General features: G+C 43.4%; 3 protein-coding genes and 1 non-coding gene across 12 annotated transcripts in view; 3 read left to right on the forward strand and 1 right to left on the reverse strand.

Annotated features, from left to right (window-relative positions):
• Positions 1–134,480: 134,480 nt before the first annotated feature.
• On the reverse strand, positions 134,481–185,428 carry LOC144510747 (leukocyte elastase inhibitor-like). The gene is made up of 7 exons (XM_078240549.1): positions 185,382–185,428; positions 174,716–174,893; positions 164,032–164,169; positions 150,294–150,411; positions 148,202–148,344; positions 147,950–148,117; positions 134,481–135,019 (listed from the first exon to the last, which is right to left on the reverse strand). The coding sequence occupies exons 2-7, from the start codon at positions 174,881–174,883 to the stop codon at positions 134,552–134,554; spliced, it is 1,203 nt and encodes a 400-aa protein (XP_078096675.1). The 5' UTR covers positions 174,884–174,893; positions 185,382–185,428; the 3' UTR covers positions 134,481–134,551.
• A 152,163-nt stretch (positions 185,429–337,591) lies between these two features.
• On the forward strand, positions 337,592–926,837 carry LOC144510730 (triple functional domain protein). Of its 3 annotated transcripts, XM_078240513.1 has the most exons (58): positions 337,747–337,821; positions 448,593–448,651; positions 526,896–526,970; positions 551,391–551,505; positions 564,546–564,738; positions 569,856–570,368; positions 582,575–582,697; positions 598,204–598,395; positions 605,893–606,024; positions 615,467–615,697; positions 631,578–631,700; positions 643,659–643,850; positions 645,387–645,556; positions 651,156–651,330; positions 662,001–662,196; positions 663,673–663,839; positions 665,437–665,556; positions 670,763–670,954; positions 678,434–678,583; positions 681,156–681,270; positions 691,891–692,006; positions 701,428–701,550; positions 702,467–702,655; positions 702,760–702,875; positions 703,889–703,955; positions 704,637–704,746; positions 707,335–707,404; positions 710,820–710,909; positions 711,875–711,967; positions 712,640–712,751; positions 714,419–714,609; positions 724,278–724,379; positions 727,810–727,949; positions 747,315–747,414; positions 788,160–788,403; positions 854,584–854,879; positions 862,711–862,881; positions 864,219–864,314; positions 865,431–865,585; positions 866,042–866,108; positions 867,035–867,138; positions 876,546–876,615; positions 877,160–877,249; positions 878,381–878,473; positions 881,620–881,670; positions 883,105–883,182; positions 883,853–884,044; positions 885,777–885,957; positions 887,358–888,091; positions 891,971–892,218; positions 893,282–893,420; positions 896,641–896,668; positions 898,351–898,513; positions 898,611–898,732; positions 904,683–904,761; positions 910,392–910,592; positions 918,325–918,463; positions 924,897–926,837. In XM_078240513.1, exons 3-58 carry the CDS (start codon positions 526,916–526,918, stop codon positions 925,437–925,439), a joined length of 9,057 nt encoding a protein of 3,018 aa, XP_078096639.1. In that variant the 5' UTR covers positions 337,747–337,821; positions 448,593–448,651; positions 526,896–526,915; the 3' UTR covers positions 925,440–926,837. The 3 variants fall into 3 exon arrangements, with proteins under 3 accessions (XP_078096632.1, XP_078096639.1, XP_078096647.1); XM_078240506.1 differs by lacking the exon at positions 448,593–448,651 and having other exon boundaries at positions 337,592–337,821; XM_078240521.1 differs by lacking the exon at positions 337,747–337,821 and having other exon boundaries at positions 448,623–448,656.
• A 159,928-nt stretch (positions 926,838–1,086,765) lies between these two features.
• The window catches only part of LOC144510701 (inactive ubiquitin thioesterase OTULINL-like), a 104,154-nt gene continuing 37,486 nt past the window's right edge, over positions 1,086,766–1,153,433 (forward strand). For 4 of the 7 annotated variants that reach the window (XM_078240423.1, XM_078240433.1, XM_078240441.1 and 1 more), the window contains exons 1-4: positions 1,086,766–1,086,845; positions 1,150,261–1,150,417; positions 1,151,532–1,151,554; positions 1,151,655–1,151,746. In XM_078240423.1, coding sequence (XP_078096549.1) covers positions 1,086,800–1,086,845; positions 1,150,261–1,150,417; positions 1,151,532–1,151,554; positions 1,151,655–1,151,746 — 318 coding nt within the window. In that variant the 5' untranslated portion in view covers positions 1,086,766–1,086,799. Of the gene's footprint in view, positions 1,086,846–1,113,995; positions 1,114,134–1,144,885; positions 1,144,981–1,150,260; positions 1,150,418–1,151,531; positions 1,151,555–1,151,654; positions 1,151,747–1,153,433 lie in introns of those variants that run through there. The other 3 variants (XM_078240451.1, XM_078240469.1, XM_078240460.1) reach the window with 3 other exon arrangements.
• On the forward strand, positions 1,114,582–1,114,780 carry LOC144482120 (U2 spliceosomal RNA). Its single transcript, XR_013495864.1, has one exon. It is a non-coding gene; the product is annotated as a U2 spliceosomal RNA (small nuclear RNA).

Below are 1,153,433 nucleotides of genomic sequence, written 5' to 3' on the forward strand. Positions count from 1 at the left end.
TGTATCGTGAAGTCTTGGTTAGTCAAACTTAGTAAGTCAAACTACATTGAATAATTTGGTACATTTATTTTGGCTTTTTCCATGTCACTAAAGTAAAATTTTATGTCAGTATATTGAAATTAGCTTTGATATATCAAAGAAATCTAATGGTTCTACAGATTCAGCTACCCACAACACAGACTTGCTGGACTATGATCCTAAGTTGCTAAACACATTGTGCTGTGTGAAAACCCACCCAATTTGTCACAGTTATAAATTCCCTTGTGGTTTGACCCTCCCAACCTCCCAAAAAGTTCTGCAATATTAGACTTGCTTTCTCCTTCCATCAACTTCTGGTCAGTGTGAGACTAGGTGTTGATGGAATATTGGGCCAGACTTTGCTGGGGCATCTAATGGCGTGCCCTGTTAGACATGTTAGTGGTGTTTAGCTTTAAAAAATGTGTCCACAATGTTGCTGGAAGTGCGAGCTGTCTACAGTGCAGCGTGTGTCTCAGGGCACCTGGTCCTTAGTAACAGGCCAGACAGCGTCTCCCTTTAACCAATGTGATTAAAATAATAACAAATAAATAGAGGAAGGATTGAGAAGAAATGTGAAATAGAGTGGGTGAATTCAAAGTTAAATGCAACACAGGAAGAGAAATAGAGGAAAAGAAAAACTGGATTGAAAAAGAGAGAAAAAAGACAGAAATAAAGAGTAAGAAGCTAATCATTTCAAATTTGATGTTTATAATAGCTTCTAAAAAAAATCATAACCTGAAGAACGAGACTCCACACTTAAAATTGTCCACTATATAAGCAAGAGAGGTTGATTGACAGACATTGTTATGTTCATTTATGGGATATGAGCATCTCTGGCATAGCCACCTTTATTGTCCATCATTTAATTGCCCTTGAGAAAGTGGCTGTGAACTGTCTGCCTGAACTGCTGCATGTGAAGCAGGTACACCCACAGTGCTATTAGGGAGGGAGGTTCAGGATTTTAACACAGCAACAGTGAAGAAGTTGTGGTATTATTTCAAGTCAGCTTGGTATGTAGTTTGGAGGGGAACTTGAATGTTCCTATGCATCTGCCAACCTTGTCCTTCTAAGTGGTAGAGTATGAGGGTTTGGACGATGTTGTCAAAGTAGCCTAGGTGAGTTGCTGTATCTTGTAGATGGCAGAAACTGCTGCCACTATGTATTCATGGCCGAGAATGTAAATGTTTAAGGTACACTGTTAATTGCTAGGCACAACCTTCTGTGATGAGTTTAATGGACAATATTGTACAAATGTAGCAGCTTCATGAAGACTATAAGCCAGTTAAGGGCAAGATGCCACTTTCACTTTAATGCTGGGTTGGCAGTATTTGGCCAACAATTTGTGAGAATTTGCAATTCACAATGTATCTCATCTTTGTGACATGTTGCTGAATAATTTGATTATTGATAATGGCGAAGATTGTTATTTTATCTCCAAGGTCTGGCCCACGCTGATATCTGAGGCTGGCTTTTCTATTTGAATTTGGTGAATACAGCAATGTGGGTAACTCCAGGTTTCAGTGCTGTTTGCTCACTGACGATTCTCTCCACTTTCTGCCGAGGCTACCACACTGAAACAGACAAACCCAAACGTTTAGGAAGGATTAGTGTTGACTCTTCTATAACCTGACTTTGCACTAACCATTCCACACTTTTACTTGGAGAGTTTGGTTGGAGAGAGCATAATTAGAGAGGGAGAGCAGCACTAGAAAATACAGTTATTGTGAATGAGTTGGATTTACTTAACACATTTTGCACATAAGTACAGCAGCCTGAAACAGCAGGGCACTAACTACTTCTAGTTTTATCTTTAAATATCAATGTCTTTTGTCTTTCTGTACATTTTGGTTCTGCTGTGCCCCAAAAGCACAGACTCTGCGTTATGTCACAAGTCTTCAAGACTTGGGATTTTCTGAGCCAGGCAGCTAATGTTTTCACTGTGAAGATGAATGAGTATTCCATTCATATATGGATTTTCATCATTTTAATCAGCATCGGCATGCTGAATAAGACTGTTAAGTTTTATAAATCTGTTGCTTCTCAGAATTTCTGCCAAACACTGTTTAATAAGAGTTGACTGACTATAAATTGCATTTAGTTCTTCTCAGTTTTTTAAGTAACCATCAGAAATAACAGTACAGCCAGCCTTAATGCCACCCATAGTTATAGATTGTTAGATGCAGATATGTTCCAATAATAGACAACATAGCAGAAAAATCATCACTTCTAAATTATTTTGTTTTTGAGTCGATTAAAGACAGGATGAGTTACTGATTCCAGCAGTGTCAATCTGCAGCTAAATCAAAACAACTACAATGGCTCTTTCAGTTATTAAATGGGAAACAAGCGCCAAAGTAATAATGTTTAAGAAGTAATCTGATTTTGTAATCTGAGAAGGCAACTTCACCTGGAGCATGAAGCAGGTTTCATGAAGACTGATGTCTCCACTAACATTGCTCTTTCTGCATTGGCAGCAGCTGCCCTCCTACTGAAAGTGCCTCCATGGTGTTGCTGACCCTTCAACAGCACTGACACTGTGAGGGAAGATAATGATCATATCCACAGGCCGCATTGAATGGGCTCTGAAATCCAGCTGTCACCTCTAATTGGATGAGACATCAGTCTCCCTATCACAATTGGGAGTCACATTCTCTGTTATTGTAAAACTTGGGAGCTGGACCTCCGAATCTCAGCTTGAAGTATACAAATGCTCTTATACAGCATTTGGCTTGGAGAGAAGCTTTCAAAGTGTGGAGGAACCTGGCTTAAGCAAAAATGCACAGGATTTTAAAAATACTTCCTCAGTTCCTTCACACTTTTCTGCATTTCTGCAGGTAATGAAGAGGATATAAATATGTTACAGACAAATAGGGATAGTCTAGGAGAATGGGCCAAAAATTGGCAGATGGACTTTAATGTGGATAAGTGTGAGGTTATTCACCTTGGCAGAAAAAATAGAAACACAAATTATTATCTAAATGGAAAGCAGATTCAAAACGCATCCAGACAGAGATATCTGGGTGTCTATGTTCATGAACTGCAGAAAGTCAGGTGCAGCATGTAATAAAAAAGGCAAATGGAATATTATAAAAGTTGTTGCAATTGTATAGGGTGTTGGTGAGACCACATCTGGACTATTGTATCCAGTTTTGGTCTCCTTATTTGAGGAAGGATGTGGTGACATTGGAGGCAGTTCAGAGGAGGTTCACCAGATTGATTCCGGAGATGAAGGGTTTGACATATAAGGAGAGCTTAAACCATTTGGATTTGTATTTTTTGGAGTTTAGAAGTGAGAGGGGATCTGATTGAGGTATATAAAATTTTACAATGGATTGATAAATAAATATAGACCAAATGTTTCCTCTTAAGGGGCAATCTCGAACAAGAGGCCATAGGTACAGGTTGAGAGGTGGTAGATGTAAAACTGAGATGAGGAGGAACTGTTTCTCGCAGAGGGTGGTGAATTTGTGGAACTCGCTGCCACATAGCACGGTGGAGTCTGAATCGTTGAATGGTTTCAAGAAGGAAATTAAAAAAGGGATAAAGGGATACGGGGAATAAGTGGGGAGGTGGCTCTGAGATCAGAGAGTGATCAGCCATGATCTGATTGAATGGCGGAGCAGGCTCGAAGGGCTGAATTTGCTTTCTTCTGCTCCTAATTCCTATTTTCCTATGTTTCTTGATTTGATTTGATTTATTATTGTCACATGTATTAACATTCAGTGAAAAGTATTGTTTCTTGTACGCTATGCAGACAAAACATACCGTTCATAGAGAAGGAAACGAGAGAGTGCAGGATGTAGTGTTACAGTCATAGCTAGGGTGTAGAGAAAGATCAACTTAATGCAAGGTAAGTCCATTCAAAAGTCTGACAGCAGCAGGGAAGAAGCTGTTCTTGAGTTGGTTGGTACATGACCTTAGGCTTTTGTATCATTTTCCCGACGGAAGAAGGTGGAAGAGAGAATGTCCGGGTGCATGGGTTCCATGCAATTTGACTGTTGCATCATAATTGATCTGGTTTGTATATATATCAGTGTAAGAGCCAGTGACCCATCTCCCAACTTTTACTAATCCCAAGACTCACTGGGAAACTTGAATTGAGGTTTATAAAGTGCAGCAGACCCCAGAATCAGCTGATGAAGACAGAATGCGGACCCCATTTCCTCCAACCCCCCACCCTCCCTCTCTCCTCCCCCCCTCCACACATGACCCCCAATCCTATAACTCATCTCCAGTAATTATCTCTCGCCTGGAACCCAGCAACTATTGGGTGGGTATTCTCCTGGCAGCAGTCACCACCTCCCCAGTGGCGCAACCATTCAAGCTGCCAGCCCCTGATGGGCCAGCAGGTCTCATCAGGTGGGACTTGCATCCCCAGGGTTCTTGATTTTGAGGAAGGTCCTCGACTAGCCACCGCTGTGTGGAACAAGATGTTACAAGCTTCCCCGCAAAGAGGCTGATGGGATTACCTGGGTTACCTCAACCTGATTCCTGTCCAGGGCTGACATTTTCCAGGTAGGTTGCGATCCCAATGTTGGCCTCAATTCCTGGGGTGGCTGTGGTGGGATATCAGGCACAATCTTCCCAGGGCGACCAATTAAGAAGCTACTTTCAGAAGCCACCAAATAGGGATGACAGCTGGGTTTCAAAGTGCATTCAGTGCTGTCTGTGGATATGACCATCAGCTGCCCTCACAGTGTCAGTGCTGCTGAAGGGTTAGCAACACCATGGAGGCCCTTTCAGTAGGAGGGTAGCAGATGCCAATGCAGCAGCAGCTTTGTTAGTGGAGACATCAGTTTTCATGGAGTGGCATGCTTTCTGCTTGGGGAACCTGAGCACTATAGTTATCTGCCAACAAATTGATAAAAAGCTTCAAATGGACCTCCTGCTGCATTGCTGAGCTCCTGACACATCAGAGCCTTTGGGAGAAATACAATCTATGGCCCTGTTACACACAATAACTGGCCATCCACAACCACCAGACGAGTAACTGTTGCCACTGGAAGCCCAACTCTGTGAAAAGTACATGGAGGTGGGAACATGTCAACCCGACACAACTCCACCAAAATTTTCATGCCTTCCAAGCCGTCTCCAAGATCCCAGGAAAATTTAACCTTTAGTCATGTTTCTGGGTGCTTCTCAGAGTGCCAAACTATAGGCCCCCGCACAACAGCACTCGTATCTACAGTGAAGACTTCTCAGAACTGTGTCAGCCATTCCCTTAAATGTCACTATGACCAAGGAGGGGATGGAACAAAGGAGAATTAGGCAACATTAAAGGAAGATTCAACCTGCCACATAATGCAATCCTGCACCATTGGATGAATTTTAGAACCAGAGTTTTGCAGCATAAAAAGAGGCCCTTCAATCCATCGTGACTGCACTGGCCATCAAACAAAAACAGAGTGCACTTCCCAAAGAGACAGTAGAACAACTCTGAAAACATTACTAGACCAGTAATATAATCTTCAGCCTTGGCTCATAACTCCCATGAATAAGAGCAGAATAGTAGGGTAGTAGGACCATGCTCCACAGGCTTGTGAAATTAAGGTTCAAATGTTGGGCGGATCAAAAGAGGAACTGCACTTTTATCCCATCAAAATCTCCCAAAACAATTGTAACCTGTTGCCTGTTGCACAGCTTTGCCTTACAAAGAAGCAGATAACTTCTGTAGTGGGGAAAATGCTTGAATCTATCATCAAGGAAGAAATAGCAAGACATCTGGATAGAAATTGTCCCATTAGGCAGACACAGCATGGGTTCATGAAAGGCAGGTCATGTTTAACTAATTTACTGGAATTCTTTGAGGACATTACGACCGCGGTGGACAACGGGGAACCAGTGGGTGTGGTGTATCTAGATTTCCAGAAGGCATTCGACAAGGTGCCGCACAAAAGGCTGCTGCATAAGATAAATGTGCATGGTGTTGCAGGTAAGATATTAGCATGGATAGAGGATTGGTTAACTAACAGAAAGCAGAGTGGGGAAAATGGGTGTTTTTCTGGTTGGCGATCATTGGCTAGTGGTGTGCCTCAGGGATCAGTGTTGGGATTGCAATTGTTTACAATTTACATAGATGATTGGAGTTGGGGACCAAGTGTAGTATGTCAAAGTTCGCAGATGACACTAAGATGAGTGGTAGAGCAAAGGGTGCAGAGGACACTGAAAGTCTGCAGAGGGATATAGATAATTTAAGTGAGTGGGCAAGGATCTGGCAGATGAAGTAAAATGTTGGCAAATGAGAGGTCGTCCATTTTAGCAGGAATAACAGTAAAATGGACTATTATTTAAATGGCAAAAAATTGAGCATGCTGTTGTGCCGAGGGACCTGGGTGTCCTTTGTAAATCACAAAAAGTTGGTTTGCAGGTGTAGCAGGTAATTAAGAAGGCAAATAGAATTTTGTCTTTCATTGCGAGAGGGATGGAGTTTAAAATAGGGAGGTTATGTTGAGGCTGTATAAGGTGCTGGTAAAGCCACACCTGGAGTACTGTGTACAGTTTTGTTCTGCTTACTGGAGAAAGGACGTACTGCCATTGAAGGGGGTGCAGAGGAGATTCACTAGGTTGATTTCAGAGTTGAGAGTGTTGGTTTGTGAGAACAGGCTGAGTAGACTGGGACTATACTCATTGGAATTTAGAAGAATGAGAGAGGATCTTGTAGAAACATATAAAATTATGAAGGGAATAGATAAAACAGAAGCAGGGAGGTTATTTCCACTAGCAGGTGAAACTAGAGCTAGGGGGTATAGCCTCAAAATAAGGGGGAGCAGATTAAGGACTGAGTTGAGGAGGAACTTCTTCACCCAAGGGTTGTGAATCTGTGGAATTCCATGCCCAGTGAAGCAGTTGAGGCTACCTCATTGAATGTTTTTAAGGCAAGGATAGATAAATTTTTGAACAATAGAGGAATTAAGGGTTATGGTGAGTGGGCGGGTAAGTGAAGCTGAGTCCGTGAAAAGATCAGCCATGATCTTATTGAATGGCGGAGCAGGATCAAGGGGCCAGATGGCCTACTCCTGCTCCTAGTTCTTATGTTCTAGAAGTAGGAGGCACAGGCACAACCATTGGCAAAGAAGACCAATGAATCCCAGCCGAAAAGCATGCCTGCTGATCCCCAAGTTCTTCATCAATGTTCTATCAATACACACCAAGTATCTTCACATGTTCCCAAGAAGTGGACCTACACATGATCTCCATTTCTCTCTGATCTACAACTAATAAAATGATAATGAACAAATCCTCTTCTGAGACCTTATTCCAATTCATCCTGAATGAATGTTCTGGGCACAAATTAAATAGAAGAAACTCATTTTGCTCCCCCTAATATTATGAGGTGTTTATGTGCTCAGTGTGTCTCACTCAGGTACTTGCACTTTCTAAAAGTATGTAACACACCTGCTCCAGTACCTCCTTATTCTGGCTCAGATTATGGTCTTGTAACTGTTAGAGTGCTTTGTAATTAAAGTTTATTTATTGTTTATTAGTGTCACAAATAGACTTACATTAACACTGCAATGAAGTTACTGTGAAAATCCCCTAGTCGCCACACTCTGATGCCTATTTGGTATAGAGGGAGAATTTAGCATGGCCAATGCACATAACCAGCATGTAATGCTGCAATATTCACCTCTTCATGTGACTCTGTCACAGGGCAGCCCTACCGATAGCAAGTTAAGACTGTTTTAATTATAACACTAACTCATTTTTCTTATTTTGTCTTATTGATATTAAAAAGTTTTATATAATACCAGTTTTAATGCATTTTCAATCTTTCTTTATCACAAAAGACTATCAAAGTTTCTGCCCATTGACAGAAAAAACATGAAAAGCACAGCTAAAAATTCTAAAAAAAATAAAGCAATTTTATTTTCTTCAGGAAAAATATAACAAAGGCATCATTGCCTTCTATTAATATTTAAGTAGCTTATGTTTTAAGATTCAGCACAAATACATCTTTAAATTCAAACTCAAATTGTAAGATGGAAAACAGCGAATCCATTCTATGGCAACATGTTTATGTTCTATTTGCATCACCAATGAAAGTGTAAAGGGACAGTTTGAAGAACAGTTAATGTACAGATTTATCTGAGGAACAATAGTTTATTTTTTAATTTAGCAGCACTTTTATGTGTGCACTGCCAACGTTTTGATGATAGTGCCCACCCAAGGTTGTTGTGATACTGTTGTATATGAATTATGTATAGTACTTCTGGTTTGTGAATTGTGTACATATCCAGTTATTTTTTATGTGCTGAATATTCCATGTTATTTCGTGCTATTCTGATACATGTTGCAGATTTCAGTGTCTTGATAATCTTTACAGTAAAGTAACTGCCGTCAGTTTCCTTTTCAGTTCTTGTGTTTCTGTATTGAAGTAAAAAACTTGTTTCATTTGCCAGCTAATAAAGAATCGTAACGTGTAATGGCTAAAAACAACAAGAAACTACAAAATAAACATCTATGGTCTTAAAAAGATTTCTGAAATGTCATGATTATTGCTGCTTGTGTTTTTAAAAAATGTCTTTATCGTCACACCGGTTATATTGCCAGGTGAACCAGGTTTATTAGCCCTGTAATTTGGGAGCTCTCAGGGTTTGGGAGGGTGGGAGTGTAGATCGGGAGAGTCGGGGGCAAGGATAAATACCCTGCTCCAGAATAGCAACGTCTGAGGTTTCCGAGATATCTGGGATATTGGCTTCAGACCTTATTGTAATATAGCCTCCCCATGGCTGCGATTTCCCGGCCCGTTACCCGAGGGTGTAAATCCAGTAATGGCCACTAACTCTGGCATGACAACAAAAACAGGATTTGCATCAGTTGGAACTCTTCCCTCTGGCGTGATCCGGTTCATGCCCAGAAAGGTCAAGAACCTGATCTGAATGGATTTGAATCAGTTTCAGTCTCATTAACCAGACTGAAGTCAGATATTCCGGCCTCACTGCATCTACCCACCCTCCAGCGGGCACCAATTGCTAATAAGAACATAAGAACATAAGAAATAGGAGCAGGAGTAGGCCATCTAGCCCCTCGAGCCTGCCCCGCCATTCAATAAGATCATGGCTGATCTGACGTGGATCAGTACCACTTACCCGCCTGATCCCCATAACCCTTAATTCCCTTACCGATCAGGAATCCATCCATCCCCGCTTTAAACATATTCAGCGAGGTAGCCTCCACCACCTCAGTGGGCAGAGAATTCCAGAGATTCACCACCCTCTGGGAGAAGAAGTTCCTCCTCAACTCTGTCTTAAACCGACCCCCCTTTATTTTGAGGCTGTGTCCTCTAGTTTTAACTTCCTTACTAAGTGGAAAGAATCTCTCCGCCTCCACCCTATCCAGCCCCCGCATTATCTTATAAGTCTCCATAAGATCCCCCCTCATCCTTCTAAACTCCAACGAGTACAAACCCAATCTCCTCAGCCTCTCCTCATAATCCAAACCCCTCATCTCCGGTATCAACCTGGTGAACCTTCTCTGCACTCCCTCCAATGCCAATATATCCTTCCTCATATAAGGGGACCAATACTGCACACAGTATTCCAGCTGCGGCCTCACCAATGCCCTGTACAGGTGCATCAAGACATCCCTGCTTTTATATTCTATCCCCTTCGCAATATAGGCCAACATCCCATTTGCCTTCTTGATCACCTGTTGTACCTGCAGACTGGGCTTTTGCGTCTCATGCACAAGGACCCCCAGGTCCCTTTGCACGGTAGCATGTTTTAATTTGTTTCCATTGAGATAGTAATCCCATTTGTTATTATTTCCTCCAAAGTGTATAACCTCGCATTTCTCAACGTTATACTCCATTTGCCATATCCTCGCCCACTCACTCAGCCTGTCCAAATCTCTCTGCAGATCTTCTCCGTCCTCCACACGATTCACTTTTCCACTTATCTTTGTGTCGTCTGCAAACTTCGTTACCCTACACTCCGTCCCCTCCTCCAGATCATCTATATAAATGGTAAATAGTTGCGGCCCGAGTACCGATCCCTGCGGCACGCCACTAGTTACCTTCCTCCAACCGGAAAAACACCCATTTATTCCGACTCTTTGCTTCCTGTCGGATAGCCAGTCCCCAATCCACTTTAACACACTACCCCCAACTCCGTGTGCCCTAATCTTCTTCAGTAGCCTTTTATGGGGCACCTTATCAAACGCCTTTTGGAAATCCAAAAACACCGCATCCACCGGTTCTCCTCCATCAACCGCCCTAGTCACATCTTCATAAAAATCCAACATGTTTGTCAAGCACGACTTTCCCCTCATGAATCCATGCTGCGTCTGATTGATCGAACCATTTCTATCCAGATGCCCTGCTATCTCCTCTTTAATAATGGATTCCAGCATTTTCCCTACTACAGACGTTAAGCTGACCGGCCTATAGTTACCCGCCTTTTGTCTCCTTCCTTTTTTAAACAGCGGCGTAACATTAGCCGTTTTCCAATCAACCGGCACTACCCCAGAATGCAACGAGTTTTGATAAATAATCACTAACGCATCCACTATTACCTCTGACATTTCTTTCAATACCCTGGGATGCATTCCATCCGGACCCGGGGACTTATCCACCTTCAGTCCCATTAGTCTACCCAGCACTGCCTCTCTGGTAACATTAATTGTATTAAGTATTTCTCCTGATCTTTTAATGATCTTTAAAAACGTGAGTCTGACACGATGGACTCTGAGAGGGAGGGAGGTGTGTACCATTCTCCACTTAGTGCCAGGCTGCACACTGGCAAAGAAACCGCTGGCCAGATGCCAAGGGGAGGGGAGGGGGGGTGTGGTTTGGGCTCCAGTGAGGGGGTCTCCCCAGGATGAGGATCGTGGTTGGTTGATTTTGCCTTGAAACCTGGTGTCTTTCACGTTTAAAACCCCTTAAATAGCCCACAGCAAATTTGCAGACTGTATGTGGGTAATTGGTGGCCCATCTCTCCTTCACCACATTCAAAAGCCTTGTAAAGGCCCCCTCTGAAAATCACAGAGCTGTCTTCTCGAAGACATCCTCCTGGCCTGACTGGGAGTGAATGCTAAGGGACCATTTAAATGCAGCTACCCCTTGATTGCAGCGCTCAGCTGAACCCCAGATCAGGTGAATCAGATGCCGAGTGAGTCAGGCTCGGCCTGTTCCACATGGGGGAGCAACATTGGCACTAAGTGGGGGAAGATCACGAGCAGGATCACGCCACTGATGCTGGTGCGAATCGCACTGATCTTCACACCCAAAATGACACTTTGGGCGTGATCTTACAACCTCGTCCCGCCTCTCGTTCGGCAAGTTGAGACGGGAAGATTGCGTGCAAAGCGATATTTCAGAAACCCGCCTGGTTTGATGCCGGTTCCAATCTTACCAACCATTTTTTTCAAATGGGCGAGCATTTGAATGCATTTCAATATAATTGGCAAGTGCTAATTATATTGAAATGTAATCGTCCCCCCTCACTTTAACCATCTCGTCGGTCAGACGTCACATCGGCGAGAATTATAACTGCTCTGTATAAGTGAGTTGCAGGTGCTGCAGTGATAAAGGCATCAACCTCATGAGGGGCCTCAGCCACAGCCACGGTGCGAGGTAGGATGGGGGGCTTGCATAGGGTGCAATGGTTTTGGGGGGAGGCTCTTGCTGGTCTGAGGTTCCAGTGATCAGGGATCAGCGCTGGCTTGGGGCTCTTGTTGCGCACAATCGCCCTGCCCACTGAACGGCACCTGAGGGGTGGGAGATGACGTGGACCTCACAACTACACTGACGTCATCACAGTTACCCTGTCATCTGTCTGCTGGACAGGCTCTGTGACTTATCACGGACATTCCATCCCAGGCCCCACTAACAGTAACAAGCAGCAGGTCCGGCCGCTGTTGCCCCAATCAAGGGAGCTCTGCAGGTGTTAACACGGCTCCTTACACTGCATGGACTCTGCAGTGCTGCCCTCCATGGAAACCCATTTTGTGTTAGCCACGAGGGTGCCCCTTCACTGCCTGTCAGAGCTGCAAGCCATTCTTGGAAGCCACTGCACCATATATCCCGGTTGTGCACCCATGCCTATGATGCAGGACTTCCCAATGGGGATCCCCACACAGGCACCCGTATGCCCCCCATGTTGCCCCTCCACAGCGAGGATGAGGTGACGGTTGCCAGCCCATTGAGGTGGCGCATGGCACCGGGGACAGTATCAGGTTGCCGCTGTCCACACTCATGGGAGGGAGTGTGGGTCCCGGGATGGATAACCTCACAGACTGTGTGTCTCTCTCTCTTCTCCCCCACCCCATGCCAAGAGCAAAGATGGATTCCAGCATGAAGCCAATAGACCTGGCGGTCATTCTTGTGGCTGCTGCTATGGAGGAGGAGGATAAGGGAGATGGCCATGCACTGAAAGGCCAGCCTGGCAGACTGCAGCAGGTGCGTGGGGGACAGGAGATGGGTGCCCATCGGCCTGAAGAGGGTGCCAGGGCACAGAGGAGACAGAGACCCCAGCAGTTCAGGACACGCATGTCTTTCAATGAGCTGATGGACACCGTGTGCTTCCGCAAGTTTCGTCTCAGCAAGGAGATGGTGTGGTACTGGTGTCAGGTCCTCATGGACTTGGCACTGTGAGGGACACAGGGACACTTGCTTCCAGTGACAGCGAAAGTCATGGGCGGCCCTAAACATTTTCACAACCGGGTCTTCCCAGGCTGCCAGCAGGAACCGGTGTGGGATCTCCCAGTCCTTAGTCCACAAGAGAGTCCTTGAGGTGACGGATGTCCTGTTCGCCTGGACTGGCCAGTATATCCATTTCAATGTGGACCAGGCCCATCAGGAAGTCCGGTCTGCAAGCTTGGCCACCATTGCCGGCATGCCAAACAAACAAGGGCTACTGATTGCACGCACATTGCCCTGTGGTCCCCAAAACGTCACTTCATGAACAGGAAGGGATTGCACTCCCTCAACATGAAGGTTGTGTGTGACCATCAGATGAACATCATGCAGGTATGTGCACATCACCAGGGAGCGTGCATAATAATTATATCTTGCACAGCACAGACATCCCCAGGCTCTTCGAGGCCTACCCCCGGCTGCCGGTATGGTCCGTGGGGGCAAGGACTTAGCTAATGACACCAATGTGGAGGCCACAGACAGATGTGGAGACCCATTATAATGAGGTCCATGCCGCCACCCGGCGCATCGTCGAACGGTGCATTGGGCTGCTGAAGATGCGGTTCTGCTGCCTGGACTGCTCTGGCAGTACAGCTCACTGAGGGTCCCCCGCATCATGGTGGTCTGCTGTGCACTCCAAAACTTGACACAGCAGCGATGAGATTTTCTGGAGGAGGAGGAGGGCGATCAGGTGGATGCCCCTGAGGAGGAGGGGGCCCAGGAGGATGTGGAGGAGGAGGAGACCGAGGAGGAGCTGGACGATGGAGGACATTTGGTAGCAAGGGTCTGGCGGGGTGGCAAGGGAGGCCCTCATCTCCGCAAGGTTCAAAAACTAGGAGACATGCGGTCCAACGTTCCTCACCATTAATCTATGTCCTCTAGTCTTAGACACCTCTGCCAAAGGGAAAAGGGTAGTAATAGTGGGGGTTTCAACTTCCCCAGCATTAACTGGGGTAGTCATAGTGTGAAAGGTTTAGAGGGAGCGGAATTCTTAAAATGCACCCAGGTGAATATTTTATGTAGAAGATCTTACAAAAGAGATCTTACAAAACAGATATTTTGCGTCAGTTTTTATGGTGGAAGATATTTCAAACATCCCATTAATACTAATATCATCACCATCACTGGAGAACTAGCATTAGACAAACTAATGGAGCTAAAGTCAAATAAGTCCCCTGGCCCTGATCTCTTGCATCCTAGGATCCTAAAAGAAGTCGCTACAATGATAGTGGATGCATTGGTTATAATTTTCCAAAAACCCTTGGATTCAGGAGAAGTACTGGAGGATTGGAAATCTGCCAATGTGACGCCCCTATTCAAAAAGGGAGGGAGGCAAAAAAGCAAGTAACTATTGGCCAATTAGCCCAACATCTATTGTTGGAAAAATGTTGGAATCAATTATTAAGGAAGGAAAAGCAGCACATTTAGAAAAATCATAATCTAATCAAACAGAGTCAGCATGGCTTCATTAAAGGGAAATCGTGTCCAACTATTTTATTAGAGTTTTTCAAGGAAGTCTCAACCAGAGTAGATAGAGGAGAACTACTAGATGTATTGTATTTGGACATCCATAAGGCATTCAACAAGGGACCTCACAAAAGGTTAAGTCATAAAATAAGAGCCCATGGTATTGGAGGTAGTATTTTGGAATGGATAGAGAACTGGCTAATGAGCAGGAAACAGTAAGTGGGGATAAGACAATCTTTTTCAGGTTAGCGACCTGTAACCAGTGGGGATCCACAGCGATCAGTGCTGGGACTGCAACTGTTTACAATATATGTTAATGACTTGGAAGAAGGAAGCGGATGTACTCCAGTCAAATTTGCAAACAACACACAAATAAGCGGAAAGGCAAGTTGCATGAGAGATACAAATAGTTTACAAAGAGATATTGTTAGGTTAAGTAAGTGGGCAAAAACTTGGCAAATAGAGTTTAATGTGGAAAATGTGAAGTTGTTGAAGGGAGAACAAAAAAGCATAGTATTATTTAAATGGAGAAATGGTGTAGAAAGCTGCAATGCAAAGGGACTTGAAGTACTTGTGCCCGAAATACAGAGAGCTGGTGCATAGGTGCAGCGGGTAGTCAGGAAAGCTAATGGAATATGGCTCTTATTTCAAGGGGGTTGGAGTATAAAAGTAGGGAAGTCTTACTGCAACTGTATAAGGTACTGGTGAAACCACACCTGGAGTACTGTGAACAGTTTTGGTCCCCTTTTTTAAGTAAAAATATTTCATTGGATGGAGTTCAGAGAAGGTTCAGTAGGCTGATCCCCAGTATGGAGGGATTGTCTTATGAGAAAAGGTTGGGACTTTATTCATTAGAATTTAGATGAATAAGAGGTGATCTCATTGAAACCATAAAACCATAGAAAAGTTACAGCATAGAAGGAGTCCATTCAGCCCAATTTGTCCATGCCAGCCCGAGTAAATCCAGGTGCCCTTTCTAATCCCACATTCCTGCACCGAGCCCATAGCCTTTTAGCTTACAGCACTTAAAGTGCAGATCCAAGTACTTTTAAAAAGAGTTTAGGGTCTCTGCCTCCACCACTTCTACTCGGACAGCGAATTCCAGTCACCCATTACCCACTGCATAAAAATGTTCTTCCTCATGTCCCCTCTACACCCACCATGTTCACGTCCAAATTGTTAATATATAACAGAAACAACAAGGGTGCCAAAACTGAGCCATGTGGAACACAACTTTCTATTCGCAAGGGCATTTATCAATCATTACCCTTTGCTTCCTGTTACTAAGCCAACATCTTATCCAGTTTGCCACATTACCCAGTATCCCATGGGCTTTTACTTTTTAGACCAATCTGCTATGTGGGATCCTGCCAAATGCCTTGCTAAAATCCATGTACACAACATCTACTGCACTGGTCTTATGGTCTTAAGTCCTGGACTTAATTTTAGGTAACAAAGCCAGGCAAGTGGTTGAAGTATCAGTGGGGGAGCATGTTGCAAACAGCAATCATAAATTCAATTAATTCAAGATTGTTCTGGAAAAGGACAAGGATGGGCCTGAAATCAAAGTTCTAAACTGGGGAAAGGCTGATTTTAATACGGTCAGATGTGATTTGGCCAGAGTGGACTCAAAGCAGACACTTTTGGGTAAATCTGTAACAGAACATTCGAGAAGGAAATAGGGAGAGAACAGAGCAAACATGTTCCAATAAAGAAAAAGGCCAACAAATCCAATGAATGCTGGGTATTCAGGGATATAAAGCATTGGATAAAGAGAAAAAGGGAGACTTCTGGCAAACATTGAGGGCTTAAAATAACTAGAGGAGTATAGAATGTGCAAAAGGGAACCTAAGAAGGAAATTAGAGAGGCAAAGACTGATTAAGGACAGTCAGCATGGCTTTGTGAGTGGAAAATCATGTCTCACAAATTGGATTGAGTTTTTTGAAGAGGGTAGCCAAGAAGGTAGATGAGGGCAGTGCAGTTCATGTTGTCCACATGGACTTTAGCAAGACCTTTGACAAGGTATCGCATGGTAGGTTAAATCTCACGGGATCCAGGGTGAGGTAGCCAATTGGATACAAAATTGGCTTGATGACAGAAGACAGAAGACAGAACAGGTGGTTGTAGAGGGTTGTTTCTCAAATTGGAGCCTGTGACCAGCAGTGTGCCTCAGGGATCGGTGCTGAGGTCACTGTTATTTATTATTTATATCAATGGTTTGGAGGGGAATTTAGGAGGAAAGGTTAGTAAGTTTGCAGATGACACCAAGATTGGTGGTATAGTGGACAATAAGAAGGTTATCTAGGATTGCAACGGGATTTTGATCAATTGGGCCAATGGCCTGATGAATAGCAGATGGAGTTAAATTTTGATAAATGCGAGGTGATGTATTTTGGTAGATTGAACCAGGGTAGGACTTATTCAGTTAATGGTAGGGCATTGGGGAGAGTTATAGAACACAGAGATCTAGGAGTACAGATTCATAACTCCTTGAAAGTGGAATCACAGGTGGACAGGTGGTGAAGAAGGCATTCAGCATGCTTGATTTCATTGGTCAGAACATTGAATACAGGAGTTGGGACATCTTGTTGAAGTTATATAAAACATTAGTAAGGCTACAATATTGTGTACAGTTCTGGTCACCCTATTATAGAAAGGATATTATGAAACTAGAAAGAGTGCAGAAAATATTTAAAAGGGATGCTGCTGGGTCTTGATGGTTTGAGTTACAAGGAGAGGCTGGATAGACTGGGATTTTTTTCCCTGGAGCGTAGAAGGCTTAGGGGTGATCTTGTAGAGGTCTATAAAATGATGAGGGGCATAGATCAGCTAGATAGTCAACATCTTTTCCCAAAGGTAGGGGAGTCTAAAACTAGAGGGCATAGGTTTAAGGTGAGAGGGAAGAGATATAAAACGGTCCAGAGGGGCAATTTATTTCACATAGAGAGTGGTGAGTGTCTGGAACAAGCTGCCAGAGACAGGTACAATTTTGTCTTTTAAAAAGCATTTAGACAGATACATGGGTAAGGTGGATATAGAGGGATATGAGCCAAACGCGGGCAATTGGGACTAGCTTAGTGGTTTAACAAAAAGGGCGGCATGGACAAGTTGGACTGAAGTGTCTGTTTCCATGCTGTAAACCTCTATGACCCTAGAGGGGACATGAAAGAATACCGACAGGTAGAATAAAAGAATGTCCTAAGTTGTTTTACAAGTACAATAAGGGTAAAAGGATGACTAGGGAAAGAATAGGGCCCATCAAGGACTGCAGTAATTAATGAGCCCTTAATTACCCATTAAGGTAATTTGTGTGTGGGGCTGGATGATGTAGGTAGGATTCTAAATGAATACTTTGTGTCATTGTTCACTAGTCATAGTGACAATTTGGGTATAGAAATCAGGGACAAGGATTGTGATACAATTAAATAAATCAACTTAGACAGAGTGGAGGTTCTGAGTGGTCTGACAGGCTTAAAGATAGATAAATCTCCAGGGCTGTATCCCAGACTGTTGAGTGAGACAAGAGAAGAACTAGCAGGGGCGCTGGCAATAATTTTCAATATTTCTCTGGCCATAGGAGAGGTACACACAGTAAGAAGTTTAACAACACCAGGTTAAAGTCCAACAGGTTTATTTGGTAGCAAAAGCCACACAAGCTTTCGGAGCTCTTAACCCCTTCTTCAGGTGAAGAAGGGGCTAAGAGCTCCGAAAGCTTGTGTGGCTTTTGCTACCAAATAAACCTGTTGGACTTTAACCTGGTGTTGTTAAACTTCTTACTGTGTTTACCCCAGTCCAACACCGGCATCTCCACATAGGAGAGGTGCCAGAGGAGTGGAGGACAGCCAATGTGGTACCATTATTCAAGAAGGGAGGAAGGCATAAACCAGGAAACTACAGCCCAGTCAGTCTAACCTCAGTGGTGGGAAAACTGTAATAGATCAAGGGCGACTCAATACAACTTTAATTATCAAGGCTTTAGTGCCAACAGAGTATTTATATACATGCACAACAAAGTAAGACTAGATTACAAATGTAACTGCTCTTCTGGGCTCCGTGCTCCAACTGCCAGTCCCTCCTCAACCCATGGACTGCACCATCCTGCCAATTGGCTCAGCTTCCCATCAGAGCAATCCACAGAGTCCTCTTCAGTCACATAGCCCTTGGAACATGGCCCTATTCAAGGACCATGTTACTACAGAATCTATTGGAACCAATTCTGAGAAACAGAATTAATCTGCATTTGGAGAGTTGGGATTAATCAAGAACAGTTAGCATGGTTTTGATAAGGGGAGGTCATGTCTGACCAGCATGATTGAATTTTTTGAAGAGGTGACCAGGTGTGTAGATGAGGGCAATACATTTGATGTAGTCTACTTGGACTTTAGCAAGGCTTTTGATCAGGTCCCACATGGGAGACTGATAGTGACGGTACGAGCCCATGTGATCCAAGGAATTTTGGTAAATTGGACCCAGAATTGGCTGAGTGGCAGGAAGCAGAGGGTAATGGTCCGGGGTGTTTTTCGGACTGGAAGACTATGTCCAGTGAGATCCCACAGGGATCAATGTTGGGGTCCTTGCTGGTTGTGGTTTATATAAATGATTTTGACTTGAATGTAGGAGGTTCATAGTAAGTTTACGGATGATATGAGAATTGGTGGAGAGTGTAAATAGTGAGGAGGATAGCCTTAGACTACAGGAAGATATAAACGGGCTAGTCAGATGGGCTGATCAGTGGCAAAGGGAATTCAATGCGGATAAATGTGAGGTGATGACACCAAACAAGGCATGATGAACATGATGAAGAGCAGAACACTGGGAAGCACTGAGGATCAGAGGAACCTTTGTGTGTATGTATATCAGTCCCTTAAGGTAGTAGGACAGATGGATGAAGTGGTTAAGAAGACATTTGATATACTTATCTTTATTAGTTTAAGAGCAGGGAGATTATATTGGAACTTTATAAAATTTTAAGCCGCAGCTAGAGTGTTGTGTGCAGTTCTGGAATCCACAATATAGGAGGGATGTCATAGCATTGGAAAGGATGCAGAGGAGATTTACCAGGGTGCTACTTGGGCTGGAGAGTTTTAGTTACGAAGAGAGATTGGATAGACTGAATTTTTTTTCCTTGGAGCAGAGGAGACTGAGGAGGGACAAGATTGAAATCTATAAAATTATGAGGGGCATAGATAGACAGGGAGAAACTTTTCCCCTTGGTGGAGAGGTCAATTACTAGGGGGCATAAGTCAGGGGCAGGAGGTTTAGAGAGGTTGTGAGAAAAAAATAGTTTCATACAGAGGGTTGCGGGAGTCTGGAACTCACTGCTTGAAAGGAAGCAAAGAATCTCATAACATAGAAGGTTGTGCAGGTTAGGTGCATTGGCCATGCTAAATTCTCCCTCAGTGTGTCCGAACAGGCAATGTGGTGACTAGGGGATTTTCACAGTAACTTCATTCCAGTGTTAATGTAAGTCTACTTGTGACACTAATGAATAAACTTAAACATTTAAGAAGTATTTAAATATGCACTTGCAATGCCAAGGTGCACAAGGCCAAGTGTGAGAAAATGAGATTGGAATAGTTGGGTAGTTTGTCTTTGGGCCAATGTGATGCACCAAAGGGCCTTTTTCTGTGCTCTTCTATACTTCAAAAACTCTATAATTTTAACAAATCAGACTTAAGCCACTGAAAGACAGGAATTCTTTAATATATATTTTCATCATTCTCATTATCATATTTAAATTATTTTTCACAAAAACATGAGCAATTTAAGCAACTTTAGAAAAAATCTTTTAAAAATAAACAAAATAAATCTTGATATTTTTGGTAAAAATGTTTTGAAGTATTTAAATTGAAGGAGAAATAGACAAAAATTCCCAAAACTGTGCATAAAGGAATATTATACATCAAACTTTATCATTCTGAATGATGAGGATCACTTAATTTTGTTCCGTGTTCGGCTCAAAACTGGGGCGGGGGGAGGGGGTTGGGGAGGAGATGCTTTGCTCAGTGGATATGTCATGCAGTACTACAGCTGATCCCTCTCTTGATAATAAGAAGCAGCAGAGTACTTCACACAAAAGAAACAATGAAGCTTTAACAAGCAAGTGGAGTGGGAGACAGCTGAACTGGAAGATAGCAACACCAAGGTCTGCATATTGTTGAGCTGGAGGTTCAGGGTGGTGAACATCTTGGCAAAAATAAAGCTCAGTACTGACCTAGTAACAAGACCAAATGTACAGGTGAGCCATGTAGCATGTGTAATTGCACCATGGAAATATGAATATGAGGAGAACCATGGCCAGCAAAGCATAAGGATTAACTGCAAGTCTGGTGCAAATATTTCGAAAATGGCAATTTCAAGTTCTAGAGAGAAATTGCTTGAAAAAACGTTACTTTTTTGAGAACAAACTCAATCTTACCTGTGCTAAATATCATATCAGATGTATTTCTGATAAAAACAAATGATCAAACTGTTTTGAGCCGAATGACATTATTAAAAATGCTAATGACTAAGGGAGGACACAGCTGTTCACACAGTAACGCTGAATGACTCCAGAGATTATTCATATCGCTGTCAATTGTCATTATAATTGTTGCCTGCTAAATGAATCTGCCTTAAAAAATATAGTCGAGAATTGTTCAATTGTAAGTACTGAGATTCTACCACAATAAATGGCTCATTATTGATATCTCTTTTTTTCTAAAATGAATTAATTTTACAGACAATGTTGCTTCATATGTTGCTAGGGGTATTTTTTAAGAACCTCATTTACTAGTTTTCCCATTTTCAGGGTGTTCTAGAATCACACACCATCCTGAAATTCTCCCAGCTTCTACCAGTCTGCCACTGTAGCTCCAACAGGAGACTGGTGAAACTCTAGGGAAATGGCATAAATGACAGGGTTGTAGAGGGAATAGGATCCCATGCCCCATTATCTTAATTTAAGAAAGGAAATATAGAAATGGCTTTGATTTTCCATAAGATTTTGCTAGGAAATGCAAAAGGACTGCAGTTTGGATTGAATTCCTCATGAACATACAAACATTTGAATTAGGAGCAGGAGTAGGCCACTCGGCCCTTCGAGCCTGCTCTGCCCTTCAATAATATCATAGCTGATCTGATTATAACTTCAACCCCACATTCCTGTCTAAGCTTTTCGCCCCTTTGTTAATCAAGAATGTATCTACCTCTGCCTTAAAATATTCAAAGACTCTGTTTCCACTGACTTTTGAGGAAAAAAGTTCCAAAGACTCATGACTCTCTGAGAGAAAAAAATGTCTCTTCATCTCTGTCTTAAATGGCCAACTCCTAGTTCCAGACTCTCCCACAAGAGAAAGCATCTTTTCCACATCCATTCTATCAAGACCCCTCAAGATCTTATATGTTTCAATCAAGTTGCCTTTTACTCTTCTAAACTCCAGTGAAGACAAACCTAATCTGTCCAAGCTTTCTTCATAAAACAACCCACCCATTCCAGGCATTAGTCTACTAAACTTTCTTTGAACTTCTTCTAACACATTTATGTATTTCCTGAAATCAGGAGACATCGCCCAAGGTCCTTCCCCCTCCATCTGTTGCAGGGCTTGCCCCTTCGCCACCCTCCTCAACCTCCTCCTCATCCAAGGAGATGTAGTGCTCCTCCATGTCCTCCTGGCTCAGTGCAGAGCCAGATTGTGCAAGCACAGAAGGCTGTGATGATGCAGGACACCCTTTGGGGTTGTACGGGGTTGTACTCACCAATCCAGGCACAAGACCACATCTTGAGTAGTCCACTCACCTGCTCAATCAGCGTATGTGCAGTTGCATAAGTCTCATTGTGGCGAGTCTCAGCTTGTGCTTGGGGCCCAGCTCCAGAGTGAGTACCCTTTGACCCCAAGGAGCCACCCCTTCAGTCACTGATCTCTCTCAAATATGGCTGGGATCTCAGAGTGTCTGAGAATGTAGCTGTCATAGACGCTCCTCAGGAAATGGGCACACATCTGCATAATGCACCTTGAGGTCGCAGATGATCCGCACATTGAGGGAATAGAATCCCTTGCATTTGATAAATGGCACCCAATGCTGTTATGGGGAATGCAGAACCACATGCATGCAGTCAACGAAACCCTTCGCTTGGGGCAAGCTAGCTATGCGGACGAAGCCCATGGGCCTGGTGTCCTGGCTCGCCTTGTTCTGGTCAAATTAATGCACAGGTGAGCCCTCGCAACTAACCCATCTGTCATCTCCTCTATGATACATTTGACCCATTGTATCTGCACCAGCTCTCCAAATGAACAACTCACTTAGTGCGATTCTCCCACCTTCCCCCTTTAACCATGCACATTCTTCCTTTTCAGATAACGGTCCAATTCCCACCCAAATGGCTTGATTGAACCTGCTTCCATGCTATCAGGCAGTGCATTCCAGACCTTAGCCACTTGCTGCTGGAAAAGCTATTTTCTCGGATTGTTTTTATTTCCTTTGCAAAATACTTTAAATCTGTGCCCCCTCATTCTTTGAAGATACTGCATAGTTCACTCGTGGAGGCCTGAAATGACCTGCTGGCATAAAAGTAAGCACAGCTGTGGCTTTCAGGGCCACAGATGACCTCCCAGCCATATGGTGCCAACTCCTGCATCATGCCAGCGTGTAATGAATATTCAGAGAGGGTGGAGGTCCCAGCACAATGGCTCACAAATGAGATGCTTATGCACCTTTCTGGATGAGAACCTCATTACATCATGGGCGAGGGGCATGGAAGATTGAGAAATGGGATCTCCCCAGTGTGAATCGCATTTCCCAGCTCTTGTGGGTTTTTTTTTGTTTTTTATTTATTTGTGGGACATGGATGTCGCTGGCTGCCCAGCATTTATTCCCCATCCCTAGTTGCCCGAGGGCAGTTGAAAATCAATCACCTTGCTATGGTTCTGGAGTCACATGTAGGCAGTGCCGGATTTAGGCATAAGCTAAACAAGCTACAACTTAGGGCCTCACAATCTGCAGGTGTCTCACAAAATTTCAGAAGGTTTACAATGAAGAGAACATTTAAGAGCGGATACCAGAAAAGAAAAAGAAAGCACCAGCTTGAAGAGCAACTCAAAAAATTACCAAAATTACCAAAATCTATGAGAGAGATCAAGCCAGCCAAATGATAAATATGTAATCAGTAAATGCATTCATTTGAAAATAATTTGTATTTTTCACTTTAAATACCTTGCTATTAAATAATTAAAAGGCATAATTATGTTTTCAATTTTCTTGTGGCGACCCAAGGTCCTGTTTTGGTACGCACCTTTGTGAGACCTTTTGGTGTAACTTTTTAACAAGGGGCCTCCAAGCTTTATATAGCTTAGGGCCTCACCAAGTCTAAACCCGGCACTGCATGTAGGTCAGACCAGGTAAGGATGGCAGATTTCCTTCCCTAAAGGGCATCCATGCACCAGATGGGTTTTTCTGACAATCGATTCATGGTCATTATCACCATTTACACTGACAGCTAATGAGGGCTCAAAATTCCACCCCATGCGTTACTATGTTGTTGATATTGTGACTGAATGAATTGACATTGTATCTTGTTTAACCTCCCTGCTACTTTCAGCAGTGTTGCTCATTTCATTCCAAAACAATAACTATCCTCCATCATTTTATCTCTTGCAGGTCTTCTCATGTCTGTCACATTGTAGTTACAATGGCCGGAAATTTCCCCTCCACCCGGGTAGCACCGTGGCACAGTGGTTAGCACTGCTGCCTCAAAGCATCAGGCACCCGGGTTCGATTCCCGGCTTGGGTCACTGCCTGTGTGGAGTTTGCACATTCTCCCGTGCCTGCGAGGGTTTCCTCCAGGTGCTCTGGTTTACTCCCACAGTCCAAAGATGTGCCGGTTAGGTGAATTGGCTATGTTAAATTGCCCCTTACTATCAGGGGGACTAGTTAGGGTTATGGAGATAGGGCCTGGGTGGGATTGTGATCGGTGCAGACTGGATAGGCCAAATGGCCTCCTTCTTCACTGTAGGATTCTATGATTCTATGACCCACCGTGGGAATCGTAGCGGGCAGGACAGAAAATTTGGACCATGTAAAGGTCAGTTCAAGACCTCGGGCAGGGTTTCCGGTCTTCCTGGAAAATCCTGCCCACAATATCATTTCAAATGGTTTCTCTTCTTGTGATCAAATGATCACCTTTATTTGACCCAGGACTTCATTGTTGATCCCTTCTGTTCAGCCCCCTGGTTCAGTAATAGCATTCACCTCAGCATCAGGTAACTGTTGTATCAATTCCCTCTGCAGGACTTGAGTTCATCCTCTAGATACTCAGGGCTGAATTTTTGCTCCCAAACTCTGAGTTCAGGGAAAATTCCCAAACCCACAAACACAATTTGAAAGAGAGTGTCCTGGACAGTCAGATTTTTGACGTGACGTGGTGGGCTATAACTGGAGTTGGGCCTTTGGTCCGTGCAAACAAGCTGTTTAAGAGGTTTGTCTCATTCCTCTGGGACTTTATCCCAGCTGTTAAAAAAAAACAATAAAACCATAAACAGCCCTCTAAACCCACTTATCTCACACACACTCCCCATGTCCCACCTCTGCCATGTTATGCCCCTCTACCTACCTGTAATAGCCCTCATAACCTTCATGCCAAGCTCGCCTCTACTCACCACATGGCCCTTTATAGTTCTTGTGCCAACTTAGTGCTAACTCATATCATCCTATGATCTCCCAATCATCCATGGGCCTTTATAGCCCCTATGCCAACTTAGTGCCAATTCACTAACGTATAGTGCCCCACACACCACTATTTCCCCATAGACCCTTCATGTCAACTCACCCAGTAGGCACCATGGATAGAGTTCAGGAACCATACCACATTAGGAATCTAAAACCCTCCCTCCTGCACCACCTTTCCAACCATATATTCATCTGTCTTATCCTCCTATTGCTGTATGCACTTGCACGTGGAACTAACCATTCAGGTTGAAAAGCCTGTTTCTTTAATTACTCTCTGATGAGTCACTAGCTAGGTTAACTTCCTCCTACAGTTATTAAAGCCACTTGAACCAACTGCTTTCAGGTGATTAACAGATAACTGTCACTCCAGCCAGTTTTTAAAAATTCATTTGTGGGACATGGGCATCGCTGGCTGGCCAGCATTTATTGCCCTTGAGAAGGTGCTGGTGAGCTGCCTTCTTGAATCATTGCAGTCATGTTCTGTGGGTTGACCCACAATGCCGTTAGAGAGAGAATTCCAGGATTTTGACCCAGCGGCTACAAAGGAATGGCGATATATTTCCAAGTCAGGATGGTGAGTGGCTTGGAGGGGAATTGCAGGTGGTGGTGTTCCCATTTATCTGCTGCTCTTATCCTTCTAGATGGAAGTGGTCATGGGTTTGAAAGATGCTGTCTAAGGATCTTTGGTGAATTGCTGCAGTGCATCTTGTAGATAGTACACACGGCTGCTACTGAGCGTTGGTGGTGGAGGGAGTGAATGTTTGTAGATGTGGTGCCAATCAAGCGGGCTGCTTTGTCCTGGATGGTGTCAAGCTTTTTGAGTGTTGTTGGAGCTGTACCCATCCAGGCAAGTGGAGAGTATTCCATCACACTCCTGACTTATGCCTTGTAGATGGTGGATAGGCTTTTGGGGGGGGGGGGGTCAGGAGGTAAGTTACTCGCTGCAGTATTCCTAGCCTCTGACCTGCTCTTGTAGCCACTGTGTTTATGTGGTGAGTCCAGTTGAGTTTCTGGTCAATGGTGACCCCAAGGTTGTTGAGAGTGGGGGATTCAGTGATGGTTACACCATTGAATGTCAAGAAGCAGTGGTTAGAGTGTCTCTTATTGATGATGGTCATTGCCTGTCATTTGTTGCGCAAATGTTACTTGACACTTGTCAGCCCAAGCCTGGATATTGTCCAGATCTTGCTGCATTTGAACGTGGACTGCTTCAGTATCCGAGGAGTTGCGAATGGTGCTGAACATTGTGCAATCATCGGCGAACATCTCAACTTCTGACCTTGTGACGGAGGGAAGGTCATTGAAGCAGCTGAAGATTGTTGGGCCTAAGACACTACCCTGAGGGACTCCTGCAGCGATGTCCTGGAGCTGAGATGACTGACTCTCCACAACCACAACCATCTTCCTATGTGCCAGGTATGACTCCAAGCAGTGGAGAGTTTGCCCCCTGATACCCAAATTGTCCATGCCGCCCTTTTTTTAAATCACAGTGATTCCAGTTTCGCTCAGGCTCCTTGATGCCACACTCGGTCAAATGCGGCCTTGATGTCAAGAGCTGTCACTCTCACGTCACCTCTGGAATTCAGCTCTTTTGTTCATGTTTGAGCCAAGGCTGTAATGAGGTCAGGGTATGAGTGACCCTGGCGAAACCCAAACTGGTGACACTGAGCAGGTTATTGCTGAGCAGGTGCTGCTTGATAGCACTGTTGATCATCTCTTCCATCACTTTACTGATGATCGAGAGTAGACTGATTGGGGGGTAATTGGCCGGGTTGGATTTGTTCTGCTTTTTGTGTACAGGACATACCTGGGCAATTTTTCACATTGTTGGGTAACTGTACTGGAACAGCTTGGCTAGGGGAGCAGCAAGTTCTGGAGCACAAGTCTTCAGTACTATTGCCAGAATGTTATCAGGGCCCATTGCCTTTGCAGTATCCAGTGCCTCCAATCGTTTCTTGATGTCACATGGAGTGAATCGAATTGGCTAGAGGCTGGCAACAGATATGCTGGGGAGCACTGGGGGAGACCGAGATGGATCATCCACTCGGCACTTCTGGCTGAAGTTTGGTGCAAACACTTCAGCCTTATCTTTTGCACTATTGTGCTGGGCTCCTCCATCATTTAGGATATTCTCTACTGAACAAGCTTGTCTAATTTATTGAGCACAGTAAGAAGTCTCACAACACCAGGTTAAAGCCCAACAGGTTTACTTGGTAGCACAAACCACAAGCTTTCGGAGCGCTGCCCCTTCATCAGGTGAATGGGAATTCTGTCCACAAACAGGGCATATAAAGATACAAACTCAATTTACAAAATAATGGTTGGAATGCAAGTCTTTACAGGTAATCAAGTCTTAAAGGTACAGACAATGTGAGTGGAGAGAGGGTTAAGCACAGGTTAAAGAGATGTGTATTGTCTCCAGCCAGGACAGTTAGTGAGATTTTGCAAGCCCAAGCAAGTTGTAGAGGTTACGGATAGTGTGACATGAACCCAAGATCCTGGTTGAGGCCGTTCTCATGTGTGCGGAACTTGGCTATCAGTCTCCGCTCAGTGACTCTGCGCGGTCATGTGTTGTGAAGGCCGCCTTGGAAAACGGTTACCCGAAGATCAGAGGCCAAATGCCCATGACCGCTGAAGTGCTCCCCAACAGGACGAGAACAGTCTTGCCTGGTGATTGTTGAGCGGTGTTCATTCATCCGTTGTCGTAGCGTCTGCATGGTCTTCCCAATGTACCATGCCTTGGGACATCCTTTCCTTCAGCGTTATCAGGTAAACAACGTTGGCCGAGTTGCAAGTGTATTGTCCGTGCACCTGGTGGATGGTGTTCTCACGTGAGATTATGGCATCCGTGTCGATGATCCGGTACATCTTGCAGAGGTTGCTGTGGCAGGGTTGTGTTGTGGTCACTGTTCTCCTGAAGGCTGGGTAGTTTGCTGCAGACAATGGTCTGTTTGTGGTTGTGCGGTTGTGTGAAGGCAAGAGGTGGGGGTGTGGGGATGGCCTTGGCGAGATGTTCATCTTCATCGATGGCATGTTGAAGGCTCCGGAGGAGATGTCGTAGCTTCTCCACTCCAGGGAAGTACTGGACGACGAAGGGTACTCTGTCCGCCATGTCCCGTGTTTGTCTTCTGAGGAGGTCGGTGCGGTTTTTCGCTGTGGCGCATCGGAACTGTCGATCGATGAGTCAAGCGCCATATCCTGTTATTATGAGGGCATCTTTCAGCGTCTGGAGGTGTCTGTTGCGATCCTCCTCATCTGAGCAGATCCTGTGTATACGGAGGGATTGTCCATAGGGGATGGCTTCTTTAACGCGTTTAGGGTAGAAGCTGGAGAAGTGGAGCATCGTGAGGTTATCCGTGGGCTTGCGGTACAGTGAAGTGCTGAGGTGACTGTCCTTGATGGAGATGCGTGTGTCCAAGAATGCAACCGATTCCGGAGAGTAGTCCATGGTGAGTCTGATGGTGGGATGGAACTTGTTGATGTCATCATATAGTTGTTTCAATGATTGTTCACCATGAGTCCAAAGGAAGAAAATGTCATCGATGTATCTAGTATATAGCATGAGTTGAAGGCCCTGTGCGGTGAAGAGGACTTGTTCGAACCTGTGCATGAAGATGTTGGCATATTGAGGTGCGAATGTGGTCCCCATGGCTGTTCCGTGTGTCTGGATGAAGAATTGGTTGTTGAAGGTGAAGACATTGTGGTCCAGGATGAAGCGGATGAGTTGTAAAATTGCATCTGGAGATTGGCAGTTGTCGGCGTTGAGTACTGAGACAGTTGCAGCAATGCCATCATCATGGGGGATGCTGGTGTAGAGTGCCGAGACATCCACTGTGACGAGGAGTGCTTCTGGTTCAACTTCTCCATGTGTGCTGAGTTTCTGTAGGAAGTCCGTAGTGTCGCGACAAAAGCTGGGGGTTCTTTGTACAGTGGGTTTCTGGATGCCCTCGACGTAGCCGGAAATGTTCTTGCACAGGGTCCCATTGCCTGATACAATGGGAAGGCCGGGTGTGTTGGCCTTGTGTACCTTTGGGAGGCAGTAGAGATCTCCAACACAGGGAGTACATAGGATGAGAGCACGGAGGGTGGTCTGAAGGTCCGGATCAAAGGTCTTGATCAGTCTGTTGAGTTGACGGATGTGTTCTTTGGTCGGATCTGCGGGTAACTGTCTGTAGTGTTCCTCATTGTTCAGTTGTTGGTACACTTCTTTGCAGTAATCCGTTCTGTTCAGTATGACGATGGCCCCTCTGTCTGCTGGTTTGATGACAATGTTGCGGTTGGTCTTGAAGGTGCGGATGGCGTTGCGTTGTGCTTGGGTGATGTTCGGGGCTGTCTTGTGAGCGCGGCTGATGAATCTGGCATTGACGCATCGCCTGACGGCTTGGGCATACATGTCGAGTCGAGGGCAGCGGCCTTCCGGAGGAGTCCAATTTGACTCTTTCCTCTTCGGTTGCTGCACCGCAGATTTCTCTGTCGGCTGTTCCTGTTCATTAGCTGTCTCGTTGTGTTCGCTGTTGGCCTCTTGGGGTTTGTGGAAGAACTCCCGCAGCCTCATTCACCTGATGAATTCCTGTGTCCGCTGCGAGACTGATGGGGTCTATTTTGGTGGTGGGGCAGAAATTGAGCCCTCGGCTGAGAACTTTGATTTCATCTGGTTGAAGTGTGTAGTCCAACAAGTTGACAATGGACTTCCCTGCAGTGGTACTGTTTTCTACTGTGGTACCGGGAGAGGCTTGGTTGCTGCTGTGGTGATGCCGAGTTTCTCAAGTTTCCTGTTCTTGGTGTGCATGTTGATGGCGTAGTTCCTTTGTCTTGTCTGCTTGGCAGAGTTTCGCAGCTGGGAAACCAGATGGCACTTGCTGCTCCCATTGACAGGTGCCCCCCCTGACTCAGAGGGCATCACAGTAAGAAGTTTAACAACATCAGGTGGTGGTGGCAACACAGGCCCCTAGTGATCAAAGCGCGTGGCCTTCCTCACCGCCCTCGCATGCCTGCTCCTTGCTGCCGCCTACTCTCCAGCGCCGGGTGGTGTGGTTCGTCATCGTCCTCCTCCTCCTCTTCCTCCTCCTCTTGCTGGGCAGCCTCCTTCCCACGACGCCAGGCTGGTCGGCCTCCACGTCCTCCTCCTCAAAAAGGTCTCCTCACTGCAGCGCCAGATTGTGTAGGGCACAGCACACCACCCAAAGCGGGACGATATCAGGGGGTTATATTTGAGGGCCCCATCATAGTGGTCCAGGCACCTGAACCACATTTTGAGGAGCCAAATGCACCGCTCCATTATTGAATGGGTGGCAACGTGGGCCTCATTATATCGGGTCTCTGCCTCAGTCTCAGGTCTCCGCACAGGCGTCATCAGCCAAGTCCGAAGCGGGTACCCCATGTCACCCACTAGCCATCCCTGCACCCTGGGGTCCTCCTCAAAGACATCCAGGACATCAGAACTCCTCAACATAAAGCTGTCATGCATGCTGCCGGGCTATCTGGTACAGACATTCATGATGCTCAGCTGATGGTCAAACACCAATTGCATATTTATTGAATTAATCTTCTTGGATTCTTCACCGGGGCCTTGAGGGCGATATGGGTGCAGTCTATAGCCCCCACGATAGCATTCCCACAATGGCTGCAAATCCTGCAACCAGGGCTTCCTGCTGGGCTTGGTCCAAGTGAAATTTAATATACTGGCCAGCCCGGGTATACAGGGCATCTGTGACCTCCTTGACACACTTATGGACGGGTGATTGGGAAATGCCACAAAGGTCTCCACTGGTGGTCTGGAAGGACCCGGTGGCGTAGGAGTTGAAGGCGGTCGTCACTTTCGCAGCCACCGGGAGTGGGTGCCCCTCCAGTGCCCCAAGATGCCAGATTCTGCAACAAATGGCACAGGTGTCACACTGTCTCCTTTCAGAACCGGAGCCAGAGCCGGAGCCATCGGCGGCTCGCAATGTCCAACATCTGTTTGAAGGAAACTCGCGTGCGGAACTGCTGGGGTCTCTGCTCCCTCCTTCTCCTGAACACCCCCCACCTGACCCACCTTGGGGCAAATGGTGGCCACATCCTGCCTTCGGTGGCTGTCTCCCTCTACTCTTGCGAGTGGTAAGGTCTCGGTCTCCTCTGCCCACAATTCATCCTGGTGCTACTCCTCCTCAGCTCCAGCAGCAACCAAAAGAACAGCCCACCCCCACCAGCAATGGTGCTTGCTGCTGCCTGCACTAGGACCCAGAGCCAGTGCTGAGACCCGAGGTCAGTGCTCTGAGCCGGGTCCATGCTGTTGTACCTGTTAATTCTCAGATACTTTCGACCAGTTTGCTTACTCCAAGGTTTTACCCCGGTGTCCTTATTTGCAAGATGGACAAAGGACAAACACAAGTAAAGGTTCAACAGGTTTATTAATAATAACACTATTAACCCTTAAATTACCCACATAAAACAAGAGGATATCCCAGATTCAAGTATACTACCCGTAAAGATGGTTTGGTTGAACTGCAGGCTCGATTCTCTGAGTCCCTCTGATCCGTCATCACGAAGGTGAGTCTCGATGGCAGCTTCTTCCTTCCTTCCTTCTCTGGTCAGTCTCCCGAATGGTCACGGCCGCCTCCCTTGTCGAGTCTTCGCTGCTCGTCTGTCTGAAAATGTGTCCCTTTCTTCCCCTGGCTGCTTGCCTTTCCAGAAACTTCTCTGGCTTCCGGCCAATGAGGTTCCAGGAGGGGTTCCAATACCCAGTGGGTTTCTTGATGTCTGCCTGACAGGACACCAGGGTCCGCCCCCAGGTGTCCCATCTCCATGCTGTTGCTTACATGTAACTGCAGGAACTTTCGGTGACGGAAAGTCTGGCCCGATCTGGGCTTCTAACAATAGGCCGGTGCATTTCAATGGGGTGCAATGATCTCCTGCTGAGTCTTGATAGATTGTAACGACCTTTGATGGGTGGTTGATGGGTCAGGAGCAGACACGTTTGTGTATTTGTACAATTGGCCTGCCTGAGGTTTGACTGTGTTTGATTTTAATATGTCCAATTCTTTAATTTAGGATATCCAATTTTATCAGCCTTAAAACTAGGCCCTGTTTATATCACCACATTCCCTCCTCTTGATCCAATGAGCGTCAGTGAACCGGATCACACAATTCTCACCAAACGATTTCAACAAGCAAGTACCCTGAATCTGGGGTTGACAGTATCATCCCTAACCCACAATAGTACCAACAAATTTAAATGAAGTAAAATAATTTAAAAAACGATAAGAAACAATACATCAATTGGGTATATACAAAACAAAGCAATAAACAGTACAAAATGACAAGTGACTATACATATTAAATACAGATGGGAGAGTATCAAGGCTCTTGATTGTAGAGCCTCTCCCGGTGTCGGGTGGCCCTTGCCGAGTCCAAGGTTTTGCAGAAATTCCTTAGGACGATAGGGAAGCCGGAGGAGTCTGATTGTTGTTGGAAGAAAACGCGGTTGGAAAACTTCCAAGTTGCTTCTGTAAATCAACCATATACTGGTAACACTGAGCATAGTAGGTCAACTGGGCACCAACATAGTCATGCAGGCAACAAAGGTGATGAGCATGTGTACTGCTAATTCCTTCAAGCAAAAGTCTTGTGATCTCTGCCTGGCGATCAAATTCACTTTGTGTAAGTTGCATTTCCTGTTCTGCTGCTGAACGGGCCTCTGAGACCTTTGCCTTCTTCAGTCTTGCTTTTGCTGCATCTAAATCAAGTCTTTTATTCTGCAAGAGTTTACGTTCTTTAGATATTGTTCTGTAGTCCCCTTCCAGAAAGTTTCTAAGGGGTGCCGAAAGGTTGACCTCTGACGAGTGTACTTCCATTGGGCGTGGGATGAACCACATATATCCGGGGTATCGTAGGCTGATCTTCTGGTCTTTGGTTGATGTGGTGTCTGTGATTCGGTCTGAGACGAGGAGTACCAGATAACAGGGAAGTATGTAGTTCACTCTGGGGAAGATCAAGGTAGCACCTGTTAATTCTTATTAATACCTGATTCTCTTTTCTTTTTTCTTCACTAGAATGTCGCATAGAAACATAGAAAAACTACAGCACAAAACAGGCCCTTCGGCCCCACAAGTTGTGCCGAACATATCCCTACCTTTTAGGCCTACCTATAACCCTCCATCCTATTAAGTCCCATGTACTCATCCAGGAGTCTCTTAAAAGACCCTACTGAGTTTGCCTCCACCACCACTGACGGCAGCCGATTCCACTCGCCCACCACCCTCTGTGTGAAAAACGTACCCCTAACATTTCCCCTGTACCTACCCCCCAGCACCTTAAACCTGTGTCCTCTCGTAGCAGCCATTTCCACCCTGGGAAAAAGCCTCTGAGAGTCCACCCGATCTATGCCTCTCAACATCTTATATACCTCTATTAGGTCTCCTCTCATCCTACGTCTCTCCAAGGAGAAAAGACCGAGCTCCCTCAGCCTATCCTCATAAGGCATGCCTCTCAATCCAGGCAACATCCTTGTAAATCTCCTCTGCACCCTTTCAATCTTTTCCACATCCTTCCTGTAATGAGGCGACCAGAACTGAGCACAGTACTCCAAGTGGGGACTGACGAGGGTCTTATATAGCTGCATCATTATCCCCGGACTCCTAAACTCAATCCCTCGATTGATAAAGGCCAGCACACCATACGCCTTCTTAACCACCTCCTCCACCTGCGGAGCCGATTTTAGAGTCCGATGGACCCGAACCCCAAGGTCCTTCTGATCCTCTGCAGTACTAAGAGTCTTTCCCTTTATATTGTACTCCTTCATCCCATTTGACCTGCCAAAATGGACCACTACGCATTTATCTGGGTTGAAGTCCATCTGCCACTCTCCGCCCAGTCTTGCATCCTATCTATGTCCCTCTGTAACTTCTGACATCCCTCTAGACTATCCACAACCCCACCAACCTTCGTGTCGTCGGCAAACTTACCAACCCATCCCTCCACTTCCTCATCCAGGTCATTTATGCAAATGACAAACAGCAAGGGTCCCAGAACAGATCCCTGGGGCACACCACTGGTGACCGACCTCCATTTAGAAAAAGACCCATCTATACCCACTCTCTGCCTCCTTTGGGCAAGCCAGTTCTGGATCCACAGGCAGCAATCCCTTGGATCCCATGCCCTCTCACTTTTTCTAGAAGCCTCGCATGGGGGACCTTATCGAATGCCTTGCTAAAATCCATATAACCCACATCTACCGCTTTCCCTTCGTCAATGTGTTTAGTCACATTTTTGAAGAACTCCACCAGGCTCGGAAGGCACGATCTGCCTTTGACAAAGCCATGCTGAGTATTCTTGAGCATACTAAACCTCTCTAAATGCTCATAAATCTTGTCCCTCAGGATCTTCTCCATCAGCTTACCAACCACTGAGGTTAGACTCACCGGTCGGTAATTTCCTGGGCTATCCCTATTCCCCTTCTTGAAAATAGGAACCACATTGCAATCCTCCAATCCTCCGGCACCTCTCCCATCTCCATCGACGACGCAAAGATCATCGCCAGAGGCTCTGCAATCTCTTCCCTCGCCTCCCACAGTAACCTGGGGTACATCCCATCCAGACCCGGCGACTTATCTATCTTGATGCCATTCAAAGATTCCAGCACAACCTCTTTGCTAAAGTCCACATACTCAATCCTTTCAGTCCACCGCAAGCCGCAGTACATCCACCCAGGTCCTTCTCCTCTGTGAAAACCTCTTTTTTAAAAAAAAACAAAGAAATAAGTAAAGGAGCAATAAAGGCCCAATAGTGTCATACGAATCAGTGTTGATGGGGTTGAGTGAAATCATCATAGAAATCATAGAAACCCTACAGTACAGAAAGAGGCCATTTGGCCCATCGAGTCTGCACCGACCACAATCCCACCCAGGTCCTACCCTCATATCCCTACATATTTACCCGCTAATCCCTCTAACCTATGCATCTCAGGACACAAGGACAATTTTTAGCATGGCCAATCAACCTTACCAGCACATCTTTGGACTGTGGGAGGAAACCGGAGCACCCGGAGGAAACCCACGCAGACATGAGGAAAATGTGCAAACTCCACACAGACAGTGACCCAAGCCGGGAATCGAACCCAGGTCCCTGGAGCTGTGAAGCAGCAATGCTAACCACTGTGCTACCATGCCGCCCGAGTGGGGTCCTCATCCCACAACCAAACTGTGGTGTGTCGGAAAATTACGACGCAGTATAACGTGGGCAGATAAGAAACCCTTTTCAATTGGGTGATGCGTGGAGTGGACGGATAAAGCTATTTACAATCTGGACTGTGATGTCCTGATTCTTTCTTAGTGGAGGGAACCTATGTGGGCGGGCTTTGGCTGCCAGGTACCCACTGCATTACCACCTCTGGTAGTGAGTGCCGGGTCAAACGGTTCTGGGAGTCCCGGTACCAGAGGCGCCATAGGGGGTAAGGTTTGCGGGTTCCCCATCCTTTCCGTCGGGGTCCCCTGGTTTTATTCCTGAAAATTGGGCGGGAACCGAGGTTGCGTGTGCTATTCCTGGGGATACTGGGGGGAGGGGGGGGGGGGGGTGGTGGTTGATAACCTGGGGTACAGGTTGTGGACCGTGGTTTAGGTCCGGTGCTGTGGGGTGAGGGTTGGGGCTTCCTTGTGACTCAAAGACTCCTTCCAGGGTGACATGGTATTGGTGAAAATTTTGCTGGGAGCCGAATGCCTTCATTTGGTTCACATGATACCACCCGGCTTTCTTGTGGTCTACCATGACCTTGTATCCCGAGGGGCTGGCCTTGTCTACCACTGGATAGGGTCCGGCATATCTGGGGGACAAGAACGTTCGAGGCTGGAAGACTCTGAGCATTATCTGTTGTCCAACCTCATATTCGATGGGTTTTACCTTACCATCAAAATAGGCCTTACTTTGCTGCTTCCGTTTGCCTATCTTAACGGCTGCAGCCTGTTGTGCGGTCTGTATGTTTTCTAGGATGGTTCTCACGGCATTTTCGTGGGTGAGGGCCGTGACTTCGGGCCCGGACAGATCCAGCCCGAGTAAAGGTTCAATTCCTCGCATAGGTCGCCCAGTCATGAAGACATGGGGGATGAATCCGGTGGAACTGGAATTGCGCACTATCATTAATATGAAGGGGAGGACTTTGTTCTAGGAGTGGTTGTTCTGCTGAACGGTCTTAAGGATCATATCTTTGAGGGTACGGTTCATCCTCTCTGCTACACTGCTAGATTGGGGGTGGTAAGCAATGTGGAATTGTTGCTTTATCCCGAACAATTCCATCACGCGTTGCATTACCTGGGCAGTGAAGTGAGTGCCCTGGTCCGAGTCGATGCTGCGGGGAAGGCCCCACCTAGTGAATATATGCTGCACTAGGATGTCAGCCGTGACCTTGGCTGTGTTGGTGCGGGTTGGAAAAGCTTCCACCCATTTACTAAAAGTGTCTACGATGACCAGGATGTATTTGTAACCTCCCACTCCGGGCGGTAGGGGACCAATATAGTCAATCTGGAGATTTGTCCAGGGACCTTCCACAGGGCGAGTATGCCTCAGTTCCCCTTTGTGAGCATATTTATCAGGATTGTCCTGTGCACAGATGATACAATTATCGACGTAATGCCGCACATCCTGTTCTAGGTTTGGCCACCAACACAATCCTTTGATTCGCTCACTTGTGGTTCCTGCCGCTTGATGGCCCTGGACATGGTGGTTTTGGAAAATGATTTGGTTACGGTCCCTGATTGGACCACATATAGGCCGTGCTTAAGGACAAGCCCATCCTGTACCGATGTTGTGTCTCGCCATTGTCCAAAGGAGGCGGGGTTTGCCCCTTCCTGAATTTGTTTCAGGTCCTGGTCACTGCTCTGGGCTTGTTTTAGGTCTTCAACCTTGGCCTGGCAACAGTCACAGCTTCAATTCGCTCTGTAACTATTGGTTGCCAAAATTTCCCCTCTCTAGCACCCTATTTGGCTAATTCATCCGCCCTTATGTTCCCAAGTGGGGAGGTGCGGTGGTGGGCCCTTACTTTAATTATGCCATACTCCCGGTCTTGGGCAGCCTGGAAAATAAATCTTAACAGTGGGGCTGATAGTAGAGGTTTCCCATCTGCAGATATGAATCCCCTTGCTTCCCATAGGGGCATGAAGCCTGTTAAACTGTTGCAGACATACATACTATCGGAGTGTATGTGCGCGGGTGTGGGGAACAGGTCAGGATGGCTGACTACGTATGCTATTGCTGCCAGTTCTGCAGCTTGTGCACTCTTGTGTGCTGGAAGTTTTAAGGCTATCTCCCTCAGGGGCTTGCCTTCTTGGTCTTCTACATATATCCCACATCCTGTCCTCCTGTTTCCCTCTTCCACCATGGATGACCCATCTACAAAAATGTTTTAACTGCCCTGAGCCTGGGTTTGGCTGATTCCCCTGGCTCCTCCCCCCTTTTGTTTTGGCAAAAATGGCCCCTTGGTGTCTTTTATTGCTGGAACCTGGCATTCATGGGGCTCCCTGCCATAGGTTAGGTTGTCTGCCAGGAATGTGGGGACCCGGGTGTGTTTGACCGCAATGTCTCGACCCTGTAACATGAGTGTCCACCATGCAATACGGTTTTGACTAACCGTCCCATCTTAAATTCGGTCGTTCAGCAGTAGTTGTATGGGGGTATGTTCTGTAAGTATAGTGAGAGGGTTCAAGCCGATTATGTAGTTGAAGCAGTGCACTGGGGTACAGGGTGTGCGTTATAGTGGCTTGTTGGGGTGGTCCTTTGAGGGGCATGGGTTGGGGTCCATCATCGGGGAACCACTGAGATGGTCATGTGGGGTAGTTGCGTGGTGTCCTACAGTTCCGGGCGAAATGGTTGAGTTGCCCACAGGCATAACACTGTGCTTGTGGGCGAGGGCCTCTGGGCTCAGCTCTATATCGTTCTCGGTGTCGGGGGTTGGGCCTATGTCCTGTGCGGCCTTGTGGTTCCCTATGTCGGCGATCAGCAATAGTGTATGGGTTTGCTGGTCCCCTGAAATTTGCTGGTGTCCTACAGTCCCGGGCAAAATGGTTGGGTTGCCCACAGTTATAACACTGTGCTTGTGGGGTGCATATCTGGGGTTGGTTTTATCTTGTTCCCTGTACCTGGGGTTGGGAATATATCAGGGTTCTGTGCGGGGCTGCGGTTTTCTGTATCGATGATTGGCACGGGTGTATGGGGGTGAGTTTCCCAGTCCCCTGTTTCCACCTCCCCCTTCGTTACACCAAACCGGGGCTGGGTCTGTGTGGATTGGGTTCATCTTTCCGTGTTTTGTGGGCTTGGGGGTGTCTGTTTGTCTGACTTCCCGTTCCCACACACGAGTCATTTTGCGGATGGCCCAGGCTTCTGTATGAGTATTATCATCGGGATCAAAATTCTCACAGGCTTTCCGACTCCCCTCAGTGGCGTGTGCTATCAGGGTCCGGATCCATGTGGACCAGTGGTGTGCATTTAATTGGACTCGATTTAATTGGCTGAAAACTGCAACAAATTGGTTCCATAGTCGGCCAGCATAGGCTGTCGGGTGCTCCCCTCTCTTTTGTTGGCAGTTGTTTAAGCCTTGTACCGGGTCATCCCTATTGTAGCCTATGGCAGCCAGAACGGCCGCCTTCATTTCTGGTAGGGTTCCCCCGGCCATGTTCTGGGGTTCGGGTAGGGCGGAACGGATGGCAGGACTTAAACATAACAGAATAAGTTTAACTTCTTCTGCCTCATCTAGGCCGTTTAAAACACAATATTGGGTGACCTGGTCAAAGAGAGCATGTGGATCCCCGGAGGGTTCAAATACTCCAATCACTTTAGCTATGTCAGTGAGCTGTGTCATGGTGTATGGAGTTACATAAGTCACATTGTGGTTCTGTCCGTCCTGTCGTTGGGTGGTGACCGGATTCATTGGTACAGGAACCGGATTAGTGACTGGGCTTATTGGGATGGTAAAAGGACTAGGAGCTGAGACTGAGTTTCCCCAGATGGGGGCCGGATTAGGTGGTGCCGTTGGTTCCACTACGGGGAAGGGAGGTGGGGGTCCCCAGTCGGCAGTAACGCTAGCTGTTGCATAATGGAAGGCATCCTCTTCTAAATCCCCCCACTCTACCCCTGGGTCACTATCCCCTGTTTCGGTCGTGTATGCACACATTACACCCCTTTTTATGGCTAGTTGTGCTTTTAAATCTTCAATCTCGCGCAGGCATTTGGAGTGGTCTGTTGCGCGGGCTGTATTTACTTTTCCTGCTTGGTGCAAAACTTTTACTGCAGCCTGTAGGTCGCTGCATTTACGTTTAACTTCCTCTACCTGTTGCAGCGCAGCCTCTCTCTCACGGACAGCACGCTGTGCCTTTTGGCAGGCTTTAACACATTGAGCCTGGAATTGGCTCATGTGTATCAAAGAACAAAGAACAAAGAACAATACAGCACAGGAACAGGCCCTTCGGCCCTCCAAGCCCGCGCCGCTCCCCGGTCCAGGATTGAATCCTGAATCCAGGATCCCCGCCCAATTTTCCAGCCTATCTACATCCTAATATCCTATCCACCGAGCTGTCCCTCACAGCTACGCTGCTTTGTTCATTACAACCTATTAACTCACCCCCACCCCCCCATTCCAGACCATGTGATCTCCAGGGAGAGGCGAAAACCCAGAGTGAAAAACCCCAGGGCCAATATGGGGAGAAAAGAAAATCTGGGAAATTCCTCTCCGACCCCCTGAGGCGATCGAAACGAGTCCAGGAGATCACAATGGCCCTGATCGGAAAATGCTTCCCAACCCTAGTCATTTCCACTTCCACGAACACCATCTGAATTCCCTGCCCCCGAGACAGGTTCCCAACTATCCGCAGTCTCGCTCTGCACTGGCACCAGCAAGATGATCATAGAATGAAGCCTTGAAACGAGAAACAAGGAACAATTAGCCCGCGCCGCTCCCTGGTCCAAACTAGACCACTCTTTTGTATCCCTCCATTCCCACTCCGTTCATATTGCTGTCTAGATAAGTCTTAAACGTTCCCAGTGTGTCCGCCTCCACCACCTTGCCCGGCAACACATTCCAGGCCCCCACGACCCTCTGTGTGAAATATGTCCTTCTGATATCTGTGTTAAACCTCCCCCCCTTCACCTTGAACCTATGACCCCTCGTGAACGTCACCACCGACCCGGGGAAAAGCTTCCCACCGTTCACCCTATCTATGCCTTTCATAATTTTATACACCTCTATTAAGTCTCCCCTCATCCTCCGTCTTTCCAAGGAGAACAACCCCAGTTTCCCCAATCTCTCCTCATAACCAAGCCCCTCCATACCAGGTAACATCCTGGTAAACCTCCTCTGTACTCTCTCCAAAGCCTCCACGTCCTTCTGGTAGTGTGGCGACCAGAACTGGACGCAGTATTCCAAATGCGGCCGAACCAACGTTCTATACATCTGCAACATCAGACCCCAACTTTTATACTCTATGCCCCGTCCTATAAAGGCAAGCATGCCATATGCCTTCTTCACCACCTTCTCCACCTGTGACGTCACCTTCAAAGATCTGTGGACTTGCACACCCAGGTCCCTCTGCGTCTCTACACCCTTTATGGTTCTTCCATTTATCGTGTAGCTCCTCCCTACATTATTCCCACCAAAATGCATCACTTCGCATTTATCAGGATTGAACTCCATCTGCCATTTCCTTGCCCAAATTTCCAGCCTATCTATATCCTTCTGTAGCCTCTGACAATGTTCCTCACTGTCTGCAAGTCCTGCCAGTTTTGTGTCGTCTGCAAACTTACTGATCACCCCAGTTACTCCTTCTTCCAGATCATTTATATAAATCACAAACAGCAGAGGTCCCAATACAGAGCCCTGCGGTACACCACTAGTCACAGGCCTCCAGCCGGAAAAAGACCCTTCCACTACCACCCTCTGTCTTCTATGACCAAGCCAGTTCTCCACCCATCTAGCCACCTCCCCCTTTATCCCATGGGATCCAACCTTTTTCACTAGCCTACCATGAGGGACTTTGTCAAACGCTTTACTAAAGTCCATATAGACAACATCCACGGCCCTTCCTTCGTCAACCATTTTGGTCACTTCTTCAAAAAACACCACCAGGTTAGTGAGGCATGACCTCCCTCTCACAAAACCATGTTGACTATCGTTAATGAGTTTATTCCTTTCTAAATGCGCATACATCCTATCTTTAAGAATCTTCTCCAACAACTTCCCCACCACGGACGTCAAGCTCACCGGCCTATAATTACCCGGGTTATCCTTCCTACCCTTCTTAAATAACGGGACCACATTGGCTATCCTCCAATCCTCTGGGACCTCACCTGTGTCCAGTGACGAGACAAAGATTTGCGTCAGAGGCCCAACGATTTCACCTCTCGTCTCCCTGAGCAGCCTTGGATAGATTCCATCAGGCCCTGGGGATTTGTCAGTCTTTATATTCTCTAACAAACCTAACACTTCCTCCTTTGTAATGGAGATTTTCTCCAACGGTTCAACACTCCCCTCCGAGACACTCCCAGTCAACACATCCCTCTCCTTTGTGAATACCGACGCAAAGTATTCATTTAGGATCTCCCCTACCTCTTTGGGCTCCAAGCGTAAGTCCCCACTTTTGTCCCTGAGAGGTCCGATTTTTTCCCTAACAACCCTTTTGTTCCTAACGTATGAATAAAATGCCTTGGGATTCTCCTTAATCCTGTCTGCCAAGAACATTTCGTGACCCCTTTTTGCTCTTCTAATTCCCCGTTTGAGTATTTTCCTACTTTCACTGTACTCCTCCAGAGCTCCCTCCGTTTTTAGCTGCTTGGACCTAACATACGCCTCTCTTTTCCTTTTGACCAGTCCCTCAATTTCCCTGGTTATCCACGGTTCTCTAATCCACCCTTCCTATCCTTCTTTTTTACAGGCACATGCTTGTCCTGTAGCCCTAACAACCGTTCCTTAAAAGACTGCCACATACCAGATGTGGATTTACCCTCAAACAGCCTCTCCCAATCAAGAGCTGCCAATTTCTGCCTGATCCCAATAAAGTTAGCCTTCCCCCAATCCAACACCTTACCCTTGGGACACCACTCATCCTTTTCCATCACTATCCTAAAGCTAACAGAATTGTGGTCACTATTTGCCACATGTTCCCCAACCAAAACTTTGAAGACCTGACCGGGCTCATTCCCCAGTACCAGGTCCAGTATAGCCCCCTCTCTAGTTGGGCTGTCCACATATTGTTCCAACGAACCCTCCTGTACACATTTTACAAATTCCTCCCCATCCAGAGTCCCTGCCCTCAGCGATTTCCAGTCTATACCAGGGAAATTGAAGTCTCCCACTACAACAACCCTATATTTCCTGCACCTATCCAGTATCTCCTGACATATCCATTCTTCCACTTCCCTTGGGCTGTTGGGGGGCCTGTAGTACACCCCCAACATAGTGACTGCGCCTTTCCTGTTTCTAAGCTCCACCCAGAGTGACTCGCTACACGACTCCTCCGAATTGTCCTCCCTCTGCACCGCTGTAATATGCTCTCCAACCAATACCGCTACTCCCCCACCTCTTTTGGCCCCTCCTCTGTCTCGCCTAAAACACTTGTACCCTGGAATATTCAGCTGCCAGTCTTGTCATATTGATTTGGTTCCTTTCCTCTCGTGTGTTTACCTCCGCTTCCAATTGTTGTATGCGCGCGGTCTTCCATCAGGCGAACTTAAATGTGAGGATGGTTAGGTACGCTGTCATAAGTAGGATTCCTATTACGGCCAGTTGTGACAGAATGCGGACCCATGGGTGGATTTGGACATTTGAACCCCAATCCCAGAGGTCTTCCCATTCAGCATGACTGGCCATAATTATTTTCTTTTAGGATTCGTCACTTGAGTATAGGTAAGGGATCGGGGTAGGGGTCCGGTTTTCACTAAATTCCCTCCCGATTTTACCCAAATTCCCTAGACTGTTCTAGTTCTAACTACGCAGTTTGTCCACCTTGTGTTACAGACACCAGGTTTATGGCCCAATTTACTGGTCGAATCTGTATTAGTCCTTCACTCACTTAAGACTGGCCGTCATGTGGGGCATCTGCCCTCTTAATTCAGGCTCAGATGGAGTGTTGGAGAATACCGGGTTGAAGGTTCGACTTCGGAGCAACGTATCACTTCTTATCGAAGTCCCATCTGGGTCGCCACTGTTGTACCTGTTAATTCTCAGATACTTTCGACCAGTTTGCTTACGCTAAGGTTTTACCCGGTGTCCTTATTTGCAAGATGGACAAAGGACAAACACAAGTAAAGGTTCAACAGGTTTATTAATAATAACACTATTAACCCTTAAATTACCCACATAAAACAAGAGGATACCCCAGATTCAAGTATACTACCCGTAAAGATGGTTTGGTTGAACTGCAGGCTCAATTCTCTGAGTCTCTCTGGTCCGTCATCACGAAGGTGAGTCTCGATGGCAGCTTCTTCCTTCCTTCCTTCTCTGGTCAGTCTTCCGAATGGTCACAGCCGCCTCCCTTGTCGAGTCTGCGCTGCTCGTCTGTCTGAAAATGTATCCCTTTATTCCCCTGGCTGCTTGCCTTTCCAGAAACTTCTCTGGCTTCCGGCCAATGAGGTTCCATGAGGGGTTCCAATATCGAGTGGGTTTCTTGATGTCTGCCTGACAGGACACCAGGGTCCGCCCCCAGGTGTCCATCTCCCAGGAACTTTCGGTGACGGAAAGTCTGGCCCGATCTGGGCTTCTAACAATAGGCCGGTGCATTTCAATGAGGTGCAATGATCTCCTGCTAAGTATCAGTAACGACCTTTGATGGGTGGTTGATGGGTCAGGCGCAGACACGTTTGTGTATTTGTACAATTGGCCTGCCTGAGGTTTGACTGTGTTTGATTTTAATATGTCTAATTCTTTAATTTAGGATATCCAATTTTATCAGCCTTAAAACTAGGCTCTGTTTAAATCACCACAATGCTGAGAGTCGAAAGTTGGACCCCATGAACAAGAGCAACTCCCCAGCATCCCCACACACTTTCAGTCCCCCTGACCCTAAACACAACATGGTCGCCCTGAAACAACCCCCCTGAACAGCATGGAACAGTTTGAACACAACGACTTACCTCCTCACTCACCCTCATTGCCAAGCACCTGAATGCGACTTTTATACATGAGGTGTTTTCCTGGCCGATCCAGCTGCAGTGAATAAGGTTGTTAAGGCAGGTGAGCTGGGACAATTGGGAGTGAAGCTCACTAATTACATTGTGCTGGATGCAAAAAAATGCAAACTGATGTTTCGTCCGTTTAGGGCAGGGTTCTGATAGCGTTTTTTTTTATTGGTAAATGCGAATGGGCATTGAAACGGGCGCCATTCCCACTAGTCGCATCACGCCCAATTGTACAAAATTTTCCAGCCACAAAACGGGCATGATGAGGTCATCAAATTCCGCCCATAGGCTAGAAATAAATTGTGAATTTTTTTTTGAGGAAATACAACAGGCGGGATCTTCTGACCACGTTCGCCCCGAAACCCGCTCCGCGGTCAATAGAGCTTTCCATGATCCACCCCCTCACCCGCTCCGATTCCAGTGGCTTGTAGGATGGTAAAATCTGCCCCAATGTTTATATTTTTAAGACTGATAATGAAATGACAATTACACAATGCTACCTTAAAAAATATAACGATTGTCCCTATTTTTAATGATCAAGGCAAACAAGCATTTTAGTGAAATAATTTGATCAGGAATAAATCAATAGGGAAGCACAGGCAGTGACAGGCCCAACACCCTTCAATCAAATAGTCTGCTGTTCTCTCCATCTGATTTACCACTTTGAGAGCCACTATACTGAAGACACACGTTTTCTTCCCTTAATTATTTGTACATATATTCGGTAAAACTTGACAAGGGAAAGGAATATCCTTTTGGAAGGCTGAAGTGATTTTCAGATTTCAGAAGGACATGCGTGCCTGTGCAAACGATGAGTTGATAATGGTTTGAATGAAATATCTGTCAGCAATGCGAGAACCTTTGTTTCTCTGTTTTAACAGAATTGGCCGCATTGGTAATCAATGCACACAGAATTTCAGTTGGTGATATTTTTTAAAATACATTTGTTAAGAAAACGAGTTTAAATTGATACAAATCAAAATAATATTTGGGAAGAAATTGGATGAGGCAGCAGCAAAGACATGAGTGTTAGAAGAAATAAAAAATGCCTAGAAAACCCATAGAAACTTGCTATCACCAAAGTGATGAAAACTGTAAAAGTCAATTGATTTAAAAAGCCATCAAAATGAAGCATGGGCAGCTTTCCATCACAGGATGAAATAAAATCAACAATCAGCAAACAACGGGAGGAGGTGAGAGTTGATGAGCGGATTTGTATGCCACAGCATTATTTCCCGTACACTGGCTGAAAATAAGAACGCACATGTACAGCATTTGAAATCATGTGATGAGTGCAATAACTGACTACGAGTAGCTTTTATACAGAACTTTTCCAGCATACTGGAAAATAAGCAACTTCTTTCTGTACCGAGTAACTGGAGTCAACCATTGGACCACTGTCTTGCTGTAAATTTTCAGCTTTCTCTTTTTATTTCAGATTTTCAGCATTCATAGAATCATAGAATCCCTACAGTGCAGAAGGAGGCCATTCAGCCCATCGAGCCTGCACTGACAACAATCCCTATCACCGCAACCACACATATTTACCCCTGACACTAAGGGGCAAATTAGCATGACCAATCAACTTAACCCACACATCTTTGGACTGTGGGAGGAAACCGGAGCACCAGGAGGAAACCCAAGCAGACAGTTACCCGAGGCTGGAATTTGAACCCGGCTCCCTGGTGCTGTGAGGCAGCACTGCTAACCACTGTGCCATCATGCTGCCCACTTCACTTCTTTCTCTCGTAAGAAATGTGCATATCTAGATTTTTTTTGCAATTATTTTGGTGCAAGAAAAAGCCAAATGCTGAAACAAAGGCAAGTGTGGTATACTTGCCCCAATTCACATTGATTATTGCTCTTGGGTCCTGGCTTTTAACTACAATTCATTCCCACTTCACCACATGCTCTGCATCATTCCTTGACTAAGAGATCAAAAATGTATCTATTCCCATTCCAAAACTAGCCAACCATCTTTGAGTTGTGGGAGAATAGCCAAAGTTTATCATCTGGCAGTTTTCTCTCCTTCTCTTTGGCAAAATACCTTCTTTCCCCACTCAATACTGATCGCAAGGAATGGGAATTCGCTTAAACAAACTTACATCTTATAGAATAAGACATCAAAAAACTGGCAGGCTTTGGCTTAAAAGTTCTGTTTTTTGAACTTTACATTCCATTCAGTCAATTTCAAGTCCAAAAACCTAGTCACAAAAATAACAAGAACAAATTATGTAGAGTTGGAAACACTTATTACACAATGGCAAATTCTAATTTGACTGTTGCAACAATGTTCTTAATCTTATGGTAATCTAATTGTACACGTAGAATAAAGTTATTGCTGTACCATCTTTATGGCAATTTGAACAAATTATTTCCCCATAAGCAAAACTGGGACTTCTCATCAACACAGAACTGTGAACCATAGCGTCATACCTGAAAGATTCTAGAAGTATTGAGTCAATATTGTCAGAAACAGTGCTGGCAAAGTGCATTGTAAATTCATTTTAATTCTGTGATCCAGGAAGGGATTATTATAGTGTGTGAGAAATTACAAGATACATCAGCCAGAAATGTCAAACCAGCACGGAATTTGTTTGCTAAATATGCTGTGGATTGTTGCAAGTAATGTCAATCTTTCGGTGCAGAGAAATGTGTAGTTACCGCAATTACACAGCTTTTACAAAGTGCACAGCTGAGAATGACAATTTTCCTGATGGGGTTTCAACTCAGGTACAATTTAAATTTATAGATACAGAACAGGCTTTCACTCAATATAATCAAAACGCAGAACTGTTCCTCTTACAAAGCATCTAAAATTGAAAGGTTGCTAATGGTCATAGGTCTACCTTTTATTAGCCTTTTCAAAAGCTAGGAATGTCACTGAACAATCTTTCATCACATTAATATTCGCGATTTTATTTTTTTTAAACAATTTTTCACTGATCTGTGTAAATCTATAGGAAGCAAGTTCCCCCTGAAAAGTGCTGTAGATCATTATTTGTTGAATAGAAGTACTGTATTTATCAATGTATAAGATGAATATAATTCATGTTTATATCAAATGATTGAACATTAGTTAGACAAATGATAAATGTACCTGTGCCTCAAAAATAACCAATTCCTGTAAACAATATAGGGTACGCAGCATTTATAAAGCCTATAACCAGCACATGTTCGGAAAGTACTATTCTATCTTCCACATCAAGAAGTTTCAACAATTCATATATGAATGACATTTGACTATCATCACAGACCACAAGCCACCTTTGGGGCTTTACAAGGAGGACAAATCAATGCCACCAGTTGCTTCTGCTAGAATACAGCCATGGGTTCTGTTCTTGTTGGTCTTTGAATATACCTTCGAGCATAAGCCTGGAGTACACATGGCTAATGCAGACACCTTTAGTCATTTCCTATTGGCAAAGAGTGCACTACCCCTTCTAGTGATGGAAGACATTATAATGGCCTTAAACTGTCTGGACATTTTGCCAGTGACTACCAAATTAAGTTTTGGACAAATAGAGATGTACTGTTATCGAAGATCGAACATATGATAATGCATGGATGGCAGAATGAGAAAGCTTCGGAAGAAATGAAGACTTATCAGATCAGAAAGATGAGTTACGTTGTGAGGATGGTGTCATCCTTTGGAGATCCAGAGTGGTCACCCCAGACCAGGAAGAGAGTTACTTCTTGAAGCGTTGCATATCTCCAAAATGAAGATACTGGCAAGAAGTTACCTTTGGTGGCCTTGCATTGATACTGATATAGAGAGGATTGTGAAATAATGTGATCAGTGCCAATTGCAATAAAAATGGCCTGCCATAGACCCTTTACACCCATGGGAATGGCCAGGTTGGCCTTTGGTGAGGGTTCACATGGATTACGTGGGCCCATTTATGGACACAATGTTCCTTTTGGTAGTGGATGCCCATTGGAGATGTTTGAAATGAAACCCACAACTTCACATGGCACAGTGGAGAAACTGGGCCAATGCTTCACCACTAATGGCATACCAGAAGCACTGTCCTGGACAATGGAACAGTGTTCACAAGTGTCGAATTCCAGAGGTTCATGACATTAAATGGAATCAAGCATACTTGAACTGCACCATATCATTCTTCAACAAATGGCTGTCTAAGCACACTGTTTAGACCTTCAAGGCTAGAATGAAGAAACAGATACCTGCGTCGCTAGACATGAAGATAACATGGTTAATGTTAGCCTATAGAACCACCCAGCATACCACAACTGGAATGACTCCAGCTGAGCTGTTGATGGGTCGAGGCTTGAGAACCAGGTTGAGCCTGGTAGTTTTGAATTTGGCGATAAGGGGAAGACAAGGCAGAATTGTCAGGAAAGGAATGATGGCTCGCCGAAAGGTCAGAGTGCATTTGAAACAGATGATCTGGTTTTTGTCAAGAATTTTGGCAACGGACTAAGTTGTGTCCCTGGACTTGTGGTGGCCACGACGCGGCCACTGGCCTGTGAAATGAAGGTGCAGGATAAGTTTTTTGAAGAAACACACAGATCATTTGAGGAGAGGGGAGTTGACCAATGAGTGAGTATCGCAGCCAGATCTAATTGTGTTAGCATGTAGTTGTTTGTCCGAGGAGTGAAGTGACTGATCAGCCAGTAGCAGGCCAAAATGTTGCTCTGAATGAAATTGAGGAAATAGTGGGAAGTGATGCCTTGAAACCAGAGAGAGTCCGACTGAAGCCAGCCGCACCAAAGCTATCTCTACAGTTGAACCCCAACCAGTTGGGCTATGTACCTCCCAGAGAAAGAGGAAGCCCCCCCCCTCCCCCACCCCCCCCCCCCCCCCCCTCCAACAGACTGAGGTTCTAATAGGCTAGGGCAGCACGGTAGCACAGTGGTTAGCACTGCTGCTTCACAGCTCCAGGGACCTGGGTTCGATTCCCGGCTTGGGTCACTGTCTGTGTGGAGTTTGCACATTCTCCTCGTGTCTGTGTGGGTTTCCTCCGGGCGCTCCGGTTTCCTCCCACAGCCCAAAGATGTGCGGGTCAGGTTGATTAGCCATGCTAAAAATTGCCCCTTAGTGTCCTGAGATGTGTAGGTTAGCGGGTGGATATGGGGGTAGGGCCTGGGTGGGATTGTGGTCGGTGCAGACTCGATGGGCCGAATGGCCTCCTTCCGCACTGTAGGGTTTCTATGATTCTATGATTTAATGTTCAAAATGTTTATTATTGTTAATGTTTTGGAAATGATATAGGTTATTGAAGTGCTGGGTAACAAGGGACTTAAAGGAGGAGGTATCTAGTAGCTAGCCCCTTTAAGGGGTGTGCATCAGAAGGATCACGTGACCCAATCACCCAATGGGGAATGAGCATGGGGTTCTTTTGTCTGAGCATGGGCTTTTGCAGCCGGAGGGATCCTGTGCTATGGAATGAACAGTAAGAAGTCTCACAACACCAGGTTAAAGTCCAACAGGTTTATTTGGTAGCAAATACCATAAGCTTTCGGAGCAATGCTCCTTCGTCAGATGGAGTGGTCTCTGTTCTCAAACAGGGCACAGACACAGAAATCAAATTACAGAATACTGATTAGAATGCAAATCTCTACAGCCAGCCAGGTCTTAAATGTACAGACAATGTGGGTGGAGGGAGCATTCAACACAGGTTAAAGAGATGTGTATTTTCTCTATGGAATGAAGACATTAATTATAGCGCTCTGTAGATAGTGCTGCTGTTTGTTTGCTAACAAGTGGTCACAGTCATCGCATTTACTACAATATCCATCGTGGCTGTAACTCTAAATGGGCAATATCAAACTGAGCTCCAACTATATACCCAATGGAATGACATGCAGTAAGTGCATTAACAACCAGTTTGTGCTACAGCCAAGATGAATCTCATTGCTCTCATGCAAAAATGAGAACAGCTGGTTTAACCCTCCTTGCTTTCATAAGGATTTCAAAAAGAGCATAATGCCAACTACTTACATCTTTTTCGGGCTCAGAGGCCAGTTCTCTTGTTTCCTTAACAAAAAGAACTTCAAGATAAATAATTTGTGGATGACTATTAGCTGTTGAAATTCAAGAAATATGCTATTGCCCTGAGAACTTTGAAGGCTGGAAAGTTTTTTTTTGATTTGATTTGGCTTGATTTATTATTGTCACATGTATTGGTATACATAAAATGTATTGTTTCTTGCGCGCTATATAGACAAAGCTTACTATACATAGAGAAGGAGAGGGTGCAGAATATGGTGTTACAGTCATAGCTAGGGTGTTGAGAAAGATCAACTTTATATGAGGTAGGTCCATTCAAAAGTCTGATGGCAGGAGGGAAGAAGCTGTTCTTGAGTCGGTTGGTATATGACCTCAGACTTTTATATCTTTTTCCTGATGGAAGAAGGTGGAAGAGAGTATGTCTGAGATGCATGGGATCCTTGATTATACTGGTTGCTTTTCCGAGGTAGCGGGAAGTGTAGACAGAGGCAATGTATGGGAGACTGGTTTGCGTTATAGACTGGACTTCGTTCATAACCCTTTGTTGTTTCTTGCAGTCTTGGACAGAGCAGGAGCCATACCAAATAATAGGAATTATTTTCAACTAATAATAGGAACAATTCAGAGGATGTGTTGCCTGCAAATTTTTGATAAGGTGCCTATTGACGTAGACTGTTTGAAACTTCCATCCACAGATTTATTTAACATGTTTGTAAAACTGGTACAAATTGTAAAAGAAATTACATGTTGCAATATTAGGGGGAAAATTTAATTAGGCCTGATATCAGGCTGGCGAAGGGCATGATCATCCCACACCCAGTTCCATTGGCAGGCAACATGCAAATCTTGTGCTTCCTGTTCATTAACAGAATTGTAATGTGCAATCTGGTATGAAATATACTACTGACTGGCTGCACATTCACCAAGGGACCCAAGCGCATGCATGCATGGCTAACACAACATACATCTACCCTGCATTCCTTAAAGGTAGCCTGCCCCTCTTAAAGGAGTTCAGTCAGGTCACAAAAATTGCTGGAACAGTCTCAAAAATGTCTTTGAGGGAAGAAAGGAAACTGGTATTAGAGCAGCAGAGCAGAGAGAGAGTTGTCTGATTCTCAAATGTGACACTGGTGGGCCTAATGATAGAAGTCAAAACAAGCATGGAAGGTCATATCTCAGCAGGGGTCAGGAAGCCCTTAAGGCACAGCCTGCAAAGGGAGTGGGAGCAGGTGACCAAGAAAATCCATTTCTGGAGTCTGGTCCCAAAGAACAAAGAAAATTACAGCACAGGAACAGGTTCTTCGGCCCTCCAAGCCTGCACTGACCATGCTGCCCGACTGAGCTAAAACCCCTTAGCCTACTGGGCCATATCCCTCTATTCCCATCCTATTCATGTATTTGTCCAGACGCCCCTTAAAGCTCACTGTCGTATCTGCTTCCACTACCTCCCCCCGGCAGCGAGTTCCAGGCAGCCACTACCCTCTGTGTAAAAAAACGTGCCTCGTACATCTCCTTTAAACCTTGCCCCTCACACTTTAAACCTATGCCCCCTAGTAATTGAATCTTCCACCCTGGGAAAAAGCTTCTGACTATCCACTCTGTCCATGCCACTTATAATCTTGTAGACTTCTATCAGGTCGCCCCTCAATCTTCGTCGTTCCAGTGAGAACAAACAAGTTTCTCCAACCTCTCCTCATAGTTAATGCCCTCCATACCAGGCAACATCCTGGTAAATCTTTTCTGTACCCTCTCCAAAGCTTCCACATCCTTCTGGTAGTGTGGTGACCAGAATTGAACACTATATTCTAAGTGTGGCCTAACTAAGGTTCTATAAACATGACTTGCCAATTTTTAAACTCAATGCCCTGGCCGATGAAGGCAAGCATGCCGTATGCCTTCTTGACTACCTTCTCCACCTGCATTGCCACTTTCAGTGATCTGTGTACCTGTCCACCCAGATCCCTCTGCCTATCAATACTCTCAAGGGTTCTGCCATTTACTGTATATTTCCTATCTTTATTAAACTTTCCAAAATGCATTAGCTCATATTTGTCCAGATTAAACTCCATGTGCCATCTCTCCATCCAAGCCTCCAACCAATCTATATCCTGCTGTATCCTCTGATGGTCCTCATCGCTATCCGCAAATCTACCAACCTTTGTGTCATCTGCAAACTTACTAATCCAACCAGTTAAATTTTCTTCCAAATCATTTATATATATTACGAAAGCAAAGTTCCCAGCACTGACCCACATGAGTGCTGCAAAATGTGACTTCATACATGTTGTAAAGGTCATGAATGCATCTTCAAAGGACATCTCCTACCCAGTATACCACTAACTTCAAAAGTTGTTCCATGTACGTCAGCCTCCCTCATCCACCCCTCAGCAATCAGGACTCATAGCTAATATTCAGATGCTCCACCTCTCCCTCACACACTTGCCAATGTTGCCAGCCTCACAATCACATCTCACAGCTTCCACATTGCTCCAGCTATTTAGCTGCTGCAAGCACATCTCCAAACAAATTACAACACACTCAATAGCATTCTTCTCTCCCTCTTGCAGGACGAGAAGGTGGCATATGACAACAGGAAACAGCAGAGATAAAGGAGGAGACAGATGTTTGCATAAAATGATCTCTGGAGACTCAGGTACAGTATGACAATTTAATCTCCTAACATATGTTGGGATAGCAAAGTCATATACACAGAACATTGCTTAGATTCCAATTCTGTCTGCATATAGATTTATATTAAACAGATATCTCTGATTCTAGGTGGTGCATGGCTCATGAGGCTGGGTGTCTCCTAGCTTAGGCATTTTCTGTCCTCCCCTGTCTTCCCAGGGACGCACATCATCTCTGTCTAGATGTCTGTTCCTTCTGGAATAAATGGCCATGGCCTTGTATTTTAATATTTTGCTAATTCAGGTCCTGGGGGAGTACAAGGCTTGTCAGGGAAACTCATCCTGTGTAAAGTTGATTGCCTATTTAAACAAATAGTTAGTGGTGTATTTTACTCCAAGTGAATGTATATTAGTTACAATCCCTTTTAATAAGTTCATATTAGTTTAATTCATTTTTCTCATTTTTAACACCTTCATCCTGCTACCTGGAATGAAGTACATGCTGTAGATGGTCTGACCGTCATGCTTTCCACTCCTCCTCCTGCCCAACCTCCTTACCACACTGAAACCCTCCATTTCTTTAAACTGCTTCCAGGTTGTCAGGAACTGCCACCAGGTTAGTCCCTACAACCTCACCACAGAGGGCATAAGCAAACTCATAAAGAACCACCACCACTTCACCTGGAGCTCGCAGCCACCAGCTCAGGCATTGGCACTGTATGTACCTTAGAGAGTGGCATTGAGTCAGGACCAGAAAGATGAAAGAAAAGGTTGGTACAAGTGTCTGCTTACCAGGGAGAGAGGTCACAGGTGAGTTCTGCTATAGAGTACTCAGATGAGGTTTTCAAAAGGGCAACAGCTTGGACAATGCTAATAGGCATGCACACAGAGATGCTTGGTGCATTGGCAAGCTTACCACAGAGTCGCATGTCACTGGACAAGAAATCCAACTCCAACCTAGCAGCAGGCTATTCCCAGAATTTGGAGCCCATGGAAAGTGGTGCCACCTCTATGACAGCACTTGTGGACTACATGTGCAGTATCAGGCAGTTTAGCAGCTTCTGTTACAGCAAAGGTGGAAGCTACCTAATGGCTGATCGCTGCAGTGAAAGCTCAGACTGAGATCATGAGATCTCTGTTTGTTGTCATGAAAGCTCGTTCACACTGCTGCCATCATGGTTGCAAATGCTAATCCTTGAAGGGGCTTACAGGCTCTCTCAGTATTCTAGCAAGCTGTGCTTTAACAGATTACGAGCATTACCGAGGGGTCAGCCCAGTGGACGGAAACTCCATGATGTGCGAACCTGCAGTAGCCTTTTGCCAGCTCTGCTGCAGCCACTGTGCTAGCAGTGTGTGGGAGCACTAGGCCAGGCAAAGACACCCACAAGGCAGGCACTGGCCAACCAAATGCTGAGATAGTGCATGACAGATGGATTGAAAAGTGGGGAGCAATGCACATGAGGGGATGAGATCTCGGAGAACCAGAATATGAATATCTGCTCATGGGCAGCCCATTTAAAGTGAAGGAGTCCCCAATGCCTCCGTCCTTCCTCCTCCTCCTGCCAAGTTGGGCTCCAAAGCCTAGTGGCAAGGCCTGCACCTCCCCAGGCACAGAACAGTCCTCCATAAACTTGGAGACACACTCAGGTGAGTATTTGGAGGACTTCATCCCACCGAGTAGTCCATGTAGCAGAACCATTGCCTCAGAATGCTGATAGGTTGCACCACAATGCCGCATATAGCACATGTTTTTCCTTTAGCTTAGGGCTAAAAGGATCAAGGGATATGGAGGGAAGATAGGATCAGGCTATTGAATTTGATGATCAGCCATGATCAAAATGAATAGTGGAGCAGGCTCGAAGGGCCGAGTGGTCTCCTCCTGCTTCTATTTTCTATATTTCTTTATAACATGTCCATGCTTGGTCAAATGGCAGAGAGGAATCCGATAATAACTTCCTTTGAACTTCTCCCTTCCAAGGCCCATACATCTTTTATGGTTTCCATGATAGATTATTATTATTAACCATTTTTTATCTTGGATTATTGGAAAATAAAACAATTTCTTTGCTCCACATGATTAGCATGTTACCTTAATAAAATATATAACAAAAGAAATGAAGTAATTACTTACTATAACAATCACTGGGCCTTAAACACTATAGACCAGAAGGTTATAAGCATATATGTTTATTATGAACAGGCCAAGTCTTTAGTTTCCTATACTGGACTTTATACTGGACTTCCCCTGTCCCAGCCCTGAACTTGCAACTTTCTTATTAGTGAATCAATTGAATTTTAGCCCCAGATAAACTGCCAGGAAGAAGTTGCTAAAGGAGAATTGAGTTTTTACAGAGTATACCGAACATCTTTCTCACAGGACATAAGAAGTCCAAAGAGAAAAGAATCACAACTGGATCTTGTAAATAAGCAATTAACCAGAAAATAAAGAAGGAAAAGTGGAAGAACATTTTAGCAATGAGCACAACATAGTAAAGTTAAAAATAAGATCAAGAGTGACCTAAGTAGGACAAGATGTGGAGATGCTGGCATTGGACTGGGGTAGGCACAATTAGAAGTCTCACAACACCAAGTTAAAATCCAACAGGTTTATTTGGAATCATGAGCTTTTGGAGCACTGCTCCTTCATCAGGTTAGTGGAGAGGTGGGTTCACAAACATGGCATTTATAGATAGAGACACAACTGCAAGATGAAGGAGCAGCGCTCCAAAAGCTCATGATTCCAAATAAACCTGTTGGACTTTAACCTGGTGCTGTGAGACTTCTTACTAAGTAGGACAAAGGCAATGGCAGAATTTTCTGACAGTTCACATCAACAGGATTTTCCCATCTTGCTGCAGTGAACAGAGATTTGGCTTGTCGCCAAACCTTCTGTCTTCGCTGCAGCGTGAGCGTGGTGTGAGCGGGTGGTAAGATCTAAAAGTTGGCAAATAGAAACATATGATGAAATTAGGGCAGAACTAAAGAATGTAAACTGGGAATTGGGAACTGGGAAAAAAGTTTGAAAAACAAGTGACAGAAAAACAATGGGAAGGCTTCAGAAACAATCAATAAAGTTTGAAGGAAATATATTCCACTAAAAGCCAAAGCAAGCAAGACATTTATTGGGCTCTAAGGATGAATAAAGGACTAAAGGAAAAGACAAAGAAGGAGTACTGAGAGACTGAAGATGAGGAGGAGAGAATGGGAAAAATAAGACATTAGGAGGGAAGTTAAAAAAACTATCAAGGCAAAAAGAAATGACAGGAACAATTTATTGAGGTGTACAAAAAGAAATAATGTGTTCCATAAGCACACATATAACAAAAGGAAATTAAAATAGGAATAGGACCATTGAAGAATGAACAAGATAAATTCACAGGTAATGACAGGTAAATGGCAGTTTAAATAATTAGTTTGCCTTTGGTTTTACTGAAGTGTTTAAGAAGAACATTAATACAGTTGGAATAAAGAGGGAGAAAATAATTGACAAACTAACAAAATTAAAAGGTGATAAAATCCCAGATCTAGATGGTAACAGAGGCATTTGTTTATATATTGAAAAGTTCCACAGAACTAGGGATAGTGCCAGAGGACCAGCAGACAGCTAATGTTGTTCCTGTATACAAAAAGGAAGATAGAATAAATCCTGGAAACTATAGACCAGGCAACTTCGTATCAGTGATAGGAAAACTATTGAAGTCTACCATAAAAGAATTGTTACATGAGCACCTAGGGAGTGGAAATACAAAAGAATATAGTCAGCATGGATTCTGAAAGGTTAAATCATGCTAATCTAGATTTTTGTTTATTTATTCATTCATACATTTGGGTGTGGTTGGCAATGCCAGCGTTTATCGTCCATCCTTAACTGTCCTTGAGATGTTGTTGGTGAGCCACCTGTTGTATGCAGGCTGCACTAGGACCCTGTAGATTCCACTCAACCAATGTGTTTGTCCAATACATTTTATCCAGGTGTTTCAGCAAGTTATTGGCAAATAACTACAAACATGAGTCAGTTCAACCAACGCAACTTTATTTCAGACAATGTTAAGATAGGATAGCACACTTTCATTCTATGAATTCTTACTCTAACAATCTATCTTAACTGCCCATTTCTCTAGACTACGAATACTTCCCAGATCTTGATTCATTGTCGATTCACTGGTTCTGATTGCTTGATTCCTGCAGCCTATTACTGTCGATCTCTCTCTGTCTCTGGTCTTTGGTCTCAGTCTCTCTCTCTCGGTGTAGAAGGCGAGCTGTTCGTTCTTCACCATCAGCCGCACCGCGGATGGGTGGAGACGGGGAGGGGGGGGGGGGTGGTATCTACTTGCCCTGCTCGAACAGGGGGTCTTATACCTTTCTGGCTATCTTCAAGAATTTTCTGGTGTTTTCGGCCAATCGGGGACCCTGACTTGATTAGTTGGACCACCTCAAAACCTCGTTAACGTGCTTTGATGGTCATTCTTTGTTTGCTAGTGTCCTGGTGCCTGTATGTCTTGTTTTTGGGTCAGAATATGCATTCGCTCTTTTATTCTTATTGATTTTGTCTGATGCATATCTAAAGGTGCTTGTTTCATCAATGAGGGTCTGATTATTACCCAAATGTATTCGGATGAGTTCCTGACTCTATTGCTTCATTAAGTTCTTTTCACGCTTGCGAATGTGTTTTATGCCTGACTTCCATTTGTTTTATCAAGTCGTTACAGGGGCTATTGGAGGTAGGACTGATTCTGTGTCTTATGTCTCCAGTATTAGAGTGTTCCCAGCATGCTATGGTGTATTGGCCAACTTTCTGCTGGTCTGTTTCATATAACTCTTATATGGCTACTGTAGGGCTGCTACACACCTTATTGAACAACTGCAGCTCATGTGATGGAGGTACTGTTAAGCAGAGAGTTCCAAGGTTTTGACCCAGTGACAATGAAGGCATGGAAATATGTTTCCACATCAGGATGGTGAGTAACTTAAAGAGGAACTTGGATATGGTTGTCTTCTCATGCAGCTATTGCCCACATATCTCAAGATGGTAGAGGTTCTGGGTTTTAGATGGTGATGCCAGATGAACTGTAGAGATTTGCTTCAGTGTATTTTATAGATGGCATACACAGCAGTCACTTTGGACAGATGGAGGATGGGAGCAAATGTTTCAGATGGATGGGGTGTCTTTCATGCAGGGATGCAGTTAGACTGCCTCCTGTGGGTGTGAACATTGCTTGGCATTTCAGTGGCACAAATGTTGCTATTATCAGTTCAAGACTGCCTAGGACTTGTTGCATGCGGCAATGGATGCCTCATTAACTGAGGAATTGCAAATGAAACTCAACACTGCACAATCATCACCACCACCCCAATTCTGACCTGAGGATGAAGGGAAGATCATTGATGAAGCCGCTGAAGATGGTTGAGCCTAGGACACTTCTTTCAAGAACTCCTGCAAGCCATCATATAGAATGTATCAAATAGGCTGAAGATGGATATCTGTGGTGGTGAGGATTGCAGCCTTCAAATGGATCATCCACTTAGCACTTCTGGCTGAAGATGGTTGCAGGCTTATCAGCTTTTGTTTTTGTGCTTAAATGCTAGGCTCTGGAAGGGCGATGTCAGTGATGATCGGGAGCAGGGGGAAGGGATTGGGGATGTCAGGATAATCAAGAGGTGCTGGGGGAGGTCACAGATACCTCGTGGTGGAGGGGGAGATCAAAAAAGGGACGCCCCAATCTCAGTGGCGCTGGTTCCCAATTCTAAGAGTCCCAGTCCCCGCCTCGCCACACCGACGGCACAAACCACACCCCCACTCTTTTTTTTGGCCGTTGAAGTGACAAGATCTGGAGAAAAAACTGACCAGTGGAGCTGACGAGTTCCACACCAGTTTTCTCACCAGAACTGACACTCTACCAAATTCTCCGAAGATACCACTCAATATCTTTCCTTAAATAAGGGGACCAAAATTGCTCACAGGTGAGACCACACATGTGGTCTCACCAGAACTTTGTACAGTTAGAGTTTTTAAAGTTTATTTATTAGTCACAGGTAAGGCTTACATTACCACTGCAATGAAGTAACTGAAATTCTCCAGTCGCCACCGTCCGGCGCCTGTTCGGGTCAATGCACCTAACTAGCATGTCTTTCAGAATGTGGGAGGAAACCAGAGCACCCGAAGGAAACCCACGCAGACACGGGAGAACGTGCAAACTCCATACAGACAGTGACCCAAGCCGGGAATCGAACCTGGGTCCCTGGCACTGTGAGGCAGCAGAGCTAACCACTGTGCCACCGTGCCGCCGCCACTATGTGGAGAGAGGCCCTGGTGAAACTGCCCCACTTTTCTTGCAGCTCATACTAGCTGCAATCCCAATTGTGGCCATTACACAAGCACACTGCTGGCACTGGAGAGCTGCCAACCATAAGAGTGAAGCCATCCTGGAGGTCGCAGGCAGAGGCTTCTGGCTGGGGGGGCATAAGCAGTCGGAAAAAAGGGCAGAGGGTGATTCTCAGCAGGTTCCCCCTTCCCAATGTAGGGCCTTCTCATCAGGCATCGAGTGCCTGTAAATGAGGGAGCCTCCCTGCCCTAGGAACCCACTTTGGGTTTCCCTTTTGGTGAGCCCCTCCACCTATCATTGGTTGAATACCAGGAGTAGTGGGATGAGGCCCTCAAGGCATTAATTGCCCATTTAAAGGCCTCAGTTAGCATGCAGATGGGAAGATTATCCACAAGCCCTCCCAAACCAAACTTAATCGGACAGCGGAATGAAGATAGGAGAGAACCCATTCCCCACAACCTCCGCCTGATTAAAAGCACTCCCAGTCTCTGGGAATGGCGGGGAGACATTACATTCCATCCATTGTCCCAACATTGAAAGTAACAGTATTATCACTCGGGTTCCTTTAAAAATTTTCCTCTGCTGATTTTATTTCTTTCATTGTCTACATATGTTGTTCATTCTGCTTCTCACGTGCAATACAATGTACTTTGAATTACTCAATTTTTTTTCCAATTGTATTACCCATCCAAACCTTTCTGCAATACCTAACTGCATTCTCTTGTTTACCTGGCTTGGTAGCAAGTGATGTTTGCACAGAATAAAAGTTTACGGTTATGTAACAGCTAACCTTTGATTCCAAAATTGATCCAAACTGAAGAATATAGCAGGCTTTGAGCTTTCATCGTAATTGGTTTGTTTAAATTTTCCGGCAGCAAGAGTCCTTACTTCAGTTGCTGACATTTATAAAAACCTAATGGAGAAAAATGTTTTGTCTCCTTTATTCAACGTGACCTGCACAATGAAACACCACACTGTTTACAGTGTATGAAAAATTATTACAGTGCTCCCAATGAATTGAGAGCAGTGTTAAACAACATCAGAGCGAACAATCATCAGCTAGAACATTCTCAAGTAAAATACATCCCATTCCAAGAACACTATTATTTCCTTGCTGAGGCCATACCAAGAATGACTTCAAAACACATCTTAACCTGACCACAATCACAAAATCCCAGCTGATCATATATAAGAATTGGCATCACACAATAAAAAAATGCTTCACTGCAAATTTAATTAACGGCGTGATGAAAGATCATGAAAATATTATAATTGTCAGAGGCTAAGACCACACACTTGTTTTTGTAAGATATATAGATATCTGTAAAGTCCTAACTATGTCAGGTTTGTGGGTTTTAAACAAAAAGATGTGGTTTGCACAGGTTGATTCAAAATAACAACAGATTTATTGTAGAAGCTGTTGCCTGTTGAGAGTAGAAAATGGAACTAAAACAGGAACCTGTTAAACATCCCAATGACATCACCATCAAATTATGTGACCAGCTCTTAAAGCAATCATGCAAACTCTTAAATATTTAATAATATCTGCCTGGCAAGTTTCTAAAATTTTAAATACTGGACCTATTTTACATGACTGACTCTTGTCCAATAGAAGCTAATCTGGCAATATCAGAGAAGCTGTCACCTCTTTATCTCTGAAGAGATGCTAATGACCTTATGGACTGCTGAGACCAAATTCAAAGGGAGTTCTTCAGAGGCCACCTACATTTCATAAGCCAGGTCTGGCAGTGGTGTCTACTAGTCTGCTAGGACAAAGGACCCTGCAACCTCCTTTCAAAATTGTAATGGTTGGGACGTTAACAATCTCAAGAACACAGACAAAGGAATATACACCTTTTGTCAAAACCAAAGTGGAGAGATGGGAGTGATGTGACATGCCCCCCATCCTTAGCTGGGAGAACGTGCTGTACTGCAAATCTTACACCTTTCAAATAGTGACACAGAAAAAGGGATCTGTCCAAGTTTGAACGCTGGGCTTCCATCTACACTGTTCCTACTGGAATATCTGAACATCTACACTACTGCCTACGAGACTAATTCATCTCATTGTGAAAGTCATCTCTACTGGAAAAGTGAATTTCCAGCTTCAATTTTCAGCCTCCCAACCTCTGTGAGCAAATGACCATTGGACTTTATTCTGTGGTCTTTGTCCTATAAAACCTTCTTTCTCTATCTCTTATTTATTGCACAAATGCAAAGGCATTTTGTCGCGGTCAGACCCTCACCGGAAATGGACGGGAGGCAGGTTAATCTATGGAAATTTATTATAATGCTATTTTACATCTGCTTAGCGAGCCCGGCACTCAATCATCCGGGCCCACCCTCCCAGCACTCAATCATCCGGGCCCACCCTCCCGGCACTCAATCATCCGGGCCCACCCTCCCGGCACTCAGTCATCCGGGCCCACCCTCCCGGCACTCAGTCATCCGGGCCCACCCTCCCGGCACTCAGTCATCCGGGCCCACCCTCCCAGCACTCAATCATCCGGGCCCACCCTCCCGGCACTCAGTCATCCGGGCCCACCCTCCCAGCACTCAATCATCCGGGCCCACCCTCCCGGCACTCAGTCATCCGGGCCCACCCTCCCTTTATGACCTTGCCAGGAAAGGTTTGCGCCAGCAAGGAATAGACATGCTCCCTATGACGAGGGAGCAGTCGACTTCGCCTCACCAGTGAAACTGGAGGCCTTTTAGGCCCCCCTGGGGAGGCTGAGGGCTGGGGGGTGGTGTCCCTTGGGCACTGCCAGACCGGCAGTGCCACCCTGGCACCTGAGCAATGCCCACCAGGCAGTGTCAGGGGTAGGGCTAATTGGGGGAGAGGGCCCGCTACCATTCTGCAGCTATCGGTGGTGGGGAGGGAAGGAGAGGGGACCCGCTGCCACTCTGCAGCTATCAATGGGAGGGGGAGGAAGGGAGATGGGGCCTGCTGTCACTCTGCAGGGATCAGTGGAGGGAGGGTGGCAGGTCCACGATCGGTGGGGGGAGGGCGGCGGGTCCGCGATCAGTGGGGGAGGGGGGACTTGCAATTGATCTGGGGGGAAGGGGGCTGTATCTCGGGCTGCGGGCCCCCACGATTGCGGAGGGGGGGAGCTTCTTCAAGCTGTCTGCACCAGCAAGGGCCTGACAGCTCTCTCTTTTCTGTCAGACTCCTGCTACTGCTAATGCACATGTGCAGCATCAGAGGCCTTCACATGCGCACTACCTCCCTCTGCAGGGTTTTGGGCACATTAAGCCCCACTCACAGGCTTCTGCAGCAAGCAACAGGCTTGCTGATACTTTTGCAGGCAGAATGCATATGGGGGTGCCTGAAAACATGCCCAAAAGACGGATCTGAAACTCTCCCAGTTTCAAGTCTGCCCAGCACTTAGAAAAAGAAAGGTAAAATCACCCTCTATGAGTTCACTGTCTATCTCAAGTCTGCTGTGGGGTTATGAATAGAAACTGGAGCACACCAAAATTGAGGGGTTGGGAAATATTTCACTGCTTATAAAGGGGGAAATCAAAATCAAAACATCTTTCTGTTTACAGATGGGTGGTGAGAGTAGAAATCAAGAGTTGTTTAAATTAATCCTCCTCTTGTCCGTAACATAATTTATTACTTTTCTTTAATTTAAGGATACCCTTTAGTGATTTCCTCCTTTGGAAATAACAAAGGTATCATTTCCACATTGCTCTATTGAACAAATTGGTGAACACATTTATAGTAATTATTGAATATTTACACTTTAAAGACTGCGGTATGCAGCTCAGACACACCAACAAGTTTAACAGTGTACAGTGCAATCCATTTGTTTGTTCATGTCTATACTTTGATCAATCAAGCAATGTAACTTTTGAATTAAAGGAACTGTAATGTATGGTTGAAATCATAGTGCCAAAGAAGCAAATCCGTGTGTTTCCCAACTGGAAACCATGGATGAACAGGGATATCCACTGCTTGCTGAAGTCTAGGTCTGAGGTGTTCAAGTCAGGTGACTCTGACCTATACAAGAAAGCCAGATACAATCTAAGGAGATCCATCAAAGATGCCAAAGGACAGTACCGGACCAAGATAGAATCCCAGGCTAGCCACATGGACCTCCGCCGACTACGGCAAGGTCTGCAAGACATGACAGGCTACAAGATAGAGGTATGTAAAATCGCTGGTTCCAACACACCCCTCCTTGATGAACTCAATGCATTCTATGCCTGTTCTGAGCAAGAGGTCGGCGAAAGCACGCCCTCCACCCTAGAAGCCTCGGATGAACCTGTATCTGAGGTCACCATTGCAGGTGTCAGAGCAGCTTTCTCACAGGTCAATTCACGGAAAACGACTGTCCCGGATGGGGTACCTGGACAAGCACTCAGATCCTGCGTGGATCAGCTGGCGGGAGTATTCACAGACCTGTTCAACCTCTCTTTACAACAATCTGAGGTCACTATCTGCTTCAAGAAGACAACCATCATTCCAGTACCAAAGAAAGGCCAAGCAGCGTGCCTGAATGACTATCGTCCAGTGGCTCTGATATCCATCATTATGAAGTGCTTCGAAAGGTCAGTCACGGCACGAATCAATTCCAGCCTCCCGGACTGCCTGGATCCACTACAGTTTGCCTACCGCCGCAACAGGTCCACAGCAGACACCATCTCCCTGGCCCTGCACTCAACCCTGGAACACCTAGATAACAAAGACACCTATGTCAGACTCCTATTTATTGACTACAGCTCAGCCTTCAACACCATTATTCCTATGAAACTCATCTCCAAACTCTGTGACCTAGGCCTGGGCTCCTCCCTCTCCGACTGGATCCTGAACTTCCGAATCCACAGACCACAATCAGTAAGGATAGGCAACAGCACCTTCTCCACGATCATCCTCAATACCGATGCCCCACAAGGCTGCGTTCTCAACCCCTGACTATACGTCTTATACACCTATGATTGTGTGGCCAAATTCCCCTCCAACTCGATTTTCAAGTTTGCTAATGACACCACTGTAGTGGGTCGGATCTCAAACAATGATGAAACAGAGTGCAGGAATGAGATAGAGAATCTGGTGGACTGGTGCAGCAACAATAATCTTTCCCTCAATGTCAACAAAACGAAAGAGATTGTCTTCAACTTCAGGAAGCGTAAAGGAGAACATGCCCCTGTCTACATCAATGGGGACAAAGTAGAAATGGTCAAGAGCTTCAAGTTTTTAGGTGTTCAGATCACTAACAAACTGTCCTGGTCCCCCCAGGCCGACACTATTGTTAAGAAAGCACATCAACGCCTCTACTTTCTCCGAAGACTATGGAACTTTAGCATGTCAGATACAACTCACACCAACCTTTACAGATGCACCAAACAAAGCATTCTTTCTGGTTGTATCACAGCTTGGTATGGCTCCTGCTCTGCCCAAGACCGCAAGAAACTACAAAAGGTCGTGAATGTAGCCCAATCCATCACGCAAACCAGCCTCTTCCTGCTGCCTAGGCAAAGCAGCTAGCCTACTTAAGGACCCCACACACCCTGGACATTCTCTCTTCACCTTCTTCCGTCAGGAAAAAAGATACAAAAATCTGAGGTCACGTACCAACCGATTCAAAAACAGCTTCTTACCTGCTGTCATCAGACTTTTGAATGGACCTACCTTGCATTAAGTTGATCTTTCTCGACACCCTAGCTATGACTGTAACACTACATTCTGCATTCTCTCGTTTCCTTCTCTATGAATGCTATGCTTTGTCTGTATAGCGCACAACAAAAAATACTTTTCACTGTATACTAATACATGGGACACTAATAAATCAAATTAAATCAAATCAAAAGAATGCTTACAACATGGAAGGAGGCTATTTGGCCCTCCATGTCTGTGATGGCTCTCATAGAATCCCTACTGTGCAGAAAGAAGCCAATCATCCCGTCGAGTCTGCACTAACTCTCTGACAGAACACCTCACCCAGGCCCACCCCCCCCCCCCCCAAACCACACACATTTACCCCACTAATCCCCCTAACCTACACATCTTGGGACACTAAGGAGCAATTTAGCGTGGCCAATCTACCTAACCTGCAAATCTTTGGACTGTGGGAGGAAACCGGAGCACCCGGAGGAAATCCATACAGGCATGGGGAGAGCGTACAACTCCACACAGACGGTCACCCAAGGCTGGAATTGAACCCATGTCCTTGGCACTGTGATGCAGTCATGCAAACCACTGTGCCCCGGTGCCCACACGGCTGCTCTCTGCAGAAACAACTCAGAATCACAGAATTGCTACAGCACAGAAGGAGGGCATTTTACCCATTGTGTCTGCACCAGCTCTCTAAATATGTAATTCAACTTGTGTCATTCCCTAGTCTTCTCCCCATAAACCTGTGCATTCTCCCTTTTTAGATAATCAAATTCCCTGTTGAATGCCTCTATTGAACCTGCCTCAACCACACTCTCAGGCAACGCATTCCAGATCCTAATCACTCACTGCATGAAAATGATTTTCCTCGTGTCGCCATTGCTTCTTTTACCAATTAGCTTAAATCAGTGCCCTCTCATTCTTGATCCTGCGCGGATGCATGCATCTCAATGGAAACTGGTTTCTAGAGTAGGTATAGGTTCACAATCTGGTGATCACCTCACTACACAGGGTCTCAGCAGTAGAGGCAGTGACAGCTGAGGTCTCTGATACTCAGAGGACTGCTGGAGACCAGGCCAATGTTAAGCCTCTGCTGTTGGTCCTGAGAGAAATGTTGGAGTTGCAAGGACAGGCAATGGGACATCAGGCAGAGTTGTCATAAGCTGTCAGCAGACTACAATGAAGGGTGGAGGATTCTGTCCACATACTGCCTGGCCTCATGGCTCTAGCATCCAACCATTGAAGTTTCCATCTGAAGGATGGCTGTGGCCTGGGAGATCCAGGACCAGCAGCTTCTGCTGGACTTGCAGTCAGATCATACCATCACTCTAGCCATGGATGCACTCCAGCAATGCCAAGGCTACTCTCCCTTCCAAAGGTATTCCTATTGTTAGGACAGTTTGTAATGAATGTTACATCCATGATCACTGAGGGATGTCTGACATTCCTTGAGATGAGAATGAAGGTGTTATTATGTCCCCTGCATCAAACACTGAAGAAACTTTCATTGTGAAAATTAGTCTTCACCTCATTCCTCTAAGAATCTTGTAGCTATGAGGTTGTCATGGGCACGTCTGCTGTGATGTGCCTATGCAATGACATTGTCATGTGATTCATCAGGATTCTTACCTTCTTCGGAGTCATCCTCCTCATCCAAGGAAAAATCTCAATGTTTCCCTCAGGCAAAGCATCATTGTAATAGTTTGTTCAAGTTTGGGCAGCCTGACACTTATCACCTGGCATGGTCATTGTTCTTGTTCCTATGGAGAACCTAACCATGGTTATCTTTGTGCCTTCAGGAGGAGACAGCCCATAATACAAAAGAAAGAGCCAAGGCTGGAGGAGGGGGTGCTATGTAACACATCAGGACCCCCATGGAACAGAAGGTTACAGAGCTGGCAGGAGCCATTGCAGCTACAATCTATTACTGAAGGTGAAGCAGGAGTCCCTGCCCAGGAGAGTGGTTGGACCAAAGTAAATGGTGTGGGGGCATATGGCACACACAAGGCATAGTGCTCAGGTGTCCACCACTGAAAGAATGGAGCTCCACAGTAGGGACAGTTGAAATGACACAATGGGAAGCCCTTAAACTTTCAGTCTACCAACTCTCTCACATGGGCCAGAGTGAGATCCTACAGCAGGCAGCTGGAGAGATCGGGGTATGCGGAGGGTGGGCAGCCGGCCAACTCTGAGGAGGAGGAGAGAGCCTCAGAGGATGCAGCTTCATACCTTCCGGCGACAAGTCGGCTCAGGGGAGACAGTGGCGTAGTGATATCATTGCTGGACTAGTAATCAGGGTTCTGCTTTGGGGGCCCGGGTTCAAATTCCACCATGGCAGATTGTGAAATTTGAATTCAATAAAAAATCTGGAATTAAAATTCTACTGATGACCATGAAACCATTGTTGATTATTGTAAAAACCCACCTGGTTCACTAATGTCCTTTAGGGAGGGAAATCTGCCATACTTATCTGGTCTGGCCTACATGTGACACCAGATCTACAGCAATGTGATTGACTCTTAAATGCCATCAGGGATGGGCTATAAATGCTGGCCCAATCAGCAATGCCCATGTCCCATTAACGAATAAAAATAACCCTGATGAGCATAGCACAGACGCACCCGAGCAGCTGATGGAGGTTGTGACAAACAAGACCACTAACGGTCGGAGGACTGTTGAAGCCCAGGCCAATGCTGAGTGCCAGGCTGATGTTGTGCCTCAGAAATTGTCAGCAAATACTACAGCTGCAGTGAGAATTGAGCCTTTGCGGCGGACAATGGAGGAGTGCGCCCAGGCCATGTATCTGGTAGGTGAACATCTGGCTTATTCCATTGAGAGGTAGGTGAGCTTTCTGCAGAGCGAAATCCAGCAAACCACTCAGAAGATGTTAAAGATGCACACAGACCTGCATCCCACCATCTTGTCCCGACGCTCTCTGCAGCAATGGCAAGGCAAGAGGGAAACAAGGTGTCTGGAATCTCCACCAGGTCTTCACACTTCTCAGGTCAACAGGGAGGTACAAGTGTACCTTACAAGGGAGGCATAGATGCTCACTTCTGTACCGAGGAATTCCTCTCAAGTTGTTCCTACTGTGGACAGTGGCTCCTTACAACCCCTCTGCTAGTGTACCCAGTGCTTTATGCAGATGTGACAATAGAGGAGGGTCCTGTAGCTGTACAGAGGCCCTCAGCATGATGCGACCTAACTTATCCCAAGACACAGGGCAGAAAACCTGCCTTCAACACAGCAGTAAGCACAGGGGAACACCATACAGGAGTATGTGTAACAGAATTAAGAAGAGTACCTGGCTACACTTAGGGTACATGCATGAAGATAGTATGTACATGCTAAGCCTCATCTTTGACTTGCCATTCAAATAAAGGGTTCATGTATTGTTGTCACACCGCCTTCCAATTCTTGCTGCCCAATTAAGATTCATCCACAGCTTTGCTCCTACACTGGGTGGATACTGTTTTCAGTCAACACATCAGCCTCTCCACTTTGCAAAACACATCTGGCTGCTCAGTGGTGGAAAGCGAAAAGAGGAGGTACAGCAGAGCTGCGTAGAGCCAAGGCTCTATTTGAATATTTCTAAAAGATTGTAAGGGGCTTAACTGTGGTGAACTATCATTGGTTCCCACTGGATAGTACTGAGCCAGGGTCTGGCCAGTACTACAAGGATGTACATATGTTACTGTTGGGTTGTGCTACTTGTTGCTGTTGGGGTTAGGGTGGGGTTGTTACACCTTTGTACTGTAGTGTTGTGGTACATCCCAGTCGGGCTCCGCCTCCTGGGAGAGGTATAAAAGTCCCTGCTCTGGCTGGGACCCCTTCAGTCTGGGATAGTGTATATAATTATTGGCTGCTTCATTACAGTAAATAAAAGCCTTTTATTTCCCGAGCATCTGGCCTCGTGTTTGAGAAGCGCATCAATTTTATTTACTGTTGTTAAACTCTCGTTGAAGAAAAAAAAAAGAGAGTATGGAGCAGATCCTGAAGCCGGAACGCCTTACACTAGATCCACGTGCGGTGGGCGCTTCTAACACCTTCGGCCACTGGCTGAAGTGCTTCGAAGACTACCTGGCAGCCTCCGCAGCGGTCACCACAGATGATGACAGACTCCGGGTCCTCCATGCGAGGGTAAGTGACACTGTCTACCTCGCGATCCGTGCAGCCACCGATTATACTAAGGCCCTCGAGCTTCTGAAGAAGCGTTATATCAAACCACCCAATGAAATACACGCTCGTTACCTCCTAGCCACTCGACGACGGCAGTCTGGCGAAACAGTGGAGGAATATGCGAACGAGCTCCTATAGTTAGCCAGGGGCTGTAACTGCAAAGCTGTGTCGGCTGAGCAGAGCATGAACGACCTCGCCCGAGATGCGTTTGTGGCGGGAGTCGGATCGTCGTACATTCGACTTAAACTATTGGAGAAGGGTAACCTTAATCTTACCCAGGCAATCGAGCTAGTGGAGATGCTTGAGACGGCCTCCAAAAGCTTAGAATTATATCCGGAGGACCATGTGGAGACAACGTGGCAGGAGCAGTCGCCAATCCCTCCTCGTCCCTCAGGTTCGAAATGCTGCGTAATGGCATGCTCACACTCGGGCCAGACGACGGCAGCAGCTCCGGGCGGCCCGCGGTGCTACTTCTGTGGGGGAGCAAAGCATACTCGGCAACGGTGTCCCGCTAAGGCTGTGTTGTGCTCCGCCTGCGGTAAGAAAGGGCACTATTCGAAAGTGTGCCGATCTAAACCTAGGAACGGCAGTGCGGCCTGCGATTCTTCAGAGCTCGGGTCTTCGTCGTCGAAATCATCGAGGGGTTCGTCCACGTGCGAGGCCAGGACGACGCCATTACAGTCGACAGAGTCGGAGGTGTGTGACCACCAGGGGTCGCTGAGTTTGGCGCCATCACCCACGTGCGACTTATGGGAGCGGCCATGTTGGTCGGCACCGACTGCAAACGACCACCAGGGGTCCTCCTCGTCGATTTCAGCTGCCTGCAGTGGCGCTCATGAACCAACGGTGGCGTCGATCATCCTGGACCAGGCCAAGCCTCATAGACTTGACAAATCTATGATGAATATCCAGGTAAATGACCACGTGATTTATTGTCTGTTTGACAGTGGGAGCACTGAGAGCTTTATCCACCCAGACACTGTGAAGCGGTGTGGACTCCAGATTCAACCTGCTAAACAGACAATCTCTATGGCATCGAGGTCCCGGTCTGTCACTGTGCTAGGGAGTTGCGTGGTAACTTTGAAAGTGCAAGGCACAGTTTACGAGCATTTCAAGCTCCTAGTGTTGCCGTATCTTTGCGCGCCAATACTTCTCGGACTAAACTTCATGGTCCACTTGAGGAGTGTAACCCTACAGTACGGTGGACCACTCCCTTCACTGGCAGTGGGAAAACAGCAGCAGCCTCCAAATTGCCCAATTGCCTGTAGCCTCTCGACGCTGAAGATCACCACACCCTCCCTGTTCCAGAATCTTGTGCCAGGCTGCAAGCCCATCGTGACTAAAAGTAGGCGTTACAGCGCTGAGGATCGGATCTTCATTAGATCTGAGGTTCAGCGGCTCCTCAAAGAAAGGATCATACAACCCAGCGCTAGTCCGTGGAGAGTGCAGGTCGTGGTGGTCAAGAGCGGGAACAAACCCCGGATGGTCATTGACTACAGTCAGACCATTAATCGATATACGCAGCTGGATGCGTATCCTCTCCCGCGCATATCTGATATGGTCAATCAGATTGCGCAGTACCGGGTGTTCTCCACCATAGACCTCAAGTCTGCCTACCACCAACTCCCCATTCGCCCAGAGGACCGACAATACATGGCTTTTGAGGTGGATGGTCGCTTGTATCACTTTCTCAGGGTTCCCTTTGATGTCACCAATGGGGTCTCGGTCTTCCAGCGTGCTATGGACCGAATGGTGGACCAGAACGGGCTGCGGGCTACCTTCCCGTACCTGGATAATGTCACCATCTGCGGCCATGACCAGCAGAACGACGACACGAATCTCCTGAACTTCCTACGCACTGCATCTCGCCTGAACTTGACCTACAACAGGGAGAAGTGTGTGTTTCGTACGCGCCGTTTAGCCATCCTAGGATACGTGGTGGAAAACGGGGTCATTGGCCCTGATCCAGACCGTATGCGCCCCCTCTCTGAACTTCCCTTGCCTGCTAGTGCAAAAGCACTGAGAAGATGCTTAGGCTTCTTCTCTTATTATGCGCAGTGGATTCCCAATTACACGGACAAAGCCCGTCCGCTCATTAAGTCCACGACTTTTTCCCTAACGCCAGAGGCCCGATTGGCCTTCGATAAATTAAAAGCCGACATCGCGAAAGCTACGATGCACGCTGTTGACGAGTCCATCCCCTTTTAGGTGGAGAGCGATGCATCTGATTTCGCCCTGGCCGCCACACTTAACCAGGCGGGCAGGCCCGTCGCATTTTTTTCCCGCACCCTCCAAGGCCCCGAAATTCGGCATTCAGCGGTGGAAAAGGAGGCCCAGGCCATTGTGGAGGCCGTCAGGCACTGGCGCCATTACTTGGCGGGAAAACGGTTCACCCTGATCACGGACCAGTGGTCCGTGGCGTTCATGTTTAACAACACGCAGAGGGGCAAGATCAAGAATGACAAGATCTTGCGGTGGAGAATTGAACTCTCCACCTATAACTACGACATCATGTACCGTCCAGGGAAACTCAATGAGCCCTCGGATGCCCTCTCGCGTGGAACATGCGCCAGTATACAGGAGGACCGTTTGCAGGCTCTCCATAATGACCTATGCCATCCTGGGGTCACTCGGCTCTACCACTTTATAAAAGCCCGCAACCTGCCATACTCGGTGGAGGACGTCAGGTCCGTGACAAGAAGCTGTCGGGTTTGCGTGGAATGCAAACCGCACTTTTATCGACCTGACCGGGCACATTTAGTCAAGGCCACTCATCCCTTCGAGAGACTGAGTGTCGATTTTAAGGGCCCCCTTCCCTCAACAGATCGGAATGTGTACTTCCTCAATATCATTGACGAGTACTCTCGGTTCCCTTTTGTTTTTCCCTGCTCTGATACATCCGCTGCCACGGTTATCAAAGCATTCCGTGATCTCTTTACCCTGTTCGGGTACCCCGGCTACATTCACAGCGACAGGGGCTCGTCGTTCATGAGCGATGACTTGAGACAATTCCTGCTCTCATACGGGATTGCCTCTAGTAGAACCACGAGCTACAACCCTAGGGGTAACGGACAGGTGGAACGTGAGAATGCTACAGTCTGGAAGGCTGTCTTACTGGCGTTGAAGTCAAAAAGCGTTCCAGTCTCCCGTTGGCAAGAGGTGCTCCCTGATGCGCTGCATTCTATTCGCTCCCTCCTGTGTACGGCAACCAATGCTACTCCCCACGAGAGGATGTTCTCATTCCCTCGGAAGTCTTCCTCGGGGACCTCATTACCGTCTTGGTTGACGTACTCAGGACCCGTCCTCCTGCGGCGACATGTAAGGGCCCGCAAGTCCGACCCGTTGGTCGAACAGGTCCATCTCCTCCACGCCAACCCTCAGTATGCCTATGTGGCATACCCTGATGGGCAAGAGGACACGGTCTCGATCCGAGACCTGGCGCCAGCAGGGGACGTAGCAACCCCTGTCGCTCCCATACCCCCTGTCACAAACCCCTTAACTCTTGTTTCTCCCCCGGACTCGGCGCGGGCAGCATCAGGACCATTGCTTAACCCTTTTACTCCCGTGTACAGCTTGCCTGAGCCCAGAAGATGGTCGCCACTGCAGGGCGTGTCAGGACCCCATGGACTACCGTCACCTCAGGGTCAACCGGCCAGTGAGTCCATGGAAGAACAGCTAGACGCCGCCTTGGGGAGAACGCCACCGCAAGTGCCCACTCCGGTGTCACCGCCGGTATTGAGGAGGTCACAACGACGGTGCGGTCCCCCTGACCGTCTGAACTTATAGACTGATGACACTTTATTCTGTTTTGTACCCCGCCAGCCTTTGTTCTCAAAGGAGGGGTGAATGTGGTGAACCATCGTTGGTTCCCACTGGATAGTACTGAGCCAGGGTCTGGCCAGTACTACAAGGATGTACATATGTTACTGTTGGGTTGTGCTACTTGTTGCTGTTGGGGTTAGGGTGGGGTTGTTACACCTTTGTACTGTAGTGTTGTGGTACATCCCAGTCGGGCTCCGCCTCCTGGGAGAGGTATAAAAGTCCCTGCTCTGGCTGGGACCCCTTCAGTTTGGGATAGTGTATATAATTATTGGCTGCTTCATTACAGTAAATAAAAGCCTTTTATTTCCCGAGCATCTGGCCTCATGTTTGAGAAGCGCATCAATAAAACACATCTGGCTGCTCAGTGGTGGAAAGCGAAAAGAGGAGGTACAGCATAGCTGCGTAGAGCCAAGGCTCTATTTGAATATTTCTAAAAGATTGTAAGGGGCTTAACAAATGTGTGTATACTAACGAATCCTGAGACTCCATTGTGTGCTTCTCATTGTGCCTTGTCTGCAGTCCCTGTCATCCATCTTACATCTTCATCTTACATCACCTGGTCAGCAGTCATTTCCACATTGTCATCATTAGAGAAGGCATGGCAGCGATTGAGATTCTCATTGTTCAACAACCACGCACCTGCGCCCAACGCGTCCCCACCCCCCCCCCCCCCCCCCCCCACCTCCCCACAGCACTAGAGCAGGCCACCACGAGATGTGAGACTTTAGGTGGGGCATATTGAAGTGTTCCATCAGACTGACCAAGGCATCTGAATTGCACCTCCAGGACACCGATGGCCTGTTTAATGGTCATAAGACTATAAGAAATAGGATCAGGAGTAGGCCATTTGACCCCTCGAGCCTGTTCTGCCATTCAATACGATCATTGATCATGGCTGATCCAACATTCCTCACGTCTACTTTCCTGCCCTTTCCCTATAACCTTTGATTTCCTTACTGATCAAAAATCTATCTATCTCAGCCTTAACTATACACAAGAACTCTGCAAGAGGGATCCTCTTGGAATGAGTGATCACAATATGGTTGAATTTCTAATACAAATGGAAGGAGAGAAAGTAGGCTCCCAAACCAGTGTCCTCTGCTTGAACAGAGGGGAGTACAATAGGATGAGGGCAGAATTGGCTAATGTAGACTGGGAGTGCAGACTAGTTGGTAGGACAGCTGAGCAACAGTGGCGGATTTTTAAGGAGATTTTTCTCAGTACTCAGCAAAAATATATTCCTGTGATAAAAAAGGAATGTAAGAAAAGGGATAACCAGCCGTGGATAACTAAGGAAATAAAGGAGAGTATTAAATTAAAAACCGATGCATACAGAGTGGCCAAAACTAGTGGGGAATTAGAAGATTGGGAAAGCTTTAAAAAACAACAAAGAACTACTAAGAAAGCGATAAAGAAAGGAAAGATAGATTATGAAATTAAACTAGCACAAAATATAAAAACTGACAGTAAAAGTTTTTACAAATATATAAAAAGGAAAAGAGTAGCTAAAGTAAATGTTGGACCCTTAGAAGACGAGAGGGGGGATTTAATAATGGGAAACGAGGAAATGGCTGAGGCCTTAAACAAGTTTTTTGTGTCGGTCTTCACGGTAGAGGACACAAATAGCTTACCGAAAATTGACGGTCGTGGGACTGTAGGGGGTGAGGTCCTTAAAACGATTACTATTACTAAAGAGGTAGTGCTTGGTAGGCTAATGGGATTAAAGGTAGACAAGTCCCCGGGCCCAGATGGAATGCACCCCAGGGTACTGAAAGAAATGGCAGAAGTAATAGCGGATGCGTTGGTTGTAATTTATCAAAATTCGCTGGACTCTGGGGAAGTGCCGGCTGATTGGAAAACAGCTAATGTGACGCCACTGTTTTAAAAAGGAGGTAGACAAAAGGCGGGTAACTACAGGCCGGTTAGCTTAACGTTCATAGTTGGGAAATTGCTGGAATCCATCATTAAAGAAGAAATAGCAGGACACCTGGAAAAAAATGGTTCGATCAAGCAGACGCAGCATGGATTCATGAAGGGAAAGTCGTGTTTGACGAATTTACTGGATTTTTATGAAGATGTAACGAGTGCGGTTGACAGAGGGGAACCGGTGGATGTGGTGTTTTTGGATTTCCAGAAGGCGTTCGATAAGGTGCCTCACAAAAGGTTGCTGCAGAAGATTAGGGTACACGGAGTTGGGGGTAAAGTGTTAGCATGGATTGAGGATTGGCGATCTAACAGGAAGCAGAGAGTTGGAATAAATGGGTGCTTTTCTGGTTGGCAGTTGGTGACTAGTGGCGTGCCGCAGGGATCGGTGCTGGGGCCTCAACTGTTTACCATATACATAGACGATCTGGAGGAGGGGGCCGAGTGTAGGGTAACAAAGTTTGCGGATGATACAAAGATGAGTGGGAAAGCGAATTGCGTGGAGGATGCGGAAAGTCTGCAGAGAGATTTGGATAGGCTAAGTGAGTGGGCGAGTATCTGGCAGATGGAGTATAACGTTGACAAGTGTGAGGTTATCCACTTTGGAAGGAATAATATTAAAATGGACTCCTATTTAAATGGTGAAAAATTACAACATGCTACTGTGCAGAGGGACCTGGGGGTCCTTGTGCATGAATCGCAAAAACTCAGTTAGCAGGTGCAGGATCAAGAAGGCAAATGGAATGTTGGCCTTTATCGCGAAGGGGATGGAGTATAAAAGCAGGGAGGTCTTGCTGCAATTGTACAAGGTACTGGTGAGGCCGCAACTGGAGTACTGTGTGCAATTTTGGTCCCCTTATTTGCGGAAGGATGTATTGGCCTTGGAGGGAGTACAGAGAAAGTTCACCAGGTTGATACCGGAGATGAGGGGGTTAGCTTATGAGGAGAGATTGAGTAGATTGGGCCTGTACTCGTTGGAGTTTAGAAGGCTGAGGGGAGATCTTATAGAGACATATAAGATAATGAAGGGGCTAGACAGGGTAGAGGCAGAGAGATTCTTTCCACTTAGAAAGGAAACAAGAACTAGAGGACACAGCCTCAAAATAAGGGGGAGTCAGTTTAGGACAGAGTTGAGGAGGAACTTCTTCTCCCAGAGGGTAGTGAATCTCTGGAATTCTCTGCCCATTGAAGCAGTGGAGGCTACCTCGTTAAATATGTTTAAGTCACAGGTAGATAGATTTCTGATCAATAAGGGAATTAAGGGTTATGGGGAGTGGGCGGGTAAGTGGAACTAGACCACTATCAGATCAGCCATGATCTTATTGAATGCCAGGGCAGGCTCAAGGGGCTAGATGGCCTACTCCTGCTCCTATTTCTTATGTTCTTATGTTCTGCCCCCACAGATCTCTATGGCAAGGAATTCCAAAGACTCACAACCTTCTGAGTGAAGAAATTCCTCCTCATCTTTGTCTTAAATGGCGCCCCTTTATTCTGAGACTGTGCCCTCTGGTCGTAGACTCTCCTATGAGGGGAAACATCCTCTCAGCATTTACCCTGTCAAAAACTTAAGAATCCCATATGTTTCAATGAGATCGCCTCTCATTCTTCTAAATTCCAATGAGTAGAGTTCCAACCGGTTTAACCTTTCCTCATAAGACAATTCTAGTGAGCCTCCTCTGAAATAATATATTTCCTTAAATAAGGCAACCAAAACTGCTCACAGTACTCCAGATGTGGTCTCACCTGTACCTTGTACAGTTGCAGCAAGACTTCTCTACTCTTATACTTCAACCACCTTGAAATAAGGACCACATTCTATTACCAAAAGAGAAAATGCTGGAAAATCTCAGCAGGCCTGGCAGCATCTGTAAGGAGAGAAAAGTGCTGACGTTTTGAGTCCAGATGACCCTTTGTCAAAGCTTTTATCCAATTGCTTTTTTTTGCTTTTATCCACATTCCATTAGTCTTCCTGATTACCTGCTGCACCTGTGTGCTAGCTCTCTGTATTTCGTGCACAAGTACCCACAAGTTCCTTTATGTCCCAGCTTTCTGCAGTTTTTCTCCGTTTAAATAATACTGTTCTTTTGTTCTCCCTTCAAAATGAATGACTTCACATTTTCTCACATTATACTCTATTTGCCAACTTTTTGCCCATTTACTTATCCTATCAATATCTCTTTGTAAACGGTTTGTATCCCTCTCGCAACTTGTCACCTATTTTTGTGTCGTCTGCACATTTGGCTACAGTACATTTGCTTCATTCCTCCGAGTCATTAATATATATTGTAAATAGTTGTAGTCCCAGCACTGACCCCTGTGGAACCCCACTGGTTGCAGGTCGCCAACTTGAAAAAGAATCCCTTATTCCCATACACTGTTTCCTGCCCACTAGCCAGTTCTCTATTTATGCCAATACACTAACTCCAACACCATGGGCTCTTATCTTATGACTTATCTTTTGTGAGGTATCTTATTGAACATTCTGGTTGCTCCATGGCAGGTCTCATCCTTTCCTTTGCATCGAAGCATGGGTTCCTCACCAGTGTCAAACCATGTTCTCGGTGGGTAGCCTTCATCCCTGAAGGCTGAACGTGCTGGTGGAAGGTGTTCACCATTTCCTCTGCTGGGCAGTCTGGACAAGGGATTTCAATCTAAAACTGTCTGTAAGCAAGACAGGAGGGAGGTTAGGAGAATTTTCTGTACAGAAGAGTTGTTGGAGTAAGTTGAGGAAGGGGAAATGAAAAAGCATTGAATTAAAAAAGCATTGATTCATCATTACCATATAAAAGAGATTAAATGGCCAATGATCTATGGTTTTATGTTTCACTAGACAAAAGCAGCCCTTGAAGAATACTGAAGTTACAAACATTGGCAAGTAGTATGGAACCTAGTAATCCAGGAAACTATTTCCTTTCTTATAGATTACATTAGTCTTGGCTCCATTAGAAGGAGCCCCCTCATAAAATATCAATAGGAATTGTACATTAGATAAAGGTTCATGTTCCGGCAATATAAGTAACGTCTAGAAACCTGAGCCTATAATACTTCAGTTTTTCAAGCAAAATCACAGGTGAAGAATAATGCAAATGCTGCCACCATCTGTCATCCCAACAATAAATGATGATAGCAAAGTACTACTTAGCAATTTAACATACTGATTTAACATAAAGCTTTAATGCATTTAATTTAATTGAAGAGTCTCAAAAACTGAACTTCCCATGGGCTACTGTTTTGTGAAGAAATATAAACATCAAATTATACATTCTAAAATGCATGTTTTTGCTTTATTTTCAAAGAGTAGTGTTTGTGTGCTTTTTCACTCCTCAGATATTTGACGGTGAAAAGTTTTATGAACTGCCAAGTAATGTCCCTAATGCACCATTGTAAGCTAGTGAAGAGGAATTGTCAAATGAAAACTGTGTTAAATTGATAGCAAGCACCATTTACCAAAAGCCCTAACAGTACAGAGCCTTTTGCAGATCCTCTGTTTTTGACAAGTAACAGACAGTAGCTCACACCTTTATTTCTTTGCTACTTAAATGCCGCATTGTCAGGGAAGCCCAATTATGTAGCACTTTGGGCTGCAGAGTACAGAACATAATAATAGATATTACTACAGCCAATCTTCAGTGATTACAGATAATTTCAGGCTTAGCTTCCAAAAACAAGGCCTAAAAGCAACGTTTACAGATATAAAGCATGAATTCAAGAAACAAAGACAAAATTGATTTTGATTTCCTAAAGTGCTTCACTTTTCCAGTTTTTACCTATCAACACAACAGTCAGCCTTCTTTACGTGTTGAATAACAATGGCCTGTTAATTCAATTATGAATGTTCAAGCAAAGATTTATATTCTAGTTTTAACAAACTGGAGGGAAAAGGAAACTCTGGGAGCAGGGTGGGGGATTTGAACTGGAAGTGAGCTTTGAGAATGCAGGATGGAGCAAGGAAATAATCTAAGATTCCCTCACAGGTATCAAGTGGAGGCCTGGGCTATTTTCACTCTCTGGCCTCATTTACCTTCTGCTGGCTGGTTAGAATTCTGTTCATTGTACAAATCATGACCCCCATTCTCATCCATCCCTCATGTGCCCCCAATAGCACCCCCCCCCCCCCCCTCCTACCCCATGGATCCTCCTTGCCAACTCATTGCTTCATACCCGCCATGGTCCTGGGTGTCTTTGTATATGAATCACAAAAGGTTAGTATGCAGGTACGGCAAGTAATTAGGAAGGCAAATGGAGTGTTGGCCTTAATTACAAGGGGGATGAAGAATGAAAGTACAGAAGTCTTGCTACAACAGTACAGGGCAATAGTGAAACCACACCTAGAGTACTGTATACTGTTTTGGCCACTTACTTAAGGAGGGAAATACAAACATTTGGAGAAATTCACAGAAGATTTACTTGGCTGATTCCTGGGATGAGTGCTTGTTCTTATGCGGAAAGGTTAAATAGGGTGTGTCTATACTTATTGGAGTGTAGAAAATGAGAGATGATCTTATTGAAGTATATCAGATTCTGATGGGGGATTCTTGACAGGGTTGATGCTGAGATGCTGTTTCCTCTCATGGGGGAATGTTGAATTAGGAGGAACAGTTTCAAAATAAATAGTAATTTGGTAAGACAGAACTCGAGTATTGCAGAAAAAAGACACATTTTGTTGAGGCTTTTCATCTTGCACTCATCAGGACAATACAAAGGTATACCAGTGTCAAGGAAAACAATAATTATATACTGTAGGAGAAGAAAGTGCTGATTGGTAAGCAGGTGGACTCTGATTGGTAAGGGCATTGCCATGGAAATGGCACCAATTGATGGTGACTGACAGTTAATTGTTTGAAATTTAAACCAGGCAGCTTCACTGATTGGTCTGAGTTATGAAACAGCTATTGAATGTCATTTATTTTGTTCAGTTGAAACAGATGTAGTGTGTTTGCATGTTCTTTGTGTCTGCAATTTATATTTATATATATAGCTTCCAGTGCACACAGAGTGTCAGCCAAATGAGCAACATCAGTGCCAGTCTGATGTTAGGTATGTCGGCTGTATGTCTCCAAGTCTGGTGAATCATATCAAACAACATCTCCCTCCTTCTGTTCACAATTTTTTTTTATTCATTTGTGGGATTTGGGGTTCGATGGTTGGCCTGCATTTATTGCCCATCCCTAATTGCCAAGGGCAGTTGAGAGACAACATTGATGTGGATCTGGAGTCACCTGTAGGCCAGACCAGATAAGGATGGCAGACTTCCTTCCCTAAAGGATGTTAGTGAACTAGGTGGGTTTTTTTTTACGACAATCGATAATGGTTTCATGGTCATCAGTAGATTCTTAATTCCAGATATTTTTTATTGAATTCAAATTCCACCATTTGCCGTGGCAGGATTCGAACCCAGATCCCCAGAACATTCTCTGAGTTTCTGAATGAATAGTCTAGCGATAATACCACTATGCCATCACCTCCCCATAAAGCTACAGAACGTACCCAAAACATCTGGTTCATTAATGTCCTTTAGGGAAGGAAATCTGCCCTGCTTACCTGATCTGGCCTACATGTGACTCCAGAGCCACAGCAATGTGGTTGACTCTCAACTGCCATCAAACAACTAGGGGATGGGCAATAAATGCTGGCCAGCCAGCGATGCTCATGTCTTACGAACAAATAAAACAAAATTAAAACAAAACATAGGCCTGAATTTTACAGGCACTCCAGCCCCGATTCCGGGAACGGTCGAAGCTCAGATTCTCCGTTGACCTCGGGTGGGATCGTATGAACCTCGGGCGGACATGCCGGTAAACGTCCGCCCATTGTGTCCAGTATTAAATGTGATTCTGCGATTGGAGAACATTTGCTAAATAATTCTCAGTGTGCTAAGAATTATGCTGACAACCTATTTAAGATTGTCAGTCCTGCTTGCAGAGTGGCGAATCTGGGTCCCACCCACCATTTCTTTAAGATCAGTGATGTCTTCCTGACTCCACAACAATTTCGCCCAATGATTCTATGAGACTGTGAGCTTAAATTAATCACCCCATGGCAGAAGCTAATTAACTTACTAACCACATTTTATAAATCATAAGGATAGAACAATGTGATGTATTATACATCTTTGGTGAGATTTCCCCTGAATTGCAATAAGTGGAATAGTGGAGGTAAGAATTGGTGTTTTTCCAGCAGGCTCCAGTGGTCAGTTTTCATGTTGTAATGTCCTCAATAATTATGCATGCACAGGAAACACGCCATATCGCCGGTGGCAGCCTCTGATTCGCCCGCCATGCTATGACCTCACCTCTTCCTCACTCATTCAACACATGTTTGCAGCCCAGGACTGCGTCACTGAGACATGGCCCCAAAAGCTATGGATGATGGCAGCACCAAAGTTCAGGCATGCCTCAGCGAACGCCTTTGGAAAACTATGGAGGTCTGTCACGATGTCCTCTATACCTGCTGTGGCCGCAGAAAGTTCACCAACCTCACCACAAAGGTATGGGAGGTGGTGGCAGCAGTAATAAGTACCAATGTTGCACAGAAGAAGTCATCCACTCCATGTAAAAAGATTTAATCCATGCTGCCAGGAAAAGTCAACCATCTCTCAACTCAAGCACTCACATGGCCACCACACAATCACAGGGCAGCGCGATAGACATCAGCACTCACACTCTCACACACACACTGTCATTTCCTCTGCACATCGTGTCCTCATCCCACCCATCACACCTCTCACCATCCACACATGGCAGGCACCCTTCTCATCTCCCTTTTTTCATTCATTCTTGGGATATGATCATCGCTGGCTGGCCAGTATTTATTGTCCATCCCTAGTTGCCATTGAACTGAGTGGCTTGCTAGGCCATTTGACAGTTGAGAGTCAACCCCATTGCTGTGGCTCTGGAGTCACGTGTAGGCCAGACCAGATAAGGATGGCAAATTTCCTTCCCTAAAGGACATTAGTGGGCCAGGTGGGCTTTTCCAACAATCGGTAGATTCTTAATTCCAGATATTTTTTATTGAATTCAAATGCCACCATCTGCCGTGGCGGGATTCAAACCCATATCCCCAGAACGTTAGCTGAGTTTCTGGATTAATAGTCTAGCGATAACACCAAGCCATCACCTCCCCATTTTTTTTTAGAAATTCATTCTTGGAACATGGGGGTCGCTGGCTGGTCAGCATTTATTGTCCATCCTTACTTGCCCTTGTTCAGAGGGCAGTTTGAGAGTCAACTACATTGCTGTGGTTCTGGAGTCACATTTAGGCCAGACCAGGTAAGGACGACAGATTTCCTTCCCTAAAGAACATTAAGGCCATTAGACCATAAGACATAGTAACAGAATTAGGCCACTCAGCCCATCGAGTCTGCCATTCAATCATGGCTGACATTTTTCTCATCCCCATTCTCCTGCCTTTTCCCTATAACCCCTGATCCCCTTATTAATCAAGAACCTATCTATCTTTGTCTTACAAACACTCAATGACCTGGCCTCCACAGCCTTCTGCAGCAAAGAGTTCCACAGATTCACCACTCTCTGGCTGAAAAAATTCCTCCTCATCTCTGTTTTAAATAATCATCCCTTTAGCCTGAGGTTGTGCCCTCTGGTTCTAGTTTTTCCTATTAGTGGAAACATCCTCTCCACGTCCACTCTATCCAGGCCTCACAGTATCCTGTAAGTTTCAATAAGATGCCCCCTCATCCTTCTAAGCTCCAACGAGTACAGATCCAGAGTCCTCAACCATTTCTCATACGACAAGCTCTTCATTCCAGGGATCATTCTTGTGAACCTTCTCTGGACCCTTTCCAAGGCCAGCACATCCTTCCTTAGATACGGGGTTCAAAACTGCTCACAATACTCCAAATGGGGTCTGACCAGAGCCTTATGCAGTCTCAGAAGTACATCCCTGCTCTTGTATTCTAGCCCTCTCGACATGAATGCTAACATTGCATTTGCCTTCCTAACTGTCAGCTGAACCTGCACATTAACCTTAAGAGAATCTTAAACAAGGACTCCCAAGCCCCTTTGTGTTAATGATTTACTAAGCATTTCCCCATTTAGAAAATAGTCTTTGCTTCCATTCCTCCTTCCAAAGTGCATAACCTCACATTTTTCCACATTGTAGTGCATCTGCCACTTCTTTGCCCACTCTCCTAAACTGTCCAAGTGCTTCTGCAACCCCCCTGCTTCCTCAGTACTACCTGGCCCTCTACATATCTTTGTATCATCTGCAAACTTAGCAACAGTGCCTTCAGTTCCTTCTTCCAAATTGTTCATGTATATTGTGAAAAGTTGTGGTCCTAGCACCGACCCCTGAGGCACACCACTAGTCACTGGCTGCCATCCTGAAAAAGACTCTTTTCTCCCCACTCTCTGCCTTCTGCCAGTCAACCAATCTTCTATCCATGCCAGGATCTTACCCTGAACACCATGGGCTCTTAACTTATTTAACAGTATCTTATGCGGCACCTTGTCAAAATCCTTTTGGAAATCTAATTAAATCACGTCCACTTTATCTAACTTCCTTGTTACCTCCTCAAAGAACTCTAACAGATTTGTCAGACATGACTTCCCCTTGACGAAGCCGTGCTGACTCAGTCCTATTTTATCATGCGCTTCCAAGTACTCTGCGATCTCATTTTTAAGAATGGACTCTAAATTCTTGCCAATGACCGAAGTCAGGCTAACCGACCTATAACTTCCCATCTGCTTTCTCCCTCTGTTCTTAAACAGCGGTGTTATATTAGCTACTTTCAAGTCTTGTGGGACCCTCCCTGCCTCCAGTGATTCCTGAAAGATCACCATCAATGCCTCCACAATTTCTTCAGCAATCTCTTTTAGAACCCTGGGGTGTAGTCCATCCGGTCCAGGTGATTTATCTACCTTCAGATCTTTCAGTTTCCCCAGAATCTTCTCCTTATTGATGGCCACTATACACACCTGTGCCACCTGCTTCTCCTGGAGCTCTGGCATCCCATTGGTGTCTTTCACCGTGAAGACTGATGCAAAGTAACTATTCAGTTCCTCTGCCATTTCTTTGTTTCCTATTATTATTTCTCAAGCCTCATTTTCCAGTGGTCCAATGGCTATTTTTGCCTCTCTCTTACCTTTTATATATTGAAAAAACTCTTCCTATCTTCCTTTATATTACTAGCCAGTTTACACTCATATTTCATCTTCTCCCTCCTTATTGGTTTTTTAGTTGTCCTCGGCTCGCTTTTAAAGGCTTCCCAATCCTCTGGCTTCCCACTAATCCTCGCCACTTTGTATACTTTTTCTGTTGCTTTTTTGCTGTCCTTGACTTCTCTCGTCAGCCATGGATGCCTCCTCCTCCCCTTAGCATGTTTCCTCCTCCTCGGGATGAATTTCTGTTGTGCCTCCCGAATAACCCCCAAAAACTCCTGCCATTGCTGTTCCACTTCTTTCCTGCTAGGCTCCCTTTCCAATCAACTCTGGCCTTTGTAGTTACCTTTCTTTAATTGTAATACCGTTGCATCTGATTCCAGCTTCTCCCTCTCAAACTGCAGGGTAAATTCTATCATTTGTGGTCACTGCTCCCTAAGGGTTTCTTCACCTTAAGCTCCCTAATTAAGTCTGCCTCAGTATGCATCACCAAATCCAGAATTGCCTGTTCCCTCGTCAGCTCTGTCACAAGCTGCTCCAAAAAACCATCTTTTAGACATTCCACAAATTCCTTTTCTTGGGATCCACTACCTACCTGATTTTCCCAGTCCACCTGCATATTGAAGTCCCCCATGATTATTGTAATATTGCCTTTTTTATGTGTCTTTTCTATCTCCCCCCCCACTATTTAGTTTAAAGCCCTGGATATACAATTTCTGCCCCACATCCTGACTACTGCTAGGGGGCCTGTACATAACTCCTATCAGGGTCTTTTTACCTTTGCAATTCCTCAACTCTACTCACAGAGATTCTATGCCTTCTGATCCTATATCACTCCTTGCTATCTATTTAACTTCATTCCTTACTAACAATGCAACCCCTTTGCCCATCTGTCTGTCCTTCTGATAGGACACATATCCTTGGATATTTAGATCCCAGCCCTGATCCCCTTGCAGCCACGACTCTGTGATGCCCACAACATCGTACCGGCCAATTTCAATGTGCGCAACAAGCTCATTTACTTTGTTCCGTATACTGCGCACATTTAGGTACAACGCCCTCGGTCCTGCATTGACCGCCTCCCTTCTCATACTTGTCACCTTTTTTGCTCTGCCTGAGGTTAGATTCCTGCCACCTTCTATATTCTCAGTTCTATTATGTGGTCTGGAAACTTTACTAACCTCTCCTGAGCCCTCGGCTCCTTTAACTAGTTGAAAGTCCTCATCATTAACCTGCACTTCTACCCACTCCTTCAACTTTGATTCTCTAATTCTCCATACAACTGAACCCTCCCCCCCAACTATTTAGTTTAAAGTTCTGGATATACAATTTGCCAGGACTCTGGTCCTAGCACGATTCAGATGAAGACCGTTCCTTCAGAACAGGTCCCTTCTTCCCCAATACTGGTACCAATGTCCCATGAATTCAAACCCATTCCTCCCACACCAATCTTTGAGCCATGCATTTACCTCCTTAATCGTATTGACTCTGTACCAATTAGCTTGTAGCTAAGGTAATAATCCAGAGATTATTACTTTTTGGTTCTGCTTTTTAATTTAGCTCCGAGCTGTTCATATTCCCTTAGCAGAACCTTTGTTCCTGTTCTACCTATGTCATTGGTACCTACATGGACCACGACAACTGAATCTTTACCCTCCCACTCCAAGTTCCTCTGCAGCCCAGGTGAGATATCCTGAACCCGAGCACCAGGCAGGCAACAGAATCTTCAGGATTCTCGATCCTGGTCACAGAGACAGTGTCAATGCCCCTAACTATACTATCCCCAATTACGACAACATTTCTTTTTTCTCCCCCAACTTGAATGGCTCCCTGTATCACGGTGCCGTGGTCAGTGACTCAGATGGACTTTTCCGACAATCAACAATGGTTTCATGGTCATCAACAGATTCTTAATTCCAGATTTTCATTTAACTGAATTTAAATTCCACCATCTGCCATGGCGGGATTTGAACCCAGGTGCTCAGAACATTAGCAGGGTTTCTGGATTAATAGTCTAACTATAATACCACGAGGCCATTGCCTGACATGTGGCTTGTTACACTTGCTCTGTCTGTCTTCATGCAGGACAAGCTTGTGCACAATCACAGAGTAAGGTCCCAGACCAGGGGTGGAGTGCTGGAACTCAAGGTCCTAACAGAGCTTGAAAACAGAGGCATTGGCCTGGCCAGAGAAGCTCTGGACCATGCCTGCAGTGACAGTGGCAAACACCCACATGATGATGTGAATCTCGAAATACTCCTTATCAGGCTTGGCTCGACAAAAATCGATTCAACTCCAGATATATATTCAACTTCTTTATTACATTTTACGACGTCGGGTCAGTCTTCCTTAATGATGCAGGCTAACAAAGCCTGCAGCCATCAGGAGAGACTGAACACATTTCCCGGGTTTTTGTACAATTCAAATACTTTTTCTAACGCATGCAAAGCGACGCGACAGCCTATCAACTATAGCCGCAATATACCTGTTACCAATCAGAGGATAATAATGTTTCGTGCACTCCTCGTGCTGACCTTCACTGGCCAGTCACATCCCGTGCACATATGGGGCAACACAGGACACTCGCGTGATAACAAGTGACCGCAGCTGCATTCAGTTTATCTTAGCAGACAACTGTTTGCAGAACAAGCGCCAAAACATCACGTGACCGCACCCAACCGCCAGTAGCCAGGTGATAGTTTATACTCATTATACTATGATACTGTAAACCCCAGGTTATTAATAGTTTCTGCAATCAGGGTAAACATCACTATCCAAGCATCACTACACATATATTTACATCCACAATGATCCTGCACCAGACTCTCCATCAGTCCACGTTACTGTGAGTGCACTGTCATGTTTAGTACCCGGTTGCAATGCACTAATTACCTCTACTTTCTTCCATAGGCACCTTTGCCAAGTACCCAATGCCCTCAACCAAACAGGCCCTCAGCTCCAGCCCTGAGGACACAAAGAACAAAGAACAAAGAAAATTACAGCACAGGAACAGGCCCTTCGGCCCTCCAAGCCTGCACTGACCATGCTGCCCGACTGAACTAAAACCCCCTACCCTTCTGGGGACCATACCCCTCTATTCCCATCCTATTCATGTACTTGTCAAGACGCCCCTTAAAGGTCACTACATATCCGCTTCCACTACCTCCCCCGGCAACGAGTTCCAGGCACCCACTACTCTCTGTGTAAAAAATCTGCCTCGTACATCTCCTTTAAACCTTGCCCCTCGCACCTTAAACCTATGCCCCCTGGTAATTGACTCTTCCACCCTGGGAAAAAGCTTCTGACTATCCACTCTGTCCATGCCTCTCATAATTTTGTAGATTTCTATCAGGTCTCCCCTCAACCTCCGTCGCTCCAGTGAGAACAAACCAAGTTTCTCCAACCTCTCCTCATAGCTAATGCCTTCCATACCAGGCAACATCCTGGTAAATCTTTTCTGTACCCTCTCCAAAGCCTCCACATCCTTCTGGTAGTGTGGTGACCAGAATTGAACACTGTATTCCAAGTGCAGCCTAACTAAGGTTTTATAAAGCTGCAACATGACTTGCCAATTTTTAAACTCAATACCCCGGCCGATGAAGGCAAGCATGCCGTATGCCTTCTTGAGTACCTTCTCCACCTGCATTGCCACTTTCAGTGACCTGTGTACCTGTACACCCAGATCCCGTTGCCTATCAATACTCTTAAGGGTTCTGCCATTTACTGTATATTTCCTATCTGTATTAGACCTTCCAAAATGCATTACCTCACATTTGTCCGGATTAAACTCCATCTGCCATCACTCTGCCCAAGTCTCCAACTGATCTATATCCTGCTGTATCCTCTGATGGTCCACATCGCTATCTGCAAATCCATCAACCTTTGTGTCGTCCGCAAACTTACTAATCAATCCAGTTACATTTTCCTCCAAATAATTTATATACATTACAAACAGCAAAGGTCCCAGCACTGATCCCTGAGGAACACCAATTGTCACAGCCCTCCATTCAGAAACGCACCCTTCCACTGGTACTCTCTATCTTCTTTGACCGAGCCAGTTTTGTATCCACCTTGCCAGCTCACCTCTGATCCCATGCGACTTCACCTTCTGCACCAGTCTGCCATGAGGGACCTTGTCAAAGGCCTTACTGAAGTCCATGTAGATAACATCCACTGCCCTACCCTCATCAATCATCTTCGTCATTTCCTCGAAAAATTCGATCAAGTTCGTGAGACACGACCTCCCCTTCACAAAATCACGTTGCCTCTCACTAATTCGTCCACTTATTTCCAAGTGGGAATAAATCTTGTCTCGAAGAATCATCTCCAATAATTTCCCTACCACTGATGTAAGGCTCACCGGCCTGTAATTACCTGGATTATTCTTGCTACCGTTCTTGAACAAAGGAACAACATTGGCCATTCTCCAATCCTCTGGGACCTCCCCTGTAGCCAGTGAGGATACAAAGATTTCTCTCAAGGCCCCAGCAATTTCCTCCCTTGCCTCTCTCAGTATTCTCGAGTATATCCCATCAGGCCCTGGGGACTTGTCTACCTTAAATGTTTCTCAAGAACCCCAATACCTTCTCCTTTTTGATCTCAACACGACTCAAACTATCTACACATCCTTTCCCAGACTCATCATCCACCAAGTCCTTCTCTTTGGTAAATACTGACGCAAAGTACTCATTTAATAGCTCGCCCATTTCCTCTGGCTCCACACATAGATTCCCTCCCTTGTCCTTGAGTGGGCCAGCCCTCTCTCTGGCTATCTTCTTGTTCTTTATATATGTATAAAAAGCCTTGGGATTTTTCTTAATCCTGCTGGCCAATGCTTTTTCATGACTCCTTTTAGCCCTTCTTACTCCTTGCTTAAGTTTCTTTCTACTTTCCTTGTATTCCACACTTGCTTCATGTGTTCCCAGCCTCCTAGCTTTGACAAATGCTTCCTTTTTCTCTTTGACTAGGCTCACAATATCTCTCGTTATCCAAGGTTCCCAAAACTTGCCATACTTATCCTTCATCCTGACAGGAATGTGCTGGTTCTGAATCCCTATCAACTTACACTTGAAAGCCTCCCACATGCCAGATGTTGATTTGCCCTCAAACATCTGCCCCCAATCTACATTCTTCAGTTCCTGCCTAATATTGTTGTAATTAGCCTTCCCCCAATTTAGCACCTTAACTTGAGGACTATACTTATCTTTATCCATCAGTACCTTAAAGCTTACTGAATTGTGGTCACTGTTCCCGAACTGCTCCCCTACTGAAACATCGACCACTGGCCGGGCTCATTCCCCAATACCAGGTCCATATGGCCCCTTCCCTAGTTGGACTATCTACATACTGTTTCAGGAAGCCCTCCTGGATGCTCCTTACAAACTCTGCCACATCCACACCCCGAGAACTAAGTGAGTCCCAGTCAATATAGGGGAAATTAAAATCTCCCATCACAACAACCCTGTTACTTTTACATCTTGCCAAAATCTGCCTACATATCTGTTCCTCAATCTCCCGCTGGCAGTTGGGTGGCCTATAGTAAACCCCCAACATTGTGACTACACCTTTCCTATTCCTGAGCTCTACCCAAATTGCATCGCTGTATGAACCCTTCATGGTATCCTCCTAGAGTACAGCTGTACCAGTAGTGTAACTCCCCCACCCTTTTTACATCCCCCTCTGCCCCACCTGAAACATCTGTATCCTGGAACATGAAGCTGCCAATCCTGTCCTTCCCTTAACCAAGTCTCTGTAATGGCAACAACATCGTAGTTCCTATTACTAATCCAAGCTGTAAGTTCATCTGCCTTACCTGTTACACTTCTCGCATTGAATCAAATGCACTTCAGTCCACCAGACCCTCTCTGATTTGCAATCCCATCCTGCCTGCTGTTTCTTCAAGTCTTACTGGCCCTACTCTCTGGTTCCCCTTCAGCTAATTCACCTTTGCTTTGGTTCCCACCCCCCTGCCAAACTAGTTTAAATCCTCCCGTGTGACACTAGCAAACATCCCAACCAGGATATTTGTGCCCTTCCAGTTTAGAAGCAACCCGTCCTTCTTGTACAGGTCCCATCTGCCCCAGAAGAGACCCCAATGGTCCAGATATCTGAAACTCTCCCTCCTACACCAGCTGTTTAGCTACGTGTTGAGCTGCACTATCTTGCTATTCCTAGCCTCACTAGCACGTGGCACAGGGAGTAATCCTGAGATTACAACCCTAGAGGTCCTGCTTTTTACCTTGGACACCTTGGATAAGGAACCAGAACACTGCAACCATGAAGATCGATCACAGTGCTGTCTTGAATAAATTCAATGAACCAGCCTCAACAGTTCTCTGAAGAAGAGAATTCCACAGTAACAACCTTTAGTGAAAAAAATCTCCTAATTTCAGTCTTAAAAGGGAAGTCTCTTATTCTTAAATTCTGTCCCCTAGTACTTGTCTCCCCTATAAGTGGAAACATCCCTCCAATGCCAACCATATAAAGTCTCCTCAAGATCTTATATGTTTCAGTAAGATCATCTTTCATTCTCCTAAACACCAATGGGTAAAGGCCCTACCTGTTCAACCTTTCTTCATAGGATAAGCCTTTCATCCCAAGGAATGAGTCAAGTGAATCTTCTCTGTACTGCTTCCAATGCAATTATACGCTTTTTTCAAATAAAGGGACCAAAACTGTGCACAGAGGATGGGATTTTCTAGCCTCGCTCGCCTCGAAACTGGAAAATCCCACCCGAGGTTAACAGACTTTTCCATGGTCCACCCTTTGCCTGCTTCGGTGCCCAAGGCGGCAGGATGGTAAAATTCAGGGCAGTATTTCAGATGTGGTCTCACAAGTGCCCTGTACAGCTGTAGTAAAACTTCCTTAATTTAGATTCCATTCCCCTTGCAATAAAATGCCAACATTTCATTTGCATTCCTAATCATTTGCTGTACCTAATACAAACTTTTTGTGAGGCATGTACCAGGACACCCAGATCCCACTGTACCAGAGTTCTGTAATCTCCATTTTAATAATATTCTGATTTTCTATTTTTCTTGCTAAAGTGGGCCAGTTCACATTTTCCTGCCTTATACTCCATACACCAATTTTTTGTCCCCTCACTTAATCTATCTATATCCAATTGCAGACTCTTTACCTCCATTTGACAACTTGTTTTCCTATCTTTCTTGGTGTAATCAGCAAATTTAGCTACCATATATTTGGTCCTTTTATCCAAATAATTGATGTAGATTGTAAACTGTTGAGGCCTAGCACTGATCCCTGTGGCAACCCACAAGTTACAGCCTGCCAACCCGAAAGATACCCATTTATCCCTACTCTCTGCTTCCTGTTAACTAATCAATCTTTTATCCTTGCTAATATGTTACTCCCTACACCATGTTCTCTTGTGTAGCCTTTGCTGTGACACCTTGTCAGATGCCTTTTGGAAATCCAAGTACATCGTATCTACAAGTTCCTCTTTATCTCACTTGCTTGTTACTTGCACAAAAATCTCCAATAAATTAGTTAAACATGATTTCCACTTTCACTGTAGCCATGTTGAATCTATCTAATCATATTGTGATTTTCTTAGTGTCCTGCTATAATTTCATTAATAATGGATTATTGCAATTTCCCTATGACAGATGTTCAGCTAACTCGCTTGTGGTTTCCTGCCTTCTGTCTTCTTCCTTTCTTGAATAAAGGTGTTACATTAGCTATTTTCCAATCCATTGGGACTCTTTCAAAATCTAAGGTTCGACAGCATGACACTTTTTTCAGCAATACTGAAGTTCTGTACTATCAAACAACTGATCCTTCACTTTATTCAGTCGATGCTGATACATCCTTCTCAAGGAGTCTTTCTCACTGGGATACATTTTGCTGAGAGTTATTAACTATCTCCTTAAAAGTCTGCCACTGCATCTGTATTGTCGACCTTTAGATCTAGTTTCCCATTCACTTTAGCTAGCTCTAGTCTTAGACCCACAATTTGCACCCATAAAACTGAACATAAAATTCTATAATGTTATGATTTTTGTCATCTAAAGGCTCTTTTACAATGAGATTATTGGTTATTCATGTGTCATTACCCATTACCAGTTCCAGAATAGCCTTCTCGCTAGACCATACTGCTTTTAGAAATTGTTCCAGATAAACTCTATGAACTCATTTACCAGGCTGCCTCTGCCAATCTGATTTGTCCAATCTATATGAATATTAAAGTCACCAATGATTATTGCGGTACCTTTCTTTCTTCCTGTGTACTCTGTCCTATGGTGCAATTAGTGTTAGGGGTCTATAAACTAGCCCAACATGTGACCCCTTACCTTTTGCTCTTTCTAAGGTCATCTCTCAGCACTATACTAAAAACATCTTAATTAACAGAGCTACCCCACCACCTTTTCCTTGCTTCTGATCTTGTAGAAATGTGAAATATCCTTCTACATTCAGGTCCCAGTCTTGGTCACCCTGCAACCAGGTCTCTGAGGTGGATATTAGATCATACATATTTATTTCTAGCTGCGCTAACAATTCATCCATTTCCAGATGTAGAGCCTTTAACTCGATCTTGTTATCATTTTTGCAATTCCTGGTCTTACCTGTTGGAGCACTCTTGAATTTGTACTTTCTACCCCTTCCTACATCATCTTTACCACAGTTGCTACCCTCTCCAGTACCTTGTTGTTACTCTTTGATTTATTACCTCTCCTCATACTCAATCCTTTCCCCCCCACTATTTAGCATAAATCTCTCTCTATCACCCTAGTTATGCAATTTGCCAGAGTACCAATCCCAGCACAGTTTAGGTGAAGCCCATTCTAACAATACAGCTCCCTCTTTCTCCAGTATTGGTGCCACTAGCCCATGAATTAAAGCCCATTTCTCCCACACCAGTCGTTCAGCCACGTGTTCATCTCTCTAAACTTACTTACCCAATGCAACTTTGCTCATGCATTATGAAATTTTCCTTTTCAATTTAGTCCCATATGCAGGACCTCTTTCCTATTCCTATCTATGTCGTTGATACCCACTGTGACAATACACTGTGTCCAAAGATGTGCAGGTTAGGTTGATTGGCCATGCTAAAAAAAAAATTGCCCCATAGTGTCCTGAGATGCGTAGGTGAGAGGGATTAGTGGGTAAAATATGTCGGGATGTGGGGATAGGGCCTGGGTGGGATTGTGGTTGGTGCAGACTCGATGGGCTGAATGGCCTCTTTCTGTACTGTAGGGTTTCTATGATTTCTACGAATACTGTGCCTTTAAGAAGTGTATTTGTTTCATGTTATTCTGAAAGGACTGTTTTATACTTCAACTCTGATTATGGTGCCAATTGTCTACAGTTGGTAACTCACATGCTGAGCATGCAGAAGGTGAAGTGCCCCTAATTATTGGAATATTTGTTTTAATCTGGGTTAATGTAGTTTTAGTAAGTTAGGGTTGTCCCCTGGGGTTTTCTGAGTAGGGTTTGATTAAGTTGATTGACAAGAAGAAAATCATGAGTGGGTGGAGCTAGGCTTACGGAGGGGGGGAAAAGCAGGCAGTTGCTGTTTGAATTGAAATGCAGCAACAGCTCTTCTCTCTCTCTTTCCCTCTGGAAATTAAAGTCTGGGACCTGTTAGTAAAGTGGTATCTCTCTCCAGAGCCACAAGCTGTTTTCTCCCTCTCTCTTGGGAGTTCTGCAGTGTGAAGAGAGGTTTTCCTTTGGAGGTTGCTGTCTGTGAGTCAGAAGATGGTGTCTCTGTTTCTCTGTCCAGAGGGATCAAAAGACTGAAGGACTGGGAATTCACATAGATCAGTGTGGCTTGCTAACTGATTCTGAAGAGGAATTTACATCTTGGGGTTGTTGCTTAAATTGGAACTTGTAGAAATAGCTAGCAGTTAAGATTTGTTTGAGTATTTCAGTTGGTAGAAGTTATGCTTATTCTTTTTGTTATATTTTAACTGTGTTGTTAAATAAAGTTTGTTTTAATAAAAGCTTCCTATGAGTCAATAGAGTCACATCTGGAGCGGAACACCTTATGCCAAAATCAAAAATAATTGGGGTCTAGGTTAACTTCATCATATACCTTGGAGTTTCTCATCTGGTCCCTAACACTACATGGACCAGCACAATTGGACCTTCTCCTTTCCACTGCAGATTCATCTCCAGCTCCAAGCCAATGTCCAGAACACTGGCATGGGGCAGGCAGCACAGTCATCTGGACTCACATTCTTGCCTACAGAGAACCATGTCAATCACCCTAACTATACTGTTCCCTACCACCATTACATTTCTATCAACTCCCTCCACTGGAATGGCTTCCTGTACCAATGGTGTCATGGTCAGCTTGTTCATCCATCCTGCAACCTCCCCTTTAATTCCTCCAGTTGTGGCTAGCACCTTTCTAATCATCTGCGCTCATCTAATTCTAGATTTTAATTACTCTTTATTTTTTAATTATTCCTCCATTGTGTCTCCAGTTGCATACACCCTAAACTAAATGCATCCACCTCGCTACTGCTCTTTCTTCATTTAGGACACTTCTTAAAATCAACCTCTTTGATGAAGTTTTTACTATCTATCAACATTGCTTTATGTAAATCTGCATTCAATTTTGTCTCAATGCACCTGTGAAACACCTTGGGACATGTTATTACATTAAAGGCACCAATGTGCGTCTTGTCAATGAAAGATGGCCACCAATACCTGTCTGTACCACACAGGCACCAAATTCTTTGTTGTCATCTGCATTAGACAGTGCAAATTGAAAGCTGTTCACCCAGTTTCTGAGCCCTGTGGTGGGCAGGCAGTCGGGACGAGACCTCCCAACAGGGGGCACTTCTTATTCCAGAGATCAGGATGAGGATGGAGGGAAGGCTTCTGGTCGCCCCAGTGACAGGCACAATCCTGTTTCCTGCTCTGGGCCTTGTTTCTCCCAACACCAACAGGCAGGCAGATGATGGTTTGATTGCACACCATCCCTTCCACACCGCAGATATGCTGCAACAACAAGACAAATGGAGAAAAAAAGGCAAGAAAAATGTGAAACAAATCAAATGGGATAGAGGAAACTATCCTTGACAGATTCTGCTTCAGGTGCTGTAACATTTGTAATTCCAGGATCAGTGATCACTGCACATACGCCTTATCCCCTCTAAAGATAATGGCCACACTTACAACTGTGCTAAAACAGCAAACATGGCCATTTAAATACAAGGTGTTGTTGCAGCTGAAACCTGTTCAAAAGCACATCTGCACCACCCAGTGGTAGAAAATAAGTCGTCATGATGTGGAGATGCCGGCGTTGGACTTGGGTAAACACAGTAAGAAGTTTAAACTTCTTACAGAAAATAAGTAGGCAGGTAAGAGGTAATTTTTCAATTTATGTTTTTCTCAGTCAATAGTTAAAGCTCCCTGCTGAGAGCACAGAGTTGGAAAATACTTGCTAAAACGAACATTTTAAAATTCCAAATGCTGGAAATCTAAATAAAAATAGAAGACACGTTTAACAGAGAGCAGGCCTGTCAGCATCTGATGTAGATTAACATTAATTAGGGGAAGCAATGGCCTAGTGACATTATCGCTAGACTATTAATCCAGAAACATAGCTAATGTTCTGGGGACCTGGGTTCAAATCCTGCCACGGTAGATGGTGGAATTTGATTTCAATAAAAAATATCTGGAATTAAGAATCTACTGATGACAATTGTTAGAAAAACCCATCTGGTTCACTAATGTCCTTTAGGGAAGGAAATCTGCTGTCCTTACCTGGTCTGGCCTACATGTGACTCCAGAGCCGCAGCAATGTGGTTGACTCTCAACTGCCCTCCAAGGGCAATTAGGGCCGGGCAATAAATGTTGGCCAACTAGTGATACCCATGTCCCACAAATAAATAAATAAAAATTTTGGTTATTAGGCACTGGTTCAGAGTATTGAATCCAGTTCTTTGCACTGCACTTTGGGAAAGATGCGAAGATATTGTACAGAGTACAGAAAAGATTCATGAGAATGTTTCCAGGAATTAGGGACCTCAGTTGTGAAGATAGATTGCAGAAGTTGGCACTATTCCTTGGAGAAGAGAAGATTTGATAGATGTATTCAATATCATGAGGGGTCTGGACAGAATAGCCAGGGAGAAATTGTTCCCACACATGAAAACATCAAGAATGACATAGCACAGATTTGAAGAAATTGATAAAAGAAGCAATAGCAACATGAGGGAAAACTTGTTCACACAATGAATGGTTGGGGTCTGGAATGCACTGCGAGTGTGGTGAAGACAGTTTCAATTGAGGCATTCCAAAGGGAATTAGGCTGTTACCGTAAGGGAAGAATGTACAGGGTTATGGGGAGGTGGAAGAATGTCACTAGGTGAATTGCTAATTGCTCCTTTAAACAGCTAATGCAGACACAATGGGTCAAATGGCCTCCTTCTGTGCTGTAACAATTCCATGATTATGTGGGTGTGGACTTTGTGTCAGAAGTGAAAATTGTAACAACTTTGCTGCAGAACTGTTGTACAAAATTCACTATTAGATGTTATGAGAAAGCCCTCAAGTCCCATTAACATAAAGTTATCATTTTGGCTTCCTTTTTGATTCTGAAAACAACATGAATCCATGCTTCAACATAATGACCCATCATACCTTTGATGGGAGATTAGTGGAACCCTCAGAGAAATTACTCTCCCCTTTCCAGAGAGTTCCACCAACGTTACAGCAGGAATAATCTCCTGGGATTTCAGGGCCTATAGTTTTGTTGGCTAGTTTCTAGCAAAGAAATAAAGACCAGTCCGAAGAAACTCCCTAATCTTTGGTCATGTACTTTTACTATTAACTTACCATCTCGAGATTTCCCGATGGCTAATGGGCGCCAGTAGGTGTAGTATTAGACCAGTGATATCAGAGACATCAGGACTGATTTGTGAGTTTCCTAATCTCAGTTCTGCACTGGAGAGTCAGCCTTGATTTTTGTGCTCAAGTCCTGAATGGTAACTTGTCTGATGCAAAGGCAAGGCTGCTTCAAACTGAGCCACAACTGGCATTGTAGAAAAATAAATAGCAAATAAGCTGCTGCCATCACATCACATAGTGAATTGGGTAACTAGTGCAGTAGTTACTATGGGCCATATTAAATTACAAGATAAATATATCTAAGCACTGATAGTGAGGTGTGCTGCAAAATTTTTCTGGGTCCTAAAGTTCCCTCCCCTCATCCTCACCACAGAGCCTGGACAATGAGCAAGAAAGGATCAATCATAGAATCCTACAGTGCAGAAGAGGCCCTTCAGCCCATCGAGTCTACACTGACACATTAGAAACACCTGAACTCCTACCTAATCCCATCGGCCAGCACTTGACCCAGAGCCCTGAATGTTATGACATGTCAATTGCTCATCCAGGTACTTTTTAAAGGATATGAGGCAACCCGCCTCTACCATCCTCCCAGGCAGCACATTCCAAACCATCACCCTATGGGTAAAAAAGCTTTTCTCACATCCCCCCTAAACCTCCTGCCCCTCACCTTGAACCTGTGTCCCCTTGTGACTGCCCCTTCAACTAAGGGAAACAGCTGCTCCTTATCCACTCTGTCCGTGTCCCTCATAATCGTGTACACCTCGATTAGGTTGCCACTCAGTCTTCTCTGCTCCAATGAAAACAACCCAAGCCTCCCCAACCTCTCTTCAAAACTTAAATGTTCCATCCCAGGCAGCATCCTGGTGAGTCTCCTCTGCACCACCTCCAGTGCAAGCACATCCTTCCTGTAACGTGGCCACCAGACCTGCACACAGTGCTCTAGCTACGGCCTCACCAAAGTTCTCTACAATTCCAACATGGCTTCCCTACTTTTGTAATCTATGCCTCGATTTATAAAGACAAGTGTCCCATATGCCTTGATCACCATCCTACTCACACCCTTCTGCCTTGAAAGATCTGTGGACAAACACGCCAAGGTCCCTTTGTTCCACAGAAATTCCTAGTTTCCTGCATTGAATACTTCCTTGTCAAACTACTCCTTTCAAAGTATATCACCTCACACTTTTCAGGGTTAAATTCCATCTGCCAATTACTTGCCGATTTGACCATTCTGTCTATATCTTCTTTCACCCAAGCTACTCAGTCTCACTGTTAACCACCCGGCCAATCTTGGTATCATCCGCAAATTTACTAATCCTACCCCCACATAGTCACCTATGTCATTTATATAAATGATGAACAATAGGAGACCCAACACAGATGCCTGTGGTACGCCACTGGATACCGGCTTCCAGTCACTAAAGCAGCCTTTTGTCATCACCCTCTGTTTCCTACAACTGAGCCAATTTTGAATCCACTTTATCAAATTACCCTGTACCCCATGTGCATTTACCTTCTTTACAGGTCTCCCATGTGGGACCTTGTCAAAGTTTTTGCTGAAATCCATATAAACTACATCAACTGCACTACCCTCATCTACAAGAATGTTGTCTAGCGCTTGGACGAAACAAGGTGCCTGTCAGCAGCTGTAACTGCGACTGAGCAGCCCTCTTTAGGATCTACTCTGCTCACCCCTTATTGGGGAGGGGGCTAGAAAAGGTACCTTGAACATACTCTGCTTCACATCTGCCGATTGGATAGCCATATCTGTGGTTGAAATACACAAAAGACACAAACTGTAAAGTTTGAGACTTGGAACATACATGCGAGTGAACGCCCAGAGTGACACACTGCTTTTGCTGCCCGAGAACTCTATTGACATGACATTGACTTTGTTGCCTGAGTAAGATCCAGCAAGCTGGAAAGCGGGAACTCAAAGAACTGCAAGTTGTCTATACTTATTGAGCATTGGGGAAAATTAAGATTAAAAAATGAAATTTGGATAAATAAAAAGAGGAATTGATAAGGACAACTGTCTGAAAGGGTGTTTTGATATGTGAATTAGCATACCAGTGAGAAAAGCAAGTGTTTGCCTGTGTGACTAGGGGAATACAATGGGGTATAAAAAACTTGGAAGTGGAGAGGTAAGGGAATTGGCACTTATATACTAAAAGGCATGCCCACAAGGTGGGTAACATCAAAGGGAAAGAATGATATATCCATAGCACAATAACTGGAGAAAGGGACCAATAGAGGTGATTTCCATCACAGCCAAACCCAGCTGTAGAAAAAAGTCTCATCTGAAAACCAGTTATCTGAAAAGAGCAGCCAGTTAAAATCTAAAACCCGAACTGAGATTACACCTTCACTGAAACTGAAGAAGGTTTTCCCAAACGTGATCAAATAACCAGTCTGTGGTAAATATCTGCTGGATTTAACTCAGTTATATAATATGGATGTTGACACAAGCAGTGTCTCAGAGTTCAGGAAATATGGGTAGTTGGGAACAAAGGGGTAACTTCATGTCATGCTGTGTGTGTATAGCAATCAGTGTAGTTAAGTGTACTGGTTTAGTGTATTATCGTCCTTCTTGTGTGTTTTTTCTTTTAAGTTAATAAACATACTTTATTCATTGATCACAAAACAACTGGACTATTCTTCCTTGGTTTGCATATCCTTTCTCACAGTATGCCAAATTGAAAATATATACCACTGAGAATTGGTGTTCCAAGTTACCCTTCTGGGTTTTGGGACACCCTCACATTTAATATCAGCATGATTTTTAACATACTTCCTTCTGGAAAGGGAAATCAGAAGAGTACAGCGATCACGGAGTTGGATTTACCAACAAGAATGAACTTGTGAACCTGCTTCACGAGATTCCTCTTGGAAGAAATGAGCACCTTGTGACTCTTCGTGCCCGATTTTACCATCAGGTTGCACCCGTCTTCAGGTGCGAAAACTTGGTAAAGTCGGGCGTGAGGTGAGTAGCGTGATCCATGCCCGCCTCCGCGCCAGTTCCCCCTTTACATGTATTTAAATTGACTTAATGGGCTGCATGCTCAACTTACCGGCACTTCCCCCTTTACCACCCCGTTCGCCCATTCAGATTCGGCGCAAAACAGACATGGTCCACAAAGGTCCGATTCAGGCACTCCAGTTTCAGAGGGTAAGTTCCAAGCGTCCGGCGGCTCTCTGCTTCAAGGGGGGGGCGGGCAGCAGTTGGGGGGAGGTGGGTCAGATGGCTCCAGTCAGATCGTTGGGTGGGGGAAGAGTGGGTCAGATAGCTCCACTCAGATCGGTGGAGGGGGTCTGCTGCCACTCTGCCTCTGCTCTGAAGGGGCAAAGGGGGTCCACTGCCACTCTGCATGTGATCGGTTGGGGGGAGGGGGCAGGGGGCCACGTTTGATCTGGATAGCGGGGGGCTGGGGGGGGATAAGGAGGTCAGTAATGTTGTGGGGATGGGGCAATGTCTGTGGGGGCCATGGGGAGGCATTATCCGGCCCGGGAGCAATGTGGCAGGGGAGGGTATTTCTATCTTTTATTTTACTGCGCATGCGTAGTTGGTGGTGCCGACTGGAGCTGCAGGGTTTTGGGCGCGCCAAGTCCCATCCACAGGCTTCTGCAGCGTGATTCAGACTCGCTGATATTTTTTCAGGCAGAGTATGTATGGGGGCGCCTGAGAACAGGTCTAAAAGTCGAATCTGAAACACACTCAATTTCAAGTCCGCCCAGCACTTGGAATGAAAATGATAAAATAGGGCCCTTCATCTAGAAATAGAATCATAGAAACCCGACAGTGCAGGAAGAGGCCATTCGGCCCATCGAGTCTGCACCGACCACAATCCACCCAGGCCCTACTCCCATATCCCTACATATTTTACCCGCTAATCCCTCTAACCTACACATCTCAGGACACTAAGGGGCAATTTTAGCATGGCCAATCAACCTAACCCGCACATCTTTGGGAGGAAACCCGAGCGCCCGGAGGAAACCCACGCAGACACGAGGAGAATGTACAAACTCCACACAGACAGTGACCCGAGCCGGGAATCGAACCCACGTCCCTGGCGCTGTGAAGCAGCAGTGCTAACCACTGTGCTACCGTGCCGCCCCATCACATCTCAAACTGACAAGGGGCCAATTGGCCACTGCGGTCAGTGCATATTCCCCAACTCTGGACACCAACAACAAAACCAAGGAAAATATCTATACCAAACTTTACCAAGCTCTCTGTGGGGTTCCAAGAGGACAGGCTTATTCATCTTGAAGACTTCAACACCAGAACTGGAACAACTGGCAGGGAAGGAATTAGAAATGTAAACTTCGACAGCATTCTTCTCCTTAACAAATGCATGTGCTTATCATCACCAAAACTCTGTTTCACCAGAAGAACAAGTACAAAATGTCATAGCAACACCATAGTCCAAGCATGGAACCTGATTAATTACATCATCATATGTGACTGGGATTGCAAAGTCGTCCACAACCATCAGAGCAGTGACAGGGACTGATGACTGCTGATTGATATCCAGCTTATTCGTTCAATTATGACCATAAAACTGGCTCTAAACAATGGGTATTACAGAAGGAACAATCCGAATAGGTTAGTGAAGATGTTAAATCATTAGACATTTAAGACACTGACAGAGCTACCAGCATTGAGATAAATTTCAAATTAGACCTATAAGCTAACAAGGGAGCAGTCTGCATAAGAAATTTAAACAAGTGATAAGACATATATGTTGATATTTTGAATGTATTACTTTATAAATGCATTTTATAAAAATCATTGTTTGCATTGGCCAAAGGCAGATTGCTGCGAAAGCATGATGGTCGAGGGCAAAAGCTCAAAACCACATCCAAAGGGAATAATGAAACCTTGGAAATATGCAAGCTTTTATCAGTAAAGCTTCCAATGGTGGAATGTGCAGGGCAACTTCATGAATGGGATTAATTCACTGTCCAGATAAAATGGATGCATGCCCGAATGTAGGATCATGTGTTAGTCTGACTTGGCAGTGACCTGGAAGGGAACTTGCAGGAATGTTAACTTTGAACTTGATGGCCAAGCATCTGGTTACTAAGGGATACAGGATGTTGAGTTAACCAAAATGGGAGGATACGTCCAGATTTTACAAACTAATGAAATACAATTATACCAAAAGGTAAGGTGCAATTGGCTGGAGTATATAACAGGTATTATTGTTGATTTATGTATATTCAAGATGATTGATTCAAAGCTAATGAAAGGCTGATGTATCTGGTAAGAAGGGTATAATTCACCTTTCCTAACCATTGTATGTTAGAGTTTATTGGAGAGGACAAGCTGCTCTTAGTCTTGAGAGGCCGAGGACTCTGTGATAATCTCTCCCTGCGACTTGCTGATCAAATAAAAGTTACGTCTTTCAACTAAGACACTGGCTTCGTGAGTGTTGTATTGTCTGAAGTTTCAGCAATATCCAGTGACCTCGCAAACCCCACTAACAGATGCCCACAAAAAAATCAATGTGGAAGTTCTGAACAATCCAATCAAAAGAGACAGATTCCAACAATGCTTCAGGTGAAAAACTTCCAAACTTCAATCAAGAACAGAAGTGTTCACAGTGCTTGGAATGTCCTTAAATCCAACATTATCAACGTCTGCAAAGAGACACTTGAATTATAACCCGGATATCAACAAACTGATTAATTAGAAACACAAGACGTTCTGAGCCTGGTGGAATGACCAAAACTTAAAGCAAAAGGAAATGATTTAACAACAAACAAGGCCAAGGTATAAAGTTATACCCGTGATATGAAGAACATGTGATTGGCAGACATGATAAAGGAAACTCAACATCTTGCTGACATAAATGGTATTCATGACTTCTTCTCTGCCACAAAGGGCATTTATGGCTCGAATACTCAAGGATCAACTTCTCTGAAGTCTAAGGATGGGAAACTTTCAACACCAGCTGCAGGGAGCATTTAAGACCTTTTCAATCAACAATCAATTGTTGACGAGAATGTTTTCAATTCGATCCCGCAACATCCAGTTCGGGACGAGCAAAGAACTCGGTCAGTGCCAATGGAGGTGATGAAAGCCGTAACGGAAATGAAGAACAAGGCAGCAGGAGATCATGGAATTTTTGCTGAAATCTTTAAGCATTGGGTAGAGGAACTAATATTACAGCTCCACAGTCTCATCCTACAGACCTGGAATGAAGTGGAAATCCTGAATGATCTCAAGGATGGTATGATTGTGACAATCAAAGGAATTCCCTTCTGTATTTGCAATCAGTCGCATTTCATACGCTCACTTGCTTCTCTGATTTCAACTCCAGACCTCATTACAGCTTTGATCCAAGCATGGCCAAATTCCAGAAATGAGGTAAGAGTGACTGCTTTTAACATCAAAGCCCAGATTTTTGCCACATCCATCATGGTGAAAAGACCAGTGCTGCCCAAAAATTCTAGCTCCTGTCCCTAAACATGACATCTCCCATTTTTGCAGGGATGAGAATGGGGGCATGGAACCTTCACACATGCCTGTTTTATGAAGGCAGATGGCTTTGGAAACCATCAGCTACCTCCCACTGGATTTTGGTAGCCATGGATTGTGAAATCCAAAGTGTGCAAAGTAAACCTTGTAGGAGCAGGTCTGAACTTGGCATATTTCTTTAGCCAGAAACATTTAAAAAATTCATTCACAGCCCCATAAATGGCAAAAACAAATTCCAAGTCTTACCATAACCCAGAGTTGGAGAGCGGGGCTCCTGATTTCACAGGACAACTATTTGTGCCCCGATTGACTCGAGTACTCAAGTGTCAGGAGGAACTTTATACTGGAGAAGAGTGTATAGTGCTTTGTGTGAAGGAAAATAGAAGATGGGAGGGCACCCTCACCTAGAAAGGCCATAAATGCCAGTCCCACGAGCAGCTGGAGGCCAGAAAACATCAGAGGAAGAGACTGCTGCCCACTCCGAAGAGGGAGGTGGAGTGACCAGATAATTAAATATCACCCTGTGGAAAGGGTGAACATTCAACCACAATATAATGCAGAACGAGTGCCAAGGGTAACTGAGGCTGAGCTGTGAAGTGGTGACAGACAGGCATGGACTATTGAGCTGGAGGTTGAGCTGCAGATACCGTGGCACTTCAAGAAGGGGCAAAGTTACCTGGGCATTTTACTCCAGGAATTTGTCTCACCCCTTACGATAGGGTATTCTGATATAGAATCACTACAGTGCAGGAACCAATTTGACCAATCCAGCCTGCAACGACAACAATCCCACTTAAGCCCTATCCCCATAACCTCACGTATTTACTCTGCTAATCCCCCTGACACTAAGGGACGATTTAGCATGGTCAATCAACCTAATGCGCACACATTTGAACTGTGAGAAGAAACCAGAGCACCCAGAAGAAACCCACGCAGATACAGGGAGAACATGTAAACTCCACACAGTCACCTCAGGCTGGAATTGAACCTGGGTCCCTGGCGCTGTGAGGCAGCAGAACTAACCCCTGTGCCACTGTGCCTCCCAGTGGTTAGCAACAAGAGGGTGTGACTGCAAGTAAGGCAGGTAAGGGGTCCCAAAGGGCAGGAGTGCAATAACCTTGACCTTTGTAATTGTCCAACAGGTTTGAGGTTTTTTCAGCTTGCTTGGCTGAGAGTGGAGGCATCAGGGTAGCTGAGAAAAGTGGCAATGGTACCATGGTGCACGACGCCATTTAAATATGGCGGGGGGGGGGCGTGGGGGGTGGGGGGGCGGGGCGGGGGGGGGAGAACATAGAACATTACAGCGCAGTACAGGCCCTTCGGCCCTCAATGTTGCGCCGACCTGTGAAACCAATCTAAAGTCCATCTAACCTACAGTATTCCAATATCATCCATATGATTATCCAATAACCCTTTAAATGCCCTTAATATTGACGAGTCCACTACTGTTGCAGGCACGGCATTCCATGCCCTTACTACTCTCTGAGTAAAGAACCTACCTCTGATACCTGTCCTATATCTATCACCCCACAATTTAAAGCTATGTCCCCTCGTGCTAGCCATCACCATCCGACAAAAAAGGCTCTCACTGTCTACCCTATCTAATCCTCTGATCATCTTGTATGCCTCTATTAAGTCACCTCTTAACCTTCTTCTCTCAAGCCTCAAGTCACTCAGCCTTTCCTCATAAGACCTTCCCACCATACCAGGCAACATCCTGGTAAATCTCCTCTGCACCCTTTCCAATGCTTCCACATCCTTCCTATAATGCGGCGACCAGAACCGTACACAATACTCCAAGTGCGGCCGCACCAGAGTTTTGTACAGCTGCAACATGACCTCCTGGCTCCGAAACTCAATCCCTCTACCAATAAAAGCTAACACTCCGTACGCCTTCTCAACAACCCTATCAACCTGGGTGCCAACTTTCAGGGATCTATGCACATGGACACCGAGATCTCTCTGCTCATGCACACTACCAAGTATCTCACCATTAGCCCAGTACTCTGTATTCTTGTTACTCCTTCCAAAGTGAATCACCTCACACTTTTCCGCATCAAACTCCATTTGCCACCTCTCAGCCCAGCTCTACAGCTTATCTATGTCCCTCTGTAACCTGCAACATCCTTCCGCACTGTCCACAACTCCACCGACTTTAGTGTCATCCGCAAATTTACTAACCCATCCTTCTACACCCTCAACCAGGTCATTTATAAAGATGACAAACAGCAGTGGCCCCAAAACAGATCCTTGCGGTACACCACTAGTAACTGAACTCCAGGATGAACATTTCCCATCAACCACCACCCTCTGTCTTCTTACAGCTAGCCAATTCCTGATCCAAACCACAAAATCACCCTCAATCCCATGCCTCCGTATTTTCTGCAATAGCCTACCATGGGTAACCTTATCAAACGCTTTACTGAAATCCATATCCACCACATCAACTGCTTTACCCTCATCCACCTCTTTGGTCACCTTCTCAAAGAACTCAATAAGGTTTGTGAGGCATAACCTACCCTTCACAAAACCGTGTTGACTATCCCTAATCAAATTGTTCCTTTCTAGGTGATTATAAATCCTATCTCTTATAATCATTTCCAAAACTTTGCCCATGACAGAAGTAAGGCTCACTGGTCTATAATTACCAGGGTTGTCTCTACTTCCCTTCTTGAACAAGGGGACAACATTTGCTATCCTCCAGTCTTCTGGCACTATTCCTGGAGACAATGATGACATAAAGATCAAAGCCAAAGGCTCTGCAATCTCCTCCCTAGCTTCCCAGAGAATCCTAGGATAAATCCCATCTGGCCCAGGGGGCTTATCTATTTTCACACTTTCCAGAATTGCTAACACCTCCTCCTTATGAACCTCAATCCCGTCTAATCTAATAGCCTGTATCTCAGTATTCTCTTCGACAACATTGTCTTTTTCCTGAGTGAATACTGACGAAAAATTTTCATTTAGCGCCTCTCCTATCTCTTCGGACTCCACGCACAACTTCCCACTACTGTCCTTGACTGGGCCTAATCTTACCCTAGCCATTCTTTTATTCCTGACATACCTATAAAAAGCTTTAGGGTTTTCCTTGATCCTACCTGCCAAAGACTTCTCATGTCCCCTCCTGGCTCTTCTTAGCTCTCTCTTCAGGTCCTTCCTGGCTAACTTGTAACTCTCAAGCGCCCTAACTGAGCCTTCATGTCTCATCTTTACATAAGTCTCCTTTTTCCTCTTCACAAGAGATTCAACTTCTCGACCACTTCCTCCCTGCCTGACAGGTACATACTTACCAAGGACATGACAAGTTTGTTACGTGAGGAGTGGTTGAGGAGTCTGGGTCTATACTCGATGGAGTTTAGAAGGATGAGGGAGGATCTAATTGAAATTTACAGAATACTGAAAGGCCTGGATAGAGTGGACATGGAGAGGATGTTTTCATGAGTGGGAGAGACCAGAAATCGAGGGCACAACCTCAGAGTGAAGGGATGCTCCTTTTAAACTCAGATGAGGAGGAATTTCTTCAGTCTGAGGTGGTGAATTTGTGGCACTGATTGCCACAGAGGGCTGTCGAAGCCGGGTCATTGAGTTTCATTAAGACAGAGATAGATAGGTTCTTGATCAACAAGGGGATCAAAGGTTACAGGGAGAAGGCAGGAGAATGGGGATGAGAATCATATTAGCCATGATTGGGTGGTAGAGCAGACTCAATGGGCCGAATGGCCTAGTTTTGCTCCTATATCTTATGAACTTATGACCTGATCTAGCTGTATAGGATTATGAGGGGCATAGACAGGGTGGAGAAGAAGCAGCTGTTCTCCTTATTTGAAACATTAGTCACAAGGGGACATAGGTTCAAGGTGAGGGGCAGGAGGTTTTGTTGCGGGGGGCGGGGGGGGGGGCGGTGGGTGGCAGACAATGTGAGGAAAAACTTTCTTATCCAAAGGATGGTGATGGTCTGGAATGCACTGCCTGGGAAGGTGACAGAGGCAAGTTGCCACATATCCTTTAAAAAGTACCTGAATGAACCCTTTCCATTGACTTTGTCTACACTTCCCACTGCCTTGGCAAAGCAGCCAGCATAATTAACAATGCCACGCACCCCGGTCATTCTCTCTTCCACCTTCTTCCGTCGGGAAAAAGGTACAAAAGTCTGAGGTCACATACCAACTGACACAAGAACAGCTTCTTCCCTGCTGCCATCAGACTTTTGAATGGACTTACCTTGCATTAAGTTGATCTTTCTCTACACCCTAGCTATCGCTGTAACACTACATTCTGCACTCTCTCATTTCCTTCTCTATGAACGGTATAGTCTGTAAAGAGCACGAGAAACAATACTTTTCATCGTATGCTAATACATGTGACAATAATAATTCAAATCAAATACCATTCAAGGCTATGGGCCAAGTGCTGGTAAATGGGATTCGGTAGTGCTCATGTGTCGGTACAGACTCGATGAACCTCTTTTGCACGATGTGATTCTGTGACATCTTGGTAAATGGTTATGTAATAAATTTGGAATTAGATTCAGGTTGCCAGTGAAGAACCATGGCTCAAAGGACTCTGGATTTGAACAAAGAACACTCCACTTTACAGAGCAGGGGGAAAATCGGGCTCCTGGTTTCAGAATGTTCCTGGAAACTAGAATCATAGAATCCCTCCAGTGCAGAAGGAGGCCATTCAGCCCATTGTGTTTGCACCAACACAATCCCACCCAGACCCTGTCCCTGTAACCCCACATATTTACCCTGCTAATCCCTCTAAACTTGGCATCCCAGGAAACTAAGGGGCAATTTAGCATGGCCAATCCACCTAACCCGCGCATCTTTGGAGTGTGGGAGGAAACCGGAGGACCCGGAAGAAACCCACGCAGACACAGGGAGAACGTGCAAACTCCACCAGACAGTGACCCAAGCCGGGAATCGAACCCAGGTCCCTGGAACTGTGAAGCTGCAATGCTAACCACTGTGCCACCACTGAAGTATGACAGCAAACAAATCATTGAGCTGATATACCTTACCCATAACTATTCTTTTTCTCTCCTTAACAGAGATGCATATATCCTATGCAATCCTGTGTAAAATGTAAGATTAAGAATCAGTATAGTCAGGCTAAATTGATAGTAAAATTAATTGTAAAGGTGTTAGCATTTATCTGTGGTACCAATTACAATTGTTAGTGGCATTGCCATAGAGGTTCCATTGTTAAATGCCACTCAACATCCACCAAAATAATACCATAAAGTATGTTACATTGACACACAAAAGTTGTAATTTGCAAAGTCTTTTCGTGTGCCATTTTGAGATATGGTTTTGGTAAGTAGCAGCCACATTGGTGAAGAAAAATTAAGGATGTCAAAGTTTGGCAATGAGGTTTAAAAGCAAACCATCATTTTTTAAATGCTAGTTTAATGTTTGCAGATTTATTTTCATCCCGCCCAACTCATGGACTGTTCCGTGGCATCACTGCTCGCTAACCACCCATCTCTCCCCCTTCCGCCTTTCCCCCTTGATGCGCGATTAATTCACTCGGGAGGCTAGATCGTACCCGGGAATAAAGGCTTTTATTCACAACAAGAATAGAGCATACTGCTTAACAATACTATCCCAGACTAAGGGCCACTAGGAAGTAGCAGTGACCTTTATACTCCTATAAGAAGGCGGAGCCAAACGGAGTGTACCACAGAACAATGCTAACAGGTGGAACACCCCAACCCTAACCCCAACAGTAACAAGAGTAACATATGTACAAGTACCCATAGTGGTAACCATCTATGGTTCACCACATTCACCCCTCCTTTAAAAACAAAGGCCAGTGGGGTAAAGAGACAATACAAACTGTCCATATGTTCACAAGTTCAGACGTATCGGAGGTCCGCACCGTCTCTGCGACCTCCGCAGCACTGGCTCCAGTGCCGGTTCTGGTGACCGTGGTGTCCCTCTCTCCGAGGTGGTGTCCAGTGACTCCTCCAGTTCCTCACGCACCTGTGGACCTCGAGGTGGCGACAATCTCCTGGACTCAAGCAAGCTGTACACGGGAGTAAGAGGATTAAGTGGAGGTCCCGATGCTGCCCGCGCCGTGTCAGGAGGGGAGAGAATGGGCAAAGGAATCCTAACCAGGGGTGCGGGAGTGACAGGGTTTTCCAGGTCCCCTGCAGGCGCCAGATCTCTGATAGAGACCGTGTCCTCTCACCCGTCAGGATATGCCACATAGGCATATTGAGGGTTGGCGTGGAAGAGATGGACCTGTTCAACCAAAGGGTCGGACTTGCGGGCCCTAACATGCCGCCGCAGGAGGACAGGTCCTGAGTACGGCAACCAAGACGGCAGTGAGGTCCCAGAGGAAGACTTCCTGGGGAAGGTAAACATCCGCTCATGTGGGGTAGCGTTGGTTGCCGTACACAGGAGGGACCGGATTGAATGGAGCGCATCAGAAACTACCTCTTGCCAACGGGAGACTGGAAGACCCCTAGACCTTAACGCCAGTAAGACAGCCTTCCAGACTGTAGCATTTTCTCTCTCGACCTGCTCGTTACCCCTGGGGTTGTAACTCGTAGTCCTACTTGAGGCAATTCCTTTAGAGAGCAGGTATTGCCTCAAGTCGTCGCTCATAAACGATGAACCCCTATCACTGTGGATATAACTGGGGTAGCCGAACAGGGTAAAAAGACTCCGCAGGGCTTTGATGACCGTGGCAGAGGACATGTCAGAACAGGGGATGGCAAAGGGGAATCGGGAGTACTCGTCAACCACGTTGAGGAAATACACATTCCGATCTGTCGAAGGAAGGGGGCCCTTGAAATCGACACTCAGTCGTTCAAAAGGGCGAGTGGCCTTAATGAGGTGTGCCCTGTCAGGCCGGTAGAAGTGCGGCTTGCACTCTGCACATACCTGGCAGCTTCGAGTTATCGACCTGACATCCTCTATGGAGTAGGGCAGATTCCGAGCCTTTACAAAATGGAAGAGCCGAGTGATCCCCGGATGGCAGAGATCATTGTGGAGGGCTGTAGCCGGTCCTCCTGCACACTGGCACATGTTCCACGCGACAGGGCATCTGAGGGCTCATTGAGCTTCCCCGGACGGTACATGATATCATAGTTGTAGGTGGAGAGTTCGATTCTCCACCTCAAGATTTTATCATTCTTAATTTTTCCCCTTAACGTGTTGTTGAACATGAATGCCACGGACCGCTGGTCCGTGAGCAGGGTAAATCGTTTGCCAGCCAAATAATGGCGCCAATGTCGTACGGCCTCCACAATAGCCTGAGCCTCTTTTTCCACAGAGGAGTGCCGAATTTCAGGGCCTTGGAGGATGCGAGAGAAAAAGGCGACGGGCCTGCCCGCCTGGTTAAGTGTGGCGGCCACGGCGAAATCAGATGCATCGCTCTCCACCTGAAAGGGGATGGACTCATCGACAGCGTGCATCGTGGCTTTTGCGATGTCGGCTTTTATCCCTTCAAAGGCTAGGCGAGCCTCTGCTGTCAGGGGAAAAGAGGTAGACTTTATGAGCGGACGGGCTTTGTCTGCGTAATTGGGAACCCACTGTGCATAATACGAGAAGAAGCCTAAGCATCTTCTCAGTGCTTTGATGCTAGTGGGTAGGGGAAGTTCAAGGAGGGGACGCATACGGTCTGGATCGGGGCCGATGACCCCGTTTTCCACCACGTATCCGAGGATTGCTCGGCGGTGCTTGCTGAATACGCACTTCTCCCTGTTATAGGTCAGGTTCAGGAGAGACGCAGTGCGTAAAAACCTCTGGAGGTTGGCGTCGTGGTCCTGCTGGTCATGGCCGCAGATAGTGACGTTGTCCAGGTACGGGAAGGTAGCCCGTAGCCCGTTTTGGTCCACCATTCGGTCCATCTCACGCTGGAAGACCGAGACCCCATTAGTGACGCCGAAAGGGACTCTTAAGAAGTGGTAGAGACGGCCATCCGCCTCAAAGGTCTTGTGTTTTCGGTCCTCTGGGCGAATGGGGAGCTGGTGGTAGGCTGACTTCAAGTCGATGGTGGAGAACACCCGGTACTGCGCAATCTGGTTGACCATGTCAGATATGCGCGGGAGAGGATACGCGTCCAGCTGCGTGTACCTATTAATGGTCTGACTATAGTCTATGACCATCCAGGCCTTGTCTCCAGTCTTGACCACCATGACTTGTGCTCTCCATGGGCCAGTGCTAGGTTGAATGACCCCTTCCCTGAGGAGCCGCTGAACCTCAGATCGAATAAAGATCCGATCCTCAGTGCTGTAACGCCTGCTCTTAGTCGCGGTGGGCTTGCAGCCTGGCACGAGATTTTCAAATAAGGAAGGCGGGGTAATTTTGAGTGTCGTGAGACTGCATGTGGAGCACGCTGGACAATTTGGAGGCTGCTGTTCTCCCACTGAAAGTGGAGGGAGTGGCCCATCGTACTGCAGGGTCACACTCTTCAGGTGGACCATAAAGTCTAGCCCCAGGAGTACCGGAGCGCAAAGGTGCGGTAACACAAGGAGCCTGAAGTTCTCGTAAACTGTGCCCCGCACCATTAAGGTTACCACACAGCTCCCAAGAACAATAACAGATCGGGACCTCGACGCCATACAGATTGTCTGCCTGACAGTTTGCACGCAGAGAGCGCACCGTTTCACTGTATCCGGATGGATGAAACTCTCCGTGCTCCCGCTGTCAACCAGGCAATGTGTCAGGCGCCCATTTACCTCTATGTCCATCATGGACTTGTCGAGTCTGTGAGGCTTGGTCTGGTCCAGGATGATTGACGCCACTGTTGGATCCCGAGTGTAACTGCAGGCAGCTGAGATAGTCGACGACGAGGACCCCTGCCGGTCTTCTGCGGCCGGTGTCGACCAAAATGGCTGCGCCCACGGATCGCACGTGGTCGATGGCGTTGAAAGCGGCGGCACCCGCAGGTCACACGTGTCTTGCGTCGTCGTCATCAGAAATGGCGGCGCCCGTGAATCGCACGTGGTTGAAGACATCGACGAGGCCGGAAATGAGGAGACGGATCCTGGGGAGTCACACGCAGCACTACTGGGCTTGGAAGGGGTCTTTGCTCGGCACACTTTTGCATAGTGCCCTTTCTTCCCACAGGCGGAGCAAAACACCGTCCTGGCCGGACATCTCTGACGAGGGTGCTTCGCCAATCCACAGAAATAGCACCGTGGGCCTCCAGGAGCTGCCGCAGCCGTCTGGTCTGAAGTTGAGAGCTTTATCGCGCAGTTCCGAGGAGCCGCTGGGTACAGTTGAGGCGGTGGCTGTACTTACCACGATGTTCCCACGTGGTCGGTGGGGTAGGTTTCAAGACTTCTGGAGGCCGTTTCCATCGCATCGGCCAATTCTACCGTCTTAGCCAGGTCCAAGTTACCTTGCTCTAGCAGCCGCAGGCGAATATAGGATGAGCCGATTCCCGCCACGAACGCATCTCGGATCAGATCGTTGGTGTATTGAGTAGCCGACACCTCCTTGCAATTGCAGGCTCTGGCTAGCTGTTGAAGTTCGCGCAGGTACTGTCCCGTTGTTTTGCCGGGCTGCCGCCGTCAAGTGGCTAATAGGTGACGAGCATGAATTTTGTTTGGCGGTTTATGGTACAGCTTCTTGAATAATTCTATGGCCTCTTTGTAATCTTGGGAATCACGGATTGTTGCATACACAGTGTCGCTCACCCTTGCGTGGAGGACCCGCAATCTGTCGGTGTCGGTCTGGACTGCTGTCAAGGCGTCGATGTAATCCTGGAAACACTTCAACCAATGGTCGAAAGTGTTCGACGCTCCCGCGGCATGCGGATCCAGGGTTAGCCGATCGGGTTTCAGCATCTGCTCCATTTTTCTTTTTTTTTTGAACAAAATTTGTTGCGAATAAAATTGATGCGCGATTAATTCACTCGGGAGGCTAGATCTTATCGGGAATAAAGGCTTTTATTTGCAACAAGAATAGAGCATACTGCTTAACAATACTATCCCAGACTAAGGGCCACTAGGAAGTAGCAGTGACCTTTATACTCCTATAAGAAGGCGGAGCCAAACGGAGTGTACCACAGAACAATGCTAACAGGTGGAACACCCCAACCCTAACCCCAACAGTAACAAGAGTAACATATGTACAAGTACCCATAGTGGTAACCATCTATGGTTCACCACACCCCTCAATCCTCTGCTCCCCACACACCTCACCTCTGACTCTCATTCCCTGCCTCTGAAATGAGAAAAGGAATGCTAATGTTTGGATGAAGATCATTTGCTGGAAATAGAAAATGATCAATTATTTTATAGAAATGAACAAGATCACGGAGAGGTCGAACAGGCAAATACCAAATATCAGAGATAGCTGACAGTTTCTTTTTTCAAAGGAGGTTTCAAGGCTTAATGTTTTAAAAACAGGAAAAAAATTGTTTAACAGCTGCATACCCAAACGTAGCCTATCAGCAGTGTCTGAAAACACCAATCTAAACCACCCAGGCTCGCAACAGTCAAAAGCTGTGCCAGGACTTATGTAGAGTTTTCCATCAATGAGTTTCCACCAGAGTTCCATCTCAGCTTCCACAGTCTGAGTTCTCAGGAACTGTAAAAGTAATCAATTTATGACAAGTAATCCAATATATATGAAACTACTGTAATTCTGATATTTTCTGTTTGCGATCTTCCACTCCTCATTGTACTGTTAATACATTTCATCTCTTATGGAGGAGATGCTAACATAAAGATCAATGATTTTTGTGTTAGCAATATGGACGGTGTTCAGGGCATATCAGGCTAAAAATGAGCTTACCCTTTTTTCAATCACAGAATTACGATTCATGATCTGTCACGCCAGTTCTGTTGGAGGTGGGCAGCATGCAAGTTTGGTGCTGCCATCTCATTACCACGATTGTAGCACAAAGCAGAGCATCTGCCACACAGCCTCCGTGCTCAGCGGGGAATCAGTCTTGTGACAACAGCAGATGGTGCAGCCAACTTGCTCTTCTTAAAGGGAAACAGTACTGAATGATATTGCTTAAGAACTGGGCAGAATGAGGATTCCATAACAGCAGATGCAATAGAAGGCAGCAGATCAGAATGGGCAGAGGAGAAGCACACCCACATCTTCTGAGCCCTTTTGAAGAAATGGCTCTCAGCCTCATGGTGCTGGTTGCAACAATGCAGCGAATGGCATTGAGAACACTGAGGGTGACAGCAGCTCTCAACAAATGTCTCTTAAATCTGAGCTTGCCCTCATTCTGTCATCTGGCATGATGAGCAAAATGTTGATGATCTGACCATGGATATCTTCTTTCCCACCTTACCTCCCATCAACCTTCCCCTTCTGATTTTTTTCTTTCAGACACCCAAGAACTGTGACCCACCCAACTGCTGCAGCCCAAGAAGGAAGAGAGAAAAAGCAACTAGCACAGCACTGATGAAAAAGCCATATCATTTGATACAACACTTAGAGCCACCAACTCAGACACTGGCGTTTCTCTTAACTTGAACTCTAGTTTAGAATTGGGATCAGTGGTGAATCATCTGGCACAAGTGAGTTGCAGCCAGGCTGGGGGTAGTTGGTTTATTTACCAGCTCCCCAAACGCGAGGTTCTACTGCAGAAGACTTAGGTGAGGACCTCAATTGGACAGTACACAGGACTGCGCTGAATGAGCATGCACAGCAAGATAGTGGTTACATTTTCTGGCCTGTCAGACCGCATAGAGTTGTCTGTCTCCAAGTTTGCAGAGGATACCACAGAACTTGCCTCGATGCAGCCTCTGCTCCATTTGCCCGTTGTGCTGCAGGCCCAAGGACACTGCCACTGTTGCCCCCATTCCTGTTGCAGCCTTTACGTGGATAGATCAGCTAAGACTTTGCCGTCTCTTTGAGGATGCATGAACACAAACTGGCAAACCCAGGAACTCATTATAACACCTCCAAAAACGTCCAAACATTTTCCAAATGTTTTGTAATTACAGAAGTTCTTTAAAATTACTTTACCTGCAAGCGAAGTTTCTTACCCTTTAAATAGGTGAGGTTTAAAGTCTAACTCGTAGCTCAGTGCTACTTCTCTGTCGAGTGATGCACACATTCATTGTCTGGACCTGCTTGGCCCAAATTAGGTATTCAGGTGTCACAGGCTGTGAGGAGACTGGATAGTGCTCCTTCTAAAGCTTCCAGCACATGCTGGGAAGACCCAGGTGCCCTTCTCAAGCAGGCATGTCACACAGATTATGCTGAAATAACTGGTTGCACAGAGTGCCCCAGCAAAAAGGCACTAGGCTTCCATAGCAGCATTGGAAACAGTGCAACCGAGATGTAATTCACACCACTAAACTTTAGCAATTTTGCACTTCATTCAGCATCGCAGTTGAAAGTTGGCAAAATTTCATGGAGGCTAAAAAGTACAATCTTAGAAAGATACACTTTACGCCATTTCTGTTTCAGGTAACTGACTTTGTTAGTCACTGTCTTGGATGTGCCTTACCTGAAATCATAGAAACCCTTCAGCACAGAAAGAGGTCATTCAGCCCATCGAGTCTGCACCGACCACAATCCCACCCAGGCCCTACCCCCATATCCCTATATATTTACCCACTAATCCCTCTAACCTACGCATCTCAGGACACTAAGGGCAATTTTAGCATGGCCAATCAACCTAACCCACACATCTTTGGACTGTGGGAGGAAACCGGAGCACCCGGAGGAAACCCACGCAGACACGAGGAGAATGTGCAAACTCCACACAGACAGTGACCTGAGCTGGGAATTGAACCTAGGTCCCTGGAGCTGTGAAGCAGCAATGCTAACCACTGTGCTACCATGCCACCCGGTATGAAGTAGATAGGTTTCCATACATCTTAAGCACACCAACTTCTTCCAAATTTCAGTACTATTCTTATGCATTGTTTAAAATTGGAATTAAACATAGGATAACATAATTCCAGTGCAATTTTAATAACTGTGGTATGTCCAAAGATTTTTCATGGGGGAGGGATTTTTCATGATTTTCAGAGGGAGCTCTGGAGGAATACAAAGAAAGTAGGAAAGAACTCAAACGAGGAATTAGAAGGGCAAAAAGGGGTCACGAAATGTCCTTGGCAGACAGGATTAAGGAGAGTCCCAAGGCATTTTATTCATACGTTAGGAACAAAAGGTTGTCAGGGAAAAAATCGGACCTCTCAGGGACAAAAGTGGGGAATTATGCTTAGAGCCCAAAGAAGTAGGGGAGGTCCTAAATGAATACTTTGCGTCGGTATCCACAAAGGAGAGGGATGTGTTGACTGGGAGTGTCTCGGAGGGGAGTGTTGACCCGTTAGAGAAAATCTCCATTACAAGGGAGGAAGTGTTAGGATTTTTAGGGAATATAAAGACTGACAAATTCCCAGGGCCTGATGGAATCTATCCCAGGCTGCTCAGGGAGACGAGAGATAAAATCGCTGGGCCTCTGACGCAAATCTTTGTCTCGTCACTGGACACAGGTGAGGTCCCAGAGGACTCGAGGATAGCTAATGTGGTCCCGTTATTTAAGAAGGGTAGGAAGGATAACCCGGGAAATTATAGGCCGGTGAGCTTGACGTCCGTGGTCGGGAAGTTGTTGGAGAGGATTCTTAGAGATAGGATGTATGCGCATTTAGAAAGGAATAAATTCATTAACGCTAGTCAGCATGGTTTTGTGAGAGGGAGGTCATGCCTCACTAACCTGGTGGAGTTTTTTGAAGAAGTGACTAGAATGGTTGACGAGGGAAGGGCCGTGGATGTCGTCTATATGGACTTTAGTAAAGCGTTTGACAAAGTCCCTCATGGTAGGTTGGTGCAAAAGGTTGGATCTCATGGGATAAAGGGGGAGGTGGCTAGATGGGTGGAGAACTGGCTTGGTCACAGAAGACAGAGGGTGGTAGTGGTAGTGGAAGGGTCTTTTTCCGGCTGGATGCCTGTGACTAGTGGTGTTCCGCAGGGGTCTGTATTGGGACATCTGCTGTTCGTGATTTATATAAACGATTTTATATAATATATATTGTGCATTGATAAAATCATAATTCTGTAGGAGAAAAGGCTATTTATTCCAAGCTAAAGGTTGGTGCTAGGCATTTGAATGCATTTCTTTGTAAGTAGGGTAGAGGCATTTTGTGAAGTACTGTAATGCGGCGCTTGCACGCAAACAAATGATCAAATTAGAGATAATGTAAGAGTACATCATATAAAGATCGGAGCTGTATGGCATGTGATTTTAATGGGGGAAGCGATGTCTTTTGATAGGATTATACTCAAATGAATGGATGTCCAGCTGCAGCCAAAAAGCCAGTGCAACATGTTATTTGATTCACACTAAGCTTTCTATGGAAGGGGGATATGTAATTAAATGTATAATGCACTAGCTAAAGCCATGCAAACATCAGGAAAAATGTGGACAGAGGTATTGCCCACTATACTAATGAGATTAAGGGTTTCCACAAACCGGACAACCGAATTAACCCCTTATGAACTAATGACAGGACGGGTGATGCAATTATCAGAAAGCATCATAACAGGTGGGACCGATGTGGGTCCACTAAAAGTTAAAATCAGGAGATACGTTCTGGAACTAAGCACCCAACTAAAAGGGATGCGCAAATTGGTAAAAGACAATCAGGAGATAAGAGACGCGGAGAGAGAGCTTGAAATGCTCCCTGACGTCCCAACAGTGGGAAGTCGTGTCCTAGTGGAAACACTACCTGACAAACCAGGGTTTGCATCCAAATGGAATGGCCCCTATGAGGTCATAATTAGTGGTGATACTTGTGCCTGCGTAGGTATGCAAGGCAGGGGCATCTGGAAACATTGGACTCAGTTGAAAGAATACGCTGGCACCAATTGGAAAAATATGCAATGTGCTCAATTCACAGGTTCATGAGATGGCTGATCTCCAAGCAAGCTGAACGGGTTCGCGGGAAGTTGCGCGCGGGCGGTATAGCCTTTGGTCCATTGTATAACGGTCGCGCGGGTTATGATTAAGTGATAGGATGATTCTCTTGCTGTTTCTCACGACCCTTGCCCTGCTAGTCACGGAGGGGAAGTATAGGTGGAATTGTGTAAACTTGGGGACAGAGCATCGCAAGCATCTCTGTAACGATGACTCTGTCTATTGTAACCTTCCGACACATGGAATAAGCCCCTGGGAGGTTACCCGTAGGGACCACTGCTCGGGATTCCTTAACCATACCATGTTGCCAACTCTGTTGGAGGGGCGAGGTGATTGGGGTCTCCCATGCAATGTAACTTGGTGTAACTGGAATTTTCGGTGTTTAGCTGAGAGACCGGGATGGACCTGTACCCGGCAACAGCAGAGGGTTTGGGAGGATGAGTACACCAACACGAGATTTGGCCGATCCAAGCGATCATTGTACCAATCCTTTAAAATCAGACCCCGTCACATGAACACTTTCATGTATATGTCTCACTTGTATGTATTACAGTCAAATTTGAGCAAGTGCTGGGTCTGCTCACACATTTCCAAACACGGAGGAAAGGGGGGAAGTCCTTTATTCCCTATCCCTTTGTCAACTCCGGAAATGGTAGAATGGGTTTTGAATCCGAATGGAACCCAGGTCGAGATAAGGAAAGTGACATTTAAAACCCCATCAGGCACCACGATGCAAGGTACTTTCAATGTCAGTGACAGCGATGCTGTTTTGGGTTTAGGAGGTGGAGGGTGCACTCTATCAGCCTTTAAGAACCATTACCAGCCTAGCTATAATAGATCAGACTCTCCTCCCCACTTTGGTGTGAAAAACCAACAAGGGGGGAATCTATCTGCTTGGTAGGAAACGGAACCATACCTGTTGGCCGTAGCTACTGTACCCAGCAGGTTAATGTCACCAGTGGTGCCTGGGCTTTGGTGCAACAGATTACAGTCCATTGCCCCACTGCCGATGTCCCAGTCAACATCTCCCCTACTTATATGAGCAGCATTACTGCATATAATGGTACCTATTTTGTCTGTGGAACCAATGCCTACCCGTGGCTTCCCTGGGATTGGGCAGGATTGTGTTATTTAGCATATGTGGTGCCCTATATTCACCATTACACTGATTTACGCGACCACCCCGAGATACACCTGCTTAGGGCTAAGCGAGCCATTAGTGAGACAGCACGGTTCTTCATGATAGCCTACCCACCTTATGGGATGGCAAAAGCAGCTCAGGAACTTATACATATGGCTTCGACCTTAGAGAGAATTGCAAATGAAACTAGAGACGGGTTCGAGGAGGTGAGCACAGCCATCTCTGAGGTATCAGCTGAGGTTGTAGCTATCCGGACTGTTGCTTTACAGAACCAATCGGCACTCAATTATGTGTTAGCTTCCCAGGGAGGAACGTGCGCTATAATTGGATCCAAATGCTGCACGTATATCCTAGATGATTCGGAAAATATAACTCGTTTGGCAGATCATATCAAACGAGTAGCGAAGACAATACAAGATGAAGGGAGCCAATATCATAATTATAACCCTCCGGGGTGGCTGGGGCAATGGTTCTGGTCGTGGGGATCATACCTGATGCATGGGTTGATTGTATTAATTGTCATTGTTATCACTTGCGGTGTTTGTATGGCATTACTGAACATTTGTTGTAAAACGGTAACAGCCCAGATTATGCCAAGTGCAAGTGTACAGGCAGAAGGGGCAGACCTTCTGACGAAGGAGGTAGGCCCATATACTGGTAACATTTGGTTCTGAATTGGTCATGGGGTCATGCTTAGACCTGGCCCCGACCAAAAGGGGGGACTGAAGAAGGGAAAGGGTTAATGAATTTTGTACCTAATGGGTTAATGAATTTTGTACCTAAAGGGTTAATGAATTTTGTACCTAGAATCTGTGCAAGGACATTGTTAACCTTACCTGTTCATGCAGGCTTGTGTGCTAGCTGTTAGCTAAACATAGCTAAACAGCTGCAGATGTTAAAGCGCGATAACGGCTGTTTGAAAGGAGGAATCCTGCTGGGACAGCCACGACCACACAAGTTACTTCAAGGGAGAAACTGTCATGACTGAAGCCGCCGGACGAACTGCGGGTCGTGACTGAAGCCAGGAACTGCGGGCCGTGATGGGAACCGGGGACTGCATCGTGACTGGGGCTGGGAACCATAATGGGTGGCACGGTAGCACAGTGGTTAGCACTGCTGGTTCACAGCTCCAGGGACCTGGGTTCGATTCCTGGCTTGGGTCACTGTCTGTGTGGAGTTTGCACATTCTCCTTGTGTCTGCGTGGGTTTCCTCCGGGTGCTCCAGTTTCCTCCCACAGTCCAAAGATGTGCGGGTTAGGTTGATTGGCCATGCTAAAATTGCCCTTAGTGTCCTGAGATGCATCGGTTAGAGGGATTAGTGGGTAAATATGTAGGGATATGGGGGTAGGGCCTGGGTGGGATTGTGGTCGGTGCAGACTCGATGGGCCAAATGGCCTCTTTCTGCACTGTAGGGTTTCTATGATTTCTATGATAATGTATAAATACCCACACTTATTTGTATTCAGGGAGAAGTTTGGCTGACCGCTTTTAGGAACCTGCTTCTCCCAAAAGCTTTGTAATAAAGCCACTGTACTTTGACTCACGAATAGTCTCAGAGATATTATTTTAACTACAACAGACTGCATTGCAGGGCTTCACCTGATCAGTCCAGAACCGCATCATCAACATTCTAATAGTGTGCTTGACCAAAGTGTAAGTGGGAGCATGAGTTTCATTATATCAGGTCTCTGCTGTACTCTTTGGCTTCGTTGTTAAAACTCTTACTCTTTGGCTTCCACAGACATCATCAGCCACATTCTCAGGGGGGACCCTTTGTCCCCAAGGAGCCGCCCTGCTCCCTCAAATACCTTGGCCATCTGTGAGCTGCCAAGGATGAAGTTGCCGTGGATGGTCTCCAGGAACCCAGGATGTGCTTTTGTAGTTGCTTACTACCTGCACATTCATGGAGTGGAAGCCCTTGCAGTTAATAAAGGAGATTTCTTGGTGCATAGAGGGATCAGAAAGCAACGTGTACAATCAATGACTCCCTACATTTGCATGAAGCCAACAATCTGGGAGAATCCCAAGCCTGTCTCGTTCTGGCTAGCCCGGTTCCAGTCAAAATGTATGAAACTGTGAGCCTTTGCAAACAAGACATCTGTGACCTGCCTGATGCACTGATTTGTGGAGGCCTGCAAGATACCACAAAGGTCACCAGTGGAGCACTGAAAAGAGCCACTTGCAGTTCAGGATGGCTGTTACCTTCAGGGTGACAGGTAGTGGGTGCCCACCGAGTCCACATACACATATCAGCCCTGGTTTTCCAGCTGTAATAACAATGAAATGGTCAGCACATGAAATAATACTTTTCACAGTTTACTAATACATGTGACAATAATAAATCAAATCAGCATTTGCCTTCATTAGTCTGAGAAACAGGTCACCACACACATAAGCGATTAAATGTGAAAATCAAGCAGTTGCTAAGAGTGATTCCCTGCTCCTCTACAGGATGCAATGTGCTGCTGATGTGCTCACAAACTGTGACCTTTAGAAATCAGTGAACTAACAAGAACTTCCTCTTTTACTCAGTGATTCCATTGTTCAAAATCTTTCATAAAAATTGCATCTTGTTAATGAGGCATAACTTGATTTCTTAAACAATGTTGTCAATTATGACTAGTGCTGAACAACTTCTCTGGCCCTGAAAACTACTTTTTAATTATGTTAATTTCTTTCCACTACAATAAAAACATCCATAGCTTTCTTTTTTGGATTAAAGTTTGCTTGATATTTAAATACTTAATATGTATGTCCTTGTGTTTATTGAGCATTTTACTAGCTCCTGGTTCACTGTCTCTGAACTGGTGGGCACTTTTATTTAAGATAAGCAGCAAGAGCCAGGGCGACAAACTGCAAGATCTGGCCAAAGTAGCAGAAGAAACATAATTGTTGTACACTTTTGAGCCAAAAAGTGAATGAGTACTATACTTTAGACAGTCAATCACTTCACAAAAATCTGTAAGTGATAAAATAATAAACTTGGCAGTACGGTGACACAGTGGTTAGCTCTGCTGCCTCACAGCACCAGGGACCCAGGATCAATACCAACCTTGGGTCACTGTCTGTGTGGAGTTTGAACACTTGTGATTGGGTGGGCATGGACGACGCTGGCGCCCAGCAGCGATTGGGTGGGTTTGGATGATGCAGACGCCCAGCAGCGGTTGGGTGGGTGTTCAGGTAGTGCAGATGTTAAGCCGAGATTGGTTGGGTGCAGATATTCAGCAGAGATTAGGTGGGTGCAGATGTTTAACACAAATTGGGTGGGTGTAGGTGGTGCAGATGTTCAGCAGAGATTGGGTGGGTGTAGATGGTGCCCTCTCATTGCGGACCCTTTAATTAAGGATGCCTCTTGGGACTGGCATCTATCGGCAGCCTCATCATCGGTTGACAATAGAGAACCGAATACTGAGCTGGGGGAAAAACCTTGTTGCCACCGCCACAATAACACTTTATTCATCGCATCAGCCGCTATCAGCCTCAGCCTACCCGGCTCTCACCTGAGGGCTGCTTCGCTCATCGAACGAGTCCTTTCCATACATGGTGAATCCTTTACTCAGTACACCCTGGTAATGGCCAATCCGGGCCCCTCGGACAGATACATAGCAGTCAGAAGCCATGATAAGAGCACACAGCGCCTCACAACAACCTGCCAGTAAACACCTCCATCCATGATAACCCTGCTCAACAACTGAACTCACTGCCAGCACCCTGACAAAACTCAGACTCAACACCGCTCAACAACTAAAGATTACAGGCACCTTAACAACTCCGGAGACTCAGTACCATTCACCGGGGCAGTCACTTATTGGCCGTTAACCCACGGCTGATTATGACACTATTCAGCTGGCAGCCAATGAGGTGTGTGTACATCTCGCGCTCCCTGCTTGCTCCACCCCCTGGTGGCTCAGACACGTGCGTGGCGGCAAGGCGGGGTTGAGGTTGGATGCTGCAAGGCTTTTATCCTCATGGAAAATGTCACCATCGTCCCAGAGGCGGATTTCTCCTCTCAGAATGCAAATGTGGAATCCACAAAAATACAGAAATTGATGACTGCTTTTGAACTTGCAGGAACGTGCCCATACTCTCTCAGTTTCCTCACTCACTCTCCAATTTTCACTCGCCTGGGGTCTTCAAGGCAACCTGCCTTACTCATGCTGTGCCTTTGCCATGGCCGCTGTGCCTCACCTCGAGGAATCGTGCGCCTGTTGCTGGCCTGTATCCGCTCTGCTGCTGGCACCTGGCACACACCTGTTTGGATCTCGTGGTTTGTTTTCGGGGTGTCATCACATGTCTGTTGCTGGCCTGCGGGGGGATGGATACACTCTGCCGGCACAAACCTCAGCAGCTTCCCTTGTCATGACTGGCTGTCGTGCCTCTTCTTCGCTTCCTGGTCTCACGCCCCACGCACCTCCTACTAAGAACTGTTACTTTTCCTTCTCTATTACACTTATCCAATCAGAGTCAGCAGGTGGTACATGTCCAGCCCTGTTGTAGTACTTTGAGAATACCAATCATGCCACACACATCATTACCATCCAGTAGAGAGTAACCTCCATTGTTGCTTGTGCAAATGAAATGTCCCTCAGTCCCAATTCATCCAGCAGAGATTGCTAATCATGAAGCATGACAGTGCAATACGTCCTCTGAATGAGAAAGTCACAAATATACACACAAATCACATAATGACCAAGTGAACAAACTATTATGTGAAATATATATTATATATATATATATATAGATGTGTCATGTGCATCAGTATTACAGTATTGTTACAGCGCAGAAGGAGGCCATTTGGCCCATCCTGTCTGCACCGGATTTCCAAATGAGCATTATGACTTAGTGCCATTCCCCTGCCTCTTCTCCATACCCCTGCACATTGTTTCCATTCAAATAGTCACCTGAGGCCCTCTTGAATACCTTGATTGAACCTGCCCCCACCAAACTTCCATGCAGTGCATTCCAGTCTCAAACCACTCAGAGTGGAAAAGCTTTTTCTCACATCACATTTACTTCTTTTGCAAATGACTCTAAATCTGCACCCTCTCCCTCTTGCTCATTTTATAAGTGGGAAAAGTTTCTTCCTATCTATTCTATCCAGCCCTCTTATGATTTTGAGCATCTCTATCAAATATTCTCTTAGCTTTCTTCTCCGCAAGGAGAACAGTCCCAGCCTCTCCTATCTATCCTCATGACTAAAGTTTCTCACTCCTGGAACAATTCTTGTAAACCTCTTCTGCACGCTCTCCAATGCATTCATATCTATCGTGTGGCACCCAGAACTGTATGCAATACCTCAGCTGAGCTCTAACTGGTGCCTTGTATATGTTCAGAATAACCTCCTTGCTCTTGTACTCCATGCCCCTATTAATAAAGTCCAGGATACTATATGCTTTATGAAATGTTCTCTTTACCTGTCCTGCAATCTCCAATGATTGATACACATATACACACAGGTCCCTCTGCTCCTGCATCCCTTTAAGAATTTTACTTGTTATTTTGTATTGTCCTTTCATGTTCTTCCTACCAAAATACATAAACTCACACTTCTCTGCTAGAAGTCATCTAGAAGTCTCACAACACCAGGTTAAAGTCCAACAGGTTTATTTGGAATCACGAGCTTTCGGAGTGCTGCTCCTTCATCTAAAAGCTCATGATTCCAAATACACCTGTTGGACTTTTTTAACCTGGTGTTGTGATACTTCTTACTGTGCCCACCCCAGTCCAAATCAGCATCTCCACATTATCAAACCTCATTTGCCACATCTGCCCACACCACCAACTTATCCACGTACTTCTGAAGTTCTATATTGTCCTCCTCACAGTGTACAATACTTTCAAGTTTTGTGTCATCTACAAACTTTGAAATTGTCCCCTGCACATCAAGATCTAGACCATTAACATATATCAGGAAAAGCAAGGTTCCCAACAGCTACCCTTGGGAAACAATACTCATTGAGCATTACTCTCTGCCGCTTATTATTCATGATGTGGAAATGCCGGTGTTGGACTGGGGTAAACACAGTAAGGAGTCTAACAACACCAGGTTAAAGTCCAACAGGTTTATTTGGTAGCAAACGCCACTAGCTTTCGGAGCGCTGCTCCTTCGTCAGATGGAGTGGAAATCCACTCCATCTGACGAAGGAGCAGCGCTCCGAAAGCTAATGGCGTTTGCTACCAAATAAACCTGTTGGGCTTATTATTCATCCACTTTTGTACTCAAGTTGCTACTATCCCTTTTATTCCATGAGCTATAACTTATCTCAGAAGTTAGTTGTGTGGCACTGTATCAAATCCCTTTTACAATCTCAACACCTGTACCACCATTGGACTCTCATGTTATAATTTTTCGCTTACACCCACTATGCTTTGGTGCATCCCCAACATCAGCAGCTGATGAGGAGTCAGGCTGCTGACAGCTGTGCTCCATTGAATGCAATGACCTTGATAAACAGCCTCTGGTGGTCCAAAGTCTTGAAATCATTGGCCTACTGCGGGTCTCCTGCATGGGTGCAGAGGCAGCTTTGTCAGCCTTGCTTACTGGAAGGCTGGAGTCACAGGCTGAGGGAATGTAGAGAAGCAGCTTATTTTTATAATGCCTGAAGAGGACACCCCCTCAAGCAGTTGGCTGGCGTTCCTGCCCCCTTCTGTTGTTGCACAATAGCAGCTGAGAAGAAGGGGCACCTGAGGGAAGGTCTAGTGTCACGTTCCCCCTTGCCTGTCATTGCTGTGCTGAGCCCAGGACCAAATTGACCGAATGAAGATCCTTATGGATATGGGTTGTCTGATACACCTGGATCACAATTGTGGTTGCCAACCAAGGATGGGCTCCCAAACTATCTGTGCAATGTTTCACATAGTCACTGGCACCTCCATCAGATGTTCTGCCTGCCTTGGCATCTCCAGAAGGCTTATTGTGGCTCAGACAAAATGGCTGTCATCAGCCTGTGACTCAGCATGCGCCTGATCTCCAACAGTCCTCCCACTGTCAGAGACCTCAGCTAACATAACCTCCCTCAGCTGCCAGGTTTGTGAAACGTTCATCAGCTTGTGCCCCTGGTCCTATAGAACATAGAACATGACAGCGCAGTACAGGCCCTTCGGCCCTCGATGTTGTGCCGACTAGTGGAACCAATCTAAAGCCCCTCTAATCTACACTATTCCAATATCATCCATATGTTTATCCAATAACCATTTGAATGCTCTTAATGTTGACGAGTCCACCACTGCTGCAGGCAGGGCATTCCACGCCCTTACTACTCTCTGAGTAAAGAACCTGCCTCTAACATCTGTCCTATATCTCTCACCCCTCAATTTAAAGCTATGTCCCCTCGTGTTAGCCATCACCATCCGAGGGAAAAGGCTCTCACTGTCCGCCCTATCTAATCCTCTGATCATCTTGTATAGCTCTATTAAGTCACCTCTTAACCTTCTTCTCTCTAACGAAAACAACTTCAAGCCCCTTAGCCTTTCCTCATACGATTTTCCCACCATACCAGGCAACATCCTGGCAAATCTCCTCTGCACCCTTTCCAACACTTCCACATCTTTCCTATAATACGGCGACCAGAACTGTACGCAATACTCCAAATGCGGCCGCACCAGAGTTTTGTACAGTTGCAGCATGACCTCCTGGCTCCGAAACTCAATCCCTCTACCAATAAAAGCTAACACACCGTACGCCTTCTTAACAACCCTATCAACCTGGGTGCCAACTTTCAGGGATCTGTGCACATGGACACACAGATCCCTCTGTTCATCCACACTACCAAGTATCTTATCATTAGCCCAGTACTCTGTATACCTGTTACTCCTTCCAAAGTGAATCACTTCGCACTTTTCCGCATTAAACTCCATTTGCCATCTCTCAGCCCAGCTCTGCAGCTTATCTATGTCCCTCTGTAGCCTGCCACTTCCCACTGCACTGTCTACAACTCCACCGACTTAGTGTCATCCGCAAATTTACTAATCCATCCTTCCACGCCCTCATCCAGGTCATTAATAAAAATGACAAACAGCAGTGGCCCCAAAACAGATCCTTGCGGTACACCACTAGTAACAGAACTCCAGGATGAATATTTCCCATCAACCACCACTATATATGAACTCTGGTGATATATTAGCATGAGAGGGGATTGGCTGACTAACAGGAATCTGAAAGTCAGGATAAATGGATCATTTTCAGGTTGGCAAATTATAAATAGTGGGGTGCTGCATGGTTCAATGCAGGAGCCCCAACTATTTATGATCTGACTTTATGATGAATGAGCATTGAAGTGGAGAAACTCTTGCTACAACTGTACAGTATAGGGCATTGAGTGCTGTGTACAGTTTAAGTCTTCTTAATTAAGGGAGGACTTACATACATTGGAAGCAATTCAGTGACAATTTACTGGGCCGATTCCTGGGATGAAAAAGTTTGTTTTATGAGGAAAGATTGAGCAAGTAGATCCTAAACTTTAGAAGAACAAGGTGATCTTATTGAAACATAAGATTCTGAGGGTCTTGAGAGATGGTAGATGTTGAGTGGATGTTTCCTCTTATGGGGGAATATGGAACTGGGGACAGTTTAAACATAAGGAGTCGTCCATTTAAGATGAAGATGAGGAGGAATTTCTTCTCTTCGAGGGTCATTTGTCTTTGGAATGCTCTTTGACAGAGAGCAGTGGAGGCAGGGTTAGTAAATATATTTGGGCTGAATTAGATAGATTTTCGATTGACAAGGGATTCAAGGATTATGGGGGGGGAGGGGGGAGGCGGGGGGAATGACACAGGAAAGCGAGTTGAAGCCATCATCAAATCAGCCATGATCTTTATCAATGGCAGAGCAGGCTTGAGGGGCTGAATTGCTCCCAATTCTTGTGTTCTTGTGAACCCTCTTCCAAGTTAGAAGTTCTACTTTCCATTTGGTCCACAATGTCCACCTTATTTTCTAGCACATGATCCAGCATTGCCACCTTCTTAGTTGGACCAAGAACATATTGGTAAAGGAAGGTTTCCTGAAAACATTTCAGAAATTCCTTCTGCCTTACCCTTTACTCTAAAATTATCCCCATCATTATACGGGCAATTGACATCCCCCTATATCACCGCTCTATAGTTCTTGCACTTCTCTGTGATTTCCCCGTAGATTTGCTCCTTTCTTACTATATGGAGGCCTAAAGAACTTCCAGTTAGCATGATCATTCCTGTTTGGCTCCTGTGGTGAACCATCGTTGGTTCCCACTGGATAGTACTGAGCCAGGGTCTGGCCAGTACTACAAGTATGTACATATGATGCTGTTGGGTTAGGGATGGGTTGTGCTACTTGTTGCTGTTGGGGTTAGGGTGGTGTTGTTACACCTTTGTATTGTAGTGTTGTGGTACATCCCAGTCGGGCTCCGCCTCCTGGGAGAGGTATAAAGGTCCCTGCTCTGGCTGGGACCCCTCAGTCTGGGATCGTGTATATAATTGTTAGCTGCTTCTTTACAGCAAATAAAAGCCTTTATTTCCTGAGCATCAAGCCTCGTGTATGATAACGCGCATCAGCTCCTCAATGCTTTTTTTTATTATTCTTTCATGGATGCCTGCGCTGCTGGCAAAGGCAACCTATCCCTAATTATCCTTGAGATGATGATTATCTTTGCTGCATCAAGAACATCCTCTCTTTCCAACACTGCAATGTGTTCTTCAAAGTGTACTGCGACCCATCGCTCTTTTTATTCCTGGTAGTCCTTCCTCGTTCACTTCTATCTAATAGAGTACTATTTCCATCTCTAGAACTATCCAACACTTTTATTCCTTTATGCACTTTATTCCTCCTTTCTAATTCTATATGCTGGTGTCCAACTGCCTGCCAATTTAGCTTAAAACTTTTCCAACCACACTAGTCAATTCTCCCATGAAGACATTGGTGCCAGTCCTGTTAAGGACTGCCCCAGAACTAGTTCCAGTGCCCTAAGAATCTGAAGCTCTCCTTGCTGCACCAAGCCTCAAACCACACATGAATCCTCCTTATTTTCCTATTTCACTAGTGCATGGTAGTGGGAGTAAACAGTGTTTGCCAACTTTGAGATCTTTCTTTATAACTTCCTCCCAAGCTCCTGAAAATCTGACTGTATAAAATACAAGCCCTTTCCATGTCATTGGTACTGAACCAATGTGAAAGAAAGTCATCCTCAATCCCAAGGGATTGACTGAGAAGAAATAACTTTAACACATCAATGTCCTCTTATTACCTTCTTAATTCTAGCACTTTCTCAATGACAAATGTTAGATTAACTGGCCTATAGTTTCCTACTTTCTGTCATAGAATCATAAAATAGAATCCCTACAGTGCAGAAGGACACCATTTGGCCCTTTGAGTCTGAACCGACTATCCGGCAGAGCATCTTCCCCAGGGCCCGATCCCTGTAACCCCATGTTAATACCCCATTTGGGACACTAAGGCGCAAATTAAAATGAATCAATCTACCTAACCTGAGTATTGTTATACCCTGCCTTTCTTGAATAATTTCAATGGGATGGAAAGGTATTCCATCAGAGTAAAATGTAGTCAAAGATTGACATGAAAATGTGCAATGGAAAATTTAGTAGTCGTTAAGGAGAAGAACATAAGAACATAAGAACTAGGAGCAGGAGTAGGCCATCTAGCCCCTCAAGCCTGCTCCGCCATTCAATAAGATCATGGCTGATCTGATAGTGGGGTTCAGCTCCACTTACCCGCCCACTCCCCATAACCCTTAATTCCCTTAATGGTTAAAAATCTATCTATCTGTGACTTAAACACATTTAACGAGATAGCCTCTACTGCTTCATCGGGCAGAGAATTCCAAAGATTCACTACCCGCTGGGAGAAGAAGTTCCTCCTCAACTCTGTTCTAAATTGATTCCCCCGTATTTTGAGGCTATGCCCCCTAGTTCTTGTTTCCATTGTAAGTGGAAATAACCTCGCTGCTTCTACCCTGTCTAGCCCCTTCATTATCTCATATGTCTCTATAAGATCTCCCCTCAACCTTCTAAACTCCAATGAGTACAGGCCCAGTCTACTCAATCTCTCCTCATAAGCTAACCCCCTCATCTCCAGAATCAACCTGGTGAACCTTCTCTGTACCCCCTCCAAAGCTAATATATCCTTTCTTAAATAAGGGGACCAAACTTGTACATAGTACTCTAGGTGCAGCCTCATCAGTAGCCTATACAGTTGCAGCATGACCTCCCTGCTTTTATAGTCCATCCCTCTCGCGATAAAGGCCAACATTCCATTTGCCTTCTTGATTACCTGCTGCACCTGCAAACTGAGTTTTTGTGATTCATGCACAAGGACCCCCAGGTCCCTCTGCACAGTAGCATGTTGTAATTTTTCACCGTTTAAATAATAGTCCATTTTACTATTATTCCTTCCAAAGTGGATAACCTCACACTGATGTTTGGCTAGGTACATTCCAACAAGGGCAAAAGGTGAGGGAACCAAAATTAGGTCTTCTTAGATGTCAAAGGAGATAGAGAATATAATTTTTAAAAAGTGAGTACATGATACATGTCAGTTGAATAATTTAAGCAGGAACCAGGCCAAATACATCGTAGTTCATGTGCATAGATCTTTGAAGGTAGCAGGATATATTAATAGAGCAGTTAACAAAACATAAGGTGTATTGGATCTCATTAATAGAGGTAAAAGCAGGAAAGTATAAAACTGTATAAAGCTCTGGTTAGATCCGACTATATTGTCCAGTTCTGGGCTCCACACTTAGGGAAGGGTATGAGGGTCCTTGAGAGGGCACAGAGCAGTTTAGCAGAATGATTTTAGGGATGAAAAATTTTAACTGCAATGTTAGTTTGAGAAGCTGAACTCGACCTTGGAACAAAGGAGATTTAGGGGAGATTTGACTGAAGTGAACATGATTATGATAGGTTTAGATCAGGTAGACAAAGAAAATCTGCTCCTATTTGCTAAGAGTACAAGGATCGGGGACACGGATTTAGGGTTATGCTGAAGAGATGCAAAAGGGATGTTAGGAAAAACCTTATTATACCTTATGAGTTTAAGACCTGGAACTCATGGTGCACGAGTATGGTGGAAGTGGAAATGATGAATAATTTCAAAAGAAAATTGGATAAGCACTTGAGGGAAATAAACTTACAGAGCTCCAGAATGAATGGGGCTGATTGAACCGAGAACTGGCATACACTTGATGGGCCAAATAGCCTCCTGATGCAGTGTTATGGTTTTGACTCTATAAGTAATCGTTCCTTAATGTAATGTTCCTTAATGTAATTGTAACTTAAAGAGAAGGGAACTGTTATAGCATATTATTGCATTTAATTGTATGCTGGTCGTGAGAATTAACTCAAAATTCACTTAAGTTTCCATAAATAGAACAGACTGAAATTTTTTTGGTTGGATTAGGAGGTACATGTTTGAAACATATTTCACTGCAAATTAATTCAAATGAATGTATAACGATTCACTCTCATTCTATCCTTCATCACCTGACTTTATGGAGTATAGCTTACAGTTCTGGACTCCATGTTACAAAACAGATATAGAAACATTGGGGATGTCCATCAAAGATTTACAAAGATTTACCAGTCTGAGAAGTTACAACTATTAGGAAAAATTAGAAACAGCCTAGGGCTGTTTTCTATAATTATAGATTTTTGAATTATGAATATGTTAAATCGGGTAGAAGTAGAGAAAATGTTTCCACTTGTCAGGAGTTCAAAATTAGGAGTCATCAATTTACGTTAGTAACCAATACATTTTACAAGCATTTCATGAGAAACTTCTTCACTCAAAGAGTGGTTAGAATGTGGCACCTGCTATGACTTGACACAGTTGAAATGAAACGTAGAATCATTTAAGGGGAATCCAGAAAGATTATGTTGATGGCGTGAGATAAATAACATGGGAGAAAGCTCATGTGGAACACAATCATTGATTAGACTTGAGGCTTAATGGCCTATTTCTATGCTGTAATGTTCTTCGTAATTCCACGTACCTTGCCAATCTATTCCAATGATTCATCCCTGAATTTCCTCCCTTGATGATGATCTACTCTTTTATCCCCACTCCCTTGCATGCATTGTCATCAGCAAATTCATTCAGCCAGTTTGTGTCAGAATTGAGCTAACCTCTTTTTAATGTTTTACTGAATTGTATCTCCACAAATCTTTTTTGATCCTCTCACCTTTCTGTTCAGCAGCTGCTTCTTCTGTACCACTCTGGAGATTATGACAAGCATTGAAGACAGTCGCCAGAATTCCCACCCAATGGCTCCAATTTTCCTGATGGTTAATGTGAGGAAACTGTGACTTAACAATGACTTAGGGCTAAAAATTGGTTTACCCTGGTTTTCAGGCATGGGGATCATGATTTGTGACCTGCCTGCTCCAATTCCTTTGGAAGTGGACAACCTGTAAATTTGCTGGTCTCATTTTATTACCATGATTTTCATAAGCCTCAGGTCTGCCTTGCTGCTGACTCCTCTTAGCACTGCTGGCTGCCTCTGTCTTCAGAATAGCATTGTTCTAATAGCACATGGCATAGCAACGCTGCACTTCTTAAACGCAGTCTATCCCCCTTACAGAGAAGCTGCACTGAATATACTACTGTAATTTCAAACAGTGGAAACAGCATTTTTTTGCTGTCTATGTCACTCTGTGGTCAGTCAATGGAAGGGACAGGATTTGAGCATAAGCAATCAGGTTCCAGTTCTATCAAAGATATTATGGCTGCCAAATGATTGTATTAAGAAAAGTAATCAGTCTCCCCACACGATCTAATTGGGATACAATTGACTGCTAGGCTTCTTTTGCAAAGTTTGTGCATGTAGTAAACATACCTGGCAGTCTAAAAACTGCAGTGAACCTTTAAAAGTGTATTTTTATGGCATTTTGCAGATAAAATTCAAATGTTGGCATTGGTCACTGTTAAAGAAATTTATTTTTGGAGAGAAAATATGGTACAATCAAATTATTACCGAATGCTTACATTTGTAATTTCTCCCAATAAACATGATTATGTTAAAAGTAAAGAAAATGCAAAATAGCCTATACCTGTTAATTAGTTAATTAAAATTACAGATAAAAATTAATACAAATTAATAAAAGTTAAGTAAAATTACAGAGTAGGTACAGAGGAGATGTCGGGGTACGTTTTTCACTCAGAGGGTGGTGGGTGAGTGGAATCGGCTGCCGTCAGTGGTGGTGGTGGCAAACTCGATAGGGTCTTTTAAGAGACTTCTGGATGAGTACATGGGACTTAATAGGATTGAGGGTTATAGGTAAGCCTATATATAAGCCTAGGTAGGTAGGGACATGACCGGTGCAACTTGTGGGCCGAAGGGCCTGTTTGTGCTGTATTTTTTCTATGTTCTATAACTTAATTTTAGTTCAGTGCTAAAAATGCCTTTTGTGTCATTTTATTTCAGCACTAGAAAAGTTGAATTTTTGGAGCCAAAAATAGTTTGAGTAACAGAAGTATGCCGTTCAAGAATATAATTTTGCAAGTTAAGATTTCCAATTTAATGAAAACAACATGGGGGTGATTCTCCCAGCCCTTTGTGCTGCTCTAGCAGCACAGCGGGCCAGGGAACATCAGCAGAGGCCATTTAGCAGGCTCCCCTCTGGGCACCATGGCCTCCACACTTCTCCGGGACCCAGATTTCCAGCATTGTCAGCTCTGCACTGGAAATTAGAGGCCAAAGAGATTCCCCAGGAGGTCAGGGGTAAGGGGGGTGTCCCCTGGGCATTGCCAGCCTGACCCCCTGGCACTGCCCAAGGGGCAAAGTGGCAAGACCAAAGGAACATCTTGGCACTGCCCATTGGCCATTAGGCAGTGTCAAGGGGCAGGGCCAGGGCCTATTGGGGGGGGGGAGGGCAGGGCCTGTGGGGGGAAATCAGTGAGGGTTGGGGGTCCTGCTGCCACTCTGCAGTTGGGATCGTGGTCAGAGCGAGGGAAGGGGCTGATCCAGGCCGGTCATTGGGGCAGCTGCTGCTGGGACTGCCGGGTGTGTGTGGGGGGTGGTCAAGGGTGCCAGGGGTGGGGAGAGATTGGGAGATCCGGATTGCCAGTGGGAGGGCGATGTGCACGGGGAGATCTGAGCGGGGCCGGAGAGGGGGGGGGCTGGCCTGCCCCAAAGATGTCCAGGAGGCCAGAGGGGGCAGGGCCTATTGGGAGGGCAGGGCACTGGTGGGGGGGGGGGGTTGATGTGCTGGCCAGCGATTGAGCTGGCCAACGATTGGGAGGCCGGCAGTGAGGTGCTACTGTGCATACGCCACTATGACAGATTGGCACATGCACAGTGGCCCATCCAGCGCTATGCTGCTGCCCTCTCCAGCAGGAATCGGCCCCCGGATTTTCAATCTGAATCTCGCTACGGTACTCTGCAGTGCTCAGAATGTGGGAGATTAATTTTGAATATCCTGCTAAAAAAAACAACGAATTTGAGTTTTTATGCAAATTTGACACTTCAAATTCTTTTGGATAATCCCAGCCTATATATTTTAAAACACGTTGTCATCAAAGGAGATGTTCAAAACTGAAGTCCTAAATGCAATTATTATGACACAAGCATAATTCGGTTTGTTAAATGAGATGTCCTTATATAGTTTGAACTATCCCATTTGCCAGATTGTCACCATTCATTAATTGAGAATCGCAGAGTGATCTTTTACACGACTGAGTGCAAAGTATTTATTTCAATCAAAATTACACCTTTCTCCACCTATCAACCTTTTATATGCAGCATTGAATCTGCTGTGTTATGTTGGATGCACTGCCACTTTCCTTGACTTCATCCCCTGGAGAGGAGAATCGGCCAAAGAATAGAATGCTCTGTGTTTTGTTGTGTCTGATGAAAAACAGAAAAGGATGATCGGCTACAAATTTTCTTTTCAATTCTGCACTTCGCTGGGTAATTATGGCTGCTGTGGCACCTGCTGCTTCTGTGCCCTCTTCATTAACTTCCACAAAGGACTTGTGAATAAACTTTGACAAAAAAAGGCTATTTGTTTTAGACATTCCAGTCAAGTTTGCCTTTGACTGATCAAAGACATCAATCATCCCCATTGCTGGAAGTACATCTTCAAGGTCAAACTGGTCTTCTAGCTTAAATCTGGGCAGATGAACTTCAACCATCACTTCCATCATATTTTGTGCGTCGGTCCAAATGAGCAGCTCTTTGTATGTGAGTGTCTGCTCCAGCTATCAGAAGGGAAACATAAATTGATGAATATAAAATGGTGTTTACTTGGTAATATGATGATACCATGCCTTTGAGAAATATATTTATATCATGTTTTTGTAAGGGCTATGTTTAGAATTCAGATCTGTTTTGCAGGGTGCCAATTTGTCTCGGAAAACCTTTAAATTAGTGCCTAGAAGAACAAGATAAGTACTCATTTTAGAAATGGAGTGTTTGTTAAAACAGATGAATGTATTTATGTTTACTTAGATTCACCCTGGGGTGAAGTCATGTGATTAATGGGAGGAGCTAAGTTTGCAGGAAGAAAGGGTTTCAGTTTCATTTTTAAAAATACAAACAATTGCTGCCTGGGCTTCCAGAAGAAGCAAGCATTTCTCTGTCTCTCTCATCTCCAAATATGTTCTGAAAGTTCCAAAACTGTTAACCTAAGACAAACAAGTATCTGTGTATTTTGCTAACTAATGTTAAACAGAGGGTTTAAGTCTATAAGAGGAATATTGCTTGAATTGGAACTCAAAGTGAATGGTTAGCAGTTAAGGTTTATATTTTGTCATGTTTAAGTATTACTCAATGTTAACAGTTAAGCTTTTTAAATTTGTTATAGTTAAACTATGTTGCTAAATAAAGTTTGTCTTGATAAAAGCTTCCTAGTTTGCCAGTAGAATAGCGCCCGAAGTGAAACAGCTTATTCTCACATTAATGCCAAAATAGAAAAATCCTTGGAAGTAGCCTGCCTTCATAATATACCTTCAATTTCTGATCTAATCCGCTAACAGTAATATAAAATCACCTCTGATCGGGAAGCTCCACTGCCAGATCATAGAATCATAGAATCCCTACAATGCAGAAGGAGGCCATTCGGCCCTTTGAATCTGCACCAGCCACAATCCCACTCAGGCCCTATCCCCATAACCCCATGCATTTACCTTAGCTAGTCCCCCTGACACTAAGGGGCAATTTAACATGGCCACCTAACCTGCACATCTTTGGACCGTGGGAAGAAACCGGAGCACCAGCAGGAAACCCACGCAGACACAGGGAGAATGTGCAAACTCGACACAGATAGTGACCCAAGCCGGGAATCGAACCCGGGTCCCTGGCACTGTGAGGCAGAAGTGCTAATCATTGTGCCACCATGCCACCCCTAGAAAAGTGTATTTATTACACTGAGGGAGAACTTAGCATGGCCAATGCCGCCCCTAGAAAAGTGTATTTATTACACTGAGGGAGAACTTAACATGGCCACCTAACCTGCACGTCTTTTGGACTGTGGGAGGAAACCAGAGCACCCAGCGGAAACCCATGCAGACACGGGGAGAACGTGCAAACTCCACACAGACAGCAACCCAAGCCAGGAATTGAACACTGGTCCCTGGCGCTGTGAGGCAACAGTGCTAACCCACTGTGCCACCGTGCTGCCCCAAACAATGCACAAACAATGCATTTTACATCAATGCAAAATAGTTTCACCATTGCAAATGCCACCTGAATCAGGTCCATCAATCCATCATCACACCAACTTTAGTAAGTCCCTCGTATGTCTAATTGGCTGCTTGTACTTCTGTCTTTTGGTGTCTCCATCCATAGTCCATTTCCATCTATCAACATCTTTACCCACAATATCGCCTTTAAATTCAAATGGAACTCAAACATTTCTTCCATTGATAAATTTGGGAATGAATTTCTAGGGAAGTCTTTTGGAGACCTGCCTCACTAATGCATCCTAAACCCATTCAACCATTCAGAGTATCCATCATCTATTTGTCATTTACCTGAAGTACACTCCATATCCTACAAACTGACACCAGCTCCACCTCCTAGATTACTGCAAACATCACAAACTGCAGCTTGGTAACTGACCTGAGTGGTCAGGTCAGAGGTTTCAATCTTCCATTAAAAATCTGGACAACCCTCAATCACTTGAGGACAGGCTGGGGAATGCGTGGCTACTTGAGGACATGGGGAACAGCGCAGGTTGCATTTTTTGGGCGTACTTAGTTGGATGGATTTCCAGCACTATGTGCTTTACAGAGTCTGCTTGGAGATTCAGGCCGGAAAGTGGGGGCGAGCCCTAATCCCACTCGAGAGGCCGGCATCAGCGCACTGAATAGGCCATTGCATACGCACCAATCTATCCGTAGGGAGATCGGTGCATGTGCACTGGCCACGCTATCGCTGACCTCCTGTTGTCATCTGACCCTCCCTCCACCAATTGTCGGCTTCCCCAACCCCTTCACCCCACGCAATCACCAGCCTCCCTGACAACCCCAACCCCCATTCCCACCAATCGCCAGCCTCCCGCCCCTCTCCCAGGCCAGCCCTGACCTCTGCCCCATGGCCAGCGAATCCACCACCCCCAAAGCAAGCCACGATCCCCCTCTCCCTCCTCCCCACCAATCCCTAATGCAGAATGCGCAGCAGCTCCCCCCACCACCACCACCGATCAGCCCCACCCCCCTCAGGCCCTGCCACCTCAGGCTCTGCCCAGTGCCAGTTGACAGTGCCAGGTTGCCCAGTGGGTAGTGCCAGGGTGCCAGGCTGGCACTGGCCAAGGGGCAAACCCTGCCCCAGACCTCCCGAGGGGGGCTCAATGTCCTCTGTTCCTATCAGCGAGGTCATCATATCTGGTCCCCGTTGATGGGGACCAGCTTTAATCCCTGCTGGTGGTAACCTCTCCCGGAGGTGCGATGGGGAATATTAGCAAGCCCAGACAAGACTGTCCTGGGCTCGCTAATGACATGGAAATGAAGATTTCTATATTGTAATTAGCCATGTGCTGATTCCTGGTGCAAGGCTGATTACATTTTCAAAAATGGCCTGGGAATGCCACGATAGGCTGGATGCCAATTGCGAATCCCATTACAGCCCCCCTGTTGACAGATCCCAGCCCGCTACGCTTACCCGAGTAGCACAGCAGGCCGGGAAAATCACACCCGTGGTGTCTGCTGGTATGCTTGAGGCATTCCATGTCCACTTAAAAACAAGAAGTCGCTTGACTGGGAATCAATGTAGCTCAGTGAGCATAGAACTAATAGGTGAACAGGACTTGTGAATTAAGACACAGAGTTTAGAATGATTTCAGGTCTAGAGGTAATGAAGGCATAATGAAGATTTGAGCAGCAGACAAGCAGAGGCAATGTCAGAAGATGCAAAGGAGATGGAAATAAGTGGTGTTAGTGATGGCACAAACATGATGATGGAAACTCATCTAAAGGTTATGTGACACCAAGGTTACAATGGACTGGCTTAATTTCAGAATATTGCCCAAGAGAGGGATGGAGTCCATGGCTTGTAGTGGGGACTGAAAACAATAACTTCCATCTACCCAATATTAAATTGGATTACCAGACAATAAAGGTGAGGGACAGAACAGGTGATTGTCTTTATGCACCAAGGAATTATAAAAGAGTAGAGAAATTTACCAGCAGAACAAATTTAAAAGCTTTGTATCTAAATGCACGAAGTATTCAGAACAAAATTAATGAGTTAATGGGGCAAAAAGAAACAAAAGGGTGTGATTTGGTGGCAATTGTTGGAAGTTATTTTGAGAGACAGGATCTACAGGCATTTGGAGATGCAAGGACTGATTAGGGACAGTCAGCATCGCTTTGTGAGTGGAAAATCATGTATCACAAATTTGATTGAGTGTTTTGAAGGGGTAACCAAGAAGGTAGATGAGGGCAATGCAGTTGATGTTGTCTACATGGACTTTAGCAAGGCCTTTGACAAGGTACCGCATGGTAGGTTGTTGCATAAGGTTAAAACTCACGGGATCCAGGTGAGGTAGCTAAATGGATACAAAATTGGCTTGATGACAGAATGTGGAGATGCCGGCGTTGGACAGAAGACAGAGAGGGTGGTTGTAGAGGGCTGTTTTTCAAACTGGAGGCCTGTGACCAGCGGTGTGCCTCAGGATTGGTGTTGGGTCCACTGTTATTTGTCATTTATATTAATGATTTGGATGAGAATATAGAAGGCATGGTTAGTAAGTTTGCAGATGACACCAAGATTGGTGGCATAGTGAAGAAGGTTATCTCGGATTGCAACAGGATCTTGATCAATTGAGCCAGTGGGCTGACGAATGGCAGATGGAGTTTAATTTAGATAAATGCAAGGTGATGCATTTTGGTAGATAGAACCAGAGCAGGACTTAAGTTAATGGTAGAGCATTGGGGAGAGTTACAGAACAAAGAGATCTAAGGGTACAGGTTCATAGTTCCTTGAAAGTGGAGTAACGAGTGGACAGAGTTGTGAAGAAGGCATTCAGCGTGCTTGGTTTCATTGGTCAGAACATTGAATACAGGAGTTGGGACGTCTTGTTGAAGTTTTACAAGACATTGGTAAGGCCACACTTGGAATACTGTGTACAGTTCTGGTCACCCTATTATAGAAAGGATATTTTTAAACGAGAAATAGTGCAGAAAAGATTTACTAGGATGCTACTGGGACTTGATCGTTTGGGTTATAAGGAGAGGCTGGATAGGCTGGGACTTTTTTCTCTGGGGCATAGGAGGCTGAGAGGTGATCTGATAGAGGTCTATAAAATAATGAGGGGCATAGATCAACGAGATAGTTAATATCTTTTCCCAAAGGTAGGGGAGTTTAAAACTAGAGGGCATAAGTTTAAGGTGAGAGGGAAGAGATACAAAAGGATCCAGAGGGGCAATATTTTCACACAGAGGGTGATGAGTGTCTGGAACAAGCTGCCAGAGGTAGTAGCAGAGGCAGGTACAATTTTGTTTTTTAAATAGCATTTAGACAGTTACATGGGTAAGATCAGTATGGAGGGATATGGGCCAAATGCAGGCAATTGGGAGTGGCTTAGGGGTTTAAAAAAAAAGGGCGGCATGGACAAGTTGGGCCAAACGGTCTGTTTCCATGCTGTAAACCTCTATGACTCTATGACTCTAATTACTGAGACATTCTTACAAGGAGACCAGGTCTGGGAATTGAATATCCAAGAGTACTCAGGATTTCAGAAAGATAGACTGAAAGGGAAAGAACGTGGTGTAGCTTTGCTGGTAAAGAAAGGGATCAGTGCTGTAAAGAGAAATTACATAAGTACAGTAGATCAAGATGTGGAATCATTCTGGGTAGAAATAAGAAAGAGCAAAGCGAAGAAGTACTTGGTAGGCGTAATCTATAGGTCCCCAGGCAGTAATTCCGCATTGGGGCACAGTATAAACTAGGAAATACTGGGGGCTTGCAAGGAAGGTACAGCAATAATCATGGGTAATTTTAATATGCACATAGATTGGAAGAATCAAATTGGTAAGGGTAGCCTGGAGGCAGAGTTCATTGAATGTATTGGAGATTGTTTCTTGGAACAGTATTTGTGGAACCAACCAGGGAGCAGGCTACTCCGGATTTGGTATTGTGTTATGAGGAGGTATTAATTGATGTCTTCATGGTTAAAGATCCCCTAGGGAGTGGTGGCCATGGTATGATAGATACAAAAATTCAGTTTGGAGGTGAGAAAGTGGCATCCCATACTAGCGTTCTGGAATTAAACAAAGGAAATTACATAGGAATGAGGAAAGATTTGGCCCGCGTCGAGTGGGCAGAAAGGCTAAAAGTAGGACGGCGGATAAGCAGTGGCAGTTGTTTTAGGAGATACTCAATTCCTCACAACCAAAATATATCCCAGTGAGAAAGAAAGAAAGTAAGGAGGGTAAAAAACATCCATGGCTAAACAAGAAGGTCAAGGACAATGTAAAGACAAAAACTAAGGTATACTATATTGCAAAGGCCAGTAGCAAGCTGGAAGATTGGGAAACTTTCAAACATAAACAAAGTGATACTAAAAAAGAAATAAAAAGAGCCAAGGTAAATTATGAAAGAAAATTAGTGCAAAATATCAAAAAGGACAGCAATAGCTTCTATAAGTAGATAAAAGGGTAGAGAGTCACTTTGGTCCCTTGGAAGGTGAAACTGGAGAGTTAATAGTGGGGAACACTGAAATGGCAGAGATGCTAAATCAATACTTTGCCTCAGTTTTCAATGTGGAGGACACTAGTACCATTCCTATAGGAACGGGCAAGTCAGAGGTAATAGAAAGGGTAGAACTTAGAACAATCAACATCGATAAGGAAAAGGTACTCAACAAACTATTGGGATTGAGGGCAGACAATGCCCCGGGCCTGATGGCCTACATCCTAGGGTATTTAAGGAAGTGGAGGCAGAAAGAGTGCCTCCATTGGTTATAATATTCCAAAATTCCCTGGGCACAGGAAAGGTTCCAGTGGATTGGAAAAATGCTAATGTAACACACTTATTCAAAAATGAAGAAAGGCAAAATGTGGGAAATTACAGACCAGTTAGTTTAAAATCTGTTGTTGGGAAAGTGTTAGAATTAATTATCAAGAAAGCAATATCAAGTCATTTGGAAAGTCAAAATGCTATCCATCAGAGTCAGCATGGTTTTATGAAGGGCAAATCATGTTTGACTAATTTGCTAGAGTTCTTTGAAGATGTAATAAGCAAAGTGGATAATGGGGATCCTGTAGATGTAGTAAAACTGGACTTCTGGAAGGTGTTTGATAAGGTGCCACACAAAAGGTTAATTCACAAGGTTAGATCACATGGAATTAGGGGTAATTTATTAGCTTGGATAGATGACTGGCTGATGGACAGAAGGCAGAGAGTCGGGATAAATATTTTTCTTTCTGGATGACAATAAGTAACTAGTGGGGTGCCACGGGGTTTGGTCCTTGGGCCCCAGCTATATACAATCTATATTAATGACTTGGATACAGGGATAGAAGGCTCTATAACCAAATTTGCAGATGACACAAAAATAGGTGAGACAATAAATTGCAATGAGGAAATAAGAACCTTACAAATGGATATAAATAGGTCAGGAGAGTGGGCCAAAATGTGGCAGATGAAGTTTAACGTGGATAAGTGTGAGGTCATGCAATTTGGTCAGAAAAATGGGATGGCAACTTATTATCTAAATGGGGAGAGACTTCGGGGAGCTCCGATGCAGAGGGATCTGGGTGGCCTCGTTCATGAGTTACAGAAAACTAGCATGCAGGTACAGCAGGTCATAAAGAAAGCGAATGGAATGTTGGCATTTATAGCTAAAGGAATAGAATATAAAGATAGGGAAGTAATGTTGCAACTATACAAGGCACACCTGGGGTATTGTGCACAGTTTTGGTCCCCTTATTTGAGAAAAGATGTAGTGGCATTGGAGGTAGTTCAGAGGAGGTTCACTAGACTGATTCCAGAGATGAGGGGTTTGTCGTATGAAGAGAGAGATTGAACAGTTTAGGCCTATACTCTCTGGAATTTAGAAGAATGAGGGGAGATCAAATTGAGGTATACAAGATGATAAAAGGTATGGATAAAGTAGGTCATAGTCTTAGGATAAGGGGTAGCAAATTTAAAACAAGTGCTGAGGAGAAACTACTTCTCCCAAGGTATTGTGAATCTGTGGAATTCGCTACTCCAAAGTGTGGTGGATGCTGGGACAATGAGTCAATTTAAGGAGGAGTTAGACAGATTTTTAATTGGCACTGGGTTGAAGGGTCATGGGGAGAAGGCAGGAAAATGAGAATGAAGAGCACATCAGCCATGATCGCATGGTGGAGCAGACTTGATAGGCCGAATGGCCTAATTCTGCTCTTATATCTTATGAACTTCCAAACTTATGAAAAGAATCAGGAGGAAATAGTTACCCATGTCTCAGCCATATAGGATATTATTTATGACTTTGATTGCAACAGCTCCAGTACTGTGACAGGGGAGAAGCCTGATTGGAAGAATTTAAACATAGAGTTCCAGAAAAAATGGAAATGAATCTGGGAGACAACACATTCAAGGACTTTGAAGAGAAAAAGGAGGGGTGAAAGGTTTTTTTTGAGGAGGAATGTTGATGGAAGATTGAAAAGAAAGAGGCAATACCTGAAGAAAGATGAACTGTTAACATAATTGGATAACATGGGGACCAGGAATGTCAGTTTAATAAGTAAAATCAACAGAACATGAGGTGACCTCATAGATAAAATGAACTCAGAAAGGGTACAAGTAGAGATAGGAAAGAAACAAGAGAAAGATGGAATTCAAGGCTTGGATAGGGTGGAGCACTAAAGAAAGTATGGGCTAGGAGAAGGGAAGGACCAGGGTTCGATTCCCGGCTTGGAACACTGCTTGTGCGAGATCTACACGTTCTCCCTGTTTTTGTGTGGGTTTCCTCCGGGTACTCTGGTTCCCTCCCACAGTCTGAAAGACATGCTGGTTAGGTGCATTAGCCGTGCTAAAAATTCTCCCTCAGTGTACCTGAACTGATGCTGGAGTGTGGCGACTAGGGGATTTTCACAGTAACTTCATTGCAGTGATAATGTAAGCCTGCATGTGACACTAATAAATAAACTTTAAAATATGGAAGGATATGTAAGAGGCAGCTGATTGCATGGTTGTGATCTTTGTGATAAATGCATGAGTTCCCTAGTGTTGGAGATGAGGGTGGAGAGGGTGGGGGACAAGGGAGAGGGGTTTTAAGCTAATGGTTCACAGTAGAGAAAATAGAATCATAGAATCCCTACAGTGCAGAAGGAGGCCATTCAGCCCATCAAGTCTGCACCGACCACAATCCCACCCAGGCCCTATTTCCGTGACCCCACATATTTACCCTGCTAATCCCCTGACACTAGAGTCAATTTTGCATGGCAAACCCACCTAACCCGCACATCTTTGGACTTAGTGAACTGTTTAAGCAAAGAAGAGCAATAACACACAGGGCAGAATTTTCCCTTCCCACCCACCACGAGAATCGTAGCAGGCGGGACACGGACCATGCAAAGGTCCATTGATCTCGGGCGGAATTTTCCAGTGTTGAGGCGAGCACAGCTGGAAAATCCCACCCAAGCCATAACTGGTGGTGGATGGCTAAACCAGTTGTTCACCATATGCTTTCAAGTCTGCATCCCTTGCACTGAAGGAAGCAGAGATTTGGCCATACTGGGAGCAAGGGAGAACAATGAATTTATTGGGACTAGGACATCAAAGGTGTAGGTGAGGAAATGCTTGGAAAAATCAAAATCTGTCAAAATGTTGTGGTGAATCATGGGTAAAAAGCTAGACAGTTGGAATGTTAAATGTGCAGCTGTAAGCAAAGTGGCAATAGTACTTTCCAGGGACACTTACAGCAGGTTGGGTGTGGAAGGTGGGGGTTGGGAGGGGGGGGGGGGGGTGAGTGATAAAAGGAAGTGATCAGAGATGGCCTTATCTGTAATTGGGGTGAGCAAGAGATGGCAAGGTCAAAGGGGTACCGTGAATATGGATCAGAAAGTTTACATAGAGGAAGAGATTTAGGGGAGGATAAGAAGGCAATGAACTCACAAGGAGAAAAAAACATGATGAATTGCGGTGGAAGCTGAAATCACTGAAGATGCAAAGTCCTACGGTACAGAGGCTGAAGAAAGTAACAGTGAAAATATCTTGGTGAGAAAATCTTTGTTATATTTGGAAGGGAAAATAGCAAATGATAGTTTTCAATGAGAGGTGAGCAGGATGGAACAAAGTGAGATGCTCAGAAGAATAGGGGATCGGATCAAGGTGATAAATGTCCCACCATCATTGTGATGATCTTGGTGGGGAAAATAGTGGAAGATATAACCAGATGGCAGGGCTTCATTGAGGAAAAAAATGTCAATTCCTTTCAGCCAAATTTCTGTAAAGGTCATAATGTCAATGCAATCACCTACTCTGAGTTATGGGTGGGACGGGCCCTGTTCATAAGCGAAGGGGCATTCTAGATGGAGACATGTATGAGAAGTAATGAAAGCTGATTGACTGGCAGAGCTCACAGGGTCAGCAGTGGGACAGTGATTTGGACAGGAAGGTCATTAGCAAGATTAACGCCTCCATATATACACCAAGCAGGAAGTTTGATGAAAGAGTGGGTGGGTAATTGAGTTTGCTACTAATAATAAGCCAGCGCTGAGTGCCTCAAAGAGCCATTTGGAGGAGGCTAAGAGAGGCACAGAGGGAAGCTGTAAGTTTATCTAGGAAGGAGTCAAGCCCTGTACAAGGGAAGAAAGCAGAAAGGTTAAGGAGTACTTGAATAGGGAATTGGGAAGGCAGGGTAGCTAATAGTGGAGAAGTGAAAGGAGGCGTAACGAGGGAAAAGAGCAACTTAAAAAGGGTAAAGGGAAAGTAAGAAGATACAGAAAACTAAAAAGCTGATGAAATGCTGGCTTTTATATTTAAAAGACAAAAACCCATGTGGGTAGAAGTCATGCCATCGCGCTAAAGAGTCCTGGATGGATCACATTTGGTGCACTGTGTTTAGATCCGAGGACTACATATTGGGAAGGATATCTTATATAGAAACATAGAAAACTAAAGCAGTAGTAGGTCATTCGGCCCTTCGAGAATGCTCTGCCTCCGCCTTTCATTTTGATCATGACAAATCATCAAATTCAATATTCTGATTCCTCCCTTCTCCCATATCCCTTGATCCCTTTAGCCCCAAGAGCTATATCTAATTCCTTCTTGAAATCACACAACATTTTGGCCTCAACTGCTTTCAATGGTAGTGAATTCCATAGATTCATCACCCTCTGGGTGAAGAAATTATTCCTCACCTCAGTCTTAAGAGGTTTACTTATCCTCAAACTATGAGCCCTAGTTCTGGACTCCCCCACATTTGGGAACATTTTTTCTGAATCGACCCTGTCTATTCCAGTTAGAATTTTATAAGTTTCTATGAGATCCCCTCTCCCTCTTCTAAACTCCAGTGAATATAATTCTAATCAACTTAAGTCTCTCCTGACTAAGGAGATGACTGAGATGACAGACTTGCCATCCCAGGAATCATCCTGGTAAACCTTCGCTGTACTCCCACTACAGCAAGGACATCCTTCCTCAGATAAAGACACCAAAACTGCTCACAATACTCCAGGTGTGGCCTCACCAATACCCTGTTCAATTGCAGTAAAACATCTCTATTCCTCTGCTCAAATCCTCTTGCCATGAAGGCCAACATACTATTTGCTTTCTTTACTGCCTGCTGTACCTGCGCACTTACTTTCAGCAACTGATGCAAGAGGATATCAAGGTCTTGCTAAGCATCCACCTCTCTCAATTTACACCCGTTCAAATAATAACTTTCCTTCCTATTTTTGCTACCGAAGTGGATAACCTCACATTTATCCACATTATACTGCATCTGCCATGTGTATGCTCACTCACTCAGTTTGTCCAAATCACACTGAAGCATCTCTGCATCCTCCTCACAGCTCACCCTCCTACCCAATTTTGTACCATCTGCAAATTTGGAGATAATATGTTTAGTTCCTTCTTCCAAATCATTAATATATAATCTGAACAGGGGTCTTGGCACAGATTCCTGTGGTACCCCACTAGTCATGCTGGCCAATTGGAAAAAGAGCCATTTATGCCAACTTTTTGCTTCTTGTCTGCTAACCAGCTTTCTATCCATCTCAAGACACTATCCACAATCCTATGTGCTTTAACTTTATGGTAGTCTGCTATGTGAGATCTTGTCAAAAGCCTTCTGAAAATCTGAATAGACAACATCCACTGGTTCTCCTTGGTCAACTTGAGTAGTTACATCCTCAAAGAATTCCAATAGATTCATCAAGCATGATTTCCCCTTTGTAAATCCATGCAGACGTTTTCTGATTAGACCACTGCTTTTCAAATTCTGTGCTATGAAATCCTTGATAATGGACACTAGAAACTTTCCCAGTACTGATGTTGGGCCCACTGGTCTATAGTTCTCTGTTTTCTCTCTACCTCCCTTTTTGAATCGTGGGCTTACATTAGCTACCTTCCAATCTGTAGGAACCAGTCCAGAGTCCAAGAATTTTGGAAAATGACCACCAATGGATCTACTATTTCCAGGACCACTTCCTTAAGTATTCTGCAATGAAGATTATCAGGCCCTGGAGATGTATCAACCTTCAATCCCATCAATTTCCCCAAAACCATTTCTCTACTAATACTGATTTCCTTCAGCTCCTCACTAAAACTTGTTTCTCCCAAACCTTCTGGTACATGATTCATGTCTTCCTGGTGAGGACAAATATGTCATTCTAAATTAGATAGGGTAGCTAGACTTTTCTAGAATAATATATGGAGTTAAAAGGTAAATTATCAGAAGAGATTACACATTTTTGTGGTGTATTTGCATGACTTTAAAAGATTAAGAGGTCTTTTGATCTAAGTCTTCAAGATATTAATGGGAACAGATGTGGTAGTTATAGACAGAAAGTGCTGGGAAAACTTAGCGGGTCTGGCAGCATCTATGAACGGAGAAACGGAGCTTCTTCAAAGAAGAGCCATATTAGACTCAAAATGTTAACTCCATATCTCTCCAAAGATGCTTCCAGATCGACTGAGTTTTTCCAGCACTTTGGTTTTATTTCAGATCTCCAGCATTCGTTATATTTTTCTCTTTATTTTAGGGTGGTTAGAGATTCTTGGACAAGGGATCATGTCTAAAGGTTAGAGCCAGGCCTACTAGGAGCACAGTTTGGAATTACCTCCATGTGCAAAGGGTAGCAGAACTTTTGAACTCTTAATGTTAATGTTTGGTCAGTTGATCATTTTAAATTTAAGATTGATTTTTATAACTCAAAGGTATTCAGGAATACTGGGAAAAGGCAGGGATATGTAATTAGGACAACAATCAACCATAATCTCATTGAATAGTAGAACTGGCTCAAGGTTCTGTATGATTCCTGTTTGTTTTTGCTTCTTCCATTCCAGTTGGGGTTCAGGGTTAGGAGGTGGGGTTCTGGTTAATAGGCCTGATGGTCTCATACTGCTATAGGCAAATGGAAAACTAACTGTCACCAGCGATTTCCCATACAAAACTCACCCGAAACCATACAGTTAAAATCACTCTGACTGAATGTAAACATCCCCATTTTCCTTTTGTTTCTTCTTTCTGTTACCTTTTCCAATCCAGTGGAGTTATCATTGATGCTATCAGGCAGCAGGATAATCATACTCAGCTCATTCTGCACATATGGTAGTTCCAGAACACCGGTTTGGAGTTCCTGAATGTAACCAAACCGAAATGTTTTTGTCTGGGACATCATATTTATTCTCTTGGACTCCACCTGCGAAGGAAGTTCAGTATTAATTTGACAGAGCAAAAAATGTAAAATTTCAACAAGAAGTATTTTACCACCAGAGCAACAAACCTTGTTCAGCCAGAACGATTTTTCATATGTGTTATTTTCGGTAAATTTGCTGTTCCAGTTCCCTTTAAAGTAGATGGCGTTTACAAGAACAAGTTTTGTGAGACTTGTAATGCTGTCCGTCGACAGTATGTTTGGGATTGTACCTAAATGAGAGCACAAAAATTAGTTGTTCCAATTTAACAAGATGACAGACTCGTATTTAGGACAACAATATTTTAGCAGTTGATAATTAGGGTATTATTATACTACTTTTCACAGCAATGTTCAATTTGACAACAGTAAATTTTAGAGTCTTCTGTTTTGGTCAGATCGATGAGATGGGCTCAGAATTTCCTGGAAGAGTGCATTTTGCCAGAACACAATAAGTAGTGCTGGAGAATTATTTAAATAGATTGTAGCGGTGAGTTCATGCCAATTTCCTATCTTCTTAGTTCAACAATCTCTTTTACTGAGTTGATTAGTATAATAGGTTTTAAATAGATTATAGCGATGATAAATGTAAATAGAAGATTGATTTTACCCAATTTACTGGTGACTACCATACAACTTGCAAAACTAAATCGAATTAAATTAATGTTTTACAAGCTCGGCTGCCATTAGTCATAATAATAAAGGAAAAAACACCAAATTACATCCAGAAATATTGGACTTTAAATCTGATTTCAGGTTTTTTTTGTTAAATGGATACACAAGCAAATGGCTGAATTACAGCAGGGTGATGCTCTAAGACAGGGTTTCCAAACCTTTCCAGCTGCAGAACCCTTTTGACCTCCCAAAAGTACTGAAAGACCCCTGAAAAACATTCTTACTATGTTGAAGAATTAAACCACAAAAGAATATTATTATAGTGCAATAGGTATAAATATACAAAATCAAATTTATAAGATGTTTCTATGTCTTATATGCATATATTTAATACAATAAAAAAGTTATTTTATTGAACAAATACTTCCTTCCTTTTATCTTTTTTAATGGGAGCACCCACTGACACACATTTCCTCACCCTCATCCACCCTCACCTACTTTCACCCCCACCATCACCCACCCTCATACACCCACACCTACCCTCACCTGTACCCACTATTACCCATGCCCACTCTCACCTGCATCCACTCCCACACTCACCCACTCACCCTCTTACCCTCTCACCATTCCTCACCCACACACTACTTCACCTTTACTCAATTTCACCTACTCTCACCTTATCCACTCTCAACCTCACCCACTCTCACCTACTCTCATCCTCACTTTCACTCCCTCACCATCGTCTTTAGCCCTCCTGCCCAGATCTTCTCTGCCTTTAATGGAGGATCTTCTGAAAGGGTCACATGATCCAGGGTGACCAATCAGGAACTGAGTTGGGGCTTCACTCCAACCTTTCTGGGCTTGTCCCAGCAGTTAGATCCTAAAGTCATGCCTGGAAGCATTGAATCAGCATCACACTGTAAATAATTGTTGTTCGTTAATAAACAACGATAGTTTTTTCTCAACTGGTAGAGCCCAGTTATTACAGGGACCCCAGTCTGTTACCAGACTAGGTACCTCTAAAAAGAATCCAGAAGCTAATTGCCATCTCTGATAAAGACAAAGGGATGTAATAGCCATCTCATCAAGAAATTTTCTCATCAAAAAATGCCCAAACAGATTTTATGGATTCACTTTCTCACATTGAATATGCAAAGAATGGTTAAAAAACAGCTGAAAGCTACCCCAGGTTGTCTGTTGGTGTGCATGTTCTGTGAGAACACGTGCTGGAAGTTTGACATGCCGGATATCCAGGCCCGGTAAGATCGCAAGAGATTGGGCGCAAACCCAATTTTCCATCTCTTGCGCGATCTTACCGGCTCACCCCGCCCATCGTCCATTTGGGACGAGGAGGCAAGGTCGCCCCATTAAGTTTACTATAAAGTGAAGTCCTTTATTTACCACTAGTATCCTTCTGTAACCCATCAGCACCATTCAGTATGGTTTCACTGAGGACAGCAGTAATGTTATTTCTGCAAATTCAGCATTATTTTCATTTTAATAGGGCAAGAACTACTTCTCCCTGGATTTAATCCCAGCAGATGTACAAATGTCAAATACATCTTACCCTCTGTCTTGTTCTCTACCCAAGCATTGATCTCTTTTATGGCAGCTGCTGGCTGATTTTGAAAACTAACGGAAGCCAATTCTGCATCGTAAAACTTTGAAACATGACTTTGGAATTCCTGAAAAAGAATGAACATAAATGTTAAGTAACAATTTAAATACAAATGGAAGAAAGTTTACTAACAGGAAAGAGAAACATTGAGTTAAATTTTTTGGATGCCTTGGCACGACCCCCGCCAGCCAGAGAAGTTACTGCACATTCACAAAGATCTGTCTTTATAACGTGCGGCTTTTGTCTATATTGGGGCGGCACGGTGGTACAGTGGTTAGCACTGCTGCCTCACAGCGCCAGGGACCCAGATTCGATTCCGGCCTCGGGTCACTGTCTGTGTGGAGTTTGCACATTCTCCCCGTGTCTGCGTGTGTTTCCTCCGGGTGCTCCGGTTTCCTCCCACAGTTCAAAGATGCGCGGGTTAGGTTGATTGGCCATGCTAAATTTGACCCTAGTGACAAATTTACTAGGGTCAAATGCCTAGTTCGAGATTAGCAGGGTATTAGCAGGGTAAATATTTGGGGTTACGGGGATAGGCCCTGGGTGGGATTGCGGTCGGTGCAGACTTGATGGGCTGAATAGCCTCCTTCTGCACTGGAGGGATTCGATGATTTGATGAAAAACTAATCCTCTACTGTTTCTGACTTTAAGAAATGTTAATTTTAAAAGTAAAGTTTATATTCCTCAATCAAATAGATCCCATCATTGGTAAAACAGATTTGTTTTTTGTTCATTCATGGAACATGGGATTCACTGGCTGACCAGCATTTATTGCCCATCCCTAGTTGCCCTTGGAGGGCAGTTGAAAGTCAATGACATTGCTGTGGCTCTGGAGTCACATGTAACCAGACCAGGTAGGGGTGGCAGATTCCCTTCCCTAAAGGGCATTAGTGAACCATATGAATTTTTCCAACAATCGACAATGGTTTCATAGTCATCAGTCGATTCTTAATTCCAGATCTTTTTTATTGAATTCAAATTCTACCACCTGCCATGGCAAGATTTGAACCAGGGTCCCCAGAACATCAGCTGAGTTTCTGGATTAATAGTCCGGCAGTAATACCACCGTGCCATCACCTCCCCTAAAGAAAACTGTTACCTTTGTGTATTACAACATTGCATCACACACACAAACATAAGTTTTGATTTAAAAACATTGACACCAATGTTCTGACGATCCCCTCTGTCTCTGGAAGTATGGCTCAATAAGGTTTCTGTTCAAAAATAATACGTCCTTTGAAAGAATTGAAAAAGCCTCTTTTCACCTTGGTCACTCTAGTTTATGGTAAGAACAGAGCATTTTGCCAAAGTACCCTGTCTACTGCGGAGCAGGAAGTAAAGTTAGTTCAACAATGGTTGCTTACAATTAATTAATCTACATCGTCATTCTTTTCTCAGGAACATGACAACCATTGGTAAGACGTAGCATGGGTTCATGAAGGGCAGGTCATGTTTGACTAATTTAGTGGAATTCTTTGAGAACATTACATGTGCAGTGAACAATGGGGAACCTGTGGATGTGGTGTATCTGGATTTCCAGAAGGCATTTGACAAGATGCCGCACCAAAGACTGGTACATAAGATAAAGGTGCACGGTGTTACGGGTAATGTATTAGCATGGATAGAGGATTGGTGAACTAACAGAAAACAAAGAGTGGGGGTAAATGAGTGTTTTTCTGGTTGGCGATCAGTGACTAGTGGTGTGGCTCAGGTATCAGTGTTGGGACCGCAATTGTTTACAATTTACATAGATGATTTGGAGTTGGGGACCAAGTGTAGTGTGTCATAATTCGCAGATGACACTAAGATGGGTGGAAGAGCAAAGTGTGCAGAGGATGCTGAAAGTCTGCAAAGGGATATAGATAGTCTAAGTGAGTGGGTGAGGGTCTGGCAGATGGAGTACAATGTTGGTAAATGTGAGGTCATCTATTTTGGTAGGAATAACAGCAAAATGGACTATTATTTAAATGGTAAAAAATTGCAGCATGCTGCTGTGCAGAGGGACCTGGGTGTCCTTGTGCAGGAACCACAAGGAGTTGGTTTGCAGGTGCAAAGGTAATTAAGAAGGCAAATGGAATTTTATTCTTTACTGCTAGAGGGATGGAGTTTAAAAACAGCGAGGTAATGTTGCAGCTGTATAAGGTGCCAGTGAGGCCACACCTGGAGTACTGTGTAGATTTTTGGTCTCCTTACTTGAGAAGGAATATACTGGCGCTGGAGGGGGTGCAGAAGAGATTCACTAGGTTGATTCCGGAGTTGAGAGAGTTCGCTTCTGAGGAGAGACTGAGTAAACTGAGGCTATACTCATTGGAATTCAGAAGAATGAGGGGAGATCTTATAGAAACATATAAGATTATGAAGGGAATAGATAAGATAGGAGCAGGGAAGTTGTTTCCACTGGCGGGTGAAACTAGAATTAGGGGCATAGCTTCAAAATAAGGAGAAGCAGATTTAGGACTGAGTTGAGGAGGAACTTCTTCACACAAAGGGTTGTGAATCTGTGGAATTCCCTGCCTAGTGAAGCAGTTGAGGCTACCTCATTGAACGTTTTTAAGGCAAGGGTAGATAAATTTTTGAACAGTGAAGGAATTAAGGGTTATGGTGAGCGGGTGGGTAAGTGGAGCTGAGTCCACAAAAAGATCAACCATGATCTTATTGAATGGCGGAGCAGGTTCAAGGGGCCAGATGGCCCACTCCTGCTCCGAGTTCTTATGTTCTTATGTTCTTATTAACCAGGCTAAGATGGAATTTACTTTACATTTCATTTGAGCAATTAAAGACTGAAGAACATTGTGACAACATTGTGACTTTTTGTAATGCTTAAAGTTGATTTTAAAGAAGTTAGAGCAGTTTGAAACATTGCTTTTTGTGTTCGTGCACAGACAGACAGTGGACTATTGCAAGTATTGCCGAGGCAAAAATATAGGGACAGTCAAAATATGTGCTATTTCGAAAAGAATTCACAGCGTGGCTGCACCTGTTTTTCTTTCCTCAATATGGATAAGTTGGTCCAGCTTTGTGGAGATTATGGGCCCGATTTTATCATCGCATTGTGCCGGTTTTCGGGTGTGAAAACTTGTAAAGTCGGGCATGAAGCGAGTAGCGCGATCTGCGTCCACCTCCACGCTGGTTCCCCCTTTACCAAGGCCAGAAAATGGCCATGATTGGGACGGTGCCTGAAACGGGCACAATGGCCATTTTAATGCATTTGCATGTATTCATAAAGGGCTGTGAATCTGTGGAATTCCCTGCCCATCCATAATCGGTGCAAAACAGACATGCTCTACAAAAATTCGATTCGGGCGCTCTAGTTAGTGAGGAAGTAAGTGCTGAGCATCCAACGGCTCTCTGTTTGAGATCGGTTGGGGGAAGGGGGAAAATGGGTCCGATGGCTCGTTGCTTGAGATCGGTGCGGGAGGAGGGAGCGGGGAGGGGAAGGTGGATCCGAAGGCTCTCTGCTTGAGATCAGTGAAGAAGAACAGGAGTGATCCGCTGCCACTCTGCCTGAGGTCAGTGAGGGGGAAGGGAGGGTCTGCTGCAACTCTGCCTGAGATCGGTGGGAGGTGGGGGGGGGGGGAGAGGTGTCCGCTGCCATTCTGCCTGAGATCGGTGGGGGGGAAGGGGGAGGGGCACACTATCGGTCTGGGTGGCGGAGGGGGTGTAGGGATAAGGGGGTCAGTAATGTTGTGGAGATGTGCAATGTCTGTGGGGGCTAGGGGGAAGCATTATCCAGCCCGGGAGGGATGTGGCAGGGGAGCGGCATTCTATAATTTATTTTTCTGCACATGCGCAGTTGGAAGCACCGATCTGAGCTGCAGGATTTCAGGTGCGTTAAGCCCCGCCCACAGGCTTCTACTACACGATTCGGAATTGCTGATATTTTTTCAGGCAGAGTGCATATGGGGTCTAAAAGTCGGATCTGAAACACTCCCTGTTTCAAGTCCTCCCAGCACTTAGAATCAAATGTTAAAATAGGGCCCTATAAGTTTACTGTCAATAGACTTTCTAAACTTGACCGATACCCCATGCCCCGATTGAAAACTTGTATGCCAGGTTAATTGGTGGGGTAGCATTTTCCAAGTTGGACATGAAACATGACTATCTCCAACTTGAATTAGACGAGCCTTCCCAGAAGTATGCGATGGGGCCTATTTCCAGCCCTACAGGTTCTCATCTACATATGCCATTTTTCAATGGATCATGGAGAACATACTGAAAGGGTTACCTCAGTGGTGTACCCGGATATGTCTTGGTCACAGGAACTTCAGAGCACTAACACTTAGCAAACCTGGAAGGTGGTACTGGTACACCGCTGGAAAGATGGAACAGAGAAGCCTATTGCGTACTCATCTAGGACCCTCTTGGACATTGAGTGAGGTATTCCCAGATTGAAAAAAGGGTTGACAGTTCTCTTTAGCGTTAAAAATTCCAACAATACATCTACGATAGACGCTTCATCATAGTAACAGATCATAAACCATTGCTGGGACTTTTTAGGGAAAACAAGGCAATACTCCCCATTGCTTCTGCCTGGATACAGCATTGGACCTTGTTACTAGAGGCTTATGAACACCTCTGAGTGCACTACCCCAAGACCCGGATAGTTAACGCCGATACACAGTCATCTGAATTTACCCCTAAACCCAGCTTTACTACCGGCTGTAGAAGAAATCATATAGACTCTCAAATTTTTTGGACACCTTGCCAGTGACTGTGAGGCAAATCAAGATGTGGAGATGCCGGCGTTGGACTGGGGTAAACACAGTAAGAAGTCTCACAACACCAGGTTAAAGTCCAACAGGTTTATTTGATAGCAAAAGCTACTAGCTTTCGGAGCACTGCCCCTTCGTCAGGTGAGTGGGAGTTCTGTTCACAAACAGGGCATATAAAGACACAAACTCAATTTACAAAATAATGGTTGGAATGCGAATCTTTACAGGTAATCAAGTCTTAAAGGTACAGACGATGTGAGTGGAGAGAGCGTTAAGCCCAGGTTAAAGAGTATTGTCTCCAGACAGGGCAGTTAGTGAGATTTTGCAAGTCCAGGCAAGTCGTGGGGGTTACAGATAGTGTGACATGACCCAAGATCCCGGTTGAGGCCGTCCTCATGTGTGCGGAACCTGGCTATCAGTCTCTGCTCAGCGATTCTGCGCTGTCGTGTGTCGTGAAGGCCGCCTTGGAGAATGCTTACCCAAAGATCAGAGGCCGAATGCCCATGATCGCTCCACTCACATTGTCTGTACCTTTAAGACTTGATTACCTGTAAAGACTCGCATTCCAATCATTATTTTGTAACTTGAGTTTGTGTCTTTATCTGCCCTGTTTGTGAACAGAACTCCCACTCTCCTGATGAAGGGGCAGTGCTCCGAAAGTTAGCGGCTTTTGCTACCAAATAAACCTGTTGGACTTTAACCTGGTGTTGTGAGACTTATTACTAGGCAAATCAAGGCCAGGTATAAAAGGACCCAGTCCTATCTAAATTGAGACATATATTACATGGGGGATTCAGAGCACAGCCCTCAGATGAAATGAAACACTATCTGATGAAAAAAGATGAGCTCAGATTTGATGATGGCATCATTATATGACTGTGTGACCAAATTCCACTCCAACTCAATTTTCAAGTCTGCTGAACTGTTGAACAAGTCACTGTTCCTGAACCTGGCAGAGAGGGTGGAGTCCCAACAAGAGAATCAGAAGAAGAATTATGATTCTGCAAGGACAAAAAGAACATTCAAAACCAGCGACTAAGTCCACATGAGGAACGTTGGGGATGGCCTCAGTTGAGCCCCTGGGATCAAAATAGAAAAAATGAGACTTATAAGGTCCAAGTGCCAGACTTATTGTCAGGAGGCACCTGGACCATCTCAGGAGTAGGGAGCCCACACCAGTGCAGACCTCATTACCAGCCATGGAAAAGGCCACTGCCAGCGTCGGGCCTCGACTACACCTGTCCCTCCAGGTGATGAGAACATGGATTGTGAGATGGAAGTGGAAGAGACCAGTGCCCAACTGAAGCAAGACCTCATGAAGAATCAGCGTCAGTGGCTTTACACCGCTCCCTTTGGCAGCTGTGAGGCACGGTAGCACAGTGGTTAGCACTGCTGCTTCACAGCTCCAGGGTCCCGGGTTTGATTCCCGGCTCGGGTCACTGTCTGTGTGGAGTTTGCACATTCTCCTCGTGTCTGCGTGGGTTTCCTCCGGGTGCTCCGGTTTCCTCCCACAGTCCAAAGATGTGCGGGATAGGTTGATTGGCCAGGTTAAAAAAAAAAATTGCCCCTTAGAGTCCTGAGATGCGTAGGTTAGAGGGATTAGTGGGTAAAATATGTGGGGGTAGGGCCTGGGTGGGATTGTGGTCGGTGCAGACTCGATGGGCCGAATGGCCTCCTTCTGCACTGTAGGGTTTCTACATAGAAACATAGAAACTAGAAGCAGGAGTGGGCTATTCGGCCCTTTGAGCCTGCTCAGACATTCATCAGAAGGATCTTGGGGTCCGAGTTCATAGGACGCTCAAAGCAGCTGTGCAGGTTGAGGCTGTGGTTAAGAAGGCGTATGGTGTACTGGCCTTCATCAATCGAGGATTTGAGTTTAGGAGTCATGAGATAATGTTGCAGCTTTATAAGACCCTGGTCAGACCACACTTGGAGTACTGTGCTCAGTTCTGGTCGGCTCATTACACGAAGGATGTGGAAGCCATAGAAAGGGTGCAGAGGAGATTTACAAGGATGGTGCCTGGGTTGGGGAGCATGCCTTATGAGGATAGGTTGAGTGAGCTCGGCCTTTTCTCCTTGGAAAGACGAAGGATGAGGGGTGACCTGATAGAGGTGTATAAGATGTTGAGAGCTATTAATCGAGTGGATAGTCAGAGGCTTTTTCCCAGGGCTGAAATGGTTGCCACAAGAGGACACAGGGTTAAGGTGCTGGGGAGTAGGTACAGAGGAGATGTCAGGCGTAAGTTTTTCACTCAGAGGGTGATGGGTGCGTGGAATGGGCTGCCAGCAACGGTGGTGGAGGCGGATTCGATAGGGTCTTTTAAGAGACTTTTAGATAAGTACATGGAACTTAGTAAGATAGAGAGTTATAGGTAAGCCTAGTAATCGCTACGGTAGGGACATGTTCGGCACAACTTTGTGGGCTGAAGGGCCTGTATTGTGCTGCAGTTTTTCTATGTTTCTATGTTTCATCTTGATCATGGCTGACCATCAAATTCAGTATCCTGATTCCCCCCTTCCTCTCATATCCCTTGATCCCTTTAGCCCCAAGAGTTATATCTATATTTTTCTTGAAATCAGCTAGCGTACCCGCACACTAACTGATTTTTTGATCAGTTTTTTTGATCATGTTCTCTATAGCTCTCAACTCTCATTGTGGGACTGGAGTGTCAACCAGGAGCCCTTTTATTGCTGCTTCAGTGGTTTGAATGGGGGTTGTTTATTTTCACTTTGGGAATTATTTTTATGACCCTGCATTGTCAGGAGGAAGAATGTTTGGAGGTCAGATGACAGCAGCTCTTTCATTTTCAGTTCTGAGCTGCAGGTTTTAGTTTTGGAAGGGACATCAGACTGAAAGCGGTGTGTCTTTCTCTCTCCCTGGGTTTTGGAAGTTCTGCTGGTTAGCTGAAAGCAAGGCTTCTTGCCTTCCTGCAGTGGAAAATCTGCCGTTGGTGATGTGACCAGAGTCTCCCTGGTGTTCTGGGAAGCTGTTCTGACTTCAAACTGGTCTGAGTGATCAGGAAAATTGCAGCATTCATCCAAAGGACTCAGTTCCAGTATCGTGTGAGCATTAGTCTTTGCTGTGGAAGGATTTTTGTTTATGAGATTGGTTGGATTCAAACATCTTAGATATCTTTGCTAAGAGTTATACATTATCGAGGTTGTTTTGTTTTTTGTTTGTACTGATAACAGTTATTGCTAATTTTGTTTGCATACATGTTAATTATATTCTTAAATAAACTTTGTCTGATAAAAAGTGGGTCATTTGAATCATACCTGAGGTGAAATATATGCTTATCCTAGCCAAATTCAAGGTGCGAAACTTATGATCCAGGCGGGCTCCATAAAACACTTTGGAGTTTCTGACCTGAACCATAACACAGTGTGGTGAACCATCGTTGGTTCCCACTAGAATGTACTGAGCCAGGGTCTGGCCAGTACTACAAGTATGTATATATGTTGCTGTTGGGGTTAGGGATGGGTTGTTCTACTTGTTGCTGTTGGGGTTAGGGTTGGGCTGTTACACCTGTATTATAGTTATTATGGTACATCCCAGTCGGGCTCCGCCTCCTGGGAGAGGTATAAAGGTCACTGCTCTGTCTGGGACCCCTCAGTCTGGGATCGTGTACTATACATAGTAGCTTCGTTGTAACAGTAAATAAAAGCCTTTATTTCCTGAGCATCTCAAGCCTCGTGTGTGATAACGCGCATCAATTTTATTTACTGTTAAGTAAACTCTCGTCGTAAAAAAAAAGAAAACGATACAGAGAGTATGGAGCAGATGTTAAAACCTGAACGTCTTACACTGGATCCACGTGCGGCGGGCGCCTCTAACACCTTCGACCACTGGTTGAAATGTTTTGAGGACTACCTGGCAGCCTCCGCAGCGGTCACCACAGACGATGACAAACTCCGGGTCCTCCACGCGAGGGTAAGCGACACCGTATACCTCGCGATCCGTGCGGCCACCGACTACACAAGGGCCCTCGAGCTTCTTAAGAAGCGTTACATTAAACCGCCAAACGAAATGCATGCTCGATACCTCTTAGCCACTCGACGACGGCAGCCCGGCGAAACGACGGAAGAATACGCGAACGAGCTCCTACAGCTAGCCAGGGGCTGTAACTGCAAAGCAGTGTCGGCAGACCAGAACATGAACGACCTCGCTCGAGATGCGTTTGTGGCGGGAAACGGATCATCTTATATCCGACTCAGACTGCTGGAGCAAGGTAATCTTGACCTCACTAAGTCGATAGAACTAGCGGATACGTTGGAGACGGCCTCCAAAAGCCTAGTATTGTATCCTGAAGACCACGTGGAGACAACGTGGCAGGAGCAGTCGCTGATCCCTCCTCGTCCCGGGTTCGAAAAGCTGCGTGATGGCGTGCCCACACTCGGGCCTGATGACGGCAGCAGCTCCGGGCGGCCCGCGGTGTTACTCCTGTGGGGGAGCGAAGCATACTCGGCAACGGTGTCCTGCTAAAGCTGTGTTGTGCTCCGCCTGCGGTAAGAAGGGGCACTATTCGAAAGTATGCCGATCTAAACTTACTTCCAGGAACAGCAGTGCGGCCTGCGACTCCCCGGAGCCCGGTTCTTCGTCGTCGGCATCATCGAGGGTTTCGTCCACGTGCGAGGCCAGGACGATGCCATTACAGTCGACGGAGTCGGAGATGCGTGACCACCAGGGGTCGCTGAGTTTGGCGCCATCACCCACGTGCGACCTATGGGAGCGGCCATGTTGGTCGGCACCGACCGCAAACGACCATGCAGGGGTCATCTTCATCTATCTCAGCTGCCTGCAATGGCATTCACGAACCAACGGTGGCATCGATCATCCTGGACCAGGCCAAGCCTCACAGACTCGACAAGTCTATGATGGACATTCAGGTAAACAACCACTTGATTTATTGTCTGTTTGACAGCGGGAGCACTGAGAGTTTTATTCACCCAGACGCTGTGAAGCGGTGTGGCCTCCAGATCCAACCTGTCAAACAGACAATTTCGATGGCATCAAAGTCCCGGTCTGTCGCCATGCTAGGGAGTTGCATGGTAAATTTAACGGTGCAGGGCACGGTTTACGAGCGCTTCAAGCTCCTGGTGTTGCCGCACCTTTGCGCGCCAATACTCCTCGGACTAAACTTCATGGTCCACTTGAAGAGTGTAACCCTACAGTACGGTGGGCCACTCCCTCCGCTTTCAGTGGGAGAACAGCAACTTCCAAATTGCCCAACGCAAGAGGCCTGTAGCCTTTCGACGCTGAAGATTACCACACCCTCCCTGTTCCAGAATCTTGTGCCAGGCTGCAAGCCCATCGCGACTAAGAGTAGGCGTTACAGCGCTGAGGATCGGATCTTCATTCGATCTGAAGTTCAGCGGCTCCTCAAGGAAAGGATCATACAATCTAGCGCTAGTCCATGGAGAGCGCAGGTCGTGGTGGTCAAGAGTGGGAACAAACCCCGGATGGTCATTGACTATAGTCAGACCATTAATAGATACACGCAGCTGGATGCGTATCCCCTCCCACGCATATCTGACATGGTCAACCAGATTGCGCAGTACCGGGTGTTCTCCACCATAGACCTCAAGTCTGCCTACCACCAACTCCCCATTCGCCCAGAGGACCGACAATACACGGCTTTTGAGGCAGATGGTCGCTTGTATCACTTTCTCAGGGTTCCTTTTGGTGTCACCAATGGGGTCTCGGTCTTCCAGCGTGCTATTGACCGAATGGTGGACCAGAACGGGCTGCGGGCTACCTTCCCGTACCTGTATAACGTCACCATCTGCGGCCATGACCAGCAGGACCACGACACAAATCTCCTTAAGTTCCTACGCACTGCATCGCGCCTGAATCTGACCTACAACAGGGAGAAGTGTGTATTTCGTACGCGCCGTTTAGCCATCCTCGGATACGTGGTGGAAAACGGGGTCATTGGCCCTGATCCAGACCGTATGCGTCCCCTCTTTGAACTTCCCCTGCCCACTAGTGCAAAAGCACTGAGAAGATGCTTAGGCTTCTTCTCTTACTATGCACAGTGGGTTCCCAATTACGCGGACAAAGCCCGTCCGCTCATCAAGTCCACCTCTTTTCTCCTAACACCAGAGGCTCGATTGGCCTTTGATAAACTAAAAGCCGACATCGCGAAAGCCACGATGCACGCTGTTGATGAGTCCATCCCCTTTCAGGTGGAGAGCGATGCATCTGATTTTGCCCTGGCCGCCACACTTAACCAGGCGGGCAGGCCCATCGCCTTTTTTTCCCGCACCCTCCAAGGCCCCGAAATTCGACATTCAGCGGTGGAAAAGGAGGCCCAGGCCATTGTGGAGGCCGTCAGGCATTGGTGCCATTACTTGGCGGGAAAACGGTTCACCCTGATCACGGACCAGCGGTCCGTGGCGTTCATGTTCAATAACACGCTGAGGGGCAAGATCAAGAACGACAAGATCTTGAGGTGGAGAATTGAACTCTCCACCTATAATTACAACATCATGTATCGTCCAGGGAAACTCAATGAGCCCTCGGATGCCCTGTCGCGTGGAACATGCGCCAGTATACAGGAGGACCGTTTGCAGGCTCTCCATAATGACCTATGCCATCCTGGGGTCACTCGGCTCTACCACTTTGTAAAAGCTCGCAATCTGCCCTACTCGGTGGAGGATGTCAGGTCCATAACAAGAAGCTGTCGGGTATGCGCGGAATGCAAACCGCACTTTTACCGACCTGACCGGGCACAACTAGTCAAGGCCACTCGTCCCTTCGAAAGACTGAGTGTCGACTTTAAGGGCCCCCTTCCCTCAACAGATCGGAATGTGTACTTCCTCAACATCATTGACGAGTACTCGAGATTCCCTTTTGTTATTCCCTGCTCTGATACTTCCGCTGCCACGGTTATCAAGGCATTCCGTGATCTTTTCACCCTGTTCGGGTACCCCTGCTACATTCACAGCGATAGGGGCTCGTCGTTCATGAGCGATGACTTGAGGCAATACCTGCTCTCATACGGGATTGCCTCTAGTAGAACCACGAGCTACAACCCTAGGGGTAACGGACAGGTGGAACGTGAGAATGCTACAGTCTGGAAGGCTGTCTTACTGGCGTTGAAGTCAAAAAGCGTTCCAGTCTCCCGTTGGCAAGAGGTGCTCCCTGATGCGCTCCATTCCATACGCTCACTCCTGTGTATGGCAACCAACGCTACTCCCCATGAGAGGCTGTTTTCATTCCCTCGGAAGTCTTCCTCTGGGACCTCATTACCGTCTGGGTTGACGTACTCAGGACCTGTCCTCCTGCGGCGACATGTAAGGGCCCGCAAGTCCGACCCGTTGGTCGAACAGGTCCATCTCCTCCACGCCAACCCTCAGTATGCCTATGTGGCATACCCTGACGGGCGAGAGGACACGGTCTCGATCCGAGACCTGGCGCCAGCAGGGGACGTAGAAACCCCTGTCGCTCCCATACCCCCTGTTACAAACCCCCCAACTATTGTTTCCCCTCCTGACATGGCGCGGGCAGCATCGGGACCATTACTTAACCCTTTTACTCCCGTGTACAGCTTGCCTGAGTCCAGGGGATGGTCGCCACTTCAGGGCGTGTCGGAACTCAATGGATTATCATCACCTCGGGGTCAACCGGCCCGTGAGACTGTGGAGGAACCGTTGGACATCGCCTTGGGGAGAACGCCATCGCGAGTGCCTACTCCGGTGTCATCACCGGTGTTGAGGAGGTCACAACGACGGTGCGGTCCCCCTGACCATCTGAACTTATAGACTGATGACAAATTTTTCTGTTTTTTTTGTACCCTGCCGGCCTTTGTCTTCAAAGGAGGGGTGAATGTGGTGAACCATCGTTGGTTCCCACTAGATAGTACTGAGCCAGGGTCTGGCCAGTACTACAAGTATGTATATATGTTGCTGTTGGGGTTAGGGATGGGTTGTTCTACTTGTTGCTGTTGGGGTTAGGGTTGGGCTGTTACACCTGTATTATAGTTATTATAGTACATCCCAGTCGGGCTCCGCCTCCTGGGAGAGGTATAAAGGTCACTGCTCTGTCTGGGACCCCTCAGTCTGGGATCGTGTACTATACATAGTAGCTTCGTTGTAACAGTAAATAAAAGCCTTTATTTCCTGAGCATCTCAAGCCTCGTGTGTGATAACGCGCATCACACAGCAAGATCTTCAATCTGTTTTACACCCCTGAGATTATTACATATACATTATAGTTTTTAGATTTGCCCATTGGGATACAGGCTGGACATTTTGGCTGATGTCATGCATGATTTTATGATTATTTGCCTAAATGATGCAAAGTAAATGCTAGAACTAACATTGTGTGCTTCATAGAAACCCTACAGTGCAGAAGGAGGCCATTCGGCCCATCGAGTCTGCACCAACCACAATCCCACCCAGGCCCTACCCCCACATATTTTACCCGCTAATCCCTCTAACCTACACATCCCAGGACTCTAAGGGGCAATTTTTTAACCTGGCCAATCAACCTAACCCACACATCTTTGGACTGTGGGAGGAAACCGGAGCACCCGGAGGAAACCCACGCAGACACGAGGAGAATGTGCAAACTCCACACAGACAGTGACCCGAGCCGGGAATCGAACCCGGGACCCTGGAGCTGTGAAGCAGCAGTGCTAACCACTGTGCTACCGTGCCGCCCTGTGCTTCTGTGGGAAGGGCTCACACTTAAGAGTTACCATGTAAGAAAATTCATGGCATCAGAAGAGAATTGGGAAAAGAAATATAATTTAATATCTGAATGCTTAAAATGATGGCCAGGAAAAAAATTAACTGATCCAATTCTTCTCATGTTTATGACTTGTGCTATTTTACAAAGCCTGTGATAAAATTGTATATTCCATTTCAATTTTGTTAGATTTATGCTCCTTCGCAATAACTTTGTATTAAATTGATTCTAAGGCTATACTATGTCCAATGTGTGTGTCTAATATTCATCAATTTGCTCTTACCTCAAGAAAATTGAATGTTTCCTCTCCATATAGACGGTTGGCCAGTTTCAGCAAATAAGATTCGTCAGGTTTGTTGATTTCATCCATTAATTTCTTGAAACTTGGATGAACTTCCCCTTCTGAGTCAAAATGCAGAACCTGATATGAAAATAACATGTAAGATGAGAATCGAGAGGGCCAAATTGTAATCACCTGACCATTTACCTGGTGAACAAACTAGTTGTATACAAAAAATGGGCAGATTAATCTGTTCCTGTGCTCGACTGTATTGGATCACATGCAGTTTGTGCAAATTTCTTGAAGCTTATCAGGAAGAATATATTCATGAACAACAAATTTGCCTGAAGAGTTAGGGAATGTATGAATCAAATGTGAAGAAAACTAGTGCTGAGCACTGCTGTCTGACACACCAGGGACCCGGGTTCAATTCCGCCATTGCGTGACTCTGTGTGGAGTTTGCACGTTTTCCCTGTGTCTGTGTGGGTTTCCTACAGGTGCTCCCACAGTCCAAAGAGGCACATGTTAGGTAGATTGGCCATGCTAAATTGCTCCTTAGTGTCCCATGATGTGTAGGTTAGGTGGATAAGCCATGGTAAATGCTCGGCATTACGGGAATAAGGCGGGGCATGGGCCTGGATAAGACGCTCTTTCGGAGCACGGTGCAGACTCAACAAGCCAAATGGCCTCCTTCTGCACTGTAGGGATTCCTTGATCCTTAGGAGGAAAATAGCGAAGAGAAACCACATACTAAATAGGAAAGCAATCAAATCAATCATAATCAGTCTGCAAAATCTATCAGTAAAAGAATGAAAAAGAATCAAACTGCTTCAAATATATCACCAAACCATGTTTATACACAGATTAAAATTCCATCTGAAGTGTTGTTGTAAAAATAATCAGACATGTACAGAGGTGGTGGTTTTTGGGTATCTAAAGGGGAAAGGTGCAAGGGTATGTTTGCGATGAGGGAACTGGTAGAAAGTCAGGGGCAGATGCTTATACTATCTCTAAAGTGTTTATCAGAGGACATGGTGGGATGAGGGAGAAGTAGGATGTGAAAAGGAGGATTAGGTGGGATATGGTTTGAGTCCAGCCATGGCCATGGCCTTAATCGCAGACAAACCAATAATTGCTTCCACCATTTCCGTAATTGTGGCGAATGCACTCATCTGTGCCTGTTCCTTGCCAGTTAGGTGCTGCTGCCTGCAGTTTTGTGCTGCCTTGTCCTGAAAGAAGTGAGTCACTGGGTGTGGTGCAATGTGTTTGGTTGATGTGGCTGGCATGGTTGAATAGCTGGCAGTGTGTGCAAGCTGAGAGATTTGAGTGTAAGGCTTGCAGCTGTGCAAAGGGCTTGGGGGGTGGGGGTGGTTATGAGTCTTAGATATGAGTCGTATGTCGGTAGGTGGGTGAATAAAATAGTCTGACTTGGAAGGAAATGGTTATTTAATCATACATTCACTAACTTTGACTAATCATGTGAGGTCATTCAACTTCATTCAGCACTGCACTCTGATCCATCCAGATCCTCAATGCTAGACTGCTGGCATTGACAGCAAACACCATCTGTTCCATATGCCTTCTCAATGTCTGTCTGGAAGATCTCCCCCTCGTTGTGGGAAGATGATCTCTATCTACTGTACCATGGTCTCCAGAGTTTTGTCAGAGAACCTTGGAGCACATTTTCTGCCATGCACCATTTGTAATGTTTTCCCAAATCAGTGAGCCTTCTGCAAACAGTTCCAGCATGTCCTGCAGTCAGAATAACCATCCCTTTTAAGATGTGCAGTCTGTCTTTAAGTACTGCAGTCTAGGTTTAAGTGATACTAGCCACACGCAGACTTGGGCTCCTGCTGAGATATGCAGCTGGAATAACATGAGGGTGATTCATAGGGCCGGATTCTACGACCTCGCCCACAACTGGGATTTTCTGGTCCCGTTACTGTGAACGGAGATTTGGCTGAGCGTCAAATTCTCCGTTCTGGCTGACAGCAGGGGCGAGGTGTGGACGGTCAGAGAATTCTGGTCACAGTGACTTCAAATTAAGAAAGATTTATTACAAATAATATAAATGTATATTCAAACAATGGTCAGACAGAAGACATGACTACACTCTTTGCTCCCCGGCTCCAACTGAGTTCCTCCCCGGCCCGGATATGCATCCTTGCTTTCGATTGGTTCGGCTTCCCGCGCTGGCTCTCCATAAGGTCCAGCTTGGTCACATAGCCTTCAAGGATCGCACCCTTACAGGGGCCACATTACCATAGCAGCATGTGTTTAATGCTGAGTTGTTCACTATAATAATTTACATTAGCTTTTTAAAAATTTTGTTTAAGGGAGTGGCTAGGCCAGTATTTATTGCCCTTCCCTAATTGCCCTTGAGTAGGTGGTTATGTACTGCCTTCTTGAACCAATGCAGTTCTTGTGGTGTAGGTATAGCATATATGCTGTTAGGAAGGGATTTCCAGGATTTTGATGATGTGACAGTGAAATCACAATGGTGTGTGACTTAGAGGGGAACTTGCAGGTGGTCCAGCTGCATATGGACTCGGAATGCTTTATTATCTGAGCAATCACAAATAGTGAACATTGTACAATCATCAGCAAATATCCCCACTTCTGACCTTACGATGGAAAGAACATCATTGCTGAAACAGCTGAAGGCGGAACATTCAAAGACACTACCCTGAGCAACTCCTGTATTGATATCGTAGGGCTCTGATGATTGAGTTCCAGCAACCACAACCATTGTGCTGGGTGTGACTCCAACCAGTGAAGAATTTTTACCTAATTCACTCTGACTTCAGTTTTGCTAGGGCTCCTTGATGCCTCAGTCAGTCAAATGTTACCTTTAGTAATTTCACCGTTTGAATTCAGTTCTTTTGTCCATGTTTGGACCAAGGCTGTAATGAGATCAGGAGTCGAATGGCCCTGGCAGAACCCAAACTGAGCACCAGCAAGCAGATTATTGTTGGCTAAGTGCCTGTCGGCAACACTTTCCATCACTGTGCACATAGGCTAAAGAATGATTGGGTGGTAACTGGCCAGAATGGAGTTATGCTGCTTTTAGTGGACAGGACATACTGAGGCAATTTTCCACATTGCTGGGTGGATGCCACTGTTGCAGCCATACCCAAACAGCTTGGCTCGGGGCTAGTTCTGAAATACAAATCTGCAATACTATTGTAATGACTTCAATCAGGCCATTGAGGTTGGCCAATTGGAGTATGAACTCCTTGATTAAGGATCCAATTGATGGGCCAGTCAGGGAGTCTTTGCCTTGTATTTAACCAGGAGTGTCAGTTCCTCTGACACCCTCGGAGGTAGAGTGCTAATTGCGAGCACTGTGTACTGCTGTTAGAGTTTGTAAATAAAGGGATTTTGGTGAAGGGATTTCTGCCTCCGAAGACTTATTGCAGCTATTGCTGGAATTGTGGAATTGTATGAACTAAAGAATAGCATGATGGGAAAATTGGTACAATATGAAATTATACAAACTAAGGAATAGCATGATGGGAAAATTGGTACAATATAAGAAAGACTGACTCCGCATAACTTAAAACATGACTGACCTCCGTGTAAACCTGATAAAACTGACTTTGTATAACACATGACGTAAATGAGATCAGAGAAGGTCAAGCTATTCCAATTTCCTGACCTCTAAGGCCCAATACGATTGATTCCTCATAGCCTAAGACTATAGGAGTAAATAAAACAAGATAAGGTTAGGGATGACGGAAATCACCGACCTTCGTCTGTTACATCAATGGGCAAGATAAGGGTATGAATGATGCGCCAAAAGGTTCTAGGAGGTCAACAGGTTATAACATGATTAATGGTATTGCTTATACTTCTATTAATGATCGAATTCCTGAATAAGCTCTGGTCACGCTAACTGATAATGATTATGTATAAATACTGAACTGTTTCTTTCTGTAAGCGCGGACTTGGGGAGGAATTAGCATGTTGTAATAACTGCTCTCTGAACCCAAGCTGCAGCCCAAACTGCATGTAGTCTTTTCGTAAATAAAGGCTTGTTATTTTGTCTGAACTAACTTTGTGAGTTTTTCTGTCACAGTCAAGAAGCAGGAAAGTTTCTACTTCAACACTGCATGTTGGAATTTGACAGGGTCCATAGCCTTTGCAGCATCCAGAGCCTTCAGCTGCTTCTTGATATCACATGGAATGAGCCAAACTGGCTGAAGACTGGCATCTGTGATGCTGGGGACCTTAGGGAGAGGTCATGATGGTTCATCCACTGGACACTTCTGCTGAAGGTGAAACAAGTGTTTCAGCCTTGTCTTTTGCACTGATATGTTGAGTCCCCTCGTCATGAAGGATGGGGAGATTTGTGGAGCCTCCTCCTGTTGGTTGGTTAATTGCCCACCAACATTCATGACTCAATGTGGCAGGACAGCAGAACTTAGATGCGATTCATTGGTTTTGGGATCGCTTAGCTCTGTCTACCACTTGCTGCTTATGCTGTTTGGCACACAAGTACTCTTGCGTTGTAGCTTCACCAGGTTGACGCCTCATTTCTATGTATGCCCGGTGTTGTTCCTGACATGCCCTCCTACGCACTTCATTGAACCAGAGCTGATCCCCTGGCTTGGTGATAATGGTAGAGTGGGGGATATCCCGGGCTATGAGGTTACAAATTGTGGTTGAGTTGAATTCTGCTGCTGCTGATGGCCCACAGACCTCATGGATGCCCAGTTTTTGAGTTGCAAGATCTGTTCAAAATGTATCCCATTCAGTGTAGTGGTAGTTCCACACAACATGATGGGGGGTATTCTCAATGTGAAGACAGATTTTCATCTCCACAAGGACTATGTGATTGTCACTCCTACCAATACTGTCATGGACAGATGCATCTGTGACAGGTAGATTCATGAGCACAAGGTCATAACTGATTTTCCCTCACCACCTCCAGCAGACCCAATCTAGCCACCATGTCCTTTAGGACATGGCCAACTCAGTCAGTAGTGATGCTACCAAACCACTCTTGGCGATGGACATTGAAGTCCCTCACCCAGAGTACGCTTTGTGCCCTTGTCACTCAGTGCTTCCTCAAAATGATATTCAACTGTGATTCAACTGGGCAGCATGGTGGCACGGTGATTAGCACGACTGCCTCACAACGCCAGGGACCCAGGTTCAATTCCGGCCTCGGATCACTGTCTGTGAGGAGTTTGCACATTCTCCCGTGGCTGTGTGGGTTTCCTCCGGGTGCTCCGGATTCCTCCTACAGTCCAAAGATGTGTGGGTTAGGTTGATTGGCATGCTAAATTGAAGGCAACTTCATTCAATTCTATATTTAGCTGCATCTGCAAGATGAACAGTTGCAAACTGCAAATAGCTAGTAGAGTGATTAGCTGGAATTCACATTCAATGATCTATTGCTCAAGGGGATTTTTTGAAAAGGATGTGAACTATAATATTCAGCGGGTCTGGCAGCCTTTGTGGAGAGAGTAACTGAGCTAACATTTCTAATATCAGGGGGATTAGCAGAGTAAACATGTAGGGTTACGGGAATAGGGCCTGGGTGAGCTTCTGGTCAGTGCAGACTCAATGGGCTGAATGGCCTCCTTCTGCACTGTAGGGATTCTATGATTCTAACTAATCCATTCTACACTAACAAAATAATCTGATGAAAGATCATCAACCTAAAAGTGTTAGCTCGGTTACTCTCTCCACAAAGGTTGTCAGACCTGCTGAATATTATAGTTCACATCCTTTTCAAAATCTCTCCTTGAGCAATAGATCATTGAATGTGAATTGTAGCTAATCACTCTACTAGCTATTTGCAGTTTGCAACTGTTCATCTTGCAGATGCAGCTAAATATAGAGTTGAATGAAGTTGCCTTCAAGTGCTGTGCACTCACCTCATTCATTTTTAAGTAGGTTGAAAGGGGCAGAACAGGAACACTTTAAAAGAAACAGGTAAAGTCGCATGAAAAAATGCCGCTGTCTTACTTGTTATGAGCAATTCCAAGGGAAATTTATTGGATTATTCAATTTCTAAATTAAAAGTAATAGTACTCATGATTATTTCCAATCTTTTTTGTACAAGACCCTTTTACCTGACATTACTTGCAAAGGCTGAAATTACTGAATCACAGAATTGTTACAATTCAGAAGAAGACCATTTGGTCCATCTGCACTGGTTCTCCAAATAAGCAATGAAACCTAGTGCCATTGCATGCACCCCCCTTCTCCCTGTGGCCTTGTATATCCTTCCATTTCAGATAATAGTCTAATTCCCTTTGGAAAGCCTTGATTGAGCCTGCCTCCATCAAACTCTCAGGCAGTGCATTCCAGATTGTAATAGGGCAACTCAATGTGGCTTGAATCAAGAGAGGCTTTATTGCCAAACAATAAGAATAATATATACAACAAGGTCAGACTAAATTACAATGTGACTGCCCTACTTGACTCCCTGGTTCCAACAGCAAGTCCCTCCTCAACTGGTGGCACTCGCTCTCCTTCCGATTGGCACAGCTTCCAGCCATGACAATGCATGGGAGCTGACTGATCACGTGGCCGTCAGGAAACACCACCCTCTTAAAGGGCCACAATTACAACAACTCGCTGCATGAAAATATTTTTCCTCATGTCACTATTGCTTCTTTTGTCAACCACTTTAAATCTGTGCCCTCTTGTTCTTGATCCTTTGGGAACCCTTTCTCCGTATCTACTATTCTCCCTACCTTATTAAGGGCTATGGGGAGAGAGCGGGTAAATGGAGTTGAAATCAACCATGATTGAATGGTGGAGTGGACTCGATGGGCCGAATGGCCTTACTTCCGCTCCTATGTCTTATGGTCTTATGGTCTATCCAGACCCCTCATAATTTTGAATACATCAATTGAATCTCCTTTCAACCTCCTCTTTCTCAAGGAAAACATCCCCAACTTAAGTTTATCACTGAAATTCCTCATCCTTGGAATCATTCTTGTTAATCTTTTCTGCACTCTGATGCCTTTGCATCTTTCCTAATGCATGGCACTCAGAACTGGATGCAATTCTCCAGCCGAGGCTGAGCTAGTATCTTGTACAAGTTCAACATAGCATCCTTACTCTTGTATTCTATGCCCCTGCTCTCAAATATCTGTAGGCGCACCCAGAATATTTTCGCACTTACAGGATAAAATGTTCACTCAAGAAACCAGTTTGACAACAGCCCATTCCCTATGCCGCAAGCTAGAACATGAAACATTAATCAGTTACAAGTAAATGTTCTGGAAATTGTTAGTGTGGCATGTTCCTGCTCTGAATAGGGCTGATTCTTTTAACCACAATACTGCAGATGGAAGTTTATACTGAGTATACACCAGGTTTGGTCACCAAGTATTTGAATATTGGAACATTATTTTAAAGCAATTACAATATTGATTGGTGAATGTTGACGGTACAGTAATTTCAAATGTTGGAAAATCTATTCCATTTTCTCCTCTGCCTGCATTCCTTATTATGGATTTGCAACAGTTGTTTAAATGGCTACATCACAAATTGGTTTTCCAAAGTCTTCGCCCAGTGATGTATATAATATGACATATATTAGTTGCACCACTTTCAGGATAATTCAGCTTTATATTTAGCATTGAAACCTGTGCGACAGTGACTGCAAGATTGTTCCTGTTGAGATTCATGAACTAAGCCTTAACACGCCAGGAGAGTAACTCAGATCCTCATTAAGTACCCACCCGACAGATCAGGGCTTACATGTCCCAGTCCTGGCTTTCAAATCAAATGTAACTTACGCTGCTTCATCCTGGGCACTAAGTCAAAATCCATTGATTTCAACAAAAACAAAAAGCAGGCAGATGTAAAACAGATTGTTAATTCACTATTGCCCACAGTGTTTTATTGTCAAAGACAAACTTATACTCTGTTATTCACAATTCACCAAGAGTTGAGAGCATTTGACACAGCTGGGAGTTCCCCGAGGGATTTCTGGTCTTGGTTCAAGAAACAATTCCCCATTTAAACCATTGTTCCTGTATGAAAATCAGTTCCAACTTACAACATTTTGAATTCCAACATGGTTTTCCGAAACCAAATGTGTCATAAATCCGAGGATTGCCTGTACCTTCTTCCATTTCCCCTTATCCCATTTCCTGCCATACCCAATATAATCTTAGATCTTGCCTCAGAAGATGATACCATAATCTCACAACTCTCCTGCTCTCTGTCCTAAGTCTCTAACAGTTAATTCTAAATTGTATTATTTTAGAGTGTTTCAAGATTGTGCACAGATCCTTGAAGGTGGCAGGAAAGATTAACTAAGTATATGGGATCCTGGGCTATATAATTAGAAGCACAGCGTACTAAAGCAATGTTAAACCTGCTCAGCCAGAGTTCAGTTCTGAGCAGCACACTTTAAGAGGCTGCAAAGTCTTTGGAGTGGTCACAAAAGATATTTACTATATGTTTCCAGAGATCAGATATTACAGTTAGATGGATACACTGGAGAAACAGGGGTTGTTCTCCTTTGAGAAAAGACTAAGAGAAGATTGATAGATGCATTTAAAATCATGAAGGGTTTAGATACATTACATAAATAGTTGAAGGGTCGTTATCCAGAGGGAGGGATATCCAGAGGGATATCCAGAGGGGCGGCACGGTAGCACAGTGGTTAGCACTGCTGCTTCACAGCTCCAGGGTCCCAGGTTTGATTCCCAGCTCGGGTCACTGTCTGTGTGTAGTTTGCACATTCTCCTCGTGTCTGCGTGGGTTTCCTCCGGGTGCTCCGGTTTCCTCCCACAGTCCAAAGATGTGCGGGTTAGGTTGATTGGCCAGGTTAACATTTGCCCCTTAGAGTCCTGAGATGCGTAGGTTAGAGGGATTAGCAGGTAAATATGTGGGGGTAGGGCCTGGGTGGGATTGTGGTCGGTGCAGACTCGATGGGCCGAATGGCCTCCTTCTGCACTGTAGGGTTTCTATGATTCTATGGAGCAGATTTTAGGTGATGGGCAAATGAATCAGGAGCAACATGAAAACCTTTTTTACACAACCAGTAATTATGATTTGAAATGCACTGCCAGGCGGGATGGTGGACACAGATTCAATGGTAGCCTTCAGAAGCAAGTGGATAAATAATTGAAAAAGAAAAAAGTGGCAGGGATAGGGAAAGAGCTGAGGAACTGAGATTAACTTGAAAGTGCTTAAGTGGAAGTGGTGGACTGAGTTGTCTCCAGCACACTCCTCTATCATAATTTGATAGTATGAGCAGAAATTTAGGACTATGTAAGGAATTTAGTTTCTGCAATGGGGCATCCTCCCTTACCAATTGGTGAACTGGTTGGAGTCCATGGTTGCTTCTGTCCAGGAGGCCAGTTGCTATTTAAGCCCAAGCATGCACATAACTGGGCAGCATCAGGCCTCCAATTGAACTAAATCCCCATTGGGAAGAAAGCTGCCAGCTGACAGCTCTCCTTTGCAGCAGTGCAACTGGGAGCAGTGGCTGCTGCCAGTAAAGCTCTGGGGCCTGAAGTAGGAATTATCACTGGATCCATGGACACAAGTTTTTCTCGGTCATGGGATTGGGAAGGGAGTCCTTGTGAGACGTGTTGGGGGAGTCAGATGCAAGGGCAACACCTGTTTCCTGATGTTGGGTCCTTCGAGCAGGAACTAAGTGCCTGTCAACAAGAAACCCCCCTTGGCTACTGGCAAACCCCATATGGTTTGCTGGGTGGCCTTCTGGCGACACAGGAGACACATACAAGTCTGGTTAATTCCCTGAACCACCATTAAATTCTGGGTGGCTCAGGGATAATTGGTTTTAAGTAGCTCATTAATGTCATCCCATAGTGTGATAACGTAATCTACATGCTAGTCCCTTCTCAGTTATATTAACGCTGAGAACACTGAAGCGAGTGGACTAGCATGCACACATTGGGTGCTGGCAAAAGTTTGGCACAAAACTAATTCAAATTGTGGTTTTCAAGCAAAAAAATTAAAGCAATTGATTTACATTAGCTAAGCAACAACATCTTACATTTGATATCGCTCGTTTAACACAGTAAAATGTCCAGGATGTTTCACAAGAACATTATCAAATAAAACTACTGTGAAAATCTGTAAGTTATCCTCCTCACCACCTGTCTCCAACAGTTTTCAAAGCAGCATAAGTTCCACCCTCCATATTAAATGCCCCATCCCTGTGGATTTGAGATAAGTTTAGGGACGCAGCAGACAGGCAGCTGAGCAGCTCCCCAAGAAGTTCAGTATATTCAAGTAATTTGTGTACATGGCACAATTATGTGAATAAAGCTAGCAACATAAAACTGTCAACAGAACCTGCACGCAGAATTCTACAGATTATCCTAAACAAAGCAGGCTTAATGAAACGTTTCAGTGGATGTTAATGACACATAAATGTAGCTGGAGTGTCTCGACATAAATTTGTCAGTGATTATAAGTTGAAAGGTCTGTTTAATTGACCTTATGATGTGGAGATGCCGGCGTTGGACTGGGGTAATTGACCTTAGCCATGAGGACTTTGTGAAGCTCTTCACTGAGCATAGGACATTGTTAGAATGAGGCCCACTAATAGTTCATGTGACACTAAAGAACACATTCTGTATTTCTGTCCAGCTAAGCACATACCAAGAGTGGAGGCATGCACAATTTACCCTGTAATGTCACCATTCATGATTTCGCAACGTATTCAACCCTCACTCACCTGAGCCATCTCAGTTGCAGTGTTGCTTTTAGCACCGAGATACATCATGGCTACAGCAACTGAGATACTCAATGGAGATAGGAATATGCTCTCATTGCTTCTTTCTTCAGTTATCTTTTTGAAGAGATCAAAGGCAAATCTGGTATTTGCAGAAGTCAGAGAATCCATTGCAAAAATCCTGGATAAAACAAAACATGCTTGAAAGTTAAGGGCATAAGGTGGGTGGCAAAGTGTGCTAAGACAATGATATTGTGCACCACAGATTTAATTCCAAAATCTCCTGAAATTGAGTTCTCGAGCTCAGCCATTCGTTTGTGAAGAAGCATTGATCAAATTTCAGACACTTTTTATTGGAGGGAAAGAAATCTAAAGAAAGGTTTCCCAGGCTGCACTCACATGTTTCCCACTGGCTGTTTGAGAGAAGTAGTCCAACTACAATTTGCAGAGGGGTTTTAAAATGACAAGAGGGTAATTATATTAGGTGATCTCAACTTTCCCAACATTAATTGAGATAGCCGTCATGTAAAGGGCTTAGATGGAGTAGAGTTCTTAAAATGTATAGGAAAAGGTTTTAGGTCAATATGTAGAGGGTCCAACAAGGGGTGGCGCAGTGCTGAATCTAATTCTAGGGAATGAAGCCGGACAGGTGGCTGATGTGTTGGTGGAGGAGCATTTTGGTGATAGAGACCACAACATGGTTCAATTCAAATTCGTTACGGAAAAAGAATTTGAAAAGTTGCAGAAAAAGCTTTTGGATTGTGGGAGAGTAGATTTTAACAAAATAAGGCAGGATCTGGCCAAGGTAGAATGGAATGAGTTACTTCTGGGGGAATCTACAGAAGAGCAGTGGGGGGGGGGGGTGCTCAAAGATGAAATGGGAAGGGTACAAGCACAACATGTTTTCTGTAAGGTAATAGGAAGATGTAACAAACCCAGAGACATTCAGGATACAATGAGAAGGAAAAGAGAGGCTTTTAACAAGTATAAGGGGAGTAAGTCTGCAGTGGCATTAGTGGAGTACAGAAAGTGCAGGATGGGGCTTGAGAAATCAATTAGGAGAGCACAGAGGGGATATGAGAAAGTTCTGACTGGTAAAAGTAGGGAAAATCCTAAGATATTCTAGAAGTATATCAATGGGAAGAGGATAACCAGGGAAAGAGTAGGACCCATTAGGACCAAGGGGGAAATCTGTGGGTGGAAGCAGAGGACATTGGTAGCGTGTTAAACAAATATTTCACATCTGTCTTCACCCATGAGGATGAGGAGGTGGTTATAAAACTCAGGGAGAGAGACTGTGAGGCTCTAGAGAAAATTATCATAGAGACTGACAAGGTGTTGGAGGTATTGGAGGACTTAAAAGTGGACAAATCTCCAGGTCCAGATGAATTGTGTCCCAGGCTGCTGTGGGAGGCAAGGGACAAAATTGCAGGGGCCCTGACCCAAATTTGTGATCCCTCCCTGGCCACTGGGGAGGTCATGATGTGGAGATGCCTGCGTTGGACTGGGGTAAACACAGTAAGAAGTCTCACAACACCAGGTTAAAGTCCAACAGGTTTATTTGGTAACAAAAGCCACTAGCTTTCGAAACACTGCTCCTTCATCAGGGCTCACTCACCTGATGAAGGAGCAGCACTTCAAAAGCTAGTGGCTTTTGCTACCAAATAAACCTGTTGGACTTTAACCTGGTATTGTGAGACTTCTTACTGGGGAGGTGCCAGAGGACTGGAGAACAGCTAATGTGGTCCCACTATTTAAGAAAGGTTGTAGAGACAAGCCAGGGAATGACAGACCAGTGAGTCTCACACCTGTGGTTGGGAAACTACTGGAGAAGATTCTGAAAGTAGTTTTTTTTTTCTCTCACTTACCTTATAAATACTCGCCTCGGGGTATCGGCCTCAGTGTTCCTCTGGGAGCGGACCTGCGGGGTGGAGACTGTGAGCGGTGAGAGAGAGAGCGCGGACTGTGAGTAAATTCTGGGGTTTTTTTTGTCTAATTTTCGGGAGGTTTTTTGTAATTAACGGAAACCGGAAGGCCGCATCGCGAAGCCTGCCGGTAGCTGTAGTTTTTTTTTTCTCTCACTTACCTTATAAGTACTCGCCTCGGGGTATCGGCCTCAGTGTTCCTCTGGGAGCGGACCTGCGGGGTGGAGACTGTGAGCGGTGAGAGAGAGAGCGCGGACTGTGAGTAAATTCTGGGGTTTTTTTTGTCTAATTTTCGGGAGGTTTTTTGTAATTAACGGAAACCGGAAGGCCGCATCGCGAAGCCTGCCGGTAGCTGTAGTTTTTTTTTTCTCTCACTTACCTTATAAGTACTCGCCTCGGGGTATCGGCCTCAGTGTTCCTCTGGGAGCGGACCTGCGGGGTGGAGACTGTGAGCGGTGAGAGAGAGAGCGCGGACTGTGAGTAAATTCTGGGTTTTTTTTTGTCTAATTTTCGGGAGGTTTTTTGTAATTAACGGAAACCGGAAGGCCGCATCGCGAAGCCTGCCGGTAGCTGTAGTTTTTTTTTTCTCTCACTTACCTTATAAGTACTCGCCTCGGGGTATCGGCCTCAGTGTTCCTCTGGGAGCGGACCTGCGGGGTGGAGACTGTGAGCGGTGAGAGAGAGAGCGCGGACTGTGAGTAAATTCTGGGGGTTTTTTTGTCTAATTTTCGGGAGGTTTTTTGTAATTAACGGAAACCGGAAGGCCGCATCGCGAAGCCTGCCGGTAGCTGTAGTTTTTTTTTCTCTCGGGCCCCTAGCCCTATAAATTGGTGCAGAGGAGATACCCGATCCTCTACACTGGTAGAGGATCCCACCCTTCCATCCTCCTCTAACCTAATTATAAATGTGGGGAAGTTTTTTGTTTTCTTTTTTTCTTGCTGGTAATGGCTTCAGGGATGGTAGTTCAGGCAGTATGCTGCATCTCCTGTGGGATGTATGTGGTGAGGAAATCCAGTAGTGTTTCAGGAGATTTTAGTTGTAAGAAGTGCATTAGATTGCAGCTTCTGGAGGAGCGTGTAAAGGAGATGGAGGGGGAGTTAGAGGAACTCCGCATAATTCGGGAGGCGGAGGTGGAAGTTGATAGGAGTTATAGAGAAATAGTAACTCCTAGAAATGAGGCTTGGGTCAATGCCAGGAGGAGGGGTAAGAAGCAATCGGGAAGACAATCCCCTGGGGCGGTTCCCCTCCATAATAGGTTTTCGGTGCTGGAGGCTACAGTTGAGGAGGAATCAACTGAGCATAGAGAGCAGATCTCTGGGGGTGAGCCGAGTGAGAAAGCTCAGGTGGTTAGGGGCTGTAAAAGACTGGGCCTTGTGATTGGGGACTCCACAATTAAGGGGACAGATAGGAGGGTCGGAACTAAAGGTAGGGACTCAGGGTTGGTGTGTTGCCTACCAGGGGCTGGGGTCCGGGATGTGTCTGACAGGGTATTCAGGACTCTTAGGAGGGAGGGAGATAAACCACAAGTTATTGTGCATGTGGGGACACACGACATAGGGAGGATAGGGGAAGGGGATATTAGGCAGGGATTTATGGAGTTGGGGTGGAAACTAAAGGCCAAGACTGACAGAGTGGTTATCTCTGGACTCTTGCCTGTACCACGGGATAGTTTAGAGAGGAATAGGGAGAGGGAAGGTTTGAATTCATGGCTGAGGGGATGGTGCAGGAGGGAGGGGTTCAGGTACTTAAGCAATTGGGGCTCGTACTGGGGAAGGTGTGACCTCTATGAGAAGGATGGTCTACACCTTAATCAGAAGGGGACCAATATCCTGGGGGGTAAATTTGCTAAGGCCATGCAGGGAGGTTTAAACTGATTCGGGGGGGGGGAGGGATCCTGAGTAGTGGGGCTGAAAGTGAGGGATGCATGGATGGGGACTGCAATGCACGGCATTGCAGAGGTGGGGTGGAGCAGGGTTTGAAATGTGTATACTTCAATGCCAGGAGTATTCGCAATAAAGTGGGTGAACTTGCAGCGTGGATCAGTACCTGGGACTTCGATGTTGTGGCTATTTCAGAGACATGGATAGAGCAGGGGCAGGAATGGATGCTGCAGGTCCCGGGGTTCAAATGTTTTAGTCGAAGTAGGGAAGGAGGTAGAAGAGGGGGAGGGGTAGCATTATTGGTCAGAGATTGTATCACAGTGTCAGAGAGGAGGTTTGATGAGGACTTATCTGTTGAGGTAGTATGGGCGGAGATTAGAAATAGGAGAGGAGAGGTCACCCTGTTGGGAGTCTTTTATAGACCTCCTAAAAGTTCTAGAGAGGTTGAGGAAAGGATTGCGGAGTCAATCCTGCTTAGGAGTGAAAGTAATAGGGCAATTGTTATGGGGGATTTTAACTTGACTAATATTGACTGGAATTGTTATAGCTCTAGCTCGTTAGAGGGGTCAGTTTTTGTTCAAAGCGTGCAGGAAGGTTTTTTGACTCAGTATGTAGACAGGCCAACTAGAGGTGAGGCTATATTGGATCTGGTGCTGGGAAATGAGCCAGACCAGGTGCTAGACTTGGAAGTTGGTGTGCATTTTGGTGATAGTGACCACAATTCGGTTACGTTCACCTTAGTGATGGAAAGGGATAGGCATGAACCTCGGGCCAGTGGTTTTAGCTGGGGGAAGGGTAATTATGAGGCTATTAGGAGAGAATTAGGAAACATAGGTTGGACTAGGAGATTACAGGGACTGGGAACGTCCGACATGTGGAGTTTTTTCAAGGAGCAGCTACTGCGAGTCTGTGATAGGTATGTCCCTGTCAGGCAAGGAGGAATTGGTAGGGCTAGGGAACCGTGGTGCACCAAAAAAGTTTCTTTGTTGGTTAAAAAGAAAAAGGAGGCTTATGTTCGGATGAGACGTGAGCACTCGGGTAGTGCACTAGAAAGCTTTAGATTGGCTAAGAGGGAGTTGAAGAGCGAGCTTAGAAGGGCTAAAAGGGGACATGAGAAGACTTTGGCGGATAGGGTTAAAGAGAATCCTAAGGCGTTCTATAGGTATGTCAAGAACAGAAGGTTGGTTAGGGCAAGTTTAGGGCCAGTTATAGATGGCAGAGGGAAGTTATGTGTGGAACCGGAGGAGATTGGTGAAGCATTGAACCAATATTTCTCTTCGGTGTTCACGCAAGGGGACATGAATATAGCTGAGGAGGACACTGGGTTGCAGGGGAGTAGAATAGACAGTATTACAGTTGATAAGGAGGATGTGCAGGATATTCTGGAGGGTCTGAAAATAGATAAATCCCCTGGTCCGGATGGGATTTATCCAAGGATTCTCTGGGAGGCAAGAGAAGTGATTGCAGAGCCTCTGGCTCTGATCTTCAGGTCGTCGTTGGCCTCTGGTATAGTACCAGAAGATTGGAGGTTAGCGAATGTTGTCCCATTGTTTAAGAAGGGGAACAGAGACTTCCCCGGGAATTATAGACCGGTGAGTCTCACTTCTGTTGTCGGCAAGATGTTGGAAAAAATTATAAGGGATAGGATTTATAGTTATTTGGAGAGTAATGAATTGATAGGTGATAGTCAGCATGGTTTTGTGGCAGGTAGGTCGTGCCTTACTAACCTTATTGAGTTTTTTGAGAAAGTGACCAAGGAGGTGGATGGGGGCAAGGCAGTGGACGTGGTATATATGGATTTTAGTAAGGCGTTTGATAAGGTTCACCATGGTAGGCTTCTACAGAAAATGCAGATGTATGGGATTGGGGGTGATCTAGGAAATTGGATCAGGAATTGGCTAGCGGATAGGAAACAGAGGGTGGTGGTTGATAGTAAATATTCATCATGGAGTGCGGTTACAAGTGGTGTACCTCAGGGATCTGTTTTGGGGCCACTGCTGTTTGTAATATTTATTAATGATCTGGATGAGGGTATAGTTGGGTGGATTAGCAAATTTGCTGATGACACCAAAGTCGGTGGTGTGGTAGACAGTGAGGAAGGGTGTCGTAGTTTGCAGGAAGACTTAGACAGGTTGCAAAGTTGGGCCGAGAGGTGGCGGATGGAGTTTAATGCGGAGAAGTGTGAGGTAATTCACTTTGGTAGGAATAACAGATGTGTTGAGTATAGGGCTAACGGGAGGACTTTGAATAGTGTGGAGGAGCAGAGGGATCTAGGTGTATGTGTGCATAGATCCCTGAAAGTTGGGAATCAAGTAGATAAGGTTGTTAAGAAGGCATATGGTGTCTTGGCGTTTATTGGTAGGGGGATTGAATTTAGGAGTCGTAGCGTTATGTTGCAACTGTACACAACTCTGGTGCGGCCGCACTTGGAGTACTGTGTGCAGTTCTGGTCCCCACATTACAGGAAGGATGTGGAGGCTTTGGAGAGGGTGCAGAGGAGGTTTACCAGGATGTTGCCTGGTATGGAGGGGAAATCCTATGAGGAGAGGCTGAGGGATTTGGGATTGTTTTCGCTGGAAAGGCGGCGGCTAAGAGGGGATCTTATTGAAACATATAAGATGATTAGAGGTTTAGATAGGGTGGATAGTGATAGCCTTTTTCCTCTGATGGAGAAATCCAGCACGAGGGGGCATGGCTTTAAATTGAGGGGGGGTAGTTATAGAACCGATGTCAGGGGTAGGTTCTTTACCCAGAGGGTGGTGAGGGATTGGAATGCCCTGCCAGCATCAGTTGTAAATGCGCCTAGTTTGGGGGCGTTTAAGAGATCCGTAGATAGGTTCATGGACGAAAAGAAATTGGTTTAGGTTGGAGGGTCACAGTTTTTTTTTTAACTGGTCGGTGCAACATCGTGGGCCGAAGGGCCTGTTCTGCGCTGTAATGTTCTATGTTCTATGTTCTAAGAGAGAATCTATCTCCATTTGGAGAGGCAAAATTTGATCAGGGATAGTCAGCATGTTTTTGTCAGAGGGAGATCATGCCTAACAGATTTTATTGAATTGTTTGAGCATGTAACCAAGTGTGTGGATGAGGGTAGTGCGGTTGATGTAGTTTACATGGATTTCAGTCAAGCCTTTGACAAAGTCACACATGGGAGGCTTATTAAAAAGGCAAATGCACATGGGATACAGGGAGATCTGATAAGGTGGATTCATAATTGGCTTAGCAGTAGGAGACAGACGGTGATGACAGATAGCTGCTTTAGTGATTGGAAGCCACTGACCACAGTGTACCACAGGGATCCGTGCTGGACCCCCTATTGTTCGTAATTTATATAAATGACATAGATGACTATGTGGGGGGTAGGATCAGTAAGTTTGCCAATGACACAAAGATTGGCTGGGTGGTTAACAGTGAGGTTGAGTGTCTTGGGTTGCAGGAAGACATAGACGAAATGGTCAAATGGGCGGAAAAGTGGCAGATGGCATTTAACCCTGAAAAGTGTGAGGCAATACATTTTGGAAGGAGTAATTTGCCAAGGAAGTATACTATGAAAGGTCTGACACTAGGAAGTTCCAAAGTTTGTCCATAGATTTCTGAAGTCAGAAAGGCAGATTAATAGGGTGATGGAAAAGGTATATGGCACACTCGCCTTTATCAATTGGGGTATAGATTACAAAAGCAGAGAGGTCATGATGGGCTCGTATAGAACTTTGGTGGGGCCACAGCTGGAGTACTGTATGCAGTTCTGGTCACCACATTATAGGAAGGACATGAACGCACTGGAAGGGGTGCAGAGGAGATTCACCAGGATGCTGCCTGGGATGGACCATTCGAGTTATAAAGAGAGGTTAGATAGGCTTGGGTTGTTTTCTCTGGAGCAGAGAAGACTGAAGGGTGACCTGATTGAGGTGTTCAAGATTATGAGGCGCATGGACAGGATGGATAGGGAGCAGCTGTTCCCCTTAGTTGAAGAGTCAGTTATAGGGGGCACAAGTTAAAAGTGAGGGGTGGGAGGTTTAGGCGGGATTTGAGGAAAAACGTTTTTACCCAGAGGGTGGTGACGGTCTGGAATGCACTGCCTGGGAGGGTGGTGGAGGCGGGATGCCTCACATTCTTTAAAAAGTACCTGGATGAGTACTTGGCCATAACATTCAAGGCTATGGACCAAGTGCTGGCAAGTGGGATTAGGTGGGCAAGTCAGGGCATTTCATGCGTCAGTGCAGACTCGATGGGCTGACGGGCCTCTTCTGCACTGTAGTATTCTGTGATTCTGTGAACTATTCTTTCAGTCAATGACTCCATTTCACAGTGGGGCCCATTGAGAGAAATTGTGAATAAAGTAAAAATAATATAAAAGGAAAATATTGTGGATGCCAAAAATCTGAAATAAAGACAGGAAATGCTGCCAATACTCAGCTGGTCAGGTATCATCCTTAGAGAGAGAAACAGAGTTAATGGGCTGGATTTCACAATATGCTGTCGTCCAGCCCTGACCACCCTTCCCCCGGATAAAATCTGCAGGGGGGCGTAATTATGATCCCAACAGCTGCCCACAGCAATCTAACCCTGAGAGCAATGGTCCATCCCAGGCAACATCCTGGTGAACCCCCTCTGCACCTCAGAGAACTGCCAGCCAAACAAATTGTCCAGCAGCTCTGCAGACCCAGATGCACCTTCAGGAGCCACTGTTTGAACTATAAACAGTCTCCAATGCTGAGGCACCCACACTGACAGATAAAGCCAGAGTTGGGGTCATGGCAAGGTGCATGAATGGGAAGATGCAAGTGAGTGTGGGGAAGGGGGTGGGGGAGAAGCTGGGGGCTGGAGGGACAGTTAAAGGAGGGATGACCTAGACATGCCTCCAAAGGGGCAGAAGTTGGCCCATTCCTTGCCCAAAACTGACCTGTGCAACTAAATCTACCAGGCCTCCTGGTTTGGGCCTCCTCCACCATGAGTACAATATTGCCGGGCAGAGATGTGGCCATTCCACACTCTTCCACCCTCATAAAATTTCAGACAGGCCGTGGAAAGCAAGTAGACAGTAGAAAGGTCATCCGCTGGATTTTACATTGCCTTCCCCCCCACTTCAAACCCACCGGCATGGGAATATAAAACCCAGCCCAACATTTCACAGGGTCACTGACCTGAAATGTTAACTCTGGCCAGGATTTTCAAGCCACGCCGTGGTGGGATTGTTGCAGGAGGTTCCACAGCCCAGCTAAAAGTCCATTAACTTTCAGCAGGGCTAGAATATCCCAGCAGTGGGTGGGCCGGAAAATCCTGGCCTCTGTTTCTCTCCACTGATGCCACCTGACCTGCTGGGCATTTCCAGCATTTTCTGTTTTAAACTGAAAGCATGTAAGGAGCAAGAAATTATTTGGGGGAAAAGAAACCTCCTTTTACATTTAGGATCCTGGGTTTAAAATCAGCCCAAATTGCTCTCCCCTCCCCAGTTGTGAACAAAATACAATCTGAGCCCACCTCCCTGTGTTCGTGGGCAAACAGCACAAAACTATCCACAATCCAACAGAAATTGGAGCATTATATTACTGTTCTGATTGAAAGAGACCAAAAGAATCATTGGTTTACAATCTGAGATTGCAGCTGAGGTAAAGTTTATTTATTAGTGTCATAAATAGGCTTACATTAACATTGCAATGAAATTACTGTGAAAATCCTCCAGTCACCACACTCTGGCGCCAGTTCGCGTATACTGAGGGAGAATTTAGCAGGGCAAATGCATCTAACCAGCACGTCTTTTGGAGGAAACCGGAGCACCTGGAGGAAACCCACACAGTCATGGAGAGAACATGCAGACTCCGCACAGATAGTGACCCAAGCTGAGAATCAAACCCGGATCCCTGGAGCTGTGAGGCAGCAGTGCTAACCACCATGCCACCCATATATATATATATGTTTAAAGGCAGGGTTATTTTCTATGTAACCTTGCCACGTCTCATTTAGGTGTGCCGAACACTGGCACTTGTAACAAGAAATTGGCCCACAAATTTTACTTACCTCACTTCCAAATTAAACAAACTTTGTTTCATTCAAGAAGCAGTTATCCCCTGCATTTGTGTTAAAATGTCCTATCTAACGGTCGACCACATTGATTCAGACCATTTAAAATTAAAGTTGATACAAGTATCAGAAAAATCCATCAATGACTTTCTCACTGTGTGAATGAAGAAGACTGCGCCCAGAAAAGTCAGATTTATTACAAATCTACTGAGCGTGCCAGAACCTAGATTTGACAAGTTCCTGTGAGGGGCACAGCACCTCTGGGATGGTCAAGAATCGCAACCTAACACAGAGTCATTTATGGCACCAAAGGAGGCTATTCAGCCCATCAGATTCATGCTAGTTCCTTGCACAGCAATCCAGTCAGTCCAATGCCCCCAATCAGTCCAGTAGCCTCAGGTAGGAAACTGTTTCATAAAAGAGGGAGCTTTAGACCTTCTGGTAATAATAATTAACTGGATTGCCTTGGCATGTATTTATGTACAAATCTGAAGCAAAGGTGAAAACTGAGACAAGCAGATCAGTATCCTTTTTAAATACCCCAATATTCAACGCAATGTCAGCAACAAAGTTAACACCCTGTCCTGTGATACAACAGTGACCAAAATGCTTCATTAACGGTAAAGCAATTCAGCATATCCTAAAGTCTTCTTCCCTCATTAACAGACTTATCTAATAGACAATATGTAAATCATAATATAAATAAAGTATTTTTGGTGCATCCTATTGATTTGGTCGCTTTTCTGCTTGTGTTAGAAGGTTGTGCTTATTTATTACACTAGATCTAGAGAGCTAACAATAATGCAGTAAAGTTACTGTAAAAATATAGCTTTCGTTATTTACCTGTTTTCAAACTGCAAAAGGAAACAAATGCTCTCGTTTTCCTGCTCCTATTCTCTGAGTTAGTTCCTGTGCCTCTTTAAGTATTCTTATTCTGAGGGCGTGTTTCGTAACTATCAGTGAGGTAATACCCTTAGTCAATTCTCTTTTGATTACGCCCTCATTTTTTCACATAAAAACACAATATCAACTGTCCAGTCATGCAGTTTTGATGAAAATATGATTAATGAACAAAGAACAAAGAACAATACAGCACAGGAACAGGCCCTTCGGCCCTCCAAGCCCGCGCCGCTCCCCGGTCCAGGATTGAATCCTGAATCCAGGATCCCCGCCCAATTTTCCAGCCTATCTACATACCAATATCCTATCCACCGAGCTGTCCCTCACAGCTACGATGCTTTGTTCATTACAACCTATTAACTCACCCCCACCCCCCCATTCCAGACCATGTGACCTCCAGGGAGAGGCGAAAACCCACAGTGAAAAACCCCAGGGCCAATATGGGGAAAAAAAAATCTGGGAAATTCCTCTCCCACCCCCTGAGGCGATCGAAACGAGTCCAGGAGATCACAATGGCCCTGATCGGAAAATGCTTCCCAACCCTAGTCATTTCCACTTCCACGAACACCATATGAATTCCCTGCCCCCGAGACAGGTTCCCAACTATCCGCAGTCTCGCTCTGTACTGGCACCAGCAAGATGATCATAGAATGAAGCCTTGAAGCGAGAAACAAGGAACAATTAGCCCGCGCCGCTCCCTGGTCCAAACTAGACCACTCTTTTGTATCCCTCCATTCCCACTCCGTTCATATAGCTGTCTAGATAAGTCTTAAATGTTCCCAGTGTGTCCGCCTCCACCACCTTGCCCGGCAACACATTCCAGGCCCCCACGACCCTCTGTGTGAAATATGTCCTTCTGATATCTGTGTTAAACCTCCCCCCCTTCACCTTGAACCTATGACCCCTCGTGAACGTCACCACCGACCCGGGGAAAAGCTTCCCACCGTTCACCCTATCCATGCCTTTCATAATTTTATACACCTCTATTAAGTCTCCCCTCATCCTCCGTCTTTCCAAGGAGAACAACCCCAGTTTCCCCAATCTCTCCTCATAACCAAGCCCCATAACCAAGATTAATGTTCAAATGACTGGTATTTTATATTGGAATAGCACTCCCTGCTGAATAATTTTGTAGAAATCATAAATTTGCTAAATTAGGGTATATTTGAAATGACAAAGGGTCATCTGGACTTGAAACATCAGCTCTTTTCTCTCCTTACAGATGTAGCCAGACCTGCTGAGATTTTCCAGCATTTTCTCTTTTGATATTTGAAATGATCTCCTATTAAGTTTATGAAACAATTGAGCTGAACTTTGTAATAAGTGTATTTTATCATTCATGATTTCAAACTGCAGAAAATTCTTTATTCTTTGTAGTGACGTTCAAATAATTTCACAATTGTAACTGGAATAGCCACTCCCTTGTATTTCCAGATTTATTTCTCACTCTCTGTCAAGAATAAAGAAGAATTCAGGCAATTTTTGTTGATTCATTTACAGGATGTGGGTGTTGCTGGCTAGGCCAGCATTTATTGCCCATCCCTCTTTGCCCTTGAGCAGGTGGTGATGAGCTGGCTTCTTTAACCCCTTTAGTCCATGTGGTACAGATACACCCACAGTGCTGTTAGGGATGGAGTTCCAGGATTTTGACCTAATGCGAGAAGGAGTGGTGATATATTTCCAAGTCTGGATGGTGAGTGACTTGAAGGGAGGAGTTCCCATATATTTGCTGCCCTTGTCTTTTTGAATGGTAGCGGTCATGCGTTTGGAAAGTACTACCTAAGGAGCCTTGATGAATTCCTACAGTGCATCTGATAGATGGTGCACACTGCTGCCACTGGCCACTGTTCATCAGTGGTAGAGGGTGCGAACGTTTGTGGAAGTACCAATCAAGCAGGTAATTTTTTCAAGCAACAAATCCCCAAAAAAGTAATATTGTTAAATCATATTGTCCCCAAAGACACATGGGCCATTTATACTGGTATAAACCCAGAGGTCAGGTTTCCACCTGTTGATCTTTTGCAGTACTGGCCCTGCTGTAGTGTAGTGCTAGTGAGGTGTCCAAGTTGGGAAAAACGTCTCACAATCTAGTCAAGCAGTAGCCTGATATAATTGGGCTCCCAGAGTTTATTTCATCAGCAGCCATCTCAGAGATGGGGGCGATGGTCGTGTAGTGGTAATGTCACTGGACTAGTAATGCAGATGCCCAAGCTAATCACCTGGGAACCAAGTTCCAAACCTACCACAGTAGCTGGTGGAATTAAAGTTCCAATAATAAAGTTTGAATTTGAAAGTTAGTCTCAGAAATGGTGACCGTGAAAATACCATCAATTGTCACAAAAACCCAACTGGATCATTATTGTTTTTAGGGAATGGCATCTGCCGTCCTTATCTGGTCTGACCTCCCATGTGACTCTAGACCCACAGCAACGTGTTTGACTCATAAATGCCCTCTGAAATGATTTTGCCTTTGTCACTCAGTTCAAGGGCAAATAGGGATGGGCAACAAATGCTGACTTTGCCAGTGATGCTGACATAACATGAAAGAATAAATTGAAAATAAACTCCTTCAACAAATACACACGTTCTGTTCCGTGGTTAGATGAAAGTGAGTGGCTGTCAACAATGACTCCCAATCACATGAATTGCAATGGCTTTGGGCCAAAGAAAGTCAGGGTGACCTATCTATTGTTAAAAAATCTGCCAAGCTGAAAACAAGTTGTCAATTCAGTATCACCTGTTTTTTGAATGCAATAAAAGTTAAAATTATCCTCATGTGTTTGTTTGGAATGATGCTGAACTTTTGACTGTGATGACAATCAGAATTACAAGAAAGGGAAAGGGAAATAAAATGCAAACTTTACAAATAGAGGTGTGATCTGTACTGCATTGACTGAACAAACGTAAAAACTGCATTTTTGCAGTTTGACTGCGATACCTTTTCATGTTTCCTGGCAGTGGAACATAGAACATAGAAAAAATACAGCACAAACAGGCCCTTCGGCCCACAAGTTGCGCTGGTCATGTCCCTACCTACCTAGGCTTATATATAGGCTTACCTATAACCCTCAATCCTATTAAGTCCCATGTACTCATCCAGAAGTCTCTTAAAAGACCCTATCGAGTTTGCCTCCACCACCACTGACGGCAGCCGATTCCACTCACCCACCACCCTCTGAGTGAAAAACTTACCCCTGACATCTCCTCTGTACCTACTCCCCAGCACCTTAAACCTGTGTCCTCTCGTAGCAGCCATTTCAGCCCTGGGAAAAAACCTCCGAGAATCCACCCGATCTATACCTCTCAACATCTGGTACACCTCTCTCAGGTCACCTCTCATCCTTCGTCTCTCCAAGGAGAAAAGACCGAGCTCCCTCAACCTATCCTCATAAGGCATGCCACCCAATCCAGGCAACATCCTTGTAAATCTTCTCAGCACCCTTTCAATCATTTCCACATCCCTCCTGTAATGAGGCGACCAGAACTGAGCACAGTACTCCAAGTGGGGTCTGACGAGGGTCTTATAAAGCTGCATCATTATCTTCCGACTCCTAAACTCAATCCCTCGATTGATGAAGGCCAGCACACCATACGCCTTCTTAACCACCTCCTCTACCTGCGAGGCCGATTTAAGAGTCCTATGGACCCGGACCCCAAGGTCCTTCTGATCCTCTACACTGCTGAGAGTCTTACCCTTGATATTATACTCCTTCATCCCATTTGACCTGCCAAAATGTACCACCAGACATTTATCCGGGTTGAAGTCCATCTGCCACTTCATGAATTCACATCTGCAAGACTACGTATTGAATTGTTGTTTTCCGCTGCATTGAAACAGGGAGGTACCAGCTGTAGATTAATTGCTGGAAACCTGTCAGTGTTAACTTAATTAACTTAAAGAAAGCTATACACAAACTCTTGCATCCAGATTTGGAAACTAGTTACAACAGGGGGATGGCTCTGTTAGTTCCTATCAAGGTCTGAATTGCTTTGACTTTCTATGTTTCCAGACAAAACGTTATTGGGCTAGCCTCTGCACTTTTCCTGATATTCAGTCACAATTGTGTTAGTCATGACTCACCTGCAAAGATCAAGGCCTACACCCCAGTTCAGGGAATGTTGTACCTTCAGATCAGATGTTAAACCGAGGCTCTGTCTACCCTCTCATATGGATGTAAAATATGCTAAATGACAGTCTTTCAAAGACCAGGGGAGCTATCATGGTTGTCCTTCCTATGTTTATCCCTCAATCAACATCACAAAAACAGAAATTCTGCTCGTTGCCACACTGCTATTTATGGGAGTTTGCTGTCCTCAAATTGGTTGACATGTTTCCAACATCACAGCAATTCAAAAGTGCTTCATAAAAGGTACACATCTAGAGCACTATGTACAGTATTGGTCGCTTTATTAAAAGAAGGATGTAAGTACATCGGCAGCAGTTGCCCAGACTAATGCCTGGAATAAGCGGGTTGTCTTATGAGGAAAGGTTGGACAGGCTAGGCTTGTATCCACTGGAGTTTAGAAGAATAAGAGGTAACTTGATTGAAACATATAAGATCCTGAGGGGTCTTGAAAGGATGTATGTGGAAGGGATGTTTCCTCTTGAGGGAGAATCTAGAACTAAGAGTCACTGCTTAAAAATAATGGGTCATCCATTTAAAATGGCAATTTTTTTCTCTCCGAGAGTCATGTGAATTTGGAAGGCCCTGAAAAGGCAGTGGAAGCAGAGCTTTTGAATATTTTTAAGGCAGAGGTGGATAAACTCATGTGAAGCATGGATAGCTCATCAGGGTAGGCGGGCTACATGTTTGAGGTTACTATCGGATCAGCCATGACCTTATTAAATGGTGGAGCAGCCTTGAGGAACCAAATGGCCTACTCTTGCTCCTTGTTCATATCTGTTTATGTTTACATCTATTATGTATTGTAAAGCAATGCATCTCTGGGTGATTGATCCCATGACGTGTTGTGACATCACCGGAGACATTTGTGGGATTGTTAATCTCTCTTCCATGTTGGACATGTTGGAGGTGGGGGGATCGCCACTGCTGGGTGTGGGGGGACTGGACATTGGGGGGGATCAGGGCTAGCCCGGGAATTGCTGTGGGGGGGCGCGATTGGGCCGTGGGGGGGGGGGGCCGGAAGGCAGCACTGCGGGGGTCCCAGGCTGGCCAGCGATTGGGCTAGCCAGCAAACGGGGATCTGACGGATCGGGACCACTGCGCATCGGCAGAGTTCCGGAGTTGTCAGACTCTGGTGCGAATAGGCCCCGCCTCCCTGGGTTTTTAATTAGATTCACAACTGGGACCTCTGCAGTGCACAGTGTGTGGAGATTCAGGTGAGAAGCTGAACTGAGAAAACATTCAGGATTTAGATAAGTTCTCTCACCAATTCAGCACTTTTGGGAGAATCGAAGCCATAATTTCCCAACTCTTGTACTCAATGCCCTCACTGATGAAGGCAAGCATGCCATATGCCTTCTTAATCAAATTGGCCACCTGTGTTGCCACTTTTAGGGAACTGTGGACCTGTACGCCCAGATCCCTCTGTATGTTAATGTTCCTAAGGGTTTTACAGTATAATTCACACCTAAATTTGATCTTCCAAAATGCATTATCTCGCATTTATCTGGATTAAACTCCATCTGCCATTTCTATGCCCAAATCTCCAATCTATCTATATCCTGTTGTATCCTCTGACAGTCCCCGGTACTATCAGCAACTCCACCAATCTTCCTGTCATCCACAAACTTACTAATCAGACCACCCACATTTTCCTCCAGATCATTTATATATATGACTAACAACAGAAGTCCCAGCACTAATCCCTGCGGAACACCATTAGCTACAGATCTCCATTCTGAAGAATATCCTTCCACTGCTGCTCTCTGTCTTCTATAATCAAGCCAGTTCTGTATCCATCTAGCCAGCCAACCCAAATCCCAGGTGATTTTAGTTTTTGTACCAATCGGCCACGTGGAACCTTGTCAAGTGCCTTACTAAAGTCCATATAAACTATATCCACAGTCCTTCCCTCATCAATTATCGTAGCGGGCGAGGGGCAGATCATGGGAACGTCCGTTGACCTTGTGCAGGATTTTACGGTTTCGGGTCAAACACAACAGAAAATCCCACCCATGGGGTTTTTTTCAATTGGAGTCTCGATGTCAAAAAAAAATCCAGTGCCTCGACTCTTAAAATAAGTCAAGGAAAAGTATCAATGTAGTGAGAAAACATTGCTGGAAAAGAACCATGAGTAGGCTGAAAGAAAATGTTTACTTACTGTTTTGAAGCTGGGTAGACTTCCAGGCTGTGGGGACCACGCATGTGGCAGGCGGCAGCAATGGAGATTCTGGTATACAGAGTAGGAGTCTCTGTACTCTTAAAGGGATCCAAAGAGAAATAAAGCTTTACAAGTACAGCTTCTTCGCTGAGTAAAAAAGAAATTGATTGCCTACCAAGATGTAATTTGAAAATAAAATTCAAACTGCATGTCCAACTAAAATAAACAAAAGAAATAATACAAATTCATAAAGAAGAAAAAAAGAGAGGGGAAGAAGTCAAAGAAAGTATTACGATATAATAACCTGTAATTGCAAAGATGGCAAAGTCGGTGCCATAGAGGCGTTTGAAGAAAATGTGGAAACATGGGATTTTACAAAGAAAGTGGGTCTCAGCAAGACACCCTCCGTGTTCAACTGAACAGTACAGCACAGGAAACAGGCCCTTCGGCCCTCCAAGCCTGTGCCGCTCCTTGGTCCAACTAGACCAATCGTTTGTATCCCTCCATTCCCAGGCTGCTCATGTGACTATCCAGGTAAGTCTTAAACGATGTCAGCGTGCCTGCCTCCACCACCCTACTTGGCAGCGCATTCCAGGCCCCCACCACCCTCTGTGTAAAAAACGTCCCCCTGATGTCTGAGTTATACTTCGCCCCTCTCAGCTTGAGCCTGTGACCCCTCGTGATCGTCACCTCCGACCTGGGAAAAAGCTTCCCACTGTTCACCCTATCTATACCCTTCATAATCTTGTATACCTCTATTAGATCTCCCCTCATTCTCCGTCTTTCCAGGGAGAACAACCCCAGTCTACCCAATCTCTCCTCATAGCTAAGACCCTCCATACCAGGCAACATCCTGGTAAACCTTCTCTGCACTCTCTCCAATGCCTCCACGTCCTTCTGGTAGTGCGGCGACCAGAACTGGACGCAGTACTCCAAATGAAGGCAAGCGTCCAGCAGAGCAGCTGATTGGCTGTTGCAGGGAAGATTTGCATTGGGCAGTCAGTGCTTCCAGAAAATGGTTTGTGGAGGAGCTGTTTATCAAGGGACAGTTAAACCTCAAACACTACTTCAGTGTTTGCCTCTCTCCCTGCTCATCGAACCAAAAAATGAAACAGTCACTGTGAGGACCACAAGCAAGAGAAAGAAAACGGGAGAGAGAGAGAGAGGTGCGCTATTAGAAAATTTGCAGCAGAGTGTGAGTGTGAGGCTTTGGCTTGAGAGGCTTCAGTGAGTGGTGTCTCTCTCGGGTAACATCCTCTTAACTTTCAAAGAACAAAGAACAGTACAGCACAGGAACAGGCCCTTCGGCTCTCCAAGCCTGCACTGATCATGTTAATGTATCTAAACCAACCGCTTATATCTCTCTATTCCCCGTTTGTTCATATGCCTATCAAGACAAGTCTTAAATGTCTCTAACGTATCTGCCTCAACCATCTCACTTGGCAGTGCATTCCAGGCACTGGAATGTCCCGTACATCTCCACTGAACTTTTCTCCCCTTATCTTGAACTTGTGCCCCCTTGTAATTATCATTTTTGCCCTGGGAAAAAGCTTCCAACTGTTCACCCTATCCATACAAGCTGACAAAAACGGTTGATGAAGGAAGGGCCGTGGATGTCGTCTATATGGATTTCAGTAAGGCATTTGACAAAGTCCCACATGGCAGGTTGGTTAAGAAGGTTAAGGCTCATGGGATACAAGGAGAAGTGGCTAGATGGATGGAGAACTGGCTTGGCCATAGGAGACCGAGGGTAGTGGTCGAAGGGTCTTTTTCCAGCTGGAGGTCTGTGACCAGTGGTGTTCCGCAGGGCTCTGTACTGGGGCCTCTGCTATTTGTGATATATATAAATGATTTGGAAGAAGGTGTAACTGGTGTAATCAGCAAGTTTGCGGATGACACGAAGATGGCTGGACTTGCGGATAGCAAAGAGCATTGTTGGGCAATACAGCAGGATGGGCTGGAAAATTGGGCGGAGAAATGGCAGATGGAATTGATAGGCTGGAAAATTGGGCGGAGAAATGGCAGATGGAATTTAATCCAGATAAATGCGAAGTGATGCATTTTGGAAGAAATAATGTAGGGAGGAGTTATGCAATAAATGGCAGAGTCATCAGGAGTATAGAAACACAGAGGTGTGCAAGTCCACAAATCCTTGAAGGTGGCAACACAGGTGGAGAAGGTGGTGAAGAAGGCATATGGTATGCTTGCCTTTATAGGACGGGGTATAGAGTATAAAAGCTGGAGTCTGATGATGCAGCTGTATACATTTGGAGTACTGCGTCCAGTTCTGGTCGCCGCACTACCAGAAGGATGTGGAGGCGTTAGAGAGAGTGCAGAGAAGGTTTACCAGGATGTTGCCTGGTATGGAGGGTCTTAGCTATGAGGAGAGATTGGGTAAACTGGGGTTGTTCTCCCTGGAAAGACGGAGAATGAGGGGAGATCTAATAGAGGTGTACAAGATTATGAAGGGTATAGATAGGGTGAACAGTGGGAAGCTTTTTCCCAGGTCGGAGGTGACGATCATGAGGGGTCACGGGCTCAAGGTGAGAGGGGTGAAGTATAACTCAGATATCAGAGGGACGTTTTTTACACAGAGGGTGGTGGGGGCCTGGAATGCGCTGCCAAGTAGGGTGGTGGAGGCAGGCACGCTGACATCGTTTAAGACTTACCTGGATAGTCACATGAGCAGCCTGGGAATGGAGGGATACAAACGATTGGTCTAGTTGGACCAAGGAGTGGCGCAGACTTGGAGGGCCGAAGGGCCTGTTTCCTGTGCTGTACTGTTCTTTGTTCTTTGTTCTTTGTATACCCCTCATTATTTTATAAACTTCTACCAGGTCACCCCTCAGCCTCCATCTTTCCAGGGAGATCAATCCTAGTTTATTCAATCTTTCCTCATAGCTAATACCCTCCATATCAGGCAACATCCTGGTCAACCTTTTCTGCACTCCCTCCAAAGCCTCCACTTCCTTCGGGTGTTGTGGTGACCGGAATCGGACACAGTATTCCAAATTTGGCCTAACCAATGTTTTATACAACTGTAGCATAATTTGCCAACTTTTGTCCTTGATGCCCCGTCCGATGAAGGCAAGCTTGCCATATGCTTTGTTCATACCTTTTCCACCTGTGCTTCCACTTTTAAGGATCTGTGAACCTGTACTCCCAGATCTGTCTGTGTGCCTACGCTCCTGATGGTTCTGCCATTTAATTTATAACTCCCACCTGAATTGGATCTACCAAAATGCATCATCTCGCATTTGTCGAGATTAAATTCCAGCTGCCATTTCTCCACCCAATCTATATCCTGCTGTATTCTCTGACAATCTTCATCACTATCCGCAACTCTGCAAACTTGCTAATCAGACCAACTATGTTTTCTTTCAAGTCATTTATATATATTATAAATAGCAGAGGTCCCAGCACTGATCCCTTGGAACACCACTAGTTACAGACCTCCATTCAGAAAAAATACCCTTCCACCGCCTTCTATGGCCAAGCCAGTTCTGAATCCATCTAGCTAATTCACCCCTGATTCCGTGAGACTTAATCTTTTGCCATGAGGGATCTTGTCAATTGCCTTACTAAAGACCATGTAGCCAACATCCACAGTCCTTCCCTCGTCAATCATTTTTGTCACCTCCTCAAAAACCTCAAATAAATTAGTGAGACATGACCTCCCACATATAAAACCATGCTGTCTGTCACTAACAAGACCATTCAGTTCCAAATGTGTATCGATCCTATTCCTAAGAATCTATTCCAACAGTTTCACTATCACTGACATCAAGCTCACTGGCCGATAATTACTTGGGTTATCCTTGTTACTCTTCTTAAATAATGGGACAACATTGGCTATCCTCCAATCCTCTGGTACCTCACAAGTTCCGCACACACGAGGACGGCCTCAACCGCGACATTGGGTTCATGGCACACTATTTGTAACCCCCACAGAGTTTCACTGGCTGTCTTGTCTGGAGACAATACACATCTTTTTAGCCTGTCTTGATGCTCTCTCCACTCACATTGTTTTGTTTCTTAAAGACTTGATTAGTTGTAAGTATTCGCATTCCAACCATTATTCATGTAAATTGAGGTTGTGTCTTTATATGCTCTGTTTGTGAACAGAATTCCCACTCACCTGAAGAAGGGGCTTAGAGCTCCGAAAGCATGTGTGGCTTTTGCTACCAAATAAACCTGTTGGACTTTAACCTGGTGTTGTTAAACTTCTTACCTCACTAGTGGCCAACGAAAGATTTCTGTTAGAGGCCCAGCAATTTCATTTCTTGCCTGCCTCAATAATTCCTCTTTTCTTGGTGCAAGGAGGGCAGTGATATGTTCCTCCTGCAGGATGTGGGAGCCCAGGGAGAATTCCGTTGTCGCTAATGACTACACCTGTGGGAAGTGTACCCAGTTACAGCTCCTGGGAGACTGAGTTAGGGAGCCAGAGCTGGAGTTGGATGCACTCAGGAACACCTGGGCTGCTGAGCACTTTATAGATAAAAGTTTTAGCGAGGCGATCGCATCTAAGGTGCAGGCAGTGGCTGTGTGACCACCAGGAAAGGCAAAGGGAGTAGGGAGAGAGTGCAGGAGTCCCCTGTGGCCATTCCCCTTGTAAAAATGTATCCTGTTTTGGATACTGTTGAGGGAATGACCAGTCCGGTGAAAGCAGCAGTAGCCAAATCTGTGGCACTATGACTGGGACACAGCGCGAAAGGGTAAAGGTAAACAGGGCTGTTGTGATAGATATTCGATAGTTAAGGGGACAGACAGGAGATTCTGTGGCTGCAAATGGGAGTCCAGGATAGTGTGTTGCCTCCTGGGTGCCAGGGTCAAAGGTAACTCGGAGCAGCTGCAGAACATACTTAACGGGGAGGGTGAGCAGCTGGAAGTCGTTGTGCATGTTGGCACAAATGATGTAAATAGAAATAGGGGTGAGATCCTGAGGAGTGATTATAGAGAGCTAGGAAAAAGGTTAAGAAGTGTTGTAGGGAAAAATCCCTTGTACCAGTGCATTCAAAGAAGTCAAGTCGCAAGGCAACGTTCAAAGTGTTTTTCTTTATTGTACAATTACTGGGATCCCAGGGAGAACCAACGTAACCAGCTCCGAAACAGTGGCTTGGCCACGTTGATCTCAATCCTTTCACATCAGCTCTGGATCTTTATAGGGATCCAAATTCGAGCGGGAACATTTGATTATGCATTTTTACAATATGTATAAAGTGGTCTGTCGGGCCAGGAAGTTCTCTGGGAGGCTTGTCAGTTTGCACTTGTATGGTGTGTGTTTGTGTTAATGGGACTACCTGTTCTTGCCCCGGTGTTTTAATGTGTTTCCCATTATCCGAATTGACCTCATTGTTTTGTGTTCTGTGTTCCCTGCTTGCGAGATTAGGTGTTAATGTCATTTTGTCCTGCTGTGTGTCGGGAGATTTAATCTAATCTTTTATTCCTTTTACCCTAGTTTGTTAAGTTTCTTTGCCTGCCTTGGCCATTTTATTCCTGTAATATTTTATTGATAGTCTGGTTATGCCATATAGCCCACTCTCGGTCTTGACTCGCAGATATCCCGATCTTCCTTGGCCAAAGGCCGGTTTAAAATGCAGCTTCGCGCTGTTGCTGGGCAGAATAAGGATCTTTCGTTGGCTTTGAAATTTAAAGGTCTCTCAGCTGTGCAGAGGGGGTTTGAACGAATATCCATCCGGGTGTTCCCCTCTGCATTGTAGGCACGTTATGAATGGTGCCAATATGGCTTTTGGAAAATTGCCTACTTCAGTCCCTCCTCTCGTCCAGGGGGTCCCATTCATGGCTGACCCCCCGTGGACGATCTTCAGAGGTACAGTGACTTGTACAGATGTCGTCCTTGCCGTTGTTCCTCTTCCTCTGTGGTGTGGTTAAATTCTTGCATCTGGATACTGGCAGTGGGTAGCATTCTTGATGTAATATTTGCACATATCACTTTAATACAGGTTAGGCCCAGGCAGAGTGTGAACAGGATGGCTACTACTAAGATTAATCCCTTCATAATGTATGCTCCCCAAACTGTGTTAAACAGCCACCCTAACCACCCATCAGTCCCTGTTAATCCCTGTTTAAAGCTATCCAATTGCTTTTGTATCCCGGACATGGCTGCTGTTATGTTTAGTGTCTCGTCGTGTACATATGTGATGCATTTTCCTTTGATGATGGTGCATACCCCTCCTTGTCTGGCTAGCTGATAGTCTACTGCATATCTCGTTTGCTGTGTGTATAGTCTGAGTTCTGCGAGTTCTTGGTCAATTGCACCCAGTGCTTGTAGGGTGTTGTTTCCTAAAATGGTCAGTCCACATATGAAGAAATTCCTATTACTGGCGCTGATCACCCCTGCGGCGCCTCCTAGGGATAGTGTCCCCAGAAATCCATACCCCAGAGAAGACCCTAATGTGACAGGGGCCTGCCAGTCGGCGCAGAATTCTGCGCTGATGGCCCTGGTCACGATGCGTTTCTGGACATGTCCCTCGCTTGGGCACGGAACCATGAGAGGTCTGATTGTCCCTACGGAAAAGAACCTTGGAGGCCTGTCTGTGGCCGTCATGTATACATTTTTGAATAAAAACACGTAACCTTCTTTAACCCGATAACATGCATTACCCCAGGGTCGTTTGACCACATGGTCCCATCTTGTGGGACCTTCCCTCCCCCGGGACTGTCCACTTGATTGTACCCCTTGGTGAGAATCAAATGGGTATGTCCCCGAGGCCGAGCTTACGTGGGTGCCGTTGCACTTGCCACACATAAGCTGCCTACCCGCGGTGACTGCAATGCATTTTTGTTGCTTGCAGTCACAAGTGAAGTGTCCTTCCCAGACCCGGCACTCCTGGAGAGCACAATGTGCCTCAGCGCACGAATCATTTTTAGGGACAAAGGCATGCACGCACCCCCATCCCTCTCCCTTAAAACATTGTGGGTAGTTCCCATGTGTCTCCTCCTGTTGGGGTCCCATCCCCCTTAGAATTCCCGACTCAGTGAGCTCTACACACCTTCCTTGTATCCCTTGTTTAAAGTACCCAATATGTTCCTTGCAGGGTGCCCCCGATGTGTCAATAGTGAATAACTCTTGTGGGAGCCACCCTGGTGTTGCGATGAATAGGGAGTTTACTGATCGCGCTGAAGGGTAACAAGCGGTCCTATTCCCATAGATCTGGATGTGTGTTTTCAGGAATAGGTTTCCTTCCATGATTGGGGGTTCTGCTCCCCTAACCCCCATGTGTTGGAGCGTATTTACAACGGTCATGGTTATTATCAAATACGTCCCTGTTCCCATATTGTTTTTTTTCTCAACAGTATTTTTACAGTTATAGTATATACAGAAAATAAACAGGCAATCAAATTAAAAGTAGTTTGTTCCGACGTCTTGATAGTAGATCTGGTCCTGGTTCCTGTGGAATTTGAATGAACGAAAACGGTATTCTTTAGTTCATTTGTCTTCATACAGCTTTAATTGGGTCCAGTGTTTCCAGACCCCTTATCCCCTTATATCTATACAGGCACAGGTATCTCCGCTAATAATGACCTCGTAAGGTCCGTGCCATCTTGGGGCAAATCCTGGTTTTGCAGGAAGCACTTTTGTTAATACCCGGCTCCCGGCCTTTGGGACCTCTGGTAATATTTCTGAGTCCTCCTCTGTATCGACCTGTGCCTGATTAAAAATTACGGACCGGCGCATCCCCTTCAATTGGGTGCTAAGGTTTCGGATGTATTGACGGATCTTATCCTTTATCGGACCCACATCTGTCCAGCCTGTAATAATGTTTTCGGGTAAGTGCATTGCTCGCCCGGTCATCAGCTCGTATGGAGTCAAGCCGGTAGTTCGATTTGTGGTCGCCCTAAGCCTCATCAGAACTGCAGGTAGGACTTCTGTCCAATTTCTACCTGAGGATTGCATTGCTTTTGCCATGGTTATTTTTAGAGTCCGATTCATCCTCTCCACCATCCCGGAACTTTGTGGGTGATAGGGGATGTGAAATTTCTGTTTTATTCCTAATAGTTGGCAAATGTTTTTCATAACCTTTCCTGTGAAATGTGTTCCCTGGTCCGAATCAACTTGAATTGGCATCCCCCATCGGGGAATGACTTCTGCTGCCAATATCCTGGCTACCGTTAGGGCTGTACAATTGGTTGTGGGGAATGCTTCTACCCACCTGGTGAATTGATCTACTATTACCAGGCAGTATGTTTTCCCGTGAGAGGGGGGCAATGGTCCTATGAAGTCCATTTGTATCTGTTCCCAGGGTCCCTTCGGTCTGGGTTGGTGTCCCATCTTTACCTTTATGGGCTTCCCGGGGTTGTGCTGTGCACATATAGTGCATCTGCGGCAGTATGTGGCCACATCTCGTCCCAATCCTTTCCACCACCACTCTCTCCCCAGGCTCTGTATCATTGCATCCCTGCCTGTATGGGGAAGCCCGTGGTGTAGTTCCAGTAATGTGTTCTGGATACATCCTGGCGCCAATACCCGGTTATCTTTTCTCCACACCCCGTCAGTCCCTTTAACTGCGCCCAGCTCCTCCCATCTATCTCGTTCTTGCTGTGTAATGTCCCCATGTAATTTCTGTATGTCAATTTCTTCCGGTTCTACCACTATCACTGCAAGGAGCAGGCTTTTAATGTCGCTGTTTTCTAGTGCTTGCTGTGCCGCTGTGTCTGCGGCTTGATTCCCTTTGAAATGAATCCACCCCGGGGTGTCTCTTCCGGGTTCCCGCTGGTGGGTTTTTATTTTAATTACTGCGGCCTCTGTAGGCTGTTCACTAGCTGCTAGCAGCGCCCTTATCTGCTGTTGGTGTTTAATGGGGGTACCTCCTGTAGTAATGAACCCCCTTCTCCCCCATGCGGGCATGTAATCATGGATCACACCAAACGCATATTGGCTGTCTGTATACACATTGACTGTTTTCCCTGCTGCTAATCTTAAGGCTTGGGTGAGGGCAACTAATTCTGCTACCTGAGCGGACTGACCCCCGTCGATCCTTCCTGATTCTAGGGTTTCCAGGTTCTGGTCTACTACTGCCCACCCTGTCCTTGGTGATCCTGATACATATTTGCGGGACCCATCCACATAGAAGGTCTTATTTGCTGTTGGAAGGGGTTCGTCTCTAATCTTTCCTTCCTTGTTATCTTTGTCAATTTCTCCACAGCTGTGCACTTCCCCAGTATCTAAAATCCCTTCCGCGGGATTTTCTCCCGTGTCCCTAATGATGGTGACTGACTTGTTAGGTGGTAGGAGTGTGGCCTCCCACCTTGCCCTCCTTATATTTGAGACTGTTTTGAGTTTGCCCGTGTTTAGCATCTCTACCAATGTATGTTTTGTGTGTAGCACAATATCTCCTGTCATGACAATGGGCTCACTTATCCTCACAGCCCATGCTGCACAATCTAGGGCGGCTATGCACCTGGGCATCCCGGTGACTACTGGTCCCTCAGCCGTTGAATAATACCCTACGGGTCTCTTTCTATCTCCATGAGTCTGTGCCACTACGGCAGAATAGAAGCCGTCCTGGTTGTCACAGAAGATGTGGAACTTCTTGCTTCCATCTGGCAGTCCCAGCCCTGGGGCTGAAATTAACCTAGCTTTCAACTCTGCATATGCTGTCTCTTGCTCTTGTCTCCACTCTATACTTTCCAAGGCTGGCTTTCCTCCCTTCACTAGTCTCTGAATTGGCTCCGCAATTCTTGCAAAGTCAGGGATAAAACTCCTACTGTAATTGAATAGTCCTAAAACTTTTCGGACCCCTCTTACTGTAACTGGTCGCGGCATTTCTTTAATCGCGGTTTTGCGATCTGCGGGCATTTCTTTAATTCCCTGGGAAATTAGGTGTCCTAAGTACAGGACCTGGGGTTTTGCAATTTGTGCCTTATGTGGGCTGACTTTCAGCCCGGCTTTTGCCAATCCTTCTAGTACTGCATACAGGGCTGCCTTGTGCCCTTTTTCTGTTTTGGACGCTATTAACACATCGTCCACATACTGGAGGACTGTATTGCCCTCATGCAATTTCACCCTACTCAGGATATCGCTCATTGTTCTGTGAAATATGGCAGGACTGTTATGAAATCCCTGTGGGAGGCGAGTCCATGTATACTGTTTCTCTCCCACAGTGAAGGCAAATTTGTTTTGGGATTCTGAGTCCAGTGGAAGGGACCAGAACCCTCTAGCACCGTGAAAATTTTGTGGTCTTGTGCCAATCCGTTTAAAATAGTCGAGGGGTTTGCCACAATGGGGTGTAATTTAGGTGTTACCTTGTTCAAACCTGTGTAATCGATGGTGAGCCGATAGCTCCCGTCAGGTTTTATAACTGGCCATGTGGGGGAATTGGTGGTACTGGTGGTTTCCCTGAGGATTCCCTTTTCTATTAAACCCTTGACTATTTCTACCACTGCCCCTTGCGCTTCTCTCTTGATAGGGTATTGTCGGTGGGGCTTGTGTTCCGGTCCTGGGACTTTTATCGGTTCTGTGTCGGTTAGTCCGGTATCTAATTTCGTCCGAGCCCAGGCTTCGGGAATGGAAGCGCAGATGGCTCCGAACCCTTCTTTTTCCTGATCCCAATCTCGGGCCACTATGGTGGCTATCCCAACCGTCCCCAGGTGGCTAGCTAATGTCCCTATTCCGGTCTTCCTACCGTCAGGTTGTGGCCAAATTAGTTTCCCTTTCCCACAGCCTCATTAAATCGTTCCCCATGATTGTGCCCTCATTATTCTGACAAACGTAAAATTGCATTGGAATATACTTGTGGTTGATTTCTACTAGTGTGGTTTCACTAAGATAGGCGGGTATTCTCTCTCCCCCTCCCCCGGTTATGTGTATTCTTTTGTTGGTCAGTGGCAGGGGTAGGTTTGTAATTGATATGGCTGCTCCCGTATCTACTAACATGTGGCATTCCCTACCCCCTACCAGGGCTTCTACATATATTCTCTCCCCCTCTTTCCTGTTTTGGATGGGAGTTACGGGTTGTGAGATTTCGACCAGTGTTGGCCGATAAGTGGAGTGGACGGACACCGGCTTTTGTCGGGATTCACTGTCTCCTGTGGGCGTGGCTACACTAATCCTCTCTTGTCTCCCATCTCCCTGGTTTGGGGTCTCTTCTAGTCACCCTAGTGGATTCCGGGAATGTGGTGCCCCCGGGGTTGGTCTATAGTTGTCTCGGGGTCTCCCATGTTTCCCCCAACATGTTGCCTCGGTGTGCCCTGCCCTGTGGCAGTGGTCACAGCGGGGCCCGCCATTCTCGGGTTTCCCTTTGAATGGTGCTTCCCTGCAGAATCTAGCCGTATGCCCTGGCTGGCCACATGTGTAGCAGCTGAGCCCGGTTCTCCCCTTATCTCCGTTATGGGGGGTTCCAGTTCTCTCTCGTCTGGGCTTTGCCTGGGCAACCTTCCCTTCTTTTATCCCGCTAGCCCACTCGACTAGCTCGTCATAGTCTTGGGATGCTATCACCCCCATCTTAAGGATTTCTTGGTGTACCTCTGATAGCCCGTCCTTGAATGCCTGGATAAAAGCCCTGTCTCTCCTATCCACATTGTCCTGTCCTGAACATTCCCTATATACCTGGAATAATCTCTCTCCAAATTCCGATGCACTTTCCCCCTGTCCTTGTTTAGTATTTGTGATCCTGCTCCAATTAGTGGGGGAGTTCCCTAAGACCTGTTGGATTTCGGTCTTAAATAATGTAAAGGGTGCCTGCTGGTCGTCTATCTCAGCCGTTGTAGGAACGGCATGTGTCCACCTTCCTCCATTATAGTCCTGTGCTGCTTGGGTCACTGGCCCTCCTGCCACCAACCTCCATTTATCCGCTGGACAGGCTGCCCTGACCAGCTGGTGTATGTCCCTTAAATGTAACTGGTGTCCTACCCAGAGTGAATCCAATTCGCCCCAAAATCCCAGGTTTGCGCTTCTGGGTTTTAACTTCCCTAGGGATGCCATAATCTGCTGCCTTTCCCCTGGGGTAAAAGGCTTATAGGTTGCTTTTGGTTGTGCTAACGTCCCTCCTCTGGTGACTGGCGCTAGATTATAATTTTTTATGTCTCCTTCTGATACTGGAGCGGTTGTATGTTTCTGCACTGACTCGTATGAGCGCCGAGGGTCCGTTTCCTCTGATCTCTGCGTTATCTCCGCAGTGTGGCTTCTGTGTTCTAATTCCCTCACTCTCTCCTGCAATACCTTAATTTGTTCTGTCTCTTTGTGTCTCTCCTCCATTGAGGCATTTACCTTCTCAATTAGTCCAGCTAACTGGGTCACTAACATTACTCCCATTACTTTTGTTTTGTCCCGTTTAACTCCGTCTACCCACTTTCTCTGATCTTCTAAAGTTTGTGATGCGTTCCACCATTTCCGTTTCATCTTTGCAACAATCGCTTCTCTGGCTAACAGATACTTCAAAATGAGAGCTACTGCAGTTTCTCCCTTAACAACGTGGTCTGCCATTTTTCTGTCTAGCAGTCCTGCAACCCCCGTATGCTGGTTCCAACAGTAAAAGTGCCCCAACTCTCTCTCTTATCTGCTGTCACTGATACTGCTCCAGCACCGTCTGTATTGCTGTGGGGTCTCGTAGTGGGGTCCCAGTGGGTCTCTTCCCCTGTGCTCCCCCAACTATTCCTGACACCTCACGCTTGGTCTATTTTGTGTTGTCTTATTGGGATGTGTGCTGGTTTTTTAGTGGGTTTGTCGGCCCCTGTCCCCAGCCCCTTTAAGTACAACGCCTCCCGCTTGGCCACCACCTCCACTAGCAAGGTTGATCCGTTACCCCAAACCTGGTACCCTGCTATGGACTGTGGTGTTCCCTACAGACGAACAAGGTTATCAAACTCCGCCCAGGTCCCTAATGGATCCTCCGTCGTCGTGTCTCTTGGTCAGGATGGATCGGGTCCCCTTTTCCTCAACACTTACACATATGTATCTGTTATCAAAGCCCCTGTTATAATTAGTAACTGTATCGACTCTGAGGTTGTTCGTCCCTTCAGAGTCTGTGTTGTTACCCGATTTACACTGTCCGTGCCTTGCACCCTGAGTGCCTGTGCCTCTTAGCGACCGCTTCAAAACCCAACCTTAGCGTGGGAGATTTCTCCTCTTAACGTCCAGTTTAGGGTAGGGCACCTTGAGTCAAGCACTCCCTTGTCCTATTGCCTTGGCACAGACAGCGGTTTCGTTTACAATCCTGGGTTAGTTACACCAATTAGTTCTGCATGCGGTTCTTATCTTTATATTAGTCTTAATTCCTTATTCCCGTTATCAAATAGCCCAAAACCTGTTATCTTTACCTCTGGTCCTCTATTTCTATTAAAGTTACTTACCTTCTTCCACGCGGTCGTTCTGACCTATACCTCTTTAGTGCAGAATTCTGTTTCAATTTAAAAAACTTAGGCAAGATTATACAGTTCTACAAGACAACAATATTTAACACAGACAAACCCTAACCCTTAAAGGTACCTCACTTTGAACGGAGACTTGTACTCGCCCTTGACTGCTCTGGATTTTTATCAGATTCGTTTAAATTTGATCCCGGCTTCCAGACCGTGGCCACCAGTCAGAAGTCAGATATCAAATCCTGAGCCGACTACGCCATTTGTTGTAGGGAAAAATCCCTTGTACCAGTGCATTCAAAGAAGTCGAGTCGCAAGGCAACGTTCAAAGTGTTTTTCTTTATTGTACAATTACTGGGAACCCAGGGAGAACCAACGTAACCAGCTCCGAAACAGTGGCTTGGCCACATTGATCTTCATCCTTTCACATCAGCTCTGGATCTTTATAGGGATCCAAATTCGAGCGGGAACATTTGATTATGCATTTTTACAATATGTATAAAGTGGTCTGTCGGGTCAGGAAGTTCTCTGGGAGGCTTGTCAATTTGCATTTGTATGGTGTGTGTTTGTGTTAATGGGACTACCTGTTCTTGGCCCGGTGTTTTAATGTGTTTCCCATTATCCGAATTGACCTCATTGTTTTGTGTCTGTGTTCCCTGCTTGCGAGATTAGGTGTTAATGTCATTTTGTCCTGCTGTGTGTCGGGAGATTTAATCTAATCTTTTATTCCTTTTACCCTAGTTTGTTAAGTTTCTTTGCCTGCCTTGGCCATTTTATTCCTGTAATATTTTATTGATAGTCTGGTTATGCCATATAGCCCACTCTCGGTCTTGACTCGCAGATATCCCGATCTTCCTTGGCCAAAGGCCGGTTTAAAATGCAGCTTCGCGCTGTTGCTGGGCAGAATAAGGATCTTTCGTTGGCTTTGAAATTTAAAGGTCTCTCAGCTGTGCAGAGGGGGTTTGAACGAATATCCATCCGGGTGTTCCCCTCTGCATTGTAGGCACGTTATGAATGGTGCCAATATGGCTTTTGGAAAATTGCCTACTTCAGAAGCAATACCTCCAGGGTAGTAATCTCTGGATTACTTCCAGTGCCATGTGCTAGTGAGGGTAAAAACAAGAGAATATGGCAAATGAATGCATCGCCAAAAAATTGATGCAGGGAGCATGGATTCAGATTCTAAGATCATTGGGATTTTTTCTGGGGCAGAGGTGATCTGTTTAAGAGATTGCATCTGAACTGGAGGGGGACCAATATCCTGGGGGGCAGATTTGCTTGCGTTACAAGGGGGGGTTTAAACTAGATTGGCAGGAGGGTGGGATCCTCAGCAGCAGGGAAGCAAATGATGCGCTGAAAGGAGATGCAGAACTCAGCAACGGCAAGCTGGACAGACACGATAGGCAGGAGCACGGCAGGGAGTGGGGAAAATCTGTTGGATTAAATTGCATCTATTTCAATGCAAAAGGCTGGCAGGTAAGGCTGGTGAACTCAGGGCATGGATAGGTACATGGGACTGGGATATTATAGCCATAACTGAAACATGGCTAAGGGAGGGACAGGACTGGCAGCTCAATGTTCCAGGGTACAAGTGCTTTAGATGGGACAGAGGTGGAGGAAAGAGAGGAGGGGGAGTTGCATTCTTGATTAAGGGGAGCATCACGGCAGTAGTCAGAGCTGAAATAACTGAGGGATCATCCAATGAGGTCTTGTGGGTGGAACTCAGAAAAAAGATGGGGATGGTGACCTTATTGGGGTTGTACTATAGGCCCCCAAATAGTCAACGGGAATTAAAAGAACAAATATGTAGGGAGACTGGGGAGACTTGTAGGGGTTGTTTCCGTCGGGGATTTTAATTTTCCTAACATAGACTGGGACAGCCATAGTGTTAAGGGCTTAGATGGGATGGAATTTGTTAAGTGTGTTCAGGAAAGTTTTCTCACGCAGTATGTGAAGAGTCCTGCTCAGGAAAGGGCAAAACTCCGGCGCCCCCATACGCACTCTGCCTGAAAAAATATCAGCCATTCCAAATCATGCTGCACAAGCCTGTGGGCGGGGCTTAACGTGCCCGAAACCCTGCAGCTCCAAGCAGCACCTGCAATTACACATGCGCAGAAAAAAAATGATAGAATGCAGCTCCCCTGCCAAATCCCTCCCGGGCTGGATAATGCCTCTCCCTGGCTCCCACAGACATTGCCCCACCGACCACCCCCCCGCCTCCCCCCCCCACAATATTACTGACCCCCCCAACCCCCCGCCACCAAGACCGATTACAGCCTCCTATCCCCCTTCCCCACACCAGCCTCAGCAGAGTGGCAGCGGAACCCCCCTCCCCCTATCGATATCAGGCAGAGTGTCAGTGGACCCCCCCTTCCCACCCACTGATGTCAGGCAGAGTGGCAGCAGACCCTGCTTCCTCCCACTGATCTCAGGCAGAGTTATTCCCCCCTCACCTCCACCCCGGACCCTCCCGCACAAGGCCCCCATCTCCTCCTGACTCCAATGGCTGTGTGACACCTTTCTCTCTCTCTCCCTTGTCCCCAATCATTGAGGCACTCATCCACCAACCCCCCTCCCCCGCACCCGCTCCTAATCAGCACACCTGTAAGTGCTCACTTGCCTTCCCCGCAATGCTAACAAGCAAGCTGCATGTAACTTGCTGGAATGTTCTGCCAAACTGCCTGCAGCTGATCTGCCCTAATGAGGGGCAGCTCCATTAAAAACTCAACAATGGAGAGGCAGGCAGGCAGGCACTACAGGACAATGTGCGCATGACCAGCCTTTATATCCGGACCAGGGCGACCTGGGGAGTTACCGCATGCAGCAGAGACGAGGCAGGATACCCTCTTTCCCCCAGGAGGACGCAGACCGAGAGGTCCTGATGGCAATGCGGCCTGGGAGGAACTCGCCGCCTCGGTCACTGCCAGGGCACTGGCCCCTCGAACTGGGAGGCAGTGCCAGAAAATGGTCAATGACGTCATCCGGGCAGCAAGGGTGAGTGCTGAACCCCATCTTGCATCTTCCCCCAAATCTCCCCCACATCCTCCCATCCCCAGCACCCTGCATGTTTCCAGCTCCTGACCCTCAAGCCCCTCCTTCCCATCCCCCCCGAGCCCCATTGTGCTTGCCCTCTAAGGACCACCACCTGATAATCTGTATAGTCACACCATCATTTCTTTCATGGCTCCTTCTGTCTCCACAGGAGAAGACGGACCATAACACCTGTGAGGGGGCGAAGACAGGGGGTGGTGAGCCAGACCTCCGGATCCTCACTTCCTTTAAGGAGTGGGCGCTGAAGCTCTCAAGGGAAGGGGAGATGCGGGCTGTCAGCGACAGGATGGTCGGGCTACCATCAAGACGTGAGCACCTGTCATTCCTCCACTCACTTTGAGGCAACTTCCCGGGGGCATGAGCTTTGGGTGCGAGGGGCAAGGTTTAAAGGAGATGTACGAGGCATGTTTATTTGCTAGAGGGTAGTGGGTGCTTGGAACTCGCTGCTGGGGGAGGTCGCGGACGCAGATACGATAGTGACCTTTAAGGGGCGTCTTTACAGCTATGTGAATGGGATGGAATAGAGGCATATGGTCCCCAGAAGGGTAGGGGGCTACAAATCAGATGGGCAGCCTGGTCGATGCAGGCTTGGAGGGCTGAAGGGCCTGTTCCTGTGATGTAATTTTCATTGTGCTTTGTTCTATGTTCAATGGAGAAATGTGAATCACATGTTTTGCATCCTTGATCCCTCTCCCTCCCTTGCACTAACCTTGTGCCCTGTGTTGCAGGGAGAGAACCGGACAACTCGGAGCTTTCTGGACTACCCTGCTGCAGCTCCCGCCCATCCTGTTCAAGACAGCTCGGAAGAGTCCTCGGAGGATACGGGTGAAGAGACCTCTGAGAGTGGCACCGGTTTGGCGTCAGCTGCCACCTCACAACTCACCATCCCAGATACTGACATGTCGATGGGTCCAGTTAGTGATGAGGCCTCTGGGTCACTCTCAGGTGAACACAACACATCTGATAATGTACATCGGGTGGAGGAGGGAATGTCCGAGACCTCTGGCACAGGGGGGCCTGTCGGAGACGAGGACTCTGCTGGCCCCAGGCTACATGCTGGGCCTCTGAGATCACTTCTCCCTCAGCTGCTGGAGATGCAGCAACAGGGCCGGGGAATGTAGGAGGGGCTGACAGCCACACTGGACCAACTGCGAGGCTGCTGGGAGGAATCCCAAAGCTTTTAGCGGACCAGTTATTGCCTGTCTTGCATGGTTCCCCAACACTGCAAGGGTGGTGCCTGCAGTGGAAAGCCTGGGGCGGGGGATCCTCACCATGAGTGGCAGGCTCCAAGGGATGGCTGAGTCACAGCAGGCCACAGCTAAGGGACTGAACAGGCTTTTCGAGATTCTTGGCGCATGGCTGAGAGGCTCGAGAGCTTGCAGGAGACCCAGCGGGACAGCACTGAGACACAGTGGGCTATGGCAGCAGCCTTTGAGAACGTGGCCCAGTCGCAGAGGGTCATGGCTGAGGAGTTGCAGAGCATGGCCCAGTCTCAAAGGACACTTGCTACGACTGTTGAGAGGTGGCCCCCAACTCAGGTGCCATTGTAGAGGGCTCACCCACCATGGGTAGGACACAGGTGATCCTCCAGGACTGGCAGTGCCAGGCGACGCCAGAGCTTCTGGAGCTCATTGCAGAAGCACCGCTGTCCCATGGAGAGATCCAGGGGCCCACAGGAAGCCCAAGGGAGGAGGAAGGCTTGAGCCTATGCTGGGGCTTCCAACCAGGAGACTGTGGCTGTGGCTACACCTTCTGACTTCCCCCTTCCTGACATTGGGGCATCTCAAGAGCAACAGGATGAAGAGGGTGTCATGGAAACGTCCCAAGGCCCTCAAGGTCCAGAGCCTCCAGAGGACGCCTGCCACGCAGATCACAGGCCACGGGGCGAGGTGGCCCCTTCCACCTCTGATGTACATTCTTGGGTGTCACTGAGATGTAGTGGTCGGCTACGTAAGGTTAGGAAGTTGTTGTTGCACTGAGATGGCACGGGTGAAGGGCTGCTCTAGTTAGATAGATATTTAAGCACCTTTACGTTTTCCGTTCACAAGTTTTTATGTTAGAACTCATTATTTAAACACCTTCATTGCAATTATTAAATACTTTTTCACCACCCACTTGTGACGAATTTGTCTCGAATCGGAATCGTCTTCCATTGATGATCGCTGGAGCGATGCTTCATGTTGATGTCAGTTGTGGAGGCCCCTCAATGCTGTGTCACTGAGAAAAGGAAGCCATTGGGTCCCCAGAACCCATGAGCGATTCCCTCCCATCCCCCACCCCACCTGCCTCAGGGCCCTGTATGGGGGTTTCAGATCCCTTACCCACTACACAGACGTGGGCCCAGGTGCCAACGTGAATGCAGAGCTCAGGTAGGAGTCAGACTAGTTTGCACCAGGGCATCATCATAATGGTGCTTAGCGAGTCGTCATCACCCTACTGCTTCCCAAAAAACTCACTAAAACAACGCACCCAGGCCCACCACTCTGGTGCGACAATGTTGTAGGAGATAGAATGAATTTTGAGGGGTGGGGGGATGGAACCCACAGATACAAGCCCCTAGCGACTGAACCGCCTGGTGATCAGGGCCTCCCTAGACGCCCTCGCATGCCTCATTTGAGCTGCCAGCTCTCCAGCGCATGGGTGCTGTTCCAAGGCATGCTCTTCCTCTTCTTCCTTCTCCTCCTACTGGTCATCCTCCTGCCCAGCGATGCCCGGCTGGTCAGCCTCCATGTCCTCCTTCTCCTCCTCCTCCAATAGGTCATCTCTCTGCAGAGCCAGGTTGTGCAAGGTACAGCACACATCACAATGCTGTTGTGATCACAGGGTTGTATTGGAGCACCCCGCCAGATCAGTCCAGGCACTGGAATCTCATTTTAAGGAGCCCAATGCACCTCTCCACTATTGCGCGGTGGCTACATGGGCCTCATTATAGCGAGTCTCCGTTTCAGTCATAGGCCTCCGCACAGGCGTCATCAGCTATGTCCGAAGCGGGTAACCCTATTACCCACGATCCACCCCCGCAGCTTGGACTCCTCCTCAAATGCTTCCAAAATGTCTAAGCTCCTGACAATGAAGCTGTTGTGCGCGCTGTCTGGGTACAGAATCATAGAAACCCTACAGTGCAGAAAGAGGCCATTCAGCCCATCGAGTCTGCACCGACCACAATCCCACCCAGGCCCTACCCCATATCCCGACAGATTTACCCACTAATCCCTCTAACCTACGCATCTCAGCACACTAAGGGGCAATTTTAGCATGGCCAATCAACCTAAGCCGCACATCTTTGGACTGTGGGAGGAAACCGGAGCACCCGGAGGAAACCCACGTAGACACGAGGAGAATGTGCAAACTCCACACAGACAGTGACCCAAGCCGGGAATCGAACCCAGGTCCCTGGAGCTGTGAAGCAGCAGTGCTAACCACTGTGCTACCGTGCTTGTGCAAGACGTGCATAATATTCATCTTATGGTCACACACTAGTTGAACATTCAGGGAGTGGAACCCCTTTCTGCTGATGAATCTCCTTGGATTCTGTAGGGGGGCCTTGAGGGCGACGTGGGTGCAGTCGATGGCCCCCTGTACATTAGGCATCCCTGCAATGGCTGTGAATCCTACAGCCCAGGCTTCCTGATGGGCCTGGTCCAGGTTAAATTTGATGTACTGCCCTGCCCGGGCACACAGGGCTTCTGTGACCTGCTTGACACAGGTGTGCACAGCTGACTGGGAAATGCCACAGACATCTCCACAAGGGGTCTGGAAGGAGCCAGTGACATGAAAGTTCAGAGTGGCCATCAATTTAACAGCCACCCAGAGTGGGTGCACCCCCCCTCCCCCCCCGCCCCTAGGTGCCAGGTCCTGCAACAGGTTACACAAATGTTGCACTGTCTCCTTTCTGCGGTGGCACACGGTGTCAGACATTTGTTCAAATGACACTCATGCACGGAACTGCCAGGGTCTCTGCTCCCTTCTCCTCCTGCACCCCCCCCCCCCCCACCCACCCCCCGGGCGAATAGCAGCCACCTCCTGCCTCTGGTGGTCTTCTCCCTCTACTCCTGCAAGTGGTCTCCTGTGCCCACATTTCTTCCTCCAGCTCCTCCTCCTCCTAGCTCCAGCAGCAACCAAAAGAACAGAAAGATCGATCAGTTGCATCGCACTGAAAGGGGGTTGGAGAGATGGAGAGGAAAACATGTAGAGGTTAAGGAACGCTGCTTGCCCCGAGCACATCAACAATCACAGTCCATATCCCCCAATTCCCCCAGCCACATGCTCCCCAAAATCAAAGCCTCCCCCCCGCAATTCCCCCAGCCACATGCTCCCCACAATCACAGCTCCTTGCAAAGTTGAGAGGCTGCAGCAGTGCAATTTGCAAGGGCTTTGTGCACATCCTTCAGCTGGAAGAGTGCTGAGTGCACTAGGATCCAGCAGCACCCCAAGACCCGAGGTCAGTGCTGAGACCTGGGTCTGTGCTGCAAGTTGGACATTGGAGACTGCTGAGCAACAGCCCCCTACCCCCCGCCACACACTGACAGAGTCACCACCGATCCGAGAAAGAAAATAGCCGCAATGAAAGGACACCCGTAAGCAGCAGAGCGCCATCGGACGCTACGCACTTACATAAGAACATAAGAAATAGGAGCAGGAGTAGGCCATCTAGCCCCTCGAGCCTGCCCCGCCATTCAATAAGATCATGGCTGATCTGACGTGGATCAGTACCACTTACCCGCCTGATCCCCATAACCCTTAATTCCCTTACCGATCAGGAATCCATCCATCCGCGCTTTAAACATATTCAGCGAGGTAGCCTCCACCACCTCAGTGGGCAGAGAATTCCAGAGATTCACCACCCTCTGGGAGAAGAAGTTCCTCCTCAACTCCGTCTTAAACCGACCCCCCTTTATTTTGAGGCTGTGTCCTCTAGTTTTAACTTCCTTACTAAGTGGAAAGAATCTCTCCGCCTCCACCCTATCCAGCCCCCGCATTATCTTATAAGTCTCCATAAGATCCCCCCTCATCCTTCTAAACTCCAACGAGTACAAACCCAATCTCCTCAGCCTCTCCTCATAATCCAAACCCCTCATCTCCGGTATCAACCTGGTCAACCTTCTCTGCACTCCCTCCAATGCCAATATATCCTTCCTCATATAAGGGGACCAATACTGCACACAGTATTCCAGCTGCGGCCTCACCAATGCCCTGTACAGGTGCATCAAGACATCCCTGCTTTTATATTCTATCCCCCTCGCAATATAGGCCAACATCCCATTTGCCTTCTTGATCACCTGTTGTACCTGCAGACTGGGCTTTTGCGTCTCATGCACAAGGACCCCCAGGTCCCTTTGCACGGTAGCATGTTTTAATTTGTTTCCATTGAGATAGTAATCCCATTTGTTATTATTTCCTCCAAAGAGTATAACCTCGCATTTCTCAACGTTATACTCCATTTGCCATATCCTCGCCCACTCACTCAGCCTGTCCAAATCTCTCTGCAGATCTTCTCCGTCCTCCACACGATTCACTTTTCCACTTATCTTTGTGTCGTCTGCAAACTTCGTTACCCTACACTCCGTCCCCTCCTCCAGATCATCTATATAAATGGTAAACAGTTGCGGCCCGAGTACCGATCCCTGCGGCACGCCACTAGTTACCTTCCTCCAACCAGAAAAACACCCATTTATTCCGACTCTTTGCTTCCTGTCGGATAGCCAGTCCCCAATCCACTTTAACACACTACCCCCAACTCCGTGTGCCCTAATCTTCTTCAGCAGCCTTTTATGGGGCACCTTATCAAACGCCTTTTGGAAATCCAAAAACACCGCATCCACCGGTTCTCCTCCATCAACCGCCCTCGTCACATCTTCATAAAAATCCAACATGTTCGTCAAGCACGACTTTCCCCTCATGAATCCATGCTGCGTCTGATTGATCGAACCATTTCTATCCAGATGCCCTGCTATCTCCTCTTTAATAATGGATTCCAGCATTTTCCCTACTACAGACGTTAAGCTGACCGGCCTATAGTTACCCGCCTTTTGTCTCCTTCCTTTTTTAAACAGCGGCGTAACATTAGCCGTTTTCCAATCAACCGGCACTACCCCAGAATGCAACGAGGTTTGATAAATAATCACTAACGCATCCACTATTACCTCTGACATTTCTTTCAATACCCTGGGATGCATTCCATCCGGACCCGGGGACTTGTCCACCTTCAGTCCCATTAGTCTACCCAGCACTGCCTCTCTGGTAACATTAATTGTATTAAGTATTTCTCCTGCTGCCAACCCTCTATCGTTAATATTTGGCAAACTATTTGTGTCCTCCACCGTGAAGACCGACACAAAAAACTTATTTAAAGACTCAGCCATATCCCCATTTCCCACTATTATCTCCCCCTCTCGTCCTCCAAGGGTCCAACATTCACTCTAGCCACTCTATTCCTTTTTATATATTTATAAAAACTTTTACTATCATTTTTTATATTAATTGCTAGCCTAGTTTCATAGTCTATCCTTCCTTTCTTTATCGCTTTCTTAGTCTCTCTTTGTTGTTTCTTAAATTTTTCCCAATCACTTGTTTCTCTACTATTTTTGGCCACTCTGTACGCAGCTGTTTTTATTTTAATACTCTCCTTTATTTCCTTCGTTATCCACGGCTGGTTCTCCCTTTTCTTACAATCCTTGTTTTTTGCTGGAATATATTTTTGCTGAGAACTGAAAAGGATCTCCTTAAAAATCCTCCACTGTTCCTCAGCTATCCTACCTGCCAGCCTGCTCTCCCAGTCTACCTTAGCCAATTCATCCCTCATCCTATCATATTTCCCTCTGTTCAAACAGAGGACACTGGTTTGAGACCAAACTTTCTCCTCTTCCATCTGAATCAGAAATTCGACCATATTGTGGTCACTAGACCCAAGAGGGTCCTTCACAATAAGATCCTTAATTCTACCTACCTCGTTACACAATACCAGATCCAAAATAGCTCGTTCCCTCGTCGGTTCCGTAACATGCTGTTCAAGGAAACTATCCCGACAGCATTCTAAGAACTCTTCCTCCATTCCACCCTTACCGACTTGAGTCTGCCAGTCAATGTGCATGTTGAAGTCCCCCATGATTATTGCCGTTCCGTTTTTACACGCATCCCTTATCTGCTTGTTTATAGCCCTCCCTACCTCAACATTATTATTTGGGGGCCTATAGACCACGCCTACTAGTGTCTTTCTCCCTCTACTATTCCTCATCTCTACCCATAATGATTCCACGTTTTGTTCCTCAGAGCCTATGTCATCCCTCAGTACTACCCTGATATTATCTCTTATTAATAGCGCAACCCCACCACCTTTTCCTTCCTGTCTATTCTTCCTAAATGCCTGATACCCCTGGATATTCATCTCCCAGTCCTGGTCACCTTTCAGCCACGTTTCTGTAATGGCCACTAGATCGTACCCACTTGTGCTGATTTGCACCATCAACTCATTCACCTTGTTCCGAATGCTTCGTGCATTCAGGCAAAGTGTCCTTATTCCAGCTTTTATCTGAACCCGCTTTGATGAGTCGCGAACACCCTCTCCCTCTACTCCTTTATCTAAATTACCGCCTTCATTCACTTGCACCCTCTCCTCTACCATTAATTTTGTAATTCCCCTTACCCCTACATCCTCCCCCCCATCAATTAGTTCCTTGATCCTAGTCAACTCTTCTAGCTCCCCTCCCCCCAACCTATCTAGTTTAAATTCTCCCCAGTAGCCTTAGCCAACCTACCGGCCAGGATATTGGTCCCCGTGTGATTCAAGTTCCACCCGTTTTTTGTATACAGATCACCCCTGCCCCTAAAGAGGTCCCAATGGTCCAGGAACCTGAATCCCTGCCCCCTGCACCAGTCCCTCAGCCACACATTCATCCTCCACCTCACTCCATTCCTGCCCTCACCTTCCCGTGGCACAGGCAGTAATCCTGAGATTACTACCTTTGCTTTCCTCTTTCTCAGCTGTCTCCCTAATTCCCTGTACTCCCTTTTCATGACCCCTTCTCCCTTCCTACCCACATCAGCGGTACCAATATGTACCGCTACCTCAGGCTCCTCTCCCTCCCACCTCAGGATTTCCGGGACGCGACTAGCGACATCCTGGATCCCGGCCCCAGGGAGGCAGACCACCATGCGAGAATCCCGCCTACCTCCGCAGAAACGCCTGTCTGTCCCCTTCACCATCGAGTCCCCGATTAATACCGCCTTCCTCCTCTTTTCCTTAGCCCTCTGAGTTACAGGGCTGGACTCCACTGCGGAGACACGGCCACTGCTGCTTCCCCCAGGCGGGCTGTCCCCCCCAGCAGTACTCAAGCAGGAGTACTTGTTGTGCAGGGGCAAATCCACCGGGGTGCTCTCAACCACCCTAGCCTTACCCTTCCTGGCCGTCACCCACTTGGCCTCTTCCCGTGGCCCTGGTGTGACCACCTGATGATAGCTCTTGTCTATCACCTCCTCATTCTCCCTCATCAGCCTAAGATCCTCGAGCTGTAGTTCCAGCTCCCTAACACGGTCTCTCAGGAACCACAGCTCGACACACCCCTCACAGATGTGGATGTCCGGGAGGCCAGATGCCTCCAGGACCTCCCACATCCTACACTGGGAACAACACATTGGTTTCACACTCATACTGGACACTTTATGTCAAGTAAGACAGTGAAAAGTTAATAAGAGTGTAAGGAAACAAAAACTCACCCCTGCTCGTCCAAGCCCTGTGAGCCAAAGCCCTGACAGCTCACTCAACTTCCCACTCACTCAGCTGCCCGCTACTATGCTGCCCGCTGTATACTTTGGTGCACTTTTAAACCCTCCAAAAACTTCCCCTGGCCACTCCTGGCCTGACTTCCGGTTTTGAAAAAAACCTCCGATTTTAAACCCAAAATTAACTGAAAAAATAAATAATTAATTAAAGTCAGAAGACCCACTCTCTTACCCTCAGCCTGCTCCTGGGAACAATGAAGCTGAACCTCCAAGGTAAGCCCTTTTTAAACCCTCCAAAAACTTCCCCTGGCCACTCCTGGCCTGACTTCCGGTTTTGAAAAAAACCTCCGATTTTAAACCCAAAATTAACTGAAAAAATAAATAATTAATTACAGTCAGAAGACCCACTCTCTTACCCTCAGCCTGCTCCTGGGTACCTCCTCACTAACCCTCACTAATGGAGTGCCCCAATAAGACTTTTATTGAACAGGATGGATTCCTGATCGGTAAGGGAATTAAGGGTTATGGGGATCAGGCGGGTAAGTGGTACTGATCCACTTCAGATCAGCCATGATCTTATTGAATGGCGGGGCAGGCTCGAGGAGCTAGATGGCCTACTCCTGCTCCTATTTCTTATGTTCTTATGTTCTTATGTCTGTTTCACGCTGATTTCGGATAGGCGAACGCGGTGGTAAGGGAGGCAGTGCTGGTAAAGTTGGGTGTGCAGCCCATTAAGTCAATTTAAATGCATGCAAATTCATTTAAATGGCCGTTGCACCTGTTTCGGGCGCGGTCCTGATTGTGTCCATTTTCCGGCCTTAGTAAAGGGGGAACTGGCGCGGAGGCAGGCACAGATCGTGCTACTCGCCTCACCCCCGACTTTACCAGGTTTTCAAGCCCGAAAATGGGCACAACTTGATGCTAAAACTGGGCGCTATATGTTCCTTTTAGGGTGAACGGCAAGGCTGGAAGAAGTAGGGAACCCTGGATGACAAAACATATTGAGGTTTTGGACAGGAAAAAGGAGGTATAACTCAGATACAAACAACTAGAGTCAAGGGATTCCCTAGAGGTGTACAGGGGATACAGGAGTTTACTCAAGAATGAAATTAGATGGGCATAAGGGAGCATAAGGTAGCTTTGGCTGAGAGGATTAAGGTGAATCCAAAGGGATTCTTTAAGTATATTGAAGGAAAAGGAATAACTATGGAGAGAATAAGACCCCTCAAGAACCAAAGTAGACACATATGTGTGGAACTGTAGAGGATGGTCGAGGTTCTCAATGAATATTTCTCCTCTGTTTTTACCGTGGAGAAAGACATGAAGACTTGGGACCTGGGAAAGTTAGTGGCGATAAATTGGGGACAGTTCGCATTACAATAGAGAAGGTGATGGACGTATTATAAAGAATGAAGATGGATAAATCTCCTGGCCCTGACCAGGTATATCCAAGAACACTGTGTGAGGCTAGAGAAGAAATTGCGGGAACTCTGGCTGAGATATTTGCATCATCATAGCTGCGGGTGAGGTACCAGAAGATTGGAGGGTAGCAAACATTGTGCCCTTATTTAAGAAAGGCTGAAAAGAAAAACTTGGGAATTATAGACCGGTAAACCTAACATCATTGGTGGATAAGTAACTAGAGAGGATTTTGAGGGATAAGATAAACAGGCACTTGGAGAGACAGGGTTTGATTAGAAGTGGTCAGCACAGCTTTGTACATGGGAGATCATGCTTTCCAAATGTTAGAATTAGTTCCACATGGTAGGTTGCTCTGGAAGGTTAGGTCACGTGGAATCCAGGGAGAGCTGGCAAATTAGATATACAATTGGCTTGATGGTAGGAAGTAGAGGGTAATGGTGGAAGGATGCTTGTCTGACTGGAGGCCTGTGACTAGTGGTGAGCCTCAGGGGTTAGTGTTGGGCCCATTGCTGTTTGTTATCTATATCAATGATTTGGATGAAAATGTACAAGGCACAATCAGTAAGTTTATGGATGACAATAAAATAGGTGGTATTGTAGACAGTGAGGAAGGTTATCAAAAATTGTCTTGATCAGCTAGGGAAGTGGACCAAGAAATGGCAAATGGAGTTCAATACAGAAGTATGAGGTGTTGCATTTTGGAAAGTCAAATCAAGGTAGGACTTTCATGGTGAATGGTAGGACTTTAGGGAATATGGTGGGATCAGAGGGACCTTGGCGTTCAGGTGCACAATTCTCTAAATGTGGAGTCACAGGTACTTAGGGCGGTGAAGAAGGCTTTTGGCATGTTGGCCTTCATCAGTCAGGGCATTGAGTATAGAAGTTGGGAAGTTATGTGGCGGTTGTACAGGATGTTGGTAAGGCTGCACCTGGAGTATTGTGTTCAGTTTTGGTCGGCTTGCTATGGGAAAGATCTTATCAAACCAGAGAGCGTGCAGAAGAGATTTACAAGGATGTTGCCAGGACTCAAGGGACCAAGCTATAGGGAGAGATTGGACAGACTAGGACTTTTTTCTTTGATTGAGACTGAGAGGTGATCTTATTCAGATGTATGAGATCATGAGAGGCACGGATAGAGTCTCAGTCTTTTTCCCAGGGTTGGGGAATCAAGAACTAGAGGCCATAGGTTTAAGTTAAGAGGGGAAAGAATTAATGGGAACCTGAGAAGCAACCTTTTTACACAGAGGGTGGTCCGTCTGTGGAATGAGCTGCAGGAGGAAGTGGTTGAGGCAGGGACATTGACAACATTTAAAAGGCATTTGGACAGATACATGGATAGTGTTATGGTTCAGGTTAGAAACTGCAAAGTGTTTTATGAAGCTCGGCTGAATCATAAGTTTTGCATTTTGAATTTGGTTAGGATAAGCATGAGACGTTTCACTTCAGGTATGATTCAGGGAGCTTTTATCAAAGTTTATTTAAAAATATAATCAACATGTATAGTAAGAAAATTAGCAACAACTTTTATCAATTACAAACAAGAAACAAGCAACCACTATAATGTATAACCCTTAATGAATATCTCTATTGTGTTCCAATTAAATCAAAACCCATAGACTAAAAACAAAACCCTTTCCATAGGTTTAGCACAGCACAGACTTCTGCTCACGTGATAGAACAAAGAACAGTACAGCACAGGAAACAGGCCCTTCGGCCCTCCAAGCCTGTGCCACTCATTGGTCCAACTAGACCATTCGTTTGTATCCCTCCATTCCCAGACTGCTCATGTGACTATCCAGGTAAGTCTTAAACGATGCCAGCGTGTCTGCCTCCATCACCCTATTTGGCAGCGCATTCCAGGCCCCCACCACCCTCTGTGTAAAAAAACGTCCCTCTGATATCTGAGTTATACCTCGCCCCTCTCACCTTGAGCCCGTGACCCCTCGTGATCATCACCTCCGACCTGGGAAAAAGCTTCCCATTGTTCACCCTATCTATCCCCTTCATAATTTTGTACACCTCTATTAGGTCTCCCCTCATTCTCTGTCTTTCCAGGGAGAACAACCCCAGTTTACCCAATCTCTCCTCATAGCTAAGACCCTCCATACCAGGCAACATCCTGGTAAACCTTCTCTGCACTCTCTCTAAAGCCTCCACATTCTTCTGGTAGTGCGGCGACCAGAACTGGATGCAGTACTCCAAATGTGGCCTAACCAGCGTTCTATACAGCTGCAACATCAGACTCCAGCTTTTATACTCTATACCCCGTCCTATAAAGGCAAGTATACCGTATGCCTTCTTCACCACCTTCTCCACCTGTGCTGCCACCTTCAAGGATTTGTGGACTTGAACACCAAGGTCCCTCTGTGTTTCTATACTCTTGATGGCTCTGCCATTTATTGTATAACTCCCCCCTACATTAGTTCTTCCAAAATGCATCACTTCGCATTTATCTGGATTAAATTCCATCTGCCATTTCTCTGCCCAATTTTCCAGCCTATCTATATCCTACTGTACTATCTGACAATGTTCATCGCTATCCGCAAGTCCAGCCATCTTTGTGTCATCCGCAAACTCGCTGATAACACCAGTTACACCTTCTTCCAAATCATTTATATATATCACAAATAGCAGAGGTCCCAGTACAGAGCCCTGCGGAACACCACTGGTCACAGACCTCCAGCCGGAAAAAGACCCTTCGACTGCTACCCTCTGTCTCCTGTGGCCAAGCCAGTTCTCTACCCATCTAGCCACCTCTCCTTGTATCCCATGAGCCTTAACCTTCTTAACCAACCTGCTATGAGGGACTTTGTCAAGTGCCTTACTGAAATCCATATAGACGACATCCACGGCCCTTCCTTCATCAACCGTTTTTGTCACTTCCTCAAAAAACTCCACCAAATTTGTAAGGCATGACCTCCCTCTCACAAAAAACCATGCTGTCTGTCACTAATGAGATTGTTCTGTTCTAAATGCGCATACATCCTGTCTCTAAGAATCCTCTCCAACAACTTCCCTACCACGGACGCCAAGCTCACTGACCTATAATTACCCGGGTTATCCCTGCTACCCTTCTTAAATAACGGTACCACATTCGCTATCCTCCAATCCTCATGGACCTCACCTGTGTCCAATGAAGAGACAAAGATTTCTGTCAGCGGCCCAGCAATTACAGCAATTATTGTCTCCCCGAGCAGTCTAGGATAGATGCCATCAGGCCCTGGGGCTTTGTCAGTTTTAATGTTACCTAAAAACCTAACACTTCCTCCCTTGTAATGGAGATTCTCTCTAGCAGGTCAACACCTCCCTCTGAGACACTCCCGGTTAACAAGTCCCTCTCCTTTGTGAATACCGATGCAAAGTATTCATTTAGGATCTCCCCTATTCCCTTGGGTTCTAAGCATAATTCCCCTCCTTTGTCCCTGAGAGGTCCGACTTTTTCCCTGACAACTCTTTTGTTCCTATTGATAATGGAAATTTGAGTCCTTTGGTTGAAGTCTGCAGTTTTCTGGATTCAGTCCAAACAGTTTGAAGACAAGACAGCTTCCAAAGCACCAGGGAGACTCTGGTCCAGCCCCCAACAGCAACAGACATTCACCCTTCAGGAAAACAAGACAAGACCAATAGAATTTTCAAAACAACAGGAAGAGAGGGAAAACATTCCTTTTTAGCTTGCTATCTCTTGTAAAATTCAACTCAAACCTGCAGCTTCAAACTGAAACTGAAAGTCAATCCTTATCACCTAACCTGCCCACAGTTTGTTTTCCTCCTCCCAACAATGACATCACCTCAGGCTGTGAGCATGAATTTTTTAAAAACTCTTAAAGGTACACTAACATCACAATGGGAAAGGTTTAGAGGGATACGGGCCAAATGCAGCCAAATAGGGTTAGCTTAGATGGGCATTTTGGTTGGCAGGGACCAGTTTCGGCCGAAGGGCCTGTCTCTGTGCTATTGATTCTTTCAGTGAGTTCTATTGCAAGTTCATTCCAAACTTTAGCAGTGGGGTAGTTCCACTCACAGATCTCTTAAAGAAGAACAAGCACTTTAACTGAACAGAGGACTGTAATACAGCATAGCAATATTTAAAAACTGTGCTGACAATAAAATCAGTTTTAGCTACACCAAATTTTGACCAGCAATTTAGACTGGCTGCAGATGCTAGTGACATTGGTTTGGGAGCTTTGTTGCTACAGGAAAACAAGCATCTTGGCATGGCACTGAGAAACCTATGGGCTATTAGGCAAGGAAATTAGGTCAACACCAACACAAGTATTCCACCATTGAGAAAGATACTTTAAGCTTGATAGTGGCATTACAAAATTGTGTGTTTTACGTTGCTAGCAATCCTGCAGAAACAACTGTGTATACAAACCAGAGTCCTCTAGAATTTCTGGAAAAATTCCAAGATCAGAACACCCGGTTATTCCAATGGACTGTGTTGTTACAACCACTTAATTTAAAGATTATTCATAACAAGATTAGCAGGTGTTTAGAAGAATTGAGATGGGAATTTCTGTATCAGAAGCATTGTTTATCAGAGATCAGTGGTGTGATACAGAAGGATAACTCCTAAAGGCAGTAGTTTGAGAGATAGAGACAGCTGAATCCACAGGGTGGGATATCAAAGTGGCTGAACAGTATCATTGCTCGCATCCTCATTGTGGGAGGAGGCTAGTTTTCCATCCAAGAGGCAGACAAGCCAAAATCTTCAGTGAGGTCAATTCCATCTATGATGAGATCCATGGAAGCCTCTTCCATCTAACATTCAGAGCCACAGCAGATTGCAGATATTCTCCTCTAAAAGACACAGTTTTGTACCTTCGCTGAACCACCAAAAGACATTTTTCCAGATTTGATCATCTCAGCTGTATTGTGTGGTGACTGTTAGATGAATTTGAGTTATTGAATTGGGTGTTGTTTGGGGAAAAGGGGTGCCTCAGTTGAGCTCATGTAACATGGGTATATTTTGAAAATGAGATAATTTAGTATCAAATTGTATATTTAGTTATTAATTCTCCCAAGTGTCATAGTGTATATTGGACTTTCTTGTCATGTGTTTTTATTTATTTTCTTTGAATAGGTATTCTTTATTAATTGTTTACATAATAACTGGATTGGTTCCTCACTATGTTGTATGTGATTCTTCACATTATCCCAAACAAATATACACCACTCAGAATCAACGTTTCAAGTTATCCTTCGGGGTTTTGAGACACTCTGACAAGTAACATCAGTGGAGTTTCAAACAATTACTAGAAGGAGTGGAGGAGATTTTTTTTCACCCAGAGATTGTTGACAGTTTGGACCCTACCCCTGATGGTAAAGGTGGGTGAGACAGAAAGCCTTTTCACATTGAAAACATTATTGGTTATTCTCTTGAGATGCTGCAACCTACAACCAAGAGCCAGATCTTTCTTTTTTGGCAGACATAAACACGATGGGGTGAATGGCCTCTTTCTCTGCCATAAATTTTCAATGGGCTGAATTTTATGGATCACCCGTGGGTGATAAAACATGTGGGTGGATCTGTACATTAGGACGCTTTTGCCATCATCAGCATATCCACCAACAGGACCCCCGTCCTCCCCATACTGTTACAGGTGGCCAGGACTGCGGCAAATGGATTGCTTGCCCGTGATCCAATTGATGCCCTAAGTGGGCAATTAATACCCAGTTAAGGGCTACACTGTTCCGCCACTTTAAAACAGGAAGTGAGAAAGATTTGCGCCCAATGTGTGGCCCTGCAGGCTCCTAGTCAGTGAAAAGGGGTGGGGGCCATTGGCCTGGACCCAGCAAAATCTCAGACTTATCTGAATATCCGAGTCCATCTCTGAAAACCATTACTTGGTCTACCTGGTAGCCACTGCTCTGTTTGGCCAACAGCTCTATGAAGCAGGATGTCCTCCAGGAGAGGGGCAGAATTCCCACTTCACACTATGTAAAAGTAAATTAAAGTGGGACGAGCTGACTCAACAGAAGCAGGCCTGTCCTCCGAAATTACACGGGAGTGAGGGAAGCCCACCCTCAGCATAAAACCCAACCTTATGTTTCTATATTTCAGTGGAACCTGCAAGTAGATCGAAAGGAGAACCAGAGTGGAGAAAAAAGTGGGGAAAAAAACATTTTTGCTTAATTTCCATTTGAGATCATTCACAACTAAAGTACTTGAAGATTTAGCGATTGATCAGGTTGACAGGACACACATGCCCTTTAATAAGAAATTGGTGTCAGTTTCTAGGCCAGCATTTGTTACCCATCTCTAATTGCCCTTGAATTTTAAAATGTTCATGAAAAGAACGGGAATGCAGATCCCTTCCCTTCCTCCACCTGCATTTTCACTGCAGTTGTTATGTAGCAATTACCACCTCCAGATGGCAGTATTACCAAAGAAACTCTTCAAAAGCTCAGTGTGACAAGATGCTACAGACAAGATCGATTTTGTATTTCTGAAGTCAATCCAATGAGACAAAGGAACAGCTTGATGATTAGTTATATGTTTAAGTATCTTTTGGAATGAGAAAAAGTATACATTGGAACTGTCTATTTTATCAGTATTAATTACCATGTAACCCTTCTGGGATACAACAATCACAACTCTTTATCATAACCTCAGGGCGTCCCAAAATGTTTAAAGGCCAATGTAACACTCTTCAAGTATTCGCTGTTGTAATGCATAGCTGTGGAGATGCCGGTGTTGGACTGGGGTAAACACAGTAAGAAATCTCACAACACCAGGTTAAATCCAACGGGTTTATTTGGTAGCAAAAGCCACTAGCTTTCGGAGCGCTGCTCCTTCATCAGGTTAGTGGGAGTTCTGTTCACAAACAGGGCATACAAAGACACAAACTCAATTTGCAAAATAATGGTTGGAATGCGAGTCTTTACAGGTAATCAAGTCTTAAATGTACAGACAATGTGAGTGGAGAGAGGGTTAAGCACAGGTTAAAGAGATGTGTATTGTCTCCAGACAGGACAATTAATGAGATTTTGCAAGCCCAGGCAAGTTGTGGGGGTTACAGATAGTGTGACATGAACCCAAGATCCCGGTTGAGGATGGCCTCAACCGGGATCTGGGGTTCATGTCACACTATCTGTAACCCCCACCACTTGCCTGGGCTTGCAAAATCTCACTAACTGTCCTGGCTGGAGACAATACACATCTCTTTAACCTGTGCTTAACCCTCTCTCCACTCACATTGTCTGCACCTTTAAGATTTGATTACCTGTAAAGACTCGCATTTCAGCCATTATTTTGTAAATTGAGTTTGTGTCTTGTATGCCCTGTTTGTGAACAGAATTCCCACTAACCTGATGAAGGAGCAGCGCTCCGAAAGCTAGTGGCTTTTGCTACCAAATAAATCTGTTGGACTTTAACCTGGTGTTGTGAGACTTCTTACTGTAAAGCATAGATACATGGCATAAATTAACATAAGAAAACATAAGAACATAAGAAATAGGAGCAGGAGGAGGCCATCTAGCCCCTCGAGCCTGCCCCGCCATTCGATAAGATCATGGCTGATCTGAAGTGAATCAGTTCCACTTACCCGCCTGCTCCCCATAACCCTTAATTCCCTTACCGATCAGAAATCCATCTATCCGTGACTTAAACATATTCAACGAGGTAGCCTCCACCACTTCAGTGGGCAGAGAATTCCAGAGATTCACCACCCTCTGAGAGAAGAAGTTCCTCCTCAACTCTGTCCTAAACTGACGCCCCTTTATTTTGAGGCTGTGCCCTCTAGTTCTGGTTTCCTTTCTAAGTGGAAAGAATCTCTCCATCTCTACCCTATCCAGCCCCTTCATTATCTTATATGTCTCTATAAGATCACCCCTCATCCTTCTAAACTCCAACGAGTACAAACCCAATCTGCTCAATCTCTCCTCATAATCTATACCCCTCATCTCCGGTATCAACCTGGTGAACCTTCTCTGCACTCCCTCCAAGGCCAATATATCCTTTCGCAAGTAAGGGGACCAAAACTGCACGCAGTACTCCAGCTGCGGCCTCACCAATGCCTTGTACAGATGCAGCAAGACTTCCCTGCTTTTATATTCTATCCCCCTCGCGATAAATGCCAACATCCCATTTGCCTTCTTGATCACCTGTTGTACTTGCAGACTGAGTTTTTGCGACTCATGCACAAGGACCCTCAGGTCCCTTTGCACAGTAGCATGTTGTAATTTTTTTTCATTTAAATAATAATCCAATTTGCTATTATTTCTTCCAAAGTGAATAACCTCGCATTTGCCAACATTATACTCCATCTGCCAGATCCTCGCCCACTCACTCAGCCTATTCAAATCTCTCTGCAGACCTTCCGCTTCCTCCACGCAATTCACTTCCCCACTTATCTTCGTGTCATCAGCAAACTTTGTTACCCTACACTCAGTCCCCTCCTCCAGATCATCTATGTAAATAGTAAACAGTTGAGGCCCCAGTACCGATCCCTGCGGCACTCCACTAGTCACCATCTGCCAACCAGAAAAGCACCCATTTATTCCAACTCTCTGCTTCCTGTTGGATAGCCAATCCCCAATCCACGCCAACACCTTACCCCCAACTCTGTGTGCCCCAATCTTCTGCAGCAACCTTTTGTGAGGCACCTTATCGAATGCCTTTTGGAAATCCAAAAACACCACATCTACCGGTTCCCCTCCGTCAACCGCACTAGTCACATCTTCATAAAAATCCAGTAAGTTTGTCAAACACGACTTTCCTCTCATGAATCCATGCTGTGTCTGCTTGATCGAACCATTCTTATCCAGATGGCCTGCTATTTCTTCTTTAATGATGGATTCCAGCATTTTCCCAACTACAGACGTTAAGCTAACCGGCCTGTAGTTACCCGCCTTTTGTCTACTTCCTTTTTTAAACAGCGGCGTAACAGTAGCCATTTTCCAATCAGCTGGCACTACCCCAGAGTCCAGTGAGTTTTGATAAATAACCACTAACGCATCCGCTATTACCTCTGACATTTCTTTCAGTACCCTGGGATGCATCCATCTGGGCCTGGGGACTTGTCCACCTTCAGTCCCATTAGTCTACCAAGCACTGCCTCTCTCGTAACAATAATTGTACTGAGTACCTCTCCTCCTACCAACACTCGATCCTTAACAATCCTTAACGATCCTTAACCCTTAACAATGTTCCCCAAATAGACATGAGACCAATGACCAGGTAATCTTTTGTTTTCAATGATGCTGGTTGATAGTTAAGTATTGGCTGAGTTGCTGGGGGAACTCCCCAATTGGTATCACTGAATATTTTAGAGCTGAGAGGGGAAGTGGGAATCTGGAATGATGTCCTATCAGAAAAATTGCACCACTAAGAGTGTAGCACTTCCTCAGTACTTCACTGGAATATCAACAAATTGTGTTCTTGAGCTTCTGGAGCAAGGCTAACTCAGTGATAAGAAAGTGCTACCACCGACCAAAAGCTGAGGCCTTGGATAGATATTTGAATGTATACACTAATGTTGAAAACTGCATGCATGCCTAGTCTTTTTAACATTTTCTTCCTGTAATACCATCATTTTATTGTCACACTTTACCTTCCATTCTTTGTTGATTGGTTCAAAACAACTGCAGCAAAGCAGAACGGGAAAGAAAGAGAACATGCAAATCAAAAGTGGCTATTGAGAAAGATCGATGAGAACTATAGAGCCATAGAATCCTTACGGTGCAGAAAGATGCCATCCAGCCCATCAAGTCAGCATCAACTCTCTGAAAGACCACCCCCTCCGCCTTATTCTTGTAACCCCGTGCATTTACAATGGCTAATACACCTAATCTACACAACTTTGGACACCAGGGGACAATTTAGCATGGCCAATCCACCTAACCTGCACATCTTTGGACTGTGGGAGGAAACTGGAGCACCTGGAGGAAACCCACACAGACATGGGGAGAATGTCACCCAAGCTGGAATCGAACCCGGGCCCCTGGTGCTGTGAGGCACCACTGTGCCACCATGTTGTTCTGAAAACAAATGATGATCCAAGAGAACATATCAACCAAATGCTTCATTCAAAGTATATTTAAATAAAATTTCCTTTCCTCAGTAAATAAAATGTCAATTGTTTAAAATAAGTCTTCAATATACATACTAACTTGCTTGATATATTTATTACATTCATAAAAGATTTACTTTGATTATTCGCGTATGTCAGAGCTAAATGTTTGACTAAATATTTTGGAGAAATAACAGCCGTACTTCAGACTCTGAGGGAGCAATCTTACCAAAAAAATTCAAAGTGCCAAATGAACATGAAAACAGGAGAGTTTCAGAATAGTTTTTTGAGCGAGTTTGAAAATGAAATTTGCTTGGGATGCTGTTGTGCAAGTGCCCGATCTCCCAGTGAACTGGGAGACCTCCTGTAACCCCCCTCCCCAACCTGGACATCTCCCTCCCTTCCCTCCCCATCATTGGCAGATATCTAATTCCCCCTCATGGCAACAAAGGTCACCAGCATCAGTGTATTGGGACTCTCCTCTTGAGTTCCCTGTCATGACCTCCTCTATGGCCCTCTCAGCATGCCCCCTCCCTGTGCTGGTCTCACCCCCCACTCCTCCCACACCCTTCCCCCCCCACCCACCCTCACATCTCAGCCCTTTCTTTGATGCTTTTTGGCTCTTTCAGTTTTCTACTCTTTGAGTAGAGTTTTTAGGATGGTGAGATTTCTGGCTCTACTTCAGCAGGGAATGTAACCCCACCACTGTGTCTCCTACCAACGCAATATAGCCAAGCAAGATAGCCACCGATACCCATCTGCACATATGCAGAATACCCATAACATCACTGCTGGAACCTCTGGCTGAAACTCAGAGTAGCAGGAGGGAGACGAATGAGGAGAGGTAATATAGTCTAACTCTCACCGCAACCTATTATCCGCCTACATTTCAAGGATAGTGAGACAGAGTTTTGAGACGCTGACCAACATGACTGCAGTAGAGCATCCCTCAAGGAAAAGATTTTACTTGCCCATCTGCAAATCCTCTGTTAAAGGAGTTCCCAAGATCCATCACTGTCAGCCCTCATGCTGACAGAATCATAGAATCCCTACAGTGAAGAAGGAAGTCATTCAGCCCATCGAGCCTGCACTGACAACAATCCCGCCCAGGCCCTATCCCCATCACCCACATATTTTCCCTGCTAGTCCCCCTGACACTAAGGGGCAATTTAGCATAGCCAATTAATCTAACCTGCACCTCTTTGTACTGTGGGAGGAAACCTGAGCACTCAGAGGAAACCCACATGAAGAGAATGTGCAAACTCCACACAGACAGTGACCAGAGGCTGGCATTGAACCCAGATCCCTGACACTGTGAGGCAGCAGTGCTAACCACTGTTCCACCCACGGGAACAAAGAAGACCACAATGAACCTTGCTGCACATTGCCCCCTTTAAAAATGGCGGCTGCTAACCTGGGTCCAATGTCAGCATACATTTGTGGCCCATCCCCACTGATATTGGGAATCCTGCAGCCATTTAGCACATTTACTGGCCAGCAACTCCAGAGTCTCAACAGTACCACAAGGTACTGTGGCCACTGCTGAGGAACAAAGAGCCCCTGCAGTTCACTGAAGGTAGGCCAAAGATAATTGAAAGAACATAAAAATTATATTGATGAAGGCAAAACACCTCTGAGGTGATTGCTGGAGCTATAGGAGCTGCCTTCCCAGTCGATAACTTCTCTATGAATAAAAATAAATTCACATCTGGCACTGGGAGGTATTCAGCTGGCAGCCTCACCACTTGGTCAGCGGTTGATCTGCTGTCAGCAAAATGCCGATGGCTTGGTAAAATGTCTCTTAATAAGGCATTTGATTATTTAAGTTGCTCTCTGCCTCCTTGTGGCATGAAGCCTAAGTCAGTCTTGCCCTTGGTAAAATTCCCCGATGGAGGGATGTGCTTGAGTTTATTGTCCACCCGTGCCATGATCCCACTTTGTGTGGACTAGCAAAATTCACCCCACTGATTGCTTTATATTTACATATATTGTTAAGAGGGCTATAATGAGGGCCAGTGCTGCTACAAGCTTCCACATTCAAGTCCCTGCCTTTACAGTCACAAGAACTCGCGGTGCCTTGGACTGAGAATTATGAGGCACAGATATTGCTAACATAAGCTGAAATTAATGAAGGTGAGAAGCCTTCGAGGCTGAAGAGTGTTAGAGTGTTGAGGTTGCCTGGTGATTTCTGCAGCTGGGAATTACTTTCAGATGTGATGTTATTTTCCAGTTCTGCCTACACAGACCTGGATTGCTTCTCACTGTTTCTTACACTGTAATACCATGAGGAGATTTTTGCCCTCCCCCACAAACACCATGAGGTATATGGTGTTATGTCTTGTGGTTCCCACCAGTTTGAAATCATCACACTTCTAGGCAGGAGCTTTCTGTGAATATATTTGACAAATCATACCGTGTTCTGCAGACTAATATATCTTAGTTCAATACACGGATTGTATTGCAGGAGTGAGTAATGTGGCACTCTGGATTCTTATGCATACATAGGTCCTAAATCATATTGGAATAAAATCACATAATGACATATTGTATACAGTATAACATACCGATGTGAATTTATCACGGAGCAGGAGGATGAGCAGCATTGGATGGAATAAAAGTGGACACAAGTAGTATTTAAGGAGAATGCATTCATCAGTATCTATCAACACATGTGAGGAACAAGCACATGGCGCTGACAGGATATTGAGCCTCCCTCCCACATTGATGGCATCCACATGGCCAAGCAGGCGCAGCTTGTGAGGAACTGCTGATGGTGCAGTTGCCATGCCCAGAACATTGTGTGTGGGTGAATGGCTGCTATCCTGGCAGTAGTCATGATGCTTTCAGTCTGCACCAGTCGGCAGTTCCAGCCACTAACAAGCTACCACATTGAACTAGAGGGTGACTGCTCAGCAGCATGGGCTAGTCATTATACATATGGCTAATGACTTATTTTGAAACCCAACAAAACATGGCCAGTGCTCAATTAGCGCCATGCTGCCACAAAGAAAATCATAGAACAGATCATTGGCATCAAAGAACAAAGAACAAATACAATTACAACACAGGAACAGGCCCTTCGGCCCTCCAAGCCTGCACTGACCATGCTGCCCGACTGAACTAATACCCCCTACCTTTCCGGGGACCACATCCCTCTATTCCCATCCTATTCATGTATTTGTCAAGACGCCCCTTAAAACTCACTATCATATCTGCTTCCACTACCTCCCCCGGCAGCGGGTTCTAGTTACTCACCACCCGATGTGTAAAAAACGTGCCTTGTACATCACCTTTAAATCTTGCCCCTTGCACCTTAAACCTATGCCCCCTAGTAATTGACTCTTCCACCCTGGGAAAAAGCTTCTGACTATCCACTCTGTCCATGCCCCTCATAATCTTGTAGACTTCTATCAGGTCTCTCCTCAACGTCCGTCGTTCCAGTGAGAACAAACCAAGTTTCTCCAACCTCTCCTCATACCTAATGCGCGCATTAGGTATGAGGAGAGGTTGGAGAAACTTGGTTTGTTCTCACTGGAACGACGGACATTGAGGCAACATCCTGGTAAAACTTTTCTGTACCCTCTTCAAAGCCTCCACATCCTTCTGGTAGTGTGGCAACCAGAATTGAACACTATATTCCAAGTGCAGCCTAACTAAGGTTCTATAAAGCTGTAACATGACTTGCCAATTTTTGAACTCAATACCCCGGCCGATGAAGGCAAGCATGCCGTATGCCTTCTTGACTACCTTCTCCACCTGCGTTGCCACTTTTAGTGACCTGTGTACCTGTACACCCAGATCCTTCTGCCTATCAATACTCTTCAGAGTTCTGCCATTTACTGTATATTTCCTATCTTTATTAGAACTTCCAAAATGCATTACCTCACATTTGTCTGGATTAAACTCCATCTGCCATCCCACCGCCCAAGCCTCCAACTGATCTATATCCTGCTGTATCCTCAGATGGTCCTCATCGCTATCCGCAAATCCACCAACCTTTGTGTCATCCGCAAACTTACTAATCAAACCAGTTACATTTTCTTCCAAATCATTTATATATATTACGAACAACAAACGTCCCAGCACTGATCCCTGAGGAACGCCATTTGTCACAGCCCTCCATTCAGAAACACACCCTTCCACTGCTACCCTCTGTTTTCTATGATCGAGCCAGTTCTGTATCCACCTTGCCAGCTCACCTCTGATCGAATGCAACTTCACCTTCTGCACTAGTGTGCCATAAGGGACCTTGTCAAAGGCCTTACTGAAGTCCATGTAGACAACATCCACTGCCCTACTCTCATCAATCATCTTTGTCACTTCCTCAAAAAACTCGACCAAGCTAGTGAGACATGAACTCCCCTTCACAAAACCATGTTGCCTCTCGCTAATACGTCCATTTATTTCCAAGTGGGAGTAAATCCTGTCTCGAAGAATTCTCTCCAATAATTTCCTTACCACTGACATAAGGCTCACCGGCCTGTAAGTATCTGGATTATTCTTGCTACCCTTCTTAAACAAAGGAACAACATTGGCCATTCTCCAATCCTCTGGGATCTCCCCTGTAGCCAGTGAGGATACAAAGATTTCTCTCAAGGCCTCAGCAATTTCCTCCCTTGCCTCTCTCAGTATTTTGGGGTATATCCCAGCAGACCCTGGGGACTTGTCCACCTTAATATTTCTCAAGAACCCCAATGCCTCCTCCTTTTTGATTTCAAGTTGACTCATACAGGTCTGCAGAGAGATTTGGACAGGCTGAGTGAGTGGGCGAGGATCTGGCAGATGGAGTATAACGTTAACAAATGCGAGGTTATTCACTTTGGAAGAAATAATAGCAAATTGGATTATTATCTAAATAGAAAGAAATTACAACATGCTGCTGTGCAAAGGGACCTGGGGGTCCTTGTACATGTGTCGCAAAAACCCAGTCTGCAGGTGCAACAGGTGATCAAGAAGGCAAATGGGATGTTGGCCTATATCGCAAGGGGGTTAGAATATAAAAGCAGAGATGTCTTGCTGCTGTACAGGGCATTGTTGAGGCCGCAGCTGGAATACTGTGTGCAGTATTGGTCCCCTTATTTGCGGAAGGATATATTGGCCTTGGGGGGAGTGCAGAGAAGGTTCACCAGGTTGATACCAGAGATGAGGGGTGTTGATTATGAGGAGAGACTGAGCAGATTGGGTTTGCATTCGTTGGAATTTAGAAGGCTGAGGGGGGATCTTATAGAGACCTATAAGATAATGAACGGGCTGGATAGGGTAGAGATGGAGAGATTCTTTCCACTTAGAAAGGAAACTAGAACTAGAGGGCACAGCCTCAAAATAAAGGGGGGTCCGTTTAGGACAGAGTTGAGGAGGAACTTCTTCTCCCAGAGGGTGGTGAATCTCTGGAATTCTCTGCCCACTGAAGTGGTGGAGGCTACCTCGTTGAATATGTTTAAATCATGGATAGATGGATTCCTGATTGGTAAGGGAATTAGGGGTTATAGGGATCAGGCGGGTAAGTGGAACTGATCCACTTCAGATCAGCCATGATCTTATTAAATGGTGGGGCAGGCTCGAGGGGCTAGATGGCCTACTCCTGCTCCTATTTCTTATGTTCTTAAACTATCTTCACACCCTTTCCCAGATTCATCATCCACCAAGTCTTTCTCTTTGGTGAATACTGATGCAAAGTACTCATTTAATACCTTGCCCATTTCCTCTGGCTCCACACATAGATTCCCTCCCTTGTCCTTGAGTGGGCCAACCCTCTCCCTGGCTACCCTCTTGCTCTTTATATATGTATAAAAAGCCTCAGGATTTTCCTTAATCCTACTGGCCAATGATTTTTCATGTCCACCTTTCGCCCTTCTTACTCTTTGCTTAAGTTTCTTTCTACTTCCCTTGTATTCCACACTTGCTTCATGTGGTCCCAGCCTCCTAGCTTTGACAAATGCTTCCTTATTCTCTTTGACTAGGCTCACAATATCTCTCGTTACCCAAGGTTCCCAAAACTTGCCATACTCATCCTTCATCCTTACAGGAATGTGCCGGTCCTGAGCCCCTATCAACTTACACTTGAAAGCCTCCCACATGCCAGATGTTGATTTGCCCTCAAACATCTGACCCCATCTATATTCTTCAGTTCCTGCCTAATATTGTTGTAATTAGCCTTCCCCCAATTTAGCACCTTAACTTGAGGACTACGCTTTTCCTTATCCATCAGTACGTTAAAGCTTACTGAATTGTAGTCACTGCTCCCGAGCTGCTCCCCTACTGAAGTGTCGGCCACCTGGCCGGGCTCATTCCCAATACCAGGTCCAGTATGGCCCCTTCCCTAGTTGGACTATCTATATACTTTTCAAGAAGCCCTCCTGGATGTTCCTTACAAACTCTGCCCCATCTACACCCCTAGCACTAAGTGAGTCCCAGTCAATATAGAGGAAGTTAAAATCTCCCACCACAACAACCCTGTTACTTTTACACCTTGCCAAAATCTACCTACATATCTGTTCCTCTATCTGTCGTTGGCTGTTGGGCGGCCTATAGTAGACCCCCAACATTGTGACTACACCCTTCCGAGAAGTTGCAAAGCACATTATTGGCATTTTAACCTACTGATCTATTGTGCCCGCAGATCTACCAGTTAGTGTTGCAGTCTCCTGTTGGTATTTGCGGTCTGTACATTGGCATTATGACATACAGATATTAGATGATACAAATTCTGCCTTGCACAACGTGATAGAACTTTCTGATCTATGATAGGAGCATGGGAACAAACAATTTTGTTAAATTTAGAAATCTAGCTGAAGGTCCAACACTAAGTTTGGTGAGAAGCTAAACCAGGTGGTATTTAGCAGGTGTTAATGTTGGAAGTTAACAGCTTGTAGATCCTTGGAGGGAGGGGAGACAAATTTGAATTTTGAGATCGTGGGAAAGACTAGCATACAAAGGTTTTGGGATCTAACCTGCTGATCTTTTTCACCCTTTACCTTGGGGTTCATATCCACAGATCTCTGAAGGTTGCCACTCAAGTGGATAGAGCCGTGAAGAAGGCCTATAGTGTGTTAGCATTTATTAACAGGGGGTTTGAGTTTAAGAGCTGTGGGGTTATGCTGCAACTGTACAGGACCTTGGTGAGACCACATTTGGAATATTGTGTGCGGTTCTGGTCACCTCACTATAAGAAGGATGTGGAAGCACTGGAAAGAGTGCAAAGGAGATTTACCAGGATGCTGCCTGGTTTGGAGCGTAGGTCTTATGAGGAAAGGTTGAGGGAGCTAGGGCTTTTCTCTTTAGAGCGGAGGAGGATGAGAGGTGACTTAATAGAGGTTTGTAAGATGATGAGGGGGATAGATAGAGTGGACGTTCAGAGGCTATTTCCTCGGGTGGATGTAGCTGTTACTAGGGGGCATAACTATAAGGTTCATGGAGGAAGATATAGGAGGGATGTCCGAGGTAGGTTCTTTACTCAGTGGTTGGGGTGTGGAATGGACTGCCTGCTGTGATAGTGGAGTCGGACACTTTAGGAACTTTCAAGCAGTTATTGGATAGGCACATGGAGCATACCAGAATGATAGGGAGTGGGATAGCTTGATCTTGGTTTCGGACAAAGCTCGGTACAACATTGATGGCCGAAGGGCCTGTACTGTGCTGTACTGTTCTATGTTCTATGTTCTATTTCTGAGCTCTACCCATATTGCCTCACTGTATGAGCGCTCCGAGGTGTCCTCCCGCAGTACAACTGTGATATTCTCCTTAACCAGTAGTGCAACTCCCCCACCCCTTTTACATCCCCCTCTATCCCACCTGTAACATCTGTACCCTGGAATGTTAAGCTGCCAATCCTCCCCTTCCCTTAACCAAGTCTATGTAATAGCAATAACATCATAGTTCCAAGTACTAAACCAAGCTCTAAGTTCATCTGCCTGACCTGTTACACTTCTCGCATTGAAACAAATGCACTTCAGTCCACCAGACCCTCTTTGATTAGCAACTATACCCTGCCTGCTCTTTCTCTGAGATTTACTGGCACTACTCTCTGGTTCCCCTTCAGTTAATTCTCCTTTGCTTTGGTTCCCACATGCCTGCCAAACTAGTTTAAATCTTCCTGTGTGACACGAGCAAACCTCCCAGCCAGAATATTTATGCCTTTCCAGTTTAGATGCAACCCGTCCTTCTTGTACAGGTCCCACCTGTCCCGGAAGAGATCCCAATGATCCAGGTATCTGAAACCCTCCCTCCTACACCAGCTGTTTAGCCACGTGTTGAGCTGCACTATCTTCCTATTTCTAGCCTCACTGGCACGTGGCACAGGGAGTAATCCTGAGATTACAACCTTAGAGGTCCCGCTTTTTAACTCTCTACCTAACTCCCTAAACTGCTGCTGCAGGACCTCATCACTCTTCCTGCCTATGTCATTAGTACCAATATGTACCACAACCTCTGGCTGTTCATCCTGTCCCTTCAAAATGCTTTCTGCCATTCAGAGACATCCTGGACCCTGTCACCAGGGAGGCAACATACCATCTAGTGCTCTTTGTCCCTCCCTGCTTAACAACAGAGCCAGCCGTGGTGCCAATGCTCTGGCTGCTGCTGCTGTTATCCCCTGATCCTGGAACAATGGTTTCACATGAGGAGAGCCTTCAAGCTGCAGCACAATACATGATTCGCATTGAACAAAGAGCAAAGAACAGTACAGCACAGGAACAGACCCTTCAGCCCACCAAGTCTCTGCCAACATAGATGCCTCTCTAATCTAATATTTTCTTGCCTCTACGTGGTCCATATCTCTCTATTCCCTGCCTACTTGTGTATCTATCCAGATGCCTCTTGAACGTTGTTATAGAATTGTATATTATATAATTATATATAATTATAGAATCTGCTTCCACCACCTCCTCTGGCAGCACGTTCCAGGCACTCACCACCCTCTGTGTGAAAAACCTGCCCCTTACATCTCTTTTGATCTGTTGCTTCATTACCAATCTGGCAAACATGAGAGTGCAACCCTTGCCAACATGCCTATGGCAACCATCCCAGGAGGAAGCAATAAAAGGAGGAGGCAGCCTGCACATCCACAGACTTCCTTTGACCATATCACCAGATTTCAAGCCCTCTTTGAATCCCAGAACCTTGCTGCAAAACACTGATCATCCCTCTGCTCCAAACCTTTGCTCTCAGTATCTTCTTGACCACAACCAGGAACTAAAGGACACCACAACACCACCATTTAATACCATATTTATCCAACATGTTATGGTTCAACTCCAAAGTATTTTATGGAGCCCACCTTGATCATAAATGTTGCACCTTGAATTTGGCTAGGATAAGCATGATGTGTTTCACCTCAGGTGTGACTCAAATGACCCACTAGGGAGTTTTTAATCAAACAAAGTTTTTTAAGAATATAGTTAACATGTATGGAATGAAAATTAGCAATAACTTTTATCAGTTACAAACAAAAAACAAAACAAACATGATAATGTATAACTCTTAACAAAGATATCTAAGATGTTCCAATCAAACCAATCCCGTAAACAAAAAACCCTTCCACAGGTTTAACACAGCAAAGACTAATATTCACGTGATACTGGAACTGAGTCCTTTGGCTGAATATTGCAGTTCTCCTGATCACTCAGAACAGTTTGAAGTCAGAACAGCTTCCCAGAACACCAGGGAGACTCTCTGGTCAATCCACCAACAGCAGATTTTCTACTGCAGGAAGGTTTTCAGCTAACCAGCAGAATTCCCCAAAACCAGGGAGAGAGGAAGAGCTTTCTTTCCAGTTTGATGTCCCTTCTAAAAACTAAAACCTGCAGCTCAGAACTGAAAATGAAAGAGCTGCTGTCACCTGACCTGCAAACATTCTTCCTCCTGACAATGCAGGGTCATAAAAATAATTCCCAAAGTGAAAATAAAAACCCCCATTTAAGCCACTTATGGAGCAATAAAAGGATTCCTTGTAGACAGCTCAGCAACAATGAGAGCTGAAAGCTACAGAGAATATGATTTTTAAAAACTCTTAAAGGTACACTAGCATCACAAACAACTCATCTGATACTCCAACCCAACCTCACCTAAATTATTTCTGTCCATTCTTGGACCATCTGGCATTCCAACAGATCAACCTAATGGCTTAAGCAGGGATGACGTTGACTGAGGAGACTACAAATCATTTTGCGGGGTGTCCATTCACATCTCTGAGCTGAAAAGGCAGGGCTTTGGACTACACCAGCTCTCCATTGGCAGCAGCAGTCCAAGATGGTTCGCTGACAGGCAACAACAGGGACACTGGTGGGTGGTCGATGGTAAGATAATCCAGAGGTAAGACAACAAGTTGGTGCGCCATAGAGTCACTGCCACTCCGCAGGGGTGGTGTCTCAGCAATGCTAATAATCTATTGGAGCACAGACTGAGAGACTGTTGGGGCCCTGCAAACCATTTAGCATTGCTGCCATGATAGTGGCAGTCTGAACTTGCCTGGTAACAAACAAGCAGATATTTCATGATCATGATGGGGGGGCATAGTGGCACAGTGGTTATCACTGCTGCCTCACAGCGTCAGGGATTCGGGTTCGATTCCCGGCATGGGTCACTGTGCGGAGTCTGCATGTTCTCCCCGTGTCTGCATGGGTTTCCTCCGAGTGCTCCACTTTGTTTCTACAGTCTGAAAGATGTGCTGGTTAGGTGCATTGATGATGCTAAATTCTCCTTCAGTGTAGCCGAACAGGCGCTAGAGTGTGGCGACTCGGTGATTTTCACAATAACTTCATTGCATTGTTAATGTAAGCTTAGTTGTAGCACTAATTTAAAAATTTTAAACTTTATCTCAATCTGAGCTTCAACTACAGTTCTGCTGAAGTAGAAGCTCAGACATTGGCCTCTGCATTACATAAGAACTAGGAGCAGGAGTAGGCCATCTGACCCCTCGAGCCCGCTCCGCCATTCAATAAGATCATGGCTGGTCTTTTCGTGGACTCAGCTCCACTTACCCGCCCGCTCACCATAATCCTTAATTCCTTTACTGTTCAAAAATTTATCTATCTTTGCTTTAAAAACATGCAATGAGGTAGCCTCAACCGCTTCACTGGGCAGGGAATTCCACAGATTCACAACCCTTTGTGTGAAGAAGTTCCTCCTCAAATCAGTCCTAAATCTGCTTCCCCTTATTTTGAGGCCATGCCCCCTAGTTCTAGTTTCACCTGCCAGTGGAAACAACTTCCCTGCTTCTATCTTATCTATTCCCTTCATAATCTTAGATGTTTCTATAAGATCTTCTCTCGTTCTTCTGAATTCCAATGAGTATAGCCCCAGTCTACTCAGTCTCTCCTCATAAGCCAACCCTCTCAACTCCGGAATCAACCTAGTGAATCTCCTTTACACCCCCTCCAGTGTCAGTATATCCTTTCTCAAGTAAGGAGACCAAAACTGTACACAGTACTCCAGGTGTGGCCTCACCAGCACCCTATACAGCTGCAACATAACCTCGCTGTTTTAAGAACATAAGAACATAAGAACCTAAGAAATAGGAGCAGGAGTAGGCCATCTAGCCCCTCGAGCCTGCCCCGCCATTCAATAAGATCATGGCTGATCTGAAGTGGATCAGTTCCACTTACCCGCCTGATCCCTATAACCCCTAATTCCCTTACCAATCAGGAATCCATCTATCCATGATTTAAACATATGCAACGAGGTAGCCTCCACCACTTCAGTGGGCAGAGAATTCCAGAGATTCACCACCCGCTGAGAGAAGAAGTTCCTCCTCAACTCTGTCCTAAACTGACCCCCCTTTATTTTGAGGCTGTGCCCTCTAGTTCTGGTTTCCTTTCTAAGTGGAAAGAATCTCTCCATCTCTACCCTATCCAGCCCCTTCATTATCTTATAGGTCTCTAAGCCTTCTAAATTCCAACGAATACAAACCCAATCTGCTCAGTCTCTCCTCATAATCAACACCCCTCATCTCTGGTATCAACCTGGTGAACCTTCTCTGCACTCCCTCCAAGGCCAATATATCCTTCCGCAAATAAGGGGACCAATACTGCACACAGTATTCCAGCTGCGGCCTCACCAATGCCCTGTACAGATGCAGCAAGACATCTCTGCTTTTATATTCTATCCCCCTTACGATATAGGCCAACATCCCATTTGCCTTCTTGATCACCTGTTGCACCTGCAGACTGGGTTTTTGCGTCTCATGCACAAGGACCCCCAGGTCCCTCTGCACAGCAGCATGTTGTAATTTCTTTCCATTTAGATAATAATCCAATTTGCTATTATTTCTTCCAAAGTGAATAACCTCGCATTTCAACTCTATCCCTCTAGCAATAAAGGACAAAATCCCATTTGCCTTCTTAATTACGTGCTGCACCTGCAAACCAACTCCTTGAGATTCCTGCACAAGGACACCCAGGTCTCTCTGCACAGCAGCTTGCTGCACACTCACCAGCATTCAGCCGTGCATCGCCCCATCAAAATTCTCATCCGTGTCCTCAGTTTCAAAACTAATGTGAAAATTCATCCTGCGGCACTAGCCTTTACCCCTGCCCTGGCTCTGTGCCCTCACTACCTGTAAACCCCACCTCTGAGCTCCGCTGGAAAGTATGTTGATTGTCAGTATTTAAGCTGGTGGCTAATATGTGAGAGTGGGTGACAGTGATTTTCAGCATTAGTTTCTTCTTCCATTGCCTGGCCATACTGCTGTGATTGGGGATCCAAGAGGGAGTGTTGGGATGAGGAAGGGTTTGGAGGAAAAGAAAGAGTTGCATGGTTACGCCAACTGCAGCTTGTATGTCATACCGGATTGCAGGATAAGATAGAAGTGAGATTTTGGAAGGTACATAAGGCAGGAATATTCTGGATATTGCTTGCCATGAACACAGTGACAAACATTTCAATTTTCCCCAGCAATCTATTCCGTGTGGGTTGATTGAATTAGCCAGGCCTGCCCCCTGCTGTCCATTATATGTCACCATGTCCTGCAAGAGAGAAGAAAGCGTGTCAGTGAGTAATGTGTATGAGCGATGGAGCTGTCACAGCTGAACAGAATGGAAGCTGCGAGATGTGGGTGAGATTTGTAGCAGTGGTAAGTGTATGTGAAAGAGGTCTCAGAATCATAGGCCCGTAATGTCTGAGCTCCAGGACATGGTACCAGGGGGGTACCCAAAGATGTACTTAGGGGCCCCCTAAAAGTCCACACATAAACATCCATTGGGATGTCCTGCAATGGGAACCATCTGAAATCATATAAATCACAAACTTTGGATGGTTCCAACTGTCTTACTGAAAATTTTAGAATAATTAAAACCAGGTCAAATTCTTTGGTAACTACAGTGCTGAACACCAGCAACCCCCCACCCCATCACCTGATGGACCATGAGACCACCCCAACCTCCCCTTACTTCCTGACCTCCAACACGATTCCCCCATTAATACCCAGGCCTAAATGACCCTCCAGTCATTCACCCCTCCTGAGCCTCCACGGGATTTCCTTGACTAACCTCCATGCACCACACACCACCCAACTACCCCCTAGGCCCACCCACCCATGCCCCCCCTCCGCCCACCCTACCATGGGATCCTGTCTGCCCTCCTCACTCCCAACCACTTCCCCGACTACCTCCCAACTATAACCCCTCCCCTAACTGAACTTTCTAACCCCTGTCCCCCCACCAACTCCTTCCCCAAGGGACACCCAACTGTTCTCACCATGCCACTGACTACACCAACCAGATTACCACCAGTAATCCTCCAACTACCACCAGAGTGCCATCCCCACCACCAACTAGAAACGCCAACCATACCACTCTGACCTTGTGCACTTACTTTCTCCCCAGCTCCTCAAAGTGGCTGGACCTTTAAATCTACCTGCTTTATGGCAGCTAGTGCTGTAAAAAAGGCAGCATGTCTTCTTTACCTCTGCTCGGCTCTCCTGCCTTGACAGAAGGCTTCAGAATCCTGCTCTACTACTCTGTTCTCACCTGGCAGAGGAGAAAAGAGCATTTTTGTTCTCAGGTAAGTAATTAGGAGTGGAGTGACAAGTTAACTCAGACTGCCACGGAAGATTTGAGCCATAGAATCATTTAGGGCACGTATCTGAAATCATCACAATGACTACACTTTAACTACATTTCATTTGCTGTCAAGTGTTTCAGAATGTCTGAAGGCACTATATAAATGGAAGTCTTTCTTTTCTTACAATTGTTTCAACCACCTAATTGACATTTTATTTTCCAGTGTCAAGAGCTTCATCACATTTTTGGTAGAGTCAGCACTAACAGAGGCCATGTGATAGGATTCCCATGAGTGTAAGCTCTCACTGACTGATCACTTGTGGTCAGACATAACCCTAGTCCAAATACTGTTCTATTCATGAACAGAAAACACAACTATTCTATCAATGCAGAGGTGGTCTGCAAGCACAAAAGCAGAATTGTTTTCGTAGATTCACATTAAGCTGGCAGAATCCCTGATTCATTCATTCTGTGACAGTCAACAGTATGAGCCTTATTTGAAAGGCCATAGAGATTCCCTTTTGGACTTTTAGACACCAAGGATTTTCCCTGCAGCAATAGATCATGATACCAGGATATTACACAAGCTGAAGAAAGGTACAATGTGTGGTGAACCATAGATGGTTACCACTATGGGTACTTGTACATATGTTACTCTTGTTACTGTTGGGGTTAGGGTTGGGGTGTTCCACCTGTTAGCATTGTTCTGTGGTACACTCCGTTTGGCTCCGCCTTCTTACAGGAGTATAAAGGTCACTGCTCCTTCCTAGTAGCCCTTAGTCTGGGACAGTATTGTTAAGCAGTATGCTCTATTCTTGTTGTGAATAAAAGCCTTTATTCCCGGGTACGTCCTAGCCTCCCGAGTGAATTAATCGCGCATCTCAATGTTACAACTAAGGGTACAACAAAGGTACAACAAGGGTACAAAGATACAACTGTTATGATGGTCAGGAAGGGTATAGTGGATCGTCAATAGATCTCCCCGTAGGCTTTGTGGAGTACAAAGTCCCGTACTGAGCGAGGAGAGGATCAACCAATGGGACCCAATGCTTCAACCTGGACCAGTATTTTGTAGATCCCTGGGTATTGACTTGCATCGTGTAAGCTGAAGGTGCACGCTCTTTCTGTTATCATTAAATGGTTTTTGGTGATGGAAGACTGGGCTTGACAGAATTATTATATTGGTGACGAGGAGTTCAAAACAATTTATTTTCTCTCCAGACAACCTCAGTTATCAAGAACAAACAATTCCTCTCCAGTAAGAAAAAGCAATTATGCCTCTTTTCAGGAAACCTGAACCCTATGACACCAGTGGAGAAGTCTGGGCCCAGTATACTGAGCGCAAGAGTTACTTCTTCCACATTAAGAAAATTGGAGGAGAAGCAAAACAAACAATAATTTTGTTGATGACATGCAGGGAGTTGACATTCAGCGTGATAAAAAGTTTGACCTACCCAGATGCCCCTGACTCAAAACCTTTAATGAGATAGTAGACTTGGTGAAAGACCACTATGACTCGGTGTCCTCTGCTATGCTCCAGAGATTCTGCTTTAACGCAGCAGGGAGAACCTCTGCGGAACCTGGCACTAAATTTCTGGCCGGGTTATGAAAGTTCGCAAAGCATTACTAATTTGGAGCACCTCTAAAGGAAATGTTGCACGTCAGATTGGTATGTGGCATAAAACCTGACTATCCAAAAGGAAATATTGGCAGAACCCAACCTGGAATTTTAAAAAAGCAATTGAAATAGCTCTATTGCTGGAAAACACAGAAAAAGGGACTTAGCAAGTATAGGGGAACTCAGGCAACAATAGGGGGAGGGGCCTTGTGTAATCTGTCCTCAATGGAGAGTGCTCATGTAAACAGAATGTTCGAGGGTCCCTTCCAACATCAAAACTCTAATAACACCACCAGGCAGTCAAGGCAAGGCAGTGACGGCTCCAAGAGTATATGGGAATATATTTCAGAGGTGGGGATGGATGCCAGGCAATGGACTATTACATGCACTGCCAGAGGGCACAGCCAAGGCAAAATTTTGGGGATAGGCAAAACACATGCTATTCAGTGAAGAAGCCAAGGCCAGTACCATGTACTATGTAGGTGCACCCAATTCCAGAAACAGGAACAATACAACCAAATTGCATTAACATGACAAAAGGTTGTCCCTATTCTGGTAGAACTACTGGTGAACAGTCATCTCCTGAAAATGGAGGTGGACACAAGGGCTGTGGTCTCTGCTATCGATGAACAGACACACAAGCACCTCCAAAATGGCATCCAACTCTGAGCTTAAAAGACACGAAGGCCAGACTAGCCATCTACACTGGGGCACATTTTTCAAATAAAAGGCACCACAGTAGCCCCAGTGACTTACAGGCAGCAATCAGCTCATTGTACAGGGGCAAGAACCAAGCCTTATGGGGAGGAGCTGTACAAAGTTATCAGTAGGTTTCCTGGAGTTTTCCAAGACAGACTGGGAAAAATAAAAGGGGCCAAAAGCCAAGATCTATGTTGATCCCAATGTTGCATCTAAATATTTCAGAGCAAGACCAGTCCCTGTTGGAGAAGTTGGAAAATGAACTTAGGAACTTAGGGCGGCACGGTAGCACAGTGGTTAGCACTGCTGCTTCACAGCTCCAGGGCCCCAGGTTCGATTCCCGGCTCGGGTCACTGTCTGTGTGGAGTTTGCACATTCTCCTCGTGTTTGCGTGGGTTTTCTCCGGGTGCTCCGGTTTCCTCCCACAGTCCAAAGATGTGCGGGTTAGGTTGATTGGCCAGGTTAAAAATTGCCCCTTAGAGTCCTGGGATGCGTAGGTTAGAGGGATTAGCGGGTAAATATGTGGGGATAGGGCCTGGGTGGGATTGTGGTTGGTGCAGACTCGATGGGCTGAATGGCCTCCTTCTGCACTGTAGGGTTTCTATGAGGTACCTTGAAAGATTGGACATAATAAGGCCTATGCAATTTGCAAAATGGGCTGTGCCTGTAGTCCCCTTTATAAGCTGGACAAGTCAGTCTATCTCTGTGGTGACTATAAACTTAACATCGGTTCAATCAGGTTTCCAAACTTGATAAGTACTCGATGCCCCAAATCGAAGACCTGTACACAAAGTTAGCAGAGGACTAGATGTTCTCCAAGTTGGAGATGAGCCACACGTATCCTTAACTTGAATTGTACGGGTCTTCCTGGAAGTACGTGACGATCAATATGCAGAAGGGACGATATAAGTATACTCACTTGCTGTTCAGGGTCTCATCAGCATGCATCATATTCCAATGAGTTATGGAGAACAAATTCCAAGGGCTTTCCAGAGTGGCGGCCTACTTGGATGATGTCCTGGTCAGAGGAGCTTTGGAACAACAGCACCTGGCAAACTTAGAAGAGGTCTTATAGAGATTCTAAAGGGCCGGAGTAAGCTTGAAGAGGGAAAAATGCGTCTTTCGAGTGACTGAAGTAACCTACTTAGTCTATGGGGAAGATGGCAAAGGTTAAACCCAGCAGGGGATACGGTGAAGGCCATCAAGGAAGCACCAACTCCAAGGAATATTTCAGAGTTAAAGTCCTTCGTGGGATAAGTAAATGATTACAGAAAATTTATCCTTAATTTGGCTTCTGTGCTGATCCCCTTGCTAACCCTACTACACAAATAACAAAGGTGGTTGTGGGAAGCATCACAGGTGGAAGCTTTCGACAAAGTTAAATGACAGCTACTGTCACTTAACTTATTGACCCATTTTGACTCCAAGAAGGAAGCCATTTTGACATGCAATGCTTCTCCATACGGTGTTGGGGTGTTACTTTCACATCCCTGCAAAGACGGGATGGGAAACCCATCCCAAATTCATCCAGGACCCTTTCAGATGCAGAGCGGAGGTATTCTCAGATCTAGAAAGAGGGTTTGGTGGTTGTATTTCGTTTGAAAAAGTTCCTTAAATACATCCCAGGATGTTGCCCGGGCTGGAATGTTACAGCTATCAAGAGAGACTGGATACGCTGAAGTTGTTTTTTTAGAGCAGAGAAGGCTAAGGTGTATAAAATTATGAGGGATATAGATAGGAAGGACCTTTTTCCGTTAAGAGGGGTCAATAACCAAGGGGCATAGATTTAAATTAAGGGGCAGGGGGTTTATCGGCGATTTGAATCATAGAAATCATAGAATCATAGAAACCCTACAGTGCAGAAAGAGGCCATTCGGCCCATCGAGTCTGCACCGACCACAATCCCACCCAGGCCCTACCCCCATATCCCTACATATTTTACCCGTTAATCCCTCTAACCTACACATCTCAGGACACTAAGGGGCAATTTTAGCATGGCCAATCGACCTAACCTGCACATCTTTGGACTGTGGGAGGAAACCGGAGCACCCAGAGGAAACCCATGCAGACACGAGGAGAATGTGCAAACTCCACACAGACAGTGACCCAAGCCGGGAATCGATCCCAGGTCCCTGGAGCTGTGAAGCAACAGTGCTAACCACTGTGCTACCGTGCCGCCCATTTGTGTAGATTTGAGGTAAAATATTTTCACCCAGAAGATGGTGGTGGGAATCTGGAACTCACTGTCTGAAAGGGTGGTGGAGGTGGGAACCTTCACAACATTTAAGCAGTATTTAGGTGAGCACTTGAAATGCCATTTCATACAAGGGTATGGGCCAAGTGTTGGAAAATGTGAATAGAATAGATAGGTGCTTGATGGTGGATGCAGACACGATAGACCAAAGAACCTCCTTCCATGCTGTAAAACTCTGCGGGGGGGGGCGATCTTACCACTGCGCCCTGCCTGCTGATGGCCAGGGCAAGCCAGTAAGATCGCAAGAGAGTCAAAAAATCATGTTTGCATCTGATTTGTTGCCTCTCGCGATCTTACCGGCATCGGATATCTGGCAAGGTCAGCTTTGCTAAAATAAAAGCAAATTGCTGCGGATGCTGGAATCTGAAACCAAAAGAAAAAACACGAGAAAATCTCAGGAGGCCTGGCAGCATCTGTAAGGAGAGAAAAGGGCTGATATTTCAAGTCCAGATGACCCTTTGTCAAAGCTTTAAACCTTGCCCCTCGCATCTTAAACCTATGACCCCGAGTAATTGACTCTTCCACCCTGGGAAAAAGCTTCTGACTATCCACTCTGTCCATGCCCCTCATAATCTTGTAGACTTCCATCAGGTCGCCACTCAACCTCCGTCGTTCCAGAGAGAACAAACCAAGTTTCTCCAACCTCTCCTCATAGCTAATGCCCTCCATACCAGGCAACATCCTGGTAAACCTTTTCTGTACCCTTTTCAAAGCCTCCACATTCTTCTGGTAGTGTGGCGACTAGAATTGAACGCTATATTCCAAGTGCGGCCTAACTAAGCTTCTATAAAGCTGCAACATGACTTGCCAATTTTTAAACTCAATGCCCTGGCCGATGAAGGCAAGCATGCTTATGCCTTCTTGACTACCTTCTCCACCTGCATTGCCACTTTCAGTGACCTGTGTACCTGTCCACCCAGATCCCTTTGCCTATCTTAAGGGTTCTGCCATTTACTGTATATTTCCTATCTTTATTCGACCTTCCAAAATGCATTATCTCACATTTGTCCAGATTAAACTCCATCTGCCATCCCTCCGCCCAACTCTCCAATTGATCTATATCCTTCTGTGTCCTCTGATGGTCGTCATTGCTATCTGCAAATCCACCAACCTTTGTGTTGTCCGCAAACTTACTAATCATTTTCCTCCAAATCATTTATCTATATATTACAAACAGCAAAGGTCCCAGCACTGATCCCTGAGGAATGCCACTTGTCACAGCCCTCCACCCAGAAACACACCCTTGCACTGCTACCCGCTGTCTTCTATGACCTGAGCTAGTTCTGTATCCATCAATGTGGTGAACCATAGATGGTTACCACTATGGGTACTTGTACATATGTTACTCTTGTAACTGTTGGGGTTAGGGTTGGGGTGTTCCACCTGTTAGTATTGTTTATGTGGTACACTCCGTTCGGCTCCGCCTTCTTACAGGAGTATAAAGGTCACTGCTACTTCCTAGTAGCCCTTAGTCTGGGATAGTATTGTTAAGTAGTGTGCTCCAATCTTGTTGTGAATAAAAGCCTTTATTCCCGGGTACGTCCTAGCCTCCCGTGTGAATCAATCGCGCATCAATTTTATTCACAACAAAATACTGAAAATTTTGTTCGAAAAAAAAATGGAGCAGATGCTAAAGCCCGATCGGCTAACCTTGGATCCGCGTGCCGCTGGGGCGTCGAATAATTTCGACCATTGGTTGAAGTGCTGGGCGGCACGGTAGCACAGTGGTTAGCACTGCTGCTTCACAGCTCCAGGGTCCCGGGTTCGATTCCTGGCTCGGGTCACTGTCTGTGTGGAGTTTGCACATTCTCCTCGTGTCTGCGTGGGTTTCCTCCGGGTGCTCCGGTTTCCTCCCACAGTCCAAAGATGTGCGGGTTAGGTTGATTGGCCAGGTTAAAAATTGCCCCTTAGAGTCCTGAGATGCGTAGGTTAGTGGGATTAGCGGGTAAATATGTGGGGGTAGGGCCTGGGTGGGATTGTGGTCGGTGCAGACTCGATGGGCCGAATGGCCTCCTTCTGCACTGTAGGGTTTCTATGGTTTCTATGGTTTCTATGCTTCGAGGATTACATCGACGCCTCGACAGCAGTCCAGTCCGACGCCGACAGATTGCGAGTCTTCCACACCAGGGTGAGCGACACTGTGTAGGCAACAATTCGCGATTCCCAAAATGACAAAGATGCTATCGAATTACTCAAGAAGCTGTATAATAAACAGCCGAACGAAATTCATGCTCGTCACCTATTAACCACTCGACGGCGGCAGCCCGGCGAAACTACGGGACAGTACCTGCGCGAACTTCAACAGCTAGTGAGAGCCTGCAACTGCAAGGAGGTGTCGGCTACTCAATACACCAACGATGTTATTCGGGACGCGTTCGTGGCGGGAATCGGCTCATCCGATATTCGCCTGCGGCTGCTAGAGCAGGGTAACTTGGACCTGGCTAAGACGGTAGAATTGGCCGATGCAATGGAAACGGCCTCCAGAAGTCTCTAAACCTACCCCACCGACCACGTGGGAACAGCGTGGCAAGCACAGCCACCGCCTCAACTGTACTCGGCGGCTCCTCGGAACTGCGTGATAATGCTCCCAACTTCAGACCTGACGGCTGCGGCAGCTCCTGGAGGCCCACGGTGCTATTTCTGCGGATTGGCGAAGCATCTTTGCCAGAGATGTCCGGCCAGGACGGTGTTTTGCTCCGCCTGTGGAAAGAAAGGGCACTATGCAAAAGTGTGCCGAGCAAAGACCCCTTCCAAGCCCAGCAGTGCTGTGTGCGACTCCCCAGGATCCATCTCCTCATCTCCGGCCTTGTCGATGTCTTCAGCCACGTGCGATCCACGGGCGCCGCCACTTCCTATGATGACGATGCACCCACGTGCGACCTGCGGGTGCCGCCGTTTTCAACATCATCGACCAAGTGCGATTCATGGGCGCAGCCATTTTGGTCGACACCGGCCGCAGAAGACCAGCAGGGGTCCTCGTCGTCGGCTATCTCAGCTGCCTGCAGTTACACTCGGGATCCAACAGTGGCGTCAATCATCCTGGACCAGGCCAAGCCTCACAGACTCGACAAGTCCATGATGGACATAGAGGTAAACGGGCGCCTGGCGCATTGCCTGTTTGACAGCGGGAGCACGGAGAGCTTCATCCATCCGGATGCAGTAAAACGGTGCGCTCTCCGTGTGCAAACTGTCAAGCAGACAATCTCCATGGCGTCGAGGTCCCGATCTGTCCTCGTTCTTGGGAGCTGTGTGGTAACCTTAACGGTGCGGGGCAGTCTACAAGAACTTCAGGCTCCTCGTGTTACCGCACCTTTGCGCTCCGGTACTCCTGGGGCTAGACTTTATGGTCCACCTGAAGAGTGTGACCCTGCAGTACGATGGGCCACTCCCTCCACTTTCAGTGGGAGAACAGCAGCCTCCAAATTGTCCAGCGCGCTCCACATGCGGTCTCTCAACACTCAAAATTACCCCGCCTTCCCTATTCGAAAATCTCGTGCCAGGCTGCAAGCCCATCGCGACTAAGAGCAGGCGTTACAGCGCTGAGGATCGGATCTTTATTCGCTCTGAGGTTCAGCGGCTCCTCAGGGAAGGGGTCATTCAACCTAGCACTAGCCCATGGAGAGCACAAGTCGTGGTGGTTAAGACTGGAGACAAGCCCCGGATAGTCATAGACTATAGTCAGACCATTAATAGGTACACGCAGCTGGACGCGTACCCTCTCCCGCGCATATCTGACATGGTCAACCATATTGCGCAGTACCGGGTGTTCTCCACCATCGACTTGAAGTCAGCCTACCACCAGCTCCCCATTCGCCCAGAGGACCGCAAATACACGGCCTTTGAGGCGGATGGCCATCTCTACCACTTTTTAAGAGTCCCTTTCGGCGTCACTAATGGGGTCTCGGTCTTCCAGCGTGAGATGGACCGAATGGTGGACCAAAACGGGCTACGGGCTACGGGCTACCTTCCCGTACCTGGACAACGTCACTATCTGCGGCCATGACCAGCAGGACCACGACGCCAACCTCCAGATGTTTTTACGCACTGCATCTCTCCTGAACCTGACCTATAACAAGGAGAAGTGCGTATTTAGCAAGCACCGCCTAGCAATCCTCGGATACGTGGTGGAAAACGGGGTCATCGGCCCCAATCCAGACCGTATGCGTCCCCACCTTGAACTTCCCCTACCCACTAGCATCAAAGCACTGAGAAGATGTTTAGGCTTCTTCTCGTACTATGCACAGTGGGTCCCCAATTACGCGGATAAAGCCCGTCCGCTCATAAAATCTACCTCTTTTCCCCTGACAGCAGAGGCTCGCCTAGCCTTTGCAGGGATAAAAGCCGACATCGCGAAAGCCACGATGCACGCTGTCGATGAGTCCATCCCTTTTCAAGTGGAGAGTGATGCATCTGATTTCGCCCTGGCCGCCAAACTTAACCAGGCGGGCAGGCCCGTCGCCTTTTTCTCTCGCACCCTCCAAGGCCCTGAAATTCGGCACTCCTCTGTGGAGAAAGAGGCTCAGGCCATTGTGGAGGCCGTACGGCATTGGTGCCATTATTTGGCTGGCAAACGGTTTACCCTGCTCACGGACCAGCGGTCCGTGGCCTTCATGTTCAACAACACGTTAAAGGGAAAAATTAAGAATGATAAAATCTTGAGGTGGAGAATCGAACTCTCCACCTACAACTATGATATCATGTACCGTCCGGGGAAGCTCAATGAGCCATCAGATGACCTGTCACGTGGAACGTGTGCCAGTATGCAGGAGGACCGGTTACAGGCCCTCCACAATGATCTCTGCCATCCGGGGATCACTCGGTTTTTCCATTTTGTAAAGGCTCGGAATCTGCCCTACTCCATAGAGATGTCAGGTCGATAACTCGAAGCTGCCAGGTATGTGTAGAGTGTAAGCCGCACTTCTACCGGCCTGACAGGGCACACCTCATTAAGGCCACTCGCCCTTTTGAACGACTGAGTGTCGACTTCAAGGGGCCCCTTCCTTCGACAGATCGGAACGTGTATTTCCTCAACGTGGTTGACGAATACTCCCGATTCCCCTTTGCCATCCCCTGTTCTGACATGTCCTCTGCCACGGTCATCAAAGCCCTGCGGAGTCTTTTTACCCTGTTCGGCTACCCCAGTTATATCCACAGTGATAGGGGTTCGTCGTTTATGAGCGACGACTTGAGGCAATACCTGCTCTCTAAGGGAATTGCCTCAAGTAGTACTACGAGTTATAACCCCAGGGGTAACGGACAGGTCGAGAGAGAAAACGCTACAGTCTGGAAGGCTGTTTTACTGGCGGTAAGGTCTAGGGGTCTTCCAGTCACCCGTTGGCAAGAGGTACTTTCTGATGCGCTCCATTCAATCTGGTCCCTCCTGTGTACGGCAACCAACGCTACCCCACATGAGCGGATGTTTACCTTCCCTAGGAAGTCTTCCTCTGGGACCTCACTGCCGTCTTGGTTGACGTACTCAGGACCTGTCCTCCTGCGGCGGCATGTTAGGGCCCGCAAGTCCGACCCTTTGGTTGAACAGGTCCATCTCCTCCACGCCAACCCTCAATATGCCTATGTGGCATATCCTGATGGGCGAGAGGACACGGTGTCTATCAGAGATCTGGCGCCTGCAGGGGACCTGGAAACCCCCGTCACTCCCGCACCCCTGGTTAGGATTCCTTTGCCCATTCTCTCCCCTCCTGACAGGGCGCGGGCAGCATCGGGACCTCAACTTAATCCTCTTACTCCCGTGTGCAGCTTGCCTGAGTCCAGGAGATTGTCGCCACCTCGAGGTCCACAGGCGTGTGAGGAACTGGAGGAGTCAGTGGACACCACCTCGGAGAGAGGGTCGTCACCACGGTCACCAGAACCGGCACTGGAGCCAGTGTTGCGGAGGTCGCAGAGACGGTGCGGACCTTCGATATGGCTGAAGTTGTGAACATGTGGACAGTTCGTATTGTCTCCTTACCCCACCGGCCATTGTTTTAAAGGAGGGGTGAATGTGGTGAACCATAGATGGTTACCACTATGGGTACTTGTACATATGTTACTCTTGTTACTGTTGGGGTTAGGGTTTGGGTGTTCCACCTGTTAGTATTGTTTATGTGGTACACTCCGTTCGGCTCCGCCTTCTTACAGGAGTATAAAGTTCACTGCTACTTCCTAGTAGCCCTTAGTCTGGGATAGTATTGTTAAGTAGTGTGCTCCAATCTTGTTGTGAATAAAAGCCTTTATTCCCGGGTACGTCCTAGCCTCCCGTGTGAATCAATCGCGCATCAATCAAGCACTCCGATTCCGTGCAACTTCACCTTCTGTACCAGTCTGCCATGAGGGTCCTCGTCAAAGGCCTTACTGAAGTCCATGTAGACAACATCCACTGCCCTACCGTCATCAATCACCTTCGTCCTCGAAAAACCCGATCAAGTTAGTGAGACATGACCTCCCCTTCACAAAACCATGATGCCTTTCATTAATACATCCACTTATTTCCAATGGAAATAAATCCTGTCTCGAAGAAACCTCTCCAATAATTTCCCGACCACTGACATCAGGCTCACCAGCCTGTAATTATCTGGATTATCCTTGCTACAATTCTTAAACAAAGGAAAAACAATGGCTATTCTGCAATCCTCTGGGACCTCCCCTGTAGCCAGTGAGGATACAAAGATTTCTCTCAAGGCCCCAGCAATTTTCTTCCTTGCCTCTCTCAGTATTCTGGGGTATATCACATCAGGCCCTGAGGACTTGTCTACCTTAATGTTTCTCAAGAACCCCCAATACCTCCTCCTTTTTGATCTCAACATGGCTCAAACTATCTACACATCCTTTCCCAGACTCATCATCCACCAAGTCCTTCTCTTTGGTGAATACTGATGCAACGTACTCATTTAATACCTCGCCCATTTCCTCTGGCTCCATGCATAGATTCCCACCCCTGTCCTTGTGTGGGCCAACCCTCTCCCTAGCTACCCTGTTGCTCTTTATATATATGTACAAAAAGCCTTGGGATTTTCCTTAATCCTGCTGGCCAATGACTTTTCGTGATCCCTTTTAGCCTTCCTTACTCCTTGCTTAAGTTTCTTTCTACTTTCCTTGTGTTCCATTCTTGCTTTGCATTTTCCCAGCCTTCTAGCCTTGACAAATGCTTCCTTGTTCTCTTTGACTAGGCTCACAATATCTCTCGTTATCCAAGGTTCCCGAAACTTGCCATACTTATCCTTCATTCTTACAGGAATGTGCCGGTCCTGAATTCCTATCAACTTACACTTGAAAGCCTCCCACATGCCAGATGTTGATTTGCCCTCAAACATCTGCCCCCAACCTACATACTTCAGTTCCTGCCTAATATTGTTGTAATTAGCCTTCCCCCAATTTAGCACCTTCACTTGAGAGCTACACTTACCTTCATCCATCTTTCTGAATAAGCTTACTGAATTGTGGTCACTGTTCCTGAACTGTTCCCCTACTGAAACATCGACCACCCCAATACCAGGCCCCTTCCCTAGTTGGACTATCTACATACTGTTTCAAGAAGCCCTCTTGGATGCTCCTTACAAACTCTGCCCCATTCATGCCCCTCGCACTAAGTGAGTCCCAGTCAATACAGGGGAAGTTAAAATCTCCCACCACAACAACCTTGTTACTTTTACACCTTGCCAAAATCTGCCTACATATCTGTTCCTCTATCCCTCGCTAGTTGTTGGGCAGCCTATAATAAACCCCCAATTGTGACTACACGCTTCCTATTCCTGAGCTCTACCCATATTGCCTCGCTGTATGAGCCCTCCAAGGCACAGCTGTGATATTCTCCTTAGTAAGAGTTTTAACAACACCAGGTTAAAGTCCAACAGGTTTATTTGGTAGCAAATGCCATTAGCTTTCGGAGCACTGCTAATGGCATTTGCTACCAAATAAACCTTTTGGACTTTAACATGGTGTTGTTAAAACTCTTACTGTGTTTACCCCAGTCCAACGCCGGCATCTCCTCATCATATTCTCCTTAGCCAGTCGTGCAACTCCTCCACCCCTTTTAGAACCCCCTCTATCCCGCCTCAAACATCTGTTTCCTGGAACGTTAAGCTGCCAATCCTGTTCTTCCCTTAACCAAGTCTCTGTAATAGCAACAACATCATAGTTCCAAGTTCTAATCCAACCTCTAAGTTCATCTGCCTTGCCAGGTACGCTTCTCGCATTGAAACAAATGCACTTCAGTCCACCAGACCCTCTTTGCTTAGCAACCACTCCTTGTCTGCTCTTTCTCCGATTCTTACTGGCCCTACTCTCTGGTTCCTCTTCAGTTAATTCACATTTGCTTTGGTTCCCAGTCCCTGCCAAACTAGTTTCAATCCTCCTGTGTGACACTAGCAAACCTCCCGGCCAGAATATTTATGCCCTTCCAGTTTAGATGAACCCTTCCTTCTTGTACAGGTCCCACCTGCCCTGGAAGACTTCCCAATGGTCCAGATATCTGAAACCCTCCTTCATACAGCAGCTGTTTAGCCACGTGTTGGGCTCTTTGACACCAGTTCTTCCGCTTCCCACTTCTTAGTAGATGTTGCTGGGCTGACTTCTCCCAGAATGCACCAGTGAAGGCCCTCAGCTGCCTCTACCAGATGAGGCTGGGGTTGTTTAGCCTGAGGTTGTGCTCTCTGGTTCTAGTTTTTCCTACGAGTGGAAACATCCTCTCCACGTCCACTGTATGCAGGCCTTGCAGTATCCTGTAAGTTTCAATAAGATCCCCCCTCATCCTTCTAAACTCCAATGAGTACAGACCCAGAGTCCTCAACCATTCCTTATACGACAAGCTCTTCATTCCAAGGGTCACTCTTGTGAACCTCCTCTGGACCCTTTCCAAGGCCAGCATATCCTTCCTTAGATACTGGGCCCAGAACTGCTCACAATACTTCAAATGGGGCCTTATACAGCCTCAGAAGTACATCCCTGCTCCTGTATTCTAGCCCTCTCGACATGAATGCTAACATTGCCTAACTGCTGACTGAACTTGCACCTTAAGAGAATCTTTAACAAGGACTCCCAAGTCCCTTTGTGCTTCTGATTTCCTAAGCATTTCCCAATTTAGAAAATAGTCTATGCCTCCATTCCTCCTTCCAAAGTGCATAACATCATACTTTTCCACATTGTATTCCATCTGCCACTTCTTTGCCCACTCTCCTAACCTGTCCTAGTCCTCCTGCAGCCCCCCTGCTTCCTCAATATTACCTGTCCCTCTACATATTTTTGTATTATCTGCAAACTTAGCAACAGTGCCTTCAGTTCCTTCCTCCAAATCGTTAATGTATATTGTGAAACATTGTGGTCCCAGCATCAACTCCAGCAGCCGGATTTCTGGGGCCATCAGCTCCGCGCTGATTTGTGGGGCGGAGCTGTATGAATTATGAAAATTGTCATTTAAATCTACTTTAAATCACATTAGCGGGCCCGGGACTGAAGTCTCTGGGCCCACTAGTGTCTCACCTGCCACCCCTGCGACCTGCCAGGACTGTTTCATTCCAGTGGGGTTTACAACAGATCGCCACTAATGGGGAGCTGGCGACCAGAACCCACTGGAGTGAAAGAGGGCACTTGAGGCCCTCCAGGGGACTGGGAACTGGGGGGTTGCCGCCTGGGAATTGCCACCTTCGCAGTGCCAGCCTGGGCCCCATGGCACTGCCCACCGGGCATTGGGCAGTGCCAAGGGGGTGGAGCCTAATGAGGTGGGGGCTAATGGGGGCAGTGCCTAATGGGGGCAGGGCCTCTGGGGGTTGATTGGTGGAGGTTCCCACTGCCACTCCACATTGGGATCACAAGCAGAGGGAGGGGGGCCAGCGATCGGGGCAGGGCATTGGGGGGTCGGGGCTGCCAGGGCTGCCGGTGGGTAGGGGGACGGGAGATCGGGGCTGCGGACTGGGGTGGAGATTGAGACGAGCCGCGGGCAGGAGCGGGAGGATTTGAGGCTGGCCCGGACAGCCAGCGATAGGGGGGAAGTGATGCGGGGTTGTGGGGCTGGCCAGCGATTGGGAGACAAGCTGTGTGGGGCTACTGGACAAGTACCGATCTTGGCGCATGCACAATGGCCTGCTTAGCGCTATGCTGCCAGCATCTCCAGTAGGAATAGACCCCGCCCACTTTAGCATGATTCACGCTAGTGCACTCTACAGTGCACAGACTGTGGGAGATTCATTTTGAAACTCCCGCTGAAAAAACCAATGGGATTTACTGCTGTTTTTACGCAAACTTGACACTTAGAATTTTTTTGGCAGCATTGCGCCCATGATCTAGTTCAGATAAGGGACTTCAGAGATGGTCCCAGATAGGTCATTGGGGTCATTATGGAGAAAACAGGGCCAGTATATTACCAGTATAAAGTCCAGGGCAAAATCGTAAAGGAACACCTGGACCATCCCAGGGAAAGGGAGTCTATCCCTGAGCAGTTCTCACTATCGGCCACCTCCGGTGTCTGCCCATAACTCGCAGCTGACTCCATGTTCGGACTCATGTTAGGATGGAAGCAGAGGAAGTTGGCATTCCTGCTGAAGCACAACCCTAGGAGGAACCTGCATCAGTAACCCTGTGACACTCGCTTCAGAATCAAAGGTCCCCATTCCGTTCACACAGCTAAACCCAACCCCCGCCTTCAAAGGACCTTAGACTGACCGGACAGGACTTTCATGCGGCCGGAGTATTGGTGGAGAAATGGACCCAAAGGGGCAGGAATGTTATGATGGCCACAAAGGGCATGAGAGGATCATCAATAGATCTCGCCATGGACTTCATGGAGCATGAACCTCCTCATTGAGCAAGCGGAAGCACGCCCAATGGGAAGTGAGCAGCATGGGGTTAAAACCTGTTGCTTCAACCCAGACTAGTATTCTGTAGGGCTCAGGTATTGACTTGAATGCTGTTAGCTGCAGGTGCAGCTCTTTCTTGTGTTATCATTGAAGGGTTTTTGGTGATGGAAGACTAGCCTCGGCGAATTATTACATCCACACACAGACAAACACACATTCATTAGGGTCATAGCACCCTGAATCAGCAATCCCATTATTTGGACTAAGCAGTGTGAATCCACAATGTAGTCCAGGTGAGGCCTGTAGGATTATTCTTGCCTCCTGTGTCCTCTACAACGTTATCCTGCAAAGGGTTTTCACAACAAAGCAGTCAAGAGAAGGAAAGCTGAAAGAAGATGAGCACAGGGAACAGAATTGCTTGTTGAATGAGCTGCTGACACTGTTGCTGGCATTAATCAATAGTTAACTGTCCAAATATTTTATGAATAGTTTTTCTTTCTACCCTTAATGCTCAAACCTCATGCCAAAAAAAGATTTCCCTCTACTGACCTAGCTACAAGGCAAAATTCATGAATATAACCGCATTTCTCTAGCAGATTGAATTCAGGCCTCACACTGAAATAACTTGCAGGAGATGTGCAAATGTCAGTCAGTGATGGGTATCCTTCCATCTGCGAGTGAGGGTGGAAATGCAGCCTCAAAATGTGTTGAGGTCAGATGAGATCATTGCTGCTCTTCTTTTGACGGTTGAACAAGCCAATTCTGGAAAGGCAAAATCTGCTATAATTGCTTTACACAAAGTAATCCCCTGCTGCTGGTGTGGGATAATCCCCACTGACATTTGTTTGCTTTGGAGCTGTAAAATGCCTAATCGGAAGATGAGGTGCTGCTGCTTCGGTTTGCATTGAGCTTCGCTGGAATATTATTGCAAGCCAAAGACAGAAATGTGAGCATGATTGCACAATGGTGAATTGAAATAGCAAGCAACAGGAGGATCAGACTTATGCTTGTAGACTGAGCGAAGGTGTTCTGCCAAACAGTCACCCAGTTCTGCATTTGGTCTCCCTGATACAGAGGAGGCCACATTGTGAGCAGCGAATGCAGTATACAAAATTCAAAAAAGGCAATTTACAGCCCTCTGGACTTAACATTCAGTCCAACAAGTTCAGATCATGAACTTTGTCCTCCATTTTGATTTTTTTCCCCCTTAGCTCCACAAGGACCAATCTGTATCTTATTCTAATGTTTTGCTTTCAGAGAATGCTGATCCCTGTTCTGCTATGTACATATTCTGCTAACTGACCCTTATGCCACTATTAATACTTGCCTTAGTCTTTAACACTCTCATTACCACTGCATTTGTCTTTGCCATGACATCTTTGTCAAATTTCTCCTGAGCTCCCACATATCCCTGACATTATTTTGCTCCACCTGCTTTATCCCCTCTCTTCACATTTCTACCTCTCTTCAGTTCTGAAGAAGTCATATGGACTCGAAACGTTAAGTTATTTTCTCCCAACATAGATGCTGCCAGACCTGCTGAGCTTTTCCAGCATTTTCTTTCTTATTTGAGATTGCCAGCATCTGCACCATAATAAGATCATAAGACATAGGAACAGCAGTAGGCCATTTGGCCCATTGAACCTGCTCCTTCATTCAATGAGATCATGACTGATCTGATAATCCCCAATTCCACTTCCCAATTTATCCACATCATGATTCCCTTACTGATTAAAAATCTGTCTATTTCAGCCTTGAACGTATGTAATGACCCAGCCTGTACAGCCCTCTGCAGTAAAGAATTCCACAGAAGAATTTCACTACTCTGAGAGAAGAAATTCCCCCTCATCTCTGTCTTAAATGAGTGATTCCTTACCCTGAGATTAGGCCCTCTGGTCCTAGATCCTCCCACAAGGGGAAAAAAACTCTCAGCATCTACACTGTCAAGCTCCTGAGAATCCTATATGTATCAATAAGGTCACTTCTCATTCTTCTGAACTCCAATGAATACAGATCCGACTTACACAACCTCTTCTCATAAGAAAATCCCTCCATACCCCTGATCAACTTAGTGAACATCTCTGGATTGTCTCCAATGCCATTATATCTTTCCTTAGATAAGGGACCAAAATTGTTCACAGCATTCCAGGTAGTGCCTTGTAGAGTTGTAACTGTACTTCTCTATTGTTATACTCCATTCCCTTTGAAATAAAGGCCAACATTCCATCTGCCTTCTTTATTACCTGCTAAACTTGTGTGTTAGCCTTTTGTGATTTATACATGAGAACCCCCAAATCCCTCGGTGCTGCAACTTTCTGCAGTCTTTCTCCATTTAAACAATGTTCAGTATTTTTAATCACAGATTCACAATTCCCTTTGGCCCATCGAGTCTGCACTGACATGCAAGAACCACCTAACCTACCTACCTAATCACATTTACCAGCACTTGGCCCAAAGCCTTGAATGTTATGATGTATCAAGTGCTCGTTTAGGTACATTTTAAATGATGTGAAGCAATCTGTTTCCACCAACTTCCTAATCATGGCATTCCAGACCATCACCAACGTCTGAGTAAAAAAGATTTTCCTCACATCCCCTAAAACTCCTGCCCCTCACGATTTTTGTTTCCTCTTCAGCTAAGGGAAACAGCTGCTCCCGATCCACTCTGTCCATGCCCCTCATAATCCTGTACACTTCGATCAGGTCATCCTTCAGTCATATCTGCTCCAACAAGAACAACCCAAGCCTATCCAATCTCTCTTCAGAACTTTAATGTTCCATCCCAGGCAACATCCTGGTGAATCTCTTCTGCACCTCCTCCAGTGCAATCACATCCTTCCTATAGTGTGACCAGAACTGCACACAATACTCTAGCTGTGATCTCAGCAAAGTTCTACACAAGTCCAACATGATCTCCCTGATTTTGTAATCTGTGCCTCATTTGATAAAGGCAAGTGTCCCACGTGCCTTTTTCACCACCTCACTAATATCCCTTCAGCATTCGGAGATCTATCGACAAACATGTCACGGTCCCTTTGTTCCCCAGAACTTCCTAGTTTCAAACTGTTCATTGACTACTTCCTTCTCAAATTACTCCTCCCAAAGTGTATCACCTCACACTTTTCAGGGTTAAATTACATCTGCCACTTATCTGGCCATTTGACCATCGCATCTATATCTTCCTATAGCTCAAAAAATGCAACCTCACTACACCCAGCACACATCCCTATGTACGTCACTGGGCACTGGCTTCCAGCACTAAAGCAGCCTTCTGTCATCACCCTCTGTCTCCTACAACTAAGCCAATTCTGAATCTACCTCCTCAAATTATCTTGCATCCCAGGTGCATTTGCCTTCTTTATAATATATGTGGGGCCTTGTCAAAGGCTTTGCTGAAATCCATATCAACTATACCAACTGCACTACCCTCATCTACTAACTTATCACTTCCTCAAAAAAGCCTGCAGCTGCTATATGAGATCCCGGACCCTGGCACTGCGGAGGTAATACACCATCCTGGAATCACGTTGATGGCCACTGGAGCGCCTATCTGTTCCCTTGACTATAGAATCCCTTATCACTATTGCTCTTCCTCTCTTCCTGTGCAGGTAGTTGATGTGTTGCCTGAAGCTTGACTCTGTCTGCACTCCCTGGAGGAACCAATGCCCTCATCAGCCTCCAAAATGGAATACCGATTTGCAAGTGGGACCTGAGGGGAATCCTAAACTACCTGCCTGTTTCTCTTGGACTGCCTGGTTTCGCCCATTTCTTTCCTCAAGTTCCTTCAGCTGTGGTGTGACCAACTCTCTAAATATGCCATCCACAATGCTCTCAGACTTGCTGATGCTCCACAGTGTCCCCAGCTACTGTTCCATCTCTGAAACTCAAACTTCCAGGAGCTGCAGCTGGACACACTCTCTGCACACACTGGAAATGTGCCCAGCTTCCCACATGCAGCAGCTGGAGGCCTTCACTTGTGAGGATCACAGTTGGTTCCCTCGAATGGGGACCTGATGTGATACGCTCGCTGATAGGACCGGAGGCCATTGAGGTCAGCCAGGGTGGTCAGGGTGGGGTGGGGGTGAGAGTGCCCCTTGGGCCGTGTTAGCCTGGCACTGCCAGCCTGAGATTCTGGCACCCTGCAATGTCCACTGGGCACCAGACAGTGCTAAGGGAGCAGGGCCAGATGGCAGATGGGGGGAAGTCAGTAGGAGTGGAGGGAAGGGGGGGGAGCTCTGGATGGGGAGGTTGGGGGCTGGTGGTGGAGCTGGCGACCGGAGGCCAACGCCATCAATCGGGATGCGAGCGATCAGGGGGAGGAAGGGTGGTGATCAGGAATCTGGTGATCGAGAGAGGGGTCAGTTGGGGAGGTAGCGAATCTGTGGCAGGGGTGTGAGGGGTGATGTCTTTAGGGGGGAGGGATCGGTTGACTGATATCCCATATACTGTGTCGACTTATACACAGTATATGGGAGATCAGGGCACATGTCTAGCAGCAAGCCTTGGCATCATTGAATCTTCTCCCACGGTCCAGTGAATAGTGTTTCTTCATTAAAGAATTACTCGCGATGTATTGAGTGAATTTTAACAGCCGCTGCTGTTTCAAAGTCTGTCAGTCCCATAACCAACTTCACAACTTCATCTTTGAGCATTGCTTCATTGTCCTCTGCTGATACCTATGGTCCCAATTGCATATAAAAGTGTACAGACTTGATGTTTCTGGGACTTTCCTTGTAACCCTGAAGGTTTTTGGTACCTTTGGAATTGTCTCTTCTGCACTCCCATCATTGTCCATGCTGTGAACCCTCGATAAGGCTGTGGAAGATGTAGTGACTGTTCAGTAACTATCAACGTAGTGTGCATCTTGCTGTTCTTTCCAGTTTTGATCCTGGGTTATTGTCAAGTCGATCAGTTCCAAGGTCTTCCTTCACCTCTAGGTTACCAATTGTGGCCTTCATTTCCTAAGTTGGCCTGCCGCATTGTCGGCATGCTTCAGTTTGTGTCCATGTTTTGGTAAGGTTTTACTGTTATCTGCCTCATTGCCAGAATTTTCTGGCCGTTACTGCTGGCGAGATCTTTTGATCCCACTGAAGGTGAGCCCCCACTGTGGGTTTCCTGACGGCAAGTGTTGCATACAATGGGAAACCCTGCTGACAATGACAGGAGCAGAAAATCCACCGGCAGCCAAGAGCAAGCCCTTTCTGCCACTGCAAAACACAGCACGGGGGGTAGGGAAAGTCCTGTCCATTGTCTTTCCACAGCTTGATGAGGCTTTGCTTATTCTGTGGCAGACTTGAGATAGTTGGTATATCATTTTTCTTGAAATCTTTATGAAGAAGTATTTGCAAAGACCTCAGGGTAAGCATATGGTTTTCGGGACCCAGGCTGTTTTTCATCTTGCTCTTTTGGAGAGTTTTGGTGATCTGAATTTTGATGTTATGCTGACATTATTAATATCATCATGGTCTCATTAACATAATCTTTAACCCATTACCCTGCACTATACAAAGTAAATCTTTTTTTCTGTTTCCCTTGGCAAATTTATTTTTGTATTTTTTCCCTGCTTTCGAAAGCTGATCAAAGAACAAAGAACAATACAGCACAGGAACAGGCCCTTCGGCCCTCCAAGCCTGCGCCGCTCATGTGCCCAACTAGACCATTCTTTTGTATCCCTCTATTCCCAGTCTGTCCATGTGGTTATCTAGATAAGTCTTAAACGATCCCAGCGTGTCCGCCTCAATCACCTTGCTTGGCAGTGCATTCCAAGCCCCCACCACCCTCTGTGTAAAATATGTCCCCCTGACATCTGTGGTGAACCTTGCCCCCCTCACCTTGAACCCGTGACCCCTTGTGTTCGTCACCTCCGACCTGGGAGAAAGCTTCCCACTGTTCACTCTATCTATGCCTTTCATAATTTTATACACCTCTATTAGGTCACCCCTCATCCTCCATCTTTCCAGGGAGAACAACCCCAGTTTACCCAATCTCTCCTCATAGCTAAGACCCTCCATACCAGGCAACATCCTGGTAAACTTTCTCTGTACTCTCTCCAAAGCCTCCACGTCCTTCTGGTTGTGTGGCGACCAGAACTGGACGCAGTATTCCAAATGTAGCCTAACCATCGTTCTATACAGCTGCAACATCATATGCCAACTTTTATATTCTATGCCCCGTCCAATAAAGGCAAGCATGTCATATGCCTTCTTCACCACCCTCTCCACCTGTGCTGCCACCTTTAAGGATCTGTGGACTTGTACACCCAGGTCCCTCTGTGTGTCTAAACTCCTGGTGGTTCTGCCATTTATTGTATAGCTCCCCCTTACATTAGATCTACGGGAATGCATCACTTCGCATTTATCTGGATTAAATTCCATCTGCCATTTCTCCGCCCAATATTTCAGCCTATGTATTCTCTGACAATGTTCATCACTATCCACAACTCCAGCAATCTTCGTGTCGTCCGCAAACTTACTGATCACACCAGTTACATCTTCCTCCAAATCATTTATATATATCACAAACAGCAGAGGTCCCAGTACAGAGCCCTGCGGAACACCACTAGTCACAGACCTCCAACCGGAAAAAGACCCCTCCACTGCTACCCTCTGTCTTCTATGGCTAAGCCAGTTCTCCACCCATCTAGCTAGCTCACATTCTATCCCGTGAGATTTAACCTTTTGCACCAGCCTGCCATGAGGGACCTTGTCAAACGCATGTGTAAGACTTTGCTTTCATACAAAATCCTTTGTTTAAATTGTTTTTCTGACAAGCTTCATTTGGATCCCACACTTAATATTCAGTATTCTTTTTGTCGTTTATAAATTTTAATGATGCCAACACGTGCTGCTGATGTTGTGCACTTTGTAGAGCCAGCACCCCAACTCCCCCCCCGCACATCATCCAGTCGCTTGGCTTTGAAGGGAAAGAAGTATGTCATTGATCCACTAGTAGTAAGTATGATATCCTGCAGGTGGCATCACTATGACAACAGCTTTGTGTTAATGTACCAAACATTCCAGGTAATGAAAGAGACTGTTTAACAGTCGCATAATGAGAAGCAATGCAATCAAATCTGAAAGCTACATTTTACAAAGTTTGTATTTTCACTGTAGAATTCGCCTGTTGGGAACACGTTTTGATAATTCCAGTACAAAGGTAATCAAGTAAAACTGCAGCATATTGATTCCACGTGTACTATAGTCCAAACAGCTCAGAAATAAATTATGTTTCATATAGAATTTAATGCTTCATATTCTTTTAACTTAATATTTCACCGGCTATTTACCTAGAATCTACTCCGAGTTTCACATTGACAACCTCTTCTGTAGACTTAATCAAATATCAAGCTGTGGATGAAAAAGTTCCTCAATTGGACATTGGAGACAAAGCCATTATGATCATGAATTCCACTCTCCCTTTAAAAAGCTCTCAAACCTGAGCTGATTTTTTTACCCATTGCTTTGTGTCCATGTTTTCGTTCTTTCTATTTATTTCCTCCCCTCTGTAAGCTATTTCAAGATATCTTCTACATTAAAAGTGCAAGTTAAATTCAAATCTAGGAATAAAACTCATGAGTGGTAAATCCTGAAAGGCCCACTGATCTCAATGCCTGATATGTTCTCTCAGTAAACAAACCGCCACTTCAGAGTATGAATTCACAAACTCCACATGCCAAGTTTTGTAACTAATGAGCTAAATTTCAAAATCTGCTTTAGATTATAATAGAGTTTAGGAAATGAATATCATAATTTTTATAATTATTACTTTTGTTCATTAAACAACAAAACAGAGACCATAAGACTTCGGAGCAGAATTAGGCCACTTGGCCCATCGCGTCTGCTCTGTCATTCAATCATGGCTGATAATTTTCTCATCCCCATTCTCCTGCCTTTTCCCCATAACCCCTGATCCCTTTATTAATCAAGAACCTATCTCTGTCTTACAAACACTCAATGACCTGGCCTCCACAGCCTTCTGCAGAAAAGAGTTCCACAGATTCACCACTCTCTGGCTGAAGAAATTCCTCCTCACCTCTGTTTTAAAGGATCATTCCTTTAGCCTGAGGCTGTGCCCTCTGGTTCTAGTTTTTCCTACTAGTGGAAACATCCTCTCCATGTCCACTCTATCCAGGCCTCGCAGTATCCTGTAAGTTTCAATAAGATTCCTCCTCATCCTTCTAAACGAGTACAGACCCAGAGTCCTCAACCGTTCCTCATACGACAAGCTCTTCATTCCAGGGATCATTCTTGTGAACCTCCTCTGGACCCTTTCCAAAGCCAGCACATCCTCCCTTAGATATGGGAACCAAAACACCTCACAATATTCCAAATGAGGTCTGACCAGAGTCTTACACAGCCTCCGAAGTACTTCCCTGCTCTTGTAATCTAGCCCTCTCGATGTGAATGCTAGCATTGCATTTGCCTTCCCAACTGCCAACTGAACCTGCACGTTAACCTTAAGAGGATCTTGAACAATGACTCCCAAGTCCCTTTGTGTTTCTGATTTCTTAAGCATTTTCCCATTTAGAAAATAGTCTATGCCTCCATTCCTCCTTCCAAAATGCATAACCTTACACTTTTCCACATTGTATTCCATCTGCCACTTCTTTGCCCACTCTCCTAGCCTGCCCAAGTCCTTCTGCAGCCCCCCTGCTTCCTCAATACTACCTGTCCCTCTACATATCTTTGTATCATCTGCAAACTTAGCAGCAGTGACTTCAATTCCTTCCTCCAAATCATTAATTTACATTATGAAAAGTTGTGGTCCCAGCACTGACCCCTGAGGCACACCAGTAGTCACCGGCTGCCATCCTGAGAAAGACCCCTTTATCCCCACTCTCTGCCTTCTGCCAGTCAACCAATCCTCTATCCATGCCAGGATCTTACCTGTAACAGCATGGGCACTAAACATATTTAACAGTCTCCTATGCAGCACCTTGTCAAAGGCCTTCTAGAAATCTAAATAAATCACATCCTCTGTTTCTCCTTTATCTAACTTCCTTGTTACCTCCTCAAAGAACTCTAACAGATTTGTCAGACATGACCTCCCCTTGACAAAGCAGTGCTGACTCAATCCTACTTTATCATGCACTTCCAAGTACTCTGCGATCTCATCTTTGATAATGGAGTCTAAAATCGTTCCAATGACCGAAGTCAGGCTAACCGGCCTATAATTTCCTGTCTGCTGCCTCCCTCCCTTCTTACATTAGCTACATTAGCTACTTTCCAGTCCTCTGGTACCCTCCCTGCCTCCAGGGATTCCTGAAAGATCACACCAATGGCTCCACAATTTCCTCAGCAATCTCTTTTAGAACCCTGGGGTGTAGTCCATCTGGTGCAGGTGATTTATCCATCTTCAGACCTTTCAGTTTCCCCAGAACCTTCTCCTTAGTGAGGGCCACTACATTCACCTGTGCCCCCTGACTCTCCTGGAGTCTGGCATCCCACTGGTGTCTTCCACGGTGAAGACTGATGCAAAGTAACTATTCAGTTCCTCTGCCATTGCTTTGTTTCCTATTATTATTTCTCCAGCCTCATTTTCCAGTGGTCCAATGGCTATCTTTGCCTCTCTCTTACCTTTTATATATTGAAAAAAGCTTTTCCTATGTTCTTTTATATTACTAGCTAGCTTACATTCATATTTCATCTTCTCCCCCCTTATTGCTTTTTTAGTTGTTCTCTGCTCGCTTTTAAAGGCTTCTCAATCCTCTGGTTTCCCACTAATCCTTGGCACTTTGTACGCTTTTTCTTTTGCTTTTATGCGTCCTTGACTTCCCTCATCAGCCATGCTTGCCCCTTAGCATGATTCCTCCTCCTTGGGATGAATTTCTGTTGTGCCTCCCAAATAACTCTCAAAAACTCCTGCCATTGCTGTTCCACTGCCTTCCCTGCTCGGCTCCCTTTCCAATCAACTCTAGCCAGCTCCTCCCTCATGTCTTTGTAGTTACCTTTATTTAACTGTAATACCGTTACATCTGATTCCAACTTCTCCCTCTCAAACTGCAGGGTAAATTCTATCATATTCTGCTCACTACTCCCTAAGGGTTCCTTCACCTTAAGTTCCCTAATCAAGTCTGCCTCATTACACATCACCAAATCCAGAATTACCTGTTCCCTAGTAGGCTCTGTTACAAGCTGCTCCAAAAAACGATTTCTTAGACATTCCACAAATTCCTTTTCTTGGGATCCACTATCTACCTACCTGATTTTCCCAGTCCACCTGCATATTGAAGTCCCCCATGATTATTGTAATATTGCCTTTTTTTATATGCCTTTTCTATCTCCTGATTTATTTTCTGCCACATTTTCTGACTACTGCTCAGGGGCCTGTACATAACTCCCATCAGGGTCTTTTTACCTTTGCGATTCCTCAACTCTACACACAGAGATTCTATGCCTTCTGATCCTATATCACTTCTTGCTGTTGATTTAACTTCATTCCTTACTAACATGCAACCCCGTCCTCTTTATCCATCTGCCTGTCCTTCCGATAGGACACATACCCTTGGATATTTAGATCCCAGAAGTAACAGAATAGCCAAAATAGCAACTGGAAATAGGAAATATTTCATGTTGTAGTGAATTTATGGGGCACAATGGATTCTACAATAGGTTTGCAATCTGTGCCAGCAGGTAACAGCATTGATGGAAAGTTGAAAATTACCCCAGTTATCACCTTACTGAGATATAGGGAACAGAGGCCCTCTGATCTACTCTATCACCCAATGACCACTTTGCCTGCATGGGCCCAGACAATGTTCTTGACAAGCTATTCTACTATGCAAGAGTGAAGGAAGCATCCCAGTTAAGTGTGATCCTTGTATCTACAGCTAAAGTAAGATCGTGACTTAATTGACATTAACTTTGGGTCAAAAAGGTGTGGGTTTTAACTACATTCCAAATCTAGCTTGGTGATGAAGTGCTGAGGAAGTATTATATTTTCAAAGGCCCAGCCTTCAGATGAAATAATAAACCTTGAACATCTTGGCACATTTAGCTGAATATTGGAGATTCCATGAGACTTTCTGGACCAGGCAATATCATCAAAAACAGCTAAACTGCTACTTTACCACATAACTGCCTGATCAGCACCCCATCCACCACCTTAAACATTCACTCCCTCCACCATTGATGAACCATGGCAGCAGTGTGTACCATACGCAAGATATACTGAAGCAACTTACCAAGCCACTTCAACATCACCTTCCAAACCTGTGACCTCTACCACTTAGAAGTGTAAAGGCAACAGACACATAGGAACACCACCATTTACAAGTTTCCCTCCAAGCCACACACCATCTTGATAACTATATCACCATTCCTTCACTGTCACTGTATTAAAATCCTGGAACTCCCTTACTAGCAGCACTGTGGGTTTATCTACACCAGATGGAATGCAGCAATTCAAGAAGGTGGCTCACCACCACCTTCTCAAGGGCATTTGGGCAACAGATTCTAGCCTTGACAACAAAACTCACATCCCAAGAGTGAATTTTTAAAATGCCAATTAACCTTGGCAATTTCTCCCAATATGGGCAGCACACAAACCTCATGTGGCTTGTTTGTTTATATGATTGTAGTCTCCAACAAACACTAAGCATGCTGTTGTGTGGCTGCACATTTGGGCAGGGGTGCAAAATCCTCTGAAGCTGGCAAAAGTTCAAATTAACCTGCCCACAATTTAAGTGAGCAAGCCTCTTTTTAGAGAAGTGCAGTTTGAAAAAAACAGTTGTGGGAAGACATTCTAAAAGTGAATTTGCACTGGGAAAAACAAGAATAGTATTTTACGCCTTATATGTTTAATAATTAGTCTCATAAACAGGGCTACAGGGATAGTGTGGGGAAATGGGGCCCATTGGATTTCTCTATATGGACTCGATGGGCCAAATGGTCTTTTTCTGTGTGGAAATGACTCTGTTGTGGGTCCATTATGTGGTTGGGATAAATGAAGGTCTCATAGGGCAGGTCGTGGGATATTAAAAAACTCTAATGGTGGTGTGAAAGGGTGTAGGATCAGTGGGAGAATGTTCATGGGGATCAGTGTAGGCTCAGGAAGGAGGGAAAGCATTTCCAATTGGAGGGTAACAGGTCCCAGGGCAATGTGGGGAGCGTGTAGGGTATTAGAGGGAAGGTGAAATGAATTTGAGAGAATTCTATGGGACCTGCAAGAGCGGGATACATGTGGAGCCAAAATTTTAGATTCCTGGCAGCAGGTTGATATGCAGAGATTAAGTGAGCCATGTGGCAGTGGTGTGTCAGGCCTCACGTCATCCTGTGTGGGTTCCTGCTTGTCATACATTTGCAAGCCATGAATAGTCATAATTTTAAAAATATAGCCAATAGAAATATAAATGACCCATCAACAACCCCACCCTGCAAGTTCATCTATGTTGGTGACATCTGTTGTCACTCATGCTTTATCTTTCAACCCTCTGAACCAGCTCCATAACAAAGATTTTGGGGGAATTCTCTGGGCCTGCTAGAGCCTGGTGAGAATCACAATGGCCCAGAGAATCAGACATCGGGCAAAAAACAGGTCTAGTGCAGGAACCAAACCCATCGCAATGCTCCCAGCCCTTCCCACCGGCCCCAATTGGCATCAATTGAACGCAACAATTTTTATCATAACTGGTTTCTTGTCCTTGTAAACATAATTGCAATATTCATCCACCATGTGACAAAAGCCCACAAGTTGGTTGAAATCCTCCATCTGCCTGACGTCATTGCATGACTAACTGTTTAACCCACCTGCTATGGAACAGCCTTCCTGAACAAGATTGACCAGCATACACCCTTTGGATCAAGGAATGGGAAACATGGAAAGTCACTAACCAATTTCGTGTGACAAACCCCATTTGTCAAATCGCAGGTTTTGAAGTGCCAGGTCGAGAGTGGTCCTTGTTAAATAAGTTCAGGCCAGGCCAAGGCCCTTATGCAGCCAATCTCTACCACCGAGACCTCAGTACAAACCTCTTACACTCTTGTGGAAAAACATCAGCAATTACACATTACCAAAGAGTGTCCCCTCTACAGACTAAGTCATGTACTAATCTCCTTAAACTCAGCAAATGAGGAAGCTGTCACTTAGCTTAGAGATTTGCATTCACTAATTTTTTTTTAATTTTAAAAATTGAAATAAGTCCGACCTCCAACATTAATATCATGGCACCTGATTCACACTCGTTTAAAGGTGGCAGGCAACAGTCGGCTTTGTGCGGTTACGTCTGAAGTCACCAGTTTTTTTTGTTGAACTCTGCAGTCCATGGGAGGAGAATAGCAGCCTTGCTCGAGCGAGACCAGAAATTCCCACTTGACGACAACGGACATTTCCATTGTCTGCCCCTCATCCGCTCCAATTCCGTAATGGGCGGGGTGGTAGAAGTCTGGTGTGCCTGAAGGATTGGGATTGGCAAGGACACCTCAGGTGTGGGGTCAGCACTGTTCACATGTGGGTCCATCTCAGGGTGTTAGAATAAAGAACAAAGAATAAAGAACACAACAGTACAGGGACAGGCCCTTCGGCCCACCAAGCCTGCACTAATCACTTTGTCCTATCTAGACCAACTGCCTGTATTCCTCCATACCCTGCCTGTTCATGTGTCTATCCAGATAAGTCTTAAATGTGTCTGCTTCAACCACCTCACTTAGCAGTGCATTCCAGGCCCCCACCAACCTCCGCGTAAAAAACTTTCCCCGCACATCTCTAATGAACATTTCTCCCCTTACCTTGAATTTGTGCCCCCTTGTAATTATCATTTCCACTCTGGGAAAAAGCTTCCAGCTGTTCACCTTTGCCCCTCATAACATTAAAGAACACGGGAAGTTGACTTAGTAGGTGGTGGTGGGAGTTAGGGGTACCAGGTCCATTCTGACTTTGGGATAAGTAGGGCATGTCGTGGGATATAAAAAAACTCTAGTGATGATATGGAAGGGTATAGGATCAGTGGGAGAATGTTCACAGGGATCACTGTAGGCTTAGAAAGGAGAGATAGCATTTCCAATTGGAGGGTGACAGGATCCAGGGCAATGTGGAGAGCTTGTAGGGTATAGAGGAAAGGTGAAATTAATTTGGGAGGGCCAAGTGTGATGGGGGAAAGTGAGAAACTGACAGGAGGAGGCGAACCTGACAAGCACTTTATTCATCATATCTTCAAAAGCATGCATGACTGCCACAGCTGGAGATCAAAGTGGAAAGAGCCCAGTGTGAGTGGGTAGAGTTTTGGGTATGAACAACTTAAGAAGTTGAAAATCTCACTGGTAATAAGAACATAAGAACATAAGAAATAGGAGCAGGAGTAGGCCATCTAGCCCCTCGGGCCTGCCCCACCATTCAATAAGATCATGGCTGATCTGAAGTGGATCAGTTCCACTTACCCGCCTGATCCCCATAACCCCTAATTCCCTTACCGATCAGGAATCCATCTATCCGTGATTTAAACATATTCAACGAGGTAGCCTCCACCACTTCAGTGGGCAGAGAATTCCAGAGATTCACCACCCTCTGAGAGAAGAAGTTCTTCCTCAACTCTGTCCTAAACTGACCCCCCTTTATTTTGAGGCTGTGCCCTCTAGTTCTAGTTTTCTTTCTAAGTGGAAAGAATCTCTCCATCTCTACCCTATCCAGCCCCTTCATTATCTTATAGGTCTCTATAAGATCCCCCCTCAGCCTTCTAAATTCCAATGAATACAAACCCAATCTGCTCAGTCTCTCCTCATAATCAACACCCCTCATCTCTGGTATCAACCTGGTGAACCTTCTCTGCACTCCCTCCAAGGCCAATATATCCTTCCGCAAATAATCAGTTCTATGGGTGAAATTCATGGACACACATTTTCTCATATCATTGTTTGCCTTCTTCACATTTTGTTCAACTGAATACTGACAGGTTTCCTACACCCAATATTCCAGCAAACCTTGGAGCAGAAGGAGAGGATGCAACCAAGAAGGGCTTTTGCTGGTCGACAACAGAGGCCACAACACCAGCAGCGGAGGGTGAGGTTGGTCAGGATGCAGCCATCTGGGGAAAGTATTGTAGGAGATGGGCATTGGCACATCACTGCATCCTGAGGAAAAGAACTACTACCCGCAGATGTCTGAGAAGTAATGCCAGCAAGGATTGAGGCTGTCCTGGGAAGTGGTCATGGAAATATGTGGGATTGTGCAACAAGATCTGCAGCTACCTGGATTTCAGCAAGGCCTTTGACAAGGTTCCTCATGGGAGGTTAGTTAGGAAGGTTCAGTCGCTAGGTATACATGGGGAGGTAGTAAATTGGATTAGACACTGGCTCAATGGAAGAAGCCAGAGAGTGGTTGTGGAGGATTGCTTCTCTGAGTGGAGGCCTGTGACTAGTGGTGTGCCGCAGGGATCGGTGTTGGGTCCATTGTTGTTTGTCATCTACATCAATGATCTGGATGATAATGTGGTAAATTGGATCAGCAAATTTGCTGATGATACAAAGATTGGAGGTGTAGTGGACAGTGAGGAAGGTTTTTAAAGCTTGCAGAGGGATTTGGACCAACTAGAAAAATGGGCTGAAAAATGGCAAATGGAATTTAACGCAGACAAGTGTGAGATATTGCACTTTGGAAGGACAAACCAAAGTAGAACGTACAGGGTAAATGGTAGGACTCTGAAGAGTGCAGTTGAACAGAGGGATCTGGGAATACAGGTACAGAATTCCCTAAAAGTGACGTCACAGGTGGATAGGGTCGTAAAGAGTGCCTTTGGTACATTGGCCTTTATAAATCGGAGTATCGAGGATAAAAGTTGGAGTGTTATGGTAAGGTTATATAGAACATAGAACATAGAACATAGAACAGTACAGCACAGAACAGGCCCTTCGGCCCACGATGTTGTGCCGACCTTCATCTGAAACCAAGATCAAGCTATCCCACTCCCTACCATCCTGGTGTGCTCCATGTGCCTATCCAATAACCGCTTAAATGTTCCTAAAGTGTCTGACTCCACTATCACTGCAGGCAGTCCATTCCACACCCCAACCACTCTCTGCGTGAAGAACCTACCTCTGATATCCTTCCTATATCTCCCACCATGAACCCTATAGTTATGCCCCCTTGTAATAGCTCCATCCACCCGAGGAAATAGTCTTTGAACGTTCACTCGATCTATCCCCTTCATCATTTTATAAACCTCTATTAAGTCTCCCCTCAATCTCCTCCGCTCCAGAGAGAACAGCCCCAGCTCCCTCAACCTTTCCTCATAAGATCAACACTCCAAACCAGGCAGCATCCTGGTAAATCTCCTCTGCACTCTTTCCAGCGCTTCCACATCCTTCCTATAGTGAGGTGACCAGAACTGCACGCAATATTCCAAATGCGGTCTCACCAAGGTCCTGTACAGTTGCAGCATAACCCCACGGCTCTTAAACTCCAACCCCCGTTAATAAAAGCTAACACACTATATGCCTTCTTCACAGCTCTATCCACTTGAGTGGCAACCTTTAGAGATCTGTGGACATGGACCCCAAGATCTCTCTGTTCCTCCACAGTCTTCAGAACCCTACCTTTGACCCTGTAATCCACATTTAAATTTGTCCTACCAAAATGAATCACCTCACATTTATCAGGGTTAAACTCCATTTGCCATTTTTCAGCCCTGCTTTGCATCCTATCTATGTCTCTTTGCAGCCTACAACAGCCCTCCACCTCATCCACTACTCCACCAATCTTGGTGTCATCAGCAAATTTACTGATCCACCCTTCAGCCCCCTCCTCTAAGTCATTAATAAAAATCACAAAGAGCAGAGGACCAAGCACCGATCCCTGCGGCACTCCGCTAGCAACCTGCCTCCAGTCCGAAAATTTTCCATCCACCACCACCCTCTGTCTTCGATCAGACAGCCAGTTACCTATCCAATCGGCCAACTTTCCCTCTATCCCACACCTCCTTACTTTCATCATAAGCCGACCATGGGGGACCTTATCAAACGCCTTACTAAAATCCATGTATATGACATCAACCGCCCTACCTTCATCAACACACCTAGTTACCTCCTCAAAAAATTCTATCAAATTTGTGAGGCACGATTTGCCCTTCACAAATCCGTGCTGACTATCCCGGATTAATCCGCATCTTTCTAAATGGTCGTAAATCCCATCCCTAAGGACCTTTTCCATCAATTTACCAACCACCGAAGTCAGACTAACCGGTCTATAATTACCAGGGTCATTTCTATTCCCTTTCTTAAACAGAGGAACAACATTTGCCACTCTCCAGTCCTCTGGCACCATCCCCGTGGACAGCGAGGACCCAAAGATCAAAGCCAAAGGCTCTGCAATCTCATCCCTCGCCTCCCAAAGAATCCTAGGATACATTTCATCAGGCCCAGGGGACTTATCGACCTTCAGTTTATTCAAAACTGCCAATACATCCTCCCTCCGAACATCTATTTCCTCCAGCCTATTAGCCTGTAACACCTTCTCTTCCTGAAAAACATGGCCCCTCTCCTTGGTGAACATTGAAGAAAAGTATTCATTCATCACCTCGCCTATCTCTACTGATTCCATACACAAGTTCCAATCACTGTCCTTGACCGGCCCTAACCTCACCCTGGTCATTCTTTTATTCCTCACATAAGAGTAAAAAGCCTTGGGGTTTTCCTTGATCCGACCCGCCAAGGACTTCTCATGTCCCCTCCTAGCTCTCCTCAGCCCCTTTTTCAGCTCGTTCCTTGCTAACTTGTAACCCTCAATCGAGCCATCTGAACCTTGTTTCCTCATCCCTACATAAGCTTCCCTCTTCCTTTTCACAAGACATTCCACCTCTTTTGTGAACCACGGTTCCCTCACTCGGCCATTTCCTCCCTGCCTGACAGGGACATACCTATCAAGGACACCCAGTATTTGTTCCTTGAAAAAGTTCCACTTTTCATCAGTGCCTTTCCCTGACAGTTTCTGTTCCCATCTTATGCCCCCTAATTCTTGCCTAATTGCATCATAATTACCTCTCCCCCAATTGTAAGCCTTGCCCTGCCGTCCGGCCCTATCCCTCTCCATTGCAATAACAAAAGACACCGAATTGTGGTCACTATCTCTATAAGGCATTGGTGAGGCCGAATTTGGAGTATTGCGTACAGTTTTGGTCACCTAGTTACAGGAAGGATGTAAATAAGGTTGAAAGAGTGAAAGGATGTTGCCGGGACTTGAGAAGCTGAGTTACAGAGAGAGATTGAATAGGTTGGGACTTTATTCCCTGGAGCGTAGAAGATTGAGGGGAGATTTGATAGAGGTGTGTAAGATTTTGATGGGTATAGATAGCGTGAATGCAAGCAGGCATTTTCCGCTGAGGCTCGGGGAGAAAAAAACCAGAGGGCATGGGTTAAGGGTGAAAGGAGAAAAGTTTAAAGGGAATATTAGCGGGGACTTCTTCACGCAGAGAGTGGTGGGAGTGTGGAATGAGCTGCCGGATAAAGTGGTAAATGCGGGGTCACTTTTAACATTTAAGAAAAACTTGGACGGGTTCATGGATGAGAGGGGTGTGGAGGGATATGGTCCAAGTGCAGGTCAGTGGGACTAGGCAAAAAATGGTTCGGCACAGACAAGGAGGGCCAAAAGGCATGTTTCTGAGCTGTAACGTTCTATGGTTCTATGGTGGGAACGCCATACCAGTGGTCCCGCAGGTGACTGTGGTGCTCATTCTTTTTTAATCACCAGTGCTTCCAGCATTCCATGGATAACATTTGTGACAGGTCACAGGCTGCAACACACCAATGCATAAAACAGCATGCCAATGTCTTTTTTCATTGTGCAAATGAATTAATCAAGTTCTCCGCAGATTAGGTCAGCCAGGCAGCAAGGGCATTGGGCTCAGAGGCCATCGCTCATATCCCAGTAGTGCAATGGGTCATCAACAGCACTCATGCAGCCATTAGAGATCCCTAGGACCAACCAATGATATTTGTGAATCACTTTGAATGTGCAATTGGCCTGCAGCCACAATCGTGCATGTTTGTGCCTGTTTCTCAGGGAATTCTTATGACTCATATGTTGCACAGCTATCTGAGGCCCCAGCCCAGGATATCCTGGGTGATATAAACTATCCCCTCTGGACTTGGTTGATGACACCAGTGAGGCATCCCCATGCCACAGCATAAGAGTGCTAGAATGCAGCTCATGCCTTCACCAGAGCCATCATTGAACAAACCTTTGGCATGTTGAAAATGACTGGTCTGGAGGGGTTATGCAGTAAGCACCACATAGAGTAGTACAAATAGTCATGGTCTGCAGTGCACTGAATGTCATGGCCACGCAGTACGGAGAACTTTTGCAGTAGGAAGAGCGAGAAAAGCAGTCATCCTCCTCAGATGAGAATGAATTGGATGCACCTGAGGAGGAGGAGGCCATGAATGTACATGAGCCTCTCCTGGATGCCAGGACCACAGGGCGAAGTGCACAGAATACCAGCGATGACATAATATACATCAGGTTCTGCCCATAGTGGAGTATCTACTTGACCATGGACTCATTACTGGAACTTGAATGCCTGTTGGCGATGTAGAACAACCCCCTACCAAACACCCTGCCAGAGACACCAGAGAACACTCATTCACTCATTAGTGGATACTGGTTCCCATGATATCTGAGTTGTACTTGGACATGGATCAATCATCTTAACATGAGCAAGAAATCAAATCCTGCACCATCCTTATAGAGCTTTGAGTTCAGCTCCAATATTTTAATTATCCCCGCTGAGAGTGAACTCAGACAATCTCCTTTGCAATGTCCCTCAGAGTGGTGAGAACAGAACTGGACACAAACATGCACATTCAATAAAGAGTGAATGCAAACACACAACATTGTTTCTTCTATTGTAAAGAAAATGTCCCTAATTCTCCTGTAACCATCAATGTGTGCCCACCATGAAATGTGCCAGTACATTTAACTCTCTGACTAAGCTAGGCCCATCAGATGATAATGTTGCTTAAAGGAATAATGTGAAACAAATATAAGATGCCTTTAAATTTGAAAAACACCTTTGTGCTTTCAATAAGTTTTATGTTAATTACAATTGAGTTGTGCAGGAAAGTTGTGGCCATACAGAGGATCCTGTTTATCCAAGAGGTCTTTTATAACAGACCCATAAAAGCTACATTATTAGCTGACAATGGGTTTCACCAATGAAAAGTCCTCCCCACCCCACCATGTAATCACATGTGCCTCTCACACCTGTGCCAGCATTTTAAATTTTTGATTAGAATTGTTTTGGAACCAGCAAAGAGGAAGAGAATAGAAGTGCCACCCACACGTGTTTCCACCAATGAGAACAGCATGCCAGAGAAAAATACCACCCTCTGACATGATGCAGTGGATTTTAAGGGAATGTAGTGGCCAAGCCAACCAGCTGCATTTTCAAGGGCAAGTCCACCTTCACCAGCCCAGGAAATCACAACTGAATTTTCGGGTCATCAGGCAGTTAATGACCTGGATCGTGGCTCTGCCACCATGAAGGAAGATCTGGTACCTCCTAGGGCTGCTGGCCAATCAGAGAGCCGTCAGTTGTCCAATCATCAGGAGAGGTGGCAGCTGCTGAGAATGCAGTCAGCCCCTGACAAGGAGCCATGGAGAAGGTGAGATTTGAGGGTATATGGGGAAGCCTCATAGGGGCCAGTCAGGCAGGTCATAATGAGGATTATTGGGTGTTGTTTGAGAGGCCAAAAGATTTGGGGCAGAATTCTCCATTTGGCCCATCGAATCTGCTCCACCATTCGATCGGATATGTTTCTCAACCCCATTCTCCCACCCTTTTCCCCATAACCTTTGACCCCCTTACCAATTAAGAACCTGTCTAAAGTGGGGAATTCTATTTCGGTGGCCAGATTACTTTAGAACATTCTAAAAAACAACTTTGATAAGTAAACTCTTGCAAAGGTAAACGTAACCCCATCTTCAAAACTGAATAAAATTTTATTTTTAAAACTAGTTTTATTAAAAACATAGAAAATACAAAACGAAAACATACAATAGACAGACAAACAAAGACTTTGGCTGAAGGAGAGATCCAAGATTGGCTCAATGACACGACAGCACCACTGAGTTTTCTCCACAAATCTCTGTTTTTATACCAGAAGCTTGGGCCAATTAAACAGTTTGGTTATCTCAATTATCTCAAAATGCACCCAAGTAATTAATTTACAGAGTTTAATTTAATAATCAACATGTCAATTTATTTATGATAATTTTGATCTGACACTTAAAATATTGATCTGTCATTCGTCTGTCTGTTTTACGGAAGTTCTCTCCTAAAAATGGCTTCTTATAATTCAGCATTTCTCTAACCAGTCTAAACTGGCTCTAATACCAAATGAAGGCACCTTACCTTTTGACATTATCCCCCAGTCTGGATATACATGAGTAACTTACTTTGTTGCATACTATGTGCCTGATTTGTGCTGGTATCTTTCATGAATACAATATTGAAGTTTCTTTGGTTTTTAGTGGTAACATTAGAATTATAATAATGCATTTTCCAACTCAAAAAGCTTGTAAAAGCTTTCTCTTATCATTAATTACATAGATTCAACTGACTAACATTAATTTCATTAATTCACATTAAACGAATAAAACATCTTTCATTTTACTGGCATGTTATAAATTCATTTCTTCGAGACATTATTAATATGTTACCTAAATATTTTGTATTATTCTCAAACCACATATTAAAACATTAGCTGCTAATTATCATCATGTTGGGTATTTAGAATTAATCAGAATTCTCAACTACACTAGCTATCTCTGTCTCAAATACACTCAATGACTTGGCCTCCATAGCCTTCCGTGGCAATGAGTTCCACAGATTCACCACCTTCTGAGTGAAGAAATTCCTCCTCACCTCAGTTCTTTCTCGGTTCCCTTTACTCTGAGGCTGTGCCCTGGGATCCTAGTCTCTCCTACTAATGGAAACATCTTCTCCGCATCCACTCTACCCAGGCCTTCAGTATTCTGCAAGTTTCAATTACATGTCCGTCTCATCCTTGCAAACTCCTTCGAGTACAGACCCAGAGTCCTCAAACGCTCCTCATAAATCAAGCTTTTCTTTCATTTCTGGGAACATTCTCGTGAACTTCCTCTGGACCCTCTCCAAAGCCAGCACATCCTTACTTAGATAAGCGACCCAGAATTGCTCATAATATTCCAAATTAGATAAGGGGCCCAGAATTGCTCACAATATTCCAAATGTGGTCTGACCAGAGCCTTATAAAGCCTCAGCAGTACATCCCAGCTTTTGTATTCCATTCCTCTTGAAATGAATGCTAACATTTGCCTTCCTAGCCACCAACACAACCTGCAAGTTAACCTAAAGAGAATCTTGAACTAAGATTCCCAAGTCCCTTTGCGCTTCCGATTTCTGAATTCTCCCCCTATTTGGAAAATAGCCTTTGCCTCTATTCTTCCTACCAAAGTGCATAACCTCACAATTTCCCATGTTGTATTCCATTTGCCAATTCTTTACCCACTCTCCTAACCTGTCCTTCTGAAGCCTGTCTGCCCCCTCAATACTACCAATACTACAGATGATCTTTGTATCATCTGCAAACTTAGCCACAATGCCCTCAGTTCCGTCAACTAAATCATTGATGGATAAAGTGAAAAGTTGTTGTCCCAACGCTGACCCCTGTGGAATTCCATAGTCAGAAGTTTAACAACACCAGGTTAAAGTCCAACAGGTTTATTTGGTAGCAAAAGCCACACAAGCTTTCGGAGCTCCAAGCCCATTCTTCAGGTGAGTGGGAATTCTGTTCACAAACAGGGCATATAAAGACACAGACTCAATTTACATGAATAATGGTTGGAATGCGAATACTTACAACTAATCAAGTCTTTAAGAAACAAACAACGTGAGTGGAGAGAGCATCAAGACAGGCTAAAAAGATGTGTATTGTCTCCAACACACCATAACGAAAAACCGCACCGACCTCCTCAGAAGACAAACACGGGACACAGTGGACAGAGTACCCTTCGTTGTCCAGTACTTCCCTGGAGCGGAGAAGCTACGGCATCTCCTCCGGAGCCTTCAACATGTCACTGATGAAGACGAACATCTCGCCAAGGCCATCCCCACACCCCCACTTCTTGCCTTCAAACAACCGCACAACCTCAAACAGACCATTGTCTGCAGCAAACTACCCAGCCTTCAGGAGAACAGTGACCACGACACCACACAACCCTGCCACAGCAACCTCTGCAAGTCGTGCTGGATCATTGACACAGATGCCATCATCTCACGTGAGAAACCATCCACCAGGTACACGGTACATACTCTTGCAACTCAGCCAACGTTGTCTACCTGATACGCTGCAGGAAAGGGTGTCCCGAGGCATGGTACGTTGGAGAAACTATGCAGACGCTGCAACAACAGATGAATGAACACCACTCGACAATCACCAGGCAAGACTGTTCTCTTCCTGTTGGGGAGCACTTCAGCGGTCACGGGCATTCGGCCTCTGATATTCGGGTAAGCGGTCTCCAAGGCGGCCTTCGCGACACACGACGGCGCAGAGTCGCTGAGCAGAAACTGATAGCCAAGCTCCACACACACGAGGACGGTCTCAACCGGGACATTGGGTTCATGTCACACTATTTGTAACCCCCACAGTTTGCCTGGACCTGCAGAGTTTCACTGGCTGTCTTGTCTGGAGACAATACACATCTTTTTAGCCTGTCTTGATGCTCTCTCCACTCACGTTGTTTGTTTCTTAAAGACTTGATTAGTTGTAAGTATTCGCATTCCAACCATTATTCATGTAAATTGAGTCTGTGTCTTTATATGCCCTGCTTGTGAACAGAATTCCCACTCACCTGAAGAAGGGGCTTGGAGCTCCGAAAGCTTGTGTGGCTTCTGCTACCAAATAAACCTGTTGGACTTTAACCTGGTGTTGTTAAACTTCTTACTGTGTTTACCCCAGTCCAACGCCGGCATCTCCACATCATGAATTCCATAGTCACCAGCTGCCACCCTAAAAAGGACTCCTTTATCCCCACACAGATTCTCTCCACAGATACTGTCAGATCTGCTGAGATTTTCCAGCATTTTCTGTTTGAAGCACATATCTATTTGGTTAGAATTAAGAAACAATAAAGGTGTCATTAAACTACTGGGTGTATTCTCTAGGCCACCAACTGGTGGCAAGGAATGTGACCATAAAACTTCGGAGCAGAATTAGGCCAATCGGCCCATCGAGTCTGCTCCGCCATTCAATCATGGCTGATATTTTTCTCATCCTCATTCTCTTGCCTTTTCCCCAAAACCCCTGATCCCCTTATTAATCAAGAACCTATCTATCTCTGTCTTAAAGACACTCAATGATCTGACCTCCACAGCTTTCTGCAGTAAGGTGTTCCACAGATTCACCACTCTCTGGCTGAAGAAATTCCTCCTCACCTCTATTTTAAAGGATCATTCCTTTAGCATGAGGTTGTGCCCTTTGGTTCCAGCTTTTCCTACTAATGGAAACATCCTCTCTACGTCCACTCTATCCAGGCCTTGCAGTATCCTGTAAACTTCAACAAGATCCCCCCTCATCCTTCTAAACTCCAACAAGTACAGACCCAGAGTCCTCAACTGTTCCTCAAACAACATTCTTGGATCATTCTTGTGAAACTCCTCTGGACCCTTTCCAAGGTCAGCACATCCTTCCTTAGATATGGGGCCCAAAACTGCTCACAATATTCTAAATGTAGTCTGACTAGAGCCTCATACAGCCTCAAAAGTACGTCCCTGCTCTTGTATTCTAGCCCTCTCAACATGAACGCTAGCATTGCATTTGCCTTCCCAACTGCCAACTGAACCTGCACATTAACCTTAAGAGAATCTTGAACAATGACTCCCTGTGTGTTTCTGATTTCCTAAGCATTTTCCCATTTAGAAAATTATCTATGCCTCCATTCCTCCTCCAAAGTGCATAACCTCACACTTCTCCACATTGTATTCCATCTGCCACTTCTTTGTCCACTCTCTTGGCCTGCCCAAGTTCTTCTGCAGCCCCCCTGCTTCCTCAATACTACCTGTCCCTCTGCATATCTTTGTATCATCTGCAAACTTAGTAACAGTGCCTCCAGTTCCTTCCTCCAAATCGTTAATGTATATTGTGAAATGTTGTGGTCCTAACACCAACCCCTGTGGCACACCATTAGTCACCAGCTGCCATCCTGAAAAAGACCCCTTTCTTCCCACTTTCTGTCTTCTGCCAGTCAGCCAATCTTTTATCCATGCCAGGATCTCACCCTTAACACCATGGACACTTAGCATATTTAACTTAGTGCTAGGGACATGGATGGGGCAGAGTTTGTAAGGAGCATCCAGGAGGGCTTCCTGAAACAGTATGTAGATAGTCCAACTGGGGAATGGGCCTTACTGGATTTGGTATTGGGGAATGAGCCCGGCCAGGTGATCAATGTTTCAGCAGGGGAGCAGTTCGGGAACAATGACCACAATTCAGTAAGCTTTAAGGTACTGATGGATAAAGATAAATGTAGTCCTCAGGTGCTAAATTGGGGGAAGGCTAATTACAACAATATTAGGCAGGAACTGAAGAATGTAGATTGGGGGCAGATGTTTGAGGGCAAATCAACATCTGGCATGTGGGAGGCTTTCAAGTGTAAGTTGATAGGGATTCAGGACCGGCACATTCCTGTAAGGATGAAGGATAAGCATGGCAAGTTTTGGGAACCTTGGATAACGAGAGATATTGTGGAAAAAGGAAGCATTTGTCAAAGCTGGGAGTCTGGGAAGCAAGTGTGGAATACAAGGAAAGTAGAAAGTAGAAAGACATTTATGCAAGGAGTAAGGACAGCTATAAGGGGTCATGAAAAAGCATTGACCAGCAGGATTAAGGAAAATCCCAAGGCTTTTTATACATATATAAAGAGCAAGAGGGTAGCCAGAGAGAGGGTTGGCCCACTCAAGGACAAAGGAGGGAATCTATGCGTGGAGCCAGAGGAAATGGGCGAGCTATTAAATGAGTACTTTGCGTCAGTATTCACCAAAGAGAAGGACTTGGTGGATGATGAGACTGGGAAAGGATGGGTAGATAGTTTGAGTCATTTTGAGATCAAAATGGAGGAGGTATTGGGGTTCTTGAGAAACATTAAGGTAGACACGTCCCCAGGGGCTGATGTGATATAGCCCAGAATACTGAGAGAGGCAAGAGAGGAAATTGCTGAGGCCTTGAGAGAAATCTTTGTAACCTCATTGGCTACAGGGGAGGTCCCAGAGGATTAGAGAATAGCCAATGTTGTTCCTTTGTTTAAGAAGGGGAGCAAGAATAATCCAGGTAATTACAGGCCGGTGAGCCTTACATCAGTCGTAGGGAAATTATTGGAGAGGATTCTTCGAGACAGGATTGATTCCCACTTGGAAATAAGTAGACGTATTAGAGAGAGGCAACATGGTTTTGTGAAGGGGAGGTCGTGTCTCACAAAATTGATCGAGTTTTTGGAGGAAGTGACGAAGATGATTGATGAGAGTAGGGCAGTGGATGTTGTCCACATGGACTTCAGTAAGGCCTTTGACAAGGTTCCACATGGCAGACTGGTGCAGAAGGTGAAATCGCATGGGATCAGAGGTGAGCTGGCAAGGTGGATACAAAACTGGCTCGGTGAAAGAAGACAGAGGGTAGTAGTGGAAGGGAGGGTTTATGAATGGAGGACTGTGACAAGTGGCATTCCTCAGGGATCAGCGCTGGGACCTTTGCTGTTTATAATATATATAAAAGATTTGGAGGAAAATGTAACTGGTTTGATTAGTAAGTTTGCGGACGACACAAAGATTGGTGGATTTGCGGATAGCGATGAGGACCATCAGAGGATACAGCAGGATATAGATCAGTTGGGGACTTGGGCAGAGAGATGGCAGATGGAGTTTAATCTGGACAAATGTGAGGTAATGCATTTTGGAAGGTCTAATACTGATAGGAAATATACAGTAAATGGCAGAACCCTTAAGAGTATTGATAGGCAGAGGGATCTGGGTGTACAGGTACACAGGTCACTGAAAGTGGAAATGCAGGTGGAAAAGATAGTCAAGAAGGCATGCGACATGCTTGCCTTCATCGGCCAGGGTATTGAGTTTAAAAGTTGGCAAGTCATGTTGCAGCTTTATAGAACCTTAGTAAGGCGCATTTGGAATATAGTGTTCAATTCTGGTCGCCACACTACCAGAAGAATGTGGAGGCTTTGAAGAGGGTACAGAAATGATTTACCAGGATGTTACCAGGTATGGAGGGCATTAGCTATGAGGAGAGGTTGGAAAAACTTGGTTTGTTCTCACTGGAACAACGGACGTTGAGGGGCGACCTGATAGAAGTCTACAAGATTATGAGAGGCATGGACAGAATGGATAGTCAGAAGCTTTTTCCCAGAGTGGAAGATCAATTACTAGGGGGCACAGGTTTAAGATGTGAGGGGCAAGGTTTAAAAGAGATGTACAAGGCAGATTTTTTACACAGAGAGTAGTGGGTGCTTGTCTCGTTGCCAGGGGAGGTAGTGGAAGCAGATATGGTAGCGACTTTTAAGGAGCGTCTTGACAAGTAAATGAGTAGGATGGGAATAGAGGGATATGGTCCCCGGAAGTGTAGGGGGTTTTAGTTAAGTCAGACAACATGGTCGGTGCAGGCTTGGAGGGCCGAAGGGCCTGTTCCTGAGCTGTAATTTTCTTTGTTCTTTGTTCTCTAAGAGTCTCCTATGCAGCACCTTGTCAAAGGCCTTCTGGAAATCTAAATAAATCACGTCCATTGGTTCTCCTTTATCTAACTTCCTTGTTACCTCCTCAAAGAACTCTAACAGATTTGGCAGACATGACCTCCCCTTGCAAAGCCGTGCTGACTCAATCCTATTTATCATGCACTTCCGAATACTCTGCGATCTCATCTTAGAGGAGCAGGTTTGCAGGGAAGTTCCAGAGAGCTGCAAAAATTGTGGAGTAGTGATAATGGGGGACTTTACTTACTCCAATACAGATTGAGATAATGATGTTGTAAAGGTCAGAGAAAGGAAAGAGTTTTTAAAATGTGTTCAGGAGCATTTTCTTGATTAGTATGGCATTGTGGGTGTATCAACATCACATAGACTGCAACCATTCAAGAAGGCAGATCACGTCTATCTTCTGAAGGATACTTCGGGATGGATGGTAAATGCTGACCTTGCCAATGATGTTTATTACATGAACAAATAAAAATAAAAGTTGAGCACTTTGTTGAGGTACTAAATGAGGACTCTGCATCTTTCTTTACCAAGGAAGAGGATGTTGCTTTATTTCTAGCAAAAGACAAAGAGGGGAATTTTCTGCTCCCCTTTTCAGGAGGAGGTATTGGCAGGGGGAGCTGGAAATCCCATGGGAGTTCCAAAATATGATTTACAGCAGAGGATTTCCCATTCCAATTGTCCCCGCACCATGCCAATGACATAACAGGAATCCCAACATGAAATGTCTAGATCCCTATTTGAATATATTTACATATAATTATCAGGCCTTTACATCTAATAGTCCCCCCCCCACCCATATTGGATTGTCCATTCCCATCAGCATAAGGACACACCAAAGTATATCATGACAGGTCTCCCACAGCATGCATCCAGCTAGCAGAGCCTGCTGGAAGCAGACAGGTGAATATATCCCCCAGTGGGGTCAGGGTCAAGCCCAGGCAGTACCCTGGCACTAAACCAAAAAATGCTGGTAAATCTCAGCAGGTCTAATAGCATCGGTGGAGAGAGAACAGATTAACGTTTCGAATCTGGATGACCCTTCGTGAGACTCATCCTTGTGGATCCTTGTGACATTCCCTGAGTTACAACCCACCAGCTTGAAAATATTAATTTATCCCTATTCTTTGCTCCCTGTTTATTAACCAACACTCTATCCATGCTATTCTATTATCCCAACATCATGAGCCCTTATTTTGCATATTTCTTTTCCCTTAAAAGGTACTTACCTTAGAGGGTTCGACCTCATTGTTCCAGAGGAGCAGCTAGAGTGGTGGTTCAAGTGAGGAGAGCTAGTAGGTAAGAGGTATTTTTAACTCTCTCTTTTTTCGGAGTTTCTTTTCTCTAAGGCAGTCAGTAAATCTAGAAGTAGGCCCCAGTGAATTTTTTGAGTCGGAGCAAGGGAGGCAGCGAGTGGAACCCAAGACTGCGCAGGCGCCTGACATCATCCAGTAGCGCGCGGAAGGTTTAAAAAGCAGGCCACTCTATCCAGCAGGCAGCAGAGTGAGAGGAAGCAGAGTGGAACGGCTTTTACTCAAACAGGCTTTGGCGTGTACAGGCAGAGGCGAGGGTAGGTTCCGGTAAGTTGTTTTTGTTTCTTCAGAGTAGAAAGAATGCCAGGCAGGATGTTGTAATGCTTCTCTTGCAGGATGTGGGAAGTCAGGGAGACCTCCGCTGTCCCTGACAACGACACCTGCAGGAGGTGCATGCAGCTGCAGCTCCTAACAAACTGCATTAGGGAACTGGAGCAGGAGCTGGATGACCTCCGGATCATTCGGGAGAATGAGGAGTTCATAGATAGTAGCTTCAGGGAGGCAGTTACGCCAAAGGCACAGAGCACAGGTAATTGGGTTACCGTCAAGCGAGGGAAAGGGAAAGGGCAGGCAGAGCAGGGTTCCCCTGTGGCCAATCCCCTCCACAACAAGTATACCGATTTGGATACTGCTGTGGGGGATGCCTTACCTGGGGCAAGCTGCGGCAGCCGGACCTCTGGCACTGAGTCTGGTTCTGCAGCGCAGAAGGGAGGGTGGAAGAAGAGGAGAGCGGTAGTGATAGGGGACTCGATAGTCAGAGGTACAGACAGGAGGTTCTGTGGTCGTGACAGAGACTCCCGGGTGCCAGGGTCAGGGATGTCTCTGATCGCGTGCACAGCATTCTGAAGTGGGAGGGTGATCAGCCAGATGTCATGGTACACATCGGTACCAATGACGTAGGAAGGAAGAGTGAGGAGGTCCTGAAGAGTGAGTATAGAGAGCTTGGTAGGAAGTTAAAAAGCAGGACCCCGAGGGTAGTAATCTCAGGATTGCTACCTGTGCCACGTGCCAGTGAGGGTAAGAGTAGGATGCTCGGGTGGATGAACACGTGGCTGAGGAACTGGTGTAGGGGGCAGGGTTTCAGATTTCTAGATCATTGGGAGCTCTTCTGGGGCAGGTGGGACCTGTACAAGAGAGATGGGTTACACCTGAACTACAAGGGGACCAATATACTTGCAGGGAGGTTTGCTAGTGTTATTGGGGAGGGTTTAAACTAGATTTGCAGGGGGATGGGAACCAGAGTGCCAGAGCAGATAGTGGAGCGGGGGTGAAAATAAATGATGTTAATAGTTCATGCAAAATCACAAATAGAAGGGTTGTGTGTGGTGGTAATAATCTTCTGAGGTGTGTCTATTTCAATGCCAGGAGTATTGTAGGGAAGGCAGATGAGCTGAGGGCGTGGATTGACACATGGAATTATGACATTATAGCCATTAGTGAAACTTGGCTACAGGAGGGGCAGGACTGGCAGCTCAATGTTCCAGGGTTCCGATGTTTCAGACGTGATAGAGGCAGAGGGATGAAGGGTGGGAGGGTGGCATTGCTAGTCAGGGAAAATGTTACAGCAGTGCTCAGGCAGAACAGATTAGAGGGCTTGTCTACCGAGGCCATATGGGTGGATCTGAGAAACAGGAAAGGTATGACCACATTAATGGGGATGTATTATAGACCACCCAATAGTCAGCGAGAATTGGAGGAGCAAATCTGCAGAGAGATAGCAGACAACTGCAGGAAACATAAAGTTGTGATAGTAGGGGATTTTAATTTTCCACATATAGATTGGGACACCCATACTGTTAAAGGTCCAGATGGCTTAGAGTTTGTAAAATGTGTTCAGGAAAATTTTCTAAATCAATATATAGAGGTACCAACTAGAGAGGATGCAATATTAGATCTCCAATTAGGAAACGAGTTAGGACAAGTGACGGAAGTGTGTGTAGGGGGACACTTTGGTTCCAGTGGTCATAACGCCATTAGTTTCAACTTGATCAGGGATAAAGATAGATCTGGTCTTCGGGTTGAGGTTCTAAACTGGAAAAAGGCCAAATTTGAAGAAATGAGAAAGGATCTAAAAAGTGTGGATTGGGACAGGCTGTTCTCTGGCAACGAAGTGATTGGTAAGTGGGAGGCCTTCAAAGGAGAAATTTTGAGAGTGCAGAGTTTGTATGTTCCTGTCAGGATTAAAGGCAAAGTGAATAAGAATAAGGAACCTTGGTTCTTGAGGGATATTGGAACTCTGATAAAGAAGAAGAGAGAGATGTATGACATGTATAGGCAACAGGGAGCAAATAAGATGCTTGAGGAGTATAAAAAGTGCAAGAAACTACTTAAGAAAGAAATCAGGAGGGCTAAAAGAAGACATGAGGTTGCTTTGGCAGACAAGGTGAAGGATAATCCTAAGATCTTCTACAGATATATTAAGAGCAAAAGGATAGTAAGGGATAAAATTGGTCCTCTTGAAGATCAGAGTGGTCGGCTATGTATGGAACCAAAAGAAATGGGGGAGATATTAAATGGGTTTTTTGCATCCATATTTACTAAGGAAACTGGCATGGAGTCTTTGAAAATAAGGCAAACAAGTAGGGAGGTCATGGAACCTATACAGATTAAAGGGGAGGAGGTGCTTGCTGTCTTGAGGCAAATCAGAGTAGATAAATCCCCAGGACCGGACAGGGTATTCCCTCGGACCTTGAAGGAGACTAGTGTTGAAGTTGCAGGGGCCCTGGCAGATATATTTAAAATGTCGGCATCCACAGGTGAGGTGCCGGATGATTGGAGGATAGCTCATGTTATTCCGTTGTTTAAAAAAGGCTCAAAAAGTAAATGCGGGAAATTATAGGCCGGTACGTTTGACGTCAGTAGTAGGTAAATTATTGGAAGGAGTACTAAGAGATAGGATCTACAACTATTTGGATAGATAGGGATTTATTAGGGAGAGTCAACATGGCTTTGTGCATGGTAGGTCATGTTTAACCAATCTATTAGAGTTTTTCGAGGAGGTTACCAGGAAAGTGGATGAAGGGAAGGCAGTGGAGGTCCCGCATGGGAGGTTAGTTAGGAAGGTTCAGTCGCGAGGTATACATGGAGAGGTAGTAAATTGGATTAGACATTGGCTCAATGGAAGATCAATGGAAGAAGCCAGAGAGTGGTAGTGGAAGATTGCTTCTCTGAGTGGAGGCCTGTGACTTGTGGTGTGCCACATGGATCAGTTCTGGGTCCATTGTTGTTTGTCATCTATATCAATGATCTGGATGATAATGTGGTAAATTGGATCAGCAAATTTGCTGATGATACAAAGATTGGAGGTGTAGTGGACAGTGAGGAAGGTTTTCAAAGCTTGCAGAGGGATTTGGACCAGCTAGAAAAATGGGCTGAGAAATGGCAGATGGAGTTTAATGCAGACAAGTGTGAGATATTGCACTTTGGAAGGACAAACCAAGGTAGAACATACAAAGTAAATGGTAGGACACTGAAGAGTGCAGTAGAACAGAGGGACCTGGGAATACAGATACATAATTCCCTAAAAGTGGCGTCACAGGTAGATAGGGTCGTAAAGAGTGCTTTTATAAATCAAAGTATTGAGTATAAGAGTTGGAATGTTATGGTGAGGTTGTATAAGACATTGGTGAGGCCGAATTTGGAGTATTGTGTGCAGTTTTGGTCACCTAATTACAGGAAGGATATTAATAAGGTTGAAAGAGTGCAGAGAAGGTTTACAAGGATGTTGCCGGGACTTCAGAAACTGAGTTACAGAGAAAAGTTGAATAGGTTAGGACTTTATTCCCTGCAGCGTAGAAGAATGAGGGGAGATTTGATAGAGGTGTATTGTGGTGAACCATCGTTGGTTCCCACTAGATAGTACTGAGCCAGGGTCTGGCCAGTACTACAAGTATGTATATATTTTGCTGTTGTGGATGGGGATGGGTTGTTCTACTTGTTGCTGTTGGGGTTAGGGTTGGGTTGTTACACCTTTCTATTATAGTATTGTGGTACATCCCAGTCGGGCTCCGCCTCCTGGGAGAGGTATAAAGGTCTCTGCTCTGTCTGGGACCCCTCAGTCTGGGATCGTGTATATAATTAGTAGCTGCCTTGTTACAGCAAATAAAAGCCTTTATTTCCTGAGCATCAAGCCTCGTGTGTGATAACGCGCATCAATTTTATTTGCTGTAAATAAACTCTCGTTGAAGAAAAAAAAAAGAGAGTATGGAGCAGATACTGAAGCCTGAACGCCTTACACTAGATCCACGTGCGGTGGGCGCCTCTAACACCTTCGACCACTGGTTGAAATGTTTTGAGGACTACCTGGTAGCCTCCGCAGATGATGACAGACTCCGGGTCCTCCATGCGAGGGTAAGCGACACCGTCTACGTCGCGATCCGTGCGGCCACCGATTACACAAATGCCCTCGAGCTTCTGAAGAAGCGTTATATTAAACTGCCCAATGAAATACACGCTTGTTACCTCTTAGCCACTCGACGACGGCAGTCTGGCGAAACGATGGAGGAATATGCGAACAAGCTCCTACAGCTAGCCAGGGGCTGTAACTGCAAAGCTGTGTCGGCAGAGCAGAATATGAACGACCTCACCCGAGATGCGTTTGTGGCGGGAGTCGGATCGTCGTACATCCGACTCAAACTACTGGAGAAAGGTAACCTTGACATTACCCAGACAATAGAACTAGCGAAGATGCTGGAGACGGCCTCCAAAAGCCTAGTATTGTATCCTGAAGACCACGTGGAGACAACGTGGCAGGAGCAGTCGCCAATCCCTCCTCGTCCCTCGGGTTCGAAATGCTGCGTAATGTCGTGCTCACACTCGGGCCAGACGACGGCAGCAGCTCCGGCAGTGTTACTTCTGTGGGGGAGCGAAGCATACTCGGCAACGGTGCCCCGCTAAAGCTGTGTTGTGCTCCGCCTGCGGTAAGAAGGGGCACTATTCGAAAGTGTGCCGATCTAAATCTGCTTCTCGGAACAGCAGTGCGGCCTGCGATTCCTCAGAGCCCGGTTCTTCGTCGTCGAAATCGTCGAGGGTTTCGTCCACGTGCGAGGCCAGGACGACGCCATTACGGTCGACGGAGTCAGAGATGTGTGACCACCAGGGGTCGCTGAGTTTGGCGCCATCACCCACGTGCGACCTATGGGAGCGGCCATGTTGGTCAGCACCGACCGCGAACGACCAGCAGGAGTCATCCTCATCAATTTCAGCCGCCTGCAGTGGCGCTCATGAACCAACGGTGGCGTCGATCATCCTGGACCAGGCCAAGCCTCATAGACTTGACAAGTCTATGATGGACATTCAGGTAAAGGACCACTTGATTTATTGTCTGTTTGACAGCGGGAGCACTGAGAGCTTTATCCACCCAGACGCTGTGAAGTGGTGTGGACTCCGGATTCAACCTGTCAAACAGACCATTTCTATGGCATCAAGGTCCCGGTCTGTCACCGTGCTAGGGAGTTGCGTGGTAACTTTAACGGTGCAAGGCACAGTTTACTAGCGTTTCAGGCTCCTAGTGTTGCCGCACCTTTGCGCGCCAATACTTCTTGGACTAAACTTCATGGTCCACTTGAGGAGTGTAACCCTACAGTACGGTGGGCCACTCCCTTCGCTTTCAGTGGGAGAACAGCAGCCTCCAAATTGCCCCACCTGTAGCCTCTCAACGCTGAAGATCACCACACCCTCCCTGTTCCAGAAACTTGTGCCAGGCTGCAAGCCCATTGCGACTAAGAGTAGGCGTTACAGCGCTGAGGATCGGATCTTCATTCGATCTGAAGTTCAGCGGCTCCTCAAGGAAAGGATCATACAACCCAGCGCTAGTCCGTGGAGAGCGCAGGTCGTGGTGGTCAAGAGTGGGAACAAACCCCGGATGGTCATTGACTATAGTCAGACCATTAATAGATACACGCAGCTGGATGCGTATCCCCTCCCGCGCATATCTGACATGGTCAACCAGATTGCGCAGTACCGGGTGTTCTCCACCATAGACCTCAAGTCTGCCTACCACCAACTCCCCATTCACCCAGAGGACCGACAATACACGGCTTTTGAGGCAGATGGTCGCTTGTATCACTTTCTCAGCGTTCCCTTTGGTGTCACCAATGGGGTCTCGGTCTTCCAGCGTGCTATGGACCGAATGGTGGACCAGAACGGGCTGCGGGCTACCTTCCCGTACCTGGATAACGTCACCATCTGCGGCCATGACCAGCAGGACCACGACACGAATCTCCTGAATTTCCTATGCACTGCATCTCGCCTGAACCTGACCTACAACAGGGAGAAGTGTGTGTTTCGTACGCGCCGTTTAGCCATCCTAGGATACGTGGTGGAAAACGGGGTCATTGGCCCTGATCCAGACCGTATGCGCCCCCTCTCTGAACTTCCCCTGTCCACTAGTGCAAAAGCACTGAGAAGCTGCTTAGGCTTCTTCTCTTATTATGCACAGTGGGTTCCCAATTACGCGGACAAAGCCCGTCCGCTCATTAAGTCCACTTCTTTTCCCCTAACACCAGAGGCCCGATTGGCCTTTGATAAATTAAAAGCCGACATCGCGAAAGCTACGATGCACGCTGTTGATGAGTCCATTCCCTTTAGGTGGAGAGCGATGCATCTGATTTCGCCCTGGCCGCCACACTTAACCAGGCGGGCAGGCCCGTTGCATTTTTTTCCCGCACCTTCCAAGGCCCCGAAATTCGGCATTCAGTGGTGGAAAAGGAGGCCCAGGCCATTGTGGAGGCCGTCAGGCATTGGCGCCATTACTTGGCGGGAAAACAGTTCACCCTGATCATGGACCAGCGGTCCGTGGCGTTCATGTTTAATAACACGCTGAGGGGCAAGATCAAGAACGACAAGATCTTGCGGTGGAGAATTGAACTCTCCACCTATAACTATGACATCATGTATCGTCCAGGGAAACTCAATGAGCCCTCGGATGCCCTCTCGCGTGGAACATGCGCCAGTATACAGGAGGACCGTTTGCAGGCTCTCCATAATGACCTATGCCATCCTGGGGTCACTCGGCTCTACCACTTTATAAAAGCCCGCAATCTGCCCTACTCGGTGGAGGACGGCAGGTCCATAACAAGAAGCTGTCGGGTATGCGCGGAATGCAAACCGCACTTTTACCGACCTGACTGAGCACAATTAGTCAAGGCCACTCATCCCTTCGAGAGACTGAGTGTCGATTTTAAGGGCCCCCCTTCCCTCAACAGATCAGAATGTGTACTTCCTCAATATCATTGACGAGTACTCTAGATTCCCTTTTGTTATTCCCTGCTCTGACACATCCGCTGCCATGGTTCTCAAGGCATTCCGTGATCTCTTTACCCTGTTCGGGTACCCCAGCTACATTCACAGCGGCAGGGGCTCGTCGTTCATGAGCGATGACTTGAGGCAATACCTGCTCTCATACGGGATTGCCTCTAGTAGAACCACGAGCTACAGCCCTAGGGGTAACGGACAGGTGGAACGTGAGAATGCTACAGTCTGGAAGGCTGTCTTACTGGCGTTGAAGTCAAAAAGCGTTCCAGTCTCCCGTTGGCAAGAGGTGCTCCCTGATGCGCTCCATTCCATACGCTCACTCCTGTGTACGGCAACCAACGCTACTCCCCATAAGAGGATGTTTTCATTCCCTCGGAAGTCTTCCTCTGGGACCTCATTACCGTCTTGGTTGACGTACTCAGGACCTGTCCTCCTGCGGCGGCATGTAAGGGCCCGCAAGTCCGACCCGTTGGTCGAACAGGTCCATCTCCTCCACGCCAACACTCAGTATGCCTATGTGGCATACCCTGACGGGCGAGAGGACACGGTCTCTATCCGAGACCTGGCGCCAGCAGGGGACGTAGCAACCCCTGTCGCTCCCATACCCCCTGTTACAAACCCCATAACTCTTGTTTCCCCTCCGGACACGGCGCGGGCAGCATCGGGACCATTACTTAACCCTTTTACTCCCGTGTACAGCTTGCCTGAGTCCAGAGGATGGTCGCCACTTCAGGGCGTGTCGGAACTCCATGGATTACCGTCACCTCAGGGTCAACCGGCCCGTGAGTCTGTGGAGGAACAGTTGGACATCGCCTTGGGGAGAACGCCACCGCAAGTGCCTACTCCGGTGTCATCGCCGGTATTGAGGAGGTCACAACGACGGTGCGGTCCCCCTGACCGTCTGAACTTATTGACTGATGACAAATTATTCTGTTTTTTTGTACCCCGCCGGCCTTTGTCTTCAAAGGAGGGATGAATGTGGTGAACCATCGTTGGTTCCCACTAGATAGTACTGAGCCAGGGTCTGGCCAGTACTACAAGTATGTATATATTTTGCTGTTGGGGTTAGGGATGGGTTGTTCTACTTGTTGCTGTTGGGGTTAGGGTTGGGTTGTTACACCTTTCTATTATAGTATTGTGGTACATCCCAGTCGGGCTCCGCCTCCTGGGAGAGGTATAAAGGTCTCTGCTCTGTCTGGGACCCCTCAGTCTGGGATCGTGTATATAATTAGTAGCTGCCTTGTTACAGCAAATAAAAGCCTTTATTTCCTGAGCATCAAGCCTCGTGTGTGATAACGCGCATCATGTATAAAATTATGATGGGTATAGATAGAGTGAATGCAAGCAGGCTTTTTCCACTAAGGTAAGGGGAGAAAAAAACTAGAGGACATGGGTTAAGGGTGAAGGAGGAAAAGTTTAAAGGGTATATTAGGGGGGGGGGCTTCTTCACACAGAGAGTGGTGGGAGTGTGGAATGAGCTGCCAGATGAAGTGGTGAAGGCTGGCTCACTTTTAACATTTAAGAAAAACTTGGACAGGTACATGAATGAGAGGGGTGTGGAGGGATATGGCCCAGGTGCAGGTCAGTGGGACTAGGCAGAAAAATGGTTCGGCACAGCCAAGAAGGGTCTAAAGGCCTGTTTCTGTGCTGTAAAGTTCTATTAAACTTTTGTGTGGCACCTTATTGAATGCTTAGTAGGAATTCAAGAATACTAAATCTACTAGTTCCCCTTCCAGTTGCATCCTCAAAAAACTCTAATAAATTTGTCAAACATGATTTCCTTTAATAGAATTACATTGACTTTATTCATACCATGATTTCCCAAGTACATTGTTAAGACATCCTTAATAATGGATTCCAGCACTTTCCCAGTGACTGATGTTAAGCTAATTGTCTGGTAGTTCCCTGTTTAGTCTCTCCCTCTTTTTCTGAACATGTAACAAATGTGTTACATTTGCTAGCTTTCATTTCACTGGGAGACAGGGAGCAGTGATGCATGGTTTTTTTCTCAGGCCAGAGGAAGGTATACATTCGGTATACAGACCACTGATTTTTCATAAATATTAATAAATTAGACTTTAATGTGCAGTGCAAAATTTGCAGATGACACTAAACTTGTAAATATTGTGAACTGTGATGCAGATCGTGATAAAAAGTCAAGACAACATGGGCATGCTAGTGGAATAGGGGAGGCCACAGGACATATGCAGAGAAATGTGAAATGATACATTTGGTAGGAAGAATGAAGAAGTTCAATGAAAAAATAAAGCGTACAAGTCTAAAGGAGGTGCAGAAACAGAGAAACCTGGAGCCAGGTTGTAGCTACCGAAGTAGGCAGCTCAAGTCAGTAAATTTCCCAACTCACCAGACCCACCTCAGTAAAAAGTACCCCAATACACAGGATGAAGTCAGGCCACCAGCACTAGAAGCAGAATGGGGGCAGGCAGGTACTGAGATAGGCTGAAACAAAAACAGAAAATACTGCAAAATCTCAGCAGGTCTGACTGTATCTGTGGGGAGAGAGTAGATGTTTCAAGTCTGGATGACCCTCGTCAGAGCAGACGCTTCGTTAAGCTCTGACGAAGGGTAACCTAGACTTGAAACGTTGGCTCTATCCTCTCCCCACAGATGCTGTTAGACCTGCTGAGATTTTCCAGCATTTTCTGTTTTTGTTTCAAATTCCAGCATTTGCAGTATTTTGCTTTTAACTGAGGTAGGCTGGTTTGAAGGTGATGCGCGATTAAATCACTCGGGAGGCTGGATTGTACCCGGGAAATAAACGCTTTTATTAGTAAGAAGAATGGAGCATACTATATAACAATACAATCCCAGACTAAAGGGTCACCAGGCAGTGCAGTGACCTTTATACTCCTACAGGTAGGCGGAGCCAACCAGAGTGTACCACAGAACAATACCAACAGGTAGAACACCCCAACCCTAACCCCAACAGTGACAACAGTAACATATGTACAAGTACCCATAGTGCTAACCATCTATGGTTCAGTACCTATAGTGGTAACCATCTATGGTTCACCACAGAAGGCTCACACTGATTCTCTGCATTTGCTTTACAAATTCCTGGCCTTGTACTTCTCACGCCCTCTCACCACACTGCCCCCCCCCCCCTCCCACCCCCACCCCCACCATCATAGATCCTCATACCTTGCATGGCAACTCAATTCCAGATCATGCCCTCCCACCCCTGTGCCCCTTATACCCTCTGTGCCACTTCATGCCCCCACCCACACCCCATGTCCTTTGTGCCAACTCCAAAGGCACTCACCCAATATTCACCATGGATAGAACACAGGAACCATCTGGAAATGAAAAATATCAACTTCTAACAACCTAACATAGCTCTTTCCTACATATTTGATGGTTGAAAGAAAACTCCCATTCTTAAAGCCTTTAAAAGCTAACAAACGTCTATTTCACTAACCACATAAAATACAGCTAATCCTTTTATAGCATATTTAAGCTGTCAGTCATACAATGAATTCAGATCCTCTTCTGAGAAAATGATAGCTTTTGAGAGTCAGCAAAGCATTCATAATGACATAATGTCAGCCCTTGGAGAAATGTCAACAGAGAGCTCTAGCATGACCGGATGCTACTTTTATTTGACATATGCCTATCAATCAATGCATTTTTAAAAACTCTCAGTGACAGCTGCAGTATTTTTTTAAGTTTAGTGTGGGCAATTTACAAAACTTCAGATCATGACAGCTATGCAGAGTTTATCTACTCTTCAAGAGCATTTACGCCTACGCCATCAATTTGTGACTCCCACACTGTGATAAGTCACCTGCAACAGCTAAATTGGGGTCTGTTTTAATTCTCAACTAATTTAAAAGGACCACCATTTTCATGATTTGTGCCTATGGAAATCACACTCTGCCACCTTTGCCCAATGGCATGGGTAGGCAGAGGGATGGAATTTTATAGGTTAGCCCAACTGCAAACTGAGGGATAGTAAAATTGTGCCCTATAATTCTATGGTATAGAAGATGGACAGGAGAGATAATCTTCTATCTACAGTGGACACAATGGGCTCTATTTTAGCTGACTTCTAGGGATGAGCTAAGAACAAATCAATGGCCATAAAATTGTGAAGGAACATAGGGGTTGGATTGTCCACCACATTCCTAATGCCATGATATTTTATCAGCAGCCAAAGGCCAATGGAGACCATTAAGTGGCCAATTAAAGGTAAGCCCTGACAGCCTCCCTGTGTGCTCAGGGCTGCCCTTCTAATCAGACACCATGTAGCCCTGGAAATGTCCCCTGGCAGCAATGGTCACCTCTGAAACAACATCACCCATTTCCTCACCAACCATTACTCGTTCCTCACTAGGATCTGCACACTGCCCAGTGACCCTCACCTCACTGGCTTCTTCTGTGGGCAGTATCCAGCACAGGCAACTGGCCCTTCAATTGAATGGCAGCTCTTGGAGGTGGAATCTCATCCCTTAAAGCGACAGCATCTCATTAAATGCCAATTCATCGCAGAATCTAGTTGGGTCTTCACAAAATGCTGACGTGTGGTTACCCTTGGCTTTCTGGTCCACCATTCAGGCCACCACTGCCACAACAAATTCCAGCCCGCAAAGTAGGAGCAGATAGCCATCATGATCAACCTAAGCAGTACGGCGCTGAAGATCTGGTTGCAATGCTGGATGAGGTTCAATAAGCATATGTAAATGGTTAAAGTCAGTGATGCCACATCCCACCAACTTTATATTCTCTATCGACCACATCTCATACTTCACGTTGGAATCATAGGAACATGAGAAGGCCATTTAGCACTCAAGGCTGTTCAGATGTGAATAAAGTCATGGCTGATTTGCAGCCTACCTGCATGTATCTGCCTTGCCCCATATCCCTTAATATCTTCAGTTAACAAAAATCTATAAATTTCAGTTTTAAATTTAACAATTGACTTCACGTTAATTTACAGAGGAGGGTAGCAAATCCCTGCCAGCTTTGTGTGTAGAAACATCTTCTAATTTAACATTTGAAAGGTCTGGCTATCATTTTTAGGCTGTGCTTTTGAGTCCTAGATTTCCTCAGCAATGCAAATACTCTCCATCTCTATTTATCCTATCTATTCCCCTTAATATTTTGAAAGCTTCAACTAATTCTCCCTTAACCTTCTAAATTCCAGGAATACAACTTCAGCTTGTGTAATCTCGCTTCATAATTTCACCCTTGGAGCCCAGGTATTACTCTGGATAAATCTTCACTACACTCCCTCCAAGACCACTGTACCCTTTCTAAAATGTGGTACCAAAAGCTACTCACAGTTGTGCTGGTCTGATCTAGCCAAGGCTTTGAATAGCAAAAGCATGGTTTCCATTCACTCCTATTCCACTCCTCAAGATGTAACGGCTGGCATTCCATTAGTCAATTTCATTTGACCTGTGAACTTGGACCCTCAAGTCTCTTTGGACTTCCAATGTTTCTAGATTCTCCCATAGGTACACTGACAACTCTAAGCTCTATCTCACCACCACCTCTCTTGATCCCTCCCCCCAATACCTGTGATTTGTCATGCTGCTTGTCCTGCACTCAGCTGTAGATGATGTTAGCATGTACCGGGTTGTTGTGTATCTTAAGATTATTTTCTTAGCTCAGAAGAATGCAGTGATGACTCTAGTTCTAAATCTTTATTTGGAATACATTAAAGAATCTTAGAACTTATAGCGTTTCCAACACACATGGGTCACACATGACGATGGGAGCAGAAAATATTGCAAGAACTGCGAAGTCACATTTTATGTTGGTGTAAACGCATGATGTGATTGTCCCCTCCCCCTGATGATGGGGCGTGGAATGTCAGGAACATCATTTGAATACATTACCATATCATTATCAGACCCCTACACCTGAATCGCACATCCACCATCCTCCTTCACCCCGACTCCATCAGAATATCCATGCACAGTGGCATGATAGCAGAACAGCATAAATCACGACTAGTCTTCCAAGGTGTGCACTTGGCGAGCAAACACTGTCCATACAGTACCCAGAGGCAGTGCCAAGGGCCAGAGCCAGGGGAATGCTAGTGGGTTGTGGCGATGCTGCCAAGGTGCGGGGGGAAGGGGGTTCAAGGATGAACTGCTTTTTCCTCTCTGCACTGAGGTGACCTTTAAAAATAGTACCCTGATCCTCTAGAATTTCCTTCCTAAACTTCCCTGTGTCGCGATATCTCTCTTCTATGTTAAGATGATTATCATCATTTTTCTCTCTTCCTCTCTGTGGCTTATTGTCATTATTTGTCTCAGCTTCTGTGAAGAACCTTGGGACATTTTGCTATATTGGTGCTATATACATACAAGTTGTTGTTGTTTTGGAGATGCAATATTGATTGTAAACATTTCATTGCTATTGACTGTAACACAAAATTTTATGAAGCATTCTACACAACCATATTCACTTTCTATACATAAATACCTTTTAGATGTAAATACATAGACATATTTGCAGAAACACATTTACTGAATTTTTTTGTCATTTGTTTGTTTATATATAATTAATTTACACTAACTAAATTCTCAATTGTTATTTTTTTCCCTCTAACTTCTCTCCTACTTTCCAGAAGGCGGTGACTCATGCTGGGAGAGGTTCTATGAATCGTGCACCTCGTTCTAGTAATTACTCTCTGTACATGAGCCCAGACAGAAAATATTACAGACTGTTCAATTGTGAAAAGCTTTACAGCTAAACCCAACCCTAGACTCACACAAAATACATGTAATTACACACATGTTTTCCAGTAAGGTCTCTGGATAGCTACCAGGGACAAGAATGCTGGTTGATTTTTCCATTCGTCAAGCCCAGGACATTGAAGCCGGTTGTAGGATTTCCATCATTTTCCCTACTGACATAATTCAGCATGATTCAGGGATTGAATCTGCATTCTTCCTGGACACAAAGTTCCAGGATCATTAAGCACAGTCCAGTTGCCAGATTGTTACTAGTGGAGTGCCACAATAATCAGCTATTTACAACACATGCTTTTGATTTAGGTTAAGGGACCAAAAATAATATATCCAGGTTTGCTGATGATATAAAGCTGGGTGTAAAAGTAAACCATGTGAAGGAGGCAAGGAACTTGAAAGGGATATAGGCAGGTGAAGTGAAGCGGCAGATGGAGTATAATGTGGGGAATGTGAAGATTTTTGACTTGTTCCTGGAATTTGAGCATCACTGGCAAGGACAGCATTTATTGCCCATCCCTAATTGTACTTGAGATTTGCTTTCTTGGAGATTTGCAGTCCCAACAATGCTGTTAAGGAAGGAGTTCCAGGAGTTTGGCCCAATGACAGTAAAGGAAGGGTGATGGAGTTCAAAGTCAGGATGTTGTGTGACATGGAGTGGAACTTGCAGGTGGTGATCCTTGTCCTCCTGATTCTCCCAAAGATTTCCACCATCTACAAGGCTCAGGTCAGGAGTGTGAGGATACTTCTCATTTTCCTGCAGAAAAACTCAAGAAACTCAACACCATGAGACAAAGCAGCCCACTTGATTGATCAAGAAGGTTTTCCTCTCTTGTTGGTGTTCTTTACCTGCCACTGGCCCATTCTAACAAATATGTCCTTCAGGACTTGGTGAGCTCAGTCAGTAGTGGTGCTACCAAGCCACACATGGCAATGAACATTGAAGTTACACAACCAGAGTTCATTTGCTGCCATTGATAACCTCAGTGCTTATCTAAGTGGTGTTTAACATGGAGGAGTAATGATTCATTGCCCAAAGGAGGGCTTGAGGTGGAAATTAGCAGGAGGTTTCCCTTCCCATATTTGACTTGATGCCATGAGACTTTGTGGAATCTGGAGTCAATCTTGAGGATTTCCAATGCCACACTCGCCCAACTACATACCACGTGTTACCATCTCTGGTGGAGCTATGCTGCTGGTGAGAAGGACATGCCTAAGGATGTTGATGGAGGAATCATAGAGTGACAATGTAAAGCTATTGTTTGACTACCGTGTGGGACAGCTCTCCCAATTTTAGCACAAATCCAAGATGTTCTTGAGCAAGGCCTTCTAGGGTTGGCTGGACATAATGTATCATTATGGTTTCCAGTGCCTAGGTTGATGCCAGGTGGTCCATCTGGGTTTAATTTTATTTGACTTTTCTGTGGTGGTTTGTTACAACTATTTCAGGGGACAGTTAAAAGTCAACCATATTCCTATGGTATGGAGTCAAATGTAGGCTATATGAGATAAGGGCATTACTGAGCAAAATGGTTTTGACAATAATTCAATAGTTTCAAAATCATTATTAATGAGATCAGCATTTTATTCCAGATTTATGCATTAAATAAATTTAAATTCCCCAGCTGCAGTGGTGGTAATTGAGTCACTTCTCTGGAGCTTTGGCCCAAAAATCTGGATTACTGATTGATGCACTATTCAGACACGAGGCTTGAAGCTCAGTAAATGAAAGGCTTTTATTTACTGTTAACGAAGCTACCAGAACTTATATACACTATCCCAGACTGAAGGGGTCCCGGCCAGAGCAGGGACTCTTATACCTCTCCCAGGAGGCGGAGCCCGACTGGGATGTGCCACAACACTACAGTACAAAGGTGTAACAACCCCACCCTAACCCCAACAGCAACAAGTAGCACAACCCAACAGTAACATATGTACATCCTTGTAGTACTGGCCAGCCCCTGGCACAGCACTATCCAGTGGGAACCAACGATGGTTCACCACATTCACCCCTCCTTTGAGAACAAAGGCCGGCGGGGTACAAAAAAAACAGAATAAAGTGTCAGCAGTCTATAAGTTCAGATGGTCAGGGGGACCGCACCGTCGTTGTGACCTCCTCAATGCCGGCGGTGACACCGGAGTAGGCACTTGCGGTGGCGTTCTCCCCAAAGCGGCGTCCAGCTGTTCTTCCACGGACTCACAGGCCGGTTGACCCTGAGGTGATGGTAGTCCAGGGGATCCTGACATGCCCTGCGGTGGCGACCATCTTCTGGGCTCAGGCAAGCTGTACATGGGAGTAAAATGGTTAAGCAATGGTCCCGATGCTGCCCGCGCCGTGTCCGGGGAAGAAACAAGAGATAAAGGGTTTGTTACAGGGGGTATGGGAGCGACAGGGGTTGCTACATCCCCTGCTGGCGCCAGGTCTCGGATCGAGACCGTGTCCTCTCGCCCGTCAAGGTATGCCACATAGGCATACTGAGGGTTGGCGTGGAGGAGGTGGACCTGTTCGACCAACGGGTCGGACTTGCGGGCCCTTACATGTCGCCGCAGGAGGACAGGTCCTGAGTACGTCAATCAAGACGGTAATGAGGTCCCCGAGGAAGACGTCCGAGGGAATGAGAACATCCTCTCGTGGGGAGTAGCATTGGTTGCCGTACACAGGAGTGAGCGTATGGAATGGAGCGCATCAGGGAGCACCTCTTGCCAACGGGAGACTGGAAGACCTTTTGACTTCAACGCCAGTAAGACAGCCTTCCAGACTGTAGCATTCTCGCGTTCCACCTGTCCATTACCCCTAGGGTTGTAGCTCGTGGTCCGACTAGAGGCAATCCCGTATGAGAGCAGGAATTGCCTCAAGTCATCGCTCATGAACAACGAGCCCCTGTCGCTATGGATGTAGCTGGGGTACCCGAACAGGGTAAAGAGATCACGGAATGCCTTGATAACCGTGGCAGCGGATGTATCAGAGCAGGGAACAACAAAAGGGAACCGAGAGTACTCATCAAAGATATTGAGGAAGTACACATTCCGATCTGTTGAGGGAAGGGGGCCCTTAAAATCGACACTCAGTCTCTCGAAGGGACGAGTGGCCTTGACTAAATGTGCCCGGTCAGGTCGGTAAAAGTGCGGTTTGCATTCTGCGCAAACCCGACAGCTCCTTGTTACTGACCTGACGTCCTCCACCGAGTAAGGCAGGTTGCGGGCTTTTATAAAGGAGTAGAGCCGAGTGACCCCAGGATGGCACAGGTCATTATGGAGGGCGTGCAAACGGTCCTCCTGTATACTAGCGCATGTTCCACGCGAGAGGGCATCCGAGGGCTCATTGAGTTTCCCTGGACGATACATGATGTCGTAGTTATAGGTGGAGAGTTCAATTCTCCACCGCAAGATCTTGTCATTCTTGATCTTGCCCCTCTGCGTGTTGTTATACATGAACGCCATGGACCGCTGGTCCGTGATCAGGGTGAACCGTTTTCCCGCCAAGTAATGGCGCCAGTGCCTGACGGCCTCCACAATGGCCTGGGCCTCCTTTTCCACCACTGAATGCCGAATTTCGGGGCCTTGGAGGGTGCGGGAAAAAAATGCGACGGGCCTGCCCACCTGGTTAAGTGTGGCGGCCAGGGCGAAATCAGATGCATCGCTCTCCACCTGAAAGGGGATGGACTCGTCTACAGCGTGCATCGTAGCTTTCGCGATGTCGGCTTTCAATTTATCGAAGGCCAATCTGGCCTCTGGCATTAAGGGAAAAGTCGTGGACTTAATGAGCGGATGGGCTTTATCCGCGTAGTTCGGAACCCACTGCGCATAATAAGAGAAGAAGCCTAAGCATCTTCTCAGTGCTTTTGCACTAGCAGGTAAGGGAAGTTCAGAAAAGGGGCGCATACGGTCTGGATCAGGGCCAATGACCCCGTTTTCCACCACGTATCCTAGGATGGCTAATCGGCACGTACGAAACACACACCTCTCCCTGTTGTAGGTCAAGTTCAGGCGAGATGCAGTGCGTAAGAAGTTCAGGAAGTTTGTGTCGTGGTCCTGCTGGTCATGGCCGCAGATGGTGACATTATCCAGGTACGGGAAGGTAGCCCGCAGCCCGTTCTGGTCCACCATTCGGTCCATAGCACGCTGGAAGACCGAGACCCCATTGGTGACACCAAAGGGAACCCTGAGAAAGTGATACAAGCGACCATCCGCCTCAAAAGCCGTGTATTGTCGGTCCTCTGGGCGAATGGGGAGTTGGTGGTAGGCAGACTTGAGGTCTATGGTGGAGAACACCCGATACTGCGCAATCTGATTGACCATATCAGATATGCGCGGGAGGGGATACGCATCCAGCTGCGTATATCGGTTAATGGTCTGACTGTAGTCAATGACCATCCGGGGTTTGTTCCCGCTCTTGACCACCACGACCTGCGCTCTCCACGGACTAGCACTGGGTTGTATGATCCTTTCTTTGAGGAGCCGCTGAACCTCAGATCTAATGAAGATCCGATCCTCAGTGCTGTAACGCCTACTTTTAGTCGCGATGCGCTTGCAGCCTGGCACAAGATTCTGGAACAAGGAGGGTGTGGTGATCTTCAGCGTCGAGAGGCTGCAGGCGGGGCGCGTTGGGCAATTTGGAGGCTGCTGCTGTTTTCCCACTGCCAGTGAAGGGAGTGGCCCACCGTACTGTAGGATTACACTCCTCAAGTGGACCATGAAGGTTAGTCCGAGAAGTATTGGCGTGCAAAGATACGGCAACACAAGGAGCTTGAAATGCTCGTAAACTGTGCCTTGCACCTTCAAGGTTACCACACAACTCCCTAGCACGGCAACAGACCGGGACCTTGATGCCATAGAGATTGTCTGTTTGGCAGGTTGAATCTGGAGTCCACACCGCTTCACAGTGTCTGGGTGGATAAAGCTCTCAGTGCTCCCGCTGTCAAACAGACAATAAATCACGTGGTTATTTACCTGGATATTCATCATAGATTTGTCAAGTCTATGAGGCTTGGCCTGGTCCAGGATGATCGACGCCACCGTTGGTTCATGAGCGCCACTGCAGGCAGCTGAAGTCGATGAGGAGGACCCCTGCTGGTCGTTCGTGGTCAGTGTCGACCAACATGGCTGCCCCCATGAATCGCACGTGGGTGAGGGCGCCAAACTCAGCGACCCCTGGTGGTCATACTCCTCCGACTCCGTCGACCGTAATGGCGTCGTCCTGGTCTCGCACGTGGACGAACCCCGCGACGACTTCGACGACGAAGACCCGAGCTCTGAAGAATCGCAGGCCGCACTGCCGTTCCTGGGTTTAGATCGGCACACTTTTAAAAAATGCATTTTTTTACCGCATGCGGTGCACAACACAGCTTTAGCGGGACACTTTTGCCGGGTATGCTTCGCTCCTCCACAGAAATAGCACCGCGGGCCGCCCGGGGCTGCAGCCGTCGTCTGGCCCGAATGGGAGCACGCCATTACACAGCATTTCGAACCCGAGGGACGAGGAGGGATTTGCGATTGCTCCTGCCACGTTGTCTCCACATGGTCCTCCGGATATAAAACTAAGCTTTTGGAGGCCGACTCGAGCATCTCTGCTAACTCGATGGCCTGGGTAAGATTAAGGTTACCCTTCTCCAACAGTTTAAGTCGAATGTACGACGATCCGACCCCGGCCACGAACGCATCTCGGGCGAGGTCGTACATGCTCTGCTCAGCCGACACAGCTTTGCAGTCACAGCCCCTGGCTAGCTGTAGGAGCTCGTTCGCATAGTCCTCCATCGTTTCGCCAGACTGCCATCGTCGAGTGGCTAGGAGGTAACGAGCGTGTATCTCATTAGGTGGTTTGGTATAGCGCTTCTTTAGAAGCTCGAGGGCCTTAGGATAATTGGTGGCCGCACGGATCGCGAGGTAGACAGTGTCGCTTACCCTCGCATGGAGGACCCGGAGTCTGTCATCATCTGTGGTGACCGCTGCGGAGGCTGCCAGGTAGTCTTCGAAACACTTCAGCCAGTGGTCGAAGGTGTTAGAAGCGCCCACCGCACGTGGATCTAGCGTAAGGCGTTCCGGCTTCAAAATTTGCTCCATACTGTCTCTCTTTTTTTTTCGATGAGAGTTTAACGACAGTAAATAAAATTGATGCGCTATTCAGACACGAGGCTTGAAGCTCAGTAAATGAAAGGCTTTTATTTACTGTTAACGAAGCTACCAGAACTTATATACACTATCCCAGACTGAAGGGGTCCCGGCCAGAGCAGGGACTCTTATACCTCTCCCAGGAGGCGGAGCCCGACTGGGATTTGCCACAACACTACAGTACAAAGGTGTAACAACCCCACCCTAACCCCAACAGCAACAATAGCACAACCCAACAGTAACATATGTACATCCTTGTAGTACTGGCCAGCCCCTGGCTCAGCACTATCCAGTGGGAACCAACGATGGTTCACCACACTGATCCAGTAATATTACCATTTCATCTAGGCATCTAAAAACTGATGAAGCCCTTGAGGACTACAGTGAAAGTAGAAAGGGGCTTAAATGTGGAATTAGGAGGCTGAAAGGGGCCATGAAATGACTTTAGCAAACAAGGTCAAGGAGAATCCCAAGGCTTTTTATGCTTATATTAGGAGCAAGAGGGTAACAAGAGGAAGGGTAGGTCCACTCAAGGACAATAGAGGAAAGTTATGCGTGAAGCCACAGGAAGCGGGTCAGATCCTTAATGAGTACTTTGTATCGGTATTCACCAAGGAGAATGATGGATGTTGAGGTCAGGAATAGGTGTGTGGACGCTCTAAAGAATGTCAATATATTGAAGCACAAAGTGTTGAGTATCCTAAATTGCATTAAAGTAGACAAGTAATCTATCCCAGGTTACTGCGGGAAGCAAGGGAAGAAATAATTGGGCCTTAACAGATATCTTCACATCCTCTTTGACCATAGGTGAGGTTCCAAAAGACTGGAGAATAGCAAACGTTGTTCCCTTGTTTTAAGAAAGGAAGTGCAGGGATAATCCAAGAAATTATAGACCGCTGAGCCTGACATCAGTGGTTGAGAAGCTTTTGGAGAAGATACTGTGGGACAGGATATATGCACATTTGGAGGAAAATGGACTCGTTAGTAACAGGCAGCGTGGTTTTGTATGGGGAAGGTCATGTCTCACCAACTTGATTGAGTTTTTTGAAGAGATGACAAAAGATAATTGTTGAGGGAAGGGTTGTAGATGTATTTTATATGGACTTCAGTAAGGCGCTTGACAAGGTCCCACATGGCAGACTGGTACAAAAACTAAAATCACTGGTATTCAGAGTAGACTGGCTAGATGGACACAGAACTGGGCTCGATTATAGAAAACAGAGAGTAGCAGTGGAAGGGTGTTTTTCAGAATGGAGATCTATAGCTAGTGGTGTTCCATAGGGATCATTCTAGAACCTCTGTTTGTAGTATATATGAATGATCTCGAGGAAAAGGTTGGGGGTCGGATTAGTAAGTTTGCGGATGACACGAAGATTGGTGGAGTTGCTGATAGTGTCACGGATTGTCAGAGGATACAAGAAGAGAGAAATAGATTGGAGACTTGGGCACAGAAACGGCAGATGGAGTTTAATCAGGACAAATGCGAGGTGATGCATTTTGGAGGATCAAACTTAGGTGTGAATTATACTGTAAATGGCAGAACCCTTAGGAACATTAACATACAGAGGGATCATGGCATGCAGGTCCACAGTTCCCTAAAAGTGGCAACACAGGTTGCCAAGGTGATTAAGAAGGTATATGGCATGCTTGTCTTCATCAGCTGGGGCACTGAGTACAAGAGTTGGGAAATCATGTTGCAGCTATATAAAACCTTGATTAGGCTGCATTTGGAATATTGCATGCAGTTCTGGTCACCACACTACCAGAAGGATGTGGAAGCTTTGGAGAGAGTGCAAAGAAGGTTCATCAGGATATTGCCTGGTCTCAAAGGCATTGGCTATGAAGAGAGGTTGAATAAACTAGGATTGTTTTCACTGGAAAGACGGAGGCTGAGGGAAGATCTGATAGAGTTCTACAAAATTATGAGAGGCATAGACAGGATGGTTAGTCAGAGGCTTTTTCCCAGGGTGGACGCGTCAATTACAAGGGGGCACAGGTTCAAGATGACAGGGGAAAAGTTGAAGTATGATATGGGGGTGAAATTTTTCATGCAGAGAGTGGTGGGTGCCTGGAATGTGCTGACAGAGGAGGTGGTGGAAGTAGGTACATTAGCAACATTTAAGAGGCATCTGGATGGGTCATGAATAGGTGGGAATAGAAGGATTTTGATTTGATTTGATCTGATTTATTATTGTCACATGTATTAGCATACAGTGAAAAGTATTGTTTCTTGCGCGTTATACAGACAAAGCATTCCGTTCATCGAGAAGGAAACGCGAAAGTACAGAATGTAGTGTTACAGTCATAGCGAGGGTGTAGAGAAAGATCAGCTTAATGCAAGGTAGGTCCATTCAAAAGTCTGATGGCAGCAGGGAAGAAGCTGTTCTTGATTCGGTTGGTACTTGACCTCAGACTTTTGTATCTCTTTCCCGACAGAAGAAGGTGGAAGAGAGAATGTCCAGGGTGCGTGGGGTCCTTAATTATGCTGGCTGCTTTGCCAAGGCAGCGGGAAGTATAGACAGAGTCAATGGATGGAAGGCTGGTTTGCATGATGGATTGGGTTACATTCATGACCTTTTGTAGTTTCTTGCATTTTGGGCAGAGCAGGAGTTATACCAAGCTGTGAAATAACCAGAAAGAATGCTTTCTATGGTGCATCAGTAAAGGTTGGTGAGGGTCGTAGCTGACATGCCAAATTTCCTTAATCTTCTGAGAAAGTAGAGGCATTGGTGGGCTTTCTTAACTATAGCGTCGGCATGGGGGGTCCAGGACAGATTGTTGGTGATCTGTACACCTAAAAACTTGAAGCCCTTGACCCTTTCTACTTCGTCCCCGTTGATGCAGATAGGGGCATGTTCTCCTCTAAGCTTCCTGAAGTCGATGACAATCTCCTTCGTTTTATTGACATTCAGGGAGAGATTATTGTCGCCGTACCAGTTCACCAGATTCTCTATCTCATTCCTGTACTCTGTTTCGTCATTGTTTGAGGTCCGACCTATTATGGTGGTGTCGTCAGCAAACTTGAAAATCAAGCTGGAGGGGAGTTTAGTCACACAGTCCTAGGCATATAAGGGGACTGAGAACACAGCCTTGTGGGGCACCAGTGTTGAGGATGATCGTGGAGGAGGTGTTGTTGCCTATCTTTACTGATTGTGGTCTGTGGGTTAGGGAGTTCAGGATCCAGTCACAGAGGGAGGAGCCAAGGCCCAGGCCACGGAGTTTGGAGATGAGTTTCGTAGAAATAATGGTGTTGAAGGCTGAGCTGTAGTCAATAAATGAGAGTCTGACATAGGTGTCTTTGTTATCTAGGTGTTCCAGGGTTGAGTGCAGGGCCAGGGAGATGGCAACTGTTGTGGACCTGTTGCGGCGGTAGGCGAACTATGGTGGATCCAGGCAGTCCAGGAGGCTGGAATTGATTTGGACCAAGTAAGGGCAGAAGGTTTTTATTAGTTTAGGGTATCATGATTGGCACAGATTTTGAGGGCTGAAGGGCCTGTTCCCATGTTGTACTTTTCTTTGTTCTTTGAGCCACTGACACCGGCACAGCCTCAGGCTAAAGGGACGATCTTTTAAAACAGAGATGATGAGGAATTTCTTCAGCCAAAGAGTGGTGAATCTGTGGAACTCTTTGCTGCAGGAGGCCAGGTCATTGAGTGTCTTTAAGGCAGAGATAGATAGCTACTTGATTAATAAGGGAATCAGGGGTTATGGGGAAAAGGCAGGAGAATGGGGATGAGGAAAATATCAGCCATGATTGAATGGCGGAGCAGACTCGATGGGTCAAGTGACCTAATTCTGCTCCTATGTCTTATGGTCTTATGATTCATTTCCATCGTAACAATTCAAAAGCAGAATAACTTTTACATTTCTAAATATTAATGTTCAGAGGTACCTATTAAAGGTCTTGTGGTTCAGTTGAAATATCCCTACTTGTGGTCTAGAAGGTCCGGGTTCATGTCCCATGCCTGGACTTATTGTGTATGTGAAGATGGGTGACTTCTTTGCAATCGTAAAAAGAACATAGAAAGTTACCATGTACATGATGCGCGATATAACACACGAGAGGCTGGATGTACTCGGGAAATAAAGGCTTTTATTGCCAACAATAACAGAGCTACTATATACAGTATATGATCCCAGACTAAAGGGTCACCAGGCAGAGCAGTGACCTTTATACCTCTCCCAGGAGGCGGAGCCAACTGGGGTGTACCATAGGACTATATTAACAGGTAGAACAGCCCAACCCTTACCCCAACAGTAACATATATACAGACTCATAGTACTGGCCAGACCATGGCTCAGCACTACCTGGTGGGAACCAACAATGGTTCACCACATTCACCCCTCCTTTGAAAACAAAGGCCGGCGGGGTACAAAACACAGAACAATTGTTCATCTGTCTATAAGTTCAAACGGTCTGGGGGACCGCACCGTCATTGTGACCTCCTCAACACCGGTGATGACACCGGTTCAGGCAATCGCAGTGACGTTCTCTCCAAGGCGGTGTCCAGCGACTCCTCCAGTGCCTCACGGGCCGGTAGACACTGAGGTGGTGACAATCCGCTGAACTTGGGCACGCCTTGAAGTGGCGACCATCTCCTGGACTCAGGCAAGCTGTACACGGGAGTAAGAGGGTTAAGTGGTGGTCCCGATACTGCCCGCGCCGTGTCAGGAGGGGAAAAAATGGTTGGGGGGTCCCTAACAGGAGGTGTGGGAGCGACAGTGGTTTCCAAGCCCCCTGCTGGCGCCAGATCTCGAACCGAGACCGTGTCCTCTCGCCCGTCAGGATATGCCACGTAGGCATACTGAGGGTTGGCGTGGAGGAGATGGACCTGTTCAACCAAAGGGTCGGACTTCCAGGTCCTAACATGCCGCCGCAGGAGGACAGGTCCTGAGTACGTCAACCAAGACGGTAATGAGGTCCCAGAGGAAGACTTCCTAGGGAATGAAAACATTCTCTCATGAGGAGTAGCGTTGGTTGCCGTACACAGGAGTGAGCGTATGGAGTGGAGCGCATCAGGGAGTACGTCTTGCCAACGGGAGACTGGAAGACCTTTAGACCTCAACGCCAGTAAGACAGCCTTCCAGACTGTAGCATTCTCTCGTTCGACCTGTCCGTTACCCCTTGGGTTGTAGCTCGTGGTTCTACTCGAGGCAATCCCATATGAGAGCAGGTATTGCCTCAAGTCATCGCTCATGAACGACGAGCCCCTATCGCTGTGGATATAACAGGGGTAACTGAACAGGGTGAAAAGATCACGAAATACCTTGATAACCGTGGCAGCGGTCATATCAGAACAGGGAATGACAAAAGGGAATCGTGAGTACTCATCAACCACATTGAGGAAGTACACGTTCCGATCTGTCGAGGGAAGGGGGCCCTTAAAGTCCACACTCAGTCTTTCGAAGGGACGAGTGGCCTTAACGAGGTGTGCCCTGTCAGGTCGGGAGAAGTGCGGTTTGCATTCCGCGCATACCCGGCAGCTTCTGGTTATGGACCTGACATCCTCCACCGAGTAGGGTAGATTCCGGGCCTTTATGAAGTGGAAGAGCCGAGTGACCCCCGGATGGCAGAGGTCATTGTGGAGAGCCTGCAATCGATTCTCCTGCATACTAGCGCATGTTCCACGCGACAGGGCGTCCGAGGGCTCGTTGAGCTTCCCTGGACGGTACATGATATCATAATTGTAGGTGGAGAGTTCGATTCTCCACCTCAAGATTTTATCATTCTTGATCTTACCCCGTAACGTGTTGTTGAACATGAACGCCATGGACCGCTGGTCCGTGAGTAGAATGAACCGTTTTCCCGCCAAGTAATGGCGCCAATGCCGAACGGCCTCCACAATGGCCTGGGCCTCCTTTTCCACCGCCGAATGTCGAATTTCAGGGCCTTGGAGGGTGCGAGAGAAAAAGGCGACGGGCCTGCCCGCCTGGTTAAGTGTGGCGGCCTGGGCAAAATCAGATGCATCACTCTCCACCTGGAAGGGGATGGACTCATCGATAGCGTGCATCGTGGCTTTCGCGATGTCAGCTTTTATTCTTGCAAAGGCTAAGCGAGCCTCTGTTGCTAGGGGAAAAGAGGTAGACTTGATGAGCGGACGGGCTTTGTCCGCGTAATTGGGAACCCACTGTGCATAGTATGAGAAGAAGCCTAAACATCTTCTCAGTGCTTTGACGCTAGTGGGCAGGGGAAGTTCGAGGAGAGGACGCATACGGTCTGGATCAGGGCCAAGGACCCCGTTTTCCACCACGTATCCGAGGATAGCTAGGCGGCGCATGCGAAATACACACTTCTCCCTGTTGTAGGTCAGATTCAGGCAAGATGCAGTGCGTAAGAATCTAAGAAGGTTGTCATCGTGGTCCTGCTGGTCATGGCCGCAGATGGTGACGTTATCCAGGTACGGGAAGGTAGCCCGCAGTCCGTTCTGGTCCACCATTCGGTCCATAGCACGCTGGAAGACCGAGACCCCATTCGTGACACCAAAAGGAACCCTTAAAAAATGGTACAGGCAACCATCCGCCTCAAAGGCCGTGTATTGTCGGTCCTCTGGGCGAATGGGGAGCTGGTGATAAGCAGATTTTAAGTCAATGGTGGCGAACACCCGGTACTGCGCAATCTGGTTGACCATGTCAGATATGCGCGGGAGGGGATACGCATCCAGCTGCATGTATCTGTTAATGGTCTGACTATAGTCTATGACCAGCCGGGGTTTGTTCCCATTCTTAACCACCACGACTTGCGCTCTCCAAGGACTAGCGCTAGGTTGGATGATCCCTTCCTTGAGGAGCCGCTGAACTTCAGATCGAATGAAGATCTGATCCTCAGCGCTGTAACGCCTGCTCTTTGTTGCGATGGGCTTGCAGCCTGGCACGAGCTTCTGGAATAGGGAGGATGTGGTAATCCTAAGCGTTGAGAGACTACATGTGGAGCGCGTTGGGCAATTTAGAGGCTGCGGGTCTCCCACTGAAAGCGGAGGGAGTGGCCCATCGTACTGCAGGGTTACACTCTTCAAGTGGACCATAAAATCTAGTCCTAGGAGTATTGGCGCGCAAAGGTGCGGTAACACAAGGAGCCTGAAGTTCTCGTAAACCATGCCCTGCACCGTCAGATTGACCACGCAGCTCCCTATCACGGTGACAGACCGGGACCTTGACGCCATCGAAATTGTCTGCTTGACAGTCCGAATCTGGAGACCACACCGCTTCACGGTGTCTGGGTGAATGAAGCTCTCCGTGCTCCCGCTGTCAAACAAACAATAAATCGGGCGTCTGTTTACCTGTATGTCCATCATGGACTTGTCGAGTCTGTGAGGCTTGGCCTGGTCCAGGATGATCGACGCCACCGTTGGTTCGTGGTTGCAACTGCAGGCAGCTGAGATGGTTGATGACGACCCCTGCTGGTCATTCGCGGTCGGTGCCGACCAAAATGGCTGCCCCCATAGGTCGCACGTGGACGATGGCGCCAAAGCCTGCGGCCCCTGCAGGTCGCACGTGTCTTGTGACTCCGTCGTTCGGAATGGCGACGTCCTGGAATCGCACGTGGTAGAAGACCTTGAAGATGCAGAAGACAAGGAGGCCGGCTCCGGGGAGTCACACGCCGCACTGCTGTTCTTGGATGGAGGTTTGGACCGGCATACTTTGGAATAATGCCCCTTCTTGCCGCAGGCGGAGCACAACACCGCTTTAGCTGGACATCGCTGCCGAGGGTGTTTCACCCCCCCACAGAAGTAACACCGCGGGCCACCTGGAGCTGCTGCCGTCGTCAGGTCCAAGGCTGGGAACGCAATCGCGCAGTTTTTCGGTCCCGCTGAATGAAGTGGAGTCTGCGGCTGCACCTGCCACACTGTCTCCACGTGGTCGTCGGGGTACATCGCCAGACTTTTGGAGGCCGTTTCTAGAGCGTCAGCTAACTCTATGGTTTTAGTGAGATCGAGGTTACCTTGCTCCAACAGCCGAAGGCGGATGTACGACGAGCCGATTCCCGCCACGAACGCATCTCGAGCTAGGTCGTTCATGTACTGGTCTGCCGACACTGACTTGCAGTTGCAGGCTCTGGCTAGCTGCTGAAGCTCGCACGCGTACTGTTCCGTCGTTTCGCCGGGCAGCCGCCATCGAGTGGCTAGAAGGTATCGAGCATGGATCTCATTCGGCGGTTTGTTGTATCGCTTCTTGAGAAGCTCGAGGGCCCCTTTGTAGTCGGTGGCCCCACAGATCGCTAGGTATACAGTGTCGCTTACCCTCGCGTGGAGGACCCGGAGTCTGTCGGCGTCGTCGGTGACCGCTGTGGAGGCGTCGAGGTAATCTTGGAAACACTTCAACCAGTGGTCGAAAGTGTTCGATGCTCCCGCCGCACGTGGGTCCAACGTAAGCCGTTCGGGTTTAAGCATTTGCTCCATGTTTTCTTTTGTCGTTTTTTTTTCAAAAAAAAAGAATTTACTTGTTGGCAATAAAATTGATGCGCGATATAACACACGAGAGGCTGGATGTACTCGGGAAATAAAGGCTTTTATTGCCAACAATAACAGAGCTACTATATACAGTATACGATCCCAGACTAAAGGGTCACCAGGCAGAGCAGTGACCTTTATACCTCTCCCAGGAGGCGGAGCCAACTGGGGTGTACCATAGGACTATATTAACAGGTAGAACAGCCCAACCCTAACCCCAACAGTAACATATATACAGACTCATAGTACTGGCCAGACCATGGCTCAGCACTACCTGGTGGGAACCAACAATGGTTCACCACAGTACATACATCAAGCAATTAGGAAGGCAAATAGCATGGTGGCCTTCATTGCTGATGAATTGGAGTCCAAGAATATGGCCTTGCTATATATCTTTAGGGCTTTGGTGAGGCCACACCTGGAGTACTGTGAGTAGTTTTGTTCTCCACAATCAAGGAAGGATATATTTGTGTGGAAGCAGTACTGCAAAGACTCATTAGATTGGTTCCTGGGATAAGAGGATTGTCCTACGATGAGAGGCTGTGTAAAGTTTTCTCTGGAGTTTAAATAAATGAAAAGTGAACTCATCAAAACATACAAGATTCTGAAAGGGCTTGACAGGGTGAACACTGAAAGGTTGTATCCCTTGGCTGTGGAACATACTATATTTCACTTGGAACTACTAGCTCGGCATGATGGAGCCACGTGATCAACTCATGGTCAGCCTCTGACAGTCTCAAGATGTCTCCCTGGCTCCCTTTATCACTGTCCTTGAGCTCTCAAAATGGATCTTTCTATTTGATCCCGGCTCGGATCACTGTCTGTGTGGAGTTTGCACATTCTCCTTGTGTCTGCGTGGGACGCAGACACAAGGATGTAGAGAAAGATCAACTTAATGCAAGGCAAGTCCATTCAAAAGTCTGACAGCAGCAGGGAAGAAGCTGTTCTTGAGTGGGAATTGAGTTGAGAATTTATTCTCCTAACATTTCTTAAACTATTTTCCAATATGACCTGATTTTAACACTTGAAAATTAACATGACCCCAGCTACAAATAAAAATAAAACAGCAATAAGCAGAATAGGAACATTCAGTATATAATTATTATAGTTTGTGTATTATAGGTCAATGTCTAATAAATCATATGAATATGAAAATCGGTATTCTAAAAATACTTCATAAAAATGTTGTTATTTTATGTGCTTGCCAGTCCATTCCTTCATCTGAGCCACTGCAGCTCACAGACCTTGATCAGGAAACAGCAGATACTATTATGTTACATTTGCATTCACCATTACTGATCTAGAGCAACGTCAGACCAAGATTCTCTAAGAGCATCTTGACGTCGTGAATTTTAAATAAACGTTTTTCTTCTGAGGATTTCAGTCTCTCTGCAACACACACACACACACACACTGTAATCAGCACCTTTCCACCACGCACATTTACATACAGCGATCAGCCTTTCTGTCCCCCCCGGCCCCCCACACATTCTAATCAACACTTCTGCCTTGCCCCTTACACAGGAATCAGTCTCTTCCACCTCCACTCATACACACTGTAATCAGCATGCCCAGTCTTCCCACTCATGGGTCTTCAGCCAGTGGTAGCTAATGGGTAGGTGTGGCAGCTCTGAAAGCCTTCGCCGCAGCTCAATCCAGATGCAGTTGCAGCCCACCAGACGACATTTTGAACTAGTCTTGAGAAGAAGGCCACCAGTGCAGAGATCGGATCCAGTAGAAATATTCAAAGGGATGAAGGGAGCAATCTTAGTGGCTCGTCATGCTAGTCGATCGGTGTGGGCACCCTGGTAGTGCCAAGGGGTTGGGGCCAGATGGGAGTGGGGCCTGATGGGGGCTGGTCCTGAGGGAAGGGCAGGGCCATGACATGGGAGAGACAAGGGGAGGAGCTCTGTAGTGGGAGGAGGTAAGGAGGAACTCTGCATTTGAGGGCTGGGGGGGCGGGGGGGGGTGGGGGGGGGGGGGAGAGGTCAATTGACTAGGTCAGCGATCGGCCGAGGCAGCAGTCATGGGGGGGGAGGGGGTGCAATCAGCTGTGGCGGCAATTGGAGGGTGGGTGGGAGTGACAGGAGATCACATGGTGCACTGGGAGATCAGGGTGTTTGCACAATGGTGTCCCTAGAGTTCAACATCCGGCTTCCTGGTGAGAATAGGCTCTGCCCCTCCCTCTGCTGGCGTGAATCACATCTGGGTTCTTTTTCTCAACTAAGTGGCGTACGATTGCGGCTGAGAGTTTGCCCAAAAATGGGCACAATTCTCTCTCGTTTTCATGCTTGTTTGGTATTTAGACTTTTTTTGGTAAGATTGCCCCCAAAATGTTTTTCCAAAGAAATAAGCCTATTTCATGTCAATAAATCAATAATACAGTGCAAGTCACGATGATATGACTTAGAGGGAAAGATCAAGAGATGAGCTGGGTAAGGACAGGTCTACACAGTGCCTGAGAATCGGTGTTGCTGTGGGGCACAGTCTTGGATGAAGGGGAGCTCAAAACTCCATTTCCTGCTGCTACAGTCCTATTTGGGTCACAACCCACAGTTTGAGAACCATTGCTGTAAGCTCTCCAGTTTGAAATGCTTGGGACCAGGTTACTTCTGGATTTCACAATTTTCTGGATTACAGAATGAAGTTCAAATGTCTAACTCATGAGTGTGTAAACTGAAGAAACACCATAGTTATAAATATTTACCTGAAACATAAACAGTCATAAAATATTATAAAGCAGTAATAAAAATTGTTTTACTTATCCAAATATTATATCTTCCATGTTTCTACACGCACAGCACTGTATGACAATGAAGCTTGGGTCTGATCATAACATTTCTGGACAACAGACTGGAGAGGTTACATCTCACAGTTCATGTACAACCAATTTCTTGTACATCGAGTTCGCAGAGGCTCTGAATGCAAGTAGAGCTGTATACCTTTTGTTTTCTCTTTCCAGGTAGAGCAAGCACATGGCTTTACCAGGATAGAATGCTTCCCCATGGTTCGCTGTGGCAGTGATTGCACACACCACCCTTCTGTGTGCAACATACCTAAATTCAAGATATACGTCAACCAGAAGGGATTCCACTTTCTTAATTTCTAACTGCATCAATACTCCTCCGTACATTATGCCTGTCAATGCCCGCTGTCAGCAGTCACACTGCTTTTATTCTGCAACAATCCACTGTATCATCAGCATTTGAGCTACCACACGAGATCAGAGGGCAGCTACTGCATGAATATCCATTGACCACCTGGTGCATAACCCACATACAAGTGGGCTGCATGCATGTAACAAGAACTATGCTGCCCCACAGAATGTTAGCAAGCAACAATTGGAGTGTTTAAGCAACACTTACATTGCTTGGACCACTCTGGAGGGCCCTGCATTACTCTCCAGAACTCATGTCTCAACTTGTCATAGCCTGTTGCACGCTGTACAACCTCAGTATGATGAAGCACAGCTCTTGCCACCAGAAATGTGGAAAGTACTTGAGAAAGAGGAGGAGGGGCAGTGTTAGGAATGGGTTAACAGACCTTCCAATTAAGTCCTAATATGATGTCAATTTTTCAATAGAAGTCATTGTTCTATAAAGGGGCTACAGGTGGCACTGGGGATTGGAGTGGAATTAAAGAAATAAAAGGTAGTTTGTGAAGAAGCAGAACTTGAGTCTCCTTTACTAAACTGCAATTGAGAGGAAGACGGAAGGCGGAAGGAGGAAGGAGGAAGGAGGAAGGAGGAAGGAGGAAGGAGGAAGGCGGAAGGCGGAAGGCGGAAGGCGGAAGGCGGAAGGCGGAAGGCGGAAGGAGGAAGGAGGAAGGAGGAAGGAGGAAGGAGGAAGGAGGAAGGAGGAAGGCGGAAGGCGGAAACCAACCAACATGTTTCCTCTCAGGCAAGCTGTCTGTGGTATCAGTGAATGCAACCCCAATTCTCCATTCAACAACATGCCTTATCATCCTTGTTATGGACTACCAAAGCATCTTCTTGGTCAAAATACTACTACACAAGCCAACAGAAAGCATTCCAAATCAAATTTATCAAACAAATTGTCCCCTATTCATACAACATGGTAGCCAGCAGGGTAAATTGATGGGGTTAAGGGGATAGGGCCTGGGTGGGATTGTGGTTTGTGCAGACTTGATGGGCCAAATGGCCTCCTTCTGCACTGTAGGGATTCTATGAACAGTTAAATTTGTCCCTTTGTCCATTCTCTTAGTATCTGCCTTTCATGTGCCTTTGTCTGCCCTGACTTAAAAAGTGCTACCCTAGTGCTACAACATGGATTGTGGAAGGCTGCTAACTTTCAGTGGAGGAGGCTGCAGATGACCTTATAGAGCACTGGTCCAAGAAGGGCTGGTCTTAGAATGCACTAGCTTGTCATGAGCAGCAGAAGTCTGTGCTGGTTGCTAACAAGCATGAACAAGGACATTGGCTGAGTGGTAGGATGGGAGAACAAATACTATGAGAGAGGACACAGGTGTTCATGCTGCATATATTGACTGCCATTCCACATGCTGGAAGCTATCTGGGTCTGTAGGGAGCAAGCTGAGCTTGCATGGTTTCAGTCTGAGCTTCCACTGCAACACTCAGATGTTGCGTGCCTTCCACTTGTGCTGCAATGGAAGCTGGGATGTTTGTCATTAGATGCTGCATCATTGTTGCATCCAATATTCTAGTAGAGTTGGCCAACACTTCCACATTGGAAAGGATGGGCTCCAGGCTCTACACAAAGCATAGTGTCAGAGGATGCTGGAATTCTTCATGTTCCTTGTCAGTGATCACAGGCTTTCTGGCAGGTCTGCCAATGTGCCAAGCATTTCTGTTTACATGCCCATCAGCCTTTTTCTATAGGTGACCACATCAAAGTTCTCTTGAGTCCACTGCAGCATCTGTGAACTTGCCCTCCAGGGCCCTGTCACTTGCACTGCCCTTCCCTTCCCAAGGAATCAGGAAGAGGCCCTTCGGCACTCTCAGAGGATAAGCATCAGCCGGACACACCCAATGCCTCTGGACAGGACACTCGAGCATCCAGCTGCTCAGAATCCCCTCTGCCTGAGATTCCCCCATCAACTCCAGCGAGCCAGGTCGAGAAGGGTGCATCTGCCCTGAGCAGGAGACCCTTATCCGACTGGGACCCTCCAAGCCTCGGGCTACTGGAGGAAGTCTGTCAAGGTCATCACAGACAACAGGGCATAGCAGTCAGTAGACTGCCTCCATCTCGGCTGCAGAGGCCGAGGTTGCACCCAGCCAAAGTTTTAAAGTTTACTTATTAGTATCACAAGTAGGCTTTAACACTGCATTTAAATTACTGTGAAAATCCCCTAGTCATCACACTTTAGTGCCTGTTTGAGTACACAGAATTTTTGCAGGGCCGATCCACCTAAGTGTTAGGGTTAGAAAAATGATGAAAAAGTAACATAATTTCTAGGTCACAGGTGTTTAATCACTGTATCAATGTGCCACTTTTGTTAGTACATTTGATGTCAATGAGAATGGTTTGTTCATAAGAAGGCATCATGCATATTTATTGACGTGCCCCCTTATTGTGAGGGTGACCCATCCTTCCAGTCAGTCATCAGCTCCCATTGTGAGCCTCAATGTGAAGCCCACTCAAGATAGTTATCTGGACCTTGTGTGAGGTAAAGGAGATGTGTCAACATCTTTATTGGAGGTGTGAGCTAGATGAACTTGTAATCCTTATTGTTTGTAAGACAATGTTGTGCGAGGGCAGCTCAGCAGTGGTATTAGCAATGCACAAGACCTGACATGATGATGATATTGCCATACAAGTGCACATTTCACTGTCAGCTGTAGTTTCTCAAAAGTGGTCATGACAAAATCAAATTCTTTGATAGTGTTAGCTCTGTCAGCTTGCACTTCCCAGAGCACACACGATCATGATTTATCTGTTTGTGTTTCGAATTCCACATTCCCATCTTCGTCCAATGACCTTTGATTCCTTTGTCTAATAAAAATCTATCTACTTCTGCCTTATAAATATTCGAAGACCTTCTATTGCCTTCTGAGGCAAAAAGTTCCAAAATCGCATAACTCTCTGAGAGAAAAAAATTCTTCTCATCTCTGTCCTAATTTTAAAACAGGGCACCTTAATTCTGGACTAACCCACAAGAGGAAATATCCTTTCCACATCCATCTTGTCAAGACTGTTCAGGATCTTACATACTTCAATCAAGTCATCCCTCACTTTTCTGAACTCCAGTGGCAACAAGGCCAGTCTGTTCAACCTATTCCTCATATTACAACCTGCATTCCAGATATTAATCTAGTAAAACTCCTCTGAACAACTCCTCTCAACTGCGTCCAACACATTTAAATCATTCCTTAAATAAGAAGACCAAAACTGCACACAGTATTCAAGATGTGGTCTCACCAATGCCCTGTATAACTGAAGCATAATATCCTTCCTTTTATATTCAATTCCTCTCAGAATAAAGGATAGCATTCCGTTAGCCGCCTTAATTGCATGCTGTATCTGCATACTAACGTTTTGTGACTTGCACTAAAACACTTCGATCCTGCTTCACCTCAGAATTCTACAGCCGTTCTCGATTTAATTGATACGCTGCTTTCCTATTCTTCCTGCCAAAGTGAACAACTTCACACTTTCCCACATTATATTCCATTTACCATATTTTTGCCCCCTCACTGAACCTATTTATATCCATCTTCAACTCTTTATCTTCTCTTCCCACCATACTTTCTTATCTATGTTTGTGTCACTACAATTTACTATACCTTTGGCCCCCTCATCTAACACTTTGATATAAGCTGTAATAAGTTGAGGCCTCAGCTCAGATCCCTGTGTGACTCCACTCATCACATCAAAATAATCACAAAAAGACCCATGTATGCATATTCTCTGTTATCTGGCAGACAGGCAATCTTCCACCCATGCCAATATCTTACCACCAACATCACAAAAGTTTATGTTCCACAATAATCTTTAACTTGGCACTTTATTAAATGACTTTTGGAAATCTAAGCACAATACGTCTATTGGCTCCCTCTTCTCCAGAGCACATGTTACTCCATCAAAAAGTTCCAATAAATTTGTTAAAAATGATTTCCCTTTCACAAAACCATGCTGACTCTTTCTGATTACCTTGCATTTTTCTAAGCGCTCCTTAATGCTCCTAGCATTTCCCACACAAGAGACATCAAGCTAACTGGCTGATAGTTTTTAGTTTTTTGCCTCCCTCCCTTTTTGGAAAATGGAATCACATTTGCTACTTTCCAGTTGATGAAACTTCTCCAGAATTGAGCGATGAGCATTGTCTGGCAATACAGCAGGATATAGATAGGCTGGAAAATTGGGTGGAGAGATGGCAGATGGAATTTAATCCGGATAAATGTGAAGTGATGCATTTTGGAAGAAATAATGTAGGGAGGAGTTATACAATAAATGGCAGAGTCATCAAGAGTATAGAAACACAGAGGGACCTAGGTGTGCAAGTCCACAAATCCTTGAAGGTGGCAACACAGGTGGAGAAGGTGGTGAAGAAGGCATATGGTATGCTTGCCTTTATAGGACGGGGTATAGAGTATAAAAGCTGGAGTCTGATGATGCAGCTGTATAGAACGCTGGTTAGGCCACATTTGGAGTACTGCATCCAGTTCTGGTCGCCGCACTACCAGAAGGACGTGGAGGCGTTAGAGTGCAGAGAAGGTTTACCAGGATGTTGCCTGGTATGGAGGGTCTTAGCTATGAGGAGAGATTGGGTAAACTGGCGTTGTTCTCCCTGGAAAGACGGAGAATGAGGGGAGATCTAATAGAGGTGTACAAGATTATGAAGGGGTTAGATAGGGTGAACAGTGGGAAGCTTTTTCCCAGATCAGAAGTGACGATCACAAGGGGTCACGGGCTCAAGGTGAGAGGGGTGAAGTATAACTCAGATATTAGAGGGATGTTTTTTACACAGAGGGTGGTGGGGGCCTGGAATGCGCTGCCAAGTAGGGTGGTGGAGGCGGACACGCTGACATCGTTTAAGACTTACCTGAGCAGCCTGGGAATGGAGGGATACAAACGATTGGTCTCGTGGACCAAAGAACAGCACAGGCTTGGAGGGCCGAAGGGCCTGTTTCCTGTGCTGTACTGTTCATTGTTCTTTGTTCTTGTTCAAGAGGAGGAATTTCTTCAGCCAGAGAGTGGTGAATCTGTGGAACTCTTTGCCGCAGAAGGCTGTGGAGGCCAGGTCATTGAGTGTCTTTAAGACAGAGATAGATAGGTTCTTGATTAATAAGGGGATCAGGGATAATGGGGGAAAGGCAGGAAAGTGGGGATGAGAAAAATATCAGCCATGATTGAGTGGCGGAACATTCTTGATTGGCCAAGTGGCCTAATTCTGCTCCTATGTCTTATGTTCTTATGTTGGGGAAATTCATAGTAGGTTAGAGAAAGGGGCGGCACGGTAGCACAGTGGTTAGCACTGCTGCTTCACAGCTCCAGGGACCTGGGTTCGATTCCCGGCTCGGGTCACTGTCTGTGTGGAGTTTGCACATTCTCCTCGTGTCTGCGTGGGTTTCCTCCGGGTGCTCCGGTTTCCTCCCACAGTCCAAAGATGTGCAGGTTAGGTTGATTGGCCATGCTAAAAATTGCCCTTAGTGTTCTGAGATGCGTAGGTTAGAGGGATTAGTGGGTAAATATGTAGGGATATAGGGGTAGGGTCTGGGTGGGATTGTGGTCGGTGCAGACCTGATGGGCCGAATGGCCTCTTTCTGTACTGTAGGGTTTGTATGATCTATGATTTAAAATAACCAGCGATTTAAGTTACTAATAAAATACTAACAATAAGTTATGAGGTAATATGGGCTGAAGTTAGAAATAGGAAAGGAGCGGTCACGTTGTTAGGAGTTTACTATAGGCCCCCAAATAGTAATAGAGATGTGGAGGAAGAAATTGCAAAGCAGATTATGGATGTGTGGGGGTCACAGGGTAGTTGTCATGGGGGACTTTAACTTTCCAAATATTGATTGGAACCTTTGTCGGTCAAATAGTTCAGATGGGGCAGTTTTTGTGCAGTGTGTGCAGGAGGGTTTCCTGACACAATATGTGGATAGGCCGACAAGAGATGAGGCCACATTGGATTTGGTACTGGGAAATGAACCGGGCCAAGTGTTAGATTTGGTTGTGGGAGAGCACTTTGGAGATAGTGACCACAATTCGGTGTCTTTTGTTATTGCAATGGAGAGGGATAGGGCTGTACGGCAGGGCAAGGTTTACAATTGGGGGAGAGGTAATTCTGATGCGATTAGGCAAGAATTAAGGGGCATAAGATGGGAACAGAAACTGTCAGGGAAAGGCACTAATGAAAAGTGGAACTTTTTCAAGGAACAAATACTGGGTGTCCTTGATAGGTATGTTCCTGTCAGGCAGGGAGGAAATGGCCGAGTGAGGGAACCATGGTTCACGAAAGAGGTGGAATGTCTTGTGAAAAGGAAGAGGAAAGCTATGTAGGGATGAGGAAACAAGGTTCAGATGGCTCGATTGAGGGTTGCAAGTTAGCAAGGAACGAGCTGAAAAAGGGGCTTAGGAGAGGTGGGAGGGGACATGAGAAGTCCTTGGTGGGTCGGATCAAGGAAAACCCCAAGGCTTTTTACTCATGTGAGGAATAAAAGAATGACCAGGGTGAGGTTAGGGCCGGTCAAGGACAGTAGTGGGAACTTGTGTATGGAGTCAGTAGAGACAGGCGAGGTGATGAATGAATACTTTTCTTCAGTGTTCACCAAGGAGAGGGGCCATGTTTTTGAGGAAGAGAATGTGTTACAGGCTAATAGGCTGGAGGAAATAGATGTTCGGAGGGAGGATGTACTGGCAGTTTTGAATAAACTGAAGGTCGATAAGTCCCCTGGGCCTGATGAAATATATCCTAGGATTCTTTGGGAGGCAAGGGATGAGATTGCAGAGCCTTTGGCTTTGATCTTTGGGTCCTCACTGTCCACGGGGATGGTGCCAGAGGACTGGAGAGTGGCGAATGTTGTTCCTCTGTTTAAGAAAGGGAATAGAAATGACCCTGGTAATTATAGACCGGTTAGTCTTACTTCGGTGGTTGGTAAATTGATGGAAAAGGCCCTTAGGGATGGGATTTATGACCATTTAGAAACATGCGGATTAATCCGGGATAGTCAGCACAGATTCGTGAAGGGCAAGTCGTGCCTCACAAATTTGATTGAATGTTTTGAGGAGGTAACTAAGTGTGTTGATGAAGGTAGGGCAGTTGATGTCATATACATGGATTTTAGTAAGGTGTTTGATAAGGTCCCCCATGGTCAGCTTATGATGAAAGTAAGGAGGTGTGTGATAGAGGGAAAGTTGGCCGATTGGATAGGTAACTGGCTATCTGATCGAAGACAGAGGGTGGTGGTGGATGGAAAATTTTCGGACTGGAGGCAGGTTGCTAGCAGAGTGCCATAGGGATCAGTGCTTGGTCCTCTGCTCTTTGTGATTTTTATTAATGACTTAGAGGAGGGGGCTGAAGGGTGGATCAGTAAATTTGCTGATGACACCAAGATTGGTGGAGTAGTGGATGAGGTGGAGGTCTGTTGTAGGCTGCAAAGAGACATAGATAGGATGCAAAGCTGGGCTGAAAAATGGCAAATGGAGTTTAACCTTGATAAATGTGAGGTGATTCATTTTGGTAGGACTAATTTAAATGTGGATTACAGGGTTAAAGGTAGGGTTCTGAAGACTGTGGAGGAACAGAGAGATCTTGGGGTCCATATCCACAGATCTCTAAAGGTTGCCACTCGAGTGGATAGGGCTGTGAAGAAGACCAAGAGTGTGTTAGCTTTTATTAACAGGGGGTTGGAGTTTAAGAGCCGTGGCGTTATGCTGCAACTGTACAGGACCTTGGTGAGACCACATTTGGAATATTGTGTGCAGTTCTGGTCACCTCACTATAAGAAGGATGTGGAAGTGCTGGAAAGAGTGCAGAGGAGATTTACCAGGATGCTGCCTGGTTTGGAGGGTAGGTCTTATGAGGAAAGGTTGAGGGAGCTAGGGCTGTTCTCTCTGGAGCGGAGGCAGCTGAGGGGAGACTTAATAGAGGTTTATAAAATGAAGGGGATAGATAGAGTGAACGTTCAAAGACTATTTCCTCAGGTGGATGGAGCTATGACAAGGGGGCATAACTATAGGGTTCGTGGTGGGAGATATAGGAAGGATATCAGAGGTAGGTTCTTTACGCAGAGAGTGGTTGGGGTGAGGAATGGACTGCCTGCAGTGATAGTGGAGTCAGACATTTTAGGAACATTTAAGCAGTTATTGGATAGGCACATGGAGCACACCAGGATGACAGGGAGTGGGATAACTTGATCTTGGTTTCAGATAAAGCTCGGCACAACATTGTGGGCCGAAGGGCCTGTTCTGTGCTGTACTGTTCTATGTTTATAAGTGAAATGACCTTGGATCAGACTTACAAACTAACAAGGGAACGGTCTACCTAAAGACACATATGAACACAGAAGGAGATTTAACTGAGTAATGAAACTTGAACAAGTATTTCTGATTTAAACATGTATTTTGGATTTTTAAAATGTATTTGAGCTGTTTGTTAAAGAAATCTGTACACTTTAGCCAAAAGCAGGTTACTGTGAAACCTAATGGAATAAGGGACATATTAAGATGAACTTCATTCTTTAGGACAAAAAACTACAGAATGTGCAAGTTCTTACCAACAAAGTTACTAGCAGTAAGGTTCTGTGAGCCCCTTTATGAATAGAGTAGTTCACACTTTCCAGATAAGGCAGGTCTTTTCAGACATAAGAATGTACATCTGTCTGGTTCAGCCATTAACGTAAGATAGAGTTGTTGGGAACATTAACTTTGACCTTTGTAGCCAAGCATCAGGGGTTGCTAAGGACCAATGAAATCCCGTAAGTCAGAGGGTAAAATGCATAAAGTATATGACAGGTATTAACAATGATTGATATCTATTGAAAATGACTGGTTCATAACTAATGGAAGGCGGGAAATGTAAACTTGAGAAATATATAATTGATGTGTCCGATGCATTGCAACCTCAGAGTGGTACTGGAATGCTCAAGGCCTTCTATTGTAGAAAGACAGTGGACTTTCCAATGCTAATTCTCCCATCGATCGTTGGTCAATAAAGATACGTCTTTAACCGGGACACTGACTTTCGTGAGTCTTTGTATTGGCTGAAGTTTTTGGCAATACCTAGCATCCAGAGAACTCCGCAACAATCTACTATCTCATTAGCCACCTCTTTTAAAACCTTCAGATGAAGTCCATCAGGATCTAAAGACTTATCAACCCGCAGCTCCTCAGTTTGCTCAGTAATGCTTTCCTAGTGATTGAAATTTCACCAAGTTCCCCTCTTCCTTCCACTCCTGATTTATAGCTATTAATGGAATGTTTTTTGTATCATCTATAATAATGATAGCATTAATGATAAGGTAGAAGAATATTTCTTCATTTCATCTGCCGTTTCTTTATTATCTGCTATTAACTCCTCATAGGCACTCTCTAGGTGAACAACACTTACTCTTTTCCTTTTTAATACCTGTTGAGACTCTTACTATCCATTTTTACATTTCACCAGATTCCCCTCAGAAAGAAAGTAATTTATTTCTCCTGATTAACCTTTTAATCATTTTGTGCCATTCTTTATGTTCTGACCAATCATCTGGCCTGCCATTCATCTTTGTGCTGTTTTTTGCTTTCCCCTTAAATTATATACTTTCCTTAATGTCTTTAGTCAACTCCAGATGGTGGGTCCGCCATCTTTAAACTTTTCTTTAAAGTAGTATCCCCTTAAAAGTCTACCACTGTTTGTCTATTGATCTATCCTCTAGCCTCATATCCCAATTCATTTTAGCTATTTCCACTTTCATGCCCACATAGTTGCTCTTATTTATGTTTAAAATACTAATCTTTGACCCACGCTTCTTCCTTTCAAACTGGATGAAAAATTCAATCATATTGCGGTCACCGCCAACTAGGGGTGCCTTTACTCTGAGATCGTTAATTAATCCTGTCACACTAATCAATACCTGGTTGGTTCCTGGATGTGCTGCTCTAAGAAACTATCTCAAAAGCATTATATGAACTCCTCATCTAGGCTATTCCTGCCAGTCTAATTATTCCAGTTTATATGTAGATTAAAGGCATCCATGATTATTGCCATCCCTTTATCACAACCTCCCAATATTTCTTCTTGTATACTTTGTCCTACATTGTGGTTACTGTTAGGGGGGCTGTAGACCAGAACTCCCTGGATGAAAAAGGAGATAGAAATTAAGATTAAGAAGAAAGAATGTGCGTATGATAGCTTTAGGTAGAAAATATTATCTAAGAATAAAGATAATACAAAAGGTTTTAAGGGGAGTTGAAAAAGCATATTAGAGAAGTAAAAAGGGATTGTGGGAAAAAACTGGCAGCCAACATAAAAGGAATCCCAAAGTCTTCCATAGGCATATAAATAGTAAAAGCTTGGTAAAAGGAGGAGTAAGCCCGATTAGGGCAACGCTATTGATATGGTGTACATGTATTTTCAAAAGGCCACGCAACATACTTTTGAGAAAAGTTAAAGCTCATGGAAAAAGGGAATTTAGACATCGAAGATAGGTATTGAATGAATACTTTGAATTTGACTTTCCCAAGGAGTAGGTGCTTCCGTGGCCATTGAGATAGAGAAAGAAACTGTCACTAGAATTGTTCAAAATTGATGAGGAGGAAGTGTTGGGTAAACTGTCGGTACTGAAAGCTGACAAGACACCAGGACTGGATGAAATGTATCCACGGGCATTGAAGGAAGCGAGAGTGGAAATTGCAGGGGCACTGACCATAATGTTTCAGTGCTCCTTAGATTCAGGGGAGGTGCCGAGTTGTTCAAAAAATGTCTTTAGGATAAGACCAGCAATTATGGGACAGTCAATTTAACTTCAGTGGTGGGGAAGATCCTAGAAACAACTATTTGGAATAGCATTAATAATAACATAGAAAATGTGTGTTCATTAGTAAGAGTCAGCACGGATTTCTAAAAGGGAAATCATTTTTAACTAATTTAGAATCATAGAATCCCTATAGTGCAGAAGGAAGCCATTCAGCCCTTCGTGTCTACACCGACTGTCCGAAACAGCATCTCACCCATGCCCTATCCCCATAACCCCACATATATTACCCCACATATATTACCCCACTAATCCCCCTATACTACACATCTTGGGACATTAAGGAGCAATTTTGCATGGCCAATCCACCTAATCTGCACATCTTTGGACTGTGGGAGGAAACCAGAGCACTCAGAGGAAACCCACGCAGACAAAGGGAAATGTACAAGGCTGGAATCAAGCCCAAGTCCCTGGCACTGTGAGACAGCAGTGCTAACCACTGTGCCACCATGTCACCCTTTGCTGAAGTTTTTTGAAGAGGTAACAGAGAGGGTTGATGAGTTTACTGTTGTTGATGTAGCGTATGTGGACTTTCAAAAAACCACACAACTTGTGAGAAATGTAAAAGCTCATTGAATAAATGGGACAGTTGCAATGTGGATGCAAAATTGGCCGAGTAATAGGAAATAGAAAGTAATGGTCAATGGATATTTTTCAGGCTGGAGGAAGGTTTGTGGAGTTCCCTAGCAGTTGGTATTGGGACCTTTGTTTTTCCTGATATATATTAATGATCTTAATCTTGGTGAGCATAAGACAATTTCAAAGTTTGTGTTGATAAGAAACTTGGAAGCATTGTAAACCGTGAGGAGGAGAGTATAGAACTCAAAATGACATAGACAAGTTGGTGGAGTGAGAAAATATGTGGCAAATGAAGTACAATGCAGAGAAGTGTGGGGTGATGCATTTTGGTAGGAAAAACATGGACAGACAATATAAAGTGAGGGGTACAATTCTTAAGGGTGTCAGAAGCAATGGGAAAAGGGGGGTATATGTGCAAAGATAATTGAAAGTGCTAGGACAGGTGGAGAGAGCAGTTAATAAAGCATACATCCTCAGCTTTATTAATAGGGGCATAGAGTTCAAGAGTAATAAGTTTATGCTGAAGATATGTAAAGAGTTAGTCCTCAGCTGGAGTATTGTATGCAGTTCTGGGTGTTACACGAGAGGAAGGAAATGAACGCATTGGAGAGAGTGCAGAATAGGTTTATAAGAAGGATGAGTTATGAAGATAGATGGGAGAGGTTGGAACTGTTCTCCTTGGAAAGGAGAAGACTAAGAGGAGATTTGATAGAGGTGTTCAAAATCATGAGGAGGCTAGATAAAGTGGATAGTGAGAAACTGTTCCTACTCATTAAAGGAACACTAATAATTTACATTGATTTCCGAAAGAAGCAAATGTGATATGAGAGAGAACAATTTTGCACAGCGAGGGTTCGGGTTTGAAATGCACTGCCTGGGAGAATGGTGGTTGCAGGTTCAATCAAGGCATTCAAGTGGTCATTGGATAATTATTTGAATGGAAACAATGTGCAAGGGAACAAGGAGAAGGCAGGAGAATAGCATTAAGTCACAATGCTCATTTGGAGAGCTGTTGCAGACAAGATGGGCTGAAAGGCCTCCTTCTGTTCTGTATCAATTCTGTAATTCCTCTGGTCTGTCTCACCATATGTTGATGCTGTCTATGAGCTATCCTCTAAATTATGTGCTGTGCCATTATCTGACCAGTGAGTGTGAGAGAGAGTGACAGTGTTTTCTCATCAGTAATTTCTTCTTTGACTATTTCTTGTTCACACATCACTGCAAGAGCAAATTACAGTTCTTGAATATCTGAAAAGAGAAAGGCACAGGGTAGAATTGTGGTTAGGGAAGGAATGAATGCAAGAGAACCATCTTTAAACCATCTGCAGCTTGTAAATCATAAGAGATTGGGTGGGGGTTGGTGGTAGCAACACAGATATGTGAGAAGGAGGATTAAATTTGAGCATAGCATCATCTTTATTTGTTTCAGCCACACTGTTGGCCATGGCCCAAGTCATAACATTGATGGTGATAACTGTCTCCTCCTCCATGGTAAGGACATGGGTGGAAAGTTTTGAACCACTGTGTGAGGGTGAGGTGAAGCTATGAATGCGAGGCATGAGTCACAGTTTGTAGAGATTGAAGAAGGTAAGTGTGAGGGTTTATTATAAATTTGACAGTGTGTGAGGACAGTGAATTTGGCATTTGAGGATGAATTCATAGAATCTTACAGTGCAGAAGGAGGCCATTCAGCCCATCGAGTCTGCACCGACTATAATCCCACCCAGGCCCTAACACTATAACCCCATGCATTTACCCTAGCTGTCCTCCTGACACTAAGGGACAATTTAGCATGGCCAATCCACCTAACCCGCACATCTTTGGATTGTGGGAGGAAACCGGAGCTTCCGGAGGAAACCCATGCAGACACGGGGAGAATGTGCAAACTCTACACAGACAGTGACTCAAGCTGGGAATCGAACCCGGGTCTCTGGTGCTGTGAGGCAGCAGTGCTAACCACTGTGCAACCGTGCTGCCCCAAATTCATTGACCTTGAACACTTCTTCAGATACAGAATGCTGGCTTTCAGAGCCTGCTTGCGTTGACAATGATTGTTATGTGGTTCACTTTATTTTATAAAGCTTATCTGCAGGATCTTCTGCAGCTTGTGGATAGAGGACCTCTCTCCTTCTGTCTACCTCAAGCATCAGGAATTCCAGTGCTGCCTCAGGAAATCTTGGAATATGCTCCCTGCCCTGTAGCACCATATTCACTCTTCTTATAGACCCATTATCCCAGCTATTTCCAGCATCTGCTGCAGCCAGATAGCACCAAATGTTTCGGATGTGCAGGCTGATTGTAAGTAGTGCAAGCTAGCTTTAAGTGGTGTTAGCCTTACATCAACTTGGGCTTCTATTTTAGCAAGTAGCCACCCAACAGCAACTTTAGCATTGGGCTGCACTCTGCTACTATCATTTAAATTAGCAGGCAGCATTTGTATGTTGTCCAGATCAGAAAAGACAGATACTTTTTAATCCTGCCTTGTGCCCAATTTCAAGCATTATTAGGTTTTAACTCCAAGTCTGTTATGTATTTGCATCATTGAAGAAGCAAGCTTAATTGAAACTTTTCCATGAGGAGCCTATTGATGCTGGAAGTCTGACACACCTTACATTGAATGTACCTTCTCAACAGTTTAAATGAAATTTCATGGTCTTCCAATGCATTTCCATCATAGCTCCAACTGAACTGTGGTAAATGGGCCACAAATGGCCAGGCATTTCCACTGACAATATTTAGAGCAGAGCTTCCATCCATTCTGAATAAGACATTGATGTGGAGAATTGGAATGAAGGTTAATTCTTAATTCTGAAAGTTCCCAAGGCTCCAAACTGGGAAATGCTGATTAGGGGGTTAGCTGTCAATATACCCTGAAGGACATGACAGAGCAGCTTCAGGGATCACATTTGTGGGTTGTATTCTGAACACCCAAAGAGGAAGTTTGAAAAACACATTTATTTTAAACACTTTGTCAGTCTGTCATCTCTGGAGGTGACACCAACAGCACCTTGGAGTGCCCTTAGAGATGCAGGTACCTACCAATGCCATACATATGATCTCTTCTGGCTATGCAAACCCCGGCAGGGTCAATGGGAAGGTCAAAGTGGGCACAATCCCAATTGGAATTGGAACATACTGTGAGAAATAGAACAAATGTGGAAGGTCATCTTTCCTTGCCATGGATATCAGGTGAGTAAAACTTTGATCAAAGAGTTTGATTGGAGGGAGCCAATGTTATTAATTTGAGAAGTATTGTCCAGAGAACAAGTGTAGGAAGAACATTAGTGACCTCATCAGAAAGTTAAAAATAGGCCCTTGGAAGTATTGGGAACAGTGAGGAGGATAGTGATAAACCTCAAGAGGACATAGGTGGATAAAAGTGGCAGATTAATATTAACGCAAAGAAGCTTAAAGTAATTCAGTTTGGTAGAAAGAACAAAGAGGAAAATATAAAATACTGGGCACAATTTTAAAGTAAGTATCAGAGTTACACAAATCATTGAAGGTGGGAGGTCAGGTTGAGAAAGTGTTCAATAAAGCATATGGGATCCTGAGCTTTATAAATAGAAACATTTAGTACAAAAGCAAGGAAGTTAGAAAGGGTGCAGAAAAGATTCATGATCTATGGTTGGAGGGATGAGGAACTTCAGTTATGTTATTTCAGTTTAGTTATTTGTCCTCGGAGAAGATTAAGTGAAGACTTGATAGAGGTATTCAAAATCATGAAGGACAGAGTAGATGGGGAGAAACTGTTCCCATGGGTGGATTGAGAACTAGTGGACACTGATTAAAGGTTATTGGCAAAAGAAGAAATGATGGCACAAGTAAAAGCTTTTACACACACCTATAGTTTAAAATCTGGAATGTACTGTCTCAGAATGTGGTGAAGGTCGATTCAATCGAGGCCTTCAAAGGTTAATTGGTGTGGCCAAACGGGCCACCTAAAATGGCGATTTGCAAAGCACTCTGGGACAATTGGGCAAGAACTAAAATGACAGGCTGCAGTTTAAAGACAGAGACAAACAGGCTGCAACCCTGACGAGTGAATAAACAGGATATGTTTCATCTCCAGGTTGAAAGAGACTTTCTGGTCACCCTGGGTTGTGTACCAGACATGAGGGTGCCGTGGCCCCTTGTTTGGGGGGAAGGTGTGAACTCTATGTGCCTCCAACACCTACAGGCACCCAGAGATCGGGTACACACCCAGAGATCGGTGTGGCAGCACCTGATTGGACTCTTGTCGATCAGGGTGATCAAGTCCTGATCGATTGATTGGCAATGGCCAAAAAAGGGTGTGAAACCCAACGGGGTATAAAGGGTGCTGCGCAACCAGGAATCTCTCTCTCTCTGACCCCACGAATGAGCTACAACAACGGTGAACATCATCAGCGACGACCAGCACGAGGAGAGCCACCACACCCGAGAAGGAAGGAAGGAAGACCAGAGCCAGAGTGCCAGATCAGACCAAAGGACCAGACTACGCAGAGGACGACCGAGACCAACGCACAGATAAAGGCCAATATCTGCTTGGGTACTTGCCAGTCACGCAAAGTTAAGTCAAGGTCTTGTATTGGACTTGAATTCTAGTATTTTCCTGTAAGATAACTTATTGTTGGTTGGGTGGGTGATTATTGATTGTGTGGGTTTAAATAAATATTGGTTGTACTAATAAGACGTCTACTCGTAGTGATTTGTCCACCGTATAAGGGTTAAAACAGACTGCGGCAGATAAGAGTCAACATTGGACAATTGAAAGAATTTGCGGGGCAATAGGTAAAAGGCAGGGGAGTGGGGCAAGGTGAATTGCACTTGCAGAGAGCCAGTGTGGACATGATGGGCAGAATGGTCTGTTTCTGTGCTGTAGTCATTCTACAATTTTAAGATATTTTCTCACTTCTTCTTTCTGTTTTGACAATATTCTCATTTTGAGGTTAGCAATGCTTTTACAACTGTTTGTGAATTCACGACTGACCAAAGATTGGACATGGACCTTTCTGGTGTAAATCTAAAATAGTCACAGAAATTGTCAACTGAGTTATCAACAGGCTCTCTTGGTCTATTTCTTTGATTATACATTTAAGGTTCATGCTATTTGCTTAAAATTTTAAATTAAATTTATTTTTCATTTTGGACTTTGATTCAACATTGTTGAATTTTGTTCTTGTACAGAGTTGAAGTAGTGTAAAACAGTACTTCAGAATATTTTGCAGCTTTTTTTGTGTTTTATGTGACACCATCACTTGGTAAATGGTAAAAGAAAGGGTTAGCACTAAGAAGTTAATGTATGCCAGCTAATTATTACAACATGCTGGGGAGGCTTTGATTATTTGATTTTATTTTGGTGGTTGGTTTATTTAATGACAATAAATTAAATTAGAAAAGAACCTGGAGAGCAACAGGCTATTAAGTCAAATACTGTAATTCAATGTAATACCAATAAAAGCAATATATATTAGGCTCACTGTGTGAGTCCCTTTCTTAATGAGTAGTAAGGGTAATGGGGAAGCAGTGATAAAGCGTTGTGAAGGCATATGTGGCTTGCTGTCATGGTAACAGGTAAGACACTCAAGGACCCTGAAAGCTAGCATGAAGATGTTAAATTTTTATTATGGGTTAGTTGCATGGAGCAAGCATTCATTGTTTGTGGTATTAATATCACAAAAAGAACAAATCAGTTGTCATACAGGATATGGCTAAGCTTATGGCTGATGCTCACTGATACTAAGAGTGAACACACTTTTGTTTGATTTATTTTCAAGTAACAGTGATTTGTGGAAAGTAATTCTCATTTGGAGTCCCTTTGTAAGCTTGCTGTCGTCCATAACATTGTTGCTGTGTCTTTACTCACACCAGGTTCTGTTCACCCACCAGATGGAAAGAAACTGTTTCTTCTGGTGGGAGAGTCCAGAACAGGACATCACTTAAAAATTAGTTAGGTCATTGGAGGGTGATATCAGAGAGCACTTCTTCCCACAAAGGTAGTGAAAATCTGGAAAACTTTCTCCCAAAAGGCTGGTGAAATGAGATCAATTGGTAATTTGAAAATTGAGATTTTTAAAAAATCGTTGGCCACGGATGTGGTTACAAGGCCAAGGTGGGTAGCTGGAGTTAAAATACAGAGCAGCCATGATGTAACAGAATCATAGAATAAGCTGAATGGTTTAATTCTGTTCCAAGTGCCTATCTGTATTCTCAATGTTTCTGTGTATAAATCTGTGGGGGTCAATCCAGCTCACAAGATCAGACATTTGAAACAGATTAGAAAGGTAATTGGGCTAATCTTAGCTCATCCTTCTAGAAAGACTTCACAGTTCTCAGTCATGGCATTTAACCGTTTCTTAATTGATGGCTGCATTTTTAATAAAGAATCCATGTGTTGGACACTTTGTGAAAAACTCTTGACCTCTGTACTAAGTTTGACTGGTGATAATTTCCAGCATTTATTTTAAATAATTTTCTGAATCTTTCTACACCATTTACTATCCTTATTTCTGACATTTTGCGTATTATCAATCATAATTGCTCTCCCAATGGTAGCAGTATCTTTAGCTGCCTGAGCCTTAAGCTCAGGAATGCCCACACTACACCTCTCTATCTCACTGTCTTCCTTAAAGACATTTCTTAAGAACTACCTTTTTGATCAGGCTTGTGGTCATCCAACCTAATATCCTCTACATAATGCTCCTGTGAAGCACCTTGGGACGTTACATTATATTAAAGCAGTATGTAACCATAAGTTGTTGTTATCTTATATACCTCTATCGACTCACTTCTCAGTCACTCCCTTCCAAGGCTGACAGGTTCAAGTTTGCGGTGTCAAGGTTCAAGTTTCCCAGGGCTCTCATATTTCATTTCAGCTGAAGGTAAGATTAACGACTCTTCTTTGAATTTGCCCTACATTTACGTTTCTATTATTCTGCCCATCTATCCTGTATTTGTATATTCAATATCCAGTGCACATTGTGTCTTCTTCTATACAATGTATGAACATATAAATTGTAAATCTATTTCTGCTCGACAGAAAGAATATGCCTTTCTGAATGTTTTATATCGTTTTCATATTTCCAATGCGTCCATTGTGAACATTTGTGCGTTTCGCCACAATTTAATTGCAATTATGCGACTTATATTAGTAGTATTTCTATATAGAAATCTCATCTAATTCGCATATTCTATATTTGTCTCTATTTAGTTACAACGCCAATAAAATTATGCTTAAAAGCTCTAAATCTTAAACTGTTCGCATCCACAATGCAATATGGTCTGCATGTACGCAATATTTCTAAATTATATATTTCTATTTTCGATGCATCTTGATGTAACCATGCTTCTTTGTAACCTTGGCTATTGTCAATGTATCCAGTTCGTAGATTGCGTACGCATCCATTCTTTTCTATAAATATATTCGTATGTTTTGTAACATATATGTCCATTTCTTTGCATATTCAAGATCCGTCTAATTTGTACATTATTTTTATTTTCAGTACAATACTTATAATGTGTTTCTGTTCAAAATATATATTTGTGACTTTGGTACCGTGAATGCTTCTTATTCGGGTATGTTTCAGTCTCTGTTTACCATACATTAATCCGAATGCTATCTCTGTGCTGGTATCTTTGATTAGGGGTAATGTATTGCTTTCATGAATTGTATCAATTTCTGCATTTGCATGTACCACAAATCTGCGCTCTCTGAATGTGCGAAAGGATCAATTTGTATATTGTTTATGTTTGTATCTCTGTGTCTCTTGGTGCATCGTTGTATCGTTGTGTGAACATTGTGTGGTGCTGTTGCAGGCACTCGCCCTGCTATTTGCAGGCTCCTTGCTGCTGGAGGAGCAGTGACCTTGGGATGGGGATAGGATGGCTGGAGTTCCGGAAGTTGCCGAGATTTGCCGATGTTTGCCGGACGGTGACTCACGGCTCCAAGATGGAGGCGAGCTGGTAGAGGTGGCAGCGTTTTGCTGCTCGCTCCTTCTCCCCCTCCGCTTGGTGGCTGCCAGTCAGGATCGGTATCTCCGCTGCACGGAAGGATTGTAAATCGCACACGCCGACCAGGAGAAGAAGGCCGCCGCCGCCAACATGAGCTCTGCAGAGGGTGCGGAGGACGCGGCCGGGGACGCCGATATCGCCGCGTTTTTCCGATCTGGTGAGTGAGTGGGACTGACTGCAGTCCGGATTCGGGAGCTCGGGGATGGGCCGCGCCACGCCGGGCCCCGGACCACAAATTGTGGCAGACGCGAAACCGAGCAGGAAATGGAGGATTTACAAGATGAGATAAGAAAATGAGAAAGAGACTAGGACGAAACAGAGGGGGATGGGGAAAGAGAGGAGACGAGGGAAAAAAGGAATGGGAGGCTCTACTGAAAGAATGACGAAGGTGCTAACGCCGGGTGTGTGTGTGTGTGTGTTGGGGGCGGGGGTGTGTGTAAGAACTGAATAGACAGAAAAATGTGAAAAGCATTTTCACATAGAAGAAATATTGAAATAGGGGAACAGGGAGAATAGATAACTTGGATGCATGGGGGAGGGAGCTGGGGAATGGATGGGGCGTGGGGTTGTTGAAAAGAGAGAAATGGGTACAAAAGAGTTGGAGACCTTAGACAACTTTGGATTTCAACTTCAATGGGCAGCTTCCAAAGTCATATGTGACTCTTAATATCAGCGAGCATCAAACCTGAGCTTGATTCTGACCTTACTTGTATACATATGTACTTTTCACATGGTCACTGACTAATGATCAGTGATTTTATATTTCCCATCACTAATCCAGAGATTTTCTAATCATTTATAAATGTTTCTTTTGGCTTGAGAGCTACCAACTTAGTATAGACAAGGAATTGAAGCTGGCATTTTGTCTTCCATGGCTCAGTACTTAAAATTGACAGTGGACCAACCAACTGAAATATTGGAGCAAATTTCACTGTTAAGCTGTTATGACTAACACAAGAAAAGTATTTAACACTTAGTGGGGAGAGGGTCCAAATTAGAATTGGAGAAAAGCAAATGAAAACAGATTATGTGGAAATTGAAAATAGAATTGTGGAGCAAGAACAGAGAAGAAGACGATTGAGAAGAGGTAGAAAATGGGGAAGGAATGGTGAAATGAGGAGTTAGAAGGGGATGGGACAGGATATGGGTATTGGAAGAAAAGGGAGATTTGAAAGAAGACCCGATGAAGCAATGAAAGGAATGAAATGAGTAAAGAGTCAAGAGTGTCATATGTATGGGTGAGACTTGGACCATTGATTTCAGATGTGTAGTGGAGGTGGGAAGTACAGTAAGGCAGCAACAAGGGAATTAGATGGAAAATAATACTGAAAAGAAAACAAAGTGCTGGTGATACCCAACAGGTCAGTCAGCATCTGTATGGAGTGAACAAAGTTATGAGTTCTATTTGGTCCTTGGCTAAAAGGGAGTATAGGCTGTTGTAAATCTATAATTTCACACTAAATACAGGGATTTTTTTGTGGAAATTTCTGACTTTGCTTACGAGGAGAGTCAAAGGGATTTTATAGTGTGGGGTTAGAAGCAACATGCATATCAGGGAAGAAAGTCCCTTTTGTTAAAAGATGGCAATTGTGACAAAACAAAAAGTATTTAAAATTTAGGAGAGACCAGTATGGATTTAAAAATTCATAGTAGAAACTGCAAAGGACCTCAGTCTAACTAGAGGTGCATTTCTGATTGTTTAATTTTTGAACTTTTGTCCCAAAGAATGATTTCTTGGTGCAGCAGTTATTAGAAGGCTGAAGAGTAATAACATCTTTGGATTTGCTGAATCACTGAGACTTCTGGTTGAATCTCCAGGATTGCTTGTCAAGCCATAATAATTCACAACAGTAATTGGTGCATTATTGTTATAGAAATTGGGCTGGGTAACACAAGATGGATGAACAAATATATTTGGCTATTTTCCTCTGTATTTAAAATGAATACCAGGTTTTTTGTCAGGGGATGATTATGTTATCCATTGCGTTCAAGAGTCCACCAGTAGTTGTATTTTTCAAAAATAAGTAAAGAAGTCTCCTTTTTCTCACCCATCCACAGAAAGGTGGTGAAGTAGTCAAGTTTGAATGGCCCCTAAGTAAAATGTTTCATGGAACTTAAAAATAAAAATGGGTTTTCTACTTGTGTGGATATTGGAATTATGTTGCTAATTTTGTCTTGCTGTTAAAATGTGTCACACCTTGTAAAATTTACTTTGTGTGAGAATGTAAAAATTGTTGAAAAAATATACCATCACAAACATGAATCTTATGTTTTGGACATCTTTGAGAGTTTGTTTTATGGTACTCTGTCAAAATTAATCTTGTGAAGGAGAGAATCAAATTTTATAATTTTGTTTGCAAAATGTAATAAGCCTGAATGATCTAGCTTCTGTTGAATTTGAGATTCTTCATCAAAACAAAAAAGTTGTTTTTTGCTTAAATTGCTGCACCTTTGTGACAAATACCCTTGAACCTAAGGCACAAGTTTGCTGTCTACACACACAGAAAAAGTATGCCATCATAAATTGGATAGTCTTATCAGTAACTTGCATTTGAACTCTGATAATTTCAGTGCTAAGACACTTCATGTTTTCTTGGTTTCTGGATCAGAACCCTGAATTGCATCATTCCAGATTTCTCTCTTTTTCTCGTTCTTGCTGCCTAATTTGACTGTTGTGAAATGTAACAAAGCTTCCTGCTTGCTGATTGTATATATGTAGCATACCTTGTGATGAATGAAATGTTTCTAGCATTACTCTGCACTTCTCAAACTAAATTCACACAACTGCATCAAATTAACTATATTGATTAAATGCTCTGAACAGATTTGGTGCGCTTGGACTGTCGTAGGGAAGTCTTATTTGTTCTTGACCCTTTATGGGGACAAGAAAAGTCATTTAGATTAATACTTAATGATTAAAGTTCTATATAGTATGATATGTAATCTTTGACATCAGTATTACAGTCTATATTTTCACTGGAGTATAAATACCTTTGGTTAAAAAAGTGAACTAAATCTCTGGTTTTAGTTGATGCTGGATGTGAAATTTATGTTTTGTAAATAGTTTCTTCTTGCATGTTTTATTTTGCTTCTACCTTTTGAATTCAGAATGTTGCAACAATACACTGACTTATTTCCCATCCCTACATCCAGCTTTTATATAGCTAAGCTTCCTTCCTGTTGTCCATCATTTTCTCAATTTGTTATGAAATTGCCATAACTTCTCATTAAACTAACAGTGTTGCATAGTTGAACAGTGCAGCTGCAATTAATGTGAAGTTTAAAAATGTTAATTGTTCTTTCAATTGGATTCTTTTATTTCCTAAGTAGAAATATGCTTGTTTATAGAAGTCAGAAGTTGATGCTGCTGATATAATGACATTAGTTCTTTGCTGAAGATCAGGTATGAAGAAAGGTATTTCAGCCTATTTGATGCACCCTGATTTAATCAGCTGTTTTAAAAAACTTTAAGTTTTGAAATTTTGTCTAAAATTGTCTCGTACAGAAATTGGGTTAGTACTTACAAACAGTTATGTAAAAGATAGAATCACAAGAACAGGCCATTCAACTCAACTAATCTGTGCAGGAGTTTATTTTCCAAACAAGTCTCTTCCAATTTCATTCAACTTATGTCAGCATTTCAACATATCTTTCTATTCCTCCTCCTTATTCAGTTTTGGACCTCATTCTAGATATATGTTAATTGTCAGTACCAGAGAGATTGTTTGGCAATGATTAAGACTTATCTCACCTGTTTAAAAATGTATATACATTGGCGTAGACATGCCCTAAGTTTTTACTGAAGATACTGGTATATATAAGTTCTGAGGAACAAGGCAACTTAGACAACAACTTCTAGGTTTATCTGTACATTTCCCATTAATCTTTAAAGAAAACTTCATTATTTTTAACCTCAAAATTTGGAACATTCTTTCCACATATATTTGGTCCAGCCATTCAGAATTTTAAAACTCTCTATATGATGTCACCTCTGTCTTCTCCTTTCTAAAGTAAATAGTACTAACATGTTCAATCTTTCCCAATAGCTGTAATCTCACAGTGCTCTAACAATCCTTGTCACTTTTTTGCACTTTCTCCAATTCTTATCTGTCCTTTTCTATAGTATGGAGATTAGAACTGTGCACAGTATGTGTGGTTTGACCAGAGTTCTTTATAACTTCCTTACTTTTGAAATTCATGTTCTCAGAAATAAATCCCAGCACTCTGTTAGCCCATCTCCCCCAACAGTATCCAAAATGCTATCAGGGGATACCAGCAGCAGCAGCCAAAGCAGTGGTACCACGGCTGGCTCTGTTGTTAAGCAGGGAGGGACAAAGAGGACTAGAGTAATAGTTATAGGGGACTCTATAGGTAGGGGAACAGATAGACGCTTCTGTGGATGTGACAGAGACTCCAGGGTGGTATGTTGCCTCCCTGGTGCCAGGGTCCAGGATATCTCTGAACGGAGAGAAAGCATTCTGAAGGGAGAAGGTGAACAGCCAGAGGTCGTGGTACATATTGGTACAAATGACATAGACAGAGTGATGAGGTCCTGCAGCAGCAGTTTTAGGGACTTGGGTAGAAAGTTAAAAAGCAGGACTTCTAGGGTTGTAATCTCCAGGATTACTCCCTGTGCCACGTGCTAGTGAGGCTAGGAATAGGAAGATAGTGCAGCTCAACACGTGGCTAAACAGCTGGTGTAGGAGGAAGAGTTTCAGATATCTGGACCATTGAGGTCTCTTCTAGGGCAAATGGGACCTATACAAGAAGGACGGGTTGCATCTAAACTGGAGGGGCACAAATATTCTGGCCGGGAGGTTTGCTAGTGTCACACGAGAGGATTTAAACAAGTTTGGCAGGGGGGTGGGACCCAAAGCAAAGGTGAATTAGCTGAAGGGGAATGAGAGAGTAGGGCCAGTAAGACTTGGAGAAACAGCAGGCAAGGTGAGATTGCTAATCAGAGAGGGTCTGGTGGACTGAAGTGCATTTGTTTCAATGCGAGAAGTATAACAGGTAAGGCAGATGAACTTAGAGCTTGGATTAGTACAAGGAACTACGATGTAGTTGCCATTACATAGACTTGGTTAAGGGAAGGACAGGATTGGCAGCTTAATATTCCAGGATATAGATGTTTCAGGTGGGATAGAGGGGGATGTAAAAGGGGTGGGGGAGTTGCACTGCTGGTTAAGGAGAATATCACAGCTGTACTGCGGGAGGACACCTCGGAGGGTTCATACAGCGATACAACATGGGTAGAGCTCAGGAATAGGAAAGGTGTAGTCACAATGTTGGGGGTTTACTATAGGCCACCCAACTGCCAGTGGGAGATTGAGGAACAGATATGTAGGCAGATTTTGGCACGGTGTAAAAGTAAAAGGGTTGTTGTGATGGGAGATTTTAATTTCCCCTATATTGACTGGGACTCACTTAGTGCTAGGGGCGTGGATGGGGCAGAGTTTGTAAGGAGCATCCAGGAGGGCTTCCTGAAACAGTATGTAGATAGTCCAACTAGGGAAGGGGCCATACTGGACCTGGTATTGGGGAATGAGCCCGGTCAGCGTTTCAGTAGGGGAGCAGTTCGGGAACAGTGACCACAATTCAGTAAGCTTTAAGGTACTGATGGATAAAGGTAAGTGTAGTCCTCAAGTTAAGGTGCTAAATTGGGGAAAGGCTAATTACAACAATATTAGGCAGGAACTGAAGAATGTAGATTGGGGGCAGATGTTTGAGGGCAAATCAACATCTGGCATGTGGGAGGCTTTCACGTGTAAGTTGATAGGGATTCAAGACTGGCACATTCCTGTAAGGATGAAGGATACGTATGGTAAGTTTTGGGAACCTTGGATAACGAGAGATATTGTGAACTAGTCGAAGAGAAAAAGGAAGCATGTGTCAAAGCTAGGAGGCTGGGAACACATGAAGCAAGTGTGGAATACAAGGAACGTAGAAAGGAACTTAAGCAAGGAGTAAGAAGAGCTAAAAGGGGTAATGAAGAAGAGAGAGCAAGAGGGTAGCCAGGGAGAGGGTTGGCCCACTCAAAGACAAGGGAGGAAATCTATGTGTGGAGCCAGAGGAAATGGGCGAGCTATTAAATGAGTACTTTGCATCAGTATTCACCAAAGAGAAGGATTTGGTGGATGATGAGTCTGGGAAAGGATGGGTAGATAGTTTGAGTCATGTTGAGATCAAAAAGGAGGAGGTATTGGGGTTCTTGAGAAACATCAAGGTAGGCAAGCCTTCAGAGCCTGATGGGATATACCCCAGAATACTGAGAGAGGCAAGAGAGGAAATTGCTGGGGCCTTGAGAGAAATCTTTGTATCCTCACTGGCTACAGGGGAAGTCATGATGTGGAGATGCCGGCGTTGGACTGGGGTGAACACAGTAAGAAGTCTCACAACACCAGGTTAAAGTCCAACAGGTTTATTTGGTAGCAAATACCATAAGCTTTCGGAGCGCTCCGAAAGCTTATGGTATTTGCTACCAAATAAACCTGTTGGACTTTAACCTGGTGTTGTGAGACTTCTTACAGGGGAAGTCCCAGAGGATTGGAGAATGGCCAATGTTGTTCCTTTGTTTAAGAAGGGTAGCAAGAATAATCCAGGTACTTACAGGCCGGTGAGCCTTACATCAGTGGTAGGGAAATTATTGGAGAGGATTCTTCGAGACAGGATTTATTCCCACTTGGAAATAAGTGGACGTATTAGTGAGAGGCAACATGGTTTTGTGAAGGGGACCTCGTGTCTCACGAACTTGATCGAGTTTTTCGAGAAAGTGACGAAGATGATTGATATGGGTAGGGCCATGGATGTTGTCTACATGGACTTTAGTAAGGCCTTTGACAAGGTTCCACATGGCAGACTGGCGCAGAAGGTGAAGTCGCATGGGATCAGAGGTGAGCTGGCAAGGTGGATACAAAACTGGCTCAGTCAAAGAAGACAGAGGGTAGCAGTGGAAGGGTGCATTTCTGAATGGAGGGCTGTGACAAATGGTGTTCCTCAGGGATCAGTGCTGGGATCTTTGCTGTTTGTAATATATATATATAAATGATTTGGAGGAAAATGTAACTGGATTGATTAGTAAGTTTACGGATGACACAAAGGTTGGTGGATTTGCGGATAGCGATGAGGACCATCAGAGGATGCAGCAGGATATAGATCAGTTGGAGAGTTGGGCGGAGAGATGGCAGATGGAGTTTAATCCGGGCAAATGTGAGGTAATGCATTTTGGAAGGTCTAATACAGATAGGAAATATACAGTAAATAGGGGTATTGACAGGCAAAGGGATCTGGGTGTACAGGTACACAGGTCACTGAAAGTGGCAATGCAGGTGGAGAAGGTAGTCAAGAAGGCATACGGCATGCTTGCCTTCTTCGGCCAGGATATTTGGCTAGTCATTGGCAAGCTTTATAGAACCTTAGTTAGGCCGCACTTGGAATATAGTGTTCAATTCTGGTCACCATACTACCAGAATGATGTGGAGGCTTTGGAGAGGGTACAGAAAAGATTTACCAGGATGTTGCCTGGTATGGAGGGCATTAGCTATGAGGAGAGGTTGGAGAAACTTGGTTTGTTCTCACTGGAGCGACAGAGGTTGAGGGGCGACTTGATAGAAGTCTACAGGATTATGGGAGACATGGACAGAGTGGATAGTCAGAAGCTTTTTCCCAGGGTGGAAGAGTCAATTACCAGGGGGCATAGATTTAAGGTGCGAGGGGCAAGTTTTAAAAGAGATGTACGAGGCAGATTTTTTACACCGAGTGGTGGGTGCCTGGAACTCATTGCTGGGGGAGGTAGTGGAAGCAGATACGATAGTGACTTTTCGGGGGTGTCTTGACAAGTACATGAATGAGATGGGAATAGAGGGATATGGTCCCCGGAAGGGTAGGGGGTTTTGGTTGAGTTGGGCAGCATGGTCAGTGCAGGCTTGGAGGGCCGAAGGGCCTGTTCCTGTGCTGTAATTTTCTTTGTTCTAACTGACCAACAATGCGATTTTAATGTATTATTCAACTTTATCCTTTTGCTCTTCTTCACCATTTCGTTCCTTATTTTCTAAAGTTTAGATGATGTTTCTGTTTTTCCTGCCAAAGTGCATCACCTCCCATTTGTCTACGGTAATGTTCAATTCCCACTTAACTACCCAACCTGTAAATTTTCTAAAGTCTTGTATTATATTACATTCTTCCTCAGTGTTAGCTGTACTCCCTCAATTTGGTGAATCTGTAATTTGATATTAAGTTACTTTTACCCAATCTAAACCATCAAAATAAGCTATGAATAACCATAGAACCTGCACTGATCCTTGTGAACATTTTTTTCTAACTTTCTACAATCTGAAGAGCTATCCTTTATCTCCACTCTCTACTTTGTATTTTATATTTTAGCTAGTTAGCTATCCATTCAGAAATCTGACCTCAAATCCACATGCCCTAAGTTTGGGTGGGTCTAATCTTATCAAAGGCCTTTTGAAAATCAAAGTATATGGCATCTGCAACGAGACACATGTCAAAGGTTTTGTCTCATACTCATCAGGACATTTTGCAAGAATACCAGAATGAGGGGGAGCAGCAAGTAGACTCTGTTATAGATGTTGCCGTGGAGTCTGCACCAGGTGATTGACAGTTAACTGCCAAGCATTGCTTGAGATTTAAACCAGGCTGTTTGACCCTGATTGGTCAAGACACTGTCCTGAGGAATGAATGGATGTCACTTATTTTGTTTGGCTGAAACAGGCATACATAATGTTATTTTTGTCTTCAAAGAACAGGGCCCTATGTCTTAATATATGTAACTTGCAGATGTGCCACAAGCTGAGTGCAATTGACAATCTTAAATTGGTTTTCAGCATAATTCTTAGCATATTTAGCAATTTGAGATTGTCAGTTGGGCTTGCAGTGTGGTGCACACACGGCCCTGTTCTTTGCAGACAGACACACATTTGCACCTATTATATTATTTAAATGGAGCGGGCTGCAGAATTCTGTGGTACAGAGATCTGGATGTCCTTGTTTGTGAATCAAAATAAGTTAGCATGCTGGTACAGCAGTTAGGAAGGCAATGGAATGTTGGGCTATATTGCAAGGAGGATGGAGTGTAAAAGTAGGGAATTCTTGTACAAGGCATTGGTGAGATCACACCTAGAGTACTGAGTATATTTTTGGCATTTGTACATAAGGGGGTGTATATTTGTATTGGAGACATTTCCGATTCATAGAAAATCATAGAAACCCTACAGTGCAGGAAGAGGCCATTCGGCCCATCGAGTCTGCACCGACCACAATCCCACCCAGGTCCTACCCCCATATCCCTACATATTTTACCCGCTAATCCCTCTAACCTACACATCTCAGGACACTAAGGGGCAATTTTAGTATGGCCAATCAACCTAACCCGCACATCTTTGGATTAGGTTCAGGTGGCTGATTCCTCATAAAACAGCTCACTCCTTCATCCTAGGAAAGGTTGAGCAGGTTGTGCCAATAGTCAGAAGAACGTGAGGTGATTTTATAGACAAGTTGAAAAAAAGTTTTGGATTGGGGGAGAGAGAAGTTTTTAGTAAAATAAGGCAGGATCTGGCCAAGGTATTGTGGGAACAGTTACTAATGGGGAAATCTACAGAATAGCAGTGGAGGAGCATTCAAAAAGGAAATGGGGGAGGGTACCAGCCCAGCATGTTCCCTCTAGGATGATGGGAAGGAATAACAAGCCCACAGAACTATGTATGATCAGAGATGTTCAGGATACGATGAGAAGGAAAAGTCCTTTAACAAGTACAAGGGAAGCAAATCAGTGGAGGCATTAGTGAAATATAGAAAGTGCAGGGTGGAGCTTAAGAAAGCAATTAGGAAAGCAAAGAGGGGAAATGAGGAAGCTCTGGCTGGTAAAATTAGGGACGATCCCAAGATATTCTATGATATCTAATTGACATTTCTACCCTGGGAATCCTTTAATATTTCAAATAGCTTGAATCAAATCACCCCTCTATCTTCAAGATCCAAGGAATATAAGTCAAGTTTGTTCAACATTCCCTCATTACTGAACCTTTAAAAAAGGGTGGCAGGGTGGCACAGTGGTTAGCACTGCTGCCTCACAGCACCAGGGACCCGGGTTTAATTTCGGCCTTGGGTAACTGTCTGTATGGAGTTTGCACGTTCTCCCCATGTTTATGTGGGTTCTTAGGTTTCCCCCACAGTCCAAAGATGTACAGGATAGGTTGATTGGCTGTGCTAAATTGCCCTTAGTGTCAGGGGCTAACAGGGTAAGTATGTAGGGTTACGGGGATAGGGCCTAGAAGGAATTGTTGTCGGTGCTGGCTCAATGGGTCGAATGACCTCCTTCTGCACTGTAGGGATTCTATAATTCTATGATTCTAAGTATATCAATGGGAAGAGGATAACCAGAGAAAGAGTGGGGCCCATTAGGGACCAAGGGGGCGATCTGTGGGTGAAGCCAGAGGATATTGGTAGTATTAAATGAATACTTCACATCCACCTTCATCCAAGAGAATGAGGAAGATAGTGCAGAATTCCGGGAGAGAGATGGTGAATGTTCTTCAGCAAATTGACATGGGAAGGACAAGATATTGGAGGTGTTGGCAGGTTTAAAAGTGGATAAATCTCCAGGTCCAGATGAATTTAGTTTAGTTTACGTTTATTTACCAGTGTCACAAGTAGGCTTACATTAACACTACAATGAAGTTACTGTGAAAATTCCCTAGTTGCCACGCTGCGGCGCCTGTTTGGGTACACTGAGGGAGAATTTAGCATGGCCAATACACCTAACCAGCACGTCTTTCAGACTGAGAGGGGAAACTGGAGCATCCGGAGGAAACCCATGCAGACACAGGAAGGACGTGCAGACTCTAAAATTGAACCCAGGTCCCTGGCGCTGTGAGGCAGCTGTGCTAACCACTATGCCACCATGCTGCCCAATTGTGCCTGAGGCTTCTGTGGGAGGCAAGAGAGGAGATTGCAGGCGCTCTGATCCAATTTTTAAATTCCTCTCTGGCCACAGAGGAGGTCATGATATGGAGATGCCGGCGTTGGACTGGGGTGAACACAGTAAGAAGTCTCACAACACCAGGTTAAAGTCCAACAGGTTTATTTGGTAGCAAATACCATAAGCTTTCGGAGCACTGCTCCTTCGTCAGATGGAGTGGAAATGTGCTCTCAAACTGTGCAAACAGACAAAATCAAGTTGCAGAATACTGATTAGAATGTGAATCCTATAGCCAGCCAGGTCTTAAAGGTACAGACAATGTGGGTGGAGGGAACATTAAATACAGGTTAAAGAAATGTGTATCGTCTCCAGACAGAACAGCTAGTGAGATTCTACAAGCCCAGGAGGCAAGCTGTGGGGGTTACTGATAATGTGACATAAATCCAACATCCCAGTTTAGGCTGTCCTCGTGTGCAGAACTTGGCTATCAGTTTCTGCTCAGCGACTCTGCGCTGTCATGTGTCGTGAAGACTCTTCAAACAACCACGCAACCTCAAACAGACCATTGTCCGCAGCAAACTACCCAGTCTTCAGGAGAACAGTGACCACAACACCACACAACCCTGCCACAGCAACCTCTGCAAGATGTGCCGGATCATCGACACGGATGCCATCATCTCACGTGAGAACACCATCTACCAGGTACACGGTACCTACTCTTGCAACTCGGCCAACATTGTCTACCTGATACGCTGTAGGAAAGGATGTCCCGAGGCATGGTACATTGGGGAAACCATGCAGACGCTACGACAACGGATGAATGAACACCGCTCGACAATCACCAGGCAAGACTGTTCTCTTCCTGTGGGGAAGCACTTCAGCAGTCACGGGCATTCAGCCTTGGATCTTCAGGTAAGCGTTCTCCAAGGCGGCCTTCACGACACACGACAGCGCAGAGTCGCTGAGCAGAAACTGATAGCCAAGTTCCGCACACATGAGGACAGCCTAAACCAGGATGTTGGATTTATGTCACATTATCAGTAACCCCCACAGCTTGCCTCCTGGGCTTGTAGAATCTCACTAGCTGTTCTGTCTGGAGACAATACACATCTCTTTAACCTGTGTTCAATGTTCCCTCCATCCACATTGTCTGTACCTTTAAGACCTGGCTGGCTGTAGGATTCGCATTCTAATCAGTATTCTGCAACTTGATTTTGTCTGTTTGCACTGTTTGAGAGCACGTTTCCACTCCATCTGACCAAGGAGCAGTGCTCCGAAAGCTTATGGTATTTGCTACCAAATAAACCTGTTGGACTTTAACCTGGTGTTAGAACAAAGAACAAAGAACAATACAGCACAGGAACAGGCCCTTCGGCCCTCCAAGCCCACGCCGCTCCCCGGTCCAGGATTGAATCCTGAATCCAGGATCCCCGCCCAATTTTCCAGCCTATCTACATACTAATATCCTATCCACCGAGCTGTCCCTCACAGCTACGATGCTTTGTTCATCACAACCTATTAGCTCACCCCCATCCCCCCATTCCAGACCATGTGATCTCCAGGGAGAGGCGAAAACCCAGAGTGAAAACCCCAGGGCCAATATGGGGAAATAAAATCTGGGAAATCTGGGTGTTGTGAGACTTCTTACCACAGAGGAGGTGCCAGACAACTGGAGAACAGCTAATGTGGCTCTGCTATTTAAGGGCTGTAGAGCTAAACCAGGGAACTACAGACCAGTGAGTCTCACATCAGTTGTAGTGAAACTATTGGAGAAATCTCTGAAAGAGAGTATCTATCTCTATTTGGAAAGGCAAGGCTTGATCAGGAATAGTCAGCATGGCTTCGTCAGTGGGAGGTCATGCCTAACAAATTTAATTGAACTTTTTGAAGGGGTGACCAGGTGTGTAGATGAAGGTAGTGCAGTTGATGTAGTTTACATGGATTTCAGCAAAGCCTTTGACAAGGTCTCAAATGGGAGACTTATAAAGAAGGTAAATGCACATGAGATACAGGGTAAATTGATGAAGTGGATTCAAAATTGGCTCATTTGTAGGTGACAGAGTTTGATGATAGAAGGCTGCTTTAATGACTGGAAGCCAGTGCCCAGTGGCATACTGTGTTGGGACTCCTATTATTCGTTATTTACATAAACTACATAAATGACTGTGCGGGGTATGAAGAGTAAATTTGTCGATGACACAAAGATTGACCGGGAGGTTAACAGTGAGGCTGAGTGTCTTGGGCTACAAGAAGGTATAGACAAAATGGTCAAATGGGCAGCTGAGTGGCAGATAAAATTTAACCCTGGAAAGTGTGAGGTGATACACTTGGGAAGGAGTAATTTGACAAGAAAGTGTTCAATGAATGGCATGACATTAGGAACTTCTGTGAAACAAAGGAACCTTGGCGTGTTTGTCCATAGTTCCCTGAAGGTGGAAGGACAACTTAGGGTGGTGAAAAAGGCAAATGGGACACTTGCCTTTATCAGTTGAGGCATAGATTACAAAAGCAGAGAGGTCATGTTGGAGTTGTATAGAACTTTGGGAGGCCACAGCTAGAGTACTGTGTGCAGTTCTGGTTGTCACATTATAGGAAGGAAGTGATTGCACTGGAGTGGTGCAGGGGAGATTCACCAGTATGCTGCCTGGGATGGAACATTTAAGTTACGAAGAGAGGTTGGAGAGGCTTGGGTTGTTTTTGTTGGAGCAGAAAAGACTGAGGGGAGACCTGATTGAGTGTACAAGATTATGAGGGGCATGGATAGAGTGGATAAGGAGCAGCTGTTACTCTTTGTTGAAGGTTCAGTTGCAAGGGGACATAGGTTCAAGATGAGAGGCAGGAGGTTCATGGGGGATGTGAGGAAAAACCTTTTTATCCAGAGGGGGGTGATGGTCTAGAATGCACTGCCTGAGAGGATGGTAGAGGCAGGTTGTCTCACATCCTTTAAAAAGTATCTGGATGAGCACTTGGTACATCATAACAATCAAGGCTATGGGCCAAGTGCTGGTAAATGGGATTTGGTGGGAGGTCAGATGTTGTTCGCTTGTTGGTGCAGACTAGATGGGCCAAAAGGCCTCTTCTGCACTGTATGATTCTATGATACAAGGGAGCTTGGCATCAAATGGTATGTGGAAGGCTTTCGATGTGTGCTACAAGTTAAACCTTATTACGTCTGTGCTGTAATTGATTGTGAACTGCACCAGATCACATTTCACTACATATGAGGCCGCATGTTAAATCCATCATGAATTACAATCTGCTTGATGGTGACCAAGTTTTTGCATTCTGTTAACATACTGGGGGGGGAAATTGATGGAAATGTTATTTTTTTGCTGGGCTAGGGTCCAATAGTGATAGCTAATAAAGGATCATTCCTATCATTTATGTAAAGGACCTGATAAACTCCTGACTAGATTTAGAAATGTTGTCCAACAATTTAAGTAGCAAAAAGTGCAAAAGCTCATTGTTTTCATAATATATAAGCAATATAACTTATACCGAGTATGTGGGTGGTACAGAAAGAAAGTAGTATAAGTCAATCATCAAGTTCATGGTGGTAGATAATTAAACAATTACTTGGAGAATGCAACTCCATGATCATTCTCATCCTCAATGATAGTGGAGCCCAAATGTGAATACAAAGAAAAGGGCTAAATTGTTTTCAGACACTATTCAGCTAGAATTGCTGTCTGGATGGTGCATTGCTGTGTGGATGATGCATCTTGGTTTCCTCCTGAAGTTACATCACAAAAGCTGATCTTCAGCCAATTTGATTCACTCCATGATGTCAAGAGGTGATTGAGCCGACTGTACACGGCAAATGCCCTGATAACCTCCTGGCTGTAGTGGGCTGAGAAATGGCAAATGGAGTTCAATACAGATAAGTGTGATGTGTTGCATTTTGGAAAGTCAAATCAAGGTGGGACTTTCACGGTGAATGGTAGGATCTTGAGGAGTATCATGGAACAGAAGGACCAAGGAGTTCAGGTGCACGGTTCTCTAAAGATGGAGTCACAGGTAGATAGGATAGTGAAGAAGGCTTTTGGCATGGTGGCTTTCATCAGTCAGGGCATTGTACAGAATGTCAGAGTATAGAAGTTGGTAATGTTATGTTGCAGTTGTACAGGACATTGGTGAGGTCACACCTGGAGTATTGTGTTCACTTTTGATTGCCTTGCTAAAGAAGAGATGTCATTAAACTGGAGAGAGTGCAGAAGAGATTTACAAGGATGTTGCCAGGACTCAAGGGACTGAGTCATAGGGAGAGATTGGACAGACTAGGACTTTTGTCTTTGGAGAGTAGGAGACTGAGGGGTGATCTTATAGAGGTGTATAAGATCATGAGAGGCATGGATAGGATGAATGCACTCGGTCTTTTTCCCAGGGTTGGGAATCGAGAACTAGGAGGGGAAAGAATAAATGGGAACCTGAGGAGCAACTCTTTTTACAAAGGTTGGTACATATATGGAATGAGCTGCCGGAAGAAGTGTTTGAGGCAGGGACATTGACAACATTTAAAAGGCATTTGGACAGATACGTGGATAGAAAAGGTTTAGAGGGATATGGGCCAAATGCAGGCAAATGGTGTTAGTTTAGATGGGCATTTTGGTCGGCACGGAGCAGCTTGGGCTGAAGGGCCTGTCTCCCTGCTGTTGATTCTATGATTCTATGTCCTGTGCTGAATAGGCATGTAAAATTGAATCCAGCCAGTTACCTCTACATAAGCCTTCCAATCATGAACAAAGTGATGGAAGATATTCCCAAAAGTGTTATCGAGTGGCATTTACCCTCAACACTTTGCTCACTGTGTACATTCTGGGTTCCGTCAGGACTATTTCATTTCCGGACCCCATTATAGCCTTGGTCCAAACATGGGCAAAAGAGAAGAATTGCACAGTTGAAGTGTGAGTGACTGCCCTTGACATTAAGGCAGCTTTGATGGGGCGTAGGGTCAAGGAGCCTTAGTGAAATTGAGGTAAATGGAAATCTGGCTCGAGTCCTACCTAGCACAGTAGATGACAATTGTGGTGTTTGAGGCCAATCATCTCAGTACCAGGACATTTTAGATGTTCATCAGGGCATTGCCCTAGACCCAACCATCTTCAGTTTATCACAGAATGTGGATGTTCAGTGAAGAATTCATGGTATGCAATTATTTTTGCAATTCTTCAGGGAATGCAGCAGTCCATGCCCACATCAAACAAGATCTGGACAAAATTCTGTTTGGGCAATTAAGTGGGAAGAAATGCATGAGCCATGCAAGCACCAGGCACTGAGCATCTCCAACAAAAGAGAGTTAAACCACCTCTCCATGATATTCAACAGCATTACTATGATCAAATTCCTCCATCCTCAAAATCCTTGGGAGGTCACGATTCACCTGAAACCGAACTGTACTTGCCATTTGAATACAGTGGCTGCAGAGCAGCTCGGGTTGGATATTTTGTGATGGATGGCTCACCTCCTGACTTCCTCGGTCTTTTCCACCATCTACCAGGCACATGAAGAATGTGATAGCAAACTGCCCACCTGCTTAGAAGGGTGCTGCTCCAACAACATTTAAGTTGTTCAATTACATCTAGAGCTAAATGGTCTGCTTGATTGATAAAACTCTGCATGGCTTCAGTTTCTACTATCTGAAACATGCACAGCAGCAACTTGCCAAGGGTTGTTACCATCTTCCAGTCAGGTGCATGGAAACAAACTGCCTTCAAGTTCCCCTCGAAATCATGTACCATCCTGATTTGGAAATATATTGTATTTCCTGCATCATTGCTGGATGAAGTCTTGTAAATTCCTCCCAACTTCTGTTTGCTGTGCATGGTTGGTCCCTTTAAGATTGATATTTGATCACACCCATGTGTGCCTTTAAAGGGAGTAAGAAGTCTCTCAACATCGGGTTAAGGTCCAACAGGGTTATTTGGTAGCAAAAGCCACAAGCTTTCAGAGCGCTGCTCCTTCGTCAGGTAAGTGGGAGTTCTATTCACAAACAGGGCATATAAAGACACAAACTCGATTAACAAAATAATGGTTGGAATGCGAGTCTTTACAGGTAATCGAGTCTTAAAGGTACAGACAATGTGAGTGGAGAGAGCGTGAAGCACAGGTTAAAGAGATGTGTATTTTGTCTCCAGACAGGACAGTTAGTGAGATTTTGCAAGTCCAGGCAAGTCACGGGGGTTACAGATAGTGTGACATGAATCCAAGATCCTGGTTGAGGCCGTCCTCATGTGTGCGGAACTTGGCTATCAGTCTCTGCTCTGCGCTGTCGTGTGTCGTGAAGGCCACCTTGGAGAACGCTTACCCGAAGATGAGAGGCCGAATGCCCGTGACCGCTGAAGTGTTCCCCAACAGGAAGAGAACACTCTTGCCTGGTGATTGTCGAGTGGTGTTCATTCATCCGTTGTCGTAGCGTCTGCATTGTCTCCCCAATGTACCATGCCTCGGGACATCCTTTCCTGCAGCGTATCAGGTAGACAATGTAAGCGTTCTCTGAGGCGACCTTCACGACACACGACAATGCAGAGTCGCTGAGCAGAGACTGATATCCACGTTCCGCACACGTGAGGACGGCCTCAACCGGGATCTTGGGTTCATGTCACACTATCTGTAACCCCCACAACTTGCCTGGGCTTGCAAAATCTCACTAACTGTCCTGTCTGGAGACAAAATACACATCTCTTTAACCTGTGCTTCACGCTCTCTCCACTCACATTGTCTGTACCTTTAAGACTTGATTACCTGTAAAGACTCGCATTCCAATCACTATTTTGTAAATTGAGTTTGTGTCTTTATATGTCCTGTTTGTGAACAGAACTCCCACTCACCTGACGAAGGGGCAGCGCTCCGAAAGCTAGTGGCCTTTGCTATCAAATAAACCTGTTGGACTTTAACCTGGTGTTGTGAGACTTCTTACTGTGTTTACCCCAGTCCAACGCCGGCATCTCCACATCATGCCTTGAAAGGGAACATTGCTTATGTATAGCCTGTTTATTTCCTGTGCGGCACATTCTCAGAATCACAGAATTCTACAGTGCAGAGAGAGGCCATTTGGCCCATCAAGTATGCACCAACCACAATCCCACTCAGGCCCTATTCCCATAACTCCACGTATTTACCCTGCTAATCCCCCTGACACTAGGGGCAATTTAGCACGGCCAGTCAACCTAACCCGCACATCTTTGGACTGTGGCGAGGGGGAAACCGGAGCACCCAGAGGAAACTCGCGCAGACAGAGGGAGAACGTGCAACGTAATCATGTTGTGGAATAGTTAAAACTGTGCTGGTCTTTGTGATTAGAGTATTCCTCAACTTGGTGTGACTTGATGGCAGGCTCCCTGTCAGCAGCATTTGTTAACCATGTAAGATAGCAAGTGCTGAAAATAATCAAAATTGATTGAGCTGACTGAATAGGTTCTCTTGGTTTTAATCTCTAATTTTTGTTTACGTGTTGTTCTGAATGAACCTGCATACGGCAGATTTTCCTGACAGCTTATCAAAAATATGTAACCATGTAAGAAATGTGATCTTTTGTATTCTAGGTATATAGATGCACCTTTACTTGATGAAACTTTACATTTCTGAATAATTGTTACCACCGACGGTTTTTCTGTATTGAATCATGAATGAAAGCTGTCAGAGTCTGAATAAGGGCACATTGTGTCCTTATTCAGTTGTGTTTTTGCTTTTTACATCTTGACATCTAGTTTGTTTATATTATGCCTCCTTTGTTATTTCATTTTGACTTGCTGTTCTAAAGGTAAATAATTCATGTCAAAGGCAGGCATTGTATGCTCAAAATGTTAAGGAACTCCAGCTCCAGATGTCTTGGCCTGAAACTTGTGTTCCTGCTCCCAAGTTCCTCATTCTTGGGGCTGACAAAACTGGCTGCAAGTCAAATGTAAAACAGAGTGCTGTGCCTTGATCTGCAGTTATCCCATAACCGAGATCACTACACCGGTAGAACTGATCATTTACCACATTTTTCAACGTTTAGAAAATATTAGTTAGGAACTGCAGAGGAACAGAGCGATGTAGGGGTCCAAGCACAAAAGTCACTAAAAGCTAGTGGTAGGCACAAAAATAATGAAAAAGGCTAATGGAGTATTAGCCTTTATCTCGAGGAGGGGGCTAGTGGATGTGGGAGAATGATACTTGGAACAAAGGGGTTAAATTATGAGAACTGACTGTAAAGGCTAGGCATGTAATTTCTTTACATATAGAAAATTAAGGATGATCTAATTCAGATGTTAAAGATGATTAAAGGAGTTGATCATATAGATAGGGAAAAACTATTTCCTCTGGTTGGGAAATCCAGAACAAGAGCCAAGTTATTCAGGATTATGTCAAAGTATTTCTTCACAGAAGGCTAGAATTTTGGAACTCCTACTAAAAGCAATTGAGGCTTGGTCAACTGCAAATTTTAAAATTGAGTTTGATATATTTTTGTTCGGCAAGGATATTGCGATTAGGAGATCAAGGTGGGTAGATGAAGTTTAGGTGTAGATTAACCCTGATCTTAACTGAAAGGCCTGAGGAGGTGAATGCCTTTTCCCTCTTCTTACTGATCTTAGCATGAATGTGTGCAATTGCCTTTACAAGCGTGTCTGTAGGTCATATTTTAAGCTGGGGGACATGATTTTAGCATTGCAGTGGCTGGTTTTGTAGAAATTTCCTTTGTCCTATTTGATTACTGAGCCCTGGAGAGTCTGGACAGAACAATAATCACTAAAGGATGCAGTTACTGTCTGTCAGCTTGTGATAATGGTAGTTTTCAATTAACAAGGCCTCACAATGTGCCCTTGCATCTAATTGAACTTCTAGCTGTTTGCATGTTTACCAACAAAAGCCTGTTCTACAGTAATATATCTAGGGAAGAGTAATAATGTAGATTTGATTCCAGACAGTGAGATATTCTATTCTGATTCCTATATTGTGTCTTGAATTATTCAGTCCCCCATGTAATTTTGCCAAAGTCTCCTGGTTGAAAAGCAAAATATTAGTTTGAAGTTAACAATTTTGTATAGTGATGATTTACAGTTCAATTAGGTTATATTGCACAGAATATATATGCTTAACAATTGTATTTAGGCAGGATAAAATAAGTAACCCAAGAAATAAAACTTCTTACATAGTGCCTTTGACATAAAATGTCTCAAGGTGCTTCATAGGAGCACTACAAAACATGACACCAAGCCATAATAAGAGATATTAGGTCTGATGACCAAAAGCTTGGTCAAAGAAGTAGGTTTTGAGCAGTATCTTAAAGGGAAAAAGTGAGATGTAGAGTGGGAATTCAAGAGCTTAGGGCCTTGGCAACTAAAAATGTGGCCCCCAGTGTTGGAGTGATTAAATTAGAGATGTTCAAAAGACCAGACTTAGATGAGCACTACTACCTTGGACAGTAGTGAGGCTGGAGTGGTGAGGCCATAGGGAGATTTGAAAACAAGGATGCAAATTTTGAAATCAAAAACGTTTGGGAGCTGATATAGGTCAGCAAGCACAGAGGTGATGGGTGAATGGTATTTGGTGACAATTAGGAAAGGGACAACAGAGTTTTGAATGAACTCAAATTTGCAGAGGTTAGGATGTGGGAGACTAGCCAGGAGTGCATTAGAATATTCTAATAATTAAGCCTAGAGATAAAGAAGGCATAAATGGAGTTTGGAATAGTGACCAAAGTCTATGGTTTCAGCCTTCCCAATATTTCATTGGAGGAAAATTCTGCTCATTTACTGCAGGATTTTGGATAAGAAATTTGATTCAGTAACAGCAGGGAAGTCAAGAAAGGTGGTGGTGAGATCAAGTTGGGTGTTGTCAGTGTACATTTGAAAACTAGTGCTGTAGTTTTGGATAATGTCATCATGGAGAAGCATGCTGATTGAAAAATAGGGCCAATGATAGACCTTTGGGGGAACACCTAAGATATCACTGTGGGAAGGGCAATGACTGGATAAATAAGAATGGAACCGGACAACAGCTGGACCATCCAGTTGAATGAGGGGTCGAGAAGGACAAAGGGATAATTGATCTTTGTTATAGTCACATCAGATGTTATTTGTAATGTTGATAAGGGCAGTTTTGGTAATGTGACAGGGTTGGAAAGCTGTTTGGAATGATTCATGATGTGGAGATGCCGGCGTTGGACTGGGGTGAACACAGTAAGAAGTCTCAACACCAGGTTAAAGTCCAACAGGTTTATTTGGTAGCAAATACCATAAGCTTTCGGAGCACTGCTCCTTCGTCAGATGGAGTGGAAATGTGCTCTCAAACAGTGCAAACAGACAAAATCCGTTTGAGAGCACATTTCCACTCCATCTGACGAAGGAGCAGTGCTCCAAAAGCTTATGGTATTTGCTACCAAATAAACCTGTTGGACTTTAACCTGGTGTTGTGAGACTTCTTACTGGAATGATTCAGACATGGAGTTCCAGGAAAGATGGGCATGGATCTGGGAAACAACAACACATTAGTTTAAGTTCACTTATTAGTGTCACAAGGAGGCTTACATTAATACTGCTGTGAAAATCCCCTAGTTGCCACACTCCAGCGCCTGTTCCAGTACACTGTGGGAGAATCTAGCAAGGCCAATGCACCCAAACACGTATTTCGGATTTGAGGACTTTGTATAGGAAAGGGAGGATAGAGATTGGGTAGTAGTTTTCAAAGATGGTGGGTCAAAGGTTGTTTCATTGAGGAAAGGGGTGATATTAGATTTAAAGGAGAGGAGGACAACACCTGAAGACAGAGAATTGTTAAAAATATCAGCAAACCTAGTTACCAGGAGTGGAAGTTGGGCGGTCAGTGGTTTAGTGGGAGTAAGGTTGAGAGAGCAGAGAATGGATCTTATTGACAAGATGAGCTCGAAGAGGACATTAGGGGAAAGAGAAGAGAAATTAAAGCAAGATACGAGTTTAGGGCAGGGTGGGGTGGCAGTGGGATTTGAGTGTGAAGAGAGAGCTTTAGAGGGAGGGAAGTGACAGCGGCAGCTATCAGTCTCAATCCTGTGATAAAGAAATCCATTATCTTCTCATATTTACTGTTGGAATGAGGGTGTAGGACTGAGGGGGAGGTGTTTAGGATAACAATTTGCAATAGAGAATTGAACCTGGACAATCCTGAGATAGTCATTTTAGCAATGAAAAACAGCACCCAGTATTGTTTTATGAGGTCCCGACAGTTGTCTGGATGTCTAAATTAGTTGTCTGTCTAATCGTTTCAAGTCTACAACTCTTGGATTTAAGGGATCAGAGATGAGGGCCATACCGGGGGAAATGCCCATGGTGAGAAAGAGTAATGGTTTTATGGAGGACTAGGACATCAAAGGTGAAAGTGAGGATGTGGTTGGGCAAATCTGTAAATGCAGAAATATTGTAGCAGACTGAAGGCCAAAGGCTAGATGGTTGACATCCTAAAAATGCAGTTGTAAGTGAATTGGGGAAAACTTTTCTCCAGGGGTACATACAGAAGGAGATAGAATTGGGAAAGGGGAGTGCAGATGGTGAGTGATACCAGGAGGTGATCGGAGATAGCCTTATCTGAGATTGATATGCGGGAGCTAGCAAGATCACATGAGCTGGCAAGGTTCAGGCGATGGCTGTAAATATGGATTGGGGAGTTTACGCGGAGAAGGAAATTTATGGAGGATAAGAGGGCAATGAGCTCAGTGGAAATAGAACATGGTGATTTGAGACAGAGGTTAAAATCACCAAAGATGGAAAGTCATGGCTGAGGGATGAATTTTTAAATTTTCTTTTACTGTACTTAAGTGGCTAGTAGAGAATTATGATTTTGTTGAGAGGTCCAAAGGAGTAAGGGGTCGGGCCAAGGTGTGATCTGGTGTTCCACTAGTGCAATTGTCTTGATGGGGCAAATGGTGGAAGATATAGCCAGGCCAGGAATCTTAAAGAAGGGGAAAGATACCATCACCCCTTATCCAGGTTTCTGTTAATGACATATACAGCAGAGAAACAGCCCATTTAGCCCAGCCAGTGTTTATACTCCATTCAAGCCTGCTCTAGTTTCTCCTTATCGATCAATGTAACCCTCTGTTCCCTCCTCCCTCAAATGCTTTCCAGCCTCACCTTAAATCCATCTATATTATTCACTTCAATAACAGCTGTGGTGAGTTTCACATTCTTACCACTCTTTGGGTAAAGAAGTTTCTTCTGAATTTCTGATATCTACTCTGTCAAAATTTCACATAATTTTAAGATCTCCAAAAGGACAGGCACCCAGTCATTCATCTTTTCTTGTTAGGTATACGGTCACATTTTTGGTATCTTCCCAGTAAATCTTCTCTGCACCTGCTCCATTGTTTCTATATCCTTATAATATGTCCAGTGTGATCAAATCAAAGTGCGATACAAGTTTAGCGTAACTTCTGCACTTTTCAATTCCGTCCCTTTAGACGCAAACTCTAGTGCTTGGTTTGCTTTTTTATATGACTGTGTTAACCTGTGGAGCAACTTTTAATGTACTCGGATCCTTTTGTTCCTCTACCACACCTGGACTACCAATTTATTATTGACTTCCCTATTCTTCCTACCAAAATGAGTTACCTCACATTTATCTCTGTTGAACTTCACTTGCCAATTATTTACCCACTGTACAAATTTATAATGTTCTCCTGTAATTTGTTGCAGTCCTCCTCAGTATTGACGACCTTCACACACACACCCCCAATTTGAAGTCACCTGCAAATTTTGAAATTGTGGTTTTTGATTCCAAGGTCCAAATCATTAATGTAAATTGTGAACAGCAGCGGTCACAGCACCGATTTGTTTTGGGACACCACGTCCCATCTTATGCCACTTTAAATAACTACCTTTTACACCGTTTCTCTGCTTTTTGACTTGAAGTCAGCTAACAATCTATTCTGCCATTTGTCCCAATTCCTTGTCTTTATTCATGTATTCACGGTCTCTCGGGGAGACAGTAGCATAATGATGATGTCACAGGACTAGAAGTTTAGAGGCCACGACTAATGCTCTGGGGAAATGAGTTCAAATCACACCCTGGCAGCTGGTGGAATTTTATATGAACATATGAATTAGGAGTAGGCCATTAGGCCTCTCGAGCTTGCTCTGCCATACAATAAGATCTGATTTTAACCTCAAATTGACATTCCGGCCTACCACTACCTGGTTTAGTAATGCCCTTTCGGGAAGGAAATCTGCTGTCCTTGCCAGGCCTGTTCCCCAATGTAACTCCAGCCCCACAGTAATGTGTTTGACTTTCAACTGCCCTCTGAGTTCTAGTGCAATTAGGGATGGGCAGCAAATGCTGGCCTTGTCAGTGACACAGTAAGAAGTTTAACAACACCAGGTTAAAGTCCAACAGGATGCCTGTTGTTAAACTTCTTACTGTGTTTACCCCAGTCCAATGCTGGCGTCTCCACATCTTGTCAGTGACATCAGCTTACCAAGTCTGGTTTCTCCCTACACATGATTATCTCCTGCTTCTCTGTTTTAATACATATACTGCGTACATTGCTTTCAGTTAGTATAACTTATTTTTAATTGGATTTGCTTTCACTTTACTTTGAACCCTCTTTTTAGATTCCTGTTCTATAATTCTATTTCCCCCCCCGCCCCCCCACCGTCAATTTCCCTTTACCATCTTTTTTTCTGCTCTGTTTTCCTATTAGTATGCTACCATGTTGATATAATTATCCAAAATAAGTTAATGGACAGCAAATGCCTTGTTCACAATGAGAAGTCTCACAACACCAGGTTAAAATCCAACAGGTTTATTTGATAGCACAAGCCACTAGCTTTCGGAGCGCTGCTTTAACCTGGTGTTGTGAGACTTCTTACTGTGTTTACCCCAGTCCAACGCCGGCATCTCCACATCTTGTTCACAATGAACAGACATTTGGAATATCTATTGTATTCTGTTGTTATTGCATCACCTTATGCTTTTGGCGATTCCAGAATCAAGGGTAATCAAATTAATATGCTCTTTTTTTTCCTCAACAGTCCAGGATTTTGTTTTAAAATTGTTCATCTTGACACCCTTTTGCTACTGACTTTATTAATGTCACTTTTGTAATCGCACATTGAGGGAAGATATAGGGCCAGGTAGTATTGCAGGGAGGGCTGCAGAAGGACTTGGACAGGTTAGGAGAGTGGGCAAAGAAGTAGCAGATGGAATACAATGTGGAAAAGTGAGGTTATGCGCTGAGGAAGGAGGAATGGAGGCATAGATTATTTTCTAAATGGGAAAATGCTTGGGAAATCAGAAACACAAAGGGACTTGGGAGTCCTTGTTCAAGATTCTCTTAAGGTTAATGTGCAGGTTCAGTTGGCAGTTAGGAAGGCAAATGCAATGTTAGCATTCATGTCGAGCGGGCTAGAATACAAGAGCAAGGATTTACTTCGGCTGTATAAGGCTCTGGTCCGACCCCATTTGGAATACTGTGAGCAGTTTTGGGCCCCGTATCTAAGGAAGGATGTGCTGGCCTTGGAAAGGGTCCAGAGGAGGTTCGCAAAAATGATCCCTGGAATGAAGAGCTTGTCGTATGAGGAGTGGTTGAGGATTCTGGGCCTGTACTCGTTAGCGTTTAGAAGGATGAGGGGGGATCTTATTGAAACTTACGGGATACTGCGAGGCCTGGATAGAGTGGACGTGGAGAGGATATTTCCACTAGGAGGAAAAACGAGAGGTCACAACCTCGGGCTAAAGGGACGATCCTTTAAAACAGAGATGAGGAGGAATTTCTTCAGCCAGAGAGTGGTGAATCTGTGGAACTCTTTGCCACAGAAGGCTATGGAGACCAGGTCATTGAGTGTTTGGAAGACAGATAGGTTCTTGTTTAATAAGGGGATCAGGGGTTATGGGGAAAAGACAGGAGAATGGGTATGAGAAAAATATCAGCCATGATTGAATGGCAGAGCATGGCGATGGGCCGAGTGGCCTAATTCTGCTCCTATTTCTTATGGTCTTATCCTCTTTAGCATGTGAAAAATTGTTACTGGTTCGTTGATGATGTTGTTAAAGCTTCACAGGTGATGGACATTGTTTGATTATGAACTGAGAACGCCTATTAAGAGAGTCCACTGGGATACTGGGTTAGTAGCTCGGAGAGAGAAATTTGTAATGCTGCATCCAGTGAATAAACACACTATCAAGGGAAAGATCTGGGTCTTGTTTCGTACTTCACCATCTGACTTAAATCCATTTAACAAAAATGACCAATGCACAACATATGGAAGTATGTGCGGTGGCAAGAGCAATTCTGACTGCTGTTGATGCTGCTTCAACATAGTTTTCCCTTGTGCTCATTTTCTGCAAGTAACATTTAATGTTGTTTTGAAGAGCCAATAACTAATATTTCTTTTCCCTCCCATTGTTTTTACAAGCCTCTCCAATGTTAGGACGAGGATTATATGGTTGCAGGAGTTAAATTATAGGAATGGATAAGGCCATGAAGGCATTTGAAAACAAAGGTGAGAATGTTAAAATTAAGGTGTCAATGTAGGTCAGTGAGCACAGGGGTGATGGGTGAATGTGACCTGGTGCAAAATAGGATATGGGCAGCAGAGTTTTAAATGAGCTAAAGTTTATCAAGCGTGCATTGGAATAATTGAGGCTACAGTTAACCATGACATTGATGAAATCTTCATCTATGTTTCAGCAGCAAGTGAGCGGAAGCAGGGTAGAGATGGGCAATGCTACAGAGCTGGAAATAGGCAGTCTTGGTGAAGGAAGATATTGGATCAGAAGCTCAGTTCAGGGTCAAGTATTTGTTTTGTTTATGCACACCCAGTGTCTTCAGGTGAATGTACTCTGAAAAACCAAGTTTATTCTGGTAAATATTCATAATTTTAGTATGACAAAACAAAAAGGTGTGAAAAATCACCAAATACACAAATAACCAAGAAAGCTTTGTTTTTAATGTTCTGCAATGCATAAAATATTTTGTTGAATTATTGAAAACTGCACCTCTCTTCAGGATTGATCATGACTATAAATAAAAATGTAATTGTACACAGAATAACAATGTTACTGGTTCGTTGATGATGTTGTTAAAGCTTCACAGGTGATGGACATTGTTTGATTATGAACTGAGAACGCCTATTAAGAGAGTCCACTGGGATACTGGGTTAGTAGCTCGGAGAGAGAAATTTGTAATGCTGCATCCAGTGAATAAACACACTATCAAGGGAAAGATCTGGGTCTTGTTTCGTACTTCACCATCTGACTTAAATCCATTTAACAAAAATGACCAGTGCACAACATATGGAAGTATGTGCGGTGGCAAGAGCAATCCTCCAGTCCTGGCCTTCTGAGCATTCTGCACTTTTGATGGCCATGTCTTCAGTTGCTTTGACGTGAAGCTTGAAATTCCATCCCCCGATCTCTTCGTCTCTGCCTCTCTTTTTTTACGACTCTTATGAAAAAATTTACCAAGCTTCCCGCTGCACTTCCCAACATCTCCTTGCCAATTTTTGACTCATTACACTCCTGGAAATGCTTTGGAACATTTTTCTAGCTAATAAACAACAAGCTTGTGTCGTTGTTGGATTTCACTCTGCCCTAAGCATGAAATGCATTTTGTACATTGAAATTGTAACTTGTTAACACAAATTAATTTAGTTCTTTATGTTTGCATTGTGAGGTTATCTGTAGTAATTGTACATTGTGGTTACATTATTAACCTCAGAAATGCCTGTCATTGATAGGTGGTTTAATTGGAGCACATTACATGTTTGGTTTCCTGTATGCAGGAAAAGGGTCTGGATTGACTGAGCAATATAATTGAATTTTTTTAAAAATTCCTGATTGTTGTGCATAACTTTCCTTTTTCCCCTAGCTATTAAAGTGTGCAGCTGATTTGTTCCCATTGCTTTGAGGCTATTATTTGCAGGCATACATCTAACAATGACTTGAGAGTAATTCTTATTGATTTCAGCTGTCTCTCTCTCTCTCTCCCTCAACCTTCCCTTCTCATTCTCCCCTTTTTTTGTGTTTTTATTCCATAATCTGTGAAGCTTGTTGGCAAATAGCGTTGCTTGATGTAAAGGTGATGGTCATTTGGTGGAAACGTCTAGAATTTTGAACAAAATTAATAGTCACATGGACAAATTCAGGTAGGGGATTTTCACAGTAACCTCATTGCAGTTTTAATGTAAGCCTACTTGTGACACTAATAAATAAACTTTACAAACTTTAAACTTTAAGGATTTGTTGAGGGGAAATTGTGTTTGACCAACTTACTGTGAAGAGGTTACAGCGAAGGTTAATGAAGGTAATGCTGTTGATGCGGTTTACAAAAGACATTTAATGCAGTACCACACAACAGACTTATGAACAAAGTTATAGCTCATGGAATAAAAGGGATGTAACATGGATACAAAATTGGCTGAGTGACAGGAAAAAGCGTAGTGTTTAATGAATGTATTTGGGGTTGGAGGAAGGTTTGTAGTGGAGTTCCGCAAATGTCGGCGCTATTTGTAATGTATAGTAATGACCTAGACCTTGGTGTACAGGACAGAATTTCAATATTTGTGGATGATACGAAACTTGGAAGCATTGTGAACTGTGGGGATGATAGTATAAAATTTTAAAGGGTACAAGTTGGGTAAATGGGGGGACAGGTGAAGTTCAATGTGGAGAAATGTGAAGCGATTCATTTTGAAAGGAAGTGGAAAGAAAACGCAAAGCAAAGGATACAATTCTAAAGTGGATTCAGGAGCAGAAGGACCTGAGTGTATAAGTGCATAAACCCTTGAAGGTGGCAAGACAGATTGAGTGAGAAATTAATAAAGAATGTGATATCTCGGGTTTTATTAATAGGGATGTTGAGTACAAGAGCAACGAGGTTATGGTGAACTTGTACGAGACCCTAGTTTGGCCTCAGCTGGAGCATTGCATCTAGTTCTTGATGGCACATTTTATGAGAAAAGTGAAGACACTGGAGAGAAATAGAATTAGAAAAGATTCATGAGAATTATCCTAGGGATGAGAAATGTCAGTTATGACGATTAATTGGAAAATTTGGGACTGTTAACCTTGGAGAAGGTTGAGAAGAGGGTTGATAGAGCTAGGAGCTGTCAGTTGGCACAGTGGCGAGCACTGCTGCCTCACAGCACCAGGGACTTGGGTTCAATTCTGGACTTGGGTGACTGTGTGGAGTTTGCATGTTCTCCCTGTGTCTGTGGGTTTCTTCTGGGAGCTCTGGTTTCCTCCTACAGTCCAAATATGTGCAGGTTAGGTGGATTGGCCATGCTAAATTGCCCCTTAGTGTCTCAGCTTAAGGGGATTAACAGGGTAAATATGTGGGGTAATGGAAAAAAGGCTTAGATGGGGTCCTCTGTCAGAGAGTCAGAGCAGACTATATGGTCTCCTTCTGCACGGAGTGATTCTATTCAAAATCATGAGTTTGGACAGAGTAGATAAGGAGAAACTGTTCCCATGTGTTGGGTGGAGAGATCGCAGATGGAGTTTAATCCGGACAAATGTGAGGTAATGCATTTTGGAAGGTCTAATAAAGATAGGAAATGTGTAGTATATGGCAGAACCCTTAAGAGTATTGATAGGCAACGGGATCTGGGTGTACAGGTACACAGGTCACTGAAAGTGGCAATGCAGGTGGAGAAGGTAACCAAGAAGGCATATGGCATGCTTGCCTTCATCGGCTGGGGCATTGAGTTTAAAAATTGGCAAGTCATGTTGACGCTTTATAGAATCTTAGTTAGGCCGCACTTGGAATATAGTGTTCAATACTGGTCACCACACTACCAGAAGGATGTGGAGGTTTTGGAGAGGGTACAGAAAAGATTTATCAGGATGTTGCCTAGTATGGAGGACATTAGCTATGAGGAAAGGTTGGAGAAACTTGGTTTGTTCTCATTGGAACAACGGAGGTTGAGGGGTGACCTGATAGAAGTCCACAAGGTTATCAGGGGCATGGACAGAGTAGATAGTTAGAAGCTTTTTCCCAGGATGCAAGAGTCAATTACTAGGGGGCATGAGTTTAAGGTGTGAGGGCAAGGTTTAAAGGAGATGTACGAGGCAAGTCTTTTTACACAGAGGGCGGTGCCTGGAACTCGCTGCCAGGGGAGGTAGTGGAAGCAGATACAATAGTGAGTTTTAAGGGGCGTCTGGACAAATACATGAATAGGATGGGTATAGAGGGATATGGTCCCCGGAAGGGTAGGGTTCAGTCGGGCAGCATGGTCGGTACAGGCTTGGAGGGCCGAAGAGCCTGTTCCTGTGCTAAAAGTTTCTTTGTTCTTGTGTGAAGGGATTGAGAATGAGAGAGCACAGTTTAAAGTAATTGGCAAAAGAGGTTATGGCAACATAAGACACAACTTTTTCACTCAGTGAATGGAATGTGCTGCCTGAACATTCAATTGAGGCATTCAAAAGAAAATTAGATTATTATCTGGAAAGGAAGAATGTAGGGAATGGCACTAAGTGAATTCATTTGGGCATGATGGCCTGAATGGCTTCCATCTGCACTGCAACAATTCTGTGAAGATCAGTGCTTCCATTAAGCAGCCGTGCTTGTGGAGATGTGTTAATCTGAAATAAAGACAAGAAATACTGGGAAACTTAACAGGTCAGGCAGCATCTGTGGAAAGAGAAAAACGGTGAAGCTTTCAGGTCAATTACTTTTTATTAGAGCTAATTATAAACAGTATTGATGCAAATGCAGAGTCAGGAAAAAATAGGATGGGCAGGGAAAGAACAAAGGAAAAGGCTTGTAATGGTTGGAAAGAAGATAATACCGGGTAAAATGTGGAAATGTCAACAGCTTATTTTTCTGGTACCTCAGAGTGGTAGCCTGTGCTGCTTGTTGCAGGATTCTGTCTTGAGCCGAGGTGTAATGTACTTGTGCAGTAATGGGGCGAGGTGTGCTCGCGTTCCAGCATATTCTTCACTGGCCGGGCGACAAAGTCTGTGATATTTCGGCCCTTGATTCCCTCTGGACGGCCTTTCAGACGGATGTTATTTCATCCTTGGCGTTCTTCCATCTCATCACATTTTTCCCTTGGGGACCTAACCTCCGATGTCAAACGATGTCTTCAACTCGGAGATAGAGGCATTTAGTGGAAGCACTGAGTCCTCAAGCTCCTTCAAGCGGTCCTCATGGGCGACGTTGACACCTTGGAGAGATTTAACAGATGATCTGAGCTCCTCTCTCAGCTCGTCTATCTTGGCCTGCAACTCAGTGACCCATCGGTCCAACTTACTGTCCTATCTTTGCATAGCCTCCATAATAGCTTCCCCTGTCCTTCGCTCAACATGCTCTGTTCAGGGATCCCTCCAGGAGAGCGTGGTGGGGACCCCCCTCTGCCCCTGTAGTCCCACTCTTCAATTTTGTTTTGCCTCCTGCCATTTTGCCAGTGCCTGTGAGCTTACCCATTTCCTCCAGCCTGGAGTGCTATTTCTTGGGCCATGTATCAAGCTGTCTCGCTGTTCGATCTACCAGAGTTCTTACATGGATTACTTTTCGCCTTACTGGCTGAATACAAGCAGCAAAGTGTTCCCAGCTGAGCTGCAAGTTACAACTCTTCTCCTTCACTTTAATTCAACCTTGGCTGGGTGAAAACAGAAACAGCTCAGTGTACCCAGGCTGATCTGACAGTTGCAGATTTTATGACATTGGAGTTCTTCCCTGGGCACTTGACTGAGTGAAAAAACTACAAGATGGTTCGAGGCTGAACTGCAAGTACTGGAATGCCTTTCAATGAGCTCTAGCTGCAAAAAAACAATCCAAAAGTAGAAACAACAGCTTGCAATTTGCAGCAGGACCTCAGTGGCTCCTACTTCCCACCTAATTCATCCTTTCTTGGGTGAAAAAAGAACAAAGAGAATATTTGCAGACTGAGCTGAAATCCACAGCCGCCCCCCTCCACTGAGCACACAGTAAATTCCAACTGGCGGGAAGGGATCTAAAAATAACCCTTTCCATCTAGATTTTCGAAGTTCTCTCTTTGCACCTGCACTCCAGGTATGTTTAAAGCTTGCTTGATGTACATTAAACTCTCTCCAGACCTCAACAAACAGCCGGATTTCAAGAAGGATCTTGCCACCTGTGGATCATGCTTCCTCTCTCACCAGTGCCATCTTTGATCCCCCAGGTGGTTAATCTTAAATGCTCTTATTTTCACGCATTAGCATGCTTGAAATTCAGAGATGCTGTTTCACCTGAAGATTGTTAGTTGGCATCACTCGTGTCCCAGAGTACGAAGACTTGGGTTCAAGTTCCATCCCAGAGACATGAGCTCAAAAACCTAGGCTGACACTCCATTGCAGTGCTCAGGGAATGCCGCACGGTTGGCTGCCATTTCTCAGAAGAAATATTAAAATAAGGCCCTATCTGCTCCTGGGGTGGCGTAAAAAATCCCATGGCACTATTTTGAAGAAGAGCATGGCAGTAATATTCAATCAACTGGCCAATATTAATCCCATAATCTATGTAATCAAAAATAGATTCTCTCGATATTTTCGCATCTGTTGTTTGTGCTTTTCGCAGAGTGGTTGTCCCAGTTCCGACTTTACAAGTGATCATAACTGTAAAAGTGTGCACTTGGCTGTAAAACGCTCTGAGACATCCTGAGGTCATAAATCCAAGTTTTTCTTTTGCCAGCAGCAGCTAGTTGTGTATGAGATTTATTTCACTTCCTCTTTTTACTGTTTTATGCTTTTCAGCTGTTTATTGGACCAATTTTAAATGGTTGAGATAGATGCAGTTTACCTTCAGTTTTTTGCCATCTGAGGGAAACTTGCATCAGCTCCTCCATCCTGGCCTCTGGCACATCTCTGATTTCAATTGGTCCCCCATTGGCGGCACCCCCTCAACTGCTCAGAGACGGTAAATTCTGGAATTTCCTCCCTAAATATCTCCGCCTCGTTACCTCTCTCTCCTTTTAAGATGTTGCTTAAAATTTACCTCTGACCAAACTTTTGGTTATCTGATCTTAATTTTTTGAAGTGATTGGTGTAAACTTTTGTTGTGTCATAGGATATTTTAGCATGTTAAAGGGGCTGTATAAATGAAAATTGTCTCAATATAAAAGCTTAAATAAATAATAATCAAGTGAAAAGTAAATTAGTGATTGGTGAAAATCTGAAATAAAAACTGAACTGGTGAGGGGTCAACACCAGACCATTAATCAACCTTTTCAGGAGCTGATGGGCCTTCTGTTTCATGCAGCATTTTATGTAAATACTTAAAATTTGAAATAAAAGTCCTATGCGCTGGAAATGCACAGCATATGGACCAAAGTAATACTGATGAAGGGACACATACAATACAATATTTTTGCCTCCCTCAGATATTGATCAACTTGCTGTACATTTTCTGTTTTTATTGTCGATCCATGTCAGTGTTCCTTTTTTTTTCTTCCACATGTCCTGTGGCCTGGTTATGGGAAATTATGGCCACAGATATTTTGTTTGATACACGCCAATTATTAAAAATGTAAAATGCCGATTGACTTTTTTTGAGTTAAGAATCTTTTTTACTATCCCATGAGCTCGTTGTATAATGCAATTGATACCTTCCTTGCATTGCATTTCTCCTTCATCTGGCGTAAAAACACTCAAAATTCCACTAATAACTGATGTTACTGACATCAATTACTTGGTTCATGACCATGATTTTAACTATTTTCCAGGTGATTTGTGCTCATGGCCTTAGTTTGAACTCTCAAGTACTTAGGAAAAGAAAGTCGTCTTATTCTGCCAAAAGTGAAAATGAGAAACTTTTCAGTATTTGGTGCCTTGTTTGATCATTCTAAACCAATTCACAGACTTTAACTATGATGCACCTTTTTCTTTACTTAAAGATATTCAGAAAATTAGCAACCCATTCTGTTATATTTCTGTATTTCAAGAGACACATTAAATTATTCTAATTGGAGTTTCTTAGTATTGGTTGATAGTCAAATTTTTTAAAGTTTTGAAATTGAAGTGAATCATATTGCTTGTGATCAGATTGCTATTTCTGTTTTGGGTGGGGAAAAGCTGTGATTCAGACAGGAAATGAAAAAGCAATTGTTTAACGAATACATTTTTTGGAATAACGGGATTTGTTAAAGGATGTGACTAAGTGCTGGAAGAAAGATTTTTCTTTCCTATTTTGGGGAAAGTAGAGCAAAAAACAAAATCAAGCATGAGTTGAAAATAAGGGAAAATTTGGATTCCACCTCCTATACCTGAATTTTGCACAGCTGTTTTCAATAAAACAAAGATATTTGGAGTTGCTATTATTTCAATTGGAAGTAAAATTCACTTTTGTAGGCAAAATGGAAGAGAGAAAATGTCAAAGAAAAATTTAGAGCAAGTAATGAGTCATAGAACATAGAACAGTACAGCACAGAACAGGCCCTTCGGCCCACGATGTTGTGCCGAGCTTTATCTGAAACCAAGATCAAGCTATCCCACTCCCTATCATCCTGGTGTGCTCCATGTGCCGATCCAATAACCGCTTAAATGTTTCTAAAGTGTCTGACTCCACTATCACTGCAGGCAGTCCATTCCACACCCCAACCACTCTCTGCGTAAAGAACCTACCTCTGATATCCGTCCTGTATCTCCCACCACGAACCCTATAGTTATGCCCCCTTGTAATAGCTCCATCCACCCGAGGAAATAGTCTTTGAACGTTCACTCTATCTATCCCCTTCATCATTTTATACACCTCTATTAAGTCTCCCCTCAGCCTCCTCCGCTCCAGAGAGAATAGCCCTAGCTCCCTCAACCTTTCCTCATATGACCTACCCTCCAAACCAGGCAGCATCCTGGTAAATCTCCTCTGCACTCCTTCCAGCGCTTCCACATCCTTCCTATAGTGAGGTGACCAGAACTGCACACAATATTCCAAATGTGGTCTCACCAAGGTCCTGTACAGTTGCAGCATAACCCCACGGCTCTTAAACTCCAACCCCCTGTTAATAAAAGCTAACACACTACAGGCCTTCTTCACAGCTCTATCCACTTGAGTGGCAACCTTTAGAGATCTGTGGATATGGACCCCAAGATCTCTCTGTTCCTCCACAGTCTTCAGAACCCTACCTTTGACCCTGTAATCCACATTTAAATTAGTCCTACCAAAATGAATCACCTCACATTTATCAGGGTTAAACTCCATTTGCCATTTTTCAGCCCAGCTTTGCATCCTATCTATGTCTCTTTGCAGCCTACAACAGCCCTCCACCTCATCCACTACTCCACCAATCTTGGTGTCATCAGCAAATTTACTGATCCACCCTTCAGCCCCCTCCTCTAAGTCATTAATAAAAATCACAAAGAGCAGAGGACCAACACTGATCCCTGCGGCACACCGCTAGCAACCTGCCTCCAATCCGAAAATTTTCCATCGACCACCACCCTCTGTCTTCGGTCAGACAGCCAGTTGCCTATCCAATCGGCCAACTTTCCCTCTATCCCACACCTCCTCACTTTCATCATAAGCCGACCATGGGGGACCTTATCAAACGCCTTACTAAAATCCATGACTAGCCACTAAGTCATACCAAAAAAGAATGCTCCAGATTTGGACACCAACTGTTTTGAATTAGTCAGAGTGCCCAGTTGGCCTCCGTGTAGCTGAGTTGGCGAGGAATGAATTGACCAGAGCTCCTTCTCTTGAACACAGTACAGAGGCCACTCCTAGATGTAGCCATTAAATTTGAGCAGAATCAATGACAAGAACTTATATTTACATGACGTGTTTAACGTAATGAAACAGTCCACGGCCCAGCAAGGTGGATTATAAAAACAAAGTATGACACAAACCATAAGAAGTATTAAGTCAGATGACCAAAAACTTGGGCAAAAATGGAGGCGTTAAAGAGGAAAACGAGGTAGAGAGATGGAGAGGATTAAGGACGGTATTCCAGAGCTTGGGGCCTAGACAACCGAAGACACGGCCATCAGTGGTGGAGAAATTAAAATCGGGAATTCACAAGAGGCTAAGGTTAGAGGAGTGCCAATTTCTTGGAGGGTTGTGGGAGTTAGAGAGGGGCAAACCATGGTGGGATTTGAAATCCAGGATCATTTTGAAATCAAAACTTTGCTTGACTGGGAGCCCATGTGGGTCCGTGAGCACAGGGGTAGGGAAAAGGGACTTGACACAGACAGTTGGATGACCTTGGGTATATGGAGGGTAAAATGTGAATGACCAGCCAGGAGTGGGTTAGAAGAATTGAGTCCAGACTTAATGAAGGTATGAAAAGGGTTTCGGCAGCAGATGAGCTGAGATGGGTGAAGTTGGGCAGTGTTGTGGAGCTAAATAGGTTGTCTTAATGGTAGCATGATATGAGATCGGAAACTCATTTTGATGTCAAGGTTGTGGACAGACTGGCTTAATCTCGAACTGTTGCCAGGGGAATGGATGTAGTCAGTGCCTAGGGAACTGAGTGTGGAGCAGGGACCAAAAACAATGACTTTGGTCATCCCAATGTATAGTTGAAGAGAATTTCTGCTTATCCAGTACTGGATCTTGGAAAAGGAATCTAATAATTTCACAACAGTGAAGGACTTGATAGAGATGCTGGTTAGGTACAGCTGGGTGTCAACATTGTACATGTGAAAATTAACATTGTGCTTTTGAATGTTGTCAGGTGGTAGCATCTAGATGAGAAATAGGAGGGGGCAAGGATAGTTCCTTGGAGGACACCAATGGTAACTGTGAGGGAGTAGGAAGAGGAGCCATTGCAAGTGATTTTCTGGTTATGATTAAGCAGATCGTATTGGAAGCAGGTGAGAGCAATGCCAGTTGGCTGGATGATAGTGGAGGGCATACTTCAGTCATGCTTGATTGTGATATTACTACAGCACTTGGTAGCATCTCTACCTCTGAGACAGAAGCAAGTGCCACTCCAGGATTTAATGGTAAAGCAAGGTACATTCGTAGCCCAGTTTGGGTATCAACCTGAAAATCCTTCCAACATATACCAATGGCAGGCAGTAATGGAATGAGCGATTCTTGGTCAGCCATGGAATGAAAAGAAAATTGAGTTTGTCCCATTAGTGTTCATAGCTCCAGATACAATATGCATGTAAAAGTGTATGTTGTCACAGTAACTCACACGCTTGGGCTCCTTTGGGCTCAGTTTGGTTAGACTTGGGGATGAAGTATGTCACATGTGAATGAGGCTGTAAAGGACTACCAGTGATCGTAAGACGCAAGAGCGGAAGTGGCCATTTGGCCCATCGAATCTGCTCTGCCATTCAATGAGATCATGACTGATCTGATATAATCCTTAACGCTACCGTCTTATCCCCATAACCCATGACTAGCTTAGGGGTTTTAAAAAAAAGGGTAGCATGGACAAGTTGGGCGAAGGGCCTGTTTCCATGCTGTAAACTTCTATGACTCTATAACCCTTGATTCCCTTACTAATTAAAACTTTGTCTATCTACTTAATGATCCAGCCTCTACAACCCTCTGTGGTAAAAAGTTCACTACCATTTGTGAGAAAAAATTCCTCCTCGTCTCTGCCTTAAATGCATGATCCCTTACTCTGAGATTGTGCTCTCTGGCCCTAGATTCTCCCACAAAGGGAAGCAACCTCCCAGCGCATACCCTGTCAAATCCCCTGAGAATCCTATATGTCTCAATAAGTTTGTCTCTTCTTCTCAATTTCAATGCGTACAGGCCCAATGTACTCAACCTCTTCTCATACGAAAATCCTTCCATACTCAGGATCAAACTAGTGAACCTTCTCTGAACTGCCTGCGATGCCAGTATATCTTTCCTTAGATATTGGGACCAAAACTGTTCACAATATTCCAGATGTAGTCTAATTAGTGCCTTGTATAGTTTTAGCAAGACTTCCCTATTTATATGCCATTCCCTTTGAAATAAAGGCCAACATTCCATTTGCCTTCCCTATTACCTGCTGAACTTGCACGCTAGCCTTTTGTGATTTATGCATGAAGACTCCAGATATCTCTGTGCTGTAGCTTTCTGCAGCATTCCTCCATTTAAATAATAATCATCTCCTTTATTCTTCTTAAAGTGCTTAACTTCACATTTTCCCACATTATATTCCATCGGCTAAGTTTTTGCCCACTCACCAAACTCTTTATATCCCTCTGTAGACTCATTGTCATCTTCACCACTTGCCTTCCCACCTATTTTTGTGTAATCTGTAAATTTGACAATAGTACTTTCATTGAGTAATTGTGGCCCCAGCACTGATCCCTGTGGCACTCCACTAGTTACAGGTTGCCATCCTGAAAATGCTTTTCTTCTTCCAACTTTCTATCCTCTATTAGTTAGCCAATCCTCTGTCCATGCTAATACACTACCCCCAACACCATGGACTTTTACCTTATTAAGTAGCCTTTTGTGTCCACTGATCCCTATCCAAGCATATTTGCAGAGTTTTCAGAGAGAAAGCGAGAAATTGAAAGATGAAAGATTTAATTGTTTGCTACCAAATTACAGTGACAATCAAACCAGTCTATTGCTATTTATTGGCTCAGTGAACACTGTTCATTCCTAAACCTGTTGCTCGTGACTTTGTGTAGCTGTTTTTTGCAAGGTTATTTTGTGAAATGCCAGACACTGTTGCTCTCAAATTGAACTGCAGAATAGGTTGATTACCTCAATTTGGTGATCCATGTGATTAACCACAGAATATTGTACATTTAGCTTGAAACTAAATTGATTATATAGCTCAACTAGAGGTATTAAACTGTCTATATATGCAACACAATAAGTGTTCGTTTTTAGTCAGGTCTCTTGCTGGAGCTGCTGTATTTGATATAAAAAGAAAGAGTACTGGAAATACTCACGCAGCATATGTAGAGGGTTAAACAAAGTAAACATTTCAGGCTGATGATCTTTGTGAAAAATGGAAAAAATTGGAATGTAACAGGTACTGAGTAAATGAAGAAACCAGAAAAGGGAAGGAGAGGGGAAAAACAGAAGGGAAGGTCTGTGGTAGAGTGGAAGTTCAATAACATCTTTCTATCTGTGCAAGATGGTGGACATGCAGCCAGTCCATTGGAGAGAGGTTTACATTGTGAACTTTTGTTGATGGCTGATGAAGCCAATCCATGAGAAATAGCTTCTGCCACAAGTGCTGCATTTGGTGTGGTTATCACCAAATTGTGGGTTGTTTTCAGTGTTAGCACCTTTAAGCTGCTGTAGCCACTGATTGTCATAGTTGTGCACGCTAACTCATAGGTGCCATGTGCTCATGACGCCATTTCCCTTTGCAGTTGACTAGTGTCTCCCAGGTGTGACCTTTGCGCCATGCTTGCATGTATCCTGGAATTACAGTTTTGGGATCTTCTGGCTGTTATGCTGCCATACAGTAAATTCCAAAGTGTCTGTCTTCCATTCTGCAAATGTGCCCAAAAACAAAGTTGTTTCTTCTTGATGAGTGTGAGCATATTTTGGAGATTTGTCTTTGAATTTGTGTTTGTGATTTTGCCCTCCATGAGATGCCCAGCATGCATCGCAAGCAATGAAGGTGAAAGTTGTTGAGATTCCTTTCTTGGTAGCTGTAAGTTTGCTGTGCTTCACAGCCATGTAACAAAGTGCTGAGAATGTAGGGTGGAAGGTAGAGATGATGGTGCAAAGCAAAAGGGAAAAGTGGAGAAACAGACGATGAGTCTTCAGAAGTTATAAATGGTTATAGCATAATCATGACCAACAGCTGCTGTCTGAAAAACGGGTGATTGTTATGATCTGAAATGCTGAACTTGGCGTTGAATTCGGAAAGATGTAAAGCAGTGATGAGCAACCTGCAGCCAGGGATCCTTATGTGGCCCACCTGGGTTCTGAGTGCGGCCCATGAGAAATTTAGTTGACCATTCCCCAAACACAGGATGCTCAGATTCCACTAGTTTCCATCTGCGCAGTTTCTTCCGTACCGGCATGACTAAAGTGATACGCATGTAAAAACAAGGACACAAGAAGTTAGGTGCATGTTGATTCCACACAACATTGACTGTGGGAGCCTCTGTGTCCAATCAAAGTATAAATATTTCTTTTGTTTTTACCATTTCAAATTGATGACAGTTCGATTAAGATATGGATGATTAAGCATTTTCTATAACTTGTGAAATATTTTGTGTGTATTAAATATATTCAATTTTATTTGTGGGGTCATGGTTAGTGAACAAGTCTGACTTCAATCTTCTGGCCCACTCACTAGCCTAGGTTGCCCATTACTGTTCTAAAGTATCTAATTTTAAGACTGAGGCATTATTCCTTGAATTTCTTTTGAGCTTAACTTGAATAGTATAGGAAGCCAAGCACAGAGAGGTTAGAGTCGGGAGCCTGGGGGAAAAATTAAAATTTCCCCCTGAGGTGACTTGGAAGTCAGGCTGAATGGATGGAATAGTCCTTCTGCAATTCTGTACAGAGAAGGGAAGATGTGTTTGGTGGTGGCAGAAATGGAGGTTGTGTGGGTGGAACTCTATCGTAGTTTTGGAAGGAAGGAATAGGGGCGAGAGAATGGAATGGACATGGTCCAGTGCCTTGTCACTTAAAGATTATTTATCAGTGTCACAAGTAGGCTTGCATTAACACTGCAATGAAGTTACTGTGAAAAAACACTGTCAAAAGCATCCTCCATTAAAGAGAAAGATTATGTTGGAAGCACTGGCCTGGAAAGTGGCATCATTAGAGCAGATGCATGGAGAAACGGAGAATGGAACCAAGTCTTCACAGAAAGCCATCTTGGAGGTAGTATAGTCAAGATGGCTGTGGAAGTTGGTGGACTTATTTACTAATATCTGATTTTCAGAAATGGAGGTAGAAAAATTAGGGAGGGCAAGAGTTGGAGATGCCATGTGAAGGAGAAGTGCGGGTGGAAAGAAAGTTGATGAAATTTTCCAATTTTGAGGCAAGAACTGGAAATGGCACGAATAGTCATCAGTGTACCAGAAGTTGTAAGGAATGTAACCTGAGTAGTCTTGGTAAAAATAATGCTCCTATGTTCCCATAGGAACATCTTTTAATTGGAGAAAATGAGTGGAGTCAAAAGAGAAGAGCAGCATGAATAAAATGCAAAGCTTTTGGCGAAAGAGGAAACTGCTAAATTTCAGTTTGGAAAGTAGTCACCTATACTTACCAATGAGGCAGATTCAGTTAGGAGCTTAACTGTACATGAGCTTTTACTTAAAGCAATTGTAACATAATTGAGTTCAATGTCGTGTTTGAAAAGGAGAAATACAAATTGGCTGCTGAGATTCTAGATATAGGTAAGGCTGACAGTGGGATAAGATAGAAACTGTCCACAGTAAACTGGGCAAATCTGTTTTTGGTTAAAATAAGAGATCATTGGGAGGTGTTCTAAAAACAATTTAAGGTGTTAGAGAACCAGTTTATACCCTGAAAGGACAATAACTCCACTTTCCAAAGACAACTTTGGGCAACTGAGTAAGCACGAGACAACATAAACGATCCTGGTGAATGGGAAAAGTGTAAGAGCTGATAAAGCAGATTGTAAGAGTTGCAGAAATGAAGTGTGGAAAGAAACTTGCAAGGGATATCAAAGACAACATGCCAAACTTTAGAATTACATTAGGATAAAGAGGGTCTGTAGAAGCAATATGGGCCCCTTGGAAACTGGTAACAGTGATATTGTCAGTGAAAATAAGGATGTGCTGAATAATTACAGCAGTACTTACAATAGAGGAAGAGGTCAGCATACAGCTAATATTCAATAAAGATTGAGGACTCAACAAAGTTAAAGAAAATAATGGCACTAAAATGAGACAAATCGCCAGGACCAGCTGGATACAACTTTAGAACCCAAGGTTCTAAAGGAAGTAGGTAAGCACATCGCATATGCTAAATTATAATCTTCCAAAGTTCTCACGATTCGGGAATCGTTCCTTTAGTTTGGAAAATTGTGCCTGTCACTCTGCTATTTAAGAAAGATGAGAAAGAAAACCAGGGAATTAGAGACCCACTTAGTCTAACATCTGTCATCAAGAAATTACTAGAGTTTGTAATTAAGAATAGGGTGACTGCCTTGAAACCTTTCAGTTGATGAGAGAGAGCTAGCATGGTTTGCAGTTGTACGTTGTACAATTACCATTGTACATTGTGCCTGACAAATCTGACTTTTTTTTTGAAGAGGTGACTAAAGTGTTAGGGGAATGTTTTGAATGTTATTTATATGGACTGTCTTCTGGCATTGATAAAGTCCCTCGAAAGAGACTGTTTAAATTTGAAGCTCAAGAATTGATAGCAATTTATTGAACTGGACAGAAAATTGGCTGGGTAGCAGTGTCCAGCAATGATCTTTTTTGGGCTTTAATTATTCACCATATTTATGAGCAACTTTGATGATGGGGTAACTAGGGATGGGTAATAAATGCTGGCCAGCTAGTAATGCCCATGTCTCACAATAAATAAAAAGAAAGCCACAAATCTTGATTTTGCTGATGACCCAAAAATAGGCAGCATTGTAAGCACTGTAGTTGGACTTTTGAAATTACGGAGAAATATTGATAGATTAAGTGAGCAGCAAAATTGACAAATTAATTTAAATGTTGGCAAATGTGAGTTTATGAACTCTGGACCTAAAGAGGATAGAATTGTTCTTTCTGAATAGTGGAGAGCTAGAAACAGTGGAAGCTCAGAATTTGTGGTCCAGATACATAAAAAAAAACAGGTACAGAAAATAATCAAAAAGGTTAATTGAATGTTAGTGTTTATATCTAGAGGACTAGAATACAAGGGGTTAGAAATCATGCTTTTGTTGTGCAAAGCTCCAGCTAAACCATACTTAGAATATTGTGAGCAGTTGTGGGTGCCACACTTTAGGAAGGATGTATTGGCTTTGGAGGGAGTGCAGCATAGGCTTATGTGAATGATATCTTGGACTCCAAGGTTTAATGTGATGGCACAGCGGCTACCTCACAGTGCCAGGGACCCCGATTTGATCCCTGGCTTGGGTCACTGTCTGTGCGGAGTCTGCACGTTCTCCCCGTGTGTGTGGGTTTCCTCCGGGTGCTCCGGTTCCTCCCGCAGTCCGAAAGACGTGCTGGTTAGATGTATAGGCCATGCTAAATTCTCCCTCAGTGTACCCGAACAGGCGCTGGAGTGTGGCGACTAGGGGATTTTCACAGTAACTTCATTGCAGTGTAAGCCTACTTGTGACACCAATAAAGAAAAAAAGAAATAAAATGAGTTGAGATACCACAAACTAGGGTTGCACATCCTGGAATTTAAAAGATTAAAGTGATTTGATTGAAGTTTTCAAGATATTGACAAATATAAGATAGATGAAGAGGAAAGTATTTTTGCTGATTGAAAAGTCTAGGACTATGATGCATCATCTTGAAATTCTCTCCAGACCTTTCGGGAGTGATAGTAGGAAACACTTATACGTGCAAAGAACCATAGATGTTTGACACTCTCTCCTGTAAATGGTAACTGATGCTGGATCAGTTGTTAAATTTAAAATTGAGGTTGGTAGTTTTTTTGCTGACCAAGTGTATTTAAGGATATGAGGCAAAGACAGGATATAGAATTAGTTCACAGATCAGCCCTGACCTCAATGAATAATGCATTGTGCTTGAGGGATTAAATGGCTTGCTCCTGTTCCTGTGTAAAAACAAGTGCAGCCAGATGGAGGAGGGTGGCCGTGGATGGGAAGTCGTTTGACTTCTTTAAGGAAGAAGCAATGAGCCCTCGGCTGTTCTGGTGGGGTATGGAGGTGTAGAGAAATTGGGCTTCCATAGTGAAAGAAGATGATTAAGGCCAGGAGTCAAATTTTAAAATGCTTGAGTGTGCCGAAATACAGTCAGAAGTAGATGGGAAGATCCTGGTCAAGGGAAGAATAAAGAGTCAAGATAGGAGGAAATGTATTTCCTGGGGCTAAAGGGACAGTCCTGTATGTGGATCTTGGGAAGGAGGTGGAAGTGGACGTTGAAGGATGGAGGTACTATGAGGTTAAAGACTGCAGGGAAGCTCTCCAGATGAGATATGGTAGTGACAGTCTGGAAAACCAGTGCTTGATGTTTAATAATGAAGTAGTGGTCCAGAGAGTTGGGAAGAAGGGCTGGAGAGTTTGTGTTCAGTCTCTGCAAAGTAGCGGTTCCCCAATTTGATGCTATATTGATAAACTTGCAGTTTGCATTCCATACTAATTTAGATTTATGGGCAGGACTAATGTTTCATTAATAATGTTTAAAGGGAGGGGGTTCTTGCTAAAAATGCCAACTTGGTGCCAAGATCAGCTTTCTGTAAATAAGTTGCAAACGGCTGTGTCTTGCTAGTAACTTCTGCCAAATGAGATGTAGATAAGGTTAATATTCTTAGGAATTATAGGAGGGTTTGATCTCCATATTCATGTTCATTAAATGCTTGGGGTTGCTCACTAATTAGAGAAACTTTTATTAAATATCTCCGGTACCCATTTAGAGCTTGGTTTCAGATGGATAGTTGCACACTTAGTTTGGATCTCTGCCTGAACACAGTCTTACATATATTGAAATTCCAAGGATGCCATTTAGAGCAATAATGCATCATGAAAGAAAGGGTTAAACAGGTTTAATATCCAATAAGAGAGAATTTAACCATTGCCCCATGACACTCGGTGGCATTACCATCGTTAAATCATCCACTTTCAACATGATAGGGGTTATCATTGACCAGAAGATGACACTAGCTAGCCTTATAGATACTGTGGAGCAGGTCAGAGGCTATGAATCCTGTGGTGAGTAATTCACATCCCGACTCTCCAAAGCCTGTCCACCATCTACAAGGTGCAGGTCAGGGGTATGATGGAATATTGTCCACTTGCCTGGGTGAGTGCATCTCCAACAATACTCAAGAAGTATGACACCATCAGGACAAAGCAGCCTGGCACGGTGACACAGTTTGGGGTGTTATGGTGACACAGTGGTTAGCACTGATGCCTCACAGTCACCGGGGCATGGGTTAGATTCCGGCCTTGGGTAACTGTCTGAGGTTTGCACGTTCTCTCCCGTCTATGTGGGTTTCCTCTGGGTGCTTTAGTTTCCTCCCACAATCTAAAGATGTGTAGGTTAGATGGATTGGCCATTATAAATGTGCAGGATTATGGGGATAAGGAAGAGGTGTGGGCCTGGGTGAGATGGTCTGTTGGAGAGTCGGTGCAGATTCGATGGGTAGAATGGCCTCCTTTTGCACTGTAGGGATTCTTTGGTTCTGTGGTTTGATTACCACCCCATCTACAAACTTTCATGGCATCCCATTCACAAATATTCACTCCCTCCACCACTGACGCACATTGATAGCTGTGTGCAACACCAAGACTCCTGAGACGCACCTTCCAAACCTACAAATGCTACCATCTAGAAGGACAAGGGCAGCAGACACATGGGAACATCACCACCTGCAAGTTCCCCTCCAAGCCGCTCACCATCCTGACTGGAAATATAATCACCATTGGGTCAAAATCCTGGAACTCTGTCTATAACTGTGGTATACCTGTACCACATGGTTCAAGAAAGCAGCTTGCCACCACCTTCACAAGGGCAATTAGGGATGAGTAATAAATGCTGGTCTAACCAACGACACCCACATTCAATGAATTAATAAAAAATAGACTTTCTACAAAAGTTTCTTCATTTGTAAGTCTGGTCAATAAGTGTGTAGCAACAGAAAATTGCGAGTGTGGGAAATATGAAATTAAAACAGAAGCTGTTGCAAATGCACAGCTAATTTGTTTGCCACTGAAAGAGAATTATATAACAATTACCAAAAACACTAACAGATCGTATAAATCCAGGTTAACCTGCTGTGTATCTTCAATTTTTTTTTCTTTTACTGTTGAGGCTTTCCTTTTTGAAGTTGGAGGTGAAAATTCCTCATTGTGTTTATCTTTATATCTAGTAGGAGATTGCGAGAGTTGGATATCTTTGATGTATATTTAGCACTTGTGTTGATACTGCCCTGTTCTTCATGCCTGTTGGCTACAACTTAAACGTAAAACAGTGCCTTGATCATAATTTATCCCTTGACCAACATTACCAAAATGGCTTATCTGATTATTTCAATTTGCCCAAAGTCTGATGAATTATTAGATTTTATGTCCAGCAGGCTGGAATGCAGATGGGTGTAAGTTACGTTGCATTTGTACAGTCTGGTTCGACTATATCCAGAGTATTGCATTCAGTTTTGGATACACCATCTTGAGAAGACTATGTAATGGCCTTGGAAGAGGTGCAGTGAAGGTGCAAGGCTAAAATATTTAATTTGAGGAAAACTTACATGGGCTGTTTTCGTGTTCCCTTGAGTGTAGAAAGTCAGTTGAGTTGCTTATCATGGTTAAATAAGTTGGTAAGGTAGGTAGAAACTATTTGATCTGGTTGGGAAGTGCAGGACATGAGCTAATTGGCAGAACAGGCTCAAGGGGGCGGAGTGGCCTATTCCCATTACGACTGAAATTGATCTTTGTGCCAACTTACTGTGCAAATCATTTGTCATGATTGCCTACATAGCAGTAACTGTGCTTTGTAAGTAACATGAAAGATGGTGGAGAAATACAAGTTGTTCTTAAAGCTGCCTTATTTGGTAAATCTAGTTAGATCTGTTTATAGCTTTTACATTTGGCTTACAACTGGTTGTGCGGGAACTGTGCATGAGGAACCCAGCATTACATGTACAGCATAAAAATCCCTTTAGGTTCCAGTAACCAAGAGCAGAATTTTGTCTAATGTTTAATTATTTCACCCATTTTAATATAATGAACTGAGTATTGTGTTTTGTTAATCTTAACAAATTTTAATGTAGTCATTGACAAAAACTAAGTTTCTTTCCTTTGTTTAAAGAAAGCAAAAGACTAAAATAGAATCTTCCTGACACTGGTGTAGGTGCTGCTTTGTGGTTCATTTGGTAAGAGTAGTGCCCAGTTTGACACTTTACCGTCCAGAACAGGAAGATGTTAATTTCAATGTGTGTTGAATTAGCTAATCACAGTAAAGATGGCAGATTACTGCAGTTGCTCGTGTTCTTGTACAGGAGCGGAATAATGTTCTCTCTTTCAATGCTATTCATAAACTACTGCATGAAGTCATACCAGGTGACATTGAATGTTGGATGAGTTTAGATTGAATGGCGTGTCTATACGCAAAACTTAAGCTTGGTGAGCAATGACCATCTGGGAAGAATGCAGGACAACAGTTGGCACCATTTTGGAAGCATGACTCTCCACTGTTGGGAAAGAAGGGGAGCAAGAATGAAAAAAATACTTGTATTGGATGAATGTATGCATTGGCTAAAGGTTGATCATATGTACTGAGCAACAAAAGGAGTTGGTGACATTTTTCTTTACCCCCAACTCTAGTGCTGTGCCTCCCTTTCCAGACATTTTATCTCAAGAGTACCAGCTCCCACCAGTACCAAGAGCCCATTCTTAATGGGTGTTTATTAAGAATTAGACTTACCATTGTGAAACTATAAGTGACACACAGCTGTGTCTCATGCTGTCTGTATTCTGCTTGTGAATGAATGAACTTGCTTTTTTTTTCCTGACTAGCCCTGTCCCTTGCCAAAGAGCTTATAAATAAGATGGACCTCTTGTGTTGCTGCTATGGCCTAGGAATAGACTAGGAATGATCCCTCTTAGATTGTTCCTTCCTTTCAGTGGGGAGGTCCCTCCCACAATTTGGTGGCTCCTGTTGAAAGCAATAGTGTGACAAATTTTGACTGTGAGCCTATGTTCTATTTACCATGGCATGCCCTTTTTATTTACTAGCACTCTTGATTTCCTGAGCTCTTTTGAAAAGTAAAAATTGACAAGACATTTTGGATTTTCCTTCCTGTTTTCCCAAAGACCATTGAATATAAGAACATAACACACAAGGAATTGGAGCAGGAGTAAGCCATGTGGCTCCTTTGCCATTTGGTAAAATCATGACTGACGTTCCACCTCATAACTCCACTTTGGTGCCCTATTTCCCATATTCTGTGTATAGAGGGCATACAGAAGATTTATGAGAATGTTGCCTGGATTGGAGAATTTTAATCATGAGAAAATCTTGGATAGGTTTCGGTTGTTTTCTGTGACACAGAGGAGAAGAAAGGGAACCCTAACTGAATTAGCTGAAGTGGATAAAATTATTTGGGGATGTGCATGTGTGTGTGGAGACGGTGGTGGGGATATGGAATTCACTGCCCGAAAGAGTGGGCGAGGCAGAAACCCGCATAATATTCAAAATATACTTAGATATGCATAATAATAACCGATAACGCAACAGACCAAGAATGGGAAAGTGAGACCAGGCTGGATAACTACTTGTTGGCTGTGACATGAGCCAAATGGCCGCCTCCTGTGTTGTACATTTCTTTGATTCTCTTAGTCCATAAGAATCTTTTTCTTGATATGTTTATTGAAATTTTTCTTATATTTTACATAGCAAACAAACACAGATACAGATCCACACAGTGCTCGCCTGTACATTCCAACGTGGCTGGGCTCGGAGCTCCCTGTGGCCAGGGAAAAGCCCCTGGTATCCCTGGCACCCACCCTGCCCAAGTCCCGTCTAATTGCACCGGTATTGATGGTGATAATATGAAAACAAAAAGGCAGAGGAACACTGCTGGAAAATCAACTGAGTGCCCAAACAGTCCAGGCTACAAACTAGCGAGCGGAGAAAAGAAAGAGAGAAAAGAAACAGCAAAGGAGAGAGAAGAAAGAGAGGGAAAAAGAGAAAGGTTCTCATGTTGGTCCCCACACCTCGGCAGGGTGAGCGGCCGTACTCGGGTAAACAGCCAGACACGTCCACCAATCCGGAGGGGTGGGGGGGTGGAGGGGGGGGGTGGAGGAGCACTGTGGGAGCACCCATGGTCCTGGGGCCATCGGATATCTACTCACCCGGCTTCAACTGCAGCGTCCCAACATGCGCTATAAATGGTTGCCAGGAGTTCTAGAACCTAGCAGTGGATCCATGAAGCGTGCACCTCATCTTCCCTAGCTTAATGATATCTACCACCTCCTTCACCCACTGAGTGCGTCAGAGATGCACCTGATTTCCACCTAAACAGGATTAATCATCTTGCCAGGAGTGTGATGAAAGCTACAAAATCCGCTTGGAATTTCGACAGCAGCGAATTTAAAGGCACGACCCCAAACAGGGCAGCCTGGGGGAATGCACTTATGTCCTGATCTAGCGTTGCCGCAATCGTCTCAAATATCGATGTCCAGTAGTTATACAGTGATGGGCAAGCCCAGAACGTATGTAAGAGGGTGGAGGGAGCTTGCCGGCACCATTCACAAATGGGGCTTGTGCCTGGGTACATTCTAGAGAGTCTAACCCTAGTTAGATATGCTCTGTGAAGGAGTTAACATTGTATCACACCCAGCTTGGCACATATTGAGGAAGAGTGTTCTCGATGCAGCACCATGTCCCAATCCTCCTCCGAAAACTCCTCCGCCAGGTCTCGTTCCGATTGACATGAGCCAAATGTGGGCTCTGCTATGTTAAACACTGTTAAAGAGTTTTGTTGGGACAGAATTTGAGAATAAAGAACAGAAATGATACCATGAATAGTAATAGAAGGCACTAAGAAGATGTCAATGGAGGCACAAGGTGGGAGCGTCGGAAATTGGGGGTCAGCGCTCCGCACAAAGTCTCGAATTTGCAAATATCTGTAAAAGTGCGTTGCAGGTAAAACAAACTTATCACCACCTGCTGGAATGATGCAAACACGCCTTCCACATACAACTCCCGGAATGTTCTGATTCCGTGCTTGGCCCATATGCTGAAGGCACCATCCAAAACAGACGGAGGAAAAAAATGGTTAGCCGATACTGGGGAGGCCAGCAACCAGGCCTGAAACCCAAATGGCTTCTAAATTGCGTCCAAATTCTAAGAGTTGACTTGATAGTGCACTCCTTGTATACTGGGAGAAGGAAAGATTTATCAGGGAACATATCAAGGCAGCCAGGAAAGACGGAGCACAGGAGGAGGATTCTAATTGCAGCCAACAAGGAGCCTCCTGTTGGATCTCTCTCTGCACCCAACACACTACCGCTCTCATATTGGCTGCCTAATAAAATAGAAAATTGGGCAATCTCATAGCCCCGTTTAGGGCTTTGCAAGACTGTCTTCTGCATTCTTGGGTTTTTACCTATTCCAGACAAAGCTTGAAATGAGCCGACAAGTCTGTGAAAAAGGATTTGGGGATGAACACCTGGATGCACTGAAAGAAATATAAAAACTTTGTTAGTATGTTCATCTTCACCGCATTGATACGGCCTGCTAACTATAACGGGAAGATGGATCAACTTTTGAGGCCCTGTCCCATCCGCCCCATGAGTGGAATAAAGTTAGCTCCAAAGAGCCCACTAAATTTGCTGGTCACTTGCACTCCCAAGTAACTAAACTGCCTAGTGACAATCTTGAAAGGCAGGGTATGGAGCGGAAGGCTACGAGCCGCTGCATTCAAAGGAAAGAGCTCACTCTTATTCGAGTTAAGCTTGTACCCCGAAACATGACCAAATCTCTTGAGTATAGATAAGACTTTGGGAATCAAGTTGGATGGGTCATCTACATACAGCAATACTCTCCGCTCGATTCCCTCCCAATCAATCCCTACCACTCGTTTGCTGTTGTGAAAAGCCGCAGCAAGAGGTTCAATAGCAATGGCAAATGACGGGGGAGAGGGGGCATCCTTGCCTAGTGCTCTGGGAAAAAGAGAAAAAAGCTGAATGCACATAGTTTGTCCAGACCGAGGCTAGCGGGGCCGGAGTACAGTATTCTGACCCAGGAGATGAAATATATAATCCTGTTCCATCCAAGCAAATGCTTTCTCAGCGTCCAGTGAGACTAACATCTCTGGTAGCTTAGAGGTGGCAGGCGCATACATAATTTAAACAGCTGCTGAGTATTCGAGTACATATGTCTATTTTTAATGAACCCAGTCTGGTCAGGCAAGTTGACAGAGGGCTGAATGTCCTCCAAGCGAATGGCCAGAATCTTAGAGATCAGTTTGACATCCACATTCAGCAATGCGATGGTCTATAGGAGCTGCAGATTTGAAGGTCCTTATTCTTTTTAAGGATAAGCAAAGTTGTCGCTTGCCTCAAATTCTGCAGGAGAGAGTGGTTCTCGTACGATTCATTGATCATTGCAGAAGCAGGGGAGCCAACCTATCCATAAATTTTCTTGTAGAATTCAATGGAGTACTCATCTGGTCCCGGACATTTCCCACTCGGCATAGTTCTGGCCGCCCAAACAATTTCTTCAACGTCAATTGGTTTCTTCAGTGCTGCGGCTTCTCCCTGGTCCACCACGGGGAGATTCAGTGCCCCAAAGAACTCCTGAAAGTCCGCATCATTGGTGGTACTCTCCGAGCTATAGAGGGTTGAGTAAAAGTCCCTAACAGTTCATTTATTCGCTGTGGATCAGGAGAGACCCCATTTGGAGTCTGCATTTGTGGTATTAGACTTTTGGTGGAGAATTGGTGCAGCTGATGAGCTAGTAGCTTTCTTGCCTTGTCCCCATGCTCATCGTGTGTATACTTAGATTTGAACAGCATCTCTTCCGCTTGACGTGAGGACAAGGTCTCAAACTCCGCCTGTGTAGTAAATGTTCCTTATATATTTCTGGTGACAGGCCCACAGCGTACGCAACATCAACTTGGGCGATATGCCCTAGCAATTCCGATGACCTCCTACCCCTCTGCTTCGCCTCATGCGCTGAATAAGATATGATCAGGCCCCTTAAATAAGCCTTCAATGTCTCCCGTAAGGTAGCTGCCGAGACTCCCGCAGCATCATTAAACTCTAAGAAATCAGCGATCTGGGTCAACAGAAATCTAACCAATTCATCATCAGAGAGCAGACAAGTATTAAATCGCCAAGGCGTACGGGGGCCCACCCTCCTCCCCACTACCAAGTCCATTATCAAGAGAGCATGGTCCAAGATTACAATGGTTTTGTAGTAGCATGATCGCACAGCCGGGAGCAACTTATTATCGACCAAAAAGTAATCTATACATGAATATGTTCAGTGGGCAGGTGAAAACAAAGAATATTCCCTACTCGTTGGGTTAAGAAACCTCCATGGTCTGACACTGCGTATTCCCTGAGAAATGATTTAATAATTTCTGCCGACTTGGAAGATACAGTGGTCCTGGTGGAGAAGCGCAGTCCAGGGTAGGATTCAACCAACAATTGAAATCTCCGCCCAGTATCAACCAATGTGAATTCAAATCTGGAAGTAGCACGAAAACGACCGGAAAAAGTTTTCACAGTCCCAGTTCAGGGCATGCACATTGGCAAACACCAGGGGTGTCCCATATAATTTACCCATGACGATACGTATCGGCCATTTGAGTCGGAATTGACATTGGCTACTAACAAGGGTAAGGAGTAATCTATACATGAAAATACTATTTTCTAAATGGAAAAATGCTTAGGAAATCAGAAACACAAAGGGACTTGAGAGTCATTGTTCAAGATTCTCTTAAGGTTAATGTGCAGGTTCAGTCGGCAGTTAGGAAGTCAAATGCAATGTTAGCATTCATGTCAAGCTAGAATGCAAGAGCAGGGATTTACTTCTGAGGCTGTATAAGGCTCTAGTCAGACCCCATTTGGAATATTGTGAGCAGTTTTGGGCCCCGTATCTAAGGAAGGATGTGCTGCCCTTGGAAAGGGTCCAGAGGTGGTTCACAAGAATGATCCCTGGAATAAAGAGCTTGTTGTATGAGGAACAGTTGAGGACTCTGGGTTTGTACTCGTTGGAATTTTGAAGGATGAGGGGGGGATCTTATTGAAACTGACAGGATACTGCGAGGCCTGGATAGAGTGGACGTGGAGAGGATGTTTCCACTAATAGAAAAAATTAGAACCAGAGGGCACAACCTCAGGCTAAATGGATGATCCTTTAAAACAGATGAGGAGGAATTTTTTAAGCCAGAGAGTGGTGAATCTGTAGAATTCTTTGCCGCAGAAGGCTGTGGAGGCCAGGTCATTGAGTGTTTGTAAGACAGAGATAGATAGGTTCTCGATTAATAAGGGGTCAGGAGTTATGGGGAAAAGATAGGAGAATGGGGATGAGAAAAATATCAGCCATGATTGAATGGCGGAGCAGACCTGATGGGCCGAGTGGCCGAATTCAGCTCCTATGTCTTATGGCCTTATAGGTAACATGGGTTGTGATGGTTGGCTGTTCAGCATGATCTTCCATGTTCAGTTTTTCATGTAACAATTTATATGGACATTATTAGCCCATGTTGCATATAATTTTCTTTGTAGTCTTTTTAAAAGAAACCTTAACTATTGAAGGTAGTTTGTTCCAAATCTTTGCATCTGCAATGTTTTCTATCTGTTCGTAGCCATGTGCCTAAAGCCAGGTAAACCTTCAGTGGTGAAAGATTCCATGGTAAAGGGATTGTTATTTGTTTTTGTCGCTGCATTATTTTCTTTGTCCTGCATAACAAAGATGATTGAATTATCAAAAGTTTATCTGCTTCTTGGGTGCGTTTGTTTGGAAATGAATCATAGATGGGAATGACTTAGTTTTCTTCCATTGACCATGATGCTATGATGAAAGCCATGTTTTCCCAGTCATAAGTGGGAATTTATGACTACAATATTGTTTTTCTCTTCCTGATTTTCTTGTCTTTTCCCAAGGGACTGATTCCTAAATGTAGTAATTTTCTATTGGTGTATTTGCCACGTGATAGTGTGTCAAAATGGCCATTATTTATGAATCTTGACTGGTCTGTGTGACCAGGAGGCCATCAGAGCTCTTTATACCCAAGTGTCCCAGGATAGTGATCAAGGGAGGAACTTTAACCCCCAAGAACAGATGGGTGGAATGGGCCTGGTGTGAAGAAGAGATTTTTAAAATTTCAGCTGGCCTTCAACTTGCCCACGTCTGGTTTTAAGGGAGGTGGGCAGGTGACCAATTCTCTCACAGGAGGCAAATCTGTCAAATAAAACTAATCCATTTTAATCCACGGAGGCTGGGTTTTCTAGGGTTGGAAAACTTGGCAGGGAAAAGGAGGAAGTAAGGCCCCCCCCCCCCCCCCCCCCCCAGATAAGGACACCAAAACTGCACACAATACTCCAGGCCTCAACAATACCCTATACAATTGCAGTAAAACATCTCTATTCCTTTACTAAAATATTTATTTATTTTTATTTCTACTTCTAGGAATACATTGATCCAGTGCTATAATGCTTTTTCTACTATTTCATATGATGACCAAGAAAACAGCATTTTTTTTGCTTGCATTTTATTTCTCCTCTGGCGAATAGCTCCTGATGGCTGCGAAATTCAACTTTTGCTAAAAACAGATGAAGCAGCTGAAAAACATGCTCAATGATGCCTGTGAAAGGCCTGGACCAAATTAGTTGCCATGGTTCATTTTAATTATGATTGAAGGGCTAATGCTACAGAGAACTGTTTATCTTCTTATTGCAGAAGATACAGAGGCATGGGATTGAGGGTGATTTGGATCAGGAATTGGCTAGCTGTAAGAAGACAGAGGGTGGTGGTTGATGGGAAATGTTCATCCTGGAGTTCAGTTACTAGTGGTGTACCGCAAGGATCTGTTTTGGGGCCACTGCTGTTTGTCATTTTTATAAATGACCTGGATGAAGGTGTAGAAGGATGGGTTAGTAAATTTGCGGATGACACTAAAGTCGGTGGAGTTGTGGACAGTGCGGAAGGTTGTTGCAGGTTACTGAGGGACATAGATAAACTGCAGTGCTGGGCTGAGAGGTGGCAAATGGAGTTCAATGTGCAAAAGTGTGAGGTGATTCACTTTGAAAGGAGTAACAGGATTGCAGAGTACTGGGCTAATGGTAAGATACATGGTTGTGTGGATGAACAAATATCTCGGTGTTCATGTGCATAGATCCCTGAAAGTTGGCACCCAGGTTGTTAGGTTGTTAAGAAGGCGTACGGAGTGTTAGCTTTTATTGGTAGAGGAATTGAGTTTCGGAGCCAGGAGGTCATGTTGCAGCTGTACAAAACTCTGGTGCGGCTGCACTTGGAGTATTGTGTATAGTTCTGGTCGCCGCATTATAGGAAGGATGTGGAAGCATTGGAAAGGGTGCAGAGGAGATTTACCAGGATGTTGCCTGGTATGGTGGGAAGGTCTTATGAGGAAAGGCTGAGGGACTTAAGGTTGTTTTCGTTAGAGAGAAGAAGGTTAAGAGGTGACTTAGTAGCGGCATACAAGATGATCAGAGGATTAGATAGGGTGGATAGTGAGAGCCTTTTTCCTCTGATGGTGACAGCTAGCACAAGGGGATATAGCTTTAAATTGAGGGGTGATAGATATAGGACAGATGTCAGAGGTAGGTTCTTCACTCAGAAAATGGTAAGGGCGTGGAACGCCCTGCCTGCAGCAGTAGTGGACTCGTCAACATTAAGGGCATTTAAATGGTCTTTGGATAAACATATGGATGATATTGGAATAGTGTAGGTTAGATGGGCTTTAGATTGGTTTCACTGGTCGGCGCAACATCGAGGGCCCAGTGGCCTGTACTGCGCTGTAATGTTCTAAGTTCTAAAATCCTCTCCCTATGAAAGCCAAATACCTTTTGCTTTCTTTACTGCTTGCTGCACCTGTGCGCTTACTTTCAGCGACTGATGCACAAAGACACCAAGGTCTTTGAGTATCCAGCTCTCTCAATTTATACCCATTCGCACAATCTGCCTTCCTATTATTGCTAGCCTCATATTTATCCACATTATACTGCATCTGCCATGCATACTCCCACTCATTCAGCCTGTCCAAATCACGCAAAGTATCTCTGCATCCTCCTCACAGCTCACCCTCCTACCCAACTTTGTATTATCTGCAAATTTGGAGATAATATATTTAGTTCCCTCTTCCAAATCATTAATATATAATGTAAACAGTTGGGGTCCTAGCACAGATCTCTGCGGTACCCCACCAGTTACTACTTGCCAATCTGAAAAAGACCCATTTATGCCAACTCTTGCTTCCTATCTGCTAACCGGCTTTCTAGTCTGCTATATGAGACCTTGTCGAAAGCCTTCTGAAAGTCTAAATACACCACATCCACCAGTTCTACTTGGCAGCTTATTAGTTAATCTTGTCTCCCTCCAGCCTCTATGATCTTGCCCATCCATTGTCCCCCTCCCTGCCTGGTCTTCATGATCTCAACTCATCTCCCCAGTATTTTTAGAATGAATAGATGGTTGCTGGGTGCATTCTGAAGTATGCATTTATCTAATCTCTTTTCAAGCTTACAAGCATGAAATGGATACATTGGGAGAAGGAGGGGAGGCAATTACTTTTTGGGGGTTTATGAGCATTTCTTTACACTTTGTTCTCAGTACAGAATTGCATTTTTGCAGCCTTAATAAATGTACATTGTATTTCTGAACTATCTAGTAGCATATGAATTTGAATGTAATATTATGCGGTATATTATGAAAGTGGTAAATTGTTAATTAATGGATATGAATCATAAATACGTTTTGGCAGTGTTTTTTTTTAATCATGTGAAATGACTTCATGAGTCAGTAAAGTACTGGAATCTTGGGAGCAAGAATCAGTTTCCTTTCAAAAGCAGGGATTTTCATCTGAGGTTAGTCATTTAATGCATGATAATGAATGTGTTATTTCAATTGGGATTCAATGTTTTTCTGTATTTAGCATCTGGTTTATGTTATTTGTCCTTTATTCCTGCATTTTTGTTGAAATCCTTACTGTAGAGCTGTATTTTATTTCTTCACCACTGAAGGGCTTGATTTTCTGTCTTGTAGGATTTTCTAATCTTTTGCCAAGCAAGCTGCTCTACTACTTGCCCATGATCAACATTTAAGCACTTATTAATTGTAATGGTGTGTTAATAATGAATTTCAGGGTTTGCTGAATTCCCCCCACAACATTTTTTTCTGTTTTTGATTTGATTTATTATTGTCACATGTATAAGGATGCAGTGAAAAATATTGTTTCTTGCGCGCATGCAGACAAAATGTACTATTCATAGAGTACATAGGGGAGAAGGAAAGGATAGGGTGCAAAATATAGTGTTACAGTTACAGGAAGGGTGAAAAGAAGGATCAGCTTAATGTATTATAGGACCATTCAAAAGTCTGATGATAGCAGGAAAGGAGCTGTTCTTGAGTTGGTTGGTATGTGATCTCAGACTTTTGTATTGTTTTCCCAATGTAAGAAGGTGGAAGAGAGTATGTGGTCCTTGATTAAGTTGGCTGCTTTCCTGAGGCAGCGGGAAGTGCGGATGGAGTCAGTGGATGGGGGAAGGTTTTACACCAAGTAATACCGATGATGGTTCCACTTCCATAACACAAATATTTGGAGCATTTTAAAGAGCAGCAGATAATGAATGGAGGGGGAGGAAGAGGATCACAAAGTATAGAATCATTGTACAGTTCCATCACTGAAGCAGACCGTTCAGCTCTCTAGAAAAATAATTCCACTCCCCTACTCTTTCCCCATATCTCTGCATTTTCTCCCCATCAGATGCTTGTCTAAATACATTTTGAAAGCCATGATTTCTCCTATCACCTTTCATGCAGATAGTGCTGTGTTTTGGTGAGCCCACATCTGGAATATTATGTGCAGTTTTGATCTCCACATTTAAGAAAGGCTATACTTGCATTGGAGGTGATACAGTGAAGTTTTAATAAATTTGTCCCTGGGGTCATCCTGACTTGAAATGTTGGCTCTATTCTCTCTCCATTGATGCTATCAGAATTGCTGAGATTTTCCAGCACTTTGTTTTTGTTACTCCTGTTCCTATTTGTGTGTTCTTGTCAGTAACCACATGCCGCTTCAGAATTTTTCCTCACATCGTCTCTTGTTCTTTTGCAAATCAGTTAAATCTGTGTCCTTCTGCTAATGGGAACAACTTCTTTTGAATTACTGTTATGATTTTAAGCAGTTCTATCAAATCTCTTCTTCTTTCCTGGAACCATTCTCAGAAATCTTTCTACTGCTTAAAGTCTTCACATCCTTCCCAAAGTGCAGAGTCCAGAGTTGGCACAATACTCCAGTTGAGGCTGAATCACTGTTTTTGCAAAGGCCCATCGTAACTTCAGTATGGTTGAAGAACATGCACTTTGTAGGTTTTTGAAGGCAGGGCGGGGAAACAGTAGGGTGGGGGTTTTGAGGGACTAACAGATGCTAAGGTAAGGAGTGGCAAATGATAGGACAGAAGAAATAGGAGCAGGAGTAGACCAGATTGCCATACTGGTAGGGAGAGACAATGCCACAAAGGGATTGGAATTTGAGGTTTCAAATCTTAAAGTTGATTTTCAATAACTTGGGAAGTTGGTGGAGCTTTCAATATTGCTAATTATAAACAGATGTTGGTACAGTATAGCATTTAGTTATTTGCTTTATTGGTCTTGGATTTTCTCTAAATTGAACTGTGTGATAATCTTAACGAGGTCAGTCTTCTGTCACCAATCACCCTTTTATTTACAGTGATATCTGAGCACTGTTCAACGGCTACACAGTGCAGATCGAGTCTATCGACTGCCGGACTGAGTGGAGCCAGCTGGTTTTAAACCCCCCGCTGCTCAATCCCTATTGGGCGAGCCTCCACTCTCCTAATAGGGAAGCTCATTTTCAACAAGGCCCATGGGAAGATCTATTGATGATCCCCATGACCATCATAGCACTATGGTTCAGAACAAAAATCAATAATATGAATAATGTGCCATCTTGGATGTCCTGTTTTGATTGGGAAGTATGGAGTAAAGTCAGCAGTTTTGAATCTTCAGTAATTTTGTAATTATTATAGATTATTTGATTAACAAAAACTGGAGGTTTAGCCCCTGAAGAGAATATGGTTGCAGAAAGTTTGTTAAACTGGATATAACCATTAAGATTCTGAATGCAATTATTTTCCAGACTTTCTACAAGAAACTTTGATAGAGCGGGCTCTCTTTATTTTGTCTCCAGACTAGAGAGCTGTACTTCACTTTAAAGTATTCCATATGAATAATGGAGCAGGGAAAAATCATATGATGAGCCAACCTGCAGTATTTACGCACAGTACCTTGGGGACAGTCACTGGAGCTTTGAGGGAGAGAACATCATCTTGGTTAGCAAATGAGGCATGACATGGGAAGCCTTTATTGAGAGAAAGGAAGGTGTTCAAAAGAATGTTTCTTGGTACAGATTGCAAACACTTGGTATGTGGTTTTCATTCAAACTTATTGTTTCAAAAGCTGTCCTCATATGTTGAATTAACACCATCTTAATTTCACCTATATTTTAGAGAATAAAAAAAACAACCTAATTACTCTGTTAGACACATTTTGATTTCCCCCAATTTTCTCTTTCCAATTAATGCATGATGAAATACGGTTTAATGAATTCTCACTATCTTTTACCTTAATTGAGGGCCATTTTATTTTTAAGCCTACACCTTAATGTTTGACTGTGGGTGCTGGGGGTTTTGGGTGGGTAGAAGGATAGCAGGAAGGTGAATGTAAAGTAATGATATTATGGTTGCATCATGTTTGGAAAGAAAAGAAACGGGCAATTTCTAGCTGAAGTCATTCGACCCTGATCAGAATTGAGAGGCCAACTGTGAGAATTTTCTCTTCCTTTAGCACAAGACAGCTGAGGCCAACTGTACTGGCCAATTCTGCTGCAATCACTAAGCGAGGCAAAGTCAGCACAGATTGTGGATCTTTCTGATCAATATGGCTCCTAAATGAATTCAGTTTAACCACTGATGCAGCCCCTCTACATACATATTTAATCTGTTTTTAGGCATGGTTGATTCTTACTTTCTCTGTGAAAACCAGAAGCAGGAGGAGAGGCAAAAAATGTTTCTTGCATAGCAAAACATTTACTGGCGAAACAAGCTGGAGAATCTAGGCGGAGAAGCAAGAATACGAAGTGTGCATTTTTAAATTGTGCATAGCTTTTTAGGGATTCCATGATGAGTGGCACATTGACTTTCTAATGTTAAATATCATTTCAAAAAAGGAATATTTTTAATAAGAAAGAGATGAGGATGGGTTGAAACTGATCCACAGGGATGCAATATATCTTGCGTGCCTTGCCTCAATTTTGCACCATCAGACTTTAATGAAAGTGAATATTTATTAAATAATTCAAGTAAGTAATCTTGCATGATTAGCAGATATACTATTTCTGAATTAATTGATATATTTAAAAGTACTTGTTTATACTGCACTGTGCACTGAGTTCATGGTGTACGTGCTGTAACATTAAAAAGATGAGATGGCACTCAATATTGATATTTTTTTAAAAACTGCATCCTCCATAAGGACCATTGCCGTAGCAAAATCATTTTTTTCATAGCAACTGAAAAGCAAAGCAAGTCTGTCAGTTTATTTATGTTTGTCAATATTTAAAAACATTTTGTGTGATGTAATATTGTAAAATGCTTTTCACTAGTCAGATTGCAGAAGCATGACCATTGTCCCTTCAAGCAATTATCTCATAATGAGGCATGACTGCTGCCCACCTACATGTTAGGAAGCACTCTCAACAATTTGCTTTAACCGTAATACAGATTTTCAATTTGTAATCTTCCTTTTCTCAGTAGTATATGCCATAACTAGTCATGAATAATGCCAAATCAGTTAAGATAAAGAATTATTTTGCCTGGTATTTATGGAAAATCTACTGAGTGACACTTATCGCCAAATCATGCCTTGCTTTGTCATCTTACTATTCTGGCGTTTTCTCCTTTTGAGCATTTCATCTTGTTCCAATGCTCTTATCTTTTGTTCTCAACCACCCACCCAAGTACCACGCCAAGATTCTTAGAGATATGTTCGCTGCTTTCCTCCATCATCCTTTGCACCGAATGACTTGTCATCTTTGGTTTTTAACCTTGATCTCACTTTATTATGCTCTCCTTCCATTAAGTTCACTTCCTTCCTCTCCTCCCTTAATGTCTGCCACGATATAAATGTCTATAGCCATATTCACAGCCAATCCCTGAACCTTTCCATCTCATGTGACTCCTCTAAGCCCACCCTTTCAATCACAGATAAAGCTATCTCAGTTGTATTGCTCTCCACCCACAAACCACCACCCCCTCTCCAAATCCTACTTCACTTATCTTGCAGGGGGTTGGGAGGAAGAATTGTCCCTAAATAATTTCTCAATGCACTTTCAAATTCCCAACTGGTTAGCCTTGACCTTCTGTTCACCACTACTTTTCTGTAGTTACCAATATGCCTGTTCACACTCTATCCTCTCCCAAATTCAAATCTTTGTCTAATTTCTCTTCTATTCCCCACTTATGTCACCTGGATTCATCATGTCCATGAGGCCCAACTCCTGCTCCCTTTACCCTATTCCTACAAACTGTGGACCATCTGCTTTCTCTATCTGGCCCTCATGTTAGTTAATATTGTTAATTTGATCCCTCTTGTCAGGTGCTGTACCCTAACCCTAAAACTCTTCAAATCTACCAACAATGCCCTTCCTCAAAATATGTGTTTATACTTCAATCAGGTTTTTGTTTTTGCCACTGAAAGGGCCTTATCAAATGACATCCTGTGTGATTTTGGCAGTGATAAACTCTTCATCCTTCTTGAGTTGCGTGGAGCCTTCAACATGGTTAACCAAATCACCTTTTAATGCCTCTCCTTCACTGTTCAGCTGGGTGGCATATCCACCCATGCTTCCATCCTTAGCTATGGGGCTGCAGCCAGACAATGACTTTTCTTCTTGTAGTGTGACCTCTGAAGTCCCCCAAGAATCTGTCCATGACCACCTAGCTACTTTATCTAAATGGACACTGCTTGTCCAACAACCATTGGACAGATTTTTGATCTATAAGGGTGTTGAAAGCCATGGCGGAGGGCAGGCAGGGAAGTAGAGTCATAGAGTTTGCAGCATGGGGGAACAGGCCCTTCAGGCCAACTTGTCCATGTGCCCTTTTTTAAAAAAACAATAAGTTAGTCCTAATTGCTCGTGTTTGGCTCGTATCCCTCGATGCCCATCTTACCCATGTAACTGTCTAAATGCTTTTTAAAAGACAAAATTATACCTGCCTCTACTATTACCTCTGGCAGCTTGTTACAGACACCCACCACTCTCTGGGTGAAAAAACTGCCCTCTGGACCCTTTTGTATCTCTCCCCTCTCACTGTAAACCTATGCTCTCTAGTTTTAGACTCCCCTACCTTTGGGAAAAAATGTTAACTATCTAGCTAATCTATGTCCCTCATTTTATAGACCTCTATAAGATCGCCCTTAAGTCTCCTACATTCTTGGGAAAATAGTCCCAGTCTATCCAGCCTCTCCTTATACCTCAAACTTTCAAGTCCCAGAGGCACCTAGTAAATCTTTTCTGCACTCTTTCTTGTTTAATATCTTTTCTATAATAGTGACCAGAACTGTTAAGGCCACAGTCATTTCAACCAGATCCTATTGAACGGTGAGACAACTGGCCGCCTCCTGCTCCTATTTCTTTTGATATCTTTTACTGGATGAGCAGAAACTTTCTCCAAATAAATATTGGGATCTTGGAAGCCATTGTCTCAATCCTCACCAGCAAAGTCAATTTTTGCTCTCTGGCAACAGTCTGAGCCTTGACAAGACTATTTATAACTTGGGTGTCGTATTTCCGTCTTCACCCAAGAGAATGAGGATGATGATATAGAAGTCAGTGAGAGAGATTGCGAGGTTCTTGAGCAAACTGACATAGGGAGTGACAAAGTATTGGAGGTGTTGGCAGGCTTAAAAGTGGATACGTCTCCAGGTCCAGATGAATTGTGTCCCAGGCTGCTGTGGGAGGCCAGGGAGGAGATTCCAGGGGCTCAGACCCGAATTTTTAATTCCTCTCTGGCCACCGGGGAGGTATCAGTGGACTCGAGAACAGCTAATGTGGTTCTGCTATTTATGAAGAATTCTAAAAATAAGCCAGGGAACTACAGATCAGCGAGTCGCATATAAGTGGTAGGGAAACAATTGGAGAAAATTCTGAAGGAGAGAATTTATCTCCACTTGGAGAGCCAAGGTTTAATCAGGGATAGTCTGCAGGGCTTTGTTCAGACGGAGATTATGCCTAACAAATTTGATTGAATCTTTTGAGGAGGTGACCAAATGTGTAGATGAGGGTAGTGCAGTTGATGTAGTGTACATGGATTTCAACAAAGCCTTTGACAGGGTCCCACATGGGAGACTGATAAAGAAGATAAAAGTACATGGCAACCAGGGTAACTTGGCAAGTTGAATTGAAAACTGGCTCAGTTGTAGGAGACGGAGGGTGATGATAGAAGTCTGCTTCGATTACTGGATAGCAGTGTCCAGTGGCGAACAACAGGGATCTGTGCTGGGTCCACAATTGTTGGGTCATGTATATAAACAACATAGATAACTATGTGGCTGGTAGGATTAGTAAGTTTGCGGAAGACAGAAAGATTGGCTAGGTGGTCAAAAGTGAGGTTCAGTGCCTTGTGCTACAGGACGATATAGACGGGATGGCCAAATGGGCAGGTAAGTAGCAGATGGAATTTAACCCTGAAAAGTGTGAGGTGAAGCACTTTGGAAGGAGTAATTTGACAAGGGAGTAGCGAATGAATGGCAAGGCACCAGAAAGTTCTGAGGAACAGTGGGATCTTGGCGTGTTTGTCCATGTATCTCTGAAGGCAGAAGGGCATTTTAGTGGGGTGGTGAAAAAGACATACAAGACAATTGCCTTTATCAGTGTGGGCATAGATTACAAAATCAGGGATATCATGTTGGAGTTGTATAGAACTTTGGTGAGGCCACAGCTAGAGTACTGTGTGCAGTTCTGGTTGCCACATTAAAACATTTTTTTAATTATTGTCACAGGTAGGCTTACATTAACACCGCAATGATGTTACTTTGAAAATCCCCTAGTCACCACACCCCGGTGTCTGTTGAGGTAAGCTAGTGAGGATGTGATTTCACTGGAGGGGTTGCAGAGGAGATTCATTAGGATGTTGTTTGGGATGGAACATTTAAGTTATGAAGAGAGGTTGGATTGGTTTGGGTTGTTTCTGTTGGAGCAGAGAAAACTGAGGGGAGACCTGATCGAGGTGTACAAGATTAAGAGGGGCATGGATAGGAAGCAGCTGTTCCTCTTAGTTGAAGGGCCAATAATGAGAGGGCACAAGTTTAAGATGAGGGGCAGGATGTTTAGGGGGAATGCAAGAAAAAACTTTTTACCCCAGAGGTGGTGACAGTCTGGAATGCGCTGCCTGGGAGGAGGGTAGAGGCAGGTTGCCTCACATCCTTTAAAAAGTACCTAGCTGAGCACTAGGCACAACATAACATTCAAGACTATGCACCAAGTGCTGGTAAATGGGATTAGGTAGGTAGGTCAGGTGTTTCTCTCATGCTGATACAGGCTCGATGGGCCGAAGGGCACTGTGTGATTCTGTGATTTAGTCCTGAGCTGAGCTTCCAACTACATATATGGTCCATTATCAAGACTCCCTACTTCCATCTCTGTAATATTGCCTAACCCTGCCCTGCCTCAGCTGATCTGTTGCTGAAACCCTCATCCCTGCATTTGTTACTTCTAGACTTGACTTTATCACTCCTCTCCTGGCCAGTACTTAAATTTGAGCTCATCCAAAGCTCTGTTGTCTGTATCCTCAACTATCTCTTTTGCAACTGAATTACAACAATGAAAGGCAAGGTATTGCTTATCGTGATGTCAGCCTAGAAACTAGAAGCAGGAGTAGGCCATTTGGCCCTTCAAGCCTGCTCTGCCATTCATTTTGATAACGGCTGATCATTGAATTCAATATCCTGATATCCCCTCTTTCCGCTGTATCCCTTGATTCCTTTAGCCCCTAGAGCTATATCTAATTTCTTCTTGAAATCAACTACATTCTGTGGTAGTGAATTCCACACATTCAGCACCCTCTGGGTGAAGAAATTTTTCCTCGCCTCAGTTTTAAAAGGTTTACCCCTTATCCTCAAACTATGACCTCTAGCTCTAGACTCCCCCACCATTGGGAACATTCTTCTGAATCTATCCTGTCTAGCCCTGTTAGATTTTTATAGGTTTCTACGAGATCCCCTCTCACTCTTCTAAACTCCAGTGAATATAATCCTAACCGACCTAGTTTCTCCTCGTATGACAGACCTGCCATCCCCGGAATCAGCCTACCTGCAGTACCGGTATTATTCTTTTTATTATAGTATTTGATGTTGCGATATTTAGCAGCTGAAGTGCTGATAATGACAGGTTTTGTGAGATCACTGCCATGTTAACATCGAATATCCCAGTATCTCCTACAAAGGATTTTGTTGTAGGCGGACAGAGAAATGTCTGTTCATTTTGTCAAACATGATGTTCTCAGCAGATCTGTGTTTGTAATGTTAACTTTTAATTTAGTGATTTTTTCAGCAGAATTTGGTTGAAAGAATGTGTATGTTTGATCAATATGTACAAAGGTACAAATTTAAGTATATTTAAGTCATGTTGAATTTTGTTATTTTATAAGAATAAGTTCCTTTAATCATTCCAAATTTAAAACTAAAATAATGTAATGAATATAATTCAAATCTTCTGATTTTAAAAATCTGCTTTGGAAAGTTTTGGAGAATGGATCTGTCAATCTCCCTTTTGGTGGAACAACCAGAAAGTGGAGCTGTGTAATTGAAATGCAGATTTAAGAGAACATCACTCCCTGGGGTTAAGGGATTGGCTGATGATTGATTGACTCTCAGCGTAATCAGATTTAAAATTCTGAAGTAATGTGATGAACAATCACTAGATCCTGTAGAATGTAGTGCTTTGTGTGCTTTAGATCAGATTGTTAAACCACATTAGCAATTGGAACTTTAATCATTGATCATCTTTGTACGTATATGAGAGGAAATGACAAATTAGGCAGATGATCAAGAATGCATTTTTATTATTTTGTTGAAGATATTTGCTTTCTTTGTCATGGCAGTTAGTGTGCTAGAATGTGATTTTTCATAATATGTGGTGGTGCTAATCACTGCTAATATCCCTGGTAATTTGGATTTATATCTATTGTATTTGTATTTCAACAAGCTATTTTAGATACAGCATTGTGAAATGCTGCAAGATTAATTGTTGATTTTCAGTAAGGAAACATGGGGAGGAATGACAACATGATAGAAAATTTGGCCTTGAGTTAAGCCTGAAAATCATCTCTTAAACCTAAATAAAGCAAGCTACCTAGGTATGAGGGCCAAGTTAGCTATGGTAAATTGGGAAACTAGATTTAAAGTGATGACAGTATATAAATATGGTTAACATTTAAAGGATTAATTCATAATTAATTCCTTGAAGGAATAAAACCCCCACAGAAAAAATGGTCCAACTGTGGATGACCAGAGAAGTTAAAGAAATAAAAACTGAAAATGCTGGAAAACTTGGGTTCGGTAGCATCTGTGGAGTTAATATTTCATGTCCATCTGACTCTTATTCAGAGCTAAAGAGAGGGATAAATTAGATTCTGCATACAGAATTCTTGGAGGGCTTAACAGAGTAGATGCGGGAAGGATGTTGTCCCTGGCTGGGGGCACATAGTCTCAATGAAAAATAGGCATTTTAGGATATAGGTGACAAGAAATTCCTTCAGTGAGATGGTAATGAATCTTTGGAATTCTCTACCCCAAAGGGCTGTAGAGGATCACGTATTGAGTATACTAAAGGCAGTGATTGCTAGATTTCTAGATATCAAAAATATCAACGGATATGGGGGTAGTGCGGCAAAATGGCATTGAGGTAGAAGATCAGCCATGATCTAATTGACTGGCAGAGCAAGCTTGAGAGACCGAGTGGTATACCACCCCCTGTATTTCCTGTGTTTCTTCCTATTTGACAAGGTGCCACATAAAGAAGTTGTGTAAAATTAGTACTTGTGGGATTGGGGTTGATAAATTAGCACAGATTTGAGGGTTGGTTAATGGATAGAAAACAACAAAGAAAATTACAGCACAGGAACAGGCCCTTCAGCCCGCCAAGCCTGCACCAACTAACTTAACTAAAACCCCTTACCCTTCCGGGGGCAATATCCCTCTATTCCCATCCTATTCATGTATTTGTCAAGACGCCCCTTAAAAGTCACAACCGTATCTGCTTCCACTACCTCCTCTGGCAGAGAGTTCCAGGCACCCACCACCCTCTGTGTAAAAAGTCTGCCTCATACATTTCCTTTAAACCTTACCTCTCGCACCTTAAACCTGTGCCCCCTAGTAATTGACTCTTCCACCCTGGGAAAAAGCTTCTATCCACTCTGTCCATGCCTCTCATAATCTTGTAGACTTCTATCAAGTCGCCCTTCAACCTCCAGTGAGAACAAACCAAGTTTCTCCAACCTCTCCTCATAGCTCATACCCTCCATTCCAGGCAACATCCTGGTAAATCATTTCTGTCCCCTCTCCAAAGCCTCCACATCCTTCTGGTAGTGTGGCGACCAGAATTGAACACTATATTCCAAGTGCGGCCTAACTAAGGTTCTATAAAGTTGCAATCCATTAACAAGTAGGTTAATGGATAGAAACAGCAGGTAGGAATAGACTAGTTATTTAAGGTTGGGCAGGCTGTAACTGGTGGGGAACTGCAAGATCCACTCTGGCCCTTGGCTATTTATAATCTAAATCAAAGACTTTCATGAGAGTCAGAGTTAACATAACCAGGCTTGTTAAAGCTGGATGAGAACATAAGCAATAAGGAAACACAGAATCTGCAAATGGACTTGGGTTAAATGAATGGGAAAGAATGTGACAGATGGAATATAATAAATCAAATATAAACTTCAACAAGAAGCGCAAGGAGCTCATTAATGCCTTTGTCACTAAGATTGAGGTCAATAATTGGCTGCCTTTGCTACTTCCCCCACTTTCCCATCAACAAGGTCAAGTTTTCTGGAAGATTCCTCATCCACCCTGGCCTTGAACTTGCATCGTTCTCTAGTCTCTCTCCTACCTCCCTTTCTGCCTTCTGAGTTCATTTTGTCCACAAAACTTGCCTTCTGCTTCCTCAAACCAATTCCCACTCACTGCTAACCTTCAGCTTCTCTTTCTGGTTCACATATTAACTGATAATGGTTTTCTCTCTCCAACCACTGTCACCCTCTCCTTCAAATCCACTTTTATTACACTTTTTCCTCCAAAGAAATCAAATCGTTTCCCCTCTCTTCTAGCAAACTACTGCTTAATCACCACCCACCTTTCCTCTAAAATTCCTTGAATGTCTTTTTGCCTTCCAAATTCGTATCCATCTTTCATGGAACTCCATGTTTGGATTCCTCCAATCATGTTTCTACCCATGTTTCAGTTCCAAAACTGTTCTTATCAAAGTCACAAATGACATCCTATGTGACTGTTACAAATTGTATTATAATCCTTATCAACTAGTATGCAGCCTTTGACCTGGTTGAAAACACCATCCTCCAATGCATCTCCACCATCATATTCATGGGACTGCACACCCTTAGTTCCATTCTTAGCTATCTAATTCTAGCTTGTGGATTACCTCCAGTGGCTTCTGTTTTTGCTCCTGCACCATTACCGCTGGTGGCCCTAAGAACCTATGTTTTGTTCCTTTTTCATCCACATGCTCTCCTTGTTAACATAATCTGAAAACACATGTAAGCTGATGACTCCCAGCTCTACCTCACCGCCTCTTACCCCCTCCCCGGCTCTAAGTTATCACACTGCTTTGTCTGACATACTGTACTGGATAAAGAGAATTTTTCTCCAATTAAGCAGTGTGAAGGCTAAATCCGTTACCTTGGGCCCCCACCAAAAACTCTGTTTGCTAGCCACTGATTTCCAGCCCTCTCCCTGGCAATTGTCTGCGGCTGAATCAGACTGTTTGTAATCTTGGTCTCATATTTGACCTTGAGATGAGCTTCGAATGGAAAGCTACTGGCCCGGATGGGGTACCCGGGCGAGCACTCAGATCCTGCGCAGACCAGTTGGCAGGGGTATTCGCAGACATCTTTAACCTCTCTTTACAACAATCTGAGGTACCTATCTGCTGCAAGAAGAAGACCATCATCCCGGTACCAAAGAAAAGCCAGGCAGTGTGCCTTAATGACTATCGTTCGGTGGCTCTGACATCCATCATTATCAAGTGCTTCAAAAGGTTAGCCATGGCACAAATCAATTTTGGCCTCCCAGATTGCCTGGATCCACTACAGTTCACCTATTTCCACAACAGATGGCATCTCCCTGGCCCTGCACTCAACTCTGAAACACCTAGATAACAAAGATAACCTATGTCAGACTCCTATTTTTCGACTACAGTTCAGCCTTCAACACTATTATTCCTACAAAACTCATTTCCAAACACCGTCACCTGGGGCTTGGCTCCTTCCTCTGCGACTGGATCCTGAACTTCCTAACCCACAGACCGCAATCAGTAAGGATAGGCAAACATCCCTGCTCCACGATCATCCTCAACACCGGTGCCCCACAAGGCTGTGTCCTCAGCCCCCTACTATACTCCTTATACACCTATGACTGTGTGGCCAAATTCCACTCCAACTCGATTTTCACGTTTGCTGATGACACCACTGTAGTGGGTCGGATCTCAAACAATGGCAAGACGGAGTACAGGAAAGAGATAGAGAATAGGGTGAACAGGTGCAATGACAATAAACTCTCCTTCAGTGTCAACAGAATGAAGCAGATAGTCATTGACTTCAGGAAGTGTAGTGGAAGACATGCCCCTGTCTACATCAATGGGGATGAAGTAGAAATAGTCGAGCGCTTCAGTTTTTTTAGGTACGTGTCCTCAGACTTTTGTCTGAAGTCAACATCCTAGTCCCTCCATGACAACGTTAAAGTTAAGAAAGTCCACCAACGCTTCTACTTTCTCAGAAGACTAAGGAAATTTGGCATATCTGCTGCGACTCTCTCCAACTTTTACAGATGCACCATAGAAAGCATTCTTTCTGGTTGGATCACAGCTTGGTATGGCTCCTGCTCTGTTCAAGACTGTAAGAAACTACCAAGGGTCGTGAACGAAGCCCAGTCCATCTCTCAAACCAGCCTCCTACCCATTGACACTGTCTTCACCTCCCTGCTCCTTCGTCAGATGGAGTGGATATCTGCTCCTGGAGCAGATGGAGCAGATATCCACTCCATCTGATGAAGGAGCAGGGCTCCGAAAGCTAATGGCATTTGCTACCAAATAAACCTGTTGGACTTTAACCTGGTGTTGTTAAAACTCTTACTGTATTAAATAGTAGACCCCTTACTTTTAAGCAGTACAACTTAGTTCTAGCCTTTCTCATAAGAGGAAACATCCTCTGAGCATCCACCCTGTCAAGCCCCATCACGCTCTTCTATGTTTCAAAAAGATAACCTCTCACTTTTCTAAACTCCGGTGGATAAAGGCTTAACCTGCCCATCCTTTCCTCATAAAAGAAAATCCCTTCATCCAAAAATTCAGTTAAGTGAACCTACTCTGAACAGTTTTGAATCTCTTCTTAAGCTAATCTCAGTAATAGTGACCATGAAACCATTGTTGATTGTCATTAAAAACCCATTTGGTTCAGGAAATCTGCCATCCTTACCTGGTCTGACCTCCATATACATTGGCACAGTGATTAGCAGTGTTGCCTCACAGCGCCAGAGACCTGGGTTTGATTTCCGGCTTGGGTCACTGTCTGTGTGGAGTTTGCACGTTGTCTGTGTGGGTTTTCTCCGGGTGCTCCGGTTTCCTCCCACAGTCTGAAAGATGTGCTGGTTAGGTTCATTGACCCGAACAGGTGCCGGAGTGTGGTGACTGGGGGAATTTCACAGTAACTTCATTGCAGTGTTAATGTAAGCCTTACTTGTGACAAATAAATAAACTATGACTCCAGACCCAGAGCAATGTGGTTGACTCTTAACTGCCCTCTGAAATGATGTGACAAGCCAGTTGGGAATGGGCAACAAATGCCAGCTTTGCCAGTGATGAAAGTAAGGAGGTGTGGGATAGAGGGAAAGTTGGCTGATTGGATAGGTAACTGGCTATCTGATCGAAGACAGAGGGTGGTGGTGGATGGAAAATTTTTGGACTGGAGGCAGGTTGCTGACGGAGTGCCACAGGGATCAGTGCTTGGTCCTCTGCTCTTTGTGATTTTTATTAATGACTTAGAGGAGGGGGCTGAAGGGTGGATCAGTAAATTTGCTGATGACACCAAGATTGGTGGAGTAGTGGATGAGGTGGAGGGCTGTTGTAGGCTGCAAAGAGACATAGATAGGGTGCAAAGCTGGGCTGAAAAATGGCAAATGGAGTTTAACCCTGATAAATGTGAGGTGATTCATTTTGGTAAGACTAATTTAAATGTGGATTACAGGGTCAAAGGTAGGGTTCTGAAGACTGTGGAGGAACAGAGAGATCTTGGGGTCCATATCCACAGATCTCTAAAGGTTGCCACTCAAGTGGATAGGGCTGTGAAGAAGGCCTATAGTGTGTTAGCTTTTATTAACGGGGTTGGAGTTTAAGAGCCGTGGGGTTATGCTGCAACTGTACAGGACCTTGGTGAGACCGCATTTGGAATATTGTGTGCAGTTCTGGTCACCTCACTATAAGAAGGATGTGGAAGTGCTGGAAAGAGTGCAGAGGAGATTTACCAGGATGCTGCCTGGTTTGGAGGGTAGGTCTTATGAGGAATGGTTGCGGGAGCTAGGGCTGTTCGCTCTGGAGCGGAGGAGGCTGAGGGGAGACTTAATAGAGGTTTATAAAATGATGAAGGGGATAGATAGAGTGAACGTTCAAAGACTATTTCCTTGGGTGGATGGAGCTATTACAAGGGGGCATAACTATAGGGTTCATGGTGGGAGATATAGGAAGGATATCAGAGGTAGGTTCTTTACGCAGAGAGTGGTTGGGGTGTGGAATGGACTGCCTGCAGTGATAGTGGAGTCAGACACTTTAGGAACATTTAAGCGGTTATTGGATAGGCACATGGAGCACACCAGGATGATAGGGAGTGGGATAGCTTGATCTTGGTTTCAGATAAAGCTCGGCACAACACCGTGGGCCGACGGGCCTGTTCTGTGCTGTACTGTTCTATGTTCTATCACATTGCTTATGTATTGAGACCTTGTCCCAGAGCTTGGAGCCTGGAATTAGAACATAGAACAGGCCCTTCCAAAAGATGTGAGACCAATTACTTCTCTATTGGGCCCTGGCCAGCAGAGATGGCCACCAGCAACGGCTTGGTCCTGTTGCCACCATTCTCATTCTGCTGTAGGTCTCATTAAAATTACGGTCAATAGCAATGAACGCTGGCACTAAACACTTTTGTGAGTGGTAGTGACTTGTCTATACTTGCAACCTGTACCCGAACACTCAAAATCTGGGAATCAGTCTGGGACTCCATTTCCATGATCCTTCAGAGCAGAAGCAGTTTATGGAAGATACACTTTTGAACATCTGTGGAAAAAAATACCAAGATTTCAGAACTCTCGCAAACTCATGAGTGAAGGTAAAGGTACATTTTATTGGGAAATTATCCATTGCAATAAATTTGCAAGAATTGGCACGTCTGGTTTTGCCTGGGGTAAACAGAGTGGGTTAGTAATGTTTGTGAAATTTATACAGGAACCAACGCATTTTTTAATGTCACCATGTCGGATATTAAAGTTGTTACCACCGGATTTAAAAAAAAATTATAGCTAAGAAGTTGTTCAAAATGTAGAAGGAGTTAATGTATTCGCTGACATTGTGCGCTTGTCATCTTGACTAGGTGAATTTAGGCTGGGAAATCCTGTGCCTAGCAGTTCTTTAAGTTACTGGATGCCCATGTGATTTTAAAATTAAGCTCTGTCTCGTCAGTCTATCCAGACACAGTTGATCTCTATTCAAATGTGTGTTTTAATGTTTAAATAGAAGAGGAATATAAAACTGAAGAGTGTTAATGGTGTACTCACTACAGCAGTGGCATCAGTGTAAAGTGCTTTCAGCTGAATGAAGGGTGGGAAATTGGTGTCCTGTAGTTCCATTGACCTGACCAGAATAATGTACCAGTGTTTTCTTTTGTATTTCACTTGACCTCCCTGCCGACACTCGCTTTCAAAACATAAAATGTTCTAGATATTTTTAGCTTTTCATTTAATTTGTATATGATAATTACCTATCTTGCCGAAGCAGTTTATGTTTATTAATAAGATGTAGTTAATGTGATCACCAGTTTTCTGTAGAAAATTTTAAAGTTGCCTAATTACTCAGTAAGTTTCTCTGAGTTACTGGGCTATCCAGATGACAATGACCAGTAAATGCTTATTATGGTGCTGACCTATTGCAGAAAACATTTGGAGGTGTTGAAATTGTTGAATAGATACAGGATGCTATGAAAGAGTTCAGAATCTTAGTGGCATATGCATTGGGCAAGAATTTGAACATTAACAGAACCAAATTACCTGCACAGGTTCTAAATCAGTGAAGTTTATCATCCTGTCATCTGTAACCTGGCAGAACATTATCGAAGGGCTGTATGGTCTAATGTTACTCTTAATTCCTATGAATTGATGTTTGAGACTCATAGCAATAACATGAGTCAGAAAACATGGCAGTATTGTGAAAACTTTACTTAAAACATTTGTAGGTTGTAGATGTTCCAACATTGAGCATATTGAAGGTCAAGAGAGACAGATTTTTGAGTTCTCAGAAAGACAGTATATGGGAAGGTGGAGTGGAGGCAGCAGATTAGCCATGATCGTAATGAATCATGGAACAGGCTTGAGAAACAGTATAGTCTACTCACTTCCCCATTTCTTATGTGAGCTTATTTTGCTATAAAACTTTTCAGAAAATTTGACATGTAAGCAATTTTAAAAATAATGAACCAAAGTTCTTTGAAAGTTTAATGTTTATTATAGGCTTACATTAACACTGCAATGACGTTACTGTGAAAATCCCCTAGTTGCCACAGTCCGGCGCCAGTTCGGGTACACTGAGGGAGAATTTAACATGGCCAATGCACCTAACCAGCATATCTTTTGGACTATGGAAGGAAACCCACGCAAACATGGAGAGAACGTGCAGACTCTGTACAGACAGTGACCCAGGCCGGGAATTGAACCTAGGTCCCTGGCACTGTGAGGCAGCAGTGCTACCCCCTGTGCCACCGTGCTTACAGATTTAAGCAGGGATGTGGACTTTTATGATATAGCTGTTGAACACAATCTGCCTGAAATACTAATTTTCTTTGTAAACTATACTTTGTAAAAAAAAGCAATTGCCCTTCGATGCAGGCATGTACACTGTTGCAAATTAGATTTTAAAAAATTCTACAATGGCAATTAATGGATAATCTTTTGAAATGCATAACTATTTCTCTCCCGTGCTGTTATTTCTTGCACATTGTCCTCTGTCATAGGTTGTGGTTGCTTTAAGAGGAGGCTGATGGGTTGAAGAGATATTTTTCAGTACCTAATACTTTGAAAATGCCAAATGGTTTTGGATGACTTGGGTGAAAACTGTTTACATTATTTTGGTATCTCCACAGAATTAGGATTCAACAAAAGAGATGGATTTTGCCATAGAAGTATCTATAGTTTTGTATGCACATATACTTTTATTATTTAAAAGAGAGACAATATATATGTATTTGTTGAATGTACAGTGGTTATGGTGCAATGATAGGAATTTGGAATCAGTAAAGGCTGAATTATGGATATGAGGCATCTCAGCAATGATATATTGCAGACTATATTTTGATGAAGCTTGAAAATAATCGCTGGAGTTGGTGAGAAATCACATATATACCTCAAAATAGAATACTGAATTTTCTGAACAATTCTTGCGTCTTGTGCATGAGTGCGAGTCTGAGAAGAGACAGCTGTTGAAAATGTTGCATTTAGTGTTCACTGCTAATACCACCCTTTAATAGGACAAAATGCCAGCCTGATTTATCTTTCTGATTGCCTTAGTGTTTAGAGCAAAGCATTTTGCTCATGAAGCAGTTGATAATTTTGTTACCTGAATTTGTCATCTCCGATTTTGCCAAGGGCAAGGTTTTAGTACCAATTAAAAATAATAACTTTGTTTAAAGAATATTTTTATTGAGGGTTTTGTATTTTACCTCAAGACATAATAAATCCCCCAAATCCACTCCAGTACAAAGTGATCATTATTCCACATATACAGAAAAGACTAGCAAATACTCAGACAGATGGTTTAGATTATCAGTCATTATGATTATTGTAGTTGGCATCTCCTTTTATATAGTAAGTAGTCTCACAACACCAGGTTAAAGTCCAACAGGTTTATTTGGTAGCACGAGCTTTTGGAGCATTGCCCCTTCATCAGGTGGGTGAAGAGTTCGGTTCACAAACAGGGCATATATAGACACAAACTCAATTACAAGATAATGTTTGGAATGCGAGTCTCAACAGGTAATCAAGTCTTTACAGGTGCAGACAATGTGAGTGGAGAGAGGGTTAAGCACAGGTTAAAGAGGATTTTGCAAGCCCAGGCAAGTCATGGGGGTTATAGATAGTGTGACAAGAACCCAAGATCCCGATTGAGGCCGTCCTCATGTGTGCAGAACTTGGCTATCAGCTTCTGCTCAGTGATTCTGCGTTGTCGTGTGTCGTGAAAGCTGCCTTGGCGAACACTTACCCGAAGATCAGAGGCTGAATGCCTTTTATATGGATAATAAAAATATATCAAAAAGAATGGAGGATCTCAGGCTAATAGAATAAAGCAATGAGCACATGGCACTGTGGTGCATGCTCTCCTCCACAGGATAATAAAGACAGCTACGCAATAAACAGGATCCCTTATGGGGTTAAACACAACCAGTCGGGGCCTAACTCAGCATCCCAAGGCCTCGAATCAATGAAATTACTCAGGCAACCATTAACTGTTGCACTTTCAAATGTGTAAAAATCTTAATGTGGAGATGCCAGCGTTGGACTGGGGTAAACACAGTAAGAAGTTTCACAACACCAGGTTAGAGTCCAACAGGTTTATTTGGCAGCAAAAGCCACTAGCTTTCGGAGCACTGCTCCTTCTCGCATGAGAACACCATCCGCCAGGTACACGGTACATACTCTTGCAACTCGGCCAACGTTGTCTACCTGATACGCTGCAGGAAAGGATGTCCCGAGGCATGGTACATTGGGGAGACCATGCAGACGCTACGACAACGGATGAATGAACACCGCTCGACAATCACCAGGCAAGACTGTTCTCTTCCTGTTGGGAAACACTTCAGCGGTCACGGGCATTCGGCCTCTGATCTTCGGGTAAGCGTTCTCCAAGGCGGCCTTCACGACTAACCCCCATGACTTGCCTGGGCTTGCAAAATCTCACTAACTGTCCCGGCTGGAGACAATACACAGCTCTTTAACCTGTGCTTAACCCTCTCTCCACTCACATTGTCTGTACCTTTAAGACTTGATTACCTGTAAAGACTCGCATTCCAACCATTATTTTGTAAATTGAGTGTGTGTCTTTATATGTCCTGTTTGTGAACAGAACTCCCACTTACCTGACGGAGGAGCAGCTCTCCTCCGAAAGCTGGTGGCTTTTGCTACCAAACAAACCTGTTGGACTTTAACCTAGCGTTGTGAGACTTCTTACTGTGTACACTCTTGTATACAGGAGCCAGTAAGCCAAGGATTCTTGCACCACGCCAAGACTTGCAACACAAAAACCTCACTGCTTTCCAGCCATATCAGAGGCAATGTTCCAACCCCATCGTCAGAAAACTTGAACCATTTTTCACAAGGAAACTCTACCGGCAAGGAGAAGAAAAGTCGTGAAGACACCCGTCAATGAGATGTCTTGGGGAGAGATATAATTTTCCTCCTCCCAATAAGATAAAGAAAACCCACTAGAATTAAATATAACAACTCAGAGTTAGAACATGGAGCAGTACAGCACAGGAACAAGCCCTTTGGCCCACAATGTTTTGCCGAACATGACGCCAAATTATACTAATCCCTTCTGCCTGCCCTTGGTCCATATCCCTCAATTCCTTGCATATTCATCTACTTAGCTAAAAGCCCCTTAAAACACCCCTATCGTATCTGCCTGCACCACCACCTCTGGCAGCACTTTCCAAGCATCTACCACTCTGTGTAAAAAAAAAACACTTGCCCCTCACATCTCCTTTGAACATTCCCTAAAGTGCATGCCCCCTAGTATTAGACATTTCAACTCTGGGACAAAAAAATTCTGAATGTCAACCCTATCTATGCCTATTAAACTTCTATCAGGTCTCCCCTCAGCCTCTGCTGCTCTAGAGAAAACAATGCTAATTTGTCCAGCCTCTCCTTATAACTCATACCCTCTAATCCAGGCAGCATCCTGGTAAACCTCTTCTGCACCCTCTCCAAAGCCTCTACATCCTTCCTGTAATGTGGCGGCCAGAATTGAACGCAATACTCCCAAGTGCGGCCTAACCAAAGTTTTATAAAGCTGCGACATGACATCCTGATTCCTGTACTCAATGTCCCAACTAATAAATGCAAGCATGGAATACGCTGCCTTTACCAGCCTATTTACTTGTGTATGGACTTGAACCCCTCTGTACACCAGTGTGGCTCAGGGTCCCTCAATTAACTTTATACTTTTAACATTTGATCTCCCAAAGTGTAGCACCTTACATTTCTCTGCCCATATCTGCAACTGAACTATATCCCATTGTATCCTTTGACAGCCTTCTACACTGTCCACAACTCCACCTATGTTTGTGTTGTCTGCAAACTTACCCACCCATCTATGTTTTAATCCAAGTAATTTATATATATCACAAACAGCAGAGGTCCTAGCATGGAACCCTGCAGAACACCACTCGTTACGGACCTCCAGCCAGAAAAACACCCTTCCACCACTACTCTGTGACTTCTATGGGCAAGCCAATTCTGAATCCAGCAGTTAAGTCACCATGGATCTCATGCATCTTAATCTTCTGGATGAGCCTACCATAAAGGACTTTGTTGAAAGCATTACCAAAGTCCATGCTGACAACATCCACTGCTCTAGCTTCATAGATCATCTTTGTCACCTCCTTGAAAAAAAATCAATCAAGTTAGTAAGACATGACCTGCCCTGTACAAAGCCATGCTGAACTTTCCCTAATTAGGCCATCTTTTCCAAATACGTGTAAATCCTATCCCAAAAATCCTCTTCAATAGTTTCCCAAACACCGATGTGAGATTCATCAGTCTACAATTTTCTAGATGATCCCTTTTTCATTTCTTGAACAGAGGAACAACATTAGTTACTTGCCAGGTTTCCAGGACACCTCCAGCAGCTAGCAAAGATCTTTTTCAGGACCCCAGCAATCTCCTCTTCTTGCCTCCCTTAACAACCTAGGGTAGATCCCATCGGGCTATGGGGACTTATTCACCTTAATGCTCTTCAAGAGACCCAACACCACTTCTTTCTTGATCTCAAAATGCCCTAGCATATTAGCATGCTCCACACTGATCTCACTATCATCCATATCCTTCTCCTTGGTGAATACCGATGCAAAGTACTCATTTAGATTCTCACCCATATCCTCTGCCTCCTTTATCTCTGAGTGATCCTATCCTCTCCCTAATTGGGATTCTCTTTAACCCTATTTGCCAAGGTCATTTCATGGCCCCTCCTTGCTCTCCTAATTCCCTGCTCCAGTTCTTTCCTGCTTTCTTTATATTCCTCATGGGCTCTGTTCCGTTTTAACTTCCTAAACCTTACATATACTTCTGTTTTGCCTTTTGACTAAATTCACAACCTCCCTCATTATCAAAGGGTCCCTTATCTAACCATCCTTGTCCATCCTCCTTACTGGAACATGCCGGTTCTGAACTCTGATCAGTAAGTCTTTAAAGATCCCACATGTCAAATGTGGACTTGCCTGATATTAGCTGCTACCAATTAACTGTCCCTAGCTCCTGCCTAATACTGTCATAATTTGCCCTCCCCCAACTTAGTGCCTTCTCACAAGGTCCTGACTTAACCTTATTCATAGCTACCATAAAACTTAAGGAGTTGTGATCACTGTTTCCAAAATGCTCTCCCACTGAAAGGTCAGTCACCTGCCAGGTTCATTAGCCAATGCAAAGTCCAGTTGGCCCTTCCTCCACTTGGACTGTCCACATACTATTTCAAGAAACCTCTTAGGTGCACCTAACAAATTCTGCCCTGTCTAAGCCTCTTGCTCTAAGGATGTCCCAGTCAATATTGGGGAAATTAAAGTTACCCACTATGACAACCTAGAGCACATTGTTCCAGGAAACTGTCCCAAATACACTCTCTGAATTCTTCCTTCATGTCAAGTTAAATTCCATCTGCCACTTATATGCCCATTTGACCATTCTGTCTATATCTTCTTGTAGCCCAAGACACTCAGCCTCGCTGTTAACCACCCAGCCAATCTTTGTGTCATCCACAAACTTACTAATTCTATCCCCCACATAATCATCAATGTTATTTATATAAATGGTGAATAATAGGGGACCCAACACAGTTCTCTGTGGTACGCCACTGGATACTCGCTTCCAGTCACTAAAGCAGCCTTCTATCTTCACCCTCTGTCTCCTACTACTGAGCCAATTTTGAATCCACTTCATCTCAAAGGCTTTACTGAAATCCATATAAACTATATCAACTGCACTACCCTCATCTACACACCTGGTCACCTCCTCAAAAAATTCAGTCAAATTAGAGGTGACATGGTGGCATAGTGGTTAGCACTGCTGGCTCAGCGCCAAGAACCAGGTTCAATTCCGGCCTCGAGTCACTCTCTGGAGTTTGCACATTCTCCCTGTGTCTGCGTGGGTTTCCTCTGGGTGCTCCAGTTTCCTTCCAAAGATGTGCGGGTTAGATTGATTGGCCATGTTCAATTGACCCTAGTGTCAGGGGGATTAGGGTAAATAGATGGGGTTACGGGAGTAGGGCCTGGGTGGGATTGTGGTCGGTGAAGGCTCCATGGGTCAAATAGCCTCTTTCTGCACTGTAAGGATTCTATGATTTGTTAGGCCTGACCTGCCTCTGACAAAGCCATGCTGATTATCCCTGATCAAGTCTTGCCTTTCCCTAAGTGCAGATAGATGCTCTCTTTCAGAAGTTTCTCCAATAGTTTCCTTACCACTAACGTGAGACTCACTGGCTCTGTAGTTCCCTGGCTAATCTCTACAACCCTTCTTAAATAGTGGAACCACATTACTTGTTCTCCAGTTGTCTGGCACCGTCCCGTGGACAGAGCAGAATTGAAACTTTGTGTGTCAAAGCCCCTGAAATCTCCTATCTTGCCTCCCACAGCAGCCTAAGGCATAATTCATCCAGACCTGGAGATTTATCCATGTTTAAGGCTGCCAACATCTCCAATACCTTGTCCTTCCGTATGTCAGTTTGCTCAAGAACCTCACAGTTTCTCTCCCTCTGAATTCCATACCTTCATTTCTTTTCCCTTGACCAAAGACAGATGTGAAGTATTCGTTCAAAACTCTACCCACAGATTGTCCCCTTGGTCCCTAATGGGCCCCACTCTTTCCCTGGTCATCCTCTTCCCATTGATATACTTATAGAATATCTTGGGATTTTTCCTACTTTTACTAGCCAGAGCTTTCTCATACCCCTCTTAATTGCCAGTGTGATCAGCTGTGATCACATTGGATGGTGGAGTAGGCTCAATGGGCTGAATGGCCTACTCCTGCCCTTATTTTCTATGGACTACTCCCACCAGTGTCTTCTTCCCCTTGTTTTGTTTTCCACCCATATGGATTCTACATCACCTGATCAAAGATCAGTTTTTGCTATTGTACTTGTTACATCTCGTACTAACAAAGCAACCCCACCACCTTTCCTTCCTGCCTGTCCTTGGGGAAAGTCTCATACCCTGAATATTTAATTCCCAGCTTTGATCCTGGCACAGGAACATGCCTTTTGGCCCTCCCCTTGTAATCATGTCTCTGTAATGGCTTTTGTGCCATTAAAGCATTTATTTTGTGCTTATTATTATGTGCATTTAAGTACAAAGCCATTAATTTTGCTGTTTTTTTTGCCATTTTCCTTCTTTCTGACTCCATTCTCTGCTTTTTAAAAAATATTTGTACACCCTGTGCTTTCCTGTCACCCTCTGAATGCCATCACCTAAATAACTGCCTTGCAAAGCTACCTTTTATTTGTTAGCCTACATATCCCCTCTGCAAAATCTCCCATTTAGTTTAAAGCTTTCTCTACTTCCCTCGTTATGTGATTTGCAAGAACATTTGCAAGAACAGCACGGTTCAGATCTAGGTCATCTCAATGGTACAACCCCCACTTTGCCCATTACTGATGCAGTGCCCCACAAACTGAAACCCACTTCTCGCACACCAATCTTTGAGGCATGTATTCATCTCTCTCATTTTATATAACCTATGCCAATTTGATTGTGGCTCAGGTCATAATCCAGATAACCTTCGAGATTTTGTGTTTTAATTTCGTGCCTATCTCCTCCTTTACACAGTAAACTCCCAAAAGCAGCAATGTGATAATGACTTAATCATCATTTTTTGTGATGTTGATTGAGGGATAAGTATTTGCCAGGACACCTTGGCTAACTCCCATGCGCTTCTAAAGAGAATAGTGCCACGGGATGTTTTACATCCACCTGAACAGGCAGACAGGGCCTCCACACAATGTCTCATCCGAAAGGTGGTAACTCTGACAGTGCAGCACTCCCTCAGGACTGCACTGTGGTTAATTTTTGTGCTCAGGTCCTCAAATAGGACTTGAACGCAGAGCCTTGTGATTCAGAGGCAAGTACTTTAAGCACCTGAATACAATTGACCCCCCAGCTTATATGCAGTCAATAAATTTGTTTGACCTTTTCTCATAGCTGCATCGTTGGTAAATCAACTTCGGAGTACCTGCAGGTTCAAATCCATGTTTCGCCAATGGATGGAATGGTCTTCCAACATATGAAACTACCTGGGGCTCGTAGACTTTTGATTTGTATAGCTTTAGTTAAGTGGGTTAATTGCATTTTTGTGATTTTGTAATTATATTTTTAGGCTATCATAAAGGTGATTGCCGTGAGCTATTAATAACTACTCATATTTAGAAGGTGTGTGGGGAAATCAGTATTACAAAATGATGTGACCACTGTAGGCTGATTGTCATTTAATTGGAGTGTTCTATGATCACACCAGGACTAACTACTGCAACACAAATTACCAATTTATTATGATAAATAACATAGTCCTTCAGTAAAAGTGATTATCTGAGATGAAATGGAATATTTCCAGTATAAGGGCTGTAGGAATTTTGAGAGATGGGACTTGAAGCTGTATACAAGAACATAAGAACACAAGAACTAGGAGCATGAGTGGGCCATCTGGCCCCTCAAGCCTTCTCCGCCACTCAACAAGATCATGGCTGATCTTTTTGTGGACTCAGCTCCACTTACCCGCCTGCTCACCATAACCCTTGATTCCTTTACTGTTCAAAAATCTATCTATCCTTGCCTTAAAAATATTAAATGAGGTAGCCTCAAATGCTTCACTGGGCAGGGAGTTGCATAGATTCACAACCCTTTGGGTGAAGAAGTTTCTCCTCAACTCAGTCCTAAATCTGCTCCGCCTTATTTTGAGGCCATGCCCCCTAGTTTCACCTGCCAGTGGAAACAGCCTCCCTGCTTCTATCTTATCTATTCCCTTCTTAATCTTATATGTTTCTATAAGATCTCCCCTCATTCTTCTGAATTGCAATGAGTATAGTCCCATATACATTAAGTCTCTTCTCATAAGCCAATCTTCTCAACTCCGGAATCAACCTAGTGAATCTCCTCTGCACCCCCTCCAGTGCCAGTATATCCTTTCTCAAGTAAGGAGACCAAAACTGTACACAGTACTCCAGGTGTGGCCTCACCAGTACTTTATACAGCTGCAACATAACCTCCCTGTTTTTAAACTCCATCCCTCTAGCAATAAAGGACACAATTCCATTTGCCGCCTCAATTACCTGCTGTATCTGGAAACCAACTTTTTATGATTCATAAATGTGTATAGCACTGACAATGGCAGAGATGTAAAGGTGCAATCTGGTAATCGCACCTGAAACTAGATTTACCCGAAATATAAGTCAATGCACTGCAGATATTATTGGGGATCCATATGAATTTAAAAACTTGCTTTTGATTTGCCACAAATTTGGCATTTTAACCATAAGACCATAAGACCATAAGACATAGGAGCGGAAGTAAGGCCATTCGGCCCATCGAGTCCACTCCACCATTCAATCATGGTTGATTTCAACTCCATTTACCCGCTCTCTCCCCATAGCCCTTAATTCCTCGAGAAATCAAGAATTTATCAATTTCTGTCTTGAAGACGCTCAACGTCTCGGCCTCCACAGCCCTCTGTGGCAATGAATTCCACAGACCCACCACTCTCTGGCTGAAGAAATTTCTCCTCATCTCTGTTCTAAAGTGACTCCCTTTTATTCTAAGGCTGTGCCCCCGCGTCCTAGTCTCCCCTGTTAATGGAAACAACTTCCCTACGTCCATCCTATCTAAGCCGTTCATTATCTTGTAAGTTTCTATCAGATCTCCCCTCAACCTCCTAAACTCCAATGAATATAATCCCACGATCCTCAGACGTTCATCGTATGTCAGGCCTACCAATACCTCTGCTATCATGTTATAAAATTGATCTTGTATGGAAATCCTCTGAGGGTTTTGAAAACAGGGTTGGTTAGAAAATTATGTTAGCAGGATGACTCAAAAGTGGATATTCTGCTGGAAATAACAATTACAATATAAAACTGGATATATTTGGAAGCTGTAGATGTAACATTCATTTGGGCTCATCAGAAATTATGCCGTAAATGGGACATGTGAAAGCCACTTGGAAAATGAGAAATGTTTTGTCCAATGATCAACAGTCAGACCTGTGATGAAGCAAAGTTGTATGCTGTTTGGCCAAGCCATCATGATACTGTCAATAGTTTTGAAAGTAAGTAGTGGGGAGCTGCTAATGGTGTAGGCATTCTATCTATGATGTACTTTGTCAAATTTTATGTTTATTTCTTCAGTTTGTTGTTTGTCATCAGAAATGGAGAGACCCTAAAATAATTGATTAATGCAGATTGTTAGAATATAACTCGTGACAAATTTATATTGGATATAATGTGACCAATGGGAACAAGATGAAAGGGTCAGCTGACTCAGTAAAACATGGAAGCAACCACAGAGTGATGAAATAGTCAGCTGACCAACTGATTCACTATAAATAAGGAACTATGTAGAGAGCTTGGATTGGCCCAGCGCAAGGCCCCAAGTTTGGAGTAATGCTGTTTCTTTATTAAACCCTTTCTTTGATTTATAAGTTGGAGTAAATTTTGTTGTTATTTCATTAGCTGCATTTTGAAGAGTTCCCCCTGAAGAAACACAGATCGCCGCACAAATTGTATTGGAATTGATACGATGGGTTACATTTTTCTTCATTGAGAATTAATAAATCTTTAGTCTGTTGTTAGTCCCTATCAGTGCATTAAGTTAACTGGTAGAAGGCTAAGAACCTAAATAGCAAAATACTAGACCATCAAAATGATGACCGTGGAGAGCAGTAATTTCCTGCATAGAACATAGAACAGTACAGCACAGTACAGGCCCTTGATGTTGTGCCGAGCTTTGTCCGAAACCAAGATCAAGCTATCCCACTCCCTATTATTCTGGTATGCTCCATGTGCCTATCCAATAACCGCTTGAAAGTTCCTAAAGTGTCCGACTCCACTATCACAGCAGGAGGTCCATTCCGCACCCCAACCACTCTGAGTAAAGAACCTACCTCGGACATCCCTCCTATATCTCTCACCATGAACCTTATAGTTATGCCCCCGAGTAACAGCTACATTCACCCGAGGAAATAGTCTCTGAACGTCCACTCTATCCACCTTATCATCTTATAAACCTCTATTAAGTCGCCTCTCATCCTCCTCCGCTCCAGAGAGAACAGCCCTAGCTCCCTCAACCTTTCCTCATAAGACCTACCCTCCAAACCAGGCAGCATCCTGGTAAATCTCCTCTGCACTCTCTCCAATGCTTCCACATCCTTCTTAAAGTGAGGTGACCAGAATTGCACACAATATTCCAAATGTGGTCTCACCAAAGTCCTGTACAGTTGCAGCATAACCCCACGGCTCTTAAACTCAAACCCCCTGTTAATAAATGCTAACACACTATCGGCCTTCTTCACGGCTCTATCCACTTGAGTGGCAACCTTCAGACATCTGTGGATATCAACCCCAAGATCTCTGTTCCTCCAAATTCCTCAGAACCCTGCCATTTACCCTGTAATCCGCATTCAAATTTGTCCTACCAAAATGAATCACCTTGCACTTATCAGGGTTAAACTCCATCTGCCATTTTTCGGCCCAACTCTGCATCCTATCAATGTTTCTTTGCAGCCTACAACAGCCCTCCACCTCATCCACTACTCCACCAATCTTGGTGTCATCAGCAAATTTACTGAGCCACCCTTCAGCCCCCTCCTCCAAGTCATTGATAAAAATCACAAAGAGCAGAGGACCCAGCACTGATCCCTGTGGTACACTGCTGGTAACTGGTCTCCAGTCTGAAAATTTTCCATCCACCACCACCCTCTGTCTTCTGAGATAGCCAGTTACTTCTCCAATCGGCCAAATTTCCCTCTATCCCACACCTCCTTACTTTCTTCATGAGCCTACCATGGGAAACCTTATAAAACGCCTTACTAAAATCCATGTATATGACATCAACTGCTCTACCTTCATCTACACACTTAGTTACCCCCTCAAAGAATTCGATCAAATTTGTGAGGCAAGACTTACCCTTCAGGAATCCGTGCTGACTATCATGGATTAAGCTGCATCTTTCCAAATGGTCATAAATCCTATCCCTCAGGACCTTTTCCATTAACTTACCGACCACCGAAGTAAGACTAACCGGCCTATAATTACCAGGGTCATTCCTATTTTCTTTCTTGAACAGAGGAACAACATTCGCCACTCTCCAGTCCTCTAGCACTATCCCCGTGGACAGTGAGGACCCATCTGGCCCAGGGGACTTATCGACCCTCAGCTTTTTCAAAATTGCTAATACACCTTCCCTCAAAACATCTACCTCCTCCAGCCTATCAGCCTGTATCTCTCACACACCTCAAAAACATGGCCCCTCTCCTTGGTGAACACTGAAGAAAAGTATTCATTCATCGCCTCTCCTATCTCTTCTGACTCCATGCACAAGTTCCCACTACTATCCTTGACCGGCCCTAACCTCACCCTGGTCATTCTTTTATTTCTCTCATAAGAGTAAAAAGAATAGTAAAAATAGTAAAAATAATATGCATGAATAGAATCTGAGGATAAGTCCCTCTAAGATACTTGTGTGGCTCTGTTCTAGTGCCAGTTGTAGAGTGGCATTGATAAGATTTGTATTTAGTTCACTGCAAATCTTATTTTGGGAATGTTGTATTTGTGGTGGGCAGAAACACACCTGAAGAATTTGTGAAAATATTCCTCCTCCTTGAACTAGCACTTGAAATGTTATTGTCTATTATTGAAAAACGCTATAAGGTATTAGTGTAATTTTTTTATTCAGAGCATGTAAACATTTTATTTTCCCCATGTGTGTTTGTGACTAGCTAAGAGGATGGGTGTGCCATCTGATCCCAGGCCCTTAACTGTACTACAATGGACTGGTGGAAGGAATTGCATAAAAGCAAATGATTGCCTTTGGTTTCCTTCTCCCTTGTGGTGAGTCACCTAGTTTCTGCACCCCAGCTTCTCACATCAGTGTGATTGAGGTTGGAAACTTGGTGGAATGTCTGATTACTCTCTGATATTATGCGATTCTGCTCCAAAATGCTGAACTAAGATGGATAAAAGTTCGACCTCTAGCTGAAACTGTACCAGTGCCAGGCGATCTCATTCACAAAATGCTCCCTTGGTACAGAAAAATTCATTCATTGACCTTGAGAGGAATTATGATGAAAAGGAGGTTGTTTGAAGCTGATCTTCTAGCTATCACTTCATTTGTGCAGTGTGTTGCAGAGGATGTTATGCCAGTAACAAATTTTGGGGAAATCTTTGAATCTCTGTTTTCAAATATATAGACTTCGGGTTGTTGAGTTGATATTTTATGCAAAGCTCTTTGTTCACTCTGAGGGATTGGCTATTCAAATTACCAGATGTTCATTTCCAGATGTACAAATTAGAGCTTCCTCTGAACAAAAGCCAATTGGCTATAGGCCATTGCAAAAAGCACATGATCCTCCTTGTTCAAAAAAATGTTTTTTTGCAGGTTTGACAGCTACATTGATCTGTTGAAGGTGAAGGAATTTTTAATTTTATATTAATAATTGCTTCATGCTTTTGTATTTTCAACATTTTCTATTGTGTATGTACCATTTTGAAAACTAAACAATTTAGTGGGAGAAGAAGATTTGGAAAGATCAAAAACTTGATAGTCATTGACACCAACCAACACGGCCATGAATAGACAGGTACCCAAGCCTAAGTACTCTGAGAACCCAGGGCAACTGCCTTGCCTCCGATTTGCATGGCTCCTGGCTGTGTCGATGCATTTCTTTAGGAGGCACAGTGCAGTCAGAATGCCATCAATTCATAAACTATGAATGGAAATGGAAACTTTCATAAAACATGTACAGTTGTATAGCCACATATATTATGACTACCTAAGAAAGTGACTGCACCCTTAATTGTATGTATGCTATATTACTGTGCACGAATGGCCTCATACAATATATGTATAAATTTTATATCTGCATGTGTAATGGCTAAATAAAACATGAGTATACATTCCTGCAGCTCAATTCAAAAAAAGTTTCTGTAGTTCAGTTAATTGAAAATTGAATGACTTCGCCGAAATGTACCTCATTTTAAATTCAGTTGCTTTGATAACAAGTATTTTGGCAATCTCTTTACTGCAGGTGAAACATTCAGGGTATTCTTTTTAAAGAAGAATCATTCATCATTTGAGCATAATTGCACTCCAGTGTCATTTTACTGTCAGGCATGGGAGTAACCTCATGGGCCAAAGAAGTTTTCTTGTGATTGCCTTGTCAGGTAATGCTGAGAATTCACCTCACCCCTATTGTACTGTGAAAAGTAAAGTTTATTTATTAGTCACAAGTAAGGCTTATATTAACACTGCAACAAGGTTACTGTGAAATTCCCCATGCCGCCTCATTCTGGCACCTGTTCGAGTCACCACCTAACCAACACATCTTTCAGAATGTGTGAGGAAACCGGAAGACCCGAAGGAAATTCACGCTGACACGAGGAGAACGTGCAAACTCCACACAGACAATGACCCAAGCCGGGAATTAAACTCGGGTCCCTGGCACTGTGAGGCAGCAGTGCTTGCTACTGTGCTGCCCCTGGGAGTTAATTCATAGCAGCAACAAAGAGTTGTGTACTTGAACATTTGGTTTCAATTTGCAGTTTGAAATTTTACAATTTTTTAATTCCGTCGTGGAGCATGGGTGTCAGTGGCCGGCCCGCATTTATTGCCCATCCCATTAAGTAAAATACTGTGGAAATAAAATCCAGTGTTCTGAATGGAGAGTTTTAAAAAAAATTGGAATAGTCACTCAAAAAATAAAATTTTAGACGAACACTTTGAGAAGAAAACACTTTTTTGATCAAATGTTGGATGATCTGATGAATTGTCCACATCTCTATGTAAAATCATTGGCTACCCTGATGACTTTTCAATTTTTTTCGCGCAATTGGGTCCATACACTCTCCCAGGATTGTATAGAAATGTAAGGGGACTTTATACCAGTTAAATCTTTAGATATCCCATGCTGCTGTAGTTGGAAACATACAGGAACCAATATTTACTTTGAATTTAACGTAATTCCAAAAATTTCGAAAACTTAAATGTGTGTGAAATAGAAATCCATAAGAGTAATGATCTGTCCATTTCAGTTTCCCTAATCCAATGTTGTGAGTCACCTGGCTTTGACTTGCTAACCTCCACAGCACTAAGTTAGGTTACATTTGTGTCCTTACCAAGTGCATAATTGGTTGAAGTAGTTATTTCTCCTTTGGGGAACACATTTGATTCTGCCAACCTTGATTTCTGTTGATTGATTAAGCAAAATGATCAAAATAGGAAGGTTGTCAGAAACATTGCATTTGTAGAAGAAGGTCAAATTAAAAAAAATTAAAAGTAGAATGAAAATGTGTTCTGTAATTGAGGGAGTTCAGAGAGCATTTTTTACCATTAATTTTAGGGATTACGGATCCTATCTTTGGTGTACTGGCAGGAAGATTTCTGATAGCCTCGTGCTATTCAGGGATATGATTGCCTACGTGCAGAACAGAAAGGTGGACGCCTGCCTCATCAGCCTGGTAAGAAGTCTCACAACACCAGGTTAAAGTCCAACAGGTTTATTTGGTAGCAAAAGCCACTAGCTTTCGGAGCACTGCCCCTTTGTCAGGTGAGTGGGAGTTCTGTTCACAAACAGGGCATATAAAGACACAAACTCGATTTACAAAATAATGGTTGGAATGTGAGTCTTTACAGGTAATCAATGTGCGGGTTAGGTTGATTGGCCATGCTAAAATTGCCCTTAGTGTCCTGAGATGTGTAGGTTAGAGGGATAGTGGGTAAATATGTAGGGATATGGGGGTAGGGCCTGGGTGGGATTGTGGTCAGTGCAGACTCGATGGGCCGAATGGCCTCTTTCTGTACTGTAGCGTTTCTATGATTTCTATGGTTAAAACAGCTGTTTAAGAGAACACCGTGACTTGGTCTAGTTACTTGAAGGGTAAAGTTGTGATCAGTTAAAAGGCTGACATCAAAGCCCTCAACAATTTGCATTCCTTTATTATGATGTTTCAACTTTATCGGTTTGGCTGGTTTGAGTGATGGACTGGGTTGTGAATGAAGCCCATCCAGCACTCAAACCAGCCTTCTTTCCATTGTCACTGTCTACACTTGTCGCTGCCTCGGAAAAGCAGCCAGCATAATCGAGGACTCCACACACCCTGGACATACTCTCTTCCACTTTCCGTCGGGAAAAAGATACAAAAATCTGAGATCACGTACCAACCGACTCAAAAACAGTTTAATCCCTGCTGCCATCAGATTTTTGAATGGATCTACCTCGCATTAAGTTGATCTTTCTCTACACCCTAGCTATGACCGTAACACTACATTCTGCACTCTCTCCTTTCCTTCCCTATAGTATGCTTTGTCTGTTTGGTGCGCAACAGACAATACTTTTCACTGTATAGTAATACATGTGACAAATCAAATTAAATCAAACATAATATTCAGTAAATGATAGAGAGGTTTTAGCTGCACTGCCGTAACCTGTAGTAAACATCAGATAGTGTATGTTGCAAACGGTTTTAGGAGTTTTACTTCAGTATGTTAAGTCATTCAATTTTCACTCGGTAGATGTAGCCTGTTGCACTATTGTAATGTGCATAATATCAAAGTAATTCAGTTTTGTAATCCGAGTTCTTTCGGTTTCCCAGATTAGGTTTTGCACGTTGTCTTTAAAAATGTTGGACTATTTTGATTGATTAGTTTAGTGTTTCTTTGATACAGATTGGTGCCCTTTTTATTTGTCCACAAAGGTCACTGCATTCATTGCATGAAGCACATTGAGAGAGTTTTTGAAGAGATGTAGTGCTACCTGAATGCAAGTATCAAATACCACTACTTCTGCAATCAAGCAGGGCAGGCAAACATATTTTGTGATTCCTGTAGCTTTGTTCATAGAGATCTTGAAAATCCTTTGTACAAATACTCCAGTTAACCTGAATTCTCAGGATTTCTTTTGATCTTGGGTGAAAATGTCTGTGCTCAAATTATTTTGATGTGTAATACAGTGTATTAATATGTTTCTCATTGGAATACTAACATCTGGGTTTTCAGTTTGAATACCAATGTGGTAGGTTCTTGACCTTAGTCAAGGCAAGGTGGCTCCTTGGAGAATTGGAGAATCTGGGCCACCCGCATTGCTCTTGTCAATCATGTAGTGGCTGATTATACACAGCATTGATGAAGGCCTTGATTTGATGCAGTGTGTGAAAGAGAATGTGTTTTATTTAGGAGAAGCAAGAACTAGTTGCTCCCAAAGATAGGTAAATAACCTACATGCTTATCGAATCGTAGATTCATAGAATCCCTACAATGCAGAAGGAGGCCATTAGGCCCATCAAGTCTGCACCGACCGCATAGAACGTAGAACATAGAACATTACAGCGCAGTACATGCCCTTCAGCCCTCGATGTTGCGCCGACCAGTGAAATCAATCTAAAGCCCATCTAACCTACACTATTCCAATATCATCCATATGTTTATCCAATGACCATTTAAATGCCCTTAATGTTGGCGAGTCCACTACTGCTGCAGGCAGGGCATTCCAGGCCCTTACTACTAAGGGGGGGGACTGTGCAGACTCCGCACAGACAGTGAGCCAAGCCGGGAACTGAACTCGGGTCCTGGGTGCTGTGAGGTAGCAGTGCTAACCACTGTGCCACCATGCTGCCCTGGTACTTTCACATGGAAAGGGAGCAATTTTGACCAAAACTGTTGATAACGAATTGGTTGAAGTTGGACAATTTTAGTCACTAGCTCTTTTTTGAGGTGATGACATCTCATATTGAACTTTGCTAAAGTTAAAGAGAAGACCTTTTCTGCCACTTCAGGCAGCTCTCTGTGGCCTCTCATCATTCTCCTAGTCATGCTCAATTCCAGAGAGAGTCCTACCAGCCCACCCATGTCTGGAAGCAAAAACAGGAAATTCTGGATCAACTCGGCAAGTCCTACAGCATCCGTGGAGAGAGTTTGTTCCTGTCCTCACAGATTCTGCCAGACCTGCCGAGTTCATCCAGTATCTTCTGTTTCTATCTTGAGATTTCCAGCATGCTTGTACGTGTCTGGATGCAAGTTGTTTCAGTACCAGCTTTTAAATGAACAAAGAAGCATTTCAACTCCAGCCAACCCATTCCATGTCGACTTTTCACACTTTAACCAAATGTAGGAAAGATCCAGAAGAACATATACATGCACCAGCAGATAGAAAAAATAATCCAGCAACAACTTCTCAGTAATTCCTTTAACTAGACCACAATCCCATCCAGGCCCTATTCTCATAACCCCGCATATTTACCCTGCTAATCCCCTGACTAACCTAACCATGATGTGATTAGCTTGATTAGCATTCCAATCATTATTCTGCAAATTGGGTTTGTGTCTCTGTATGCCCTGTTTGTGAGCACATCTCCCACTCCACCTGACGAAGGGGCAGCGCTCCGAAAGCCAGTGGCATTTGCTACCAAATAAATCTGTTGGACTTTAACCTGGTGTTGTAAGACTTCTTACTGTGTAACCTTACTTGCATATCTTTAGATTCTCAATCCAATCTCGTACTCTACCCCAATCCCCTGCGATATCACCTTCTGAATCACTCGTATGTGGCACATTGTCAAAAGTCTTCTTGAAGTCTAGATATACCACATCATAGGTTCCCCATTATCCACCTTGCTGGCTAAGTCCTCAAATAACTCAAGCAAGTTTGTCCAGCATGACTTACCCTTCATAAAACCATGCTGACAATGGTGGCTTGAGCTTTCTCTCTCCTTTTTGAATAGGGGTGTCACATTAGTGCATTTCCAATCCACTGCTTATACTTACTCTTTTGACGATTGATGCTTTGAGATTTCACATTTTTGCAGAAGTTTGCAAAATTGTCTTAAACTTTAATTTGGGAGCAAATATAAGGATATATTCAAACAAATGTTATGATGTAACTTGTAACATGATGTAACAGGTTTTTAAGTAATTACTTTAAAAATATTTGGGTGTGGTTTGGTGTAGTGCAGACATTGTTAAAGTTTGCATGAATGCTTGTCAATAGTTAAGTTGTTAGCCAGGAACAGCAGAGGCAAGGTCGTTAATGCTGCTTTGATTTCATGGTTGTCGCATATGTGTTTAAGTCCACTTGGCCCCCATCCAACTCAATAGAAATATTTATCTCACCACTGCTGGGATTTGCACACTAATGTTACACTAGCAGATAGAAATGTTATCTACATGTGGATGTTACACTAATAGCAATGTGTGTAGAAGCCGAAATTGAGAAACTCAGCAAAGAGAACGTATTTTGGGTACTTGCCTTTCTTTCGGGCTAGGAAAATCTGGCCCCCAGTTTTTCTCGTTGGTTTAAAATGACATCATGCTGATGTTAGCCTGCTTGCTTTGTCATGCTAAATATGGCCACAAGGAAGCATTAATTTCAGAAGTAATTTGCACAGTTCCTCACACAAGCAATCTGTTTGACATGCTCTTTAAGTGAAATTCCAAAAATTGACCAGAAATTTAAAACCTCAAGATTTCTGCATTATGAATGTGTCTTGACAGGCATATATGATCGAGGCTGTAGCGTATTTGTAGCATATGCTGCCCTTTGTCTACGCTTTCTTAGTCATTTAAAAAAAAATCAGTTAGTCAAGCATTAACTTCCTATATTCACTGATTAAAGTAACCCATGTCGCTGAATGAATAAACCTCTCTGCAGCCCACATCTCATGCTTTTTTAAAAGCAGCCAGTGATTCATATGATGGGACACAGTTCCACCAAAGCCCTGCAGTATCAAATTCAAGTTAGTGTTTTATTCTGTAGTCCAGACAAGTGTACTTGTCTGAGTGGGTATTTAACCAACTTGCATTCACGTTCTTTCCAGCAGGGATACTTCATTCCCTCCGAGTGACCAGATATTGAGGTTTTTGGATCGCCTCCATCACCATCCTCGGTCTGAGATAGATGAGCACAATAAGTGAGCACAGACTTTCTAGTTTGCATGGCTGAATATCACAAACTACTGGCCATTAGGAGAACTTGTTAAGTGGTATAGGATTACATACAAAATCTAAATTGATCTCATAAAATCATACAGTGCATAAGAGGCCCTTTAGCCCATTGAGTCTGCACCGACACACAAGAAACATCTTGTCTTATTTACCAGCACTTGGCACATTGCCTTGAATGTTATGACATGCCAAGTGCTCATTCAGATACTTTTTAAAGGATGTCAGAAACCCACCTCTACCACCTTTCCAGGCAGTGCATTCCAGACCACCATCACCCTCACATCTCCTCCCTGAATCTATGTTCCCTCTTGACCGACCCTTCGACTAAGGGGAACAGGGTCTCCTTATCCACTCTTCCATGCCCCTCATAATTTTGTACACCTCAATCAGCCCCCCCCCCCCCCCCCACACACCTCAGTCTTCTCTGCTCCAACAAAAATAAACCAAGCCTATTGAACCTTCTTCGTAACTTAAATATTCCATCCCAGGCAGCATCCTGGCGAATCTCCTCTGGACACCTTCCAGTGATCTCCAATTAATGATCTGTCGTCATTAATTTGCAAATATCTCAAGCTGTAAATATTAGCTTATCCAAGTGCTTGATTTAGATTTATCCGTAACATCGGGATTCAGGACCGGCACATTCCTGTAAGGATGAAGGATAAGTATGGCAGGTTTTGGGAACCTTGGATAACGAGAGATATTGTGAGCCTAGTCAAAGAGAAAAAGGAAGCATTTGTCAAAGCTAGGAGGCTGGGAACACATAGAAACATAGAACAGTACAGCACAGTACAGGCCCTTCGGCCCTCGATGTTGTGCCGAGCTTAGTCCGAAACCAAGATCAAGCTATCCCACTCCCTATCATTCTGGTGTGCTCCATGTGCCTATCCAATAACTGCTTGAAAGTTCCTAAAGTGTCCGACTCCACTATCTCAGCAGGCAGTCCATTCCACACCCCAACCACTCTGAGTAAAGAACCTACCTCGGACATCCCTCCTATATCTCCCACCATGAACCTTATAGTTATGCCCCCTAGTAACAGCTACATCCACCCGAGGAAATAGCCTCTGAACGTCCACTCTATCTATCCCCTTCATCATCTTATAAACCTCTATTAAGTCGCCTCTCATCCTCCTCCGCTCTAAAGAGAAAAGTCCTAGCTCCCTCAACCTTTCCTCATACGACCTACCCTCCAAACCAGGCAGCATCCTGGTAAATTTCCTCTGCACTCTCTCCAATGCTTCTACATCCTTCTTATAGTGAGGTGACCAGAACTGCACACAATATTCCAAATGTGGTCTCACCAAGGTCCTGTACAGTTGCAGCATAACCCCATGGCTCTTAAACTCAAACCCCCTGTTAATAAATGCTAACACACTATCGGCCTTCTTCACGGCTCTATCCACTTGAGTGGCAACCTTCAGACATCTGTGGATATGAACCCCAAGATCTCTGTTCCTCCAAATTCCTCAGAACCCTGCCATTTACCCTGTAATCCGCATTCAAATTTGTCCTACCAAAATGAATCACCTTGCACTTATCAGGGTTAAACTCCATCTGCCATTTTTCGGCCCAACTCTGCATCCTATCAATGTTTCTTTGCAGCCTACAACAGCCCTCCACCTCATCCACTACTCCACCAATCTTGGTGTCATCAGCAAATTTACTGACCCACCCTTCAACCCCCTCCTCCAAGTCATTGATAAAAATCGCAAATAGCAGAGGACCCAGCACTGGTTCCTGTGGTACACTGCTAGTAACTGGTCTCCAGTCTGAAATTTTTCCATCCACCACCACCCTCTTCTATGCACACACGAAGCAAGTGTGGAATACAAGGAAAGTAGAAAGAATCTTAAGCAAGGAGTAAGAAGACCTAAAAGGGGTAATGAGAAAGCATTGACCGGCAGGATTAAGGAAAATCCCAAAGCTTTTTACACATATATAAAGAGCAAGAGGGTAGCCAGGGAGAGGGTTGGCCCACTCAAGGACAAGGGGGGAAATCTATGTGTGGAGCCAGAGGAAATGGGTGAGGTATTAAATGAGTACTTTGTGTCAGTATTCACCAAAGAGAAGGATTTGGTGGATGATGAGTCTGGGAAAGGATGTGTAGATAGTTTGAGTCATGTTGAGATCAAAAAGGAGGAGGTATTGGGGTTCTTGAAAAACATCAAGGTAGACGAGCCTTCAGGGCCTGATGGGATATACCCCAGAATACTGAGAGAGGCAAGAGAGGAAATTGCTGTGGCCTTGAGAGAAATCTTTGTATCCTCACTGGCTACAGGGGAGGTCACTGTAAGAGTTTTAACAACACCAGGTTAAAGTTAACCTGGCTTTAACCTGGTGTTGTTAAAACTCTTACTGTGTTCACCCCAGTCCAACGCCGGCATCTCCACAGGGGAGGTCCCAGAGGATTGGAGAATAGCCAATGTTCCTTTGTTTAAGAAGGGTAGCAAGAATAACCCAGGTAATTACAGGCCGGTGAGCCTTACATCAGTGGTATGGAAATCATTGGAGAGGCTTCTTCGAGATTTATTCCCACTTGGAAATAAGTAGACGTATTAGTGAGAGGCAACATGGTTTTGTGAAGGGGAGGTCATGTCTCACGGACTTGATCGAGTTTTTCGAGGTAGTGATGAAGATGATTAATGAGGGTAGGGCAGTGGATGTTGTCTACATGGACTTCAGTAAGGCCTTTGACAAGGTCCCTCGTGGCAGACTGGTGCAGAAGGTGAAGTCGCATGGGATCAGAGGTGAGCTGGCAAGGTGGATACAAAACTGGCTTGGTCAAAGAAGACAGAGGGTAGCAGTGGAATGGTGCGTTTCTGAATGGAGGGCTGTGACAAGTGGTGGTCCTCAGGGACCAGTGCTGGGACCTTTGCTGTTTGTAATATACATAAATGATTTGGAGGAAAATGTAACTGGATTGATTAGTAAGTTTGCGGATGACAGAAAGGTTGGTGGATTTGCGGATAGCGATGAGGACCATCAGAGGATACAGCAGGATATAGATCAGTTGGAGACTTGGGTGGAGAGATGGCAGATGGAGTTTATTCCGGACAAATGTGAGGTAATGCATTTTGGAAGGTCTAATACAGATAGGAAATATACAGTAAATGGCAGAACCCTTAGGAGTATTGATAGGCAAAGGGATCTGGGTGTACAGGTACACAAGTCGCTGAAAGTGGCAATGCAGGTGGAAAAGATAGTCAAGAAGGCATACGGCATGCTTGCCTTCATTGGCTGGGGTATTGAGTTTAAAAATTGGCAAGTCGTGTTGTCGCTTTATAGAACCTCAGGCTGCACTTGGAATATAGTGTTCAATTCTGGTTGCCACACTACCAGAGGGATGAGGAGACTTTGGAGAGGGTACAGAAAAGATTTACCAGGATGTTGCCTGGTATGGAGGGCATTAGCTATGAGGAGACGTTGGAGAAACTTGGCTTGTTCTTACTGGAGCGACGGAGGTTGAGGGGAGACCTCATAGAAGTCTACAAGATTATGAGAGGCATGGACAGAGTGGATAGTCAGAAGCTTTTTCCAGGTGGAAGAGTCAATTACTTGGGGGCATAGGTTTAAGGTGCGAGGGGCAAGTTTTAAAAGAGATGTACGAGGCAGATTTTTTACAGAGTGGTGGGTGCCTGGAACTCGTTGCCGGGGGAGGTAGTGGAAGCGAATACGGTAGTGACTTTTAAGGGGCGTCTTGACAAGTACATGAATGAGATGGGCATAGAGGGATATGGTCCCCGGAAGCGTAGGGGGTTTTAGTTAAGTCGGGCAGCATGGTCGGTGCAGGCTTGGAGGGCCGAAGGGCCTGTTCCTGTGCTGTAATTTTCTTTGTTCTTTGAGGCAACTGTGTTTTATGAAAAAACACCAAAAATTCAAACAGAACAAATACAATATATCACTGGAATTGGCATCCATTGGCTTTAAGGGCGTGAGAACCACAAATGATACTGGATATCTTTGCTCTCTATTCCTCTTCATTTTTTAAATTCAGCAGCAAGTGTTTAAGTGGCATTTGACATTTTAATTTGAGTACTTTTTTAAAAAAAACCTCAAGGTTGGTGATTTTGGTGAGTATCTATACATATATAAATGCATATATATGGAAGGACAGATTGTGACAAATATTTTCTATCTGATGCACCTCATCCAAGATCATATTTTTGGCACTATTGCTTTGTGTTAACCAGGTTGTGGTAATTGCCAAGGCAGAATTGAATTATTTTAGTTCTCTGAGTGATGTATAAAGATGAATTCCTGTGCAACATATATGAACAGTGAGTTCAGTGAGAAAAGGGCTGCAGTCTATGAAGAGCGTGATTGCTATTTGAACTTGACATCTTTTTCTGAGCTTGATATTTTTAAAAGGACTACTGAAATTACTCATTTGTTTCAAAATAATTTGTTGTGAATATCTAGTTCATGGTTCATGTTCATATTTTAGAAGTAATTTTTAATACTGGGAAGATTAACGTTTAACAGTAGTAAATGGGGTAAGTGCAATTAGAGCAACTTAAAGTCTCTATCCTTAAACTGTTGAGGCATGATTGTCTTAAGGGGTTCACAGCTGGAAAGGAAAGATCGTAAAACAGCAGTTGGGCTTACTGAACTGGAGATGTGGTGTCTGCACTGCTTGCAAAGTAGTTTGTTTTGGGAGTTAGAACTAATTTAGTTTAAAAACATTGTGAGCCCTGAAAAGTTGCATTGTCATCAAGATGATTGGAGCTTACGATGGTACTCTGCTGGGGAAGGGAAGGTTCTGCAGCAGGGGAATAGGTTACTGAAAAGGGGCTGCTGTTTTTTTTTCATTGCTAAAACAAGATTTATCAGATGCTTATACTTGTGCAGGTTGTAAGGCTCAGAGAAGTCTCAGGGAACTGAGAAGGTGACAGATCATCACTGGCTCATGCTACAGAGGGTTCAGGCTCAGTCAGTCAGGAGACGAGTTTGGAGAAATCTGGGGTAGTGACCACTTAGAGAAGTTAGTGGTCTGTGAAAGAAACCGAAGTACAGCTTTGTGAATCCATGAAACAGTCTCAGGAGGAGATATTGAAAAATTGGGAGGTGAGCAGTAGTTGTGGCAGTCTGAGTGGGAGCGTCTTTTGAGGGAATTCAGAGGCTAGATCTTCGGCAGTGAAGAGTTGAAATCCATCCTGAGCAAAATAGAGTCTTACTGAGACTTTGTGACTTACAGTAGTTACTAACATCTGTCATTTAATGTATTTGATTTATTATTGTCACATGTATTAGTATACAGTGAAACATATTGTTTCTTGCTGCTATACAGACAAAGCATACCGTTCATAGAGAAGGAAATGAGAGAGTGCAGAATGTAATGTCACAGTCATAGCTAGGGTGCGAGGTAGGTCATTCAAAAATCTGATGGCAGCAAGGAGGAAGTTGTTTTTGAGTCGGTTGGTACGTGACCTCAGACTTTTGTATCTTTTTCCCGCCGGAAGAAGGTGAAAGAGAGAATGTTCGTGCTGCTTGGGGCCCTTGATTATAGTGGCTGCTTTTCTGAGGCAGCGAGAAGTGTACAAAGAACAGTACAGCACAGGAAACAGGCCCTTCGGCCCTCTAAGCCTGTGCTGCTCCTTCGTCCAACTAGACCAATCGTTTGTATCCCTCCATTCCCAGGCTGTTCATGTGACTATCCAGGTAAGTCTTAAACGATGTCAGCGTGCCTGCCTCCACCACCCTACTCGGCAGCGCATTCCAGGCCCCCACCACCCTCTGTGTAAAAAACGTCCCTCTGATGTCCGAGTTATACTTCGCCCCTCTCAGCTTGAGCCCGTGACCCCTCATGATCGTCACCTCCGACCTGGGAAAAAACTTCCCACTGTTCACCCTATCTATACCCTTCATAATCTTGTATACCTCTATTAGATCTCCCCTCATTCTCCGTCTTTCCAAGGAGAACAACCCCAGTCTACCCAATCTCTCCTCATAGCTAAGACCCTCCATACCAGGCAACATCCTGGTAAACCTTCTCTGCACTCTCTCCAATGCCTCCACGTCCTTCTGGTAGTGCGGCGACCAGAACTGGACGCAGTACTCCAAATGTGGCCTAACCAGCGTTCTATACAGCTGCATCATCAGACTCCAGCTTTTATACTCTATACCCCGTCCTATAAAGGCAAGCATGCTATATGCCTTCTTCACCACCTTCTCCACCTGTGTTGCCACCTTCAAGGATTTGTGGACTTGCACACCGAGGTCCCTCTGTGTTTCTATACTCCTGATGACTCTGCCATTTATTGTATAACTCCTCCCTACATTATTTCTTCCAAAATGCATCACTTCGCATTTATCCGGATTAAATTCCATCCGCCACCTCTCTGCCCAATTTTCCAGCCTATCTATATCCTGCTGTATTGCCCGACAATGCTCTTCGCTATCCGCAATTCCAGCCATCTTCGTGTCATCCGCAAACTTGCTGATTACACCAGTTACACCTTCTTCCAAATCATTTATATATATCACAAATAGCAGAGGTCCTAGTACAGAGCCCTGCGGAACACCACTGGTCACAGACCTCCAGCCGGAAAAAGACCCTTCGACCACTACCCTCTGTCTCCTATGGCCAAGCCAGTTCTCCACCCATTGAGCCACTTCTCCTTGTATCCCATGAGCCTTAACCTTCTTAACCAACCTGCCATGTGGGACTTTGTCAAATGCCTTACTGAAATCCATATAGACGACATCCACGGCCCTTCCTTCATCAACCGTTTTTGTCACTTCCTCAAAAAACTCCACCAAATTTGTAGATAGAGTCAGTGGATCTAGGAGGCTGGTTCAACTGCAGTTTACCTGTTGTTTCATATTTACTTCTTGTTAATTCTGAATGTAAAAGTATAAAATAGATATTGTAAATAGTTTACTTTCTTGACTTTGTTTGGTAAAATTTATTTTGTTTGTTTAAGGCTGTGGAAACTTTTGACTTTATTCTCCTAATGGAAAACTGGGATTTTAAACTTTGTCCATAACTAGATCAAAGCTAATTTCAGAAAGTTGGCACACATTCCACCACATATCAGTGCACGCATGTTCCACAGTTACAGATTTGCAGTGAATGAACAAACTGGAGCCAGTAACAATGTGCAGTTGGTGCAATTTGAATTCATGCTGTTTTCCAGTGTTCTCCTGTCCTGTTTTTAGTTGTGAGATCTGTAACAATTTGCTAAAAGTGCATTTGGCTATAAAATGAACCCAAAATTGTTGGGATCTGAAGTAAGATCAAAAGATGCAGGAAAAATACAGAAGAGCTGGCAGCATGTGTGGAGAAGAGAAACAGACTCTGAACCTGAGTTTCAAAGAAGCCGGCTCATGGATGTTAATGAGCACATTGCTGAGGAAATTAAGCAAGCTGAAAGTTAGAGCTCATTTGTTGAGACAACAGGGATGACTGGTGCAAGATGTGCTGTTTATGAATTTGTGCTTGAGGCATCTTTCAAAAGTAGAGGGGCTTTTGTTTTGTATCTGACAGTGTCCCCGAAATGATGTTTCCTTCCTCAGCAAAAATATCTCTCATCTTGAAGAACACAAAGAAGGAAGTTCAGAAGGAAACTGGGATATGAAGTGGAAAATCTGTGAATATTGATGTTCTGTGATTTGTAAGAAGTTATTGGTGCTGCAGTAGATGGTCTGGAACTTGCTCATATAGCTCATAGTCTGTCTCCTGTATGTACTGATTCGAAACACAATGAGCTAAGAATTTTGTGGTTGTAGATTTCAAAAATTGTAGTGTGATGAAGTGGTTGCATTGAAACATGTAGTTAGTTGCAAGGATTTGTTTTTCATTTTCTTTTTCTATCGAAGCTTTGAAATGTTTAGCTTACATCACTTTTCAAATGACAACATTATAATGTTAGTATTGTTACTGCAGCTGAGCCTTCTATATTACAGTCACTCTAAGTACTGGATTTTTAATTGTAAATTTAAATAAATGATTGCACAGCTGTCAAGGAGGTGTGATAACCATGTTTATGTCAATAAATTCTAAACTTATGCTCAAGTTAAATTCAAGAGATGAGAGTGTACATCTATACTTATCAATTAATGAACATTAACTGTCAGGAGGTAAAATGGCAAAGGATTATAGTGTATGGATGGCTGCCCCTTCCTACAGTAAATTAAACTGGCTTTATTTTTATTGTTGCATGCGAAGAGTCAGTAAAAAGTTGCAAAATACTGCTCATTCTGGACATGTTGCAACTAGTTATCATTGATACCTTTCTGTGGGTACATGCAAGTTAGTGCTCTGCAAGTTTTGTACGCTCAAAGTCGAACTCATGTAAAGTCAACCCTGTGACCTTTGGGTAAAAAGCTATGATTTTTAATTTACTGTTTTTTCAAAGACTAACTACGTTGTAAATATTAAGCAATTAGTGGTAATTACTATGGTTTAGAAATTTAAAGGGGACCTTTAAATTTTTCCTCCACCTATTCTAGTGGCAATTTTTCAGCCAAATGACAAGATGTGTACCATATGACCTATCGTAATGCCTTCAAGAAAGAATAACATAAAAAATAGAAGCAGGGGAAGGCCCCCCATGCTCTTTTCTCCCCCCCCCCCCCCACCCCCAAAATGTGCCTTGATCCCTATTACACATCCCAATTTAAATTGGGGGAAAACTGACTGGATTAATGAGCATTGACAAAATGATCACAGAGTCTTAGAGGTTTACAGCATGGAAGCAGGCCATTTGACCCAACTTGTCCATGCACCCAGTTTTTAACCATTAAACTCGATCCAATTGCCTGCTTTTGGCCCATATCCCTGTATACCAATTTTACCCATGTAACTGTCTCAATGCTTTTTAAAAGACAAAATTGTGCCCGCCTCGACTACTGCCTCTGGCAGCTTGTTCCAGGCACTCACCACTCCCTGTGTGAAAAAAATTGCCTCTCTGGACCCTTTCGTATCTCTCCCCTCTCACCTTAAACCTATGCCCTCTAGCTTTAGATTCTCCTACCGTTGGGAAAAGATGTTGACTATCTACCTTATTTATGCCCCTCATTATTTTATAGACTTCTGTAAGATCTCCCCTAAGCCTCCTGCGCTCCAGGAAAGAAGTCCCAGTCTATCCAGCCTCTCCTTATAACTCAAACTCAAACCTGGTAGCATCCTAATAAATCTTTTCTGCATTTTTTCTAGTTTAATAATATCCTTTCTATAATAGGGTGACCAGAATTGAACACAGTATTCCAAGTGCGGCCATACTAATGTATTGTACAACTTCAACAAGACGTCCCAAATCCTGTATTCAATGTTCTGACCAATGAAACTAAGCATGCTGAATGCCTTTTTCACCACCCTGTCCACCTGTGACTCCACTTTCAAAGGATTATGAACCTAGATCTTTGTTCTATAACTCCCCAACGCTCTACCATTAACTGAGTAAGTCCTGCCCTGATTCGATCTACCAAAATGCATTACCTCACGTTTATCTAAATTAAACTCCATCTGCCATTTTTCAACCCACTGGCCCAATTGATCAAGATCCTGTTGCAATCCTAGATAACCTTCTTCACTGTCCACCATGCCATAAATCTGCAAACTTACTTACCATGCCTCATATTGTCACTCTCGGAGTCATTTGACTCTATGCCCTCAGAGAACTGAAGAAAGATGGTTTTCCAGAATTCATGCCCAGTGTTGGGTGGTGCACAAAAAATACACGATTTAGTACTTAATCAGAAAATGAAATTCTGACACTGTCTGCCACCTGAATCCGATGATAAATCATTAAATTCCACCATTTTCTCATTCAACTTTGAGAGAAGAATGCATATCAATTGGCTTGCATTGGAAATATGTTTGAACCACCAATGAACTTTGACATAAACATAACTGTTCCCAACATTAGTTTAAATGTACTTGTAAAGACAACTGGCCACAAGAAATCGTGATTCACAGTTGTTCTATCTTGTATATTGGATGGCACAAAATAAAAGCCGATGGTGATGTTCAGGCAAAAAAATCTCCTCAAAAGAGAAATTTCAGAAAGACGTTGTCATCCATGTTCACGAAAAAGGCTGGATGGATGAAGGCGTTTGAAGATGTGGACCAAAAATGTGTAGAATTTGAGGCCTGGAGGACTACTTGGGCACAAATCAAGTAAGTCCGACAACCTCTAAAACATTGCCTATATAAAAGCCAACCCCATAACTTTTGGCCCAAAAAATACATCTAAAAAACTGGCTTTTACATGAGTATTTGTAGGAGTGCTCTTTGAACTTGTATCCTTTGTGCATTGTCAAACAAGTGAACAAAGATTTGGACAAAACCTGTTATATAGAGGACAGATGAATAATAGTTGGTTTGTCTCTAGCTAATCAAGAGATTCTGGCGATGTAGACTGGGAGCAAAGCCTGACTTGACCAAGACATTTGAATTAAGAAGTCCCAGTCAACATCTCCTCCCCCCCTCCCCCCAAAACCTTGTTCCCCCCCCCCCCCCCCCCCCCAGACAAATATACTCCCCCATCTACCAAGAAAAAATTAACATAAGTAATATAAAAAAAAGGAAAAGGCCCAGGAGACAAGAAGACAACAAGCCCACAATATAAGGGCAATGCATCATGGGGGCAACAAGGGTTGGACGTGAGCCAAAAGGAAAGAGGTAGAGCATGAAGAAAAGGGGACATGTTCTCTGTCTGACTCCAAAAACTTTACCAAGACATTTGAGTTTCTAAGTTAGCCTTTTAACTGGAGTATTGTGTTCAAATCTGGGCACCATAGTTTAGGAAGGATATGAAGACATTGGTGAGGGTGCAGAAAGGATCTAAGAGAATGGCTGTATTGACAGAGATGTGAGCCTTCAGTTATGTGGATAGATTGGTAAAGCTAGGTGTTGTCCTTAGAGAAGAGAAGGCTCAGAGAAGATTTGATAAAGATGTTCAAGCTCATGAGGGTTTAGATAGAGTACATTGGGCAAAACTGTTCCCATTGGTAGAAGGATCGAGAATGGTAGGTGGAAAGCTTAATGATGCATTTACTGCATTAACTTATGCTGCTGGATTTGTTTTTTCTCACAATTCTTGTGGGGTGGTGGATGATGTAAGGGTGTCAATACAGCCCAACATTCTGAGCAGGCGCGTTTTGTGGTGTAGAGTTGATTTTGTAGTCTTGAAAGATGTAATAATGCAACAGTCATATTACTTTCCTTGATAGTTAACTATTCAGGCTGTTTCTTAATGAATGCCAGACTTTCTTTATTTTGGTTTGCTTTCTGTTTTTTTAACTGATGTTTAACAATTGCATTACATTAATGTCTTTCTGTGGTGCTAAAACTGGGCCTGGAATTTATTTAATGATTGTGACCATTGATCGAGCAATTAATTTTGCTAGCTTAACTTGGAAAAAGTGTTTAGATTTTGTTCAAACTTTAATGAATGATCTCTAAACAGATCCTGGGTTCCTTTCTGAAAAGGTCCCGCTGAGAACTGTCTGTTCATACATCTGTGAATATTTAGAGCTCTAATCCAAGCATTAGCGGTGCTAAACATATTGCATTCCTGTACATTTAGTTTGGATAAGGGTTAACAACCTGGTTGAGCTGGAAAATTGTAAATCAATTATAAACCCTCCCCTGTCCCCAAAATTACACAGATTCCAATATGTTTGTCTAACATGCGGACGAGTAACATTCATGGTTTTTGGCAAATGGTATTACAAATTTCAGAATGTTAAACATGAATGACTTGATAAGCTATGAAGGCACATTTTGAATGTCTTTTGGGTTTTGTTAGCATAGATGGGCAATAATGTAATTTCAGGCTGACCTCATTGCATGTAAGCCTGTTTATAGGGCCATTTGTATTGGGAGTTTTAGAATCTTACAATGACGAGAGCAGAGCCGGAGGCCATTTGGCCTGTTGTGTTTGTGTTGGTTCTCTGACGAGCAGCTCAGCTATTCCCACTCCGCTGCCTTTTCCCCATTGCCCTGCAAATATTTTACCCAGATAATTTTCCAATCCTCTTTTGAAAGTCATGATTGAATTTGCCTCTCTCTCTCAGGCACTGAATTCCAGATCCTAATCATGTGCTGTGCAATAAAAACTTTCCTCCTATCTTCTTTTGTCAGTCACCTTTGATTTGTGTCCTCTAGTTCTTAATCATTCCGCCAACTGAATCAGTTTCTCTTTAGCTATTCTGTCCGGATCCCTCATGATTTTGAAAACTTTTTTTCACTGAGGAGAACCAAACCTAGTTTCTCCAATCTGTCTGCACACCTGAAATTCCTCAAACCCATGTGCCATTGTTGTAAATCTTTTCTGCAGTTCCTCTAATGGCATCTTCGTATCTTTCCCAGATTGGAGACACTGCTCCATATGAGGCTGAGCTAGTGTTTTACAAAGATCCATCATCATTTCCTTGCTTATGTATTTTATGCCCCTATCATGATTCTGTATGCTTTCTCAACATTTTTCTGTATTAACTTTAATCTACCACATATCTATCCATTCTACCAGCCTGTCTATGTCTTTCTGGAGTTTATCACTGTCCTCCTCACAGTTCACAATGCTTTCAAGTTTTCTGCCACCATCAAATTCTGCCCAGACACATCCAAGTCTAAGTCGTTAATTTAGACCAAGAAGAGCAGTGGTCCTAACATCAACCCCTGAAGACCCTACGATATTCCTCCAGTTTGAAAAACAACCATTTTCTAGTTCTCTATAACTCTGAACTTTGTATTCATGCTGCCACTTTTATTACCCAGGCTTTAATTTTGCTGGCCTACCTGTTTCGGATTATCCCGGATTAAGACTATGCTCTTATTAGATGTCATGAGCACATTTTGAGATGAGACATGCATGGACTATGCGTATGTTCAAATCATTTGTGAGCTGAGGAAAATATAGGCCTCATGGGGATGCCACTGACTCCGTGATCTTAAAACAATCCAACTGATTTCATGTTCTCGTCTGTTCTTCAGTTGTTCCTCTATCCATGCTGCCACCTTGCCTCTAATCTCATGGATTTGAACATGCGTAACAAATCTCTGTGTGGCACTTTGTCAAATACTTTTTTGAAATGTAGATATATCCACTTCATTTCCTTTGTCCATCCATTCAATTGTTTTGTTGAAGAATTCAATTAAATTAGTCAAGCATTTCTTGATCTTTTTTAGTTCCATGTTAACAGTTTTGATTAATCCATACCTTTTTAAGTGCTCCTTAACATTTTCTCTTGTTATGATTTCTAACTGTTTTACTGCTACCCGTATGATGAAGCTGGCCTGTTTATTCTTTAGAGAAATAGGGATGTAATGTTCACTTCTTCCAATATCTTGGTTGAATTTCTGTTTGCAGTGAATTTTGGAAAATTATGATTTACTACCATTATTATTTACATGTAAACTTTACTCAGTTTAATGCTGAGCACTCAATTTGGGCTCCCTAATTTAATAAACTTAACTCACTTAACAGTGTTTAGTTTTCTTGTATTAAAGCTAAACCCATACCTTTTATGTTTTCCAAAATGCTTCACAGCCAATTAATTACTTTTGATGTTCAATCATTATTTGTTTGCACACAATCAGCAAATGAGGTACATTGACAAGATAATCTTTCTTCAGGAGACATTTTGGCTATGATACGATTGCCTTGTATTTCTTTGAATGGTGTCATGGGATCTTTTGTGCCCATCTGTTCAGGTGAACTAAGGACTTTAACTTTTCATCTGAAATATGTCACCTCTAACAATATAATACTTTGTATTCCACTGATGTATCAGTCTAGAGTTTGGAATTTGCCCATCTGGGATGATTTGATTCGATTTGATTTATTATCACATGTATTAGTATACATTGGAAAGTATTGTTTCTTGCGTGTAATACAGACAAAGTATACTGTACATAGGGAAGGAAAAGAGAGTGCAGAATGTAGTGTTACAGTCATAGCTAGGGCGTAGAGAAAAATCAACTTAATGCAAGGTAGGTGCATTCAAATTTCTGATGGCAGCAGGGAAGAAGCTGTTCTTGAGTTGGTTGAGCTCAGACTTTTGTATCGTTTTCCTGACGGAAGAAGGTTGAAGAGAGTATGTCCAGGGTGTGTGCGGGTCCTTGATTATGCTGGCTGCTTTTCGGAGGCAGCGGGAAGTATAGGTAATGTTAATTAATTGGAGGCTGATTTGAGAGGTGGACTGGGCTACATTTACGTCCCTTTGTAGTTTCTTACGGTCTTGGACAGCAGGAGCCATACCAAGCTGTGATACAACCAGAAAGAATGCTTTCTATGGTGCATCTGTAGAAGTTGGTGAGAGTTGTTGCTGACATGCCAAATTTCCTTAGTCTTTTGAGAAAGTAGAGGCGTGGTGGGCTTTCTTAACTGTAGTGTCAGCATGGGGAGACCAGGACAGGTTGTTGGTGATCTGGACACCTGAAAACTTGAAGCTCTCGAGCATTTCTACTTCATCCCCATTGATGTAGAAAGGGGCATATTCTCCTCTAAGCTTCCTGAAGTTGATGACTATCTCCTTCATTTTGTTGACATTGAGTGAGAGATTATTGTTGTCGTACCAGTTCACCAGATTCTCTATCTCTTTCCTGTACTCTGTCTCGTCATTGTTTGAGATCTGACCCACAACGGTGGTGTCATCAGCAAACTTGAAAATCGAGTTGGAGGGGGATTTGCCATATAGTCAAAGGTGTATAAGATGATTGTTCAATTGCTAAGACTAGCTGTGGCAAAGCAATGGCGTAGACTTTGTGATTATCAGCGAACGAACGGCACCTGACATTCATGATGTTGACAGCTGCTCATAATGTTTGGTGGGAATTTGAATGGAGACTTGTGTTTGATCCAGTGTGGTGCCATCTACAGGGTATTGCGGGCATGTGTGAGCAGGGCTGTTGAACCAGTTAGGTTGAAGAATCCTCTTTGAGACAAGGTATGATTTTGAGTTTCTGCTAGGACTGGGAACAGAGGCAGATGGGAGTTAAATATGACCCTGTCAGATGGTTTACTGTTTCCTTAGCTCCGTCTCACCTCTGAGCCAATTTTGAGGAGGCAAGCTGCAGGGAACAGCAGGGCAACTCATCGATGCACCAGATGTGTGCTGCAACTCTTTAAGAGCCTATTGAGACCAATTAAAAGTGGCCAACTGTGGCTATCCTGAGGTGGCAGTAGCCAGTTTAAGTGTCTGGTGGTGGCCTCCCTCTGGCAGATCCAGCATTCCAGGCTGACCTAGAGGCCCTCGCTGCCTACTTTGGTACAGAAACAGCCAAAAGTCACCATGTATAGGGTCGCTGTGCACCCCCCAACACAGTGAATAACCGGGCGGCACAGTAGTTAGAACTGTTGCCCCTGAATCAATTCCGGCCTCGAGTGACTGCCCGTGTGTTCTCCCCGTGTGCCTGGGTGCTCTGATTTCCTCCCACAGTCCATAGATGTGCAGCTTAGGTTAAGGTTTGGTCGCACATTCTGTGGAGGTGCATGGTAACTCAAACCACCATTTCTGGATTTCCTTCTTTAACTGTGCATCTGTTATTTGATTTACTCCATAATAATGGTGAGTGCTACTAGCCTGATTGATTATTAATGCAAAATCTGGATCAATTAGTAACAGATCTCCTCTGGCAAAATATAGGAGAAGCTGGGGGTTGCTGTTCTTAGTAAAACTCGCTTTATTTGAGCATTCTGATCCTCTTCCAAGTTCTCAAAAATCAACTTCTCAAAAATTAAGTATCTGCTTTTGCTCATACAGGAACACAACGGTTTTCATTACCTCTAACAATTTTGGGGTGTGATTTGCGCGTGCTCTCTCTCTCTATTTCTAAATAATATAGAATTATATTCTATATAATATAGTATATATAATATATATTAAAGTGACATGCAACATATTGTCATGGGAATGATCAGGCTAGAATACGATTTTAAAATACCACGATTATCTGATACTACACTCTAACTCTCTCTAATTAGTGCCAACTGTCTTGCCCTGGAAACCTTCAGTGATGACCACACTAATCCACCATCCATGAAAGTCTTCCTGTGATGTTTTCAGCCAATAAGTTATGTGTAAAAGACAAGTTAACTGATGCCTTAAAAAACCCCACCAAAATACTGAACAAAGTCTTATCTCCTTGTTTTCTCAGTGCAACTCTCAAAAACGTTGTCGATACTCACAAAAGGCTTTTTTCTCAACTAATCATTTGAGTGGCTTCAACACGGTGTAGTGTACTTGAATGGTTCAGATGCTATAAACAGCGTAGACTTCCCTTTTGTGATTGACCTGCACTTCTGACTGGCTTTCTTTCCTGATTGTACTTCCTCTGTATCAATTAATATGTACTTGTGAAATGATTCCTTAATTGTGAATGCATTACTGCTTTATAAAAGAGTTCCTCTGTTTCATTATTTTCAATTGTCAGGGCATTTTATGAATTTAAATATCTGTTGCTATGTTTCCCTGTAAAGGATACTGTCACTCTGCCATATATTTTAATGTATTATTGAGCATGACGTTCAACAAAATGTTTGCTTTGACATTTTAAATTGAGTGACAGTTGAGGTGGATTCCTCACCACTGTGATTGACAGGGCCCTTAACCGTGTCTGTTCTGTCTTTTGCACTTCTGTGCTTCCCCAACTTTCTTCCGGGGAGGCAATGGTGTTGTGGTATTGTCACTGGGCTAGTATCTCAGAGACCCAAGGTAATGTTCTGGGGTCACAGGTTTGAATCCCACAATGGCAGATGGTGAACTTTGAATTGACCATGAAAGCATTTTCGATTATCATAAAAACCTATCTGATTCACTAGAATCATAGAAACCCTACAGTGCAGAAAGAGGCCATTTGGCCCATCGAGTCTGTACCAACCACAATCCCACCCAGGCCCTACCCCCATATCCCTACATATTTACCCACTAATCCCTCTAACCTACGCATCTCAGGACACTAAGGGCAATTTTAGCATGGCCAATCAACCTAACTCACACATCTTTGGACTGTGGGAGGAAACCAGAACACCCAGAGAGCACCCAAGCCGGGAATCGAACCCAGGTCCCTGGAGCTGTGAAGCAGCAGTGCTAACCACTGTGCCGCCCCACAATATTTTTAGTAAATGGTGGATGATGTCTTCCTGTATAAATCCCCATTGGTGTCTTACCTTTTCTTCAGTTGGCTAATCCTTGACAACCACCTGAAGGTAACTACTTATTAATACAACTTGCCCATAGCTGTTTCATCCAATTTAAGGTGTAAATTGAATATTTTAATCCTCATATTGTAGTTTAATATTTCAGATTTTACATTATTGCTATTATTGATTTAGCTTTGAAATTCATGGTAGCTATTGAGCCAAACTTCCTTCTTTGTTTCCACAGCTGAATAATCATTAAGATTGTGTGAGCCATCCTTTGTGAATATTCATCCTCTGTATGATGTAAGGTAATAATAGTTGAAGAGTGTTTTGCAGTTCTGCAGTTTTACACTTAGTTTCTCATTGTAGGTCATTCCTTCAGTTTATTCCACCCCTCCCCCAAATTTTTGAACTGTTTAAAAGCTCATGTTGCGTGCAGGAAAATTGCCATGCTGTCTGTGAAATCTGCCTAAAACGAATGCATTTATATCATTGTAAACATTGCAGCTGGCAGGAAATCACACCGCTACATGTCAAGCTTGCAAAGCTGGCTGGCATTGTCAGTAGCAAATTGCGTCAGTTGTGCCAGGAAGGGTAGGATTTGTTTGTGATAATGCTGGATATTGGACCCACCTAAAGTCTAGCAGCTGTTCAAGGAAATAGATTCCTAAATGGATTGTAAATATACATTTTTTTTTGTTTCTGAAATTAAAATTTGTCTTGAGCAATGTTTAGGATGCTAGATAGATAGTGAAGTATAAAACCTGTAAATAATTTAGCAATAAAAAATGTAAATCAGCTATATTGTATGCGCAAAGCTAGCTTCGTTAAAATAAATTAGTTAGAAATAACTCTGCATTTAGAAGTGGTTCTGAAGCTTCCACAATCTCACCTAATTTGCTGTCCTCTCAGGTTGGGTATATAGAAGTCCTAGAAAAGGTTCAAAAGAGGGCCATTACTTTGAACCTAGGTTTAAGGGCCCTGAACTATAAGGGCAAAGACCTAGGTGCTCGCTCGGAAGTACTTCTTTCACAGAGAATCTCCACCCTCATTTAGTATAAATTCACACAAATCTTTACTCAACTGTCTTTGATTTTTGCTTCATATCAGCACCTTATCCCTTCTAAACAGATTTTGTATTTATTTTTATTTGATGCATCAAACTTGGATGAATAGTTACAATTCAAGTTACTTCAGGTGAGGATTCCGTTTTAAATCTTCCAATTCCACCATTCAAATCTTGATTGATGAGGTGAGCTATTGTAGGAAATCACTGATTGGAGGGTTAAACCCTTGTTGACTTCAGTTATTTGATCCCACAGATCAACACACAAACTCTGTGCTTTCTTTTCAGTTCTTTATGCCTTCCTTTTAGAACAGATTTTCTTGTAATGTTGTCAGAGACAGATTTTTGGAATTAAGATCCAGTGTTAGAGCCTAATTTCATACCAAACCACGATGCACACAAAATGGCAGAAGCTGGAATTGACAAACTACCCTTTGAGCATTGAAGGAACCAGAGGAACTTAATAAAATAGATTGCAAAACCTAACTATGAAAATCTTCATGTTACTGTTGCTTTAAAAAAAAAGGGGTACTGCTGGTGGTAAGTCTGCCAGAAAGTCTCTCTTGTTCATCCTTCACTTTCATTGAAGCATAGAAACATAGAAGATAGGAGCAGGAGGAGGCCATTTGGCCCTTCGAGCCTGTTCTGCCATTCATTACGATCATGGCTGATCATCCAACTCAATAGTCCAATCCTGCTTTCTTTCCATAATCTGTGATCCCATTCGCCCCAAGTGCTGTATCTAGTCGCCTCTTGAATACATTCAATATTTTGAAATCAACTACTTCCTGTGGTAATGAATTCCATAGGCTCACCACTCTTTGGGTGAGGAAATATCTCCTCACCCCTGTCCTAAATGGTCTACCCGGAATCCTCAGCCTGTGACCCCTGGTTCTGGACTCCTCCACCATCCAGAACATCCTCCCTGCATCTACCCTGTCTAGTCCTGTTAGAATTTTATAAGTCTCTATGAGATCCTCCTTCATTCGTCTGAACTTCAGTGAAAACAATCCTAGCCTAGTCAATCTCTCCTCATACATCAGTCCTGCCATCCCTGGAATCAACCTGGTGAACCTTCGCCACACTCCCTCGAGAGCAAGAACACCCTTCCTCAGAAAAGGAGACCAAAACTGCACACAATACTCTAGATGTGGCCTCACCAAAGCCCTATATAATTGCAACAATACATCCCTGCTCCTGTACTCAACCACTCCAAATGAAGGCCTTCTGCCTTCTTTACCGCCTGCTACACCTGCGTGCTTACCTTCAGCGATTGGTGCACAAAGACACCCAGGTCCTGCTGCACACTTTCCCCCCTCCCAATTTACAGCCATTCAGGTAGTAATCTGCCGCCTTGTTTTTGCTTCCAAAGTGAATAACTTCACATTTATCCAAATTATATTGCATCTGCCATTGCTTTGCCCACTCACCGAACCTGTCCAGATCATGCTGAAGGATCTCTGCATCCTCATCACAGTTCACCCTCCCACCCAACTTGGTATCAGCTGCAAACTTTGAGATGTTACATTTTGTTCCCTCATCCAAATCATTAAGATATATTGTGAATAGCTGAGGTCCCAGCACCGACCCCTGTGGCACCCCATTAGTTACTGCCTGCCAATTTGAAAAGGACCCATTAATTCCTACTCTTTGTTTCCTCTCTGCCAACCAGTTTTCTATCCATCTTATACACTTCCCCCAATCCCATGCGCTTTAATCCTGCATGATAATCTCTCATGGAGGACTTTGCCAAATGCTTTCAGAAGATCCAAATATACCGCATCAACTGGCTCCCCCTTGTCAACCCTACTAGTTACATCTTCAAAGAATTCCAACAGATTTGTCAAGCATGATTTCCCCTTCATAAATCGATGCTGACTCTGTCTGATCCTGTCACTGTTTTCTAAATGCTTTGCTATAAAGTCCTTGATAATGGATTTGAGAATTTTCCCCACTACCGATGTTAGGCTTACTGGCTTATAATTCCCTGTTTTCCCTACCTCCCTTTTTGAATATTGGGAATGACATTAGCTACCCTCCAATCTACAGGGACCGTTCCAGAGTCTATAGAATCCTGGAAGATGGCCACCAATGCATCCACTATTTCTAGAGCCACTTTCTTAAGTAGTCTGGGATGTAGATTATCAGACTCTGGGGATTTATGTGCCTTCAATCCCATCAATTTTCCCAGCACCATTTCTCTGCTAAAATTGATTTCCCTCAGTTCTTCCCTCTCACTAAATCTTGCATTCTCCAACATTTCTGGTATCTGATTTGTGTCCTCTTTTGTGAAGACAGAACCAAAGTATGTATTCAGTTGCTCGGCCATTTCTTTGTCCCCTATTATACATTCCCTGTTTCTGTCTGTAGGAGACCTGCATTTGTCTTCACCAACCTCTTCTCTTGTTTCTTATCCTGTCCTCCTCTTTCATTTCATGCAGATCTCTTTCTCCTTTGCCATCACTTCTCCTTTTTGCCTTCTGTCCATCTAAGATGGTTCTGAGTTCAGGTTCACTCCAGAACTTGAACATAAAAATCAAGGCTGGCATGCCAGAGTAATGACACTACTGAGAGGGTGTCGCACTGTCGGGGGTGCCATTCTTCAGATGAATTTAGTCATTACTACATTTTGGTTTGTGTGAGCTTGCTCTTGGAAATTGACTGCTGCGTTTTCTGCATTACAAGAGTGACTACTCTTCAATGTACTTCATTGGCTGGAAAGCATTTTGCTTGTCAGGTGGTCATGAAAAAGCATTATGTAAATGCATTTCTTTTCTTTCTGACTCCTTCCTTTCTTGTTCTTTTTACTTTACTTTTCCCCTCTGCTCTATTTTGCTATCTTCAACTTCTCTGGCTGAGAGAGACTTTATCGGCTAGAGAGTACTTTTGGTTGCAGAATCAAGCTGGCAGAGCAGTCAAGAGTCACTTGGAGTAACAAACAGAAGGATTATTCTGAGTGTGCAAATAAATCAAGGAGTGGGCAAGAAACCTGCCCATTCTGGCAGATTATTTCACCTCTGACTGGTGGAGTGAGCCTTGATGGATTATGTTCGCTAAGCAAATAAGCTGCTGTTTAGTTGTTTGGCAATAACTAAATTGAATAATTTACCTAGTTTAGATCTGTTATTTGTTCAGGTGTTTTTTTAAGGAGTATTGGCTGCAAGCATGAATTGGTTACTTTGTATTCCTACAGTGATTTGTTAAGAACATGTTAAAGTGCAATTTTACATTTTTGATGTGCATATATTTGTTTTATGCTGGTATATAGAATGCAGCAGTTCTGGGTGATATTACATGGATAGTGGAAGAGCAGTTGCTCTGTACTGTGCAGGGACTGTGGGAGGAGGCATTGTGGTGTTGGAGCAGTTCACGTTAGGTTGGAGGGGAAAGGAATTTCATAATGTCCTAGTATTTTTCTGCACCCTGTTAGATGATCACTGAATTCTGTTATCTGCCAGTGGTTTTAGTGAATGAGTGTACAATTCACTGAACACTTTTTTTGTTGCCACATCTCATGGTAATGTATAAAGGTTGCATGTGGAGAATATCATTAACCAAAACAAGAAGTTCTCTTGATCTAATTTTATCGAATGATGATTATTTCTATTAAGAACAGTTTAAAAAGGTGCATGTTTACTGTCCTTTATAGAAGGTTATTTCAAGCTTTCTTTAAAGCAGAGTATTGGAAAAGAGAAACTGACTGATCTTCAGTGTTCAATCTGGTGTCAGTGTGTGACCATTAAACCAATTTGGTACTTTCCTTTGAGAAACTGGAAATGAGAAAATGTTGCTCATTGTTGCCTCCAAGAGCTATGTAACCAAGACCGACTGTTAGAATGAATGAATAACTGCATACATTTACATAGTCTCTGGCGATGCCATCTGTGGCATGTCACTAAAGGGGGAGGTGGGGTGCTTAAGTGCAACCAGTTGTCTAGGCACTTTGCCTATGCTTTGTTCCGTGCTGCAGTTGATGATCCAGCTGAGATCAACCATTTACTGTCTGGGGGGGGAAGTGAGTCCAAGTGATAATTAAGCCTGGGATTAGAATGGAGTCAGCTAGTCTGTGGAACAAAGCAGCAAAGTAATGCTCTTGACAAAATTTATAAATTTGCAACATTTTTAATAGCTTGAGGCTGAAAATATAGTAGGGAGATGTGCAGTGGTGGGGACGGGTTGGGGAGATGCAAAGAAAATCAGTTAATGCTGCCCTAAAAATTGCTCATCGACTATAATACATTATGAAACATATCGATTCATATGATGTGACCATAGAAATGTTAATTGTGCCAAGTAACTTGCCAAGCTTAAATAAAAATGGCAGTGATTTAATGATTATGGAGTTTTGGTTGATTGTCTTTGGAGCTTTGGGAGACACCTTTGCAGATCATTTATGTAGTTGATATGAAAAATTGAGAGATAGAATGGATGATTGTCAGTTTGCACTAGAAGTAATTTTGATGGCTGCATTGATTTTTCTCACTTCATACTTATGTATATTCTCCTTTCCACAGTTATTGTTCATGCATCCATACATTCTTGCCACTGTCAAGATTTTTTTCAAGGCAGCACTGATTTCCATTTCCAATTTAATGTAAGGTCATAGATCTGAAATTTTAATGCTTTGAACATTTTCAGTTTTTATTGCTGATTTCCATATCCTTGGTCTGTCTCCGAATTTTTTAAAACTCCCCTGTTTCCAACAATTTATTTCCCTTCCATCTTTATTTTTAAAGCTGCTAACTCCTTGATGGGTTGCAGTTCAATCTGCATTGGTAAATGCCCATTACCTCACTCAAGTGCTTGCTTCTTCCATCATTTAGCTTGGAGAGTGAACATTGTACACGACAGTAACTGACTTCATTAGTAAGTGTGTAGAAGATTGTGTGCCAAAGAAGCAAATCCGTGCGGTTTCCCAACCGAAAATCATGGATGAACAGGGATATCCGCTGCTTCCTGAAGTCTAGGTCTGAGGCGTTCAAGTCAGGCAACCCTGACCTATACAAGAAGGCCAGATATGATCTAAAGAGATCCATCAAAGATGCCAAAAGACAGTACCAGACCAAGCTAGAGTCCCAGGCTAGCCACATGCTGACTATGGTACGGTCTGCAAGACATAAGCTATAAGATGAAAGCATGTAAAATCACCAGCTCCAACGCACCCCTCCCTGATGAGCCCAATGCATACTAAGCTTATTTTGAGCAAGAGGTCAGTGAGAGCATGTCCTCCACCCTGGAAGCCTCGGATGAACATGTATCTGAGGTCACCATCGCAGATGTCAGAGCAGCCTTCTCGAAGATCAACCCACGGAAAGCGACTGGCTCGGATGGGGTACCCGGGCGAGCACTCAGATCCTGCGCAGATCAGCTGTCAGGGGTATTCGCAGACATCATCAACCTCTCTTTACAACAATCTGAGGTCCCTATCTGCTTCAAGAAGACGACCTTCATCCCGGTACCAAAGAAAAGCCAAGCAGCGTGCCTTAATGACTATCATCCGGTGGCTCTGATATCCATCATTATGAAGTGCTTTGAAAGGCTAATCATGGCACGAATCAATTCCAGCCTGCCAGATTGTCTGGATCCACTACATTTTGCCTACCATCGCAACAGGTCCACAGCAGCCGCCATCTCCCTGGCCCTGCACTCAACCCTGGAGCACCTAGATAACAAAGAAATGTCAGACTCCTATTTATTGACTACAGCTCAGCCGTCAACACCGTTATTCCTACGAAACTCATCTCCAAACTCTAGCCTGGGGCTCGGCTCCTCCTCCTGTGATTGGATCCTGAACTTCCTAACCCATGGACCACAATCAGGATAGGCAACAACACCTTCTCCATGATCATCCTCAACATTGGTGGCCCACAAGCTATGCCCTCAGCCCGTTACTATGCTCCTTATACACCTATGACTGTGTGGCCGAATTCCCCTCCAACTCTATTTTCAAATTTGGTAATGACACCACTGTAGTGGGTCGAATCTCAAAACAATGATGAGACAGAGTACAGGAATGAGGTAGAGAATCTGGTGAACTGGTGCGATGACAATCTCTCCCTCAATGTCAACAAAATGAAGGAGATAGTTATTGACTTCAGGAAGCATAGTGAAGAGCATGCCCCTCTCTAAATCAATGGGATGAAGTAGAAATGCTCGAGAACTTCAGGTTTTTAGGTGTCCAGATCACCAACAACCTATCCTGGTCTCCCCATGCTGACACTTTGTTAAGAAAGCCCACCACTGCCTCTACTTTCTCAGAAGACTAAGGAAATTTGGCATGTCAGCTACGACTCTCACCAACTTTTACAGATGCACCATAGAAAGCACTCTTTCCAGTTGTATCACAGCTTGGTATGGTTCCTGCTTTGCCCAAGACTGCAAAAAACTGCAAAAGGTTGTGAATGTAGCCCAATCTATCATGCAAACCAGCCTGCCCATCCATTGACTCTGTCTACACTTTCTGTTGCCTCGGCAAAGCATCCAGCAAAGCATTAAGGACCCCCCGCATCCCGGACATTCTCTCTTCCACCTTCTTCCGTCGGGAAAAAGATACAAAAGTCTGAGGTCACATCCCTGCTGCCGTCAGACTTTTGAATGGACCTACCTTGCATTAAGCTGATCTTTCTCTACACCCTAGCTAAGATTGTAATACTACATTCCGCACTCTCTCCTCTATGAACGGTATGCTTCTGTATAACGTGCAAGAATCAATACTTTTCACTGTATGCTAATACATGTGGCAATAATAAATCAAATCATTGATAGACTGAATGCAGTAATGCTATTGGTGAGCTATTGCCCCACTCACACTTTTTGAGCAGAGATTGGTGACCAGGGATCCTCGCTGATATTTTTCTTCCCAACTTGGGATATTTAGCCTTGTTGTAGTGGCCATGGTTTTTGCGGCATTCTACATCTACACACAAATTTGTTGGGGTGATTCTATTGTGTGTCTATTTCATAAATGCAAGAGCAGAATTTTGTACCATTTTAGAATTATAGATTTTGGAAGAATGTACAGATAGGGAAACTTCCATGAAATCTGATTATTAATAATAGCTGTTCTGTATCTAACTTACAACCTAAATTTGTTCTAAGTTAGTGTTGCGCTAAGTTTTCAGCCTGCTGATTGCTTCCAGTTTCAGTGATTAGGCCACTGGTCAGTCTCGTCAGCTCAAATGACCTCAGCTGTGTGCGCCGCACCGCATTGATCAGTGAGCTGGGAAATTTTATTAACAATAAATACCTCAAGGGAGACCTCTGTTTGTCACAGCTGTGCTTTGATGGCGAAGGTGGAGTCGGACTGTCTCCATGTTTGGCACAGACTAAGCTGTTTGACAACTGGAGACTGCTGTCCAATGGGTGAAATCTGACCTTTGACTGCAGATGAAATGTTGTGGCCTACTAGCAGTCCTATTTTTTTTTGTTTATGAAGGGAAGGGGTAATAAAAACAAACATTATAGTATCTCTAATATAATCATCTCAAGATCTTTCCTGCAAGATAGTTAATTTATATGCTAAATCTGGAGCTCATCTTCTGAACAGTACCTTATCCATTGGGGCCAAGTTTTGGTCAATTCAAATTATTAGGAGAGGAATATCAATTTCTTGGATTATAGACTCAAATATAAAAGAAATGTAAGTGAATCAAATGCATGGAACAGATGTGATGAGTGGCATGACATTTTATCATTCCATCTGCCAGAAGAATTAACGTGAATTAGTTTTACAATCAGATATTTGGTCTTCATGATATTTCAAAGACCTGGAAAGCTAAAAAATCTAGAAAGCCATATGAATTTGCACCGAATGAGCAGCCAAACAGAAGAGTGGTTATTCAGTAGTTCCAAGAATTCTGTAAATAAAGAAACGTTTCACAGCTGATTTAATATACCATACACAGGATTGAGAATTTCCTGTTCTTCTGCTGCATGTTGCAGTAAGAACTGTTGTGCCCAATCAATTCCTGCTAGCACATAAAATGCTAGAAATGATCTTAAAGCCTGTTAAATATCAACATTTCTATTATCTAAATTCCTGTTTATTATATTTTGGTCTTGTATTTTCAGGAAGTGGTTGATAATTACATATTATAATGGAGAAAAAATAAATATAAGAAGTATAGGATAGTTGTACTGGGAGGGATTTGTTAGGACAACCTATGAAACCAGGCCAGCTGCCTCACATGCACTGTAAATGATGATTTTTAAAAAATTGACCCAGCTATTCTATTAGCGTTAAAGTGTATATATTTTAATGTGGGAACTCGCATTGCACCTCTTGTCTCCCCAGTAATTTGCAGTCTTTTCCACAACCCTCCGAATGCGCCTGTCTCTGTTCAGCCACTATATCTATGGCATCTGAATTGCACTGGGCAAAGAAGACATCCACTCACAAACCAAGTTGAAAAGCAATGTAACAATGTCTGTTATGAAAGACTTTTTCAATTCTGGATTAATTGGAGCAGCATGATCTATAAATTATATCCCATTTGGACTGTAATCCGACTATGAATTTTCGATGATGTTGTAAACTAAACTTTATAGCTGTCATGAATTTTAAAATGAAATTGTAATATTATTTTCTCCAGTCTACAGTGACTTTAAAAAAAATAGATTGGTACTGCATAGCATTGTTTTAATGGTATTTTTCCCTCTAGGCTTTTAATATGGAGCTGCTGCGCGGTTATTGGCGCTTGAAGGCAGCCACATGAAAGAATTAATATTTCTGTAGGTTTAAGGACAAATCTTTTTGAACTGACCAACTCTGGTTCAGTGTTTCTTTCTTAAAACAACATGTTTGAATGCAGTGCTCATCCTGGTAGAATAATTTACGGTTCAAGTGAAACAAGATTGGTCTGTTCAGCAAAAACTGCAAGTGCTTGTACCGTGCAGAGATAATGTTCTTACAATACAGAAATGTTCCTCAAGGTTACCTAATAAAGGATAATATAGAAGATTTGGAAATATATTTTAGTTCTATTCGGGCAACGTAACTGTAATTGCAGATCCCAAGTTACTTCACAGGAGCATTATCAAACATGTGAGATTTTAGACTTGGATGACCAAAAGCTTAGTTAAAGAGGTAGGATTTAGGAGCACCTTTGTTTTAGCAAGGTCATTCTAGACATGGTGCCTTAACAGCTGAACTCTCAGCCAACAATGTTGGAGTGATCAAAATCAGGGACATGCAAGAGGTCAGAATTGAAGATGGGAAGCAGGTATCTTGGAGGGTTGTAGGAGTGGAGGAGGTTACAGAGATAGGCCAAGGAGGGATCTGAAAACAAGGATGGGAATTTCAAATTCAAAACATTGCTCAACTAGAAGCACAAATATTTATGGACTAATGAGATTTGGTGGTAATTAGGCTAGTCATAGAATCATAGAATCCCTACAGTGCAGAAAGAGGCCATTCGGCCCATCGAGTCTGCACCGACCACAAGCCCACCCAGGCCCTATCCCCGTATCCCTACATATTTACCCGCTAATCCCGCTAACCTATGCTTCCCAGGACACTAAGGGGCAATTTAACATGGCCAATCAACCTAACCCGCACATCTTTGGACTGTGGGAGGAAACCGGAGCACCCGGAGGAAACCCATGCAGACATGGGGAGAATGTGCAAACTCCACTCAGTGACCCGAGGCCAGAATTGAACCCTGGTCCCCAGCACTGTGATGCAGCAGTGCTAACCACTCTGCTACCGTGTCGCCCCTTCTGACAGAGTTGAGAAATTTTCACTCCCTGGTGTCCCTGTCTCCAGCCAAACTAAAACTTAAAAGTTTTTCTACTCTTAAAAGGGTCTCTGAGTGCTAAGCAACACCTGCTTTTCTTCTTCTTTGGCATTCCCTCAGGGTTGACAATGACATGGAAGCAATGCCTGCATACTTCTGCTGGTCTACTTATTCTTCATGCTATAGCCCTCTCTAAGCATAACAGATTGGAATTGAAACTGATCCCCACACAAACAAAGATCTTTGTCCAACATGAATCTAACTTTTGGATTTACCCCTCCAGGCATTAAATTAACATTAACATAAAGAAACGTTAAATTAAATCCACTCAAAATTATACCTTATTTTTAATATTTACCAATACAAATATAAATCCCTTCAAACTACCTTTGTTTTCCGAACACAAGCCTGGGTGAGATCATGCTTGGAGTATTGTGTGTAGTTTTGGTCTCCTTGTCTAAGGAAAGGTATACTTGCCATAGAGGGAGTGCAGTGAAGGTTCACTAGACTTATTCCTGGGATGACAGGATTGTTGTAGTGTGTCAACTGGACCTCTATTCACAAGGATTTAGAAAAATCAGGGGGGATTTAAGTGAAATGTATAAAATTCTGACAGGGCTGGACATACTGGATGTAGGGATGTTATTTTTTCTGGCTGGGTGGTTATCTAGAACCATGGGGCATAGTCTCAGGATACGGGTAGGCCATTTAGGACAGAGATCAAGAGAAACTTTTTCACTCGAGACCGGTGAACCTGTGGGATTCTCTACTACAGAAGGCCAGGTCCCTAAATATATTTAAGAAGGGAATAGATTTCTGGACTCTAAAGGTGTTAAGGGGTAGGGGAAAGTGATTCAGACAATTAAGGAACTTGCTAAATTGAGTTTGACTGGCAGAACCTCAACATTAAGTGTGTAAAAGGTTATTGAGGTAGAAGGCACAGTGGTTAACACTGCTTCCTCACAGCTCCAGGGATCTGGGTTCGATTCCCAGCTTGGGTCACTGTCTGTCTGTGCAGATTTTGCACATTCTCTCCATGTCTGTGTGGGTTTCCTCCAGGTGCTCCGATTTCCTCCCACAGTCCAAAGATGTGCAGGTTAGGTTGATTGGCCATGCTAAATTGCCCCTTAATGTCCTGGGATGTGTAGGATCGAGGGATTAGCCGGGTAAATATGTGGGGTGATGGAGATTGGGCCTGGGTGGGATTGTTGTCACTGCAGACTCAGTGGGCTGAATGGCCTCCTCCCCCACTATAGGGATTCTATGAAGATTGTGAGCTTAGTGAAAAAGGAGGAGGCATACATAAATTTCAGGAAATTGAAAATGGCTAAGGCTGTTGAGGAATACAAAGATAGCAGGAGAGAGCTTAAGTAGGGAGTTAGGAGGACTAAAAGAGACCATGAAATGTCCTTGGCAGGCAGGATTAAGAAGAATCCCAAGGCTTTTTATATGTATACAAGGACGAAGAGGGTAGATGAGGAAAGGATAGGCCCACTCAAAGACAGTGGAAGGAATTTGTGTGGGGAACCTAATGAAGTGGGTGAGGTCTTTAATGAGTACTTTGCATCAGTATTCACAAAGAAGAAGGATGTGGTGGAAAGTGAGCGGAGAAAGGACGTTATTGACGTTCTAGGAAATGTTGAGATTAAAAAGGGAGGAGGTATTGGACGTTTTGAAAAACATTAAAGTGGACAAGTCCCCAAGGCCAGATAGGGTCTATCCCAGAATACTGAGAGAGGCAAGGGAAGAATTGCTGAGCTTGACCAAAATCTTTGTATCCTCTTTAGCCACGGGTGAGGTACCAGAGACTTGGAGAGTAGCTAACATTGTTCCTCTGTTTAAGGGCAGAAGAGACAATCCGTGAAATTACAGACCTGTGAGCCTTATATCAGTGGTGGGGAAATTATTGGAGTAGATTCTTAGGGACAGGATGTACTCACATCTGGAAGAGAATAGGCTTATTAGCGATAGGCAGCATGGTTTTGTGAAGGGAAGGTTGTGTCTCACAAACTTGATTGAGTTCTTTGAGGAAGAAACAAGAAAAATTGGGCAATGGATTTGTATACATGGACTTTAGTAAAGCCTTTGGTAAGGTTCCTCATGGCAGGCTGATACAGACAGAGGTGAAGTCATATGGGATCCAAGGTGAAGTCATATGGAATCCGAGGTGAGCTGGTAAGATGGATACAAAACTGGCTTGGGCATAGATTGCAGACATGTAGCAGTGGAAGGGTACTTTTCTAACTGGAGGTCTGTGACAAGCAGTGTTCCACAAGGTTCAGTGCTGGGGCCTCTGTTGTTTGTAATATATATATATTATATATATACACAAATGATTTGGAGGAAAATGTGACCTGATTAGTAAATTTTCAAATGATACAAAAATGGGGGGAGTAGCGAATAGTGAGGATTGTCAGATGATATAGCAGGATACGAATCGGCTAGAGACCTGGGCCGAAAGATGGCAGATGGAATTGAACCCGGGCAAATGTGAGGTGATACAATTTGTAAAGTCTACTGCAGAAGGAAAGTATACAGTAAATGGTAGAGCCCTTAGAAATATTGGCATATAGAGGGATCTAGGTGTGCAGACGCACAGTTCACTGAAGGTGGCAACTCAGGTGGACAAGGTGACCATGAAGGCGTATGGCATGCTGTCTTTCATCGGTCAGGGCATTGAGTATAGGAATTGAAAAATCATGTTGCAGTTGTATAAGACTTTGGTTAGGCTGCATTTGGAGTATTGTGCACAATTCTGGTCGCCACACTACCGGAAGGATGTTGATGCATTGGAAAGAGTGCGGAAGAGATTTACCAGGATGTTGCCTGGCTTGGAAGATATGGACTATGAAGAAAGGTTGAACAAAATTGGATTGTTTTCATTGGAGCATCGGAGGATGAGGGGGGACTTGATAGAGGTTTACAAGATTATGACAGGCTTGGATAGAGTAGATAGTCAGAATCTTTTTCCTCGGGTAGAAGGATTAATTGCTCAAGGGCAGAGAGGGGCAAGTTTTTCACACAGAGGGTGATGAATCACTGGGACACGCTGCCAGAGAAGGTGGTGGAAGCAGATTCTATAATAACATTCAAACCGCATCTGGATAGATACATCCAGGGAACAGAGGGATATAGACCACATAGAGGCAAGAAAATATTAGATTAGAGAGGCATCTGTGTCGGCATAGACTTGGTGGGCCAAAGGGCCTGTTCCTGTGCTGTACTGTTCTTTGTTCTTAGTTAAGATTGCCATTATCATATTGAATGTTGGAGCAGGCTCGGAGGGCCTACTCTTGTTCCTATTTTCTATGTTTCATGCACAAATAGGCTACTTAGGTAAGTTACTGGAGGGGAACCAAAATTCATCAATTTCTTGCATAACTTGAAGATGAAGGGAATTTACTGAAGTGAAAGAAATTGTACCCTTGCTCAGATTCCACACAAGGGAACCAAACCATTTCCTTAAAGTTGACATGAGAAATGGTCTAAATCTGAATGCATTCTCTTTTGGAGACGAGAGAAAGGGATACACTGCTAACCTAATGCAACTCAGTTGTGTAGCAAATCCCTTCTATAAAGCCAGGTCTTACCATATATTTAATGCACGTGCCATGTATCCAAAACCACATTTCTGAATGCCTGAATTTTTTGCTCTGCTAGATTCCTTCATAGTGTGCTCTTTATGTCAGAACATAGCCATAATTCTTAGTTTCACAGTGGACATTTTATTCCTCCAACTGTCTGTCTGAAAATGCAGCAAATCTAGAATCCCAGAAATATGACCTAACATTAAACGTTTTGCTGCAAATGGTTTTAATGTCAGAATTGAAAGTACAATATGCATATCAGTCATTCCATCTGCAGTTCTTTAATCTCTAGTGGAATTTATTTATGAATCAGATTTGAGCATGGCACTGTAGGGTTCTATGATTCTGTATTTCATGGGGTCATGGATGTGCTGCATTGTGCAAAATTATTTGGACAATTGGTGAACTTTCTAAACATGATGAACAGAACCTGGAAATTACATGTATGAAATGTATGTAATATTGTAAAAAAAAAAGATGCTCTTCTTTGCAATTCATATTGCAAAGAATGTTTTTGTTTGAATCTAGCTATGCTCATCTATATTCTGGAAGTAAGGTATTTAATGAAGTGTTCTGTAGGGAGGAGTGGAGTAAATATTTGTCAGTCAAGCAACAGGCCATTGAACCAGTAAATTCAATGTGCTAGTAATTCCGTCTGTCTCACAAATGGACAGAAGTAATGTTTTCACCTCTGTTAGTCTGCTTATCTGTAAACAATATATCTCAAAAGACTAATGGACGGATTTCAACAAAGCTTGATACACAAATAACATATGGCCCAGAGAAGCACTGGTCAGTTTTTGGTGAAGATGTGGATCTAATTCTAAAACTCCATCCATTTACATTTGGCGATAGGACTAATTGACTTTTTCTTATAGAATGTTGTGGGACATTTGATTTAGAATGTTATTGATTATTTTAAACTATTGTTGATTGCCTCAGCTGTTGTGATGAAATTTGTCACAGCTGTCAAGATGTGGGCAGACTTCAGAGCAGATTGTTTGATATGGATTGGCCTGAAGCCAACTGAATGAGATGGAAGGTCTTGATAAAAAGATTTATTTCCAACTACTTTGTAGTTACAGAGCATCAACCAGGCAGGGAAAAGCCTCAAGGAAGAGCTGCGTAAATTGTATTAATATTGAGTTAACACAATGTGGCAGAGGTATGTGCTCTATTCCATGTCATCTTCACTTGTTCGGAACTGTTTTCAGTTAGAAGTGAGACCAGTTTCAGATCCCTGCCATAGTTTGCAGGTAATATCTTAAATTTGACAAACTTGTTGCATTAGTGGCTGAGTAATTTGCAGACGTCAAGCATCAGTTATCTATGTTTGTTCAGAAAATATAGTTGCTGTTTGTAGACGTCAAACTGAGTGCCTATACTTTCCTGGGAAGTATGCAACTTTTTGATCCTTTCTTTAAAATAACATTGTTATTTTCAGCAATTGTGTCATGTTCTGCTCAATTTCTGGAAGGAAGGTATTTCTGCTGCTCCTGTTTTAAAATTTGTTCTCTCTCTCTCTCTCTCTCTCTCTTGATTTTCCCCAGGGAATTTGCAGGATCAGGTTTTTATTGGTGCTGTCTCATGGCATGATTTCACAAGCCTTCACCAACAGGGGAAAGTATCACCAGCTGGCACTCTTGTTTTGGAAGTTCAACTAGAAATAGTGAACAGCATGAACACCTAAATTTCCAAAGTGCACCAACAGGCAAGGCTCCCATCAGCAGTGTAGAGAAATAAAATTTGTTGCATGGGGTGACTCACGCCAAGCAGATCTATCTTTTTAACCTATAGTCTATCTCGAACCAAGCCACAAATAAAATCTATTGTGATGCTTTAGGTGGTTTCGCAAACAACTATGTGAAGTTAAACTTGGGGGAGGTGATGACATAGTGGTATTATCGCTGGACTATTAATCCAGAAACTCAGTTAATGTTCTGGGGATCCGGGTTCAAATCCTGCCGTGGCAGATGGTGGAAATTGAATTCATTTAAAAAATATCTGGAATTAAGAATCTACTGATGTCCATGAAATCATTGTGCATTGTTGGAAGAACCCATCTGGTTCACTAATGTCCTTTAGGGAAGGAAATCTGCCATCCTTGCCTAGTCTTGCCAACATGTGACAGCAACATGGTTGACTCTCAACTGCCCTCCAGGGGCAACTAAGGATGGGCAATAAATGCTGGCCAGCCAGCGACTCCCATGTCCCACGAATGAATTTTTAAAAATGGTATAATCATATGAGAATGTAGCCACAGTTGCTGTTTGAAAAAGTATCAAATGGCAAACTTGTTTTTAGAACATAGAACATAGAAAAACTGCAGCACAAACAGGCCCTTCGGCCCACAAGTTGCGCCGGGCATGTCCCTACCTACCTAGGCCTATATATAGGCTTACCTATAACCCTCAATCCTATTAAGTCCCATGTACTCATCCAGAAGTCTCTTAAAAGACCCTATCGAGTTTGCCTCCACCACCATTGACGGCAGCCGATTCCACTCACCCACCACCCTCTGAGTGAAAAACTTACCCTTGACATCTCCTCTGTACCTACTCCCCAGCACCTTAAACCTGTGTCCTCTTGTAGCAGCCATTTCAGCCCTAGGAAAAAGCCTCTGACAATCCACCCGATCTATACCTTTTAGCATCTTGTACACCTCTATCAGGTCACCTCTCATCCTTCATCTCTCCAAGGAGAAAAGACCGAGCTCCCTCAACCTATCCTCATAAGGCATGCCACCCAATCCAGGCAACATCCTTGTAAATCTTCTCTGCACCCTTTCAATAATTTCTACATCCTTCCTGTAATGAGACGACCAGAACTGAGCACAGTACTCCAAGTGGGGTCTGACGAGGGTCTTATAAAGCTGAATCATTATCTCCCGACTCCTAAACTCAATCCCTCGATTGATGAAGGCCAGCATACCATACGCCTTCTTAACCACCTCCTCTACCTGCGAGGCTGATTTTAGAGTCCTATGGACCCGGACCCCAAGGTCCTTCTGATCCTCTACACTGCTGAGAGTCTTACCCTTGACATTATACTCCTTCATCCCATTTGACTTGCCAAAATGTACCACTACACATTTATCCAGGTTGAAGTCCATCTGCCACTTGTCCGCCCAGTCTTGCATCCTATCTATGTCACGCTGCAGCTTCTGACATCCCTCCAAACTATCCACAACACCACCAACCTTTGTGTTGTCGGCAAACTTACCAACCCATCCCTCCACATCCTCATCCAGGTCATTTATGAAAATGACAAACAGCAAGGGTCCCAGAACAGATCCCTGGGGCACTCCACTGGTGACCGACCTCCATTCAGAAAAAGACCCGTCTACAACCACACTCTGCCTTCTGCAGGCAAGCCAGTTCTGGATCCACAAGGCAACAGCCCCTTGGATCCCATGCCCTCTCACTTTCTCGAGAAGTCTTGCATGGGGGACCTTATTGAACGCCTTACTAAAGACCATGTAAACCACATCTACCGCTTTTCCTTCGTCAGTGTGTTTAGTTACATTTTCAAAGAACTCCACCAGGCTCGTAAGGCACGATTTGCCTTTGACAAAGCCATGCTGACTACTTTTGAGCATAGTAAACTTCTCTAAATGTTCATAAATCCTGTCCCTCAGGATCTTCTCCATCAACTTACCAACCACTGAGGTTAGACTCACCTGTCAGTAATTTCCTGGGCTATCCCTATTCCCTTTCTTGAATATAGGAACCACATCCGCAATCCTCCGGAACCTCTCCCGTTTCCATCGACGACGCAAAGATCATCGCCAGAGGCTCTGCAATCTCTTCCCTCGCCTCCCACAGTAACCTGGGGTACATCCCATCCGGTCCCGGCGACTTATCTATCTTGACGCTATTCAAAATTTCCAACACATCCTCTTTCTTAATGTCGACAAACTCAATCTTCTCAGTCCGCCGCAATCCTGTAGTACAACCACCCACGTCTTTTTCCACCGTGAATACCGAGGTAAAGTATTCATTAAGCGCCTCTGCTATTTCTTCTGGTTCCGTACAGACTTTCTCACCTTCACGTTTTATAGGTCCTATTCCTTCACATCTCATCCTTTTACACTTCACATATTTATAGAACGCCTTAGGGTTCTCCTTAATCTTACCTGCCAAGGCCTTCTCGTGACCCCTTCTGGCTCTCCTAATTTTCTTCTTAAGTCCCTTCCTACAAGCCGTATACTCATCTAGATCCCCATCATCGCCTAGCTCTCTGAACCTATTGTACGCTTTCCTCTTCGTTTTGACTAGGTTCAGCACAGCTTTTGTGCACCACGGTTCCCGTAACCTACCAAAACCTCCCTGTCTCATCGGAACGTTGTCATGTAGAACTCCAGACAAACTATCATTGAAAATCTGCCACCTTCCTTCGGTACTTTCCCTCGAGAATACCTCCTTCCAATTTACGCCTCTAATCTCCTGCCTGATAGCTTCATATTTCCCCTTACTCCAGATAAACACTTTCCTAGCTTGCCTGATCCTATCTCTTTCCAATACTAGCGTAAAGGAGATAGAGTTATGATCACTATCCCCAAGATGCTCCCCCACTGAGAGATCCAACACCTGTCCAGGCTCATTAGCCAGTACCAGATCGAGTACAGCCTCTCCTCTTGTAGGTTTATCCACATGCTGTGTCAGGGAACCCTCCTGAACACACCTCACAAACTCCTCCCCATCCAAACCCCTTACCCTAGGGATATTCCAATCGATGTTTGGGAAATTAAAGTCTCCCATCAAGACAACCCTGTTATTACTACATCTCTCCAGGATCTGTTTCCCTATCTGCTCCTCAACAGCTCTGATACTATTGGGCGACCTATAGAAAACACCCAGCAAAGTTATCGACCCCTTCCCGCTCCAAACTTCCCACAGAGACTCCGTAGACAACCCCTCCACGGCGTCCACCTTCTCTACAGCTGTGACACTATCCCTGATCAGTAGTGCCATTCCCCCCCTCTTCTGTCTCCCTCTCTGTCCTTTCTGAAACATCTGAAACCCGACAACTGAAGTATCCAGTCCTGTCCCTGTCCCCAAGTCTCCGTAATGGCCACCACATCTCACTTCCAAGCATCGATCCACACTCTAAGCTCATCCACTTTATTTACTACACTCCTGGCATTAAAATAGACACATCTCAAACCATTGGTCTGAGCTCTCCCCTTCTCCATCACCCGTCTATTCTCCCTCTTACGCTGTCTACAATCCCTCTCTATTTGTGGGCTACCCTCCTCGCTCCCAGTCACCTCATCTCGATTCCCTCCCCCCAACCTTTCTAGTTTAAAGTCTCTCCAGTTGCCTTAGTCAACCTTCCTGCCAGGATATTGGTCCCCCTGGGATTCAAGTGCCACCCGTCTTCTTTATACAGGTTACACCTGCCCCTAAAGAGGTCCCAATGATCCAGGAACCGAATCCCTGCCCCCTGCTCCAGTCCCTCAGCCACGCATTCATCCTCCACCTCTCTCCATTCCTGCTCTCACTTTCCCGTGGCACAGGCAGTAATCCTGAGATTACTACCTTTGCGTTCCTCCTTCTCAACTGTCTATCTAACTCCCTATATTCTCTTTTCATGACCACTTCCCTCTTCCTACCTACGTCGGCGGTACCAACATGTACCACGACCTCTGGCTCCTCTCCCTCCCCCCTCAGGATTTCTGGGACGCGATCAGAGACATCCCAGATCCCGGTGCCTGGCAGGCAGACCACCATCCGAGACTCCCGTCTGCCTCCACAAAAACGCCTGTCCGACCCCCTTACTGTTGAGTCCACGATTAATACTGCCTTCCTCCTCCTTTCTTTAGCCCTCTGAGTTACAGGGCCGGAATCTGCTCCAGAGACACAGCCACTGCTGCTGTATGTTTTATTAGTGGGTGTCATATATAGACCCCCAAACTGCAGAGATGATGTTGGGAATGGCATTAAACACAAAATTAGAGATGCATGTGATAAGGGAATATCAGTGATCATGGGTGATTTTAATCTGCACATAGATTGGGCAAATCAAATTAATGCCATAGAGGAGGAATTCCTGGAGTGTCTAAGGGATGGTTTTCTTGACCAATATGTGCAGGAACCAACTAGAGAGGAGGCCATCTTAGACTGGGTACTTTGTAACGAGAAGGAAATCATTGCCAATCTAGCTGTTTGAGTTCACTTGGGAATGAGTGACGATAACATGATAGAATTTTTTTTTATCAAGATGGAGAGTGAAGTAGTTCATTCGGAGACTAGGGTGCTGAATCTTAATAAAGGAAACTGAGGATATGAGGCGTGAGTTGGCCTTGATAGATTAGGGAGAGTTACTTAAAGGGATGACAGTGGATAGGCAATGGCAAACATTCAAGGAGCACATGGAGGAACTGCAGCAACTGTTTATTCCTGTCTGGCACAAAAGCAAAATGAGTAAAGAGGGCCAATCCATGGCTTACAAGGAAATTAGAGTATCCGATCTAAGGAAGAAGCATATAGATTGGCCAAGAAAAATAACAGGTCTGAGGATTGGGAGCAGTTTAGAATTCAGCAAAGAAGGACCAAAGGATTGATTAAAAAGGGGAAAATACGGTACGAAAGTAAGCTTGCAGGGAACATAAAGACTGACACTAAGAGTTTCTATAGATGTGTGAAGAGAAAGAGGTTGGTGAAGACAAATGTAGGTCCCCTAAGGGTTCTGTCTTCACAATAGAGGACACAAATCAGATACCAGAAATGTTGGAGAATGAATGATTTAGTGAGAGGGAAGAACTGAGGGAGATCAATATTAGTAGAGAAATGGTGCTGGGAAAATTGATGGGATTGAAGGTGGAAAAGACCCTAGAGCCTGATGATCTACATCCCAGACTACTTTAGGAAGTGGCTCTAGAAATAGTGGATGCATTGGTGGTCATCTTCCAGGATTCTATAGACTCTGGAACAGTCCCTGCAGATTGGAGGGTAGCTAATGTCACTCCAATATTCAAAAAGGGATATAGAGAGAAAACAGGGAATTATAGGCCTGTAAGCTTAACATCAGTAGTGGGGAAAATTCTCAAATTTATTATTAAGGACTTTATAGCAGAGCATTTAGAAAGCAGTGGCAGGATCAGACATAGATTTATGAAGGGGAAATCATGCTTGACAAATCTGTTGGAATTCTTTGAAGATATAACTAGTAGAGTTGACAAGGGGGAACCAGTAGATGTTGTATATTTGGACTTTCAGAAAGCGTTTGCCAAAATCCCGCATAAGAGATTATCGTGCAAGATTAAAGCGCATGGTATTGGGGGCAGTGCATTGAGATGGATATAAAACTGGTAAGACAGAGAGGAAACAGGAATTAATGGGTCATTTTCAAATTGGCAGGCAGTAACTAGTGGAATACCACAGGGATCGGTGCTGGGACCTCAGCTATTCACAATATATCTTAATGATTTGGATGAGGGAACAAAATGTAACATCTCAAAGTTTACAGATGATACCAAATTGGGTGGGAGGGTGAACTGTGATAAGGATGCAGAGATCCTTCAGCATGATCTGGACAGGTTGGGTGAGTGGGCAAATCAATGGCGGATGTAGTATAATTTGGATAAATGTGAGATTATTCACTTTGGAAGCGAAAACAAGAAGGCAGATGAATGGCAGTAAATTGGCAGAGGACAGTGTGCAGTGGGACCTGGGTGTCCTTGTGAAACAATCACTGAAGGTTAGCATGCAGGTGTAGCAGGCGGTAAAGAAGGCAAATGGCATGTTGGCCTTCATTGCAAGATGTTTCTAGTACAGGAGCAGGGGTGTGTTGTTGCAATTATATAGGGCCTTGGTGAAGTCACACCTCAAGTATTGTGTTCAGTATTGGTCTCTTTTTCTGAGGATGTTCTTGCTCTCAAAGGAGTGCAGCAAAGGTTCACCAGGCTGATTCCGGGAATGGTGGGACTGGTGGATGAGGAGAGATTGACTAGGTTAGGATTGCTTTCGCTGGAGTTCAGATGAATGACGGGGGAACTCAAAGAGACTTATAAAATTCTAACAGGACTAGATTGGGTAGGTGCAGGGAGGATATTCCCAATGGTGGTGGAGTCCAGAACCAGGGGTCACAGTCTGAAGATTCAGGGTAGACCATTTAGGATGGAGGTGAGGAGACATTTCTTCACCCAAAGAGTGGCGAGCCTGTGGAATTCATTACTACAGGAAGTAGTTGATGACAAAACATTGAATGTATTCAACAGGCGGCTAGATATAGCACTTGGGGCGAATGGGATCAAAGGTTATGGGGAAAAAGCAGGATTAGGCTATTGTGTTGGATGATCAGCCATGATTGTAATAAATGGCGGAGCAGGCTCGAAGGACCAAATGGTCACCTCCTGCTCCTATCCTCTATGTTTCTATAGTTATTACCCATAAATGACTAATAATGAACAGATTAAAAGATAGCCGACAGTGATAAATGAACTACTCCTCTCTCTGTGCTTTTCACATTGATGTGTGGTTTTAAAAGCTTGTACATAAATGGAAATCTTTAAGCTAACTTTCCATGTACACCTTTGTGATATGCAGTTCTTTGAATATACAGAACATTTTAACAATTGAATAATGCTTCACGGCAGAATTTTGCAATAACTGGTGGCTGCTGTCCATGTCACAGTGTTGAGACATGGTGGTGTTGGATGGTGTGTGAGCAGTTGACATTCCTCAAATTCAAAACTGTAGCAAGCAATTTAATTAGAATTTTGGAGTGTGCAATGGAGTGCAAACTGTGGAGGTTATTTCTACATTGCGTTGGTAATGTACCTTCCACAAAGCAAGATGTGAATGAGAAGCAAATGACTCCCAATCACAGTTGCACTTATAAGACTTCACTGAAGTTTGCTATTAGTCTAGTACTCAAACTTACTGTTTATGTGCCATGGGCATAGTGCCATGATGGCACAGTGGTTAGCATTGCTGCCTCACAGTACTAGGGACCTGGGTTTGATTCCCGGCTTGGTTCACTGTCTGTGTGAAGTTTGCACATTCTCCCAGTGTCTGCGTGGGTTTCCTCCGGGTGCTCCGGTTTCCTCCCAAGATTCCGAAAGACGTGCTGGTTAAGTGCATTGGCCATGCTAAATTCCCCCTCAGTGTACCCGAACTGGCGGTGGTGTGTGGCGATAAGGGGATCTTCACAGTAACTTCATTGCAGTGTTAATGTAAGCCTACTTGTGACACTAATAAATAAACTTCTAAACTTTATTAAGATGGGGATTGAGCAGTTTTGGAAAGTTATGCTGTTGATTGATTGTGGACCTTTGTTCAGCTCCTTTGGACTTGTATGGCTGAAAGGTAATTTTTTTAAAGTACTTGAGTAGCTGTATGAAAATGCATGACTGATATAATCATGGCATTTTGATATGGAAGTACTCAAACCTCTGAATGCAGAATTGATGAACAGCAGTCTCTTGTCATTTACAAGAGTTGCATTTCAATCATTCAGGATGTTTGGGATAAGATCTCAAAGTATTTTTCTCCAATTAAGTTTTATGGTTTTGAATGACTTTGGCAGGGAGGGGGCTACTGCACTATGTGCATGTAAGAAGTTTAACAACACCAGGTTAAAGTCCAACAGGTTTATTTGGTAGCAAAAGCCGCACAAGCTACCAAATAAATAGCTATTTGCTACCAAATAAACCTGTTGGACTTTAACCTGGTGTTGTTAAACTTCTTACTGTGTTTATCCCAGTTCAACGCCGGCATCTCCACATCATGACTATATGCATGTGCCATAACCACAGAGTGAAGCTAACAAGTTAAAAGAATCCCCTGAGTCAAGTATATAGTTAGAATTCTGTGTGACTAATGATGTGCATATGTTTATAGTTTGCACCTTGATATTTTTAGTTTATTTTGCAGTTCGTAAATTCCTATTTAATTTCTTGATTTTGGAGATGATTTGCAGTGTAATGGAAAATATAATATGAGGCAATGAGTATAAAGATATACAGAGAATTGGACTTTGAAACAATGAATAAGCTTTTGGTACCTGTGACTCTTAACGGGAAATGTAATAAGGATCTGTGAATATAATAGCCTGGCACTCTATGTTGTAGGGCAAAAAAAATTAAAAAACTTGCATTTCAGTAACACCTTTCAGACTTTCAGGGTGTTCCATTGCAATTCACAGCTAATTAATTACCTGTGAAATGCAGTTATTGTTGTTTTGCCTTCCAAGCCCATAAATATCAACATCTGGATTAAGGAGAAGGGCAGTAGATAAATGGGAATGCCACCACCTGCAACTTCTCCTCCAAGTCACTCATCTTGACTTGGAAATGTATCATAATTTCTTTACTGTGCTGGGTCAAGATCCTAGAACTCCCTCCTTAACATCACTGGGCATTACTGCACCATATGGGCAGAAGCAGTTCAAGAAGATAGCTCACCACCACCTTCTCGAGGGCAGTAAATGCTGGCCTAGCCAGCGAAGCCTGCATCCCTTGAATGAATAACAAAAATGGCAGCCAGTGAGCATACAATACTACCGATGAGATGAATGGCCCAGTTTGTCTGTTTTTGGTGCATATAGTTTCAGAGTGCCATTCTAATAGTGCTGTGGGATCTTTAACATCCATCTCACAGGCCGATTGCTTTGGATAAACATCTGACCTTGAGTACAGACTTCTCGAGTGCAGCACTCCTTCAACATTAAATTGGTTGTTAGCCTATAATTAATTCTATTCTTTTTTTACTCAAAATATCAACATCGAAGCCTATAATGGGAAATGTAATGAGGAGTGGTGAAAGTAAAGGTTTTTAGATTCCAGGTTAGCAAGTGTTAGAAATCAGAATTGCAATGTAGAATTAAAGAAAGGCTAATCAACATAACTGAGCAATGGTATAGTAATCAACATAGAAGAACAGATGGGCGGCACAGTGGTTAGCAGTGCTGCCTCACAGTGCCAGGGACCCGAGTTTGATTCCCGGCTTGGGTAACTGACTGTGGAGTTTGCATGTTCTCCCTGTGTCTGTGTGGGTTTCGTCTGGGTGCTCTGGTTTCCTCCCACAGTCTGAAAGACGTGCTGGTTAGGTGCATTGGCCATGCTAATTTCTCCCTCATTGTACCCGAACAGGTGCCGGAGTGTGGCGACTAGGGCATTTTTGCAGTAACTTCATTGTAGTGTTAATAAATGCCTACTTGTGACAATAATAAATAAACTTTAAACTTAAGACGTTTTGAATTTTACTTTGTTCTTTCTTTTGAATTTTGGTTTGATGTCCCTGCAACGGAAGAATTAAGCATGGGAGACACCTCAGGATGAAATCCAATATACCAACACTTAGCAACAAGTCTTAATATTGGTACAACTGAATGATCTATTGCAAATAACTTGGATGTAATTTGTTGCAGCTGTTGGTTAAGTGTTGTGCTACCTGCATTACAAAAGCACAGTGGCTTATAAAAGACTGGCTTTTGTAGATAGGCAGAGAACTGCAACAGAAAAGCAAGATGTTTTCTCAGTGATTTAGCACTTGACCATTTTGTAGCAAACGGATATGAGAAAATATTTGGTTCAATCTCAGATCACTGCTAAATTATCTGAGATAGTGTGCATGGATGGTACAATATGCCTTGTTACCTTGTGTGTTGAGAAGACTTCAACTACTGACCAAATATTTGCCTGAAATTCATACTTTGTATGGATGTATCTAGTTTGCATTCTGGAAAGTGTTAAGTGATAGAGCCTATTAAGTACTAAATAGATAAAATAATCAATTTATCATTAGCTGCAGCAATTCTCCAGGGACAATGGTGATAACACTTGTGTTACGGCGAACCAGCCTGGCAATTCTTATTACTGTCAGAATCCCTGTTCACTTCAAAAAATGAAACTGTCCAATTTGAGGGTGCAGTTTATACCAGGAAATCAGTTTAGCCCTTGGAGCCTGTTCAGTTAAAGTTTATTTATTAGTCACAAATAAGGCTTACATTAACACTGCAATGAAGTTGTTGTGAAATTTCCCTAGTCACCACACTCCAGCACCTGTTTGGGTCAATGCACCTAACCAGCACGCCTTTCAGATTGTGGGAGGAAACTGGAGCACCCGGAGGAAACCCATGCAGACACGGGGAGAACGTGCAAACTCCCCAAAGACAGTGACCCAAGACCGGAACCAAACCTAGGTCCTTGGCACTGTGAGGCAGTAGTGCTAACCACTGTGCCTCCGCTCCGTGCCACGCCGCTCCATGCCATTCCACTCCATGCCGTTCAGTGCAAATCTTTTGCTTTTTTACGTCAAATAATTGCTTTTGTGCAAAAACAACCAATTGCAAAAATACTCATCACTAAATTCCGTGCCGTTCCGCACCGTGCTATTCAACCATTCAAATAGATCATGGTTGACCTGAATCTTAACTGAATCTATCCATCTGGCTCTCACCAATTTGTCAATGTATACAATCAGAAGTTCACTTGTTTCTGACAGAAGGAAATCACTTATTCGGGTGATTAAATGCAAATGTTTGGAAGTCTTACAAATGTGAATCAGGAACAGGAGATTTAATGCTGAAGCATAGCAGCTGTTGAAAGAATGATAAAGACTGAATTTAGTGATGAGTATTTTTTGCAATTGGTTGTTTTTGCACAAAAGCAATTATTTGACGTAAAAAAGCAAAACATTTGCACTGAAAGCATCTAAATGCCAGGATGGAAAAATGGCGGTAGGTAGAGAACTGCAACAGAAAAGCAAGATGCTTTCTCAGTGATTCAGCACTTGATCATTTTGTAGCAAATGGATATGAGAAAATCTTTGGTTCAATCTCAGATCTCTGCTGAATTATCTGATAGTAAGAGTTTTAACAACACCAGGTTAAAGTCCAATAGGTTTATTTGGTAGCAAATGCCATTTGCTACCAAATACACCTGTTGGACTTTAAGCTGGTGTTGTTAAAACTCTTAGTGTGTTTACCCCAGTCCAACGCCGGCATCTCCACATCATGAATTATCTGATTTCAGTTGAGATGGTGGGCAGGTATAGTACAGCATGCCTTGTTACCTTGTGTGTTGAGAAGACTTCAATCACTGACCAGTGATGTCTGCTGGAAAAGCACTCGTGTGGATTGATGTCTGGTGAGAATAGGATTAGACCGACAGTGATGCCCTGAACTGTGAAATAACCTGATGATACTAATGGCCAAGGCTTGTTGTCAAGAACCCTGTTCACTTCAAAGGAAAATGAAACCTATATTGTTGCATCAACAATGGCAGTTTGGTCAAAATGTCAGAGGGTGATCAGTGCCTGTGGAACCACATGTCCGTAAATCATCAACACTTTGAACAAGAAAAACTTACATTTATATAGTGCCTTTCATGACCGTTGGACATCTCTGAAAAGCCAATGAAGTACTAAGCACAGTCACCGTTGAAATATGCAGCCAATTTGCAAACAGGAAGCTTCCACAAGTAGTAATGACTGGAACGTCTGCTTTTTCTTGTGAATTTGTTGAGGAATAGATATTTGCCAGGACAATAGGGATAACTCACCTGCTCTTCTTTGAAATAGTACAATGAGATCTTTCTCATCTTCCTGAGAAGACAGGTTAAATGTCTCATCGAAAGATGGCATCTACAGCAGTGCAGCTGTACTGTGCTGCCTTGGTTTTTGAATTTAAGCTTTCAATTTTCTGACTGAGAGCCAATAGTTCTACCAATTGAGCCACAGCTGACACAGGAGGATAGGAGAAGCATTTGCTTGAGGTTGAAGGGAATTATCATAAGTTATGCCATCAAAAGCAGTTTTTAAAGAAAACATCAAGACACAGTTTTTCTAAAAAATTGTATTACTTTATTTCAAAGTCAGAATATCTTTGGCCATGGTTCAGATTGCTTTAATTAAATGAATCTTTTTAGTTGCCGTAATAGTGGCTAGCTGCATAAATATCTTTGTGAATGCTTCCAGTTCAGCCTATTTTCAGTTTGGGAAGACCTAGCACAACCAGGTCACTTACTGTACTGCATTTCAATGATTCCTTTTTGTTGGAACAGTATAGAGTGAATATATTTTTTTGTTTTAAAATAAGAGTTGGCAATTACTGTTTTTCATGTTGGTGATGAACTTGAGTGTGGGTGAATGCACCCAAAAGAAGTTTTCTTTTGCCTCTTTAAATTGTTTTGATCACATGATTGGTATAATATCCTCGTAGTGAGGAGTAAACTTTACTCAATGGTTTAAGATTTTTACAGTAAGAAGTCTCACAACACCAGGTTAAAGTCCAACAGGTTTATTTGGTAGCAAAAGCCACTAGCTTTTGGAGCGCTGCCTCTTCGTCAGGTGAGTCAAGGGGCAGCGCTCTGAAAGCTAGTGGCTTTTGCGACCAAATAAACCTGTTGGACTTTAACCTGGTGTTGTGAGACTTCTTACTGTGTTTACCCCAGTCCAACGCCGGCATCTCCACATTAAGATTTTTACACATTTGAAAGTGCAACAGTTAATGGTTGCCTTAGTAATTCTGTTTAATATGGGGCATTCTTTCTTAATTTCTTCCCCTGCTGTCCGTGATCCAGCTATTGTAAAAATAATTTTCCTTTGAAATAGTTGGAAGTAGGTGTTGTCTGTCAGGTATAGAAATGCTCAGAATATAGGAGCTCTGTGTGTAAACTGGAGTGGAGATTGTAGATGTAGTTTGCAGTGTTTCACTCTGTCATTCTAAAGGTGAAATGCCCTTTTTGTGTGTCACTTCAATGTGAGTGACATTCACTGAGGTGCATCAAAAGGCGGTAAGCAAGATAAAACATAGTTGGCATCATAATATCGTTGTGCAGTTTGCTACAAACATTGAAAACTTCTCACCAAGATCTTGATTACTCTTATTTCGAGATGAAAGCAGTGATGCCATTTGCTTGAGGATTTAGAAGTGTATTATTTGGTTAGTGGTAAATTTTAGATTTTAATAGTATTTGAGAATTGGAACACATTTTCTGCGAAGATTAGGTGGTGTTGGATCAATTACCCCCAAACCTGCCTCCAAAAAAATATCAAGATCATTGCCTTTTGGAAAGGGGGAAGGAAGATTGCAGAGTAACAGACATACATTTTTCATGGGAGGTAGGGGACAAGGTGAGCAGATGATCATGGAGGAAGAGAAAGTCAATGATATACTAATCATAGATTCATTCAGGAACTAGTCCATAGCTATTCCTTTCCAACTGGATAATTTCTAATCCCCAAACTGACTTTCATGGTGAGGGATACTCTGGAGATTCCTCCCTCTGCTTGAAGCTAGGCAAATCATCCAGCCTTATTAAATCTGTATGAGCTTGATATCTTTAATCCGAGCGCAGACTCTTGGCTGCTTTTTCTATAGTGAACAGTGGAGACTGTCTGTCTCACTCTCACTGTCACAGCAGAAAGAAAACGAGCAGAGGAGGAGTGGAGCTATAGAATGAAAATCTTATTCCCTAATGGCCTAAACCTAAGACACGAAAGCACACAAACCACACAAGAACAGGGATAGATAAGAACCTAACAGGGCAACCACCCAGAACACACAACGATAAATAACTGACGAAGGCCCGACAAACAACGCCAAACAGACCCAAAGATGATTCAACCATCCCCAAAAAGCAAATCTCTCCCCACCCCCACCCCAGACTTTTTCCCGAACAAATGCCAATGACAGAGCAGGAGAAGGAGGATACAAGGGAACCACAGCAAGGAGAAAAAGGTATGGAACAAGGAGGGGGCACAGGAGATCAACCCGAGGACTGAAGGCAAACAAATAAGGGAGAACCATGATAGACAGCAGGAAAGCCAGCATTGTGAGAAGATAGACATGTAAGCCATTCACTTATGGGCAACACAGTAGCACAGTGGTCAGCACTGTTTGGCACAGAGCAAGGAACACAGGCTGGGGTCCTGGCTTGAATGTCTACCTGTGTGGAGTTTGCACGTTCTCCCCGTGCTTGCGTGTGTTTCCTCCGGGCGTTCCGGTTTCCTCCCACACTCCAAAGATGTGCTAGTTAAGTGAATTGGCCATACTAAATTCCTCCTTGGTGTACCCTTCCACAGTAACTTCATTACATTGCTAATGTAAGCCTACTGGGGACATTAATTAACTAATAAATAAAGAAATAAACAAATAAATTGTCTGTGAAGTAATTTTTGCACCGCCAACAAAAGACCTATCCTCATACCAAACCCATAAACCATCCGAGTAAATGGGAATGTCCCTACACCAACTTGCTCTGCCAACTAGTGTCCCCACACCAATCTGATGCGTACTACCCGAATCCACACCACGACATCTTGCCTACCAAGCATAAAACACCCACAAAGAATAAAAAGTCACCCCATCCCACCAGCTTTGGGAGCCCCCTCATCGCTCGCACCCACCCTAACAGGCACACACGGGAGACAAAAGTGCCAAGACAGCGGAGGACAACAAATCCACCCTTCAACCAATAACCTACCTACCAACATCCCTATCAGGAAACCCCCAGGACCTGTTTTCCCACAGCCTGACTTCCGCCCCCCCCCCCCCCCCCCCCCCCCCCCCCCCCAAGTAGCTCACCTACTAACCCCTCAGCATTCCATCCACTAACAAAAATTTCCACCCACCCTCCCCCCAAAAAAACAGAATCTGACTCAGCAACAGACACAAAACCTCCCCCGCCAAGTAACCCGCAAAAAAACAACTCTCCAACACACACATCACTTGGACATCCATCCAAGCCCCCGGAAACACGTAAACACCTACCTAGCAGCCCCCTCCTAACACACACCAACTCAACAACCACCCCTCCCCAGCCATCTAAAATACGACAGAAGCAGACCATCACCATGTTTTCATAGAATCCTACAGTGCAGAAGGAGGCCATTTGGCCCATCGAATCTGCACCGACCACAAACCTACCCGGGCCTTATCCCCATAAACCCATGCATTTTCCCTAGCTCGCCCTATGATACTAAGGGGCAATTTAGCATGGCCAATCCACCTAAGCCACACATCTTTGGACATTCCTTTGTTCTAAAGAGATGAAGTTGGAATGATATATATTTATAATATATTTATTATATATTTACAATAAATGGCAGAACCATCAGGAGTATAGACACACACAGGGATCTGTGCAAGTCCACAGATCCTTAAAGGTGGCAGCACAGGTGGAAAAGGTGGTGAAGAAGGCATATGGCATGCTTGCCTTTATTGGACGGGGCATAGAGTATAAAAGTTGGCATATGATGTTGCAGTTATATAGAACGTTGGTTAGGCCACATCTAGAATACTGCGTCCAGTTCTGGTCACCACACTACCAGAAGGACGTGGAGGCTTTGGAGAGAATGCAGAAAAGGTTTACCAGGATGTTGCCTGGTATGGAGGGTATTAGCTATGAGGTGAGATTGAGTAAACTAGGGTTGTTCTCCCTGGAAAGACGGAGGTTGAGGGGCAACCTAATAGAAGTTTATAAAATTATGAAGGGCATAGATAGGGTGAACAGTTGGAAACTTTTTCCCAGGTCAGAAATGACAAACACAAGGGGTCACAAGTTCAAGGTAAAGGGGGGCAAGGTTCAATACGGATATGCGGGGGATGTATTTTACATAGAGGGTGGTGGGGACCTGGAATGCACTACCAAGCAAGGTGGTTGAGGCAGACACGCTAGGATCATTTAAGACTTATCTAGATAGCCACATGAACAGACTGGGAATAGAGGGATACAAACGGATGGTCTAGTTAGGAACACAGGCTTGGAGGGCTGAAGGACCTGTTCCTGTCTTTGTCGTTTTTCTCTCTCTCTTTGTCGTTTTTCTCTCTCTCTCTCTCTCTCTCTCTCTCCTTAAACCTATGCCCCTAGTGTTAGACTTTGGGAAAAGATATTGACTATCAAGCTGATCTGTGCCCCTCATTATGTTATAGACTTCTCTAAGATCACCCCTCAGCCTTCTATGCTCCAGAGAATAAAGTCCCAGTCTATCCAGCCTCCTCTTATAACTCAAACTATCAAGTCCCGGTAGCATCCCAGTAAATCTTTTCTGCACTCTTTCTAGTTTAATAATATCCTTTCTATAATAGGGTGACCAGAACTGCGCACAGTATTCCAAGTGTGGCCTTACCAATGTCTTGTATAAATTCAACAAGACATCCCAACCTCTTGACGTGATGTATTCAATGATCTGACCAATGAAACCAAGCATACTGAATGCCTTCTTCACCTGTCCACTTGTGACTCCACTTTCAATGAACATGTACCCCTCGATCTTTTTGTTCTGTAACTCTCCCCAATGCCCTACCATTAACTGAGTAACTGAGTACTCCTCCTCTTCTGCCACACTGCGGTATCCCCCCACACACCACCCCACACAAGAAAAAACTTGACACGGATAATGTAAGATGTATAAGAAGAAAAAGGCCGAGGAGACAAGAAGACAGCAAGCCACAAGATAAAGGCAAGGCATCAAGGGAGCAACAAGGGTTGGACGTGAGCCAAAAGAAAAGTGGCAGAGCACGAAGAAAAGGGGACATGTCCTCTCTCTCTGTCCAACCCCAAAGAATCTCTCTCTTGCTCTCTCAGATTCTTTCAGAATGATTGTGACTTTGAGAATCTACTTCTCTCAGATGGTTGTGAATCTGTGGAACTCACTGCCCCAGAGTGCAGTGGGGGTAGATTCAATCAACAGATTCATGAAAGAGGTATACATGTTTCTGATGAAAAGTGGGATCAAGAGCTTTGGGAAGCTGGCAGGAAAGTGGAGTTGAGACCAGGATAAGATCAGCCATGATCATGTTAAATGGTAAAGAGGGCTCGAAGGACTGGATTACCTATTCCCGCTCCTAATCCCTATGTTCCTAAAGCATTCCTAACACATTCCCATGAGACTTGGAGACTAACCACATATCCATAGTTAGCATAAAAGCTCTGACCATTGTCTACAGGTGTCATTATCTCGCATCTTCTTCCCAGTACAGCAATCTGAGTTCCCGGTTAGATTTTAGAAACCAAGCCACCCCAGCTTGTTGGGCAGAATTTGGAGCAGGTCAGATGGCTCCCTCATTCCTCTTTATCTTCAATTAAAGAGACAAAGACGACATGATCTTACAAATTTTGTATTTATGGCAGGCTAACTAGCGGGTACCTCCTAGTTTCTCGTGACTTTATTGAATGGTAGTGTTACATTTACTGACTTCTAATCCACTGGGGCCATTCTAGAAATAGGAAATTTTCAAAAATTGTAACAACTGCATCTATCATCCCAGCAGCCACCTCTTTTAAAACTTCAGGATGTCAGTCATCAGATCTTGGGGATTTTGTCAGCTTTCAGACTCTTAAGTTTTTTTGAATGTCCTTCCTCTGCTGATATGAATTATTTTAAGCATTTCACTCTTGTAAGTCCTTAGTTACCATAGAATCCCTACACTGCAGAAAGAGGCCATTCAGTCCATCGAGTCTGCATAGACACTCCAAATGAGCATCCCACTTAGGCCCTCCACATCACCCTTCACCCTGCACATTTATCATGGTTAATCCACCTACCTACACATCTTTGGACACTGAGTAGCAATGGTCAATCCACCTAACCTGCATATCTTTGTACTATGGGAGGGAACCGGAGCACCCAGAGGAAACCCACACAGACACGAAGAATGTGCTAACTCTGCACAGTCAGTCGCCCCAGCCCGGAATCGAACCTGGGTCCCTAGTGCTGTGAGGCTGCAGTGCTAACCATTATGCCACTGTGTCCCTGGTATGTAATATTCATCTTGTACTGTGAAGAAAGATGCACAAGATTTATTAACATTTCTGCCATTTCTTTATTCCCTATTTGTGAGTGGCTTGGTGGTACAGTGATTAGCACTGTTGCCTCACAGCATCAGGGACACAGGTTCGATTCTGACAGCCGCTCCACCATTTCCCAGCTCTGCTGATGTATCTCCAGCAGCTTTGGGATGACTGATCCCAGAGGCCTGGAACCTGCCTTGGGGCCAGCAGACTTCCGCGTGCCTGAGCCCTCAACGTTCCTGCCTCCACCAAATGTGCATCAATGGTAGTGCTATGCACACCAGTAAGTGGCCCAGAAGCCCCACACTAGCATGTCCCACCGTAGTGATAGCATCTGTGCTGGTGGATTTTGTAGTGGATGCCTGTGCCGAATGGTAGGTGCTACCCTTGAGGATGCCTTACAACCTCCCTCCAAGGTGTCATCTGAAGTATCACTGGCCATCTCAACAGGAGGAGCAGTAGGGGGGCAGCGACCGCAGAAGGGCCGGGGGCATCTGGGTCATTTCCTGTAACAAAGGACGCAAATTAGTGAAGGGAGGGACAAGTGTCTGGACAGCATGCTGCTTACTTTTAATACGTTCTTGGGACTAGGGTTTAGTTGATGCTGATGTGCATGCTGGACGACGACCTGGCTGTCCATTACCATTTTCTCCTCTGCTTCCCCGCCAGCTCCATGGCATGCTGCTCAAATTCCGTCAACAGGCAAAACTCAGATGCCACCGCCAGTCTTTAACCTCCTGCCTATTATGGGCAGTCTTCTCCTGTGGGGACACAAGGGGGGATTGAAAGACTGATGTTTGGAAGGGCATGGGTGTAGGGTGTGTCAGGGATGGAGGCAATCAGGTGGGGTGTATCGGGGCTCTGCCTTGCCATTCTGGGGTTGTGACTGGGGGTGCCACGGGGATGAAGGCATGTTCTGGGGGGTTTGGATGGTGGAAGGCCACGCGGTGTCAGGGAGTGGTTTCACATTGTAGGCCACCACCTATCAGTGGGGTAAAGCAACTTGTGCACCTCTTCAACGGCATCCAGCAGCCGGGCCTGCTCCACATCAGTAAACCTGAGCGTTCTTCTTCTTTGAACCATCTTCCTGGCATGACTGCTTGTGTGTCCATCGTTACAGTTCATATAGAGCTCTGCCTTGTTGAGGGAGTCCAGCTGCATTCAGTTTGGGTCAGTCCATTTCAGGGAGAATAATGTAGAGGCTGCTTGGTTTCTATAGAGTGGGAGGCAACATCTACTCTGCAGGGGTGCTGAATGGGTTGACTCTGCAAGGGACTATGTTGGGGAGGAGGGGCAATGCTGATGAGCTTTACTCTGCAATGCTCGAGGAGTGGGGTTTCCTGAGAGGCCAGCGATTTGTGGGGAGAGGGGGGGGAACCTAAAACCCAGTGATGTCCGGGGGGGAGGGGGGCTGCTGGGTATGAGAGGCCAGTGATGCCCAAGGGAAACTGGGAGCTGAGAAGCCAGTGATGATCAGAGGGAGCTATAAGCTTGAGAGGCCAGTGACATTCAGTGGGGGCTGGGGCTTGAGAGGCCAGCAATGTCTGGGGATGGGGTTAAGGGCTGAGAGGCCAGCGATGTTCGGTGGAGGCTGTGTATGAGAGGCCAGCAATGTTTGGTGGGGACTGGGTAGGAGAGGCCAGCGATGCCCGGAGAGAACTGGGGGCTGAGAGGCCAGTGACGTTCAGTGGGGGCTGGGGCTTGAGAGGCCAGCAATGTTCAGTGGGGCTGGGTAGAAGAGGCCAGCGATGCCTGGGGGAGCTGGGGGCTGAGGCCAGTGGTGTTCGAGGGGGGTGCTGGGGATGAGAGGCCAGCGATTTTCGGGGGAGTGGTGGGGTAGCCACTCCCTTGGGGGGTAGGATGTAAACTGATCTCTCAGTATACTGGGATATCGGGCACATGCGCAGTGGCCCCCCCCTGAGCAGTCTGCTGCTGGCGTCTCTGGTGCGTTTAGGCTTCATCCCCCTCTGACTGATACGAATCTCCTGATGGCCTCTGCATTGCACCGAGTTCAATAAATTCATGAAATTCAGCTCGCTGAAAAATCGGGTGATAAAATCTCCCGTTTTCCCATCTGTTTGTCACTTGGAATTATTTTGGGCAAATTGCGCCCCAATAGTTTTTTGAACAATGCTCTGTCCAAAATCATAACTGCTCTTTTGAGCTTGTAAACCATTCTCACCAGCTTTTATTTTTAAACTCTACTTATTTAAAGGGAAAGACTCTTAGTACTGTAGAGGATCAGAAGGACCTTGGGGTCCGGGTCCATAGGACTCTTAAATCGGCCCCGTAGGTGGAGGAGGTGGTTAAGAAGGCGTATGGTGTGCTGGCCTTTATCAATCGAGGGATTGAGTTTAGGAGTCCGGGGATAATGATGCAGCTATATAAGACCCTCGTCAGACCCCACTTGGAGTACTGTGCTCAGTTCTGGTCGCCTCATTACAGGAAGGATGTGGAAAAGATTGAAAGGGTGCAGAAGAGATTTACAAGGATGTTGCCTGGATTGAGTGGCATGCCTTATGAGGATAGGCTGAGGGAGCTCGGTCTTTTCTCCTTGGAGAGACGTAGGTTGAGAGGAGACCTAATAGAGGTATATAAGATGTTGAGGGGCATAGATCGGGTGGACTCTCAGAGGCTTTTTCCCAGGGTGGAAATGTCTGCTACGAGAGGACACAGGTTTAAGGTGCTGGGGGGTAGGTACAGGGGAGATGTTAGGGGGAAGTTTTTCACACACAGGGTGGTGGGCGAGTGGAATCAGCTGCCATCGGTGGTGGTGGAGGCAAACTCAGTAGGGTCTTTTAAGAGACCCCTGGATGAGTACATGGGACTTAATAGGATGGAGGGTTATAGGTAGGCCGAAAAGGTAGGGATATGTTCGGCACAACTTGTGGGGCCAAAGGGCCTGTTTTGTGCTGTAGTTTTTCTATGTTTCTATTTCTAATGCCCACACATACTGATGCTACTTCTTGATCTTCTGAGCCAAGATCCTTTCTTACTCAGATAATTAGCCATCTTTTATTACCACAGGTGGTGGGTCCTCCTTTTCCATTCTGCCTGTCTTTTCAAAGTACCCTGGAATATTTATTCCAAACTTGGGGCCACCATGCAACAATGTCCCTCTACAAGTGATTACATCAAACTCATTTATCCCTATTTATGCCACAATCTGTTTATGATCATAGAATCCCTACAGTGCTGAAGGAGGCCATTCGGACTATCAAGTCTGCACCAAACACAATCCTACCCAGGTCCTATCCCCGTACCCCATTTACCCTGATAGTCCCCCTGACACTAAGGAGCAATTTAGCATGGCCAATCAACCTCCTAACCCACACATCTTTGGACTGTGGAAGGAAATGAGAGCACCTGGAGGAAACCCACGCAAACATGGGGAGAATGTGGAAACTCCACACAGACCGTGATCCGAGCTGGGAATTGAATCTGGGTCCCTGGCGCTCTGAGGAAGCAGTGCTAACCACTGTTCCACCATGCTACCCAAATGATGTTACAAATGCTTTGTGCATTCTGATAAGGAGCCTTTAATCTTATTTTTGAACCACTTTTTTTGCATGATCTTGTTTGCTAACACACTGTATCTTCTACTTGTCTTTATTCAAATTGTGACACTGCCTTTTCTTTAGATTTCTGAATTTCCCTGTATCTGAACCATTCCCCAGTCTACACTCTCTCTCCCTTTTTGCTTAAAGCTCTATCCACAGCCCTAATTATACAACTTGTCAGGACACTGATGCCAGCCCAGCTTAAGAGGGCGAGGTTTTCCCTTGGATTCACTTTTCGTGAATGCAGTTGTCTTGTACATCAGTAATACTGGGAAAAATATAAGTAAATGAGACCATGTAATCTCCTGAAGAAACCACCTGAGCCAAAAATAAATATTTTTTGTCAGGTCAGTTCTAATTTTTAATGCATTTTATTCCCTTTTTTTTATATCTTGGATGACCTTGTGTTCTTTATTGGCTGAGAAGATGAGTAGGCAATCTGCTCCATGTTTCCTTTTATGGTGATCTGAAACCAGGCACGAAGGTGAAGTGAAATCTTTAAGAATTAAGCGTGTGAACTGATTTGCTGTGAAAGCAGTGGCAGAGGGAGAACTAACCTCATTTACACGTTGAATCACCGGTTACTGAGTGGCATATTTAGAAACCTTGGAACTAGGTTATCTGTTTGGTCTTTGATAGAAGGAATTGTGTGATTTGGAGATTTAAAATTGTCCAGAATAGTAAATAAATAAGCTTTTCCTGAAAGTGTGCAATAGTACAGAAAATCTCAGAATTTCTATAATTGAATAAACTGGCCTGATGGGAATTTATTTCATTGAGTTGGAATCTTCTGTAAATAGTTTCAGCATATACACTGTTGTGCTGTGAACTGACATGAATTTTTTGAAGACACAGCATTAATTTTTTATGCCTTTCAAAAGCCTTCAATAATTACTAGATTGAACATATGGCAGTTTATTAGATCACATGTTTTTATTCAACCCTTTCCCTGTATTTGCCATTGACAAATTTCAAAAAAAATGTTCAAGAATCGATAGGCACCTGTTTTATTAGACAAATCGGGGATGCAATTCACATCTTTATATGCTTTTGAGTTTAGACTGACCCTAGATTTTACCTTATTTCATTAATATAAAATCCATGATTGAACCATATTTTGCTTGTTTAAATAGTTTAGAGATGATTGTTCACAATGTTATCTGACCTGAATTGAATTTGGAATGGGATGATTTCACCAGTTATGGGTTTAATTATTGTATAAAGACGTATTGTAATCTAACTTTCAAGATGGAAGATGTTTACTTAAGTGCAAATCGTGCGATAGTGCAGTACAGAAGGAAGTCTTTCAGCTTATCAATTGTGTGCAGGCGCTTTAGAGGAAGAATCCAGTTAGCTCCACTTTCCTGCTCTTTCTCCATATTCCTGCAGTTTTCCCCTCCAATATTTATTCAATTCCTTTTGATTTGATTTATTATTGTCACACGTATTGGGATACAGTGAAAAGTATTGTTTCTTGCGAGCTATATAGACAAAACGTACCGTTTATAGAGTACATGGGGAGAAGGAAAGCAGAGGGTGCAGAATATAGTGTTACGTCATAGCTAGGGATTATTTTCTGCCAGTTGTTTCCTTGCTGTTATTTTCCTATTTCCATTATTTTTGGCTTTGTAACACAGAGACGAGTCTCACCTTTTGCTTTCCTATTCTTACGATCAAAGTGAATAACTTCGCACTTTCCTATCTGCCGTCTTGTTGCACATTCATTTAACCTGTCCGTATCTCTTTGCAGTTTCTCTGTGTCCATCCCACTGCTCTCCTTTCCAACTAGTTTGGTATCATCAGCAAACCTGGACACATTACTCTCTGTCTCTTCGTCTAAGTAATTTTTCCAGTTTATAAAAAACTAAATTCATGATTTTAAACACCTACCAAATCCCCTTTTATTTAACCTTCTCTATTCTAAAAGGACCAGCCTCAGCTTTTCCAGTCTCTGTATGTAAATGTAATTCCTCATCCCTGGAACTATTGTAGTAGATCTCTTCACACTCCAAAATTTTCATGAACTACCTAAAACATATTACGAAGTAGCAAGAACCCTGTGTGGCGACACATTGCTACTGCAACTGCCTATTTGTGCCCTGACATCCCACACTGCACTGAGGTCAATAGTAATTCTTTTAAACTCCAGGCAATATTGACCTAATCTACTTAGTCTCTCTTCATAGGACAATCCCTCAGCCCAATGAAACTTTGTTGCACCCTGTCTAAGGCTAAAAACTCTTCTTTCAGTAAGGAGGCCAAAACTGAACAGTATCTTGGTAGTTTTACCGAGGAATTACAGAATTGCAGTAAAAGTTTTTTACTCTTATACTCTAAGTTCTTTTGTAATAAAGGCTAACGTCACCATTTTCTTTGTAGTTTCTTGTTGTACCTACATGTTAGCTTCCTGTGATTTGTGTAGAAGAACACTCGGATTTCTCTGAATGCAAGAAGTCTTGCTTACCTAGATCTGCATGTTTTTCAGAAAATGTATAATTACTTTGAAATGCCGCAGAGCTCAACATTGATAACTGTAGTAGGATTATTTTCTGCCAGCTGTTCCCTTGCTGTTATTTTCTTATTTCCATTATTTTTGTCTTTGATGAGGTTGATGATCTAATTTTGAGGGAGTAGTGTGCTCAATAATATATGGGAGCTGTGAATATAATCATTGACTCAGTGGTGCTTCAATAATTATGTAATTTCAACTGTGCATCAATTCAGTTTACTTGCTCAATAAATTCCTAAAATCAGTTAAGTTCACTGTTTAAATACTTTATCAAAAGCCAAAACAGACAGAAAAGCAAAAGGCACAAATGTTTGTTTGCCAGTTTTCATCCCTCTTTCCTGGGAGTTGCTGACTGCTGTGGAAAAATGGGTGCCACACACAGCCAGTGCATTGCTCAAGTGGATGTTCTAGACTTTACAATTGTAATGAAAAATACAAGAACCAATACTACCATTACTTGATTTAGCAAATATATTTTGGGAAATTGGGGTTGATTCCAAAGAATAAGCCCTGGGTTTATGTTGTACCAGAATGATTCAATGGTTTATTTGTAGTTTTTAATATAGATTTAAGTCTATTCTTTGTAGCAATGAGTCTCCAGTAGCAAGCAAAACCTACTGTCAACTCGCAAGTTGTTCCTTATTATTATAGTGGATTAAATGCAGTCATCAACAATACTGTTCAGTGGTATATTCAGCTGAAGAAATATTTGGCATGTTGCTAATTTGGTGGAATGGTGTGCAAGAATAATTCTGGGTAACTCCTGACTCTTGAATGTGTGGAGCAGGAATTAGGGGGCTGCATATTTCTTGCAATTTTGTGACTTTTGTGCAAAATTATTTTTGAAACATGTTCAGTAGCAGAAGTGGACTGAATTCCAAGTGCTGGGAGCCTTAGTATATTATAAAACAATTAAAATTAGAAATAGTTTTGTAATGTAAAATCGGCATTAATGGTTTGAGACGCATCGTGTTGATTTGCTCAGCTGTACTGGTAGATTGAACGCCTTGATGCAGTGTTCTGATGGCAGTATACAATTAGCAGTGGTAGCATTTCCTTTTTCAGGCTGGATTAGGTGTTGCAAGTTGCAGCTGTGACCAAAGGCTGACTGAGATAAACAGCATGAACGATTGCTATGCTTCTGGCAGAGTGATTGGATAATATTCAGAATCTATCGCTCCCAGAGGATGGTGAGAAGAGAGGATGACATCATCTGCTCGGTTTCACATCCTATTGATCATGTGATTAGATATGTTGTAATTGGCAGCCACACCATAGTCAGGCATCATCATCTTGAGAGCTGTTTGAAGCAGCATCATTTGTAATACAGTGAATCCCAGAAATTTGTTTTCTCCCCTGAATAAATGCATGTTTTTTTCCTTGTATATTATCACTGATGAACCATTAATGTCTGGGATACAGTCAATTCTGTCATGTGCCACTCTACATGTGTTGCTTTAGAACACAACATCTGTAATTCTTAATGGTGTTGCCTTGAGCAAGAATCTGTCAATTTATCTTCACGAGAGTATGTTTCAGTGAGTTTTACCAGTCAATGTCTTTTTATAAATCTTATTGCTCACAAATAATTGTAAAACAATGTTAATAAAAATTGTATTTTCAGTTGTTCTCAGTGTACTATACAGTTAAGTGAAAAGCCCAGAATTAGTGATTGCCTGAGATAATATTTTGTTTAATGAAAATGATTGTCTTTTTCCCTTTGTCTTTTTGTATTTCATTAGCTGATTATTTCCCTTCTGAAATGTCCTGAGAGCCTTTCAAACTCCTCAAAGGCTGTATTTTCTAGCACTTGTTGGTAATATTTTTCTGAAATATTAATAGGTTTTAGCTTGGGCATTAAGTAAAAAACAAATTAAGATTACCTTTTTGGATAAACAAATCCAAATTATGTTATCACAAATAGGATTTTGTTTTTCAAGTTACCAGCTCCCAAGAAGTGAATCACAATTAATGTTAGGACCCCAAAACTTCAGGCCAATTTACCATATATTTCAAATTCTTGAAACTATTAAAAAAAATACTATGATTATTGCACCCATCAGGCAATCTTACATGAAATGATTGTAAAGAGATGACAAATGCACGGGTGGCACGGTAGCACAGTGGTTAGCACTGCTGCTTCACAGCTCCAGGGACCTGGGTTCAATTCCTGGCTTGGGTCACTGTCTGTGTGGAGTTTGCACATTCTCCTCGTGTCTGCGTGGGTTTCCTCCGGGTGCTCCGGTTTCCTCCCACAGTCCAAAGATGTGTGGGTTAGGTTGATTGGCCATGCTAAAATTGCCCCTTAGTGTCCTGAGATGCGTAGGTAAGAGGGATTAGCAGGTAAATATGTAGGGATATGGGGGTAGGGCCTGGGTGGGATTGTGGTCGGTGCAGACTCGATGGGCCAGATGGCCTCTTTCTGTGCTGTAGGGTTTCTTCTTCTGCAATGAAATTTTTGTTCCACCTGGATCTGTGGCGCAATAATCTATTCACTCAGCAATCTCTTTCAATAAAGAGTCATAGAGGTTTACAGCATGGAAACAGGCTTTTCAGCCCAATTTGTCCATGTCGCCCTTTTTTTTAACCCCTAAGCTAGTCTTGTTAAGTTCGTTTTTCGCGAGACTCTTCCGTCCTTGATACAAAGGCAAACACCAACCGCTGTCCGATTCAAAGGTCCTTTATTCTTCTTACAAATGCAAGCTGGCAAGCCTTTGCTACGTAACCTCCACTCACTGCTGGGAGCCAGGTAGCAAAGGTGCGCTGAACAATGGGCTTTATGTAGTTTTACGATCCTCATGGTCACATGCGGTCTGATACAATATAGCTAATCACAAGACACCCTTTGTTCTAGTCAGATTAACCATATCTAAGGTTGTAATATGGTTATGTTGAAAGAAAGAGAACTGTTAATGGGTACGTTCGTTAATCACAGATGTCTTAAGCTTGTCATTTCAAAATCAACTCTCAGCATGCGATATTTAACCCCATGCTATCTCATTCCCTCCTTTTATCATTTCATGATAACTTAAACCTTTAGAGAGGAGCATGGGCCCTGCTATAGGCCATGCATCGACAAACACATTGTAGCGAGAGCAGTAATAAGCAAACCACCAGAATAATGATTCCCAAATGCATTAGCATTCCTCCCCAGTCCCCAAAGAGGTTACCAAAGGGCCACCAGCCAGGGGGATTGTAGTCCTCAACGTTCTGCCTCTCAGTTCTAATCCTGTCAGCTGTCTTTTTAATATGCTCAGCTAAATCAGTGATATTGTCGGAGGAGTCTGGAATGTATGTACAGCACTCAGAGCCGATTAGGGCGCAGGTGCCTCCGGTAGCCGCCAACAAGTAATCTAAAGCCATTCGATTTTGGAGTGCCACCGTTGGTATAGCTACGACTTCAGCTGAAACTTCGGAGATAGCGGTGCTCACATCCTTTAATCCATTGGATAAACATATGGATGATATTGGAATAGTGTAGGTTAGATGGGCTTTAGATTGGTTTCACTGGTCAGCGCAACATCGAGGGCCGAAGGGCCTGTACTGCGCTGTAATGTTCTATGTTCTATCCGCAGTATCATTAGCTATTTTCTCAAGAGCAGATGCCATATTGATCAGCTCTCGAGCCGCCTTTGCGGTCCCATAGGCAGGGAAGGCTATCATCCAAAATCGTTCAGCTTCGGTTACGGCCCGTTTAGATCTCAACAGATGTATCTTGGGGTGGTGATGTAGGGAGTCATACTGTCGGACATAGGGGACCACATACGTTAGATAGCAAGATCCAGACCAGGGCCGGGGAAGCCAAGGATAGGCGTTATTGCCACAGACAAAGTAGGTGCCATTGTAGGCTACCGTTTTGCCTAATAATTCAGGATTGGCTGGAAAACTGTTGTTATTGGGGCATGTGATATTTTTCCCTTCCCAACATCCATTCTTCACATTCTTTTGGTAAGATGGCATTCCCTATGAACATCCCAGTTTGTGTAGTGGGACAAGAAACCTTTTGTTTCTCTCCGCCCCATTGTAATATTAAACTGCTGAATGCAGTAGCTACGGCCAATGGGTATGGTTCCGTTTCTTATCAGGCAGATAGATCCTCTTTGTTGATTTTTTACAACAAAGTGGGGTGGGGAGTCTGATCTATCGTAGTTGGGTTGGTAATGGTTCTTAAAAGAATTTGTCATATTCTCTACAAGTTGAGTAATATTTTTGTCCACAGGTGCCATTAGAGGGACGACCTGTCCGTTAACTTTTGTGAAGCCTATAGGATTGAACACAGCCCTCATTCCGTTTTTAGTCCCGTTTTGATGCAAAATCTATTCTATCATTTTCTGGGGGTTGAGAGGAATAGGGAACAGAGGAATCCCTTCTTTAGCATGTGGTGGTATGTGTGTGCAGACCGAACACCCACTTACATTAAACTTTACAGCATACTCAAAAGACATGTACAAAAAGGTGTTAGAGTGAAATTGTCCATTAGTCAGTCCATCTTTCAGGCTTCCTTTCCGTTGATCCGATTGTCCTGGTGCCAGGAAAATAGCCGAAAGGCTGAAGATGGTGAAGATGATCCTCATGATTTATTAGTAGATATTGGTGTCCACCATTTACAGTCACTCAGATGTATCCAGCGAGGTTGTCCTTGAACCTTGATTGCAGTTGGAATCTGGAGGAGAACTTGGAACGGTCCTTTCCACCGTGGCCCAAGTTGAGTCGATCCCAGTTCTTTATTGGCACGATGTCTCCTATCTGTGGTCCAGGGAAGTAGTCCTGTGGGTCAGAATCTTGATCCGGTGTCCGTGGAGTTGATCCAAAGGCACACTGTACCTGTGAATGAAGAAACTTTAAAGACCAGGTTAGCTGTCGGAAGTACTTCTGCATTTCGTCTCCCATAACGTGTAAATCTTTCTGGGTGGGCGGGCTTGTATTTGCATCTCAGGGCGTCCTGCTTGGTTTACCATAGATTATATCCGCAGCCAATAGTCCGGTGGTAAAGTGGGGTGTTATTCTCATGTGGTAGAGGGCTAAGGGTAAGACTTTGAACCAATTTAGACCGGTTTCAGATGTTAGCTTGGCTAGCTTAGCTTTAAGGGCCCCATTAGCTCTTTCCACCATCCCTGCTGCCTGGGGGTGGTAGGCACAGTGGAACTGCTACTGAATGTGTAATATGTCGCATAGTTCCTTATTAATTTTCCCTACGAGCACCCCAAATCTTGGTATTATTTCTGTCAATAACAACTTTACTACTGTCGAGGCCTTGTTATTTGTAGTTGGGAAAGCCTCTATCCATTTACTAAACACATCAACAATTACAGGACAATAAATATAACACTGCACATGCGGTAATTCGATAAAATCCAACTGAATACAATCAAATGGGCCACCCGGCAAGGGTGTTTTCCCTGGTGAGCACTTTATGCCTTGGCCAATGTTATTTTGTTGGCAGGTTAAGCATGATGCTATGCGAGACTGAGCAGCCTCAGCCAGTCGGGGGTGCCATCAGGTACGAAGCTGGCTAAAGGACTGGTACAAGAGGGAGGGTTTCAAATTCATAGATCATTGGGAAGTCTTCATGAGAGGATGGCACCTGTACGGAAAGGATGGGTTACACCTTAACTGGAAGGGCACAAATATCCTGGCTGGGAGTTTTGCTAGAGTGTTTCAGCAGGGTTTAAACTAGTGTGGCAGGGGGGTGGGGATCAAAACAGTAGGTCAGTAAGTACTGAGGCTGGGGTCGAGCTGGGGGCCAGGGCAAGGCTAGCTAAGAAGAAGAGCATTCTGGAGCAGGATGACCTGAGTGGGCCTGGAGGTCTGGAGTGCATCTGCTTCAATGCGAGGAGCGTAACGGGTAAGACAGACGAACTTAGGGCCTTAATGCTTATGCGGAATTTGGATGTGGTTGTGGTGACGGAGACATGGTTAAAAGAAGGACAGGACTGGCAGCTGAATATTCCGGGGTATAAGTGTTTTAGGCGAGACAGAGGAGGGGCTAAAAAAAGGTGGGGGAGTAGCAGTATTAGTTAGGGAGCATATTACAGCAGTGCAGAGGGTGGACAATTTCGAGGGGTCGTGTAATGAGTTGCTGTGGGTGGAGCTCAGAAACAGGAAAGGTGCAATCATTATGCTAGGGGTATACTGCAGGCCACCCAACAGCCCACGGGAAGTGGAGGAACGGATATGTTCGGAGATTCTGGATATGTGCAGAAAAAATAGGGTTGTTGTAGTGGGAGACTTCAATTTCCCTGGTATAGACTGGAAAGTGCTTCGGGCTGGGGGTCTGAATGGGGAGGAATTTGTAAAATGCGTACTGGAAGGTTCTTAGAGAGGGGGCTATACTGGATCTAGTTCTGGGAAATGAGCCCGGTCAGGTTGTCAAAGTTTCTGTAGGGGAACATGTGGCAAATAGTGACCACAACTCTGTTAACTTTAGGATAGTAATGGACAAGGATGAGTGTTGTCCTAAGGGTAGGGTGCTAAATTAGGGGAAGGCTCACTGTAGCCGGATTAGGCAGGAATTGGTGAACGTTGATTGGGAGAGGCTGTTCGGGGGTAAGTCCATGTCTGGCATGTGGGACTCTTTTAAGGAACAATTGATAAGGCTGCAGGACAGGCATGTGCCTGTAAAAAGGAAGGATAGGAAAAGTAGGATTCGAGAGCCGTGGATAACCAGGGAAATTGAGGATCTGATCAAAAAGAAAAGAGAGGCGTACGTTAGGTTCAGGCAACTGAAAACAGATGGAGCTCTGGAGGAATACAGAGGGAGTAGGAAAGAACTCAAACGGGGAGTTAGAAGGGCAAAAAGAGGTCATGAAATGTTCTTGGCAGACAGGATTAAGGAGAATCCTAAGGCATTTTATTCATATGTTAGGAACAAAAGAGTTGTCAGGGAAAAAGTCGGACCTCTCAGGGACAAAGGAGGGGAATTATGCTTAGTACCCAAGGGAATAGGGGAGATCCTCAATGAATACTTTGCATCGGTATTCACAAAGGAGAGGGACTTGTTGACTGGAAGTGCCTCAGAGGGAGGTGTTGACCCGTTAGAGAGAATCTCCATTACAAGGGAGGAAGTGTTAGGTTTTTTAGGTAACATTAAAACTGACAAATCCCCAGGGCCTGATGGCATCTATCCTAGACTGCTCAGGGAGACGAGATGTAATTGCTGGGCCTCTGACGGAAATCTTTGTCTCTTCATTGGACACAGGTGAGGTCCCTGAGGATTGGAGGATAGCGAATGTGGTACCGTTATTTAAGAAGGGTAGCAGGGATAACCCGGGAAATTATAGGCCGGTGAGCTTGACGTCTGTGGTAGGGAAGTTGTTGGAGAGGATTCTTAGAGACAGGATGTATGTGCATTTAGAACGGAACAATCTCATTAGTGACAGACAGCATGGTTTTGTAAGAGGGAGGTCATGCCTTACAAATTTGGTGGGAGTTTTTTGAGGAAGTGACAAAAACAGTTGACTAAGGAAGGGCTGTGGATGTCGTCTATATGGATTTCAGTAAGGCATTTGACAAAGTCCCTCATGGCAGGTTGGTTAAGAAGGTTAAGACTCATGGGATACAAGGAGAGGTGGCTAGATGGGTAGAAAACTGGCTTGGCCACAGGTGACAGAGGGTAACAGTACAAGGGTCTTTTTCCGGCTGGAGGTCTGTGACCAGTGGTGTTCCGCAGGGCTCTGTACTGGGACCTCTGCTGTTTGTGATATATATAAATGATTTGGAAGAAGGTGTAACTGGTGTTATCAGCAAGTTTGCAGATGACACGAAGATGGCTGGGCTTGCGGATAGCGATGAGTATTGTCGGACAATACAGCAGGATATAGATAGGCTGGAGAAATGGCAGATGGAATTTAATCCAGATAAATGTGAAGTGATGCATTTTGGAAGAACTATTGTAGGGGGGAGTTATACAATAAATGGCAGAGCCATCAAGAGTATAGAAACACAGAGGGACCTAGGTGTGCAAGTCCACAAATCCTTGAAGGTGGCAGCACAGGTGGAGAAGGTGGTAAAGAAGGCATATGGTATGCTTGCCTTTATAGGACGGGGTATAGAGTATAAAAGCTGGAGTCTGATGTTGCAGCTGTATAGAATGCTGGTTAGGCCACATTTGGAGTACTGCGTCCAATTCTGCTCGCCGCACTTTTATACTTTTAAAAATACTACAAATATGAAATGCATGATGCGAAAAGGCAAAATTCAGACTTTTAAAACTAATTCAGACTTTTAAAAACGGGCGGCACGGTAGCACAGTGGTTAGCACTGCTGCTTCACAGCTCCAGGGACCTGGGTTCGATTCCCGGCTTGGGTCACTGTATGTGGAGTTTGCACATTCTCCTTGTGTCTGCGTGGGTTTCCTCCAGGTGCTCCGGTTTCCTCCCACAGTCCAAAGATGTGCGGGTTAGGTTGATTGGCCATTGCCCCTTAGTGTCTTGGGATGCGTAGATTAGAGGGATTAGCGGGTAAAATCTGTAGGGATATGGGGGTAGGGCCTGGGTGGGATTCTGTCGGTGCAGACTCGATGGGCCGAATGGCCTCTTTCTGCACTGTAGGGTTTCTATGATTTCTATGATGAACTTCAATGAAACAAACAATTCCATGGCATACCCACTTTTTTCAGCTGAATTGATTCTCACAAATGTCACATTTACTTGCGTTTACAACAGTCTTACTAGAAAGGTTTGCAACATAGTGCATACAACAAGCTAAGCACGGATCAAATGCATTAATGTTTCAAATTTACCACAGAATACACTGTCTTCAACAGTGAGGATAGACACATTTTCAAAATCTGCTCAACTATTTCTAACTATTCGCAGCGCTATTACTGTTCCACTCACAGCACTCAGTTCAGGCGTCTGAATTTTGCCTTTTCGCATCATGAATTTTGCCTTTGCGCATCATGCATTTCATATTTGTAGTATTTTTAAAAGTATAATTTTAAATAAATAATTGAACCAAAAAGAATTGGAATTCAATGGATCACGGAACAAAATGCAAAGTAGAGTAAATAACAATTTACTGGGTTAGTGGGAAACCTGGGGCTGCTGGTATGTGTACAGAACCTTTTGATCCAGGGAGGAATTGATGAGAGGGCCACCCACAAATCTTGCTCCACTGACAAGTTGTTGTTTTTTGAGTTTACCAGTGTTGAAAATGCAAGCTTTCATAGGTATATTTTTGGAAATGGCAAGAGTACAGCTATAGCATGGTCAGAGATGGTCGGAAATTCATGTCTCGCAGTCGGCCAATTCAAGTCCAAAGGCACCTTCCAAACACCATTCTGTGATCCATCCGTAGCTCTGCGTATTTTTTTTGCATGCAGGCATAATTACAGTTTTGGCAATGGTATGGAGCGGCTTTCATTTTGCTATAAGCTCTGTCACCAGGTAACTAACCTCTTGCATTTTTTCCAATACTGGCATACACTCCATCCATCAGACGTTGGATCCACTTCATTTTTGTTCTTTAAAGCACTTGAAGTACTCTATGTCTTTGGTTTCAAGACATAGTTGTTTTGTCTGCAAATGGCGTTTTAACTTGCATCATCACAGTGGTTGCCAACTCCGCTGCAGATGAGACGTTTGGGTAAGGGGCAAGCGGCATTGCATGTCGATGAAAATCCAAAGGCCAGATAGCTCAACATTTTTTGCTTTTTTTCCCATGGGGTTCAGATGTTACATCAACAATTGAATGAGTGGAGAAATCAAACGTATCCATTTCTTCTTAGGATATAAAGTATCTAGCAAAGAAATGTGGATACAGTCAATTTTGCTGCATATATGAGCTTGGTTTGTTTTACTGTCAATAAAAAAGCGCACGAATGCCAATGCTGGGTTCATATGGTGGCTGCTAACAACTATCACATCATCTCAATTTCACCTTTGGCCTCCTGCATTTAGTGTGTTCACATTTTAGAATTGAAAGACCCGTACCTCACTTTTAAAATATTTGATAATTCATTTTCACGGGTTTTATGGGTTGTAATTTCAGTTTGGTTGAATATTGTTTAAGATGAAATGATGTTTTACGTTGATTTTCATTACCCTTGTACAAAATTTCATGGCCTACTTGGACAGTTCTCACAGCACACCAGTGTGACATATACCGGTTGGAACACTGTTCTAGAGGCACGATTTTAAGTTCCACCATGACAATGGAGGATTTGAATTCAATTAATGAATTAACCTGGAATAAAATGCAAGTGTCATGAATAATCATGAAACTACCAGATTGTTGTAAAAACTTATCTGGTTCATCCATCCTTGAGAGACCGGAATCTACTATCCTTCTCCAGTTTGGCCTATATTTGACTCCAGGTCCACAGTAATATGGTTGACTACCTCTGAAATGGCCGAGCAAGACACTCAGTTCATGGGCAATTAGCAATGAATGATAAATGCTGACTTTGCCAGTGATGTTCACATCCCAATAACACATATTTTAAGAAAATGTTTAAAACAGAACATCGGCAAATTCTGGAGTGACAGTAGTCAAACATTGTGATACAGACTTCAAGTGATGTGTGAACTTATTTTTCAGTCCAGACTTGGAAGCTTTCGTTTAATATCCATATCTTTTATGTTCAATATGAGTGGTATGAGCACTGACGAATAGAATACTTGCAATTTTGGATGCAAGATATTATATTATATCGAGCATTTCCAGGTACAGCACGTTACAAACACTTCCTAATTTTTCTTTTCTCTGGCTGGATGTTAAAAAACACAGAAACCCTCTTTAAAAAAAACATTAGAGACTGCTAGGTAGCTACAATATATACCTTGCACCCCACTAAGTGGGGTGGAAAAAATGGGCACTTAGCCCCCTGGGGGCATGAAGGAAAGGGCACAAAGGAGGGGCCATCGTCATACTGAACAGAACGGATTACTGCAAAGAAGTGTACCGACAACTGAACAACGAGGAACACTACAGACAGTTACCCGCAGATCCGACCAAAGAACACACCCATCAACTCAACACTCTGATCAAGGCTTTTGATCCGGACCTTCAGAACACCCTCCATGCTCTCATCCCACGTACTCCCCGCGTTGGAGATCTCTACTGCCTCCCAAAGATACACAAGGCAAACACACCTGGCCGTCCCATCGTATTGGGCAATGGGACCCTGTGCGAGAACCTCTCCGGCTATGTCGAGGGCATCCTGAAACCCATTGTACAAAGAACCCCCAGCTTTTGTCGCGACACTACGGACTTCCTGCAGAAACTCAGCACACATGGAGCAGTTGAACCAGGAGCACTCCTCGTCACAATGGATGTCTCGACACTCTACACCAGCATCTCCCACAATGATGGCATTGCTGCAACTGCCTCAGTACTCAACGCCGACAACTGCCAGTTTCCAGATGCAATTTTACAACTCATCCGCTTCATCCTGGACCACAATGTCTTCACCTTCAACAACCGGTTCTTCATCCAGACACACGGAACAGCCATGGGGACCAAATTCGCACCTCAATATGCCAACATCTTCATGCACAGTTTCGAACAAGACTTCTTCACCGCACAGGACTTTCAACCGATGCTATACACTAGATACATCGATGACATTTTCTTCCTTTGGACTCATGGTGAACAATCACTGAAACAACTATATGATGACATCAACAAGTTCCATCTCACCATCAGACTCACCATGGACTACTCTCCGGAATCAGTTGCATTCTTGGACACACGCATCTCCATTAAAGACCTCAGCACGTCACTGTACTGCAAGCCCACGGATAACCTCACGATGCTCCACTTCTCCAGCTTCCACCCTAAACACGTTAAAGAAGCCATCCCCTACAGACAAGCCCTCCGTATACACAGGATCTGCTCGGATGAAGAGGATCGCAACAGATACCTCCTGATGCTGAAAGATGCCCTCATAAGAACAGGATATGGCGCTCGACTCATCGATTGACAGTTCCGACGTGCCACAGCGAAAATCCGCTCCTCAGAAGACAAACACGGGACACGGTGGACAGAGTACCCTTCGTCGTCCAGTACTTCCCCGGAGCGGAGAAGCTACGACATCTCCTCCAGAGCTTTCAACATGTCATCGATGAAGACAAATATCTCGCCAAGGCCATCCCCACACCCCCATTTCTTGCCTTCAAACAGCCGCACAACCTCAAACAGACCATTATCCGCAGCAAACTATCCAGCCTTCAGGAGAACAGTGACCATGATACCACACAACCCTGCCACAGCAACCTCTGCAAGACGTGCCGGATCATCAACACGGATGCCATCATCTCACGTGAGAACACCATCCACCAGGTACACGGTACCTACTCTTGCAACTCGGCCAACGTTGTCTACCTGATACGCTGCAGGAAAGGATGTTCGGAGGCATGGTACATTGGGGAAACCATGCAGACGCTACGACAACGGATGAATGAACACCGCTCGACAATCACCAGGCAAGACTGTTCTCTTCCTGTTGGGGAGCATTTCAGCGGTCATGGGAATTCAGCCTCTGATCTTCGGGTAAGCGTTCTCCAAGGCGGCCTTCATGACACAGGACACTGCAGGGTCGCTGAGCAGTGACTGATAGCCAAGTTCCGCACACGTGAGGACGGCCTCAACCAGGACCTTGGGTTCATGTCACACTATCTGTAACCCCCGCAACTTGCCTGGACTTGCAAAATCTCACTAGCTGTCCTGTCTGGAGACAATACACATCTCTTTAACCTGTGCTTAATGCTCTCTCCACTCACATTGTCTGTACCTTTAAGACTTGATTCGCTTGATTAGCATTCCAATCATTATTCTGTAAATTGAGTTTGTGTCTCTGTCTGTCCTGTTTGTGAGCACATCTCCCACTCCACCTGACGAAGGGGCAGCCCTCCGAAAGCTAGTGGCATTTGCTACCAAATAAACCTGTTGGACTTTAACCTGGTGTTGTTAGACTTCTTACGGCATGAAGGAACCCATCACCTGTTGGCTTTGCACTATCTGAAACTTTGCAAATATGTCTGAGATAAGACATCAAAATGCAATTACCTGTTCTAAAAAACCCCTGCAGTGTTGAATGAGGCTTTCAAAGCTGTTTGCTCTCTGTTGTCTCTCTCAGAAGTATTATGCCCATTGCATTATAAATGGTGGTTATAGAGGGAGAGTCATAGAGGTTTACAGCATGGAAACAGGCCCTTTGGCCCAACTTGTCCATGCCGCCCTTTTTTAAAAAATCCCTAAGATAATCCCAATTGCCTGCATTTGGCCCATATTCCTCTATACCCATCGTATCCATGTAACTATCTAAATGCTTTTTAAAAGATAAAATTGTACCCGCCTCTACTACTACCTCTGGCAGCTTGTTCCAGACACTCACCACCCTCTGTGAAAAAATTGCCCCTCTGGACACTTTTGTATTTCTCCCCTCTCACCTTAAACCTATGCCCTCTAGTTTTAGACTCCCCTACCTTTGGGAAACGATATTGACTATCTACCTTGTCTATGCCCCTCATTATTTTATAGACCTCTATAAGGTCACCCCTCAGCCTCCTACGCTCCAGAGAAAAAAGTCCCAGTCTATTCAGCCTCTCCTTATAACTCAAACCGTCAAGTCCAGGTAGCATCCTAATAAATCTTTTCTGCACTCTTTCTAGTTTAATAATATCCTTTCTATAATAGGGTGACCAGAATTGAACACAGTATTCCAAGTGTGGCCTTACCAATGTATTGTACAACTTCAACAAGACGTCCCAACTCCTGTATTCAATGTTCTGACTGATGAAACCAAGGATGCCGAATGCCTTCTTCACCACACTGTCCACCTGTGACTCCACTTTCAAGGAGCTATGAACATGTACCTCTAGATCTCTTTGTTTTGTAACTCTCCCCAACGCCCTACCATTAACTGAGTAAGTCCTGCCCTGGTTCAATCTACCAAAATGCGTCACCTCGCATTTGTCTAAATTAAACTCCATCTGCCATTCGTCAGCCCACTGGCCCAATTGATCAAGATCCCGTTGCAATTGGAAATAACTTTCTTCACTGTCCACTGTGCCGCCAATCTTAGTGTCATCTGCAAACTTACTTACCATGCCTCCTATATTCTCATCCAAATCATTAATATAAATGACAAATAACAGTGGGCCCAGCACTGATCCCTGAGCCACACCGATTTATTAGTCTTTTGCAAATCCGGGATATAATTTCAACAAACATATTTTTCTTTGTTTAACCTAAAAAAAAACCTGTCTATTTCTTTACAATTTGAAAAGCTAATTGGTGGGACTCCTGCACTATTGGCAAAGCACATCCTCTCTCAATTCATCAACAAACCCTGCTTACGGTAGGACCTGGAGTGGTAGAATAAGGAGTCATTTCACCCCTTCTCAGGTGGTGGGAATAAGCAGCATAAAGCTCCCTCAGTTCTGTTGTAGTGATGTGCATTAGCCACAACCTCAAGAACGGTTTCTACTGAAACATTGCAACATTTTTATGTTTCGTGCTGGCTATTTCTGAATGAGATTTGTTAATTTAGTGCCACGTAGCTATAAGAGTGGGCTTACGCTGCAAGCTGGTGAAAATGACCAAGTTTATTTCACGTGGGACCCATACAGCTAGTAGGCATGAAAAAAATTTGATTTTGTTATTTGAGCTAGATCTGGAACCAGAGGTAAAACCCACTGTCTGTTCTGTCTCCACCCATCACTGGTCTATCTCTACTTTTTCATTTGGTTTTTCAGGATTTTCATCAGTGGTATGTGCTTACCAGTATTTAATTCTTTAACACTGTATATTTATAGATTGGTATTGGCCTGTGTGTCAAACTCTGAAGTACAAGTAAAATGCTGTAGATGTTCAAAATCTGAAATAAAAACGTAAATGCTGAAAAGCTCAGCAGGCCTAGCAGCATCTGTGCAGAGAGAAACAAAGTTAATGTTCTCAATCCAATGTGACTCTTTGGAACTGGATGGGTTTCACAGAAGAATCATCTAGGACTTGAAACACTAACTGTTTCCTTCTCCGCAGATACTGTGAGACTTGTTGAGTTTTCTGTTTTTGTGAAACTCATTTTTTTATTGCATAAGATATTTTGTGAGCCAGTTTTTAGTGCAAACCGTGAATCAAATCGCCATGGCTGTGATACAATATTCCTACAACTTTGTCAGTTGTTTTGCATTTGACATCGGTTATTCAATGACTGATATGTGTATCACACGGAGACTAATGAAACATCTTGTTCTATGTGATGGCAAACGTTTAAAAGAAATAGCTGGTGGGTCTAGTTTGTATTGAAGCTGTCGGTTCTGTTGGCAATGTAACTAAGAGTTCTGATGGTAGTGATTTCTGATGTATTGCTTTTAAGGACTCAAATGCATAGTGTAGTGATAGAAATTCTGGAGGTTGGCATGGGAATGATGTGATAAGGGATCTTAAAATCAGCTTTTTAAAAAATGTTGAAAGCCCTTAGTGTATTTTTCTTGTATGTAACTAGGAGGTCACTTACATTTATATAGTCCAACTGGAACTTTTTCCTTTATGAAAATGAAAATTTGACTAAGAATGGTATCATCAAACTTCTGTAATACCTTTGCATTATTACAGGATAGTGCATAAGACTGCTCATGGGTACCATAGGCAAGGGTGTGGAATGCATCTTTAACATGAGTGAAGTAATGTGATGCTGTTGTCAGACACCTATGTTAACTGTTAAGATTGGTAAGAAGGGAACATCCATGAAATCAGTTTCACTAAAATGTTGACATGTTATTATCATGTCAATGCACTGTTCGTATACAAACATTAAGTAACGGCTATATTAATAGTGACTAAATGCACAGATCAATTTTGTGTCATCATTTAGTGTAGGCAGCTGAGCTTTGTAGGAAGAGGAGCAGCTAGAGTGGTGGTTCCAGAGGAGCAGCTAGAGTGGTGGTTCCAGAGGAGCAGCTAGAGTGGTGGTTCCAGAGGAGCAGCTAGAGTGGTGGTTCCAGAGGAGCAGCTAGAGTGGTGGTTCCAGAGGAGCAGCTAGAGTGGTGGTTCCAGAGGAGCAGCTAGAGTGGTGGTTCCAGAGGAGCAGCTAGAGTGGTGGTTCCAGAGGAGCAGCTAGAGTGGTGGTTCCAGAGGAGCAGCTAGAGTGGTGGTTCCAGAGGAGCAGCTAGAGTGGTGGTTCCAGAGGAGCAGCTAGAGTGGTGGTTCCAGAGGAGCAGCTAGAGTGGTGGTTCCAGAGGAGCAGCTAGAGTGGTGGTTCCAGAGGAGCAGCTAGAGTGGTGGTTCCAGAGGAGCAGCTAGAGTGGTGGTTCCAGAGGAGCAGCTAGAGTGGTGGTTCCAGAGGAGCAGCTAGAGTGGTGGTTCCAGAGGAGCAGCTAGAGTGGTGGTTCCAGAGGAGCAGCTAGAGTGGTGGTTCCAGAGGAGCAGCTAGAGTGGTGGTTCCAGAGGAGCAGCTAGAGTGGTGGTTCAAGTGAGGAGAGCTAGTAGGTAAGAGGTATTTTTAACTTACTCTTTTTTTCAGAGTTTTTTTTCTCTAAGGCAGTCAGTAAATCTAGAAGTAGGCCCCAGTGAATTTTTTGAGTCAGAGCAAGGGAGGCAGCGAGTGGAACGCGAGACTGCGCAGGCGCCTGACATCAGCCAGTAGCGCGCGGAAGGTTTAAAAAGCAGGCCACTCTATCCAGCAGGCAGCGGAGTGAGAGGGAGCAGAGTGGGACGGCTTTTACTCAAACAGGCTTTGGCGTGTACAGGCAGAGGCGAGAGTAGGTTCCGGTAAGTTGTGTTTGTTTTTTCAGAGTAGAAAGAATGCCAGGCAGGACGTTGGAATGCTTCTCTTGCAGGATGTGGGAAGTCAGGGAGACCTCCGCTGTCCCTGACAACGACACCTGCAGGAGGTGCATGCAGCTGCAGCTCCTAACAAACCGCGTTAGGGAACAGGAGCTGGAGCTGGATGACCTCCGGATCATTCAGGAGAATGAGGAGTTCATAGATAGTAGCTTCAGGGAGGCAGTTACGCCAAAGGCTCAGAGCACAGGTAATTTGGTTACCGTCAAGCAAGGGAAAGGGCAGGTAGAGCAGGTTTCCCCTGTGGCCATTCCCCTCCACAACAGGTATACCGATTTGGATATTGTTGTGGGGGATGCCTTACCTGGGGCAAGCTGCGGCAGCTGGATCTCTGGCACTGAGTCTGGTTCTGCAGCGCAGAAGGGAGGGTGGAAGAAGAGGAGAGCGGTAGTGATAGGGGACTCGATAGTCAGAGGTACAGACAGGAGGTTCTGTGGTCGTGACAGAGACTCCCGGGTGCCAGGGTCAGGGATGTCTCTGATCGCGTGCACAGCATTCTGAAGTGGGAGGGTGATCAGCGAGATGTCATGGTACACATCGGTACCAATGACGTAGGAAGGAAGAGTGAGGAGGTCCTGAAGAGTGAGTATAGAGAGCTTGGTAGGAAGTTAAAAAACAGGACCCCAAGGGTAGTAATCTCAGGATTGCTACCTGTGCCATGTGCCAGTGAGGGTAAGAGTAGGATGCTCGGGCGGATGAACACGTGGCTGAGGAACTGGTGTAGGGGGCAGGGTTTCAGATTTCTAGATCATTGGGACCTCTTCTGGGGCAGGTGGGACCTGTACAAGAGAGATGGGTTACACCTGAACTACAAGGGGGCCAATATACTTGCAGGGAGGTTTGCTAGTGTTATTGGGGAGGGTTTAAACTATAAGACCATAAGACATAGGAGCGGAAGTAAGGCCATTCGGCCCATCGAGTCCACTCCACCATTCAATCATGGTTGATTTCAACTCCATTTACCCGCTCTCTCCCCATAGCCCTTAATTCCTCGAGAAATCAAGAATTTATCAATTTCTGTCTTGAAGACGCTCAACGTCTCGGCCTCCACAGCCCTCTGTGGCAATGAATTCCACAGACCCACCACTCTCTGGCTGAAGAAATTTCTCCTCATCTCTGTCCTATAGTGACTCCCTTTTATTCTAAGGCTGTGCCCCCGCGTCCTAGTCTCCCCTGTTAATGGAAACAACTTCCCTACGTCCATCCTATCTAAGCCGTTCATTATCTTGTAAGTTTCTATCAGATCTCCCCTCAACCTCCTAAACTCCAATGAATATAATCCCACGTTCCTCAGACTAGATTTGCAGGGGGATGGGAAACAGTGCCAGAGCAGATAGTGGAGCGGGGGTGAAAATAAATGATAATAGTTCATGCAAAATCACAAATAGAAGGGTTGTGTGTGGTGGTAATCTTCTGAGGTGTGTCTATTTCAATGCCGGGAGTATTATGGGGAAGGCAGACGAGCTGAGGGTGTGGATTGACACATGGAATTATGACATTATAGCCATTAGTGAAACTTGGCTACAGGAGGGGCAGGACTGGCAGCTCAATGTTCCAGGGTTCCGATGTTTCAGACGTGATAGAGGCAGAGGGATGAAGGGCGGGGGGATGGCATTGCTTGTCAGGGAAAATGTTACAGCAGTGCTCAGGCAGGACAGATGAGAGGGCTTGTCTACCGAGGACATATGGGTGGAGCTCAGAAACAGGAAAGGTATGACCACATTAATGGGGTGTATTTTAGACCACCCAATAGTCAGCGAGAATTGGAGGAGCAAATCTGCAGAGAGGTAGCAGACAACTGCAGGAAACATAAAGTTGTGATAGTAGGGGATTTTAATTTTCCACATATAGATTGGGACTCCCATACTGTTAAAGGTCTAGACGGTTTAGAGTTTGTAAAATGTGTTCAGGAAAATTTTCTACATCAATATATAGAGGTACCAACTAGAGAGGATGCAATATTAGATGTCCTATTAGGAAACGAGTTGGGACAAGTGACGGAAGTGTGTGGAGGGGAACACTTTGGTTCCAGTGATCATAACGCCATTAGTTTCAACTTGATCATGGATAAAGATAGATCTGGTCCTCGGGTTGAGGTTCTAAACTGGAAAAAGACCAAATTTGAAGAAATGAGAAAGGATCTAAAAAGCGTGGATTGGGACAAGCTGTTCTCTGGCAAGGATGTGATTGGTAAGTGGGAGGCCTTCAAAGGAGAAATTTTGAGAGTGCAGAGTTTGTATGTTCCTGTCAGGATTAAAGGCAAAGTGAATAAGAATAAGGAACCTTGGTTCTCGAGGGATATTGGAACTCTGATAAAGAAGAAGAGAGAGATGTATGACATGTATAGGCAACAGGGAGCAAATAAGATGCTTGAGGAGTATAAAAAGTGCAAGAAACTACTTAAGAAAGAAATCAGGAGGGCTAAAAGAAGACATGAGGATGCTTTGGCAGACAAGGTGAAGGATAATCCTAAGAGCTCCTACAGGCATATTAAGAGCAAAAGGATAGTAAGGGATAAAATTGGTCCTCTTGAAGATCAGAGTGGTCGGCTATGTATGGAACCAAAAGAAATGGGGGAGATATTAAATGGGTTTTTTGCATCCATATTTACTAAGGAAACTGGCATGGAGTCTATGGAAATAAGGCAAACAAGTAGGGAGGTCATGGAACCTATACAGATTAAAGGGGAGGAGGTGCTTGCTGTCTTGAGGCAAATCAGAGTAGGTAAATCCCCAGGACCGGACAGGGTATTCCCTCGGACCTTGAAGGAGACTAGTGTTGAAGTTGCAGGGGCCCTGGCAGATATATTTAAAATGTCAGTATCCACGGGTGAGGTGCCGGATGATTGGAGGATAGCTCATGTTGTTCCGTTGTTTAAAAAAGGCTTAAAAAGTAATGCGGGAAATTATAGGCCGGTAAGTTTGACGTCAGTAGTAGGTAAATTATTGGAAGGAGTACTAAGAGATAGGATCTACAAATATTTGGATAGACAGGGATTTATTAGGGAGAGTCAACATGGCTTTGTGCGTGGTAGGTCATGTTGAACCAGAGTTTTTCGAGGAGGTTACCAGGAAAGTGGATGAAGGGAAGGCAGTGGATGTTGTCTACATGGACTTCAGTAAGGCCTTTGACAAGGTCCCGCATGGAAGCTTAGTTAGGAAGGTTCAGTTGCTCGGTATACATGGGGAGGTAGTAAATTGGATTAGACATTGGCTCAATGGAAGAAGCCAGAGAGTGTTAGTGGAGGATTGCTTCTCTGAGTGGAGGCCTGTGACTAGTGGTGTGCCACAGGGATCAGTGCTGGGTCCATTGTTGTTTGTCATCTATATCAATGATCTGGATGATAATGTGGCAAATTGGATCAGCAAATTTGCTGATGATACAAAGATTGGAGGTGTAGTGGACAGTGAGGAAGGTTTTCAAAGCTTGCAGAGGGATTTAGACCAGCTAGAAAAATGGGCTGAAAAATGGCAGATGGAGTTTAATGCAGACAAGTGTGAGGTATTGCACTTTGGAAGGACAAACCAAGGTGGAACATACAAGGTAAATGGTAGGACACTGAAGAGTGCAGTAGAACAGAGGGATCTGGGAATACAGATACATAATTCCCTAAAAGTGGCGTCACAGGTAGATAGGGTCGTAAAGAGTGCTTTTGGTACATTGGCCTTTATAAATCAAAGTATTGAGTATAGGAGTCGGAATGTTATGGTGAGGTTGTATAAGACATTGGTGAGGCCGAATTTGGAGTATTGTGTGCAGTTTTGGTCACCTAATTACAGGAAGGATATTAATAAGGTTGAAAGAGTGCAGAGAAGGTTTACAAGGATGTTGCCGGGACTTCAGAAACTGAGTTACAGAGAAAGGTTGAATAGGTTAGGACTTTATTCCCTGCAGCGTAGAAGAATGAGGAGAGATTTGATAGAGGTGTATAAAATTATGATGGGTATCGATAGAGTGAATGCAAGCAGGCTTTTTCCACTGAGGCTAGGGGAGAAACAAACTCGAGGACATGGGTTAAGGGTGAAGGGGGAAAAGTTTAAAGGGAATATTAGGGGGGGGCTTCTTTATGCAGAGTGTGGTGGGAGTGTGGAATGAGCTGCCAGATGAAGTGGTGAATGCGGGCTCACTTTTAACATTTAAGAAAAACTTGGACAGGTACGTGGATGAGAGGAGTGTGGAGGGATATGGTCCAGGTGCAGGTCAGTGGGACTAGGCAGAAAAATGGCTCGGCACAGCCAAGAAGGGCCAAAAGGCCTGTTTCTGTGCTGTAATGTTCTATGGTTTTATGGTTCTAAAAGGCGATTCTTATAGCTATCTGTTTTCCACCTACTATGAGGATTGAGGGTCGGCAAGCTCATTTGGCTAGAGGGCTAGTGTATGATACAGAATGACGTCAGCAGCATGGGTTTAATCCCTGTACGGGCTGTAGTAATTCAAGGAAGCCTGCCTCCTCGCATTGCCCCATGCATGTGGAGTGGCAACCATTGAGCTTTATGTAACCAATTGTCCGCCTCCCTCATGGAGGGAAATGCCTATGATCCTTTGTGGACTGAAAGAAATTGCAGGTTGTAAACTTATTTGCTGTTGCTCTGCTGCATAATTCACTGGACCTTCCATACCTCAGCTACTGTTAGTTTAGACATTCTATTTTGGTATAGTCTTGAGACAGCTTTGAACGCTGCTCAAGCTGAAATTCCCGCCAGTTAAATAATAGAAGATCTCTGATGACTTTGGTTTAATTTTCATGACAACACCTTCCTTGCTCAGTTAGGAACTGACGGCAATTTGTAGTGTTGATAATAACACCCAAACTGATACCCACCTCTGTAACTTTAACACAACTCCGTATTGCATAGCTCGAAAAATAACCAGCGCCAATTTGCCGCATCTCTGTGGCCAATTTGTCATATGACAAGCTTCTCAAGACTTCATTATTGCCATGGCTAGCCTACCATATTTTATCGTCCATAAACATGAGATCATCCAAAGCTTTGCTGCCTGTGTCCTTACTTGTGCCAAATCATGTTTGCCCATGACTGTTGTCCTTCCTGATCGACACAAGCTCCACATAAGCAATGTCTTGATTTCTAAAGTTCTCATTCTTGCTCTCAAATCCCTCTGTGGCCCCATCCCTCCCTAGCTTTGCAATTTCTCCAGCTCCACAATCAATGAACCCTCGCAAGGCATGCACAAAACATCCCATCAAAATGCCTTGTGTACAGAGTCTCTGAAATATCTGCTCTAATTTTGACGACTTGCGCATCCCTGATGCTAATTGCTCTAACTGTTGGTGCTGTGCATTCAGCTGCCTTGGCAACATTGGATGGATGATGGCTATACACCCAAATATTACCTGTATTGTAAACTGGCCACTGGGTTACGGCGTCCTGGGTGTTCATACCTCTGCTATAAGGTATAAAGATGGCAAACATTAACTCTTACAACTGGAAGCCAGTTGCTGAAGGGTATGACCTCTGGAAACTGACTGTTTGGAAGGGGGTGAACAGAAATGAAAAGCTCATCTGGCTGAGAAGAAGGCCAAGAGAAAAGGGAGGCCAGTGAATTTTGCAACTTCTTGGCCCATGTTTTCCGTTGTAGTGAATACGATAAGACTGCCGTGCCAGAGTGAGAGTCCTGTGCCACATCAGGCGATGCTTAACACAGAGTTGCCCCACCACGGTGCAAACTATCATCTTAGAAGACAAAAGGCAGCCGACCATTCGTGCAAGTTACTGTTATTGTTTATGTCTCTTGATTTTTAAGACTGAGTAACTTAGGTTATTAACCTATCAACTTGTTCTGCCACCTTTTAAGGATTTGTGAATACAAACATCAAGGTCCCTTGGCTCAACTACCCTTCTCAAAAGTATGCCTTTTCATATTAGACCTCCCAAAGTCAATCACTTCACACTTCCCTGCACAGAGGTTCATGCTCTGTCCATTTCTCCATCTTGCCTATATCGGAACAGGCTCGATGGGATGCATGGTTTACTCCAGTGTCATCCTGAAGTTTACCACTGGCTTCGTCACTATCTGAATTGAAGAATGAAATTGCTTCTTAGCCAACTTGATCTACAATGATTTGGTGCTTTTTGTGATTGTAATTTACAGATAATGGAGAAAATCACCTCTATAACAGTAACCCTTCTCTTTGCTATCGATTTATATATTGAATTTTTAAAGGACACGTGCATGATACAGCTGAAATCAGCATCATTCTACAAGCACCAGTGTTTGAACTAAATTGAGTTCTCCCTCAGGAAAAGTCAGCCCGCTGTTGTGTAAAAGAAGATGATACGTCATAGCTCCTAGTGCATGGAATCAAAGTGACCTATTTGAGTGAAGATTTCTTGTATAAAGAGGACAAGGAGAAGAACTTTGTACTCTAAGGTTCCGTTTTCTCTTTATTTGTACTGTTCGTGAGAATGTGTGATTTAGATCACAACTCTCTCCTGTTTGTCATGCTGATGTGCTGTCAGTTGCATGTATGTGGTGGTGCTTGCATCTATTTTTAAGGCAGATTAAGGTGATCTTCAGCAAAGGTATTTTACTATTGTACGTCTCATCACTGCCTTTGAGGATTCTGAATGATCAGCTTCTTGATTGCAAGGCATCTGAATTACTGCGAGCTTGTATTCTGAGATTTTATGCTGCACAGCAATATATGTTTAGCAAAAAGAGGAAGATTAATATGAATTTGCCTATGATGAGTGCAGGATAACTGTACATAATCTTGTATGTACCCACATAGTATTTCTTTTGGGCAGGGAAAACAAAGTTATCTTTTGAACCGTTCTTATTCCTGGGTAAATTTATATTTATGTAAGTGTGGCTTTATAAAAGAGAAGCATGTTCATCATCACTAAATTAAACATGAATGCTGAACCATTACTCAACGTACTACCCATCTGGAATGTGTGCATGGTACTGCAAAAACTAGAATGCTTCATATCTTTTTTTATATAATAAAATACATTGATTGCTAAATAATTACAGAACTCATCATTGTGAATTGAAAGGATTGACTATTGTTTCATAACTCAAAGCGCAATATCTGTAGATAATGTATTAGAGACTGCTAGATACTTTTTACTCAGTAAGTTGGAATTACTTGGACTTGGCTATCTATGAGGATGGTGGAAGCAGATTTCAGAAGAAAATCGATTGGACATTTGAAGGAAATAAACTTATAGGACTAAGGCGATAGAACAGGGGAATGGGACTGACTGGATTGCTCTATGCAAAACAGCATATCATCAATGGGCTGAATGGCCTCTTGTTGTACTGTTATGACTCTAAAATAAAATGCTAGAGTTGTCTTTTTATTGAATTGGTTCTTTAATTGACCTGAACTCTACTTCTTTTCACTGTATGGACTTGGTGTGTTACTGCATTGGCCTGAATTTTGCAGTAAGACCTGGTGTTGTTAGGCTTCTTACTGTGTTTACCCCAGTCCAACGCCGGCATCTCCACATCCTGAATTTTTCAGTCAGTGGCATTGTACTTAAATTTCCCCACAGACTTTTGTGCATTATTATATGCTGTGATTAAAATTCTATTTCAGCATGGTGTCTTCAACAGGGGTTCTGTGTGATCAGAGCAAGCAACTCAGTATCTACTTAATCAATTAGATTGAAGAATTATTAATGAGGTCCACAGAGTCTAAGCCATGACATGCAAGGTAGAATAGTGAATACAATCCAAATCATGTACATAAAGTGAAATAAAGAGAGCAAAAGGTTGGATTAAAGAAGACAGAGAATAGAAAGTTTACAAAAAAAATTGTATTTTCAGTTGTTTAAATTTCCAACAATAATTAATCTGAAGAAATGATACTCCATACTCAAAAGTTTTATTTTCAGTGCCAGGAAGGTTTGACAGTAATTGAAAACTTGCACTGGAATGGACAAGCCGTAACATATTCTGGCATATCTAGTAGGCTACTATTGGATAAATAGTACAGCTTCATATCCTTCCATGTGCTGACAAGTGAAGCCTCTCGAGCAGGCTAACTTGGAGACCAACTTCCTCTTTTCCACATTTAACTGCAAATGTCTGGTCGCTAGGAGTTTCTGCCTGATTCACTATTTCGTAACGCTGAGTGTTGATAACGTCAGTAAGTAGTCTCACCACACCAGGTTAAAGTCCAACAGGTTTATTTGGCAGCACAAGCTTTCGGAGAAGGGCTTCGAAAGCTTGTGCTGCCAAATAAACCTGTTGGACTTTAACCTGGTGTTGTGAGACAACTTACTGTGCTTACCCCAGTCCAACGCTGGCATCTCCACATCGTGTTGATAACATCACAGTTCTTAACATTAAATCCGGGTGAAATTTCTGTTTTGTTTTAAGTACAGCAGGGGCTATTGAGGACAGAGTATTCAGTGGGACTGCATCTAGCTCTATTCTGTACCTTTTACACGAGTGCAAGGTAGAACAGCTGCAAATCATATGTGATGTGACCTCTGTTCACTGTGAGCCATATTAAACCAGTTTTACCTTTGGGTTAGTTTTCAGTTTTATATATATTTTAGCATTATAACTGATTCTGCTAAATTGCTCCCTTTTACACACCAATGCGTAGACCTCTATAACTCTAATTTTCCATTTAAGCCTTTTGATGCTGCTCTCCTTTTGCTGCCCATTATCTCATATGTTTGGACTAAGAAAATTTGCATGTTGCAGTACCAAGCATAGAATCATGTTCTGTACTGTAAAATCATTGCTAGTCTATGAATCTTGGAGGATTATTAAATATCCTGAGAAATATATATTCATTATATAACTATAATGTTTTACTTGCAGGTACATTGTTGCTATGGTATGATGTCTTTGTCGATATGCGCGATCTTCTTGGAGATCCTCTCCACTTGGAACCGGCAGTTGGGCTATCAAATAAACCTGTTGGACTTTAACCTGGTGTTGTTAAACTTCTTACTGTGTTTACCCCAGTCCAACGCCGGCATCTCCACATCATGATGTCTTTACCATATTTCTGTAGTGGACTATATATCCTGACACCTAGAAAATAGCAGCTTTCAAAATTGTTTCAACAGGAATTGACTCCTAGGTGGACATAACAGAAGTTTCTGTGAGGCATTTACTGTGGCAAAAAATTTGAGTAAAGGTCATGGTATCAATCACTTTTCTCAGTTGTTTTGGAGGAGTGTGTGTCTTAACCTATGACTACCTGAAACCATCAATGCAACGACACCCCTTTAAATGCAAGCGTACATAAAGTTTCAAGACCGTATTTGAGGAATTTTGAGTTAATATTTCATTTTCTGCAGTTCTCGAGATAAATCATGTATAAATCCACTTTATTTGGGTGAGATTAGGATGAGATTATACAGTGGCTATATCAGTTTTCGAGTTTTCCTCAAAATCCAGAAGCCTTTACAATACTGTTACAGATGGACTCAGGATTCTATTAATGTGAAAGAGAGAGAGAGTAAGTGAGCCTTTGTGCATGTGAAAGGTGAATATAACTATGGGTCATTGAGCTATTAAAAATGCTGTACTGGAGAATGAAAGCTCCGATGGAAGAGTGACAGACTCCCATCATCACTATCTGGGTTTGGAATTCAGCTTTTTAAATGGAATTCCAATTCATCTATTTAATTGGATTTGTGGGGAGTGTGATGGTATATTTTAGTGAGACGGAGAGAAGTGAAAATTGTTTTTTCAGCTAATTGGATATAATATATATTCAGATAGAAGTTAATATATCATGGGATGTCAGTCGAGATGATGGGGAAGAAATGATTTGTAAGCTATTTAAAAAAAAAACATTAATTAAGATGGAAGCTATAATAGGCATTCTCAAGAAATTATGTTTAAGAACCTAAAGAGATTGCTGTCATGTTAGGTGCAGATGGATCCAGAATGATTATTTTTCATCTTCATGAGATTGCAAGGTGAAGGGTGTACATTCTGCTCATTTCACTTCATTTATCCAAAAAGATTTTAAAAAGTCCTCTTGTTTCAATATGGAAATGGTTCTTATATGATTCCAATGTTTTTGCTTTCACAACTCCATAAGTTTGTTCCATATTGATTACTCTATACAGAACAAAATTGAGATCAGTCCTAAATTTACCGTTCGCTACTTTTAATTGGTAATGATTTGTTCTATTCTCAGCTTCATTACAGGCAATTTTCTGGTTTGAACCTTTTCATGCTGTATCATAAATCTTGTGTACCGTTGTAATGTAATTTATCAAACATATCCTTTCAAGCCTAATGAGTCCAAGCGTTTCCAGCCTCTTCTGTTGAAACCACAAAGACTGGGTATTTGCATTTTGGTCCTGTTCTGCACTAGCTCCATGGCTTAGTGGCCATCTGCTCAGAAATGTGGACTGATCAGTGCAGTGTGAAGTGAGCTCATAACTTATTTTGACTTACCCTCTTGTCTCCCTAATTAAACATTCTTTTTGGTTTTGCTGACTGCTGCTCCAAATTGGACCTTTTGAACCTTAACTCTATTGAAAATCATTGTTTTCAGTTTCTTCCATAGTTATTTCAAAACCATTCATGGTGAAATGTTAATGCATTTTCTGTCAAGTATGTAATTCTTTATATTTGTCTGAATTGGACTTCATCTGCCATTGCTCTGTCCACAGCAAGTGCATTGCTGCACTGGATATATTACTGATAAAATGGCAATTCAAATAATTCAAAAGCTCTGGACTAATAATAATAATGATGTGGAGATGCCGGCGTTGGACTGGGGTGAACACAGTAAGAGTTTTAACAACACCAGGTTAAAGTCCAACAGGTTTATTTGGTAGCAAATACCATTAGCTTTTGGAGCGCTGCTCCTTCGAAGGAGCAGTGCTCCGAAAGCTAATGGTATTTGCTACCAAATAAACCTGTTGGACTTTAACCTGGTGTTGTTAAAACTCTTACTAATAATACTAATCCAGGGGATTATTTTTGCATTGCTACCTTTTTACAGTGACTGCTCTTCAAAAATACTTAATTAGCTGTAAAGTACTTTGGACATCCTGATGTTGAAAATTTGCTATGTAAATACAGTACATTTCTGTCTGTCTTTAAGAAGACATGAGTTCAAATCTCTCTATGAGAGAGAATTTGAATTAAATAAAATTAAAAACTGAAATTAGTAAACAAGATCATGGAGCTGTTGGACTGCCTTAGAAACCCAAATGGTCAACAACAACAGTTAAAGTAACACCTTGCAGTAAAATATCTCAAAGTGCCTCACAGAAGTATTATAAAATTAGATATGACATGAAGTCATCAGGAGACATTAGGTAATTTGACCAAAAACCTAGTTACAGAAGTAAGTTTTAAGGAGTGACTTGAGAGGAAAGAAAGGCAGAGAAGTGAGGGAGAAAATTACAGAATTTAGATCCTAGGAAACTGAAGTGATGAGCGATTAAAATCGAAGATGCTCAAAGACCAGAGTTAGACAAGCCCCTGAAAGTTCAGAAGGTTGTGGGACTGGAGGAGATAGAGGAGAGGGCTGAGGTCATGGAGGGATTTGAAAACTAGGAAGAGAATTTTAAAATTAAGATGTTGCTTGATCAGGAGCTGATGTAGGCCAGCAAGCACAGGGATGATAGGAGAAAGAACTTGAGTTAAGACATGAGTAGCAGAGTCTTTGATGGCTTCCAGATAACTAAAACTGTTTTAGGGAAGGAAAGGTGATGTCCGAATCTGGTCTGGTTTATGTACGACTCCAGTCCCAAACTGCTGTGGTTGACTACTAATTGCTCTCTGAAGTGACCAAGCAAGTTGTATCAACTCACCACAAAGACTAAACTCCCACATATTAGAGTATTGTGGGAGCACTTTCAGCGTATGGATTGCAGTGATTCAAGAAGATGGCCCATCACCACCACCTCACTACATCTAAGGTTGGCCTGTTTTTCCAAGAATGAATTTTGAAAAACTTTCATTTTTATGATTCTCCGGTTGCTATTATTGCAAATTTGCATTGGGTTTCTGAGTCCAAATTATTGATGCAAATTAGATTTGCTGATGATGCCTGGACTAATTGTTGGGGCACTCCATTCTGTACACTCTCCAGCCCAATGCAACTCCTATTAAGTATCTGTTTTTAAATTTTCAACCAATTTCTTAACCATATCCAATGATAACCCTGAATCCCACAGCTTTGATCTTTATTTAATATCCTTTCAGATGCCTTTGTATAAATTTAGGGACAAACACTTCTAGGTGTGCTACAGTTTAAATGGGATGTTGCATTCTTAATAAGGTCAGGGAGATTGGTCATGTGGGCTCTGTTAACTAAGTTGTTATTGTACAAATAACTACATAGCCTGATTCTGTGCTGTATTTTCTGCTTGGCCCAGCCAGTCAATCCCAGCATTTATGCTGCACTTGAGTGTCTTCCCGCCCTTCCTCATCAAACTCCATCAGAATAACCCAGAGTTCCTGTATTCCTAATATTCACTTTAAATGATCTGTACCATTCAACTTGCTGTGCTAGCAGGTCCCACATTCTCACCTTTGACAAAGGGTCATCTGGACTCAACGTCAGCTTTTTTCTCTCCTTACAGATGCTGCCAGACCTGCTGAGATTTTCCAGCATTTTCTCTTTTGGTTCCACGTTCTCACCACTCTTTTGTCCATGAGGTTTCTTCTGAATTATTGTATTTCTTGATGGCTATCTTTTAACGATCGCATCTAGTTTTATTCTTCTGCAAAAGTGGGAACACTATCTGTTCTTATCAAATACTTAAAAGCTCCTATTAGATCACCCCTCAACCTTCTCTTTTTAAGAGAAAAAAGCATAGTCTGTCCATCCTTTCCTGACTGGTATGACCTCCATTTCTGGTACCAAGTATATCTGAATTATATTTGGAAGATTAATCTTCTGGATGAAAATGGCGAATATGGATAATCCAAATTAAGGTCTTTCTTTTGAACCTGGCCATATTCCACTGACTGTGATTCACCATGTCAACATTGTATTTAAATAATAAGAACAGAAATGAAGGTGTCAAGATCAATGTTGAAAATTCTTTGGCAGTTTAGACACTAAATTTTAATTATTCTGTTGAAAAATATTGGTAATGAATCTTAATTTAACTAGAATAAAGGATATTGTGATGTTTGTAATTAGATAGTATGCTAATTGACTCAGAACAACTTGTCCAGATGCCTTTTGGTTAAGGCCAACTGTAAGCAGTTGAACTGTTAGTGGGAGTACTTTGAAGTGGTTATGAACAGCCATAGTGGTCATTCTGCTGTCATTGGAAGGCATTGAAGCCAAATGTGTCCATTCAATCAATTGAAAACAATGGTGATTAGTTTGCTGGCTGGAAGAGGCAGAGACAAGGTCACTGTTAAAAGGGTGCATTGAACAATAAAGAGTCATGTGATGGCCCTTATCAGCGAGATGCAGTAATAAAGAGTCATGTGATGGCCCTTATCAGCGAGATGCAGTAATTTTGTAATAGCAGTCACTTCTGAATTTTTTTATTCTTCCAATCTTATTTATCACAGCAAATCATGGATGTGTAAAAAAAAATTGAAGGTCAGTGTTGCCTTGTAAAGTGTCCGGTCGATGTTTAGCAGGTTTCGATAAAGACTGCACTTCAGTGCATTCTATGTTACAATGATAATATTGTCTCCACATTAAAAAAATGTTTTGACATGTATTGGAAGAATATCTAAAGTTATTGCTAGCTGCCTGATGTGTTAAGAACATAAGAACATAAGAAATAGGAGCAGGAGTAGGCCATCTGGCCCTTCGAGCCTGCCCCGCCATTCAACAAGATCATGGCTGATCTGAAGCAAATCAGTTCCACTTACCCGCCTGCTCCCCATATCCCCTAATTCCCTTATCGATCAGAAAACTATCTACCCGTGATTTAAACATATTCAACGAGGAAGCCTCCACCACTTCAGTGGGCAGAGAATTCCAGAGATTCACTACCCTCTGAGAGAAGAAGTTCCCCCTCAACTCTGTTCTGAACCAGCCCCCCCTTATTTTGAGGCTGTGCCCTCTCGTTCTGGTTTCCCTTCTAAGTGGAAAGAATCTCTCCACCTCTACCCTATCCAGCCCCTTCATTATCTTATATGTCTCTATAAGATCATCCCTCATCCTTCTAAACTCCAACGAGTACAGACCCAATCTGCTTAATCTCTCCTCATAAGCTACACCCCTCATCTCCGGTATCAACCTGGTGAACCTTCTCTGCACTCCCTCCAAGGCCAATATATCCTTTCGCAAATAAGGGGACCAAAACTGCACACACTACTCCAGTTGTGGCCTCACCAGTGCCTTGTACAGTTGCAGCAAGACCTCCCTGCTTTTATATTCTATCCCCCTCGCGATAAAGGCCAACATCCCATTCGCCTTCTTGATCACCTGCTGCACCTGCAGACTGAGTTCTGCAATGCAAGTGTGTCTTCTTTTGGAACATTTTGATTGGAGAATCAAGTTTCCCTAAACATTGTTGGTATCATCCTGCATCCCTTCAACTTTGTAATTTTTAAAAATACTTGTGCTTGAACTTCCATTTGATCAGGTGTAAAGCCAAAGTGGCCATTTCTTGCCGTCTGCGCAGATTTTTCTGTTTCTCTGAGTTATAATGAGGAGCCAAAAGGCTTCTCAACATTTTTATAATTTATTTTTTACAGAATGTGGGAGTCGCTGGCTGAACCAGCATCTATTGCCTTTCCCTAATTACCTTTTGAGAAGGTAGTAGCTGCCTTGAGCAGCTGCAATCCATCTAATATAGGTGTACACTCAGTGCTCTTCAGACTCTATCAAATGCAAGCAACATTATGGCTAGATAGTTCCAGAGAAATGTTTCTCAAATGTCAGCACCCTGTCTTAACATTAAGATGAAATGATTGGATTGTTGGCACATCATTCTGTAAAAGTTATTTCATTGGATTATTTGTATGGATTTTATTAACCGAGACCGTGCTAATCCAGTTTGAAGAGGTCTGGAAAGCAGTGTTGAAAGTGGTTCAAATGCTCTTCCTTACAGTTATGTAATCAAAGAAAATTCTATTTCCCACCCCATTCCCAGAAAAAAATAATTCCTTGTACAATTCATCATTTCCTAGCTGAGTAATCTCTCTCATTTAATCTACTCCCAGGGTTCTGGTTTTGGGTATGGTTCAATAAATCATTTGCTAAGGTATGTGTTGGAGTACTCACGATGAACTTGTTTTTCAGTTTTGCCACTTCCTTTGGGTAAGAACATGGTCTCTTTTCTGCTTTCCCTGGAGACATAACTGTTGTCAGGAACTTAGCAATTGAATAATTGCAGGAGCATTCCACATGCAATTTGGCTATGGCACACTGCAGCATCTCCACTTGAAGATATTTCTGACAACTATCAACAATGTTGTTCTGACAACATTGTGCCATGTTCTACTGGTCTTGTCTACATAAAATAATCCCAACATTTCTCAGAAGAGAACTTTGTTATTGGCTGATTATTGCATCTCTTGAGCTTTTCACCTCGGAGCTTCCACAGTACCCATCAGTTAGCTATTTCCCAGATTTCATTATTATACTCCTCACATTTATAAATCAGAGCTGTGGATCTTTGTCATGGGTGTGGAAGAGAATTTGATGAGGATTGCTCAAAAATGGTGAATGCGCTTTCTTCACCTCTCTGTACTCGAGAAAAGGAGTTGATGCTTTCAAGAAATAAAAGAGAAGATGGGGTAGAGAGAATTTTGTGCCTTCTGCAAGGTGGCGTGTGATATATTGGATGCTGAGGGATTATTTAAACACTTATCTGATGATATATCACCCATGTGCATGCATCCTCACTGAAGGCAGTGAGGATGGAAATTATGGTAACTTTGTTACTATTTCAGTTCTATATTTGTTGTATCATGAGAGGATATCTTACTGAATGGAAGTGAATTTCATATTTGAAAGTAAATTACTTACTGTACCATTAATTTTCAGTTGATCAAAATAATGTGGCAGGAAGACAGCACTCTGACTTAATTTAGCATTTTAAGAACTGAATCAAGCATTGTGTGTTCCCATGTGTGTTCCATTACATGAACAGGACTAAGCCTTTTGATTCCTTGAGTAGATTCTGCTATTCTATACACAAATCCATTACTTGCCTTTGATCCATATTCCTTAATACTCTTATCTAATAAAAAGTCTACGTTGTCTTGAAAATATTAATTGATATAGCAACCACAGTCTTTTGAGGTGGTAATTCACAGAAATTCACCGCCCTTTGAATGAAAAAATGCTTCCTGATTTGATTTCCAAAATGACCCAGCGCTAGTTTCAAACTCTGCCCCCTTTGTTCAGGATTCACCCATCAGAGAAATTAATTTCTCTGTATCTACCTGAGCTAATTCTTTTATTTTCATTTTGAAACCTCAATTACAGCAACTTTCGATCTTTCAAATTAAAGGGAATGCAAACAAAATTTATTCAACCTGTTTCCATAATTTAACCCTCAAAGCTCTGGTATCTTTCTGGTGGAACAAAATATTGCAACTGAGTTTGTGTATGTGCACCCTTTTGTATTCCAAAAGGCTCTTGTGTTGACTGTAATTTGAGATTTCTGTTCAAGAGCAGACATCATCACTTCATTCCAATTGTTGGTTGACTGGGCCAATAACCTATTGTCTTGTACAACAGCATTTGTGTTCATGTGCTACATTTTGCAGTCATACTTAATTATTGTAATCTGTCCTGTAGATTCTTTTAAATATCTTAACTGTCCTTAGTGCTGACTGTAGTTATTGCAATTAATAACTTTCTGTAGTCGTGCAGTATAACTGTGTTTGACTGTTTTGTGCTGAGGATGTTGGGTCAGTAATTGATAGGGCATACAGTACATGGGTGGACTAGTACAGTTATTTATGGTGCCAACTCTGTTGAGATTTAGAATCTAGTTCACATAAGTAGTCTGGTTCTAACTGGCTGTAACAGCTGTACTACATCAATAAATGGCTTGTTAAAATGTCCCTAGCATTAATATTGAAAAAATATATTTCCAGTGATTTTTTAAATTTTTAATAAAAAGTTTTTTGAAACCAATTTTTGCTCAAACCAGGCAAGGTTATTCCAGACGTTTTCAAAGGTCATTGGGGAACTGAAACATTTAATGCGTCTTCCTTGACCACTCATGGCTGAGATAGGGGAGCAGCTGATCAACTCCCAGGCCTCTGTCAATGTCACTCTGCAGACATACTAGGAGCAACACAATACTGAAAGAAAAGCAATTCCAGCATTTTATAATGGTGTCAAACCGCCTCAGCATACTTTGCACAGTGAATATTTGGAGTGCTTGAGTGTTGGTCTGTTTGATATTCATACGGCAGTGGCAACTTTCTACAAAAATTAAATTAGATATATGACCAATTAATTTGTTTCTAGTTGGGGGAAGACTATTGATGCAGATACTGGAAAAACTCCATCTTTCTCTTTGAGTAGCGCAAAGTAATTTCAAGCCAGCAAATGACACCTGACAGTGCAGCATTCTCTCAGTAATTCAGTGGAGTGTCAGTCTAGGTTATGTATTCATTCACATTGTGGTGTGGACTTGACACAATTTTCAACCCATAACTTTCTGATGCAGAGATGACAGTACTACTAAGTAAACCAGGCTAACACCAGTTCCCTGGAGATGACTAGCCTTTAAATTGTTTTAGTGTTCCGTGCTTCTGTGAAAGATGAACTGAGGTGATCTTTCTGCAGTGGAAGTAGGGAGATTTTATCATGAAGCAGATCAGAAGTTTAATGCCCAGCTCAAGATTGAATATAGAAGGCTGAGGTTGTGAACATTGTGTCAGTTGGAGATGGTGGCCCGGGGGAAGGATGTTTAGGAAATGGAGTTTATATTGGAAGCTGATGATGGTGACTTCAGTCCTCTGTGTTTAACTGGAAGAAATTGTGGCTCATCCAAGACTCATAGCATAGAACTATTGGCACAGTGGTTAGCACTGCTGCATCACAGCGTCAGGGACCTGGGTTCGATTCCGGCCTTGGGTGACTGTCTGTGTGGAATTTGCACATTCTCCTTGTGTCTGCGTGGGTTTCCTCCAGCTGCTGCAGTTTCTTCCCACAGTCCAAAGATACGCAGGTTCAGTGGATTGGCAATGCCAAATTGCCCCTTAACTGTCCAAAGATGTGAAGGTTAGGTAGTTTTGCCATGGTAAATGTGTGGGATGACGGGGAGAGGAGATGGCCTGGGTGGAATGCTCTTTCAGAGAGTCAGTGCAGACTCGATAGGCTGAATGGCCTCCTCCTGCACTGTACAGATTGGCTCTAACTGGCGGGGAACTTGGTGGAGAAATGGACATAGTCAGCAATGCACATAATCTGATGTCTGTGGATAATTGCACCAAGTACAACATATAGGTGAGGAAAAAAAAATTAATAGAGCACTTTTCATGATTATTGGAAATCTCAAAGTGCTTCACAACCAACAAAGTGCTTTGAATTGTAGTTGTTGTAATGTAGGTAGGGTCTATCAATAGGCTGAAAGCTCCGTAAGTAGCAGCAGAAACCAAAGTTGGAGATGTGGATAGTCAAATTGTTGAGTGGAACCAACTGAAGTCAGTCGCATCAAACTGGACAACAGAGGAAAGATATTGGTGGATGATGCAAAAACATAAAATGGATCACAGTTAGACCATACGACCCGTCAAGTCTGCTCTTGTAGTTCAAAAAGATCATTACTGAACATCTACATCAACTCCTTGATTCATCCACTTCCCATATACCTTGATTCTCTTAGTGCCCAAATTTGTTATCAATCTCACTGTTAATTTTTGGAATATTTGACGGTCTCGTCTGTGCATATTCCACAAACATCAAATTTGGTGTGAACCCTGTGTTTATTGATTACAAAGGAATTGATTTAAAGCGTACTGCGTTTTGGAAGACATATTGCAATATCAATTTCCTAAGAAAGAAAATTTCTTGTGGTAGTTTCCAGTTCAACCTACTTTATAATTTTTAAATTGACACATTAGACTCTCGCCTTATTCCTGCCATAATCTCATTCAAGCGTCATGTTTGCCCATTCACTTTTCCGAAGTTGTTACACACTTTCCCCCTCCCTACCTTGTTCCCTACATGCACACATCCTGAGTTTGATCCTGTGGTTCAATACCTTGATTAAAACCCATCTCTTTAATCAAGCTTTTATTGACACATCCTCTTATCACCTGTTTTGTCTCTTTTTGTCTGAGCACTTTACATTAAAAGTACATAAGTGCAAGTTGTGACAAACTATGTTCTCTGTGTCTGTTTACAGTCCCAAGTTAAATGACCTTTTTGACAAAACAAAAGCAGATGAAATGTGATCAGTTAGAAAGGTACTAAACCTCTGTGATGGGGGAAGTCGAAATACTGGTCCCTGGCTATGTTCCATGACTTGATGCATGCCTCAGAGTGCCATCACCTCTGTTAAGGAGTATAGGGATGACTTACCACTATCAAAGAAAAACGTGAGTGAATACACGTAAAGATGTTTTCAAATGGACATTAGCCACCTGAAAAAAGGGCATATTGCTTTTGAGAGTTCTGAAGAACTGAAATGTTAACTCTGTTTCACTTTCAACAGATGCTGCCAGGCTTGCTAAATATTTTCAGCATTTTCTGTTTTTATTTCAAATTCTAGCATCCGCAGTATTTTACATTTGCTTTTGAGGGGGTCACAGTGAAGATGGGAATTATGTATTTTCTCTCGGCATCATTTCCGTGTCTTGGAGAGCCATAGTATTGTCATTAGCAGGCAGATTCTTGGAATTGGGGAAAAAATAATCTAAAGCCTTTCAATTCGAATACAGTGTACAAGTTGCAGACTTGATAATTGTTTCATTCAAAGATCGAAGCATGAGACTTCTGCATAGCTTCATTAGCTAAAATCTAGGTATTAATTTCAGCTATTAATCTGGATTTCTTCTGTTAATATGGTGGAACTATTTGTGTATTTTATTAAGATTGACATAATGCTTGTCGGCACATGGTTAATGCTAACAGTGTTGCAGACGAGAGAGAGGCAAACTGAACTCCTTTATTTTTCTTAAAGCAGAGGTGTTTTAATTTTTGTGGCAGTCTGTGAGTCAATGTTAAGGTGACTCGCAGCAAACTCTCTTTCGGATTAAATCAGAAGCATGGTTTATTCATACATTCAAATTCGGAGGATGGATGTCGCAACTATGTACACACACAAACACGCAAAAAGGAAATAGGAAAGCAACGTTTTACAGCCAGGAATAACCCAAAACCAAAAAAAATGATATTTTATTTATTAGTCAGAAGTAAGGCTTACATTACACTGCAATAAATAAATGAATAACCCAACACAAAAAAAAAGAAATATATTAATTGACTTTAATGTTAAGAGTCCACAATGTCAGAGTCCAGTGAGAGTTCCTTCTAGTAGGAGTTAAAGTTCAGTTGTGCTTAGCTAGTTGAAAGCAGGAGTTACCAAATTCCTTTAAAGTTAGTGATGACGCAGCAAGATGAGGTTGGTATACAGAGACTTGGTCTGTCCCACAGGCAATGGAAGGAAGCTTCCTGAGAAGCAGGCTTCCATGAGGTTTAGACTTGAGTTAGGCTTTGTTGTCAGCCTAGAGTCCAGCCTTGGTTTTGACAGGTCAGATGTTAACAGCAGACTGTCCTGGGAGACCAGAAAATGTAACATTAAAACGTTCCAAAGGCCAAAGCAGATTAGGTCATGTGGTGTTGCCATTGATGAGTCAGTTTCAAATTAATAATCAGTTTCTGTGTCTCTGGTCAAAATCCATTGTTCACCTTAGAACAGTGGTTCCCAAAGGGTGTGGCACGTCACACTGGTGCGGCGAGAGAGGATGGCAAGTGTGGCGGGAAGATTCAAGGACAATCAAAGAAACATTTAAACATGGTTTAAACAAGCATTGTTTTATACTTTCTGGATGTCCCATGATATTATAAAGTAGTTGTGTTCTATGTTATGAATCGAGCACTGCTAGGAGTTTTTTTTTTTTGTTTTTGAATGTATTTCTTATCAATAAAAAATTCGGTGTGGCGCGAGCAAGTTTTTATTCCGAAAGTAGGGCCTAGTGAAAAAAGTTTGGGAACCACTGCCTTAGAAGATAGATGGTGGCTATAAGTGCCTCTGCAGGTATAACACGTTTTGATGGCTGATTCTCTCTTTGTTATAAGTTGAGCCTGGAGACACAGATTGTCTGCTGCTCCTTTTCATTGATTGTAATGGGTCCACGCAATGATATGTATGAGATCCACAAGGATGGGGGTTGAGCTTTGTTCTATAATTACTGTTGAAATTTTTCAGAACTGAAGCCAACTTGCAAGTCACTTGACCTGTAGCAGCCATGATTTTGGTCATTTTTAAGTCAATTTTTAAGTAAGCAGAAAGGAACGTTTAGTTTACACAGTTTGCAACCTCTTTTATGTCTTATGAACATGACAATAGCAAATATTACCAAATGGTATTGTAATGTAACATTTACAATTATATATTTGGAAAACTATAGACTTTCTAGGGATGTGTGTTGAACCCCTGAACTAAATTATTGGGAAGTAGTTTTCACTAATTTTAATCTAATTCCTTTTCAGGTTTTCGTAAAAATGATGAGATGAAGGCAATGGAAGTCCTTCCAATACTGAAGGAGAAAGTTGCATTCCTCTCAGGTAAACCAAAATGGTTTCAATTCTAAACAATATTTTTAATATTGTATTTTGTGCTGCTGTGATTGTCTTAATTTACAACTGCAGGGAGAGAAATGAAAAACATGATTAAACTGCGTAAAAAACAAATTGATTAAGTGGGGGTAACTTTTTAAAAGAAAAGTACATGCTGTGGATGAATTATTGAATGCAGACAATCTTATTGGCTCTGGAATGTGTGCCAAAACATGATAAAAATTTCCATTCTCATAGTGACCTCTAATAATGCTTGTAAATAGTAAGGTATTAGATGTGACCAGAATAGGAGGGAATGCAATAAGATCTAAATTTAATTTACAATGTAGGTATATTACAATGTATGGAACATGGTAAATCAGGTTGTTGCCCTTCAGGTGCAGATAGACACCATGGAATATAGTGATGTGGTAATAATAGAGACTTAGTTCAATAAAAAAGGCACGAAATATTCCTGCATACAGAGTGTTATGCAAATATAGGAGAAAAAAAACAAGAAGTGGCAATATTGAATAAAGAGGATATTACAGTACTGGTAAAGTAAGATATTCTCCAAGGGTCAAAGAATCTGTTTCGTTGGAACTGAGAAATATTGGAGATATCATTTGATTTGGCTTATTTTCTGGGCCGCAAGCCAGTGGGCAAGATATAGAGGTGCAAATTTGCAAGGAAATTATACAGAGTTGCTAAAGCTATAGACTGGGTTTCATGGGAGACTTCAGTGTGTATACTAGAAATTTCTAGATTGGTATAATTCTAGTCCAACAAGCAAGGAAGAATTGCTGGATCTGATTTTGAGGAAGAGATGGCTCAAGTTGGCCAAGTGTCAGTAGGGGGATATTTTGGAGACAATGGTCATAGTATCATAACATTTAGATTGGCTATGGGAAAGGACAAGAAACAATCTAGAGTGAAAAAGACTTAATTGGAGCAAAGCCAATTTCAGTGGGATGAGAACAGATCTGGCCCAAGTCAATCTGATTGATAAATTGGCAGATACCGCTGTTAGAGAACAATAGGCTGCAATAAAGAGGAGATAGTTCAGGTACAGTTGAGGTAATTTCCCAAAAGGGGGAAAGGTAGAACAAACAAAACCAAAGCTCCCCAGGTGATGGTAGAGAATAAGATGTGACAGAAAAAGAGTGCATGTGGCTAATATCAGGTTGATAATATAAGTGAGAACCAGGCTGAATATGAAATGATCAGAAAGGGCATGTAAAGGAAATAAAAGAAGCAAAGATAGAGCATGAAAAAACTCCAGCAGCTAACATAAAAGAGAGAATATGAGAAGACTCTAGTAGTTAGCACAAAAGTGAATCCAGAAATGTTCTACAGGCATATAAATAGTAAAATGGCACTAATGGAATTGCATGCAATTTGTATGAATTAAAACAAAGTGGCATTCTTGAGTTAAACATGTAAGGGGTTAGTTTTATTCCAAAATCCACCCAGGTAAAAATATTAAAAATGTTCAATTACATCCTACCACCTACTAATGCTTGCAAACTCACACTCAAATCCCAAGCATACAGAATAAAATAAAACTTTAACAGAGTTAAACTTGGCTGAGTTAAAGTACAGATTTTTTTAAAAAAGGAAAGTAAGTAAAGATTCACTGGTTGTATCCAGGAGCACTGGTTCTATAGCTGAGGCCGTTGGTTTAAAGTTGTAGCTGGTATATCCCTTTTATCCTGGTGACACTGTTGTAGAAACCCAATAGTTTTCAGTGGAGAACCTCTCACTGATGTAGGAATGTAGACACACTTTCAACTCAGCAAAATCGGGTTCTAGGCTGAGATAGAAGACTGAAGAGAGAAAGACAGCCATCCCCGCCAGAGCTAGAAGATCTCTGTCAAATCTCAAATTCAGATATCCACACAAATGGTTGTATCGCCCCATGCGAATGTGAAGGTTGAGCTGGACGAAATGTACGCCACTATGAGTAGCTTTGAGACGAGGCATCCCGAGGCCTTGTTCATCGTGGCCAGGGACTTCAATCAGGCCAAGCACAAGAGCGTGCTACCAAGTTACCACCAATACGTCTCCTGTTCCACCAGAGGCACAAACAACCTAGACCACTGCTACGCAAATATCAAACATGCCTACCGCTCTATTGCCCGCCTACACTTTGGAAAATCAGACCACAAGGCTGTGCTCTTGCTCCCAGCTTACAAGCAAAAACTGAAGCGGGAGAATCCATCAAAGAAAGTCGTGCAACGTTGGTCTGAGGAATTGGATGATCTCCTACGGGGCTGCTTGGAGTTAGTGGACTGGTCAATATTTTTAAAAAGTCTGCGACCAGCCTGAACGAGTACGCCACTCCAGTAGCTGACTTCATTAGTAAGTGTGGAGAAGACTGTGTGCCAAAGAAGCAAATCCGTGTGTTCCCCAACCGGAAACCATGGATGAACAGGGATATCCACTGCTTGCTGAAGTCCAGGTCTGAAGCGTTCAAGTCAGGCGACACTGACCTATGCAAGAAAGCCAGATATGATCTAAGGAGACCCATCAAAGATGCCAAAAGACAGTACTGGACCGAGCTAGCGTCCTAGGCTAGCCACACTGACCCCCGCTGACTATGGCAAAGTCTGTAAGACATAACAGGCTACAAGATGAAGGCATGTAAAATTCAAGGCACCCTTCCCTGCTGAGCTCAATGCATTCTATGCCCATGTTGAGCAAGAGGTCAGCGAGAGCATGTCCTCCACCCTGGAAGCCCTGGGTAAACCTGTATCTGGGGTCACCATTGCAGATGTCAGAGAAGCTTTCTTGAAGGTCAACCCACGGAAAGCGACTGGCCCGGATGGGGTACCTGGATGAGCACTCAGGTCCTGTGCGGATCAGCTGGCGGGGGTATTTGCAGACATCTTCAACCTCTCTTTACAACAATCTGAGGTCCCTATCTGCTTCAAGAAGACGATCATCATCCCGGTACCTAAGAAAAACCAAGCAGCGTGCCTTAATGACTATCGGCCAGTAGCTCTGACATCCATCATTATGAAGTGCTTCGAAAGGCTAGTCATGGCACGAATCAATTCCAGCCTCCTGGACTACCTGGATCCACTACAGTTTGCCTATCACCGCAACAGGTCCACAGCAGACACCATCTCCCTGGCCCTGCACTCAACCCTGGAACACCGAGATAACAAGGATACCTATGTCAGACTCCTATTTATTGACTACAGCTCAGCCTTCAACACCATTATTCCCACAAAATACATCTCCAAACTCCGTGGCCGGGGCCTCGGCACCTCCCTCTGCGACTGGATCCTGAACTTCCTAACTCACAGACCACAATCAGTAAGGATAGGCAACAACACCTCCTCCACGATCATCCTCAACACCGCTGCCCCACAAGATGCGTTCTCAACCCCCTACTATACTCCTTATACACCTATGAATGTGTGGCCAAATTCCCCTCCAATTCGATTTTCAAGTTTGCTGATGACACTGCCGTAGAGGGTCGGATCTCAAACAATGACTAGACAAAGTACAGGAATGAGATAGAGAATGTGGCAACAATAATCTCTCCCTCACTGTCAACAAAATGAAGGAAATTGTCATCGACTTCAGGAAGTTTAAAGGGGAACATGCCCCTGTCTACATCAACGGGGGCGAAGTAGAAAGGGTCGAGAGCTTCACGTTTTTAGGTGACTAGATCACCAACAACCTGTCCTAGTCCCCCCATGCTGACACAATATTTAAGAAAGCCCACCAACACCTCTACTTTCTCAGAAGACTTTTACAGATGCACCATAGAAAGCATTCTTTCCAGTTGTATCACAGCTTGGTATGGCTCCTGCTCTGTCCAAGACTGCAGGAACTACAAAATGTCGTACATGTAGCCCAATCCATCACGCAAACCAGCCTCCCATTCATTGACTCTGTCTACACTTCCCGCTGCCTTGGCAAAGCAGCCAGCATAATTGAGGACCCCACGCACCCTGGACATTCTCTGTTCCACCTCCTTCCGTCAGGAAAAAGATACAAAAGCCTGAGGTCACATACCAACCGACTCAAGAACAGCTTCTTCCCTGCTGCTGTCAGACTTTTGAATGGACTTACCTTGCATTAAGTTGATCTTTCTCTACACCCTAGCTATGACTGTAACACTACATTCTGCACTCTTGTGTTTCCTTCTCTATGAACGGTATACTTTGTATAGCGCACAAGAAACAATACTTTTCACTGTATGCTAATAGATATGACAATAAATCAAATATCACATGACCCCTCTCCATGTTGGTTCCATATACTAAAAGGAGGTTGATCAGCTCATGTCTTGCAAAGTTCCTTTTAGCCATTGTGAAAGCCGAGCCCATTGATCTTTCATGTTCCAGCAATTAACTCCTGAATGGTTCATACTTCCATTTGGATGAAACGGGAAGGAATCTTTTCACACTTCTGGGGAGGTCGTTGTCTTTTGGGACATTCCGTCTTATTGAAATGGATTGTGGTTACGCAGCTGCAAAAAGGCAACTATTTTATGTCAGCATCTTGCATTTTAGTGAAATGTCGCTTTTTTTTAAAATGAAGTTTAATATGTGGAAACAGTCAATGAGCTATCAAATTAATTTCACATTGTCTTCCTTACATCACAAAGATATGCCACATTTCCAAATTCACTGTAAAGAAAGAGGTAGTTGAGATACTGGATGAACTAAAAATTGATTAAGAACAGGCATTAGGAAGGCTCGCTGGACTTAAAGTTGATAAGTCTGCAGGACCAAATCTGATGAAAGAACGTTTGCAGCACAGAATGTTATTCTACAAGGATCAAGTATAGAATCTGTTTTGTTGGAACTAAGAAACATTGGAGATATCATTTGACTACTGCATTTATTCTCTATTGTTACACTGTGCATCATGTCCACACCAGCTCTTTGCAAGAGCAACTTTTCTAGTCCCAATCTCTCATCTTTCCTATGTAGTCCTGCAAATGTTTACTCTTCAGATAATTATTCAGTTCTCTTTTGAAGACCTCAATTGAATCTGCCTCCACCACATTCTCAGACTGTCTATCCAGGTCTTGATCACTGTAAAGGGTTTTCCCTCATATCCCTTTTGCCTGTTTTCTCAATCATCTGAAATCAATACTGTATAGTGGGAGTACAGCAAAGGTTTACCAGGCTGATGCTTGGGTGGCAGGTCTGTCGTATAAGGAGAGACTAAGTTGGTTAGGATTATATTCATTGGAGTTTACAAGAGTGTAAGGGGCTCTTATAGAAACATATAAAATTCTAACAGGATCAGCCATGATAGATTCAGAAAGAATGTTCCCGGTGGTGGGGGAAGTCCAGAACTAAGGGTCAGTTTGGAGATGAGGGGTAAATCGTTTAGGACTGAGCTGGGGGGGGGGGGGGGGGCGGAAGAAAGGATCAGGATATTGAATTTGATGATAAGCCATGATCAAAATGAATGCTAGAGCAGGCTTGAAGGGCCGAATGACGTACTCCTGCATCTAGTTTCTGTGTTTCTATAATACTGGGGGAAATCATAAGAATGAGAAGCAGGAGTAGGCCATCTGGCCCCTCAAGCCTGCAGCGCCATTCAATAAGATCATGGCTGATCTTTTTGTGGACCCACTCCACTTACCTGGCCACTCAGCATAACTCAGTCTTAAATCTGCTCAACAAGTATAGTGACAGTCTACTCAGTTTCTCCTCATAAGCCAATCCTCTCAACTCTGGAATCAACCCAGTGAATCTCCTCTGCACCTCCTCCAGTGGCAGTACGTCCTTTCTCCAGTAAGGAGACCAAAACTGTACACAGTACTCCAGATGTGGCCTCACCAGCACCTTATACAGCCTCAACATAACCTCCCTGTTTTTAAACCCCATCCCTCTAGCAATGAAGGACAAAATCCCTTCTTAATTATCTGCTGCACCTGCAAACCAACTTTTTGTGACTCATGCACAAGGACACCCATGTCCTTCTGCACAGCAGCATTCTGCAATTTTTTACCATTTAAATAATAGACCATTTTGTTACAGTTATTCCTACCAAAATGGATGACCTCACATTTTCCAGCATTATACTCCATCTGCAAGACCCTTGTCCACTCACTCAAACTATCTATATCCCTTCACAGACTTTGTGTCCTGTGCACACTTTGCTCTACCACTCATCTTAGTGTCATCTGTGAACTTTGACACACTACACTTGATCCCCAACTCCAAATCATCTATGTAAATTGTAAACAATTGCGGTCCCAACACTGATCCCTGAGGCACACCACTAGCCACTGATCGCCACCCAGAAAAACACCCATTTATCCCCACTCTGTTAATAAACCAATCCTTTATCCATGCTAATACATTACCTGTAACACCGTGGACATTTATCTTATGCAGCATCCTTTTGTATGACACCTTGTCGAATGTCTTCGGGAAATCCAGATACACCACGTCCCTGTTGTGCACTGCGCTCGTAATGACCTCAAATAATTCCAGTAAATTAGTTAACATGACCTGCCTTTCATGAACTCATGCTGCATCTGCCCAATAGAATAATGTCTATCCAGATATCACGCTATTTCTTTCTTGATGATAGATTCAAGCATTTTCTCCATTACAGAAGTTAAGCTAAGTGGCCTGTAGCTACCTGTCTTTTGTCAACCTTTTTTAAACAGTGGCGTCACATTTACTGGCATCACATTTGCTGTTTTCCAATATGTTGGAACTGCCCCAGAGTCCAGCAAATTTTGGTAAATTACCACGAGTGCATTTGCTATTTCCCCCTCCATCTCTCTTAGTGCCCTGGGATGCATTCCATCAGGGCCAGGAGACTTGTCTACCTTTAGCCCCGTTAGCTTGTCCAACACTACCTCTTCAGTGATAATAGTTCCTAGTTCCTCACCTGTCATAGCCTCCTTGTCATCAATTTTTGGCATGTTATTTGTGTCTTCCACTGTGAAGACCGACACAAAGTTCAGTGTTTGTTCAATGCCTCGGCCATTTCCTCATTTCATCCTCTAAAGGACCAACATTTATCTTAGCCACTCTTTTTCATTGTATATATTTGTAGAAACTTTTGTTTTTATATTCTGAGCTAGTTTACTCTCATAATCTATCTTACTTTTCTTTATAGCTTTTCTTGTGGCTTTCTGTTGACCTTTAAAGATTTCCCAATCCTCTAGTATCCCACTAATCTTTGCCACTTTATATATATTATCTTTCAATTTGATACCCTCCTTTATTTCCTTAGATATCGTTGGCTGGTTATCCCTTTTTCCGCAGTCCTTCCTTTTCACTAGTATATACTTTTGCTGAGCACTGTGGAAAATTGCTTTGAAAGTCCTCAACTGTTCCTCAATTGTGCCACCATAAAGTTTCTGCTCCCGGTCTACCTTAGCCAACTCCTCCCTCATCGCATTGTAGTCTCCTTTGTTTTAGCACAAGACACACTGGTATTGGATTGTGCATTCTCACCCTCCATCTGTATTTTAAATTCAACCATACTATGATCGCTCCTTCTGAGAGGATCCCTAACTATGAGATCATTAATTATTCCTGTCTTATTACACAGGATGTGGAGATGCCGACGTTGGACTGGGGTGAACACGGTAAGAAGTCTCACAACACCAGGTTAAAGTCCAACAGGTTTATTTGGTAGCAAATACCATAAGCTTTCGGAGCACTGCTCCTTCGTCAGATGGAGTGGAAATGTGCTCTCAAACAGTGCAAACAGACAAAATCAAGTTGCAGAATACTGATTAGAATGCGCATCCTACAGCCAGCCAGGTCTTAAAGATACAGACAATGTGGGTGGAGGGAACATTAAATACAGGTTAAAGAAATGTGTATTGTCTCCAGACAGAACAGCTAGTGAGATTCTACAAGCCCAGGAGGCAAGCTGTGGGGGTTACTGATAATGTGACATAAATCCAACATCCCGGTTTAGGCCGTCCTCATGTGTGCGGAACTTGGCTATCAGTTTCTGCTCAGCGACTCTGCGCTGTCATGTGTCGTGAAGGTCGCCTTGGAGAACGCTTACCTGAAGATCCAAGGCTGAATGCCCGTGACTGCTGAAGTGCTCCCCCATGGGAAGAGAACAGTCTTGCCTGGTGATTGTCGAGCGGTGTTCATTCATCCGTTGTCGTAGTGTCTGCATGGTTTCCCCAATGTACCATGCCTCGGGACATCCTTTCCTGCAGCGTATCAGGTAGACAATGTTGGCCGAGTTGCAAGAGTAGGTACTGTGTACCTGGTAGATGGTGTTCTCACGTGAGATGATGGCATCCGTGTCGATGATCCGGCACGTCTTGCAGAGGTTGCTGTGGCAGGGTTGTGTGGTGTCGTGGTCACTGTTCCCCTGAAGGCTGGGTAGTTTGCTGCAGACAATGGTCTGTTTGAGTTTGCGTGGTTGTTTGAAGGCAAGAAGTGCGGGTGTGGGGATGGCCTTGGCGAGATGTTTGTCTTCATCAATGACATGTTGAAGGCTCCGGAGGAGATGCCGTAGCTTCTCCGCTCCGGGGAAGTACTGGACGACGAAGGGTACTCTGTCCACCGTGTCCCGTGTTTGTCTTCTGAGGAGGTGGGTGCGGTTTTTTGCTGTGGCGCGTCGGAACTGTTGATCGATGAGTCGAGCGCCATATCCTGTTCTTATGAGGGCATCGTTCAGTGTCTGGAGGTGTCTGTTGCGATCCTCCTCATCTCAGCAGATCCTGTGTATTCGGAGGGCTTGTCCGTAGGGGATGGCTTCTTTAACGTGTTTAGGGTGGAAGCTGGAGAAGTGGAGCATCAAGAGGTTATCCGTGGGCTTGCAGTACAGTGAGGTGCTGAGGTAACCGTCCTTAATGGAGATGCGTGTGTCCAAGCATGCAACCGATTCCGGAGAGTAGTCCATGGTGAGTCTGATGGTGGGATGGAACTTGTTGACGTCATCATATAGTTGTTTCAGTGATTGCTCACCATGACTCCAAAGGAAGAAAATGTCATCGATATATCTAGTGTATAGCATCGGTTGAAGGTCCTGTGCGGTGAAGAAGTCTTGTTCGAACCTGTGCATGAAGATGTTGGCATATTGAGGTGCGAATTTGGTCCCCATGGCTGTTCCGTGTGTCTGGATGAAGAACTGGTTGTTGAAGGTGAAGACATTGTGGTCCAGGATGAAGCGGATGAGTTGTAAAATTGCATCTGGAAACTGGCAGTTGACGGCATTGAGTACTGAGGCCGTTGCAGCAATGCCATCATCGTGGGGGATGCTGGTGTAGAGTGCCGAGACATCCATTGTGATGAGGAGTGCTCCTGGCTCATCTGCTCCATGTGTGCTGAGTTTCTGTAGGAAGTCTGTAGTGTCGCGACAAAAGCTGGTGGTTCTTTGTACAACGGGTTTCAAGATGCTCTCGACATAGCCGGAGAGGTTCTCGCACAGGGTTCCATTGCCTGAAATGATGGGATGGCCGGGTGTGTTTGCCTTGTGTATCTTTGGGAGGCAGTAGAGATCTCCAACGCGTGGAGTACGTGGGATGAGAGCACGGAGGGTGTTTTGAAGGTCCGGATCAAAGGTTTTGATCAGAGTGTTGAGTTGACGGGTGTGTTCTTTGGTCGGATCTGTGGGTAACTGTCTGTAGTGTTCCTCGTTGTTCAGTTGTCGGTACACTTCTTTGCAGTAATCCGTTCTGTTCAGTATGACAATGGCCCCTCCTTTTTGTCTGCTGGTTTGATGACAATGTTGCGGTTGGTCTTGAGAGCGTGGATGGCGTTGCGTTGTGCTTGGGTGATGTTCGGGGCTGTCTTGTGAGTGCGGCTGATATTTTCTTCCTTTGGAGTCATGGTGAGCAATCACTGAAAAAACTATATGATGACATCAACAAGTTCCATCCCACCATCAGACTCACCATGGACTACTCTCCGGAATCAGTTGCGTTCTTGGACACACACATCTCCATTAAAGACGGCCACCTCAGCACTTCACTGTACTGCAAGCCCACGGATAACCTCACGATGTTCCACTTCTCCAGCTTCTACCCTAAACACGTTAAAGAAGCCATCCCCTACGGGCAAGCCCTCCGAATACACAGGATCTGCTGAGATGAGGAGGATCGCAACAGACACCTCCAGACGCTGAAAGATGCCCTCATAAGAACAGGATATGGCACTCGACTCATCGATCAATAGTTCCGACGCGCCACAGCGAAAAACCGCACCGACCTCCTCAGAAGACAAACACGGGACACGGTGGACAGAGTACCCTTCATCGTCCAGTACTTCCCCTGAGCGGAGAAGCTACGGCATCTCCTCCGGAGCCTTCAACATGTCATTGATGAAGACGAACATCTCGCCAAGGCCATCCCCACACCTGCACTTCTTGCCTTCAAACAACCACGCAACCTCAAACAGACCATTGTCCGCAGCAAACTACCCAGCCTTCAGGAGAACAGTGACCACGACACCACACAACCCTGCCACAGCAACCTCTGCAAGACGTGCCGGATCATCGACACAGATGCCATCATCTCACGTGAGAACACCATCTAGGTACACGGTACCTACTCTTGCAACTCGGCCAACATTGTCTACCTGATACGCTGCAGGAAAGGATGTCCCGAGGCATGGTACATTGGGGAAACCATGCAGACACTACGACAACGGATGAATGAACACCGCTCGACAATCACCAGGCAAGACTGTTCTCTTCCCATGGGGGAGCACTTCAGCAGTCACGGGCATTCAGCCTTGGATCTTCAGGTAAGCGTTCTCCAAGGCGACCTTCACGACACATGACAGCGCAGAGTCGCTGAGCAGAAACTGATAGCCAAGTTCCGCACACATGAGGACGGCCTAAACCGGGATGTTGGATTTATGTCACATTATCAGTAACCCCCACAGCTTGCCTCCTGGGCTTGTAGAATCTCACTAGCTGTTCTGTCTGGAGACAATACACATTTCTTTAACCTGTGTTTAATGTTCCCTCCACCCACATTGTCTGTACCTTTAAGACCTGGCTGGCTATAGGATTCACATTCTAATCAGTATTCTGCAACTTGATTTTGTCTGTTTGCACTATTTGAGAGCACATTTCCACTCCATCTGACGAAGGAGCAGTGCTCCGAAAGCTTATGGTATTTGCTACCAAATAAACCTGTTGGACTTTAACCTGGTGTTGTGAGACTTCTTACCGTTATTACACAGGACCAGATCTAGGATAGCTTGCCGCCTCGTAGGTTCCATTACATACTGTTCGAGGAAACTATCACGGTTACATCTATGAACTCCTCCTCAAGGCTGCCTTAACTGACCTGGTTTGACCAATCAACATGTAGATTAAAATGCTCCATGATTATTACATACCATTTTTATATGTATCAGTTTCTTTGTTTATTGCCCGCCCCACTGTGATATTATTTGGTGGTCTATAGACTACTCTTATCAGTGACGTTTTCTCACTATTTCTAATTTCCACCCAAAAGGATTCAACCTTTTTCTCCATAGAACCTGTATTATCTCTCACTGCTGCCCTGATGTCATCCTAAAATATCAAAGCTACACCACCTCCCTTACTTTCCTTTCTGTCCTTCCAAATAGTCTGGTACTCCTGCATATTTTTCCAGTTGTGACCACCCTGCAACCATGTCTCCATAATGACCGCTAAATCATACTCATTTGTTATGGTTTGTGCCATCAACTCATTTACCTTGTTTCGAATGCTACGAGCATTTCGATAAAGTGCTCTTGTGTTAGTTTTTATACCTTCTTTTGAATACTAACATCTCTATTAATAACATCTCTTGAGTTCTCCTTCCATTTAACTTTTTTCATTATTTTCCATGTCGTTGAACTCTCCTCCCCATATGCTAACCTGCTGTTTTGCTTCCCATTTTCCATTATGCTTCCCGTAGTTATAACCCCACCCCCCACCACCACCCCCCCACCTGCACTCGCTAGTTTAAAGTCCTTGTGATTTTCACAGTAGTTTCATTGCAATGTTAATGTAGACACTATTTATCCTTTCCGTCAGAACACTGGTCCCAGATAGGTTCAGGTGAAGACCGTCCCAATGGTCCTGTTCCAATACTGATGCCAATGCCCTATGAAATGGAACCCCTCTTTGCCACAGCATTCTTTTAGCCACGTGTTTACTTCCCCAATTTTCTCGTCCCTATGCCAATTCGCACGTGGCTTGGGTAGTAATCCAGAGATCAAAAGTCTTGAGGACCTGTTCTTTAATTTAGTTCCTCATAAACCCCAAACAAATCCTCTTTCGTAGTCTTGCCTATGTTGTTTGTCCACAATAACTGGATCCTCCCCCTCCCACTCCAATATCCTTTCAAGCCGGTCAGAGATGTCCTTCACCCTGGCACCGGGCAGGCAACATACCATGCAGGACTCTCGATCCTGCTTACAAAGGATGCTATCAATTTCCCTAACTATAAAATCTCCTACTTGTCTTTTTGCTTCCCCCTCTTGAATGGCTTCCTGTACCACGGTGCAGTGGCCGGCTACCTCATCCTCCTGACAGCCCTTTTCCTCATCCACACAGGGAGCAAGTACCTCACACCTGTTGGACAAGGTCAAGAGGGGGATGGGAACCTGAATTGTAGCTCCAGTGTACAGGAGGTTGAGCGTAGTGAGGTCATGAATAAGGTTTCAAGGTCGCAGGAGTGTACCGGCAGGCAGGAAGGTGGTTTGAAGTGTGTCTACTTCAACACCAGGAGTATCCTAAATAAGGTGGGTGAACTTGCAGCATGGGTTGGTACCTGGGACTTCGATGTTGCGGCCATTTCGGAGACATGGATTAGAGCAGGGACAGGAAAGGAATGGTTGTTGCAAGCTCCGGGGTTTAGATGTTTCAGCAAGATCAGGGAAGGTGGTAAAAGAGGGGGAGATGTGGCATTGTTAGTCAAGGACAGTATTACGTTGGCAGAAAGGACGTTTGATGAGGACCCATCTACTGAGGTAGTATGGGCTGAGGTTAGAAACAGGAAAGGAGAGGTCACCCTGTTGGGAGTTTTCTATAGGTCTCCGAAAAGTTCCAGAGGTGTAGAGGAAAGGATTGCAAAGATGATTCTGGATAGGAGCGAAAGTAACAGGGTAGTTGTTATGGGGGACTTTAACTTGACAAATATTGACTGGAAACGCTATAGTTCGAGTACCTTAGAGGGGTCAGTTTTTGTCCAATGTGTGCAGGAGGGTTTCCTGATACAGTATGTAAATAGACCAACAAGAGGCGAGGCCACATTGGATTTGGTACTGGGTAATGAACCAGGCCAGGTGTTAGATTTGGAGGTAGGTGAGCACTTTGGTGATAGTGACCACAATTCGGTTACATTTACTTTAGCGATGGAAAAAGATAGGTATATACCGCAGGGCAAGAGTTATAGCTGGGGGAAAGGAAATTATGATGCGATTCGGCGAGATTTAGGATGCATAGGTTGGGGAAGGAAACTGCAGGGGATGGACACAATTGTAATGTGGAGCTTGTTCAAGGAACAGCTCCTGTGTGTCCTTGATAAGTATGTACCTGTCAGGCAAGGAGGAAGTGGTCGAGCGAGGGAACCGTGGTTTACTAAAGAAGTTGAATCTCTTGTGAAGAGGAAGAAGGAGACTTATGTAAAGATGAGACGTGAAGGCTCAGTTAGGGCGCTTGAGAATTACAAGTTAGCCAGGAAGGACCTAAAGAGAGAACTAAGAGGAGCCAGGAGGAGACATGAGAAGTCTTTGGCAGGTAGGATCAAGGAAAACCCTAAAGCTTTCTATAGGTATGTCAGGAATAAAAGAATGACGAGGGTAAGATTAGGGCCAGTCAAGGACAGTAGTGGGAAGTTGTGCGTGGAGTCCGAAGAGATAGGAGAGGCGCTAAATGAATATTTTTCGTCAGTATTCACACAGGAAAAAGACAATGTTGTCGAGGAGAATATTGAGATACAGCCTATTGGACTAGACGGGATTGAGGTTCATAAGGAGGAGGTGTTAGCAATTCTGGAAAGTGTGAAAATAGATGAGTCCCCTGGGCCGGATGGGATTTATCCGAGGATTCTTTGGGAGGCTAGGGAGGAGGTTGCAGAGCCTTTGGCTTTGATCTTTGTCATCATTGTCTACAGGAATAGTGCCAGAAGATTGGAGGATAGCAAATGTTGTCCCCTTGTATAGAACATAGAACAGTACAGCACAGTACAGGCCCTTCGGCCCTCGATGTTGTGCTGAGCTTTGTCCGAAACCAAGATCAACCTATCTCACTCCGTACCATTCTGGTGTGCTCCATGTGCCTATCCAACAACTGCTTGAAAGTTCCTAAAGTGTCCAACTCCACTATCACAGCAGGCAGTCCATTCCACACCCCAACCACTCTGAGTAAAGAACCTATCTCGGACATCCCTCCTATATCTTCCACCATGAACCTTATAGTTATGCCCTTGTTCAAGAAGGGGAGTAGAGACAATTATAGACCAGTGAGCCTTACTTCTGTTGTGGGCAAAGTTTTGGAAAGGATTATAAGAGATAGGATTTATAATCATCTAGAAAGGAATAATTTGATTAGGGATAGTCAACACGGCTTTGTGAAGAGTAGGTCGTGCCTCACAAACCTTATTAAGTTCTTTGAGAAGGTGACCAAAGAGGTGGATGAGGGTAAAGCAGTTGATGTGGTGTATATGGATTTCAGTAAAGCGTTTGATAAGGTTCCCCATGGTAAGCTATTGCAGAAAATACGGACGCATGGGATTGAGGGTGATTTTGCAGTTTGGATCAAAAATTGGCTAGCTGTAAGAAGACAGAGGGTGCTGGTTGATGGGAAATGTTCATCCTGGAGTTCAGTTACTAGTGGTGTACCGCAAGGATCTGTTTTGGGGCCACTGCTGTTTGTCATTTTTATAAATGACCTGGATGAGGGCGTAGAAGGATGACACTAAAGTCAGTGGAGTTGTGGACAGTGTGGAAGGATGTTGCAGGTTACAGAGGGACATAGATAAGCTGCAGAGCTGGGCTGAGAGGTGGCAAATGGAGTTTAATGCGGAAAAGTGTGAGGTTATTCACTTTGGAAGAAGTAACAGGAATACAGGGTACTGGGCTAATGGTAAGATACTTGGTAGTGTGGATGAGCAGAGAGATCTTGGTGTCCATGTGCAGAGATCCCTGAAAGTTGGCACCCAGGTTGATAGGGTTGTTAAGAAGGCGTACGGTGTGTTAGCTTTTATTGGTAGAGGGATTGAGTTTCGGAGCCATGAGGTCATGTTGCAGCTGTACAAAACTCTGGTGCGGCCGCACTTGGAGTATTGCATACAGTTCTGGTCGTGGCATTATAGGAAGGATGTGGAAGCATTGGAAAGGGTGTAGAGGAGATTTACCAGGATGTTGCCTGGTATGGTGGGAAGGTTTTATGAGGAAAGGCTGAGGGACTTGAGGCTGTTTTCACTAGAGAGAAGAAGATTAAGAGGTGACTTAATAGAGGCATACAAGATGACTAGAGGATTAGATAGGATGGACAGTGAGAGCCTTTTTCCTCAGATGGTGATGGCTAGCACGAGGGGACATAGCTTTAAATTGAGGGGGGATAGATATAGGACAGATGTCAGAGGTAGGTTCTTTACTCAGAGAGTAGTAAGGGCGTGGAATGCCCTGCCTGCAACAGTAGTGGACTCGCCAACATTAAGGGCATTTAAATGGTCATTGGATAAACATATGGATGATATTGGAATAGTGTCGGCTAGATGGGCTTGAGATTGGTTTCACAGGTCGGCGCAACATCGCGGGCCGAAGGGCCTGTACTGCGCTGTTATGTTCTATAAGAGCTGAGGCTCCTCTGATCCTGAATTCAGGATCCCTCTAGCTGCCTCACTTGCAATCACACCCTGCTGTCCCTGACCACTGACCGAATTTGAGGTAATCTACCGGGTGTGACCGCCTCCTGAAACAAAGCGTGCAGGTGACTCTCCCCCACCTGGATGTGCCACACTGTCTGAAGCTCAGACTCCAGCTCATCAATCCTGAGCTGAACAGCCAACAATTGCTACAGATGTGGTCACTGCAGCTTGCAATGGGATTTGCCAGCTCCCACATCATACAGCTACAGCACATCACCTGCCCAGCCATCTCTACTTAGTTAATTAATTTATTAGTTTTGAGTGGCCTTTTTTCAAATTTAATACCGATTACCTGCCAGCCAATCAGATCACAGCTTCCCTGTGATGTCACTTTTTCAGGTTCTGTTTAGCTGCAGTGTAGACGCTGTGCTGATGCTCCACCCTTCGGCTGCTCACTGCTGACTAGGCTGCAAATCCCCGAGGAAAGTTAGTTTTTATGCTCACTCTGTGTAATCTTCTAATCCACCTGAGATACAAGTCTGGTGCTAGAGGGCTAGAGAGCTGCAAATGTGTTCAAAAGCTGCAACTTGTTCAAAACAAATTATAAGGATACACTCAGTAACTACAGGCCAGACAGTTCAACACAGTGATAGGCAACCAAGATGGAAATCAGGCGTGTTCACTAACCCCATGAATCAGATTAAATACATTTAATAAATGCCGAATATTTCAGAGTTAGCAAAAATTCTCATTTATGTATTAATAGAACTGTAATCAACTTTTAAGTATAAAAAACAAAAGAAACATTTACACTTTGGATGCAGAGGGAGAGCACAACTCTCTTTGTTAATATTGTGTGCGATCAGCATGCATCTCATTCCATTCACTCTTGTTATATGTGTATATCACTTCAGTTATCTGAGAGGAAATAAACTACGCAGATGGAAATCCAAAGAATGTGGCAACCCTATGTCTTGGCAGTTGTCAACAAAAAGCCTTGTGGGCTGCACTCAGAACCCGGATGAGCCGCATGTGGCCCACCAATGGTTTAACATGAGTGGTGAGGCAGGCTTTCAGAAACAATAATCCAGGACAGAATGATAAGTCACTTGGACAAATGTGGCTTAATTAAGGAAAACCAGCATGGATTTGTTCAAGGCAAATCCTCTTGAGCTAACTTGATCGAGCTTTTTGATGAGGCAACAGACAGGGTTGATGAGGATAAAGAGGTTGATGTGTCCATGAACTTCCAAAGGTGTTTGATTAAATGCCACGAAACAGATTTGTCAGCCAAGTTAAAAACCATATAATAAAAAGGACAGTGAGCAGTGTGGCCATAAAGTTGGCCCAGGACAGAAAAGAGAGAATGAATGGCAAATGGTTGTTTTTCAGATGAGGGAAACGTAGATAGTGGAGTTCTTCAGTGATCAGTCTTCTGATACTGCATTTCTTGATCAATATTCATGATCCAGACTTGGTTGTGGAGGGCACAGTTTCAAAATTTGTACATGGAGGGAGAGGGCGATTATGTGATGACAGCGCAGGAGAGGCTGTGTTTTCACGTACTCGGGCATTACTCATTTTTAATCCATTGTTTTAATCTTGATGCATGACTCATTATTATTTGATGCAGATGTGTATAATCTGTGCTATGTACCTGGAAGATCCTGGCTAAATTTTGTCAAGAAAATCCTCGTTTGATTGAGGTAGTCGGAGACAGCCAGGATGGGGCCCAGGTCGCAGTGGCAGTTTTGCTGGTGAGCAGGCCACCACTTTGATGGTACTATAGGCATCAAGATGATGGCTGCCATTGTGAGTGAAGTTGTGGACGGCAGTCTTGGCTCCCTGGCACAGACTGTTGGTACTCACGTTGGACTGCCGATATCAGAGAGAATGGATGAAGTAGAGAAGAGAATCCTGTCAGTCGAGAGAGCAGTTTCCTCAGTGGGGGCTCACCTTCAGTCCTGAGAAATCCTGCTGCATGGTATGTTGAACATCCTGGTTGATTTGGAGAGATGGGGCTGGAGAAAGAGCATCCCTGCTCCTGGTGTCCCGCAGGGAGCTGAGGATGAATTTCCAGTAGAATTTGAGGACTAGCTGTCATGCTTTCACAATCTTAATTTGAAAACTGGATGGTTTGAGTTTAATGGAGCACATTGTATCCATTCTTCGAGGCATGGGATCAGTTGAAGACGCTGACCTCTCGTCTTATGTTGTCTTATCCCTTGATGTTCACCAAGAAGGGCTGAAGGCAGGCAGACGCATGGGTCTTCGCCACCCACTAGGGCCTAGGCTTCTCCATACCAGGGCTTGGGGATGATGACATGGCGGAGGCTTTGGTGAAACTTTGGATGGATCCTGGATGTTGCTCGATGATGGTGTCATGGCTTTGGCCGTTTCAAGTTCCGTGGATGGTTATATTATCCTGCAGTTCATCATTAATCCTGAACTTTGTTCCCTTGTGATTATACTCCAGATTTTGTGATATTGTTTTTTTATCCTGACAAGGGTGTATGATATATGAGCGCAGAGGCATTTGTCGCCTGTTACACTGTGAAAATCAGGATTTGTTAATCCTGGACTGTATCCTCTGTATTTACATCTTTATGTTGATCTTGTACAGTGTGCTATTTTGTATTGATGGAGGCAATACCATAACTGACTGAGGCGAATTTCGCTGATTAACCTGTTTAGAGATGTAATCTGCAGCTCTTCGTTAATCCTTGAATGTTGCCCCTATAATTTCATCTCTTAATTGATCCTGTTACTTGATTTATCACGTGGAAAGGGGCAATCCTGTGAGTGAGCATGGTAGTGAATTTTCACTTGATATTCTGTTATCTTGATGTCCTGATGAATCCAAGGACATCCATTTATCCTTATCCCCTCCGGTCATCTCTTAATTGATCCTGCTACGTGATTTACCACATTGATAGGAGCAATCCTGTGAGTGGGCATAGTAGCGAATTTTCACTTATCGCTTTATCCTGATATCTTGGTGAATCCAGAGACATTCATTTATCCTTCGTGGGATGTACTTCTCGTTTCTTAGGAGTGTATTGTGTAGGTTACATGGTACTAGAGCTGTGAATTTGTTGTCTGTCGCCTTGTTTTATAATCCTGGCACATATAGTGGTGAACTGTTTCACCTGATATGCCATATTACAATTGTTGTTGAAGTGAGACGCGCCATTGCAGGGAGCTGGGCAAATGGTTTAATATGGAGGTAGTAGATAGGGCCCTACAGTGGGTGAGGAGAACTCCAGGATTCATGCTCGTCTTTTATTTCCGTATTTAAGTTATTTTAGGGTTATAGAATCTCTGCTTAACTCCTGTTGTGTATGATATATGAGCGCAGAGGCATTTGTCGCCGGTTACACTGTGAAAATCAGGATTTGTTAATCCTGGACTATATCCCCTGTATTTATATCTATATCCTGGGAAAATACATTGTATTGTTGGTAGTTGGGGATGGGGAAAACATCCTTTGGTGCACGCCCAAGTGTTTAACTACCATTTTATTTGTGCTAATATCCTGTATTTTATATGATTGAATAAGCAGTGGCAGAAATTACTCGAAAAATTTGCTTTTCATAAGTTCTGTAGCTTGGTTGCCATTACCCTGTGAGCTTGATTGTGCACCACTGAGCCAATTGTGACTGTATCCTGATAGCCCCCCATCCTTCAATATATCCTTTCATTATTTGTATGACGGGAGATGCTGGAAACGATGAATAATCCGAACTGACTGTTGATTTTTTTTTTGTCTTTTCCTATCTGTACTTGTTTGAAAATCACCATGCTGTACTATACTAATCCTTGAGAGTTTGTTGCATTATTTGTTAAAAAAGAAGACAAATTTGCAACAAAAATATATTTAAAACATAATTTGTACGTGACACAAAACTTGGAAGTATTATGAACTGAGAGGAGGATGTTGGTAGACTTCAAGAGGACTTTGACAGGCTGGTGATATGGGTGGACATATCGTCAGTGCAATCAAGTTTTAAGTGATACATTTTAGAAGGAAGGATGACGAGAAGCAATATAAAATAAAGGATATTCTAAAAGAGGGTATAGGAAGCAGAGGGATCTGGGGTGTACATGCACAAATTTTCGAAGCAGGCTGAGCAAATTGAGATGTTAGATTATAAGATTTATGGGGCCCTGGGAATTAAAAATGTCCACCGCCGGCATCTCCACATCATAATTAAACATGGAAGCATAGAGTACAAAAAAATTAAGGTGATCCTTTGTAAAGCACTGGTCCGACCCCAGCTGGAGTACCAATGCTAGACAATGCCTTTACACCTGAGGAACAATGTAAAGGTATTGGAGACGGAGCAGAAAAAACACTGCATGATGCATTTATCCACGAAGGTAATTAAAGGTAATTGGGTGTAACCCACAAAGAACCATAAGCATCTCTCCATTAGATAGAGAGAATATTGTACATAGCCAGCTTGGTGCAAGACATAAAAACAGGTCTCCTTGAATTGCACAGCTGGTATAGAGATTGAACACTCTAGCCAACTGAGTTAACCTATCCTTTCTGGCATCCAGAGCCACAGAGAAGGGTGCTGTATTCTCATGTACCTGTCACTCCCCTCATGTACCTCCTGACTTTGCTTCTATACAGGTTCTATTTTACTGGGATAACAATGAGCAAGATCAATATACTCAGATTCAGTAGAAGGATAATTTTGGATCCAGAATTAAACATTTTATTATTTATTCATCAGTAGTTTTGCTACTTAGCAATGTTAACAGATCTGGTTTCTATTTTTGCACTTGCCACCCTCCTTTCTCGCAGCTTTTTGGCAGTTTGTGGCTGTGGAATCAGGAAAAGTAATGTGGTGAGAGTATGTCCAATTCATTACCAAAAAGATTGAAAGAAAAAATGTTGGATTTAATTATATAATTTGATCACATACTTAATGAACCTCATTGTGACTATAGTGCAAATTTGTGAACACAAATGCTATAGCAGTTGAGATTTTACGTTTTCACGTATAATAAATTTGAAGTCTTGTTGAATAGTTAAAAGCTGACTCCATAGAACCCCTACAAAACCCATATTGAATCTAGTACTTAAGCAGTCTACAAGAAACAGTTGAAAATTACACTGCTCCAGCGATCCTTGGGTGGAAGGCATGATCCATTCCTTGTCCCAATGACTCATGTGTGTTTGTACATCTGATTGGTGGCCTCCTTAGCCCTTCTACACTGAGAATGACCCAAATTCCCAAATATACCTCAAAAACATGAACTGCATAAAAACCTATTCACTCAGGTCCAGTAAGTTCTGCGCCCAAGCACAGACCTTGTGCTTCTCTTATCGGCTTCTACCCTTCAAACAAGCCTATTCTGTTTATATAGTTGATGATGCAATCCAGGAATCCTGAAGACAATAGCTGTAATTTAAATACTAGATTCAGATATTTCCTTTCTCATTATTTGAACAGAAAAATAAAACTAAAGTAATAAAACTGTAGACTAACAATCTTAATATTAATCTTAATCCAGCAAATCTTAAAACTGAATAATAGTTATATTCTATTATAGAATTTGAAAAAAAATCAGAGGTTCTCTGTCTATTCCTGCAGATGTAAAATAGATGGGTGTCATGCTGTTCATTTTCCTCTTCTAAGAATAATAGTTTTTGGGATAACAAGGGCATGTGACGACTGCAACATCCAACAGTCAACGCACTGTTTTAAAGCATTGTGTTTTACAGAACCGTCGTTCTAGCAAGAAACTGAAGCCTGAATTGCTAATCTCTCAATACCCATGTAAGCCATTTAAAAAAAAAATCTTCTGCATAACACAACTCAAAAGGATCAAAGCACCACACTGATTAAATAGTAACTGTTGGCACAATCAAACCATAATCAACATTGAACAAAAGGAATGATTTGACGCATTACTAGCATCTACTTTATTTCACTATTTCTGTGCAGTAAATGATAGTACAATTTTGCAGCCTAATCACAAATAGGAAAATAATGATGTCAGGACTTATAATAACACAATCTTAGCTAAATTCAGTTTAATAGACTAGTTCAGTTCAGAATTAGTGTCACAACCTGAGCTTGGTCCAATTTAAGGTGTGACAGTAATATCCAGTTTTGAAAATAACACAACATACTTTAAGATTTATTTGTTTTCCATTTGTTTAAGTATGAGCTAAATTTCACTTCCTCTTTGTCCATATTTAGATGAAGCTTAAGTAAAAGTGAAGAACGTCTTTGATAATGTAAAGTTCATTTGCTAGATCCAGAACAGTTCCACTTTCTGCATTTTCTGCTCATTCCGGCTTCTGGAACATCTCTTCACAAAGGCATTTAAAATTTTTCTTGTACTTGTTTTGCAGGTGTCTTTTCCAGATGTCTACCTTAACGCTAAGCACATTCTTACACTGGTCATTATATTTTTGCTTCTCCCAACTTATATTAATGAGACAACACTTGCGTCACAACTGTTGTGATGCTCTGAGTTATGCTTGAACAAACTTGTCCTGACTTTTGAAATTTAAAACAAAAACCTTCTCAACAATATAACTTATCAAAACTGAAGCATTATTTCAGCCATCAATCATTCCTCAAAGCTTGGGAGTTTCTGTAAAAAAAAAAGAACAAGTGTATCTTTATGGAAATTTTGTTTCTGTGAGATTATTCAATAGATATTAAATGAAGCAAGTAGCGTTTTAACAAAAATTAATTCTAAAACTTTGGAATTTTTGGGGTCAATTATAAACGAGAACTGCAATTTACTGGCATCTTCATTTGGTGTGGCCTCATGGTGAGACTTATTTTGTTAGTGATATTCAAATCGGACTTTGGTTACCAGACTCATCCAACTGCTGGCATTAGCCATGAAGCAAAGCTGACAGTTCTTTCTTATTGGTGGTCTTGCAAGTTTTCTGGCCTGGGCAAAAATTGCAGAGATGCATCTAAGAATGGCCCCAGGCAACTGCAGCTTTTAGAATGGTCGTGAATTTAAAGCTCGACAATGTGCTTGTAATGTACAGCATCCATTTATTATATAGTAAAAGTAAATAATGTTCTTCAACAGAAAATCCCTAATTTTAAAGACTCATTAAAGAAAAAGATGCTGCACTTTAAGCTTATCATATTCGTGAGACATTGCAATCCAACTTAAAATGGTGATCTGGAACTTTTAGCATAAACATATTAGTGTGGGAAGGATGATTTATGATCCTGGACTCAATGCACTCAAATAGGGAGGTGGAAGTAAATCATCTTGGTGATGATGAAGATATGGAGTCAGCAGCATCATTCGGAGTCACATAGAATTCCAAGGCTTTGAAAACTCTTATTAATTTGAGATAGTGGCTGAGGGAAGGAGATGGTATTGGTGGTCAGAACAAAAAGATTAAATATGCAATTGATTTTATACTAAAACTAGACAGATTTTGGATCTATCAAGCGTGTTTCTTTGAGGCTCCTTCACATGCAATATTATAATTTAAATGAAGATGGTATGCCAGCACCTTCCTGACACTTGGATACATGGATTCTGAGTATGTTGTTTCCTGAAAGGTAGATTTCAGAGTCTTATTCAGATATTTGAAATCAGGCAGATTTTTCATCTGATAAACAGCAGTAGGGATGGGACACCTCACTGTGGCAGTTACCAGATGATGAGACTGATTTTTTTTTTGCTACTTAACACATGTGATAAGGAATTTCCAATTGAGGCAGAGTTTGCATTGTAGAATGTTGGAATATCAGATTTTTAAGATGGGCGTGTAGTTGATCTTTACAGCACAATCATGAGGAGTGACCGACCTCTATGTAGATGTCAGGCATTTAATGATGTAAAGTAGGTAGGGATGATCAATAACAACAGTAACTTATATAACAACTGTAAGGTAATAAAACATCACAAGGTGCTTCACATTATAAAGCAAAGTATAGCACTAAACCACAAAAGATGATATTAGATCAGATGACCAAAGGCTTAGTCAAAGAGATAAGTTTTAAGGAGTATCTTAAAGGAGGAAAGCAAGGGAGAGAGATTGAGAGATGTACGAAGGGAATTCCAGATCTTAGTTCCTAATCAACTGAATGTTATGGAGTGACTAAAATTGGGATGCTCAAGAGGCTAGAATTAGATGAGCGGAAGTATCTTGGAGAGATGTGGGGGAGAAATAGGGAAGGGCGAGCCCATGGAGGAATTTGAAAACCGTGATGAGAATTTTTAAATCAAAATGCTGTTTGATCAGGAGCCAGTGTAGGTCAGTGAACACGGGAGACAGATGAATAGAACATGGTGTGGGTTAAGGTAGAAGCAGCAGAGTTCGTATGACTACAAGTTCAAGGGGTATAGAATTTTGGAGACCATTCGGAGGGCATTAGAATATTCAATGCCAACCTTGCAAGGCACCTTGTCTATTGGTCGTCTCAGAATGACAGTGTTAGGACTATAGATATTATACTGATCACAATCAATATTTAATAATCTCCTGCTCACTTTGGGTTTGCGATATTTTATAAGATGTAATCTCTTGAAAAATTAATAATTTTCTTCCATTTGAATCGGTAAGGAAACTCATTACAGGAACATTTTTCAGGGAAGACTGAAGAATTGCATTTGTTATTACTTGCTTGTCTTTATTTCTCCTTGGATTTTTTTTTCTCCAGGTGGACGAGATAAACGTGGTGGTCCTGTCTTGACATTTCCAGCACGTAGCAACCATGACAGAATAAGACAAGAAGATCTTAGGCGGCTTATCTCTTATTTAGCTAATATCCCCAGGTATGACACATGCACCGCATTTATTTATTCAGAAAAATGTAAGTGTATAGGAATTTTACAGTACTATATTTTCTCTCCAAAGTTCTTAATTTACTATTTTCAAAATGTGAACCAATAATGAAAACATAAATATGTTTGATTTTTAGGGGCTTTAGTTCAGTCGGGCAGCTTTGTCGGTGCAGGCTTGGAGGGCCAAAAGGCCTGTTCCTGTGCTACAATTTTGTTTGTAATTGAATTTTACTTGGTGCAAAATAAAGGATGATAAATATATGGAGAACATTGAAAAATAGTTCTTTGTAACTGAGAATGTCAGATTTCAAGTACTACTACAAAATTCTTTCAAGGGATGTGGGCGGCGTTGGCAAGACCAGCGTTTGTTGTCTATCCTTAATTGGCCTTGCTAGGTTATTTCAGAGATCAGTTAAGAATTAACTTCATTGCCGTAGGTCAGGAATCACATAATGGCAGATTTCCTTTTGTGGGGGTGGGAGACGATAGCCCAGAGAATACCATCCTGGGCCTGCTAATCATATGGAAATGTCAATTTCCATCACATTTCTAGATAATTAGTTCCGCGCTGATTTCCAGCACAGAGTTGATGACACCAAAAAACATACTCTGGGAGACGCGTGGAGGCTGTGGCGCCCAATGTGAATCCCGTGAAGTGGCCACCGCTGATATCTCCTGGCCAGCTATGCTAGTAGAACATTGCAGCAGGCTGGGAGAATCGCCCCCAATGTTTTAGCTATCATGTGACTTCAAGCACAGATGTATAATTTTTTGGTGACCTAATTTGGATTCATTTTTAAAACTTGATCACAAATGAGGCAGAATATATGGTGTTTCTACTGATTGTAATAAGGAAGTAAAATAATGTATTTTATCAGAAAGGGGATCTAGCTGAAAATTGGTGGTTTTATGAAGGAATTTTATTTAATGCACAAGACTGAAATATATAAAACTGTTCGTGACTTTCAAGTAGACTGAGTAGTGGTCAGTTCCAAATTTCTCAACCTTGAAGGTAAGATATTATCCAGGAAATTAAGGTTTATATTTAGGGAGTGCTAATTTCCATAAACATAATAGTATTCGGATCATATAATTATATTATTAATCTTGCCATTCTACTGATGTATGGAAATACTTTCAATTAAAATACTTTCAATTGCATATTTCAAATTTGTCCACAGGTCAGAAATGAACTTAATCATGGCTGATTTGGGGTACCAAAATTTTGAATTTAGTTTGCTTACCAAATGCTTATTTCTACAAACTCAAATATGCAGAGATTGGGAAGTTCGCAAATTGCAACAAGCGTAAAAGCAAGTTGCGTTACTGTAGTGCATTTGATATAGAGAATGTGTCCTCAGCATTTCACAAAGGCATAAAAAATAGAATAGATGCCATCAGAAAGAGATATGAGGAATGGTCATAGAGAATACTTTTAAGGAACTTCTTAGCGGAGTAAATGGGGAAGTATGGAGAGATTTAGGGAGGGGATTCTAGATTGTCAGGGGACCCTGGAGGCTGAAGGCACAGCCATCAAGGTGGGATGAAGGGATGTAACAGCTAGAGTCAAAGACCATGAGTTTGAGGGGAAATTTAGAATTTAGGAGCTAAACGTAAGAAGATGTTGGGGGATAGGAAGCCAGTGTAGGTCGTAAAGGGCTAGTGGCCAAGCAGCGCCGGAATTCTACCACCCGTCCCACCACAGAATCGGAGTGGGCGAAGGGCGGACAACGGAAATGCCTGTTGAGCTTGGGCGGGAATTTCTGCTCTCGTCTGAATGAGGCCGTAAAGTCCCACCCATTGTGCCAGAATCATCTTTTTATAAGTGCTCTCAAAAACTTTCTATCCTTTCTATCCTTTTGACTATTTCAAATGTGGTCCGCTCAGTGATTCTTACAAAATAATTACTTTTGCTGCCAGCTACAGGTAACTTTTCTATTTTTTTACTACTTCAAATTGTCATTTGAATGATTGTAAATACAGTTTTCACTGTAATTTGTTTTCTTGCATTTGTTCACATATTTCACTGTCATCCATGTATAATTTTTGATCTTTTCACTTATAACTTCAGGCTCAGCTTTGAGTCACATTCAAAATGCCAAAGTAGCTTTGACTTAAGATCTGATTAAACTACTGCTTTTGTTTCTAGCATTTGTGTTTTTTCTCTATTTCCTAGATGAGGTATTTTTTTTCACAAGTCTATATTTTCCTTATGCAACATTTCAAATTTTCTTTTTCTGTTTTGTTCATCCTCCCACGAACCTTATCCAACACCTTGGTCTCTCACTGAACCACTGGCCTGCTGACTCTTGTGCATCCTCTCCCTCTATCTCCATTCCATCTTTGTCGGTAGAACTTTTATCTGCATTGGCTGTAATCTTTGGAACTAACTCCATAAAACCCTGTTCACCGTTAAAAGTTTAGAAAACATATATTTGACTACACCCTTGGCCATTCCATCTAAATAACCCACAGGAGTCTTTTACATGATTCTTTTGTTCTCTGTGAAGGACGGTTTTCTGTGGTAAAAGTGTTATTTAAATGCAAAGCTTCCTTTGTTCCCATTAATTCTATCTAGATCTATCATAGTTACAAATTTAGTTTTGTAACTTTGTATATCTTTTATTCTGTGTATATAATGTGAACCACATGCTATTTGATCTATTCAACCTAAGAATATGTGATTATATTTTATTTGATGAGAATTATTGTTGGTTATTGGTTGCTTCAAAATGGATGAACTGAACAATTAATGGTGATCTTTGAAGTTGGGTAGTGAATAAACTGTTAGGGTGCATTGTGTGAAGAAGCAGAAATCAGAATTGACATGTTACGTTAAAATATAGTTTTGCAACATGATTTACCATCTGTGCAGGTCAGTTGACTAATTGAAAACCGCAAGTACATTTGTTTGACTGTAACGATAGCTGAATTATCAGATCACCATAAATTCTATTTCGCTTCAGTGTAGTGTAAATCATAGGGCTGTAGTTGCCTGCATTTGGTTGAGCATGGATTTTTAAGCAGGAATGAAATTGCTTAGAGCACAGTAGAAGTTGAGACTCCAGACTTGCAAACTGAAAACTTTTGATTACCTATTTATATTTTATCATTTTCTGAATGACTGTTAATTAGGGATCTTCACTAGATTTTTTGCACGGTGTAGATTGCAGGCAGGTGATTCCAATAATATCCAAAACTGAAATGGGCATGGGATGTGATGGATGTACTGTACATTCACTTCAGCTATTTCCCTTGTGTTTTTAAAAAATAGTGTATTATAAATTAGTTCAACACTATATTTTATAAAGCTGAAACAGATATTCCAAGCCAGTCATCTCTATGAAATCCCTAAATGCTCAGTATGTTTGAACTGTGGTCCCAAATTACCTTCGATAAGGCATACCAAATTTGAATGTTGGGTATTGTTATTTGATGTATCCTTTTCACACTCTTTCTCCATTAACTAATGTGCTATATTATTTGTATAAATTAAGATTAAGTATATAAAAGTGGAGGACATTGAGTGGATGATTGCTTGAGCATATTAAAGAGACATTTATGGACGCGGGGGGGGGGGGTTCTGGTCTCCTACATCACCAATTGGCTGTCAGGAGTTTGAAAGCTAGCCAACTTCCTTCAATTGTTTCCATACTAAAGAAAATGACATTCGAGACTATCTACTGCACTTTTACAGACCTTTAAGTATTTGGAATTTGACAGTTACTTGTGTCAGTAATTTCTCTTGTTAAACTTGCATTTGCAATTGCATGTTGGAATATTTCTCACAACCACTCGGGGTTTATATTTATTTTAATTTGAAGCAGCTAATGCATGCAAAAGAGAGAGAGAGAAAGTATTGATGCCCCAAGAGGGAAGATGCCTCTGAAGACGTTGTTCAAAGGTCACAAATAAAATAGGTCACAGCTCCTAGACTGCTACTGTGCAGGGTAATCTCCTCTGCTGGTGGCCTGTGACCTCACAATCGTGACTATCAGGTGGATCAGAAATGTTAGATGGAGTGCTGGCCCCTAAAATTAAAGCTTATTTATTAGTCACTGTTTATTGAAGAACAACATGTTGGCAAACACTATGGGCCAAATTAGTAGATAGTCCTAAAGGTGGGGCTTACATTAACACTGCAATGAAGTTACTGTGAAATTTCCCTAGTTGCCAAGTCCGGTGCCTGTTCAGGTCAATGCACGTAACCAGCATGTCTTTCAGACTGTGGGAGGAAACCACAGTTGAAAGGTCCTGTAAATTATGCATGGGAGGAAACCCATGCAGACAAGGGGTGAACATGGAAACTCCACACACACACACACACACACACACACACACACACTGACCCAAGCTGGGAATCGAACCCGGGTCCCTGGCGCTGTGAAGCAGCAGTGCTAACCACTATGCTACTGTGCCTCCCTTGGCTACAGCTTGGAAGTTGCCTGGATCCTGGATCCATGTTTTGACTGCTGCTAACTGGAAAATTTTATTTGGTGTCTGCATTGTGTCATTAATAGGCCATCTAAGGGCCTTCATTGTCTACCCGTCACTTATCATCCATCCACTTCCAAAGTGATCTGATAGTACAAAGATGCGAGCCATTGCCGGGAAGTTTTTGTCCTGTCCCCTTCTGTCCCCACCTTTAGGGCTATCTACTAATTTGGCCCATAGTGTTTGCCAACATGTTGTTCTTCAATAAACATTAAATGTCTTACACAAATAAATATCATGTTGTCTGCCAGGTTCAAATACAGTTCTTGAAACCCACTCAACTGTTCTCCTTGGTCATTATTTCTATATGTTGCGATGAAAACTGCTTTTCAGATTTCCTTAGCTTAGACACAAAATAATGCCCCATGATTACGAACACCATGGCTCGTTTGCAAGTATGATCCCGACGTTCCTGTCACTTGCTATTTCATTTCTCCATCTTGGTCTCATGCTTACTTTCCTATCCTTGGCCTTCTGCAATGTTCCAGTGAACACAAGACCACAACAAATGGAAGCAGGGACTGGCCACCAGACCCTTCAAGCCTGCCCCTTCCATTCAATATGATCAAGGCTGATTTCCCCATAGTCCTCTATTCCTCGATCTATCAAATATTTATCCACCTCTAGAACATAGAACATAGAAAAAATACAGCACGAACAGGCCCTTCGGCCCACAAGTTGCGCCGGGCATGTCCCTACCTACCTAGGCTTATATATAGGCTTACCTATAACCCTCAATCCTATTAAGTCCCATGTACTCATCCAGAAGTCTCTTAAAAGACCCTATCGAGTTTGCCTCCACCACCACTGACGGCAGCCGATTCCACTCACCCACCACCCTCTGAGTGAAAAACTTACCCCTGACATCTCCTCTGTACCTACTCCCCAGCACCATAAACCTGTGTCCTCTCGTAGCAGCCATTTCAGCACTGGGAAAAAGCCTCCGAGAATCCACCCGATCTATACCTCTCAACATCTTGTACACCTTTCTCAGGTCACCTCTCATCCTTCGTCTCTCCAAGGAGAAAAGACCGAGCTCCCTCAGCCTATCCTCATAAGGCATGCCACTCAATCCAGGCAACATCCTTGTAAATCCTCTCTGCACCCTTTCAATCATTTCCACATCCCTCCTGTAATGAGGCGACCAGAACTGAACACAGTACTCCAAGTGGGGTCTGACGAGGGTCTTATAAAGCTGAATCATTATCTCCCGACTCCTAAACTCAATCCCTCGATTGATGAAGGCCAGCACACCATTCGCCTTCTTAACCACCTCCCCTACCTGCGAGGCCGATTTAAGAGTCCTATGGACCCGGACCCCAAGGTCCTTCTGATCCTCTACACTGCTGAGAGTCTTACCCTTGATATTATACTCCTTCATCCCATTTGACCTGCCAAAATGTACCACTACACATTTATCCAGGTTGAAGTCCATCTGGCACTTCTCTGCCCAGTCTTGCATCCTATCTATGTCACGCTGCAGCTTCTGACATCCCTCCAACCTATCCACAACACCACCAACCTTCGTGTCGTCGGCAAACTTACCAACCCATCCCTCCACTTCCTTATCCAGGTCATTTATGAAAATGACAAACAGCAAGGGTCCCAGAACAGATCCCTGGGGCACTCCACTGGTGACTGACCTCCATTCAGAAAAAGACCCGTCTACAACCACTCTCTGCCTTCTGCAGGCAAGCCAGTTCTGAATCAACAAGGCAACAGCCCCTTGGATCCCATGCCCTCTCATTTTCTCGAGAAGCCTTGCATGAGGGACCTTATCGAACGCCTTGCTGAAGTCCATGTAAACCACATCTACCGCTTTTCCTTCGTCGATGTGTTTAGTCACATTTTCAAAGAACTCCAGGCTCGTAAGGCACGATTTGCCTTTGACAAAGCTGTGCTGACTACTTTTGAGCATACTAAACTTCTCTAAATGTTCATAAATCCTGTCCCTCAGGATCTTCTCCATCAACTTACCAACCACTGAGGTTAGACTCACCTGTCGGTAATTTCCTGGGCTATCCCTATTCCCTTTCTTGAATATAGGAACCACATCCGCAATCCTCCAGAACCTCTCCCGTCTCCATCGACGACGCAAAGATCATCGCCAGAGGCTCTGCAATCTCTTCCCTCGCCTCCCACAAGAACCTGGGATACATCCCATCCGGTCCCGGCGACTTATCTATCTTGACGCTATTCAAAATTTCCAACACATACTCTTTCTTAATGTCCACTTTCTTAATGTCTACTTTGAATACTTCTGATGATCCAGTCTCCTCCACTTTCTGGGGCAGATAATTCCAGAGATTCACCACCTTCTGCGAGAAGAAATCTTTGCGCATTTCTTTTCTCCTAAAACTTGCTTTCAGAGAACACTGACCCATGCTTTGTTAACACATTCTGCCATCTGACCTCTAGGCCACTATTAGCATCTTCCTTGGCCTTTAACGCTATCATGAACACCGTTTGTCTCGAGTCCAGAACATCTTTATCAAATCTTTTCTGAGCTCCAGCCTATTCATGACCTTTTATTTTGCTCCACCTCTTCCACAATATAAAATCCATCATACTTCTACCTTTCTTCAGCTTTGAAAGAGAGTCATACAGACTTAAAATATTAACGCTGTTTCTACACAGTTGGTGCCAGATCTGCTGAGTTTTTCTAACATTTTCTGTTTTTATTTCAGATTTCCAGCATCTGCAGTGTGTTGCCTTTAATATATTGAGTTTACTGTCGTGTTTGCTTTTAGGAGGTTTATAGACTTGAAGGGCACTGCATACTTTAATTCTTTCACATCTTACATCTAATATGATTTGCTTTAGTCTTTTTTCAAGGAGAATAATACAGTAAGTTTAAAGAACAAACTTGCATTATATAATGCCTTGCAGTGAGAGTGCTGAATATGGAAGTACACCAGCATGCATGGATACCCTACATATTATGCCATGAGTCACCAACAAAAATGTTGGATGGATCATGCAAACTAAATGGTTGACGGCCATGTTACCAAAGACATTCTTTGTGGCTAGAATCATAGAATCTACAATGCAGAAGGAGGCCATTTGGCCCATCGAGCTTGCACCGACAACAATCCCACCCAGGTTCTATCTTATCACCGTAACCCCACATATTTACCCTCCTAATCCCCCTGACAAGGGGCAATTTATCCTGGCCAATCAACCTAACCTGCACATCTTTGGACTGTGGGAGGAAACCGGAGCACCCGGAGGAAACTCACGCAGACACGGGGAGAATGTGCAAACTCCACACAGTCACCCGAGGCCGGAATTGAACCCGGGTCCCTGGCACTGTGAGGCAGCAGTGCTAACCACTGTGTTGCCCTAGGTTGCTACCAACAGGTCACCCATATCAGCAAACAAGAATGTCTGCAGGAAAGACCTCGGGTTAAGTTGGATCGGAGTCAAATCATGGAAGTCCTTGCTGCTGACCGGGAGTAATTGAAGACAAGCAGCCAGGAAGTGTGTGGAAGAAGCAGAGGGCAAAAGAAATGATCAGATGGTGGATGAGAGAGCCTGGCAGAAAGAAAAACATAAATTGACCTTGGGCAAACTCTTATCAGCTGTGCCAGCTGCAAAAGGCTCTGACACTCATGAATTTACCACAACAGATGATGTTCAATCCAGAAGTGACATACCCAGAGGCGGTCCACACAGAAGTGACATACCCAAGACAGATGATTCCTACACTACACTTTCATGACAACAAAATGTTTCAAAAGTTCTTCAAAGCTGATTAAGTACTTTTTAAGTTGTAGTTACTGCCTTAATGGAAAAAAGAGTTCAGTATATTCTACAGTAGCTTGTGCTAATTGTCAGCTGTAAAAGTAAAGTTATGATGTGGAGATGCCAGCGTTGGACTGGGGTAAACACAGTAAGAAGTCTCACAACACCAGGTTAAAGTCCAGCAGGGTTATTTGGTAGCAAAAGCCACGAGCTTTCGGAGCGCTGCTGCTTCATCAGGTGAGTGGGATTTCAGTTCACAAAAAGGGCATATATAGACACAAACTCAATTTACAAAATAATGATTGGAATGCGACCTCAAACAGACCATTGTCCGCAGCAAACTACCCAGCCTTCAGGAGAATAGTGACCACGATACCACACAACCCTGCCACAGCAACCTCTGCAAGAGGTGCCGGATCATCGACACGGATGCCATCATCTCATGTGAGAACACCATCCACCAGGTACACGGTACACACAACTTGCAACTGATACGCTGCAGGAAAGGATGTCCCGAGGCATGGTCCATTGGGGAGACTGATAGCCAAGTTCCGCACACATGAGGACAGCCTCAACCGGGATCTTGGGCTCATGTCACACTATCTGTAACCCCCACGACTTGCCTGGGCTTGCAAGATCTCACTAACTGTCCTGTCTGGAGACCATACACATCTCTTTAACCTGTGCTTAACCTTCTCTCCACTCACATTGTCTGTACCGTTAAGACTTGATTACCTGTAAAGACTCGCATTCCAACCACTATTTTGTAAATTGAGTTTGTGTCTTTATATGCCCTGTTTGTGAACTGAACTCCCACTCACCTGACGAAGGAGCAGCGCTCCGAAAGCTTGTGGCTTTTGCTACCAAATAAACCTGGTGGACTTTAACCTGGTGTTGTGAGACTTCTTACAACATAAAGTTAGACAGCAGTGCTGCTTAGTATGCCAAAATAAATGGTAACTGCTAGTGCTGTGTTTCTGGAATTTGTTTAAATTCAGGCTATTTAAATATTCACATTAAGCCGTTTCAATATATCATGGTTTATACTTCTGTCTATTTCTTTATTGTATCCTCCATTCCTTAAAAAATGTGCATGTTGTCATTAATGATCCCATTTATTTAACAGTGATGTATGCAGATTGAATGCCATCGACATTTCTTGTGATGGATTAGCAAAGTGTTTGTCAATGTTTGAAGTCAAGTTAAAACTTACAACTGTCATAAAATTGTAGCCTCAGGATATCGCTGCAGGAGTTCCTCAGGGTTGAGTTCTAACCATCTTCAGCTGTTTCATCAATGACTTTCCCTCCATCTTAAGGTCAGAAATGGAGATTTTCACAGCATTAAGGCTTGGGCTAATAAGTGACAAGGAGCATTGTGCCAGGCAATAGTCATCTCCATGAGTTGGGATTGAAACACCTCCGCTCGACATTCAGTGGCATTATCGTCGTTGAATCACCCACTGTCAACATTTTTTGGAGGGGAAGTTAACAATTGACCAGAAACTGGAGTGGCACGGTGGCACAGTGGTCAGTACTGCTGCCTCTCAGCACCAGGGACCCGGGTTCAATTCTGAGTCGTGACTGTGTGCAGTTTGCACATTCTCCTTGTGTTATGTGGGTTTCCTCTGGGTGCTCCAGTTTCCTCCCACAGTCCAAAGATGGGCGGGTTAGGTTGATTGGCCATGGTAAATTGACCCTTGGTGTCAGGGGGATTAGCAAGTTAAATACGTGGGGTTATAGAGTCAGGGCCTAGGTAGGATTGTTGGTGGTGGAGGCTCGATGGGGCGAATGGCCCTCTTCTGCACTATAGGGATTCTGAATCTATTCTATGAACTGAACTGGAACAGCCATATAAAAATTGTGTCGATAAAATCAGGTCAACGACCAAGAATTTTGCTGAAAGTAACTCGCGTCCTGACTTCTCAAAGCCTGTGGACTATCTGCAAGGCACGTGTGAAGAGTTTGGTTTGGTTCAGGCATTTGGAGGCAAAGCATCGTTGCAAGAGTTCATCAATAATGTGTCCTGGTCCCAACCATTTTCAGCTGCTTCCTCAGTGACCCTCCATAATAAAGTCAAATGTGTATGTTCATTGATGATTGCAATTTTCTGTCCTTTGTGACTTCTCATACGATGAAGCAATGTCTGCTCCCACAATGCAAGACCTGGGTGACATTCAGGCTTGCCTGGTAAGTGGCAAGTAACATTTGCACCAAGCAATGACCATCTCCAATGAGAGAAGACCTAACCATTTCCATGAAATTCAACGGCATTATTGCTGCAGAATTCTCGGCGATCAACATTCTGGGAGTTACTCTCGACTAGAATCTTAACTGGGACAGCTGTGGCTACAAGAGCAGGTCAAGGACTGAGAACTCTGCAGCAAGTAACTCACTTTCTGACTCTCCAAAACCTGTCCACTAGGCACAAGTCAGAAATATGGTATAATACTCTCCACATGTCTAGATGAATGCAACTCCAATTACACTCAAGAAGCTTGGCAGCATCCAGGCCAATACAGCCTGCTTAATTGGCACCCATCTACCACTTTAAATTTTCACTCCCTCTGCCATTGGCACACAGTGGGAACAGCTATGTACCATCTACAGGATCTCTAAAGCAACTCATCAAACCTCCTTCAACACCATCCAAACCTGAGAGTTCTACTACCTGGAAGGATGAGGAAAGCGGATGTATAGGAACACCAGCACCTGTAAGTTTCCCTGCAAGCCACCCACCATCCTCGCTTGGAACTATATTACATTCCTTTACAGTTGCTGGGTCAGAAACCTTCCGAATTGTGGATGTACCTGATCATATTGACTGTAGTGATTCAAGAAGGTGGCTTATCACCACACTCTCAAGGGCAGTTTGGGATGAGCAATAAATGCCGCCTTGCCAGTGACCCTGACATCATGAATGAATAAATAAGTGACACAAAAAGTCTAATAATTCGGAGACAGTGTATGATCTTGAGGTAATTTTCCATTCAAGGCCATATATTTTTATATTGAGAACTAGTGCTGTCATGTGGGTTCAAAAGTCAGGTTCATGCAGCTGTATTAAAAGGGATGCAATTTGTTTATATGTGGCATATACTTATTTATTTTGGAGACATTTTAAAATATTTGTTTGCTGTGATGAATTTACTTTGAATGAAACAGTAGAACGGAAGGCCATATCTCATACAAAATCTTCAATATTTTTTGCCCTCCAAAGCCTTATTCAACTTCAAATATAAATGCTCCATCCACTCAATGTCTTGATCACTGATGAGGCTATCTTAAATGTCATCTTAATTGACAGCTGCATCTCTTATTTTCCCCCCTCTTCCAATTTCACTACTCTTTCCATCATCCCCTGGAAAAAACTCTAAAATTAATTTTCAAACTCACAGCTCCCTTCCAGTCTTCACTTGCCACAATGCCTATGCTGTTGCAACCTGCAAAAATGCTTCCTTGCCTTTGCCTTCAACAGTCTTGTTCCAAGAAAATCAATTGCTGCCTAGATTCTGATTTAACGCCCATATTATTTTATCCAACTGTAGTAGTACGTAGCTAAAAGAAAAAGGCACAAATTCTGTTGAATAATTGAGTGGAAATAAGACTAGGAAAGTAAAATTGGCAGGCCTTCTACTTCCAGTTATTCATCAGGTTCATCTAGTCACAAAGCAGCATTGTTGGAATTCCTTCATATTTCTATCAGATATAGCCCTGCATACAAGTAGGTGTTCAGGATTTTCTGTTTTACATTTCAGCAATTTTTTTTGCACATCAAATTAACAGCTGTTCGTGCTAAAGACAAAGGGTATTTTCCTGTTTTCAGCGCTTAATGCCAATGTCAGATATTCCAAAAGCAAAGTATAGCACAACGGATTTAGAGAAACATCTATTTTATTCCGCTCCAACAATGTGACTGAACTATATCCCTAGAAGATGCTTCTCACTGAGCTAAAATGATTAAGATAAAGCAGTTGTAATTTGCAATGTTGTGCTTGTTGTTTGGTGCCACATGAAACTGGGTTAAGACTAGCCAAATTCATTAAAATCCTGTGACAAGATGTTCATCATGCTGATCTGAAATGTTCCAGGCTCAAGTCTTCGAGAAGTAGTATCATCTTTGAAATATGTAAATAGAATCACCCTGCATTTCTGCATCCTGTCCACTGTTATGGAGAGTCACCAATTAGATTTTGATTGTGGTGTTCTGTCACTTCTCAACCTCCTTGATATAGAATGAAGATAAAGATGCAAAAATATTATGTTTGGTTCCTATTCTGTGCTGTAGCAGCTAATTTCAACCAGAGTAGTGATAAAACTGCTGAAATTGATTTGGCACTCTGCATTAATGAAGAGAAAGATGAACTTGATTCCAATTCCTAATCATTATGCATTCACTCCTGCTAAAAATGCTTACATATGGTGAAAGCAGCATCAGACTTGCCTCTTGATGCTCAAATAACCTGCTGACCCTTGGCTGTTTGGGTTCACACATGAATGATAACCAGTTGGTTGAGTGCAGGATGATGGTGGGTGCTCAGTATCTATTGAATTATATTCCAGCAAAGACTTCCACAGAGCCAAAGCTTGGAAAGGGAAAGCAAAAGTTGTTTCAGGTCACTGATTGGAACAAAGTCAAGTTGTAGTCTTTCTCTGACCTGAAAAGAACTGAAAGGTATCAGCCAAAATCTAAAACCATGTCACTGTCGCTCTTAATTTTCTGTTGCTATTTTTGTGCTGTCAGATTTGCCTTGTACATATTTTCAAGATGTGACTTATATTTCTGTTCTCCAGTGAGGAAGTATGTAAGCGAGGGTTCACTGTGATAGTTGACATGCGTGGATCCAAATGGGACTCCATTAAACCGCTGCTGAAGATTCTACAGGAGTCCTTTCCTGGCTGTATTCACGTTGCACTGATCATCAAGCCAGACAACTTCTGGCAGAAGCAAAGAACTAACTTTGGCAGTTCCAAGTTCGAATTTGAGGTACTTCCAAATATAAATATTAAACTAATCTTTCTCTGCTTCTAAAGTAACCTTTTTGGCTACACCGTTTAACTGTGTTTTCATCCTACATATTACATTTTGAAAGTTTATTTTAGCCATGTTGCATTGAACAAAGCAATTTGATAATGTGGAAAATTTAAAACATTTCTAAATACATTTTGTGAAAACAAAATCATTATTGTCATAATGCAGCATAATTGTTTAACCCAGATAAACAGTGCATGGAGATAGTTTAAGAAACCAGTCTCATGAGCTGTTAAGACGATGCTAGTTACTGGAGGGCAAACTAGTGAATTTCTCCTGATGAATTGTACTGCTCCACTTTCACTTTGATGATAACATTTTTATTCAAAAAGAATCCCTGGCTCACTGGACTACGGGATGAGTATTAGGTTTGGTCCCTATTCTGTGCTGCAGCAGCTAATCTCAACTAGAGTGAATATGATTCTGTTCTAAGACTCTAGGAAACACGTTTCTAAACCGTAGTCTGGAATATCCTTGCCTGAGAGGATGATGGGGAAGATGTAATCATGACTTTCAAAGCGAACAAGATAAATACCCAAAGAGCGAAAATTGCAGGGCTTTGGGGAAAAGGTTGGATGAGCTAAATTGCTCGTGTATTGAGTTGGCACACCCGAGTTTAAACTGATACTTATTTTATTTTTCAAACAAATGATGATCTGGCAAACTTTGGAAGTCTGAATGACCTCCTCCTGTGCTGTTATATTTTTACAACATGAGTAAGTGGTAGATGTAAGAGAGTGGAGTTAATGTTGTAGCTGAAAAACAATGGTTTCAGTCTTCATAAGAACATAAGAAATAGGGGCAGGAGTAGGCCATTTAGCCCCTCGAGCCTGCCCCACCATTCAGTAAGATCATGGCTGATCTGAAGTGAATCAGTTCCACTTACCCGCCTGCTCCCCATAACCCTTAATTCCCCTACCGATCAGAAATCTATCTATCCGTGACTTAAACATATTCAACGAGGTAGCCTCCACCACTTCAGTGGGCAGAGAATTCCAGAGATTCACCACCCTCTGAGAAAAGAAGTTCCTCCTCAACTCTGTCCCCCCTTTATTTTGAGGCTGTGCCCTCTAGTTCTGGTTTCCTTTCTAAGTGGAAAGAATCTCTCCACTTCTACCCTATCCAGCCCCTTCATTATCTCATATGCCTCTATAAGATCACCACTCACTCAGCCTTCTAAACTCCAACGAGTACAAACCTAATCTGCTCAGTCTCTCCTCATAATCTATACCCCTCATCTCCGGTATCAACCTGGTGAACCTTCTCTGCACTCCCTCCAAGGCCAATATATCCTTTCGCAAGTAAGGAGACCAAAACTGCTCACAGTATTCCAGCTGCGGCCTCACCAATGCCTAGTACAGATGCAGCAAGACTTCTCTGCTTTTATATTCTATCCCCCTCGCGATAAATGCCAACATCCCATTTGCCTTCTTGATCACCTGTTGTACTTGCAGACTGAGTTTTTGCGACTCATGCACAAGGACCCCCAGGTCCCTTTGCACAATAGCATGTGTTAATTTTTTTCCATTTAGATAATCCAATTTGCTATTATTTCTTCCAAAGTGAATAACCGTGCATTTGCTAAAGTTATACTCCATCTGCCAGATCCTCGCCCACTCACTCAGCCTATTCAAATATCTCTGCAGACCTTCCGCTTCCTCCACGCAATTCACTTTCCCACTTATCTTCATGTCATCAGCAAACTTTGTTACCCTACACTCAGTCCCCTCCTCCAGATCATCTATGCAAATAGTAAACAGTTGAGGCCCCAGTACCGATCCCTGCGGCACGCCACTAGTCACCATCTACCAACCAGAAAAGCACCCATTTATTCCGACTCTCTGCTTCCTGTTGGATAGCCAATCCCCAATCCACGCTAACACCCTACCCCCAACTCTGTGTGCCCCAATATTCTGCAGCAACCTTTTGTGAGGCACCTTATCAAATGCCTTTTGGAAATCCAAAAACACCACATCTACCGGTTCCCCTCCGTCAACCGCACTTGTCACATCTTCATAAAAATCCAGTAAGTTCGTCAAACACGACTTTCCTCTCATGAATCCATGCTGCGTATGCTTGATCGAACCATTCTTATCCAGATGGCCTGCTATTTCTTCTTTAATGATGGATTCCAGCATTTTCCCAACTACAGATGTTAAGCTAACCGGCCTGTAGCTACCCGCCTTTTGTCTACTTCCTTTTTTAACCAGGGGCGTAACAGTAGCCGTTTTCCAATCAGCTGGCACTACCCCAGAGTCCAGTGAATTTTGATAAATAACCACTAACGCATCCGCTATTACTTCTGACATTTCTTTCAGTACCCTGGGATGCATTCCATCCGGGCCCGGGGACTTGTCCACCTTCAGTCCCGTTAGTCTACCAAGCACTGCCTCTCTAGTAACAATAATTGTATTGAGTACCTCTCCTCCTACCAACACTCGATCGTTAACAATCATAAGAACATAAGAAATAGGAGCAGGAGTAGGCCATCTGGCCCTTCGAGCCTGCCCTGCCATTCAACAAGATCATGGCTGATCTGAAGCGAATCAGTTCCACTTACCCGCCTGCTCCCCATATCCCCTAATTCCCTTATTGATCAGAAAACTATCTACCCGTGATTTAAACATATTCAACGAGGAAGCCTCCACCACTTCAGTGGGCAGAGAATTCCAGAGATTCACTACCCTCTGAGAGAAGAAGTTCCCCCTCAACTCTGTTCTGAACCGGCCCCCCCTTATTTTGAGGCTGTGCCCTCTAGTTCTGGTTTCCCTTCTAAGTGGAAAGAATCTCTCCACCTCTACCCTATCCAGCCCCTTCATTATCCTATATGTCTCTATAAGATCACCCCTCATCCTTCTAAACTCCAACGAGTACAGACCCAATCTGTTTAATTTCTCCTCATAAGCTACACCCCTCATCTCCGGTATCAACCTGGTGAACCTTCTCTGCACTCCCTCCAAGGCCAATATATCCTTTCGCAAATAAGGGGACCAAAAATGCACACAGTACTCCAGTTGCGGCCTCACCAGTGCCTTGTATAGTTGCAGCAAGACCTCCCTGCTTTTATATTCTATCCCCCTCGCGATAAAGGCCAACATTCCATTCGCCTTCTTGATCACCTGCAGACTGAGTTTTTGCGATTCGTGCACAAGGACCCCCAGGTCCCTCTGCACAGTCGCACGATGTAATTTTTCTCCATTTAAATAATATTCCAATTTACTATTATTTCTTCCAAAGTGGATAACCTCACATTTGCTAATGTTATATTCCATCTGCCAGATCCTCGCCCACTCGCTCAGCCTATCCAAATCTCTCTGCAGACTTTCCGCGTCCTCCACGCAATTCACTTTCCCACTCACCTTCGTGTCATCAGCAAACTTGAATACCCTAGATTCAGTCCCCTCCTCCAGATCATCTATGTAAATGGTAAACAGTTGAGGCCCCAGCACCGATCCCTGCGGCACGCCACTGGTCACCAACTGCCAACCAGAAAAGCACCCATTTATCCCAACTCTCTGCTTCCTGTTAGATAGCCAATCCCCAATCCACGCCAACACCATACCCCTAACTCCGTGTACCCCAATCTTCTGCAGCAACCTTTTGTGAGGCACCTTATCGAACGCCTTCTGGAAATCTAAAAACACCACATCCACCGGTTCCCCTCTGTCAACCGCACTAGTGACATCTTCATAAAAGTCCAGTAGATTCGTCAAACACGACTTTCCCTTCATGAATCCATCGGTAAACTATTTGTGTCTTCCACCGTGAAGACCGACACAAAAAACCTATTTAAAGTCTCAGCCATTTCTTTGTTTTCCACTATTAAATCCCCTATTTGTTTCATCATTATTCATTCATGATTTGACATTGGATAGCAGTATGGTTGCATGGAGGTGATAGAAAGAGGAGGTGGTGGAAAAATAGAGCTGGGTATAATTAGCATGCTTATAGAAACCTTGCTTGTAAATAATCCTGTCAAGGGCCAGAGTGTGTAGCTGAGGAGGAGGAATAGAGCTGATTATGAAACCTATGGTGACTCTGAAGGTGAGGCTATGAGGTGTTGTTTGAGATTTGTTGACTGCAATTAGATAAATAGTGGTGGAACTGTGCATAGCCACATCCATAGAGCTAAAAATGGAGAATTGAACTGAGAAAATGCCACAATTCACCTTATGAAATACTGCAGAAACATCAAGAAGTAATGTCAGCAAATAAAGTCAGAATTTAGTCCTGGCACCCTAACCCTGCACTGTCTGTTTTAATTATCCCTTTCGTCTTGAAGGTTTGAACTCATATTGGGGAACAATTTGATGTAACAATGCTAATAAATTTGCTTATTGGCATAACGATAATGTAAAAATTAGTCCTCTGGAATCGAATTTTTAAAAATCGTGTTTTTCTCTGCCTGATGTTTTGAATTAAATGAAGTGTGAGCTTCCTTCAGAAAAGAGACATGAGGTTAAAGTTTAAAATGGGAATCGGTTTTTATGTAACTAAAAAATTGCAATGGTTGCTTCATTTTCCAAACAAATGATGATCTTGCAAACTTTGGAAGATTATTATATTTGCCAGTTAATTGTTTTACAAAACAATCTTCAAATAGTGAACCCTTTAGTGCAGTGTCACAACCACTGTTTTGCTACAGACCATTTTTGGGAATGTTCGAAACTGCTGCATTGGGCATAGGTTTACATGACCAACTACTATGTAGTCTATTTCTCTTTTGAAACAAACCATCTTGTTGTATATGTGCAAGGTGAAGACCAGGTGTTTTCCACAGAATTGGGAATAAAGTTCTAGAATTGGTATTCTTCTGTAAATTTATTATTTATTCTCTATCGATAATCTCGTTTCTTAAATGTATTCTCTTGCTTTCTCTCACTGTACTGCGGAAAGGAAAAATCTCAGAACCCCAGCTGTGAAAAGCGTAAAGCAAGAGTTGTGCTGGAATAAATGGAACTTGATCTACAAGTGACACCAGGATCCATAGTATATGTACCACTAAAGTGTAATTTTCAATAATGACTAATTCTCAAGAATAACATATGCTTTTTATTCTGTCTTGTTTTTAGACCACCATGGTGTCCATAGAAGGTCTTACCAAAGTTGTTGACCCATCCCAGCTCACTCCTGAGTTTGATGGCTGTCTGGAATACAATCACGAGGAGTGGATTGAGATCCATGTGGCCTTTGAAGACTTCATAAGTAATGCATCACACATGTTGTCCAGACTGGAAGAACTCCAGGAGATGCTAGCCAAAAAGGACTTTCCTCAGGACTTGGAAGGAGCTAGAAAGATGATTGATGAGCATACACTACTGAAAAAGAAAGTCATCAAAGCTCCAATTGAAGAGCTGGACCTAGAAGGGCAAAAGTTGCTGCAGAGGATTCAAAGTAGCGAAAGTTTCCCCCATAAGAACTCCATATCAGGGAATGCAGACTTTCAAGGTCTTGTACCAAAAGTATCCAGTATGTTGGACAGACTGCACTCAACCAGGCAGCATCTGCATCAGATGTGGCATATACGTAAGCTGAAACTGGATCAGTGCTTTCAGCTCAGGCTCTTTGAACAAGATGCAGAAAAGGTGAGGTTAAGTGAATTATTCAGAATACATAAACAACTCTTGTTGGTCTTGGATCGATTATGGTATTCCTGGTCTATATTCATGAATTTAGTTTGAATTCATACATTATAAGTTTAGCATGTAAACTTTATTTGTGAGTACTTTAAAACAAAACTGTATTAGCTGAACATCTTTTGAATTTATTATGCAGAGTAATTTTGTCAATGCTGTACTATGAAGGAGTGTGTAGGGATTATAAATCCATTGCGAACAGATTAAGAGTGATAGAGTCATTACAACCCATCAAGTCCATGTCAGCTCTTTGTACAGTGATCCAGTCCCATATAGAATAACATAGAGTCAAGAGTTGACTTTGCAGACAATGGGTTTGATCTATTGACCTTAGGGACCTTCTGGCACTATGCTCCATTGTTTATCAGAAAATGGAGACCAGAGGAAGTTATATTAAGTGAAGTCCAAAATAAAGTTATTTTTAAAATTGATATATTAGGAGGGAGGTGGTGGTGATAACACTGAATTAGTAATCCAGAGATCCAGGCTAATGCTTTGGGGGCAAGGGTTCAAATCCCACCATGGCATCTGGTACAATTTAAATTCAATTAATAAAGCTCTTCTCACTAATGGTGACCAGGAAGCCATCGCCAATTGCCACAAAAACCCATCTAGTTCACTAGTGTCCTTTAGGGAAGCAAATCTGCGATCCTTTCCTGCAGCCTGCTTGATTGGCATGCCTTCTGCAAACATTTACTCCCTCCAAGCCACTCACCATCCTGACTTTGAAATATATCGCCATTTCTTGGGGTCCGGGTTCATAGGACGCTCAAAGCGGCATCGCAGGTAGAGGCTGTGGTTAAGAAGGCGTATGGAATACTGGCCTTCATCAATAGAGGAATTGAGTTTAGAAATCGGGAGATAACGCTGCAGCTGTATAGGACCCTGGTCAGACCCCATCTGGAGTACTGTGCCCAGTTCTGGTTGCCTCATTACAGAAAGGATGTGGAAGCCATAGAATGGGTGCAGAGGAGATTTACGAGGATGTTGCCGGGATTAAGTGGTATGCCTTATGAGGATAGGTTGAGAGAGCTAGGTCTATTCTCCTTGGAGAGGCGAAGGATGAGAGGTGACCTGATAGAGTAGATTCTCAGAGGCCTTTACCCAGGGCTGAAATGGTTGTCACGAGAGGCCACAGGTTTAGAGTGCTGGGGAGTAGGTATAGAGGGAATGTTAGGGGTAAGTTTTTCACTCCGAGGGTGGTGGGTGCGTGGAATCAGCTGCCGGTGGTGGTGGTGGAAGCGGATTTGATTGAGTCTTTTAAGAGACTTTTGGATAGGTTCATGGAGGTTAGTAAGATAGAGGGTTATAGATGAGCCTAGAAGGTAAGGAAATTGTTCGGCGCAACTTGTGGGCTGAAGGGCCTGTTTGTGCTGTAGCTTTTCTATGTTCTATGTTCTTCACTGTCGCTGGGTCAAAATCCTGGAATTCCAGAAATACCCTCCCTAACAGCACTGTGGATGTATCTACACCACAAAGACTACAGAAGTTCAATAAGGCAGCTTATCGCCACGTTCTCGAGAGCAATTAGGGATGGCAATAAATATCGACAGTAAATGAATTTTAAAAAAGTGACGATTGGATGATCCAGTTTGTCGACTCCTGACATCATCACAGATTAAGAAGTCTCACAACACCAGGTTAAAGTCCAACAGGTTTATTTGGTAGCAAATACCATAAGCTTTCGGAGCGCTGCTCCTTCGTCAGATGGAGTGGAAATGTGCTCTCAAACAGTGCACAGAGACACAAAATCAAGTTACAGTATTCTGAATATCCATTCAATAAGATCATGGCTGATCTGAAGTGGATCAGTTCCACTTACCCGCCTGATCCCTATAACCCCTAATTCCCTTACCGATCAGGAATCCATCTATCCGTGATTTAAACATATTCAATGAGGAAGCCTCCACCACTTCAGTGGGCAGAGAATTCCAGAGATTCACCATCCTCTGAAAGAAGAAATTCCTCCTCAACTCTGTCCTGAACTGACCCCCCTTTATTTTGAGGCTGTGCCCTCTAGTTCTAGCTTCCTTTCTAAGTGGAAAGAATCTCTCCACCTCTACCCTATCCAGCCCCTTCATTATCTTATAGGTCTCTATAAGATCCCCCCTCAGCCTTCTAAATTCCAATGAGTACAAACCCAATCTGCTCAGTCTCTCCTCGTAATCAACACCCCTCATCTCTGGTATCAACCTGGTGAACCTTCTCTGCACTCCCTCCAAGGCCAATATATCCTTCCGCAAATAAGGGGACCAATACTGCACACAGTATTCCAGCTGCGGCCTCACCAATGCTCTGTACAGATGCAGCAAGACATCTCTGCTTTTATATTCTATCCCCCTTGCGATATAGGCCAACATCCCATTTGCCTTCTTGATCACCTGTTGCACCTGCAGACTGGGTTTTTGTGTCTCATGCACAAGGACCCCCAGGCCCCTTTGCACAGTAGCATGTTGTAATTTTTTTCCATTTAGATAATAATCCAATTTGCTATTATTTCCTCCAAAGTGAATAACCTCACATTTGTCAACGTTATACTCCATCTGCCAGATCCTCGCCCACTCACTCAGCCTGTCCAAATCTCTCTGCAGACCTTCTACACCCTCCACATGATTCACTTCATCAATGACCTTTCCTCCATCTTGAGGTCGGAAGTGGGGATGAATGCACAGTATTTAGTATCGTTCATGACTCATAAACAGCCTTTACCCATATGCAGCATGACCTGGACAGGATTCAGGCTTGGCTGATAGGTGGTAAGTAACATTCGCAAACAAGGGCCGGGCAATGACCGTTTCCAATAAGAGATAATCTAACCATTTCCTCATGACATTCAATGGCATTACCATTGCTGAATTCCCCCACTGTCAACATACTGAGGATTATTATTGACTTGAAACTGTGCTGGAACAGCCATATAAATACTGTGGCGACAAGAGGCTAGGAATTCTGAGGCAAGTAACTCACCTTCTGACTCCCCAAAGGGGTCCATCATCCGCAAGACACAAATCAGGAGTGTAATGGAATACAGACCACTTGCCTGGATGAGTGCAGTTCTGACAACACTCAGGAAGCTCAACCGCAATTCAGATGAAGCAGCCCGCTTGATTGGCACCACATCCACCAGCTTAAACACTCACTAACTCCACCACCAATGCAAGTGTCAGCAGTGTGTGTACCATCTACAAGATCATAGAATCACAGAAACCCTACAGTGCAGAAAGAGGCCGTTTGACCCATCGAGTCTGCACCGACCACAATCCCACCCAGGCCCTACCCCCATATCCCTACATATTTACCCGCTAATCCCTCTAAGCTACGCATCTCAAAACTCTTTAAGGGGCAATTATTATTTTAGCATGGCCAATCAACCTAACCTGCACATCTTTGGACTGCCTACAACCAATGCCTACAACCAATGCCTACAACCAATCACCTGCTTCCACAGCACTTTGCAAACCTACAACTTCTGTCATCTAGAAGGACAAGGGCAGCAAATGCATGGGAGCCCCACCACCTGCAAGCTCCACTATATGCCACCATCCTGACTTGGAACTATATCACCGTCCCTTCACTGTTTCAGGGTCAAAATCTGGAACCTCCTTCCTAACAGTGTTGTGGGTGTACCTGCACCACATGAATTGCAGCAGTTCAAGAAGGTACAGTAAGAAGTCTCACAATACCAGGTTAAAGTCCAACAGGTTTATTTGGTAGCACAAGCTTTCGGGGCACTGGTCCTTCATCAGGTGAGTGAAGAGTTGGGTTCACAATCAGGGCATATATAGGCACAGACTCAATTTACAAGATAATGGTTGGCTCGCGAGTCTTATCAGATAACCAGGTTTTTACAGGTGCAGACAATGCTAGCGGAGAGAGAGTTAAGCACAGTTTGAAGAGGTGTAAATTGTCTCATGCCAGGACAGTTAGTGAGATTTTGCGAGCCCAGGAAAGTCGTGGGGGTTACAGATAGTGTGACATGAACCCAAGATCCTGGTTGAGGCCGTCCTCATGTGCAGAACTTGCCTATCAGTTTTTGCTCAGCGATTCTGTGTTGTGTGGTGAAGGCTGCCTTGGAGGATGCTTATACGAAGATCCGAGGCTGAGTGCCCTTGACTGTTGAAGTGTTCCCCAACAGGAAGGGAACATTCCTGCCTGGTGATTGTTGAGCAGCGTCCATTCATTTTCATAGCATCTGCATGGTCTCACCAATGTACCATGCCTTGGGACATCGTTTCCTGCAGAGTATCAGGTAGACAACATTGACCGAGTCGCAAGAGTATGTGTACCTGGTGGATGGTGTTCTCACGTGAGATGATGGCATCCGTGTCGATGATCTGGCACGTCTTGCAGAGATTGCTGTGGCAGGGTTGTGTGGTGTTGTGGTCACTGATCTCCTGAAGGTCATCCCCACACCCCCACTACTTGTCTTCAAACAACCGCGCAACCTCAAACAGACCATTGCCTGCAGCAAACTACCCAGCCTGAGTAGCGAATGCCACAGATTCATGACTCTTTGAGAGAAGTAGCTTCTTTTCATCTCTGTTTTAAATCTGCCACTCCTTATCCTAAAACTATGACTTCTTGTTCTAGATTTCCCCACAGGGGAAGCATCCACTCGACGTATACTTTGTCGATACTGATTATCGTCATATATACCTCAATTAAATCTCCCCTCATTAGAGAATATAAGCCTAAACTGCTCAACCTCTTTTCATAAGACAAACCCTTCATTTCTGGAATCAGTTCAGTGAACCTCCTGTGAACTGCCTCCAATGCAACCAAATCCTGTCTTAAGCGAGGGCACCAAAACTGTACACAGTACTCCAGGTGCAATCTCGCCAATGCCTTGTATAGTTCCAGCAACACTTCCTTACTTTTATACTCTATTCTTTTAGCTTTAAATGCCAAGGTTCCATTTGCTTTCCTTATTACCGACTGTACCTGTATACCAGTTTTCTGCGACTCATGCACGACGGCATCCAGATTTCTCTGCACCAAAACACCCTGAAGTCTCTCCATTTAGATGATAAATTGCCTTTCCATTTTTCTGACCAAAATGGTTAACCACACACTATCCACATTAAACTCCGTCTGCCACATTTTAGCCCTCTCACCTAACCTATCTATATTCACGTGTAAATTTCTTATTTCCTCATTGTTCATTCGTGTCATCTGCAAATTTAACTATAGTAGCATCTTTCCCTGTATCCAAGTCATTAATATAGATTGTAAATAGTTGGGGCCCGAGGACCAAACCCTGTGACACCACACTAGTTACATCTTGCCAGCCAGAAAAAGACCCATTTATCCCAACTCTCTGCTTTCTGTTGGTTAGCCAGACTTCTATCCAAGTTAATAAATTACCCCTAATCTCATGTGATCTTACCTTGTGTATTAGCCTTCTGTGTGGCACCTTATCAAATGCCTTCATGAAGTCCAGATATACTACATCTACAGGAACCCAATTATATTACTCGTAGTAGAGGCGGGTACAATTTTGTCTTTTAAAAAGCATTTAGGTAGTTACATGGGTACGATGGGTATAGAGGGATATGGGCCAAATGCGGGCAATTGAGATTAGTTTAGGGGTTTAAAAAAAAAAAGGGCGGCATGGACAAGTTGGGCCAAAGGGCCTGTTTCCATGCTGTAAACCTCTATGACTATCCACTTGGCTTATTACATCTTTGAAGAACTCTAGCAAATAGTCAAACATGATTTACCCTTCATATAATCATGCTGACTGATGGATTGCGTGTTGACTTTCCAAATGTCTTGTTATTACTTTAATGGATAATGGGAGAGAGGAACCCACAGCAATAGGTACAGACATGAGCAAGGGGTATTAGAACGACAAAGACAGGTCCATGGGAAAAGGAAAGACACACATCTGTGCAGAACAGGGGTACTCCCACTGCCACCCCTAAGGCCCAGGCTAAAATTCCTTGGAAAGCAGATCCAAATATTGAGCTGAGATGCAAAAAGGCACCGAGGCAATCATCTGCAACAACAAATTATGGGAGGATGAAATGCACACGAACAGCTGATTGTAACGCACTCACCTGTGAATCAGAGGTTTGTTTCAGAATTTCCGTGCTTTATGTGGGCTGACATTTCGGTGTAGTACTGACAAGGTGGGTGCTACATGTCAGAATGGTGTCTTTTGAAGGAGATATTAAACTCTTGCCAGTTTGCCTTTTCATGCACTATTCTTCAAAAAAGAGTGGGTGTGTGCTAAACATCGTTAAAGTAGATTAACTGGTCATTTATATCATTTCTTTTTGTGAGATATGACTTATTAATTACTATTACTGTAATTCACTGACCTCAGAGTGCTTTGGGATTTATTGAGGGTATTATGGGCCCTTTAAAAGCAAATTATTTGTTTCCTCTTGATTATAAATTTAAATACATATTCATGAAAATAAAAATGATGTAATTTTCAATGATGTCTTAGGGGTGGTGGGTAAATTGGGTAAGCACAGGATTTTTGTGCTGCCAGTGGGGTGTCAACTGGCAACCCAGAACTCGGCCACAAAGGGGCAGTTCTTAGCAGTTTAGAATTCTGTGCTATTAATGGTGGCAGAACTTCAACTAATCTTAACAGAACATAGGAGCAGTAGTATGACACTCAGCTCTTCAAACATGCTCTGCTATTCATTTAGATCATGGCTGGTCTGTATCTCAATCTCCATCTACCTACATAGAAACATAGAAAATAGGAACAGGAGTTGGGAGTTCAGCTCTTTAAGCCTGCTCCGCCATTCATTGTGATCATTGTTGATCATCCAATTCAATAATCTGATCTCATCTTCCCCTCATTTCTTTCAATCTGCTTCACCTCAAAAGCTATCTCTAGCTCCATCTTGAAAATACACAATATTTTGGTTTCAACTGCTTTCTGTAGTAGAGAATTCCATAGGGGTACCACTCTCTGGATGAAGAAATTTCTCTTCATCTCAGTCCTAAGTGGCTTGTCCCGTATCCTTAGACTTTGACCCCTGGTTCTGGACACCCCCACCAGTGGGAACATCTTTTCTGCATCTACCCTGCCTAGTCCTGTTAGAATTTTATAGGTTTCTATGAGATGCCCCCTCATTCTTCTGAACTCCAGCCACAATAATCCTAACCGACTCAATCTCTCCTCATGTATCAGTGCTGCCATCCCAGGAGTCAGTCTAATAAACCTTCGCTGTACCCTCTACAGCAACAACATCCTTTCTCAGATATGGAGACCAAAACTGCGCACACTATTCCAGGAGTGGCCTCACCAAGGCCCTGTAAAATTGCAGCAAGACGTCCCTGCTCTTATACTTGAATCCTCTCGCTGTGAAGGCCAACATACCATTTGCCTTTCTTTTCTGCCTGCTGCACCTGCATGCTTACCTTTAGTGACTGATGTATGTGGACTGATGTATGGTGGATCTTGTTGCATGTTCCCCTTTCTGAATTCAAAATTTATAGCGATTCCGATAATACCCTGCCTTCCTGTTTTGCTATCTGCCTTGCTTCCATAAGCCTAATAAAAACCTTTAAATTTATCTTGAATTTTTTTAATTGACCCTAGCCTAAAGCTTTCCAGATTTACTGTACTCTTTTTATGAAGAGCTTCGAGATAATCACCTCCAACAAGCCTAGCTATAACTTTTAACATTTATTCTGGATTTCACCACCGGATAAAGTAGTTTAATAATGTCTGCTCTAATCAGTTAGTTTAACCATCTCATATAGGTGTATTATATATAGTTGTATTATGCTAAGGGGAGTAAAGGCCTCATCCATCATTGTGGTGAATCTTTGGTGTACTTCCCTGTGAACTCATTATGTATGTTTCCTTAATGTGTTACTCTTCTAAACTTTGTGACTGTAACAAAACTTACACCTTTGTATTCAAAATCCCTTTCTCCTTGTATTCTGACCTTTTGAGATAATGGCCGCATTCCATTAGCCTTTTTAAATTATGGTTTGTACCAGTCCATTACCTTTTAGTGATTGCTATACTTAGACCCCTAAATCTCTCTGCATGTCCCAGTTTCTCACCTTTTAGAAAATATGTGAATCTATCTTTTCTTAACTCTAAAATGAATGAGGTCACACTTCTTCAAATTGAACTCCTTCTGCCATTGACTCATTCTGACAATATACCCTTACAGTATTCTCCTCCTATCTACACTTTATTATGTCACTTAACATAGTGTTGAGAGCAAACTTGGACATATATTTCCTCTATTCCTTTATCTAAGTCATTTATAAATATAGTGAAAAGGTGAAGCCCCTGTATAGATCCCCAGGGAGGGTGCATCACATGTCATATCCTGTCGATTTGAGTGCATACTTATTATCTCTACTCTGTCTCCTATCCCCTAACCAATTAAGATTTTAATTGAAAAATATAAAACAATCAAAATGTTTAAAAATATCTTTTAAATTCATTGTTTAAGAAAATGGAGATGCTGCTGCACTGAATTTTTTGGAACGGATCAGTTACCCAGAGAATACTGATTGTAATGTGACAGTCAAATATGACCTTCTCATTCTAATATAGCACTATTTATTGGATCACAAGGAAATATTCAGACATTTTAACATGGGATAGAAAATGTTTGGATTGAATTTTCTAATGGGATATGTAATGCCGCATAGTGATTTTAATATATTACCAGTTGATGTCCTGTGGAGTCAAGACCAAGGTGAAGCAGGACTAAAAGGTAGGGATAATTAAATCAGAGCATGCAGTCATGTTTGAGTCACCATTTTAAAGTCATACATTCTATCTTTAGTTTTATATAAATTCTTTTGTCTGCATTTTTAATATGCTGAGGAATGGGATTTATTAGATAAATCTATCAAAGAATCAACAATTACATGGTTGCCCAAATAGCTGCCTCCTGTAATGTATCATTCTATGATTCTAATTGCATCCCCTTGCCAGTAAAGGTGTTGTAGTGCCTCCAGTGTATCCTCTCTCGCTTGCTCCATGCATTAATGAACTCATGATGTAAAGAACCTCATGCTGTTAACCTGTTATATTACCCACTGTCCTACAGCAATTTTAGTTGTTGGTGTTTGTCATTCAAAGCAATTAAATGTTGCAGCAGTATGTTTGCAGGAAAGAAACAAATACAGAAAATACTGCAAATCTGAAAGTAGAATAACAGTCAGATGTTCAGCAGTAATAATGGTTTGGGATGTGTGCATAGTTGGGGGGTGGGGGGCGGGGGGGGGGAGTCGGGGGTTGGAGGGCTGGGGTTTTGGTGTATTGTAGGCATGAAAAGATTGCCATAAGGCTTTAAGTGACTGAGCAGCAGAATCATGACAGTTGAGTTTGTGATCCTGATCGCAGAGAAATTCAGGAGACTGGAAAGTCATATTTGAGCAGATTTCAGTGTATTGAAAAGAGCTTAATAAGAACGCAGGATGAACAAACTACTCTGTACAGGTAATTTTAAATATATAGTCTGAACATGTAGTCTGATGTTGTAATGTTTCCATTATTTTGGCCAGGGATTTTAACTAATAGAAAAGAGCAGATTGGATGGAGGATAGGAGTATTGGCATAATTCTGCATTATTCATCATCATTACAATATCTTTGATTTTTTTATTCCCTTGCACATCCCATGCTCACTTTTATTACAGAAAAGTTCTGCCCTACAATTATTTAAAAATACACACTTGTAATCTGTATGTTTACATGAAATTTGCAAATATTTATTTATAGGTATTTCTCTCTTGTTAAGATCATTATTGTATTAGCAAGTACTTGTTTTGGAGTGTCAGCCTTGACCGAGACAGAAGATTATGGGTCACTCGAGATTTGAGCCCAAAATCTAGACTGACACTTCTGTGCAGTACTAAATAAATACTGCACTTCCTGAGGTGCAGTCTTTCAAATTAGGCATGAAAATGAGGTCCTGCTGCTTGCATTCTCAACTGACATAAAACATCCCTTGGCCTGTTTAAAGGTGCACAAGGGATTTCTCCCAGTGATCCCGGGCCAGCACCACAGTGAAGCTTGACCACTGTGTTTTCCTACGTTATATTAGTGATTAAACTTCAAAAGTAATTAATTGATGGTGAACTACTTTGGACTGTCCTCCAGTTGTAAAAGGCACTATGAAGTGAAAATTCAACCATTATCACATATTAAAGTAAGATGATCACGTGTCCAAGGATACTTAATTGACCTGAAGGCTTTGAGCTCTCGATGGGAATTCACCCGCAGAAGACAATGTTGATGTGAAGAGGCACGATTGACCCTTTACTGGGCTTAATCCCATATTCAACCATACTTTCTTCCTTCACTTCTCCTCTGGCAAAAAAGAGGGCTGTATCCAGTTGAGGAAATTTGCAAGAAATTCCATAACAATTCTCAGGAAGACCGTAAATCTTACTTTCCTGCTGCAATAACTTTGTAGTTTTCCAAATGTGCGTCTTGGTCATCTGTGAATTAACTTACAATCAGTAACACATGTAGGCTTATCACTTGGAGCAATGCTTACATGTTTCTAATTATTGCTGTTTAAATTTAGCTGCAGCACACAATACCCATAACAGTTGTCATAATGCAATGACTCCTGTTCCTTACTGCTTTGTAAGTAGTCTCACAGCACCAGGTTAAAGTCCAACAGGTTTATTTGGTAGCACGAGCTTTCGGAGCGCTGCGCTTTCATCAGGTGAGTGCCTGAAGGCAGCTCCTCATCATGCCTTACTGCTTTGTGTACCTATAGCATGAGGGATGCTAAGTGAAGAAGAAACATAAGAATACCTAACTAATGAGATGGTCTCCTATTCTTGATATGCATTACCTGGATATCCTAAGCGCACAAATACATGCCTGCTGAATAAGGGGCTGAGTTTTGCGGGGGGTGGTGGGAAGGTGGTTGATGGTAAGCTGTCAGTGTTTGTTTGAAACTCATTAAAAAGTTGCACCTTAACTGAGTTTTTAATGCTGATGTGATTAACAAAATGTGAACAGAATTGGCCCTGAAACAATAATGTTGTAGTCTTGGCATAGTGCTCAATGATTAATAAATGAATTTTTCAAGGTAAACTTTTAAAATAATTTTTAAAAATTCAGACTATCTTAGCATCTACCTTCATACCGTGCCCTAATCTTTACTTTACTCAACATAAAAATGTTAAGGGTAATTTTATTTTAATACTTTCAGTTTCCTTTCAGTTGGGGGCGCGGGCGGGGTGGTTGGTGAAAATTGTTCAATGTTATTGGCTGCTTCGAGGGCCTGGTGACATCACTTCAGTTGCACGCCGTGAATTCTCTGTAAAGAATGCTGCAATGCCGCTAGACGTGAAATTCACACTAGAGAGATCACTCAGAGTCTTAAGTCCTGCCCCAGCTGTGCCTCTGACCGCAGGATCCAGCACAATGATAATGATTCTCGATGTCCATGTGATCAGGCGCCAATTAAAACCCAGCTGAATTTCAGCATTTCATTGAAGTATCATCTTAGCCTATGTGCAAGTCCTGGAATTAGGCTTCGATCCATAATCTTCTGAAGCAACTGAACCAAACCTTCATATTTCTATGCATGTTCAATGCAGATGCCCTAGAATCTATCAAACTAAACAATACTGCAATATGTGAAGAATGCATGTCATTCAAATACTTTAAAATAATTCAGCTGTGTGATGCATATTGCATTATGCTGCATCTACAATGACTAGTATAATACAGCTACATGTTTCCAACATAAATTTGCAGTGTGTTTGTTAGGTAATTTTTCTACTTACATTAATTGTTTAAAACTAATTGCAATATCATCTTTGCAACACTAATTCCTTTATTGCACTTTTGGAAAACATCTTTCGGCATGTCAGATCCCTTTAAATTCTCAAATGATTCTGCTGTTACTATGTATGTGTAGTGCTGCTGCCAAACCTCCACCCTAAAAATGTGTCCAAAGTGCCTGTAAAATTGCTGGTTACTACTCAAGCAAGTTGTGTACAAAGAAAACATTAAGCTGAAGGAGATGCAGCCTGTGTTAAATTAGACTGGTCCATCTTGCATGCTGTGCCTTTTTTTGTTTTCAGTCACTGGTGTGCAATAACTTACAAGCAGCCCAGTGTCTATCATGATATGTCGTTTCATAGATCTAATTGAGATTCAATGTGTTTAATAAATCTCCTGTTTCTATTCAGATGTTTGACTGGATCTCTCACAACAAAGGACTCTTTTTGAATAGCTACACAGAGATTGGAGCGACTCATCAGCACGCGATGGAACTTCAAACACAGCACAATCACTTTGCAATGAACTGCATGGTAAGAGTCTGTTGATGAGAAACTGACAAAAATTGATGCAATAAGTATTTGAGTTCCTACTTTTCAGGTGGGGCGACAGAGAAGTTGTTGTAAAGAACTGAGATGTGTTTCACTAACGAATAAGGCAAACAATTTGTTATTACTTGGATTCCTTCAAGCGGGGTTTCATGAGCTCTGGTACTTCAGTGCAATATTAATAGTATTCTAGCCACATTGCACTACATGTGGTAGACATTTGTGAGATTTAGCAAGGGATGCTATATTATGGCAAATTAAATTTGCTAATGAATGAGCATTACCCACGTATTAATGGAGGGCTCACACATGCAACACTTTTAATTCCGATTTGCAGCTTTATATTGTTCAAACCACATGTAATTATTAATCTTTTAAAGCAATGGATGATTTGGTATATTGAAAACATTGGCTGTGGATTTTGTCTAGTTGAACAGAAGTTAACAAGTTAATAAAACTGCCTAAACTGATAAATGATTTGCTTGAGGACTATTGGGCTTGCTTTCTGTGAAGCTATGGATCAGTAGAAGACACTGTCCTCTAAATAAAGAGCAAGTTTGAAGATTTTTTTTTCTTTATTCCTTCATGGGATGTGGATGTTGCCCAAATCTAGTTGCTTTGAACTGAGTGGCTTACTCGGCCATTTCAGAGGGCAGTCGAGAGTCAACCACATTACTGTGGATCTGGAGTCACGTAGGCCAGACCAGGCAGACTTTGCTAAAGGGCATTAGATAACCAGATGGGTTTTTATGATAATGGATGATAGTTTCATGCTCACAATCAGAGACTAGCTTTGGATTCCAGATTTGTTATTAATTGAATTTAAATTCCACCCCAGGTGCTGTGGAACCTACCCCTTGGATATTAACCTGGGCCTCTGGATTACTAGTCTAGTGACATTGCCACTATGCCACCACCTCCCTACCAATATATTGGCAGATAGATTGTGATGGTATAAAGGAATATGGGCTTTTGCTTCCACAAATTGGGATTTTGGCATTAATAGGTGCTGTTTTTAGGAGATTACCATCAATTCTGCTCCATGCCTTAATTAGGATAGCAGACCCAAATAAATTGCTTGCAATTTCAGGATCCTATTTGCTCCCAATCTGAGCTACTAACCTCATCATATAGAATCATAGAATCTACAGCGCAGAAAGAAGTCATTTGGCCCATCGAGCCTGCACCGACAACAATCCCACCCAGGTCCTATCCCCATAACCCCATATATTTACCCTCCTAATCCCCCTGACACTAAGGAGCAATTTAGCATGGCCAGTCAACCTAACCTGCACACCTTTGGACTGTGGGAGGAAATCAGAGCTCCCGGAGGAAACCCACACAGACACGGTGAGAATGTGCAAACTCCACACAGTCACCTGAGACCGGAATTGAACCTGGGTCTCTGGCGCTGTGAGGCAGCAGTGCTAACCACTGTGCCACCATGCCTCCCCAAATCTTTGACCAAGTTTTTGGCTTCCCTTCCTAATATATCCTTTGGTTTTAGAAAATTGCCAACATTAGGGTGCGATACAAATGCACATTTTTTTGTGGTGTCAGGTGATGACTAAGTGCTTCCCTGTAGATAATTTGGGAAATTTGTAAGGAGATTCATCTCGCCAATTTTAGAGAGCATTGACAAATGTTGTAGGACTGGTAGCTGGCCAAATTAACCATGCGTAGTGCAAGGCAAGGAATAAATAGTCACATTGTTGGTCATAGAATTGTTAATATTTCACTTTCACTACTCAAAATATGCCAAATAAGATATAATTCAAAAAGATGGAAGTAAAATAAGAGTAGGAATCCTGCTATCCCACCATCACTGCCATTTTACAGCAGAATGGTGGTTTAAGGAGAATGAAAATTTATAGGGAGTGCCTTTTGTTCAATGTATAATGGTGGTGAATGTCTGGAACATGCTGCCCGGGGAGGTGGTGGGAGCAGGTACGATAGTGGCACTTAAGGGGCATCTAGACGAATACATGAATAGGATGCGAATGGAAGGATACGGACTCTGTAAGTGCATGCGGTTTTAGTTTAAGCAGGCATCATGATTGACGCAGGCTTGGAGGGCCGAAGGGTCTGTTCCTATGCTGTACTGTTCTTTGTATAAAAATAACAGATACCAATTAAAATTAATATTCTATCCTCTGGTGGAGACCAATTTTCTTTTTGCTGTCCATAGAATCAATAATGATTGATCCTCCAGAATGGCTTCATTGGGCCTATCTTTGGACATACATGAGAGTGATCTGTAGCTTTATTAACTGTAGGGAAGTGTATTGCTGCTGGGCACACTGCCAACATAGCAATTTCCATTTTAAATAGAAAATGGATTTCTAACAAAAATATTTTTTGTCTTTTAAATCTATTTGCAATGCAGGATGAGTACTTGCTAACTTTCCTTCCTCTACTAATGCTTTCAGTTCCCATGTGCATGTAGTCTGACCTATTTCCCTAATGATACTAGGCAGAACGAGTGGTTCACTCACTGCAGCTCATCTGAAGAGAGAGCAGGCCAACTATATGATTCCCCAATTATTTAAATTTGACAACCATTTTTGAACTCTATTTTTAAAACTGCTCTTCTGAGAAAAGATGTGCTAAGTTTATACTTTTTGAAAAATTAAAAACATGCAACTGATTTAATTAATATGGTTAAATGTAGATTTATTTTGTCCTACTTAATTTAACACCCTCTTGTTAATTATTGCTGTTACTGTGCATGATGATTTAAGTCATCTATTTCACTTCATGAAGGAATATGTTTTATGATGGCTATGATGAATAGAGTGAAAGCTGCTTCACCCTATAAATATAATTGACGGGCTGTAAAGCCATTTTCAGTGCTGACTGCATTCAGCTACAATTGGAATATGTTTGATGTAGTAACATAAAACCAGATTATGGTGAATATTGAAAGTTTGAAATAAAAACAATGTACTGGGAGTACTCAGCAGGTCTGACAGCAGCTGTGGAACGAGAAACAGAGTTAATGTTAGAATTGAATATAACTCTTTGAGGCATAGCCTCAAAATAAAGGGAAGCAGATTTAGGACTGAGTTGAGGAGGAACTTCACACAAAGGGTTGTGAATCTGTGGAATTCCCTGCCCAGTGAAGCAGTTGAGGCTACCTCATTGAATGTTTTTAATGCAAGGATAGATAAATTGTTGAACAGTAAAGGAATTAAAGATTATGGTGAGCGGGCGGGTAAGTGGAGCTGAGTCCACAAAAAGATCAGCCATGATCTTATCGAATGGCAGAGCAGGCTCGAGGGGCCAGATGGTCTACTCCTGCTCCTAATTCTTATGTTCAAGATACTGCCAGACCTGCAAAATCTGACATTGTATCTTGCTTCTTTGTACTGAATCAAAATGTTCTTATTATTGATCCATGTTCACTTAATCAGTAAGTATCTATTTTCAGTCAGATTATGTATTTTTTGAGTTGCCTTGTAGTCAACAGCAAGATATTTTCCAATTAAACCTGGCCTATGCCACAGAAGAGTCCTGTGCCCTAATGCAAAATCTTCTGGTGCAATGAGCTAAGTGCCATTCAACATGGCACTAAAATTGAGCTACTTCCATTTGATTTGTATGGCACGCACTACTTATTTGAGCATTGCCAGTGTGATGCCAGTGTTATTTTAGTAAGGCGTTTGATAAGGTCCCCCATGGTCGGCTTATGATGAAAGTGAGGAGGTGTGGGATAGAGGGAAAGTTGGCCGATTGGATAGGCAACTGGCTGTCTGACCGAAGACAGAGGGTGGTGGTCGATGGAAAATTTTCGGATTGGAGGCAGGTTGCTAGCGGTGTGCCGCAGGGATCAGTGCTTGGTCCTCTGCTCTTTGTGATTTTTATTAATGACTTAGAGGAGGGGGCTGAAGGGTGGATCAGTAAATTTGCTGATGACACCAAGATTGGTGGAGTAGTGGATGAGGTGGAGGGCTGTTGTAGGCTGCAAAGAGACATAGATAGGATGCAAAGCTGGGCTGAAAAATGGCAAATGGAGTTTAACCCTGATAAATGTGAGGTGATTCATTTTGGTAGGACAAATTTAAATGTGGATTACAGGGTCAAAGGTAGGGTTCTGAAGACTGTGGAGGAACAGAGAGATCTTGGGGTCCATATCCACAGATCTCTAAAGGTTGCCAGTCAAGTGGATAGAGCTGTGAAGAAGGCCTATAGTGTGTTAGCTTTTATTAACAGGGGGTTGGAGTTTAAGAGCCGTGGGGTTATGCTGCAACTGTACAGGACCTTGGTGAGACCACATTTGGAATATTGTGTGCAGTTCTGGTCACCTCACTATAGGAAGGATGTGGAAGCGCTGGAAGGCGTGCAGAGGAGATTTACCAGGATGCTGCCTGGTTTGGAGGGTAGGTCATATGAGGAAAGGTTGAGGGAGCTAGGGCTGTTCTCTCTGGAGCGGAGGAGGCTGAGGGGAGACTTAATAGAGGTGTATAAAATGATGAAGGGGATAGATAGAGTGAACGTTCAAAGACTATTTCCTCGGGTGGATGGAGCTATTACAAGGGGGCATAACTATAGGGTTCGTGGTGGGAGATACAGGACGGATATCAGAGGTAGGTTCTTTACGCAGAGAGTGGTTGGGGTGTGGAATGGACTGCCTGCAGTGATAGTGGAGTCAGACACTTTAGAAACATTTAAGCGGTTATTGGATAGGCACATGGAGCACACCAGGATGATAGGGAGTGGGATAGCTTGATCTTGGTTTCAGATAAAGCTCGGCACAACATCGTGGGCCGAAGGGCCTGTTCTGTGCTGTACTGTTCTATGTTCTATGCACACAGTCATTTCTGAGCCAAACACTTTCACCAATAGATGCATTTTCAGAAGTTTCAGATTCTCATGCCTATATTTAAGGCAGTGTTATTCAGGAAGCCTGACAACCATCAAGACACTGCCAACATTCATAGCCTTCCTCTGATTATTCGTAAATTTGATATAATTATTAATCGTTGGCATTTTTCTCTATATATTTAAATAAATGGTTCACAAAACTGTGTTTTCTTCTGAGAGATTGATTCTGTCGGCTGTTCCTGTCTTCTATTATCCTATGTAATCTTTGCTATCCTATGTAATCTTTGTCTACCTTTTAGCTCTTTCTAGTCTCTTCGAATGCCTGTTAAGATACTTTCCTGATATGATGACCTGCATTTATGCTTTCTGGACAGTTCTTCACACCTTGCCAGGTTTTCTCCGCAGTTGATTTTGCAAATTATTCTTGACACCTTCATTCATACCTTCACTGCCGCACTTCAACCAGTAGGTAGACCTTTGCAAGTTCCAGAAACTGCAGATCTCCAAAGCTATTCCTACATTACTAATACACATGGGAAAGTTTGCTGATCTAAAACAGATCCACTAGCATGTTATATTTTAACATGGAATTAACATTTTTCTTTTGCATTGATGTTTGATAGAACAATAAACTTTAATTAATCATTAAGTAAAATTATTCATAAAATTGGAGTGAGTTTCTTTGTAGTGGTTGCATGTTCTCCATGAACAAGGTGGATTTATATTGACTCATAGTCAATATAACTTTTGTATTTGTATCCGTGTTTACAAATCCCCCCATGGCCTCGCCCTCTTTCTCCTGATAATCTCCCTCCAGCCCTACAACCCCCTACAACAACAAGGTCTCTGCACCCCTCCGATTCTGATCTTTCTTGCACTCCAGATTTTTAATCACCTCATGTCTTCAGCTGCCTCAGTCTAAAGCTCCTGAGTTCCCTCGCTAAATTTCTCTGGTTCTGCCAACTCTGTTCCTTTAACTCATGTCTTAAACCCTAACAAATCTGTGCGTGCTTTCCCTAATTATTCCACACTTGTCCAAGTGATTTTGTTCTTGTATCATCATTTCTAAAAGCCTTCTCATGACCAAAGTTAAACTGACTGGTCTGTAATTGCTTTATTTATCTTTACACTGAGAGATTCTGGCCTGTACCTCTGCAATCTCCACTTTTACTTCCCTCTATTTCTTGGGATGCATCATATCCAGTCCTCGTGACACTAACTTTCGGTAAGTCCATCATTCTGATACTTCCCCTTTATCAATTGTTAACCCATCCAGTACCTCAATTACCTCTTATTACTCTTGCTTTGGTAACATCTTCTTCCTTGCTTAAAAAAACTGATGTCATGTAGTAATTTAGTATCTCAGTCATGCCTTCTGCTGGCATGTGTAAATTCCCTTTTTGTTCCGAATTGACCCTGTCACTCCTCTTACTACCCTTTTACTATTGATATGCTTAAATAAAAGCTCTGAATTCCCATTTATGTTAGCTGCCAGTCTCTCATACTCTTTGCCTTTCCGATTTCCTTTTTCTTTCTATTCTGAACCTTGTGTATTCAGCCTTGTTTTCACTTCTATTATCAACCTGACATCTGTTATACTTTTCTGCTTCATCTTATTGTCCATCACTCTCGTCACTCAGGGAGCTCTAACTTTGGCTACCCTACTTTATCTTAACTGCTGTACCCACACCATTTCTTCTTAAAGGCAGCCCATTGTTATGTTACATTTTTTCCTGCTGCCCTTTGATTCCAGTTTGCCAGGGACATATCTGCTGTCACCCCACTGAAATTAACCTTCAAAATTAAGTATTTTTATCTTAGATGGCTCCTTGCCTTGTTTCATGTCTAACTTAAAACCTTAATATGCTTCCCATCTCCTTCCCGAAAAGGTCCTCGACTGACACTTGATCTACTTAAACCACTTCATTTTCAAGAACTAGATCTAGCAATGCCTATTTCCTTGATGGACTGATCAAGGAAATTCTTCTTAATACACTTCAGAAACTCATCCCCATCTCTGCCTTTTTCACTAATACTACCACAATCTATATTAGGTTAATTAAAATCAACATTATTTCACCCTATAGTTTTTGCACCTGTGTATTTTCCCTACAAAATTGCCCCTCTATATCTTTTCCACTAGTTGGTAGCATATAGAATACAGTTATGTATGAACATAAGAACATAAGAACTAGGAGGAGGAGTAGGCCATCTGGCCCCTCGAGCCTGCTCCGCCATTCAATAAGATCATGGCTGATCTTTTCGTGGACTCAGCTCCACTTACCCGCCTACTCACCATAACCTTTAATTCCTTTACTGTTCAAAAATTTATCTATCCTTGCCTTAAAATGTATCTATTCTTGCCTTAAAAACATTCAATGAAGTAGCCTCAACTGCTTCACTGGGCAGGGAATTCCACAGATTCACAACCCTTTGTGTGAAGAAGTTCCTCCTCAACTCAGTCCTAAATCTGCTTCCCCTTATTTTGAGGCTATGCCCCCTAGTTCTAGTTTCACCCGCCAGTGGAAACAACTTCCTGCTTCTATCATATCTATTCCCTTCATAATCTTATATGTTTCTATAAGATCTCCCCTCATTCTTCTGAATTCCAATGAGTATAACCCCAGTCTACTCAGTCTCTCCTCATAAGCCAACCCTCTCAACTCTGGAATCAACCTCGTGAATCTCCTCTGCACCCCCTCCAGTGCCAGTATATCCTTTCTCAAGTAAGGAGACCAAAACTGTACGCAGTACTCCAGGTGTGGCCTCACCAGCACCTTATACAGCTGCAACATGACCTCGCTGTTTTTAAACTCTATCCCTCTAGCAATAAAGGACAAAATTCCATTTGCCTTCTTAATTACCTGCTGCACCTGCAAACCAACTCCTTGAGATTCCTGCACAAAGACATCCAGGTCCCTCTGCACAACAGCATGCTGCAATTTTTTACCATTTAAATAATAGTCCATTTTGCTGTTATTCCTACCAAAATGGATGACCTCACATTTACCAACATTATACTCCATCTGCCAGACACTCCCCCACTCACTTAGACTATCTATATCCCTTTGCAGACTTTCAGCGTCCTCTGCACACTTTCAGCGTCCTCTGCACATTTTGCTCTGCCACCCAGCTTAGTGTCATCTGCGAAGTTTGACACACTATACTTGGTCCCCAACTCCAAATCATCTATGTAAATCGTAAACAGTTGCGGTCCCAACACTGATCCCTGAGGCACACCACTAGTCACTGATCGCCAACCAGAAAAACACCCATTTACCCCCACTCTGCTTTCTGTTAGTTAACCAATCCTCTATCCGTGCACCGTTATCTTATATAGCAGTCTTTGGTGCGGCACCTTGTCAAATGCCTTCTGGAAATCCAGATACACCACACCTACAGGTTCCCCATTGTCCACTGCACATGTAATGTTCTCAAAGAACTCCACCAAATTAGTCAAACATGACCTTCCCTTCATGAACCCATGCTGCGTCTTACCAATGGGACAATTTATATCCAGATGTCTCGCTATTTCTTCCTTGATAGATTTAAGCATTTTCCCTACTACAGAAGTTAAGCTAACCGGCCTATAATTATCCGCCTTTTGTCTATCTCCTTTTTTAAACAGTGGTGTCACATTTGCTGTTTTCCAATCTGCGGGAACCACCCCAGAGTCCAGCGAATTTTGGTAAATTGCCACCAGTGCATTTGCTATTTCTCCCGCCATCTCTTTTAGTACCCTGGGATGCATTCCATCAGGACCAGGAGACTTGTCTACTTTTAGCCCCATTAACCTACCCAACACTACCTCTTTCGTGATAATGACAGTTTCTAGGTTCTCAACTGCCATAGCTTCCTGTCATCAATTTTTAGCATGTTATTTGTGTTTTCCACTGTGAAGACTGACACAAAATACCTGTTCAATTCCATCAGTGATTTTCTCATTTCCAGTTATTACATCCCCCTTCTCATCCTCTAAAGGGCCAATATTTACTTTCGCCACTTTTTTATTTTATATATTTGTAGAAACTTTTACTTTCTGTTTTTATATTCTGAGCTAGTTTACTCTCATAATCTATCTTACTTTTCTTTATAGCTTTTTTCGTGGCTTTCTGCTGACCTTTAAAGATTTCCCAATCCTCTAGGTTCCCACTAATCTTTGCCACTTTGTATGCATTTTCTTTCAATTTGATACCCTCCTTTATTTCCTTCGATAGCCATGGCTGATTATCTCTTTTTCTACAGTCCTTCCTTATCACTGGTATATACTTTAGCTGAGCACTGTGAAAGATCGCTTTGAAAGTCCTCCACTGTTTACTCCCAGTATACCTTAGCCAACTCCTCCCTCATCCCTTTGTTTAAGCACAAGACACTGTTATTGGATTTTACCGTCTCACACTCTATTTGTATTTTAAATTCAACCATACTGTGATCGCTTCTTCTAAGAGGATCCCTAACTGCAAGATCATTAATTATTCCCGTCTCATTACACAGGACCAGATCTAGGATAGCTTACTCTCTTGTAGGTTCCATTACATACTGTTCAAGGAAGCTATCATGGCATTCTATGAACTCCTCCTTAAGGCTGTCTTGACTGGTTTGACCAATTGATGTGTAGATTAAAATCCCCCATGATCATTGCTGTACCATTTTTACATGCATCAGTTATTTCTTTGTTTATTTCTCGCCCCACCAAGATGTCATTATTTGGTGGCCTATAGACTACGCCTATCAGTGACTTTTTCTCCTTACTATTTCTAATTTCCACCCAAATCGATTCAACCATTTTTTCCATAGAACCTATATCATCTCTCACTACCGCCCTGATGTCATCTTTAAATATCAGAGCTACACCACCTCCCTTACCTTCCTGTCGGTCCCTCCAAACAGTCTGATACCCCTGGATATTTAACTCCCAGTCCTGACCATCCTGCAACCATGTCTCTGTGATGGCCACCAAATCATACTCATTCGCAATGATTTGTGCTGTCAACTCATTTACCTTGTTTCGAATGCAACGAGCATTCAGATAAAGTGCCTTTATGCTAGTTTTTGTACCTTCTTTCTGAATTCTAACACTTCCATTAATAACATCTGAGTTCTCCTTCCTTTTAACTTTTTTCCTGATTTTTGATGCAGTTGGAACATTCTCCCCACATTTTGTCCTTGTTCCCTCCTTCTCGGACTCCTTACATAGGTTCCCATCCCCCTGGCATATTAGTGTAAACACTCCCCCTAGGACATCAGTCCCAGTCCTGCCCAGGTGTAACCCATCCAATTTGTACAGGTCCCACTTCCCCCAGAACCAGTCCCAATGCCCCAGGAATCTGAAACCCTCCCCCTGACACCATCTCTTCAGCCACATATTTAGCCGATATATCTCTCATTTCTACTCTGGCTAGCACCGGTAGTAATCCTGAGATCGCTACCATTGAGGTTCGATTTCTTAATTTTCTTCCAACTCCCTGTATTCTGCTTTTAGGACCTCATCCCTTTTTTTTTTACCTATGTTGTTTGTACCAATGTGTACTACGACCACTGGCTGTTCGCCCTCCCCCTTCAGAATGTCCTGCAGCCGCTCCGAGACATCCTTGACCCTAGCACCAGGAAGGCAACATACCATCCTGGAGTCTCGTTTGCGGCCACAGAAACGCCTGTCTATTCCCCTTACAATTGAATCCCCTATAATTATTGCCCTGGCACACTTTTTACCCCTCCCCACTGCAGCAGAACCAACCGTGGTGCAACGAGTTTGGCTGCTGCTGCTTTCCCTAGAGAGTTCATTCCCTGCAACAGTATCCAAAGCGGTATATCTGTTCTGCAGGGAGATTCCTGCAGGAGATTCCTGCACTACCTGCCTATCTCTCTTGCTCTGTCTGGTGGTCACCCATTCCCTTCCTGCCTGCGGAGTCTGAGCCTGTGGTGTGACCACCTCTCTATACGTGCTATGCACAATACTCTCTGACTCACGGATGCTCCACAGTGCCTCCAGCCCGGTCTCCAGCTCTGAAATTCGAGCTTCCAGGAGCTGTAGCTGGAGACACTTCCTGCACACATGCTGACCCAGGGGACTGGAACTGTCCCCAGCCTGCCACATGGAGCAAGAGGAGCAAACGACGGCTTGGAGCTCTCCTGTCATGTATTACCCCTTTAAATCAAACTTTTGAAAAATGTTTTGTTTCAGGTATGGCACCTCTGTTATTTCTTAACACTAACCAAACAAATTCAGTCCTCCATCTGTCCAAGGCATCTTCTCTCTTCAGCACTCCCTACTCATTACACCCATCACTCTTCCTTTTGTGTTGATTTGTTCTCCTGGTTTTCTCTGTCTCCCACTGACTCCCACCATTGCTTTTACTTGTTTGCCTCTGACATTGTTTTCCATCAAGCTTGTTCTCTGAGTTGTGTCTTTTGCAATTAAAAGTTTTTATATACTGAATAGTGATATACTGCTTTACAGCGCCAGCGACCTGGGTTCAATTCTGGCCTTGGGTGTTTGTTTGTGTGGAGTTTGCACGTGTTCCCCATGTCTGTGTGGGTTTCCACTGGGTGCTCCGGTTTCCCCCCTCAGTCCAGAGATGTGCAGGTTAGGTGGATTGACCATGCAAAATTGTCCCGTGGTGTCAGAGGGATTAGCAGGGTAAATAGGTCGGCTTTTAGCAATAGGGCCTGGATGGAATTGTTGTCAGTGCAGGCTCGATGGGCTGAATGGCCCCCTTCTGCACAGTGGGGATTAAAAAAAAATAGAGAAAGACTGATTTTTTTTCTCGTGACAGAAATGGTGATCTTGTCTTTGATTTGAAATTGACAAACTATGAGAGGTTAGGCGATAGCATTCCTAGAACATGGAGTAATTTGTTGGAAGAAATGATTATGACACTGCATCTTTAAAAGGAAATTTGGATAAATGGTCAAAGCAGAGGAAGTTGTGGTGACTTGGAATGAGCAAGGGGCAATGAGAGTAGTTTTCACTTGTTTTAGGAAGGAGCTAGCATGAACTTTGGGTTGATAGCCTCTTTCTGTATTGTAAACTTCTCTGGTTTTTATAGCACTAGATGTTAATGAAATGCATTAAAAATGCTATTAGAAGTTGGAGAGGGTGATCCTGATCACAAAAGGAATGAAAACGCAAATGCATCACCCAGCTTAACCTCAGGAACGAAGAAGGTTCATTCGGCTGTAATTTGGATAAAATTAACAGTCAAATTGGAAAGATATAGGTTAATTAAAGATAGCCAATATGGACTTGTAAAAGGCAAGTTATACCTGGCAAATGATAGAATTCTTTGAACAAGTAATTGAACTGAAGCAAATGCAGTAGATTTTCAGCGCCACTTAGCAGGCTTGTTTATCAAATGGTATTAAGTGGAATGTAGTAGCACGTTTAGGAATTTGACTAAAGAAAGAAAATAGAGGGCCAAAGTGAATATTTTTGGATTTTCTAATTAGTTTTTTTCCAATGAAATAAATATGTTGCTTTCAAACCAAAGGGTTAAATGAAACTTTATTTTTTGGCAGAGATATATTTAATTGTAATTCAAGATAAAATATTAGTTGGGAAATTATAAAGTTTACATAAATTTTAACATCAAATTAAATGCCTGTGCTTTTGTTTGAAACTTTAGTTTTCACTGAAGTAGCATATTTTAAATGGTTTTGCAATGGATAATTATCACAGCGAGATTGTGTTAAATTGAGCCACATGTGCAGTGTCCAATTGTGGTTGACATTGTAATTAGACTGTAGAAAGCATGTATTAAAAATGGGATAGCCAGTCACTATATTAAAATATGTTGTAGTAATTGGGCACTTAGATGTCATAAGTAGTTTATGCTTAATTGGTACTAACATACAAATTACATAACAGAAAATTAGCTTTGTTGCTTTGAGTTTTAGGCATACTTTTTGTTCGAGCATAATGCTGTTCATGTAACTTTGTCTTTTTGCTTGTTTTCAACTTTTCATATTTCTTCTCTCCTCGTTTTCTCTTTGTATATCTCAATGCACTTCTTTGTTTATTTTTGTATGTTAGTTTATCTTTGACTTTTTAAAATGTTTCATTGTCTGAATCTACCTTTATTTCTTGTCAATGCCTGTTTCTCCTGTTGATTTCTTCTCTCTCTTCGGTTTTGGCTCTCTTTCTCTCTCCATCCTTTTCTCCTTTTATTTCTTGTGTTGTTCCTTATCCCTTTGTTTTCTTTCACCTTCCCTGTCTTTCACTCTCTTCTCTGATGCTATCTTTCCTCTTGCCTTCTATTTCATGTTTTCTATTTCTGTCGTCTTTACGTTCTTGCTACTTCTGTACCTTGGTGTTTGTCTATGACTATTTCCTCTGATCCTTCTTTTGTTTAAATTGCTGTTTCTCGGTTCTGCTCTTGGGTAACTCTTTGTTTAGTTATTGTAAAATAGTGACACAGAAAATGGGCTTTACCCATTGTTCTAAAACAAAGCCTTCAAAATGCCTTGAGTGGCATTGTAAAAGATTATTACAAGAACCGTCATGACTGACCCCCAAACAGCGCATTATAATGAGGTTCAAAATATACTTAAACAGAAACGTCACATCAACTTCCTGAAATGATTCCTGGAATCATTTTTGCACATTACTTTTACTTCTAGCTATATGTTATTTTAAGTTACACTGTCTGAATATAAAGGTTTTATGTGGCATCTTAATGATGGAAGAACCACTCAATAACACTGTTTTAAAAATTGAATTTATGTATTGGTTCAGCCCTATTTTATCATAAATCATAGAATCCCTACAGTACAGAAGGAGGCCATTCGGCCCATCAAGTCTGTACTGACCACAATCCCACACAGGCCCTATTCCCGTAACAACACACATTTGCCCTGCTTATCCCTCTGACACAATGGTCAATTTATCATGGGCAATCAACCGAACCCGCACATCTTTGGACTGTGGGAGGAAACCGGAGCACCCAGAGGAAACCCACAGAGACACGGCGAGAACGTGCAAATTCCACACAGACAGTGACCTGAGCCTGGAATTGAACCCAGGTCCCTGGCACTGTGAGGCAGCAGTGCTAACCACTGTGCCACCATGCCACCCATAATATAATTACAATGGACCCTTGATATCATGAATGCTGGTTAGCAATGTTAATTTTGTGTTACGAGGCTGATTAGAATTTATTCCATAAAATGTTGGCTTTCCCAAAGGTTTTGCTTCATGCAGTACTTGTGAAGCTGAAATACAGGATGTTAACTAACTAATTTATGGGAGAGTTTTGCTGCTGAATGATGGAGTCGCAGATATATGAGAAAATGTGCAGCCACAAATCGATGAGTTCAGAACCTTTTGGCCAACGTTAATTGCCTGAAGTGAACAATAATACTGATTGCATTTAACACTATACGAGGGGATTCCTGTTGTTAACTTCGATGCATTGGGTCACATTGACTTCTTTATAGCGAGAGAATTAATCCAAGATAATTAGCAATGTAATGCAGTTTGATGATAATTGAATTAGAGCTTAAGAATAGTGGGGGGATATAGTTCAGAGAGCAGAAAAAGGGGAAAAGAGGGAGGGGGAAGAAAATGTGAGAGCAGATGAGGGAAGACGTTGGAGGAAGGATGGGTGAGCAGTGGAGAAAGTGCGTTGGAGAGGAATCTAGGAAGGAGGGGAAAAATGCAAGTTGAAGGAAAGAAGAGAGAAAGGGTTAAACAGTCTATCACCATGTCCACCGTAAAGTTCCTTCTGCAACTGCTACACTTTGCATATTTACTTAATTCTATTTCCATTTCTTAACTCCTTCGTTCTTTGATTTCTTCTGGCTTCTTGTTTAAGACTTTAGAAGACTTACAATTGTTGTTTAAATCGTGGCTATCACATTCAGACATGCATGCATTGCTTCAATTGTCTGCACATTTGTTTTGCCAATTTCTAGGAGGTAATACATGTGACTATTTTTCTATGTAGGGGACAAAGCCAATTGATCAAGATGTTTGGCGTTGTTTTCAGTCTGTCATAATGTTATTTTTACAGCGATATCTACTGTTCAAGGTCTTTGGAACCTTTGAGATAACTCCCTATTTTTATATGATAGTTACTATTTTAGTTCATATCTAGGAGTTTGGGGGATATACTTGTTTGTTTGAAGCATTTTTATATACTAAAATGTCTTCTGCCAATATTTGAAATCCCTCAGCAGGGCCGTATTTCAGGAATGGATGGCAGTGACCCTTATTGATTTCCTCTCCGGTCTTGCTGTAAGATTTGGCAGAAACACAGTGTTGCTTTGGATGTTCAGGCATCATCAACATGATTACTCTCATAAGGAGTTCCTGATATTGATCTTCACTGTAAAAACACAGCTGTCTTTATAAAGATGTTCAGTGAAAGTTCGGTACCATAAACATTGTTAATTGTTAATCTGATATATTTGGGCTATGTAATTATATCTGTGAGTAGCCTCTTATATATCTTGATGCGAATTTCAGTTAAGCAAAATACATTTACTTTGATCATTTAAATCACTACTTTTTTAAGAGGAAATAACGTTTAAATTCACTGAGATTATTCATTCCATTCTGCTTTGCATCATCATAGCAAAAGACATTATTTAAGCAGTCTATCATTTAGATATTATGTTGCTTATTTGACAAAGACTAACAGTTGTTTGTATGGTGTGCTTTTCCACAGAATGTATATGTCAACATCAACCGCATAATGTCAGTGGCCAATCGTTTACTGGAATCTAATCATTATGCATCTCAGCAAATCAAGCAGATTGCCAGTCAGCTGGAGCTGGAGTGGAAGGCATTTGCAGCAGCACTGGATGAGCGCAGTACTTTACTTGACATGTCTGCTGTCTTTCATCAGAAGGCTGAACAGGTCAGTAAATGCTCACAGTATATGTAACTGTTGTTTATATGGACAGTGCACCACAGGTAATTAATTTGTTAGCTATTTATATTTTTAGGCACTTTATTCGGTGAATAGGTTGCTTGTCGAATTAAAACATTTCAACTGGGCAAACTGGACTAATATTGATTCACATCTGTAATAAATAGATAAGATTCAGGGCAAGCTGATTCCTTCTACTGTTCTGAAAACAATCTAAAGTAATTTCAAATCTACTGCCTGCTTTTCAATGACATGATCTATAGTAGTGAACTCCTGCCTTGCAAAGCACCTCAAACAATTCATAGAATCATAGAAACCCTACAGTGCAGAAAGAGACCATCTGGCCCATCGCGTCTGCACCGACCACAATCCCACCCAGGCCCTATCCCCATTTCCCTACATATTTACTTGCTAATCCCTCTAACCTACACATCTCAGGACACTAAGGGGCAATTTTAGCATGGCCAATCAACCTAACTCGCACATCTTTGCAATTAATGCATGTCAAAAATATTTTTTGAAACTATATCTTAGGACTTGATTAAAGAAGACAATAACTGCTGGTAATACAATGCTGGTGGTGATTTTATATCCTTTGTGCATTTTGTTCATAAAACAACAGAATGACTACATTGAGGTATTATCATTAATGGTGAACTGCATCATGTCAATCAACTAGATGTACTTAATATTTGTCAGTGGAAGTTGCAGTCTATTTCAACTTCTTGGTTTGTAAATTTGAGTATTTTTAAAAATAATGGATGCTAAAGCAAACCCGTACCTACAACAACCTTTGAGTGAAGTCATTACCCTACATAGAATTCTACATCTTTTCATTGGCTGACTTTTCTTTGGCACCTTAATGACAACCTTGAAGTGAACTCTGTAATAAGACGACAACTAATGGACCCTTATATCAAGAGGAAAGCAAGATTGGCATATCTAGTCACTTAAGACTGGAATTAGCTGTTATATATTCAAAGTTATATCATTAACTTGAGATAATTTTTAAAAAACAGTGTTTCTATTAAAAATTACTTCTCAGTGGGGGAAAGAAATGGCATTGTATTCTTTGCAATGAAGGTCTGTTGTTCATTCTTTGGTTGTAGTCCAGTACAAAGGTTTAGCCTGGAGGCTTACGATCAGACTAATGCCAGAAACCTCTGACCTTATCCATGGCTGGGATTCTCCAGTGCAGCTGCAGTGAATGGAGTTTTGGCTGATCACCAAATTCTCCATTCTTGCTGGCAGTGGAAATGAACGGAATTGGAGAATCCTGCCCTAAAAGTCTTACTTGTATCGTAGAGCTACCAGTCATGCCTGTTTGTTTAACAAATACCTGTTACTATGAAAACATCTGTGGCAAATATCTTTCTTGGTTGACAGCAAAATCCATTGCTATAATTTTAATTTAAAAGACAGCAAAATTAGAGATAAAACATTGATTAAAATGACATGAATGGCTGTTTTGCCCTTCTGTGTATGTGTTTTAGTTGGCATATTTAAAGAATAGTAAAAAATTACTTTTAAAGCAACTGGATGCCTAGTTGTAGATTTTTTTGTGTACTAATACCAGAGCATTATTGTGTTGAATGTGAAAACTCAGGAATCATTCTGAATTCTACACAACTAATTACAACAGAATATTTTGGATCTCACTACAAAGGTGTGCAGGTTAGGGAGATTGGCCATGCTAAATTGACCTTTAGTGTCAGGGGGATTAGCAGGGTAAATGCGTGGGACTACAGGAGGGCCTGTGTGGGATTGTTGTCGGTGCAGGCTCGATGGGCCGAATGGCACTGTAGGGATTCTATGATTCTAAATGACCATTAAGATTCATAATCATACCTTGACAAAATGGCATTTACTGATAATAGTGTTTCCCTCACTCTATCTCTCTAGTTCTGTAAGTCTGTCATGTAAAAATGTTCTTTGTCACATGCCCAAAACCTTAAATCTGTGTCGCCGAGTACCATCAGCTGATGGGAACAGCTTTCCTTTGTCTGTCTTTTCTAATTGACTTTTCTAAAGTCAATTCCCATTTTTTGGGGAGATCTTTCGAAGCTTCAAAAATCGACTTGTATACACTGATCTTTATGGTAGCAGTTGCTATACCTTGTAGCACATTTAACGTTGTTCAAACCCAATTAAGATTCAAGAATAGAGGCAGAACTCTGCCTTCCAAAGAATTGTATTGCTTTATTTTTTGTTGTAAAAGTACAATTGTCTTGTGGTCATTTTGATTAAGTCACAGTGAAATAAAATAAGCACCGAAACTCATGGCAGGATGCCGGGTGGCGCAGTGGTTAGCACTGTTACTCACAGTACAGGGACCCAGTTCGATTCCGGCTTTGTGTGACTGTGTGCAGTTTGCATATTCTCCCTGTGTCTGTGTGAGTTTCCTCCTGGTGCTCTGGTTTCCTCCCACAGTAAGAGTTTTAACAACACCAGGTTAAAACTCTCCCTGTGTTCACCCCAGTCCAACTCCGGCATCTCCACATCGTTCCTCCCACAGTCCAGGGATGTGCAGGTTAGGTTGATTGGCCATGCTAAATTGCCCCTTAGTGTCCAAAGATATGTAGATTAGGTGGACTAACCTGGATGGGATGAGAGTCAGTGCAGACTTAATGGGCTGAATGGCCGCCTCCTGAACTGTAGGCATTCTATGGTTCATTGGAGTCTTTTATAGAAGATGGGCCAAGAATTATAGAATGCTACAATGCCGAAAGACAGCATTCGGCTCATCGAGTCTGCATCCACTCTCCGACAGAGCATCCCACCCACTGATTCAGATAGGCCCTTTCCTGTAACCCCACGTATTTACCCCGCTAATCCCCCTAATCTGCACATCTTGGGCACTAAGGGGCAAATTAGCATGGTCAATCTGGAAGTGAAAGGCGTACAAAAAGGGAATTAGGCCTCTCCATGCACGAAGCTTACTGTTTGGTGTGGTACCGAGGCACATGAACAAAAAGAATCCCTAGTGTTTCATAAATTAACTGATCTTAGCCAATGGGGTAAGGAGAAAATGTTTTTGCATATGCCCAACATGTAACCTGATGCCCCCCTCCCCCCTTTTACGACCATTTCATGCTATAGTTGCATTAGTACTCAGTTTCCACTTTTCACCCCACTAATGGACGTTTTGACGAACTCAAGGTAATGCTGGTTGAAAAATTGTAGGTTGGGAGAAGCTGGGGAAGAAATACCAGCCAGTTACTGTCCCTGGTTGCCATTTATAATGGTATGTGATTATAAGTATACATGTTAGATAAGAAAGAGATTGCCATCAGTCTAGTCTCAGCAATGAAAAATTGTCATTTGACTAAGATACTAGAGGGTTGTCGGTACCAGCAGAACCGTACTCTGCATCACCTTCAGGGCAAAATTAGGGGAGAAAATTCTTAAAAGGAAACAAAACTGACTGCAGTCAAACCTCCTTAAATGAATAATTGATAAAATAATAAAATGTTTGAGAATAAAATTTCCATGCACAAACCATTTTCAATTTTTTCCAGTGCTTGCTGTCCCTGTTAAATGAATAAAACGTGTAAATGAATTGCAAAAATCTGTATTTATTCATTTCATTTTTGTACTGCCTTGTGAAGGCCAATGTGTTACTCCCTTTTTTGCCGATCAATGTATTAAGCACGTTTTGCAAATATTTTTTCTCATTGTGAAAGTCTCCTAGTAACCAATTCAGTGATGGCTCAACATCTTTCATTTATCAGGTGCTAGGACTTGGGTACTTTTGGCAATCGATATGATGAGCACTTTTATTTAGACATGAAGAACACCTTATTAGGTGTTAATGTTCAAGCTTTGTAATGCCTGTAGGCCACTCAATGGTCTGCCTTATGGCTAGCTAGAAGCGGATGATTGAAGAAGCTTTTTAAAATGATAAATGCCATGCAGTATTTGTAGATATGATTCATCTGATCTTAAATTCTATTGCTGCTGTATTATAGTGTATAGATTGTAACGAAGCAAATTACAAATATACTTTCAGCTATCAATAGCAATTGTGTGATATATTTAGAGGTGTAATTGCAATCCAGGTCACATTACATTGCAAATTCTAGCTAATCATAGAAGGATCATAATCATAGAAGAATCATAATCTTGAATGTAGCTGTTGAAAAAATAGAATGGTTAATTAAATAAAATTGCTTGACAAATATTGGCCCAAATAATAGAGTCATAGAGGTTTACAGCATAGAAACAGGTTCGGCCCAACTTGTCTATGCCACTCTTTTTTTTTTAACCAATAAGCTAGTCCCAATTGCCCGAGTTTGGACCATATCCCTCGATACCCATCTTACCTATGTAACTGTCTAAATGCTTTTTAAAAGTCAAAATTGAATTCACCTCTTCTACTGCCTCTGGCAGCTTGTTTCAGACGCTCGCCACCCTCTGTGTGGAAAAAAAAAATCCCCTCTAGACCATTTTGTATCTCTCCCCTCTCACCTTAAGCCTATGCCCTCTAGTTTTAGACTTCCCTACCTTTGGGAAAAGATGGTGATCTAGCTGACCTATGCCCCTCATCATTTTATAGACTTCTGTAAGGTCACCCTTAAGCCCCCTATGCTGCAAGGAAAAAAGTCCCAGTCTATCCAGTCTCTCCTTATAACTCAAATCATTAAGTCCCGCTAGCATCCTAGTAAATCTTTTCTGCACTCTTTATAGCAAGTTAAAGCAAAATATGTACTTTCCATAACCACACATTCAGCAGCTTGCTCCCAACTACCCCTCCCTCTTGACCCCAACCCCTGTATTAGTTAGAATTTGATGGATTTTCATATTAATTGTCCATTAAACTCACCTCAGAATGTTAAGGTTCATTATTACCAGCATAAATGCTGCACTGTAAGGATTCTATGTTTCTGTGATTCGAAGTACCCGTTTAATCACTTGATAGTTGTTAAAGCAATCCAGTTAGTTTCTCGGCTCGGAAGGAAAACGCTTAAATTATTGAGTCTCGTTCCTATATGTTGTAAATTGCCTGTAAAGTTTAAAACAAAGCTTTTTTTACATTTTCAGTTTCTTTATTTGTCCTTCATTTCTGTGTCTCAAAACCTTTTCCCCTTCCTTTATTTTTCTTTACCCACTCTCCTCATCCATTTGTTTATTTCGCAATTCTTAAATGTCATTAGTCAAGGTTTGGACCCATTGCTCTTTCTATACTGTTATGAATTCACACTTCGCACATTTATAAATTATATTTGAACTGAGGAATACAGAAAAACGATGAGCATTACACATTGAGAGTGCAACACCAGCAAGGTTTAGTCTGTTGTTGTATTGTGTACCTGATTAAAATGACAAGAGAATGTGTTGGAAGAATGGCTTTTAAGTAGTTTGTTGTAATAGAAAACTAGTGCAGATATTAAATTTGTTGGTGTAAATCCTTGCTTTCCTGTTATATTTAAAGTTAATTCAAATCCTGGTTCTTGGGCACCCATTTTTAAAATATAGTCACTTCTGGTACTGAACTATTTTTGGGGTGAGGTACTGTTAATGCTGAATACACACACTGAGCTTATTGAATGTAGGATGTAAAATAGGAGGCAGTCTTTGTCTTCAAATGAGATAGAACTCACCAAATACAAAAAGACCCTGGAGCATCATTTGACCTTTCACCAACTATGTCCAAACTTATTGACCAACAGGTTTATTTGGTAGTACGAGCTTTTGGAGCACTGCTCCTTCATCAGGTGACTCACCTGATGAAGGAGCAGCGCTCCGAAAGCTCGTGCTACCAAATAAACCTGTTGGATTTTAATCTGGTGTTGTGAGACTTCTTACCAAACTTATTGAGTTAGCAGTGCAAATAATGGAGATCCATTAGCTCAGTTGACTAGGTACTGGTTGTGTTGGTTCATAGTTGCCCCATGCTTGCAGAGTGGTGCCCCTCTAAAGGAGAGAGAGAGAGATTTTATGGTCCGTTGTGGACTATGGCTAATCGCAATACCAGAATTACTTAGCAATAGTTTATTTAAGCTGAGTTGTATTGTCAGTTCAATTGTTTTGAAATCCCCAGAGTTAATACTGATGTCACTGCCCACTTGGAATACTACATATAATTGTGTTGAGACATCAGAGAGACTATGCAGGAAAAGCAAGGTGACTGATCATATTGGCAAATGATTATGCAAAACATCCTAAGATAATTAGATGTGGGAGTATTGGTAAATTGTTGTAGTTTGAATAGCTGTTTTCTAGATAATATTTGTGTTTAAATTATTTGATTGTTGATTGCTTTCCTGGATTCAAGCAGAACGTGGAAACATGAGGGCGTTCGAGGCCAGCAAAGTAAAAAGATTTTTTCCTGCAGTTGGTGTTGAAAGTAGCTTGAAGATACTTTTGTTTGCAGTTCTTTCAGTGTCCCATTTATTATGACAAGACCGGGAAAATAAGTAAAACTGCTCAATAACATAAAACAGAAAAGTACAGGATTGTCTACACACAAAGTAGAAGTGAAGAACAATCACAATAAAGGTTAGGACCAGTTAGAAGCGATAAATCAGAATTATTTTATGGAGAATGAAGAAGTAATGACAATACCAAATACGTTTGCCTCACTTTTCATGGAAGCGTGTGTTAGTGATAGTGAAAGGGTATTACAAGGAGAGAAGTGTGACAATTAGAATAAATGCCGGGGAAAAAAATAGCATCGAGTGGAAAAGGCTTTTAACCGTATGCATCCCAGAATGTGAAGGGGTGTCATAGAGGAGGTTGTAGTGACTCTGTCCAAAGTCTTACAGTCATCTTGAAAGGTATAAGTTGTGCCAGAAGACTGGAGGACTGCCCTGAAAATTCCCCTGAATTTTTTTTGTACTGGGCAGGCTGCAAATGAGTACTGCTGCTTTTGTCCATGGGCTGTTTACATTTTAAATGTTATAATTTACATTGTGCTTAACATTTCTCCTGACACAATTATAAGCAGTCGGTCTATTTCAATGTGTGGTAATTAGGCATCTTAGAGGGAAGCGTGTGTGTGCGTGTGCATGTTTGTGAAGAGTTTGTGTAGAGTTTACACATTCTCCTCGTGTCTGCGTGGGTTTCCTCCGGGTGCTCCAGTTTCCTCCCACAGTCCAAAGATGTGCAGGTTAAGTTGATTGGCCATGCTAAAATTGCCTTTTAGTGTCCTGAGATGCGTAGGTTAGTGGGATTAGCGGGTAAGTGTGTAGGAATATGGGGGTAGGGTCTGGGTGGGATTGTGGTTGGTGCAGACTCGATGGGCCAGATGGCCTCTTTCTGCACTGTAGGGTTTCCATGATTCTATGATAAGAGGGGTGGCTGCTCGTTCATGTAGTGCCACTTCTAACAATGGTTGATATCGGTGAGGAATACCACACAGGTGAATGCCTGCCCCCAGGTAATCAACCTAGTCTGCATGAAGAAGTGGCACTAAGCAAACACATTTCTCCCCAGAAACTTTTCAGATGAAGTATTCAACATTAACCATGGATTTCTATTCCCCAGTACATGAGCAATGTGGATTCATGGTGTAAGGCCTGTGGCGAGGTCGAGCTTCCCTCAGAGCTGCAGGATCTGGAAGATTCCATTCACCATCACCAAGGTTTATATGAACAAATAACGTTGGCTTACTCTGAGGTAAGTGATATACTGAGCAAATGGCAAGGTATTTGGGAAATAGGACCAGTTATGGCAAATTTAATGGAGGATTCTATAACAGCCTTGGTGATTAATATATTCACTGAAATTTCCAGAGCAACTCATTTACATATAGCAGAATGTAAAAAATTACTAGTAGAAATGTGCATAACCAATCAAAATATAAAAAAAAGGAAGTTATGAAATTTTCCTTTAAAACTATATTTATGCACATTCAAAGTCTGACATATCAAACCACCACATATGCACATTAGTAACATCATATTTAAGAAAATGCAGTACTGGAAGCTTTTATTTTTTATTGTAACATTCTGATGCAGTAAAATGCATCACAGATACAGAAAATTAACAGCAGTCTTGGTGAGCAATCAATAAAATACCATTAAACTCAACACCTAAAATTTTGGATATAAATTTACAGACGACTCAGAACTACATTTTCCTGGATTTTTACATAGGTGACAGCTTTATTATTGGGAGACAGAGTTTTCAGAGGTTTTGCTAAATTGCTGGTTAAGGTGACTGGGCATAACATAACGACTGTCTTAAGTCACTTGCATGCAAATTTACTCAAGTCTTCAGCATCATGGATACAGTAGGCAGAGATTTGCCATTTTTTTCAAAGTGTCAGGCTCTGACTGAAAACCAAAAAAAATGAGTGGGCAGGGTTCTTGTCATCAGTCTGGTGGGGCATGGCCCTGTCCACGGAGATCGGGGTGGCCAATGCCCCCAAAATAATAAAGGTACCGGGGGCTCTCTTTCTCTCTTCTCTCCCCCCCCCTACTGGCACCCCTGGACACAATCATCGGGGGGCTACCACCTTCCCCCACCCCCATGTCTGCAAGTCCCCACTTCGAAGGCCTTGATGCTCTACAGGAAGCTGGCAGTGCCTGGGCATGTACTTCTCCCCCGGGGGCTATACTTATTTTTGTGTCCCTGGATTCATGGCTTCTTGACAGTCATGATGTGGAGATGTCGGCGTTGGACTGGGGTAAACACAGTAAGAAGTCTCACAACACCAGGTTCAAGTCCAACAGGTTTATTTGGTAGCAAAAGCCACTAGTTTTCGGAGCGCTGCTCCTTCGTCAGGTAAGTGGGCAGTGCCAGGGCCCAGTAAGTATATTAAAATATATTCAAACCTATTTAAATTAGGGTTTCCCCTTTCTCGGCGTGAACCTCATTATGTCACCAGCGAGGGATGTGGAAAATCGGAAAACAAGATCTCGTCAGCGGGAATCACATTTTCTGATTCTCGTAGGATGTTCCACCCACATCGCTTTTCTCACTGATGGCTGAAAATTGCCCCCATTGGCTGTTGTTATTGCACAGGTTTCGTGGAAATTCAAAACATTTCCCTGAGAGATCTTTGGTGGTTTTAAGGGAAGAGTCCTTTGTGAGACTTATATAACAATACTTTGTTATGATTGTTTGTTTTTGAATTTTTCATTTGTCAATTTATAAATTTGTCATAGTTCTTTATAGGGAAACGTTAACACTTAATGAGTGAACTTAGTCTCTAAATTTCAGTAAGATCGATTTGTGAAAAAGTAAATGCAATCTTTGCATAGATCTCTTATGAAATATGGAATTTTTAAAATGATGAGGAAGCAAATCAAAATAGTTCAGCAAAGCCTAATTAACCGTAACTAGCACTTTGAAAATCCTGTCATGCTTATTTTTTTCTTACTTTTCTACCCTCTTCTGAAAACAGGAACTCTATTTATTGCGATTTTATGGTTTGGACAATGACCATTCAATAATTGAGTGTAGCAGAAATTATTAGCTGATTTGACTGCGAGTATATCACAGCAAAACTGAATCCTGTTCTTGATTAACATGTACATTTGTGGACTTTACAATATGGTCCTGTGGAAAGTGGTTAAGAATACGGTTTGACTGATTTTTATTTCCCCCTTTAATCGAGTGACACGAGGTATTTGGAGCAACCTATTGCTGTTCTCCCAAACCAGAAGTTGAGTTTGGAATGTTAGAGTCAACATAATTTATATAATTCAGATATAGAGTGCTTGAGATCATCTTCTCCACAGGTAGCACTCTTCATTATTTGAGGATCGTGAACTGCAACTTTATGCTATGATTTTTACTATGGGGCAAGGGGAGGAGGCAGGCCACCAAGTCTGCCTCAGCTGGGAAATGGATAAGGGGTTGGAATCCTGAGCCATACGCTGGCTGACTGTCCCTAACACTTACTGCTTACACACCCACAACCCCAACCAAAAGATACAAGAGTCTGAAAACGGGTAGCAACCAACTTAAGAACAGCTTCTTCTCTGCTGCCATCAGACTTTTGAATAGTTCTATCACATATTAGGTTGATCTTTCTCTTCACCCTATTGGTAATTGCAACACTATATTCTGCACCCTATCCTTTCCTTCTCCCCTCACCATTATTAGCCATAGCCTCACCATTGACACCATTCACTTCCCCAGCCACAGTTGTATGGTGAACCAGTTTGTTCATGACCATGGTATCTTTGGTAAAAGGCAGTAAAGCATTCGAATAATAGTAGGAAATCAAGGGGCATAAAGGGGGAAGTGAAACATTCATTATCATTACTGAAAGATATCAGGCAATCTAATGGGAAGAAAAATTGTCACGTGCCCCATGACTTGATCGCCTGCATCTTAAGATCTTAAAATAAGTAGCTGCAGGAATAGGAGATAAATTGTTTGTAACTTTAGGGGAGGCAGTGGTGTAGTGGTATTGTCACTGGACAAGGAATCCAAGGAATATGGATAAAGGAATATGGACGAAGGGCAGGCAGAAGGGATTAGTTTATTATGGCGTCATGTTGAGCACAACGTTATGGGCCGAAGGACCTATTCCTGTGTTGTTCTGTCCTATGTTCTAATGCTCTGGGGACCCAGGTTCAAATACTGCCATGGCTGATGGTGAAATGTGAATTCAGTAAAAAGAAATCTGCAATTAAAAGGTCATCTAATGATGACTGTCTTAAATAGTCTGGCCTACATGTGGTTCCAGACCCACAGCAATGTGGTTGAATCATAAATGCTCTCTGAATGTCAGCCTGGCAAGCCACTCAGCCCAACAGCCTGGCTAGCTCAGTTGATTGATCATAGGTTTCTTAATTCAAGAGTCTAGGTTGTTGGGAAAGAATATCTACATGTCCTAGGTATTATATGTTCACTACTGGAAAGCTTTGAAAAAAGTATTGCTTTATTTAATTTGCAAGCCTTTACCTTTAAATAAACTTTCCATTCTACAATTTTTACTCAGCAGCTGATTTTGTTGTAAAGGAGACTGCTATAAAACAGCACCTTGCAAAAAACGAACTAAGCATCAGAAAGCAGAGCTGCACTTAAAAGCATCTCAGATTTAACAGTCACAGATTAACGGTGACGCTGCATCTGTGTAAGTGCAGGAAGTGCTCCCCCTAGTGTTTTGCTACAAACAAAAAGCCTTGGGAAAATACAGGAAGGTTACAAGACAAAAGCTCATATCTTCGGGGTAATATTAATATTGGCAAACGAGCAGAAAACAGGGAGTTGAGATAATTAGATCTTTTTCAGGTTAGCAAACTCTAACAGGGCACCAGATTAGATGAGAACTGGGGCCTCGACAATTTGTAAGGAGCTAGTGTGTTATCACCAATTTTGCTGATGTTGCAAAGATAGGTGAGAAAACAAGTTGTGACGATGTCATAAAAAATCTACAAAGTGATTTAGATAGGTTAAGTAAGTGAGCAAGAATTTGACAGGTATTTAACATGGTAAAATCTCAGATTGCTTCATTTCCCTGCTCTATTTACATAACCCTGCAAGTTTATCTTAAGTGTCCAGATTTGGGCTCTCGCTTTAGCATGAAATTTTGGCCTCCTCATCCGAGGAAGGATGTTCTTGCTATAGAGGGAATGCAGAGAAGATCTACCAGACTAATTCCTGGGATGGAGGGACTGACGTATGAGAGAGATCGAGTCGGTTAGGATTATTTTTGCTGGAGTTCAGAAGGGGGGAATCTCATAGAAACCTATAAAATTCCAACAGGACTAGACAGGGTAGATGCAGGAAGGATGTTTCTGATGATGGGGAAATGAGGGGCCACAGTCCCTACAGTGCAGAAGGAAACCATTCTGCCTATTGGATCTGCACCAACTCTGGGTGAGACCATTTTACCCTGGCCCAGCCCACTCCACATCCCCGTAACCCTTGCGCATTTACCATTTCCAATCCACCTTTCCTGCACATCTTTGGACTGTGGGAGGAAACCAGAGCATCCAGAGGAAACCCATGCAGACACGGAGACCGAGCAAACTTCACACAGTCACCTAAGGCTGGAATTGAGCCTGGGTCCATGGCACTGTGAGGCAACAGTGCTAACCACTGTGCTACCATGTACTAAAGATATAGGGTAAACCATTTAGAACTGATATGGGGAGAAATTTCTTCACCCATAGAGTGGTGAGCTCGTGGAATTCTCTACCACAGGAAGCAGTTGAGGCCAATACATTGTATATTTTCAAGAGAGAGTTAGATATAGCTATTGAAGCTAAAGAGATGAAAGAATATAGGGGGAAAGTGGGAACAGGTTATTGAATTGGATATCAGCCATGATCATACTGAATAGCAGAGCATGCTCGAAGGGCCGAATAACCTACTCCACCTATTTTCTATGTTATCAGCAGTCTCCAATGCTGTGTACTGGTACATGCTGTGATGACTCCTGTGCCTCTTGACTCTTCCTGCTCTTCTGGGTGGCCACTCATCTGCTATTCTGAACACACACTGCCTGTGAGATGGCCACTTCTCAGATCGTACAATCCAGCAAACTCTCGGCCAACCTGTTGTTCTGCAGTGACTCCAGCTGCCCCCTCAAGATTCAAGTTTGAGCTCAGCTCAAGTAATTGGTGACACTTCGTAGACACAAGGTCCTCCAAGACACATGAAGTGTCTTGAAGCTTTCACATGGAATTGAAAGCAGCAGATCTCAGTTGCTCATCCATGTCCCAAAGAAAAAAAACTCATTCCTTTTTTAGAATATAATTAGTACCTTGTTTAAACTAATAATTTTAATTACTGCCTCTTGATGTCAGTTCTCAGCTCTTGTTGTCTCTAGCTTTCTCTTTCAGTTCTGTCCATGTTTTATTTAAATGTCACCACTTCCCTCAATGCACAAAATTCTTTAGAAGTTGTATCTTGCAGAGCTGGCCTCCATACATGGTAGGACGAATAGAAAAGCATAATATTATTTAAATAGAGAGAGACTAGAGAATACAACAGTTCTAGTGGATTTGGGTTTCCTTGTATGTGAAAAACAAAATGTTAGCATGCAAATCCAACAAGTAATTAGGAAGGTGAAAGCTTGGTCTTTATTGCCAAGGGGGAGAGAGTATAAAAATAGAGAACTCTTGTTACAACTGTAAAGTGCTTTGGTGAGACCACAATTAGAGTGCTGCATACAGTTTTGGTCACCTTATTTCAGGAGTGATACCGCTGTGTTGGAGGCAGTTCAGAGAAGGTTCACTCGATTGATCCTGGGACAAAGTGTTCTCTTATTAGGAAAGATTTAGCAGGTTGGGCATATGCTCACTTATGTTTAGAAGAGTGGGAGTTGATCTTATTGACTTGATTGAAACATACAGGATCCCAAGAGATCTTGACAAGGTGGATTCTCGGGGAGAGGCTTTGCAAAAGTCGATGCTGAGAGTTGCTCCTTGTAGGGAATCTAGAACTAGGGAGCAACATTTCTGAATAATAGGTTGCCCATTTAAGACAGAGATGAAAAGGACTTTCTTTGAGGTTTGTAACTGTTCCCACTTTTGTACCCCAGAGAGCTGTTGAAGCTGAATCAATAAATATCTTCAAGGTTGAGATGGACAGATTCTTGAACTATACTGGAATTAAGGATTCTGGGGTACAGACAAGAAAGTGGAGTTGAGGACAATATCAGATCAACCATGATCTTATTGAATGCCTCATCTGATCTAATACTTTGATTTGAAATCCTTTTTTTGGATCACCTTAGTTGGAACTGTGCTGTACAATAATTTATGAATGCACTTATAAATTTATTTCCATAAAGCAGGACAAGGGTGCATTTGAAATCTTAAATTTAATTATTAATTCCCTTTTAACCTGTCAGTAAAGGCACTGCCTGGTGTAGATCCAAAAATGCAGTCCAGAAAATCTCAAATTGGACACCTGGTCTGCTTTGGGTTTGTCAGCCTTTGCCAAGGTGCATCTGTGAACCTGTTCAGTGGGGAAAAAAAATCAGCCAAACACCCGTGCTATCTTGTTGTGATGGGAGACTTTAATTTCCCAAACATAGATTGGAATATCCCGAGGGTAAGGGGTTTGGATGGGGAAGAGTTCGTTAGGTGTGTTCAGGAGGGTTTCCTGACACAGCATGTGGACAAGCCTACAAGAGGAGAGGCTGTACTTGATCTGATACTGACCAATGAACCTGGACAGGTGTCAGATCTCTCAGTGGGAGAGCAGCTTGGGGATAGTGATCATAACTCTATCTCCTTTAGGCTTGCATTGGAAAAAGAGAGGATCAGGCAAGCTAGGAAAGTGTTTATATGGAGTAAGGCGAAATATGAAGACATTAGACAGCAAATTAGACGAGTAAGTTGGAAGGAGGTATTCTCAGGGAAATGTACTGAAGAGAGGTGGCAGTTTTTCAAGGAATGTCTGTCTAGAGTTCTACAGGACAACGTTCCGAGCAGACAGGGAGGTGTTGGTAGGTTAAAGGAACCGTGGTGCACGAAAGCTGTGCGGGACCTAGTTGAGAAGAAAAGGAAAGCGTACAAAAGGCTCAGAGAGCTTGGCGAAGATAGGGATTTAGAAGAGTATACGGCTTGTAGGAAGGGACTAAAGAAGGAAATTAGGAGAGCCAGAAGGGGTCACGAGAAGGCCCTGGCAGGTAGGATTAAGGAGAACGCTAAGGCGTTCTATAAATATGTGAAGAGTAAAAGGATGAGACGTGAAGGAATAGGGCCTATAAAAGGTGAAGGCGGGAAAGTCTGTACGGAACCAGTAGAAATGGCAGAGGTGCTCAATGAGTATTTTGCCTCGGTTTTCACAGAAGAGAAGGACCTGGGTGGATGTACTGCGGGCGTGCGGTGGACTGAAAGGATTGAGTATGTGGACTTTAAGAAAGAGGTTGTGCTGGAATCTTTGAATGGCATCAAGATAGATAAGTCACTGGGTCCGGATGGGATGTACCCCAGGTTACTGTGGGAGGTGAGGGAAGAGATTGCAGAGCTCTGGCGATGATCTTTGCGTCGTCGATAGAGACGGGAGAGGTGCCGGAGGATTGGAGGATTGCGGATGTGGTTCTATTTTCAAGAAGGGGAATAGGGATAGCCCAGGTAATTACCGACCGGTGAGTCTAACCTCAGTAGTTGGTAAACTGATGGAGAAGATCCTGAGGGACAGGATATATGAGCATTTAGAGAGGTTTAGTATGCTCAAGAATACTCAGCATGGCTTTGTCAAGGGCAGATCGTGCCTTACGAGCCTGGTGGAGTTCTTCGAAAATGTGACTAAACACATTGACGAAGGGAAGGCGGTAGATGTGATTTATATGGATTTTAACATGGCGTTCGATAAGGTCCCCCATGCAAGGCTTCTAGAAAAAGTGAGAGGGCATGGGATCCGAGGGGCTGCTGCCCGGTGGATCCAGAACTGGCTTGCCCAAAGGAGGCAGAGAGTGGGTATAGATGGGTCTTTTTCTAAATGGAGGTCGGTCACCAGTGGTGTGCCTCAGGGATCTGTTCTGGGACCCTTGCTGTTTGTCATTTTCATAAATGACCTGGATGAGGAAGTGGAGGGATGGGTTGGTAAGTTTGCCAATGTCACGAAGGTTGGTGGGGTTGTGGATAGTCTGGAGGGATGTCAGAAGTTACAGAGGGACATAGATAGGATGCAAGACTGGGCGGAGAAGTGGCAGATGGACTTCAACCCAGATAAATGCGTCGTGTTCCATTTTGGTAGGTCAAATGGGATGAAGGAGTACAATATAAAGGGAAAGACTCTTAGTACTGTAGAGGATCAGAAGGACCTTGGGGTCTGGGTCCATAGGACTCTAAAATCGGCCCCGCAGGTGGAGGAGGTGGTTAAGAAGGCGTATGGTGTGCTGGCCTTTATCAATCGAGGGATTGAGTTTAGGAGTCCGGGGATAATGATGCAGCTATATAAGACCCTCGTCAGACCCCACTTGGAGTACTGTGCTCAGTTCTGGTCGCCTCACTATAGGAAGGATGTGGAAAAGATTAAAAGGGTGCAGAGGAGATTTACAAGGATGTTGCCTGGATTGAGTGTCATGCCTTATGAGGATAGGCTGAGGGAGCTCGGTCTTTTCTCCTTGGAGAGACGAAGGATGAGAGGAGACCTAATAGAGGTGTATAAGATGTTGAGAGGCATAGATCAGATGGACTCTCAGAGGCTTTTTCCCAGGGTGGAAATGGTTGCTAAGAGAGGACACAGGTTTGAGGTGCTGGGGGGTAGGTACAGGGGAGATGTTAGGGGTAAGTTTTTCACACACAGGGTGGTGGGCGAGTGGAATCGGCTGCCGTCAGTGGTGGTGGAGGCAAACTCAATAGGGTCTTTTAAGAGACTCCTGGATGAGTACATGGAGCTTAATAGGATGGAGGGTTATAGGTAGGTCTAGAAGGTAGGGACGTGTTCGGCACAACTTGTGGGCCGAAGGGCCTGTTTGTGCTGTAGTTTTTCTATGTTTCGATGTTTCTATCTCGTGGCTTCTGCTGGAACATGTGCATAATGAAAATTGAATCAAACTCAGCTGTGATATCCTGCACAGAAGATTGGCATTTATACAGTGTCTTTCATGACCAAAGGCTGTCCCAAAATGCTTTGCAGCAAAGTACTTTTGAAGTGTCGTCAATCCGTAATGTGGAAAATGTCAATTTGTGCATAGCGTGTACCCACAAACTGAAACTGCTAATGATGTTGATTGAGAGATAAATATTGGCCAGGACACCAGTGATAACTCCCATTCTCTTTAAAATAGTACATGGAATCGTTTACATCTACCTGAGAGGGCAGACAGGGCCTTGTTTTAACTTCTCATCTGAAAGGTGACTCCTCTGACAGTGTAGCACTCCTTCAGTAATGCACTTGAGTGAAAATCTTGGATTTTTGTACTCGGGGCCTGGAGTGGGATTTGAACCCACAACTCTCTGACTCAGAGATGAGAGTGCTGCCAACTGAGCCCACGGCTGACACAGTCAAAACTATTTCTTGCACTCGTTGTCATGGTTGATAAATGACGAATGATCCACTGTAGAATGTATCTTGCTTGAGTATTGCCTTCAGAAAAGGAAGGGAAGTGCACATACAGTTAGATTTCACTTTATATTTTAAAAAATATATCTGGTTTAATTTTTACTTCACATGCATGATGTTTTAACTTGTGCAGGTGAGCCAAGATGGGAAAGCTCTGCTGGATAAACTCCAGCGACCCCTAACCCCCGGCAGTGCCGATTCACTAATGGCAACAGCCAATTATTCAAAGGCAGTTCATCATGTATTGGATATTATCCATGAAGTTCTCCATCATCAGCGACAGCTTGAGAACATCTGGCAACATCGAAAGGTTCGACTTCACCAGCGGCTTCAGCTTTGTGTTTTTCAACAGGATGTGCATCAGGTGGGTGCATAGGTTTTGCAACTCTAGTTATATAATGAAAGCAATGGAGTGTTTATCGTGATATTTCAAGAACTACCTGTTTTTTTTCTTCATTGTATTTTTTTCATACATTACTTTTTCAGTAATTTCTAAAGGAAAGTCAGCAGACAATTAGCAAGAAATTATTTGTATATTATCTTGTAGGGATTATAAAATAACGATGCAAAATGGAAATTTTAAACAGGTCTTTTATTTTTGAACGTCTCTTCCCTATCTGTGGAAAGCCAACTCTTCTATATTATGCTGGAATGTTAGCCAAAGCTACTGATTTGAAGAATATGACTTAAAGGATATGGTTGCATAGTGGTTATGTGTTACTGGACTAGTTCTTCAATGGTCCACACTAGTGGTCCAGCCACTTGTGCTCAAATCACACCATGGCATTCAAATTTAGTTAAATAAATCTGGAATGAAAAGGTAGCCTCAGTACTGATGACCATGAAACAACAGATTTCATAAAAATGTCCTTCAGGGAAGGAAATCTGCTGCCCTGACCCAGACTGGTCCAGATCCACAATAATGTGGTTGACTCTTAACTGCTCACTGAAGTTGCCTCGCAAGCCAGTTGAATCAGATCACTATTAAAAAAAAGTTTAAAAGAATATAACAGTGTCCAGTGTCTAAACAGTTCTTGACAACTGTCTAGACACTGGACACAGCAAAGGCACGCATAGCCCAGCGATCTTGCATCTTCGTCACTGATATCTGGGGACTTGTGCCAGAATTCAGAGACCTATCCCATAAACTAGTTAAGCAACAGCCCGACAATTTCATGCCCACAGAATCATAAATTATAATCAACCAGACTCCTCCAGCACCATTTCCCTGTGATATGTTCTCTCCCACCGGCAGGACAGACCCACCAGAGATGGCGACTGTGGGCCTTGGGAGTCCTCAATAGTTACACTGCCCCCCATGAAGTCTCAAGGCATCTTGTCAAAATTAAATCAGTTGGTGGTGCAAAATCAAATAGTGACAATGGGTCAAGTTTTTTAAAAAATGCAGTCTAGAGGAGGTGTAAATGACAGAATGATGCAGCTGCCATCTGAAAGCAGAAACAAGTGAAAACAAAGTGGTTAACTGAAACCTACAAAGCAAAGGAAACAAAACTGGAGCAGGGATTATGGTCTGAAATTCTTGAACTCAAACTTGAGTCTGGAGAGTAACATCCTAATCAAATGATAAGGTGTGTTTCTCGAGCTTCTGCTGAGCTTTGTTCTGCAGGCAACAGGAAGGTCAAGGTCATGCTTGTGGGCTGAAAGGAGCTGTTCCACAAGATTGTTGTACAATTGGTGTTTGATCTCCAGTGTAGAGCAGACTGCATTGTGAGCAACAAATATACTGGATTAAAAGAAGGACACGCAAATCACTGTTTCACCTGAAAGGAGTGTTTGGGGCCTTGAAAAAAGATAAAAGGGTAGGTGTTACATTTCCAGTGCTTGTATGGAAAGATGACAGGGGAAAGGAGGGGATGTTGGGAGTGATTGAGATGTGGAGCAGAGTGCCACAGACAGAGTGGTTCCTTTAGAATATTGAAAGAGAACAAAGAACAGTACAGCACAGGAAACAGTCCCTTCGGCCCTCCAAGCCTGTGCCGCTCCTTGGTCCAACTAGACCAATCGTTTGTATCCCTCCATTCCCAGGCTGCTCATGTGACTATCCAGGTAAGTCTTAAACTATGTCAGCGTGTCTCCCTCCACCACCTTACTTGGCAGCGCATTCCAGGCCCCCACCACCCTCTGTGTAAAAAACATCCCTCTAATATTGGAGTTATACTTCGCCCCTCTCACCTTGAGCCCATGACCCCTCGTGATCGTCACTTCTGATCTGGGAAAAAGCTTCCCACCGTTCACCCTATCTATCCCCTTCATAATCTTGTACACCTCTATTAGATCTCCCCTCATTCTCCATCTTTCCAGGGAGAACAACCCCAGTTTACCCAATCTCTCCTCATAGCTAAGACCCTCCATACCAGGCAACATCCTGGTAAACCTTCTCTGCACTCTCTCTAACGCCTCCACGTCCTCTGGTAGTGCGGCGACCAGAACTGGATGCAGTACTCCAAATATGGCCTAACCAGCGTTCTATACAGCTGCATGATCAGACTCCAGCTTTTATACTCTATACCCCGTCCTATAAAGGCAAGCATACTATATGCCTTCTTCACCACCTTCTCCACCTGTGTTGCCATCTTCACGGATTTGTGGACTTGCACACCTAGGTCCCTCTGTGTTTCTATACTCTTGATGGCTCTGCCATTTATTGTATGACTCCTCCCTACATTATTTCTTCCAAAATGCATCACTTCGCATTTATCCGGATTAAATTCCATCTGCCACCTCTCCGCCCAATTTTCCAGCCTATCTATATCTTGCTGTATTGCCCGACAATGTTCATCGCTATCCGCAAGTCCAGCCATCTTTGTGTCATCCACAAACTTGCTGATAACACCAGTTACACCTTCTTCCAAATCATTTATATATATCACAAACAGCAGAGGTCCCAGTACAGAGCCCTGCGGAACACCACTGGTCACAGACCTCCAGCCGGAAAAAGACTCTTCGACCGCTACCCTCTGTCTCCTATGGCCAAGCCAGTTCTCCACCCATCTAGCCACTTCTCCTTATATCCCATGAGCCTTAACCTTCTTAACGAACCTGCCATGTGGGACTTTGTCAAATGCCTTACTGAAATCCATATAGACGACATCCACGGCACTTCCTTTGTCAACCGTTTTTGTCACTTCCTCAAAAAACTCCTCCAAATTTGTAAGGCATGACCTCCCTCTTACACTGATCTGTCACTAATGAGATTGTTCCGTTATAAATGCACATACATCCTGTCTCTAAGAATCCTCTCCAACAACTTCCCTATCACGGACGTCAAGCTCACCGGCCTATAATTACCCGGGTTATCCCTGCTACCCTTCTTAAACAACGGGACCACATTCGCTATCCTCCAATCCTCAGGGACCTCACCTGTGTCCAAAGAAGCGACAAAGATTTCCGTCAGAGGCCCAGCAATTTCATCTCTCGTCTCCCTGAGCAGTCTAGGATAGATGCCATCAGGACCTGGGGCTTTGTCAGTTTTAATGTTCCCTAAAAGAGGAGGGAAAGAAGTGTTTGGTGGTGACATCCTGCTGATTTTGGCAGAAATGGCAGTGGATGAATATGATGGTTGATGGGGTAGAAAGTGAGGACAAGGGAAACCCTATCATGGTTCTGTGGGTATGGGTGGGAGTAGAAGTGCAGGAAATGGGACAGAAATGGTCGAGGACCCTGTTAAGCATGATGAGAAGGAATCTTCGGTTGGGAAAAAGGTAGTATCAGAGGCATTGGTATGGAAGGTTGCGTCATCAGAACAGGTGCAATGCTGATGGAGAAATTAGGAGAACGGTATGGAGTCCTTATTAGAAATGATGTGAGGAAGTGTTGTCAAGGTAGCTAAGAAAATCAGTAGGCTTGTAATGAAAGTTTGTTGATGACCTATCTGAAGAAATGGAGACAGAGAAACCGAGGAAGGCAAGAAATTGAAATGAACCATGTGAAAGTGAGAGAAGGGCAGAAAGTCAGTGAAACTTTCCAGTTCAGGACGAGAGCAAAAAAAGACATTGATAAATCATCAATGTATTAACAAAAGAGGTGATGAGGGGGCCCCAAGTAGGGCTGGAGCAAGGAATATTTCACATAAAGATATAGCTAGGAGTGGAATTAAAAGAAAAGGTATACAAAGGTGTAAGAAGTTCATCTAGCTGAGGGTAGTATGATGAATGAAGACTGGTTGTGCATCTGTTTAAGGAAGAAGAAGAGAGCCCTTGGACCATCTTGGTGAGGCATAGAGCAATTGGATGTCTGTGGTTAAGAGGAGACAGTCAGGACCTATAAACTGTTAAAGTGACAGAGAGCATTGGAAGAGTCACTGATGCAGGTGGGAAGAGACTGGAAAAGGGGAGAAGAAAATAGGTTTGAGGTAGGAAAAAATATGTTCAGTAGGGCAGGAGCAGAATGAGATGATGGACCTACGAGAGCAGTCCTTTTTGTAGATCTTGGGTGGAGATAGAAGAGTGCTGTTCAGGACTGGGGGACTTTGTAAGTATGGAGGGAAGATCTCCAGAGGAGATGAGGTCAGTGACAGTAACTTGATGCCAGTGGTGGTGTTACAGTCTAGAGGGAGGTAGGGGCAAGTGTTGGAGAGTTGGTAAAACGCCTGTGCAACATAGAGGTAGGTTCACCAGACAGCAAGAGTACCAACCTTGTTAGCAAGTTGTTAGAAAAGGACGTGATAGAACAGAGTGGGGGTTAGAGTGAGTAAAGGGAGTGGAGAAATCGAGATGGCAGTGTCATGCTGGCAGTTCTGAATGGAAGGATCAAATGAGAGGAAGAGGCTAGAGCGAGGGGTCCAGATAGAGGGACAATACTGGAAGCTGGTAAAAGGGCTTGCTGTACAGGGGGACATCACCTGGCCTAAAAAGGGGCATGGAAGTGAAGATGACAGGAAGAAAAGCTCAGCATTGTGCCAAGCTGGAAATTCATTAAGGTGAGGCAAGGGAGATGAAGTTAAAGCCTTTGCTGAGGACAAGGCAGCCTCCTGCTGATCATCATCCACCGCACTTCCTCAGTTGTTGAATCAATAGTACGCATGTTAAACATCACGTTGAATAAGCACTGAGGAATAGCAAGGGCAAGGAGTATACTTTGGTGGGGTACTTCAATGTCCATTATCAAGAATGGTTCAGTAGTACTACTACTGGCCAAACTGTCTGAGTCCTGAATGATAGAGCTGCCAGATTGAGCCTGCAGCAGGTGATGAGAGAACCAATATGAGGTAAACAAACACCCCCTTGATCTCATCCTTAGCACTCTACCTGAAGCAGATGTATCTGTCCATGACAGGATTGATTGGAGTAACCACCCCACAGTGCGAGTGAAGGCACTCACACTAAGGGCACCCTCCATATTAAAAGAGTTGATTCAGACAAATCTTGCTGCTCAGAACAGTAAGTAATATGTTTAAGAAATTCCTACTTTTAGGTGTCTGACATTTCAATGATATAAAGTGATTTTTTTTTGTTCTTTCATGGGATGTGGACATCACTGGCAAGGCTAGCAATTAGTGTCCATCCCTGCTTGCCCATTAACTGAGTGGCTTACTAGGTCGTTTCAGAGGGCAGTTAAGAGTCAACTTTATTGCTGTGGATTTTGAGTCTAGTCTGGCATGCATGTGACTCCAGACCCACAGCAATATAGTAGGATGGCAGATTTCCTTTTCTAAAGGACATTAGTGAACCAGAAAATATTTTACAGCAATCGACGATTGTTTCATGGTCACCATTATTGAAACTAGCCTTCAATTCCAGATTTCATTCATTATGTTTACAAATTCCACTAGCTACTATGGTGAGATTTGAGCCCATGTCCCCAGACCATTAACATGAGCCCTTAGATTACTAATCTAGTGATATTACCAATACGCCACCGTCTCTTCACAATTTGCTGTAAATGATAAAGGAGAGCATGCGGACCTACCAAATGCGGGTGCAGTCACACCTGAGGTGATCTATCCATGGCCATTACTGCACACTCTAGTCTCTTTTACAATCCAGGAACTTGGCAAAGGAGACCTCTATTGCCTCTGCTTCAAGTCATATTGTTACAGTTGTATGATCTGCTGCAGTTTGACACATGGAATTGCACTTGTAATAGGTGGGCACAACACAAAGATGTATGTTACCAGATCCTTCCAAGAGAAACCAGGGGCCAATCAAAATTTTGCAGTGCAAGCCTTTATTAAGCAGGTTAAAAATGCTTTATTTGCAAGGAGCATTTTCTGCATGGAAAGCATATCAGCTTACAGAACTTGGTGATATCTCCAGGTAGTATGCTTTTCTGGAGTGCAAGTTACACAGGCCACCCATGTGTGCATCAGGGTTTCTCATTGATTCTATCTTCTGCAATAAAAGAAAGGGTTTGCATTCAATTCATGATTTGTTGGTATCTGACCATATGGGGTTGTGGCATACTTGATTGCCTTATATGAAATATGTACAAAATGATACGTACAGTTACCTTCATCTTCCTCGTGAGATAAATTTTTTAAAAATTCTAATTTACAACCAGATGTAGGGGACCTGAAGTTCTGTGTCGATTTGTTCAGTAACCTACCTCTACGTATCTTACGACCCTGCTTTTGCTGTAGCAGGACCTCGAACTTGTCAGCATCAAAGGAAATGGTGTTGGCCTGCATCCTAGGGTCATATAAGAAGTGAGTGCATTAATTGTATTCCAAAATTCCCTAGATTTTGGAAAACTGAAAATGTAATACTTCTATTCAAGAAAGCAGGAAACTAGGCCAGTTAGCCTCACATTGGGAAATTGCTAGAATTCAGTATTAAGGAGGTAGGAGCAAGGCATTTAGAAAATTATAACACAATCAAACTGAGTCGACATGGTTTTGTGGAAGGGAAATTGTGTTTGACAAATTTATTAGAGTTCATTGAGGATGCACTAACCAGGATGCATAAGGGTGAAATTAATTGTCATATATTTGGATTTCCAAAAGACATTCAATGAGATGCCACATAAAAGTTCATTGTATGGGATAAGAGCTCATGGTGTTGGGGGTAATATATTAGCATGGATAGAAGATTAACTAACTGACAGGCAGCAGAGTCAGGATAAATTAGTTTTCTACAGGTTGGAAAACTAACAAGTTGAGCGCCACAGTGCTGGGGCCTCAACTATTTGCAATCTATATTAATGACTTGGTTGAAGGGACTGACTGTTTTGTAACAAAATTTTCTCCTGGTGCAAAGATAGTTAAGAAAGCAAGTTGTGAGGACGATGCAAACACTCTGAGAAGGGATATAGGTAGATTAAGTGAGTAGGCAAAAAAATTGGCAGCTGGAGCAGAGTGTAGGAAAATGTGAGGTTGTCCACTTTGGCAGGAAGAATGGAAAAACAGAATATTACTTAAATGAAGAGAGACTGCAGAATGCTGTTTTGCAGAAGGATCTGGGTGCTCTTATACATGAATCACAAAAAGTTAGCATGCAGGTATAGCAAGTAATTCGGAGGACCAATATAATGTTTACCTTTATTGCAAGGGGGATAGAGTTTAAAGTAAGAAGCTTTGGTACAACTGTTTAAGGTGCTGATAAAATTACACCAAGTACTGTGTGCTGTTTTGGCCTCCAAGAAATGGTGTACTTTGGAATTGATTCAGAGAAGGTTCACTGGATGGATTCTTTGGTTGAAGGTGTTATCTTACGAGCAAAGGTTGAGCAGGTTGGACCTATACTCATTGAAGTTTCGATGGATGTGAAGTGATCTAATTGAAACATTGAGGTACTGAGGCAGCTTGACAGCTTACATACTAAGCAGATATTTCCTCTTGTGGGGCAGTTTAAAATTAAGAGGTTTCTAATTTAAGGTGAAGACTTCTAGTCTTTGGCATTCTCTGCAACTGAACTGTGGGTCATTGAATATATACAGAGCACGTAAGAAGTCACAACACCAGGTTAAAGTCTAACAGGTTTATGTGGTATCATGAGCTTTTGGAGTGCTGCTCCTTCATCAGGTGAGTGGAGAGTTGGGGTTCACGAACAGGGCATATGTAGACAAAGACTCAATTGCAAGATAATCGTTGGAATGTGAGTCTTTACAGGTAATTAAGTCTTTACAGGTACAGACAATGCGAGGGGTAATCACAGGTTAAAGAGGTGTGAATTGTCTCAAGCCAGGACAGTTAGTAGGACTTTGCAAGCCCAGGCCAAATGCTGGGGGCTACACATAGTGTGACATGAACCCAAGATCCCAGTTGAGGCGTCAAAGTAATTTCAAAGTAATGTTTCCTCCCCAAAATGTATACTGCTGTTACTTTCTTGCCAGTAGATGGCAATAATTTGTACTTAACTGTGCATATTGAATTATAGCTCAACATACTTTGCTAGCTCTTGTTAGCACAGCGAGTTGGTGAACTTTAGGCATTTATGGTGTACTTATCTTCTATTTGAAATATCCTGGAATATTTTTGCTATATTCACGATACTTTTCTCGATCTTTATATTGAAGTTTCATGTATAAACCCACATTTCTTAATTGATATATACCACTTATGTTATATGCTTTAAGACTTTGGCCTTTCTTGTACATAGGCTGAAGAAACTTTGTCAGTTTATTTCAGGTGGTTGTTAATTTCCAAATGAGAATGCTGATTTGTAAACTTGAAGTTTACCATGAAAATGGTAAAATGGCACGTGGTCTGCTGCACTTGTATTGTGCTCTCTAGCATATTGGCTGTGGTAGCAATTTGCTGTTATCAATTAAAGAAATATGCAAACAAACACAGTCACTTGCCTAACTGTATACAAGATGAGCTCTATATTATGATCTTTGTGTGTTCACTCTCTGTCAGATATGATTAAGGCAAGTTGCCGACAAGAAAAACGAGCTTGTGATTATGGATGCTGCATTTGCAAAATTAAGCATTAGAAAAAGCACTTTAGCTGAAGGATATGGATCCCATTACAGCACACAAATCTTACCTTGTGATGCTTCAGCAAATGGACACCATTCATAATAATTCATGACTCCATTCAGCACTTTTCCTTTTCAGATATTGAAGCCTGTGGATAAGTGAATACATATGCCTACATATCTTCATTGTAAGGAGTATGAAGGGCACCTGATTGGTTTTAATTCATCTATGTTTATTGATCTATAAACCCTTGGATTTTTACTGTACAATCTATTGGATCTGGTCTAATCATATATAATTGCTTATTGGAAATAGTGCCTTTAGTCAATGTCAGTTGAGCCATGCAGACAAGGTTACAGAACAGTAATGTGCAAACATTTAAAATTCGTAGTTCAAAAACGGCAGTTATTGTGGGATCTCGAATGAGGGCTGACAGAAGCTTAATTGTAAGATTTAAAATGTGGAGCAAGAGAAAATTCTTTATGCAGATAATTCAATCCCAGGGTTAATAGCTGAAGCAGAAACTGTGTCAGTAATTCAAGATTAGATTGGATAATTGGATATAGGAAAGGAAGATAAAAGGATTTGGGAACAAGGTTTATGATTAGGAAGAATTGCTTGTGTCAAGTGTAACCACCAACATGAACTGGTTAGGCTAAATGGCCTATTTTATTGTTGTTAACTCTTATGAAAAAGAAAAGACTACGTAGTGCTTTCATGACCAGCCAACTCCTAACATACTTTACAGCCAATCAAGTCCTTTTGAAGTGTAACCACTGTTAAAATGAGGAAAATGCAGCAGCTCTCACATGCCGCAATGTGATAATGATCAGATAATCTGTTTCTGTGATATTGATTGAGGGATAAAGATTGGCCAGGATACAAGGGATAATTCATAATCTTTATCTGAGTGTAATAGGATCTGTTATGTCCACCTGAGAAGGCAGATGTCTGTGCATCGTTTAATCTGAAAGATGGCATATTTGACAAAAAATGGCGTATTTGACAATGCAGCACTCCCTCAGTACTGCAGTGATGTGGCAGCCTAGAATATTGTGCTCAAATCCTGAAGTGGCACTTGAAACTACAGTCTGTGTATGTTTGATTCCCTACTGAGTGCTGAGTTACTTGATGTGAATTGGACAGGTGGCAAGGCTCCTATTATTAGAGCACCTCGGAATTAGAGAAGTCACTCAAGTCTTCGCTCCAGCAAAGTAATCAGTACCTTCAGTAAATGAGCAAGAAAAATTAGAGCAAAACGCACTTCTATTTTGTCCTCGTTCAGATTTTTGAAATATTTATAAAACTATATTTGATTTTTATTCCTAAATTAGTGGTATTAACTGATGACTTCCCCATTAAAAAATCTATTGGAAGTCAAACTGGCCTCAGCACACTTACATTGTCACACTGACGTACTAGATTACAGCCTGATGAAGTTTGGAGTTCCAAGTTGAGAGTTCATGTCAGATTGTTTAGGGATATATGCTTGTTGATGGACAAAAATCAAAGGCTGAGTGACCTTCACTTATTCTCATGCACCTCTCAGAATGAAAATATCCAAGCATTTGGAACACTGAGCAGGCTGCTGGTTTTTGATTCAGGGATTTTTTTTTTAGCTGAAGCATACTATGAAATTGAGGTCACCTACATTCTTCTATATTCTCCTTAAAGTCAGATCTCTGCATGTAAACATTTTATGGGGTGCAGTTAGTAGAGTTCCTCTAAAAGATCAACGCAAACTGGAAAAGGAGCACCTCGTTTTCCGATCAGGCACTTTACAACCTTTCTGACTGATCATTGAGTTCAACAACTTCAGAGCACAAACTCTCCTCCACCTTAACCCCATTTCCATTTATTTTATTTCATTTTGTTTCTTCTCATTTATCCATTTTTAAAATCACGTTTCTTCTCACTTCCATTTTTCCACTTCTCCATTCCCGCTCCCCTCCCTACGTTCCCCCCCTCCCCTCCTTCCGTTTCTCCCCCCCTCCCCCCTCACTTTTCAGGGCAACTGCCAAAATCCTCAAGCAGTCCCTTAACTATCTGTATCTGTTCTGCCATTCACATTCTGATCACTTAATGGACACTTTTAGCACCTTTCTCAGCCTTCTTCATTCTCACTTACATTCCCTTTGTCCAATTGCAACACCCGCCCCCCCCAACCTTAACCCCTCCCCCAGATAAATCTCAACTGATTTTCTTTGCTGACGATTTCTCTGACGAAGTGTCATCCAGACTCGAAACGTTGGCTATATTCTCTCTCCACCGATGCTGTCAGACCTGCTGAGATTTTCTAACATTTTCTGTTTTTTGTTTCAGATTGCAGCATCTGCAGTATTTTGCTTTTAGCGTTGAAATTCTTTCCTGCTTCGGTTGTTCTATTTTTAGATCTTGTATAGTTTCCTTTTTAAAACAGATATGTTCCCTCAGGAGTTAGCTTAAATCTGGGGCATAGACTGCACCATCCAAAACTTTTGTAATAGGTTATTGAATGAAAGAAAATCAGTTGCATCAATGCATACACATATCAGCAAGTTTGCAGGTCGTAAGAACTGGGTTGCAAGGGAGAATTTTGCATTGGCTTTTACTGTAAGGAATAATAAAACTAAAAATTTCTAGCCAAAAATATGATGGATTCTCCTGTTGCTTTGATGGATGTGTGTTCAGCAAGGAGATCAGTTGTTCACTGTCTAGATAGGTGTTTTTTCATATGTGATGTTAAACCAATTCTTATTTTTGTAACTCCGATAGGAAATATTACAAATGAAGTCACTGTGGGAGGGGTGGGTGAAAGCACAGGTTTTGCATCATGCTCACTTGAGTAAGAAAGCGTTGATCAAAACAAGGTGAAGTACGCTGAGATTCTTTATGTCCTGGGCCGTTTTGGTTACTGTGAAGGACTGTTAGAAACTCACTCCTCTAAGGCAGAACAGTCAGGAAAAGATGCGTCATCTGGAATATCTCAATGGCTGTTGCAGCAGACAAAGACTGCAGCAGAACACAACCTCTAATTGTCTTGGTTTCCTTGCCATTGGATTAAAGTTTCATTCCGTCAAGACACATGTGGAAGCTGATGTGCAATGGTTTCCCCATGCTAAAAATGTTTCACACAGCCATCCTGCTTTATCGGCCATCTTAAGACTCATGGAAGACAGCCATCCTCACCAGCAATGGATAGCCAATAATTTGCCCTTCAGAGACCTGACTGTTCTCCTGAAATTTTGAGGTTGCTTGATGCCACAGACTTCTCGATTAAGATCTGATCAGGATTGTTCTTTCCCTTGTGATAGAGACCTATCACAGGCTCTTTGTATGTGCAACTGAAACTGCTGCACTTCCAGTTGGCGGCAGAAGGTGCAGTGGAATAAATAATTGACTTCAGGACAGAAAACAGTGAGTTATGGTAACTAGTTGTTTTTATTTTTCAGTGTGCAAGATTGCAAATGTTTACTTTCTCCCTAACCAATACCCAATGTGCCAGACGTTTCTCTGTATTCTGTTGGAAACTCAGTAATGATTAAGGCATTACCAGTTAAGTGCCCCATTTGAAAGGGACACTTTTACACTTATGTACTAAAGCAAACTTTAAAAGTAGACTTATCAAATTAAATAACATTTCCGGAGGAGATGATGCATGCACATACCACCCTCGACTGGATCTGCTCATGGCTACCCTGACCTGGACCAACATGGAGCTCCTCTAATCTGCCTGTTCCCCTCCACCAGGTGGTCAAGGATCCGAACTGTCGGGCTGAAGTGTAGCAAATGGTGGTTCTACAGATGGAGGATTCTGTCCCCCAAGACTTAGGGATGGGACTACAGTTTAAAAAAAAATGGATATAAATGACTTGGATATTGGAATGCAAAGTAAAATTTCAAAATTTACTCATGATCCCAAATTTGGGGCAGACAGTGAGGAACATAACCAATAAATTCCAGAAAAGAATCCAACTAGCTCCCCTTGACATTCAGTGGCAATGCCATCGCTGAAGCCCCCACTGTGGACGTACTGCGGGTTGCCATTCACCGAAACTGAACTGAACTGGCCATATAAATACTGTGGATATAAGAGCAGGTCAGGGATTAGGACTTCTGCACGAGTAACTCACCTCCCGATTCCCAAAGCTTTTTCACAAGGCACAGGTCAGGATGGAATGATGGGATACACTCCACCTGCTTGGATGAATGCAGCAACTCTCGAGAAGCTCGATACAATCCAGGACAAAGCAGCCCGTTTGTTTGGCACCCCACCTACTTGGATGAGTGCAGCTCCAACAATACTCGAGAAGCTCAATACAACCCGGGACAAAGCAGCCCGTTTGATTGACACCCCACCTGCCACCTTCAGCATTCACTCCCTCTATCACCAATGCACAGTGGCAGCAGCGTGTACAATCTACAAAATGCAAAACAGCAATTTACCAAGGCTCCTTCATCAGCACCTTCCAAACTCATGACCTCTACTACCTGGAAGGACAAGGGCAGCAGACACATGGAACACCACAGCCTGCAAGTTCCCCTCCAAGCCACACAGCATTCTGACTTGAAGCAATAAGTTCCTTCACTGTCACTGTGTCAAAATTCTGGAACTCCCTTCCTAACAGCACTATAGATGTGCTTACACCACATGCACTGCAGTGCTTTAAGAAGGTGACTCACCACTACCTGGTTAGGGATGAGTAATCAATATTGGCCTAGCCAATGCCACCCATATCTCATGAATGAATAAAAAAAGGATTGACTAATAGAATGCATAGACAAGTGGCACATGGATTTTAATACAGAGAAGTGTGTGGCAGTGCATTTTAGTTGAAGGGATAGGGAGAAGCAATATATAAATGGCATTGTTTTAAATAAATTAAGGTAAGATTCATATACAGTAGTTAGCAAAACCTATGGGATCTTGGACTTTGTAAATAGAAGTCTTGTATAAAAATGCAGAAAGTTTTGCTGAACCTGTATAATGGCCACTATTAAGAATATTGCATCCAGTTCTGATCACACTTTCGGAAGGATGTGAGATTCCGTGAAAGGGTGCAGAGGAAATTTACCAGAATGGTTCCAGGGTTGAGGGATTGTAATTACAAACTTAGGTTGGAGAACTGGGATTGTTCTCCTTGGAGCCAATGAGATTGAGGCAAGATTTGCTAGAGGTAGATAAGATTATAAAGTCTAGATGAGGTAGACAAATAAAAGCTATTCCCATTGGATGATGATGCATGAATTAGGTGATACAAGTTTTGGGCTAAAGGTGCAGCAGGGACATGAGCCTGAACTTTTCTGGAAACACTGAGTGGTAGTGATCTAGAATTTGCTGCCCACAATGGTGGTGGAAATGGAGATGATAAATGATTTCAAAAGAAAATTGGATGGGCACTTGAGGGAAATAAATTTGCTGGGATACGGGGATAGAGCAAGTGAATGGAAATGATTGGAATACTCTACAGGGAGCTATCATGGAGCAAATGGCCCTGTTCTGTGCTGTTACAATCGAGAGCATGGTGGAAATATAGATGACAAACAGAACTAGAGCTGTTATGCAGCCTTGTTTGGTGCCATTGATGACGGGAAAGGCATTTGATAGGGCAATGTTCTGCATCAGATTGGCTATCACACCATCATGAAATGAGTGGATAACCCTGATCATCTTTTCAAGGAAATTATATTTGTGCAGCACCTTTCACAGTCCTTTATGGTTTACTGTGTTGAACGCCTTGGTCAGGTCAAGGAACTTCATGTAGCATTCCTTATTTTGTTTTTTGGACTTCTTTTGGATTTGGCGTGCTGAAAAGATCTCCTAAAATCAATGACATTCCATCTTAAGTAGTCAAGTACAGAAGAACTCAAATGGTTAGGAAACTCGGTCTCTTCTGCTTAATCTAGAGTTACAGTATAGTGTGCCAAAATTACAAGGATGCTTCCATAACTCAGCTGCACAAACAGACGGGAAGCTAGTCCACCTGTGACAATCATCCTGGTATTTTACTTATCTCCACTGCAGGAAAAATTCTTCCCAGTTATTCTCAACAGGATTGTCATTCATCTTACAAATTCAGTATATCCAGAATCTCAGTGTTAGATAAGGAATAATTTTGTGATTGTTAGTCAGGGAAGGAGCATTCATAATCATCAGGAAGCTATTAATAAACACAACCTGAAGACTCTCCATGAAGGTCTCCAATCTGTCTTAGATTGACTTGCAGTGTGTATTTGCTTGATCTGATCTGGCTTTGCTGGTGATTTTTTTGTCAGATATGGAAGGTCTGAGAGTATTATGTACATGATCTAGTAACTTGGCTCTATCCTGGTCATTCTAGTTGAACCAACCTTGGTGCTTCTGCTTCATTAATCAAGGACATACCATGCTGTGAGTGACATCCCTTAATTACTTTCAAGAAGCTTCCATGTTTTTGATCCAGTTCCTGTCTCAGGGCTATTTCTTTTAGAATAGTCGCATCAAGCTTCCTTTGTGGTTTGACTGTGACATAGCACTTTAGTTCTTTATTTTCAAGAACATGATGAATCTGACGTACCAATGGTCTGACCAGCATTCAGCAAATATATCATCTGTAATACCCCAAATTAAAGAGAGAGTATGTTTGGGAGTTTTTTCTATGTTGAACTATATGGGTGGAATTTAATCCAGTCTGTGGGAGCCACCTGGAGGTGGGAGTAGGTGGTGTGTGGAATTGGAAGGGAAGGTATGGATTGCCTGTCCTCTTCCCAACACTGTATAGTTAAGTCAGAGATGGGGAAGGTCGAGGTCATCTTTCCCACCTGGAGACTAAGTGAGGCTTGCAGATAGGCAATTAAGGGCCACTTTCTGTCATTACTAGTGGGGGAGGCAACCTTCCTCCGTGTGGAGAGACAGCCCAGTAAAAGCAAGGAGCCTCCCTGCAGGCTCCAGGGGTGGGTTTGGTGGTGGGTGGAGGGGCTCCGGGGGATGTTGCTCATGGCTTTCCAGCTCAATGTCGAGACCACCACTCTCAGCATTAAGTTCAGTCCAATGAGTCCTATACTATCATTGTTGTCATTGTTTTGGTCTCTTCATTACAGCAGCCTTCGAGCATGTCAACTTTGGTTGATGTATATAAAAAGAGATTGATCTGATTAAGAATGTTCTTTTTCTTAGTTGATCATTGCATTTATTACAAAAACTGAGAATTTATTAATCTTCACCAGAATTCACTTTATGTTTCTCTCTCCACAGATGTTGTCAGGCCTGCTTATCTTTTCCAGCATTTCTTGTTTTTATTTCAAAGTTCCTGCATCCGCAGTATTTTGCTTTCATTTTATGATCATTGCTTTGGTCAAAACATCTGATAGTGTGTTCCTAATCCAGTGCTTTCATTACATTTTGCAGGTATTGGACTGGATTGAAAATCACGGAGAGGCTTTTCTCAGCAAACACACTGGAGTTGGGAAGTCGCTTCACAGGGCCAGGGCTTTACAGAAACGGCATGAGGATTTTGAAGAAGTTGCACAGGTGAGGATACACAAAGCCTATAATAAATATCCTTACACATGCAGGTTTGGAGGGTGAAGAGCTAAGTGTTTGAATTTTTCAAAGAGATGCACAAGGTTGTTGGTGATTGCATTGCCAGCTGAATTCAGCAATGAATGCTGGATATGCAGAGGAGCTCAATTATATCTGAAAACAAATATGTTTTATCCCGAGATGCTATTAGAACAACTGTAGGAGGCTTTGTGGTGCAGTGATAACGTGCCTAATACTGGATCAGAAGTCCCGAGTGGACTTGTTAGCCAGAGAAAGGTGTAATCATAGTGATCACATCGGGCTGATAATCAGCTTTGGAAATCTTTCCACCGCATCCCCCACTATTCCCCAAAGGGTAAAAAAGTGTGCCTGTGAAGATGCACTAAAAAATTTGAATGGGTTTATGTTATAGAATTATGTTTTTATTTCATGTTTTCAGCACTCTTCTTTCTCTGACTCAAATTCTACTATATTCCTACCTTCGCCCTCCATGCATAACTCTAATTTCTACCAAATTCCTGAGACTACTGAATATCTGAGGGAAACTGGTATCATAGAATCATAGAAACCCTACAGTGCAGAAAGAGGCCATTTGGCCCATCGAGTCTGCACCGACCACAATCCCATCCAGGCCCTACCCCCATATCCCTACATATTTTACCCACTAATCCCTCTAACCTACGCATCTCAGGACTCTAAGGGGCAATTTAGCATGGCCAATCAACCTAACCCGCACATCTTTGGACTGTGGGAGGAAACTGGAGCACCCGGAGGAAACCCACGCAGACACGAGGAGAATGTGCAAACTCCACACAGACAGTGACCCAAGCCGGGAATCGAACCCAGGTCCCTGGAGCTGTGAAGCAGCAGTGCTAACCACTGTGCTACCGTGCCGCCCATAAATGCTGGTTTTATTTTGCACATTTTTTAAGATTAGTTAAGTTTACTACTAAGTGTTTTGAGAGCCCTGTGTTTAATTTGTATATTCTTTTTTAACTTTAGCTCAGCTGTTTATACTTCCTTTGCTCCATATTTTATTTTTATTGAATTTACTAGCAGTTGCACAGAAACAAGAAACGGTCTTACTACTAAATTTTAGTGATTTTTGCAGAGCTGATGCAAGTGTTCCTATTTCTGCTTCACTGATAAAGTTACCTCCAATTCCCTGTTTCTAATATTTTGGTAATGTTTGTGCAAATTTAGAGAAGAAGGGATAAATCAATATAATCTTGAAGAAGCAAATTTTTCATAACATGTACATCACTATTCTCCTCAATGAAAAACACGGGGGGGGAGATTCTCCTAAAAGTGCTAAATTGGCGAGAAAACTGGTGTAAAAATCACAACTGTTTTTTCAGCTCAACTTCAGACCCAAATCTCCCACGCTTTGTGCCCTGCAGAGGTCACAATCGTCAATCTCATTAAAAGTTCGGCGGCCAGAGCGGGGGCTATTCACGCCAGAGTCTGACAGTTCTGGAACTCTGCGCATGCCCAGTGACCCCGACCTGTCAGATTGCAGTTTGCTGGACAGCCCGGAACCTTCACATTGCTGCCCCTCCCCCTGTCCCAGAGTTCTCCGATCTCCAGCCCCACCTCCCCCCCCCCCACCCCTCCCTCCACAGCAGTAGTGATCTATTCCCCCCCCCCCCCCATATGTAACAATAAGTAGTTGCACTGTATCCTCCATACTCTTGAAGAAATAATTGCTTTAAAATGTACTCGTTTGTCCCAAGCCAGCATTTTCACTTTCCTCCATATTATTTAGCTGGCTGACATCATTATAGAGTGGATTGCATCCATCATTCCCTATTACTTTATGGTCAGAAACATTGTGATTCAAAATGCTGGTTCTTATGGGGAATATTTTTTAAATTGAAATAAAATATAAAGGAACTTCTCGAGAGAATCATGATCAGAGAATAATGTCAACAAGTCGCTTACACAATGCCATAACCAGCATGTACAAAGCCAACTTAGAACACTTAAAATACTTTGAGAAGCTTAACTCTCTCTCAAAAAATAATGGCAAATATTGTCTTTCCGAGTTCAGTTCTCACAGTCATATTCCAACAACAACTTTATATTTTCACCGTAGCTTTGTTTTCTGACCTGGTCCAAGCTTTGGAGCTGTATGAAGACTAATCTGCCTTCCCTCTGTTAGACTTCTTTGGAATTTTCCCATTGCTTTTTTCTGTCATATATCTCCAAATATTCTTGTTTCTCTCCCATTCCCTTCTGGGCATTATTTTCCCCTCTAATTCTATTTCTCCCTTCTGTTGAAGCTGGAATTCATTAAGGTACATTTTATACTTAATTGGTAGCAAAACAATTTTGCTGTCAACAATACTAATTTAGGTATATTTTCAAATCGTGCATTCTTTTTACACAGAAACAATTTATCATCCATACAAAAGGGTGTAGTTAAGTCACTATTTACATGTTCTGAACTGCTGGAAAGTTTGAAATACTGGGAATACATTTTAACTGCAAGCCAGTGTAGGCGTGTGAACTCAGAGGTAATTGGTGATTTTGTGCAGGTTAGGATATGGGAAGCTGATTTTGGATCAGCTGAAGTTTGTGGAGAATGGAGGAAGGAGGCTGGCAATGAAAGCATTGGCAAAATGGATAAAAGCCAATTACTGCAGATGCTGGAATCTGAAACAAAAGCAAAAAATGCTGGAAAATCTCATCAGGTCTGACAGCATCTGTGAAAGGAGAATAGAGCTAATGTTTCAAGTCTGGATGACCCTGGATGATCCAGACTCAAAATGTTAAGCTGCATTCTCTCTCCACTGATTGGCAAAACGGCGTCTGTAGATGAAAAATGCAAGGGTAAAGTTTTCGGCTTTGGATGTGCTGTTGCCGGGCAGAGATGGGCGACTTGTGAACTGCATTATTACATACCCCAGTAGGACAAGTAGAGACTGATATATCAATGGACAAGGAAGTAAATGCTTAGCATTGTGAGGAAGATTTGGGATACAGCAGAATGTACAAAGGCAAGCCTCTGCACAGCTCTATTTGATTTGATTTGTTATTGGAACACAGTGAAAAGTATTGTTTCTTGCATGCTATACAGACAAATATAGGGGAGAAGGAAAGGAGAGAGTGCAGAATATAATGCTACAACTAGGGTGTAGAGAAAGATCAGCTTAATATATGGTAGGTCCATTCAAAAGTCTCATGGCAACAGGGAAGAAGCTGTTCTTGAGTTGGTTGATTTGTGATCTCAGACTTTTGTCTCTTTTTCCCGACAGAAAAAAGTGTAAGAGAATATGTCCGGGGTGCGTGGGGTCCTTCATTATGCTGGCTGCTTTGCCAAGGCAGCTGGAGAGTAGACATGGTCAATGGATGGGAGGTTGGTTTGTGTGATGGACTGGGCTACGTTCACAACCCTTTGTAGTTTCTCACGGTCTTGGTCAGAGCAGGAGCCCTACCAAGCTGTGATACATCTGGAAAGGATGCTTTCTATGGTGCATTTGTTAAAATTGGCGAGAGTCATAGTGGACGTGCCAAATTTACAAGGCCTCCTGAGAAAGTAGAGGCATTGGTGGGCTTTCTTAACTATAGCATCAGTGTGGAGGGATCAGGACAGGTTGGTGGTGATCTATGCTTGAGTTATAAGATAGTTGCTTTTACTTTGCAAACACAACATGGTACTAAGCTAACTTGGTTAAACATACATATAGCATGTTTTTAAAAAAAGTCACCAGTTGCCACTAGATTCGAGGCGAGGCTGCTACCATTGAGCAAGGTTGATAAAAATCAACCTACAGCTGTCGCAGTTTTACAGTGCTCATTTTGAAACTTTGTTTATTCTGTGTCATTTCACTGCTCATAAAGTTATTGGTTTGTGATAATTTTGTTTCCTTTAAACAAAAGTTAAACTCAACAGGAAGTTACAAGTTGTAAGCTTTATTAAAAGGCTGCTTCAAAAAAATACCCATCTTGCACACTACAGAGAACACCTAAAAGTACATCTAAGGCACAGAAGCAAATTGTTTCCATCACAGAAATCAATTCAAGTTGTATGTTTTTGAAGAAACGTTTTTGTTTGTAAATTACTATTCTTATTTCTACTCCTGTGGGAGTTCACATTTTGTGTGGATTTTCTGCCCTGAAGAAAATACTACTTTGAAGCATAATAATTTATAGATGGAATTTCCCCCCTCCTCTTCCACACCCTAACCCCTCCTGCAGAAACTCTTCCATTGTTTTCTCTCTGATATACAAATGTTGACCTCCCAAATAACACTCCGATCCAGGCTGCTTATGAAAAGATGAGTCTGTCATAGATTCGTAGAAACCCTACAGTGCAGAAAGAGGCCACTGGGCCCATCGAGTCTGCACCGACCACAATCCCACCCAGGCCCTACCCCCATATCCCTACATATTTACCCATTAATCCCTCTAAGCTAAGCATCTCAGGACACTAAGGGGCAGTTTTTTAGCATGGCCAGTCAACTTAACCTGCTCATCTTTGGACTGTGGGAGGAAACCGGAGCACCCGGAGGAAACCCACGCAGACACGAGGAGAATGTGCAAACTCCACACAATGACCCAAGCCGGGAATCGAACCCAGGTCCCTGGAGCTGTGAAGCAGCAGTGCTAACCACTGTGCTACCGTGCTGCCCTGTCGAGCATTTCAGTAAGAATTTAAAGTAATGTAGGATTTTGACAATTCTACTTATTTTTAGGGTTAGTTGTTGATCTGTAACACATTTGGACTTTATTCTTTAACCACATTATAAATTAGAGTTCAGTTTGAGTTTGTATTAGTGAGATAATGGCAGTTGGGAAACAACTTTTAATTGTTTTACAACTTAAGTTGCCTCATAGTTGTATTCAGCAGCTTTGTATGAAAACATGGTTAAAAGTAGTTTGTTCTTCGAATGATACCTTATGTTTAAACAAACCATGCATTGCTTTAATTGACCTATATCAGAAGGAAACTTTTATTTTCTGGTGTTATGATTGGAAGTGTTTTTAACATTTGTTAATGGTTTTAATATTTGTGGGAATGGGTTAAATATCTTGGCAAGAGAATGTAACTTTGTGACTATATTTAGAGGAAATGTATTATTATTTGTATGCAGTGGAATGCAAGTCTCTACGGCTAAGTTAAAGAGGTGGGATGGCACAAGATGACTTTCACCCTATAGCCAATGGAGAAGGATAAAAATTGGAAAATTTGAGTCTTTGTTGGCACAGTATTACCCTGGCTTCTGGGGATTAATTCTTCTAGACCCAGTTCAACATCATAGAATCATAGAAACCCTACAGTGCAGAAAGAGGCCATCTGGCCCATCGGGTCTGCACCGACCAAAATCCTACCCAGGCCCTACTCCCATATCCCTACATATTTACCCGCTAATCCCTCTAACCTACACATCTCAGGACTCTAAGGGCAATTTTAGCATAGCCAATCAACCTAACATGCACATCTTTGGACTGTGGGAGGAAACCGGAGCACCCGGAGGAAACCCACGCAGACACAAGGAGAATGTGCAAACTCCACACAGACAGTGACCCAAGCCGGGAATCGAACCCCGGTCCCTGGAGCTGTGAAGCAGCAGTGCTAACCACTGTGCTACCGTGCCGCCCTATCACTTAAAAGGCAGAGAAGAGAAAGACATCGACTATGCTGGCAATCCTCAAGAACTCCTAGGAACTTAATGGATGATGGATTTCCATGTTGCTTTTCCTGTTTCGATCCCCTGCCACTCCTTTCCTTACTTCTGCACTTGCTCAAAATCTGTTACATCCCCATTTTCTCCAGTTTTGAAGAAACCGCATCAACCTGAAAAATCATTTCTTTTTTTTCATCCAGGTGTCAGCTGTGGCTTAGTTGACACCATCCTTGCCTCTGGCTTCAAGTCGCACTCCAAGGCTTGAGCACAAAGTCAAGGCTGACACTCCACTACTGAGAAGGTTGCACTGTTGGAAGTGCTGATTTCCAGATGAGATGTTAAACTGAGGATCCATCTGTATGCTCAGGTGGATGTAAAAACACTTCAAGGCACTGCTTCGAAGGAGAGCAGGGGAGTTTTCCCCTGTGTCTTGGCCTTATTTGTTTTTCAATTAACATCACTGGTCACGATCACCTTGATGTTTGTGGAAATTTGCTGAATGCAAATTAGCTGCTGTGTTTCCTGCATGATGTCACTGCAGTACAACAATTAATACACTTCAAAAAGTACTTAATTGGCTGTAAAGCACTTTGAGATGTCCAATGGTCATGAAGAATAAGATATAAATGTAAGTCTCTCACTTTCTCTATTTTCTCTCACCTCCATATCTCTCTCTGTGTCCCACAGTATTTTTCTTTATGTTTAAAGAACTGATTTCAAATAGTCACACTTGCTACTTAAGTAACGACAAAAACCTTCCTTAAAAGTCTTTCTTCCATTTTTGGGAAGATGCCTTGTTACTACAGCACCACCTGGTGACAGATGACCCCAGGTGATTGAATTAAAAATCTAATTAACTGAAGATTTTTTTCAGTAACCGTTGGTAAAGGCTCTAAAACTACATTTACTAACGATTTCAAATTAAAAAAAACAAAATCGTAGAAACAGAAAAAAATCTACACCAAAACTATGAACCGATATTTTCAGATAAAATTTGTCATTCCAGCATTTTCTGCAGATCTGTCACCAACTAAATTTTATCACACATTCAGTTTGATGACTACATTTTGTCTAAAATATGCAATTTGTTATTGCTACTGCCACATAATATTTGAGTCACTCCATTTAGGGGTGTTTAGTGTTATCGTTATTGATTATTGTTTTTGATCTTGTCTTCACCAACCTTTGTTTTCACAAAGCGGCACAGCCTGAGGACTTGCCAATGCGGTTGCTGAGTACTGACACAGAGAAACTTACTCATTGGACTCTCTTTTACACATTGGTGGTAGCCAACCATGTAGGTTGAAAAGAAAAGCAAATGTTGTCTCTCTTCAACTACACATTAGATGCATCATGTTAATCTGTTGGACACTGGATGAGCTAAAAAATAATTAGAAATGCTGCCTGTACTTAGAGTTAATAAATCAGTAAGACCAGTTGGGATGTATTCAAGGAAGCTGAGGGAAGTAATGGTGGAAAATTGCAGCGATACTGACCATAATCTTCCAATTTTTCTTCGATATGGGGGTGGTGCCAGAGTACTGTAAAACTGCAAATATTACACCACTTGAAAAAATACATTTCATCAAAGATTTTCATCCAGCACTCATCACTTGCAGGGACAATCACCAGAATATCAATGTCAAGGTAAACAATTTTATACTGGATGAGAAGCCAGTGCTGATTGGTTGGCAGATGGACTCTGATTGGTGGAGGTGTTGCCAGGGAGAATACACCAGTTAATGTTCATAGAATCATAGAACCCTACAGTGCAGAAAGAGGCCATTTGGCCCATCGAGTCTGCACCGACCACAATCCCAGGCCCTACCCCCATATCCCTACATATTTTATCCACTAATCCCTCTAACCTACGCATCTCAGGACACTAAAGGGCAATTTTATCATGGCCAATCAACCTAACCCGCACATCTTTGGACTGTGGGAGGAAACCGGAGCACCCGGAGGAAACCCACGCAGACACGAAGAGAATGTGCAAACTCCACACAGACAGTGACCCGAGTTGGGAATCGAACCCAGGTGCCTGGAGCTGTGAATCATAGAATCCTACAGTGCAGAAAGAGGCCATTCGGCCCATCGAGTCTGCACCAACCACAATCCCACCCAGGCCCTATCCCCATATCCCTACATATTTATCCACTAATCCCTCCAACCTATGCATCCCGGGACACTAAGGGGCAATTTAGAATGGCCAATCAACCTAGCCTGCACATCTTTGGACTGTGGGAAGAAACCGGAGGAAACCCACGCAGACACAGGGAGAATGTGCAAACTCCACACAGACAGTGACCCGAGCCGGGATTTGAACCCAGGTCCCTGGAGCTGTGAAGCAGCAGTGCTAACCACTGTGCTACTGTGCCACCCTCTTAATATTAACGACTTAATGTTGACTGACATTTGGTTGGCAAGCAGTGTTTAAAATTTTAAACCAGGCAATTTGACTCTGATTGATCAAGGCATTGGCCTGAGGAATCAAACAGTGAATGGCTCTCTCTTGATATGCTTAGCTGAAACAGCAAAATGTGCGTGCATGTTCTTTGTGTCCGCAAAGAACAGCGGGCTGTGTTTAATATTTGTAGTCTCCAGTATACTCAAATGCGCTACACTGTGAATCCGACTGACAAACTTAAATTAGTTGTCAGCATAATTTTTAGCACACTGAGAATGACTTAGCAGGTGCTGTCCATTTGTAGAATCACATCAAATATTGAACATTATGTTTTGACTTTCACAAGCATGGGCTAGTTGGGTACCATCTGTACTTTGCCCATTGTGAATAGTGGAAGAGACATGCTGTTTGATACGATCTCCACTCTTTGGGACGTATGGCCAACATACCTAGCATCTCACTGGCACTGAAATTCATATACCACATTACTCGTTTGTGTGATAGGCAGAATGTATTTTTGGCTTGACAGCAGCATCATGTAAGTGGCGAAAGCCACTTGTGTTGCTGACATAGTAGCAGCATGATGCAGCTAGCCTCACCGGTTGCTCAAATTTTTGAGATACCTTATCTCTCCAGGGTAATTTGAGGTTAGCTGGGCACTTTTCGGGACTGAAGATAGAGGCCTTAGGCCTGTTCATGGGTTTTCACGATATACAGCGCAAAATTAGTCCACTTGGCCACTTGTCAGAGTACAATCTCTTATATGGCCAACCAGCCTCTTGTACAGTATAAAGATGTTGTTTCCCCTGACTGGTGTTCTTGCTACTGTTTCAATGAGCGCAAGATGAAAGACATAAACAAACTGTCTTTTTTCAGTAATACTCAATTTCTGTACAACTGAATGATTAAATATTACACCCTTGTACAATAAAAGGTTGTGGGATAAACGCAGCAACCACGCCAGTAAATTTAATCTCCATGTTGAGAAAGATTTTAGTAGTGATTGTCCAGGACACAATTAACAGCCACTTAGGTTGAGGTTAATAAAGGAAAGCCAACATAGACTTTTTAATGACAAATTTTGTTTAGCTAATTTGACTAGATTTTTATATAATGGATTGGTAAGTGTAAAGCTAGGAAATTATGGATCTGGAATGCACTGTCTGAGAGTCTGATGGAGGCAGTTTCAATCATGACTTTCAAAAGGGAATTGCAGAAGTTCCTGAAGGAAGAAAATTTGCAAGCTACAGAAAGAACGGGGGAGTGGGGCAAGCTGAGTTACTCTTGTAAAGAGCTGGCATGGACATGATGGACTGAAGAGCATTTTCTGTACTGTAAGCATATAATGACTATAGATGGAGCTTTTGCCTTACTACACTCATCATATCTGCCAACTCGAGTACAAGATCATTTTATACCTATTCTGTTTCCTATCTCCTAACCAATTCTTTATCCAAGCCTCAAAATCCAAATGCTTTTGTCAACAGTCCCTTTTGTAGAATCTTGCATATATGCTATATAAACATGTACAGGCAGTTCTTTGTCTACCATGTTTGCTATTGCTTCAAAAAGTTCAAACTGACTTTGTTAGTTATGATTTGTCTTTTACAAATCCATTCTGGTTCTCCCTCAATCAGCTCATATTTAGTTTTGGCTATTCTGTTAACACTTGCTAAATTTCCAAACTCTTTTAAGTTTTCCCAGCTTAGCATGAATCGGCCGTCTAAATACACAAACTTAAGCAAGGTTTTATTTTAAAAATACTGTACAATTTTGAGGGAGTGACTCAAATAGAGGAATTTTAAAAATTGATCTTGGGATGGACTTGTAGATCATTTATAGTATTTCCTTGTTTTGGCTGAGGAGTTAATAGTTCAGATTGTTTTATAATTGAATGACTTGGTGGACTGTTAGAGCTGTCTTTTGTTAGCCAAATGCACAATATGAGACTGGTTTTACATGTGGGCCAAGCTAGGTAGGGATTTTTGCAAATCTTCTCAGAAGGGAAAGACAATAATAGGCAATCAGATGAAGTTGTGCAGAAATTCATTGTTTCATTTTTTTTGCCACCCTACAGTTAGCACACATTATCAGATTTGTTAAACTCTCTTTAAGAACTTGTAATATTGTAATTTAAACTTTAAACTTCTGAATTGCTAGTCCAAGCTGTCCACCACACAGTTAACACTTAAGGTGTAGGTTGAAAATGGTTTCATCATTATTTAAAGACAACAAATATCTGGCTGTACACTGAAAATCCTATGGATGTAATACCAGTACAAAGGTTGGTGTAGATTTTCACTGCCATATATCTCTAATGACAAATGTTTTACATTTCCTGGCTAGAAGAATTGAATAATGGTACGTTATGTGGGATTCATTAGATATTCACAACTGGCTTATTTGTTTACAATAGTGAACACAATATATAAAACATTGTTGGTGGGTTTAGTAGTACACTGGAGCCCTGATCCAGACCTCAAGAAACCATGTTGCAATGGGGCCCTGAAGTGTTTGGTGGAAAACAAATCTGGCTGGGTACAAAAGATACAAGTATATTCATATTGTTATTTCCCAGATCATCAGCATTTCCTCCCAGGCTGGGAAGATGCGTATGCATTGGCTCAATCATAGTTGTGCCTTTTGTTGGTGCTAAGCATTCAGACTTATACACATGTACACAATCCAGCAGGAGTTAATGGATAGGTTTGCCTCTTTTCTAACAGGGGAGCTGAGATCAACTGAAATGCCTTTATTGCTGCCTCAGCAGAGCTCAGTTACTGAGCTGGAAGCTTTCATTGCCAAGCATTGTTTAATATCACAATGGCCAAGTGTTATTTAAAATAAAATTTCAGAGTCCAGAGTTCCACACCAGGAAAACGGGTCGCAGTGCAGAATTAATGTTAAAAGGCTTTGTCATTAACTTTAAAAAAGAAACAAATGTGTTTCCAAATCTTTATGGATCCCTGTATATTTTCTAAATCTAAAGAATGTATATGCTGTTCCTTCCCTGTGTCATGCTCAGTGAAGGTATATTCTATTTGTAACTTCAAACATGGACTGTTTTCCAGTTAACATTTCTGGAATTTAAATGGACTGTACTTAGAAAGGACCCAAGGTGGCTGCTGAGAGGTCAGGTGATCTTTGTTCAAGAGACTATCTCAAGCTTCTGGAAAGTTCTAAATAAATCACCCTGGGTGTGTGGCCACCTCCTGGATTTGACATGTCCAGACAGCACCTTTCTGTGGAATTCATACCTACGCATTGTTTGAAGCTTACTTCAAACATGGAATCAATGGACTCCTAGATGCTATCTGTCCAAGTCTGCAATTTAACAAAAGACTCCTCATCAGAACTTTTGGTGTGAAATGTTAACTTTGTTTCTCTGCACAGATGCTGCCTGACCTGCTGAGTATTTCCAGCATTTTCAATTTTTATTTCGGGCTTCCAACTGCTGCAGTATTTTGCCCTTGTGTAAACTAATTGAAGGTGTGTTTTACTCGTGTATTTGCTCTTTCTTCCTTCATGTTTCTAAGCCTAGTTTTCATACACTTCATTCCTTTTGTGGCTTAATTTAAATTAGCTCATTATGTAAGGAATTATGCAAATTCCACCTTGTCATTCTGTAGAGCACAAGTATTTTGTAACATTCAGTCCAGAATTAAACTGAGATGAAAACTTCCAGTATTAATGTGAAAATGGAGATCTTTTAGCAAAAACTGTCCAAATTTCTTTGTGTATTCTCCAAGCTTCTATGCAAGTTGCTAATTGAACATCAAAAGTTAACGTTTTGAATGAAAAAAACCTGCTCCAATTGAGAGTTAGCAACATTTTGTATAATTGATGTTGCATTGCAGAGTTCAATTGAATGGATACCAGGAAATATAGAAACATTATTTTCTTCTTTAGAATACATACACTAATGCAGATAAACTCCTGGAAGCAGCAGAGCAATTGGCTCAGACTGGGGAGTGTGACCCTGAAGAGATTTACCAGGCAGCCCATCAACTGGAAGATCGGATTCAGGACTTTGTCAGAAGAGTGGAACAGCGGAAGATTCTATTGGATATGTCAGTCTCTTTTCATACCCATGTCAAAGAGGTGAGACAACATTTCATTTTCCCTTAAGTATATCTGTTTAATGTATTGAAAGTCACTGGGCTGCACGGTGGCACAGTGGTTAGCACTGCTGCCTCACAGTGCCAGGGACCTGGGTTTGATTCCCGGCTTGGGCACTGTCTGTGGAGTTTGCATAATCTCCCCATGTCTGCGTGGGTTTCCTCTGGGTGCTCTGGTTTCCTCCCACAGTCCAAAGATGTGCAGGTTAGGTGAATTGGCCATGCTAAATTGCCCCTTAGTGTCAGGGGATTAGCTAGGCCAAATGCTGGGGTTATGGGGGTAGGGCCTGGTTGGGATTGTGGCCGGTGCAGAGTTGATGGGCTGAATAACCAGCTTCTGCACTGTATGATTCTATGAAGTCCCATTTCTGCGCAAAAGTCCTGTCAAAATTTTCCATTAGAAATTTATGTGACCATGTTTGTAATGGAAATTGGAAACATATCCTGCGGATATGAATGGTGACACTGTTTGACTGCTGTTGTTAGTGGTCAAGGAACTGCATCCAGACTGCTGACTAAAACCTTCAGCAATATTTTGTAGGTTTTGTTGAGGAATATAAGTCTCCACAATGAGGAGCTGGTGGGACCAGAGGTTTTTGTGGATTAGCCTTGATTGTTACTAACAAGGTAAGGAAATTCCTGGACGAATGTTTGTCTCTATCATGTTGGAAGCGTTAAAGTTATTTGGGGAGCTGTTACAGTAGAATTTGGCTGGACAAGGGCAGCAGATACAATGGACCGCCACAGCACCATCCTGACTTAGAAACACATCGCTGTTCCTTCACAGTTACTGGGTCAAAATCCTGAAACTTCTTCCCTCAAAGCACTGTAGGTATACTGGCACCACATGGACTGTAGGGGTCCAAAAAGGCAGCTGCTCACCACCACCTCAAGAGAAATGAGCTTGAATGAGTAAAATAAAAGAAGCCTTTTTCCAAAATCACACATGGTGTGACTTTTGACCATCGGCTAGCAGGAAATTAAGAGTGTATTGAAGAAACACCCTTCTCCTCCTATCATGGACTTTGTATGTTGCATTGCAGTTCACCAGGAACTTGGCAGGATAGGAGATTTGAGCGTGGATTATACCATTCCATAATGCCTTTCTTCCTGTGACATTTTTTTCAAAGCTTCTCCCTTGGTTCTCCATGCAATCTCAATAATTTAACCATGACCATGAGCTTTGAACCTCATAACGTGATAATATTGATTAAATAGGAGCAGCAATTTTATTCTAGGTGCTGTAAAATGTCCATTAGTAGATCATTTTGCAATACATTTTAAGTAGGAAGGTATTGCTCATTGTATTTGGCTGATAGAAAAGCAGAAAATATAAGAGCATAGGCTTGTTCTTTCAGAAAACTGGTGACTGGTCTCTGGTCCACATGAAGAAAATCCTAATCCTATGTGGTAGGAACTCAGTTCAACTGGAGCTTTACAGAGATGTGTGCTGCAGAATATTTTCCTCCTCAAATTTGTCCTCAATCACTTTATTAATGTTTTGTCTGCTGTTTTGCAGCTCTGGACATGGCTGGAGGATTTACAGAAGGAACTCCTGGACGATGTGTATGCTGAATCAGTGGAGGCAGTGCAGGATTTGATCAAACGCTTTGGGCAGCAGCAGCAGACAACCCTGCAAGTGACAGTGAATGTCATCAAAGAAGGGGAGGATCTAATCCAACAATTGAGGTTGGCAATCAGATTTTTACCAATTTTAGGTTCGTCGGTGTTTCATTTGGTTTGAACTCCCAGAACCTGATGCCAATTTGCATGGCTAAATTCCCTCCTCTTGTCTTGGTGGCAGATTGTAGATGGGCGAAAAACTGGTGTACATTTCTGTCACTGGGATAGTGAGGCTGTTATAGCAGTGTAAACCTGAGGGTTTGATTCAAAGGACGCAATCTCCTAAAATTGTTGTTAAGTGAGCAACAGTAAAAACATAGCTTATTGCAGAAGTTAAGGTTTTGAGACTGAACTGCAGCAAGGGAGTGAGAAATTTGGTTCAAAATGCTATCTTCTTTCTTTAGGATGCAATTAAAAACAAATCCCACCACATCAGCTGAGGAAACTTTAATTCAATTATTAAATCTGGAATAAAATGCTGGTCTTAGTAATGATGATCATGAAACTGCTGGATTGTAATAAAAATATATCTGGTTCACCAATATTCTTCAGGGAAAGAAATCTGCCATCCTTCCCCAGTTTGATTTAGATATGATTCCACATCCACAGCAATGTAGTTGACCCTTAACTTTCCTCTGAAATGGCCAGGCAAGCCACTCAGCTATATCAAACCACTGCAGACAAGTTGAATAAGAATAAAACTGCATGGAATTCCCAACATTGATCTCAGCTCTGGAAACAATAAAAATGCACATTGCCTCGTCAAACCTGCACAGTCATTCGCTCTTACATCTAGGGTCTTGTATGAAAATTGGGAGAGCAACCCAGATGAGTCAAGCAAACGCCTTAAATAGTCATGCTTACCAAATCATACCTTGCATTCAATGTACCAGACTCCTCCATCATCCACTCAGCACTTCTGGATGATGCTGATTCCAAATACTTCAATCGTGTCTTTTGTGCTGATGTGCTGGACACTGCCATTTTTGAGGCTGGGAATGTTCCTTAATGAAATTAATATAGTGAGAGAGGTAGTATTAGAGTCATAGAGGTTTACAGCATGGAAACAGGCCCTTCGATCCAACTTGTCCATGCCGCCCTCTTTTTTAAAACCACTAAGCTCGTCCCAATTGCCCATGTTTTGCCCATATCCCTCTGTACCCATCTTACCCATGTAACTGTCTAAATGCTTTTTAAAAGACAAAATTGTACCTGCCTCTACTACTACCTCTGGCAGCTCCAGACACTCTCCACCACCCTCTGTGTGGAAAAAATTGCCCCTTTGGACCCTTTTGTATCTCTCTCCTCTCACCTTAAACCTATGCCCTCTAGTTTCAGAGATCCCTACCTTTGGGAAAGCATGGAGTTCTGCTCACCACACGATAGGAAGTGCGATTGCACTAGAGAGGGCATATAAACATTCACATGGATGCTATTTGGACTAGTAAATTTTAATTGTGTGGAAAGATTGCATTAGCTGGGATTGTTTTCTTTGGAACAGAAGAGGCTGAGAGGTAAAACAGAAAATGCTAGAAAATCTCAGCAGGTCTGACAGCATCTGTGGAGAGAGAATAGAGCCAACGCTTCGAGTCAGGATGACTTAGTCAGGCTGAGAGGTGCCCTATTTGAAATATATAAAATTAAGGGATCTAGAAAAAATTGATGTGAAGGCTCTATTCCCCTTGATTGAGGCAGCCACAACCAGGAGGTGTAGATTTAGAAGAAACTATTGGAGGTTTAGAGGGGAAGGTTTTTCACTTAGGATGGTGGGAATCTGGAACTTACTGTTTGAAAGGGTGGTAGAGGCAAAATAAAACATTAGAGTCAGAGGTTTACAGCACGGAAACAGGCCCTTCGGCCCAACTTGTCTATGCTGTCTTTTTTTTAAAACCCTAAGCTAACCCCAATTGCCCGCATTTGGCCCATATCCCTCTATACCCATTGTACCCATGCAACTATCTAAATGCTTTTTAAAAGATAAAATTGTACCCGCCTCTACTACTACCTCTGGCAGCTTGTTCCAGACACTCACCATCCTCTGTGTGAAAAAATTGCCCCTCTGGACAGTTTTGTATTTCTCCCCTCTCACCTTAAACCTATGCCCTCTAGTTTTAGACTCCCCTACCTTTGGGAAACGATATTGACTATCTACCTTGACTATGCCCCTCATTATTTTATAGACCTCTATAAGGTCACCCCTCAGCCTCCTACGCTCCAGAGGAAAAAGTCCCAGTCTATTCAGCCTCTCCTGATAACTCAAACCATCAAGTCCCGGTAGCATCCTAGTAAATCTTTTCTGCACTCTTTCTAGTTTAATAATATCCTTTCTATAATAGGGTGACCAGAATTGCACACTGTATTCCAAGTGTGGCCTTACCAATGTCTTGTACAACTTCAACAAGACGTCCCAACTCCTGTATTCAATGTTCTGACCGATGAAACCAAGCATGCCGAATGCCTCCTTCACCACTCTGTCCACCTGTGACTCCACTTTCAAGGAGCTATGAACATGTACCCCCAGATCTCTTTGTTCTGTAACTCTCCCCAATGCCCCATTGAAACATATTTGTACATGCACTTGAAGGACCATAAGCTACAATGCAAGAGTAGAGGTATAAAATGGGATTAGGCTGGATTGCACTCATCAGCTATTGAGGAACAGGTGAACAAATTGCCTCTTTTTGTGCTTTAAATTCTTGTGATTCTATGAAATCAGTGTGACAGAATAGTCTCTAGTTCCAACAAGATTCAGGAAGCTCCACATCATCCAGGACAGAACAGCTTGCTTGATTAGTGCCCCATTCAACACCTTAAGACATTTACTTCCCTCCATCAAGGAAACATAGCAAGATCAATGTGTGCCATCTACAAGATGAACTGCAAAAACGTGACAAGGCGGCCTCATCCTGCAATTTCTACCACCTAGAAGAATAAGAATGGATGGAAACACAACCACTTGCAAGTTCCCCTCCAAGCCACGCCAATTTGACGTGGAATCGCAGCTCCTTTACTGTTGCTGGGTCAAAAACCTGATACTCCTTTGTTCAAAGCAATGTGACTGTACCTACACCAGATGGACTGCAGGAACTCAAGAAGGTGGCTCACCTTTTCAGGGGCAATTAGGAATGGACAATAAATGTTGGACTTAACAGTAATACTCACGTCTCAGGTGCAATTTTTAAAAAAATCTGCAATATCTTGTCAAAGTCAGTTGGTCAGGAGTCAGACTTGGAGAGAGAAACTTTATCAACCCAACCTACTTGTACATATTCCAGCAGAATGGCAGAAGCCTTGGAGTAAGTCCCTCTACATGTTCATGCCTCATCTTACCACTAATATTTACTTCCACACACCGCTGTGAGTTTATGCAAGGCAAGGTGCTTGGCATGCAGAGATTAATCAAATGGAGGCTACAAAGAAATAAACTCCAAATATTGGAAACCTGAAATAGAGTGAAAATGCTCAAAATGCCCAGCATTTCCTTCTCTGATTGAACTAATGTGTATTTCCAGCATTTTATTTCCGGCTCCAATTTTAATAAGGAGGGCGGGAATGTATTTCTCTCGGAATAAATAAATCTTAAAGACAGCATCTTTTTTTTTAGTCTAAAATAAATGTAAAAACCTGAAGGAAGTTAAAGCAATGATCAGATTTTGGAAATTTATATTGCTTTTGTGCATTTAGTTGCATTGGTGATCTGAATGCTTTGATTTTAATTCCAGTTTTATAACCACTGTTCCCGCTGATATATGAAAGATACGCTGACAGTAAACTGATGGCAGAGTTAAATGTCACATATTAAAATGTGGAATAAAGTATTGGGATATTGGAACAAATCCAATATTATGTAAAAATTCATAACATTTCATGGGCAGTAGATTTTGTATGCCTCATTAAGAAGATTGCCATCAAGAATTTGTTCCTTTTCATAATGCTAAAATGGAAAGCTTGCTCTCTTTCATATCATGCCTTCTGTGTTCAAGCACAAGAGATTTATTTTACCTCTATAGCATTATTTTACAATGCTGCCCAGGCGTGATCTAAGAAGCATATGATTTTCATTTTTAAAAAGCCATCCATAGAAACATTATTCTTTATGGATTTGGGACTTGTTGAGTTGGTTGTTCTCAACCAGTGAAGTAACAATGCTGGTTAAAAAAAATCCCTGAATTCTATCTAACGAAAATGGGATTTGACTTAAGTCACCTTAAATAGCCCATTGTTCTGAGTGTCTTGCATTCAATGAATTTGGATAGTATCATTGCATTTCTTTACAAGCATGGGCCCAAAAGAACAATATTGTCCCTCATTTTGCACTTCCCCTTGTCCTTGTGCAGCTAATATGGGAAATTAAAAATGGAACACAGGTGCAGTTGAAGGTGCTCTGCTAAGGTTAAGGCTGAGGCACATAAATAGAGCAGAATTTAGAGAATTTGACTCTGTATTTAACTTGCCACACCTGAATGGAAGAAACTAGCTGTTTCAGTTGCAGAGAATAGGATAATACAGTGCAGAAAGAGGCCACTCATCCCATCAAGTCTGCACCAGATTTTTCAAATAACAATGCACTTCATCTTACTCTTTACCCATGTGCCTAAAATATTGTGTGCAGTTTTGGTCTCCTTATCTGAGGAAGGATGTTCTTGCTGTGGAGGGAGTTCAGCAAAGGTTTACCAGACTGATTCCTGGGATTGCGGGATTGCCATATGAGGAAAGATCGAGTCAGTTATGATATTAGCTGGAGTTTAGAATTTTATAGGTTTCATAGAAACCTATAAAATTCTGAGAGAACTAGATAGGGTAGATGCAGGAAGGATGTTCCCGATGACAGGGGAGTCCAGAACAAAGGGTCACAGTTTAATGGTATGGGGTAAACCATTTAGGACTGAGTTAAGGAGAAATGTCTTCACCCAGAGAGTAGTGAGCCTGTTAAAGTTTCTACCACAGAAAGCAGTTGAGGCCAAAACATTGTATGTTTTCAAGAAGGAGTTAGATATAACTCTTGGAGCTAAATGGATCAAAGGATATGGGGGGAGGAAGCAGGTTCGGGTAATTGAGCTGGATGATCAGTCATGGTGATAACGAATGGTGGAGCATCTTTGAAGGGCTGAGTGGTCTACTCCTGTTCCTGTTTTCCATGTAGTTATGATTATAAACCCCTCTATCAAATCTCTTCATAGCCTTTTCTGCTATAAGGAAAACAATCCCAACATCTAGTTCAAACACTGGATAAAAGCAAATTACTGCGGATGCTGGAATCTGAAACCAAAAGAGAAAATGCTGGACAATCTCAGCAGGTCTGGCAGCATTTGTAAGGAGAGAAAAAAGCTGACGTTTCGAGTCCAGATGACCCTTTGTCAAAGATCCAATGGAGATGAAAGCAACATTAGTGAGGGCTGCTAGTGGCCTGCAATTGTCTTTGCTCACTCACATTGTCCTCTCCTTTCAGCATTTTTCTTTATAAAATACAGTATGTTACTCATTTGAAATATGTTTATATCTTATTGATAGGGTAATGGGATACTAAATGGAAAAGTCAACAAGCTAATTGACTTTGAAGTAACAACTTCAAAGGTTTTAAAGAGTTTTGTTTGCAAAATGTATTATGTATTTAGTCATTGTGTTATTGCCGGTTGCAGTTACTTTATTGTCATCTTCTTGTTAGGGATTCTGCCATTTCAAGCAACAAGACTCCACACAACAGCTCCATTAATCATATAGAGAGTGTTCTTCAGCAGCTGGATGAAGCCCAGGCACAGATGGAAGATCTTTTTCAGGAGCGCAAGATCAAACTAGATCTCTTCCTTCAGCTCCGAGTATTTGAACGGGATGCAATAGATGTAGGTGTCACATGGAGAAAAATATAGGTTTTCTTAAACATCTGATTTAACTTATTGATCTCTGAGTCCTTGGAGTAATTATTTCCATGCTATCACCTATTTGGTTTTCTTCTTTCCTTTTTCAATAGAAAGGTATATTCAATTTACTCTGCTGTACATGCCATCTCCTAAACTACAAGGCAGATACAGGCCCTGATGCACCCATGCTCTTCTTGCATTTTAGCACAGCACTGGCACGTAGCACCATTGTTGCTATTTATTGCACCAATTACATAAAATTCTCTCAGCTCTCTTTAAATGATTTAGCGATCAAAAGTTCAACAGGATTGCAGTCACATTTACCAGTACCTCAAGTTGCCTTATTTTGAGTCAATCTTTTGCAAACTGGCTGATCCTAAATATTTACAAAGAAACATGCCTAGAAAATAGAAGCAGGAGTAGACCTTTTGGTCCTTTGAATCTGTTCCATCATTCATTATGATCATGGCTGATCATCAAATTCAATACCCTAATCCTGCCTCTCTCCATCCATACTTCGTGATCCCTATAGCCCCAACAGCTATGTCTAATTCCTTTTTGAAATCACACAATGTTTTGGCCTCAACTACTTTGAGGTAATGAATTCCACAGATTCACCACTCTCTGGGTGAAGAAATTTCTCCTCACCTCAATCCTAAAATGTTTATCCCTTATCCTCAAAGTATGACCCCTAGTTCTGGACTCTACCACCATTAGTGGCACAATGGTTAACACTGCTGCCTCACAGTGCCAAGGACCTGGGTTCAATTCTGGCCTCGGGTGACTGTGTGGAGTTTGCATATTCTCCCTGTGTCTGCATGAGTTTCCTCCAAGTATTCCGGTTTCCTCCCACAGTCCAAAGATGTGTAGATTAGATTGATTGGCTATGCTAAATTTCTCCTTAGTGTCCCAAGATGTGTAGATTAGGGGGATTAGCAAGGTAAATATGAGGGGTTACGGGGATAGGGGCTGGGTGGATTGGTGTAGGCTCGATGGCCTCCTTCTGTACTAAAGGGATTCTATAATGATTCTATAATTAGCAACAGTCTGAATCTGTCCTGTCTAATCTTGTTAGAATTGTAAAAGTTTTTATGAGATCCCTTCTCACTCTTCTAAACTCCATTGAATGTAATCCTAACCGATTTAGTCTCTCCTCATATGACAGTCCTGCCATCCTAGCTATCAGTCTGGTAAACCTTTGCTGCACTCCTATCGCAAGAACATCCTTCCTCAGATAAGGACACCAAAACTGCACAAAATTCTCCAGGTGTGGCCCCACCAATGTCCTATACTGTTGCAGGAAACCATTTCTATTCCTATACTCAAATCATCTCACTATGAAAGCCTTCTTTACTGCCTGTTGTACTTACAAGTTTACTTTCAGTTACTGATGCCAGAGGACACCAAGAACTCGCTGAATATCAAACTCTCGCAATTTGCACCCATTCAAATAATAATCTGCCTTCCAATTTTTGCTACTGAAGTAGATAACCACGCATTTATCCACATTATACTGCGTGTGCCCACTCACTAGGCTGCCCAAATCACCACCTGACAGATCATACTCCCAGTCAACTTTGTATCATCTGCAAATTTGGAGATGATGTGTTTAGTTCCCTTGTTTAAAAAAATATATATAATGTGAACAGTTGGGTTCCTACCACAGATCCCCAAAACTATGCAGCCTCGTGTTTGACCCCTCAACCAAGGAGAGAGCTGTCACCCTGTCCATACCCCTCATATTCTTATGCATCTCAATCCTGTCCCCCTTAGCCTTTTCATAGAATCATAGAAACCCTACAGTGCAGAAAGAGGCCATTTGGCCCATCGAGTCTGCACCGACCACAATCCCACCCAGGCCCCACCCCCATATCCTTATATATTTAACCACTAATCCCTCTAACCTACGCATCTCAGGATTCTAAGGGGCAATTTTTAGCATGGCCAATCAACCTAACCCGCACATCGTTCAACTGTGGGAGGAAACCGGAGCACCCGGAGGAAACCCACGCAGACACGAGGAGAATGTGCAAACTCCACACAGACAGTGACCCAAGCCGGGAATTGAACCCAGGTCCCTGGAGCTGTGAAGCAGCAGTGCTAACCACTGTGCTACCGTGCCGCTCTTTTCTGCTCTAAAGAAAGCAATTCATGCCTATCTACTCTCTCCTCATAGCTCAAAATCTCCATCCCAGGCAACATTGTGGTGAACATCCTCTGTACCCCCTCTAGTGCTATCACATCCTTCCTATAGTGAGGTAACGAGAACCGCCCACAATACTCCAGCTGTGGCCTAACCAATGCTGTGTACAACTCCAACATTATCTCCTTGCTCTTATACTCTATACCACGACTGATGAATGCAGGTGTCCCATGTGCCTTCTTAACTATCCTATTCTCGTGCTCTCCCAACTTCAGGGATCTGTGAATAATTACCCCAAGATCCTTCTGTTCCTCTGAGCAACCCAGTGTCCTGCCATTCATTAAATATTCCCTCATCTTGTTTCTTTTCCAAAGTGCATCACTTCACACTTATCAGGGTTAAATACCATCTGCCACTGCTCTGTCCCTCTGACCAACCCATCTATATCTTCTTGTAACCTATAACCATCTCCTTAACTACTAACCACCCTACCAATCTTGGTCTCGCCTGCAAACGTGATCAACATTCCCCCAACATTTTTATCTATATTATTTATGTACATAACAAACAATAAAGGTTCCAGTACTGATCCTTGTGGTACGCTGCTGGACTCTAGCCTCCAGTCACTCGAACAGCCTTCTACCACTACCCTTGTGTTCTATTACTAAGCCAGTTTCTGATCTATCTTGCCAAGTTTCCCTGTTTCCCATGTGTTTTCACCTTCTCAATCAGTCTCCCACGTGGGACCTTTCCAAAAGCTTTGCTAAAATCCATATAAAGTACATCAACTGAAGTTCCTTCATCCATACACAATTACATTTTCAAAAAATTCTACCAAATATTTTAGGCATGACCTCCCTCTGACAAAGCCATGCTGGCTATCCCTAATTAACCCATGCTTTTCCAAGTGGATATTAATTCTCTCCTTCAGAATTTTCTTCAATAGTTTCCCTACCACTGACATGAGACTCACCGGTCTGTAATTTCCAGGTTCATCTCTACCACTCTTCTTCAAAAGTGGAACCACATTAGCTGTCCTCCAGTCCTCTGACACTTTCCACATGATGTGGAGATGCCGGCGTTGGACTGGGGTAAGCACAGTAAGAAGTCTCACAACACCAGGTTAAAGTCCAACAGGTTTATTTGGTAGCAAATACCATAAGCTTTCGGAGCGATGCCCCTTCGTCAGATGGACTCATCTGACGAAGGGGCATCGCTCCGAAAGCTTATGGTATTTGCTACCAAATAAACCTGTTGGACTTTAACCTGGTGTTGTGAGACTTTCCCAATGGCCAGAGAGGAATTAAAAAATTGTGTCAGAGCCCCAGCAATTTTCTGCCTTGCCTCTTCCAGCAGCCTGGGATGCAATTAATCTGGGCCAGGGGATTTGTCTGTTGGTAAGCCTGTCAGAGCCTCCAATCCCTCCCCATTTTCTATGTCAAACTGCAAATTCCTCACAGTCCCTTTTCCAGAATTCTGTACCTACTTTCTCCTTTTCCAGATTGAAGACCGAAGCAAAGTATTCACTTAACACTCTTCCAATATCCTGTGGCTTCACACACACATTTCCTCCTTGGTCCCTACTCTTTCCCTGGTTAACCTCTTCCCTTTAATGCACTTATAAAATATCTTGGGATTCCCCTTAATCCTGTTCGTAAGTCATTTCCCTTCTTTCTCATCCAGTCCTGAATTGTCCTAGACATCCACGGTTTCCTGAACTTCTTGTTCCTACAGTTCCCTCTAAATGGTACATGTGGGACCTATAGTCTCCATAGCTCCTTTTTGAATGTAGACTTATCTGCAAGGAGCTGTTCCCATGAAACTTTGGCCAGATCCTGCTTTATTTTAATAAATCTGCCTTCCCCCAATCCAAAGCCATCTCTTGCAGGCCTCTTTCTCCTTGTCCTTAACAAATTTGAACTGTACTGTGTTGTCACAATCATTAAAATGCTCCCCCACTGCCACATTTAACACTTGTCAAGCTTCGTTCCCCAGAACTATGTTGGGCCTTCTGCATATTGATACAAAAAACTCCCGTGGATACATTTCAGGAAATCTGCTCCCTCTAAACCCTTAACACAATGACTATCCCAATTTATGTTGGGAAAGTTGAAATCCCCTAGTACAATTACTCAATTATTACTCTTGTACACCTCTGTGAATTGTCTACTTATTCATTCCTCTATTTCCTGCTGACTCTTTGGGGATCTAAAGTCTAAAATTAGAGGGCATAGGTTTAAGGTGAGAGGGGAGAGATACAAAAGGGTCCAGAGGGGCAATTTTTTCCTACAGAGGGTGGTGAGTGTCTGGAACAAGCTACCAGAGGTAGTAGTAGAGGCGGGTACAATTTTGAAAGTGTTTAGACAGTTACATGGGTATAGAGGGATATGGGCCAAATGCGGGCAATTAGCACGAGCTTAGGGATTTAAAAAAAAAAGAGCAGCATGGACAAGTTGGGCCGAAGGGCTTGTTTCTATGCTGTAAACCTCTATGACTCGATGGCCTATAATACAGTCCCAGTATTGTAGCTGCTCCCTTAACATTCCTAAGTTCCACCCACAAAGCCTCGTTTGAAGACCCTTCCAAGACATCATCTCTCCTTATTGAAGTAATTGACTCTTAATTAATAGTGCTACACCACCTCCCTTTTTACACCCTCCTCTGTCTCGCCTAAAGATCCTGTACCCTGGAATGTTGAGTTGGCAGTCCGCCCTTCCCTCAACCATGTTTCTGTGATGGCAAAAATATCAGACTTCCATGTGTCAATCCATGCCTTTAACTCATCAGTTTTGTCTATTGCACTCCTAGTACTAACGTAAAGACCATCCAGCCTTGCCTTACTCTCTTTACACTCAACATAGCTGAACTCACGTTGACTTGCTTCTTTTTCTGTAGCATAATGTGTCTCTATTTCACCAATATTCTGTGTCCCCTCCCCCTGCCAGACTAGTTTGGATCTACTATTTCTACGGTGACTTCCTTAAGTACTCTGGTATGTAGATTATCAGGCCCTGGAGATTTATCTGCCTTCAATACCAATAATTTTCCCCAAGCCTACTAATACTGATTTCCTTCAGCTCCTCACTAAAACTTGTGTTTCTCAGAACTTCTTTGTTCCCTGTTATGAATTCCTCTGTTTCTGACTTAATTCTTGATTTCTCGAGGAATTAAGGGCTATGGGGAGAGAGCGGGTAAATGGAGTTGAAATCAACCATGATTGAATGGTGGAGTGGACTCGATGGGCCGAATGGCCTTACTTCCGCTCCTATGTCTTATGGTCTTATGGTCTTAAGGGGTCTGCATTCGTTTTTTTGCCAGTCTTTTTCTCTTTACATACCTATAGATACTTTTACAGTCAGTTTTTATGTTCCCCGCCATTTTATTTTTGTACTGTATTTTCCCCTTCTTGATCAATCCCTTGGCATGCCTTTGCTGGATTTTAAACTGCTTCCAAGCCTCGGGTCTATTGTTTTTTTTCTTGCCAATTTGTATGTTTCTTCTCTGAATTCAATACTATCTCTAATTTCTCTAGTAATCCATGGTTTGGCCACAGTTTTTCCAACCTCTTGTGCCAAATGGGAATAAACAACTTTTGGAGTTCACCTATTAATTCTTTGAATGCCTACCATTGCCTGTCCACTGTCCTTCCTTGCAGTAATGTTTTCCTGTCCATCATAGCCAACTCATGCCTGATACCATCATTACCTTTATTGAGATTCAGGACCCTGGTCTCAGAATCAACTACCTCATTTCATATTATGGTCACTGTGTAATTGGATGTCAGTTCTAGGCTGAAAACCTGTTGATTTCATCTCACGTATTGCCACTTGCTAATACAACAAATACAAATTGAGGGTTAAAATACTAGAAACTTCGTGATATACTTTCCTTGAATCAGGATGCTGACAACTATTGTGACTGTGCAGTATAGATGTCACTGTAGTTGCTGAATTCAATGAAATGCTGTACTGATTACCTTCACACTAAAAAATACTAGAAACAACCCCAATCTCTGTTCGTTTGAAAATATTTTAGATTTTAACATTATGATTAAATAATACACTTGGAAGGACAGAGAGATCAAAGTAGATTTTTGACCTTGCCTATCACTTCCAGCTGTCAGACTTCCAACTCTTAATCCGATCATGTGCAAGATGTGTGTAAGCGTAATTTCTCTTGCTGTGTTTCATTTATCTCTGGTCTGCCTTCACTCTAGAGTTAATTGTTGTTTATCAAAATTTACTCTGTGGTCAAAAGTCCCAAGTTTCTGTCACCTCAAATATTCTCAGCCTATTTTAATTTCAATTCTCCTATGCACAATCAACAACAACAATTATTATTTCCATTTGGTACATGTCTCAGTAAATGCATATAAAAATCAAATGGATGTTTAAAATATACACAACATTTGTATACATGTGTTTGGCTTCCCAGATAAGTAAAGGAAACCAATCATTAACCCAGTTTGTGAAATCTTAGATTTGGTGTTTCTTTTTAAGAGCTTTGTGCATATTGAATGAACATTGAGCAAATAACATTGTTTGAAAACACAATCTAGTATTTAAAATAGTATCTGCTTTATTACCAGAGTTGAATTTTCTCATAGTTTTATTCTACATACATCCAGCACTGGCAATAATATAGGTTTAACAAAAATTACAACTAAGGGATTCCACAACTTTGACACTGAAAACAACTGCTTCCAACTTTATTGATGCACTTTGACTACTGGAGTGATTAATCATAATATGGTTTTACTAATTATTTGTCTTTTTAAAAACAAGTCCAAAATGTTGGCTGTGGTCAGCGGCAATCAATTAGCCTTTCAAGAGCACAATAAACTTTCCCCTTGGCCTGGGTGCATTGTGAGGGCATGTGTTGAGATATGGCTTAATCCATTCAAAAAAACTCTTCACATGGATGAGATAATAATTCTTAAAAGCTAAGTTTCTTTGATTACTGTTTTAAAGGTTCTAATGAACTGTTGCTAGGCAACTGACTGATCAAATTTTAATCAGTCATTTTCTTCATTCATGAGATTGAATTGTTCATTTTTATCTGATGGCCAAGTTCATATTTTCATTAGGATTGTTGTGGGTTAATATACTCCTACATTAATACTATAAAACTTTTATATATTTTGTTTTTGCATATTTTCAACAATCCAATTTGGGTGTTCAAGTGTAGTGATGTGCAATTAGTAATCTCCAGTAGAAATCAAGGCTTGCTAACAAAACAGTAAAAGGTAAAGTCGCCAGAGACCCAGATGACCAACGGCTGCTCCCCTTTGAGGGGGAGAGGTGGCTGGTTGTGATTTTAAGCTGAGGATCACCATACCTCAGGCGAGGAACAAGGTTGAGAAAGCAGGCCTTCATGAATAACCTCAGCAAGTACAGGAATCGAATCCATGCTATTGGCATCGCTCTGCATTACAAACCAGCTGTCCAGCCAACTGAGCTAACCAACTAATTTTGCGGGAGCTATTTCCACAAAGTAAGTAGAATGACTGAAAAGGGAATCAGTTTTATTCCTTCTTGTAGAAATAGCGACTCGATGTATTTTGTGCATCATTCTTAGTCGCCTGTGGAACTTTGCTTTCTGAAGTTGCTCAGAAAATGGCTTAGTCTGAAGAGAAAATGGTCAATCCTTTTTCTTTATCCTTGCCCTTCTCTCCCCAATCCTGTAACTACACAAAAACAAACGATGGATATAGGTTGTCTTCTAAACTCAAAGGAAAAGAGAACAGATAGCATGATATTTTTAGGAGCAATGATTAGCAAATTAACGGCATTTTTAATAGTAGTCAAAATAATGTCATATTGTTAATAGTTTAATAAGTAGATCTGACCCTGATGTTGTCGAAGTATCCTGACCAGAAAATCACAGGTTTAATCCCTGGTTTATGCTAAGTAGAACCTTATAATTAGCTTAGATACCTTGAATTAGTCAAGTTTTCCACTCCCAACGGTGACTTTTCTTAGAAAATACATGCGTTGAATGTTGGGCAAGGCGAATATTTGGTTCTGATATCCTCTACCATCAAATAACGTATCATTGTACACATGTCTACTGACACAAGAATGTTGCTAATGGATGATATGCTATAGGACACTCAGATTGTGAGGAACTAGCAAAAAAAGCTAATAGTAGCAGCAGAAGATTGGGGTAAATTGGAAAGGAAGATGAAATACAGTAATTATTTAAAACAGAACCACTGTGCATATGTTAAAATTAATGCTAATAATTAGAATCAAGAATATTTTCAATCAGTTTATGTTGGTGAGTAAATTTGAGTTGTGCTACCCCTCAGAACAGTACCGTAATTTCACAAAACTAGCTCTCCATAGGTTATACAAAATGAACCATCCAATTTGTCTGGCTACAATTCAGGTTACATCTGTGTATGGGTTATAAATGTGACTCTTTTTGCAGAAGATTGGCCAGTTCCAATTTCCCTGCAGTTTACAGGTAAGAATTTGTAAGCGTGGCATTGGATTGGACTGTGTTTGTACTTGTAATCGGGTGATTGTGCAATTGATCTGTAAAGGATGAGTGAATCAGTGTTTATCGTGGGTCTATGTAAATATGAATTAGCAGTCAGTGTCTATTTATAGAATTTATAGAAAATTATGGATAATTGTAAATAATTCATAGTGGCATTGGGCTATCTTTCCTGTTTGACATTTAGAGGTGGACTTTTCCACTTTAATGCAGCAACCTTTGTGGTTGTCACAAAAGTAAGTGGGAAGGCAAGTGGCGTGGATGACACAGAATCTACTGAAGGATATAGACATGTTAAGTGAGTGGGTAAAAACTTGGCAGATGGAATATAATGTAGGAAAATTTGAAGTTATGTACTTTGGTAGGAGAAATAAAGAAACTGAATATTATTTAAATGGAGAAAGACTGCAACCAAATGGGATTTGGGGATCCTCGTGCATAAATCACAAAAAGCTAGCATGCAGATTCAGCAGGTAATAGGGAAGGCAAATGGAATTTGACCTTTATTTCAAAGAAAATGGAGTATAGAAATAGGGAAGTCTTGCTAAAAATATACAAGACACCAGTTAGACCACACTTGAAGTATAATTTTGGTCATCTTTATGAGAGAAGATATACTGGCATTGGAGGCAGTCCAGAGAAGGTTCACTAGGTTGATCCCTCATATGGAGGGATTTTCTTATGAGTAGGTTGAGCCTGAAATTATTGGAGTTTAGAAGAATGAAAGGCGACCTTATTGAGATATATAAGATTCACAGGGGGCTTGACAAGGTAGGTGCTGAGCAATTGTTTCCCCTTGTGGGAAAATCTAAGACCAGAGGACATAATCTCAGAGTAAGGGGTCACACATTTAAGACAGAAATGAGGAGTGATTTCTTCTCTCAGGGTACCGCAGATTATTGAAGTTGGGTCGTTAAGTACGTTCAAAGCTGAGATAGATTTTTAATCAGTAAGGGAATCAAGGGTTATATGGGAATAAGGTGGGAAAGTGGAGTTGAGGATCAAATCAGTTATGATCTCAGTGAATGGCGGAGAAGACTGAATGGGCTGAATGGCCTACTTCTGCTCCTAGATCTTCTGGTCTAACCAGACTGTGGTTGCGCGCCTTTATTGATTTCATTGAACAATGGTCAGCTGAACTACTCCATCAGGTACCCGACAGGGATGTGAGGTGGAAAATGATTCCTTTTGTGTTCACTTATTTTCTGTAGTCCTAGATTTCAAAGCCAGTAGTTTTATTTTTGTCTCACATTTGCATAGTTCATTAAATAAATTTAGTTAGAAAAGCTGGGGTAGATTTGACCTCAGGTTTGCTATATAGCTGTTCGAAAAATATGACCATCTGCATCTTGTGCTGCAGAGTTTAGGCCAGAAGGCATGTTTGTACATGCTAGGATTGGGATATTAAAAAATTATCTACATGTTAAAATTGAAAGTGGAGGTTATGTCACTATTATAGTCGAGATTATTTTGTGAAATTGCGGTAGTTTAAATAAGGCAACAGTTTTATAATTTAGATAATGCCAATTCTCAGCAATGAAGTGATTACTTTGAAAATTCAACTTCTGTTAATAGCTGATAATCCTAAATTGACCTTCATAAATGAACATAATGCAATGAAATGAAATTGTTTCAACTGAGAAATTATATATTTTGGCCTGATTATCTTGAGACTGAGCAAGTATATAAATGAATGCTGCAATAATTGGTGTTTTTATTACTGCATCTCTGATTAATTTGTTTGTCAATTTTTCTTCTGTTTTTGCTTAAAAGTATTGTATATTGAAGCTCAGTGTTCATTCATTTGTTTTAATACAAAACATTGTATTTCCAATATTATTACATATTAATGCTGTATATAAACCGGAGTCTGTGACTGTTTTTAAGTTTATGGTGCTAAACAGACGTTGCCATGTTGGAAGTGTTCATTTCTGATGGAAATTTCATTCACATCAGTGCACCAGTTCAGCATAGTTTTCCATAAGTTATGATGGCTTTCTTCTTTCAGATCATTTCAGACCTCGAGTCTTGGAATGATGAGCTGTCGCAACAGATGAATGACTTTGACACCGAGGATTTGACCCTTGCCGAACAAAGGTTGCAACACCATGCTGATAAAGCTCTAACCATGAATAACTTGACTTTTGACGTCATCCATCAGGGGCAGGAGTTACTCCAGTATGTGAATGAAGTACAAGCCTCAGGTATGCTCCACTAACTGTATTTTAACTCCAAACTCAGAGGCTATTTGATTGAATGCTATAAAATAATGAAGGGATAATGATTGTGTCCACATTGACAAATGTTTTTAATTGGATGCTTGTCCAGGGGTCTTACAGGGTTGGATGAACTAACATTGATAGAGCTCGTAGGCAGGCCAGGAGAGTCTCTGAATCGTCTGGAGATAACAGAGGCCTGCATGAGGATTTCAGTAGTTGAAGAGCTGAGGAAGGGAATGAGGCAGCCAACATTACATAGGTGGTTTTGGTGACAGATGAGTTAGAAACTCCATTCAGGATAAGGTAGGATGCCAAGATTGTTAATATTTTAGTTCAGCCTCCGACTAGAGTCCAGGGAGAGAGGGAGCTGGGGTTGGTTGCTAGGGAATAGAGTTTATAGTAGGGACTAAAATATAACTTTGGGTTCCCAATATTTAATGGAATAGTAACTAATTTTATTGATTAGTCATTATAAAATATATGAAATAGGATTTAGCAGCATACAAAGAGTATATTTGAAGTTCTAATAATTTTGACAGAGGTTTTGCATTATCTATCCTGGTAAGATGTTGGCCTGTACTTTGTTCCTTTTGTTGAAACCTTTGATTAAAATAATTCATGTTTAATGGATTCAGCCACAAAAGAAAAGCACAGTCACAATTGAGCCATTTAAGTAAGTGGTCTATGCTGGAATAGGTAACAGTTTCACAGTTACAGAGTTTCACAAATATCCTGTGATGAAATTAGAAGTTCTTGTTAAACCAGTGCGTGATTATGACTTGAGCTTCTACTTAATGAAGAAAAGAGCAATGCCCATTTTATTTTGTTTTAACTTTTTAAATAATTTATCATTCTTTAAATGTATTGTGTGTTTTCCTAGCTGGAAGGGTGGCCTGAAGAACCCAGGCACTAGAGGATACAGAATGTCCTTAGATTTTTCCTCCTAGGGAAAAGTAGCTTGTGTTTCGTTGAAACTCAGAAATTGCCATATGTTATTGGTATCAGCTCCCAACCAGGTGCCATGCACAGCATATTGGAAGGCATGCAGTTTGGAACAGCTTATAGGATTGTCATTCAGCACAATGTTAACCTGCACTGTCCGACACAGACAGAAATTAGTTTTCCGTAAAAGACCAGCATTTTAACTGAGTTCCTTATCTCAGCAGATTGTTTGGGATAGATGATAAGTAACACAGCTTCTTGACAGGATCAGAGGGTTGCTCTTGTGAGGCTGTTAACACTGATTGCAAAGGTGCAGACACAAACCTTTGAAGCCTTTAGACTACATACACCTCCTCTTGGTCAAAGAACAATCTAATAATTTGTTGAAAGAGGAATTAGAAACCCAAATGATTAATACCATAATTAGGTTAAGGGGTCAGTGCTTTGAGGAGAGGAAGGAAGATGTTGAGCAAAAAATAACATTTTCAAATGTTTTTTTTATTTACTGTTACCCTTTAGGTGTTGAGTTAACCTGTGACAGAGATGTTGATATGGCAACCCGTGTGCAGGACCTGTTGGAATTTCTTCATGAGAAACAGCAGGAACTGGACCTCACTGCAGAGCAGCACCGTCGGCATTTGGAGCAGTGTGTGCAGCTGAGGCACCTACAGGCTGAGGTCAAACAGGTTAGCATTGAGGGTGCTTTGCATGATTATGATCTAAATACCATAATTTGTTTTGATGAGAGTGCAACATTCATGTGGGAGGAAATTGAACCTTGTCATGGATTAGGAATTGCTGTTCTGAGGCGGTAAAGACTATTTCTGCAAAGCTTCACATGCAATACTGAACCAGAGAAAACATGATGCTAATATTGGGCAACCATCAATGGAAAAATGGTCATTTTGTTGTTTAATGTTTATACCCACATCACAGAAAATTGAAAAATTTGGGCTGCTATAGGTTGTTAATCTTCTTATTCTTTTATGGGATGGCAGTGAATACATGGAAACAACACAAACTGCAATTCCCCTCCAAGTCACAAACCCCCATCCTAACTCAGAACTATGTCAGCATTTCTGTACTGTTGCTTGATCAAAACCCTGGAAGTCCCTCCCTAACACCACTGCCTCTGCACCTACTGCAGAGGTTCAAAGAGGCAGTTCACTATCACTTCTCAAGGACAATTGGAGGTGGGCAACAAATTTTGGCCTTGGCCTTGACACTTGCGTCCTATGAAAGAACAATGGTTGGGTCAAGGGCACTATCCTGAGAGGCTCCTACAGTGATGTCTAGGCTTTGAGATGATTGACCTCCAACAACCACAAGTATCATCTTTTGTGCTAGGTATGATTCCAACCCATGGAGAGTCTTCCCCCAATTCCCATTAACCTCAATTTTGCTCGACCTCCAGTCAAGTGCCACCTTGCTGTCAAGGACAGTCACACTCACCTCATTTCTGGAATTCAACTCTTCTTTTCCATGGTCTGAACCAAAGTTGTGCTGAGGTTTGTAATGATTGTGAGTTCACCGCATGTTTCAAAAAGCAGCCATTCCAGTGGTTTGAATGAGATTGCACATATATTGCTAAATCATGGACTGCTTTGGACATTCAAATCCAAAACTCTTTAGGAGCTCAATTGAGACTACCTGAATTCATTCTATGAAAAACCCTCCAGCTCTGCTCCATAATAACTGGAAGACTTTTCAAATTTGAGTCCCACAAGTGAAACCATGCAGTAACCAGCTATTCTCTGTATATTATGCCTGAGTTGGTGCAATTTTAATTTTAGTGTAGTATATCCTATATATGTAGGCTCATATACTTCTAAACATATGCTTCCATTTATAATAGAGTTTTGCAATGGAGGGGACTTGCAAATGGATCTTTTCACTTGTGAATTTGCATCTTGTTCCACAGGTCATGTGGCATACTTCACACTGATACTGAAAGTAAAGGATCAGCAGTTTGAAATTTATCATGCAGTTTAAAATTTAATTAAAGTGATCTACATTATTCTGAAGTTTAGTATAAAACAATACATCTTGGTGCTAGTGGTATTAACAACGTATTGCTGATCCTTCCAATATTGTCTTGGACATTCGTCCATTCTTTTCCTTTGGTGGATGTGTATTCAGTGATCTAAACCTCTTGCTCTGGAATTTCCTCCCTAAATCTCTCCATCTCCTCACCATCTGCTCCTACTTAGATCCCTCCTTAAAACCCAACTCTTTGACAACTGAAACCTCACTGTAAACAATTAACAATATTTGTTGTTGCAGGTACTGGGTTGGATTCGGAATGGAGAATCCATGCTAAATGCAGGCCTCATTACTGCTAGCTCACTTCAGGAAGCTGAGCAGCTACAGCGTGAACATGAGCAGTTCCAACACGCTATCGAGGTAAAGTAGTTTCTAGTAATAATATATGGTTATTGCATGTTGAAGAGCTTAAAGCTCAAGGGGAAGCGGTGGTGTGCTGGCATTGTCTCTAGACTAGTAATCCAGAGACCCTGGGTAATTCTCTGGAGACCTGGGTTCGAATCACACCATGGCAGATGGTGAAATTTGAATTCAGTAGAAAACTGGAATTAAAACCCATCTGTTTCACTGATGTCCTTTAGGAAGGAAATCTGTCATCTGGCCTACATGTGACTCCAGATCCACAGCAATATGGTTGACTCTGAAATGCCCTCGGGGGTGGGTAATAAATGCTGGCCCAGCCAGCAACGCCCACATCCCATGAATGAAGAAAAGAAATCTCAGAGCAATTTAGAGACTTCCCCAGATAAACTTTTTTGTCGTAATCCTTAGTTTATTTCACCTATGGTTTAAGGTTATCTTTTTCTCCAAGTATTGTCAAACCAAAAGGGAATTTTTTGTTCAGTTCTTAAACATAACCAATTTGTTTTCAGTACTTTTAGACCTCGAAATTTTGGAGCAGTTTGCTTGGATTGTTATGGAGAAACAAAACAAGCTGCTCCATGTTATGGAGCGGCATGGTGGCACAGTCGTTAGCGCTGTTGCCTCAAAGTGCCGGAGACCCAGATTCAATTCCGGTCTTGTGTGACTGTATGTGTGGAGTTTTCACATTCTCCCCGTGTCTATGTGGATTTCCTCCGGTGCTCCAGTTTCCTCCCACACTCCAAAGATGTGTGGATTAGGTGGATTGGCCATGATAAATTGCCCCTTAATGTCAGGGGGATTAGTATGATAAATACGTGGGATTACGGGGATAGGGCCTGGGTGGAATTGTTGTTGGTGCAGGCTCGATGGGCCAAATGGCCTCCTTCTGCACTGTAGGGATTCTATTCTATGATAATAATAGAGATAAAGGTCGTAGAATAATCCACCCGCAGCAGTAGACAGGAGTTGGTGGTTATCTGCTGCACTAGAAATACACTACAAATTTACATTTATAGTTCAGCCATTCACACCCTAAATTGTGTCTTTTCAACCTCAAGACTTGTCTAACCCAATGCACTCCCTATCAGTCTCTAATCTGCCTCTGTCCACACATTGCAGCTCATCCAAACCTGCGTTGATCCGATCTTGCTGTTCTTCAATTTGCCCTTTCTTCACTAACATACATTTGCTTTACTTCATCAAGATGTCATTGTTTCTGCTTTTAAATGACCTTGTCTCTTTGTATTCTGTAACCTTCCCCCCTCCGAAATTCAATGACTCTGATTCCAGCCTCTTGTGGATCGCCTCTTCCCAATGCCTCACCCTTCATGACACTGCCGATATCCAATTTCCCCCCAAACCACTTCACCTTTTCCTTTTCTAAGATTCTTTTTAAAGCCCTTCTCTTTGATCTTTCATCACCTCTCTCAACTCTCTTTTTCTTGGTTGTGGTATCTGTGAAAGGTCTTAGGACATGTAGAGGTATTCTGTAAATGTTGCTGGTGAGTACTGGGGAAAACAGTTGTGCAAAAATACCTCTATTATGACAAGAATTATTCAATTAATATGGTAATTTGCCAATTCTCATTAGGCAGCTGTTTTTCTACATGTGTACAGTCAATATTTAAAATCTTGCTCATTATTTATAATCTAAGTTATCTATAAATGGATTCAACAAATTGTATATTTCTATTGGAAACTTTTATGGAGATAAGTGGAACAATGGGATTTCAGCATTTTATTAAGAAACTGAATTAGCTATTGCAGAAACTTTTTATTAGATTTGTTTAATAGGAAAGCTCTCAAAGATAAAAAGTAGTGGATTGCAAGTTACTTTGTATTTTGCTGTCATCCTTTCTGGTCTCCTCATATTACATGCAATATGGCAGCCGAGGCTTAGAAGAACTACCAGGTCCTTTCAAGCTGCAGATCCGTGAATGCATGAGTTCAGTTCTGGTGACCAACTTTTCTATTCCTGCTCCACCCCACTACTGTGAAGAAGTATATGATGACTGATGGGGATTACCAATATTGAGACCAGTCTGTGGCACTGTGGAGCAAAGCATTCCTTCAGAGCCTGGATGTGCCTTGAGGATTGCAAGCGGGAAATTATCAGAAATAATGTAGACATGCTATCACTCTTGTATGTAACTTTCAAGGTGGTTAATACCAGGAGCAAACATTGCTGTTTTTACTCCGGTAAATGGAGCTCCACTGACCCTCCTTATTCTTCAGTGGAATGCATTTGTGCACAGGATTCATACTGCTGGAGAGCGTTTTCTCCTGATGCTATAGTACTAAAAGTAATAGAAATATATTTGCTATATAATAGGAATAATCACACACTCGTAGACTTTTTCTTTACTGTGTATTCTGTTTACCCCAACGGGTCCATACATATTTCCGAGGAAATCTGTGCCAAATTTTGTTTTTATTTATTCTGTACCTGGTTCAAGCTCTCTTTAAGAGTATTAATTTTATTCAATAAAAAGTTTAGGCTGCTGGATATTGGGAGCAGTACAAACAAGCTATTTTTGTTTCCGTATTGTAGATCTGCTGCTGATGTTTGGAAGAGTAAAGTGGTTAGTGGATATAAGAACTGGTAGCTGAATTTTCTGTACTCTGGGAATGCTTGCTTTGTCAGTTTGAATGAGAAGTCCTAGAAGTTGGCATTATCGCCACAACAGGCATCTTCGCTATTTCCTCAGTTTTTTTTTCTTTCCATTCCTTTTCTCATGTTTTCCATAGAACAGAACTGGCTGAGAACAGACCAGTGGCCTACTACAAGATTTCTACTGATCCATGTTTTGATCTCTGAGCTAGGAGGCAAATTTCAGTATCATTTGATGACTTGCCTTCTGATGTTTACCTGTTGCCTTGTTTGCTCTGCACCTTTATCCACCATACAGCTGAAACGAGGAGCTCATTGACTTATCATTTAGGGAATAGTGGGAAATGGCCTATTGGTTCTCAAACTTTCAGACAAGAGGCAGCAAAATTCTGGATTTTGTTTTCAGTATCAACTGACAACAGTCTGACTCTCTCCCTCCACAAACTGACTAGTCTCATCAAACCTGCAGTTGTTGCACTATGGCAGAGCAAACTGAACATTGCACTTTGCCAATCTTGAGGACCAAAGGGCCTTGTGGCCCCTTGGCCCCTCTAATGTAGGTATCAGTAATGAACCAAAGATATTCTAATTAATTTGTGACTGTTAATAACTAAAATCTTTCACTCGCAATGGATCTGTTTTTTGGCAGTTGTAAGAACATGTCTGTTTCGTAGGGGATAAAATTGCTGAACTTTAGCCATTTTAAATTGCCAATAGCCACTTAACACATTTATCAAATTTGGTGTGTAGGATTTTCTTTTCATTAGTACTTGGAAACATTTTTGAAAAGATTGTAGTGTTATCAAATTTTTTCCAAACTGGAAGCTGTGCCTTTGATTAATTAAAAGAATGTCTGCAACATGTCAGTTATTTTAATCTCAAAAATAACAACAGCAGCAACCTATTTGTATAGTACCATGCACAAAAATAAAATGTCCCAAGGCACTTAGCAGAATCAAAACAAAATATTCCAGGAATTTGGAAACAAGGCCTTACTTGACTGAGAGCGAGGACCTGTTGAGGGGGTAATTAGCAAAGATAATGAGTTGAATATTGGTCACCGCACTTTAGGAAGGATGTGAGGGGGGGGGTGCTTTAGAGGGTGCAGATGAAATTTCCCAATGGTTCCAGGGATAAGAGATTTTGGCTGCAAAGTTAGGTTAGAGAAGCTGGGGTTATTCTTGGAGTAGAGGAGATTGAGGGGAGATTTGATAAAGTGTACAGGATTATGACAGATTTATACACAGTAGACAAAGAAAATAATTTGCTCCAATTAGCTGATGGTACAAAGTCTAGAGACACAGATTAAAGTTTTAGGCAAGAGATGCAGGGGCATGTGAGGAAGATTTTTGTTACATAGCGCGTAGTAATTCTCTATAACTTGCTGTCATCTAGGTGGTGGAAGCAGCGGCAGTCAGTGATTTCAAAAGGAAATCGCTTGGTACTTGAACAAAATAAGCTCGCAGGGCTATGGGGATTAAGTGGGGGAATGCTGTACAGAGAGCTGATGTGGATGTAATGGGTGAAATGGCATTCTTCTGTGCCATAATGATGCTATGACAATGTAGGCACAGAGATGGATGGTGAACAGAATGTGAATTAAAGGCAACAGAGTTTTGGATGACCTAAAGATTACAAAGAGTAGAATGTGGGAAACAGCACATTCTGTGCGTTGGAATCATCAAATCCAGAGGTAACAAAGGCATGAATGGTGGTTTCGGTAGCAAATGATCCTGGGGTGTGGGGGGGGCTTAATAATGCCACAAACATGTGTCAGAAGCTCATCTCAGGGTCAAATATATCTGGAATGTGAACAGAAAGGTTTAGTCTCAGATTTTTTGATCAGCAAGGAATTCAAGGTTTATGGGTGATAGTCAGGAAAATGGAATTGAGGCCACAATAATTGGACATGATTTTATTGAATGGCGGAGCAGGCTTGAGGGGCCAAGTGGCATGTTCCTGCTCCTATTTCTCGTGTTGATTGCTACAAGTCAAGAGGAATGGAGTTGATAGTGATGGAATGGAGTTTGGAGTGGGAATAGAAAACAATGAATTCAGCCTTGCCAATATTTAATTGGTGAAAATTTCTGCTCATCCGATATAGGATGTTAGGTAAGCACGTAAGATAATTTAGCAATAGTACGGGAGACGTGAAAGGTGGTGATAAGCACCTGAGAATGCAAAAATTAAAGGAGGCATGGTGATAAAAGAACAGAGTAAGAAAAAAAGGAAATGTGCAATTGGAGTGATAGGTTCAGGATTGGAGCAGTTGAAGTGCTTGTACAAATGGATTCAGGGGAAACTTAAATTAAATCGGTCTAGTGGTGCAGACATTTTGATTCATAAAAACCTGATAGTAAATAGCAAATAGGAGGTAAGAGGGAGGAGTCTATAGTAAAGACTGAATAACAATGAGGTGGATAGGGTGGAGCATCAATGAACTGTTTGTTTGAGTTTGGGGACAACATTTACGTTTAAACAGCAAATTTTACTTGGACTATTATCTGTTGAGTTCTACTTACAATTTTAAAAAAAAATTTGTACTTGAAGTTTGGAATTATTTCTGACTTTCCTATCATTTCTCTCTATCAGAAAACCCATCAAAGTGCACTTCAAGTGCAGCAGAAAGCAGAAGGCATGCTGCAGGCCAATCACTATGATATGGAAATGATTCGAGAATGTGCAGAGAAGGTGGCTTCCAATTGGCAACAGCTCATGCTAAAGATGGAAGATCGTTTGAAGCTTGTCAATGCCTCTGTTGCATTCTATAAAACTTCTGAACAGGTAAACAAATAATTATTTTATCTTGGCTCACATTTTCAGTGTTTGGCTGCATTATGCAAGTAATAATGATACAAAGTCCTTCATTAGTTGGGTACTTCAACAAGCACATTACTCATTGAGTGGAGGGAAATTTAATAAGTGAGGTTGAATGATGCTGACATGCATAAAATAGCATAAACATGTGAATCATAAATATTCAGCTGTAGCTATTGTTGCAAATCTACTTTCCAACAGAAAAATGAGAGCGATGCTTTCTTATAGCTGCAATACAGTAAAATGCTTGGGTATATTTAGCCAAGTTCAAATATGATCTATATAAAAAAAAATTATGAATAAATAAAATGTGAACTGTGACTCCATTACTGTGGGAAGATATTTTGGATTGATATGCAGATTACATTTTTGGGGCGTTTGGTATTTTTGCTCATAAACATCCAAAGATTTGCAACATTTTTAGTGAAGAATGTTGAAATTTCATAGTTAATACTAAGTGCCAGACTGTTGTGGTGTGCATAATGGCAGGAATATTGATTACGAGGTTCATGGATTGCATGTACCTTTCTACTCCAGAACACTCAAGCCCCCGCCTTTAGATCTCTCTCCCCACTACTCCTGGAACTCTTTCCCACACTTTCTCAGACCTCTCTCTCTTCTCTCTCTCTCTCTCTCCCGCCCCCCCCCCCCAAACTCTGCTTTCATGAAGCCAGATCAAAATTTTCCAATGTTCCGAAAGGCCCTCACTGTTTTTCTAGTGACTACTACTATTGTATGGAATTATCTGATTTATATTTTTCTTCTGTGTTTTACAAGTTCTGCGCTTCTGATCATAGTTGGAGTTATTAGCAAGACAGTTTGTTTCAGAAGGAGAGAGTTAAAAGGTATATCCGATCAATGTCGTCCTCACACATCTAGGAATGAGAACAAGGGCAAAAATGCTAACACAGAATAGTCGTTGCATTGTAATATTGGGCAAAACCTGATTGTAGTGGTGAGTGTCTTGACAGGAGGACTGAAGTGAGTGCAATTTTCACTCAGTGGCTGGATGGCTGGCCATCGCAATCACATGGCAGCCAGCCAATTAGCTATGCACAGTTTCAGGTGTCTGGCCAGTTGTGTGGCAAGGGTGGGCAGGAGGTTGCCAACCCGACCCTCACAGGGTCGATGGACCAGGCACCATATTTAAATGACTCCTGGACAAGCATCGATGTCCTGCAGTCTAGCAGCATCATTCTGCTTATCCGGAAGGAGGATTTGAATGGAACTACTGACACCCATGCCCACCTGTCTCAATTGGACCCAAGAGTTTCTGCCACCCCCCTCCCCATCAGTGGACCCTGATCACCTGTTCTCACCCTATTTAAAAGTGGATACAAGGTTTAGCGCAAAGAATGAGTGGCCCATGGTTGACCCTCTCTCTAGGCCGTCCAGGAATGTCAGGAAATTCTACTTCCCCAGTGAGAGTAGCAGAAGATTCTCCCACCTGACTAAGGGGGAGGTCTTCTGCTACTATCCCTTACATCTGTATATGACACCCACAGAGGAAGAGGTGGTCGAACTGGCCAAGGAACAGGGCAAATGCTCAGTTGTGGACTAGGCCAGAGTGTCAAGGAAACAGAATGAAAATGTCTCCAACCTGGTGTTGAAAACTGAGCATGCGGGAGATATGCGTGGCTCTGCTCTGACTTGCGATTGTGCATTACCTCAAGTGTGTCCTCCAACACACATCCTTGTAGTCAGCAGACACATTGCGCACCATCCACGGCAAACCAGAATTCCACCTCAAAGGATAATGTTACAGAATGCTTAGCGGATGAAAAACCACATCAATCCACCACACCTTTCATCAGCACACAGACAGCTACCTCAATGGGAATCCATTCCCAAATAAGCTCAGGGACACAGTCTAGTGAACGCATCACAGGCACATTGCAGCAGGTGATGGAGGATGTGGTAGCTAAGGTCTCTGACAATCAGGAGTGGAGACCAGGCTCAGGCTGAGCTCCATAGTGATGACGTGCCTCTGGGAATGGCCACAAGAAACCTGCTGGAAATGCAGTAATAAGCAGCAGAACATCTGGCGAAGATGCCAGATACTATGAACAGCTTTGAGTGATGGAGGAGTCCATCCAAGTCATGAGTTCTGTCATGGCTTGGTCATATCAGAGCCTCATAGCTCCCTCCATGGAGAGTTCGGCGACTGCCATGGAGAGTCAGTTCCAACAGAGCCAATTCCAGCCCATATCATCCTTCAGAAGAGGCAATCCATACTTTACAGGTAAACATGTAGAGTTCTTAGCCGGGTTTTGTCAGGATTGGAGCATGTGTAACTGAGTCATGGGTGTCCCTCCAAGTCAGGAGTGTGTGAGCCTTTGGGACCATGCATGTGGGCTTTCTCATGCCAAGGGCCTGAAGCTTTTTCTTTCTTGGTGCCAGAGGTTGCAGGCTGGTAGGTTAGTCTGGAGGAAGTGTGATGCATGTCGTAGCACTTCCACAGTGATGTATCTTGAGATGGAGATCCTGCAGGTACCTCATTCTGGCTAAAATCAGGATGCGGTAGGGCTCTCACAGGGCTGTCTAGTGCATCGGCCTGCCATCTACAACTGGTTAAATGTCTTGCATCACCTCAGTCTTTCGATTCTTCCTTTTCATCCTTGTCTGAGATTGAAACCAGCTTCTCTATCTCCAGTTTGGTAATTCCTCACCCCTTTGCTTGAAGGTGTGTAGGGTACAGCAGCAATGATCCAAGGAATTCTCAGTGCTGTGCACTACTGTATTTCTCATGAGTGGTCCAACCAATGCCGCCTCAGCTTCAGCAGCCTGGTGTTCTGTTCTATTGATGGCATCACATCACCTCTGCTGGGTTTTGTGGGTTCAGCACAAGTGTCATGAAGCATTGTCAGCCATGAACCATTTCTGCAGTTGCACAAGGGGAGTAAACAGCTCTGGCATCTGAGAGTGACTGAGAATGGACAAGTCATGAGACCTCCCTGGGAAGCGAACACACATTTTCGGTAATCACCAAACAGCCGCACATTGATGGAATAAAACCCCTTTCAGTTTATGAATGATACTGGCAGTTCCCAGGATGCTGTCAGCATCGTGTGTGCAATCAATTGTCCAGGTACTTGTGGAAATCCAGCTATAGAACTGAACCCCACAGTTCTGGCTGTTTGCCATAGATACCACATATATCTCCTGTGGCATCCTGCAACAACTGAATGACATAGAAATTCAAGATTGTGGTGACTTTTAAGGTTACTAATACCTGATTGCTTCACATTTCCATGGGGCAGTATTGACAGATTGCCATGATATTTTCAGCCGTTTTTGACATTGTCTATCTGACACGTGCAGGTAGTTACTCCACATGTGGTATATTCAGTTATGTACCATTGCTCGGTGTTGCACTGGTCGTTGGTGCCAGCAGCCCGAGTTGTTTGACCCTCTATAAGAACATAAGAACATAAGAAATAGGAGCAGGAGTAGGCCATCTAGCCCCTCGAGCCTGCCCCGCCATTCAATAAGATCATGGCTGATCTGACGTGGATCAGTACCACTTACCCGCCTGATCCCCATAACCCTTAATTCCCTTACCGATCAGGAATCCATCCATCCGCGCTTTAAACATATTCAGCGAGGTAGCCTCCACCACCTCAGTGGGCAGAGAATTCCAGAGATTCACCACCCTCTGGGAGAAGAAGTTCCTCCTCAACTCTGTCTTAAACCGACCCCCCTTTATTTTGAGGCTGTGTCCTCTAGTTTTAACTTCCTTACTAAGTGGAAAGAATCTCTCCGCCTCCACCCTATCCAGCCCCCGCATTATCTTATAAGTCTCCATAAGATCCCCCCTCATCCTTCTAAACTCCAACGAGTACAAACCCAATCTCCTCAGCCTCTCCTCATAATCCAAACCCCTCATCTCCGGTATCAACCTGGTCAACCTTCTCTGCACTCCCTCCAATGCCAATATATCCTTCCTCATATAAGGGGACCAATACTGCACACAGTATTCCAGCTGCGGCCTCACCAATGCCCTGTACAGGTGCATCAAGACATCCCTGCTTTTATATTCTATCCCCTTCGCAATATAGGCCAACATCCCATTTGCCTTCTTGATCACCTGTTGTACCTGCAGACTGGGCTTTTGCGTCTCATGCACAAGGACCCCCAGGTCCCTTTGCACGGTAGCATGTTTTAATTTGTTTCCATTGAGATAGTAATCCCATTTGTTATTATTTCCTCCAAAGTGTATAACCTCGCATTTCTCAACGTTATACTCCATTTGCCATATCCTCGCCCACTCACTCAGCCTGTCCAAATCTCTCTGCAGATCTTCTCCGTCCTCCACACGATTCACTTTTCCACTTATCTTTGTGTCGTCTGCAAACTTCGTTACCCTACACTCCGTCCCCTCCTCCAGATCATCTATATAAATGGTAAATAGTTGCGGCCCGAGTACCGATCCCTGCGGCACGCCACTAGTTACCTTCCTCCAACCGGAAAAACACCCATTTATTCCGACTCTTTGCTTCCTGTCGGATAGCCAGTCCCCAATCCACTTTAACACACTACCCCCAACTCCATGTGCCCTAATCTTCTTCAGTAGCCTTTTATGGGGCACCTTATCAAACGCCTTTTGGAAATCCAAAAACACCGCATCCACCGGTTCTCCTCCATCAACCGCCCTAGTCACATCTTCATAAAAATCCAACATGTTCGTCAAGCACGACTTTCCCCTCATGAATCCATGCTGCGTCTGATTGATCTAACCATTTCTATCCAGATGCCCTGCTATCTCCTCTTTAATAATGGATTCCAGCATTTTCCCTACTACAGACGTTAAGCTGACCGGCCTATAGTTACCCGCCTTTTGTCTCCTTCCTTTTTTAAACAGCGGCGTAACATTAGCCGTTTTCCAATCAACCGGCACTACCCCAGAATGCAACGAGTTTTGATAAATAATCACTAACGCATCCACTATTACCTCTGACATTTCTTTCAATACCCTGGGATGCATTCCATCCGGACCCGGGGACTTATCCACCTTCAGTCCCATTAGTCTACCCAGCACTGCCTCTCTGGTAACATTAATTGTATTAAGTATTTCTCCTGCTGCCAACCCTCTATCGTTAATATTTGGCAAACTATTTGTGTCCTCCACCGTGAAGACCGACACAAAAAACTTATTTAAAGACTCAGCCATATCCTCATTTCCCACTATTAACTCTACTGATGGCTTTAGTTGTCCTACTAGCCATTACTATGCCAGGCTTGGGGAAACCCTCTGCTGATTTCTCTCCTCTTCTGCTGCATTATCAAAAAGCACTGGATGCAGGAAACCCACACTTCCTTCCACGGACAGCCATGCCCGAACCTTTTTGGACAGCCGCCAACCCTTCCTTCCATGGACGCTTATGCCCCAACCTCCAACCTTGGTAGCTGCCAATTGAGTTCAGCGCAACAGCTCAGCTTCCTCTCTCCTGATCCAACAAATTTCCCCATAAATGAAAAGCAGCACCCACGAGGAAGACTACATGGCCTGCTGCAAGCCACCTTTAACCAGTCATGAACCTGAAACCACATGTTGCTCATTTGCTACCAGCTTAATTGCAAAGTACAATATAATCTGGTGAACATGTATCTTAATGAGTATGCAGAATATGATAGATTAAAAATAAATTCCTGTTACTTGCTAAAGGGGAGCACAATCCACCTTTAATCTGCTGCCAATTAATTTCCATCCTGCTTTTAGGAAGCTGACATTTTGCTTCCTGCACAATAAAGCATCCCAACCTGCCTCATTTCCTGCTCCTGGGAGCTTCACTAGGTTTTTGATGTTTCAGGTTAGTAATGTTTTGTAAGGATAAATTCCATTCCATTGACCCGAACCTATGGACCTTAATTCTTGAATTTTCCCACATAGAATTGTCTCATAAAAATTGTTAATTTGTCTTTTTTTCACTTTCTTTTAATCAATATTTTCCACCTTATGTTCTACTTTCTTTTCTTAAAAGTGTTGATTTTTCACTGAATTGTTGTTCCATTAATGTCATATACTTGCAATAGCTCTTCCAAGTAATTATTTAAGTTAAAGCTTTGGTGTGAGTTTAGACAGGTTTTATTGCTGAACAATTCCGTCTTCATATAATAACATCGACATGAACAAACACACATTTCTAAAGGATAGCTTAATCCTACGTTTTATAGTCTTAATCCTGATTGGGAATTGGCACACTCTAGTTTACATGAATGTACCTCTGTTTATGTGACCATGACCATCATGGATGCTCATGGCTGGCAGCATGTAATGAGCTGTCAGATACATCTAGAGCTAAATAATGCTTTTTTATTAAATTTAACAGGTAGTGATTTTGATTGGATGTGAACTAATTACCCCAATTTCCAAATCCAAATATGTGTTCTTCTAGTTCAGTAAGCATAATTGGATTCTTTAGTAGCCTTTACAAATTTCTGGTTTCCTTGCTTGGTAATATTGAGACGGCATTGTAAATATTGGTAATCCTTAGCAATTTGACCTGCTGATTGGTCAGCCTTGGTTACCTGATAGTGTGGAGGTGAGTGTTGCAATTCTATTCCCAATTTGTCTAGGGAGACTTGAATAAAAACCGGCAGGATTGCATCTTCAGATTTGGCTCTGAGGATTCTGGACCATTTAACTTCAGAAGCCAGCCTGCAGAAAAACTTAAACCTTGATCTTGCATTTGTGCCTTGTATGACCTTTGGGCTGCAGATGAAAAGATTATTTAACAACACTTGATGTGAACTGTGATGTTTTATTTTGTGCTCCTGATGGAGTAAAATATTAACTTTGGAGCCTATGAACATATCAGCCATGGCCCAGATGTAACATTTTATTTTCTTTTTGTTTAATGTGAAGCCAAAATAATGGAGTTCTATTCATATTAAGAACAACATTTCTTTTTAATACAAGAGATATCAGTAAGGTGGCACAGTGGTTAGCACTGCTGCCTCACAGCCGATTCCCAACTTGGGTCACTGTCTGTGTGGAGTCTACACATTCTCCCCATGTCCGCGTGTGTTTCCTCCAGGTGCTCCGGTTTCCTCCCACAGTCAGAAAGACGTGCTGGTTAGGTGCATTGACCATGCTAAATTCTCCCTCGGTGTACCTGAACAGGCGCCGGAGTGTGGCAACTAGGGGATTTTCACAGTAACTTCACTGCAGTGTTAATGTGAGCCAAGTTGTGACACTAATAAATAAACTTTACATATCCGTAAAGTGCCTTTTTACTTATTGCAGGTCATAGGCATATTTATTTTATTCAACACCAAAAACAGAAAATGTTGGAAGGTCTGACAGCATCTTTGTAGAGAGAATAGAGAGGTTTTGAGTCTGGATGACCCTTCATCAGAGCTCAATTGTTTTGTTGTTGTTTCTGTCATCCTCCAGTGAAAGACTTCAATTGAATTATCAACTGTTTAATTGGTTTCTGTGCGCAGGTTTGCAGTGTTCTGGAAAGTCTGGAGCAGGAGTACAAACGAGAAGAGGACTGGTGTGGAGGAATTGATAAGCTTGGTCCAAATTCAGAGTGTGATCATGTAACACCCATGATCAGCAAGCATCTAGAACAAAAGGAAGCCTTTCTCAAAGTATGTGGAACACAAATGTCCATTTGTTCATTGAGTCATTTCCAAGTAGACATTCACCAAGTGAAAGGAGAATGTGATTCTGCCAGCAGCTCTACTATATAAAAGATTCAGATACAATGTTGAATATTTCTACAAGGCAGCTCTGAAAAGGGATATTTCAGAATTAGTGGGGTTTTTTAAAGAAATGAATTACACAAATGGGGAAGAGACCTTTATAATTGTTTTTGCACCAAACTGAACCAGTAGGTTTCAGAATATTCCGGTTGAAAGAACAATTTCAAAACTTTGTTTTTGCCTAAATTCTCCTCTTTATGGATCACAAGATACGTGTGCAGTGCGCTAATTACATGATTACACATGATGAGTGGTGACATTGTGTGTATGCATCTGGTGCTGACTAATGTGACACTCACATGGAAAGCTCAAACAAGATGTATTAGGTAAAGTCACAGCACACATACATACATTTGCAGTAGTTCTGTAAATATCAAGGGATACTAAATCATGCAATTTTGTGCAAAATAAACCATCAGTACACAGATTATAATCACCTATATCATAAATCTATGTACTAATAACCTTAGATTTGACATGGTAGGTGATATTTAAGGGAAGCAGTGGCATAGTGATGTTGTTGCTGGACTACTAATCCAATGACCCAGAATAATGCTCTGGGGACCTGGGTTCAAATCCTATGACGCCACATTTTCAGCATTCGCAACAAATTCAGACAAAACATTCCAAATATCAACAATTTTATGTGAAAATTTATTTTGCAAATTTCAAGACATGAACTAAATTTCTGTTGTTTATGCTGATGACCACACAAAATACTGCAATTGTGAGTAAAGAACTTTTCAGGCTTACTGGTAGTAAGGCCATATATCAATCTAATTTGAACTAAATCAAAAACCAGTCTTTTCTTTTCTAAAGATTGTAATCCAAGAATTCTTAAGTGCTCTTCACAAGGTATTCCCCTCATGCCTTCCATTTTCTGGTAACATGTCTTTGCATTCTCTTTATAAGCTGTGTATCGCTCTGAAAGTGTGGATTCCAAACTGTGAATGCAGACTCCAGATGTGGGCTTACTAGCTGTTTTAACGTTTAAGTTAAATGACAAGGATGCATTCAGCACTCGTAAAACATTTTCTGCCCACTGTTCTGCCTGGGCCATATGATTCATAAAATTCAGATTAGTTGTAACAGTCACACCCAAATCCTTTTCAATGGTTGAATGTGCTAAAGGCTGGCCATTAGTATGGTACTGTAAATTAGGATTATTGTGGTTGAAATGGAGAATTGAACACTCTGATACCGCAAAGCTAAGTTGCCACCCCTTGGACCACCGCACCATAGTAGAGAGTTCACTCTGGAAAAGTGCGTGGGTTTCCTCTGGATGTTCCAGTTTCCTCCCACACTCTAAAGATCTTCAAGTTAGATTGATTGGCCATTGTAAATTGCTCCTCAGTGGCAGTGGGATTTGCAGTGTGGCTGACTCTTAATTGTTCTCGGATGGGCAATAAATGCTGGCCCAGCCAGCAATGCTCACATCCCAAATTTTAAAAAATAGAACAGGGTCAATGTTTCATAACTTAACCTGGATTTGACAATTTTGCATCAGCATCTGATTTTACATTGGTAGCCACATAACTTCCTAACTGCCACCTAAACTGATCTTGGTGGAAGCTAATACAGCTAAATGCAATTTAGCAGTTCTGTCATGATTTTTATTTTAATTTATATCACAATGACTGTAAATTCAGGACAAACATAATTGTATGTCAAGGATCAGAGAAGCCATAAGCTTGCCCGGTGTAAGAAATAGAAATGTCATGCCAGAACATTAGAGACATTGTTCAGAAACAGCAGAGAAAGTACTGAGGTCCCTTACAAAATAATTGTAACTAAAAATCATATGAAAGCTTTACAGCAGAATCCTCCGGTACAGGCTGGTAGCTAAATGTGCAAGATGTACATATGGAGAGTGAATGTGCTTTCACAATCCCTGACCAAAACCTGGATACAAAGTTATAGCAGTAATTGCTCTTCTTCCTACAAACAAAATTCACAGCTGCAAAATCTTGTCTGTGCAACTACTCATTCTCTTTCCTGATTTCCAGATATCAGCAGTTGTTATTTCAAGACTCAAAGCTGCCTCATCACTCAAAAAATGGACAATCTTCTTTCAGCATATTGGAAGGGTCTAAACACAGCAGCCTATGTTGTACCAGTCACCTTATTCTGCTCGATGCCCACTTTAGCAAGGAGTAATGCTCTGTATCATATTAATTGACAACTGAATTCAGTTTCCTATGTGAGAAGCTTTAATAAAGAACATTACTTACTTATCTTGAGGCTGGTCTCTTTTCCATTGTATTGAGGATGAGTATCTTAAATTGCCCCTTAAATTTTATTAATGCTGTGAGCAATGTTTAATCATTTGTAATCAAATGCCATGTGAGCATTAATTGTTTAAAGCAGTTAGATATCTTTATATGCTTATGTGCAAAATTTGAGCTAAACAAGTGGCATTTAATTTCTATGTTTAATTTTAGTTGACCTTTTCTTATAGGCCTGTACTTTAGCAAGGAGGAATGCCGATGTTTTCCTGAAGTATCTCCATAGAAACAGTGTCAACATGCCAGGAATGATGAGTCATGTCAAAGCACCTGAGCAGCAAGTAAAAAGTAAGACATTTTTTTATGTCAGATAGAAAACTACAGCTTTATCATAGAATCACTTAACAAGGCCAATTGAACCATTGTGCCTTTCCTGGCTCTGAGACAAAGTTGCTGTGCTTAGTTTCTCATCCATTTTTTGTTTATAATCGTGCAAGTTCCTCATTAAGTACCTGTCTTTCAACTTCCTTTTATAATTATTTATGGAATCATCTTCTACCACCTTTTTGACACACAATGGTCCAGACTGAGTAAAAGCATTTCTGCTATTCTCCCCTCTAGATCTTTTGAATATGTGACCTGATAACTTAAGGCTCTTCTCCATGGGAGCATCCTGGTAAACCTTCTCTGTACCTTTCCTAAGGCCTGTTGTACCTGTTAATTCTCAGATACTTTCAACCAGTTTACTTACTCCAAGGTTTTACCCGGTGCCCTTATTTGCAAGATGGACAAAGGACAAACACAAGTAAAGGTTCAACAAGTTTATTAATAATAACACTATTAACCCTTAAATTACCCACATAAAACAAGAGGATACCCCGGCAGATTCAAGTATACTACCCGTAAAGATGGTTTGGTTGAACTGCGGGTCCGATTCTCTGAGTCCCCCTGGTCCGTCATCACGAAGGTGAGTCTCGGTGGCCGCTTCTTCCTTCCCTCCTTCCTTCTCTGGTCAGTCTTCCAAATGGTCACGGCCGTCTCCCCTGTCGAGTCTTCACTCCTGTGTGACTCGAAGTGTATCTCTTTATCCCCCAGCCTGCTTGCCTTTCCAGAAACTTTTCTGGCTTCCGGCCAATGAGGTCCCAAGAGGGGGTTCCAATACCCAGTGGGTTTCTTGATGTCTGCCTGACAGGACACCAGGGTCCGCCCCCCCAGGCGCCCACCTCCATGTTGTTGAACTTGTTATTACATAAGGTATCTACAGGAACTCTTGGTGACACAAAGTCTGGCTCGATCTGGGCTTCTAACAATAGGCCGATCCATTTCAATGAGGTGCCATGATCTCCTGCTAAGTCTCAGTAGAGTGTAACGACCTTTGATGGGCGGTTGATGGGTCAGGCCCAGACACGTTTGTGTATTGTACAATTGGCCTGCCTGAGGTTTGACTGTGTTTGATTTCAATATGCCCAATTCTTTAATTTAGGATATCCAATTTTATCAGCCTTAAAACTAGGCCCTGTTTATATCACCACAGGCCTTTATGTCTTTCTTTAAGTGTGATGGTGCTCAGAATAGTCCACAAGACTCCAGCTGAGGTTTAAACAATGATTTATAAAGTTCTAGTATAACTTCTTGTTTTTTTGTATTCTACTTCTCTCAATAAACTCACGTAACCCATGTACTTTCTGAATCATCTCATTTATGAACTTGCCATGTTGTATTTAAGAATTTATCTATATGAACATGAAAGTTTCTCTGCTCATTTTGACTTTTCAGAATAATGCCATTTATAGTGTACTCTTTTTTTTTATTAGTCCTCCCAAAGAACTTTACTTCATACTCCTCTGCATTGAATTTCATCTGTCTTGCTCATCAAATTGTCTATGCCATCCTGGAGCCCAAACCTACCTTAATCATTATTTATCAGTTTCATAGCATCTACAAACTTTACAAAGCTGCTCTCTGCACAGCTTAAATTGTATATTTTAAAAAATGGAAATCATAGACCCAAAACTGACTCTTGGGATATATCACTGCAAACAACTCCCTTGTCTGAAAAACTTACAATCATCACCACTGTCATGTGGCAAATTTTGTAACCACACTGCCACATTCCTCTTAATTCTCTGGCTGTCCACCTTCTTAAAAAAATCCTCTTGTATGGCACGTTTTTGAATGCCTTCCAAAAGTCCATAGGTGCATCTGCTGCACTACTTAATCAAAGAAGTTAAACAAGTTAGTCATACATAATTTGCCTTTAACAAATCCATGTTGACTTTGCTTAGTTAACCTGTGCTTTTCCAAATGAAAGTTTATTTTATCCCTGATAATGGTTTTCACTAACTTGCCCAGCACTGGTCAATTGTTTGCTAGTTTGTCTGTCCCATTACTTCAATAGTGACAACGTTGGCAACCCTTGGTACTACTTTAAAACCAATGAGGATTAAAAGATTTTGATTTGTGCATCTGCATCATAGAATGGTTGCAGCACAGAAGGAGGCTATTCGGTTCATTGATTCTGTGCCCATTCTATGCAACAGCAACTGAGTCCCACTTCCCTATTCTTTCCCCATAGTCCTTTTTGGGTGTTTATACAGTTCCGTTTTGAAAGCCATGATTAAATTTGCCATTGTTCAAGCATGATCTTAACCAGGTGATGCACAAAAAACTTTTTCTCATGTAGTTGCGACTTCTGCCAGCTGTCATAAATTGGTGTCCTCTGATTCTTGAGTTTTCTGCCAATGGCAACAGTTATTTTTCTAAATCCCAAAAACCTTTTTAAAAACTTCATGAACTTGGTGTGCCACCTTTGGTATCAAAGATTTGTACCCTACATATTCATACCACATTTACCCGAAGGTTTCTCTGTTCTTGCACCCCCTTTAGAACGGCACCCTGTATTTTATGTTGCCTATTTCATTCTTCCTAACAGAATGTATCACTTCACTCTTCTTTGCAGTAAATTTCATCTGACATGATCAAATGACAAACAGAATTTGCCTTTTACAAATCCGCTCTGACTTTCCTTACTTAATCCCAAATATCGAACTGACTGTCAATGTTATTCCAGATTATCCTTTGTAAAAGCTTTCCCACTATCAAGTTTAAAATTGATTTGCCTGCTGTACCATTACATGTTTTTTTCACAAGAGAGTAACATTTGCAAATCCCTAGTCCTCTGGCATTATACTATAGCCAAGGAAGATTGAAAGATTATAGTCAGGTGCTCTCTCATTTCCACCCTTACTTCTATCTGGCCCTGGTGACTTATTAATTAAAGCTAGCCTTCCTGATATCTCTTATCAATCCAATCATCCAGTATTTCAATTACTATCTCTTTCACTATATCTTTGGCTCCTTGGTAAAGACAAATGCATACAAAAGTACACATTGAGTATCTCAGTCATGCCTTATGCCTCCATACGTTGGTACGTTTTTGGGTCCTGAATTGACTACAACCTTCCTTTTGCTATGTTTTTACTATTTATATGCATTTAGAAGGCTCTTGGATTCTCATTTATGTTAGCTCTTCACAGACTTTCTTTTTGCCTGTCTTATTTCCTTTTTCACTTGAATTATTAATCATGCACTTTTTTCAACTTTAGCTTACTCTCCACCGTTATCATATCCAGGGAGCTTTGGTTGCCCTAACTATCCTGCTCGTGGGCATTTACCTCAATGGTCCCTGAACCATCTCCTCTTTTAAAGTCAACCCATTGATCCCTTGCAGCTTTGCCTGTCAACCTTCGATTTTAACATATTTGGGAAAGATGTGTTCTCCTCCAATTAAGTATTTTTGCTCTAGGTTAGTCCTTGTTCTTGTACATAGCTAACCTAAGACTTATGATACTGTGATCACTGTTCCCTAAATGTTTCCTTCCTGATAGTTGATCCAATTGACTCATCTCATTCCTCAGAACCAGATCCAACATTGCTTCATTCCTCATTGGGCTAAAAACCTAAACAAATATATCCTGAACATACATCAAAACTTTTCCCTCTTCTGCTCTTTGCACAGTTGCAATCCCAGTTTATATTTGGATAATTAAAGTCCCCCATTATCACTACTCTATAGTTTTGCGCCTCTGTAATTTCCTTGCCAGTTTGCTCCTCTCTTGTTTTCTACTATTTGGTGCGCTATTTAATCAGTAGAAACTATTCCATCCAGATTAGGTGCCTGATCAACTTTCTGTTATGTTGATCATTTTAACGTGTCTTCAATATCTGTTCTTGTGCATAGATTTCCTGTGTTTTTAGTGTAACCATCACATCATCCATTAAATTCTCATTTAATACTCAAGCCACATCTTTTGTCTCTGTATGAAGGTCCTCAATGGGCCAACATTTTCCCTAATTAATTTCTCCTCATGCTTGTTCTTTTCGCTCTTATTAACACTTGCATTTCTTCCTCAGATGTGCTTTTTCACTGTCAATGACTCTCATACTCTTTCCCCTCAGGCCTGCTTTCGTTGACTGTCTTACTGTTCCCTCAGACTCACTCGCCTCACTCTTGCTGACTTCGCTATTTTTCTTCAGACACTTGTTCTCGCTCTCACTGACTATCGCAGTGTTTCATAGAACATAGAAAGCCACAGCACAAACAGGCCCTTCGGCCCACAAGTTGCGCTGATCATATCCCTACCTCTAGGCCTATCTATAGCCCTCAATCCCATTAAATCCCATGTACTCATCCAGAAGTCTCTTAAAAGACCCCAACGAGTTTGCCTCCACCACCACCGACGTCAGCCGATTCCACTCACCCACCACCCTCTGAGTGAAAAACTTACCCCTGACATCTCCTCTGTACCTACCCCCCAGCACCTTAAACCTGTGTCCTCTCGTAGCAACCATTTCAGCCCTTGGAAATAGCCTCTGAGAGTCTACCCTATCCAGACCTCTCAACATCTTGTAAACCTCTATCAGGTCACCTCTCATCCTTCGTCTCTCCAGGGAGAAGAGACCAAGCTCCCTCAACCTATCCTCATAAGGCATGCCCCCCAATCCAGGTAACATCCTTGTAAATCTCCTCTGCACCCTTTCAATGGCTTCAACATCTTTCCTGTAATGAGGTGACCAGAACTGCGCGCAGTACTCCAAGTGGGGTCTAACCAGGGTCCTATAAAGCTGCAGCATTATCTCCCGACTCCTAAACTCAATCCCTCGATTAATGAAGGCTAGTACGCCGTACGCCTTCTTGACCGCATCCTCCACCTGCGAGGCCGATTTAAGAGTCCTATGGACCCGGACCCCAAGGTCCTTCTGATCCTCTACACTGCTAAGAATGGTACCCTTCATATTATACTGCTGCTTCATCCCATTGGATCTGCCAAAATGGATCACTACACACTTATCCGGGTTGAAGTCCATCTGCCACTTCTCCGCCCAGTCTTGCATTCTATCTATGTCTCGCTGCAACTTCTGACATCCCTCCAAACTATCCACAACACCACCTACCTTGGTGTCGTCAGCAAACTTACCAACCCATCCCTCCACTTCCTCATCCAGGTCATTTATGAAAATGACAAACAGCAAGGGTCCCAGAACAGATCCCTGGGGCACTCCACTGGTCACTGACCTCCATGCAGAGAAAGACCCCTCCACAGCCACTCTCTGCCTTCTGCAGGCAAGCCAGTTCTGGATCCACAAGGCAACAGCCCCTTGGATCCCATGCCCTCTCACTTTCTCAAGAAGTCTTGCATGGGGGACCTTATTGAACGCCTTGCTGAAGTCCATATAGACCACATCCACCGCTCTTCCTTCGTCAATGTGTTTGGTCACATTTTCAAAGAACTCAACCAGGCTCGTAAGGCACGACCTGCCCTTGACAAAGCCATGCTGACTACTTTTGATCATACTAAACTTCTCTAGATGATCATAAATCCTGTCTCTCAGGATCCTCTCCATCAACTTATCAACCACTGAGGTTAGACTCACCGGTCGGTAATTTCCCGGGCTGTCCCTGTTCCCTTTCTTGAATATAGGGACCACATCTGCAATCGTCCGGAACCTCTCCCGTCTCCATCGACGATGCAAAGATCATCGCCAAAGGCTCCGCAATCTCCTCCCTCGCCTCCCACAGTAACCTGGGGTACATCCCATCCGGTCCCGGCGACTTACCAACCTTGATGCCATTCAATAGTTCCAACACATCCTCTTTCTTTATGTCCACATGCTCGATCCTTTCTGTCCACCGCAAACCAGCAGTACAACCACCCAGATCCCTTTCCACCGTGAATACCGAGGTAAAGTATTCATTAAGCACCTCCGCCATTTCTAACGGTTCCGCACAAACTTTTCCCCCGTCACCTTTTAAGGGTCCTATGCCTTCACATCTCATCCTTTTACTCTTGACATATTTGTAGAAAGCCTTGGGATTCTCCTTAATCTTACCCGCCAAGGTCTTCTCATGACCCCTTCTCGCTCTCCTAATTTCCTTCTTAAGCTCCTTCCTACATCCCGTATACTCCTCTAAATCCTTAACACCTCCTAGCTCTCTGAACCTTCTGTACGCCTCTCTTTTCTTATTCACCAGGTTCATCACAACCTTCGTGCACCACGGTTCCCGTACCCTACCAACACCCCCCTGTCTCATCGGAACGTTGTCATGCAGAGCTCCAGACAAACATTCCTTGAAAATCCTCCACTTTCCTTCGGTACTTTTCCCCAAGAATGCCTCCTTCCAATTTACCCGTCTAATTTCCTCCCTGATGACACTGTATTTCCCTTTACTCCAGAGAAACACTTTCCTAGCCTGCCTGATCCTATCTCTTTCCAATGCTATCGTGAAGGAGATAGAATTATGATCGCTATCCCCAAGATGCTCACCCACCGAGAGATCCTCCACCTGTCCAGGTTCATTAGCCAGCACCAGGATTGCTCTCTTACTTTCATTAACTCTCTTTTATCTGTTGGTCCATCATGATGAATCCTCTTAAGCTTGTTCTCTTCATTCTCTTTTGATGTAATGTTTTGCAGAGCTGGAGGGCCGAAGGGCCTGTTCCTGTGCTGTATTGTTCTTTGTTTAGCCAAGACTATAATGAGCTTTGGGACTGAATAGTCCAGGCAGGACTGAAACTGAGCACTAATGAACAGGTGATTTGTAAATGCTGCTCAAATGGTGCTACTGTTGATTCTTTCCAATATAATAATAATCAGGAGAAAGTCTGAATTAGATATTTACCTTTTGAATTCGTCATTGGTGACAACATTTAGAATTTGTATCGTATCGCAGCATGTTTTCTATATCAGAGTCAAATATAGTTGCTAATGACTTGTGGCAGATCATCAATTTCTCCATATTTGTTCATTGTATTTTGTACTGGAACAGTTGTGTATTATCGCCAAAATTAAGAATCAATTTAAGCTGTGGTGTTGAAGACCTGTACTCCAGAACTAGCCCTGCCTTTAGCCAAGCTGTTCCTCTATATGTACAAAATTGGCATTTACTTAACAGTGTGGGAAATTGCCTGTGAAAGTTCTGTGCACAAAAGGCCAGGATATATCCAACCTGACCAACTTCCACTCCAGCAATCTCCTCTTAATCACCAGTAACATAATTGGAAAGAATCAACAGTAGCACCATTTGAGCAGCATTTACAAATCACCTGTTCATTAATGCTCAGTTTCAGTCCTGCCTGGACTATTCAGTCCCAAAGCTCATTATAGTCTTGGCTAAACAAAGAACAATACAGCACAGGAACAGGCCCTTCGGCCCTCCAAGCCTGCGCCGCTCATGTGCCCACTAGACCATTCTTTTGTGTCCCTCTATTCCCAGTCTGTTCATGTGGTTATCTAGATAAGTCTTAAACGATCCCAGTGTGTCCACCTCAATCACCTTGCTTGGCAGTGCATTCCAGGCCCCCACCACCCTCTGTGTAAAATACGTCCCCTGACATCTGTGTTGAACCTTGCCCCCCTCACCTTGAACCTGTGACCCCTTGTGTTCGTCACCTCCAACCTGGGAAAAAGCTTCCCATTGTTCACTCTCTCTATGCCCTTCATAATTTTATACACCTCTATTAGGTCGCCCCTCATCCTCCGTCTTTCCAGGGAGAACAACCCCTAAACATGGACGAAAGACCTGAATTTCAGTGATAAAGTGAGAGTGACAAGCTGCCATGACACCAAGGGAACATTCGATCTGGTGTGGCACCAATGGACCTTAGTAAAATTTATGTCAATGGAAAGCCTGGGGAAAGATCTTCTCTGATTGGAGTCATATCTGGCACAAAGAAAGATGATTGTGGTTGTTATAGACCAATCATCTCATTCATTGCTGCGGAAGTTCCTCAGGGCAGCCTCCAGGGTCAACTATTTCAACTGTTTTGTTAATGAGCATCTCTCCATCATAAGGCCAGAGTTTTGCTGTTTGCCAATAATTGTACAGTGTTCAGTTCCATTCACAGTCCCTGATCTAATAAAACTGTCCATGCCTATATGCTGCAAGCCTAGACAACAGTCAGGTTCAGACTGATAAGTGCTAGATATCATCCATGTCATGCAACTGCCAGGCAATGACCATCTCCAACAAGAGGGAATCAGACTGCCTCCCCTTGGAATTGAATGGTATTAACATCACTGAAATCCCCCACCATCATTGATCAGAAATTCAACTGGACCAAACTGCTGGCAAATCAAAGAATCCCTAAAGTGCAGAAGAAAGCCATTTAGCCCATCAAGTCTGCACCAATTCAGCATTCTACCCCGGCCCACCCTGCCCCATCCCAGTAACCCTGCGTATGTACAATGACTAATCCGCCTAATTTACACATTTTAGGATACTAAGGGGCAATTTAGCATGGCCATTTCACCAAATCTGCACATCTTTGGACTGATAGAAAGCTTCTGGCCTATTCTATTAGTCTGTGTTCATGGCCCTCCTCCTGTCATATGTAAAATGCAACTTAAGAACGCGATAGAGTACTCTCCATTTGTTTGGATGGGTATGGCTCTAACAACACTTTAAGGTCCATTCTGTTGAAGCCAATGCAGAATGCATGATCAGCACTTCATCCACTAGCTTAAATATTCACCCCCTCCAACACCATTGTATCATGGCTCCACTGTATTATCTATAAGATTGGTGTCACCATGGCTTTTTCAACAATATCTCCTAATTTTGTTACCAATCCTGCCTAGATGACATGACTGCAGATGCTCAGGAGCATGATCATCTTTAACTCGCACACTAGTCTGAATTAGACATATATTCTATTTAAAATCTTGTGCCACATCCAGCATTTCTCCTGCTATTCTTTCTTTCTGTCATCAGATAATATGATAACCTTGGCAGTTAACTTTATGTCCAGACTGGAATGATTAGAAATTACTTTGGCAGAAGTACTATAGGATTCCACTGAACACTTGCACCTCTTACAAATATTTCCTGATTCTTATTTTTTTCATCTGGTTTGTAATTCAGTCCCATATTCTTCTGGTGTTTAGTTTATATCCAACATTTTAATATGAAATTTTGTCCAAAATTTTCTGAAACTCCATATTTAGGCAAAATAATAGGGTGTTTCACTATTCACTTTAACTGTAACATGTTTAAAGAAGTCAGGCAACACTTTTCCTTCGAAATTCAATCTTAAACATGTCTATTGTTGTTACTGTCATTCATAAAGGCCCGCCTTCTCACCCTTGCCCCTCACCTGATCCTCTGGTTAAATCACCACCAGTCAGCACTCTCTTCCTCAAAGGGGAGAGTAGCCTATGGTTATCTGGGATTATGGTGACTTTGCCTTACCTGTCACTGTTATTACTTTTGACTACTTCTCGTCCTGCAGAACCTCACCAGTGGTTAGTTATTCTTTCTTGACAATAGCCATGCCCCACAATTTCCTCTAAACTCCTCAGCATCCTAGGATATGCATAATCTGGCCACAAGATTTGCCTGTCATTTTCTGCCCTTAATTGTCAAGTACCAGTCACACTGTCTTCAGAATCTTATGTAGGACTGTGCCAGACATATGACCAAATGACAAGTTTCTATTTCTATGCAAAGCTTCTAGAAATATATATTTATTAAATACTTTATTTATCTTTAATAGAATGTTTCATCTTTTGGTATTCTAAATGCTCAAACTGTGTTTTTATAGACCTGATAATGGAAGTTCTATGACCTACAGTAATATGCTTAACACCTTCAGTTGTCCACGCCCCTCAGGTTTCTCGCTGCACTTCCCGTTGCTTTTCACTTCTTTTCGCAACTTCTGTATTCATATCATAGAAATCATAGAAACCCTACAGTGCAGAAGGAGGCCATTCGGCCCATCGAGTCTGCACTGACCACAATCCCACCCAGGCCCTACCCCCACAATATTCCTCCCAGAAGAGATGTTTTTTGCCCTACCAAGCTTGATGTTGCTTCCTTTTCATTTTAATTTCCATCTTAATTGGCATTTTCATTTATTGTGGAGGATGTTTAAGTATTTTTCCTGGATACAGCATCTCTATCTTAAAAAGAATTTCAATAACTGTACTCACTACCTGTCTCCAACAGCTTCCTGTTTTACTGTGTTGGGGTCAGGAGCAAGAGATCAGCTGTGCCCATTTTGTCACTCTCAATCCTTGTCTGTCTGTGAACTTTTGCAGCTCTTTAACCTTGTCCCTTCAGCTTTGCATTCCTCTGACTCTGGCCTCATGTGCAGCTTCTTCTCTTTTCATCATACTGCATGCCTTCAGCTGCCTAGGCCCATTGCTCTCAAATTGCTCTCTCAATATTTAAATTAACTCCTCTTTTAACACAATGTACCTCTTTTAAACTCTTTAATTTTTGGTGTTCCCTTTTTAAAGTACAGGCAATGTTTTTCAATACTATACACTCTGTAGCACAATCCTACCGTTCACCACGTCCTTTGTCTGCTTGTTAACCATGGTAGATTTCTTTTTCACATTTGAACTCAAGTTGGTGTAGTCTTGCAGATTTTCTGGATGTAAATGTGGTAAAATCTCTGCATGTTACAGATATTCTTAATGAGTTATTACAAAGGGAGAACCGGGTATTACATTTTTGGACCATGCGGAAGAAGAGACTGGACCAGTGTCAGCAATATGTAGTCTTTGAGAGGAGTGCTAAACAGGTAAGTACTGTACTTTATAGTGGATGTGTGTGTGGGTGGTTGGGTGTGTGGAGATTGTCTTCTTGTACTAATAACATTCAGAATTATTTTTCCACCTTTGGATAAATAAAACACTTATGAAACAAAATGGAAATTGGAGACAAACTTGAAGCATTCAAAACAGTATTTTCCCTTTATAGATTCTAACAGACCTCCTGTATATTTCTAGTATTTTTTAGAAAACTGACTTTCTCGCAATTCCAAATTTTCATTTTATCTGATATTCTTTCAGTTAGTTGGCTGGAATAGTAATGAGGGTTGTATTTCTCATTTTTTTTCTTTCACACGTGCGTGCTGCTTTATGTTACCATGTTCCATTGAACCCCAACAGTGCTGAAGGAGGCCATTCTGCCTGTCGAGCCGACACCACCTCTCCGATGCAAGCTCACACCCCACACATTTACACATGGTTAATCCACCTATTCTACATATCTTTGGCTACAAAGGAGTAATTTAGCATGGCCAATACACCAAAACCTGCACATCTTTGGACTTTCTTGACTTAACTTTAACTTTTAAAGAAATAGCACAGGTTCAGTGAAGGCATTGTCTTAAACAAGTTGAAATGCTCACGTTTTGAAAATGTAATGCTTGCCATTATGCAGACGACAGAGATGTGCCAGCAATTAAATATTTTACCAGAAAATAAAATGGGAAATCATGATAAGTCAACAAATATCCTTTATTTCATATGGTTAGATTGCTTATATATAATTCAGAATGGGTTAAATTGATGTTAAAATGTTCATGTTTGGCAAATAACATGGAAAGTGTGTAACTAGTAGGGAAACTAAAGGTTAATGTAATCTTTCTGTCATTTTTAACTTAGGCAACTTGTTCTGTTTATTCCAGTAAAGAACTCAATAAAACAACAATCCAGATGTGATTTGCACCAACCTCTGGCATTCACATTTAGATTAATTTTGGCCTTTTAACTTCTATATTCTTGGCTTAACTAAGTTTCATGCCTATTACATGAAGATATCTGTCACAAAGTAATATATAATTTATAATATTGCAACTCACTCCAAAGACCTGTAACACCTTCTCGCCTAATAAATGTGATAGAATCATAGAATCCCTGCAGTGCAGAAGGAAACCATTTGATCCTTTGAGCCTGCACTGATATCAATCCCACCCGGGCCCTATTCCCGCAACCCATTTATTTACCCTGCTAATCCCCTGACACTAAGGGCCAATTTATCATGACCAATTAACCTAACCTGCATATCTTTGGAGTATGGGAGGAAATTGGAGCATCCAGAGGAAACCCACGCAGACAGTTACCTGAGGGCGGAAGTGAACCTGGGTCCCTGGTGCTGTGCCGCCCCAACAGTTTTTTTCTCTTCTGATAAAGCTAAAATGTAGAGAATCCCACATCACAGACCAATGTTAAGTATTGTAATAGTTCAAGTAACAACTGAAAATGCTGGAAATACTCAGGTCAGGCAGCATTTGTTGAGAGAAACAGTTACTGTTTCAGACAATAACCTTTCATCAGAACTAGGATAAGTTAGAGATGTAATAGGTTTTGAGCACGAGATGGGTGGGACAAGGACGATGACGGTAGAGCTGGTCTTCCAGGGCCAAAGGGAATAGTGAAAAGAACCAAAAGATATGCCGAGAGCGGGTGTGCTGCTGACTGAAGGCAAAAATAAGAGAAATTCTGAAATGTTCAAAAAGGAAACAAAAGTCCGGAAGGCTGTAAATGCCTAATCGAATGATAAGGTGCTGTTCCTCAAGGTTATGTTGAGCTTCAAAGAACAAAGAACAGTACAGCACAGGAAACAGGCCCTTCGGCCCTCCAAGCCTGTGCCGCTCCTTGGTCCAACTAGACCAATCGTTTGTATCCCTCCATTCCCAGGCTGCTCATGTGACTATCCAGGTAAGTCTTAAACGATGTCAGCGTGGCTGCCTCCACCACCCTACTTGGCAGCACATTCCAGGCCCCCACCACCCTCTGTGTAAAAAACGTCCCTCTGATGTCTGAGTTATACTTCGCCCCTCTCAGCTTGAGCCCGTGACCCCTCGTGATCGTCACCTCCGACCTGGGAAAAAGCTTCCCACTGTTCACCCTATCTATACCCTTCATAATCTTGTATACCTCTATTAGATCTCCCCTCATTCTCCGTCTTTCCAAGGAGAACAACCCCAGTTTACCCAATCTCTCCTCATAGCTAAGACCCTCCATACCAGGCAACATCCTGGTAAACCTTCTCTGCACTCTCTCCAATGCCTCCACGTCCTTCTGGTAGTGCGGCGACCAGAACTGGACGCAGTACTCCAAATGTGGCCTAACCAGCGTTCTATACAGCTGCATCATCAGACTCCAGCTTTTATACTCTATACCCCGTCCTATAAAGGCAAGCATACCATATGCCTTCTTCACCACCTTCTCCACCTGTGTTGCCACCTTCAAGGATTTGTGGACTTGCACACCTAGGTCCCTCTGTGTTTCTATACTCCTGATGACTCTGCCATTTATTGTATAACTCCTCCCTACATTATTCCTTCCAAAATGCATCACTTCGCATTTATCCGGATTAAATTCCATCTGCCACCTCTCCGCCCAATTTTCCAGCCTATCTATATCCTGCTGTATTGCCCGACAATGCTCTTCGCTATCCGCAATTCCAGCTATCTTCGTGTCATCCGCAAACTTGCTGATTACACCAGTTACACCTTCTTCCAAATCATTTATATATATCACAAATAGCAGAGGTCCTAGTACAGAGCCCTGCGGAACACCACTGGTCACAGACCTCCAGCCGGAAAAAGACCCTTCGACCACTACCCTCTGTCTCCTATGGCCAAGCCAGTTCTCCACCCATGTAGCCACTTCTCCTTGTATCCCATGAGCCTTAACCTTCTTAACCAACCTGCCATGTGGGACTTTGTCAAATGCCTTACTGAAATCCATATAGACGACATCCACGGCCCTTCCTTCATCAAGCGTTTTTGTCACTTCCTCAAAAAACTCCACCAAATTTGTAAGGCACGACCTCCCTCTTACAAAACCATGCTGTCTGTCACTAATGAGATTGTTCCGTTCTAAATGCGCATACATCCTGTCTCTAAGAATCCTCTCCAACAACTTCCCTACCACGGATGTCAAGCTCACCGGCCTATAATTTCCTGGGTTATCCCTGCTACCCTTCTTAAACAACGGGACCACATTCGCTATCCTCCAATCCTCAGGGACCTCACCCGTGTCCAAAGAAGCGACAAAGATTTCTGTCAGAGGCCCAGCAATTTCACCTCTCGTCTCCCTGAGCAGTCGAGGATAGATGCCATCAGGCCCTGGGGCTTTGTCAGTTTTAATGTTCCCTAAAAAACCTAACACTTCCTCTCTTGTAATGGAGATTTTTTTTAACGGGTCAACACCTCCCTCCGAGACACTCCCGGTTAACACGCCCCTCTCCTTCGTGAATACCGATGCAAAGTATTCATTTAGGATCTCCCCTATTCCCTTGGGTTCTAAGCATAATTCCCCTCCTTTGTCCCTGAGAGGTCCGATTTTCTCCCTGACAACTCTTTTGTTCCTAACGTATGAATAGAATGCCTTAGGATTCTCCTTAATCCTGCCTGCCAAGAACATCTCGTGACCTCTTTTTGCCCTTCTAACTCCCCGTTTGAGATCTTTCCTACTCTCTGTATTCCTCCAGAGCTCCATCTGTTTTCAGTTGCCTGGACTTAACGTACGCCTCCCTTTTCATTTTAATCAGATCCTCAATTTCCCTGGTTATCCACGGCTCTCGAATCCTACCTTTCCTATCTTTCCTTTTTACAGGCACATGCCTATCCTGCAGCCTTATCAATAGTTCCTTAAAAGACTCCCACATGCCAGACGCGGACTTGCCCTCGAACATCCTCTCCCAATCAACATCCACCAATTCCTGCCTAATCCGGCTATAGTCAGCCTTCCCCCAATTTAGCACCCTGCCCGTAGGACAGCACTCATCCTTGTCCATTACTATCCTAAAGTTAACAGAGTTGTGGTCACTATTTGCCACATGTTCCCCTACCCGAAACGTTGACGACCTGACCGGGCTCATTTCCCAGAACTAGGTCCAGTATAGCCCCCTCTCTAGTCGGGCTATCTACATACTGTTCCAAAGAACCTTCCAGTACGCATTTTACAAATTCCTCCCCGTCCGGTCCCCCAGCTCTAAGCACTTTCCAGTCTGTGCCAGGGAAATTAAAGTCCCCCACTACAACAACCCTATGTTTTCTGCACCTATCCAGAATCTCCTGACATATCCTTTCCTCCACTTCCCGTGGGCTGTTGGGTGGTCTGTAGTACACCCCCAGCATAGTGACTGCACCCTTCCTGTTTCTGAGTTCCACCCACAGCGACTCAGTACATGACCCCTCTAAGTTGTCTACCCTCTGCACCGCGGTAATATGCTCCTTAACTAATATCGCTACTCCCCCACCTTTTTTAGCCCCCCCTCTGTCTCGCCTAAAACACTTATACCCCGGAATATTCAGCTGCCAGTCCTGTCCTTTTAACCAAGTTTCCGTCACCGCAACCACATCCAAATTCCGCACAAGCATTAAGGCCCTAAGTTCGTCTGTTTTACCCATTACACTCCTCGCATTGCACTCCAGACCTCCAGGCCCAGTCAGGTCCTTCTCCTCCAGAGTGCTCCTCTTCTTAGCTAGCCTTGCCCTGGCCCCCAGCTCGACCCCAGCCTCAGTATTTACTGACCTCCTGTTTTGTTCCCCACCCCCCTGCCACACTAGTTTAAATCCTGCCGAAACACTCTAGCAAAACTCCCAGCCAGGATATTTGCTCCCTTCCAGTTAAGGTGTAACCCATCCTTTCTGTACAGTTGCCATCCTGACTTGAAGATTTCCCAGTTATCTATGAATTTAAAACCCTCCCTCTTGCACCAGTCCTTTAGCCACGCGTTCAACTGTAGAATCTCCCTGTTCCGAGCCTCACTTGCACTAGGCACCGGGAGCAGTCCAGAGATTGCTACCCTGGAGGCCTTACTTTTTAGCCTAGCACCCAACTCCCTGAATTTCTCTCGTATGACCCCCCTGCTCTTCCTACCTACATCATTTCCCCCAATGTGTACAATCACATCCGTTTGACTACCTTCCTTTTTAAATATGCTTCCTACCCTCTCGGAGACATCCAGTACCCTGGCACCAGGGAGGCAGACTACCATCCTGGATTCTCGTTCAGTCCCACAGAAGCGCCTGTCCGTGCCTCTAACTATTGCGTCCCCCACAACTATCGCTCTCCTAAACCCCTTCTTTCCCTTCTGGAGCCCTGAGCCTGTCTCCGTGGAGGCGATCTGGTCCTCGTGGCTTACCCCTGGAGGGTCATCCCCCTCCACAGAATCCAAAACAATATACCTATTTTGGAGGGGGACAACCACAGGGGATCCCTCCACAGACTGCACACTCCCTTCCCTTCTCCCACTGGAACAGTGCACCAGGTCAAGGACAGAGATGTAAGCATGACAGCAAAGTGGAAAATTAAAATGACACATCACCTGAAGCTCGGATTTATGCTTACAGACTGAACGGGGATGTTACGCAAAACAGTCACTGAATCTGCTTTTGGTCTCCCCAGCATAGAGGAGAACATATTGTGAGCATTGAATACAGTATACTAAATTGAAAGCAGTATTCACTGCTTCACCTGAAGAAATGTCCTGGGCCATGGACAATGAGAGGAGAGAGCCGGTGTTATAGTTCGTTCATCTGCATTGAAAGGGGATGTGGAAAGAGGGACAAGATAATAGTATGATGGAGGAGATATCATGATACCAAGGTATCATGGAAGGATCAGTCTTTTCAGAATGCTGGGAGGAGAGGGGAAGATATATTTGGTGATTGCATCACACTGGATGTGATGGAAATGGCAGAAAATATGGCTAGTGGAGGTGGAAGGTGAGGACAAGGGGAGGCAAGGGAAGGGGGAGAACAGAAGTGTGGGAAATGTGCAGGTATGGTCCCTGTCAACGAGGATAGGGGCTGCTGAATCATCAGTTGAGGAAAATATTCGCCTCAAATGCTGGTGTGGAAGGTGGCATCATTGTAACAGATGAGATGGAAGAACTCAGTGAATGGAATAGAGCCCTTTACAAGGTCTCGGGTGTGAGGAAATGTGGGCGGGCTAGCTGTGGGAGTCAGTGGGCAAACACTACTTCCCCTGCTCTTCCCTTTTCCCATTCCGAACGGACCATTTTCTCTCGGATACCCTGGTTCACGTGAAGGAGAGAATACAACATGTTGCAAAGAAAATATCATCAAAACAGAAAAGAAAATGAGACCAGGTTGGATGACAGATGAGATACTAGCATTGAAGATAGAAAGAGGAAAGAATAGAAACACACCTGAGTGTGATGAAATTGAAAAGGAAATAAAGAATGCATGTCAGCAAGCGAAAGAGAAATCATATACTGCGATATGTGGTAAATTATTGGAGCTGCAAAGAAATCATAAGATGTGCTCTAAAAGTGAAATCTTTGACAACTAGAAGGAAAGGGATAACAGTGGATAATGGATGCATAAAGGACAAAATTAGTAAAATATTATTTGAAAGGGATGCAGTAGTAAAAAATGGACATATATAAGTGAATTGTAAGATGATATTGAGGCAAATGAAGGACCAAACATTATATTAAAGGTCGAGAATGCTTCGAAATTGGAAATCCAAGAAAATCTCTAGGAATAATCATAGGAATCATAGGAACCCTACAGTGCAGAAGGAGGCCATTTGGCCCATCGAGTCTGCACCGACCACAATCCCACCCAGGCCCTACCCCCATATCCCCACATATTTACCCGCGAATCCCTCTAACCTACACATCTCAGGACTCTAAGGGGTAATTTTTAACCTGGCCAATCAACCTAACCCGCACATCTTTGGACTGTGGGAGGAAACCGGAGCACCCGGAGGAAACCCACGCAGACACGAGGAGAATGTGCAAACTCCACACAGACAGTGACCCGAGCCGGGAATTGAACCCGGGACCCTGGAGCTGTGAAGCAGCAGTGCTAACCACTGTGCTACCGTGCCGCCGTGCTACCGTGCAGCAATAGATAAAGTAACAACCATTTTTCTAAAACCTCTTGGAGAAACAGAAGTAATAATAGATTTGCCTATCCTGAAGAAACATTCCAAGTGACTTGAGACATTCTTTATTCATTGTTATCCAAGAAACTTAAAGGAATGAAGCGCAATCATTTTAGAATTAGAAACTTGATGGGTCATCTCATTAAAGTGATCTTGGAAATCATAATGGAAAGAAATAAAACTTATTGAAGCAGAAATTGGTGAAAGACAGTCTGGAATTAGACCTTGTGTAGGAACCCAGAGAGGGAATAGTAAAGTTTATTTATTAGTCACAAGTAGGCTTATGTTCACACTGAAGTTACTGTGAAAATCCCCTAGTCGACACACTCTGGAGGCCTGTGACCAGCGGAGTGCCTCAGGGATCAGTGCTGGGTTGTTTGTAATTTATATTAATGATTTGGATGAGAATATAAGAGGCATGGTTAGTAAGTTTGCAGATGACACCAAGATTGGTGGCATGCTGGACAGTGAAGAAAGTTATCTCCGATTGCAATGGGATCTTGATCAATTGGGCCGTGGGCTGACGAATGGCAGATGGAGTTTAATTTAGACAAATGCGAGGTGATGTATTTTGGTAGATTGAACCAGGGTAGGACTTACTCAGTTGGGGAGAGTTACAGAACAACGAGATCTAGGGGTACATGTTCATAGCTCCTTGAAAGCGGAATCACAGGTGGACGGAGTGGTGCATAAGATAAAGGTGCATGGTGTTACAGGTAATGTATTAGCATGGATAACAGACAGCAAAGAGTGGGGGTAAATGGGTGTTTTTCTGGTGGCCGATCAGTGACTAGTGGTGTGCCTCAGGGATCAGTGTTGGGACCGCAATTGTTTACGATTTACATAGATAATTTGGAGTTGGGGACCAAGTGTAGTGTGTCAAAATTTGCAGATGACACTAAGATGACACTGAGAGTGGCAGAGCAAAGTGTGCAGAGGACACTAAGTCTGCAAAGGGATATAGATAGTCTAAGTGAGTGGGCAAGGGTCTGGCAGACGGAGTACAATGTTGATAAATGTGAGGTCATCCATTTTGGTAGGAATAACAGCAAAATGGACTATTATTTAAATGGTAAAAAATTGCAGCATGCTGCTGTGCAGAGGGACCTGGGTGTCCTTGTGCAGGAATCACAAGGAGTTGGTTGGCAGGTGCAAAGGCAATTAAGAAGGCAAATGGAATTTTGTCCTTCATTGCTAGAGGGATGGAGTTTAAAAACAGCAAGGTTATGTTGCAGCTGGATAAGGTGCTGGTGAGGCCTCATCTGGAGCACTATGTATAGTTTTGGTCTCCTTACTTGAGAAAGGATATACTGGCACTGGAGGGAGTACAGGGGAGATTCACTAGGTTGATTCTGGAGGTGAGAGGGTTGGCTTCTGAGGAGAGACTGAGTAGTCTGGGACTTTACTCATTGGAATTCAGAAGAATGAGGGGAACCCTTATGGAAACATATAAGATTATGAAGGGAATAGATAAGATAGAAGCAGGGAAGTGTTTCCACTGGCAGGTGAAACTAGAACTAGGGGACATAGCCTTAAAATATGGAGTTGCAGATTTCGGACTGAGTTGAGGAGGAAATTCAAAGGGTTGTGAATCTGGAATTCCCTGCCCAGTGAGGCAGTTGCGGCTACCTCATTGAATGTTTTTAAGGCAACAATAGATAAATTTTTGAACAGTAAAGGAATTACGGGTTATGGTGAGCGGGTGGGTAAGCGGAGCTGAGTCCACAAAAAGATCAGCCATGATCTTGTGGAATGGCGGAGCAGGCTCGAGGGGCCAGATGGCCTACTCCTGCTCCTAGTTCTTATGTTCTTATGACAAAGTCAAAAAGGGTAGAGCTAGCCACAAAGAATGTTGTGAAAATGAGGGATGTGTGAACAAGAAACCTCAAGTTTGTAATGAGAAAAAACTCATAACATGCTAAATTCTAACTACTTTCTTATGTGTCAGAAACCTGGACAATAAGTTAGGATCTGTGGAAGAAAATAAACACCTTTGAAATGCGGATGCTAAGAGTTGTGCTTAAAATCCCTCTAAATTGAGCATATTGTACATTCTAACAAGTTACATGCTTCATTCTGTGTTTAAAATATAATGTGATAAGCTGTGTGTCTGTGGAAAGAGAAGGACGTATGTCTGAGGCTGGACTGGAGATGGAAGACTTATCCAGAGGGTTTAAATCCAACATTTAAAACAATATTAATAGACATTGGCCCTCATATTAATGTGATGTAAATACTTAGCTAAACATCCCTGCTTGTGACACCATATGCTTCAATTCTTTGTAGGCTCTGGAGTGGATCCATGATACTGGGGAGTTCTATCTGTCCACACATACATCTACAGGTTCCAGCATTCCCCACACTCAAGAGCTTTTAAAAGAACATGAAGAGTTCCAAATTACTGCAAAGGTAAACAAGATATCTGTGTTTGAAAGAATCCGCACATGGAGCAATGTCTGGAATTCTACTTTGCCCTAAATATTTTGAATAGTATTTTTAGCAATGTTGTCATTTTCTTCTGAGCCCAAAATAGAGTAGAGGGTAAGATCATAGCTTGAGTTTTGATATTTAATATTTTGAAATTCTTGATAGCTGGAGTTTCCACATTGGGCATTGAGGTAACTGAAGAAAAAATTGCTCCCATTTTAAAAGTTAGACTTTCAGTGCCTGCACTTCATAAATAATTCAACCATTTTGAGAATTCAGTAGTCAAGATGGAGGAAAAGTTCGAGGTTTAGTTGCGCGCGAATGGATGTAGTATAATTGCCAACAGATTTAATGATGCTCAAGGAAAAAACATCAAACCTTATTTACTCATACTTGTTTTTCTTGCTTAGTTCTGCTCTCTCCATGCTATAAATGTGCAAGGTTATACTTGCTGTGTGTCATACAACTTGCCCCCATCTTGGCATTGTTTCTTAAATGGCCTTATGTGAAAGTAATATTTTCATACAGCCGATGATACCAGTGCTTTAATAAATGGTACTCTTACACAGAATATTTATGCTTGCGTTGTCATGGCTGTAGTATATAGGTATCTGGCATCGCAAGGATTAATGTGGGATTGGGAAACAGTACTGCCCACAGTGTGATATAAAGGGACACATGACCTGAGACTAGAGTGAGTTGTGTGGATTGGAAAGAGATGTGTAGCAGCAAGCATGGAGTTAGCTCATAGCTTGGACTATACCCTACATATAAGCATAGTTGTGTGTGATCAATTCACTTAATGTTCAACCATACAAGACTCAGAACTCACTGTGTGCCCTGCTGAATGTTGTATGTCAATGCCAGCATCTTAAATTTGGTCTGTCCTCCATTATAGCAAACCAAAGATCGTGTGAAACTGTTGATACAACTGGCTGATGGCTTTTGTGAAAAAGGACACTCCCATGCAGTGGAAATCAAGAATTGGGTCACAGCAGTAGATAAGCGATATCGGGATTTCTCCCTCCGCATGGAGAAATATCGTGTAGCATTAGAAAAGGCACTTGGAATCTCGGACTCCAAAGGGGTAAGTTAACATGGCAGCTAGGTATATTATGCTCTTTTATTTCCACTATCTTTCTTGCATGCATATAGAACTCCCTGTACTGTTTTCTGCACTTTTCAATGCAGAGCAAAGACTTACAATTGGACATCATCCCGGCGAGTGCTCCTGGTTCAGAGGTGAAACTCCGTGATGCCGCACATGAACTTAATGAAGAAAGGCGTAAATCAGCTCGCAGGAAAGAGTATGTTTTGATTTCCTTCAAGTGTTAATTGACTTCTCCCATTCTGATTTAAGAAAATTAATTATATTGAATTGTTTTACAGAAACTATTCCTTTTACATCTTCAATCTATTGTCATGGGTGTAGCCACATGATTGTTAACTAAGTTTGAAAGCACTTATTTTTTGTAAACTGGAAAGGATGTTCCATAAGGAAGAAAGGATAGTTTGGGCACTTGCTGAGAAATTTATTATGTTATCTCTTATGCTTTAACTTGTGTATAATTTTTTTGATTTTGAGTTATTATTGTCACATGTATTAACATACAATGAAAAGTATTGTTTCTTGTGCGCTATACAGACAAAACATACTGTTCATAGAGAAGGAAACTAGAGAGTGCAGAATGTAGTCTTACAGTCAGAGCTAGGGTGTAGAGAAAGATCAGCTTAGTGCAAGGTAAGTCCATTCAAAAGTCTGACAGCAGCAGGGAAGAAGCTGTTCTTGAGTCGGTTGGTCCGTGACCTCAGACTTTTGTATCTTTTTCCCGAAGGAAGAAGGTGGAAGAGAGAATGTCCGAAGTGCATGGGGGTCCTTAATTATGCTGGCTGTTTTGCCGAGGCAGCGGGAAGTGTAGACAGAGTCAATGGATGGGAGGCTGGTTTGCGTGATGGATTGGGCTACATTCACGACCTTTTGTAGTTCCTTGCTGTCTTGGGCAGAGCAGGAGCCATACCAAGCTGTGATACAACCAGAAAGAATGCTTTTTATGGTGCATCTGTAAAAGTTGGTGAGAGTCACAGCTGACATGCCAAATTTCCTTAGTCTTCTGAGAAAGTAAAGGTGTTGGTGGGCTTTCTTAACTATAGTGTCGGCATTTTGTGAAAGAATAAAACCTTAAGACTGTTAAATGCCTAAATGGTTTTTCCCAGGCTTCTTAAGTTTCTCAAAGGTGGGTAGATTGGAATTAATTGGGTCATTTTAAACAATGTAAATAATTATAAATTCTGATTAAACAATCTATTGCCTTGTCCTCAGATTTATTATGGCTGAGCTGATCCAAACTGAAAAGGCTTACGTGCGAGATCTTCGAGAGTGTTTGGAAGTAAGTTTCTCACATCATATATAACTGTTGCAGTTATATTGCAAAAATCCTGCAACTGAGTGTTTTTGCTAGTTATTGAGTGATTGATACATTGAATGACTTTTAAAAACAGGGTGGATATTAAAAATTAGTTTGAAAGAAATGCGTGAAACTTTGCATGTATTTATTCCCATGTTTCATTTTTTGAGAAACAGTTAAATCTAAAATACAACACAAATATGCACTATTTTTCAAAATTTCTAAACAATGTTTTTCTTTGATTGCTGTAATTTGGTGGAAGTATTTTTACCTAACGTTTGTCCATCTTGCTGTGAATAAACCAGCTTGTCATCTATTGACACCATTTATTCTGGATGGTCAGAATCAGAGATTCCTGCATTTGGCGATCTAGATCTTGTTTAAAAACTTAAAACTGTTGCTAAAGTGTGAATTATTGGAATTAACATGCTTTAAACCATATCAACTATAGCTCTAACATGAATAAAATTCTGTCCTTTAACCGGAAAGATGATTGTTTCTTCAAGATAATTTTCTTTAATTTGTGAGAGACCATTTCAATTAGAAATTTCTAAAATTTTTAGTTGTAAAATAGTTAGTGTTTCACTCTTATAAGACACAACTGCTAACAATTAATGTATTCAGTGTATAGTCCTCCAAAATGATTTTCTCTTTCCAAACTAGACGTATCTCTGGGAAATGACGAGTGGTGTAGATGAAATTCCACCTGGGATTATCAATAAAGAGCATATAATATTTGGCAATATGCAGGAAATTTATGAGTTCCATAATAAGTAAGTAAGCTTAATATATGATGTAACAGTTTTGTTGTACTGCTCACATTTCCACGCTTTATGAACAAATTTCAGCATTAACCAGAAGCAACCTGTTCTGCAAAATGTTTCTTGCGCTGGGGGGAAAATCAGTAGAGATTCACATTTTTGTGTCCTCTATTCAAGAATAGCAAATCCTCACTTCAAAAGCCTCAAAATGCTTTGTCAAAGGGTAGTATAATGAAATAGTGCTGTATGTCACATGGGATGGTGAGTGGTCATGTAGATGCCTTATTCACTGAGTTACCTGATTGAAAATCTGCCCAAGGTCAGGTGGGATAATTTCCTAAAATGCTTAACACACTCAGCGACATGGATGTCTTTTCGAACTATTTTGAACATTATGCCAATTGATTTATTTGAAAACATTCTGCACTTGAAGACAAGCTTGTAATCTCATTAATTCACAAGGATATGAATGGGTTAATCTGACCAAATTGATAAGGACTTCGTTTTGGTTAAACTCAGTTCATTGAGGCATTTCATTGAGGCATATGAGTTCTCTTCTCATAGACGTGATTGGTCAGATTTTATCTCCAGGCCGTGGGACTCGCAACATCAGAACCATACGACGGGCCCAAGCCCACATCTGCTGGCAATGAGACCAGCAGCGCAATGTTGTGGGAGACAGCCTTCCAATTGGCCACTTCCATGCTCAACATACTATTAATGCAGGTGGATGAGTCTCCAGGGTCACAGGCTCAATCATAAGGCTGGCAGCTCCAACATAAGAGCCTCAACATGGAGATCCTTTCACTCATCTTCAGAGAAGATAATGATTAAAGAACCCTGAAGCAAGTAGGGCCATCATTAGACGCTCCTGGAATTAGACACAGTCACAATTGCTGCCTTTCAACACTGTGGCTTTGCCATCTCCAATGAGCTCGAAGTCTCCACATTCAGCGAGGGGGCTGCTTCACAGGTAGAAACGTTCTAGCAATGTTGCAACATTGCTCCAAATGGGGGCTTTACCCCCCTAGTCAGCTGCCTTCTGCTGCGTAGCAGGCAGCCAATCTTTTTGCAGCCTACTTCGTGCAAGTTCACAAGTGGTTTTGGGGGGCAATCTTCTAGCACCTCATCTCATTCTATCTCTGGAACTTCCTTTAACCCCACAGCAGAGGGTTCCTTCTGCATTTCCAACTCTGCTTTCCTGTATTCGCCTCTTTTACTTTTATTGCAGAGTTTCAGCCAACTTGGCGATACATTCTGGAACTCTCAGCTTAAATTAGTTCTTTCCCTATCTTTTCCCAGACCGCCATCCCTAAGCTTGTGCCCACAGGGCTGGGAAAATGCATGATTTTTAACATCCAGCAAATTCAAGGCATGGTTAGATTGTAATCTAATATCAATACATTATCTGATATTGGATTAATTAATTAATTAAAAATAATGAAGGAATTTAGAAGGAACTTTCCATCTGTGACTGTAAATGTCCTCAACATTGTCCTGAACTAATGCTTAATTGAAACACCACCTTTTACATGATGCTCGTGTGAAATGTATGTTTTCAAATTATAATCAAATTGTCTTTTAGTATTTAAAGCACATAACAGGGAAGGAAATTAATACTGAGCAGTAATAGGAGAAGTAAGTAATGACAGAGTCGAAGGGATAGGTTTGGGCATGTTTTTGAAGATCGGGAAAGAGCTAATTTAAGGTGAGAGTTCCAGAATGTATTGCCAAGTTGGCTGAAAGCTCTGCAATAAAAGTAAAAAACGAGGCGAATACTCAGAAAGCAGAGCTGGAAATGCAGAAGGAACCCTCTGTTGTGGGGCTAAAAGAAATTCCAGAGATGGTGAAGCCCTGGAAGGATTTGTCATTGAGGAATTTGAATTAATTGAAGATAGTAAGTAGTAAAAGAGCTTTATGATGGCAGATGATAAATAAATAGGAGAATGCCGGATAAAATGTGAGCAACAGTCTCATGGACATGCAAAAATGAAATAAATAGACATTCAGGAAGACGTTTCTGTTTTTTTCAAAATGACGCGTGTTTAATTGAATGATCTCCAGCATTACTCTGTTAGCTACTTTCAAGGAATATTTTTGAATGTTCCCACATTTCCAATTTTATTAAGCTACATCTAAGGCTTTCCCAAAGTGAATGCTTCAACAGTTTTTTTTCCATAGCTACAGCTAAATGAGACAGACACACATATCCTAGTTTCAGTGATACCATTGATTGGGATAGGATTAGCTGATTTGTGCATAAACCTGCAATACTGTTTAATTTACAAGTCATTGCAACAAACTAGACAAAGAGATCTATTAATGCAGTAAAGAATGTGGGCAGATATAGATTATATAGATAAATACAAGTGAACTGGCCTACCTTTGGAATAAGCCAATGTACTTTTTTTGAGGAAATATATTAATTGTGCGTTATAAATTGAGGATTTTAATTTGCAATTTTTATCACATGCCATCAGTAAAATTATTCATAAGATGTCCTCATTTTTATCTAAATGCAGACCATCTTGGTTGCAAGCCATAATTAAGACTATATTTTTCAGTTGTTTGATTTTACATACTTCAAAATATCTTTGCAGTTTATTTCTGAAAGAGCTGGAGAAGTATGAACAGCTGCCAGAAGATGTGGGGCATTGTTTTGTCACCTGGGTAAGTCACTTGTCGCTTTTAGGAGACCTTTTGCAACCAATAATTAGACAAATTATGGTAACAGTTGGTGCAGCATATCACTTCAAGCTATTAAAACTATATTCAACTACTTATTACTTTAACTGTTTGCTTATGTATTGCAAACATATTGTGGTTTACCACTTACAGCCAAGGTCTGATGATCATTATATTAAAAATTGTATTTTCATCAAGCCATGATGCAGATTCTATGTTGCAGTTAAAAACTGGCTTACCAACAGTTCATCCTGGTATCCAAAATCCTCCTCTATTAGCTGAATAAGTTAAAATACTTTGTGGAGTTCTCTGACTGATTAATTGGTTAAAGCAGATGTAACAGCTTTCCACAGTAGTATACACACGCTAGTTAACTGATCTTTGTTCAGTAGTAAGGGTGAAAGAAAAACTTCAACCTTGTGGTCTAAAGAAGGGAAAATTCAGCCAGTGTTCCTACTCCTAATCACCAGGCAATGACCTCTAGTTTGCACAAAAGGACATCAGATGAAGACAGGATTGTGTTTAGATGTCATACCTCACAGTCAGTTAGTTAGTTTATCTTGCCACCCTGTGAAGTCTTTTCCATTAACACTACCTTTTAGAAGAGCAGAAATTGTTTATTTTCCAGATATCAACTGAATAAAGGCAGTGGTACGTTGTGTATGCTGTATCCTTACCATCATCAAAAATTTGTATTTATGCATTCAAAATATTTTAATTGTGCCAAGTAGAAATGTGAAAGAAGCTAATTGGCATTTATAGATTTTTTAAAAATAGTAATATCACATTTCTTGAAATCTGCACGTCAAGAGAACAATACAGCTTCTAACAAGGATAATGGGCTTAGCAAGTTGATGGCAGTTCACATATATATTCTAAATATTCAGACCTGTTAAGTTTGTCTAATTAAAAAAAAAATAAACTAAATGTTTTCAACTTCTTAAACTAACCACAAGTGCATTTGTGTAAATGCACAAACCATGGTAAATAAACATGTGGATATGGGGAAATTTCTTTACTCAAGGAGTTGTGAATCTTTTGAATTATTTATCGTAGAGGGCTGTGGATGTTCGGTTCTTTAATATATTCAAGGCCGAAGTCAATGGCTTTTTGGTCTCTAAATGAATCAAGGAATCGGGTGGGAAAGTGGAGTTGAGATTCAACCATGGTTTTGTTGAAGGTGGAACGTATTTGTAGGCTTAATTATTTTATATTAAATATTTTATTGTGTTAAAGCTGCTATATAAATGAAAATTGTTGTATCAGGATCACACCAACAATACATTAAAGCAATACATGAGCTAAGGCACTAGGGTGAGGTTTACCACCATGTCAAAGCCAACATTGTTCACACCAGTATGCCTTTTTTCAAAACAAAGGAATTATGGAAAATTCTCATTTCTTTCAGATTTCTCCGACACACACTCCCTTGATCCCATTAATAAATTTTATGTCCTGTCATAGATATTTAGTTTGGTAATGTACCATAGATGTTGGCGTATAAGTTAACCTTTGAAGCCTCAAAAAATTCTTCCAAAAGCATGTGTTGACTTGTCACTAACTAACTATAAAAGTGACGTGCCGGTGTGGGAAGTCATCATCTTTTTAGTTAGCCTTGCGGGGTTTGCTCTGTGTGGGCCTGTCTTAAGCTCCTCCACATCATTGCAACGCCGCTTGATTCCTTGCACTCAAGTGGTAAGGTGCCGATAAGTAAAATATCTATTTTTGGGGTGAAAAATTGAGACTGACTCTAATGCGAGTATAGCCTGTTGTGGCTTAAAAGGGGTGGGGGGGGCAGCCATTAATCCAAGTGTATGAAAAAAACAGGACTTTTGGGGCTAATAGCATTGTGTCAAATGACATGCTGGGTTGACTTCTACATCATGATCTATAGAAGAATATAACTTGTATTTTGGTGGTGTGTTTCACATCCTCAGGATGCACCAAAGCATTTCACAGCTGAAGTGGCAATGTAATATTGCCAGGGAGAACTCTCTTGCTGTTCTTCAAGATAGTGCCATGGAAATGTTTGCATCCACCTGAGTGGGCAAACAGGGCCTTTAACATCTCACCCAAGAGAACGGCACCTCCAGCAGTACAGCAATCGCTCGGCAGAATGTTGGTCTAGATTATGCTCTGATGTCTCTTGAGTGAGACTTCAACTCTCAACATTCTGGCTCAGAGGAAAGTGTGTTGCCACTGAACCAAGGCTGGCACCAACTCTTCTGCTGTGATGTTTATATGGGCCTCAGAGATAATAGTGCAAGTTAATTGGCAACATTGGCTATTATATATAGTGCATATGTATCTTCTGCAAAACAAAGTTGCTAAAATGCAAGGCTGCAAATTGTTTTTGAAAAATTTGAAATTGTCCTTTTTGTGACCCTATCCAAAAAAATTAATTTCCTATGTAAAAAATGACCAGTGTGAAGGTGCACATCGTAACTGTTCTATTCTTACTTCGCCTTTAGGTCATATTTAAAAATCCTTAGTTTTTTAATCAATTAATCATTGAAGCAGGACTAGACCACCAGGCCCTTTGGACCTGACCCACCATTCAAAACAATCATGGCTGATCTATGCTGGCCTCAGCTCCTTTTCTGTGTCATTTTCCCAGTGCTCTCAGTTCCTCGATCTATCAAATATTGATCCACCTCCACTTCAAATACCTCTAATGATCCAGCCTCCATTACCCTTTGGGCAGAGAATTCCAGAGATTCACCACCCTCTGCGAGAAGAAATTTCTGCACATCTCAGTTTTAAATGACCAGCCCTTTATCTTGTAGCTATGTCCCCTTGTTCAAGACTCTGCTATCGACCATATCAAGCCGCCTCAGGATCTCCATTTTGTTGTTTCAAGACAGTTTTCAACAAATAATTTTAAGCTTTCTTTTTCTCCAATAAACAGATGCTCCAGATGTTGTTATCATCATACTGGAGCATGCAGGAGCATATTTCGATGTCAGTAGTACTCATACGCTTGGTTCTTTTTAACATTTCCTATTCCCTTTTCTTAGAATGGTATTCTTAACAATATTTTAAGGTGAGAGGGGAGAGATACAAAAGTGTCCAGAGGGGCAATTCTTTCACACACAGGGTGGTGAGTGTCTGGAACAAGCTGCCAGAGGTAGTAGTAGAGGCGGGTACAATTTTATCTTTTAAAAAGCATTTAGATAGTTACATGGGTACGATGGGTATAGAGGGATATCGGCCAAATGCGGGCAATTGGGATTAGCTTAGGGGTTTTTTTAAAAAAAAGGACGGCATGGACAAGTTGGGCCGAAGGGCCTGTTTCCATGCTGTAAACCTCTATGACTCCATGCTATTCCCTCAGGTTTTGACTGATGAAGCAGTGAGAATGTGGTTTGTGACTTTGTTGTTTTTGTTTTCTCCTAAACAGGCTGACAAGTTCCAGATGTACGTAACATACTGTAGGAACAAACCAGACTCCACCCAACTCATACTGGAGCATGCAGGAGCGTATTTCGATGTCAGTAGTACTCATACGCGTGGTTCTTTTTAACATTTCCTATTCCCTTTTCTTAGAATGCTCATTCTTAACAATATTTCAACTTCCTTTCATCAAAATTTCAAAACTGAGACAGATTTTTATTAGGCAAAGATATTGAGGATACAGAACCAAGTTGGGTAGACGGAGTTGAGATGCCGATCAATTGTGATCTTATTGCATGGAGAAGGAAAACAGGCTCAGAGTGCTGAAAACCTACTGCTGATGCTCTGTTCCAGACAGGAAGATGACCTTCTCTAATGCTGCATACAGCTAAAATTTGTCCCATTATTTTTTTCCTTTTGTGGGGGAAATACTTGTCTCTAGGTATCACTTTCTTCGTTTGTGTTGGAAACTCTACCATGAGGTGGGGAGGGAGGTTCACAGAAATTGGTAAATTAAACTTTGATTCATGGGTTTCAGTATGATTCCCTACCACCCCTGTAAGTATAACATGGACTATTGTGAAGTGTTAAACTTACCAGACATCATTGAAAAATAACAGGGTAGAAATTGGGGAGTTACAAAATTGGACATGGTTACAGCATTTGAGTCACGATGACATGCCATGTCGGAAAGGACTGCCTGAAAAAAAGAATGATCCCATACCAATTTATCACTGCCTCAAAAACTCGTGCAAATCAGGTAGCAGACCTCTGCCCTGCTAAATTGGTTATCATTGTGCCAATTTCGTACCTGGAAATTGGAAGCAATAACATTTAACTTTAACAGCAATGTATTTAGAAAACATGTAATCAGCAAAGCAGATTCTCTTAATACAGATTTTCAGCTACCAAACATTTGGAGGCGATGAGAGCTGTTTGCACCTAAGAAATTGTCTTTCATTGTGAATTACTACATTTTTCTACATTTATAGTATTGATTCCTGTTTTTTATTATCTCCTTTGTGATTCAATCTAAAAATATGTTTTTTTTAAAAAAAATAGGAAATACAACATCGTCATGGACTAGCAAACTCGATCTCTTCCTATCTTATCAAACCTGTCCAACGAATAACTAAATATCAGCTGCTTTTAAAGGTAGGAGAAAGTGACCTTTGGGAATGCCATAAGATGGGTCTAACTAATTGTTTCGCAGAACTTAAAATATAACATGGTTTATATGAGTAATGGATCCGTATATTCCATCTACAAGTGCATAGTTGTGCTTTATTAAAATGGACTCCAGAACTAAATACCCTTTTTCGGTCATATACATTTGCTACTTTTGTCTTATTGCCCACCCTTTTAATAAATCAGAAAAGTATCAATTCAGTGAAACTAGCTCTTTTAGAATTTCTGTGTCTCCATAATGACATACCGGGCGGCACGGTGGCACAGTGGTTAGCACTGCTGCTTCACAGCTCCAGGGACCTAGGTTCGATTCCCGGCTTGGGTCACTGTCTGTGTGGAGCTTGCACATGCTCCTCGTGTCTGCGTGGGTTTCCTCCGGGTGCTCCGGTTTCCTCCCACAGTCCAAAGATGTGCGGGTTAGGTTGATTGGCCAGGTTAAAAAATTGCCCCTTAGAGTCCTGAGATGCGTAGGTTAGAGGGATTAGCGGGTAAATATGTGGGGGTAGGGCCTGGGTGGGATTGTGGTCGGTGCGGACTCGATGGGCTGAATGGCCTCCTTCTGCACTGTAGGGTTTCTATGATTTCTATAAATGTTTCTAAATAACAATAAACCGAGTGCTGCATGACTGTTAATTGTAGGAACTGTTAACATGCTGTGAAGAAGGAAAGGGAGAAATTAAAGATGGCCTGGAGGTGATGCTGAGTGTGCCGAAGCGGGCCAATGATGCTATGCATCTCAGCATGCTAGAAGGTGCGACTTTTATATATACCTCAACAAAACGTTCAGATTATTGTGAAATTGGTCAAAAGTTGTAATATATTTATCATTTTATGTTCAGATATCTGTACTTAATTAATAACACAAAGTAACAATTGGTTTGTCTGTGAAATGCTTGGAAGTTAATTTATTTAACCAGATTTTAATCTTGACATTATTGGGCAGGTAAAGGTTATAAAACATGAAAAACCGTAGCAACATTACTCCATGAAATGTAAACTGACTGACTTGTCATTTAGAAGCAAATGTTAGAATAGCATGCTCTGTGTAGCCTGTTCAATGTGCTTAGAAGACATGTTCATAAGACCATAAGATAGAGGAACAGAATTAGGCCATTCGGCCCATCGAGTCTGCTCTGCCATTCAATCATGGCTGACATAATTCTTGTCCCCATTCTCCTGCCGTCTCCCCATAACCCTTGATCACCTTATTGATCAAGAACCTATCTATCTCTGCCTTAAAGACAATCAATGACCTGGCTTCCACAGCCCTCTGTGGCAATGAGTTCCACAGATTCACCACCCTCTGGCTGAAGAAATTCCTCCTCACCGCAGTTTTAAAGGAATGTCCCTTCACTCTGAGGTTGTACCCTCGAATTCTAGTCTCTCTTGATTAATAAGGGGATTTGGGAAAAAGGCAGGAGAATGGGGATGAGAAAAATATCAGCCATGATTGAATGGCGGAGCAGACTCAATGGGCTGAGTGGCCTAATTCTGCTTCTATGTCTTATGTTCTTATGGTCTTTCCCACAGGTGGAAACATCCTCTCCATGCCCAATCTATCTAGGCCTCTCAGTATTCTGTAAGTTTCAATTAAATCCCCCCCTCATCCTTCTAAACTCCATCGAGTATAGGCCCAGACTCCTCAACCGCTCCTCATATGACAAACTGTTCATCCTGGGATCATTCTTGTGAACCTCCTCTGGACCCTTTCCAAGGCCAGCACATCCTTCCTTAGTTATAGGGCCCATAACTGCTAACAATATTCCAATGGGATCTGACCAGAGGCTTATACAGCCTCAGCAGTACATCCCTGCACTGATATTCTAGCCCTCTAGAAATGAACGCTGGCATTGAATTTGCCTTCCTAGTTGCCAACTGAACCTGCACGTTAACCTTGAGAGTCCTGAACCAGGACTCCCAAGTCCCTTTGTGTTTCAGATTTCCGAAGCCTTTCCCCATTTAGAAAATAGTCTACGCCTCTATGCTTACTACCAAAGTGCATCATAACCTCACGCTTTCCCACATTGTATTCCATCTGCCACTTCTTTGCCCACTCTCCTAGCCTGTCCAAGTCATTATGCAGCCTCCCCACTTCCTCAACACTACCTGCCCCTCTACATCTCTTTGTATCATCCACAAATTTAGCAACCATGCCCCCAGTTCCATCTTCCAAATCATTAATGTATATAGTGAAAAGTTGTGATCCCAACACTAACCCCTGTGGAACACCACTAGTCACTGGTTGCCATCCTGAAAAGGATCCCCTTATCCCCACTCTCATAAAGAATTGAAGTAATAACTTCTTATTTCATCTGAATATTTGCTCACAGGCTTTTTTCAGTAAAATCAGAATGTGAAGGAAATGACTTTTAATTGAATGTCAAAGAAAAAATGTGAAAGAGTTGTTGTTGTCATTAGGCTTTGATGAAAATCTGGAATCTCAAGGGGAGCTGATCCTTCAAGAATCCTTTCAAGTATGGGATCCTAAGTCTTTGATCCGCAAAGGCCGAGAGCGACACCTCTTCCTGTTTGAAATGTCACTCGTCTTCAGCAAAGAAATCAAAGATTCCAATGGGAGGAGTAAATACATCTACAAACACAAACTGCTTGTAAGTTCAATTAGTGGAAGCTGGAATGCTGGTGCTTCTGAATGAGGATGGAAATTAAGTTTTGTGCAGTTAGACATGTGGCTGATCAGAAAGTATTTCCAATGTGACTATTCACCAGAGTGGAGAAATTTAAACTCTGGTGAAAGATTTAAGACGGAATTAATCATTCTCTCTCAGTTTCTGATCAATCATTAATTTTCATCAGTTTCTATAAAAGTATTTATATAAATTTAAAAATTGCTTCATCATTGAACTTCTCCATTATTTTTATTTTTGCAGGTACTAGCATTTATATGGCACCTTTAACATAGTTAGATATCACAGAGAGCTTCACAGAAGCGTGACCAAATAAAACCAAATAAAAATAGAAGAATGAGGGGAGATCTTACTGAAACATATAAGATTATGAAGGGAATAGATAAAATAGAAGCAGGGAAGTTGTTTCCACTGGCAAGTGAAACTAGAACTATGGGGCATGGCCTCAAAATAAGGGGGAGAAGATTTAGAACCGAGTTGAGGAGGAAATTCTTCACTCAAAGGGTTGTGTATCTGTGGAATTCCCTGCCCAGAGAAGCAGTTGAGGCTACCTCATTGAATGTTTTTAAGGCAAAGATACATACATTTTTGAACAGGAAAGGAATTAAGGGTTATGGTGAGCAGGCGGGTGAGTGGAGCTGAGTCCACGAAAAGATCAGCCATGATCTTATTGAATGGCGGAGGTTCCAGATGGCCTATTCCTGCTCCTAGTTCTTATGTTCTTATGTTAAAACTTAGTATTGAACCATATAAGGAGTAGGTTGATAAACAAAAACTTAGCCAATGAAGTAGGTTTTAAAGAGTGTTTTCAATGTGGATTCAGGGAAGGAATCCAGAGGATGGGGCCTCGACAGCTGAAGGCATGCCTACCAATGGTGGAACAGTTAAATTCAGGCATGCAAAAGAGACCAGAATTGGAGGAGCACAGGTTTCTCAAAGGATTTAAAGCTGGAGGCGGTTGCAAGATTGCGAGGGGTGAGGCCATGGAGAAATTTGAAAAGGATGGAAATTTTAAAATCAAGGCATTGCTCAACTGGAAGCCATTGGTGAATGGGACTGTTGTGCAAGTTAGGATACCAATCACAGAGTTTGGATGGGGTTAAGTTTGTGAAGTATGAAAGATAGGAGGTCAGCTAGTAGTACTTTGGACTAATCATGTTTAGGGGTAACAGTGGCTTGGATGAGTGTTTTGGCAATGGGTGAGCTGAGGCAGGGCAGAGTCAAGGGATGTCATTGAACTGGAAATAGACAATCTTAGAGATGGTGTGGATTTGTTGTCAGAAGCTCATCCTGAGGTCAAATATGGTACAAAGACAGACTGGTTAGTTTCAGGTAGTTGGCAGCAGAAGGAGATAGTGTTGGTGTCAGGGAACCAAAGATAGTTTCTTCAGTCTTCGCAATATTAAGTTAGACAAAATCTCTGATGCTTCATTACTGGATGTAGGATAAACAGTCTGATAATTCATACAATGGAGTGTTTGAGAGAGGTGGCGGAAAGGTAAAGTTGTGCATGCATGCATATGATTTTGGATGATGTCACCAAGGAACAGTATGTAGATGAGAAATAGGAGGGAACCAAGGATCGATTCTGAGGGGACTGTAGAGTTTATGCCACAGGATTGGGAAAAGCCTTTTCAGATGATTCTCTGGCTGTGACTGGATACATGACAATGGGGCCAGGTGAGGGCAGCCCCATCCAAATGGACAAAGAAGGATGTGTCCAAGGATTGGAGCATGTGTCAAGTGCTGCAGGTAGGCTCAGAAGGACAAGGTGGGATAGTTTGTGGGAGAGGTGGAATGTTCAAAAGATGCGGATGTACCAGAGGAGCAGGGGGAACAGATCAAGCTGTGACACCTAGCTGTTTGTGGTAGGTACAGATGGCTGTGGAGGTCTCATTTAAGGGCAAAGCTGATCTGCTGGCAGAGCCCGCATAGACAAAATTGGGAGTTGTGAGTGGGATGGGAAGGAGGTAGGAAAGAATAGTCTCCAGTGGAAAAGCTGAGCGGGAAGATCTGTGAGAAAACAAGATGGGGCAGTCTGGGTTCCTGATTATAAGGAGTTAAAGCAATGGGCACTGTCCTACTGGGATGGTAATGCTAAGAAAGGCACGGAGGCAACGTCTAGGTATCGAAAAGTGGATCAAACCTGAAACAGCAGCAAGAGAGTAGAAAAGTCAAAAAGTGGTGAAGAGTTGAGGTAGGGTCTTACATTAAACAGGTGTTGAATTGTGTTACGTGGTAACTCAGTATTTAATTAAGTAAGAATTGTGTTTGCTCTCGACAGCTGCAATGGACGTTGCTCTTCTGGTCCAAATATTGTCTAGTCGTAGCGAGGTTTATTATCTAATAGTGATATCAGGGCTGCTCCAGGGTCTGGAGTGCACCTCCTGTGCTATGTGAGAACTCCAGGATGCATCCTTTGTCCTGGATAATTATTTGTGCAGTATATGCCATCAATTGCAACAGCTTGAACTCCAGGTTTCGGAGTTTGAAGCAGCTGGCATTACTGTGGCATGTTCATAAGGTTGAGAGCTACATGGACAGCACGTTTATAGATGTGGTCACCCGTTAGCTTAAGAGTAATAAGGAAGAGAGGGAATGGGTGACAGTCAAGCCGAATCAGGCAGGTAGTGCAGGAGTCCTCTGAGTGCATTCCAGTATCCGACCAGTATGCAGTTTGAATACTGATGAGAGTGATGGTTCATCTGGGGAATGCAGCCAGAGCCAAGTGATGGCACCACTGGTGCCTCAGCTGGGCAGGGAGGCACAAGTAAGACACTTGTCACTGGCTACAGGGCACCCTTGGGAGGTAGGGTGAAAAGCCAGCAGTCGTGATCCTGGGTATTAAGTATTCCTGGGTACAAGATATTTAGGAATAATAGGAAAGGGTGAAGGATGGTGCTATCGATTACAGAGAAGATTTGCAGTGCTGAGTGTGAGGTTGTCTCCGGGGTCAAGGACAGAATCTACTTGGTTAGAGTTAAGGAACAAGTAAGGTGCAATTACATTGCTTGATGTAGTCTATAGGCCACCCACTAGACAAAGATGTAGAGGAACAAATTTTGAAGGAAATTATATGGAAATGCAAAAATGATATAGTTGTCATGGGGGAATCTACTGGGATAGTAGGAGTGTAAAGGATAGAGAGGGGTAAGAGTTCCTAGAATGTGTTCAGGAAAATTTTCTTCAATACTTTCGCAGTCCAATGCAGAAGGAGGCACAGCTGGACCTGGTTCTGAGAAATGAGGTTTGCAAAGTAGATCAAGTGTCAGCAGAAGAGCATCTAGGGGACAGTGATCATTGTATCATAAGGTTTAGCATGGCTATGCGAAAGGACAAAGAACAACCCAGAGGGAGGAAAATTAATTGGGGGGGGAAGTGAACTTTAATGGCTGAGAATAGATTTGGACTGGCATATTGGAATTGATGGTTGTCAGGAAAAAAGTTAACTGAAAATGGCCTACCTTAAATAAATAGTTTGGGTGCAATTAAGTTATATTCCCTGGAAGGTAGGGCAAACAAATCCAGAACTTCCTGGATGACAAAATAGTTTGAGTTTAAGGTAAAGGAGAAATGGTGCTTATGACAGGTATAAGAACATAACATAAGAAATAGGAGCAGGAGTAGGCCATCTAGTCCCTCGAGCCTGCTCCGCCATTCAATAAGATCATGGCTGATCTGATAGTAGTTTAGTTCCACTTACCCGCCCGCTCCCGATAACCCTTAATTCCCTTATTGATCAGAAATCTATCTACCTGTGACTTAAACATATTTAACGAGATAGCCTCCACTGCTTCAATGGGCAGAGAATTCCAAAGATTCACTACCCTCTGAGAGAAGAAGTTCCTCCTCAACTCTGTTCTAAACTAACGACCCCTTATTTTGAGGCTGAGTCCTCTAGCTCTTATTTCCTTTCTAAGTGGAAAGAATCTCTCTGCCTCTACCCTGTTGAGCTCCTTCTTTATCTTATATGTCTCTATAAGATCTCCCCTCAGCCTTCTAAACTCCAACGAGTACAGACCCAATCTACTCAATCTCTCCTCATAAGCTAACCCCCTCATCTCCGGTATCAACCTGGTGAACCTTCTCTGTACACCCTCCAAGGCCAATATATCCTTTCGCAAATAAGGGGACCAAAATTGCACACAGTAGGTATCAGGTGGGTAATACAACCGAGAACTCAGCTGAATATAGAAAGTTCAGAGGGGAAGTGAAAAGAAACATTTAAGGGAAGCTAAATGAGACTATGAAAAGAGACTGGTAGCTAACATAAAAGGAATCCCAAAGTCTTTGATAGATATATAAATAATAAAAGGATAGTAAAAAGAGGACTTGGGGCTTATTATGGACCAAAAAGGGGATTTATGTTTGGAGGCAGGGGGTATAGCTGAGGTGTTAAATGAATACTTTGCATCTGACTTTACCAAGGAAGAAGATACTGCCTAGGTCTTGGTGAAAGAGGAGGTAATTCAACCGCTTGAAGGGGATAAAAGTGGAGGTATTGGATAGGCTGTCTTCACTTAAATTTGATAAGGCAGCAGGACCAGATGAGATGCATCTAAGGGTATTGGGGGAACTGATTGTGGAAATAGCAGAGGCACTGGCTGTAATTTTATAGTCTTCCTTAGACCAAGGGGTGGTGCCAGAGTATTAGAAATTTCAAGGGTGTGGAGATAAACCCAAGCCAGTCAGTTTTACTTTGGTGGTGGAGATGCTTCTAGAAACAATAATTTGGAACAAAGTTAATGATCACTTGAGCAAATGCAGGTTAATTAAGGAACGCCAGCATGGATTTGTTAAGAGCAAGTCATGTTGAACTAGCCTGCTGGAATTTCTTAAAGTGGTTAATGCTGTTGATGTGGTTTACAAAAGACATTTGATATGGTGCTGTACACCAGATTTGTAAACAAACTTATAGCTCATGAAATAAAATAGACAGTAGCAGCATGAATACAAAGTTGGCCAAGTGACAGAAAACAGTAGTGGTGAATTGATGTTTTGTGGACTGAAGAAAGGTTTGTGGTAAGATGCCCTGAGATCGGTGCCGGGTCCCTTGCTTTTCCTGGTGTATTTAAATGACCTAGGCCTTGGCATACGGGGCACAATTTCAAAACTTGTGGATAATGTGAAACTTGGAAGCATTGTGAGGAGGGTAGTATACATCTTGAAAGGACATGGACGAGTTGGTAGAATAGACAAACAAGTGGCAGATGAAATTTGATGCAGAGAAATGTGAAAATTTTGTTAGGAAGGTCACAAAGAGACAACATAAAATCGAGGCTATAATTCTAAAGTGGGTGCAGAGGAATATAAGTCATTGAAGGTGGCATAATAGGTCAAGATTTGTTTTCGCTGACAAGGCCAGCATTTGAAGTGAGTGGCTTGCCATGCCATTTCAGCAGGCAGTTAAGAGTCAACCATATTGCTCTGGGTCTAGATTCACATTTGACTCAAACAAGGTAAGGGTGGCAGAATAGTGAAATGAACAACTGATGGTTGTTTCATAGTCACCATTACTGAGATTGCTTTTATATTCCAGATCAATTAACTGAATTCAAATTCCACCAGCTGCCATGATGCAACTTGAATCCTTGTCCCCGAGACATTAGTCTGGGCCTCTGAATTATTAATCCAGTGACATTACCACTACACCACCATAGCTTTCCAAGAGGGCAGCGAGGTTATGTTAATCTAGCAAAAAACAGTGGTTCAGCCTCAACTGGAGTGTTGTATTGAGTTCTGGCACCATATTTTAGGAAAGATGTGAAGGCATTAGAGAAGGTGCAGAAAGGATTCATTGGAATTATTCTAGCAATGAGGAATTTCAGTTGAGTAGTTAGATTGGAAATGATTAGACTGTTTTCCTTGGAGAAAAGTATGTTGAGAGGTGATTTTACAGAGGTATTCAAAATTATGAAAGTCTGGACAGGGTAGATAGAGAAAACCTATTTCCATCAGTGGGAAGATCAAGAATGAGAGGGCACAGCTATCTGCAATGGTGACCTGAGAGAAACTGTTAAGAATGGTTAAGACCTGGAATGCGCTGTCTGAGTGTGATGGAGGTAGATTCACTTGAGGCATTCAAGAGGGCATTGGATTACTAATTGAAAAAGAAGAATGTGCAGGGTTGCAGGGAAAAAGCTGGGGAATGACACTAGGTGCTTGCTCATTCAGAAAGCTGATGGAAACCTGACGGACCAAATGATGACCTTTCGAACTCTGATGCTGAGAGTTCCACATTTGACTCATGGCAACTTTTCAAGACATTTAAGGATCAAGCAGAATCATAATCATCATTAACATACATAAGAGTTATAATTACCTGTGTGAATGGAGTAATTTGTAACATTGTATTTAATTAATTGTGCTTAGATTCTCGAGGTATCCACCTCCAACTTTATTTTCTACATTATTTGGCTAAGAGGCAATGTACATTTATTTTACACTTTTATACTTTCAGTAATTAATATGTTGATATTCTTACATAAGTATTTTTAAAATCCCAGTAATTTTTAATGACATATTAAACAGCTAATTGAAACTTAAAACTTAATTTTCCTTCTCCTGTGATCTGTGTGACTGCAAAAGGATCAATTTGTTGATAACAGTTGATACTCCATAACGACAATTGACTGTGAAAGGTAATTTAAATGATAGCCTGACAACATGGGTGGAGTTTTAACTTCTGGAAAGGGGGTAAGTTTGCTGTGGTCTCAAGTCCTACAAAGTGGCAGCTGAGCGGAAATCGGACATGATTCTGCCCATTTCCAGATTTCACCAGACAAGATTGGAGGAGAGCAGGAAACCCCTGTGGATCTGTTGAGTAAGTAATTTGAGCAATCCAAGTAGGCAATTGATTCTTGTTTTAAGCCAGAACTTCGAGTTTCATGAGCTGTGTGAAACTTGCCAGGTGCAACTAGGCAAGAGCACAGCAAACTGACAAGCTGGGACTCGAGCTCTCCTGGCTTTTCATTGTCAATATTTGCCACCTCCTGGAACAAGGCCTTCTTCCCAATGGACCAAGTGGACATACAGTACCAGTGCCTGTGAAGACAAATATCAGTGGAGGACCAAACCCTTCCTCCAGTTTTCTGCCTCATTCCAATGAGAAAGAAAGCAGAGAGGTGAGAGAGATGGATTGTGTGGAAAGGAAGTAAGGCCAACATTTTTGAAGTTGACTGTGAGGCCTCTGTGTGAGGAGGCTCAAAATTAAGAATGAGAGAGATTTTTGGCTGTTCAGTTGGATATGTGAGGAGTTGGCTAGAGAGAGAGGAATGATTGTAGTTGCAAGGTGCCTTAGTCTGAGGAGTGTTGTGCAGGAGAATGCTGGAAACTGAGGTGCTATAGCCCTTCCTGAGTGGGAGGATGGTTGGTCCTCACAGCACTTTAGCAGGTGATTTCAAACTTCTTGGATGTCAGTTTACTTACCTTGCTTTTCACCCACCTTCATCTGCACTTGCCAGCTGTCAGTCTTCACGATGGCATGGGGGCAGCTTATGCAGTTCTACCTTGCACTTCTGATGAACTAAAGGAACAGCAGTAGCAACATTGAGAAGTGGGAGTAACACCAGCAGGAGTCAAAACTACCTTTTCAAACAACTGCAGTCTCTGCCAAAATTATGTACCAAGATTATAAGTACATCTTGTCAAAATGTCCACCTTAATGTTTGCAATACAAAGGCTGCTCCATAGAACAGGAGGGATGGGCACAGAGATTGCATTCGAAGGAGGAGGAGATCCCAAAACGATATCTAAAAGCAGGGGATTAGCTCTCTCAACATGTGTGAACACAAGTGCCTCAGAACACTCGAGCTCTCCTGGCTTTTCATTGCCAATATTTGCCACCTCATGGAACAAGACCTTCTTCCCGATGGACCAAGTGGACATACAGTACCAATGTCTGTGAAGGAAACTATCAGTGGAGGACCAAACCTTTCCTCCAGTTCTCTGCCTCATTCCAATCTATTCTGCATGGAAAGAAAGCAGAGAGGTGAGAGTGAGAGAGATGGATTGTGTGGAAAGGAAGTAAGGACAACATTTTTGGAAGTTGAATGTGAGACCCCTGTGTGGGAAGGCTCAAAATTAAGAATGAGAGAGATTTTTGGCTGTTCAGATGATATGTGAGGAGATGGCTAGAGAGAGAAGAATGAGTGTAGTTGCAAGGTGCCTTCGTCTGAGGAGTGTTGTGCAGGAGAACACTGGGGAAGTGTGCATGTCTAACTTGGCATGTGAATGTGTTATGCCATTCACCTGTCATGCCCTCTTGAAGTCCTTGTATCTGTCTGCAGGATCAAGGAACCATCCTCCTGCTCGTTTTTTTCCATCTATGCTTGCTTGTTTTGAGAAACTATCCTCTTCCTCCCATCCTTGGAAAATACCAGTTTCAGTTCTCAAACTGGATGAAAGACCAAGAACTTGGGGAGCAAACTTCCTGGATATCCTTTCCATTCAAGTGGTTCCTGAAGCCTCAGGAATCCGTGTAGAATTCATCCATTCATAACTTTAGTCTTGGTCCCTTGAACTAGAAACTCTTTGACAGATTCAGCAAATCATCTTACCTATACACTATGGTCAGAAAACTGGCTGCTAATGTTGTGGTTAAAGTTGAAGAACGACGGCAAAGTCCACATCCGTTCCCAATGGTTTCCCAACCCACTGCAGGTCCCTCCATTTTAGCTCTGACTATCATTTCAATTTTCGTGCCCTATTTATTGAAGATATGTCAGTATTTGGTAATTACCTGTTGCCCATTCCACAAAAAATGTGATGTAGGTGGTGATGCAGTGGGAGTGTCACTGGACTAGTAATCCAGAAGCCCAGGCAACTACACGTGTTAAAATCCAAATGTGCTTGCAGGTGGAATTTGAATTCAATTAATGAAACTGGAGTTAAAAGTTAATCCCAGTAATGGTGACCATGAAAATATCACGACTTGTATTAATAATCCATCTGGTTCACTAATGTCCTTTAGGGAAGGAAATCTGCCACGCTTACCCAGTCTGGCCAACATGTGACGCCAGACCCACAACAATCTAGTTGACTCTGAGCAGCCCTCAGAAATGTTCTGGAAAGCTATGCATTCAAGAGCAATTAGGGATGATCAGCAAATACTGGACTTGCCGGTGACACCCACATCCCATGAAAGAATAACATTTTTAAAAAACAGTGCTTTACATTATAGCTTTCACTTTCTGGAATATGTTTGACTAGTGTGCCAGCAGTACAAACCCCTGGAGAAATGAATAAGATTTGACACATATTCATATGTCAACTCGACATGGCAGTATATTTTCTCTCCTATACACTATTTAAAATACTCTCCATGAAAAAGAAATGTATTTTGGTGCAGACACTGCAGCATTAAAATTTTTGGGGTGTTTTGTGAAGATCATTGAACACCGTAAAGCAGCAAGTACACTTGTTTATCCAATTAGCTATCATTTTGATGTTACTATTTTATGTTTTATTTTGTTGGTTTTGTATATATATGCATCTAATTGTGCCTTCTTATCTACTATAGGTCATTGAGAAATTTAATTGGTGTAGCAATACTCTTTAAAATGACACATAAAATATAAGAATTTCTTGCCCATGCATGCATTAACTGAGCAAATATTTTCTCTGTTTTATAGACCTCAGAACTTGGGGTCACAGAGCATGTTGAAGGAGATCATTGTAAATTTGCATTATGGGTTGGACGGACTCCGACATCAGACAACAAAATTGTTTTAAAGGTAATTTTGTTTTTTTTAAATATGAGATATTTCAGCTAAATTAACAGTCATTTCAGGCCTAGCTCCAGTCATGCTTTGTTCAGTTGTCAGATGTTGACTGAGATTCAGCACTGTTCCATCTCCTTTCCTTGATTTTCACGACAAAATAGTAATATGGATCAAGATTAAGTTCCTTCTATTTAGCAAGCAAAGGAGGCTCAAAACAAAACTCTCAGTCCTATTATTATTTCTTTCTCTTCCTTTGGAAAATACCTGGCTTCCACACTTCAGCTGCCCTCATTAGCATGATGAAAGCCAAAAAGTCCCCAATGGGAGAATCCCACATGCCTGATAAGTTACATTACTTCATGGTATTACACTATTCATGAGTTTGACCTCTAATCAAGACATCAGTTTGATTTGATTTATTGTCACATGTATTAACATACAGTGAAAAGTATTGTTTCTTGTGCGCTATACAGACAAAACATACCGATCACAGAGAAGGAAATGAGAGAGTGCAAAATGTAAGTTTGTAATGTAATATTCACCAAAGAGAAGGACTTATTCACCAAAGAGAAGGATTTGGTGGATGATGAGTCTGGGAAAGGATGTGTAGGTAGTTTGAGTCATGTTGAGATCAAAAAGGAGGAGGTATTGGGGTTCTTGAGAAACATCAAGGTAGACAAGTCTCCAGGGCCTGTTGGGATATATCCCAGAATACTGAGAGAGGCAAGAGAGGAAATTGCTGGGGCCTTGAGAGAAATCTTTGTATCCTCACTGGCTACAGGGGAGGTCCCAGAGGATTGGAGAATGGCCAATGTTGTTCCTTTGTTTAAGAAGGGTAGCAAGAATAATCCAGGTAATTACAGGCCAGTGAGCCTTACATCAGTGGTAGGGAAATTATTGGAGAGGATTCTTCGAGACAGGATTTATTCCCACTTGGAAATAAGTGGACGTATTAGTGAGAGGCAACATGGTTTTGTGAAGGGGAGGTCATGTCTCATGAACTTGATCGAGTTTTTCGAGGATGTGACAAAGATGATTGATATGGGTAGGGCAATGGATGTTATCTACATGGACTTCAGTAAGGCCTTTGACAAGGTCCCTCATGGTAGACTGGTGCAGAAGGTGAAGTCGCATGGGATCAGAGGTGAGCTGGCAAGGTGGATACAAAACTGGCTCGGTCAAAGAAGACCGAGGGTAGCAGTGGAAGGGTGCGTTTCTGAATGGAGGGCTGTGACAAGTGGTGTTCCTCAGGGATCAGTGCTGGGACCGTTGCTGTTTGTAATATATATAAATGATTTGGAGGAAAACGTAACTGGATTGATTAGTAAGTTTGCGGATAACACAAAGGTTGGTGGATTTGCGGATAGCGATGAGGACCATCAGAGGATACAGCAGGATATAGATCAGTTGGAGACTTGGGCGGAGAGATGGCAGATGGAGTTTAATCCGGACAAATGTGAGGTAATGCATTTTGGAAGGTCTAATACTGATAGGAAATATACAGTAAATGGCAGAACCCTTAAGAGTATTGATAGGCAAAGGGATCTGGGTGTACAGGTACACGGGTCACTGAAAGTGGCAATGCAGGTGGAAAAGGTAGTCAAGAAGGCATACGGCATGCTTGCCTTCATTGGCTGGGGTATTGAGTTTAAAAATTGGTAAGTCATGTTGCCGCTTTATAGAACCTTAGTGAGGCCGCACTTGGAATATAGTGTTCAATTCTGGTCGCCACACTACCAGAAGGATGTGGAGGCTTTGGAGAGGGAACAGAAAAGATTTACCAGGATGTTGCCTGGTACGGAGGGCATTAGCTATGAGGAGAGGTTGGAGAAACTTGGTTTGTTCTCCCTGGAGCGATGGAGGTTGAGGGGAGACCTGATAGAAGTCTACAAGATTATGAGAGGCATGGACAGAGTGGATAGTCAGAAGCTTTTTCCCAGGGTGAAAGAGTCAATTACTAGTCAATTACTAGGGGGCAAAGGTTTAAGGTGCAAGGGGCAAGTTTTAAAAGAGATGTACGAGGCAGATTTTTTACACAGAGTAGTGGGTGCCTGGAACTCGTTGCCAGGGGAGGTAGTGGAAGCGGATACGGTAGTGACTTTTAAGGGGCGTCTTGACAAGTACATGAATGAGATGGGAATAGAGGGATATGGTCCCCGGAAGCGTAGGGGGTTTTAGTTAAGTTGGGCATCATGGTCGGTTCAGGCTTGGAGGGCCGATGGGCCTGTTCCTGTGCTGTAAGTTTCTTTGTTCTTTGTAATGTTACAGTCATAGCTAGGGTGTAGAGAAAGATCAACTTAATGCAAGGTAGGTCCATTCAAAAGTCTGACAGCAGCAGGGAAGAAGCTGTTCTTGAGTTGGTTGGTATGTGACCTCAGACTTTTGTATCTTTTTCCTGAAGGAAGAAGGTGGAAGCGAGAATGTCCGGAGTGCGTGGGGTCCTTAATTATGCTGGCTGCTTTGCTGAGGTAGTGGGAAATGTAGACAGAGTCAATGGATAGGAGGCTGGTTTGCGTGATGGATTGGGCTACATTCACGACCTTTTGTAGTTCCTTGCGGTCTTGGGCAGAGTTTGATGTGGGCTTCAACATTAAGATAGTAACACACAGTAGATTAAATCAAAGAACAAAGAACAACAACAAAGAACAATACAGCACAGGAACAGGCCCTTCGGCCCTCCAAGCCCGTGCCACTCCCTGGTCCAAACTAGACCATTCTTTTGTATCCCTCCATTCCCACTCCGTTCATATGGCTATCTAGATAAGTCTTAAACATTCCCAGTGTGTCCGCCTCCACCACCTTGCCTGGCAGCGCATTCCAGGCCCCCACCACCCTCTGTGTAAAATATGTCCTTCTGATATCTGTGTTAAACCTCCCCCCCTTCACCTTGAACCTATGACCTCTCGTGAACGTCACCACCGACCTGGGGAAAAGCTTGAATGAATGAATAATTAATTAATTGTAGCAAAGCAAAAAACAATCATTTAATTGTCCATCGCATTTTAGTACTATTAAACTTGTAAATAATATGCATGTGTTAGCAAGATGCATTTTTTTGACAAAGGGCCATTTGGACTCGAAGCGTCAGCTCTTTTCTCTCCTTACAGATGCTGCCAGACCTGCAGAGGGAGTGACAGATAATTTGATTTATTATTGTCACCGGTATTGGTATACAAAGCATACCATACATAGGGAAGGAAAGGAGAGAATGTAGAATGTAGTGTTACAGTCATAGCTAGGATTTTCCAGCGTTTTCTCATTTGGTTGCATTTTTTAAAGCCTGGCAAGGATTCCTCTATATGCTTCATGTAATGAAAGAATTTATAAATGAAGCCTATTTTAAAAATAACTGCTTTACAATTCCATACTGTACACACTTCAGAGGAAATACTTGACTTGATTACGTGTACATTTTTGTCTTGAATTATTATTTGTGTTGAAGGCTTCCAGCATTGAAAATAAACAAGATTGGATCAAGCATATACGAGAGGTTATACAGGAAAGGACAATTCATCTGAAAGGTGCCCTGAAAGAAGCAATCCACTTGCCCAAACCTACATCTCACAAACATAAAGGGAGAAGGTGAGTGTTGCATATTGCTGCAAGACACAATAATGTGGTACTTGTTTTGTATAATGTGCCAGTAAACTAAGATAACATCAACACTTAATTGAATCCTACATTGAATTTTAAACAAATCCTTTTCAAAAATCATGAAGTGAGGTCCATGTAAGCTTTCGGAAATCACTTAACACCATTTAAACCTGAGTATGTAAATGCCCAAATTTGTTATGCACATGTTAAACAGTGAAAATTAAAACCAAATTTACAACAAAACTACTGAATTGTATGTTGGGCTCAATTTACCAGCCTTGACTGACTATTTTGTGCATCTGCAATCAGAGTCTGAGTTAGCTAACTCCACAGGTGAGGGAGTGACAGATAATTTGATTTATTATTGTCACCGGTATTGGTATACAGTGAAACGTATTGTTTGTTGTGCGATACAGTCAAAGCATACCATACATAGAGAAGGAAACGAGAAAGTGCAGAATGTAGTGTTACACTCATAGCTAGGGTGTACAGAAAGATCAACTTAATATAAGGTAGGTTCATTCAAAAGTCTGATAGCAGCAGGGAAGAAGCTGTTCTTGAGTCGGTTGGTACTTGACCTCAGACTTTTGTATCTTTTTCCCAACGGAAGAAGGTGGAAGAGAATATGTCGGGGTTGCGTGGGGTCCTTGATTATGCTGGCTGCTTTTCCAAAACAACGGGAAGTGTAGACAGAATCAATGGATAGGAGGCTGGTTTGTGTGATGGACTGGGTTTTGTTCACAACTCTTTGTAGTTTCTTGCAGTCTTAGAATCATAGAATCACTACAGTGCAGAAGGAGGCCATTCGGCCCATCGAGCCTGCACCGACCACAATCCCACCAAGGTCCTATTCCCGTAACCCCAAATATTTACACCGAAAATCCCCCTGACACTAAGGGTCAATTTAACATGGCCAATCAACCTAATCCACACATCTTTGGACTGTGGGAGGAAACCGGAGCACCCGGAGGAAACCCACGCAGACACGGGGAGAATGTGCAAACTGCACACAGTCACCCGAGGCCAGAATTGAACCCAGGTCCTTGGCGCTGTGAGGCAGCAGTGCTAACCACTGTGCCACCGTGGCACTCTTGGGCAGAGCAAGAGCCATACCAAGCTGTGGTATAACCAGAAAGGATGTTTTCAAAGATGCATCTATAAAAGTTGGTGAGAGTCGTAGCGGACGCGCCAAATTTCCTTCGCCTCCTGAGAAAGTAGAGACAATGGTGGGTTTTCCTAACTATAGCATTGGCATGGAGGGATCAGGACAGGTTGTTGGTGATCTGGACACCTACATACTTGAAGCTTTTGACCATTTCCATCTCATCATTGTTGATGTAATCATAGAAATCATAGAAACCCTACAGTGCAGAAGGAGGCCATTCGGCCCATCGAGTCTGCACCGACCGCAATCCCACCCAGGCCCTACCCCCACATATTTACCCGCTAATCCCTCTACCTACACATCCCAGGACTCTAAGGGGCAATTTTTAACCTGGCCAATCAACCTAACCCGCACATCTTTGGACTGTGGGAGGAAACCGGAGCACCCAGAGGCACGGTAGCACAGTGGTTAGCACTGCTGCTTCACAGCTCCAGGGTCCCGGGTTCGATTCCCGGCTCGGGTCACTGTCTGTGTGGAGTTTGCACATTCTCCTCGTGTCGGCGTGGGTTTCCTCCGGGTGCTCCGGTTTCCTCCCACAGTCCAAAGATGTGCGGGTTAGGTTGATTGGCCAGGTTAAAAAATTGCCCCTTAGAGTCCTGGGATGTGTAGGTTAGGGGGACTAGTGGGTAAAATATGTGGGGGTAGGGCCTGGGTGGGATTGTGGTCGGTGCAGACTCGATGGGCCGAATGGCCTCCTTCTGCACTGTAGGGTTTCTATGATTTCTATGAAACCCACGCAGACACGAGGAGAATGTGCAAACTCCACACAGACAGTGACCCGAGCCGGGAATCGAACCCGGGACCCTGGAGCTGTGAAGCAGCAGTGCTAACCACTGTGCTACCGTGCCGCCATGTAGATAGGGGCATGTCCTCCACTACACTTTCTGAAGTCGATGACTATCTCCTTTGTTTTATTGACATTAAGGGAGAGATTATTGTCATCGCATCAGTTCACCAGATTCTCTATCTCATTCCTGTACTCTTGTCTCATCATTGTTTGAGATCCAATGAGAAATTAGATTGTTGCAAATCTGATTTATGTTTGAATGAACTGCTCCGCAATTCATGTATTTCTTTTCCCCCACTTTTGAAGATACTCTTGCATATACACTTGTGTAAAAGTCAACCCTAGTTTTTCAGGGATCAAATCCCAGAAATAATAATGAAAATGACTATCAGTAAGTAAGTTTAAGTTTTGTTTTTATTTATTCAAATTATTAAAATGATCACATTATGAATCATTAATATTTTTTATTGTTGTCATTTTTTACTTTATTGCATTGTGACAGATTTTTTGGTTCTGACTTGGGTCATGTAAAGTGCACACGTCAACCCCCTTAAAAAATAATTACCCATACAAAAGTTGACCCCCATGACTTTAGCCTAAAATATTAGCCTTAAAAATTCCAATTTATCCACAAATATATATGGTAATTTAATGTGAGCAATGCAAATAAATATTCATCTGCACAGTATAACCCAGTGGATGAAAAAACACTTAAAGCAACCTAAACTGAGCTACCACAGGAACAGGTTCACATTGTGTCAGTTAACAGCTAATCTTGTTCACTTGGTTTGGTGCTAAGACTGAGCGGACTAGAGGGGTGTGTAACAGCATGGCATGCATGGAAAACATCCATTGCCTTGTACCATAGATTCATATCTGTAGAAGAGTTAGCAGGATCTAGTAGATGGGTACATAGGTTGCAGGAATATTTTTGTCAGAAAATGCAGTAGCATCTTGAAAGAATTATGAAATTATATTTAACATTTCTGTAGTTACAAGTCTATAGGTAAGTTTCAGCAACATGATGGTTTTTTTTATTGGAAATGCAAAAGTAAAAGTTTATTAGTCACAAGTCGGCTTACATTAACACTGCAGTGAAGTTACTGTGAAAATCAAGAAGGTAAGGAGGTAATACGGGCACAGGTTCCAGGGGCATCTGACGCAAAAGTTAGCTTTTTGCAGTGCTTCACTTCATCTAAATGCCATATTTTAAAATAGTGAACCAATGTTATCCTATTTCTTCTGATTATACTGGATGTCAAGTACTGCACAAAAATTGAATGTCAGGCCTATTAGAAATATTGTCACCAATACATTTGATTTCTTATTTGAGGGTTGCCAAGAGTAAGGAGGAAGAAGACATTTGTGAAAGTGAAATTTCAAAACATTTGTGGTTCAAAAATTCTGTTCATCTTGCAAATTGAGGGAAGTCATTTTCTGTAAATATTGCTGAAAAGTACTGAAAATCACATGGCATGGGTTGCCATCGCAACCACCAAATTAAGAGCAATTTGATTGCAGCAACACCTAATAAGCCTGACATTTACTTTTTGTGTGTTGTATAATCAGGAAAAATAGGTTAACCTTGGTTCACAGCTCAGAATCTGAACTTTATACTCTGTCTTTCTCTCTGAATCATTATTTGTCTTTATTTTTTTGGTTGCTTTCACATTCTATTGATGTCCAACTTTTAAATATTGGAGTATAGAGGGAACAAAATGTACTGCCCTTGTTTTATGCCAGAAGAATTGATGCAGTTCAAGGGGATTTTAAATGATTTCTTTTTCCAAAACCAGCTGATACAATAAATGTTTAATTTCATTGAGAGACAACCATATGGGCATTGCTTGTGTGTCATTTTTTATTTGTATTTTATCAACAATGTGGTAAAATGTAAAAAGAAATGTTAGACATAAGAACTGCTGCAGTCCATGTGGTGTAGATACACCCACAGGAAGTTCACAGTTGGGAAGTTCTAGTATTATGACTCATCAACAATGAAGGAACAGGGATTTGGTACCAAGCAAAGATGATGTGTACCTTGGGGGGAACTTGGGGATGGTGCTGTTCCCATGCATCAGTCATGATCTTCTTTGTGGTAGAAGCTGAGAGTTTGGAAAGTGCTGTGAAGAGGCATTAGTGAATTGTTACAGTGCTTCTTGGTATGTGCTGTTGTCCTGCCGGGTAGTGGAGAAGGGTAATAAATGTTTAAGGTGATGGATGAAGTGCCAATTAAGTGTGCAGCTTTGCCCTGGATGGTATTGAGCTTTTTGAGTATTGTTGGAGATGCACTCATCCAGGTAAGTGGAGAGTATTCCATCACAGTTTTGACTCGTACTTTGTAGTCGATGGGCAGGGTTTGGGATATCAGGAGGTGAGTGATAACGGCAAAATTCCAGGCCTTTGACCTGCTTTGTAGCCACAGTATTTATATTGCCGATCCAGTCACTTTTATTGTCAGTAGGAACCCCAGGATGTTGATAATAGGGGATTCACTTTTGGTGATGCCATCAAAAGGTAAAGTTTAGATTCTCTCTTGTAAAAGTTGTCTTTGCCTGGCACTTGTAAGGCACGATTTTTACTTGCCACTTTTCAGCTCAAGCCTAAATGCTGTTCAGGCCTTGCTTCACACAGGCACAGACTGCTTTGGTATCTGAGAAGTTGCAGATGTTACTGTACACTGAAATCATCAAATAAGATCTCACTTCTAACCTTGCGTTGGAGAGATGGTTATTGATGAAGCAGCTAGAGAAAGCTGGGCTTAGGACACTGCCCAAAGGAACTCCTGTAGTGATGTCTTTGGGGCTGAGATGATTGGCCTCCAATAACCACAACCATATTCCTTTGTGCTCGATAACTTGGTTTGAACCTAAATTCACGGCAAAGATGATTTACAGAGATTTAAATTGCGTTTCTATAATTCAGATTCACCTTTCACTTATGAAGTGTTGCATAGAATCTACTGCACAGAAACAGGACATTGAGCATAATTTCTCTATGCCAGTATTTATAAGCCACACAAGCCCCTCCTATTCTAATTACCTTTTCCTACCCTATCCCTCGCTTCTCTTTCACATCTAAGCATTTAAATGTGTCAATGCTATCTGCTTCAATCGTTCCATTATGCAGCAAATCCCACATTTTCAATGCTTTCTTTAAGAAAATTTACATACAATAAATTGGCTGTTCATTTGGGTAGTAATGAGTATGCCTTAGTTAAGCACTTTGTGTGAGCCTTTGATTGCAGCACCACCTGATGAACATGCCAGACCCTGTGGGTTTATCCAACATTTTCTGCTCTTATTTCAGATTTCCAGCCTCTGCAGTATTTTGCTTTTATATGGAACATCCTTTGCTCCCTTCAAGTTGTATTTTTGTAACTTAAAATATAGTGTTAAGGACTGGAAATGGATCAATTTAAACAGCCCTGATATCTCCTCTCACCAGCCACCTTGTAAACAGAAAGGTGTTTTGATTTGCTTCCCCCATTATAAGCAATAGCATATGTCCTAAAACCCCTCAGTTTTAGTGTGTGATCCTGTTTTCTATTAACGATCTCACAATAAACTTGAGATAGAATGAACTTGGGTTTAGTTTATTTTTGCGCACTCAAAACTTTGGGGGGTGGTGGGGGAGGGTTATTAGTGCACTCATGCAGTAAAACAGGAATAGAGGCAGAATGATTTAACAGGCAAAGACCACAGAGAAAAGAATTCTTGCTTCATGAGTCCACAGTCACGGTCCAGTGGTTTATTCCTTCACAAAGGGTGGCAGGCTGAGCTAATGTTGAATAATCCACTTTTCCAGTAGAGTTAACTTCCACAATGAGATACTCATGCAGAGATGATGGTACAAAAGGTCTAGTAGAAACAGTATAGATGAGTCCCTTTTCTGTGCTGTCTCTTGGTAGATGGAAAAATGGCAGACTGAACTTTGCAGAGTCACAAGGCAATATTTATAGTTCTCCCAGTTAGGAGGTCATGTCATATTACTCCCACCTTGCCACTTCGGCTTTGACAACGGGTGTGCAGCACCTTGTCTAGGTCTTTGAAATAGCTAATGTTCCGACCATTAAGTCTTAAAGGGAAGTTGCAAGGTCCTTTCTCCTCGTGCATGAATCGACTCCGGTTGGCCAGGCCTGGCTTACGAAATGAAAATGGCATTTGTATAATTCCTTTTGAAATTGGTCGCTGCAGCCCATAGGGTCATCTCAAAGATCGCGGTTTCAATTTTCAAAACTGCCATATTAGCTCATGTCATTCTATGGTCACAGACAGGCACAGCTTCAATCACTTTAAAAAGGGTATTTGAAATGTTTTTAATTCTTAGAAATTAGCCATAAGAGTATATTATAATATATAGAAGCATAGAATCTCTTCAGTGCAGAAGGAGGCCATTTGGCCCATTGAGTCTGCACCAACTCTCTGACAGATAATCTTACCCAAACCTCTCCCCCACCCTATCCTCATAAACCCATACATTTAGCATGGCCAATCCACCTAACCTACACTTCTTTGGACTGTGGGAGGAAACCAGAACACCTGGAGGCAACCCACACAGACACAGGAAGAATGTGCAAACTCCACACAGACAGTCGTCCGAGCCAGAATCAAACCCGGGTCCTTGGTGCTGTGAGGTCACCATGCCACTGTAGTAGGTAAAAAATACCTCTGAGGCTGGTATGAGTCAAAATAGAGTAGGCTTTAATCTCACAAGCTTGCGGGAGAACTTGACCCCTTGAAAGCAGAAGCCAAAGTTCTCTCTGAACACAGAAAAGTGGGGCTATATATATACATTATGGCTCCCAGCACCAGTCACGACACAAACATTGGTCTGGTCGTGAATCAAAGTCCATACAACAGTCCTTGATCACAAAGCAGCAGTTCTCTGGCAGCTGTAGTCACGATACAGTCTTAGGTTTCTTGCTCTTCCACGGCCCTTCCTTTGAAGTTACCGGCACAATTGTAGTTGGCCCAGCGGGGGCAGTCCTTTAAACGGCCATTATCATGCCCCACATCTTGTAATTGCCTTCCTTCCTCAAACCACACACAAGCTTGTAGAAAAGGTAAGACTTTACAAACATTACATTTATATTTAGCTGTCTTGTCTTTATAAGAATGAAGTTAAAGAATGAAACCATGAATAAATAACATATTCATGCCAGAAGCAGTATAAACAAGGGGATTAGCCATAATGAGGGGTCATGCTTGTGATACATTCCAAGTACAAAGCTCAACTTTTTAGGTACAAAATACCCTTTCCCTTTAGGTACAAAATACATTGAGTACAAAAAACATTAACCCTTTCCCTTCTTCAATCCCCCCTTTTGGTCGGGGACAAGTTCAAACATGGCCCCATGACCAATTCAGAACCAAAGGTTACCAATATATATGGGCCTACTTCGTCAGGAAGCCTGCCCCTTCTGCCTGTACACTTGCACTCGGCATAATTCGGGCTGTTCGTTCAATAATGTCATATAAATACAACAAACAATAACAATTAATACTATGAACCCATACATCAGGCATGATTCCCATGACCCAAACCATTGCCCTAGCCATCCCGGAGGGTTATAATTATGATATTGGCTCCCTTCACCTTGTATTGTCATCGCCACTCGTTTGATATGATCTGCCAAATGAGTTATATTTTCCGAAACATCTGGGATATACGTGCAGCATTCAGATTCAATTATAGCGCACGTTCCTCCCTGGAAAGCTAACACATAATCAAGTGTCAATCGGTTCTGTAAAGCAACAGTCTGGATAGCTACAACCTCGGCTGATACTTCAGAGAAGGCTGTGCTCATCTCCTCGAACCCGTCTCTAGTTTCATTTGCAATTCTCTCCAAGGTCGAGGCCATATGTATAAGTTCCTGTGCTGCTTTTGCTGTCCCATAAAGTGGGAAAGCTATCATAAAGAACCGTTCTGTCTCACTAATGGTGAATTTAGGGTACCAAATATGCCAAATAACACGATCCTACCCAATCCCAAGGAAACCATGGGTCGGCATTGTTTCCACAGACAAAACAGGTACCATCATATGCAGTCATGCTGCTCATATAAGTAGAGGAGAGGCTGACCAGGACATCAGCAATGGGGCAATGGATTGTAATCTGTTGCACCAAAGCCCAGGCACCACTGGTGACATTAACCTGCTGGGTACAGCAGCTACGGCCAACAAGTATGGTTCCGTTTCCTACCAAGCAGATAGATCCCCCCTTGTTGGTTTTTCACAACATGCCTGATGGGGTTTTACATGTCATTTTCCTTGTCTCATCTTGGGTTCTATTCCGATCCAAAATCCCTTCTACTGTTCCCGGAGTTGACAAAGGGATAGATAATAAAGGACTTTCCCCCCTTTCCTTCATGCATGGGAATATGTAAGCAGACCCAGCACTTGCTCAAAATTTTGACTGTCGTACATACAAGTGAGACATATACATGAAAGTGTTCATGTGATAGGGTCGGATTTTAGAGGATTGGTACAATGATCGCTTGGATCGACCAAATCTCATGTTAATGTACTCATCCTCCCGAGCCCTCTGCTGTTGTCGGGTACAGATCCATCCCGGTCCCTCAGCTAAACACCAAAAATTCCAGTTACACCACATTACATTGCATGGGAGACCCCAATCACCTCGCCCCTCCAACAGAGTTGGCAACATGGTATGGTTAAGGAATCCCAAGCAGCGGTCCCTACAAGTTACCTCCCAGGGACTTATTCCATGTGTCGGAAGGTTACAATAGACAGAGCCATCGTTACAGAGATACTTGCGATGCTCTGTCCCCAAGTCTACACAATTCCACCTATACTTCCCCTCCGTGACCAGCAGGGCAAGGGTCGTGAGAAGCAGCAAGAAAATCATCCTATCACTTAACTAATAACCCGCGCGACCGTTATACAATGGTCCAAAGGCTATACCGCCCACGTGCAACTTCGCGTGAACCCGTTCAGCTTGCTTGGAGGTCAACCGTCTCACATATCTGTGAATTAAGCACACTACACAATTTTAACTTCATAGGGACCCTCCCATTTAGGGGTGAAACCAGCTTTGTCAAATAGTGGTTTTACTAGGACGCAACTTCCCGCCCGTCAGGGAGCATTTCAAGCTCTCTCTACCTGTGTCTCTTTGTTCCGGATTGTCTTTTACTAATTTGCGCATCCCTTTTAGTTGGGTGCTTAGTTCCAAACATATTCCCTGAATTCATCTTTTAGTGAATCTACATCATCGTCCATTCTGTCATTAATTTCATAAGGGGTTAATCCGGTTGTCCGGTTTGTGGTAACTCTTAATCTCATCAGTATAGCGGGCAATATCTCTGTCCACAGTTTCCCGATATCTGTATGGCTTTAGCTGGTACATTATACAGTTAACTACACACCCCCCTTCCATAGAAAGCTTAGTGTGAATTAAATAACACTTTACACTGGCTTTTTGGCTGCAGCTAGACATCCATTCATTTGTATATAATCTCATCAAAAGACATCGCATTCCCCATTAAAATCATACCATACAGCTCCAATCTTTATATAATGTACCCCGACATTATCTCTAATCATTTGTATGGCGAGGAAAACAGGAAGCTCCTACAGAATTATGTTTTATCAATACACAACATATAATATATAACTATTATACAAAATTGGTGAAGGCTTTTCAGGATTTTATTTTATTTTCGGGTGCTATACTGTATAATAAAAATAATCAAGCGGCAGTTGTATCATACCGCTTTACACAGCAAAACCGTAATATCCAAACCCTTTTAATTCAAGCCGTTTCCAATTTTAAACTGAGCTCCAGATCAAACCCCCCCGCACTCGAGGAAAACAACAGGCGCCAAATCAAAACCAAAGTAGGTACAATACATACTAGTTAATTAATCAGAAACATTTTGGTTTGATTTCAACTGGCTAGATTTTAAGCTTGACAGTGCTCAATATTTGGCAAACTTTGAACAATAGATAGCACATAAAATTCCAACAGCAGTACATAATTTTAACCAGGTTACAGAATATTAAACTATCAGACATTTGTAAGGGCAATTTGCATTGGCAACTAAGATTTAATTGATTAATCTCCTGCTGGAACTTGAAATAAGCAGAATTACAATTCATTTCTCTTAACTTAAAATATTTTAAACTGACTCATAGACAGTACATTTACCTCATTTTGTTCTTGCTTATCTACTTTTCCATAAAATTACTTAATTTCTTCTCCCAATTTCTCAACTAACTCTCTCATAATATTCACTTCAAGACAAAGGAGAGAACACATGGTTCCCTCCAAGGTTTAAATCCTTTCTTAACAAAATTCAAACACAGGTTTAATCAAAATTCAAATTGGCTATTTCCAACTTCAATTTGTGTACTTCGATTTTGAAATTTCAATTTACTTTCCAATTTTATTTAAACTCTGTATCAAACCCACTGTTGTAAAGTCACAGCAGGGAAGAACATCAAAACAAACAACTCTGTTAAACACACATAGACACACATGGAAGCTTCCAACACTCATTCAAACTTAACATCTTAAAATGAGATGAAAGTAACACATTTAAAAGAATACAGAACTTGGATTAAGACAGTCACTTTTATTCTTCTTTCTTCCAAACTGTAATTACACTCAAAACAGAAGTAAATTCAAGAAATCTTATCACTTTAATCTTTAACAGTCTTAACACCTCCCCAGCTCTCCTGAGGCTAAACTAAGGTCATTTATTACCCTCAATCAACACTCCACGAGAACAAACAAAAGCTTCAACAATTCCTGCTCTCAATCTAATACAACAACAACCACCTACATTCGACTAGAAACCAGATCACACAAACACACAAACTAAGATCTCTCCTATCCACCTCCAGGTATGCCATTAGCCTATTCTACCAACTCATCATAGTTCGGGGTACTGAAAATTCCCATTTTAAGGATTTTTTGGTGAACACTAAAGAATTCATCCTTAAAAGCCTGGATGAACGCTCGATCTCCTCGACCTGGGTTTCCTTGTCCGGAGCACTCCTGATATACCTGGAACAACCATCCCCCATATTCAGAAGCTCCTTCCCCTTTTAGCTGTTTCCTTGTGGTCATTCTGCTCCAGTTAGTAGGAGCATTCCGTACCACTCTCAGAATTTCTACCTTAAACTGGGCGAAGGGTGTCTGTTGGGCATAATCCTGTGCTGGAGGAGCGGCGGGTCCACCTGCTACCTGTCTCCACTTACCCACTGGACAGGCTGCCCTTACCAGCTGGTGTACGTCTCTCAGGTGTAATAGGTGACCTACCCAGATTGTGTCTAATTCTTCCCAGAAATTAGTGTTTGCGCTTCTAGGTTGTAATTTACCCAGGGAAGCCATTATCTGCTGTCTCTCACCTGGGTTGAAGGGTTCATAATTTACCTTTGGCTGTGCATCTGTTCCCCCTTGGGTTACTGGCGCTGAGTTGTGTTCTAGCGCTTCCCACTCCTCTGGAAGAGCAGTTAGTCACTGTTGTGTGGACTCATAAGGAGGTAGAGGAACGGTTTCCCCTCTCGATAGCTTTTCTTCTAATACTTGGTTTTGTTTCTCCAGTTCTCTTACTCTGGATTCTAATTCCCTAATCCTTTCTTTATCCTCACTCCACTTCTTAGTAGAGGCGACTACTTGCTCAATTAGTCCAGCTCACTGATGTATTAACAATACTCCTATTTTCTTTGTCCAACCACTTATGCTGTTGGCCCAGAGGATAGGATAAGTTCCACCCTCCTTTTCTCATCTGTTTAATGAATTTGTTCCTCTTAGTCATACACTCATTTATCAGGGATTCCGGAAGTCCCCACTGTCTTTGTGCTTGTGATCCCACCATAATACAGATAAGTTTTATACTCACCACCTGGAGCCTTCTATTCTCCCTTCTCGCTCTCCCACTTCTAGGTCGCTCTTATCGGAGTCCGGTGTTACCTGTCAGGGGTGATCAAATCCCTCCGTACCACCGCTTACACTATTAAGCTTAGGCTATTAAGCTTACTTCATTAAGCCGGCTTTTACTCAGACAGTTTCTTTCTCACTCACGTCTGAACATCACACCTCAGGCAACGTTTCTCCAGTCTTTACACTCACTTGAGTATCAAAGACAAATGCCCCCTTGTCCGTATGTGTTCAGTTCAGACGTCTTTCACTCTCACACACTCTCATCACATATGGTCACCTTACTGTAGTTTGACTCACCCTATTGGGTTCAGAACTCTATTCCAGTACCCAGGTTGTGGCCATTTAACCTGAGCCCGCAAACAGAGTCCCGCAAACAGATCCCGGGGTGTCTTCTGGGTTTCGGCACCAATTGTGGTAGGTAAAAAATACCTCTGAGGCTGGTATGAGTCAAAATAGAGTAAGCTTTATTCTCACAAGCTTGTGGGAGAACTTGACCCCTTGAAAGCGGAAGCCGAAGTTCTCTCTGAACACAGAAAAGTGGGGATATATATACATTATGGCTCCCAGCACCAGTCACGACACAAACATTGGTCTGGTCGTGAATCAAAGTCCATACAACAGTCCTTATCACAAAGCAGCAGTTCTCTGGCAGCTGTAGTCACGATACAGTCTTAGGTTTCTTGCTCTTCCACGGCCCTTCCTTTGAAGTTATCGGCATAATTGTAGCTGCCCCAGCGGGAGTCCTCCTTTAAATGGCCGTTATCATGCCCCACATCTTGTCATTGCCTTCCTTCCTCAAACCACACACAAGCTTGTAGAAAAGGTAAGACTTTACAAACATTACATTTATATTTAGCTGTCTGTCTTTATAAGAATGAAGTTAAAGAATGAAACCATGAATAAATAACTTATATTCATGCCAGAAGCAGTATAAACAAGGGGATTAGCCATAATGAGGGGTCATGCTTGTGATACATTCTAAGTACAAAGTTCAACCTTTTAGGTACAAATAACATGAACCCTTTCCCTTCTTCACCACTGTATATTTTTATATATGAAAATATAGAATATGAGGTCTTGGCTCTCGACAATACTTGCTCAGCGATAGAAATAAGTGTACTAAACTTCAGAATATTTCTTAATGCATAGTTTTCTTTGAACATTTAAAAAAATCATCCTTGGATAATAGTTATAAATTTCAGTACTCAGCAGGATATTTGTACAAAATTATTTTTTCTACAGATTATTTCACCCTCTCCTATCATCTACAACACTGAGCAAATAAAATTGTAGTTTTGCTTTTCTGTTATGATTTTCCAGTTACACTTGAGGTTTGAGTTTTTGCAGGGCAGTAACACCTGTTAGTATTCAGGTTTTGCCTTTTATAACCCTTTGTATATAGTCTTTTTCTACCCTGTCCCCAGACCTCGAGACCAAGCTTCTTCTTAAACTCTTCCATGCTATAGCCCTAAACTTGTATCTTTCTCTACTTTCCCCACCTCTCCTCATGCCATCCAAAGTTCATTTTGTTTGTGAGACTCACTTCCTGCTTTCCAGACCGATATTTCCACTGACCACCCTACTTGGCCCCATGTTAGCTGGCATTGGCAATGGTTATCTCTCCTCAGGTTCTATCTCTTTCTTTTCAAATCGCCCTTTTCTCTTTCAAATCGCCCTCCCCTTTTTAAAAAAACCCTTGACCCACCTTGCAAACAACTGTCCTATCCTCAGCCTCCCCTTTCCCCTTCGAAGTCACTGAATATGTAGTTTCACAAATCTGTGTCCATTTTCTCCAGGATTCATGTTTAAATTGCTCCAACTTCTGGTTTTTCCCAAGGATTTGTCCTTGCTCCCCTCCTATTTCTCATCCTGGTGCTGCCTCTAAGTGAGATTATCTGAAACATGTCAATTTCCACGTATAAAACAATGCGCCCAGTTTTTTTAGCACTAACATCTCACTCAAGCCTTTCACTGTGTTTAAATGATCAGACTACTTTTCTGACATCCAGCGCTGAATGAGCAGAAATTTCCTCCAATTAAATATTGAGAAGACTGAAGCCATTGTCTTCACTGTGTTTAGTCACTCCAAACTTTGCTACCTTACCACCAACTCCATCTCTCTTTCTGGCACTGTGTGAATCTGAAACTGTGCAACCTCAGTGTCATATTTGACCCCAAGATGAGCTTTCAACTACATCTGCGTTATCACTAAGACCACCAATTTCCACCTCCAAAATATTGCTCAGCCTTAGCTGCTGTTGATATCATCACTCATGCCTTTGTTACTTGCAGCCATAACTATTCCACCACATTCTTAGCTGGTCACCCACATTCTCACTTGAAATTCAACTGCCCATGCCTTAACTTGCACCAAATCCCATTTGTCCATAATCTCTCTGCACACTAGTCTATTATGGCTTCCAGTTAAGCAGCTTCAATTTTAAAATCACTACCCTAGTTTTCAAATCCTTCCATGGCCTTTCCTCTCATATCTCACTAATCTCCTGCAGTCTGACAACCTTTGGATATCTACAGTCCTCTAATTGCAGTCTCTTGGGCATTCCTGATTTTAATTGCTTCACTATTGGTGTCTTTAGCTGCCTAGACCCTAAATTCTGGAATTCGCTCCTTGAACCTCTCTGCCTTTCTATCTTGAAGATATTCTTTAAAACCTACCTCTTGGGCTCCGTGTCATGTATTTTTTTTATGTTTCTGTTAAAATGCCTTGTGATATTTTAATATGTTAATGGCATTATATAAATACGAGTTATTGTTGAAAGCACCTTTCTCTGGCTCCTTCTTTGGAGTGGAAAAGCTCAAGTCTTCAGTCTTTCTTCACATGTCAATGCTTGATATTATTAATCAATCTCATGGTTTTTCCTCAGCATTGTCTTCGCAGTTAGCCTGTCTCTGTTGTGGTTCGCTGAATACGCTAGACACAGCATTTAAAGCATAGTCTGATCAGGGCACTAAGGTTTTGCTTTACTTTTTTGGCTACTTCAGCTTTTTTTTGCCAATATTACTCCTCTGTGGTTGGATATGTTGAGTGTTGGGTACACTAAACCCATCAATTCCTTCCAATTTCTCATCTAACTATTCCAATTTCCTGGAGTATCTTATTCTAGTTCTGTATACTTGGCCATATTTAACTTCTTGAAATAGTTTTACATAGATATTACAACATGGAAACAGGTCATTCAACCCAACAAGTATGTATTTGTGTTTATTATTTACCCGAGCAGTAGTTCTAATCCCATATGAAACCCTGTTCCTACATTTCTTTATTCTCCTTTACTACAGCTCCATGTTAATCTGTTCTTAAAAGTTGACTATGTGCTTTAGCCCATCCATTTATGTGTCCATGTACATTGATATTTCTTGCAAGAATATTTGTTTTAACTTCAAGGGGATAAGAGTAGACCTAAAACAGGTGTATGAAAGTTAGGTTTCTGGGTGTCATACAAATGGTATTGGCTAGCAATCATTCAGATATCAAATATAATGGGCTGATTTGTGAGTGGAATAAAGTAGCTATGAATAATGACAATGCACTAATAGCCAGAGAGTCCTGCTTTATTATATTTCAGGTCTTTTTCTTAGCACAGGTAAGCAAAAAATTCATCCTTATTTCATCTACAGTTATTGGTCTGGTTGCTTTATAAAATATTTTTAATTGAGTCTTTAAAAGAAAACGACCTTATTTTGGGGATTGTCGGAATATACAACTGCTTGCACTTATTTGGTATCTTTAATGTTGAAAAAAGTACAGAGGGAAAAAATAAGGAATCTCTACCAAGCCATCTTGAGAAGAGCTGGCTGATGCTTGTTTGAAAATACAGACCATAAGAAGGGCTCTTATAGCCAGCCTTTGTAATGGAAAGTTTGGTGGTTCAAAAATCTATTCTGGATCCTGAAGGATATCCTGTTGTTGCAGAGCCTATTTTACCTAATGAATAGCCACAGAGGAGGTACAATAAGTGATCAGGGAGGGATATTTATACTGAGGGCCCAAAAATAAAAGCTTTGGTTGTCTGAGTATTCAGTTGGAAGAATTTTTATCTTATCCTTGATTTCATATCAGGTAATCTGACAACACGGATGATAATGAATTTGAAGCCACTAATAGAGTGGTGGAGCTGGCGAAGTGTTAACATTTTGAAGTTGACCTTTTGCATGCAAAAAGTGATGAGGACAAAGAGGACACTAAGGATAAATCCATGTAGAATTCCAGAGGTGACTGTGCAGGACACGAAGAGAAGGAATTTCCAGAGATATTGTGTTAGAAAAGATGTGATTGGAGATGTGCAGCATTTTTCAAGTCCTCAGGATATTCCCAAGTGCTTTATAGTAAATTAGCTGTTTTTAAACAGTTGTTTAATATTCCCCACTGAGACCAATAACATTTGCAAAAAAATTTGAACTTCCAATTAATAGGTGAACAAAGTTTCACATTCTAAGACATACTGTAAAGGGACTCGCCCTTGTTTTGAACAAGTGTACTACCTGGTTTAGATGTCAACTTTATTAGAAATCCACCAGCTCACTGAGATCTCATAACAAATTGTAACATCTTCTACATCTAGGGCAGTATGGTAGCATAGTGGTTAGCACTGCTGCTTCACAGTGCCAGGGACCCGGGTTCAATTCCGGGCTTGGGTCACTATCCATGCGGAATCTGCACATTCTTCCCGTGTCTGTGTGAATTTCCTCCTGCAGTCCGAAAGACGTGCTGGTTAGGTGCATTGTCCATGCTAAATTCTCCCTCGGTATACCCGAACAGGCGCTGGAATGTGGCAACTAGGGGATTTTCGCAGTAACTTCATTGCAGTGTTAATATAAGCCTACTTGTGACATTAATAAATAAACTAAAAAAACTTAAAGCAATATTTGACTCAATGTTATTTTGTTGACAACTTATACTTTAAGCTATGGAACAGAACTTTTGCCTTTTACATTTAAAGTAACCTTAAATCCTATTGTCCCTTAAATCATTTGATTTTCCTGTACCCAATCCCAAAGTGATTTCAAGCTACCGCAGGTTTATTTCCATTCCTTTCCTTTCCCAGCCTGGTAGCGTTTAATGCCAGAGCTGTCTTTTACATTGAGGGTTTTTCCTGGTGAATCTGCCTCAAGCACTAACTAGGTAAATCTTCCAGCCTTGTTTTAAATCCTCAAAATTTGTTTTTTTCCATCTGATCGCAAGCCCCCACCTTCTTTCCTGTACAGTGAGCCAAAGAAATTTTCGACATGTAGCTGCTGATACTCTTCCAAATCCTGGCAAACTGCCCATGTCTGAGAGTTTTCAGGGATATCGTAGAAACCCACCCCCCTCTGAAAACCCATCTCCATGACATTGTGAATTACGTGTCTTTGATATTCAGTTAGAAATCCTGATTGAGACTCCCAACTCTCTTTTATCTTAGAAGTAAATGGACGGTTTAAAGCATAACTGTTTAACTCCACATTCTCAACATCTTCCTGGAACTTTGGAGACTAATGGTCTAATAATTATAAGCACAGATGCCATTGTTTCCAAGCGTGATAACTTTGCACTTTCTTTCCAACAAACAACCCAGGCCTCCCTTTAATCTTCAACAGCCATGTCACCCACACCTGTTGTTAGGCAGACTTCAGAACAGATAACATGAACCTCTTCATTTTATCCCAAATTAAAGCCAAAAAATTCAAAACGTAACAATCTTATAAATCTTGTTGTTGTAATGAGTTATTGTCCGGGATATAAACGCAGCAGCAAAATTGTGCACTGCAAAGTTTCACAAATTGCAATGAGTTGTATGACTAGCTATTCTGTTCCTGTTGGCCTTATTGAGGTTGAACTACACTCTTTGAAACCTTAGTTCATATTTAACCATGAGAAGGCCTTCAGACTTCACTAAAACCATCTACTTCTACCATAACATCACCTGACTCTGCCTCTGACTCAGTTCATGTGTGCTGCTTTATACTTGAGTATTCCAACATTTTCCAGATCAGCTTCCCATTTTCCTCCTTCCACAAATTTGAGTTCATTCAAAACTCTTCTGTCCATATCCTAACTTGACCCTGCGTTTACTAACTGGTCTAACAGCATTTCAGTTTTAAACTTCCGATCCTTCTTTTGGAATCCCTCAATGGGCTCACCCCTCTTTAGTTCTGGAATCCCTTTCAGTCAAATGACCCTCTGAGATATCTGCCTTCTCCAAATCTGGCCTCTTGCGCATCGCCAATTTTAATCACTTCACCTTTGGCAACTGTACCTTCAGTTGCCTAAACCCTAAGCTTTGGAATTGCCTGCCTTAGCCCGTGTCTCTTTCCTCCTCTTAAGACACTTCTTAAAACCGACTTCTTTAACCAGCTGTTGCTCTTTTTTATTTTATTTAATTATTTCCGAATGTGGCTTGATAACTTTGATTTGATAATGTGCCTGTGAAGCACCTCGGGGTGTTTTACTATGTTAAAAGTGCTATGTTTGAGGAATAAACAGAGCATAATTTGCAGCCTCTCCTTAAAATTGTGTCCTGCTTGAGTAGGAAGGAAGAACATAAGTTTATCATCTTATCTGACAGCCTCAAAGTTGTGCTGTAGTGTTTGTCCAGATTGTGTGCTCACCACTAAGGGCAAAACATGGAATAGAAAAATGGCAATAAAAGCTTAAGTTAATTATGTAGTTATATGCTAAGAGCGGTCAAGAAGGACAAGATAGGATAACACATCATAGTTTAGAATTTAGAATCCTCCAGCTGCAGTCACATTTGGAAATTTAGTCAGGGCAGTCCCAAAACCATGAGTGGTAAAGAAACAGAACTGAAAATATTCTAACGGGAGTTTTGTTAGAAATGGATATGGAGCAGGGAGGCAACAATAAGTTCAAGAACTTGAGGAAGGATAATGGTCACAATATTTGGTTAGCATGAATGAGTCAAGAATGATAACCAACCAGCGTACATCAAAGTTATGAACAGGTTTTTCTTTTAGTGGGGGTGTGGATCCATCTTATTGTGATTTGATATTGAACTTGTGACAGCACAAACAAATACTGTAATGGGAGAACTATAATTTTTAAAAGTTCCTTTCATGAAATATGGGTGTCGCTGGCAAGGCCAGCATTTGTTGCCCATTTCAGAGGGCAGTTAAGAGTCAACCACATTGCTGTGAATCTGGAGTCACATGTAGGCCAAACCAGGTAAGGATGGCAGACTTTCTTAATTAAAAGACATTCGTAACCAGATTAGTAACGTCCAAATTTGAGTTATTACGATATTTGGCTATGGTTTCTTGGTCACTGTTACCGAGACTAGCTTTACAATTCCAGATTTATTAAATTAATTTAAATTCCAGAAGCTGCCGTGGTAGGAATTGAACTCCTGTCTCCAGAACATTAGCCTCAGCCTCTGGATTACTGGACCATTATGCCTCTGTCTCCCCATAATGAATAATAATTGAGGACCACAGCCTTTGTCTTTTTAGTAATGAAACATCTTATTTTATTTCAGGGATGGAGAAGAACTAGACAGTCAGGGAGATGCAAGCAGTCAGCCCGACACAATCTCCATTGCATCACGGACCTCACAGAACACTCTGGACAGTGACAAGGTAGGCGATATTCTGTAATTTTCAACCAGGCACCATTAAGCTTTCACAGTTTGACTTCATTGCAATGATTTGGCTGCAGAAATAGTGCTCTGTACAATTAAAAATGCAGCTATCAGCCAATAGTTAGGATTTCTTAATTTTTTAAAATTAGAAGCCATAATTATCACATCGATGATGTTGTGAAAGGAAAAGGAAATGTGTTAAGCTTATTTAATGTTTTATTTTGCTGCCAAAATGCCACGACAAACCTTAAAAATTTAAATGTGAATATGCGCGTTGGTGTGCTGCAAACAGGAAAGTGAAGCATTTTTCGTGCAAAGGACCAGCAAGTATTGCTTGCAGCAACAAAAAAATTAATTTAAAATTGTAATTTATGATTATTGTGCTCATGCTGAAAAGTTGTAAGTCAAAAAGTAGTTGCTTATGCTGATTACATTCTTGTGCCTTCAGTGTTATTCACAGAGAAAAATACTGCTTGTAAGAAAACAAAGAAGGCTGGCTATAGATTCATTTTCTTGGCCTATAACCAGAAGTGAAGGATATTTAAATGGTTGAAAGCCAGGCTTCCGATTTCAACATGCACCTTATTTCCTTAAGCCCTCTTGTGGCTTACAATTTCACAATGTTTCAGTTGGAAGTGACACTGAAGCTTTAAAAGCATCAAAGTACTTCAGAAACAGTTGGAAAATGAACAACAAGAATAATGTTTGGTATGATATTGAACAATATGAATGAGGAAAGTACCAGGTTTGATCTTTAATTTGTATTGAGTTAGATGAAGCACTATAATTGACTAGAAAAAGCAATACCAAATCGTAGTTCTGGCTACTGATCTTTACCCACTGAACTAAGCCAAAGAATGCTTACATCTGGACATTGGTTGAGGACATATTGAAGAGCTGCTGTAATTTTCCTGTGGTCATAAAAACTCTCCAGCAGTTGAAGATCTTCACTTCCCATTAGTGCCTAACTGCTGTTATAGTATGAAATTTAGAGCTAAACTTAGCATCACTGACCTTCGAGAGAAGTAAATGTTCAAGCAGTAAATTGAAAACACCATGAGAAATCCTTTTTCAAAACGAGTGCCAGTGATAGCTCTCGTTAATACTATGGCCTGGAATTTCTATTCAATTGCACTATTTTCTTCAGCTCAATTACCTAGTACCTGTATAAACAGCAAAAAAACCCACTGAATTTTGAACAAATATTGTGTAAACCTAAATTGAGTTTCTGTAATCTTTTGCTCGAGTTTTTAAAAACACCACACCAGAAGCGGGCCAACCTGGGATGAATTAATCACCGTTGGGAGTTTCTGCTAATTGTACTCATTTGCAGGCATCACAGGAAGCTCTGAAAATTAACATGGAACGCTATTACATATACTCTAAAAAGCTCTACATGATTTTTATTGTTAAGGAACTGAAGACTACTATACCCCAAATTAAACTGGAAAAAAGTCTGTGCATTTTTGAAATGACTTTTAGCAATTTAACCACTGGGCGGCTCACAGGTCATGGACCCTGATTTAAAATGAGTTAGTTTCTTCATTCTTTTCAGTGAGATGTATTTCTCCTGGATTCTCTTGACCACCATTTTATATATTGACCACATCTTGTACTATGCATAGTTTTGGTCTATATATCTCTAAGGAAGATGTGCTTGCATTGGAGGTGGTACAGTGCAGATTCACTAAATTTGTTCCTGGGATTGATGGACTGTCCTATGATGTGAAGCTGAGTAAATTCATAGAATCAAATGGCTGCAGCACAGAAGGAGGCTATATGCCCATGGTGTCTATGATGACCCTCTTCAAGAGCAACTCACTTAGTCCCACTTGTCTGCCATTCCTCATTGCTCTGCATTTTTTTTCTCTTTGGATTATTATCCAATATCCTTTTGAAAACCACAATTGAATCTGCCTTCACACTCTTGAGCAGTGGATTCCAGAACTCCATGCAAAGAATGAATTTCCTTTTGGTCTTTTGTCATTCACCTTAAAGCAGTGTACTTTTGTTCCTGACCTTTCTGCCACTGGGGACAGTTTCTCCCCATCTACTTTGTCTGGATGCCTCATGATTTTCAGACGCCTTTTCAATCACTTCAACCATCTATTCTCATAGTTTTTATAATCCATCTCCGTAAAGTCCTCATCCTTGGAACCATTCTTGTAAATTTTTTCTGTGCCCTTTATAATGCCTTCACATCCTTCCTAAAGCTTGGTACCCAGAACTGAACACAATATTTCATGGGGATAGCAGGGTCATTTGAGAACTGAGAAGGTGGTCATCTCTGCTCTTTTACAAATTGCCCCAGGCCCAGGAAAGGGTCCAGTGCTCAGAATTATGAGCCATGGTCAATGATGGAACCAATGAATTTTTGATGTGGCTGGCAAAGGTGCTCAAACCTTGAGGGACAACAGCTGTATACAGCTGGGGGATACTTAAGGAGGGGGGCAGGGAGCAACTGTGTTTTCTTTAAGCAGACATCAGATGTGAATTGGGAATCCACCTCATATTCTTTCCTTAGTCCTATTGTTTGTTTTTTATTGGTTGAAAATGAGAGGCTCTTACAAGCAAGAGAAGAGGGAAACACAGAACTCCGAGGTATAGAGAAATGAGCAGAGGACCTGTCCTTGGGCAGATCACCACCACTCCATTTCATGCCAAGCAGAGTTTGAAAAGGTTCACCATTATCGCTTTGCTTTTGTATTCTATTCTTCAATTTATAAAGACCAAAATCCCACATGCCTTATTAACCCGCATTCTCAACCTCCTTTGTTACTTTCATGATTTGTGCACTATGTGTCCTCTGCTCCTGCATCACCTTCAAAATTCTGTCCTTTATTTCATATTACCTCTCTCATTCCTCTTCCTAAAAAGTATTAATTCGCAATTCTGTATTAAATTTCATCAGCTATGTCGTCACTTATCCCACCAGTCTATCCAAATCTTCCTAAAGTCTATCACTGTCTTCCTCAGAATTCACAATACTTTCAAGCTTTGTGCTGTCCGTAAGTTTTGGAATTGTTCCTTGCACACCCAAGTTTAGGTCATTTAATATAGATCAAGAAAAACAATGGTCCTAATACTGATCCCTGCAGAACCCCTCTGTATGCCTCCTTTGAGAAACAACCATTTGCCGTTACTCTGTCTCTTCCATTAATCAGCCTAAATTGAGGCTATATTCTATACAGTTCAGAAGAGTGAGAGGTAACTCCATTAAATCAAAAATAAGGAAGTCTTGCTACAATTGATGAGACCATACATGGTCTGTGCAGTTTGGGTCTCCACGGTAGCGGCATGGTAGCACAGTGGTTAGCACTGCTGCTTCACAGCTCCAGGGACCTGGGTTCGATTCCCGGCTTGGGTCACTGTCTGTGTGGAGTTTGCACATTCTCCTCGTGTCTGCGTGGGTTTCCTCCGGGTGCTCCGGTTTCCTCCCACAGTCCAAAGATGTACGGGTTAGGTTGATTGGCCATGCTAAAATTGTCCCTTAGTGTCCTGGGATGCGTAGATTAGAGGGATTAGCGGGTAAAATATGTAGGGATGTGGGGCTAGGGCCTGGGTGGGATTGTGGTCGGTGCAGACTCGATGGGCCGAATGGCCTCTTTCTGTACTGTAGGGTTTCTATGATTCTTCTATGATATTTAAGGAAGACTTTACTCACATTGGAGGCAATATGGTGAAGATTCACGAGGTTGGTTTCTGGAATAAGAGTAAAGCAAAGTAAATGTAAAGTTTATTTATTAGTCACAAATAGGCTTACATTCACACTGCAATAAAGTTACTGTGAAAATCCTCGAGTCGCCACACTCCGGCACCTGTTCGGATACACTGAGGGAGAATTTAGCATGGCTAATGCACCTAATCTGTACATCTTTGGACTGTGGGAGGAAACCAGAGCACCCGGAGGAAATGCACAAAGACACGGAGAATGTGCAAATTCCACACAGACAGTGACCTAAGCCGGGAATTGAACCTGTGTCCCTGGCACTGTGAGGCAGCAGTGCTAACCACTGTGCCACCCCTAAGAGGGTTGTCCTTTGATGAAAGGCTGAGTAAATTGGGCCTCTATTTGCTCTCTGAGTGATTTCATTGAAGCATGCAAGATTCTGGACGTGCTTGACAGGAAAGGCACCATGAAGTTCTTCTCCTCGCTAGGAATCTAGAATCCATGGCACAGTATCAGGAAAACATTTAAGAAGTATTTAGGTAAGCACCTGAAGTGCCATAACATACAAGGCTACTGACCAAGTGCTGGAAAATGGGATTAAAATAGGTAAGGCGGCATGGTGGCACAGTGCTTAGCATTGCTGCCTCACAGCGCCAGGGACCCAGATTCAATTCCAGCCTCGGGTCACTGTCTGTGTGGAGTTTGCACTTTCTCCCCGTGTCTGCGTGGGTTTCCTCCAGTGCTCCAGGTGGTGTATTGTGTGCAGTTTTGGTGTCCTTGTCTGAGGAAGAGTGTCCTTGCTATAGAGGGAGTGCAGCGAAGGTTTACCAGGCTGATTCCTGAGATGGCAGGTCTGTCATATGCAGGGAGACTGAGTCGGTTAGGATTATATTCACTGGAGTTTAGAAGAGTGAGAGGGGGTCGCATAGAAACTTATAAAATTCTAACAGGGATAGACAGGGTAGATTCAGAAACAATGTTCCTAATGATGGGATAGTCAGAACCAGGGGTCATAGTTTGAGGATAAGGGGTAAAACTTTTAGAGCTGAGGTGAGGAGAAATTTCATCACCCAGAGGATGGTGAATGTGTGGAATTCACTACCACAGAATGTAGTTGAGGCCCAAACGTTGTGTGATTCCAAGAAGAAATTAGATATAGTTCTTGGGGCTAAAGGGATCAAGGGATATGGGGGGGGAAGGGGGAATCAGGATATTAAATTTGAGGATCAGCCATGATCAAAATGAATAGCAGAGCAGGCTTAAAGGGCCAAATGGCCTACTCCTGCTTCTAGTTTCTATGTTTCTATGACCTCTCAGCCTTCATCTCAACTCATCACGTTCCTTCTAGAATTTATTCTCTTATCCTCCCTATAAATCTCCCTTATGTAACTCTCAAATTCATATTAACAGCCATCCCCTTGATCTTGTCATTACACATGGTCTCACTACTCCTGTTGTATCAGTCACAAAAAAGGCCTTCTCTTGATCATTTCCTTGTATCACTCCCCACACACACACACCCCCTAACCTTCCTTCTGGAACCACCCCTAGGAAAAAAAAGCGTTCCCCCAATTCATCTACAACTGCACTTTCATAATCCCACCTAGCTAGCACTATGCACTCCATTTGTCGCAACATTTCTGCAATTACTGATTTGCTCAACCACACCCTCATCTCAACTTTGATGTCATGGATGCAACGAAACCATTACTCTCTCTTACCCTTGCCATTTCCCTAATATAACCTTCATCTTTGCTCCCTTCAGTCCAAGGAATTTAGACTTGAAGGGATATGACAGACAACTGGTGTAGCCATCCACTACCAGATATGGTTGGACCACATAAAACACCTTATGTTCTTTTGTAATAAAACAGCCCAATATTTCAGGATAATCTTGAAATAAAACAAAATTCTCAGCTTCTTTTCTCTGCTGCAGACCATCTTCTGAAACAGCTGTGCACTGTCTCCCCCGCTCTCACCTTCAACAGTATGTGCAGCTGATCAGCTGGTTCTGGCCCTTCAGATACTTCCACTGGATCATGAGGCCAAACTTCCTTTAAAGCCTCCTGCCTACCCTTGCATTGAATTCTCATCTTTCACTCCCATATCACCTCACGTGCTAAACTGCTGGACCCCCAATTTCCCCTCCTGGTCTAAATATGAGTTGATGTTAATGATTCTCTACAGGTACACACTCTCTCCTTTTATCACTCCTTTCAAAGAACCATCCCTTTACCCGACCGTACTTGGAAACTTACAACCTCCCTTTCCTCATTCCCACCACCACCAATCCATCCCATCTTGCCAGGAGCTCCATTTTTCAATCCTGCCATTCAGGTTTTCATCCCTGCCACAGTACTGAAATGGCTCTTAAAGTCACAAACGACATTCTAGACAAGTGTGACAAATGCAAACCATCCCTCCTTGTCCCCTCAGCCTACCTACAACCTTTGACACGTTTGACCACACCATAATCCTGTCCTCCACCGCCGTCCAGCTAGGTGTGTCTATACTTGTCTGGTATCACCTGCAATGGCTTCTTTTCCACTCTTGCACTATAATGACTGGTGTTCCCAAGGAGCTATTCTTAGCCCTTCCTATTATTCTTCAACATGCTGCCCCTTGAAGACACCATACAAAATACTGAGTTGCTAAACACGTGTGTTGATGACATCCAGGTCTATCTTACCTCCACCACTCTCAGTTCCACCATCACTAAATTTTCAGACTGCTTGTCAGACATCCAGTACTGGATGACCAAAAATTTTCTACAACTAAATATTGGGAAGACAAAAGACATTGGGCGGGATTCTTCGGTCCCGTCCGTGGGGGACCCAATGCGAGTAACAACAGAAAATTTGGCATTTCAGCCAAAACTCCATTTACTCTCTCAGCAGCACTGGAAAATCCCAGCCGCAAATGAGGATTTTGGCCTTGCTTTGCAGTTTGCCTTGCACATACAGCCCCTCAATCTCACCAGTTATGTCTGGATTACAGATTAAACTCAAATTAAATTCCCAACAGAAAAATCAGAATTGATGCTTCGCAGCATAAATATCCTTTTGATGACATGATAATTGATAAAACAATGCCAATCAACCTGTTTTTGAACTGCTGAATCCTATTCCTGAAAATAATAAATTCTTCTTCAAGATCTTTACATTTTATTTATCTTTCTTTTCCTTCCTATGTCTTTTTTCTCTCCATTCAGTCTCTCTTTGCTTTAATTCTGTGCCTATGTTGACTCTTAATTCCTCCATTTTAATTCATCGTTTTTCCAAATTATTCATCTTTCGTTCTTAATTCTTAAATTTTCTTGGGTAAGGTGTTATACTGTTTGCCCTATTATTTGCCAGGATCCTAGTGTTGCATTGCCATCAGCTCGCATTTTCAAGGCAAAAATTATATGAGCAGGGTATAGGAAAAAGTCAGTTTAACAGCATACATAATGAAGTGCCCTGCTTCAGCAAGGTTGGACAAATATCAAATAATCCGAAACATATTTGATCTATCACACCTGCTTGACCAATTATATAGTTTATGGATAATTTCTCGTGAATCCGTAATACCATTTTGGATGTTTGGTGCTCCAATGTTAAGAATATTGAACATATAACCAGTGAAGTTTCCAAATCGAAATCAAAGACTCAACTGATGTTACAAACACAGTCTGTCAACTGCAGTCTTCTGTTTAAATATTTTATTAGAATAAACATTTTGTATGCTTTTGTTGACATCTACTGATTTGTAAAATTTTAACAAAACTAAATTATCTAAAATAACGCAGAATTTCAGCTAATTAACTTTTGTTTCAATGGGTTTCCTAATAATGAAAAGTTCTTGAAGAGTGAATTTCTATACCTGTAACTTACCTCCTTATTTGTGGATTCTCCAATGCAGGGTAATATTGATTGGATATGATCTGTGCCTATTAAGATGCAGATATTAATGTTGTTTCCATGCAACACCATGTTATTAGCTGTTATTGTATATCCAAGTTTCAAGAAAGGAAGAAGAATACTTTATTCTCATACAGGACACTCAATGAACCAACTTCACCAGGAAACAATTTTAAGTTTCACATTGAAAATTGTCTTTTAGTAGGGTTAACATTAAAAACTTTGAAGTATCCACTAGATTTAACCCATGATTGACAAACTTTAAAATGAAGTTTGTCAATCATGTATCTGAACATAGCTAGCATAGAACCAGTGGAGTTAGTTCAATCAACAGTGATTTGTCAGTAGGTGTTAAGACAATGTCAACAGATCTACAACCAATGCTTCTGTGACTGATTATTTTTTTAAGCCATTTGAAGCAGCTATAAATTCTTCCAAGTGTGCCTATTCTTGAATAAGGTGTTATTAATCATTAGACACGGTCCAGTATGGCAGCTTACCCACTGCATTCTCAGTGTTTGTGTTCAATAAAATCACATTTGTGCCATGGACCAGAGCTATGGAGTTATCTATAGATTAGTAGTACTTTCAATTTGAGCATAAATAATATTCATTGCCTTGAATAATGATCGCAAAATTGTAGGAAATTCATATCAAATCTATATCCACAAAGTACATCTAAATATATTCATAGAATGCAGGAACTGTTTGCACTATGAATTTTAGATTAACAGATTTAGAGAATATGCCTGCTCTCATACCATTCCAACCAGCACTGTGGATATGTCTGAGATGTGGAGATGCCGGCGTTGGATGGGGTAAGCACAGTAAGAAGTCTCTCAACACCAGCTAAAGTCCAACAGGTTTATTTGGCAGCACTAGCTTTTGGAGTCTCAAGCTCCTTCATCAGGTGAGTGAGGACTTGTGTTCACAAATGAACACAAGTCCTCACTCACCTGATGAAGGAGCTTGAGACTCCAAAAGCTAGTGCTGCCAAATAAACCTGTTGGACTTTAACCTGGTGTTGTGAGGCTTCTTGATATGTCTGAGTCCATTTGTAGATTATGTTTTGAAAAGTAATTTCAGGTATCCCAACATTAATAATCTTCATACATTGCCACCGTTCAAAACATCACTGAAGTTGTGAAAGGCACAATGTAAATGACAGTTCTTCTAATCAGTGGAAAAATAGCATTTTGCAATAATTAAATGATCATAAAATGTGCACTGATTCCAATTGTAATGTGTCTGGATTTTGCAGTTAAAAACTAGGGCTATTAGGGCTATCATAAGGGGGAGATTTGACATTCAAAAAATATAAAGTTACTCTTTCAGGACTAATGAGACTGTGTAGCAGTAATTATAAGCTGAGTAGGCCAATAAAAGCCCATTACTCCTCATTCGGGTGTAATTTTATCAAGTGTTATACATCCAGATTAAGAGTGAAAGTTCTTGTCAGTTCACTGATTTCTAAGTTATTACTTTCTGGGACAACCTCAACAGAGACCCCTAGAGAAGCGTAAAGTCACTGACAGCAACTTTTGAAGTTCCATGTTTAACTATGCATGTGTGGATCCCAGAAGTTGTTGTCAGTTTTGCCATCTTTGCCACCACAAAATCCAGACCATGATGTTTTGGGTTTCCAAGCTGACCTGCCAATCATTAGCTCACTAAGCCAATCATTTTTCAAAACAGTTTCTCATTGTGTCATTATGATTGTCAAGCAGCCATTTCAGACTTCAACATCTCAGTTCAGTAATCTTTGAGAATGAAATGACATCTGTTCATATCTCTGTACATAGGTGATAATCTTTCATTATATTTTCTGATATTTTCCCTTATAATAACTGAGAAGAATACTTGGAATACCTATGTGAATTTTTGCTTGGTAGAAACAGTTTTATTGACATACAGAAATGCGAAACATAATTTTGCACATGATCCAATTTACTACTTTAATTAATAGACTCGAAACAAGCCTTCTGTTCTGGTAATCTTCAGGGGCATATTATTATTATTTCTCCATTTTATTAAAGCTGTGCATGGCATCTAACTGTTTTTAATGACTTCCTTTCAATCTGTCCTTGCTTCCATTTTCAGCATTGCAGATAAATTTATTGCCTTTATAAAAATATTAGCCTATAGTTTTATTTTTCACAGTTGCTGTTTCTATTGCTAAATTTCTTGGAACTAGGACATTTTACATCACAGAAGATGCTGATTTATCTATCAAGCTGGTGCTAGCCCTTTGCTTACCAGTCTCTGCCATTCAGGAATAGCTTACCAGAGAGAAAGAGAACTGGAAAGCTCTAGTACTAACCTTGACCTGTGGAAACATCACTGCTTATATCACCTCTTGTCTAATAAGTACTGTAATTTGCCATAGGTCAACCTTCCTTTTCAACCGTGATGTGCTATACTTGCATTAGTAGTCAGCCTCAATTTTCCACCTACTGTGCGATGTCTTACGAACTGGTACCTTATAATTGGGTACAAGGAACAAGAAGGTGATATAGGCTGTGTTGCAAATATGTGCCTAGTATCTCTCTCTCCACTTCCTAACCATGGCTACAGAAAAAAATAAACATGGAAAAGACAGTATAGTGCATGAGTCACCCATGTGATATCTTTGAGTGAGATTTCCAACTAATGCTGATTCTGAGTAGGTTTTTGCTTATGGCAAAATGAATTGCAACTACATAAATCAGTTACATTTAGGGCACTTACAGCCACCAAAAAAAGCCCCATCACTCTTCTCTAATGACAGAAATGACAAGGCAATGCGCCATCCAATGGGAAGAGGACCTGTTAGAAAAAACTGAGATAACATGCCAGAGAAATCTACCTTCTGCTAATTGGTTTGATTCAATGTTACATTTATCTAATTCTGTCACCACTTGAAATGAGTTTTGCCTGCTTTTGAGGAAACTGCAATAGGATCATGTGCTACACTGAATGCTGCACTGCATTTGGAGCTTCTCAAGGATCATCGTATAATCCCTACAGTGCAGAAGGAGGCCATTTGGTTCATCGAGTCTGCACTGACCACAATCCCACCCGGCCCTATTCCTGTAACCCCACATATTTATCCTGCTAATCCCCCGACACTAGGGTTAATTTAGCATGGCCAATCAGCCTAACCCGCACATCTTTGGATTGTGGAAGGAAACTAGAGCACCCAAACATGTATTGTGAATATTCAGAAAATAGCATTTTAAATAGTTTTTTAAAAAGTCCTCTACTTCCAGTGCCACAGATTGAAAAATGCTGGAAATGCTCAGCAGATCAGGCTGTGGAGAGAAACAGAGTTAATACTTCAGATCAATGACCTGTCATCAGAACAGAAGGGAGATAGAAATCTTAAGCTTTTAAGCCAGTAGAAGAAGGAAGGAGGCAGGATGAACAAAAAAGGACAGGAGAGGTTAAATAACAAAAGATTTCTTAATGCAAAAAACGGAGAGTAGTAAAGGATATAGTAAAGAAACAAATGAGATATCCAGATGACGTGTGAATGGCTATGTCGTAACCATCTCAATACAATGTTCAGAAGAGATAAAGAAAAGGACAAGGCAGCAAAAGAAATGTCAGCATCGAGTGGCAGCAGGATCAACAACCAGACAAAACCAATATTGACAAAAGAACCAGAGGTGACGTGCAAATTTAGGGCCTAATATCCATTTCAGGCCCCTTTCCAAAATTGGACTGCAGATGATCACAGTATGTGCCTTGCACTTTGCAGCAGTTCCTTAGGTGTACAGCAGCCAACTAGGCAGCCCTTGAAGGGACTGCTAAGACTTTCACTGGAAAGGAAAGGTTTTCTACTTGCGCTTTTTGTGGGGCCAACAGAAGCAAGAACGTGAGGGACATGGGCCTTAGGAGCAGATATGGGCCATTCGGTCTTTCAAGCCTTCTCTGCCATTCAATAAGATCACGGCTGATGTAGTTGTCACTTCAACTCACTTTCCTGTTGCCCCCCCTCCCCCTGCCGAATAAATTCAATAGCCCAGCCTCCACTGCTTTCCGGGGAAGACAATATCATGACCTTCTGTAAGAAATAAATCTCATCTCCATCTTAGAAAGGAGACCTTTTATTGCTAGACTGTGTTGCTAGTGTCCCTGCAAGTGGAAACATCTAATATCTACCCTGTGAAGTCCCCTCAGGATCTTGTATGTTTAAATATGATTACCTTTTATTCTTCTAAATGCCAGTGAATATAGGCTCAACCTTTCTTCTTAAGATAAGCCCTTCATCCCCGGAAGAGTCAAGTGAACTATCTCTGAACTACTTCGAACACAATTATATCTTTTTCAAATAAGGAGAAAAACTGTACAGTTTTCCATGTGTTATCTCACCAAACCCCTGTACAGCTGTAGTAACACATTGTTGATTTTATATGCAATTCTTATACTTTTGGAATAAACATGCCTTCCTAATCACTTGCTTTACCTAAATACTAACTTTTCTTGATCCATGGACACCCATATCCCTCAGTAACAGCAAGTTCTGTAATCTTTATTTAAATAATATGCTTTTCTATTCTTCCTGCCTTAGTAGATAAGTTTACATTTTCTCATTATACTCCGTCTACCTACTTAACCTGTCGATATCCCTTTGCACACTCGCCACCTCTTCTTGACGACATAGTAGCACAGTGGTCAGCACTGCTGCCTCATAGGGCCAAGGACCCAGGTTCTATTCCAGCCTTAGAATATTTTACCCCCTACATCATGTTCTCTTTTCTTATATGGTAATCTTTGAAGTGGCACCTTATCAAGTTCCTTCTGGGAATCCAAATACACCACATCTACAGATTCTGTTATATCCACTTTGCTTGTTAATTCCTCACAAAATTCTTACTAAATCAGATAAAATGATTTCTCTTTCACAAAACCACGGCGACTCTACCTGGTCACGTTATGATTTTCTAAGTATCCTTCCATAACCTCCTTAATAATGGATTGTAACCATTTCCCTATGAAAGATTTTGTGCTAACTAGCCTGTAGTTTCCTGCTTTCTGAATCCCTTCTTTCTTGAATAAAGGTGTTACTTTATCTATTTTCTAATCCACTGGGACCCTTCCAAATCTAAGGAATTTTGATGCATCTGCTATCTTTTCAACCATTTATTTTAAGACCTGAGGATGCAGGCATTCTGGCCCTGGGGACTCATCCGCCTATAGTTCCAATTGTTTCCCCAGCACCATTTCCCTGGTGATGGGGATTGTTTTAAGTTCCTCCCTTCCAGTTGCCTCTTGTTTTTCATTCATCTTTGAAAATATTTCTAATCTTCTACAGCGAAGACACCTCTGCCGTTTCCTTGTTTTCCAATAACAATTCCCCAGACTCCCTCTCTAGAGGAACTACACTAGCTTTAGTTACTCCTTTCCTATTGAAATACTTGAATAAACTCATGCTATCTGTTTCTATATTGCTAGTTAGCTTTCTCTCTCACTCTACTTTCTACCTCTTTTTTTAAGTCATTTTTTTCTGGCTCTCAAAATCTGACCAATTTTCTGAGCTACCACTCATCTTTCCAGGTTTGTATGTGTTTCTCTCAGATTGATGCTATCCTTAATATCTTTCTTCAGCCATGGAATATGCATCCTTCTCAAAGAGTCTTTATTCCTCACTGAGATACATTTTTGCTGAGAGTTATTAAATATATTTTTAGAAGTCTAAGTCTACATCTCTCTGTTCTACCTTTTATCTGAGTTTCCCAGTTCACTTTAACTAGCAAACGAATTTACCTTTATTCAGGTTTGAAACATCAGTCTTAGATCCACATCACTCCCCATCAAACTGAGCGTGAAATTCTATCATGTCTCCTGAAGGCTGCATTACAATGAGGTTATCAATTCTGTTTTATTGCTCATTACCAGGCCTTCACGCTGGTTGGCTCTAGAACCTACTGCTCTAAGAAATTGTCGAAAATGCACTATGAAATCATTTTCCAGGCCGCCTTTGCCAACGTATTTTGCAATCTACATGACCCTACATCATGCATGATTATTATGGTACATTTCTTACACACCTCCTCTGTTTCTTCCTGGGTACTCTGTCCTAATATAGGGAGCCTATAAATCACGCTCAAACTGAGAGAAACACCATACAAACCTGGAAAGATGAGTGGTAGCTCAGAAAATTGGTCAGATTTTAAGAGCCAGAAAAGAATGACTAAATGACCTCTTACTTTTCCTATTTCTTCTCACTACCCAAACTGATTCTATATCTTGTTCTATCAAGCTAATGTCATCTCTCACTAGTGTAGTAATGACATCCTTAATTAATAGGGCTACCCCACCACCTTCTAACTTCCTATCATTTTTGAAATGTTAAATACCCTTAATTGTTCAGGTCCCAACCTCCAGTAATCATATCTGTGATGGCTACCAGTTGCTCCTTTCCTGATTGCCTCCTTTTCCTTCCTCACCCGGACTGACCTGAGAATCTCATCCAGCGTCAGAATAACATTTTGCTGCTGGTCTGCAAATGGAAACGGCAACTCACCGTGACTATCTCAGTGAGACCAATTTGCCATTATCCTGCCAGTGGTCTCATCCTACTGCACTGGGATCACACCCAATAGGAGGTGATTTATTTTATTAGATTATTTTCATCCATCCTCTTCCTGTTGAATTTGTCTGCATACTTCTATGTAGATGGGAGAGATACTCTGGTGAATAATAAGTTAAAATGGGCAGTCCTTTATAACGACAGGAGGCAACCACTGCCCACTCACTGCTTTTAAAGCAGACCCATTAGCTGAAAGTGGGAAAGGCTGTTCTGCATTTGTTGGTGCAGCACTTAAGAATATTACTCAAGCATTGTTCTTGTCTGACTATAGATGCCCTCGGTTAGAGATTGAATTAATAGAGACCCTGTTAGTTAGGATATTTTACCTTTAATGTGAAGCGAATTGAAAAGAGTACCTATTGTGCTCAGAATTTTTAGGCATAAACATAGTTTTACTTTGCTACAAAGTAAGCAAAGAATCCTTATCCGTCTGGGTAAAAACATATCTTTGACACAACCTCAGTCTTTGAAGTAGTATGAGAAAACCATAATGGATTTAAACAGCTCAGCTGGAAGTACAATTGGAAATATGGAGTCTGTGACACAGCTACTGAGCTCCTTAGCTATGCCTCATCAAAATTGGGTAAGTTTTTTTGTATCACAGTTTATACTTGCAGGGTGCACATGTCTTTATAATCAAATAAAATGTATAAATGTACTGTGGTCTCATTTACTATGCTTGTATTTACAATATTGTTTGCTGGTCAGAGTGTTACCCAATCTAACTCCAGTATCAAATAATTCTACACTAATTATGTGGCCTTTGGAATTGCATAGACTTGTGTGTAGAAGAGAATAATTCAACCTCAAATAAATTTGTTCTTCAAGGTATGACATAAATTCTCATTCTTGAAATTTCTGTTGACCCTACATCATGTGCACATGCATATCAAAAAGCAGGTACAGGTGATATTTGAACCATTAATCATTTAATAAATTTGCACAAAATGTTATTTCTTAGCAGGCTAGGATTTATCATGGTAGTCTGAAACGAAACAGTTATTTATCATATAGCTAAAAATGCTATGTCCTCAAACAACTAGTTTTGCCAACATATAGAATTGCAATTTAAGTAGAACTTTACACTGCGAGTTATCCGTAATGATTTCGTGAATGATCATGCTAATGAGAGAGTTAATAGATTTATACTTGTCCAATGGAGCCCTCTTAAAACCTGATTAATAGCATAACCTCTGTATGATTGTAGAAAGTAACATTACCAAAGCATTACTTCCTTCTCAATTTATGATGTTTTTAATTCTATTTATGGTGGTTATTAGCCTTGATCAATATCCTCTCGGCTAGAACTCCATTGTTTTGATATTTAAATAGGTGCAATCTTAGCCTAGTTGGAAGCTCTGAGGAATAATGTAATAAAATGTTCTGTGATTCTACAATTGAACCAATTTATGATGAAAAAATGTCTCCATTTTATTTCGTCGTTTAATGTACTTTATAGTGGTTTCAAAAAATATCATTTTGAGTGAACTTGCAATAATTTGTAGGTGCATCCACAGTGTTACAAGGAGAAATCCTGCTTTTAAATGTTGACCTTCTTTCACTGATTCATGTGTCTCTACAGTTTGAATAAGTATGTGTGTGAGATAATTCTTCTGATGTAATGAAGCAGTACTCGCAAGGAAACTCCAAGTGGTAATCTGCAGTTAAGTTCAGAAGAAGCAGTGGTTATGTGACTCACAAAATTTGCAGTGGGAAGTTCAGTTTTTATCTCTACAAGATTTCCTTTTTTAATTATTCAGTTTGGTCCAGGTTCAGGATTTTAAATTTGCAATTCACATGGAAGGTTTCATTAAATTTAAATCATTAAGATCAAATTGATCTTAATATCCCAGTATGTTTTAACATTCAGAGACTCCATGTTACCATCCGGATCCGTGTAGCGGTGCAGTGCAGCAACTTCCAGTTGAATGTCTAAATAACTGGAACGGGCCTTGAGTTTGCATTCTTTTGCAAAGTATTTGTGGAGCAAATAGAACTTGAATATAAAGGAATTTTACTTTGGTTTCATGTGACTATGTAATTGGTCTCAGTGATAGCACTATCCTGACGCACCAGTCCAGAAGCATGTTGCACTTCCGAATGTGCAGTCTTAGACATTAAACTGAAGCCCTGTCTGCTCTCTCAGGTGGACATAACAGATACCAAGGCACTATTTTGAAAAACAGCATGAGCCCTGACCAATATCTATCCCTCAACTATCATTGTTAAAACAGATTATCCTGGTTGTTAATCATTGCTGTTTGTGGGAGCTTGGTGCAAAGATATTGGCTACTGGGTTTCCTACACTGCAACAGTGAATTGCACTTCAGAAGTACTTCATTTGCTGTAAAACATTTTTGAGGCATTTTCAGTTTCTGAAAGGAGATAAATAAATGCAGACCTTTCTGTTGTTTGTACAATATTGACTCTACTACATGCCTCTTTTATGTTAGACTCACCTGTGTCTGAGTCGCCAGATAAATAGTTACTTGCTCAACCCAAATTGTTTCACCAATTCTAATTTGGCTTACAAAAGTGACAGTTCTTATTGCTTTTTGTTATTTGCCACATTTTAATTATTACAGTTGTATATTTAGTGCCAGTTCCTAATTGCTACAACATTCTGTTACTGTATCAGAATCATTCTGATTAATTGGGTATTCTAATAAACCTAGCAAGTAGTGAATGTTTAAGGGCTGAATATCTCGTGATTGATTTATTGACAGTGCCAGCATGTTCGAACCCATTTGTTAAATGAAATGCAGTACAAAGTGCATTGGACATAATGCTCATTTTTATTTTAAACACATGAAATCCTAAACTATAATCTTTTAAATCAGAAAACAGGACACACTGGATTTGCCTATACTGTGTAAAGGTCAATTTGTTATTTCTCTGCCACTTATTTATTCTTAGATAAGAGATTTATTTAATTCGTCCACAGATGTGGATATCTCTGGCAAGGCCAGCATTTATTGCCCAACTTCCAATGCCCTTGAGAAGGTAGTGCTGAGTTTTGAACACAATCATGTGCTGGTTTCTTTGTCCATATCAGAGGGCTGTTAAAAGTCAACTGCACTCCTGCAGGTCACAAAGAGGTCAGACTGGATAAGGATGGCAGATTTCCTTCTCTAAAGGATTAAGGAATATTGGTGCACCAAATCGGTTTTTAACAGCAATCCAGTAGTTCCATTGTTACTATTATCGATTACCAGTTTTTAAAATTCCAGATTTACTGAATTCAGTTAATTTAAATTGCCAGTTGTTATGGTGGGGGTTGAACTCATGTCTCACGATCGTTAGTTCATGCTAAAAGCAAAATACTATTGATGCATAAAATCTGAAATATAAAGAGAAAATGTTAGAAATGCAGCCTGGCAGGATCTGTGGCAAGGGAAGCAGAGTTAGTGTTTTAGGTCAATAACTTTCATCCGAACTGGGCAAATGGCATTTCTAACTTTTCCCAGCTGTAATAAAAGCTCATTGATCTGAAATGTTAACTTGTTTCTTTCTCCATAGACCCTGCTGAGTATTTCCAGCATTTTCTGTTTTATTTCATTAGCTGATGTTTCCTAGTTACTAATACAGCAACATAACTGCTACCTTACATAACAAATGACTAAAATATATATTTGAAAATCAAGTGATGTGATATTGTTTTGAGAGGCTGTATTACACCTCTTCATCTGATGTCACATGAAATTGTTTAGATTTTTTGCCACTTCAAGCAGTTAAAGTAGAGGGGCTTTTCCTTTTGTTTGGAGAGACTCATTACCCTGTGCCAAAATTGTTAAAAGTTGGGAAACAAAACTCAACGTATTTATGGCCTCATAAAGATCATTCAGCTGATTTGAATTTGCAGTTCTGTCATTCAAATGTTATTTTCAGTCGTGTTAGTAAAATTAGGAGAAATTACCCATGGTTGAATGTTAGCCTTTTTCTAAGTGCAAGCTTCCTCCTGCAAGCATTCTGACTTTCATTTCCGTGCAATTGAAATAGTCTGGAAAAACTAAGAACGTTTTTCAGAAATTACCAGGAGAAAATATGAAAGAGAATAACACTTAATTTTTGAAAGACCTTTTTATTCAAAAGTTTGCATGATTTGTTCTAGATTGCACAATTTGAATGTTATCCTTCAATAAAATAAAAATCTTTTGTTTCATAAAACTTTTGAGTATTGACTTCAGGGATTGTGTTAATGAGGCAAATATAATAATTATTTAAATCTATTTTGATCCAAAATTATGAATAGTTTGTTTTTATAGATCTGATCGAGTAAACATCCTAAATGTCCATTTTTGAAACATTTATATTTTCCAAACTTGAGTATAACACTTATGCCAAGACTGTTCAGTTAATTTAAATTGTTTGTTTCGCATGAAGTGTTATTTACTTTGATTTTGTTTGGGTTAGTAAAAAGAGATACTTTTATTATTTTGATTTGGAAATCAGAATAAGACAGCTGATATTTAAAGTCATTTAACTTTGTTTAAGATGATGCTTAAAAAGTGAAGTAGAAGACTGCACTCACACTCAAGTCCCAGTCAGGAATAATGGACATTTGGGAAAGGTATTGAAAGTGAATGACAATTGTAACAAGGGGGTAATACATGGAGGTTGGGAAACATTAAGTGCACAGAGGAATTGTGCACGATCTTAATTTGAAATAGCACTAAACAAATTGTTTTAACTTTAACGTTGGGAAATAAAAATGTAGATGTATGGAGTTTAAATTAAGTTTGTTATCTTTTTATTAATGTACTTTCTTAATAAAATAAGCAGCAGTATTTGTTCAATTAAGTATAAATAACCCTGTTTAATAATTAATTGAAGATAAAAATTGTAAGTTAACTAAATTTATTATCTCAACTAATGGATTACTTTTATAATGAATGAAATTAAGGAACAAAAGAAGATGCAATTGCATCTATAGTCTATAGGCCAAAATAGTGGTAAGAAAATAGTGGTAAGAATGTGAAGGAACAAATTTGCAAGGAAATTACAGAGAGATACAAAAATTATTAGTGTACTTATACTGGGGGACTCTAATTATTCAAATATGGACCGGGGTAGTAGTATTGCAGAGTCAGAGAGGGTCAAGAGTTCTTCAAATGTGTTCAGGAAAATTTTCTTAAGTATGTTACCAATCCTATGAAGAAGGAGGCATTTCTGGATCTGCTGCTTGGAACTGAAGTGGATTAAGTGTCAGTTTGAGAAAATTTAGGGGACTGTGATCACTATCATAAGGTTTAGGCTGACTTTAGAAAAGGACAAAGAATGATGCAGAGTGAGAAAAATTAACTGTGAAAAACCAACTTCAATTGGATAAGGACAGATCTGGGACGAATAAATTGGAGTCAAAAGTTGGCAGGAGAAGCGGTAGCTGATCAATGGGCTATCTTCAAAGAAGAGATTATTTGGGCACAGTAAATGTGTGTTACCTCGAAAGTAGGGCAAACAGATCCAGAGCCCCTGAGATGACAAAAGAGTTACAAATTTAGATAAACAACTTAAAAGATCATCAACTTGTTGACAGACAAAAGATCTTCATTATTATAATTACAAATCACCTATGGTTTTCATGCCATACATAATCAGAATGTATTATTATTTGATAAACGCTACCGTCAATTATGTGGAACTGCGGTATGAATTGGCTGTGGATTCTGAAATGTCACACATTGAGTTATAGATGCCTAAGTGCAGTAATTTGTCATGATATTTTTGCAAAACCCAAAGCAAAACATTCACCACAGAAGCTTAATAATGCGTCACCAGAAAGCTTTGTGAATTTGATGCATTTTTTCACTTAACAAAATGTATCATTCTAATTGGAGTAAGGGTCAGGCATTATAAAAGGTCATAATAAATTCACCAAGAGGTAAGTGCAAATTGTAATGAGCAAGTGACAATTAACTGTGTGTGAACAAAATATCCTTGCTTTTGTAAGATCATTTGTAAGCTGGTGATTGCAGTATTCAATAGAAGCAATTTCATCCATTATATGTTCAGGTAAAACGCATTGTGAATATTTAAAGTAAGTACATAAAGGCTTTTCCATTCTTCATTACAAAAGTAAAACAGAAACCAGAGCTCTTTGAATCCTTTTATCTTGAATTTAATCCAGTTGAATCATCATCTTAAATTTTGAAGTTGTTGTCCAGTTTGTCAAAGTCAAATTGCTGGAAAATTGACCTCATTTCCTTGTTGTCAGTTTTCCTAGTGGTATTTTTGATATCAAGAAGCATTATTCCAGAAACGTTATATAATCCAAATATATTACCTGAATGTCCTTCAATATAAACTAGTCCATCAATTGAACCAGAAAAAAGTTATATATAAAATTTCTATTTTCAATATCAATGACTACTGTAATTTGACCGAGTGTTGAATATTATGAAATATTTTGGTAGTTTTTTTGTGAAAAATAAATGTGACAATCTTTCTCAAAATATATTTTGAGTATGGGATGTGTATTAAATATTAGATTTTGCCTGTCGTTCATGATAACTGCAGAGTTTCACATTATCAAATTAGTCATTGAAAATATTTAGAAAATGTTAACATCTTATTTTGTGAATGTTGGTTACTGGGTGGATTTTTCGTCGCTGCCACAAGGAGTAAGGATTTTTTTCCAATACATCACAAAAATAGTAAGCTTCAGGAATTCTCCCTCTGTTCATATGGTGTTGCCTGTAATTGTTTTTATATTAAATATCTGGATTAAATTCTATTTGATTTCGTAACTTGGTAAGGATGCATAAAGTGAAAATGGACAGGTAAACTCCCTTTGTCTAGAATTGAAACAGAGTAAAACTTTTGGTTTTCCTTTCCTTCTGTATCCAACACCAAGGAAGCAGGTCATTCAATTTCTGTCATTATCATTGCAGGCCTTTAGAGAGGCAAGGACTGATTAGGGACAGTCAGCATGGTTTTGTGAGTGAAAAATCATGTGTCTCGAATTTGATTTGAGTTTTTTGAAGGAGTGACCAAGAAGGTAGATGAGGGCAGTGCAGTCGATGTTGTCTACATGGACATTAGCAAGGCCTTTGACAAGGTACCATATAAGGTTAAATCTCATGGGATCCAGGGTGAGGTAGCCAATTGGATACAAAATTTGTTTGATGACAGAAGATGGTTGGAGAGGGTTGTTTTTCAAACTGGAGGCCTGTCACCAGCAGTATGCTTCCGGGATTGGTGCTGGGTCCATTGTTATTTATATTAATGATTTGGATGAGAATTTAGGAGGCATGGTTTGTAAGTTTGCAGATGACACCAAAATTGGTGGCATGGTGGACAGTGAAGAAGATTATCTAGGATTGCAACAGGATCTTGAACAATTGGGCCAGTGGGACGATGAATGGCAGATGAAGTTTAAATTGGATAAATGTGAGGTGATGCATTTTGGTAGATCGAATCGGAGCAGGACCTACTCAGTTAGTGGCAGGGCATTGGGGAGAGTTATAGAACAAAGAGATCTATCTAGGGGTACAGTTTCATAGCTCCTTGAAAGTGGAGTCACAGGTGGACAGAGTGGTGAAGAAGGCATTCGGCATGCTTGGCTTCATTGGTCAGAACATTGAAAGTAGGAGTTGGGACTTCAGTGTAAATTGCACTCTTGTTCTGTTTCCTTCGGACAATGTTCAACATCAACTCTAAAATCAAACACAATTTCTTCATTTTTTGATCCACTTCTCAAGTGGCAAAGAGCTATAGCATTCAAATTTGATTTTATTAAGTTGAAAGTTTAAACATAATTATTTGCTAGTATGGAGATATGCTAAGTTGTAATTGGTCATTATTATATTGAACTATGATCCATGAAAGAATAACTTGCCTTTTGTTCTCATCATTGTATATTTTAATGTTAATTCACGCACAAATTGGACAATAATCTCCAGCTGGAACCAAATTAATGTTTTACATATATTTAGCACATCTTACTGACATTTATACACAATGCCCCAGATTATAAATCCCAAAATCCCTTATATGTCATTAACTGCTTTGTTAATCTACCCTACCACCTTCAAAGATTTGTGCAGAAGCCCCTCAAATTTGTTGTCTCTTATGCCCCCTTTAATATTGACCCATTTAACATGTATTTTTTTCTCATTCTTCCTATCCAAATGTATCACTTCATGTTTCTGCATTGAATTTCATCTGCCATGTGTCTGCCCATTCCAGTAGCCTGTGTCCTCTTGAATTCTTGCTATCTTTCTCACTCTTTACTACCTTTCCAAGTTTCATATAATCTGCAACTTTCGAAGATGTGCCCTGAAGCCCCAAGTATTGAACCCTGGGAAACAACAGTATAACACTCCAATCTGAAAAACAACTCTTGTTTTCTATTCCTTAGCAATTTGTCCATACCGCTACTGCCCCTTCTATCCCATGGGCTAACAAGCCTAATATATGGTACTTTATCAAACATCTTTTGGAAGTCCATGTACAACGTTGAAAGGACAGGCTTCATTCACCTTTTCTGCAATTTCTGAAAATTTGGTTAGTCAAACAAATGAATGCTGACTCTCCTTTATAAGTTCATGCTTATCCATATGACTGTTAAATCTTTTCCCAGATTATAATTTCTAAAAGCTCTCCCACCACCAACATTAACCTGTCTGGCCTATAATTACAGTAAGAAGTCTCACAACACCAGGTTAAAGTCCAACAGGTTTATTTGGTAGCAAATACCATATGTATATGGTACATGGTTTATGGTATTTGCTACCAAATAAACCTGTTGGACTTTAACCTGGTGTTGTGAGACTTCTTACTGTGCTCACCCCAGTCCAACGCCGGCATCTCCACATCATGGCCTATAATTCCCAGTCTTATCCTTCCCTTTTTTGAACAAGGGTGTAATATTTGCAGTCCTCTGACAAGATGCCAAAGGAAGATTGGAAGATTATGGGCTCTGCAATTTTCATCCCTCTGTCAACAATCTAGAGTGCATTCCATCTGGAGCAAGCAACTTACCACTTTAATTACTTCCACCCTTTCTAATAACTCTTCTTTCTATTTATCTCCATTTTTATTTCAATTAAAGCAAATCTGAATGACCTAACGTGTACAAAAGAGTCCCCAAAGTAGTCTTTGTTATTAAATATGTCTTTGCAGGAATTTTACAAAAGCTGGAATTTAGTGGGTTATTGAATAATTTAAAAAATGGTTGTGACTGTGATCTTTAAGTTGCTGTTGCTGCATATCTTTTTTTAAAAATATGGTTTAAAAACTCAACAAAAGCCAACAAGAATATTAAAGCCTCAGAACCAACCAAGCACATTGATGTCAATGAGAGGAAATTAAAAAATCTAAAAGGATCTTTTTAACTGATTTTGTCAATGCATGTGCATTTCACAAAGCAATTGCAAGTCTTGAAGGAGAGGCCTAAAGATGTGATCTCGTTCATAACATTCATAGAAATGGGGCATGCACTCAATTTGTAGAATCTGTAAAAGTGTATGCTATTTTATCATCACTTATCTATCATCATGTCAACACAATAAACCATATAGAATATCCCAAGCATCCCTTGCATGATAGCTGAAAAGCTTTTCTGGACCCTGGTTGCTTGTACTGTTCTATGCTCATTAAATAGGCAGCTGAGATTTTAGAGATTTTATTTAACGATCTCATGCTCCTCAGTACCTTCCCTCGATTAATCCATATATTTGCAGTTTTCTTCTTGATCGTGTTTGAGCAACAGGTATTGAACATGATTTGAAGTCAACTGAACTGAATACTTGCTTCTATGTGTATGCCTCACAGCCTTAGATAAGCAATAGAGAAGATCAGAAACTAGCAATTGGTATGCAGATTAAGACGAGCATTTTCCATAACCAACTGAAGGATTGGATTGCCATCTCTTACTCATTTATATATCTCTCATGGTGGTGGTACCATTTTTTGCTACAAAGCAAAATAAAGTTGTTTCGGTCCACTGACCTCGAGACTACAATTTGTATTTTTCTGCTCAATATTTAAATAGCTTTCGTGTGACCTCTGTTTTGGGTTATAATTGTGTATAGTTGACCAATATCAAGTTGTTGTTTGCTTCATAACAACAATCTTAGAATATGTTGAGAGAAAAAAAATTAAAGCCTGAATAATCCAACAATGACAATGTCAGCTATGGCCCTTTTGTCTCTGAGCCTCAAGGTTCCAGTTCAAGTCTTACTGCAGTGCCTGAGCACAAAAAGAGCTGGCACTAATACAGTCCTGTAAGAGCGCTGCACTGTTGAAAATGCAAAATAAGTCTTCTAAATGAGATTCTAAACTGAGACTCCATCTGGCTGCTCATGAGACAGTAAAAGATTTTTTGGTTTGGAAGAAGAGCAGGGAAGTTTTATCTCTGGTGACCTGGCAAATATGTACCCTCAGTCAATATCACAACTAAAAACATAGATGATCTGCTCATTATCACATTACTGTTTGTGGAGGTTTGCTGTCCACAAATTAGCTGCCGTGTTTCCACATTACAACAGTGTTGTCACTTCAAAGTACTTCATTGGCTGTGAAATGCTTGGAGACATCTGGTGACTTAGAAAAGTCTGCAAAAATGCAAGCCATTTTTCATCATAATGGCCATGGACTACTTACTCAGTTTCCAGTGATGCAGTGGCAGCTATTTCACCCTTTTTGGATATATTATCAAATCATTTGCATAAAATCTTTAATACTATGATCTAAAACAAATTATCTATTAATTTTCTAATGCTTGTCAAATATATCAAAGACTTTCTGTGTCGCCATTTGTGTCATATTTGATATTTTTGAAGCTGGATGCAGCACTTTTCAGCTGCCACTAGATGTCTTCAGCACACTTCAAAATACTTTGCACAATTTCTGCTTACTGATTGAACTGGAAATTTATTAATATTATGGCAGTAACCTATTTAAGATTTTTCTGGTGTCTTGCATATCTGTGTGCAGCTTTACTGCAAGTACATGTATCTCATGGTTTGATCTTTATGGTTACTGGGAACATAGGAAGTCTTTTACATCAAATGTTTTTTTGCAGCATTATAAATAAGTTTGCATTTGGTAAATGTGTCACAAATGAGAAAATTTCTCTATAAGATCTTGTCCAAAAATCTCTGAAAGACAGAAAGTTCTGTTTAGCTCCACTGCTCAATGATTGAGCAAAGACATCATAATCTGATCAGCAAACCAGGCTGATAAACTGGAAGCAATCAGTGATGATGTACGGACCACAAATCACTATCATTTTAAAAAGCCCCTACCTTATGAATATTCATATTCACTCAAAATCTATATAAAACTGTTAATCAAAAACTAACAATATTTTTTAAAAGTAACTGGTAGTTTTCTTTGTCCTTTAAATAGCCACATTTCCTGCACAACCTACAATTATCTTTTTCCAAATCATTTACAATTGCACTTCCAAAACCCCAATTGTCTCGTCTTTGGTGCATCATTTGTTAGAATGTGCATGTGGCCATCAAATTGCCCTTGTCGCTTGAGTATAGCAACATGTTTTCAACTGCAAGTCTATGATGTACAGGTTTAACTGGTCTTTTCAACCATCCCAAACCTGATTGGATCAAATCAGACATTATCAGTCCTCACTCACCTCTGGTAAATTGACCACTACTTCAACAATGTCTTGGAGACCAATGGTATACCTAGCTTATTTCCTACATTGCTATCTTCCCCTTACGGTAATGTGGTGAACCATCGTTGGTTCCCACTGTGGGGTTGTTCTAATGTTGTTGTTGGGCTAGGGTGTTCACACTGTGGGATTGTTCTAATGTTGTTGTTGGGCTAGGGTGTTTACACTGTGGGATTAATACACCTGTGGTTGTTGCTGTTGTGGCACATCCCAGTCGGGCCCCGCCTCCTGGGAGAGGTATAAGACCCCCTGCTCGGGTGGGACCTCGTCAGTCTGGAGTGGTGTACTTATGTTCTAATAGTTCCATTGTTAGGCAATAAAAGCCTTCAGTTACCGAAGCCTTGTGTCTTGTGCTCGATTGACGTGCGTCAATTTTAACACCCCCCACCTCCCAACCCACTCCCTTAGTCGTCAACTCCAACAAATACTAAAATCAAGACCATCCATTCAACTGTCTCCTCTGCTTCTTACTGATCCAATCACCAGCCAAGATGAATATATGCCAACCACCCATCAGCCTGCCCCCCCCCCAAATCCTGAACCCCATCTTTCCCAAGACATTTTCTCACCTCTTTATGCTATCTTCTCTAACAGCTCCACCCATTAAAACTAAATCATTCATTAATCAAGCTTCCCAAGTCCCCATGCCAGCTGACATTTTAACTGATTCTCTTTCGTCAGCGATTCTACAGCTTCTTTATTAGGTGAGTTACTCTGTTCACAACCTTGATGTTAATCCAACCCTAAACTGAGTTTCTGACCCCATTTCCTGTCCATTATAAAAATTATCTACATTCCAGAACAGACAATTCTAATAAAGGCATGGTCCCATCATCTATCTACTATAGCTCATGCTTAACTCTGATGCCTGTATTTTATCCTGCACCAAATCCCAGCTGCACATCATTGTATTATTAAATTACATTCTCCCAAGTTCCCATTGTCATGTTTAAATCCCTTCATGGCTTTACCCCTCCCTATCTTGTGACTGCCACTCACCTTGCCCCAGGAACACAGTTTCTCTTGACTCTGGCCTTTTGTTTGTCCTTCCCTTGCATCCCCCCACTCCACCCTTGGTGGATATGCCTTCAATTGCCTTGATCCCACATAGAATTTCCTAATTACTTCAGCCTCTTACCTACTTTTCCTCCTTCAAACTCACCTTTTCAAACAAGCTTTTGGTCATTCCCTGTCTGTGGTATCTGGTCCTTTGGCTCAGTTTTAGTCTTCTGAATTGTGCATTTGTAAGCACTTTGCAACATTTTTTATACATTGAGGCTGCTTATATAAACACATTGTTATTACCTTTTAGAAATTAAATTTCTATGCTATAATATTATTCCCTTACTGGGTACTCCGCAACAAGTGGCTCACCACCTTCAATGCCTTTCCACCATCTACAAAGCTCAAGGATGTGATGGAATACTCACCATTCGCTTGGATAGGTGCAGCCACAGCAACGTTCAAGAAGATCAGCACCGCCCAGGACAGGACAGTTCAATTGATTGGCACACCGTCACTGGATTCAATATTCACCCATCCACCACCAGATTACTGTGGCTGCACTATGTATGACCTACAGGATTCACTGCAGATACTCACTAAGGGCACTTCAACAGCACCTCCCTCCTCTATGACCTCTACCATGAAGAAGAAGAGTAGCAATGTTGTATGAATAAAAAAACTGGATAAAAGGGGAATGTGGAGATGAAGTTGTATGAACATCTCCACATTCCCCTTCAAGTCATGCACTATCCTGACTTGCTATTTTCCTAATTGCCTCTGGGTCACCATTCTGAAATCTCAACCTTCCTCATTGTGGAAATGCCATCACCACAAAGACTTCAAGGGTTGCAAAGGAAGACTCATCTTGGGTTGCCTAGAAATGGACAATCAGTGCAGTCTTTCCCATATCCCCAGAACAGATTAAAATATATTCAAGAACTCAAATTTGCTCTCTTTTGGGAGCCAGAGGTTTGAGTTCCAATCTGTTCCCAGATATTAATACATGTAACACAGTTTTAGCTTTTGTTGGAAGGGTTTTTGTGTATACAAAAGAGAGAAAAGGAGCTCCATAATTGGAGTTTCTATCCTCAGAACCATTTATTTTCCATATCTTTCCTGAAGAACTACCCAGTTTTCTAACCATCTCAAATTACACAAAATGTTCGCCAAACATCCTTGAGGTACAGGGGGAGGGGAAATACAACATTTTTTTTAGCATTTTATTAAATTTAAGACATTAAATAAAATCACTTGTGAATAAATCTTTCTTTGGGATAAGTTGACATGTTTGCACTGGGGTCAGAAAAGCTTTAATGCTGAACTTGGATATTGTGGCTGCAATAGTCAGGCTGGCCTGGACTATAGCCAATTACAATTTGTTCAAATTGCTGTTCATTGGAGACTTGATTTTGAGAAGAACAACATACGTAGCACCACACTGACAACTGCTCTAGTAAAATCTGCAGATCCACTGAGAAATTTGACTGGGAAGAAATGTATTTCTGGGGATGGAGGAAATTAGAACAAATAAGTATCTTAAAATTCAACAAATCCACCATGGATGGTATTGCAAATAATAAACACCATGAAAAACAGCTAAGTAAAAGATTTGGAGCAAAGAAGAACAGTTACTTGTATTTTAAACATGTTTTGAAAACTGTGGGTAAATAAAATTGTATTGCAAATATATCAAAGATCTTGTATCCTTTAAGCTGTGTCATTTTTACTTCTTAGTTACATGAGGTATTGCTTCCTAAAATCTGTTAAATTACAATAATTGATTTTGCATTGCTGAAACCATGATAAATGTCAAAAATCACACTTACAAGTCCCACCAGAAAAGCTTGGAAGAAATAGTTTGGGATTTATATTTAACCATTGGTAACTAAAGGCTTTTAAACTGAGCATTAATCCAGTGGCCATATTTGAAGCTATTTCAGAGCCTTTATATTAGCAATATATGAGGGGCTGAGTGGAGTGAAGGCAGAACAGCATGGTTAACTTTAAACTTTGGCAGTTTTAAATCACCACTGCTATACTTCCCTTGCATTGAAGTCAGTGGAAAATAATGATGCAGCAAAGCATATACACTAGGCATGCCTGATATCACTAGTTCTACGCCTCCAAAATTGAAAGTTTCCCCCCACCCCAGTATATTCTAAATGAGGCCTAACCAAGGTCTTATACAAGGAGGGTATAGTACTTTTTGTCCTTGTGCAAGATGGGGGTGTAGATTTATTATCTAGCAATGCATCCTAGCAATCTAACACATAGTACTTCATCATGCTGTACAGTCTTTTGAGCTTGCAACTTGCAAAGCATAGACATGGTTGGCCTGAGCAATATGCATGAGGCCTTCAGTCCTAGGACCATTCCTGTATAGCATCTAGATTTGCTAATATTCAAGTTTTCTTATCCAAGATCATATCCCCGCCCAGATCTTTGTATCATGGACTTGCAGGCAGTTCCCCTATAGCTTTCAACTGACAAAGATGAATAAGAGAACTGGCTCTGTTACCCAGCAGGAGTTCACTCTTAACCAGTCCTTATGCCAAATCAGTCACCAATATCAATTGTGCCTACAGGAATGAACCAATTCCTTATCTGGCCCAAAATATGCTAACTTATACCTTTATCAAATACCCTAAGATACTTTACTTCATCCACAATAAATTTCATATGCCACCTGTCTACATATCCTCCCAATATGTTTATACCTGATTGAAGTATTTTACCTTGCACCTTGTTGTTTGTCAACCCTTTTGTAAGAGCATAAGAAATAGGAGTATTCATTTGGCCCCTCAAGCCTGCTGTGCCGTTCATTAAGATCATGGCTGATCTTATTGTGGTCTTAGCTCCATTTTCTTGTCTGCCCTCCATAACTCATGACTCCACTTTTATGTCATCAGATTTCATTATAATTCTCTCTCTATCTTTGTCTAAATTATCATTTACAACCAACTTTTGAAATGTACTCACCATTGTAGGAACTCTACTCTGAGCTAAGTTTCCAACAACATATCTTCTCCATTACAAAGACAGCCTACTTCCACATTTGTAACGTTGCGCAAATCTGCCTTTGCCCCAGCTTGTCTGCTACTGAAACCCTCAACCATGGTTTTATCAACTCCAAGCTTAACTATTCTAATAAAAACAAAAGGCAGGTCAGACAATGCATGTGGTGAGAGAAATCGTTAATGATCCAGGTCATTGACCTGTTGTCAGAATTGGAAAGAGTTAGCAATGTAATATGTTTTTACCAATTATGAAGCAGAGAAATGGGAGGCAAGAAATTAACAAAAGGCAAGGTCTGTGAAGGGGTGGAAGGCAGGATAAATAAATTATGAGGGATGATTGTGCGAAGTAAAAGGCACAATTTGACAGATAAAGTAAAAAATATATCTAGGGCTGTAATTGCAAAACAATATCAATAGTTGCTTACTGAAGAAAATGGCGGCATAGGTTATGAAATGAAACTTTTGAACTCAGTATTGGATCCAGGAGTCTATTAACTGCTAATTGAATGATGAGGTGCTGTTCCTTGAACATCAGTAGAACAATGTAGGAGACCATTTGGGGCAGCACGATGGCACAGTGGTTAGCACTGCTGCCTCTCAGTGCCAGGGACCCAGGTTCAATTCCGGCCTTGGGTCATTGTCTGTGTGGAGTTTGCACATTCTCATCGTGTATGTGTGGGTTTCCTCCAGGAACTTATTAACTCCAGGAATTGGGAGGATAGGAAGGGCGGCACAGTGGTTAGCACTGCTGCTTCACAGCTCCAGGGACCTAGGTTCGATTCCCGGCTTGGGTCACTGTCTGTGTGGAGTTTGCACATTCTCCTCGTGTCTGCGTGGGTTTCCTCCGAGTGCTCCGGTTTCCTCCCACGGTCCAAAGATGTGCGGGTTAGGTTGATTGGCCATGCTAAAAATTGCCCCTTAGTGTCCTGAGATGCATAGGTTAGAGGGATTAGCGGGTAATATGTGTAGGGATATGGGAGTAGGGCCTGGGTGGGATTGTGGTCGGTGCAGACTTGATGGGCCGAATGGCCTGTTTCTGCACTGTAGGGTTTCTATGATTTCTATGAACTCCAGTTTCCTCCCACAGTCCAAAGATGTGCAGGTTAGGTTGATTGGCCATGCTAAATTGACCCTAGTATCAGGGGGTTAGCAAAGCAATAATGTGGGACTTATGGGAATAGGGCCTGGGTTGTGGTCGGGGCAGACTCGATGGGCCAAATGGCCTCCTCCTGCACTGTAGAGATTCTATGATTCTATTCTATGATTCTACCAAGGTCAGAGAGGGTGTGGGTGGAAAATCAAACTAACATAAAACTGGAAACTTGGGGATACGCTTATGAACTGAACTGAGGAATTCTACAAAGCAGTCACTGCATTGTGAACAGCAAATTAAATCTACTAAATGATACGAAGTAGAAGTAAATCATTGTTTGCTCTGGGAGGCGAAAAGGAAGGTATTGCATCACATGCACATTCATGGCAAGTTGCTGGCAAGGGTGGCACTGTTTTTGTTGGCCATGATGTTGAAATGCCAGCGTTGGACTGGAGTAAGCACAGTAAGAAGTCTCACAGCACCAGGTTAAAGTCCAACAGGTTTATTTGGCAGCACTAGCTTTCGGAGTCTCAAGCTCCTTCACCTGATGAAGGAGCTTGAGACTCCGAAAGCTAGTGCTGCCAGATAAACCTGGTGGACTTTAACTTGGTGTTGTGAGACTTCTTACTGTTTTTGTTGGCAGACCTCTACCTTGCAGAGGCTGATTGCCAACTCACTGGTGACTCTTACCTTCTCCCTGGATCATGACCCCATCAAGATTGTCATAATCCACTGTGGACATTTTCCCTCCCTCTCTAATCTCATGTCCCACAATTTTGCATAGCCACTTATACCTCTTTCCCAAGATCCACAAACAGGACTTCCCTGGTGTACCTATTGTTTCAGGTGCATCTTGCCCATGGACTTGTCTTCTTCTGATCTCAAGTCGATTTTTTTCTCCTCTTGTTGATCTCTTTCCGGCTACATCTGCAACTTTTCGAACATCTTCCACCATTCCTTGCACTCATTGTTCCCTTTTACACCATATATGTCCAATCCTTCACCTCCATCCCCCTACAATCTCTGCTTCCTCCTTGAATGGAACCCAACCATCTATCTGTCAGCATATGTTGAGCATTCTTTATTCATGTCCTACTCATGTCCCCATCCCCATTTCTTTTTCCAGTACATTGGCGCTGTTGCCTTTTCAGAATGGAATATTTCATCAATTTTGCTCTTATTTTAACTTATTTCTGACTTTCCTCAGTCTTTTTGTCTCTGGAAAAAGACTTGATCAATTCCACCAAAACCCAACTGACTCCCACAGATACCTTGACTACACTTCCTCTTCCCACATCTACTGTCAGGTATTGATCCATTTTCCATCTACTTTGCATCTGTTCTGACAGTGCCAACTTGACTTCAGATTTGTCTTTCTATTCCCTCAGTCCAAGATTCTCCTCCACCGTGGTCTCAGCTCTCAACTGTGTCCATTCCATTCCATGTACTTCTGTTCCTCCTCCTCTCCCTCCCAGAATAATGTTAGAGTTCCCCTTACATTCACCTCCCACTCTACCAGCTTCCATATTCAATGGATCATTCCTTGCCATTATTACCACCTCCTGTGTGATGCAATCACCAAACACATCTTATCCTCATCTCCGCTTTCAGTATTCTAAAGGGATGGTATTATAGTGTCCTGATCCTTAATCACAAGCCCCTCCCCACTACCACCACCTAACCCAATCGTTCAAACCCCAAGCAGCAATTTATTTACACATCTTTCAATTTAGTATCCTGCTGCTTTTTCTTTTTCTTGAGAGGCACCAAATGCAGATTAGACCAGTTTATTGAATATCACCATTCAGTCAGCAGGCAGGATTCCACCTTGTTACCTTAATTTTCCAACCCACTCTTGCATTGACCTCTCTGATCTCAATCTTCTAGTTCCAGTAAAATTGGACGTGAGCTTGAGGAATAACATTTCATTTTTTGATAGGTGCTTTAGCATCATCTGGATTCGAACATCGAGTTCAGCAATTTCAGTTCATAACCTCTGTCCCCATTTTTCGAATAGCAGCAGCTGTTGGTGATGATTCTGCTAGTTCCTTCTTCTAGACTCATCTTTTGTTTCTATACTTGCCCCATTACAATCTCCTTTGAACTATCGTCCTTTTTGTCATTTAATTTCTCCTATCACAGACTCCTAATCACCCATCTTAATATCGCCCCTTTGTTAGAAACTAGAAACAGAAGCAGATCATTCGGCCCTTCGAGTCTGCTCCAGCATTCATCTTGATCTTGGCTGATCATTGAATTCAATATGTTGATCCCCCCTTCCTCCCATATCCCTTGATCCCTTTAACCCCAAGATCTATGTCTATAATTCTTGTTCCCCCAACCTTTCCCATCTCTACTATTGAAACCTATTTAATGTCTTATCTTTTTTCCAATTCTGACAGAAACCCTCATTGACCTGAAACATCAACTTAGTTCTCTCTTGACACATGTTACCTGACCTGCTGAATATTTCTAGCATTCACTGTTTTTATTTCAGATTTCCGGCAACTGCTGAATTTTGGTTTTGTATTAACACTCAATTATTTCAAATTTCTTCTGGCTGTCTTCCCATTAACTCCACCGTAAACTTAAACTCATCCACAACTTGGCACCAAATCCTAATCAAAAATCATCCATAATCTTGCTGACCTACAAGAGGCCTTGATTTTAAAATTCTCATCCATATATTAAAATCCTTTTAAAGCCTTTCCTCGCCCTATCTCTGTGATCGACAACTTGCTAATAATCGTGTTCCTTCCACTGTGGCATCTCATGAGGCCCTCACTTTCTTTGCCATCACTGTCAGCTGTGCTTTCAGCCATAAAGCCCAAAAGCTTTGGCATTCCCTCTCTAAACATCTCTGCCTTTAAAACCCTCCTGAAAAATTATTCAACCAAACTGCTGATCACCCATCCTAGTATCTCTATTTGGCTCAGTATCAATTTTTGTCTGATTATACATGTGGGATGTGTTCCTTTGTTAAAGGCAGGCTGTTAATGTTGTTGACTGCTGGGATGTGACTTATACCCTTTTTCCACTAGGAGTAACATCAATTACCCTTCATTTCCTATCTACAAACCAATTTTCAATCTATTTTGCTACAATTCCTCATACCATGTGACCTAATTTAATACAAGAAACCACCAGGCATTTTATCAAACACCTTTTGAAAATCAACACACAAAGCATGTATTGCATTCTTCGATCTATCTAATCAGTCCCATCCTCATTTTTCAAAAATAAATGATCCTACACTCAAATATCACCTTCCAAGAACACTTTCAGATCTCTGGCCATGCCAAGCAGAATACCACTGCTTCAAATTTGTCCTAGTAGCCCGCATGATTCACCAACTTTCAGCTGTCTTCTTGGATCTTCAGGGCTTCTCTCATATCCACCTTGTTTAAAATCTGCAAAACCTTTAATTTAATTTATTTCTCTGCTCCTTTCCTTTAACTTAACAAGACCTATGTTTGACCCCTGCTTTAATTCCCTTACTTGGGGTTTCCTTTTGGGATCTCTCCCTGTCTCCCTCTCCTGTCCCTCCCCCTGGATATCTACTTGATAATAGCACTTCATATTAGGTCATCTGACCTGCCTTTCTTATGCCATTCTTCATCTGTGCAGGCATGCAGGGGTGGTCCTCAGCCTGAAAAATGTAGAAAGGTAGTACTGAGCATGTGCAGCCAGTTCCCAGTCAGCGCATGCTCAAAAGGGCTGAAGATCATTGGGACTTGGAATTCCCAACCTCCAAACTAAAGAGGATGAGTTTAGGTTTCATTATAGAATTCAAACATAACTTGATTTTAATAAATCGTTGCTATCTATTGATTGATTCATGCATTTCCAAATGCTCATTAATTCTTATTTTATATGATCATTACTTAATACAATAATTATGTCCATTTGTGTATTGCCATGAACAGAGAGCTTAGTGGAAAGCGTTTCACATGCATGGGGAGAATCTGTTGTGCTGGCTCTGTAATACTAACATGTGTGGCAACCTGTGTAATTTCTACTCTTTCACTTTTACCTTCCACATATCCAACCATTCCAGTACAAATGTTTTAATACATGATTTTTGAAATAACAGCTAAAAACAAAAACAAGTTAAAAATTAAACCTCTAATACTGCATCATGGATGTTCTTTGTTAATGACTGCTTGTTTGCGTGCATACTCTGTTCCTTATCGCTGCTATGGTAACAATAGGTGTTAGATCGTTAGAATATCACTGAATTTTTTTAGACTTCTACGTACATATCTCATTTGCAGTATTAGATAACTATTGATGAAATTGCTGCTCTCACAACCTCCTCAGCTAGGCTGGAATGTCAGGAATATTTTTCTCTTAATGAGACATACTGTAACTGTAACCCTGATTGTTTATTGAAATGGCACTTAGAAATCAAATCGTCACTGCTCTTCATCTGGTTACCAATGTGCAAATAAAGTGCTCAGGCTTACTCCATTAATGATGCTGTTTTATTTTCCTATTTAATTTCTGTAGGTTAAATATGCTATAATTTCTGCTCGTTGTAGAAATTTCAAGATGGAATCCACACCAAAGCATTTAATATATTTCTAAATGTTAAAACGTTGAATCTTTTCCATTATAATTTTTATGTAGTCTGAATGATCTGTATCTTGTAAGAACTAATTCAAGTGCAGAGAAATCAGCAGAAGAATTATTTAAATTGATGTATTATTAGAAATGCATAGGTGAAAACTTAGCTTTTCGTTCCTTAAAACTATGCTTCAAATAATAAGCATCACTGTGATCACATTAAACACCTCACATATTCACATTTTTAAAATCTTTTATCTTACTTGCCCCTAATTTGAAGTGCACAGCTTCAAAAGCATTGTAGTTCCTAGTATGTGTGTAAAGAATGATTGGCACGGTTTCTGAGCTCCACTCTTAGTGTTGATATAATGTTTTGGAACATATTTTTGAAATAATTCAGGATTTAGATTTGCAGGAGATGTAACCATCTTTATTAGCAGGCCTACTGGTGACTTTTTGCTTCGTGAAGGTGTCAGAGAAATGGCACTTTCTCCAACTGGGATAATAAGTTAGTCTGGGGAATTAACTTTGGCCAAGTAAGCAAAATCGCATTCTCCTAAAGCCCAGAAATGATCAGAATTGGAAGGATAACCAGACAAAGTTAAACCAGCCCACAACAAGGGATAATGTGCCATTTTTTAATTAGTTTCATTGTTCTTAAGATTTCTGTAGTTAGTTAGATTAAGGTAAAATTTGATTGCAAAATTTTCTCTGTATATTCACTTGCCATTTATAAAAGAAATCATAAATACTATAAATATAAATTAATTTGTAATTGGTCTTTCACTTTTTTATTATACGCCAAAAGATTAGAGATGAACACGTTACTTTCATAGAATCCCTACAGTGCAGAAATAGGCCATTTGGCCCATCAGGCCCATACCGACCACAATCCCACTCAGGCCCTATCCCCATAACCCCACATATTTACCCTGCTAGTCCCCCGACACTAAGGCACAATTTAGCGTTCCCAGTCAACCTAACCTGCACATCTTTGGACTGAGAGGAAACCGGTGCACCCAGAAGAAACCCATACAGACACTGAGAAAACGTGCAGACTCCACACAGACAGGCACCCGAGGCTGGAATTGAACCCGGGTCCATGGTGCTGTGAGGCAGCAGTGCTAGCCACTGTGGCAACCTCATGTTAAAGACATATTCAGATCACAAAGAATATTAATATTACTGTCACTCCCCTGAATTATACTATTCTATTATTAGGTACAGGACACTGTGAAGAAAGATGCTTGGATTCTATACAATAGTAACCAACACCTATGTCCTTGAAATGTTATATAAGGCAAACCCAAAGTTTACAACAGGTATACTTGTGGAAAGACAATCTTTGCCCATCCATACATGCATTGTTGACTGCCTCAACTGCAAAGAAGCAGTTTTCTTCAGAAATGATTGATGAACAGAGACTTAAGATCTCTAGGTTGGACCCAAGGGATTGGCTGTCAGTTACTTCAGAGATGAGGGGTGAGATTTTCCGGCCTCCCAGCCGCATGTTTTCTGCCGGTCGGGGGTGGTGTGTTGTTTGCTAGCGGCAGGATTCTCCGGTCCTGTCAATGAGAATTCCCATTGACATCACCCCATGCCAGTGGGAATCCTGTGGGCAGGGGTGTGCTGTGGCGGAACCAGAGACTCCTGCCGGCGTGAATGGCCGGAGAATTCCAGCCAAAATATTTTCTCTGGACACTTGAGAGCCATTAAAGAAGTTGCATGCAATTTAATTAAAATAATACAATGAATAGTTAATACATTGTATGTATATATGTTTTGAGTACTGATGGTAAATTGGAAGAATATAAAACAGGCTTGCAATTTCACGTGTTTAAAATCTGCCCCTATTTCGACTTTTTACATCAATGATAGGCAATCTAGGCTGGTGAATGGGCCACATGAGTGGCCCTCTGTCCTCACAGTGGGCCGCAAGACTGAAACTGGGCTTGTTCGCTAACCTTGCCCCCATGAATAAGACTGAGTACGTTTAATACATGTCAAATATTTAATAACAAGTATTAGAAAATGATAAAGGCAAAAGAAATATTTACGTTATGATTGGACGCAGCTGGGTCCCACAGCTGTCGCCCCAATCAGAATGCGCCTCACTTGTCCTTGCTTTATGTGTGTATCACTTCAGTGACACCGGTAGGAAAAAACTACATGGGATGGAAACCAGTGGAATTTGGCAACCCTGTGCATGTGCAACAGTCAACAGTCAAAATGTCTCATGGACTGCACTCAGAACCCTGATGGGCCGCATGTGGCCCGAGGTTGCTCACCACTGCTTTACATTGGGTGGCAACGCCTTTTAGTGCTGAGAATTCACTCATCATTGGCAGTTCACTGTTGGTCCTAATAATAGTAGCTTGCCAGTTCCAAACTGCATTAGATCATGAAGATGATTAGGCCTCATGTCAGTGGAGAAGATTTATTTAAACTCGGAGAAAGCAGGATACCCAAAGCAGCCAATTAAATATTTTTAAGTTGTATTGCATAAAATTGACAGGACAGTAGGTCCTTTTTGACGCAGCAAGTCTTTGCAAGTGTTTATGCTCCCTCCATTACACACCATTTCACCAAATTGACATCTTACTTTTTACTCCCCTTCAATTTATCTATGCTGCTTGTCTCACTACTCCATGTGGAGATGACTTAATGTCATAGAGGTTTGCAACATGGAAACAGGCCCTTCAGCCCAACTTGTCCGCGCCACCCAGTTTTTAACCACTAAGCTAGTCCCAATTGCCCATATTCCTCTCTACCCTTCTTGCCCATGTAACTGTCTTAAATGCTTTTTAAAAGACAAAATTGTGCCCGCCTTTAATACTGCTTCTGACAGTTTGTTCAAGACACTCACCACCTTCTGAGTAAACAAATTGCCCCTCTGGACCCTTTTGTATTCCTCCCCTCTCAGTTTAAACCTATGCTCTCTAGTTTTAGACTCACCTACCTTTGGGAAAAGATGTTGACTATCTACCTTATCTACGCCCCTCCATATTTTATAACCCTCTATAAGATCACCCCTAAACATCCTACACTCCAGGGAAAAAAGTCCCAGTCTATCCAGCCTCCCCTTATAACTCAAACCGTCAAGTCCCAGTAACTTCCTGGTAAATCTTTTCTGCACTCTTTCTAGTTTAATAATATCCTTTCTTGTACACAGTATTCCAAGTGTGTACTTACTAATATCTTGTACAACTTCAACAAGATGTCCCAACTCCTGTATTCAATGTTCTGACCAATGAAACCAAGCATGCCAAATGCCTTCTTCACCATCTTGTCCACCTGTGACTCCAGTTTCAAGGAGCTATGAAACTGCACTCTTTGATCTACCAAAATGCATCACCTCACATTTATCTAAATTAAACTCCATCTGCCATTCATCGGCCCACTGGTCCAATTGACCAAGATCCTGTTGCAATCCTAGATAACCTTCACTGTCCACTATGCCACCAATCTTGGTGTCATCTGCAAACTTACTAACCATGCCCCATAAATTCTCATCCAAATCATTAATATAAATAACAAATAACAGTGGACCCAGCACCGATCCCTGAGACACACTGCTGGTCACAGGCCTCCTGTTTGAAAAACAACCCTCTGCAACCACCCTCTCTCTTCTGCCGTCAAGCCAATTTTGTACCAATTGGCTACCTCACCCTGGATCCTGTGAGATTTAACCTCATGCAACAACCTACCATGTGGTACCTTGTCAAAGGCCTTGCTAAAGTCCATGTGGACAACGTCAACTGCATTGCTCTCATCTACCTTCTTGGTTACCCCTTCAAAAAACTCAGTCAAATTCGTGAGACATGATTTTCCACTCGCAAAGCCATGCTGACTGTCCCTAATCAGTCCTTGCCTCTCTAAATGCCTGTAGATCCTGTCTCTCAGAATACCTTCCAACAACTTACCCACTACCAACATTAGGCTCACTGGCCTGTAGTTCCCAGGCTTTTCCTGCAGCCACTACCAACATTAGGCTCACTGGCCTGTAGTTCCCAGGCTTTTTCTGCAGCCCTTCTTAAACAAGGCACAACATTTGCTACCCTCCAATCTTCAGACACCTCACCTATATGATTAGAGGTTTAGATAGGGTGGATAGTGATAGCCTTTTTCCTCTGATGGAGAAATCCAGCACGAGGGGGCATGGCTTTAAATTGAGGGGGGGTAGTTATAGAACCGATGTCAGGGGTAGGTTCTTTACCCAGAGGGTGGTGAGGGATTGGAATGCCCTGCCAGCATCAGTAGTAAATGCGCCTAGTTTGGGGGCGTTTAAGAGATCCGTAGATAGGTTCATGGACGAAAAGAAATTGGTTTAGGTTGGAGGGTCACAGTTTTTTTTTAACTGGTCGGTGCAACATCGTGGGCCGAAGGGCCTGTTCTGCGCTGTAATGTTCTATGTTCTATGTTCTATGTTCTATGGCTTTCAAGGTAGATAAATCCCCGGGACTTCTAAGTTATTATCTGAGCAAAGTTTCTCCTGAACTTCCGAATGTAATGTAGGAAATGCAGGCAGCAAGGTTCTACAGCAGTGATTATGGGCCAGGACACAGTGGAGAGCTCCACCATTCTTCTTCGAATGGTGTCATGTGATCTCATAGTCATTGAGTGTACAGACTGAGCCTCTGTTTAAAATCTCATCTGCACCTCCCCACAGTGCAGCACTCCCCAGTAATGCACTTAAGTGTCAGCCCAGATAGTGTGCTCAAATCTCCAGAGTGAGACATGTATTCACAACCTTCGCAATCTGGTGCAAGTGCCAGTATGGAACTTGCATAAATTAAGTGTCAGCAAGTGAGCGAGAACTAAAGTATGCCTTGCATTTACATAGCCCCTTTTGTAGCCCCAGCACTTTACAGTCAATGCAGTAATTTTTGAAATATACTCACTTGTTTTAGAGGAAACACCAATGTGGCATCAGCAACTGGTCCTTAAGGTTCCCCCACTCAAACCCACTTTCTGCACGCCTGACACCACTGCATGGACAGGCCAGTCTCCTCTTCAACCTTGATGCCACTTTGACAAGATACAATGGTAGAAATGTATAAAACTAGTAATTAGAATTCTGACTCAAGCTTTTTAATACAAATTTATTTGAAATAAATTGTGTGGTTTGCTCAATGCAATCCTTAAATATTTATTGATATCTTTTGTTCGACAATTTTTCATTTATGAAGAAGTTTTCAGGTTTGTTTCTGTATGAAAGATCTGATTTTTCATATGGTCAGTATGTTGCATCATTTTTGTGTTTCTTTTCCTTCCTCCACAGTTGTCAGGTGGCTGCGAGTTAACAGTCGTTATCCATGATTTCTCAGCAACCAACAGCAATGAATTGAGCATTCGCCGGGGTCAGACTGTGGAGGTTTTAGAGAGGCCTCATGATAAACCCGACTGGTGCCTGGTCCGGACAACTGATCGGTCCCCTGCTGCAGAAGGAGTTGTTCCCAGCAGTGTTCTATGTATTGCACATTCACGTAGCAGTATGGAAATGGAGGGTATTTTCAACCATAAAGGTAAGATGGATATTTATGATTCTGGTTTATATTGTGTTTATCTTTGATTTGAGTTACATTGGAAAAATATAATTAATTCAGAAACTGTTTGATCTATCTGAGGTGCTTTGAAGTCCAGCTACAGTCGGTCCATTTGGTGTTTGTTTGTTTGGATTGCCTGTGGAACACAATTAGCCAGACTTCTAGGGCCAGATTTTCATGCATCTGGATGTGTTGGAATGGAGGTGAGAGGTATTTAAAAATGGTGGGCGGAATGGAATTCCAGAATTCCTACCCCCCATTCCCATCATGTGGAATTTTATGACTCAAGCTAGGAATGTAGGTAAGCTAACCCACACACAGCAATCCTGCACTTGCCTATCTCATTGCAGGGTAGGAATTTTAGACCCCCCCCATTGTTTTCATGGAGATAGCCTCATTTTGTTAAGAGGTGTGGTGCACAGACCCTCAGAGGTGTTATGGGCCATTAGGAAGCCTAGCCTGGAATTTGTAGCCTTTGACAAATAAATTCAAAAAGTGTTGACAATTGTATCTCTTATAATGTAAAGTCCATCCACTGAATTTTGGAGGGAATGAAATTAAACAAATGGACATGTGTTCATGCAACTTCAGAGACTACTGTATGCAGTCTAATTATGAATGCTTGTTTAAGCTAAAAACTACTAATGAACTTTGCTCACCAGGTGTGTTTTACACAGTTGTGAAGACAACTGTGTGCATTGTTTGACAGTTTTATGAATGTTTTGAAGAGGTTTTTGAATGGCTGTTTGCACATTTGACCATTTTATGAGCATTTCAAAGACATCCCAGTGTTAGTATAGGGCTCTTGAGTTACGTCATAGTGGATACAGGTTGAGTGGTTGTGGGCAATTCAAAGGGTATTTTGAAGGAGCATGGGAGATTTGAGGGGGTATGCAGGGGAAATGAGGGGTGGACGAGGGTTAGGGTGACAAACACTCATTTACAGAAATGATCCAATGTCCTAGCTTGCCAGCTTCGGCATCTGCCTGCCTCTGTTTCCACCTCGGGCCTGCTTTTAGAGATGGAAACCCAATCTCCAGATCACCCTCAACTCCCCGCCATGACAGTAACATGGGTCGACACTGTCATGTGGGAAGCAATGTCGGAAATGGCCCAACTCACGATTTCAACCTTAAGGATGAAAATCTGAGCCCTATTCTCATTTTTGGGAGCTCTACTCCTGTTGGTAAGATCAGCTGACATTGGAACAATTTGTTGATATGCTGGTTCACTTCTCTCCCGCTGGCACCCAATTCCAAGTTCAACAACTGCACTTAGAATCATAGAACTTACAATCAGAAGGAGGCCATTTGGCCCATCGAGCTTGCACTGACAACAATCCCTAGGCCCTATCCCTGTAACCCCACCTGTTTACTAATTTCCCTGACACTAAGGGGCAATTTAACATGACCAATCCGCTTGACCTGCACATTTTTGTGGAGGAAACCAGAGCACCCAGAGGAAACCCACGCAGACATGGGGAAAATGTGCAAACTCCACACAGTCACCCAAGGCTGGTATTGAACCTAGCACTGATGCCGCAGTGCCAAACTCTGTGCCACCGTGCCGCCCTCAGAGATCCTATAGGGATGGCCAAAATTGCTTCTTTTAAGCCATTCACAGTCGTGCAACTGTAGAGATAGACCAGTGTGGAACCAGTTCTATGTTCATGTAGGCTACTGACTGCTTCACTGGAGGTGAGCACTTTGTCTTTCGCGCTCCTGTGAACTTCTGTATGCCTATGTTTGGTATTGATATCAGTAACATTGGGGAACACAGCTAGCAAAAACTGAAGCAAGTGAATGAAGTGAAGAAACACATTTAAATGTCATCTGTAATCTGCATTGTAATTTGGGGAGTCTCAATTTTCGTTGCTAACCTGTAATAGCAGGAGGGCCACTCCAGTATGGCAGTTAAAGATTGTGGTCCACTTATTGAATTCGTTGCTAACTATAAAGTTAGAAATCTAACAGCTTCCACGCAAATCACAATCTTATTCCTATCAGCGGGTTGTCGCTTGGTTTTAATGGAGGATTCTAATTCACATATGTAGAGTTGCACAAATCGAGCATTCTTTAAGCGCAAGTGGGAATTACAGCAACTTAGTGTGGCGGAGGGGGGGGGGGATGGTGTCTATGCACAGGAAAATCTTCCTAGAAGCAGGGGCCTGAAATTTCTTGAAAATATACATCACTATTCAATCACAGAAATTTCTGGGAAATATAGATTATGATTTATTATGCCATTTTCTCTGCTGTGCCAATATCCTCACAGAAACCATTAAAAACTAATTAAGTGAATTATAATAGTTCTTCACCTTCCCCACCCTCTCCCTCCAATCAGAGCAGCAACAATGGCAACTTTTCTGGGTAAGAAGTCTCACAACACCAGGTTAAAGTCCAACAGGTTTATTTGGTAGCACAAGCCACTAGCTTTCGGAGCGCTGCTCCTTCATCAGGTAAGTGGGAGTTCTGTTCACAAACAGGGCATATAAGGACACAAACTCTGAGTTTGGCTCTTTGTTTATTACAGAATGTTTATTTCCTGGGTCTATCTATCATGTGATTTGAAATGGACCCTGGTACGTTGGGAAGAACAACAATTTGTTGGGATTGACTATTGCTACAAAGAGTCTTTGCATACATCAATCAGTAGTTGGTGTTTGTGTGTTTTGAAAGACTTGCAAAAAGTAAACCCTGCAAAAATCTCATTCAACAAAATTAAAAGTTATCAAATTGAAAATGATTTTTCCTAAATACACAAAGATCAAGTTAGTGATTTGTCAATTATCATCGTTATTGTGGCTGTCCCTCGACTTGAGGATGTCGTCTATTCAGGGTCACATGTTTCTACAATAAAAGCAAAAGCGGATGCTGAAATCTGAAATAAAAACAAAATGCTGGAAAATCTCAGCAGGTCTGACAGCATCTGTGGGGAGAGAAGAGCCAACATTTCGAGTCGAGATGACCCTTCATCAGAGCTGCTCTGACGAAGGGTCTTCTAGACTCGAAACGTTGGCTTTATTCTCTCCCCACAGATGCTGTCAGACCTGCTGAGATTTTCCAGCATTTTCTGTTTTTGTTGTCGCAAATTTCTACCATGGGTCTTCATGCCAATTCTTGACTTGCTGATCTTGTAGAACATCTCATAAGTTAGTAGGATCCAGAGTGCAGGACACGCTTCCCTTTCTTTCTTTCACTGCTGCTTCTCTTTTTCAACATTAAAGCATTTGGACTCATAGCATGTTGCAGCTTGATGGGAAAGTTGTCACCATTATGAATGATTGATAGCAAGCTCCTTCCAGTCAGTAATGTCAATGTTGCCATTCTTCAAGGAGAGCTTCATGGTGTCTTTGAAGTATTTTCTTAGTTCTCCCTGGATCACTAGCTGGCCAATTGAGAGTTGAGAAACCAGGACCTAATGGGAGACACCCAGACAGATTGTCCAGCCCATCATAGTTGATTTTGTTGGAGTTTGCCTGGATGCTTGCAGAGATGGTTTCAAGAAGGACGCAAGCATTTGTTCAATGACCCTCCCATTGAATCTGGAAGATGTGTTGGAAATATTCCACTTTGTGTGTCACTGATGCACATTCCAGTACTGGAGTGTGGTGACAAGATCTTGTGGAGGATTTAGTTGTCAAACACTCACTGCAATAGTTTTCAGATAGCTGAGCTGGCACAGCTGATCTGGTGAAGGATCTCCTCGCCAATGGTGGCTTTTTGAGAGAGGTAGCTGCCAAGGTATGGGAAATGCTCGACATATTCCAGAGTCTTCCTGCAACATAATTGGAATATTTGGCTGACTAGGCCAGGTTTTCTTGTTTGCAGAGTTGAAGAGATCAAGAATGGCTTGCAATTCTGATGCACAGTAGTTACCCACAAACTGTAAATTATGTAAGTCTATGGAGGTCAAATTCGTTTTGGCACAGAGGCAGCTGAGGTTAAAGAGATTTTCATCTAGGTGGTATTTAATATACACACCAGAGGGGAGCTAAACTTTGATTACGTGAATAGTCACTGTCAGGTAGATTTCAAATAGCATAGAACATTACAGCGCAGTACAGGCCCTTCGGCCCTCGATGTTGCGCCGATGAGTGAAACCAATCTAAAGCCCCGCTAATCTACACTATTCCAATATCATCCATATGTTTATCCAATAACCATTTGAATGCTCTTAATGTTGACGAATCCACTACTGCTGCAGGCAGGGCATTCCACGCCCTTACTACTCTCTGAGTAAAGAACCTACCTCTAACATCTATCCTATATCTCTCACCCCTCAATTTAAAGCTATGTCCCCTCGTGTTAGCCATCACCATCCGAGGAAAAAGGCTCTCACTATCCACCCTATCTAATCCTCTGATCATCTTGTATGCCTCTATTAAGTCACCTCTTAACCTCCTTCTCTCTAATGAAAACAACCTCAAGTCCCTCAGCCTTTCCTCATACGATCTTCCCACCATACCAGGCAACATCCTGGTAAATCTCCTCTGCACCCTTTCCAACAGTTCCACATCTTTCCTAAAATGCGGCGACCAGAACTGTACGCAATACTCCAAATGCGGCCGCACCAGAGTTTTGTACGGTTGCAGCATGACCTCCTGGCTCCGAAACTCAATCCCTCTACCAATAAAAGCTAGCACACTGTACGCCGCCTTAACAACCCTATCAACCTGGGTGCCAACTTTCAGGGATCTATGCACATGGACACCCAGATCCCTCTGTTCATCCACACTACCAAGTATCTTACCATTAGCCCAGACTCTGTATTCCTGTTACTCCTTCCAAAGTGAATCACCTCACACTTTTCCGCATTAAACTCCATTTGCCACCTCTCAGCCCAGCTCTGCAGCTTATCTATGTCCCTCTGTAACCTGCCACTTCCCTCCGCACTGTCTACAACTCCAGCGACTTTAGTGTCATCCACAAATTTACTAATCCATCCTTCCACGCCCTCATCCAGGTCATTAATAAAAATGACAAACAGCAGTGGCCCCAAAACAGATCCTTGCAGTACACCACTAGTAACTGAACTCCAGGGTGAATATTTCCCATCAACCAGCACCCTCTGTTTTCTTACAACTCGCCAATTCCTGATCCAAACCACTAAATCACCCTCAATCCCATGTGTCTGTATTTTCTGCAAAAGCTTACCATGGGGAACCTTATCAAACGCTTTGCTGAAATCCATATACACCACATCAACCGCCTTACCCTCATCCACCTCTTTGGTCACCTTCTCAAAGAACTCAATAAGGTTTGTGAGGCACAACCTACTCTTCACAAAACCGTGCTGACTATCCCTAATCAAATTATTCCTTTCTAGGTGATTATAAATCCTATCTCTTATAATCCTTTCAAAAACTTTGCCCACAACAGAAGTAAGGCTCACCGGTCTATAATTACCAGGGTTGTCCCTACTCCCCTTCTTGAACAAGGGGACAACATTTGCTATCCTCCAGTCTTCTGGCACTGTTCCTGTAGACAATGATGACACAAAGATCAAAGCCAAAGGCTCTGCAATCTCCTCTCTAGCCTCCCAGAGAATCCTAGGATAAATCCCATCCGGCCCAGGGGACTTATCTATTTTTACCCTTTCCAGAATTGCTAACACCTCCTCCTTATGAACCTCAATCCCATCCAGTCCAACAGCCTGCATCTCAGTACTCCCCTCGACAACACTGTCCGTCTCCTGTGTGAATACCGACGAAAAATATTCATTTAGTGCCTCTCCTATCTCTTCAGACTCCATGTACAACTTCTCACTACTGTCCTTGACTGGCCCTAATCTTACCCGAGTCATTAAGACCATAAGACCATAAGACATAGGAGCGGAAGTAAGGCCATTCGGCCCATCGAGTCCACTCCACCATTCAATCATGGTTGATTTCAACTCCATTTACCCGCTCTCTCCCCATAGCCCTTAATTCCTCGAGAAATCAAGAATTTATCAATTTCTGTCTTGAAGACGCTCAACGTCTCGGCCTCCACAGCCCTCTGTGGCAATGAATTCCACAGACCCACCACTCTCTGGCTGAAGAAATTTCTCCTCATCTCTGTCCTATAGTGACTCCCTTTTATTCTAAGGCTGTGCCCCCGCGTCCTAGTCTCCCCTGTTAATGGAAACAACTTCCCTACGTCCATCCTATCTAAGCCGTTCATTATCTTGTAAGTTTCTATCAGATCTCCCCTCAACCTCCTATACTCCAATGAATATAATCCCACGATCCTCAGACGTTCATCGTATGTCAGGCCTACCATTCCTGGGATCATCCGTGTGAATCTCCGCTGGACCCGCTCCAGTGCCAGTATGTCCTTCCTGAGGTGTGGGGCCCAAAATTGCTCACAGTACTCCAAATGGGGCCTAACCAGTGCTTTATAAAGCCTCAGAAGTACATCCCTGCTTTTGTATTCCAAGCCTCTTGAGATAAATGACAACATTACATTTGCTTTCTTAATTACGGACTCAACCTGCAAGTTTACCTTTAGAGAATCCTGGACTAGGACTCCCAAGTCCCTTTGCACTTTAGCATTATGAATTTTGTCACCGTTTAGAAAATAGTCCATGCCTCTATTCTTTTTTCCAAAGTGTACGACCTCGCACTTGCCCACGTTGAATTTCATCAGCCACTTCTTGGACCACTCTCCTAAACTGTCTAAATCTTTCTGCAGCCTCCCCACCTCCTCAATGCTACCTGCCCCTCCACCTATCTTTGTATCATCGGCAAACTTGGCCAGAATGCTCCCAGTCCCGTCATCTAGATCGTTAATATATAAAGAGAACAGCTGTGGCCCCAACACTGAACCCTGCGGGACACCACTTGTCACCGGTTGCCATTCTGAGAAAGAACCTTTAATCCCAACTCTCTGCCTTCTGTCTGACAGCCAATCGTCAATCCATGTTAGTACCTTGCCTCGAATACCATGGGCCCTTATTTTACTCAGCAGTCTCCCGTGAGGCACCTTGTCAAAGGCCTTTTGGAAGTCAAGATAGATAACATCCATTGGCTCTCCTTGGTCTAACCTATTTGTTATCTCTTCAAAGAACTCTAACAGGTTTGTCAGGCACGACCTCCCCTTTTACTCTTTTACTCCTGACATACCTATAGAAAGCTTTAGAGTTTTCCTTGATCCTACCTGCCAAAGACTTCTCATGTCCCCTCCTGGCTCTTCTTAACTCTTTCTTTCGGTCCTTCCTGGCTAACTTGTAACTGTCAAGTGCCCTAACTGAGCCTTCATGTCTCATCTTAACATAAGTCTCCTTCCTCTCCACAAGAGATTCAACCTCCTTAGTAAACCACGGTTGCCTCAAATGACTGCTTCCTCCCTGCCTCACAGGTACATATTTATCAAGGACGCGTAGTAGCTGTTCCTTGAACAAGCTCCACATTACAATTGTGCCCATCCCCTGCAGTTTCCTTCCCCAACCTATGCCAGCAAAATCTCGCCTAATCGCATCATAATTTCCTTTCCCCCAGCTATAACTCTTGCCCTTCGGAATATACCTATCCCATTCCATTGCTAAGGTAAACGTAACCGAATTGTGGTCACTGTCACCAAAGTGCTCACCTACCTCCAAATCTAACACCTGGCCTGGCTCATTACCCAGTACCAAATCCAATGTGGCCTCGCCTCTTGTTGGCCTATCTACATACTGTGTCAGGAAGCCTTCCTGCACACATTGGACAAAAACTGACCCCTCTAAAGTACTCGAACTATAGCTTTTCCAGCCAATATTTGTAAAGTTAAAGTCCCCCATAACAACTACCCTGTTACTTTCGCTCCTATCCAGAATCATCTTTGCAATCTTTTCCTCTACATCTCTGGAACTTTTCGGAGGTCGATAAAAAAACTCCCAACAGGGTGACCTCTCCTTTCCTGTTTCTAACCTCAGCCCAAACTACCTCAGTAGACGAGTCCTCATCAAATGTCCTTTCTGCCACCGTAATACTCCTTGACTAACAATGCCACACCTCCCCCTCTTTTACCACCTTCCCTGCACTTACTGAAACACCTAAACCCTGGAACCTGCAACAACCATTCCTGTCCCTGCTCTATCCATGTCTCCGAGATGGCCACAACATCGAAATCCCAGGTACCAACCCATGCTGCAAGCTCACCCACCTTATTCCAGATGCTCCTGGCGTTGAAGTATACACACTTCAAACCACCTTCCTGCCTGCTAGTACACTCCTGCGACCCTGAAACCTCATCCATGACCTCACTACTCTCAACCTCCTGTACACCGGAGCTACAATTCAGGTACCCACCCCCCTGCTGAATTAGTTTAAACCCTCCCGAAGAGCATTAGCAAATTTCCCCCCCCAAGATATTGGTACCCCTCTGGTTCAGGTGCAGACCATCCTGTTTGTAGAGGTCCCACCTACCCCAGAAAGAGCCCCAATTGTCCAGGTATCTGCATCCCTCCCTCCTGCACCATCCCTGTAACCACGTGTTCAACTGCTCTCTCTCCCTATTCCTCTCCTCTCTATCCCATGGCACGGGTAACAAACCAGAGATAACAACTTTGTTTGTTCTAGCCCTAAGCTTCCACCCTAACTCCCCGAATTTCTGCCTTACATCCCCATCCCTTTTCCTACCTATGTCTTGAGTGTCTATGTGAACCACAACTTGTGGCTGGTCCCCCTCCCCCTTAAGGATTTCGAAAACACGATCCGAGGCATCGCGGACTCTGGCTCCTGGGAGGCAACACACCAACCGCGAGTCTCTCTCGTTCCCGCAGAATCTCCTATCCGTCCCTTTAACTATGGAGTCCCCAATGACTAATCCTCTACTCCTCTCCCCCCTTCCCTTCTGAGCCACAAGGACAGACTCTGAGCCAGTGACCTGTACACCATGGCTTACCCCTGCTAAGTGTCTCTCTCTTCCCCCCCCCCCCCTTCCCGCCCCCCCCAAACAGCATCCAAAAGTGTACTATCCCCAATTTCTACTACATTTCTTGTTTCCCACCCCACTTGAACGGCTCCCTGTACCTTGGTGCTGTGGTCAGTTTGCTCGTCCTCCCTTTCCCTACCCTTCTGAGCTACCGGGCCGAACTCTGCGCTGGAGGCACAGCCCTGTTGCTTCCCCCAGGTAGGCTGCTCCCCCCAACAGCACTCAAACAGGAGTACGTATTTTTAAGGGGCACAGCCACTGGGGTACTGTCTAGTACCTGACCCTACCTCTTCTTATTCCTAACCGTGACCCACTTGTCTGTCTTCTGTGGCCCCGGTGTGACCACCTGCCTGTAACTCCTATCTACCACCTCCTCATTCTCCCTGACCAGACTAAGGTTATCGAGCTGCAGTTCCAGTTCCCTAATGTGGTCCCTTAGGAGCTGCAGCTCGACGCACCTGGCGCAGATATGGACGTCCGGGAGGCTAGCTGACTCCAGGACCTCCCACATCCGACACTGAGAACAACAAACTGGCCTCTCACTCATAATTCCCCCCTTTCTTCCAGTTACACAGGAAAAACTATCTAAATCTACCCTGCCTCTGCCTGTTTACGCCGAAGCCCGATGAGCCAAAGCCCTTCAGCTGTCACTCTGCTCCCTGCTCACTCCACTGCCCGCTCTCAATGCTGCCCGCTGGATACCGCGGCCCGCTTTTTAAACCTCCCGCGCGCTAAAATAAAATTCAAAAACCCTTCCCACAACACCCCACGTGCGGCCTACTTCCGGTCTAGATTTTCAAAGTTTAAAAATAAATCAATAAATAAACCAAGCCCGCAAAAAAGTGATTTAAAAGTCGATCTCTTACCCCAGCACCCCTGTAACAATTCGCTCCTCCTTGCCTCTCAGGATGGGGGCTATCGCACAATCTTGCTTGGCCATGGTCCAAACCTCCTCTACAAGACAGTTACAATCATATCATCATGAAGCAATTTCAGGATTGTGATGAAGCTTCTTGGACATTCAAATCTTTGGAGCACAATCCACAGAGTCTTATGATTTACTGAGTCAAATTGTTCGGTCAAATCAATGTATGCAATGCTCTTGTTCTCGACCTTTTTTCTTTGATTTGTCTGGCAACAAAGACACTGTCAGAAGTTCCTCTGGAAGGCCTGAAGCCACACTGTGGCTCTGGAATGATTTCCTCAACCACAGGAAGTGGATAATTCTGAAGAATATGTGTAAGGATTTTTTTGCATTGGAGAAGAGAGAAATAATTCAATAGTTTTCACGCTGTGATTTATCTCGTGTTTTGAATCTGGGAGAGAGTTCCTTTTCGTCCCAGATCTGTAGGATGAGTGTATGGTGCCTTGATGTGAGAACAGATCTACCAACTTTGAATACATCAGCTAGAATACCACGGGCCCTCTGAGTTTGTTGTCATTCATCGCTTGACTGCTTGTGGCAGCTCTCCCATCGACAATGGGTCATCCAGGATTTCTACCACAGGATACTGGGGATAGCCTGGAGAGTGTCAGCTGTCACTGTGGAGTCACAGTTGAGAAGTTGTTCAAAATGTTATTTTGATTTTTGACAGATGGCATTGTCATCCTTAAGGTGAGAGGCACCATCATGTGAGTAATGGGAATTTTGCCCATTTTACATTGCCGCCTTCCACCTTTGCAGCTGGTGGGAAGCTTCCTTTGCTTGTTCTGCCATTGAGTACTTTTTGGACCACACTTTTTCTGGCACCTCTGACTGACCTTGCTGTCAAGGGAAGCCTTTCCAGAAGCAAGGAGCTCCTGATGGCATCACTTGAGGGATCGTCGGAGCACACAAGCTTCTCCATCACCTCAAGGTAACGATCACAAAGATCTTGGGAGCGATTCTCCCACCCCGCCAAGCTAGTTTTCTGGTGCAGCAGGTTGGGAGAATCTCGTGCCCGGGCACACGTGGGATTTGCGCATGCGTTCCCGCCACGCGCGCATCTCTCAGCCCCAGATTTCTGGCGCCATCAGATCTGCACTGGAAATCGGCGGGAAGACAGGTAAGTAATTTTAATCTAATTTTAATGTTATTTAAATGTGATTAGCAGGCCCGGGAATGAATTCTCCAGGCCCCCTAGCCTCTGTCACCCTGCTGGTTATTTCACTCCAGCGGGGTTTACAGTAGCTCTCCACTTACGGGGAACTAGCGGGACGACCCTGCTGGAGTGAAGGGGGACAATCAGATGGTTGGGCAGTATGGGGGTGGTGCCCCCTGTGCATGGGCACCCTGGCAGTGTCAGCCTGTGCCCCCTGGGAGTGCCCAAGGGACAAACTGCCTATTCTCAAGGGGTGCCTTGGCACTGCCCACCGAGCGTCGGGGAGTGCCAAGGGGGCAGGGCCTATTGGGCTGGGGCATGGGGGCGATCGGTGGGGGTGGGGGGTCCTGCTGCCACTCAGTGGGAGTGGAGGGAGGCCAGCTATCTGGGGGAGAGGGCGGGGGGGGGGTCAGCCAGGGGATGGGGTCTACCTGCAGGGGAGCAGGGGGGAATCATCACTTGCAGGGTGCTGGAGATAGGGGTGGTCTGCCTGCGGGGGAGGGGGGATCAGCACTGCTGGGTGGTAGCTGTTTGGGGGAGCTGGAGATCGGGGCTGTCCGGGATGGTGGTTGAGGCTGGTCCGGGAATGGTTGGGGGGTGTGTGATCGGGCCGTGGGGGGTTGTTGGGGGGGGGGGGGGGGGGGGGGGGGAGGTTGGGTGGACAGCACTGTGGGGGTCCTGGGCTGGCCAGTGATCAAGCTGGCCAGCAAACTGCAGGCTGACAGTGCGGGGCCACTGCACATGCACAGAGGCCTGCTGATTTCAGCTTTCCAGCGAGAATAGGCCCCACCCCCTGAAATCTAATGATATTCACGCTGGTAGCCTATGCATTGCGCAGAGTGTGGGACATTCTAGTCCGAACTCCCCCTGAAAAAAAAGCGTAAATTACTCCAGTTTTCCCGCGAATTCAACATTTAGAATTTATTTGGGAGAATTAAATGAGTTTTAACTTATTGGCCATCGGCTATGCCATCATCCTCTCTGTGATGCATTTAAATCATCTTTCTAGTAACTTCTGCTTTTCAATTCACCACAGAACAGTTTATTTTGTTGTTAATGTGATTGTATCATTTTCTATGCACACTGAAATATTAAATCTCTTTAAATCTAAGCCAAAAAAAAACATTGTCCTTGTGGAACCTTTATTCCTGAAACAAACTTTCAGCCTGAGCAACAATTTATTTAAGCACAGAATCAAGGAACAAGCAAATGTGCATACTTATAAATCAAAAGACGACTGGGAAAATACCATAGAAGCACACTAAGAGAAGCAATAAATACTGAAGAGTGAAAAATTACCCAAGGAGGGATTAATTAAAGGGTCATGCAGTCCATGAAACATGCCCTGCTGTTTTTAACAATGTTTATATTTTGTATGTGGGCCAACATGCTACTTTAATGTACGGCTGAGTCAGAACTGAAAATGCCAGGTCTGGAATTTGTCTAACGTTGACAATGTTCTGGGTAAGTGGGCAGTTTGAAGTTGCTTAAAATTTAGAGAACCGAGTGGAAATCCCTGCATTTCCTGGTTCAACTCCAGCAATAGTACGAGGTGACAAACCTTGTTGTTGCCAATCTGCTTCAGGTAACTGGATATAAATGAGTCAGCTGCTTCCCTACAGAAAGGAGTTGGATAAATACGTGAAGTGGAAAAAATTACAGAACTATGAGGAAAGGGATTGGAACTAATTGCATGGCATTTCAGATAGACCAAATGGCCTCTTACTGTGCTTATCATTCTGTGATTTCTCTTGTGTGTAGTTTTATCCTAATCTTCCCTTATTCAAAGCATGTTTTGATTTGTCCATTGTCAGTTCAAGAACTTGCAGATCTTAAAATTGAATCCCAGTAGCAACAGACCTCCCAGCACCATCAATTACCTCTTGGTGGAGGAAGGTGAGAGTATGTGAGTTAAAGAATTAATTCCCAATTATATACAGCAATCCAAGGAGAAATTCACACGCATTAGATTTCACAATTATAATAAATCAAATACCCTGTTCATAATTCAGTTTGCTTCAATAAATTTATGTCAAGTTTAATAACTTGCTCAAAGGCCATTCTCAACACTGTAATATGCCTCATTTCCTCATCCATGTGGGCAGATGATTAACTTTTCTTTTAAAACTATAGTGGATTCTGGGAAACTCCTATTTCCGAATACATATTTCCCCCTTTTGAATCACAAAAGAGGGAGCAAACTAAATCCTGATCTGGAAAAATCTCATGGCTGTGAAGGAGCCCCAGAGATAAGAGGGCCGGAATTTTACCGTCCTGCCTGCCACAGGAATTGGAGCGGGAAATGGACGGACCGTGGAAAGGTCCGTTGACCTCGGACAGGATTTTACAGTTTTGGGATGAGCGAGGCCATAAAATCCCGCCCAAGAAGTAGAAGAGGCTATTTACAAATACCTCTGCTGTAATTACTGCTGTAAATATTTTAAAATTGTGTGAAATATTTTTGAGATTTAGTATCCTGGAAACAGTTCATGCATTCCACTGCAAAAGCAGCACTTGGAATTTTAAAAATGTCTACAGCTCTATGATTTTGATTTAAAATCCTTGATGCCAGTGAAGTGTTCTGGAGTTTAGTTATAACCCAGCCTCCTGAGATTCACAAGGAATACTGATACAGCCTCTCTCAGTCCAGGCACTGTGTCTTATACCAAAGGAGCACTTGTCCCAGTGGCACCGAAATTCCAAAAAAATTAAATATCTTGTCTGCATGGCGTTACTAATTGATTCAAATGCTCTATTTTATACTTTCATAACTGTATTGCACCAATAGATTGTGCAGAAAATTACAATGAAAAGTTTGTACTCTTCATTAAAATGGGCTGTCCAGTGGATCGCACATTTCTTTAATTAACAATTTGACAAATTTGCTGACTTTTGATTTTGGATTTTAACATGATGAAGTTTGAAGATGCATGTTAATCACATAACTCAGACTGGTATTCTTAACTGTTATTCTGAATTAAGATTTCTGCTGAATGTGAGTGGCACATGCTTTTTCTAATGGAATGTCATTGCATTCAATGGCCAGGATTTTGGCAGGACTAGAAAGTCAACAGATGTTTGGTCGCCTCTCTGTGACGGACGGGTCCCACTGAGGGTGGGGCCAGAAAGACCCGGTCAATGGTGGGGCAGCAGTATTTGTGAACGACTGTCGGATATTTAGGCTGGATTTTCCTGACCCTGATCAGGCTGAATTTTCCTGTTCCTGATCAGGCTGGAACAGACCCATGCCAGTAAATAAAATGGCTGGGATGTGCATGGCTGGAGGTCCCACCTCCATTTCAGCCATTCCCAAGGGCAGGTTAGAGCATGGGTTTTGGAACAGGCCCACACCTATTATGAGGCCAATTAAACTCATTCTTATAAAAAGCCCTTCTCCCATAACTTTTTTGTTTAAAAAAAACTGCAGAGAAACATGATTAAAAATACATTTCTTAAAGGCACAGTATTGTTTCATTAGCAGCTGCGTGAATCAGACCAGCTGATTGGAGGCAAGGACTATTTCTGGGGCATGTCACAGAGGCTGGTAGCGTTTAATTGTTGTTCAGTTTAACGGGTTCACCCAGTTGAAGTTAAAGTTGTAGCAGCTTATCACAGGTGAAAGGAGGTGTCAGCATTAGAAAGCATTATAAAGAACTTTGAAGGGCAGGTGATTGACACCTTTGTAGTATCACGTGGGCAAAGGATTTGGCTGCAAAGACTGTATCTGAGCAACAGGAAGGGTACAGGTAAAATGGGTGCTGAACCCTCATAAGCCAAGGCCATTGGATTTGAGGAGCAGCAGCCTGCATGGGAAGGACAGAGCACCAGGTATCAGGAAGCAGATGAGAGGAACAAGTGACAGAGGAGAAACTACCCTGAGGCATGATCAACAAGCAGAGACAAAGATATCTGGAGATAACTGTGTTGAAAGAGACTGCAATTTCTAGGCGGATGATTACAGACATCTGTGCTCTCATCAGTGTAGATTCCTGAGGCACTGCAGTGCATCACCCAGGTGACACACGTTTTCTTTATCAATGCTGGAAACACATTAGAAGCACAACTGATGTTGCATCGTGGGCTCAGATGCCACATCAGAATCACAACTGATGTGGCATTGTGGGTCCAGCCCCTTGTGCCGTGAGATGATGCTCTGCAATACCTCCCCTGCAAGTGTGTCAGTCATTCTGGTGGTCTGCTCCTGAGAGGTGTCAACCTTGGGGATAGTGAGGCTCTGGAAGGGGGTAGCTCATCAGTGGGGGAACAAGAAATTGTGGAGGAAGAGAGATTGGAGGTGGAGGGAGATTACGCTAAACAGAGGGGTTCCCTTGCTGCATAATGAGGTAGCCTCCTCTTGCCAGCTCCTTTCCTTCATGGTTCCAGCTCTCTGACTAGCCTGTGCCATCTCAGGTCTCTGTGGTGCAGTGCAGGCTTTGGCACAGACTCTCTTCCTCAGGACAACCAACAGCTTCAGTGATGGGTGTCTGAAACCCATTCCTGCCCTCAGTAACTTTAATTGGACAGGAAACCTATGTCCATATCAATTAAAGGCACAGCTAAGGGAAAATCCAGAACTCAGTCAGCTTCCCACCAGAGATGGATTTGTGACACACAAACAGACCTGTCTCCTATTTCTGTCTTCAAGGTGAAAATCTGGCCCCATTTTAAAGCAATAAAACAAGCTTGTAGCCTAGTGTTTTTCCTTAGAAAGGAAGAGAAATTTGTCAGGTGAAGGAAGCTTTGACAAAAATTTGGGAACAGGTTACCTCTCAATCTTGGAAGGTCCACATCTTTGACAATAAATTACCTTAAAAATTAGGAAGTTGGAAAACGTTTTTCACAGTAAATCTCCAAGGCTCTGGTTCCACACAATCTAAGCCTGTATGTTTGTCTTCCCCTTACCTATACTTGCCCTCCAGAATTAACCTTGCTTGCCTGCTAGTTCTTGAAACTATTTTAAAACATTTTCCCTCTTAATTTCTTCAGCATTTTCTATGTTTATACAGCAGTTATTCTGAACCAGCATCTGTATTTGCACAGCTGAGTAACTTGATTGCTGTGCAAAGCTGATTTATAAAGGAGGCATTTAAAGTCTTTATGTTTAGACAGAGTTCAACTCTTGAATATCTTGCAAGTTGTCAGTATGATCCTGCATTTGGATTTAAAGCTAATGGATTCAAATTTGAGTCTTATAAGTTTAAAAAAAAAACAGGTTTTGATCAGGTGTAAGCCAGTCAGTCCCTCAAGCTTGATCCACCATTCAGTTTGATTGTGGCTGATCTGTATCTTAACTCCCATCTACCACCCAACTCCCATCTACCACCCTTGCCTAACAAAAATATATCAATCTCAAATTTGAAATTTTCAAGTGACCCCCCCAGCCACATTAGCTTTTTGGTGGAGAGTTTCAAATTTCCATATACTTTCTGTGAAGAAATGTTTCGGATATCACCCCCGAACGTCTTAGCTGTAATTTTAATGTGGTGCCTCTTGATCCTAGACTACCACCAGAGGAAATCATCTCTCTCTGCCCTATCAACCATTTATCATCTATAACACCCCTGGGACATGGGTGTCGCTGGCTGGCCAGCATTTATTGCCCATCCCTAGTTGCCCTTGAGAAAGTGGTGGTGAGCTGCCATCTTGAAACACTGCAGTCCATGTCTGTGGGTTGACCGATTAGGGAGGGAATTCCAGCATTTTGACCCAGCGACTGCGAAGGAATGGCGATATGTTTCCAAGTCAGGACAGTGAGTGGCTTGGAGGGGAATTTGCAAGTGATGGTATTCCCATGTATCTGCTGCCGTTGCCCATCTAGATGGAAGTGGTCATAGATTTAGAAGGTGCTGTCTAAAGATCTTTGATGAATTGCTGCAGTAGGTGGATACCATCTTGTAAATAGTACAACTGCTGCTGCTGAGTGTCAGTGGTGGAGGGAGTGGATGTTTGTAGACGTGGTGCCAGTCAAGTGGGCTGCTTTGTCCTGGATGGTGTCAAGCTTCTTGAGTGTTGTTGGAGCTGCACCCATCCAGGCAAGTGGAGAGTATTCCATTACACTCCTAACTTGTGCCTTGTAAATGATAGTCTTTGGGGAGTCAGGAGTGAGTTACTTGCTGCAATGTTCCTAGCCTCTGATCTGCTCTTGTAGCCACTGTGTTTATGTGGTGAGTCTAGTTGAGTTTCTGGTCAATGGTAACCCCAAGGATGTTTGTTGACAGTGGGAAATTCAGTGATGGTAACACCATTAAATGTCAAGGGGCGGTGGTTAGAATGTCTCTTATTGGTGATGGTCATTGCCTGGCATTTGTGTTGCGCGAATGTTATTTGCCACTTGTCAGCCCAAGCCTGGATATTGTCCAGATCTTGTTGCATTTGAACATGGACTGCTTCAGTATCTGAGGAGTCGCGAATGGTGCTGAACATTGTGCAAACATCCCCACTTCTGACCTTATGATGGAAGGAAGGTCATTGATGAAGCAGCTGAAGATGGCTGGGCCTAGGACACCACCCTGAGGGACTCCTGCAGAGATGTATTTTGCGTTTTAGTCCTCTGATAACTTTGAAGGCACTCATTGTGGCTTCAAAGTATAAAGGCTTCATTACCAAGATTATTTTGTGTCTATACAAACAAGGGTCTGACAAAACTCTAATACACGTCTATTTTCCTCCTCTTTGACTCCAACTGAGGCTCCTCCCTATCCCAGGATGCAGGCCCCTTATACCCAATTCGTTTGGCTTCCCGCACTGTCTCTCCGTAGGGTTCAGCCCGATCACCTGGCCCTCAGGGATAACCGCCTTGAAGGGGTCACACTACCACAAGTCCCATGGAGCTAAAGGCCAAAATTCCATTTGCCTTTTAAAATTTTTTTTGAACTTTTCTCTAGTTTTTAGTGATTTTTGTACTTGGACCTCTGCAGTTTTTAGCTACTCACCATTTAGAAAATAGCATTCAAATAGATTCAAATATTGCTTACCTGGTGCTTAAAGAGAAAGCAAAGTCCAAGGAGATACTTTTTGTTCAAAGTATGCCTGAATTTTATCGTTAAAAAGTAATATACTCAACAGAATCAGAGTACCCAGCCGATAGCGTACTGTCTGAAGGTCCTATTGCTGAAGGGTGACCCACAGTAATCTGTCTTATTTTTATGTAACTGCTGCGGGATTGATATTACCTGAACAGCCTAATAATGAGAAAATGATTCGTGACCCTCGAAAGATGCATATAAAATTGTCAAAGAAATCAATTGACACGGTTTTATTGTAAAACGAAATAGTGCTTTGCGCAAATAGTATTTGCCTTCCCATGATTGCTGGGGAAGTAATGCCTGCTGCTCTAAAAGTGAAAGGAAGTGATGGTTTTTAAGTGTTTGGAATAAATACCTGACCTTTCTAAATGTCAAGTGTTCATCAGTTTTCAAAGCTGAGGTATTGACCTTCTTGCAAGCTTTATATTTACCTCCTAATGAGATAAAAGAATAATGCTTAAGGGAATCCATTAACCAGCATCACTGTAAAATATTATCACTTCCAAAATTATTAATCATAATGGATTATTAATCATAATGCCATTAAGTATAATGACCCAAAAAATGTTTCTGGAGCATTTTGATGCACCTGTGTAATGTCTGATATAATGGTCTCTAATCTCAGCTACTTCTCGCTGGAGGGACAGTAATTGGGAGTCTGTTGTTTCCCAAAAAAAGGAGGGTGTCTTAACACTAGATCATTCCACATAGTTCCTAATGGTTGGGTTCAGCATGGTCATCGTGGAGACCTGGAAATAAGTGGTGGGTATCTGACATCGTGGAGACCAAGAAAGATGAAGTGAAAATACCCCAGAAAGAAGGATTTAACTTTTAACAACAAATGAACCATATAAATTTCTCTGCATGCTTTAGAGTTTCACTGTGACGTCTAATCCATTCTAAATTGAGCAACATATTACGTCAGTAAGTTGCCATGTTGCTTTTTACATACCACCTATAGGGCTTTACAGTGACATAGCCCTTGGCTCTAGAATGGGATGTGGTGACTGTGGGTTAGATTTTACTCTTCTGCCAGTGGGTTTGAAAGGGGTGATTGTCAAATCTAGTGATCCAAACCTGCCCATCCTCTATGTACCCACTCCCAAGCTATCTGATATTTTATTGGGGGTGGTGGACCGCCAAGTGGTCTGCCACTATTATGCGTTGCAGGGAATTACGCACACCACCCTCGTAGCCCTGCATGGACTGGTTTCAGGCAAGATAGGGGGCCACCTTCGTGAGTCTCTTAAGCTCAGCGGAGGCAGCCCCCTCCAAGGTCATACTTCCTCATTTACACTCCTTGCCTGACCTTTCAAACCTAATCCCCTTGCCGGAGCCAGCCTGCCAGGCCCCAGTGATACCCTGGACTTTTAACCAATCTGGGCTCCTCTTGACTTGGACTGGCTGTAATCCTAGCAGTGCCCATCACTCCCGCCTGGTACAGTGGGCCAGCTGATTAGCCTGTTAGCTCTCTAAGGCAGGTCTTCTTCCCAAGATAGGGGCAGACTTCTTGCCTTAAACCAAGCAATGCAGTTCCCAGTCTTAAAGGACAGCACGGTGGCACAGTGCTTCATTGCTGCTTCACAGCACCAGGGACCCGGGTTCAATTACTGGCTTGGATCACTGTCTGTGCGGTCTGCACGTTCTCCCCGTGTCTGTGTTTGTTTCCTCCGGGTGCCCCAGTTTCCTCCCACAGTCCAAAATACGTGCTGGTTAGTTGCATTGGCCGTGCTAAAAATTCTCCCTCAGTATACCCAAACAGACGCTGGAATGTGGCGATTAGGGGATTTTCACAGTAACTTCATTGCACTGTTAATATAAGCCTACTCATGATACTATTAAATAAGCTTTAAACTTTAAGTAGCTGAGGGGCAGCTATCAGTGTGGTCAGCAGGCTTTTTAACCGGGTGATTAGGGACCATGGTGCCCCATAAAATCCAGCGGTGCATGAGGAATTGAAGGGTAGCGAGGGGCAAAAATAAATTCCAGAACTATCCCAAGAATAGGCTCAAAATGATAGCAGAGTTGGGTTTGTCAGTATTTTGATATTGTTACACACCCATTTGCTAGTTCAGTGTTTCATTTTAGCTGCATATATAGTTTCTTTGTTAATTTCTCAGTGGAGAACTGGGTCAGATTTTTGGTCATTGTCGAGCATCCATGTGATGGACTTGGCACTAATTCCATTCACATGATGCAGAACTAATGTGTTGGCTATTAACGTCTAGCACCATAAGCTGCAAAACTAATCATTTTAATGATGTCTTTATTTGAAACCAGGGAGAAGTCAGCCTCAGTTTCCAAAATATTACTTTTTTCTTCTAGTCTGTCCATGGGGCCTGTCTTTTGGGATGGATTTCAGTTTGTCTCCCTTAATAGATTCATGCCTTATTACTGAGCTATGCTGTTGCCTCTGGAGACTACTTTGATGCAAATGGAGTTTAAACATTGGATGGAATATTACAGCCCCTCCCACCAGCAGGATCTTCTGGTTCCGCTGAAGTGAGTGGAGTTTTGAACTGCTTGCAGCATTTTCCAGACCCGTCCCTGCCACGGGAAGAACAAAAGGGAAAGTACAGATAGGGTAGGCAGCGGGAGAGGTTAAATGGCTGATGTGACAAGGGAAAAGGAGATAGCTACATGCTAAGTATAGAAACAAAAGATGGACCGAGAGGAGATGTAAATGGAATAAGTGGAATCATTAACAGAAATCAAATACTGTTGATGCTCAATATCTGAAATAAGAACAGAAAATGTTAGAAAAAGTGTTTGATTAAATCCCAAACATAATATGAGCAGAACGCAAAATTCTTCTATCAATTCTCTATACTAATTATTTCCCCCGAGATAAATAATGAACCTTAACCTCAGTTAAAATTATTGGATTTAAAAGTCAATATTTTGTAGATTCTTAGCCTTTTGCCTTCCCAATTTATGTTCCAGTCAATCAAGCTGAAAGAAAATCTGGCCAGTTCTAGACAGTTCTTATTCTGCTGGACATTATTCAGCAAAATACTGATGCTGGATACAAAATATAAGATGCTGGGAATCTGAAATAAAACAAAATGCTGGGAATACTCAGCAGGTTTGACCGTATTTTGTTTTTGCTTGTATAGAACAGTACAGCACAGAACAGGCCCTTCGGCCCACGATGTTGTGCCAAGCTTTATCTGAAACCAAGATCAAGCTATCACACTCCCTATCATCCTGGTGTGCTCCATGTGCCTATCCAATAACCGCTTAAATGTTCCTAAAGTGTCTGACTCCACTATCACTACAGGCAGTCCATTCCACACCCCAACCACTCTCTGAGTAAAGAACCTACTTCGGACATCCTTCCTATATCTCCCACCACGAACCCTATAGTTATGCCCCCCCTTGTAATAGCTCCATCCACCCGAGGAAATAGTCTTTGAACGTTCACTCTATCCCCTTCATCATTTTATAAACCTCTATTAAGTCTCCCCTCAACCTCCTCTGCTCCAGAGAGAACAGCCCTAGCTCCCTCAACCTTTCCTCATAAGACCTGCCCTACAAACCAGGCAGCATCCTGGTAAATCTCCTGTGCACTCTTTCCAGTGCTTCCACATCCTTCTTATAGTGAGGTGACCAGAACTGCACACAATATTCCAAATGTGGTCTCACCAAGGTCTTGTACAGTTGCAGCATGACCCCACGGCTCTTAAACTCCAACCCCCTGTTAATAAAAGCTAACACACTATAGGCCTTCTTCACAGCTCTATCCACTTGAGTGGCAACCTTCAGAGATCTGTGGATATGGACCCCGAGATCTCTCTGTTCCTCCACAGTCTTCAGAACCCTACCTTTGACCCTGTAATCCACATTTAAATTTGTCCTACCAAAATGAATCACCATATCTCTCTATATCCCTTGGCCCATATCCCTCACCATATCCCTTGGCCCATATCCCTCCATACCCATCCTACCCATGCAACCGTCCAAACGCCCTTCAAAAGACAAAATTGTACCCGCCTCCACCACCGCCCCCGGCAGCCCGCCCCAGAGACCCACCACCCCATATGTTTGCTTTAAATGTATTTTAGAGCATTTCAAACAGTGAGAGCCATTTTGTTACAAATATGTTAATATCTTTGTCTAATTGCAATCTGATAACGCCCACATACTAGTTTTGACAAATTTTAGTGTAACCTACCCAACAAAATTGCAGATGCATTTTCTCTTTCTTAAATCCATCCTCCTATTGCACCTGAGCAAAACCCACAGTTTCATCCTGTCTGTTACATCACAACTTGCACTTTCCTATCCAGAATTGCAATGCATATGATTAAAGAAATATCTTTACAGATTGTTTGCATAAAAAAGCTAAATTTTTATAAGTCTGAAACCATTCAGAGTAACTGTAGCATTCACCCAGTAGATTTGAATTTTGAGCTTTGGTTGCATCTCCCCACGTCTAATATCACTCATTGGTTTGACAAGTGGCAAATTTATAATCTGTTTAGAGATTGCATTATTCCTGTACATTTCATGTTAAAAACAATCCAACTGCTCAATTAGTTATTGATGAAAGAATCCTTCCCATCAATTCACGTAAGTGATGCTAATATGTGACTATTTAATGCATCAAGGTGAAGTTAAGCATATAATCTTTTGACCAAACTAATGCCAGCTGCTAAACATTGCTGTTAGACCAAAGTCATGAGAGGCACTACGAAGGTAAAACCTTCCGTTATCAACAGAACTAAAAGCTAACTTTGATTTGATTTATTATTGTCACATGTATTGGGATACAATGAAAAATATTGTTTCTTGCGCGCTATACAGTCAAAACATACAATTTATCATAGAATACATATGGGAGAAGGAAAGGATAGGGTGCAGCATATAGTATTGCAGTTACAGGTAGAGTGAAGAGAAAGATCAGCTTAATATATGATAGGACCATTCAAAAGTCTTGTGACAGCAGGGAAAAAGCTGTTCTTGAGTCAATTGGTTAATGTTTTCAGACTTCTTATTGTTTTCCTGACAGAAGGAGGTGGAAGAGAGTATGACTGGGGTGCGTCGAGTCCTTGATTATGCTGTCTGCTTTTTCGAGGCAGCGGGAAGTGTAGATAGAATCAATGGATGGGAGGTTAGTTTGCATGATGGACGGGCCTTTGTTCACAACTCCTTGTAGTTTCTTGAAGTCTTGGCCTCTTTTAAGGGTCTTGGTCAGAGCAGGAACCTTACCAAGCTGAGAGACATCCAGGTAGGATGCTTTCTAGGGTAAATCTATAAAGATTGGTCAGAGTTGTAGTGGACATGCCGAATTTCCTTAGCCTCCTGAGAAAGTAGAGGCGTTGGTGGGTTTTCTTAACTATAGCATCAGAGTGGAGGAACTAGGGCAGATTGTTGGTGATCTGAATACCTAGAAACTTGAAGCTTTTGACCATGTCCACTTCATCGCCATTGATGTGGACAGGGGCATGTCTTCCACTACGTTTTCTCAAGTCAATGACTAGCTCCTTCGTTTTACTGACATTCAGGGAGAGATTACTGTCATCCTGCCATTTGACGAAATTCTTTATCGCTTTCCTGTACTCTATCTCTTGTGCACTTTTAATTAATTTTCCACTTCAGACAATTGGGAACAGAATTCCACCTTAAAATTCCTGAAGAGGCTTTGCGTGCTGGCATCATATATTGGAAAGTTGGAGGCATGCCTGATTTACAGACCCATCATTTTGGTTGTAACTTTTATGGATGAAGCAATATCGGTTCTCTGTTTGGGCACTTGGCTAAATGACCAACATATAGCCAGCAAACAAAGTGCCACAACAGCAGCACGAAAGACAAACTTTTACTCTCCATGGTATTTAAGGTGGTTGTTCCTATATCCATGAATACAAAGATATTAAAAGTCTTCGGAGAGCCTCAGTAGTTCTCTTGTTAAGGCAGAGGAATTTGTTTGGTTTTTATTTGCTTCAGTTTGCTTTAGCTAACAACAGTATCATTTTATAAAACTCTCCCTTCCTCTGCTCACCCAGTCTGATTATATTTTAACAGCTTTTATTTCTCTTCTGTTCTTTTACAAATTGAAATATTCAAGAAGACACATTCATTATTAATAAACAGTTGTTTATCAGTATGAAATTTCCACTGTGAAGGTCTTGTATTGCAATTCTTTTGAACCTGATTAAAATCTGAAGTTTTATTTTAGCCCAAACCTGCATCAATACCCAGTATTATTATTGTTGTATTTGTACTAATTTAATCATTATCCAGATTCTGGAACCCTCCTCACAGGGTGGATCAAGATCAAATATGTTAACTTCTTAAAGGGAATATTTAGACAAAGTATCTTTAATACATTGTAAATGTATGTCTATATATATGTCTGTGTATGTATGCAGATATATAAAATATAGAAACATAGACACCTATCAGTAGCACACTATCATTAAATTGGGTTGACAAATGTGTCATTTTGGGGCTCCTGTCCTCCAAAGCCAAGCTAGTGATATCAGGCATGGGGAGTGGTGCAGGTGCACCTAGATAACAAAGACACCTATGTCAGACTCCTATTTATCGACTACAGCTCAGCTTTCAACACCATTATTCCCACGAAACACATCTCCAAACTCCATGGCCTGAGGCTTGGCGCCTCCCTCTGCGACTGGATCCTAGACTTCCTAACCCACAGACCGCAATCAGTAAAGACAGACAACAGCATCTCCATGATCATCCTCAACACCGGTGCCCCACAAGGCTGTGTCCTCAGTCCCTTACTATACTCTTTATACACCTTGGCGGCACAGTGGTTAGCACTGCTGCCTCACAGCGCCAGGGTCCCGGGTTCGATTCCCGGCTTGGGTCACTGTCTGTGTGGAGTTTGCACATTCTCCCTGTGTTTGCGTGGGTTTCCTCCGGGTGCTCCGGTTTCCTCCCACAGTCCAAAGATGTGCGGGTTAGGTTGATTGGCCATGCTAAATTGACCCTAGTTTCAGGGGAATTAACAGGGTAAATATTTGGGGTTGCGGGGATAGGGTGGGATTGTTGTCAGTGCAGACTCGATGGGCCGAATGGTCTCCTTCTGTACTGTAGGAATTCTATGATTCTTTGGCCTATGACTGTGACCAGATTCCCCTCCAACTCGATTTTCAAGTTTGCTGACGACACCACTGTAGTGGGTCGGATCTCAGTGACAAGACGGAGTACAGGAAAGAGATGGAGAATCTGGTGAACTGATGTGACGACAATATTCTTTCCCTCAATGTCAACAAAATAAAGGAGAAAGTCATCGACTTCAGGAAGCATAGTGGAGGACATGTCCCTGTCTATGGGGACGAAGTAGAAATGGTCGAGAGCTTCAAGTTTTTAGGTGTCCAGATCACAAACAACCTGTCCTGGTTCCCCCCATGCCGACACTATTGTTAAGAAAACTCACCAACGCCTCTACTTTCTCAGAAGACTAAGGAAATTTGGCATGTCAGCTACGACTCTCACCAACTTTTACAGATGCACCATAGAAACATTCTTCCTGGTTGTATCACAGCTTGATATGGCTCCTGTTCTGTCCAAGTCTGCAAGAAACTAGAAAGGGTCGTGACTAAAGCCCAGTCCAATGTTGTCCAAATCAAATCAAATCAGGTGCTCCAGTATTGCCATTCATTTTGAAAGGGCTGGAAACTTGGACCGGTATGGGAACTGATCTCTAATGATCAAACACTGAGAAATTGCTGAATGTGCTGCAGATTCTAGCTAGTGGTAGTTTATTTTTCCTTGAACTCAAACCCCAGTCAGGCTTAAGGTCCTTTGGAATGATGAGGGTTGCTTTGAGATGCAAGCTGCTCCTTTCTATACTTGGGCACAGATTATTGTTCCTGAGGCACATAGAGCAAGTCAGGGACTGGGGATTTAAGTAACTTCACAGCTTGATGGTTCGACAGAGTTTATCCAACTTTCACAAGCATTTACAACTATTCTAAAAATTCATATTCCCACACATATGGCCTACAGTGAAAACTGGGTGCAGTTTAAAAGGCCCTGTTGAGTTCAAATTTCCTGCTGTATGAGACATGCCTGTTCCCCTACCGGCGAAGATAAAATCTGTCGGAAATGGAGGCCAGATTTCCAAATCCAGGTCCTGTCCACCGTTTTTAAAGATCCACAGAGTCTTTAGACTCTAAAAATTTGGGCCTTGGTAACTGCTTTAAAATTCAATAAGGTGCCAAACAAGAGGTTATTGCACAAAAACTTAGGCCTTGTGGGATTGAGTAATGAGTTAGTTTGAACTATGTATTTGGTTAAATTCCAGAAAACAGAGTAGGGGGAAAAAACAGTCATTTTCAGATTGACAGGCTGTAGCTGGTAGGGTACAAGAATCAGTGTTTCAGGTTCAACTATTTACTGCCCAATTAGCAAATTCACAATTTTAATTGGCAGAGGCAGTCACCAGGCACCATGGAGTCATTATCCTTTCTTAGAATGATATGCATTGGCATATTGCAGCTCCATGAAATGGTCTATGACATGGAAAGAGACTGAAAGCAAAAAAAAAAAGATTTCTTTTACAAAAAAGAAGCAGCTCTTCAGAACACTTGTCTGTGGAATAGGTTAGAGAGGATTTGGGCCAAGCAATCACAATAATCATTTACAAAGAACAATACAGCACAGGAACAGGCCCTTCAGCCCTCCAAGCCCGCGCCGCTCCATGGTCCAAACTAGACCATTCTTTTGTATCCCTCCATTCCCACTCCGTTCATGTGGCTATCTAGATAAGTCTTAAACATTCCCAGTGTGTCCGCCTCCACCACCTTGCCCGGCAGCGCATTTTGGGCCCCCACCACCCTCTGTGTAAAATATGTCCTTCTGATATCCGTGTTAAACCTCCCCCCCCCCCCCCCCCCCCCCCCACCTTGAACCTATGACCCCTCGTGAACGTCACACCGACCTGGGAAAAAGCTTCCCACCGTTCACCCTATCTATGCCTTTCATAATTTTATACACCTCTATTAGGTCACCCCTCATCCTCCGTCTTTCCAGTGAGAACAACCCCAGTTTATCCAATCTCTCCTCATAACTGAGCCCTTCCATACCAGGCAACATCCTGGTAAACCTCCTCTGCACTTTCTCTAAAGCCTCCACGTCCTTCTGGTAGTGTGGCGACCAGAACTGGGCACAGTATTCCAAATGCGGCCAAACCAACGTTCTATACAACTGCAACATCAGACCCCAACTTTTATACTCTATGCCCCGTCCTATAAAGGCAAGCATGCCATATGCCTTCTTCACTACCTTCTCCACCTGTGCCGTCACCTTCAAGGATCTGTGGACTTGCACACCCAGGTCCCTCTGCGCATCTACACCCTTTATGGTTCTGCCATTTATCGTATAGCTCCCCCCTACGTTAGTTCTACCAAAATGCATCACTTCGCATTTATCTGAATTGAACTCCATCTGCCATTTCTTTGCCCAAATTTCCACCCTATCTATATCCTTCTGTAACCTCTGACAATGTTCCTCACTATCTGCAAGTCCAGCCATTTTTGTGTCGTCCGCAAACTTACTGATCACCCCAGTTACACCTTCTTCCAGATCGTTTATCCCCAACATTTTTTTGAAGCAGAAAGCTATGCATGCTTTCAGGGCATTCTTCGTACCGCAAGCATAATGGACTAGATGTGATATTGAATATTCTACATTCTTTATTCAGGATTCAATTCACACTTGAACTAAAGAGCAGAATTCTCCCATGCCCTGACCGATGGGTTCAGTGGTGGGCAGGGGGAAAAGTCGATTGGAGGCCCAAAATCATTTTGATGCCAGTGTGAATTTCATGGGGGATCTTCCACAGCTGCCTGCCATGGTGCATCGGGAAACCCACTAGTGTGAAACTGATATGCATCTCGCTATTGCGATGAAAGCCCCTCTGAAATCTTACCCCCATGCCCTATTTTCTGCGCCACCAGTGGGAAGACACGCTGGTCCGGAACACATCTGGAACAGTGTGGCGTGCAGAAGCCGGGACTCACCTGAAGAATGCCTGGGGCTGCCTCTGGAGTTCAGGGTGGAGGCCGCCAGTGACCCTGGAGCCTGAAACAGGTCCATCTTCCAGCCTCAGTGTGCTCCTAGAGATCCATCTTGTTCAGGAGTTCATCGTTTTCAGAAGATCATAGAATCCCTACAATGCAGAAGAGGCCATTCAGCCCATTGAGTCTGCACCGAATCTCTTACACAATATCTTACCCAGGCCCTCTCCCCCGCCCTATCCCCATAACCCCACGTACATTTTCCATGGATAATCTATCAAATCTACATATCTTGGGACACCAAGGGACATTTTAGCATGGCCAACCCACCTAACTTGCACATCTTTGGACTGTGGAAAGAAACTGGTGCACCCAGAGGAAACCCACACAGATATGGGGAGAACATGCAAACTCCACACGGGCGGTTACCCAAGGCAGGAATTGAACCCGGGTCCCTGAAGCTGTGAGGCATCAATACTAATCACTGTGCCATTGTGCGGCCCCCATCTTTTTTTTCAATGGTGGGTCACTGATTTTGGACGTCTTTTAAATATGGCACCCAGATATGATAGGTTATGCACAATCGAGCCCGCCCTGCCACGGATGACAGCGCTAAACCTCCAGATGCATAATTAATGAGGTTGGGGCCAGAAGATATGGCATGGTTTCCTGTTCGCCTGCAAGTTGGGCCTATATCCATTGGAAGTTAGAAGAATGAGAGGTGATTGAAACATATAAGATCTCAAGGGGACTGGGGATGTTTCTTCTTGTGGGGGAGACTAGAACTAGTTACGTAGTTTGAGACAGAGATAAGGAGAACTTTTTTCTTTCAGCAAATCATTAGCATAATTTTTTTTTCTCAGAGAGCAGTAGAGGCTGGGTCATGGAATATTTTCAATGCCGAGTTAGATAGCTTTTTGATAGACAAGATACTAGAGAGTTGTGGGGGGGGGGGGGGGGGGGGGAGACAGGGACACGACGGACAGGAAAGTGAAGCCTAAATCCTATTTTCCTCTGTTCCCTTGAGGGTAAATCTGGTATTTCAGCAGAACAATCGAGAACAATCTAGAATCAGATCTGCTGTTTCTTATGTATTTGGGCATCGGATCAATAAACAATCTCTGTCAGGGAGTTTGGTTTAATTCAGCATAACAAGTCAGTATGTGGAAGATGAATTGTCTTCACTGCAGCCAAGGCTTAATGCAGACATCTGTGTTAGTTTAGCTGAGTGGTTGGAAGCATTGCTTATTAACTTCATGAATAATCTGAAGTGAATTTTCTTTCTTCGAATAGACCTTACAATACTGCAAATATAAATTTACAGCTTGCATTAGCTATTTAGCTCGCAAATTGTGATCAGAGATTAGACATTTCTGGTACAATAATACCAGTGAGGTTGCTGTGCATCGTCTCTGAATTTTTTTTTGATTTCTTGGCTAGTTCAAATGTTGATAACATTTCCTTTCTACGATATATCACAATGTGAGCTAGCAGAGAAACAGACATTTGCAGTCAAATTAGTACCTTTATTGCAACAGTACTTCTTTAAATAGAAGATTTCTAGTTATTCTTTCACCAAAGACAGAATCAAAACTTTGCCCTATGGAAAAATCTGCATGGTAAAATCTCCATGTGTAAAAACAGGCCCAGGAATATAAATAAATTTCGTCAAGAGTCTGACCTCTGGTTGTTGACGTCATACCTGGCACAAAGGAAGATGGTTGTGGTGGTTGGTAGTCAATCATTTCAGTTCTAGGATTTAATTGCAGGAGTCCCTCAGGGTAGTGTCCTTGGCCCAACCATCTTCAGCTGCTTCATCAATGACCTTCCTTCCATCATAAGGTCAGAAGTGGGGATGTTGGTTGATGATTACACCATGTTCAGCACCATTTGTGACTCCCCAGATACTATTATCAGTCCATGCCCAAATGCAGCAAGACCTGGACAATATCCAGGCTTGGATTGACGAGTGGCAATGAACATTCATGCCACACAAGTGCCAGGCAATGACCATCTCCAACAAGAAAAGATGTAACCATCTTCCCTTGGCATTCAATGGCATTACCATCATTGAAACCCCCACTATCAACCTGGGGGTTAACATTAACCAGAAACGGAATTGGAGTAGTTCTATAAATGGCTACATAAGCAGGTCAAAGGCTAGGAATCCTATGGTGCGCAACTCACCTCCTAACTCTCATAGAATCCCCAAAGTGCAGAAGGAGGCCATTCGGCTCATCAGGTCTGCACCGACTCTCCAGCAAAGCATCCCACCGAGGCCCTATCCCTATGTATTTACCCCACTAATCCCCCTAACCTACACATCTTGAGAACTAAAGGAGAATTTAGCATGGCCAATCCACCTAACCTATATACCTTTGGACTGTGGGAGGAAACCAGAGCACCCAGAGGAAACCCACACAGACGCGGAAAACGTCTTTTTCCTTGAGCTCATAGTCACCCATGGTTGTAATCGAACCCAGGTCCCTGGCACTGTGGGGCAACAGTGCTAACCACTGTGCTGCCCTCTCTAAAGCCTGTTCACCATCGACAGGAATGTAATGAAATACTCCCCGCATGTCTGGATAAGTGCAGCTCCCAACACTCAAAAAGCTTAACACCATTCAAGACAAAGCAACCTGCTCGGTGCACTTGCCACAAACATTCACTCATTCCATCACAAACAGTGCAGCAGTGTGTAACATTTACAAATGCACTGTAGGAACTCTCCAGGGATTCTTAGGCAGCATCTTGAAAACCCACGACTGCTACTATCCAGAAGGACCAGGGCAGCAGATACCACTTGGAGATTCCCCTCCAAGTCACTGACCATCTTGATGTGGAAATATATTATCGCTCCTTCGCTGTCATTTGGTCAAAATCCTGGAATCCCTCCCTAACAGTGCCGTGGGAGTACTTACACCTCAGGAACTGCAGCGGTTCAGGAAGGCAGCTACTACCTTCTCACGGGAAACTCAGGATGGGTAATAAATGGTGGGCTAACCAGTGATGCCCATGTCCTGTAAATGGATTTTAAAGTAATGTCTTCGTCAGGGCAAGTAGTAAAAATAGGTTTCAGCCATCCAGAACTAAAATATTGGTCTGTGGTGCCAGAAGCTTTATTCTGTGTTATAGATTTGTCGTTTTCTGTGCACAGGTCAAATAGATTCTCACCCTATCATAATTAATACTGCTTTTGTCAGTCTCGACCTTCACCTCAGCTGCAGTTTGGACATGCTGAGCTGCACATGCACAAATTCATAGGATTCAGGTAATTAGGTATTGGGTCACAAACATAATCATTCACAAGTTATAGTCAGGTTATTGCAGCAGTTTTAATGCTTAAGTTCTGAAGGAATAATAATGTGTTGTTTTACAAATTATACTATTTGTACCTGGTAGATTATTACAAAACCATGGCCGCGATTTTCCAGCTGCATCGTGCCCAGCACAGATTGCGTAGGGCTGAGTGGGGCCGAAGAATCACGGGTGAGGGGTTTAACGTGTTCAGCGCTGACACAAACCCCTATTGTAATCCTCCCAGCCACCACTTCCAGATGTAATCTGGTTCCCGCCCAGTAAGGGCGGGAACCAGATTAGCATATTTAAATATGCCTAGTCCATTTGAGGCCAATTCTCCCTGCTCCTGGGATTTTCCAACCCTCCAGCGCAGCGAGAACCGGAGAGAATCAGTACTGGTCTCCACAAATGGAGACCAGGCGTGATGGACATGTTGGGTGGGGTTTGGGGGGGTGGCCTTGGATGCCATTGAAGCCCCTGGGTGGTCGAGGTCATGGCTGGGCAGTTTCCACCTGCCAGTGCCATGCTGCAATGTTAGGTAAGCATGGCCAGGGTGCCAAGGGCAGTGCCAAAGGGGTGGGGGATGGGGCATGAAGTGGGGGGGGTGGGGTTCAAGGGGGGAGGAGGTCATGAAGAGGACCCCATTAGGAGCATCCCAATGTCAGTCATCTGGGAAGTGGTTGGAGAAACATCCCTCCAATGAGGGGCAGGGGTCCCTAATGTCCATGTGGGGAGGGAGGGCGGTCTTCAATTTCAGCTTGAGATCAGGGCGCCCTATAAAAATGGCACCCGATCTCTGTGAAGCCGGGCTTGCCAGTGTGTGTGTAGGCCCTGCCCCTCTCGAACTCACCCCTCTCCCAAAAAATGACTACGTGTGAGGAAATTACAATCTAATTCCGGTGTGAATCACACCGGTTTTCTCACCCAGAATAACACTGGCCAGAATTCTCCGGCCATTCACACCCCGCCAGCGCGAATGGAGTATTTGGCACTCAGCCAAATCTCCATTCACCGCAGTAGAACAAGAGAACCTCGCTGCAGGTGAGATTGGAGAATCCAGCCCAGGATCACTTTTTGGGAAAATTCCACCCCACGTCTACAAAATAAATGCAAGTTAAGATGGTGTGAATTGTTGAAAAATAATTCTGTTGTTTGTGGATGTCTGTTTCAAGTAAATAATCTACCAAATTGTTGCATTGTACAGAGTGCAATAAATTAGTGAATTTCTCCTGCCAGTAGTCCAGTTTAAAGGCCATTTATTGGTCTGAGGATGTATTGGTAGTAAATATTTTATTCTGTTAATTCTGTTTCCATTTGCACTGTGAGCTGTTTTTTTTCCCTTAAATAACAATGTTAGCAGTTCTGTTGCTTTTGTTGTAAAAAAAATGTGGAAAACGGCTGAAATCTTTGTAATTGAATTAATCAACATTGATGATCTAACATTATACCATCAATCCTTTGACAAGTTAAAGCTCTTGCCAGTTATGAAATTATTTTGTGAAATAATGTAACTTCAGATGAATTTGAAAAGGAATATTGTTAATATATTTTCATTGAATATCTTCAGCAATTCCATTCACAAAATTTGAAGTGTGAATAGAACACTTCAGCCCAACACCATTTGGCCTTTTCCACATCTGCACTGCAAAGTATAGACTGCTGAATAAAGCATTCCTTTATTCTGGTTTTTGTTGATAATGCTGAATGGAAAGTCTATTCAATTTCAAAAACTGTATTGGTCTGTTTTATTTCATACATCATTTGTTTCATACTTTAGAACTTTTAAAATGGCTTCCCACAACCTGAATTAAGTACTAACTTAGTCAGTTTATTTGAGAAATCTCTGCAGTATCAAACAACCATAAAAGATTAAACAAGAGACATTTCTATTTTTAAAAATTGCATTACTAAAAATTACATAGCATAACAAAGAAAAAAGCCATTTGGTTCAATTGTCTAAGTCAAATGTATGCTCCACTCAAGCCTCCTGCTACCTCTATTATTTAAATCTGTCAATGTAGTCCTCTCCTTTCTCCCTCAATTGCTATTCTAGTCTCCCCTTAAATGCATCTATGCTATTCACTTCAAACAGAATCCACAACCTATTCTGAATTCACTATTGAATTTCTCGGTGACTACCTTATTAATGGCCTTTAATTTTGCTCTTCACCACAAGCGAAAACATTCACTCTGTATCCATTCTATCAAAGCCTTTCATAATTTTAAGGACCTCTATTAGGTAGTTCTCGCCTGTCAATCCTTTCCTGATATGTATATCCACATATTTCTGCTCTCATCCTTGTAAATCTTCTCTGCATGCTCTCTATTGCCTCGATATTTTTTATAGAATATGGCAACCATAACTACATGCAGAAATCCTAAGTATGGCCTAACCAAAGATAATAAAGGTTTAGCATAATCTCCCTATTTTTCACTTCTATCCCGTAGAAATAAAGCATGGTGCTTGGTTTGATTTTTTTTTGGCCTCCTAACCTATGATGCAACTTTTAATGATTGGTGTATTTGTTTGCCAAGAACTCTTTTCTCCTTCACCGCACCCAAATTTGTACTCGCCAAGTAACAATGATCGCCCTAGTCTTCCTACCAAAATGTACTTATCTCACATTTATCTGTGTTAAACTTAATTTGCCAATTACTTGTCCATTCTACAAGTTCATTAATGGCCTGCTATCTTCCCTAGTACTAACTATCCCCTTCCCCTCTTCAATTTGCTATCAACTATCTCCCTACCCTCCACCCCCTTGCCAAGCCAATTTAGTTATTTGGTTTGCCTAATCAAACTGCAATTCTGTGCTCTACAGCAAATTATTTCTTAATTTGTTATGTTATATATTGTAGAAACCATCCTGATCAGGATATTATGGTGTTTCCCTCAAATAGTACAAGGATTTAAAGTACCTTTTTGATTTATTTTAAAGTTTAATTTTTAATAAGAGGAAAAACTTCCAATTAGCTTCTAATTTGTGTTTTTCATAAACCACAACATGTAAATACAAGTAGTTATTGTTATCATAATACGCTTAGGTATTAAGTCTTACAATTTGATTCTAAATACCAACATTCCTCAAAATCCAGCCTGAACAGGATATATTCAGTAAATCAGAATTAATGTGTAAACTTCACTAGACTTTATATAGAAACTAATGTTGCACATCTTCCTTGATTTTGTAGTTTTTACTGAATACAAACAAATACTATAAGGCTGGAGCTGTAACTAAAGTAATTACGGTAGTTGTGAATCATGCATATGTAACTATCCCCTGATGAAAAGCTTAGCCATGATGTGGAGCCTCCAGAGCTGTGTCTGAGTCACTCTGGGTAGGATCTCTCGGGGGGAATTGCTGCTTGATGAAGTCATGACAATGGATCAAGAATGTTAAACAATGAAAGCATTTTTATGAAGAGCTTGAAGACATGGTGTAATGTAAAGGGGAGTTCAATCTCCTCGATATTTAACTTAGGTGCTGTCAGCTCCTGAGCCCTAACCATGCCAAAAGGCAAGAAAGAAATCCATGGGCTGCAGTCTGTTTGTTCAGTGAACTCTTCTTGTAGTCCCAGGACCTCCAGCAACTGCAAATTCTGGATTCTTGATTTAGGTAAGAGTCAGTGGCAATTTTTAGATTTTCTCAAGTTTTATCCATTTTGTGTTTTTTTAAATAATGATGAACACACTGTAGGATCTGTTTTGGACTTTTCCAAAACTGACTGAAGCAAAATTGATTATTCAAGAAATATTTATAATAAGTCTTTACTCTGTTAACACTTTAGTAACATTATTTACTAGCAGTGGTTTTATTTAATTGGTGAAATAGAGCTTCATATTTATATTGTTGAAGAACTTCATTTCACAAAGTAACAAAGAAGGTGAAGTGCACAAAGTAATTTATGCATTTTATATAACTTGGCAATGGAATATTTAATATATCCTTACTATTTGCAGCTTTGACCTTTGAACACCGAATTTTGTACAATCTTTGTAGCTAAATTAAATTAACTGTATTTTGTGTACAAGATTTGAAAAGAATAATCCATGATAATGAGTCCACTTTGTTCATGTGTTTAGCTGTTCCATTGAGTGATGATTTCAAGAAATCAGAGAACTGATTTATATATTAAATACCAGCACATAAGTTACTCCCCTGTCTTAGTGTTACTACTTTAGTAAACATGGTTGAAGTTGTCTATTGTGTATATTGCTCACTTATATCTAGACAACCGGCCTGATTTTACCATTTTCATTCTAAGTGCTGAATCTGGGCGCAATTCAGATCCGACTTGGAAATCTGCTTTCAGGCGCTCCCATACGCACTTAGCCTGAAAAAAAAATCGCGAGTCTGAATCGCACTGTGGGCGGGGCTCAACGTGCCCGAAACGATCGGAGCTCTGAACTGCGCATGTGCAGTTAGAAAATAATTTGAAAAAACGCACACGTGTCCGATCGCTCCCGAGCCGCAGAGAGCGGAGAAAGCCGCCGTGGAGCGAAAAGCGGGAGCGATGGCCCCCATAGACATCACTGGCCCCCCTTATCCACCCACCCCCCCACTACCCAGACCAATCGCGACTCTCATGTCCCCTTCCCCCCCACCGATCGCCTGCGGAGTGGCAGCGGACCTCCCGTTCCCCCCAACCAGAGACCTCCCCCCCAGGTACATCTGACGAATTGGATCGCGGCCATTACCAGGCCGTGGTAAAGTGGTCATCTGCGTGGGCACGGATCGCGTTAATGGCCTCACACCCGACTTTACCACGTGTTTGCGCCAGTTTTGGCCCAACATTAAAAACATTAACAATGCATGTTATATGCCAGATTTCATGTAAATAAACATTTAAGTTGTCCAAATGGTTTCTTTCCATTAAGGCTTTTTCCATGTAGATTGCAAGATGTATCTTTTTATCTGTCTTTTGTTCCCTAGCTACAGACTCCAGCCCGGCAACAGTCTAAGACTAAACCAGTCTGTTCACAATCGTAGTGTCATTTGATCCTGAGATGAGCTTCCAACCTCATGTGTGCCATGGCTAAGACTACCTATTTCCACGGTACACGGTACATGGTCCAACTCAGCCACCTGATACTGAAATTTCCTTCGTGCCATCCTTATCTCTAGACTTGAGTACACATTCCTGGCTGGTCCCCAACATTCTACCCTCCATAAACTCTGGGCCACCCAAAACTCTGCTACCTGTGTCTTAAAATGCCCAAAGTCCCATTCACCTAACATCCTTGAACTTGCTGACCTACACTGGCTTCAGGTCAAGCAGTGTCTTAATTTAAAAATTCTTAAAACCATCCATAGCCTCACCCCTCTGTATCTCTGTAGTCTCTTCCAAACCTACAACCCTCTGAAATATCTGCACTCCTCTAATTATGTGCTGTTGAGTATCTATGATTTTAATTGTTTCACTATTGGTGAACACATCTTCTTTAGCCTAGGTCCTAAACTCTGCAGTGCCCTCCATAGACTCTTCACCTCTTCTACCTCAATCTCTTCCTATAGGACACACTTTAAAATCTAGTCAAAAAGGCAAGTTTCAATCATCTCCTTATAAAGATGGGTAACACATTTTCTTCTGTAATGCTGCTGTGAGGAACCTTCTGACATTTTATTGTGACAGAGATGCTATATGAATGTTACTTTTAGTAACTGCTTTTCTTCAACTTTTAAAGTTTGAATTCCATTCAAATGACTTGCAGGATGTAATAACCATTAGATGGTATGCCAAAGAGTCACATTAACAAGAGAGGGTTAATCTGTGCTTAACCCTCTCTCCACTCACATTGTCTGTACCTTTAAGACTTGATTACCTGTAAAGACTCGCATTCCAACCATTATTTTGTAAATTGAGTTTGTGTCTTTATATGCCCTGTTTGTGAACAGAACTCCCACTCACCTGATGAAGGGGCAGCGCTCCCGCTCTGAAAGATTGTGGTTTGTGCTACCAAATAAACCTGTTGGACTTTAACCTGGTGTTTTGAGACTTCTTACTGTGCTTACCCCAGTCCAACGCCGGCATCTCCACATCTTTCTCCACTGCCAGACCTGTTGAGTTTTTCCAACGTTTTCTGTTTTTATTTCAGATTTCCAGCATCTGCAGTATTTTGCTTTTATTTTAGTGACCTTGATCAGAACTGGATAATAGATCGTTTTGCAAGTCACAGGTTAGCCTGTCTTGTCATACACCCACCTGCACCCAACCGAAGTTGTTTCCTTATTGCAGAAGTGAGTTGAGAAGATTGGGTGACCAAATTTCGTAACAACAATAACAATATAAGGTTTATATATGCCTTTAACATAGCAAGATGTCGAATGTACTTCACAGGTGTATATCAAAACAAAATTTGATTCCAAGCACATCCGGATTAAAGGATAGATGGGCAAAGCTTGGTAAAAGTGGTAAGTTTTAAGAAGAGGTTTAAAGGAGGGAAAGAGATAGTGAGATGGAGAGGTATAGGGAGCGAATTCCAGAGTTTTAGGGCCTTAGCAGCTGAAGGCATGGCTGCCAATAAAGCAGCAATTAACATTGAGGATACTCAAAAGAGGCCAGAATAGAAGTGCTCAGAGATTGCAGAGGGCTATAGAACTGGAGGAGGTTATAGAAATAGGGAAGAGTGAGGCCCAGGTGGGATTTCAAAACAAGGATAAAAAATTAAAATTGATGCATTGTTTAACCAGCAGCCCATGTAGCTCGGTGAGCACAGTGGTGATGGGTGACCAGAATTTTGTGCAGGTCAGGATACAGGCAAGAGTCTGGAATGACCACAGGTTCACAGAAGGTAGAATATAGGGCAATGTTTGGAGTGCATTGGACTGGTCAGGTCTCAATGTTAGAAAGGTAGGGACACATGAATAGCATCAGTAGAACCTACCTGCCATGAAGCACTAACCTATCCTCACAAGCAGATTTGTGTATAATTCTGATCTCAGTTCCATACATTGTAGGGTGACTATACTGGCTCTTTATTTTTTTCTCTTGAGTTTTAATTCTGGATTACCTTCAAAATTGTTGTCCACTTACTTGTTTTACTCTGAATTTTTCTCAGTTATTTTGTTTTTCCATTTTTTTTGTTCAGTTTTGTTGCCCATATTGTCGAATGTTTTGCTTTCTAGTTGGATAATTGTTTAGACTATTTGTGGGTTTTTTCTGTTTTTGAATTGGTAATATCACTAATCACTTTCTATCAAAAAGCTATTAATCACATTCTGCAAAATAGAACAGCGATATGTTTTCTGCCCAAGAAAATTTGGACCCCATTTCAAAAAAATATTCAGCCACCATGCTGGGCTTTTTGTGTCAGGTTGTGATTTCTCAAGGAAACAACACTGGCAGAGATAAAGGTCTGAGTTCCACAAATTTGTAATCTATGCCACAGGAAATGCACTTCTATCTCACCAAAATAAATTGATTCAGTTAGTGGTAGTGATAGTTTGGGAAGATTCAATGAGTTCCACCATAACCTTTTAAACAGCCAGGAAGTATAGCAGAGCAAGTATATGCCATTCATGCTGTTTCTCAAAATTTTGTATGCACAGTCTATTGAGCCAGCTAAGCATTCACTGTACCTGAGTAGAAATATATATTAATAGGTTGTAATAACTGGCATCATGGAAATAATTTAAAGCACCTCTGCGTCTTCAGGTAGTGCAAGAAATAAGAACAAAGAAAAGTACAGCACAGGAACAGGCCCTTTAGCCCTCCAAGCCTGTGCCGATCATGATGCCCTAACTAAACTAACAAAAACCTTTTGCCCTTACTCGCTCTGTATCACTCTATTCCCTCCCTATTCATGTACCCCACCAGATGCCTCTTAAATGTTGCTGATGTGTCTGCTTCTTCACCTCCTCTCGCATCATGTTCCAGGCACCCACCACTCTCTGCGTGAAAAATTTCCCCCCGCACATCTCCCATAAACTTTCCCCCTCTCACCTTGAATCTGTGCCCCCTTGTAATTGACACTTCCACCCTCTGACTATCCATCCTGCCTATGCCTCTCATAATTTTGTAGACCTCTGTCAGATGTCCCCTCAGCCTCCGTCTTTCCAGTGTAAAGAATCCTAGTTTATTCAACCTGTCCTCATAGCCAACACTCTCGAGACCAGGCAACATCCTGGTGAACCTTCTTTGCACTCTCTCCAAAGCTTCCACATCCTTCTGGTAGTGTGGTGACCAGAACTGCATGCAATGCTCCAAATGCAGCCTAACCAAGGTTTTATAGAGCTAAATGTTGCAAAACTATTTACCCAAGAGCCAAACACAGAGATGTTTATAGCTGAAGGAATCTACTTTTACTGTGCTATTCTGTAGAAGTTTTTTTTAATACCATAGGAGCATGTTTAATTGGCAGTACAAATGTGATAAACAGTTATGCTTATGTGTTAGCATTATTTTGCTCAACTTTGGATCAAAATGAAAGAGGATGCATATAGATATTTCACCCATTTTTTAGTTTAATTTTATGAGGAGGTCACAAAGTTGGCAGATGTTGGAAGCCTGCTCAACACTGCATCTTATGGACTTTCAAAAAAGCCTTTGACGAAGTACCTCACAAAGATCATGTAGCAAGGTTGAGTCTTGTGTGATATTAGTGTCCCTTTACGAAAGGTTTTTTTTAAACATAATTTTTGAAGCTTCAGTGCTGTCAATATTGTTGCTGACTTGACTGGAATTGGCCTTTTATTGTTTTTTAAATAATTTAAATGGGGTTGTTAGTGTTTACACTGGGGTTTGCTTTACGACCCTGCATTGTTAGGACAAAAGGTCATGTGTTTTTGGACAGTTTCCTTTCCCCAGTGAGTTTAAGATTTCAGGGTTTTTTTATTCATTCATGGGACATGGGGGTTTCTGGCTGGCCAGCATATATTGCAACATACCTAGTTGCTCTTGAGAAGGGGCTGCTGAGCTGCCTCCTTGAATCGCTGCAGCCCATGTTCTGTGGGTTGACCCACAATGCCGTTAGGGAGGGAATTCCAGGATTTTGACCCAGCGACTGCGAAGGAACGGCGATATATTTCCAAGTCAGAATGGTGTGTGGCTTGGAGGGGAACTTGCAGGTAATGGTGTTCCCATTTATCTGCTGCCCTTGTCCTTCTAGATGGAAGTAGTTGTGAGTTTGGAAGGTGCTGTCTGAGGATCTTTGGTGAATTGCTGCAGTGCATCTTGTAGATAGTACACACGGCTGCTACTGAGCGTCGGTGGTGAAGGGATTGAATGTTTGTAGATGTGATGCCAATCAAGCGGGCTGCTTTGTCCTGGATGGTGTCAAGCTTCTTGAGTGTTGTTGGAGCTGCACCCATCCAGGCAAGTGGGGAGAATTCCATCACACTCCTGACTTGTGCCTTGTAGATGATGGGAGTCAGGAAGTGAGTTACTCGCCACAGTATTCCCAGCCTCTGACCAGCTCTTGTAGCCATTGTGTTTGAGAGTTCTGAGGCTGCAATTTAGTTTTTTAGTTTTAGCAGGGGCATCAAGCGAGAAAGAAGCTGAAGTCTCTGTCTCTATCTCCCTGTTCTATTTGGAAAGTCTGCCGGTTATCTCAAGGCAACGCTTTGCCTTCCGGAAGGGAAGTGCAACCTTCGAAAAGATTCAAGTCCAAGTGAGATTTTAATCTATGCTGTGTTAAGTTTGTGAAAAAGGTTTTGTCTATAAAAGGTTTTTGGTTTGTTGGAACAGCTTTAGTATTCAATTAAGGGTTAATACATTATTGTGGTTGTTTTCTTCCTATTTTTTTGTTTGTAATTGTTAAAAGGTATTACTAATTTTCTTTCTATACTTGTTAACTATATTGTTAAATAAACTTTGTTTGATAAAGCTCTCTAGGGGCTTGTTGAATCATATCTGAAGTGAAACATATCATGCTCATCCTAGCCAAATTCAACTTGCAAAATTTATGGTTCAGGCAGGCTTTATAAAACACTTTGGAGCTTCTGCCCTGATTCATAACGCTTGTGAATTGTTACAAAATTTAGACTGGACAAGTAACTGTTTGCACTCTGGATAAATTAGTTAGTAACAATAAGCATTCTGTTAGGACAGGTAACTCACTGGAATTGGGCTTCATGTTCTTCATCTCTTTATTGACAATCTGGATGCAGGCATTGGGGGAATTATCAACATGTTTGCAAGTGACATAAGGATATGTGTAACTATTGGGATTTTGGATGGAAAAGGTGAGTCACAGGTGGATTTAGGTGTGATGGATAGATACGCCCATTTCTGAGGGAGTTTTTTTATATTTTGATGTAGCATTATGTGCTGAGCAGGGACAGTTCCACACAGGGCCATGAAATCAAGGCTGCTAAGTGAGTGATATTTTGAATGAAAGTATCTCACTGCAATAAACTCTCTTGTCAACCACCACTGACCCCTTACAGCTATATGCCAGGAGTCATTGAAGATCCATGACCAGTGTTGTGAAGGTGCTATTGAAATAAACTAGGGAATTTGACTGTATTGACATGCAAGAAATGCTGTATTTTCCTTATATAAGAACTTAACCAGGCCACTTTCAGAGTCCAATTTGCAGTTTTGGTCCCTTCCAAATAGAAATCTTTGAAAATATTCGAAGAATTGTGGCTATATACTTTGGGGAATTATGGGACAACAACAACTTGCATGGGGCTGATGCTATGCAAAGATTACACAATGAAGGATGAGACCAGTCTGTTGGATGAGCTGGTCCTATGCTATCCTCTTTCATATGCACTTGTATAATGGACAGCTCCAAAAACATGTGTGCTCATCACCTTATATTCTTCAAAGAAAACCTCAGTCCATGATTGGAAGGTCGATGTCATAGAAGTAGGATGATCATGTTGCATCTTTTGTACATTATTTTGGGGGTATTATTTCTCCAGTGCCACAAATAAAATATTTACTTGTAATAGTTTGGGAGGATTTTGTATAAAAGGCAGATTTGGTTTGACTTGACTAATCAACCACTGGAAAGACTAGTATTATTTCTTTCTAAGGCTTTCTTTTATTATCTCTGAGATGATTTGCAGATTTGATATTTGGGTTTCATGGTGACTGAGTTACCTAAATAATGTCAAGAACAAAGTAGAACAAGATTAGAGCAATTGGTCACAGAATAGGATAGCTCTATGATATTGATTTACCACCTGCAGTTAGGCTCGACTAACCAACTTCAACAGCTTTCAGTGAATCTCTTCAGTTTGATTAATTCCAGAAGTTTCAGTTGTCTGAATAGATTCCTAACATAAATATTTTTCCTTCCTTAGAGATGTCGTTATCACCACCTCCTGTAACTGTCATCACTTGAAATCCTTTTTCAAAATGATTCAAATTCAACAAGATAGCTCTGACTGCAGTGCATTGGGAGACTTTCTAAACTCAAACGTATATACATTTTCCATCTCTTATTTCCTCAGCTTTTCTGTCTCAAAGGCATTGGGCTATGATTCCACATGCATCGATTATTTCTCCTGTACTTTGCCCAAGTGACTTTTTTGAGTCAAGGCAAAAGATCTTTCCTATTTTATTTCCTACTCGCTTACTCATTTGTAGTTATTGTTCCATTTTTCCCAAATGGCCATTACTATTTTTTTACATTTAACAAAAGTACACTACTTCCATATTTTCATTAAAATTCAGTCCACTTGCAAGACTGACCAAAAAAACTGCTGTAAAATATAAAACTAGAGTGAGGCAGTGAGTGTTTGAATATTGGGTAGGCATATTCTGGCAAATTCAGGAGTGTATCAAGTAGTCAGAACTGCTGGGCAGTATGATCTGTTTCAAGCTCAAAGTTAAACATTTGGAATAAGTTCCTCCAAATTAAAGTAACAGTACTTCAAAATTCTCAAACGAAGTTCTGCTATACAGGACAATCAAGCTTACATGAGCAGAATTCACTTCATTCTAAAACAAATCCATATTTTTCTCTCACTTGAAATAAACAGTATTCACGGAAACCTTGTAATTTATTTTACAAATTAAGTGCAGTAAAACATAAAAAGGCTCTTAGTCTGTAAAGAAATTTGACTTCCTGATGTGAAAACCTCAAATCCCTAGCTTCATGTCTTGCAGAACGCTCATCTCTTCGAGGGAATCCTGCAATAATCCTGATATCCAACTTCAGCTATTTAAATTGATCTAAACTACAACTCAAAAGTAGAGCCAGACATATAAATTATGAACTTTTTTTTGTTTGCAACCTATAAAAATACATTATTCTCTCTAAATATATTTTTTTCTTGAGCATGTGTGAGTGCTGAGTGATGATTGGCATTACATTTCCACCTCTGCAAACGCGCAAATAAATAATCCTTTATTTAAACCTATGAAAGTTTTCTGCTGTTTTGACCCCACACTCTCAGGGCTGAGGAACACGAACATTTTCCTCTTCAAATGAGCTGTCAGGGAAAGGGTACAAGGCTTTGAGTTCACTCCCAATCCTGTTCATAACACTTGTACAACTGAAACATCACTTCATCACTTATTAGCATTCTAATAAACTGTCTTTTGTACGTGTGGATTTAACCATATTTGAGCCTGAAAAATAAGACAAGCACTCGCATGATACTTTGTAAAAAAGCATAATTTTTTTCATTCAATCATTAAAAATCAGCAGATTATCAACATTTTTTTGCAAAACATTTCCTGAAATATCATCCTCCAACTCACTATAAACATCACCGAGAGATCCCCTAGTTTATGTATATGTGGGTATAATTTTGATGATTATCAGACAAAATTGACCTTTTGTGAAAATAGATTCCTTTTTAAATTATGACTGTCGATAATGATGACACAAAGACTGTTAGATTGGATAAACTATTTATCTGATGGGGAATTGAATTGACACAACAGTTGAAATTAGAATACGGCTGAAGGATCTTAGACTAATGGCTTTATCTGCTCATATGTTAACTTTTCATCTAACCACTTGGGCTTAAAGTTTGAATAAAATATTCCAGACTTGCAACAAAAGAAAACAATTGATAATGATAAAATGTTCATTCAAACCCTTAGCAAGGATCCTGCCATTTTAATACAGTTTTTTGTAGCATGATGTTGGGTGCAAGTTTATATCTGCAAGTGCCTACACATCTAAAAGCAGATTAACCCAACCCATCCAGCACGTATTGAGCAGACAGAGGTGAGGGGTGGGTTGTGGGGTGTGTTTGCCCTGCACTTCTGACATTTTCCAGCTCCTTGTAATTATTCCGATAGTGTGCTGGCCACCTGTTAATGACCTAATTAAAGCAGAAAAATCATAGCCCTGATGATATCATCAGAGGCATGATGTAATTTTAATTCCCTGAACTGGAAGATCTATGAGTGGCAAAAGCTGGTTGCCATTAGCATCTAGCAAATCGAAGCCGGTGTAACTTTTTTTCTTTTTAGAATTTTCTTAAGATCCCATGGGCCCCTGAGGAACCAGGGTTTCTTGGTAAATCATCTGCTTGAGATGCCATTCTACATTTCTACAGTACTGGTATACCAATAATTGAAAGAATTATTTTGATTGAAAATGTCTCACTCCAATAAGCTGTTCAGCTTTGTCAACCACCACTGACCCCCTTACAGCTTGTTTTTAATTACTAAAATTGGATAAAATATTTAAACTGAATATTGACTGAAATGATGGTGTGCTTTTATGTTCAGGATATCTACCAACTACCTTAAGCTCCTTAAGACCATTTCTTACTTAAAGAAAATTTCAAATGTATCCCAACAAGAATACGTGTAGACTTAGGGAGGGCGAGAAAGGAAATTTGGCAACTTCAGTACAAGAATGATTGAAGATCTGTATGGAAAGGGTCAGTCCTCCAAGATTTATGGTGTGATCAGGCTGCTCTGCCCAGACAAAGAGGTCAGATGTCTGAGTGATAAATATTCTCTGGTATCTGGTGCAGTATTCCACTATGGCTGATTCACAGCTGTATTTCTGTTGGTTTTATCGTGACTATCACAAATTTCTTTCTCCAGTGCCTTCAAAATAAATCCTTATTGTCCTGCATTTATACTTATATACAATTTGAAGTAATGGAAAAATTCTAATAATGCATTTGTTTTGTCACAATAGGTAATATTTGATAAATGTAGCTCTTTTCTTTTTCTGTAAGTTTGCAAACTGGTGATATGATAGTACATAGTCATGGCCTTGGTTTTTTGCTTTTCACAGCAGAACAGATGGAATTGTGAATGCAGTCCTCAGACACTATTAAAAATCCTGGAATCCCATGCAATAAAAACAAAATCTGATTAACTGTTACCATAAACCAGTGGCTGATCATAGTGCTGTATACGAATTGCATTGCTGTGGAACAGCAAGTTAGATCTAGCTAGCACTTCAAAAATGTTATAATTTACGTCATCTCTGCCATTTCTTAAGGTCAAAGTGGCTTGCAGGCTGTGCTTTGTTTTCCAAGTAAATTCTATTCCTAACTTCAGTTTAAAGGGTCTATCAGGCTTCCGGTCTGTAGCCATGGCTACCCAGGATTACCCAGGTTCATTAGTCTTGGGCAAAAGCAAAATACCACAGATGCTGAAAATCTAAAATTATAATAGAAAATGCTGGAAACACTCATCAGGTCTGGCAGCATCTTTAGAGGGAGAAGCAGAGTTAATATATCAGGTTGTGACCTTTCATCAGAACCAGATGCTGAGTATTTCTGCTATTTTCAGTTTTTTATTTCATTAGTCTTAGTGTTGGTTCACTAAATTAAACAATGAGTAATAACATATTGTTTTAAAATGTAGTGAAAGCCACTAGCAATGTTTGTAGAAAGAAACCAAAAGAGAAAATGCTGGAAAATCTCAGCAGATCTGGCAGCGTCTGTAAGGAGAGAAAAGTGCTGACGTTTCGAGTCCAGATGACCCTTTGTCCACTGTAGAAAGAATGTAGTCCATTTAGTGCTCAAAACTCAAATACCTTTTCCCTGCATTTCTCTGAGAACACAGTAAGAAGTTTAACAACACCAGGTTAAAGTCCAACAGGTTTATTTGGTAGCAAAAGCCACACAAGCTTTCGGAGCTGCAAGCCCCTTCTTCAGGTGAGTGGGAATTCTGTTCACAAACAGGGGCTTGCAGCTCCGAAAGCTTGTGTGGCTTTTGCTACCAAATAAACCTGTTGGACTTTAACCTGGTGTTGTTAAACTTCTTACTGTGTTTACCCCAGTCCAACGCCGGCATCTCCACATCATGACTTTCTCTGAGAAGCCAGGCTCCTACAGTTCTTCAATCACCACTTCGTGATGTGTCTTAGAAAAAGGGCCTGAAAATGGCAGTGAAGCTTGGAGCATATGATGGGGAAGGTGAGAAGAGGCTGAAGAGAACTCAGCAACCAGAGGCTATGGACAGCAGCGGAAGAGCTTAGTGAACCTCTCACTGTGCTGAGATCAGGCAATAAAGTTATGGCAATGAATTTTCAGTGTCATTCCTCAAAGTTGGAAACAGCAGAGGGGTTGGGGTGGGGCAAAAATACCAGTGCTGGCTGGTGTGGTTAGTACATAATCTTGTACTTAACAATTGCTCATCTTCGGAACTCTTCTGGTAAACCTCCTCTGCACCCTCTAAAGGGACCTTATATCCTTGCTGAAGTGTGGAGATCAGAAATGGATATAATATTCTAGTTGTGGCCAAAACAAAGCTTGAAAAAAGTTCGGCATAACTTCCATACTTTTGCAATCAATACCTCTAATTCATGAAGCCCTAGATCCCATATGGTTTGCAATCTACTCTCAAAATGTACCTTCAGGAATCTCTGCACACCGACCCTACATTTCCTCTGTGCCTGCACAATCTTCAGAACTGTGCCATTAAGTTTGTGTTTCCTTTCCCTATCCCTCCTGAAATGCATCACCTCACACTTATGTGTATTAAATTCCATCTGCCATCTGTCTGCCCATTCTGCTAGCTGATCTGTGCCCTGTTGCAGTTGAGTAATATTGTTCTCATTATTTGCCACACCTCCAAGCTTGGTATATCCGGCAACCTTTGAAAATTTACACTATATTCTAATTTATATATAATCAACAAATCTTGATCTGGTTTTGATGTAGATCTTGCATCCATTTCGTCACTGCTAATGAAATAAGTAATCAAATTGGTGGTTGTTCTTTTATCAAGAACCCATTGTACCCAGTGAGCAGAATTTCATCAATACATGCTTCTATATTGTTAAAATGGATTTATATGATGGTGCATACTTTATTCTCCTTACTAGAATGTTTCTTGTATTTCGCCCATACTAGAAATATAACTCAAAAAATTAAACACCTATTGCTAAATTTGCTCTTTTTCCATACTTAATTCTTCAAATCATAACTCTGTATATATCTTTATCTCTTAATGGAACTTAAACTATCCAAGTGACAGGAGGGAAGGTTTCTAACTGTAGACTAAAAATACATTGCTGTTGGTTTAATGAGCCAGGAATATTTTGGCAACTTTATCCAGGCCTTTAATTTAGTCATTTCATTTTATGAAGGTTTGCTCTGTTTTAGCCTGCGATTCTGTTGGTTGTTTATCAGTCCAAAGTTTATCAGTCCAAAGTTTTTATGAATCTTCAAGTTGTGTTTATTTCAAAAGAACCTAACCAAGTATTCTGATTGATTTTCATAGCAGGATTTTGATGCAAGTGACTCTTCGTTATTTTATTTAAATCAAGTGAATTTGTGCTAAAAGGGTGAAAAAAGCCAATATATATAAAACATTTTTATTTAATGTAGACTTCCCTACGTGTGTTTGGTTCGTAAACTAACAACAGTTGGTATTCAATACTAGCTCATACTGATTTGGACCACATCCATGAAATTAAATAGTAGACTGTTCTGTGAACAGCAGTAAGTTGTTGAAGAGGGAGGAGAGGGAATGTTTGTAACCACTGATGTATTTTTGTATACTATTTTATTGCTTTTCTCTGTTAATGCACATTTTGTGTAAATATGTTGAGCCTGATTAATGATTACTGCTGCACAAGGGTAGGTTAGCTTTTTATAGAATGCTAAGCTGTCCACATGCAGAGAATTTAGTAATGGCATAAAGGCTTGTATTTATAAAGTGAATTATTGTGTCTCACAGAGGTATTTCGCTTCATATAATGTACTGTTTTGAAGTGCAGTGGCTTGTTATGAAGAAAATAGCTGATTTGTGCAAGCAATAATTGGTACATGCACAGTTGATCTAGTTTTGGTGGCAGAAAGAATATTATCTGGGAAACGAGATGAACTGATTATATTATTGAATATTGTCAGGGATCTTTGGCAAGCAGAAGAAACTAGACTCTAGGGTTGAGATTTTATGGCACTTCAGGATCTTCCATTCCCCTCCAAAGTTGACCCCGCTACAGGGAGCAGACGGGGCTGGAAAATTCCGACTTAGGACTACAGAAAATGCTGGAAAATACACAGCAGTCAGGCAGCATCTGTGAAAGAGAAACATCGAGCTGGTGTTTCAGGTTGATAAACACAATTGTAAAGCATGGTAACAAACAAATGCCATATAATTTCTTCAGAGCTACAGGCAGGCAGCTTGGCAAATTCTTGAACTCACCTATAGGATATACTAACATTCTAAGGTTTATTGAAATCTGCAGAATAAATCAAACAGTTCAGTAATGATAGGAAGTATCAGGTCCTGTTTGACTCTTGCACTTGACCATCACAATTCTCTTGATTTTCTGCCATTTGTGAGTTCTGAGTTGTTCATGTGCTTGAAAAAAGACTTGCTGTACCAGTGAGAATTTCTTTATTTCCTCCTTCCTTTTTTTTATTCATACCAGTCCAAAATAATCCACAATGGTGAATTTGAAGATAACTAATGAGTTAAGTTATCACACAGCAGTCAGTTCCAAAATATCTTTAAAAGTTGAAATATGATTCACCCATGGAACAAGACAAATTGTGCACTATTGACATTGTATTACTAACGTTTGTTTACTTTAGAATCATCATTACTGACTTGCCCATATTTCTAAGATACAAGTCTTTTTTGATGTTTTTCAAGACTCTTCAAGTGAGCACGTCTCTTTCAAGGAGTTTGTTTCTGCATGGCATTCTCCTCGATCAGTGTTGTTGAAAGAAGATCTGTCTGACACGAGAAAGAAGCATGACCTTTACTCACCTAAGCCATTCTTGAACAGTATTAAATTCCATGTGATGATAATGGCAGTTAAATAAAATGCTCAATTATTCTGCAGTAGGCAAAACACTGGCATGGGACAGCTGGCTTTTTTGCATGCTTTGAGCAATTTTTAAGAATGTGTTGGTTGAGTTTTTCTCCATTTGACCAAATTTAATTAATTAGTTATTCGGATAAAAAGTTTTCTGTAGTGCTTGGGCTCAATCATAACTTTGCCATATTTACTGGTGTTACTTGGCTGTGCATAATGTGAGGAAGTGGTGGCTCTGATAGTCACAATTTTAGCTGATGTATTGTTGGAAGTCACTCAAGGTTCATGATTGGAGCCTCAGGCTCACTTTACAGCAGACCACAGGAAGTCAGTTATTCCCAGAGATTGAGCTGCTTCTAAAAAAAATTAAAGGAAGAGAAACTTTGAAGACAGCATTTACAATCCATTAACTGTCAGATGGTTCTATTTTATGAATTTCTTTTATGTTTGTGGTCTGCATAGTGTCTTGCACAAACTGGCACGAGCACTAATATGATGGGAATGAATCAACAGGACATGGTCTCTCTCAAGGCTCCAACATGTGGTTCTGAACCTTTACAGCAACTTTTCCTGAGAGCATTTCAGGGCATAGTCACTTTCAACTAATCAAAAATTGACTACTTTATGAAGAATCAGTTTTCTTTTATGTTTTCCAAATCCAGTTATTCAATTATGTAAAGAATAATATATACTTCTTTACTGATGATGCGAGAGAGGAAGGACAGAGTTATAAATGTTGTACACAGAATTGAAGTTTGTTCAAGATGTAATTCTTTACATATAAATATTATATGTCTTTAACTTTGGCTTGTGTCATTGAGGGCAAATACTTTTTTTGGATTTATATTGATTTTTATGTAAAGTGAATTACTGTACCTTAAAAATCAGTCTAATAAAAATATCACCAAGGAGGAGTAGCTTGTGGGAAAACAGAATTTTGAGGGACGCTTCTAGCCAAAATAGAATCCACATCTCAACTAGGAATCAAAATTCATGTTTCAACTGCTTTCGCACCAAAGGTTTCTCTGAAAGTCATTTATTGAAAAGAAAATTGTGTCCATGCGATGGTCACTTAAGTGATTACTGGAACATACTGTTTGATGTGTCAATAAAAAAGGCACTTGATGCCTTTATGGAGGTGGTAATAAAGTTTTATTTGAATGTTCTGGAAATACATAGATTTTATATATTCTGCTGAAGCATTTTGAAAAACAAGAGTCAACTGATAAAATCTAAGATTCTATAATTCAACTCTAGAAAAGCTTTCTATGTGTATGGTTTTTGTAGTGAGGCCAATAACCAGAGTTCAGTGGACAAAGCTATGAAGTTTAAACGTTTTAGAAACTTTGTCTCCCTGTTCTCCAACAACATAAATGATCCAAGGTGATCAGAGTTGAACCTGTTTGAATTATTCTCTAATTGGTATGTGAATGGACTGATGAATCATTTCATTTTGTGTTCTCTGAGAAGAGAAAACAGTTTCACATCACTAAGGAAAGCAGGCACAACCTGCTTCAGCTGATTAGGCTTAAATGAGTATTATCCAGAGAATTGTATTTCAACCTGAAATGCTAAAAGTTAGTGACTTAGCTTTTTCCTTCTTAGATCTTTTCTCCTTCCTATCTCAATTTATTTATTAATTAATTGTCATTATGGGCCAATTGACCAAGATCTGAAAATTCTCTGATTCACTCTGCTAATTTCATCATTAGTTCCACCAATGAGTGCAAAGCCCCAGTAAAGTTGCCCTAGTCCCAGATGACCAGAGACTGTTCTCCCCTTTGGGGAGAAGAGCTGACAGGTGGTGATTTAACCTGTGGATCACCACACCTCAGGCGAGGGGCAAGGTTGAGAAAGTTGCTCACCTTTCAATTGCTTGGGAATTGGACAAGAATAATGAATCTCAAATCTTAACCTATGGTGACTTCACACGAAGACAATTGCCCATGCAGAAAAATACAAACCACGTCTTACATCGCTGAACTTTGTCCAGTGACTTGGCTATCTGGAGGCGTACACATATTTGTTTTTAATTCATTCAACATTTGTTGCCCATCCCTAATTGCCACTGATTAAATGGCTTGCTAGGCCATTTCAGAGGACATTTAGAGTCAACCACATCGCTGTGGATCTGGAGTCACCTGGAGTTGGCCAGACCATATAAGGACAGCAAGTTTTCTTCCCTAAAGGACATTAGGTAACCAGGTGAGTTTTTACAACAATCAGTTTCGTGGTCATGATCACTTTTAATTCCAGATTTTTATTGAATTCAAATTTCACTATCTGCCGTGGTGGGATTTAAACCCAGGTTCCCAGCGCATTACCCTGGGTCTCTGGGTTAGTATTCCAGTGACAATACCACTACCTCCCTTTTTTTTAAACACACTTTGCATAAAGGTGATGACAAGGCTTTAAGATGGCTGGAATTGTATGCTGAGTCCTCATTGCTAAATAAGTAATAAATATATTAATTGACACTCTTCAAGAACGGTGAAGGTTATGGGTAAGGTTAGCTGTATGTGCTTCCTATATTATGAAGCACTGTGATGACTTTGGCAAATGATCAGTGTTCATGACATTAAAACTCAATGTCAGTTGTGGACTTTGTATGAACTGTGACTTCATCAAATTATGTCTGAGGAATTGAATAACCAGATGTGAAAGGGAGGTGATGGGGGAGCAGCACGCATGCCTATGGAGCTTCTTACTCCCATCCCCTTTCATTTAAACAGTACCATATGTATGTTGTTACTGAATACGCTGACCTTTTGCTACAATCACAGTTGGGAGTTAGACAGTATGTTACAAATAAAATAGCATAGTCCTATTGCTGTTTTCTTGTAATGGGCGAAAGATGAGGCACTAAATTACATAAAAGGAAATGGGTTTCATGGTCCATATGGAACAGGACCACTGATTTGTAAAGGAATGCCATTAACTGTGTAGATGAATTAGTGTCCGATGTTGGAAGTGTGAGTGAACATGTCAAGCAAACAATGAGAAAAAAGCACATAAATTAAGTATAACTTTTAAATATTTACATTTCGAGCTAAGCAAGTATTTGGACATGGGGATTTTAGGATTAGTTTTAAAACGAAAATACTTTATTTTCCCATTTCAGTATGTTGGAGCAGACTCCAATATCACATATTTTCAAGAAGGCCTGCCGCCATCCTGTGCCACTCAGGCACTTGGAAAAGTTCACCATTGGCCTTCTCTGGGAAGAGTTCTGCATGCTGAGAGCTGCCCACCATTCAGAGATTGGCAGCTCCTCTGAACTCAGTTGCACTACCAGGAAGTGGTGGCTGCTACAGGCACTATACCCACCAGATACCTTGGATTAAGGAGGAAGACAGGCACAGGTGAAAGATGGCAGAAAGGGGTTGCGAGGAGATTTGAGGAAGGGGATTGACAGTAATGGCAAAGGGTGGCTCTGAGCCCCCCCACCTACCCCTCCTTTTTTCAATGCCAAGCCCCTCAATCAGGCACTACATTCTTTTCAACAATGTCCCCTGGGAACTCACAAGCAGTCATGATGTGGAGATGCCGGCGTTGGAATGGGGTAAACACAGTAAGAAGTTTAACAACACCAGGTTAAAGTCCAACAGGTTTATTTGGTAGCAAAAGCCACACAAGCTTTCGGAGCTGCAAGCCCCTTCTTCAGGTGAGTGGGAATTCTGTTCACAAACAGAGCATATAAAGACACAAACTCAATTTACATGAATAATGGTTGGAATGCGAATACTTACAACTAATCAAGTCTTTAAGAAACAAAACAACATGAGTGGAGAGAGCATCAAGACAGGCTAAAAAGATGTGTATTGTCTCCAGACAAGACAGCCAGTGAAACTCTGTGGGGGTTACAAATAGTGGGACATGAACCCAATATCCCGGTTGAGGGCGTCCTCGTGTGTGCAGAACTTGGCTATCAGTTTCTGCTCAGCGACTCTGCACCGTCATGTGTCGCGAAGGCCGCCTTGGAGAACGCTTACCCGAATATCAGAGGCCGAATGCCCGTGACCGCTGAAGTGCTCCCCAACAGGAAGAGAACAGTCTTGCCTGGTGATTGTCGAGCGGTGTTCATTCATCCGTTGTCGCAGCGTCTGCATAGTTTCCCCAATGTACCATGCCTCGGGACATCCTTTCTTGCAGCGTATCAGGTAGACACCGTTGGCCGAGTTGCAAGAGTATGTATCGTGTACCTGGTGGATGGTGTTCTCACGTGAGATGATGGCATCGACACAGATACATACAGGTACACGATACATACTCTTGCAACTCGGCCAACGGTGTCTACCTGATACGCTGCAAGAAAGGATGTCCCGAGGCATGGTACATTGGGGAAACTATGCAGACGCTGCGACAACGGATGAATGAACACCGCTCGACAATCACCAGGCAAGACTGTTCTCTTCCTGTTGGGGAGCACTTCAGCGGTCACGGGCATTCGGCCTCTGATATTCGGGTAAGCGTTCTCCAAGGCGGCCTTCGCGACACACGACGGCGCAGAGTCGCTGAGCAGAAACTGATAGCCAAGTTCCGCACACACGAGGATGGCCTCAACCGGGATATTGGGTTTATGTCCCACTATTTGTAACCCCCACAGAGTTTCACTGGCTGTCTTGTCTGGAGACAATACACATCTTTTTAGCCTGTCTTGATGCTCTCTCCACTCATGTTGTTTTGTTTCTTAAAGACTTGATTAGTTGTAAGTATTCGCATTCCAACCATTATTCATGTAAATTGAGTTTGTGTCTTTATATGCTCTGTTTGTGAACAGAATTCCCACTCACCTGAAGAAGGGGCTTGCAGCTCCGAAAGCTTGTGTGGCTTTTGCTACCAAATAAACCTGTTGGACTTTAACCTGGTGTTGTTAAACTTCTTACTGAACTCACAAGCAAACAGGGTTGGGTTTGCTTGTCATGCTCCACAGAATGTTACTTTTTTTTATTCTTTAAACAGATGTGAACATTGCTGGCTAGACCAGAATTTATTACCCATTCCTAATTTCCCTTGAACCACCTTCTTGAACTGCTGCAGTCCATGTAGTTTAGGCTCTGTTAGGAAGGGCGTTCCAGGGTTTTGACCTAACGACAGTGAAGGAATGGCAATATAGTTCCAAGTCAGGATAGTGCGTGACTTGGAAGTAAACATAAAGATGGTGGTGTTACCATGCATCTGTGGCCCTGGTCCTTCGAGATGGTAGAGGTCACGGATTTGGCAGTTTGGTTGTGCTGGTGAAGGAGCCTTGCTGCACTGCATCTTGTAGAAGGTATATACTGCTGCAGCTGCATTGATGATGAAGGAGATGAATGTTTAAGGTGGTTGATGGTGTGCCAATTATATGATCTGCTTTATCCTGGCTATTGTTAAGCTGCTTGTGCTGTTGGAGCTGCACAGATCCAGGCAATTGGAGAATGTTCCATCAGGTTCCAGACTTGTGCTTTGCAGATAGTGGGCAGGCACTGGGGAATCAGGAAATGAACTACTCACCACAAAGTTTTCATCCTCTGACCTGTTCTTGTAGCCACAGAATTTATATGGTTGGTCAGTAGTAACCCCCATTTTGTTGATAGTTTAAAGTTTTAAAGTTTATTTATTGGTATTACAAGTAGGCTTACATTAACGCACTCCCTGTAATTGTTCGGGCACACTAGGGGAGAATTTAGCATGGTCAAACCACCTAACCAGCATGTCTTTCAGACTGTGGGTGGAACCGGAGTACCCGGAGGAAACCTATGCAGTGACAGGGAGAACGTGCAGACTCCACATAGACAGTGACCCAAGCCAGGAATTGAATCCAGGTTCCTGGCACTGTGAGGCAGCAGTGCTAACCACTGTGCCACCAGATGAATTCAGTGATGGTAATGCCTTTGAATGTCATCAGGAAATTGCTAGATTCTCTCTTGTTGGTGATGGTCATTGACTGACACTGCATGGTGCAGATGTTACTTTCCATTTAGCAGCCCAAACTTGAAAGTTGCCTAGGTCTTGCTTCATTTGGACACAGTCTGCTTTAGTGTCTGAGGAGTCATGAATGGTGCTAAACATTGTGCAATCATCAGCAAACATCCCCACTCCCGATCTTATGATTGGGACAAATCCATTGATGAAGTAGCTGATGCTAGTTGGATCTGGAACACTAGCCTGAGTATCTCCTGCAGCAATATCCAGTGTCTGAGATATTTGACCTCTAACAACCACGACCATTTTCCTTTGGGCTAAGTATGACTCCAACCAGTGGAGTGCTTTTTCCCGATTCCCATTGGCATCAGATTTTCTCAGGCGCCTTGATGTCAAGAGCGTTAACTCTCACCTCACCTCTTAAGTTCAGTTCTTTTGACAATGTTTAGAGCAAATCTGTAATGAGGTCAGGAGCTGAGTGATCCTAGCAGAAACCAAATTGAGCATCAGTGAGCAGGTTATTGTTGAGTAAGTGCTGCCTGATAGCACTGTCGTTGATACCTTTGCTGCTGATCAAAATGAAGTGTGGGTAATTGGCCGGGTTGGATTTGTCCTGCTTTTTTGTGGACAATACCTGGATAAATTCCCATTGCCACCTAGATTCCAGTGTTGTAGCTGTACTGGAACAGCTTGGCTAGGGGCACGGCTTGTTTTAGAGCGCAAGTCTTCAGTACTACTGCTGATTTGTGGTCAAGGTTTGTAGCCTTTGTTGTATCTGGTACCTTCAGCCATTTCTTGTTGTCATGTAGAGTGCATTAAATTGGCTGAAGACCGTCATTTATGATGCTTGCGAGCTCAGGAGGAGGCCAAGATGGATCTGGCAGTGGGATCAGACCCTTAAATTAGACATTAATTGCCCTCCCATCACTGATTTAATCAAGGTGGAGGCGAGATCCCTCTCCACCTCTATCCCACCAGATAAAATGCTCCCACCACCCAACTTGCCATGGTGGAGGACACTAGATTAATTCTTGATTTTAAAACACAGGGATATCAGCATTAATGATATTGACTTTTGCAGAAGTGTAACCGTCAGTGATTCTCTTTAAACATTTGTTTGTCTTTCACTGGCTAATTCTTATTTTACAGAGGTGGCATAAATGCACAGTAACAAAAAACAGAAAATTGTATGAGTTCAGCTTCTCTTTGTAAATTAAACATGAGGAGTAATCCTGTGTTTGGAATTTCCTATTGCACAATGACCAAACTCCCTTATTCAGGACAAGAAGTAAAAAGGCACACATCAAAAAGCAAATACATACAAAACTGAATACTTGTGCGGGTCAGTGAATGTCTCAAAAAAAAGTTAACCATTTTTCATATTTAGAAATAGATGAACTTTGTACATTTTCAGTGTTTACTTACTAGATTTTTTTTCAGCTTTTGTCTTTGTGGTCAAGGAATAAAATTTCCTTTCCAGCTTTGTTATTCAGCATACTGTATTAAAAATCTCAACCAGTGGATAGATTTTACTCATGTTCTTTAGAACAGTTTAAGATAGCCCGGTCAGCTCTGATGAAAATTGCAAGTAAAATCATACAATCTGCAATTAAGCGCTCTTTTAATCTGAAATGATCCTTCTACAAAGGTTAAAAAATTGATTGGTACATGATCTTGTTGAGTCCTTCAGACCAGAAAGATCCCACATTTCACCACTAGTGTCTGCTGAATTAAGTGATCTCAATTAGCAGTGTGCATTAAGAGAACCTGCCTGCAGGTTATTATATTAAAGGCTATTATATTAACTCTAGGCAAGGCCTCAAACTATAGCCTGGTGTATTTCACTGCTCTCCATAAGAATGACTCAGTTGTACCATGTTTAACATGCCAATCTAGCCCTGCATTGGGTCATGAATGAACCAGTGTGAACAAGTAGCCTATAGAGCCTTGTGCTCATGAACATACCTGTGGTAAATATCTGTTCCTTATAGCATTGATAGCAGTCAACACCATCCATCATGTTTTGTGGCACTACCATCATGTTAAGTGGGGCAGACTAAGAATACACAAAGCAGCCCAAAGTTGGACAGCATGCAATGTAGGCTATATCATTACAGTCCATAATTTTATATCTTCATAGAATCCCTACAGTGCAGAAAAAGGCCATTCGGCCCATCGGGTCTGCAATGACTTTCCGACAAAGCATCTTACTCAGGCCTATATCTTTCTGCACTATCCCTGTAACTCTGCGTATTTACCATGGCACCATGGCTAATGCACCTAACCTACACATCTTGGAACACTAAGGGGCAATTTAGCATGGTCAGTGCACCTAAGCTGTACATCTTTGGACTGATTTAATTTGATTTGATATATTATTGTCACATGTATTAACATACAGTGAAAAGTATTGTTTCTTGCGAGTTACACAGACAAAGCATACTGTTCATAGAGAAGAAAACGAGAGAGTGCAGAATTGTAGTGTTACAGTCATAGCTAGGGTATAGATAAAGATCAACTTAATGCAAGGTAAATCCATCAAAAGTTTGACAGCAGCAGGGAAGAAGCTGTTCTTGAGTCGGTTGGCACATGACCTCAGACTTTTGTATATTTTTCCCGATGGAAGAAGGTGGAAGAGAGAATGTCCGGGCTGCGTGGGATCCTTAATTACACTGGCTGCTTTGCCGAGGCAGCGGGAAGTGTAGACAGAGTCAATGGATGGGGAGGCTGTTTGCGTGATGGATTGGGCTACATTCACGACCTTCTGTAGTTCCTGCTGGTCTTGGGCAGTCATGATGTGGAGATGCCGGCGTTGGACTGGGGTAAACACAGTAAGAGTTTTAACAACACCAGGTTAAAGTCCAACAGGTTTATTTGGTAGCAAATGCCATTAGCTTTCGGAGTCCGGCTCCTTCGTCAGATGGAGTGGATAGCTACCTGACGAAGAAGCAAGGCTCCGAAAGCTAATGGCATTTGCTACCAAATAAACCTGTTGGACTTTAACCTGGTGTTGTTAAAACTCTTACTGTCTTGGGCAGAACAGGAGCCATACCAAGCTGTGATACAATCAGAAAGAATGTTTTCTATGGTGTATCTGTAAATGTTGATGAGAGTTGTAACTGACATGCCAAATTTCCTTAGTCTTCCGAGGAAGTAGAGACGTTGGTGGGCTTTCTTAACTATAGTGTCGGCATGGGAGGACCAGGACAGGTTGTTGGTGAACTGGACACCTAAAAACTTGAAGCTCTCGACCCTTTCTACTTTGTCCCCGTTGATGTAGACAAGGGCATGTTCTCCTTTACGCTTCCTGAAGTCGATGACAATCTCCTTCGTTTTGTTGACATTGAGGGAGAGATTATTGTTACCGCACCAGTTTACCAGATTCTCTATCTCATTCCTGTATTCTGTCTCATCATTGTTTGAGATCCGACCCACTACGGTGATGTCGTCAGCAAACTTGAAAATCGAATTGGAGGGGAATTTGGCCACAGAGTATATAAGGAATATAGTAGGGGGCTGAGAACACAGCCTTGTGGGGCACCGATGTTGAGGATGCTCGTGGAGGAGGTGTTGTTGCCTATCCTTACTGATTGTGGTCTGTGAGTTAGAAAGTTCAGGAGCCAGTCGCATAGGGAGGTGCCGAGGCCCAGGCCACGGAGTTTGGAAATTAATTTCGTGGGAATAATGGTGTTGAAGGCTGAGCTGTAGTCAATAAATAGGAGTCTGACATAGGTGTCTTTGTTATCTAGATGTTCCAGGGTTGAGTGCAGGGCCAGGGAGATGGCGTCTGCTGTGGACCTGTTGCGCCAGAGACAAACTGTAGTGGTTCAGGTAGTACAGGAGGCTGGAATTGATTCGTGCCATGACTAGCCTTTCGAAGCACTTCATAATGATGGATGTCAGACCACCGGCCAAGAGTCATTAAGGCACGCTGCTTGGTTTTCCTTAGGTACCGGGATGATGGTTGTCTCCTTGAAGCAGATAGGGACCTCAGATTGTTGTAAAGAAAGGTTGAAGGTGTCTGTGAATCCCCTGCTAGCTGATCCGCGCAGGATCTGAGTGCTCATCCAGGTACCCCAAACCAGAGCACCTAGAGGAAACCCACACCGACACGGGGTGAACATGCAAACTCCACACGGTCACCCAACCCGAGTCTCCAGTGCTGTGAGACAGCAGTGCTAACCATTGTGCCACTGTGCAGCCCGTTATCTTAATATATGACTCACTCCTCCATCGCAGTTATGCCAGGACATCAACCATGGTTCAATGTGGAGCGTAGAATAGCATACCAGGAACACACCAGTCATACCTTAGACCGTAGTACTTTCATATGACTTCATCATAGAATCATCATCATAGAAACCCTACAGTGCAGAAGGAGGCCATTCGGCCCATCGAGTCTGCACCGACCACAATCCCACCCAGGCCCTACCCCCACATATTTTACCCGCTAATCCCTCTAACCTACGCATCTCAGGACTCTAAGGGGCAATTTTTAACCTGGCCAATCAACCTAACCCGCACATCTTTGGACTGTGGGAGGAAACCGGAGCACCCGGAGGAAACCCACGCAGACACGAGGAGAATGTGCAAACTCCACACAGACAGTGACCCAAGCTGGGAATCGAACCTGGGACCCTGGAGCTGTGAAGCAGCAGTGCTAACCACTGTGCTACCGTGCCGCCCATACTTTAGTATGACCTTAATATACTTTAGATTGCAGCATCTTATTTTGACAATTAGCGAACTACACCATAGGGCTACTAACACCAGAAGACTATGGGCAGATCTAGGCAGTTCCACAGTCAATAGATCATAGCTAAGCTCCAAATCTGTCCTATTTGCAGTCAAGAATGATATCAGACAATCAGGCAACTAATGAGAGGAAAATGCCTCCATTTTGAACCATGGTGCAGCCAAACATGAATGCTAGAGACAGTGTTGACATAGTTTCAAGCGTCTTCAAGCAAACGTGTGATCCCCATAATGTCATCAGAAGATCATTATTGTAAGTGCTAATAGCCAGCCAATTCAATTCACTTTACATAATACTGAGAAGCAGCATGTAACGACTGTGTAAATGTCAAATAGATTTCAATATGAGTAGGTGTAAAGTTGTGTATTTTGGTAGAAGCAATAATGAGGCTGCACAATTCTTGCAAAATAAGATTCTAAATGGGATGGCAACACAGTTGGATTTAGGGGGACTGGGACCAGCTGGGTTGCCCTTACAAATCTCTTTCTGTGCTGTAACTATTCAATGAGGTACATAGTTGCAAATGTTTAAAAGTAGGAACATAACAACAAAGGCACAAAACAAATTTTAAAAAATCACTGGGGTTCATTTCTGGAGGAATAGAATTCAAAACCTGAGGAGTTATGTTAATCTTATATAGAAACTTGGAGACTGGAAAAAATGAAAAAAAATTTAAATTTTAAGTTTATTCATTAGTGTCACAAGTAGGCTCACATTTAACACTGCAATTTAAGTTACTGTGAAAATCCCCTAGTCACCACACTCGCCTGTTCAGGTACACTGAAGGAGAATTTAGCATGGCCAATGCACCTAACCAGTACATCTTTTGGACTGTGGGAGGAAACCGGAGCACCCTGAGGAAACTCGCACAGACACGGGAGGATATGCAAACTCTGCACAGACAGTGACCCAAGGCGGGAATTGAACCTGAGTCCCTCGCGCTGTGAGGCAGTAGTGCACAATATTATCAAGGATGATACCAGAAATGAGAGGGTACAACTACTGTATCAAAGACTCAACAGGCTATTTTCTAAATATCCAATACAGGTAACCTAATAGGATTCTTCAAAACTGTGTATGGATTTGGCAGGGTAGAGCTAAAGGAAGTGCTTCCACTTGTGAAAGGGTCCAAATTAGGCCTATAAATATAAAATTAGCACTAATAAATCCAACAATGAATTCACAAGAAACGTTACTCGGGGAGTAGTGGGAATTTAGAACATGCTGTCAATGTGGTATACAGCATTGGAGTATTTTCAGGGCCAGAAGACAGAAATAAGCATTTAAATGGGTATAGAGGGATATGGGCAAAATGCGGGCAATTGGGACTTGCTTAGGGGTTTAAAAAAAAGAGCGGCATGGACAAGTTGGGCCGAAGGGCCTGTTTCCAAGCTGTAAACCTCTATGACTCTATAATCATTCACTTAAACATTAACTCATGAAAGAGGATGCAACCAATCATCTGCTTTCCCATCTTTGAATGTTCCAGAGTAAATTATCTGTTTGGGATCATTGGTTCAGAAACCTGGTAATTTATCACAAGATTTCTTATGTTATTTAGCGTTTTGATCCTGTGGCTGTTGAAATAATCTCAGATTGGTGTGGCATGGATAAAAATAACTGTCCCAAGCAAAAAATGTATGCAGACTGAAGAGAATAACGACCTGAAATTTGTGGTAGTAACAACAGTGAGTCTGTCAGCCCTCACAGCATTGATTAATGATCTCATGATAAAGGATTCTCTAGGCAAGAGTGATCATAATGTGAAACTTCATGTTCAGTTTGCAGCGAGTGATGTGAGTCCTAATAGGCGGAACCGATTGAGTTTTGTGAAATGGAGGTCTTTGAGGATTTAACAAACAGGCTAAATAAAGGGAAACCTGTAGATGTAGTGTTTCTCAATTTCCAAAAGCATTTGCCAAGGTGTCACATAAAAGGTTAACAAACCAGAAAAACAATCATAGCTTTGTGTGTGATACATTATCATGGATAGAGGACTAACAGGAAACAGAGACAGGATAAATGAGTCATTTCAGGGTCGCAGACAATTTGTGCAGTACCATGGGGATAAGTGCTGGGGCCTCAACTACTTACAATCTATATTAATGACTTGGATGAAGAGTCTAATTGGATTGTAGACAAATTTGCTGATGATTATGAAGAAAAGAAAATTGTGAGGATATAAACTCTGCAAAGCGATATAGATAGTGAGTAGGCAGATGGAGAATGAGATGGAAAAATGAGAGGTTGTCCACTTCGACAGGAAGGAAAGAAAAATTGAATGTTATTTAAATGGAGAGAGACTACAGGATGGTGCAGTACAGACAAACCTGGGTGTCTTTGTACATGAATTATAAAAAGTCAGCATTCAGATGCAAGTAATTTCAAAAGTAAACAAAATGTGGGCCTTTTATTGTAAGGGGTTGGAGTATAAAAGTATGAAGGCCTTGCTACAACTGTAAGAGCATTGGTGAGACATACCTAGAGTACTATATGCAGATGAAACCTCATATTGCTGAGTAAATGCTGTCTGTTAGCACTTTGACAGTACCTTTCATTGAATTGCTGATGTTTGAGAATAGACTGAGAGCTGGATTGAGTTTTGTCCTGCTTTTGTGGACAAGAGCTGGGTGTTTTCCACTTTGTCAAGTTGATGCAGTGTTATATATCAGGTCACCTCTATCATCATTGTTTAGAAAATAATCCATTAAGCCTTTCTAATGATCAGTAGTAGAGAACTCTGGAGCACAAACCTTGAGCACTACAGCTGGGGTGTTGGGCCCATCGTCTTTGCTGTATTCAATTCAAAATTATGAAGGGTTGTCAGTATATAAGGAGAAACTGTTTTCTGTTCCAGAAGGATCAATAACTGGAGGATTTAAGAACATTGATGCAAGAATCAGAGTAGAAATGTGGAGGCATTTTTAAATGCAATGTTTTCTGGTGATCTGGAATGGATTTCCTGGAAAGGGTGGTGGGAACAAATTCAGCAATAACTTTCAGAAAGGAATTGGAGAAATGATTTGCATAATAAAGTTTGCAAAGCTATGGGGAATGTGCAGGAGAGCAGGATTAATTTCTTTCAAAATGCCAGCACAGCACATTGGGTCAAGTGGCTCCTTCCTGATTCTAACTATCAAGTACATGATGTTTGAAGAGATTACAAACAATTGCTGCCATTACTATGACTGTATCTAGGACATTAAGAATTTAGATAAAGGTATTGCAATATAAGACCTTTCATGAACCAACAAAAAGTGTTTAATTTACCAGAAGTTAAATGTAAAGGTTTAGATCCATTGAAAGAAAATGCATACAAAGTGGCAAAGATTTGTGGGAACCGAGAGGATTGGGAAATCTTTAAAGATCAGCAGAAAGCCATGAAAAAAGCTATAAAGAAAGGTAAGATGGATTATGAGAGTAAACTACTCAGAATATAAAAACAGATAGCAAAAGTTTCTACAAATATATAAAATGAAAAAGAGTGGCGAAAGTAAACATTGGTCCTTCAGAGGACGAGAAGGGGGCTGTAATAACTGGAAATGAGAAACTGGCTGAGGCATTGAACAGGTATTTTGTGTCGGTCTTCACAGTGGAAGACACAAATAGCGTGCCAAAAATTGATGACAGGAAGGCTATGGCAGGTGAGAACCGAGAAACTATCATTATCACGAAAGAGGTAGTGTTGGGTCGGTTAATGGGGCTAAAGGTAGACAAGTCTTCTGGTCCTGATGGAATGCATCCCAGGGTACTAAAAGAGATGGTGGGAGAAATAGCAAATGCACTAGTGGTAATTTACCAAAATTCGCTGGACTCTGGGGTGGTTCCCGCAGATTGGAAAACAGCTAATGTGACGCCACTGTTTTAAAAAGGAGGTAGACAAAAGGCAGGTAACTATAGGCCGGTTAGCTTAACTTCTGTAGTAGGGAAAATGCTTGAATCTATCATCAAGGAAGAAATAGCGAGACATCTGGATGTAAATTGTCCCATTGGTAAGACGCAGCATGGGTTCATGAAGGGCAGGTCTTGTTTGACTAATTTGGTGGAGTTCTTTGAGAACATTACATGTGCAGTGGACAATGGGGAACTTGTGGATGTGGTGTATCTTGATTTCCAGAAGGCATTTGACAAGGTGCCGCACCAAAGATTGCTACATAAGGTAAAGGTGTACAGTGTTACGGGTAATGTATTAGCATGGATAGAGGATTGGTTAACTAACAAAGCAAAGAGTGGGGGTAAATGGTGTTTTTCTGGTTGGCGATCAGTGACTAGTGGTGTGCCTCAGGGATCAGTGTTGGGACCGCAATTGTTTACAATTTACATAGATGATTTGGAGTTGCGGACCAAGTGTAGTGTGTCAAAATTCACAGATGACACTAAGATGAGTGGAAGAGCAAAGTGTGCAGAGGACGCTGAAAGTCTGCAAAGGGATATAAATAATCTAAGTGAGTGGGCGAGGGTCTGGCAGATGGAGTACAATGTTGGTAAATGTGAGGTCATCCATTTTGGTAGGAATAACAGCAAAATGGACTATTATTTAAATGGTAAAAAATTGCAACATGCTGCTGTGCAGAGGGACCTGGGTGTCCTTGTGCAGAAATCTCAAGGAGTTGGTTTGCAGGTGCAGCAGGTAATTAAGAAGGCAAATGGAATTTTGTCCTTCATTGCTAGAGGGATGGAGTTTAAAAACAGCGAGGTTATGTTGCAGCTGAATAAGGTGCTGATGAGGCCACATCTGGAGTACCGTGTACAGTTTTGGTCTCCTTACTTGAGAAAGGATATACTGGCACTGGAGGGGGTGCAGAGGACATTCACTAGGTTGATTCCAGAGTTGAGAGAGTTGGCTTATGAGGAGAGACTGTGTAGACTGGGGCTATGCTCATTGGAATTCAGAAGAATGAGGGGAGATCTTATAGAAACATATAAGATTATGAAGGGAATAGATAAGATAGGGAAGTTGTTTCCACTGGCGGGTGAAACTAGAACTAGGGGGCATAGCTTCAAAATAAGGGGAAGCAGATTTAGGACTGAGTTGAGGAGGAACTTCTTCACACAAAGGGTTGTGAATCTGTGGAATTCCCTGCCCAGTGAAGCAGTTGAGGCTACCTCATTGAATGTTTTTAAGGAAAGGATAGATACATTTTTGAACAGTAAAGGAATTAAGGGTTATGGTGAGCAGGTGGGTAAGTGGAGCTGAGTCCACAAAAAGATCAGCCATGATCTTATTGAATGGCGGAGCAGGCTCGAGGGGCCAGATGGCCTACTCCTGCTCCTAGTTCTTATGCCTTATGTCTATATTTTCACCTTTTATTCCCACACAAATAGCAAAGATGCAAAAAGATCACTCAACCCCTATCCACTTATAGAATCCATGCATTCCCACCTAAACATCCAACATGGGCGGCAAGTGGTTAGCACTGCAACCTCACAGCACCAGAGACTCGGGTTCAACCCAGGTGACTGTGTGGAGTTTGTATGTTCTCCCTGTGTCTGCATGGGTTTCCTCCAGGTGTTCCGGTTACCTCCCAGTGCAAAGACGTGCAGCTTAGGTTGATTGGCCATATGTTAAATTGTCCTTTAGTGTCCAGGGATGTGTAGGTTAAGGGGATTAGCAGGGTAAATGCATGGGGTTATGGGAACAGAGTGGGTGGTAGGCCTGGGTAAGATGCTGTGTCAGAGAGTCAGTGTAGAATTGGTGAGCCGAATGGCGGCCTCCTGCACTGTATGGATCCTATGATTCTAACATGGCAAGTTTCCAATTGTATCTAATCTGCTGATTGCAGACTCGATGCTTCCTATAGGAAGGGGAAATTGTAAAGTGAGCCAATCAAATGGCAGTGACACTTGTGGAAGATGACAAAGTAACACAAACTGTGACTGCTGGCACACTGCAGAAAGGAGTGAGGCAGAAGGAATCTAAAGTAGGATTGTGCAAAATTCCAATAGTTTGCATTTGTCAGTGTTTTGTACTTCAATGGTGAACTATTTTACCTGAAAAAGTAAATACCTTGCCACTAATATATCCAGTGTTATATGCTTTTCTTCTGCAGACTCACTTTCAGTATCCAGCAATGATGCAAGTCCCCCCGCCTCAGTAACCTCACTTCAACCCCACTCTGTGAGTACAACGCAAAGCTCACCAGGCCCAAAGCGTCCAGGTAACACTCTAAGGAAGTGGCTCACCAGCCCTGTAAGACGCCTCAGCAGTGGAAAAGCAGATGGCCATGTGAAGAAACTGGCTCACAAGCATAAAAAGAGCAGGGATGTCCGGAAGAGTGCTGATACCGGGGCTCAAAAAGAATCTGATGAGAGTGCTGCTACACCCCAGGAAGAAACTGTGGATGAGGTCAGTAGCAGAAAACTGAAAAATCTGGTTGAAACTTGACACAATTTAAACAAGAGTTTAGGAATTAAAAGGGGGCAGTCATTGCTGAGAGTGCATCATAGGCCCCCAAACAGTCAGCGGGCAATGGAGGAACAGATATGTAGACAATTCACTGAGGTGTGTGAAAATTACAATAGGGTAATTATATTAGGGGATTTCAACTTCCCCAACATTAATTGGGATAGTCATAGTGAAAGGGTTTGGAAGGGGCGGATTTCTTGAAATGTATTCAGGAGAGCTTTTTATGTCAATATGTAGAAGGTCCAACAAGGGACAGGTGCAGTGCTGGATTTAATTCTGGGAAATGAAGGCAGACAGGTATTTGAGGTGGCAGTAGGGAGTATTTTAGTGATAGCGACCACAATACCAGTATGCTTGAAGTTTTTTATGGAAAAGGAAAAAGATAGTCTGCAATAGTCAGTTTTGGATTGGGGGAAGGCAGATTTTATTAAAATAAGGTAAGATCAGGCCAAGGTAGACTGGAAACAGCTTCTTGTGGGAAAATCTACAGCAGAGCAGTGAGGGGTGTTCAAAAGGAACTTGGGGAGAGTACAGGCCCAACATGTTCACTTTAGGGTAAAATGTAGGAGCAACAAGCCCAGAGAACCATGGATGTGTAGGAATATACAGGACTGGACAAGAAAGAAAAGAGAGTTTTTTAGCAGGTACAAAGGGAGCAAATCAGCGGAGACCTAAGAAAGTAAGTGGGAAAACAGAGGAAGTGTGGAAAAACATTGGTGGGTAAGATTAGGCAGAATCCCAAGACATTCTGTAAGTGTGTTAAGGGAAAGAGGATAACCAGGAAAAGAGTAGGGCCCATTAGGTATTAAGGGGGCAATCTGTGCATGGAACCGGAGGACACCCCTCCCCTCTTCATCTGCTTTCATTTGGGAGAAAGAGGATGTAGGTACAGAAGTCGGGGAGAAAGACTGAGGTTCTTGAACAGTTTGATATAGGGAGTGAGGAGATATTGGAGATTTTGGCAGGCTTAAAAGTGGACAAATGGTTCGGATGAGTTGTATCTCAGGCTGCTGTGAGATGCAAGGGAGGAAATTACAGATTAAAGATTTAATTCCTCTCTGGCCAAAGGGAGGGTGAACACGGTAAGAAGTCTCACAACACCAGGTTAAAGTCCAACAGGTTTATTTGGTAGCAAATACCATAAGCTTTCGGAGCACTGCTCCTTCGTCAGATGGAGTGGAAATGTGCTCTCAAACAGTGCAAACAGACACAAAATCAAGTTGCAGAATACTGATTAGAATGCGAATCCTACAGCCAGCCAGGTCTTAAAGGTACAGACAATGTGGGTGGAGGGAACAGGAGGGTGCCAGAGCTAATGTAGTTTCACCGTTCAAAAAGTGTTGTAAGAGATAAACCAGGGAGTTACAGATCAGTGAGTCTCACATCAGTGGTGGGAAAACTGTTAGTGAAAATTCTGAAGGAGAGAATTAATCTCCACTTGAAGAGACAATGCTTGATTAGGGGTAGTCAGTTTGGCTTTGTCAGTGCGAGATCATGCCTAACAAATTTGATTGAATTTTTTGAGGAGTGATCAGGTGTGTAGTTGAGGGTAGTGCAATTGATGTAGTCTATGGATTTCAGCAAAGTGTTTGACAAAGTTCCATGTGGGAGATTTATAAAGAAGGTAAAAGCATATGGGATCCAGGGTAACTTCGCAAGTTGAATTGAAAACTGGCTTAGTGGTAGGAGACAAAGGGTAGTGTTAGATGGCTGTTTGAGTGACTGGAGGAAGGTGTCTAGTGGCGTAGCACAGGGATCAGTGCTAGGTCCCTTGTTTGTAATATATATAAGCCATGATTGTGGGGGGATGATAAATAAGTTTATGGGTGACACAAAGATTGGCAGGTGGTTAATGGTGAGGAAGAAGGTCTTAAGTTGCAGGAAGATCATTATAGATGGGTTGGTCAGATGGGCTGATCAGTCGCAAATGGAATTTAACGACGAAAAGTGTGAGGTGAAGCTCTTTGGTAAGAGTAGCAAGATGAGCGAGTACTCATTGAATGGCAGGATACTAGGAACCTCAGAGGCATCTGAGGGAACTTGTCCACTGATTCCTGAAGGCAGCAGGACATATTAATAAGGTAGTTAAGAAGGCATACAGGACACTGGCCTTAATCAGTCATGGCATAGATTATAAGAGCAGGGAGATAATGTTGGAGTAGTACAAAACTTTGGTTAGGCCACAGCTGGAGTACTGTGTTCAGTCTGGTCACCTCACTATATAGGAAAGATGTGATTGCACTGGAGTGGGTGCAGAGGAAACTCATCTGGATGTTGCTGGAATGGAGCATTTGAGCTATGAAGAGAGACTGAATAAGCTCAGGTTGTTTTCTTTAGAGCAGAGGAAGCTGAAGAGCGACCTGATTGAGGTGTATAAGATTATGAGGGGTATGGACAGGGTGGATAGGAAGCAGCTGTTCCACTTAGCTGTAAGGCCAATAACGAGGGGACATAAGTTTAAGGTGTGGGGCAGGAGGTTAAGAGGGGAGTTCAGGAAATATTTTTTCACCCAGGGGGTAGTAGGAGTCTGGAATGCACTGCCTGGAAGGGTAGTAGCGGCAGGAAACCTCACAACTTTTAAAAGGTGTGTGGATGAATACTTGAAATGTCATAATATTCAAGGCTATGAGCCAAGTGCTGTAAAGTGAGATCAGTGAAGATTTAGTGTAGTTTTGTCAGAATAGACTCAATGGGCTAAAGGGCCTCTTCTGTACTGTAGGGCTCTAGATGAAAAGTAGATGCAGGTTAGATACCTGGAAGCCCAAAAAAAGCATTGGACTCAAGAATGTCAATGGATAAAGAAGCACAAACACTAGAACCATCAAAGATTATAGTGAGTCAACTGCTGAGAAATACATATTTGAAGATTTGATAGAAACATTTTATTTAATAATAAAAACAGAAAATGCTGTAAATTGCAGATCCGGCAGCATCGGTGATGGGAAAAACGGAGAGTTAAAGTGTTAGATTGGGACCTTTCACCAGAATGGCCATCAGAATTTTTTTTACTGTCCTGTTGAAGGACTTTGATGGGTTCACAATGTATTTATTCCATCATTCTCCAGCAAGAAGATCGCAGACACTGATAGAAGTTGATGAATGTAGAGTAGAAATATCAGCACAATAATTAATTGCATTGAGGATGAGGCTACTGAAATTATAGAGCTCGAGTTAATAACAAAACAATTGAATAATGAACCACAAACTGAAGCTTTGAGAGAAACTAATTGTTCATAAACATAGGTTTGATGGAATGCTTATGGCTACATGTTTGGAAGTGTATGTTGACAAATATGTCCAATGACCTAAATATTGAAGAGCTGAGCTCCCGAAATGTATAAAGTAGGCATTGCTGAAAATCTTACCATTAATCAGAATTTTCAAATAATGGTTAATCTGTAAGTTAACAAATTCCATAATCTTGTAATGTTCTGATACAGGGCAATAGAGCATTGTAAGTTAAAGCAGATCCACTAATCTTAGGGATAGAGTGAACCCTGGAAGATTTCCAGGAAGAAGAAAACCTAGGCTAGAAATAAATCAAAGGCATTTGGCTGGCATTAGCTGGCAAAATCTTGACAGTAATGGGAGAGATGCCATCATAACCATAGTCCAAAGTGCACAGGATCAAACAAACCTGATAATATTATGATCCCCATGGAGACCAATGATATGAAAAATCCAAACTTCCTCCAGCAACCTAAGCCATGGGCTGATTTTTCTGAAATCTGATGTCACAGCCAGGAATTCCAATTTACAACTCTTTCTGAGAAGCCTGGAAACTGGGGTTTCTGTTTTAGTTTGGGGCTGTCTCAAAAATAACAGGCTATGAAGCCACAGTAAGTGTAGACAACAACTTCAAAACTAAATATTTCTGCACAGTCATTAAACTAAGAGAATATTTATCATCAAATTTTGAATTAGAGGAACAAAGATCACTAACATGATCTGTATTCACGACAGAAGATTTAAAAAAGGCCAGAAAATATAAATTTTAAAATACAGCAGAAGTATAGATGTAATGCCATTCAATTAATAAGATCTAGGTCGGTAACATAAATAATATTTTGGGAGGAAGGCGGTGTCATTGTGGTAATATGACTGGACTAGTAATCCAACAGCCCAGGTTAATGCTCTGAAGGCATGGGTTCAAATTTCACTACGGCTGGTGGGATTTAAATCCAAATGATCAATTTGGAATTAAAAACTCGTCTAATGGTAACAATGGAACCATTATTGATTGTTGTAAAAACCCATCTGGTTGATTAATGTCCTTTAAGGAAGGAAATCTTCTATCCTTACCTCATCTGGCCTACATGTGACTCCAGCCCCACAACAATGTGATTGACTCTTAAGTGCTCTCTGAAATGGTCTAGAAAGCCACTCTTGTGGGATTTGTGGCAAAATTGGGAGAGCTGTCCCACAGTGAAGGAACAACCTGACATAGTCATACTTGCAGAACTCTCATACATTCCTGGGTATGTCCTGTTCCATCAGTGGCAAGCCCATTGTTGCGGCACAGTGGCATACAGGAGTTGACCTGGCAGTGCTCAATATCGACTCTGGATCCTATGAACCTTCATGGTATCACATCAAAAATAGGCAAGGAAATCTGCTGGTTATGATCTACCACCCTCCCTCAGCTGACGAGTCAGTACTCCTCCATGTTGAACACCACTTGGAGGAAGCAGTGAGGGTAACTAGGGTACAGAATGTAATCTGGGTGAGCGACTTCTTCACTAAGATTGGCTTGATAGCATAATTACTGGCCAAGTCCTAAAGAACCAACAAGAGGGAACAAAATTGCTTGACCTTGTCCTCACCAATCTACCTGTCACAGATGCATCTTTCCATGACAGCATTTTGGAGATCATATTGAGGATGCCTTCCATCATGTGTGCTAAATGGGATAGATTTTGAACAGATCTAGCAACTCAAAGTTGGCCATCCAAGTGGCTCTGTTGACCATCAACAGCAGCAGAATCATATACAACCACAATCTGTAACCTCATGGCATATTCCCCACTCCTACCATTACCATCAAGCGGGGGCACAGACTTTCCAATGAAGAGGGCAAGAGACCAAAACAGAAGCAACACCTGGCATACCTAAAATGAGATGCCAACCTGGTGAAGCTACAACATAGGACTATTTGCATGCCAAACAATGGAAGCAGCAATAGGCAGCTAAGAAATTCCATTACCAACGATCTAAACACTGCAGTCCTGTCACATGCAGTTGTGAATGGTGGTGGACAATTAAACAACTAACTGAAGGAGGAGGTTCTGCAAAGATGCCAATTCTTGATGATGGGGGAGCCCAGCACATTAGTGCTGAAGCATTTGCAGCCATCTTAAGCCAGATATGCTGAAGCATTTGTGGCCACCTTCAGCCAAATGTGCTGAATGAATGATCCATCCCGACCTCCTCCGGAGATCCCCAGCAACAAAGATGCCAGTCTCCACCCAATCAGTTCCCTCCACATGATGTTAAGGAACGCTGGAGGCACCTGTTACAGCAAAGGCTGTGAGCCCTGACAATATTCTGTCAATACTACTGAAAACTCATGCTCTAGAACTGGCCATGCTCCTAGCCAAGCTGTTCCAATAACACTAGCACATACTTGGCAGTGTGGAAAATTGCCCAGGTGTGTCCTAGCCACAAAAAGCAGATCAAATCCAACTCAGCCAATTATTGTCTCATCAGTGTGCCCTTGATCATCTGCAAAGTGACGGAAGGTGTTGTTGACTGAGCTATCAAACGGCACATAATCAGCAACAACCTGCTCATTGATGCTTAGTTTGGGTTCTGCCATGGTCATTCAGCTCCTGATCTCATTACAGCCATGGTCTGAATATGGACAAAAGAGCTGAACTCGAGATAAAGTGAGAGTGACTACCTTTGACATTAAAGCAACACTCGGCCAAGTGTGGCATCAAGGAGCCCTAGCAAGGCTGAAATCAGTGGAAATCTGAGGAAAACTGTCCACTGCTCGAAGACACACTCAGCACAAAGGAAGATGGTTATGGTTGTTGGAGGTCAATCACCTCAGTCCAGGGACATTATTGCAGGAGAACCTCATCTGGGTAGTGTCCTCGGCCCAATCATCTTCAGCTACTTCATCAATAACCTTCCTTCCATCATTAGGTCAGAAATGACGATGTTCACAAATGATTGAACAATGTTCAATCTTGCATTCTTGGATATTGAAGCAAGACCTGGACAATGTTCAGTCTTGACCACGCAGTTCCAGGCAATTACCATCTTCAGCAAGAGGGAGTCAAACCATCTCTTCTTAACATTCCATAAGACCATAAGACATAGGAGCGGAAGTAAGGCCATTCGGCCCATCGAGTCCACTCCACCATTCAATCATGGTTGATTTCAACTCCATTTACCCGCTCTCTCCCCATAGCCCTTAATTCCTCGAGAAATCAAGAATTTATCAATTTCTGTCTTGAAGACGCTCAACGTCTCGGCCTCCACAGCCCTCTGTGGCAATGAATTCCACAGACCCACCACTCTCTGGCTGAAGAAATTTCTCCTCATCTCTGTTCTAAAGTGACTCCCTTTTATTCTAAGGCTGTGCCCCCGCGTCCTAGTCTCCCCTGTTAATGGAAACAACTTCCCTACGTCCATCCTATCTAAGCCGTTCATTATCTTGTAAGTTTCTATCAGATCTCCCCTCAACCTCCTAAACTCCAATGAATATAATCCCACGATCCTCAGACGTTCATCGTATGTCAGGCCTACCATTCCTGGGATCATCCGTGTGAATCTCCGCTGGACCCGCTCCAGTGCCAGTATGTCCTTCCTGAGGTGTGGGGCCCAAAATTGCTCACAGTACTCCAAATGGGGCCTAACCAGTGCTTTATAAAGCCTCAGAAGTACATCCCTGCTTTTGTATTCCAAGCCTCTTGAGATAAATGACAACATTACATTTGCTTTCTTAATTACGGACTCAACCTGCATTATCGTCGCTGAATTCCCCCAATACCAACAACTGAACTAGCTGCAAGAAGAAGTCAGAGGCAGGGAATTCTGCAGAGAGTAACTCACCTGACTCTCCAAAGCCTGTCTCAACATCTACAAGGCACAAATCTGGAGAATACTATCCACTTATCTGGTTGAGTGCAATTTCAATAATATTCATAAAGCTCGAGACCGTCCAAGATAATGCAGCCCACTTGCTTGGCACCCCACCCACCACCTCGAACATTCATACTTTTCACCATAAACGCACAGTGGCATCTACAACCTGCACTGTTGCAACTCACCAAAGCTCCTTCAACAGCACCTTCCTAATCTGCAAACTCTTATCACCTACGAGGACACGGGCGGCTGATGCATGGGAAGACCACCAATTAAAAGTGCTCCTCCAAGTCAGTCACCATTCTGACTTCAAACTATATCGCCATTTCTTTACTATTGCTGGGTCAAAATCCTGGAATTCCCTTCCTAACAGCACTGTGGGTACACCTTATAACACTTGGACTGCAGCAGTTCAAGAAGTCAGCAACAACTATTTTCTCAAGGGCAATTAGGGATGGGCAGTAAATACTAGGCTGCCAGTGATGCCTACATCCCATGAACAAGTAAACAAAATTCAACTCTCACCAATAAAATTGCAAAATGTCTTCACCTGCAGGTCAGGGCTTAACACAATGCATGCACATCTTTTTGCGGAACTGCTTTCATTATGCAGCATTAAAAATCTAGATTTGCTTTGGTAATCCAGCATTTCATTTGAATTGGTATTTTTTCCTCACAGAGGGGACGGAATGAAGGACTCAGTAGTGGAACATTGTCAAAATCCTCATCTTCAGGAATGCAGAGTTGTGGGGAAGAGGAAGGTGAAGAGGGGGCAGATGCTGTGCCCCTTCCACCTCCAATGGCAATTCAGCAACACAGTCTTCTCCAGCCTGACTCGCAGGATGACAAGGTAAGACATCACCATCACATCCTACAGGTTTAACCGACAAAAGACACATTGCCATAAACCTGAGATAATGTCTGTCCAACGTTTCTTTCAAAAATCCACATTTGTAATTTAAATATTTTATTTTTAAAGATTTTCTTAATGTTTATTGTCCTGTAAAATTTAACATACAGTAAATTAAATCCCTGATGTATTATTTTTTTAACACTGGTAAAACATACCAAAAAATCATTTTGAATGTTTTATTCATCTATGTAAACAAATAATGGAAATCTAGCTAAATCAGAATAAATTTCTCAAGTTGCATAATTGTCAAATTGCTAACCATATATATGATGCCTGCATAAATTTTGAATATTCTGAGTTAAAACTGATATACAATGAAAGAGATTTCATTGTATTTAAAATTGAAGATTACGTCAGTAGTTTTGACTTGTATTGCTAGATTTTTCCTAATTATCCTGCAGTCTGTTTAGAGCTTCACAGAACTTTGTAATTACTTAATAATAATTAATATGTGGTGTATCACATGAAGTCTGTTCACAATGTGAAAAGATTGCTTAAATACTGTAACTAATTGCTTTGTTTTCTCTTTTTTAATGTACTCTTATCACAGCATTATGTTGATTTGTGTTCCGTCTCTGTATTTTCTCAATTTCCTTATCTTTCTATTTAGATCATTATGCTTCCCCATTCTTAGCCTTTTGTACTTTAATTGCTTTTGTTGTTTCTATACCATATTGGCCAATTGTGTGAAGCTTGCTTTGTTGCAAGGTTCAACTGAACCATGTCAATCTTTTTTTCTCAAAAAAAGAATGCTGAAAGTTGTTTGGTGTGTTTAATGAACCTCCTGTGTTGCAAATACCTTTCCTTTTCTATTAGAAACCAGTATGTGGAAATCCAGTCTGTTGTGTACTTAATGGTACATGAAGCGTATAGAGGCCATGTACTTGTTCTTTAGTCTGATTGGTTAAGTGTCCCTACCCAGAAATCCTTATTGTTGGTTCCCACAATATTCTACCAACTGCATGCGATTCCATACAACTAGTCATAATTTGACGTCAGATTGCTTTTGAGGCGAGAGATCTCCTAAATTCCAGCAGTCCTGTTCTGGAAACAAATCCATGCATCCGAATATACTTTGAGGATACCTCAGAAATGGTGAGCCTTGACCCCTTTAAAAAAAGCTCAGCAATTGTTTACTAGAAATGCCTGGGCACCCTGCATAAACAATTATCTACAGTATTTTTATAATGATCTTATTGTTTTTGGCTATCAATGCAAGAGTTCCCAATCTCAAATTATTCTGTCAATGAGCATTCTCTGTATCTTTTTCTCAGACATCCTCTCGTTTATCAGTCCGCCCTACAAGCTCAGAGACCCCCAGTGCAGCAGAGCTTGTTAGTGCTATTGAAGAACTTGTGAAAAGTAAAATGGTAAGATACGTTGACATTTATTGTTCCAGAAAAAACTCAGTAGACTCTACAAATGTAAATGTTTTATTACTATTCAATATTGCCCTTGAATGCTGAGTGTGTATGCTATTTCTTCATGTAGGTGGTCCAGAAAAGTTGAAAATTAGTGATACCTTGTCTCAATTTTGTTCTTTTACATTTTTGTTTGATGAGATTTTTTTGTGTTCCTTAAAGTGAGGATGTCCTTGCTGGAAATGGGATACTTTCCAGTGACTAGCATCCATTGCCTGATCAACATGGCCATCTGCAAGTAATTCTCACACTATTCCACTCCAATAAAACACCATATCTCCAAATTCAGAAGATCCTATCATACCATGAATTCTGTATTCTGTAAGGGCGGCACAGTGGTTAGCACAGCTGCCTCACAGAGGCAGGGACCCGGGTTTGATTCCCGGCTTGCGTCACTGTCTGTGTGGAGCTTGCACATTCTCCCTGTGTCTGCGTGGGTTTTCTCCGGGTGCACCGATTTCCTCCCACAGTCCAAAGATGTGCGGGTGGATTGGCAATGCAAAATTGCCCCTTAATGTCAGGGAACTAGCTAGGGTAAAGGCATGGGATTATGGGGATAGGACCTGGGTGGGACTGTGGTTGGTGCAGACTCAATGGGCTGAATGGCCTCCTTCCGCACCATAGGATTGTATGATTCTATGTATTTCCCATATTAGATATCCTCTAGGCAATTCTAAGTGTTATTGCCAGCTTCTGCCAAATTTATCCTTAGCTCACAAGATGCGACAAAGATGACTTTTGCCTTATTAATCAAGACTGGGTTTAAACTAGGGTCTTAGTTATGAAACGGCATCCAGTGTGAAATCCCCCACTGTGTCTAGCACCCAATGATTCATTGTTGCTGTGTCAAAATGTTTGAACTGTTTGGATTATAGTATTATGGGAATATTGTCACTGCAGCAGCAGGTTGAGAAGAAGACCTAACTACATCCCACAGGAAAATATTTTTTAAATTTAACTTGGCAAATATGTCAGTAATCCATCAGATTTTCCTTAATTATTTTCCTTATGTTACAACTATTAAAAATATTTAATACCGTTTTTCCGACCCACCCAAAAAAATAGGCACTGGAGGATCGCCCAACATCTCTCTCCGTTGATCAAGCGGACAGCAGCAGTCCATCTTTCAACCCATCTGACAACTCTCTGCTGTGCACTTCCTCCTCCTCTCCCATTGATGAGATGGAAGAAAGAAAATCTAGTTCTTTAAAGAGACGTCAGTAAGTCAAATGTGGATTGTGCACCTTGCACTTTTTCATTGATCTTGATTTGGGAACGGCATTACAGGGATATTAATTTCAGACAATCCGGGATGACTTCGCAATTTTCAGAATGTTTCATTGTAGATTGAAGCATAGATATAATTATTTGACAAGCTATTTGTAATGTGGGCTACGTTCAGAGTGATTGCAGTGAGCAGATATAGTAAAAAAGAATTAACAATTTTTAAAGATTTGTTTTATATTTATAGCCTCCTTTTAATGTCATTAGGTGAATTTAAAAGTATTTAAATAACATCCACATTTAATTTTATAAAAATTGTTAAACTGAATTTAGATGCTTCTTGCTATAACATTATCTATATGAGATAGATATATATTTGATGTGAGTTAGCAGCATTATACCTTATTTTTTTAATGATCACCTCATCTTATAAACTTTGTCTTTTCTTCTAGCTATGTCTTACAGGAGTTGGTGGAAACTGAGCGCGATTATGTACGGGACCTGGGATGTGTGGTAGAGGTAGGTTTTGTGTATGATTCATAAGAAAGTACGAGTCTTATGTGCTTAGTCTGTTCTTTATAACTAACAAATTATGATGTCCATATTTTAAAAGCAACAGATGGCATAGTTACATAACATATCTGGCATGAGCTCTGTGGTGAGAATTTTGAACTATCCAGGTGCCAAACTGCACTGCTGAAACATGCCAACTTGATCTTGAATGTAACTACTTCCCAGAGGCATTGCTTCACACCAGCTGTAATATAACTGCACCTGGTGCAAGCTCAAATCTCTATTTTATTGTAAATTTTGACTCTCTCTTTGATAATGAACAACTGTCAGGACCATCTGCTCTTTTTCAATCAATGAAAAATATATTACAGTTTGACCTCACTCCAATCATTTACAAAATGTTAGTGCACTTGATCCTGACTCAGTGAGCAGCATGGTGGCTCAGTGGTTAGCACTGCTGCCACACAGCACCAGGGACCCAGGTTTGATTCCTGGCTTGGGTCACTGTCTGCGAGCAGTCTGCACATTCTCCCCACGACTGTGTAGATTTCCTCCAGGTCCTCCAGTTCCCTCCCACAGTCTGAAAGACATGCTGGTTAGGTGTGTTGGCCATGTTAAATTCTCCCTCAGTGTACCCGAACAGGCGCCGGAGTGTGGCGACTAGGGGATTTTCGCAGTAACTTCATTGCAATGCCTACTTGTGATACTAATAAATAAACTCTGCACCAAGAGTAACAAAAATATATTATCACCATCAGTGTAAAAACAACAATAGCAGATCACCAATTCAGTTTATCAGTTGTGCTCCAATACAGTTTCTGAATATCACTGCTGTTTTCTATGATAACTAAATGTACAAGTTTACATCTTCTGAAGTCAGAAGTTTAAGGAGAACAAAGAGCGTTAATTTAGGCAATGGTTTCTCTCTTCAGGGTTACATTACAGTGATGAAAGAAGATGGTGTCCCTGATGACATGAAGGGAAAAGACAAGATTGTGTTTGGTAACATACATCAGATCTACGACTGGCACAGAGAGTATGTTTTATTTTCATTTCTCAATGCTTATCAAAGTGAGAGAAAAAGTAGTCCTCATTAGCTCTGCACGAAGAATCTGCTTTAAACAGTTCTATCATGGCTCAAGCCACCTGGTGCAGAACTTTTTATTAAGCTTTTTAGCCATTCATATCTCGCAGTAGTTGTAATTACTGTACCAAGACATCAAATTTTGCAGTTCAACATTTCAAATTTTTAATATGTATTTTTTCACTCAAGAAAAGTTTGTTTAGCAACTAATCAAAAGTACATTGGGAAACCTTGGAAAGTTTTGGATCACTTCATGTCTGGCTTAAAATCCTGCTTTTCAAATGCTTGGAAAGATCCCTTTGTGTCAAAGTGGGCATTATGTTCAAAGTCAGACACAAATGTAGTCAGGATCCAAAAAGGAAGTAGACCTAACTGCTTCCTTCTCCATTAATTTTGCTGATTGTTGGAGCACTATATGAGACCACCTCATTTCGTAGGATGGCTATGTTACCCTCCATATCATGACAACTGATGTCCATAAAAATGTCACAACCTAGACCATTCAATCATGTCACAAAGCACTGAGTGCCATAGTGGATGTCCTTAACAAAACAAAGGTTTACACATTAAAGAAATAACTTCCCATCTTGAGTCTTAAATCTTTAGATGATAAGGTTGCTCAGAAACATATCTTATGGTGGTTTACAACTCTATACTGAAACAATCCAAAACTAATCTTACAGTCGCACTCTCTCCCTTTAGCCCTACATCTTCCTCAATTTCAAACATTTGTCCACATTTCCATTAGTTTCCTGTGGTGAAACATTCCACTCATTAACAATTCTGTGTCAAGAAATTTCATGTGAACTCACTGATAGCCTCTTTGTGACAGTTTTTAATCAGTCATCTCTTATTACCACTTTCACAGAGGAATTCATCTCTCCTTAATCATTCTACATAAAATTGTTTTGTAAGAATGGGAAATTTCTGACCGTTGTAGAAGACAGGGTAATCAAGCTGTGAAACTAAACAGTCCCATAGTCTCCTGAAAAGGATGTTCTCACCACTTTATTTCTTTTCCAGACGAAAGAAAGGATAAAATGTGATTCTCAGACCTTGATTTTGAGAACTGTTTGGCATTCTGACGTATGACAAATAGAATTTATTGCCATAGGTCTTCATTGGCTGCGCCTTCAAATGTCTAGTCCTATGTTCTGAACAGCTCTCCCAAAACACCTCCCCCTTCTTCTTTAAGACACTCCTTAAAACCTACTCTTTGACCAAGCTTTTGCCCAACTATCCTGATGCCTCTTTGTGTTGCTTCGTGTTAAATTTTGTTTGATAATCCCTCCTCTAACATGCCTTGGGATATTTTACTATTTGAAGTTCATTCTGTGGTGTATACTTTTAAGTCTCAAAAAGCTTCCATCTTAAAATGTTATAATGTTTCAAGCGTGGTAAAATTGCACATTGGTGTAAAAGTAAATAAAACCCGAAAATGCTTGATAAACTCAGCAGGTCTGGCAGCATCTGTGGAGAGAGGAACAGCGTTGACGTTGTGAGTCCATGTGACTTCTTCAGAACTGAAGAGAGATAGAAATGTGATAAATTACAGGAGGAGTTGGGGCAGAATGTGTGGGCAGGGATAGATCGGGGCTAAAGAGAGATTGGCAAAGATACCATGGGCACAAGACAAAGGGCGTGTTAATGGTGTATTATGGACTAAAGACATGCTAATAGGAGCTTAAAGCAGAATGAGTTAATAGGAGAACAAAGGTCAGTGCTCAGTGAAAGTAATACTGAAGCACAAGGGACAGATGGCCCTATTGGGGTGAGGGGGTGCTTGCATTGGGACAAATCAAGGAACAAAAAGGAGGATCAAGATGGAGGGAAAGTTAGACTGAGACTGTGTGGTGACAGTTTTGCTATTATAATGCACTTTCAGTTATGACTTACTCAACCCCAATTAGGCAGTTTATTCAGTGTTTATGTGACAACTGTTTCAGCCTGTTCTGTACCATTAGTAAATTTGATTTGTGTTCATGGAAGTCACCTCAACATCAAAATACGCATAGAACATAGAACAGTACAGCACAGAACAGGCCCTTCGGCCCACGATGTTGTGCCGAGCTTTATCTGAAACCAAGATCAAGCTATCCCACTCCCTATCATCCTGGTGTGCTCCATGTGCCTATCCAATAACCGCTTAAATGTTCCTAAAGTGTCTGACTCCACTATCACTGCAGGCAGTCCATTCCACACCCCAACCACTCTCTGCGTAAAGAACCTACCTCTGATATCCTCCCTATATCTCCCACCATGAACCCTATAGTTATGCCCCCTTGTAATAGCTCCATCCACCCGAGGAAGTAGTCTTTGAACGTTCACTCTATCGATCCCCTTCATCATTTTATAAACCTCTATTAAGTCTCCCCTCAGCCTCCTCCACTCCAGAGAGAACAGCCCTAGCTCCCTCAACCTTTCCTCATAAGACCTACCCTCCAAACCAGGCAGCATCCTGGTAAATCTCCTCTCCCCTCTTTCCAGCACTTCCACATCCTTCTTATAGTGAGGTGACCAGAACTGCACACAATATTCCAAATGTGGTCTCACCAAGGTCCTGTACAGTTGCAGCATAACCCCACGGCTCTTAAACTCCAACCCCCTGTTAATAAAAGCTAACACACTATAGGCCTTCTTCACAGCTCTATCCACTTGAGTGGCAACCTTTAGAGATCTGTGGATATGGACCCCAAGATCTCTCTGTTCCTCCACAGTCTTCAGAACCCTACCTTTGACCCTGTAATCCACATTTAAATTAGTCCTACCAAAATGAATCACCTCACATTTATCAGTGTTAAACTCCATTTGCCATTTTTCAGCCCAGCTTTGCATCCTATCTATGTCTCTTTGCAGCCTACAACAGCCCTCCACCTCATCCACTACTCCACCAATCTTGGTGTCATCAGCAAATTTACTGATCCACCCTTCAGCCCCCTCCTCTAAGTCATTAATAAAAATCACAAAGAGCAGAGGACCAAGCACTGATCCCTGTGGCACTCCGCTAGCAACCTGCCTCCAGTCCGAAAATTTTCCATCCACCACCACCCTCTGTCTTCGATCAGATAGCCAGTTACCTATCCAATCGGCCAACTTTCCCTCTATCCCACACCTCCTTACTTTCATCATAAGCCGACCATGAGGGACCTTATCAAACGCCTTACTAAAATCCATGTATATGACATCAACTGCCCTACCTTCATCAACACACTTAGAATTTTTTGAGGTGGTAACTATCAAATTTGTGAGGCATGACTTGCCCTTCACGAATCCGTGCTGACTATCCCGGATTAATCCGCATCTTTCTAAAGGTCGTACATCCCATCCCTAAGGACCTTTTCCATCAATGTACCAACCACCGAAATAAGACTAACCGGTCTATAATTACCAGGGTCATTTCTATTCCCTTTCTTAAACAGAGGAACAACATTCGCCACTCTCCAGTCCTCTGGCACCATCCCCGTGGACAGTGAGGACCCAAAGATCAAAGCCAAAGGCTCTGCAATATTTGGGACATAGAGTATAAAAGTTGGGGTCTGATGTTGCAGATGTATAGAACGTTGGTTCGGCCGCATCTGGAATACTGCGTCCAGTTCTGGTCGCCACACTACCAGAAGGACGTGGAGGCTTTGGAGAGAGTACAGAGGAGGTTTACCAGGATGTTACCTGGTATGGAGGGGCTTAGTTATGAGGAGAGATTGGGTAAACTGGGGTTGTTCTCCCTGGAAAGACGGAGGATGAGGGGAGACTTAATAGAGGTGTATAAAATTATGAAAGGCATAGATAGGGTGAACGGTGGGAAGCTTTTCCCCAGGTCAGTGGTGACGTTCACGTGGGGTGATAGGTTCAAGGTGAAGGGGGGGAGGTTTAACACGGATATCAGACGGACATATTTTACACAGTGGGTGGTGGGGGCCTGGAATGCGCTGCCAGGTAAGGTGGTGGAGGCGGACACACTGGGAACGTTTAAGACTTATCTAGACAGCCATATGAACGGAGTGGGAATGGAGGGATACAAAAGAATGGTCTAGTTGGGACCAGGGAGCGGCGCGGGTTTGGAGGGCCGAAGGGCCTGTTCCTGTGCTGTATTGTTCTTTGTTCTTTGCAATCTCATCCCTTGCCTCCCAAAGAATCCTAGGATATATTTCATCAGGCCCAGGGGACTTATCGACCTTCAGTTATTCAAAACTGCCAGTACATCCTCCCTCCGAACATCTATTTCCTCCAGCCTATTAGCCTGTAACACCTTCTCTTCCTCAAAAACATGGCCCATCTCCTTGGTGAACACTGAAGAAAAGTATTCATTCATCACCTCGCCTATATCTACTGACTCCATACACACATTCCCACTACTGTCCTTGACCGGCCCTAACCTCACCCTGGTCATTCTTTTATTCCTCACATAAGAGTAAAAAGCCTTGGGGTTTTCCTTGATCTGACCCGCCAAGGACTTCTCATGTCCTAAGCATCCTTTTTCAGCTCATTCCTTGCTAACTTGTAACCCTCAATCGAGCCATCTGAACCTTGTTTCCTCATCCCTACATAAGCTTCCCTCTTCCTTTTCACAAGACGTTTCACCTCTTTTGTGAACCATGGTTCCCTCACTCGGCCATTTCCTCCCTGCCTGACAGGGACATACCTATCAAGGACACCCAGTATTTGTTCCTTGAAAAAGTTCCACTTTTCATTAGTGCCTTTCCCTGACAGTTTCTGTTCCCATCTTATGCCCCCTAATTCTTGCCTAATCGCATCATAATTACCTCTCCCCCAATTGTAAACCTTGCCCTGCCGTACGGCCCTATCCCTCTCCATTGCAATAACAAAAGACACCGAATTGTGGTCACTATCTCCAAAGTGCTCTCCCACAACCAAATCTAACACTTGGCCCGGTTCATTTCCCAGTACCAAATCCAATGTGGCCTCACCTCTTGTCGGCCTATCCACATATTGTGTCAGGAAACCCTCCTGCACACACTGCACAAAAGCTGCCCCATCCGAACTATTTGACCTACAAAGGTTCCAATCAATATTTGGAAAGTTAAAGTCCCCCTTGACAATACCCTGTGACCCCCACACATATCCATAATCTACTTAGCAATTTCTTCCTCCACATCTCTATTACTATTTGGAGGCCTATAGTAAACTCCTAACAAAGTGACCGCTCCTTTCCTATTTCTAACTTCAGCCCATATTACCTCAGTGTGCAGATCCCCCTCGAAGTGCCTTTCCGCAGCCGTTAAACTATCCTTGATTAACAATGCTACTCCTCCACCTCTTTTACCAGCCTCCCTACACTTACTGAAACATCTATACCCCGGAACGTCCAACAACCATTCCTGTCCTTGTTCTACCCATGTCTCCGTAATGGCCACAACATCGTAGTCCCAAGTACCAATCCACGTCCCAAGTTCATCTACCTTGTTCCGGATGCTCCTTGCATTGAAGTAGACACACTTCAACCCACCTTCCTGTCTACCGGTACCCACCCTTGACCTTGATACCTTCCCCAATACCTCACCACCCTCAACATTGACTTCTGGACTACAACTCCTTTTCCCACTCCCCTGACAAATTAGTTTAAACCCCCTTGAAGAGCCGTATCAAATTTCCCTCCCAGGATATTGGTGCCCCTCTGGTTCAGGTGCACCCCGTCCTGTTTGTACAGGTCTCACCTTCCCCAGAATGTGTTCCAATTATCCACGTATCTGAAACCCTCCCTCCTACACCATCCCTGCAACCACATGTTTAACTGCACTCTCTCCCTGTTCCTCAACTCGCTATCACGTGGCACCGGTGGCACATGATAAGCTTATGTTTGTAACATCAAGATTCTGTATTTCAAATTTACCTGCATCAAACCAGAAGGTTAATAAAACTTGTGCTCTGTTAATAGAACTACTTTAACATGATTGGTATTATAATATGCCAGTCTTAAACTGTATCCACTATTCATTGCTAAATTTGTATCCAAGTTTCAATTTTCTTAAGTTTAGTGCTGAAGTTTTACCATTTATCCAATGCATTTTGCATGGAAAGAATATGTATTTTCTAGTTCAAAGTGACTAATTATGAATCACTGTTAATCTAATCAGATGCTCAATTAATTAAGCTTCAGTGAAGCAATGAATGCAGAGTTGCACTTTGATTGTAAAATAAGTTTCCTCTGCTGCTTCATTGCAATCAGGATCAGCAAGAAGAATTAAAACCCATTCTGCGTGTGCTTTCTCTAAACCTAAAAATTCTCTGCTGAGTAACATATATTTAACTAAATATTATCTCCTCTCTTGACAGTTGACGGTGAAAAATCACTTTTTATGTCTTAACTTCAGGACATACCATTAGATCTAAAACACCTTTGGTCTATATGTCTTCATACCACACTTAATTGCTTATTTATCCACCAATGCATCAGAGCAGAAAAGGGGGTTACAGGTATCATTTAAAACTATTAAGGCATTATATGTAGAAAAAGTAACAGTTTATAGCTGATTTTGAAATAGTGGTTCCCAACAAAAACTTTTTAACCTCGCCATTGCATCTTCAAGATTATTGGTGTTCAGTCATTTTTACTCAAAGCACAATTTGTCTTATTAGAGTAGATTATATTTTTACAGCAACACCTGTAACTCCTAAAACCTTAGTTCACCCCAGATCAGAGAGTGCTGCACTGTCAGAGTTGCCATTTTTCAGATGAGATGTTAAACCTAAGCACTCTCTGCTTTTTCAGATGGGTGTAAACGGTCCCACAAAACCATTTTGAAGAAATAAGTGTCCTGATCAATATTTATTCCTCAATCAATATAAGTAAAACACATTATCTGGTCATTATCACATAGCTGTTTGTAGCAGCTTGCTGTATGTAAATTGGCTATCACATTTCCTACATTACAACAGTGACTGTGCTTCAGAAGTACTTCATTGACTATGATGTATTATGGGACAGCCAGAGATCATAAAAAGTGCTGTATGAATATATAAGTCTTTCTTTCACTGAAATAGACACTGACTATAGTTATATCTGACTTGAAACAGGTACTTTTTAATACATTTTGATGTTAGACTGAGTTTTGCATGGTAACATTGTTTCTTACTTGCAGAATTTAGAAACCACAAAATAATTCTACCAAGTTCCTCCACCTGTTGTTGATTTCCGATCACCTTTATATTATATTTTTAAAGCTTTAAATTGATGGGTTGTTGTTTAGCACTTCATACTTTTAACCAAATTGTTTTAATCAAATATTTAATTATTTTTTCTGTACAAAATTCTTAAGATTATTTGAGCATTGTACGTATCATCTGATACATTGGAGACAATTCAGTGAAGTGACAAGGATCACCCGAGGATTGAAAGCTTAAGTTCTGCAAATAGCTTAAAGGAGCAGAACTTGGTTTCAAAGGATTCAAAGGGATACAGGCATATGATCCAGTCCACAATTTTACCATGTTGGGTGGCAAAGATGACAATATAATCTGGATACTGGACATGTTCTTTGAACACAGAGCTAGGCACAGGTTCAAGCTTAACGCAGCTCACATGAGAGTAAAAATTGAGAGGTTTTTACCCAGCCATGCTATATTTCTTTGAGTGAAATAAATGGTTCAATAAATAATTTAGTGGTAGAATTGGTTTCTCTAAGAATATAGGTGTTGGCAGAGAATATCAAATACTCAGTGGGACAAATTGGTTAAAGTACTGCTGGAACTGGGATAGAATATTTTCTGTGGAGAGCCTGATAGTCCAGTTGCCTGTTCTTGTTTGATGTGTTACGAACAATGTATAACTTTAAGTTTAATTTTTATTTGTGTGTTAAGGAAGTTGAAACATGGTTTCATTTTAATTTGGTTTTGTCTTGTGAGCTTTGTGCGGGAAATTTGGAGGGCCTCTGAGCAAAAGGGTCAGGCTTTCTATATTTGTTTGCATATGTACATTTTTAATGAGATTTTACAATCCTTGAAGCAAACAGATTGGCTGCAAAGGGGTTAGTAAGGGGGAAAAGCATCAGCAATCCATCAAAAGAAAACCATTTGCAACTGGGAAGCCCAAGTAATGGTGTTAAGATGGTGGTAATCTTCATTGGGATTCCGTGTCTGTAAGGGTATTGCTGAGATAAAAGAAGTAGGTGAGTTTGAATCATTTTCTTGTGTTTGTATTGATATCTTTCTAACCTTGTTGTCTGGGGTAATATAGTTCACTTTTTTCCTTGCTTGATAAAGATTTTATTCTTTATGCTAGACACCTCTGAATTTCATCAGTAACTTTCCTCCACGGTTTTAAGTAAAAACAAAGTTAGGATCTTTCAAGTCACGTTTCACTCTGCGATCTGATTTTTCCAGTATTAACATCAACTGAGAACACATGTTTATGTTCTAAGCCTTACTGTTTCTTTACTCTTTGTGCTAATCTCTGTGATAAGAATCAGGATGTCTGTTGGAAGCAATAAATGTCTGATACACATACATGTTGGAAAAAAGTGATCTCCACTAGAAAAACAAAATTATTTGAAAACAGTGCTACAGTTCAACTGCAAATGATTAATATAAAAAGCAAAAAACATTTTCTGTCTACATGTCCTGGCACAGTCATGTTTTAGCTGTTAGCATATTGGGCCAAATTTTGATGCTGGGTATCAGATGGCATCTTCCATGTCGTTACATGCTTAGGTTTTTGCCTATTAAGTTTCTGGAAGTGTGAGCCGATAACAGTGCAGTGAGGAAAACAGTATTTGTGACCTGAATTAACAAGGCAAGCAACTCTGCACATCCTTAACCAATCAGAATGAAAGATTGGGAAATAAACAGTGGAATGAATGAGAAGATAGTCTAAATTAGTATAGGTGAATTTAATGTGAAATAAACTACAAAAGAGAAGGAAGTATGTTTGGATTAAGTCAGAGCAATTCAAGGGAGTGAGGAAAAGTGAACATAAATTAAAGTTGCCATTCTTAAAATCTTGCAACAACTTGAAGGAGTGACATTCCACTTGTGATTAATTTTCAGTGCTAATGAATTTGATTGGCAGTAATTAACAGATATGTCATAACAAATATTTGATGCTTCAAATGACAGGCCTTAACTTTATGCGGTGAGTTTAGTCTGTGCCTACCACACAAATACACAACTAAGCAATATTCTGTGTGATTCAGTAGTAAGGCAGACAACAAAATGAATTTTTGCAAAACTAACAGCAGAGTGGGAAACTCGACAGCGCCTTTTTGTTATTGCCATTTAACCACATATCGGCTCCTCTTCTGAAGTTGCTGCCCCATTTACACTTAAATAAGAGCGAATGCCTCACAGTTATTTGGATAGCAATATCTGACCAATTGTGTAATTAATTTTTCTTCTTTGATTTTTAGCTTCTTTCTAGGTGAGCTGGAGAAGTGCCTGGAAGATCCTGATAAGTTAGCCTCCCTCTTTGTCAAACATGTACGTTGCATTTTCTGTAAACAAAAAATACTTTCTTCCTACCCATCCTTCAATTTTTAAGGGATAGTTCAAGTGCAGAAATCTCTTATTGTCATAATAACTAAAGGAAAACAATCTCAGCCTTCATAAAACTTTTGAAATTTAGATGGCTTTTTATTCCTGCAGGAAAGTTTCCTTCAACCTGATTAATGCCGCAAGTTAGGCCATTATTATGAGCAAAGTATTTGTAATGAAGAGGCCATAACGTTCAGTGCACTTTTGACATTCAATGATAGATTTATGCAGATATTAACAAGGCAAGATTGTAGCTTCCTTCTTTTAAATGCTTTTTGCACACTAAAATATGTAGCAGGGCAAGCATATTATGTGAATACTTATATAGTAATGTCAGCCAGCAGGCTTTCCTGAGAAATTTAACAAAAGCCCTCATGATAGCATATAATCCAAACTGAAATATTTCCTCAAATTTGGTACTTTTAAAAATGTACTTTTCCAGTAATGCTGTTACTGACAATCTTTTCTGTTTCTCCACTAAACCACAAAGGAGAGAAGATTGCATATGTATATAGTTTACTGTCAAAACAAGCCCAAATCTGAGTACATTGTGTCGGAATATATTGACACCTATTTCGAGGTGAGAACTTTGAAAATATTTTATTTCAAGTTTAATTAAATATTATGTACTTCAGCTTTGATACTGATATTTGATATTTCCAGAGCTTGAACAAGCTCAAATTTGATAATATTTGTTCTGTGGCATAAGTGAAATATTGGCCCAAACCTTCCAGTCAGGATCAATGCTGAGCACATTGACACTGCCCTCAAAACATACCTGCGACCCAACCCTTTTACCATATTTCAGTCGTATTTTGCGGTCACAGCTGAAGCACCATAGGGTCAGTGCAGATTCTCCAGGGGAAGACTGGGAGATAGAAGAAGGGAGGGCATATTCCCTTTTCACAATAGTCGCTCCCCTATTCAGGTAAGATTTTAAAAGTCCAAGTCATTTAGCAAGAAGGTCATTTAGTAAGCGAGTAAGTTAGTGAATGGGTGAGTGCATGTGTATGTGCGCAATTTCTACATATGACTGTACATTAGGATTCCTGCAGGGTCCTGATGCATATCTCCCAAATTCCGTACCATCTCCAATGATCCAGAGACTGTAAGATTTGGGCCATTATTTCTTTATTCTGTGCTTTTCTGTTTTGAAGTGGTTATGTATATTGAGACAAAAATGATCACTTTGCATTGTTTTGAATGTATAAAATCTCTTGTTTTGTTCCCAATTGCCCTTTCTTCCCTAGGTTACACCTCTGACTTGATTCAAGTCGGTGGTTGTGGTTTTCCTTCCAGCCACTTCCAGTGCTGCCTTGAACAACTATATGGTGCTCCGGAGCAATTGCCTTTCAGGCATTTCCTTCCCACAGCAACATAACTGAGTTGAGGAACTCACTCTGTGCAGTTGTCCAACTTGCTGCCCATCTGTTGGCATTCTAACATGCTAAAGAAACTTTATCACTGCTTTGAAATATAATTTTACAAAAAGCTTCTAAGTGTCATATCTGTGACACTGCCATGATTGTATTTGCTTTAATTTACATTTGCAATAATGTTTGAGACGCCAAAGAAAATAGTCCAGTGTGTGTAGTACTAAATATAATGCAATTGAGATGGAGAAGACGAATAGCAGCAAAAGAAACATCTTTATCATGCTTTTTGTTTTAAAAAAACAGATTTAAATCATACTTTTTAATGTAATTTTAAGGATGTAAAACAGCGACTTGGTCATCGACTGCAACTGACTGACCTGCTAATAAAACCAGTACAACGGATAATGAAATATCAACTCCTGCTAAAGGTTAGTACTTTATGAGAAACCTACAATTGAAAAACTGTTTAGTGCATTCAGGAAAATGTGTTGAGCAACTCTGAACAGATTAAAATAATTATTCAACAATGAAAATTGCAAATAAGTTATGCAATTTGCTTATGGTGAGGGGAAAACTGTTCATACAAGGTTAGAAAAAAATCATTTCATAGAATCATAGAACCCTGTAGTACAGAAGGAGGCCACTCGGCCCATCGAGCCTGCACCGACAACAACCCCATCCATGCCCTATCCCTGTAGCCCCACGTATTTAGAGACATAGAGTCATAGAGGTTTACAGCATGGAAACAGGCCCTTCGGCCCAACTTGTCCATGCCGGCCTTTTTTTAAATCCCTAAGCTAATCCCAATTGCCCACATTTGGCCCGTATCCCTCTATACACATCTTACCCATGTAACTATCTAAATGCTTTTTAAAAGACAAAATTGTACCCGCCTCTACTACTACCTCTGGCAGCTTGTTCCAGACACTCACCATCCTCTGTGTGAAGAAATTGCCCCTCTGGACACTTTTGTATCTCTCCCCTCTCACCTTAAATCTATGCCCTCTGGTTTTAGACTCCCCTACCTTTGGGAAAAGATATTGACTATCTAGCTGATCTGTGCCCCTCATTATTTTATAGACCTCTATAAGATCACCCCTCAGCCTCCTACGCTCCAAAGAAAAAAGTCCCAGTCTATCCAGCCTCTCCTTATAACTCAAACCATCAAGTCCCGGTAGCATCCTAGTAAATCTTTTCTGCACTCTTTCTAGTTTAATAATATCCTTTCTATAAATAGGGTGATAGAACTGCACACAGTATTCCAAGTGTGGCCTCACCAATGTCTTGTACAACTACAATGTTCTGACCGATGAAACCAAGCATGCCGAATGCCTTCTTCACCACTCTGTCCACCTGTGACTCCACTTTCAAGGAGCTATGAACATGTACCTCTAGATCTCTTTGCTCTGTAACTCTCCCCAATGCTCTACCATTAACTGAGTAAGTGCTGCCCTGGTTCAATCTACCAAAGTGCATCACCTCGCATTTATCTAAATTAAACTCCATCTGCCATTCGTCAGCCCACTGGCCCAGTTGATCAAGATCCCGTTGCAATTGGAGATAACTTTCTTCACTGTCCACTATGCCACCAATCTTGGTGTCATCTGCAAACTTACTAACCATGCCGCCTATATTCTCATCCAAATCATTAATATAAATGACAAATAACAATGGACCCAGCACTGATCTCTGAGGCACACCGCTGGTCACAGGCCTCCAGTTTGAAAAACAACCATCATAGAAATCATAGAAACCCAACAGTGCAGAAGGAGGCCATTCGGCCCATCGAGTCTGCACCGACCACGATCCCACCCAGGCCCTATCCCCACATATTTACCCACTAATCCCTCTAACCTACGCATCTCAGGGCTCTAAGGGGCAATTTTTAACCTGGCCAATCAACCTAACCCGCACATCTTTGGACTGTGGGAGGAAACCGGAGCACCCGGAGGAAACCCACGCAGACACGAGGAGAATGTGCAAACTCCACACAGACAGTGACCCGAGCCGGGAATCGAACCCAGGACCTGGGTTCGATTCCCGGCTCGGGTCACTGTCTGTGTGGAGTTTGCACATTCTCCTCGTGTCTGCGTGGGTTTCCTCCGGGTGCTCCGGTTTCCTCCCACAGTCCAAAGATGTGCGGGTTAGGTTGATTGGCCAGGTTAAAAATTGCCCCTTAGAGCCCTGAGATGCGTAGGTTAGAGGGATTAGTGGGTAAATATGTGGGGATAGGGCCTGGGTGGGATCGTGGTCGGTGCAGACTCGATGGGCCGAATGGCCTCCTTCTGCACTGTTGGGTTTCTATGATTTCTATGATGGTTGTTTTTCAAACTGGAGGCCTGTGACCAGCGGTGTGCCTCAGAGATCAGTGCTGGGTCCATTGTTATTTGTCATTTATATTAATGATTTGGATGAGAATATAGGCGGCATGGTTAGTAAGTTTGCAGATGACACCAAGATTGGTGGCATAGTGGACAGTGAAGAAAGTTATCTCCAATTGCAACGGGATCTTGATCAACTGGGCCAGTGGGCTGACGAATGGCAGATGGAGTTTAATTTAGATAAATGCGAGGTGATGCACTTTGGTAGATTGAACCAGGGCAGCACTTACTCAGTTAATGGTAGAGCATTGGGGAGAGTTACAGAGCAAAGAGATCTAGAGGTACATGTTCATAGCTCCTTGAAAGTGGAGTCACAGGTGGACAGAGTGGTGAAGAAGGCATTCGGCATGCTTGGTTTCATCGGTCAGAACATTGTAGTTGTACAAGACATTGGTGAGGCCACACTTGGAATACTGTGTGCAGTTCTATCACCCTATTTATAGAAAGGATATTATTAAACTAGAAAGAGTGCAGAAAAGATTTACTAGGATGCTACCGGGACTTGATGGTTTGAGTTATAAGGAGAGGCTGGATAGACTGGGACTTTTTTCTTTGGAGCGTAGGAGGCTGAGGGGTGATCTTATAGAGGTCTATAAAATAATGCCCTCTACAAACACCCTCTGTCTTCTGCCAAGAAGCCAATTTTGTATCCATTTAGATACCTCACCCTGGATCCCGTGAGATTTAACCTTATGCAACAACCTGCCATACGATACCTTGTCAAAGGCCTTGCTAAAGTCCATGTAGACAACATCAACTGCACTGCCCTCATCTACTTTCTTGGTTCCCCCTTCAAAAAACTCTTATTCTGCTTATTTACCCTGCTAATCCCCCTGACACCAGGGGGCAATTTACCATGGCCAATCAGCCTATCCTACACATCTTTGGACTGTGGGAGAAAACCAGAGCATCCGGAAGAAACTCACGCAGACATGGGGAGAACATGCAAACTTCACACAGTCACCCAAGGCTGGAATGGCACTGTGAGGCAGCAGTGCTAACGACTGTGCTACCGTGTCGTCCAAGAAGAAATGGAAGAAGACTTGAGCTTTATGTTATATTGTATATATTATACCTGAATATCTACAACATTTTATCTGAATATATATATTCAAATATACAATGCAATTATCTGAAATTAAATTTCTGGATTAGCAGCGAAACATTGACTAATTCTGTTCTTCTGTGCATAGGATTTCCTTAAATACTCAAGAAAAGCTGCTGTAGACACAACAGAGCTGGAGGTATTGTCTCATAGTATCAAAATGAACACACATTGCCAATATATAAACTCGGTGTTATTTTTCTATTTATTTATTCTATCGTGAGGGCAACATGTTGTTCTCTACCTACAGCAAGCTTTTATATCATACCTTTAACATAGAAAAACCTTTCAAGGCACTTCACAGTGGCATGGTCAGAAAAAGAATCTTGTTGCTGCAAAGTGTGAATGTTGCTGCTTCTTACATCTGTCGCATTTTTGAAAGACATAGTTTTACTCTCCCTATGAACATGAGTGCTCGTGTTATGCAGTCAGAGAGTTCACTGCAGAATTTTGGATGGTTGCCTTACAACCAGCCTTGCATCACAAAAGCCCAATTTTATTAATGGCTTTTATTTTGGAAAATGTATCGTTTTATTTACTTAGCTTGTAAGAGCATGTTTTGATGTCTGGACAAATTCATATAGCATGTGGTTTTGGAAACTAAATTTCATATTTTTTCCATTTGGTATGCTATGCATGGGCAACAAGCATAGTGTTCACTTACAAATATATATGTACATTTCTTTCTCCTGATTGTGCACATTAAACAAAATATCTAATGGGTAAATGGAATTGACAATGCGCGTAAAGCTGAACCTTAAGTAGATCCTGAGTAGAGACTAAATATGACATGAATAGTTTAGGAGTCAGAGTAATACAATGCTTTTTACAAGGCGGATAAATAATTTGGGATGGCATATCGTTTTCTATTTACCAGCAAAAGATTATGCTTCTAGAGATAAATAATTAATATTGCTGCTGTGTTCCGTGAAGTGATAGGACTGAATTTTGCAATTTCAGTTGAATTCTATGGAGAAAGATGTGGATTGGAATTTTTTGCTTTGGCTCTCTTACAAACTAAGACTCTCGAGTCATTTTATTCACTGCCACCCACCAATCCTGATATTACTATTCCTCTCTCAGGAAGAAGATAGTCTGCGTTATTTAAATATGGCCTGGAAATTAAGATCGTCAGTGCCTCATGCTGAGTTCCCTTTAGTGTTTATATCTCAGCCTTACCCATATAATGCTTTCCGTGAATGAGGGTGGAACCCCATTATGCCTCCTATAGTCAATTCAAAAATATAATCAACAGTTGTCCTGTGCACAGCTTGCTCTGACACCTCCTCCTCCAATTTGGTAGTGAAGTGTACAAGGTAGAAGGGGAGAAAGTGGGAAAGAGAGGAGAAAATTCTCTATGAACTTATAATGTATGATCTCACACCAGTCATAGAATCCAAAGGAACATAGGGATTTCTAACCTTATTGTGCTACAACAATCAAAATAATACAATTAAGAAAGACCCATACGGAAGGCTGACAATATATTTTTTATATATTTTAATCCTTAAAACTAATAACAGCTAAGAATATTAAATACTGATACTTTCTTTCCTCTGTGTTCTACATTTAGAAAGCTGTGGAGGTCATGTGTGTTGTACCAAAACGATGCAACGATATGATGAATGTTGGACGTCTGCAAGGATTCGATGTAATTTTGATAGTTTGATTATTCTCAATTTTTCTGTTTTAAGAAAGGTTCCCATGTTTTTATTTATAAGAGCCCAGTTTCCTTTTCTAAATCTGAGGTGGATTGTTTTAATGCTTACTGTGTCATGTGTCAAAGCAAAACAACAAGGATGAAAATAATAATATAAGATTAACTGTGATTTTTTTTTAAAAGTTTATATTGCAATGCGTGGTATTTTGCAAATGTATAATCACGTCAAGGACATCAGGTCCTTGACAGCAACATGAATAATCCATAACAGTGCAGCCATACTCGGAACAGGATTAAGCAGAATCGTTTACTTTGCTTAAATTATTTTATCAGTTTTGATGTACCATAGTTATCAGTGAAAGAGATAGTTGCAGTATGAATGAGAAATTCCCTTTTCTATGTGTGATAAAGGTATGGTTTACTAGCAGGCCTGTGATCTCAAGATAGAAAAGGAAGACCAGCAGTTTATTTATTTACTGCAAATTGTAGCCTTTGTGGTTAGATATGCAAGACGCAACCTTGGCTGTATGTATACACGCTCAATTTTTGAGTTGTATAAACCCATAGATGATTACGATATGTTTTAAAATCTTTTTATTGGAATATTAAATTCTTCTGTGGCACTTCAAAGATAGACCATGTTTTTTCTCTCTGTTTTCAGGGCAAAATTATAGCCCAGGGAAGATTGCTTCTCCAGGACACATTCTTTGTTGCAGATCAGGATGCTGGGCTTCTTTCACGCAGTAAAGAGCGAAGAGTCTTCCTGTTTGAGCAGATTGCAATATTCAGCGAGCCTTTAGATAAGAAAAAAGGCTTCTCCATGCCTGGTTATTTATTTAAAAACAGTGTCAAGGTAATCAAATATTCTAGGAAATGTTTTATTATAAATATCCAAGAATTATTGCATTAACTCATATAATTTAAGCAAATTTAATTTATTAATTTGCCTAAGTTCCAGTTGCTGTCTGACTTAAATCTTCAAAGGATATAGGTGTCCGTTTTAGTGGGTGGATGTATTGTAGTTTCATCAAGAAGCAGGTCAACAGGATGTATGATATAATCCATTCACAAATCAGTCAATCTGTGAAGCATGTGATTTTACCATTGATGATGTACAAGCTGAAGTCAATGGACATGGCAGTGGCTCCATCCACTGGTTGGAAAGTCGGGGCCAGCTGCACTACAGTCATTTTTTGAAGCGCCAATGGAATTCAGTCAACTGCTTGGCGTCAGACCTTCCATACTTTCAAGAGTGGAGTTGCCTCCAACCAGTCAGATGGCCAGAGCTCTTCAGTGTCAGCAGTGCCACTGGGAGTGGTGGCCACTTCTGGAACTGCAGCAGGAATCATTTCAGCAATGATGCAGGAGGCTCCAGAGTGCAGTAAGTAGGGCCAGGCACTGGTACTAATGGGACAAATCCCTTAAGTGGCCATTAGTTGGCATCCGGGTGGAAAGGTCTCCCCCAACTTTCTTCACCTCGATTTAATAGGAAGGGAGTTGGGAACGCGACAAAACTCCACCTTCCCAATTCTATGACACCCTTCCCTTGCCAACCCTCTCCTGGGGGTAGGAATTAAATTCCACCATTGTGCACAAACCGTTATGTAATTCCTGTTATGTCACAATCATATTCTTGATTATTAGCACAATGTGTTGATGTATCATTGTGATATGACCTAGCATCATTCTCAGGATTTCTCTATTTTAAGGCTGCTGAGGGAGACACTTAGCCTGGTGAGAAATAAATCAGAGAACATATCAGTTCATACTACTATCGTACATCTACCAGCTCCTGGTCAGACAGTGGTATTGCCAGAGAACTGGTATTATTTTTTATTATCTGGTCATCAATCAAAGTTGCAGCAATTACGTCCCTGAACTCTTTTATCATGGTTGAAGGCAGTATTCCCAATGAGCTGTTTAGCCATGCAACAAGCTGCGTACAGACCTTAGGTTACTGTGCAACATAATTTAAAGGTACTTAAATAAATCATGCACTTCAAATTTATTTTAGTAGAAAATATTGCCAAAAAAGTTAGATGAGAGTTATTAAGGTGCTACAGCAATTTCAGGGTTCATATAATGGTGATAAATTGTTTGAGCATTTTACCCTTTAATGAAAAATCCCTCCGTTGACCATCTCTCCTGACTGCATGTTGGTCTGCATAATATTTATTTTTAAAATAATTTTCTCACTATTTGTTTACAAATGGTGTTGTTGAGATGGTTTTTATACAATTAGCTCAATGAATGTGCTACATTAAGAACACTTCACTCTGAAACACAAGGTACAAATGTCGCTATGTCATGGGATAAATGTTCTACTGTGCTCCAGAAACAGATCATGAGCATTTTGCTGCAAAATTATGGATTGAGAATCCACTATTCCACGTCCATTAATTTTAATAGATAGAAAGACACACCCTGTGCTTGAATTTTGCAATGTATCATGAAGCACACAGGTAGAATTTTTATCTCTGTATGAATAATCCGATAAGTGGCATTTTAGGTAGGTGAAATTTGAATTTCTGGATTTGGAATTCAGACTGTTTAATACTTTGAGGGCTTTTTGCTTGGTGTTTCAGGTGAGTTGTCTTGGCCTGGAAGAGAATGTGGAGAACGATCCATGCAAATTTGCACTTACCTCACGATCAGCTGAAGGCGGCATGGAAATCTACATTCTCCAAGCATCAAATCCAACAGTCCGCCAAATGTGGATTTATGAAATCAACCAAATTCTGGAAAACCAGCGCAACTTTTTAAATGGTACTTTAAGATTTTCTTTTGATTGAATATGTTAAACAGAATCTTATTGTTTCTGTTCCCCGTTAACTCTTCAAATGTTTACATGTGCATCTACATTAATTAATTGCATTACAGAAATTAACTATAGTCAGTACTGGGTTAAATTGTTCGAGGTCAGGCTGTATTACAAGTATCTTGCAAACTACCTCTTCCCTTTTCCTGAGGCTTCTATGAAAGTAATGGCAATTATGATTTTTATTTAAATTGGCTTTTTCATTGTCCTTATTTAATTACCTAATGTATTTATATAGGCAAAACGATTTTTAATGTATTTTTGCTGAGTGTTGATAAGTTAGAATATTTAGTGATTTTATAAAATACAATTCTTAAAAATGCAATAAACGAAGGTGGTTTCTGTCCGTTCCCCTCTTCACCATAATTTTCAGTCCTGATTTCCCTGACAGATGTAGCAATTGTGCCCTAGGGGAAGAGGACGTGGTCTCTGTGAGTTAGCTACCATAAGGTGCACCCCAAAAAAATAAATGAGGAATTTTCCAATTATCATCTTCCCTTCCAGTCAGAACTAGTTCATCTCCAGGCATCATATCCCCCTAGATACTTGGCTACGATCGAGAAGGTTACAGAGTAAAAGATCAAACCTACATCCCTCATTCCATGGATCCCCTAACATTAGCATTTTTAAGCATTTGCCATTGGAGTAACTTGCCAAAGGAAAATTAACATCCTCTATTTAGGCAGCGAATATTGTGAATGAATCCAATTTAGCACTAGAAATTGTGGCACTAGAAAACTGGAAAATAATTTTAACTGCGCAGATGTGCTCTGGTGTTTCAGCTTCAGCTGTGATCTAATTGAATTTTTCAAAATCACTTGCGTAGTGGAGTCCATAACTAATTATTAGGTAATGGTGGCAAGCAGGACGTAAAGCAAAGGTGAGTAAGTGGAACTGAGGAACAGATCAGCCATGATCTCATTGAATTATGGTGCACGGTTGAGAGAGAGATTAGGCTACTTCTGTTCTTACCATGTTGTAAGAGTTCCCTATGGAAATTTGTTGTAGTATTCTCATCAAACATGGTATTGTTAAAAGAAGGATGTTGATTAATAATTAAATCCTATCCATAGGCAGCCTTAAAAAAAATCATTAAATTTCACCTGTCATGATTGAATTGCTTGTGCAATCCTTATCAGTAACTGACATACTTTTTGTGAGTTTAACATCATGTATGCCACTCATAATCAGGGAATATTTGACAATAGCTGAGTATAAATGACCCTTGAGGGGACATTTCTAATCCCCACTTGCCATTCATCCCAACCTGGTTTCTTTAATCCACACTTTTCATTCATCCCAACCTTACAATGTTCAATTTGTCTAATTAAACTTTTTTTGGCTTCAGCTTTGACATCTCCGATTGAGTACCAGAAGAACCATGTCGGCCCTAGTGGACCTAATAGCTGTAGTGGAATGAGCAGCACAAGCCGTTCCAGACCATCTCGGATCCCCCAGCCTATCCGGCACCATTCCCCAGTCCTGGTCTCCTCTGCGGCCTCGGCCCAGTCAGAGGCAGACAGATTGACAGGTATGTCCGCTCGAAACCCTACCCTGACGACACTCAACAGCACCTTAGATTCTGGCTGCAGCCAATCTGACAGGCATCTGGAACGAGAAGGCAGCGAAAGGAACTTGGAACAGATTCCTAAGAAAAAAGTTCTTGAGAGTCCCAGGAAATCATTAGGACCGCTCACCAACACAGGAGATGGAAGCCAAAAGGAATTACGAGGTAGTCTAGAAGAGAATCGGTCACCAAGAGGGAGTGTGGGCACTCTGACAATAGGAAAGCAACGGCCAGGCACTACTTCACCCTTGAGTTCACCGATGTCTACGACCTTCCCTTCCTCACCCTTCAGCAAAGAACCCTTCCCTCCCAGCAGTCCTGTTCTTAAGGGCTCCTTCTGGAGCTCACACCCAGCTTCACCTGCCAGCCGCCCCGGCTCCTTCACCTTCCCAGGGGACATGGACTCCCTGCAGCGCCAGGTCCACCGCCACTCCACGCACAGCAAGGACACTGATCGTATGAGCACGTGCTCCTCGACCAGCGAGCAGTCGGTGCATTCCACCCAGAGCAACGGGGTAAGAGCGGAGCACGTCTGTCCTGTGAGCTCCTCTAAAACCTTCCCACGCTCTCCTTCTGTGCGTCAGTATCACTCTCCGTACTAATTCCTCCTGGCTCTGCAAAAAAAACTGCTCTGTTCTGAAACTTAAAAACTTGCCTAACTACTCATCGCTGTGACTGTCTACCTGTCAAGATCTTTTAAAAAAAACTTATCAGCCTAAACATCTACTAACCACTGCTCCTGCAACTGCCTCTCTTGCAGAAGGCAAATAACAGCTAACGCAACTTTCAGCAAAAAACACCTGCATCTTCACCCTTTCCCTTTACAGACCAGCATACCGCATATATTAACGGGGCATTTCTCTGGACTGGTCGCGCTACTTTAAATTTGCTAGTTGCAACTTTTTTTTTATTGCCAATTGCTGATTCAATGCATCATCCCCCATCTTGTTCAGCCCAGTTTCTACAGCTGACATATGGAGTCCTCTGTTCAAGAAGCTTTCCAGCTTACAATGTAAGACATTGAAACCACTTAAGGGTGCCATAACATCTGCACTAACCGTCTCAGATTAATTTAATTTTTTTATCACAGAATTCTTCACAAGCATATTTTGTTTCTCAGTATCTTGCAAATCTGTAATGCTTTACCTTATGGTATGGGAGACAGTATTCCCTTCCAAAGAAAAAGCAATTTTATCAATGTCTTTCCAAAGTTCGTTTATTTTTCCCATCATTCATTTGCTTAGAAATCATTGTGTCAGTTATAATGCAAATAATCAGGATGAAAATGTTTCACTGAACAGTGTAACAAACTCACAAAAACATTGTTACTTACATTTTAGCCTAGCTTATTTTCTTTTAAACTCTTGCATGCTCACTATGCATTGCATGTCCCTCAGTTTCCAAGCACAGCATTTTGGATAGGTTAATAAGTTCCAATGTATTAATCCAATTTGCTTGAAAGCATGTGCTTTTTGCTGCATTAGCAAATGCTAAAATAATATGTACACTATGACATTCTGCTGTTTACTTTGTATGTTCTAGTCTTTAACTTTCATTTTCCCTTCATCTTTGTTTCAATTTGTATGTTTTTCTGTCTCAATTAAGGGAGCAACTTTGTTATGTCAAAAAAAATTCTTGTTGTATTTTGTATGTCAAAAATGGTCTTATGTAATTCACAATTAAAATGTGCAGAGTACTTATGGTGCAGAGTTGTCATATAGGTGGGAGTGAGATTCTGAAACATTGTGGTCAAAAACATTGTGGATGTCACTTTCATCGCTAAAAACCAATGCTACGTGGATTTCTTAATAATAATGGCTTGACTTCATGCATTAAGCATAGAAAATTTAAGGCAGGTATTTCTCTTGTATGAGAGTTTGCTTAAAAATAAATATATATTTCTACTCCTCATCCAGGCAGTGCAAAAGGCCAGAATAATGATTTTATTAATGTACTATATCACAGACACGAGAACATGCCATAAATGACAGCTGGGCTACTGGGAATGGGGAAGGAAGCAGAGGTGAAACAATTTTGGCATAGCAGGAGATAGTGTGAATTTCCTTCACTTTTCCAGCAACTGCTTAATGAATGGCAGTTGCAAAGAATTCAAAGCAGATTATATGCCGATCTTCTTGGCTGAGGAAATATACATTGTACAGAAGCGAGAATAACATTATTCTACCTCCCTCCTTCCTTGACGGTTGCAATTTGTGACTTGTTGCTGAATTATTCACTTGCTGTCCATGCGTAGCAAAACTCTCTCTGGGTCAGATGCATTAAACGTTCCTCAGTAGGTGTTAAGTCCTTGCAAGCCCCCATTGGTTGTAAACAATAATAGAATAGATGAAACAAGCTGATACAAAAGTAAAATACAGTGGGTGCTGGAAATCTGAAATAAAATCAGAAAATGGGAGAAATACTCAGCATGTCCAGCAATATCTGTGGTGAGAAACAGAGTAATTTGCTTCAAGTCAACGATCTTTCGTGAGAACTGGAAAAGTTAAAGGTGCAACAGGTTTTAAGCAAATACAAGGCAGAGAAAGTGAGAAAATAATAAAAGGGAAGCCTGCAATATGGTAGAAGGGATGTAAATGGGAAAAGCAGCATGATCACTAATATCTTCCTTCCAAAGACAATACAAGGAGTCAGATGTTATGTAAGATATTAAATTGGAACTCGATGTTAAGTTCAGAAGGCTGTTAAAGTACCTAATCGCTAGATGAGCCTCAAGAAATAGCACTTCACCCTGAGATTAGCCACTTTACAGTCTTCCGTACCCAGTATTGAGTTCCAGTTTCAGATCATATCCACCGCCCATTCTCATCTTTAGATGGCATTTGTTGATGATTTTGCTTTTCCCATTACATTTCTCCTGGACCCATTTTTTGTTTCTTTGCTTATCCCATTACCATTGCCTTGGGCCATCATCCCATATTATTTAATTACTCCTATCTTCCACCATGTCATAGAATTACCTCTTACCGCTGCCTCTGGACTTGCTTAAAACCTGTTACATCTCTAACTTGTTCCAGTTCCAAAGAAAGATCATTGACCTGAGATGTTAATTCTGTTTCCTTCATCACAGATGCTGCCAGACCTGCTGAGTGTTTCCAGCATTTTCTGTTTTTAAATGATTGGATTTTAGCATGCTTTCCCTTGGTACAATAGAACAATAGAGCAGAGTTAGGAATGAACTTCAACCGTTTCTCCAAATTCTGATCTAACTGCAAATTTAAGGAGAAATGGGTTACATTTAAATTTGACAGGCTTTGTTTATGAAGCATTGAATTGTTCATATTTTAAATATTTTCAGGAAATGGCCTGCTATTACTAAACCACGGGCCACTCATCACTTTTTCACAAGTTGTTTGATTCATAAATAAGGAAATTATATTATTCTGAAAAGCTCTGTCAATAGCCTAGCGTTTTTTCAAACACATTAAGTGAATCCATATGATCAGGAAGATCACAGCAGTGTCTCAGTCTGTGCTGAGTTAATTGGTCTTGGTGAGAGGGCAGTGGTAAATGCAGCACAATTAACTTCAAGGGAAGGAGTAGTCAGCCAATTTTCCTTTTTCCTGGCCACTGTTCACCAACACTTGTTCAAAAAGTGAACCTGTGTGAGTCTAGTTGTGATGATCCCCATAGTTGAGTAGTCCATCCAGGTTCATAAATAAAGTCTGGCCACTTCTATCAAATAATTAAGGTCTTTGCAGCCTCTGGAACCATACTTCAGCAAAGAGTCAACACTTCAAAAGGAGGAAAGGAAGAAAGAACATTAATGGGGAAAAAACATCAATGTAAATTTTAAAATAAATCGTAATGTGACAGTTTGTTTCTTAAAATATTAGTTTTAGGCTTATCAAAACTGGGGGGGAAAATCCAAAACTTGTTAGGAGTCTACCTAGACTCCAGATTTTTTTCATCTTTGTTAAAACTGTATATATAACCTTTGAGAGGTCAAAGTAACAAAGCTTATTACAGTCACGCTGGAGAGGTAGGTATTAGAAAATGAGTACAAACTCCTCCCAGATGAAGTATTATCTGATAGAAACATTTTCCTTTATTGTTTAAACATATTAGAATTTTAAACAGTTATTCTGCAATGTGCTGTGGCCATTTTTAATATTTTACATGTCAGTTTGTTGGTATCCATGTATTTGTGTAAGCCTTAATAAAAACAAGAGTATTACATTATTTGAAGTGTTGAAAGCCAATAAAATTAGGCTCCTGTTTAAAATCATTTTTTAATTGATAGAGGGTGGGGAAACAACATCGTTACAAAATGAAAACAGCAAGCCATGTTTAAATGACCAATTTATGCATTATTATGTGGTTTGTTTCAGAAACACATTTTATTTTTGCAACCTTGTTTTTTTCCTCCCCTGTAGAGTGAAAGTAGCAGCAGCAGTAATATCTCCACCATGCTGGTAACACATGATTACACCGCCGTGAAAGAGGATGAAATCAATGTCTGCCAGGGTGAGGTGGTGCAGATCCTGGCCAGCAACCAACAGAACATGTTTTTGGTGTTTCGGGCAGCCACTGACCAATGCCCTGCAGCTGAGGGATGGATTCCTGGCTATGTACTAGGTCACACAACTATTATAATCCCAGACAACCCTGAAGGAACATTAAAGTTAGTCTGTTTTCATTTATAGTTTGGTTGCATAACACTAAATTGTCAATCTTTCAGGCAATTTCTTCCAAATCATCCAAATATTCTCTTTCTCTGATGACAGGTGGGCAGGAATTATTTTCTCTTAATTTTCTCCTGACCTCTCTTGGCTAAGATATGGCTATGTGAATTTTCCTGGTACCTGATCCAAGTGGCAGTACTTTGAGCGCGAGCTTTTGACAGCTAATATTTGCAGGGAAGTGGGCTGTAAGCGAGGAGGATGTTCACCTCCACCTTACCCAAAGTCCACATATACACACACTTTCTAACTGAGATCACTGGGTAACAATCAGAAACAGGAACCCTGACTGATTTCTCATTACCTCATCTCTAGTCCAGGAACCTTATAGTGGTCCAACTGAAATAAACTACCTCAGCACACACAGGGAATTGGACCTGGAACTTACCTGGTCCATCAGGCTTAAGACCAGACCAGGTAGTGCATTTACACACAGAGTGGTATGATACCCATTATTTTAAGAAAGTTACATTTCTTTATGTATTTCTTGTTAAGCAGTTTTATTATGTGATTTAATTGATTTCCAAAGTATAAAGTAAACTCAGTGAGGCCAACGTAAAGCTATGCTGCCAATTTTTCTTTGTCTGGCTTAATTAGCTGGTGGCTGTTATTATTTCATAGGCTTAACTAAATAACTCTTGATACATATTAGTAATTAGTCACAAATCAGTGGAATGTTAAAAAGCCTGTGATTGCTGTTTTGCACAAAAATTTGTGGAGGTGATTAAAGTTACTGTACTTTGGGGGTGGGGGTGAAGTCAAAATTTTACTCATAACTTGCCTCCCTTGGTTTGTCAACAGCATACAAACATATGGCAGAAAAAGGCCAAAAATCCAACAATGCATCATTCTGGGTCAAAGTGATACTCGTATAGTAAATATACTTGATCAATTATAGTATGTATTTTATGCGCCAAGATTACCAGGTTTTTTACTTTTAATTTTCTAAAATGGGATGTGTTCTTTCTCCTGTCCTCTCTCTGGATTGAAATTTGGCAACATTAGAAAGTCAACATCCTGGCACACTGCACTCCGTTTAAGAAAGAAAAATGAAAAGAAGGATAAAGATGGCAAGAAAGAAGGAAAGCTAGAGAATGGCTTCCGAAAGTCACGAGAAGGATTACCCAATAAGGTATCAGTTAAGGTAGGTCCTAGTATCAACCATTAACTAAAGTACTTGTTTGGAAATTCACCACAGTGGCATTTTGAAGTTAAACAGTAAAAATATGGATCGGGAGATGACAATCCACCAGTGTATTCATGAGAAAACTGTTATCACTGAAAAATGTATGTCCACTTCTCTTTATTAAATTATTTTTGTATTTTGGTGCGGGAACAGGGAGAGATTGTTTCATTTCTACTCATTCATAAACAACTTCTAACTCTACAGTATTCCAACCTTACCCAGACCCTTTGGGCAATCAAGCAATTAACTAACCTATGAAATGTGAAGCAGAATTAAAAATGATTATGCACACACACATGTCATAACATACAAATTAACTTTGTTTATTAACTGCGCACTTCTTCAAGTTGTGAGGGAAAAAAAGTAACTCTGACGAAGGGTCATCCAGATTCAAAAGGTTGACTATATTCTCTCTGCACAGATGCTGTCAGACCTGCTGAGATTTTCCAGCATTTTCTGTTGTGTTTCAGATTCCAGCATCTGCAGAATTTTGCTTTGAAAAAACTAGCTATGTAGAGATAGTCAAAAAGGGAATGCTTTTAGATAAATAGGAATCTGGATTGAAACTCAAGTATCCACTTACTAATCAGAATACATTCTAAATCCTAATTAACAACTTGGACCAAGTCTCAACTAATGTAGGTCCCAGGTGAAAATGTTGCTTATGTAGTGTCATCAAATAAATTGGTATGAGACCTGTGCTGAATTATTTTATTTCTACATCTGCTGCTAATATTTCATTTGAATCTTGTATTTTAAAAGAAGTTCATGTACTGCCAGTGAATCTGAGTGCTGCAAGAATGATTAATTATTTTTTGCTTCATTAGGCATTCAATAGTGTTGATTTTTTCACATTAAAAACTCTTCCATATGATGGTATATGATCAGTTGGAAACGGATTAAAGAACATGGTGTTAAAATAGAAAAGTAATGTAAAATAAGTGATGACTGCAAAAATATTACTTGGGCTTCTTATTTGACTTAAGTGTATGCAGATTTGTTTGTAATGTGGAGTACTTGGAACAGTTTACAAACCATCATTTCCAGCAATTTTCAGTGCTAGATTTGTGGCACCAAGGAAGCTCATTTCTTATTTTTATAGGTTTGCCTATTCAGTCAATTGGGTCAAATTCATTTTGACTTGTGTTTCTGTCATTAACTTCCACTAAATTCACAACCGTTAACCAACAGCTAAAGTTGTTTCTTGCGCAGTTTGACCAGTTTCACAATGTAAGTAAAAATAAAACAGCATTGCACCTTTCAGTTAATTTAGCATTTCCTGAATGAATGTTACATTTAGAAATCTTTTAATTGGAGCGTCCATCATTTATTTACTTTTGATTTTACTTCTCAAAATGAGGTCAAGCTACATTTATTTCTCTTGCTTGTTGATGCATTATTCACATTGAAGCTGGTTGGCAATCTATGATCAGGCCTCTGTATATTCTTGAATTGATACAGGATGACCAATGAAAGCAGCAGTGAACCAACTCTTTTCAATTTACCCCTACCTTGTGCCAAGTACTTGGACTTTGTTTTCTATTGTGCCTCAGATTGAGACTAATATTGTGATTTAAGTGACAATAGAAGAATCAAGCATAAAACAATATACTCGCTACTTCTATTAGTAAAAAAGCAGCAAGAAGTGCATCTACTTGGTTAACTACATATATCTCAGTAGCAACAGTAACTAAAGTCGTTAACCCTTTAACTGAGTTAGTAGTGCATATCATAGAATCATAGAAACCCTACAGTGCAGAAGGAGGCCATTCGGCCCATCGAGTCTACACCGACCACAATCCCACCCAGGCCCTACCCCCACATATTTTACCCGCTAACTTACGCATCTCAGGACTCTAAGGGGCAATTTTTAACCTGACCAATCAACCTAACCCGCACATCTTTGGACTGTGGGAGGAAACTGGAGCACCCGGAGGAAACCCACGCAGACACGAGGAGAATGTGCAAACTCCACACAGACAGTGACCCGAGCCGGGAATCGAACCTGGGACCCTGGAGCTGTGAAGCAGCAGTGCTAACCACTGTGCTACCGTGCCGCAGTATTGTGCTGCAGTAGCTAGAGGCCATGCAAAGTAGCCTCAATTACGCCATCTGTTTTTGAAACATTTTGTGTCAAATGTCACAATATAATATCTTTTGAAATCTGATAAATGAGTTGCAGGACTTTTCTACAATTCTGAAATGGTGGAATTTTTAGAGTTGTAGAAGGAAACAACAATTCTGCTGCCTGTTCACACTGTTCTGGCCAAGCAGGACACAGTGATTAGCACTGCTGCCTCACAGCGCCAGGGACCCGGGTTCGATTCCCGGCTTCGGTCATTGTCTGTGCAGAGTTTGCACATTCTTCCCATGTCTGCGTGGGTTTCCTCCCGGTGCTCCGGTTTCCTCCCACAGTGTGGGTTAGGTGAATTGGCCGTGCTAAATTGCCCCTTAGTGTCAGGGGGACTAACCAGGGTACATGCATGCGGTTATGGGGATAGGGCCTGGGTGGGAGTGTAGTCGGTGCAGACCCGATGGACCGAATGGCCCCCTTCTGCACTGTAGGGATTCTATGATAAGTCTGTTTAAAAATAATAATTAATACACAACTAATACAAGTTTTGGCTTTACTTTTATTCATAGTTATTACGTTCAGCAATCCATTACCCAATGAATGGGCGGCACGCTAGCACAGTGGTTAGCACAGTGGTTAGCACTGCTGCTTCACAGCTCCAGGGACCTGGGTTCGATTCCCAGCTTGGGTCACTGTCTGTGTGGAGTTTGCACATTCTCCTCGTGTCTGCGTAGGTTTTCTCCGGGTGCTCCGGTTTCCTCCCACACTCCAAAGATGTGCGGGTTAGGTTGATTGGCCATGTTAAAATTGTCCCTTAGTGTCCTGAGATGCGTAGGTTAGAGGGATTAGTGGGTAAATCTGTAGGGATATGGGGGTAGGGCCTGGGTGGGATTGTGGTCGGTGCAGACTCGATGGGCTGAATGGCCTCTCTCTGTACTGTAGGGTTTCTATGATTTCTATGAATGGAGAGCAGATCTATTAAGAAAACCAGAGGAAATTTATTCTCTGAGTGCTGAGAATGGAACTTGCTATATCACATGGAGTGGTTTAGGCAAATAACAAGATACCTATTGTATTAAGTAATTCTCATTTCTTTCTTTTCAGCTCTTGAACCCAAATTATATCTATGATGGTAAGTTACCAAAATAACTTAAGATTTCACAAAGAACAAATAAACAGGTTTATTTTAGAGGTTTTGATTTTGTACAGCGCGTTTGTGCTCCCATGTACTGTGTTATGAATTTGTACAACAGGAGTTCACTTCGGCTGTTCTCCAGTCAAGAAGTTACAGAGTTCAACACAGATGTCAGGGGGACGTATTTTACACAGAGGGTGGTGGGGGCCTGGAATGCACTGCCAAGCAAGGTGATTGAGGCGGGCACGCTGGGATCGTTTAAGACTTATCTAGATAACCACATGAACAGACTGGGAATAGAGGGATACAAAAGAATGGTCTAGTGGGCACATGAGCGGCACAGGCTTGGAGGGCCGAAGGGCCTGTTCCTGTGCTATATTGTTCTTTGTTCTAGAATTGAGTTGGTTCAGCACTGCAGATTATTGTTATTTTCATTTCTTTTTACAATGCAATTTTCCTGAATATACCAGTTGAACATTTCCACATGTACATGTCAGAGAACAGCCATTGAAAGCAGAACATATTGCCACATGTTTCTTGGGTGAAAATGGAGTGAAAAGCATTATCATATGATCATAGAATAGTACACCACTGAAGGGAGCCATTTGGCCCATCGAGTCAGCACTGGCTATTTTGAAGACCCAGTTAGTCCCACGGGCTCACTTTTTGCCCAATATCCCTGCAATTTTATTTATTTCCTTTCAAAGACTCTTATTGAATTTTTATCCACTATCCTATCAGACAGTGCACTCTAAATCCAAATCATGGATTTCATAAGTTTTTTTTTCCTCTTGTCATCTCTGGTTCTCTTGCCAATCAAATTAAATATGTGTTTTCTGGTTTTCAAACTTTCTGCAAATGGGAACAGTTTCTCTTCATCTACTCTGTCTAAACTCTGTCTGATTTTAGTCACCGCTACAAAATCTTCCCTTAATCTTCTCTGCTCTAAGCAGAATGACCACAGTTTCACTGATCTATCCATAGAACTGCAATCTCTCAACCCTGGAACCAACCTACTCTTCTCTACCCTCTTCAAATTCTTCATCTCCTTCCTAAAGTATTGTGTCCAAACTTGAATGTTATACTTCAGCTGGAGAGGAACTAGTATTTTACATAGGCTTAACATAACCTCCTGGTTTTTACTTCCTGTATTTATGCCTCTATTTATAAAGCCCAAATTAACTGCTTTGTTAGCTGTCCTGTCACCTTGAAAGATTTGTGCACAAGGATCCATTTTTCTCTTCTTGTACCTGCTCAAACATTATGCCATTTAGACAACTTCTTCGTAAAATGCACCATCTCATCCACCCATCCCACTAGCTTATATATGCCCTGTTGAAATATTACAATCTTCCTCAATGTTCACTATGCTTCCAAGTTTCTTGTCATCTGCAAATTCAAGATAATGGCCTGCACCCTCAAGTCCACAGCTTCTACCTTGTATTTTCTTGCCATTTAACATGGGACATGCATTATTTTAATAGGGGAGTCTTGCCTGTAAAATTCTAAACTAGGTTAATTGAAAATATATAGTTCATTGTCTGCACTTACCTTATAGAAAAGCGAGTGTGCCATCCTTACAACATAGTCATGTCTTTTGTAAAGTACGTCATGTTTTCTTGCATTCTTTCATATCATATACTTACTGACAAATTCTGTAAACTACACTTTTCCTCCAGTTCCCCCTGAGTTCATCAACCCACTGACTGATGTGACCTGTGAGACAGGGGAGACTGTTACATTGAAATGCAAAGTCTGCGGTCGTCCCAAAGCTACAATAACATGGAAGGCCCCAGACCACAGCATTTTGAGCAATGATGGCCATAACAACATTATGTACAGGTAGAGAACAAATAATCTGTTATGAGAAAGTATGTTACTGGTTTTTGGGATTCTATCACTACTAATATATAATTTTATTATGTAATGATGGTTACAGTGATTCTGGTGAAGCTACACTTAAAATACTGAATGTGACCACTGACGACGATGGCACTTACACTTGTGTAGCTGTAAATGATGTGGGATCAGCCTCCTCTTCTGCAATCCTGCGAGTTCTAGGTGAGATTTTTGACATTTTATTGTCTTGATAATCTAAGAATCTGATTCATCTAAATTATTATCGTAAAAACTATCTGGCATTTGTTCTTGGTTTCTTAGGAAGTCTCAGAATAGCTTGTTCCAAGATACTCATTCTTTGCATTTCTGTCTCGCGATTGGCTTCAGCTGTTACTGAATTTTTACATTGCTATTGTTTATTTGAATAAATGGGAAGTCCATTGCTTGTTTTTATTTTACCACAGGTAGTTAAGTCCAGGATGTCAAATCTAGTCTTGTGTTAGACCCTAGACTCCTTGCAGATATAAAAATGGTGTGATATGAGTAATGTAGAAATTTGGTTTTATTGTGGTTACATTAATAATACAGAAAAGTGATCCAATTATCAGTTAATGATGCAGTGATAAAGTCAGACCATGGGAGTTACAGAATTTAAACTTAGATTTTTATTTAAATCCAAAATATAACATTAGTATCAAAATTGATCATTCAGCTGTCGGAATGCTGTAAAAATCCAACAAATTCACTGTTGTTCTTTACGGGAGGAAACCTGCTGCCCTGGTCCAGCTTGTAGGTCACTCCAAACTTACACCAACTTGGTTGACTCATGAAATGCCCTCAGAGGTCTCCTGTATCAAACAATGGTCATTCAAAAAGGTCCAGCACCACCTGTTGAGGCTCAGGGCAGCTAGAGATCAGAAATAAATGCCAGCCTAGTCGTAAATACCCATATCCTGAGAATTCAGAAATAATAGATAATAATGATTGGCATTTACATAATGTTTGCATTGCTCATGGTTAGGCTAACAGCACTCCGCGTTATTATGGAGCAACTTTTGAGGTCAGCATGTGCGAATTTAAGCACAAACGTTCAGAAGTTTCTTTCAGAGATACACACTCCTCCACAAGCTGCACTGTATCAGTCCTTGCCGATAGACTCAGCACTGAAATTTATGTGAAGTTGCAGTAGTTACCAAATAGTTACCTACTAAACACACCAGAAAAAGTAAGGTCTCGTACAATCAAAGCTAAGTGATAATTACTACCAAATTACCTCTCCACCCCTGAAAATCTAATTTTACAAGTGCAGAGGCGTATGTAATTAGCATTCGCAATTGTTTTTAAAAATGTATTACATTTTTTTTAAATAATAAAACAAAAGTTACATTCTGTAACTCCAATGGTTTTCTGGCTTTCTTAATCCCATCTTTCTCCACCTTTATTTATTCCGTACATGATTTAAATTTAACTTTATTTCCTGGTTTAGATTGTAGTGATAATTTAAAATCAAAAGCAGGTGAGTTGGGATAAGGAGAAATGTAAAACTTCAAGCCTGACCCCAACCAGCCTCCAACCCATCCACTTCCAAGTTTAACGGAGGGACAGATGACCAGTCCATTTCCAGGAGGCATTTAGTATTATAATGAATCTGTGTGCCTCAGATTTAACCTGCCTTCCAGATTTCACATAGTAGTTAAAGGGTGGCAAAGACTGCTTCATGAAAAGGCAAATACATTTAAGCACTGCATATTGCCTAGGAGCAGGAGGAACGCTTTGTCCCACCCCGAGTTTAATGTCTTCCCTGGCAAGAGACCATGAGCAAAACTTTCCAATTATTTTTCTCTAACTGCTGGCTCTGGCAGGAAAACAGGCTTGCAGCTCCTAGCTTTTCTTGCCGGAGACTGCAGCACTTAGAGAAAAAAATGCTGCAGGCTTGTCTGACACCATCACACTGGCGAGATGGGGCCTGATAGAAGCGGCAAGTCCTAATCTGTGTTTTTAAACCCCCCGCCACCAATACAGGGACCCTCACCCAAAACGGCTCCCGAGAGGGGCCCTGTGACACTGTCAGGTGACACTGTCAGGTGACACTGCCAGGGGGCACCGTCTGGGCACGTTCTCTCTCTCCCCACCCCCACCCTTGGATTATTCTTGTCTTTGTGCCCCTGAGTGGCTCCCTCAACTGCTTCACATTTTTAAATACCTGTTGTAAACCTTGCCGATGTGACACCATGTCAGTGAGGGGGTATTCTAAATGTGGGGGAAACATATGATGGTGAAGCCCTTTAGTTATACTAAAATATATTGAAATAAGGTGAGAACCTCATGATGTCACAGGCAAGGGATGGGTAAAATTGGAAAATTAGATCTCGCTGGCAAGAATCTCATTTTCTGATTCCCACTACATTTTATGCCCACATCCATCACCATTTGTGCTCATGGCAAACATGGATGAAAAATTGCTCCCCACATGTTCAGGAATCAGACTCACAACACTCTCACTAATGTGGTACCAGGCTCCCATGGTATGGTTGTGTCTTCTTCTAGGGTGTTGCCTGGACATGCTCTATTTTCTGAATGAAAGCCCTGTTCCATAACCCAGTCAATATTGGGGCCTGCATATTTAAATAAGGATTCTTCAGTCTGATTGAAGAGCCTCGCCCATTTCTTGCTCTGCTCACAGACTCCACAGATCCCTTTAACAGGGTGCATACTGGGTCAAACATCAATGACAACAAGCCTGTATTCAAAAATATGTGAAGCTTCAAAAGCTTTGCGAGCAACAGTCAGCAGAGTGAATAGCGGATGCTGTTCCTTCGACACTACCTACAAAAGTCAGGGCATTGTGTTTTTTAATGTAATATAATGTCACCAGACATTTTACAAAGATAATATAAAAGATGTTGAACAGTGCGAGCTTTTGAGTGAATTGACAGCAGCAGCAATCTCTAGAAGAGCTAGGGAGAGGAAGTTGCAAATTAAACAATGTGGTGAAGAGGAAGCTGGGGTTCTGTTTTTTTCCAGGGGCACAGTGTGATACTAGAAGTTTTCAGCATTAGCTATAGGTATCTAAATGCTGAGGGAAATAGGTAGATAAAGGGATTTGAGAATAGGGTGGGTAAATGTGGTTAAAACTATTAATACACGTGGAGAATAAATCCATCCAAGACTGGTTAAACTGAGCTGTTTTCGTGTTTAACTTCAACATATTCTATCCAATCTGAGATGATTTTTCCAATAATAACAACTGTTCTGTTTTTCCTTTCACCCACACATTCTCTGATCTTACTCCTCATTTTGTGTCTGCTACAAATTAGGAACAGAGGAGCAGGAGTAAGCTGTTTGCCCCTTAGAGGCTGCTCCGCCATTCAGTAAAATCATGCCTGATTGTGGTCTCAACTCCACTTTCCTGTCTGCCCCCATAATACTTGACTCCCTTGTCCATCAAAAATCTATCTAACTCAGCCTTGAATAAAATCAGTGACCCTGCCTCTGTTACTTTCTGTGGAAGAAAATTCCACAGCCCAACAACCCTCTGAGAAAAAAAGTTTCCTCATCCATATCTTAAAAGGGAGACCACTTATTCCTAAATTGTGTCCCCTACTTCTCGTGTCTCCCAGAAGAGGAAACATCTGTCCGGTATCCACCTTATCAAGTCCCCTGAGAATTTTTGATTCAGTAAGTTTACCATTCATTCTTCTAAGCTCCAATGGGTACAGGCCCAGCCTATTCAACATTTCTTCGTAAGACGAGCCCTTCATCCTAGGAATGAGTTAACTGAACCTTCTCCGAACTGATTCAAATGCAATTATATCCTTTTTCAAATGAGGAGACCAAAAGTGTACATACTACTCCACATGAGGCCTCACTAAGCTGTAGACTACTCCACATGAGGCCTCACTAAGCTGTACAGCTGCAGTAGAATTTATATTCTATTCCACCGGCAATAAACAGTCGCATTCCATTTGCCTGTACCTTCATACTAACATTTTGTAAACCATGTACCAGTACACCCAGATTCTTCTGTACCAAGGAGTTCTGCAATTTCCCTCCACTTTAAAAGTGTATTGCTTTTCTATTCTTCCTGCCAAAGTGGATAAATTTACATTTTCCCACATTATATTCCACCTGCCAAATTTATACCCATTCAGTTAACCAAACTATATCCCTTTGTATACGCTTTACCTTCTCTTGACTGCTTACTTTCCTACCTATCTTTCATATCTATCAAAATTGGCCACCATACATTTGATCCTCTTATCCAAGTAATTTTTGTAAATTGTAAACAGTTAAGACTCAGCACTGATCTCTGTGACTAGTTATAGCTAACCGATCATTTATCCATGCTAATATGTTACCCATTACACAGTGAACTCTTAATTTGTGTAGTAACCTTTGATGAGGGACATTATCAAAGGCCTTTTGGAAACGCAAGTATGTCAAACCTACAGGTTCCCTTTTATTTGTCTTGCCTGTTATTTCTTCAGAGAACTAATAAATTAGTTAAACGCCATTTTCCTTTCACAAAACTATGTTGATTCTACTTAATCCCATTATGATTTTCTAGGTATCCTGCGAAGATGTTCTTATTAATTCTAGCAATTTTGCTATGTCAGATCTTAGACTAATTGGCCTATAGCTTCCTGGTTTCTGTCTCCCTATACTAATAAAGGTGTTAAATTTGCTATTTTCCAATTCACTGGGACAGTCCCAGAATCTAAGGAATTTTGGGAGTTTATAACAAATGCATCAACTATTTCAGCAGCCACCTTTCTTAAGGCCCTCAGATGCAGGCCATCTGATCATGGGGAACTGTCAGCCTTAACTTTGAAAGTTTTCCCAGCATCTTTTTCCTTGGTGGTGGTGATTGTTTCAAGTTCCTCCCTTCCTTTCACTTCTCTATTTTCAAGTATTTTTGGGAAGTAGTCTAGAGAGAAACAGCACTTTCTTTAGTTACTCTTTTCCTGTTTAAATATTTGTAGAAACTCTTATTACCATTTCTAATATTTCTATCTGCCTTTTTCTTATGTTCTAATTTCTTCTCCTTTATTATTTTCTGTTCATTCTTTTCTGGTTCTTAAAATCTGTCCAATCTTCTGACCTCCCACAAATCTTCAGACATGTGTACAATATTTCTTTCAATTTGATGTTATCCTTAACTCCTTTAATTAAGCAAGGATGAAGCATTTTCCCCTGGAATCATAGAATCCTACAGTGCAGAAGAAGGCCATTCGACCCATCAAGTCTGCACCAATCACAATCCCACCCAGGCCCTCTCCCCTGTAACTCCATGCATTTACCCGAACTAATCCCCCTGACACTAAGGGGCAATTTAGCATGGCCAATCAACCTAACCCACGCATCTTTGGACTGCGGGAGGAAGCACCCGGAGGAAACCCACGGAGACAGGGGGAGAATGTGCAAACTCCACACAAACAGTGACCCAAGCCAGGAATCGAACTCGGGGGCCCTGGCACTGTGAAGCAGCAGTGCTAACCATTGTGCCACCGTGCCGCCCTAAGTCTTTCTTTTTCACTGGGAGAAATCTTTGAGAGTTATTGAAAAATCTTTTTAAATGTCTGCGACTGCATCACTACTGTTCTACCTTTTAACACAGTTTTCTTAGTCCGTTTTAGCCAACTCTACCTTTATACCCTTATAATCACCTTTATTTGGATTTAAAACACTTGTTGTGGACCCACATTTCAATCTTTCACCCTTAGATTATTCAGGACATAATTACGACTTTTATTTCCCTTTATCACTCCAAGATTCCCACTACTTACTTCACCTCTCCAGCTAAGAATCTAAAATTATGCTGCTCCATCATTCAGAATTAAAAGTACTCAGACTCATTCATGTTCTTTAATTAATATTGGGTATACAGGGGTGAGTATAAAATGCGCAGGTCTTTGTAGGAGGTAAAACACCTGATATTTAAATGCTTCAAATGCTTAATAATGCATATGAACTACCCCCGACACACAGACATAAATATTGAGTGCCATGCATTATGTGGAAAAATATTGTGGAAAAGAATGATTTGTAGTCATGATTGTTTGAAGCCAAGCCAAGTTTTCTGGCTGCTTTTATTTCAGAAGCAGAGATTGAACTTTTTTATTTAATTTGCATTTGGTTAATGTGATAAAAGTTTTCTTTTGTCATCTTTCAGGACCTGGAAGTGACGGAGTAAGGGTCATCTGGAAGGACAACTTTGATTCTATTTACACTGAAGTAGCAGAAATTGGCAGGTAACATTTTGATTCTCGTCATTCCCATTGATTTTATTTTTTATTTGAGAAGCCTTCCGAGTCCCATTTCTTCCTCTGGAAACACTTGATTGGCCCGGTTTAAGGCAATAGGAACAAGAGTGGATCAGATAGATGTTTGAACCTGCTCCACCAATCAGTACAATCATGGCTGATCTCCTGTCTCAACTCCACTTTCCCTCCCACTCCCCATATCCCTTAATTCCATGGTAGGCCAAGCACTTGTCGATTTCAGTCTGAAATATACTCAATGATGGAGCAGCCAAAATGCTTGAGTGGAGAATGTCAAAGACACACAATTTTTAAGTGAAGAAGTTTCTCTGCTGATATTAATTTTCTTTATTTCCTTGCTCTTATTAACCCATTGGTTACCCTCTAATTATGATATGTAATCTGTGTATTCTACTGTGAAGGCAGATATAAAATGTGTGTTCAATCTCTCTTCCATCTCCTTGTTTCTAGAGATAATTTCTCCTGTCTCTGTCTCCAAGAGATCAATGTTTATCTTAGATATTTATTTTATACGCTTCTAAAACATTCCACGATCTGTTTCTGTGTTCCTGGCTAATTTGTTGTCTATTTTTTTCCCTTTCTATCAATTTTTTGTTCACACATTGTTGGCTTTGAAAAGACACCCAGTCCTTAAGCTTGCAATTATTCTTTGCAACATTGTAAGCCTCTTCTTTTAATCTAATACCATCATTAACTTCCTTAGTAAGCCATGGATGTGATTTTCTTTTTAATGGTATGTACCTTTGTTGATCATTTGAATTGTTTCTTTAAATTGTTTTCCATTGTTTATTTGCAGGCTTACCTTTTAGTCTATTTATCCAATCAACGTTAGCCAACTTGCCCCTCGTACCTATGTAATATACTTTGTTTAAGTTCAAACTTTTTTAGGACTAGAGTTATGACGTTTCAAACTTAATATTTTTCCCAGAGAATCTTTTGCTATGAAATTACTAATTAAACCTGCCTATTGCACAATACTAGAACTTAAATAGTTTTGTCCCTGGGTGGTTCAACAATGTACTGTTCCAGGAAACTGTCGCTATAGCATTCTGAAAATTCATCTTCAGGACGACTTTACCAATTTGATTTATCTAGTCTATTTAAAGATTGAAGGCCCCTATAGTTATTACTTTGTCTTTGCAATCCCAGTTACTTTAGTGGGATTTGGACGTGAGTCCCCAGAGCATAATTTTGAGTTTCTGGATTACTAGTCCAATGACAATGCCACTACACCCCTGCCTTCCTTATTCTTGTTGATGCACCATCCAGATTTAATTAATGTCACAGACACTTAGCACTGGAAGAAGTTGAGAACATAATGTCTTTTTTTACTATTTATTAATTTAGATTAATCAGTTTTTCTCCCATAACAAAAACAAAAATCAATTCACAAAAAAAAGAAATTTTAATCTAAGGAGATTAAAGCAGATGATATGTTATCATGTACTTATTGATGAAAGAATTTTTTCAATAATGAAAATATCTCAGTAAGTCTATGAGTATTCTCTAGCAAGGTAGAATGATCATAGAATCCCTACAGTGCGAAAGGAGGCCACTTGGCCCATCGAGTCTGCACCAACCACAATCCACCCAGGCCCTATTCCCATAATCCCACATATTTACCCTGCTAATCCCTTGACACTAGGGTCAATTTATCATGGCCAATCAACCTAACCCACACATCTTTGGATTCTGGGAGGAAACTGGAGCACACTGAAGAAACCCACGCAGACATGGGGAGAATGTGTAAACTCCACACAGTGACCCAAGGCCGGAATTGAACCCGGGTCCCTGGCGCCTTGAGGCAGCAGTGCTAACCACTGTGCCGCCTCATTATTTATATATTCCTGACAGTAATAATACTCAGTTGCCCTTTGATTAACATGAGTGAGGAGGGTGGATTAGAGCACACTTGGGAAAATTACTAAACTACTAAAGAAAGATCATATAGACCCCAAAAATGTTCTTTGTTAGAAACTGACCCCATTTCATGTTGACATTGGGTCTTATTAATTACTCTGGTACAGTATTATAAGAAAATAATGGAAGAAAACCCAAGGCGGGGGGAATTAGATGCAATTAATAACATGGAATAGTCTCATTAATAATGATCACAATACTTCCAGATTGTTCAAATAACCCATTTGGGGGAAGAAATCTGTCCTCCTAACATGTGACTGCAGACCTATCTAAAATGATCCAGCAAGCCACCCAGCTGCATCAAAGCAGAATAGAAAAGTTGAATATAAAAAAAACCAGATGGATCAGCTAGCATTGGCCCAGGCCACTGACCAGCTAACCTTGTAAATTCTCCACATTTATATCTGGGGACTTGTGCCAAAACTGGGAGAGCTGTCTCACACAGAGCATGTCCCACATGGGGCGGCACAGTAGCACAGTGGTTAGCACTGCTGCTTCACAGCTCCAGGAACCTGGGTTCGAATCCCGGCTCGGGTCGCTGTCTGTGTGGAGTTTGCACATTCTCCCTGTGTCTGCGTGGGTTTCCTCCGGGTGCTCCGGTTTCCACCCACAGTCCAAAGATGTGCGGGCTAGGTTGATTGGTCATTCTAAATTGCCCCTTAGTGTCCCGGGATGCATAGGTTAGAGGGGTGAGTGGGTAAATATGTAGGGATATGTGGATAGGGCCTGGGTGGGATTGTGGTTGGTTCAGACTCGATGGGCCGAATGGCCTCTTTCTGCACTGTAGGATTCTATGATTCTATTCCAGCAATAGCGTGACATAATCATATTCATCTAATCATACCTTGGAGCCAATGTCCCAGACTCCTCTATTACTATCTTTCTCTGTTGCAAGGAAACCAGCCTCTGCCTATCCAATCTTTCTTGATAACTAAAATTCTTCTTTCTTAACAACATCATTGTAAATCTCTTCTGTCATCTCTAGTGCGATCATATCATTGCTGTAATGTGTTGACCACAACTTCACATGGTACTTTAAGTGTGGCTTAACTATTGTTTTATAGAGTTGTCGCTGACCCTTCCTGCTCTTATATTGTATGCTTCAGCCAATAAAGGAAGGCATCCCATATGCCTTTTAATCCCCTTATAATATACCTGCTATCTTCAGGGATCGGTGGGCATGCACTCCAAGATTCCTCTGTTCCCCTACACTTACTAACAAAGAACAGTACAGCACAGGAAACAGGCCCTTCGGCCCTCCAAGCCTGTGCCGCTCCTTGGTCCAACTAGACCAATCGTTTGTATCCCTCCATTCCCAGGCTGCTCATGTGACTATCCAGGTAAGTCTTAAACGATGTCAGCGTGCCTGCCTCCACCACCCTACTAGGCAGCGCATTCCAGGCCCCCACCACCCTCTGTGTAAAAAACGTCCCTCTGATATCTGAGTTATACTTCGCCCCTCTCACCTTGAGCCCGTGACCCCTCGTGATCGTCACCTCCGACCTGGGAAAAAGCTTCCCACTGTTCACCCTATCTATACCCTTCATAATCTTGTATACCTCTATTAGATCTCCCCTCATTCTCCGTCTTTCCAAGGAGAACAACCCCAGTCTACCCAATCTCTCCTCATAGCTAAGACCCTCCATACCAGGCAACATCCTGGTAAACCTTCTCTGCACACTCTCCAATGCCTCCACGTCCTTCTGGTAGTGCGGCGACCAGAACTGGACACAGTACTCCAAATGTGGCCTAACCAGCGTTCTATACAGCTGCATCATCAGACTCCAGCTTTTATACTCTATACCCCGTCCTATAAAGGCAAGCATACCATATGCCTTCTTCACCACCTTCTCCACCTGTGTTGCCACCTTCAAGGATTTGTGGACTTGCACACCGAGGTCCCTCTGTGTTTCTATACTCCTGATGACTCTGCCATTTATTGTATAACTCCTCCCTACATTATTTCTTCCAAAATGCATCACTTCGCATTTATCCGGATTAAACTCCATCTGCCACCTCTCCGTCCAATTTTCCAGCCTATCTATATCCTGCTGTATTGCCTGACAATGCTCTTCGCTATCCGCAATTCCAGCCATCTTCGTGTCATCCGCAAACTTGCTGATAACACCAGTTACACCTTCTTCCAAATCATTTATATATATCACAAATAGCAGAGGTCCCAGTACAGAGCCCTGCGGAACACCACTGGTCACAGACCTCCAGCCGGAAAAAGACCCTTCGACCACTACCCTCTGTCTCCTATGGCCAAGCCAGTTCTCCACCCATCTAGCCACTTCTCCTTGTATCCCATGAGTCTTAACCTTCTTAACCAACCTGCCATGTGGGACTTTGTCAAATGCCTTACTGAAATCCATATAGACGACATCCACGGCCCTTCCTTCATCGACCGTTTTTGTCACTTCCTCAAAAAACTCCACCAAATTTGTAAGGCACGACCTCCCTCTTACAAAACCATGCTGTCTGTCACTAATGAGATTGTTTCGTTCTAAATGCACATACATCCTGTCTCTAAGAATCCTCTCCAACAACTTCCCTACCACGGACGTCAAGCTCACCGGCCTATAATAGTATCCTACTATTGTGTGTTTACTTGCCTTATTTGTCCTTCCCAAATGCATAACCATACACATCTCCAGATTGAAGTTTGTTTGCCACTTTTCTGCCCATCTAGCCAGTCCATTGATAACTTCCTTATTGAAACCTGTGTGAGACAAGTGAGACCTTGTCAAAAGCCATCACATGCAAATTCCCTTCCAAGTCACACATCATCCTTGCTTAGAAATATATCACAGTTCATTCATTTTGACTGGGTCAAAATCTTGGAACTCTCTACCTTAACAGCGCTGTGGGTATACCTCCACATTTGGACTATCACCAGCACCACCTTAAGTGGAATTGAGGATCGACAATAAACTCTGGCCCTGACAATGATACCTACACTCCATGGACAAATGAAACAAAAGCATATTTCCAGTGTGCTGTTAAGAGTTTAATAATTCAGTCCTATGTGTAACTGAAAGTATGCCGCATTATTTAGTTCTTATGCTATTTTGGTGGTATTGCTGGTAGACATTGTGGTGATGAGATTCTTCTTTAGGGTATACTTCAACAACAGGACTTCAAATTGACTACTAATTTTCTTGATGGTTCTGCTACATTCTCATTTTCTTTCTAGATGGAAACAGATACTTGTATTTATATAGTTATTTATCTGAGAAACTTCCCATTGTGCTTCATGTATTACTTTTAAAGTGAAGTAACTGTTATGTAGGAAAACATAGCAGCCAGTTTGCGAACGTTAAAATCTTACAACAGCAATGAGATAAATGTTGGTCAAGTCACGACACTCCCAAATGGAATCTTTAATCTATACATGAACAGACAAGCAGAGCACCTGTGTTTAACATAGCATTAAAAATGACCACCTCTCAAATGCAGGACTCTCGAGTGCACTGAAATGTCATCCTGGATTATATGTTCAAATGCTGGGTTGCAATTTGAACCCCAACTCTATGAATCATAGTATGTCCACAACTATTTAAAATCCAATGGTTTTTTAAAAAAATGAAATATGTTAAACACAATATGTGTATCTTTGGATGAATATCTGGTGAAATATGGAAAGTTATTAAAGTAACAATTATTTGTTTTTGTTTCAGAGGACGGTTCTCTGTGGTTAAAAGATGTGACCAAAAAGGAACTAAACGAGAGGTGGCTGCAAAGTTTATCAACAAAAAAATGATGAAACGGGATCAGGTTATACATGAACTTGGAATTATGCAGAATCTCCAGCATCCCCAGCTCGTTAGCCTTCTGGATACCTTTGAAACTTCATCTAACTACATAGTCATTCTAGAACTGTAAGTGATGATTGTCTTAATCTTGTTGTATCCTCCATTCTCCATTTCACTTTAAAGCTATAGGATGTTTATCATGACAAGGTGGCTTCTCTACACCATCATCAGTGGTGCATTGAGATTCCTAAACTAAAGGGATTATACTCCCATTAACTTTTTCTGAAATAGGATTTCTGAATGGTATTTCTGTGAAAGGCTATATCTAGCATCATATTGGCAAGAGGGCCGGCATGGTGGCACAGTGATTAGCACTGTTGCCCCACAATGCAGGGACCTAGGTTCGATTCTAGCTTTGGGTGACTGTCTATGTGGAGTTTGCATGTTCTCACCGTGTCTGTGTGGGTTCTCTCCAGGCGCTCTGGTTTCCTCCTACAGTCCAAAGATATGCAGATTAGGTGGATTGGCCATCCTAAATTGCCCCTTAGTGTTAACATGTGTAGGTTAGGTGGATTGTTCTTGCTAAATGCCCAGGGTAACAGGGCAGTGTGGAGGATGCTCTTTCAGGGAGTTCGTACAGACTTGATGGGCTGAATGGCCTGTTTCTGCAATGTAGGGATTCTAATGTTCTAAAATAAAGAAGCCCGCTGGTAAAAGTTTTTGAACTTGTAATATGTTTTCAGGACTTTTGTTGCAATGTGGAATTGCTGCAAGAAAATCCACACAAGTGGAATAAACACAACAGAATCCTGTCGCATTGGAAAATTTTCAAATTCTTTTAAATGTTTCAAAAATACATCATTCCGGATGTATTCACAGTTTGGTTTTTCAGCCAGGTTTTTTTCATTTAATTTGCTATTAGTATGAAATCATCACCATCTGTTTATTTTTTAAAAGTCAAGAATTCTCCTAGTGCCACTTTTGTGTTCATCAAAAGAATGGGTTTGTTCAGTGATGGAAAACAGGCACTGAGCAGTCAGATCTCTGGGCCATATAGTTTTACGGCAGTATCGCAGCATATTGCAAAAGTATAACAGAAAGAGGAAACAAGGCAGAAATTGCTGAGGAAAACTATATTGCTAAAATCTTCCTAAATGCCCTTCGATGGTATTTAATCATTTTTTTGTTTGTCAAAATGATTCACTTTTATATTTTGCCATTCTTCATTTGGGCGGTACGTTGGCATAGTGGTAAGCACTGCTATCTCACGGTGCCAGGGACCCAGGTTCAATTCTAGCCTTGGGTGACTGTCTGTATGGAGTTTGCATGTTCTTCCCTAGTCTGCGTGGGTTTCCTCCGGATGCTCCGGTTTCCTCCCACAGTCCAGAGATGTACAGGTTAGGTGGATTGGCCATGCTAAATTTCCCCTTGGTGTCCAAAGATGTGGTCAGGTGGATTAGCCATGGTAAATACGTAGGGTTACCGGAATCTGGGTGGGATGATCGACCTGGGTACGATGCTTTTTTGGAGTATCTTCAGCTGCTTCTAAAAAACACATCCATCTCATGATTGACTTTGCCCAGGATTTTTGTTTCCCAAGCAAGGGTGGGTTCCATGTACAGTTTGCAAGCTGCAGTGCAGTGCAACAGGAGTGCAAAGATGAGCTGGTTAAAAAACCTGCCTCGGTTCCTAGGATATCAAGAAAACTCTCCAATCTGTTCTTACCTCAGCCCATCACCCACCCCTATTCCACCACCCCCCTCCCCGCCCACTTTCTCTATATGCTTCGCACTCTTCATGCCTCACAAATCTCCTCCATAGCCATTCACCCGGTATCTAATTAGTACAGTCCTCAGGAATCATGCAATAGTAATGGGTGCAGGTGAAAAGTTTAAACCTGTGACCTTCTAATAAAACTATCATTCAATCCTCTGTCACTGATACTATGGCCCATTGAAAAAAGTTTAAGTGTCTATTAAATTGTGTGAACAAACAGCAATATATTCAGGAAGCACATCAACATCTTAAAACTGTCAATCACTCCCCTGAGCAGCTGTGGCAACAAAGCTGAGTACACTAACAGATTTTGGAACTCAGCCAAGCATTCATAATGGTCACAGCTATCAACATGAAGTTTCAATAGCAGACTCCTCTGAACCTGAACGAACAGATGGTGCCTTTTCCATTTCAAAATAGATTGCCTGTCAATCAATGGAAAAACTTAACTTTCAGAATATTCCTGATTTACAGCAGGTTTCCACTGTTGGTCACCAACTCTCCATGAAGAGTTCCCAAAGTGTGTACACCTTCTTCCTTTAATCTTTAGCAGCCACATTTCCATGACCTGTTGTTAGGCAAACTTGAGGACAGGTCTTAAATTAAAGCCACTGTCCCATAACATAAACATAGAACAGTGCCGTACAGGCCCTTCGGCCCTCAATGTTGCACCGACCTGTGAAACCAATCTAAAGCCCATCTAACCTACACTATTCCAATATCATCCATATGTTTATCCAATGACCCTTGAAATGCCCTTAATGTTGACAAGTCCACTACTGTTGCAGGCAGGGCATTCCACGCCCTTACTACTCTCTGAGTAAAGAACCTACCTCTGACATCTGTCCTATATCTCACCCGTCAATTTAAAGCTATGTCCCCTCGTGCTAGCCATCACCATCCGAGGAAAAAGGCTCTCACTGTCCACCCTATCTAATTCTCTGATCATCTTGTATGCCTCTATTAAGTCACCTCTTAACCTCCTTCTCTCTAACGAAAACAACCTCAAGTCACTCAGCCTTTCCTCATAAGACCTTCCCACCATACCAGGCAACATCCTGGTAAATCTCCTCTAAACCCTTTCCAATGCTTCCACATCCTTCCTATCATGCAGCGAACAGAACTGTACGCAATACTCCAAGTGCGGCCGCACCAGAGTTTTGTACAGTTGCAGCATGACCTCATGGCTCTGAAACTCAATCCCCCTGCCAATAAAAGCTAACACACCGTATGCCTTCTTAACAACCCTATCAATCTGGGTGCCAACTTTCAGGGATCTATGCACATGGACACCCAGATCCCTCTGTTCATCCACACTACCAAGTATCTTACCATTAGCCCAGTACTCTGTATTCCTGTTACTCTTTCCAAAGTGAATCACCTCACACTTTTCCGCATTAAACTCCATTTGCCACCTCTCAGCCCAGCTCTGCAGCTTATCTATGTCCCTCTGTAACCTGCCACTTCCCTCCGCACTGTCTACAACTCCACCGACTTTAGTGTCATCCACAAATTTACTAATCCATCCTTCTAGGTCATTAATAAAAATGACAAACAGCAGTGGCCCCAACACAGATCCTTGCGGTATACCACTAGTAACTGAACTCCAGGATGAATATTTCCCATCAACCACCACCCTCTGTTTTCTTACAACTCGCCAATTCCTGATCCAAACCACTAAATCACCCTCAATCCCATGTGTCCGTATTTTCTGCAGTAGCTTACCATGGGGAACCTTATCAAATGCTTTACTGAAAACCATATACACCACATCAACCGCTTTACCCTCATCCACCTCTTTGGTCACGTTCTCAAAGAACTCAATAAGGTTTGTGAGGCACGACCTACCCTTCACAAAACCGTGCTGACTATCCCTAATCAAATTATTCTTTTCTAGGTGATTATAAATCCTATCTCTTATAATCCTTTCCAAAACTTTGCCCACAACAGAAGTAAGGCTCACCGGTCTATAATTACCAGGGTTGTCCCTACTCCCCTTCTTGAACAAGGGGACAACATTTGCTATCCTTCAGTCTTCTGGCACTGTTCCTGTAGACAATGACGACACAAAGATCAAAGCCAAAGGCTCTGCAATCTCCTCTCTAGCCTCCCAGAGAATCCTAGGATAAATCCCATCCGGCCCAGGGGACTTATCTATTTTTACCCTTTCCAGAATTGCTAACACCTCCTCCTTATGAACCTCAATCCCATCCAGTCCAACAGCCTGCATCTCAGTACTCCCCTCAACAACACTGTCCCTCTCCTGTGTGAATACCGACGAAAAATATTCATTTAGTGCCTCTCCTATCTCTTCAGACTCCACGCACAACTTCCCACTACTGTCCTTGACTGCCCCTAATCTTACCCTAGTCATTCTTTTACTCCTGACGTACCTATAGAAAGCTTTAGGGTTTTCCTTGATCCTACCTGCCAAAGACTTCTCATGTCCCCTCCTGGCTCTTCTTAACTCTTTCTTTAGGTCCTTCCTGGCTAACTTGTAACTCTCAAGCGCCCTAACTGAGCCTTCACGTCTCATCTTAACATAAGTCTCCTCCTTCCTCTTCACAAGAGATTCAACCTCTTTAGTAAACCACGGTTCCCTCACACGACTGCTTCCTCCCTGCCTGACAGGTACATATTTATCGAGGATGCGTAGTAGCTGTTCCTTGAACAAGCTCCACATTACAATTGTGCCCATCCCCCGCAGTTTCCTTCCCCAACCTATGCCACCTAAATCTCGCCCAGTCGCATCATAATTTCCTTTCCCCCATTGAGATAGATTCGCTCCTTCAGAATTTTCTCCAATAGCTTCCCAGACTCTCTGGTCTACAGCTTCCTGGCTTATCTCTACAACCCTAGTCTGAGGTCACATACCAACCGACTCAAGAACAGCTTCTCTGCTGCTGTCAGACTTTTGAATGGACTTACCTTGCATTAAGTTGATCTTTCTCTACCCTAGCTATGACTGTAACACTACATTCGGCACTCTCGTTTCTGTCTCTATGAACGGCATGCTTTGCCTGTATAGCACGCAAGAAACAATACTTTTCACTGTATGTTAATATATGTGACAAATCAAAGCAAACCCTTCTTAAATAGCGAAACTACATTAGCTGTACTCCAGTCCTCTGGCACCTCCCCCGTTATCAAAGAGGAATTAAAGATTTGGTTCAGAGCCTCTGCAATTTCTCCTCCCTTGCCTCCCCCAGCAGACTGGGACAGAATTCATCCGGACCTGGAGATCTGTCCACTTGTCCAAGGCCAACATCTCCAATGCGTTCAGGAGAAAATTAAAATATTTTGTATATATTATAGAGCTTTCAAATTAAAAAAACACCAAATTGCATTAGCTTTCGAAGTATGTTTTAACATTTGAACATATTGTTACTAATTCCACACGGCGTAATAAAGACCTAGGAACAAACTACAAGACTACTGTAATTCAGTGATGCAGTTCAGCCATCATAATATCTGTACACTTGATTTGAGTGGTTTATGACCATCATCTAAATTCCTTGAGATGACATTACACCATGATTTTAATGTTCCGGAAATAGTTGATGTTATTTATCCCTATCTGAACAATCATAACTGTATCCTATTGGTTGGATGTTAAGCTTAATCAGACTTTTAAGGTGGAACATATCACCTTATTTTTGACAGCAAAAGAAATACAACCTTGACACATAATGAGTACTGGCCCAGTTCATGCTGGATGGTTGGCTTATGCTTTTTTCTTCTTTTTCCTCTTCTCTGTGCCCCAACTCTTCTCAACATCTTGATCCACTCAAGATTATTGAACTAACATTTTCTCTAAGAGTTCTTCTCCACTGCCTCATGGCACTGAGGTTACCCCAAGTCTCTTACTCTTTTTCAGTGGTGGACCAGGAAGGATTATTGACAAGGCCTTTGCATCCTATGAAGATTTAGTTGATTAAAGAATACCCTGCAAAATGTTGAGTTCTTTGTCTAAACCTTGGTTAAAGCTCACTTTTAATGGCATTAACCTACCATTAGCTTCTTAAGCCTTCGCATGTATCTTCTGCTCATGATCAATCAGGCCAAGGCTTATCTCATTTTCTTAACTCACCCCAAGCTGTTCCCCATGACCAGTTTCATTGCCCCAAGAAATATTCCACCATTGGTCTTCAAAGCTAAATTGTAGAAGTCTCAGTTTGTTTCTGTCTTTCACCATTTGTTTATGTCCTAAGCTGTTCGTAATAGCTGTGAATGAACTGTATATAATGACTATTCAGTCTATATATTCTAATTCCTTATCAGGCTGTTGAACCATAGTATTGTTCACTAAAATAACTTTTATTCTCCTTCCACACACTAATTAACTTATGCCTCAACAGGGTCCTCATTAAGCAAGCTTGAATGAAAGGCCCAACATAGTTTTGTAATATGGTTGTTTGTTTTAAGTAACAGTTGTTTTCTCACAGTAACTGAGTAAGAGATCTCACAACACCAGGTTAAAGTCCAAAATGTTTATTTGGAATCACGAGTTTTCAGATCACCTGATGAAGGAGCAGTGCTCTGAAAGCTCGTGATTCCAAATAAACCTGTGGGACTTAAATCTGGTACTGTGAGACTTCTTACTGTGCCCACCCCAGTCCAATGCCGGCATCTCCACATCATCACAGTAGCAGAGGTATTGTCTGCCATGAGCCCTTTCTCGAGCTATCATCATCTAAGAATAATAGTTCCACAGATAAGGGAAGCTAAATCTTATGCAGTTTGCAGTGTGTATGGGTTATTACTAATTTCTAATACTGATATATATGCAGTGTATGTTAGGAAAAGATCATGACACATTTATGTCAGCAGCAACTCTTAAGTCAGCTGTGCCATTTTACTAAATGCAATAACTCTTCATCTTCTAATTCCATCTCTCCTACACTTTCTGCAATTACTTTAATTCCCTTATTTCCTAAGTATCCACTGTCAATTTAAACATCTCAATTGATTTTGAGATAAAACATTCTCACAACGCCGGTGTGAAGTTTTTTTTCCCTTGATCCACTTGTAACTGCAGACTTGTTCAAATTTTAAGATTGTATCATTTTGTTGATTATGTGAAATAAATTGTTCCCTATCTGTCTTGTCAATTCCTTTCACTATTTTAACCTCAATTAACTCCTTCACCGTAGGTAATATAACCCAAATTTATCCAGTCTCTTATAGTTATGTTCCTGAGACTTGTCATCTGTTGAACCATTGCTGATCTCCCTTCAAGCTGTTGATGCAGATGCCAAATGTTGGAGTGTGATACCCAAAATTCAAGAATTTACTGTGTATTTTTCTATTGAATTTCCGCAGCTTATTATTTGGTACTGGTGGGAGGACCGGTTTCCTCCCATTGTCGAAAGATGTGCAGGTTAGGTGCATTGACCATGCTAAATTGCCCCTTAATGTCCTGGGAGGTTAGAGGGTTTAGTGGGGTAAATATGTGGGGTTACGGGGATAAGTCCGAGGTGGGATTATTGTCGGTGCAGACTCGATGGGCCGAATGGCCTCCTTCTGCACTGTATGAATTCTATGATTCTATATGCTGGATTTAAGTAATATTTTTGACAACATCTGCACTGTCTCTTTAATTGAAAAGGAAAAATATTTGAAAATCACAAATACAAAAACGTGATGTTCAATAAAATGTCAAGGTGAGGCATATAGAACAGATCAAATTGAATTAGTTTTTTTTATGATAAAGTTACAAGTTATAATTTAGGTGGCAACTTATGCATTTTGTAGCTAAATGTACTTCAAGGTTATTTGATCACATTTCCTTGTTGTCTGTGGACCTTCCTGTACACAAATTGTCAGTCGTGTTTCACTACAACAGTGACTACACTTCACTGGCTCAGATGCACTTTGGAACATCTTGATGCCCTGAAAAGCATTGTAGAAATGCGAGTTTGCTATTTCTTTCATTTTGTTTAACATATCTTTCTTCAATGAGTTTACAAACTGGAGAGAAATGTGCTGTAATAAATCAAAATTAATGCATTTAATAGGGGAAAGACATTTAAAAAAACACATAATTTTATCACCATGCTCACAGAATATTTTTATTTTTCAGAGCAGACCAGGGTCGCCTTCTCAACTATATAATAGAGTGGGGGAATTTGACGGAAGAAAAGGTGACATCGTATCTCAGAGAAACTCTGGAAGCTGTGCAGTATTTACACCATTGCAGAATAGCTCACCTAGATATAAAGGTTAGTGAGACCAGCTCATCGTAACAACTTAGTAAAATTCATACTTCTGAAAGAGTGATCTGTTTTTACTATCATGTCTAGATGCCCCTTAAATACCACTATCGTACCTGCTCCTACCACCTCCCTGGGCAGCGCGTTCCAGCCATTCACCACCCTCTGTGTAAAAAATAATTGCCTCGCATATCTCCTCTAAACTTTTCTCCACGCACCTCAAACCTATGCCCCCCTAGTACTTGACTTTTCTACCTAGGAAAGAACATCTGTCCATGCCACTCATAATCTTGTAAATCTCCATCAGATCACCCCTCAACCTCTGTCGTTCCAGTGAGAACAAACCGAGTTTATCAACCTCTCCTCATAGCTAATACCCTCCAGACCAGGCAACATCTTAGTTAACCTCTTATGTACCCTCTCCAAAGCATCCATATCCTTCTGGTAGTGTAGCTACCAGAATTGTACACAATATTCTAAATGAGGTCTAATTAAGGTTCTGTTCAGCTGCAGCATGACCTGCCAATTTTTATACTCAATACCCTGACCAATGAAGGCAAGCATACCGTATGCTTTCTTGACTACGTTATCCACCTGCGCTGCCACTTTCAGTGATTGGTGGACATGTACACCCAGATCTCTCTGCCTGTTAATACTCCTAAGGGTTCTACCTTTTATTGTATAATTCCTACATGCATTGGACCTTCCAAAATGCATTATCTCACACTTGTCCGGATTGAACTCCATCTGCCATTTCTCCGCCCAAGTCTCCAACCGGTCTATATCTTGCTCAATCCTCTTCACTATCCGCAACTCCACCAATTTTTGTGTCGTCCGCAAACTTACTAATCAGATCAGCTACATTTTCCTCCAAATCATTTATATATACTACGAACAACAAAGGTCCCAGAACTGATCCCTGTGGAGCACCGCTAGTCACAGCCTTCCATTCAGAAAAGCACCCCTCTACTACTACCCTCTGTCTTCTATGGCCAAGCCAGTTCTGTATCCATCTTGCCAGCTCTCCTCTAATCCCATGTGACTTCAGCTTTTGTACCAGTCTACCATGAGGTACCTTGTCAAAGGCTTTACTTGAAGTCCATGTATACAACATCCACTGCCTTTTCTTCATCTATCATCTTCGTCACTTCCTCGAAAAATTCAATCAAGTTAGTGAGGCACGACCTCCCCTTCACAAAACCATGCTGTCTATCACTGTTTCCAATTGTGAGTAAATCCTGTCCCAAAGAATCTTTTCCAATAATTTCCCTATCACTGACGGAAGGCTCACCAGCCTATAATTTCCTGGATTATCCCTGCTGCCCCTCTTAAACAATGGAACAACATTGGCTATCCTCCAGTCCTCTGGAACTTCACCTGTAGCCAATGAAGATATAAAGATTTCTGTCAAGGCCCACAATTTCCACCCTTGCCTCCCTCAGTATTCTGGGATATATCCCATCAGGCCCTGGGGACTTAACTACTTCAATGCTTTTTAAGACACCCAATACCTCCTTTTTGATATCGACATGACCCAGAATATCTACACACCCTGCCCTAGGCTCCTCATCCATCAAGTCCCTCTCTTTGGTGAATACTGAGGCAAAGTATTCATTTAGTATCTCGCCCATTTCGTCTGGTTCCATGCATAAATTCCCTTCACTAAATCCTTTCCCTGGCTACCCTCTTGCTCTTTACATATGTATAAAATGCCTTAGGACTTTCCTTAATTCTGTTTGCCAAGGACTTTTCATGACCCCGTTTAGCCCCCTAACTCCTTCCTTAAGTTCCTTCCTACGTTCTTTATATTCTTCAAGGGCTTCATGTTTCCTAAGCCTTTTAGACCTTGTAAGTGCTTCTTTTTTTCTTTTTTGATAAGGCTCATAATATCCCTCGTTAGTCAGGGTTCCCAATACTTGCTACACATATCCTTCATCTTCACAGGTACATCTGCTCCTGAATTCCAATCAGCTGACATTTAAAAGACTCCCACATGTCAGATGTTGATTTACCCTCAAACAGCCTCCCCCAATCTAAGTTATGGACTGGTAGGATATAAGTTAACATTCTTAGTTGGCAACCTCAACCATAAATTATGGATAAATACTAAGTATAGGCCAAGTGCTTCTTACAAGAAAAAAGGAAACCAGAAGAAGAATCTCTCTCATCAATCTGGACTACTTGCTGGTAGCTGATTTGGAGAGACAGTGGCAGTGAGTTGTATCCCCCATCCCATGAAGAGATACTGTACATTACAGTCAGACAGCACGGCACATTAACTCCAGTGAAAAATCCAGGAAAATAATTAATGCCTTATAAATACTTCAATTCCTGATCTATATTTAGTAATTCAATTATACAATTTACGAAAATAGCACCACCATTGAAGTAATTGAAAATATGGTAAGTGGGCATCCTGCTACAGGCTGTACTTTGCAATGGTGAAACCAAACAGCACCTACAGCTATTTATGTGCAAATCAAACAGTATTGCCTAACAGGTGCACATAACACAGTTAAGATCTGGAAATTGATGTCCAAGCTGCATGTCCTATGTGAGCGACAAGAAAATGGCAACTCGCTAACTGACACACATTGTGGGGATGATTCTCAGCCCATGTTCGCCATCAGAGAGAACAGTGACGTGGGCAGAAAATCTGGAGAGAATTAGGAAACGCAATTCTCTCCAGAGAGATCACATTTCCCAATTTTCCCTGCCCCTCGCTGATGATGTCATAAGGATCACATCCACAAATGGCATGAAACTCATTTTAATAGATATAAATATATATTTTAATATGATAAGCCAGCTCTCACTGAATATTCATATCAAGTCAGCGAGATTTACAGCAGCTTTTTGAAAACGGAATTCAATTGAGAGGATCCCTGTGGAGGTGAAGGTGGAGAAGTGGGGTGGGGGGGGGTGGTTTGGCGGAAAAGGAGTGGGGCATGCCTGGACCGGGCCTTTGCGTTGCCCCCTTGCACAGGTTGACACTGCCAGGTTGGCACAGTACCAACCTGGCAGTGTCAATTTGTGCTGTGGCATGTCTTTGTGGGAGTCCCATGGCAGGGAGGGTGAGGGATGGGCAGAGAGGACTTGCTGGCACTAGCGGCAGCAGGCACTGAGGTGAGAGAATGCTGGCATTACTTCTGCAATTATTGTTCAGTGGGAGGGCTGAGCTTCTGATGATTGTTGAGGGGGAGCTCCCACTGATTGTCCAGTGGGTCTAAAGGTCAGTGCTGATTAGGGTGCCCTTTAATGATGGTGCCCCGATGTCTGTGGAGTTGAACGGCAGCTCTGTAAGGCCCTGTCCTGCCAATGTAAACATGCTCACTCATTTTCTTTCTGTGAGACGCTCAAGATCTGGAGAGAAAACTGTGCAACTGAAGAGCTACATGCCAGTTTACAGTCTGAGCTTGACACTTCGAAAAGTATAGCAAGATTGTGTATACAATACATTTATAGACTAAAGTCTTAACACCAGAGTACCTCCCTTGCACTAAAAATTAACTTTTAGAAGTATGGAGCTTAAGCTTTTCGTTATTGTTGGAGATTTTAAATTAAGATTTTTTTCAACTTTTACCGTCTGTCACCTTTTATCATTCTCTTGCTTTTAATCCAGCATTTCTTTCCCTCTATTTTGCTTTCTGTGTATAATTTGACATTGAATTCACTGTTCAAATTGGTTCTGATGATGCACTTAGCAATTCATTATTCTGATTTGTTACAATCAGATCAGGAGGGATTGAATGGCTCTCCTCTTTTCTCTCTTCGTCTTTGACCGCTACAGGTTTATTAAAACTAAACGGATATGCTTGTCAATTCTGTGTGTGTCTAACTGTATATGTGTTACGACTATAAAAGTCACAAGCAGATTTTCCTGAGCTGTTTAAATAGAAAAGAGGATTGCTTTTATTGTACTTAAGTAAAAAAAAATCAAAGTACTTTGACTTTCACAGGCATACACACTTAAAGTTCACATGCAGACACCAATAGATTACAGAGGAGGGTGTTGTGTCTGCCGCACAGTCTGTTTTAACTCTTATGCGATAGACAAAGGATTGCAAGTAGACTACTTGTTAGTACAAACAATATTTATTTAAAACACACAATCAATAATCACCCATCCAACCAACAATAAGTTATCTTTCAGAAAATACTAAAGTTCAAGTCCAATACTAGACCTTGACTTAACTTTGCGTGACTGGCAAGTACCCAAGTAGATATTGGCCTTTATCTGTGCGCTGGTCTCAGTAGCCCTCTGCGTAGTCTGGTCTGGCACTCTGGCTCTGGTCTTGCTTCTCGGGTGTGGTGGCTCTCCTCGTGCTGATCGTTGCTGGCGACAGTCACCGTTGTTGTAGCTCGTTCGTGGAGTCAGCAAAAGAGAGAGAGAGCTTCTGTTGTGCAGAAGCTTTTAGCTCTCCCTGGTTTCGTGTCCTTTTAGGGCGGTCTCCTGATTCTTGCCAATCAATTGATCAGGGCTTGATCATCCTGATCGATAAGAGTCCAATCAGGTGCTGCCACACCAATCTCTGGGTGTACCCAACGGCCATGTCTATAGGTGCTGGAGGCACATAGGTCACATACCTCCCTCCCAAATAAGGGGTTACGGTAAACAAGTATGTTTGACCAAAAAGCGTCCATTGTCTTTAGGATGGCCTATTTCCTGTGTATTCAGTCGTCTGAGTTGCAGTCTGTTTATCTCTGTCTTTTAGGCTGCAGCCTGTCATTTTAGTTCTTGCCCAATTGTCCCAGAGTGCTTTACAAATCGCCATTTTAGGTGGCCCATTTGGCCACAAGTGAGAATACAATAAGTAATTTGAGTCCAGTAAAATTAAAGGGTTGTATGACTCTTGAAGATTAGTGACTCGGTTGGCTTTACAAGCCGAATTCAGTGGTCCAGCTGCTTTTACTCAGTGGCACGGCACAGTGGTTAGCACTGCTGCCTCACAGCTCCAGGGACCAGGGTTCGATTCCCTGCATCGGTCACTGTCTGTGTGGAATTTGCACAGTTTCCCGGTGTCTGCATGGGTTTTCTCCGGGTGCTCCGGTTTACTCTCTCAGGTTATATGCAGGTTAGGTGGATTGGCCTTGCTGAATTGCCCCTTAGTGTTAGGGGGACTAGCTAGGGTAAATGCATGGGAATATGGGGATAGAGCCTGGGTGGGATTGTGGTCAGTGCAGACTCGATGGCCGAATGGCCTCCTTCTGCACTGTAAGATTCTATGAACCACACCCTTCAGTGACAAGGCAGTTTAAAGCTTCAGTCGGATAATTTTTGTGTTCTTCTGGAGGCAGCAGTGCTGGGTTCAATTATTTTTAAAATGTCTGTCTGTGGCACCTGGATAGTCAAAACTAACAGGATTCAAAATGTTTAGTTAGATGGAGAGCGAGGAACTCACTCAGGGTCTTGTTCCTTTAACGTCTCAGTTGCTTGTTCTCTTCTGCAGAAAAAACAGGTGCTTAAACACCCACAGGGTTCACTTGTCACATGATCTTCTCTCCCCAACTGCCCAATGATTCAAATATGGTCCTAACTAGTGTATCCTAGATCCTGTTTGCACCCAGTTGGTACCCATGTGATTGTCTGGATGCATTGTTAATAGGATAAAAAAATGGCCCCCAGGTACAATTTTGTCTTTTAAAAAGCATTTAGGCAGTTACATGGGTAAGATGGGTATAGAGGCATATAGGCCAAACGCGGGCAATTGGGACTAGCTTAGTGGTTTAAAAAAAAGGGCGGCATGGACAAGTTGGGCTGAAGGGCCTGTTTCCATGCAATAAACCTCTATGACTTTATCTCTTTTTCAAGGCAATTGTTCCTGGTGCAGCTTTGTCGACAGGTTGTCTCCATTTCAGTAGTTTTAGAATGTATGAGGTACAGTGATGCAAATGTGCAGCAATCTATGATTGTGATCCTAAGGAACTGGAGGTCTTTTTAAATCAACTGGGGGGTTTCAGTAAGGAAATTCAAGAATCATTTTTTGATTTAAAGCATGGCTTCACAACAGATCAGTTAAGGAGATACACCCATTGCTTGCACTGTTCACACAAATCCCAGGCTCCCTGTTAGGTTGCTGCACCATTTGCTTGTTCTCCTGACAGCAGTTTGCTGTGCAAAACACCCATGGAAAATCTATGGTCCGGTGCAAATCTAATGAATGTTCACTGCTCACAGCAAAATCTGGCCCAGTAATTTCTTCCATTTTAAATCATACCATTAGAACAGCTTGCTGCTTAAATCTAGTATATTGCATTTCTCCTCTTTGTTAGTACTATTTATACAGTTAAAAAATAAAACTATGTTTTGTTAGTACAAATGACATTGCACCTCATAATAATGCTTGTTAAATTATTTCTTTACTGAGTTATTGTTATGTTTGTGAGTTTGTTGTATGTTTGTTTGTTGTACTAATCTGTTGTATGTTTCCATCACTTAAAGCCAGAAAACGTGCTGGTGGACCACAGCAAAGCCAAACCACTCATCAAGCTTGCTGATTTTGGGGATACCATGCAGCTAACCACAACATATTACACCCATCAGTTGCTCGGAAACCCTGAATTTGCAGCTCCAGAAATTATTTTGGGAAATTCTGCCTGTCTTACATCAGATACTTGGAGTGTTGGGGTACTTGCCTATGTCCTTCTCAGTGGTGTGTCTCCTTTTTTGGATGAGAGTGTAGAAGAAACCTGCTTGAACATTTGTCGATTGGACTTTAGCTTCCCTGATGACTACTTCAGAGGGGTCAGTCAAGCTGCCAAAGATTTTCTTTGTTTCTTACTACAGGGAGATCCAAATAAACGTCCCTCGGCTGCAATGTGCCTTCAGGATCCTTGGCTGCAGCCAGGTGTCAACAGGGATACCGAAACTCTAAACACGTCAAGACTGACTTCATTTATTGAACGGCGCAAACACCAGAATGATGTTCGGCCAGTTGGTAGTATCAAGAACTTCTTACAAAGTAAACTCTTATCAAGAGTGTGACCCTAACGTGGAGATTTTTTTGCTCATGCTCTTTCACCTGCCAATAAGATTGGAGACTGTATCTTCAGCCAGTCAGCTGTTGAGTTGAAATAAAACTGACAGCGTATCAGCTGCTTTATACATGTGTCATTGTATGGAATTGCATGCCAAGGAACCTTGCACAAACAGTACTTGGGTTTCAGTGCCATCCATGCAATGTAAAGCTGGTGGGGAGGACTGCACAAGCTCTGCACAACCAGCTGGATTTTCATTATTTTGACAGTATTTCGGTTCTGATCACAGGAAACCATTTTTCACACATTGCCTAGGAAAATTTAGAGAAGAATAATTGTTGTTATTGTATTTAATTAAACGCGCTGGACTTTGAAACATTTAATTATGTGATTTAAAAATTAGCCAACAAAGAACAAGGTTTTTTTTTATTCTTTCCTCCTTGACTGATTTTAATCAAGACAGCCACTGAATATGATCTCCAGTGAAACGTCTGATTTTTACTGGTCATAAAGCTTTTCAATTGCCACCAATGTATTTAAATTATAATCCCTTGCATTTAGCCAGATATGGCCCAAATTTCTACTGCTGCAGTTGAACCATGGACCTTTTGCGTATAATAGAAATAAATTGTGTTGCTCTGATTATATATAAGCCTTACTTGTATAAAGACCGTTATCTGCCTTCAGTCTGTATTTTTAATGCTGGTATGCCATTCTGGAACCTTTTCCCCAAACACCCTTGGGTGAAAAGGCAAATGCTCTTTTCTTTCTGGAGGGGGATTTTGGAGTTGCACCTGCCAATCTGATTGCAGAGCAGTTAAGGAGGAATATGTACTGTAAATGCACTCATTGTATTTTATGTTTTAATTCATATCATGTGCAATGTTGTGGCTTTAACATTTTATGCAACTCTATTTATGAAGACTTCTGTTGTACCTGTAATAAATATTAAAGAAAAGCACGTACTTCGTACTGCAAGCTGCACTATTGTTTGACTTCTTTATTGCATTGACCTTTTGAAAAAGTTGACTACTAGGGACTGCATTACAAACTAGTCATTGTGGAATATGCCCAAACAGTGAACCAAACTCAGTAATTTTTTCAGCTATGCAGTATATTTATATCAAATATAAACTTGTACTGTAGGGCCTCAAGAAATAAATATGAGAGAAGGAAAACGGGAATTCAAAACTGGATGTATTGTCACGTCAACCTCACGTTATTATTTTTTAATGTATTATATATAGCATGTTAGTCTCCTTTTTAAGTTTGAATTCTGTTTTTGCATGTATATTCTTTTGTACAGCATCCATTAAGTGTTTCCCCAAATATGTGCTGTAAATATATTTTTCTGCCATCTGTTTGTTAAAATTAAACTAATGCAACGCGGATGTTTATTTTACTGCATCAGTTTCAGTTTCTCTATTCCTTGTGGTTCAGCAGAAAGAAGGCTATTGGAACGATGGAAAAAATAATGATAAAAGCTATGCAGCATTTTTGAAATGATTCTAACAAAAGGTAAACTTCAATTTATCTTTTAAACCTTCAACTCGAACGGCACGGTAGCACAGTGGTTAGCACTGCTGCTTCACAGCTTCAGGGACCTGGGTTCGATTCCCGGCTTGGATCACTGTCTGTGTGGAGTTTGCACATTCTCCTCGTGTCTGCGTGGGTTTCCTCCGGGTGCTCCGGTTTCCTCCCACAGTCCAAAGATGTGCGGGTTAGGTTGATTGGCCATGCTAAAATTGCCCCTTAGTGTCCTGGGATGCGTAGATTAGTGGGTAAAATATGTAGGGATATGGGGGTAGGGCCTGGGTGGGATTGTGGTCGGTGCAGACTCGATGGGCCAAATGGCCTCTTTCTGTACTGTAGGGTTTCTATGATTCTAACAATAAGTGCTGCATTCTCCTGGTCTTCTTTGTCACTAAAATTGAGACCATTCAATGAGCTGGCTTTGCATCTTCCCTCCCTTTCTCTAATCCACTTAACCAAATTTCCTTCCTATCCTAGTCCTGACCTCTCATCTTTCTCTAACTTCTCTTCAGTCTTCCCTCCTTTCCTTTCCAAGCTCATTTATCTATGAGACCCAATGCCTGCTCACACAATCCTATTCCCACCAAACTGCTGACCACCCAATTTCCTTCCCTGGCGCTCATGTTAGCTGATATTTTTAATGGTTCCTTCTCCCGTCGGTTTCTCAACAGGAGATTGTGTTTGACAAATTTTTGAGTTCTTTGAGGATGTAACAAGCAGGATGAAGAAAGAGAAGCTATCTGTATTTTCAAAAGGCATTTGATAAGGTGCACATAAAAAATTATTACTGTAGTTAAGAGCTCGTGGTGTTGGGGTAACATTAGCATGGAAGAGAATTGTCTACCTAACAGGAAACAGAGTTGAAACAAATGGATATTTTTTAGGTTGGCAAACTAACTAGCAGAGTGCACAGGGATCAGTACTGGGGCCTCAATTATTTATATTAATGAATTGATGAAAGGACTGAGTATATTATAGCCAAATTTACTGACAGTACAAAGATAGAGAGGAAAACAGGTTGTGAGGAGGATGCAAGCAGTTTACTAAGGGCCAAATGGATTGAGTGAATGGCATAAATTTGGCAGATGGACTGTTGTGTGGAAACATGTGAGGTTGTACATTTTGGTGGAAATAATAGCAAAACAGAACTTTTTTACACCCAGACCACCAAATGCTACAGTACATAGGGAAACTTTTTTTTTTTAACTGGTCGGTGCAACATCGTGGGCCGAAGGGCCTGTTCTGCGCTGTAATGTTCTATGTTCTATGTTCTATGAAACATGGTGTCCTCGTACATGAATCACAAAGTTAGCATGCAGGTACGTCAATTAATGAATAAGGCAATGGAGTGGTAGCCTTTATTGCAAGGGGGTGGAATATAAAAGTCGGGAAGTCTTATTACAACTGTACAGGACATTGGTGAAACACCACCTAGAGTACTGAATACAGTTTTGGTCTTGTTTTAGGAGAGATATGCTTGCATTGGAGGCAGTTCAAAGGTTCACTAGGTTCATTCCTGAGATGAAGTGTTCTGTTTTGAAGAAAGATTGAGCAATTTGGACGTGTACTAATTGGAGTTTAGAAAAATGAGATGTGATCTTATTGAAACACATGGTTCTGAGGGAGCTTGACAAGGTAAATGCTGAGAGGATGTTTCCCTCATGGGAGAATTGAGAACTAGGGGGCAGTGTTTCAAAATACAAAGTCATTTAAGAATAATTGGAGAAAAATGTCTTCTATCAGAGGGTTATAAATCTTTTGCATTCACTACCCTGGAGAGCGGTGGAGGGTTGGTCATTGAACGTATTCAATGCTAAGTTAGATATGTTTTTGATTTAGAAGTGAGTTAAGGTTATGAGGGCTGGGGAGGTAGGCAGGAACATGAAGATAAAGATTACAAAGCAAATAAGCCATGATTTTACTGAATGCCAAACAGATTCAAAAGGTGAAATAGCCTCTTCGGGCTTCTATTTCTCTCTCTCATTCTTATACCACCACCATCTCCCTCAAATCTGGCTTCATCACCATCTCCTCAAAAATTATCTTTGACTCCTCCATCCTTGCAAACTACCAGACCATTGCCAGTGTCCTTTCTTCAAAGTCCTTGAAAGCACTGCTGTTTCAAATCCGAGCTCGTTTTTCCGAGAACTCCAAGTCCCTTCAATTTGATTTCTGCCCCAGCTACAGTACCAAAACAACAGTTAGTGTTTGACTGTGATAAAGGTAAATGATCTTTCCATGTCCTTCTCCATCTGTCTGCAGCCTTTGACATTTTTGATCTCTCAATCTTCCTCCAACAACTTTCCACCAATCCGAAGATGAATGGAAGTTCACTTGAATGGTTTCATTTTAATCCTGTTGTCACCAGAGAATTACCTGCAGTGATTCATCTTCCCATTCTCACACTGTTACCTCCTGTGTTTCCAAAAGATCTGAACTTGGATCCTCCCTCCTATTTGTTATCTCCATGCATCCGATCGAGCAATAGCGGTGCAAATCCAGGAATGGCCACTAAATCTGACGAGCTGCCAGATTTGTGCCAGAGAGATTTCAGTTTGAGATCTTTCCCACTCCCTGCCAGTGATGTAACCAGGTCACGCCATAACATACGCCCATGGCATATCTTCCCCCCCAGTAGCATGGCATCATGCTGATGTGAATCACAACTAGTTTTCAAAAAGGAAAACCAGTTGTGATGACCATGCCAGGGCATGATTGCAGCCCCTGAGAGTTGAGGGACATGCCTGACAGAGGGAGAGAGTGAATATGTGTGTGTGTGTTTCTGTCGTGTGTGTTTTTGTCATGTGTGTGTGTTTTTTTTTGTCGTGTGTGTGTGTGTTTTTTGTGTTTGTGTTTCCATCTTATCCATGGAAGGGGGAAATGTATGGGGTTGGGTGTCCCCATATTGGCCAGGGGGTTCCAATGTCTGTCAGAAGAGACACTTAAATTTAAAAGGAGGCTGAGAAGCCAGTGAGTTTCACACAGCTTTTCTCACCTGATCATAGAATCATAGAAACCCTCCAGTACAGAAAGAGGCCATTCGGCCCATCGAGTCTGCACCGACCACAATCCCACCCAGGCCCAACCCCATATCCCTACATATCTTACCCGCTAATCCCTCTAATCTACGCATCCCAGGACACTAAGGGGCAATTTTTAGCATGGCCAATCAACCTAACCCGCACATCTTTGGACTGTAGGAGGAAACCGGAGCACCCAGAGGAAACTCACGCAGACACAAGGAGAATGTGCAAACTCCACACAGACAGTGACCCAAGCCGGGAATCGAACCCAGGTCCCTGGAGCTGTGAAGCAGCAGTGCTAACCACTGTGCTACCGTGCCACCCCATGATCCAGTACTCTGCAATTTTGTGTGGATTGCACATATTGTAAATTTATCTATTTCCACAGATTTAGAATCATAAAATTCCTAAAGTGCAGATGGCGGCCAATTGGCCCATCTAGCCTGCATTGTGGCATGCTGATGACAAGTACTGGATGAGGAGACATTTTCTCCAATTAAATATTGGAAAGAGTAAAGCCGTTGCCTACATCTTGACTGGAAACTCTGGGTGGAATTTTGCACCAGTAGAATTTCACAGTCCCGCCTAAGTCAATGGACCTTTGAACAGCTCACTGCATTTTACAGCCCCACCCATGCTGCAAGAGGGCCGTAAAATTCCACCCTCTGTTCCCTAGTCAGCAACTCCATTCCTCTCCCTGACAACTGTTTTCAGTTTAACTAGACAGTTTGCAAAAATGTGGGAGGCCCACGTGGAGTGTACTGGAATATTCAAGAGGTCACAAAAACATGGATGATGATTTTAGCAGGAAACTGAGGCAGGCATATAACTGGGCAATGTGAAAGGGATGAAAATAGGTTGTCTGAAGGAGCAATTCACCCTGTGCCATTCCACATCGTCACCCTGTAGCCCTGCACATTCTTCCCGTTCAGATAATCCAATTTTCTCACGAATGCTTCAATTGAACCTGCCTCCACTACAGTCTCAGGCAACACATTCCATATATATATGTATATATATATAGGAAGGGACTCCTGTCAGTTCTGAAATTCACAACACTGAATCCAAATGAATCATCCCCAAATCCTGTTCGCTTATTTAAATTGAAATGGGCTGCATTCGTCATGTGAGTGTGGGGATGTGCTTTGTAGTTTTGGTTTTGTTTCATTACAGTAAGCATTACAAGTTAGTTTGAACCCAAAATGAGTTTATCCTGATAGTGGTTTGATAGCAGTATTACTTTACTTCCTATTCTTTCTGCACCAACCCCCAACCTTAAGTCTCTGATTTCCTGAATTCAGACAGTCTGGAGGCTTGACAATTCTTTCAGATCTCATTCTTGCAATGTTTGGAGGAATGGTAGTTTCAGTTTTTTGGGTTGACTTTGTCGATTTGGCATTGGCATTGTAGTACTCTTGGCCAAGTCCACTACTTGATTGTCTCCATTTGATTTGCTTTCTGTGCTCCTTCAAGTTGTTTTTCTCTTTTTTGTCAGCCCATCTACTTTGTTTGGACATCATGGGCTTGTCCCACTCCATCTGAAGGGAATGTTCACTCCATTCATTCATAGAGTGGACACATTTGTTTCTTCCATGCGGTCCATCATGTTCTTCCTGGATGTTGACATTTCAAAAATGGCACCATTATTTCCACTTGTTTCACAATTTCAGCCAAATAATTATTTACTCTCTTTTCCCCACCTTTTTCAAGCTTATGAATCTTTTCATTCAGCTCAGCACTACTGTGGTGAGTTCAGTTGTCTTTGTTTCAGAATTATGTGCAATGCAAAGCAAGCTTAAAAGCATCACCTGGACATTCAGTTCCTTTCAAAGACTTTCCTCCATAGTCACTGATGCTCCTTAGAGTTTTACAATTCACTCATTATATCCTCAATCTGTTTCCCAGGAACTTTTTTGTTTTGAAGTCTGGATTTGCTCTTCCATTCTGTGCAAGTCATTTTCCATTTTCTTCAAGTGTTCTACTTGTTGTGAGAGACGCTTCAATGCGTTCCTCATTTTTCATTAGCAAACTCATATTTTGTCAATAAAAGTTGATTACACTGAGCAGTTTTTCCTTTACAGAGCCTAATTCTTGTGTTCCATCCTTCAAGCTCACATTCTATAATTATACTTCTGTTAATTGTTTCTGAGACTCTTCATGCTCCTTTGTGAGAACTTTTACTTTACTTTTCAATTTTTTCTTAACATTCTCGTTTCTTGATTTTTTCACTTCAACCATGTCATTATTCAATAACTCAATGGTTCTCAATATATTTAAGGCAACCAGTGCTTTTTCTTCTAGTTCCTTGAGCTTCAGCATCTGATTTACATTTTCCATTCTTATTCTGTCTTTTTCTCTGTCTGCCTCTAAAACCATGTCTTTGTCCTTCATTTTGGTTTCCCTGTTGGCCAAGTCTCCCTCCAACGAAATCTTGTTTCAGTTTTGTAATTGTGCTGCTCATGGTTTCATTATCTGCTCACAACTGGTAAAGTTCTATTGCTTTTCCTTTCAATGTCTTTTCCATTCAGCTGGTTTTTCAGCTTTTCCGAATCTTTTAGGTACCTCATGGCTTCCTCCTGGAATATTGAAAATTGTTGTGTCTTCTCTGCCAACTCGTTCTTCTGTTCATTCAGAGTGACATTATATTCATGTTGCTTCTCTTTGTAACTTTCCCAAGGAACAAACTTTGACCTGAGGGATTCTTGTAGCACGTGAAGATCCTTCACCAGGCTCTCTTCTTTGTGAAGCTCAATTGAGTTTTTTTGTAATTCAACAGAGTCTCCTTGAGTTTTTTCCGCTGATCTCTTATTCTACTGTTAAGACCATTTCATTGCTACTGAAAGGTTGCATACCCCTCTTGCATTTGATTTTGAACAACAATCAGCTGTTCTTTCAATTGCTTATTTTCTTACTGATCTCTTGCCAACTTATGTATTACTTTGTCACTACTGGTAACTTCCAATGCTGCTTTTTCTGAAGCAGTATGCAACATCTTTTTTAGTATCTCATATTTTTCCAGGGCTACCTAATGATTCTTACAAGAATTAGGCCAGAGACTTCTTGGAGTATCTTTTCTTCCTGCTGTTGTCCTTTATTGTCCTTCTGGTTGAGTTCCTTCAATTCAGCTTTGATATGAACATTTTCCTGTGAAATTGTTACTTTTTTTTTGCAGGATTTGTTTATTTTGGATTATCCCAAATAGCCTTCCTTCATTCACAGCCAGTTGCTTACTCTGCACTGCCATCTGCTGTTGCAGTTTGGGAAATGTTTCAGAATTTCAAAAAGCTCTATTTTTAAGCCTCTTCTGCGCTAAATTCTTCAACTTGTGCACTTCATTGCGCTGACATGGTGTGTGACCACCTTATGACTTGCCAAGAGCCACAGAATCACTACAGCGCCAAAGGAGGCCATCCGATCCATTGAGCCCTGTACCGACTCTCCAAAAGAGCATCTTACCCAGGCCTTCCCCACTACTCTATCCTTGTAACCCCTCACATTTACCATGGCTAATCCACCTAACCTACACATCTTTGGACTGTGGGAGGACACTGGGGCATCCAAAGGAAATGCACACACACACACGGAAAATGTCCAAACTCCATACAGTCACCCAAGGCCGGAGTTGAACCCGAATCCTTGGCGCTGTGAGGCAGCAGTACTAACTACTGTGCCAACCTTAAGAACTAACTCCCTCAGCTTTTCAAAGAACAGTACAGCACAGGAAACAGGCCCTTCGGCCCTCCAAGCCTGTGCCACTCCTTGGTCCAACTAGACCAATCGTTTGTATCCCTCATATCTCTCCAAATGTAGTTAAGGATTCAACTATATGCTGTCTTCGGATTAGTTCATCCATAAATACAAGTATATTTCTTACTTTAGTCCTTACGTAATCGAAAAAGAGTTTTCTCCAAGAAAACTTGGAGTACATCTGGTAGCACAAATAAACCTGTTGGACTTTAACCTGGTGTTGTGAGACTTCTAACTCTGCTTACCCCAGTCCAACGCCGGCATCTCCACATCATGAAACAGTCAGCACAGACGAGGGATTGAATTCAGTTTCTATCTGATTTGTACAATTTGATTCCACACAAGATGGTACTTCTACACACACAGCCCTGATTTTTCTTCTGACAGCTGCTGATGAATATATTAGGCAGAGATTTTAAGATTGCATAGTGCTCACAGTGTAATGAAAAATATGGCTGCCACCTGGTGGATTTGAAACAAATGACACAAACATTCTGGGGGCGACCCTTAAGCCCGCACTCTCCATCTGCAGGAATTGCGGCAGCGGGTCAAGATCCAGCGAAACCTGGACGTCACAAATCTTGCCACCGCGATCATGATCTCTGATTTTCACTGCCCATCACCAGTGATGTAATCAGGTTCACACCCACACCAGGTGCGTTTAAATATAATTAATGACCCATGTTGTCATATATTCTATCCAGGTTTTCAAACCTTAGCAACGCAATGTTGCATTGGCACAATGTACAACAGGTTCACCCAGATGTGAACCCGTCATGGGGATGCCCCCTGCCCCCCTGCCCCTCTCCCCCACTACAGAGGCATAAAGGTCATTACAGCGCCTGGGGGAGATGGACATGGCCAACCAGCGGCATGGTGCAGTACCAGAGGCAGACCCTAATGGGAGCCTCATGGGCTGGGGGAGGGGGAGAGACCTGGGAGCAGTGGGAACTGGCATTGATTGTTTAGGGTGGGGGAGGTCTGATGCCAGTGACGTCACTGATAGGCGTAGTCTATAGGCCACCAAATAATGGCATCATGGTGGGGCGAGAAATAAACAAAGAAATAACTGATGCATGTAAAAATGGTACAGCAATTATCATGGGGGATTTTAATCTACATATCAATTGGTCAAACCAGGTCAGTAAAGGCAGCCTTGAGGAGGAGTACATAGAATGTATCTGCGATAGCTTCCTTGAACAGTATGTAATGGAACCTATGAGGGAGCAAGCTATCCTAGATCTGGTCCTGTGTAATGAGACAGGAATAATTAATGATCTTGCAGTTAGGGATCCTCTCGGAAGAAGCGATCACAGTATGGTTGAATTTAAAATACAGATGGAGCGTGAGAAGGTAAAATCCAATACCAGTGTTTTGTGCTTAAACAAAGGAGACTATAAAGGGATGAAGGAGGCATTGGCTAAGGTAGACTGGGAGCAAAAGCTTTAGGGTGGGATAATTGAGGAATAGTGGAGGACTTTCAAAGCGATCTTTCACAGTGCTCAGCAAAAGTATATACCAGTGATAAGGAAGGACAGTAGAAAAAGAGATAGTAAGAAGTCTCACAACACTAGGTTAAAGTCCAACAGGTTTATTTGGTAGCACAAGCTTTCGGAGTGTCGCTCCTTCTTCCGGTGAGTGAAGAAGGTGAGTGAAGAAGAACTCACTCACCTGAAGAAGGAGCGACACTCCGGAAGCTTATGCGACCAAATAAACCTGTTGGACTTTAACCTGGTGTTGTGAGACTCCTTACTGTGCTTACCCCAGTCCAACGCCAGCATCTCCACATCATGAAAAAGAGATAATCAGCCATGGATATCTAAGGAAATAAAGGAGGGTATCAATTTGAAAGAAAATGCATGCAAAGTGGCAAAGATTATTGGGAAACTACAGGATTGGGAAATCTTTAAAGGTCAACAGGAAGCCACGAAAAAAGCTATAAAGAAAAGTAAGATGGATTATGAGAGTAACTAGCTAAGAATATAAAAACAGAAAGCAAAAGTTTCTACAAATACATAAAATGAAAACGAGTGGCTAAAGTAAACATTGGTCCTTTAGAGGATGAGAAGGGGGATTAATAACTGGAAATGAGAAAATAGCGGAGGCATTGAACAGATATTTTGTGTCGGTCTTCACAGTGGAACACACAAATGACATGCCAAAAATTGACAGGAAGGCTATGGCAGGTGAGAACCGAGAAACTATCATTATCACGAAAGAAGTAGTGTTGGGCAAGTTAATGGGGCTAAAGGTAGACAAGTCTCCTGGTCCTGATGGAATGCATCCCAGGGTACTAAAAGAGATGGTGGGAGAAATAGCAAATGCACTAGTGGTAATTTACCAAAATTCACTGGACTCTGGGGTGGTTCCCGCAGATTGGAAAACAGCAAACGTGACGCCACTGTTTAAAAAAGGAGGTAGACAAAAGGCGGGTAACTATAGGCCAGTTAGCTTAACTTCTGTAGTAGGGTGAGAGTTCAATTTCCATTAACTGGTGGCATGTTAGCCAGCTGACAGGGACCCTTCAGTTCTGTATTGAACTGATGTTCTTTTGGTGATGTGCAGTAAACACCATGGGACATTCAAGGCAGTAGTTTATGTGTAAAGTGGCAATTGACCAACATTCTGGCTTTAACCGCTGGTGCCCTGGTTTCCTGAGCTAAAGAACAAGGTAAGAAGTCTCACAACACCAGGTTAAAGTCCAACAGGTTTATTTGCTAGCAAAAGCCACTAGCTTTCAGAGTGCTGCCCCTTCGTCAGGTAAGTGGGAGTTCTGTTCACAAACAGGGCATATAAAGACACAAACTCAATTTACAAAATAATGGTTGGAATGCGAGTCTTTCAAGTCTTAAAGGTACAGACAATGTGAGTGGAGAGAGGGTTAAGCACAGGTTAAAGAGATGTGTATTGTCTCCAGACAGGACAGTTAGTGAGATTTTGCAAGCCCAGGCAAGTCGTGGGGGTTACAGCTAGTGTGACATGAACCCAAGATCCCGGTTGAAGCCGTCCTCATGTGCGCGGAACTTAGCTATCAGTTTCTGCTCAGCGACTCTGCATTGTCATGTGTCGTGAAGGCCGCCTTGGAGAACGCTTACCCGAAAATCAGAGGCCGAATGCCTGTGACCGCTGAAGTGTTCCCCAACAGGAAGAGAACACTCTTGCCTGGTGCTTGTCCTGTCTGGAGACAATACACATCTCTTTAACCTGTGCTTAACCCTTTCTCCACTCACATTGTCTCTACCTTTAAGTCTTGATTACTTATAAAGACTCGCATTCCAACCATTATTTTGTAAATTGAGTTTGTGTCTTTATATGCCCTGTTTGTGAACAGAACTCCCACTCACCTGACGAAGGGGCAGGGCTCTGAAAGCGAGTGGCTTTTGCTACCAAATAAACCTGTTGGACTTTAACCTGGTGTTTTGAGACTTCTTACTGTGTTTACCCCAGTCCAACGCCGGCATTTCCACATCTAAAGAACAAGAACAGTACAGCGCAGGAACAGGCCCTTCGGCCCACCAAGCCTGCGTCGATCACGTTGTCCTTTCTAAACCAACTGCCTGGATCTCTCTATTCCCCACCTATTCATGTGTCTATCCAGATAAGTCTTGAATGTTGCTAACATGTCTGCCTTAACCACCATCCTCTGTAAAAAAAAACTTCCCCCACACATCTCTACTGAACCTTTCCCCCCCTTACCTTGAACTTGTGCCCCTTTGTAATTGTCATTTCTGCCCTGGGAAAATGTTTCCAACTTACCTTTGCCCTTCATAATTTTATAAAATTATGAGGGGCGACCTTCTATCAGGTCACCCCTCAGCCTCCGTCTTTCCAGGGAAAACAATCTCAGTTTATTTAATCTCTCCTCATACCTAATACCCTCCATACCAGGCAACATCGTGGTAAACCTTTTCTGTACTTCCTCCAAAGCCTCCATGTCCTTCTGGTAGTGTGGCGACCAGAATTGGACACAGTATTCCAAATGTGGTCGAACCAATGTTTTGTATAACTGTAACATAATTTGCCAACTTTTATACTCGATGCCCTGTCCAATGAAGGCAAGCATGTCATATGCTTTCTTCACCATCTTTTCCACCTGTGCTGCCACTTTTAAGGATCTGTGAACCTATACTCCCAGATCTCTCTGTGTGCCTATGCTCTTGATGGTTCTGCCATTTATTTTATAGCTCCCGCCTGAATTGGATCTACCAAAATGCATCACCTCACATTTGTCCAGATTAAATTCCATCTGCCATTTCTCTGCCCAATTTTCCAGCCTATCACTATCTGCAATTCCAGCAATCTTAGTATCATCTGCAAACTTGCTAATCAGACCAGCTACGTTTTCTTCCAAGTCATTTATATATATTACAAACAACAGAGGTCCCAGCACTGATCCCTGCGGAACACCACTAATTACAGACCTCCATTCAGAAAAACACCCTTCCACCACTACCCTCTGTCTTCTATGGCTAAGCCAGTTCTGAATTCATCTAGCTAGTTCACTTTTGTTCCCATGTGATTTAACCTTTTGCACCAGTCTGCCATGAGAAACCTTGTCAAATGCTTTACTAAAGTCCATTGAGACAACATCCATGGCCCTTCCCTTGTCAATCATTTTTGTCACCTCCTCAAAAACTTCAATCAAGTTAGTGAGACATGACCTCTCTCATACAAAATCATGCTGTCACTAATAAGACAATTCAGTTCCAAATATCCCTAAGAATCTTCTCCAACAATTTCACTATAACTGACGTCAAGCTCAATGGCCTATAATTACCCAGGTTATCCTTGCTATCCTTCTTAAATAACGAGACAACATTGGCTGTCCTCCAGTCCTCGGGGACCTCACCAGTGGCCAATGAGGAAACAAAGATTTCTGTTTGAGGTCCAGCAATTTCCTCTCTTGTCCCCCTCAGTAATCTGCGATAGATGCCATCTGGCCCTGGGGATGCTTTTTAATACACCAAATACTTCGTCTCTCATAATGATCACTTGCTCTAGAGGGTTTACATACTCCTCCAAGGCACCATCAATCAACATGTCCCTCCTTTGTAAATACCAATACAAAGTACTCATTAAGGATCTCACCCATTTCCTTTGGTTCTATGCATAATTTCTCTCCTTCGTCCTTGAGTGGACGAACTCTTTCTCGAGCTACCCTTTTGTTCTTAATATATCTATAAAATGCCCTGGGATTCTCCTTAATCCTATCTACCAAGGACATTTCCTGACCCCTCCAAACTCTCTGTTTGAGTTATTTTCTACTTTCCTTATATTCTTCAAGTGCTTCATCTGTTTTTAATTGCCTCGACCTCATGTATGCATCCTTTTCCTTTTTGACCAGACTCACATTTTCCCTGGTCGTCTACAGTTCCCAAATCCTGCCTTTCCTGTCCTTCCTTTTCACAGGCACATGCCTGTCCTGCACTCCGATCAACTGCTTCTTAAAAGACTCCTACATGCCAGATGTGGATTTACCCTCAAACAGTCTCTCCCAAACAACAGCCTCTAAATCCTGCCTAATCCGGTTGTAGTTAGCCTTCCCCCAATTTAGCACCTTAACCCTCGGACAACACTTGTCTTTTTCCATGAGTATCCAAATACATGATGTGGCGATGCCGGCGTTGGACTGGGGTAAGCACAGTAAGAAGTCTCACAACACCAAGTTAAAGTCCAACAGGTTTATTTGGCAGCACAAGCTTTCAGAGCGCTGCTGCTTCATCAGGTGAGTGAGGACTTGTCTTCACAAGCAGGGCATATACAGGCACAAACTCAATTTACAAGATAATAGTTGAAAAGCAAGTCTTTAAAAGCTTGTGCTACCAAATAAACCTGTTGGACTTTAACTTGGTGTTGTGAGACTTCTTACTATCCAAATACATTGGATTGTAGACACTGCTTGCCACATATTCCCCCACTGCAACTTTGATGACCTGGCCAGGCTTATTCCCTTTTACCAGGTCCAGTATAGTCCCCTCTTTAGTCGGACTATCCACATATTGTTCCAAAAGTGTGTCCTTCCTGGACACACTTAATAAATTCCTTACCATCTGGACCTCTAGCCCTAAGGAATTTCCAGTCAATATGAGGAAAATTAAAGTCTCCCACTACAACAACCCTATTATTTCTACATCTGTCCAGAATCTACTTACATATCCGTTCTTCAACTTCCCGTGAGCTGTTGGGAAGCCTGTAGTACATCCTCATCATAGTGACTGTCCCCTTCCTGTTTCTGAGCTCTGCCCACAGTGTCTCGTTACATGATTCTTCCAAGGTGTCCTCCCTCTGTACAGCTGTAATATGGTCCCTAGCCAATATTGCATCTCCCCCACCTCTTTTACCTTCCTCTCTGTCTCGCCTAAAACACTGATATTCCGGAACATTTAGCTGCCAGTCGTGTCCCTCTTTTAACTAAGTCTCTGTTACCGCAACCACATTCAAGTTCCATGCATGAATCAAGGCTCTGAGTTCATCTGCCTAACAAGTGTGTGAAAGCTGCTTGGATCCACAAGGTGAGAGCGCACAGGGGATTCCCAGAACTGTGGGACTGACAGGCTGAAAAACCTTTCAATACTGAGAGTGTGTTTTCATTGTTCTCCAGGTGATTCCCTACATTTTGGACGTCATGCCTGCTACTTCAGACTGCTTTTGAATTTCATCTGTATTTCCCAGCTGCTAAGTTTCACAGCAGCATTGCTATGGTGATTTCAAGAGAATTGAGAAGAGCAGCAGGAGCAACACCAGCAGGAGTAGCAGGTTCCTTCCCAGTCGTCTGCCGCTCCACAAGACAGAGTAGATGAACAGAGGACTCCAGCTCACAGATAGTGTTACACGCACACACTCGCACGCAAGCATGTGAACATGTGCACACCCCATCCCCTTTCTGGACATGATTGAATAATAGTGTTTCAAGATGCCATTGTTCATAAGTGCAACCTCCTACAGTGAGATCCCCTTCCCAGTGGACCAGGTGGACACCCATTACCAGTACCTGTCAAGGTCACCAAGGCTTGAATTTCTTCACCTCTGGCTCCTTCCAGGGATCTAATAGTGACATCTTCAGGATTTGACAATCTGCTACCCACAAGTGCATCTCCCAATGTATATGTTTGCCAGGACTGCCACTTCTGACCACTTTATCACTGATGAAAGCGGTCAGAACAAGAGGGCCCTTGGATTTGTTGCAATGGCTGTCTTCCAAGAAGTTCTGGCTGTTATAATTTACAATCATGTAGCAATAAAGGTACCCACTGATAGACCGGGAGTATAAATTATCTGAAGGTATGCAACTCCATTAATGTTCAGTTGGTATGTAACTACTGGAAGATAGTCATGAGGGCTGGAGATGTAACGGTGGGGGCAGGACAGGATGGAGAATGTCATAGGAACATAGAAACTAGGAGCAGGAGTAGGCCATTCGACCCTTCGAGGCTGCTTCACCATTCATTTTGATCATGGCTGTGTTACAATTCAGGTCAGAAACTCCAAATTGATTAAGTCCGCCTGGGTCGTAAGTTTTGCTCTTTGAATTTGGCTAGGGGTAAGCACTTCAGGTATGATTCAACTGACTCACTAAGGAGTTTTGTGAAACAAAGTTTATTTAAGTATATAGTTAACATGTATAGAAAGAAATTTAGCTTTTACTAATTACAAACAAAAACACCTATCATGATGTTGTTATAACCCTTAACAGCTAAACACTGTTCTAACCAAACAAATCCCATAAATCCCATAAACCAAAACCCTTGCCACAGGTTTAATGCAGCAAATACGAATGCTCAGTGATGCTGGAACTTAGTCCTTTGGGTGGGGAATTGAACCCAACTCAGCCTTGTAACTTCTAGCAGCCCTCTTAATATACACACAGACCAGCTTGAAGTCAGAACAGCTTCCAAAAATACCAGGGAGAGAGAAACTCTAGGCAAGCCAACAACCATCAGCAGATTTTCCACTCCAGTAAGGCAAGAAGCCTTTCTTCCAGCTAACAGCCGAATTTCCAATATCAGGGAGAGAGAGAAAAACACTGCTTTTCCATCTACTGTCCACCCCCTTCTAATCTAAATGAATCCTTAGATTTTTCTGGGGAGGAACCACCTGACTTTGACTTTTCAATCAATCTTCCCTCTCACAATGCAGGGCCATTAATGATCCCAGAAAGTACCTGAGGCCCAGAGTAAAAATAAACAAAATCCCATTTAAGCCATTGAAGCAGCAATAAAAGGACATTTAACAGACAGCTGGTGCCATAATGAAACCAAAAGGCCACTTACAATCTGCAGAGAACATGATTTTTAAAAAAATGTCTTAAAGGTACACTAGCATCACAGCTGATCATTGAATTCAATATCCAGATCCCCTCTTTCCTCTATATTCCTTGATTCTTTTAGCCCCAAGAGCTATATCTAACTTCTTCTTGAAATCACACGATGTTTTGGCTTCAACTACTTTCTGTGGAAGTGAATTCCACACATTCACCACCCGTTGGGTGAAGAAATTTCTCCTCACCTCAGTTCTAAAAGGTTTGCCCCTTATCCTCAAACTATGACCCCTAGTTGTGGACCCCCCACCACTGGGAACATTCTTTCTGAATCTACCTTGTCTAACCCTGTTAGAATTTTATAAGTTTCTATGAGATCCCCTCTCACTCTTCTAAACTCCAGTGAATATAATCCTAACTGACTTAGTCTCTCCTCATATGACAGGATGTTATATGCCATCCCAGGAATCAGCCTGGTAAATCTTTGTTGTATTCCCTCTATAGCAAGGGATGTTGAGATGATTGACAGAGATGTCCAAAACGTTTCTTAAAGGCATACTAGCATCACAGCTGATCATTGAATACTGCCCCTAACCATTTATAGTTGCCTAAATTCTTGTGTGCAAACTCCACATGGACAGTGACCTGAGGCTGGAGTTGAACCCAGGTCCCAGGCTCTGTGAGGCAGCAGTGCTAACCACTGTGCCATCGTGCCGCCCCTTTCACATCTGGAAATGAGATGTCACTCATTTTTCCTACCCTAATGATGTAATTGAACCATATCCAGGATTACAGGCCCACACTGCTGCTGCTCACCTCATCTCCAACTTGCAACTACACACAGATGCTAGCCTCTTTCTGCCATCCACCTGCAATAACACAACTCTGCTGGCCCTTATTGTCACCAGGAAAACATTGAGAACTGAAGTGATGGGAAGAGTGGGAAGAGGGGGAGGTGACATTCCCAATATAAACATTCCTGTCTGTGTTGATGAATTGTATCACATTTCAGGGTCCCTTTAAATAGAAATCCTTTGACAGTTAGAAGACCCAGAAGCGGAATGATAATGCTGTAACTGAGTTAAAAAACCACAACACAGATGACTCTATGTATTACAGACATTGGTCCGGTGCTGGCCACCCTCACTACAAACAGGTCTTGATGTTAAAATGTAGCCCCAGTTATCCCCATGGTACTTGTTGGGGATCAAATGCCCACCCATATTGGTGAAGGTATATTCTTTTTTGGTCAATGTATGATTCTTTTTATGCAATGTTAAACTAACATAGTTCATGGAAATTAATTTTAGAATTGAGATTCTATTATAGCTCTATATGAGGTTGCCCATTTAATTTGATATTCCTGCAATTAACTCCTGATGCATTAATACACTTGCAATTTCACATTTTCTCTATTCACTGATAAGTATTGAAATCAGTGGGTGGACAGAAGTATCTTTTATTTTCAATAAATATTTCAGAAATTATAGATCATAGCAATATGATGAACAGGAAAGGCTACTTGGCTAATTTTAATTCATTCATCCAGAAACACCCAACACCCATTGCAACATCTAATTGTTTCTCGTTGATCTAAGCGTACATCCCCAAGTATTGATCACTCCTTGATTTTAAAATTCATTCTTTGGCTGCAAGCATTGATAGCAAGGCCAGCATTTTAACGTCCATCAATAATTGCCTTTGAGAAGGCGGTAATAAGCCACCTTCTTGAACATTAAATACACCCAGAGTGCTATTAGGAAGGGAGTACTAAGTTTTTGACCAAGCAACATTGAAGGATTGGTGATATAGTTCCAAATCAGGATGGTGTGTATTTAATTCACCGCCTTACTCTCACTCATCTTGCTGTTCTTGGCCTGCTGCAGTGTTCCAGTAAAGCTTAAAGAACAGTATTATCATCTAACACCTCCTTCCCACATTTGGATTCTGTTTTTTTCCCCATGTGCTGGTCTGAATCTTGATATTTTTTCATATTTTTTCTTTCATTCAGAGTTGTTCATTATTTTGCCATTCATAATATGGACAAATGTTTTGTTTCTTTACAACAAATATTACCACACCTTTTTCCTTTCCATAACATTTTTGTCCTTTAATCTCTCCCACTCTATCCCAGACCTTCCACTTCCCCCTATCAAAAACACAAAACTCATCTCATTAAACTTATTTATGGAACATGGGTGTCACTGGCTGGCCAGCATTTATTGCCCATCCTTAATTGCCCTTGGAAGGCAGTTGAGAGTTAACCACATTGCTATGGCTCTGGAGTCACATGTAGGCCAGACCAAGCAAGGATGGGAGATTTTCTTCCCTAAAGGGCATTAGTGAATCAGCATTTTCCAGCACATTCTATTTTTATTTCAGATTTCCAGCATCTGCAGTATTTTGTTTTTATTTTAGTGGGTTCACTAATCCCCTTTAGAGAGGGAGCTTGTCATCCATGATGATCTCGTTTACATGTGGCTCCAATCTCACACTATGTGGTTAACTTCTATTGCCTTAAGAAGTGGTCTAGGAAGAACTGCACCATTTTACAAGCATGTTTCTGGCTTTAATTCTCTTTAATACTGACCTCAAAAGACATATTACCTTGATGAAAAAGACTTGGGGTGAAGGGCTCGAAGACAGTATGCCATTTTCTTTAAATTAATACAATAAATTACACACAAAAGACAGTACTGCATTTCCTACAATTTAGATCACTGCAACATGGTTATAAATAAAAAGCAGCTTGTTAATCATATTTTTATGTGAGCATCTGGGAAAAAAATCAGGATTATATTCAGACAAAACAGCTGAAATCAATATTTGTATAATTATTATATGGCCTGAAATCAAATTCATTTTTAAAAACAGGCCCATTTTTCTGCTGTTAACAGCTGTGCATGAATGTAATTTTCACCCTGTGAATATTCAACTGCAAATACAATAAATTCTGTCTTGTATATGAGACATGCTAAGTACTCAGTTGAAATGTTGAACAAACATAAAACAGCTGGTGGTTAAATACAGATTGCGATCCTAGGAATCGTTTTTTTAATGATCTGAATGTGCTTTGTAGACCTTTATAGAAATGTACAGACCGTGAACATATTTTGGCTTGAAAGGAAGTCACTTTAGAAATGCAGTTGGTTGAGTAATATCACACATGCAAGTGAACAAAATCAAATGCATAGAGCTATGTACATAGTGACAGTCGTTAAATATATAAGGCATTTCAGAGATGCAAATTTTAATCCAAATGCACGTTAATTTGTAAATTTGAAATAGGTGTTTTCTCTGCTCTTTGCTGCTCTATTTGTTTTGCCTCTGGGAATTGTGTCGATATTAAATATGAATAGCTCAATCACAGTCCTATTTACCACATCTGACCATAAAATCACGCAGTGCAGAAGAGGCTCTTCAGCCCATCGAGTCTGCATCAACACGTGAGAAACACCTAACTTTCCACCTAATCCCATTTACCAGCATTTGGCCCATAGCCCTGAATGTTATGATGTGCCAAGTGCCCTTCCAGGTACTTCTTAAAGGATGTGAGGCAACCCGCCTCTACCACCCTCCCAGGCAGCGCATTCCAGACCATCACCACCCTCTGGGTAAAAAACATGTTCCTCACATCCCCCCTAAACATCCTGACCCTCACCTTGAACTTGCGTCCTGTGATGACTGACCCTTCAACTAAGGGGAACAGCGACTCCTTTTCCACTCTGTCTATATCCCTCACATTCTTGTACATCTCGATCACGTCGCCCGTCAGTCTTCTCTGCTCAACGGAAACAACCCAAGCCTATCCAACCTCTTTTCATAACTTAAATGTTCCATCCCAGGCAGCATCCTGGTGAATCTCCTCTGCACCCCCTCCAGTGAAATCACATCCTTCCTATTATATGGTGACCAGAACGGAACACAGTGCGGTAGCTGTGGCCTCAGCAAAGTTTTATACAACTTCAACATGATCTTCCTGATTTTGTAATCTATGCTTTGATTGATAAAAGCAAGTGTCCCATATGCTTTTTTCACCACCCCAGCAAAAGCCCTACAGCGTACAGAGATCTATGGACAAACACGCCAAGGTCACTTTGTTCCTCAGAACTTCCTAGTGTCATGCCGTTCATTGTCAAATAAGAAAATAAGTAAATTCATTTATTTATTAGTCACAAGTAAGGCTTACATTAACACTGCAATGAAGTTACTGTGAAATTCCCCTAGTCGCCACAGTCCGGCGCCTGTTCGGTCAATGCACCTAACCAGCACGTCTTTCAGACTGTGGAAAGAAACCAGAGCATCCGGAGGAACACGGCAGACACGGGAGAAAGTGCAAACTCCACACAGACAGTGACCCAAGCCGGGAATCGAACCAGGGTCTCTGGTGCTGTGAAGCAGCAATGCTAACCACTATCCAAAGTGTATCACCTCACACTTTTCAGGTTTAAATTCCATCTGCCACTTATCTGCCCATTTCGCAATTCCATCTTTAACATCCTGTAGCCCAAGACACTCAGCCTCACTGTTAACCACCTGGCCAATCTTTGTGTCATCTGCAAACTTACTAATCCTGCGACCCACATAGTCATCTACGCCATTTATAATAGGGGACCCAGCCTGATCCCTGTGGTTCCCAGACTTTTTTTTCCCCATATTGGCCCTGGGGTTTTCACTCTGTGTTTTCGCCTCTCCCTGGAGATCACATGGTCTGGAATGGGGGGGTGGGGGTGAGTTAATAGGTTGTGATGAACAAAGCATCGTAGCTGTGAGGGACAGCTCGGTGGATAGGATATTAGGATGTAGATAGGCTGGAAAATTGGGCGGGGATCCTGGATTCAGGATTCAATCCTGGACCGGGGAGCGGCGCGGGCTTGGAGGGCCGAAGGGCCTGTTCCTGTGCTGTATTGTTCTTTGTTCTTTGTTCTTTGTATGCCACTGGGCATTGACTTCCAGTCATTAAAGCAGCCTTCTGCCATCACCCTCTGTCTCATACACTTGAGCTAATGTTGAATCCATTTGATCAAATTACCCTGTATCCCCCCATGTGCTTTTAGCTTCTTTACAAGTCTCCCATGTGGGGTCCTGTCAAAGGCTTTGCTGAAAGCCATATATATTACATCGATTGCACTACCCTCATCTACACACCGGTCGCCGCCTCAAAAAATTCAATCAAATTTGCTCGACATGACCTCCCTCTGATGAAGTCATTCTGACAATCGTGCAAGACAGACCCTGAGCCAGGACTCAGTGAAGATCGGTTGTAGGAAGAGCCTGATTCAGCTCCACCTCACTGGGTAGTATCTGAATCTTATTCTTAGCTTTTATTAATAAATACTTATATATAGTGGATCCAGAAAGTGTGTGTGTATCCACAATTGCAATTGAGCAGAGTGGGATTCTGACTCTCAACACAGAATTTGAAATGTTCTTTATGGGAAGATTTTCAACATTAACCCATATCGGGCCAAAGCTGAGCAGAGTGATTTTCCTAATCACATGATCTCAGTAGACTGAGTCTCATTTTGGCGATCTTCCAAACACTTGCTGATCCAGGATACAGGAAATCCAGTTGCTGTATAAAAATGAAGAAATGAAGAAAAATTTAAGTGAGGTTGAGGGTTGTGGGTTGCAATCCAGGCTTCACTGAGTTGCCAGCAACAGGTCGCAGTGTCTTTGTGGGACCAGGAGCCTTGTTCTTGTTCCTTGTGATCCTGCTTTAATACACAGGAATGATGTGGGAGTTCAGTCATATGGCGAGAGACCGGGGATTGTTCTTCTTAAAGAAAGAAATTCAATAGCGATGTTCTCAATTATGAATGGTTTTGATAGAATAAGTAAGAGGGAACTGTTTGCAATGGCAGAACGGTATTGGCGAAATAATTGGTATGAGGATGATGAGTTATGTTTTTACACAACAAATGGTGTCCGAAATATATTGACTGAAAGAGAATTGGATAAATACTTGGAGAGAAAAATTTGCACAGCAGGAGAATGTGACTAATTGACTCTTTAAGGGCGTCGTACAGAAAAGATGGGACAAGTTGCTTCCTGTACTGTATCATTCTATAATTCAGTGAATTTTAGTGTCTTTGTGTGAGCAGTTTGCGGCAGTCTCTTTAATGTCTGCTGATTATGTCTCACAGGTCTTAGTGCCAAAAACATATATGTTATATACGTTATATATGTTATATGTTCCGACACCCCGCTAATGTTAGGTGCAAAGGTTTTCCAACCTGAAACACTGGTTTTGTATGTTTTTTTGGGGGTATTAGCAAGAAACATTTGTGGAAATAGTGAGAACTCAGACCTCTCTTTTGTTAAACAAACAAATAAAAGTGAAAATGCTGGAAAATTTCAGCAGGTCTGGCAGCATCTGAAAGGAGAGAAAAGAGCTAACGTTTCGAGTCCAGATGACCATTTGATGAAGGGTCACCTGGACTCGAAACATCAGCTCTTTGCTCTTCTTACAGATGCTACCAGACCTGCTGAGATTTTCCAGCGTTTTCTCTTTTGGTTTCAGATTCCAGCATCTGCAGTAATTTGCTTTTAAACAAATAAAAGTATTTATTAAAAAAAAGGATGAAAGATAATAAAACACTGCAAAGAATAATCTTATATTTCAGCAAATTAACAGTAAGCACTTAGTCCCTCAAAGACTGAAAACCCAAAAGTATCTGTTTCCTCCAAACTCGAACTCTGCTGAGACCCTGTTTCCCAAACAATAACCATTGGTCAAATCAAGCCAGTGATTACTACACCACACAGCTTAAGAGACCAGTACTTGGGAATGGTCTTCGGTTCAGCGAAGGAAACACATTTTTGCACAAACTGTTTTTTCCCTTCACCACTTCATCTCTGGTTGAGCTGCTTTCTGAAGGTGGTTTCCCCTCTGCTGCATCTTCAACGCCCCATCTGTGTCTAAACTGTTTCCTGGCTCATAACACTCTGAATACTAATTGTATTAATTGCAAAGAACACCCTTTTCCCAATTCTTTCCTTTTCCTTCCTTTCTCTTAGGTGTTGCCCAGACATTGGTTACAAAATACATGGCAGTTTGATTTTACTTGTGCAAAAAAAACTATACCTCCGTATTAATAGCATCCTACCATTTCGTGACATGCTCCCTCTAAAAGAAAATGAAATGCCTAAGTTTTAAACATTTTCATTTTGAACAAGAATCTGTTTAATTTAGCACTATTACAATTTTTTACCATGCTTTAAGAGAATGGTTTGTTGCCTCCCAGGTGCCAAGGTCAGGGATGTCTCTGATCACGTGCACAGCGTTCTAAAGTGGGAGGGTGATCAGCCAGATGTCGTGGTACACGTCGGTACCAATGACGTAGGTAGGAAGAGTGAGGAGGTCCTAAAGAGTGAGTACAAAGAGCTTGGAAGGAAGTTAAAAAGCAGGACCCCGAGGGTAGTAATCTCAGGATTTGCTACCTGTGCCACGTGCCAGTGAGGGTAGGAGTAGGGTGCTTGGGCGATGAAAACGTGGCTGAGGAACTGGTGTAGGGGGGCAGGGTTTCCGATTCTTGGATCATTGGGACCTCTCCTGGGGCAGGTGAGACCTGTACAAGAGACGGGTTACACCTAAACTACAAGGGGACCAATATACTTGCAGGGAGGTTTGCTAGTATTATTGGGGAGCGTTTAAACTAGATTTGCAGGGGGATGGGAACCAGAGTGCCAGAGCAGATAGTGGAGCAGGGATAAAACGACAGGTTAGTTCAAGCAAAATCACAAATGGAAGGGTTGAGTGTGGTGGAAATAACCTTTTGAGGTGTGTCTATTTCAATGCCAGGAGTATTGTGGGGAAGGCAGACGAGCTGAAGGCTTGGATAGACACATGGAAATATGACATTATAGCCATTAGTGAAACTTGGCTTCAGGAGGGGCAGGACTGGCAGCTCAATGTTCCAGGGTTCCAATGTTTCAGGCGGGATAGAGGCAGAGGGATAAAAGGTGGGGGGGGTGGCATTGTTGGTCAGGGAAAATGTTACAGCGGTACTCAGGCAGGATAGATTAGGGAGCTTGTCTACAGAGGCCCTATGGGTGGAGCTGAGAAACAGGAAAGGTATGACCACATTAATGGGGTTGTATTATAGACCACCCAATAGTCAGCGAGAATTGGAGGAGCAAATCAGCGGAGAGATAGCTGACAACTGCAAGAAACACAAAGTTGTGATAGTAGGGGATTTTAATTTTCCACATATAGATTGGGACTCGCATACTGTTAAAGGTTTAGACGGGGTAGAGTTTGTAAAATGTGTTCAGGAAAATTTTCTACATCAGTATATAGAGGTGCCAACTCAAGAGGATGCGATATTGGATCTCCTATTGGGAAATGAGTTAGGGCAGGTGATGGATGTGGGTGTGAGGGAACACTTTGGATCCAGTGATCATAATGCCATTAGTTTCAACCTGATCATGGATAAGGATAGATCTGGTCCTCGGGTTGAAGTTCTGAACTGGAAAAAGGCCAAATTTGATGAAATGAGAAGGGATCTGGGAAGTGTGGATTGGCACAGGCTGTTCTCTGGTAAGGATGTAAATGGAAAGTGGGAGGCCTTCAAAGGAGAAATTTTGAGACTGCAGAGTTTGTACGTTCCTGTCAGGATTAAAGGCAAAGTAAATCGGAATAAGGAACCTTGGTTCTCGAGGGAGATTGTAACACTGATTAAGAGGAAGAGAAAGTTGTATGAAATGTACAGGCAGCAAGGAACAGATCAGATGCTCGAGGAGTATAACACGTGCAAGAAGCTACTTAAGAGGGAAATCAGGAGGGCTAAAAGAAGACATGAGGTTGCTTTGGCAGACAGAGTGAAGGAAAATCCAAAGAGCTTCTATAGGTATGTTAGGAGCAAAAGGATAGTGAGGGATAAAATTGGTCCTCTTGAAGACCAGAGTGGTAGACTGTGTATGGAACCAAAAGAGATGGGGGAGATACTAAATGGTTTTTTTGCATCCGTATTTACTGAGGAAACGGGCATGGAATCTACGGAAATAGGGCAAACAGGTAGGGAGGTCATGGAACCTTTACAGATTAAAGGGGAGGAGGTGCTTGCTGTCTTGAGGCAAATCAGAGTGGATAAATCCCCAGGACCGGACAGGGTATTCCCACGGACCTTCAGGGAAGCTAGTGTTGAACTTGCAGGGGCCCTGGCAGACATATTTAAAATGTCAGTATTCACAGGGGAGGTGCCGGATGATTGGAGGGTGGCTCATGTTGTTCCGTTGTTTAAAAAAGGTTCCAAAAGAAATCCGGGAAATTATAGGCCAGTAAGTTTGACGTCGGTGGTGGGCAAGTTATTGGAAGGTGTGATAAGGGATAGGATCTACAAATATTTGGATAGACAGGGACTTATTAGGGAGAGTCAACATGGCTTTGTGCGTGGTAGGTCATGTTTGACCAATCTATTAGAGTTTTTCGAGGAGGTTACCAGGAAAGTGGATGAAGGGAAGGCGGTGGATGTTGTCTACCTGGATTTCAGCAAGGCCTTTGACAAGTTCCCTCATGGGAGGTAAGTTAGGAAGATTCAGTCGCTAGGTATACATGGAGAGGTAGTAAATTGGATTAGATACTGGCTCAATGGAAGAAGCCAGAGAGTGGTTGTGGAGGATTGCTTCTCTGAGTGGAGGCCTGTGATTAGTGGTGTGCCGCAGGGGTTGGTGTTGGGTCCATTGTTGTTTGTCATCTATATCAATGATCTGGATGATAATGTGGTAAATTGGATCAGCAAATTTGCTGATGATACAAAGATTGGAGGTGTAGTGGACAGTGAGGAAGGTTTTCAAAGCTTGCAGAGGGATTTGGACCAACTAGAAAAATGGGCTGAAAAATGGCAAATGGAATTTAACGCAGACAAGTGTGAGATATTGCACTTTGGAAGGACAAACCAAAGTAGAACGTACAGGGTAAATGGTAGGACTCTGGAGAGTGCAGTTGAACAGAGGGATCTGGGAATACAGGTACAGAATTCCCTAAAAGTGACGTCACAGATGGATAGGGTCGTAAAGAGTGCCTTTGGTACATTGGCCTTTATAAATCGGAGTATCGAGTATAAACGTTGGCGTGTTATGGTAAGGTTATATAAGGCATTGGTGAGGCCGAATTTAGAGTATTGTGTACAGTTTTGGTCACCTAGTTACAGGAAGGATGTAAATAAGGTTCACAAGGATGTTGCCGGGACTTGAGAAGCTGAGTTACAGAGAGAGATTGAATAGGTTGGGACTTTCTTCCCTGTTGCGTAGAAGAATGAGGGGAGATTTGATAGAGGTGTATAAGGTTCTGATGGGTATAGATAGAGTGAATGCAAGCAGACTTTTTCCACTGAGGCTAGGGGAGAAAAAAACCAGAGGACATGGGTTAAGGGTGAAAGGAGAAAAGTTTAAAGGGAATATTAGGGGGGGCGTCTTCACACAGAGTGGTGGGAGTGTGGAATGAGCTGCCGGATAAAGTGGTAAATGCGGGGTCACTTTTAACATTTAAGAAAAACTTGGACGGGTTCATGGATGAGAGGGGTGTGGAGGGATATGGTCCAAGTGCAGGTCAGTGGGACTAGGCATAAAATGGTTCGGCACAGACAAGAAGGGCCAAAAGGCCTGTTTCTGAGCTGTAATTTTCTATGGTTTTATGGTTCTAACAATAAACTTACATACATTCTCAACAGTCTTTTAAAGACTTGATAGAACATCTGCTAGCACATTTTCTCATCCAACAACATGACTGTTTTAATTAAATGGCTGTAATATTAGACTTCAATGAAATAGTCCAGTGTTGCGGTCTCAAAACTTTTCCAGGAATCTTAGTGGATTATGATCCGTATACACAGCTCCCAGTGGCACTGACTATTGAAAAATGGTCTTAAAACCAGTGTAGGATCCCAATTTGCAGAGTCAAATTCCACCCAGGCCCTGAACCTGTAACCCCATGTATTCACCCTGCTATTCCCCCGAAACTAAGGGTCATTTTAGCATGGCCAATCAATCTAATCTGCACATCTTTGGACTGTGGGAGGAAACCGGAGCACTTGGAGGAAACCTATGCAGCCTGTTTTGGGCTGGACTCCTGGCTGCCCATTTGCCGGCTCAGCTGAGAATTTGGCCTGAGGCCACCGAGGATGGGCAATTTGAAAAATATATAAGCTGTTGTTTCAATTTCCAGCTCTGATTGGCTGGTCAACAAGTTAATAATGACCATGTCGCTGTTTCAAATGGACTCGTCAAGCAAACATGAACATCTGTTTTCATTCAGAAAAATGAAGGAATAGAAATTCAAAACTCATAACATACTGATAGGAATTCACAAGGGAAGATATGACTCACATACCCTTGCTGAAGAAAAATAAATAAAATCAGCAACTTCAAAATAAAGCTGAAGAATCTCAAAATGAATGAATCAACAGGGATAGATAGTAATTATCCCAGAATTCTGAAATAGAATAGGGAATTGGCTTTTTTTAAAAATGGTGACAAAACTCCATTCCATGCAAAATAATGGAATCAATTACCAAGAGTAACCTTCTTCTTCAAGCACATCATGTTGTTCCCTATTTTCCTTTAAAATTCTCGTTGTATAATATTCTGGTCAGGGGCTGGGAATTCTGCTGTGAATAATTCACTTCTTGACCTCCTCATATAAACATATGAATTAGGAGCAGGAGTAGGCCACTCAGTCCCTGGAGCCTGCTCCGCCATTCAATAAGATCATGGTTGATCTGATTGCAACCTCCACTTCACATTCCTGCCAATCCCCAATAACCTTTCACCCTATTGTTAATCAAGAATTTATCTAGCTGAGCCTTCAAAATATTATGGGCAGCACGGTGGCACAGTGGTTAGCACTGCTGCCTCACAGAGCCGGGGACCCGGGTTCGATTCTGGCCTTGGGTGACTGTCTGTGTGGAGTTTGCACATTCTCTCCGTGTCTGTATAGGTTTCCTCCGAGTGCTCCGGTTTCCTCCCACAGTCCAAAGATGTGCAGATTAGATTGATTGGCCATGCTAAATTGACCCTTAGTTTTGGGGGAATAGCAGGGTGAATACATGGGGGTTACAGGGTCAGGGCCTGGGTTGAATTGTGGTCGGTGCAGGCCAAAATGGCCTCCTTCTGCACTGTAGGGATTCTATGACTCTGCTTTTACCGGGTTTTGAGGAAGAGAGTTCCAAAGACTAACGACTTTCTGAGAGAAAAAAAAATCCTCATCCCTGTCTTAGAAGAATGACCTGTTTTTAAACAGTGACCCCCATGTTCTAGGTTCTCTCACAAGAGGAAACATCCTCTCCTGTAAATACACCTCAGGCTCTTAAGTGTTTCAAATCAAGTCACCTCTTACTGTTCTAAACTTTAATGGATAGAATCTGTCCAAACATCCTCATAAGACAATCCACCCATTCCTGGTATTAGTTTAGTAAACCTTCCTTGAACTGCTTCTAATACATTTACATCCATCCTTAATAAGGAGATTGGGCGGCACGGTAGCACAGTGATTAGCACTGCTGCTTCACAGCTCCAGGGACCCTGGTTCAATTCCCGGCTCGGGTCACTGTCTGTGTGGAGTTTGCACATTCTCCTCGTGTCTGCATGGGTTTCCTCCGGGTACTCCGGTTTCCTCCCACAGTCCAAAGATGTGCGGGTTAGGTTGATTGGCCATGCTAAAAAATTGCCCCTTAGTGTCCTGAGATGTGTTGGTTAGAGGGATTAGCGGGTAAAATATGTAGGGATATGGGGGTAGGGACTGGGTGGATTGTGGTCGGTGCAGACTCGATGGGCCAAATGGCCTCTTCCTGCACTGTCGGGTTTCTATGATTTCTATGATTGAGAGTACATATACATATATATATATATATATACCACAGAACCCAGATGTGGTCTCACCAATATCCTATATAACTGAAGCATAACCTTCTTACTTATATAATCAATTTCCCCGCACAATAAATGATAACATTCTATTAGCTTTCACAATTATTTATTGTGCCTGTATAGTTGTCATGTGTGATTCATGCCCTAGAATACCCAGATCCCACTGAATGTCAGAGTTCTGCAAACTCTCACCATTTAAATATACTTTTTAATTTTTCTGCCAAAATGGACAATTTCAATTTTCCTCCATTTGTCTGATCTTGCCCAGTCAGTTAACTTATCTATGTCCTTTCGTAGCTGCCTGACGCTCTTCTTCACATATTACTTTCCTACCTTTCTTTGTGTTGCCAGCAAATTTAGTAATCGTACCTTCAGTCCCTTCATCCAAGTAATTTATATAAATTGTCCAAAGTTGAGGGGGGCCATTTTGCTGGTTCAGTGTTGCAGAGGGATGCTAACAGCATGGGTTCAATCCGGCTGAGATTATTCATGAAGGCCTGCCTTCTCAACCTTGCCTCTCACCTAAGGCATGGTGACCTCAAAGAGGAGAGCAGCTTATGGTCATCGAAGACTATGACGATTTTACCGTTCCTTTACAAAGTTGAGGCCCCAGCACTGATTCCTGTGAAACACCACTTGTCACATCCTGACAACCAAAAAAAACCTTTTATGCTGACCCTCCATTTCCTGTTAGCTAGCCAACCTTTTCTCCATGTCAATATGTTTCCCTTACACCATGAGCCTTTATTTTCCACAACATTTGGTGTGGCACCTTCTCATCTGGAAATCTAAGTAGAGTACATCCACTGGTTTACCTTTATCTACAGCATTTGACTCCTTCAAAAAACTCCAATAAATTGGTTAAACATGATTTCCCTTTCACAAAGCCATGTTAATGTTGCCTGATTTCTTTGAATTTTTCAAAATACCCTGCTATAATATCTTTAATAATAATTTCTATAATAGCTATTCACATGTATTAATATATATATTAATGATTTAGATGAGGGAATTAAATGTAATATCTCCAAATTTTCAAATGACACAAAGCAGGATGGGAGGGTGAGCTGTGAGAAAGATGCAGAGACGCTTCAGTGTGCTTTAGACAAGCTGAATGGGCATATACATGGCAATGCTGCATAATGTGGATAAATGTGAGGTTATGCACTGCATGAGTTTTTTCCAGGTTCTCCAGTTTCCTCCTGCAGTTCACAGATGTGCAGGTTAGATGGATTGGCCATGCTAAATTGCCCCTTTGTGTCCAAAGATATGTAGGTTAGGTGAATTAATCATGATAAACGCATGGGGTTATGGCAGGCCTGGGTCTGATGCTCTTTTGGAGAGTCGGTGCAGATGTGATGGACCGAATGGCCTCCTTCTGCACTGTAGGGATTCTATAGTTGCCTCACCACCTGCTGCAGTCCCTCTCTAGCAGCTATGTCATTTAGGACCGGGCCAGATTGGTCTGTGGTGGTACTACCAACCCTCTCTTGGTGATGGACATTGAAGACTCCACTCAGAATACACTCTGTGTCCTTACCACCCTCAGTACTTCCTCCAAGTGGTGTTCAGTGTGGAAGAGTACTGATTCAGCTGTGATGGGTACGTGGTAATCAGCTGGAGCTTTCATGGGGTCCAGAGTAGATGTGAAGATTCCCAGGGAAACTCCATCCTCACTGTATACCACTGTGCCATCACCTCTGCTAGGTCTGTCCTGCCAGTGACACAGGACATACCCAGGAATGGTGGTGTCTGGGATTTTTATCTGTAAGTTATCATTCCATGAGCATGGCTATGTCAGGCTGTTGCTTGACTATTCTGTGAGACAGCTCTCCCAATGTTGGCACAAGCTCTAGATGCTGGTAAAGAGGCATTTGCAAGCTTGACAGGATAGGGCTTGCCATTGTTGTTTCCTGTGCCTAGGTCAATGCTGGTTGGTCTGTCCGGTTTCATTCCTTTGTGTTTCCTTTGGAACAGTTGAATACAACTGAGTGGCTTGCTCAGCCATTTAAGCGGGCAGTTGAGAGTCAACAACATTGCTGTGGGTCTGGGGTCACATGCAGCCCAGACCAGATAAGGATGGCATGTTTCCTTCCCCAAAGGACATTAATGAACCAGACAGGTTTTCAGAATTGACAATGGGTTCAAGGTCATCATTAGACTTTTAATTCCAGATGTTCCATTGAGTTTAAGTTCCACCATCTGCCACGGTGGGATTTGAATTTGGGTCTCTAGGGGATTACTCTGGGTCTCTGGATTACTAATCCAATAACAAAGCCACTGTGCCACTGCCTCCTCTGGGGTTGGGGGGCAGGGACAGGTCAAGGGCCTGTGTAGAGGGGTGGGTTAAGATTAGAGGCCTGGGAGGAAGATCAGGAGCTTAGAGTGAAGTTTGGAGATCAAAGGCTTGCATTGGGGTGGGGGGGAGGGGCTGTTGGTGAAGGCCAGGAGGACATGGGATCAGAATTCTAGATGGAAGTCGGGGGCCTTGTTCTAGAAATATTCTGGAAATATTGGGCACTTTTCCTGTTTCATTTTCTTTGCAACCCATTCCTATTCAGCAGAACAGAAAGCTGCTTTAACCTCATTGTCCATTAATCCACGAACAATGAGATACACTGAGATAGATGGATAGTGTGACCTCACATTCTTATACTTGCCTGCTTTTCTCTCTGTTCCTTCCACCAGAAATTCCTTGGGAACATTGTACAGTAATTTTAACCCACTCAACAGTACCACCCAATTGCAGTCCTTATTTTTGAACATGCCATCTATAATAAATTAATATTAACAAAGCAATTAGCTGAAACAATATTAGTGTAAGAATTGGGTGTATCATTGCACCCATCAGACCTGAATAATGACTCACTCCAGCTCACATGCTCATTGTGTGCATGTTCTCATTTTCAGGTATGTGAACATTATTGCTCAGAACAATCACTTTGTTCAAATGCTGAAGCTGTCAGAACTTTCTATTCCATTACTGCATCTTCTTCTCCCAAATGGGACCAGGATTAGGATCAAAGTAGGGTTGCTGCAATTCTCAGGATGTAATTTTAAAGTATGTTGGTCTGTCATCACTTTGTGTCGATAGACTGTAAATACCATATTCCACAATTAGATGACATTGATTGGAACAATAAATTGCACCTTCCATCTATATGTATTTCTGTATCAGAGAAATAACAAGCCTGTGACAAGGCCACTAATTAGATACAAACTCCAATGAAACCTCAGATCAATTTCCATTGAAGTTAATAAACTCTGTGTTGATACCTATGAATCCCAAAATAATGCAAAACAATCCCAATAAACTTGTGTCTGGAAAGTTCAGTTTTCTATCTCCCCACCAGCTGTTGTGCAAGTTATACAGCTTCTTTACTTGCAGCCTTGAACTTCTTCTCTTATCTTTTGAATTCCCAGCAAGAGTAACTCTTGTGACGCCATGGGTACCATCCCTATCTCTGAGACAGAAGCTCCGAGTTTGAGACCCTCTAAAGGACTTTGTGGCCATGGAAGGTACATTCGTAACGCGGCCAAACTAGCTGATTATCAACCTGGAAATCCTTCCAATGGCAGTCAGTAAGAGTTGGAGAGTTTCCTGGTCCACCAGAACTGTCCAGTAGCAATAGTGCCCCATATTAAAAGGCTCCATCAGTATGGACAGCTCAAGAGAATGTGCTGCCAAGATCAGTGAGCTTAGCCACTATTCACAGGTTTTGGTCATGGAATGGACGCTTGGGCTTGAGATATGGCTTTCTTGGAGCAGGCTGGCATAATACTTCAGTTTCTACTGCTGATCATGAGGCCAAAGTTGTCACAGTCTGTGGAGGACAAGTTTATGCTACATTGCATGTCCAGCTCTGAATCAGCAGCTGGTACACAGTCATCAGCCAACAGGCAATCACAAAGTATGCCCATGGAGATTCTAGTCTTTTCCTGGAGTTGTCACAGATTGAGCAGCTCCCCATCTATAGGATTGTGATGCTCATGTCACCATCATGGAAGACATCGGAGAGCGTGGCAGAGAAAAACATGCTGAAGAGGGTTGGTGTTGGCACACAGCCTTGTTCAACTCTATTAGTGATGGGGGAATGGGACAGAAAATCACTATAAAACCAGGACATGAGTAAGCATGTTTTGGTAGACATTATGCTTGGATAGTGATGACTTGTCATTGAAGTAAAACCTGCAGAGGTGATGATTCTCCTCCAGTCGTTGCTGGATAACCTCATTGTTTTCATCAAATCAATCATGATGCTTATGTTAGGGCAAAGAGCCTCTACAGCAGGGAAGTACTCTATATCCCAGAAGCTTGCCCAGTCATGCTGAAGGCATTTCAGAGGCCTCTCTCAAGCTTCTCTGAGAGAGAGATTCCTTCATGACTGCCTGTTTGAGCCCAGAGACATTGAGACACTTCTGCCTTGGGAGGGAGTTGGATCTTCATGTTTCACTTTGAAATGATAAGAAGGTTGTCAGTCCAGCAATCAGTATCTATCGAACCTGTGTGTTCCTCTACCTGCTGATGACATAGTCAAATAGCTGACAATGCATAAAATAGGGGGCATTTTTGTGCAATTAGAGACAGAAAACAGCATTGGTGATTGAGAGCTTATGCTCAGCACACATCTTCAGCAAGAGGAGGCCATTCCTGTTACACTGTTAACCCTGATTTTTTCCAATTACCCCTTTCCATGCCTGCAATCTGCACTAACTATTGTGTTAAAATAACCAAGAATGATTAGCTTGAATGACTTTGGCACATTCGCAACCCAGGAGTGAAGGTCATCATGGAATTTATTCTTGACTTCATCAGGATTGGATAATGTAGGAGCTGGAGAGAGTCGCTTGCCTGTAACTATGTAGGTGGAGTTTAGGTACCATCAGGCAGTCATCAACACCCTTGGGAAGGCAAGTCAGTTTACTGGTGAGATAATTCATGACAGGAAAGCTTATGACAGTTTTGTGCTATTCTTCTTTTCCATGGCCATTCCAGAAGAATGAGAAGATAAACCTTGGATTTTCACATCAAGTTCCAGGTGTTTTTCTATTCCTATTTTTGTTCATGAAAATTGACTGGTGTCAGCTCACAATGGATGCTCTTCACACGAGATTGTAGAGGATGTGAAAAACAGGATGTGTGAGGTCACTGATACAAAACAACAAAGATGCACCTTGTTCCTTCCAAAAAAAGTGTCGGACTTTGATATGTGGGAATTTGTGGACAATAAGGCTATCCCATAATGCTACATCTGCAGGAACTGTCTCTGCCTTGAGATAGTCCTGTTCAGAGTCCTTGAGCCGCATTGTGAGGTACAGACACTCTGACACAAAAGGGAAGAGGAGGAATTTCTGAACAGTGTTCTCCAAAGTAGTCTCAGTTAGGGAAAGGTGCAATTGTAGGGAGGGAAGAATATTAGTCAGCAGAATCAGGAGAACTAGGAGATAAAGGAAGTCTAACAGACACTTGTCCTGTCCAATATTTAGAAAGACTGCGGTTAGAACAGGCACAATACTGACCTAGGCTTTATGGAGCAGTAGGTTGCCAAAGGGAAGCATAGTAATGTAGTGATTACAGGTAATTTAATATTGGCATCCTCTGTAACCACGAAGTCCTGAAGGGGGTGTTTCCTAATTTGTCATAGGATAAAGGGTACCTTGATGCAACAACAAAGGAAGGGGGAAGATCTAGTTGTCATAGTCTACTGAAGGAGTAAATTTAAAAGGTAGCACCAAAAGATGGTAATCTCAGAAGGAAAACACTATTAGAAAAACATTAATGACAGTAAAGTCCCAATGCTTTTCATTCAGGGTTTTAAAGGAAGATGATGTATTTGCAGGTCCTTGAAATCATAATCTTCCAAATCTCTCTCAATTTAGGAATTGTCCCTTTGGATTAGACAATTACACTAATAGCTTCATTATTTAAGAAAGGAGAAACATCAAAATGATGGCTCTATAGTCTAACATCTGTTGTGGGGAAGTTATTGGAATCCATAATTAAGGACAGAATGATTGACTAATTAGAATTTGAGCTGGTGCAAGACAGCCAAATGGATTGTAAATGGTCAGTCTAATAAAGCTAACTGAGTTTTCAGCAGTAACTGAAGTAGTAGATGGGAAGGTGCCTATAGATATAGTTTACATGGACAGGAAATATTTTCATAAGAGTGTTAGTTAAAATTGAAGCAAATGCAATTGAAAGCAAATTATTGACCTGGTTAGGAGATTGGTTAAGAGAGAAATTAGGGATAATGGGTTTGTACTCAAATTGAGGCAACAACTTGTAATATTGTAATGCTTTTAATGTAGCAAAACAGGGACAAGCCCTTCATAAGAGAATTGTTGATTAGAATTTAAAGGAGCTATCAGCATAAATGACTAAAATCTTTGTCTAAGTGGAAGTACCTTAAAGGAGAAGAGTAAAAGGAGACATTTAGGGAAGAAATTCCAAATCTTAGAATTTAGTCAGTTGAAAGCAGAGCTACCAATAAAGGAGCGAATAAACTCTGGGAAATGTGAGATGTCAGGATTGGAGGAGTACAGAAATCTTGAAAACTTGGTGAGCTGCAGGAGTTTAGAGAGATAAAAAGACTGGTGACATAATCTGGAGTAAGGATGCTATATGGGGAGTACAGAAAACAGTGGCAGGTGGATTTCAAGGCAGGCAGGAAAATCTATCCGTATTGGAGCAAAAATGGATTCAAGAGTCCTTTATATCGTGAAAAGTTTGGAACGGCAGAGAATCAAAGAGATTTATGGGTCCATGCATAGATAACATTAAAATGGTATAGTCCTGTAGAAAAAGAAAATCGAAAAAGCTATTGGAGTTAGCATTTAAAGCCAGAAAACTGGAACATAATGGAGTAACTCTTGCTACAACTATAGAAAGCCCTAGTTAGACCATGTTCAGAGTCATCACAACGTAGATAGTATATATGCTTTGGAATGTGTGTATTGCCAATGCATCAGAATCAGGGCTCGAAGGTAAACAGATTTCCAGTTTTCTAATGCAATAACTTATACAAAGTTTGCATCCCAAACACCACTGATTTATTCAGGCATAGTCTTCTTGGGAATTACGGATGTTAGAATAAAGAATTTGTTAATTAATAATAATTATAGATAATTTGGTCATGCATATCCACTGGGCTCTGAAATTGTTCTTGTTTAACTCGAACACAGTACTCCATTAATGTTATATAAAGTGCTTGTCTCGCCTCCCACCCAGCTACCATGGGCACAAATGAGGTCAGGCAATCAAAATGAGTAATACCTCAGGAAACTTTAAAAAATGCCACAGGGTCAGAGAAAACAATCCAAAAGTAGCAGATGTGTCTGTGTTGAAATTAAAAACAATCTTGTGCAGAATAAAATGCATGAACCATGTGAAATAATTAGTTTTCCTGCCAATTGTATTAATTGCAATGCATAATAGGATGGGGCTGGAATGTGGGTGTCAGAAGGGAGTTAGGAGCTGAGTGCAAAGAATGGAAGATGCTGTCAGTGCCTCGCAGCAAAGTGAGATGTGATGGAGAAACGTCTAGGAGCCCCTTCAGCTCTGCATGAGGTTGTATATTAAATATCAAGGTGTTATAAATCCACAGGCAGCATATTACTTGGGAGCAGATGGCTTCCCTCAGTGGGCAGGAAGTCCCACTCAGGTGTTCCAGCAGCACCAAGAGCACATTAGTGGGTGCTGCCTGGACTGCGGGCAGGCCCCAGAAGAAGGCCCATGGATCCCAAAGCAGAGTAAGTCTGGGGTCTTGGGCATCTTTAACATAGTAATGTATCCCAAGGTACTTTGCAGGAGCATTAACAAACAAAATATGATTGAAGCCACAAAAGGTGGAAACTGGAAGGAACAGCTTTAAGATGAAAGGTAGGAAGGTGAAGATGTTTAGGGAGGAAATTCTGGAGATTAGCATCTTAGCAGCTGAGTAAGACATGACCACTTTTTTAGATTAATTAAGAATCGTGTTGCAAAAGAGGGCACAATTGAAGTGTGAAGAACTTGGAGGATTTTAGTGTTGGGAGGCATTAGAGTTAGGGAGGGCTGAAGCTATGGGGGGGGGGGGATTTGAAAAACAGGATGAAAATATTAAAATTGAGGAAATACTGATCTGTGAGCCAATGTAGGTCAGTGAAATGGGGCACTGGGTGAAGGAGACTTGGTGCAAAATCGGGCACAGACAGTAGAATTTTGGATGAGTTTAGGCTTATTGAGGGTGTAAGGTGGAATGCCAGCCAGGCATGCCTGGGTATACTCAAGTCTTTAGAGAATTGTGGTGGGAAGCTCATATCTGTAAAAACACCTCAGAGAATCAGGAATGTAGACTTCAGCCATTTGTTTGGAGAAAGTCAGAATTTATGAGTTAGAAATTCAAAGGCCCGAGAAGCTGCATTAGAAGTTGTTTGGATAGACCATCAATCTTCAACTATTTCATGAAGTTTGAAGTTCAAATCCACAAAGTTTTGAATGCATCCTTTAAACATTTGGACAACATATTACTTTGCTTAATAAAACTATTGATTTGTATAATATGTAAATATATGGTTAGGCCACATCTGGAATACTGCGTCCAGTTCTGGTCGCCACACTACCAGAAGGATGTTGAGGCTTTGGAGAGTGTGCAGAAAAGGTTTACCAGGATGTTGACTGGTATGGAGGGTATTAGCTATGAGGTGAGATTGAGTAAACTAGGGTTGTTCTCCCTGGAAAAACGGAGGTTGAGGGGCGACCTAATAGAAGTTTATAAAATTATTAAGGACATAGATAGGGTGAACAGTTGGAAGCTTTTTCCCAGGTCAGAAATGACAAACACAAGGGGGCCGATTTTACCAAATTGGGACTAAGTGCCGGGTCCGGTCGTCAAACGGATCCGCGCCCGGCAGCCGCACTCCAGCACGCCCATACGCCTTTTTGCGGCGCCGGTCTATTGGGCGGGGCTTAGCGCTGTTAGAGCGGCCGGAGCTTCAACTGCGCATGCGCAGTTCGGAACAGACCGCAGGCAGCGCGCCCGGGCGCAAAAGGCAAAGCAGCGCAGACAGCAGAGAGGATGAAAGAAATTCCCTTTGGAGGATAATGTCCATGTTATAATCACAGGAACTAAAAACCTGACAGTCCAAAATCTGGGATAATATTTCAAAATGTATATTCCCCCATCCCTGTCCTTCAGGGGCTGAAGAGGGGCTTGGAGCTCCGAAAGCTTGTGTGGCTTTTGCTACCAAATAAACCTGTTGGACTTTAACCTGGTGTTGTTAAACTTCTTACTGTGTTTACCCCAGTCCAATGCCGGCATCCCCACATCATAATATTACAGGACAGGGATATACATTTTGAAATATTATCCCAGATTTTGGACTGTCAGGTTTTTAGTTCCTGTGATTTGGACATTATCCTCCAAAGGGAATTCCTTTCATCCTCTTTGCTGTCTGTGCTGCTTTGCCTTTCCCTGGCATGGGAGGGGGAGAAGGGGAGTGACGTGTCTGCCCCTGGGGTGGGGGGCGGGGGATTCCTCCTCCGATGGGGAGGAGGGATCGGTTGCAGACTGGCAGCGCCCACTCCCCCCCCCCCCCCCCCCACCCCCAGCGGCAGACACGTCACTCCACTTCTCCATCTCCTCCCCGCCCCAACACGGGCTGAGACGTCACTCCCCTTCTCCATCTCCCCCCCCCCCCTTCCCCCCCAGGGAAAGGCAGAGCAAGGCCAGGATCGTGCAGGAGGCTGTCGACGGACTGCAGATCGGAAGGATGGTGGAGGGAGACCAGACCAGCGATCAAGCTAGGTCGGGGGTGTGCCTCCCAGGGGGGTCCGATCGGGGGGGTTGGGGTGGGCTGCCGGGGTGGTTCACAGGGGGGGTGTCCGCGAAGGATGGTCGGGGGGCATTGGCTTCGGCGGTTCCCCTGCTGAATTGGAGTCGTTTAATGCGCAGACGCGAAATGGGTCGCAACCTGGTAAAGTCGGATTCGTCGGTAAAGTTGGGCGCGAGCTTCATTAAGTCGATTTAAATGCATGCAAATGCATTTAAATCATCACGCCGGCCGATTCGGGCGCGCACCAGACCCGCGCCCGGATCAGGGCTTGGTAAAGACGCGATCTGCCATGAGTCGGGTGCAGATCGCGTTTTAGGCCCGACGCCCAACTTTTGGTTTTGGTAAAATCGGGTCCAAGGGGTCATAAGTTCAAGGTAAGGGGGGCAAGGTTCAATACGGATATGCGGGGGACGTATTTTACACAGAGGGTGGTGGGGGCCTGGAATGCACTACCAAGCAAGGTGATTGAGGCTAGGATCATTTAAGATTTATCTAGATAGCCACATGAACAGACTGGGAATGGAGGGATACAAACGGATGGTCTAGTTAGGAACACATGATCGGTGCAGGCTTGGAGGGCCGAAGGGCCTGTTCCTGTGCTGTATTGTTCTTTGTTCTTTTGGTCCTTGTAAAGACTTCAACACACCTGGCAGGATCCAGATACACTCAAAATCCCACACATAGTTAAAAGTGATCCTGAGTTTAAATAGGATGAGGCGAATTCAATCGGTGTGAATAACAATTTTGATTATTCGTTGGTTAAAAGCTTGTTTAGAATCTATTTTAAAAAACTAAAACCCTAATGACAATTTAATGTTTCACTTTAAGGAAAAGCAAGGAAAATTGCTGAATCCAGAGGGAAAGAAGCAATATGAAAGGGAATTTCTCTTTGGGTTCCAGTTCACAGCCATCAGTGACCAGAAGTCAGATGGCTTACCAACAATCTACAATATTCTTCTTGACAGTATTAACTAGATGAAACAAATTGTAAAACCTTTGGACACGTCACGAATGCTAATCTGGGTTACTGACTGTACAAAATTCAACACAGATTTTAAACAGCAATATGAAAAACATAAAGGGGGCAATCCTACCTTCTCATCCCGTTGGTTAATGAGCAGGGTGAGCCAGTAAGATCACGAGATAGGCGGAAAATCAGATTTGCACCTGATTTCTCGCCTATCGCAATCCTATCAGCACTTAATATCCGGCAAGTTCAGCTTTGTGCCTGAAAAGGGTGCAAGTCTGATCTCAGTACTTAAATTCTATTTTAAATAGAATTTAAATATTATTAGTGAGCCAAAGACGGAATTGTCTGGGCTCACTTGCCTTAGCCGCCTCACTGATGAAGGTCCTCACCAGCCAGGGTCACGTATGATCCCCAGCAACAAGGAGAGATGTGCTGGCCTTGCCAGTAGGACCGGGAGCCATTGAGGTCCCCCAGGAGGCCGGGGCACTGGGTGCCACTTGTGCAGTGCCAGTGTGGCACCCTGATACTGCACACTGCCCACTGGGCACGAGGTAGTGTCAAGGGGCAGTGCCTGAGGAGGGACTGGGCCTGCTGGGAAGGATGGGGCCTGAAAAGGGTGGGTGGAGGTGCTGTGCACTCTGCAACTGGGATCAGGAGGTACCCTGTGAACTCTGGAACTGAAGATCGACTGGGGGGCGGGGGGCGGTTATCAACCAGGCTAGGGGGTGATCGGTCGGCCCGTGCAGTGAGGGGAGAATTGGCCGCAGAGGCCAGGAATGGCAGGGGAGAGGCACTGACAGAACTCTGTTCTGTGCTGTTGCAAAGAACAGAGATCTGCACATGCATGATTGCATCCTCTGCAATGAGCTTTCTGGTGTGCATAGGCCCTGTCCCCTCCCCCTGCTGGCAGGAAACAGATATGGCTTCATTTTTTGCACAGTGTGTGTTAAGATTCGAGTTTTATCTGTTAATTTATGTTGATTCTGATTAATTTTAAAGTAAAGTAAAAATGTGAAATCTTGTTTGGTAATCTTTTCGTTTGCAGGTAATTCAGTAATTTTGATTCTTTACAGATCCCCATATGGATTGCAAAAGCACTATTTTAATAAAGATTTTAATTAATTGATATAAAGTAATATAAATGTGATATAATTCTTCATTTAAAAGAACAGATAATGCAATTTTATACAGAAGTATTAAGTGCTTGATAATAATAGATCTTTATTCCATAGGATAATAGATAACTTAAACAAAACCGAGTTACATAACTTATCCATATACTGATATACTGGAGGGAATAGTTTTATAATTTCTCCTTTTTTAGTGGATAGCAATAGGTGGCATAGAGAGTGAAATTGGAGGAGCTTGCTTAAGGATGAAGTGTCTGAGCAAAGAATCTAGGAAGCTAAAAGTTTCGAATGTTGTGCAAAACCATTCAACTTTGCAATACTGTGGAAAAATGGGGCTGGATTTCATGGGAGCGAGGTGGGGGTTGGGGGTTGCTCACTTCCCCATTACAAGAGTCAGCTGGCAGTTGACGCACCTAATAAAAGGCTGCCCCACAATAATAACACTCTGCCTGCAGGCTAAATAGTCAGAGGATAGACCACGGCCCCTCAGTGGGAAGAAATCCTGTCTATGAGAGCTGCTGGCCTATCTGATTGGCTGGAAGCTCTTGCAATTGCAGCAGTACCAGAACTCAGTGGTGTGATCTGCTGGGATTGTAAAGAGGCCCACAGAGAATGCAACAGATTCTTGAACCAGGTCAGTCCCAGGGTGGTTGCAGGGATGGGATCAGGCAGCTAGGGTGGGTGGGAGTGTGTTTTGGAGGTTAGGCACATAGGAAAAAGGGGGAGGGTAACAAGTAGGACACAGGGCACCTCCGAAGGACATTCCCCATTTTGTTCCCACCTTTTTACAACTTCTGTTTAAGAGACTGTCTCCTCCTCTCTTCTACCTCTGCACGCCAACCATATTATGATGTGGGCAGTATAATATTTGGGTCAATTGGCTTGGTAACAAGATCAATTGACGATTAATTATTTCTTTAAAAATGGCGGGCAGATTGCTGAGTTTAGCGTCCACCCATCTACTTTATTATGGGGGAAGGCTCGGCAGTGGGTAGGAAGGTGGCGGGCGGGTTTGCCACCTGTTTGTGGGAAGGGGGCATAAAATCCAGCCCATGGAAGAAATCCCCCAAATTTTCCAAGCATCTGTTTCTAAAGAACACATCACTTCACCTGCACTATCAGGAGGGTGAAAAGCGGACTTGAGATTGTTTTGGCAGATAAGGCAAAGGAGACTCCAAAGAGCTTCTACAAATATACAATGGGCAAAAGAGTAACTAGGGAGAGAGTAGGGCCTCTGAAGGATCAACAAGGTCATCTATGTGCGGATCCACAAGAGGTGGGTGAGATCCTAATTGAATATTTCTCATCAGTATTTACTGTTGAGAAAAGCATGGATGTTAGGGAATTTGGGAAAATAGTGATGTCTTGAGAAGTGTACATATAACAGAAAAGGAGATGCTGAAAGTTTTAAAGCGCATCAAGGTATATAAATCCCCGGGACCTGATGAAGTGTATCCCAGGACATTGTGGGAGGCTAGGGAGGAAATTGTGGGTCCCCCAGCAGAGATATTTGAATCATCGATAGACACAGGTGAGGTGCCTGAAGATTGGAGGGTGGCAAATGTTGTGCCTTTGTTTAAGAAGGACTGCAGGGAAAAACCTGGGAACTACAGGCCGGTGAGCCTCACATCTGTGGTGGGTAAGTTGTTAGAAGGTATTTTAAGAGACAGGGTCTGCAAGCATTTAGAGGCACAAGGACTGATTAGGAACAGTCAGAATGGCTTTGTGAATGGAAAATCATGTCTCATAAATTTGATTGAGTTTTTGAAGGGGTAACCAAGAAGGTAAATGAGGGCAGTGCAGTTAATGTTGTCTACATGGACTTTAGCAAGGCCTTTGACAAGGTACTGCATGGTAGGTTGTTGCATAAGGTTAAATCTTACGGGGTCCAGGGTGAGGTATCTAAATGGATACAAAATTGGCTTGATGACAGAAGACGGAGGGTGGTTGTAGAGAGTTGTATTGCAAACTCGAGGCCTGTGCCTCAGGGATCGGTGTTGGGTCCACTGTTATTTGTTATGTATATTAATGATTTGAATGAGAATTTAGGAGACATATTTAGTAAGTTTGCAAATGACACTAAGATTGGTGGCATAGTGGAAGGTTATCTAGGATTGCAAAAGGATCTTGATCAATTGGGCCAGTGGGCTGACAAATGGCAGATGGAGTTTAATTTAGATGAATGCGAGGTGATGCATTTTGGTAGATTGAACCAGGGCAGGACTTACTTGGTTAATGGTAGGGTGTTGGGGAGAGTTATAGAACAAAGAGATCTAGGGGTAGGTTCATAGCTCCTTGAAAGTGGAGTCACAGGTGGACAGAGTGGTGAAGAAGGCATTCAGCATGCTTGGTTTCATTGGTCAGAACATTGAATGCAGGAGTTGGGATGTCTTGTTGAAATTGTACAAGACGTTGGTAAGATCACACTTGGAATACTGTGTACAGTTCTGGTCACCCTATTATAGAAAGGATATTATTAACTAGAAGAAGTGCAGAAAAGATTTACTAGGATGCTACCGGGACTTGATGGTTTGAATTATAAGGAGAGGCTGGATAGACTGGGACTTTTTTCTCTGAAGCATAGGAGGCTTAGGGGTGATCTTATAGAGGTCTATAAAATAATAAGGGGCATAGATCAATTAGGTGGTCAATATCTTTTCCCAAAGGGAGGGGAGTCTAAAATTAGAAGGCATAGGTTTAAGGTGAGAGATACAAAAGGATCCAGAGGGGCAATTCTTTCACACACAGGGTCGTGAGTGTCTGGAACAAGCTGCCAGAGGTAGTAGTAGAGGCGGGTACAGTTTTGTCTTTTAAAAAGTATTTAGACAGTTACATGGGCAAGATGGGATAGAGGGCTATGGGCCAAATGCAGGCAATTGGGACCAGCTTAGGGGTTAAAAAAAAAGACCAGTGTGGACAAGTTGGGCCGAATGACCTGTTTCCAGGCTGTAAACCTCGATGACTCTAGTGGTCAACAAAGTATGAATGGCCACACCAGAAATCTTGAAGAGATAAGCAATGATGTATCATCATAAACCAGGTCAGATGAATAGCTTGGATGCAACATTAATACACATGCCAAATCAAATCATCCATAGTTTCATTGTTCTGTGTAGTCTTTTCAAGTAACCATTTCAGGTTATTGAACCTGAACATGCTGTGAGTCTTTTGTTTCTTTTATCAGGTTGCAATATTCTGCATATCATTCAAAGTTACAGAGATAATCTGTTTGTAGAGCTTTGGCAATGCTTTTCTGAACTGATTACTGGAGCTATGCAAAGAATGACCGAACCTGACTCTGGGTACAATTGTTCTTCACTCAATGAACAGAACTGCATCAGGCCCATTCTGTTCTTGCTGTTTCTTGGGATAAACTAACTCTCCAATCGAGAAGACTATTGTTTGGAAACACCTGCTGTCCAGAAATATTTTGAGCAGAACCAAAGAACTTGTTTACAGTCCTCAAAATTTTGGGCCTTAATACAAATTGAGAAGGCCTGGGCTGAGTCAATATATTGAACATTTAGCTCCTTACTGTGAGGCACAGTATTTTTTGTTGTACAGTTTTGGAGTAAGCACAGCAGGAAGGACAAATTTAAAATGTTAAATACAACTTACAAGTTGTGTTCATATGATGCAAATCTTTGAATCCAGTAGTTAACAGCCCTAAACTACTAAAGATTTTGTCAGGCTACTACATTTTAACTATCAGAGGTCCTGTAGCTCTGGGGACCCGGGTTCAAATCCCACCATGGCAGATGGTGAAATTTGAATTCAATAAAAGAAATCTGGAATTAAAAGTCTAATGATGACCATGAAACCCATTGTCAATTGTATTAAAAACCTATCTAGTTCACTAATGTCCTCTGAGGAAAAAAATCTGCTGTCCTTACTTGGTCTGGCCTACATATGACTCCAGATCCATAGTAATGTGAATGACTCTGAAATGCCCTTTGAAATGGCCTAGCAAACCACTCTGTTCAAGGACAATTAGGGATGAGCAATAAATCCCTTGAATGAATAAAAACAGAATTCTACCCTAAGTCCATTTGCAGCAATGCTTTTGATCAGACCCAAGCATCCCAAGGGTTTAGGTTTGATTTTTTTAAACTTCATCATGGCATCTAAGAAAAGTGCAACAAAACATAAGCATGTTATGCGTGCAATATCAGAAAAGGTCAAAATCATAAAGAAACTGGTTTATGACGCTTCAGTATGAAAAGTTTGTGTCAGGTCTATGGTGTGAACTTCTTAATAGTTGAAAACATCAAGAAGCAGTGTGAAAACTATTTAAATTCAATGCAGAAAGTGACATAGTTAAAGGAACCAGTGAGTGTAGACGCCGCATGGTGCTAAATCTGGTTACCATGGTGATTTGATGTATGAATGGTTTCAACAATATTAAATTGTGGGTTTCCCTATTTCAGGGACAACTGTTTTGAATAAGGTCAAACAATTTCATATTGATTGGAAAATTAATTCTGCACATGAGTATTCTTGAGGTTGGAGCAAACGTTTAAACATAGGGTTAGGATTCGCCATTTAAAGGCCACAGTTGGACAAGTGTCTGCTGCTAAAGAGGCTAACGAATATTATGTAACTGATTCTGTGAAGTTAATGAAGGATGAAGAACTTAATCATGATCAGATATACAGTGCAAATGACAACTGGTCTTTTGTGGAGGTGTTTGCCATGACACATGCTTGCTGGTAGTGTGTAGCTGCAAAGAGTCAAAAGAAAGGCTCGCTGTGCTCACATTAAAAAATGCTGCTGGAACACATCCGTGTAAATCTTTGGTTCTTGGTAGAAGTGCTAAGCCTCATGCTTTTAAAGGGATGAAAATTCTGCTGGTGCTTTATGAGGCAAACACATATAAGTGGGTCACCAAGGAGATCATGAGTAATTGGTTCCATAATCATTTATTCCCGAGGCTTGTGCACACTATTTTAACACTGGCTGCGGACTGCAGAACTTTGCTTCTTTTGGACAATTATCCAGTTCAACCCCTATGGAACAATTACATTCTGACAATGTCTTCCTTACAAATTATTCCCCCTCCCCTCCCCACCAAATAAGAACAAAGAACAAAGAAAATTACAGCACAGGAACAGGCCCTTCAGCCCTCCAAGCCTGCACCGACCATGCTGCCTGACTTAACTAAAACCCCCTACGCTTCCGGGGACCATATCCCTCTATTCCCATCTCATTCATGTACTTGTCAAGACGCCCCTTAAAAGTCACTACCGTATCCGCTTCCACTACCTCCCCCGGCACCCACTACTCTCTGTGTAAAAAATCTGCCTCGTACCGTCTCTTTTAAAACTTGTCCCTCGCACCTTAAACCTATGCCCCCTAGTAATTGACTCTTCCACCCTGGGAAAAAGCTTCTGACTATCCACTCTGTCCATGCCTCTCATAATCTTGTAGACTTCGATCAGGTCTCCCCTCAACCTCCGTCGCTCCAGTGAGAACAAACCAAGTTTCTCCAACCTCTCCTCATAGCTAATGCCCTCCATACCAGGCAACATCCTGGTGAATCTTTTCTGTACCCTCTCCAAAGCCTCCACATCCTTCTGGTAGTGTGGCGACCAGAATTGAACACTATATTCCAAGTGCGGCCTCACTAAGGTTCTATAAAGCGTCAACATGACTTGCCAATTTTTAAACTCAATACCCCGGCTGATGAAGGCAAGCATGCCGTAAGCCTTCTTGACTACCTTCTCCACCTGCATTGCCACTTTCAGTGACCTGTGTACCTGTACACTCAGATCCCTTTGTCTATCAATACTCTTAAGGGTTCTGCCATTTACTGTATATTTCCTATCTATATTAGACCTTCCAAAATGCATTACCTCACATTTGTCCGGATTAAACTCCATCTGCCATCTCTCCGCCCAAGTCTCCAACTGATCTATATCATGCTGTATCCTCTGATGGTCCTCATCACTATCCGCAAATCCACTAACCTTTGTGTCGTCTGCAAACTTACTAATCAATCCAGATCCAGAACTAAATGTATACCTTTAATTCAGCCAATGGACCAGAGATTTATTGGTCAATGAAAAACCACTACAGGAACAGTTTTTTTTATTGTCTCATGAACCAGGATGGTGGTGTTGATGTTTTTAAGAAAATTTTCAGTATCAAAGTTATACTTAGTCTTTGGAAAATGCATGAGACTGTGTCACCAGGAAAATCTCCAGACAGGACAGTTAGTGAGATTTTGCAAGCCCAGACAAGGTAACCCCCACGACTTGCCTGGGCTTGCAAAATCTCACTAACTGTCCTGTCTGGAGACAATACACATCTCTTTAACCTGTGCTTAACCCTCTCTCCACTCACATTGTCTCTACCTTTAAGACTTGATTACCTGTAAAGACTCGCATTCCAACCATTATTTTGTAAATTGAGTTTGTGTCTTTATATGCCCTGTTTGTGAACAGAACTCCCACTTACCTGACGAAGGAGCAGTCCTCCGAAAGCTAGTGGCTTTTGCTACCAAATAAACCTGTTGGACTTCAACCTGTGTTGTGAGACTTTTTACTGTGTTTACCCCAGTCCAACGCCGGCATCTCCACATCATGATATGTATGTGGGGGGAAATTTTGAAGGCTTTAATGGAAGCAAAGCCAAGGTGAAGGCAGTTGACCTCTTGTGTTATGTCAAGCAAATGTAAAGTGGCTCGGCATTAACTTGGAAAGACATTGTGACACTGTAGACCTGAAGCCTGCAGCCACTAGTTTTTGTAATTTTGTATTTTTGCATTTTATTTCTGCTTTGTTCCCGATTTTAAGCCAATAATGAATATTTAAAGTCACTTTGTGTTAATTCTTACTTGGTAGATATTGATTTTAACCCAAGTATGTTTGTGCTTTCGGTTAATTAATCAATAATAATCAGTAGAGACTTGTTTACTTACAATTTGGCTGGGATTTTCTGCTCCCATTTCACCAGGCAGGTTTGGCGATGGGAGCAGAAAATCTTGCGGGAAGTCCAAATCATGTTTCACGCCAGTGTAAACTCTTCTAATGTGGGTATTTTGTATGACATTTCAAAGCTGTATTTAAACATCATGGCTCGAGACATACTCCCAATGATCATTACTTTATGACACGTGATTGAGATGTAGTAATAAGTTTGCTCTTGTACTCACCTGGTTTGTGAATCACGTCATGTATATGTTTCTGCTGAAATACTGGATGGTCATTCTTATTGCTGAACGTTCCCATTGCATACTGTCAGTTTAGATCAGTGCTTGGCTCTTTGTAGCTGCTTCAGTCTTTGCTCTTGTACACTGCTGGTCCCAATGGCTTTTTCTGCAAAATGCCTTGCAGAATTGATGAAAAGCTGGACATCGCCTTGGTACATGTCGAAGTCCACACCTTCCTCATGTCTTGCTAGATTTAAGTGGTCTAGTCAGTGCATCAACAATTGGGATTGTACTTAGGATCTGTCAACTTTGTCGACCTGCGAGGATCATTTTGTACTTGCATCCATCCTTGAGTAGCTCTTCTTTGAAGGCATCTTGAAGGCATCAGAGCTCTGTTTTTGTGCTCTGCTTAAAGCAAAAGTGAAACTAAGACTGGATCATATGATACACTTCCCTTGTAGAGATGTCATGCTGATATACCTGAAAGGCATTTTCTAACAACTAACAGCTTAACTATTGTGAGAAGAGGTTAGAGGGGGTCTCTCATACTAATACATAGTCTCTTTATCAGCCAGCCCTATGTAGTGCCTTCCCATGATGATATACATAAACTGGCTACCCCACAAACACAGGCAAACCTACAGAGGTCTTGGTACAGGCCTGGCCCCTAGATATGTGGCATGCAGGTGGCTACACACTTTTGCCCATGAATCAGATGCTCAACCAACGAGCACAGGTTCACTTAGCCTCATGTACCTCTATACCGGAGGGACATAGGATTGCGGATGTGGTTCCTATTTTCAAGAAGGGGAATAGGGATAGCCCAGGTAATTACCGACCGGTGATTCTAACCTCAGTGGTTGATAAACTGATGGAGAAGATCCTGAGGGACAGGATATATGAGCATTTAGAGAGGTTTAGTATGCTCAAGAATACTCAGCATGGCTTTGTCAAGGGCAGATCGTGCCTTACGAGCCTGGTGGAGTTCTTCGAAAATGTGACTCAACACATTGACGAAGGGAAGGTGGTAGATGTGGTTTATATGGATTTTAGCATGGCGTTCGATAAGGTCCCCCATGCAAGGCTTCTAGAAAAAGTGAGAGGGCATGGGATCCAAGGGGCTGCTGCCCGCTGGATCCAGAACTGGGTTGCCCAAAGGAGGCAGAGAGTGGGTATAGATGGGTCTTTTTCTAAATGGAGGTTGGTCACCAGTGGTGTGCCCCAGGGATCTGTTCTGGGACCCTTGCTGTTTGTCATTTTCATAAATGACCTGGATGAGGAAGCGGAGGGATGGGTTGGTAAGTTTGCCGACGACACGAAGGTTGTTGGGGTTGTGGATAGTCTGGAGGGATGTCAGAAGTTACAGAGGGACATAGAAAGGATGCAAGACTGGGCGGACAAGTGGCAGATGGACTTCAACCCAGATAAATGTGTCGTGGTCCATTTTGGTAGGTCAAATGGGATGAAGGAGTACAATATAAAGGGAAAGACTCTTAGTACTGTAGAGGATTAGAAGGACCTTGGGGTCCGGGTCCATAGGACTCTAAAATCGGCCCCGCAGGTGGAGGAGGTGGTTAAGAAGGCGTATGGTGTGCTGGCCTTTATCAATCGAGGGATTGAGTTTAGGAGTCCGGGGATAATGATGCAGCTATATAAGACCCTCGTCAGACCCCACTTGGAATACTGTGCTCAGTTCTGGTCGCCTCACTATAGGAAGGATGTGGAAAAGATTGAAAGGGTGCAGAGGAGATTTACAAGGATGTTGCCTGGATTGAGTGGCATGCCTTATGAGGATAGGCTGAGGGAGCTCGGTCTTTTCTCCTTGGAGAGACGAAGGATGAGAGGAGACCTAATAGAGGTCTATAAGATGTTGAGAGGCATAGATCGGGTGGACTCTCAGAGGCTTTTTCCCAGGGTGGAAATGTCTGCTACGAGAGGACACAGGTTTAAGATGCTGGGGGGTAGGTACAGGGGAGATGTTAGGGGTAAGTTTTTCACACAGAGGGTGGTGGGCGAGTGGAATCGGCTGCCGTCAGTGGTGGTGGAGGCGAACTCAATAGGGTCTTTTAAGAGACTCCTGGATGAGTACATGGAGCTTAATAGGATGGAGGGTTATAGGTAGGTCTAGAAGGTAGGGATGTGTTCGGCACAACTTGTGGGCCGAAGGGCCTATTTGTGCTGTAGTTTTTCTATGTTTCTATACCCTGACACTCACCTTCACCCCAGGTGTCAAAGTATCAATTCTTTGAGGAATGTAACATTGCTATCAGCAGAATTGCCAGCACTGAGGAACCTTACTTTCTTGGGGACTTCAGCACAAGGTTGGGTACTGACTACACAGTTTGGCCAAAGTGTATAAGGCATCAGTGAATCGGCAAGCTGAACAAAAATGGATCGAAGTTGCTGGAGCTATGCTGCCACCATGGATTCTGTATGACTAACAGATATTTGAAACTAAGTCATGCCACACGGTGTTTGGGAAACATCCGAGATCATGCCATTGGCACCAGATAGATCTCATCATCACTAGACATAACACCCCCAACTATGTCCTCATCACTCATTGCTACCACAGTGCTGAAAGTGACACTGACCACTCCCTGGTGTGTAGCAACATCAGGCTTCAGCCAAGGAAACAATACCACTCCAAGATGGCAGGTCATCCTCAAATAAACACTTGCCATACCATTGAACTTTAAAGGTCCCAAGAGTTCCTCAACATCCTCAATCAGGCTCTTTCAGACACCATATATAACTCTGCACTCACCGTGCACAGGAGAAAGAATTAGAGGAATGCTGACTTGTTTGAGGCTTTTGGATTGAAATGGAGCCAGTTACTGCAGTCACAAGGAGAACCCTCACTAACTACAAGCCAGTCCCCAATAAACAAAATCTAGATGTTCCCAAAGCTGGCAGAATCAAGTCTCAGCAGTTAGCTCGGCAGTGTGCTAATCTGAAGTGGCTGAAACTCTGCAAAACCAGACAATTTGCTGCTGAGTCCAGAGATGCTAGAGCAATGTGTGAAGGAATCAAGAAGGCAAAGGGCTAAATAGCAATCAAATCAGCCCTGTTGAAGACAAATTCAGGATGATAATGGGCGGAAGGATAGATTTGTGCCTCAAGACATACATGATAATGGGTGGCACAGTGACAAGCACTGCTGCCTCACAGCTCCAAGGACCTGGGTTTGATTCCCGGCTTGGGTCACTGTCTGTGTGGAGTTTGTACGTTCTCCCCATGTCTGCGTGGGTTTCCTCCAGGTGCTCTGGTTTCCTCCCACAGTCCAAAGATGCGCAGGTTAGGTGCATTGGCTATGCTAAATTGCCCCTTAGTGTTCCAAGGTGTGTAGATTAGACGGATTAGTGGGGTAAATATGTGGCATTATAGGGATAGGGCCTGGGTGGAATTGTGGTCAATGCAGACTTGATGGGCTGAATGGCTCCCTTCGGAATTGTAGGGTTTTTATGATTCTATGATCCTGGGAATCATAATGGGCTGAACAGAACAGTTGACCTCTGGTGGGATTTTCTGGTCTTGGAGCAAGCATGGCTGGAAAATACCATTGATGATCTATAATAAGCTTGCAATCAACACAAGACCAATAGGTCACCCACATCTATGATAGAAACATGTCTGCATGTGAGCTCTCAAGTTGACCAGGATCATGCTAATTTATGGAAGGCCCTTGTTGCTGATCAGAGTGCCTGAGACAAGCCATCAGTAAGGGGGTGAAAGAAGTAAAGGTCAAAAGAAATGAATGGCCTCCTCCTGCACTGTAGGGTTTCTATGTTGGAAAACTAAGATGTTGGAAAACTAAACACACCTGAAGGAGAAAACATATCTGTAAACCTCAGCCCAACGCTATTCATTTGTGTCAGCTGTGAAAGGGATGGCCACTTACGAATCAGTCTCCATAACCAAACCAGACATTGTTCAATCCAGAAGTGAGATACGCCCTGAGCAAAGTTCACCGTCTCCTGAAAAACAACCTTGCTAATTTCAGGGTGCTGAGCAGTGAGTCATTGTTCTGACTTTAGTATTTTGGACACAAAGACACTGCTGTTTCTGAAAATGAATGCAGTATGTGTTCACACTGAAGGAGTACTGAAAAGTCCGTTTTTATGTCCAGTTAGATAACACCAAGTAGTCATTTCTCTCTTGGTTGAGCTTCATCAAAAGATATTGAAGAAAATAAGACCAATTGTATTTTTGATCCATTAGTTAATTTGAGATATGGAAGTCAAAAACCTATACATGATCCATTTATCTTCGATTAATAATACCAGGGCCTCAAAATCCAAGTAATTTATTCAGGATATTAAGCATAAATGATTGTAATACCAGGGCATGGGATTGTTATTATAAAATATGGAAGCATGTGCATGATGAGCCATCATGTCTCCACACTAAATCTTGCAGTTAGTCTTCTGAAGCTGTGGGCGTGATCTTGCCACCTCATCCTGCCCGTCAAGCAGCGTGGCAATGTGGTAAAATAGCATGCAAGGTACAAAAATCAGATTCATGCCTGACGCCAAACAGTTTGTGATCTTCCCAACTCTTTTTTTTACAGGTACAAGACTTAACATAAATTAGAATGCATTTCAATATCATTAGTGAGTTCAGCACTCTATCGCCTTTCCTCCTCGAATCTCCCCACCTCACTGGTGTGACGTCACATTGGCACGAACTACTGCTGCTCAGGTACAGCAGCAGTGAAGGGGAATGAGGAGAGGAGTACCAGTGAGCATCAACCCCCACTCCAGGGCGCAGGGGAGGGGGTCTCAGCTGCTGCCATGGTGCAGGAGTTTGGCGGGGCTCGTGCCGGTATGGGGGTCCTCAGGTCAGGAGTCAGCACTGGCTTGGTGTTGCATACATTCCCCCTGGTGAGTGACCCCCACCCCTGTGGCGTTGCATACGAGTGCAGCTCCCAGCTTCACAGATTCCCTATGGTTACCTTGCCATCTCTCTGCTGGACAGGCTCTGTGGTTTACCACGGATATTCCATCCCAAGCCCCACTAACAGTAACAAGCAGCAGCTCTGGCAGCTGTTGCCCCAATCAAGGGAGCTCTGCAGGTGTTAACACGGTTCCTTACACTGCATGGACTCTGCAGTGCTGCCCTCTATGAAACCCATCTCATGATAGTCACGAAGGTGCTTCTCCACCAACTGTCTGAACTGCAAACCATTCCTGGAAGCCACTGTCACCAGACATCCAGGGGGTGCACTCATGCCTACGATGCAGCAGTTCCCAATGGGGGCCCCTGTACAGACACCCGTATGCCTTCTGTGGTGATGATGTGGCAGTGATCAGCAGTCCATTGAGATGACTCATTGTACCAGGGATGGTGTCAGGTTGTGAGCGTCGAGACTCATAAAGGGTAGTGATTGCTTGGAGGGAGTGAGGGACCCGAGATGGATAATCTCACGGGCTGTCTCTCTATCCCTACTTCTCACCCCCATCCCAAAGATACAATGGTTTTCACTCAGTAGCAGATTGAGCTGGCCGTGATCATTGCGGCTGTCAAGGAGGAGGAGGGAGATGTGTGGCTGTGGCAAGGCCAGCGCAGGCCATAGACCACAGCAGGAGGAGAGAGGGCTGTTGGTTGGAGGCAGGGGGCAGGCACCCATCGGCCCAAGGGAAGGCACAAAGGACATCGGAGGGGATCCATATGTCATTGGAAGGGCTGTCAGACGCCGTGTGCTGCTGCAGGCTCTGGCTCAGTAAGGAGACAGTATGACACCTGCGCCACATCCTTGCTGACCTTTCACCTTGAGGGGCAGGAGGACACCCGTTCCCAGTGGCAATGAAGATCACGGTGGCCCTCAACACTGTCAGTGGAGACCACTGCAGCATCGCCCACTCCTCTGTTCACAAATGCGTCGGTGAGGTGACAGATGTCCTGTATGCCCAGACAGGCCACTACAACCACTTCAACATGGGCTGGGTCCAACAGGAAGCATTGGCTCCAGCCTTCACCACCATCGCCAGAATGCCTGATGTGCAGGAAGCTATCGACACCACGACCGTCAGGGACTATGCTTCCCCAACAGGAAGGGGTTCCACTCCCCGAATGTTCAGATTGTGTGTGACCACCAGGTGAACATCATTCAGGTATGTGAACGGCACCCAGACAGCGTGCATGGTAGTTACATCTTGCGCAGCACAGACATCCCCGGGCTCTTTAAGGACCACCCCAGCTGCTGAGATGGCTCCTGGGGGACAAGGGCTACCCGCTGCAGTCATGACTGATGACACCAGTGCGGAAGCCAGATGCTGATGTGGAGGATTCAAGTACAGAAGCAGGGATGTCTTGCTCCAATTATCCAGTGCCTTGGTGAGGCCCAAAAAATGAGGGGGTTCTCATAGAATCCTATAAAATTCTAATAGGATTAGACAAAGTAGATGTAAGAAGGATATTCCAATGGTGGGGGTGTCCAGAACAAGTGGTCACAGTCTGAGGATACAGGTTAGATGGTTTAGGACAGAGATGAGGAGAAATTTCTTCATCTAAAGAGTGATCAGCACATAGAATTCACTACCACAGAAAGCAGTTGAGGCCAAAACATTGTATGTTTTCAAGAAGCAGTTAGATATAGCATTTGAGGCGATAGGGATCAAAGAATATGGGGGGGGGGGGGGAAGAGAGAGAAAAAGAGAGAAAAGGTGAGATCACACTTTTGAGTTGGACTATCAGCCATGATCATGATGAGCAGCGGAGCAGGCTCGATGGTCCTGCTCCTATTTTCCATGTCTAATGGTTCGTCTCCACCCAGTTAAGTATCTATGTGATTGCTTGAATGCATTGTTAATAGAATAGGAGATGGCCCCCATTCATTCCCTTTCAAAATCATTGTTCCTGATGTGGCTTTTCAGACAGGTTGCAGCAGATTTTACATTCCGTCCGCCATGGCAATTGTACCAAGGAAGGGGGGAGGACAATAGGAAGGTCCATTGATCTCAGGCAGGATTTTCTGGTTTTGGGGTGAGTGCAGTTGGAAAATCCCACCTGCTGTCTCAATGTCAATGGATTTTGGAATGTAGAAGAGACAGTAAATCAAATCTTTAACTATACATGTGGCTTTAGTCCTTGATAATAAACAATTAGGGGTTTCCAGGCAGCAAATTCAAAAATCAATTTTTCATAGAAAGCGTAATTTCGCAACAATGGTCAGATGCTCATCTTGGGAAAGGTGGCAAACAGTCTGGTTCTGTATCAGACAGTTGCAAGGGAGAGGGTGGATTTGGCAGCAAGGGAACAGAGTTTGTGACTCTTAATTTCATTTACATAGCTCCTCTATGGAGCTATATATCCTTTCCTGTGCAGTGGCATCGAGTCTTGTAACCTTCTTCACATGTGCTTGTCTCATTCCAGTGGTGTCACTGTGACTGATCCCTTCATTTAGATACTGACACTATTGCTAAAAATGGATGAAAATGAAAATTATGAGACCACTTAGCAAAAAAAACTTTAGAAATGATCAGGAACATATCCAAAGCTATGCACTGGCCCCCTCTAGTGAAATCATTGTATACGTCTAACATACTGCAGCTTAAATGTATTGGGAAAGTGTCTCACACACCACAATATTTTGAAGTCATTAGTTGATTGCTTTCATGAATTATTGAATTTGTGTTGCTTTGTTTTTCATACTGTTGATAGAGTAGGATTACAGCTATTACTGATGGCATAGCTAATGTTGGCTGTCATTTGACCTTAGACTGAATTGAGCCTCTGAAATGCACTTTGAAACTGACAACCCTTGTCTGTTTTGATGTGGAGTAGTCAGACCTTTGGTAGTCTCAAATATCAAAAACTGTGTTTATGCATGTACTAAATAGGTGTCTGTGCTGAAATTGGTGACAGCAAGCATGCTGAATATGTTTCACTATGTAATGAACCGTTGACATTTTTACAACTGCTGAATTCTTTTGGGATTCATTCCTATTTGGGAAGTGGCTAACACAAAATTTAGTCGACATGATTACTGTTAAATGCACAAAGATGAGTTTCTGTATGGCTGAAATGGACTTCACACACTCTCCTTGTAGGAACATTCGACATTTACTGAAGTTTAGACGACATATACAAATTGACAACAGCTGAAGTTTTAGAATCCCTAAGTGAATATTACTGGAATTTAGTTGGCCAATATTGTGCAATTTTCAAGTATAGAGTGCTGGTAAACTTCTGGTTGCTTGTTCAACAAGGACCATTTGCTTTTATGTTTATCTGGAACCAACTGGGAAGATCCCACTGCTTAATGATAAGTGTACTCCCCTGGAACCCATCACTGATCCAGTCTGGCTGATTAATTATCAGTAATGCCTGGAATATTGTGCACTCGTGGTTATTGTGTTATCAAGTCTTCTGTTGTTCTTTCACCACTTGTGAAGAAATCTGGCCATAATGAGGAGTTAGAAGATTTAGAATTATTTTCCTATAAATGAGGTTTTAATTTTTTAAAAGTTTTTTTTTCTAAAATGTAACTAAAATTTATTTCTGTAATACCAAAATGATAAGGAAAAAACATACTCTGATGGTTTTAAGATGCAGTAATTCCCGATAAGAGGAAGGTCTTAAGATCATGAAGCTTACTATAGGGTAAAATGAAGAGGGACAAATCTTACTTGGAAATTAACAGTAATAAAATCTTATTTGGGAATTAAAGGGGGAAGGATTTCCGTACAAACCTGCCATATGGTATCCACCCATATGCAAGAAATTACTTATGCAACTTCAGAAGCAACATAAATATTGGAATCACACATTGCCACACTGTAATAATTGTCCAATGATATTTCTCCCCTTAACTGGGACTCTGTAGTCTTCTACTTGGAGATTAAAATTAAATGTTACTTCAGTAATTGATGGATATCTTTTAAAATATTTTACTATACTAATTTGGATTTAAAAATTCAATTCACAGCTGGAAATATGATTGTATTTTCTATCTTTTCCTAGAAGAGTTAGTGTTATGATTGCTGTTTTCACCAAACAATGAACTGCATGCTTGGTTCTTTAATAGACTTCCATGTAGTTTTGAATTAATATTGTCTCACATTGTCTTCTGTATCACTAACTCATAAATTCCATCTCTGCAAACTCTTTGGTGGAGAGGTACATTGCTGAGAAGAGATTCCTAGACCCTCAGAATATTATAATTGGCTGAAAATTGTTGAAAGGCTATCTGTAGAACGGAAATATTCTCAGCTGGTTTGTTCCTTTGAGGAGAGGAAGATCAGACCTTCAGATCCATTCAGTGTCTTTCTAAACCTTAAATTGGGAGTGATCATCTGAAAAGTACACTTAATTTATGACAGTCCAACAAATGGATTAGGGGCCAGATACTCCGACATCACCTGCAGCTGGGATCATCCTGTCCCGCTGCAGTGAAGAGAGAATTGGCTAAGTGCCAAATTCTCCATTCGCTCTGGCAGTGGCAGCAGGGCGTGAGTTGCTGAAGAATTCTAATCCACTACACACTAGTGTCCAAACAAATTTGGTATTATCTTTATAGACCAATTATTTTCTAAATTTTTGTCTTGGATACATTTTCAATATTATGATTACATCACATAGATGTAGCGAATAAAACCCTGTAGAAAAATCAGTTGAATACCACAGATGAGTATACATTACCGATTATTTATTGTTTGCAATAGCTCAACTTTCTTATATTACTAACACCCCCACAGTTTCATTTCACAACTTACCAATTGCATGTCAGGATACACTGCTAAATAAAAGAAAAATCACAGTCAGTTATACCAGGAAAATGGCATTAATAAAATGTGGAATAGTTATTCTTCGTAAGACTGAAAGACCTTGAAAGAACCAAATGAAAGTCTAATGAACCACTTACACCGAATTAAATTACACAGTTGACTTGTTTTCATTCTGGCTTCAGATTCTCAACACACGCCACCCTGTTTTCTTCAGATCTTAATCCCACTCCTGCATTTACTAAACAGTTGTGACACGGGAGAGGATTTGACCATTGAAATGGAAGAATGCATACAAACCTGCTAAATTAACACAACTGATGGGCATAGTCTGAGACAAATCTGCTTGGGGGTGCAGCGAGCTGAGCACGTGTAAAAAGCAAGACCGAAGTGTTTGAAACCACCTTCAGATGGAAGTGCTGAGTAAATCTTGGCCCCCACCCCTGTGCCTACCCGTTTTCATAGAATCCCTACAGTACAGAAAGAGGCCATTCAGCCCATTGAGTCTGCACTGACCACAATCCCACCCAGCCCCTATCCCCGTAACCCCACGTATTTACCCTGCTAGTCCACTGTTTTAAGTGGCAATTTAGCATCGCTAATCAACCTAACCTGCACATCTTTGGACTGTGGGAGGAAACTGGAGTAGTCAGTGGAGACCCAAGAATATGCAAACTCCACATAGACATGACCCAAGCTGGGAATCAAACCCAGGTCCCTGGTGCTGTGAGGCAGCAGTGCTAACCACTGTGCCACCCATAAGTTTTCAAATCGGTTCACTCATAATCAAGAAATGGCTGAATGCACTGGATACAGCAAAGGCCCTGAAAACATCCCAGCGGTATAAACTGATATAGCAACTTTAAAGTAATAAAAGACAGCTCATAAATCATATACAATCATAAATAATGCACCCAGGGCCCCCTCACATAATCTCAATTCCTCACTCCACATGAGCCCTTAGAGTTCAGTAAACGAGGATCCAGCACCTGGCCTGAAAGCAGCACAACCAAGCACCTAGCCAAAGAAAACTGATTGCAATCGGATAAGTAAAGGGTAAGAGAGGAGGAGCACCTTGGATTTCAGTTGTGAATTAGTGCAACCAAGCTCTTGAATCCAGAGTCATTCACTACTCATCAACAGAAAAAGAACATTTGGAGGCTCATGTTGATACATGTCTTTTTCTTCTTGATGCTGCAGAGAGGGGACCTTCAGGAAGATGGAAGCTGGAGTTATTGCTGGCTGCACGCATGACAGAAGATGGAGAAGATTGCAAGAGTGGCTCTGCACGTGCGCATGCACACCTGGATAATGCAGGTAAGCAATTCCTCCATCTCTTCAACATACTGCCCTGCAGAGAACTAGCGTTATGCTGACATACACAACCCCAGCTTGTGATCATTCCCTCTCTTGAAGGGAGCCCCGAGTATTGCATCCCCCCTGGACACGGCAGCCTATTGAATGGCAGCCAATCAGCATCCTGAGGGACGAATGACACTCAACTGAATGTAGCCTTCAAAATCTCTCAAGTATTTGTTGCCAACTGGTCCTTGACTGGCCACACTCACTGCACCTGCACTCCCCTAGTAATGATGTGGAGATGCCGGCATTGGACTGGGGTAAACACAGTAAGAAGTCTTACAACACCACGTTAAAGTCCAACAGGTTTATTTGGTAGTAAACGCCACTAGCTTTCGGAGCCCTGCTCCTTCGTCAGGTGGAGTGAGAGATCTGCTCACAAACAGGGCACACAGAGACACAAACTCAATTTACAGAATAATGATTGGAATGCGATTCTTTACAGCTAATCAAGTCTCAAAAGGTACAGACAATGTGAGTGGAGAGAGCATTGGCACAGGTTAAAGAGATGTGTATTGTCTCCAGACAGGACAGCTAGTGGGATTTTGCAAGTCCAGGCAAGTTGTGGGGGTTACAGACAGTGTGACGTGAACCCGGTTGAGGCCGTCCTCATGTGTGCGGAACTTGGCTATCAGTCTCTGCTCAGCGACTCTGCATTGTCGTGTGTCGTGAAAGCCACCTTGGAGAATGCCTACCCGAAGATCAGAGGCCGAATGCCCGTGACCGCTGAAGTGCTCCCCTGGGTGGGGTGTGTGTGTGTGTGTGTGTGTGTGTGTGCGTGTGTGATCATCACTCAACACTGCCTCTCATAGTATGCTTCAGCGCTGCCCAGCAAGGGGGGGGTGGAAGCGGAAGCCCTCAAGGCTGCTTCCCAAGAGGTGGGGAGGAGGGTGGGGGGGGGGGGGGAAATAAGCGGGACTCCCTGACTGAACCTCACCAGGGGAGCCGTGAGGAAATAAAAGCCCCCACCCCCCCCCACACAGATATCCCCCGTGCTCCGCTAGCAGCACTTACCTCCTCACGCCAGTTCAAGGCTGCTATGCCAGGTTGCGACTTTTAAATACCCATTCTGATTTGTGCCAAAAAGGTGGGAGACACATGTGGGTGGAGATTGCCACGTGGATTCCAATAATGGCATGCAAAGGTATGTAAACTCATGCTAAATCAGCGGCCCGCCAGTTTTCTGCACGTTCCTGGCTGTGCCATTTTTCTCCGGCTGGGAAATGCGCGCGGGTCGTAAAAGCTGTCGGGGAACCCGCACATCTCCCAGCCTGCCCTGACAGAAATGTTGCAGGTCGCAAGGGGAGAATCGCAGCCAGTGTGCAGACAGATCTCAAAAATGAGGATGTACAGAACACACATGCCTTTTCTGCAGATGAGCGAGAGACAGTGTCACAGATACATTCGCAGGTCCAGGGATTTTGTGACTCACATCTGCCACATTCTGAAGTTAATGCCACAGTAACTGAGAGAACATCCATTGCTGATGACTCTGAACATCACTACTGAACTGAACTCCTGCAGGAGTGGTTCTTTTCAGGGGTCCCTCAAGCTTCCACACACAAGTGCATACAGGAGGCAACAGACACCCTTTTTGCCGAAGCCCACAATTAGTTACTTTGCTAGAGATCAAGAAAGCCAGGGTACCAAAGCAATGGACTTTGTTGAGATTTCCAATTTCCCACAGATGCAGAGTGCTATCAACTGCGCACATGTGGCTATCAAAACTCTTTGCAACAGACACTCCAACACATCAATAGGAAAGGGTTCCATTTGGTCAATTTGCAGCTGCAACCAACAAGAAAAAAATCATGAAGGTTTGTGTGAGATATTTGCACAAAATACCCAGGAAGCTGCCATGACTCCTACATCTTGAATGGATTGCAGCTGCCGGACATCTTTGAAGACTGCACAGGATCCAGAGTTGGCTCCTCGGTGACATAAGGGAACTCACAAAGGACGTGGCTGATCACGCCAGTATGGTGGCCACAAATTCCAGCTGTCAGAAGGTACAATGGCTCACACCTCTACCCAAACATTGATAGGGCAGCGCATTGGCATCTTAAAGCCGTGATTCTGAGACCTTGACAGATGTGGCGGAGCATTGCAGTAGAATCTCCAGGGCATCATGGCTTGCTGCCACTGCACAACTTGGTGCTGCAAAGGAGGGAGAACTTACCAGATGCCAACATGGAGGAGCTCCATATCTCATTCGATGAGGAGGACAATGGTGATGAGGTCAAGGAAGCTAAGGCTGCAGGGGTAGAGGCCGCAGCATAGGCCAGATGAGATAGGCAATTATGTGAGGCCCTCATAGCCACAGATTCTACAGGGAGAATGACTAGTTGCAGTGAGTAACCCCTTAGACAAGTGCCTTCCATCATGGGCTCACACGAACCCCAGCATGGCTATTCCTCTCATTTCACACATGCATTTCAATCTGAGAGTCAATATTTAGATATTAGGCTCACCATTGTCCTGATCATTGAAGGATGATGAAGGATTTGTGAAGGGCAAGTCTTACCTCACAAATTTGATAGAATTTTTTGAGGTGGTAACTAAGTATGTAGATGAAGGGCACGGTAGCACAGTGGTTAGCACTGCTGCTTCACAGCTCCAATGACCTGGGTTCGATTCCCGGCTTGGGTCACTGTCTGTGTGGAGTTTGCATATTCTCCTCGTGTCTGCATGGGTTTCCTCCAGGTGCTCCGGTTTCCTCCCACAGTCCAAAGATGTGCGGGTTAGGTTGATTGACCATGCTAAAAATTGCCCTTAGTGTCCTGAGGTGCGTAGGTTAGAGGGATTAGTGGGTAAATATGTCGGGATATGGGGATAGGGCCTGGGTGGGATTGTGGTCGGTGCAGACTCGATGGGCCGAATGGCCTCTTTCTGTACTGTAGGGTTTCTATGAAGGTAGGGCAGTTGATGTCATATACATGGATTTTAGTAAGGCGTATGAAGAAAGTAAGGATGTGTGGGATAGAGGGAAGTTTGACTGATTGGATAGGTAACTGGCTATCTAACAGAAGACAGAGGGTGGTGGTGGATGGAAAATTTTCGGACTGGAAACCGGTGACCAGCGGAGTGCCACAGGGATCAGTGCTTGGTCCTCTGCTATTTGTCATTTTTATAAATGACTTGGAGGAGGGGGCTGAAGGGTGGATCAGTAAATTTGCTGATGACACCAAGATTGGTGGAGTAGTGGATGAGGTGGAGGACTGTTGTAGGCTGCAAAGAGATATAGATAGGATGCAGAGCTGGGCTGAAAAATGGCAAATGGAGTTTAACCCTGACAAATGCGAGGCGATTCATTTTGGTAGGACAAATTTAAATGTGGATTACAGGGTCAAAGGAAACGTTCTGAACAATGTGGAGGAACAGAGAGATCTTGGGGTTCATATCCATAGATCTCTGAAGGTTGCAACTCAAGTGGATAGAGCCGTGAAGAAGGCCTATAGTGTGTTGGCGTTCTTTAACAGGGGGTTTGAGTTTAAGAGCCGTGAGGTTATGCTGCAACTGTACAGGACCTTGGTGAGACCACATTTGGAATATTGTGTGCAGTTCTGGTCACCGCACTATAAGAAGGACGTGGAGACACTGGAAAGAGTGCAAAGGAGATTTACCAGGATGCTGCCTGGTTTGGAGGGTAGGTCTTATGAGGAAAGGTTGAGGGAACTTGGGCTTTTCTCTTTGGAGCGGAGGAGGTTGAGAGGAGACTTGATAGAGGTTTATAAGATGAGGGGGATAGATAGAGCGAACGTTCAAAGACTATTTCCTCGGGTGAATGGAGTGGTAACTAGGGGGCATAACTATAGGGTTCATGGTGGGAGATATAGGAAGGATGTCCGAGGTAGGTTTTTTTACTCAGAGAGTGGTTGGGGTGTGGAATGGACTGCCTGCAGGGATAGTGGAGTCAGAAACTTTAGGAACATTTAAGAAGCTATTGGATAGGCACATGGAGTACTTCAGGATGATAGGGAGGAAATAGCTTGATCTGGGTTTCAGACAAAGCTCGGCACAACATCGTGGGCTGAAGGGCCTGTTCTGTGCTGTACTGTTCTATGTTTAAGCCTTGGGAGCTTGTATCCATACGGAGATGAGGTGTGAACCCGAGGATGATGTCTCGACATCAAATGTGTCTTCAAGTGTCTCTCCAGCATCCCATTTGCTAGCGCAACCTAGTAGAGGTAGGAGCTATTCTACAATCTTTAGTGTACCATAGAATCCCTACAGTAAGAGGCCCGTCTGGCCCATCGAGTCTGCACTGACTCTGTGGAAGAGCATTCCACGCAGGCCCTTCCCTCTGCCCTATCCCTCCGCATTTACCATGGCTAATCCACCTAAACTATGAATCTATGGACACTAAGGGACAATTTAGCATGGCCAATCCACCCAACTTGCACATCTTTGAAATGTGGGAGAAAACGAAAGCACCCAGAGGAAACCCACGCAGACATTGGGAGAACATGCAAACTCCACAGTCACCCAAGATGAGAATTGAATCCAGGTCCCTGGCACTTTGAGACAGTAGTGCTATCCACTGTGCCACCATGCCCCACTGTGTGCTTATAGCTGTATGCTTTCAGTCTGACAAAGCTCTTCAAGGAAATCCATCTCCAGCAATGGAACATTCTGTGTAAACTCTAAATTTGGGGAAGGCCAATTTTGATGGTATCAGGCAGGAACTGTCAAAAGTTAATTGGGGGGAGTCTGTGGGAAGGCTAAGGGACATCTGGTAAGTGGGAGGCTTTCAGGGTAAGCACACTCCTCTTAGAGTGAAGAGCAAGGCTGGTAGAAGTAGAGAACCCTGGATGACTCGGGATATTGAGGCCCTGGTCAAGAAGAAGGAGGCACATGACATGCATAGGCAGCTGGGATCAAGTGAATCCCTTGAAGAGTATAGAGGGTGTAGGAGTAGAGTTGAGAGAAATCAGGAGGGCAAAAAGGGGACACGAGATTGTTTTGGCAGATAAAGCAAAGGAGAGTCCAAAGAGCTTCTACAAGTACATAAAGGGCAAAAGAGTAACTAGGGAGAGAGTAGGGCCTCTTAAGGATCAACAAGGTCATCTATGTGTGGATCCACAAGAGATGGGTGAGATCCTAAATGAATATTTCTCATCAGTATTTATATCGAGAAAAGCATAGATGTTAGGGAACTTGGGGACATAAATAGTGATGTCTTGAGGAGTGTACATATTAGGGAAGGAGGTGCTGGAAGTCTTAAAGTGCATCAAGGTAGATAAATCCCCGGGACCTGATGAGGTGTATCGCAGGACATTGTGGGAGGCTAGAGAGAAAATTGTGGGTCCCCTAGCAGAGATATTTGAATTATCTTCAGGTGAGGTTCCTGAAGATTGGAAGGTGGAAAAAGTTGTGCCTTCGTTTAAAAAGGGTGGCAGGGAAAAGCTTGGGAACTACAGGCTGGTGAGCCTCACATCTGTGGTGGGTACGTTGTTGGAAGGTTTTGAGAAACAGGATCTACAGGCATTTAGAGACGCAAAGAATGATTAGGGACAGTCGGCATGCCACCACAGCTTTGAGAGTGGAAAATCATGTCTCACAAATTTGATGAGTTTTTTGAAGGGGTAACCAAGAAGGTAGATGAGGGCAGTGCAGTTGATGTTGTCTACATGGACTTTAGCAAGGCCTTTGACAAGGTGCTGCATGGTAGGTTGTTGCATAAGGTTAAATTTCATGGGATCCAGGGTGAGGTAGCTAAATGGATACAAAACTGGCTTGATGACAGAAGCCAGAAGGTGGTTTTAAACTGGAGACCTGTGACCAGCAGTGTGCCTCAGGGATCGGTGCTGGGTCCACTGTTATTTGTATGATTTGGATGAGAATATAGGAGGCATGGTTAGTAAGTTTGCAGATAACACCAAGATTGGTGGCATAGTGGACAGTGAAGAAGGTTATCTCCGATTGCATCTTGATCAATTGGACCAGTGGGCTGACAAATGGCAGATGGAGTTTAATTTAGATAAATGCGAGGTGATGCATTTTGGTAGATTGAACCAGGGCAGGACTTATTCAGTTAATGGGGAGAGTTCCAGAACAAAGAGATCTCAGGGTACAGGTTCATAGTTCCTTGAAAATGGAGTCACAGGTGGACAGAGTGATGAAAAAGGCATTCTGCATGATTGGTTTCATTGGTCAGAACATTGAATACAGGAGTTGGATGTCTTGTTGAAGTTGTACAAGACATTGGGAAGGCCACACTTGGCCTCTTTTAAGGTCAAACCAAATAAACAAACTCAAATTAAGTCAGGACAAAGTAAAAGGGGCAGCTCCCCAAAAGGAGGGGGAACAGCCCAAACAAAAATCAAAGTACAAAGGAAACTTAAAGACATCAAATTAAAATGTGATTATTAGGTCGATAATGCACCCCAACCCCTGCGGTGCCCAATGGGCACGGAAGGCATCAACCATGCCCGTGGACACCACATGCTCCCTCTCCAGGGACACCTGGCCACGAACGTAGCCGCGGTAGAGGGGCAGACAGTCAGGATGGACGGCCCCCTCGATCGCCCGCTGCCTGGACCGGTAAATGGTGCGTTTCGCCAGGTTTTCTTTTTTTTTTTATATACTGTGTACAGTTCTGGTCACCCTATTATAGAAAGGATATTATTAAACTAGAAAGAGTGCAGAAAAGATGCTACCGGGACTTCATGATCTGAGTTGTAAGGAGAGGCTGGATAGACTGGGACTTTTTCCTCTGGAGTGTAGGAGGTTGAGGGGTGATCTTATAGAGGTCTATAAAATAATGAGGGGCATAGAACAGCTAGATCTATATCGGTAGGAGAATCTAAAACTAGAGGGCATAGGTTTAAGGAGGGGAGAGATACAAAAGTGCCCAGAGGGGCAATTTTTTCCACAGAGGGTGGCGAGTGTCTGGAACAAGCTGCCAGATGTAGTAGTACAGGCAGATACAATTATGTCTTTTAAAAAACATTTAGACAGTTACATGGTAAGATGGGTAGAGAGATATGGGCCAATTGGGACTAGCTTAGGGGTTTTAAAAAAAAGGCGGCATGGACAAGTTGGGCTGAAGGGCTTGTTTCTATGCTGTAAATCTCTATGACTCTAAGAATCACAGAATCAAACAGGGCAGAAGGAGGCCATTCGACCCATCGAGTCTGCACTGACCATAATCCCATGCAGGTCCTCTTCCCGTAACCCCATGCATTTACCCTAGCTCGTCCCCCTGACACTAAGGAGCAATTTAGCATGGCCAATCTGCATAAACCGATGCTGATTGCACTTGGGCCAAGGCAGCAGAGGACATTCCCAAGTGTTAATCCATTTTGAGATCACTCAGTCCACTGCATCACCTTCTTCTCCATCACATTGACATCCAGCACTCTGTTAGGGATGCGGACCTGTATTCATCCTCACCTTTCTAGGGATGTGGACTGCCTGAGGATAACAATGTTCTTACAGTTGCCCGTCAAACATTAAAATGCCTCCTCTTTAACATTGCCAGTCTGCTCCCATGGCCAGCCCAGGAGCCTGTGAACTCCAAAATGTTCAGTCACCATGAAGGCCTCAAGGTCACATTTCATAATAAATAACAATAAATAACAGCTTCACTACATCCTTGCTCCTATCTCAGTCAAATGTTCAGCATTTTAAGAAGCCTGCTATAGCCAGAAAAACTAATGGGGAAAACCTTTAAAGAGTTGTGTACGGACTACAGGGGTCTTTGCACTAAAACCACTGCTGGTTGCGGAGCGGTTCAGGTTTACAATTTGTGGTGTCAAAGAACAAAGAACAATACAGCACAGGAACAGGCCCTTCGGCCCTCCAAGCCCACGCCGCTCCCCGGTCCAGGATTGAATCCTGAATCCAGGATCCCCGCCCAATTTTCCAACCTATCTACATACCAATATCCTATCCACCGAGCTGTCCCTCACAGCTACGATGCTTTGTTCATCACAACCTATTAGCTCACCCCCACCCCCCCATTCCAGACCATGTGATCTCCAGGGAGAGGCGAAAACCCAGAGTGAAAACCCCAGGGCCAATATGGGGGAAAAAAATCTGGGAAATTCCTCTCCGACCCCCTGAGGCGATCGAAACGAGTCCAGGAGATCACACTGGCCCTGATCGGAAAATGCTTCCCAACCCTATTCATTTCCACTTCCACGAACACCATATGAATTCCCTGCCCCCGAGACAGGTTCCCAACTATCCGCAGTCTCGCTCTGTACTGGCACCAGCAAGTTGATCATAGAATGAAGCCTTGAAACGAGAAACAAAGAACAATTAGCCCGCGCCGCTCCCTGGTCCAAACTAAACCACTCTTTTGTATCCCTCCATTCCCACTCCGTTCATATAGCTGTCTAGATAAGTCTTAAACGTTCCCAGTGTGTCCGCCTCCACCACCTTGCCCGGCAACACATTCCAGGCCCCCACGACCCTCTGTGTAAAATATGTCCTTCTGATATCTGTGTTAAACCTCCCCCCCTTCACCTTGAACCTATGACCCCTCGTGAACGTCACCACCGACCCGGGGAAAAGCTTCCCACCGTTCACCCTATCTATGCCTTTCATAATTTTATACACCTCTATTAAGTCTCCCCTCATCCTCCATCTTTCCAAGGAGAACAACCCCAGTTTCCCCAATCTCTCCTCATAACCAAGCCCCTCCATACCAGGCAACATCCTGGTAAACCTCCTCTGTACTCTCTCCAAAGCTTCTGGTAGTGTGGCGACCAGAACTGGACGCAGTATTCCAAATGCGGCCGAACCAACGTTCTATACATCTGCAACATCAGACCCCAACTTTTATACTCTATGCCCCGTCCTATAAAGGCAAGCATGCCATATGCCTTCTTCACCACCTTCTCCACCTGTGACGACACCTTCAAAGATCTGTGGACTTGCACACCCAGGTCCCTCTGCGTCTCTACACCCTTTATGGTTCTTCCATTTATCGTGTAGCTCCTCCCTACATTATTCCCACCAAAATGCATCACTTCGCATTTATCAGGATTGAACTCCATCTGCCATTTCCTTGCCCAAGTTTCCAGCCTATCTATATCCTTCTGTAGCCTCTGACAATGTTCCTCACTATCTGCAAGTCCTGCCAGTTTTGTGTCGTCCGCAAACTTACTGATCACCCCAGTTACTCCTTCTTCCAGATCATTTATATAAATCACAAACAGCAGAGGTCCCAATACAGAGCCCTGCGGAACACCACTAGTCACAGGCCTCCAGCCGGAAAAAGACCCTTCCACTACCACCCTCTGTCTTCTATGACCAAGCCAGTTCTCCACCCATCTAGCCACCTGCCCCTTTATCCCATGAGATCCAACCTTTTTCACTAGCCTACCATGAGGGACTTTGTCAAACGCTTTACTAAAGTCCATATCGACAACATCCACGGCCCTTCCTTCGTCAACCATTTTGGTCACTTCTTCAAAAAACACCACCAGGTTAGTGAGGCATGACCTCCCTCTCACAAAACCATGCTGACTATCGTTAATGAGTTTATTCCTTTCTAAATGCGCATACATCCTATCTCTAAGAATCTTCTCCAACAACTTCCCCACCACGGACGTCAAGCTCACCGGCCTATAATTACCCGGGTTATCCTTCCTACCCTTCTTAAATAACGAGACCACATTGGCTATCCTCCAATCCTCTGGGACCTCACCTGCGTCCAGTGACGAGACAAAGATTTGCGTCAGAGGCCCAATGATTTCACCTCTCGTCTCCCTGAGCAGCCTTGGATAGATTCCATCAGGCCCTGGGGATTTGTCAGTCTTTATATTCTCTAACAAACCTAACACTTCCTCCTTTGTAATGGAGATTTTCTCCAACGGTTCAACACTCCCTTCCGAGACACTCCCAGTCAACACATCCCTCTCCTTTGTGAATACCGACACAAAGTATTCATTTAGGATCTCCCCTACTTCTTTGGGCTCCAAGCATAAGTCCCCACTTTTGTCCCTGAGAGGTCCGATTTTTTCCCTAACAACCCTTTTGTTCCTAACGTATGAATAAAATGCCTTGGGATTCTCCTTAATCCTGTCTGCCAAGAACATTTCGTGACCCCTTTTTGCTCTTCTAATTCCCCGTTTGAGTACTTTCCTACTTTCTTTGTACTCCTCCAGAGCTCCCTCCGTTTTTAGCTGCTTGGACCTAACATACGCCTCTCTTTTCTTTTTGACCAGTCCCTCAATTTCCCTGGTTATCCACGGTTCCCTAATCCTACCCTTCCTATCCTTTTTTACAGGCACATGCTTGTCCTGTAGCCCTAACAACCGTTCCTTAAAAGACTGCCACATACCAGATGTGGATTTACCCTCAAACAGCCTCTCCCAATCAAGAGCTGCCAATTTCTGCCTGATCCCAATAAAGTTAGCCTTCCCCCAATCCAACACCTTACCCTTGGGACACCACTCATCCTTTTCCATCACTATCCTAAAGCTAACAGAATTGTGGTCACTATTTGCCACAGGTTCCCCTACCAAAACTTTGAAGACCTGACCGGGCTCATTCCCCAGTACCAGGTCCAGTATAGCCCCCTCTCTAGTCGGGCTGTCTACATATTGTTCCAACGAACCCTCCTGTACACATTTTACAAATTCCTCCCCATCCAGAGTCCCTGCCCTCAGCGATTTCCAGTCTATACCAGGGAAATTGAAGTCTCCCACTACAACAACCCTATTTTTCCTGCACCTATCCAGTATCTCCTGACATATCCATTCTTCCACTTCCCTTGGGCTGTTGGGGGGCCTGTAGTACACCCCCAACATAGTGACTGCGCCTTTCCTGTTTCTAAGCTCCACCCAGAGTGACTCGTTACACGACCCCTCTGAATTGTCCTCCCTCTGCACCGCTGTAATATGCTCTCCAACTAATACCGCTACTCCCCCACCTCTTTTGGCCCCTCCTCTGTCTCACCTAAAACACTTGTACCCTGGAATATTCAGCTGCCAGTCCTGTCCCTCTTTCAACCAAGTCTCTGTCACCGCAACCACATCCAAATTCCTCGTGCGCATTAAGGCCCCAAGTTCGTCTGTCTTACCTGCTACTCTCCTTGCATTGAAGTATAAGCACTCCAGACCTCCAGGCTCAGTGAGGTCGTCCTCCCCCAGAGTGCTCTTCTTCTTTGCCAGCCTTGTCCCAGCCCCAAGCTCGTCCCCAGCCTCCACACTTATAGACCTAATAATTTGATCCCCACCCCCCTGCCATACTAGTTTAAACCCCCCCGAACTGCACTAGCAAAGCTCCCAGCCAGGATATTTGTGCCCTTCCAACTTAGTTGTGACCCCTCCCTCTTGTACAGGTGCCATCCTCTCCTGAAAACCTCCCATTGATCTATGAAAATGAAGCCCTCCCTCCTGGACCAGTCCTTTAGCCAGGCATTCATTTGTACCAACTCCCTATTCTTAGCCTCACTGGCACGAGGCATTGGGAGCAGCCCAGAGATGGCCACCCTAGTGACCCTACTTTTTAACCTATTTCCCAACTCCCTGAATTGACCTCTTAGGATCCCCCTACTCTTCCTATCTACGTCATTTCCACCAATGTGCATAATGACATCCGTTTCTTTATCTTCCCCTTTTAAGATGCCTCCTATCCGCTCGGAGACATCCGTGACCCCAGCACCAGGTAGGCAGACTACCATCCTGGAGTCCTGTTCGCCCCCACAGAATCGCCTGTCTGTGCCTCTAACTGATGCATCCCCCACCACTATCACTCTCCTAACCCCTCTCTTCCCTTTCCGGGCCACAGAGCCTGACTGTGTGCCAGTGACCTGGTCACTGTGTCTTACCCCTGGAGAGGCACACTCCTCCACACTATCCAAAACAATATACCTGTTTTGGAGTGGGGCAACCACAGGTGACCCCTCTTCTAACTGTTCACTCCCCTCCCCTCTCACACCTGTCACCAAGCCCTTCCTATTTTGAGAGACCACCACTGGAGTCCTCCCTTGTACTTTACCCTTCTGCCCTTTACTCCTCTTAACCGTGACCCACGTGTCTTCCTCCCGATGCCCCGATGTAACTAGTTGCCTATAACTCCTGTCAATTTTTCTCCCATTTTCCCTGACTAGACTAAGGTCAGCGATCTGCAGCTCCAGTTCCCTGACATGGTCCCTCAAGAGCTGCAGTTCCATGCACCTGGCACATATGGGAAGCTCCGGGAAGCTAGGTGTTTGCAGGAACTCCCACATCCCACATCGGAAGCACTGAACTGGCCGGTCACTCATACCTGCCCTTATCCTTTATAGGGTTGGGTGAAAAATAACTAGCCTCGCTCTTTCAGCCTAAGCCCTGTGAGCCAAAGCCCTTATAGTTCACACTCTGCTACCCACTCACTACACTGCCCGCTCCCGACGCTGCCCGCTGTATAGTGCAGACGGCTTTTTATGCTCCCGGCGAACCCCCCAGGTAACTGCCTTTTATACTAAGACTCAACCTCCCAGAATCCCCTTCAGCTGACCTCACTTCCTCAATTCAAAACCCTGAAAAAAGCCCGCGAAATATACTAGGAATACCCTTAAGTGAATAAATGAATAATTAAATTACTTCTTTGCTTACTCTCAGCACTCCTGCTAAGACTCTCTCCCCCAGTCTCACTCCAGTCAATCAAAGAGGATTGTCCTTGAAGAGCCTGGCTGAGCACTGTGACTTTGCTGCTTTCTTGCAGGATGCGTTATGGGACCAGCTTGTATGCTCCCTCAGCTCAACACACACCCAGGTTAATGATGATAAATCCAAATTGTTATATGTTGCAGTCAGTTGAGTTTGAGTATGCTCTGGAAGTGCTTTAGAAATGAGGGAAACCATGAGACATTGTGCTCAAAAAGACCGGCACCACAAGGTCATCAGCTACCTCATTCGCGGTGACAAAAATACTGAACCGTTCGATGTAGGCCGTCCATGACTCAGTCTTTTATCAAATGTCCCAATTGATCCGAACTTTCCCGCCATTTCTCTGCATCAATTGCAAGGGTTTTCTCACTCTTGGGCTAGGCCCAAAGCCTGCTTTTCCCAAGCTGGCTGCGGTGCCCGCTTCTTCCTGAATGCTTGGGTATTGTTACACCTGACAACCTATTTCCTTCGATCGTCCACTTCCTGATGCCAGCGACGGTCGTGGAAACCAACTTTAAACATTTGATGGCTCCCGAGTCCGTCCACTCGCTCTCTCCCATGACGTTCTCTTATCCTCGTGGTCCTACCTGTCTTCCGAGGATTTCCTTCTTTACTGTGCACCGTGGCTCTCCAGCCAGTCCTTGTTGAAGATTCCTGTCCTTCACATTAGAGGCCGTTGAAACACGCCACCTTTGTTGCCAGTGGTAAATCCTGTGTACTTGCGCTTCTCCTCAATAACTACTCCACAATCAGGCATCAGGAAACACAGCTCTTTATTATGTCTATCCGCTCACACTTCAAATATTGATTGGCCACTCTGGGAGGATCCCAATAGATCTCCCCCACGCCCTTAAAGGGGCAATGTCCCAATACATTTAACAACCACTGACTTCCTTCTGCACATATAGGGTAATGATTGCTGTAAACACCTTTTAGGGAAAGAAATCTGGTCCCTGCCCTGGTCTTGCCTATATGTGGAAACATTGCCATGTAATCAACCATTAACTCCTTTCTGAAGTGGCCTAGCAAGTCACTCAGTTGTATTTAATAAGTTGGCTCTCCATCACCTTCTCAAAGGTAATTATGGATGGTGAATAAATTCTGACCTTGCCAGCAACACCCACATCCTGTGAATGAATGAAAAAAGGAACAGTTTCTTTCTCAAAGTCCTAACTTCCTGATTAACGTCAATAAAACCATTGTTATTTACTCCTTGAACCCACATACAAAAGGGCATTGGTTATTTTCTCTAGTGCAATGACAACAATATCCAATTTATTTATGGAGGTCACATATCTTTCCCTGAATGAGTGAGATTGTATCTATAACAAGTAACTTAACATCCTTTTAGATGGGTGGCATAGTGGTTAGCTGCCTCACAGCACCAGGGACCCAGGTTCAATTCCAGCCTTGGGTAAATGTGAAGTTTGTACGTTCTCCCTATGTCTGTGTGGGTTTCCTCTGGGTGCTCCAGTTTCCTCTCACAATCCAAGATGTGTGGGTTAGGTTGATTGGCCATGCTAGATTGCCCCTTAGTGTCAGGAAGATTAACCGGGTAATCACGGGGGTTTATGGAGATCGAGCCTGGTTCGGATTGTTGTCGGTGCAGGCTCGATAGGCCAAATGGCCTCTTTCTGCACTGTATGGATTCTATGATAATGTTTAATGCTTACCTTACTGCATATATTTGTCCAATTTAATGATATTGAACATTTTGATTGCACTGTAGTGCGAGGATGTGTGCAAAGGGAGAATGATGAGCTATGCAGATTTTTAACAATATAACTGTGGAGCTGCTTTTTGAAGTCTAGAAACTATTATTTTGTACAGGAATCTGGCAACAACTGTGACATTTTGCAAGGAACACTGAGAAGTACAGTCAATCTATTTTGATGATGTTGGTCGAGGCATGAATGCTGGCCAGGGCTCTCAGGAGTCTGCTTGATTTTGGAAACATTCCACTGGAACCTTTATACCCACCTGGACATGCAGATTGGTTTAGCTTGGCATCTCATTCAAAAGATGGCTCTAAAGTCAGTACAGCTGTTCCTCCTGAATATCAACCAAGACTGTGTGTGATGCACTATCAATCAAGCAAAGACTAGTTTGTATGCAAGAACAAATAGGCTTTTATTCGCAAAAGACTTGGAGCACACCAATGCCGATGAACTGGTCCAGGGACTGAGGCAGGGGGGTGGGGAGCAGTCACCTTTATACCTGGACCGGGGGAGAGGAGTCTCAGGCAGGGCCAGCAGGGGCATGCCCAGGCATGTCACACACACACACACACACACACACACACACACACACACACAGGCAATAAGCTAACAGTGGTTTACCACATTCACCCCCTGCTTTTAAAAAAAGAGTCCGGCGGAGGTGAGGTGGGTGGAACGATATTTACAGAATTACAAATTTACAAATTCAGTCTCTCTGGGGGCTTGATCTGCCGCTGCGACCGCCGTAGTGCCGGTTGTGGTGTCGGTTCCGGTGGCTGCGGTGTTGGTTCAGGCGCCAGGCCGTAGTCGCTCGAGTCGTCTGTAGTCCCTTCCGATTGTCGGGTGCGTGGTGGCGGCTCATGGGGCTCAGGCATGCTGTATATGGGGGTTGGGGGTGTGGGGTTGTGGGTCGTCGTTGTCCTTGGGGCACCTGTGGGTGCCAGGTCTCGAATGGAGACCGTGTCCTCACGCCCATCGGGGTACGCCACATAGGCGTATTGGGGGTTGGCGTGGAGGAGCTGGATTCTTTCGACCAGGGGGTCCGACTTATGGGTCCCCACGTGCTTCCGGAGCAGGACAGGGCCTGGGGACGTCAGCCACGACGGTAGTGAGGTCCCCGAGGAGGACTTCCTGGGGAAAACAAACATTCTTTCGTGAGGGGTAGCATTGGTAGCTGTGCAAAGGAGTGATCTAATCGAGTGTAGTGCAGCAGGGAGGACCTCTTGCCAGCGGGTGACTGGAAGACCTTTAGACCTCAGAGCTAGTAAAACGGCCTTCCAGACTGTCGCGTTCTCCCTCTCTACCTGTCCGTTCCCCCTGGGGTTGTAGCTGGTGGTCCTACTCGAGGCTATGCCTTTGGAGAGCAGGTACTGTCGCAGCTCATCACTCATAACGGAGGATCCCCGGTCGCTATGGATATAGCTAGGGAAACCGAACAGGGTGAAGAGGCTGTGCAGGGCCCTGACGACCGTGGCCGAGGTCATATCCGGGCAGGGAATAGCGAAGGGGAAACGTGAATATTCGTCAATGACGTTGAGGAAGTATATGTTGCGGTCAGAAGAGGGGAGGGGGCCTTTGAAGTCGACGCTTAGGCGTTCGAAAGGGCGGGTGGCCTTTATGTGGTGCACTCTGGCTGGCCGATAGAAGTGCGGCTTGCACTCTGCACAGACCGGGCAGTGTCTGGTTATAGACCTGACTTCCTCAATGGAGGGCGGCAGGTTACGGGCTTTAATGAAGTGAAAAAACCTGGTGATCCCCGGGTGGCAGAGGTCGTTGTGGAGAGTCTGCAATTGGTCTATTTGTGCGCTGGCACATATTCCCCGCGTCAGGGCATCTGGGGGCTCATTGAGCTTCCCGGGCCAGTGTAAGATGTTGTAATTGTAGGTGGAAAGCTCGATTCTCCACCTCAATATTTTATCATTTTTGATCTTGCCCCGCTGCGTGTTGTTAAACATGAATGCAACTTATTGTTGGTCCGTGAGTAGGGTGAATCGTTTACCAGCTAGGTAGTGGCGCCAGTGCTGTACAGCTTCCACTATGGCTTGGGCCTCCTTTTTGACAGAATTTCAGGGCCTTGGAGGGTTCGTGAGAAGAAGGCCACGGGTCTGCCCGCCTGGTTAAGGGTGGTGGCTAGGGCGAAGTCAGACGCATCGCTCTCCACCTAGAACAGGATGGACACGTCTACAGCGTGCATCGTGCCCTTCGCGATGTCTGCTTTGATGCGGTCAAAGGCCAGGCGGGCCTCTGCCATCAGGGGAAAAGAGGTGGATTTGATGAGCAGACGGGCTTTATCCGCATAATTGGGGACCCACTGGGCATAATACGAGAAGAAACCCAGGCATCTCCTCAGTGCTTTGAGGCTGGTGGGGAGGGGAAGTTCCAGGAGGGGACGCATGTGGTCGGGATCGGGACCGATGACCCTGTTTTCCACAACACAACCAAGGATGGCGAGGTGGCGTGTGCGGAATACGCACTTCTCCTTATTATAGGTCAGATTTAGGAGTGTGGCGGTGTGGAGGAATTTGTGGAGGTTAGCGTTGTGTTCCTGCTGATCATGGCCGCAGATGGTGACATTATCCAGGTACGGGAAAGTGGCCCGCAGCCCGTTCTGGTCTACCATTCGATCCATCTCACACTGGAAAACCGAGTTGGTGACGCCAAAGGGGACCCTAAGGAAGTGATAGAGGCGGCCATCCGCCTCGAAGGCAGTATATTGGCGGTCTTCCGGGTGGATAGGGAGCTGGTGGTATGCAGATTTTAAGTTGATGGTGGAGAACACCCGATATTGTGCAATCTGATTAACCATGTCAGATATGCGGGGAAGGGGGTACGCGTCCAGCTGCGTGTAGCGGTTAATGGTCTGACTGTAGTCAATGACCATGCGATGTTTCTCCCCAGTCTTAACAACTACTACTTGGGCTCTCCAGGGGCTGGTACTGGCCTCGATGACCCCCTCCCCTAGGAGCCGTTGTACTTCGGACCTGATAAAGGCCCTGTCTCCAGCACTGTACCGTCTGCTCTTGGTGGCGATGGGCTTGCAGTAGGGGGTGAGATTTTCAAACAGTGAGGGAGGGGCGACTTTAAGGGTCGAGAGGCTGCAGGTGGTGCGCGGTGGGCGATCTAAGAACTGCTGATTGCAAACAGAGAGCGGGGGAAAAGGCCCATTATACTCCATGGTGACACTCTTAAGGTGACACAGGAAATCTAGCCCCAGGAGTACGGCAGCGCAGAGTTGTGGCAGCACAAGGAGCCTGAAGTTTTTGTACACTGTGCCCCATACAGTCAGGGTCGCCACGCACGCAGGAATTGATCGCCCGATTCTCCTGGCTGTTGTCTGCGAGTAGCCAGAAGATGTCTGGCATAGATTACGTTAGTCTGTTTGTTGTACTGGCCTTTTAAAAATTCGATCGCATCCTTGTAAGTTTCAGCGTCTCTAATCATCGAGAATACTTGATCGCTTACCAAGGCGTGGAGCACGTGTAGCTTGTCGGTTTCGGTCCAGACGACGGAGGCGGAGGCGGTGAGGAAAGTTTCGAAACATCGCAGCCAGTGATCGAAGCTGTTAGAGGCTCCTAAGGCTTGAGGATCCAATTCTAATTTATCGGGCTTTAGTATCTGCTCCATCCCAAAACTTTTAGCAAATAAAATTGATGCACTATCAATCAAGCAAAGACTAGTTTGTATGCAAGAACAAATAGGCTTTTATTCACAAAAGACTTGGAGCATACCCATGCTGATGAACTGGTCCAGGGACTGAGGCAGGGGGGTGGGGAGCAGTCACCTTTATACCTGGACCAGGGGGGGAGGAGTCTCAGGCAGGGCCGGCAGGGGCATGCCCAGGCATGTCACACACACACACAGGCAATAAGCTTAACAGTGGATTACCACAGTGTGGCGCAAGGTTAAATTGAAGGGTTAGTGCTGAAAAGGCATTGGAATCAGATTAGCCTTATCTCTGTTTACTGGAGGATATGAATGAACTCATCGATGCCATTGTAATAGTTCTGAGAACTGGGCAAGTGGTAAATGTTAACAGTGGGCATCACTATCAATTTGAAATAATAAAATCACAAGTTGGACCTCAGTGGTAGGAAAATGAATGGATAATGTAATCAAGGGTGCTGTAATGATCTTCGAGAATATTTGGTTAGACAGGAACTTGATGAATACGTAACATGGCTTCAGGAAATAGAGGTCATGTTTGGCAAACTTGATCCAGTTTTATGAGGAAGTTAACAATCTAGAGTAGGACATAAATAATGTGGTTATTAATTCTCCAGATGATACAAAGTAAGGGTAGAACCTCAATAGAAGAATCAGATTATTCATTCATTTTTTCAATTCATCGATGGGATGTGGGCCTCACTGGCTAGGCCAGCATTTATTGCTCATCCTAATTGCACTTGAGAAGGTGCTGGTGAGCTGCCCTCTTGAGCCTCTACAATTACAACTGGACTTGTATAGATTGGGGAAATGGAGGTTGTTCTTCAATATAGGTAAGTGCGACAGGACTTACCAAAGGTTAGTTGTTGGAGAAATGTAGCCAAAGACTAATTTTAAATGTGAAATCTGAAATAAAATTTGGTTTGAACACCAGAACGGCCAGTTTTTTAAAAGTGGTGTGCAACCTTTTATATCCAATTTAGTAAGCGTCTATCCTCTTTTGACCTAAAAGCTGAAATAATTTATCCACCCATATGTAATCAATGACTAATTACTTATAATGAATCATAGAATCTCTGCAATACAGAAGGAGGTCATTCAGTCCATTGAGCCTGCACCGACAACAATCCCGCCCAGGCCCTATCCTGTAACTCCATGCATTTACCCTGCTAATACCCCTGACACTAAGGGACAGTCTATCATGGCCAAGTAATCTAACCTGCACTTCTTTGGAGTATGAATTATTTGTTGTTTGCCATGAAGATATTAGTGATAGAGTCATGAGTTGCTGTATGGTTCAGGGTGACGGGTGGGGGTAAGAGATATTTTGCAGCTGTCATACATTTATTCCAAAGGTTCAAACTTAACAAGAGATAGCTGGAGTCAAGAGGGTCAAGATTCAGTGTTGCATTGCTCTTGTAATAGGATGCTATAAACATTTAGTGAGACGTTACCTGGGTGGAGTACTTTGTATGTTTTTGTGCATCCATCTCAAGGAGAATATTTTAGCCCCAGAGAAAGTACACTTCAGGGTAACAAGGATAAGTTAAATGGATTGAGTTATTGGAAATGGATATGTCAAGGATGCAGAGATTTACAAAGGATCCGATTGGAAATAATTAGTCATTGATTATATGCAGTTGGATAGATTATTTCAGGTTTTGGGTTGACAGGGAATGGTCGCATGTTCAGTTAGATCTAAAAGATCACACAACATTATTCAAAAAAAACTGGGGGGCCCTCCTGGTGTTCTGACCAAATTTAAGCCCAGATTTTCCATTTAAAACCAATTTTTGGCAACGGTCTTCCAACTGAAATATCCTTGGGTATATCCTAGCAGAATAGACCCACCCCAGAGAGCCACACAGTGTACAATCAGGAGGGAATGATCTTGGGAGTCCACAACATCGGCTCTACACGTCATAACGTTTCTTGGCATCGGATCAAACATTGGAAAAGAAACCTGCTGATTACCAATTACCATCCTCCTGCAGCTGAAGAATTCATAATCCATCTGAGCAACATCAGGAAGCTCATCGTGGCAAAGATACTAAATGTACTCTGTGTGGGGACTTATTTTTTATTTTTTCCGTAGATATGAGTATCGCTGACAAGGCCAGCATTTGTTGTCCATCCCTAATTGCCCTTGAGAAGCCATGATTTGGAGATGCTGGTGTTGGACTAGGGTGAACACAGTAAGAAGTCTCACAAAACCAGGTTAAAGTCCAACAGGTTTATTTGGAATCATGAGCTTTCGGTGCAGTGCTCGTTAGAAAAATTGCACCCACTTCTGCTACTACATCTGGCAGCTCGTTCCAGACACGCACAACCCTCTGTGCGGAAAAATTGTCCCTTTGGACCCTTTTGTATCTCTTTACTCTCACCTTAAATCTATGCCCTCTAGTTCTGACTCCTCTGCTATTATAAGAACATAAGAACATAAGAAATAGGAGCAGGAGTAGGCCATCTCGCCCCTCGAGCCTGCCCCGCCATTCAATAAGATCATGGCTGATCTGACGTGGATCAGTACCACTTACCTGCCTGATCCCCATAACCCTTAATTCCCTTACCGATCAGGAATCCATCCATCCGCGCTTTAAACATATTCAGCGAGGTAGCCTCCACCACCTCAGTGGGCAGAGAATTCCAGAGATTCACCACCCTCTGGGAGAAGAAGTTCCTCCTCAACTCTGTCTTAAACCGACCCCCCTTTATTTTGAGGCTGTGTCCTCTAGTTTTAACTTCCTTACTAAGTGGAAAGAATCTCTCCGCCTCCACCCTATCCAGCCCCCGCATTATCTTATAAGTCTCCATAAGATCCCCCCTCATCCTTCTAAACTCCAACGAGTACAAACCCAATCTCCTCAGCCTCTCCTCATAATCCAAACCCCTCATCTCCGGTATCAACCTGGTGAACCTTCTCTGCACTCCCTCCAATGCCAATATATCCTTCCTCATATAAGGGGACCAATACTGCACGCAGTATTCCAGCTGCGGCCTCACCAATGCCCTGTACAGGTGCATCAAGACATCCCTGCTTTTATATTCTATCCCCTTCGCAATATAGGCCAACATCCCATTTGCCTTCTTGATCACCTGTTGTACCTGCAGACTGGGCTTTTGCGTCTCATGCACAAGGACCCCCAGGTCCCTTTGCACGGTAGCATGTTTTAATTTGTTTCCATTGAGATAGTAATCCCATTTGTTATTATTTCCTCCAAAGTGTATAACCTCGCATTTCTCAACGTTATACTCCATTTGCCATATCCTCGCCCACTCACTCAGCCTGTCCAAATCTCTCTGCAGATCTTCTCCGTCCTCCACACGATTCACTTTTCCACTTATCTTTGTGTCGTCTGCAAACTTCGTTACCCTACACTCCATCCCCTCCTCCAGATCATCTATATAAATGGTAAATAGTTGCGGCCCGAGTACCGATCCCTGCGGCACGCCACTAGTTACCTTCCTCCAACCGGAAAAACACCCATTTATTCCGACTCTTTGCTTCCTGTCGGATAGCCAGTCCCCAATCCACTTTAACACACTACCCCCAACTCCGTGTGCCCTAATCTTCTTCAGCAGCCTTTTATGGGGCACCTTATCAAACGCCTTTTGGAAATCCAAAAACACCGCATCCACCGGTTCTCCTCCATCAACCGCCCTCGTCACATCTTCATAAAAATCCAACATGTTCGTCAAGCACGACTTTCCCCTCATGAATCCATGCTGCGTCTGATTGATCGAACCATTTCTATCCAGATGCCCTGCTATCTCCTCTTTAATAATGGATTCCAGCATTTTCCTTACTACAGACGTTAAGCTGACCGGCCTATAGTTACCCGCCTTTTGTCTCCTTCCTTTTTTAAACAGCGGCGTAACATTAGCCGTTTTCCAATCAACCGGCACTACCCCAGAATGCAACGAGTTTTGATAAATAATCACTAACGCATCCACTATTACCTCTGACATTTCTTTCAATACCCTGGGATGCATTCCATCCGGACCCGGGGACTTGTCCACCTTCAGTCCCATTAGTCTACCCAGCACTGCCTCTCTGGTAACATTAATTGTATTAAGTATTTCTCCTGCTGCCAACCCTCTATCGTTAATATTTGGCAAACTATTTGTGTCCTCCACCGCGAAGACCGACACAAAAAACTTATTTAAAGACTCAGCCATATCCTCATTTCCCACTATTAACTCCCCCCTCTCGTCCTTCAAGGGTCCAACATTCACTCTAGCCACTCTATTCCTTTTTATATATTTATAAAAACTTTTACTATCATTTTTTATATTAATTGCTAGCCTAGCTTCATAGTCTATCCTTCCTTTCTTTATCGCTTTCTTAGTCTCTCTTTGTTGTTTCTTAAATTTTTCCCAATCACTTGTTTCTCCACTATTTTTGGCCACTCTGTACGCAGCTGTTTTTATTTTAATACTCTCCTTTATTTCCTTCGTTATCCACGGCTGGTTCTCCCTTTTCTTACAATCCTTGTTTTTTGCTGGAATATATTTTTGCTGAGAACTGAAAAGGATCTCCTTAAAAATCCTCCACTGTTCCTCAGCTATCCTACCTGCCAGCCTGCTCTCCCAGTCTACCTTAGCCAATTCATCCCTCATCCTATCATATTTCCCTCTGTTCAAACAGAGGACACTGGTTTGGGACCAAACTTTCTCCTCTTCCATCTGAATCAGAAATTCGACCATATTGTGGTCACTAGACCCAAGAGGGTCCTTCACAATAAGATCCTTAATTCTACCTACCTCGTTACACAATACCAGATCCAAAATAGCTCGTTCCCTCGTCGGTTCCGTAACATGCTGTTCAAGGAAACTATCCCGACAGCATTCTAAGAACTCTTCCTCCATTCCACCCTTACCGACTTGAGTCTGCCAGTCAATGTGCATGTTGAAGTCCCCCATGATTATTGCTTGAAGTCCCCCATGATTATTGGGAATAGATGTTGACTATCTACCTCATCTATGCCCCTCATTATTTTATAGACCTGATGCGCGATATAACTCACGAGGCTAGAGATGCTCGAGGAAATAAAGGCTTTTATTGACTACTACAATAGAGCTACCATATATAATACACGATCCCAGACTGAGGGGTCCCAGACAGAGCAGTGACCTTTATACCTCTCCCAGGAGGCGGAGCCCGACTGGGATGTACCATAATAACTATAATACAGGTAGAACAGCCCAACCCTAACCCCAACAGTAACATGTAGAACAACCCAACCCTAACCCCAACAGCAACATATATACAGACTCATAGTACTGGCCAGACCCTGGCTCAGTACTACCTGGTGGGAACCAACGATGGTTCACCACAAGACCTCTATAAGATCATCCCTAAGTCTCCTGCGTTCCAGGGAAAAAAGTTCATCTGCCTTGCTTGTCAGGCCTCTTGCATTGAAATAAATGCAGTTTAATCTGGACATCCCTTGCTCCCTGCCCTGCTCTTGCCTGGCCTGTCTGAACAACAAAGAACAGTACAGCACAGGAAACAGGCCCTTCGGCCCTCCGGCCCTCCAAGCCTGTGCCGCTCCTTGGTCCAACTAGACCAATCGTTTGTATCCCTCCATTCCCAGGCTGCTCATGTGACTATCCAGGTAAGTCTTAAACGATGTCAGCGTGCCTGCCTCCACCACCCTACTTGGCAGCGCATCCCAGGCCCCCACCACCCTCTGTGTAAAAAACGTCCCTCTGATGTCTGAGTTATACTTTGCCCCTCTCACCTTGAGCCCGTGACCCCTCGTGATCGTCACCTCCGACCTGGGAAAAAGCTTCCCACTGTTCACCCTATCTATACCCTTCATAATCTTGTATACCTCTATTAGATCTCCCCTCATTCTCCGTCTTTCCAAGGAGAACAACCCCAGTCTACCCAATCTCTCCTCATAGCTAAGACCCTCCATACCAGGCAATATCCTGGTAAACCTTCTCTGCACTCTCTCCAATGCCTCCACGTCCTTCTGGTAGTGCGGCGACCAGAACTGGACGCAGTACTCCAAATGTGGCCTAACCAGCGTTCTATACAGCTGCATCATCAGACTCCAGCTTTTATACTCGATACCCCGTCCTATAAAGGCAAGCATACCATATGCCTTCTTCACCACCTTCTCCACCTGTGTTGCCACCTTCAAGGATTTGTGGACTTGCACACCTAGGTCCCTCTGTGTTTCTATACTCCTGATGACTCTGCCATTTATTGTATAACTCCTCCCTACATTATTTCTTCCAAAATGCATCACGTCGCATTTATCCGGATTAAATTCCATCTGCCACCTCTCCGCCCAATTTTCCAGTCTATCTATATCCTGCTGTATTGCCCGACAATGCTCTTCGCTATCCGCAATTCCAGCCATCTTCGTGTCATCCGCAAACTTGCTGATTACACCAGTTACACCTTCTTCCAAATCATTTATATATATCACAAATAGCAGAGGTCCTAGTACAGAGCCCTGCGGAACACCACTGGTCACAGACCTCCAGCCGGAAAAAGACCCTTCGACCACTACCCTCTGTCTCCTATGGCCAAGCCAGTTCTCCACCCATCGAGCCACTTCTCCTTGTATCCCATGAGCCTTAACCTTCTTAACCAACCTGCCATGTGGGACTTTGTCAAATGCCTTACTGAAATCCATATAGACGACATCCACGGCCCTTCCTTCATCAACCGTTTTTGTCACTTCCTCAAAAAACTCCACCAAATTTGTAAGGCACGACCTCCCTCTTACAAAACCATGCTGTCTGTCACTAATGAGATTGTTCCGTTCTAAATGCACATACATCCTGTCTCTAAGAATCCTCTCCAACAACTTCCCTCCCACGGACGTCAAGCTCACCGGCCTATAATTTCCTGGGCTACCCTTCTTAAACAACGGGACCACATTCGCTATCCTCCAATCCTCAGGGACCTCACCCGTGTCCAAAGAAGCGACAAAGATTTCTGTCAGAGGCCCAGCAATTTCACCTCTCGTCTCCCTGAGCAGTCGAGGATAGATGCCATCAGGCCCTGGGGCTTTGTCAGTTTTAATGTTCCCTAAAAAACCTAACACTTCCTCTCTTGTAATGGATTAGGATTACTGACATTGCCTTTATTATTTAACATGCTCTCTTTAATTTCTGTGTTGTCCTCAACCATCTCTTCTGCCTCCCTACTGCTTTAGGTCCCACCCCAAAGGTCATGTTGGCACTGTATGGAACATTGGCCAGGCCACAGCTGGAATACTGTGTACAGTTCTAGTCACCTCACCATAGTTATTGCACTAGAAGGGGTAGTGAGAGGGTCACCAGGATGTTGCTTGGGATGGAGTATTTGCGTTATGAGTCGAGGCGAGATGGCAGCATCTGTAAGGAGAGAAAAGATCTGACGTTTCGAGTCCAGATGACCCTTTGTCAAAGCTTTGACAAAGGGTCATCTGGACTCGAAACATCAGCTCTTTTCTTCTCTCCTTACAGATGCTCCAGACCTGATGAGATTTTCCAGCATTTTCTCTTTTGGTTTCAGATTCCAGCATCCACAGTAATTTGCTTTTATCGAGGCAGGATGGGACTGGATTGTTTCTTCAGAGCAGAGAACAGCAAGGGGTACAGGCTCGAGGCATAAGTTTGTGCAGTGTTTGGACAGGGTGAACAGGGAGTGCTGTTCCCGTTGGTTGAGGGGTCAATCACGAGGGGTCATAGTTTCAGGGTGAAAGGCTGCAATTGCAGAGGGGATTTGAGGACAATGTTTTCACCCCATGGATGGTGAGGATCTGGAATGCACTGCCTGGGATGGCTGTGGACCGTACAACCCCTAAAAGGTATTTGGATAGGCACTCAGGGGTCAGGGATATGACATTGGTGATGGATAATGGGAGCAGCGAGATTGTAGTGATTGTTATTGTCAGTGCAAACTCGATGGCTGAAGTGCCTTTCACGTGCTGTACGATGCTCTATGCCCCTTTGGGTATAGATGGGGTATGAAACCCCATGTGGGAAACGGGTCAAATACAGAGGAGTCGCAGCTTTGGGGTGCAATATCCTTTCATTGTGATTATTTACAGTGCATATTACCCTAACCCACACTACAGTGTCTGCCTTCACCCATGCCCTCTTGGTGACTCTACAACCTCTTGATCTTACATGGTCTGGTGCTACGTTTAGGTGGCCTTCCAGGATGCACATAAGAGGTGGAGTTGGTCTGCTGTGTCCTGCACCTCGTGGTCTTTGATGCCCTTGGTGGGTGTCCCCTAGAGGGCCCTGGCTGACCTTTGGTGTCATGGGTGCAGCTGTGCCAGCCTGTTCGGCCCGTTGCCCATGAGATGTGCCAGTGTCAGGAAAGAGGGATTCGCAATGGTTGGTGACTATCAGAGTCTCCTAGGTGGCAGACCCTGGGATGGGCTCCTCCCTCGGGGTGCCCGTGGACCCCTGGGACATTCTATGGGATGGAGGGGCATCTGGAATGAACTCTAGAATCCTCTCCGTCACCTGGCACTGCCAGCCCAGGAGGCCCAACCCTGTCTGCACCATGGTGTGCGAGCCCTCTGCAATAGCTCTCTGAGTCCGGACCAAGCTCTGGAGCTCCTCTGCAATTGCCCACTGAGTCTCGAGCATGCTCCCGAGGCACTCAGCCATGGTCCTCAGCCATGCCTTGGACCCTGCCACCCAATGGCTGCTATTTCCTGCCCCAGGCTTTCCACCGCGGTTGCCACCCTTGCAGTGTTGCCTGGGTGCAATGCAATGCCGGCACCATCTCCTGTGCCTGAAGGCTGTGGGACTCCTCGAAACAGCCTTGCAGTTGCTGGAATGTTGCCGACACCCACACCTGCAATCAGTGGCTCTGTTTTTGCATCTCCAGCAGCTTTGTGAGAACTGATCCCAATGGCTCAGCATCTGGCTGGGGTCCAGCTGTTTCCTGGGATCCAGCAGACCTCTGCTTGCCTGATCCCTCAGACATTCCCAGCAGCTGTCTTGTGCGCATCAGAAAGTGACCCAGAAGCCTGTCTGCTAATTCCACCCACCGAGCTGTGTGTTTCTGCCCTGGTGGATGGAGCGGGTGATGCAAATGCTTTCCTCAGAGTTCCTTCTGAGATGCTGGTGGGGGTCATGGGGGAGAGGGGTTGTCGACTTCTGAGGACCCAGCCTCGTTGGGTGTTGCTCCTGGAGGAGAAGACACATTGTTCAGTGCAAGAGCGGGACAAGTATCTGGGTAGCTTAGAACTTACTCGAGACAGGTTATATGGATGACGGTTTTATGGATCCTCACTTCTGTTCCACACGCCAACCTCACTGTCGCTCACAGCCATCTCATGTGGCTCTGTTGCATGCTCCTTGAAGGGGGGCAGGAGCCGCAGCTCAGCAATACCCCCTGCTGTCTTCTCTCACTCCCTTCTGTTATGGGGGTGGTGGAACAAGTGGCATATTTTGGCAGCATGCCGCGCCAGGCAGGGGTTGGGATGTGGGGGGGGGCGGGGTGCCATAGGGATTTGAGGATGATGCTGGGGGTTGGGTGCTGGACAGCCATGGCGTGTCAGGGAGTGGATTGAGGAGGACAGTCCAGGTGCAATAGAAGGGACTGATGCCAGGACCAGACGGGTGCATATTCACCCTTGCCGCCCGAATGAGTTGTTCATTTTCTTCCGGCACCAGTCCTCAGTGTCAGGCTGTGGGCTATGACTGCCATGGCCACCGCATTCCAGGCCACATTTGCGTCCCTGCTTCTGGGTCATCTGCCCTCTTGGGGGTACAGGATAGCCGATCTCTCCTCTATGGAATTCAGCAGCCATCCTAGCCCTCTCTTGGTGAAGCGTAGGGCTGGTCTCTGCACTGCCATCCTCCTGGCATGACAGGCTGTGGGCCACTTTCGGCGAGTCACGTGCCTGGAGACTCCATAATGGCGTGATTCACATGGAAGCTCTTTCTTTGCACGCAGTGCAGGAGCACACCGATAAAACTGGTGCAAAGCACTCCTGTTTACTCCCCGCTATTTTTGGGGAGAATTCCAGTCACACTTTAGAAAGTTAAATTTAGTTTGAACATTTTAGCTGACAATAAACATAATAAACACAATCTAATCAAGGTGACTGAATTAATCTGAGTTTAGCTGAAATAGATCCACTTCCTGAGGCTAGAATTGACAAAAAGTAAAAAGCACATTTTCAGGACAAGTTGGCTCTCAAAGCGGCTGCAGGAAAGCAAGTCTGGGCCTCAACTGGGTTTCTGAAGCTGGCAGAAGCAGTTAATATTTTGTTCCCATTTCCAGATGCAATGTATTTCCAGGCTGTGTCTGTGTCTGAGCGGTATTGAGTTTAAATGAGCTGAACCTGCAAATGCAGGCACAGCCACATCCAACTTGACTGCTGCCCAGGTTGGGGGTAGTGGGGGGGGTAAATTTATCATTGTAATTTGACCTTCCATATTTAATTTAGTTCTGCATCCACAGCTCAAGTCTGCTTTATACAACAGCTGTGTTTCTCAACATTTTATCCCTGGATTATATTTCCTATCAGTATTCTTTTCTCAATTTAAAGTAAACTCAGTTCCCTGTAGTGGTTCCTAGCTGAGAACCCAAGGTCCCAGTCTCAACCTTGCCACTTTTCTTCAAATACTTGTCAACACATCAATGTCACTCCTTGCTGCAACTATATTTTCAATTACTTTTGTATCACATCGTTCAACTGAGGTAAAACAGTAAAATAGGAGCTTTGTTTGGATGGTTGGGAGTGCAGTAAGGATCAGTACATCGCCACCATCGCCAACAAGGTAAGTGGCTGAAGGAATACAATGATGACACTGGCAATAATGAGCCTGAAAATAGTTTGTGAAGGTAACTAATATGCTTAGATTTTAGTTAATTAGAGCAAATACATTTGAATCCAAACATGATCTGCAGTTGTTTATCTTGCATGATTTGAATTTTAACTCTAAAACTCAACATGACTCCCTTTCCAGTTTTAAAAAGATTTGTCTAATTTATCTCAGTTAACATTTTGCTTTCCTAACCTCAATTGATTTAACACAGTCATACATTCTGCAACCTCAAATTCTTTAAATTAAGGAAGTTTGAAAGGACAGTTTAGATTCACTGCCTGGTGAATGTATGGGGATAAGCTGTCAGGGGAAGCATTTAGAGCTCATGTACCAGCAGGTTTAAGAGACAGTTGTACCTGGACAAAAATTTGACTGAGGAATATAAGAAGAACTGTGTGGCAAGATATTTTCAAGATATTGGAACCTGTCAGATGAGCTGTAATGCCTTTTCCAGCTCTGAACGTTATTTTATTCCACAAAAATAAGAATCTTTTTGTGAATTTTCTTGTACCCTGACTCCATTTTGTCAGCAATTCCCTTAACACAGGAAAATGCCACAAGGCTCGGCCTATCAGCAGCAAATGCAGGGACAAATCAGCCTGTTGTTGGCTGAATAGCCTCACTCATGTTTTTCATACAGCAGAGCAGTCAGTCCATCAAGAGCTGTCTTTGCTGAGATCAGCTCAGTCTACGTGTGATTTGGACTGGGGACATTCAGGTCTGTATAATTCAGTGGCATACACCAGGCAATTCAGTTCTTTCAACTCACGTGATCCATTGAGACACTCCAACTTCTCCTGAATCTGGGAATATATTGCCAAAAATGGCTGTGAAGTAGCAGCCTAAGAAATGTAACTGTTCCCCACTGACACTTTGGTGTCGCAAGGTAATTGATTTTTATTTATTTATTTATTTTTACTTGTTTACGAGCTGGTAATTTGGCATTGAAAATAGTATACAGTCCACGGAAATTAGAGATAGTATTAGATCCAAGGAAGAGGCATACAAATTAGCCAGACAAAATAGCTGACCTGAGGATTGGGAGCAGTCAGCAAAGGAGGACCAAGGGATTGATTAAGATGGGAAAAATGAAAGTAAGATGGCAGGAAACAAAAACTAACTGTAAAAGTTTCTATCGGAGTGTGAAGAGAAAAAGTTTGATGAAGCCAAATGTAGGTCCCTTAGAATCAGAAATAAGGGAATTTATAATGGGGAACAAAGAAATGGCTGACTGACAAAATGCATACTTCTGTCTTCGTAAAGGAGGACACAAATAAGATTCCAGAAATTTTGGGGTTTAGTGAGAGGGGGGAACTGAAGGAAATCAGTATTAGTAGGGAAATGGTTGGGAAATTGATTGGATTGAAGGCTAATGAATCCTCAGGGCCTGATAATCTGTCTCCCAGAGTACTTAAGGAAGTGACCCACCACTCCGACAACATCACTCCCCGTTCCCCCTCCAAAGGTCAACATGGCATCACACCTGGGTGATGGACCTTGGTTGGCAGTGTCAGTAGGTCTCATCACAAGGCTGGAGCGTGATGTTAGCTCGATGTGAGGAAAGCTGTGGTGTTCCTCAGCATCTCAAGTCTGACTCCAGTCTTTCTGTTGACAGCCCACTTTCCTCTTGATGCATCATCATTGGAGCAAGGGCTTCACTCGATTCCACATAACAGCAAGGGGTTTGGGTGGGGAGGCTCAAGCGTGAGATCTTTGGAGGTCGTGAACAGGTGATTCTGTCAAAGGCGGATGTCTAACCCTGTTGATCTCAAATGCTCCCAATTAGGAATGAGTACAGAGGCACTGTGGGAAAATCAGAGATCCAAACAATTGGCATATTGTTGGCACACCTCCCTGATTCCCCCTCCCTAAGGGTCAGGTGTTAAATTGATGGGTCAGTTGGTATGGAGGTGACATGTGTTTATTAGCAACGATGAACAATTGGTGGCCCCCTTCCCCCGAACTACAGCTGTGAAACTTCAACTGTGCCTACTTAGTGGTCCTCTCAAAGAATAAAGAACAAAAAACAATACAGCACAGGAACAGGCCCTTCGGCCCTCCAAGCCTGCGCCACTCATGTGCTCACTAGACCATTCTTTTGTATCCCTCTATTCCCAGTCTGTTCATGTGGTTATCTAGATAAGTCTTAAATGATCCCAGCGTGTCCGCCTCAATCACCTTGCTTGGGAGTGCATTCCAGGCCCCCACCACCCTCTGTGTAAAATACATCCCCCTGACATCTGTGTTAAACCTTGCCCCCCTCACCTTGAACCAGTGATCCCTTGTGTTCGTCACCTCCGACCTGGGAAAAAGCTTCCCACTGTTCACTCTATCTATGCCCTTCATAATTTTATACACCTCTATGAAGTCTCCCCTCATCCTCCGTCTTTCCAGGGAGAACAACCCCAGTTTACCTAATCTCTCCTAATAGCTAAGAGTATGAAAGTAAGATGGCAGGAAACAAAAACGAACTGTAAAAGTTTCTATCGGAGAAAAAGTTTGATGAAGCCAAATGTAGGTCCCTTAGAATCAGAAATAAGGGAATTTATAATGGGGAACATACCAGGCAACATCCTGGTAAACCTTCTCTGTACTCTCTCCAAAACCTTCACGTCCTTCTGGTCGTGTGGCGACCAGAACTGGACGCAGTATTCCAAATGTGTTCTATACAGCTGCAACATCTCCTTTCATTTCCTCCCACTCCTTCTACATTTGTCCCAGATTTATCATTGGAGGTGGAGGGCAGCCTGCTGATGACTGCTCCCTCTGACCTGAGATGCCCTTGGTAGGCATCCTCTAGAGGCCTTGGACCTGGTGACAACATGTCACCCTCTTCTGCCCACTGCTCAGGAGAAACCATAGCATCAGGATGGGGGGGATTCAGAAGGGCTGGTGACAGCCTGAGTTTCTATGGTTGAAGGCCTGGGGCTGGGCTCCAGCACTTCTCCCTCCTTTGGGGTGCTCTTTGGCCCCTTGGAATGAAGGTGTACCTGGAGTGAGCTGCAGAAGCCTCTCCATCATTTGGTGCTGTCAGTTCTGGAGGCCTGCCATTGTCTGCACCATTGTTCTAATGCCCTCAGTAATGGCCCTCAACAACTGACACATGATCCTCTGCAATTGGGCTATGCTGTCGATGCCCTCAACTATGGTTGTGTGTGACTGGGCCGAACTCTGATGCGCATCAGGAAGGTCTCTCAATGCCAGTGACATGTCTGGTTGTGACTAGGCCCTGGTGCCTAGGCAGTCAGCAATGGACATCACTGAGTGTGCCACGCATGGAAGTCATCAGTCATGGTACAGACACCTTGGTCCAGGCTTTCCACTGTGGACACCACCTTTGCAGTGTTGCCCTGGATACCACTTAACGCAGGCACCATTACCTGCGAGATGAGGCTCCTGCACTCCTCCAGTTGTGTTTGCATTTTCTGGAGGTGGCTGGCACACCTTCCCGTAAAGCCTGGCTCTGTTTTTGCATCTCCGCCATTGCTGGGGTGAACATTTCAAAGGCCCAACATCTAGCTTGGAGCTGCAGTTTTCTGGAAGGCATCAGGCCTCTGACTGGCTGCCCCCTTTGATGTTCCAGCCTTAACCCGAAGTGCAATAGCAGCAGTGTAGTCCTCACCAGAGGGCCCCAGGAGCATGTCGACTAATGTTTCCCCACTAAGTGCATGGCTCTGCACTGGTGTTTGGAGCTGATGAATGCAATAGCAAGATTTCAGTGTCTTCCCTTGAGCTGTGGCCCAGGGTGCTCAGAAGGGTTGGACAGCGGGATGCAATCTCGGGTAGCCTGGCCTCATCTCATCGAAATCTTGCAAGACAAAGGGCATAGGGTTAACTGGTGGAAATATCAAGGGTGTGGGAATGATAGACTCATTGAGATCGGCGACGTGGATCATGGTGCTTTGGGTTCTTATTTGCTCAGGACTTGCCGACCTTGCAGTTAGCGACAGCTTGCTCTTGGGCCTCACCTGCTATTTCCAGAGCCCTCACCTCAGAGGGGCTGAGGATTCATATCTTGGGGATACCCCTCCCATCTTCGTCTGTTCTCTCTTGTTGATGGTAATCTTTGCCTATGGGGACATAGAGTGAGGGGGTGGCTTGACAAGGATGCGGGGTTAATAGCAGACGATATGTGTGGACATAAGGCTTGACCATGTGGACTGCTGGGTAAAGTAGTGGGGGGGGGGGAGAATGGATCAGATGGGGATTCTGTGTGATATTGTAGTGCATTGGGATAGAGGGAGTTTAAGATGAGATGGCAGAGGTTAAAGACATGCGTGATGCCAGGGGAGTGGGCACTAACCCTTGCAGACCGGAGGGGGTCATTTACTGCCTTCTGGTATTGCATGCCTGCCCTCTTGGTGATTCTCCTAGTACTTACTGAGTCAGCCACCCTTTTCCATGCTTCAGCAACCTTGGCTGATGGAGCCTCCTGCCAACTCTCAGGAAGAGAGTGGATCTCCTCTCCTCACCACAGCTTCCAGCATTCTCTCCTCTCTGATTCCAGGTATTTGGACGCCGACCTTCTCCCTGCCATGTTGCTGGCTGAACTGAGAATGCGGCTGAAGGAAGTGCTTAAAGACTCCTCCCACTTGTAATGGGCTAACAGCTGATTCCCAACTGCAGCGAATCTGGCGCCAGGAAATCAGCGTGAAACATGTTGGGGAAGAGCTGGCTCATTAGCATCCGCTGAATTGGGTGTGCTGATCGATGTTAGTGCCAATGTGAAACACTCCAGTTTTCCCGCTGGTGTGGATATTTTGTTCCGATTCACGGTGGAAGTCTTTTGACCGGCCTGTAACATTGGTCAAGGAACATTATTACCCCAGACCGTCTGTCACCATGCAGTATTATAAATTTAATCCTGCTGTAAGTGACCCAGGGGAGACAATTGTTGCATACATGGTGACCTTCATGGTGAAGGTCATTAGCAGAGCAGTGAGACTTTGGGTCATCACTGAGTGATGAGTTTGCGGCATGAATAATTTAAATGATCTGAAGAAGTTTCTAGCAGAGCCTGAGATTTCCTTAGCTAACACCATGATTGAGAGTGCTTACGAGTTACAGTGCATGCAGACAGGCGAGGTAAACCAGCTATGGCATGAAACTGTTGCAAATTGTGATGCCAGAGTTAAGGGTACAGATGACAAAGAGCAGAATGCCACCGAGCAACACGGGGGGGGCTGAAGAAAAAAAAATGGGGTCAGCAACCCAGAAATACAGATGAATACTATAGTTGCACAGGCGAGCACTCCCCGGAACAATGCAGGTTTAAAGATTTTATCTATTTCGGCTGCAAATGGAAAGGCTATATCTGTATTAAATGCCAAGCCAATAGGAATGTTTCTGGCTTAAACAAAAAACACCCTGATCCCACTGCATAATCTAGAATGTGACTCAGAAGGGGAATCTGAGGTATACACGTTGAATAATATCAAGACTAGTAAATTGGCTCCAAGCTTAGGACTCATGGTAAATGGGCAGCCATTAAGTATGGAAGTAGGTCCAATGCTTCATTTGCAGTTGTAGGAGACAGATATACAAATACCTGCAAGGTGGAGTTCAACCTTTAAATTTAAAAAACTACAACAGCTAAATTAGTTATATACACTAGGGAAACCCTGAAAATATTGGTAGCTATGTCTGTGCCAGTAACATATCAGAATCAGTCGGCTCAACTACCAATCATCATAGTGAAAGATCAGGGACCTAGTTTCATGGGATGAGATTGGTTATGACGAATAAAACTGAATTGGCTACAGATTTTCGGTAGAACCAATGGCAATTTTCAAGAAATCTTGAGAAAATACAAAGAGGTCTTCCAAAATGAATTAGGCAAGATACATCAATGCTAAAATCTACATAAATTCGGAATCAACACACAAATTTTACAGGGCTCACCCTGTGCCATTCCCTTGCATGAAAGAGTTGACACAGTAAGAAGTTTACAGTAAGGCATTTGACAAAGTCCCACATGGCAGGTTGGTTAAGAAGGTTAAGGCTCATGGGATACAAGGAGAAGTGGCTCGATGGGTGGAGAACTGGCTTGGCCATAGGAGACAGAGGGTAGTGGTCGAAGGGTCTTTTTCCGGCTGGAGGTCTGTGACCAGTGGTGTTCCGCAGGGCTCTGTACTAGGACCTCTGCTATTTGTGATATATATAAATGATTTGGAAGAAGGTGTAACTGGTGTAATCAGCAAGTTTGCGGATGACACGAAGATGGCTGGAATTGCGGATAGCGAAGAGCATTGTCGGGCAATACAGCAGGATATAGATAGGCTGGAAAATTGGGCGGAGAGGTGGCAGATGGAATTTAATCCGGATAAATGCGAAGCGATGCATTTTGGAAGGAATAATGTAGGGAGGAGTTATACAATAAATGGCAGAGTCATCAGGAGTATAGAAACACAGAGGGACCTAGGTGTGCAAGTCCACAAATCCTTGAAGGTGGCAACACAGGTGGAGAAGGTGGTGAAGAAGGCATATGGTATGCTTGCCTTTATAGGACGGGGTATCGAGTATAAAAGCTGGAGTCTGATGATGCAGCTGTATAGAACGCTGGTTAGGCCACATTTGGAGTACTGCGTCCAGTTCTGGTCGCCGCACTACCAGAAGGACGTGGAGGCATTGGAGAGAGTGCAGAGAAGGTTTACCAGGATATTGCCTGGTATGGAGGGTCTTAGCTATGAGGAGAGATTGGGTAGACTGGGGTTGTTCTCCTTGGAAAGACGGAGAATGAGGGGAGATCTAATAGAGGTATACAAGATTATGAAGGGTATAGATAGGGTGAACAGTGGGAAGCTTTTTCCCAGGTCGGAGGTGACGATCACGAGGGGTCACGGGCTCAAGCTGAGAGGGGCGAAGTATAACTCAGACATCAGAGGGACGTTTTTTACACAGAGGGTGGTAGGGGCCTGGAATGCGCTGCCAAGTAGGGTGGTGGAGGCAGGCACGCTGACATCGTTTAAGACTTACCTGGATAGTCACATGAGCAGCCTGGGAATGGAGGGATACAAACGATTGGTCTAGTTGGACCAAGGAGCGGCACAGGTTTGGAGGGCCGAAGGGCCTGTTTCCTGTGCTGTACTGTTCTTTGTTCTTTGTTCTTTGTTTAACAACACCAGGTTAAAGTCCAACAGGTTTATTTGTTAGCAAAAGCCACAAGCTTTCGGAGCCTTAAGCTCCTTCTTCAGGTGAGTGGGAATTCTGTTCACAAACAGGGCATATAAAGACACAAACTCAATTTACAGAATATTGGTTGGAATGCGAATACTTAAACCTAATCAAGTCTTAAAGGTACAAACAATGTGAGTGGAGAGAGCATTAAGACAGGTTAAAGAGATGTGTATTGTCTCCAGACAGGACAGCCAGTGAGATTCTGCAAGTCCAGGCAAGCTGTGGGGATTACAGATAGTGTGACATGAACCCAATATCCCGGTTGAGGCCGTCCTCATGTGTGCGGAACTTGGCTATCAGTTTCTGCTCAGCGACTCTGCGCTGTCGTGTGTCGTGAAGGCCGCCTTGGAGAACGCTTACCCGAATATCAGAGGCCGAATGCCTGTGACCGCTGAAGTGCTCCCCAACAGGAAGAGAAGAGTCTTGCCTGGTGATGGCCGCGCGGTGTTCATTCATCCGTTGTCGCAGCCTCGGGACATCCTTTCCTGCAGCGTATCAGGTAGACAACGTTGGCCAAGTTGCAAGAGTATGTACCGTGTACCTGGTGGATGGTGTTCTCATGTGAGATGATGGCATCTGTGTCGATGATCCGGCACGTCTTGCAGAGGTTGCTGTGGCAGGGTTGTGTGGTGTCGTGGTCACTGTTCTCCTGAAGGCTGGGTAGTTTGCTGCGGACAATGGTCTGTTTGAGGTTGTGCGGTTGTTTGAAGGCAAGAAGTGGGGGTGTGGGGATGGCCTTGGCGAGATGTCCGTCTTCATCAATGACATGTTGAAGGCTCCGGAGGAGATGCCGTAGCTTCTCCGCTCTGGGGAAGTACTGGACGACGAAGGGTACTCTGTCCACCATGTCCCGTGTTTGTCTTCTGAGGAAGTCGGTGCGGTTTTTCACTGTGGCGCGTTGGAACTGTCGATCGATGAGTCGAGTGCCATATCCTGTTCTTATGAGGTGAAGGTGCTTAAGGCTCCGAAAGCTAGTGGCTTTTGCTACCAAATAAACCTGTTGGACTTTAACCTGGTGTTGTTAAACTTCTTACTGTGTTTACCCCAGTCCAACGCCGGCATCTCCACATCATGAAAGAGTTGAGGCAGAACTTAAATGTTTGGAAGAATTGGGAATAATAAGGCTGGTAGAGTTCTCAGAATGGCTGCACTCATTGTGCCTGTAATGAAATTAGATAGAACAGTTCGAACCTGTGGAGACGACAAGTTGACTATCAACCAAGCTGCCAAGCTGGATAGGTATCCAATTCCAAAGACTGAGGACCTCTATGCAAAGCTAGCAGGAGGTCTAACATACACAAAACTCAACATGAGCCATGCGTATCAGCAATTGGAACTGGATAAAGACCCAAAAAAATTTGTAACGATTCATACCCACAAGGGGTTGCATCAGTATACCCAATTACTCTTTGATAGCATTTGCTATTTTTCAGTGCAAATGTTTATTGCAAGATATACCCAAAGTAATGGTGTGTCTAGATGATGTTTTAGTCCTGGAAGTTTCCCAAGAAGAACATTTGGCGAACCTTGAAGAGGTACTTAAAAGATTCAAAGATGTAGGAGTGCAACTTAAAAGAGAGAAGTGCATTTCCCAGGCCCATAAGGTCACTTAACTTGGGTGAAAAGTCAATGTTCAGGGGCTACATACTCTAAAATAAAAAGTCAAGGTGATCAAAAAAGCACCAGCACCTTGAAACATGTTAGAGCTGAACACTTACTTGGGCATGGTTAATTACTATGCTGGTCTATATCTAATCCTTCAACATTACTAATATCTGCTTTTAAAGAAATATCAACACTGATATTGGAACGAGCCACAGAAAAAAGCCTTTGAGAAAACCAAACTCACTTTATAATCTTCAGACTTGCTAGTCCCTTTCAACCTGAAAAAAGAGATGCTTCACCCTACAACACAGGGGTACTTTTGTCTCATAGAATGGAAGACTGGCAGCACAGTGGCAGAGTGATTAGCACCGCTGTCACAAAGCGCCAAGGACCCTGGTTCAATTCCAGCCTTGGGTGACTGTCTGTGAAGAGCTTGCACGTTCTCCCTGTGTCTGTGTGGGTTTCCTCCAAGTCCTCCTGTTTCCTCCCACAGTCCAAAGTTGTGCAAGTTAGGTGGATTGGCAATGCTCTATTGCCCCTTAGTGTCCAAAGATTTGTAGGTTAGATGGATTAGCTATGGTAAATGTGCAGGATTATGGGGGGACGTGGGCTGGGCCCAGATAAAATGCTCTTCAGAGAGTAGGTGTAGACTCGATGGGCCGAATTGGCCTCAGTTCGTATCTCACTGCCTGTATCGCTGTAGTTCCTATCTCACTGCCTGTTTACTGTAGTTCCTATCACACTGTCTGTTTGCGGTAGATCCTATCTCACTGCCTGTTTGCCGTAGTTCCTATCACTCACTGCCTGTTTTGCTGTAGTTCCTATCTCACTGCCTGTTTTGCTGTAGTTCCTATCACACTGCCTGTTTTGCTGTAGTTCCTATCACACTGCCTGTTTGCTGTAGTTCCTATCACACTGCCTGTTTGCTGTAGTTCCTATCTCACTGCCTGTTTGCTGTAGTTCCTATCACTCACTGTCTGTTTTGCTGCAGTTCCTGTCTCACTGCCTATTTGCTGCAGTTCCTATCTCACAGTCCGTTTGCTGTAATTCCTATCTCACTGCTTGTTTTGCTGTAATTCCTATCTCACTGCTTGTTTTGCTGTAGTTCCTATCTCACTGCCTGTTGGCTGTCGTTCCTATCTCATTGCCTGTTTGCTGTCGTTCCTATCTCACTGCCTGTTTTGCTCCAGTTCGTCTCTCACTGCCTGTTTGCTGTCGTTCCTATCTCACTGCCTCTTTGCTGTAGTTCCTATCACTCACTGCTGTTTTGCTGTAGTTTCTATCTCACTGCCTATTTGCTGGAGTTCCTATCTCTCACTGCCTGTTTTGCTGTATTCCGATCTCACTGCCTGTTTTGCTGTATTCCGATCTCACTGCCTGTTTTGCTGTAGCTCTTATCTCACTGCCTGTTTGCTGTAGTTCCTACCTCACTGCCTGCTTTGCTGTAGTTTCTATCTCACTGTCTGTTTTGCTGTAGTTCCTATCTCACTGTCTGTTGGCTGTAGTTCCTATCTCACTGCTTGTTTTGCTGGAGCTCTTTCTCACTGCCTGTTTGCTGTAGTTCCTGTCTCACTGCCTGTTTTGCTGTAGTTCCTATCTCACTGCCTGTTTTCTGTAGTTCCTATCTCACTGCCCGTTTACTGTTTTTCCGATCTCACTGCCCGTTTGCTGAAGTTCCTATCTCACTGCCTGTTTTGCTGTAGTTCCTATCTCACTTCCCGTTTGCTGTAGTTCCTAACTCACTGCCTGTCTGCTGTAGTTGCTATCTCACTGCCTCTTTTCTGTAGTTCCTATCTCACTACCTGTTTGCTGTAGTTCCTACCACTCACTGCCTGTTTTGCTGTTGTTCCTATCTTACGGGCTGTTTGCTGTAGTTTCTCTCTCACTGCCTATTTTCCGTAGTTCCTATCTCACTGCCTGTTTGCTGTAGTTCCTACCACTCACTGCCTGTTTTGATGTTGTTCCTATCTTACGGGCTGTTTTCTGTAGTTCCTCTCTCACTGCCTATTTTCCGTAGTTCCTATCTCACTGCCTGTTTTGCTGTCGTTCCTATCTCAGTGCCTGTTTTGCACGCGTTCGTCTCTCACTGCCTGTTTGCTGTAGCTCCGATCTCACTGCCTCTTTGCTGTAGTTCCTATCACCCACTGCTGTTTTGCTGTAGTTCCTATCACTCACTACCTGTTTGCTGTAGTTCCTATCTCACTGCCTGTTATCTGTAGCGCTTATCTCACTGCCTGTTTGCTGTAGTTCCGATCTCACTGCTGTTTTGCTGTAGTTCCTATCTCACTGCCTGTTTGCTGTAGTTCCTATCTCACTGCCTGTGTTGCTGTAGTTCCTATCTCACTGCCTGTTTTCTGTAGTTCCTATCTCACTGCACGTTTACTGTTTTTCCTATCTCACTGCCCGTTTGCTGTAGTTCCTAACTCACTGCCTGTCTGCTGTAGTTGCTATCTCACTGCCTCTTTTCTGTAGTTCCTATCTCACTACCTGTTTGCTGTAGTTCCTACCACTCACTGCCTGTTTTGCTGTTGTTCCTATCTTACGGGCTGTTTGCTGTAGTTTCTCTCTCTGCCTATTTTCCGTAGTTCCTATCTCACTGCCTGTTTTGCTGTTGTTCCTATCTTACGGGCTGTTTTCTGTAGTTCCTCTCTCACTGCCTATTTTCCTAGTTCCTATCTCACTGCCTGTTTTGCTGTCGTTCCTATCTCACTGCCTGTTTTGCACGCGTTCGTCTCTCACTGCCTGTTTGCTGTAGCTCCGATCTCACTGTCTCTTTGCTGTAGTTCCTATCACTCACTGCTGTTTTACGGTAGTTCCTATCACTCACTGCCTGTTTGCTGTAGTTCCTATCTCACTGCCTGTTTGCTGTAGCGCTTATCTCACTGCCTGTTTGCTGGAGTTCCGATCTCATTGCTGTTTTGCTGTAGTTCCTATCTCACTGCCTGTTTGCTGTAGTTCCGATCTCACTGCCTGTTTGCTGTAGTTCCTATCTCACTGCCTGTTTGCTGTAGTTCCGATCTCACTGCCTGTTTGCTGTAGTTCCTATCACTCACTGCCTGTTTTGCTGTAGTTCCTCTCTCACTGCCTGTTTGCTGTAGTTCCTATCTCACTGCCTGTGTTGCTGTAGTTCCTATCTCACTGCCTGTTTGCTGCAGTTCCTATCACTCACTGCCTGTTTTGCTGTAGTTCCTCTCTCACTGCCTGTTTGCTGTAGTTCCTATCTCACTGCCTGTGTTGCTGTAGTTCCTATCTCACTGCCTGCTTTGCTGTAGTTCCTATCTCACTGCCTGCTTTGCTGTAGTTCCTATCTCACTGCCTGCTTTGCTGTAGTTCCTATCTCACTGCCTGCTTTACTGTAGTTCCTATCTCACTGCCTGTTTTGCTGTAGTTCCTATCTCACTGCCTGTTTGCTGTAGTTCCGATCTCACTGCCTGTTTTGCTCTCGATTGTCTCTCACTGCCTGTTTTGCTGTAGCTCTTATCTCATGCCCGTTTGCTGTAGTTCCTATCTCACTGCCTGTTTGCTGCAGGTCTTATCTCACTGCCTGTTTGCTGTAGTTCCTATCTCACTGCCTGTTTGCTGCAGTACCTATCTCACTGCCTGTTTGCTGCAGTTCCTACCACTCACTGCCTGTTTTGCTCTTGTTCCTATCTTACGGGCTGTTTGCTGTAGTTTCTCTCTCACTGCCTATTTTCCATAGTTCCTATCTCACTGCCTGTTTGCTGTAGTTCCTACCACTCACTGCCTGTTTTGCTGTTGTTCCTATCTTACGGGCTGTTTGCTGTAGTTTCCCTCTGCCTATTTTCCGTAGTTCCTATCTCACTGCCTGTTTTGCTGTTGTTCCTATCTTACGGGCTGTTTTCTGTAGTTCCTCTCTCACTGCCTATTTTCCGTAGTTCCTATCTCACTGCCTGTTTTGCTGTTGTTCCTATCTTACGGGCTGTTTTCTGTAGTTCCTCTCTCACTGCCTATTTTCCTAGTTCCTATCTCACTGCCTGTTTTGCTGTCGTTCCTATCTCACTGCCTGTTTTGCACGCGTTCGTCTCTCACTGCCTGTTTGCTGTAGCTCCGATCTCACTGTCTCTTTGCTGTAGTTCCTATCACTCACTGCTGTTTTACGGTAGTTCCTATCACTCACTGCCTGTTTGCTGTAGTTCCTATCTCACTGCCTGTTTGCTGTAGCGCTTATCTCACTGCCTGTTTGCTGGAGTTCCGATCTCATTGCTGTTTTGCTGTAGTTCCTATCTCACTGCCTGTTTGCTGTAGTTCCGATCTCACTGCCTGTTTGCTGTAGTTCCTATCTCACTGCCTGTTTGCTGTAGTTCCTATCACTCACTGCCTGTTTTGCTGTAGTTCCTCTCTCACTGCCTGTTTGCTGTAGTTCCTATCTCACTGCCTGTGTTGCTGTAGTTCCTATCTCACTGCCTGTTTGCTGCAGTTCCTATCACTCACTGCCTGTTTTGCTGTAGTTCCTCCCTCACTGCCTGTTTGCTGTAGTTCCTATCTCACTGCCTGTGTTGCTGTAGTTCCTATCTCACTGCCTGCTTTGCTGTAGTTCCTATCTCACTGTCTGCTTTGCTGTAGTTCCTATCTCACTGCCTGCTTTGCTGTAGTTCCTATCTCACTGCCTGCTTTGCTGTAGTTCCTATCTCACTGCCTGTTTTGCTGTAGTTCCTATCTCACTGACTGTTTGCTGTAGTTCCGATCTCACTGCCTGTTTTGCTCTCGATTGTCTCTCACTGCCTGTTTTGCTGTAGCTCTTATCTCATGCCTGTTTGCTGTAGTTCCTATCTCACTGCCTGTTTGCTGCAGGTCTTATCTCACTGCCTGTTTGCTGTAGTTCCTATCTCATTGCCTGTTTGCTGTAGTTCCTATCACTCACTGTCTGTTTTGCTGCAGTTCCTGTCTCACTGCCTATTTGCTGCAGTTCCTATCTCACAGTCCGTTTGCTGTAATTCCTATCTCACTGCTTGTTTTGCTGTAATTCCTATCTCACTGCTTGTTTTGCTGTAGTTCCTATCTCACTGCCTGTTGGCTGTCGTTCCTATCTCATTGCCTGTTTGCTGTCGTTCCTATTTCACTGCCTGTTTTGCTCCAGTTCGTCTCTCACTGCCTGTTTGCTGTAGCTCCGATCTCACTGCCTCTTTGCTGTAGTTCCTATCACTCACTGCTGTTTTGCTGTAGTTTCTATCTCACTGCCTGTTTTGCTGTATTCCGATCTCACTGCCTGTTTTGCTGTATTCCGATCTCACTGCCTGTTTTGCTGTCGCTCTTATCTCACTGCCTGTTTGCTGTAGTTCCTACCTCACTGCCTGCTTTGCTGTAGTTTCTATCTCACTGTCTGTTTTGCTTTAGTTCCTATCTCACTGTCTGTTGGCTGTAGTTCCTATCTCACTGCTTGTTTTGCTGGAGCTCTTTCTCACTGCCTGTTTTGCTGTAGTTCCTGTCTCACTGCCTGTTTTGCTGTAGTTCCTATCTCACTGCCTGTTTTCTGTAGTTCCTATCTCACTGCCCGTTTACTGTTTTTCCGATCTCACTGCCCGTTTGCTGAAGTTCCTATCTCACTGCCTGTTTTGCTGTAGTTCCTATCTCATTTCCCGTTTGCTGTAGTTCCTAACTCACTGCCTGTCTGCTGTAGTTGCTATCTCACTGCCTCTTTTCTGTAGTTCCTATCTCACTACCTGTTTGCTGTAGTTCCTACCACTCACTGCCTGTTTTGCTGTTGTTCCTATCTTACGGGCTGTTTGCTGTAGTTTCTCTCTCACTGCCTATTTTCCGTAGTTCCTATCTCACTGCCTGTTTGCTGTAGTTCCTACCACTCACTGCCTGTTTTGATGTTGTTCCTATCTTACGGGCTGTTTTCTGTAGTTCCTCTCTCACTGCCTATTTTCCGTAGTTCCTATCTCACTGCCTGTTTTGCTGTCGTTCCTATCTCAGTGCCTGTTTTGCACGCGTTCGTCTCTCACTGCCTGTTTGCTGTAGCTCCGATCTCACTGCCTCTTTGCTGTAGTTCCTATCACCCACTGCTGTTTTGCTGTAGTTCCTATCACTCACTACCTGTTTGCTGTAGTTCCTATCTCACTGCCTGTTATCTGTAGCGCTTATCTCACTGCCTGTTTGCTGTAGTTCCGATCTCACTGCTGTTTTGCGGTAGTTCCTATCTCACTGCCTGTTTGCTGTAGTTCCTATCTCACTGCCTGTGTTGCTGTAGTTCCTATCTCACTGCCTGTTTTCTGTAGTTCCTATCTCACTGCCCGTTTACTATATTTCCTATCTCACTGCCCGTTTGCTGTAGTTCCTAACTCACTGCCTGTCTGCTGTAGTTGCTATCTCACTGCCTCTTTTCTGTAGTTCCTATCTCACAACCTGTTTGCTGTAGTTCCTACCACTCACTGCCTGTTTTGCTCTTGTTCCTATCTTACGGGCTGTTTGCTGTAGTTTCTCTCTCTGCCTATTTTCCGTAGTTCCTATCTCACTGCCTGCTTTGCTGTTGTTCCTATCTTACGGGCTGTTTTCTGTAGTTCCTCTCTCACTGCCTATTTTCCTAGTTCCTATCTCACTGCCTGTTTTGCTGTCGTTCCTATCTCACTGCCTGTTTTGCACACGTTCGTCTCTCACTGCCTGTTTGCTGTAGCTCCGATCTCACTGTCTCTTTGCTGTAGTTACTATCACTCACTGCTGTTTTACGGTAGTTCCTATCACTCACTGCCTATTTGCTGTATTTCCTATCTCACTGCCTGTTTGCTGTAGCGCTTATCTCACTGCCTGTTTGCTGGAGTTCCGATCTCATTGCTGTTTTGCTGTAGTTCCTATCTCACTGCCTGTTTGCTGTAGTTCCGATCTCACTGCCTGTTTGCTGTAGTTCCTATCTCACTGCCTGTTTGCTGTAGTTCCGATCTCACTGCCTGTTTGCTGTAGTTCCTATCACTCACTGCCTGTTTTGCTGTAGTTCCTCTCTCACTGCCTGTTTGCTGTAGTTCCTATCTCACTGCCTGTGTTGCTGTAGTTCCTATCTCACTGCCTGTTTGCTGCAGTTCCTATCACTCACTGCCTGTTTTGCTGTAGTTCCTATCTCACTGCCTGCTTTGCTGTTGTTCCTATCTCACTGCCTGTTTGCTGTAGTTCCTATCACTCACTGCCTGTTTTGCTGTAGTTCCTCTCTCACTGCCTGTTTGCTGTAGTTCCTATCTCACTGCCTGTGTTGCTGTAGTTCCTATCTCACTGCCTGTTTGCTGCAGTTCCTATCACTCACTGCCTGTTTTGCTGTAGTTCCTATCTCACTGCCTGTTTGCTGCAGTTCCTATCACTCACTGCCTGTTTTGCTGTAGTTCCTATCTCACTGCCTGCTTTGCTGTAGTTCCTATCTCACTGCCTGCTTTGCTGTAGTTCCTATCTCACTGCCTGCTTTGCTGTAGTTCCTATCTCACTGCCTGTTTTGCTGTAGTTCCTATCTCACTGCCTGTTTGCTGTAGTTCCGATCTCACTGCCTGTTTTGCTCTCGATTGTCTCTCACTGCCTGTTTTGCTGTAGCTCTTATCTCATGCCTGTTTGCTGTAGTTCCTATCTCACTGCCTGTTTGCTGCAGGTCTTATCTCACTGCCTGTTTGCTGTAGTTCCTATCTCACTGCCTGTTTGCTGCAGTACCTATCTCACTGCCTGTTTGCTGCAGTTCCTACCACTCACTGCCTGTTTTGCTCTTGTTCCTATCTTACGGGCTGTTTGCTGTAGTTTCTCTCTGCCTATTTTCCGTAGTTCCTATCTCACTGCCTGTTTTGCTGTTGTTCCTATCTTACGGGCTGTTTTCTGTAGTTCCTCTCTCACTGCCTATTTTCCGTAGTTCCTATCTCACTGCCTGTTTTGCTGTTGTTCCTATCTTACGGGCTGTTTTCTGTAGTTCCTCTCTCACTGCCTATTTTCCTAGTTCCTATCTCACTGCCTGTTTTGCTGTCGTTCCTATCTCACTGCCTGTTTTGCACGCGTTCGTCTCTCACTGCCTGTTTGCTGTAGCTCCGATCTCACTGTCTCTTTGCTGTAGTTCCTATCACTCACTGCTGTTTTACGGTAGTTCCTATCACTCACTGCCTGTTTGCTGCAGTTCCTATCTCACTGCCTGTTTGCTGGAGTTCCGATCACATTGCTGTTTTGCTGTAGTTCCTATCTCACTGCCTGTTTGCTGTAGTTCCTATCTCACTGCCTGTTTGCTGTAGTTCCTATCTCACTGCCTGTTTGCTGGAGTTCCGATCACATTGCTGTTTTGCTGTAGTTCCTATCTCACTGCCTGTTTGCTGTAGTTCCGATCTCACTGCCTGTTTGCTGTAGTTCCTATCTCACTGCCTGTTTGCTGTAGTTCCGATCTCACTGCCTGTTTGCTGTAGTTCCTATCACTCACTGCCTGTTTTGCTGTAGTTCCTCTCTCACTGCCTGTTTGCTGTAGTTCCTATCTCACTGCCTGTGTTGCTGTAGTTCCTATCTCACTGCCTGTTTGCTGCAGTTCCTATCACTCACTGCCTGTTTTGCTGTAGTTCCTCTCTCACTGCCTGTTTGCTGTAGTTCCTATCTCACTGCCTGTGTTGCTGTAGTTCCTATCTCACTGCCTGCTTTGCTGTAGTTCCTATCTCACTGCCTGCTTTGCTGTAGTTCCTATCTCACTGCCTGCTTTGCTGTAGTTCCTATCTCACTGCCTGCTTTGCTGTAGTTCCTATCTCACTGCCTGTTTTGCTGTAGTTCCTATCTCACTGCCTGTTTGCTGTAGTTCCGATCTCACTGCCTGTTTTGCTCTCGATTGTCTCTCACTGCCTGTTTTGCTGTAGCTCTTATCTCATGCCTGTTTGCTGTAGTTCCTATCTCACTGCCTGTTTGCTGCAGTACCTATCTCACTGCCTGTTTGCTGCAGTTCCTACCACTCACTGCCTGTTTTGCTCTTGTTCCTATCTTACGGGCTGTTTGCTGTAGTTTCTCTCTCACTGCCTATTTTCCGTAGTTCCTATCTCACTGCCTGTTTTGCTGTTGTTCCTATCTTACGGGCTGTTTTCTGTAGTTCCTCTCTCACTGCCTATTTTCCGTAGTTCCTATCTCACTGCCTGTTTTGCTGTCGTTCCTATCTCACTGCCTGTTTTGCACGCGTTCGTCTCTCACTGCCTGTTTTGCTGTAGCTCCGATCTTACTGTCTCTTTGCTGTAGTTCCTATCACACTGCCTGTTTTGCTGTAGTTCCTATCACACTGCCTGTTTGCTGTAGTTCCTATCTCACTGCCTGTTTGCTGTAGTTCCTATCACTCACTGTCTGTTTTGCTGCAGTTCCTGTCTCACTGCCTATTTGCTGCAGTTCCTATCACACTGCCTGTTTGCTGTAGTTCCTATCTCACTGCCTGTTTGCTGTAGTTCCTATCACTCAGTGTCTATTTTGCTGCAGTTCCTGTCTCACTGCCTATTTGCTGCAGTTCCTATCTCACTGCCTGTTTGCTGTAATTGCTATCTCACTGCTTGTTTTGCTGTAGTTCCTATCACTCACTGTCTGTTTTGCTGCAGTTCCTGTCTCACTGCCTATTTGCTGCAGTTCCTATCTCACTGCTTGTTTTGCTGTAATTCCTATCTCACTGCTTGTTTTGCTGTAGTTCCTATCTCACTGCCTGTTTGCTGTCGTTCCTATCTCACTGCCTGTGTTGCTGTCGTTCCTATCTCACTGCCTGTTTGCTGTCGTTCCTATTTCACTGCCTGTTTTGCTCCAGTTCGTCTCTCACTGCCTGTTTGCTGTAGCTCCGATCTCACTGTCTCTTTGCTGTAGTTCCTATCACTCACTGCTGTTTTGCTGTAGTTTCTATCTCACTGCCTACTTGCTGGAGTTCCTATCTCTCACTGCCTGTTTTGCTGTAGCTCTTATCTCACTGCCTGTTTGCTGTAGTTCCTACCTCACTGCCTGCTTTGCTGTAGTTTCTATCTCACTGTCTGTTTTGCTGTAGTTCCTATCTCACTGTCTGTTGGCTGTAGTTCCTATCTCACTGCTTGTTTTGCTGGTGCTCTTTCTCACTGCCTGTTTGCTGTAGTTCCTGTCTCACTGCCTGTTTTGCTGTAGTTCCTATCTCACTGCCTGTTTTCTGTAGTTCCTATCTCACTGCCCGTTTACTGTTTTTCCGATCTCACTGCCCGTTTGCTGAAGTTCCTATCTCACTGCCTGTTTTGCTGTAGTTCCTATCTCACTTCCCGTTTGCTGTAGTTCCTAACTCACTGCCTGTCTGCTGTAGTTGCTATCTCACTGCCTCTTTTCTGTAGTTCCTATCTCACTACCTGTTTGCTGTAGTTCCTACCACTCACTGCCTGTTTTGCTGTTGTTCCTATCTTACGGGCTGTTTGCTGTAGTTTCTCTCTCACTGCCTATTTTCCGTAGTTCCTATCTCACTGCCTGTTTGCTGTAGTTCCTACCACTCACTGCCTGTTTTGCTGTTGTTCCTATCTTACGGGCTGTTTTCTGTAGTTCCTCTCTCACTGCCTATTTTCCGTAGTTCCTATCTCACTGCCTGTTTTGCTGTCGTTCCTATCTCAGTGCCTGTTTTGCACGCGTTCGTCTCTCACTGCCTGTTTGCTGTAGCTCCGATCTCACTGACTCTTTGCTGTAGTTCCTATCACTCACTGCTGTTTTGCTGTAGTTCCTATCACTCACTGCCTGTTTGCTGTAGTTCCTATCTCACTGCCTGTTATCTGTAGCGCTTATCTCACTGCCTGTTTGCTGTAGTTCCGATCTCACTGCCGTTTTGCTGTAGTTCCTATCTCACTGCCTGTTTGCTGTAGTTCCTATCTCACTGCCTGTGTTGCTGTAGTTCCTATCTCACTGCCTGTTTTCTGTAGTTCCTATCTCACTGCCCGTTTACTGTTTGTCCTATCTCACTGCCCGTTTGCTGAAGTTCCTATCTCACTGCCTGTTTTGCTGTAGTTCCTATCTCACTTCCCGTTTGCTGTAGTTCCTCTCTCACTGCCTGTCTGCTGTAGCTGCTATCTCACTGCCTCTTTTCTGTAGTTCCTATCTCACTGCCTCTTTTCTGTCGTTCCTATCTCACTGCCTGTTTGCTGTAGTTCCGATCTCACTGCCGTTTTGCTGTAGTTCCTATCTCACTGCCTGTTTGCTGTAGTTCCTATCTCACTGCCTGTGTTGCTGTAGTTCCTATCTCACTGCCTGTTTTCTGTAGTTCCTATCTCACTGCCCGTTTGCTGAAGTTCCTATCTCACTGCCTGCTTTGCTGTAGTTCCTATCTCACTTCCCGTTTGCTGTAGTTCCTAACTCACTGCCTGTCTGCTGTAGTTGCTATCTCACTGCCACTTTTCTGTAGTTCCTACCTCACTGCCTCTTTTCTGTAGTTCCTATCTCACTACCTGTTTGCTGCAGTTCCTACCACTCACTGCCTGTTTTGCTCTTGTTCCTATCTTACGGGCTGTTTGCTGTAGTTTCTCTCTCTGCCTATTTTCCGTAGTTCCTATCTCACTGCCTGTTTTGCTGTTGTTCCTATCTTACGGGCTGTTTTCTGTAGTTCCTCTCTCACTGCCTATTTTCCATAGTTCCTATCTCACTGCCTGTTTTGCTGTCGTTCCTATCTCACTGCCTGTTTTGCACGCGTTCGTCTCTCACTGCCTGTTTGCTGTAGCTCCGATCTCACTGTCTCTTTGCTGTAGTTCCTATCACTCACTGCTGTTTTGCAGTAGTTCCTATCACTCACTGCCTGTTTGCTGTAGTTCCTATCTCACTGCCTCTTTTCTGTAGTTCCTATCTCACTGCCTCTTTTCTGTAGTTCCTATCTCACTACCTGTTTGCTGTAGTTCCTACCACTCACTGCCTGTTTTGCTCTTGTTCCTATCTTACGGGCTGTTTTCTGTAGTTCCTCTCTCACTGCCTATTTTCCGTAGTTCCTATCTCACTGCCTGTTTTGCTGTCGTTCCTATCTCACTGCCTGTTTTGCACGCGTTCGTCTCTCACTGCCTGTTTGCTGTAGCTCCGATCTCACTGTCTCTTTGCTGTAGTTCCTATCACTCACTGCTGTTTTGCGGTAGTTCCTATCACTCACTGCCTGTTTGCTGTAGTTCCTATCTCACTGCCTGTTTGCTGTAGCGCTTATCTCACTGCCTGTTTGCTGGAGTTCCGATCTCACTGCTGTTTTGCTGTAGTTCCTATCTCACTGCCTGTTTGCTGTAGTTCCGATCTCACTGCTGTTTTGCTGTAGTTCCTATCTCACTGCCTGTTTGCTGTAGTTCCTATCTCACTGCCTGTGTTGCTGTAGTTCCTATCTCACTGCCTGTTTGCTGTAGTTCCTATCACTCACTGCCTGTTTTGCTGTAGTTCCTCTCTCACTGCCTGTTTGCTGCAGTTCCTATCACTCACTGCCTGTTTTGCTGTAGTTCCTATCTCACTGCCTGTTTGCTGTAGTTCCTATCTCACTGCCTGTGTTGCTGTAGTTCCGATCTCACTGCCTGTTTTGCTCTCGATTGTCTCTCACTGCCTGTTTTGCTGTAGCTCTTATCTCATGCCTGTTTGCTGTAGTTCCTATCTCACTGCCTGTTTTGCTCTCGATTGTCTCTCACTGCCTGTTTTGCTGTAGCTCTTATCTCATGCCTGTTTGCTGTAGTTCCTATCTCACTGCCTGTTTGCTGCAGGTCTTATCTCACTGCCTGTTTGCTGTAGTTCCTATCTCACTGCCTGTTTGCTGTAGTTCCGATCTCACTGCCTGTTTGCTGCAGGTCTTATCTCACTGCCTGTTTGCTGTAGTTCCTATCTCACTGCCTGTTTGCTGTGGTTCCTATCTCACTGCCTGTGTTGCTGTCGTTCCTATCTCACTGCCTGTTTGCTGTAGTTCCGATCTCACTGCCTGTTTTGCTCTCGATTGTCTCTCACTGCCTGTTTTGCTGTAGCTCTTATCTCATGCCTGTTTGCTGTAGTTCCTATCTCACTGCCTGTTTGCTGCAGTACCTATCTCACTGCCTGTTTGCTGCAGTTCCTATCTCACTGCCTGTTTGCTGTAGTTACTATCTCACTGCCTGTTTGCTGTAGTTCCTATCTCACTGCCCGTTTGCTGTAGTTCCTATCTCACTGCCTGTTTGCTGTAGTTCGTACCTCGCTGCCTGTTTTGCTGGAGTTCCTATCTCACTGCCTCTTTTCTGTTGTTCCTATCTCACTGCCTGTTTGCTGTTGTTCCTATCTCACTTCCCGTTTGCTGTAGTTCCTAACTCACTGCCTGTCTGCTGTAGTTGCTATCTCACTGCCTCTTTTCTGTAGTTCCTCTCTCACCGCCTATTTTCCGTAGTTCCTATCTCACTGCCTTTTTGCTGTTGTTCCTATCTCACTGCCTGTTTGCTGTAGTTCCTATCTCACTGCCTGTTTTGCTCCAGTTCGTCTCTCACTGCCTGTTTGCTGTAGCTCCGATCTCACTGTCTCTATGCTGTAGTTCCTATCTCACTGCCTGTTTGCTGTAGTTCCTATCTCACTGCCTGTTTGCTGTAGCGCTTATCTCACTGCCTGTTTGCTGGAGTTCCGATCTCACTGCTGTTTTGCTGTAGTTCCTATCTCACTGCCTGTTTTGCACGCGTTCGTCTCTCACTGCCTATTTGCTGTAGCTCCGATCTCACTGTCTCTTTGCTGTAGTTCCTATCACTCACTGCTGTTTTGCAGTAGTTCCTATCACTCACTGCCTGTTTGCTGTAGTTCCTATCTCACTGCCTCTTTTCTGTAGTTCCTATCTCACTGCCTCTTTTCTGTAGTTCCTATCTCACTACCTGTTTGCTGTAGTTCCTACCACTCACTGCCTGTTTTGCTCTTGTTCCTATCTTACGGGCTGTTTTCTGTAGTTCCTCTCTCACTGCCTATTTTCCGTAGTTCCTATCTCACTGCCTGTTTTGCTGTCGTTCCTATCTCACTGCCTGTTTTGCACGCGTTCGTCTCTCACTGCCTGTTTGCTGTAGCTCCGATCTCACTGTCTCTTTGCTGTAGTTCCTATCACTCACTGCTGTTTTGCGGTAGTTCCTATCACTCACTGCCTGTTTGCTGTAGTTCCTATCTCACTGCCTGTTTGCTGTAGCGCTTATCTCACTGCCTGTTTGCTGGAGTTCCGATCTCACTGCTGTTTTGCTGTAGTTCCTATCTCACTGCCTGTTTGCTGTAGTTCCGATCTCACTGCTGTTTTGCTGTAGTTCCTATCTCACTGCCTGTTTGCTGTAGTTCCTATCTCACTGCCTGTGTTGCTGTAGTTCCTATCTCACTGCCTGTTTGCTGTAGTTCCTATCACTCACTGCCTGTTTTGCTGTAGTTCCTCTCTCACTGCCTGTTTGCTGCAGTTCCTATCACTCACTGCCTGTTTTGCTGTAGTTCCTATCTCACTGCCTGTGTTGCTGTAGTTCCTATCTCACTGCCTGTGTTGCTGTAGTTCCGATCTCACTGCCTGTTTTGCTCTCGATTGTCTCTCACTGCCTGTTTTGCTGTAGCTCTTATCTCATGCCTGTTTGCTGTAGTTCCTATCTCACTGCCTGTTTTGCTCTCGATTGTCTCTCACTGCCTGTTTTGCTGTAGCTCTTATCTCATGCCTGTTTGCTGTAGTTCCTATCTCACTGCCTGTTTGCTGCAGGTCTTATCTCACTGCCTGTTTGCTGTAGTTCCTATCTCACTGCCTGTTTGCTGTAGTTCCGATCTCACTGCCTGTTTGCTGCAGGTCTTATCTCACTGCCTGTTTGCTGTAGTTCCTATCTCACTGCCTGTTTGCTGTGGTTCCTATCTCACTGCCTGTGTTGCTGTCGTTCCTATCTCACTGCCTGTTTGCTGTAGTTCCGATCTCACTGCCTGTTTTGCTCTCGATTGTCTCTCACTGCCTGTTTTGCTGTAGCTCTTATCTCATGCCTGTTTGCTGTAGTTCCTATCTCACTGCCTGTTTGCTGCAGTACCTATCTCACTGCCTGTTTGCTGCAGTTCCTATCTCACTGCCTGTTTGCTGTAGTTACTATCTCACTGCCTGTTTGCTGTAGTTCCTATCTCACTGCCCGTTTGCTGTAGTTCCTATCTCACTGCCTGTTTGCTGTAGTTCGTACCTCGCTGCCTGTTTTGCTGGAGTTCCTATCTCACTGCCTCTTTTCTGTTGTTCCTATCTCACTGCCTGTTTGCTGTTGTTCCTATCTCACTTCCCGTTTGCTGTAGTTCCTAACTCACTGCCTGTCTGCTGTAGTTGCTATCTCACTGCCTCTTTTCTGTAGTTCCTCTCTCACCGCCTATTTTCCGTAGTTCCTATCTCACTGCCTTTTTGCTGTTGTTCCTATCTCACTGCCTGTTTGCTGTAGTTCCTATCTCACTGCCTGTTTTGCTCCAGTTCGTCTCTCACTGCCTGTTTGCTGTAGCTCCGATCTCACTGTCTCTATGCTGTAGTTCCTATCTCACTGCCTGTTTGCTGTAGTTCCTATCTCACTGCCTGTTTGCTGTAGCGCTTATCTCACTGCCTGTTTGCTGGAGTTCCGATCTCACTGCTGTTTTGCTGTAGTTCCTATCTCACTGCCTGTTTGCTGTAGTTCCGATCTCACTGCTGTTTTGCTGTAGTTCCTATCTCACTGCCTGTTTGCTGTAGTTCCTATCTCACTGCCTGTGTTGCTGTAGTTCCTATCTCACTGCCTGTTTGCTGTAGTTCCTATCACTCACTGCCTGTTTTGCTGTAGTTCCTCTCTCACTGCCTGTTTGCTGCAGTTCCTATCACTCACTGCCTGTTTTGCTGTAGTTCCTATCTCACTGCCTGTTTGCTGTAGTTCCTATCTCACTGCCTGTGTTGCTGTAGTTCCGATCTCACTGCCTGTTTTGCTCTCGATTGTCTCTCACTGCCTGTTTTGCTGTAGCTCTTATCTCATGCCTGTTTGCTGTAGTTCCTATCTCACTGCCTGTTTTGCTCTCGATTGTCTCTCACTGCCTGTTTTGCTGTAGCTCTTATCTCATGCCTGTTTGCTGTAGTTCCTATCTCACTGCCTGTTTGCTGCAGGTCTTATCTCACTGCCTGTTTGCTGTAGTTCCTATCTCACTGCCTGTTTGCTGTAGTTCCGATCTCACTGCCTGTTTGCTGCAGGTCTTATCTCACTGCCTGTTTGCTGTAGTTCCTATCTCACTGCCTGTTTGCTGTGGTTCCTATCTCACTGCCTGTGTTGCTGTCGTTCCTATCTCACTGCCTGTTTGCTGTAGTTCCGATCTCACTGCCTGTTTTGCTCTCGATTGTCTCTCACTGCCTGTTTTGCTGTAGCTCTTATCTCATGCCTGTTTGCTGTAGTTCCTATCTCACTGCCTGTTTGCTGCAGTACCTATCTCACTGCCTGTTTGCTGCAGTTCCTATCTCACTGCCTGTTTGCTGTAGTTACTATCTCACTGCCTGTTTGCTGTAGTTCCTATCTCACTGCCCGTTTGCTGTAGTTCCTATCTCACTGCCTGTTTGCTGTAGTTCGTACCTCGCTGCCTGTTTTGCTGGAGTTCCTATCTCACTGCCTCTTTTCTGTTGTTCCTATCTCACTGCCTGTTTGCTGTTGTTCCTATCTCACTTCCCGTTTGCTGTAGTTCCTAACTCACTGCCTGTCTGCTGTAGTTGCTATCTCACTGCCTCTTTTCTGTAGTTCCTCTCTCACCGCCTATTTTCCGTAGTTCCTATCTCACTGCCTTTTTGCTGTTGTTCCTATCTCACTGCCTGTTTGCTGTAGTTCCTATCTCACTGCCTGTTTTGCTCCAGTTCGTCTCTCACTGCCTGTTTGCTGTAGCTCCGATCTCACTGTCTCTATGCTGTAGTTCCTATCTCACTGCCTGTTTGCTGTAGTTCCTATCTCACTGCCTGTTTGCTGTAGCGCTTATCTCACTGCCTGTTTGCTGGAGTTCCGATCTCACTGCTGTTTTGCTGTAGTTCCTATCTCACTGCCTGTTTGCTGTAGTTCCGATCTCACTGCTGTTTTGCTGTAGTTCCTATCTCACTGCCTGTTTGCTGTAGTTCCTATCTCACTGCCTGTGTTGCTGTAGTTCCTATCTCACTGCCTGTTTGCTGTAGTTCCTATCACTCACTGCCTGTTTTGCTGTAGTTCCTCTCTCACTGCCTGTTTGCTGCAGTTCCTATCACTCACTGCCAGTTTTGCTGTAGTTCCTATCTCACTGCCTGTTTGCTGTAGTTCCTATCTCACTGCCTGTGTTGCTGTAGTTCCGATCTCACTGCCTGTTTTGCTCTCGATTGTCTCTCACTGCCTGTTTTGCTGTAGCTCTTATCTCATGCCTGTTTGCTGTAGTTCCTATCTCACTGCCTGTTTTGCTCTCGATTGTCTCTCACTGCCTGTTTTGCTGTAGCTCTTATCTCATGCCTGTTTTGCTGTAGTTCCTATCTCACTGCCTGTTTGCTGTAGTTCCGATCTCACTGCCTGTTTGGCTGTAGTTCCTATCTCACTGCCTGTTTGCTGCAGTTCCTATCTCACTGCCTGTTTGCTGTAGTTCCTATCTCGCTGCCTGTTTTGCTGGAGTTCCTATCTCACTGCCTGTTTGCTGTAGTTCCGATCTCACTTCCCGTTTGCTGTCGTTCCTATCTCACTGCCTGTGTTGCTGTAGTTCCTATCTCACTGCCTGTTTGCTGTAGTTCCTAACTCACTGCCTGATTTGCTGTAGATCCTATCTCACTGCCTGTTTGCTGTAGTTCCGATCTCACTGCCTGATTTGCTGTAGTTCCGATCTCACTGCCTGTTTGCTGCAGTTCCTATCTCACTGCTAGTTTTGTTGGGGCTCTTTCTCACTGCCTGTATGCTTTAGTTCCTGTCTCACTGCCTGTTTTGCTGTCGTTCCTATCTCACTGCCCGTTTGCTGTAGTTCCTATCTCACTGCCTGTTTGCTGTAGTTCCGATCTCACTGCCTGTTTGCTGTAGTTCCTATCTCACTGCCTGTTTGCTGTAGTTCCGATCTCACTGCCTGATTTGCTGTAGTTCCGATCTCACTGCCTGTTTGCTGCAGTTCCTATCTCACTGCTTGTTTTGTTGGGGCTCTTTCTCACTGCCTGTATGCTTTAGTTCCTGTCTCACTGCCTGTTTTGCTGTCGTTCCTATCTCACTGCCCGTTTGCTGTAGTTCCTATCTCACTGCCTGTTTTGCTGTAGTTCCGATCTCACTGCCTGTTTGCTGCAGTTCCTATCTCGCTGCCTGTTTAGCTGGAGTTCCTACCTCACTGCGTGTTTGCTGTAGTTCCTATCTCACTGCGTGTTTGCTGTAGTTCCTATCTCACTGCCTGTTTTGCTGTAGTTCGTATCTCGCTGCCTGTTTTGCAGGAGTTCCTATGTCACTGCCTCTTTTCTGTTGTTCCTATCTTACTGCCAAATTTCTGTGTTTCCTATCTCACTGCCTGTTTGCGGTAGTTCCTATCTCACTGCCTATTTGCTGCAGTTCCTATCTCACCGTCCAGTTGCTTTAATTCCTATCTCACTGCCTGTTTTGCTGTAGTTCCTATCTCACTGCCTGTTTGCTGTAATTCCTACCTCACTGCCTGTTTTTCTGTAGTTCCTATCTCACTGCCTGTTTTGCTGTAGTTCCGATCTCACTGCCTGTTTTGCTGTAGTTCCTATCTCACTGCTTGTTTTGCTGTAGTTCCGATCTCACTGCCTGTTTTGCTGTAGTCCCTATCTCACTGCCTGTTTTGCTGTAGTCCCGATCTCACTGCTTGTTTTGCTGTCGTTCCTATCTCACTGCCTGTTTTGCTGTAGTTCCTATCTCACTGCCTGTTTTGCTGTAGTTCCTATCTCACTGCCTGCTTTGCTGTAGTTCCTATCTCACTGCCTGTTTTGCTGTAGTTCCTATCTCACTGCCTGTTTTGCTGTAGTTCCTATCTCACTGCCTGCTTTGCTGTAGTTCCTATCTCACTGCCTGTTTTGCTGTAGTTCCTATCTCACTGCCTGTTTTGCTGTAGTTCCTATCTCACTGCCTGCTTTGCTGTCGTTCCTATCTCACTGCCTGTTTTGCTGTAGTTCCTATCTCCCTGCCTGTTTTGCTGTAGTTCCTATCTCACTGCCTGTTTTGCTGTAGTTCCTATCTCACTGCCTGTTTTGCTGGAGTTCCTACCTCACTGCCTGTTTGCTGTACTTCCTATCTCACTGCCTGTTTTGCTGTAGTTCCTATCTCACTGCCTGTTTTGCTGTAGTTCCTATCTCACTGCCTGTTTTGCTGTCGTTCCTATCTCAATGCCTGTTTTGCTGGAGTTCCTACCTCACTGCCTGTTTGCTGTACTTCCTACCTCACTGCCTGTTTGCTGTACTTCCTATCTCACTGCCTGTTTTGCTGTAGCTCCGATCTTACTGTCTCTTTGCTGTAGTTCCTATCACACTGCCTGTTTTGCTGTAGTTCCTATCACACTGCCTGTTTGCTGTAGTTCCTATCTCACTGCCTGTTTGCTGTAGTTCCTATCTCACTGCCTGCTTTGCTGTAGTTCCTATCTCACTGCCTGTTTTGCTCCAGTTCGTCTCTCACTGCCTGTTTGCTGTAGCTCCGATCTCACTGTCTCTATGCTGTAGTTCCTATCTCACTGCCTGTTTTGCTGTAGTTCCTATCTCACTGCCTGTTTGCTGTAGTTCCTATCTCACTGCCTGTTTGCTGCAGTTCCTATCTCACTGCCTGTTTGCTGTAGTTCCTATCTCGCTGCCTGTTTTGCTGGAGTTCCTATCTCACTGCCTGTTTGCTGTAGTTCCGATCTCACTTCCCGTTTGCTGTCGTTCCTATCTCACTGCCTGTGTTGCTGTAGTTCCTATCTCACTGCCTGTTTGCTGTAGTTCCTAACTCACTGCCTGATTTGCTGTAGATCCTATCTCACTGCCTGTTTGCTGTAGTTCCGATCCCACTGCCTGATTTGCTGTAGTTCCGATCTCTCTGCCTGTTTGCTGCAGTTCCTATCTCACTGCTTGTTTTGTTGGGGCTCTTTCTCACTGCCTGTATGCTTTAGTTCCTGTCTCACTGCCTGTTTTGCTGTCGTTCCTATCTCACTGCCCGTTTGCTGTAGTTCCTATCTCACTGCCTGTTTTGCTGTAGTTCCGATCTCACTGCCTGTTTGCTGTAGTTCCTATCTCACTGCCTGTTTGCTGCAGTTCCGATCTCACTGCCTGATTTGCTGTAGTTCCGATCTCACTGCCTGTTTGCTGCAGTTCCTATCTCACTGCTTGTTTTGTTGGTGCTCTTTCTCACTGCCTGTATGCTTTAGTTCCTGTCTCACTGCCTGTTTTCCTGTCGTTCCTATCTCACTGCCCGTTTGCTGTAGTTCCTATCTCACTGCCTGTTTTGCTGTAGTTCCGATCTCACTGCCTGTTTGCTGCAGTTCCTATCTCGCTGCCTGTTTAGCTGGAGTTCCTACCTCACTGCGTGTTTGCTGTAGTTCCTATCTCACTGCGTGTTTGCTGTAGTTCCTATCTCACTGCCTGTTTTGCTGTAGTTCGTATCTCGCTGCCTGTTTTGCAGGAGTTCCTATCTCACTGCCTCTTTTCTGTTGTTCCTATCTTACTGCCTTTTTCTGTGGTTCCTATCTCACTGCCTGTTTGCGGTAGTTCCTATCTCACTGCCTATTTGCTGCAGTTCCTATCTCACCGTCCATTTGCTTTAATTCCTATCTCACTGCCTGTTTTGCTGTAGTTCCTATCTCACTGCCTGTTTGCTGTAATTCCTATCTCACTGCCTGTTTTTCTGTAGTTCCTATCTCACTGCCTGTTTTGCTGTAGTTCTGATCTCACTGCCTGTTTTGCTGTAGTTCCTATCTCACTGCTTGTTTTGCTGTAGTTCCGATCTCACTGCCTGTTTTGCTGTAGTCCCTATCTCACTGCCTGTTTTGCTGTAGTCCCGATCTCACTGCTTGTTTTGCTGTCGTTCCTATCTCACTGCCTGTTTTGCTGTAGTTCCTATCTCACTGCCTGTTTTGCTGTAGTTCCTATCTCACTGCCTGTTTTGCTGTAGTTCCTATCTCACTGCCTGCTTTGCTGTAGTTCCTATCTCACTGCCTGTTTTGCTGTAGTTCCTATCTCACTGCCTGTTTTGCTGTAGTTCCTATCTCACTGCCTGCTTTGCTGTAGTTCCTATCTCACTGCCTGTTTTGCTGTAGTTCCTATCTCACTGCCTGTTTTGCTGTAGTTCCTATCTCACTGCCTGCTTTGCTGTAGTTCCTATCTCACTGCCTGTTTTGCTGTAGTTCCTATCTCACTGCCTGTTTTGCTGTAGTTCCTATCTCACTGCCTGTTTTGCTGTAGTTCCTATCTCACTGCCTGTTTTGCTGGAGTTCCTACCTCACTGCCTGTTTGCTGTACTTCCTATCTCACTGCCTGTTTTGCTGTAGTTCCTATCTCACTGCCTGTTTTGCTGTAGTTCCTATCTCACTGCCTGTTTTGCTGTCGTTCCTATCTCACTGCCTGTTTTGCTGGAGTTCCTACCTCACTGCCTGTTTTGCTGTAGTTCCTATCTCACTGCTTGTTTTGCTGTAATTGCTATCTCACTGCTTGTTTTACTGTAATTCCTATCTTACTGCTTGTTTTGCTGTAATTCCTATCTCACTGCCTGTTTGCTGTAGTTCCTATCTCACTGCCTGTTTTGCTGTAGTTCCTATCTCACTGCCTGTTTGCGGTAGTTCCTATCTCACTGCCTGTTTGTGGTTGTTCCTATCTCACTGCCTGTTTGCGGTCGTTCCTATCTCACTGCCTGTTTTGCTGTAGTTCCTAACTCACTGCCTGTTTTGCTGCAGTTCCTAACTCACTGCCTGTTTTGCTGCAGTTCCTATCTCACTACCTGTTTTGCTGCAGTTCCTATCTCACTGCCTGTTTTGCTGCAGTTCCGATCTCACTGCCTGTTTTGCTGTAGTTCCGATCTCACTGCCTGTTTTGCTGTAGTTCCGATCTCACTGCCTGTTTTGCTGTAGTTCCTATCTCACTGCCTGTTTTGCTGTAGTTCCTATCTCTCTGCCTGTTTTGCTGTAGTTCCTATCTCACTGCCTGTTTGCTGTAGTTCCTATCTCACTGCCTGCTTTGCTGTAGTTCCTATCTCACTGCCTGCTTTGCTGTAGTTCCTATCTCACTGCCTGTTTGCTGGAGTTCCTATCTCACTGCCTGTTTGCAGTAGCGCTTATCTCACTGCCTGTTTGCTGGAGTTCCGATCTCACTGCTGTTTTGCTGTAGTTCCAATCTCACTGCCTGTTTGCTGTAGTTCCTATCTCACTGCCTGTGTTGCTGCAGTTCCTATCTCACTGCCTGTTTGCTGTAGTTCCTATCTCACTGCCTGTTTTGCTGTAGTTCCTCTCTCACTGCCTGTTTGCTGCAGTTCCTATCACTCACTGCCTGTTTTGCTGTAGTTCCTATCTCACTGCCTGTTTGCTGTAGTTCCTATCTCACTGCCTGTGTTGCTGTAGTTCCTATCTCACTGCCTGTTTGCTGGAGTTCCTATCTCACTGCCTGTGTTGCTGTAGTTCCTATCTCACTGCCTGTTTTGCTGTAGTTCCTCTCTCACTGCCTGTTTGCTGCAGTTCCTATCACTCACTGCCTGTTTTGCTGTAGTTCCTATCTCACTGCCTGTGTTGCTGTCGTTCCTATCTCACTGCCTGTGTTGCTGTCGTTCCTGTCTCTCTGCCTGTTTTGCTCTCGATTGTCTCTCACTGCCTGTTTTGCTGTAGCTCTTATCTCATGCCTGTTTGCTGTAGTTCCTATCTCACTGCCTGTTTGCTGCAGGTCTTATCTCACTGCCTGTTTGCTGTAGTTCCTATCTCACTGCCTGTTTGCTGCAGTACCTATCTCACTGCCTGTTTGCTGCAGTTCCTACCACTCACTGCCTGTTTTGCTCTTGTTCCTATCTTACGGGCTGTTTGCTGTAGTTTCTCTCTCACTGCCTATTTTCCGTAGTTCCTATCTCACTGCCTGTTTTGCTGTTGTTCCTATCTTACGGGCTGTTTTCTGTAGTTCCTCTCTCACTGCCTATTTTCCGTAGTTCCTATCTCACTGCCTGTTTTGCTGTCGTTCCTATCTCACTGCCTGTTTTGCACGCGTTCGTCTCCCACTGCCTGTTTGCTGTAGCTCCGATCTCACCGTCTCTTTGCTGTAGTTCCTATCACTCACTGCTGTTTTGCTGTAGTTCCTATCACTCACTGCCTGTTTGCTGTAGTTCCTATCTCACTGCCTGTTATCTGTAGCGCTTATCTCACTGCCTGTTTGCTGTAGTTCCGATCTCACTGCTGTTTTGCTGTAGTTCCTATCTCACTGCCTGTTTGCTGTAGTTCCTATCTCACTGCCTGTGTTGCTGTAGTTCCTATCTCACTGCCTGTTTGCTGTAGTTCCTATCACTCACTGCCTGTTTTGCTGTCGTTCCTCTCTCACTGCCTGTTTGCTGCAGTTCCTATCACTCACTGCCTGTTTTGCTGTAGTTCCTATCTCACTGCCTGTTTGCTGTCGTTCCTATCTCACTGCCTGTGTTGCTGTAGTTCCTATCTCACTGCCTGTTTGCTGTAGTTCCGATCTCACTGCCTGTTTTGCTCTCGATTGTCTCTCACTGCCTGTTTTGCTGTAGCTCTTATCTCATGCCTGTTTGCTGTAGTTCCTATCTCACTGCCTGTTTGCTGCAGGTCTTATCTCACTGCCTGTTTGCTGTAGTTCCTATCTCACTGCCTGTGTTGCTGTCGTTCCTATCTCACTGCCTGTTTGCTGTAGTTCCGATCTCACTGCCTGTTTTACTCTCGATTGTCTCTCACTGCCTGTTTTGCTGTAGCTCTTATCTCATGCCTGTTTGCTGTAGTTCCTATCTCACTGCCTGTTTGCTGCAGTTCCTTTCTCTCACTGCCTGTTTTGCTGTAGTTCCTATCTCGCTGCCTGTTTTGCTGCAGTTCCTATCTCTCACTGCCTGTTTGCTGTAGTTCCGATCTCGCTGTCTGTTTTGCTGTAGTTCCTATCTCACTGCCTGTTTGCTGTAGTTACTATCTCACTGCCTGTTTGCTGTAGTTCCTATCTCACTGCCCGTTTGCTGTAGTTCCTATCTCACTGCCTGTTTGCTGTAGTTCGTACCTCGCTGCCTGTTTTGCTGGAGTTCCTATCTCACTGCCTCTTTTCTGTTGTTCCTATCTCACTGCCAGTTTGCTGTTGTTCCTATCTCACTTCCCGTTTGCTGTAGTTCCTAACTCACTGCCTGTCTGCTGTAGTTGCTATCTCACTGCCTCTTTTCTGTAGTTCCTCTCTCACCGCCTATTTTCCGTAGTTCCTATCTCACTGCCTTTTTGCTGTCGTTCCTATCTCACTGCCTGTTTGCTGTTGTTCCTATGTCACTGCCTGTTTTGCTCCAGTTCGTCTCTCACTGCCTGTTTGCTGTAGCTCCGATCTCATGTCTCTATGCAGTAGTTCCTATCTCACTGCCTGTTTTGCTGTAGTCCCTATCTCACTGCCTGTTTGCTGTAGTTCCGATCTCACTGCCTGTTTGGCTGTAGTTCCTATCTCACTGCCTGTTTGCTGCAGTTCCTATCTCACTGCCTGTTTGCTGTAGTTCCTATCTCGCTGCCTGTTTTGCTGGAGTTCCTATCTCACTGCCTGTTTGCTGTAGTTCCGATCTCACTTCCCGTTTGCTGTCGTTCCTATCTCACTGCCTGTGTTGCTGTAGTTCCTATCTCACTGCCTGTTTGCTGTAGTTCCTAACTCACTGCCTGATTTGCTGTAGATCCTATCTCACTGCCTGTTTGCTGTAGTTCCGATCTCACTGCCTGTTTTGCTGTAGTTCCTAACTCACTGCCTGATTTGCTGTAGATTCTATCTCACTGCCTGTTTGCTGCAGTTCCTGTCTCACTGCCTGTTTTGCTGTCATTCCTATCTCACTGCCCGTTTGCTGTAGTTCCTATCTCACTGCCTGTTTTGCTGTAGTTCCTATCTCACTGCCTGTTTGCTGCAGTTCCTATCTCACTGCCTGTTTGCTGCAGTTCCTATCTCGCTGCCTGTTTAGCTGGAGTTCCTACCTCACTGCGTGTTTGCTGTAGTTCCTATCTCACTGCGTGTTTGCTGTAGTTCCTATCTCACTGCCTGTTTTGCTGTAGTTCGTATCTCGCTGCCTGTTTTGCAGGAGTTCCTATCTCACTGCCTCTTTTCTGTGGTTCGTGTCTCACTGCCTGTTTTGCTGTAGTTCCTATCTCACTGCCTATTTGCTGCAGTTCCTATCTCACCGTCCATTTGCTTTAATTCCTATCTCACTGCCTGTTTGCTGTAATTCCTATCTCACTGCCTGTTTTTCTGTAGTTCCTATCTCACTGCCTGTTTTGCTGTAGTCCCTATCTCACTGCCTGTTTTGCTGTAGTCCCGATCTCACTGCTTGTTTTGCTGTCGTTCCTATCTCACTGCCTGTTTTGCTGTAGTTCCTATCTCACTGCCTGTTTTGCTGTAGTTCCTAACTCACTGCTTGTTTTGCTGTAGTTCCTATCTCACTGCCTGTTTTGCTGAAGTTCCTACCTCACTGCCTGTTTTGCTGTAGTTCCTATCTCACTGCCTGTTTTGCTGTAGTTCCTATCTCACTGCCTGTTTTGCTGTCGTTCCTACCTCACTGCCCGTTTTGCTGGAGTTCCTACCTCACTGCCTGTTTGCTGTACTTCCTACCTCACTGCCGGTTTGCTGTACTTCCTATCTCACTGCCTGTTTTGCTGTAATTCCTATCTCACTGCCTGTTTTGCTGTAATTCCTATCTCACTGCCTGTTTTGCTGTAGTTCCTATCTCACTGCCTGTTTTGCTGTAATTCCGATCTCACTGCCTGTTTTGCTGTAGTTCCTATCTCACTGTCTGTTTGCTGTACTTCCTACCTCACTGCCTGTTTGCTGTACTCCCTACCTCACTGCCTGTTTGCTGTACTTCCTATCTCACTGCCTGTTTTGCTGTAATTCCTATCTCACTGCCGGTTTTGCTGTAGTTCCGATCTCACTGCTTGTTTTGCTGTAGTTCCTATCTCACTGCTTGTTTTGCTGTAATTGCTATCTCACTGCTTGTTTTACTGTAATTCCTATCTCACTGCTTGTTTTGCTGTAATTCCTATCTCACTGCTTGTTTTGCTGTAACTCCTATCTCACTGCCTGTTTGCTGTAGTTCCTATCTCACTGCCTGTTTTGCTGTAGTTCCTATTTCACTGCCTGTTTGCGGTAGTTCCTATCTCACTGCCTGTTTGTGGTTGTTCCTATCTCACTGCCTGTTTGCGGTTGTTCCTATCTCACTGCCTGTTTTGCTGCAGTTCCTAACTCACTGCCTGTTTTGCTGCAGTTCCTATCTCACTGCCTGTTTTGCTGTAGTTCCTATCTCACTGCCTGTTTTGCTGTAGTTCCTATCTCACTGCCTGTTTTGCTGTAGTTCCGATCTCACTGCCTGTTTTGCTGCAGTTCCTATCTCACTGCCTGTTTTGCTGCAGTTCCTAACTCACTGCCTGTTTTGCTGCAGTTCCTATCTCACTGCCTGTTTGCTGTAATTCCTATCTCACTGCCTGTTTGCTGTAATTCCTATCTCACTGCCTGTTTTGCTGTAGTTCCTATCTCACTGCCTGTTTTGCTGCAGTTCCGATCTCACTGCCTGTTTTGCTGTAGTTCCTATCTCACTGCCTGTTTTGCTGTAGTTCCTATCTCACTGCCTGTTTGCTGTAATTCCTATCTCACTGCCTGTTTTGCTGTAGTTCCTATCTCACTGCCTGTTTTGCTGCAGTTCCGATCTCACTGCCTGTTTTGCTGTAGTTCCTATCTCACTGCCTGTTTTGCTGTAGTTCCTATCACACTGCCTGTTTTGCTGTAGTTCCTATCACACTGCCTGTTTGCTGTAGTTCCTATCACACTGCCTGTTTGCTGTAGTTCCTATCTCACTGCCTGTTTGCTGTAGTTCCTATCACTCACTGTCTGTTTTGCTGCAGTTCCTGTCTCACTGCCTATTTGCTGCAGTTCCTATCTCACAGTCCGTTTGCTGTAATTCCTATCTCACTGCTTGTTTTGCTGTAATTCCTATCTCACAGCTTGTTTTGCTGTAGTTCCTATCTCACTGCCTGTTTGCTGTCGTTCCTATCTCACTGCCTGTTTGCTGTCGTTCCTATTTCACTGCCTGTTTTGCTCCAGTTCGTCTCTCACTGCCTGTTTGCTGTGGCTCCGATCTCACTGCCTCTTTGCTGTAGTTCCTATCACTCACTGCTGTTTTGCTGTAGTTTCTATCTCACTGCCTATTTGCTGGAGTACCTATCTCTCACTGCCTGTTTTGCTGTATTCCGATCTCACTGCCTGTTTTGCTGTATTCCGATCTCACTGCCTGTTTTGCTGGAGCTCTTTCTCACTGCCTGTTTGCTGTAGTTCCTGTCTCACTGCCTGTTTTGCTGTAGTTCCTATCTCACTGCCTGTTTTCTGTAGTTCCTATCTCACTGCCCGTTTACTGTTTTTCCGATCTCACTGCCCGTTTGCTGAAGTTCCTATCTCACTGCCTGTTTTGCTGTAGTTCCTATCTCACTTCCCGTTTGCTGTAGTTCCTAACTCACTGCCTGTCTGCTGTAGTTGCTATCTCACTGCCTCTTTTCTGTAGTTCCTATCTCACTACCTGTTTGCTGTAGTTCCTACCACTCACTGACTGTTTTGCTGTTGTTCCTATCTTACGGGCTGTTTGCTGTAGTTTCTCTCTCACTGCCTATTTTCCGTAGTTCCTATCTCACTGCCTGTTTGCTGTAGTTCCTACCACTCACTGCCTGTTTTGATGTTGTTCCTATCTTACGGGCTGTTTTCTGTAGTTCCTCTCTCACTGCCTATTTTCCGTAGTTCCTATCTCACTGCCTGTTTTGCTGTCGTTCCTATCTCAGTGCCTGTTTTGCACGCATTCGTCTCTCACTGCCTGTTTGCTGTAGCTCCGATCTCACTGTCTCTTTGCTGTAGTTCCTATCACCCACTGCTGTTTTGCTGTAGTTCCTATCACTCACTGCCTGTTTGCTGTAGTTCCTATCTCACTGCCTGTTATCTGTAGCGCTTATCTCACTGCCTGTTTGCTGTCGTTCCGATCTCACTGCTGTTTTGCTGTAGTTCCTATCTCACTGCCTGTTTGCTGTAGTTCCTATCTCACTGCCTGTGTTGCTGTAGTTCCTATCTCACTGCCTGTTTTCTGTAGTTCCTATCTCACTGCCCGTTTACTGTTTTTCCTATCTCACTGCCCGTTTGCTGTAGTTCCTAACTCACTGCCTGTCTGCTGTAGTTGCTATCTCACTGCCTCTTTTCTGTAGTTCCTATCTCACTACCTGTTTGCTGTAGTTCCTACCACTCACTGCCTGTTTTGCTCTTGTTCCTATCTTACGGGCTGTTTGCTGTAGTTTCTCTCTCTGCCTATTTTCCGTAGTTCCTATCTCACTGCCTGTTTTGCTGTTGTTCCTATCTTACGGGCTGTTTTCTGTAGTTCCTCTCTCACTGCCTATTTTCCGTAGTTCCTATCTCACTGCCTGTTTTGCTGTCGTTCCTATCTCACTGCCTGTTTTGCACGCGTTCGTCTCTCACTGCCTGTTTGCTGTAGCTCCGATCTCACTGTCTCTTTGCTGTAGTTCCTATCACTCACTGCTGTTTTACGGTAGTTCCTATCACTCACTGCCTGTTTGCTGTAGTTCCTATCTCACTGCCTGTTTGCTGTAGCGCTTATCTCACTGCCTGTTTGCTGGAGTTCCGATCTCATTGCTGTTTTGCTGTAGTTCCTATCTCACTGCCTGTTTGCTGTAGTTCCGATCTCACTGCCTGTTTGCTGCAGTTCCTATCACTCACTGCCTGTTTTGCTGTAGTTCCTCTCTCACTGCCTGTTTGCTGTAGTTCCTATCTCACTGCCTGTGTTGCTGTAGTTCCTATCTCACTGCCTGTTTGCTGCAGTTCCTATCACTCACTGCCTGTTTTGCTGCAGTTCCTCTCTCACTGCCTGTTTGCTGTAGTTCCTATCTCACTGCCTGTGTTGCTGTAGTTCCTATCTCACTGCCTGTTTGCTGTAGTTCCGATCTCACTGCCTGTTTGCTGCAGTTCCTATCACTCACTGCCTGTTTTGCTGCAGTTCCTCTCTCACTGCCTGTTTGCTGTAGTTCCTATCTCACTGCCTGTGTTTCTGTAGTTCCTATCTCACTGCCTGTTTGCTGTAGTTCCGATCTCACTGCCTGTTTTGCTCTCGATTGTCTCTCACTGCCTGTTTTGCTGTAGCTCTTATCTCATGCCTGTTTGCTGTAGTTCCTATCTCACTGCCTGTTTGCTGCAGGTCTTATCTCACTGCCTGTTTGCTGTAGTTCCTATCTCACTGCCTGTTTGCTGCAGTACCTATCTCACTGCCTGTTTGCTGCAGTTCCTACCACTCACTGCCTGTTTTGCTCTTGTTCCTATCTTACGGGCTGTTTGCTGTAGTTTCTCTCTCACTGCCTATTTTCCGTAGTTCCTATCTCACTGCCTGTTTTGCTGTCGTTCCTATCTCACTGCCTGTTTTGCACGCGTTCGTCTCTCACTGCCTGTTTTGCTGTAGCTCCGATCTTACTGTCTCTTTGCTGTAGTTCCTATCACACTGCCTGTTTTGCTGTAGTTCCTATCACACTGCCTGTTTGCTGTAGTTCCTATCTCACTGCCTGTTTGCTGTAGTTCCTATCACTCACTGTCTGTTTTGCTGCAGTTCCTGTCTCACTGCCTATTTGCTGCAGTTCCTATCTCACTGCTTGTTTTGCTGTAGTTCCTATCTCACCGCCTGTTTGCTGTCGTTCCTATCTCACTGCCTGTTTGCTGTCGTTCCTATTTCACTGCCTGTTTTGCTCCAGTTCGTCTCTCACTGCCTGTTTGCTGTAGCTCCGATCTCACTGTCTCTTTGCTGTAGTTCCTATCACTCACTGCTGTTTTGCTGTAGTTTCTATCTCACTGCCTACTTGCTGGAGTTCCTATCTCTCACTGCCTGTTTTGCTGTAGCTCTTATCTCACTGCCTGTTTGCTGTAGTTCCTGCCTCACTGCCTGCTTTGCTGTAGTTTCTATCTCACTGTCTGTTTTGCTGTAGTTCCTATCTCACTGTCTGTTGGCTGTAGTTCCTATCTCACTGCTTGTTTTGCTGGAGCTCTTTCTCACTGCCTGTTTGCTGTCGTTCCTGTCTCACTGCCTGTTTTGCTGTAGTTCCTATCTAACTGCCTGTTTTCTGTAGTTCCTATCTCACTGCCCGTTTACTGTTTTTCCGATCTCACTGCCCGTTTGCTGAAGTTCCTATCTCACTGCCTGTTTTGCTGCAGTTCCTATCTCACTTCCCGTTTGCTGTAGTTCCTACCACTCACTGCCTGTTTTGCTGTTGTTCCTATCTTACGGGCTGTTTGCTGTAGTTTCTCTCTCACTGCCTATTTTCCGTAGTTCCTATCTCACTGCCTGTTTGCTGTAGTTCCTACCACTCACTGCCTGTTTTGCTGTTGTTCCTATCTTACAGGCTGTTTTCTGTAGTTCCTCTCTCATAGAACATAGAACATTACAGCGCAGAACAGGCCCTTCGGCCCACGATGTTGCACCGACCAGTTAAAAAAAAACTGTGACCCTCCAACCTAAACCAATTTCTTTTCGTCCATGAACCTATCTACGGATCTCTTAAACGCCCCCAAACTAGGCGCATTTACAACTGATGCTGGCAGGGCATTCCAATCCCTCACCACCCTCTGGGTAAAGAACCTACCCCTGACATCGGTTCTATAACTACCCCCCCTCAATTTAAAGCCATGCCCCCTCGTGCTGGATTTCTCCATCAGAGGAAAAAGGCTATCACTATCCACCCTATCTAAACCTCTAATCATCTTATATGTTTCAATAAGATCCCCTCTTAGCCGCCGCCTTTCCAGCGAAAACAATCCCAAATCCCTCAGCCTCTCCTCATAGGATCTCCCCTCCATACCAGGCAACATCCTGGTAAACCTCCTCTGCACCCTCTCCAAAGCCTCCACATCCTTCCTGTAATGTGGGGACCAGAACTGCACACAGTACTCCAAGTGCGGCCGCACCAGAGTTGTGTACAGTTGCAACATAACGCTACGACTCCTAAATTCAATCCCCCTACCAATAAACGCCAAGACACCATATGCCTTCTTAACAACCTTATCTACTTGATTCCCAACTTTCAGGGATCTATGCACACATACACCTAGATCCCTCTGCTCCTCCACACTATTCAAAGTCCTCCCGTTAGCCCTATACTCAACACATCTGTTATTCCTACCAAAGTGAATTACCTCACACTTCTCCGCATTAAACTCCATCCGCCACCTCTCGGCCCAACTTTGCAACCTGTCTAAGTCTTCCTGCAAACTACGACACCCTTCCTCACTGTCTACCACACCACCGACTTTGGTGTCATCAGCAAATTTGCTAATCCACCCAACTATACCCTCATCCAGATCATTAATAAATATTACAAACAGCAGTGGCCCCAAAACAGATCCCTGAGGTACACCACTTGTAACCGCACTCCATGATGAATATTTACTATCAACCACCACCCTCTGTTTCCTATCCGCTAGCCAATTCCTGATCCAATTTCCTAGATCACCCCCAATCCCATACATCTGCATTTTCTGCAGAAGCCTACCATGGTGAACCTTATCAAACGCCTTACTAAAATCCATATATACCACGTCCACTGCCTTGCCCCCATCCACCTCCTTGGTCACTTTCTCAAAAAACTCAATAAGGTTAGTAAGGCACGACCTACCTGCCACAAAACCATGCTGACTATCACCTATCAATTCATTACTCTCCAAATAACTATAAATCCTATCCCTTATAATTTTTTCCAACATCTTGCCGACAACAGAAGTGAGACTCACCGGTCTATAATTCCCGGGGAAGTCTCTGTTCCCCTTCTTAAACAATGGGACAACATTCGCTAACCTCCAATCTTCTGGTACTATACCAGAGGCCAACGACGACCTGAAGATCAGAGCCAGAGGCTCTGCAATCACTTCTCTTGCCTCCCAGAGAATCCTTGGATAAATCCCATCCGGACCAGGGGATTTATCTATTTTCAGACCCTCCAGAATATCCTGCACATCCTCCTTATCAACTGTAATACTGTCTATTCTACTCCCCTGCAACCCAGTGTCCTCCTCAGCTATATTCATGTCCCCTTGCGTGAACACCGAAGAGAAATATTGGTTCAATGCTTCACCAATCTGCTCCGGTTCCACACATAACTTCCCTCTGCCATCTATAACTGGCCCTAAACTTGCCCTAACCAACCTTCTGTTCTTGACATACCTATAGAACGCCTTAGGATTCTCTTTAACCCTATCCGCCAAAGTCTTCTCATGTCCCCTTTTAGCCCTTCTAAGCTCGCTCTTCAACTCCCAGTGCCTATTTTCCGTAGTTCCTATCTCACTGCCTGTTTTGCTGTAGTTCCTATCTCAGTGCCTGTTTTGCACGCGTTCGTCTCTCACTGCCTGTTTGCTGTAGCTCCGATCTCACTGCCTCTTTGCTGTAGTTCCTATCACTCACTGCTGTTTGCTGTAGTTCCTATCACTCACTGCCTGTTTGCTGTAGTTCCTATCTCACTGCCTGTTATCTGTAGCGCTTATCTCACTGCCTGTATGCTGTAGTTCTGATCTCACTGCCGTTTTGCTGTAGTTCCTATCTCACTGCCTGTTTGCTGTAGTTCCTATCTCACTGCCTGTGTTGCTGTAGTTCCTATCTCACTGCCTGTTTACTGTTTTTCCTATCTCACTGCCCGTTTGCTGAAGTTCCTATCTCACTGCCTGTTTTGCTGTAGTTCCTATCTCACTTCCCGTTTGCTGTAGTTCCTAACTCACTGCCTGTCTGCTGTAGTTGCTATCTCACTGCCTCTTTTCTGTAGTTCCTATCTCACTGCCTCTTTTCTGTAGTTCCTCTCTCACTGCCTCTTTTCTGTCGTTCCTATCTCACTGCCTGTTTGCTGTAGTTCCTATCACTCACTGCCTGTTTTGCTGTAGTTCCTCTCTCACTGCCTGTTTGCTGCAGTTCCTAGCACTCACTGCCTGTTTTGCTGTAGTTCCTATCTCACTGTCTGTTTGCTGTAGTTCCTATCTCACTGCCTGTGTTGCTGTAGTTCCTATCTCACTGCCTGTTTGCTGTAGTTCCGACCTCACTGCCTGTTTTGCTCTCGATTGTCTCTCACTGCCTGTTTTGCTGTAGCTCTTATCTCATGCCTGTTTGCTGTAGTTCCTATCTCACTGCCTGTTTGCTGCAGGTCTTATCTCACTGCCTGTTTGCTGTAGTTCCTATCTCACTGCCTGTTTGCTGCAGTACCTATCTCACTGCCTGTTTGCTGCAGTTCCTACCACTCACTGCCTGTTTTGCTCTTGTTCCTATCTTACGGGCTGTTTTCTGTAGTTCCTCTCTCACTGCCTATTTTCCGTAGTTCCTATCTCACTGCCTGTTTTGCTGTCGTTCCTATCTCACTGCCTGTTTTGCACGCGTTCGTCTCCCACTGCCTGTTTGCTGTAGCTCCGATCTCACTGTCTCTTTGCTGTAGTTCCTGTCACTCACTGCTGTTTTGCGGTAGTTCCTATCACTCACTGCCTGTTTGCTGTAGTTCCTATCTCACTGCCTGTTATCTGTAGCGCTTATCTCACTGCCTGTTTGCTGTAGTTCCGATTTCACTGCTGTTTTGCTGTAGTTCCTATCTCACTGCCTGTTTGCTGTACTTCCTATCTCACTGCCTGTGTTGCTGTAGTTCCTATCTCACTGCCTGTTTGCTGTAGTTCCTATCACTCACTGCCTGTTTTGCTGTAGTTCCTCTCTCACTGCCTGTTTGCTGCAGTTCCTATCACTCACTGCCTGTTTTGCTGTAGTTCCTATCTCACTGCCTGTTTGCTGTAGTTCCTATCTCACTGCCTGTGTTGCTGTAGTTCCTATCTCACTGCCTGTTTGCTGTAGTTCCGATCTCACTGCCTGTTTTGCTCTCGATTGTCTCTCACTGCCTGTTTTGCTGTAGCTCTTATCTCATGCCTGTTTGCTGTAGTTCCTATCTCACTGCCTGTTTGCTGCAGGTCTCATCTCACTGCCTGTTTGCTGTAGTTCCTATCTCACTGCCTGTGTTGCTGTCGTTCCTATCTCACTGCCGGTGTTGCTGTCGTTCCTACCACTCACTGCCTGTTTGCTGTAGTTCCGATCTCACTGCCTGTTTTGCTCTCGATTGTCTCTCACTGCCTGTTTTGCTGTAGCTCTTATCTCATGCCTGTTTGCTGTAGTTCCTATCTCACTGCCTGTTTGCTGCAGTACCTATCTCACTGCCTGTTTGCTGCAGTTCCTTTCTCTCACTGCCTGTTTTGCTGTAGTTCCTATCTCGCTGCCTGTTTTGCTGCAGTTCCTATCTCTCACTGCCTGTTTGCTGTAGTTCCGATCTCGCTGTCTGTTTTGCTGTAGTTCCTATCTCACTGCCTGTTTGCTGTAGTTACTATCTCACTGCCTGTTTGCTGTAGTTCCTGTCTCACTGCCCGTTTGCTGTAGTTCCTATCTCACTGCCTGTTTGCTGTAGTTCGTACCTCGCTGCCTGTTTTGCTGGAGTTCCTATCTCACTGCCTCTTTTCTGTTGTTCCTATCTCACTGCCTGTTTGCTGTTGTTCCTATCTCACTTCCCGTTTGCTGTAGTTCCTAACTCACTGCCTGTCTGCTGTAGTTGCTATCTCACTGCCTCTTTTCTGTAGTTCCTCTCTCACCGCCTATTTTCCGTAGTTCCTATCTCACTGCCTGTTTTGCTGTCGTTCCTATCTCACTGCCTTTTTGGCTGTAGTTCCTATCTCACTGCCTGTTTGCTGCAGTTCCTATCTCACTGCCTGTTTGCTGTAGTTCCTATCTCGCTGCCTGTTTTGCTGGAGTTCCTATCTCACTGCCTGTTTGCTGTAGTTCCGATCTCACTTCCCGTTTGCTGTCGTTCCTATCTCACTGCCTGTGTTGCTGTAGTTCCTATCTCACTGCCTATTTGCTGTAGTTCCTAACTCACTGCCTGATTTGCTGTAGATCCTATCTCACTGCCTGTTTGCTGTAGTTCCGATCTCACTGCCTGTTTGCTGCAGTTCCTATCTCACTGCTTGTTTTGTTGGGGCTCTTTCTCACTGCCTGTATGCTTTAGTTCCTGTCTCACTGCCTGTTTTGCTGTCGTTCCTATCTCACTGCCCGTTTGCTGTAGTTCCTATCTCACTGCCTGTTTTGCTGTAGTTCCGATCTCACTGCCTGTTTGCTGCAGTTCCTATCTCACTGCCTGTTTGCTGCAGTTCCTATCTCACTGCCTGTTTAGCTGGAGTTCCTACCTCACTGCGTGTTTGCTGTAGTTCCTATCTCACTGCGTGTTTGCTGTAGTTCCTATCTCACTGCCTGTTTTGCTGTAGTTCCTATCTCACTGCGTGTTTGCTGTAGTTCCTATCTCACTGCCTGTTTTGCTGTAGTTCATATCTCGCTGCCTGTTTTGCAGGAGTTCCTATCTCACTGCCTCTTTTCTGTTGTTCCTATCTCACTGCCTCTTTTCTGTGGTTCGTGTCTCACTGCCTGTTTGCGGTAGTTCCTATCTCACTGCCTATTTGCTGTAGTTCCTATCTCACTGCCTGTTTTGCGGTAGTTCCTATCTCACTGCCTGTTTGCGGTAGTTCCTATCTCACTGCCTGTTTGCTGTAGTTCCTATCTCACTGCCTGTTTTGCTGTAGTTCCTATCTCACTGCCTGTTTGCGGTAGTTCCTATCTCACTGCCTGTTTGCTGTAGTTCCTATCTCACTGCCTGTTTAGCTGGAGTTCCTACCTCACTGCGTGTTTGCTGTAGTTCCTATCTCACTGCGTGTTTGCTGTAGTTCCTATCTCACTGCCTGTTTTGCTGTAGTTCGTATCTCGCTGCCTGTTTTGCAGGAGTTCCTATCTCACTGCCTCTTTTCTGTTGTTCCTATCTCACTGCCTCTTTTCTGTGGTTCGTGTCTCACTGCCTGTTTGCTGTAGTTCCTATCTCACTGCCTGTTTGCGGTAGTTCCTATCTCACTGCCTATTTGCTGCAGTTCCTATCTCACCGTCCATTTGCTTTAATTCCTATCTCACTGCCTGTTTGACTGTAGTTCCTATCTCACTGCCTGTTTGCTGTAATTCCTATCTCACTGCCTGTTTTTCTGTAGTTCCGATCTCACTGCCTGTTTTGCTGTAGTTCCTATCTCACTGCTTGTTTTGCTGTAGTTCCGATCTCACTGCCTGTTTTGCTGTAGTCCCTATCTCACTGCCTGTTTTGCTGTAGTCACGATCTCAGTGCTTGTTTTGCTGTCGTTCCTATCTCACTGCCTGCTTTGCTGTAGTTCCTATCTCACTGCCTGTTTTGCTGTAGTTCCTATCTCACTGCCTGTTTTGCTGTAGTTCCTATCTCACTGCCTGTTTTGCTGTAGTTCCTAACTCACTGCTTGTTTTGCTGTAGTTCCTATCTCACTGCCTGTTTTGCTGTAGTTCCTATCTCACTGCCTGTTTTGCTGTAGTTCCTATCTCACTGCCTGTTTTGCTGGAGTTCCTACCTCACTGCCTGTTTGCTGTACTTCCTATCTCACTGCCTGTTTTGCTGTCGTTCCTATCTCACTGCCTGTTTTGCTGGAGTTCCTACCTCACTGCCTGTTTGCTGTACTTCCTACCTCACTGCCTGTTTGCTGTACTTCCTATCTCACTGCCTGTTTTGCTGTAATTCCTATCTCACTGCCGGTTTTGCTGTAGTTCCTATCTCACTGCTTGTTTTGCTGTAATTGCTATCTCACTGCTTGTTTTACTGTAATTCCTATCTCACTGCTTGTTTTGCTGTAATTCCTATCTCACTGCCTGTTTGCTGTAGTTCCTATCTCACTGCCGTTTTTGCTGTAATTCCTATCTCACTGCCGGTTTTGCTGTAGTTCCTATCTCACTGCTTGTTTTGCCGTGATTGCTATCTCACTGCTTGTTTTACTGTAATTCCTATCTCACTGCTTGTTTTGCTGTAATTCCTATCTCACTGCCTGTTTGCGGTAGTTCCTATCTCACTGCCTGTTTGCTGCAGTTCCTATCTCGCTGCCTGTTTAGCTGGAGTTCCTACCTCACTGCGTGTTTGCTGTAGTTCCTATCTCACTGCATGTTTGCTGTAGTTCCTATCTCACTGCCTGTTTTGCTGCAGTTCGTATCTCGCTGCCTGTTTTGCAGGAGTTCCTATCTCACTGCCTCTTTTCTGTTGTTCCTATCTTACTGCCTCTTTTCTGTGGTTCGTGTCTCACTGCCTGTTTGCTGTAGTTCCGATCTCACTGCCTGTTTGCGGTAGTTCCTATCTCACTGCCTATTTGCTGCAGTTCCTATCTCACCGTCCATTTGCTTTAATTCCTATCTCACTGCCTGTTTTGCTGTAGTTCCTATCTCACTGCCTGTTTGCTGTAATTCCTATCTCACTGCCTGTTTTTCTGTAGTTCCGATCTCACTGCCTGTTTTGCTGTAGTTCCTATCTCACTGCTTGTTTTGCTGTATGTCCGATCTCACTGCCTGTTTTGCTGTAGTCCCTATCTCACTGCCTGTTTTGCTGTAGTCCCGATCTCACTGCTTGTTTTGCTGTCGTTCCTATCTCACTGCCTGTTTTGCTGTAGTTCCTATCTCACTGCCTGTTTTGCTGTAGTTCCTAACTAACTGCTTGTTTTGCTGTAGTTCCTATCTCACTGCCTGTTTTGCTGTAGTTCCTATCTCACTGCCTGTTTTGCTGGAGTTCCTACCTCACTGCCTGTTTGCTGTACTTCCTATCTCACTGCCTGTTTTGCTGTCGTTCCTATCTCACTGCCTGTTTTGCTGGAGTTCCTACCTCACTGCCTGTTTGCTGTACTTCCTACCTCACTGCCTGTTTGCTGTACTTCCTATCTCACTGCCTGTTTTGCTGTAATTCCTATCTCACTGCCGGTTTTGCTGTAGTTCCTATCTCACTGCTTGTTTTGCTGTAATTGCTATCTCACTGCTCGTTTTACTGTAATTCCTATCTCACTGCTTGTTTTGCTGTAATTCCTATCTCACTGCCTGTTTGCTGTAGTTCCTATCTCACTGCCGTTTTTGCTGTAATTCCTATCTCACTGCCGGTTTTGCTGTAGTTCCTATCTCACTGCTTGTTTTGCTGTGATTGCTATCTCACTGTTTGTTTTACTGTAATTCCTATCTCACTGCTTGTTTTGCTGTAATTCCTATCTCACTGCCTGTTTGCGGTAGTTCCTATCTCACTGCCTGTTTGTGGTTGTTCCTATCTCACTGCCTGTTTGCGGTAGTTCCTATCTCACTGCCTGTTTTGCTGCAGTTCCTAACTCACTGCCTGTTTTGCTGCAGTTCCTATCTCACTGCCTGTTTTGCTGCAGTTCCTATCTCACTGCCTGTTTTGCTGCAGTTCCGATCTCACTGCCTGTTTTGCTGCAGTTCCGATCTCACTGCCTGTTTTGCTGTAGTTCCGATCTCACTGCCTGTTTTGCTGTAGTTCCGATCTCACTGCCTGTTTTGCTGTAGTTCCTATCTCACTGCCTGTTTGCTGTAGTTCGTACCTCGCTGCCTGTTTTGCTGGAGTTCCTATCTCACTGCCTCTTTTCTGTTGTTCCTATCTCACTGCCTGTTTGCTGTTGTTCCTATCTCACTTCCCGTTTGCTGTAGTTCCTAACTCACTGCCTGTCTGCTGTAGTTGCTATCTCACTGCCTCTTTTCTGTAGTTCCTCTCTCACCGCCTATTTTCCGTAGTTCCTATCTCACTGCCTGTTTTGCTGTCGTTCCTATCTCACTGCCTTTTTGGCTGTAGTTCCTATCTCACTGCCTGTTTGCTGCAGTTCCTATCTCACTGCCTGTTTGCTGTAGTTCCTATCTCGCTGCCTGTTTTGCTGGAGTTCCTATCTCACTGCCTGTTTGCTGTAGTTCCGATCTCACTTCCCGTTTGCTGTCGTTCCTATCTCACTGCCTGTGTTGCTGTAGTTCCTATCTCACTGCCTATTTGCTGTAGTTCCTAACTCACTGCCTGATTTGCTGTAGATCCTATCTCACTGCCTGTTTGCTGTAGTTCCGATCTCACTGCCTGTTTGCTGCAGTTCCTATCTCACTGCTTGTTTTGTTGGGGCTCTTTCTCACTGCCTGTATGCTTTAGTTCCTGTCTCACTGCCTGTTTTGCTGTCGTTCCTATCTCACTGCCCGTTTGCTGTAGTTCCTATCTCACTGCCTGTTTTGCTGTAGTTCCGATCTCACTGCCTGTTTGCTGCAGTTCCTATCTCACTGCCTGTTTGCTGCAGTTCCTATCTCACTGCCTGTTTAGCTGGAGTTCCTACCTCACTGCGTGTTTGCTGTAGTTCCTATCTCACTGCGTGTTTGCTGTAGTTCCTATCTCACTGCCTGTTTTGCTGTAGTTCATATCTCGCTGCCTGTTTTGCAGGAGTTCCTATCTCACTGCCTCTTTTCTGTTGTTCCTATCTCACTGCCTCTTTTCTGTGGTTCGTGTCTCACTGCCTGTTTGCGGTAGTTCCTATCTCACTGCCTATTTGCTGTAGTTCCTATCTCACTGCCTGTTTTGCGGTAGTTCCTATCTCACTGCCTGTTTGCGGTAGTTCCTATCTCACTGCCTGTTTGCTGTAGTTCCTATCTCACTGCCTGTTTTGCTGTAGTTCCTATCTCACTGCCTGTTTGCGGTAGTTCCTATCTCACTGCCTGTTTGCTGTAGTTCCTATCTCACTGCCTGTTTAGCTGGAGTTCCTACCTCACTGCGTGTTTGCTGTAGTTCCTATCTCACTGCGTGTTTGCTGTAGTTCCTATCTCACTGCCTGTTTTGCTGTAGTTCGTATCTCGCTGCCTGTTTTGCAGGAGTTCCTATCTCACTGCCTCTTTTCTGTTGTTCCTATCTCACTGCCTCTTTTCTGTGGTTCGTGTCTCACTGCCTGTTTGCTGTAGTTCCTATCTCACTGCCTGTTTGCGGTAGTTCCTATCTCACTGCCTATTTGCTGCAGTTCCTATCTCACCGTCCATTTGCTTTAATTCCTATCTCACTGCCTGTTTGACTGTAGTTCCTATCTCACTGCCTGTTTGCTGTAATTCCTATCTCACTGCCTGTTTTTCTGTAGTTCCGATCTCACTGCCTGTTTTGCTGTAGTTCCTATCTCACTGCTTGTTTTGCTGTAGTTCCGATCTCACTGCCTGTTTTGCTGTAGTCCCTATCTCACTGCCTGTTTTGCTGTAGTCACGATCTCAGTGCTTGTTTTGCTGTCGTTCCTATCTCACTGCCTGCTTTGCTGTAGTTCCTATCTCACTGCCTGTTTTGCTGTAGTTCCTATCTCACTGCCTGTTTTGCTGTAGTTCCTATCTCACTGCCTGTTTTGCTGTAGTTCCTAACTCACTGCTTGTTTTGCTGTAGTTCCTATCTCACTGCCTGTTTTGCTGTAGTTCCTATCTCACTGCCTGTTTTGCTGTAGTTCCTATCTCACTGCCTGTTTTGCTGGAGTTCCTACCTCACTGCCTGTTTGCTGTACTTCCTATCTCACTGCCTGTTTTGCTGTCGTTCCTATCTCACTGCCTGTTTTGCTGGAGTTCCTACCTCACTGCCTGTTTGCTGTACTTCCTACCTCACTGCCTGTTTGCTGTACTTCCTATCTCACTGCCTGTTTTGCTGTAATTCCTATCTCACTGCCGGTTTTGCTGTAGTTCCTATCTCACTGCTTGTTTTGCTGTAATTGCTATCTCACTGCTTGTTTTACTGTAATTCCTATCTCACTGCTTGTTTTGCTGTAATTCCTATCTCACTGCCTGTTTGCTGTAGTTCCTATCTCACTGCCGTTTTTGCTGTAATTCCTATCTCACTGCCGGTTTTGCTGTAGTTCCTATCTCACTGCTTGTTTTGCCGTGATTGCTATCTCACTGCTTGTTTTACTGTAATTCCTATCTCACTGCTTGTTTTGCTGTAATTCCTATCTCACTGCCTGTTTGCGGTAGTTCCTATCTCACTGCCTGTTTGCTGCAGTTCCTATCTCGCTGCCTGTTTAGCTGGAGTTCCTACCTCACTGCGTGTTTGCTGTAGTTCCTATCTCACTGCATGTTTGCTGTAGTTCCTATCTCACTGCCTGTTTTGCTGCAGTTCGTATCTCGCTGCCTGTTTTGCAGGAGTTCCTATCTCACTGCCTCTTTTCTGTTGTTCCTATCTTACTGCCTCTTTTCTGTGGTTCGTGTCTCACTGCCTGTTTGCTGTAGTTCCGATCTCACTGCCTGTTTGCGGTAGTTCCTATCTCACTGCCTATTTGCTGCAGTTCCTATCTCACCGTCCATTTGCTTTAATTCCTATCTCACTGCCTGTTTTGCTGTAGTTCCTATCTCACTGCCTGTTTGCTGTAATTCCTATCTCACTGCCTGTTTTTCTGTAGTTCCGATCTCACTGCCTGTTTTGCTGTAGTTCCTATCTCACTGCTTGTTTTGCTGTATGTCCGATCTCACTGCCTGTTTTGCTGTAGTCCCTATCTCACTGCCTGTTTTGCTGTAGTCCCGATCTCACTGCTTGTTTTGCTGTCGTTCCTATCTCACTGCCTGTTTTGCTGTAGTTCCTATCTCACTGCCTGTTTTGCTGTAGTTCCTAACTAACTGCTTGTTTTGCTGTAGTTCCTATCTCACTGCCTGTTTTGCTGTAGTTCCTATCTCACTGCCTGTTTTGCTGGAGTTCCTACCTCACTGCCTGTTTGCTGTACTTCCTATCTCACTGCCTGTTTTGCTGTCGTTCCTATCTCACTGCCTGTTTTGCTGGAGTTCCTACCTCACTGCCTGTTTGCTGTACTTCCTACCTCACTGCCTGTTTGCTGTACTTCCTATCTCACTGCCTGTTTTGCTGTAATTCCTATCTCACTGCCGGTTTTGCTGTAGTTCCTATCTCACTGCTTGTTTTGCTGTAATTGCTATCTCACTGCTCGTTTTACTGTAATTCCTATCTCACTGCTTGTTTTGCTGTAATTCCTATCTCACTGCCTGTTTGCTGTAGTTCCTATCTCACTGCCGTTTTTGCTGTAATTCCTATCTCACTGCCGGTTTTGCTGTAGTTCCTATCTCACTGCTTGTTTTGCTGTGATTGCTATCTCACTGTTTGTTTTACTGTAATTCCTATCTCACTGCTTGTTTTGCTGTAATTCCTATCTCACTGCCTGTTTGCGGTAGTTCCTATCTCACTGCCTGTTTTGCTGCAGTTCCTAACTCACTGCCTGTTTTGCTGCAGTTCCTATCTCACTGCCTGTTTTGCTGCAGTTCCTATCTCACTGCCTGTTTTGCTGCAGTTCCGATCTCACTGCCTGTTTTGCTGCAGTTCCGATCTCACTGCCTGTTTTGCTGTAGTTCCGATCTCACTGCCTGTTTTGCTGTAGTTCCGATCTCACTGCCTGTTTTGCTGTAGTTCCTATCTCACTGCCTGTTTTGCTGTAGTTCCTATCTCACTGCCTGTTTTGCTGTAGTTCCTATCTCACTGCCTGTTTGCTGTAGTTCCTATCTCACTGCCTTCTTTGCTGTAGTTCCTATCTCACTGCCTGTTTTGCTGTAGTTCCTATCACTCACTGTCTGTTTTGCTGCAGTTCCTGTCTCCCTGCCTATTTGCTGCAGTTCCTATCTCACAGTCCGTTTGCTGTAATTCCTATCTCACTGCTTGTTTTGCTGTAATTCCTATCTCACTGCTTGTTTTGCTGTAGTTCCTATCTCACTGCCTGTTTGCTGTCGTTCCTATCTCACTGCCTGTTTGCTGTCGTTCCTATTTCACTGCCTGTTTTGCTCCAGTTCGTCTCTCACTGCCTGTTTGCTGTAGCTCCGATCTCACTGTCTCTTTGCTGTAGTTCCTATCACTCACTGCTGTTTTGCTGTAGTTTCTATCTCACTGCCTATTTGCTGGAGTTCCTATCTCTCACTGCCTGTTTTGCTGTAGTTCCGATCTCACTGCCTGTTTTGCTGTAGCTCTTATCTCCCTGCCTGTTTGCTGTAGTTCCTACCTCACTGCCTGCTTTGCTGTAGTTTCTATCTCACTGTCTGTTTTGCTGTAGTTCCTACCTCACTGCCTGCTTTGCTGTAGTTTCTATCTCACTGCCTGTTTTGCTGTAGTTCCTATCTCACTGTCTGTTGGCTGTAGTTCCTATCTCACTGCTTGTTTTGCTGGAGCTCTTTCTCACTGCCTGTTTGCTGTAGTTCCTGTCTCACTGCCTGTTTTGCTGTAGTTCCTATCTCACTGCCTGTTTTCTGTAGTTCCTATCTCACTGCCCGTTTACTGTTTTTCCGATCTCACTGCCCGTTTGCTGAAGTTCCTATCTCACTGCCTGTTTTGCTGTAGTTCCTATCTCACTTCCCGTTTGCTGTAGTTCCTAACTCACTGCCTGTCTGCTGTAGTTGCTATCTCACTGCCTCTTTTCTGTAGTTCCTATCTCACTACCTGTTTTCTGTAGTTCCTACCACTCACTGCCTGTTTTGCTGTTGTTCCTATCTTACGGGCTGTTTGCTGTAGTTTCTCTCTCACTGCCTATTTTCCGTAGTTCCTATCTCACTGCCTGTTTGCTGTAGTTCCTACCACTCACTGCCTGTTTTGATGTTGTTCCTATCTTACGGGCTGTTTTCTGTAGTTCCTCTCTCACTGCCTATTTTCCGTAGTTCCTACCTCACTGCCTGTTTTGCTGTCGTTCCTATCTCAGTGCCTGTTTTGCACGCGTTCGTCTCTCACTGCCTGTTTGCTGTAGCTCCGATCTCACTGTCTCTTTGCTGTAGTTCCTATCACCCACTGCTGTTTTGCTGTAGTTCCTATCACTCACTGCCTGTTTGCTGTAGTTCCTATCTCACTGCCTGTTATCTGTAGCGCTTATCTCACTGCCTGTTTGCTGTAGTTCCGATCTCACTGCTGTTTTGCTGTAGTTCCTATCTCACTGCCTGTTTGCTGTAGGTCCTATCTCACTGCCTGTGTTGCTGTAGTTCCTATCTCACTGCCTGTTTTCTGTAGTTCCTATCTCACTGCCCGTTTACTGTTTTTCCTATCTCACTGCCCGTTTGCTGTAGTTCCTAACTTACTTCCTGTCTGCTGTAGTTGCTATCTCACTGCCTCTTTTCTGTAGTTCCTATCTCACTACCTGTCTGCTGTAGTTGCTATCTCACTGCCTCTTTTCTGTAGTTCCTATCTCACTGCCTCTTTTCTGTAGTTCCTATCTCACTGCCTGTTTGCTGTAGTTCCGATCTCACTGCCGTTTTGCTGTAGTTCCTATCTCACTGCCTGTTTGCTGTAGTTCCTATCTCACTGCCTGTGTTGCTGTAGTTCCTATCTCACTGCCTGTTTTCTGTAGTTCCTATCTCACTGCCCGTTTACTGTTTTTCCTATCTCACTGCCCGTTTGCTGAAGTTCCTATCTCACTGCCTGCTTTGCTGTAGTTCCTATCTCACTTCCCGTTTGCTGTAGTTCCTAACTCACTGCCTGTCTGCTGTAGTTGCTATCTCACTGCCTCTTTTCTGTAGTTCCTACCTCACTGCCTCTTTTCTGTAGTTCCTATCTCACTACCTGTTTGCTGCAGTTCCTACCACTCACTGCCTGTTTTGCTCTTGTTCCTATCTTACGGGCTGTTTGCTGTAGTTTCTCTCTCTGCCTATTTTCCGTAGTTCCTATCTCACTGCCTGTTTTGCTGTTGTTCCTATCTTACGGGCTGTTTTCTGTAGTTCCTCTCTCACTGCCTATTTTCCGTAGTTCCTATCTCACTGCCTGTTTTGCTGTCGTTCCTATCTCACTGCCTGTTTTGCACGCGTTCGTCTCTCACTGCCTGTTTGCTGTAGCTCCGATCTCACTGTCTCTTTGCTGTAGTTCCTATCACTCACTGCTGTTTTGCGGTAGTTCCTATCACTCACTGCCTGTTTGCTGTAGTTCCTATCTCACTGCCTGTTTGCTGTAGCGCTTATCTCACTGCCTGTTTGCTGGAGTTCCGATCTCACTGCTGTTTTGCTGTAGTTCCTATCTCACTGCCTGTTTGCTGTAGTTCCGATCTCACTGCTGTTTTGCTGTAGTTCCTATCTCACTGCCTGTTTGCTGTAGTTCCTATCTCACTGCCTGTGTTGCTGTAGTTCCTATCTCACTGCCTGTTTGCTGTAGTTCCTATCACTCACTGCCTGTTTTGCTGTAGTTCCTCTCTCACTGCCTGTTTGCTGCAGTTCCTATCACTCACTGCCTGTTTTGCTGTAGTTCCTATCTCACCGCCTGTTTGCTGTAGTTCCTATCTCACTGCCTGTGTTGCTGTAGTTCCGATCTCACTGCCTGTTTTGCTCTCGATTGTCTCTCACTGCCTGTTTTGCTGTAGCTCTTATCTCATGCCTGTTTGCTGTAGTTCCTATCTCACTGCCTGTTTTGCTCTCGATTGTCTCTCACTGCCTGTTTTGCTGTAGCTCTTATCTCATGCCTGTTTGCTGTCGTTCCTATCTCACTGCCTGTTTGCTGCAGGTCTCATCTCACTGCCTGTTTGCTGTAGTTCCTATCTCACTGCCTGTGTTGCTGTCGTTCCTATCTCACTGCCGGTGTTGCTGTCGTTCCTATCTCACTGCCTGTTTGCTGTAGTTCCGATCTCACTGCCTGTTTTGCTCTCGATTGTCTCTCACTGCCTGTTTTGCTGTAGCTCTTATCTCATGCCTGTTTGCTGTAGTTCCTATCTCACTGCCTGTTTGCTGCAGTACCTATCTCACTTCCTGTTTGCTGCAGTTCCTTTCTCTCACTGCCTGTTTTGCTGTAGTTCCTATCTCGCTGCCTGTTTTGCTGCAGTTCCTATCTCTCACTGCCTGTTTGCTGTAGTTCCGATCTCGCTGTCTGTTTTGCTGTAGTTCCTATCTCACTGCCTGTTTGCTGTAGTTACTATCTCACTGCCTGTTTGCTGTAGTTCCTGTCTCACTGCCCGTTTGCTGTAGTTCCTATCTCACTGCCTGTTTGCTGTAGTTCGTACCTCGCTGCCTGTTTTGCTGGAGTTCCTATCTCACTGCCTCTTTTCTGTTGTTCCTATCTCACTGCCTGTTTGCTGTTGTTCCTATCTCACTTCCCGTTTGCTGTAGTTCCTAACTCACTGCCTGTCTGCTGTAGTTGCTATCTCACTGCCTCTTTTCTGTAGTTCCTCTCTCACCGCCTATTTTCCGTAGTTCCTATCTCACTGCCTGTTTTGCTGTCGTTCCTATCTCACTGCCTTTTTGGCTGTAGTTCCTATCTCACTGCCTGTTTGCTGCAGTTCCTATCTCACTGCCTGTTTGCTGTAGTTCCTATCTCGCTGCCTGTTTTGCTGGAGTTCCTATCTCACTGCCTGTTTGCTGTAGTTCCTATCTCACTGCCTGTTTGCTGCAGGTCTTATCTCACTGCCTGTTTGCTGTAGTTCCTATCTCACTGCCTGTTTGCTGTAGTTCCTATCTCACTGCCTGTGTTGCTGTCGTTCCTATCTCACTGCCTGTTTGCTGTAGTTCCGATCTCACTGCCTGTTTTGCTCTCGATTGTCTCTCACTGCCTGTTTTGCTGTAGCTCTTATCTCATGCCTGTTTGCTGTAGTTCCTATCTCACTGCCTGTTTGCTGCAGTACCTAACTCACTGCCTGTTTGCTGCAGTTCCTTTCTCTCACTGCCTGTTTTGCTGTAGTTCTTATCTCGCTGCCTGTTTTGCTGCAGTTCCTATCTCTCACTGCCTGTTTGCTGTAGTTCCTATCTCACTGCCTGTTTGCTGTAGTTACTATCTCACTGCCTGTTTGCTGCAGTTCCTATCTCACTGCCCGTTTGCTGTAGTTCCTATCTCACTGCCTGTTTGCTGTAGTTCGTACCTCGCTGCCTGTTTTGCTGGAGTTCCTATCTCACTGCCTCTTTTCTGTTGTTCCTATCTCACTGCCTGTTTGCTGTTGTTCCTATCTCACTTCCCGTTTGCTGTAGTTCCTAACCTACTGCCTGTCTGCTGTAGTTGCTATCTCACTGCCTCTTTTCTGTAGTTCCTCTCTCACCGCCTATTTTCCGTACTACCTATCTCACTGCCTTTTTGCTGTTGTTCCTATCTCACTGCCTGTTTGCTGTAGTTCCTATCTCACTGCCTGTTTTGCTCCAGTTCGTCTCTCACTGCCTGTTTGCTGTAGCTCCGATCTCACTGTCTCTATGCTGTAGTTCCTATCTCACTGCCTGTTTTGCTGTAGTTCCTATCTCACTGCCTGTTTGCTGTAGTTCCGATCTCACTGCCTGTTTGCTGCAGTTCCTATCTCACTGCCTGTTTGCTGTAGTTCCGATCTCACTTCCCGTTTGCTGTCGTTCCTATCTCACTGCCTGTGTTGCTGTAGTTCCTATCTCACTGCCTGTTTGCTGTAGTTCCTAACTCACTGCCTGATTTGCTGTAGATCCTATCTCACTGCCTGTTTGCTGTAGTTCCGATCTCACTGCCTGATTTGCTGTAGATTCTATCTCACTGCCTGTTTGCTGCAGTTCCGATCTCACTGCTTGTTTTGTTGGGGCTCTTTCTCACTGCCTGTATGCTTTAGTTCCTGTCTCACTGCCTGTTTTGCTGTCGTTCCTATCTCACTGCCCGTTTGCTGTAGTTCCTATCTCACTGCCTGTTTTGCTGTAGTTCCTATCTCACTGCCTGTTTTGCTGTAGTTCCGATCTCACTGCCTGTTTGCTGTAGTTCCTATCTCACTGCCTGTTTGCTGCAGTTCCTATCTCGCTGCCTGTTTAGCTGGAGTTCCTACCTCACTGCGTGTTTGCTGTAGTTCCTATCTCACTGCGTGTTTGCTGTAGTTCCTATCTCACTGCCTGTTTTGCTGTAGTTCGTATCTCGCTGCCTGTTTTGCAGGAGTTCCTATCTCACTGCCTCTTTTCTGTTGTTCCTATCTCACTGCCTCTTTTCTGTGGTTCCTATCTCACTGCCTGTTTGCGGTAGTTCCTATCTCACTGCCTATTTGCTGCAGTTCCTATCTCACCGTCCATTTGCTTTAATTCCTATCTCACTGCCTGTTTTGCTGTAGTTCCTATCTCACTGCCTGTTTGCTGTAATTCCTATCTCACTGCCTGTTTTTCTGTAGTTCCTATCTCACTGCCTGTTTTGCTGTAGTTCCGATCTCACTGCCTGTTTTGCTGTAGTTCCTATCTCACTGCTTGTTTTGCTGTAGTTCCGATCTCACTGCCTGTTTTGCTGTAGTCCCTATCTCACTGCCTGTTTTGCTGTAGTCCCGATCTCACTACTTGTTTTGCTGTAGTTCCTATCTCACTGCCTGTTTTGCTGCAGTTCCTATCTCACTGCCTGTTTTGCTGTAGTTCCTATCTCACTGCCTGTTTTGCTGTAGTTCCTATCTCACTGCCTGTTTTGCTGTAGTTCCTATCTCACTGCCTGCTTTGCTGTAGTTCCTATCTCACTGCCTGTTTTGCTGTAGTTCCTATCTCACTGCCTGCTTTGCTGTAGTTCCTATCTCACTGCCTGCTTTGCTGTAGTTCCTATCTCACTGCCTGTTTTGCTGTAGTTCCTATCTCACTGCCTGTGTTGCTGTAGTTCTGATCTCACTGCCTGTTTTGCTCTCGATTGTCTCTCACTGCCTGTTTTGCTGTAGCTCTTATCTCATGCCTGTTTGCTGTAGTTCCTATCTCACTGCCTGTTTTGCTCTCGATTGTCTCTCACTGCCTGTTTTGCTGTAGCTCTTATCTCATGCCTGTTTGCTGTAGTTCCTATCTCACTGCCTGTTTGCTGCAGGTCTTATCTCACTGCCTGTTTGCTGTAGTTCCTATCTCACTGCCTGTTTGCTGTAGTTCCTATCTCACTGCCTGTGTTGCTGTCGTTCCTATCTCACTGCCTGTTTGCTGTAGTTCCGATCTCACTGCCTGTTTTGCTCTCGATTGTCTCTCACTGCCTGTTTTGCTGTAGCTCTTATCTCATGCCTGTTTGCTGTAGTTCCTATCTCACTGCCTGTTTGCTGCAGTACCTATCTCACTGCCTGTTTGCTGCAGTTCCTTTCTCTCACTGCCTGTTTTGCTGTAGTTCTTATCTCGCTGCCTGTTTTGCTGCAGTTCCTATCTCTCACTGCCTGTTTGCTGTCGTTCCTATCTCACTGCCTGTTTGCTGTAGTTACTATCTCACTGCCTGTTTGCTGCAGTTCCTATCTCACTGCCCGTTTGCTGTAGTTCCTATCTCACTGCCTGTCTGCTGTAGTTCGTACCTCGCTGCCTGTTTTGCTGGAGTTCCTATCTCACTGCCTCTTTTCTGTTGTTCCTATCTCACTGCCTCTTTTCTGTGGTTCCTATCTCACTGCCTGTTTGCGGTAGTTCCTATCTCACTGCCTATTTGCTGCAGTTCCTATCTCACCGTCCATTTGCTTTAATTCCTATCTCACTGCCTGTTTTGCTGTAGTTCCTATCTCACTGCCTGTTTGCTGTAATTCCTATCTCACTGCCTGTTTTTCTGTAGTTCCTATCTCACTGCCTGTTTTGCTGTAGTTCCGATCTCACTGCCTGTTTTGCTGTAGTTCCTATCTCACTGCTTGTTTTGCTGTAGTTCCGATCTCACTGCCTGTTTTGCTGTAGTCCCTATCTCACTGCCTGTTTTGCTGTAGTCCCGATCTCACTACTTGTTTTGCTGTAGTTCCTATCTCACTGCCTGTTTTGCTGCAGTTCCTATCTCACTGCCTGTTTTGCTGTAGTTCCTATCTCACTGCCTGTTTTGCTGTAGTTCCTATCTCACTGCCTGTTTTGCTGTAGTTCCTATCTCACTGCCTGCTTTGCTGTAGTTCCTATCTCACTGCCTGTTTTGCTGTAGTTCCTATCTCACTGCCTGTTTTGCTGTAGTTCCTATCTCACTGCCTGCTTTGCTGTAGTTCCTATCTCACTGCCTGTTTTGCTGTAGTTCCTATCTCACTGCCTGTGTTGCTGTAGTTCTGATCTCACTGCCTGTTTTGCTCTCGATTGTCTCTCACTGCCTGTTTTGCTGTAGCTCTTATCTCATGCCTGTTTGCTGTAGTTCCTATCTCACTGCCTGTTTTGCTCTCGATTGTCTCTCACTGCCTGTTTTGCTGTAGCTCTTATCTCATGCCTGTTTGCTGTAGTTCCTATCTCACTGCCTGTTTGCTGCAGGTCTTATCTCACTGCCTGTTTGCTGTAGTTCCTATCTCACTGCCTGTTTGCTGTAGTTCCTATCTCACTGCCTGTGTTGCTGTCGTTCCTATCTCACTGCCTGTTTGCTGTAGTTCCGATCTCACTGCCTGTTTTGCTCTCGATTGTCTCTCACTGCCTGTTTTGCTGTAGCTCTTATCTCATGCCTGTTTGCTGTAGTTCCTATCTCACTGCCTGTTTGCTGCAGTACCTATCTCACTGCCTGTTTGCTGCAGTTCCTTTCTCTCACTGCCTGTTTTGCTGTAGTTCTTATCTCGCTGCCTGTTTTGCTGCAGTTCCTATCTCTCACTGCCTGTTTGCTGTAGTTCCTATCTCACTGCCTGTTTGCTGTAGTTACTATCTCACTGCCTGTTTGCTGCAGTTCCTATCTCACTGCCTGTTTGCTGTAGTTCCTATCTCACTGCCTGTCTGCTGTAGTTCGTACCTCGCTGCCTGTTTTGCTGGAGTTCCTATCTCACTGCCTCTTTTCTGTTGTTCCTATCTCACTGCCTGTTTGCTGTTGTTCCTATCTCACTTCCCGTTTGCTGTAGTTCCTAACCTACTGCCTGTCTGCTGTAGTTGCTATCTCACTGCCTCTTTTCTGTAGTTCCTCTCTCACCGCCTATTTTCCGTACTTCCTATCTCACTGCCTTTTTGCTGTTGTTCCTATCTCACTGCCTGTTTGCTGTAGTTCCTATCTCACTGCCTGTTTTGCTCCAGTTCGTCTCTCACTGCCTGTTTGCTGTAGCTCCGATCTCACTGTCTCTATGCTGTAGTTCCTATCTCACTGCCTGTTTTGCTGTAGTTCCTATCTCACTGCCTGTTTGCTGTAGTTCCGATCTCACTGCCTGTTTGCTGCAGTTCCTATCTCACTGCCTGTTTGCTGTAGTTCCGATCTCACTTCCCGTTTGCTGTCGTTCCTATCTCACTGCCTGTGTTGCTGTAGTTCCTATCTCACTGCCTGTTTGCTGTAGTTCCTAACTCACTGCCTGATTTGCTGTAGATCCTATCTCACTGCCTGTTTGCTGTAGTTCCGATCTCACTGCCTGATTTGCTGTAGATTCTATCTCACTGCCTGTTTGCTGCAGTTCCGATCTCACTGCTTGTTTTGTTGGGGCTCTTTCTCACTGCCTGTATGCTTTAGTTCCTGTCTCACTGCCTGTTTTGCTGTCGTTCCTATCTCACTGCCCATTTGCTGTAGTTCCTATCTCACTGCCTGTTTTGCTGTAGTTCCTATCTCACTGCCTGTTTTGCTGTAGTTCCGATCTCACTGCCTGTTTGCTGTAGTTCCTATCTCACTGCCTGTTTGCTGCAGTTCCTATCTCGCTGCCTGTTTAGCTGGAGTTCCTACCTCACTGCGTGTTTGCTGTAGTTCCTATCTCACTGCGTGTTTGCTGTAGTTCCTATCTCACTGCCTGTTTTGCTGTAGTTCGTATCTCGCTGCCTGTTTTGCAGGAGTTCCTATCTCACTGCCTCTTTTCTGTTGTTCCTATCTCACTGCCTCTTTTCTGTGGTTCCTATCTCACTGCCTGTTTGCGGTAGTTCCTATCTCACTGCCTATTTGCTGCAGTTCCTATCTCACCGTCCATTTGCTTTAATTCCTATCTCACTGCCTGTTTTGCTGTAGTTCCTATCTCACTGCCTGTTTGCTGTAATTCCTATCTCACTGCCTGTTTTTCTGTAGTTCCTATCTCACTGCCTGTTTTGCTGTAGTTCCGATCTCACTGCCTGTTTTGCTGTAGTTCCTATCTCACTGCTTGTTTTGCTGTAGTTCCGATCTCACTGCCTGTTTTGCTGTAGTCCCTATCTCACTGCCTGTTTTGCTGTAGTCCCGATCTCACTACTTGTTTTGCTGTAGTTCCTATCTCACTGCCTGTTTTGCTGCAGTTCCTATCTCACTGCCTGTTTTGCTGTAGTTCCTATCTCACTGCCTGTTTTGCTGTAGTTCCTATCTCACTGCCTGTTTTGCTGTAGTTCCTATCTCACTGCCTGCTTTGCTGTAGTTCCTATCTCACTGCCTGTTTTGCTGTAGTTACTATCTCACTGCCTGTTTTGCTGTAGTTCCTATCTCACTGCCTGCTTTGCTGTAGTTCCTATCTCACTGCCTGTTTTGCTGTAGTTCCTATCTCACTGCCTGCTTTGCTGTAGTTCCTATCTCACTGCCTGTTTTGCTGTAGTTCCTATCTCACTGCCTGTTTTGCTGTAGTTCCTATCTCACTGCCTGTTTTGCTGGAGTTCCTACCTCACTGCCTGTTTGCTGTACTTTCTATCTCACTGCCTGTTTTGCTGTAGTTCCTATCTCACTGCCTGTTTTGCTGTAGTTCCTATCTCACTGCCTGTTTTGCTGTCGTTCCTATCTCACTGCCTGTTTTGCTGGAGTTCCTGCCTCACTGCCTGTTTGCTGTACTTCCTACCTCACTGCCTGTTTGCTGTACTTCCTATCTCACTGCCTGTTTTGCTGTAATTCCTATCTCACTGCCGGTTTTGCTGTAGTTCCGATCTCACTGCTTGTTTTGCTGTAGTTCCTATCTCACTGCTTGCTTTGCTGTAATTGCTATCTCACTGCTTGTTTTGCTGTAATTCCTATCTCACTGCCTGTTTGCTGTAGTTCCTATCTCACTGCCTGTTTTGCTGTAGTTCCTATCTCACTGCCTGTTTGCGGTAGTTCCTATCTCACTGCCTGTTTGTGGTTGTTCCTATCTCACTGCCTGTTTGCGGTAGTTCCTATCTCACTGCCTGTTTTGCTGTAGTTCCTAACTCACTGCCTGTTTTGCTGCAGTTCCTATCTCACTGCCTGTTTTGCTGCAGTTCCTAACTCACTGCCTGTTTTGCTGCAGTTCCTAACTCACTGCCTGTTTTGCTGCAGTTCCTATCTCACTGCCTGTTTTGCTGCAGTTCCTATCTCACTGCCTGTTTGCTGTAGTTCCTATCTCACTGCCTGCTTTGCTGTAGTTCCTATCTCACTGCCTGTTTTGCTGTAGTTCCTATCTCACTGCCTGTTTGCAGGAGTTCCTATCTCACTGCCTGTTTGCTGGAGTTCCTATCTCACTGCCTGTTTGCTGTAGCGTTTATCTCACTGCCTGTTTGCTGCAGTTCCTATCTCTCACTGCCTGTTTGCTGGAGTTCCGATCTCACTGCTGTTTTGCTGTAGTTCCTATCTCACTGCCTGTTTGCTGTAGTTCCTATCTCACTGCCTGTGTTGCTGTAGTTCCTATCTCACTGCCTGTTTGCTGTAGTTCCTATCACTCACTGCCTGTTTTGCTGTAGTTCCTCTCTCACTGCCTGTTTGCTGCAGTTCCTATCACTCACTGCCTGTTTTGCTGTAGTTCCTATCTCACTGCCTGTTTGCTGTAGTTCCTATCTCACTGCCTGTGTTGCTGTAGCTCTGTTTTGCTCTCGATTGTCTCTCACTGCCTGTTTTGCTGTAGCTCTTATCTCATGCCTGTTTGCTGTAGTTCCAATCTCACTGCCTGTTTGCTGCAGGTCTTATCTCACTGCCTGTTTGCTGTAGTTCCTATCTCACTGCCTGTTTGCTGCAGTACCTATCTCACTGCCTGTTTGCTGCAGTTCCTACCACTCACTGCCTGTTTTGCTCTTGTTCCTATCTTACGGGCTGTTTGCTGTAGTTCCTCTCTCACTGCCTATTTTCCGTAGTTCCTATCTCACTGCCTGTTTTGCTGTTGTTCCTATCTTACGGGCTGTTTTCTGTAGTTCCTCTCTCACTGCCTATTTTCCGTAGTTCCTATCTCACTGCCTGTTTTGCTGTCGTTCCTATCTCACTGTCTCTTTGCTGTAGTTCCTATCACTCACTGCTGTTTTGCGGTAGTTCCTATCACTCACTGCCTGTTTGCTGTAGTTCCTATCTCACTGCCTGTTATCTGTAGCGCTTATCTCACTGCCTGTTTGCTGTAGTTCCGATCTCACTGCTGTTTTGCTGTAGTTCCTATCTCACTGCCTGTTTGCTGTAGTTCCTATCTCACTGCCTGTGTTGCTGTAGTTCCTATCTCACTGCCTGTTTGCTGTAGTTCCTATCACTCACTGCCTGTTTTGCTGTCGTTCCTCTCTCACTGCCTGTTTGCTGCAGTTCCTATCACTCACTGCCTGTTTTGCTGTAGTTCCTATCTCACTGCCTGTTTGCTGTAGTTCCTATCTCACTGCCTGTGTTGCTGTAGTTCCTATCTCACTGCCTGTTTGCTGTAGTTCCGATCTCACTGCCTGTTTTGCTCTCGATTGTCTCTCACTGCCTGTTTTGCTGTAGCTCTTATCTCATGCCTGTTTGCTGTAGTTCCTATCTCACTGCCTGTTTGCTGCAGGTCTTATCTCACTGCCTGTTTGCTGTAGTTCCTATCTCACTGCCTGTTTGCTGCAGTTCCTATCTCGCTGCCTGTTTAGCTGGAGTTCCTACCTCACTGCATGTTTGCTGTAGTTCCTATCTCACTGCGTGTTTGCTGTAGTTCCTATCTCACTGCCTGTTTTGCTGTAGTTCGTATCTCGCTGCCTGTTTTGCAGGAGTTCCTATCTCACTGCCTCTTTTCTGTTGTTCCTATCTCACTGCCTCTTTTCTGTGGTTCCTATCTCACTGCCTGTTTGCGGTAGTTCCTATCTCACTGCCTATTTGCTGCAGTTCCTATCTCACCGTCCATTTGCTTTAATTCCTATCTCACTGCCTGTTTTGCTGTAGTTCCTATCTCACTGCCTGTTTGCTGTAATTCCTATCTCACTGCCTGTTTTTCTGTAGTTCCTATCTCACTGCCTGTTTTGCTGTAGTTCCGATCTCACTGCCTGTTTTGCTGTAGTTCCTATCTCACTGCTTGTTTTGCTGTAGTTCCGATCTCACTGCCTGTTTTGCTGTAGTCCCTATCTCACTGCCTGTTTTGCTGTAGTCCCGATCTCACTACTTGTTTTGCTGTAGTTCCTATCTCACTGCCTGTTTTGCTGCAGTTCCTATCTCACTGCCTGTTTTGCTGTAGTTCCTATCTCACTGCCTGTTTTGCTGTATTTCCTATCTCACTGCCTGTTTTGCTGTAGTTCCTATCTCACTGCCTGCTTTGCTGTAGTTCCTATCTCACTGCCTGTTTTGCTGTAGTTCCTATCTCACTGCCTGTTTTGCTGTAGTTCCTATCTCACTGCCTGCTTTGCTGTAGTTCCTATCTCACTGCCTGTTTTGCTGTAGTTCCTATCTCACTGCCTGCTTTGCTGTAGTTCCTATCTCACTGCCTGCTTTGCTGTAGTTCCTATCTCACTGCCTGTTTTGCTGTAGTTCCTATCTCACTGCCTGTTTTGCTGTAGTTCCTATCTCACTGCCTGTTTTGCTGGAGTTCCTACCTCACTGCCTGTTTGCTGTACTTTCTATCTCACTGCCTGTTTTGCTGTAGTTCCTATCTCACTGCCTGTTTTGCTGTAGTTCCTATCTCACTGCCTGTTTGCTGCAGTTCCTATCTCGCTGCCTGTTTAGCTGGAGTTCCTACCTCACTGCGTGTTTGCTGTAGTTCCTATCTCACTGCGTGTTTGCTGTAGTTCCTATCTCACTGCCTGTTTTGCTGTAGTTCGTATCTCGCTGCCTGTTTTGCAGGAGTTCCTATCTCACTGCCTCTTTTCTGTTGTTCCTATCTCACTGCCTCTTTTCTGTGGTTCCTATCTCACTGCCTGTTTGCGGTAGTTCCTATCTCACTGCCTATTTGCTGCAGTTCCTATCTCACCGTCCATTTGCTTTAATTCCTATCTCACTGCCTGTTTTGCTGTAGTTCCTATCTCACTGCCTGTTTGCTGTAATTCCTATCTCACTGCCTGTTTTTCTGTAGTTCCTATCTCACTGCCTGTTTTGCTGTAGTTCCGATCTCACTGCCTGTTTTGCTGTAGTTCCTATCTCACTGCTTGTTTTGCTCTAGTTCCGATCTCACTGCCTGTTTTGCTGTAGTCCCTATCTCACTGCCTGTTTTGCTGTAGTCCCGATCTCACTACTTGTTTTGCTGTAGTTCCTATCTCACTGCCTGTTTTGCTGCAGTTCCTATCTCACTGCCTGTTTTGCTGTAGTTCCTATCTCACTGCCTGTTTTGCTGTAGTTCCTATCTCACTGCCTGTTTTGCTGTAGTTCCTATCTCACTGCCTGCTTTGCTGTAGTTCCTATCTCACTGCCTGTTTTGCTGTAGTTCCTATCTCACTGCCTGTTTTGCTGTAGTTCCTATCTCACTGCCTGCTTTGCTGTAGTTCCTATCTCACTGCCTGTTTTGCTGTAGTTCCTATCTCACTGCCTGCTTTGCTGTAGTTCCTATCTCACTGCCTGTTTTGCTGTAGTTCCTATCTCACTGCCTGTTTTGCTGTCGTTCCTATCTCACTGCCTGTTTTGCTGGAGTTCCTACCTCACTGCCTGTTTGCTGTACTTCCTACCTCACTGCCTGTTTGCTGTACTTCCTATCTCACTGCCTGTTTTGCTGTAATTCCTATCTCACTGCCGGTTTTGCTGTAGTTCCGATCTCACTGCTTGTTTTGCTGTAGTTCCTATCTCACTGCTTGTTTTGCTGTAATTGCTATCTCACTGCTTGTTTTACTGTAATTCCTATCTCACTGCTTGTTTTGCTGTAATTCCTATCTCACTGCCTGTTTGCTGTAGTTCCTATCTCACTGCCTGTTTTGCTGTAGTTCCTATCTCACTGCCTGTTTGCGGTAGTTCCTATCTCACTGCCTGTTTGTGGTTGTTCCTATCTCACTGCCTGTTTGCGGTAGTTCCTATCTCACTGCCTGTTTTGCTGTAGTTCCTAACTCACTGCCTGTTTTGCTGCAGTTCCTATCGCACTGCCTGTTTTGCTGCAGTTCCTAACTCACTGCCTGTTTTGCTGCAGTTCCTAACTCACTGCCTGTTTTGCTGCAGTTCCTATCTCACTGCCTGTTTTGCTGCAGTTCCTATCTCACTGCCTGTTTGCTGTAGTTCCTATCTCACTGCCTGCTTTGCTGTAGTTCCTATCTCACTGCCTGCTTTGCTGTAGTTCCTATCTCACTGCCTGTTTGCAGGAGTTCCTATCTCACTGCCTGTTTGCTGGAGTTCCTATCTCACTGCCTGTTTGCTGTAGCGTTTATCTCACTGCCTGTTTGCTGGAGTTCCGATCTCACTGCTGTTTTGCTGTAGTTCCTATCTCACTGCCTGTTTGCTGTAGTTCCTATCTCACTGCCTGTGTTGCTGTAGTTCCTATCTCACTGCCTGTTTGCTGTAGTTCCTATCACTCACTGCCTGTTTTGCTGTAGTTCCTCTCTCACTGCCTGTTTGCTGCAGTTCCTATCACTCACTGCCTGTTTTGCTGTAGTTCCTATCTCACTGCCTGTTTGCTGTAGTTCCTATCTCACTGCCTGTGTTGCTGTAGCTCTGTTTTGCTCTCGATTGTCTCTCACTGCCTGTTTTGCTGTAGCTCTTATCTCATGCCTGTTTGCTTTAGTTCCTATCTCACTGCCTGTTTGCTGCAGGTCTTATCTCACTGCCTGTTTGCTGTAGTTCCTATCTCACTGCCTGTTTGCTGCAGTACCTATCTCACTGCCTGTTTGCTGCAGTTCCTACCACTCACTGCCTGTTTTGCTCTTGTTCCTATCTTACGGGCTGTTTGCTGTAGTTCCTCTCTCACTGCCTATTTTCCGTAGTTCCTATCTCACTGCCTGTTTTGCTGTTGTTCCTATATTACGGGCTGTTTTCTGTAGTTCCTCTCTCACTGCCTATTTTCCGTAGTTCCTATCTCACTGCCTGTTTTGCTGTCGTTCCTATCTCACTGCCTGTTTTGCACGCGTTCGTCTCCCACTGCCTGTTTGCTGTAGCTCCGATCTCACTGTCTCTTTGCTGTAGTTCCTATCACTCACTGCTGTTTTGCGGTAGTTCCTATCACTCACTGCCTGTTTGCTGTAGTTCCTATCTCACTGCCTGTTATCTGTAGCGCTTATCTCACTGCCTGTTTGCTGTAGTTCCGATCTCACTGCTGTTTTGCTGTAGTTCCTATCTCACTGCCTGTTTGCTGTAGTTCCTATCTCACTGCCTGTGTTGCTGTAGTTCCTATCTCACTGCCTGTTTGCTGTAGTTCCTATCACTCACTGCCTGTTTTGCTGTCGTTCCTCTCTCACTGCCTGTTTGCTGCAGTTCCTATCACTCACTGCCTGTTTTGCTGTAGTTCCTATCTCACTGCCTGTTTGCTGTAGTTCCTATCTCACTGCCTGTGTTGCTGTAGTTCCTATCTCACTGCCTGTTTGCTGTAGTTCCGATCTCACTGCCTGTTTTGCTCTCGATTGTCTCTCACTGCCTGTTTTGCTGTAGCTCTTATCTCATGCCTGTTTGCTGTAGTTCCTATCTCACTGCCTGTTTGCTGCAGGTCTTATCTCACTGCCTGTTTGCTGTAGTTCCTATCTCACTGCCTGTGTTGCTGTTGTTCCTATCTCACTGCCTGTTTGCTGTAGTTCCGATCTCGCTGCCTGTTTTGCTGCAGTTCCTATCTCTCACTGCCTGTTTGCTGTAGTTCCGATCTCGCTGTCTGTTTTGCTGTAGTTCCTATCTCACTGCCTGTTTGCTGTAGTTACTATCTCACTGCCTGTTTGCTGTAGTTCCTGTCTCACTGCCCGTTTGCTGTAGTTCCTATCTCACTGCCTGTTTGCTGTAGTTCGTACCTCGCTGCCTGTTTTGCTGGAGTTCCTATCTCACTGCCTCTTTTCTGTTGTTCCTATCTCACGGCCAGTTTGCTGTTGTTCCTGTCTCACTTCCCGTTTGCTGTAGTTCCTAACTCACTGCCTGTCTGCTGTAGTTGCTATCTCACTGCCTCTTTTCTGTAGTTCCTCTCTCACCGCCTATTTTCCGTAGTTCCTATCTCACTGCCTTTTTGCTGTCGTTCCTATCTCACTGCCTGTTTGCTGTAGTTCCTATCTCACTGCCTGTTTTGCTCCAGTTCGTCTCTCACTGCCTGTTTGCTGTAGCTCCGATCTCACTGTCTCTATGCAGTAGTTCCTATCTCACTGCCTGTTTTGCTGTAGTCCCTATCTCACTGCCTGTTTGCTGTAGTTCCGATCTCACTGCCTGTTTGGCTGTAGTTCCTATCTCACTGCCTGTTTGCTGCAGTTCCTATCTCGCTGCCTGTTTTGCTGGAGTTCCTATCTCACTGCCTGTTTGCTGTAGTTCCGATCTCACTTCCCGTTTGCTGTCGTTCCTATCTCACTGCCTGTGTTGCTGTAGTTCCTATCTCACTGCCTGTTTGCTGTAGTTCCTAACTCACTGCCTGATTTGCTGTAGATCCTATCTCACTGCCTGTTTGCTGTAGTTCCGATCTCACTGCCTGTTTTGCTGTAGTTCCTATCTCACTGCCTGTTTTGTTGGGGCTCTTTCTCACTGCCTGTATGCTTTAGTTCCTGTCTCACTGCCTGTTTTGCTGTCATTCCTATCTCACTGCCCGTTTGCTGTAGTTCCTATCTCACTGCCTGTTTTGCTGTAGTTCCGATCTCACTGCCTGTTTGCTGCAGTTCCTATCTCACTGCATGTTTAGCTGGAGTTCCTACCTCACTGCGTGTTTGCTGTAGTTCCTATCTCACTGCCTGTTTGCTGCAGTTCCTATCTCACTGCCTGTTTGCTGCAGTTCCTATCTCGCTGCCTGTTTAGCTGGAGTTCCTACCTCACTGCGTGTTTGCTGTAGTTCCTATCTCACTGCCTGTTTTGCTGTAGTTCCGATCTCACTGCCTGTTTGCTGCAGTTCCTATCTCACTGCCTGTTTGCTGCAGTTCCTATCTCGCTGCCTGTTTAGCTGGAGTTCCTACTTCACTGCCTGTTTGCTGTAGTTCCTATCTCACTGCGTGTTTGCTGTAGTTCCTATCTCACTGCCTGTTTTGCTGTAGTTCCTATCTCGCTGCCTGTTTTGCAGGAGTTCCTATCTCACTGCCTCTTTTCTGTGGTTCGTGTCTCACTGCCTGTTTGCGGTAGTTCCTATCTCACTGCCTATTTGCTGCAGTTCCTATCTCACCGTCCATTTGCTTTAATTCCTATCTCACTGCCTGTTTTGCTGTAGTTCCTATCTCACTGCTTGTTTTGCTGTAGTTCCGATCTCACTGCCTGTTTTGCTGTAGTCCCTATCTCACTGCCTGTTTTGCTGTAGTCCCGATCTCACTGCTTGTTTTGCTGTCGTTCCTATCTCACTGCCTGTTTTGCTGTAGTTCCTATCTCACTGCCTGTTTTGCTGTAGTTCCTAACTCACTGCTTGTTTTGCTGTAGTTCCTACCTCACTGCCTGTTTTGCTGTAGTTCCTATCTCACTGCCTGTTTTGCTGGAGTTCCTACCTCACTGCCTGTTTTGCTGTAGTTCCTATCTCACTGCCTGTTTTGCTGTAGTTCCTATCTCACTGCCCGTTTTGCTGTCGTTCCTACCTCACTGCCCGTTTTGCTGGAGTTCCTACCTCACTGCCTGTTTGCTGTACTTCCTACCTCACTGCCTGTTTGCTGTACTTCCTATCTCACTGCCTGTTTTGCTGTAATTCCTATCTCACTGCCTGTTTTGCTGTAATTCCTATCTCAGTGCCTGTTTTGCTGTAGTTCCTATCTCACTGCCTGTTTTGCTGTAATTCCTATCTCACTGCCTGTTTTGCTGTAGTTCCTATCTCACTGCCTGTTTGCTGTACTTCCTACCTCACTGCCTGTTTGCTGTACTTCCTACCTCACTGCCTGTTTGCTGTAATTCCTATCTCACTGCCTGTTTTGCTGTAATTCCTATCTCACTGCTTGTTTTACTGTAATTCCTATCTCACTGCTTGTTTTGCTGTAATTCCTATCTCACTGCTTGTTTTGCTGTAATTCCTATCTCACTGCCTGTTTGCTGTAGTTCCTATCTCACTGCCTGTTTTGCTGTAGTTAGACCATAAGACCATAAGACATAGGAGCGGAAGTAAGGCCATTCGGCCCATCGAGTCCACTCCACCATTCAATCATGGTTGATTTCAACTCCATTTACCCGCTCTCTCCCCATAGCCCTTAATTCCTCGAGAAATCAAGAATTTATCAATTTCTGTCTTGAAGACGCTCAACGTCTCGGCCTCCACAGCCCTCTGTGGCAATGAATTCCACAGACCCACCACTCTCTGGCTGAAGAAATTTCTCCTCATCTCTGTTCTAAAGTGACTCCCTTTTATTCTAAGGCTGTGCCCCCGCGTCCTAGTCTCCCCTGTTAATGGAAACAACTTCCCTACGTCCATCCTATCTAAGCCGTTCATTATCTTGTAAGTTTCTATCAGATCTCCCCTCAACCTCCTAAACTCCAATGAATATAATCCCACGATCCTCAGACGTTCATCGTATGTCAGGCCTACCATTCCTGGGATCATCCGTGTGAATCTCCGCTGGACCCGCTCCAGTGCCAGTATGTCCTTCCTGAGGTGTGGGGCCCAAAATTGCTCACAGTACTCCAAATGGGGCCTAACCAGTGCTTTATAAAGCCTCAGAAGTACATCCCTGCTTTTGTATTCCAAGCCTCTTGAGATAGTTCCTATCTCACTGCCTGTTTGCGGTAGTTCCTATCTCACTGCCTGTTTGCGGTTGTTCCTATCTCACTGCCTGTTTGCGGTAGTTCCTATCTCACTGCCTGTTTTGCTGCAGTTCCGATCTCATTGCCTGTTTTGCTGCAGTTCCGATCTCACTGCCTGTTTTGCTGCAGTTCCTATCTCACTGCCTGTTTTGCTGCAGTTCCGATCTCACTGCCTGTTTTGCTGCAGTTCCTATCTCACTGCCTGTTTTGCTGCAGTTCCGATCTCACTGCCTGTTTTGCTGTAGTTCCGATCTCACTGCCTGTTTTGCTGTAGTTCCGATCTCACTGCCTGTTTTGCTGTAGTTCCTATCTCACTGCCTGTTTTGCTGTAGTTCCTATCTCACTGCCTGTTTTGCTGTAGTTCCTATCTCACTGCCTGTTTGCTGTAGCTCCTATCTCACTGCCTGCTTTGCTGTAGTTCCTATCTCACTGCCTGTTTTGCTGTAGTTCCTATCTCACTGCCTGTTTTGCTGTCGTTCCTATCTCACTGCCTGCTTTGCTGTAGTTCCTATCTCACTGCCTGTTTGCTGGAGTTCCTATCTCACTGCCTGTTTGCTGGAGTTCCTATCTCACTGCCTGCTTTGCTGTAGTTCCTATCTCACTGCCTGTTTTGCTGTAGTTCCTACCTCACTGCCTGCTTTGCTGTAGTTCCTACCTCACTGCCTGCTTTGCTGTAGTTCCTATCTCACTGCCTGCTTTGCTGTAGTTCCTATCTCACTGCCTGTTTTGCTGTAGTTCCTATCTCACTGCCTGTTTGCTGTAGTTCCGATCTCACTGCCTGCTTTGCTGTAGTTCCTATCTCACTGCCTGTTTTGCTGTAGTTCCTATCTCACTGCCTGCTTTGCTGTAGTTCCTATCTCACTGCCTGCTTTGCTGTAGTTCCTATCTCACTGCCTGTTTTGCTGTAGTTCCTATCTCACTGCCTGTTTTGCTGTAGTTCCTATCTCACTGCCTGCTTTGCTGTAGTTCCTATCTCACTGCCTGTTTGCTGTAGTTCCTATCTCACTGCCTGCTTTGCTGTAGTTCCTATCTCACTGCCTGTTTTGCTGTAGTTCCTATCTCACTGCCTGTTTTGCTGTAGTTCCTATCTCACTGCCTGCTTTGCTGTAGTTCCTATCTCACTGCCTGTTTTGCTGTAGTTCCTATCTCACTGCCTGTTTTGCTGTAGTTCCTATCTCACTGCCTGCTTTGCTGTAGTTCCTATCTCACTGCCTGTTTGCTGTAGTTCCGATCTCACTGCCTGCTTTGCTGTAGTTCCTATCTCACTGCCTGCTTTGCTGTAGTTCCTATCTCACTGCCTGCTTTGCTGTAGTTCCTATCTCACTGCCTGTTTTGCTGTCGTTCCTATCTCACTGCCTGCTTTGCTGTAGTTCCTATCTCACTGCCTGTTTTGCTGTAGTTCCTATCTCACTGCCTGTTTTGCTGTAGTTCCTATCTCACTGCCTGTTTTGCTGGAGTTCCTATCTCTCTGCCTGCTTTGCTGTAGTTCCTATCTCACTGCCTGCTTTGCTGTAGTTCCTATCTCACTGCCTGTTTGCTGGAGTTCCTATCTCACTGCCTGTTTGCTGGAGTTCCTCTCTCACTGCCTGCTTTGCTGTAGTTCCTATCTCACTGCCTGCTTTGCTGTAGTTCCTATCTCACTGCCTGTTTGCTGCAGTTCCTATCTCACTGCCTGCTTTGCTGTAGTTCCTATCTCACTGCCTGATTTGCTGTAGTTCCTATCACACTGCCTGTTTTGCTGTAGTTCCTATCTCACTGCCTGTTTTGCTGTAGTTCCTATCTCACTGCCTGTTTTGCTGTAGTTCCTATCTCACTGCCTGCTTTGCTGTAGTTCCTATCTCACTGCCTGTTTGCTGTCGTTCCTATCTCACTGCCTGTTTGCTGTAGTTCCTATCTCACTGCCTGCTTTGCTGTCGTTCCTATCTCACTGCCTGCTTTGCTGTAGTTCCTATCTCACTGCCTGCTTTGCTGTAGTTCCTGTCTCACTGCCTGTTTGCTGTAGTTCCTGTCTCACTGCCTGCTTTGCTGTAGTTCCTATCTCACTGCCTGTTTTGCTGTAGTTCCTATCTCACTGCCTGCTTTGCTGTAGTTCCTATCTCACTGCCTGTTTTGCTGTAGTTCCTATCTCACCGCCTGTTTTGCTGTAGTTCCTATCTCACTGCCTGTTTTGCTGTAGTTCCTATCTCACTGCCTGTTTTGCTGGAGTTCCTATCTCACTGCCTGCTTTGCTGTAGTTCCTATCTCACTGCCTGCTTTGCTGTAGTTCCTATCTCACTGCCTGTTTGCTGGAGTTCCTATCTCACTGCCTGTTTTGCTGTAGTTCCTATCTCACTGCCTGCTTTGCTGTAGTTCCTATCTCACTGCCTGTTTGCTGGAGTTCCTATCTCACTGCCTGTTTGCTGGAGTTCCTATCTCACTGCCTGTTTGCTGTAGTTCCTATCTCACTGCCTGTTTTGCTGTAGTTCCTATCTCACTGCCTGTTTTGCTGTCGTTCCTATCTCACTGCCTGTTTTGCTGGAGTTCCTGTCTCAATTAAGTCCAGCTGTCACTCAGGCCGTTGGCTAATCCGTCACCATTCTGATTCTAATTGGTTGACCGCTGTCGCTCTCCCTGAGCTGATTGGCTGACTGAGCTGTCCATCAAGACACGGTAGTAGCTGCTCAAAGTGAAAGCTGCGGGAGCGGAGCGTCAGGATGGCAACTCTCGTCTCCAGTCAGACCATCAACTCCACTGCTTCAGGTAAATCTCACATCTTAGAGAAGGAGTGCAGTGTGAGTTTATTCACCCTTGCGAGCTTTCGCCTGGCTGTGTGAAAGAGGAAGATTCCGTAACCTCTGTGTGTCTGGTTTGAAGGGGAACACGCTTCTCTTGTGCATTGCTGCTTTGGGGTTTGTTGCTTGTATGCAAATGTACTTCATATTGTCCCAGAGCGTGGCTGCTGCCGGTTTGTGGTGGCTGTTGTATTGGGTAAGCAAATGGGGTGTAAGGATTAAGAATTAAGATTCAGTGAGGTGGTTACGAGGAGAGAAAAGTATCCAGTGAATGGAAGTAATCCAGGAATGTACGAGTATGTGGTTGGGTAGCAATTCATCAGCAAACATGACCTTTTATTTCTTGGGAATTTTATAGTTTATTCAAAGGAGCTCAGCCAAATATTTTAGCACCATTTAGAGCCTTAAAGTCATTGCCTCTTCTCATGTTTCTAAATGATCTTACGCTTTATTTTCTTGCTGAGTTTCTTTCCCTCTCATTCAGTTGTTGACCGTTTATGGTTTTACAGATGTCCTAAGTCGTTGATTGTGGACATGATCCCTACAACCTCAGTAACTTCAAACTCATTGCTCCCCTGGATCTGATCTCTTAAACAAACCAAGAGGACACAAATCAGATACCAGAAATGTTGGAGAATGCAAGATTTAGTGAGAGGGAAGACTGAGGGAGATCAGTATTTGTGGAGAAATGGTGCTGGGAAAATTGATGGGATTGAAGGCAGATAAATCCCCAGGGCCTGATAATCTACATCCCAGAGTAGTTAAGGAAGTGGCTCTAGAAATAGTGAATGCATTGGTGGTCATCTTCCAGGACTCTATAGACTTTGGAACAGTCCCTGCAGATTGGAGGGTAGCTAATGTCACTCCAATATGCAAAAAGGGAGGTAGAGAGAAAACAGGGAATTATAGACCAGTAAGCCTAACATTGGTCGTGGGGAAAATTTGTGAATCCATTATCAAGGACTTTATAGCAGAGCATTTAGACAGCAGTGGCAGGATCAGACAGAGTCAGCATGGATTTATGAAGGGAAGATCATGCTTGACAAATCTGTTGAAATTCTTTGAAGATGTAACTAGTAGAGTTGACAAGCGGGAGCCAGTCGATGTGCGCCTTGGTGAGGCCATACCTAGAATATTGTGTGCAGTTTTGGTCTCCTTTCCTGAGGAAGGATGGTCTTGCTCTCGAGGGAGTGCAGCGAAGGTTTACTAGGCTGATTCCAGGGATGGTGGGACTGATGTATGAGGAGAGATTGACTAGGTTAGGATTGTTTTCGCTGGAGTTCAAGGTGGCACAGTGGTTAGCACTGCTGCCTCACAGCACCAGGGACCTGGGTTCGATTCCCAGCTTGGGCCACTGTCTGTGTGGAATCTGCACGTCTCCCTGTGTCTGCATGGGTTTCCTCCGGGTGTTTCGGTTTCCTCCCACAGTCCAAAAGACATGCTGGTTAAGTGCATTGGCCATGCTAAATTCTCCCTCAGTGTACCCGAACAGGCGCCAGAGTGTGGCGACGAGGGGATTTTCACAGTAACTTCACTGAAGTGTTTAATGTAAGCCTATTTGTGACAACAATAAATAAACTTTGAGGGGGGATCTCATAGAGACTTGTAAAATTCTAACAGGACTAGACAGGGTAGATGCAGGGAGGATGTTCCCGATGGTTTAGGAGTCCAAAACCAGGGCTCACAGTCTGAGGATTCAGGGTAGACCATTTAGGATGGAGGTGAGGAGACATTTCTTCTCCCAAAGAATGTTGGGCCTGTGGAATTCATTACCACAGGAAGTAGTTGATGCCAAAACATTGAATGTATTCAAGAGAGAGCTAGATATAGCACTTGGAGCGAATGGGATCTAAGGTTATGGGGAGAAAGCAGGATTAGGCTTTTGAGTTGGACGATCAGCCACGATCATAATGAATGGCACAGCAGGCTCAAAGGGCCAAATGGCCTCCTCCTGCTCCTATCTTCTATGTTTCTCTGGTGTCTTCCTATTCAGTTGGAAATAAACTGTTCCATGGCTGACTTCCCCTTTCTACATTCTGTTAATTTGAGCTTATCCAAAACTCTGCTGCCCACGTCCTTAGCTGTACCTTGACCCATTCATATAGCATAGTTTGCATCGACTTTGATTTTTTTAAAAATGCTTTTTGCTAGCTTTTGCCACCTTATTGTCCAGAGAGGCAATTGGATGGATCTCCCTTTCCACTGTGTGAGGTCAACACAAATGTGCAGTGAATTGTTTGCTTTTGGTACTGGAACCACACCTGAACACCAATTTATAGGTTTAATTAAAGGTGCGATTACTCACTGATGTAGCATTGACTCTATTTGTCACTTCAGCTGCTGTAAAAGTGGGTGTGGAACTTTGCTTGGGATGAAGAAGCACACTGGTTTGGCATCTGGTCTCAGTGTGATGTGATGGGATGTTTTCAACTTCCCATGACCTCAAAATAAATTTAGAAATTCTGTGCTCCATTCTTTTGCTTTGTCTTGGCTTTCCAACTCATCTAATTCATAGATGGGCCTTAGGTCTGCGTGAGTTTTGCTGCTTGATCATGAACGTGTTTGGTTTTACACCACGTGCAAAGTTTCTGTGATATCTCTTACTTTGTAGTGAAGAGTGGTGTTCAATTGTCCTTTGACCTTGAGCTGAATGTCTCTGGACCATGGAGTGGTATGGTCAATGACTGAAAGAACTGGAACTCCTGTTCCATTGTCTAAATTGAAGTTTGTTTTATGTCTGTTGATAATAATGTCTGAGCTCCAGAAGTTCACATTAGATCCTATAATGTCTCCCAAGATGGCCCTTCATTGACTTTCAATTTCTTGACTGCTATGTACTTTAAATAGTTTCTCAAATTTCTGAGTTAGGAGTTCTTTGCTGTGGCCTCTTCTTTTACAGGAATAGCACTCGCATTATTGATGGGATACTCTTCGTGCCACATCAAGAACATTGAGTAATGGTGGATACTGTGTCTTCTTCACTCTTGCCTCATTTTTTGAGTGGATGCACTGTTACCTGTGTCCTACAAGCTGTGCTGTGCTTGTAATATTTTGATGAGGAAATGCCAGCGTTGGACTGGGGTAAACACAGTAAGAGTTTTAACAACACCAGGTTAAAGTCCAACAGATTTATTTGGTAGCAAATGTCATTAGCTTTCGGAGTGCTGCTCCTTCGTCAGATGGAATGGATATCTGCTCTCAAACAGGGCATACAGAGACACAAAATCAAGTTACAGAATACTGATTAGAATGCGAATCTTTACAGCTAATCAGGTCTTAAAGATACAGACAATGTGAGTGGAGGGAGCATTAGGCACAGGTTAAAGAAATGTGTATTGTCTCCAGACAGGACAGCCAGTGAGATTCTGCAAGTCCAAGGCAAGCTGTGGGCGTTACTGATAGTGTGACATGAACCCTAGATCCCGATTTAGGCCGTCTTCATGTGTGCGGAAATTGGCAATCAGTTTCTGCTCAGCGACCCTGCGGTGTCGTGTGTCATGAAAGCCCCTTGGAGAACGCTTACCCGAAGATCAGAGGCTGAATGCCCGTGACCGCTGAAGTACTCCCCCACAGGAAGAGAACAGTCTTGCCTCGTGATTGTCGAGTGGTGTTCATTCATCCGTTGTTGTAGCATCTGAATGGTTTCCCCAATGTACCATGCCTTGATACATCCTTACCTGCAGCGTATCAGGTTGACAACGTTGGCCGGGTTGCAAGAGTAGGTACCGTGTTCTCACGTGAGATGATGGCATCCATGTCGATGATCCGGCACATCTTGCAGCGATTGCTGTGGCAGGGTTGTGTGGTGTCGTGATCACTGTTCTCCTGAAGGCTGGGTAGCTTGCTGCGGACAATGGTCTGTTTGAGGTTGTGCGGTTGTTTGAAGGCAAGAAGTGGGGGTGTGGGGATGGCCTTGGCGAGATGTTCGTCTTCATCAACGACATGTTGAAGGCTCTGGAGGAGATGCCGTAGCTTCTCCGCTCTGGGGAAGCACTGGACGACGAAGGGTACTCTGTCCACCATGTCCCGTGTTTGTCTTCTGAGGAGGTCGGTGCGGTTTTTCGCTGTGGCGCGTCGGAACTGTCGATCAATGAGTCGAGCGCCATATCCTGTTCCTATGAGGGCATCTTTCAGCGTCTGGAGGTGTCTGTTGCGATCCTCCTCATCCGAGCAGATCCTGTGTATACGGAGGGCTTGTCTGTAGGGGATGGCTTCTTAAACGTGTTTAGGGTGGAAGCTGGAGAAGTGGAGCATCGTGAGGTTATCCGTGGGCTTGCGGTACAGTGAGGTGCTGAGGTGACCGTCCTTAATGGAGATGCGTGTGTTCAAGAATGCAACCGATTCCGGAGAGTAGTCCATGGTGAGCCTGATGGTGGGATGGAAATTGTTGATGTCATCATATAGTTGTTTCAGTGATTGTTCACCATGACTCCAAAGGAAGAAAATGTCATCGATGTATCTAGTGTATAGCATCGGTTGAAGGTCCTGTGCGGTGAAGAAGTCTTGTTCGAACCTGTGCATGAAGATGTTGGCATATTGAGGTGCGAATTTGGTCCCCATGGCTGTTCGTTGTGTCTAGATGAAGAACTGTTTGTTGAAGGTGAAGACATTGTGGTCCAGGATGAAGTGGATGAGTTGTAAAATTGCATCTGGAAACTGGCAGTTGTCGGCGTTGAGTACTGAGGCCGTTGCAGCAATGCCATCATTGTGGGAGATGCTGGTGTAGAGTGCCGAGACATCCATTGTGACGAGGAGTGCTCCTGGTTCAACTGCTCCATGTGTGTTGAGTTCCTGTAGGAAGTCCATAGTGTCGCGACAAAAGCTGGGGGTTCTTTGTACAATGGGTTTCAGGATGCCCTCGACATAGCCGGAGAGGTTCTCGCACAGGGTCCCATTGCCCGATACGATGGGACGGCCGGGTGTGTTTGCCTTGTGCATCTTCGGGAGGCAGTAGAGATCTCCAACGCGGGAAGTACGTGGGATGAGAGCACGGAGGGTGCTCTGAAGGTCCGGATCAAAGGTCGTGATCAGAGTGTTGAGTTGACGGGTGTGTTCTTTGGTCGGATCTGTGGGTAACTGTCTGTCGTGTTCCTCGTTGTTCAGTTGTTGGTACACTTCTTTGCAGTAATCCGTTCTGTTCAGTATGACGATGGCCCCTCCTTTGTCTGCTGGTTTGATGACAATGTTGCGGTTGGTCTTGAGAGCATGGATGGCGTTGCGTTGTGCTTGGGTGATGTTCGGGGCTGTCTTGTGAGTGCGGCTGATGAATTTGGTGTTGACGCACCTCCTGATGGCTTGGGCATACATGTCAAGTCAAGGGCAGCGGCCTTCTGGAGGAGTCCAATTCGACTCTTTCCTCTTCGGTTGCACTGCGGATCTCTCTGTCGGCTGTTCCGATTCATTGGCTGTCTCATTCTGTTCACTGTTGGCCTCTTGGGATTTCTAATCAGTATTCTGTAACTTGATTTTGTGTCTCTGTAGGCCTTGTTTGAGAGCAGATATCCACTCCATCTGACGAAGGAGCAGCGCTCCGAAAGCTAATGACATTTGCTGCCAAATAAACCTGTTGGACTTGTAATATTTTGCCATAAAACCCCACTATCACCTCGAATAAATACATGGTTTTGCTTTCTTGCTTCTGCCAGCTTTGTTAACTGCACAGCCTTTGATAGCATTAAATTCTCCCTCCACTGAAGAAAATATGATAAAAGTCACCTCTAAAACTCCTACAACAATGTGATTCTATATTCACAACTGACAATGTAATAACCTTGTCAGGGCCAGTCTTCCAGTGTCACACTGCTTTATTGAACATAAAGAAAAAGCTGTGCCCACAGCTTACACCAACACAAGTCCTAAGCTCCAGACCTATAATACTAGGTCCAGGCTGTGAGAGTGGGTTTTATAGTCCTGCTGCTCATTTCTCATTGGGTGGGATCCCGTTTCCTTAATAAGGAAACTCATACTCCGCAAAGCCCATGGGGAGATCTGTTGATGATTCCCCGTGTCCTCATGACCACTTAAACAATCAGTATAAATCCAAGTAAATGGTCTCCCACCTTTGGATACGCCTCGTGAACTTCACCTTTTTCTGTGCTTGTGTTCCTTCTAAGGGTAAAATATGTATCAAAACCTTTTATAACATTTTAATATGTTGCTATTTCTTCATTGTATGATCATTGTCATCTGCAATAATGCTTTGGCGTCGGGAATGTTGCTTGCCAGCCTTCTCTGCTAGTCTCAAAGCAATTCTTTACTTGACTACAATGCCAATTCTACCACTTCCCGGTTTGATCCGGGCTTTCCACGTCAAGATTTTCTCTATGACTTTTCTTTACTTTGAATTTTGTTGGCATTTCTTCCCATGAATGTCCCTTTTTTGCAGTCATTTTGATTGCGGCTTTTTTTTCAGTCACTGAGTAGTTTACTGGGTGCTTTACTGTTGCCCTTGTCTGTTATCATCATTATGGGTCATAGCTCCAATTTACCTTGATTCAGATTGATAGAGATTGCTGGCAGAAAGGCTGCTGGTAAACTTTTTATTAAACACTCTTCTAACTATAGACAAGACTCGGCATGAAGTCTCACGCAGACCTACATCTTAAAATGTTCTGTTGTCATGTGATGTTACATCACTGGTGTAGACTGTCTATTAGCATATTTAACATTAACCCTTCACAGTCACCACATCCTCAGGTTAAGAACTAATTACCTGCCGACGTTAGAGAGGCAATGCCAAAGATGTCTGAAGCTGTCACAGGAAGTGGTCACTGAAATATCTGGGATTGTACAGCAAGGCCTCCAACCATGTGGATTTGGTGGAAACCCCATACCAGTTTCTCCCGATGGTGGTGCTCAGTGTTTTCTTTCGGCAGTGGTGATTTCCAGGGCTCTTTGGAAGACTTGTGGCATCACACAGGTGCATAAAGGAGGTGACCAGTGCTCTCTTCCATCATGTGAATGAATTCATCAATTCACTGATGAGGACAGTCATTTGGCAAGGGCATTGGGCTTCACCGCCATCACTGGTTTTTCTAGACTGAAAGGGGGTCATCAACTGCCCCATGGTCATTAGGGTTCCCTGCAACCAGCCAGCGATATTTGTGAATCACAACGTCTTTCACTCTTTGAACCCCCAATTGATCTGCCACCACAGACAAAAAATTGTGCATGTCTGTGCTTGTTTCCTATGGAGCTCTCGTAACTCAAGCTTTTTGAGGCCCCAATCCAGATTGAGGGGTGGATCCTGGGTGACAAGGGATGTCCCCTCAATATCTGGCTGGTGACACCTATGAAGCATCCCCAAGATGCAGTGGAACATCTGTTTCACACGTACATTTATCAGCCTACCGTGATTGAGAAGTTAGATCCTGCACCCGTTATAAGATCATGAGTTCCATTATTTCCGGAAGCGCATACTATACTACGGGAATAGGGCCTGGGTGGAATTGTGGTAGGTGCAGACTCGATAGGCCAAATGGCCTCCTTCTGCACTGTAGGGATTCTATGGTTCCCGTTGAGAGTATTCTTAGACCATCTCCTTGAAAGGCCAGCTGAACCCGCATGTATATCCATGTCCCACAGACTGGTGAGTGCAAAATTGGACAATAACATGAACATTCACTAACAGCTGAATGTAGAGACCCATGTGGTTTCCTTCACAATGAAGCAAATAACCCTAACTCTTCTAAAGCCATCAGTGCATGCCAACCATGAGGGCTGCCAGATAGTCTTGGGTAGTCCCAAGAAATGATGATGATGCACACAAGAATAAAATGAAAACAATATAATGTGCAATTAACATGTGACAAATTGAACTTTCTTCCCACAATCATGCCACCTTTGTGCTCTCATAAGGTATTAAGTTTTCTTTTATGCCCATTATATCTTGACGCAGCTCCAATAGTAGAAATTGAGGTTAAGTAGCCTGCTGAATGAGCTGCCCATATCCTTTGATGACCACGGTAGGAATCTCTGGAGGTCTGAGGTCTTGAGAACTATTGGCAGTCAGCCTCACTTAGGACAAAGGGTGACAGGCCTGGGTCTCAGCTCTCCCATCGTAAAATTGTGGAGATGTTCAGGTGGTCGAGAGTCCAGTGGGAAGATCAGCTGATGAATTTTATGGACCCCCATCTACAAATCTGTCAAAAGAGAAATGTAAAATTCTGTCCACATTATGTGAAATGTTCTTGCATCCACCTAAAAGCAAATTGGTACCATGGCGTGATTTAATATGCATATACCTTCATTTCTAGATGACTGTCTTCTCTCCTAATATGTATTCTATGCTACCTTGATGTACTGTAATCAGTGAACCATAGAACATGAAAACCTTATGACACAGAAAGAGGCCATTCAGCCCATTGTGTGTCGGCCAAAAAAGACAAAAAGAAACTAACCGCTCATTTTAATCCAACTTTCCGGCACTTGGTCCATGGCATAGCACGTTACAGCACTTCAGGTGTAGATCCAGGATCTGAACCTAGTGTTTGTTTGGCGTGCATGATTGAGGGACTTGGAAATGGACGCAATAAGCTGTGACTGGCTCCTTCCTGGCCCATTAATCAGTAAGAAGTCTCACAACACCAGGTTAAAGTCCAACAGGTTTATTTGGTAGCAAATACCATGAGCTTTCGGAGCGCTGCTCCTTCGTCAGATGGAGTGGAAATGTGCTCTCAAACAGTGCACAGAGACACAAAATCAAGTTACAGAATACTGAACTTCTTACTGTGTTCACCCCAGTCCAACGCTGGCATCTCCACATCAATTAACTAGTAGCCAGAGAGACTCAGAGCTGCCGAGGTGGGGGAAGAGGTTGGGTGCCGAATGAGTGGGAGGGCATTCCATAAACACTAATGGCTGCTGTGGAGCTGCCTCAGGGAACTGCAGTATTAAATACATGAAATCAGCTCAATAAAATGCTGCAAACTGTCACCCGACAGCTGACATCATTCCTCAAATTTCTTCTTTTATTTAAGTTTGGACATTTTATTTCACCCTGGATGGAGTTTGTAGTGAAAATGTGAAGGCCGATTGGCCCGCCCATCAACCGTAAAAGTGGACAGGCCACATAAAATCCCTGACAATTGGCCCCTAAATGGGTTTAATTGCCTATTAAATTGTTAGCGGGTGCACTTTTGTGTCCTGTGCCTGTTGGCGGTAATGTCGATCACAAGCGTAATGATGTCAGGATGCACCTGACATTTTCTCACATAATTCTGGGTTGGGTGTGTGCCTGCACGTTTAACATAAAATTCTGGCCCAGGTAGAATTCAGCCTCAACCATCAATTCGGGCAGTGAACTCCAGATGCCCATCACCCTTTGAGTGGAAAAGGTTTTCCTCATGTCCCCTCTAATCCTTCTACAATCACCTTAAATCTATGCCCCCTGGTAATTGACCCCTCAGCTGGGGAAAACTGGTCTTTACTGTCTAGGCCTTGATAATTTTGTGCACCTCAACGAAGCCAAGAGCTAACTCATCCTGAATCAAAACATTAGTTCTGTTATGAGGGATGTAGATACCCTTTCCCTTTCCCTTTCCCTTTATTAGAGGGGTCAATAACCAGGGGACATAGATTTAAGGTAAGGAGCAGGGGATTTGTTGCAAAACTTATTCACCCAGAGGGTGGTGGGAATCTGGAACTCTATTTGTATCCAATATGCCACCTTCCCCTGTATCTCATGGGATTTCACTTTTCTGACCAGTCTATCATGTAGGACCTTGTCAAATGCTTTACTAAAATCCATGTCGACAATATCCACTACACTACCCTCATTAATCTTACTTCAAAAAATTCAATTAATCTAGTAGACACAATCTTTCCCTAACAAAATCATGCTGACCACCCCTGTTCAACCTGCACCTTTCTAAATAATTTATCCTGTCTCTCAGAATTGATTCCACTAATTTTCCCACGATTGAAATGAGACTGATCGGCCTACAGTTTTCAGGCCTATCCCTCACTTGCTTTTTAAATAATGGTGCAATGTTTGCAGACCTCGAATCCCCTGGTAACTTGCCTGTATCTAGTGAGGATTGAAAAATGATTCAACACAGCATCTGCTATTTCCTCCCTGGCTTCCTTTAACAGCCTGGGATATAATCTACCTGGGTTGCAATCCATCCAACCCTGGTGATTTCTCCACCTTCAAAGAGTCAGCCCCCCTAGTACTTACTCTCTCATTCTGCTCATTGTATCTAAAATTTTACACTCTTTCCCTTTAACTAGAATGTTCATATCCTTCCTCTTCTTAGTGAAGACAAAAGTACTCAATGAGAGTCCTGCCCAAAGTTACCATATACATCTCTGATAGGCCCTACCCTTTGCTTATTCTCTTGCTCTTAATATGCTGGTAAAACATCTTTGGGTTTCCTTTGATTTTACCTGCCAATATTCATATTTCTCTTTGCTTTCCTAATTTCCTTTTTTACTTCACCCTGCACTTTCTATACTTCCTGGGCTTTCTACAATATTAAACTTTTTGTGACTATCGTAAGTTTTCTTTTTCTGCTTTATCTTATGCTGTATACTTCTGGATAACCAGGGGCTCTAGATTTGGCAATACCTTTGTTTTTATTTGTGGGGACATGTCTACGCTTATGTGCCCATAGAATCTTGCTTTTGAATGCCTCCCACTGATATCCATTCTAGTAGCTGTATTCAGTTCCCTTCCACCAAATCACCTCTCAACTTTGCAAAATTTATCTTCTCCCAATTTAGAACTTTTACTCCCGTTCTATCTCTGTCTTTTCCCATAATGATGCTAAATCTAACTGTATTACGGTCACTGTCTCAAATTGTCCCGCATTGCTACAACATCCACTTGCCTAGCTTCATTTACTAAAACGAAATATAGAAATACACTCCCTTGAATTGCTTGCTGGTTAAAACATGAATGTAGTTGAAGAATTTTGTGCCCACTGTGCCCTTCACTCACACTGTTCGTATCCCACTTGATAGGGTATGTGAAGTCTCCAACTATTACTGCCCTATTGTTTTTGGGCTCAGGAATATTCCAACATATTTGCTCTCCTACTCCCTTCCACTATGTGGGGGTCTACAATACATTCCCAACAGTGCAGCTGACCCTTTTTTATTTATTTCTGAGCTCAAACCAGATGGCCTAATTTGATACTTCATTGAGTATATTGTTATATAAGCATCTTCCTATTTGAATGTATGTACTGATGTCTTTAGTGGGCATGCATATGTGCAAATGATGTCATCGGTAGCGAGGGCTTTTAGTTTTATCACGAGGGATCTGTGTAACTAGCTGCCTCCAGTTCTGAGTCCATGCTCTACTGTATTTTGATACTTTTATAAGTAAAGAAGATTGAATATCACAATACGTTTGACTACCTGTTTGTGGCCAGTTACCACAAATATTATCCCTCCTCACAGCTATAATTGATTCTTTAATCAATAATGCTGCACCTGACCTTTTTCAACCTCCTCTCTTAGGAATGTTGAGCTGCCGTTTTTGCTCCTCTTTAATCCAAGTTTGTGAAAAACTGATGGGATCCCAGGGGACTCCTGCATTACCTGCCTAGTTCTCTAGGACTGCCTGGTGGTTACCCATTTACTTTTCCAGCTCCAGCCTCCTAAGCTGCAGTGTGACCACCTTTCTGAACATGCTATCCACCTAGCTCTCACCTTGCAGATGTGCCACAGTGACTCCAGCTGCTGCTCATGTTCTGAAACCCAGAGCTCAGGTTCCTGCAGCTGGTGACAGTTCCTGCACATGTGATTATCTTGGACACCAGTGGCAACCATGACTTCCACATATTACAGGACGCGCGTTCCACACGACAGAGCTGTCCTGCCAACATTTCAATATATTTCCCTTATGTTAACTCTATTTTACTTCGCTTTACTTGTACTATTTTATTTTGCTTGGCCCTGACTTAACTTTACTTACCTACACTTGTGGTTCTTACTTAAATCTAGTAGTAGGAAATAGAGAGAGTTTTAAGTAAATTATGTTTGTGCATATTAGGAATAAGAGATGGCTTTAATTTTTAGCTTAATTAAAATTTCTGCAATTGTTTGCTAAAGAGACTTCCATTTTAGTTTTGCTTTAAAAATGCCTACATTTTAATGACATTTTACAGCCCTAAAGCAAACAGTATATAAAAAATGGTTGTTGCTTAGCAACAGAGGTCACAAGAGAACAGAAAGCAGTTTGAGGTTCATTTGATGATTATGTTGAGGTAAGGTGTAGGGAGCAATTTAAGTCTTTCTCTCGCAGGACATGAAGGGAAACTGCAGTGAGCAGGCCACAAAGTACAGAAAGGTCTCAAAACCAAGGAGAGGGACAGGAGGAACTTCCAAGAAGACCTAGTCAAAGAGAAAGAACAGGAACCTGGAAAAGATCATGCTAAGAGTAAAGAACAGAGGTTCAAAGTTAAAAGACAGGGCTGCAAGGCACAGACCTTAGATAATGTGGGTCTGCGAGAAGCTAGAGATACAAGGAGACCTAAAGTTGTTGACTACTTACAATGGGGCGTAAAGCAATGGTGTTCTGTTGGCATGTCTGGGTGTCGGAGATTGCATAGAAGGCAAAGTTTTTATGTATTTGGTAACCAGAGGAGAGGAACGTCGGAGGAAGAGGTTGAAACCCTGGAGGTGGTGAAGACATCAGACAGAAGGCGTGTTCTTCGAGAATGGAGATAGGAAGCCCTCTTTTTCGAGTTCCAGTGAGACCTGTTGGTTCACAGTGAGAGGAATTGATGAAAAATCCATAAGTTGTGTGAGGGGTATCTGACCACAGGTCGGTGATTGGTTTTCATGGACTGTGTACTTACTGTGAACATTAGAGTATAGAAGGTTTGTTGCTAATTTTATAAATGTTATATTCTCTTGTTAAAAGTTCATCAGCTGGGATCATAACAGTAGCTACTTATTTTAAAAACAACTTTAAGAATGATATTTAGAACCTGTACAATTAAAGCATGGTTCCAAGATTAAGATATTTAAAATTAAGGAGTTCTACTGCTGTTTTATTATCTATTGTACCATGATACAAGGATTGAAACTGAATATTGAGTGGTATATGACATTCAAGAAGAATAGGAAACTAGATAAAGATTGAGGGGTAGCAACATTAGTCAAAGATGACTTTGGTGCAATAGTTAGAGGTTACCTTGATTCAGGAGATCAGAATGTGGAATCGATTGGGTGGGGAAAGAAGGCACTAGTGGGAGTGGTCTGTAGGCCTCCTAACAGTAACCACAAACGTTAGGACGAAGTATTAAAAAAATTGTGTGCTTGTGATAAAGGAACAGCAATAATCATGGGTACTTTAATCCGCATTTAAACTGGAAAAATCAGATTGGCATGAGTCGCCTGGATGAGGAATTCATAGAATGCTTTTGAGATAGAGAGCAGCATTTTCTGGAACCAACCAGTAAGCAGTTTATATTAGACTTGGTATTCTGTATTGTGACGGGATTAATTCCTGGTGTTCAAGATTATGAGGGGCATGGACAGGATGGATAGGGAGCAACTGTTCTCCTTAGTTGAAGGGCCAGTTTTAAGGGGACACAAGTTAAAAGTGAGGGGTGGGAGGTTTAGGGGGGATTTTAACTTTTTTACTCAGAGGGTGGTGATGGTCTGGAATGTACTGCCTGGGACGGTGGTGGAGGCGGGATGCCTCACATCCTTTTAAAAAGTACCTGGATGAATACTTGGCACGCCATCACATTCAAGGCTATGGACCAAGTGCTGGCAAGTGGGATTAGGTGGGCAGGTCAGGGAATTTCATGTGTCGGTGCTGACGCGATGGGCTGAAGGGCCTCTTCTGCACTGTAGTATTCTGTGATTATTAATGACCTCGGAGTGAAAGCATCCCTTTACATTTGCTACTTTCCAGTCTGATTCAACCTTTCTAGAAAATTAAAACCAAAGCATCTACTACCTCATTAGCCATCGCTTTTAAGACTTTAGGTTAAAGTCCATCAGGACCACAAGATGATTGGATTTTACATCCAGTTTGGAAGGGAAAAGAGTGGGTCTAAGAAGTAAATAAGAGCAACTATGTGGTAATGAAAGTGAATTAGGGAGGTGGTGGCATAATGGTATTGTCACTGGGCTAGTGATCCAGAGACCACCGGTAACGCTCTGGGGACCTGGATTCGAATCCTACCATGATAAATGGGGAAATTTGAATTCAATAAAAATCTGAAATTAAAAGCCTAATGATGACCATGAAACCATTGTTGATTGTTGTAAAGACTCATCTGGTTCACTAATATCCTTTTAGGGAAGGCCATGAATGAATAGAAAATAAAACTAGCATACTAGGCTAGGAGTTAGAGAAGCAGTGGCAGACATTTAAGAGGGTTTTATGAAAGGGAAATTATGTTTCATCAATTTATTTGAGTTCTTTGATGGGGTAACATGTGCTGTGGATAAAGGGGAGCCTGTAGGGGATTTCTAGGAGGCATTTGATAAGGTGCCACATCAAAGATTATTGTGGAAAATAAATACTCATGGCATATTAGCAACTTGGATCTTTGTCTGATTGGAAGGATGTGATGAGTGGATCCCGCAGGGGTCTGTGCTGGGGCCTCAATTTTTTACAATTTACATCAAGGCCTTAGATGAGGGGAGCAAAGGCATGGTTGCTAAATTTTGCAGCCAACACAAAAATAGTTAAGAAAATATGTAAAGAAGACCAGCAGTTTGCAGATGGATATAGATAGGTTGAGTGAGTGGGCAGATGGAGTATAATGAGGGAAAACGTGAAGTTATTCACTTTGGCAGGGAGAATAGAAAAGCAGCGTATTAATTAGCACAGAATGACTGCAGAACTCCCAAGGTACTGAGGGATCTAGGTGTTCTCATGCATGAGTTACAAAAGGTTAGTATGTAGGTACAGCAAGTCGAATGTGGGAAGATGTATAATTGTTCACTTTGGCAGGGTGAACAGAAAAGCAATGTATTACTTAACACAGAACGACTGCAGAATTCTGAGATGCAGAGGAATCTAGGTGTTATCACGCATGAGTTCACAAAAGTTAGTATGCAGATACAGAAAATAGTTAAGAAGGCTAATGGATTGCTATCCTTGACAAGAGTTATTGAACAGAAAAGTAAGGATATTATGCTTCAGCTAAACAGGATATTGGTGAGACCACATCTCGAATACTGTATGCAGCTTTGGTCTTATTATTTAAGGAAAAATATAAATGCATTAGAGGTGGTTCAGAGGAAATTTACTGGATTGATACCTGGAATGAGAAGGTTAGGCTTCTTTCAACTTGCGTTTAGAGTGAGGGTTGGCTTGATTGAAGTATGTAAGATCCTGAATGGTCTTAACAAGGTAGGTGAATCCAGAACTAAAAGACACTGTTTTAAAATTAGGGTCTGCTTCAGAGATGATAATTTTTTTTCTGAAACTTGTGTGACTTTGGAACTCTGCCTCAAAGATAGTGGAAGCAGGATCACCTAATTATCCCTAAGGCAGAGGTAGATAGATTCCCTTGCCGAACAAAAATCTAAGGTTATCAGGGGTAGATGTGAATGTGGAACTTGAAGCACAGACAGATCAGCAATGATATTGTTGAATGATGGAACAGATTCAAGGGGCCAAATGGGCTACTTTTGGTCCTATTTCATTTGCTTACTTTTGTGTTTTATGATGAAAGCGGAGCCATGTCGGTGAATTATTGCTTTCTTACTCCCTGCCATCTGTTACTCTATATATAATTAGTATGTGGCTAATTATTTCCCAGTACTTGTCTAATTATCATATAATGGTGCACTTTATGAGACACTGAGCTGATAATGTCATTAACTAGTAGACCTTTAACCTGTTACAGTAAATTAAACTTGGAATAAATTACTCACAACAGATGTGCTGCCATCGATTGGAACTCAAACAAAGTGATCACAAATGGAGAATGACTGACTGGCTTGTTTCCCTGTTTCTCATTCTGCTGAATTTCTAACTGAAGCTGCATTGCTCTGAGGGGAGGGGCTGTTACAATCTTCTCACAATTGGTGAGTTAGCCAGTTATAGGCAATATATGTTCTATAGGGATTTTTTGCTTTGCTGTGGAGCTAGAAATTGAGGCTGATCTTAAATAGCGCACATTGAATTGTTTATACATTTCAAAAATTTTATTCCTGCACTTTTTGAGTCACCGTGCACCTGTCACATCAAGTTGTCAGGTTATAAAGATTTGCATGAAATGTAAATAATAAACTGGCTTTACAACAGTAAAGTCAAGAGTAGTGATGCCAACTTTTGATGAAGATGTTGGAAACTTTTTAATGTCACTTCTACCCTGTAACTGAAGTTCTGGTAGATGCTATTCAATGGAACATTGCATTGAAATGAAATTCCACATGTCACTATGCAAATATCTCCGGTTTATTGTAGAGAGACACAGCTTTTGATTTTTCAGGCCAGGATTTTATGAATCCTGCTGTCCAGCAGAATATTACAGTCTTGCTGAACTAAATGGAAACTTACTTTAAATTTAAAGTCATGCAGTATTGGTCTGAGGAATTGGATGATATCCTGCAGGACTGCTTCAAGTCAATGGACTGGTCATATTTAAAAACTCAGCGACCAACCTGAATGAGTACGCCACTACAGTAACTGACTTCATTAGTAAGTGTATAGAAGACTGTGTGCCAAAGAAGTAAATCTGTGTATTTCCCAACTGGAAACCATGGATGAACAGGGATATCTAGTGCTTAGTGAAGTCCAGGTCTGAGGCGTTCAAGTCAGGTGATCCTGACCTATACAAGAAAATGGAGATGTCCCATCGTATCGGGTAATAGGACCCTGTGCGAGAACCTCACTGGCTACGTCGAGGGCATTCTGAAACCCATTGTACAAAGAACCCCCAGCTTTTGTCGCGAAACTACGGACTTCCTACAGAAACTCAACGCACATGGAGCAGTTGAACCAGGAGTACTCCTTGTCACAATGGATGTCTCGGCACTCGACACCAGCATCCCCCACGACGATGGCATTGCGCCTCAGTATTCAACACCGACAACTGCCAGTCTCCAGATGCAATTTTACAACTCATCCACTTCATCCTGGACCACAATGTCTTCACCTTCAACAACCAGTTCTTCATCGAGACACACGGAACAGCCATGGGGACCAAATTTGCACCTCAATATGCCAACATCTTCATGCACAGGTTCGAACAAGACCTCTTCACCGCACAGGACCTTCAACCGATGCTATACACTAGATACGTCGATGACATTTTGTTCCTTTGGACGCATGGTGAACAATCACTGAAAGAACTATATGATGACATCAACAAGTTCCATCCCACCATCAGACTCACCATGGACTACTCTCCGGAATCGGTTGCATTCTTAGACATGCGCATCTCTATCAAGGACAGTCACCTCAGCACTTCACTGTACCGCAAGCCCACGGATAACCTCACGATGCTCCACTTCTCCAGCTTCCACCCTAAGCACGTTAAAGAAGCCATCCCCTACAGACAAGCCCTCCGTATACACAGGATCTGCTCAGATGAGGAGGATCGCAACAGACACCTCCTCCAGACGCTGAAAGATGCCCTCATAAGAACAGGATATGGCGCTTGACTCATCGATCGACAGTTCTGACGCGCCACAGCGAAAAACCGCACCGACCTCCTCAGAAGACAAACACAGAACACGGCGGACAGAGTACCCTTCGTCATCCAGTACTTCCCCGGAGCAGAGAAGCTACCACATCTTCTTCGGAGCCTTTAACATGTCATTGATGAAGACAAACATCTCGCCAAGGCCATCCCCACACCCCCACTTCTTGCCTTCAAACAACTGCACAACCTCAAACAGACCATTGTCCGCAGCAAACTACCCAGCCTTCAGGAGAACAGTGACCACGACACCACACAATCCTGCCACAGCAACCTCTGCAAGACGTGCCGGATCATCGACACAGATGCCATCATCTCACGTGAGAACACCATCCACCAGTTACATGGTACATACACTTGCAACTCAGCCAACGTTGTCTACCTGATACGCTGCAGGAAAGGATGTCCCGAGGCATGTACATTGGGGAGACCATGCAGACGCTACGACAATGGATGAATGAACACCGCTCGACAATCACCAGGCAAGAGTGTTCTCTTCCTGTTGGGGAACACTTCAGCGGTCACAGGCATTCGGCCTCTGATCTTCAGGTAAGCGTTTTCCAAGGCGGCCTTCACGACACACAATCGCTGAGCAGAGACTGATAGCCAGGTTCCGCACCCATGAGGACAGCCTCAACCGGGATCTTGGGTTCATGTCACACTATCTGTAACCCCCACGACTTGCCTGGGCTTGCAAAATGTCACTAACTGTCCTGGTTGGAGGCAATACACATCTCTTTAACCTGTGCTTAACCCTCTCTCCACTCACATTGTCTGTACCTTTTAAGACTTGATTACCTGTAAAGACTCACATTCCAACCATTATTTTGTAAATTGAGTTTGTGTCTTTATATGCCCTGTTTGTGAACTGAAATCCCACTCACCTGATGAAGAAGCAGCGCTTCGAAAGCTAGTGGCTTTTGCTACCAAATAAACCTGTTGGACTTTAACCTGGTGTTGTGAGACTCCTTACTGTCTATACAAGAAAGCCAGATATGACCGGGGAGATCCATCAAAGATGCTAAAGGACATTATCAGACCAAGGTAGGATCCCAGGCTAGCTACACAGACTCCCATCGACTATGTCAAGGTCTGCAAGACGTAACAGGCTACAAGATAAGGTATGTAGAATCATCGGCACCAATGCACCCCTCCCCGATGAGCTCAATGCTTCATTCTATGCCAATTTTGAGCAAGAGTCAGCGAGAGCACACCCTCCACCCTGGAAGCCTCGGCTGAACCTGATGGTATCCGAGGTCACAATCACAGACGTCAGATCAGCTTTCTCGAAAATCAACCCACAGAAAGTGACTGGCCCAGATAGGGTACTCAGCCGAGCACTCAGATCCTGCCTGGACTAGTTGATGGGGGTATTTGCAGTTATCTTTAACCTCTCTTTACACCAATCTGAGGTCCCTATCTGCTTCAAGAAGATGACATCATTCCTGTACCAAAGAAAACCCAGGCAGCGTGCCTTAATGACTATCACCCGATGGCTCTGTCATCCATCCATGATGAGGTGCTTTGAAAGGTTAGTCACGACATGAATCATTTCCAGCCTCCCAGATTGCCTGGATCCACTAGGGTTTGCCAATCGCCGCAATAGGTCCACAGCAGTCACCATCTCCCTGGCCCTACACTCAACCCTGGAACACCTGGATAATAAAGACACCTATGTCAGACTACAGCTTAGCCTTCAACATCATTACTCCTACAAAAGTTATCTTTAAACTCCATAGTCTGGGGCTCGGCTCCTCCCTCTGCAACTGGATCCTAGACCACCTCCACGATCATCTTCAATACCAATGCCCCATTAGGCTGTGTCCTCAGCTCCTTACTATACTCCTTATACACCTAAGACTGTGTGGCCAAATTCCCCTCCAACTCAATTTTCAAGTTTGCTGACGACACCACCGTAGTGGGTCGGATCTCAAACAATGATGAGAAGGAGTACAGGAATGAGATAGAGAATCTGGTGAACTGGTGCGACCGACAATAATCTCTCCCTCAATGTCAACAAAATGAAGGAGATAGTCATCAACTTCAGGAAGTGCAGTGGAGGACATGCCACTGTCTACATCAATAGGTACAAAGTGGAAATGGTCGAGAGATTCAAGTTTTTAGGTGTCCAGATCACCAACAACCTGTCCCAGTCCCCCCACCCCATGCCGATACTATAGTTAAGAAAGCCCACCAATGCCTCTACTTTCTCAGAAGACTAAAGAAATTCGGCATGTCCACTATGACTCTCTTCAACATTTACAGATGCACCATAGAAAGCATTCTTTCTGGTTGTATCAGAGCTTGGTATGGCTCCTGCTCTGTCCAAGACCGCAAGAAACTACAAAGGGTTGTGAACGAAGCCCAGTCCATCACCCAAACCAGCCTCCCATCCATTGATTCTGTCTACACTTCCACTGCCTCAGCAAAGCAGCCAGCATAATCAAGGACCCATGCACCCCAGACATGCTCTCTTCCACCTTCTTCCTTCGGAAAGAAAATACAAAAATCTGAGGTCACGTACCAAACGACTCAAGAACAGCTTCTCCCCTGCTCCCATCAGACTTTTGAATGATCTTTCTCGACATCCTAGCAATGACTGTAACACATTTTGCACCCTCTCCTTTCCTTCTCTATGTAAGGTATGCTTTGTCTGTATAGCACGCAAGAAACAATACTTTGTATAAATCTATTTATTGTCACATATCTCATGTCACATGTCTCACGACATCCGGTGGAGGTTGGTGGAGATGGTAGATGGCGGGGGGGGGAATGGAAGAGGGATGGTGGTGGGAGGATGGTGGGGGTGGGTGGAAGAAGGATGGTGGTGGGAGGGCGGGGGGGGGGGGATGGAAGAGGGATGGTGGTGGGAGGGTGGTGGGAGGGCGGGGGGGGGGATGGAAGAGGGATGGTGGTGGGAGGACGTGGGACCATTAAAATCCTGGCCCAAGTTATTTTTGCGTGCTGATTCATTTATGGTGACCTTTTATGTTGGAATATAATTGAATGCTATTTCCTCAATGTCTGGACAGGAAACAAGTAAACATTACACTTTGAAATAGGATGTCTGGAATTAATTTGTTATTGAGTTTTTGCCCTATTCCACTGCCATGTTGCTTTAAAGACAATTATTCAATTTAAATATATTTTATAACAATATCACTTGCTAATTGTACATTATTTAGTTAATTGTATTGAGGTGGTAGGTATTAAAATAGATATGGGACTGCAAGTTATCAATCTTTTCAACCTTCTAGATTTTGTCTAATAATGAAGCAGGCTTCATTAATTCATTAATGAAGGAATTTCTTTTCAGTTGTTGAAGGTGTATGACATGCAACATATCTCTGCAAATAAAAGCTTGTAATTAAGATAAAGACTACCCAGTTTTTATTATTCACCACCTGGTAGTTTAACAACTAATTCCCACATTTCCTTGAGGAGGACAGTGTGAACCATGACAGACAGGGCTCTCTGGTCCATCCAGCATAACTTATATCTCACAATATATAGAATTCCACTCCTAAGGAAATCATTTTATCTCCTGGAGTAGTGGAATAAATAACAGATTAAAAATTTAGGTTAATCTGGGAAATTTCTCTCTGAAGTACCAAGCTCCACAGATCCAAACTTCGCAGGAATACCTATCTTTTGGAAGAGATGATAATTGCCCCAAACCCAAAACAGCTCCAGCTGTTGCTCAACGGAATTCAGCAAATTGTTGTCTACCAAACAAGATGGCAACCTATTTCAGGGATGGACTACACTCTGGGAATAGAACCAGCTGCTGACATCTGGAGCTGTGCAAGCACTCATGACTGTTATGATAAATTGGCGTGATGCTCACCAGATAGTGACAGAGTCTGCCTGCTAAAGTCGCCCACCGAGGGCGTGTGCCTGTACAACAGTGGATGGTGCAGATGTCCTCCTGAGATAGCGTCGAAGGTGGGCGGCGGTGGAACACTGCTGGTGGATGGGCCAGGTTGTTCGGATGATCCTGTAAGGCAAGAAAGATGGTATTAGTTCATGGCCTGGTCAAGGGTTTGGACTACACAGATGAATTTGGTCATCTGGATGAGCATGCATTGGCTCCTCACTTTTCTCTCTCAGACCCACCTCACTCTCAAGTCCTCCCCTGCGAGCTCCAGGTCTCTCTCCTCTTAAGGAGTCAGTATATTCTGCTCGGGCATCGCACTGCCCATCTTCTCTTGCTCGAATCTGTTGCGGGCAGCTTTCTCCTGCAGGAACACAAATGGAATGATGTGAGTAGGATGACTGGCAGGTCAGATATCTATGATTCCTGGCATCTGTGTGCACTGTCTCCTAAGCAAGCAGGGGTTCTGGTGAGTGCCGGTGTATGAGAAAGCTTGTGGGTGATTGAGTGCTGGGGCCCTGTGAGGTGGCAGCGTGTGGGATTGAGGTGACATTCTGAGGGGTGATGGTCAGGTGGCGTGCTGAGAGAGGATGCAGAGAGCAGCACGGAGTAGGTCATCTTCTTCTGACATTGCACTCGTCATCTTGATCAGGCTGCTGCGACTGTCTCCCAGCAAGATTTGTCGCCTTGTTGGAGGGTTAAATTGTTACCCGCCTCTCATCCACGGCATCCAGCATTTGGGTGAGTCATGAATTGAGGAGCTGGTTTCCTCACTGCCATCCTGCTGGCTTGAATGAGATCAAGTACTGTGGAGCTGTTTAAATGCAGCACCCCTACGTTGAAGTGCTCCAATTATTGCCAGCATGGGTGAATCAGATGCTCCGCACCTTGGGTATGGCGTTTTTCACATGGGAAATAAACATTTTTCTAAATGTCTGAAAATTGTGGTCTGGATTGCGCGACTGAGGCCGGTGGGACTCGCATCAATTTTTGTGCCAAAAATGACACTGTCATTTTTTCCAAAAATTCTGCCCACAGTAAGTTGAACCAAAAATCATATAGAAATATAAACTTCAAATATCTCATGACATATATTAGGCATTAACACAGCTGGAGTTTTTAGGAGATAATTCTGATATTAGAGTTACTTTAATTGTTTTCTCCGTTCGGCTGCTTTCAATGTCTCTCTACAGTTTTGGCAGAGGTTAGGAATTTAATGGAAGGAGGAAACCACAATGCTGCCTTTTCATGCTCCTTTTTACAATGAAACCTAAAGATAAACTAATTTATAATCTATCTTTGGATAATGAAGATATGGTTAGCTTTAGGCCATCCATGCTATGAAGCTAGATATCTAAGGGTGGAGTCTCTAATCATAACTTTGTTTTACTACACACTAGTCACCCTATAATTATCCTTGGTATGAACTGTTGGCTAGTTTTCTGGATCTGAAATTCATTCAGCATTATACAGGAGTTATATCTGTGTTTAAAATGTTCTTTTTTGCCAGTATAAGGAGGATTTGAATGTAACTTTTTGTTATTGTAATTGCTTTTAAAGTTATTTCTTTCTCAGAGTTACAAAGCCAATGCGCAGAGTGGACAGGGCAAGCCTCTAATCCATCTCTTGCTTGCTTCAAAAACCAATTCAAATTCAGTCCAATTCACGGTCCCCTCAAAAGAGACGTTCTAGATCCAAGGTGACAAGAACAGGCATTGCCTCAGCTTGATTCTATGCTTGATCTTGGCCAAAAGCTGAGAAGAGTTGCTTTGTTTTTTGCAAAATACACTTTAATCATAAAATATCTGAAGGAACAGTTCAAAATGGTGATCACAAAGTGCAGTGATATCCAGGTTCTCTACATACACCATGTTGAGGATCGAGAAGAGTTGCTATCCAGAGTCTTGCTTCACTATTGCCTGTTCAGCTGAATAACCATGAAATGGTTCAAAGTTGAGGATGAAGGAACATTTTAGTAAGGCTGCCCCTATATCGAGGGGGATCTGCACACTGAGGTAATATGGGCTGAGGTTAGAAATAGGAAAGGAGCGGTCATGTTGTTAGGAGTTTACTATAGGCCCCCAAATAGTAATAGAGATGTGGAGGAAGAAATTGCTAAGCAGATTATGGATATGTGTGGGGGTCACAGGGTAGTTGTCATGGGGGACTTTAACTTTCCAAATATTGATTGGAACCTTTGTAGGTCAAATAGTTCGGATGGGGCAGTTTTTGTGCAGTGTGTGCAGGAGGGTTTCCTGACACAATATGTGGATAGGCCGACAAGAGGTGAGGCCACACTGGATTTGGTACTGGGAAATGAACCGGGCCAAGTGTTAGATTTGGTTGTGGGAGAGCACTTTGGAGATAGTGACCACAATTCGGTGTCTTTTGTTATTGCAATGGAGAGCAATAGGGCCGTACGGCAGGGCAAGGTTTACAATTGGGGGAGAGGTAATTATGATGCGATTAGGCAAGAATTAGGGGGCATAAGTTGGGAACAGAAACTGTCAGGGAAAGGAACTAATGAAAAGTGGAACTTTTTCAAGGAACAAATACTGAGTGTCCTTGATAGGTATGTCCCTGTCAGGCAGGGAGGAAATGGCCGAGTGAGGGAACCATGGTTCACGAAAGAGGTGGAATGTCTTGTGAAAAGGAAGAGGGAAGCTTATGTAGGGATGAGGAAACAAGGTTCAGATGGCTCGATTGAGGGTTACAAGTTAGCAAGGAATGAGCTGAAAAAGGGGCTTAGGAGAGCTAGGACGGGACATGAGAAGTCCTTGGCGGGTCGGATCAAGGAAAACCCCAAGGCTTTTTATTCTTATGTGAGGAATAAAAGAATGACCAGGGTGAGGTTAGGGCCAGTCAAGGACAGTAGTGGGAACTTGTGTATGGAGTCAGTAGAGATAGGCGAGGTAATGAATGAATACTTTTCTTCAGTGTTCACCAAGGAGAGGGGCCATGTTTTTGAGGAAGAGAAGGTGTTACAGGCTAATAGGCTGGAGGAAATAGATGTTCGGAGGGAGGATGTCCTGGCAGTTTTGAATAAACTGAAGGTCGATAAGTCCCCTGGGCCTGATGAAATGTATCCTAGGATTCTTTGGGAGGCAAGGGATGAGATTGCAGAGCTTTTGGCTTTGATCTTTGGGTCCTCGCTGTCCACGGGGATAGTGCCAGAGGACAGGAGAATGGCGAATGTTGTTCCTCTGTGTAAGAAAGGGAATAGAAATGACCCTGGTAATTATAGACCGGTTAGTCTTACTTCGGTGGTTGGTAAATTGATGGAAAAGGTCCTTAGGGATGGGATTTACGACCATTTAGAAAGATGCGGATTAATCCGGGATAGTCAGCAAGGATTCGTGAAGGGCAAGTCATGCCTCACAAATTTGATAGAATTTTTTGAGGAGGTAACTAAGTGTGTTGATGAAGGTAGGGCAGTTGATGTCATATACATGGATTTTAGTAAGGCGTTTGATAAGGTCCCCCGTGGTCGGCTTATGATGAAAGTGAGGAGGTGTGGGATAGAGGGAAAGTTGGCCGATTGGATAGGTAACTGGCTGTCTGATCGAAGACAGATGGTGGTGGTGGATGGAAAATTTTCGGACTGGAGGCAGGTTGCTAGCGGAGTGCCACAGGGATCAGTGCTTGGTCCTCTGGCTCTTTGTGATTTTTATTAATGACTTAGAGGAGGGGGCTGAAGGGTGGATCAGTAAATTTGCTGATGACACCAAGATTGGTGGAGTAGTGGATGAGGTGGAGGACTGTTGTAGGCTGCAAAGAGACATAGATAGGATGCAAAGCTGAGCTGAAAAATGGCAAATGGAGTTTAACCCTGATAAATGTGAGGTGATTCATTTTGGTAGGACTAATTTAAATGTGGATTACAGGGTCAAAGGTAGGGTTCTGAAGACTGTGGAGGAACAGAGATCTTGGGGTCCATATCCACAGATCTCTAAAGGTTGCCACTCAAGTGGATAGAGCTGTGAAGAAGGCCTATAGTGTGTTAGCTTTTATTAACAGGGGGTTGGAGTTTAAGAGCCGTGGGGTTATGCTGCAACTGTACAGGACCTTGGTGAGACCACATTTGGAATATTGTGTGCAGTTCTGGTCACCTCACTATAAGAAGGATGTGGAAGTGCTGGAAAGAGTGCAGAGGAGATTTACCAGGATGCTGCCTGGTTTGGAGGGCAAGTCTTATGAGGAAAGGTTGAGGGAGCTAGGGCTGTTCTCTCTGGAGCGGAGGAGGCTGAGGGGAGACTTAATAGAGGTTTATAAAATGATGAAGGGGATAGATAGAGTGAACGTTCAAAGACTATTTCCTTGGGTGGATGAAGCTATGACAAGGGGGCATAACTATAGGGTTCGTGGTGGGAGATATAGGAAGGATATCAGAGGTAGGTTCTTTACGCAGAGAGTGGTTGGGGTGTGGAATGGACTGCCTGCAGTGATAGTGGAGTCAGACACAGCACAATAAGCTAGAAATCTAAAACTGGCAAGAAAAATGAGTGCCACAAAGAAGGGCTCTGCAATGGCGGCTGCTGGAGCTGAGCTGCTGTTACCATTGAACACCACAGGCAATTTGCCAGCATTATTCGGCTCCAGAAATGTCTCTGCATCCAGAGGTGCTAAGGATGAACTGATGTGATTAGGCGCAAGATCCAAATTGGCATCCTCCATCTGGTACTGGTCTAAATCTGGCACCATCCAACACCAGCCTGAAATTAATTTAACCAAACATTGGACTCGGTTAACACTATTTACCATCCATCTCAATGATACTGCATGACACAGCTATGGCACTAAATTGTGCTGAGGTTCAAATTCCGTTTGCTTTAGCAATAAAGAAAGAAAAAGAAAAACTTGTATTTATCTTATCCCCTTTCATGATCTGAGGATGAGGTTTGCAACGAATAAAGGACTTTTGAAGTGGGGTCACTTGTAATATAGACATATGGACATATACACAATTACAAATGCAAATAGAATTTCCTATGTGGAAAAGTTAGAAGAATATGCCAGCAGAAGGCCCCTACAATGAAACCTTAAATTTCAGGTGCATTTACAATTTTTCAATGAGGAGACTCGTATCCTAAAATACAACCCTTTTCCAAATTTTCATCAGTCATAAGACATATTCTAGGATTCATTATACTTGCCTTCATCCAGGATATGGACCTGTAGAGTAGTATGCACATTACCATGCCTCCCTGTTCTCTATTATATCTGATGTAGCTTAATATTTTTGTTAAAAGCTATCTGGATTCAGTTTCAAAAATACAACCAGATGCTTTTTCAGCAGAAAGAGTTTCCATTAAGTGCGTATATATGGTGGCAATGTATCTCGAGTTGCTGCATCTTTTATCTATTCCACTGACTAAACTTAATATTCCTAGAAGCATATTTTTCAAATCTCCTATCAGTTAATTAATTTATTTTGTGTTTAGGGATGTGAATTGGTGTAGTCTCATTTTCCAACCTTCCGCCAATGGGGAGAGTTTCTCCCTATGTATTCTGTCTAGACCTTTGGCAAACACCAAACTTATGGTGATCAAGTCACCATATTTGCTGCATATTTCTAAATATGTAAAATCAACAAAGCAAATGTGCAATCTTTTGAAAATAGGTTTGAGGTTTTAAACCATCAGCAGTCAAGACCTGCAAACTCACTGCCAAAGACAGGAAAACAGCTTCAATAGGGGTCCTCAATTCCAAGGTGTCCAGGTGAGGGCAGCAGAGCGGCGAAGGTGATTGGCTGTTGCAGGTAAGATTTGCAAAGATAGCAGTCACTGCTACCAGAAGGTGGTTTGTGGAGGAGCTGTTGTAAAAGACAGCTGTAAATCCCAAACTCTAGTTCAGTATTTCCACTTCTCCTTTTACCAAAAAAAATCGCTTCTCGGCCTTTTGGCTAAGATCAAGTGTGGTATGGATTGGATGCTGCGCTTGGTCGAGGTCATTAGGTTACATTTAAGCTTAATTTTCATATGAAGCAATTTTTAAAAGCGGCATCTCGTCTTTTGGCTAAGATGCAAATGAGATCAAGCCTTGGAGGAGGAAACCTCCCCCTCCTCCAATCAGCTTGGCTCATGTAGATCAGGCCCAAGACAGGTGTGAAGGCCCTGTCTTGTCAGCTTGGATCGGAAATGTCTCAACTTGTTGAGACTCTGAATTGGACTTGATTTGATTGAATTGGAATAAAAATACAAAAAAAAATCGCTTCTCGGCTTTTTGGCTAAGATCAAGTGTAGTATCGACATGCTGTGCTCGGTTGAAGTAATTGGGTTACATTTTAGCTTCATTTGAAGCAATTTTTAAAAGCGGCATCTTGGCCTTTTGGCTAAGATGCAAATGAGATCAAGCCTTGGAGGAGGAGCTATGCCTGCTCCAATCAGCTTGGATCATGTAGATCAAGCCCAAGACAGGAGGTGAGAGCCCTGTCTTGTCAGCTTGGATCGGGAATGTCTCAACTTGTTGAGACTCTGAATTGGACTTGATTTGATTGAATTGGAATAAAAATACAAAACAAAAAGTCATCGGGAGTCCTTGAGGCCCTGAGAGAAAAGGAGATGGCGGATCCTGTCAGATGGTTCCCTGAGCAGACTGTCAGTGTCATCTGGCAGAATGCCTCATCACCAGAACTCACAAACAAGCACCAAGACCTGGCTTGGCTGGTGGTGAGAAGGGCACTCCCCATCAGATCCTTTATGCACGCTCGAGGTCTCAATATCACCGCACGCTGCCCTTGAAGCGGCTGCGTGTGGAATGTGCCTTTGCAAAGAAGGTCTGGAACGAGATGCAGTGGTATTTGTCGAGGTTCATCCCGAGCAGCTCAGTGACGCAGGACTCTGTGCTCTACGGGTTGTTTCTGGGGACGCACACTAAGACAAATTACAGGAAGGATGTGGAGGCTTTGGAGAGGGTGCAGAGGAGGTTTACCAGGATGTTGCCTGGTATGGAGGGGAGATCCTATGAGGAGAGGCTGAGGGATTTGGGATTGTTTTCGCTGGAAAGGCGGCGGCTAAGAGGGGATCTTATTGAAACATATAAGATGATTAGAGGTTTAGATAGGGTGGATAGTGATAGCCTTTTTCCTCTGATGGAGAAATCCAGCACGAGGGGGCATGGCTTTAAATTGAGGGGGGGTAGTTATAGAACCGATGTCAGGGGTAGGTTCTTTACCCAGAGGGTGGTGAGGGATTGGAATGCCCTGCCAGCATCAGTTGTAAATGCGCCTAGTTTGGGGGCGTTTAAGAGATCCGTAGATAGGTTCATGGACGAAAAGAAATTGGTTTAGGTTGGAGGGTCACAGTTTTTTTTTAACTGGTCGGTGCAACATCGTGGGCCGAAGGGCCTGTTCTGCGCTGTAATGTTCTATGTTCTATGTTCTAAATATCAACTGCTGCTGGAGGGTCATCAACTTGGTGAAGGACGCACTTTGGTCCGCCCGAAACTTGCTGATCTTCCAGTTGAAAGAATTGTCCTCGACCGAGTGTTGCAGACTGGCACATTCCAAGGTCCAGGACTACGTGCTGAGGGACGCGCTCAAGCTTGGGGCAGCTGCCGCAAAGGCACAATGGGGAAAGGCCACCGTGTAAAGCCTTTCAACTGAGGCAGACCGAGGGCCTGGTAACTGCAGAACACCCTTGGCCTGCGTAACTGTGTGCTAATCTGAAAAACAAAAAGCACTCAGAAAAAGATCTGATGTATGTATAGAGTTTAAGTACTGAAATGTAATTAATGTAATGTCATGTAAATAAGCATAGTATTGTACTGTAAAATGATTTTTCTGCAATGTTTGTAATTCTAGGATCTGTCATTTTGCAATGGTTTATTTGGGTTTTTTATGAATAAAGTATATTTTTGAAATTAAAAAAATAGTCATCGGGAGAACCACAAGCAAGGTAAAGGTGAGTTGAGATTCTTTTATCCTTTTACCTGTATAAAGGCAGTATGATGTGAAGATGCCGGCGTTGACTGGGGTAAACACAGTCAGAAGTCACAGTAAGAAGGACTTTAACCTGGTGTTGTGAGACTTCTTACTAAGGGCAGTATGGCAGTAGTATGCTTCTCCTGCCAGATGTGGGAAATTAGGGAGCAATCTAGTCTCCCGGACAACTTTGTCTGTAGGAAGTGTGTCCAGTTGCAGCTCCTCACAGACTGCATTGTTCGGTTGGAGCAGCAGGTGGATGCACTGCAGAGCATACAGGAGGCAGAGTGTGTGATAGACACTAGTTACAGGGAGGTTGGCACACCACAGGTTCAGTCAGGTAGATGGGTGACTGCCAGGAGAATCGGGCAGGTAGTGCCTCCTGTGACTGTTCCCCTTTCAAACATTTTGGATACTATTGAGGGGGATAGCCTGTCAGGGGGAGATACCAGCAGCAGCCAGGCCTGTGGCACCACAGCTGGTTCTGCTGTAGAGCAGGGTTGGGCAAAGAGCAAGTGAGCAGTAGCAATAGGGGACTCGCTAGTTAGAGGCACAGACAGGTGTTTCTGTGGCCGCGATCGAGACTCCAGGATGGTGTGTCGCCTCCCTGGTGCCAGGGTCAAGGACCTATAAAGGATAAGGGCAGGTATGACTGATCGGCCAGTTCAGTGCTTCCGATGTGGGATGTGGGAGTTTCTGCAAACACCGAGCTTCCCAGAGGTTCACATATGTGCCAGGTGCGTGGAACTGCAGCTCTTGAGAGACCGTGTTAGGGAACTGGAGCTGCAGATCGCTGACCTTAGCCTAATCAGGGAAAATGGGAGAAAAATTGACAGCAGTTATAGGCAACTAGTTACACCGGGGCATCGGGAGAATGACACGTGGGTCACAGTTAGGAGGAGTAAAGGGCAGAAGGGTAAAGTACAAGGGAGGTCTCCAGAGGTGTCTCAAAATAGGAAGGGCTTGGTGACAGGTGTGAGAGGGGAGGGGAGTGGACAGTTAGAAGAAGGGTCACCTGTGGTTGTCCCACTCCAAAACAGGTACATTGTTTTAGATAGTGTGGAGGAGTGTGCCTCTCCAGGGGTAAGACACAGTGACCAGGTCACTGGCACACAGTCAGGCTCTGTGGCCCGGAAAGGGAAGAGAGGGGTTAGGAGAGCGATAGTGGTGGGGGATGCGTCAGTTAGAGGGACAGACAGGCGATTCTGTGGGGGCGAACGGGACTCCAGGATGGTAGTCTGCCTACCTGGTGCTGGGGTCACGGATGTCTCCGAGCGGATAGGAGGCATTTTAAAAGGGGAAGATAAAGAAACGGATGTCATTATACACATTGGTGGAAATGACGTAGATAGGAAGAGTAGGGGGGTCCTAAGGGAGCAATTCAGGGAGTTGGGAAATAGGTTAAAAAGTAGGGTCACTAGGGTGGCCATCTCTGGGCTGCTCCCAATGCCTCGTGCCAGTGAGGATAAGAATAGGGAGTTGGTTCAAATGAATGCCTGGCTAAAGGACTGGTCCAGGAGGGAGGGCTTTATTTTCATAGACCAATGGGAGGTTTTCAGGAGAGGATGGCACCTGTACAAGAGGGAGGGGTCACAACTAAGTTGGAAGGGCACAAATATCCTGGCTGGGAGCTTTGCTAATGCAGTTCGGGGGGGTTTAAACTAGTGTGGCAGGGGGGTGGGGATCAAACTATTAGGTCTATAAGTGTGGTGGCTGGGGACGAGCTTGGGGCTGGGACAAGGCTGGCAAAGAAGAAGAGCACTCTGGGGGAGGACGACCTCACTGAGCCTGGGGGTCTGGAGTGCTTATACTTCAATGCAAGGAGCGTAGCAGGTAAAACAGACGAACTTGGGGCCTTAATGCGCACGAGGAATTTGGATGTGATTGCGGTGACGGAGACTTGGTTGAAAGAGGGACAGGACTGGCAGCTGAATATTCCAGGGTACAAGTGTTTTAGGCGAGACAGAGGAGGGGCCAAAAGAGGTGGGGGAGTAGCGGTATTGGTTGGAGAGCATATTACAGCGGTGCAGAGGGAGGACAATTCGGAGGAGTCGTGTAGCGAGTCACTCTGGGTGGAGCTTAGAAACAGGAAAGGCGCAGTCACTATGTTGGGGGTGTACTACAGGCCCCCCAACAGCCCAAGGGAAGTGGAAGAATGGATATGTCAGGAGATACTGGATAGGTGCAGGAAATATAGGGTTGTTGTAGTGGGAGACTTCAATTTCCCTGGTATAGACTGGAAATCGCTGAGGGCAGGGACTCTGGATGGTGAGGCATTTGTAAAATGTGTACAGGAGGGTTCGTTGGAACAATATGTGGACAGCCCAACTAGAGAGGGGGCTATACTGGACCTGGTGCTGGGGAATGAACCCGGTCAAGTCTTCAAAGTTTTGGTCGGGGAACATGTGGCAAATAGTGACCACAATTCTGTTAGCTTTAGGATAGTGATGGAAAAGGATGAGTGGTGTCCCAAGGGTAAGGTGTTGGATTGGGGGAAGGCTAACTTTATTGGGATCAGGCAGAAATTGGCAGCTCTTGATTGGGAGAGGCTGTTTGAGGGTAAATCCACATCTGGTATGTGGCAGTCTTTTAAGGAATGGTTGTTAGGGCTACAGGACAAGCATGTGCCTGTAAAAAAGAAGGATAGGAAGGGTAGGATTAGAGAACCGTGGATAACCAGGGAAATTGAGGGACTGGTCAAAAGGAAAAGAGAGGCGTATGTTAGGTCCAAGCAGCTAAAAACGGAGGGAGCTCTGGAAGAGTATAATGAAAGTAGGAAAATACTCAAACGGGGAATTAGAAGAGCAAAAAGGGGTCACGAAATGTTCTTGGCAGACAGGATTAAGGAGAATCCCAAGGCATTTTATTCATACGTTAGGAACAAAAGGGTTGTAAGGGAAAAAATCGGACCTCTCAGGGACAAAAGTGGGGACTTATGCTTGGAGCCCAAAGAGGTAGGGGAGATCCTAAATGAATACTTTGCGTCGGTATTCACTAAGGAGAGGGATGTGTTGACTGGGAGTGTCTCGGAGGGGAGTGTTGAACCGTTGGAGAAAATCTCCATTACAAAGGAGGAAGTGTTAGGTTTGTTAGAGAATATAAAGACTGACAAATCCCCAGGGCCTGATGGAATCTATCCAAGGCTGCTCAGGGAGACGAGAGGTGAAATAGTTGGGCCTCTGACGCAAATCTTTGTCTCGTCACTGGACACAGGTGAGGTCCCAGAGGATTGGAGGATAGCCAATGTGGTCCCGTTATTTAAGAAGGGTAGGAAGGATAACCCGGGTAATTATAGGCCGGTGAGCTTGACGTCCGTGGTGGGGAAGTTGTTGGAGAAGATTCTTAAAGATAGGATGTATGCGCATTTGGAAAGGAATAAACTCATTAACGATAGTCAACATGGTTTTGTGAGAGGGAGGTCATGCCTCACGAACCTGGTGGTGTTTTTTGAAGAAGTGACCAAAATGGTTGACGAAGGAAGGGCCGTGGATGTTGTCTATATGGACTTTAGTAAAGCGTTTGACAAAGTCCCTCATGGTAGGCTAGTGAAAAAGGTTGGATCCCATGGGATAAAGGGGGAGGTGGCTAGATGGGTGGAGAACTGGCTTGGTCATAGAAGACAGAGGGTGGTAGTGGAAGGGTCTTTTTCCGGCTGGAGGCCTGTGACTAGTGGTGTACCGCAGGGCTCTGTATTGGGACCTCTGCTGTTTGTGATTTATATAAATGATCTGGAAGAAGGAGTAACTGGGGTGATCAGTAAGTTTGCGGACGACACAAAACTGGCAGGACTTGCAGATAGTGAGGAACATTGTCAGAGGCTACAGAAAGATATAGATAGGCTGGAAATTTGGGCAAGGAAATGGCAGATGGAGTTCAATCCTGATAAATGCGAAGTGATGCATTTTGGTGGGAATAATGTAGGGAGGAGCTACACGATAAATGGAAGAACCATAAAGGGTGTAGAGACGCAGAGGGACCTGGGTGTGCAAGTCCACAGATCTTTGAAGGTGACGTCACAGGTGGAGAAGGTGGTGAAGAAGGCATATGGCATGCTTGCCTTTATAGGACGGGGCATAGAGTATAAAAGTTGGGGTCTGATGTTGCAGATGTATAGAACGTTGGTTCGGCCGCATTTGGAATACTGCGTCCAGTTCTGGTCGCCACACTACCAGAAGGACGTGGAGGCTTTGGAGAGAGTACAGAGGAGGTTTACCAGGATGTTGCCTGGTATGGAGGGGCTTGGTTATGAGGAGAGATTGGGGAAACTGGGGTTGTTCTCCTTGGAAAGACGGAGGATGAGGGGAGACTTAATAGAGGTGTATAAAATTATGAAAGGCATAGATAGGGTGAACGGTGGGAAGCTTTTCCCCGGGTCGGTGGTGACGTTCACGAGGGGTCATAGGTTCAAGGTGAAGGGGGGGAGGTTTAACACAGATATCAGAAGGACATATTTCACACAGAGGGTCGTGGTGGCCTGGAATGTGTTGCCGGGCAAGGTGGTGGAGGCGGACACACTGGGAACGTTTAAGACTTATCTAGACAGCTATATGAACGGAGTGGGAATGGAGGGATACAAAAGAGTGATCTAGTTTGGACCAGGGAGCGGCGCGGGCTAATTGTTCCTGGTTTCTCGTTTCAAGGCTTCATTCTACGATCATCTTGCTGGTGCCAGTACAGAGTGAGACTGCGGATAGTTGGGAACCTGTCTCGGGGGCAGGGGATTCATATGGTGTTCGTGGAAGTGGAAATGACTAGGGTTGGGAAGCATTTTCCGATCGGGGCCATTGTGATCTCCTGGACTCGTTTCGATCGCCTCAGGGGGTCGGAGAGGAATTTCCCAGATTTTTTTTCCCCATATTGGCCCTGGGGTTTTTCACTCTGGGTTTTCGCCTCTCCCTGGAGATCACATGGTCTGGAATGGGGGGGTGGGGGTAAGTTAATAGGTTGTAATGAACAAAGCATCGTAGCTGTGAGGGACAGCTCGGTGGATAGGATATTGGTATGTAGATAGGCTGGAAAATTGGGTGGGGATCCTGGATTCAGGATTCAATCCTGGACCGGGGAGCGGCGCGGGCTTGGAGGGCCGAAGGGCCTGTTCCTGTGCTGTATTGTTCTTTGTTGTTCTTGTCTCTGAGCGGTTGCAGGGCACTCTTAAGGGGGAGGGTGAGCAGTCAGAGTTCATTGTACATATTGGTACCAACGACATAGGTAGGAAAAGGGATGAGGTCCTGAAGTGTGAATATAGAGTTAGGCAGAAGGCTAAAGTGCAGGACCTCAAAGGTAGTAATTTCTGGACTACTACCAGTGTCACGTGCCAGGAGAGTAGGAATAGGAAGATTAGGCAGATGAATGCATGGCTTGAGAGCTGGTGCAGGTGGCAGGGGTTTAGATTTTTGGATCATTGGGATCTCTTCTGGGGAAGAGCATGGATGGGTACATGTGACTGGGATATTATAGCAATTACTGAAACATGGCTAAGGGAGGGACAGGACTGGCAGCTCGATGTTCCAGGGTACAGATGCTACAGGAAAGATAGAACAGAAGGAAGTGAGGAGGTGGAGTTGCACTTTTGATGAAGGAAAACATCACTGAGAGGGGCTATATTCTGGGGAAGGGATGACCTGTTCAAGAGGGACGGGTTACATCTGAACTTGAGGGGGATTAACATCCTGGTGGGGAGATTTGCTAGAGCCACTCGGGAGGGTTTAAACTAGTTTGGCAGGGGGGTGGGATCCAAAGCAGCAGGGGGACAGAAGAGAAGGTTGAGGACAACACCGAAGTTAAAGAGAGCACATTAAGTAGTAAAGGTAGTGGCAATAATCCTAGTACCAGACAGATCCTGCAAAAGCAAGACAGAGAGCAAGGGAAGTCCCGATTAAACTGCATTTATTTCAATGCAAGAGGCCTGACAGGCAAGGTAGATGAACTCAGGGCATGGATGAGTACATGGGACTGGGATATTATAACAATTACTGAAACATGGCTAAGGGAGGGAGAGACTGGCAGCTCGATGTTCCAGAGTACAGATGCTCTAGGAAAGATAGAACAGAAGGTAAGAGAGGAGATGGAGTTGCCCTTCTGATGAAGGAAAACATCACTGAGAGGGGAGATAACCGAGGGTTCGGCCACTGAGTCTATATGGGTAGAACTGAGAAATAAGAAGGGGGAAATCGCTTTGATAGCATTGTACTATAGGCCCCCAAATAGTCAGCGGGAAATTGAAGAGCAAATATGTGAGGAGATTACAGATAGCTCCAAGAAAAATAGGGTGGTAATAGTAGGGGATTTTAACTTTCCCAACATTGACTGGGACAGTCATAGTATTAGAGGGTTGGATGGAGAGAAATTTGTTGAGTGTATTCAGGAGAAATTTCTCATTCAGTATGTGGATGGCCCGACTAGAGAGGAGGCAAAACTTGACCTCCTCTTGGGAAATCAGGAAGGGCAGGTGACAGAAGTGTTAGTGAGGGATCACTTTGGGACCAGTGACCATAATTCTTTTAGTTTTAAGATAGCAATGGAGAATGGGAGGTCTGGCCCAAAAGTTAAAATTCTAAATTGGGGCAAGGCCAATTTTAATGGTATCAGGCAGGAACTTTCAAAAGTTAATTGGGGGAGTCTGTGGGAAGGCAAAGGGACGTCTGGTAAGTAGGAGGCTTTCAAAAGTGTGTTAACCAGGGCTCAGGGTAAGCACATTCCTCTTAGAATGAAGGGCAAGACTGGTGGAAGTAGAGAACCCTGGATGACTTGGGATATTGAGGCCCTGGTCAAGAAGAAGAAGGAGGCACATGACATGCATAGGCAGCTGGGATCAAGTGAATCCCTTGAAGAGTATAGGGGGTGTAGGAGTAGAGTTAAAAGAGAAATCAGGAGGACAAAAAGGGGACACGAGATTGTTTTGGCAGATAAGGCAAAGGAGAATCCAAAGAGCTTCCACAAATACATAAAGGCCAAAAGAGTAACTAGGGAGAAAGTAGGACCTCTTAAGGATCAACAAGGTCATCTATGTGCAGATCCACAAGAGATGGGTGCGATCCTAAATGAATATTTCTCATTAGTATTCACTGTTGAGAAAAGCATGGATGTTAGGGAACTTGGGGAAATAAATAGTGATGTCTTGCGGAGTGTACATATAACAGCGAAGGAGGTGCTGGAAGTCTTAAAGCACATCAAGGTAGATAAATCCCCGGGACCTGATGAAGTGTATCCCAGGACATTATGGGAAGCTAGGGAGGAAATTGCAGGTCTCCTAGCAGAGATATTTGAATCGTCAATAGTCACAGGTGAGGTGCCTGAAGATTAGCGGGTGGCAAATGTTGTGCCTTTGTTTAAAAAGGGCTGTAGGGAAAAGCCTGGGAACTATAGGCCAGTGAGCCTCACATCTGTGGTGGGTAAGTTGTTGGAAGATATTTTGAGAGACAGGATCGACAGGCATTTAAAGACGCAAGGACTGATTAGGAATAGTCAGCATGGCTTTGTGAGTGGAAAATCATGTCTCACAAATTTGAGTTTTTTGAAGGGATAACCAAGAAGGTCGATGAGGGCAGTGCAGTTGATGTTGTCTATAAGGACTTTAGCAAGGCCTTTGACAAGGTATCGCATGGTAGGTTGTTGCATAAGGTTAAATCTCACGGGATCCAGGGTGAGGTAGCTAAATGGATACAAAACTGGCTTGATGACAGAAGTCCAACGCCGGCATCTCCACATCTTGATGACAGAAGCCAGAGGGTGTTTGTAGAGGGTTGTTTTTCAAACTGGAGGCCAGTGACCAGCGGAGTGCCTCGGGGATCAGTGCTGGGTCCACTGTTATTTGTCATTTATATTAACGATTTGGATGAAAATATTGGAGGCATGGTTAGTAAGTTTGCAGATGACACCAAGATTGGTGGCACAGTGGACAGTGAAGAAGGTTATCTTGAATTGCAACGGGATCTTGATCAATTGGGCCAGTGGGCTGACGAATGGCAGATGGAGTTTAATTTGGATAACTGCAAGGTGATGCATTTTAGTAGATTGAACCAGGGCAGGACTTACTCAGTTAATGGTAGGGCATTGGGGAGAGTCACAGAGCAAAGAGATCTAGGGGTACAGGTTCATAGCTCCTTTGAAAGTGGAATCACAGGTGGGCAGAGTGGTGAAGAAGACATTCGGCATGCTTGGTTTCATTGGCCAGAACATTGAATACAGGAGTTGGGATGTCTTGTTAAAGTTGTACAAGACATTGGTACGGCCAGACTTGGAATACTGTGTATTTATGGAAAGGATATTATTAAACTAGAAAGAGTGCAGAAAATATTTACTAGGATGCTACTGGGACTTGATGATTTGAGTTATGAGAGGCTGGATAGACTGGGACTTTTTTCTTTGGAGCGTAGGAGGCTGAGGGGTGATCTTATAGAGGTCTATAAAATAATGAGGGGCACAGATCAGCTAGATAGTCAATATCTTTTCCCAAAGGTAGGGGAGTCTAAAACTAGAGGGCATAGATTTAAGGTGAGAGGGAAGAGATACAGAAATGTCCAGAAGGGCAATTTTTTCACAGAGGGTGGTGAGTGTCTGGAACAAGCTACCAGAGGTAGTAGTAGAGGCGGGTACAATTTTGTCTTTCAAAAAGTGTTTAGACAGTTACATGGGTAAGATGAGTATAGAGGCATATGGGCCAAATGCGGGCAATTGGGACTGGATTAGGGGTTTAAAGAAAAAAGGGCAGCATGGACAAGTTGGGCCAAAGGGCCTGTTTCCATGCTGCAAACCTCTATGACTCGAAGTGTTCCATGAGCCTGCTTTGTATACTCTGAAAGTTTGGTTGTAATCTGTTCACTGAAGCGTTCTGTTTTAGTGTGATTCAGTTTATTGAAAATAAAACAAATTTCTTCAAGAGTAAATTGTCTCTTTTATCATAATTGATTTAATAATCGACTCTAGGAAGATAAGGAAAAGAACCGACAATTCTTCTGCACTCTGACTCCTGACTTGCTCTGTCGCCTGCTATTTCAAAACACGGCATCTGGACATTTAATGGACCTTTGGCTCATGTCCAGCTTCCTGTAATCTCCCAATTCATGAAAATTGCATCTGATTCCTTGAAATTGCTTATTTTAACAGATTTACTCTGAAGGCTGAACATATTTGGATGTTGCTGTACCACTGAACACCCCCTTCGTGTCCTGAGATGTGTAGGTTAGAGGGATTAGTGGATAAATATGTAGGGATATGGGGGTAAGGCCTGGGTGGGATTGTGGTCGGTGCAGACTCGATGGGCCGAATGGCCTCTTTCTGTACTGTAGGGTTTCTATGATTTCTATGATCTAAATCTATTATCATTTAAAGGTACCCAGAGAGATCAGGAACTGAGAAGATACCAATGTGTTATATTTTAATGCTGGTACTTGGTCTTGGTACAATACGCATGAAGGCACACTGCACCTTCTGTTTGTTTTACTTCAGCAACTGAAATAACAACTGGGTTCTGCGATCCCATAATGCATTGGCTTGCAAAGTATTTCAAGCTGAACAAGACACAATGTACATAACATGTTTCTCCCTTCTTATTGGAAATGTCAGTTTAACAAAACACTTTCTGAACTAGGGGATGTGGGTAGACTGCCTCAAAACAACACACGTGGGTTTGAGACTGATGATAGAGTTTAGGAATTGTAACAGAGTGAAGTTGGCTGATACAGGTGAAGGTGAGACAACCTCAGTTTTGGTCAGGCTAGACTAAGGATGTGAAATTGGACTGGACATTTCTTGACTTGGAGGTGGCTCACTCGAAGTGGTGAAATAAGGCTCTTTCATGAAAGATGTATCCCTAGACGGATCATGACTTGGCAACAACTCGTCAAAATGTCTCCGCCAGGTAAGATCATTCAGTTTGGACTGCATGAAACTGGTCCTGTCTGAGCGATCACAGTAGCAGGAACCCATTTAGCTCTGGTAGCATAATTACAAGCTAGAACTTCTCGTCAAGAACAGAAAATTCTTGGCTTTGATTTTTGAGCTGTTCTCTCCACTTGTTGTGCTGTTGATCTTGCACAACTTCTCGTGCCTTTGTTGGTTTCAGCAAGCAGTTGCTATCCCGTTGAGTAGGACTGCTGCATATGCTTTCATCATAGCATAAGGCATGTTTTGATATGTCAGCAAAAATGTGTCCAGATGCTTTTGAATGGAGAAATGCCCTGGGTGGTTGATTGTAAAGTGTGTTTCATGGTTTTGAATAAATCTTTCTGCTTATTCATTGGTGGATGGGTGTTATGGTGCTGAGGTGATGTGATGAATTCCATTATTTCTCAAAAAATTCTCAGACTCTGCAAGAAAAACTAGGTCCATTGTCAGTCATAAGTTGCTCTGGTAATCTGTAATGACCGAATATTTCTCCTCCTTTGGACTGTGCTCCCAGCAGTAGTAGAGGACATCACTGAAACTTTTGACTATTTGGAATGAGCATCCACAACCACCATGAACATTATTCCTTCAAATGGACCAGCTGGATTAGTAAAATCGATGTTAATGAGCTGCCAAGAGATTTCTGGCTAATCCCATGGATGAGAGGGTGCTGATTGAAGCATATTTCTCACATACTGACATGAAGAACAAGATCTTATCTTGGCTTCAATGTTTTGGTCCAGGCCAGGCCACCAAAAAGGTCCTCTAGATGAAGAAGTGGATATTGTTCAGTACATAACACTGGGTTAACCGTTAACCTTGATAGCCCCACAGATGAGAATGGAGGTGTCTTCCATGAGCACTGGAATGATGATGTTTGCACATTCATGATGGGGGCAGGTACCAAGACCCTTATCTTGACCAGATTCTCCAGGTCAGCTTTGACCTTCGGTCATTGACATAAGGCACCGTTCTGGCCTTCAGAAATTGTGGTTGAGTCAGCTTTGATATTTTATTTAATAGTAATTCTCTTCATGCTTTCCAAATCTCCTTTGAAAACAGCAGCATTTTTTTAATAACATCTGTCAGACCAGTTTCTTCCTTTGCAATGCTATGTAAACCATGGATTCTGCGATTTCCCCATAATGCACTGGCTTGCAAAGTATGACAAGCTAAACAAGACCTACAGTGCAAAACACAATGGGACTGTTGTTTTCTTGATTCAGCAAGTAAGTGACCCTTCAGATCCAGGCCACTAGAAACCTGAAGACTGAAATATATTCTTACAGACATAGTTGCACACTGACCAATATGTGTCTCCTGTAATGTCATTGCTTATTCTTTGCTCATTGAGGGACAGATGACACATAGCAGTCTAGTAAGTAACACCCATCCTCGTACCAGGATTGTATTTTGTAAGGGCTTATTTTTTGGGGGGTTTTCTCAAAGACTACTTCTTGTTTTTGGGAGCTCCAAAATGATCTCAGCATTTAGCTTTTCGTGCAGCTGGTACGTGCAATACAGGATGAAGTCTATACTATCAACATAAAACCTTGCTGGATTATGTACATAGGCATGGAAGTTTCAGAAAGGGGGAAAGGTGTCCTGCCATTTGAAAGCTCATCACTTAAACACAATTCCCAATTTACAGTAATAAAGTCTCTGCCTCCTCACCCAGCACCACCACAGGATTACAGGGAAATTAAAATGGGACAGACCTTTTCTCTGCTGCTATTGGCCTTAAAGATATTGTTGACTGAGAACAATCTAGGGTGTCTCTCTTTACACCTGCTGACTACACAGTAACTAACTAATCCAAGGTGGCTATGACCCCTTGCTGCCAAACAACCTTATTGAAATTAGGCTTGATCCTTGTTACAAGGGCACATGAGAGGGCTGGGAAAATTTCCAATGCCTGAAGTTCACCAACCTTCAACTTGATTTATTATCGACACATGTATTGTTTTTTATATGCTATACAGACAAAGCCTACCATTCATCGAGTACATAGGGGAGAAGGAAAGGAGAGGATGCAGGATGTAGTGTAGTCATTAGCTAGGATGTAGTGAAAGATCAACTTAATATAAGGTAGATCCACTCAATGGTCTGATGGAGAGCAGGGAAGAAGCTGTTCTTGAGTCAGTAAGTATATGATTTCAGACTTTTGTACCTTTTTTCCCAATGGAAGAAGGTGGAAGGGAGTATGTCCAGGGTGCATGGGGTCCTTGATTATGCTGGCTGCTTTTCTGAGGCGGTGGGAAGTGTAGACGGAGTCAATGGATGGTAGGCTGGTTTGCATGATGGACTGGGCTATGTTCACAACCTTTCATAAATCAAATCAAATCAATTGTTACTGTGTTTCTTTACTTTTTGAGTGTTCCTGAAGCTGCACTTTATTGAGATACATCCACTGGCAAAGATTTGTCTCCCAAGTGGCAATGCTTGTCCAAAGGGCTGTGCCAACTTTTTAATTACAGTTTTGAATGAATCAGTTTTAACGTTACTGGCTTTCTAGCCGTCTCCTCCCTCTTCTCATCTAGCAACTGATCAAAGAAATTGGTGGTGGTGCAGCTGGAAGTCTCCTGCATGGCGGCAGTGGGACAGATCATAATAACGGCTCCTTGATGTGGGACAGACCAGAAAAACTGCTCCTCGATTTCCAACCACAGCTTCTCTCTCTCCTATGCTTAGTGCTTTTCAGGAGGGAACCTATGATTGCAGCAGCTCCTTACAGATTATGTCTCTTCTATGCTTGCTGCTGCTTTGCATATTTTCCTGGAAGTGATATTTTTGTTGTACAGAGCCTTGGTCATACCCCACCTAGAGTACTGCACTTTAGGAGCCAAACATTAGGAAAGATATTTTAATCTAGGTGGGGCACAGATTCACCAGAATGACATCAGGGTGTAAATCATGAGAACAGTTTGAATAAACTTGCCTTATAGTTCCTTGAGTTTTAGAAGATTGAGAAATCTATTCAAGGACCCTGATATTCGTCCCTAGGTTGGGTGCACAGAGTCGAGAATGTCTCGGCTTGGTGAACCCAATCTTTAAAAATGGTCACTCAGATTTTTGGTTGGGTCATGGTAGTTGGCTTAACTAAAAGTCGGGATGGACAACCATGGAATTAATGCAGAGGCTGTTGGGTACGGAAGCAGGCTGGCTGCAAAGACTGTCTCATGCTCCAGCACTGTTTTAAATTTTAAAAATACAAACAACACCACTTTCCTTTCGCACCGCCACACACTCCCTATGTCTCATCCCTGCCAACCTATGCCAATGCAATGCATCACTCTTTGTCCTTACTCCCTCAGTGCATTCACATAGTATGCTTAGACATTTCCTGGACAGCTTCCGGCACTTGCTGGGCAGCTTTGACAATTCCTTGACAGCTGAAAAGTTGCATTGAGTTTGTGCATAAAAAGTGCATAGTCATATTGGATTCCAATCACCCAAATGGTGCCTTATTTCTTCCAAAGGAGTACCTTACCTCTCCAAAGGGATGTTACGGCTATCCAAAGAATCCACCAATTTCAAAACCTCCTCTGATTTGACTGGAGTGCTCTGCATAATCCGGGATTCACGTAGCTAGGGTTCAAAAATCAGGTCCGTGGAGGCAGCTGGTGATTTAAATGGCCAATTGCCTCCATGATTTGCACATGCATGAATTCCAGCCTGACTTCTCTACCAAGATGGGAAATGCTAGGTTCAGAGACAGGACTCAGAAATTTTGGCCGTGGTGCAGAGCCTCTCTGTCATGGCAAAAATCTAGGCCACAGTTTTTAAAATGATTAAAGGGTTGATTCAAAGAAACCGTTTCTTGTGGTAGGAGACTTCATGACAGGAGGCTTATATAAAAATAGAACTTAATTTTCCATGAATGTAAGCCATAGTCAACTGTCAGAGCAGGCAGGTCCTGGCAGAGTAGTTACATCTACATCGGAAGCAAACATTCAATATGTGTTGGTTCTACAGGCATTATTGACTAAGGAAGCAGTGAATTGCATATATAGAATTTGATGCAGCTGTTTCTGTGTCTAATAAAGGTGATACCTGATCATTGAAGCCATACATGTTCCCATTTAAAATGAGGCTAGTTCCAGAAATATAATGAATCCAATCATTTGTGTAGAAAGTGAGTGAGAGTTGATGTTCATGAATATAGTTTCTGTGAATAAGAAAAGCTGTGTATGAATAAGTCCACTATCCTAAATGAAAAACTGCAGTGATACTCTACAACATTTTTAAGAGTGAAAATCTTTAAGGGAATTGTTCACTTGAAGAGTAAGATGAAAACGTTATGTCTGCATGTCCATTAAGCTAGTTTTCTCAAAAAGATCACTTATTCTGCAGATACAGGTTGCAAGTCATGTTTCTGACTGGCGATCAGTGATTCTTTTAGTGTACTGCATTTTTTGCAAGAGTTGGACACGAGCCTAACCCTACAACTTGTCCAGTTGGAACATGGTGGTTGAGCAGTTAATGCCAGCTGTTGCTCAGGAGACCACTCTTACCTGAGTCAGCAGGTTTCATTACAGAAACCTGAGCACAAAATCTAGCCTGACACATCAGTACAATACCATGCCAGTGCTGTCAAAAGCCCTGTGTTCTGGAAAAGATGTTAAACTGAGGTTCTATCTTTCCTCCCAGGTGGACATAAAAGTTCCCATCACACTATTTGACGTAGAGCTTGATGTAGTCAAGCTTGTAGACAAGTCTGATTATCTAGTCTTTAAAAGGATATGAATAATAGAAATTATGTTCAGATAAATCTCCAAATTTAAACTTGTATTCTGACATCTCCTGAAGGGACCATTGATTTGACTGGTCTTCCTCGTCACTTGCATTGTATGCTGCTTTAGAAAGTGTGGGAAAGAGTTAATGCATGTGAGAGGGAGAGATGTGAAAAAGTAAGATGCAGACTTAGTGGGGAGTTTGTATGAGCAGTGCCCTACAAATGGTCAAAAATTGCTTTCAGAATTTGTGGGGGAAATGATATTTTAACTTGAAAGCTGATTAGTTCTGCTGTTGAAATTAATATGGGAAGAAGCTGTCAGCTAACACATGTTCTCAGATTGTTGTTCTGCTTTCCATTTTTTACTTGACTAATTCCTCTTTCATCCTCTCACTTAAGTAACATAGCAGTGAAACAGCTATGGTGGCAGTTGCATTCCAGCTGATCCACTCATTAGTTCTGATGACATATCTATTCATTGTATACCGTTGAGTCTTTTGCACCATACCTCATATTTGATTGTTTCCTGCTACCCAGTCTACTACTGAAAATGCATTTGTCCCTTGAACATAATACCTAACGAAGCTTCATCTCATGAGGATGGCTTAAGATTTTCTAGATTTTGGAGTCAGGTTGTTAGTGAACTTGACTACATAGAACCATAGAATAAATAATCTCAGCAGGAGACCATTCAGCTCATAGTGCCTATACCTACTCACCTTCCCTCACCCTTTCATGCTGGCTGCCCATCCATTAATTGGCCAGCCAGTGTGAAATGTGCCCGGGGAAAGTCTCAGCTTCAGCACGTCAGTTGTCGTGGTCCAAGTAAGTGCCAATGACATAGGTAGAACAGGAACAAAGGTTCTGCTAAGGGAGTATAAATAGCTAGGAGCGAAATTAAAAAGCAGAACCAAAAAGATGGTAATCTCTGGATTACTACCTGAGCCATGAGCCAATTGGCACAGGGTCAATAAGATTAAGAAAGTAAATGTGTGGCTCAAAGATTGGTGTGGGTGGAATGGGTTTGAATTCATGGGACATTGGCACCAGTATTCGGAAAGAGGGGACCTGTTCCAGTGGGATGGTCTTCATCTGAATCATGCTGGGACCAAAGTCCTAGCGAATCATATAACTAGGGCTGTAGATAGAGCTTTAATCTAAATAGTGGGGGGAGGGTTCAGTTGTATGGAGAATTAGAAAATCAAAGTTAAAGGACAGGGTAGAAGTGCAGGTTAATGGAGCCAAGGGCTCAGGAGAGGTTAGCAAAGTTTCCAGACCATGTAATAGAACAGAGAGTATAGAAGGTGGCAGGAATCTAACCTCGGGCAGAGCAAAAAAGGTGACAAGTATGAGAAGGGAGATGGTCAATGCAGGACTGAGGGTGTTGTACCCAAATGCATGCAGTATACGGAACAAGGTAAATGAGCTTGTTGCGCACATTGAAATTGGCCGGTACGATGTTGTGGGCATCACAGAGACGTGGCTGCAAGGGGATCAGGGCTGGAATCAAAATATCCAAGGATATGTGTCCCATCAGAAGGACAGACAGATGGGCAAAGGGGGCGGAGTTGCATTGTTAGTAAGGAATGAAGTTAAATCGATAACAAGAAGTGATATAGGATCAGAGGCATAGAATCTCTGTGGGTAGAGTTGAGGAATTGCAAAGGTAAAAAGACCCTGATGGGAGTTACGTACAGTAGTCATGATGTGGGGCACAAAATAAATCAGGAGATAGAAAACACATTAAAAAAAGGCAATATTACAATAATCATGGGGGATTTCAATATGCAGGTGGACTGGGAAAATCAGGTAGGTAGTGGATCCCAAGAAAAGGAATTTGTGGAATGTCTAAGAGATGGTTTTTTGGAGCAGCTTGTGACAGAGCTGACTAGGGAACAGGCAAATCTGGATTTGGTGATGTGCAATCATAGAAATCATAGAAACCCTACAGTACAGAAAGAGGCCATTCGGCCTATCGAGTCTGCACCGACCACAATCCCACCCAGGCCCTACCCCCACATCCCTACATATTTTACCCACTAATCCCCCTAACCTACACATCTCAGGACGCTAAGGGGCAATTTTTAAGCATGGCCAATCAACCTAACCCGCACATCTTTGGAATGTGGGAGGAAACCGGAGCACCCAGAGGAAACCCACGCAGACACGAGGAGAATGTGCAAACTCCACACAGACAGTGGCCTAAGCCGGGAATCGAACCCAGGTCCCTGGAGCTGTGAAGCAGCAGTGCTAACCACTGTGCTACCGTGCCGCCCCGTAATGAGGCAGACTTGATTAGGGAACTTGAGGTGAAGGAACCCTTAGGGACCAGTGACCACAATATGATAGAATTTACCCTGCAGTTTCAGAGGGAGCAGCGGGAATCAGATGTAACGGTATTACGATTAAAGGTAACTACAAAGACATGAGAGAGGAGCTGGCCAGAGTTGATTGGAAAGGGAGCCCAGCTGGGAAGACAGCAGAATAGCAATGGCAAGATTTTTGAGAGTTATTCGGGAGGCACAACAGAAATGCATCCCAAGCAGGAGGAAACATGCAAAGGGGAAGAGGAGGTATCCATGGCTGACGAAGGAAGTCAAGGACAACATAAAAGCAAAAGAAAAAGCAAGGATTAGTGGGAAGCCAGAGGATTGGGAAGCCTTTAAAAGTGAGCAGAGGACAACTAAAAATGCAATAAGGGGGGAGAAGATGAAATATGAGAGTAAGCTAGCTAGTAATATAAAGGAAGATAGGAAGAATTTTTTTCAATATATAAAAGGTAAGGGAGAGGCAAAAAATAGCCATTGGACCACTGGAAAAGTAGTAATATTTGAATTTGATTTGATTTATTATTGTCACATGTATTAACATCCAGTGAAAAGTATTGTTTCTTGCGTGCTATACAGACAAAACATACCGTTCATAGAGAAGGAAACGAGAGAGTGCAGAATGTACTATTACATTCATAGCTAGGGTGCAGAGAAAGATCAACTTAATGCAAGGTAAGTCCATTCAAAAGTCTGACAGCAGCAGGGAAGAAGCTGTTCTTGAGTTGGTTGGTACGTGACCTCAGACTTTTGTATCTTTTTCCTGAAGGAAGAAGGTGGAAGAGAGAATGTCCGGGGTGCATGGGGTCCTTAATTATGCTGGCTGTTTTTCCAAGGCAGTGGGAAGTGTAGACAGAGTCAATGGATGGGAGGCTGGTTTGCGTGATGGATTGGGCTACATTCACGACCTTTTGTAGTTCCTTGCGGTCTTGGACAGAGCAGGAGCCATACCAAGCTGTGATACAACCAGAAAGGATGCTTTCTATGGTGCATCTGTAAATGTTGGTGAGAGTCGTAGCTGATATGCCAACTTCCCTTAGTCTTCTGAGAAAGTAGAGGCGTTGATGTGCTTTCTTAACTAAAGTGTCGGCATGGGGGGACCAGGACAGTTTGTTGGTGATCTGGACACCTAAAAGCTTGAAGCTCTCGCCCCTTTCTACTTCGTCCCTGTTGACAGGGGCATGTAGACAGGGGCATGTTCTCCTTTACACTTCCTGAAGTCAATGACAATCTCCTTCGTTTTGTTGACATTGAGGGAGAGATTATTGTTGCCGCACCAGTTCACCAGATTCTCTATCTCGTTCCTGTACTCTGTTTTGTCATTGTTTGAGATCCGACCCACTATGGTGGTGTTGTCAGCAAACTTGAAAATCAAATTGGAGGGGAATTTGGCTGCACAGTCATAGGTGTATAAGGAGTATAATAGGGGGCTGGGAACACAGCCTTGTGGGGCACTGATGTTGAGGATGATCGTGGAGGAGATTTTTTTGCCTATCCTTACTGATTGTGGTCTGTGGGTTAGGTAGTTCAGGATCCAGTCGCAGAGGGAGGTGCCGAGGCCCAGGCCACGGAGTTTGGAGATGAGTTTCGTGGGAATAATTGTGTTGAAGGCTGAGCTGTAGTCAATAACTAGGAGTTTGATATAGGTGTCCTTGTTATCTAGGTGTTCCAGGGTTGAATGCAGGGCCAGAGAAATGGCATCTGCTGTGGACCTGTTGCGGCAGTAGGCAAACTGTAGTGGATCCAGGTAATCTGGGAGGCTGGAATTGATTCGTGCCATGACTAGCCTTTCGAAGCACTTCATAATGATGGATAATGGGAAATAAAGCAATGGCAGAGGAACTGAATAGTTACTTTGCATCAGTCTTCCTGGTGGAAGACACCAGAGGGATGCCAGAGCTCCAGGAGAGTCAGGGGCACAGGTGGTTTAGTGGCCATCACTAAGGAGAAGGTTCTGGGGAAACTGAAAGGTCTGAAGGTAGATAAATCACCTGGACCGGATGGACTACACCTCAGGGTTCTAAAAGAGATTGCTGAGGAAATTGTGGAGGCATTGGTGGTGATCTTTCAGGAATTAGGGAGTAGGGAGGGTACCAGAGGAAAGAAAAGTTACTAATGTAACACCGCTGTTTAAGAAGGGAGGGAGGCAGCAGACAGGAAATTATAGGCCGGTTAACTTGGCTTCGGTCATTGGCAAGATTTTAGAGTCCATTATTAAAGATGAGCGCAGAGTACTTGGAAGTTCATGATGAAGTAGGACTGAGTCAGCACGACTTTGTCTGACAAATCTTAGTTCTTTGAGGAGGTAACAAGAAGTTAGATAAAGGAGAACCAGTGGACATGATTTATATAGATTTCCGGAAGGCCTTTGACAAGGTGCAGTATAGGAGACTGTTAAATAAGCTAAGTGCCCATGGTGTTAAGGGTAAGATCCTGGCATGGATAGAGGATTGGTTGACTGGCAGAAGGGTGGGGATAAAGGGGTCTTTTTCAGGATGGCAACCAGTGACTAGTGGTGTGCCTCGGGTCAGTGCTGGGACTACAACTTTTTCACAATATTCATTAACGATTTGGAGAAAGAAACTGAAGGCACTGTTGCTAAGTTTGCAGATGATACAAAGATATGTAGAGAGACAGGTAGTATTGAGGAAGCGGGGGGCTGCAGAAGGACTCGGACAGGTTAGGAGAGTGCGCAAAGAAGTGGCAGACGGAATACAATATGGAAAAGTGTGAGGTTATGCACTTTGGAAGGAGGAATGGAGGCATAGACTATTTTCTAAATGGGAAAATGCTTAGGAAATCAAACACAAAGGGACTTGGGAGTCATTGTTCAAGATTCTCTTAAGATTAAAGTGCAGGTTCAGTCGGCAGTTAGGAAGGCAAATGCAATGTTAAAATTCATGCCGAGAGGGCTAGAATACAAGAGCAGGGATGTACTTCGGAGGCTGTACAAGTCTCTGGTCAGACCCCATTTGGAGTATTGTGAGCAGTTTTGGGCCCCATATCTAAGGAAGGATGTGCTGGCTTTGGAAAGGGTCCAGAGGAGGTTCGCAAGAATGATCCCTGGAATGAAGAGTTTGTCGTATGAAGAACAGTTGAGGACTCTGGGTCTGTACTTGTTGGAGTTTAGAAGGATGAGGGGGGATCTTATTGAAACTTACAGGATACTTCGAGGCCTGGAAAGAGTGGACGTGGAGAGGATGTTTCCACTAGTAGGAAAAACTAGAACCAGAGGGCACAACCTCAGGCTGAAGGGACGATCCTTTAAAACAGAGATGAGGAGGAATTTCTTCAGCCAGAGAGTGGTCAATCTGTAGAATTCTTTGCTGCAGAAGGCTGTGGAGCCAGGTCACTGAGTGTCTTTAAGACAGAGATAGATAGGTTCTTGATTAATAAGGGGATCAGGAGTTATGGGGAAAAGGCAGGAGAATGGGGGTGAGAAAAATATCAGCCATGATTGACTGGTGGAGCAGACTAAGGAAATTTGGCATTTCAGCTACGACTCTCTCCAACTTTTACAAATGCACCATAGAAAGCATTCTTTCTGGTTGTATCACAGCTTGGTATGGCTCCTGCTCTGCCCAAGACTGCAAGGAACTACAAAAGGTCGTGAATGTAGCCCAATCCATCACGCAAACCAGCCTCCCATTCATTGACTCTGTCTACACTTCCCGCTGCCTCGGCAAAGCAGCCAGCATAATTAAGGACCCCACGCATCCCGGACATTCTCTCTTCCACCTTCTTCCTTCGAAAAAAGATACAAAAGTCTCAGGTCACGGACCAACCAACTCAAGAACAGCTTCTTTCCTGCTGCTGTCAGACTTTTGAATGGACTTATCATGCATTAAGTTGATCTTTATCTACACCCTAGCTATGAATGTAATAGTACATTCTGCACTCTCTCGTTTCCTTCTCCATGAACGGTATGTTTTGTCTGTATAGCACGCAAGAAACAATACTTTTCACTGTATGTTAATACATGTGACAATAATAAATCAAATGAAACTCGATGGGCCGATTTGGCCTAATTCTGCTCCTATGCCTTATGGTCTTATGGAAAGATGGGTGCCAAGAAAAAGGAGGGTGCAGGCTGGGGCTTCAAACATGCTCCCTCCGGGACATGATGTGGAGATGCCGGCGTTGGACTGGGGTAAACACAGTAAGAAGTTTAACAACACCAGGTTAAAGTCCAACAGGTTTATTTGGTAGCAAAAGCCACACAAGCTTTCGAAGCTCTAAGCCCCTTCTTCAGGTGAGTGGGAATTCTGTTCACAAACAGAGTTTATAAAGACACAGACTCAATTTACATGAACACTGTGTTTCAGGAGGCAGTCACACCTGTCAGAGTAAATAGTTTAAATCCTGCCAGTGGCCAGGGACAGCAGGGTGTGACTGCAAGTCAGGCAGGTAAAGGGAACCAGCAGTCAGGAACTCAGGAGCCTCAGCCCTTGACCCTGTCCAACAGGTACGAGGCACTTGCTCCCTGTGTGGATGGCAAACAGGGCTGCAGGAAGGATGAGTCAGCTGACCAAGGCACCATGGTTCAGCAGGCCATTCAAGGGGAGGAAGTAAATAGGCAAGTTGTAGTTGTAGGGGATTCTATTATCAGGGGGATAGATAGGATCCTTTGTGAGCAGGATAGAGTGTCCCGCATGGTATGTTGCCTGCCCGGTGCTAGGGTGCGGGACATCTCTGACCGGCTTGAAAGGATACTGGAGAGGGAGGGGGAGGATCCAGTTGTTGTGGTCCATGTTGGTACCAACAACATAGGCAAGTCTAGGAAAGAGGACCTGTTTAGAGATTATAAAGAGCTAGGATTCAAATTAAAAAACAGGTCCTCAAGGGTCATAATCTCCGGATTACTGCCCGAGCCACGTGCAAATTGGCATAGGGAGGCAAGAATAAGGGAAGTTAACACGTGGCTGAAAGAGTGGTGTGGGAAAGAAGGGTTCTTTTTCATGGGACACTGGCATCAGTTTTGGGGCAGGGGGGACCTATACCGTTGGGATGGTCTCCACCTGGACCGAGCTGGGATCAGTGTTCTGGCGAAGAGAGTAAATGGGGTGGTCAATAGGACTTTAAACTAGAGATTGGGGGGGAAGGGAAAGTCAGGGAACCAAGAGGTGAAGGAATCAGTGGGAAGCGTAGCTGCTTAGGATTACAAAAAATCACGAAAAGACAGCACTCAGGAGAGGTTACGATAGTCCCCATCTCACAAAATATGACACAGTGTCTGGAAAGGCTCAGTAGACCAAGGTCCACCACACTACGAAAACAAAAAGGGACGGTCAATAGGGAATTAAAGGTGCTATATTTAAATGCCCGCAGTGTCCGGAACAAGATAGATGAGCTTGTGGCCCAGATTGTGACTGGCAGGTATGATGTGGTAGGCATCACAGAGACGTGGTTGCAGGGGGTTCAGGACTGGCAGTTAAACATCCAGGGATTCACAACCTATCGAAAAGACAGAGGGGTGGGTAGAGGGGGCGGGGTTGCCTTGTTAATTAGAAATGAAATTAAATCAATAGCACTAAACGACATAGGGTCAGACGATGTGGAGTCTGTGTGGGTAGAGTTGAGGAACCACAAAGGCAAAAAAACCATAATGGGAGTTATGTACAGGCCTCCTGACAGTGGTCAGGACCAGGGGCACAAAATGCACCACGAAATAGAAAGGGCATGTCAGAAAGGCAAGGTCACAGTGATCATGGGGGATTTCAATATGCAGGTGGACTGGGTAAATAATGTTGCCAGTGGACCCAAAGAAAGGGAATTCATTGAATGTTTACAGGATGGCTTTTTGGAACAGCTTGTGATGGAGCCCACGAGGGAACAGGCTATTCTGGACTTAGTGTTATGTAATGAGCCAGACGTGATAAAAGATCTTAAAGTAAGGGAACACTTAGGAAGCAGTGATCATAATATGGTAGAATTCAGTCTGCAATTTGAAAGAAGGAAGGCAGAATCAGATGTGAAGGTTCTACAGTTAAATAAAGGTAATTACAGGCGCATGAGGGAGGAACTGACAAAAATCGACTGGAAGCAGAGCCTAATGGGAAAGACAGTAGAACAGCAATGGCAGGAGTTTCTGGGAGTAATTGAGGACACAGTGCAGAGGTTCATCCCAAACAAAAGAAAGGTTATCAGAGGGGGGATTAGGCAGCCATGGCTGACAAAGGAAGTCAGGGAATGCATCAAGGCAAAAGAGAGAGCCTATAATGTGGCAAAGAGTAGTGGGAAGTCAGAAGATTGGGAAGGCTATAAAAACAAACAGAGGATAACAAAGAGAGAAATAAGGAAGGAGAGGATCAAATATGAAGGTAGGCTAGCCAGTAACATTAGGAATGATAGTAAAAGTTTCTTTAAATACATTAAAAACAAACGGGAGGCAAAAGTAGACATTGGGCCGCTCCAAAATGACGCTGGTAATCTAGTGATGGGAGACAAGGAAATAGCTGAGGAACTTAATAAGTACTTTGCGTCAGTCTTCACAGTAGAAGACATGAGTAATATCCCAACAATTCAGGAAAGTCAGGGGGCAGAGTTGAATATGGTTGCCATCACAAAGGAGAAAGTGCTAGAGAAACTAAAAGGTCTGAAAATTGATAAATCTCCGGGCCCAGATGGGCTACATCCTAGAGTTCTAAAGGAGATAGCTGAAGAAATAGTGGAGGCGTTAGTTATGATCTTTCAAAAGTCACTGGAGTCAGGGAAAGTCCCAGAGGATTGGAAAATCGCTGTTGTAACCCCACTGTTCAAGAAGGGAACAAGAAAAAAGATGGAAAATTATAGGCCAATTAGCCTAACCTCAGTTGTTGGCAAAATTCTAGAATCCATCGTTAAGGATGAGATTTCTAAATTCTTGGAAGTGCAGGGTCGGATTAAGACAAGTCAGCATGGATTTAGTAAGGGGAGGTCGTGCCTGACAAACCTGTTAGAGTTCTTTGAAGAGATAACAAATAGGTTAGACCAAGGAGAGCCAATGGATGTTATCTATCTTGACTTCCAAAAGGCCTTTGACAAGGTGCCTCACGGGAGACTGCTGAGTAAAATAAGGGCCCATGGTATTCGAGGCAAGGTACTAACATGGATTGACGATTGGCTGTCAGACAGAAGGCAGAGAGTTGGGATAAAAGGTTCTTTCTCAGAATGGCAACCGGTGACAAGTGGTGTCCCGCAGGGTTCAGTGTTGGGGCCACAGCTGTTCTCTTTATATATTAACGATCTAGATGACGGGACTGGGAGCATTCTGGCCAAGTTTGCCGATGATACAAAGATAGGTGGAGGGGCAGGTAGTATTGAGGAGGTGGGGAGGCTGCAGAAAGATTTAGACAGTTTAGGAGAGTGGTCCAAGAAGTGGCTGATGAAATTCAACGTGGGCAAGTGCGAGGTCGTACACTTTGGAAAAAAGAATAGAGGCATGGACTATTTTCTAAACGGTGACAAAATTCATAATGCTAAAGTGCAAAGGGACTTGGGAGTCCTAGTCCAGGATTCTCTAAAGGTAAACTTGCAGGTTGAGTCCGTAATTAAGAAAGCAAATGTAATGTTGTCATTTATCTCAAGAGGCTTGGAATACAAAAGCAGGGATGTACTTCTGAGGCTTTATAAAGCACTGGTTAGGCCCCATTTGGAGTACTGTGAGCAATTTTGGGCCCCACACCTCAGGAAGGACATACTGGCACTGGAGCGGGTCCAGCGGAGATTCACACGGATGATCCCAGGAATGGTAGGCCTGACATACGATGAACGTCTGAGGATCGTGGGATTATATTCATTGGAGTTTAGGAGGTTGAGGGGAGATCTGATAGAAACTTACAAGATAATGAACGGCTTAGATAGGATGGACGTAGGGAAGTTGTTTCCATTAACAGGGGAGACTAGGACGCGGGGGCACAGCCTTAGAATAAAAGGGAGTCACTTTAGAACAGAGATGAGGAGAAATTTCTTCAGCCAGAGAGTGGTGGGTCTGTGGAATTCATTGCCACAGAGGGCTGTGGAGGCCGAGACGTTGAGCGTCTTCAAGACAGAAATTGATAAATTCTTGATTTCTCGAGGAATTAAGGGCTATGGGGAGAGAGCGGGTAAATGGAGTTGAAATCAACCATGATTGAATGGTGGAGTGGACTCGATGGGCCGAATGGCCTTACTTCCGCTCCTATGTCTTATGGTCTTATGGTCTTATGGAATAATGGTTGGAATGCGAATACTTACAACTAATCAAGTCTTTAAGAAACAAAACAATGGGAGTGGAGAGAGCATCAAGACAGGCTAAAAAGATGTGTATTGTCTCCAGACAAGACAGCCAGTGAAACTCTGCAGGTCCACGCAACTGTGGGCGTTACAAATAGTGTGACATGAACCCAATATCCCGGTTGAGGCCGTCCGCGTGTGTGCGGAACTTGGCTATCAGTTTCTGCTCAGCGACTCTGCGCTGTCGTGTGTCGCGAAGGCCGCCTTGGAGAATGCTTACCCGAATATCAGAGGCCGAATGCCCGTGACCGCTGAAGTGCTCCCCAACAGGAAGAGAACAGTCTTGCCTGGTGATTGTCGAGCGGTGTTCATTCATCCGTTGTCGCAGCGTCTGCATAGTTTCCCCAATGTACCATGCCTCGGGACATCCTTTCTTGCAGCGTATCAGGTAGACAACGTTGGCCGAGTTGCAAGAGTATGTACCGTGTACCTGGTGGATGGTGTTCTCACGTGAGATGATGGCATCCGTGTCGATGATCCGGCACGTCTTGCAGAGGTTGCTGTGGCAGGGTTGTGTGGTGTCTTGGTCACTGTTCTCCTGAAGGCTGGGTAGTTTGCTGCGGACAATGGTCTGTTTGAGGTTGTGCGGTTGTTTGAAGGCAAGAAGTGGGGGTGTGGGGATGGCCTTGGCGAGATGTTCGTCTTCATCAATGACATGTTGAAGGCTCCGGAGGAGATGCCGTAGCTTCTCCGCTCCGGGGAAGTACTGGACAACGAAGGGTACTCTGTCCACTGTGTCCCGTGTTTGTCTTCTGAGGAGGTCGGTGCGGTTTTTCGCTGTGGCGCGTTGGAACTGTTGATCAATGAGTCTAGCGCCATATCCTGTTCTTATGAGGGCACCTTTCAGCGTCTGGAGGTGTCTGTTGCGATCCTCCTCATCCCTCCGGGACAGCCACTGCAGAGTTGTCTCAGGGAGCTGTTGACCTGTTTATTAAAAAAACAAATAATGAATGGTGACAAAAAATTCAATGCAATGTGTGTCTAGGCAGTGGATTGAAACACAAACCACAGTCCCCAGACACCTGTTTAAAATTTGTTCCAGCCCTAACATCTCATCCCTGGATCGAGGATGTAGCTAGAACGTAAAGACCTCTGACCAATCGCCCACCCGCCAACTATCAAATCAAACTGGCCACGTAAAATTGCTTCCAATTGGCCCTTTATTTTATCTGTTTGATTGTGGGTGAGTGTGCTTCCAACACGTGCACGTACCCACCGACCGAAATATTGTAGGATGACAGGCTGCTTGCCCAATGTCTTCTCTTGTGATTTCAAATGCTTTTGGGTGGGATGCAGCCCCTCTCCCCTCTCTCTCCTACATACTGTAATCAACCCCCCCCCCACCGCCATTTGGCCTAGCTGCCAGAAGCAAGTTGCCATCCGGTGAGCAGTGTGTAAAACAGGCAGACACACAGCCAAGTTTGAAGCTGCCATTCGCTTTCCTGGCTTACCTCACTTTCTGAATTTTCCCACACTCCTCAAAAGTTTCTTCCAGTTTGGTGCCTCTGACTGACGTGCAGTTTTTACAGGTTTTATACTTGCCTGCATCAAGTCGGCACACACACATCCTGGGCCTGTTCTGTATTTGCTGTTAAGTGTTGGCTTTGTGATTGCCAACCTCCCCTTGTTGTTAGGAAGCATCGAAACTGCAGATTCAAAGTCTGATGGCAGCAGGGAAGAAGCTGCTTCCAAACTGGATAATCTCCCTTCCATAATTGCCATTGATGATCCTTCTTGCTGCCTCAGGGGAGGGGGAGCTTGGGGATTCGTGACCCACAGTTTGGGATCCACTGTTCTTTGGCTCCTTGCAGCTTGCAAAGAGAGAAAATTTTAATCTCTTTACATTCATTTTGGAAGCATTTGAGTCTGTTGATAAAAGTAAAAACTCACTAAGCCAACCCAATGCCGAATGTAGCTCCACTTTACAATAGTATTTTCAATCGAATATGATAATTAGGAAACTTCTTCCATCTTTACGGCTTCACAGTACTTAAACAGAGATCTAAAACTCACTTCTATCAGTATTTATATTGTGCCCTCTTGATTGTTCTTATCCATCATCGAATCCTACAGTGCAGAAGGAGACCATTGGGCCCATCGAGTCTGCACCAACCACAACCCACCCAGGCCCTATCCCCAGAACTCCATGCATTTACCCTAGCTAGTCCCCCTGGCACTAAGGGACAATTTAACATGCATCTAACCCGCACATCTTTGGACTGTGGGAGGAAACTGGAGCACCCGGAGGAAACCCATGCAGACACTGGGAGAACGTGCAAACTCCACACGACAGTGACCCAAGTCGCGAATCGAACCCGGGTCCCTGGCACTGTGCGGCAGCAGTGCTAACCACTGTGCCGCCCCAATCAGAGGAACGTAAACTTCTCTACCTCTTTGTAAATTGTTACAAAGCTGGAAAATAAAACATTTTTGCATTATTAAACTGCAACCTTTAAAGCTTAGATTGACAGTCCACATGAGGTTTTATCAGTAACCCCCTCATTGTAATCTGAGTTCTGTTTTTTACAGCTCAGTTAGTAGTATCTCAATGGGTAGTGTTGGGACGGAGAACAAAGAAAATTACAGCACAGGAACAGGCCCCTCGGCCCTCCAAGTCTGCACCGACCATGCTGCCCGACTGAACTAAACCTCCCTACCCTTCCGGGGACCATATCCCTTTATTCCCATCCTATTCCTGTATTTGTCCAGACGTCCCTTAAAACTCACTATCGTATCTGCTTCCACAAACTTCAAATACCCCCCCCCACTGACCACTATCTCTGTGATATATGTGGTTGGGGTGCGTGCTGTGTGGATCAGGTGACCTCCAAGGACTATCTATACCCAGGGGAAGAGGTTGGGAAGTCAGTCTAGGACTGATTGAGAAGCTGTGCATACCTCGAATAAAGTGCTCCCTTAATCAGTACTCCAGGCCTACCTCATGGTCTTTTCTACACCTTACAGCTTGAGACCCAAACATCATAATCTCAACATAGCAAAGACTCACTTCAGGTTGCTTTCTTCAACAAAAAGCAGATATGTAACAATGCAATGTATGGACAGATTGGTATGCCAAGCAAACTGCTACAGATAATTGAGAAGTACATCTCCTGCTAAGGTTTCACTGCTGAAAGTTTATCTATTTCTCAGCTCAGACTGCCTCCTCTATTTGTTTTATAACCCACCCAATTTGTAGCTGTGACCTATATATTTTGCAATATCATCTCTTTATTACATTTGTCTCCTCTTTAAGCTGTATTTTTTCCCATTTCCACAGCACTTGCTTCATTCTTCGCGTAGTCAGAAGTTAGAACAGTCCCTTTCAAGAGGAAGTTGCCACATTGAGAGGAGGGGCCCGGTTCTTCTGCAATAATGTTCAAACGATTGGAACAGAATCCTGGAACAAATGATCCAAAATGCCCTTATTAAGATGCAAACCAAACTTGTGAAATTAAGTGATCTTATTTATGCAATTATACCCAGAGTAAGTAGCTATATCTACTAGTGCAAAAATAAATGTGTGTAGTGTTGGCACGGAATAGCGAGCTAGCCCCTATTAACTGAATATACTGTTAGGTAGGGCAACTCTGTTGAATTATGGTTGTTAGCTTGTAAACTGATCCCATAGATAGCAATTAATACAGAAGCATTTGGAAAGAGAAGACTGGCACTGCATTTACCTGCATCAATACAGTCTTTTTCATTTGCCACTGCCTTTTGATTTGACTTCTTATTGTCACATGTACTGGGATATGCTGAAAAGTATTGTTTCTTGCGCACTATACAGATAAAACATAACTTTTATAGAGTACATGGGGAGAAGGAAAGGAGAGGGTGCAGAATGTAGTGTTACGGTCGTAGCTAGAGTGTAGAGAAAGATCAGCTTAATATATGGTAGGTGCATTCAAAAGTCTGATTGGCAGCAGGGAAGAAACTGCTTGAGTCAATTGGTACATGACTTCAGACTTTTGTTTCTTTCTCCTGACCGAGAAGGATGAAGAAAATATGTTCAGGGTGAGTGGGGTCCTTAATTATGTTGGCTGCTTTTGAGGCAGCGAGAAGTGTAAATGGAGTCAATGGATGGGAGGCTGGTTTGCGTGATGGACTGGGTTACATTCACAACCCTTTGTGGTTTCTAGTGGTCTTGGTCAGAGCAGGAGCCATACTGCTTTGGAAAGGATGCTTTTAATGGTGCATCTGTAAACATTGGTGAGAGTCGTAGCAGACATGCTGAATTTCCTTAGACTCCTGAGAATGTAGAGGCGTTGGTGGGTTTTCTTAACTAAAGCATCAGCGTGGAGGGACCAGGACAGGTTGTTGGTGATCTGGACACATAGAAACTTGAAACTCTCGACCATTTCCACTTCATCGTTGATGTGGACACGAGCATGTTCTCCACTACACTTTCTGAAGTCGATGACTATCTCCTTCATTTTTCTGACTTTGAGGGTGAGATTATTGTCATTGCACCGTTTCACCAAATTCTCTACCTCTTTCCTGTACTCCATCTCTTCAGTGTCTGAGGTCCGACCCACTACGGTAGTGTCATCAGCAAACTTGAAAACAGACTTGGAGCAGAATTTGACCACGCAGTCATTAATGTATAAGGAGTGTAGTAAGGGGCTGAGGACACAGCCTTGCAGGCACCGGTGTTGAGCATAATCGTGGAGGGGGTGTTGTTGCCTATCCTTACTGATTGCAGCCTATGGGTTAGAAAGTCTAGGATCCAGTTGCAGAGAGAGGAGCTGAGCGCGATGCCATGAAGTTTGGAGTTGAGTTTTGTTGGGATAATGGTCTTGAAGGTTGAGTTGTAGTCAATATATAGGTGTCCTTGTTACCCAGGTGTTCCGGGGTTGTGTGTGGGACCAGGGAGATAGCTCCTGCTGTGGACCTGTTGCGGCAATACGCAAACTGTAATTGATCTAGGCACTCCAGGAGGCTGGAATTGATTCATCCCATGGCTAACCTTTTGAAGTACTTCATAATGATGGAAGTCAGAGCCACCCGGTGGTAGTTGTTAAGGCACGCTGCCAGATTTTCTTTGGTACAGGGATGATGGGCGTCCTCTTAAAGCAGGTAGGGACCTCAGATTAGTGTAAGGGCAGGTTAAAGATGTCTGCCAATACCCCCACCAACTGGTCTGTGCAGGATTTGAGTGCTCGCCCATGTACCCCATCTGGGACAGTGGCTTTCTGTGGGTTAACTTTCAAGAGGGCCGATCTGAAGATCTGAGGTGGTGACCTCGGATACCGGTTCGGCCCAGGCTTCCAGGGAGAATGACGTCCTCTCGCTGACCTCTTGCTCAAATTGGGCATAGAATGCATTGAGCTCATCGAGGATTGTCATTATGCTTGAATTTTAAGTGTCAGTTTTCAGTTCCCTTACTTCCTTTGAGCTACACAAACTAATAATGTTCTGTGCATCTATAGTAAAACTTGTAAATTACAAACACCTTTGGCAGTGGCATCAGCCATCCTATTTTGCAGATGACCTTATTTTCAAAATGGTCATTTATAAACTCTAAAACCTTTCAGTAGAATGTGGAGTTCTTTAATCAGTATCATTAGCAGAAGAGAAACTGTTTCATCCCCCAGGAATTGACCCATGCAACAACAAATCCTATTTATATAGCATCCTTAATGAGTTAAAGCATCAATATGCTTCATAGGAGTATTAACAAACATATTTTGACACTGAGCCACAATAAGGATATATTAGGCCAGATGGCCATAACTTTGACCAAAGAGACATTTTTTTTGAGTGTCCTAAAGACAGAAATAGAGAAAGAAAGGCAAAAAGGTTTAATGAAGAAAATTGTGTTAAGGGATGACGTGGTTTGTGATGTATGAGTGTCTATTTTTCAGAATATCTCTTGGGCCAGATTTTCGCAGAGTTGAAGAAACTCTGGAGACCTTTAAAAAGATGGGTGGGGTGGGTCCCAGATCTGGAGGTTCCAGATTCTGACAGGTTCTGTTTTTGCTGGGAGGAGGAACCATGGTGGGACATGATTTCCACATTTGTTGAGTTCAAAGAGACCCCATTTTTATTGGAACAAGGCCTTTATCCCACAGTGTAGGAGTTAAAATCTTTGGATAGGTGTAAATACAGGACAGGTGAGACCTGTTATGCTGTCAGGTTATTTAAATTGCCAGCCCTTTATTAATTGAAACCAAAGTTGAATAGAATTCTGTTTCAATAGCTGTTTGTTGACATAAAGCTAAGTGCTATCATTATAGCATGATTAATGCTAGGCTTAACCTATTATTATCACAGTGAGGGTTGAATGTTCACAGTTGATTGACTGCTCAGAGTTTACTAACGGAGTTGCTATAATGAGGAGTTATTTTTGCTTTATAAGGGATTAAGTACTTGAGTGTGTTTAATTGTATTGAATGGGCTTTTGTAAATGAGAGTGTTTATTTATTATAGTGAAAGTGCAACATGACTCCTAAGGTCTGCCCATAGTGAATAATGCGTGCATTCGCATGCAGAATGTAATGGCAAAGGGGGGTGGGAGGCATAACATGGCATGGAGGCTATAAGGGGACATGGGAGGGTGGATGGGGGCAGGGGTTCTATGGGGCCATTGGCATGTGTGGGGAGTAGAGCATGGGTTAGCATGGGGATGATGGAGTGTGAGGGTTAGAGAACCTAATACTTAACAAAACAACTGTGATAAAGTCCCAGAAAGAAAAGGCGGGCCTTTTTAAACAGCCCCAATGGTTGCTACTGATCTGCGTCTGGGGGAGGTTGGACTGACTGCACTACCCCCCCCCCCCCCCGCCTTTGCTGTTAAATAAGTCCTAAACCACAACATCTGTAGATATCATCAGCTTGAGATGTATAGAAATTATTCTCAGCACTGAAAAGACCAGTGTATGTCCCTTTGAACGCAGTGAGCTCAGGTATTACTGTTGTGCAATAATTATTCACTGAGAAAGTGTACTCACCTGAAATAATTGATTTATAATGTATGTGGATCAGCAATGATTACCTGCAGAGGACTGCTGAGCAGTATGAAGAACTATTCAGTTGACGAACTTCAGAAATGTTGACTTTAGTGGCTGATGTTGTTGTACTTATTGATGGATCTAAATTAGTGGTTCTCAGACATTGCGGCTGTAGGACTCCTTATGAAGTGGATTAGTAATTATGGATTTCTCCCAAATTATAATGCTATATTAGCCATGATAGCCATATTATAGAAATGCTGTGTGTAAAGAGTGTTTTAATAATGCATTTTTAAAAATAAGTATTTATTTACAAATATCAGTGAGATGGGTGGGTCTGCTTCTCACTGCAGAGTCGAATCATTTTGTCTCATCTCTCACAGATGAGAGATATACCTTCAATTTTATGGTTTATCTTGGTTTTGTAGTTTTAAAGTAAGGCAGGTCAGCTGAAATCTGCAAGTTATTGATTTAGTTGGTGAATTGAAGGAGTGGTTATAAATTCTGTGAAATTAGTGTTACATGGGAGCACATAAATAACTTGTGAATGAAATTTTGCATATGCACTGATATACGACTGATCTGGATCAATGCTCATTTGAATCTGTATGTGTGTATCAAAGTTCCAGGGCCATCCCATCTCCAGCCTGCTGATTGAGATGATAGACCTGACTCCGGAATAAAGTAGGGGCTTTCACCATGAGGGAGGCGGTATGACGATGGCAGGATAAGACCCACCCCTTGATTCCTGCTTCCAATATGAAAATCTGGCCCTAACTGTCTTGACTTTTCACTTAGGTTTCTCAATTTGAAGATTTTTTTAAAAAATGACACTCTTACCTGAATCAAGAATCTTACCTATGCTACCAAAGTGGAAACGAAGGAAGGTTCAACAGATTGATTCCTGGGATGGCGGGAATGTCTATGGAGAGAGATTGAGGCAACTAGGCCTATGTTCACTGGAATTTAGAAGAATGAGATGGGATCTAATTAAAACGTATAAAATTCTGACAGTGTTTGACAGACTGGACGCAGAGATGTTTCCTCTAGCTGTGAGAGGGGGTGGGGTCTAGAACAAGGAGTCTGGGGATACAGGGAAGGCCATTTAGTGCTGAGGTAAGGAGTAATTTGTTCATGCAGAGGGTGGTGAACCTTTGGAATTCTCTACCACAGAAGGCTGTCGAGGCCAAATCACCGAATACATAAGAAGGAAATAGATTTCTGGACTCGAGGGGATATGGGGAGAGCGCGGGAGTATGGCTTTGAGATAGAGGATTGGCCATGATCATCTTGAATGGCAGAGCAGGTTCAAAGCGCTGAATGGCCTACTCCTGCTCCTGTCTTTATGTATTTTTAAAGATATGATGTGAAGCCCTGCGTGAGGATGTCAGGACACAAGCTGACATTGCAGCTCTCCCTCACAGAAATGTTGGAAGTGCTGTCTTTCAGATAATATGTTAAACTGAGCCCTTGTCTGTCTTCCTGGGTGAATATGAAGGATCTCATGGCACAATTTGAAGAAGGGCCAGTTTTCCTTGCCAATGTTTATCTCTCAACCACACACACCAGGAAACAGATTATCCGGTCATTTGTCTCATTGCTATTGGGAATTTTATTTGCAAATGATCTGCTGCATAGTAACAAAAGTAATTCCATGGAGCACAACTTTGAGCATTCTGAGGACATGAAAATTGCCATGTAAATGAAAATGAATTTTCTTTCCTCCTTCATTTAAAATTACGCTGAACCGGAAGCTTTTGCATGATGCATTTGCTCCCTTATGTTGAGTAAAGTTGGTTATTTTCTCTTCACAGAAGCAAAACTGAACAACTCGAGAGAAATGGTCTCCTGGATCATAGATTCTACCTGGAAAAAACTTCAGAGTCCATTCATCATTGGAATAATAGCAATAATGTTGAGTCCATGGTTTATCAGAAGACCTTACACTTTGGTAGGAAATCTTCTAAAATGGTAAGTCTACTGATTTTTATCAGCTTTCTTTTCACAAGTCCAACTGTTCTGCTGTTCTCTCTATAATCTTTCTTTTCTCCCTTTCCCTCGTCCAGGTGGGGTTAGCTATCTGTATCTTTTTTACAGTCGCTCCTCTAGGTTATCTAGTAATCCTGTTGTGTCAGCTCCTGAAAGTCATTGATGTGTAGTTCTGCATACCTCTCTTGTTCCCAAATTCAACACACCTTGCTTGAAACCATGCCAATCTCCCGTTACGATGGTTGATGACAATAGTAACTTGAGTAAGTTTGTTGCTTTAAACTTACTTTCACGTTCCAATGACTACCAATCTTGGGCATCAGTATATAGTGTTATTTAAGGAAGATAAAGTTAAGACCAGTATGTTTTGTTCAAAATAATTCCCTTAAGCCTTTTGGAAAACAAATAAATGATTTGTGCTGATAGATTGTAACAGAAATGCTGCCCATTTGTCTATCTTAAAACAATTTTAAAAATTTATGAATTGATTCATCAGTTTAGCATGATTGTACTAGTGGTTGAGTACTTGGATCATTAAATAAAAACTGTGCCGCCACCAAAAAAGAGTTCTCATCATTTTTACATAATTTACTAACAATTTTTACAGCATTTAGTCTGATCTTTGATGGATAAAACTAAATATAAAAGCAGTAAGCTGACTGTTATCTTGCATATTGTCATGGGTTTTTGAGGAGGTTCTCTATGTTGCAAATATCCATATTTTAAAAAATTATTTAGTTGGAATGCCTAGTCACATATTCACTGCACCAAAATATTTTTCACAAGCCTTCACTAATTTTTAATGAGCGGTTATGAGTTTTGGAATTCTATATTTATAAAGCCTCTATGCTATGCTTTATACCTCTTGGTGGAGTCAGAATGGGTGTTAGCTCTTTAACCCACTTCCTTCATTTCGGGTATGCCATTTGTTAGCAGAGTTCAGAAACTTGCCATGTTAAGAAATTGTGAGCTTAATTGCATGACTTCACTTGGCGCTCATAGGTACCATTGTATTGTAAGTTTGAATTGATCTGAAATAATGGTGAATGTATATACTTTTTGAAACTTGACTTTTCTCCTCATTTTACCGTTACAGGCTATTTAGGACAAGAAACAAAAGTAAGAGATGTTTTTTCCTGAATCATTTATTATTTTCACATTGATTTTATTCCGTAAATTAAGCAGTGGAATAATATTTTTGTGCCTTGTTTTGGCTCAGAGAACATTGCTGTTGGTCCTTTGACAGATGTTTTGGAATATGGAGAAAATGAATGGAAGGGAGAGACCAAACAAGCTGAACAGATGAGAATGGTAAAAATAAGGCAAATTATAACTGTTGAAACACCCATTATAAAGTAGTGTTGTGTTTACTTCTGAAGGTAAATGGATAGTTCCAACATAACACAACAAACTCTCAGTCGCAGATTGTCCTCAATGTCATTGTTAAAATATATGTAGTATTTAATTCTGCATTCTATTTTCCAAATTCTTTACTGTTTAGTTTTCCTCATCCACTCAGAGCTTTCGTCAGATAGCTCAACTGAGATTGTCAGCTCATCTTTAAAAGTGGATTAATACCGATAATTAATTTTGCATTATCCAGTACATAATATCTAGACAGTAAATTTCTCTTGCTTGCCTAAGTAAAAGGCACAGTGGTTAGCACTGTTGCGTCACAGTGCCAAGGACTCGGGTTCGATTCCCAGCTTGGGTCACTGTCTGTGTGGAGTTTGCACGTTCTCCCTCTGTCTGCGTGGGTTTCCTCCAGGTGCTCCGGTTTCCTCCCCCAGTCTTATAGACATGCTGGTTAGGTGCATTGGCTATGTTAAGTTCTTCCTCAGTGTACTGGAACTGCTGCTGGAGTTTGACAATTAGGGGATTTTCACAGTAACTTCATTGCAGTGTTAATGTAAACCTACTTGCGACACTAATAAATAAACTTTAATTGGTTATACCTTTCCTTTGTGTTAGTGGAGTTTGCACTGAAACTTCAGACAATACAAAACTCTTAAAGCCAGTGTCTCAGTTTAAGGATGTATCTTTTATTTGACCAGCGGCCGCTGGGAGAAGTCACCAAAGGGTCGAGGCTCCTCCAAACATAGAGTAGCTAGACCTCTCCGATGAATTCTGATGTACAGTGATTAGGAAAGATCTATTATACTCTTCTTATCAGATATATCAATATTCATTAGCTTTGAATCAATCATCTTCAATATACATAAATCAACAATAATACCTGTCATAAACTCCAGTCAATTGCACTTTACCTTCTGGCATAATGGTATTTCATTAGTTCGTAAAATTCGGGTGTATTCTCCCATTTTGGCTAACTCAACATTCTGTGTCCCTTAGCAACCAGATGCTTGGCCATTAAGTTCAAAGTTAACATTCCCTCACAGTCCCTTCCAGGTCACTGCCAAATCAGACTAACACATGATCCCACGTCCGGGCATGCATCCATCATATCTGCACAATGAATTAATCCTATTTATGAAGTTGCCCTGAATGTTCCACCATTAGAAACTCTACTGATAAAACTTACATATTTCCAAGGTTTCGTTATTCGGATGTGGCTTTTTCCTTTTGCCATCATGCTTTCGCAGCAATCTGCCCTTGGCCAAAGCGAGCAATGATTTTTATTAAATACATTTATAAAGTAATTTAATATATTCAAAATATCAACATGAATGTCTTAAATCATCACTTATTTAAATTTCTTCCTGCATTTCATATGTATGCAGACTGCTCCCTTGTTAGCTTATAGGTCTGATTTAAAATCATTTATCTCAATGCTAGTAATTCTGTCAGTGTCTTAATATTTAATGATTTAAAATCTTTTCTAACCTATTAGGATTTTTTCTCCCTACATTTTGTCAAGGAAAACAAGATGTGAACAGTCAGTTTCTTCAATTTTTCCTATTGAAGGAGGAGTTAGTGGGCAAAAGTTGAGGACTTGAATTTTAACCTAAAAAAAGGCTGGATTTGGGTTGGCTGGGAA

Source organism: Mustelus asterias, chromosome 2 (genome assembly GCF_964213995.1).
Source record: "Mustelus asterias chromosome 2, sMusAst1.hap1.1, whole genome shotgun sequence".
Taxonomy (NCBI): domain Eukaryota; kingdom Metazoa; phylum Chordata; class Chondrichthyes; order Carcharhiniformes; family Triakidae; genus Mustelus; species Mustelus asterias.

Bases quoted from the DNA above. Each gene is read 5' to 3' on its own strand.
- LOC144510747 (XM_078240549.1), bottom strand. From the start codon at position 174,883: ATGGATTCTCTGACTTCTGCAAATACCAGATTTGCCTTTGATCTCTTC. The intron at 150,412-164,031 runs GTAAGAGCAAAT...ATTCTTTTTCAG, and splicing joins AAACATTCAATTTTCTTGAG to GAATTCCAAAGTCATGTTTC. The intron at 135,020-147,949 runs GTAACAGAAAGA...CCCTTCTGATAG, and splicing joins ACTCCACTGGATTGGAAAAG to CTGGAGCAGACACTCACATA.
- LOC144510730 (XM_078240506.1), top strand. From the start codon at position 337,755: ATGAGCTCTGCAGAGGGTGCGGAGGACGCGGCCGGGGACGCCGATATC. The intron at 711,968-712,639 runs GTAGGAGAAAGT...TGTTAATTGTAG, and splicing joins AATATCAGCTGCTTTTAAAG to GAACTGTTAACATGCTGTGA. The intron at 854,880-862,710 runs GTCAGTAGCAGA...TTTTCCTCACAG, and splicing joins AGGAAGAAACTGTGGATGAG to AGGGGACGGAATGAAGGACT.